At 42.0% G+C, this 1,153,433-nt stretch overlaps 2 protein-coding genes and 2 long non-coding RNA genes across 6 annotated transcripts; 2 read left to right on the top strand and 2 right to left on the bottom strand.

Moving 5' to 3' along the window:
- The first annotated feature begins 95,922 nt into the window (after nt 1-95,922).
- Nucleotides 95,923-949,182, top strand: CACNA2D3 (calcium voltage-gated channel auxiliary subunit alpha2delta 3). The gene is made up of 37 exons (XM_058561298.1): nt 95,923-96,125; nt 96,793-96,874; nt 263,586-263,702; nt 333,458-333,517; nt 412,859-413,021; nt 471,354-471,485; nt 480,943-481,003; nt 481,097-481,247; nt 499,750-499,824; nt 554,848-554,937; nt 563,208-563,321; nt 648,785-648,863; nt 659,409-659,542; nt 729,995-730,066; nt 731,344-731,424; nt 740,650-740,724; nt 765,582-765,665; nt 773,228-773,299; nt 773,557-773,618; nt 775,016-775,083; nt 779,190-779,235; nt 779,395-779,492; nt 788,325-788,418; nt 791,395-791,490; nt 796,450-796,571; nt 799,197-799,277; nt 865,252-865,313; nt 866,321-866,365; nt 875,937-875,999; nt 879,342-879,412; nt 893,039-893,114; nt 895,715-895,767; nt 897,278-897,333; nt 906,877-906,988; nt 945,878-945,990; nt 946,211-946,293; nt 948,807-949,182. The coding sequence occupies exons 1-37, from the start codon at nt 96,004-96,006 to the stop codon at nt 948,897-948,899; spliced, it is 3,258 nt and encodes a 1,085-aa protein (XP_058417281.1). The 5' UTR covers nt 95,923-96,003; the 3' UTR covers nt 948,900-949,182.
- On the bottom strand, nt 818,381-846,843 carry LRTM1 (leucine rich repeats and transmembrane domains 1). The gene is made up of 3 exons (XM_058550050.1): nt 846,770-846,843; nt 824,833-825,461; nt 818,381-818,829 (listed from the first exon to the last, which is right to left on the bottom strand). Exons 1-3 carry the CDS (start codon nt 846,841-846,843, stop codon nt 818,414-818,416), a joined length of 1,119 nt encoding a protein of 372 aa, XP_058406033.1. The 3' UTR covers nt 818,381-818,413.
- Nucleotides 849,350-852,715, bottom strand: LOC131417637 (uncharacterized). Of its 2 annotated transcripts, XR_009222731.1 has the most exons (4): nt 852,234-852,715; nt 850,945-851,140; nt 850,302-850,530; nt 849,350-849,564 (listed from the first exon to the last, which is right to left on the bottom strand). It is a non-coding gene; the product is annotated as an uncharacterized LOC131417637 (long non-coding RNA). The 2 variants fall into 2 exon arrangements; XR_009222730.1 differs by lacking the exon at nt 849,350-849,564 and having other exon boundaries at nt 849,853-850,530; nt 852,234-852,712.
- Nucleotides 949,183-1,005,259: 56,077 nt separating the features above from the next.
- LOC131417641 (uncharacterized) lies at nt 1,005,260-1,037,288 on the top strand. 2 transcript variants are annotated; one of them, XR_009222732.1, is made up of 6 exons: nt 1,005,260-1,006,177; nt 1,012,780-1,012,844; nt 1,013,189-1,013,274; nt 1,014,259-1,014,514; nt 1,031,921-1,032,109; nt 1,035,908-1,037,288. It is a non-coding gene; the product is annotated as an uncharacterized LOC131417641 (long non-coding RNA). The 2 variants fall into 2 exon arrangements; XR_009222734.1 differs by lacking the exon at nt 1,035,908-1,037,288 and adding an exon at nt 1,033,189-1,034,096.
- The last annotated feature ends 116,145 nt before the right edge of the window (nt 1,037,289-1,153,433 follow it).

Below are 1,153,433 nucleotides of genomic sequence, written 5' to 3' on the forward strand. Positions count from 1 at the left end.
ACTGGGTGAGAACTTGACATTGAAGACAGTTTCCTAAGGGCTTGGGCCTTGAAGGTGACAGACTTTTTTTAAAGCTATTAGTGACATAGAGAAGGCGAGCAAAACTCACCCTTCTGGAGAGAGCCCATAGCTCTCTAAAGTAGCCATTTCTCCTAGCTCCTCCACGACAATCCAAGGTCAAGCTCATCCGTGGTGGTGGCTCGATTTTGCTCATTTTGTACATTATTTATGTAACATGCGGGTTGTGAGGGAGTGTGGATGTAGATGATTCATAGGCACAAGCAGTTAGAAACAGATTGCAGAAGCCCAGCTCCTTTACTGGGGTGTCCCCCGCGCCCCGCCCCCCAAGCTGCTTCATATGCTACTTCCTGCGTGTCCTGTGGCGCTGCTCAGGCTAATACAGGCCTTGGCCCCTCACAGCCTTATGGAGCAGGGGGCACACTGACCCTTTAGAGGCTCTTAACCTGCAGCACATTCTGGGGACACACCCTCCCCCAAAGATGTAATTCTCATTAAAAAAACCTAAGCCATAAAATAACATAAGGAATTCTGGAAAAGTTACGATGACTACTTCAATGCCTATTTTTTAAAATATCAAGTTCTTAAAAAAAAAAAAATTTTTCATTTTGTGTAGCTGCCCCTGCTTTTCTAGGCTATGCCTGGCACCTGTGACTAGCCTGCCTACCGGGCAGCCCAGTGCCTGGTAGGCATGCTGTTCTCTCACGGCTAAACTGCAAAGGAACCTCTTCTCAGCTTTTTAAGTTTTGTCCCACCCAGGAGACCTGCCTTCAGGTGACAACCAGCACCATCTGGTGCTCTGGGGAGAGCACAGACTGTGGAATTAGACAGGCTTGGTCAGGAGATTCGTTAGCGCTGTGTATCAGTTATCTATTGCGAAAATAATGCCATGGAACTAAACCCACCCAAACTGCCGTTTATTGCTCATGCTTCAGGGTGGTCAGCTAGGCAGCTCTGTTGATCTTAACAAGCTTATTCATACATCTGATCAGCTGACTGCTGCTCAAGGACGGCCTAGGCTGGGGTAATGGGATGTGCCACATATCTCCCATCCTCCAGCAGGCTAGCCTGGGCATGCTCTCTTGGCAATGGCAGACCAGGAATGAGAATAAGCCCAGTTACACAAGTACTTTTAAGACTTTGATTGCATCACATTTGCTAACATCTCATTGGCTAAAGCAATTTACATGGCTGAACCCAAAGTTGGTGAGGACGGACACTACAAAGTTACATGGCAAAGGGCTCGGAAACAGGGAGAGGTGAAGAACTGGGGTCATCTTTGCAATCTATTACGCTGTGTGACCTTGGGAAGGTTAACTGACCTCTCTGAGCCCAACTTTCCCTTTCTCTTGAAATAGAGCTCATGATTCCTAGCCATCAAGCCCGTGTGAAGATCAAATGAGAGAACTGGGTTGAATGGGTGTGATTCATGGCTATTTACGTTTACAAAAGTGCTATGAAACTGATATTAACCATGTTTCCAGGCTAAGGACGGTAAAGGCATATCTCTGTGTCTAGTTTCTCCATTAGCAGATTAGGTACTGTATTAGTCAGGGTTCTCCAGAGAAACAGAACCAACCAAATGTGTGTATACATATATATATGTACACATACACATATATATATAGAGAGAGAGAGAGAGAGAAAGATTTATTTTAAGGAATTGGCTCACTTGATTGTGGAGGCTTGGTGGGTCCAAAAACTGATGGGGAAGACTGGCAGGCTGGAGACTCAGGGAAGAGTTGTGGTTCAAGTCTGAAGGCAGACTGCTGGCAGAATTCCGTCTTGCTCAGTGGAGTCTTGGTTCTATTAGGGCCTTCAACTGATTGGTTGAGGCCCACCCACATAATGGAAAGCTATCTGCTTTATTCAAAGTCCACTGATTTAATGTTAATCTTATCCAACAACCACCCTCACAGAAACATCCAGAATAAGTTTGATCAAATATCTGGGCACCATGACCCAGCCAAATTGACCCATAAAATTAATCATCACAGGTACTATGGGTGTGGATCTATAATTAATTCTGGGTTCAACAAATTCAACGAATGCCTACTGTGTGCCTGGAATTCTGTTTATCCATCGGAATATAGCAGTTAATAAGTGGTTAACTCTGCCTTCAAAGAACGGACAATCTAGTAAGTGGTAATTAAGCAGGTAAGACAACCACGCATGCCAAATGCTGGTGAGCTACCGCTTGTGGAGTGTGCTTACGTGCTGAGCTCAGCTTTCTGTATGCTTTGTCTCACTCAGTGCCCACACAAACCTGGTAGGCAGGCATTGTTGTCCCTCTCACACAGATGAGGAAAATGAGGTTCGGAGGGACTAAGTGAGCCGTATGGAGGTCACAAAGCTCGTAAGTGCAGAGCCCAGTGTGCAGATGAAGTGAGTTCATCTCTGCCTGATGCCCAAGCCCAGGCTGTTGGTGGCTTCACGGTCTCACTCGGGCCCTCACACCAGGGTTCTCACAGACAGGAGCGCGGAGGAGGAGCAGGACAGTGCGAGCTGAGGTCTGCCTAGGAGGCGGACCTCAGGAGAAGTCAGGGAGAGCTCTGCTGCTGAGACACGCGTGTTCGCTCGCCCAGCCGGCTGGTTTGCGTTGCCTCTTCCTGAGCCTCTGGGATGTAGGCGGCAAACAGACCACCAGCGTTATCCTGGAGTCTGCCAGTCCATCCTGGGTAACAACCCTCTCAGCATCCTCGTCTTTTAAACGGACAAATGAGCCTATGTCTGTGTGTAGGTAGAGAGAGGGAAAATTTGAGCCCTTTCCAGGAAAGCCAGCTCTCATCCATTCTGCTCAGGGACATGCTCTGGGTGAGTGTGTGTACAGACATACATACGTAATATTTTCAGACTTTATCTACTTCCAAACTACTCGCAGCAGGGGTGCAGATGGAACTATATGCTAATGGGTGTGCAGTAAGCATGCTCCCCGCATAAGGATTGCTCCTATGTATGCTTAGAGCAAGCTATCTGCTAAGGGCTTCTCTCTCTAGCAGTCAGCTCTGGGCCGTACGTGGCTATGCACACATTAGCCATCAGCCTGGTGTATGCTGGCCAGAAGCCTGACCTGGCCCACAGATGAAGATCCTGCGGAGGCGAGGGAGAAGGGGGCGCTTTATGTAAGTGGTTTTTAGACAGATGGAGGACTCATTTTAATTGCATAAGAAGCAATCTTTCTTGAGTAGAAATCTAGGTCCTCTTGCAAACCTGTGCTAGACAAATCTTTGCTGCCGCTGCTTTTCTAAATGCCCCTCTATTTCCATGATAATTGCTCATTGTGTTGAGTTGCATCTGGGCCATTTGCTGCTTATACAGAGGCTCAGCAATTCTCAGCATAGCCCCTGCTTCAGTACACATTCACCCCAGTCCTGATGATGCCACTTGAAGAGTATAGAGCCAAGTTGTAACTGACACGGTGGTTTTGAGAATGGACAAGTGGATGTTCACAACATGGGGCAGTGGGAAGATAGAACAAAACAAGTTCAGAGCAGCGGTTTTCAAGTTGTGTCCCCATGGGTGGTCCAGCTTCAGGGAACCCATCAAGCTCTGTATATTTGCCCTGTTAGAGTCCACCATTGAGAGAACCTCCAAGTTCTCTCAGAATAAGTGCCCTTGAGACTTAGAGGAACCTGGGGTCCAGCATCTCCATCTTTGGAGCTCATTTTGGGAACCAACTTTAGTGGCTCTTAGCTCAGGGACCTGAAGGGAGGAGAGGCTGGCTTCCTGGATATGCTTTGGGCTGAAGAATTCTGGGTATAACAAGAATAACATCAGCTGGAATCATCTGGTTCCTATGTAGCTATAATCAAGGTGAAATTACTTATGCTGGCTGTTTATTTTATCAGCAACAAGCGAGTAAAACCTGATCTCCAGCAGGTAGCAGTTTATGTGAGCTCACTGCTCGGTAGGATGCGATTTTCCGGAGCAAGAACAAAGAGGCTTGAGGTACCATATAGGGAGATATTTTGCCCAAGCTAGTTACCTGCTGGGTGGAAGGAAGTTCATTGCAGGCATGAGTTTTTGTAGGCACTGTGCCAATTTTGATAATCTCTGCATAGCCAGTACTCTTCTTTGAGAGACACACAATAAATGTTTGTTAGATGGAAGAATGACTATACTGAGACCAGCCAGCATGGAGGCAGCCTCAACCAAAATAATCCATACCAATCATAAACAGTACAGTGTGTGAAACCAAGATCTTGTGCAGGTTGCTGGGGACAACTATCTCAGGGAAAAGGAGGGGCACAGAGCTTCTTGGCCCTTGTCACTGGCCTCTCCACACTGCCAGTCACAGAGATTTGAAGTAGAGATGTCCTCCTTTGTTCCGCCCATCTGCATCAGTATATTTCTGCCTTGGAACTTTTGCCTTCCCCCACGAGTAGCATGTTGTTTTTAATTTCTAGGCCTTTACATTTGTTGTCACCTCTGCCTGGAATGCCTCCCCATCCGGGTGCTCCACCTGGTGGCCTATCACCTGACCTCCATCACAGGTCTGCTTCTGTACAGGCAGTCTGGGCGGAGGGAGGCCCTCTGGCTTAGGAGCCAGCCTGCCTCGATATCCATCCTGGGGCCGCCGCTTATTACTTGTGACCTGGGCAAGTTGCCCAAGTCACCTAATAAATCTGGACCTCCATTTTTCATCTGGAAAACAGGAATTATAATAATAGTACCCAAATCAGAGGATCATCATCAGACTGAATTAATGAGTACGGGTAAAGTACACAGAACAGAGACTGGAGCAGAGCACTTGGTACCCATCAGCCACCAACTCTCTTGGATTCTCTGCTTGTCTGTACCCCGGTCAGAGCTGTTTTGTCCTCTGTCTACCCTCACTACTCTGTTCTCATCTCTTTCCAACTCGGCACCTTGGCTGACCCATGGGTCTATTCAACAACTCTCAGGGGCTCCCCAATACTCACCCAATTAGATTCAAAGCTCCCTAGCAAAATTCAAGGCTTTCTATTTTCAGACCAACCAATTTTGACGACATATTTTCCCCACTATTTCCTGATCCACACCTGATGTTCCTGCCTAAATGTGCTCTATCTTTGTTTCTAAGCAAGCTCTGTGCTCCCTCACCTCCTTGCTCTGACTGGCCCTGTCATTCCCCCACCTCTGCCTGCCCAGACTTGCACATGTGGGGTGGGGGGTGATGAAGAGCAGCAGCTGGCCTGCCACTGTTGGCCTTCCTCCATCTGCAGGCTTCAAAGACTCTTGGCTTGGCTCTGGAGGTCAGATTCTGCCCTCACATTCAGAAAGGCAGTACATCCTCCGATCGGATTCCGAGGTACAGTTGTACATTGTAGTGAACTGAAACCCATCCGCTTTCAAGACTGTAAAATGTTCATGCTCCCTCCTCACCTCAAGTGCCCTGATTTGCTTGCCTCCTTGTGACATTGGTTTTATTACACTGAATTTGGTTACTGCAAGGGCCAGCATCAGTCATCTTGAGGGATTTTAATTTAGAAAATAAGGAGACTGCTTATGCTATAGCAAGGGTCGCTGCATCTTATTGTCCCTGGGTACATATGGCTTTTAAAATCACCGTTTAATGATTTATATGTGGAAGAAAATGCTTATCATATAATGTTAGCTGAGAGAAATCAGAATGCAAAATTGCATTTGCAGTATGATTATGACTATGTACATATCATGTGGGTCAGGACTGGAAGAGGCTGTGGGCAAATGACAATAGCTTGATTTGTTGGGGAAATGGCATTAGAGACAATTTTTCTTCTTTTTACCATTGTTGTGTTAATATTTCTGCTATTACACAAAATAAAAATATCAATTATAATGTTAATAGCTACCATTTGTGATATTCTATTAATAATATAATAGTAAGCACACTCTCAAGCTGAGCCATTGAGCTCTGCATTTTCTCATTTAATCCTGCCAGCACGTCTGTGAGATGGGGATGTTTATCTCTGGCGTACGGTCAAGAGTAAAGGAATCTCCCCAGGAGGCACCAAGAGGGGACAGACCAACAGCCTTCCGCCCTATGGCTCTTCTCACGTTACACCTGGTCTCCCAACCACTGCTTCTTTCTTATTAAAACAAAGCCAAACAACTTTTCATGAATCAATAATACAAGCCTATTATAGAAAAATTAGAGAATACCAAAAAGGGAAAAAATTTTAAATACAAAATAGTCTGTAATGCCAACCCCCAGGAGATGCACTGTTAACCTCTTGGATGTACCTTCCAGGGCATTTGTCTCATGGCCACCATTGGGATCCTCCTGCGACTGTCTCCCGAGAAGGTTTTAGTATATGTTCTTCATCTGAGAAGTGGAAAAGGAAGAGAAATACTTGTTCTTAAGCCTTAGCCTCGAGGCTAGAGCCTAGAAAAATCATGACACTACTGTTGGATGGCAGAATTTCCTCTCTTGAAATAAAAAATAAGAATGACTGAGGAATTGGAATTTTGGATGGAAAGAGTTGACAGAATTAGGTGGGGTAAAGGGCAAAATTGTGCCCACGTGGCTGGTCTAATCTGCATACTTCTATGGTCTGGGGAATATATATATTCCAGGAACACTTGAAAATCTTCTTTAACTAAAAACTGAGCTTTAAACAACTTATGGATATCTGGAATGAAGAATGGAGACCACTTCATCCTAAAAGCTCCATAAAATTATAAAGCAATTAGGTGGTGCTCAAAGACTCATGGTTTTCCTACATTGTTGTTGCTATTAGGAGACAATATAGACTTTCCTAATGTTTTCATTTGATTAAAATTGTTAATATCTGCCACATAGTTTAGGTTTATTTAAAAAGAATTTCTTTATTAGTTTAGCAATGATTACAATCTTCAGTGGACATTTAGTTCTATTGTGCTGACAAATTTATGAAGGGTTTGTGTGATGAGAATGTAACTGAGCTGAGAGAAATTTATCTTTTATTCATTCATTTACTTATTAATTCATCAAGTAAATATTTATTGAAAAACAACCATATGAAAATCCTTCCTTGTGCATTTGTTACAAAATTATAGTCAAGGGCGTTGCCTATTATGTTTATCAATGTTCTATGTATGAAATCCACATGAAAGTTTCTTTTAGAAGCTCACTTGAATTGTATGAAACTTTCCCCTTTCTGATAATAACTGTGTATCGTATTGGATAGGAAACTGTGTTTCCTATTTTTCCGTGGCTGCTAGGAAGTTCAGCAATACTCTTGATGCTTAATCACATGCATCATATTAACCTCGTGGTTGGTGTATTTATCCCTTTCTCTTTTTTATGGCCCTGATTTTCTGCTTTATTAATCTCAGTATGGGTCTATTCCTTTGACAGCCCACCTCAATTCTTTTTGGAAAATGTGAGGGGTGGGGCATAAATTCAAAGAACGGTGCTGACATCCTCATCAAATGCCTATCGGTTGGAACTAGATAGAGGTGATGGTTGCACAACATTGTGAATGAACTAGATGCCACTGAATTATACACATTAAAATGGTTAATTTCATGTTAAGTGAATTTTATCTCAATAAAAAAATTGAAAAAGAAAAGTATATCAGTGACCAACTGACTTTGATGATGATAATGATGATGATGATGGCTAGGCTCTAGTTGAAGACAGTATTTTCCATGATGGCCACTGGGAACCAGAGGAAAGTCATCCAGGGAGTCTGCCTCATTACATTAGAAGAGCAATTATTAACATTGGCTTGTGTACAAGGCAGTCACACAGCTGGCTTTGAGAATGAGAACTCTCTTCCCCATCTCCATCCCCTCCTCAGTCATCTTAAAAAAATAAAACAATAACAAAACAGCTTACATAAACAGAAACTTTTATTATGGAAAAATAACAAGATAATAATAATAATACCCCCATAAAAGTCATCCATATTTCTAATAGCCAGATAGAATCACTGTTAGCATTTTGTGTCTACCTTCTAGACTTCTGTATTGATCCATTGATGCATGCACTCTATCATCCATCCATCTGTCTTTTCCAAAGTGTGGTCCCAGGACATCAGTCTCATGGTTAAATAAGTTTAGAAAATGGGTCACCCTGGCACCTCCTCTTGCAGATTCATCATGCACATTATCATATTCAAAGATTTGAGAAATTTAGTAGCAAAGAAACTCATTTCACTGTGATTAATCTAGAGTTTTTTTCAATGTACTTGAGCATGAAGCCTTGTTGTCTATAACTCAAGGAACTAATGCAATGTTCCATGGAAGCCAAGGAAGCTGAAGAACACTTGATCTACGTCCTATATTGTGTTTAGTCTATGTAGGCGTACTAGACAGACTGCCTGAATTGATTCTGTGGTGTAAATGTCTCTCCATGTCAATTACATACTCCTAAAACATAGTTTTTAATTGTTGCATAGAATTCTATTGTATAAGCATCCCATGGCCTGTAGAATCAATCCCCTATCGCTAGGAGTTTGGATTTTTCCCATTTTTGGCTCTCATGATGAACATTATTTTTATTGTTGCTAATTCGGGCCTGCCTCCTGAACATCTCACATGCAGTTTGCTTTTCCTGGGGAGTAGTGTCTGCGTGGATTCTCCATGAGTGGTTTTGTGACCTCTAGTTTAAGAGACATGTTAGTCAGGAACACTATGGAAAGAGAGAAAGGACAAACAGTGAGAGTAGAGGGGAGAAAGGAGGGATGGTTTTGCTGCCGAATTGGATTTAAAATTACTTAAAAATTTTTTCAATCTTGTGTGTCTGTGGCCAGAATTCTGGCCTAGCTCCTGGCTACTCCAGGAGGAGCCTGGTGTTCTGGGACTGCTGAGTTTCGATTTTCCAGGGTTTGTAGGTCTGGAGCCTCGAGCAAGGGTTAGGAACCTCGTGGAATGTGGGAGCAATTTGTGAGTAGTGTGGAATCAACCTTTCCACGAGCACTGACCTCATTCTTAAAGTGTGGGAGAGGCACCACTGCTGTATGGAGGGATTGCAGGTGATGCACGAGATGATTTTTAGGGGGTGTTCTACGGGCATGAATCGCATAATGAGAAAGTCATGCCCTTTTCAATTCCTGTTCAGTCCTCCTGATGTTTTTTAAGGAGCCACTCTCAGTTTGGTGCTGAGATAGTCTCAACATTGTCTAACTTCCCTTTTTTGACAAGGAGAGAGCAGACCTCAAGGTCAGAGTCCTGGCAGGCTAAAATTTAGTCCCATTGTTTTGTTTTCACTGTATTCATTTTTAAAATTACCTAGGTACCTCCTGGTTACGGCGAGAGATGCTGATAAGGTTTCTTTAAAAGTAAATGTAAATAAAGAAAGTAGAAAAAGCAAGTAGATATTAAAAATTATAAGTAAATAAGAGTATAAGTGACACTCAGATATGGCAAAAAATCCTGACATGATACAAGTAACTGAAATCTGGGGAAAAGTGAGTTAACCCAGGTCTCAACGTCACTGGCTAGTGTGAGCTCTTGATAAACTGTATCTTTCTATGATTATCATTCGTGGATCCATTTTGGGTCCTCAGTTTGATTTTTTTCTTCTTTCTCATCTGCTTTCAACTGCCTGTGGGAACCAAGGAAGACTTCACACAGTGGGAACATTTAGTTGGGTCTTAAAAGGTGAGTGAGGGGCCAGCCCGGTGGCATAGTGGTTAACTCCTCACGCTCCACTTCGGCGGCCTGGTGTTTGCAGTTTCGAATCCCAGACACGGACCAATGCACCGCTCGTCAAGCCATGTGTGGTGGTATCCCATATAAAAAATAGCGGAAGATGGGCAAAGATGTTAGCTCAGGTCTAATCTTCCTCAGCAAAAAGAGGAGGATTGGCAACGGATGTTAGCTCAGAGCCAATCTTCCTCACACACATGCAAAAAAAAAAGGTGAGTGAGCATTTGCCACGTAACGGAGAGTGAGTCAGAGACCCCGCAAGGTGGCTGATCCCCAACACAGGGCACAGTCAGCCTTTCCTTCATCATAAGGGAAATTGCTTATAATTGAAATAACACTTGGAACCAATAAATACAGAAGAATTCATTGAAAAACAGTTTCGCCAATGAAACTATCTGGGAATTGGAGAAATATTTCTCCTTTCCCCTCTGGTAGCTGGGACAGCAAATAACCCTAAGAGAGACCAGCAAATAACAGCAATAAAAACTAAAGCCTGTGCACAAGACTGAGGGGAGATGTCCGCTTCAGGAAGGAAGAGAGAAAGGACTGGGAGGGGATCGGAGCAAAGACATGTAGGTTTAAGCCTATGAGGCACAGGTGGGATTTTTATATTAAACGAGCGAAAGACTACGGGGGAAAAGCAGGTGGACTTTATTTTTTTATGACAGAATCAATAGAATCTAATCAAGTTTTGAATGCAATCAGAGTAAGATGAGAAATAGCAAGTAGGTCCTTGTAGGCAGTAACTAGAACATAATTGTGTCTGGGAGGGATTACCACACTGATGTTCCACGTTCCTCTCCAAGCCCCACTGGGGAGGGAGACTGAAATTAAGGAAGGGCGATGGTTTCAGGTTCACGTTCCCAGAGTTTTGATGCCCTGTTTTATGTTGACTTTTTTCTTCTCTGTAGAGCTCTCTTGAGACCAGGCTTTCAGCTGAGAGAGGAAACCAAAGAAAGACGTCTTCTTGGAGGAAAGTAGTGAGGCGTGTCACAGGTCACTTTCTGGGACGTACAGAATCAGATAAGAGACGCTCGGCTGGAAGGTGAGCCTTCATAATCTCCATAACACCCTGCCCAAGTCACCCCATATACAAATAATCCAAGCAAAACTAGACTGCTTCCCAAGCAAATGCAGCTTCAGGCTCCCCCAAACCATCATGCCAGTGCAGTCTCCTTAAAACAAGGGCACTGCTCAGCACGTGTTGTTCTAGCCCCCAGCCAGGTGCCCTCTGAAGTATCCCCATACAGGAGTTCTGGAGCCACCACTGGAGGGTGATTAAGATTTGAATTCATTGTTTATATGAGGAACACGAGAAAAAGGGCAAAACCACTTACTGGCACTGGCTCTAACAGCTTCTTTAATTATAGGGGATCTGACAGCATAATTTGGTTGCAATTTATGCTGCGTTGGAAGCCGACCCTCACCCTTGAAGAGTTGTCTCAGAGTCTAAGTGGGTGACACAGACACACAGTAAAGAACGTAACCCAATCAAATTGGGCTGTGATGGGGGCCCCAGCCTGGTGCTGTGAAAGTCAGAGGAGGCTGATACTACCTTTGATTGGGGCATGAGTGGGGAAGGGAAGCGAAGATAAGGAGTGATCATGATTTCTACGTTGATTTTAACCCGTAATGGTGGTCTCAGGCCACACAACCCCTTGAGGGAGATGTTCTTACTGCAAGCACATGGTCATTGCTCAAGAAACATTTGTGAGCATTTGGATGAATGAATAAATGAACATCTCCATGAAGAAACTGGGGCTCAGAGAAGAAATAACTTGCCTGAGATCACCCAGCTCATAAATAGCAAAGCTAAAATTTGGACCTAAGAAGCACATTCTTTTTCTCTCACACACACAGTATTGGCTGGGTGTTGGTGTGGAAAGAGCCAGAAACCCCAGACAGCTGTGAGGAGAATGTGATAGGAACTAACCAAGACTGGGATTTTAGGAGAGAAAGAATAAGCCCTTGCTCAGAGATGTCTGTTTCCTTCTTGTATCAGCAAGTTCACAGCAGCCAGTGAGCACACTGCTAATTTGTAATAATATTTGTCTTGAAAAAAACAAAAATAAGAAACTATGGTACTCTATCTTCACTCTCTGATATCTCAACGGGTAGCTCTGGTACTACAATCTGAATTAGCCCTTCAAAAATAATCTCTTTTCAGCCCACCTAGTTTGGATATTTGATTTAGAAACAATTAATGAAGTCCATTTGCCATATGGGTAAGTGAACTCTTTTTAAGTAGGTGTTCTGCATCCCTGCGGCTCCAGGAGCTGTTGTCATAGTAACATTTCCCCCCTAGAGTTGCAGAATGCACAGTCCATGGAACCAGTGGCAATGTAGGTCAGGAGTGAAAAGAGGTTTGGTGGCTTCGCCTCAACGCCCAGTTTGGCATAGTTGGGGATTGTTAATGCTGGGGACTCCAGGGGGGCTTGCATTCCTCCGAATGTTCTCTGCTAGGACTGAGTCAGAAAAGGAGATGCAGAGGAAGGAGGGGGAACAAGAGGCACGGAAATGGTGAGGAGAGGCTGGCAGGAGCTATGCCCCTGCATGGAGATTCAGAACCCCCGAGAGCCCAGGATGACGTGGGATAGGTCACTGGCTGAGGGAGGAGGATGTAGACTGCTGGGGGCTTACTGTCCCTGTGGCCTAGTGGGCATTGGCACCCTCTGCAGTCCAGATCCATTTAGAGTTGGTTCATGTCAATTATCGATAAAAAAGTTTTCGTTGCAGGAGTCCTCAGCTTTATACACATCCTGGAAATGTGTTCAAGAAGCTTTTATTTACTCATCCATTCGTGTAGCAAACATTTACTGGGCCCCTTTTCTGCATCAGGTACTGTGCTGGCCAGTGCCAGTTTGTAGGTGGCCAGCCTGTGCACTTGCACAGGGCCTCACGCTCAGAGAGATTTTGAGCTTGGTTTAATGTTCTGCTGTTGCCATCTTGAAATTCTTAATCATTTTTGAACCAGGGCCCCACATTTTCATTTTGTACTGGGCCCTGTGCTGAGGGTACAATGTTCAGCCAAGCCAGATACAATCTCTGCCTTCCTGAAGCTTGTGGTACAGCAGGAGAGAGAGACATGAACCCAATCGTGACACAAATCAGTGTAGAATTACAACTGTGAGCCATGCCATGAGGGACAGGTCTGTAGCGCCCAGAGAGAAGATCATTTTACAGCTGTATGCCTTCGCCCGACTATATTCAGAATAGTGGAGATGGGTTCAAATTATAGTAGAAAGGATTTAAGTTAGTGTTACTGTAGTGAGTGCTGTGGGAGACCAAGGCAGGCTTCCGAGAGAAGAGGGCAAGTTTCTCTCTCAAGGTTGTAAATATTAGGAGGATGTCCACCTGTCAGGGCAGGTGCTTTGGGTGCAAACCTTTATCTTTCTCTCTCTTTTAAAGGGTTTTTTCTTTTAACTTTTTACTTTGACATAATTTAAGACTTACAGAAAAGTTGAAAGAATAGTACAAAGTATTCCCATATACCCTTCATCCAGATTCCTCCGATGTTACATTTTACCATTTTATCCTATCTATCTATTCATCTATCCATCCACACACCCATTGTCAAAAGGAAATTCAGAAAGCTTTTCCAGACATGAATATTTTATTGAGAGAGAGACAAAATGTTTGTGAACAGGGAGACTTCAAACCTGAAAGTGGTATGAAGCTCAGAGGCATGACATTACTGGATGGCTTATAAGGTGAAAATGAGGAAGTTGTTAAACATGTACAATGATTGTATGATTGGTTATTACAACGAAGTTTTTCACATGGCAGGGGATTGGTTAAATGTCATTATCTTATATCATTTTAGGAAGATGAATTAAGTTTTATTTATGATTATCAGAGGCATTTACAAGAAATAAGCTGGGGCCGGCCCCGTGGCTTAGCAGTTAAGTGTGCACGCTCCGCTGCTGGCGGCCCGTGTTCGGATCCCGGGCACGCACCGACGCACCGCTTCTCCGGCCATGCTGAGGCCACGGCCCACATACAGCAACTAGAAGGATGTGCAGCTATGACATACAACTATCTACTGGGGCTTTGGGGGAAAAAATAAATAAATAAAATTAAAAAAAAAAAAGCTAAGTTAAGTTTTGCTTACATTTATGAGATAAGCTAGAATAAGCTTTGCTTATGTGGCTTACCTGGTTTTGTCTGCTAGGGGATCTTTAAGCCTGGTCTTTATTTTATTTTGTTTTAACACTATCCATCTATCCATCCATCCCTCCATTCATTCATCCAATTTGTCTATCTATCTACTGTTTGATCTTAAGTTGTAGACATAATATAATGCCCTTCTGCTGCCCAATACTAAAAAGCCTATTTCCTAAAAATGAGATAATTCTCTTACACAGCCATAGTACAGTTATTAAAATCAGGAAATAACATTTATACAATATTATTGTCTATGTACAAATCTTATTCATGTTTTGCCCGTTATCCCAGTAATGTTCTTTAAAACAAAAGGAAATTCTGTATCATGCATTGCATTCACGTGTCTTATCTGTTCAGTCTCCTATAATCTGGCATAATTCCTGGTCTGTCTTTGTTTTCCCTGACATTGATATTTTTGAGGCGTGCAAGTCAGTTGTATTTTAAAAATCACGTATGTTGAGGTGTAATCTTCATGTGGTAGAATTCACCCTTCTTAGATGTACAGTTATCAGGCCGGTTACCTCCTAGGACAGCTGTTACTTTAGATCTGTCTGATATTTTCCATTAGATTCAGACTATGATTCTCTAGCAGAAACACCACAGAAGGAATGTTGCATTTTTCTTAGTGCGTTGTATCAGGAAGCACATGGCATTGATTCCCCCATTACCATTGATGCTATTACAGGCTGTGTAAATATCCTGTTACTCCTCAAACTTTCACCCACCAGTGTTTTCATCCCTGGATTATTCTTGCCTGAAAGTTATTAATGTGGCTATTGCCAAATGGTGATTTTCTAATTCCATCCTTCCTTTTATATTTCTTTGTTGTCTTTCGGCTGTCAGGCAGACAACTTCTCCCTCAACTAATTAGTAAATTGCGTGTAGGCTTATTTATTCTTATTTTATTCACTGGGTTATACTCTTTTATTATTTATTGTGAGGTTCAAATTGTTCCAGATTTGGCCTCTTCAAACTGGGCCAGATTTTGTCATGTCCCCCATCCTTCTTTGAGCACTTCCACACTTTCTGGCACAACAAAATATTCCAAATTTGTCGTGTACTTTCTGTGTCCCAGCCCCAGAGTCCACCATGTCTCCAGAGAAGGGCACAATTTTCTGAAGGTGCACGTGTTGCCTGAAGTCATTTTAATCTTGAGATTCTTTCCAAATTCATGTAGTAGAACCATAAAGTGGAGACTTTAGATTAAAATTTTATTCAGAATACTTATCTAGCTCTTTTTTTCCCCTTGAATGAATTTGAAGCAACTTACCAAAAAAATTCTTACAATAAAATTTATGAAATAAGAAAGTTTGGTGGGGAGAAAAATGGTGACTAAGAGGAGGAAAACAGATATGCCAGCCACAAAAGTTGCTGGGCTTGCCCAGAAAAACTTGGCATTCAACACTCTGGCAGCCAAATTAAAGCAGCAACTGCAGGGGGAGCAGATGCCTGCTGCTTGGGGAACATCTTCAGTGACTCTGACCTGCTGGCCAAGGCAGGTGCCGCAGCAAGGGGCTGGGCTCCCCTCGCACTGTGGGACTAAAGAGCCTTTCCCCATGGCATTCTGACTTGGCAGACATGGAACGAGGGGAAGCAGCAGGGCCAAGATTTTATTTTCTTGAAAGCACTTTGGATGTCCTAACTCTTGGACCAGCACTCAGTGAGACTCCACAGTTAGAAGAAAGTTGGTATTTAAGGGTCCCACAATCACTCCTTCACTGTCCCACTCAGTGATGTTCTGTTGATTATTTACTAGGAGACATGCAGCTATCAGGCCCAGGGGAGGCAGAGAGATCCAGACCCTGACCACCAGGTCCAGTAGCCAAGGAGGCATGACCATGAATGATAGTGTTCCGGATTAAACACTAACTGTGCTCTGAGAGGTGCTGTAGGAATTGAGAGGCAACAGTGAGCATCTCTTCTAGCCGCAGCAGTGTTTTGTGAAGGAGCTGTTGTGGTGTTAAAACATGGAACTTCAGATCTGGAAAAGGGCCTTGAAGGGAATCCTTGCCAGTGGCCCCATTAGATGCTTGAATCTCTTCTACTATTGGACCTTGTGGGTGAATTGTCATTTGATAGAAGTAAATGTGCAAATGAAGGGAGTTGTGCATATGTGAATAGGCATTCCCTAGTTCCTTCACTCATTAATTCATTTATTTAATGACTATTTATTGAGGCCCTATTATGCTCTTGGCACTGTGGTAGATGTGAGTGTACAGGGGTGAGATAAACGAACTCAATTTCTGCCCTTATAGTGCTTGAGATCTAATGGAAAAGACAGACATTAATCAGATTAATCAAAAAGTACATGTATTGGGGCCTGCCCGGTGGCACAAGCGGTTAAGTGCTCGCGCTCCGCTGCGGTGGCCCGGGGTTCGCCGGTTCGGATCCCGGGCGCGCACTGATGCACCACTTGTCAGGCCATGCTGTGGCGGCATCCCATATAAAGTGGAGGAAGATGGGCATGGATGTTAGCCCAGGGCCAGTCTTCCTCAGCAAAAAGAGGAGGATTGGCAGATGTTAGCTCAGGGCTGAACTTCCTCAAAAAAAAAAAAAAGTACATGTATTCTTAAAAATTGCTCTAAGTGCTATCATGAAAGTTACCCAGCACTTCCAGAGCAGGAGGTCAGGGATGGCTGCTTTGAGGAAGTGGCAGTTAAGCTGGGTCACTAGATGGGACAGGACAGGAGCATTCCAGGCAGAGGGAACAGTGCGTAAAGCCTTGGAGGGGTCAGAGAACATCTGAAGGGAGCTATGCACCCTTATGGCTAGAGGGCAGAGATCGGGGGTAATGTGGGTGACACACAATGAGGGGGCAGCGGGTGCAGGTCCATGGTAAGGGGTCTTCCAGAGGAAGGGAGGAGAGAGAGGCAGGGGGTGGAGGAGAGCTGGGCTGATTGGATCACAAAGCAGTGGGTAGAGTTGTGAGCCTAGAGCAATAATTGTAAGAGATGAAGGAGGTAGGAAGCGAGCTGGGGAAAGATTATGAAATAATAGGAATGCTGGTAATAATAATAAAAATAGCATCTCCTATTTGTTGAGTGCCCCACTTGACTGAGGAGGAAACAAGGCTCTGAGACCTTAGTGATAGAAAACAGGGTACAGGGAAGGCAGGGTCAATATCTATTAACACAGAGCTGAAAATAACTTAGGACTTAATTCTATTTCTTACTACCTATCCTATAGACACACTCTCTCGTGCACATCCAAGGAGGCTCATTGCAGCAATAATTGTAGTCACAAAAGAATTGGAAACAAGATAAATGCCCATCATTATGGGAATGGGTAAATTATCTGTGGTACACCCTTACCATGCTACCCTGTGCAGCAATGGAAGAACAGAACAGATCTCTGTGTGCTACATGGAGGCTTTCCAAGACATACGGCTGGGAGAAAGCATGAGACAGGACAATATATCAGGATGATATCATTGCCGTAAATGGAAAAAACCAGTCCTCAACAAAATACTGTCCCCTACCCCTTGTGAGTGCATATATAGTACTTAAGTGCCCAGAAAAATGTATGGAAGGCTTCAGAGCAAAGTGAAAACACTGGTTACCTGGGGAGAGAGGTGCGTCCGGGGATTAGCCAGGGGCAAGGGGGATTTCTGCTTCATCTGTAATGTCTTAATTTTATTATGGAAAATTTCAGGCATGCACAAAAATAAGACACTGTAGTAACTCCCTAAGTACCTGTCACTCACCTATTCTCTCCTCCTGAGTTATTTTTAAACTCATACTACACACTGTATTCCATTCATAAACGTTTTAGTAAGTATCTCTAACAGATAAAGACCTTTTTATAAAAACATAATCATAATACTATGATTACACCTAAAAGTATTAATAATAATTCCATAGAGTTGTCAAATACCCAATCAGTGTTCACATTTCCTTGTGTTGTAATTACAATTTGTTTGTTCAAATCTGGATGCAAATAAGGTCCATACATTGCAATTGGTCGATGTGTCTCATGTCCTTTTGTGTGTTTTTGCCAGTATATCTCTGGGATAGATTGCTACAAGTTACTTTGTTGGGTCAAAGGCTAAGGGCCTGCATATTTTTGCTAGATGTTCTCAAATGCCCCTCCACAGCCTGTCGCAGTTTGTGTTCCCCTGCCAATGGTGAGAATGCCCATTTCCCCCACAGCCTCACCAGTAGACTGTATTGTCAGGCTTCAGGATTTTTGCCAATCTGATAGATGAGAAGTGGTATCTCACTGTAGTTTTCATTTCTTTAAATTAAGTTTCAAAAGAAAATGGGCTCAGGGAGAATTCTGAGTCTGTAGAGGAAAGAAGCAATTTGCATAGAAATAACAATATTGCCAACTATCATTCAGCACATATGCTATTTTATTTTACTTAATCCTCAAACAATCCTACGAGGAAGGTGGTGTCATATCGCCTTCATAGGGAGGAAACTGAGGCACAGAAGGGATGAGTACACTTGTCTAGGGCCCCATGGCCAGGACCTGGAGGCCAGATTTGAGTCACAGCAGTCCATGTTCAGAACTGCTTCTGGGCTGCTCTGCTACCCTGAAGTGCCTAACATGCAGGACAGCACAGTCCCAGAATGTGAGCATCCTCTGAGATCCATTCCTTCTTTCCTACTTGGAGCCAACTTACAGAGCTTCTGGCAATGGCAATCATCCGTCCCAGAGGCTTTCAGGTAAGGAGAGGGACATCACAGGCCATTCCTCGACGGCAGCAGCTTGTTCCATGGCAGCCTCGGCCAGGTTGCGGTCAGGAGGGCCCAGTCCAAGGAGGATGTGGCCTGGGTGTTGGAAAATAAACTTCTGAGGAGCCACACCTGCAAAGGGTTCCAGTGCACAATTTGGAACCTCTGTTATTACAACATTAGAAAATGTTTTTCTTCCTGTCCGTATTTTTGAAGAAGACATGAAAATAAGACAAGAATGGGCTTTCAAAAAGGGAAAAGAACTCAGAAACACAAATATATCAAATTCAAACTTCTAAGTGAGCGTCCTTCTGTACAACACCTGTTGATTACAGAAATACTGCTTTGTACACTTTACTATCCACACAGAATACCTGGTTTTAGCCTTACAACATTACTCCCATGAGTGAGGGTGGGAACTTTCATTCCAGCCGTTCTTCAGAGGAGGAGACTGAGTTGCAGGTCATCTCAGGGATCTCCCAGGCTGAGGAGGAAGTCTGGATAAGACACAGTACCTTCAGGCAACGTCAGCCAGGATCCTCCACAAAATGGGTTTTGGTCAGAGTTTGAATATTAGAGCAAAAGGCTCCTTCCTTGCTTCCCTCAGCCCCTTGAGGGCAGGGACTCCAATTCCTTCGTCTTCTGTCTTTACTCCTCAGCACCAGGCTGGGCTTTGGGGATACAAAGGGGATTGATGCACAGGCCAGCCCTCAGGAGCTGAGGGAGGGAAGAGGGAGGCAAATGACTGAGTGACTAAAAATGAAAGTGAGTCACAGACCAGGCTCTCTCCCGTTTGCACACATGGGTGCACACACGCACACCCGCCCCACAAGGTGCAAAAACGCTGGGCTGAGCCTCAGAAGAGGTGAGTTTGAGCCCTGGTGCTGTCACTTCATGGCTGTGTGCTTTGGGGCAAGTTACTTTCTCTCCTTAAGTCTCAGTCTCTCTCTCTGGAAAATGGCGTCAGTGATGCTTCTGCCATGGGGACGCTACGAAGATGAATAAAATGTGCATAGGAGGACCAGATGACATGGTCTGGGCAGTGCCTGGCGCACAGTAGGTGCTCAGGAAGTGCAGATAGAATCTGCTCCAGTGAGCCTCAGGTCTGCTGGAAGTGAAGGGATCTTGGAGGGCCAGTATTCATTCTCCTCCTTATCTTTGGGAAGTGTGAGTGGGGAGGAGCACTGTGTCTTGCCCTGCTCTGATTTGGGGCAAGGCTGGCCCTAGAACCCAGCCTTCTGACCCCCCACTTCAGGCCCTCACTCCCACACTGCTCAAGGCCAGACCTGGACGCTTCAAACACACGAGGGTTTTGTTCTTGTGTGTGCTCAGCTCACTCCCATTTCCTTTCCACAAGTGCCTAGCCCCCATCCCAACACACAAACCTGTTAGAAAACAGAAGAAAGAACTGCTTCTGCGCCTTTGTCTTTGAAATATGTTGTGAGTCATTTGCTTTTCTTTACCAGGTGGGTTTTGGTGTTTTGTCCTCCTCCCACTTCCTACCAATCATAAAGGCCTGCAAAACTTCATTTCAGGGTTGTAAAGAGAGAGGTCAGTGAGGAGAGAATCCTCAACACCTGCATGTGCCTCCTCCCCCACGGAAACTCCACAACCGCCACGACAATGACCCTCCCTCCCCAAATCTGAAAACCTGGCCTCTTCCCTCTCGCAGGGCTCTGGCAGAAAGAGCTGGAGAATTACTCTGGGCTCTGGCAGGACTTCAGATTCTCTCTCTCTTTTTTTTTTTTCCCCCTGTAGAAGCTCAATAATTCTTGAGATCCAAATTTAGAAGCTTGTATGAGGAGCCCTGAGAAATGAGTAGTAAGACAGCCAGGCTTTCTAACTTTTTTTTTCCCCAAGCAATCTAATAAAGCGATTGCACAGTCATTTCCCAAGGTCAATTTTAACTTTTAATAGTTTTAATGAGCTGTTTAAAAGGCTCCTCAAGTTGTGCTCATCCAAGCTTGCACATGTTTGGGAGTAGGGAGGAAAGGAAGGGAAGAAAGAAGGGGGATAAGGAGTAGATGAGAGAGGTCGGTCCTGCTCACTTGGACACAGGAAGGGGCCCATTTCATGGTTTAGCGCTTCTCCAGAACATTCCAGGGATGCTAACGGGAGCACTGTTTCACCTTTGCGATCAGATCTAAATAACTCAGGAACTTGAGAGTCAGTCACCACTTCTGCCTCCAAGCAGGACCCCTGAGTGCCCTCTAAACCTTGGACATCGGCAGGGAGTTAAAGGAGAAAGCAGAGTTAGAGAGTGAAGATAAAGGCCATGGGCGAGACAAGAGAGAGGAGCTTCAGTGTTTAATGAACACCTGAATTTGTTGAAGGGGCTGAGGAGGACAAAGGAGAGAGAAGAAAAAGAAGGCAGCAGCTCATGGGGAGTGAAGATCCAGACACAACCAGGGCCTGTGTATTAGGGGGTCTGATGCTAACAATCACCATCATAATTATGGTAATGCTAGTGATAATCAAAACTACTCACCCACAGTTGCTGTGTACCAGGCTCGAGGCTAAGCATGTTATATGTCTTCACGCCTTCAATTCTCACAACTGCCTGGGAGGTAGCTTCTATTGTTGTTCTCATGACACAGTTGAGGAAAATGGAGGGTCATTGAGGAGAAGTCAATGGTCCAAGGTCACCCAGTTAGTAAGGCTGGTTTGAATCCAGACAGTCTGACTCCAGAACACAAGATTAAAACCATAACTGCTATTTGTACACCACCTCAGGGAAATATGAAAATTTCAGAAAAACTCAGAGACCTAGGTAAAGAAGAAAATAAAAATACTCCTAAGCCCACTTCACAGTCATAGTGACGTGAGCATTTTGGTGTATGCGGCAGACACCTCGGGCTGTCCACCAAAAGCCATTCTTTTTCCTTAGAAATAGAATTATAGCCAGGCCTTGGCTGCTCAACTGGACAGCCTTTCCTGGCCTCCCTGGCAGTTTGATGGGAACAGGTGATGCGATTGTCACCCATGGAATGTGAGTAGAGCTGATGTGGACCATCCGTGGGCCTGGGGTGACAGTGGGGGTGAGTCCTCTGCACTCTCTTTCCCCTTCTTGATGGCTGGAACTCACATGTGTGGCTGCCCAGCATCAACCATGCTTATGATGACAGTTTCGGGGGGTGGGGCACATAATGGAAGGAGAGGTGCCACCTCCTGCACCACTTACCTTGACACTATTATGTGAGAGAGAAGTAAAATTCTTTGTTTTTCAGGTCATCGTACTGTTGCATCCTTTTGTTAGAGCAGCTTTCCCTGACTGTTACAGTCTAGTTCCTTCTAATTTTCTTCCCTGCGAATATGTATAGTCATTTTTCACACGCTGGCCCTCTTAGGTATTTGTTCTTTTCCTCATGTTTATGATCTTCTTTTGGGATCGGTGAGTCCAGACTCACCATTGATCCAGAACAATATCAATTAAAAATAATGACCAAACTACCAACCACTCATTACATACCTCTTCTTTGATTTGAGAAGACCTTCAATCGCAGGCACTCAGTGGGCAGAATCCAGTTCCCACAGCATCATCAAATATGTCTGAAGTTCTTAAGATTGTAGGGTAATGCAGCTGTCTCTCTACTTCGTATAAGCCTGAAACCTCGTCCTCACATCATGTGCTATGACATGCAAGGCCTAGGCACCCTAGTTTCCTCATTTTGAGCCTCCTATCAGTGCTATGTCCTAATTAGGGCCCAGTACCTCTATTTTATAGATTAAGACACTGAGTCTCAGAGAGAATCTGGTTTTCGGGGCCCTATACCTGGTCAAGAATCCACTCCTGGTCAAGGATGGCCTGTGAGGACTAGAACTTGAACTCAGCTCCTTTGATTCCAAAACTAGGACCTTTAAAAAAATACTTTAAATTTTTTCTTACATTTTCAAAAGTAATTTGTGTTCTTTGATACACTATCTCAACACAGCAGTCAGAATAAGCCTTTTAAAACATGTCATAAAAAGACAACCCGATTTTAAAAATGGGCAAGGATTTGAATAAATATTTCTCCAAAGAAGGTATACAAATGGCCAATAAGCACATGAAAATATTCTTAGCATCATTAGTAATTAGAGAAATGCAAGTCAAAACCACAATGAGATACCACTGTACACCCTCTAGGATGGCTATAATCAAACCAACAGGCAGTAACAAACGTTGACAAGGATGTAGAGAAATTGGAACCTTCTTACACTGCTGGTGGGAATGTAAAATGGTGCAGCTGCCTTGGAAAATAGGTGGGCAGTTTGTCAGAATGAATTGAAAATATATGTCTACACAAAATCTTGTACACAAATGTTCATAGCAGCATTATTAATAATAACCCTGAAGTGCAAACAACCCAAATATCCATCAACTGGTGAACAGATAAACAAAATGTAGTACATCCATGCAATGGAATATTATTCAACAATAAAAAGGAAGTATTCATACTTGCTACAACATGGATGAAACTTGAAAACTCATGTTAAGTGAAAGAAGCCAGTCACAAAAGGCCACATATTGTATGATTCTAGTTATGTGAAATTCCAGAATAGGCAAATCCATAGAGACAGAAAGGAGATTAGAGGTTGCCTAGGGCTGGAGGGAGGGGGAATGGGGCGTGACTGCTAATGGGTACAAATTTCTTTTGAGTGGGCATGAAATGTTCTAAAATTAGATAGTGGCAGTGGTTGCACAACCCTGTTAATACACTAAAAATCATTGAAATACATACTTTAAATGGGTGAACTATATCATATGTGAATTACATCTCAATAAAGCCATTTACAAAAATGTAAGTTAAATCGTGTCAATCCTTTGCTCTGACCCTCCAGAGACTCCCCAGTATTCTCAGAGTAAGACCCACATCCTCAGGATCCACGTCACGCTACAAGGCCCTAGGTGACCTGGCCTCCAGTTTCTTCTCTGACTGTATCTGCACTTTACTCAGTCCCACTGGCCTCCTCACTGTACCCAAGGTGTGCCAGGCACATGCCTGCCTCAGGGCCTTTGCCTGGGCTCTTCCCTCTGCTGGAGAATCTCCTTCCCCAGCTGCCCTCCTGGCAAGCTCCCTTATGTATGTCAAGTCACCTTTCCTGGAGACTTGCCCTGGCCACTCTGTTTAGAATTACAATCCCACCCCACCTGGCACTCCTTACCACATTTCCCCTGTATTGTTTTATCTAACATACTGTGTGATTTATTATTTTATTATATTTATTGTCCAGCTGTCTTGGTGAATGTAAGCTCTGTGAGATCCAGGATCTTGTCTGTCTTAATCTCTGCTATAGCCCATCACCCAGAGCAGTGTCTGGCACATAGTGGGTACTCAATAAGTGTTTGTTGAATGAATGATAGGGAGCGTATGGGACAAACACTGTGATTATTCCCAAGTCTCTGCTTCCTTGCTCACCTGCCCTGATAGAGGCTGAAGGGCCCAGGTCCTCACTCTCTCAATTTACCTTCAGCTGCGGGTGTCCGTAGGACCAGCTCAGGAGAAGGCTGCCAGAGAATTTCTAGCAAAATGTTTTCTTCCCCGATGGAAGGAAAGAGGCCTGTTAGAGCATGAACCTCCCTCTGCTTCTTACCTTTGAATGTTGACATGTCAGGGCATCTTTCCAGAATCTTTTTCTTTTCATTTACACATCTTTTTATAAAATTAAAAATCAGATTATTCTCTCTACACACCGTTTGAAAATCTGCTTTTTTCCACTTACTGTGTCATGGATGTCTTGACGAGTCTGTCGTTCTCATCTTGCTGATGGAGGGCTGACTTCGCCCGAGCTCATTCACTCATTCGGCACTCATTTGTGAGCACCTGCTATAAAGACATTCTGGCAGGACAGATCAGAAGCGGTGGAGCGCCCTGGGTCCAGAGGGCCTGAGGAGGAACCATGAAAGTCTGGAATCTGACTGGGGAACACCGCAGGAAGGAGGGGTGGCTCAGCGGTCACGAGGCCGCAGAGGCACAGGGGCCCTTTCTGAGCAAACTCGCACTGCTCTGACTGCGGGCTCGGGCTCTTGGTTTGCCTCCACCGGGAGCTGTCTTGCTGGCAACAGTACAGACCTCCGAATCTGGGAGGAGCAAGCGTGGGGTGGTTTCAGTCTTGTGCTTTGTGCACAATGTAAGTGTAATTAATCATGTCTATGGTAGCTTATAATTTAGTATTTTTTTCATTTTTAGCAGTCTAATTGAATTCATTTAAGCTTTATAAGTAGTTATTTTAGAATTTTTCTTTGTACCCCAACTGGTGGAGTGCTGAAAACTCACAATAAACATGTCTCAAGGTGGCCACTGCTATTTTCAACGTGAATCTTGAAGGCTATTCAAATGAAAAGTATTATTGTGTTACTACGACTTAAATTAGCCATAGATAAAACTGGAGGACTGTTTCTTTATTCTTAAAAACTTTACAGAGCTTTAAGAATTAGGATGGGAATTCCTATGAGCTGAGGAGGGGCTCTTGGCAAGGTCTTTACCCAGGATGAGTGGGGACGTGGAGGCTGTGTGTGCCTCCAGGACGTGGCTCTGCCTGCGCTTTCAGCTCTCTGATTTGGAAAAGAAACCACGTACACTTTTCTCTGTCTCTCAGACAAAAGCTCATTTCCAGATCTGTTGTGCAGAGCTCATTTTAATGATGCAGTAATTAAGTTAGAAATATGTGGTGCTTATCCTTCTTATGAATGCACTACTCACCAAGTTTACAAATTCTTTCAAAGTCAGAGAAAAATTACTTAAAATAGAGCTTTAAAAAACTCTGTTAATAATTAAAGAAATGCTAAGGAAGGCAACAATAAGATGCCATTTTTCTCCCACCAAATTGTCAAAGATTTATAGCAATGATTAATACTCTGGAGTTGGCAGTGGTGCTGGCAGAAGTTTGCATAGGTACAATCTTTGTGGGAAATAATTTAACAGTTAGTAATAAGAATCTGCATTTTGGATAACATTTTGTTTTGAGGGTGATTTTTGTATAACTTTGAACCAGAAATCCACCTCCTAGCACATCTTAAGGAAGCACAGAGCTGAAACAAATATGTAGGAGAGAGAAGTCGCATCATCCAGTTATTATTATATATTTCCTAAAAGTTTTTAAAAGGAATTTTGTGTGTGTGTGTGAGGAAGATCAGTCCTGAGCTAACACCCATGCCAATCCTCCTCTTTTTGCTGAGGAAGACCGGCTCTGAGCTAAAAAACATCTATTGCCAATCTTCCTCCTTTTTTTCCCCTTTTTCTCCCCAAAGCCCTAGTAGATAGTTGTATGTTATAGTCGCACATCCTGCTAGTTGCTGTATGTGGGACGCAGCCTCAGCATGGCCGGACAAGCGGTGCGTCGGTGCGCGCCCGGGATCCGAACCTGGGCTGCCAGTAGCTGAGTGCGCACACTTAACCACTAAGCCACGGGGCTGGACCCAAAAGAAATTTTTTTATATATTCTGTTTTTTACGTTGTCTTGTATGTAACAATTCACTTTAATTCCCCAAAAGGAGCCGTATTGGAAATGCCAGACAAACCCCTTTGAGAAGAACGACTTGGGGGCCCAGAGGTTGGCCCCAGAAGTCAGACAGCTGGGGTTCCAGGCCCAGCTCCTCCACTTCCTAGCTATTGTGGGACCTTGGACAAGGTGGACTAGCCTCCTCCCTTTGTTTTCCTCACTGCTCTTATTTGTTCCTGAACGTATCTCATTTGTTCTCTTGTTCATTTTCTGGCTTCCTGCTCTAGAAATGTTGCCTCCTCAAGGGTAGGGACTAGTCAGGGCTATTGACTACTGTGTTTATAGAGCTCAGACTGTTGACTTCCTGTCCTCACTGGGCCTCAGTTGCTCAAACAGCAATAGGGTTAATAACTATACCTACCTACCCTGTGTTATATACATTTAATACATGTCAAGTACTCAGAACAGTGTCTGTAAGTGCTCAGTGAACAATGAATAAGCATTAAATTTTTCAGTCTCCCAAATTACTGAGAATAACCTGGTAGGAAGTCAGGTTAATGGAGAGACAAGAAAGAGGGATGAGAGCATCTCTAAGGAGATTATCATTTCTGCAGCCTTGGGCACTGAATCCTACTTGCTACCTGGCTCTCCCCACTGGCTTAATCCCACTTTCATGGGAACTGGGGAGGTGGGATGGCTTCCTCTCTCCAACAGTCCACCGATGTCTCAGGTCTTCCAGGGACCTGGGCCCATTAACATTAGACTTCGTGTAGAATTAGTACTTTAGGTAAAGCTCTATGAAGTTGTTGTGTGCAATGTGGGAGGCATGCAGGCTTCACCAGCCTTGCTTAGAAGGATTTTTTCCTCTATGAATCTGGTTTTGGGCCTGAATAAGGAAGGTCATCACTTGAAGCAAAATCTGGGTTTTTCACTTGGCTTCCATCATTCAAGCAGTAAAGTGCTTCCTAACTAAACCCTTTGGGTTAGACCTTGGCATGGATGCCAAGTGGAGGAAGGAGAGGAGGGGTGCTTGGCAGCTAGTTGGGCCTTTCACTGAGGCAGAGGACGTTAGTGCTGGACGGGAGCTCAGAGATCTCGTCAGCTCTCCATTACCGGAGCAGGACACCGAGGCCACAAAGCAGTGGCTTGTCTGGTGTTCAGTTGGTTTGGGGCAGGGAGGGCACTCAGCCCCCAGTCCTCAGACACCAAGCTAGTCCTTGTCCCACCAAGTCCAGCCTTCCCATTTTGCCAGCGAGAGAACGAAAGCAGGTGAAGCGGCCTGCCCGTGCTGTGAGGGCCCCAGCCAGCGGGGAACAGTTGGATTTGGGAGTGTCCACTGGGCAAGTACCTCAGCGCCTGGCCTCACACCCCTGTATCCCTAATGCTAGAAACGCGCTTAGTACTGGCAATCAGTTTACCAAAGCACCTGCCTTGTCATGCCCTGGGCTACACTCAATTTTATCATCATTTTAAAATTTAAATTTCTGGTTATATCTAAGAATAATAATTTATTTTAATTTTAGCTCAAGCCATGTCAAAAGTTAACACTAGAATTCAGTATTATACATAATGCTAAAGTTGATTCATATTAGCTATTATTCCACTCTCTTTGTGTGGAAAAGTACTGTGCCTTTATGAATTCATTCATTTATTCCTTCAACAAATAATTTTTTTTTGTGTGAGGAAGATCGGCCCTCAGCTAACATCTGCCAATCCCCCTCTTTTTGCTGAGAAAGACTGGCCCCTGGGCTAACATCCATGCCCATCTTCCTGCACTTTATATGGGACACCGCCACAGCATGGCTTGGCAAGCAGTGCCTTGGTGCACGCCCGGGATCCGAACTGGCGAACCCCGGGCCGCCGAAGCGGAGCGCGGGCACCTAACCGCTTGCGCCACTGAGTGGGCCCCAACAAATATTTTTTAAACTTAAAGATGTTCCCTTTTCCACTCCCGGCTTTTCTGCTCTCTGCTCTCAACACATCCACCTTGATGCATCTGTTTGTTCATTATTTTTTTCGTTCAATGAAATTAATTGAGCACCTCCTGTGTGCCAGGGCCTGTGTGAGGTTCTGGTGATACAGGGGTGAAGAAGATACCCATTAATAGGCTTTGCCTTCAAGGAGCCTCATTCTAAGGGGGCAAGACAGACATTAAACAAGTAAACAAAAACGACTTCAAAATATCAAGTGCCAGGAAGGAAATGGATATTTCCAACCATCTTTGATACAGGTCTTCCTAGATGACCCTCTGTAACCTCCATCAGTCAGTCAAAAATAAAACTTATTTTTTCCCCCAATCTCCCTCGCTTTTAGGTCTTTATTAACAATGTTAGCACTTGAGAGTGATTCTTCGTGTTTTTAAGGACGGGGACGACTTTGAGAACACACTGAAAGCTACGGATGCTCTTTGCTGGGACACACCCTTTTCCTCATACAGTTTCAGGGAGCTTCATGCTTCCTGGTTACGAATTCCTATCCTGGAAGAATAAGGAGACCTGGGGAAATGGGGGCCAGCTCAGCCAGAGCCTCTATTCCCGGGGGGTGAATACTTACAGGAAATAATACTTGCACTGACTTGCTTCTATAGCACTTAAGATTTATTGAACTCTTGAATAGTTAAAAAGTTTTCTATATATCCCACAGGTTTCATAATTAAAAATTTTTTAATTTACTTATTACAAAGAGAAAAAGTGACTTTATGATGGAGAAATCTGGTAGATAGCACTTTAACCATGTAATCAGACTTGCCATAGCCCAAACTGGGACAAAATGCTACATGCCTCCAGGTGTCATGCACTGAGAAGAACATAACATCAGTCATACCATGTTCCAGCCAAAAAGTTCAACCTAAATCTAATCACGAGGAATAACTCAGGCAAATACCAATTGAAAGATATTAGGTAAAACAACTAGCTTGGATTCTTCAAAAATATTGATATCATGAAAAGCAGTGAAAACAAAGATAGGGGAACTATTCTAGACTAGAGAGTCAGATAAGTAACTGTCATATGTGATTAGATCCTGGATCAAAACAAAAACAAAAACAGAATCCAACCCTGACATAAAGGACACCAAGGGAAATAATAACTCAGTTTCTTTATGGGTAGTATTTAATGATATCATGTATATAAATTTACTTTGCAAACCTTAAGCCCTAGAGAAGTAGGAGCTATTGGTATAGTTTGTATTGTATTTCTGTTGACCTTAAAAAGAACAGACACAACATAGGTCCGTATAATATTAATTAATTCTTTCTTTCATTCATGCAACATGTATTTATTGATCTGAGATACAAAGAAGTAAAGTGACATGCCCAAGGTCACCAGTTCAATTAATTACCAGGTCCAGAACTTTAACCCAGGTCTCCTTGTCCTCTTGAGAACTTGGGGCAACACTCAGGGAAGATCATAAATTTTGTTCATGAGGTTGGTGGTAAGTGAAGTGATGGTGTTGACGATGGCAGTGGCAAGAATGGTATTGGTGTTGGTGGTAACTATGGAGTGATGGGTTGCTGGTGTTGCTGGTAGTGGCAGTGATGGGGTTGTTGTTGGTGGTGGTGGTCATAATACTGGCAGTATGGAGGAATGGTGGTGGGTGTCAAAGATGAACCCAAATGTGGTTGATAAGATCAAAAGTCAGAGTTTAGGAAATGCAAAAGCAGTTATTATGGTTACTTTTCTAGAATTTATTTTTCTTTTCCTTACTTTTTCTCTCTTTATCCCTCACATTCTTGGTATCACAGATACCTGCTCTCATCTAGGAGTTCTCTTTACTTCAGATCTACTTACTATGTCTAGAATAAAAAATATGTATCATTAGGATGCAGACTGTATATCTTTGCTTTGCTTTATAAATCATGACTACCTTCTGTTGTTATGGAACAAATGCCTGCATTCTATAAAATGCAGTCTTTTCAGAGCAAAGCTCTTAAATCTCCAGGACTTCTTTTCAACTTGTGTTTTGTTGCATGTGACCTAACAAGCTGCAATTGTAGGATGCCCAGAATGGAGAGACTGATAACTGCCATGATAATGACCCATGGGATATGTAGACCTCCCTTCCCCATTCTTTCCTTGGCACTTTTAGCTCCTGTGGGATGAATCCTGCCTTCTTCTCCTGCTGGCATTAATACCAGACAAGGTTCAATCCCAATGGGTATCAAGTTGGTATATTTTTGGAGACACTGGTAGGTCTGTTATCATTGTCAGACCAACTGCTGGCATTGTGTTTGCATTTAGTCTCTGGTTGCTGTCTTATTCAGTGTTTTTTTTTTTTTTTTTTTTTGAGCTGTGTGGGTGAGTACATTGATGGCATGCTGATTACATTTCCAGGCTGCCATGGGCCTGTGAGTAGAGTTAATAGACTGGATGAAAAGAATAATGAGCCAAAACAATGTTGACAGTCTAGGAAGCAACCTGGACCATAACAGAGACAAATGTAAAGTCCAGCACTTGGGTCCAAATGACAAATTGGAGGAGGAGGGCAGGTAAGAGACTCAGCCTAAGCATCTGGGAAAGAGTCATGCAGTGTAGTAAACAGCAGCCTCATGGTATGAGATGGCTGCCACGAAAGTGAAATTGGGGGCGTTAGAATGGAGAGGAAATTGCTCCATTCTGTAGCTGTCCATGGAGGCTGTATTGAGTTTTCTTCACACTCAACAAACAGGGACTGTGTTGAGGAGACAGGTTAGGATGGTGAGGCTGAGGTTGGGACTTGAAATGTCCTGTGAATCTCAGTGAGGGAACCTAGAGACCTGAAGCTCTGGTGAGTCATTATTGGTTGAAACATCTTCCATTACAGCTTACAGAAAGGTCAACTAGCAGGGGTTAGGTGATAAAAATGTGATTATTTCACAGAACGAGACGTTTGGAGGTAGGCCACTCCAGGGTGAGCAGCAGTGGCTTAATGATATCATCCAAGGCCCAGGCTCCTTTTAGATTTGTGTTTTGCATCTTGACATGTTGGTTTCTCATCCTTAAGTTTGTCATCTCATGATACCAAGATGATTGCCATAGCCTCAAGCATTACGCTTCATACAACCACATTCAAGGCAATGAGAAATGGGAAGAGGCAGAACCAGGGAGCTCTTTTCAAACATGTTATCCTTCTATCAGGAAACAAAAACTTTTCCAGAAGTTTCTTAGGCTTCCCTTAAATCTCATTGGCCAGGTTGTGTCATGTGGCCATCTCTTTGGCCTTCCAGTTTCAAAGACTGACTAGACCTCGTCTCTGGGGCTGGGGAAGAGACATCTTTCCTTAAGCATATTTTTTCCCATCTCATAATGAAACAAAACTGGCATTCTCTTAGCTCAGAAGAAGGAGGTGTGAGGATTGGCTGTTGGCGGACAACCAAGTGTATCTGCCACTGGACATAGCTTACTTTTCAAATATGGGAAGGTAGTGCTTCTTGGTATGCAGAAGAGGGTTTATTTATGAGGTTCCAGATATAAAATTTGGGCAAATGTTGTGCCAGTTGGTAGAAGTTATGAGGAAGCCAATTTTTAGTCCTACTTGAGTTAAGATTTCCTGATAACTGTAGTTATCCAGAAATGGAAGGTGCTGCTTCAATGGTAACATGAAGCAGAATTAGCATCTACCTGGTAGCGACATGGTAAGGGAGATTCCTGTACCACTTGGGGGTTGGGGAGGGTGGGGGGAGAGGGTGAGCATTTACACTGACCTGTGAGTTTCCTTCCAACCCAGAGAGCCTACTATTCTAGAAATTAGTTTTTCCCCTTTGAATGTTCATTAGATAATTATGCTAATTGGAGATAATGTTTCTACTAAGTGAGGTATAATTTCAAGTTGAACAGTATTTTTATCTTGAGCATCGTTGTATGAGATACAGAGTTTGCCTTGGACCCAGGCCTGTACTTTGTTTGTAACTGTTACTTTTACAAGGACAAAGTAGGGAGGGACACATTCTTCTCTGAGTTAGGTTATAGACAATGTACACCCTCGCCTACTAACTGGCATCATAATTACCAATTCCCGTGACCCTGCAAATCTTGTTGGACTTGCCACACTGATGCAGAGTATCAACTGGGCAGAGCCACCTTCTCAATTGATATTTTATGCCCAACAGGATAGCAGCAATTTCATATGGATCAGGGTACCAAGGAGAAAATGATGACTCCAACCAACTAAAGGGACTTGCTTAATTTCTCTCCAAATGAGAGATTTCTAGTCTTTTCCAATGTTCATGGAAAACGCTATCTCTTGTCTAAAGTCTGAAAGTTTCTTGGACATTATTCTAAATTTCCTTGCTGTCTTCTAGTAAAGAGAAGGAATGGACTTGGAATTGACATCCTTTGGGCATCTCCTCTCTCTTCCTCTTTGCAACCTCCCTCTTGTATCTTTGAAACCTGCCTGGTGTAGTCCCAACAGTCCAATTTATGTTAGGGGACCTTGCTTCCCTCTTTCAATCATTACTGGTGGGACCATGAGTGTTCATCTGAACAATCAAATTTTCTTTTCAGGGAATCTGGAATTGGGACACAGAGTAGCTAATCAGTTTCTGTTGGATGTCTGGTCATATAAACTGCGTGGGTCACCACCCCCTGCCATGGGCTGGGAGAAGCCAAAACAAGAAGTGCAGAGAGAGACCACATGGCCAAAGAGAGAGGCTGAGACCTAGTCTGCTGCATCTGACCATGCTGTCTGATACTGGCCTAGCTCCCTCCAAGGCCCCTGGACATTTCTTAACCTCCTATTCTGTGCCACATTCCAGAGTCCATCCTGTACCTTCTTCCTCATTTTGTTTAAGCTGGTTTGCATGGATTTTGTTATTTATAGGAACTCGCGAGAGATCCCATCCTTAGAGGGGCCTAACGGAAAGCTAATGCGAATTTTAAAAAGAACTTTATTGTTTTTCCCAAATGCAAAATCATAAATGCTCATTGTAAAAATATATAGAAATGTATGTCTCTGAATGTGAAAATTCCCGCAATGCTCCTTAGAGATAATCGCTCTCAGTAGTTTGGAGGTGAGAACGAGCAGTGAGCATGAGCAGGCACAAACCAGCAAACACTAACTTTCACTGGGCTCTGACGGAACACACATTGTTCCAAGCACTATACCTGTATTAACATACAGTCCTTACCACGTGGTCAAGAGGTAGGACCTACCCTTGCTCTAAAGATGAACTTAGACATAGAGAGGTTAAGTGGGAATGCAGGATTTGAACCCAGGCAGTTGGGTTCCCATACTATACAGCCTCTTGTTTTATTACTGTTTCTACTTGTTTTTGTCATCTATTGCTTAACCGCCATACTATACAGCCTCTTGTTTTATTACTGTTTCTACTTGTTTTTGTCATCTATTGCTACATAACAAATTACCATAAACTCAGATACTTAAAACAACACACATTTAGCATCTTACAGTTTCTGTGAGTCAGGAGTCCAGGCATAGCTTGCTGGGTCCTTTGCCTCAAGATCTCCCAAGTCTATAATGAAAGTGTTGGGCAAGACTCCTCTGAGACTTGACTGAGGATGGATCCATTTCCAAGCTCTCACGGTTGTTGGCAGTTCCTTTCCAGCTCTTGGACTGAGGGCCTCATATCCTTACTGGCTGTTGGCCAGAGGCTGCCCTCAGTCCCTTGCCATGTGGGCCTCTCCATAGGACAGCTCTCAACATGGCAGCTGGCTTCATCAAAGCCAGCAAGGGAGAGAGTCTCCCAGTCTGGAAATTACTATCTGATGTAACCTAATCACAAAGGGACATCCCACCACTCTTGCCATGTCCCAGGCTAGCCTACATTCAGGTGAGGGAATTAGGTAAGAGTGTGAATACCAGGAGCCAGGGATCATTGAGGGTCATTCCTAGAGTTTGTCTGCCACATTGCTCTTATTTTTCACTTCTATGTTTTTGATGGCTTTCTGATAATGGCTGAAGTAGAGCAGCTGGCTTAGGGAAAGGCCAAAATGGCACCTTCAGTTGGAGACAGCCAGGCTCCTAGCTCAGGGCAGGGCTGACCAGATCCCTACTCCCTGATACAGGAGGAGGAACTGGACTAGAGAGAGAGAAGGATAGGTCTGCTTACCTCTTCTTGTCCCTATCTTGCTAGATTCCCACTTGGGGACAGGAAATCCAGGAAAGGGCTTAAGAAATGGCATGAGCACCTGCCATGCCTGGAAGCAAGCAGTTCAAGATCTAGGAGGCCTTGGGTTCCTTCCCCACTTCCCTGCTCTCTAGGAAACACTGTGCAGGGGATGGCCAGCTCTCCTGGGGAGGCGTGAGTCAGGGATGGAAAGAGAGAAAGGAGGTGTTTGCTGCAGGTCTCTTTCCACTCATGTGCAGAATGGAGAGGAGGAGGAGGGGTAAGGTTCTCTGTGACCTGTATCCCACAGAGAGTTTTACCCCTTGCTTTTGTCACTAGACCATACATTTGAACATCTTTCCATGTCAGAACATAGAGGTCTGATTCATCTTTTTTGTGGCTTCTTAGTACTCCACTGTGTGGGTGGCCTGATGGGACTTGATCTCTAGGTCTTTGGAGGCCCTCCCACCTCTGTTTGAAGTGCATCGTTTCTGGAGGGCCCTCAGCGTGGGCCCAGTTGTGCTGTGTGTCGTGGAATTGTGTGCTCTAACTGTAAGCCTCCTCAAAATAACCTTTCTGAGTTTGGTGTGGGTGTATCCCCCAAGGACTCTTTTAGCCAAACGGGGCCTTTGAGGCCTTCCATCAACAAGGCTCCTAGAGTGTCTCTGCGGAGGTCCTGGGGTCACTGAAGGAAATGTAGCCAAGTCTCTGCCACTCCTCAGAGGGCTGAGGAGCTCTCTGCATCAAAAAGACAGGTGTGTGAAACCCTTGTTGACATCCCTGTATTAGCTCATCTTCCGCCAGATGAAAGGCGGCGTTGTTGCCTTTCAAGCAGCTTCACCTTTGCCCCCACACTGGCTTCTGTTTCAGGCCCAGCTTGCTCCTTCCCTGTGCACACTACAATTAGTGACGTCTGGTTCATGCATGCCACTTCAATAACAGGCTGCAGATAGCCTTTCATTTTCGCTTTGGTTTATTCAAGGTTTTAATAAATAACCTTTTCCCTCACTTATCTTTTTTTCCCTACAAAATCCAAAATCAGATAATGTGACTTCTGCATACAGCTCATCCCCTTTCACAGCTGTCCTGTTTCTTTCGAAGGACTGTAGTTTTACCTTAATTATTAGTAATAATAGTCATTATTTCCTGAGGTTTTAGTCTGCACCAGGCCCTGTGCTAAAGGCTTTGTAGGAGAAAGCTCCCGGAAGCATCACCACAGACAGCTCTATGGGATATTTTCGTCATCCCTGTTTTACAGAGGAGGAAACTGAGGCTGAGAGAGGGCCTGACTCAAGGTCGCCTAGCTAGAAAGTGGCAGGATCTGAAGCTACACCTGCCTTGAAAATCGGGACGCTGAAGCCCTCTGCCATGTGGAATTATTGCACTACCTCCTCTGGTAGTTCGCAGTGGGTCCCGCCAAGAACAAGGTTATTCAGCTTCTCAGGAGGACAAGGAGAAATTGGAGAGCCTCCAGGGAAGGCTCTGGAAAGTGATTAAGAGGATGAGAGTAAGACTGGTGAGGAGGCTCAGAGAAATAAGAGTAATTTAATCTGGAGAAATAAATTCTCGGGGCTAAATTAATGGCATTCCACTGATGTCTTCATGAGAATCAATTAAAATATTTTAAAAACAGGAGCCAGTCTGCTAGTTTTATTGCACAATGTCAAAGGAATGATTTAACTATTATTTTATTTAATGAATTCAACAAATATGTAGTTAGCAGCCACCATGGCCCAGATACAGAGAGAACAACATGAGCAAGGACCCTCTCCTGGTGACTTACGTTTTGGTGGCAGGGATGGGGGAGAGAGAGAGGCAGATTGTAAAAAAGGAAACCGTACATCCTCATTCCAGTCAATACTAAACATTGTGAAGACACCAAGACAGGAGGATGAGGAAGGGAGTGTCTGCAGATGGGCTTCTCTGAGGAGGGGACATTTGAGCTGAGACCTTGAAGCCATGTGAAGCTCTAGGGACAGAGCGATCCAGGTAGAGGGGACCTTGAGGTGGGAATAAGTTTGGCAAATAGAAGGAACAGAAAGGAGAATAAGGCTGGTGGTGGAGAGTGGTGTTCGATCCTCTGGGAGATCACTGGATCTCTGCTGGAGCCTCATCACACAGGGCCGTGGGAAGCCAATGGGAAGAAGAGTCCTGTGTGTGAAGGAGCCCTTGGCTGCCCTGCCGGCAGGGAACAGACTGTAGGAGGTCAGAATGAGAGGTGTTGGTGAGAGATGCTGTGGCACCTTGGCCTAGAGTGGTGAGGAAGGTGGAAAGATGTGGTCCTTTTGGGTCTATCTTGTGTTGTTAATGCTGACAGGAAATCCTGGTGGATGAAATGTGGGGGTGGGGAGCCCAGGTGAGAGGAAGAGAAGACTCAAGCATGACCATCACGTTTTTGGAAAGAAGAATCAACTGTTTATTTGTTGCCATTTTACTAGGACAAGGAAGTTTTGAGGGTACATTGCTTGGGAGTTCTTAAGCTGATACTCCTGGGCCACAATTCTATGTAATGTTTTGGATCTCTGTATATTTTTCTAGGGAGAAGATCCACACCTCTCATCTGTTTCTTAGAATGGAAAACCTCCCCCCACACATTGCCTAGCAACAAAAGTGTTGTGTCTGATCTAGGCCAAGCTCTCCCCACCCCACCTCATTTTGCAAGCAGGGAAACTGAGGCTCAGAGAAACGATTACAGAAGGTCACACTGCATCTGGTTCTTGGCAGAATCTGAGGTCTCCTGACTGCTCAGCTAGGGTTCTCTCCACTGTATAAGCTGTTTCATGGCTCAGGGAGGCAGGGGTTTGAACAAACAATGATTCCATCCCTCCTAAACTGGACAAAACTAGGGTCCTTCCTATTTAAAGGTCAGTTCTCAGAATCGGTGGCCTCAGTTCCAGTCTTGTCAGTGTCTTCTCTGTGGCCAGCCTAATAGAAGGTTAAGAATGTCTAAGAAATATCCCCAATATTCAAGTGTCATTGCATTCAATATGAAATGCAAGTAAGATCCAGATGTGACTGGAACTGAAATTAGGCAGCAGTGAGGTATGTGTGTCGATCTACTTTGGGGTATAAATCACCAAGGTTTGGGGCCCGTGGGAGGGTGGTGTTAGGGAACACTCCGGGAAGTGTTCCCTAAATGTTTTTTCAGTAAGCCCTGAATTACAGTCTATCAGACAGAACTTGAACAGAAATCTCCCTCATAGTCATACTGCTATGTACCTTTTAAAAGCAGGAGTTAAGAGCATTAGAGTAACCCAAGGTGAAATGAATACATGTTTCTTTTCAGTTTTGGCTTTCTGCACTTAAGGCACACTTTTATGGGTCAGTCTCTGAAGGTCAGCTAAAGGGAACAGAAGAGAAAAAAAGAAATTGCTAAAAAACCTTGTATTAGGAAGACAAAATCATAACATTTCTAAAAGTGTGGATTGATAAAATGGAGACTTCCTCCTGGAAATTTTCAAACAAAATAAAAGAAAGTTTATAATGACCTTTTACACAGCCTGGCGAGCAAAGGCACAAAATGATGAAACTCTTACAATTATAATGCCTCCTACCCAGAAGCTTAATGCAACGTAGTGAGAATTTAGACAGTTATCTTCAGCCACATTCATTGTGGAATTATAAGTGCCTGAAGCCCTGAGGCTGGATTTTATGGTGGGGTATACTTTTAGCCGAAGCTAAACTGGTACAATTTCTAGGACAGAGAAATATCCTCTCAATCAAACTTACTCCACCAGAATTTTTAGATGTACTTTTTTGTGTTGAAGCGGGTTGTTTGTCTCAAAGAGGCCTCTGTTTAAAGGAACATGTGTTATTTGGGAAATGCTATCATGGGCAACCGTGAATCATATTATCAAGTTGGTTGTCTGATTGAGTGGTTGGCAAAGATCTGAGAGAATGAGCCATACAACAGATAAGTTTTCATGAGTTTAGGAAGGGAAGAGAAATCCTGAAGTTAGGGGGCTGCCTGGGGTGAGGAAGCTTCTTTAGCGAGGAGCGCTGGGGTGGCTACTGGGGGTATTGGAAACCAAGTTAGTCTCCTGGTCTGGCCCTATTGGGACTGGTCAAGGCTTTGTCTTTGCCTTAGTTTCCTTTGAAAGTACATGGAAGCTTGGAGTTAGAAGATGTGCTTAAAGCTTCAGGCATGGTGTTTACAACCAAAAGAGTGTGGGTTAGGGTCTTTTGTGTTCAAATGGTGAAGTTCAGGTCTCCCACTAGGTGGCAGCCTACCAGGCGTGGGCTTGCAGAGCACCTAGAATTCAGTCACCTCCAAAAATGGAGCCACTTCCTCCCAGGAGGAGATGGTTATCTTCATCTGAGTCCTGGAGAAGAGCTAATCTATCTCTATTTCTCCATTTTTAGCTTAGCTAGCCAAGTTGTAGACCTGTGAGGATTGAATCAGCAAAGCACATTCTGGGAGTAAAATGTTTACTGTATGAAGGTGAATCACCTCCAAAAAGCGGTAATTTCTTTCACTCTGACAGTTTGTACAGTTTTCGCTGGATGAATATTTAGTTTTAGTACCCTGGCCACAAGACGTTGGGAAAATATCTTATCCTCTTAGGACCCTCAGATGATTATCAATTACTCCTGGCAAACTCTAGGTATCACTGGTGTTGCAGTAAGAAATAATGAGAAGAGAATAGGAATCTAATCCTCATTGAGTGTTTACTCTCAGCTGGACAAATGAGTAAACTGCAGCTCAGAGAGCTGAAATCTAGAAACAAATGGAACTAGGGTTTGAACCTAGATCCATCTGGCTGTAAAACCAACCACATTTCTACCATCCCATGCTTGATAAGAGAAAACTTTTGCAAGTTGGTAGCTGTGGTGGGGGCAGGACAGGAAGATGTTTCTGGCATCTGGGAAGGAGGAATTCCTCGTCATTCCTTTTTGAGACATTTAGTAAAATCCATGGTTCGCTACATCGGTGGTGAGTGATCTGGGAAAGTCCCTTCCTTTCTCACTTTACCCGTCTGTCCAAGTAGACAGTAGAGCCAGATCACCTCTCAGGACCCTGCTGGCCCTGACTTAATGTTCGTCTGATCAGAGGAGAGCCAGTGGGTAGTTCTGGCTGTGTGTTAGATATGGATCGGGTTTGCCTTTGTATCACAGATTGACCAGGTGGCCACCAAATCTGTTTCCTCTTCCTAGGCACACAGTTGAATTGTATTTCCCAGCGCCCTTGCATCTGTGTGGGGCCATGTGACTACGTTCTCACCAGTGAATGCAAGGACAGATTGATGTGTCATTTTGCAGCCAAGGCAGCTGAGAGCAGTTATGCCTTGTCCAGCTCACTTTGCCCATTCCACAACAACCTTGGAGACTATGTGATGTAGATAGCAGCACTCCCAAGGTGGAAGAAGCCTGAATTCCTGAGTCAGTGCTTGGTGGAGAGCTGCCAAGGGAGCTGCCCAACCAGAACGTCTCTGCATCAAACTTTGCATGAGTCTGATGAGTGAAAAGTACAACTTGTTGTTAAGCCACAGATATTTGGGATTGCTTGTTATAGCAGCTAATGTTAATTACTCTGACTAACACAGCCAGCTAATGTTAATTACTCTGACTAACACAGCCATCCAATGTCCATTTCCCTTTCTGAGGGAAACTACATCATTCTCCGTCCCTTGTATATGCTCCAGAAGATATATAAGTAATACAGGTCTGGCCAATCAGAGCATTGCATTCCCCCAGCCACAGCGATTGGTTTAGAAATGGGCATCTGAGCCAAGCAGAGCCTTTGGGGAAGGCTCTTTTCTACTAGATTTGAAGCTGTGATTAGAGTGCAAGCTACTGAGGGCTACACATGAGGAGAGAGTGGTCATAGAAAAGAGCAGAGCCGAGAGACGGGGAGAGTAAGATGGGAGGATCTGCTGGCCCTGCCTCAGTCCCTGGATTCAGTCACACTGGATCTGCCCCAGGATATTTCATTTGCCTAAGCCAATAAATTCTTTGTTTCTTTTGATTAAGTCATTTTGGGTTGGATATTTTGTCACTTGTCACCATAAGAATATTGACTTATACAGACAGTAAAGATGAAGATTGAATGAAAATAATACACAAGCAGCTGCAGGTTCAATGGTCTGCTCAGTGTCATATGTTCCTTTTGCAATCATTTTTCAACTTTTTATAAGTCATCAACCTTTACCACTGAATTTCAGAATGAGTGAATGAATGAATGCCCACAGAGCCCAGAGTCATGGGGAGAGAGAACTTCGATTCAGCCAAAACACTAGAGCAGTTGGTGAAAGGTCTTAGGGTTACAACATCACCCAAGCTAGAGCCACGTGTTGTTTTCTATATAACATTCAAAACTGTGATGTATTAGAACAAATGATTATAACTTTACCTTACATAATGAGTATGTATTACAATACAGGATGTACAAATAAATGCAATACCTGTAAATTATTTGATGGGTTTCTTTGACAATCAGCAGTGGTCTAGCCTGAATTATTCCTGAATGCGGAGGCTCAGTTATCATTGTAGGAGTGATTGTACCATTACCGTTAGGCTCGTTTTGGAAGCTTTAGTAATTGTGAAAGAAGAAAAAAATGGTCTTCATAAGGCGGAAAATAATATGCACATTTCAATAAGTATTTTCAATTTTGAGTTTTCCTTGGTTCATTTTCAAATTCATATGAATTGTTATACTTCCTTACTGAGAGAAATTCAGAATGAATGAATGAATAGCAAAGTTGCATCATTTAAGACTGAAAACTCAACTCAAATAGATTGAACTATAAGAGAGTAATAGCCGTTAAAACTGAGAAGTCCAGAACACCATATGTGAGGTCAGTAAGACGAAGAGCCATTTCTCCCAGTTCCTCAGATTTTCCTCTTGGAGCAGCACCTTCATCTGCAGGCTTCCCACAGCAGTCCTGGCAGGCCAGCCTCTCTTGGGCAGCAGCAAGATGACTACAGAACACCTCACCAAAGGAAGTATATAGATGGCCAATAAGCATATGGAAAGATACTGCACATATCATCACAAAAATGCAAATTAAAATGACAGTGAGACACCACTACACACCTATTAGAATGGCCAAGATCCAGGACAGACAACATCAAAAGCTGCAGCAGGAATTCTCATTTGTTGCTGGTGGGAATGCAAAGTGGTATAGCCACTTTGGAAGACAGTTTGGCGGTTTCTTACAAAACTAAAAATACTCTTACTATCCAATCCAGCAATCACGCTCCTTGGTATTTACCCAAAAGAGCTGAAAACTTATGTCTATGCAAAAACCTGCACACAGATATTTATAGCTGCTTTATTCATAACTGCCAAAACTTGGAAGCAACTAAGATGTCCTTCAGTAGGTGAATGGATAAATAGACTGTGGTACTTCCAGACAATAGAATATTACATGGCACTAAAAAGAAGAGCTATCAAGCCATGAAAAGACATGAAGGAAACTTAAATGCATATTAATAAGTGAAAGAAGTCAATTCAAAAAGTCTACATACTATAGGATTCCAACTATATGACATTCTGGAAAAGGCAAAACTATGGAGACAATAAAAAAAATCAGTAGTTGCTAGGATTAATGGGGAAAGAGATGACAGGAGGGGTACAGAGGATTTTTAGGGCAGTGAGTAGGGTAGTTTCACTACTCTCTATGATCCTATAATGGTGGATACATATCATTATACATTTATCAAAACCCACAGAATGTACACCAAGAGTGAACTCTAATGTAAACTATGGACTTTGTGAGGTAATGACGTGTCAATTTAGGTTCGTTGATCATAACAAGTGTATCACTCTGGTGTGGGATGTTGATAGCGGGGGAGGCTGTGGGTGTGTGGGGGCAAGGGGTAAATGAGAAATCTCTGTACCTCCCTCTCAATTTTGCTGTGAACCTAAAACTGTTCTAAAAAAATAGTTTTTTTTTTTTTAAAAAGATGCAGAGTTACAGGTTTAACATCACTGCAATGTGTTCTCCAGGCTGAGAGAGAGGGTCACTTGCACGAGCTTTTGAAGAGGAAGAGAAATCTTTTCTTTGCCACACGGACTCAGTGATGCCACACGGACTCAGTGATGCCTCTTCATGCCCTTGTGTTTCACTGGCCAATCACTGTAGCCAGAGGGTCAGGGGGACTGGTTGGCCTAAGCCATTCTGGGCCCACACACTGATGGGGGTTTCAGTCTCACCTCAGTCACACGGCTGGGCATGGAGGAGGGTGATTTCCCAAAGGAAATGTGGGGACACTATTCCAGGAAGAGGCTGAATGAGTAATGGGTAGCAGATAACAGATGTCCTCTATAAATGTGAAGTTTATTTTCTACAGTGACCCTGAATATCCCCATTTCTCAAAGTTCTGTAGCATTTCTTTGAAGAGCCATTTGTTTAATTTTGGTACATTGAGCTGGTCTCTAAAGGACATAGAAAATCCACAATAAATGTTATTTAAAGAAAGAAAGACTATTGGTAAATAAGTAGCACTATTTGTAATATTTTTCTAGTTGTTAGGGCTATCAAGTGGATTCCAACTCCTAGCGACTCTGTGTACAGCACAGCCGAACCCTGCCTGGTCTTTTTGTGCCATCCTCTCACCTTCTGGCACTATATCAGACAATGCTCCGCTGCTATTCATAGAGTTTTCATGGCCAAGTTTTTTGGAAGTGAGTGGCCAGGTCCTTCTTCCTAGTCTGTCTTAGTCTGGAAGCTCTGCTAAAACCTGTCCACCATGGGTGAGCCTGCTGGTATTTGAAATACTGGTGGCATAGCTTTCAACATCACAGCAACACTCAGCTGCCACAGTATGACAACCAACAGACAGGTAGTGTGGTTCCCTGACCAGGAAACAAACCCAGGCCATGGCGGTGAGAGCTCCGAATCTTAAGCACTAGACCACCAGGGCTGGCTAGTTGTAATATTGAATTCCCATAGTTCAGTGGCTTAACACAAGAGAAGTTAATTCTTGCTCTTCTAAATGTATTGAATTGCAGGTGATTTATCACACTTTGATTCAGAAACTCAGGTTTCTTCTGTCTCGTGCCTCAGCCAAAGGCCTCAGAATTCTTTACTTTCAGACAGTAGATGGGAAAAAGAGTGGAGCATGGCCTGTAGCAGGTTTTTATACACATCACTTCTGCTCACATTCTGTTGGGCAGAACTCAGTCACATGGCTATGCCTTAACTGCAAAGGACACTGGGAAATATAGTTCAACTGAGTGTCCAGAAAAAAAATCTCAAAGGAAGGAAAGGAAGGAAGACTATGAAAGAAATTCCATTCATCTAATTCATTTTTCGGAAAAGAAAATCTGTATCTAACTTAAAATGTATGGTTAAGACAATAGGTGAGACTAGTTGCAGATTACATGGCACAAGCATGTTAACACTACTTGAAAACTGTTAAAAGTTGGTCTGTATGGAACTGACATGCACAAACGACAATTTCACATAGTTCAACCTAATAACAATTTGACATGAAATCTAGGAAACTGTGAAGCCAAACACATATTGGGAGCACCTCTCATTGAATGTTCTGGGATCTTTCTTTTTGAAGCATCCTTTTTGAGGTATAATTCACATATGATAAAATACTGCCCTTTTAGGTGTATAGTTTGATGGGTTTTAACAATCTATTACATTTTTCATGAGGAAAATGTACAGGGAAGTAGGTCTATACTACCACTATGCAAAGGGGAGTGTTGAGGGAATATCTGGAAACTTCTGTAAAACAATTTCTCTTTCTCCGAGTTAATTAATAGTGGAAAAGGAATTTTGTCCAAAACAGTTAGATTGTTGCTTCAGTTTGCCTAACCAGGACAGATGTGACTTCAGACCTTGGGTAGCAAGAATAGTTCTAGGCTCCAGAATGAATATAAGTAGCAGGTTCCTGATAAACCACATAAAAACTTGGGATTTGGCGTCAGATAGATCTGAGGTTGAGTTCTGGCTCTGCCACTTTCAATCCATGTTGGCTTTGAGTATTCTGAGCCTCAATTTTCTCTTCTGTGAGATGGGACTAAAAATAGAACATACTAGATAGTGTTAGTATGAAGATTAAAAGAGATAATGCATGAAAGCACTTAGTACAATGACTGTCACATAGTAAGTGCTTGATTCACATGCATTACCTGCTATTATTAATTATTTATTGCCCATTCGAAAAATACCTATTCTTGGAGAATCTCTGGTTTGATACAATACACGCCACTGAAAGTCTCCTGAAGGAATCATGCTCAACTCGACTTCTGCATCTTTTTTTATTCACCATCCCATTATTTTTTATAAGATATTTTGAATTCCCCGTGGAAGCAAGAACCATAGTAACAAGCTTTCAGCTTCATTTTGCTTCTGAGATGATCATTAGTGGAGTTATTTTGATACTTGTTTTGTTTTGTTTTTTACAAGACAGCCTTAAGCCGTAACTACAAATGCTTTTTCAAAATTCTCTGATTTATTTTTCTGTTCAGCTGGACTCTTGTGTCTTCGTCTTCATACGTTTTTGATGAATGGATGATGTTGTCTTTAGATGTTCTCAACCATCCTGGGCACATTAAAATCCACCCAGTGGCTCTTATCAAGAGGAACACAAGAAGGGGTAATCCAAGAAAAAGACAGCACAGGCTCTGCTTCTAGAGACACGTGTGCACCTGCTAAGGGACTAGTGTTAGGGAAATTTACAAAGTCAGCCTCTGATTATAAAGATTCTTCCTTAAGGAGAAAAGGAAAAAAGCAAAAGAAAAAAACACGTTTACTTCAAAGAACTCCTGTCTGATTGAGTGGAGAAAAAGTAGCGTCATTGCTTTGATCCTTTCACTGAGAGAAGCAACATGAAAAGAAAAGAGAAAACAAGGCTCAAAATATGGGCTTTTGTTGAGAGCATCATTAGGAGTGTTTATGGGCTGCAGCAAACACACAAGGCAGCTCTGGAGCACTCGGTGAGGCCTCACCAGCTTCCGCCTGGGAGGCCAGGCGGTTGATGCTGGGCCACACTCCTTTTCCAAGAGAGGGAGCAGAGATGTAAGTCTCAAGCCCCCCTTGACCCCCCTTGGTGAGTTCAGGCTTTAGAAATAAACTTGGATTTTTTGTAAGGCTTTGGTTTGTTTATCTCTGGTAAACACACTCTGATTCTTTTTCCCTTTGAAGAGAAATGCTCTTCAAAAGGCTGATGAAAAGGCTTTTTGCACATCAGCTTCTTCAAAACAACATTATGATGAGTTAAGTGCAAACAAATCAGGATCAGATGAATTACATTTTCCCTTTAAAATACAGAGTTGAACAGATTTAAGGTGGGGGGGAAATGTTTTGCAAAAGTGCTCTTCAAATCCTGAGAATACTGAGTGGCAGTCAAAAAACTCAGGATATGGACAGAATTTGCCCCGCTGTGCTTCTAGGACAGTACTGTTTCTCAACTGGTGTGCAGTGCCTCAATCCCTGACCGGTGAACTGTCAAATTTTGATGAATGCGTGAAGTTCATTTGTTTTACGATGAGGAAACAGCGACAGAATATAAAGCTGAGTGCACAGCTACTGCCTGTTACAGGAGGTAAAAGGTACAATTTAATAGTAAACTGGCACCAAAGAAAAACTGTGTAATTTGGGGAATGGAAGAGAGTTTTGCTTCATGAGCATATAAAAGAGTGTGGTCAGGGCAGAAAGCAGTTCTACTCAAACAGCTCTGCTGTAAATTCCATGAAGGCTGAAGGCCAAAGTTTCCTCTAGAACTGGGTGCCCATTGCCTATCATGGGGCTACACAACAACAACCATTAACTGTCACATGAAAGAAAGAAAGAACGAATGGACCAATCACACAGTGGCAAAGGGTGATTATATTAGTCAGGGTCCTCCGGAGAAACAGAAGCAACAGGACATATATTTATATATAGAATATATATTATATTATATACATATTATTATAAAAAGAGATTTATTATGAGGAATTGGCTCATGCAATTAAGAGACCTGAGAAGTCCCACGATCTGCCTTCTGCAAGCTGAAGACCCAGGAAAGCTGGAGGCGTAATTCAGTCTGAGACCATAAGGCTTGAGAACCAGGGGAGCTGATGGTGTAAATCTCAATCCTGGAGTAGGAGAAGATGAAATGAGATGTCCCAGCTTAACTAGTGAGGCAAGGAAAAAACAAGGGGCGAATTCTTCTCTCCTCTGCCTTTTGCTCTATTCAGGCCCTCAATGGACTAGATGATGCCCACCCACCTGGGGAGGGCAATCTATTTTACTGAGTCCACCAATTCAAATGCTAATCTCATCCAGAAACACCCTCCCAGACACACTCAGAAATAATGTTTAATCTGGGCACTCCACGGCCAGTTGAGTTGACACAAAGTTAACCATCACTGTGACCAAGAGATCAGGCTCTGTCCAGTGGCCTGCTTTCAAATTAGGCCAGAAAACCAAAAGGCTAGGAACCTTTGTTTTGAGCAGGAGTAATCCCTGTCTTTTCTACAGTCTTCTCCTATGATGTATATATTTTATCACTTTCCCTCCTTTCCTCTCCTGGAAGCTCATTGAGGACACACTGCATGTCTAACTTGGTTTTTCTCCTCCCCTAGAGTGGCTAGTGCATGACTTGTGACACTAAATGATTCTGAACCCATGAAAGAATCCAGGCTATCATCATCTTCATCACCTTCCTCATCCTCATTTTCTTCTCCTTCATTGATTTCATTTTATGTCAGTTTAGTGTTGTGCTGATTTCTAGGTACTTTCATGGGCACGATCCTATTGGAGGTACATATCTGTGCTCTCTGTCTGATGTGGTTAGGATGTACAGAATGGTCTAAATTGGCCCCTCTTTTCTCGCACCTGCTGCTGGTTGTGTTGGTTCTCCAGGTTACATCTTGAGGCATGGACAGCTTTAGATGTAGTGAGGAAACATCTCAGGAAATAAAAACTAATGTTTATTAGTTAAATCACTTAGCAAAAATAAATAATTCAAACAATATCTTTTTTTTTTTTTTTTTTGGTGAGGAAGATTATCCCTGGGCTAACATCCTTTGCCAATCCTCCTCTTTTTGCTGAGGAAGATTGGCCCTGGGCTAACATCCATGCCCATCTTCCTCTACTTTATATGTGGAATGCCTGCCACAGCATGGCTTGATAAGTGGTGCGTAGGTCCGCACCCAGGATCCAAACCTGTGAACCCTGGGCCACCGAAGTGGAGCGAGCGAACTTAACCACTACACACTGAGCCGGCCCCAATATCTAATTTTCAAAAAGGGACTAAAAGTTACATTATGTCTGGTTGGAATATTCTGCTTTGACCCTATTGCAGCCAATGTTTTCAGTGGAGAATGCCCAAGTCTTAAATATCACATTAATCCTTTATCTTTCTTAACAAGGTGATAAAGAACTGTGTATACAAAGGTGGTGAGAGCAGTTTTCCCATCCCACTGATGTCAGTGCAAAGAAAGATTTATTTTGCTGCAACAGGTCTTACCTTTGAAAAGAGCCACGAATGCCTTTATTTCATCATTTCTGATTCTTTCTTGGTTTTCAGAGCATCCTATCTCTCTTCTTTTTCTCTCTGGTTTCTTTTGCCAAAAGCATGAAGTAGAAATTCATGGCTCCCTAGAGCTAGCTCTTTTGTTTTCAGAAAGCTCTTGTGGATAAACTTGGGGTGTATAAATTCAAATAACTCAACAACTTACTCCAAGAGAGAGAGCTGCTTTGAGTCTGGTCTGAAATGAACAATGTTTGGAGCCTTTTAAAGGAAAAATGATCCTAAAACCACACCCTTACCACCACCAAAGTGTGGACTTGCACTATTTGTACTATAATATTTGTTAAACATATATTACAGAAAAGTAGGTATAAACTTCTTATGCTTGTAGTTCTTATAAAACTATAAAATAGAAAACAAATTTAAAGGTTACATTAAAGCCAAATAATAAAGCCAACAAAATTCAAATTAACAACATTAATGTGAAAGATGATGTGGTTTTTCTGGAATTAAATCACTGCTCAAAACAAGGTGCTGACCACTTGGCTTTTTGGGAGCTGCTTTGGCACAAATGCAGTGCTTCAGTATTATGTCCAACTTGGTTCTTTACTCCCTAGCCCTTGATAAAGTAGTATCACTGGGTGACAAGACAAATGTAAACACAAATGAAAACTTGGGCTTGGGCATTGCCTTGGACAAGTTGGCCATCCAGGTGATAACAGGATATGCTCATATTAATTTTTTACCATCAACATGAAAATCCAAAATTAAAAATTCCCCTTTAGAAAGTTCATAGGTACCTATAAATTCATCCCAGTCACCCAGTAAATATGGGTTTAGAGTTAAACCATTTAGCTCAAGCTTATAATGAAAGATTCTGATTATAATACAATGACCTTTGCGATTTTTAGGCTGGTTTTGTACTTTTATAAGGAGCTTATTGAGCTTCTTATAGTTTCCCAAATGGGGAATGAGTGTTTCAACAGGAGCATAAAAGGCCTTTGAAGGAATTCAAGGTCTCTTTTCCTTTTTTTTTTCTTCTATGCAATCAGCATAGGCTTGGTTATGCTGCAGTAACAAACAACCCCCAAATCACAGTGGCTTAACTTAGCAAAGTGCATTTCTCCAGTGCTGGTTGGGAGTGGCCTCTGCTCATTGTGGTCACTTAAGGACTCAGGTTGAAGGAGGTTTGACCTTGCCATGTGCTTCCACCATCCCCCTGGCTAGAGAAGGGATGTGATGACTTATGCTTGACTCTCTAAACTTCAACCTTGAAGTGACACACGTCACTTCTCTACACAAACCACTGGCTTTGGAAAGCTATGTGGCCATCCTAATTTTAAAGGGGATGTGCAATCCTATCAGGTGCCCACTGAAGAGAGAACTGGAATGTTGGTGACCAGCCCTAGTGCCCACTACTTCTTTTATTCATTACAGAGGCAGGACCTGCAGGGGGAGATGCTGCCTCTCATGTATCTGTTAGGTTGTCTGGCTTTATTCTCTCTCTAAAAATGCCCCTGCCAGCTTAGAGAACAAATAGGTAATGCAAAATAAGAAGATCCATTTATTACTTTTAGGAAAAAATGGAAGTAGTGCATAGTTGAGCAAAGATTGAACAAAAAAATGCAAATTTTATGTTTAAAGGTAATTAATAAAAATGATACCACCTTCCTTCCTGGAATAAAGATTATCTCAAATAACTCTACTAGCTTTGGAATTTGAATCCTGTGGTAGATACTAGTCAGCAAACAGGGCTTCCAAACCCTTTAGGGGTACGTGAACCATTTTGGGGTATTGGGTAATTATTACTTTTTTGGTGGCTGTCATTACGGAGAAGAAAAAACTCCCTGAGTATTTAGTATTTTCATTTTTGTATTTTATTTTTAAATGGCAGTAGGGATCAAGGATAATTGTGCATGTAGTTTGTATTTAAATAAGGCATGTAAGTGGAAAAATCACTTAATTTTCCTCTCAGAAATCAGTTTTCAATAGCGATGTTGGAATGTGCCATTAAAAGTACCTCATGCTATGATAATTAAATATTATGTTCTCCAAAGATGCTAAATGATATCTCCTAAGGGTCTCAAAATTTGCAAGTGTCTCTATTTTATATAATGGGACTTTAAAATGAGCAAGAGTAACTATTTTATAAATTGAGGATTCAAAATGAAAATTAGACATCCTCATGCTCTCAAGATATTTTAGTCTATATGACCAATGATAAATCCTTAACTGTCTGGATACAGTATATAAAGACTAGAAATGTTTCTCTTTTCCAATAGACAATGTTAGATATGCTACTTTTTCGTTTTCTTTTGGCCATTATATTTAAAAAAATAAAATAAAAGTAGCCTCTTTTGTGATAGGTAGTGTAAATTTAGATGGGAAACACAGTTATTGCCTTTGATTTCTAATTATAGAAGTAAAGTATATTCATTGTAGAAAAATCTGGAAGTACTGAAGAACATAAAGAATCAAACCAAACCAAACCAAACAGAATAAATAACCCTATTAATAATCTCCCTATGTAGGAACAATCATTTAACATAGTATTTTTCTTACCAGTCATTCTTTTAAGTGTGTGTGTGTTTGTGTGTACGTGTGTACTTAACACAGTTGGGATCATGTATAAGGAATTTTATTTTCTACATTTTTTGTTTAACGTTAGACTATTTTGGGTTGTGGTGGTGGTGATGAGGAATGTACCAGGTCCGCCCCCACCGCAGTCCCATAATCTTTTTCTTAGAATTATACACTCTACACCGGAATTCCAGATGTTGGTTCGCAAACTAGCCCCTTACACGGAGGGCAAGAAGAGACCGAAGAAAGAGGCAGACCACTCCAGATTGGTAGGTGACAGTTTAATAAATAGGTGAACTTACAGACAAGGCTTGTCTTAGGTGGCTGCAAGATGAGTAGATCTCCGCAACCACCCACCAGAATCTTCAAAGTGTATATAGAGGCCTTGACTGGGTTCAGAGGCCTTGACATATTCAGCCCCGATGGTCTCAACAACGCTTTACTCTCTCAAGGCTAAGTCCTTGACACAGCTCCTAATGTGGAAATGGTGGGTAAAACAAACATTCCAAGGACAGGGGAGAGGGTGAGGAGCCTCCGACTGCCTGAATCAGCTTGAGGGTCACCCGGCGATCATGACATCTTGATGACTTCCTCCAACACCAGAACACTGTTGTGCCTGGGATAAAGGCAACAATCCTTACATACAAGGATGTATCTAGTGGGATGCTTGTGGGAGCAAGTATCAGAAAACCCGGCTTAAATTGGCTTGCCCAACAAGGAAATTTATTACCTCATCTTATAAGAAGTCCAGAGGTAATTCAGGCTTCAGGGTTGCTTGATTTAGTGACATAACAATATTGTCAAGGACCAAGATTCTACCCATCTCTGCTCTTTGCTGTCCACCCAGTTGGGTTCATCCCATGGTGGACAGCAGCAATTAGGTCAACAGGCTTCCTTATTTATGCCTGGAGGGAAAGAGAAAGGCCTCTCCCCCGTCATGGAATGAAATTCCTCCCATCATTTGGGGGTCCAAATGGTCCAGTTTAGATTTCATTCCTACCCTGGCACCATTAGCAGTTGTCTCATACAGTACTTAAACCTGGGATCTGGAAGGATCGACTTAACATCTGTTGGAGTGCATCCCTGGAGCTGAGGGTAGTATCATCTTCTCCTGCATCATGTAGGCTGTGTAAAGGAGGTTGAATACCTAAACAAAACTGGGATTCTATTGGGAAAGGTGGGATGGATGCTGGATAGGCATCCAACATTGTCCAGCAAAAGGGTCCCTCACAGTGTCACTCCTTCCTACCCTAGTCATGTTTCCAAGCTCACTTTGTATCGTGTTCCCCCACATCTTTCTTGACTCCAATGTCTATTGAGGTATTCGTATTCTCCACCTTAGGGCCTTTGCATGTGCTGCCTCCTCTTCCTGGGTTGCTCTTCCCTCCTCTCCTCTTTTTTCTTACTTAACTCCTACTCATCCTTCAAATGTCAGCTCAGCTCCCACTTCCCCTGACTAGGTAAAATCCCTTATTCCTCTCTTTTCTAAAACTTGTTAGTGTTCAGTCTTTATTTAATAGTGTCTCTTTTTTTAAAATTCTCATTCATTTTTTTTCCACTAACTGTAGGCTCAGGGCAGAGATTACCTCACCATTTTATTTCCTGGGCTTAACACAGTGCCTGAAATGTGTAAGGTGCTCAAGAAATAATTTCTAAATAAACAAATGAGCGACTGAAGGTAATTTTAAATAGAAGTTAGATGCCAGTATATAAGGGTGAAATTTAATGTTCAAAATCTAAAGTCAGTGTTTATCCATGTTTATTTCAGTATTTTCCTATAGAGTAATAGAGATGGTATTTTACAGCTGAGACCACGAGAGGAGGTACTCAGAATGTAAAGGCAGGGGGAGGAGAGGATGTGGTAATGTTTGTGATACCATGTTGTTACATGATAACTTACCACACTATTGTGGCAAATCTCATGGGATCATTTACGTGGACAGAAGATAACCCCCTGCCCTCTTTCCCTTTCTTACTTTGTAACCTGATAAAAGTAAATTTCCTTTCTTCTATGAGAAAAGAGCTAACCATGGGTACAGATTATGATGAAAAATGAGAATATAGTCAAAGTTTGGAGTTTCTCATGAGTAGTATTTTTGTTTCATTTCACGAAAAAAATATAGGTGTTGGGTTAAGAAATTAAAGAGTTTGTATGTTTTGAACCTTTAATATATGTGAAGAATATCACTTATTAAAATGCTAATAAATCATTAGGTTTCAAAGAATTAATATCAAACTTCTATCAATAAAAATCCTAAAACAAATGGTCACAGGGGAATATAGAGAGAAAATCCATTTTGTACAGAAAAACCATTGGTTAATATTTTCCTCTATGCTTCAACACTCTTTGTTCATATTGTTTTAATGTCTGCCTCTATCTCATTGTCTGGGCATAGCATAGCTAACCTTAAATTGTTAGGATGTTCCATTTATTCCCAACTCTTGCTATGATAAGTGACGCTCAGATGACCATCTCATATATACATCTCGATATAAATCCACATTCCAGACAGATTTCCAGAAATAGAATTACTGGGATCTCCACTTTTCATGTCCAGCTTTGAAAGCCTTCTGTGAATTCAATATTCTAAAAGCGTGTTGGCTTACCGTGGTTCTGAAATTGGAGAAGACGAAGCAGAGGAGATGAGGTGTCTAGCTCAAGGCACTGATTCACCGGTGATTCTCAACAAGAGGGATTCTGCAAATGTGCCTGGGGTGGGGGCATTAGGATCTGCCCAGATATGTGGATTCTCAGAGAGATGGCTGCATTTGTAAAGACGTGGGGAAATTTCTTGCCCAGACCCCAGTGTGGGAGAACCCTGAGGGAAACCCAGGTGAAGTCCATGTCAGCAGCTCACCTTTAAATATTGAACTTGGAATGTTATCAATCAGCAAGCCACAAGGGAGGAAGCATAAATAAAACATGTCCCTCGCAAAGAGGGCAAAGCTGCAATTTGCCAAGTGCACTGTAATTGCTTCTGGTTAATTATCTCAGTGGTGAGCTGGGAGCACCAAAGGCACACATTTACATCCACATTGTGGATAAAAATAATGCCGCTCCTTGGATGATTGTGATTTTGTTGTTGAGATGTGGCCAATGCACTCCCAGTTCCCTTGGATGATAAGAGATGAATGGTGACTTCATTCAACCCACTTTTTGGGTTGTCAATTTTTATCACTATTGTAATTATAATAATTATACTAGTATAATCATTAATAATAAATACGAATAATTACAATAATATTTACTAAATGCAGTTGCTGGTCTAAGCACTTCATATGCATTAGCTCACTGAATGCTTCCAACAACCCTAAGAGGGAGGGTTATTTTCCTAATTTTCAGATTTGGCAACTGAAGCTTGGAGAGGTCACACAGCTGACATTGAATCCCAGTTGTTATGCTGGAATCCAGAAGATTTTTTCTTAAGTGCTGTAGCAGACGCTGTTGGTGCCCCACCTCGATCTCTGGGGCCCCTTTTAGCACTCAGTGCACCCAGTCCCCAACTGCTAGAGGAGCTGCTGTGACTAGCTCACACCTGAAACCTTTGGAGAGTATTTCCCTTTGAGACTAGAGCCACTCTCCCTGGAAGTAACTGAGCGTAACGACCTCCACCCTGGAACAGCCGGTAACTGATAACTAGCCCGTGAAGAAGTATGAAAGCTCAGCTCCCTTGTTTTAAGGTGGTTCAAGTTCTGCGATGCGGTCTATGCTCTAGAACTCTCCGCAAGATCAGGCTATGGCTAGATGTCGCCTAAACTACATTCTTGCATAATTTCTTCTTCCTGATCCTACTTCCCTCCCTCCCATACAGTTTCTCCTGAGATCATCATTCCCTTCAAAAATGCCTTTTACACAAATCCCCTCTCAGGTCTGCTTCTAGGGAGCCTGACCAAAGACAGCCACTATGTTAAGTTGGCTCCCGGGAAGAATACTGATGTGCTGCAAGCATCCTTTCCACGGAGGCAGTATCACCTTGCCTTGTCTGTATGACCTTGGGTAAGTCTCTTATGTCTCAGGGCCTCGCATCCTTCTCCGCAAGATGACAAAACTAAATTGGACAGTCCCCAGCCTCTTCTAGTCCTGAAAGCCACGGACATTTCCACTTTCTAAAAATCCATTTGTTTTTGGATAGCTTTATGGTTGTGCCCAAAGAGGGACATTTGCTTGGCAGTTTGCCCCTGGTAGGAAGACTCCCAGGGAGTATGAACTTACTGAAGAGACCAGAGCCCACTAGGGGCTTGTGTGTGCCACTCTATGGGCTGGAGTATTCCATTCAACCTGAAGTGTCTTTACAAGGAAATGGTATTCCTTGTAAAGGTTAGGCAATGAGGGCAGTCCCCCAGGGCAGGCAAGTGACTGTTTTGGGTGGGGGCAGGGGTCGGGCATTCCATGCCTGGAATGGATAAGATGAGCACAGCCAATGGATCACCGGATTTATCAAGATAGAGGTCACTGGTGACTTTGATAAGAGTGGATTCAATGCAGTTCACCCTGACTGGAGTGAGTCAAATAGAGAATAATAGGAGATGAGGAAGTAGAATAGGTCAGATAGGAGGGAGGACAGGTCATCCGTGGAAGGAGGAAGGCAGTGTACATGGTGCAGCTAACAAGGCTGGTGGACTTTGTGCTGTTATGTGGGGATGACAGGTTCTCGCTCTTCTAAACAAAGCCATAAGCCAAGAAAGAGAAAGCGTAGAAAATGAGATGTTTTTAAGGGAAAGAAGAAGTTCTGTAAATAGTATCAAGGACTGGAAAGAAGATTTCCTAGGGAAATTGCTACGCAGTTCTAAGATACAGAGTTATGCAGTTAAAGTGGGACCTGTTAACACGGTGTATATCCCTACAGCCAAACTCAGCTGCTCAGGTGCAGCATCGGGATGGGTTGGGTAGAACTAGAATTGGGGTTTTGCTAAAGTGATTTGATAAAAGGGATAGAGAAGTAGGAAGTTGGGAATAGAGTAAAGGAATTAGTAGTGATGGACTGTGGTGTCTAAGCAGGGAAATGAAGACAGAAAGGGCATGACGAATAATAAAAAAGGAAAAAGATTATGGACTTCAGCTTCTGGTAGGTTCGAAGAATGTGGGGATCATGGAGTAAGTGAGCCGGAAACACAGGAAGTGATGTTTGGCAAGTGGGATGGATGCAGCTGAGATGTTGAGGTGATGCAGATGTTGGAAGTGACAAGATCTAGGGTGTGCGGAGGGGTGGTGGCTGAGGTGGAAGAAAAGATCAGTGGAAGTAAAGATCAAGGAACTTAGTGCTAGGGTGCTAGATGATCCTCTGTGTAGGTGTTGAAGTCACCAAGAATGATGAAAAGAGTAGAGATGGAGAGGAAGACAGTGAACAAGCTGCTAAAATCTCTAATGAAGAGTCATAATAGTCTAAAAAGGGCAAAAATTCTAAAGAAAGTGTCTAACAATGGAGGAAGACGATGGTCTGGGCTTCATAGGAGTTGGGATTTTTGAGCGAAAGGAGGAGAAGTGGTCTGGATGTGGCAATGAGGAGCAAAGAGGATACCCACCCCACCTTCGGGAGATAAAGCAGTTCCCACCTGAGAGACTTGAGGAAAGGTGTGCTCAGGGATGGCCAGCTTTCAGAAGCAGGCAGGGCTCATAGATTTCTTAGCTCCCAGATCAGGCAGTGCTGTCACCAGGGAAAGAGCAATTGACCAGGGAGCCATACTAGAGGATTTCTACCAGAAGGTCATTTGCCAGGCTCTTGTGAAAATGAAAGATTAGTGCTCAGCATCAATTCTGTCCTCCTTCCAGTGTGCCTTCCTGTATTGCAAAGGCTGGAAATGTAAAGATGGAACTTCCCAGACTCCTTTGCATCTAGGTTTCCAGATGTGCTCCAACTTCAGCCAAGGACATAAGTTCAGGTGGGATTCAGGAGGTAGAAACGAGGTGGAGGCCGTTTACACAGCTTCTGCTGACAGCAACAGTGATGGAGCTGTGGGGGGCAAGGGGTACAGTTACCACTGGCTTTGTGTATATTAAGAGACAGTGTATAGGGTGCCCATTTTGGTGCTGCAGACTGTAGCAGGCAGTGAGGTTGTGGAGTTGGCAACAGTAGTGGAGACTTCCTGACTATGGTGGCTCTCTGGTCATGGTAGTGGTGTATGGGTATGGGGCCAACAGTTGTAATGGAAGTTTCTGGATCAGGCAGTGCTTCCTTGTCATAGAAGAAGCATCAGGCTTTTGGATGGTCCAATTCTGCCATTCTAGAAAACTTAAGCTAGGGTTGTTTTCAAGTCTCTAATGATTCTGTAAGCTATCTAATACCCTGAAATAAATCCCTTCTACTTACAATTGCTAGAGTATATTGTATACTGTACAACTAAAACCTGATGGGTGTATGGGCCTAAGTTAGATAATGGAAGTGAAGATGGCCTATGAACATAAAGTATGCTCAAATAAAGTGTGCTCAAATAAACCACTGGTTCACTAGGGAATAAGAATTTACCAAGAGCAGCTCTTCTTAAGAACCCACTGCATGCCAGGCATCATCTCGAGTCCTCACATAGCCCTGCAGAGCAGACATGATCATCCCATTGTATAGATGAGGGAATTACAGCACAAAGAAGCTGTTTCTTTTCTAAGGTCACACAGCTGGGAAGTGGAAAACCAGGTTTGCTAAATTGTCAGTCCACCATGCCGCCTCATTAAGTTCCTAAGTACAGAAAAGTGATTTTTTTGTGCTAAGAAATATCCCTGGGGGCATTTTTCCCTCTTAAAAACTTTAGTAAAATTGGAGTAACTTTATGATATGAAAGGCTAGACATGCTTCTGTTTTGGCCATTGTACTAACTCACAAAGGTTCCTCAATGGTAAGGAGTTGAAGAGGAAGTGAGAAGGGCTCTTGGAATCCTGAGTTCCCAATGGGAGGGATGCAAAGAGAGGGTGGTTTTAGCAAAAGAAAGAAGGGTCTGGGAGCCGCCATTAGAGATGCTCAGCTGAGCTATAAGGAGGGGTGATGTGTGGATGCTCAGATCAGGATTTAAGTCTCAGGGAGAAAAAGAACAAAGGAGTCGTGTGCTGAGCAAAGTGAGAGACGGAAGAGAAAAGAGCCAGCACCCCTAGGAAGGTGCTCTGTGCAAGAGGCCACCATCCCAGCTGAGAAATGAGGAGAGTCCTGCAGATAGCAGGATCTGCTGCAGCATTCGGGGAAGGGCAGGAGAGAAGCCAACAGGGGAAAGCAAAATAATGAAGCAGAGGAGAAAGACACAGAGGAGAAAGGTACTCGAGATGCGGCGGGGCTTTAATTGGCTCCTCTCAGATTTTTCCTGTCAGAGAAAAATGTGATTCTGACCCTCCTGGTGCAGCCATCCCTGGACCTGATTATCATTAAGCTAATCCCAGCACAGCCTCCAGGGGCCCCGTGCCTTCCTTGAAGGCGGCACTTCCATGTCATGTCGTCATCCTGCTGCTTTTCCGTTTCTTTGGCCACTAATAGCACAAAGACTGGGACCCAGGATCCATGTCTGACTCTTCCTTGAAATCTGAATGACTCAAATGCAATTGCCTTTCCTGACCCATTAGTGGTGTGCTGGGCTGGCTCATACTGGCTTACCGGGGCTCATGGTTACATTTGCAGGAATTCTATGAGGCAGTTATTAAGCACAGCCGTTATTAAACATTAAATTATATATACTTGCAATTAAATGAATTATATTAAAAACAAAGGTAATAAATACTCAAGACTCATCACTTCCTAGTTATTTGATACATTCTACTCTTCTCTGCGCTGTTGAGGTTATTTACAACTATTTTATCTGTATAATGGAGTGCTACAGCACATCTCTTCCCAACTCTGCTTTCAGCGACTTCACATTGGTGATTGAAATCAGGCATGGCGGCAGTATTTACACCTCGGAAATCAGCAAGGGTTACAAATCAAGGCTTGCCCCCCCAGATAGTTGGTTGTTAAACATTCACCAGGACACCGCTGCCTGTAGGCACCAGGGGAAGCCGGGCTTCCTGAAGGTGCGTCATCAGAGAGCACATAAGCCGTGCTCCGTTCCAGCAAGTCAGCACCGCCCGCAGGCTGGAAGCTGGTCTGAATTTGTCACCCGTTTATTAATACAATTTCCTCGCAGCAAAGATTTCCCAGTCTGTTCCTAAGAGGCAGATACACTTGATTCATCCACAGGACTATCATCGTGACTGCATTCCTGTTTGACTCTTTACAATTTAATTAATATGGAGCAGCCAGGATACTCCTCTTCTCTCTCTCTCTCCTCGCTCGCCCGAGGCACTGTCTAAGCAGAACCTAGAGAAGTCCTCAGTGCTTGGGCCACTTGCTGCTAAGTGCAGATGGCATGCAGACCAAAGTGGGCTTCGTGGGGAAGCAGTTCCACACTTCCTCTCACCCCTACCGAGAAGGCAGCACTGAGACCCCTTCTCTGCCCCACTAGCCGTGAACTGGAGAGATGCCAGGCGTTCCGCCTGCTGGCTCCCTCTACCCAGAGGGATAGGATGGAATTACTTTCAATGTCATGGAAAATATTAATTAACTGGCCTACTCCAATCTCCCAGATCCAGACCTGGCTTCTGGAGTGGATGGAGATAGCAGCCTTAAAATCAGACATTGGGTATCATTGCAGACCGATATCTTCCCTGAGCCATGAACACGGAAGCCTCAGAATGCTGCTGAGTGTCCAGTCACACCTGAGCTGGGCCAAGGAAGGGCACAGACATGGCTTGGAGTAAAAAGCTGGGGATGGCAGGAGATACGCAGGTATCTTTCAGGTGCAGTGAGAAGCTATTTGCTTTTATTTCTGAAATAAACCCACAGAAGCCAAGTGACCTTGAGGCTTGGGAGTACCTTTTACAAACAGAATCTGCAGTGGAAAAGTCCTGGCCCGAGTGAGAGGGACCTCAGTGTGCAGACGAGGTCAAAGGGCTTTGGAGGCCAGCAGTTAGGGTGGGTGTCTGGGCTCTGTCCTTACCATCTTACTCAGCCTCAATTTCATCATCTTAAATGGGATAAGAAGAATAATACTTGCCACATAGGGTTGTTTTGAGGATTAAATGGAGAATGTAAAAAGCTTAGCAGAGGGCCTAGCACCTTGCAAGCACTCAATAAGTATTGGGGCTGGGGGCAGGGATGAAAGAGGGACATTTCACACTGAATTCTTTTGTACTGATTGAATTTTTTAGATTATGTGTTTATACTACCTATTTTTTTAAGGTGAATAAAATAATGCTACACAAACAGAGTTTTAATGGATTGGAAAAAGGATGAGAAAGGTCCGCAAATCTCCATCCTCTCTAAGCATCATTTCACCTCAGCTGTAAAATGGGGTAATAATAACACCAATGGGGTGTTTGTGGGGATGAGGGCTGAGTCTGGTGCCTGGCATGTGGTCGTTGCTCCGTAAATGTGCCTGACCTGAGATCCGCATACAGCCTGCTCTTCTGGCAGTAGGGCTGCTCTCCTCATCTCCAGTAGTTACAGGGATCTATAGGAAGGGGCCCGTCTCCAGCAGGGGAAGCCCTGCAAATGGTCCTGGCAGGAACCTCAGGGCTCAATGCTGAGCCTGAGCCTCTTCAGCAGGATGCTGAAGTCTCCAGTGTTACCAGTTCCCTGAAAGTGGGCAGCAGGCAGGTTCAGAGGTACTGCTTGCTTGTCCTGGCTCTGGTTACCTGCAGGCTGTTTTCCTGCAGCTCAAGCCTCATATCGCATGAACTTAGTGATGACGGTGGAAAACGATGGCAGGAGAATCCTGGGAAGAAGTTGACCTGTCCTGCTTGGACCAAGTGCCCACAGTGGAGCATTCTGATTAACCCCATATTGAATGGGTTCTCCCATGCAAAGAGGTTCTTTTACCCGATGAAGGGGGAAGAGTTGCAGGCCAAGGCAAACCATCACACGTCCCACTGTAGTACTTTGCTATGTTATTCCAGCTAACCACGCGGACCCTGGAACCATGTGGCCTCGGTGCAAACCTTGGTGCCACCACTTACAGCTGGGCAAAGTTACTTGGGCTTTGTCTTCCTCATGTATCCCCTCTGTCAAACAGAAATGGGAGCAGTACCCCCCTTGGAGGGTACTGGGAACATCAGCTCTGTGGGTCCATGTAGAGCACTTAGCACCTGGCACACAGAAACCTTCCTCATGCCTGTGTTTTCTCCTCCAGTTTCTCTAGTGTGTCTTGATGGTGGGGCTCTGTGTCCAGGTTCTCTAAGAAACAGATGCGAAGATGGGATTAAACTTGCAGGGCTTTTATTAGGGGAAACATTTGTGGGAGAAAATGGGAAGGGATATGTGGGAAGCTGGGGGAGCCCTCAGACCGTGAACCAGTCGGACCTGGTGAAAAGGAGAGAAGGAGAGGGCAGGAAGGTGGGGTGGATGCCTTCTAGACCCCCACGTTGTAGGAGAGTCCTCAAGCTAAAGCAGGCCATCAGAGGGGTCTGAGGGTTTCCCTGGTATGGGCCTGCGTTAGTATCCCTGCCACAGTAAGTAAGGCTGGGAGCAGTCTGCGGGGGGCACGGGTTCAGTGTAAACACCAGGATGGATTTCAGAACCATCAACTGGGACCCTCCATCCTTTACACTCCCTGTAGGTGAGGGTCTGTGAGGCCTATGCTCGTGGCCCCATAGACACCTCTAGACCTTAAGCTTCTTGAGGGCCCTGCCTCATCCCCCACTGTAATCTGGGGGCCCAGGCAACCATCATCATTGTTTGTGGGACGAGCAAGCAGGTGCAGTCTGTAACCCTGATGTGGCAGCCAACAGTGTTTTTAAGCTGGTTTCCTTGCAGGAGGGAGTGCTCCAAAGTATTCTTCTCAATCTCCTTTCTTTCTAGAAATTAACGAAATGGCTCCATGTGAGCTCAGTTGGTGGGTCTGCACCTCCTCTTTGGGCAGAGACCCCTTTCATGTGTAAACTGAAGGCTGCAAATGCCTTCTCAGCTTTGTCCCCCGCCACTGTCTGAGAACTGCTCCCCTACAACCGCTCCCTTGCCAATAACGCCGCCAAAGCTACAACCGAAAATCAAAGAACATTTTTAATGAAAAAGGTCCTTTACATCCCTTTTTCTACAAATCTACTGCAATAATTTTGAGACTGTTAGTGACATTTAAACCCTTCTAGATATTTCTATGCTAGAGGGAGGCTGTTCTTGCAAAACAGTCTCAAATAGTAAAATCTCTTTACATTTCACCTGTGACCTTTCCTTTCATATAATGTCAATAATATATAAAACAAATGTTTGAAGTTTCCGAGACAGGTTTTGGTGCTTGGGTAACCAACATTCTCGCCATTGTTCACATTCATTATTCAGAAAGTGTCTTTGGAGTACCTTTTTTACAAGGTTAATTTGCATATGCATGTCTCTTTTGTACTTCATGCTATCTGAGCATGGCACACACTCACTTCTTTTTTTAAATATCCTTTCACATTATGATAATATTTAGAGAGATTTCTTAAATTAAGCATCCTGACAAACTACTCTTCCTTGGTAAAGCATGGAATGAGTGGTTGGCTTTTGAAAAACAAGTTAGTCAGGAACAAAGCATGGTTTGCTTCTGCACGGATGAGTAATAGATGCCCCTTGGCAATCTTGTTTGGAACCTACATTTAAGAATTTTTAAGCAAAGAACCTCCTAGTGCCAGAATTTTGTCTGCTGCATCTCATTTAATCTTCACAGCATCTCTGCAAACTAGGTGTTATCATTCCCATTTTACAGATGAGGAAAGTGAGGCTCAGAGAGATGGGTTAACTTGTTCACTGTCCTTGGGTTAGCAGGTGACAGGGCAGGGTCCTGCTCTCAGCACTGTCTGAATGCAAAACCAAGGCTGTCTCCCCTCTGTTGCTCTACAATTCCCAGGAGGAGGTGATCGGGTGACATAAATAGTCCCGCCCAGAACACATGAATCAGAATGACAGAGGTGCACCCAGGCATCTGCTTTTACAAGCCCTCCTTGTTCCAGATGATCCCCATGTGCAGCTGGGGTTGGTGGAGAATGACTGCCCTCGGAGACGCAAACTCAAATCCATGGGCAGCACTTGGCTGGAGCAAGGAGGTTTAGTTTGAATCAGTTATATCTTCCCTACGTGGACTTGGATGTAGTTCTGCTGCTCAGGCTGGGAAAGAAAACAAAGACCTTTATGCTAAAAGGGAATGGGTTGAGTTTGGGCCCAAGAAACAGGCAAGATGTGCTTTCTGTCAGGAAGCAAAGTTTAATAGACATTACTGGTTTTATTCCCCAAATCCTCCCTCCCTTCTTCTGGCAACAGCACGCTGACTGTGCTTGGGGAGGCAGCTGCCCCTCAATCACTACAGTGCACGAGCTGCTGCAGACATAGGCACGTGACCTAGGCCTGGCCAGTTGGACATGGTATATACCCCGCTCAGTGATTGGTTCAGGATGGGCACATGACCCAAGCCAACTAGTTAGGTCCAATCAGCAAATCTAGAGATTTTTGCTGGATTTCAAAAGAGATGGATAAGACATGGCTGAGAGATAGAGGGAGACCAAGTCTTGCATTGTTTGAGCCTTGGACCCATCTGAAGCTCTACTTATAAACTTCATGAGACAATAAATCCCCCTTTTTGCTTAAGACGGTTTGGGTTGCGTTTTTTGTCACTTACATCTGAAAAGAGTTCTAGCTGACCCAGGATATCAGACATCAGACTCACATAAATCTAAATAAAGGAAATATGCTTTTCTGGTAGTAATTATGTCTAGTTCTTCATTCCATAAATATTTATTGAGCTTCTGCTATGTGCCATTCACTCTCCTACGTGCTGCAGGAGATTCAGAAGCAGCCCTCAAGAGACAGATGGCCTGATTGAAAGAGGATTTGAAGCAGAAGACAAGGGTAAAACAAGGTGGGAAAGGAAGATGCCCCAAGAGATGTAGATCATATGCTAGAGGGATCCAGGAGGGAACGCTTCTCTTCTAATCACAGGACCATATCTTTCTGTCTTCCAAATCCCAAATGCTCAGCTCAGAGCCTGGTACAGGATGAGTGCTCAGTAAATCCTTAAAGGATGAATGGCTTTGTGGAGGGTGTAACACTGGGATATAGGACAGCTGAACTCCTGATCTGGGCCTCAAGGCAGAAACGCGGGAGATCACAGACCCCTGCCCATAATTCACGCTGACTGCATGGTCTGGTGGAAGCAAGGATGCTTTGCTGTTTAAGAGTAGAGGGCTGAAATCAGTTTCAATAGAATGTTCCGCAGCCAACTGATCTCCATCTTTTTTTTATTAACTGAGGTATGGTTGACATATTACATTATATTACTTTCAGCTGTACAACATAATGATTTGATGTTTGTAAATATTGTGAAATGATCACCAAAATAAGTCTATGATTTCTATCCTATGTGAACCTCCTGGGATTGGTCTTTGTCCTTGGGTTTCTTGAAAGTCTTTTTTTTTTTTTTATGCTTCAGAGTACCTTTTATTTTACTTTATATTTTGGGGGAGGGTGTTATCAAATCAATAATGGAGAATCCAAAAATTGAATCTCAGGAGGAGGAGTCAGATATAGATTCCTGGAAGAACACCTCTAGACTGTTTTTTTTTTTTTAAATTGATGTTTTAATAGTTTTTAACATTTTGAAATTTTGAGTTGTACATTTTTGTTTGTTCATCACCATATATATGTCTCCCTTCACCCCTTGTGCCCACCCCCACCCCCATTGCCCCTGGTAACCACAATACAGTTTTCTCTGTCCATGTGTTGGTGACAAATAGTCTTTTTTAAAGAAATAGAAATATCCTGATTGATTCTTTTGCTGATTATATCTTTTCCACATTTACCAAATTTTTGTGGAATACATAAAAGTATAAAGAAGAAACAAACTCTCATTATCTTACCACTAAGAAATAGCCACTGCTAACACACACACACACAAATGGAACATACTGATTTAATCCTCTTTAACATTATGTCATATCTTTCCTTGTCAAAAAACAGAGCTGTACATTATTGTTTTAACGGCTGCTGAGTATTTCATTGTCGGGATGCACCAAAATTGATTGAACCAATTTTCTGATGTTGGACATTCAAGTTGATTCCAGTTTTACGCTATTATAAAAATGCTGCAGTGAATGAACATCCTTGTAGCTAACATATTGCACATTCTAAATCAGTCCCTTTGGATAATTCCTAGGAGTGTATTTGCTGGGTCAAATGAAATGCATGCTTTTAAATCTCTGTGACACACGTTGCCAGTCTGACTTCTGGTATTTACTCCTAGAAGGGCCCAGTTCTCTACACTCTCTCTAGTATTGGGGGTTAGGATGTGTCTACCTCTTTAACCCATCTGAAGGGCAGGAAGGTGTAGCTTTGCCAACAGTGTTGGGCAAGGAGTCATGTTGGGCTCTCCTGTCCCTTCCACAGACCTCCCTGATAAGGAAACCTTTCTCCTGGACATGGGTCTGACCAGAACAGCAGGAGCGCCCTCTAGGAATCCAGCCAGTTTTAGGGGTCTGGAGAGTCCAGGAACCTCACTTTTCCAGTCTCAGGTTCCAGGAGAATGACCTCCTCCTCCCATTAGTACAGGCCAGTTTCCCTCTGAGTGTTAGGATGCCAGGTTCCTGACACAGCATGGAAACAAAGGGAGAGTAAAAGTGCTCGTCCCATTAGCTGACTGGAGAGAACTGGGAGCTCCCAAGTCTCTCAGTGGCAGCAGGTCTTTCATCCTGCCACTGTCTAACCCATTTTAAAGAGATCCAAGGGAGTCAGGGATGATTACGGCATGACTTTTGTCAGAAAAAAAGCCTAGTTTATTCTTGCCATAATTACTATTTTTCTCTCGTTCTCTAGTGAAAATTTAATGTTGCGCTCTCAGCAAGGAGGCTTCTTCTTAACTGAGGAGCACTCCCTCAACTGAATCATCTCAGGGGATGCCAAACCATAACCAAGAGAAGACCCAGTATGAGGAACAAGCCCCCTTAACCAGGAGTGGGGCTCCTGGGAGTCTCGAATCTAGAACCAGTGTCCATCGTTCATTTGACAACCAAATACTGAAGGCGCTCTGAGACATTCCCGTGGCTAGCTCAGAGCCAGTTCAGGAAGATCATTGCTCATGGTCTTCTAAGCGAATTTTCCTCAAATTCCCAGAGTTCAGTCATACTGAAGCCCTATAGTGGAGTGACAAATCACAAGCCTTGGAGTCATGGGGACCTGGGCTCCACTCTTGTTTAAATGTTGCTAATACACATCATTTCACCTCTATAAGCCTCAGTTTCCTCATCTGTGAAATGGAAATGATAATGGTCCCAACTGCATAGAGTTGTGAGGATTCAGCAAGGTGATTCACACAAATTGCTTCCCATAGAGCTTGACGTATAGTAGGCACTCAACAAATCTTAGCTCTATTATGATTATCATCTGTAAAATGGAGAGAATGATGCCAACCATTGTTGTTAGTGCCATGGAGTTGATTCTGACTCCTAGCAACCCTCTGTACAGCAGAGCGGAACCTTGCCTGGTCTTTTTGTGCCATCCTCTCACCTTCTGGCACTATAGCAGACGATGCTCCACTGCTATTCATAGGATTTTCATGGCTAATTTTTTCGGAATTGGGTGGCCAGGTCCTTCTTCCTAGTTTGTTTAGTCTGGAAGCTCTGCTGAAACCTGCCCACCATGGGTGACCCTGCTGGAACTTGAACTACTGGTGGCACAGCTTTCAGCATCACAGCTACATGCAGCCGCCACAGTATGACAGCCAACAGATGGGTGGAGTGTTTCCCTGACCAGGAAATAAATGCCAAATCTTAACCATAGACCACCAGGGCTGGTTGATGCCAATCACATAGAGACATTATAAAGATGAAATGAAATTGGGCTTGTTCAGCACCTGGTACCTGGAAAGTTTTATAAAATGGCAAGTTTAGGGCCATTTCTCTATGTTAGAAATATCATTCTCAAGGGGTGAGAGATGTGAAGTGGCAGGAGGACTCAGGTCTAAGGGAGCTGTGGAATTTTTGAAATAGAAGTTGTAGGTTTTGACTTTTAAAGTCAGGCTCCTTTTCTTGAAGGGTCTCCAGTAAATGTGCAACAGGGAGGAAATAATTCCTATTTGAGCACATGAAATGTCCACAGTTGCTTTTTGAATGATAAGGTAATAGAGGAATTCATCTGGAGAAAACAGAGGGAGAAAAACTCTTGAGAGATGAGATAAAAAGGGCCAGTGACCCAAGGACCCAAAGAGATGACAACGAGTGTGGTCTTGGTCAGGGGATGGTGCATGGATTTTCAGTAACCACCCACGCCAGCATTCAGTTTGACGTCCCCCTCCCACCCTCGCCCGTGCTATAATTACCTTCTGTTGACTCCGGATTTTGTACAGGTCTATTATACACAGAGCCTTGATTGAGGGCACTTGGGAAATGAAAAGGACATGGCTTTGCTCATGCTTGAGAAGAAGGGGCTGGAGACGTGAGCTCTGAGCAGGAACTCAGAGCAAGAGGGGACAGGAGCCTGTGTCTTTGAGCTCTTGGAGAAGACTTTGGACTTGTCACCAACAGTGGGATGACAATGTCAGTCGTCTTAGTTGAGTATTACAGCAAACGGTGACTGTCTCAGAAGGCTGAGGAACTCAAATACATAAATTCAAACAAACCTTCAGGACGAGTTGCTCATTAAGTAGGTTCCTAGGAAGCTCCCCTAGAATCCAAAGTATGTGAAAACAAAACACAACAAAATGCAGCATATGCATGAGTGTCTGGAGAGGACGTGGTGCCAATTTTTTTGAGAAGCCGGGGCTACTGGCGATTTCTACCACAATAGAGAGATGAGCTTTGACGACTCAAAATTGCGTGTACATCAGCCTTGAACATGGTCTCCAAAATGCTTTTCCAGTCCCAGAGGGACCAATTTGGCACTCGGGGCACACAACATTTTCTGTGTGCCACCCCAAGCTTTGGCATTGTAATCAATGAAGAGATACTTAATGATGGATTAAAACACTCCCTTTGGGCATAATTTACCTGTCACTTAAAGCACAAACTGGAAAGTACTCCTCATTTTGCCAGTTGGTTGTGCGAATGTCCACCAGCCCTGCCCAGATCTGAGCCACCCTGGAGTGAATGGATATTTGTTTATGAGGCAAGAGTGTCCTGGATTTTTTTCCCCTGGGTAATCTAGCTGGATGATTTCTCCCTTCTCTTTAGCACTACAAGAAATTGTTAAATACAGTATATGGCAAAGTGGGAAGAAAGAAGAGAGAAGAATATGGAAGGTAGAGAGAAAGCTTATGAGTCGCTGACTTTCAAATCAGGAAGAGAAACAGAAGAGAAACGGGAGCAACATTTAGTTTGAAGTGGGGAAAAAAAGAGAGAGAAAGGGGGATCATTATGCATGAGGATTTGTGACAATAACGTAAAAATAGCTGCTGTTTCGTGAGCTCTTACTATGTGATAGCACTGGGCTAGCAAGTACAGCAGGTATGGCAAGCAAAAGTGGCCTTGGTCCCCGTTCTCATGGAGCTTACCCTCTGTGGTCCACACCCTTGGGGTAGGTTCCTTTGGCAAAGGTCATGTCTACCCATAGGCTAGGACCTCTCCAACTTCACCTAGCACCGTTCTCTTCCCCATCTTTCCCCTTCAGTCATTCTGGAATCTTCTCAGTTCTGCATCCCACCAGGCTCTCCTCCTGTCTTCTGGTTTCCACACATACTCTTCATGGCCTGGAGTGCTCTTTGGCCAGTCATCCCCTTTTTAACTCAGCTGAGACTCTCTCTTCCTTGGGGAAACTTCGCTGACCCCAGATTGGGTTTGATCCTCCTGCCGTACGTTCCCATATTTCTCTGTATGGTTTAATTAATAATGAATAACTCTTGGCCTCAGGTTTGTCTTCCCCACAACTCTGTGAGTCCACAAAGGCTGGGACGGAGCGTGCTTGTTCTCCAAGGCCTAGCCCTGGGCCTGGCTCACGATAGATACTCGTTACCCATTGGGAGGTTAAAGGTTTATTCCTTACAGCCTACAAGTTATGGGTCCTAATTTAATTTAATTTTTTACCTTAGATTATCAGTCCTTTTTTTCCTGCTTCTATGACATCTAGGTATTTCTTTATTAGTACATTTAGTTTTTACTCACATCATTAAGGTAAAACAAAGGAGAAATGCAGCTAAAGAAATAGGCAAATTTTCTTCTGACATAATAAGCAGGTCTTAAGAGAATGGAAAATTTTCTTCAAGAGGAAAACTGGAGAAATGGTTTTATTAAACTGAGTGGTGGTTAAAATCGCTGATAACCCAATGAGAATCTTTCGGGGCATGAGAAGAGGTTCAAGAGCATTGAAGACCCACAAACCAGGATTCCAGATCTAACTCTTTAGCTTACAAAGAAGGGGGCCTTGGGCAAGTCACTCATCCCCAAGCCTCACTTTACCTCTCTGTAAAGTGGGCTTAATAAGAGTTCCTAGGCACAGGATTGCTCTGCAGAACACCCACCAAACCTGGCACTAGCAAATGCTCAGCAGGAGGAAGCTGATATCACCCTTTGTGCTCTCAGCTCTGAGCTGTGGAGGGCCACACTTCCCAGGCCTGGAGGCACAGCTGTGAGTCAGACAGTCTAAGCCAGGCCCTCTAGTTCAGTCTCAATTTTAAAGAGGGTTGGCAGAGTCAGAAAACTTTCTTCCACTTTCCAGGTTTGGTATAGTAGAAGCAGGGCCCTGAGGGCATTCCTATGGCCATTAGGAAGTTCAAATACTGTCGAGTGTAAGATGCAAAGAGACTTCTGCAGGTCAATTTTTCCTCCAACTAAATGCACTTAGGAGAGCGTTGGGGCAGGAGTAAAGGAGACTACAATGAGAAAAACATTGAAAAGAAAGGGGGGAAAGCTTTGCTCCAGCTCACGGCTCTTACTTTTAGAAAAAAAAAACGCCGGATCCCCAGCCGCTTTGCCCGCCTAAGCCAGGCAACTCAGACGAGAAGCGCGTCTCTGCAGCCCAGAGTCGGAGCGTCCACACCTGCGGCTCTGAGTCCACTGGGCACGCGGGGGGTCTCGGGATCGCCGGGTGCGCGCTGAGGAGCGGCCTTACACAGCCTGCAGATGCCCCCTCGGGCGGCTCCTCGAGGCTGCGCGCGCGTCCCAAGCCTGCCGCTAATTGACCTCTTTTCTTTATTTCCTTGTTAATAGCTTTCCTTCCCCGCGCCATCTGGGACCCTGGGAGGAGCGTCCCATCTCCTCGCTGCAGGGCATCGCACGACTCTCTCCACCTCTTCTGCATTCGGTCGAGGCGCGGCTTCTGACACCCAACGACCGGTGCAGCGAAACGCCAAAGCGTTCAAACACGTGGAGAGGCGGCCCCTCTGTAGGCAGGACCCTGCAGGTCCCGGGAAACCGGAGGCACAGAGCGCCCCTTGATGGCAGCAGTGAGCCTTCCTGGGAGCGCCCCGGGCCCCCCCCCCCCCCCCCGCCTCCCTCCTCTCTCTCCCCCGGGCCCTGTGTGTGTGTTTGTGTGTGTGAGTGTGTGTGTGTGTGTGTGAGTTAAGTCCCCCGGCAGGTCTAGGAAATTTGGAAGCGCCGTCCCTGCTTCTATTAAACGCAGGAGGCAGAGCTGTCAACGTCCCATAAAATGCAGAGACAGGACTTCAGCCAGCCTTGGACTTTTCGCGTGTTCTGAGTGATTGAACACATTCTCCCCTGAGCACCTACTGTGCGCCAGGCTCTGACTAGCTCCGAATTGCTGAGTTCTCACTTTGTCCCCAACGGGATGGAGTGTGATCTGCATATGTCTCATGCAGTCTTTCCCAAACCCCTCCAGGGTGGGTGCATCACCCTCTGGGTTCAGAGGGAAATGGCCAGGCTCAGGGAGTTCAGAAATAGCTCCTGGCTTGTCCAGCGACCATTCCTCAGATTTTTCTCTTGGGGAATTCGTTTCCCATACTCCCAGCAGGTTTGCATGGAGGCAACTTCACTGGATTGACCTAATCCATCAATACATCACACCCCTGGCTGTGGGGATTGGGTCAGGGAAGGAGTGTGACCAGCATGGGCCAATCAGGGCCATGTCGGGGGCAATGGCCCCTCTGTTGGAGGAGAGAATGTTTCTTTGATTCAACTGGGAGGTGTGATGAGGAAGGAGATATTGAGACTGGAGGCTGAAGAAGGTGGGGAGACAGCCAGCCCTGGGTGACAGACCTGGGGGTTAATAATTTCATTTAAAGCTACCCACTTTTTTAAATGAAAGGAAATTTTCTATCCTTATCATAAGTGACAAAACCTTATTGCTTGCCATAAATGAGTATATTGAAAATAAAGCCATATTATTAAATTCTAATTTGATCCTGCTGCTAGCTACAGTTGAGCCTAAGGCTCGTTCTCTCTTTCTTAAAAACAGATTCTAGCAAGTTATTAGAGAGATGTCAAAGACTATGTCCAAATGAAGTTTTCTCCTCAAGTAATATGAATTGAAAGAGTATCGGTTTAATAACATGTCCACCTTCCACTAAAATCATCTCACAGGCCATCCTTGGTATGTGTCCCACATGTGAAACAATATTATCTGTACTTAGTAGAGATGATAGAAACACATTAAACATGGGAGATTCTAGAAAGATCGCTTTATGAAGGATCTTTCCTTCATAAAGGAAGGCGGAGATACAGACAAGAATCTCTGCCCTTGTGAGACTTATATTCTAGTGGGGACACAGACAATAAATCACTGGCATAATAAATAAGTAAATTACTATGATACTATATCGCTTTTGCCCTCACAGCATCTTTATGAAATAGGCAGGGCAGTATTATTAATTGATGTTACCAATAGAAAAGTAAGGCTCAGAGAGGTTAAGTGACTTGCCCAAAGCCACAGAGCTAGTGCAGAAGCAGGAGCAAAATCACGATCCCTAACTCTTCGCAGAGTGCTTTTTTCATTAAACTCTCTCCCCCTGGAAAAATGAGGGACTTAAGGGAATAAGAGAAGACTTGAGTGCCCAGCATTGTGTCTGAAATTTAGGGGCATTCAATAAATATTTGAGTATATTTATTGAGTTTCTTATGTGCCTGGCACTGCTCTAAGTCCTAGTGTACAAAACATACAGGCCCTTCCCTGATGGAACTTAGAGTTTAGTGAGAGAGAGTGGGATTAATCAAATATTGTGTAAGTACTAAAATTGATAAAAATGTACGTATTGACCTTTTAGCACATAATCTACTTAGATCTTAGTATATCTCAGTGTATCTTAGTATAATCTAAACTTAAATTTTTTTTTATTCATTAAGTGTTTATTGAATGCCTGCTAGATGCTAGGCAGATCTATAACCCCACTGTTAACTTTTTTTTTCTAGGAAAGTAATTTAGCCCCTTTGTCATAGATTCCTCTTCTGTAGATTATTAGCGATGGACTAGCAACCTATACTAAACATTGGACTTTATGGGGAAACTTTGTATAAACCTGTATCTTGTATATGATTTATAGATTTTTGGTGTTCAAAAGTGAAATAAATAGTTCTATAAAATGGGAGTGTATATTTGCATAAAGACCAATTATACTTGCGTTTTGGATGAATGAACCCATAATCCCACCATGCCCATTTGTCGGATTGGAAAGAGAGACAAAAGGGGGATTGGCTAGGATCTCTCAGCCAGTTGGCTATAGAAGGGGCTTGGGCAGTATCACTGACAAGAGCTCTGCTCTGTCCGCCTGGCTGGGGCAGAGGCAGGTGGAGGGAGTAGAGAGTGGTAGATAGGGAGATGTGCAGCCTGGGGCAGGTCATCTCTCTCTTAGAGTTTAGGTTCTTTCATTCAAGGACAAGACACTGAAGGACAGTTTGTTCTTCTGAAATACAGTTGGCCAGAGGGATCTGTGTCCAGGCTAAGCACACATTCTTGAATGTGCCGACCTCCCTTCTACGCCTCTTGCCGGGGCAAAGAATTAACCCCTCAGGATCTCTGCTTCCTCCTCTTACAGCACTTGTCCCCAGCCCACAGAGTTGTCTCCAGGACTTGGTGAGGTTGTTCAGGGGAAGAAGGTAGCATGGTGCCTGGCACTGGGTAAGTACTCAGTGGATATTAGCTATTACTATTATTATTTTTAAAAATTCATTTTTTCGTGAGTAAAAGTAAATTTGGACATGATACTTTTGAGGCTGGAAACATGGGTTCTTCAGAACATCCAGCTGATAGGTACAGAAGGACACAGTAGGCTATAATCCTCTGTACTGTACTCTGCATAATGAAGCAACTGGTTGCTGTTTAATAAAATCCTCTTTCAGGCTTTCCTTTTAGTTTTGGTCTCTAGTTGTGGTGACGATTGCTTGGTGATTTTGTGGGATGAACTGAGCTCGTCTAACCTGCTTTACTCTAGCTAAAGACCTCTGGAGGTTTTGCACAATTCTCTACAAGAGCTGGCAGGAGGAAGCCCTCGGTTGGTTGGCCTTTCAGCATAAGAACTGTTGCTGGCTGCCCAGCCAGACCTGGCTCCCTGGGGAGCTTGACTGGGTTGTTCCCCATCCTTTGTTGGGCCAGCTTAGGCCCAGCTCAAGAGTCCAGCCTGGCTTCCACCCTGCCGTGCCGGGGGAATATTCGTGTTCCCATTCAGGCTCACAGGATAAAGGGCTGGCCCTGAAACACAAAGCAGACTCCTTTGGCCTCCTCGGAAGAGGGCTGTGTGGGTGAGGAGTGAGGGAGCTCTCGGTGAGAACATGCGCCTTGCTACGGGTACAGCTTGGTTAAAACCTTTAAATATATAAACATTTAGTATACGGGCTTCCACTTGTACTCTTGGTCTATACCCATAAATTTAGAGCCAGGCTTGCCCCCCATCCCCAAATAAAATCTAGTGGGCCTATTGGACTGTCAGGGGGTGGGGTACAATCTTAAGGTAGAAGAGACAACGAAATGGCATTTCCATTGTGTATCTATTATGATCTCCGCCATGGCCTCCCTCCCACCAGCTTCTAGACTCATCACCATGGGACTGACTGCCTAGAGAGTTGACTGGATTAGCATATATTTTAGCATGGAGACCATATCATCTGAAATGATTCTGAATTAGCTGCTAGATAGAGCCCAGACATTTCAATATGAATGTGTCCATAGGAGAGATGCTCAGCCATGCATGAATTTATTGGTTAATGTATTAGCTACCTATTGCTGTGTAACAAATTACCCCAAAATTAGTGGCTTAAAAAAACAACATTATCATCTCAGTGTTTCTGTAGGTCAGAAATCTGGGCACAGCTTAGGTCTCTCACAGGCTGCAATCAAGCTGTTGGCTGGGGCTATGGTCATCTCAAGGCTTGACTTCTGAAGGGTCACTTCTCAAGTTCACTCACATGGTGGTTGGGAAGATTCAGTTTCTTGTGGGCTACTAGGTGGAGTCTCAGTTCCTCACTGACTATTGGCTGGAGAACACCCTTAGTTCCTTGCCACGTGGGGCTCTCCGTAGGGCAGCTCAACACGGCTTGCTTTATCAGAGCAAGAGAAGACAAGAGAAGGAGTACGAGCAAAATGGGAGTTATAGTCTTTTGTAACCTAGTCTTGGAAGTGACATCCCATCACTTTTGCCACATTCTATGCCTTAGAAGCAAGTCACTAGGTCCAGCCCACATCCAAAGGGAGGGGATTACACAAGGGTATGAATACAGGAGGCAGAGATCACTGGGAGCAATATGGGAATGCTGCCTATTGCAGTGAGTTAGTTCATTTGTTCATCCATTCGTTCAGCCTAGAGCTTTCCAGGCGCTGGGCTAGACATTGGCGTTCTGCAATTCATAAGGCTAAACTAGTTTATCTCAGTTACTCAGAACAAAATTTCATGTTACATGGGGAATTTTTAAGGATTAGAAATTCAGATTACTATTGTTGCTACTTTCCTAACTGATAAATTCTCACTCTCTTTGAAGGAAATCACATTAATTTCCATTTTCATGTATATAGAAAATCCTCTTCCTGATTGAAATTAAAAATGTTTCTCTGATTCATTTTGTGAAGCCAAGACATTTATTGAAGGAATAAAAAACACAACTACCTACATGACAACTGAATAAGGAGAGAAATCTGTTTAAATAAATAAGATGATGCAGGCTGATTCACCTAACCAAATTATGGTTATTTCATTAACTCTTCAATCGAATTCCAAATCCTCATTCTATTTGCTGAGGTAAATTTGTTTAACATGAAGCCTTGACATCCTTTAAAATAATTATGCTTCTAAATGAAAGTTTAATTTTTAATCATTTGCTTTGCTAAAATAGAAGCAAATGAGAAGATAATACGACAATTTAAAGGATTTGCAATAGATTCCCTAGAGCTAGAAGAGACATGAATTTTTCCTGAGTGCTGCTGACTATTCGAGAAATTTTTAAATATGGGAATAGAACTACTTCCTCACAATGTTTGCTCTTTGGTGGAAATAAAACCAGAGGGAATTAGAAGCCAACAGAAGTGAGGCAGGTCGCTGCTCCCTGATCCATCTCTGACCTTAATGGGGACTGCCATCTTCTCTCCACCACAGCAAGTCCTCTCCTCTAGTGGACTTCCAGTCTCGAGATTCAGAGCACCGCAGTGCAAGTCCATTATGAAAAAGAGCCAGTTCCCAGCAAAACAGAATGAAAACCAATTTCATCTTAGAACGGAAGAGGTAGATGCTACTGTGTATTTGCAAGTAACGCAATATATACAATAGGAGGGACAGGTTAGTTTGTTTCGACTTTTGGCTAAATGGCATGACTTTTGTTTTGTTGACTTTTTAAATCACTTTCCAGTGGTTGAATATAACATCTGCCCAGTTCAGGGTAGGAATGTGAATTCATTTAAGAGATGTCTTTAACCAGAATTACCAAATGATGAGTGAAAAACAAAACTTCTCTTAATTAATAACTCTCTAGAAAGTAGGTCTGATTAAGGAGGCTTTACTCCCTCTTCATTGTAACACAGTCTTGCAAATAAGCAAGTTTTTCCTCCCTCTCTAAGAATTGTGAATTGTATTGATTCTTTTTACCTCTTCACATTCCTCATTGCTTCGCATGGCAGAGGACACAATTCTCAATACCACACAGGCTCTTTCCTTGAAACAAAATGAGAGAGGCATAGAAGAGGAATGCACTCGTGATTCTGTTTTGTCAGGCTGCTTTGAGGCATTGAGCTCAGAGGTGAGAGCTCATTTGGCAATGTTTGCCAGGCTCTGGAAGAATCTACCTATTGGATGTTCCCTTGACATTCCCCTCTTGTTCTGCATCTGGACTACCTGTGAGCAAACCCTCCGTGTGTGTAGGGGAGCATTTGTGAAACATTTTCGATTTTGCATCTCCCACAAGCAGACCGGGCTGTGTCCTGATTTTGTTAGTGTGATTGCTGACAATGGAGTGGTCTATTAAAAAGTAATGGTCGCCGCCGCCTGACGGATTTGCCTCTTGCAACATTAGTGTCATGGTGATAGATTAGCAGAATCTCCAAAGTGGAAAGGCACGTTTCCACAAATATTTTGTATAAACATAAATTCAATTGCAAACATTACTCATTTTCCTTTTACTTTTTATTTATTATCTTTTAATATGTGCCGTGCATCTTTTAGCATGCATGTGGCCCTCACTGAAAGGCTCTGATAAGTGACTCTGGGAGAGCCAGAGGAAGCTTGGGGTTGTCTTATGCCCATGTTTACAGAATTTTCCCTCTGCTTCTGAGCTGCTTGCAAGAGGGGAAGAGAAAGAAAAAAATCACAAGGCAGGACCAAGCAACCTCATTGGGCTAGGAAAGCTCTGAGAGGGATCTCTTTTTCCTAGAAAGGTAAGTCTATCTAGTGATTTGAAAACTCCCCACCATGGGAGCTTCAGGGGAGGGGAGGTGAGACAGAAGAATAGGCAGGCACAGAGAATTTATAGGACAGTGAAAAATACTATGTATGATATTATAATGATGGATATATGTTACTGCACTTTTTCCAAACCCATAGAATGTACAACACCTAGAGTGAACTCTAAGGTAAACTATGGACTTTGAGTGATTAAGATGTGTCAATAGGTTCATTCTTGGTTAAAAAAAAAAAAATGTACCATTCTGGTGAGTGATGTTGATAATGGAGGAAACTATTCATGTGTGGGTGCAAAGGGTATAGGGGAAATCTCTGTACCTTCTTCTCAATTTTGTTGTAAAACAAAAACTGCTCTTAAAAAATGGTCTTAAACAAAAACCAAAAACCTCCCTGCCTTTGTTTCATCTTTCACTGAAAAATTAAATGATTGTGTCTTCCTTTGCCTCCCAACATCTAGAATAAACAAATCAAGAAATGAATGATTTCTCCCACTAAGGCTGGACTCAACAGCCTAGATAGCTGAACTATGGTGTGTTTCCAGAGATTGGGACCCAAATACTCTTTCCATTAACGACTTTATAAAATGCATTTAGCTGGAGATAAGGTTTATCTGCCTGGGAGAGGAGATACAATAGGAATCTTGCCCAATAGGCCAACAAACCTGATGGACCTAGAGTCCTAAGAGAATGAGATGCCACTGGGAGAAGGGTCAAGGCTTGTTAGTTAAAAAGTATTAGGAACCTGGGCACTCGAATGGAAAGAGTGGACACACACCAATGATGACCCCTTCTCTATGTTCATGGAGCCCTGTTTTCATTTAGTCCTGGGTCTATGGATGTGTTGGTTTTGCCTGCCCAGGATCTATTCCCCCTTCTGCTGGTAGCTGCTCGCTGATTTTCCTTGGGGAAGTCTCTGTTCACCACTCTTAGATTTAGGTTTGGATGAAGTTGACTTCACCTCTAACCTCAGGGGTGGGCAAGTGACCCAGAGGTGGCAAGGAAAGCCGCACCCTCTTCCAGACCAGAATAGAGATGGGTGCATGACCCTGTCAGCAGATGTTCAATTATTGTATATTGGATGATTTAAGAATTCTTCCTTCTATATGTGGAGAACTTTCTTGGTTGCATCATATAAAAATCTCCCTAGCAACAACATTCATTTCAGTATGCTTAATATTTGTCTCTGTTGTTGTTGTTGTTGTTTTTCAATATTAGAGAATTTGTAATGCAGTTAAATTAACACACACAGTACTGAAGCAGCCTGGGGGTTAAAGATAGTTAACCAGCTGGGAGAAGAATTCATTGTCTAGCTTAATATTCAGAGAAATGTGAAGGCAGGATACTTTCGGTGGTTGAGCATTCTAAGATAAATGAACCTTATAAGAAATGAGACTTGCAGACTGGAGTCCAATGGATTGCTTCAACCAGATCTGGTTAGCTGTAAACATCATGAGCTTAAAGCGTTTTCTCTTACCCCTGTTGCCTGTGACAAGATGGGCCTCCTAAAAGGGAAAGTACTGTTCTTTCACATTTTAACTCCTTCTAGGGGTGTTAAAAGCTAGCTGAAATCAGGCTTCCTGCAAGCTACATAAGCTTGTGTTCCTCCAGGCCAGAAGGGAAATTGTGATGTCTTCCCAGTTTAGAGGTTCCAAAGGCAAGGGAGCTTTCTTCCTAAAATCAGGGCTTTAATAACAAAAAATAAGGTGTTCTAGATCAGTCTACTTGTATGCTAGTTTTAAGTCATTTTTTCTTTTCTTTTTTGAGGAAGATTGGCCCTGAGCTAACATCTGTTGCCAAGCGTCCTCCTTTTTTCCTTTTTTCTCCCCAAAGCCCCAGTAGTTAGTTGTATGTCGCAGTTGTACATCCTTCTAGTTGCTAAGTCATTTTTCTAATATCCTCCCCTTGCTTCCTTCCTTCCCCACACAAAACATTCTTGATGTCTAAGACCAAGATTTGCAAAATTTTGATGTTAAAATATGAGTCTGATGTTGTGTTTAGAAATGACTATTTTTGCAATGAGTTCTTTGGTGGTTTTCTCAAATCATTCTTTAAATTGCCAGAAAACACTTTATGGAACAGCTGACCAAGTTTCTTTAAGTCAATAACATCATAAAAAAAGTTAACAAGAAAAAAGTAGTGGTGATGATGGAAACTGTTTTAGATTTTAAAAAGATAAGATTTTAGAAATTAAAGGATCAGCTGTGCCTTATGTGGATCCTAGTTGGAACAAATAACTGCAAAAATGCATTTTGGGGATAAATAAGGGAAATTTGAATATGGTCTAAGTATTAGATGATATTAAGAAATTATAGTTAATTTTGTTAGGTATGAAGATTGGTTCGTGGTTATGTATGATGTCCTTATTTTTTAGAAACGCATGCTAAAGTATTTAGGGATGAAATGTCATAATGTCTAATTTATTTTTAAAAAGATGAAGTAAACATGACAAAATATTTGTTAAATCTAGGTTATGGTTATACAAGTTTCACTAAATAATTCTCTATTTTTATGTGTGTTTGAAATATAATGCAAAGGCTTTTTTGAAAGGACAAATAAATTGTCAGTGGATTCCTTTTCTACATCTATTTTAAGAAACCAATATGGGCACCATCTCTGATGGAAACTATAGAAGAAAACTCCAAATATAAGTTAGGTAGATTTAAATGCGTTTTAAAGAATATCCTCTCTGCTGGAATATAAAATTATGCAGCATTTATAAGTAAAAGTTCATGAAGCTCTCTTAATTCATCCATGTTCTGTGGGTGGGTGGGGATAAATGAATAATAAAAGCATTGCCTCTTGAAAGAATAAAATTTCAACTCATAAATTGAACTCCATGAAAATTATTTCAAGTACTTGTAAGTATAATAGGTTTGCCAGAAATAGTTCTCATTTGCATGATATCATTTGCTATAAATGAGCAGAAAGTAATATATGGTCATTGTAGAAAACACAGATAATCCATAACAAGAAAAAAATCTCCCATAATTTCACTCCCTGTTATTATTAATATGTTGATATATTTCTATCCAATACTTTTTCTGAGCATAGGTATGTATCTTTTTTCTCCTTCCCTCCCTCCCTGCCTCCTTCCCTCTCTTGCTCATCTCTTCTGCCCCTCCCCCACACCCCCCGGCCCTTTTCCAGACCGCCATTGGATGAGGAAATGAAGCCAGAAACAGGAAAAGTGGCTACACCCAGGAGTGGAATCCACTTGTGACAAAAGCACTCCACTCCTAGAGTAAAGCTACCTTTACTTCGGTAATTTATAGTACTTTTTAAATGTTTTAAAGAATTCTTATATGTAAAGGTAATTAGCCCTTTGTCTGAGAGATGAGTTGCAAATATTTCCCCCAGTCTGCCAGTTGTCATTTTTAAGTGTTTCACAACTTTATTGTTGCATTTGATCACATTTATGAAGATTTCCTGAAGTTACAAACAGTTGTAATACGAAAAGGCAGTTCTCACAATGCAAGGTAGTCCTCAGCGTCTCTTGAAAACAACAGTATTATTGCTGGGCAACAATATTGTACAGAGAAATCCAATAATCATAAGGTTTTTTAAATTGAGACATAATTTGCACACAATGAAATGCACAGATCTTAAGTGCTGAGTTTTATGAGTTTTGGCAATAGAATTCACCTGTGGAAACACACCCAAAGTAGAATGTGGAACTTTTTGCATCACCCCAGAAAGTATCTTTGTGCCCTTTCTAGACAATTACCCAATGCCTCCCAACTGGGCAAGCATTTTCTGATCTGTCCCCATAGATTAGTTTTGGGACTTCACATATTTTGGAATCATTACAGTATACATGCTTTTGTATCCAGCTTCTTTCACTCCAACATGGTTCTTTCATGTACGTTGTTGCATGTGTTAGTAATTTATTTTTAGTGCTCAGTAATATTCCATTATATGAATATATTACTATTGTTTATCCAATGACCTGTTAATGGATATTTGGGTTGCTGTCAGTTTGGGGTTAGGAGCATTCGTGTATAATTTGTAGGCCTGTGTTTTCATTTTTCTTCAGTAAATACCTAGGAATTTCTGGGTCATAAGGAAAATCTCTTTGTATAAGAAACTGCCCAAGTGTTTTCCCAAATGAGTGTACTCTTTTACACTCCCATCAGTGATATCTGAGAGTTCCACTTGTTCTATATCCTCACCAACACTTCATATTGTCTGGCTTTTAAATTTTAACTATTATAGGGGGCATGTAGTGGTATCTCATTGTGGTTTTAAATTTGTATTTCGCTTTTGACAATGATGATGAGCGTCATTTCATGTGTTTTTTTGCCATCCATAAATCTTCATTTGTGAAGTGCCTGTTCACATCTTTTGTCCATTTGTAAATTGTATATCTTTTAATATTGAGTTGAAAAATTCTTTATATATTCTAGATACAAGTCTTTTGTTAGATATTGTCTTTTCATTTTCTTAAGAAGTCTTTCAAAGAGCAGATGTTTTTAATTTTGATAAAGTCCAAATTATCATTTTCTTCTCTTTTGGTTAGTGTTTATTGCGTAGGTAAAGAGATCTTTGCCTACCTCAAAGCAATGAAGATTTTTCTCTTATATTTTCTTCTAGAAGTTTTATAGTTTTAGCTTTTAGGCTTATATCTATATTCCTTTGAGTTAACTTTTGTGTGCAGTGTGATGCAAGGGCTGAGGTTCATTTTTTTCCCATAGAATTCCAATTGTGCAAAGGACTATTCTTCCCTCGATTGAATTACGTTGGAGTCTTTATTGAAAATCAATTGACCTTATAAGTACGGATCTAATTTTGGGCTCTCTATTCAATTTATCTTTATGTCTATACCTACACCAATACAACATTGTCTTGATACTGAAGCTTTATAATAAGTTTTAAAGTTGGATTATGTCAATCCTCCAACTTTGGTCTTCTTTTTCAAGATCATTATGTCTATACTAGGTTGTATAATCAGCTTTCTAACTTCTATAAAAATGTCATCTGAGATTTTGATTGGGCCACTGTTGAATTAAAAGATCAGTTTTGGGAAAATGAACATCTTAATACTGTTAATGGTTTAACTCTATTTTTTAAGTTTCCTTTAATTTGTCGGAAGAATGCTTTGTTGTTTTCTGTATAAAGTTCTTACACATCTATTCTTAGATTTATTCCTAACTGTTTGCTTTGTGCTATTTTTAAATTTCATTTTTAATTGTTTGTCACTAATATATAGAAATGCAGTTGATTTTTATATATTGACTTTGTTTCTGTGACCTTGCTTTTAGTTAGTTTCAGCAGCTTTTATTTTTTATCTATTTTTGTACCTTCTATAGGGTTTTCTACGTGTACAACCATGTTATATGCAAATCATGAAAATTTTACTTCTTCCTCTCCAATCTTTTTTTTTTTTTTGCCTTATTGCACTGGTTAAGAATTCCACTATAAAGTTAAATAGAAGTGGTGTGAGTGGACATCCTTGCCTTATTCCCAATTGTAGGGGGAAAATGTTTGATGCTTCCCCATTGATACGTTGTCTGTAGCTGTTTTTGGTAGATGATTTTTATCAGACTGAGGAAGTTCCCTTCTAGTCCTAGTTTTGAACTTTTAAAAAAAAATCTTAAATTTATGTTGAATTTTGTCAATTTTATCTATTAAAAGGATCACATATTTTTCTCTCCATTATTATGTTAATGTGGTGAGTTACATTGTTTGTTCAAAAAATAACTGTATTCCTGTTACTTTTCAAAAAATAAAATTTCTCTTGGTCATGATGTATTACCCTTTTTATACATTACTGGATTCAACTTGCTAATATTTTGTTAAGGATTTTTGCGTCTATGTTCGTAGGAGATGCTGATCTGTAATTTCCTTTCTTATAATGACCTTATCAGATTTTTGTATCAGGGTTATGCTGGTCTCATCAAATGAGGTGGAAATTGTCCTTCCCTGTCTATTTTCTTACACTGTTTGTGACTAGAATTATTTCTTTTGTAAATGTTTGATAGAATTTACTGTGAAGCTATCTGAACTCAATTTATTTGATAGATCCAGAGCTTTTAGATTTTCTATTTTTGTGTGTGTCAGTTTTGAGTGAAGTTGTGGTTTTCAAGGAATTTGTACATTTAACATAGGTTGTTGAATTTGGTAGCATAAAATTGTTCATAATATCCCTTTATCATTCTTTTAATGTGTATAGGCTCCATATGTATTTCTTTCAGCTCTCTCAACTATCTAAGGCCTCCTACCCTACCCCTAGACTTTGAAGAGTAGCTGAAGTTCTTGTGGTGAATGCCTGAGTCCTGTAAAGGTATTTCTCAGAACTATTTGCTCTGTTCTCAATCACTGGCAGGCTTTTACCTTGTGCTTGGGGAAGGTCCCAGCCTTGCACTAGAGGAAGACGCTGTTGACCTTGAGGGGACATTTCTCAGCAACCTTGTCTTGTCCCCAGCCTTCAGCACAATACCTCCATGCACTCAATGAAAACTGTGGGATGGGAAAGAGTCAACAGGTGAATGAAGACTTACTCTGTGACGGGGTTCCTTAGAATTCTAATCCCTCATGCAACCTAATCCTATGCAGACGTTAAAAGTTCACCTGGTTTCTCTTTATCCCCATCTGTGATGGATTTCTTCTGTACTTGCCTCTCTGTCAAGGGTTTTGTAGGTTATCCAACTCATGCCTCATTTTTATGGTTACAATGATGGTCTTTTGCAACTTTCTATCCTTTAACAAGAAGTGGAAATCTGTCATTTGACTTTGCTTAAATATCTTTTATTAACCGTATTCTGTAATTTAAACTTCTTTAGGTAGTTTAACTTTTTTACGACTTTCAGTTTTTAAGTCATAGTTACACAGGTCTCTTCTATTCCAAGTTTATAAAGGAATTCTTTCATAATTTTTTATAGCACATATGGGGTATGTGTATTGGGGAATGGAAAATGTTTCTTATTTATGTTTAAATCTTAGATCTAAATGAAATTTATCCTGATGCATGCTATGAACCCAAATTCAGTTCTTCCAGATAGATATCTAACTGTCTCAACACCAACAATAGTTCTTTTCCCCTTTCAATGAGATCCTCTTTTATTATATATTAAAGATCTGTATGGTATTTGTTGGATTTATTTCAGGATTTTTCTATACTGTGTTTTTTTTTTTTTCCTGGTCTAATGATCTGTTCATTTGCCAGTATCACAATGTTTAATTATTGAGGCTTATAATATATTTTAATATTTGGTAGGTCTAGTCTTCCCTCATGACACTTCTTTTTCAGAATTTTTCTGATAATGTTTGTTTTCCATGTGAGCTTTAGAGTCAAACATGTTCTGAAACAATCTTACTGATAATTTTTATTAAATCGCATTAAACGTATAAATTAATTTGGAGAGAAATGATATAATTTATATATTTTCTAAGATAATATGTCTTTCCTTTCATTCAAGGCTTCTTTTCTGTCTTTAATGGTGTTTTAAAGCTTTCTTAGAAATTTCTTTTAAGTTTGTCCCTAGGTATTTTCTTTCTTTTAGTACTATAGTATATAGGACATTTTCTTCCATTAGATCGTCTAACTAGCTGTGGTATATATACATATACATAAAAGCTGTTAATTTCTATGTACAAATTTGGTACCCCAATATCTTTTGAATTATCACACTAGTTTTTCAGTTGATTCTCTTTAATTTTCCAAATGTACAATTAGATCATTTTCAGATAAAGATAGTTTTACCTCTTCTTTCTAATTTTGATGACTTTAGTTTTATTTATTTTTTTCCCATTATCAAATGACATTGGCTAGTACTTTAGGGACGTATAATGTTAAATGATGAGGAGCCAGTTGACATCCTTTCTTGTGATTCTTTTAATGTGTTTCTGGATTCTGTTTGTTAATATGTAATTTGGGGATTTGCATCACCATTCATATGTGAGTTGGTCTGTAGTTTTTTTGTTTTGTGTGTATTCTTCCTTTGTATTTTTGTACAATGTTTCTAATAATTAATTTTTCCTTTTCACTCTGTCTAGTCTCATGTATATAGCGTTCTCTGAGATTTACTTGTTCACCACTGTTTGTTTGTATGTAGCCTTTACACTAGAAAGTCAATTTGGTTGGACATAAAACAGTGACCCATACCTTTTCCTCGAGAATCTTGTAGGGATTGCTCTATTATATTTTGGCCTTGATTTTGTTCTGGAGATATCTTATGCCAGCCTGATTTCCTCCCTTATAAGCAACTGAATATTTTTGCTTGGCTCTCCAAGGGATAGCCAAGGGATAAAGATTTCTTTATCTTTAAAACCCAATTTCTTTTCCAGGATGTGTCTCAGGGCTAACGTCTCAGGTAAGCATCCCCTAATATACTGTATGCCCTATATCTATATGTAGATTCAAATTTTCTTGTATTTCCAGATGTTTTCCTGAATTATATCTTTAAATATTTGTTCTTTTTTCATTGTCTTGGTTTCCTTTTTTGAAGACTACAGTCCTGCATATGTTAGATCACCTTGGCCTGTCTTCAATATCTCGTTTTCTAGCTAGTATTTAACTCTTTATTTCCATTTTGTTTGCTTTCATAATTTCTGTTCTCTATGTCTCTTACTTTGTTTTCTGCAGTATTTATTCTTCTTGTGTCCCTTGCAATTTTATCTTTATATCTTTGGTGGTTTTATCTTTTTCATCAAATTCTTTCCTGAATTCTGCAAGCTTATGTTTCATCCTCTCCTGTCATCTTCATTGTCTCTTCCCCAACTTCTTATATTTCTTGTCATGATCTTCCATCATTGAGGGGGATTGCTTCTTATGCTTTTAAAGTTCATGGTGAAACATTTGATTACAATTTTCATCTGCTCTGTGGGAACATTTTTCTGGTGAGTATTCTTTTTTCTTTGATAAATTTTGCTATTCTTTTTGCATTTTAAAGAACAGACTCTTTGTACTGATGTTGGGCCAGTTGTTGTTCTTCTCCTCCCCCTCCTCCCCTTTCCCCACCTCTCTCTCCTCCTTTTCTCTCCCTTGCCCCTCCCCCCCCATCCCTCTTCTTCTTCCCCTTCTTTCTTCTTTTCACTCATCTTTGAATTGGTTGATTTTCTAGAGCAAAACTACTTGCAGGAGCTTCAAGTATGTGTACATGGGTAGGAGGGCAAGGAATAAGCTGAATTAGCCTTCCTTCACAACCCAAAGACTTGTTCCTTTTCTGCTACGGTAATGAAAGACTGTTCAATTTAATATGGCTGTGTGATTCCTTGTGTAGTACCATTTCCTTTGCTTCCAGGGACCACTTTGGGTGCTGGAGGGCTTCTGCCTCCAATCTTGCTCAACTTCAGTCCTGTATCCATTGTTGCCATAGGGATAGAGCATCTGCATTTAGGAGGAGGCTTTACTTCTCAGGCAGTTGTGATTCCTGGAGTCTGCTAATGCTGGGACCCCTCTCCACTCTAGCCCTTCTATTCTCCCATCCTCAGTGCAGCTTCTGCATCCGCTGCTGCTTTGGTCAGCCATGACTTGCATTTTGTAGCCTGCAGACTAAATCTGCCTTTAAGTTTTGATGAAAGTGGAGTTTCTGGATTTCAAAAAAAAAATCTTTATTGGTTTTTTATGATTTATCAGAGAAAGGAAAAAGGCCGAATTGATAGAGCCACATTCATACCAGAAGTCTGTGTTTTCTCTGTGGGTCCTGACACCCTGCATGGTTTCACAGAGACTGTGAAATAAGTACATAACAATCTGTTATTGTAAATGTGACTTTTGGTTCTCAATTTTTATAATTAATCTGTAGACAAATCCTGGAAGAATGACATAAAATAAATGTAAACATTATTAATCTTGACAATATAAAAATTGTTATATATTTGCCAAATATTCATATTTGAAGTGGAGAGAGGGAGGGTTAGTGCATGAATTTGAAAGTCGTCTGTCATTGGGGTGTGTCCAAGGATACTGGGTGCAGCAGCATTGGAGAGTGGAGTTAATAAAGTCACTGGACAGGAAATTCCACGTGGGCACAGACTGCTTCACACATCCTCACATCAGCATTTAGAACCGCGCCTGCACATGGTAAGGGCACTGTAAAAATGGCTAGGCTGATGACTAAGTAAATCAAAGAATAGAAATATAAATACTTTTTATACTTTAATACTATTTAAAGTTATAATGATAATCACAAAAAGAACTAAATACAGAAATTAACAGTAATTTTCTTTGGAGAGAAGGGAGACTTCACATCTCATTTTTTACTTTTCTCTACTGGTTGAACTCTTTTAAAAAAATTTTTCACATATTGCTTCTAAAATTTAAAAGAATGGTTGATTTAAAAAAAGAAAAAACTCAAAGCAATTTCACTGATAATAAATAGGTTTGCGAGATTTTTGTTGTTTATATATTTTCATTGGTAATAACTATCATAAAGTATTAGACTGTTATACAAATATATATTATATAAGTTGTTTTTTTGATCATTGTGATTTTTTTGTAGTTAAGGTATCATCAGCATCGTTTTTAATAGCAGCATAATATTACATGAATCAACCATGATTTATTTAATCCATACCCTATTTTTAGGCATTTAAGTGGTTTCTTATTTATTCTACTAGATAATATTATGATAAATATTCTTATAGCTAAATATTTTTGTGTCATGATTATTTCTCTAAGAAAATTCTTAAGATTAAAATTTGCAAGGGTTTACAAAATTTTGATTAAATGATATTGTCACTTTAATTCATGTTCCAAAGGACAATTTTGTCAAATTAATTTTAATTATTCAAGTTAGTTTAAGATTAGGCCCCATGCTCCTTAACTTCAAACATTTCTCTTTCAATATATGATTACTAAAGATCTACTACAGAAAAATGAATATGTTTATTTGACCACTTAGAATATTTGAATAATTAGGCTATTATCACATGATGAGAGATCAACCTTTCACCAACCTATGTAACAGGAAATGTGTAATCCAAAAATCATGATTGAATGAAATGGTCACCCAGTGATGGGACCTTTATATTCTCTAAATGAGCTGAGGATTTAAAGTTCCTCTTTTCCCAACAGGAAGTTAAGCTCAGTTCTTATGCCAACTCCAGTCCATGCTGAGAGAGAGAGACAGAGAGAGACAGAACTACTGACAAGGAGCACTTAAAACAGTGGCTAATCTCATCCACACTTATATTTGCCTTTGGAATGTGTGTGTGTGTGTATGTGTGTTTAAATAGATCATTTACCAACCTAAATGATTTTCGTTTATCTTATTTAAAAATTGGCTTATTTTCCAAAGTGTAGCCTTATTGAATAGTGTGAGGCGTTGCTGACTGGCATTGGGGAAGCAGACCTGGAATGAGAAGTTGAGGGTGGATTCTCCAAAAATTGGCCTCAAACAGAGGGTTTACCGTATATATTTGAAACCTGATTATTTCATGTAAAATTTTAAATATTATATTTAGCTTTATTATAAAGGTAATATAGCAGGAAACAATCTACTTTTTTGATTACTGATATTCCTGGAATTTAAATATCTTATGTCCCCAAAACACAGTGATTAAAACAAATGTTTTAACATATAATAGATATTTGCACAATTGTAATTCAACATTTCAAAAACAGTTGTTATCAGTGACAACAAGTCAGTGAAGGGAGAGCCACAAATGCACTGTAAGGAGGTCGGGGGGCACTGCCCGGGCCACACTGCCGTCTGCACCTGCTGTGGTCACGTTTCTCAACTTAGAAGACACCTATCATTGCCCCCCGACAGGACTCAGCTCTGAGGGGCGACCTCTTCTCCCCCTGCTCATTCGTTAGCCCTGATGGGTCTTCCTTTCCTACCATATCATGATTTTAAAAATGGGTGATCAAACACAGTCATCTTTTTGGAACATCTGTGTTGTTCAGATGCTCCTTGGGTTAATACCTCCAGACGTACCATCTTCTACTCTCCATGCTCTCTGTAAAGATTCAAATGATACCAAAATGTTGAAAGTAAAAGTGAAATGTTTCACTTCAATTTTCCAACCCAATCTAGAGGTAACCAGCATTAACAGTTTAGCATGTGACTTTCCGGTTTGTTCTATGCTTACACACTCAGAAGATATAAAGTGATATACCTATCCCTATACTTACATCTATACCTATACCTATGTTTTTTTTTTTTTTTTTTTTTTTTTTTTTTTTTGTGAGGAGATCAGCCCTGAGCTAACATCCGCCAATCCTCCTCTTTTTTTTTTTTTTTTTTTTTTTTTGCTGAGGAAGACGGCCCTGGGCTAACATCGGTGCCTATCTTCCTCCACTTTATATGGGACGCCGCCACAGCATGGCTTACCAAGCAGTGCGTCGGTGCGCGCCCGGGATCCGAACCAGCGAACCCCGGGCCGCCGCAGCGGAGCGCGCGCACTTAACCGCTTGCGCCACCGGGCCGGCCCCTATACCTATGTTTTTTTAAAAGCAGAAATGGGTTTATACTATACATACTGTTCTACAGCTCATTTTTTTCTATGTAATGCTTTCACTTATCACAGACAGCTTGCCATGTGGGCATGTCAGCTTATAGAAGTCACTTTATCCTTTTTAATGGCTTTATGAAATTCCATTATATAATAAATTGCTATTAATTTAATCAGTTCCCATTTGATGGATACTTAGAAACCTTGTAATTTCTTAAGATAGTCCCAAAGAAATGGATGCAATCCTGGAAAGACACTTTCTTACATCTCTAACCTCCAGAAGGTGGTCGCCCTCTGTGAAAACAGGCAACTTTAGATTCAGATAATTAGAAGATATGTTGTGCGTGGACACTTCCTTCTTTTTCTCCATTTGGCTTGATGTTTTGAACGTAAAACAAAACCAGAATAGTAGCCTCTGCACATGTTGCAGCTGTTCGTTTAAGGGCTCCTCATTTCACACAAGCATTCTTCTCTTGCCCAAAGAATGGCTGCTGAGAAGCTGTGTCACTGTGCCTGCGAATGTGGCTGTGTGAGTGTGAGGCCATTGTTCTCCAGGGACAAAGGTAGAAGTTGATTTAAAGGAATGCCCTCAATTGAATGCTAGACCTGCCTTACCCTAGGACAGATTGCCTTTGTAGACAAGAAAACTGCAATGTTTTGGCTATTGCACTCACAGTCACACACGTGCACAAACATCACATTTATATACTCACATATATACTCACAATCACATCCACATACAGGCTCTCACGCACACTCACATACACAGACTCACACACATACTCATATTATACACTCATACTGAGACATATTCTCCACATGCAGTGTGTATATAGAGACATATATACACACACATATATGTATGTATGTGCATAATATGTCTCAGTATGAGTGTATAATGTGAGTACCCATATATATAATGTATACACATACAAACACACAGAGAATCACTTTATTCAATAAAACGTTGTGAGGGTTCACAGCGTGCTAGGGTGTGGGGTTGGGGATGAGCAGGGGAGGGCTGGAGGAGCACACAGCCTTCTAAGCTCAGTCTCCGCCCCTGAGTAGGAGGAGTGGGGGAGCAGACTCTGACATCTGTGGGCCAAAGCATCGCTAGGCTCTGGTGAGCTGCTCCATGGCCAGCTGATCCTTCCAGGTCCTTCCTCTAGGATGGGCCTGTGCCACTGCCCAGGACAAACTTCTTAGAGTTGGGAACAGCTCTTTGATAGAGGGAACACATCTGATGCAAAGTACCTGCATGCCCACCCGCTGCCTTTTTCTGTGTTGGGGACTCGAGCCCTCTTTTTCAGTTCAGTGGAAGAGTTAGAAATGTTTGAAAGGATTGTCTAATTTGGTTGAATTCAGCTGAAGCTGCCTGAATGCCTGCTCCACCACGGAGGTTTGGCATAGTGAACCTGACACTATCTTCAGGGCTGTCTTTTCCAAGGGCTGCATTTCAGACATCTCCAAACTGCTCCAAAGTGCAGACCACTCTTCTGTGGTCACAGTGGTCTACTTGGCACATATCTGAACCCTGAGCACCATTGCGGGGCTAGAAACAATGTCACTATTGTATGATAAATAGAATGTTGAAGATGACAAGTTTTTTCCCTCTGATGGCTTAAAAACAGCTCTCAGTATGGCATTTTAAGTGTTTTTAAACTTTTGAGAAATCTTCCTTCTCTCTCCTTCTCTTCTTCCTCCAACCAGCATCTTCCCACAGAGATGTGACTGAGGATTTCTGCTCAGAGAAACAGTTTCCCTGATTGTCTCCTTTGTGGCAGATCGAGTGCTTTTTTAAAGGCTCTGTGTCTTGAGTGAGGTGGATGCTAGAGCCTGAGGAAGAAGGAAACAAGCAGGACCTTAGGAGAAAGGAATTTCAAGCTGACATCCATTCTAGCCATTCAGTCGATATTTAGTGAACCCCCATAATATTTAAGGCCTTGCTGAAGCCATCATAGTTATAATGTTGAAGGAGATGGAACATCCTATCCAATGGAGGAGACACAATATAAACAAATACATCGCTCTACCAGTAGTGATAACTGCTGGGAAGAAAAATGAAGCAAGGTAAGAGCACAGAGGTGTATTTGTGTGTGAGTGTGAGTGTATGTGTTTCTCCTTTACCTGAAGTGGTCAGGAAGGTTCTCCCCACAGAGGGGACATTTGAGCAGAGACCTGAATATGGTGAGAAACAGCCATGGGGCCATCTGGAGGAAGAGAGATCCAGGTAGAGGGCACAGCACATGCAAAGGCCCAAGGTGGGAACAAGCTCAGCATTTTCTGGGACTCCAAGGGGACTGGCTAGAGCATAGTGGGCAATGGGGAGAGGGATGGAAAGTGAGGCTGAGGGGTGGGAGTCAAGGGCCTTGGGTGCTTCGGTAAGAAGTCTGCATTTTAATTTAAAACAGAAACCAGTGGAGGATTTTGAGCAGGGGAATGCCTGTGGTCTGGTTTTTGTTTTTAAAAAGATGGCTCTGGCTACTGTAGAAAGAAGGAATGTATTTGAGGGGGCAAGAGGAGACAGGTTGTCTTATTAGGAGTCACTCACAGGAGTTTAGGGAGGAGATGATAGAGGTCTGGGCTAGGCAGTGTGGTGGGATGGAGAGATGGGTTCCATGTGCGTGTGTGTGTGTGTGCGTGTGTGTGTGTGGTGACAATGAAGCAGGAAGCTGGGCTTCAGCCAAGGGCTGCATGGCTGTGGTACTCCAAGCATGGCACAGTAGCCAGAGCAATAGCCTAGGTATGGAAATGCTTGCGTGTTTGCAGAATGAAAGTAGTAACTAATATTTGTTGAATACTTAGCGCACTACCCTATCCCTATTTCATCTTCCTTTTGTCTGTGTGAAGTCGGCTCTATTGTTGTCCATCTTTTGTGGTTGAGAGAAAGGTGGCTCAGAGAGGTTGTATAACTTGCCCAATTCTCACAGCGAGTGTGAGGGTGAGCCACAACCTGAACCTAGGTTTGTTTGACCCCAAAGTTCACAAGGCCACCAGGCTCTATACTACACTTCGTGTAAGAGAAGCCTTGTGCTTGCAAAAAGTGGTCCATGGCCACCAGCATCAGAATCATTTGAGGAGCTTGTTAGAAACACAGACCCCCACTTTGACCTCCTGCCCCAACTTCAACTTACGGAATCAGAACCTCTGAGGGTTTGAGAAACACCTCTGTAAGGGATCAAGGATCAAGTGTCTTCCACATTTCATCCCAATGACCACTCCCTGCACTCCAGCCCAGGCCCCAGTATCTGAACTGTTACAAGATCTATGAACATTTGTATTCTTATTGTTTTGAATAAGTTATACATTCACAAGGCTCAAAAATCAAAATGATTTAAAGTGATAAACAGTGTGAAATGTCACTCTCAATCCTGTCCCCATCTACTCCGTTCCTCCTAATTCCCTCACAGGTAATAACTATTAGTAGTTTCTTGTGTATCTTCCATTGTTTTAAGAAAATAAAAATGTGTATTCTTATTTTCCCCCTTTCTTACACAAAGGTAGCATGCCATAGATACTGTTATGTACCTTGCTTTGTTAAAAAAAATTTAATATACTTTAGAGATCTTCCCACATCCATATGTAGAAAGAATCTTCCTTTTTTAAATAGCTGCATGACATTCCATTGTGTGGATGCACCAGTGTCTTTAACCCATCACGAACTGATCGTCAGTTGGGTTGTTTCCAGTCTTCTGCTCTTAGAGATAATGCGGTAATGAATAACTGTATATGAATGTCATTTAGTAACTGTAAGATAAAATCCCAGAAGAGGAATTGCTGGGTCAAAGGTTAAAGCATTTGTCATTTTGCTCTTTTTGGGTGAACCATTTTATATCCCTACCAGCAACATCACAGCTTTTTAGCTGGTGTCTCTTTCTAATCTGGAGTAGTAGATCTTCACCCATTTAGACTCAACACTCCCTTTACCACCCTGACACGAAATTCTGAGACAATATAACCTAATTAAAAAAAATTAATATGATGCTTTATCTGGTAACATCAAAGAGAAATAAAATAAAAGTAATTCATAATAAAATAAGAGGTCTTTCACTATGTGAAATGCTCCTGCAAGATGTAACGAGGTCGTCAGACGCTTGTGCCTATATGCAGACTAACTTTGAATGCCACACCCTCAATGCAGACTCATCCTGATGTGCTCTCTTGGTGACTCGGGATCCATGAGCACAGCTCCAATTGGAGAAGTGATTTTCCAAAATGGTAAAACAAACAAACAAACAAACAAAACCCTCTTGGTAAGGTTTTAAACAAAACGGAAGACAACCTTCCCTTTATTTAGGTAGTAATTGCATTCCTGGAAAATTCAATGTTTACTAAAACCATGCAAAAACTCCTTTGTATTTATATATAAAATGGGTTTAAGTTCTCGATTCAGATGATTATAAGTAGATGTTTCTCCTACCTGAACGTCCAGTGGGTCATTTGAAAGTCCTATGGGATACAGGACAAGCCTTCCTTGTGTGAGACTGTCCTGCTCCCATCCACTAAATGCCAGTAGGATTCCGAGTCATTGTGACAAAAAGAAAAGTCCCAGCTGTTCAATATGCCCCCAGGGGCAATGCTTTCTCCTGCCCTGAGAACAGCTGCTTTGGGGTCTCCTCTGGAGTCCGTTCCATAGGCCAGGACCAGGTAAACACTTCTAAAACATGCACCTCTGTTTCATCATATTTCACTTCTGTTTAGACCCCTCCAGCAGCTCCTCATTGTTGCAGGACAAGTGCAACATCCCCAGCTGACGGGACAGAGCATGCAGGTCTGGCAATGAAAGGGTCATTTGCTGAATTCAATGCTTCAGTTGAGGGTCGGATGTTGAAATACAGGCTTTCAGGTGAAAATGGCAAGTAGGACCCCGTGCCTGGTGCTGCACCTGGCAAACTGGAAGGTTCTCCTGGTCCCTTGTCCTGATGTGGCTGCACGAACCCCCTGGTCTGAAGTTAGGAGACCCTCCTTTAAGTGGTTGGGTGTCTTTGCACACCGAACTAGCTAAACCCTTCTGGACCTCTTCTGTTAAATAAGATTATGGGACTAGATAGCTGACAGATCCCTTTCAGCACTGATTTTTGTGATTCTGGAAAGACTGTAGAGTGTGCAACTGTTAGGACCCCAAATCTTTGTGACACTTTGAATTCTGAATTTATTAACATCAGATAGTTTAAATATTTTTACTTTTGAGAGAGTAGGAAATGTTTAGTGGGATATAAATGTATTATGCATAATAACCTATAAAGATGGTCCGTGTGTGAGTCATAAATGCTCAAGATGCCACCCTCCTGGGACAGTTATTCCCAGTGCCGGGCTCCTCTCTTGATTACTCTCTAGTTGCCCGGAAATGCCTGCGAAGCTCAACTATGTCAGGCTGGCAGAACATAATGACTTATCATAAAATGTCGTTGTGACCGTGGTGCCCAAGTGGCCCTCAATGTAGTCCAGCAGTCAAGTGGTTGTTTATACATGACTAGGCTATAGTATTTTGCTGTGCCTCAATTTTCCCATCAGTTAACAGGGATAACAATAGCATGAACGCTGCAGGTACTTTTTCTTCATACACACTATAGTTGACCTCTTGTCAAAGTTTATAATTATGCATTTATCATTATGGCTTTTGTAGTAAAGCCTGTCTCCCTCGATAGTGTATACATTCTAGGAGGACAGGTGTCTGATTTGTTCACCACTGTGTCTCCAGCACATTCCACTGTCCTATCACACAGATACTTAATTACTCACTGGATGAATGAGGGAATGCATTTTAACATATAGGTACCAGATACCATATAGGTAACAGATTGGAGCCTTACTAATAAGGGCTATATGCTTTCATTCCCTCACTCACTCATTCATTCTCTCATTTATTCATTTAGAAAGAAGGCTCCTGGGGTCTGACAGGAAAATTAATTTTCTCCCAGCCCCCAATTTGAGAGGCAAAGTCATCCCGACCACTTGCCCCGGGGTCAGGCGGCGCTTGGCTCGGTTTGGAACTGCTAGCACGCTTCCGTAGACGGGAGCTGTGCACAGAAGCGGAGAATTCATTATAACCAGTTAGTCATCCGTGGAGACTGTAGACGCTGCCCGTGGGCGGGACGCACCTGGCGCTTCTCGGGTGGGGCCTGCTCCCCGCGCTGCGCCCTGAGGTGGGAGCGCGACCGGCCACGGGAGCCCGGGGTCTCCCGCACTCAGAAAAAGCACCAATGGCTCCTAGGCGGTCCTCTCCCCGGCAGCCAACTCTGAGATCTAGCCCAACACCTGCTCGGGTAACTTTTTCCGGGGACTGCGGAGCAGGGGAGCTAGGCTGGGTCTTCACCCGACATCGCCAGGCAGAAGCTGAAGCCCACCTTATTCACTTCCCTGACACCTGAGGGTGCTGAGGCTGAAGGCGGGCGACAAGACAGCACGCAAACCCTTGCTGGGGAGGCGTGCAGATAAGGCGAAGCCGGCGGCGGCCGCCCTGGGAGACCCCGCGGCGTCAGGAGCGCAGGGCTCGCCGGGGTCACTGGAGTTGCGCTCTGCCGGTCGAGGATGACTCAGCCTCACTCGGGTCGGTCCTTACTGCCGTTCGGCGCGAGGGTTCCACAAAGTTCCCAGTCACACCTCAGCCCTCTCACGGGGGCCAGGGGCTCTGAAAGCCGGGTCCCGGGGGGGGGGGAGCGGTGGCGAGAGAGTCCCGGGGGAAGCCTGGGTCTGTGGGCGCCCAGGGCTTTCACCGACTTCGTCTCCCCTCGCCCCTTCCTCTGTGGGCAGCTCCAGGGCGCCTCCGCCGGCGCTCGGCGGCCTCTTGCCCGGGGGTGGGGGTCCGAGCGGGCAGCGGGTGACCTCTAGGGCCTCAGAGGAGTCTCATTCCCGAGACCAAGGAAGTCCACCAGCCAGGACGGTCTTGGCGCCGCATTGGCTCCCCTCCCAGCCCCGACATCTCGGCCACCGCCACTCGCCGCAGCCGCGCGGACCCCGGGCCTCTGTCCGCTCGAGCGCGAGCTGCTTCCGAAGCTCGGGCCCGGAGTCGGGAGCGCCAGGGACGGCCCCGCCGCGGGCCAAGCCGGGAGCCCCGCGCTCGTGCGCCCGCGCCGCGGCGGCAGCGCCACCCTCCGCGCCTTCCCCTGTCAGGCGCTGCGGCCGGAGGAGCAGCTGCGGGCGGCCACGCAGCAGTGCCCTCGCCCGAACCCGCGGAGCCCCCGATCCCGTCCCCACCCCGTTCCGTCCGCGTGCGACCCCGGCCGCGCCGCGAGCCGCGGCTCCTTCTGGAGACTTTTGCCTCCTCACGCGCTCCTTCCCTCCGGAATATTGCGCGGCGGGGTGGGGGGTCGCGCCACTTCTAGGCTCGGCGGCACCCGACCCCGCCGCCCCTGACTCGGCCGGGCCCACGGGCGGACTGGGAGCGCGGCGCCGGCTCGGAGCTGCCACGGGCAAAGTGCGGGGCGCCGCGCCGGGCCCTCGGCCTCCCTCCTGCGCCCCCACCCCCTCCCCTGGCTCGGGTCGCCAGGCCGGGGCACGGCCCCGGGCCAGCGCAAGAGTCGTGCCCGCGGCGGCGGACTGCGGAGTTGTAAAGAACTCGGCGGCTGCAGTGGGCCGGGCGAGGCAGGGCGCGCTCCGCCTCGGCCAAGGACACTGGAGTTTGCGAGTCCCCGCCCGCGCGGCGCCTCTGGCCCTCCCGCCGCGGCCCGCCGGACTCCCCGGGGCCGCCGAGGCGGGGCCGGGCGGCCGCCGCTGCGAGAGGCGCATCTCCCTCCCCCCTCCCCCGCCTGCCTCCCTCTCCACCCCTCTTCGCTCCCTCCTCCTCTCCGCCCTCTTCTCCCCCGCCCCCCCGCTCCTTTTTCTGCTCCCCAAGTGAGCCCGGCGCGCGAGAGGCAGGCGGGGCGGCGCGGAGCAGGCAACCCAACGCGCTCGCCCACCGCCCTCTCCGCGCAGCTCCCCGCGGCCGCTCTTGTCGCCGGCGCCGACGCGTCGCAGGGAGCCCAGCATGGCCGGGCCGGGCTCGCAGCGCCGCGCGTCCCGGGGGGCCTCGGCGCTCCTCGCCGCCGCGCTTCTCTACGCCGCGCTGGGGGACGTGGTGCGCTCGGAGCAGCAGATCCCGCTCTCCGTGTAAGTGCCGGGTCCTGCGCCGCCCGGGGAGGGGACCTGGCAGCCCGCGACCCACTGTGCCCAAGTTTGGGCGTCTGCAGGCGCGGCCGGGCAGGACCTGCCGCGGGCATCGGCTTCGCCTCTCGCACCTGCCTTCCAGGAGCGGATAGGGCGGCGAGGCTGGGGTGGGATGCTCTTGCCCCCTCCTTCGGGTTGGCGAGTGAGACCTGGAGAGGCTCACCTCAAGTGACAGCACCAACTTTGAAGCCTGTTTACCGAATCCAACTTCCACGGGCCGTTTGTTTACCCCCTCTTTGCTATCTTGCCATCTCACTTCTTTTTTGGGAGGGGGGATGGGTGGATTTCTTCCGACTAGTATTTGCCAGGTGATGCCTGGTTTGGGTGGGCAAGTTCTCAAGCAATTGTGCAAATAAAACCCAGTGATCTTTTTCGAGAGCCCGGGAGACTTTGCGCATTCTGAACTATGTGACCCCCCTTGGGCCCCCTCCCGCGCAGCGCTCTGCAGTTTGGAGCTGGCAGTTTCTGCCAAGGCGCTTTTCCTATCTTCTTCTTTTTTCTTTAATGTTATATTGTCCGGCTTCTTCCCCACAGCCCCATGTCTGCGTGTGCGTGCGTGTTGACTGTAACACGGGTGTTACATTTGTTCCTGTGCCCTTTCTCCCTGCAGGGTGAAGCTCTGGGCCTCGGCGTTTGGTGGGGAGATAAAATCCATTGCTGCTAAGTACTCCGGCTCCCAGCTTCTGCAAAAGGTAAGGTTTCTGTGGTAGCAGGAAGCGATGATTTTTCCAGCACAGAAAATGGAGGCAGATTTAGTTTTCCAAACAAACGTGAACCCCTAGCAGCATCAGTTATCAGAGGTGTCTCTGATCCCCGGGTTTCTTGGCAATGTACCGTGCAGTGCCTTCTCCCTACCAACCGGTTATTTTTAGATGACACTTGATTCTAAACACAAAGGAAAGCAGGATACTCACTCGCACTGTCCTGGCTGGGGCTCGGAAACTGAGTGTTTTTGCATGGCTCTCCTCTCAGTGTCGGTATTGCTGTTTCAGTGTGAGAGCAGATGCTCCTCTGGCCAAAAAATGCTAACTTCATCCAAGGGGCAGAATCAGTGCCTATTTTATGGTGTCTTTCACCTCGCCTGCGTTGGAGGCTGGGTTCAGTGTATCACAGAGAGATGCTGCACGATTGTTTCTCATCCCTGCAGTTGTACAATCCCATTATTCCCCAATCATCTAGACCCAGGGCTGGGATGCATTACATCATTACAGATAAGGAGAATGAATGTGGTTATCTTTCCACTCAGCTGCACTGCCGGGTAATAACCTAGGAGAGTAGTCCACAAACTTAAGATATTGGTCTGCATCCATATAATTCTGGAGAGTAATGAGAATGGAGAATTGATTATTAGGTTTTATCAGAAGCTGCATCAATTTTAATTCAAACAGGCAGCATTATGCTTAAAATTACATTGTGAGATATATGGTTTTCCGCCTTCCCCTCTGAGAAATAAAGAAAAAAAGAAAAATGGGCTGGGGAGGAGAGATTAGAGGAGTTAAAAGAATTTCAAGTTAGCAAATCAACACGATTAATCCAAGTATTCTCTGAAAGATAGAAAATAAAATTGGCTTTTAGGGGATAATTCTCTGCAAATGGGTACAAACAGCTTAAATTAAGTTAACTTTTAAGCATTTTTAAATGTGCTTTTTGGGCCAATGTAACATATGTGTTATGCATGCTGCCTGGTAACCAACTACGTGTTTTATTTATGGCATTCTGCTTCAGAGAGTAGCATTTTTGGGGACATTATATGAAACAGTTTGTCACATGAAATCCGAATATCGTAATAAAGCATCAGCTCACAATGGAATGACAGAAGTGATTCTGGCTTAAAAATTGCCAATAGCCATATTCTTTGAAACTGTGGAAAGGTTGTTCAACTCTGTTATTTGGGGAAGGAGTTCATTGAATTATAGGCAGTTGATAAAAACTTGAGGCTATGATGTGCCTTTATGGAAGATGATAATTTACATACCTGTGACCCACCTCCCAGTTTATAGGAATTGCCTCTTTTGCTAGTATTCTTTTAATCTTGACTAATCTGTACCCTGCTTTGGCATTTTGCCCACATGTCAGATGTTTTATGTGAAGAGTTCTGGACTATCCCATTGCCTGTGCATTTTCCTTATGCTTTTAAAGAAGAGAACATTTTGTATAACTTGAAAGAGATATTTCTCATCTGCATGTTGTAGTTTAGTTGTAGCAATTCTGAAAGAATCCCTTCAGAGCCTGTGAATGTTTTTTGGTTGTGCTTACATATCTTCTATCTTATATTTTGTAGGACCACATGAAATATGTTTTTTCCTTTTCTCTGAAGTTAACACGCACACACACACACGCACATTGCTCAAAACCCCATCAACCATGTTATTGGCTACTCTATAATAGCAAATTGTAAACAGCTAAAATGCTTCTCTTACCTTCTCATCAGCATCCTTTCTGATATTGAATTCACAAGCCTAGCTTTGCTTTTGTCATGTTTGCAGCTTGACAATTGTGTAATTATTTCCAGCTGTTTATGGCTTTGTTGTCATTTCTTGCAGTTGCCTGGCATTTTGTAATCAGATGCAAGGGGAAGGTGAGGTGTTGCTTGGCATTAGGTTCCAGGGTGGGTATCTGCTCTCGCACTTGGATTGCAGTCATCTGGAGTCCTCAGATACCCATGGCTTTGGCTTGCTAGGCAAGGACTTCCGTGGATGATGGGCAGGGCATCTCAGACAACTTGGGGAGCATTTTTGCAGGTATCTTTTGGCTGTCTTGGTCCATGGGCCCCAAATATGACTGTATTTTAAAAATGAGCAAAGAACATTTATTTAGAGAGGTTCTGAGGTGCTCAGAGTGTGGGAGGCATAACATCATTTGGAAAAGCAAGGAGACAATTGGCTTTCTCTTGCTTATTTTCAAGTTTCTGGCCATTTGCATGAGGAATTACTCCTTTAAGTCAAAAGTCTCTGCATCCTTCCATCACATCACTGCATCCTTAACAATTAAGATTCTCTCAAAATGAGTTAGAAAACTTGGTTGGAAAATGCATTAACACTGTATTAAGGAGACTCAAAGGTGACAATACTGTGTTGCATAGTAGACTGTAATTACACTTTTAAGGCATGGACACTTAAACTTGATTTTCAGTTAACTAAGGTATACTGTATACCACCATATAATTTTATGTATTCTGTGTAGTTTCTCTAATTGAAGTTTGATGTTGTGATCAATGTCGTATGCTCATTTTTAGAATGGGAGTTCAGTAATTTTTGCACTAAGGCAAAAACTTTACAAAGTAGTTATTGTGAATATAAGTTAAATAATAATTCGCCATCTGTTTTAAGATGTTTGGAGACTGGGAAAACTGCCATTTTGGTAACAGCTTTTCATTAGGTAATATAATTTGAGGTAGCAGTATTATCAGTGACTTCATCAATGTAAATACAAATATTTAACAATGTATCTTATTGCCATGGCTTCAGAAAGGGGAATATTTCATTTGTTGTTTCTATATTTAATACCATGGCTTTCACTACTTCAGCTTATGATAATATATTAGGTATTCACTGCCCGACTTTCCCTATTTGTTCTTCTTTTTGTCTTTGTTGAGCACAGGAATAGCAACCTATTAGTTCCTTATAAAGAGGAAGTTTTTGATTTCATAAAATGCAGTAAGCCATGTTTTAGCAAAGTTGAGTGTTTCAGTACAGAGTGGGAGAACGCGGGGCTTGTATGTTGGAGTTGGAGTTAATCTTGAGAGATTTTACGGTTGTTACAGAACAGCGGGCCCCGAGAGGAAGGGCTGGTGTGCTGATGTGTGCCTGCATGCTGCCCTCCTTAGCTGGCAGATAGTGCAGGGGTTTCAATTCGCTTCAACTTTTAATTAACTTTCCTATTTGACATATTCATGCCAGTATTCAGCTGCTTCTATCTTGCTTCATTTTCCCCAAAGAATGTGCTTTGTTTGGGTTCTTTTAGGGAGGCATGGTTTCATTACTTCTTTATTTGGGATTCAGCGAGAAGCATTGGAGTAGGTCTGGTAACGTAGGCTGTTAAACTCATGGGCTCCACACCCCTAACATTCACAATAAAAGGCATTAAACTGGTGTGACTCTCATTTTATCCTCCTTAGGGAGAATTTGGTGGGAGCTGGGTTTTTCATTCTAGTTAGTCCTGCATTCAGGGAATGCATGTGCCTGGGAATGAAGGGTTCCAATTACATTTTCCAGAATTGTGTTGATAAATACACAGCGGAAATACAGGTAATGTGTGTCTCTGCCATTAATGCTAGAAAAGGATTGACATTTACCTTGGACTTCTCATGCAGCACTTACTGAACGTGCGTGCACTTCTTGAAGTGCACAATCAGGTTTTTGCGTATCAACTATTTATTGAGAGGGCGGCTTTAATACATAAACTTGATGTCTCTTTCCACAGGACAGAGTCAGCAAAGTAAAAGGTTGGTTCTTTAAGCCATTTTGATAATTATGACTTTTCATCAACGTGGAAATCGATGGACTTTTAAATAATTAAAGAGGAGTCTTCACTTATCAGGAATTGGGTAGCATGCAGCCTCTAGGAAGCCTGACACTCTACAGATTGCTTTTAGAAGAATGCGCTCCTTCGCTGAACATTTTTGTTGAATAAATACGGTTACTTGTCATCCTGCAAGATTAACGCGTTCAACCTATGCTGTCGATGCTTTAACTCACGGCATCACTTCAATTACTGGACTTCTCCCCAGCAGATTATTTTTAAAAGTCTTGAAATCTGGGAGATGACAGTTTTCAATATTTCAGGGCAGTTTATTGGTCTCATTAGCCCAATCACCAGGACATCAGCAGAGCAGGGTAAACCAGTTAGAATTCAGTTCGTGCATCTTACCCATGCATGCATCTGATTGCATTTGTAAACTCATGCATGGTCGCTGGCTGACCAGGTAAAGTTCTTTTTGTATGGCTTTGCTAAGTTTTTGTCTGAGCCTCTTTTGCTCATTTCTTTTTCTTTCCTTCATTTCCTTTTCTTTCCTTTTATATTTTATTTATTCTTATATCAGTGTGCTTTTAGGCAAACACACGGTTACCAAACCGTGTAATAATTAGGAAATCTGTCAGGCATGGGCAAGCAGAATTAATGTTTCCTGGTTGTGATGAAGATGTAGGTGTGTGTCAGGATGAACAGAAGTAAAAGAAATGTGAAATCATGACCCCAAGCACCCGTGGCCCTGCCAGATGTTGTCCTGCAGTTTGAAGCACATATTCACGGAAGTGCAAGTTTGGGATTTTAGCCCTTCTCAGCCTTTGATTGATCCTCACTTGGTGTTGAGTGCTCCCACTTATGTTGATCAATAAATGACTTGGTGTGTTGGGTGTGCTTAAAGAAGCATACATTCTGACAAGGATCCTTTGTTTCAAGTCTGTCATTAATCCAGATTTATCGTCACAGATGCCACAAATGGCCTTTTTCTTTATTTGAGTACACGTCCTCTGGCAGAAGTGAGTGGTGTTTATTTCAGGGGCCCCGCATCTTTTGCAGTCACAGTGCTTGTTTAAACAGCCTCCCGATTTGAGACCCCAGCATCTTCTAGACAAAGACTTTTAGCAGATTGTGTGTTCCCCGGGACACTATGATTTCACTTGGAGGTTTGCTATGGCTAAGACTGAGAAAAAAATTAAATAGATGTTGTAAATGCCGGTCTATGAATTAGCATATGAGATTTTTCCCCTCTTTTCGTGTAATTTTTATACAAGAGACATAATGGCCTGTGTCGTATCTGGAGTGACTGCAGTGATGCTTTTGTGTATCATTCAATGAGAGGAACATTTGCTCGTGTCAGTTTCTGGCAACACTGGTAGAATCTTCATCAACCATCTTTGGTCCATTAAACCAAAGTTAGCTGCTCCTTCAAGGAAAGAAAATGATGTAGAGGAAGAGGAGGGTGCTTGACTTCTCGTGATTTCCCTGAGTGTTTAGTGACCAGCAGACTGAGGTGGTTCTTCTGGAACGTAAAGCCAGACTCAGAGACCCCTCTACCACACAGTCCTCCACTGGGCCGCGTGCACCCTTGGCAGATTATGCATCTGCATAGCTGATGTGTTTTAGGGGGGTTCTACGTGTGTAGCTAGCATGTCTGCTTTTCAGAAGGAAATTATTTTACAAACACTACTTTGAAAAGGGTCCAGTATGTTTTCAATAAATGGTAAACATTTCAATTTCCATTTGCTTTGAGCAACACTCATTGGGTGCTCATTCCAAGGCTGTCTAAATAAGGCATTAAATTTATAAGATGTATTAAATATATATGTTGCATAGCTTCCTGGTTACCCCAAATCAAGATTATGAAAATAACTCAGAAGTCAGGCTACTAATGGGCGGCATTTCAAGGCCATATTGGAAAGGAGAGCATTATCTCTTGACAAGGAATAGACGGCTATTTCTCCACTTTGTACACTTCAGAGTGTTTGTCTTGCCACCCAGTATTGAGAAACAGTACCCTCCCAAGGTTAAAAGAGCTGTTATCCATGTAAATGATCTGGACAGGCAAGCTGGGCGGGGCCGTAAATGGCCGGGGGTTCGCAGAACAGACCTCTGGTTATCCATTTTAGGTGAGCAACTGCCGGTCGATAGTCGGGGCTTCCACGTCATTACCGTTATACTTATTAAGTTTGTGTGTGTGCGCGTATGCCAATAAACGTGGATGCCGCTTGTCACAGAATGTGCCAGATGCTGCCTGCTGATGGGGAAGACTGTTCTTGTCCTCTGGGCTGCTAGAGACAGTGGCTTGAAGGAGCTGGGAAAGAACTGAGTGACCCAGTCCACCAGGCAGAGGTTGGTCCAGCATCCGCGATTTTGTGGGCACCTGGAAACTGAGGATCTCCTGAGACCAGGATCAGCTACATAATTTGCAGGGCCCAGCGTGAAAGGAAAACGTGGGACTCTTGTTAAAAAATTATGAAGAATTTCAGGATGACGACAGCAAAGCATTAAAGCAAGCACAGGGTCCATTGGGCCCGGGCACAGCCGCCCAAAGGACAGGCCGTCCTCGTTTTGGCTTTCTCTTTTCCCTGCTGGATAGCTCATCCTCACAGCCTAATTTAACATTCCAGGCTGCAGTCAGGCTAGGGGGCTTCCTTTGCCCATCTTTGTTCGTGGTAATAGGTGGAGAGCTTGGAGCATTTTCAGAGACGCACATCTTTGGAGATGCAGTGTTGTTAAAGGAAAGGTCACTGCCCTAGGAGCATTGGCATCTGTCTTCTCATCTTTTCTGTATGCATTTCCTGAGTGGCCTTGGACAAATCATTTACTGTGATAGTAAGAACAGGTAGCGGTCACTCTGCAATTCCTGCATTCCAGGTACTATGATAAGTACTTTGTACAAATCGTCCCAACAACCCAATGGGGCAGGGACTACCAGTCACCCTACTTCGCAGATTTAGAAGCCGAGGTTTACAGAAGTTAAGCAGCCTCCCCAAGGTGACCAAGCAGGGCTTCCAGAGTCTGCTCAGCTGGCTGTGATGCTATGTTCCCTTTGTGTGACCTTTTTCGACCTCAGTTCCTGTTTGAAAACAATGTGAATAAGACCTGCATTTCTCTACCTGATGGTTGTTTGGGAGGATTCAATGAGATAACATCTGGGAAATTACATCAGAAACAATTAAAGCCAGGGATAACAGCTGAGAGGACACGTTTTGGAGTCAGATGGACTTGGCTTCGAGTCTCAGATCTGCCGTATCCTACCTGGGTCACCTCGTTGTTTAATATTTCTGAACCTGTACCCTCAAATGGGAAAGAAGACCAGTACCTTCTACCTTACTGGCTGTTGTGAGGATTAAATGAAATAAAACATGCAAAGCACCTAGCACCTTGCCTGGCACATAAACGCTTCCTGCCAGCAAGTTGTTGAGGTCATGATTGATGGCATGATACAATGACAAGCTCTGCAGACAGCCTTCATTGAGCATCTGTGGGGCTTCACATATGCAGATGGGGTGAGTAAACGAGTAAGTGCATGAATGGGGGAGTGTGTGCTGGGTGCTGGCATGTAGGAAGGTGATCCCCTGGGCACCTGACAGGGAGGAGCTCATGGAACCAAGTACTTCAGAGCAGGAGGAGGCAGCAGTGGACACAGCCTCTGCGGGGACGTTCACTCTTCCCCTTGAGGTCAGCTCCCGTCTCCCTGAGGGTCGGGGAGACGCCCAGAGGAACCCCTTACCTGGGGTCTTCCTGTTACCTCCTCCCTGGCTCTGCCTGCCACGTAGGTGATGGAATGACCACGTCTGCCCCACTGTCCAGTGTGAGGCCCTTACACTGCCGGAGAACCCAGCACACCCAGCAATTCGCCCCGCTGTAAGAGCGCATCCAGAAGCCAGTGGTGGACGTGCATTACTCCAAATGCCCTCTGGGACAGCATTCCGGGTATTTCCTCCTGTGAGAATTCTTCCTGCCAGGCCTTGGAGGGCTCTAGACTTCTCCCAGCGGCTTCCTAGGGTGCAGTGCTGGAGGCCAGCTGGGACATGGGCAGGGTGATCTTTCCTCCAGTCAGGGAGGAAGGTGCAGCAATGTGTCGGGACCGCGGTCTGTCACCAAGTCGCAGGAGGCACTTGAAGGGCATCCCGTGTTCCTTGGCTCTTCCCACTGGCCCTGCCTGCCTCCTCTTCAGAGCTTCCTTGGCATGTTCTGTTGTTGCGTTTTGGCCTTTGGGCATCTGCAGTCCTCTGCTGATCTCCTTCAAGATGTTGAATTAGTGCCACTTGCCACTCCTCTTTCTGTAAACATACATACCAACACTGACATCATGGGGGGAGATGCTGTTGTAGTTGCATGACTTTTAAAAATTGTTTATGGATAAAGCCATTATAATCAGCACTGAAAGTCAGAAAGAAGTCAGTAATGAAAGTAAACGTGTGAAAGCTTTGGTGGTTCCACTTGGGCCAGATAGTTCAGAAACGGGCCCAAGAACCATTTGTGCTGGGAATGTTACAAACTACAGAGTCTGACTGGAGTGGTGGCTTCTCGAAACCCACCAAGGTCATAACCAGCTCTGGTAAACAGATTGTTGATTGGGGCTGGAGAGAGAGGAAATGGACTTTTTTTGGGGGGTGTTTAGTATGAGCCAAGCATCCTTCATATTAAAGTAGATAATGTAAAGCATCTGATGTGGTCCTTAGTTCCACTCCGAGGCAGCCCGTGTTATCTACCGCTCATAGGTGAGGCTCACAGCTCAGGGAGGTGGAGCACTTGCCATGTGATGGGGCTGGGACTCAGACTTGGGTTTGCTTTGACCCCACAAACCTTTGACTTTTCTCTACAGCACATGCCACCTGTGTGGGCTGATCCCTCCTGAGTATGGGCTTCAGTCGGGTCTGCAGGACCACAGCAGGATGAGAAGGGCCGGGTGGGTTGGAATGCAGGTGCCCTCTCTGCTTTCTTTCCCCCAGACCTGCTGTCCTCAGGTGGGATTTCAAGACGTGTGTGTGCTCTTTGGCATCGAAGACAACTTTGTGGGCGTTGGGCCCCCATGAGGCTAGGCAGGACTCTGTGGGCTTGTGCCCATGGTGAGGCAAGAATGGTTCCTGAGGGAGAGTGGCAGTGTTGACTGGTGGGGTCCTGGCTGGCAGGGTGGAGGTGATGGTGTCGGGCACCTTAGGACTCTTCTCAGCCCCGGAGGTGGAGCTGCCGGGGAAGAGAACAACCTTGTGGAGCAGGATCCAGTCCCAGCTAAGACAGATTCGGGGAGAAACCAGGGAGCATTTCCCCTTGTGTTTTCCCCCAAAAGTCAAAGCTGCTGTTCATCTGTTTGCTCAGGTACCTAAGTTGTATACTGGATGATTTGACGCATTTCCCTGAGACTTTGGTATTTTGCATTAAAGTGGAATGAAAGGTGTAATTGGCCTGTGGAATTCCCCTGAGGCTAGACCCTCCCACACTGTAAACTTGACCCTGCATTTCCTTCTCGATTTCTTGATGGCTGCTAACTCTTGGCTCCCAGGAGGGAACCAAGTGTCTTGTTTTAGAAGGATCTAGATTTCTATTACAGCCAGCCATGCATAGCTGAAAAGGGATTTTAAGCAGAGCATGGGCTTTAGAGTTGACTTCTGCCCTGCCAGTCACTAGGTTTCCCTCCCTGGGCCTTGGTTTGCTCATCGACAAAATAGAAGTAATAATATAAGCACCTGTGTCATAGGGCTTTGGGGAGGATTATATGATATAACACATATGAAGTAGTTTAGAACAATATGTGGCACATGGGAAGCCTTAGTTCTCTGGCTATGCTCTCATTTATAGAGTCCCACTTCATTATTAATGAAGAGCAAAAGAGACTCCTGGAATTTGTCACTTTGATCCCATGATGAGCTCATAAAATTAAGGCAGTGTATGTCACACATAGTTAATGTGACAGGGGCATAATGGCAAACAAAAGCATTTATGATGTCCCCAGGGAGGTGGATTTTTTTGGCTTTCTTTCCCAAATTCTTCTTGTCCCTTGTTCAGTAAAGGTAGGTGGTTGTGGGATTCAAGTTGTTCTTGCTATAACATGGTACTGCAATTTGCAAAACAAGGTGAGAATCAGAAACACCGGGCAGGCGTTTGGTTCTTTGTACCTGTGCCGTCCATAATGCCTTTTCCATTGTGCTTTGTTGAGGCAGAGGCAGAAAAATATTATAAAAAGAACAATAGGTGTGGGAGGCAATAAATCCATTGGAGGTGGGTAGTCTTTGGCCACGAGTCATAACGTACAGCTTTACTCTTAGCTTCCTACCAGTTTCCATTATCAGTGAAATTGCTATTAACACAATATGATTGCGTAATGTACAAACAGCTCAATGGGCATTGGCTTTGCCCCACTGACATAAATGATAGTTGTTTGGCTTCTGGGATGGTGATGCTGAAGTTTGAATATCCTTTCTTCTTGGTTTTGGCCTGGGCCCCTGTCAGAATGTTATGCTTTTGCACGCTGGTGCAGAGGGCACACTTTGAGGGAATCACTATCAGACATAAAGGGTGTGTGTGTGCGTCTGTGTGTTAATATTCATGGACTGTTTCCCTTTGCTCATAAAAACCGGTAACTACTATAAAATCCCAGAGTCTGTGGCCAAGTTCGAGTATTGCAGAACACCAAGAGTCATCTGGTCACCCTGAAAGAAGATGAAATCCTCTCACAAAAGGGCTCACTGATCTTTTGAAAAAAGCCAATGATACATATTTCCCAGAAAGGAATTTCAGAATTACAGACCCATAGCTGGGTTTCCTACTTTCAGCAAGGTTTTCAGTTTTTTGATGAAACAAATGCCCTATGAATGATAGGAAAAATATAGAGACTTAGAAAGAAATCAGAGGATTATTGACTTTTAAAAATGTACTTTTAAGAGAGGCAGTTGGTCTTGGGAAGGCAGAACTGTGTAGAGGTGAGGATCTAGATCTGAGTTAGGCTAATCTGAGTTTGAATCTAATGCTGTTGCTGACTAGTCATATGACCATGACAGTCAGTCTCTGAACCTCAGTATTCTCATCTGTCAAATGGGCACAATGCCACTAACTTCTAGGTGGAGTTGAGAGGTCCAAATGAGAAGATGCACACAGGATGCTTAGCAATAAGTGGCTCACAGGAAGTGATTAGAAAAGGTGGGTTTAGCAGTTGGTCCACTTGGGGGAGAGTTAATATCAGGTCATCTGGAGGCCATGTTTGTAGACCTCCACTAAAGCTGCCCACCACTGAGCCCCATAAAAGCTTTCTAGGAAGTAATCATAATAATGAGGCAGGTACTTTATTTGTATTTTGTGCCATGTGCTTTATTTGAATTATGTCATTTAATTCCTCACGACCACTCCTGAGGCTGGTTTTAGCATCATCTCTGTTTTAGAGATGTGAGACCGAGGCGGAGAATGTAACTTTGCCCAAGGCTACACAGCTCCAAGTGGCAAAGGCAGGCCTAGAGCCTGGGTCTTGTGAGTCCTGTTCAGGTGCCTGGGCACCCATGGGGTCCGAGGAAGGGCATCTGGGTCTTTCCCAAGACCAGCATTTTTCCCATGCTTTGGTCTCAGCCTGGTGTTGGTTCATCAGGGCGGTTGTGGTTGTTGGAAACTTCTTCCTCGCCCTTAATCCTTTCCTCAAGGGAGTTCTTAGACTTGTTAGGGTGCATTGTCATTTGCTGTCATAATACAGAATTAAAAAGGGCGAGAGCTGGACTGAGGGGAGCCCAGGAAGCCCTCTAGCTTTTTATAGTTCTCCCTTTTATTATAATAAAATCATGCTGCTTGTCTTTTGATTTCCTTTGAGGGTCAGTCAGCCCTCCCGTCATTAGATCTGACTCTTAAGAAGCCTCTCCGAGAATCTCATTGAGTTTGGTTAAATTTCCCTTTGTGTGTTTCCCCTTATGGTAATGGATGATCGCGTGGAAGAGACAGTTTGGGCTCTGGGACCTTAAGACAAGGCGGGTCTGGCTTTGAGATCCACCTTGGCCCTTCTTAGCTTCACTTCCAGGCCTCGGGTCCCTTATCTGTAAAATGGGGTCACGGTGAGGACTAGCTATGTTGGCATGTAACAGTCTTAGCGCAGAACTGGACATCTGGGAAATGCCCAGTAAATTGTAGCTGCTTGGTTTTTGCGATCTCCATTTTTTCTCTCTCTGTCCTGGATGTTTGTTGGTGCTTATTTTTTTTTCTCCGGGAAGCCACAGTTCTGTTTTTCTGCATGATCGACAGCTAGCTTGAAGGCCACAGTCCTTGGACCCACTGGGGTCAGTTTTATTTTGCATGGAATGAGTCTGGCAGATCTCTCTGTGCCCCTGGCAGGTCTGGGGATGTGTGATATCCTGAAGACCCCTTATCTCTTTCGGTGGTGGGGGGGTGTCAAGAAGGAGGCAGGTAAAGCTAGACCTTAAATTCCACGAGGGCAGGCTTGCTCTTTCTGATGGGCGAGGGTCCCCCTTTGGCACTTAGCACAGAGCTGTCTTTGGGGTGAGCTTCAGGGGCTGTTTGTGGAATGCATGAGTGTACAGATAAACAAAGGCAAGAAGAGCCGTGCTGAGCTTTTCCTGGTGCTCACACGCTGGTGATGGGAATAAGAATGCTGTTGAGCACAAGCCGAGAACTAGGTCCTTCACATCCCTTTCCCCATTTACTCTCCAATGCTGGGTTTTATGAGCCCACAAAAAGTCGGGGGCTGCCTCCCAGCCACAGCAATCCAGCTCTGAAGCCCTGTAGGCGGGTCCCTCGCCCACAACCCTCTTGGTGCCAGCAGGGGCTGCCAGACATCCAAGCCAGCTGGTCTTCACTTCTCCCAGCCTGTGACCCCCTCCTCACCCCTGGGGAGCATCCCAGCCCATCTCACTCAGCACCCTGAAACCACGGCTGAGTCTCCCCAGAAGCCTCTGAGCTGGGCTGAGGGGTCCCGGTGCCTCCGCAGCGCTGAGCGGAGCAGCTGCCGCGGGAGCACTGCAGTGCCGGGCGGGAGCACTGCAATGCCGGGCGGGTGCACGAGGAGCACCAAGCGAGACTGATGGGGCCGCGGCAGCCGCCACCATCAACCTGGGGGAGGCAACTCGGCAAAGGCAATTAGGAAGCTGCTGCAGCTAATTCCGTGAAGTACTCGAATGCCACATTCCCAGTGACATTAGGGAGAAATGTGAATTTTAATTTCTATCCCTTTCACCTTCATGTGGGGTCATTACCTGGCCTTGTCTGAGGCCCTGCCAGCGTCAAGATGATGCACGGTGTTTGCGGAGCATGATTTCACCTTTTCAGTGTGGCATCCTTTTATTTTATATTTGTTTGTTTATTTGTTTGTACATCACTGGGACTGGGTTTCTGAGTCTGTGCATTGCAGGCAATCGGGAGCTGCTTCTTCGTCTGCTGCATGTACCTGCAGCATCCATGGGGCAGCGCTACCCACTCCTGGGCGACATCCTGACTGCACCCTACATCAGCTGTTTCCGGCACCTCCACATAGGAGGAAACCTTGTGAGAGGCCATAAAGCGAGTTTGGGTTATTTGCATTTGCATTTTGGTCCTGCAGGTGCAATTGTCCGCTCTCTTCCCCAGGCCTGGCCCGTGGATTTGCTGAAATCCTGCACCAAGCGCATTCCCTTTGAGATGAGGGGGAGCAGCTGGCTGGGAAGTGGGCATTAAATTATATGGATTTAATGGGGGACAGTTTTGCCAAAAGATGTTTAGCTCCAGCCCCCATGTTTCCCAGTATCAGGCCCCACAGAGTATTACATTTTGAGGCTTTCGGAGGAGCCTTGTATCCAGGTCCTCCCTGGGACATTAGTCTCTGGAGGCTGTGAGGCTTCTTGGATGATTTTTGCTCTGTGGAGTACCTGGTGTCATAGCACACCTGGAATTTGCCGTGTAGCCCCGCAGTGACCAGAATCTGATGCCCACCTTCTACCTTCCTGCTGAGCCTGCCTACTCACTCAGAAGGGAATGAGAGTGCCTCTAAGCTGGAGCAGGTCTTAGGAACCAGCCCCTTCAGCTGTGGGCACCTGGCGGCCCCGGTGGCATGCCCCAGGAGTCACAGTGAATCAGGAATGGGCCAGGCCTGGAGCACTGGCATTTTCACTCCTAGCCTCCGGCTCATGCCTTGATCAGGGCATTGAGGCCACAGAGGGAAGACAGACCTTGCATCCCACAGCAGGCTTCTCGGAGGACAGAAAGAGGCAGGCTTTAGCCCCATGTCCCTCTGCTCCCTGCCTCATGCCTTTCAGAGCTGCAGTCCTGGACTCCACAGGAGACCTGCTCTACTTGTCACGCAAAAGGGCGTGTTTAAAACCTTTCCTTGGATTAAATCGCATTTAAGCCTGAATTTCACCTAGAGAAAATGTTCCTTCAATGTATCTTTTTTTAACAGCCAAAATATTTTGTCCCAGTGTGTCATTGGGGAACATTCCCATTATTAACACGATCTGCATAAGTGAAGCAAGTAGGAGACAGAATGATTAGTCAAGCGTTTATTCACTATTGATGAGCCCATCTGGAAACCTGAGGCTTCAACCTTCTCCTTTTCTACAACAGAGATTCAGATGACCAAATGTTTCATTTTGGGTAGAGTATCATGGTTTGGGAAAATCTTTAGCTGTCTTAACAGACTTACAAGAACACGTTTGCTTTTGACCGAATGTTGAAAATGTTTTCTTCCTTCCTTCTTTCCCTTACTCCCTTCCTTCCTGCTTCAACAGACACCCATTGAATGCTCAGTGAGGTATGTAGAGCTGTGTTGGGTGCCAAAATCCCCTTGCTGCTGTGGCCACCTTTCTCATCCTCACCCTGAATGCTTCAGTGACAGCACACTGCTCACGTTCCCCAAACACATCAGGCTGTGTCACGCCTCTGTGCCTGGGTCCATGCCATTCCCACCGTCTACACTGCTGACCCTGTTGCCCTTGTCTGGCTGCTGAGCCCTGACTTTAGAGGATGTCAGACTTGAGCATGCAGAAATATCACCTGAGGAGCTTGTTAAAATGCATTATTCCAGGGTCCCAGCCCAAGAGATTCAGACTCAGTAAGCTTGGCCCAGGACCCAGGAATCTGCATGCTAACAAACGTATTAGGTAATTCTGATGTTGGTGGTGGCTGTGCTTTGAGAAATGCTGTTTATATCCCACCTCTGGGAAGGCTTCTGGCTTCCCCTAAAAAGACCCAATCATTCCTGTTCTTTCCTACTGGGAGGAAACGTGCACATCTTCCCACCGTGGTTTGCTTAAGTATCTGTGTGCGTGACGTCTGTGCTGTTCTAAGCCAGAGGCTGCGGCTGCTCGCCCCTGAACCCAGCCTGAAGCTGGCATTGGGTGCAGCCTTTCTCAGTGTGCATGGCGTGAATGGAGATTTTCTCTGCAATAGAAATGGGGGCTTTGGAACAAGTCAGGCATTTTATCTCTTAAGTCAGAAGGTACCCAGGAGCACGTCTGATTGTTGAAGCAGTTTATTTAGAAATCAGTGAGCAGAGTTGAGGTGGCCATTCTCCAATTTGTATGATGGAGAGAAATTTGTTGACCTGTCACCGATGGCTTTTCTTCTTACCAAATAGGTTACCGGGACCTGTGGTTATCAGCCGTTTAACAGAAAATTGTTTGGTGAACATCAACAGGAAAGACGCCATCTGCTTCCCATAAAAGGCCACTCCTAATCTCCCTGGTACAAGAATTGCTCCCTTGGGGGCCCGTTGGGCACACAACTGCATTTTTTCTAAGTCAGCGGCTTTCAAACTTTTTTGACCATGGCCCACAGTAAGAAATACATGGTTCAATGCAACCCATTGCACACAGCTTCACATGTGAAACACAAGTGTCACGAAACATTACTTAGCCTTATTCTCTGCAGTGCAAGCTGGTCTATTCTAGTCGACTGGACTCTGTTCTGCTCTGTTCTTTTCTATCCTGTTTCACTCAACTCGACTCAACTCTCTTCTATTCATTTTAGAAGGCTGGCTGTGACCAATAAATTGATTTCACAACCCCAATAAATATGTGAAAAAAAAAACAGTGCTCCAAATGTTACCAGGGTAAGTTATGGGCTAGTTCACTTTTATTCTGGAAGGTACAGCATTGCTCTTTGAGACTAAAGCTGTATTTTCCCCAATAATAATGATAGGTGGTGAAAGTTAGCATTTATCAGCCAGTTGCAATGTTAAGCTCTCTGTATAAATTTCATTTCACCCTCTCAACAGTCCCATGAAATAGTACTCTGTTAGTCTCATTTTCTAGACAAGGACACTTAGGTTCAGAGAGGTGAAGTGACTTAGTCAAAGTCAAATAGCTAATAAGTGGTAGTCATGGTTCTTGAACCCAGGGCTGTTTGACCATGATGCCTGCACTCTTCCTGTGTTTGCATTGCCTCTTCCTGTGGCCAGCAGCTACCTTAGTTGTTCCCAAATGTTACCACTGGGCTGCTATGTGGGAAGCCCAGTGAGAGGCAACGTGGTGGTGGCATGATGGGGGGCAGTGGGAGGAAATGTGAGAGAGAAGGAGGAGAATGGAAGAGGGAAGTTTGGGGAGCACAGGTGAGCAGTGATCTTCAAAATACCTGATATTTTACTGAGCACTTACAGAATTTACAAAGAGTTTTTGCATCTATGTTATATTGGCCTCCTCCTCTTAGAGCATCCATGGCATCTGGTATTTGTTATTGTACCTGCTGGGCAGTTGTCTTCTTATCTCCTTCTCTGACCAGGGGTCATCCTTCTGAGGCCACAAATGATGCCTTGTCCTTCTTAGCGTGCCCAGGACCTGGCCCAAGGAGAAGCCTCATGAATGTTTGGTGAACGAGCGAGTGCATGAAGAGATCCTTTAGCTTAATCCTCACAACGAGCCCCTGAGTGATGTTCCACCCTCGTGTTGCATTCGAGGAAACTGGGCCCAGGACCACAAAGCTAGTGATGAAAGAGCCGAGTGGAGGACCACCACCCCCAGATGCAAATGTGACTATTACGTTTGTATTTGTTTGTTTTTTGAAGATTAATTTGCTTATCCCACCTTCTCCCAAGAATTTATCTTCCTACCATCTGGATCTGAGTTTTCTGAGCTTGCTTTCCTGTTTCTTTTTTTTGGTTGTTTGGGTGTGATGTGGCTGGACCAGAGGGTCACAGGGCTAGAGAGGGCAGGGCCCTGCCTGGGAGACTGAGGTCCAAGTTCTAGCTCTGGCTCTGACACTGCTGAGCTCACGGACCCGAGGCAGCTCGCTGCTTCTCTCTGGGCCTGCACTCCATGGATCTCCAAGGTCCCTTAGTGCTGAGACACAGCACAGTTTCCTCATTTCCTAGTGTGCTCCACCATGAGATGGGGGGCACTCTTTCCATTTTATGCCAGTGTCATTCCATCCTGCATACCAACATCTGTTGCCCTACCTCTGTCTGCACCAGGATCCTGCTGGAGTAGAGGGAGGTATGGAGATGCTACTGGCCCTGCCTCAGGGTGCATGGAATCTGGCAGGGGCGGTGACTCACACCAGTGCAAACTCTGTAGAAGACAAGGCCGACTTAGCCGAATGGCCAAGAAAAGACAGAGTAGCATCAACATTGGAGGAGGCAGAAATGACATCCCATCTAGGTAAATTCTCCTCTGCATTTTTGCTAATCTTATTTCCCAGGAGTCTTTGTGCCACAGACTTGTTCTTAGAGTTGTGTAGGGGAATGGAGTCATCTTTGAATGTAAAAGGAAAAAATAAAAGGGACTAAAATATTTGACATATGATGAAGTTCTGTGATATTTTAGACAGTGAGTAAATTGGTATTTATATAACCTGGTATACTCATTTCCCCTGATCCACCCTCCCTTGAATGTTGACTTAATAACACTCCTGACTAAATGATGTTAATTGCTTTAAACTGCCAAATTAAAAAAAAAAAAAAAGCCAGCATTCATTCAACAAGTGTGCTGTGTTCTTTTCTGGCTGGAGCCAGGAAAGGAGAGCTGAAGTCTCTTGGAGGAGGGAAGGCTGAGGTGTAACCTGAGCAGCTCGGGAAAGGGGACTTGCAGATCCCAGGAACACCAGCTGCTTGGGCTGCAGTGGAGCTGAGGGCTGAGTTCATGGCACCAGAAAATCGCTGTGGGTTTGAATCCTGGATCCACCTGTGGATGGTATATGGCCTTGAGCAGCTACTTAGCTTCTTATTACACATTTTCCTCTTCTTTAAGCGATCCTTATCTCCCTGGACTGTTGTGAAGATTAATTAGATCATGAATATAAAATTTAGCTCAGTGTCTGGCAGTCATAGGAATTCAATGAATGGCAGCAACCGTTATTTTAATTCTCACCATCTTTTAGTCATACACTCACCCTTCGAGGTCAGTGGTATTGCCTCCTCCAGAAGATGTCAGCTCCCCAGAGCAAGACCTTTGGCTTGTTCATTGCTCAATTTTTGGCTCCCATAAGAGTCTATATCAGTAAATATTTGTGGAATAAATGAATGAGTGCGAGGAATGAATGAACTTCAGAGGCTGAGAAAACTAAGGCTCGGAGAGGTCGGCCAGCTTACAAAAGACAGAACAGAGGTCCACACCAGATCTGCTGTGTCCTCAGCCGTGACCATCAGCTAGTGGGGGCTCACTGACTCCTCTCTTTAGTGTTACCTAAATTCCTGGGAGAAACACCATCTGTCCCCTGCTGTCTGAAGGAGAAATGCGTGTAGGGGTGTGTGCACTTTCCAGGATGGCATCCCAAGAAGATGGGTCATAGTAGACGTAGCCTCATGGTTGTTTAGGAACTAATTATTTGGTCAGTTTTCATTCTGAGGTGAAATAATAGACTGGTAACCCTTCTCTCTTTTGGAAAAAAGCTTCCTAAAAGCTCTATGTTCTAAATTAACTGCCGAGTCCCACTAGGATGTTGAAATAGCCCATACCCATCAGGGCCCCATTTGCCGAGCTTTTTCTGGGACTTGGTAAGGGACAGCTTTTCCCACCGAGCTCCATATGCCTGTGTCAGCTTTCTCTTGTGTATTGCAATGGTGATTTAAACCTCCCAGCTCACCCCCAAGCCCCTCAGACTCCCATTGCAATGGGCTCTGAGGCTTCACTGTTTGTCGTCTTTCTCAAATCTGTTTTTTGAGCAAGACTGCAGGTTAAGGGAGGAAGAGAAGGAGCAGCAGAGGGGCTGAAGTGTGAAGAGAGGCACTTTGTGTTCCTTTTGAAAAAGTCCTTGAATTCAGCCCTTGAATAGTGCAGTATAAATTTGAGAGATGAAGGCTATTAATACTTTGCTTCTTGTGTAGGAGCTTTTAGTTCAGGATGTCAAAATACATCAATAACACATTCTTTCTCCATTTCTCCATTTCATGTGTAGGGAGGAGGTGGAGAGCATCTCCAGGGAGAACGTTGCTGCCTCAGACCATGGCTGGTCCCTGGCAGGAGCACGACAAAACAGTCTGAATTTGATGCTTTCTTTCATTTATTCATCATTGATTCATCCTTCAACAAGATTTTTGAATCTTGGTACTCTGTCCCAGGTGTTGTGCTGGCTTTGGAGGTATAAGGACAAGCAAAATAAGACACGGCCCACCCCCTCATGGAGATTACAATCTAGTGCGGGAATCAGGCATTTCTCAAAGAATTAGACTAATGCGTGCAGATCTCCCGGCGGTACCGTGAAGGAATACTGAGAGCACATAACCCAAGGGCCTGCTCTGGTCTGGAGTCAGAGGAGGCTTTGCTGAGGGGATGAGCTTCAGCTGAGACCTGAGCGATGGCAGGAATTAATATGACAGAGAGGTAGAAGAAGGGGCCCTGGATCCTTTGTGATGCTTCCTTACCCGTCCTGGCCCAGCCTCACCCTCACCACACAGCCCAGCCTATGCTTCAGCTCCTTGCGTGGGTTCTGGGTCCCCAAAACTTATCCCACACTTTCTTCTCGGCCTTGGCTTCTCTTGCTCCCACTGCCCTAAACTCCGGCCCTTGCCCTTATAGCTGCCTGTTGAATTCTCAATCTTCATGGCCTAGTTCTTTAATTCAGCAAACAACTTTTGAGTTCCTCCTATGCCAGGGGCTCAGTGCTGGGCTCTCGGTTGCTACTGCCTTTGGGAAGCCGTTTCCGATCTCCGTCCTCTTTTGCCTTTTGCACCTCACTTGTGGTCATCATAGTTGACCGTGGTTTCTCATGACTGCTTTACCATCATTAGACTCTTCCCCTCAGCTCCACAAGCTTTTGGAGGCCCTTCTGTCTTTCTCTTCTTTGTGGCTTTCTAGGGCAATCCTTGTGATGTTGATGATGATGATGATGATCACACACTGATACTCACTGAACGTTTACCATGAGCCAGACAGCATTTGAAACCTCTAATACATATTAACTCATTTAATCTTCACAGCAACCCTCCAAGCAAGCTACTCTGTCCTTATCCATATTTAACTGATGAAGAAACCAAGGCACAGAGAGTCTTAATTAACTTTCCCAAAAGTTGCTTGGCTAGGAAGTGATAGAGCCAGGATTCCAGCTCAGGCAGTTTGACTCCGGTGTCTGTGTCTGTAACCACTGCACCATACTTCCTTCCTTGCATGGCCTCCATTTGTCGAGCTGTGCATGTGAGATGGTTGTGCTAATTAATGATAGGTACAATGCGTCCCTCTCCCAGAGTGTGCACAAGTACAGCAACTGTGAGTGATAAAGGAGTAACTAGCTAATGTTGGTCCTCCAGGTCCCACGAGCGTCATGACTCGATTTCTGTACCTCAGAATTTGTTCCCATCACAAGAAGTAGGGAGCAAGGTTGACATGTGCATTGGTCATGTTGGCAGCACTGCTGGGCTCTGGCCAGATTCTTTTTCCTTAGTTGCTTTTCTTCCCAGGATTGAACAAGTCCCTAGACTAGTCCAAGTTGTTGTGTAGGTGACTTCTCCTCAACTGAAATGCTGAGTTCATTATTACAGGTGCAGATCCTTTGTGCAACCACATGGGCTTCAGAAGGTGCCAGAGACAAGCCTTTCTTTTCACTGCCATGTTCAAGCGTAGATGCTCTACGGCCACTTGGGAAGAAATAATAACTATGATAAACTATAGTTTTTTAAATTACAAAGTGTTGTACATTTATTCTGGACATTTTTGGAAATACAGATAAATAAAAGGCAAATAAAAACAACTGCTCTTCTGGCCTGATCATTGTTAATATTTTGGTGTATTTCTTCCAGTCTTTTTTCCTTTGAATATGGGTATGTATATATGCATATATATATATTTACTTTACATAATTGGGATCATATTGTACCAACTATTTCATAAATGGCAAGACATTTTAGAGTGGATTCAGGCAGGGTAGGGGCCACTTACTTCTTTTCCCTAAGAAAAATAAAATTCTTCCTCGTCTTTGAAAAATTGGAAAGTACCAAATGATATAATAAGAAAAAAATTCTCCCTAATCTTATGATACAAGAATAACCATTAACATATTGCAGCATCTCTTTTGGGCTGCTTAAAATTGGAATTAGACTGTAGATATGAAGTTTGTTTTTTTCCCCTAACTTTATGGCATGAACATGTCCCCTTATCATTTGGTATCCTTCAAAATGGTTTCTTTTCTGGCTGCAAAACATTTCACCATGTGGATGTGGAGTAACTTATGTCATCTTCCCCCCATGTCGCACACAAAGGTTGATGCCCAGGTTTTCCCCAGTGTCAACCATGCTCTGATGAATATCCTGTCTGTCTCTGTTGGCTCCATCCCTAATCTTATGCCCCTCTGAGCCGTCCTTACAAGGAGAGTCACTGTGACAAAGGGTGTGAGCTGTGTTAGTGCTCTCTATTCGTGCTGCTGCCGTGTGTGTGTGTGTGTGTGTGTGTGTGTGTGTATTTGCGTGTGTGAGGGTACTCATTTGCTCTCTTTGTTTCTCCTTTAGCATCCAGCTCTGTTCCACGGCTGAGGCTTGCCTGGGAGACCAGACGGCACTGGCTGGACTAAATGAGCTTTACTTTTCCTTACATATGCGAGACAATTGACATGGGGCTCAAAACAAGGCTCTGGGGTCAGGCATACCTGGGTTCGGATCCTGGCTCTCCTGCTTACTAGATGTGTGGACTTGAGCGTTATTCAACTTCCCTGAGTTTTAGTTTACTAAGAGAAAAATAATATCCACTTACTGGAGTTATGAGGATTAAATGAAATAATATATGTCAAGTGCTTAGCTCAGAATTGAACACAGTAAGGGCTCAATGATGGTAAATATTACTTTTATCGTTTTTACTATTTATTCCAACCCTCAGCCTTCAGGACTATAGGAATTTGATTCATTTTAAAAGCTACTACTGTTCATATGAATAGAACTTTAAAATATTCTAGAGATCAGTTGTGTGTTTCAGCTATTCTCTGTGTGGTTTAGGGTGAGGTCTTAGGGTACCAGGTGTCACTTTAAATATCATTTTATAGGATCCCCAAAGAGTTTGGGATTTTGGATTGGCTCTTCCCTTAAAAGACTGGCTTTAAAAAGATAGACCATGATCTAAGTGTTGGCTGGGGGAGTGCAAGCTGCCTCCTTAACCCAGATGCAGTTGTTTAGCAGTCAGATAAATTAAGGGTAACAGTAATAATAGGGATTAACAACAACTAATTATAAAATGAGTTTCGTTGCCAGTTATATAGCAGTATCTAAACCCCAGAGTAAATGGAGATATTTGCAGATGCGACTTGTGCTGGGCACAATGTCAGGAGGCCGGGGGGTTGCATTTTGATCGTGAAAGCTCTTGGGATGTTTATATGTGGATTTCTGCAGCCTGGATGCCAAACGAGAAGCTGTTTACTGCTAGCTTGAAAAACACAGGCTCTACACACTGTAAAGAATTGCATTTTTTCTTTCAGGGAAGTGTCTCCTTACCTATTTTATGTCACTAAAATGTATAAGAAAGAGGAACAATTCCAGGTGCTTTCTAAATGCTGAGTGGTTGTAAAAGCAGAGCCTGGTTCTGCCACTGAAGATCCCAGTGTCCCAGAGAGCTCTCCAGGGAAGAGACTGACATAATAGAACAACATGGGTGGCAAGAGAGACTAGACTTCTCTGTGGGGCAGAGAGAGTGACGCTGGAGAAGGCAGTGGTTGATGCATGTTCCTGTTCTGTGGGCTCCCACGTGGCTGTGAGGAGAGGGAGAGTGGCCTGGTGTGGCCAGGTGACAATAGTGTCCTTTCAGATGGTTTCTTTTCATGAGTGAGCTCCATGCACACAGCACCCTCCACATATCCAGCAGGGCCCCAGCGAACAACCATGGAAAGTGATGTCTGTCTTCAGACAAGTCACCGAACCTCTGAGCCTTGTTTCCCTTATCTCAAGAAATAAAATGCTGGTTGCACCTGCCTGGAAGGGGGTTGCTCTAAGGATGAAGTGACTCTTTGTAAGCTGCCCTGGAGGGCTGAGATCTCTGTGGTGGTCATCCAGATCTGCAGCCCTTCTGTCCCTTAGAGACTTGTGTAGCTACTTTGCCCCGTGGAGAGGTTTGGAGGTGGCCCCAGACTCCTCAGAACATGCTCAGAGCCCTCACCTTTTTGGCAAGCTAGACCCGGAAGGCGCACTGTTCAGAGTGCTTGGCTCATTTTCACGCCACAGCTGTGGATCAAGCAGCAGAAATCTGGAGAGCAGGAGCTCGATTCTGCAGAGCCAGACTGGGCCCTTTCTTTGATTCTGCCCCCTGGTCCTCTCCAGGTGACTGACGCCCTTTGTTGCTTGGATCAGCTTTTGACCAGTCTCTCTTCCCACTGATGTTCTGCCAATCTGTTATGTAAATCTCTTCTCTCTTCTCAAGGAAATCTGGCTGAGACAGTTTGTAGCTTGGCCAGGAGCCTGTTCTCCTTTCTGCCCCTGAGGACAAGTAGAGGACCCCGTCCTTAGCTCAGGGGGAACCCCTTTGGAGCAGACATGAAGCTGGAGCCCCACTTTCTCCCCAGAGGAATTCTGATGAGACGGGTTTGAGGAGGCCTGGCCCGAGGCTCTCCTCCCACCCATGGCAGGGGGCTGCTGCTTGCGTCCTCCACGCTGTCCCCCTCCCCCCAGCACCCTGCATTTTAGAGGGGGAAGCATTCTCCATCAGAGGTAACATTTGTTGATAGAGTTTTCTCTGGGCAGGGCAGTGTGCTCTGACCTAGACTACATTGTTTAATTTAATCCTTCCCACCTCCCTCTGAAAGTTGTGCTCCTATTCTGCCTGTCTTACAGATGGGGCAACTGAGGCACGAGCAGCCTAGTAACTGGCTCAAGGTCCCACAGTCAGCAGTGACGCTGGAGAGGTGGAGGCAAGAGGGTAACTTAATGAGCTTGAACCTGGAGCGTGAGGAATTTGAGGGAGACATAGTAATTATGATAACAGCAAATGATGTCTGGAGCCTGTAATTGCTCACCACTGTGTGGAAGGACTCACACTCTTCTCGCTTAATGCTCCTGAGGACCCAGGGAGCAGGTGTGATAATCCCCGTCGTCGTACAGACCAGGAAGCTGTGCTTAGGGAGGGCAGCTGGCCAGCCTGGGACGAGGGGAATGATGCGTGGGGTGAGTTTGTGCTCAGATCTGTCCAACTCCAAAGGCTTAACTTCAGCCCCTACATCTGCAATCAAGATGTTTCCCTGACCTTGGGGTCTCTGGGCTCCCCTCTCTGGTAAATACAGAGTAAATAAAGTCTGATTCATCTCTCTGTGAAAAATAAACCCACATCGCAGAGTACTTTTAGGAGAAAGTGTGGCAGGAAAACTCAGCTTCCAAAAAGGTACGGGCCCAGCAGGAGGTGCATCCTCCATGCCCACCGCTAGGGTGGGGGGGGGGCTAGGGTGAGGGGGGACCTCCTCACTCCCCCAGGACAGGTGGCGGCAGGGTCAGCGGGACTCTGAGGTCTTGGTGATGGCATCTGGCTCTGCACCCAAGAACCTGCCCTGGAGCCCTGGGACATCACCCCTTGGAGGGCTCTTGAGCCCAGGTGCCCCAGCAGAGGAGGCAAGGGCTTCCTTGGGGCCTGTCACCCTCTTGTCTTCCTCGGTCCCCACACCCAGCTGGCCATGTGACTTTCCCACCCGTGGCTGGGATCTGCTTCCCTGGGGGCTGGGGACACATCCCAGGTCTTTCTGAGCTGCCCGGCCTCTGAGTCTCTCAGAGGGTGACCCGAGGGATTTTCTGGGGGAATCAGTGTTGGGGGCCCTCGACCCCACTGGTCGGCCCGAGTTCCTCGCCTGTGATTGCTGCAGTTCGTCACACGGTGGCAGCATGAGTCAGACACCGAGGCTGCAGCTGGGCTCTGTCACAGCCATGGACAGAGCCGACTGGCCACTCGGCGCCTCCTCGTGTGCTGAGGCTGGACCGTCCCAGCCACAGCCACGGCCGAAGCTCAGCGTCACTCATGGCCGTTTCTTGCCTACATCGCAGGTTCAGGGAAGAATGAAAAGTTCCCCTTTTTAGTGAATAATGCTAATAATATACTTTGATTTCTAATTAGTCCTTTCTGCATCCAAAACCCATACTTTTCTAAGAGAACCAGTGCACCAGAAAAGATGAAAAATAAACGTCAGGGTAAGAGCCGGGATGAGGGTACAGCTGTGAATCCCCACTGCGTTGCTTACTGGCTCTGTCACTTGGGCATGTGGCCTCGCTCTTTAGGGCCTTAGTGTCTCCATCTGTAAAATGGGGCCATTGATAGCCTCAGTGTGATGGGCCTTTGTGAGGAGTAAGGAGCTCGTGCGTTAAAACGATCACATACTGCTTGGCAGAGCAGAACCATGAGCTCCTCTGATGGTTTAAAACCCAATATTTGGTGTCCATAGAAATAGCAGGTGAAATGTATCAGAGGAGCCCTTGCTTGGAGAATTTCCCACTAAGCTCTGGTAAAAGAGGGACCAAAACAGACCCTTCCTTCTTTATCCTTCTCTGCTACTGTCAGTTGTGTTGCGTAGTAGAAAGACAACAGACTTTGGGACCAAACTGCCTGGGTCAGATTCTGACTCTTCCATACTCTGTGTGATCTTGAGCAAGGTACATAACCTCTCTGTGCCTCTGTTTCCTCATCCATAAAATGGGGATAATTGTTAGATTCTTGTGAGGATCACATTGTTGATGGAGGTACCTCCTGGCACATGGGGAGCACTATACTAGTGTTTGCTTTTACTGTCCTGCTTGGCTGTCTGCTTGAGAGCCAAGGTGAGCTTTTCCAAAGGTTTCAGGAATAGTTACAACTGGAAGGTTCTTATACGGCTGTCTCCTATGATGCTCCATATATGCTCCTTGAGGTGCCCAGGGGCTCTCAGCCTCAGATGTCTCCTCCATTCTCGCTGCCCTGCCGTGTGCCACACGGGGTGGGATGCAGAGATGAAGCTAGAGGCTCACAGTGCCGCAGGACAGGTAGACACAGAGTGAGACTTCAGAACACTCAGAAATGCCTCCTGGTACAGACTGCAGCCCCTGAGAGAGGAGCCGCCTGGGTAAATCTTCCTGGGAGGCCTCGGGGTGCAGGAGACCTGAAAAAGGAGGTGACTGTTGAGTGAACCAGGACTTGGCGGCTGGCATGGACTTGCCAACTGGAGGTTGTATCCCAGGCTGGGGGAAGCCTGGGCACTGCCATGTTTGCAGTGTGTGTCTTGGGGAACACAAGGAGTGTGCTATGGTCTGAGCTCCGCATATGGGTGCAGAGGAAAAGGAGATGGAGCTGGTGAGGTGGGCAGGAGCCAGAGGACAGGTGGACTTGTTTCTGTGCTAAGTAGGAGGCTTTGACCATGGGTTGGGTGGAGGACGAGGGCAGGATCTGATCAATTATGTGCTTTAGGATGACTTAAGCACCCCCCTATACAGGTCATAGGACGAGGTGAGGGAGTCTGAGAGGACCCAGGACGTCTAGTGATGAAGGTTTTATACCAGGGCAATGAGCACTGGGAGAATGGGTGCCTGGGAGATGTTTTGGTGGTAGAATCCAGGCCTATCCCTAACTTTCGTGGGCTGAGAGAAGGAGCAGAAATTGAGACTCCCACGCTGTGTCCTGACTCATTTCTCTCCCCACCCACCCTCGGCTCTAATTGGGACTGTGAGGGGTCTTGCACACACATGTGTGGACACCCCAGCCTACACCTCTGTTCTACCTCCACACCTCCTTTCCTCAACCAGCTACCTCTTGGCTGCCCTGGGCCTCGGGCTGCACATTCTGGCAGTGTTGTCTGCCCTCAGGAGGACCGCCTGGGGAAGGGGCCACATAGGTCCTGGAGGCAGGCTTGGGGCAGGCATTTGGGCGAGAGTTTCAGGATCCCGGGTACCTGGAGAGAAGTGTAGAAGGGGAAGAGTATTCGTTCTGGGTGGGCATGTCCCCTTGGGCCTGTAGATTCTTTTCCCCTTTGGGAGGGATGTGACTGGAGGAAGGCTGGAGGAGCCCTTCTGATGGTTGGGGCCTAGGGCAGGGCCTTCAGTGATTGGGTGGTCTCATGAGCTAACCAAGGGGCACAGGAAGAGGAGCAGTTTGTAGAGTGAGGAGGACAAGCTTGGTTCCAGACATGTTCAATTTCGGGTGCCCACCAGACTTGCTAGTGTACCTGCTGGTGCTCTGGGTTTTAGTGGAAGTCTGGTTAAGGGGAAGATTGATTAGCTGTCTGGCTCCTGAATGGGTGATGCATTTCATATTATTTTAGTAACAGAGGGGATCTCCTGAAGAAATATCTCTCTCTTATATGGAGACACATACAAACATATAAAGAATAGAAGCAGGGCCAGCCCCATGGCTTAGCAGTTAAGAGCGTGCGCTCCGCTACTGGTGGCCCCGGTTCGTATCCCGGGCGCGCACTGATGCACCGCTTGTCCGGCCATGCTGAGGCCGTGTCCCACATACAGCAACTACAAGGATGTGCAACTATGACATACAACTATCTACTGGGGCTCTGGGGAAAAAAAAGGAGGAGGACTGGCAATAGATGTTAGCTCAGAGCCGGTCTTCCTCAGCAAAAAGAGGAGGATTAGCGTGGATGTTAGCTCAGGGCTGATCTTCCTCACAAAAAAATAAAAAAGAATAGAAGCAGATTTGACTTTGTCTGGGAAAGTTTAGTTTTGAGGGTCTGCTTTTATGTAGAAAAAAGAAAAAGACTTTTGGTGGGCAAAAGACAAAAAGCTCCTAAAACTCCAGTGAGTTAAGATGCAGCTTGCCTTCTGGGAACTGAATTTGTCATTTTATAGTTTTTCCCTTTTAGTTTTTAAGGGAAATGTTAAGGGTCTAAGCTTCTGGGCAATTTTCTGAGGATTTTAAAGGAAAAACATAATGAAAATGAAGGCGGATGGGGTAGTCTTATTCCAGGGGCAGGAGGAGAATGGAAATGAATGAAACCCAGATGTCTCTCCCCAGTCCCCTTTCCTCTCCTGAGAATGTGGGTAGGGCTGGACGGGCCTGGGCACCCCATTCTGGCCTTGCTTCTTCAACACAGTGTGCCTGTGGGGTCTAAGCTGGGGATGGTTATGGTGTCTCTGGGAGCTGTTATAAGGGTTCACCAAATAATCTGGGACATAGTAAATTCTCAATAAATGGTAATATCATTATTATTTCTATGATTCTAACTACTATAACTTAATTTCTTTATATGGTAGAGCTATGGTCACATATCCCAGGGAGAGGCAATGAGTCATGTATTAAAACAAAAACATTACAGAGGAAGAAACAAAGTGATAATTATAATTCAGTCAGGATTAGAGAGTATTCTAAGAGGAGATAGCTCTTGAAGTAGCTGCAGAATTGGTGCTTAATACATGGTTGATGGATAGAAAACTGGATGGAGAGAGGGAGGGATAGAGAGATGGGTGAATGGATGGATGAAGGAATGGAATGGATGACTGGATGGATGGGTGGCTAGAGGGATGGGTGAATGCAGTGAGGGAGAGAGGAAGAGAGTGAGGGATGGATAGAGGGATGGATAGAGGAATGGATGGATAGTTGGGTGAAGGACTGGATAGATGGATGGGTAGATGGATGATTGGGTAGGCAGATACATGGATGGAGGGATGAGTGAATGGTTGAGTGGTTTGGTGGATGAATGGATGGGTGGATTGATGGATGGATGAATGGATGGGTGGATGGATGGATGGATGGATGGATGGATGGATGAGTGAATGGATAAAATGAGTGACTGGATGGATGCATGAGTGAATGGATGGGTGGATGGGAGGAAGAGAGAGAGATGGATAGAGGATTGGCTGAAGGGATGGATGATTGAGTGAATGAATGAATGGATGGGTTGATGGATTAGTAAGTAGGTGGATGGATGGAAGGAAGGAGGGAGGGAGGATGGGTGAATGCATTTCTGAACACAAATAGCTCCTTCAAACAACTTTGTGTTCTCCTGTTCTTAGGGTCCTTGGAGTTCTTGGCTTTTCTCCTGGGCAATTGTTCTGTCCCTTTACCTGAGTTGATATATCCACTTACTTTGCCTGTTCTGAGAAAAGTCACCAGGGGCAGTGTGACCCCTATTAAGAGAGATGTTTTGTTGAGGCAATGGCTAGCTATCAATATTCCTGGCATCTTTGCAGGCCCTGCTTGAATGCCACCTCTTCTATGAAACCTTTGCTAAGCTCCTGGAAGGGGTTAGAATGAGAAATGTGTTTATATTACTGTGCTTCTGCAGGACTTGTCCACACCATTCTCACAGGTTCTTTAGAGCACCGATTCAAGTTTGCCTTGTGTTTGGTTATTTACGCTCTTGGTGTCTCTCTCAGGACACTGAGCTCCTGGAGGGAAGGGACCTTCTGCTTCACCTCTGTCCCCCATGTGGCCTGGCACCAACATGTAGTGGTTAATATTCCATACTTGCAGCAAATGACATTAAATGAAACATTCTCATCAGGAGAGGGGATGTTGTTCTGTTGCTGAGTTTATGCTAAATGCCACACCTGGATGTTTTGGCTATTGAGTTTGTGCCTGTTTCTTTAAAAGCTGCGTTTCCATTGACAGATCCTTTTATTTGGTAGGACTTTAAAATGGTGTTCACTTAAAAAAAATCCATTAGAGAGTCTGGCTTCTTTTTAAAACCTTCTCTGATTAAATGCATGTGAACTCCACTCCTACATAGTCTAGCACATAGTAGGTGCCTCAAATATTTGTTAAGGAATAAATAAATGTTTCTCAGAAGTTGGTCATTTGTCCACACTGTGGCCCAGGGAACCGTGGGGTGGGAGATGGACAAACTGGGAAAGAAGTGAATCACTCAAGGCCCCAGAGAAGGGAGAGGGAGAGGCAAAATGAAACTTCAGGATGTAATTGTCCTGTTTTCCCATCTTAATTTTTAATAGTGTTTATAGAACAAAAACACATGGGAAAAATATTTTAAAGAGACATTTATAGATATTTTAAGTGCAACAGATGATTGATCTTTTTAATACTAGAAGAATTTTTATCTAAATGTGAGGAAAAAAATGTGTAGTTGTGTGACTTGGTGCTTATTTATTGTGAGCAGATTGTGGAGGTAGCCCCTGCTATTTTGCATACTGCTGGAGAAGCAAAGAGGTCCCTTGGGAAGGAGCTATATCTAAGTTGGGCCCATGTAGGTGACACAAGTGATGTAGCCAGGAATGCAGGATCTTAGGAGAGCTTTATCACACTCAATTTCTTCATGAGCTTGTTGTATTGTGTAAATGGGCTACAGGTTCACTGAGACCCCAGTCTCCTTTTGGAGGAGAATGCAGGCAAGTTCCTCCGTATTGAGTATTCATAGACCATGGAGGGCACAGGATACCCGGTTATAGAGACACATGGTAGCTCTGTGACCTTGAGCAGGTTAAGTCACTACTCGGAGCCTCAGTGTCCACATCTGTAAACAGAGGAGAGTGTTCTCCTGGAGAAAGTTAGGATCATGTATGTATGCACTGACCTCTGCACTTGATAGAACAGCAAATGAATGTCAATGGCCTACCTGAACCCCTTAGTTGAAGACAGTGAAAGGAAACAGGTGAGGAAAATGCACACATCTTTATTGTGCATTCAGAATAAATATGCTAACTGAGAAATGGGTGGACTCTAGGTTTGTGGGGCTTGTGGAATAATTTAAAAATCATTTATTCAATCAACATTATTGAGTATCTGCCATAGTCAGGCACTGTGCTCGTGCTATTGTTTATGAACGATGAACAAGTTGTAACCTCAAGGAATTTAGTTGAGAGGTGCTGGCTGGATAGATGCTAAATAAAGGAATACGTACCTAATGCCTAAAGAGAAAACTTAAAGGGGTTATAGTCCATCTTTTGATGGTTTTAACATGACCCACAATAAGAAATATAGCTACATGGCAAACTGGTGTGTGTGTGTGTGTATAGCAATTTTTTTCCTATGCATTGCATTGATATTTTTATTCTATTTATTAAAAAAAAAGGTCGTTCCAACCCACTAAATTAATTTTACTACCTATTATTGGGTTGCCACTTGCAGCCTGAAAAACTTCTGTAGAACAATATGTAACCTTTTCTGCTAGGATTTGGCTGGTGCACTCCTCACGGTAAAGTGAAATGCAATCTAAAACCCTTCCAGAGCCTCTGTCTTGGGTAGCATGGACGTTCAGCCAATGGAGAAGTAGAGGCTGAGTAATGTGGTAGATTACAATCAAATACTGAATTCTACACCTAGTCCCAGCTTTTTAGCTGCAAATATGTGGAATTGTATCAGTATATGATTGCTAGGGTATATATATTTTTAAATCTCTAGAATAGATGAACAAAATGGCTCTTTTAATCCATCTAGCTAATTTGAATGCTATTTCCCTCCAAATCATTGTTTTCTTCCATTCCAATTCAAATTTTACTAAAGTTCTACTATGTACCAGGTTTAAAATAAAAGAAAAAAAATCTATAGCTCATCCTTCTGTAGCATTTGTTATGTGCAAGGCACTAAGCTAAGCACTTGCATGTAATAACCCATTTAATACTCCCGATAACCTGATTAGGGAGACACTCTTGTTATCCCCATTTTACAAGGGAGAACCAAGCTCAGGGAGGTAAAGAAACGTGCCCAAGATCAAGTGATGGGTCACATTCGAATCCAGAGCTCTTGGGCTTAGAAACCTGTATTTTAACATTGTGCTATTGGCTGGCACATTTGTAAAAGCAGTATATTCTATGCCTCAAATCCCCCTTACTCTTTCTTCCTCCCAAATTATTATTGTTTCAATATGCCTGTTAAGTTTTTTCTCTTCCAGGGTGCCTGTCCCAAGGACAGCCATCAACCTCCAAGCATCTCTGCTTTAACCCTCTCTGGGCTTATTTACCCCATCTGCCCTGTAATGCCCGGCCAAATGAGGTGTGGTCCAACCCAACTTTGAGATAGTATGGCATTATGTTGTATAGTCACATTAAAAAAATCCATGATCTTTTTTGCAGACGTACAGTTCAGTCCTGTCAACAAAACAACATGCCACTGGGATTTCATCTCTCTGTGAGGTCGACGTGATGTTCCCCACATTTCAGTCATTTGGTTCCACCTTCATGGCTTTGCCTGATATTTACTGTTTTTCCATAAATTGACTTACTTTTTTGTTAACTTCAGTAAAATTACTTAAATGGAATCCTTGTACCAGTACTATAAATAATAACAAGCCATTATCACCTGAGACAGTGGAAGTATCTGCTATGAAAACAAAACAATCGTATTCAATTCTAGCTGGATATTTTTGCCTGCTGAAGGCTCGTTGCTTGAGGCCTGTTCTCTCTTTTAGAAAGTGACTTTGGAGAGGTGGTTTTATTGGCCGGGCTATGCTAGGCTATGTTGCAATAATAAGTACACCTTGGAGTCTCATGGCTTACCCCACAAAGCTTTACCTGTGGTGCACACAGAGCCTGCTGAGGGCAGTGACACTCCAGGGCAGTGTCCATGCTGAACTTCCACTCAGGGCTGTAGGCCACTTCCGTCCTGGCTCTGGCATCACATCACGTGGCCTGTCTGGTTGCTGTGGAATGAGAAGAGAGGGTGAGGATGCACCGTGGCTCCACCTGCCTTGTCTTGGAAGGGACACACATAACTTCTGCTCAACTCCATTGGCCAGAACCAGTTGTGTGGCTTCAGTCTAGCAGCAAGGGATGTTGAGAAATAAAGAGGAACACATGGATATTTTGTTCAAGATAACCTTGAATACAACATCGAGGTTTCTTTTTTTTCTCTTAACAAGCAAAAGAATTAAAAGCAAGTTGTAAAGAGGAAAACTCCCCCATGGTGTGGATGAGTATTATTTAATGTTGGGTCATCTTTCACGCCCAATCTTCAGGAAAACCTGTGTTAGCAGGTCCCAGCACCAGAGCTGGGACTATGGGGCAATTGAGGGAGGTTGGTCAGGAGCAGGGCTGCTTCCTGGAGCAAATATTCAACCTGAACAAATTTTGTTTGTTTTGGAGATAGAACCTTCCAGAACTTTTATTTACTATAGTTTAAAAATACATAGACTGTTACTTTTATTGTTACTCCTCTAATCCTCCGTTTTTCATGTTATCTTGCCAACTGAGGATTTGCCAAACACAGTATTCTCTTTAGGAACATAATTGCTAATGTTATTTTATAGCTTGTTTTTTGAGGCTATGCAGCCTCATTTATGTGCATATGTTATGTCTCCCCAGCTAAAAGAAAGCTCCATGAGTACAGGAAACTTTTCAGTCCCCTCATTGCCTTGGATTGGGTCCCAGCAGCAGGCCCTGAGTTAGTGATCTGAGTGCAATAATTTACTTATAAGATGAACCCAGATAACACTGGTAGGGGAGTGGGGAAGTAAGAAACGGGTGAGAAGGCAGACAATAAAGGGTGCTCTATCAAGCCGGTCACCATTGTGGGAAACTAGAGTGTAATTCGCTGGGGAACTCTGGAAGCCAGTGTAGTACACCCACTATGGAATTATTCCCCTTAGAGAGTGAGGGAGCTGGGGCATTTATACACCAGTGCCTATCAGCCATTGGGTAAGGGCTGCCCTAGGAGGTAGTCAATCCTTAGAACTCCCTGCCCAGTTGGAAGTTGGGGGATGTGAGTGGGGCATTAATTGCATCTCCTACACCCATAGTGCCTAATAGTCAGTGTCTTTGACTCCCTGGGAGCCAGACTCCAAGATGGCCCCTGTGGCATCCTGGTCTTAATGCTCATATATGGTCCTCTCCCTCACTGAGTCAGGGCTGGCCCTTCTTGGCAGAAGTGACAACGTGTGACCTCTGAGGCTTGGTCTCTACCTTGGTCTCTTGGATCTCTTGCTCTGGGGGAGCCAGCTGCTATGCCACAAGAGGCCCACGTGGAGAGGAGCTGAGGCCTCTGGCCAGCAGCCAACACTGACTTGCTAGCCAGGTGAGTGAGCCACTTCGAAAGTGGATTCCCTAACCTTGCGTAGTCTTCAAGTGATGGCACCTCCAGCTGAGATCTGATGGCACCCACTTGAGAGACTCCACATGAAAACTGCTCAGCTGAGCCTTTTGCCGAGTTCTGACTCACAGAAACATGAGAGATAAAATATGATCATTACTGTTTTAATCCACTAGGTTTTGGGGTGACTTGTTATACAGCAATAGATAACTAACACACACACCAAAGTCTTTGAGTGCTTTGCAACTTGGCAGAGGTCCCCAGCCCATATGCTGGAGTGATTTCTTCTTCAAGAGAGGGATGATGGACGTGTTGAACAAAGATGGTGACTTGAGTGAGAACAGAAAGAAGAAAGAGAAGAAATTCTCTGTGCAAAGGCTCTTTTCAGTTAGCAACTTCCTTGTAATCATTACATTCAGAAGTGCTTTGGGGAGGGGGGGATGCAACATATAATTTTGAAAGGAGCACCACTATTTTGGAAGGAAATTGCCACCCAGGGTGGGAGGCATAGCATCTCCAGGGCGCTGGAAGCACTGAAGATTGTCCCCTCTGCTGTGTTGTCTGTAATCTCAGGTTCCTGCAGCCCGGCTACTTAGAGCTTTGTGATTCTTTGGCAGGAGGAGGGATGGTATTAGGAGCCCCCTGGCTGGCTATTGCTGGCCTTTTATTTGACCTCTCTAGGGGGTGTATTTTCCAGCAGCAGCTATGAGGTCACGCTGGGTGCAGCCATGAAGATCCCCACGCCTGTTAATTTAGCTCCTTTTGTGAGCTATTTTATTTCAGATGCCTTCTGTGGAAACTTTGTTCTAGGCTGACTTGAAAATGTTTTCAGTATTGATTCTATCTTTGAACAATATCCTGGAGTTCACTGCTTGCCAGGAAAGAAGGAACTCATCTCAAGCTTTCAGAACCGTGCAGTGGGCTTCCTGCATCCAGCCCTTCCTGGGCAGGATCATGTAAGGTATCTTCTCACCAGGATAAACCGACTTTTCCATTTTACGTGAAATCTAATCTCTTGACTAACAAGAATGTAGGTGCTGAACTGGCTTCTTGGAATCAGACGGCCATGCTCAGTTTTCCAGGTTGCTGGTGTTTTTGCCGTCATTCCTTTCGAGGGTTTGATTGAGGTCCCACATGGTATCACCTGCTGTGCTCGCTTCCGTGTTGTTTGAGGTAGTGGAGAGAGCACTCCTCCTTTTGAGGAAATGATTTTCATGTGTTCACCCAGCAAGACTGTCTGTATCTTGTGCTGCTTGGAGCTTCAGGTCAGACTCACTGATTTGCATAAATGCAAAAGAAATAGGCTGTCAGGGTCCTTCCCCTGTGATGGTCTTTAGTGATGTCCACAAATCTTCCATTTGTCCTCCCTCTGGGCACATGTTAAATTGCACTTCCCATCCTGTTGAAGTTAAGTGTGGCCATATAACTTGCTTTTGACCAATGGAATAGAGTGGAGGTGATGTGTGTCACTTCCAGGAAGAAGCCTCTAAGAATCATGTGTCTGATCACCCTGCATAGCAACTGCAGTGTTTCACGTGGTAGAAGCTCTGTCAACCCCTCTCTTTTAAATCATCCCTCTGAACCAAATCTTCTTCAAGATATCCTAGTTTGCCTGTGTCATTCATTTCCTGTTAGGCTCCTAGCTGATTTAGTCATCATTAAACTAGTACGTGATCATTCATGAAAATTTGAAAAATGGGGAAATATAGACAGAAGAGAAAAAATAATCCGTAAGTTTATACCCTGACATCACTACTATTAACATGTCATTTTTTAATTCTAGGCTTTTTTCTTGCTCGGTGTAGTTTTTTTTAACTTGGTTGCAATCATTTGGTATGTACAATCTTGTGTCCTTTCTCATGAACATTATGTCATTCTCAGTGTTATTGCACACTCTTCATAAGAGTTCCTTTTAATGACTGTGTAATAAGGGATGCAGTTTAAATAAAAAACTTTTAAACTTCAAAATCATAAAAATTATATTCTGCATAGTTGTAATATATTCGGTAGTAGAGAAGGGGGTGAGTAAAAAAAAAAACAAATTTAACAAATTTCTTACTAGTGCCTCCCATAAACCAGACTTGTGCTGGATATGGAAGCAAATATGACAGAATGATCAAATTCTTATGGGTTTAATGCTGATAAATATTGATTCTATATCTGATGCTCTTAGGACTAGTTTGGATTTGTTACCCGCTGAATTCTTTATCTTACTTGGCTAATGGAATCTACCTATTTTGAAAAACAACACCCACAAAAATTGCTCTTTTCCCAGGGGAGAACTCAAGCTTATTCAATTTGGGGAGTACACTTTATGCAAAAGAACACAAAATCAAGAACAGAAAAGAAATCACAACATAGTCTTTAATTTAGAAATTAAAAGTATCATTTATGTAACAGACATACCACAAACATTACAAAATCCAGAAAATAACATAAAATTATTATTATTTTAATTATTTTAATTAACTGCCTGACATGGTCTATAATCTATTTTTTTTTTTTTTACAGTTTTTGGCTGAATGCTTATTGATCTGCTCCTCATATGATGAGGATCTTGTAATGTTGCTTTCTATGGAGAGAATAGAAAGATGATTCATTCTTTTTTGGCAGTGGTTCTCTACACGAGATGCCCGATAGAATAATTTGGAAACTATTAAGAATCCTGAAGCCCAGGGTGTTCCCAAGACCATTTAAATCAGAATCACTAGGACTCAAGCATTAGTCTTTTGTAAAAGCACTGGGTGAGAACATAGTTCCAGAATGGATGATGGAAATTTGGCTTTTATTACTGATGGTTTAGAAAACTTTCTTTCAGCTTCAAAACTTGTTACTAGTATTGTCATGTATATTTTTAGGCTTGTTGTCAAATTTGGGAAAACCCCTATCAAATTTCTTTCATACATGAGTTGTGAGACTTTAGGGCGTTACGTACGTATTTTCTGTGCAGTGACTAATCTTAAATGCTCTTTGAATTGAAGACACTTATTAACCAGTTTGTTGCTGGAGTCCTCATTTTCCAGGCATTTTATGAGGTTTATACTATTTTTCATTGGGATCAGTATTTTGTGTCAAAGGAGTAAGAGAGTAAATGACCTGAAGAAATGTGATTGGATGAGACCATTTCAGCCAAAGGAAGAATCTGAGCAAAGGCGAGGCCCATCAGGTGAGTCCAATGTGGATAGAGGGCAGTGGGCAGATGGGGCAGCTGTGGGTGATGCGACTAAGAAAGGGAGCCTAGATGCAAGTGGCAAGTGCCGCATGCTGGCAAGCGCTGGAGGATGGACGCTCCACTGTTAAGTTAAGGGATTAGTAAGCATATGAAGAACATTATCACACAATGTTAAGATTATTCTCTTCAGAGGCACACAAAGCTTTGTGTGAATTCCACAATATTACTAATTACTAACCAGCAATGACTGTACGTGGAAATAAGACATACAGAGAGCCTTCTATACCCAAACAGAATGGCTCCACTCAGCTTCCCTTTCACTACATCCCTACAAGGCCCTGGCCACACCAGCGCCCCCTGCTGGGAAGAGAAGTGTGACAGAGGCCAAGGTGGAGCAAAGGAGACAGTGGTCTTAACCTACTGAGGTTAAAATATCTCACTTTTGTTAATTTAACAAAAACACATGCATGTGAACACAATGCTAGGTCCCCTGGGAGGGGCTCATGCAAGTGAGGGTCCCTGAAGCTTGTATCTCTTTAGCTTCACAGTTCACCCACCTCTGCTTTAGCATGGGTTAGTAACTGAATGTCACGTGTGCTGGTGAATTGAAGCTTAAGAGGGAATGAAAGAACTACTCATGACAAAGTTTTAGCCCTAGGACCTTAAAAACAGTTCAAACTTTTGTGCTTTTTCTTCCATTTTCATTATATGAGAAATGATTGTTGCTTTTTGAGGCAGCAGACTCACAGCCTGTAGAATATCATGATATGAAAATCATCATTCTTAGGTTGCCATCTTGTTTCCATTGTGTACCTTGACAAGAGGCTCCTTTAGGAAATATAACAAAGGCTGAACCAAAGCAGCCTGTTTAGGGTTTCTGAGTCTCCTTATTCCCTGACATTAAGACAGTGATGATTGCTCCTTGGAGAGTAGCCACTATGTGGTTTTATACCGTCCCAGCCACGGGTGCAGAGGTTCATTGGCTCATAATCTGGGTTCACATTCACGGTCATGGCCATTGCTGAAGTGTGTGGAGTCCCAGGAATCTTGGAGGTGCTCCAGTCACGGGCGATGCTCTTCCCCAGGACTTGTTGAAGACAAGGTGAAAGATGGAATTTCGCCGCAATCTGAAGGCAAGGACATGGGGCCAAGATGAGTCTTTCACTCAGGGATATTTATTGAGTGAATTTGGGTCATGTGCTGGGGATAGAGATGTTCCAGTTACTATTGCTGAGTAACACACCCAAAAGCTTTGTGGTGAAAAACAACCATTTTGTCAAACTTAAGGATTCTGGGGTTGGGAATTTGAACACAGCAGGGTGGTTTGTTGTTCTGCTGGGACCTCATCTGGGAAGACTTGAAGACTGGAGATGATTTGACAGCTAGGGGTTGGAATCATCTGGAGGCAGCTTCACTCACATGTGTATACAGGGACCACAGCTGGGCTATTGGCAAGAGCCCTACATGTGGCCTCTCCATATAGTATCTCTGTGTAGGATGGCTTGGACTTCCTCATAATATGACAGTTGAGTTCCAAGAGAACAAGGAAGAAGTGAATGGCACTTCAGGACCTACTCTGAAAAGTCACTTGGTATCACTTCTTCCACATGGGTTGAATCAGTAAAGGTTCACCCAAATTCAAGATGAGGCAGTGGTAAGATTTTAAAAAGAACATGTAGGATGGGAAATATTCTTGCAGCCATCTTTGGAAAATACAATCTGTCTCAGAGGGTCCCAGGTTCTTCCTTCCTGGAGCTTATAACCTAGTGGGTAAGGCCGTCAGGCATTGAATTATTCAAAAAATATCTGTTGAGCACCTGCAGTGTGCCAGGTTCTATCCTAAGCTATGGGGATTCAGAGATAAATAAGATGGATGTAGTCTCTGACCATGGAGCTTACCTGCTAGTGATAGAAACTGACAAATAGTTAATATATAACATAATGTCATATAGTGATAAGTAGTATAAAGAAAAATAAATCGGGGAAAGGGAACAATGGGAGATGCTGTTTTAGATAAGGCTATTAGAGAAGACCTCATTGATTGGGTCCATTCTGGGCAGGGGGGAGAGCAAGGGCAAGATCTTGAGGCAGAAGTATTCTTGGCATGGTTGAGAAATGGTTAGAAGGCCAATGTGGCTGGAGCAGAGCAAGTGAGGAGAAGAGTGGTTGAAAATGAGATTGGAGAAGTGGTAAAGTGTCAGATGATGCAGGGCCATGCAGGCTGTGGTGATGACTTTGGATTTGATGCCAAGTGCAATGGGAGCTTGTAATAGTCAGCTTTTACTGGGTTATGCTGCAGTAATCACCAAATCTCAGTGACCTACAACAACTGCTAATTGTGATAAGTACTGTGAAGGAAAATCTCAAAGGAAACTAAGGAATGGCTGAAGTCTACCTTTCAGTCATTTAGCCAAGACCCACATGGTTACTTGACCTTCGTGGGTCAACTATGGTTCTGCTCCACATCTTCTTCATCCCAGGATCCAAGGTGAGAGAGTCACCTTTCTCTGGGAGATTGATGTCCTGGTGGCAGAAGGAAAGAGCAATGTTGGAATCCATCATGGCTTATAAAGCTACTGCTTTGAAGTGGACATGTCACTTCCGCTCACATTTCATTGGCCAATGTATGTCGTATGGCCAAGCCTGATGTCAGTCGGGTGGGAGCGACAATCCTTCCAGAGGGAAGGATAGAAAACAGGTGTGAACAAGCAACACACTCTACCTAAGAGCCATTGGAGGTTTTTGAGTGGGTAATGATGTAATCTAATTTGCTTTTCCAGAAGATCCCCTGGAGAAACAAATGTAACACTACCACTGAAACAAGAGCCAGGTAGGAGAGAGCCATGGTGCCATGGTCCCCAGAGTGTCAGTGACCAGACACCTGTAGGATGAGGAGATGTCAATGCATCTGTACATCCAACATGTTGGACACAATGTCAGGTATTACAGGAGATGCTCAAGTCCCTCCCTACACAGACCTCATGGTCTAGTTGGGGAAAAGACTAGTGAACAGTCGATTTCAGTATAGTGTGGTTGGTTCCTGGATAGGGGTCAGCACAGAGGGCTATGGCAGCTCCCAGTGGGATGCCTAACCCAATCAGGGAGGTCAGGGAAGGAGATGACTCCTCAGTTGAGACTCAACATCAAATAGGAGTTAGCCAGGTGAGGAGGAGGTGCTGGGGAGAAAGGAATAGGATACTCCTGGCAGAGGGACCAGCATCAGTAAAGGCTCTCAGGTGAGAAAGACAGCTTCACGTCACCTTTTCTGTGTGTTAGGGGAATCAGCTGAGGCCCAGGTGTCCCCTGCCTTTCCTGTGGGTCCTTACACCCTGCCCACCCTCTTCCTTTTGCCTTTCCGGGAGCTCCATGTGTCTATCTGGTAGGCATCATGATTCCACATGCATTAAATCTACAAGTCCCAACCTTGGAAATACTCCCTACATTACTAAAGTATGGAACACCAGTTCCCTGTTGTGGCAAGGGATTAACACACTGAGCAAGCAGTCAGAGCTCACCCCCAGACTGGGCTTTCTACCCACATTCTCCTCCTCCTGGGGACTCAATTGGAATTACCTTTGTCATTTTGCTTTCACTACTCTGCATTTCCTTTTAGATCCATGTGTCTGGCCTTCGTCCAGACAGCTCCTAAACCTTGGAAAGTACTTTTTCCCCTGGGGTCAATTTTCAGGTTATTTGAAAGTTCAGCAAGGGAAAGTATGGTAACCTCCTGAAGACCTTAGGAGGTAAGTACTTTGTGGCAAGGGAAGGAATGGCTTGATGTATCCTCAGCCAGGACCCGTCATTCCTCTGTGTGGGGTACATGGTAGCACCCAGCTCCTGAGCAGGATGGGCCTCTCAGTGAGAGCCTCAGGCCTGCTGCTTCCAGGCTGTGTGGCCTTGGACAAGTTAGTTACCCTCTCTATGACTTAGATTCCTCTCAGGATCCTTGTGCAAATTCAATGAAATAAAGTGTGCAAAGCACTAAACCTGGCCATGGTAAAGGCTCAGTAAACCATATCCATCACCTCTGTTACTGCTGCTTCCACCTTTCCTTGTGGTGGAATAGAGAGAATAAGCCAGAAAACCTGGGTTTTAGTCCAAGCTCTGCCTCTTAACTAGCTGGGTAAACCAGGACAAGAGGCTCCGCTTCTCTGAATCTCATTTTTCTTTTCTGTCAAACAAGATGGATGAATGAGATCAGTCTTTTTAAACCTAAACTTTAATGGCATTTGGGGAGGGACAATTCCTTGTTGTGTGTCCAACTAAATACCAGTGGCCTCCCCCACATTGTTACAACCCCAAACAGCCCCCCCCAATATTTCTAACTGTCCCAGGTGTTGGTGATGGTACTGCCTCTGGTTAAGAACCACTGACCTAGCTCATCCTGGACTTCGATTCTGTCTGGCATCCTGTGTGGGTGGCAGAGTGAGGATCCAGCAGGGCAGTTAGACAAGGAACAGTACATTGGGGCCCTCTGTTCTTGTGATTTGGAGACAGCTTCATTTCCCCTGAGTCAGAAGCTTCTTGGCCCTCATATATGGAGGGAGGAAGGAAGGGGTTTCCAACAAATGAAAACACAAACCTGATTTTGTTCAAAGGATCCCTCCTTGTCCCCTAGTCACATTCTTGGCAATTGATATATGATGCCCTCCTGGGACGGCAGAGAGGTAGCCATGTGATCACTGAAAATACATTTGACCTCCAGGGTTGTAACTTGAAGTACGTGACCCAGAAAAAGGATCCACAAAGAGAGGTGCCTTGCGCACCTGCTAAGAGAGGAGACCAGGCATGCAGTGACTGCAGCTGAGCTCCTGAAATCCTTGCCGCCTCGTTTGCCAAGAACCATCGAGATGGGCAGGGGCTTTGTTCAAATGCGTGAAATTCGCAGCGTGTGGAGCTGGCTGTGTTTCCTTTCAGAGTGTCTCAGCATTTCAAAAGGAAGTCCAAGGTTGGAAATTTGACCTTGGTGGACTTTTCTTTTCCAGCTGATGCTTTGTGGTCCCGAGGACCATTGGCAGCCTGAGTCCATCACGGCCCTTCGCCCATTTATTCTTCCGAGGTTGACAGCCCTAAATTATAATGCTTCTTGCTGAATACCATTAATCTTAAGCAAGCAACTTACTGCAAGTTATTAGCTGCTCACCTTGAAATCCTATGAATAGAGAAGAAAATTACCCTACTGTCCAGAGCCTCTTATTAACTGAGTATGTGGCAGAAGAATACGGAGTGTCATTAATTTCAAGATATGGGAGTTTGTTGTCCCCTTTTATTTTTATTTTATCCCTGGATGTTAGATCTAATTAAATTATTTGAATTTGGTAATTTGGGGGAAGATTTTCCTTTCTTCCCTGGTACCTTTAATCACAAGCATCCTAGTTAAAAAGCTGTTAGCGATGCCTCTGCCTCTGTGGTGCTTAATTTATAGAAGATGAATTTTGAAGACTTTGTTGCATTTATCAGATAATTTTATGAACCTTTTGGAACATTTTTAATGAGTTTTTATGAGACTTTCTGTGACAATATTCTGTACATCTTTTTAGTGCGAGGAGATGAAGATTGCTGACTTAATGGTTTCAAAAATCCTAACATCTTTATTTATGTTTGACTGATGATAGATTTTAGGTCATTTCTCCTATCAAAGATATCCTGATGAAAGTTAACATTTGGAGGAAGATTTTATGAGTTATAATATTACCTGGATTATAGTTTTCTTAAATTAAAAAAAAAGTCTAGTAAGATTGTTTTTGGGAAAAGGATGTGATTCAATCTTTGGGTCTGGGGGAAGTTTCTGTCACTTTCTATATAGAATGAGAATTTCTGCTTACATAGCATGTGCTGGTTCCTGTCTTGCGTTTAATTCCCTCTGTCTCAATTTCTTGTTGAGTTATTCCATCATCCCTTTGAGTTATTGAGACAGCTATGTTCCCCAGTAGGTCATAAGCTCTCTGGTGGTGTTTAGATGTTCCCAAACCAGGCACATAGTTGGCCCACAGTAGAATGTTTGCTGTAAAAGTTTGTCAAATGGAAAAATATATGATTTCCTTAGCCCTGCAAAGGCATTGGTGTGCACCAGCAGTCAGATTGGACCTGATACCCTCCAACTTTGATGATTTATTCCCAGCTTTCTGCCTTTCTCTCATTAAGACATGGCATCTTCCAATGGGTTCCTTACACCCCTGTACCATTTGTCATTGTCACACATAGCAGACTCTGTGGACATGTGCAATGGCAGCTCAAGTTTGAGAGAGAGGGCATTCAAGATGGCAGGCTCCAGTAGAGTTTTGGTGAGGTTAAGGAGGACCATGTTCAGATCTGTGGGTTTTTGATGAAGTGCAGAGCCAACTTTTAGAATCAGGGAGCGTGGGAGGCAGGGGATAGGGCCTTGAGCTCTTTTGTTCACCACCTTCATTTGGTGGGGGAATGGTTGCCCAGTGTAGTCAAGAAGGACAGAGCTGCCTGGTGGGAGAGTGAGGTTCTTTCACTGGAGAGGCTCAGGCAGAAGCTGGAATGGAAGCCCATTTAGTTGTGACTGTTGCTGGAGGCTTCAAGTCTTGGGACGAGGCAGTCTATGGGGGGTTGGAGCAGGGGACCTTAAACAGCTCCCTTTATATTCTGAGGGGTTTGCTAATTAGGGGATGAGTGCTGGGTTTATAGATTCTTCTTTGCTTTCCCTTTTGTCCTCCATAAATGGCAGTTTCTTTTCTTCCTTTATTCCTAGGACCCTCTTCTTCACTCCACTCTCTTCTCGTTTTTGCCCTAAGCCCTTTCCTTCACTCTGTTCTTCTCTATTTTTAATCTATGTTTCTCTTCCTTTCTCTCTTTCCTATATTTTCCTTGTTAGTGAGCCCTTCAACAGAGCAAGCACAGGACTGTTATATTTGACTTCTTATGGTTGAAGGAATAGATCTCGAGAAGGGGAAGAGTCAAAGCGAGTGGCGAAAATGCCAGTGGGAGCCTCCTGCACAGAATCTGGGACACCATAGGTTCTCCATAAATGCTTGTGGAATGAATGAGTTTGTAACTTTCATTCACTTGTGCTGGCATTATTGCATATTTGCATAATGGCGCGTAGGTTGTGTTTTGTTAATTCATGCAAAAATATCCTTTGCATTTTCTCCCTGATTGAGGTGCTTATCTTTTAAAACGTGAAGATGAGTGAACAATCTAGACGTGATGTTGAATAAGTTAGGGTGATTTTGGGGTGGGAGTTGTTTGCCGTTTTAAATGGAGGGCCCAGATTGGGAATGCAAGGATGCTCACCTCCCACGATGCTGTGGGTGCTGAGGAGCCGCTTTATGAATCCTGGCTTAATTCTGTCTACAATCCAAATGAGATTCCAGGCGTATTTGCCAAGATCTGCAGCCTTCTCAGCACTCCTGCCAGTGTTACTGTGGCTGGCCCAGGAGCACCTGGCCAAGGCCATACTTATAGACTAGGACTGTTGGCTCTCTGGAGTTTGCTTATGCACATGAATCCATGAATTGATGCAAATGAGAGACAAAAGGAAGGTCCCTTCCTGTGGCCTTGGCCAGCACTCTGTGGAGTCCAAAGGCTCAGCAGAGCAGCCTTTGGGGGCCTTACCTACTTTAATATTCAGTGTCATGACATCTCGTGTTGTAAGCCCTGCATTCCAAGGGTTTGATTGTGAACTCTCACTGTCCTGCCAGGAAGTTCTTCTGTGCATTGGCCTGAAGTTCCCTCCTGGTTTTGGTATGTACTGCATCCTGCCCAAGACTGTGAGATTGAAATGGACATTTCAGGATGAGCAGGAATATGATCAAGAATATACTTCAAAACCAGCAGAGGGGATGTTGCTTATTCTAGGAGACTGGTTGTGATCTGTTTGTGTATTGTGGAAAGAAGTCCCCTGAAGGGGGTCTTAAAAACATAAAACTAAAAAACAAAACAAACAAAAACATAGTTCTTCCAATTTCAGCGGAAGTATCAAGGCTGAAAAATAGTCAGTGTCTGAGCCTGAATCTGTAAAGAAAATAGCAACCTGTGTGAGGAGAGGACAGTGCTCTCTGGGTGGCAAGGCCAGAGACATGCCCAGCTTGAGTAAAGGGCATTTATTTTTAGGATATAGAGCTTTTTCCTAGACTCCAGGAGTGAAAATAACGCCTCATGGTCCGTGAAAAGGGATGAGGAACCAAGTAACATTTTGCTCCATGGGCCGTGGTCTCTTGCCTCTCATTCTCTTTCATGCCTTTATTTTACAGTTAATTCTTGCACTTTTACTATGTACTGGACACCTGCCCTCATGAAGCCTATAGTCTACTGAGAGAAACAGAAAATAAATAAGTAATCAAACAAATAAAATGTTAAAATTAAATTGTGACAAACGCAGTAAAGAAAACAGGGAACAGCGATAGAGAATGGTATGTGTGTGTATATATGTGTGTGTGTATGGTGGTGGGGGGAACGTTTCTTATATAAGAGGATGAAGGAAGACCCCTGTCTGAGGAGGTGACATTTCAGCCAAGATCTGAATGATGAGAATGAGCTCTACAGGTAAAGAGTGGGGGAGAAGGTGGCCTGGGAACAGGCTTTGCCAAGGCACCCAGTGAGACAGGGACCAGGACAATTTGCACTTCAGGCAGAGGTTTCCACATCCAACCCATTAGGAGCAGAAGTTTGCAGATTCCTAGTCCAAAATAGATTATGAGTAAAATTCAAAGCACAATTAAAAATTAAACAATGCATGTGATAAAAACATTCCTATTCAGATAAGTCTTAATGGCCAGATTTTGAGGTACTCTGAGACACAGTTTGGAATTTCAAAATATGCTGCTGTGGACGTCTTCTGTATTGACAGTTTTGCCCTAGGAGGGTCAAGAAATGTCCCTCCTTCCCTTCCTTTCTCTCTCCCTCCCTTCTCTCAGTTCAGCAATATCACCCAAAGGCAGATCATTGAGTAAATCTTTCTTCTATTGGAATCAATTTTGTTCAGTAAAAGCTTCTATTGGAATCAATTTTGTTCAGTAAAAGCTTTTTATATGAAGTCCAGTAAGTATACATTTTAAAGCTTCTGTTCTATTTAAGAAACCAAATTTTTGTCACGCCTGAATTCAGCTGAAAGGATGAGTAGATTTTATTATTTTTGCCCTGTCAGTAGATTTCAGTCTTTCTCTAGGCTTTGTCGGATATTTTAAACTAAAAAAAAAGTATAGATGGAATAATTTTTATAAAAATCTTAGACTGAGTAATCAGAGACCTTATGTATTGATGGAAACACTCTGGACAGGTGGTCTGACAGTGTGGTTGGTTGGAGGGAGGGAGAGGGCATGTGGACTAAAAGTTCGTAAAGAACCTTATGGTCTGGACCTTTGAGGATTCTCTATTTTAGGTGCGTTTGTGAAATTGTTTCATGAGCCTTTTGTTTACTTTTTAAAGATTATAACCATTTCTTAGGAATAGCTAAATGATGAGCGAAGTTATTTGATGAGGGCTTTTCTGTAACTGTCTTGTAACATACACTTTGATGTTTGTCATGAGATATCAGTTAGTTTGCTGTGCCCAAGTGATCTTGACGAGTTACTGTGAGAGGAGCCCGAGGAAGAGCTTTGGTGGTTCTTAAATGGAATGCTCTGAGGCTCTAGGGTACATCCTGGCAGGCCCTGCAGTCTTTGTGGTTGCAATTTCTTGGGGGCAGGGCTGACCCCTGGTGGTGGGACGGTTCATGCCGGGGTGTAGTCCCAGTTGTCAGAGGTTATTCTGACGTGTATGTATGCACATTACTATTAGAGAAGAAGGGCAGGTTGTTTACAAACCCCTACATTATAGATATGAAATGTTTTATATCCAAAACTACTAAAGAAATGATCATCTCAAATGAAGGGTAACTAAAGAAACTTGGACATCTCTTGACACTTAGAAGCACACGTGGTTAGGTAAGGTGGGACTCAGACAGCTTGAGGCTTAAAACATGCGAGCCGCCAGCCAGAGTTTGAAGCTCTTTTTCTCCAGTTCAGAATGTTTGACCCGCCCAGTGCTCAAGGACTGTTGGTTGTTGAAGAAATGCCATATTACTTCCATGGAGTGTCTTTCCATTGAACTTTGAATTATTCTAGGCTGAAATCCTTGGTTGTGTCTCTCCCCATGCGTCTGTCTATCTCCTCCTCTCTCCCTCTTTCCGTCCGTCTCCCTGTCTCTTCTGTTTTTGTCTGTTTGCCTCTCTCACATTCATTTCTGTCTGTCTTTGAATGTCCTCCCTCCCTCCACCAGAGTCCAAAGAAGATCATGCTCTGCCCCTCCTCTTCTCCCGTATCTTCTAAATGGTCAGTGAGAAAGCTCTCTCTTGCTTCCATGAATGACCTCTCTTTTGAGAAAGCACCACTGGTCCATCAAACATTCCCATTGTCTGTGTGTCTTTGCACAGCTAAGCGACCTTGCGGTTCTGCCCTCCCAGGGCCTCTCTTCAGGCGTCTGCCATCTCCACTCTCCTCTTCCCAACCTGACGATGCAGTTTGCTCTCCGGTGTAAACCCACGATGAAAGGTGCTCATTGGATTTGGCAGAAGACGTTATTCATGTAGGCCTTTGTGCTTGTTTTCCATTGAGTCTTTGACGTGTATTCTTTGTGAGCCCTGGTGCTGCACACAGCACTGCTACGTGCTGCTTGGTTGTGGCAGAATAGTGGGATTTCCCCACTTGGACTCTAAATGTAGAGCTCTTCTCTGTGCTTTGTGCATTGAAGATGGTCTCACTGTCTGAATGGCCCTTTAAATGTTGGTTGGAGTGATGTAAACCCAGTTGGGCAAGGCTTTTGGCACGTCCATTGGGCTCAGTACCTAATGCAGACTACGTGGACAAGGTGGCTGCCAATTATATGTATTTTGCACATGAAAACCTCACTTCTAGAATAAAGGTATGCTAATAGGTCGAAACATAATTTTTGATATTTGACCCTTTTTGACCTACAAAAATGGCAGTTCCATATAGTTCAACCTAGTAGTACTGAATGAATAGGAGGAGTGGACCTAGTTTAAAAGGACTCTCTACTTTCTGTTTCATTGAATTGTTTACTCAAGACACACCTATGGAGCATGTTTCCCGTGTTAAGCATTTTGGTAGGTGTTGGGATTGCAAAGAGAAATCGAGCCTGTTCCCTGTGCTCTAGCCAGGAAGACAACACTCAGCCAACTCAGTACATGTGTCAGGTGTTTGAGGAAAGTCTCTCAGTGTGCTGAGGGCTGGTGGGATGACCAATTGTCTTGGTTTGCCTGGGACTGTCCCAGTTTTAACACTGAGAGTCCTGGGCAAACTGGCACCAGATTACTGTAGTGCACAGGGTGGAGGTGGGGTGGCAGTTATGGCTCTGTGCAAAAAAAAAAAAAGACAGTTCTGTGGCTAAAGAAGTTTAGGACTGGAAATGATGCCCACCCCTCCATTCTGGGAGAGGCTAGAAGCACATTAACAAAATAAAGTCTGTGAAGTCTCAGTGGAGAGAGCTATTTAATTTGTTTAACCAGAATGTCTCTAACTTATTTGACCTTGGAACCCTTTACGTACCTAACATCCTGTGACTGTCTTTGGGTTCTCCCCTTTGTCCTTTGGAAAAAATTGCATCATTCTCTATCCTAAAGTGCACATTATTACTTTATATTATTAGTCTGATCCATGATTTGAGCAACAATTAGTATTAAAATAGCCCATCACAAGAAAATTGAATAATAATGCAATCTTGGGACTAAAAGGTTTTCCGGAAGGTTGCTAATGTGCTGTGGAGGGTCGTGAGTTACTGCAAGTCTGTTTTTTCTGGCTGACACACGCAGAACCAGGCTGCCTGCTCACCTCTTCCTGCAAGTGCGTTTTTTACACCGAACACTGAACCAAGTTGTTATGGAAACGGAAATGGTCTCCCCCGTTGGAGGACAGCGCCTTGCTAATAATTAGAGAGCATGGCTGAGCAAACTTTAGTGGAAATGATTAATCTTTGCAAAGCACAGGTCAGCCTAAAAGATTGAACAGGTGTTTTTTGGCCTTTGCACTTTCCAGCCCTAGGAAATTTTCATTTGGTAAGAGCTGAGCAAACTTAGGCTTTGAGTCTTTCCATCCTTTAAAAAGGAAAGGCATTCTTTAATATTATGGTAATTGGCTTTTTAACTTTAAATTTTTAAAGACATCTCTCAAGCCAATTTCTCAGAGTGGGTTTGAAACCCTCTTTGAAGCTTGTTAAGATGCAATTTCTGGACTCTTTCCAGACCAACTGAATCAGAATATGTCAGGGAGGGTCTTGGAATTTGATTCTGTAACAAGCTCTTTAGCTGAGTTTGAGGCTTGCTTACTGGAGTTAGCATTGCTGTAGGATAGGGCAAACTTTTCCTGTAAAGGCCAGATAGTAAATAGTTTAGGCCTTGCAGCTTCAGTGGTAGTAGTGTGAAAGCAGCCATAAACCATACCTAAAAGAATGGGCATGGCTATGTTCCAGTACAACTCTGTTTACAAAGACAGGCAGTGGCCAGATTTGGCCCTTGCGAGGATCTGCCAAGTGCTGCCCACTTAATGGGACTTCTCTTTTTAAAGATATTTGTGCTAAAAGTCAACCACCTATCCAGATAACCCCCTTCAGTCTGGCCTGAAGACAGTCAAAGGAGAATATGCCTTTGCTGGAGGCGGGGCAGGAAGGAGGGAGTTTTGAATGATTTGATGGCAAATGGTTCTCCTGAAGCACACAGTTGCTGAGAATAGTTTTAACGTGGGATGAGATCTCCTTACCACCCGTCTTAATTGTGGATAAGGTGAGTTCCTGGTTTGGGGCTAGAACAGAAGTGAATTGATGAACTCGAATCTGTTTTGAAGAAAAGCCTCAGGTTTTTCTTGAAGGAGGAGACGAAAGTTTGGTGGTGGTGAGGGGTTGGTTTGAGACAGACTATTTGCCTTCTTTTTCTCTGCTCCACTTGCTGTGTAGATTCCCTTTTGCTGAGTTTCTGCTCTGTCTCTTGGGCCTGGCCTTTGGAGTCAGGCAAACCCACCCCTGTCCTCAAAGTTGGATTTACGACTATGCTCTGACTTCGTAGAACACTGAGCTCTTCTTTAGGAGTACCAATAAGTTCAGCGACTTGAGCTTTTCTTGCTGTTTTCAAATGCCACCATGGCACATTCTGTGTTACGTTCATGGTAGCTAAGTTTTCATTGCTTTTAAAAGGTTTTGAAGTGAAGAGAAAGTGAGACACTTTCTCTAAGTGTTAGTACTAAGCCTTAGAGAATGTACTCTTACGTGCTTTGTTGTGTTACATTGGGTGTGGGGTTCGTTTGTCCTAACTGTATACATCCAACCAGATTATGAGCTTTTCTGCTTCCCTTGTTCCAATATTCTGTTTTTCCATGGTTTGCTTAGTTTCAAATTTTCTTTTTATGTGTTTAAGAAAGAAATAGTTCCCCTGGACCACAGCCATGAATGCACCAACTAATGCTGCTTTCAGAATGTATTTCTGTTCACATCCTTGAAGCTTTTCTTCTTTGTTTCACAGCAATTCCTTGCTATTATCTTATTTTCTGATTTCTTTTGAAGGGATAATGATGGTGGCCAATTTGTGCATTTTATAATGTTTTAATTCAGTTATGTTCATACTGCAGCTTATGCTGGAAGCATAGTGGCACATACACCTGAATTGTTCTCTTTGATTCAGCCTTAAAATCTGTTTCCCACGTGGTTCAAGTCTGTACATTGTGGTGTTGTTAGTTTGTGTAGCTTTGTGATGTCATCGTCATCTTGCTGTTATCAAATACAAGAACATTTTCTTTTGACATATTTATATCCACTTCCAAAACTACTTTGCATTCATTTATCACAAGGTGATTTAAAGCCTTCTCTTGTTCATTATTGTTTATTTTTTAAAAACCTTAGCTTTTATGTATTTTTTAAATATGAAAATTTATGCTTTGCCTCTCTTGTGTGTCATTTTCCCTCTTGATTTTTTTTTTTTTTTTTGCTGAAGAAGATTGGCCGTAGGCTAACATCTGTGCCCATATTCCTCTACTTTATATGTGGGATGCCTGCCACAGCATGGCTTGATAAGCGGTGCGTAGGTCCACACCCAGGATCCGAACCTGAGAACCCCGGGCCGCTGAAGTGGAGCACACAAACTTAACTACTACGCCACCAGGCTATCCCCCCTCTTGATTTTTTTATTCCTTCTTTCCAATGTATTTTTACTTTTCATCCAGAAAACATTTACCCAATGCTTTCTATGGGCAGCAAATGTCTCTCCACTCATTTACATGGACTTTTTCATCTCCTGCTCCCTAGAGGTTATGCTTTCTCCTTTGGTTGGAGGTGTTGGTGGTGACTATTTTGGGCAGCTCAGTGAAGGCTTGGGAGGCTTGGAGTAAGGAGTCAGAAGGGCCTGGGTTTCCAGTGCAGCTCTGACTCCCTGGCTGGGTGACCCGGAGCCTCAGGCCCCTTCTCTGCAACGAGAGAATGCGAGTATCTCCCTGGGAGGGGGTTGTATCAAATGCATGTAAAATGTCTAGCATATGCCTGCCAGAGAGCGAGTGCCCCATAAACGAGAGCTGTTACCATGATAACGAGGAGAAGGTGGATGAATCCGTTCTATCTGCTCCACAGCTTGAATCCCTTCCCATCTACTTAAGAAGAAATACCATCTATCTGAATATGCCAGTTCCCATGAGCCCTGTCTATTTTCAACCTGAAATGCTGCGATTCATTACATTTTCAGCCTGCAAATTCAGGTTCTTTATCTGTGGTTTGCTATTTTGGGGACTGGACCCACAGTTATTTCACAAGATGGATTTGGCAAGGCGTCTTCACTCCTCGGTTTCACTCCTCGTAACAGACATGGCAGGTGGAACAGTCACATTTCATGGCCAGGTTGCTGTCCACCCAGGGGGATTTTTCAATCCTGTTCAACAATGTAGGCTCCTTGGGCTTTTTTATGGAATAGTTAGCTTTGGAGAATTCTTGGCTTTAGAGAATAATCCTGTCCTCACACTTGATCCTTCGCATTGCAAAGCATTGGGCATGCCAGTTTAGTTTTAAGGAAACATCTTTACTTCATTTCATGAAAAACATTGTAACATGATGGCCGTGCTATTACAGAAGTCAATGAAGGGGCTGAGACAAAACTGTGTGATGGGTACGGAATATTCTATTTCAGGCTCTTGTGATTGCTGCCGCGACGGTGTTTTCTTAATTTCATTGGTTTCCAGTATGGTTGGATTCTTGCTTCTTTGTCCCCAACATTTATCTTTAACCCCAAGAGAATGTTGCTGCTTTTGTAGCTCATGAGCAATGTACACTCTCAAATTTCAGCTCTGTGAAATCGGTGGAAAATTAGGTAAGGAGAATTTTTTTAAAAAAGATTACCTTATTTAAAAATATTATCTTATTTCCACTGATCTGTCATCTGTTTCCATGGAAATAGAATTAGGAGATAGTTTCTGACGATCATTTTCAGGACTGGCTCCTGATTCCCACTCCAGTTTCCATAGAGATGGAAGCAAACTGGTGAAGACAAGGTAAAAAGGATTCCATAAAGTAGTGAGCTGAAGAGCTGCCCTGTGGACTGTGGTCCAGACCCTTCTCTGGAGGTAACTGTGTAGTCAGTTTGGTCATGAACCCTCTGTGATGCTAGTACTTGCTAGAAAGATGATCAGGGGTTAGTACTCAGAAAATGTCCTTTGCCCTAAGATGAGAGGCTCTGCTGTTTTCCACATTTCTCTTTGTTTTCTAGAATCGGCTTGTGATACACCTTCAGCCGTCCTGGATACTTACCCCTGCCTCCTTTTTAGAATTGTCTCTAAAGCAGTTGGGACAATCAGGTACTGGTTGCCTGGCAATTTCGGTATCTCTGGTCTCCCAAGGTGGGCAGGAAGAGACAAGCTGGCTTTTGTCTGCCAGGAGTTCAGCCTCCCTGAGTCCACACACTGGCAGAAGCTTTCACTTTTTCTGTCTACTTTAGTAAGCAGACACAGGAACAAAGAGGCAAGGTTGAGTGGCGTTGTCACAAACCATGCTTTGCTATTCTGAGGGCTGTCTTGGTTGTTTGCCTGGAAATTATGAAATTGGCATTATGCTTTTACTTAAATCCAATCAGTGTGCGCTTCTAACAGAACAGTTGGTCAGGAGCCGACTAATTGATACCATTAACAGGAATAATCTGTCAAAATAAGAAATGATGTCCTTTGAAGAAAGCAGTTTTAAAGTAAATAAGGATGAAACGGGATGTTTGAGTGGGTTTCTCCTCTTTTGGATCCAGGGCTTTTGGTTCTGGGCTACAGAATGGCAGAGTCTGGGACTATAGGTTGATGCCGTCCAGTGAGGGGATGGTTTCCAGAATCTCTAGACTCCTCTGTTTGGAAGGCACTTTAGGTGAACTTCTTGAAGCTTCATTTGCATAGCAAGCATGTTTCTTAAACTTTAGCATGGATACAGATTTGAGCTGTCTCTGCCTGCACTGTCATTTCTTTTGGGGAGAGAAGGAGAGAGTCGTGGCTGGAAGCTCTCCCCTGACAGGCTGAACATAGCTCATCCCGAGAAGGTCATTTAACCCTCGTCAGAGGTCCAGCACCTTTTTGATTTTGAAAGAAGAATAAAGGGAATGACAAACAGCCATGAATTCACTGAGGGTTAGACTCTTTGACCCAAAGTGGGATTGCGACCACTTGCATCTTCTGTCAGCAGCTCAGGAGTTGTGTGTGGATTACTGATGTGCAGAAAGATCTGGAAAGCTGGCTCTTCAGGCAGCCTTGCTGTCTTCTTGCTCCCTGCAGAAACTCCTTCTGTGGGAATCCTGCTGCTGCTCTTGGCGCCTGTCTCCATTCTTCACCTCTGACTTAGGTTGGTCTTAACTTTCCAGGGTGCTTGGCCAAGCCGTCTGCACCTCCACCCCTCCTGCCTGATGGTGGAGGAACCTCACCTTGGAGGAATTTTGCTGAGATCCTCCAGAATTCTTCAGCTGGGTCTGCAGGTCGGACCTCTTTATGGCTAGGGCTATCCCTATCCGTGCCTTGGATTTTGTTAACTTTAGTTTCTGAGAGGTTTTTCTCTTCTTTTTTTTTTTTTTTCCGTTTTATGTTTTAACTGATGTTCTTTTTTTTTTTCTTTGTCTTTTTTGTTAAACCTTAAGTAGGAAAGGAAAAGGAAAATCTTCCAGAAATGTGGATGTAACATGAAGAACACCCTTAGCTTAATACAGTGACTCTACATTTCTGAGACCCTCACCCACCAGTGCTGGGAGGTGGGTGGAGTGTTTCAGGCTTGGTTTACCAGGTTGGACCACACACATGCCTGTTTGCTGCATGCTTGCTTTGTGCCTCATGGGACATCAAGTGTGTGACCCACCTTAGTGCTCACGACCCTTAGAGGACACACAACAAAGATCTGTCCTGAGACTGAGTGAGTGTTACCATCTGCATTTTACAGACAGGGAAACTGAGGCTCATGACTGGAGTCAGCTCGGCTCTGTGAACCTCAAAGCCCACACCCACAGCCTGTGAGATACATGAACTCACTGCTGGAGCTGAAGTCCCACCCATGCTTCCCTCAGTTCCAGCAGGCCTGGCCACAGAAGGACCGAGGCATCTGACTGCCACCTGCTGCTCCCATCTCAGTCATTGTGACTAGCTCTCTGTATAGTTACTGTCTTGTTTTCCTTTGAGGCCCAGGTCATATGTCGCTTCCTCTTTAGAGTCTTCCAAGAACCGTGTCTGCCTCTTGCCTCAGCAGGCTGGCTGCTCCCCTGCTCATGTCCTGGGATGTGCTTGGTCAGTGACCCTAGAGCTGGGCATACTGCGTGGACTCAGCCTGTACTTGTCTGCCCGACCTCCCAGCCTGGGAGGCCCTTGAGGGGAAGGGCTGCATCTTCCATCCTGACGTCCAGTAGGTGCTCAGTAAACGCTTGTGGAAGGAGGGTGCCTCATAGATGCTAACTCTGAGCAGATTCTGTGAGCTAGCAGACCATCTGGTTGACCTTGTAGTGACAAATAACAAAGGCTCCCTAGAGTCCCTGCCCCCACCACGTATGGCTGGAGTTGTCCCTCTGCTTTGAGGCCAGTGGATGGTTCTAGCCTGAGTGGAAAGAGCAGAACAGGTGACACTTACAATATTCCCTCTTCACTTACTGTGTAAAAGGGTTTGATTGTAGGGTCATTAATCAAGCTGTCAGGTAGAACATGAAGGTCTTATTTACTATATCAGGAGGTACTTTATAAAGAAATTGAGCCGTGGTGATGAATAGATATTGGACACCAATTACGTTGCTGCTATTAATCAAGATATTCTTATTTAGCAGTAACAGCTACCGTGAGGGATTGTAAAAGTAAATAAACTTTCCCAAGGATGAATTATACCATTTGATGATTAACGTCTCATTAAGAACGCTGGCTGTTTACAATTAGACTTTTTAAAAAGAGTTAGCAATAACCCTGCATTTAAACAATAGTTATGGCTAGGCATACCAACAGAAGGAGACATGGCTAATTACTTTGAATTAATCCTAAATAAATTATTGGGTTTAAAAATGTATGCTCCTATTAAAATCTTTCCTAATCTAGACCTCCATTAAATAAAGATTACTTCATTTCTTGAGCTCAGTCACGTGACTTATTCCAGTGTCACAGCTGATGGGGCAGGATTAGGATTTGAATCCATTACCTATACTTCAAAATGTTTTTCAAGTGCTTTGTCATAAACCGTCTCATTTACCTTTCAGACAATCCTTGTGAGCTGGCCCAAGTCCTGCGTGCGTTTTATTGATGCTGGCTTTAGCGTTGATTCCCTGCTCTGTCCCAGTGTTCTTGTGATAGGGGCCCCTCATAGCATGATTGTGAGGGGAAATGAAACCATGGATGTCCTAGCATACAGTCTGGGACGTACTAAGCTGTCAGAACACGTGAGCTATTTTTAAAATGATATTTTTTGTGGTTTGAAGCAAATACCTGAATTTGGAAGCTGGTTTTTATACCTTGAATAATCTGGTGGGCTTGAAATGTTGATAAAAACACCCTTCTGGAAATGTACTTACAGGCAACAATATTTATCAAAGTTGGGCTTTATTTTGCCCCAAAGCTGAAGTTATAAAGTAATTTTAATGCAAATATTTGTGTTTTCTATGCCAGGACTGATGAAAAATGAGTGTGTTTTGGGTAAGCCACTTAGCAGTACAACCTTTTTCCAGCACTCACTGGGGAGAACTCATCAGCATTCAATGACCCTGTCAGAGTGGAAAAGTCTATTTCCTTTAAATGAGATTTTGCTTGATTGCTATTTTTATTTTGAAAATCCAATTTTAACTTTTTCTCTCACATAATAATGAGTTTTTTGATAAATATTGTCACCCTTTATTATAAGTGTAAAAGAGAGGTAACAAACAGCTTTATGCAATGAGATAGTGTAATAAATAAAATCAGATGCTAGGAGTCTGCTTGTCATTGGCATAAATAAATACATTCCTTCTTACTGGACAGAGGGGAAGAGGATGTTGATGGTAACTTGGGAGAAATTTGATGCTGCCTTTGCAAATCCAGAGACTGAAGTCTGAAATGAATGTTACTACCTTATTTGATTTAGAGCGGCTACAATTAGATAACTTTAATAGTTAATTCTGGTTGGGTTTCATTTTGCTATAGCTGAGTGCTCTATGCATGTTGCGAATAGTTATTCGGAAAGTGGGCCCTTGGCGATCACTTTCTCATTGTGGGTTTCCTTTGGGATGGCAGAAACTACTTCTTGTGGCACAGGACAGAAAAGAAATCCTAGAAGCTCCATAGAGCTCAAGTGACAATTTGAAAATAATAATCAGAGCAGTGACTAGAAGCTGAGGCACAAATTCAGTTAACAAACAGAGGAACTAATCTGTCAGGCATTGGATAGAAAGCCTATTTCTGAGTTTATTTCACAGCACATTATGACAACATTTCTTTAAATCACAATTCATCTCCATTTAAAAGATATAATCTACATGTTCTTATGGGGAACAGAGACAAAGCTTTGCTATTTTTTTCCCCTGAAGTTGACCTTGTCTCCCCAAAAAACATTTTTCACACTGTGAAATGTAATTTACTTGACCCCAACAAAATTGGAATAAAACCCACCACAGTTACCAATGAGCAAGAAAGTGAAATTGGGTTTGGGGGAATCAGGGATAAAAAATGATTTTTTATTGCTATTCAAAAAATAGATATACTGAAGGAGGTCCAGGGAGACCTCATATTTCCATGGTAGTTTGCACCCATTTCTGGTTCATAGCGCAGAGTATCTGTTGAGAGTGGTGGGTAGTTGTTGTGTAGTTTATGGTGGCCTGCCCTCTGGTTTGGCAGAAAGGAGCCTGGAGCCCAGGAAGGAGAGGTAACCTGTTGAGTCACATGGCTGGTCTGGGGCAGGGCTGGATCTGCGTCCTGGTCCATATATTCGGGGAAATATTTGCCGAGGTGCCCTCTGCTTCTCTAAAACTTTTCTTTCGGGAAGCCCATAGTTTTTTTTTAATACCTCAGTGTAAGGTATTCTCTCAGTTTCTAGGTTTACATTTGCCTGAGTTTAAGAGGAACCATGAAATAACTCTTCAACAGAGACTTCTGCAGTCACTGATGGGAGCAGTTCTGTTGTCTTGCATTCCCTTCCTTTCAATTTAGGGAACGTGGAATTGCCTCGACTGTAGACTCACCTGCTTTTTTCAGGGCATCTGTCCCTGTGCATTTGTGATTGTCTTTCTAGATGAGACTCAGCTGTCAGAGGTCAAGTTCAAAGGCGGCGTAGTTGTCGTGAGCACAAGAACATGTAGTTGTCAGTCTCTTTGAGTGCAGGAAACAAGTGCTCTTACAGAGCTGGGGAAATAGAGTGATCAGAGATTCAGGCAGGCTGAGGAAAGCCAGAGCCCCAAAAGCTTCTGTCTGAACACTTGCCGCACGCTTGACAAACCCTGGAGGGCAGGCGCTGCCTTGGTCTTGGGAAGCATTCATTACCTATTTGAGTGAATACCGTCCACTTCTGTGGTTGTTCACTGTGTGCCAGGCTCTGTGCTAAGGCCTTATGACCACCCCCCCCTCCAATTTTAGAGGCATAGAAATGAGGTTTAAGAGCCTGTGTCACTTGCCCAAGATCACCAGCCCAGAGTCCCTAAGTCTAGATTCAAACCCAGGCTGTGCCCGGCACTGGCACTAGAACAGGACATTTGTGCCTCTAGTGCAGCCCCTCTCCGCCTCACCTTTCCCTTGCCCTCATGGCTGATTCCTGTGTGAAATGAGCCATCACATGTGGAAGCACTTTATGGTTTACACGGGTTATTATTATACCTGATGAAATTGAATCCATTTTGGGAGATGAGCTTCTCTCCTAACCATGCTGTGTTAGGAGCATCCCTTCCTGGCTCACAATTCTATTTTTCCTTTGATTCAAAGTAGTGAATGCGGGCAAAAACTGAGAGAGGTTTTCTCTGGAACTGGGATTCCAGAGTTTTCCAGAGTTGATAGCAGAATGCTGCAGTGTGTGTCTCTGTCAGACACATTCTGAGGTGAGAATCCCAGCCATTACCAGTTACAGGGAGGAGAATGAATTCTAAGTTACTGATGATTTAGGCAAAGAAGCCCTAAATGGAGAGAATTCATCTGGTATTGTGTTATTACCCCAAGGGCTTAAGTCAGAGGCCCCCATGCCTTGGAAGCAGGAGGGGTTTACGCATGTTTCCCATAGGTTCTATTCATAAATGTTGGAATTCTTCTGTTGACAGGGCGGTAATGAACCCATTCATCTGAAGGTGAAGTAATGGAAAAACCTATTTCAGTACCATGAAGTTGTGATTTTTGTACTTTTCAGATTATAGTTCTTCTGAATGGCTCACAGAGTCCAGAGGTTTCCAAGCTCTGCTTTGTCCTGACATGTAGACTCTTTAGGATACAAAAAGAAATACTTATGTTAGAATTAAATGACTTTCTTGCAGAAGAGAAGTTCTTCACAAAAACAAATTTAACAAATAAATAAATTTAACAAAAATAAATTTAAACAAATAACTTTGGGAAATTCTACTTTCTTAATTTTTTCCTTGGCAATTGTGCATTTGCATATTAAAGGCTCTGAGATGTCCTGAGATATAAACCTGTTTAATTATACCCTGGCATTTCCCAACTTTATTTAGCACCCCAAATCTTAATTTGCCTGAAGAGCACTTTTAGAAATGGGATTTTAGATACTTAGAGGTTGGTCACACAACATCTAAAGGTTAATTATATTTATCCACAAGCTATTAGTCTACGGATTCAAGGCCAAGTCCTTTAGGCCACGATCAACAAACTTTTTCTTTAAAGGGCCAGACAGTAAATATTTTGGGCTTTGTAGGCCATAAAGTCTCTGTTGCAACTACTGGACTCTGCCACTGTAGGGTGAAAGCAGACAGAGACAATACATAAACGAATAGACATGGTTGTGTTCCAAGAAAACTTTATTTACAAAAACAGATAGCAGGCAGATTTGGCCTCTGGGTCATAGTTTGCCCATCCTGTGTTAGATCCCTGGTCTCCAGATTACTCTGCTGCACATTCCATGGCTGAAATGCACATCCTGATTTAACAACTCCTACTCAGCCCCCCTAGAGGCCTTCCTGGATTCCCAGGACAGCTGCAGATCATGCTCGCCTGTCCTCCAGTAGCTCTCCACGGCCTCCTCTATCATAGCCCTAAGCAGTTTGCTGTCATCACTCATTTCCTTCCCTGCCCCTGCCCCAACTGTGAGCTCTTGGGGCAGAGACCTTATTACTAGTGTGTATCTCCTGCTCCGACAACAAGGATGGCGTCCCAGGCACGCTACAGGCACTCACTGTGAGCTTGTTGGAAGAATATGATGTTGGGATAATTTGATACAGTGTTTTCTTTTGTTTTGGTGAACTCTTAGAGTTAATAGTAAGTACAGCAGGAGAAAATGCTCTTTCCAAATAAAAATTTCAGGATTCCCGTGGACATGGGTCATTTGGATGAATTTGGGGATGAATTTCACATCCTCCTAGGATATATGCTTCTCGGTTGAAGGAAGGAAGAAATGAGGCTACTGTGCACTGTGGTAAATTATGCATGGGGAACAGAAAAGCTGAGGAAAAATGATAATTTAGGGGGCAATGGGGAGGTATTTGAAAGATCTGAAGGCGTATTTTTCTCCTTCTTTCTTCATGTATTAGAGCTTAAATGATATAGACCTTTTTCTCTTTTCACTCAGGCCTTTAAAATATTTTTTTGGTAATTTCTCTTCATATTACATGACTGCTCTAATTACATCTCTAGTTTTAAGATAATAGAACTGCATTTTTAATGTGCTCTCTGCTGTATCTGGATTTATGATATCTCTTCTTCCTTAAGCTTTTTGAAAAAAATTTAACTGAGTTAATATTAAAATAAAGTAGGTGAATTAAAAGGGAATGAGCCTTTAAAATTTCAGATCCAACCCAAATGCTCATTCAGTGGCTGGCCTCTCCATCTCTGAAGCCAAGATAGCCCTACTCTCACCTGCCTCCCTGATGAGAAACCCCACTGACCTCCAGGTGTAACCATCATCCTGAGCTGGCCCAGTGAGGAGGGAAAGGAAGGCTGGCCTGACGTCCTGTAGGGTCTGAACTGCATTCATCTAGAAGAGACATTGTGACTGTCCCAGAGTCCACTTCTGGGAATCTGATAATCTCTCAGCAGTTTGGTCCCCTTCTACTGCTGTCTCTGGGAGCTGGGAGCATTGCAGGGTATAGTGACTTTTAGTGTCCTGGCAGGCAGAGCAGGTCCTATCTCGATGCCATTGCTGATGAATGGGGTGACCTTGGGAAAGTCACTTGACATCTTGGCCTTCAGTTTCCTGATGACTCCATCTGTGTCTTGAGTGATTGATCATCCTCCTGGGCTGTCTTTGTTGATAGCAAATAAAACTCCATGTACTCGGTTGAATATTAAATACTACCATGCCTGTCTCTCACTTTGATCTTTTAGGAACTGGGTAGAAGGAAACTATAGAGATTTTAACACCTTGACAGTAGAAATAATTGGATATCGTATTTGTGTTCTTCATTTCATGAAAACACAGGCCTTTTGAATAAAGGAGTGGAAACACAAATCCAGAACTGCAAGGCTAGGGGATAATGACATGTATAAAGCACTCTGGGGTGTGGAGAAAGGCGCCGCTGGTGTCTGTCTTGCATGGGGACCAGGCAGTCAGGAAGGGCTTCCCAGGGAAGTCATGATTGACTTGGGTGTTTAAGGAGGACCTAGTGTTCACCATCTAGGGAAGCAGGATGCCAGGAATTCCTCATAAAGAGAGTAGAACTCCCAGATAACTGTCAGGGCCACAGATACAGCATCAGGGGAATAATAGTGGATTGTGTTTCCCCATCACCACCTCAGAAGAACATTTATAGCTGTGGAACATGTGTGCATGGAACTCATCATATAGACTGCTAAACATAGGTCAAGGTTCTGCTTTTTCCATCTTTTCCATTGTTACACTCACTTTTATCAAATATAAAAGATGAACTAAGAAAAACTGTGAGTAACAGAGTAGCAGGAGAGGCAGTGCAGGAATTACCCTAAAGGGACAACACTGCTGAGAGCAGTGATGATTCAGTACCGAGGACAGCGACACACTTCTCACCTAACTCCTGGACCTGGTAAATCCTCTGCTGGTGATTCATGGGTGTTGAATGTGTTAAGGAGTGGAATTCTTTGCAAAGAGTCTCTGTTCATCAGGCCCTCAGGACTGCACCCAGTCATGCTTGACTGGCTATCAGAGGTTACACTATGATACCCTTCTGCTGGAGGCCACGTGCCTCAGAGTCCACATTCCTCTGGTATAGACCACTTGGAGTTGGGATCAGACCACCAGGGTACTGTTCCCAAAGCAAATGGAAGGCCATGCTTGCTGTGTTTTCTGCCAGACAGTTGGCCCACGGTTATAGTTTTACTCTTAATTCCTTTATATACGAGGAATTTCTGTGTCTTTTCCAGGTCATAGGTAATGAACACAGAGCCCCTTCTCTAATAGACCCACAAATCCCAATTTCCAAAATGATTAGTTTTTCTGTTTATCAGTAGAGTGATATTAGCTGCCAAATTCTGTAGACTATAGAGCGTCACTCATTTAGTACTTGGGAGGCCACTCCGATGTCATTTGTGGTGTTTGTGCCCCAGCAACTCAGGATAATGGATTTGGCCTTTGACTGACTTTGACAAGTTGGTAGAATTTTCTCCACCCCTCCCTCAGTATGTCCAACCTCAGCCAGATGTGAAGCTGAGGTGTCTGATCCTCCGGCAGGACTCTGCATGTTTTATTGGAAGCATTAGCTAAAGTAACTCCTTTACATTTACTTTGGAAATGAGGCCTCAAATCTGTTAAAGAAATTCTTGGATTTTGTGATCATAAATCCTGATTTTTCCATTCCCACTTGGCCAAGTTGTTGACTGGGAAGTCTTTGTGTGTGAACTTGATCCCCCAAAGAGACCCAGCGAGGAGTCATATCTGTTTGTATAGTCCTAGTAGAAGGATTAAGAAGAGACTGTCCATGAAACCAGCCCACTGATCCTGTGTGTGGTGTCTCTGGTTCTGAAAGGGCTTGTGTCTTCTCAAAAAATTTCATATGAATATTTCAAAACAAGCTTACTAGAGCTAATTGTACTCATGGATCTTTGTGGCTCACTGCTGGTTTGGCATAATCAGGGCAAGCTTCATGAGTGTGTGACCCATGCAGTCACACACGGTCCCATGCTTAGAAGGGCCCACATTTGATTTAATGCTCTGCTGTCACCCTCTTGAAATTCTTAATAATTTTTGAACAAAGGACCCTACATTTTCATTTTGCACTCAGTTCTGTAAATTATGTAGCCAGTCCTGGGCATAATCTAGTGTGTAAAGAGAATAACAACTAGGGTACAAGGACCTTGTAGAGACTGGAGGTGTTCTGAGTCCGTAGAGGGTACAATGGATTTTAATAGATGTTCTAACCATTAATAAAAAGGTTGCATAACTTTCCTCTTTGGTAGATAGTTTTAGCATAAGGCCAGTGAGAGACAGAACAAAAGTCAAACACAAAGGCAGTGTAGTGGTCTTGTGGCTCTCTAAGTAGTTTTATTCCTCACTCCCCCATATCCCCAACCCATCCTTTGAAATTTAGAGCCCAGGAGGCAACGAGGGGCGGGAGGCGGTCATAGCCCTGTTGGGTGGCGCTAGATGAATGTCCTGCATAAGATGGAGCAGGCTGGGCATCTCTGGGCATAGGATGGACAGCTTACTGGGCGTAGGATAAGGGATGCTTCTTGCCCAGCTTCAAGAGGAAGTTGTCTGGAGCTGTGAGAGTTTGGAGAGACCTGCTGGAAGCCCTTTCCCACCCCACTGGGCATGAAGGAAAGGCAGAGTTATCCAGCGGCCTGGTCCCAGCCACTGGACCCACAGGCAGGCCTGTCTTCCCTGTCAGCTGAATTCAGGCCCTCTGCATCTTAACCTTAGATGGTTTACAAAGGGAATTTTTTATTCTGATGTCATTAAGGTTAATGAACACATGTAATTTTCTACTTTTTAATCTTCACGTGTAACAATCCATCCTTATAAGTGCTTTCCCCAGTATTCCTCACTGGAGGTGGAATTATTACAAAGTGTTAGCAGCAGGTAAGGTGAGGTACCCAGAAAGGGCAAATGTTTCTTAAAACCTCTTCCCTGTACAGACGGCAGAGAGGTGACGGGAGAATACAAGGGTTAGGATGTGCTGCTGGCAGTTATAAGGTTATGTTCTAGGAGAGTGGTGCCTCTCCCTGCCCTCCCACCAGCATATGCAACACTTTTCTCTTTCCTGAAATCTACAGATTTAAAACCTCACATCATGGTAACCTTTGATTTTTAGCTCCAGCTTAAATCTCTAAGCATGTCACTATCAGAGTTTCTGTCTATAGAGACCTTTGAATGTGAACCTCAAAGTGATCCTCTTGGTGTGCTGTCTCATCTCTCTTTCACAATGATGCCATTGGCAATAAGCTGCTTTCCTTCCAAGAAAGCAAGTCTCTTCTGACTCTTCCTGTAAGATTATATAGGAATACAAGTGAAATATCCTAGAAACGTTTTACGGTCATCTGTTGCAACTGCAGAGGTTTTAAGGTCCGGGGGATAGAACACAGCGTTGGGGTCTGTAGAGCTGGATTAGAATCTTGACCCTTCCACGTGGTTGTTGTGTGATCTTGGACAAAACACTTAAACTCCTTGGGCCTCAGTTTTCTCATCTGTAAACTGGGGATCTCTGTCTTAAAAAAAAAAGAAAGAAAACACTCCAAGGACTGTCTTTGGGACCAAGGGGCACAATATCAGAGTCTTTCGTGGTTTCTGGTGTGGATTGCCGCTTGATCAATGTTGGTGGGAGCTGAAGAAAATCTTCCCTTTATTAAGTTGGATTTGTCTTAGTTACGGTGAACCCACTCAAAGACAGTTGTGAAGAACTCATATGGAGCCAAAACACATCCCGCTCTGGGGAAATGGAGAATTACCCTGAAGCTTAGACTCAGCAGCCATTTCCATCCACTAAAAGAGAAGCACAACTCGAGCAGCCTCAACGAGCAGGGACAGTGTTAGGGGACAAACATGTAATCTTTAGTGGCTTTTTGTAATGGGAGATCACATCAGATTAATGATTTTTAAATGAGTGTTTTTCTGCCTTCTGGCCATATTTAATGTTCTAACGCCTTTTCTTTTTTTTTTTTAAATATCATCAACAGCGTCATTATCATAATATTACTCAGTTTAGTATATTTGGTTATATAACCATGCTGAGCTGTCCACACCGTTACATGGCCTGTGTAATCTGGTATCCAAGCAGCTCCTTGGAAGGACTTGTGCTGTTTTTTGTCTGTGTTTTCACATTGAATTGACCGAGTACATGGAAGTTGGTGACTCGCTCTCTGCTCATGCATGTACCCAGTGTGGTGTGTGTGTTGGGGGTGGTGGTGGCATATTCATCTCCTCTGTGGACAGTTTGGCTTTGAAGAGCTCAGCTTTGGTGTCAGGCAGAGCTGGGTTTGGATGTTAGGGCCATGCAATTGGGGCAAGTTATGTAACTTCTCTGGGCCTCTATTTTCTGATATTTGGGGATGGTGGTGGATAATGATACCTACCTCCACAGAGCTGTTGTGAAGATTAAGAGAGAAAGCACGTAGAGTGCAGAGCTGGCAGGTAATGAAGGGCTCCATAAACGTTAGCTGCTGCTGTTGCTGATATTATTATGCAATAATACCTAATCTGCTCTTTCTACCCTGAACTTGGAAGTGGAGGGTCCTAGGATGCGTGGACATTGAGGTGGTTTGTTTAAAGGAAGTTTGGAGTTTTAGGGACCTGCCAGCTGCCTTCTAGTGCATTCATGCTCTCTCTGCAAGTTTCCTTTAGAATGCTGATGCCATGGATGACAAAACCTGGGGTGCACTGTTTTTTTATTTCCTGTCAGTCAGCAGTGCCAAGTGATTTGAGAGTAGGTGGCCCTTCATCCTCCCACTTCCAGAAAGTTCTTTCAAAGACTGCTTGGGGGTGGAGGGGAAGACTTTTCTTTTTAACACAAATGATGTGTTTTGACAAAGATACCACTGTGGTGAATTTATGCTAAAGGGGAAATGCTTGCTGTTACAAACAGTGCTTATTTTTCCTTCTGCAAACGGGGCATTGAGATTTGAGTTTCCCCATGCACCATGTGGGTGACAGCTTCTGACTGAGGCAGGGCTAGTGTGATGTGAACATTAATCTTTGGTAAAAACATGGAAACCACAGCAAAGCCTGAACAGACTCCTGGGGTATTTAAAAACCAGAGACCTACAGGAGGATGCAGGAATCCGCAGTGAGCACATGCTTTTGAATGTGGGAGCCTTGGGTCCCAGCACTGCCACCACTCAGGGGTCTTGGGCAAATAACTCTTCTCTGAGTGTGTTTCTTCCCTAGTAAAGTGGGAAATGAGCACAAGAGATGTGAGGCCACCTCAGCTCCCCACACCCAAGGGCTATGTGTGTGTGTGCACATGTGTGCACACATACCATGCTGGCTATGGATTGTTCTCTGGGGACAATCTGTGCTGCCCTCTAGGTAACTCAGGTGGGAGTAGAGGTGTGACAGATGCACAGTGATGGCTCTGTAGCTGGTGTGAGGGGAAGTGACTTTTAATTGAGCAAGTATTATGGAGCCAGCAGAGCTGCTTACCTCTCAGAGAGAGTATGCTTGATGTAGGAGACCCATGATGGGGAGGAGGAATCTAAGAATTACGGCCAGTAAAATATATTAGATATAGCCCCATTGGAGTGTGTGGACTGTCCTTCAAATGTCCTCCCTCCCGTGACTGTGATGAGGAGACTCTTCGTGATTGTAGTTAGCGTTTGTTCAGCATGTAACCTTGGCAGGCACTGTGCTGAATGATTCATTTAATCCCCATGACAACCCTCTCAGGAAGGAGCTGTCATTATTGAACCCATTCAGGTGAGGGCATGAGACGTGGAGGCACGGTGAAGTGACACTCCCTGGTCGCATGTTAAGTCGGGGAGGTTGGTTTCAGCCCAGGTGGTGGGACTTTGTGTCCCTCGTCTTCGGCCTCCATGGCTGTGACTGTGGCTATGGGACGAAGAAGCTGCTCTGGGTGAGAATTATGCTATGCCCAGTTACACAGTGGGAGAAAGCAGCAGAGGTTTTGCACACCTTCTTGCAAATTGCGTGTTGTAGCTAGCGACTTTTCCAGGGTCCAGTTTTTTCGGAATTGACTAGGGCTTCTCCTGTGTCCCTGACAGTGGCATCAGATAACACGATGATGATAAACATTTGAACCCTAATTGCCAGACACTGTTGTAAGAATTTTTCAAACATTATTTCACTTGATCTTTGTAACAGCCCTATTAGATAGGTACTATGAGTATTCTCATTTTCCAGATGGGGAAACTGAGTCACTTGCCTTTGTCTTGGGACCAGTGGGTGACCATCTAACCGGGGCAGCCTATCTCTAGAGCTCCCACCCGTGACCACTAGGCTGTGCGCTCTCGGGAGGGACCCCCAACTGGGAAGAGCTTGTTGTAGGAAGAATGTTTTCCTTCAGGGCTGATTTAGGGCGTCAGCTCCATGGCCTGAGAGATCTGGGTTCAAATTCGAATTTCCCCACTTATAGACCATATAGACCTTGTGGCCATGGGCAAGTCATTGCTTTTCTGTGCCTTGGTTTTCTCTTATGTAAGATGGGAGAAGAGAATCAACCTCACTGGGATGTTGAGAGCTCAGGGTCTGGTCCGTAGTCAGCTCACAATATATAGGAGCTATTATTAAATTCACAATTCAGAAGCAGGGACATGATGGTGGGACCATCTCCCAACTACCAAAGCCAGAAACCCACACCAGTTCTCTCTCCTGCCTCTCTTCCACTTCCCCATCTTTCCAACATTTTGTCTGGATTATTCCTCCTGGCTGTCTCCTCCTCTCCACTTGATTACCACATGGATGAGGCCCTCACTGCTTAAGTCTCCTATGAAAGGGCTGCCTCCTGCCTGGCCTCCGTCTCTCCGGTTGTGCCTTCTCTGATCCATTTCCCACACAGCCACCAGGTTGTTCTGCCAGCAAAGCATATCTGACTCGGTTACTTCCGGGCTAAAAAGTCTGAGTAGTACCCAGTCACTTACAGCCAACAGTTCTTGAACCTCACAGGGCATCACAATCATTTGGGAGAAATCACATAATTTGCACATTCTGGGGTCCCACACCCCAGAGGTCTAGCTCAGGAGGTCTGAGTTAGGCCCAGGAATCTGCTGTGTGGCTGTTGTCCCAGGTGATTCTGATATATATCTGGGCTGAAACACTGACCTGTGAGGATCAAGTCCAAGTTACTTAACATGCCTCTTCAGCCTGGCTTATGTGTCTGTGTCTTTGCTAGGCCACCTTCTCTATCCCCTTTCACCTGGCTTCTGTGTTTTAAGATTTAGCTCTAAGAGAGACTGACATGAAGATGCAATGACAGAGATAATCATCATAATATCTAGTATTCATTGAAGGCTTATCATATGCTGGTGGAAGCTTTTATAAGTATTAAGCGATTTACCCCTGTGAGGTCAAAGCAGTTATTGTCCCCACTTTTATCAATGTGGAAAGGGAGGTGTAGGGAGTTGAGTAACTTACCCCAGAACTGTGGCCAGTGAGCACGGGAAGAGCCCAGGTAGTCCAGGTCTTAGCAGAGAGGATACATAGGGGGCACCTTCTCTTGGACTTTTGTAGCACTGGCTTAGGTTGTCACAATGTCACAATGATTGGAGGATACTGTTGGCATTCAGTGTGCAGGGTTCAGGGATGCTGGACATCCTTCAATGTGTAGGTCAGGATTGTCTCACATCCTTCATGAGCAGCAGGTATTCTGCTGGACATTCGTGCAGGTGAAAAACCTGATTGTAGTGATTTGAGCCTAGAATCTAATCGAAACACACGATTTACAATTTCAGGTTTTAATAAACAGTGAATTTTCCTGTGACATTACCACCGTAAATCATCAAGAGTTACTCAGTATTTTGGAGCAGTCACATCACTGAAGGCAACATTAATAACCATTAAGGCACACCTGTGTCCGCTTGCATTTGTAGCTGTTGAATTTTTGGCAATTCTACGTAGTGGTACAAGCATCTGTTTCTCTGTTTTTTAGTGTGGTTGTGCCTAAGTATTTACCTACTGAAATACACATTATAATAAACCACTTGCCTTTGATTCTCTTTTATATTATGGGTCAGGCATACTATTGATTTTTTTTTTTAATGTTATTTGTTGACATCTGAGTTTCGTTTCAAGGTAGTAAAGGAGACATTACAAAATGATTGTTTAAAAGGGAGGTCTTTGGTCTCATCAGATTAAGAACCACTGCTTTACAAAATCAGGCCTCTTAGTGGGTGGGAGGGCAGAGAGTTCTCAGGAGGGGATCCTCATAAGAAAGTTGTTAAATAAAACTTGAGTCTGGAATGCCTTTGCTAGACCTCAGCTTGCCGCCTGCCCACACATCACGGCCCTCCCAGTTCTCTTTGAGATGTTAATCTGTTGCTATGAAAATTATCTTGTCACTGACAAATGGAATCTGGAAGAATCAGCTCTTCTTATAAAGTGGTTCCTATGGTATCTGCAGGGCTTTGTCAGTTTGTAAGTTATGAATATTTATATTTCAGAAAAAATTCCTCATTTAAATTGCATTTTCGGTAATTTCCCACTTAATTTCACATAGAAAATAATGACATTTCCAGCCTTTGCCTAGTGAATGTCTTCAGAGATGGCAATTTTTGCGTATGGGCTCAAGGGCATAGGAATTTTCCAAATTCCAAATACAGATGCAGTCCTGCTGCCCTGCAATTGCTTCGATATACAATAACGCATATGCCTGATACATTATCGACTAAAGATAAATGCCAGGCGTGATTATGGTAAATTAGACCTTTTGTATTATTTATGAGATCCAAGGTAAAATGTGTTTCACTTTTCCCCACTAATGTTTATGTAAAAGCCGTTGTAGGACTTGTTAGTAAACACTTTTAAAATTTATTATACAAAGGGCCAAGTTTTAAAAGACCTTCTAGCCCACGTTTCCTCATCTCCATCCATGAGCTCTTCAGGCAAAAAAGGAGATCTGTTATAAACATTATTGGACATGTGTTGAGTGGGCCAGAGTAAGGCCCTGGAGAAAGAGAACTCAGAATGGCAGGAAATGCCTTCATTTTGGCCCCAAGTCTGTTGGTCGTAGCCATGGTTGTTTGAGCATCTAGAGGAAGGTATTGCCACCTGCAGCATGTCCTCATCCCTTCTCAGTTCCCAGGAAAATATGTCATGCCTCCCTCCGATGTGGATCCACCTTCAGCATTTTGTTTTTCTGGCACCATTCTCTTCCCCCTCTGGTCTTATACTGATCTCTTGAGGGAAGCAAGGAGGGTGAGCTCACAGATAAAATTCCTTCCTTGAGCTGTGTGTGTCGATTTTCTGAGCCAAGTCATCAGGATTTCAGCTTACACTTGTTTAGGATCTTACGGTTTCAGAACTGCTTCTGTGTGTGAGCGTATTTGATCCGCAGGCTGCTGGGAGGAGCTGTCCTACCAGCGGGTACAGGCCACAGAGGGAACGGGGCTGAACAGTAGCAGGTCACTGAGTGCATCTTTGCCATAGCCATTCCTCCATTTGTTGGCTTTCTGCACATTCTTGATGGGTCCTGTCTGAAATTCCTCTTTCCCCATTTCCTCTCTGTCTCCAAACTGAAGTTAAAAGTTTCCAGCCTTTGGGTGTTAGAGACTCACTTGGGAGCCGCTTTCTCTATGAGGTGAGAAATCTTGGCCTTGGGCTTTGATTAGTGAAGTGATGTTGTATGTATCTTTGGACACGGGCATGATGAAAGTCAGAACAGCATCTGTGAAGTTCCAAGGAAAGAGAGACGTCAGAAGCTAAATTGATGCCTCTTTGTTATCAGACTTTTCTTTTTTTAACCTAAAAGATCTGAAAGACTGGTTCTGTTCTTTACCTGTGCATAACAAGGTAGGGAGTGAACCACTGGCTTTGTGTTTCTTTATGTGTCTTTGTCTTTGTCGTACCTAAAAGAGCCCCCATCCTAATAGGCTTCTTGTGGCTCTGCCGGTCTGACCACAAGGGGTCTGACGCAGTGAACCTCCTGTTGCCGGAAAGGCCTGACTCCTGTGTGCTGCCTTAGCCTTTCCAAGAGCATTTTACTGTGTCTTGAACCCTCTTCACGTGAACCAACAAGGGCCAGTGGCCTGGTGTGAGGCCAGAGCCTCTGGCTTCCCGTGGCCCAGGGTATTTCTGTAAACCAGCTGGAGGCTGCTGGCCAGGCTTCCTCCATAGAGTTTTGATGGGCCAGCCGCTCTGTGGGGCTCTATTTGCTAATTTATACCATTTGCTCACTTTTTATGCTTCAGTTCCCGTATGTTTGGACAATGAAATTAAACTGGCCCATTTCATGCACATTAGATGGCTTTGTTCTTCTGCTCTGGCACTGAGCCTCGCGTGGAATTGTTTAAAAGGAAGACTCTCAGCTTGGGAGCACAGTGGAATTCAGGGTTTTCTATCTGTCAGTTCAAGGCTGTGCTTTTGCCCGTCAGGCTTCGGATGGTGACTGGCTCTCTGGGTTTGCCTGGTGGCATCATCCGCAGCCCCGGGCTTAGCTAGCCTCCCTGCGGCTGGACCCTGAGTGCATAGGTCTGGTTGGCACCCGTCGTCTACCGAAGCCTTTGTTCTTCCGCTCACTCTGCTGTACTGAGTGAAGGCTCATGCATGAGCTCCTAAGTGCCCAGCTCCTCACATTTGCGGTGGAACAGGAGGCTATTGGCTTTATGAAATTTATCCCATTCTTCTTATTCCTGCCTCCCTACCTTTTGTTTTCCTGTCTCTTTTTCCTTTTTAAACTGTTATTTCTGGTCTTCTCTTCTTATTTTCCTTCTTCACCTTCTCTTTGACCCCTCTCCTCCTCAGGCTAAGGATTATATTTCCTATTTTGATATACTCTTTTTTAAAAAAAAACGCAAACTTTTTTTTTTTTATGGACGTCTTTAAACACATACAAAACACAGAATAATAAAATCACCCAAATTCAACAGTTATTAACTCCTGGCCAAATCTGGTTTCATCTGTACTTCCACTGTTCCCCTTCCCTGCCCCTTGGAGTATTTTGGAGCAATTCTCACAGATCATATCATCTTATCTCACAGTGTCTCAGTGTGTATCTGTAAAAGAGAAGGACTCTTTCTGGCTCTCTCCCTTTTTTAGATGAAAGAATTTTAAAGGAGAACATTGTAGCAGCTTGGTTCTTCAGAGGCTATTAATGGTCATTAAAAGCAGCATTTCTCAAAGTGCAGAATACAGGGTAATTGAGGTGGCATGCAAGAGTTAAAAAATTATTACGTATTTGTTTTCCTGAATATACTCTATTTTATGGCAAGTGATACTGCTATTCCATTTATGATACTAACAATAAAGTGAATCAACTTAAAAATATTAGGTAAATAACTGTATAGGACAGGGGTCAGGAAACTATGACCTGAGGGCAAAATTTGGCCCACTGCCTGTTTTTTGTAAATCAAGTTTTATTATAACACAGTCTCTCTCATTTTGTTACATATTGTTTATGGCTGCTTTCATGCCGCAATGGCAGAGTTGAGTAGTTGTGACAGAGATTGGCTTCCAAAGTTGAAAACAGTTACCTACTATCAGAACCTTCACAGGAAAATGTTTGTTGACTCACAGAATAGGAAGTTTGTGGTTGGAGCATATATCATGACCTTGGCACGTGAATGGCTAAAATTTGGGAAATGCCAGTCAGACCCAACCTCTTGCTTTGTGGCTGATGTAGCTGAGACCCAGGGAGGGGAGGTTTGCCCTGGGTCACACAGCTAGGGGGTGGGAAGTCCATTCTCAGCTCAATTCTCCCAGCTCCCAGCCCTGGGCTTTCCCCTCCAGAACACACTGCCCCAGGCCTTGTGCTAACATCTCTAAGCATTTCAGACTGGGTCTAGGCTTCACGGGCAGTTGTTTATTTCTGAGCAGAAATAATTTTCAGTTTTCAGTAATTTAGCACAAAATGCTTTGTATTAAGTTTCTGTGGCTACATCCCCTCAAATTACACTGACTAGGAGAAAAGTAATTTCAAAGACAAAAGAAGGGTATTTGTGAAGTTGAATAATTTACCACCAAATAAAATACACTGAAGGTCTCCTAACAAAGAATGCTGAGCTGATTTTACTCTGTGATATCAATTTTATCTCTAGCTTTAGTGGCAGATATCCAGGTGGGAGGAAAGCATCAAGGTAAAATAAAATGTAAAAGATCTCTAGCATATAGTCGTGATTTCCTCATTTCAGTATCCATTCCTGCCATAATTGTCAGAGCAGGAACAGTGCTGCAGGAGACCTGTTCTAGGGTATTATGTTTCATGTCATTCAGTTACTTAGGGTTGAGTAGCCATGAGATTATAAGGATCCATAGACTTTTCTGATGTTTCCCCATTTTTCCACATTCTAGGCAAGTATGTAAGAAAATAGGAAGATTTTCTTCAGTTGAGATTTTAAGATTTTGAGGTTAAAATATTGTTCTTTACTCTAATTCAAAATTATTATTATATTTTGTGGTACAGGCAACTTGCTAAAATGATTCTGTGGTTTACTAGAATTGCACTGTCCAATTTGATAGCCATTGGGCCACAAATGGCTATTGAGTACTTGAAATATGCCTGGTATCAATTGAGATGTTGTGTTAATATGAAATAAACATTGGATTTTGAAAATATAGCACAAGAAAAAGAATATAAACTATCTCATAATTTAAAAAATATTGATTACATGTTGAAATGATAATGTTTTGGATATATTGGATTAAACAAAACATTATTGAAATTAATTTCACCTGTTTCTTTATACTTTTTAATATGGCTACCAGAACATTTAAAATTACACATGTAATTATCATGTATTTATTTTGGAAAGTGCTGAATATTAAGATGAGAATAATCAAAGAAATTTTGAACAGTTAGAGCCATAATGGGGAAGATGACTTATTTGATACTGAAGAATATTGCTGTATGTTTGACGCTACAGTAACAAAAGCAGTGACCATTGGCTCCAGAATCGTAGAGTGGTGGAACAAAACATCCAGCTTAGGAACCAGCTCTACCGTTTGTGTTCAGTAAATGGAAAAGTGGCCTCAAATCACTAGGAAAATGTAAGATTATTCAATAAACAGTCTACAGCTGGTTAACTATTTGGTAAAAGAATTGCGTTTGAGCCTCATGTTGTAATAGACCCCAAATAAATTCCAGATAGATTAAGAAAATAAATGTAAGAAATGAAACCATTGCAAGGAACTAGAACATCATCTAGTCGAATGTATATTCGATCTCAGAATAAAAGCAGAAGAAATGGTAAAGGAAAAAATTGAATTGACAACAGAGAAATCAGCTTCCATTCCTTAAAAGCAATCTGATAAAATTAAAAGTTGAACCAGTCAGATATACAAACAGAGAACTCGGCTCAGCTCCTCTTGACTCCCCAAAGATACAACATTCAGAGGACCACATTTAATGGACATCAGAACTTGTTGAATTTGACTGGCCTTATCCCTGCCAGTCTTCTGTTCATTAATAGGGTTGTCAGATTTAACAAATAAAAATATGGGACACCCAATTAAATTTGAATTTCACATAAACAACAAATAATTTTTAGCATAAGCATGTCCCAAGCAGTATTTCGGACATACTTTTACTTAAAAAAAATTGTTGTTTTTCTGAAATTCAAATTTAATTGGGCATCCTGTGTTTTATTTGGCATTCCTGGGTGTGGGAATCCCTCCTCCTTCCTATGCAGAAGGAGAAGGAAAGGATGGGAGTTTGGTAGTCACATGGCTGGACGTTGTGGAGAAGGACCGGGGGTCCAACTGCCCTGCAAAAAGGCTTTTCACCAGTTGCCCCCTTTGAGCCCTGCACCTCATCTCTGGCTCCTGGAATATGGGGTACCTCTGTGTCCTAAGCTTGTTCAGGATTCTGCAGGATCAGCTGGTCTCCTCATGCTGCAGGGAGTCAGCAGAGTGAAGGAATCCAGCTCTAAGTCCCAGTTACTATGCTTTCTTCTAAAATGCGTGCGTCTTATTTACTGTAGTCCTCTCCCCCTCCTTTATCTTGTGAGTTTATATACCTACTTTATTCCTTTACTGTCTTTTAATGTGGTTTCAAGAAGAGGAGAAAAGTGCATGTGGTCTATTTACTGTGATTAATAGAAAGGCAGCCTTAATCAGAACATGTATCTTCATTATCCAGTTAATACAGGGATTCATTTTTGTTGAAAGAAAAACAATATGTACAAAGTGAGAGTTCTGTTGATTTCCCAGTTCCTGGCAGGCAACCCGGAAACTGGGGACAATAGATATAAGTGAGAAGACTATATGTCCCAGGATAGTCCCAGTAGTTATTAATAGTTATTAATTGTAGTTATTAGTAGTGTCCCTCCTCTCCCCACAAACTTTACTCTCCAAGAGTTCTCCATTTGGATAGGAAATTATATGGTCAAGCTAGGCCTAGGGGAGGGCAGATGTTAAGTGCAGGGAGTGAGCTCACCAGGTAGGAAGTGGGAGGATTGTTCTCTGGAGAAAATAACTGGCTCTGAGAAAACCCGCTGGCAGCTGACGTGCATGTAGAGCTTCTAGTCAGCTTTGGGGGCCCAGTCCTATATGAACAGACATCCAAGGATAACTAGACTTGAAGAAAGTCGCTAACATGAAAGAGAGAGGCTAAGCAACCAGAAAAAAGGAATTCCAGAGAAATGCAGAAATGAAAGACAACAAAATGTTAAAAAACCCTACAGTATCCTCAGAGATCTATTGAGGATATGTTGAAATATATTGAGGATTAAAAAAAAAAAAAAGAGTAGGAAGCTATAAAAGAACATGGAGAAAAAAGAAAAAGCCCTTGGAAATGAAAAGTGAGAGACAAAATAAAAAATTCAATAGATGGTTTGGAAGATACAATTAAGGACATTTCCCATAAGTAGTATAAAATAGCAAAGATATAGAATCAGGTAAGAAAAGAATAGAAGGCCAAGAAGTTGACCTGGATGGTATAACATCTGACTAACCACAGCCTCACAATGAAAAGAATAGAAGGGAGGAAATTATCACAGATATAAAAGACAGTTTTCCAGAACTGAAGATAGGAACCTCAAGATAGAAAAGTCTCACCTAGCATAATGGGGGACCACAGTAGGTGGGGAGCACATACCTAGGCATGTTGGATTGAGATTTGGAACACCGGGGATAGAAAGACAATGCTAAACCTTGTAGAGAAAGAATCTGGAATCCAGTTGGCATCAAAGTTCTCACCAGTAACCGTGGCAGCTAGCAGACAGTGTAGACAGGAATATGACTTCCAATCTAGACTTTTGTGCCCTGAGAAACTCTCGGTCAAGAGCGAGGGTAGGGTAATGATACTCAGAACTGCCTAGAGCATGGGCTCCTCTTTTTTATTCTTCATCAAGTGTAGGATATCTGATCTAGGACACAGATAATCCAGTGTAGGTCCCAGGAAGCCCCAGCATGACAGCTGGGCAGGAGACTCCACTTTGGCTGGAGCAGGAGGAAGGAGGGAACCAGAGCAAGGTCTCCAGGAAAAAAGGAAACAGGGCTGGTAGGTCATCTGATGTGATAGGAGCATAAACAATCAGCAAGTGAAAATATAAGGCAACTGTTAACACTGGGAAAAACAAAGTTCCACAAGAGAGGAAATGTGATAATGGCATTGGCCTTGAAAACAAAACAGTGAAACTCTGCCATTACCCAGCATCGAGAAAGCGAAGCTAATGCCAAGCTATATAGCAATCATGTTGAACCAAGCTATACTAGTTATGTGTGGTGGTTTGGTTGTTTCTGATAAGTGAAGATCCATATAATAGCTGAATTAGGATAATTAAACCTGGCTGCCGAAACAAGTAACCCCCAAATTTCAGGGGTCTAACATAATACAAATTTATTTCTTGTTCATGACAGTCTGGTACAGTTCTCATCCAAGGAGTGACTTGGGGACCTGGGCTCCTCTCATGTAGTAGCTCTGCTGCTCCCTAAGGACAGCTAGAGGCCTTGTCAGGATTCACTCTGGCCATGTACAAACAGTGACTAGACACAGGGTAGAAGAGCATGTTTTAGGGGCCAGGCCAGAATGTGATGTACATCACTTCTGCTCCTATTCACTGGCCAGAATCCAATCACATGGCTCCAACTTCACTACAAGGGAGGGTGGGAAATATGGTCTTCTTGGGTGCCCAGGAAGAAGAACTGGCTTAGGTGAGCTTCTAGGCAGTGTCTGCCATGAGATCCCTTGTGTGCTAAGCTCTTACTGTAAGTGTGTCAACATGTTAATCCATTTGCGTACGCTATCTCACTAATCCTGGGAGATGTGTTCTAAGGTCCCTATCTTCCTCACCAGGAAAGTGAAGCTCAGAGACACTGCCATTTGCCGAGGTCACACAGGTAGCAAGTGGGAGTGTTGGGCTTGCTCATGATCTGACGCCACAGAATTCTGAGTGGTCCTCTACTTGTATTTTAATCATTTATGTAAAAAGGAAGAGTATCATGAGCAAATTTAAGACCATGTTTAAAATCTCTCTTGGATGCATTTTTATGCTCTTTTCCATCTTGTGTCTGAGGCTTGGAGCAATGCATTTCTCTCCCTCGCACAAACATGCCGCTAACCTTCCTGGATGAATGGACATTGGTGTAAGATTCCTGGTGGCAATCTTCCAGGCCAGCAGAGAAGAGAAACTTGCATTTGTCTGAGTTTCCTCAGGAATGTCAGGGTCCAGGCTCTATGCATGTTGTACCATATGGGTAGTGGGCCATGGAACGTGGTCACTAGAGAGTGAGGAGAGTGCTGATGGGCATGAGGGGAAGGTGACAAATCTCTTCTCTCTGTAACTTCATCATGGGAGCTGTGAGATGGAGCTGCTTGACAGAAAGCATTTCCACAAGATTACTTTGGATTAGCTTCCCCGGGTGCATCTGTTCTCACGACACTTATCCATTATTCAGAAAAGTGATCTATAGCCCAGCCGGCTGAGTGACTGCCTAGGTGTGAATGCTGCTTCTCACGTCCCCTGTCAGTCGATTCCAGTGATTCACAGCCCCTTCTGAAGTTGGGGTCACTCAGTGTCATTGACTCGATTTGGTGATGCATTTCCTCTACTTTTTGTAAGATGTCTGAGTAGTAAGTTGTTCTGGAACTTCTTAGTTGGTTGATCTTGTTTACCAACTGCCCTTTAAGATGTTGGTCTGCCTCAGGGACCTCCTGGGGAGAGCTGGGTCCCCAGCAAGCCCACCTGCTGGCTTGAGAAGGCTCCTGTTGTGTGGGAGGCTTTGGTCTCTGAGTGGCCTCTGCCTTGGCTCTGGAGAGCCTGCAGTCCTGATAGGGACTTGGGTGGCACCTCCACCTCCCCTCACCCTCACTCTCACCATGTAGGAGTATCTGGTCCTAGTCCCAGTGTGGCCTTGCTGCTTCCAGGCCCCTGTCACTCACCAGTGTCTCTGCTCTTGTCAGTGTGTGGCAATTTGGGGCCCTCCAGTGGGCTCCTCTCTGCTTCTTTCATTTTGGACAGGCATGTCCTGTTCTGGTCTATCCAGGTTTCCGTTCCTTGTTTTAGAACATCACTGTGTGGATGGTAATTAAAAAATTTTTTTCCAATTATCCCAACGTGTTCGTTGTCTGTTCAGTTCACCATCTTGAACCAAGGGCTCACACCTAGTTTTAGAGAATTTCAAGATATGCCTTGAAATAATTGGAGACCCCTGAGGATGTAACAAAATAAGATTGGGAGATAATTTTGGCCCTTAGAAAAACCCTTTAATAAGGTCAGTTGTCCATCACGCCTCACCCGCCTGTCCCTTTGTTTGCACTGGTGATCCTGCTGCAAACTAAAGCTCTGACTGGGGTTGCGTCTGAAGGGATATGAGAGAACTTTCTACAGAACTTTTAACTAATAAAAATAGAGGTCAGAAGTAATTATTCCTGTATCCATTCTGTACCTAGTGAGGCTGAAAGGAGTTCACCCATTAAATTACATTTTCAGTGTTCTGTTCCAATGTGTGCTCCTTTACAACTTTATTTAAAGAAAGCATAATGTGAAAGGCTTTTAACTCTGACGGAAGAAGGACAGGAGCCTTAGTGATGGTAGAATCTCTCATCTCATCGTCTGCTCCAAGAACAAAGATTTTTTGAAACCTGGGCTCAAGCAGTCTCTTAGCTTATATTAATGGAACATAACCTTAATAGACCCCTCCAGAAGATAATCTGAAGTATATGTTAGCTTTCTCTAAATATCTTTGACCTTAAACTTTTTATTATTTTGCTCTGTGTTCTGTGCTCTTGCCTCCATCACTTCAGCGAATATCTAAGCAGTTTCTTTAAAAAATCAAAATCCCTAGGGGCCGGCCCGGTCGCATAGTGGTTAAGTTCGTGCACTCCCCTTCAGCGGCCTGGGGTTCGCAGGTTTGGATCCCACGCATGGACCTACGCACTGCTTATCTAGCCATGCTGTGGTAGGCATCCCACATATAGAGTAGAGGAAGATGGGCACAGATGTTAGCCCAGGGCCAATCTTCCTCAGCAAAAAGAGGAGGATTGGTGACAGATGTTAGCTCAGGGCTGATCTTCCTCACCAAAAAAAAAAGAAAAAAGAAATCAAAATCCCTATAGAGATGAATGTGGCATGTACAGTAGTTCCCCCTTATCCATGGGGGATCCATTCCAAGACCCCCAGTGGATGCCTGAAACTGCAGATGGTACCAAACCCTATATATAGACTATGTTTTTTCCTATATGTATGTATTTGAGGTGTGACAGCAAAACTAGCACAAATTTCTTTTTCCTTCTTCATAATTTCATGGATAGAAGATTTATTCTTACAGTAGATCTTAGCAACCTCAGCATACGGTTTTTTTCTTTCCTTAGTTAAGTTGAGAACTTTCACCTTCTCACTTAAAGGAAGCCCTTTACGGCTTCTCCTTGGAATATCCAAATTGCCAGCATCACTACTCTTGCACTTTGGGGCCGTTATTAAGTAAAACAAGAGTTGCTTGAACACAAGCACTATGATACCACGACAGTCACCCTGATAACTGAGAGGGCTACTAAGTAACTAACGGGTGGGTATCGTATAGAGTGTGGATACGCTGGATGAAGGGATAGTTCAGGTCTCAGGAGGGACAGAGCCAGGTTGCATGAGATTTCATAGTGCTACTTGGAACAACTCTCAATTTAACACTTATACGTTGTTTATTTCTGGAATTTTCCATTTAATATTTTTGGATCACGATTGACCACGAGTAACTGAAACCATGGATGAGGAGGGACTACTGTATATCTCTTTTACTCTGTGGAGATTTTTAATTATTGAATTTGAGATGTATTTAGCAAGTATTTATTTTGCATTTACTGTGCATCATGCACTGCTCTAGGCCCTTAGGATCCATCAGTGAACAGAAGAGAAGAGGATCCATGCCCTGATGGGGCTTATGTTCTAGGGAGGGGAAGACAGATAGTAACAATAAGCATAAGAAGTAAGAAAAACACAATGTTTGTTAGCAGGTGATAAGTGGTATAGAAAAAAAAAAAGTATGGAGGTAAGGAAGATTAGGAGCGCCTGGGGATGGAGGGGAGGTGGAGATAGGAATGTATTAGCCCAGAGGTGGCACCCATGGCCCAGCTTGTCAGCTCTTGACTTTCCTCCATGTAAAATTAGGATGTTGAGAAATGACTTCCAAGTTTTTTGAACAATGAGGTAGGCTTTTTTTTTTAAGTTGTCCTGTAAGCTTAACTAAACAGTTGTTGTTTCTTAGGTAATAAGACTGTCTAGTGTATTTCTTTGTAGGAAAATTAACAAATATAGTTTCTAAATCTACACACTATGCAAAAATATATATCTTATGGTGTAAGGTAGCTCATATTGGCCTAAGAAAAAAGATCTGTGGTTTTTTTTTTTTTTTTTTTTTTTGTGAGGATGATCAGCCCTGAGCTAACATCTGATACCAATCCTCCTCTTTTTTCTGAGGAAGCTTGGCCCTGAGCTAACATCCGTACCCATCCTCCTCCACTTTACATGGGACGCCGCCACAGCATGGCTTGACAAGCAGTGCGTCAGTGCGTGCCCAGGATCCCAACCGGCGAACCCCGGTCTGCTGCAGCGGAGCACGCGCACTTAAGCGCTGGAGGCACTGGGCCGGCCCCAGATCTGTGTTTTTTATGTGGAGTTATGTGTCAACTTGGTAAGGACACTGGACTTCGGTAGACCCAGTTTCCTGATCTGTCAGCTATGGATTGGATGTTGGAAGAGTAAAGGAGGTAATGGAAGTGATAAGACTTAGTGAAATGCAGCTCATCATGTCCTGGAGTGAGGCCACGTGGGATTCACAGTAATTCAAGCAAGCCTCTTGGGGAGGATTTAGTAAACCCATCCAGCTTCTGTCTCCAGGGCCTTCTGCTATCCATTGTTCTTGTTATGTGCCCTCCTCCCAGGCCTGCCTGCCTTCCAAAGCATCTCCCATCCAGGTTTACTATCATGCCTTCCAACCTGTGCTGAGGCTATGAGTCAGGCAGTAGAGAGAGGTAGTGAATTCCAGTAGTTCTTGATAGTGTGTAAATGACTGATAGGCTGCATCCTGAGAAGGGGGACTGGGTACTGATGATTTAATGGAGGGGTGTGTTAATAGAACTGGTATGTAATGATAGGGGGGAGATCACTGAATATTATTTAATGCTTAAAATAGGCAGTAGACTTGACTTAAGCATCAAAAAAATATAAAAAGGAACATAGAAAAAGTTTCTCTGTCACCTCTATTTTCCATTTGCCCAGTTCCCACTCCCCACACAAACAGGTAATAACTGATATTAATTTAAACTTCTAGATATTTGTTTACACATATACAAGTCACTACAAATATATATTCTTGTTTCCCTCTTTTTTTTCATAAGTAATAGCACATTGTATATGTTGCTATAAGCCCTGCTTTTTCCATTTAAGAATACATTTTGGAAGTCTTCCTATATTAGAGCACGAATGTTTCCTTGGTTCTCTTTACAGCAGCACAGTAGGCATTTTATGAATGTGTCATTATAATTTTAACCATGTCCCTTTGAGAGACCTGTCTTTTGCTGTTATCCACACATGCCACCATGAATATCTTGCACAGACATCATCTCACATGTGGGCACCTTTATTTCAGGATAAATCCCTAGAAGTGGAAATATAGAGATAAAAGCTATATGTATTGGTAATGTTGAAAGATTTTGCTAAATTAACCCTTTGAGGGTTGCACCAATTTACGTCACCACTAGCCGTGAATGATTTCCCCACAGTCATATTTCCCCACAGTCTTGCCAGGACAGTGTGCCAGTGAACTTTTGGACTTTTGACCACCTGATGGATAAAAAGGGATGCAGTTTTGAGGAGGAGGGATTTCCTGAATCCCCTTGTGCCCTCTGGACTGCCTACTCTTCTGTTCTGCATCCTCCCAGAAGAGCAGGTTACCACCAGCACCTGGGAACCTCACCCCTGGATGACACCATAATCTGCTCTGTGCTGCATGAATTCCTTACCTTTGTATGTAAAACTCAGACCCATTTTTTTTTTACAAACTGAATACTTTCCTCCTACTCTCTAGGTATTCTTAATTGCTGTCTTACTTGACAGTGACTCAATTCTTAGTTTTAATTTTCTCTGTCATTAGCTTCTTTACCATGGTAGATAGTCATCTATGAATTAATGTCAAATTAATGAAAGGGAACCTGTTATTTAAAGATGCTTACAAATTGTTTCATAAAAAATGTATTTATAAGATGTAAATTTTTCATTCTACTTTTTTTTACATTTTAGGTTTTTAGGTATTAGACTTGTTAAAAATGGAGGCTGAGGTGCCCAGTGAAGCAAAGGCACCATCAAAACCAGGTGAATTTAGCTAGGAGGACTACAGCAAACGCTACAGAAATCTTGACTTCACTCACCTCTGTCTTCCGAAGGCATCCCCCAGACACCTTGAGGAACCTTACTTTTTAAGGCTCAGGGAATGGAAAACCCCCTCACCAGTAGTCATGAGATAGGCTAGCTTAGAGCTAGATGTGTCTGTTGTGTACTCTGTCAGGTGTGGAGGGAAGGGAGCGCTCAGCATTGGCACCAGCAGTCAGCTTCCTCATCTGTGGAATGGGGATGCTGATAGCCTCCTCACGGGCATTCTTCTTGGATTGATGAGATGATGTGGGATGCAGTTAGTACGGTGCCTGGGATCAGGAGGCCCCCCAGGACCCTTTACTGCCCCTCTTTCTATGTTGACTCCCGTATTTTCATGGTTCCTTACACACAGCCTTTAATCTGTGCGTATACTGTGGGCTCCTGCGTTGATGATCCAAGGTCAGAATGTCCACTGTCAATTGTTCCTTGTGAAGCCTCCAGATGACCTGCTTCAGTGGCTGGGAAGAGGGCCCAGAGCTAACAAATGCTTCCACAAATGGCTCTTGGTCACTGAAACTGGGTCACATTTCCTTCCTTTAAGAAAATGCTCAGGTCATTTGCTTCCTGAAAACCTTATTTTTCACCTTTTTGAAAGGTTGTTAATGGGATAGTTTAAATAGAAATAATAAAACCTCTTTTCCTCAGGCCCTCTCTGGCTGTATTAATTATTATATTTCTATAGGGTTAATGCAGCTATTTACCAGCATGGGTTTGGGCCATTAAAGGCCCCCCTCCTGCCCCAACCCCCAGGGAAAAATGATAACACAGGAACAACTGCTCCCTCGGTCTTTTTCCTGGGTTGCAGTTCATTGTTCTTTAATACATGCCTCCATCAGAGTCTGCTTGTGGAAGATAACAGCATTCCCTCTTCCATGGCTCTCACCCGGAGGATGGTTCGTTTTGTGGCACTGCTCAGAGGGTGTAGGCTAAGTTAAGGAACTCCTTGTGACCTGGTGGCCTGCTGCCTTCAGACTGCTGAGTGATAGAGTCAAATAGCGTACAATGGTCAGGTTTTCCTCTAATAATGGGGAAAGGTAGGTATGGGGACATATGATAATGGCAGAAGACATTAGAATAGAAATAAAAATGGAATCACTGGGAAGATTTATTTATCTTGGTGTCTACTTGGACTGGAGGGGCCGAGTAGAGGGGAAGAGGAAGCTTAAGGCTCAGATGCCTCTGACCTTGAGTCCCTCTTCAGCACCCGCCGTTGATAGAGCCCATTCAGGAGCAAAAGGCCAGGAGAAGAGGGGCCCCAAGAGTCAGATGAGTGGCTGGCCCATCACTGGGTCAACCGTGTCATGCTGGGGATGCTCTGAGCCTTGGCATTTCAAATGGAAATACTGGGATGAAGGCATTTGCTGAGATCTCCTGGACCCCGGAGTTCAAGCCTTGTTGGAATGGGGCTTTGGAGCATCTCGTGACAACTGATAGACTCAAGACTCCTCTGGCAGGAACGAAACTGGCATTTCATAATTCCCATGGGGAAATTCTCATATTCCAGAAGACTCTGGCTGAGTTAATCAGTTCATTAGACCTGTTATTTACTGTGCCTCGAGCATCCAGCATTAACATTTTCTCTATTGCAAGTATTTCCAAGTGCCGCTATGTTAATATTTTCCAGACCTTTCTTTTGACTAGTGAACACACAGAGGAGCTCTAAAATTCACCTTTATGTCACAGTCACTGAGAGAGACAAATGGGAGGTCCATCCTCCCTCATCTCTCAGGGACACAATCAGGAGCCGAAGGGCAGGACCTTATTAGTACCCAGTGGGCTGTCACGAAAGGTGAGTTGGAGAAGTGGATGGATGTTATCTGCTGTAGCTCTTGTCATTGATGAGCCAGTACTGTCTACTGCAGGTCATACGTGGAACTACATAAGACACCTGCGTTAGAACTGTAAGGTGTGGTTGATGCTCCTGTTCTTAACAGCACAGTTGTGTGGCCATGCAACATCCCAGGGCATGAAAAGGCTACCCCAGTGTAGTCTGGAAGAAGCAGCTCTGATGGGTTTGTGTCCCATGCCAGTGTCTAGAGTTGACAATACCAGATTAAAATGGTAACTGGTGTTTTTGTGTCTCATAATGCCTAAATACCCGTGTTAATGACTGAGTGAGAAGCGATTGCCATGGTTCTCATCATTTGGTGCTCAGATGCTGATGTCAACAAGGGCTAGGGTGCAGGACCCAGACCCTCTGTCCTTTGGCTGGAGTCTTTCCAACAAACCTCATGGGAGCAAATAGTCCTATATAAAACACAGTGCCCTGGAGGAGGGATCCTCGGATGTGATCTCTGCCAAGTATCTGTCAGCTGAGATGTGGCTACGACCTCATCTCATCCCTTCAGGTCCCCTCCATGCACGCTGCATCCTGTCTGTCTTCTCTCTTAGCTGATGTCAGCTCCTCAGGGCAGCCATGGACCCCAGAGGCACTGGGTTGAGGAGGGAGCGAAAGTTCTGCCCCACCCCATCTCACTTCAAATATTCTTATGTACATGTAGACTTGACCTTTTGATTTTAGAAGCTAAGATTTATCTTGTCTTTGTTTGCTGGGTTTGCCATGCCTTGCCTGGGGGACTTCCTTCTTTTCCAAGTGAATAAAGCTGGTGAGGGTGGGAAGTGGGGCAACATATTCTTTACTTTTTCATCTGTCACTTGGACTTTCACATGTAATTTCCAAACTCAGGTCCACAGCCCACTGCCTGTGGGTGTGAAATTTATTTCCTCTGGTCTCAGATGACCAAAGAGAAATAAGAATCATGCAGGGAGGCGTTCATACATGTAAACATATCCCATTCAAGGGCTAAGCTTTTTTTATTCTGAGCTTGTTCTTCTTTTTTGATTAAAATATCCTTTATGAAATGACCATGATGGTAGGTGTGTGTGTGTGTGTGTGTGTGTGTGTGTGTGTATGTGAGTGTGTGTATTCTCTCTTTAATTTCCTTTGTTAAATAAAAACGCAACTGTCCTGTGCTGGTCCCCAAGATTAGGTGGGTCTCACTTTTTTGGGTTATAGACTCCTTTAAGAGCTGTGCACTCTGTTCCCATGTGTCTACTCATATTCACTTTCCTACTTTTAGTTTCAGGGATGTGGGGGAGTGGCACACTTTAAGAAGCCTGACACCCACCCTTTGCAGAAGATATTTTACAACTGAGGAAGCAGAGGCTTTGAAAGATGAGATCTTTGTATTCTGAACTAACAGTCTTTTTAATATCAATCTTCTTACAATAATATATTTATTCACATTTCAATTTTTGAAAATTCATGTTTAGATGATGTTTAAATATTCCAAATACATATGTACTTTATATAATAATAAGCAAAGGCCAATATTTGTATCATTGTTGAAATATCCTGCTTTCCTTTAAAGCTTGCACAAATACGTTGTTATCCAGTTGTTCCTCCAAGTGTGTGAGGGTGGGTGGGCTGTGAGCACCAGAGTGCCAGGCCTACAATCGAACTTCTGGATTAATATCAACATTTTAAACTAATTAGGTAAAGAAAAAACATTTCAAATAAAATGTAATGGCTTCTTGCACTCCAGCTGGAAGGCAGCACAACATAATTGTCTGGTTAGAAAAGCTTTTTAACATCAGTGATTTAACTGAGCACATTTGAAGGAAACCCAGGAAAAATGCATTAACTATTTTGTGTTTGTCAAAAATAAGGCCGGGTGGAAGACAGCAGTACCCAGCCACGACTTAAAATCCTCTTAGTGGTGGGAAATGGGGAAATCATTCATTTAGCCATGATTTTTTCCAGCGCTTGCCCTTGTGGGCTTTGAGTATGCTGTGGGAACAAGCTCAGCGAAGTTCTCTGGTTTCTTGGAGCTTCTGTTTGTTGGAGGGAGATGAACAAGAATAAGTAGAAGATGAATGATTCCAGGTAGTGACAAGTGCAAGGAAGAAGGGAAGATAAGACAGTGATGATGTTGGGTAGGATGGTGGGGAAGGCCTTTCAGAGGAGGTCCCATCTGGGCTGAGAGGAGGAGGAGCCTGCCCTGCTGGGGAGTGAAAGGAGGCTGACTTGCTGGAGGCAGTGAGGCAAGGGGAGAGGTGGCCATGGGGTCTGAGAGGGAGGCAGGGTTTCATTTCTGGTGTGATGGAGAAGCAACCAGAGGATTGTACAGCAGGCGGACTAAGGGGGCAGGCAGAGTCTCAGGGCACAGAGAGCCTGGCTTCTGAGTCTCCCCTGTCCCCTGGTCCTGGCAGCTGTGGCCACTGGTTGCTCTGTCTTGGCTGCCCCATACCTTGCCCTGGGCTAGGGAGGTTTTGGACACTGAAGTAGATTCAATAATGGCCGCCTGAAGATACCAAGTCCTAACCCCTGGCATTGGTAAATGTCGCCTTATATAGAAAAAGAGTCTTTGCAGGTGTAGTTAAGGATTTTGAGTTGAGGAGGTTGCCCTGGATTATTTGGGTGGGCCCTAAATGCCATCACAAATGTCCTTATAAAAGAGAAGCAGGGGCTGGCCCCATGGTATAGTGGTTAAGTCTGGTGCACTCCATTTCGGTGGCCCAGGTTCGCAGGTTTGGATCCTGGGCTTGGACCTACACACCACTCGTCAGCCATGCTGTGGCAGTGACCCACAGACAAAATAGAGGAAGATTGGCACAGATGTTAGCTCAGGGCTGATCTTCCTCAAGCGAAAAAAAAAAAAAAGAATGATTGGCAACAGATGTTAGCTCAGAGCAAATCTTCATCACCAAAACAAAAGAGAAGCCAAGGGAGGTAGAGACACCTCAAGGAGAAGAGGAGGTGAAGACAGAGCCAAGGAATGCCAACAGTCACCAGAAGCTGGAGAGGCAAGGAACGAGTTCTCCTCAAGAACCTTTGGAGGGAATGTGGCCCTACTGACATCTTCATTTCAGACTTCTGCCCTCCAGAACTGTGAGAGAAGAAATTTCTGTTGCTTTTAGCCACGAGTTATGGTCGTTTGTTACAGCAGCCACAGGAAACTAATATAGGCCCTACAGAGAAAGGGAGGGATAGAGGGCTGTATCATCTCCTTTCTTCTTTGCACCTCCCCAACACCCAGCATGGTGGGTGGTGATGGAGGGGAAGAAAGGTTGGGAGCGATGAGAGACCACCTTCCCACTTTGGGGAACTGTCCCCTCACATCTCTTTTTATGCTCCAGCCAAGCACAGTTTAGAGCAGGGGTGTCCCACTCTCATATGTCCAGCGGCTAGACTGGCCGTACCTTGTGAAGGAGGGTGATCGGTAGGGGAAGCTTGGCAGCCTGGACTGGCAGGCACATGCACTGGGCAGCTGCACCTCCCCTCAGCTGGTTTTACCCTGTGGGATGTGGGGCTCGTGGAGTCAGATACCCTAGTTTTCCCAGACAAGCCTGAAAAAATCTAATTTTTTTTTTAACATGAAATTTTCTGGTGTTGAAAGCTGGCTCAAGTTTTCAGTCTGCAGGTCTGATTTGACCCTAGGATCAAAGGGTCAGAAGGATGAGATGAGAGGATGAGAAGAAGGATTCTATTTTGTATCTTCTGTCTTACAGTTTTTATTTGTCCAAGAGGTTAGCATATTAATCTCCACCCCCATTTTTATGAATCTGATTGGGGTTTAGTCAGTGTGTTAGTTTCTTATTGCTGCTGTAACAAATTACCACAAACCTAGTTACTTAAAACAATTCAAATTTGTTATTTTACAGTTCTAGAGGTCAGAAGTCCAACATCGATTTTATACGGCTAAAATCTGTTTGCAGAGCTGTGTTCCTGCTGGGGTCTCCAGGGAGAGCTTCTAGAAGCTGTCCTTGGCTCATGGCTCCCTTCCTTCAGTGACATACTCCGATCTCTGCTTATTATTGTCATATCTCCTTCTCTGACTGTCATCTCCCTTTCTCCCTTATAAGGGCCCTTTTGACTACATTGGGCCTGCCAAGGTAATCCAGGATAATCTCCCATTTCAAGATCCTTAACTTAATCACATCTGCAAAGTCTCTTTTTCCCTTTAAGGTAACGTAATCACAGGTTCTGGGGATTAGGATGTGGACAACTTTGAGGGGCCATTACAATGCCTTCCATAGCCAGTCAGTCATATCTCTTTCCAATTTTATATTCAGTGTCTTCATGTTGGTAGCTTGAAAATGGCCATGGAAATCAGCAAATGCTGCAATCAGGGCTTCCCACCCCTCCTCCCCCCATTCTTTGTCCTGGAGAGCTGGATGTTAAACATTTACCTGCACACCATTGACTTCCACCTATTCCATTTGGGCTGACATTCCAAATGGAGATTCTGTGACACCTTCTCCATTTTTCTTGGGTTGTCATCTCACATTGGGGGAGATGGATATGGATGTCTAGGAAGCATTATGGAGAGCTTGGTATGGAGACCAGTCTTGACACCTGTCTGAACTCTGTAGGTTTGGATAATAAACCATGTGCCCTTTGGGTTTTTCTTCCTTCAAAGGACTCTGGGGGATTTTTACTCATTCCTAGTTGGCATTACAATCCTTCTTTTCTTGCACAAGAGAGACGTTAAATATTTGCTGGCTTTAAACAAATGACCTCCTCCCTCCATAAGCATTTTGGGTGTATTTCCTGTGAGTTCCAATGTTAGGGAACCATCAGTACCCCTCCCAGTGTTTCGACTTTGATAGACATGTGCAGTCCTGCTGAAAACTTGGTGATTATGCTCCTTAGAAATCCTTAGAGCCTAGTAGAATAGGGCATATCTTGAAGTATGCTGACAAGGTGGTGGCAATTAATTAAGGATTCTTCTTAATAAAACAATTTCTCCTTTCTAACTGAAAGATTCTCATAGAATAAATATTCTAACAAAACCTCAAGCATGTTTCTGCACTTGGCATTTTATCATGCTAACTGTGCCTTTTGAGTCTCTGAAATTGTGTTTACTATTCTCTTTTCTAATGGAATTTCAAACAACTTTTTGATCAAGAACTTCCATAGAATGGACTATCTAAAATATTTAAAAATTACAGTTTTCCCCTTTTATGTGAATATTTGGTTAATTGCCTCTTGATGACTGCTGTGAATATTTCTTTAACTTTGATTTCAGTCAGTCTGCTCTGATAGGTCCAGTGTTTTCACCACACAGATTGCAGGCATGTTTGGGACGTAATTGCTCTTATCAGTTAGGTTTTCAGTAATGCCTCATTAATTAGGTATGTGATTATTACCTAATATTCACTCTATAGATGAAGTTTTTAAAAAATGAGGATTGACCAAAATATTGCTAAATTTGTAAAAGCTTGGATACTCATGTAGCCGAAAAGAATGGCAGATGATTAGCTTAGAAAATCAAGCCACCCTGAGATGTGACAGCTGGGTCCAAAAGGGCTCTTTTGTTGGAGGAGAAGGCCCAGGTCCCAGGCATTCGGACTTCCACTTCAGTGTTCTTCACTCTGTACCTGTGGCCTCTTCCAGGCTGAGAGCCTTGGAGGCTCAGCAACTCCACACATGCCAGCTGGACTTGCGTTCAAGGGTCTTGGGTGGGAGTGGAGAGGGTGAGAGGCTGGAGGTGAGGAAGGGTTTGCTATTCAGCCAGCCAGCATTGACCCCGTCTGCTCCATGCCAGACACCAGGCGAGGCACTTCAAGTGCGTTTCCTTCTCACAACCACCCTGGGAAGTATTCTTTAACTCATCCTGTAAATGTTAGTAGTTACCATGTGGCAGGCATTTTGCTGGGTGCTGGGGATATAGAGATCAAAATCAGTGAACCCCTGCCTTCATGCAGCACACAGTCTAGAATATGAAATTGTTAGAGAGGCGAGGGTAGGATCTTGAGAATGGTATAGTGTGACTAAAAATTCCATTATTTGGTTTCCATTTTGGATTACCAAAATTCTTTATGACCGTAGTTTATTCTCCTGTATGTATTTAAAGTTGATTAATTCAACCTCTTTCACAATTATTTTCACGAGGTACAGTTGTAATTTTGAGCTTCCAGCTTGGTAGTTTCATTTTAATGAGAGTTGTTTGGGGTTGTTTGAAACGTGAAAATTTACATCTATTTGAGGGTTAATCTAAATTGAAATCCACTGAAATACGTTAATTATTAAATTAACATATTGTACACTAGTTTCTTGTATTTGTGACTTTTTCCCAGCAAGACTTTTGTAAAGCTATGCTATTGACATATTCAACAATTTATAATTCTAAAGGAAATTTTATTAATCGATTTATTTATTCACTTGTTCGTGCATTTTGTAATTCTGAGAGCAACCACATAACCTTTCACGGTCTACTTAGAGTGAATATTGTACCATTTCATGTAAAATGTAGAAACCTTGCAATCTCAGTGCCCTTACCTCCTGATCTTTATGTTATAGTTGTTGTACATGTCATATTTACACAGGTTGAGAACCCCAACGGACAATGGGGTCATTGTTGCTTTAAACGGTCACACATATTTTAGAGTGCTTAGGAGTAGAAGAGACAGGCTATTACATCTCACCAGCTGTTGACCATTTCTCTTGCTCTTCCGTCACGCCTGAAGGTCCAGGTTTCCCTCTGTTAACATTTACCTGTGGCTTGAAGAGCTTTCTTTAGCATTTCTTGTAGAGCTGGTCTGCTGGTGACAGATTCTCTTAGTTTTCCTTCATCTGTGAATATCTTAATTTTGCCTTTATCCTTGAAGGATATTTCAGTGGACATAGTATTTGAAAGATGTTGTTCCAGTGTCTTTTGGTCTCCACAATTTCTGATGAGAAATTTGTTGTATCTGGTGAGAAATTTGTGGTAATTCAAATAATTGTTTCCTTGTGTGTAATGTCTCATTGTTCTCTAGCTGCTTTTGAGATTTTCCTCTTTATATTTTGTTTTCAGCCATTTGATTATGCTGTGTCTAGGTGTGGTTTTATTTGAGTTTATCCTATTTTTTAATTGCTGAATTTCTTGAATCCATAAATTTATGTTGTTGAACAAATTTGGCAATTATTAATTTTTTAATATATTTTCCTGCCCAAATCTCTTTCTCCTAGCTTGTTGGGACTTTAGTGACTTCTTGATATTGTCCCAAAGGTTCCTAAAGCTCTTCACTTTTCCCCAATCTCTTCTCTCTCTGTATTTCAGAGTAGATAATTTCTACTGACCTCCCTTCAAGTTCACTCATTCTTTCCTCTTTCATCTCCATTCTGTTATTGAGCCCACCTAGTGAGTTTTTTATTTTAAGATATTGTGTTTTTAAGTTTTAGAATTTTCCTTTGGTTCTTTATTTAATTTGTATTTCTCTGCTAAGTGTTCTTATTTTTTCATTTATTTCAACTGTGTTTTCCTTTACATCATGAACTATAGTTTCAATAGTTTTTTTAAAGTCTCTGTTTGATAGTTCCCACATCTGGAGCATCTCAGAGTTGGTATCAGTTGATTGTATTTTTTCATTAAGTAATTTTGGATTGTATCCTGAACATTCTGAATGTTATGTTATGTAAACTCTGGGTCTAGTTAGAGTCCTCTGGAAAATATTGATTTTTTTGTTTTATCAGGCAATCTGTCTAATTAGATTCAGACTGTAAATTCTGTCTCAGTTTCAGTGGATGGTGGTTCAAATCTCAATCCAGTCTTCTAAGCTGTGGTATGCTGATTTGGATCTGTCCTTTGCATGGCATAGCTTACTGATCAGTCTGAAGCTTGTATGGGTTGTTCCAATCTCAGTTAAGTTCTCTAAGCCTTTACTACGTGGGTTTGAGTCTATCCTGCACTTGCGTTATTCAGGCTGGAGTTTTGCAAGAGGACGAAGCAAAGCCAAACAATTCAGCTATTGCCCAGGACTCTTTTTGTCGTCTTCCCTACTTCCTTTGACCAATCTTGAGAGAAGTTGTTGTTCTGAACCAGCGAAGCGTGGATGAAGTGGAATTGAGTTGCATGCTCTTAGTTTAACTTTGTTTCAGGAGCTCTTTGTGGCTCCTCTTTTATTTCAGTTTAAAATTTTTGTGATTAGACAGTGTCATATGACGTCTGCCAAGACTGAATTTCTACCTTGTAGCTCAGACACCAGGGACAGTAACATTTCTACTCTTTAGCTCAGAACTTTCAGATTTGGTTCATTGTCCTGATTTTATAGATTAGAAAACGGAGACCTGTTCAAAGGTCTACATCTTGAGCCTTAATACATCACCACTTTAGTTTCCTTAGCAGGATGGAGTAGCAGAAACCTGGGTTCAAAACCTAGCTCTGCCACTTAACTGGGTGTGATCTTATGGAGAGATCTGGCTTCTTTGAGTTTTGATTTCATACCTGTACAATGGGAATAATACGCATTCCAGGACACCACTAAATGGTGTTAGAAAGATTGAACGAATATTTATCGACTCTGGCCAGATTCCTTGGTGGGAATGTGAGCCCTGTCTTTGAGGAGGTGGCCACAGTCTAGCAGTGATCTCTTTAGCAAACTCGTAGGGATTCTAGTCTTTTATTTCAGGTCCTTTTATTTCATACATGGAATTCAGACCTTGAAGTCAGAACCCTGAGAACAGGACCTGTGACCTATTTTACCTGCAACTTTATTCTGTCCCCCATTATTCCTCTTAGCAGGTCCCTACCAATCTTTACCAAGGTGTTCACTGTGGTGACCAGATAATAGCCTCACGATCTAAATCGAGAGATGACAGAATCACTGTTTCACAGAGGAGGAATGGAGGTGCAGCATTATTGCCTATATTGTCACAAGTAGAGTTGGGTTTTCACGTATGGGTTTCAGACATGCCAGAGGTGTGTTAATATAGTAACGTGGTGCCCTGCTGCTGTTCTCTCCACCAGGAACTCACATTTGTTTCATGGAAGACCCTGAGATCTTTCCAGGGGCCAGTTGCACCTGCAGATTTGTGTATCTTGGACACCTCCTGGGCCCTGTGCGGCTCCCACTGTGTCAGAGCTTCCTTTGTGCTATGTTGAAGCATCAGGAATGAATCAGACATTTGTTAAACTAGCAATGCCGCTGGAGTCCAGTCTGGGGAGACTTGATTCTCTTTATTATTTGGGCCTTTTGTTCCATGACAGATGATTCTATTAATACCTGATCTTTGTAAGGCCTGAAGGGCTAGTGATTTCTACACAGCATTTGAAAGTTATTGATAAGTTAAGGAAATCTGAAGCCTTTATGGAGTTTGCTAGATTCATTTCTGCTTTTTTTCTTCTTGTGCTCTGTTTTGCTCACATGGCAGTTACCTGCTTGTAAAAATGCCAGTTTTCCCCCTGAGTATCAGTTGCCTTGGCAAGCTTTTCATATAATGCACCAAATTTACCGTTCTGGGATCCATTTTATCATATCTTGTTCAGAGCACTCATTTCAGTGGAGAGGGAAATTTTAATCATTTGGATGGCTGCAGATTACAGAGACCTCCCTTCCCTTCTCATCTTGATATGACTTATCTGTTCTTTGCCACTTCAGTACACAATACTTCTAAATAACCCAGGGTATAAGAAGCCAATCATGGCAAAATATTATGCAAGCTGGAAACTTTGCCAAAGGTAAGTTTAATTTTAAGAAAAAAAAAAAAATAAATCAAAAATAAAAAATCAGACCTAGTTATAGTGCTGACTATAAGAATATTGAATTGTCACTCTTGCCCCGTAGTTTAAAGTATTTTCAACTTACTAGTGTTCCTAGTTTCTGGTCCTAAAAACAGACATGAATTTAAAAAGTAGTATGATTTTATAGTAACGAAATTATGTCAGATTCCTTTTTTTCCCCCATTCTCACCAGTGGAGTATTTTCTGGTCTCTTCTTTGGGCTCTCCAAAAGATGAAGATCCAAGAGTCTGTGAAATTCTCCTTCCTAATTGCTATGGACTGAATTTTGTGTCCCCCGCAAAATTCATTTTCATAAGCCCTAATGCCCAATGTGATAGTATTTGGAGGTGGGGCCTTTGGGAAGTAATTAGGTTTAGATGAGGTCATGAGGGTGGAGTCCTCATGAAGGGATTAGTGCCCTTATAAAAAGAGACCAGAGAGCTAGCTCTCTCTCTCTGTCTCTGCTGTGTGAGGATACAGCAAGAAGATGGCTGTCTGCAAAGTAGGAAGAGGGCTTTCACCAGACACTGAATGTGCTAACACTTTGATCTTGGATTCCCCAGCCTCCAGAACTGTGAGAAATAAATATCTGTTGTTTAAGCCACTCAGTTTATGATGGATTTTTTTATAGCAGCCCAAACTGACTGAGACACTGACTTACCTTACTCTTGAAAATATTTCCCTAATCTTATAAGAATTGCCTAAGCCAACACATGTTTAAATTGGTAAATTGTGAGGGTCATTAGTTTCTGAACAGGCATAATAATTTTGTAGATAACTTTGAAGAGTATATACTATGATCTATGAATGAAAAGCTCATGTTAGCATGTAAATAGTTTCTGAACCACCGTTAAAACACAGGAGATTCTAAAGGCAAACTCTGCCGGACTCTGTGGGAGACAGGTTGCAGATGTTGAGCTTCATTAAGCATATTGTATTTACAGCTTAAGAAATGCAGTAAATTTGTGTGAGAGATTATTCAGGCCACATGTCACCTCCATAGTCTTATAAAATTCCTTCTGTCTTGCCAAAGAATCTAGATTTGACATTTTTATTTCAACAATATTTTATATAGATAGATGTAGATAAATGTCTTTGCAAAAAGAATTATAAATGCTAATTAATTCAATTGAACTGTAAACATTTTCTCTGCTGCTAATAGGACAAAATACATAAGGATTAATTAAACGATCTAAAATTTCCAAGCTTCTTTTTAATTGCATAAATTGAATCTGTTGCCAAAAGATATCCAGCTCTGGTAAACATGATAGATGGTGATGGGGACACATGGTGACTTGGATAGACTCCATTTCTGGGTTCTGCCTAAGTGTGTTCCCACAGCCTGTGGTTTACAAGAAATATCCACTCTGCCAACATATATGCCACAGTGGTCTGTGGTTTCACGTCGTGCTGTCTTTAGGGTGTCACCACATTGAGATGACAAGGGGGAATGCTCACTGGCTGGGGGCTTGGGTCTCTAGGAAATGGGTGGCTCAGATGTCATAGCTGCCAAATATCTGAGTGTTTATAAGGATTTCTGTTTGTTGAAATCCAATGTACCTTGAATGGGTAGAAGAAGTTCTTAAGCAGGAATCAAAAAGCCTACCTTTTGGTCCTTACTCTGACAGGTAACTGTATGGAACCATAGATCCATCATCTGTAACATAAGGCCAATGTTACTTGTTGCTACTTTACAAGGTAAAGGTAAGGAGCCCTTAGAAGTGATGATTGTCAGAGTTCCTTGAAAAATCTAAGGCAGTATATTAGTTAATATGTTGGTTAATTCATCAAATACTGTGATAATCTGCTAGAGAAGCAGGCCTTGTCCTGGGCCAGCCTTGTGAATAAGAGACTCACACATACATGTAACTAATGTGTAGTTGTGTTGTAAGAATGCTTTTAGATGCTGCTAGAATGCTGTCTTGAAGCTGAACGGAATTTTGTTCAGTTTGTTCACCCATATATTTCCAATGTGTAATAAAGTACCTGGCATGTACTAGTGCTTACATAAAATTTGTTGAATGAATGAATGATTTGCACAGGCATTATAGTTTTGTCAAAGCCAAGGTTATAGGTTTCATGGTTGTGGAGACATATTTGTTATATTCCATTCCATGGAGACAGGCAGCTGCCTAATGTCAAGCAACTGCATGATGAATGGAAGCGCTGGTCCTGGGGGGGGGTGGGAAGGGAGTTCACAAGAACTCAGATAGCAGTGCCAAGGCTGTTGCACTGAATATGACCCCTTGCCCTTGGCACAACTGGGGTTGCTTGTTCCCATGTGGCATGGCTCGGCTCAGTCCCATCTCTTGGGTCCACTGCCTCGTTATCCAAGTATAGATATGTTTCATGGGAATGACCTCCTCTGTGCCGTAGTGTGGGGGTGGCCTCAGCTGTGTAAACAAATGTATGTGTGTGTATATACTAGATATATATGATGCACAGGTGTGCTGTGTCTGTCTGTCTGACATGAGAAGCTCAGCCACAGAGTCAAATAGTTTGAGGGTTCCAATCTTGGATTAGATATTTGGTGGCTTCATGCTCTCAGAAAAGTTACTGAATCTCTTAGAGCTTGAGATTTTCAGCTCCAAGAAGGTGATGACAGCACCTGGTTCTTAGGGTTACAGTGAGCATTAAATGAGTTAGTGCCCATGAGGGTTTAGTGAATTGAGTGTAAGTGTGTGACAGTGTGAGTGTTAGTTGTTGCTGTTTTCACATCAATACCACTTACTGTAGCATTACTAGGAGCTGGTTCTTGGGCTAAGAATCTTGTGCACATAATCTTTCTTAATTTTCATAACAACACTATAAGGTGAGTTTTTAAGTCCAAAAGGAAACATGTCACAAGTGGTGAATTGCATGAGGGTTTTGTTCTTTGTTTTGTCCAAAAGAGCTTCCTTTTGAGAAATATCATATTCAGACAATCTCAGGCCCCACCCCGTACTGAACATATTCCGCCACCCCATCATGCTTTCAAGGTCTGTTCTTTTCATACCAGTTGTTTAGATTTTTCCCTGTGTGGCTCTTCATAAGTCTTTTCCTAATATTGCGTAGCTTATTTCTTGAAATGCAGATGTACAACACATGGTCAATTTGATTTATGATAACACAAGACACAGACTTGAAATTATGTAATTAGGGTACAAAGCCGTGTTGCAATCCATGCCTGTATTGTTTTCAGAATCTCATGCCTATCAATTGCCTTGGAATTTGACTGATCTTCCCTGGGTGCTGGCTCTCTGAAAAATGCTCTTCTGACAAGGTAAACCTAATTCATCCCTGCTCCTAAGGAGTTGTCAGTCTACTGGGGAGACAGACAGACAGACAGACAAATGGTTATACTGAACATGGTGAATGCTCTGATAATGCTAGAAAGACAAATATACTGGGCTAAGGAGAGGGAGAGTGGTAGGGCATGTTCAGGAAGGCCCTCTGATAAGGAGGCATTTGAAAAGAGACTGGGTGTCCCCTTCCTCCTTCACGCCACTTTTCTTCTTAGCACTTGCCACCACCCAACATTTTTCTGCCTCCCTGAATCCCCCTGGGATATCAACTCTGTGAGACAGGGCCTAGACTGTTAGCATTCACTCTTGTATCCCAGGTCCCAGTGCCTGGACTAGCCTGGCAGGGTGTGGAATGAATGAATGGTAGATGCAGCCACAGAGCAATCATCCAGAGGTGGTGGACAGCACATAAGAGGTTACCAGTTAGACAAGGGTGAGCCCCACACAGAGGGTAGGGAAAGGCAGTGCAGGCCTCGGGAACAGCTTATCTAAAGGCCCAGAGCCTGGAGACACCATAGATGGATGTGTGCTGAGTGCATATTTTTAAAGAGATTGCCTTGCCTTTTTGGCCTTTGTGGCCTTCTGCGCCTTCGGAAACACATCCAATGAGACAGCGCTGGTGAGCAGGACAGTGGCTTTTCATGCTCCGTTTTCTGAAGGAGTGTAGAAATGTTCATTCTTTGGGAGAAAATTCTCATAGCATTGGGAAAATGATCAATCTGGACATAGTGGACTGCTTGGCAATCTAATCCAAGGAGGAGCTGTCTGCAAACAAGAGATCTGGATCCCTTCTCAGCTCAGAGGGTGGTTGGGAATTGTTAGGCATGGAGGATTTGAATTCTCTGATCATCATACAGTTTGTTTTCAGTTGTCTTGTATGGCTGCATTAGATAGGAATTGATTCTATTTAAAAAGTAAGGATGGTTTGACTGCTGGTTAAAATAAAACCAAGCAGGTTTTCATGAACAGTTAAAAAAAAAATCTACTCTTTGAGATAGTGGTTTCTAATACCATTTTCCAATAAAACGAACCAGGACTCCTTGGAGAAATGGCAGATTCTAGGACTAGGGCAAGGAATTTATAAGATGAGCCCAGAGCATTTGTAGTATCAGAAAGTAATAAGCAAGTGTCAAAAAACAAACAATAAAAACACAGTGTTGAGTGTATGCCAAAGAGACACAGGAATCAACTGAAAGAGCTCCCAATGGCCAAATTGGAATAATTTGAATACCAAAATAAACTAGTATTATAGGATTGTAACCCAAAGTGTAAAATAAATATCCATGATATGTGTAAATGGGGGAGAGTAGACAAATCTCTCATGCAGAAGAATTCAAAATGGTGTATGTACCTACTCTGCCCTCAAGGAGGTGGAGCATAACTCCTACTCCTCAACTGTTGGCTGTACATAGTGACTTCCTTCCAAAGAAGACAGGATAGAAAGGGAGAAAACAAAAAAACTTTACAGTGGAGGAACTTGACACCTCAGCCAGGTGATCAAAGTTAACGTCAACTGTGATGTCATGGGATGTGATGAGAATGGCACTTCCCCCTCAGAACCCATAAACCCGAGTCTAATCATGAGAAAACCATCAGAAAAATTCCATTTGAAGAACAATCTACAAAATACCTGACCAGGACTCCTCAGAACTGCCAAGATAATCAAAACGTGGAAAACCTAAGAGAAACTGTCATAGCCAAGAGGAACTGAAGGAGACCTGATGAGTAAATGACGTGCTATCCTATTTGAGATCCTGGAACAGAAAAAGGATGTTAGGTAAAAACTAAGGAAATCAGAATAAAATATGAATTTTAGTTAATAATTATGCATCAATACTGGTTCCTTAGTTGTGACAAATATCCCATGCTAATGTAAGAGGATAGCAATAGGGGAAACTGGGCAGAGGATGTACAGGAACTCTGTGCTATCTTAGCAGTTGTTCTGTAAATCTAAAACTATGCTAAGATAAAAGGTTTATTAAAAAAATACCCACTGAGCTAAACTCTGGGTTATTGTCACTTTTGATTGAATGGCAGGATGCCAGGTCAACATGCCAATATGTGTCCCGCGGATGAAAGTTGAGGGGTGCCTTAAAAACCGTAGCTCCACAAATACAGACTCTGTGCATGGAAGTTGTCAGGGATGTGGAAGCTTCTTGCCAGGGCCAATTGGGTGACTCTTAAAATAATACAAAGTGCATTTGAAATACCATTGTTCCAAGTGGGCCAAACCAAGCAGGCTCTATAACGTAGCGGCTAAGCCACACTATCCTGGGTTCAGATCCAGTCCTGTGGCACACTAGCCAACAGATTTTTGCACAGGTGGTGTTACACTCTGATCCTCGGTTTCCTCCTCAATAAAATGAATATTATAGTAATACCGTATTGTTGACAGTTTCAAGGACACAGTGAGGGTGATAATGTATGTACAGTACTTAGCATAGTACTTGGTCCTCATTAGCTGTTCTGTAAATGGCAGCTGCTGTTGTTGCTGATGATAATCTTTTTTTTTTAACATGTGAATAATATTCCATTAACGCAGGTCTAATGATTCTGCTTAATGGCGGTAGATGATGCCAGTGGCTACTTTGATCTGATTTCAAGGGTAGGAGGAAGTTCTTCCCCTACATAATATGTGCTATCAACACCTCTATTTCCCCCTGGAAGAATTAATTGTGTTAAATAATTTGTGTTAAACATTACCATACCTCTTTCAGGCTGCTCATGTTCCTGGGAGGAATCACATATCTGGTGTGAAAAGGCTTACAAAGTTTGCTGTGCAGGGGAAACAGAGCACACTGGAGCCTTGGAACATTGGGGCAGAGGCTTGGAGAGGAGAAAAGGGTACAGAGAGGACGGTGAAGGCACCCCGTTTACTTCCCAAATCTACCTGCAGCTACCAAGGGATGGCCCTGTTGCTGTTTATCTAAGAAGTTAGTGTGTATTTTATATTCCCTGATAATCTGAGTATCCATGCAGTTTGTATTTATCTAAATTCAACAAATGAAATGTAGGTCAAAAGCATTTTTACAGACTTTCATGGTAAAGATTAATCTTTACCCAAGCAGCTGGATCTCTGGAACTTGACTTTTATGAAGAGGAACGCTAGCTGACCCACCAAGACTTCATTTAACGGACTCAGCTTTTTAATTGCCTTTTTTCTGCCTCTCAGGAATTACTTACTACATTAACATCTTTTACCCAGACTGAAAACCTAGTGTTTCTGCTGTCAGTGTGTGCTGCAGCAAAGCATGCCGGCTTTGGCTCAATTCCCCTTGGCTACATTTCCCATGTTTTCCCCTTTCTTTTGCAGGATTTCCCCAAAGCTACATGAGTTCGGCGTGTTTTATAATAGATGTTAGTTAGGAAAAAAATGGCGTCATGCATAAATATGTTTAGGAAATAACAGAGTTAAGCCAAGTTAAGCAGGTTGTTTAATGCAGGACTTCTCAGAGCCTTCATTTTCTTGATGCGCATTGAGTCTCTGAGAGCGTGTGTGGTATGGCTCATCTCCAAACTCCCAGAAAACCTGCCTTCTTCCAGCATCTCTTGAGCCTAATGCTGAGGGATCAGTGTTTGAAAATGCATACTTGAAAAACACTGTTCCATATTATTTTTTAATTTATTTGCACGCGTCAGGCTTGGTTTTCTTATGTTCACAGGTATCTGTAGCATAATTTACATCTTATTAAATTTTTCCTCCAAATCGTTCCCACCAATATATGTTTGTAATTTTTTAAATAGCATAGTTGAACCTCTGTAGAACTTCGGGTTTTATTTTAGTCACATAATCGCCTGTATTGGCATTTGAGAGTTGTCAGTCACCTTGCATATTAAGGAGACAGAAGCAAATTGTTGCTGAACCCAGAGGTAGAGCAAATCACCTCAAATGATTGTGCAAAAAATCTAATTTGGGTCTTGTAATTGCTTTCTTATGGCGGTCCCACTATGTGGACTTTTTTTTTTTTTTTAAAGATTTTATTTATTTATTTATTTTCCCCCCAAAGCCCCAGTAGATTGTTGTATGTCATAGCTGCACATCCTTCTAGTTGCTGTATGTGGGACGCGGCCTCAGCACGGCCGGAGAAGCGGTGCGCGCCGGATCCGAACCCGGGCCACCAGCAGCAGAGCACGCGCACTTAACCGCTAAGCCACGGGGCTGGCCCATGCGGACTTATTTTAATAGAAAAAAACTGGAAAGATGAATGCACTTGCTAAGATATTTTCTTTCGATTGTCGTAGAATTTCTTACTGTTGGGGAGAAAACAGTAAATCTCAAGTCATGTAGTTTTTATGGTGTCAGTTTTTATATGTGACAGTACTTGGTAGAGAAGTAGATACAATTAAGCAAATAAATCCTACTTTTCAGAGAAGGAAAAGCACTAGAGGTCATTCTTGATTTGAGTTTAAATGAAAAAGGAGATTTTGCAAGAGCTGCTGAGAAGATCCTGAAACATGAGGCAGTTACCTCCCTGATGCAGTGCTGAACTGCCCATGATGGGCCTGACCGGGACCTGGGACAGGGATTCACGTCAACTCTCTTTCTTCCTGTGGTTCAAGGAAATTAATTTTCTTATGCCTCCAAAGTATTGTTTACCAAAAATGTAAGCCACAGCACTAATAAACTCATGTGAGGTCTTTAGACTGTTTTGAGTCTTTTATTTATTAGCAAGATATCAAACAACAGATGTGTTTATTGTTGTAAAATGTAAACATATTGGGGATGTGATGCTCATAAATTCGTTATCAGTCATTTTTCCTAATGCTTGTCAAAATATTATTATTTGATATGTAAAAAGGAGTGGGTGTCTGGCCTTGTGGCTAAAATATAGAACACAAGGCAGTATTGGACAATAATTACTGAGTCAGCTAAGTCCTAGCTCTGGGATGGGGCTGGGCTTGGAGTGTGATCAAGACCTTTCAGAGGCTCTTGAAGAACAGGAAAGAGTAGGGACTGAATGAGATGCTTTGCTTTCAACCCTATAAGCAAGAGTGCAGTTATTGTATTAGTTAAATTTGGAAATAAATCAGTTGGTAGCTATTTATAGGGTAGCTACTGCGCTAAAGGAAGGGTGTAGAGCAATAAACGTAACTCTTCTAGCCTTTAGAGATTTTGTAATTCAGATAGAGAGACCAGACATAAACTCATTGACAAAGTTCGTTGCCTATGCAAGAATCAAAGAATGCTGAAGCAGCCCAGGGTTTTCAGTAACTGTGCTTGAAAAGCATTATAATGTCTATTGTATTTCCAGTTTCCAAATGAAGAGTCCAAGCCGAAAGGGCTGGGTCAGAAGAAGGAAGGTTACTGTGTGTTGAAGAGGTTTGGGAAGGATAAATGTGGTTCTACTGGCTGCTACAGTTCGTAATTGTAACTTTACTTCCTGAAAAGCAGAAAATCTGAGCCTTGCTCGAAATAACTGCATAGGAGGTAATAGAGTAATAGAGTATAGTGAGTAACTGAGTACAGTACATCAGGGCTTCAAGTCAAACTTATGTGAAATTTGGGGCAGGTTATCTAGTCCTCACTTTATTCATCTTTAAAATAGGGATAGTGAAACTATAATACAACTATAATAACTACCAGCCTAGTTTCTGTGAGAATAAAATCAGATAACGTTTTTAAAATAAAACTGCTTTACACTCTGCTAGGCACTTGGTAAAGTAAAGTCTTACTAAACTTTAGCTGCTGTAAGAATCACTGTAAACTACCTGTGGAATCTTATTTGGGGCCAGGAATAAAGTTTACAGAATAGAGAATAGAATCATATAGTTAAAGAACTTAATTTCTAATTTTTTAAATATAAGCTATCCTTTTGGCATTTATGCCAAACTATGCAGGGCTATCTGGAATGATTCAACATATTAAAGAGGGATTTGGAATATTCAGCCCATCAAAATATGAGAAAAGAATTGACTGGTAATGGTCAAATTAGGTGAGTTTTTTTTCTTTTAAGTGAAAATCAACCCAGACGGGCCCACAAAGGCGGCTGGCAGATCCTGTTGGTTGTTTGTTGCAGGTCAAAAGCCCAGCAGCTTAGGTTGAAAGATCAGCAACGATAAGCAACTCTGTTTTGTTCCAACCTATCCAAGAGAACAGTAATTACCAGATATAATAATGCTTGTCAAAAGCGGTTACTGAAAGCCCTCTGCTGCTTCAGCATAATCAGAATGACAGAAGTTGCAGGATGGTTTTCCTTGTGAGAGACATCCACTTGGAATGCTAATTAGGTGAAGTAAAAGGAATAGGGATCAGCAGCTGAGAGAGGTGTTTCCCTCTGGTGAGTGAAGATGTGAAAGGAAAGAGGAGGAGGAAGAATTTGACTTCCTTGTGTTATGGTTCATGATGCAATTATCTACATTGACTTCAGACTCTTAATTCTTCTCATCTGATTTTGTAAAGAGATGCTTGAGGAGCCACAGCAGGGAGAAGGCTGGCTTTTCCCCTGGAAACTTTGGAGGTGCTGTCATACTTGGAAATATCTTGGTACAAAGAAAAAAATACCTTAGGACCCAGTGCCAGTTGTTATCATCCAACTCCCTGGAAAAAAAGCTATCTAAAAGGAGTCTTGATTCTTTTGTTCACTTCTGCTTTCTTTTGGGTGACCTCAAAAGAGAACTTGTGGCAAAGGGGCCCAATAGCTAAGAGCCAGCATCCTTGGGGTCACTCTGTATCTTTGCTTTTATTTGCTGCCAAACATTCAGTTTCTAAGAGAAATCTAAAAATTTATCCAGAAAATCTCAGTGCTGACTTGCACGTGGCTGTTGTCTAGGTGACCATGACTGAGGGCTTCCTTCCTGCAGGGCACTATTGTAAGCACTTCAGAGCAGAACTTCATATAATCTCATAGCATACTGAGAGGTGGGTCCTGAAGTATTGTGAGTACCTGTGTTGGAGATGAGAAAAAGTAGCACAGTGAGGCTAAGTGTGTTGCCCAAGGCCACACAGCTCCTAAGTGGTGGAGCCAGGATTCAAACCCTGGCTCCAGAGTCCACAGTCTAAGAAAGTATATTAATCACAAAGGGGCTTTTGGGCAAGTTTGAGATGAAGACGTGGCCTACAGAACAGAGTCTGAGCAAACTGGTCCTTATGGAGACCAAGTTGGGCATGCCCAACTCAAATTGCATGCAAGACAGTGTAGGCTGGTATACGACCGTATGCTGCTTACGTGGCTGTCTTGTTGGTGGGAGGTGGATGCAGTGGGTGGCAGACTGGCAATATCTAGGAAGCTGCTGTGGCAGAGGGTGCCAGTGTGGGCAAGTGGTTAAGAGCTTGGCCTCTGGGGACACATGCACTCAGCTTTAAATTCTGAGCGTGTTGGTAGTGGTAGGTGGTTAGTAGTTACACTTGCTTCCTGTGTGACCTTGGGCAATTTATATCAATTTCCTAAGCCTCAGTTTCTCCATCTAAAATATGGTGATAATAAGAGTGCCTATGAAATAGCATTGCTGTGAGGATTAAGTGAGAGAAAATATGTAAGGCTTTAACACGGGGCCTGAAACATGGTAGGTACGCAGTCAGTGGTGGAGGTGGTTGTTTTTGATTGGTTGGTGTTACTGGGGCAAGGAAGGAGTTTTGAAGATAACTGACAGTAAAGCACCTTCTACCAGTTGTCAAAATACAGGAAGTGCCCTGTAGAAAGTACTCTTCCTAAAGTACACTGGCAGAGATTGGGATCCAGGTGAGTTGCAGTCAGCTTCAACAGTTAGCCTGAAGCCCAATTTCGGATCATAAACCAGGTGCCCTCTTTTTCCATATCCTCCCCCAGATTGTGCCCTCTGCCTCCACTTCCTCTGCTCTGTAGGTCAGCAGTGCTTTTCCCTCCATCCCTGTCCTTGTGGAGTCCTGGAAACCAAGGCTGCTGAGAGCTTGGGTTCACTGCCCAGGAAGACGGGGTTGATGTGGGAAGACTCGACCAGGGGGGCCGTCAAATGCCTGACAAACACCAGGTGATGCCCAACGAATGTGGCCAACAATTGACTGGGTGCTCTTGATTATATTCAGTGTTTAGGCTGTTTAGTCTTATTGTTTTATTTTCAGCTCTCGTTTTTTTTTGTCCTTAGCTCTTTACTGCTGTGCTCTTTGTAAAGCTGAGTTGTTGACTCACCTCCACAGCCTGGAAACCATGTGTGGGTCAGGACAAAAACTCGTTCACACTGCGTGAGGAACTGCATGTCTTTTACAGTGCAGCGCAAAGGATGGTGTTTTCTTCCTTACATTTGTTCTTAAGGTCACTGAATCATTTGATGGTTCTGACTAGAACAGATGAGTGAATTAGAAGCAAAAGGGAAAATAAACAAACAAAAACAAAACATCCCCACCTGCACATGTAAAGCACCCCTCGAGGAGGTGGGGCTGATTACCCAGCTCCAGATTCCACACTTAAAACAGCTGAGTGGAAGGTACTTGAGCTCTGACTCAGCTTTGCCTCTTCTTAGCAGCGTGACTTTGGACAGGTCACTGATCCCCCTGAGCCTCATTTTCCTTCGTTCTAAATATGGGTAATGATACCTGCCTTGCTTCCTCACTGGATTCATAAAGAGACTGAAATTAGAATGCATCTGGAGGCCCTTTCCAAACTGTACAATATTAGCTTTGATGCATTCTGTTTTTTTCCTAAGGTCACAAAGCTTAGCACATTCATGATTTATACCTGTGTGGCATATACACGTATAGTCGGCCAGCAATAGTACATGGAAAAGGCGCTTCTAATGCATGACGTGTATGTCTTAGATGCACCACGTGGGTAAACCTCTGAGGCTTCTGCTTCCCCCCTGTAGAGGGTGCAGATTCAGGTGACAATACTCCCCCATGCTCTGCTGGAGAATGACCTGACTAACTGATTACAGCACCTTCTCCCCAGAGCCTAGTAGTGGCCCTCAATCCTTCTCAACTTAGGACACAGTTGGGAGGAACTGGAGAATCATGGACTCCAGGCACAACTGCAGGGTATGCCTTCAGGGAAGCACTCAGCTGCTGAGAAAAGTGGCCCCAGTGGCTACAGATGAGCAAAACTGATCTGGGCAGGGGCTGAGAAAACGCCCTGAATCTGTGACCTGGGGAAGGCAGCTGATGAACCAGAGCAGCTGGCATTGGAGGTGATCTTGAAAAAGAACATTCCTCTTTGATTTAAAGTAAACTAATAGCTATTAGTTGAATGAGATTGAGTATATTCAAACTGTCAACTATGAAACACAGTTATGTATTCATTGTTATTAAATCAAACTATCAAATGCCTCATTAGCTTTAAAAATAACATCGTTTGTGCCAAAGACTCACTGGCTGGTGAGTTCCCTGAGCAGGACCAGAGTCACCACTGTGGCCCTAGGGTCTGGGATAATGCCCAGCTAATAGTGAAGGCTCCGCAAAGATTTGTTGACTGATTGGCTGAAGGAAAAAACGATGCATGTATTTAATATGCCAATAATTTTCAAAAGTAGGCTGATGGAACCTAGGGAACTACATCCGACATCCAGTCTCGTGAGTGTGCCAAAACTGGTATCGCCTGTAGAGGCGTTGACCAGTCATTTTTAATTTAGATCAATGAACGTTTTAAAAGACTTTAGCTTCATTGTAAGCAATAGTATATTTGAAATCATGTGGTTAAGTTGCTAGGTATACATTATTCAATCCACATTTAAATATTTGACTAATAGAATAAATAGTACATATTTGTCTATGTAACTCCTAAAAGCATCTTGTTCCTACCCTTGGAGAATCCATTGAAAGGCTGCTAATTACATACTTTAACCTTTTGTGTGGAGGCTGAAACAAGAATTCTGAAAGGATTTAGTGACAGTTGAGCAGTTTAAAGTGTGTCGGGTGGGTCACACCTAGGGTAAGCTTTTGTCCTGATTTGCCCAGGACAGTGCCAGTTTATACCAGTTGTCTGGCATAATTATTAATGTCACTCCCTTAATGTCACTCTCAACATTGTCTTCATTTGGACAATAAATTATATGGTCATAGCCTACAAGTAGCTAGATTGTCAAAGAACACAGGTTTTGTTTGTTGTTTTTTTTTCAACGGTTGTGAATGAGTGAGTGTGTGTGTGTTTGTGTGTGTGTGTGAATGATCATTCCTTTGGGGACTCCCCAGTTGGAACCATCAAAAAATAGCTTGTGCTGAACAAAGGAAGTAGAGTCCTGGCTCTGAGGTTGGCTCATATGTGAGGGCTAGGGCCTTTGACCTTAGGCCAGGCTGTTCCATCCTTCATCCAGGGCCTGGTGCTTTTGGATTGCCTGTACCGCATTGATGTGGCAATGGCACTGAAAGCACCTTGGCCTGGAGCATGGGTCATCAGCCAGCTTTTGATCCTCTTTGTAATGCAGTTGTTACTCGGTGTAATGCAGAGTTTGAGAAACAGCATCTATTCAGAAAGGCTGCCTTTGGGGAGTTCACACTCACCTCTCCCAGGCCCTCACCAGTGTCATCGTGAGTGAATGCTGGTTATGGAAAATGGGCTCATCTAAGCATTAAAAGCTGTCAGCAATACCCCTACCACCTTGTCTATTCTCCAAATGGAAATGCAACACAAGAATGGATGCTTTTTAAAGAGGTCATGATTAGTTTGGGGTTTGCTTCTCTATTGTCATTGTCACCTGATAATTCCTGACAGGAAATTTTTATAAATAAACTTGATTGCTTTGGGAGTTTATGTATTTTTTAATTTATTTTTATTTGTCTGCTTCTTCCCCCATTAGACCATAAGCTCAATAAATGTGGAGATATTCTCTCTCATTTTAATTGCCTTCTTGCGTTTCTTTGCAGCTTGACCACTCAAGTGTGCATCCCAGACACTATAGTTTCATCTTACCCATTTCCTTTTTATTTGATATGTCTGATAACTTTTTTAATCTGCAGGTTCCTCCTCCATCCTTCTTTTTTTTCCCTTACAGTTTATCTGTAAAGAATCATGCCATTTAAGTTGTAGAGATTCCCACAGTCTGCACTTTCCTGATTGCTCAGTCATGGTGGAGTTCAGCCTGTCCTTCTGTTCTCAGAATTTTCCTGTAAATTAATTGGCAGCTGCAATCTGCAGGCTTGACCAGACTCAGGTCTGATTCCTTGGTAGGACTCTGGGCAGTGGCAGAGTGTTCTTTTGCTGGGAGGCACATCGCACCTGCTGCCCTCTCTCTGTCATTGACAGCTGTTGGTGTTCAGTGCCTAGATTCATTCATTCACTGGGATTGCAAAGCAGTGATATTCTGATTGTATCACTTATTTTTCATTTGTTAGCTGGAATATTTCTATAAAGAAGTGCTTCCCTCATCTCCTTTGGTTTCTCATTCAGTATAGTTCATAAAAGAGGCAGGATAAATCCTTGACTGTTTGCCATTATTCAGCAGGTACAAGGAAGTGAATCTTTTCTCCATCATCCTTTGAAGACAACAGAGAGGGTTTTTTTTTTTTTTCTGTATCACTATGAACAAATGGATTTAAACATATTTTATGGCTTTCAATCAATTGCAATTATCATCTTTATTGAAGTTCATATCTTTGCCCTGGGAGAGCCTCTTCGTGTTGGCTCCTAGGAGTGGCCCTAGGAGTCTTTCATAGCTTCCCTCCCACATGGAATGACAAGATTTTCCAGGCTTAACTTGTGTATTTCCTGCCCCAGACCTAGAATCAGCCATTTCTCCAAGATATTCTGATTTCTTTTAGTGAGAAATAGTATATCAAGGCCACAATCTGGGTGCTAGAAATGTTCAATAGTACTTGGTTAGCCATTGTTTCTAGGTCTTTTTAGGAGACAAAGCTGGAAGCTGTATGAAGTAATTATATTACATATAAATGTATCTGTGTGTGTGTGTGTGTGTGTGTGTGTGTGTATAAAAACTACTTCATGATTTCATCCTAATACTTCCTGTTCAAATACAGAACCACAGAGTTTTTGACCTTTTATATATTACATCTGTATCTCCTATCTGTCACATCAAGAAACTTGGTTCTGAGGACACAGAGATGGTAGAATATCTCATAACTCATAATAACTCATTTGCTTGATCTCATATTATATATTAAACATGTCAGAATAATATTATCACCATGAATATGATTACTCAAAATACTTAAAATGTTTTTTTGCATTTTTCCTATTCTCCCTATTTAAAAATATAGTGCCACCATATTTACATTTTGAAAGCATGCAGCCCTTCTCTACTATACCCTCCCTTTTAACCCTCATTTAGCCTTAATTTTCCAAGCATCTCTATATTTAATCTTCACCGCCAGTCCCAATCTCTGCTCTTTAGCCGTTTTGGTTGTCTGAAGCTTCTTCTCTAGTATATTCCTCAGAAATGACTCAAGGGAACCACGTTCCTTGAGTTCTTACATGTTGCCTGTGTCCTTGAGAATTATTTTGCTGAATATAAAATCTTTGGCTGATATTTTATTTCCTTGAGCATTTTAAATGTTGGTTTTCTTTTTGCAAAAATTGTTACTTTCAAAGTCTGATCATAACATTTTTTCCCTTATAAGTCACTTGTTCTTTTTGCCCAGATGTTCAGGGAATTTTTTCTTTCTCTTTAAGGTTTGGTAATAAAAGTGGACATGGAGGTAGAAATAGAGCCAGGATATCTCAGAAGGCAACCAACATATTTTTTTCAACACTACATGAAAACAACAGAAGAGGGAGCTCTGAAGTTAGAAAAGCTACTGTGAACCATGCTTCCTCCCAAAAGTTTAGGAAAATTAATTTCACATAAATACAAGCCACAGATAAGGGTGGAGGTAAAATCTCACGCAAAGACAAAATAAGACAAAATGAACAAGGAGCAAAGTAACATCTCTACATATAACACAAAACAGATTAAAACTATAACCTACTATTGTCAAAATCAGTTAAAATTCATTAAGAAAGTGATGAAACATATGCAAGAACAACACAAATCAAAATAGAAAAATCTAAGAAATGAGGTGACAGAAGTGAGGAAAGCATTGGAAATAAAAGAAAAAATCTCTTAGAAGTAAAGATTAAACTAGAAGAGACACAAGAGCAAATAAACACAAGAGATAATACCTCAAAGGAAATAGAAGGTGAAAATTAGGAACATTTTAAGTGGAAAAAAATTAAAAAAAAGAATTCAAGAGAAAGGAACAAATATTGAAGATAAGCAAAGGAGATCTAACGTATAACTAATAGGAGCTCCTGAAAAAGAAAACTAAAGCAAGGAACAGAACTAACACTAAATCTGTAATTCAAGAAAAATTACCTGAATTGAAAAGTATTTGAAATTCCACATTGGGACCTCATATGTGAGAACAGCAGCCCACCATGACTGATACCCAAGACAGACTCTGGTGTCTCATTTGATCACCACTTATATCTGCCATACCTAGGACAGTACCTAATAGGTTCTCCAACTATTGACCAAATGTATTAATATTTGGTGAATAAATAAAAGATTCTCTAAAATACCTAGAAAATGTAATAGTTTTATTTTCCTTAACTGTTACTTGCTATATATTATCCTGGATGAGACTGAGAATATTATTACAAGCTGTTATGCACTGAATTGTGTGCCCCCCAAATTCGTAGATTAAAGCCCTAATTTTCTATATCAACTTGAAGGGTGTTTTTGGATGAGAGCAACATTTAAATTTGTGAACTTTGAGTAAGCAGATTCCCCTCTATCATGTGGTGGGCCTCATCCAGTCAGCTGAAGGCCTGAATAGAACGAAAAGACTGGCCCGCTTGAGCAAGAGGAAATTCTTGAGCAGACTGCGTTTGGGCTTCATCTGCACCGTCTGCTTTCTGGGGTCTCCACCTGCTGGCTTTAGAATTGGAACTGCATCTCTTGCTTTTCTGGATCTACAGGCTGCTAGTCCACACTGTAGATGTGGACTTGCCAGTATCCATAATCTCATGAGCCAATTCCTTATAGTAAATCTCTTTCTATATATCTATACATACCTCCTATTGGTTCTGTTTCTCTGGAGAACCCTGACTAACACACAAGCATTCAACATTCTATACCAAAACTGTAGATTTTTGGGGGGATAAGTGTAAAATCCTTCCTTTTGTCTCTTAATATATAAAAATGGTCCACAGTGACCCGAAGTAGCTAAAGATGACTCTTTAATTGCCTTTTGTTGTTTGGGAAAAAAATCGTATTATGAAGCTTTTGATACCATGGAGTCAGTGCCCTGAGCTCTCAGTTGGTGGTGGAATAGTCAAGACTTCTCTGAAAATGCAGTGGGCAAATGCATCTGATAGGGTTCCTCAGAGAACCTGCTTTTCTCTGAATCATTATGTGCTCTTGGGATACGATATTTGTAAAGTCTAAAGTTTGATAGAAAGCAGCCATGATCAGCCAGAGTCTTCCTAGCCCATGTAGTGTCACTACCACCTTTCTTACTGGATTTTCACGACTGGTTTATTTTGCTCTAATGTACATACTGGCATCAGGCAGTCTCCTATTTTGTGGTCAGTGGTGAACATGTGGTTGACAAATGACAAACATAGAACTATAAATCCATTTTATTTACAGAGGTAATAAAGGCACTACTCCTAGAGGCTTACAGTCTCACAGGGGGAGGGCAAGAAACAAATGAGCAAGAAAGTATCAGACACTGGTAAGGTCTAGGCAGGGAAATAGACGATAGGCTAGATGGCAGCTAGGTAGTAGCTCGGTCTGCATTTTCAGGGAAGGTGCCATTTAATCTGCAATGAAGGTAACATTCAGTCTGAGACCTAGACAACAGGGAGTGAAGATCTGAGCAAAGAGCATTCTAGGTAGAAGAAACAGCTGGTGCAAAGGCCCCAAGACAGCACCACCTTGCAGATTGTGAGGCACAGACCATCTCAGCCATGGAATCTGGGGGAGTGGTAAGGGGGTGGCTAGGGGATTTAGGCAGGGCCAGATCAAGTCGAGAGGCTGGGAAATGTGGGCCCAGGAGGACATCCAGCCAGGTTTGGGACCTGAATGGCACTGATATTGCTACAGTATTTTAAAAAGGGTGATGGGGAACCAGCCCTGATGGCCTAGTGGTTAAAGTTTAGTGCTTTCATGGCTTTGGTGGCCTAGGTTCATTTCCTGGTAGTGGAACTACACCACCCATCTGTCAGTTGCCATGCTGTGGCAGCGGCTCACATGGAGCTAGAAGGACTTACAACTAGGATATACAACCATGCACTGGGGCTTTGGGGAGGGGAAAAAGAGGAGGGAGGGATGGGATCAATTTGCAGGGCAGGAGGGGAGCAGGGAGAGCAGTGAAGAGGCTTCTGCAAGAGATGAAAGGGAATTAGACTCAAGTCACGCTGCAAGAGGTGGGGAGAAGTAGAGTCAGCCTGTGAAACATAATTGCAGGGCATCTCCAACTCCTCTATGAAAGTCAGTATGTTTCTATGTTGAAGGTAAGAGATAACAAGTACATCTGCATAACCAACCTAATTTGAAACCATAGATTATTTAGGATGGAATAAGGTGACAAATCCAGGGTTCTTTGTGGAAGCATTATTACTGCCATCTGCCACTGTTTATTTAGAATCTGCAGACTGTGACATTGTAGTGAGTGAGAATGAGTGGAAATCTCAAATGTCAATGTATTTTGGTCAAAAAGGGCTCTTGGAGCCTTTCCCTCTACACTTATCCTGTCTCGTCCAGCTCTTACGGCAATTTCAGAAATGGTGTAGCTTTATTGCCTCCCTAAACAAGGTTTACCTTGTGTCTGCTCTGGCTCTTGATATCTATATCTTCTCTTCTGAATCTAAATGAGTATTGTTCCTTTGGAACATGTGTATGGAACTGATATAAAGCAGAATTAGTATTAAGTGACCTGTCTCCAAGAGGCTAGTTAGATAAATATCAAAATGATATTGTCATAAAATGATTTCACTTACAAGGCAGAACAATAGTGTGAAATTTGAGGACCTGCTGGGTTATATCGAAGCCCTGGTGTTTTACTGTTCCAGCTCTCTTGTTGAACTCTGCTTGGTTCCAGTATTTATGTAACATATATTAGCAGCTTTTGAAATTTTTATTCATTCAGTAATCTCTCCAGAAACCCACCTTAGTTGGGATCTCAAGATACATCTGTGCAAAGTGCCTGGATCCCAGTGGTTCCGATTCTGTTTGTGCCAAGCTGCCTTTTTGGTACAATAATCTCATTTTTAAAAAATTTCCTTTGTGTGGTTTTGCTAATGGAGAAGCAGATCTTGGAGGAGAAACCTCTGCTTTCTTGCAGGATGGTCTGGTGATGAGATTGTCAGAAAACTAGCCCTAGATTGAAGCTGAGCTTCTTATACTGGATTTCACACCAAAATTTATTTGAGAATAACTTAATCATACTGTGGATATGCACAGACCACAGACTTAGTAGTAGATGATGTCCGCCCTGCCTATTACAGAAATGATATAGGAGCATAGGATCCATTGTGAGCAGGAGGTTGTCTCATCTGTGGTCAAGGACAGTGGACCCATGTCTTGGCCATCTGTCTGTGGCCTCCCAGCTCATTTGTGCAGGGATCTGAGTGACACTTCCTGTGCTCCTACTAGCCTAGAGCCAGCTGTTGACCGAGCGCTCCCTGAGAGGAGTGTTGAGGTGGGGAGGTCTGGGGTAGTACGGAGAGCAGAACCAGCAGGAACACTAGACCCCAAAACACTGTGGATCTTAGCTTCCAGACATCATGATTTTTTACCTTAAATCATTTCCTGGCTTCAGCAACCTGTCCACACCTTCTGAGACTTTGCTGGCTGTCCTACAGTCACACAATTTTTGCGTTTTCTGTGACCCTGTGGTTTTGGCTGGTCTTTTAAGATCAGGATTTAATTTACTATTCTCACTGAATCATTCTGTGCCCATCTTGTTTACATGCGGCTCTGATATTGGACCTTTAATATTAAAGTCAAAACTGCCCTGAGTTTGACCACCTCTTTCAGGCACTGTTGCTCAGAGTGTCTTCGTGTCGCTATGACATTTTGAGATACTATAACAGCACTGTGTTTTTAAGGTGTCTTTGCTCAGCTCAATGAGCCTTGTGGTGTTAATTATTTTGAGAGTAAGAGGTTATGGGTGGGTCTGTTTATTCCTGTTACTCGTGTTTTGATTTGGATGAAGTATTTGTGCGTTTGTGTATGTGTGGGTACCTTTTGGAGGATTCTGTCAGTAGCAAGATGGGGATAACTTCAGTCTCTAATCCAGGGATTCTCCATAAAATCACGCAGGGATCTTGTTTAAAATGCAATTCCTCATGTTTCCTCACGAGTCACTGGGTTAGGTCTTGGCTAGGCTCAGAAATACGGGTTTCCCTCTTTTCCTAGACGATGTTGGTGCTCGTGGAGACCACCTGAGACACACTTCTCTGAGGAGGGATGTTCTCCCGTCAAATGACAGGTTGGGTTTGCTAGGGTTGTGTCTGATCTCTCAAGGGTCATTTTCTCTTTCCAGACAGGAAACTGGGGTTAAGTGGTGGTTCTTTATCTCACAATCCACTGCTTTCTCCCTATCCTTCTATTTCCCCTTCCAGGGGCTGGCCTGAGGACCAGTGAGAACTATCAATTAGCTTCTCATCAACTATTGTTGCTTTTTGGAACAATATAATGTATTGACTCTATAGGAGTGCAATGATGTACCCACCAAATGCAATCTTCTGGTAGCTTCTCCGTGATTACCTGTGTGTGCCTGTGTGTATTAATGGGAAAAGATAAGGATTTGGGCAAATTGCTTAACCTCTCTGAGCTTCAGTTCCCCTGTATGAAAATGAAGACAATGTAGTACCCAATGCACAGGGTTGTTGTAAACATTAAATGCGAAATGCTAAGAACAGAGCCTGCATGTAGTAAGTGCTACATAAGAGTTATTTGCTATTAGTATTATTGTTGTTGTTGCTAGCTTACTTGAATTAAAGTAAAAATCTTTCTTGTTAGAAATTCATAGGAATCACCAAGAAAGATATGGGAGAACCTTATACACAGCGGCTTGCATGCTCTAAGGGAGTCAATTTCTGGGATGAACATCGTCCTTATCTGCAACGTGGAGGCCTTATCAATGAATCTACTGTGCAGAGCATTAATAGGACATTTTCCTGTCCTCCAGCCCCAGCTCAAAGGTGCTGCCAATTGCAGATAAAAGCACTAGAGTAAACTCAGTTGACTATTGTCTGCCTCCTTAATCTCGCCATCAGTGAAATTAATATTTGGTTGCTGAGGGAAGACAAACATCTGTAACTTTTCCCTTGTGGAATGGCTGTTTGGTTTTCTATTGCACACATTTTTCTCTCAGGTTGAAGACTGTCTAAACCTGATTTCCTCCTTTTAAAAATGGAATGGCGCTTGATTTAATGGTAATGTTTATAGCGCTAAGGAGAGTAAAGAGGTGTTCTGGCGTTAAAACCTTCTAAGCCTTTAAATAAATATATTGTTGTTATCTTGAAACTTTCCAAACTGAACTCGGAATTCACTCAGGCGTCTTATGGAGCTTTGATATATAAGAGGAGGACAGCTAATGATGCTGTAAATTCCTGATAACGTTGTGGCCACTCTTGCAGCTTGCAAATAACAAAACGAAATGCAGCATAAGGATGTGCATTGGCAAATGTCCACGCAAGTATTAATCAACTTGCTATTTGAAATAACGTCCCAATTACAGAAGATTTATTTTGAAAGAATGTGGTGTTTTATCATCATCTCTCCTCTGAATGGTGGCAGCAACTTCCTAACTGGCCTCCATGCTCCTTTTCCCTTTTTACTTCAGTCCATCTTGCATGATGATTCCTGGGTTACCTTTTCTAAAACAGCGTTTCCATCAGCTTGCTCCCTTGCTTAGGAGCCCAGTGTAGCTCCCCACTGCCTCTAACAGAAGTATAATCCTTGGAGCTTCATATTCTAGGCCCTTCTTTGTCTGCTTCCCACCCTACTTAGGCAGTCTCTACCCCAACACTCCTGTGCTGTAGACAACCCTGGTTGACCCTGGGTTCTCCTCTCTAGGCCTTTGCTGACGTTGTTGATGCTGCCTGAGGACCCCTTGCCCACCTCCACTGCCAGGTACTCTGGTACTTTGGGAATCCCTCAAGTCATCTCCAGTGTCTTTCAGTAAAGCCTTTTCTAAACACTCTACCCTCAGAATTAATCATTTTATCCTCCTTTACAGAGGTGGAAATGGAAGAATGGAGGCACAGAGAGGTTAAGTAACTTAACCAAGGTTACACATCTGTTAAGTGTCAGAGCTGGGGTGAACAGTGAAATATTAATGAAAATGCAAAAGCACAGTTGAAAATAGGGTGTCATTGTCAAATTTAGGGACAAAAAGTAGGCTTGGTGAGGACTCACCACTGGAATACATCCTGAAAGAAGGTTGTCTACACTGAGTCCTGGAAAGGGAAGGCCCCCAAGCCTGAGGTTGGCAACACCTTTTCTGGTGCACTTGTAATCTTGTCTGTAGGGAGGTGTGCATTCTCTGCTGTGTATGGTGGCAAGTGCTATGCTGAGTCTTGCCATAACTGGAAGAGGAAGTCCTCAAGATTGAACAGCTCATTTTTCTCTGACTGTGCTGATCAAGCTACCATCTGATGAAGACTTTGGCAGCTTCTGGGGTCTTGTTCCATATAAGGGCTGCCTTCAATATGGCAAAGCCTGATTATAAAGCAATAGGCATCTGAGTGAGGGAAAAAGAGAGTAGGTATATTAGGCTTGTGTGCTATTGTGGGTCTCCCCAAGTTTGTGCTGCTTCCCAGAAAGTCCAAATTTTCCTACATGAGCTAGAATATGGCGAATGACACATACATGAGAATTTCAAATTAATGAGATTGTGCTCTCTGTTACTGATGCCATCAACATTGAAATGCAGAATTTTCTTGTCAGGGACCACTGTAAGAGCAGCATCTATAAAATAAACTATTTTCTTCCAAGTGCACTTTCTCACTCAGAAACTCTGTAGAAAAAAATAATGAGCTTCTCTGATTAACAGGACATGATAAAATTGTCGAAGGTAATTTTCTACTTTTTTTGGCCAATGCTGGCACTTTATAAATCTGTATTTGTCCCTTCCTTCATCCACTTGGACTGACTTTCAGGCTACAGCAAGCAGGGTCTAGTTATGACCACCGAAGCAGAAATGCAGAGTCAATGAGTAATTATTAAGAACTTTCCAGAATATTAGCTGTTTCGGTTGCTGTAGTGACTAGTGATGGAATAGTCCATTAGACATTTCTGTTCCCAGCAACTCCTGAGAATTGATTCCAATCTGAAGCAGCCAACCACTTTGATCAATACCATAATTACTCTTATTGATGGATTGTTTTACAATGGTAGCCATCAAGGCAGTCTGTCAGCTCAGGAGGCACCAGAACTGTCCCCTGCAAGCTGTAAGGTACCGCAAATATCTGATTCAAATCAACTTACTATTGAGGCCAGGATGACAAGCGTGAAATTAATTGTTCCACTTCATGTAAGACCTGCATTCTTCTTTTGAAAGAGTAATTGGTTGCCGCATGTAGCGTGAGAGCTGGGGGAGGCTTGCCTCTCTGCAATGTTTATGGACTTAGTTTTTTCCCCCCCAGCTATTTTTTTTTCCCTACTTAGGTGTTAGCAGTGTGGTACAGCTGCTGTTCCTGCCATTGTTGTTTTATAGTGGGTCTTATCATTGTCAGAGACAATGGTTTCCTTCTAGAAAGGTTGATTGCAGCTAGAGTAAACTTCTTATCTGAAAAGCTTGTTTATAAAAAGAGGGGGTTTGTTGGCCAACACAAAAGCAGGGAGACCTCGAATGTGTTTCTGTGAATGTATAAAAATAATGAGGCAAATGGCAGTGGGTCCAGTGTTCTTCCATGGTTACAGCAGAGTAATTCCAGAAGTGTGATCATTTTGCTGAGAATTTTCTGAATACAGTTGCCTTCAGAGGCCCGTAGATGGAGAAATGACTAGAGCACTCCAGATAGGAAGTCAAGGACAGTGAAGAAAATTGGAAAAGCAGACAATCCTAACAGTGGCTGGTCATTCAGTCCTTGTCAACCAACTGGTCATTAGGTTGGATAAAGTCAAGATCTCAGTAGAATTTGAGAGAAGTATTGTAAAATATTTTTATAAGAAAATCAAATGCACAAGTTCATAGCTGGTGCAGGAAGGAGAAAGGGCTTTAAAAGGAGAGGGGCATCAAGCACAGTAACCTCCATGGTTCAAGGGCTTTCTGCAGCCCTGGTCAGACAGATATCCTGCTGGGTGGGAATCTCTTAGATTTTGGGGTTAAGTCAGAAGCTAGTATTTCTAGGCATGGTAATGCTGTTTAGTGTAATAGTTGTTTATTATAGCATTTCCAGGTTGGATCCTATGGGAATTGATTGCAGAAGAAGGGATTCTGTGGACATCGAATCCTATAGCCAGCCAATATTTATTGAGTGCCTGCTATGTGTAAGCACTATTCAGGCCCTGGGGCTACCCAAGTAAATGACACCTGGACCTGAAGCTTGCATTCTCATGGAAAGCTTAGGACGACAGACAATAACTGCACTCAAATATGTCGGGTGATGTCAGATAGTGGTAGGGATGGCGGATGACAGAAGGCGGCGACTCTGTCTGATCTTGGAGAACAAAGGCCAAAAAAGAGTAAGTAAGGTAGGTTTGACTCCAACCCAGCTCGTGGGTTTAAATCCATCTCCGCCATTAAACGTGGTTTGTCTTTGAGACATTCTAGTAGCAGAGCTTTCCTTTTGCAGTTTGGAAGGGGGAGATTTTATGCTGTCAGCATTCAGTGTGGGGAAAAGAGCCAGTATAAAATACACAGTGGAGAATGTTGGGAATGGCTTTAGAGGTAAGTGATTCTATTTCTGCTCAGTCATGTAAGTGTTTGAAAGTATTGATTGAACACTTTCATAACACCTGAAGGGATCAGGAGTGATTAATAATAAATAATCTACAAAAGCAGAACTCGGAGAATTGTAAATCTCCAGACGACGCTGGTGAGGGAGGAGGATTCTACATTACTGCATTGCATATGATTAGATGCAGCATAATCACATCTAATCACATCTCAGTAACTCACATCTCCGCCACAGTGGACTGAGGTGGCTAAAGTATTAACCTGATCATTGTGCTTTCCTGTCTCCCAGTTTTGGATTTCTTTGGGGATCATCTCCTCCTTCCTTTTGATACTGGAGCCCTATAAGGTCCAGCCACAAGGTGGGAAGAATGTCCAGGCTCAGCCCACGAAGGTCCCAGATCCCCCTGGACACAGGAGTTGCCTCAAAAAGGGGCTTGTGACTCAGACTAGGCCAATTGGAGCCTTCCCTGGACTTTTCTCTAGAAGCCGGTGAGAAAGATGTTCTTTCTACAAGTGTGACTAAGCTGATAGGATGAGAGTCTGGTGTGGTGACATGCACCTAACAGGCCACTGGAATGGTCTGCTTATGGAGGAAGAGCTGAGAGCTGTAATGGAGAGAGAAACAAACACAGCAGATGTAGATAACGATCCACAATTGTGAGTTCTTGATTCTTGAGGGTGCCTTGTTTAAACCAGTATACATATTTAATAGGAAAAAAATGTCCTGCGAAGAAAAAAAAATTGGAATATGCTTCCACTGAATGAAGCCACATTGGTGAGATTTCATTTCTGTTGTATGGAGAACCAGGTAGAAGTGGTTTTATTGTAGTGGGATTGAAAGACCTCCAGGAGGGAACAGCTGAGCTGAAACCCAACTCTTCTCAGGATTTGTGAGGCCCAGGCTGTCGCCTCTGGAAGCACTTATCGTGACTGCAGGAGTCCTCTTAAGTAACTTTTATGATGACAGCATTGTAAATACATATCATAAAGGCTTTCTGTGTAGGAAACATACAAAATTAAAAGTCCATTTAGTTAAAACAGAAGCCTGCCAATACATTCATGTAGCTGCAAAATAGGAACTTCTGAGAAGAGACAAAATTTGCAGCTGCTTATGTAAAGTGCTGCATTCCAGCCACTCAGCTTTTGCAATGCTCAGGAATTTTCAGTTGTCTTTCTGGACCAACTGCTTTGCTAAGATTCAGCAATATATGGGCAGAGGAGTCTTGAATAAATATGCTTCCTTCTTCTTCTCCTAGGGAATCCAGGATCTTTACCCCTAACTTCTTCTAAGAATTGGGCCCAAAATGTTTGATGTCTGTAAATGATAAGTCATCTATTTACTTAGTTATTTGAGCCATTCCTTACAGGGAACTGGCACGTGACAAATTTGTCTGCTTTCTAATGGAAACCATATTTATTGTATCCTTGCTGAGATGTCACTCTTTGGAACCTCTCATATTGACCTCTTTTATCTCTGGGGACCAGACCCCTAGAATTGAGTGCCTCAAATTCCTGCTTTGGCTTAAAAAGTCCCCAGGATGTGTCTCCTTCCCCGCCATGTCTCCTACTTATTCTCCCCAATGTTCACAAGGCTTCAGCCACGCTGGGCTTCTTTGTCCTCCTCAAACACACCAACCTCTTTCTGCTCACGGCCTTGACTCGCATGTTCCCTCTGTCTCTTTCCCCACTTTTCTTCCCCCACTTTTCTTGGCTCAGCTGGCTCATCACTCAGGTCTCAGCTCAGATGTCATCTCCGTAGAGGAGCTTGCACTGACTGGGCGATCTCACATCCTCTGCCCAGTAACTAACTCCAGATCATGTGACCCTGCTCCTTTTCTCCATATAGCTTTGTCTGAGAGCTGAACTCATTTCCTGCTTGTTCTCTTTCTCCCACTGGAACATGAGCATCATGAAAGTGAAGGCATAGTCTGTCTTATTCCCTGTTGTATTTTTGGCATCTATGTCCTGGCACATATTAGATGCTCAGTTATATTTCTAGAAAGAATAAATGGCTGAGTAGATGACTCATTCCTCTGAGCAGTGAGCTCATTTAAGTACATTAAACCATTTATTTTAGCATCTCGCTCCAGCTTCTCTGATATAGAGGTGGAGGTGGAATGGGATATTCAAGTTTGAGACCCCACATTAAGCTGGGTGCTTTAATGATCTCAGTTAATCCTCACAAACACTTGAGGAGCCAACTATACTCAAACCCGTCTTCTCACCACGTCCTGAGTCCAGTTTGGTTTTTTGGCACCTAAATTCCTTCCTGGTACTTGCTACCACAGAGATAACTGAATTTGGATTACATGTGTACTATCTTCTTCCTCTGCTGACCCTTCAGTGTGGTCCTAGGACTGCTGTGTTCACTGCTAAGCCCTCTGAGCCTTGTGGAGGGCTTGGCACATAGTGGGCGCTCAAGGCTTTGGGCTAATGATGAGGACAGAGAGAGGTTCCTGGCTGGACTCCTTAGTCTGCCTGGTCTGGACACAGGATTTTGTGACCACAGAACTTCTGAACAAATTTGTGTTTCCTCATGGCTGGAAGAACATTAAAAAATTCCTGTTCACCTGTTCTTCTACAGGGGTTGAAAGAAATGTAAAGTCTTTCTCACCAACACAGGCAGCCTAAGTTCAGAAAGATCCATGGTCTTGTGTGTTTTGTGATACTAGGTCTTAGATTCTACCCCACAGTACCCCAGGTTTATAGAGGGGGAAAGTCAGGGACATGATCCAAAATATACTAATGTGCTTTAATGTGAAATGTTTGGCATGTCCTATACTTCCTTCTTCATGGTGCTTGAATATGACCCACCCCAATAAGCTCTTTGCAGCCCCACAGGGGTCTCTGGGGGCTGTGATCTCAGTCGAGGAGGAGAGGGGGTTGGAGTGAGGCAGCAGGAGTTTTGATTTTTTGCTGCTCTCTAAGGAATTCTTCTATATTTCACTGTAGCGTGTTCCCAGAACCCATGACAGCCTGTATAATTGCTGGACTGACATAAATCTATAGCAGCGATGGGTAGATTTTGCTGACGTGTTTGCTTCAGCCTGCAAGGCTCGGTAGACCATGTCTGCATATCATATCACAATCTCAGGCCGTGGTGGGACCAGGAAGGAAAGCTATTTATTGTGACTCCAAGGTCATGGCATGAGATGGGGAGGATCATAATAAAAGGAGCATCGTTTGACAGAGAGAGTTCCCCAAATATCTGTGATTTAAACATGCTAGTTAAAATCCTCACTGATCAGAAGTCTAGCCTCATAGTTTGAAAGTTAAATAACTAAATGTGCTTAGGCTTTCAAAAAAGACACTGAAAAATGAAAAAGCTTATCAAATTGCTTCAAGGATTTTGGAATTTTTTTTAAATTCATCCATTCAGTCTATAGATACATGCTGAGCACCCACTGTGTGTCCTATGCTGTGATCAGTGCTGGGGACACAAGAATAGTGACAAGGCAGGTGGGTTCCTTGCCAGGCAGAACCTGTGATCCAGCCAAGAAGAAGCTGTTATCCAAGTAATTAGAGTTCCCTACTCCAGCAGCTGCATGGAGAGCTCACTCCTGGTGCTGCCAGTGGAGACGATTTTTCTTTTTTGTTTCATTTTTGTTTTTATTTTTTATCTGCATTTTTCAAGTTTGTTTTAAATTTTTAATGATAATTTAAGAAAATAATTAAGGAATCTACTTGCTTTATAGTTAGAACATTGCAGATACTTAAGTTCCTTTAGACTTCCCCCACCCCAGGGAACCACTACGATGGATTTGGTTTCCTGGAGAATTTTTGTTATATTTCTGCAAGTGTGTGTGCACCCGCATTGAAAGCTACCGCTGTCATTCTGATACAGATGCAACACATGCTATGCACGTGTTTGTGCAACTTGCTTCTTTTATTCTGTAGCACATTTTTATATCATCTCATGTTAATACCTGGAAATGTGGTTGGTTAATTTTAATTACTGAGAGTTGTGCTTATTCACAGTCCTCATCGGCAGCTTGTATACTGCTGATTGTCTACTGACCCAGAGTAGTAAAAGTAATAGAAATAGTTTGCATGTATCAAGGGCTTAATGTTTGCCAGACTATTCTAAATCTCTCACATGGATTATCTCATTTAATCATGAGAGCACCACCATGGGCTAAGTGCTCTTCTTATCATCATTTTACAGGAGAGGGAAGTTGAGGCAACGAGAGACAAGATAATTTGCCCAAGGTCACACAGCTAGGAAGTGATGCCAAGATTTGAAGCCAGGTAGTGCAACATCAGAGCCCAAGACTTCGTGGTTCTCTTGAGCATCTGTGGTTTCTGGGACTTTAGATGCTACATGCAACCAACGAAGCAGTATGTGACAGGATGGCACACGACTCACTGAGGACTCACTGAGGGGCTGAGTGGCTGGTTTGAGCCTTTGTCAATTCATTGATTCAGCAAACGCCCGTTGAACACTTTCGGCATGCCAGGTTCTGTGCGAGTCCCAGCAACACAGCACAGGGATGACATGCAGCCCTGCCTCACGAGGCTCACAGAGATCTAGAATAATGCTGAGTGACCGCCTGTGTAAGGCATGCGTGATGTCTGTACCTGCTGGAGCGAGAATCTTGTCCCCTCTGGGGTTATAGGTGTTTTATTTCATTGTCTTGCATGTTAGATGGCGTCTGGTAAACCACATTAATGTGAATCCATTGGCGTATTTCGAGAAGACTAGCCTTTCTGTACTGACATCCTTGCCTTCTCTGTTACGTCTGTACGGGCAGAAGGAAACGACCCAGCAGCATGTCCTGGATGCCAGTGTTTTATCCCCACTTGCTGCCCAACCACAATATGACAGATTTGCTATTCAGCCAGCTCAATCATAATTAGCATAATCGGCTCTGGTGCCCACCCAGATGTGGTGGGTGGTGTCCTCGGCTGATTACAAAGATTGCAGCCCAGGCATTTCGGGAAACTGCTCTTAGTTCCTGTCCTCAGATCACTTCTGAGGGTTGATTTTTCTGCTCTTGTGTTGAAAAATGAAGTGAGGGAAAGGTTCTCTTATGTTTAATGTGTCTTGTGTAATGATGAAAGATAATCACAGAGCCTCTGAAATTTTTCTTTGAAAATCAAGAGAACAGTTAAGAACAGAAGGAAATATAAGCCAGTTGGCTTTGAACTCTAAGATGCGTTAATTGTTCTGAACGCTCAGATGATGGGGGCGTGCTCATCTTTTTCTCTTCCTTTGGACCTAGAATAATCTTTCAGTTTAGGAGTGGAAAATGTTTAATGTCTCATTCTTTTCTTTTTCTTGGAACTTTTTTTTTTTTCTCTCAAAAGTGAAGTGGAAGGGGAGCCCATAGGTGATGTTGACTAGAATTTTTATCCAGTATTTTCATTTGTAATGGGCTCAGTGTGCTGGTGGATTTATATGAGCTGCTGTGAGGGGTACATCACTCTTATTTATTTATTTATTTGGGAACACATGGGTAAATTAAATTACGGCCTTCAACGTTTAGTCTGTTGAACAAAACTATCAAGCTTTCTTTCATTGCTTAGAACCACATTTTTTAGAGATGCATCACCCTTCTCAATAACGTCCTTCTCATTTTGGTATGCATATGAAGGGAAAAATGAAAAAAAAAATATTTAAGAGAAGAAAGCATAGTTTTTCTCTTGGGTGGGAACCCATGTGCACTTTGAAGAGGTTTAAATTTCAGACTGACCTAAAGCCTTTTGAGGTTCAAGTTTAGTTTGCTCTTAGCAAAAAAGGCAGTTTCCTAGTTCAAAGAGGGGGGAAAATTTAAAGACCTATAATATACCCAAAAGCCTTCTTGGATATCAAGTAGCTCTCAGAGAAATCATTTGATGAATGAAGGACACAGGAATTAGAAAAATATGGGCCAGTTTTTCTTCATGTATAATCATATTTAAAAGCAGTGGAAAAAGTTCTTAGGTTTAAATCAGTGCCTCTTGGAAAATTTTGGTTGTTGCCAAACCCAAAAAACGGTCCGGTTTGGCCCGAGCCTCATAGAAGTGAAAAGTCCTTAGCCATCTCTATGATGTATGAAATTAACACGAGAGATTTTGGAACATGTGATCTCGGTAATACTTTTTATAATTGGAATTGGATAGCCTGCTAGCTGCTGTCAATGATAAATTTACTGATATTTCTTTGGCTGTTATTCCAGATACCTGAAATGGAAAATAAGGTTGAGAGAGATGAGATGGGACATCAAGGAGTCCTCTAAACTTTCCTAAGAGCATCAATTTCCTGAATTCACATGTTTTGGATTTGGGAGTTTAATGTTGCTTGAAGTTACTCTGCCTTCTGGTGAAAGGTGTTGGATTATAGTTGTGGAGAACAGAGGGCTCTGTTGTTGCGTTGCTGGCTCAAAGTGGGCCATCTCTTCAGGAACACAAACGTGGAGGCCCCAAAAAAATGTCTCACTCAGGCACATCACGGGACATTACAGCTAGTTCGTTTGCCAACAAGGTCTCCATTCTCACACAGAGACCTTTCATGTAATAATAATATTTGTTGAGTGAGTGAGTGGGTGACTGCCTGAAAGAATGATTGCAGTAGCTGCCTAGTCCATACTTAAGGAACAGAATTCAAGGCTGGATGGAGTGATGCTGGCAGAATCAGCGCATGCCTATTCTTACCTTAGACTCCAGTTTGGGAAGGGCCACCACTGGCGAAAGTGCAGGTGATGATACGGGATGACTTCCAGACTGACCAGGCCTCCTGCTAGCTCTCAGTTACCATGGGTCTGTGCCTAGCTCACCGCACTGTCATTTCACTGGCCCTTGACACCCAGTGACCCAATCAGCAGAATCTTGGGCACATTTAAATGGTTACGAGAGCAGGTAGAGCAGGCCCTTGTAAGAAGAGCATGAAGAGTCCAGAGGCTTCTTTTTTAGCAACACTGCTCCATCCTTCAAACACTTCATCTTAGCTTTGCCCTGAGCGTGGACCACAGATGGTTTACATTTCGGTAGTTGGTATTTATCTTAATGTGAAATGGGGGGAAACTATAACTGGCATAACCATGATGTCATTGTCATTTGGGCTTAAGGATGAGGCTAAAGTAGACAGCAAGAAGAAAATGAGTGTATTGAAAAACAAATACTGCGAGTGGTGCTCAGACATTCCGAGTGTGATGGTGCAACTCAGATAATAGGCGTTTGGGAACACTGCCTATCATACTTACTCGTACTCCATTGTCTATTTTTACTTTTACGGCTTGGGTCTTACAAAGTGATATTTTCGGTGTGGAAGGTGTACTGAGCCTCCTTAAATAACCCTGCATAAATGCTCTTTAATCACAATGACTCGTTGGAGTTGCAAAGGAGGTTATGACAAACCAGAACCTCCTGTTCTGGGTGACTTAGTCCAATTTACATAGACAGTTTTAGGGAGTTCATAACTCTCCATTGGAGGTGTGGGGTGGACCCTCACTGAGTTTAGAGCTCATCAAGTTCAGAAACATGCTTAGCATGTACTATATACTCAATACTTTATTTTTTTTGCAAGGAAGATTAGCCCTGAGCTAACATCCATGCCAATCCTCCTCTTTTTGCTGAGGAAGACCGGCCCTGAGCTAACATCTATTGCCAATCCTCCTCCTTTTTATCCCCCTTTTTCTCCCCAAAGCCCCAGTAGATAGTTGTATGTCATAGTTGCACATCCTTCTAGTTGCTGTATGTGGGATGCGGCCTCAGCATGGCTGGAGAAGTGGTGCATCTCTGCGGATCCGAACCCGGGCCGCCAGTAGCGGAGCGCCCGCACCTAACCGCTAAGCCATGGGGATGGCCCCCAATACTTTATTTTTTTAAACGGAATTAAAGGTATCCTTTCTGAACCAGACAGAATTTAGTCACTGTTTTTCAGAAGTCTAAAGTTGGATGTGAGTCTGAAATCATTTCATGCTTTTTGTACCAAAGGTTGATGTTCAGGGAATAGAACAACCAATGTCTGACTGTTTTAAGCTCTTCTTAAACCTTAGAAAGTATATGCTAAATGAAACATAGAAGATGAGGTACCTGTAATGTTTTGGTGGCAATGGGGCAGGGTATTCTAAGTGATTATTCCAGTGCCCACTGCTCTGAGTTATTTTTTCCATCCTAAACATGGGTTTCAGGGGTTGGCAGTTCATTCATATAACAATTTTGGGGCTTAAGCTAATGGCACAAAAAGGTTTCAGCCTGGGAGCAAGGGATGTTTGAGGGGTGTTTTTATAACGTTTAAAATATAAATCTCTTTGGTTGCTCCAAGTTAGAAATGATAAAATAAAAAGAAGGAAAAGGAAAGAAGTTAATGGTCTGAAACCTAGGGTTGGTGTGTGAATATATTCAGAATGAGAACAGTGTGCCGGCTTTGGCAATTGGGAAATATTAATATTCTGAGCCATGGCATGGGGATTTGGGAAAGAGGTTTAAAGAGAAAGCTCACGTGGCAAATTTTTAATAGGAAGGAAGCTGCTGCCCATGTGTAAGAAGTATTGCTTGTTTGTTCTGGGTGGGACAGCCTTCAAATAGCGGCCACCCAGGGGGTCATTCCACCTCTGCGGCTGTCATGGCCAATGGCTGCCATTATGGAGCTGTGGCCACCTGCTGGCCACTAAACTGAGATGTGTGCCTGTTCTCACTTTGCCCTCACAATGGCCCTGTGAATTAAGGACAATTATTATCACCATTTTAGAGATGAGAAAACGGAGGTTTGGAGAGGAGAAAGAGAGCTTGTCTAAGGTCACTCAGCTGGTTAGTGGCAGAGCTGGGACTTGAGCCCAGGCCTCTCTTTGTATTCTAGGCATTGGGATGAAGGAGGCAAAATACTTGGGAGCTGTAACCTTAGAGGCAGTGGTTCTGAAACCATTTGTTTTTTGTTCCATGAATTTGATGAAAGATGCTTAAAACTATGTCAGATACTTAGGAAAGTGCCTGGCACGTGAGGGAAGACCTCAATACATGGTATCTGTTGTGTTGTCATTGTTCAGTAATAATAATATTAGTGTTGATCGGATTTTGGCCTTGGGGAACAGACAAAGAAAAGTTTTCTTTGGCTTGTTATACCACAGCTGGAAGCAGCTGGTCTGAGTTGGAGGGTGGGCAGAGTGATATGTGGACACCATTTAACTTATACCTTGTTGTCCTGAGCTTGAAAGTGTTTTGAAATTGCCTTATTCTCCCAGCATTTAGCATTCTCCTCATGTGTACTGCAGATTTCGTTGTTAAAGCAGCCGGTAGCAAACTCACCCATGTGCTGAATTTGCAAACGTGAATGAGAAAAAGAGTTTCTTCTCTGTTTTGTTTAGCCTCCACTTGGGGATTATTTAGTTCTTATTGTTGTTACTATACAAACCTTGCTTTATTTAAATATAAAATATAGAAATACTGTATGGTGAGTGTTGCAGGAATTAATTGACCTGGTCCAGCCATTACCTTGACACTTTTCTTTAGTTTACCATGTAAGTTGGTTTTCGTCATTGCCACCACTCAACAAGATGTTGACAGTCCTCATTCCTCAAATGTGGCTTTGCCAGCCGTCCACACACATGAGGCACATTTCAGCTGACGACTGTATTGGCTTTCTTATCCTGCCTAACAATTTACCAGAAACCTAGCGGTTTAAAACAACTTGCATTTATTGTCTCACTGTTCTACAGGTCAGCAGTCCAGGTGGGCACTGTCAGTTCTACGCTCAATGTTTCACAGGCTGAAATCCAGGTGCCATCTAAGTGAGGCTACCAAACTCCAGAGGCTCTGGGGAAGAATACTCTTCCATGCTCATTCAGGTTATTGTCTGGACTCAGTTCCTCACAGTCGCAGGACTGAGGTCTCTATTTCTTGGCTGGCTCTCAGTCGAGGATGTTTCTCAGCTCCTTAAGGCCACTCATCTTCAAAGAGAGCAATAGTGCATTGAGGCCCTTTCAAGCTTCAGATCTCTCTGGCTTTCTCTTTTGTCACCAGTCGGAAAAAATTCTCTGCCTTTAAGAGATTATTTAGTTTTATGTGTTTTTTTTTGTGAGGAAGATCGGCCCTGAGCTAACATCTGTTGTCAATCTTCTCCTTTTTGCAGAGGAAGGTTCGCCCTGAGCTAACATCTGTGCCCATCTTCCTCTGTTTTGTATATGGGATGCCGCCACAGCATGGCTTGATGAGCAGTTCGTAAGTCAGCACCTGGGATCCGAACCTGCGAACCCTGGGCCGCCAAAGCAGAGTACGCGAACTTAACCGCTATGTCACCAGGCCAGCCCCCTATGTATTGTTTTTATGTAAAATCAGGAACAGTGAGCTATCAAGAGACATTGGAGAAAGTCAGGAGGGCTTCATCTCATTTGCATTTTTAGAAGCAATTAAGTAGTTTCCTTTTATCCTCAGTTTCACTTTCTGTAGTTTCAGTTACCTGCAGTCAACCACAGTCCGAAAATATTAAAGGGAAAATTCCAGAAATAAACAATTCATAAGTTTTAAATTGCACACTGTTCTGAGTAGCATGACGAAATCTCATGCTGTCCCACCTGGGATATGAATCATCCCTTTGTCCATCGTGTTCACTACCCACCCATCAATCACTTAGTAGCCATCTTGGTTATCAGATCTACTGTTGTGGTATCACAGTGCTTATGTTGAAGTAACCCTTATTTTGCTTATTAATGGCCCCAAAGCACAAGAGTAGTGATGCTGGCAATTCGGATATGCCAAAGAGAAGCTGTGAAGTGCTTCCTTTAAGTGAAAAGGTGAAAGTTCTCAATAAGAAAAGAAAAAAAGTCATATGCTAAGGTTGCTAAGATCTATGGTAACTTTTATTCAGTATATTGTCATAATTCCTCTATTTTACTATTAGTTATTGTTGTTAATCTCTTACTCTGACTAATTTTTAAATTAAACTTTATCATAGGTATGTAATGTATAGGGGAAAACATAGTATATGTAGGATTCGGTAATATCTATGGTTTCAGGCGTCCACTGGGGGTCTTGGAATGTATCCCCCGTGGAGGGGAGTTCAAGTCTTGGTTCTGAGACCATGTGTCCAGAGAGCTTTGGGCGCCTTGATTTCACCAACTGTAAAATGAGATAGCTGGGCTCTTAGGGTCAGCGTGTTTTTCTTCTTTTTCCTTTCTTCCCCCTCTCATTCTGCCTTCCCCTGGCAGACCTCGCTAATCAACTATCAAGAGTAATCCTACTCTTCCCCACTGAGCCTGGACACTGTCCTAGATTCCTTTTGACATGGCCCTCCAGGAAGTCACCATCAATCTACTGGAGTTGGCACTGGAGATGAAACCTGTGTGTCATCTCAGCACTTGAAGGTCCCATTTCATCCTGAAATGCTACAATTCTCTGAAATGAGAAATTATCAACTCCCTTGGCCAAATTGTAGACAGCCAGAGAAGAGCCAACTGGCCTTTGCTTTGCTTGTCATATAGATATCTGGGGAGCGGGTTCAGTTTTCAAGCCACAAATTGAGGTGTGTAGAAAAAGTCACTTTCTTTCCCTCTAATTGAACTTCATTTCTAGTTTGAGCCCCTGTTCTGCCAAGTTGTTGAAACAAAATCCCAGTCAGTTCATGGTACTCCTTCTGGCTCTCCTTGGCATTGTATCCAAGTTCCAGGGACCCACATAGAGCCCAGGCATGGAGGTGAAGGGGCTGCTGGTACTTTGCTGTCACCTGTCTGTGATGGCATCTGTGGAGATTTCCTTGTTCTCATTTGTCTTTGATTTTGTTCAGGAGAGGCTAGGTTAACAAATTAACCCCAAAAGCTCAATAACACATAAGTTATTTTCTTGCTCAGGCAAAATTTGCCACGGCTTGGGCAATTATCCAGGGCATCTTTCATTCATACAGTAATCAAGGAACTAGCTGTTACCATCCTGTTTCTGCATGAAGCTTCTAGTTACCCAGGCAAGGAAGAGAGAGCTGGAAGGTCATTGGGTGGCTCTTAAATGCAGTGGTCAGGATGTGACCTGTGCCTTCCTATATCTGTTGGGTAGGGCTGGACATATAGCCCCATCTATCCACAAGGAGGCTGGAAAATGTGTGTGTGTGGTGACACATGGATGTTGGGTGAGCATTACTAGTAGCTACCACAGTTGTTGCTTCATTTTGAGTCGTTTCCATATTTTCTCATCTTGCCTGCAAGTCTTGAGCAGGTTGCCAGCTCTCTGTGCTATGCTCAAGCTGATCTCAGCCAGTGAGGGAAGCTTTCTGTTCTTCCTGTGCCTCTCTGGGCTTGGGCCTGTCTCTGCTCTTCAACCCACTTGTACAACACACTTATGTCTTTTGCCCACTTTCCTGACAACAAGATGCTCAGTACTTTATGTCAAGCAGATTTTGAGGCCCATGACATTCTCAGGAAGTCTAGATATGCTGGGAAAATCAGCCAGATGCCAGTGATTTTGACACCATTAAATTTTGATCAAGGCCTACTTTAGAAGCAGCCTCCATGCTAGAGATCTGTGGTCATTCGAACCTTTGCTACTAGTGATTTCATAGCTGGTATACCTGCAACACCTGGCAATGAGATTCCCTATAGGGTTGGTGTTAAATATGGTCACTGAGGATAAGAAGATTCCTGGTATTTCAAGAATTATGTATGACTTAATGTGAAAGCCCCCAGGAACTACTGAGTGGGAGTAATCAACTTCTCGTTCCATTAAAAAAGAAAGTGCTCATTGTAGGAGCACCATGGGACCCTGCTGGCTTCCTACGCTGCTATGGGAACAGAAGGTGCACGTGTCCCTGTTTTCAGGGTCCCTAAACCTATCTGGGGCTTCTCTTGTTCTTGTCCTCCATCCCTGACTTGAACAAGGTGGAGTGGAGAGGACTCAGGGCTCTTTCCCCCAGACCTTTCTTAGGGATGCTCCCTGGCTTCCCCTGAGGACTCGCCAGCATTTCCAGTCGGGGTAGACTGGCTCTTGCCATGGACACTGGTGAGCAAGGTGAGCAGGGTGAGGGGGAAGAAGTAGCTCTGACTGCCTCTGACCCCATTCTTCACAGGCTTCATTTATCCTGAGCTCTATGCTTGAGATGTTAAAAGCCAAGCTTTGGACTCCTTTGATCTGGGTCCTGCTGTGAGCTGCGAGGACAGCCAGCCTCTCCTCCTGGTTAATATATTAACATATTACTCAGCTTCATCATATTTTCAGTTCTTATTCTGTTTTGTTCATTGTAAACATGTCACTTGAGAAGGGAAAGCAGATTTTTGTGGTTCCACATGCTCAACACAACGATATCTTCTGGTGAAGAAACTTGTGGAATTTGTGAAGGTCTCAGGTTTGTCCTTTCCTTTCATCCAGCTGTGCTTATTGGCCGGAAAGAAGGGTTTGGATTCGTCTCATTACTCTTGGCTGCTGGGCCCTTCTTCCTTTCTCGACTCTTCAGAAGTTGAAAAAGAGACTTCTTTCTTTCTCTGTCTTTCTCTCTCTCTCTCTTACACACACACATACACACACGCCCCTCTACCCTCTAATCCCATTCTAGCTTCCCTGATTTATTTCCCACTGCTTTCTTTAACCTACTGATCATCCAGATAAATTAAATAGCTTTCTGTGCCTTCTATGTTCATCTTTCTTTGTGTTACTTAGTCTACTGGAAACAACCTTGTCTTATGGTATCTGTCTAAATCTTCCCTGTTCTTTAAAAAACATCTTGTATAAAGCGGTATGTATAAACTGTAGAAAGCCTGGAAAATATACAAATATATATTTTTATATTTATAGAATTATTTCTATCTATATAGAAACATCTAGGAAATATATGAAAGTATAGGGTAGAAAGCAAAGACCCATAACTTTATCACCATTTTTGTTCATTTTCTTTTGACTTCTTTTTTTTCGGAAACTCTTTGATGAGCTGTCTGTGTGATGTCCTTGTTTCTGAGGCCCACTTCAAGCACAAGTCTCCTCAGACACATTCCTGTACAGTCACTTCCAGCTAAAAGAGATGACATTTTCCTCAGCATCCCTAGAATGCTGATGTTCCTGCTCATCACTATATGCTCTGGGTCATTGTATAACAGATTACCCCAAAACATAGTGGCTTAAAACAACAAATGTTTGTTATCTCACAGTCTCTGTGGGTCAGGAATCTGAACACAGCTTAACTGAATCCTGTGCCTCAGGATCTCTTATAGGCTGTAATCAATGTATCAGCCAGGCTGCAGTCTCATCTGAAGGTTTGACTGGGGGAGAGTCTGCTTCCAAGCTCATTGATATGGTTGTTGGACTGAGGGCCTCAGTTCCTTGCTGGCTGTTGGCTGGAGGCTTCCCTCAGGTGTTCGCCATGTGAGCCTCTCTGTAGAGCAGCTCACAATGTGGCAGCTGGCTTCCATCAGAGTGAGCACATGAGACAGCAAGAGAGGCAAACAAGGGGCATCACATTACTTTTGTCATATTCTTTTCATTAGAAAGAAGTCACTAGGTCCAGCCACACTCCCTGGAAGGAGGTTACATAAAGGCACCAATGTCAGGAAGCAGGATGAGACCCTTGGGGGCTATCCTGGAAGCTGCCTACCACAGATAGGCTTATTTATGAGCCTGCTGTCTCCCCCACACTGGACTGTGTTGCATCTTGGGCAGAGTCCTGCCTCATCGTCTTCATATCTCTGACCTCCACAGTTTAGTCAGATAATGCATCTATGCATCTTGCACCAGAGGCAGGCACTTGGAAACCTGCCTTGCTATCCCCTGTGGGCTTTCATTACATGTGCCTCCTTCTTAGTGGCCTCCACCCCATCCCACCTCTATGCCTGGATAATTCTCAGTTCCTCAGGTTTCAGCTCATGTACCCTTCTCCCTCTTTTATGCCATTGACCACTTTGACAGTCTAACACTTACTCTTCCTTAGAAAAAAATGTTTGCAAGTTCATAAAATAAAATTCATAGAATTATAAGGAAGCCCAATTATAATGAAATAGAGTTATTAAAATATAACCCCCTAAATGTATGACGTAGTAATATATGTGCTTATTTATTAATACCTTAAATAGCAACAGCCAGCAGCAGGTTTAATTTCAGAATAGTGATGAAAGTAAATGCTATTTTGAGATACTGGTAACAAGTAAAATGTGGTAGGAAAATATCTGATTTCTATTGATGATAAAGTCTCAGGTTCTTCTAGTACAACTTTTATTTGTTTATATTCAAAATTCAAAGGAATGCTAAATTTCAGTGAAATGTTAGTGAAAATCAGGATATGATTCTTTTTTGGACATCTTGAACCCCTGATTAAGAACCTTGCCCACAGGAATGGGTTAGCACCCCATATGCCTCTCAGCCTCTTTTCTTCCCCTGTGCTCTCCCTCCTACCACCCTCAGGCTAAGTAGTCCATGCCTGACCTCTTGCTGCAGAGTGGAATGGCCGGCAGGGCTCTCAGTTGGAAAGATGAGGATGACTTGAGAGAAAAGGAAGAGCAGTTTGATAAGAAAATGAAAGGGATCAGAATGGATAAAGCAGTCCACGTTGATTGTGTAACAGGGGTTTCGTGTCTACGACAGGAAAAGGAGAGATTGGGGTGGGGGTGAGAGGTGGAAACAAAATTGCAGGGCTTGTGTATGAGGGAGGGTGAGAGATGAGGAAAGAGGATATGAAAGACATTTTCCTATGTATTTCTGTGGGATCAAGGTAAAGATTCAAATTGTGTGTTTTCTGGCTGCCCAACTGTTGTCTTTAAACCTGTCTCTAGGCTAGAGCTAGACCATGGGGTGGCTTTCCTGGATTGGGTTGCTCACTCATGACCGTGTATGGTGATTCTTTATGTAGACCAGAGTTGACGTACCATGGCCTGTAGGTCAAGTCTGGCCTGCTGCCTGTGTCTGTACAGCTCCAGTTTTCAAATTTGGGGCACAATTCTTTTCCAGATGCTGTATGACTTGCGCTCTGCTCCATGGCTTGGATGTGGCGCTTGAAAACAAAGACCTACGGGGTCTCCCTGGGAAACTTCCTGAACCTCTTGTCTTTCAGATCATGCCCCTGTGCGAAGCCACCCTTCAGGACTGCGCCACTGCCGTTTTAGAAAATGTCCGCACTTTCTTTACCTCTTTAAAACATGCTAGTATTGGCAGCCCAGCTACAGAGCTGACAGAATCAAATTAGCATTCTTTAATGTACAGGGATCCTGCATAGATATCTAATTCACTGCTATAAATGAACTTGTTTCCTCGTTCCCCAAAGCTTCGCCCCTCCCCTGTGAGGCTCCAGTGATGAGGAGATTGGCTGTGTCACTTTGATGACTCATTTAATTTCCAGTTACAAGAGTGGAATGCATAAGTCCAAGGCAAGGGTGAGGTGCGGATTCTGGCTAAGGAATTGAAACATCACAAGCGATTTCAACAGCACCTCTCAGCCACGGCTGTGGGTGGGTAGGTATGTCCTTCGCTGTGTGTGCACGAGGGTGGACCAAACAGGATGGCCCAACTGTTATGCATACCCAAGTAGAGCTGAATAATTTCCCCAGGGACGGTGGATTTATTAAATATTGGAATCCTGACAAGCTCTGTCTCTCTTTTTCTGGTAACGTGCCCTGCCCAGAGATGACCTTGACTATGCCAAGACTGCACTTAGCTTGCACCTTGCAAGTGGGGCTTTCACAGAGAGGGCTTGCCTGCATGTGGCAAGAGGAGGTTTGATTTTCTAGAACTTTCCTTCTCCATCCTCCTGTCTTTGCTGCTGGAGAGCACTATGTAGTGCAAGCAACACTACTGCTACAGGCATGAGTATCTGAGCAGATCTCTGGGTTAGTCCTAATGGTTGAAACTCTTTTGTGTCTTAGCATCTTGTGCATGGAGCTTACTCCACCCTCAAACTGAGGCCTGAGGACTCTGGCATGAGGCTCGTGCTTTGAGTAGCGGCATCAACTACCCAAAGAGATCAGGAGACTGTGATCAGGGTATGAACTGAGTCATTTGTTTAGTTTTTGGTTTTGGTGTATCCTGAAGCAGAGTTTCCCCAAATCACATTTTATACCCTGAGTTTTCAGGAGGAGAAGCAAGCCAAGCTTAGTTTCGCCTGTAGAGAATTTCAACAGTGATTTCTTTAATACAACAACGAGGCATAAATGAAACCAACAAAGATGACTTGTTTGTTCATTTAACTCCTATGTGTTGAGCACCTGTGCCTCTCAGGACAAGGCTTGGTGCTGGTGTGCAGTGGGGAGAAACCCACAAAACATTTTTGTGTTTGCGAAAGTTCTAATCTGGTGGAGAGGGACACAAGAAAATAGGTAAATACAAAGTGTGAGGCGCTGTGAAGTCCATGAACACTGTACTGAGAGAGAAGAAGCAGGGAGTTAGTCAGGGCAGGCCTCAGAGAGGAGGTGACAGGGAAGCTGAGGCCTGATTCTAAGTCACCGTCTGGGCCTTCCCTGCCTGGCAGCCTGGTGCAGATGGTTTCCCCCTTGAGCTCAGCAATAAGAACCCTCCTACACTACTTTCTCTCTTGCGCCCTTCAGTCTCTTGCCTGTTAGCCTTTGCACTGCTGTTCTCTCTGCCTCATTCTCTCATTCCCTCTCACCTTCATCTTTCTTAACCAACCGCTACTCACCTTTGGGTCTCAGCTTAGGCACCCTTCCTCCGGACAGCTCTTTGTGACCGTCTAGTCTGGAACGGGTGCCACTCCCAGAAACTGTCTGCACATCCCGTACTTCCCTTATCATGGTGTTGAGCCCACTGCTTTCTTGTTTGCCTTCTTTACAAGGCTGTGAACTCCAAGAGGACAGGGGCTGTGGATATCTCGTTCGTTCCTCTTTCTCCAGAATTGACCCTGGTGGCTGGCACACTCAGATATGTGCAAATGAGTGCTGGATGAGACTGTGGCTCCTAAAGAACTTGGAGTTGAGAGGAGAAAGGTAGCACCCCGGGGGACTGCAGGGAGCCTGACAGTGCATGCAGATAATTCCCCAGTCTCACTTAGGTATCAGGAAAGCAGTCTAGAATAAAACAGCGTCAAGAACAGGGCCCCCTCCCCCTGGCTTTGAGCTAGCAGGAATGTTTCAGGAATTCTGAAACAGGAAGGCATTACTGTTTCTGTGTAGATTCTCACACTTTTTGTGACTCCTAGTCTTTTCCTTTGTGCATCCAGGTAGCCAAAAAGCACACGGCTACCTGTGTCAGACCAGGTGGGTGATGTGTAAACCTACGCCTCCCCCTCCCTCCTGGTGTCATGATGGATCACGAGGGAGGGGATGGCCAGGCTCTGAGGAGGGAAGGCAGACCCCAGACCCAGAGCTCATTCAAACGTGGCAGCTCTGTAATGAGGTGATTCTTCATTCCTTAAACTGCTGAGCGAGAACTGCACACACAGATGTGTGCCCATGGTGGTCACGTGGGAACCTTGCACACCTCAGAGAACCCACAGAACGTCCAATTGTGTGGTTATGTTTTATTGATGTCTTCCCTCCTCTGCAGATTCTTACTGGGAAAAAATGAATTATATTTTGTTGTATAGAATTAAAGCTCCAAATGAGGAGCTTAAGCTCTGAGTTAGTGCAGCATATTAGGAGGTGAGGCGGATCTGAATCAATAGAGTCTCCCAGCAGTTAGGAATGGACGTTTGCCTCTGGAGGACGTGTGGTCCCAGTGGGTCTTGTGTGACCCTTTGGCGGGGGTTTCTACCATGTTGTCCTGACCTGAGTTCACACTGCTCACCAAATAGCACAGGATGGAGGCTTGCTTCCATGTGTTAAAGGAACTAGTCATTGCTTTCTCTCTCTCTCTCTCTCTCAACATTTATAATACTAAACAGAAAGGGTTTATTTCTTAGGTGGTCTCAGCAAATCAAAGTACGACTAACAAAAGCAATGGTGACAACAAAAGTACTTATTGACATAGAAAGCTTTTCATCACATAATACATAGAAAATACTTCATAAAATGACATATAGAGTACAATTCCAATTTGTTAAAATATATGTTCAACATAGAGAAAAAATAAAGGACACACACCAAAATATTAAGTTTTTTTTTTGGTGGGGGATGGAGAGTTGGTGGAATTATCACTGGATTTTCTATTTTTATTAGCTGTAATTTTTTTCAATGAACGTTTATTAATTTTGCAATAAACTAACAAAGGTATAGAGGAGTAGACTTTGGAATTGGGTAAATATAAGCTCTTTACGCCACCTTATAAGACTAGATTGACGTGCTAATAGCCCCTCTGGATAGTAGCCATTACTTAAGTAACAAACAATTAGGTGTGAAGAACAGATGTGTCAATGGGGAGACGCAGGGGTTCTTCGTGGATGGTGCTGAGGCTCTTAGACCCTCACAGTCAATGGTTGTACATGCTTGTGGAGCTGAGGAATGGAAGCTTAGGCGTCTTCATATTAATATCATTTCTAGACTCTAAAGTGATCTAGGAAAAGAAGAGACTGTGCCAAGGGATGTACTGTGCTCCTGATTCTGAAGTCACCAATCTATGTGCTGGGCTCTGAGGATGCAGTGGTCATTTACATCTTCATGAGCTTACAGTGTAATAAGGTAAAATACACTAAACAAATAAATATGTAAACATATTACAAGTTGTGATAAGTGTTACGAAACAGAAAACAGATTGCAAGGTGAGAGAATAAGAGACATCACTTTCTCTAGGAATTGGCCTTCTAAAATGATCACAGACTTTAAGTTTTGGCTTTTTTGCAATTGAATGCAATCATTATTAGCTAGATCACAAATTGTATCATGGTAATTACCATTGTTTGTGTTTATAGATGAAAGTCTGTTATCAAACAGGGAGCAATGTACATGAGAAACAGGTCTCTATTTCTGAGGGCAAATTTACCTTGTGATGATGAAGCAGTTTTGTGCTAAAGGATGTGGCTTTATGTGACACTAAAGTAATTTTTACCTTAAAAAGAAGTTGATTTAGGCTTTGAGCTAGCAGGTCTTAGAAATGTGATTATAATTATAGGATACAGATTGCAGAATTTCAGTGAGAAGAAATCTTGTCTAAAGAGAATTAACAGGGAAGGCAGAGTCATGTAGTGGAGAAGTTGCCAGTCCAGCTGTCCCAAGTTCTGGGTTCTAATCCTGGCAGGTATACCAGCTGTTGACTGCTCTGGAGTAAATCCATCCCCTCTTTGGGGTCAGGATCCTTCCTCTGAATAGGAAGAAATAGACTTCAAGGATTTTCCCTCCACTGGTAGCCCAGGATGCTAGGCAATGTTTTTGGTCACAGAATATAACGTGAAGGTTGGGTTTCCGGGTTATTTTATCTGAATATTGAACATGAGAACAAAATTCTTAATGGATAAATGTCTTGAGATTAGATACTAACAGTAAGAGCAGATAAAGTTTTTTAGGAAGTATTCATAGCAAGGGAAGGAATTGCTTTAGTGGCTCACTCTATGTATCTGGCTTTCATTGTGCAGAGTGATGTTCTGGGGATATGATTTAATCAGTGTTATCAGAAAGCGAGTGTTGTGTGTGTGAGTATTTCTATGAGTTGGGATACAACACTGCGAAAGCTGATAACGACAGAGTTGTTCTTGACCTTCTGACTACAGAAGAAATCTACATGTAGATTTATCCCAGAGGAAGAGACTGCTGATTTTTTTGCTACTACTCTGAGGTATGTATTTACATAGATATCTGCTATATGAAAACTTTTCTTCTTTTTTCCTTAAATCATTAAAAGTTTTATTAAGTTTTGTACTAATGTTAATTTTTTAGTTTTGACAAATGTGCCACAGTTAGGTATAAGGTTACATTAGGGGCAGTTGGGTGAAGGGTATGTGGGAACTGTACTTTCTTTGCAACTTTTCTATGAATCTAGAATTATTTCAAAATAAATTTACTGAAGGAACAAATTTTATTAAAATATTTTAATCTTACAATTAAAAGATGACATCTAATATACTCGGAGCAGTAAACATCTCTGTCTTGATGAACAACTTCAGTGTGAGAATACAGTGTTAAAAATCGATTTGGTCAGAAGAAAGCTCCTTCAATACTGCACCTTCTTAATGAAAACAGTCATTAGATTGCCTCCCTCAGTAATTTTTATAAAATCAGAATCAGAAGAGGATGTGCACTGCAGCACTGTTTATGAGTATAAAAGAGGTTCCCAAATAAGGGGTTGGTTAAATAAGTAATGGCCCTTCAACATCCTGGAATGCTATGCAGCAATAACAATGATGGTGCCAAATATATTTGATATTAATAGTGTTCTTGATACGTGAAAAAAGTAGGTCATAAAGGAGTATGTGAATGGAATATGTACCTGCATACAAAGGAGGATAGAAAACATTCTGGCAGGCTGCGTACCAAATATGTAAATTGTTGTTTATAATTGAGTAGCTTGTGGGCTATGAGTGATCCTTATTTATATTTTGCTTATGTGGATTTCCTGCTTTACTTGCCACGAACGTGTATTACTTGTTTAATAAAGAAAAAAACGTCATTGCCCCCACCATCAGCACACAAATTTAAAAAGCAGTTACAGAAGTGGTTAATATCCTTTATCTCAGATAGGTGGTAAAAATGACCTGTCTATATGTAAATGTTGTCCAAATTTTGTCACTTGAAAATAATCCCTAAGGTTCCTTTTTCTTGAAACATATCATCTTTTTTCCTTTGGCTTCCATTCTTATTGCTGAAAGCTCAAACCACACTTCATCAGAACCCCCTGTCATTTTACCCATTGATGTTTTATGTCACTAAATAATCTGGATCTGTAATCTTTTAAAAGAAAGTATAAACATTAATTACCCTGGATGAGAAAAAAGTGTGCCTCTCCCCATTTACACAGAACAGAATCTGGCTGGAGTGGTTGGTTTTCTGTAGCTTTTATTCACAGTGTACAGTTTTTACCTGATACGGCTTACTGGTAGGTTTCTGACATTTCCTGAAACCCAAATTATGATCTGTCCCTGGAGCAGGGGATGTTTGGTGGAGATAGTTACTCCAGGGAGTGAGTATGCTGGACAGATTCATAATAATGTCTAAGGAAGGAGTGTTTACCTTTATTCATTCATTCATTCATTCTTATAGTCATTCATTTACTCAACTATTGAGTTCGTGTTATGTGCAGGACACTTGGCTAGAAATTGTGGAACGTAACACAATCCAAGAAGGGAGATAAGCATGCAGATAATTAATAAAGGAGAGTGATTATTGACCAAAAAAAATAAAGTCTTAGAAAAGCGTTAGTTTAATAGAGAGGCCAGAAAAAAGCCCTCACATATATAGTCAGTTGATTTTCAACAAGGGTGCCAAGACCATTCAACGGGGGAAAGAACAGTCTTTTCAACAGTGCTGGGACAACTGCATAGCCACATGTAGAAGACCGAAGTTGGACCCTTACCTCATGCCAAATACAAAAATTTACTCAAAGTGGATCAAACACCTAAATGTAAGAGCTAAAACTATAAAACTCGTAGAAGAAAACATATGACTAAATCTTCATAACTTCAGATTTGGTATGGATTCTTAGATATGACACCAAAAGTGTGAGCAACAAAATAAAAAATAGATAAATTGGACTTCATCAAAATTAAAGCCTTTTGTGCTTCAAAAGACATCATCAAGAAACTGAAAAGACAACCCATAGAATGGGAGAAAATATTTGCAAATCATATATCTTATAAGTGACTTGTATCTAGAATGTATAAAGAACCCTTATAACTCAATAATATAAAGACAAATGACTCAATTAATAATGGACAACGGATGGGGCTGGCCCAGTGGCGTAGTGGTTGAGTTCGCTTTCCACAGTTTCAGTTACCCTGTCAACTGAGGTCCAAAAATATTAAATGGAAAGTTCCAGAAATATTTCATAAGTTTTAAATTGCTCGCTGTTCTGAGTAGCGTGATGAAATCTCACACCACCCTGCTCTGTCCTGCCTGGGACCTGAACCATCCCTTTGTCCAGTGTATCCATGCTGTGTAAGCTACCTGCCCGTTAGTCACTGAGTAGCTATCTTGGTTATCAGATCACAGTGCTTGTGTTCAAGTAACCCTTATTTTACTTAATAATGGCCCCAAAGCACAAGAGTAGTAATGCTGGCAATTTAGATATGCCAAAGAGAAGCTGTAAGGTGCTTTAAGTGAAAAGGTGAAAGTTCTAGACTTAATAAAGAAAGAAAAAAATCATGTGCTGAGGTTGCTAAGATCTACGGTAACTTTTATTATAGTATATTGCTATAATTGTTCTACTTTATTATTAATTGTTGTTGTTAATCTCTTACTATGCCTGATTTATAAATTAAACTTTATCATAGGTATGTGTGTGTAGGCAAAAACATAGTATATATAGGGTTTGGTACTATCCACGGTTTCAGGCATCCACTAAGGGTCTTGGAATGTATCCCCCGAGGATAAAGGAGGATTACTCTACATGCCTGTGAGAGTGTCTAATATTCTCCCACTCCTCCAAAAAAACCAAAACAACAAAACCTGACAATACCAAATGTTGATGAGCATGCAGAGCAAATGGGACTATCATGTATTGCTGGTGGGACTGTGAAATGGTGTAACTGCTTTGGAAGACAGTTTGACAGTTTCTTATAAGTTATGCATACACCTACCATATGACCTAACCATTCCACTCCTAGGCATTTACTCAGGAGAAATGAAAAAAACTTACGTTCACACAAATACCTGTAGCCGAATGGTCATAGCAGCTTTATTCGCAATAGCCAAAAACGCTGGAAGGGTGGTGAGGGCTGTGACAGGAAGAGTTGGGATTCCCAAGGTGCATGGTCATGGTGGAGGCTTCATCTGGTTGAGGGTGCAAGGAGGCCTTTGTGAAGGAAGTGGTGCCCCAGGGTAGACCAGACTTGTAGGAGACAGGTAGGTGATGGGGGAGTGTGGAGCGTGGAGAGCATTCCAGATGTAGTGAACTCTGTGGGACCTCCCTCCCCAGGTTCAGGGAATTACTGGGCTTTGACAGAAGAGGAAGGAGTTCAGTGTGGTTGGAGCACAAGATGGGTGTGATGATGGATGACGGGGAGGTTGGCGGGGTTCAGGTGGAGGAGCTCCTGTGGGTGGCATCTGCCTTTGTCTAGCCTTGGAAGGTGCCTGAGGCGTTGAGGTAGAGATGGGTGTGAATTGGTCTTGGCGGTTGGAATGGTTAGAAGTGAAGAGATTTCAGCAAAATCCAAGGGGAAGATCCAGCCAGACCTTTTCCAGAGGATTGCTTCTGCTTTCTTCCTTTTCCTCCCCTTTTTTCTCCCCCTTCCCAGCCGCCCCAGCGCAGCAGTTTCACAGGAAGGTACAAACTTCTCTTTTCTCGCCCTCAGCCCCCATCGCACAGACCCAGGTCTGTAGGAGAGGGAATCTTACTAACATAAGATGGATGGATTTGGCCACAGGGAGCTCTGCATTTCCCAGGATAACATTTGTCTTTATTTTAAATCATCAAAACAGCATTTAAGCGAGAACAGGGATCCGTGCATGCTTTTATTCACCGTGTTTTCCAATTGCTGGCATTATCCTCTAATAACAGGATGTGTACGCGATATGATAGAGAGGCCACTGGGCTGCAGAGCAGTCATTAGCTTTCCCTCAAAAATAAAAAGAGAGGCTGCCGTTTGAATAATGATCCCTGGCTGTTTTCTTTGTACACGGGCCATTTCCTTAATTAGGTTTCAAGCTTCATCTCTCTTGTTTTTAACTAAAAAGCCAAGGGAGAGAGAGAGACAAATTGTATTGTGGGGGAAAAAGGAGAGGAATGTGTTCCATGCAAAATAAGAGGCAAACGAGTAAAATAGGGGATCAATGGACGCCCCAATGATCAAGCCAACTTCAGCAGAGTTGGGCTTGTGTCTGGGCTGAATTCAGCATCTTTCAAGGTCAGGGGGACCTTTCTGCACACCCCAAGGAATACCAACCCTGCTTCCGATCTAGAGTTTGTGATCCAAGACTCAGAATTTGTCTCCAGGTCACCTTTTCCTTCACTCTACCTTGAAATTACCTTGGCAGCATTATCCCTCAAACATACACACTTAGGATTCAGACAGCCTGGGTTCGAATCCTGCCCTGCTGTGAACCAGCTCTGTGACCTTGGGCAGACCACGGCATTCCTTGTAGCCTCACGTTGTTCTTTGGTAAAATGGAGGTGATAATAATAGCTACTTCACAGGGTCATTGTGGGCTTAAACTACTTACTTTTTATGTGACCCACTTAGAACAGTACATGGGACAGGGTGAGTGCTCAGTTAAGCTTGGGGCTGCTGCCCCTGCTGTGGTTGTTATTGTTATTATTATTAGCCTCTGAGGGTTTAGGAGTGATGTAGTATTGTTATTCATAACCCAGTCCATAGTGAGGGAAAGAGAGTAGGCATGTTGGAGCCATAAATTACAGAGAACATTGACAACCTCATTTATTTTCCCCCAGAATGTCGTGTTTTCTCACCTGTTGTTTTTAACTTATGAACTCCCTGAAATGCTGAAGATGGTGTCATATTTTGAGTCTACTGAATATGGTAGGAAATAACTTTGAAGTTAGACTGAGGCCTTGGTGCATTAGTACCATCTTCTCAAATCAGGGTACTTTGTGAATTAATGTTGAATGTTTAAAAAAAAAATGGCAGCACCACTAAACAGCTTTCCTGACCTACCTAGGCAAGAATTATTCTTTATTCCCTCAGCGAGCCTTCCCCTTCACCACCCTCCCTCCCTCTCCCTACCCCATGCATAGAGAATATGGAGATGAAACCCACAGTCTCTTTCTTTTAGAGCTCAGATTGTGGTCCGTGGACCAATAGCATCAGTATTGCCTGGGGACTTGTTAGAAATGCAGAATCTCCAGCCCCACCCCAGATCTGAATCAGAACCCACATTTTAACAAAACCCCTCAGGAGATTTGTATGCGTATTAAAATATGTCAAGTGCTGTGATATCTTGCTCTCATTGGGAGGATGGACTAATAAGCCAAAGAGTAAATACCAGTGAGGTGGACCAAAGTCTTGTCCTGGGGGATGAGGGGACTTCCTATAGGCAGTGACCCTTGATCAGGGTATCGATGGAGGAGTAGGAGTTTGCTGGGGATAGGGAGGGATAAGGGCAAACAGAGGGACGGAGGGACTTCTAAAAGAAAAAAACCTGGATGTACAAAGACAATGATGGCAAGATCATTTGACCTGCCTTCACTTTTCTTGACTTGGTAATTATCATTTCCTGGATCCTTGCTAGCACTCACTCCAGGCATGTGCTTAGGTCATGTGAAATAATTGTTGAACAATGCAGAAGTACTTTGCTTCTAAAACTCTGATAAATGAAACGTGGTCTCATAAAACAGACAGATGGAGAGGTATTACCACTTTGCAATGAGTTGACTCAACTTGTAGATTGATTCCTTGGGAGTAAGAAGGCAAGAATATGGGTTGGCTTTGAAATCCTCCATCTGGGTCTGGATCCAGACTCTGCCACTGTGGCAACAAACTTGGGCCAGTTAGTAGCCTCTCTGTGTCTCTGAGTCTTCATTTGTGACATGTGGCTTTGGATACTTCACTGGCTTACTGGGAAAACTTAGTTGGTTTGTAATTAGAGTCATGAAATTCATGCTTTCTTGACCTTCAGATATGTGCTTCCCTATTTTTGAAGTCAGTGCTTTATAGACTAACTGGAATGTCATAAGGATGGGGAGGAGGGTACAGGGCCGCATACCACAGTCTGGGTCTGGGGCTGTGGGTCAGCTATCCTCAATCTGTTTGCAAAGAGGATTTGCCCAAGTGCTGTACATTGGAGAGCTTCTTCAACTAATGTGCACATCATTCTTGTAAAGTTAATTTTCACTTCCCTTTTTTGGTTGATGTTCCAATTTTTCCATTTTGCTTTTCTTTTTCTGGTTAACCTCATGTAGCCCACCACTGGGTTTAATGAAAGATGAATGGATTAAAGGAAGCGTGGTGATGACAAAGAAATGGAACAGCTAAAAAAGCATTCAATTAATGAGAGATACTGGAACACAGAATGAATGCAAGAAAAGGCAGATAAATTCAGGGCGCATTTATTAAGTACAATTCACCTTGAATTCAGAAAAGGAAACTTTTTCAGTAACGGATAAGTGACAAGATTTGAAAAAAGTCCCCCAGGGAAAGAGGATTAACAAAAGGAGACATTATAGAATGAAATAGAAGTGAATTAGCAAATTGATTTTCTGTAAGGGTTAGAAGACATAAGATTTATTTGGAAGATAAATATTTGGTAATTGAAACCTATAAGTGTTTTGTTGCTGGTTTTTACCCAGTGAAGCCATGCCTGCAGTGAAAATCTTATCGCTGATGAACATGGAATGGTGTGGATCCTATAAAAAAGCTGCCACACCTTTCTCTCTTGGCATTTGTATGTTGCAGAAGCATTTTTTTTACTTTAGTAATTCAAAGGATTTCTCCTCTAATCAAAGGAGTTAGTTTAAAACTTCATGAGAATAATTTAGAACCAGAAGCTAAAATCATTTTTTTTTAATAGGGGAAATTCTTTTAATAAGAGCGTTGTATTAGATTTTTGTTCATTTAACCTTTTACCTCCCTGCACTTCACCTGAATTCCATGAAAGCATTTCTCTGGGTTTCAGAGGAGTGTCCTAGGACTCATCTTGCCTGTTGACAGCAGAACGCTGCAGTTTACCTGATGGAGGTTTTATAGGATGTGATGCCCTGTCGCCAGGTGATGAACTTCATGCAGGAAATGCCACAGGCAATCTCTGTCTCACGGCCTATTCTCTGAACTGGCCCCTGCCTGGATTCCTGCATCTGACCCTTCCTGAGAATGGTGGGTTGGATTGTTTGACTCATTAATTCACAAAGGATTATTGATTTTCTGATGATCTATAGCTTCTTTGCTTTCAGGATATAGGCTGTGCAGCTGAACAGCGAGGGGGTGGAAGTTGTTAGAAGACAAAAGTGACCTAGTGTGTTGGCCCCTGATTTAATTCCAATCCCCCACTGTTATTTCCTATTCATGCCTCTTCCCTCTGTTTCTTTCTGATTATATATGGATGTCTGATCATATATCTGGCTTTTGATTGTGCTACTTTCTGGGTACAATTGTTACCAATAATGTCATTGTCATCAATTCTTATTTTTGACGGTCCATTGGGTGAATGGGTCTCTTTATAGTAAGTTGTAATTATTTATGTTCAAAGATAGGAAAAAGGGAAAAGAAAACATATTTAACAAATATACAGATTATAATTGCAGCTATAATTATTAAACAGATATTATACAGATATGATAATTTTAATTAGGAAATTATTTAATATTATTCAAATTGCAAAGGTCCTGCATTTATTAGTTAGGATTTTCCAAACAAAACTTGGTCATTCTACCCATTGAAATAGTCCTTAATTTTCTGTACTTGTTCTAGTTTTCTCTGTTCCCAAAATTCATCCCTCTGTACCCCATGAAACTCAGCATGCACACTTGCACACATGGATATACAGACACACATGTTCCAGATTTGGGGGAGGAGGTTGGAGAAGGATGATTCCCTTGGAACTGTATTGCTTTTGGATCAACCTCTAGTTGGAAAAGATGAGTCATATGATTCAAGCAGACGTATGTCTCCCACCTGACCATTGTTTAAGATAGCTTGTGTAGATTTGACGTACACTGCAGAATATGTAATTTAAGGGAAGAAAAGAAAATACTTTCCTAAAATTGAGCTGCAAAAGCCCGTGAAGGAAATATACAGGCAACTTGAACCGTTCTTGTCTCCCTTTGTCACTGTTTTGATTCCTGATCTGTCGTGTACAAGTTGGCGTTGGTGTCCAGCTGCACCAAACTCAGATTTACTGGAAAGCCTCAGTATTGTATTCAATTTTATACCAAAGCTGTGTACTTGAACAGCACATTCTCCTCTCCCTGGTGAAATCTTTCAGTCACGGCTTCTAGCCTTACAATTTCTCTGCCGAGAACAATTCCAGCGTTTCTCAGGTGCAGTAACATTGATGTGCAGCCTCCAGGGAGTTGAATCTCTATGTGAGCGCTAAGGAATGGAGATTTGAGAGTGATTGATATAGCTCAGGAGTCTGTTTTAAAAACACCTTTTGTTTGTGGAGAGGATTATCTACCATGTCTTTCAGGTGTTTAGAAGGTGGTGTTTTTAGCAGAATGTGTTTCTCGGAACGTTACTGAGCTTCCGTGGAAGCATTCTGAAGGGCCCCAAGTACAGAATGGAAACAGCACTTGGTGGATCTTCTAATTCTCGATCTTGAGTTTGGTTTGTCCAGGCTTTTCACCAAAACCATCACTGCAGCTGAGCACGCACTCTTGATCCACATACCACATCCTCATCCCCCACCTACCAGGACCTTCTAATAATTTCAAAAACTCAAAATGAGACTGCCTTTCAGCAAGTCTAATTCCATATCAGGAGAATATGCCCAGTGAGCTACAAGATGGATTGACCTTTTGTGGCTGTCTCCATGACCTTACCCTCTCCTGTCTGTCCACTCCTGCCTCATTCATTTCCCTCCTCCTCCTCTGTCCAATTGTACCTAGAGGTGTTTGCTTGGGCTTGGTCCTGGGACTCGTTTTCTCTCCTCTCCTGCTCTCATCTCCTTTTGCCTCCACCCTCCGTTATGGTGAGTGATCTCCTTCAGTTCCAGTGCCATCTTTATTCCACAGTCCTCCTAGCTTAGGGCCTGGGCACATGCTGTTCTCTTTGCCTACTAATCTCTTCCCTTCAGTCTCCCCCTCTTCTCTCAACTTGTCCTTTAAGTTTCTGTTGTACCAGCAGTTCCTCAGGGAGGCCTTTTCTCTCAATCTAATTTGAGTCTCCCTTGTTGGAATCATGGCACTTGGTGCTACTTGTCACGATATATAATGACAGGTGTGTTCTGTGCTTTTATTGGTTGATATCTCCCCAGTAGACTCAGCTCTGTGAGGGGGGAGAGTATATTGTTTTCACTCTCTGGAGCAGTCCCATCACTTAACGCCATATCGGGCACATGGTATTTGGTAAATATTTATTGAGTAGGACAATCAGTAGTTGACTTGATTCAATAATCTTTCCTGACAGTATCATGACCTTGTTGAAATGATGGTTTTCTTCTAATTTTACTTGATTTCCTAATGGATACTGTTTTATCGGTTTGTTTCGTGAGAAGAAATTAATTCAGAAGATTCCTCATTGTACTGAAGAATTTCATCCTTGAAATCTCTCCTTGGGGCTATCTTCAAAAGCCTAATTTTCATGAGAGAGTGTGTTCACATATATGCACTGTGTGATGGAATGTGTTGCTGGAGTCTGCGCAGTTTGGTGGCCTTTCTGAAGTTTCAAATTATGATGCCCATAGTCAGGGTCTTAGCTCCTGGAGCCTCCGTTTTCTTACCGGTCAAGGGTAGCATCTATCTCTGGAGTTATGAGAAGGCAATGCTGCGTGAAAGCGCTCAGCAGGAGGCCTAGCTCACAGGAAGTGCTCAGCTATTGTTAGGTGCTATCATGATTGATTAGGTGATTGGTTTGGGGTGAAAAGTCAGCTCATCTGCTGTCAGCCTCATTATTGACTTTATGTTCTCTGCTCCAGGGATCCAGGAACTCTTCTTTTTTCCACCATTCATTGGTCCTCACCGTAAGAACCCATCTGAAGGGCAGTTTCCTCCAAGATGCTTTGACCTAACAACTTACCTGTCCCTGGAAGTTCCATGAATCTTTGTCCCCATGCAGCTCACTGTTTTCTGGTGAGCCTGCTCTGTGCCCACATGGGGCCATAAAATGTGCTGGGGCTAGCGGCTGCCCCAGAGCTAATGCTGCCTCGGGTACAGTGATGGGCGCTGATGGGAGTGTAGAGAAGACAGCTGCATTGGGCCCTGCAGAGGTCAGACCAAACCTGGGGGTGTGGTCAGAAGATGCAGGCTCCAGGTTTGAAGAGGAACAGGGACAAATGGAATGCTTAGAGAGGGCAAACAGGGTGGCAAGAGGAGTCTAGGGTATGTGTCGCCTGAGGGCCTTTGGGGATATATTTAGCCTGAAAAAAAAACGTAACACAGGTGGCAGATGGTGCCAACCATTGCTTTAAGCACTTATATACAGAAACTCATATTATCTTCACAGCAACCCCATGAGCTCATTGTTATTATTACCCCCACTTTTCAGATGAGGGAACTGAGGCAGAGGATGTCTGTGACACCTTCTCCAAGTACACATGGAGAGTAAGGGTAGAGTTGGGATTTCCATCCAGACAGTCCATGCTCTTAGCCCCTATGCCAGATGGCCTCCTCCATCTCTTAAAATATTTCAAGGCAGGATGAGACTTGGTCTGTATAAATAGTCAGCACAACTGGGTTTTAAGGGCAGATCTTATAGGGAAGCAGAATGAGATCAAGTTGAGAACGTTTTCTGTTGCTCAGTGCTGCCCAGCAGTGGGGCTGCAAGAGGTTCTCCCTGGAAGAGTCCAGGGGCTGCTTGAACAAGATAGCTTGGATGGAACTTCAGCTTTTGGAGGGAGATTGGGCTTGACAGTCATTAGGATTTGTGTTGTATGCATTCAATTTTGAAGATAATTCTCTAACCTGGGCTTTTGCAACATCTGCACTTTGACATATTTGGCTGGATAAGTCTTTGTTATGGGGACTGCCCTGTGCTTTTAGGATGTTTAGCAGCATCTCTGGCCTCTACTCATAAGATGCCAGTAGCAACTGCGTTCTCGTCCCCTCTTCTAGTTGTGGAAACCAAAACTGTCTCCAGACACTGCCAAATATCCCGGGGGACAAAACAGTCCATGGTTGAGAACCACTGCTCTAAATGTACCTTTCCTCTTTCATGAGAAGCCCATGTTTTATTATCGTGACCATACCTACCCAAATGGTCCCAGTACATTTGTGTAAGGGCCCCGGGATTGTTGGACCCTTGAATGCTCCCCTTCTTCATTTTGGTGATCTGAAGGATGACTATTTTGTACTTAAGCTTCCTGGGGAAATAATTTGAAAATATCTCCTATTGGCATGTATAGAATGATCTCACTTTGATTATAAAGATACAATTACACTTATAATCTTACATTAAAAAAAAATCCGTAAGGATGTAAACCAAAGGGTTAACCCTGGTATTTTGGGGAAGTGGGATTCAGGGTTTTTTTTTTTTGTTTTCATCTATTTGCTTATATCTGCCTTCTGGTTATTCTTCCTACAGTGAGAATATTTTGCCTTTGTAATAAGAAAAGAGGGCCGGCCCCGTGGCTTAGCGGTTAAGTGCGCGTGCTCCGCTGCTGGCGGCCCAGGGGTTTGGATCCCGGGCGCGCACCGACGCACCACTTCTCCGGCCATGCTGAGGCCGTGTCCCACATGCAGCAACTAGAAGGATGTGCAGCTATGACATACAACTATCTACTGGGGCTTTGGGGGGAAAATAAATAAATAAATAAATCTTTATAATAAGAAAAGAGTCTTACTTTACCTTTAAATACTTTAGGCGAGTTATTAGGGGAAGTCAGCCTGCCTGGGTTTGAATCTCATCCTTAGCTTTCTATTGTTCTCCATCTTAGACTTTACTTTTTCCGTTTGCAAAGCAACATCACATTATAAATTAAGAAAACTGGAAAAATTCTGCCACCATAATCCAGCCATGGTTAGAATTTTGTTGTAGTCCTTCCCAGTGTCTTTTGCTTTGTGGTTTTAAATGGCTTTAATTGTAAATGTAATGCACTTCACTTAGTGTTATTTCACAAGCAGATTTCTATGATTGTACACAGTTGCATGTACATTGGGTGAAATATTTTTTGACACGGTCATCTATCTAGTGGCTGTGGACAGAGGTCAGGCTTGTTCGATGGGCTGTTTAATTCATGTCTCGAGTGTAAACTTCCTGAGTCAGTCACACTCCTCTTTGCACATTATGGGGTATTTATTATATTTTTATATCTGATTACTAAATTTCTTTGAATTTGACACTTTATATATTTTTAATCACACAAATAATACATGAATGTATGCTCTTTGTGAAGAATTCTAATAACCCAGTAGTAAGTAGGGAAAACATTATAGTTCCCATTAATTCTGCTCTAAGACCCTGGCCTGAGATAAATATTGTTTCCAGTTTAGTGTTTACCCTTCCCTGATCCATTTGAGAAATCATCATTTATTGACAGAGCACCCAGAGGAACTCATAAGCTGTAATCTACACTTACATAGACAGCAAAGCCATCTGCCAAAATGAATTGTTGCAGGAAATGTCTGCAATTTGGTGTTATGTTTAATATACGGAAATCTTAGATCTGATTATAAATACATGCTAATGACCAGATAGTGCATGTGACATAGACCAGCAGTTGTCAAGAGGCCTTGTACATCCTGACGCTGCCTGTGAGCCAGGGGCAGATGCCCTGTCACTACTCATGTCAGGTGACATTTTCTGGGACCTCATGCTGTTCTTGGGTAGTGCACAGGGGTGCTCACTCTGAGTCCACAGCCTTGGAGAGGATTCAGGGGGCTATGAACTTACATAAGAAAAAAGTGACATATTTTATTTTCACTAATCTCTAACCGAAATTTATTGCCTTATCTTACAAATGTAGGTAACAAGCTATAGCAGTGGTTGTGACTTTGTCACCAATAGAAATCACAGATATTTTCATGTCGCATCATAGTTGCTGTAGATATCTACTCATCCTTGATGAGTGCTCATCCTCGACACTGGTGATTATGGTAGCTATAGACTCCCCACTAGATCCTAACACACTGATGAAGAAACACGTACGTTACTATATCACAGATTTATGTTTTAAACATTTTGAAAACTGAATTTCAATATAATTGGTTTCCTTCCTACGTGTTTTCTTTTTTACATTTGAAAATAGCATTCTGAGAGGGCTGGCCTGGTGGCCTAGTGGTTAAGTTCACACGCTCTGCTTCTGGCGGCCCAGGGTTCACAGGTTCAGATCCCGGGTGTGGACTAACGCACTGCTTGTCAAGCCATGCTGTGGTGGCGTCCCATATAAAGTAGAGGAAGATAGGCACAGATGTTAGCCCAGGGACAATCTTCCTCAACAAAAAGAGGAGGATTGGCAACAGATGTTCTTCGCACAGGGCTAATCTTCCTCACCAAAAAAATAAATAAATAAAATAAAAATCATTCCTTGAAGGGGTCGATGGGCTTCACCAGATGCCAACCCCTCCAAAATCCCCAAACCCCCCCATCCCTGTCTTAAAAGCATATCATAGCATGATAATAAGAATAAGGTGGATGTATTGATTAATTTCCTTATATTTTCCTAAATGCATTTTAGGAGAAACAATGTTGGTAGCACAGTGATTTTATGTGTGTGTGTGTGTGTGAGAGAGAGAGAGGGACAGAAACATTAGTTAACATTTCCTCAGACTCTAGGATTCTTTACACTACCATAGAAAAACCCCCATTTCAAGCATAATGTGTGGGTTTCTCTCAACCTGCCTAGATTCCTCAACTTCAGGGTCTCATTCTCATGCTTAGCATCCCCGAATGTGTGAGGAATCACGTGCTTTTGGTCGTACATGGGGGTCTCTAGGGGAAGGCAGCCTCAGGTTCTGAGCCCCTGCATAGCCAGGGACCCTGATTGGTGAGGAGGACCCTGGCTCTGTCCCTCCTGGCTGGGACCCTAGGAACCAGGTGGGCATCTGTCCCTTACTGGCCTGGGCTGGCTGCTGCCCCCTGGGTGCCTCGGACTCCTGTTACAGTGGATATCACAGCAGTGTCTGGTTCAGGGGTTGGTGATAGATGCCTGGAAGCGATCCTCACACTGTCTAGCACCTTGCTGCCTTGTGGGAGACGTGAGCCCATGTTATTCTGTCTCAATCTCCTCATGTGAAGATGAATGAGGAGAAAGATGTTTAGAGACATTTTGAATCTGGGCCCCAGAGTGTTCAAAGAAATGGACTTGGTGGGAGATTTCACATAAAAACATAGATTTCTGACTTCTCTTAACAAATGGAAGATTAGGAAACTGCAGTGTGCCCTGCACCCTGCAAAGATCAGCAGAAGCCAAAAAATGGCCACCATCTTAGGATGGGACAGACACTCTGCTCTTTGCCGCAGGCCCCAGACTGGGCCGGTTCCCTCACCTGATACGACTGGTCTGGCCTCTGAAGGTGTTTGAGGTAGTGGCTTCTGAGATGGATTATTTCTAAGTTCTTTTGGATTCTAGCACTGTGATTTTAAAGATATTGGGGGGAAGTTCTATGCTGGGCTTGGTGAAGAATGTCAGAAAATCATTTGATTCTGAAGTTAGTGACATCTAAATTCTTAGCCGGCTCTGATTATGGTTTTGCAGTTCAGCATAGGGGAGACTCTGATGCAATGCCTTCACTCTTTGGTATTGTTTATGGTGGGTAAAGTGGGAGGTGGTCAGCTGCTGCAGACTCCCAGAGCACGTGTGGGCAAACGTGAGGCAAGGGGATGTTTCCATGAAGGATGCTGATGCTATGGATCATTTTTCTTAGCCTCCAATATCAGCAGTAGGGAATTCTATATCACAATCTTTCTAACCTTTTTACAAAGGACGCTTTCCAACATGAGAAGGGAGACTCAGTCTCTATCTCTTCCTTTCAACAGGAGGGAGGGTGAGTAGATAACTATTAAGCCTGATCTCACCATGGTTCTCTACATTCCCCAACAAAAAGCCAGAGTCCAGCTGTGCCGTGAATCAGTGTCTCTGTATTCAGTTTGGAGTTGATGGAGTTAAAGATCATTCAGATGCAGGGTCCTAACACTCATTCCGGCTTTTGGCTCTGTAAGTACAGAAACCACTTGAGCAGCTGCAAATAGTATTAGCTCTAAGCTTGTTACGGATCTTGCAGACTCATTCATTGATTGCCTTCGATTTCCAGGACATCTTGGATATAGAATTAAAAAGACTTTAGTTAAGCCAATTAACTTTTGTGGCGCCTGGGCAACTAATATCGTATGCTAGAGAAGGTCATTGATGTTATTCAAATAGCGGTTTTATTTGAGCTGGGCTTAAGGAAATCAGACAAAAGGTCTAAGAATTGTTTATAATGTGTTCCTTTCTGTGTTGCAATATCTTGGCCTTTAACCTCTGAGTCTGACCATAATTACACATACAAGTGGTTGGGTCATATTATCCTTTCTGTAGATTGTGACTTGATTGTACCCACTTTAAAGCATCTATCTTGCAGATCATTCCCAACCAAGTTTTAATCTGAGATTTCATCTAGCTACAATTTATCAAGTTTTTAAACTAAAGTCTGGCAGTTAAGAGCATGGACTCTGGGGTGATGCTGCCTGGGTTCAGATCTTGGCTCCGTGGCAGCAGCAGACAGCTAACAGACCCCTGATGATTTAAGCTTCCATTTCCATGGTGTTGACTTAGAGCCTGGATATGGCTCCCCAGTCGCTGGTACCATTTCCTGGGCCCTCTTCCTTGGGTTGGGCCATGTGGCTAGTTACTGCCAGTGGAATATGCAGAGTAGACTCATGTCACTTCCAGGCTAAGGAGTTCAAGAAGCAGGTGTGCCTTCTCCAGTCCCCTTCCCCCCATCTTCTGGCTGAATACGGAAGACTCCAAGGCCTGCGGGGAGAGCAGAGACACACAATGGGAGGATCCAGGTCCCTGAATCACTATGTGGAAGGCTGTCTGATGACAAGGAACCCCTTCATAGGTAGGTTACAGGAACAAGAAATAAACTTCTATTGTGTTAAGCCACTGAGGTTTGGGGAGATTTTTATTACAGTAGCTAGTGTCCCCCTAACTAATACAACCATGTACTAGTAGTGTAACCTTGGGTAAGTTACCTAATCTCTGTGCCTCAGTTCACTAGCCTGTAAAATGGGGGAAATAATATCTGTTAGACCCACATAAATGCTGGTTGCTCAATAAATGCTGGTTGATATTATTAATAATAAATTATTATTGTTGTTGTTGTTCCCTCTGATTCTTGGGGAGTAGGAAGGATAAATTATTTTAAATTGGAACATCAAAAAAATGTGTTTGAAAAAAGTCGGCTGCAGAAATTAAACTACATCAAGTAGTCCAGACTTTGTAAAGTAATGTTTTATTATTTGCAGTTTGGCTGTAGTTAAATTTGTTGGTGTACGTAAAACACACTCATAAATGCATACAATGAGATTTCTCATCTCTAACACACATGGACTTTTAATCATTATTTTGGCTTTTAGTGTTGTGAGGATGTTTGCACAGCATAAATATTCGCTTTTCAGTGCCTCGGATCCCCATGTAGTAATCTAGAAAATATCCAGGAATTGGAGTTTTTATAAGCATTGAGACCATTTGATTTTGTTCAGTAGATAGATGACTTTCCCAGTTTTAAAGCAGTATGTTACGCCGCTGTGCTAGGGCACGGATGGTTGTATCAACAGCTGGTTTAGTAGCTTGTGTCTGGCTTAATTTCCCTTACATAAAACAAGAATCTAAGGCAGCATTCACACTCACTTTTATCATCACAGACCTAAAATTTATCAGTGGCGTTTGTCCAGTTGACTGTGTTGAATGGTAAAAGCTTATGAGACTTATCAAGATTTAAGAAAAGGAAGATAGACAGTGAAACAGAGACAGGAGAGATATTCATCTTCTCATTCAGGTTTTGACGATCTGAAAGTAGTAGAAATCTGCCAGAGACCACCCACTGCAGAGCCAGCTGCTCTGAATAGCAGTCCCCTGGAACTCTGATTTAGGAGGGCTCCACATGGCTAGCTGGGAACAAGGGCTCCAGGCACTGGAGCTGGGGATCCCGATAGTTCTTGTGACAGTGCTCTCCAGAGGTGAGTATCAGAAGGCACCTTGAGAAGTAATTTAGGCCACACTACTCCTTCTCCCGCTAGCTGGAAGTTCTAAGAAACATGCTGGTGAAACTACTGCCTCCAATGGCAGTCCGTTTCCATGCTTCTCTCCCCATAGTGCAAGAACTGCTTACAAGTGATTCTCCAGATTCCTCGAGAGTCTCCATGGCCCACAGCCCTGCAGAAGTTGGAGCCCAGCTGCTCCCTGCCTCCTCCTCGCTTGTTCTTTGCATTGTAATTTAGTGCCCTGTCCTCCTCTCTCTTCTGTCATTCCTAAACAGGATTTCATGTTCTTATGCAAATTGTCTCTTGTTCTGATGGCTTTGACAGAGAAAAACTGCATTCTTCAAGGATTTTCCTTAAATTTAACTAGATCTGGAAGAGCACTGCATTAATAGTGGATGTTTTTTGGACCTTGGAGACACTTGATAGGAATACCTGTGTGAAACAGAATTACTTGTACAAAATGGCACTTTTCATTTTCAAATAGAAAAATATTCTTCTGTGACCTAGAGTTCCATGAATTCAATGAGGTTTGTTGTTGTTATGAATAGGAAGAAGCGTTCCTAACATCAGCTTAAAGGATTTGGAAATATATTTACTTGGAAACATAATTGCTTTGGAGTGTTGTATTTTGAAGAGACACTTCTATATGCAATAATTGAGTCAAGAGGAATACTCAGTACTTTTATGTCATAATAAGAAAATGATACTGCCTATAAGGAGAAAATCCAAAAATTGTAGATGATTAGTTTTTATTACAACATCTTTAGTAACATATCTAAAAACTGTCATCCCCCCTTACACAAATATAGACTTCTAGCATCCAATTTCTGCCAGAAGGGAGCCATCTTGGGAGAGTTACTGGTGAAGACCCTCAGTGCCTTGTGAATGTATTTGAAAACCACCACTGCCCAGAGCAGAATTCAGAGCTAGTTCATCTGTTAGGTTGTGTACATTGGTTCAGAGTTTCTTCTTGCTGTTGAGGCAAGAGATGAATCTTTTTCAGAAGTTATAGGACAAATATCAGGATTTATCACCACCTCCGCCATCACCATTGCCATTTTTTGAGTACTTTACACTGTGTCCAGCATTCTGCTGGGTACTTTACATGACCTCATGTGATCATCCCAAGAACAATGTAAGAGATCTGGTATCATCCACTTTACTGATGAAGGAAAGGAGGCTGATGGAGGCTGAGGAACTTGTCACATAGGCAGTAAGTGGTGACGCTAGGACTTGAACTTAATACATTTGGCTGGAGAGTCCATGGTCTTAGCACTGTACCAAACTGCCTAGCAAGTGGGGTGCACATTGCTGATCGTCCTCTGACTTGAACCCCAGCTAGTGATCCTAAGCCCAACAGGATGCTGCTACCAGGTTCCAGATCAATGACATTCCAGCCAAATCCTTTCGGATTCCTTTCTCATCCAACCCATGGTGGTCAGCCCTCTTTGCTAGGAATAAGACAAAGGAGACAGAGCAGGAGCTGCATCACTTTCTCCCTGCCGGAGGGACATAGGATGAGCTTACACGCAGTCTAAAGAGACTGTCCCCTCCCTCTCTATGCCCTCCCCACCTCCCTTTGTTCTCCCTGTCCATCAAGCCTTGGTCACAGATGTCCTGCCTCTGTTTTCAGACCTTGTGATGGCTCATGACCGTTTCATTATATTAATAGGGTACTTCATAGCCCTCATCTCCCATGAGGCGGAGAATTATATGTGCTGCACAGTCATCTCCTTTTCTAGGAGACTGGGATAATTCATTGTTTTACATCACCTCCCCAGGACGCTCTTCCTACCTGGTGACTGTGATGTCCTTCCTGTTCCTGGTCAAGTTTTCAGTGTTTACAGAACTGTTGGGTTGCCCATGATTACTGGTACTCATCCCTCCCAACCCAGGGAGAAATATATGTCTGTGCTTTATAGACTGTTATGCACTCAGTAGAAGACACACAACACCCTCCCACATCTGGCAGAAGTGATATATCTGCACTGCAGACAGGTGTGATCTCGGAGGAGACACACACACAATGCCTGTGTGGGATATCAGGGCTCAAGTTTAGATTAAAATGATCCATGCAACTCTGCTCCAACTTATTTATTACCTATTTTTAATAAAGTGAACAAAAAAACTAGCTCTTTATACCCCAAGGGAACATGTGTATTTGCCAACGGTCCCCCAATCCCTCCACCCGCCTGGTACATGGTCGGCGATTTGTAAATATTTGTTGAACGAATGAAAATAGCAGGGATTTCAGTTTAGGTTCCTTTTTTGTGTTGGTGTGATCCTTACTTAAATGATTGGTTTAATGAATTTATCTCCTGTATGTGGCTACATCAGAGCTTGGTGAAATGATAATAAGATGAAAAATTGAACCTTAAGGTAGGAACGTGAGGCGTCTTCTGCTCTTATGTAACGAGCCATCTTTAAGGGTGCTGGGCTTGTCCTGTCTCCAGGTTGCTTTCCCCGTAACAGGGTTTATCAGGGATCTGGTCAGGGGATTTCAAAGGATGTGGTGGAGGCTTAGGGGAGGGATGGAGGAGCAGGTCAGTTTCTCTTGAGTCATGGGCTTTGAGGCAAGATCCTGGATTCTCACTTGGGGATGGGCAGGTCCTTGCTTTGCCATCTCCTCCCCTGGACCTTCTGTTGATCCTCATCTAATGATTTAATTGTGTCAACTCCAGAGATGTAATTTCAGTTTTTGATGAGAAGCTTGGCCAAGAGACCATGTTCTGATGCACTTTGGCTAATGGTAATCCTGCATCTGTCCTGTGCAGAGGGCATTTTTTGCTGGTGCTGAGCATACTCAGAGCCCCTCTTCCATGTTTGGCTTTTATCCCAATTAATTGTGATTGGGCAGAAGACTCCTGACAGGAGACCTCTCTCTGGCGGCTGTTCCAGGTGACTCACCTCTAGATATGCAGTTATCACATAGGAAAAAAAATGACCTAAATGTATGAACAACATTAAGTGTTCTGACAGTGAAGTAGTGCTTTCCTTTTCCTGGTGTTTGTGTGAAATGATCTGGCAAATAGATGCTGCAGAAATAATGCATTTCTGTGTCTCCCTTCTCAAATGATAAATGTTCTTGGCTCGTCACAAGATTTCTTGCCAAATGCTGATTCTGCTAACAGAAGGAATGGAAGCTTCAGATGTTCTCTTGTGACAGAAGAAAGAAAAAGTTTCCCAGGCTTGCCTTCATTCTGTGTCACGAATGCTGAGAGGTGCTCATGAGAAGGGCTGTCTTTTGCCTCTACCCTGGTCTTGGCTAAAGCCACAGGCTGTGTTGCTTAGGTATCTCTGGCTACTGCCCCATGCCAGGGGAGGCCCAGAGGATGGGGGCAGCAGACTGAAGAGCATCAACATTATCAATCACCCTGTTGGAATTTGTCTCTTACATTAAGAGCTTCAGTTCAGGAAGGCATTAGTATGAGAATACAGCACTGACTAGAATCCTCTGTAGCAGAAATGCCCAGAGGGTAAAACAGGGGAGCATGAAGATTTGGAGTGGCCGATTATGTGCAGGCGTGTGCTGGAGACTTTCACAGACATCCTCCTCTCTTCCCAGGAACCCTCTAGAGCAGCCCTGGAAGACAGGCATCATTGTGCCTGGCATTCTGAATGAGGACACTGAGGCCCAGGAAGTTAAATGTTTTCCTTAAAGTGACATGGCCAGCCAGCCCAAACTGCTGCTGCGTCTGAACATCAGATTTCTTGATGCCTCCCAGGGAGCCCACCTCTCATTCCTCGGACTCTTCTGGCTTTTTTCCATTGTTGTCGCCCCAGTCCCGGGCACTCCAGCCTCCCAACTCCTTGTCTCCAGCCAGCTTTACCTCCCTCCTACCCATGCTGCACACTGAGGTTTTCCAGAAGCACACATCTGATCACTGAGTCCTCCTTCCCTTAAACCTTTCAATGGCTCTGGCTGCTGCCTGTCTGCACATCCCCACCCTCCTACCCAAATCAAGATAAGGTACAAGCTCTTAATCCTAGCACACTACCTTTGATGGCTTGGCTCTGCTCACTTCTGTGGCCTCGTGCCTCACCAGAGTCCCCTACCTTGGCCATCCGTGCTCCATCGAAGTGGATCAGGGGGTAGTTCCTTGAGCCCCACGCAGCCTCCGTGGCTCCGTTTGCCTGGCATGCTCATCCCCTATTGCGTCTCCCACCTTCCCAGCCTAATCATCCTTTAAGGGTGCAGCAAGATGGGAGTCCTGCCCTGACCACCCCCATCAGGTGGTACAGCTTACCATGTTGTTGTATCTTCTTTGCCTGTTTACTCACCAGAACACTCGTGACCATTAGATTGCGAGCTTTCTTCGTGCTTGGTGCCTGGTACCCTGTCTGGCATACCAGAGACACAAAATAGATGTTTGCGGAACAAATAAATGGAGTGCTGGAGACAGGATTCAAATCCAGCCTGGCCTGAATCTTTAATCAGGTGGCACAGTATCTCTTCCACATTTGTCCTCCCCCCACCCCTCATCGCCTCCCTTTTGAGTGTTTACAGGACCTGCTGATACTTTCCTAACTCCTTTTCCCAGTTGAAGGATGACTGCTTTTACGTGAAACAGAGTAACTGCTGGCGCAGTCCTTGAAGCTATAGAAAATAAAGCCCACTGCCTGCGCAGCCCTGTGGGGAGGCAAACCCTGGAGGAGGAGAATTTTGGGGGGTTTTGCCTCCAGGGCTTCCTTGATACTTGGTGAACAGAAGATGATTTGTAGCCCAAACACAGCCCTGGAGTAATTTTTACTAAGGCTCCAGGGCTGCTTTCAGAGTGGGCTTGCTCCTCTCCCTCCAGGTATTTGTATTGTGAAGAGCTATGCCTGCTCCTTTGGGGCCAGGCTCCAAGCTCCCCGCTGCAGACGCCCTGTGGAGGGGTAGAGTCGACTCCTGTGACATCCCGTGTGCCCTGGCCCTGTGACTTTTGCTCACCTGGAGCAGCCGTGTGAGCAGCTGCAGCCCTCGTTAACTGACGATGTCTCCAGTTTCTGGTATTTGACTCTCTTGGTGAGTCCAAGCCACCGTTGGCTATAAAATCAATGAAACAGGGGTTGTTATGGCAGTGAAATGGGCCCTCTGAAGCAGGTTTTCAAATATTTAGATTGTCAGTCCTTCACCCACTACCCCTCAGGTTCAAAAGACCAAGTAATTAGAAGTCAGACTTTGCTAGGTTTAAAGCCCACTCTCTAACCATTTGACTTTCAACAACTGACAAAACCTCTCTGTGCCTCAGTTCCCCATCTGCAACATGGGGATAATACCTTCCTCTCAGGGTAGCTGTGAGGGTTAGGCAAATTAATATGTGAAAAGCTTCCAGCACCGCGCTGGGCCTGTGATGCACAGAGGACTCATCTTACTGACTTCCTGAGGCTCTGCTAATGAAGACATGCCGCTTAATTGCACAGATTCTAATTGGGACCGCATTCCCCTAAAGAAATCTGTTTCTTAGGTGCCCATATGCTATTCTACATATAACTACAACTTTTATATTTTCTAATTTCCAAAATAGTATGTTCATTGTAAAAATTAGAAAATACAATTCAGGTAAAATACAGGTAAGCAAAAAAAGAAAAAAAATCATTTGTAATTGCACAGCCAACTGTGAACACTTGGCATATGTCCCCCGAGCAGCGTGTTTGCATGTGTGTTTGTGAGTGCGCATGTATATGCAGATTGGTAATTTAAAACAAAAAGTCACTGGTTACTGTCTGTAACATATTGTAACAGACTGTATGCATGTTTCCTACATTCTTTTACACAATTTGGGATGGCTATGTGGAATTCTGTTGTACTGTTGTACCTTACTTTATCCAGTTGCTGGAGGTCAAAGTGCTTGGTTTTGTACGGTACGTATGTTGTTAATGGTTTTGATACGTATCACCATTCTAAGCTGCTAAGGGCTTGTGACTGATTAATGCCCATCATTGGGTTACTCTCTCTGTTCTTCAAAATCCTTTGGTTCCAGCAAAGTGTAACGTTTCCTGGTAAAAGTAAGGCATTACATTATTCTGACCTGATTCCAGAAGGCATTAACACATTTTGAAAAGCAGCGTGTTTTTTGCTTATGGGGTAACTTCCCCAGTGTGGTGAGAAGATGGTACAGACTTGGCTCATTTGCAAAGAGGACCCAATGTCACATGTCCTGAAGGGAGAGGACTTAGGCTGGCAGAGGAATGGAACCATTGAACTGGTAAGTTTGTCCCAGATCTAGAATCCTTGGCTTGGCAAAGAGCTTCGTGTTGAGATTAGTTAGCTAGTTCACCAGGGACAATTAGTCCTGGGAGACTGACAGCCCTCCATAAAGTCCGTGGCTCCTTTTCACAGAGCAGACCCAGAAGAAGAGAGCATGCAGGACGGTGTCATTGAAAACTTGGTGGGTAGTCAGAGTTAAATAAATTGATTCCCTTCTGGAAGTCTACTGGGAGAGAAACATGTGCATGTAACAGATATGGCGAGAATAATGGGGCCCAACATAAAAACCAAAAGATTCAGCTAATTGTGAAATTCACTGTATTTTTCTTTATCTTAAGCCTCTACATCATTTTTAGTTACAGAATTACTTAAGACAGAGATTTATTTCACTGACTCTGTAAATATTAGGCCGACATTAGTTTTGTTTTGTTTTACTCACTTCTTGAACTTTGTATTTGGGGTAGTGAATCAGCCTTGGGTATAAGCTGGCCTTGGCTGTTGGCTTTTGGAGCACATCTGGCAGGTGGCAGAGAACTCGCAGAATTTTTGGCTCCAAAGACATTGGTTTGCATTTGAACTTAGGGAAAGTTTCCAGTGATTGTCACTGAAGTTTTATTCACACACCAGAGGATGCTGTTAGCTTGAGCCAGGATTGGGCTGGGGGAGTCCCACATCCCAGGCCAGTCCAGTCAATCTCCCAAGGGGTGGGGAGGTCACCCTTGTAGGACCACATGACAAGGCAGCTGCATCCTTACTTGCCTCTTCCTTGTACTGTAACATTGCAATTGTTCTGCAACAAGCTTCACCCAGAGAAGTGCTGTGGGCTGGTGGGTGACCATGAGGACCCGTCCTTTCTTCCTGGGCCACTCAAGCTACAATGCCAGGAGAGATTAGCACGGAGTACTGTGGGGGCTCGGAGAGAGGGTGCAGCCTCCTTGTCTTGGGGAACCAGGACAGCATTGTTGAGAAGGAGGGGAAGGCTAGAAGATGGAATACTGGTTTTCCAGGTGAGATGTAATAGAGAGACTTTCAAGAAAACACCTAAGATTTTTATGGATGTTTTCAGGGAGCAGGGAGAAGTATGTCACTTACAACTCATGGCCCATTATGGACCATGTGGAACAGGTCAGAGCATCTTATAAATATTGTAGCAGATGTCTGTCTTGGTCCAGAGTAGCACTTTGTTCCTTTCTTCAGGTTCACCTTAATTCTGAGAAACTCTAGGCCTTGGGCCTGATGTTTAAGTCAGAGGCCCCAATACCTGGTCTGAGGATCCCTTTCTGCCCTCCTGACCTCCCGCTCTGCCAGTGTCCAGTGGTGGGCACTGGGAACTCTCTGTGGCCAGATGCCCCCACTCACCAGGATTTCATTTTAGTCTTAGGGATCAGAGGAATTCTGTCTTATGTTTGTTTCCATGGAGCACCCCCTCTGTCCTCACACTGTAACCTTTTCCTTTCAGGACACCCAGTTTATAGCATCAAAGGACTTGGAAATCTAAGCTAGGAAGGGAGCATTTTGTGTGACACATCTGCAGGCACATGCATTGGTGCGCGCGTGCATGTGCGTGCGCGAGCAAACACACACACACACACACACACACACACACTCCCTTTCTTGGGGCAAGGAAAGACTGAGCCTCCTCTCAGTTTACATTTTTGAAGGGAAAAAAAGGGGAAATGGAAAGAAAATATAAATTTATATCTAAAAAATAATTCTGCCATTAAAAAGTCATTATATTTTCCACTTCATAAATGACTCTCAAGGTCTCTAGAGCCAAGAGAAGATGGGGATCCCTTTGTTTTTCCTAAGTAGGAGCTTGGGGTGAGGGGTTAATAACTGATTCAGGTTTTCCCCACAAATAAGGGTAAATATACAGCCCCAAATATTTTTAGTTCCCCAGTGTTTTGATAGCTACATAAATGTAAGGGATTCCTGTTGACATTAAAAGTATTTCAGGAGCTGGCCCCATGGCATAGTGGTTAAAATTTGGCATGTTCCCCTTCAGCAGCCTGAGTTTGTGGGTTTGGATTCCCGGCGTGGACGTACACCACTTGTCAGCCAAGCTGTAGTGGCAACTCACATATAAAGTAGAGGAAGGTTGGCACAGATGTTAGCTCAGGGCTAATCTTCCTCAGTTAAAAAAAAAAAAGTATTTCAAACTCCATTTGGAAGGTGTTTGTTAATCAACAATATTTCTTTCCAGTTGAAACAAAATTAAATCTTTAGTTAGGCCCAAATTTTTGGTCTCGACACCCCTTTATACTCTTACAAAATATTGAGGACCCCTAAGGGCTTCTGCTTATGTGGGTTGTATCTATTGATATTTGCCATATTAGAAATTAAAACAAAGAAATGTAAAAATTAATGAATTGAAAGCATAAAAACTCATGACATGTTAACATAAATAACATATTTTATGAAAAATAACTATCTTTTCCAAAACAAAAAAAATTAGGGGAGTGGTATTATTTTGGTTTTGTTTTTGCAAATCTCTTTAATGTTTGGTTTAAGAGAAGACAGGTGGATTCTTATATCTGCGTCTGTGTTCGGTCTGTTGTGATTTGTTGAAATCTATGAAGCAAGTCTGGCATCACATAGATATGCTGTTGGAAAAAAGGGGGACCCCATGGACAGCTGAAATGGTCTCAGGAACCCCGCAAGGGTTCTTGGACTGCTTTGAGAACTGTTGGTTTAAACAGATAAATTACCAGGGTGTGTGAGGGATTTTAAATGAAAAATTGTCTTTGAGAATTTGAGTAAACTGTGGGTTTACCAATCAGTCCCTTATGAACAAACTAACCAGTGTTGTTTTTATGGTTTTTGTACTTGCTGTATGTGCTCCTTTCTGTGCTTTCCTTGAGGGCACATAGGAAGTGATCAATAATTGAATTGAATTGAAATACTAAAATCCATAGCAAGGACTCTAACATTATAAAATGTTTATAAGATTCTCTGCCATGTTACTTTCTTTAATTCCTAAGTTGGCAAACTTTTTCTGTAAAGGACCAGAGAGTAAATATTTTAGTCTTTGTGGGTCAACCAGTCTCTGTTATGACTACTTAACTTGATCGAATATGTAAACAAATGAGTGTGGTTTTGTGCCAATAAAACTTTATTTGTAAAAATAGATGAGGGATTGGATTTCGCCTAAGGATCATAGATTGCTGATGATTGCTGCAGATATACATTAGAGTCATAACTTTGAAACTATTTTTCCCTAAGTCCCTGGTCTTTGGCCATGAAAAAATTAACTTAGTGATGTTCAAGGAAAAAAAAAAGACACAAAAGTTGAATTTCTTCATTTTCATTTTATGACATATCTGGAATAGTCAGTTTCTAGTGGTGTTGTCTGCTGGATAGCTAATGAATAGGGGCAGTCCTCCAGAAGCATGGCTGATGTGGTCAAGTTGGAAGTGTAGTGTTGATATCAAGAACTGAAGAGGATGGATGATAAAGAGTTTGATTGGTTTAGGGTTTATTCCTTTCCTGGGTGGTAGTTAAGTTTCCAAGAGAGCTAGAGTCAGTTTTCAGGTTTCTTCCTGGTTGGTTTAATGATTTTGAAATACAGTCCGCTCTCCCCAAATCCAGCAGACGGTCATTATAACTTTATTTTTACTTATTCCTTGTAGGTAGATGTGCTCTGACATCATGGGTGTGGTGTTTTGTGGTATCACGTGCCTTTAATGTTGCCCTCCTTCCTTACAGAAATACAAAGAGTATGAAAAAGACGTTGCTATAGAAGAAATAGATGGCCTCCAACTGGTGAAAAAGCTGGCAAAGAACATGGAAGAGATGTTTCACAAAAAGTCTGAAGCAGTGCGGGTAAGTGCCTCTGGTTTCCGCTCTGTATTGCCCGAAGACACAAAGGCAGCTTCAGGCGTTAATGAACCCAATCCTCAAAGATCAAGGTTGATTCAGCTATTATGTAAACACTTTCTTTTCTTAAGTCTAGTTAACCAGGAAAAGCAGTTAGTAGGAGCACAATTGCCCTTCCCTATAGGGTTCAGGTGCCAGTTTTCATCTTATAATTTTATGCCTTCAGTGGAGATGTTACTAATTGTACAGCCACAGAGGTTGGCTTGTAACTGTGTGATGCATTCACAGTCATAATTGCCAAAAATCATTCAAAGGTACACTGAGGTTCAACTAAGCAACTAGAAAAAATTTAAGCCATACTTGCCAAAATGTGGAACTGAAAATCTCGATGGGCTAAAAGAGTCGAGATGAAGTCAGAAGTTCTCTTTACTTGTATTGGAATATTACTGTAATTATAATGTTTGTCTTAACTGGTAAGGGCTGCCTGAAATTTCATATTATCAGCAGGACGAATGGAACTGCAGTACACATGTGTATCATTTTGGATTTCCAAGATGGTTTCCAACTTTATTGCTTGTTGCCAACTAAACAGGGCATCTTCCGTCCTTGTTTTAAAACATGTGAATGTTGAGTATCCTACATTAATGCCATATTGGCACAGGATTATGGGAAAGAATTGCAATCTGAAGAGTTCTTTATTTCTAGTTTACAGCGTGCTTACCTTTTGGTTTTAATAATTATCTCCAGAATCAGTTTGTTGTAAAAGACCACTTCCTACTTTAGCTTTTCTCACACTTAATTGGCCAAACAAAATTTCCACAAGATATTTTTGCTTCAGACCTGATGATCCCACACATTTGCTTGTCCCTAAAACATTTTTGTACCATTTTGATTCAGGGATAGAGGGAGTATGGTTTAGTAGGTAAAAGCAGGAGGTTGACCTAAGCTCGGTACCTGCCTTTGTCACTTACTAAGCTTCCATCTTTGGCAAAACAGCCTTCATGAGCCTCCGTTTCCTCATCTATTATATGGGAAAATCTCACACAGGGAGTGTGAAGATCAAAGTTATGGCTTTGAACCGCTTACCACAGACCCTGGCACATGAACAGTGCTCAGGGAATGGTAGCTTCTGCTGCTACCGTGATTATTCATTTAAATGAGATGAGACTTCTTGGTGGAAAGTCTGAAGTGCCTTAGAAGAAAAAAAAGTACTTCTATCAGCCACAGAAATATTGTGCTGACAGCCAGCCCAGGAAGCTGCATGGGGCCCTTGGTGTGTCTTTATGGCACTGTCTTGAAGCAAGTCGTATTCTTTATAGGCATGGTAGCATGGCAGCCATTCAAATCTAACAGTGAGAACCCTGAAATAAAGATTAAAAAAAAAAGCCCACAGTAATTACTATTTTCTCTTTATAAAATGAACACCCCTTTCGTGGAACTTTAAGAATATATTGAAAAGTATCAAACAGAGAAAAAAATCGTCTAAACATCTCACCACCCAGCAGGAAACCACGGCTTATGGTCTTGTGTGTTTCCTTCCTTCCAGTCTTTTTTCTTTGTATTTCTATGCATGTAGTTGTGTGTGTTTTTCTTTTTTCAAATGTGCAATTGTATTGCCTGTTCGCTTTGGTATCCAGCTTCTTTTCACTTCTGTATACTATTATAGTGTGAGCATTTTCTGTGTCACTGTATTTCATGATTTTCTTCTATGGATGCATAATATTCCAGTCTAGGATTGTGTCATAATTGACTGACTGTTCCTCTCTATCTGGATATTTTAGTTATTTGTAAGTTTTGATATAAATAACACTGCAGTGAATCTTCTTATATATTAATAATAGATCAACCGACTCAGCACCTGCTACATCTTGGGTGTTCCTCTAAGGATTTTACACGTACTCATAACAGTCTCGTGTCGGAGGTTACTATTATTATCACTGTTTTACAAAGAGAAGACAGAGAGGCAGAAGTTAGGTCACTTCTCTGAGTTCACGTGGGGAATAAGAGATGGGCTCCAGGCACACAGAGCCCAGAGGCCACATTCTTCGTCACCTCCATGCCCTCAGCATCCTGCAGTATACTTTGATTTCCTTAAGGTGAATTCCTGAACATGGAAGACAGTTCAGAGGCTCTGAACCAATCTTCAAGGCTCTTTATGCATGTGAAAACTTTTCTGTCCAGGTAAGATTGTGCCAATTTACAGTTGCTCCAGCAGGAGTGGTATGTGAGTGCTCATTTTCCTGAATCTTTGCAAAAAATAAAAATGTCTTATTTTGTTTTAAATACTAGTAACAACTTTGTCGATTTGAGAGAGGGAAATGCTATTATCGTTTCAACTTGATTCCCTTGTGAATCACAGAATTTTAGAATAGAAAGGGATAGAACTATCTTTAGCTTCTGCCTCTGCAGTTGACAGATAAGGAAACCCCAGTGTCTGGAACTCGAGGGGCTTGTGCAGCATGCCACTGTAACATGGAGGCCCAGCCAACACCAGAACCTGAGCCTGGTCACTCAGAGGCAGGGGACCCACATGGTACATGAGACGTGGGCTCTGGAGTAGGGAGGATTGTTCCGAATCTCAGTTATGCCCCAAGGTGGGAGGCCCATGAGAAAAGCTGAGTTACCGGGGGACCTCTTTTTCCTCACTTACCTCCCTGGAGGTTAGGAGGAGTCGAGGACTTACTCATCTGTGCTTATGTTTACTGAGTCCACTCTGCACCAGGCCCAGTGCTAAGCACTTTATATATATCACTTCATTGCATTCTTGCATCAACCCTGGAAGTGACATACTGTTACTCTATCATTGGTTTGGAGATGAGCACGCAGGCTTGGCAGGGCAAAGACATTTGCCCAGGTCACATGGGCAGGCTCAGTGTGGTTTCTTTTGCCCTGCCTCTGTGTGTATCCTTGTGAAGTGTTGAGCACAGTGCCTGACAAACAGAGAATATTCAGTAAATGTTTGCTATTACTACTGATCAAGGGGCCTTCCAGCATGTAAGCATTTAATAGAGAGAGAGTCTGAAAACTTTAGGAAGCCCCTGAATGATGACAGGAGGGAACCTAATTTTGAAACCTTTTTGCTTTAAATTAGTGAGGTTAAGAAAAAAAGACTGATATGGTTGGGGTGATTTGTTTGAGAAGGAAAAAAAGCAGTTGCTCTATTTGATTTGAAATGTTCCCAGACTAAAGGCATCCAGGGTTCTCTGAGCTGTGTATTTTGTGTATTTTAAAATAGATGTATAAGGCCCTTTGTAAGCACACTTGATGCCATAAAATCTTGGTTAACTGGTACAGTGATATGTGGCTCTCCCCTGCTCCCAGTCTTTAAACAGCGAAGAGGGCTTGTGTGTCAAGTTGGGGCTTGGTCTGGAGACAGTTTCGTTGTTGGGATCGGCCTGGTCCCGGTGTGAGCTGTGCAGCTCTGTTGGCAGCAGTCATGAACCATGTGGCATTTGGAATGAGACAAGGTGGCCGCTGAGAGGTCTCCTGGATGTCGGTGTATGCTGAGGCCAGGGGAGCAGTGGTGGTGACTGTTTTTCATATTATAGTGACACCTCACTTCTCAAATAGGAAAAGTTGCTGTTTGCCTGTGGGATTTGTGAGCATTTGGAGAGTAAAGACCTCAAATCCAAATTTGCCTATGGGTTCGCAGGAGAGCCATTATTTGCTGCATTGTCCTAGAATGTACCTCTGTGCAACAGGGCCCTTTTATTCCCATGCCACCCACCGAGTAGCAACCTCTGTCTCAAATGGCCCAGGGAAAGAATGGGTTTAGAATTTGCTCCATCTCTGTGATTCGCCATGCCTAGCAAGCTTCCCTTTCCAAGCCCCCAGCCCCACCCCTGGCAATCTGAGTCAGGTCAGAGGCCCCACTGCCTCCCCGAGTGTCTTCCTGCCAATAACTGATTCAGTTAAGTGCTCCTCAATGGCGGTTGGCTGGGAGGACTCAAGAACATATAGAAGAAAAAACTGGCTCACAAACAACACTGATTATTAAAGTTTCCATTGATGTATATAAAATATTTATAAGACTGGCAATAGCAATTTAGAAAACTGCATTAACACTTTTGGTCTGTGAAGGTAGGTTCAGTTAGTGTTAGGAAAAAAAGTGGAGTACGACAGTCACCCAGTCCTTTAACATGCTTGTCATCTCTTGGCTGTTAAACAGTGCTGATCTTTTTCTGTCTCTTCTGGCTTGATTTCATCATTTTACCCCATTGCTTTTCCCAGTGATTAGTTGAATCAGAGTGATTTTTTCATACTCGTCCCCTATTTGAATTACTCTCCACTATGCAATTATCCTATCACAGAAAGTCCTATTTTGCCCCCGTCAGATGTCTAAAGAAAATGCGAAACCTAAAGTGGCCTGCCCATTACATAACCTCTGTCATCTGGTTGGTAATGGACTATATGTAACTTTTTTTTTTCCAGGCTCACAAATTACAAATAACCTTAGCTGCAATAATTGCCATTAACATAATGGTGCCATCATTACGGTAGCATTTCTTAACTAATATTTTCTAGCACTTTTTAATGCCATTGGTGGTTTAAATAATTTTTTCAAATCCTCCACTCGGAGGCTTGATGTAGGTTGTTTTAACTTAAAGCCAAATCCGGCTGGGTGCAGCAATGCTGCTACTTGCTTTTGTGTGTAATGATTGTGCCCAAAGCGTTATTTCCCAACTTCTTTGTTCAAACATAGTCATGCTACCAAGCCCTTGATGAACATTGCTGAGCAATTTATCAAGTTTTAAGTCCCTATGAATGGATAAGAAATGGAATCAATTTGCTTTTAGTTCATTAACGTTGCAAGGCAGATATTTCACGTGCTGCATATGGAGGGAGTGATATGCATCAGTCCTGTGCCGATGGTGGGCTCCCGTTGGGCCATTCCTAAGTGGCACCTGGAAATGTTGAACTGTGTCACAAGTCAGAGATCAGCTGGAATATTGACAGGAGGCACATTTGACACAGCTCCCCTTTCTCCTGAGTTGCTGATGGTGACAAACTCTTTTCCCTGATTTGAGGGAGGGTGAAAGCAAAGGATGTGCATTTCATGGTGTTGGTTATGTGGACAGGCTTCCCCAGCCTTTCCTTTGTCTTTGAAATCCAAGCCTCTGCTGGGAGTAGCACAAATCATCACACAGCTGGAAGGATTTTCTGAGGCTCCAGGGAACTCCGAGCAGGCACAGCTAAGCGTGCAGTTGGAGGAGAATCTGTAGGAAGTAACTGAATAACCATGGGCATCTCTGATTATAGGGGTATACTTTTAGGACAGATTCCAACACAGCCAGCGGGAGGTAATGAACGTGTGACTTTGGGACGGTACATATAATCAAGACGAGCAACACAAGCTGAAAAAAGGTAGATAAACCAGGAAATGACAAAAAGAAGGACTTGGGAGAATTTATAAATTTATACTAGTATTCTCCAGAATAGTTTTCTAAGGATGAATTCTCCAGAGTGATATTGCCTTGGATCGCTTGGAGCAGCTCTGGGGCGGGCACTGCCTTCATCAGACTGATTTGGGCCAGAATTGCAACTTCTGTCTCCCCAGGTGATCCTGGTTGCAGGGCCAGGCACGGATCCACACAGCTTTCACCGTGGGGCGGTACAGAGGTCAGGCCTCCACAAACTTAAACACGTTTCACAGAGAGAGGGAGGATTATAGGATGGTATCTATTTTGGTAGCATATCAGTCAAAACATTAAGTATTTTATTTGTTGTTCAAATTCATTTTCTCCCTCAAACAGTTAATTAGAAGTGTCTAAAAGAACAAACTTCACTGGGGACTGGGGGACTGGGAAGAGACAGAAAAAGCAAGTTGTAGCTCAACTCACTAAGTGAAGAGTCTGTTGTTTTCAAACCTTGGGTAAGATATTTAATAAATTTTGAAAGCACTCTGAAGCTCATACCTGTAAATAAACTTAATCCTGTTTCACTTTTCCTATTTACATGGATAAAGTGATAAATCAGGCACTTAAAAAAGAGTGTTTTGCTTAAAAATAAACATCCTTGCTTCTTGGGAAAAGCTAAAAGAGACCAGATTATATGTTAAGTTTTTCCCCCTTCCTATACTACCTGCTGTTCATTGCGGAACTGATTCCCATTATAGCTGTACTGTGGAAAGTAATTGCTGTTGTACAGTAATTCAATTTCAGTGCGTTCACGCATCAGTTCACCGATAAGGATTTATCTGGAGAAACCTAGGACTTGAAAGCTTTTTATTGAGAAATTCCACATGCAGCAAGACATTTTTCCTAGGTAACGAATATCAGTATTTGCATTTAATAAACATTTACCTTCTCAGAAAAATGGATTTTTCCCCCTGCAGAAGAGATTTACGCCAATCTTCCAAAAAGCTAGAGGGTATCATTAAAGTGACTTTCCCTAGCTGTTTTTGACTGGTGCGTGTCTACATATGTATGACTGTAAAACACATCTATGTTTTTATGTAAATATATGCACTGAGGCATGAAAAGCAGGATGCACCCAAGGAAAGCATGCTCTGTACCAAAAATATATGCTGTATAAGAGATTACATCTACAAGGACTATATGAATACTTCTGGTTTAAAAACTCATCTATATCTGTAGGCGTTGTGAAAATTGTTGGCAAGGCATACTTTCAAAAGGATACCCATTAAGTTGGAAATCAAATCAACCATTTTGTTTATAAATTTCTAAATTAAGGAAAGGTTCTTAAGACAGAATTGATTCTCCCTGTATAAAATGACTCTTCGATCAGAAGGACTCTTTAGATATTAAGTCCAAAATGAGCTGTAGGGGTCATAGGAACTGAATGTCCTAACACTGGTAGGATGGCCTTTAGTTCTTGGCCAATAGAGGTGGCTGTACATATCTAAAAGATTTTTCTACCTTGTGTTCATTTCCGATGTCATCTCAAAGTTTCAAAACTTGTTCATTGAAAGAGGATTTCAGGAATTTGTTTCAGGAAATAGTGATATTTTGAGTCACAGATGAAGAAGGAAGAGACTATTATTTTTTATGTTGCTGTATCTTGTAGCCTATTTGCTTTTTTTTCCCTCTTTCTTTCATGGCAGACTGGGTTGCAAAATCCCATATGTATGTGTAAGAAAGTTTAGAGCAGAAACCTCAAACCAGAAGAAACTTAAAAAAATAGCAGCAATCTGGATTCACCAGTTTTGATGAGGCCAGTGAACCACCCTTAATGGTTGAGGGCAAAACCACATGGAACTGTGTGGTCTTTGTGGGTTTCACTCCAAACTGGGTTGGGGTTTCCTCTAACGTACTTTGGATTGTACCAGCCTGAGTCTCACGGGGAGCCCCGAAAGGCTGCTCTCCCACCCACCACAGTAAGAGTGGGCAACTCACCTGCCTCCTGAGGGAGACAAGCTTCCTGCTGAGGGAAGAAAGGAGCACCGCTGGACAGCTTGTGTGTGTCACTCCACCTCCTTTCTCCTCAGCTCTTCCTTTTCCGTCAGCTACATGCATTGGAAGTTGGATTGGCTTGGTGAACTGTATCCTAGCTTTGCTGCTTATTCTGGGGATGTTGGCCTGTAAAAGGGTCTTCTTTGTGGATAGAACCACTGAGCCACTCCCTTCAACTTCATGATTGTTTGTCCCATTCCCATATATTTGACCAAACGCTCTCCTTTTTCAGAGCTTTATGGAAAACTTAATTTTGGGTTTTGTATGTAACTCATCTCAGTCATGTTTGTTTTCTTATGCTTTTTGTTTTGTTTTTATTGATTATACATGTTTACTGTAAAAGAAAAAAGATGAAGAAAATGATAAAGGAGAAAGTAGCGATCACAGCACCAAAAGGTATTAAAAGGCACAACATCTTTCAATACTTTTTGCTTTTAAACATCTTAATTTCTAGTCTTCCAAATTTTTTTAAATTTGTGCACGTGTGTATGCACATGTGTGTGTATATGTAAACTTCTAAAACATTGGGCTATTCTTTCTTGCCACCACTTTTTAAAAATTTTGCTTGTTGTGGACATCTTTCCATGTCATCTTTCCAAAGAATATATATTCCTATTCTTTTTCATGACTGTATAACAGTCTTCTTTTTGGATGTTCCAGTCAAGCAATTCTCTCTTGGTGAATGTTGATGTCATTTACAGTGTTTCACTATTATTAGCAATAATATGATAAATTCTCTTGCAGGGGAACTTTTGTCCATTTATTTGATACATTTATTAGGATGTATTCCTAGAAGTAAAATGAAGGCTTTTAGTGTTACTTGGCAGCTTGTCCTCCAGACAGCATCACCTGCGTGTACTCCCACCTGTGTGGTTGGAGAAGCACTATTTCTCCACTTTCCTCTCTAACGTTTTACTATTGTTAGTCTTTTGGTCCTTGTCAATCTTACAGGCAAAACGTAGCATCTCATTTTAGTATATATTCTTTAATCACTCGCTATTTTTCATGGTGTGTCTTTTCTGGCTCCCCACCTTCCCTGCGCCAGGATTTGAGGCAAATTGCACAATGTCACAGAGCATGGACGTCAGTGTCGCAACATAGAGAAGGCCCAGGTGCGGGTCCCCGTCATCTCGCAGAGAGGTGTGTGGGCCCAGGCACCTGCCTGGACACTCTGGGAGGACCGTACCCTCTTCCTTCCTGGAGTGTGTCATAAGAACAGCCTGGCGGGTGGGTGAGGGGGTGTGGGACACACTGACTAGCACAAGTTGCCTGGATTTTGGGTGCCAGTTGTTTGCAGGAGTTGTCTGGAAACACCAGCAGCTCAGCACCTGAGAATTAGGGTACTGGGGTGTTTCAGACCCCCTCCTATGGGAGAAAGTCACTAGTCTCAAGAGAATTTGAGCTTGGTGCAGCCCCTCTCACTGGAAAAGGACCCCATTCCCAGCTAGCTCGTTGTCAGGGCCCCCAGACCAAGGGCCAGGGTCACTTTGGTTCACTTCTCGTTATGGCACCAGGTAGGAAAGTTGACCATATTTTTATGTGTTCATTGGTTATTTCTTCTTTTTTTTTTTTTTTTTTTTAATAAACTGCCTGTTGATACCCTTTCCCACTATTTATGCTGGACTATTTCTTTTCCTTGTCCCACCTTGTCCCCACTCTAGACCAGTACCTGTCACAGTGTCTGAGCCTACAGTTAAGTCTCATTAAACATTTGTTGACTGACTCACAGACCTTCATCTTGGAGTAAAGAGAACTTGAAATCAGAGCAATCATGGGTTACACAACTCTTCCTTTTTGACCAGAGAACTCCTGCATGATGAGGGGAAAGGAAAGGATTTGAGCTTAACTGCAGAGAAGCTGCAGGGCTCGTAGGCTTTCCAGAGCACTTCGCTGTCTGTTCCAAGTGATGAGATGTCTGTGTGCCACCCCAAGTCGCCGACTTCGACTCTAGTCGTGGGCTTCAGCCCGTCTGTCTCCAGTGGGCCTGCTCCTAGAACTAGGTGAATGGAGGAGTTCAGATGGGCAGACGTCGGGCCAGCTGCTCCAACTGGAAATAAAAGGTTAACAATTTCTGTAGAGGGAATCAAATCAAGAATTGTCTCTCTTTCTCCCGCTCCATCCCTTCCCTCCCTCTCCTTCCCTCTCCCTCTCTCTTTCTTCTTTCCTTCATTCCTTCTTCCCTCCCTCCCTCCCTCCCTTCCTTCCTTCTCTCCTTTGGTTGGAACTGATGAAGGAAGACTTGATTCCTGGACAGGGGAGGGAGGAAGAAGTCAGTGTTGTGAGGCCATGATTTAGCAGAATAACCACGAATTTCCCTGGTGTTCTCTGTGCCTGGCTGAGGGATCTTTGGGTCATAATGCACAGCCTGGATGCTAGAGCTAGGGTGTGTGCCTCCAGGCTTGGCGGATGTTTCTCTTCACGTGGCAGGTGGTAAACACAGGCAGCTGACTACCCCCAAGGAATGGAACAAACTGACATTATGAGCAGGTTCAAGAGACTGTTCATAAATCTAACAGTGATGTCATGAAGGAGAATTTTGGAGCAATGTTGAGAGTAGTTGCCAAACTCTTTCCTACCTTCTGGACTTGATGTTGTCCCAGCTGTAGCATGTCTGGGTTGGGGCACCCATCTAGATCCCTGCCCCACCCCTGCCAGCCTGTCTATCACAGCATCCTGCTTACTCCCTTTATAAATGCTTGAAAGTTGTCCTTACTCTGTTTATCTCAGTGCTGACCTGCATATTGCCAGATTCTGCCCTAGAACCCCAGTGTCACTAGGGCAGGGACCATGATGGTCATGCTTCCCCTAATATCCCTAGGACCTAGGCAGGGTGCTTGGTAAGTGTCTGTGAATGAATGAACTTGCCACACTGGTAATAATGCTGTCATGGGGAAGGTGCCCCATGCTTGAGAAGACCACCTGGTCACCAGGACACGGGCTGGGTAAGGTCTCAAGCATTCCCTGTGTATTAGTGCCTGCCCTGCCCCCGGCTCCCCACCAAGTCATCCGTTTCTCCTCTGTCTCACAAGTGAAGTTTGGATTTGGTTTATCTTGTGCAATGATAAAAAGAAAAAGAAAAAAACATTCCTTTCCCATCCAAAGTGAAATGTCATTTAAAATATTTCCCATTTTCATTTCCTATTTTTATTCTCCATTTACAAAATCCAGTTCTGAAAGATTTCCTGTCGCTTTGGTCAAGACTGAGTGGACCAAACAGCCTGTAGAAGAGAGGCTCGTGGCCATGGAGACTCTGTGTGAAATTACGGTGCTTGTGCCTGCCTTTAGTCCAAGTAGCAATTACACCCCATCAGGGGGCCCAGGCGGAGATGCCGAGCTCGCCCCATGGTGCTCTCTGGCTGCCTCGCCCACTAGAACCAGAAGAGTGAGGTGTCCGTGTGCAGGTGGAAGATATACAGGACACTGTCTGAACCAAAGTGGACGGGGGCCAGTGGGGGAGCCAACACAGCAGTATTGCATCAAGGGCTGATTCCTCTTCTGATTTCTCGTAGTATTACCTTGTTGTTTCAACACACCAGACCAGGTAGAAAATGATGCCACTTAATTTATACTCGAATGAGGCGAAAGAAATCTTTAAAAGTTTGTGGGTTGGAGGAAATTATGATGAAATCACTGAAGTGTCACCATCAATAGATCCAAATGACAGAATGAAGCCATAATAATAATAATAATAACAATAATAAAAGACCACTGGCTATAATTGTATAAATTACTGGCAACAAATTAAAGGTTTTCAGAAATATTTTGAATGCATATTTAGTGTGTTTAACTGAGGGTGTGTTGGTGGCATCACTTGCCTGCTTTTGGTCTTTGCTCAGTTTCCCATACGGAGGTAAGGAGCAGATGGTCCCACAAACACAGTGAGATTATTTATGTTTTCTAAATTAGGTTATGAGGGGAAAATAAAAAGGTAGTTAGGAATTCATTGGCATTTCATTTACGCTGCATTCAGCGGAAGGATGACAGCCCTTTCCAGTAATCAGAGTCTTTGTTAAAAATCAGCTGGGATATCATTGATTGCACATTCCAAGCTGTACTGGCTGCTTCAACAGACACCACAGAATGCCTTGTACCATCAGGGGCAAATGGGGATTTTTTTTTCTTGTGTGCTTTTTAATTGCTTTTTTGTGTGTCAGTTGGGGAGGAAAGTTGTCTCCTTGGGAATACACTCAGAGAGCCTCCTTCACTGTGCCCCCAGTGTCTCTGGAGCATCTTGTCAGGCCATTTGATGGGCTTCCTAGAGAAGAACTTCTACAGGGGCCCCCAGGAGCCCTGGTGGCCATCAGAAAGCAGACCCTCATCTCAGTCACAGTAGGGAGTTGCTTATAAACATCTCAGCACCAGCCGGTGAGGAGGAGTCTCCTTCCCTCAAGCAGGTGTCTCTGTAAGAACTTTGGGCCTGGCAGAGGTCCTGGCCCTCAGCGATTCTACCAAGAGGTGAGCAGAAGGTGCTAATTGCAGAGGGATGATGGAAGCAGCCCCATGCAGGAGCATGGCTGAACTTGCAGGGGGCGAGGACTGCAGGCAGCTGTTTGGCCAGCTACACAGTGGCCTCTGTTAGGAGACTTTTTGAGCCAGGCAGCCTGTCTCCATGAGGACTTCCCCCAAAGGGCTCAGTGGACCCCCTCCCTTGCTTTGCTGGGAGAGTGTCATTGCAGTCTCTGTGGTCATGGTCTGGGGACAGTGTAGACCACATCAGGAAATCAGAGGTGGCCTCTGAGGCCAGACGTGCTCGAGATGGTTTTACTCCAGGGAAGTGTGTTCAGCCCTCTTCATTTGGCAAAAGTGAACACAGTACAGGGAGTGCCGTCCACACTCACAGGAAATGCTTCAGTGGAGATAGAAGCAACTGCGTTACAGTTATAAACCTGTGGCCCCAGGCCAGTCCTGGCCATAGACAAGTTTTACTGGATCTGTGTGGGCTTTGAGGAAAAAAATGAAACCACATATAAAAATACGTAGTGATATAAAAATAGCCAGATTGAAAAGCTTTCAACCTTTCCAAAAGCTTGGAAAACTCAGAGGTATAGCCACCCTAGGCCCCTATTCCCACATAGCAACAATCAGCGTGAACTGCTCAGTTTATTGATTTCCATGCTGCTCCCCAGTCATTTATTTTGCCACTCTGGCCCCAAAAAGCATTGAGTTCACAACCCCTGGATTAGTCAGGGCAGGGTTACAACCCCTTTTAGGGAACAGAGCAGAGTGTTTGAGTGTATGGAGTCTGAAAGCTCATAGGCAGGATACTCACAGCTTTTTTTTTTTTTTTTTGTGAGGAAGATCAGCCCTGAGCTAACATCCATGCTAATCCTCCTCTTTTTGCTGTGGAATACCGGCTCTGAGCTAACATCTATTGCCAATCCTCCTCCTTTTTTTTTTTTCCCCAAAGCCCCAGTAGATAGTTGTATGTCATAGTTGCACATCCTTCTAGTTGCTACTCACAGCTTTTATAATTCGCTCTACAGAAAGTAAGCTGGAATTTTTTCCATTGTTGTAGTCGTCGTCGTCATCATCATCATCATCATCATCACCACCACCGCCACATTATGCAGTGCTTCTCATTTGCCAAGCCACTATGCTGTGCTTTACATATATTATCTCATTTAAATGTTACAACCTGTGAAGTTGGACCAAAAACATTCTTGGCTAGGGACGGAGGAAAGATCTTTCACAGAACGCAGTGTAAGAAAGCATTGTAAGGGAACATGGAGTTTCTCTCTCTCTCTCTTTTTTTTTAAAGTTTGTGAACCACCACATGGGACTGTTTCTGAGATTTTCTTCACCTTCCACGTTTTAGGATTTTAGCTCTAAGAAGTCCTTTTTGTTTTGTTGTGTATTTTCTCTCATCTCCAAGAAGACCTGATCTATGTAAATAATTCCCAATCTGGTCTCATTCACAGAATCAGGAAACAAAAATCAGAGTGATACTCTCTCCCTCAACCCCCGCCTTCAGCACACACTTTCCTACTAGAATGAGGACTGAGACAATATATCTCACGTGGAGAAGAGGAAGAAAAATGCTCCAAGTGGTTACATTTGAATATGTGGCACTTATCTCTCTGTGCAGGCACCTTATAGAAAAAATAATTCATCAAACTTCACTCAAGGAGAAAAGAGCATTATGCCTTCATCAACAACATCAAGAGCTCACCATGGCAGCAACGGGACAATAAAGGAGTTATTTTAGCAGAATTAACAGGAAGAAATTAGCCCCATGTATCCTTCCTTTTTATCACGGTGTGGTGTATTTGCATATTTTGAAATTTCACATTTGCATAGTCAATGATTTTAAATTAGATTCTCACATCTCCTCTCTGATGTTTGTCATGTGTGTAACTTGTCTTAATAACTGTGTTGTTAGCATTTAAAAACCAGTTATCTAATTATTGGCCCAACTCCTGAAAACACAGCATCCAGTTACCTTTGCAGTTTTTTAACTTTACTGAGATATAGTTCACATATGATACAAGTCACTTATTTAAAGTGTACAATTCAGTGTTTTTGAGTATGTCCACAGACTTGTACAACCATCACCCCAATCAACTGTAGAAGATTTTCATCAAACCAAAGAGAAAACCATGTACCTGTTAGCAGTCACTCCCCATTCCCCCCAAAACCTCCTTTCTCCAAGGAGAATGGGCAAACAGTGTTCTACTTTCTGTTTCTATAGATTTGCTTATTCTGGACATTTCATATAAATGGAATCATACAGTGTACGGTCTTTTGTGACTGATTTCTTTCACTGAGCATAAAGATTTATCACTAGTAACATATATCAATACTTCATTCTTTGTTATGATCAAATAATATTCCTTTGTATGGATACACCACATTTTGTTTATTCATTCTTCAGTTGATAGTCATTTGGATAGTTTTGGCTATAATGACTAATGCTGCTATGAACATCTGTGTACTAGTTTTTGTGTGGACATATGTTTTCATTTCTGTTGGGTATATGTAAGAATGGAATTACTGGGTCATATGATGACTCTATGTTTAACATTTTGAGGAAGTGCCAGGCTGTTTTCTAAAGTGGCTGTACTATTTTACATTCCCACCAGCAGCATATGAGAATTCCGACTCTCCATATCCTTGCTAACATTTGTTATTGTCTGTCTTTTTGATTATAGCCATCCTAGTGAGTGTGAAGTGGTATCTCATTGTGATTTTGACTTGCATTTCCCTATTGACTAGTAATGTTGAGCATCTTTTCATGTGCTTATTGGCTATTTGTATATCTTCCTTGGAAAAATGCCTGTTCAGATCCTTTGCCTGTTTTTAAATTTGTTATTTGTCTTTTTATTATTGAGTTGTAAAGGTTCTTTATATTTTCTAGATACTAGTCCCTTGTAAAATATATGATTCGCAAATATTTTTTCCCATTCTGTTGATTGTGTTTTCACTGTCTTGATGATGTCCTTTGTAGCACAAAAGTTTTTAATTTTACAAAGTCCACTTTACCTATCTTTCTTTTTTTTGTTGCTTGTACTTTTGGTGTCATATCTGAGAAATCATTGCCTAATCCAAAGTCACAGAGATTTGTGTCTATGTTCTTTTCTAAGAGTTTTATAGTTGTAGCTCTGATATTTAGGTCTTTGATCCATTTTGAGTTAATTTTTGTATATGGTGTGAGGTAAGGTTGCACCTTCATTCTTTGCATGTGGATATCAGTCGTCCTAGCACCATTTGTTGAAAAGGACCCTTGCAACTTAGGGAGAGTTCCTTTCAGCTCTGACGTTTAATCAGCCCAGTGCTGTATCCCAAGAGCTGGATCACTATAGCTGTGATCACAACAGCACTGTCGTGCTGACGCTAACAAGCCCATGTTAAGCTTTAAGTGTTAAACTTTCCATACATAATCTGCTTTAATGAGCACAGCTCCCTTCTGAGTTGGGCAGAATTATCACCAGTTGTTAACCCATGTTACAGGGGAAGGAGCTGAGACCCAGTTTCTTATTAGTGGTCGCAGGTACTGAGATTCCAACCCAGGCTGTCTTCTCTCAACCCATGCACTGTGCTGTCTCTCCTCAGGTTTTTAATAAGATCCGATAAACAGTGGCTGCCAGGGGCCAGGAACCTGGCCAAGCACTTAAGGTGAATCATCTTAGCACTTTTCAGAGTATAAACTTCATCGGAATAGCCCAGGAATTTGTCAGAATGAAGATTCCATTTCAGTAGTCTGCGAGTCTGCATTTCCAACGAGCTCCCAGGTGAAGCTGACACAGCTGGTCAGGCGATCACACTCCAGGCAGAAAGGGGTTAGCTCACTGGTTCTCAAGCTTGACTGTACATTGGAATCACCTGGAGGCTAAAAAAAGCTATGGCTGCCCAGCCCCTCCCCCAAGGATTCTAATTGACTTGGTCTGGAGTGTGGCCTGGGCATGGGGATTGTGAAAAACTCCCCAGGAGGTTCTAACGTGCAACCAAGTCTGAGCAGCGCCAAGCTGTTTCATCCCATCCTTCAGTAAGCCCCATGGGGAGGCAGTTGAGTCTACTTTTAGAGGTGAAGTTTCCAGCTTCCAGAGGCTAACTGACTTTCCCTAAGGTCACACAGCTGCTAAGTGGCAGAGCTGGAATTCCGGTCCAGGCCTGATTTCAGCCCACACATCATGCCCTATGATAGCTTCTCTATTGGAGTCAGTTTTAAAAGGAGCGAAGTGGGTGACCTCTCCTGGCCTGAGTGAAGTGGGTGACCTCTCCTGGCCTGAGCCAGCCCTTGGAGAGGGTTGTCCGACAGCTGTGCTCCAGGGCTGCTGGACCCCTTCCACACCTGCCCCGGGCAGGGGCCTTGGCTCTCATTATAGGGTGCCTGTGGGACATGTGCGCATTATTCACTGCCTGCTGCTTTGAAACCTTCTGGATGCGGGGGTCACAGTCCCTATAAATCAAGTTCAGGTTCTCTCATTTATCTGGTTACTTCTTTAGGGGCTTGGACAGACTGAGCAATGCTTTGAACTAGTGCCTGTCGGAAATGGGACGAAGTGCTCATTTGTTTGAGAATTCCTGCCATTTCAAGGAGGAGAAAAGGAAAGCTTGAGATAGGGGTCTTCTCTTTGTCTTCTCTTCCTGCCCTGAGCTGCCTTCATCCCTACAAGGCCTGTGTGTGGGTGTGAGCTCACCTCACCTGCCCCGTGTGTCCTTGGGCACAGGTGCTTTTCCCTTCCTATCCACTTTGTGGGCTGTGAGCTGTGTCCCGTGAGACAGACAGCCTGGGGCCTCGGGGTTGGCCACTGTTGGGGCTAGATGTACAGCCATAAGGAGAAACACCGGAGTTTACAGTAGGCTCTTGGAGGAGACAGGTACTGAGTCAGAAGTTAGAGGAGTAGGGAAGGGTTGGAGGCTGGAAGTCCTGGCTACTCAGGTGGTGCCCACTGAGGGAACTGAGGAGTGATGAGGAACATGCCCCAGGACCCAGAAGATGGAAAAGAAGGGGCTCCGGGCAGAAGGAACAGCATGTTTGCAGCTGGAGAAGGAGCAGAGAGTGGGGGGTGAGGTTGGAGTGGAGAGAGTAAGACAAGGAGGCCACCCTGAGGTCTGCGATGTGAGGGGAGCACCTGAGAGCCTGGTGCAGTAGGATAAAGGTGGTCGATTTGTGTGGTTATTTGAATGCCTCCCTTGCCACCCACCAGGGCAGTGGTCAGGTCCATTTTGCTCCCTGCGTGTCCCCCAGCACCTCGCACACCTGGCTTGGCGGGCAGTAGGTGTTCACTGAAGAGTTTGGGCGTCATGCTGAGGATGCCGGAAGCTGCGGGAGGGTTTGCATTTCTGTCTCTGCACAGCTCACTGGCTGGCTCCCTTTCTCTTTGAGTCGAGGGCAATGCTGGCATGTTCGCCACTTCTCTTTGCGTATTTGATTTATATTGACCCATTCCTCCCTCAAAAAAGTATTTTGCTTTCTCAGTAATGGCAAGCAGTGCTCTGAGGCGGCTCCTCCAAGTCTCAGTGGGAGGCTTGACTACTTTGTCGCCCGTCCCTCTCCTCCAGCCAAGTGCACTTTGGTGGTTGCAGAGAACAGATCCTTTGTGCAGACGTGGGATCGCTGTGGCCTCTGTGTGGTGGGAGACACTACAAGTGGCCTGTTCTCAGTGGAAGCAAAGGGCCATGCTTTTTTATTTTCAGCTACATTTAGCAGATGGATCAGTTCTGGATTGTCCTATTTTGGGGAGTCTGACCCACCACTCAGGCAATAAGTGGGTGGGGGCACCTTCTAGGGGCCATCCCAAGAGGGACAGTCACCCATTAATTCTCCAAGCTTACCTCCCATTGGATCTCACTTCTCTGAAGGCAGTTTTAAGGAGATAGCATATAATCTGTTTACTTTTGGTAGTGGCTTCTGGAAGCATGCTCCCTTTGTCTCCGTGGCCCCAGCAGTTGAAGAAGGCCAGCCTTGGGAATTACCTTCTCTTGTAGAAGTGGGAGTGCAGGGCCTTTGCCCACACCATTTGTTTTGCCTGAAGAGTTCTGATGCACTTGGTATTCAGTCAGCTCTCAGGAAACGGATTCATTTCCTCTTTGGGAGGTAGTGTATCTGCCTGGGCTTTGGAGCCTCGGACACTGGGGTTAGCCATCATTTACTGAGTGTGTATAAGGCTCAGTTTCCCCATCTGTCAAGTGGACATAATGCATGACAGGCACTGTGCCTGTCAGGACATGGGTAGGGCTGGGTTTGAGGCTGGCACCACCAGACACTGGGCCCTGAGCCTAGGTCTCTCCCTCCTGGAAATGGAGACAGTCGTGCAGCTGACCTCAGAACTGATGCAAGGGTCAGATGAGAAACAAGGTGCAGCATTAGCCCAGTGTCTGGGATATAGCAAACACTTCATAGATGGTAATTTATTTTCATTTGCTTCTGTAGATATATGTCTTATATAACCAGCATAGTGGAAACAGACTCTGGTTCTGGTATCAAACTCCCTCAGTTCAAATCCTGTCCCAGTTATTTAATAGCTGAATATTCTTGCCCAATTTACTTAAGCTTCCTAATCCTTAGTTTCCTTATTTGTAAAATGGGAATTACAGTACCTACCTAATGCAGTTATTTGAAGGATCAAATGAGAAAATTAATGTAAAGCATTTTAGCCCAGTGTCTGGCACATAGTTCTTCTATTTCATGATTGGTTGCTAATATTATAGCTTTAATTATTAGTTTAATCAGACAGAAAGTATGGATGTGACCGAACATTTAATGGCCACATTTGAGGAAGTTTTAAAAATTCAGTTCTTTGGCCAGCACTGCCCTCTCAGGGAGGCAACTTGGAAGAAACTTTCCATCCTCTGAATCCTAGGAGACGTTAGTTTGCAGGGCGGTCACCAGTGGATTGTGGAGGGTTCCCGTTTGTGCTGTCTCCTGTTAGCAGTGAAGCCTCCTGCTCTGTACAGGCCAGCTTCCTCAGGAGTGGTCAGCCAGGCGAGGTCCCTGAGACAGACTACAGCCCATCACAGCTCCCTGGGGGAGAAAACCTGGTGTGGAATGGGCCTGGCATTGCAGTGTTTTCCCAGAGGCCAGGGGGTGATGCTCCAAGGCTTCACTTGGTCCTCTTGCGGCCCTTGCTTGTCTAACGGGAGGCAAAGCTGCAGAGTAAAGAGAACATTTGGGGAAGAAAACTAGATTGATAACCTGAGCTCATTGGCCCCAGCCTTTCAGCCAGCGTCCAGTGTGGACGGATGGTGTCCAGTGTGGACAGCATTAGGCCAGCCTTTAATGGAGTGACGCACCCCAGTGGAGAAGCCCGGGAGTCATACAGACATAGCTGCCTGACAATTTTAATAGTTATCCTGTGTACTATTTTAATCTGTATTAGAACAAATATAACTACCCTTTAAAGCAAATTTATAAAAGTTATGCAAGTTGATTTAAAGAATGTAGTAAGTGAAGGTGGGATGAGGCAGCCAGTTGCAGCATGGTTTTGGAGGGTAGTTGGAGACTCTCTAGGACCCCGTCATTAGGGAGATTCTAGGTGCTTTTGCCATAAGCATCTTTGCTGCAAGCATTTTTGCTGCATAACTAATTGGCTGTAAGGCAATTTTGCTGTAAAAGATAAAATAAGAAAAATAAGAGGGACATTAAAAAGGATGTAACAAAACATGTAGTACATTTCTGGACTACAGTTAAATGTTCCATCCCATGCACAGTCCTTATATTTCACCAAATCACGTAAGCCAGGTTCTGTGCCAAATATTCAAATTCTGTCCACATCATGCTCTCCGCTATCAAATCACAAAAAGTGTTCACCATTTTCAAGAAACTTATCAGAAATCTTGTTGGGGCCGGCCCCGTGGCTTAGCGGTTAAGTGTGCGCTCTCCGCTACTGGCGGCCCGGGTTCGGATCCTGGGCGCGCACTGACGCACCGCTTCTCCAGCCGTGCTGGGGCCGCGTCCCACATACAGCAACTAGAAGGATGTGCAACTACGACATACAACTATCTACTGGGGCTTTGGGGGGAAAAAAGGAGGAGGATTGGCAATACATGTTAGCTCAGAGCCCGTCTTCCTTAGCAAAAAGAGGAGGATTAGCATGGATGTTAGCTCAGGGCTGATCTTCTTCACACACACAAAAAAAAGAAGCTGGGAAAACCTGAAAAAAAAAAAAAAAGAAATCTTGTAACCATTTTTTTTCTTTTGGAGTGGAGGGCTAAGAGGAGCTTGATTCTTCTTTTGCCTCCAGCTTCTAATATTGCATGATAAATTTGGTAAAGGCATTAGAGAACAAGCTGGTGTATCTAAATTAGTTAAAGAATTCATAATTAATTCTCCTAAAGACTGTTGTGAGTGACTAGCTGCCTTTCTGTGTCTGCCATAGCTTGGTAAACTTTTGGTTTTGACGAGTGGGAGGAATGATTGTGCTCACAGAAGGATTTGCAAGCTGATATGTTATCATTTTCTAGTGTAGGATGCAATCTGGCATTACACTCTCTCATTTCACACTTCCAGTAAGTTTTATCACCGTATTTTCTATCAAGTTGATAAGATTTATGTAATATAAAAATGAGAGTACTGTGTCAGTGGAGGAATGAAACCAAACTGTCAACCAGTTGAAACCAAACTGTCAACCAGTTATTTTATCTTAACCAAACTGTCAACCAATTATTTTATCTTTTACAACAAAATTGCCTTATGGCAGATTAGTTATGCGGTGAAAATGTTTGCAGCAAAAATGCTTGTGGCAAAGATGTCTGCGGCAAAGATGCTTACGGTGAAAATATCAGACATGCATTAGAGAAGGGGACAGGTCAGATGTGCTGGAGGTGGCCATGGAAAGTGATGAACTAGATGTACACAAACAACCCATGCTGATCTTGAGCGAAACAATGCATAAAACGTAGAATCAGATTTATAGCGTAATAGCGTCTCTATAAATTAAAAGCATATAAAACAATGTGCATTTTACATAAACACATGCACAGTTAAGGATGTCTATCAAATTCGTTAGAGTGGGTACTGTTGGGGGTAGGGAATAAGAGTGTAGGTCAGGGCTGAAGAGGAAAATATAAATCAAGAGGGGGCCTTGCATGGACCAGTGGTGATAATATGCTGAGTATTAATCCCTCAACCTTCTGTATGAGTGATAGGTACACACACGCACACGCACACACATACACACACACACGGAGTGAGATACAGATAGATACACATAGATGCAGATCCGCACACAGGATGGTAGGCTGAAATGGCAGACGGTAATTGTGGTTTACAAATGTATGAAGTTTGAGTAGTAGTGCACAGGGAGAATGATAAGAGTTATAGTGAACTTTTCTTAGTTTCTTTGTACCTGGCCCCCCACCTTGTGCTTTACACACATTATTACGTTAAATTTTCTCAACAACCTTATGAGGTAGGAATTATCACCCCTTTTTCACAGATGAGTAAACTGAGGCAGGTCCAGGGTCGTAGAGGGAAAGCATAGCACAGCAGATACAGACCCAGTCTATCTGACTCCACAGCTCATGTCCATCATTTACTATAGCTTAAGGATTCCTTTAAAATGGGTGCACCTTTAACACCCTGGCTAATACCTGCATAATACCTGCTGCTTCTCCATTAGCTGAAAACAGAGTCATCCCACAGTAGATGAAGGCCCTGTGGGAATATTAGGTTGGACCTTTCTGGGTGGAGGAAGATTTGTGGCTGCAGCCCTTTTGCCACTTCTGATTCTTGATTTTGTGCCTCTAAAGTCCCTTGTCTTTTCTCTTCCTTTCTTTTGTTTGTCATTCACAGTATTGCAGTATTACCTCAATGCTCTTTCCTCCTTGCCCCTCACCCGTGCCCCCCATGAGCCAGCCAGGCAAATGGCCTCATTCCAAACAGCATCTTCATGCTCACTGCTTATAGTGGGTGATTACATAACACTGGGCTTCTGTGTGTATGTCTTCAAAATGATTTACCAGGAAGACACATGACTCTACAGTGGACAGCTGAATCACCTGGAATGCTTTACAGTTTATTTCACTGTCCACACACGTAGATCGAGCCATGGAGCCCTTCCTAGTCATTAAGATGTAGTCTGGCTCTTGCATCCAGAGCATTGGGTGTCTTAAGTGAGCGCCTTGTCTGGCCCGATGACTATTGGCAGGGCTGTGCGAGTGCTCCCCAGGGCAGACAACACCAGTAAATCGTAATCACAATGGAGCACGATGGAAGAGGTAAACAGTTCTGAAACTGTGCTATAAATTGTCATCCAGTGATGATTCTGTTTTATTATGGAGGTTAAATTACAGCAATCACCGGCGCACAAAGGCACTGCAGTAAGAAAACATTTGGGAGCAGTGTTTTTCTCATATGTCTTGGGTGATGGGTGCGCAGAAATAAAACACCGTAACTTGTTTACCGTGGGCCAGAAAGAAAAATATGAACTGTAACCCACTGCAAGGTGGGCACTCTCTTCTTTTATGAACCAAGCAGGTTGTGAGTGTGTTGCTGTTGCCACAGAAGATGATAAACTTGACTGGGAGACAACTTCCAGCTATGTTTTTCTTCTTATGTATGTGTGTGTTCATATCTACTCGGGCTAGGATGGGCTAGGATAAAATGAATGAGAGAACAGTGTCTGTCCTAGCAATTACCAGCTTACAGATGCTGTCTTTCTAAAGTTCCCCAGAATGCATCCCAAGGGCTTGTGGGTCATGTGATTCAGAGGTGAAGGAGATGGGCTTTGGAGCTCCCTGAATCCAGGGTCAAATCCTGACTCCACCCCTTTATGGCTGTGTGACACAGGGAAGGTCATTTCTCTCTCTCAGCCTCAGGATCGTCAACTGTAGAATGAAAGCAGTGACTTACCTCACTCGTGGGGGCCTGTAAAACCTGTGTCCCAATTCTGGGCACACAGTAAGTGCCTAATAATTGTTCCTTCTCATTATTTTCATCTAGCAGCAGCAGCGTTTAGCAGCAAAACCACAGATATTCAGGCATCCCTGTAGCCATGTTATTTTCATTAACCTTGGGATTATTTTGCAGTCTTCGGAATTTATACATGAAAGCAGCTGTGTTAACTTTGGAAGTTCGTTTTGTTATTGCAGAGAGCTTATCGTCCTCCAATATTTCTCATTTCATTTACAATGAAATCGAAACCCATTGGCAAGGCCACTGCGTGACCCTGGCCCTGCCTGCCAAGGAACGCGCCAAGTCTCTTCTTTCTGCAGTGCCCTGGGTGTGCTGTTCTCTCTGAGTAGAATCTTCCTTGCCTTTGTTCTTCAGGGTTCAGCTCAGATTCTCCTTAAGGCAGCCTTCTTTGGCAACCTTGCCCAAGAAAGAACCCTCTCCCACCCTACCCAAAATACCACCCTCACTCACCATCTGCCTCCTCTCTGCCCCGTCATTTTCTCTCTCATTGCCTTATTTTTGCCTTTTCGCATGGAATGCGTCAGTATCTAAGATGACCTTTTCATGTATCTGGCTATTTCCTCTCCATTAGAATTTAAGCACTTGAGAAGGACTGTGTGTGACCAGTTCACCGAGGACGATGTCTTCTATAGCAGAGATACCCCAAAAGTCTTCGTTGAATGAGGAATGCATGTTTTTCTGATGTGCAGATCAGATCAGAATATTTTGCCTATGAAAATATTGGAAACTCAGGCAATTTAAATAAATCCTCATTGATTAATAGCCTTTTAAAGTATTAGGCAACAACACTATCCTTTGCGAGTGAGTTGTAAGCTGCACCCTAGTGGGTAGAATTAAAACTACTAATGACACCACCAGCTCATGGAAAGTAATATGAGATTTAATTTCAAACTGTAATTTTCTCCTGGCTTTAAAGAGTATAATTTGTGATGACCTGTAAATATTTATTGAATAATTAATTATGAATTTTATATGCATTTATTTTTTCGAGGAAAGATTTCCCAAAAGATGATGTGACAGTAGTTATCTCACCTCTGAGTGTGACAGAGGACAAAGAAAAGTGACAATATTGACAGAAATGCTTTTAGAAAACTTAGATTATAGGCGAGTTAGTCCTACTGATTTTTAAAAAACACTTAGAAAATCTTACTTCCACCAATGTTATTCTTTAGGTTTGGGCTGATAGTGGTCCCTACCCCCAACACTTTATTATGAAAATATTCAAATATACAGCAAAACTGAAATAGTTTTACCATGAACATCCATATACCCATCACCCATTTTCTACCATTGACATTAAGTATACTGGCTTTATCACATATCTGTCCATTTATCCATTCCTGTGTCCATCCACTAAAACATCTTATTTTTGGTGCATTTCAAAGCAAATTGCAGACTTCTTGATAGTATTTTTAACAATCCATTTGTCATTGAAAAAGAAACAGGTTTTGGAGAGGTTGAGCTGATATATGTCTAATGTATTTAATGCAAAAATTTGAAGTGGAATTAGTAAAATATTCAGCCTAATTAGACAGGACCCAAATTCTTCCTGGGCTCTAACCTTAGGTTTGACATGATCTGATATTATCATATGCACAATCTTAGACAGATATACTGTTGATGAATTTTAAGTTTTCAAAGTATGAGGAGAGACACAGAAATCCTTCCAGGTATTTCAAACAGTAAGAGCTTTAACACAGAGAATTCAAGGCTTACAAAACAGTTGGAAGGGCTGAGGGAACAAACATCAGAGAAAGCCAACTCTAGTTTTTAAGGAACCAGGAAGTGCGGGGATTCCAGAAGATAAGCCACCCATGATTTCAGCTGTCTGTAGCACTGAAGTGGGCGATTTGGTGGAGTAGGCTGGAAGCTGCTGGCAAAGCTGCCCTCAGCTGAAGCCCAAGTACCTGTGGCTCACTGCCCTAGGGGCAGTACTACTGCTTGGCTTCCCATGCTCTTGCATATCTCCCAGGAGGGCCTCTCACTAGCTGAATCTAACTTGGACCCTACCTGGAGGATTCTGGGAAATGTAGTTCCTGGGCTGCCAGCCCCTGTGATACGGGGGCAAGCATGTTACCAACAATTGGCACAAGCATGTTTACCAAATCTTATATAAGAAACCAAAAGGTAATTTTATACCTAGGGTTGTATACCTAGAATTCTGAGAAAAGTAGTCATCCACATCAATAGTTTTTCATGGAATGTGTACAGTATTTGTGTCGTTTGAAGATACAGATGATAGTATTTTGCTATTACAGATGTTCAGAATTAAAATTCGTGACTTGTATTCTGTCATATTGAACTTTAATAAATTCACACTGACAAAAACAAATGTGTTTGGATGGATGGATGAATGACTGTTGAAAAAAGAGCTTAAATAATGATGCCTCCCAAAAGTATACGTGTTTTCAAATGGTCTCCTAAGGGGCCAGGGGTGGGGATCTTTCCAAAATGCGAAGGAATGAAGCGGAAACGACGGACTGACAACATGGGGTTGCATTTACTGGGCAGGAACGTCTGGCCTGGAGCCCTGTGAAATCATTTACGTCCCTACTGCCACCCCCCAGGGCTTCCAGGACTCCACGTTAGAGCTGCATAATCAGGTTAATGCGTGTTTTGGACAGATTTGTGCTCAAAGGACACCTGACCCTTCTGGCATGGATGTCTGCTGTGTTCTGCCTTCCAAGTATCCATCTCCCTTGTTCAGGCAGCTGCACCCTGACTTTCTTTCCTCATTCTAGACCATGGGTAGGGGTGAGCGTGATGGGTGACACATGACCCAGGCCTGGACAGGCTGTATACTTTTTCTCTGACTTAGTCATTTGTCTCAGGGTGGGCACTTGGTCTGGGTCAGCCCAAAGAAACCCCAACTTGGAACTTGTTTTCAGAAGATGAGGACAACAACTTTCTCTTTTCATCAGGGTGGCTGAGCTGCTACCATATAATGCGGAGGTGCCACAGCTCTGTTCCCTCAGCCCCGTAAGGGGAGCACCTGCCTGAGAACAAAGCCCACCACTGATGTAGGCCATGTGTGCAGGCTCACACGTGCAGATGTGGAGGTACACGGTGACAGGGCTTGATGCTCTGAATCCAGCTATATCTGCAGCTAGCATGAGCCTGGACATTTTACTTTTATGATGCAATTACTTCCTTTTTTTTTTTAAATTCTTTTTAATTGAGTCAGTTTGCTATATCTGTCACTTGCAGCTAAATATGTCTTATATGCCACTCATTTGAAAGAACAAAAACCTGAAACCATCCTATGATTTTAGCATGGGGCACCTCTTCTGGACTTGGATAGATGTTTCTGCATTGAGACACTGCCACCTCTCTCTTTGGTGTCCACCTGGGCTGTAACTCCCTGAGAGCAGGCTTGGTACCCTTCTCTTCAATACCTTACAGAACTGTAAGCTCTACATAGCAGGAATTGAGTCTACTTTGAATGAATGAATAGCTGCTACCTCTGCTTCCAGGATTTACTGCTGGGCTGTGACTGGAAGCTTCGTACAAGTTAAGGGTCCCACTGACCCTCACCTGCATGAGGGTCCCCTATACAGGCCCCCTGGGTCTCAGAACTTATTTAAGGTTTTTTCACCTCCGGCTACGTCATGAACTCCAGGCTAACAGGACTCTTGACCAACCTTCTCCTGCTATGCCTCTGGCTCAGATCACACACACACACACAAAATCAATTTTTTGTTTCCAGTCGCTAGTGTAAAACTCAGCCATGATCAGATCATGTACTAAACAGTGCCCAAATTGAAACAGACATAAATATGTGTTGCTTCCAGTCCTTTATAAGGGGATTGCAAAGTAATTATAAACATGCAAGAACAAAGCAGTGAAAGATTCACTGTGTGGTTTTATTAATGTCTGTTTTACAAATTTGTTTTTGTCAGACTGTATATGTGTGTGTGTGTGTGTGTGTGTGTGTGTTTTATTTTGAGCATTGGAGTTGGTTCATTCAGATTTGCATTCCATTGAGGGAGATCTGTGTTAGTGCTGTGATTCTAAGACCCTCAAATCATCACCAGGCTCTGCAATTATTATAAAATGTAATGTGATTGGGAAAGTGGGCCTTGTTCCAAGTGAAGTTGGCTTTTGGATTTCTGTGTTTTTCTGGTAATGGATGCTGTGCTTTTTCTCTAGTCTTTTTTTCTATTCAATATCCATTACTCGACTTCCTGATTTTCCGTGGGAATCTGCCCCTTTCTAATCCCCAGTCCACAAGGTTTGGATGGAGCAGATCCCAGGTGTGAGCATGAGGCTAAGGTTTATCTATTCATTAGCTCACCACAGTCGTTACTGCAGTGTTCAAGGTCTGAGCTGCTCTGGCTCGTCACCTCCCTGACCTCACTTCTCACCATTTTCTCCTTCACTCACTGTTCTTCACTTTCTACCTCTGAGCCTTTGTGCCTGCTCCCCCCTTCACCTGGTCTGCTCTTCCCCCAGAGAGCCACATGGCTTGCCCTGCACTTCATTCTGGTCTCCATTCAAATGTCAAATCTCAAAGAGATGTTTCCTGGTCACCCTCCCTAAGATAGCATCTCTGGTCCTTTTAGTCATGTGAGCTAATATCCCTATCTTGTGTCAGCACCTCTGAGTTAGATGACCGTTGCTTATTACTCAAGAGGACCAGATGAGAAAGCTTCATTTGTTCCAGCTGCCTTCAGTGTGTGTTCTTGCTCTCTTCCAAGGTTCCCAGCACTAACACTCCACCAGTTGCTGATCCACCATCCCCACAGTGGAGCCCCAGGGTGGATCCCTGACCTAGTGCCTGAGTCAGAGCTATAGGGCCCATCTGCTCCCAGCTAGGTGACTTGGTGGAGAACTAGCAGGAGGCTATGTGGAGAGATGATGAGTCCTGGAGGTGTAATGTTGAGTCAGATTCAGGTTGATGGCCCCCAACCTTCCCTCTGACGTGTAGGGACCGGGAAGATGGGTTCACTCTGACTTCTGGTACACGCAGATGGTATAACATGACATGGGGGAAGCCTGGGAATGGGAACCTGGCATTATTACCACTAGGATCCCCTTCTCTAGGAGCTCAAACCCCTGAGAGGCTGGAACTGTTAGCAGCATCTCCAGAAGTTGGTACTGAGAACTCTCTCCATTCATCCATCTGCTGATCTTTACGGTGGATTCAAAATCTTTACATGGTCTTAACTCCTGGTAGGGCACTTGCATGGTGTATGTAATTAACTACATCTCCTGTCTTCCAAGCTAGTGTGACGCCTTTTTTGTTTTGTTTTGTTTTTTGCTTTTCTGTTTTTTGTAGTTTAGCATAGTGCCTGAGTCAATAATAATAGTCAATAATTGTGAAATTAATAGAACAATAAATAACATTTATTGAGTATTTGCAGTGGCCAGGCATGGTTCTAATCCCATTACATATATAAACTTCTTTAATCTTCACAACAATATTGAGGGGTAGGTAGTATTATTTCCCTGTCTTGTAGAGGAGGAAACTGACTCACAAAGCTGCTAAGTTACTTGCCAAAGATCACATAGTGGATGAGCTTGGTCTTGAGCCCATCAATATCTATATAATATTTATTTTAATAACTTGCAGAAATAATATAGTAGTCGGATAATGTTACTGTGCCACCTAAACACATATTAAGGATGTTTGTAGCAGAGTGTCTTAGGCTGCTTGTCCACGGAACATTTATTGAACCATGCTTATGTGTAAATGATAGGCATTAGAGGGATTTAGAGATGACAGGCACTTATCCGGTCAGAGAAGCTTACAGTCTTGAGTTAGTGATAGAAGTTGACGCACAAAGCTGTCCTATGAGGTGATGGGACGGAATTTTATAATAAAGACATGAAATTCTGTTGAAATGTTCAGGAGATGGTGATTGATGCCAGTCTGTGCACCAAGAGAGGGCTCTGAGAGGAGGTGCCGTGCAGGCTGGCTGGGAGTACTCTGGGAGGTGGAAACGGCAGGGTGTGTGGGAGGGGGGTCAGCGTGATCCGTGACATAGGTGCAGGACATCTTCTTGTCTGAAGCCGCTGGTTTAGAACTTGGAGCCTTGTTCCCTCCAAGCCACTAGATTAGATGACAAATCATTGATAAGAATAGTGTTGAACAAATCACTGACCAGTTTAAACTTTGAAAACACCTCCTGGCTCCCAGGAGGTAACACTGACATCAATGAAGAGAGTGTCTGAGGTGTCTGACGAGGACTGGTTTGAAGTTCACATGGTGGGTAATTGGCTACTGGCAAATGTGGAAAGATGCCCACTGAAGCCTGGTCTGGGCTGGAGCTGCCTAGACAGGGAACCACCAGGCCATGGCTTTCTGGTTATTGGGGGCTGGCAGGCAGCCTTCCCAGAGCTGGAGGACCGTGGAGTCTGGAGAGGCCCTCCCTGTGTAGCTGCATGTGGACAGAGACCACCGCACATCGAAACAATTTACTCTTCCTGCTGTTCAGGGTGAACGTTCTTGGATAGTGAGCACTCAAAACAGATTTATTGCATTAAAGAAGTTCTTCAACTTTTTTTTTTCCTTTTGGGAAAATGTATTTAATCTAGAGAAGCGCTTCTAAACTTTCAGTGAATTTAAGGCTTACCTGAGAAAACTTGTTAAATGCAGATTCATGGGCCCCACTCAGAGGGTTGATTCAGTCAGCTTGGAGGACTACTGGGATGCTGGAGTCTTAAAATCATCCTCACTTGCACTCTCTACCTCCACCTGCCAGGCAGATTCCAGCCCACGAGGTCTTGGGATCTCATTGTGAGAAGCCATGAGCCAGAGCAGTAATTTCTTTTTTTTTTTTTTTTTGTGAGGAAGATCAGCCCTGAGCTAACATCCGTGCTAATCCTCCTCTTTTTGCTGAGGAAGACCGGCTCTGAGCTAACATCCATTGCCTAATCCTCCTCCTCTTTTTTCCCCCAAAGCCCCCCAGTAGATAGTTGTGCGTTATAGTTGCACATCTTTCTAGTTGCTGTATGTGGAACGGGGCCTCAGCATGGCCGGACAAGCGGTGCGTCGGTGCGCATCCGGGATCTGAACTCAGGCCGCCAGTAGCGGAGCGCGCGCACTTAACCGCCAAGCCACGGGGCCGGCCCCAGAGCAGTAATTTCTAAAGGAGGATGTATAAGATGCTGCTCTGCTGTGCAGGAAGAAAATATTAGAATGTCTCTTTCAAAATACCTATTTTTGTGTATCTTTTATAGTGTGCATAGTAGAGCAGTAGTACATTTAGATAATGTACACAATAGTGATATTTATATAATGTCTATATAAATGTACCTATTTGCAGGCAGATGCTCACTTTTTTTGCTGATAACAATATGCATTTTTTAAACAATTCAGACATTTAGTTTAAAGGAAGTATTTAGGATTTATCTTGCTGACATAGGCAGGGCATACAGTGTCATAGATAATTAGAGGAAGTAGTAATAATAGAATATTACATTTCACTTATAATTAGTGAATAACAAGCGTTTTTATTAAGGTGCACTGCTGAGTTGCGCTTGCACGGCCTCTCTCTCTTTCCTCTCTGTTTCCAGGAGCACCGTGGGCGCATCTCCCTGTACTTACAGCAGAGAGTGCCTCATTACGTGGTATCTGGACCTCTGATTCAATTACGAGGTCCTCCAAGGCAATGCTGGTGTGTCTTTACTCAGCTTTGTGTCTCTGCTCCCACCGTGGTGCCTGGCTCCCCACATGTTTGGCGACTGAATGGAGGAGGGAGGGAGGAACAAGGGAGGGAAGGACTCTATCCATTGCTTTCTGTCATTGTCCTGGCATGCTGGGAACCATAAACAAGAGCAAATTGTGTTTTGGCAGCGATAAATCATTTATCTCTATACAGTTCTTTCTACCTAGTATGCTGTCTGCCCAGAAAGTTTCTGTTGCTCAAGGAGCTTCTCCTTGTTGGGGATATAGACTCACAGGACCTGGTTTGGGTTCCCGCTTGGCTGCTTATTATCTCCATGACCCTTATGTAAATTGCTCCTTCTCTGGGGGTCTCAGTTTCCCCAACAGTAAAATAAGGGAGTTGGAATGACCCAAACCTCAGCTCATCCTGTTTTGCCCCCATAATTTTTGCCTAATCTGAGTAGCATCTATAGAGATGTTTAACAGGATGTTTTTCTTTACCTTGACTTCCTTTTTCCTTAAATTTATTTTAAAAGCAGACTTTAAATCACTACTGTTGAAGGAGACCCAGCTGGCCATAAAAGAAGGTACTTAAGAGAGTAGAGTGAACCCCAAACAGCATTGCTCAGTTCTAGCTCATTGCCGTGGCCTGCAGGGCTTTGAGCCAGAGGCCTGTGCTGAGAAGGGAGGTGAGTCTAGATTGGAAAGGCGTTCGAGGCCCAAAACGCCTGCCTAAGACTTTCCCTCTCCTTGTCCCAATCACGAGGCTTGAAGGAGAACTGGCAAAGAAATACCTTGCTCTCTGTGAAGTTCAGTGTTATTTAATAGGGTGGCTAGTGACTGCCTACTGTCACTGCCCAAAGCGTCTTAAGCCTTATGTCATCCCCATTGGCCTCTACCTCTGGGCATGGAGGATTCCAGGCCTTTCCTACCTAAAATAGGACATGGTTAGTTACTGGGACTCTCTTGCTGCCATTTTTAATTTATTTTTATTTTTTTTTGCAAAATTGCATATGCGGTGTTTGAATCACAGCTTCCCAGGAAACCAGGTGTCTCTTACAGCTGTTTTCACTTTAAATAAATCTAGGGGGCTGGAAAGATCCCACTTGTATCATGACATCTGTCCTCTCATGACAAGATTTATGGGACGCTACCCCCTATCTGTGGACTGAGTGCACCTCCTGCTTTAGACCCTTGCTGGGGGCTTGGGATAAAAAGGAGGGTTAAACAAAAGGTTCCCATCCTGGAGAAGGGGGAAACCACATCCTGGCTCAAGAGGTTTGATGACCCTGCCTCAAGGTTGGGGTGTTGTTGGTTCAGGCCTGATTTATAGCAATCCATTTGTAAGTGTCAATTCTTGGGATGACCATAAAATGCATGACAGTTGGAGAGATGACAGGTCACAGAAGACTTCTCCTGAGTTACATGCGTGACATGCCTCATACAGTGCCTGGTCCAGCTCAGCGCCACGGAGAACAGCTGTCTGAAGAGATGCTTTTGGACTGTCAGAATAGCTGCACCCAGGCAGCATGACATGGGACTGATTCCTCCTCTAGAATACCAAAGTACCCCTGGCCGTAGTTTTCTGTTTCCTGTTCATAATATTTAGATGTTAATTGTACTTGGGATCTCTGCATTTGTAGACAGAGCATAATTGTTACCTGTTATTCTTCTCATACATCTTTTGAAATTAATAAACTTTATTTTTTAGAGTGGTTTTAGGTTTACAGAAAAATTGAGCAGCAAGTCCCTCCCCCAACCCTACAGTTTCCCCTATTATTAACATATTGCATGAGTGTGATACATTTGTTACAATTGATGAATGAATATTGACACAATATTATTAACTGAAGTCCATAGTTTACGTTAGGGTTCACTCTGTGTTGTACAGTGTCTTAGTTTGAGATGCTATAACAAAGTACCACAGACTAAGAGGCTTATGAGAAACAGAAGTTTATTTTTCACAGTTCTGGAGGCTGGAAGTCCAAGATCAGGGTGCCAGAATGATCAGGTTCTGGTGAGAGCCGTCTTCTGGATTCCAGACTGCCGACTTCTCGTTGTATCCTCACATGGTGGAAAGAGAGCAAGCCAGCTCTCTGGCCTCTTCTTATGAGGGCGCTGACCCCATTCCTGAGGGCTCCACCCTCATGACCGAAACACTCCTGCCTCCTAATACCATCACATTGGGGATTAGATTTCAACATATAAATTTTGCAGAGACACAAATATTCAGTCTGTAACATACAGTTCTATGGGTTTTAACAAATGAGGAATGTCATATATCCACCATTTCAGTATCATACAGACTGGGTTCACTGCCCTACAAATCTGCTGTGCTCCTAGCAAACAGTAATCTTTTTACTGTCTCTTTAGTATTACATTTTCCTATAATTTTTAAAAAATTGTGGTGAAATGTACTTGATTTTGTACCTCTGCAGTCCTATGTCTCATCGTCTTATGTTGAATGTTGATGGAGCCTTGACCATACATGGAGCGCTGTGCCACACATTTTACATACAGGGCCACGTTGACTCCTCATGCCCACACTGACAAGCACATGTGGTTATGACACCTCCTCACCCCTTATACAGGAGAGGCAGGGAGGCCAGTAGCTGAGCCCACTAATGGCAGAGCTGGGACTAAACCCTCATCTGCGCCATTCCAAATCTCCCTCTCTTCTCCAGTGTGCTTTCCTGCTGGTGTGGGAACTTGAGGAAGAAGCGTTTTAAACACTCTTCTGAGGGTTGTAATACTTACTCCCTTTCATTTTGGAGACCAGCTGAAATGGAGATCTTTATTCTGCCTTATTAATAAGTCCTTTAGATGATAACTTAAGATGATGCTTCAGTTTTTCTGCTGCTCATGTGTCTATCAGATTTGATAGACGCCTTGTAATAAGCACTCTTAACACAAACCTGCTTATTTCTGTATTAAATATCAGAAGTTTGGGGGGCACAGAGTAAAGAATGAGATTATGCTGTGACAGGATCCGAAATAACTAGTTTTGGCTGAGGTTTTTTTTTTTTTTTTTTTTAATCAGTGGCTCCTTCTTCATAGAAGACTCTTTTGGGGTCTGTTTACCAGGTGACCCCATGGATCTGGTCAGGGGTCTCAAGGCTCCCCTCTGCCCCATCCCAGGTAGAACGGTGCCTCCTTGCCTGGGGCCCACTGTACACGCACAGACAGCCTCAGGGCCCTTCTGTGCGCTGAGTGGTGTGTGGGCCCACCTTCCTCTCCCAGACTGTGGCCTCTAGAACACAGGAACCTCTCACGGGGCCTGGTACACTAAAGGCACTGTAGGCGACTCCCATATATGAATGCAAAGGAGTTAGTGTTTTTTGAAAAAAAATTCCTACACTCTTCTGCCCTTGGGTTCATTGGAGTGATGAGTTGATTGCAGCACAAAGCTTGATCAAGAGCACCCAATGTGCCAGCGAGGAATTAAACTTCCCCGACTAGACTGCAATCCAGGTCTCTAACCACCCCCTTTGCTGCCCTGTGAATGGGTTCAACATAGCTAATTATTGTTCTTTCTGGGATTTGGCCTTCCTTGTTCTCAGCCTGAGTAAGTATTGATACATTTTGGTGGAGTTTTTTTTAATTTCATTGGCTGGTATTGTGGCTGAAAGGACTGTGACCCGTGATTCATTGAAACATTTTAACTGCAAGATAAAATATTTTTTAATTGACAGAATCTCCATATTCAAGTCAAAAATGGGTAATTTTCTGGTAATTTTATTGCCAATGCTCTGATATCTACAATATTAGAATATTAGAATGTTAGAATATTAAATAATATTCAGTTAGAAAATGCTTGATACTATGACTCACAGACACATCTAGTATTTCCTTTTAAATGGAAATTCAAGGCACATTATCAGGAGTCTCTTGTTCTCAGAAGAAATGCTGCTGTTTCTTTACCCATAACTCAAGTTTTTCTCATTCCGTGGATTATTGCAAATGGCACTAAAATTATTTGCTTGTCTTTCTTTTCTGTCAAGAAGAGAGATTCTTATGTTAGAAACACACCTAATGGCGATTGTGGCTTTTTTGATTAGCATCCTGCAGTGGGGAGTAAGAGGCTTGTGGATCTGTCCCAGGGAAGGAGAGAGAAAATGGGTCTGGGGTGGTGATGAGGATGGTGGTGCAGGGCGTGGGGGGTGGCAAAAAAGAAAGGCATGTCAGGGAGCGGAGTGCTGAGTTTCTGAGCTGTGTTCGCAGTTGTAGCTCTCAACTCCACAGTCACACTGCAGGACTCAAGAAGAGGGACTTAGGAGGATGGCATGAAGCAAAGCAGGAAGCATCCACACACCCTGAGCCCACTGAGCCTGTGGATTGAATCTGTCCTGGCCTGGCCTCCTGCAACCATTTGTTCTGAACGTTGCGCTTTCTCATTAGGAATCTCTCATTAGGAGACATTCCTGAGAGGCGGCTCCTTTTAGGAATTCCGAAGCAAAGACTTCATGGAGCCCATCAGCAGTACCAGCCCCATCTGTCACTCCTCCTCTCCACAGCACTTAATGGCTCCCCTGACTCTGCGCCAAGCTGTTTGCTCCTTATCTTTTCAGGGCATTGCTGTGTTTAGCTTTATTTCACTATGCTCCTTTAATTTTTGTCTGTCTAACTTTTCATTATTTTCTTCCTTATCTTTAAAATCACCAATGAGTTTCTTTTTTCTTTTTAATTAGATTTAAGCCTCTTTTGTCCACAAAGCTTCCTGAAAAATCACACCAGCAGGGCATCCATTATGGCAGCCCATAGCTTGGCTTTGTTAGGGGCCAGTCCGCTCTGTCCCAGTGCCTCTTCTTTGTTAGGATGGGTGGCCTGCTCTGTCCAGTCATGACTTCTTTAAGTTCTTACCTCAATTTCCAACCTCAGTACTCCTTCCTGTATCTGAGCATCAGGAATATCTGTTCTTTATCCTGTTGTTCAGAGCAGTTGCTTGCCTTCTATGATGTGTCCGTAAATGCTGGTTGCCATGATGTAAGTTCTCTTTAACACATTCCTTGGACAGAGAGCCCTTTGGTTCAGATGTCGCCCATGCAGTTGTCCTGTGTTTTGGCTATTGGTGCATCTTTTGACATTTTATGACCAAAGTAGCTGAATTCAGTTGTACCTTTAGCTCTGACTGCTCATCGGGGTAGACTTAACCAATTTGCCCAGTGGGCAGTGTTCTCCTCCCCCTTCCCATTCAATCTCTGTCCCTATTGTGAGAGGATAAAAAGAAAGACCTTCAAACAGGAAGTGGACTGTCTTCCTCCCCCCCGTTTTTTAAATTAAAGGTGTGTAGGGGCCGGCCCGATGGCATAGTGGTTAAGTTTGCACGCTCCACTTCGGTGGCCCAGGGTTCGCAGGTTCCGATCCCAGGCACCGACCTATGCACCGCTTATCAAGCCATGATGTGCCAGGCGTCCCACATAAAATAGAGGAAGATGGGCAGAGATGTTAGCCCAGGGCCAATCTTCCTCAGCAAAAAGAGGAGGATTCGCAACAGATGTTAGCTCAGGGCTAATCTTCCTCACACACACACACGCACAAAAGTTGAAGGTGTTTAAATAACTGCTCTCTTGCTAGAAACTCCAAATGGGTTTCTGGTTACAGTTTAACTTTAGTTCTTATTTGTTTAAATGGGTATTTCAGATAAGTATAATATTTTCCTAATTGAGGCTAATCATTTAAAAATTTATTTTGTATTAATCCAACTTTTCTTAAGCATCTATTACACTTTAGGTAATGTGCCAGGTGCAGAGATAGAGAAGTGAACAAGATAGACATGATCATTCTGTCGTTGATCATAAGGTCTCAGTGTGTGGGGAGTCAATGGAATTGACTACATGAAGATTAGTGTACAGAGGCTCTACTGCAAAGGTGTAGAGTATTTTAGGTTCTTCTAAGCTAACTGAAAAATAATTCACACTTTCACATTTTGTGCATGCTTTACTAGAGCACAGTCAGAAACATCTAGAAGCTTCAGCATGATTGGCTCAACACTTCTATTATCAAGCTAGCCTTTGCTTACATCCCAGGTAAATGTTCTGCAAGAAAGAGCTTTCCAGATACTTGAAGCATCAAGCCATGTAAAATGTTGTGAATTTTGTGGGACCTGTGTCTTGAATGCATTCTCTACCTGTCTGCCTACCTGAATGGTATTGTAATTTAATACTTCCTTTGTGGTCTCATCAATGACTTTTAACATCCATTAGTTATGACACAATCATTTAGTAAGGCATACAGAAGTTGTTTGATTCTGGGTCAGATGTTTCCAGAGTGCTATGGATGTTGAGTTCTTGAGTTTGATTTTTAAACATTTTCAATCTCCTTTTTTCTTGTCAGATAGCCATTGGTGGCTTCTTGCTGCTGCCATTTTCTATTTTGTTAGAATGATGTTCAAACTAAGAGTGAAAAGACCTTTACAGTTTATGTTTCCTGCTTTCTACAGCTCTTTGGTTGTCCATGTTTGAATGTTCTAGGTAATCAAGGGTAGCTGGGATGCAATAACTTTAAAGAGTGATTAATCTCAACAGTTTGTGTCGTTCTGCCTTGTGTTACAAGGTGAGAAACTCTTTCAACAAGCCAGTTGGTAGCTTCCTTTTTAGACTCCCTGTCACCACCAAGCACATTACTTTTTGTGGAGACAGTTCTTGGAAACCGAGCACTGGCCCCCTGCCTAACACCCCGTGTTCCAGGCTGTGCCCTGCTGCTGGGTCACTTTTCTAAAGCGTATGCCGTTATATCGTCCCTCGCTCAGCTCCCTCTTGGCTTCCCACAGAGAGGTCCCAAGCTACTCATTTGATCTACCTTAACTTGAGTTGGATCCCTCCTCTTCAGAGTCTGATTCCCCCTTTGCTGCATTTGTCTCAGAGCCTGCAGCTAAGTCTCCTCCCTCCCAGTCCTCATGGCTCTTGGTGCTCTGCCTTTTTTTTTTTTTTTTTTTGCTGAGGGAGATTAACACTGAGCTAACATCTGTGCCAATCTTCCTCTATTTTATATGTGGGTTGCCGCTGCAGCATGGCTGACAAGTGGTGTAGGTCAGCGCCAGGGATCCAAATCTGCAAACCCTGGCCACCAAAGTGGAGTGCTCCCAACTTAACTACTAGGCCTTGGGGCTGGCCCCTTGGTGCTCTGCTTTTGATGACCTGTACTGCACCCATACATGGATACATATGCTGTCTTATTTCCCTGGTCAATGACAGGTCTTTTAGAGCCAGGGCATTCTCCTTTGTTCTTGTAATCCCCTTGCACTTGGCATAATGGAGGGTCATACAGCATAGGGGTCAGAGCATATTGTAGCAGATGTGCCTGATTGCTAGTTCTGGCTTTGCCCCTTTGCCCCTCCCTGTGCAAGCTATTTCATTTCCATAAGCCGCTATTGAGCCATTTACAAAAGAGAGGTGATAGTAGCATCTACCTCATAGGATTGTGGTGAGGATAGAGTCCCAGGGCCCAGTACAATTAAAGACAGTAGTCTGGTGGTGGTTGTGTTATTACTACTCCTAGTAGTAGCAGTAGTATTACTCCTACAAGATAGTCAGTAAATACTTGATAAAGTGATTTGAACCTGAACAAATTGCCAATCATAGACATAAACCTAGGGAAAGTCAACTGTAACTCATGGGGTCACTAACATATAAGCCAATGTGGGGCAAGGTCGCAAGCAAAACAGCAGCGACTGCTGAGGTTTTGAAACGGTCCTCTCGACCAGATCAGGCATCAGCTCGTCTCTGGGGCAACAATGGAGCCCACCCTGGATGGCACACAGCTCCAGCAATTTGGGGTTATTCCAGAAATTACCATACATCCCCCAATTATGTCACTTTCAAATGTGAGTGGGTAGGAAGGCAGTGGTACTTCGTTCTAAGGAAATACCCACAAATGTCAGAAACAGTCCCTTCCAGAAGTTTGGGGATACAGCTGTGGTAGTAAATCCTGATAAGTTCCGGCCAATAAATCTGGTGGTTTTCCAGTCACCTTGTTTAAGTCATGCAGTTAACTTACTGATACAGCTGTTTCCTCAAAGTCAGAAATAGCAGGACAATTAGGGCAGCAGAATTTCTGCGTAGCTCTGAAAGAAACACAGAGATTGAAATTTGAAATTGTGGGGAAAGGTAGCCGTTTCCTCATGGCCCATGACCAGCAGCTGAGCACAGTCTCAGAGCCAGACTGATGTAGGTTTGAATCCCACCTCTGCCTCCTACCAGTGGCGTGGCCCTGGTTCAACAGGTGTGGGTGTGGGGAGGTCTGGGAATGGTCTTTTGATAAGGCTGCCACCCTGCCCCTACTTCCCAGGTGTTGTTGATGATCAGCCGAGTTTGGGAACCACAACTCTAACCAAAGGTGGCATGAGTGGCAAGGCATTTCGGTGTGTAATCTAGCACCATCTCTCCCCTAGCAATGCAGTAGCCCAGAGTAATGTATGAAAATGCCAGCCTCACCTTGGGAACCTGAAGTGACCCCTTGGAAACATTCCCCACCTCTTCTGGCAGGCTTCAGGGAGGGCAATGGAGTGGGGTGGTGAGATGCCGGAGCAATTGGCCAAGCCACCTCCCTGCAGACTTGGGCTCCTTGCCATCCTGTCTGGGTTTGGCAGTCAGGCCAAGTAGCCTTGCTGCAGGCAGTAGGGGAGTCTCAGGAGAGGTCCCTCCGGATAGCGCTCAGTCCTGGACTAAGGAGAACTATTCTTCCACCTAGAAGGTCTTCCTGCCAGAATGCTTTTTATCATGTTTGCCCAGGATTCCCATTACCCCTAATTGCCTCCTTTGTGTAGCTCTGGTCATTATTTTCTTTCCCCTTTGGTGTTTACTCTGTCAAATATTTAAGGGCAGTTATCATGTCTCTTTAGCCAAGCTATACATATTCAGGGTCTTTTCATCCTTGAACATAAATCTCAGCCTTCCAGCCCCTCAACACCTTCCCAGACGTGCTGTGCAGTGTTTGCTTTGGACTGGATCTTGGAAGTGGAGGATTTTTTCTCCTTAGAATTATTGGCATTGGTGTGCACTTTATAAGTCTGCCACAAACACACTCACCCAGGGAATTAAGGAGACATGATCCAGTTTACTATTGTTTTAAGTACAGCACAGAGTGTTTTAGCCCTCCTGATGATATCTCTTTAAATTGAATTTGTGGCATGGGCAAAAGTCAACAATGACTAGTGTTTCCATTACTTTAAAGCTTATAAAGTATAAAGGTTTTTTTTGTTTTGTTTTGTTTTAAGGCCTAAATCCAAAAAAGAAAAAAATGCAAGTATAATAAAAAATGACAAACAGTGCTGTGGTGAGCTGCAAGTTTAATGGGGTTCCAGCGGTTTCCATCCACAGGCCCCTCCAGAGTGTCTTTGAGTCTCTTTATTGTGCATTCAGGGTTTTCTGTCAGTGCTTTTACTTCTCAGCAAAGCCAATTTAACTCATGCAAAATTAGCCAGAAGGAAAAAAAAAAGGACAAAACTATTTAAATATTAAATTTAATTCCACTTGTCATTCTACTCAGTGGCTAGAATGTGAGATCTAAGACCTGTCTGCTGGACCCCTCAGGCTACTTGGTTCTCACATGCCTCTCCTTGAGTTTGAGTGGGATTCCAGTATTTAATGATACATATATTTTGCACAACATGGTCCATAAATGTAAGCCATTACTGCATCTTTTACTTAACAGCAATAACAAAAACAAAAATCATTTGCAACACCAGAGAGGAAAAAGACTATGTGGGACTTACTGAGTGATGGCCGATCAGTTTCTATTCCTTCAACAAAATATTTATTGAGGACCGTCTCTGTCTTGGGTATACTTCTGGGCAGTGGAGATACCATTGTAAACAAACTTTATAGCTATGTGTGTGTGTTTGTGTGTATGAAAATGGTGAAGTACACTTCAGAGAATGAAAATAGTAGGATATATGAGAGTGATTGCGTGGTGGTCTCTTTAGAGTGGGGATTAGGGACAGACTCTCTGCAGATGTGACAGTGGGACGCTGAGGTCTGTATGAAGGATAAAGTTGAGGAGATGGACAGGGGTTGGGTAATGTACAGCGTTGCAGGCTGGGGCTGGGAGTATGGATTTTACTTGAAGTATAGGAGGCCATTGAAGGGCTTCTAGCAGTAAGAGATGTGATCTGATTCACATTCAGGTTACTCCAGCCGCTGTGTGGAGACTAGCCTGAAGGGAGCGGGAGTGGGAATGTAGCCCAGCTAGAAGGCTCTTACGTGCCTCAGTGGAGAGATCTGGGGGTAGGATTGTATCAGTAGAGATGGAGAGAGGTTTGACCAGTGTACATTTGAAGTTAGAGTCATCAGGAATTGCTCCTAGATTGGCCATGGAGGAGTGTGTGTGTAGGAGTGTTGAGAGAAAGAGAGAAACAAAGGATAACTCCTAGACTTTACAGCCTTCAGTTCCACTCTGGTCATGTTAAGTTTGAGACATCTATTAGACATGTAAGTGGAAATGTAAAAGATGCCGTTGGCTCTATGAGGCTTAAGCCCAGGGCAGGAATCTGGGCTGGAGATGGAAGCTTGGGAGGATTGGATACAGATGGTATAGTAGTCATGTTACTGAGAAGAGTCTACAGATAGAGCAGAGAGGAAAAGAGCCCAATTGGACTCTTTTTATACCCTTTTTACCTTATATACTGCAGTTAGACTGGAAACTCCATTGTACAAGTATACAGATAGCCACAGTATTCACTGCTCTGATCTCATTGACTGCTCTGAAGGCTGGGGCCAGTGACTGTGGAATTGCTCAATTCTTGGTCGATAGGATATTGGAGGTCCACAAGGACTGGCTGGATCAGCCACATCCTGGTCTGATTCCCTTACAAATTGCAGAGACCCCTCCTGAAGCGCTGTGTGATGATTATCACCCCATGTTCAGATCTGGAGGGCAGCTCTGGAATAAAATCTAGACAGCTCTTTATAAGCCAGGGTCAATACAATGTAGGTTAGTTGTCATTCCCCAGAGAGAGAGCTCGTGGAAAGAACCTGAGCTGAGCTAAAGGGGTGGTGTTTCTTAAAATCATTTTAATTTTCCTTTTTGGTCATCCATATTTGTGTGGCCTGCTGTTCTCAATCTTTGTAATGTTGTATATGAATTAAAAACTGTCTTTTAGTTTCACTTTTTCTCTTTGCTGAGAACTTCCAGAGCTCTGTGCCAACCTGAGCACTTAGGTCACTGCAAAGACACTGCTGATTCAGTTTTTTGAACCTAATGAATCTTTATTGGCGTCGAGGTTTAACCTTGACACAGCATGGTGAGTTACGCCTTGGCAGCCTCTCTCAGGTACTGCATTCCTATCCCTGTGAAACCCTTTGTAAATAATGTGGGCTGGCTCAGAGATGCTACCAGCACAGCAGAGTCTATGAGTAGTCTTAGAGAATAGGGAGTAGATATGATGCGATGGTAGCTTTAAAATATAAGGAGTATTCAGTATTAAATGTTAATGAATATTCTCCCCAAAATATTGAACAATTTTTGTTAGTACACTTTCTTGAAAATGGGCCATGTGAATTTATCAAGTCCATAACAGCGGTATTAATTTAAAAAAATAGCATTCCTGCAGCATTAGTGTCTGTCAAAACACTTTTAGGTGTGATATACACTCTTGATTCAGAAACCTCTTCCAGCACTTCCTTATTTTAACTTCTGTGTCACTTTTCTCCCTGGGCTTTCTGGCAGAGCAAATTCTGCCTGGCAACTTTGCAAAAACACAGTTTCATCAAGTTTAGGCCCTTTGTTTTGTCGTCCTAGAGATGTATGTAGGACCCCCTCCTTGTGGGCTGACATGGTTGAGGACTCACTGTGAAAGATAGCCACACTCAGCTCCTCCTCACCTTTGGTTTCTTTTGATGTGATGTGATCATGAGTGTTGACTCCCTGGTTTATTCCATGCCGTGAACTCTGTGGATGCAGGAACCATTGTCTTGTAATCACTCTGTCCTCAGTGCCACTATGTCGCTCAGTGCCTAGGAGGAGCTTCATGAATATTTATTAAGGGAATGAGGTGTGGTCAATGGATACAATTAGCCTTATAGAAACCTGGAATAAACAAATCATTATTATATGGATTGGGATATATTTAATATCAAATCTTGACCCTTGGAACACAACAGATACATTCCATAAAAGCTGTTGTAAGGTGAGGTGATCACATTCACATCTTTTATAAAAATGTAACATGTTCAACACCAATTGCTGTTGAGGATGTGGAGCAACAGGAACTCTCATTCACTGCTGGTGGGAATCCAGAATGGTGCAGCCACTGTGAAAGACAGTCTGGTGGTTTCTTACAAAACTAAACATACTCTTACCATACAATCCAGCAATTATGCTCCTAGGTATTTACTCAAATGAGTTGAAAACTTGTGTCTGCCCCAAAACCTGCACATGAACATTCATAGTAGCTTTATTCATAATTGCCAAAACTCGGAAGCAACCAATATATTCTTCAATAGATAAATGGATAAACTGCTACAACCTGCTACAGCCGTACAATGGAATTTTAATTAGTGATAGAAAAAAATGAGCTTTCAAACTATGAAAGGGCATAGAGGAACTTTAAATGCATATTCCTAAGTGAAAGAAGCCAATATGAAAAGGCTCTGTACTATATGATTCCAACTACATAACGTTCTGGAAAAAGCAAAACTATAGAGACAGTAAAATGATCAGAGGTTGCTAGGGGTTTACAGAGAGGGAGGGATGAATAGGTGGACTACAGGGAATTTTTGGTGCTGTGAACACACAAAGAATGAACCCTAAAGTAAACTATGATCTTTAGTTGATAAGAATATATTGGCTTATCAATTGTAACATACGTACCACACTAATGCAAGATATTAATAAGAGGGGAAATTATGTGTGTGTGTGCGGGGTGGTGAGGTAGTATATGGGAGTTCTCTGTACTTTCCCTTCAATTTTTCTGTGGACCTAAAATTGCTCCAAAAAAATAAACACTATTTAAGAAAAAGTAAAATTCTGTAGAAACATAAGGGGTTACAAGGAGAGGGTTGATCATATCTTTTTGCCATGGGATTTAGCAAAAGAAGTATTTTTTATATCTGAATCAGAATTCATTAAATTGTTTCTTTGTGAAGAAGAATATGGGGTTTCGTTTAAGTAAAGGAAACATTCTCCCTCGGAGGCCACAACTGCAAGAAGGGCCGACTGTGACATTTTGGCATTCATATTCAGTGTTCAAGTGAGTTGCTTGGGCAGGCCACTGGATTTCTCCTTGCCCTGCTTTCATCATCTGTAAAATTAGGACGGTAACGTGAGGATACTTAAAATCAGGGGCCTGTGGAGGCACGAGAGGGGCACCTCATGGCCCTTGAACCATCCCCTGAAATGCGAGGCATCCACGGGAGAGCTGCAGGGCCAGCCCTTCCCTGCTGGCCCCTGGTCTCCTTATCTGAAAAGTGATCGTGTTGTTCCCCCCAGCTCTGGCCTTCAGTAAGTCCTATTCTGGTGCTTAACGTGTGAAATTGCCTGTGAATCAACAGCACGGCAAATTGGATATCACCAGAAGCAAGCTAGAAGACCAATTTTCAGTTATTAAAAGTCAAAAAATAGTGAGAAAAATCTAGGAAGCAAATAAGATAATTAATTTTAATAGTTTATGCTTGGTACTTCTTGGATGTGTTTGAGGATAACTTCTTTCTCTCCTGTCCTCCTTTGATTCCTCCCCTAAACATTCCCCATATCCTTCCACTCAGTCATCCCTTTATGTTGTCTGAAGAGTTCCCAGTAAATAATACAGGGTGGAGAGAGAGAGGAGGGAGTATATTTAGTATATTCATAACATATGAATATGGGAGAAATCACCTCTTATTAAACTGAATGTATTGCACCAGATTAGAGAAACTAATAAGAAAGGATTCAGGGTCTGTCCTCCAATTAGTCATCCAAGGTCATGAGTTCAATTGGGAGGTATGGCTTCCTTCAGGATTATGTTGCTCACCATCGAGTTAGGAATAAGTCAAACTGTATGGGATAATTGAGTTATTATTTCAAATATTCCTTGGGCACAAAGGCCTGAGAGGTAATCTTTATGGGAGAGGCTGCTTAAACATTGAGCTGGTCCCAGCAGTATAGAATTTGTCAGGCATGGGTTGTGTTTCTACGTGTGCTTTGGCGTAGAGATATAAAAACCCCTGGTGTGTTGGTGACGTGATGCACCGCTCAAGTGAGTGGGGTAGAGGATATGCTGGGAGGGTCCTGGCAGATGCAAAATGGGAAGTCTGTATAGCTTAGGGCTAGATCCTAAAAGGTAACTTATGTCATGCTAAGGAATGTATCATGTGGGAGTATTTCCCAAGGTATATCCCCTGGAACATGGGTTCCCAGTGAGACTCTGTGGAGATGAAGGGTTCCATGGTCACACGTGTTTGAGAAGTGGTTCTTGCTCCTTTATAGCTGCATGATGCCATTAGTGTAGAGTCCTCAGATGTCCTGCGGTAAAGGAATATTTCACTGTCAAAGCTGAAGCTGACATTTCTCAAACACATGGTATTGAAGATAGTACCTTTTTGTGTATAACTCCCCCATGATTATCTGGGCAAATATCAGAGTATCCCTGGTGTAGATTTGGGGTGCTGCTCCAGGCCATGGGAGGCACGTAAGATTTGACAGGAGAGGGTCGTGCTCAGACCTCTGCTATAGAGATCTGGTGGCAGGTGGAGGATGGAACGAAAGGAAGGACATGGAACACCATTGTGAGAATTAAAGGCTGTTCCAATGCAAAAATTATGAGGGTCCTGGGCATGTTTTTAGAGACCTAGGTCAGGAGTAGGCAAATTATGGCTCACAGGTCAAATCTGGTTGATCTACTACCTATTTTTGTAAATAAAATTTTATTGGAACACAGCCACCCTCATTCCTTCACGTGTTGTCTTTGCACTGTAACAACAGAGTCGAGTAGCTGCAGCAGAGGCCATGTGGCCTGCAAAGCCAAAAACATCTACCATCTTGGCTCTTTATAGAAACATTTGTTGACTTCTGATCTGGGTGGTTGGTTGGATTGGTTTCAGTTATGCCAGCATCAGAGAATTATCTGGGTTTTTCAGTTCCAGTTTCTTCAAACAGATGATTGAGAAAAATATATGCAAACAAAATCTCAAATACCAAATTCTAGGAGTCAGCCCTAACTTGAACGTTTAATAAAAGTGTCAGAGACTGGGATTGTCGTCTGCCTTTTCAGCTCTGAAAGCCCCAGAGATCTGAAGACCTGCCTTCATCTCTGGTGGGCTCTGTTACCCTCCCAAGGTGGGACCCAGGTAGAGGGGTATGGGGAGGCCACATGTGTCCTGGAATTTTGAGCCCTGTAAGCTATCAATCATTACCTTTGGCACAACCTCGGGCTATGTCAGCCCTGTAGGAATCCAGCTGCAATTTCTGGTTCCTCTGAGCCCAGTTTCCTCTACACGCTGTTGATACTGGCAGATGTTGTCTGCTCTCTCCCTTGGAGAGCAACTTTCTACACATATTTCTTGGGGCACATATATTTATACACCATTTATAATATAAAGTCTTGTGATGATAAAGTATGTAGTTGCCCCAAAAGGTAGCGTGGAGCCATTCGATTCCATTACTCCTACAAGACAGGTTTATGTGGTCCATTTAAGGCCTGGGCTGCCCAACACCCAGTGTGTGTTTTATTTTATTTTATTTTGCCTCATCCATATAGCTATCCAAAAATTTTAAAATGTATTGTTTCCGTGGTGTTGATGTGTTTGAGAGTCTACAAAAGTTAGCAAAAAAAAAAAAAATATATATATATATATATATATAAGAGTTGCTAATATTTGTCACTTTATTTGTGGTAGCAAGTATTTAAAAGAGTCCCATATTTACAGATAGCTGCTCACACAACATCAAAATGGAGTGTTTCTTAGCTGTGAAACATGCAGTTGAAAATGTTCACGTCCAATCATGATTTGAATATTTGTTTTTATTGAAAGTTAAGTACCAGCAAAGAATTCCACAGCTTATAAAATAGGTGGTCGTAAATGAAGTGTGCAAGTTGATGTGGAACCTGTGAAGTGAGTTGAAGGCATTGCATACCTGGCTAGAAGCTCTGAATATCATGCGCAGGTGAAACAGAGCTCGTTTGGTCAGAGCTGTGTGTCTTTGCAATCCCGACACTCTTGGTCTGGTTTTTAATTCTCATTGCAAAAGGCAGCATCTAAGAATGATGAATTTTAGGCACAATTTAATGTCTAAGATTTTGCTTATGCAATATATACTTTATTTTCTTCATTTGAGAAGCAGAAAATACAGCTTACCCTGTGATTTCAGGCCGGACAGAGACCTACATTATAATCAAAGACATCTATGATGTTTGCAAAATTTATTTTTTGAAACTATATGAGGCAGCTTATTATATTAAAATAATCTTTAAGTAAAGAAATATTTACATTTAAAAATGAGGCTGCTGTAGGTGATTTTAAAAAGACTAGCCTTGTGGTCTGGTTTTGCCATGAGGCAACTGGCTATGTGACCTTGGGTGGAGTCTGAGCCTCAGATTTTTCTCTGGTGTCATGGAAATGGTAGTGTTTGCCTTACTGACTTCCTAGGCTTATGACAATGTCAAAAGAGAGAGACACAAGAGGGAGCCAGGAGATGTAAGCTAGTTTTTGAAAATGATAGGCAGATTGTCCTCTGTAGGAAGGCTCATGAAGTCTGTTAGAATTTTATGTATGTGAACGTGTGTGTTTGTACATACATATGCTTTATTCACCTATAAATAGGCCTGCATGGGTTATGAAAACTAATCATCAACATGGGCATAAACAGCTTCTGCAAGCTGAATGATCATGACATGCTTGGCACTTCCTATAAATGATTTCTAATCCCTGCACCAACCCAACGATTAGTAGGTATGGCACTCTGTATTACTTTTCATTGCTGCCTAAGAAAGCAGCACCCATTTACTATTATTATCTATAGGTCACAGATCCGGGCCCAGCGTACCTGGGTTCTCTGCTTAGAGTCTGACCAGGCTGCAAGCAAAGTGTTGGCAGAGGCTGCAAATCTCATCTGAGGCTTGGAATTCTCTTCCAGGCTCATTCACGTTGTCGACAGAACTGAGTTTCTTGAGGTGCTAGGACTGAGGTCCCTATTTTTTTGCAGGCTGTTGGCCAGGGGTTGCTCTCAGCTTCTCCAGGCCACTCTCATGTCCTAGCCATGGGGCCTCCTCACAGTAAGGTAGCTTACCTCTTCAAAGATAGCAGTGAATCAATCTTTCCCATTTCTGCTTATATAACATCTTGTGTAATGTATATACTTGAGGGAGTAGCTGTCTCATCATATTCACAAAGCTGGCACATTCTCAAGGGATGGGGGTTATGCCTGGTATATTGACCAGGAGATGGGGATCTTGGGGGACCATCTTAGAATTCTGTCTGCCATACACTCCCATTTTTCAGGTGGGGGAAAATTCTCAGAGAGGTTACATTCCTAGCTCAGAATCCCAAAGCCAGTAATGACAAAGCAGGGATTTGATTACTACCAGCCTTCCAGGCATGATGCAGCTCCATTTTATACCAGATGGGCTGTCAGAATGTCTTCAAGAAAGCACTAGGTGGGGACAGTTGAACAGTCATGTGTATCAAGCCTTGAGATAAGTTCAGTATAGACCAGAGCTCCTCAAATTGTGGACCATGGGCTGGTATTGGTTCAGAACTGTTTATTATTGCAATGAGATAAGGACAGAAATTGAGAGCAAGTGTTTAGAAATATTTATAACAATATGACATTGCCATGATGTCAAGCATGCCTTTGTGTTTTACAAAAGTTTTTGCCTCCAATGGATTAGAAAACACATATGCAGCAGAATAAGAACAAAACCAAAAAACCAAAAGTGTGAGGAGTCCTGGTGTAGACCACAGTGTCAGTCCTGTTGTCATCGAATGGGCCCCATTCCTCTCACTCTAGACCTGAATGTAGAGTCCACCTGGGGCATATTACCACATTGGCCTCCTGGGTTATAATAGTGGCTGAGATCTTTGACGACTTTTTCTGGCCAGTAGCTCTTGCACATTGTTGCTTGCTAGGCCTAGTCTAAAATACTCTGACTGAATTTCCAAGGATTTTTGGGTGCCTTCCGAGTCAGAATATTCAGAAGCCCCTAGTGGGCATTACTGCATCATTGTTTTTAAAGTTTGTAGAAAAGGTGTCTTGCTGGCCTGCCAAGCAGTCAAGGTTGGTTGACAAGGCTTGCTCAAGGTTCTTTTGGTGGCAAGTAACCAAAACCGACAGGAAACAGCATTAGGGTGAAAATGAGGATTTGATGGTGAAGCAAGAGAAGTGTGCGATGGAGCCTGACGGAGATTTTCAGCCAGCTCTCGGAGGGAGAGCATGGGCTGGGCAGACACTGCGGAAGGCCTGTTCAACTGACCTGTGTGTAGACCTCAAGAGGACACATTAACATCCTCAGCTTGTAGGGTATGTTGATTAGCTTCCTAAAAAAAATAATTAGTGAAGACCTTTTGACATTTCGTAGCTCAATCATTGTCTGAAACATGGCCCTGTTTTCATTAACACAAAATATCAAAACAACAAGGACACACAATTTTATCTTCCTGAAAAATCTCTCCCTTCAGAATAGAAAGACCTTGGGCAACATCTAATTATTCCTGTGCCTCTTAATTTGATAGCTTGAAAAATGTTTGTAGTCTTTAAGAATGTCTATGGAAATTTCCTGTCCCTGCCACAGATCAAATTGTTTAAATGATGTGCTGCAATTTTATATTGAACTGTGATAATAGTATCTCATTTGCTGTGACTTAAGTGATTTATTTTCCTCTTAACACATGTAGGTCAAGTTACTCCTTCAGTCTAAAAAAATCGTGAATAAAAAAGGATGGCAAATGAAAGAAAGCAATTATACAACAATTTTAGACTTTTGAAGTAAGACCATTGAATTTCCCAATATTGATTATTTTTCACTTAATTACAGTGACTCTTCAGCTGTTTATTACAATATAGATCATAATTCATAGACTGCATTTGTTCTAAACTAAAAATAAGCACGAGGAAGTGAAATGAGAAAGGAGGTGAATGAAAAGTAGCGTTTGTGACATCAATGAATAACCATTGAGTAAATAATCATATTTAGCTTTTCTAAGCGTTGTATTTGGCTAATAAGGTATTGAACCCCTCTTGTCAAAGAAACTTGGATTTCTTAATATGTACCATCTCATGCATTTTCCCTTTACTTTCTATAGTAAGTTGAAGACAAGTTTTATGTTATTTCTGTCTGATAGGAGAGAGATGGAGAAATGAAGTGGCTGGCAGCAATCGCTGAGATTTGTGGGCTGGAATTAGATAGTAAAACTTGTTTCTGAAACCTAAACTCAACTCACCAACTTATGTTGTTGAACCTTTGACATGGCCCACGAATTGGACATTCCCCCCCCCCCTTTTTTTTTTTTGCTGAGGAAGATTCACCCTGAACCAAGATCTGTGCCAATCTTTCTCTATTTTGTATGTGGGTCACCACCACAGCATGGCTGCTGACAAATGGTGTAAGTCTGCACTCAGGAACCGAACCCAGGCCGCCGAAGCAGAGCATGCCAAAGTTAACCACCAGGCCATGGGGCCAGCCCCTGGACATTCCTTTTAGAGTAAAGTGGGGCCACCTCAAATATCCTGCAGTCCCATGAAATCTTTGCTGAATATTTAGTCAACAGACATTTGAGTGACTTCTGAGCTCAGTGTGCTCCACTGTGTGCACTGAGCAATCCAGTAAGTTCTGGACCTCAGGGGGCTTCTAGTCCAGGAGATAAGATGTGTCTATAAACCTTTAAAATACTAGGTAGAAAATGTGGAGTGACAGGAGGGATAAGCAAATAAAGAAGTTCTGAGGAGAGAGCCATTAATTCAACAAATGTGTTGAATGCATGATGGAGACTGGGCGCTGTTTGCTTTTATAATTTTTCATTCATTCACTCCTTCGCTCATACAGTCAGACCATACTTACTGAGTAATTACTGTATGCCAAAGGTTAGAAAAACCCAGGTAGAAAAGACAGTCTACCATCCCAGAATTCAACCTAATAGGAGAAGGGTGGGCTGGGGAAAGATGGCAAGGCTCACTCACTGTTGAACATACGCTGATGGAGCACAGCCACACAGGGGTACTCGCCTAAGCTCTGGGCATACAGCTGTGGACAAGTCCAAGGTATCCGGGAAGAGGAGGAGGGAAGGGTCAGCTCTATGGCTAATGTTTACAATATAATACAGATGAAATGTACCTCTCAGCTCAGTACAGATTTGTCAAATATTCTAGTGAAATGGGTCTGGGACCCCAGAGTAAGGAGCTGTTCTGCTTTGGAGTGTTCAACAAAGGGTTCACAGAACAGAGGATATTTGATGAGGGTGTTGAAGTAGGAATAGGAGCTTGCTGGGCAGCGATGAGATGAGTCTAACCAGAGGCACTAAATGTGGAAAAGACATACCTGCTTGCTGTTGGTTTGTATAACAAATAATGTGCAATGATTATGGCATGGGACTTACTTTTTCCATTACTCTGCACTGTATCTAGAAAACCTCTTGATACGAAAGAAGAGTTAGGCTTTCCTTTTGAGAATTAATAACCCTAGGGCTAGAAGATAGTTTGCTCTGAAACTTGGAAAACAAATGTAAAATACATTTTTCCCCTCATCAGAAAATGTTTAAGTCCATTAGGGTGCAAAGATTAGGGGCTTAAATTGGATTCACAGGAGATATGCCAGCTCCACATATGTGCTAGATTATTATTTTTTGAAATGATGTAGACACTTTGCCCATAAAGTAGAGTAAGGCTTCTTGAGACATCTGAAAAACTAGGAGAGAAATTTTGAGAGGGGCCTATGCATTTCACGTTGGAAACCACTAGCTTAAATATTCAGGAGACATGGTTCCTGGATTTTGGACTCAGCTTTTCTTAACTTGCCATCTTTTTCCAGATGCCTCTTGATGAGAAAAAGGCAGCTGTGTGTTTAACTCCATACATATTTGCATTATCCCAGATAATCTTACAATTATGGTTAAGATTCTTAGAAGAGGCTACAATGCTTATAAAGAGAAAAGCAACCTCAAAATGGAAGGGTGCTACAAATTCAAAGCAGAGAGCAAAGAAAACAAGGGAGACAAAACAAATATATTTTGCAAGTAAATGTGGTGGGAATCCAGACACCCACCAGGTGGAAGTTGTTAGATGTGATAAAATGGTTATTAACTTAGAATTCATCCATCCTCTCCTGTTCACGTTTGATAAACTGCCAAGACTAATTCTCTTAGTACCAACTTACCTTTTCTAATAATTTTCTATTCCAACAGCTGTCCAGTCATATTGCTTAGCGGTTTTTTGTTTTTTTTTAAACTGTGCGACTAAACAATGTTTCTGTGCACTGAATTTTGTCCAATGGACTCACTTACTTGTTCCTTCACCAAGGAAGACATTTCTTTAAAATCAATTAAATTATCAAAGGGCACCACTCCTGTGACTGTCAGCTCTGCTCCCAGCCTGCTGTGGGTACTGGGATTCTCCAGCCATCAAGACTCAAATGCCCCTATCTTGTTTGAGGTGCTCCCACCTTATTGTCTCCAGGGGTGTCATTTCCAGCTCTGAGTGGCCTCCCTGAGAGCCAGCATTTAGAGAAAGGGAAGCAGAAGAGTCTAGTTCTGACCACCCATAACCTAATCACAAGAAGCAGCTGTCAAATGTCCCTAGTTCAAATTGAATGCAGGAGTCCTGGGGAATGCGGCCCATTAGAGAATGGTGAGAACACCATCCCAGGGGATTAAGGCAAGAGAGAACTACAGGTTTAGAGGGTCTGGAAAGAGCCCTGACCCCAAACTCTGCCCCCTAATTCAGTGCCTAGAAGAGCTCATCCCAGCTTTTTAGGCATGCCTTTTTAAACCATGCCAGCTTGCCTTCCCACATAAACTTACCTTGATTGGGCCGGGATCTGCCTCACGGTCATGTTTTCCCAGAGTGTCCTGGGTTATATTCTTACTGGCCCCTTTGGACTTCGTAACACTCATTTGCTCTTTCCTTATACCTGACCTTGTAAAACGTCACCTACCATCTGCGTGGTTTAGATGCCTGCCCACCTTGACCTCTGGTATTGGTGTGTCCTGTGATTCAGCATCCGTTGTCTGGCTGTTGGTTATAATATTAGTTATCAGCAGAGTGAGATGTGCTATTAATGGTTTTCATTGAGTACCCGCATGTTAAAAACTATGATTTATTAAACATCATAAATTAAGTAGTTTGTCTTAATGAAGTTGGTATATGAGGTAAATTATATAAGGAGCAAGATTTTATTAGATGAAATACATAGGCACACATTGGTATTCTTGTTTTGACTTATTTTATTAACAGTTATTATTTTACTGCTTATTTAAAGTTACCACATCTGAGTTACCTATAACATTCATCATATAAAATAGTAGTTATTTGATTACATATTTGTCTCCTTTACTATTTTGTGCAATCTTCAATAGGTCTTAGTTAGTTTTTGCTTAATTAAAAATGATTGAACTTAACTTCTGAGAGACAGAGAGACAGAGAGAGAGAGACAGAGAGAGGGAGAGACAGAGAGGAAGAGAAAACCCAAATAAGTCACTTATCTTTTCTGGTTCATATAAACTTTAATTTTTAGTGTATAACTTGCATATGTCATATAATCAGTTTAATAGTCAACATATGTGTCCTGAAGCAAGCTAATATTTGGGTTTCCTTATAACCTATCCTTCTTGCTATGTTAATTACCCTGCTTACAATTCTCACCCGAAAAATGAAAGCTTAATTAACAGAATGGAAATAATCACAGATATGTATACCTATAACATATCAATATTCAGGGCTATGATAGGTCACTGAAAGGGTGGTCTTTTTTTTTTTTCAGGCCTAAGACTTTACAAAAGAACATTATTCTTTTAAAAAACATTTAAAATAATTTAATGGCACAAAACTTAAAAAAAGTGGTATAGAATAGGACTAAGTTCGTTCTATTGGTGGGTGTGAATAGACTTGACAGTGACAGGGAGCCTTGGCCGTACTAGGGGACCTTCTGCACGGTGTTCGGTGCTATACATACTGCTCTAGGTGGCTGGCGCTGGACAAGCCAAGGCCTTGTGCTTTCTCCTAATCTCTTTCCCTTTGTCCAGCCACAATCCCCCAGTAGACTCCAGCCTCTCACTGCCCTGGGTCACTTTTCCTCTAGCACCTCTTTGACCTCGTTAGGATGAAGTTCAGCCCTTATGCTGATAGTCCAGGCTCTTGCCCCATGTTGGCCAGAGCTCTGTTCTCTGGTCTTACCTGGCTCTCTGCCCAGACTGGTGTGCCCTCTGTTCCCAAAGTGCACCCTGGCCTTTCCCACCTAGGATATCCTCCTTCTTTCCTCGGAACCTGCGTAAGTCCCAGGCACCTTTTACTGTTACTTCAAGATCCATCTCCTCTGTCTTCCTGGCCTCAGTAGTGGGAAGTCATCCCTCCTTCGTTCAACTCTTATGCCTCTTACTAACCGGACCCCTTATTTGAAATCTGGCAAATAGCATCAGGGATAGTTATTTGTTATTGCTAGACGTGACTACAAATTCCTGGAGGGCAGAGACTGTCATAAGTATTTTGTAGCTCCCTTCATTGCCTGGCCAAGTGCTTTTTACATAGTAGATGCTTAATAAATATTTGTTCAGTAATTGGTTTCATGTCTCTTAAGATCAGATGTTCTTAATTAATTTAATAATAGAGGTGTTTTTTCTTGATGTAGCATACACGCAATGGGAAAATCTTTCTGGAATTAGGTTGGATATAAATAAGCAGTAATAAATTATTATAAGCCTCCCAAAATGTTGTTGCAAATCTATGATCTTTTCCTCCATTTGGTGTTTACTTTCCCAAGAAGCAAGAAAATTTTTAATTAGCACAATTTGCATATTAGCTCTGGAATTCTACTAAACGCCATCAGAGTTATAATTCTTCGACTCCAGTGGGTGAATGTTCGCAATATAACATACGTCTAAGGATCATTTTAATATATTTGACTTACTTTTATCCTAATAATATTTATTTAGTGCTTCTTGTCACAGTTATTGCAAATGACAGTAATTCAGCTAGTTAATCTGAAATGGGTTGTTGTGCTTAAGGTGCATAAAAGATCCTAATTAAGAACCAAGTCAATAAGTAAGTCTTTAAAGGAGATTTAAATCTCTACACAGACCTGCTCAGTCTCATTGTTGGTGGATGAGAACTTCCCTCAGTTGATGGTGATCGGCAGTCGCCAGGTCACATTCTGTGAAGACAGGTTGTACTCGCTAGGTTCGCAGATGCCAGGGAGTCATTGTATGCTTTGGGGAACATCAGACAATAATACATATTTCATTTTATCCTAATATACCAAAGACAGTTTTTTTTTGGTGACAGTTTTATTGAAATATAATTCACAGAGCATACAATTTACTCCTGTAAAGTGTATAGTTCAGTGTTTTTTAGTTTATTTACACTTGTACAACCATCACCACAATCAATTTTAGAACATTTTCATCATCCCAAAAAGAAACCCAGTACCTTTAGCCATCATCCCTCAATCTCACCATTCTCCCCAGCCCTCAGCATCCACTAATCTGCTTTCTGTTTCTATGGATTTGCCTTTTTTTGATATTTCATATATAGGAAATCATACAATACATGGTCTTTTGTAACTGACTCTTTTCACTTAGCATAATGTTTTCAAGTTTCATTCATGTTGCAGCATGTATCAGTACTTCATTCCTTTTTATTGCCAAATAATATTCCATTGTATGGATATACTACATTTTGTTTATCAGTTGATGGACATTAGGGTTGTTTCCACTTTTTGGCTATTATGAATAGCACAGCTATGAACATCTGTGTTTAAGTTTTTGTATGGACATAGTTTTTCATTTTTCTTGAATGTATACCTAGCAGTGAAATTACGGGGTCATATGGTAAATCTGGTTTAACCTTTTGAGGAACTGCTAGCCCGTTTTCCAAAGTGGCTGTATCATTTTACATTATTAGGAACACTTACTATGAGAAAATAGGATCACATTATACATAAGAGGTTTTTTTTTTTTTTTGTGAGGAGATCAGCCCTGTGCTAACATCCGCCAATCCTCCTCTTTTTTTTTTTTTTTTGCTGAGGAAGACGGCCCTGGGCTAACATCTGTGCCCATCTTCCTCCACTTTATATGGGACGCCGCCACAGCATGGCTTGCCAAGCAGTGCGTCGGTGCGCGCCCGGGATCCGAACCAGCGAACCCCGGGCCGCCGCAGCGGAGCGCGCGCACTTAACCGCTTGCGCCACCGGGCCGGCCCCTACATAAGAGGGTTTTTACATTTGCAAACTAGCACATTAATTCACATTTCTGAGTTTCTCTTATTGATATTTTTTCTAACAACTTTATTGGGGTATATTTTAAATCCAATACAATTCACCCATTTTAAGTGTACAATTCACTGATCTCAGTCGATTTACCAAGTTGTGCTTGTATCATGATAATGTGGAAATTGATGCACATCATATTGTGTGTGCATTTTCATCACTCCAATAAGATCCCTCCTACCATTCCCATTTATTTGATCTATCCCTACTCATTTAATTTTGTGATTTTCTGGCCCAAGTAGTAGCTGAGCCAAAGGGCTGAGAAAACTTTGGGGCTTAACAAACATAAAACTGAGAAACTTCTGTCAGCTTAATTCTTTTAGAGTCTGAATAGGTTCACAATCCCATACTGCAATTTTGAAATCCAGAAAGCTCTGAAAATTGAAAAATTTTTTCATAACTTATTTGATGGGAAAACTTGACCTGAACTGACATGTGACTATGTATAATATTTATTTGTCCTACTTAATGTGAATAATCATATGTCTTACTACAGAAATATTAATATTTGATTATGGCATGCTGCCCCCGCCCTAATTGGGGATGATTTACAATAAATATGTGATACAGGTATCATTTTACCTTTCTAAAATCCAAATAATCCTGAACTAGCATAGCATACTTGGCCCCAAGGGTTTCAGATATGGTCTTGTGGACTTGTGTTTGGTTTTAGCAGCCAAACTAAAGGCCTCAGGGCCTTTGCATTTGTTGTTCTTCCCGGAAAGCTCTTCCTCCAGATATCCTCTAGGCCCCCTCTTGTTATTCAGGTATGAACTTTGCAGGGATCCCTTTCCTGACCACTCCAAACATTTGTGTCCCTGTCACTCTCTACTGTGTCACTTTGTTTTATTATCTTCTTGGTAGTCATCCTTACCTGCTGTGATCTAATGCATTTGTTCCCTTGCTTGCTGTCCATGTCTCTTCCAATGTAAGCCCCAAGAAGGCCGGGATCATGGCTGTTGGTTCAGCAAGCAGCTGCTTACGAGACACTGAGCAGTACAGTGTGAGGACCATGCCTCCTGGCTGCTCCGGTCTGTCGCTGCTCATGTGTCCTGCTGCCACTGGGCTGATTCTGCTTGGCTCTCCACAGGGATCAAGTGGGCCTTGACCTGAAGGACACTGCTGAGGAGCTGCTATCAGACCACATAAGGCTGCCACTTCTCCCAGCACATCAGAAAATGAAATGTTTGGTCTTGACTCTTGTGCCAGCCTCCTGTCACCATGGAGGTGGAGACAGCAAGTTCTCTAAATGGTCTCTAGGCCCAAAAGGGAGGGTTGCTTGGCAGTGAGTGATATTAGACAATCATCAGCCTTCAGATTGTTTTCTCTTTTCTTCGAAGATAGATTTCCATCCATGTTTTGGGGACAAGAAGAAAGTTGTGAATGGAACATCAATCTGCTTTTCTCTCAGATAAATAGATGGCAGGCATGCTTTCTGATACAATGCAAAAGATATGAGACTGTATAATTTCCTCCAATCTAGCTCTTTTGTCCCTCTATTTACACCTGGTTTTAAAGCATAATATTCATGACAGTCAGGCTCCAATCAAGACGTCATGGCCTCAGTTCATTTGCTTGTTAGATTTAAGTGTCTTTGCTTAAGGACCAGTTGAGGCAGCCGCTAGTGGCCATGGTTCCAAGGGTCTATGTCACTCCAAAGAGTGTCCATGTTGGCATCGATGGTCTGAGTCTTCATAACAATTTAACCACGTGAGAGTATCATAAGTTCCATTCTTAACCCCATAACTCACTTGCTGGGTCACTTTGGGGCGGTCCCTTCACCTCTCTGAGACTGTTTCTCGTCTGTGCAATGAGGATGTGATAGCTCCCCATGGGCTTATTGTGAAGCTTAAGTGGACAAACATTTATAGGGTGCCTGGCACAGACAAGGGTCTGGATCATGTTCATGCCCATCTTGCACCTCTTCCTAGGATTCTTAACTTGCTCAAAATCATTGAGCTCCTTCAGAATGGTAAGGGGAATTTAAAAACTACTCAAGTCCAAATATATTTAATAAATTTGCTCAAACTGTGCAGAATTGCTGATATTCAACTGCTTTTAATTCACAAAGTGGAAATCTTGTATGGTTGAACTTACTACTTCTCTGTGTGTCTATTTCACAGTAAAAGACGTGGGGTTGGTGTTTGTAGAAAGGTGAACTTGGAGTGCCAGCGCATTGTGCTGAAATGAAGCCTCCATTTTGTTGGGTCCTGTGAGAGCATTGGAAAGTTACAGGGTCCCAACTGCAGCGCATGGGCAATGAGGAGGGTTATGTGTGAGCAAAGCATGATGAATGAAGAGCAGGCATGATGCACAAAGGAGGCGTTGCCTAGACATCTGAGGGAATTTAAGATTTTGGTCTTAGTTTACTTTATGTAAAATGGATTTAGTTCTTCATTAGCTCTGTCTTTTTTTCATTAAAAAAAAATCCTGACATCTCTTACCTCTAGTATGTGTTCATATATCTGCTTATTTCATTGTCATTTTGAAATAAAGTTATAATTAAAGGTTGACAGAGGAGAAAGAGAGTTAAAGCTGAGAGTAAAGTATATGAATAACTTTCCATAAAAATTCAAACCTTATGTATATAATTTCAGTTCATTACCTGGGCATTAAAAAAGGGAAAGGCTGCTTATCCTTTAAGCTAGCTTCTCATCCTTGGAAATTTAAAAATGTTAAGTCTGGTTCCAGAGGATAAAAATGTCGTTTCTTGAATGCAAGAGGAATATGAGAATTAGAAGAGAAAAATAAAAAAAAATGGGTTTAAGGCACACACCCTCCATTCAGAACCAGCCCCTTGGTATACCCAGCTCCCCGTGGACGCAGAAGCTCATGGGCACGGTACCATGCCACCAGGGCTGGTTCCCTTGCTGCCCTGCATTTTGAGTTGAAGCAGTCATCTTCTGCAGAGTGTTGGGCAAGATTTGGAGTTTTGGCCTCAGGATTTTATTTCTGTATTGTGGGAGGAGGCCTTTTCTGAGGACACTGAAGCAAAAGATTTGTGTAAAATGTTCGGGGACCAAGATCATGGAGGCAGTCTTATTTTTCATTATTCATTCTTGATTTCATTTGAAATAAGCTTCACACGTAAGTACACGTGGTTGACTTTACCTTGGAGGAGTAAAAGCCAGCTTGGTCCTGTTTCCCAGTGTCCTTCAAAAGTCAAGAGTGACCCAGGTCATTTGGATTTTTTATTTTTCAAGGTTCCCAATATGTTAGGAAATGAAGAAATGACAAAACCCCATTGAAAATTGTGGTATATTTTAAATATTTACATTTAACAAATTACTGCTTTTTTACAGAGTGCCTATGCAATATAATTGAGCTCATCTCAAGAAAATAAAGGATACAGTAAAGAAAAATTATAATGCACCATAGGCTTTATGGTCCAGAAAGGACCAGAAAGGGATGTAACTTTAAACAACTTCTCCTTCCAGTGCTATGGTTTCTCTGTGACTATACTTGTAATCTCTTTAGGAGGTGATGAGGAAAGTCTAAGTTTAAGGCCTTTTGAATTGGAATCCTGGGCCCAATGGCTTTCTGCCCCTGGGAAGGATCCTAGAGCTACCCTGAGTTGGGTCTGCGGGGAGCTTCCCATGACGGTTCTTATTACTGCCTTTGTTACTATGAGCATGTTTTCATCTTAAAGCCTTCCTTCACTCTGCGTTCCCTTCTTCTATGGCCTAAATCTCTCCTTTCCTCCCTCCCTCCCTCCTTCCTTTCCTTCCTCCCTCTTTCTTTCTCTTTCTCTCTGTCCTCCTTTCTCACACCAGCCCATCATGCAATCCCACCTCTACATACCCCCCTATGCTGAACTACTTGTAATTGCCTGAATGTGTCATGTTGTCTTTTGCCTTAGGGCCACTGCACATGGAGTTTCCTCATCCTGGAATGTCTTTCATCTGTTTTCTGGACTAGCTCTTGTCCTTCAGGTCTCAACATTGATGAGAAGGCTCTTTGTAGCCCGTACGCCTGGTCTAATCTATCCCTCAGTGGGCATCCATATATCCCTTGCTTCTTCCTCTTGGAGCCTTTATCACATTGAGTTTTGGTTGCCTGTTTGTCTCTTTCCCTCCCTAGACTGTAACGTCCTCAAGGGAAGAAGCTGTGTCTTCTAAACTTTGTATTCCCAGCCAAACACAGTGCTGGCACACAGTAGGGTGAGTAATAGATATTAGTTAACTTGTCTAACAGCTGTATTTTGAGCATTGGCCATGTGTTCGGCTCTGTTTTACACATAAAGCGAGTCACCATTTTGTTGGAGGTGGCGTGGGGATGGTATCTCTAAGGAGGAGTCACTGGAGCTTCAGTGACTGCAGAATGAAGGATGAGGAGGAGGGGGCAAACATCTGAGGATCTGGGAGAAGAACATCCTCTGCCAAGAGAACAGCAAGGGTGACAGAGACAAGTTTGTGGTGGTCTGGGACCAGAAAGATGGCTGGGAGTCTGGGCCAGTGGGGGAGGGGAGGGGGTGAGGGTGCAGGGCCAGATCATGAAGGGCCTATGGGTCATGGTCATGATTAATGGGAAGTCATTGGAAGGTTTCAACAGGGGAGCCATGCCATCAGAATTATTCTTACAAGGCTCCTTCTGGCAACTGTGTAGAGAATGGGCTATAGGGGATGGAGTTGAAGCTGGAGACCTGTTAGAGGCTGGAGTGTCCAGGGGAGAGATGGCTGTGGCTTTGACTAGACTTATAACAGGGAAATGATGACAAAAGGAGTGAAACCTGGGGCATAGTTTGGAAGGAGAGCCCACAGGACTTACAGATGGATTGAGATATTTGTGGAATAAGTGGCATTTTTAAAGCAAATGGTTTCCCTGCTTCAGTCTTTCTTTGTTTCAGGTTTATCCCCTTCTAATTTATTTTTTCAACAGTGCTACCAGATTAATTTGAAGATGGCTTAAAGTTCAGAACTTATCATGTCACTCTTATGCTCAATCAGACCTCTTCAGCTCCCCATCGACGGTGCACAGGACACAGTATTCCTTAGCCTGGCTCAACGTCCTTGCTCACCTGACCCCACTTGCCTGCCTTTTTGCACCCTCTCTCTGTTCCCTCCCCATTCCAAGCCTCCTGCAGCTCTGCAGACACAAGAAGCTCCTACCTGGGAGCCTTTGCTGCTCTTCTCCCTATCATTTCTCTTGTCCACTTGGCTAACTTCCGCTCATCCTTTAACTCAGACTCGCTGTCACATCGTCTATGAAACTTTCCCCACACTGGTGCCCCATGCTCTAGCAGAGTTCTCTGCTCCCTGCTTTGAGTTTTCGTAACACTTCAACCTCTCTGCTCTTTGGTTTCCCCGTGCGCAAATTTGGTATGATATCTGTGCTTTCCTTTAGAGGATGGTTGTGAGGATTAACTGGATTAATTGACTAAAGCACTTAGAACAGTTTGGCACTAGGATAGGCAGTAGGGGAGCTCATAATTGCTTGTTGTTATCACCTTGAGTGGCCCTCCTATTGTAGCCTACACCACATTGTCTAATTACTTGCTTCTTCTTCCAACTGGACTATGAATGAGCCAGTCATCTTCATGGCCCAAGCCCCTAGCATAGTTCTTCTCACATACTTCATCATCATCATCATTGTCATTGTCATCATCATCAATAATAAGAGCTAACATTAATGGGCATTTACCGTGTACCAAGAACTTTTGCCCAGAGTGCTCTCATGAAGTGGCTGGAGCCGGGATTCGAAGTCAGGTTGTCTGAGCCCAGAGCCTGCTCTCTGGGCCAACATGATATGTTCCCCCTGACCCCCAACTAAAGTTGCCTGGTAAACATTTGAATGGATGGATAGAGGGAAAGAGTAAAAAGGGAATTGGAATAGCTTTTCCCCTCCATCAAATTTATATAAGACTCTATCTTGAGTAGGTAAAATCTGAATGGATATAGAAATTATTCTGCATTTTCGCATTTTCAAGGAGAAAGGGAATTTTCCTTCCCTGACCACTATTGGGGCTTGGGGGCTGGGAGTTGCCTGCCACACTCACTGTCCTGTTCCATGTCTCACAGGTGCCATCCGTCAAAGGAGCTTGCTTTGGCAAACAGCTTAATTTCTATGTTTGTGCCATTCTGAGGACATCAGTCAAACCTTTCGATAAAAGCCCTTGCCTCATTCCATTTTCAGCCTCACTGATCATGGATTTTGCTGCTGAAGCTGAAAAAGAAAGTGGTGGATTCTGAAAACCAGTCCTTAAGGAGCAGGTGCACAGGCTTGTGTTTGAGAACACAAGGTTTGGAGTCCTTTCCTTGGCAGCAGAATTAACTTTCACATAACCTCCATGTAACTGTGAACTTGAGGGCTTGTTCCAAGTTCTCCCCATATGAGAGCCAGCCGTGGGAAGCACAGACTTTGTGAAGTTTTCTTGTTCCAATCAAGCTGTGTTATGCTTGAAAATCTTGTCTCTTCCCCTGCCCCATCATAATATCTTACACTTGTGTGGAATCCTTTAGGAAATGTTTTGTGTGTACATTCTCATCAAATTCACACACTGAGTTATAGACTAAAGATGATATTATTTCAGTTCCTCAGATAAGAAAACCAAAACTCAGAGAAGTTAAGATTTTTCCAGAGTCAAGCAGGTAGTGAGTAGGATGACCTGGATTCAAACCCTTGTCCTTGGGTTCTGAGACCTGTTCTGATTCTTCTGGACCATAATGCTTAAAAGACCAAAAGCTTCTTGAGGTCTAAGACTAAGTCATCTATTTCTTGTGTCTTACTCAGTTCTTGGTGCTGTTCCGGTTACTTAATAGGTTCTCAACAAATACCTGTTAAAGTAAACTGAACAGAAATTATGGAAATTTGTCGATTCCATCAGGAAAGGGAACTGTTTGTAGGACAGACTTTCTCCCCAGGACCAAGACCTTGTTAACTTAGCTGCACATTATCTTTCCTTATGTTAATCTTATTTTAGGCAGATATTCCCATCTTCCTTAGCTAGTTGGATGATACCTTCAATCTTCAATGCTCTGCCGTTGTGGGTTCCAGTCAATACCTCTAAGTAAGCCTGGAAAGGATATAAGTAAGGATTGGAACAGAATTTTATTCACCACTGTCAGACTCCTCAGTGATAGGTGATTTCTACTGTGGAAAACAAGTGTTCATCCTCAAACTGACAAAATGTTATAGTCCCATTCACCCTAGACTACCCCCTTGGGAAGTTATTGACAGTTCCATTGTCCACAAAGGAAATGGTTTAGTTATCTCAGAACTGAGGGGTTCTGATGGGACTTTCAAGGTTTATGGTCAAATAGTCTTGATTTTGATAATCAACTCTAGACCATTCCTAGGAGGGCTACATAAGCAGACCATTCTTTAAAATTCTGGATCCTTTGGAAAAATTACTTAGGCTGAAATATAAGGTTGTCTTCTCTTCCTCTTTCCTCTCCAGCTGCCTTGGGCCTTGGGCAGCCCTTTGAGCAAAGTTTGGCTATTACCATCTTCAGTAGCTTTGCAAATGTTGCACTTTGGAAAATGCAGCCTCAGATGTAGAATGAGATGACTTTGGTTTGGAAATTGGCCATTCATGTTGATAACAGGTATTAATTTAATCAGGCTCAAATTGATAACAGGTATCTCCTGTGGAAACAAAGATAATCTGTTATTGATTGTGTCTTCTGCTGTAAACTCTAGGCTTATTTTGTCTTGTAAAAGGCTGGTGTGGCCTTATGCAATCTGAAGGAGACAAGAAGCCGGGGGAGAGTAGAAAGAAGGGAAGAGAGCTCCCCGTGTACACACAAGATGTGTTTGTTCTATTGTTCTGTTACCTGCTTTCTCTGGAAACTTTATAGATTATCTTTTATAATCCACTTTGAGATGTTTGCCGTTTTTAAAGCAGAAGTAATCTTTGCAGCTTTCAGGCAGAAGGTCATTTTATACAAAATGTTATTCGTGTGCAACAAAGCTTATTTCTTACACAGGAACAAAGAAATAATGAAGGCTCCTTAAAAGTTGTTTTTCTCTAAAGAAATGATCATCTTGATAGTTGGTGATTTCTATGTGCCATTTCTATTGGAACTGATAAGTGAAAATGTTTGTATCAGTAAGGATTACTGAATGTTACTAAGCCCTCAGATATGACTCTAAGGGCAGTTTTAGTGTTTCAGGGTCGGAGGGAAAAATGTCTTGGATTCCTTCTTGGCTAATTGTGTCCATCTCTCCAGGTTATTCCTTTTGCCCTGGTTTATTGCCTGGTGGTCATTGATGTGGCCTCTGTGTAGGTCTCTGAGATCCAGTTGTTTCCAGGACATTTTCTTGCCTCTAAAACTTTGTTTGCAATGTTTCCGTGGGCTGGAACACTCTTTCAGCACCATTCCTTCTGGAAGAACCTCCTGTTCTTCTTTAGGTCTCATCTTAAATGTCACTTCTTCTAGGTAGCTTCCTGGCCTATTGTTAGCATTCTTTGTCACTTATCTCTTTATGTTGAAACAGCTGTTTTCATTGTGCGTGTCCCTCACCCTTCTGTAAACCACCTCCTGTTGCTTCATGGCTCACTGGTGCTACAAGTCCCACACTTGAAGAAATAGTCATCCGAGGACTCCAGCTACAGAAGCAGCAAAGACTAATCTGCACTGTTACAGAGTGATACAAAGTCTACCTGAGAACAGAAGGGAAGGGATTTCAGCGCCAGAAGCAATGAAAAAAGTAAATTGGAACATCTTACTTTTTTTTTTAACTTAATGGTTCTTAAAAGTTGGTTTCCAACCTTTCATACAGGAGAGAAATGTTTGAAATTAGTCCCGGGAACAAATCAATCTCATTTTGTCCAGGTTCGTGGAGACGTCTTTTGATGTGCTGACAGCATTTTAATGAGAATAAAGATTTTTCATTTTATTTCTGTGATTGATTGAGTTTGAATCTGTGACTGCTGAGAGGACCTGGGTGTCCTCTGTCCTCACCTCTGTAGATGGGCAGCGTGTCAAGTTCAAGCCCTGCCATGTAACACGGTGCTCGGAGAGCTTTAACCCCAGGTCCAGACAGATTGGCAAGAGGTGTAACTCTTACTCATCAAACTCAAGCCATTAAAACAAAACCCACTAAATCTACTGTAAGGAAAAGATGAACCATGCCATGCTGGGTAAGGTTGTGATAGTTAACTGTTGCTTCTCCTTGATCACTCCATTTGGTTGTTTTTCTACACGTTTAGCTCTTGCGGATTTGAAGGAAGACTCATGTGATCTCTAACTCTGATAATAATGACAATTCAATAACTAGCTCCAAGGTAATCATGAGTGCAGCCCAAATCCATGTTAATGATTATAGATTTTCCTTAGTCTCCTTAGTTGAGCTTAAACATTATTTGAGAAAGAATTATGTATTCATTTCAGGAAAACATGGCAATAAAAAGCCTGGTATGAGTTTTAATGTGTTGTTGCAAAATGTTAAATGAAAACCACTAAACCTATGAAGTGCTTTGAAATCTTTGTTAAATTCCAATATCTCACTATAACAGTATTTATAAGCCAAAGCATTTTAGCTTTAACATGAGAAATAAAAATAATTTCTTTTTTTGCTGCTCCATATGGTTTTTATATTTCTGTTTTGCTTTAAGGATTTTTGTCCATAATTGTCTCCCTGCCCCAAATTTGGGGGATTTTTATTTAAAAATCTTTTTCATTTGTACACAATTTGTTTATTCTGATAGAATCAGTAGGAGTCCAGTGGTAAGTTACTTTGGTTCTGTAATCACATTTTCTATTATTACCTTTCCCACCTCTCACTGCATTTCTTTTCATCTTTTCTCCTGTTAAGCCAAAATGACCAGGAACAACACCAACAAAATGAAATACGAGTAGAACAAAAAAATCATTTTCTTCTTCTGATCCCATTTTTATTTTGACTTGGTGTCCTATTTTCCCCCTTCTGAACTATGACAGAAAGTTTGACCTCTACAATGTCTTTAACCCTAGTCTTGATTTAAGTGTTTTGGGGGAGGAGAGATGGGAGACTGTGCATTCTGTAGTGTTGTATGGATACACATGGGGTCATTGTAACAAGAAATAAGATGTGATTTTAAATGAAATGCTTTAATATCTCCACCATTCCCCTTGGCAGTTTTGCCTTCACCACAGCTATAAATACTATCCATGGCTTCTAGTATTTCTTATTTATAAAGAGACCTTTTTGTTGTATTTATTCACTAAAGAGGAAGAGTTATATAGAAACATAAAAAGTCAATGATATGTACATCAACTCATGAATTACAACTTTTTTGCTTGTAGGTGCTTTGTTCCCAGGCCAGGATGTATATTCCAGTATATTCTTATCATTTTTATTGAATAAGGAAATGTTTTGGCATTAAAGGGGGAGAGGAGGATCTTTGGACAAAATTGCTGTTTTCTCTTACCTCAAAGCTCAGTTTTGAATACTAGTCTTCAAAGCCACTTTTATTTCCAACGTTCAGTTTTAATTAAAAACCATATTCACAATTCTGTAATCCCATCTGCAGATCCAAAAGGAGAATTCATACAAGAGAAAATTAACTTATTATTATTAAAAGCACACTGCCTTTCAAACAGATATAATAAAGTAACAGTTTTCCTCTGGCTCAGTGGCAGTTCCTTATAGAATAACTAAAATATTAGCACATTTAAATTGATTTTTCTTACCTGCAAGTGATAATCAAACTTATTTTTAAAACATACTTAATTTGACTTAGGTTATAAGGATATTTGCTAGGGAAAGAGACGTCATAGGCTGCTATTTTCTACTGGCAAACATCAGAGTTAGAAGTTGAGTGGTCTTGACTTTGTTAAATAATGATTCGATTTGTTTTTATTTTATTAACAGTAGGAACTTCTGTCCCTAGGACTCTGTTTTAGGTAAATTTATGGCACATGATTTCCTTCTTAAGTAATATTTCTTTTAACTTGTTTATCTTTATAAGAGTGTTTCAGAAGAAAGATCAACTATTCTTTGTTCTTTCCAAAAGGTACGTAGTTCTTGATGTGCTGTTTGTCATTATCATTTAACAGGCTGAGCCTGTTCTTGGGGGGTTTTCCTCTGAATTCTGCCATAAAATGTAGGCCTGTCTCCCTTTGGCACCAGAGAGCAGGTTGGGATAACCCCTTGGTTGACTGCGTGAAGGGTATATCATTTCAAAGAGCCGTGTTCCAAAGTTCTTATTTGCCTCACATGAGACAACTATTATGTGTAGCTGCCAGTTGACTATCTTTTTCTGAATCATATTTCCTAAAGCTTTGTAGTGAGCATGATGGGAAAATATCTTCATGGGAATAAGAAATGTATGAAGTAAATTAAGTTAAAAAAAAAAAAGATGAATTTAGCTTGAAAATGAACATAAAAACCGGCCAGCGGGTTTCAGATTTTCATGTACTCACTGCTCCGTACGGAGAACAGTATTCTGGCTGATCTTAGAAGTTATTACAATATTACTGAATTATTTCCAGTGTGTTACCTTCTTGTGCCCCATGTCTCCTATTGCAGTGTTGTGGTTGAAATACATTTCATGTTATGTTATATATGAATATGTTATATGGTATGTATGATATATACATATATACACACAAATGTAAATAAAATGTTATATATGAAATGCATTTCATGCTATGCTCTTTCATGATAATTTCAACTTGGCTATTATTTACATCTTGTTCTCTTGTTTGTTGGTTCTACACTGCTTTATTGGTTTGTTATTTCCAGTTCTTCACTTTTTTTCCAACATTATCTGCCTTGGTATCATGAAATTTTATTTTGTTCTTATCTTTTGATCAATTGTACATTTCATCAACATTTCTTCTTTGGGTTCTCAGAATGCTCAGACACCATGAAAAAACAACTATGTGTTTAAGTAAATACATAATCAAAATGAATGGCTTTTTTGTGATAATATCAGAGTTCAGACATGCATAATATTTATACATACTTTATAAAGCTCAATATGTAACTGATTTCGTGACACATGCGTAGAAATTCTAAATCTATTACAAAGATTACGATAATAAGCTCTCACAAACATAGATTTCTTCTATCATTGCCTGTCACTCATCTGACAGAGTCCTCATCGATATATTTGCAAATTGTGTTGTGTGATCCTGGGAGGCTGACAACCTTCATTGACTAGGATGATTCCAAGAAGACTGGGGCCCATTGAAAGCTGACCTCATGAAAGCTTGGGGCCAGTGTATCCAATCTGTATAGATAGTGTATCTCCTGATTTTTCATAAGAAAATGGAGATTTCTATAAGTATTTTATGTCTTATAGTAAAAATACATATGTACATGGATTTTAAAAAGATAAATGGGAGTTGAGAAACCTTAGAGTGTTGGTGGAGCTCATTAAACAAGGCATCAGGGATGAGGTAAAGTCTGGGATAACTGCTGTTTATAGCCAGTAATTCTCAAACTTTGGCAGCATCAGAATCCCCTGGGAGGCTTGTTAAAACAGATTACTGGGCCCGCCCCCAGAGCTTTTGATTCTGTAGAACTGGGATGGGGCCTGAGAAGGTGCATTTCTAACAAGTTCTCAGGTGACACTGACGCTGCTGATGAGGGATTGCGCTTTGAGAACCACTGCTTTAGGGTCACCTTTTCATGTGTTTTGGTTGAGGAAACTGAGGCCCAGAGAGGGGAAGGGTCTTACCCGAGATCTCACAATTGTAGTGGGTTGCATCTAGGCTAGAATTTGAACTGGGTCTTCTGGCTCTGGCCCTGCAATGTTCTCCTGGAGTCTGTTCTTTGATTGACCAGAGAAGGAGAAGCCCCTTCCTGACCATCTGAAGGAAGTATGGGAAGCCAGATTTGCCACTCCTCCCGGATTCCTGTCTGTGGGCAGCACTGTCTCTGGCTGGCCTATCTTTTTCTTTGTCTGTCCTGTAGAAAGAGAAGGCTTAGCCGTCTGTACTGGTGCCTAAAGTTACCCAAATATATTTCAGCCTCTTCATTTCCATGTCCAATTTAATAATTATTCATGGAACATTTGTCTGTTGATTTGTGATCATTTAGAGATTAATACCAATGTCATCATTTTTCAAACATGCCCTATTAAACTCAGGTCTGTATTATGTCAAGAAAAAGCAAGTTAAAGACACCATAGGCTACAAGAGTAACCATAGGAAAGATAGAAATGGCTGAATTTTTACTTGGATCTAAAGGTTTTGCTTTTAGTTTGATGAAATTTCAATGAAATATTATTTCACTAAATGAGGTTTCTGCAATCCTGTAGCCTACATTTTCGTGGTGGGAAATACTTATTGTTGGCAAATTCAAATTAAAGTAAAAGTGATTTTGATAGTTGACTAATTGTCTTTAAATGGTATTTCATGAAATTATTTTCACAAGACTGTGAATTGGTTGAATCTAATTGGCTAAGAAGAATAGCAAGAGTTGTATATTTACGGATACTGCTTATTGATCTGATTTCAGTGATTTTCTTATTGGGATGCAGATTGTCAAAATGGCATTGATGTACCACAAATTCAAGTAAGTGTCACCTGATAATTACATACTAGAACTAGGTGCAGAAAGAATTGACCTTGAATGATGGAGGGAATTAAAATAAGTAGTCTTTTCCAAACCATTGGGGAAGAAAGTTAGCCCGCTTAGAGTTGGACTCAATTCAATTCAATAAATCTTGACTAAGGGCCTTCTATACCCAAGGAATCCACTTTTCTAGGTAGGTTTTGGCATCCCTATCGGGCCTCAAGGGCCAGTGTCTTTGAGTTGTTACAACGATGGATGCAGAACATGTGTGCATCCATTTTAAACAGATAAAAATTTATACATTTTAATTAAATTATGCATTTATAAACATGTAAAAATAAATATTTGAAGCATTATGATTAAATGGTGTAGGCAGAACCCAAATTTGACACTGATGTTATTATTTTCAGTTTCATGGGAGCAAAGGCACCAGGTCACAGTGCACATGCCGTGATATAATCTGTCATTTTTGAGCAAAGGAGAACGATCAGTCTTTTCATGTTGTTGAAATGGGGTCCAGGCCACACTTCTGATCCTTCATGTTGCTTTCTGTCTTTTCAGCGTCTTGTGGAGGCTGCAGAAGAAGCACACCTGAAACATGAATTTGACGCAGACTTGCAGGTAACTGATGATACTTTGAGTTAAATTGTTTTGTGTGTTTGCTGCCAAAGGAGAAACACTAGGTGTACCAGGAATACAAGGTTTCAGTGGTTGGGAGAGAAAGACTTTTGAGAGGATGGTACAGAGTTGAAATAAATGTGCCTATTTCTTGACAAGGCAGGATAGTGATCCTCAACCATTTTCCTCCATGACAGTTATGATGAGCGATAACACATACTCACATGCAGGTAACCAGATTTTGATGAACTCTGCCCCAATTCTGGTGGAGTTAGTCAACTGACAATAATCACCAGAGCTCCTAATTGTGAATTGATAAGATAGATAGCAGAATATATCCAAACCCCACTTCTCTGGCTGCATTTCGAGTGACTGAAAGCAATGTTGTGATGGATCTAACCTTGAATTGACTGTTAATTATGTTTAAAAATTAAATCATTCACAGACATGGGATTTGAACATCTACTTAATAAATTTCTTGCAGTGAATCTTGTATCTAATCATGGTACACCTGTGTCTGGTTATAAAGGATTTTAATGTTGCTGTGTGTATAGAAAACATAGTAAGGCAACAAGTGAATTGAATAGTACTTGGAGGTTCCTTTGGGTCCTTCCTGAAGGAAATTCTATCTGTGTAGTCATTTTGAGTTCTGTGGCATTTCCTCACTACTAGGAAAACAGAAGGAGTGAATCATAATCCTTAAATCTGTGCTTTGCTAGAACGTATCTCTTTTAGTGGCATGTGGTCACAATTAGGAAATAGTGTTGATTTTGCTATGTTTTCATTTATATGGAAAAGATAAAGGCAGACATAAATCTTTAAGCACAAGAAAAGATGGTGATACCAAAGATAGCCTTTGGCTGTGTCTCTGTCCTGTGGGTGTACCTCTTGTCATCACTCTCATCTATATCTTTTGCCTTGTGGGTAAAAGAATGCACACTCAAATGGGGTAATTGAGGACAGTTTAATAAAGGGAATACTTACAAATATGTAGTGAGAGAAATCAACAGGCGTTGGTGTTGAACTCTAGGGCAAGCCACACTCCTGAAGGAGCAAGAGGAGGGAGTGGTTTCCAGAACCCGGGGAGAGTAACTATATGGAAAGGGTATTTGATAGATGCGTGCAGCCAATCGTGGTGAGCTGGCAAGGATGGAATTTGGGGAGATGATACCTCAATAACAGTCTCTAGCCTTCTGTTCTCTTGCTATTACCACTAACTGTTGGTATGGTTGATGTAGTTCATTCTCCTGAGGCATTGAGTTGGGTGGAGAAGGGTGAAGAATGGGTCTGGAGAAGAAACAGAAAATATGAAACCCACCATCTGGGGGTCATTTTCAGGCATAATACCCAATATATGAAGCAGATAGAGCCAGGACTGTAGCCAAGCATAAGAGATTCCAGGGGGAGGTGGAGAAATGCGGGAGGCTATTGGTAACATGGGGAGAGGAGTAGGGAAGCTGGCCCAGCTCTTTGAGCAAAGCTGCAAGAGAATGGGCAGAGGAGTCAGCTGTTTATAGCAAGAATCACCTTGACTTCCTACAGCTGCACCTGCAAGGCAGCTCCAGGAAGATCTAGGGGCCGTTTTCTGACCACATTTGTCTTCAGTGGGCCTCCTCTTTAGAGGATTTGGACTTCCTAGAGTGGGTCAGAAGGGGTTTAGTGGTAGCGTCAGAAAGAACCTTGGTAAGCGTGAAGATTGTAAGGATGTCTTGAATGTGTTGCCAAGGGAAACTGTCTCCCTCTCCTCTGGAGTTCCCAAAGCCTTTTCAGAAATATTCTGGTTTGTAAATGATGGAAACTCAACTCACATCAACTTAAATTAGATTATAACATTGAATAAAATAAGAATCCGTGAGTCCGCGCTGATAATAAATAAACAAACAGATAGATAAATGCATAAATGAGAAGGGAAAGCTCTTGTAGTAGAACACCAACTAATAAATGTAGAAGAAATGATGGATTTAGAAAATTATGGTAATAATTGATTCAGGCAAGAATGTTCAATGGATGCTAAAACTAGCAGGTAAAGGTTTGATGAAGAACAGGCCATTGTGGGCCGGCCCCGTGGCTTAGTGGTTAAGTGCGCGCACTCCGCTACAGGCGGCCCGGGTTCGGATCCCGGGCACGCACCGATGCACCGCTTTTCCGGCCATGCTGAGGCTGCGTCCCACATACAGCAACTAGAAGGATGTGCAACTATGACATACAACTATCTACTGGGGCTTTGGGGAGAAAAAAAAAAAAAAAAAAGAACAGGCCATTGACAGTTTCAAAGTATCTGCCCACAAATTATTATTAATTACAAAGGGAAAAATAGCAACTTTACTATGGAGAAATCTGGCAGCCACCACCTTACACAGGTAATCAAAGTTAATATCACCAACAATGAGACAGAGTGACATCAAGTACCTCCAGATGTGTGTTGAGTTTTAGGACAATGCCCCTGTGTCGAATTCTTGCCCAAAATGTGTGAGCTGAATCTAATCATGATAAAACATCAGATAAATCTGAATTGAGGAACATTCTGCGAAGTAACTGGCTGTATTTCTCTTCAAAGATGTCAAGGTCAAGAAAGACAAAGAAAGGACTTGATCCAGACTACAGGGAATTAAAGACACATGACAGCTAAATGTGACATGTGATCCTAAATTGGATCCGGAACCTGAAACAAAGATTTGAATATGAACTGCACAGTAGATAATAATATTGTATCAATGCTGAATTTCCTGATTTTGACCCTTGTATTGTGCTTGTATAAGAGAATGATCTTGTTCTTGGGTTTTTCTGAAGCACATATTTGGATCCATTGGTCCAATAGGAAGGAGTTTGCAGGAGAGTGAAAAAGATTATTGGAAGTCAGGACTGTTTTGGAAAATCTGGTGTTTATTGCTCATACGTATAGTCAATTTTATTCTGAAATCAATCGTCTACAAAAGGTAAGTGGGCAAGGGGGAGGGAATGATTTAATTAATTTTAGGGGATTATATATCCTTCAGCAGAGGAAAAATGTTCTGTGGTTTAGTTTACCTAACCTAGAGCCACTCTTTTCTGTCCATCTGAAGCTGTTGTTATCTTCTGGAGTGTTCTGACTTCCTTTCCTATTATTGAAGTTTTACAGTAAAATTCTAGTGTAGCACAACTGATTCCCTTGTCAAATGTGGTGCTATAAACACACATGCAGCATTGGTATCTCTCTCGAGAAAAATAGAGACCGAGAAGAAGAATCTCTGGAGTGTTATAGTTTTTGTTCTCTTGGGAACAAAGAAGAGTTTTTCCTCCCCAGTCATCTGTTCTGTATAAGTACAGAGAAATACCAGAGGCTACAATTGAGTTCTGAACGCAGAGTAGATGTTGAAATAATCTCTCAGTATTACAGCATGTCATTCACTATCCAGACCTCAGACCTTGGTGAAATCTTCTCTGGGTCAGAGTAAACCACATGTGCTTTTGTGGAAACCTGTAAAAGAGGGGCCTTTGAGAAAGTGGGTGTGCATCGAAGCATGCGTGTCTGCTTAGATGAAGATTTTGAAACGGTGAAGCTTCAATGCTATTAAGCACAAGTCCGTTAACAGCTTGGGTGTCAGCCCCGTTGCTATTAGTGGGGTAGCAGGTCTGTGTACGGCCTTTGAGTTTATTGCTACGACGGGCCATTAGAGCTGATCAATTGTTAATCTGGGTTCTGCTGACCTCTCGGCAACCCTGAGAGTGGATTGTTTTTACCAAAAAAATTTCAGACTACCATCTGCTCACCGTGAAATAATGCTGAGGAGGTCCCCACGCTATTAGCTCAGAAAGAGCCGAGAGAGCTGGGAGTCTGTTTTCCTACAGAAAAAGAAAGTGTTTTTGTGACATTTCCTAAACTGTGTAGCTTCAAGTTATATAGTCTTAGCGCCCCTGTTCCCAAAATAGAAAAGAGATGATGGATCTGCCCCTGGTTTCACTTTAGATTGGAGTCTTTGCATCATTGCACCATTCATGTGCTTTAAAAGTGAAGAATTTGTTTTTCATTGGTAGAATCATCAAAAGTTACCCAAAGAAAGTGATGCCTCCTTTATTGTCTGCATTTTATTTCCATTTAAATTCCTCTCACAGTCTTTCCAGAGGTTTAACTTTTTCCCCGTGGGCTTGTGGCCTTGACATCAGCAGTCCCTCTGTAAGGTGCTTAAATATGGCATTAGATTGTTAGTTCTTAACAAAACTATATTGGGGCAAGAGGCAAAAGACAGCCTCCGAAGGGTCACATGTGTGAACAACCCACAATGCAGCATCCTCCATAGAAACCAGGGCTGCCTGGTCTTCGTTGTCTGGAAAACTTTCTTGTCAATACTGGTGTCAGTTTAGCCCTCTGGCTTGTCCTCCTTTATTTATGGTGGCCTATGAGTTCTAGATTGGTCTTCTCTTGTCCTTTATTCCTTGTTATCTCCATTAGGGCAATTTTCAGTTATAATTGATATAAATGAAGGCTTTGTTAAAATGGCATTTTCTCTTTTTTATTTTATACTTTGAATTAACATAGGTTTTTCATGTAAAGCACATATGAGATTGGTAATTATAAGAAAAACAGTTTAAAATACTCTCTTAATTATCACGTGAATATTTTGGCGTTTCACCTTCATTATATTGAAGACAAAACTTAACTTGGGGTGGGGGTGGGGTGGTGGGGGTAGACTCTAGCCCTGCTTGTGCTAGCCATTCATGAATTTCCAGAAAAGGAGGTCTACACATGTGATATAACTCAGAGGGAATGCCGTCCCCCTCTTACTTACTCTTTCTTTTAGAGTTTTTCCACTGGCAGCAAAGAAGAAGAAAAAAGTCCTTTTGACAGTTTACTAAAAACCTGCTTATCTTTGAACCGCAAACATATTTTCTTTGAGAGCTGTCTCAAGTAAGTGCCAATTGCACAGAGTTGGTGCACAGCGGGGAAAAAAAAAAGAATTGTGGTTTTGAATTGTGTATCCTGAAGAAGCCTTTTCCATTACAAAGTTTTCTATAATAATTTTTCTTTGTTGTTTTGTAAGTAATAGAAAAAAATACCCTGGTGACATTCAGAGGGATAACAAAAGTATAGAGTAGAAAGGATCTGAAGGTATGCAGAGTGTCCTGAATGTCCCCTCCCGGTCATCACCAAGCTGCAGTCGCCTGTCTTGCAAACGCAAACACAGTGCCCTGATTTCAAAGTTTGGGTGAGGATGCAAATTTGGAGTGAAGGGATGCAAAGACCGCTGATGGAAATCTCTAAGATGGGACTGAGACGGGAGAGCGTATGATATTTGTTGGAGCAGCTTTCTCCACCTCCTCGCCGCTGCCTGTTGCAATGGGAGGTTTGTGTTGAAGGAGACCCAGGGGAGGAGAGAAGGGGCAGCTTAGGAGCCCCAGCATCCGCTTTAGAACATCTAACGCCATCCACTGGGAGAAGGAAGCCTTTCTTGGAAAGGATTAGAAAGAGCAATGGAACAGCAAACAGCAGAGCAGAGCTATCCTTTCCCTGACAGCGTTTCCCTGCTGGCAAGTGAGGCTTTGCCCTGGGGGAAAACTGTATGTTGTGAAGGAGAGTAAAGGACAGGTTTAGTAGAAGTACTTCCTGAGTGGAGGAAATGACTATCCTCACGGGGTTTTTCATGTATTCCTGTCGAGCCTCAATCCTTTCTTGTCCTTTTTGACTGAGTGAGGTGTTGAGCTCCTTTCTGAGGGGAGTGGGATGGAGCATAGAAGACTCAGGTCCCAGAATTAGAAATGGTGTTTTCCGTAGAGATAGCTAATTGACTTTGTGCAAGAAAGATAGGGGTCACATCTGTAGGAGAAATAAATGAAAAGACAAGCAAATTTTCACACTCTTTGTATTAAAACAAGTCCCTTTTATTTCTTATCTAACTTATGAGAGCATGCATATTGTTTTGTTTTGTTTTTCTCCTTTTTATCAGCTTGGCAGGGGGTCACAGTTAGTTCTCCGCATTTTAAGATCTTATGTTAGATGTTTCTCAGTTAGGACATGTCATTTATTCACAAGACTGATGTGTAAATAGTTTCTGAGAAGTCTTTAAGTGTGAGCATTTTGAAATCAGTCATTTCTTAGTTGTTACACAGACACACACACACTCTATGCACACACACTACCGTTTTGTTCATTTGGCTGCAACATTGTAACTTTTCATAAGGTCAAGTCATGACTTTGAGCTTTGTGTTAGTCAGTTGTTTGGTGCTCACATGCCGTGCTCACAACCCTGACTGCTGGTCATAGGAAAGTGGAAGAAGGGGCAGCAGGTGGAGCCTCAGCTTGATCCGCAGAGAGAGCTTTGGCCTAGAGGTCTGGAATACTAGTTATTCCTAGTCCCAACTGGACCGTTTACCTGCTCAAAGATCTGCTGCTGTGGCCTCTTTACTCATCCATGAAATGACGCACTTGTACTATCTAGATGATTTCTAGGATCTCATCCAAGTCCATGTGCTGTGATTCATTCAACAAATTGTTATCAGTGACCTCCTGTGTGTCAGGCGCTGAGCTGTGGATATGGCCATGACCTAGGCAGATGCTGTCTTTGTTCTCACGGAGCTCCCCTTCTATGGGAGGAATAGATGTTACAGACATGATGACGTAAATATTAAATTTCGATCATGATAAATGACATGAAAGAGAAGTGTAAGGTATTGTCACCATGCATGACAAGGGGACCTCACCTAGTCTGGGAGTTCAAGGGACCTTGGAACAAATCCCTGAAGAGTGCATCTTGATTGAGTAGAGATTCTAGGTTCACCTCCACCACAGCTAGAAGAAATCTCCCGCAACACAGAGGACCCATAATATCTTTAGTTTCCGTAAGTGCAAAATTAAAAATTAGTTTATCTGCTTTTTTATAATAATCTTTCACACCTCTGAACTCTAACGATACTTGATTTTTGCCTGTTTTATGATGCGTATCACTTCCTATTCTGTTAATTTTATTCACATAAGTGTCCATTTGTTGCTTAATGTAGTCTTTATTCAGAACTCAGGCCCTGTTTTAGGTTGTGGGACTTCTACAAACTGAGAGATGACCTTTATCCTCCAGGAAAGTTCTAATCTATCTTTTTAACGTATGTTTTTTTAAGTTGTTGCTTTAAGGATTATTATAAGCATCCTTAAGTGTATAGTATATCTAGACTTAATTTTGTGTGTGAAGTACCACTTCACCTGAAACAAGAACTTTACAACAGTGTATTTCTGCCTACCACCATTGTTTTTTTTTTGTGTGTGTGTGTGGAAGATCGGCCCTGAGCTAATATCTGCCAATCCTCCTCTTTTTGCTGAGGAAGACTGGCCATGGGCTAATATCCATGCCCATCTTCCTTCACTTTATATGGGACACCGCCACAGCATGGCCTGCCAAATGGTGCATCTGTGCGTGCCCGGGATCTGAACCAGAGAATCCCGGGCTGCTGCAGCGGAGCGTGTGCACTTAACCGCTTGCACCACTGGGCCGGCCCCATACCTACCACCATTCTTTTTGGTATTGTCATACGTTTTACTTCTGTATGTCTTATAAACACCATAATAAAGTGTTATTTTTATTTTGTTTTATTTTTGCTCTAAACAGCTGTCTTCTAAATAATTAAATAAGAAATAAGATAGTAATACATTTACCCACACATATACCATTTCTGTCTCTTTTCATTCCTTCCTATAGATTGGAATTTCCATCTGTTTCGTTTCTCTTCAGCCTGAAAAACCTCTTTTAGCATTTTTTTGCATTGCAGGTCTGGTAGCAACAACTTCTCTCAGCTTTTGTTTATCTAAAAATATCTTTATTTCACCCTCATTTGTGAAGGATAATTTTACTGGATGTAGAATTTCTACTTGACAGTTTATTTTTTTCTTTTAGCACTTTGAAGATATAATCCCATTCTCTTCTGATCTTTAATGTTTCCGATGAAATATCAGCCATCATTTTTATCTTTGTTCCAATGTATACAGTGAGTCATTTTTCTCTGCTACTTTCAAGATTTTTCCCCTTATCTTTGATTTTCAGTATGCTATATGGTGTGATAAGTTAAGAATGTTCCCAGATGTGATTTTTTTAATATTTATTCTGCTTGGAGTTTGCTGAGATTCTTGAATTTTTCTCGCCATGTTTGAAAATTTTTTAACAATTATTTCTTCAAAATTTTACCTGCCTTATTCTCTTACATACATCTCTTACATACATTTCCTTCTGAAACTTAAATCATATCTATGTTAGATTGCTTAATATTGCCCCACAGGTCACTGTGGGTCTTTTTTTGTTTGTTTCCAATCTATGTTCTATTAATTGGTTTCCAAGTTCACTAACTCTTTCTTGTATAGTCTCCAATCTGCTGTTAAATGCATCTAATGAATATTTTATTTCATATATTGTAATTTTAGTTCTAGAATTTTCATTAAATCTTTTTTTATAGTTTCCATTTCCTGCTGAAATTTGCCATCTATATACCAATTCTATTCATGTTTTCTTTTAAGTCCTTGAACATACCTACAGTAGCTGTTTTAAATTCCTTCTCTGCTAATTCCAGCATCTACGTCACTTCTCTTTCTGTTGACTGCACATCTGTTGAAGTCACATTTTTATTTTTATAAATTTCTTCATTGTAACTTAGTATAGTTCCATCCATGTAGTAGGTATTCCAAAAATACCAAGTTTATTGAATTCAATTAAATTGGTGTTAGGAAACAGTTATTAAAGAGATGAAGAGAAGAAAATGATAAACCATGTATAGCAAGGCAGCCTCCAGTGATCTGATCCTCTGCATTCTAACATCACATAAGCTGTGAGTACACTGTTGACTTCTTTGTTCCCAAAGAACCACACAAGGCCATCTTCCAGCTGAAAGAAAGACAAAAATGCATTTTGTTATAGAATTTTGAAATGTAAACATTGTATCTCATAAGTTTATAATTTCTACAGCTTAATTATATTAGTACCATCCCCTGTTCTAAATCCAGATAAAGGTATTAATAATAACAAATTTAAATACAAAAAGTCCAAGTTTGTAGCAATGATAATTGATTTGGTTTTGTTTGAAGACTCGTCTTATTTTATAGTCCAGAGGGAAAAAATAGCATTATTTGCTCCTTCAATGTTATTTTTTATTTGCTTGTACAACATTTCCACATTAGTGACCCTCATTTTTCTTTGCTCCTTATATGTTTAGAAACTCTGGGTCTTTTATCTCTAATTTCATCAATAATGAACAATCCAGTAAAACTTGTGTGTGTTTTCCTTATTGTCCTAGTCTTTCTTGCGTTCTTTTTTCTATCATGACCATGTATACCTCAATTTGAAAGTAATAGTGGTTATAGAAGATTGAATTATTGCTTTAGAAAGCACTTTCTTTCCTACCAAAAAGTCATTGGTTCTTTTGTGATTCTTTTAACTCTTGGATTTCTCAATTGGGCTTTCTCAAAGCTGGAAATATTTATTTTAAGTAAATGTTTGTTTTAAACACATTTGTTTTAAATAATATATTTTAAACACAATAAAACACCACCAATTCAAACTTTATTAAACATTCCAATTAACAAATACTTTTAAAGTTCAGTTTAATTGTTTCCACATACACAGTGTGATTGTGGTGTTTCAGATATCAGCCAGTTTGGAAAGGGGACATTTTGGGACACCAGGGCCCTCTTGGCATATCTATAATTGTGTTAGATAAACACTTAGTGGTTCTGTTAATCATAATATTCAGAGTCCCACAGTACAATTCCAGAAACCGTAGTGTCTTTCATTAAGATGGCTGACGGCAGAGGTCATTGGCAGATCCTAGAAATTACCTTGGGATTTTTCTCCAGCAAACTTTTTGGCAGCACTGGGAATGTCCTTAGGTTGCTGATTTTTCACCAAGGATCTTCTATCTAGGGAATCTGCTAACTGCTGTTGAATTTTTAAAGTAAAACTTGAATCTGGTGGCAATCCAGAAAGTAGGTCACTCAACAGAAATTTTCTAATCTCATTTAAGCCTGTTAATAAAGCATCTGATATGTATACAAATGAATTATTTCTCACTTTTCTACTTTCAGATTAGTTTGTGATATAGGCTTTCATAATACGTAACACATAGATCCAAGCACACGCCTTTGGTATGGTAATCCTAATTCTTCAAATTAAAAATTCTTTCATGACTAACAATTTTAGGACTTTCTCTTTGTTGATTAATTAGTACTGATAGAGTATAGTAACATGATAAGAGTATTGGCGTCATTATCAAAAATGTACTAAGTGCAGGTGGTGGCTTAAGTGCTTCACAGGCATTTCATTTATTCTTCTCTGACAATCTTGTGAGATAGATACTGTCATTATCTTTGTTTAACACACAGAGAAACTGAAGATTGAGAGGCCACGTGATGGGGCCAAGGTTACAAGTGGGTGGACAAGCCAGAATTCACACCCAAGTCTATCTGGCTCCAAAGACCAATAAGTTACATTGTGTCACAAAATCACAAGTTGTAACATTGGCCTTAATTTGCACCGGACAAAATCTTATAAGGAAATAAATTTAAGATGGAAGTTATCATGAGTTATTTAAAAGGTCTATCAGATACTTCAAAAATAAATTTTCTAGAATGGTAAATTCTGACCCAGAAACGTATGAAATAAAAAAATCTCTTAATAAGGTATAATGATTTAGTAAAAATGATTAAACATCACTTTGCTGATATTGTTAGAAACACATACATAAGGGAGATATGGCAATTGGATCTATCTTCTACACAGTAAGCAGTGTGACGTTTTAAAACACTAGTAGGGTCAAGTTATTTATTTGCTTACACTTACACTTTGCTCACAATTAGACTGAAATCTGAACTCCTCATGTACCTTACATTGTACTACACAACCTGTTCAAGATTATGCGTGGAGAAGCAGCCGCTTCCAACTCTTTCCTTCCTGTCTGCTGTGGTCCTGACTCACTCCCTTCTGTTCTTTGAGATCCCCAATAGGATTTATTTATTTATTTTCTGTTTCCTCCAGCAAAATATAAGCTCCATGAGAACAGGCACCTGACATCTAGTCAGATGTCCGCAAATATTTGTTAGAATTAATTGAAATTCGTAATGCTGATATAATTACTACAATCCACAGCTGACTGGTGATCAGCAGAGTTGTGCATTGTTAGTAATTCATGAAGTTGTCATCTGCTTATTTCAATTAGAAAAAACTGGTTCTTTCTTAAAATAAATACTTATGGCTTGACCATAAGTGATTCAATTATTGCTGTAATAGTCAAAGACATTTTCATATACTAATGGCAGCCTTTTAGTGAAACACTTGGCTTCTGTTATTACTTGTAATAAATTCATGAATTTGCTAATTTTCTTCATCCAAATGATATTTTTCTGCCATCTGATATGTAGTTACAAACATATGAATATACTGATTAATTATGAACAAGATAATTGATTAATTCTGTTTAATGAATATTATATTAAATGAATATTTATCAAGTTATTTTATTTAAAAGATATGTGCTTATAGAGAAAGCATCTGTAAAATTGGAAAGGAGAAAAATTAGAAGGGAAGCATGCTCTTACAGCTTAGTGTTCCTCTCTTGGGCAGATTCCCACTCACCTTCCCAGCTCCCATCATCAGAGCTACAGATACAGGATGTCTGTGGCGGGTAGCCTCTTAACAATGCAAGTAGGAATTCAGAGGAAGGCGTAGTCAGCTTCTAAGAATGAGTATTTGACAGCAAAAATGGGTGTGATTTGAGGTCATATCTGAGTCTTTGTGTCTACCATAAAGTGAACTTCTAACAGTATCATCTCCCTAAAATACCTTTAAAAGCCATCAGTCAGCCCCTCATAGAAACTCCTAGCTCTTACATTTCACTTGCCCATAGCAAAATAAAACAACAACAAAATAAATAAACAACGTTGACAAAAACCAAAACAAAACAGCCTTTCTCATGCTAGTAAGTCATTAATGGAGGAAAAAATAATAATTTTCTTCCTTGGAGTATTGCATTAGTAGCCGGGGGTCTTGAAGTTTTGCTCATCAGCTGTGTGACCTTGAGAAAGTCATGTTTCCTTTCAGACTTCATGTTTCCTGAGGTAAGTGGGGTGGGGGGATTGGCTTGATTTTCCTTCCAGATCTAGAACTACCTAAGTCTATGAAGCTGTGATTTTTCACATGGAAAGGACAGCAACTATGTTTCCATAGAGTGTGTGCTCATTCTTTTAGGAAATCCAGCAAGTTCTACAGACATAGCATTGTCCTAAGGGAAATGTGTCTGAGAATAAAGTCCTCTCTCTAGTCTTTTCCCCCTCCAAATAGCTACAGACTTTCAGCTTTACAGCTGAAGAAGGGAAATTTCAAAAAAAGATTACTTGATTAGATCATTCCCAGACTCCCCCTGTAAATAATTTTATCATTTTAGATTTAAGGGGGTTCTTATGAATAATATAGAAGGACATTTTGTGTGTGTGCGTGATTTTAAGAACTTAACTCTGGAACTGAAATGACTTGTTTTACTCCAAACCTTAGTTTGCTGGATAGTTAAAGAAATTCAGAACCAAATTAAACCTTTGCTTTGGCTTATTTGGAAGTGATTATGTCGTGCACATGAATCTATTCATAATTTATCCTTCTTCCTAAAAGGTTTCAGGTGGCTGAGAACATACAACTACCATGAAAAAAAATTTTTCTTCTACGTTTTAAAGCCTTTTGTTTTCTCATTCTATATAAGATTGGCTGACATGTAGAGCTTGTTCTGATTAAAAGGAGCAAGACTGGAGAGGAGGAAGAGGAATTACAGCTTCATAGTAATATTTTCTGAAACCCGGATGGAGAGAATGATGGGCCACAAACAGCTTTTGTCTGGTCAAAATGCCTCTTTGATTACAAGGAAATAAAAGAGGATTCATTATGTCTGCTTATCTGTGCTGATTAACATTCTGGATGAGGTAGATATTAACTGTTGAGAGAATGTCTTCTGAAGACAAAAAGACACATTTGAGTTCTGGCTTTTTTTCTTACTAGCGGTGAGAACCAGGGCAAATTTCTTAGCCTGTTGGAGTCTCAGTTTCTTCTTTTGTATACTTAGGATGAAGAGACTCTCCCTCTAAGGGTGTCAGGATTATTGATGGACGTGAAGTATTTAGCACACTGTCTGGTGCAGAAGATGATCCCAGTTCAGGGTAACCATTGTCATTATTATGATCATTATTTTGACCAATATTCTTGAAATACAAAGAAATTGATTACATTTGTAATTGCATATTTAGTCTCTGCCTCTTTTGAGGACTGTGAGAGCTCTCTGAGGCAGGGGACCACATCTGTTTTTCAGTGTTGTGATCGGGGCTTAGGCACACAGCTGACGCTCAATAAATATTTGAAGAAGGACTGAGTGACTGAAGGAAAAAAAATGAAGGATCATCTCAAGAGTTAGATACCCGATCGGAAGGAGGTTAAAAGTATCATTTACCAAAGAAAAAAAGTGTGATGCTTCTAGCAGAATTGGTCGTCACTTTACAGCAAGAGGGCTGCCGAAGCTCAGAACCTGAGTTATTTCAAGCCTGTTTGGGACCCTGGTAGACCACATGATTGGGTGTTTCGTGTCCATGGAGGGACTGAACTCAAACCATCTTTGGCCACACCTGTACCCTCCTGCGTGGTAGACAGTGAGAGGCTGCTAAGTAGACAGAGAGAGCAAAAGACCTGGAACAATTTCCCTTCATAATCATCAGCCAGTTTTGGAGCACTAGGCTAGCTAATTGTTCAGTTTGGTTTTGTTGTTGTTTTAAAAATGTTCTTTTATGTGTCAGAAGAGAAACACAAATAAGAGACTGCTGCTAGGACATATTTTATGTTCCTCTTCCAATTTCATTAATGGCTTTAAAGGAAATCTCGCCCGTAATTGCCTTAAGCATTCTGCCTTCATTATTAAATACCAGCCATTTATTATATTCTACACTTCTTTTTGACTCTGTGTGCCAAATTTTTTTGAGACCTTCTGAATTAAAAATGACATTGAATTGTAGGGCAGGTGGTTCTGGGAGCATGCCCTCCCATTTAAATTTCCAGGAGCACCACCATGCTCTTAGAAATGTCTTAGCAGAGATAGATGTCTGGAGTCTGGGGCTTTATTCATTCCACTTTCAAAGGCAGCATTAACTATTTGGTTAGAATCAGCAAAATTCTCTTTGGTTTGGAGTTACCTAAATTGGACTTTATGGATCTTTTATGTCCCAACCCCAACTGCAGGTTTTGCTCTTGAATCTCGGTGGCATCCCAGCCAGGTCCACATCTAGTCTCTGACCTAGGGTCAGAAATTAGTTGGTTTTTATTCCCTGAACAGTGCTTAAAAGTTATGCTTTCCAGAAAGCAGCCTTTGTTTATGAATATTTATTTACCAGGTATTTCTATGATCTGGTGTTGATGGGTGATTGGAAGTTATGAATTTGGAAAGCAGGCTATCAAAGGTGCAGGTTGAATTCGGCTGAGTCAGGTAGGTGTTGCTTTTATTTTCTTGGTCCATTGGGCTACAGCATTGCCTCCTGCAGTATTTGATGCTATTGTTTCTCTATTTTCTGAAGTCGCCCTTTACAATCCACATGGTGCTCTTCCCCGGGGGTGGGAGGCTCTGCTCTCAGATGAAACAAAAAGCACCTTTGGCGAGATGGGCAGTGAGCTTGTTGGTCGTGTGTGGGGACATCTGTAATCTGCAGCATTTCTATACCAAGTGCCCTGAGTCTTTATTCATTCATTCATTCGTTCATTGTTTTCTTGGATCTACCTGCAAAAGAAAAGATTCTAGAATATTACCTTGAAGACTTGCGACAGCAGGCAGGGAGCCAGCAACAATTGGAAGTGCCTGATACAGTGAATCAGATGTGCCATGCTCTCTTTTTTTCCTTCCTCTGCCTTTTTTTCTGTTGTCTTTAAGCGTAATAGACTAAAGGTGGGAAAAAGGCAAAGCAGGAAACATTGCTCTCAAACAAGGAGGGCCTTAGAGGTCCCTTGAGAGTGTCTGCTGATGGGATTCAAGTTATTGATGTATAGTCTTCCAATGTGGCAGAAACCAGCTCCGGATTTGAAAAGTTCCCCTGGACACCATGGAGGGAGAGCTGTTGGCAAATTTGCTTTTCTGGGAGAGGTAACCATTTCCTGCTGCACGGTTATCATGTTGGTGGTTGGGAACCAGGGCACCTTGGCGATAAGGATTTAATGAATACATATGAGAGGAGGAGATTCAAGCCACTGAGCAGCGTATTGCCCTAGGCCACTTCCCATTTCAGGATGGCAAGATATTTCGGGGAGTAAATTTCAGACGATCATGGAAGAAAAGAAGTTTGAGGGGCATTGGGGTGAGAGATATGTCCTCACGTGTGTTTCCAACGGCAGGTGGGAGGTCCACCTCACTGAGAGCCTGATGAATCACCTGTCAGTTTTGTTCATTGTCTTTGTTTTTGTAATTCACTTACGGCTTTAAAAAATATGATTAGGCCTGCTCTTGAGCTCATTATTCCATGTGGCAGAGGGGATGTGCTTTTAATTTATTCTTTACTTCTAATTGTAGTGTCTGCATGTCAGGGTTCACTGGCTACAGAGAGAATGAGCCCTGCTTTGGTAAAGCAGTTAATTGAACCTGGTAATGATTACTGTCAGAAATCCCCCAGGGTTGTGCTGGACCCTGTGCATTGTTCTTCGTGGTGGTTTCCAGTGTTGAGTGTGCTAGGACACTGAAAATTTTCCAAAAGGAAACAACAAATTGGAGTTTGTGTACTGCACACCCCAACTGCATTAATATTAATAACTTTTTCTGGGTTTGTACCAATTTCTGGTGCTAGAAACTTCTGAAAAGAATGATTCCAAGTTTGAAATGTTTAAGAAATGTTAAGAAATGCAAAGATGCAGTAGAAAAATGAGCAGGTAGAAAAACGGTCAGTCTACAGGTAGAATTACATGGACAAAGAAAGGAAGCTCAATCTCACTAGTAAACAGGGAAAAGCAAATGAAAACAGTGAAATACCATTTTTGCCATCAGATGATGATAATAATAATATAAAATGTTGATAAGGCCTGAGGAAATGGGCCTCTGGTATATAGCCACACTGCAGGTCAGTTTTGCAGAAGCTTGTAAAACTAAAAATGCACAGACCCTATGAACCATCAACTCCACATTTCACATCTGCTTTCAGAAACTCTAGCTCTTGTTCACCAGAATGCAGCATTGTTTGATGTAGCAAAAGCCCACACACTGGGAATGTCTACCTGTTTGGGAAAGGCTAATGAGACTGTGGCACATCCATGGAATGGATTCTAGGAGTAGCTAAAAGGGAGGAAGCAGATCTACAGGTAATGGCAAGGAGAATGGCCAGAACTTTAAAAAGCGAAGACAGGATTTAGAATTATTTGTACAATGTGATATAATTTAGGTTAAAAAGGAAAAGGATCCTACATATATTGAGTATCTATATATGTCTGCTATTACAGAGGAAAAAGTCTGTTGGCAGCGTCTGGAGAGGGGCCTGGTATTAGCAGTGGTGTCAAAGGGGCTGTGATTCTTATCTGGGATACTTATTAGATTTTTACAAGGAAATTATTTAGGCTAATCAAAATTGAATTTTTAAAGGTTTTTTTTTTTTTTAAGAGAAAAAGAAGAAATTAATTAGTGGGTGAATATCCATTAGTGTCTGCTGCTTGCCTCCCAGTAGCCTCAGAGGGAAGCCAGAGATCAGAGCCACCACCAGCAGAGTGCTTGCAACCGTTCCTTTTTGTTCTCTTGCTAGGCCTTAGGATCCTGCCTCTCTGTGGGGTTTTGGTGAAGATCTAGTGAGACTGTGTGTGTCTTGCTCTCCCCTGCTTCCTTTGCCCAAGCACAGTGCTTGATGTGGAGCTGGCATTGACTAAATATGCGTTGAATTGGTACTGAACTTGGAGATCTTGTGTGTGGAGCGTTTTGTTGACTGTGGCTGCAGGCATGTAACTGGCGATAGGTTATGGACATCTGCCTTATAGGCAGGCTTCAGATTCTGGAGAGTGGCCCCTGTACACAGGCCCTGGGTTTACATAAGCCCCCACTTGGTCTTCCTGAGCAGAAAGTCCCTTAGCCTGTGTCAGAGAGGGGCTTCTAGCAATCTCAGCCTGAGGCTTTTCTCTGAACTGACTGGAGTATTAGAGCCAGGGCCAGCTTCATGGGCCTCCACCCTATGTGGGCACATGAGGCCCTGTGCTCAGACGGGCCCTCAGCTTGGTTTAATGCTCTGCTGTCACTATCTTGAAATTCTTAATAATTTTTGAACAATTTTTGAGCATTTTCCTTTTGCACTGGGCCCTACAGATTTTGTAGCCAGTCACAGTTAGAGCGATTTATGGGGCCTACCCTTGGCCAGGTGGTGAGGAGAGCTAATGAAAGCCCTGCACCCCAGTTGGGGGAGCTGCTGGCTTGTGGATCCATGGAAAGCAGACACCTCTGATGTTGAAGCAACAAAAGGAGCTCTTGATGACAGCGTAGACTTGCATGTTTCTCAAAGGAGGCCATGAAATCTGTTTGTGTTATTGCCCTGAGGGCAACAACCACGTCCTTCCTTTGTGCCTGAATGCATGTTAGAGGACCAGAGTTCCTGATGGGCCTGCATCTTTCTGAAAGAAGGCTTTACTACACGGCTGCTGAAGAAGACGAGGCTTTCATTCTCCCAGTGGACAACTGTGGTTTGCATTTCAGTCAGATCCTGACTGGCAGATGGAGCCAGGACCTTGGGCGGGCTCTGCACTGTGGGTGATGGAGAAGTAGCCAGGAGGCAGCCTCTGCCCACATCCCCAGCAGCTTCTGGTCTGCTGTGGTCCATAGCACATAGATTTCTCCACATTGCCTCTGCCTATCGCATCCTCTCCCCACATCACTGCATCCTCTGAATCTCACACATCCTTGCATCGCCGCATCCCTGCATCCCCACATCCCTGCATCCCCACATCCCCAGATCTCTGCATCCTGTCTGTCTTGTTCAAAGAGTTGGCTCTGGGGATGCAGGAGGAGGAGATGAGAAGTGCCCACAGCTGTTTCTTTTTCTCCTTGAAGTAGCCTCAGCTAACGAAGAGACATGGATTTAGGAATCAGAAAAATCTAATTTCAAAGTCCATTATGGTCATTTAATAGCTGGGCAAGTTCTTGGGCAAGTTACTTAACTCCTCTGAGCCACAGGTTAAGGATTATATGAGAAAGGGATCTAAGCCACTAGGCTCAGAGTTGTTTAAGCACCTTCCCACTCTGCTACTCTTCTCCTTTTCTGGAATTTTCCACTAGTATCGCTGTCATCCCCTCTCTCACCCCAGCTCTACCCCATCTGAACAACTCTGGGGATACCAGAAATGGCCAAGACAAAGTGGGTTTGGGTTTTCCTTTGAAATGTAGATAATTCAGCGTTCTTACACATCCTCCATTATCATTCATGGGGGAGCCCCATATTCCCTATGGTTTCAGGAAATGAGCATTGAGATGCAAGCAACTCTGAGGCACCAGGCCACAGGTCCAGCACTGAGGATGTGGGAAGAGGCCAGTCCCCAGCCCTTGAGTGTCTCACAGCTCTGCTTTGTTAACCAGCAGAGAGCGAAGCCTTTGGGAGACCTGGTTCACTGAGTGGTCTCACTGCCATTCCACGGACCTAGAATGGAGCTGGACACACGGGCTTGTTGGTAGTCCAGGTTTCATCAGAGCAGTTCAAATCAGCATATTCCTAGCCTTGGAGACATCAGCCACCCCAGGGCGCATGAGAGGTTGACTGGTTTAAATGAGAATTGAGTTGTTCCCCCTGGTCAGACAGTCCAGTTTAATGGCTATAGCTCAGGTGTGTATCTTGGATAACTTTTCACACAGATGTCAATCTCTGGCTTATAGTGGGTAAGAGAAGAGGCCAGTGGCACTTCTATATCATAGATTTACTAGTTGGAGAGAGCTGGTAGACACATTTTTATTTGTATTCTAAAGATATAGGATGTTTGCAAAGTTTACTTCAGTCACTAGACTCTTTTTTAAAATATATTTATTTTTCAAGAATGCTATAAAACAGTAATAAGTTTATAGTTCCAAATTATTTTGATCTTTTTCAGCCTTCCATCTTTGTTATAAACTGCACTTTACGTGTTTGTCGTAATATTTGCCTTTCCACTCCTTTTAATGGGTTGGGATATTTTGGAATCAACTATGCAATGCTTTTGTTTCTCACACTAAATGTACCACCACTTCTTCCCTTAAATATTTTGAATATTGAAAATAATTTCTTAGGTGACATTAATTATGATGCACATCCCTGCTGAGCTATTCTTCGCTAGTGATATTAATGATAGTGTTTCCGCATTCCTGACGGGCTCTGTCATTAACCCATCATAAGTACCAGCCCCAATTAGTGTGAAGAAGTGAAATCAGTTGAGGAGTGAAATGTATGTGCAGCAAATAGAGGGGAGATGCTGTGTCTTTCCCTGAGGAACAACTGAATTTGTCAACTGTCAAATCTGAATTCCTAATAGTTCTCTTTATGTAAAAATGCATTCTTTGATTTTTTTCTCATTTTACAAAGTGATTTGTAACCACAGTTGGCCGTGATGCTTGCACAGCCTTGTCCTTTGGTTTCTTTTCGTTCCATTAAATCAGAAAATCTTTTGTTGATTCAAAGATATTATTCTGTATAGCTCCCTATTAACATGTCTGCTTGTGCTGTCTCTACTTTCATGTCTTCCTTTACTCTTGATTTTTTTCCTTTTCTTTTCTCTTTCTCCCTCCATTCCCTCTCCCTCCTTCCCTCTCACCTCCCTCTCTCCCTTCCTTTCTTTATGCTCTCCTGTCCCTTTCTTTCTTTCTTTCTTTTTTTTTTTTTGCTGCAGAAGATTAGCCCTGAGCTAACATCTGTGCCAGTCTTCCTCCACTTTATATGTGAGTTGCCGCCACAGCATGGCTGACGAGTGGTGTAGGTCCATGCCCGGATCCAAACCTGGGAACCTGGGCCACCAAAGCAGAGTGCCGAACTTAACCACTACGCCTTGGGGCCAGCCCCATCTCTTGTCCCCTTTCTTTGTTTTGGAATGTGTTATGAGAATTCAGAACTAAGATTAGTTACTTAAGTGTATGCTGTACTCAGCCCAGGATAATGCTTTCTGCCTGGTCATTTTAGAGTGCCAGAAAGTCCTGTACTTGTGGATCATCAATACATATCTGTTGACTAATAAAATTTTTCATAAAACAGATTTTTCCAAGTGTGTAACAGAAAATTTTTACATTAACAAACATCTTGGACACGTGCTTTCCTTGGGTCTCTCATCCAGAAAATAGCCATTCATCTGGTTATTTAAGATGTGCATTGGAAGTCCTCTCACATGCATGGCATTGTGCTTGGCATGGGCTTGGAATTAGGGATCCAAAAGCAGTTATCTTCAAATCAAGATACTTTTAAAAGTGAAAGAGGAGCTATTGATAATTACTCTTGTACACTTGTAAACCAGGGCTACCTTAGGCAAATGGTAGAATTGCCAGATAAAATATAGGACACCCAGTTAAATTTGAGATTTAAATATCACTGGGCATCCTGCGTTTTTATTTGTTCTCCTAGCAACCCTATTTGCAGTCATAAACACAGGAGACATGCTCCTGGCCAGCACGGAGCATATAGTCCAGTAATCATAACTCTAGGTTATTGATCTCAGGCACTACACTGATTATTGAACATGCCACGACAATCCTAGAAGGTGGGTGATGCTTTCCCACTTCATAGTGGAGCATTAACAGGTTAATAACATCCCCGAGGTCAGACCGTTTAGGACATGGAAGGGTGGGGTAAAGAATGGCAAGTCAGGACCAGGACCTCAGATCTGGCTACCTGCAAAGTCTTTGCCCTTCCCCACCATATCCTCTTGTCTTCCAACCAGCATGTGACAGCAATGAGCATCTTTTGCAGGTTTTTTAAGAGATCCTGCAGGAAAGTGAAGTGCCATCAACATTACTTCTCCACTGCTGGATTTTCCAGGCAGCAGGAGGCAACCAGCTGTTTTCACTGTATCAAACCCAAAACATGTCACGCAGAAAAAATGTCAAGTCATTTTGAAAAATGTCTGAAGCATAATGTGCTTGACAGGGGTGAAATAGCATTGGCCATAGTCACGTAATTACTACCTTGGTGTTTGTTTACCGTGCAGCCCTTTCTTCTTCCACTTGAATTAAATCAATCTGAGCAACAACGCAGCTTTATAAAACCCAGGGCTCAGTGCGTACAACAGTTAGATTTTCTCAGGTTCTTCGTTAAGTATGATCCTTGCCAGGTTGACTAAGCACCGTAACAGTTTCTTCTATATTCATATCTTCAGACTAAACTCAGACAGACTTATTGAATTAAAGGAAATGAAGGTCACCTATTTTTTTTTCTGCAAACAAAAAATGTTACCATAGGGTGAGGCAGAAGGTCCAAGATCTGATTTGAATTTAAGCTGCGGCCGGACACCGTAACATTGCCACCCACTAGATGTCGCTGATGATTCACACCAGTGCAACAGTGAGCCCATTTATGGATGTTAAAAAAAGTCCTTAAAAATGTCAAGCCAGGGTTGAAAATCTGAAACTTTAAAGTATTTCTTTTTTTACCTTTTGCTTTTTAATATCTTCTTTGTGTTCATCCAAATGAGATTTCTCTTCCTCTCAATAATCTCTTCCTACCTTTCTAAATTTAGCAAAAAACAAGTTGAGGAGAATAAGAAAGCCTGTCATATTGAAACCATCGCGCTCTTTGTGTATGTTGTTTTTTTTGAATCTTTGTGAAACTCCTCAGACTTCTTTTCCTTGATGAATTTGGTTAGTGCGTATTAACGTAACTTATCTAGTTACTGTAGATTTCCTACATCCAGTGAAGTTGATTTTCCTTTTATAGATCTATGCTTGATTTACTTTGAGAAAGGAAAAAATATGTCTTTACCACTGGGATTTGCCCCTGACAACAGGAGGGATCAGATGCCTGTTTTAGTCTGGGAAGGGTGAATACTTGGTCTGCCATTATGGTTTAAAGACTCAAGCTAGAGGGATGCTCCTGGAGGAAGATGGGACAGTTGGATGTGGAGGTTAAGAAGCCGGTCCCTCTGCTCGAGTTAAGTTCTAGGCTGAGCAACAACAAAAGCCAAAAGACGGGCAGCTGCTATAGATTTGCACTCCTAATGAGCTACATTTTTTCCCCCAAAGCATGGCTAATATGGGAGGGGATCCTCAAATTTAAAAAAGGAATGTTAAAAGGGAGTAAGGTTAGCTTTAATCAACCAAAAAAGAAAAAAATCATAAAACTAATTTTCAGAAAAGCTTGAGACCCATGGAAAGTTCTCTTGTAAGTATTATAATGGGAGACAGTTTTACCTTTTGTTTTTTTTTTTTTGGTTAAAGAGAAGTCTCCTAGTTTTTAAACAGCAAACCACCTGGTTGAAGGGCAGGTGTTGGAGCTCTGTATCAGATTGGGAATTTGATCTAGATCTTGTCCTCACAGGAGATCCCTGGTGGTGTCTACCTTCTGTAAGAGTGGTCTTATGCTCTCAGCTATAGCTGAGATTTCAGGAAGAGGTGAAAGGGACTAGGAGATTTCTTGGGGGTCATACCATGGTAGTGCTTTATGGACAAGTTGGTAGTGAGTGGCACTTTGCCAAACTCTACTGCTCAACGCTCATGCTTACCTTGTTACCCAGCAATATGAAGCCCCCTAAAATGTGAAGTTGCTGTTTTTTGCCATGGACTTTTCTTGGTGGTGGAATGAAACATTCGCTTGAGTTAATTTTTAAAATCTTCTACGGATTTCATTATATTGCAGAAAATTTAACATCCATGAAATAAGAATAATATAACCATAAGAGGGTTAGATTTTCCAGTCACTGGAAGAAAAAGGCCCACATTCCCTGATTTTAATCTGATATTCGGTTTAGAATTTCAGGGAATGAATGCCCTATAAGTGTCCACTTGACTATACTGTGGATGGAGATTGGGGAAAAAGAAGCCGCAGTACAGTATCAAAACACAAAACACTTCCTGAGTTTCCCCACAGAATGAATTAATCATATTTAATACTAATTACGTCCTTGCTACATGACAACTTCCTGTGTAAATTGTGGGAAAATGTGAAAACATTTCCAAGCCCCAAGCCAGTTTTACAATGAGCTTGTATATGTGAATTTGTTATTTGCTAGGTGTCCCTTTTGATACAAATTATTGTCTGCAGATTTACCAAGATGCAGTGTTGCTATTTTTCACTTTCAGAAAAATTACTATTTTCCCTCCTCTTCAATCAAAGTGTTAAAAGTATTGGGGTTGAGTCAATAGTACAGCTTTGATTGAGTTGTTGGGTTCATTTAGAATTATATGTGCATATATTTTTAAGATCTCCAGTGAATTGTTTGACTTTTGTAATTTATAATTCTTTGTGCCTAAAGCCAACATTTGGAATTTAAACTACTAAGTAACCATTTTTTATATCTTTAATTGAAGCTCCTCTTCCAATTCAACATTCTCAGAAGCTGGCCTAGTCCTAGATGCGGTTTGGTTTCTTGATAGGTCTTGGATATTCTGGGTTCATCAGATCTGTCCAGGGTCTACTCTGCAGGCCCAAACTTACTGGACCCTTGAGTTTCCTCCAGACCTGTAATGACTTTGGCGAGACCAGCACATCAGACTAGAGTGAATGCCTTAAATCTATGAAGGCATCTATGAAACCCTCCACAGTGGAGGGTTTCTCTACATTTATTTGATTATTGCAGACATTTGCTTGAGAACTAATTCTTTCATACAATGACTTATATATACATATATGTGTTTAAATTTATGTCCTTAAAATAAACCTAACTTTGTAGCTTTATCAAAATATGTACTTATAAAATGTATTGATACAGTTGGTTGTTCAGACCTAATATCTGTTCATAAGGGACTCAGATAAATTATAGCCATAAAAACTATGATGAGGGTCTGTGTTCACTAATGTGGTAAGATGGCCATGCTACATTCTCAGGCAAAACAAGATAAAATAGAAAGCACAGTAGAAATGCTCTGTGTGTTGTTGTCCCATTTTTATAAATATGTGTGTTCATAGATATATATGTAAAAGACCATGTATCACTAGAATAGTAGCATTATACCTATTTAAAATTTTTTGATCCTTCTGTGCCTTCTAATTTGTATGATGAAATTTTATTATTTTTATTATCAGAAAGTAAATAAGGAAGCTTTTTCCTGTTGAGGATTAACAAAGTTCGTGTTTGTTTTAGATCTCTCAAATCACTGTGTGTTTTTAGATCCTGATATTAAAATATAAGTCGGCAAAAAATGCAGATGCATTGCTGTAACAAAGTGAATTGTAGAATGCAATGTCATTCTCCAAAATATTGTAATTCATTTTAAAGAAGGAAGAAGAAAAAACGTGCCCTTTTCCTAACTACCTGTGAGTTTTCTCCTGAAAACAAAAAGCATTTAAATCACTTTCTCTAAGCGTTTGATGCCAGTAGACCCATTTCATGCGTCTCTTCCCACCCAGACTTGATTACAATTCTGTTAAGGTTTTATCGAAACATTACAAATATATTAGGAATGTGAGGCTTTTGGCATAACCATATTGCTGCTGCTGTTTATTATATTTTTTTTTCTAAATCACTTCAGGCATTAACTTTAAGAAAGCCTGCCTGAATTCAATTTATTTTAATTAAAATATAAAATGAGAATGGACTAAAGGTTGACACTTTGGGAAGTTCCCCTAACATGCTGTCTGCATTGTATCTTCTGAGTTCCACTTGCACGTGAAGACCAAGGATTATTGGGTCTTGCTTGATGTCATAGCCTTTTCCACCATACCTTTTGCTTGGGTCAAAATAATTAAGTGGTAGAATTCTTTTTTTAAAAAATCAAAAGGTTTTAATTTGGGTAGGTTGCATATTTTAATCAGAATATTATGGAGCTGATGTTTTGATTCAAAGCAAAAAATGAACACAAATCCACTTGCTGAGTGGTTAATAAAATGACCCTGTACTGAGCTGAATTTGACATTGGAAGTTGGAAAGGGGAGGAATGGATGAGCTCAATGAGACAATGACTATTGCTTACTGTGGTTGTGAGTAGCTGGGTATTTACATACTTGTGCAATATCTATCTCTCTTTCTAATTGTAAGCTCTATGAGAATGAAGATAGCATCTGTTGTCTTCTTTGTGGTTGTAACTCCAGGTACTAGCCAGTGCCTGCAACTTAGTAGATGCTCCATAAATAAATATTGAATGAATGAATATATCCTGGAAATGGTGGAGTTGTCATCTTCAGATATTTCTGCCAGGAGTTAGTTTTCCTTTGACCAAATATTCTTTAGGCTTTTGTAAAATTAAAATTTGAATTGCACAAAGTAATATCTTAATCCATCTTCCTTAAGAAACATTAGAACATTACTGATCCATCCAGTTCCAGCAAAGATAGAGTAGCCCCTTTACATCCAGGTCTTCCCTCTTACAACTAAAAAATTCTAGAAATCACATAAAAAATGAGTATAGGAAGACTTTGAAAGGTAGAAAGAAGAAGATGGACGGCCCGAGGACCTTCAGACATGAGGAACACATGGCTGTGGGTCCCCTGGGTTTCCTTATTACTTCTCATACATCATGAATAGAGCACTCCAGAAGCCTCCCACCTGGACCTCCAATAAGCACAGACTGCAAGAAAATCTTGTTCCCTCTAGACAGCGGACCAAGAAAAGGATGGCCTATCAGCAGAAAACCTTTTTTGGTAGTATTCATCCTACACCAGCCAAATACCAATGGAAAAAATAATCCTCCACTCTCCTATGGTTTTAGCAAGTCCAAACAGAGAGCTGATCTTCCACCCCATGCTCCTAACCAGCAGAATCAGGCAGCAGTGCTTCAGTTCCCCCACCTGGTGGTGTCAGCAGAACTGAGCAAGGAGCTAATCTCCCATTCCATGCCTGACCGAAGCAGGCAGTGTCAGCTTCTCCTAAGCTTCTCCTAAGGTGTTTGCGTGGCTGACTGGGGGACCTGATCTTCTATCTCCTGTTTGGTGGAAGCAGGCAGTGCTCCTATTCTCCTGCCAGGGCACTGTCAGTGGGGTCCAGTAGTGGAGCCTCCACCCTGTTCAGCATTTACAAGACTAAACGAGTCAGTGCAAGTTGGGCGTCATCAGCATTCTCCTTTCTTTCACCCCAGTGGGAAGCTGAACCTCTACACTCCACACCTACCCAGTGGCAATGAGACTGAATGAGATGGTGTTAAACACAGCTAGCTGGCACTCCAGTTTTGGCCTACCTGTATCCCTCACCAGTGTTGGTGGGGTCCCATATGGCATCAATGAGACTGATCAAGGTGGTGTGAGGTGGGGTTATCAGTACTCTAGTCTGCCCAGCCCCATGTGAGTGGGGCCCAGCAGGGAACTGAGCTTCCATGTCCATTCTGTAGCAACAAAGTAGTGTGCCATCTCTTCTGTTCTCTGCTCCTCCAGTGGCAGTGGAGTCCAGCAGGAGCTGAGCTTACATGCCTACTCAGAGTCAATAAGGTGATGTGAGTTGGAGCCTCACTTTCACTGGGAAGATGTCAGCAGTGCCAAGGGGAGAGCTGAATTGCCACTCCATCTGAATGCAATAAGGTAATGTGACTCAGTGCGCTACTTTTGCTGAGAAAGTGTTGCCAGGCCCAGTGGGAAGCTAACATACACTCTCACCCAGCCCTCCTGCTACAGCTCAATGGGAGGGATGACTGCTAAATGAGAAGATTAAATAAGATCCAGAGCCTCATAATATAATATCCACAATGTCTAGGAAACAATTGAAAAATCACTCATCATACCAAGAACCAAGAAAAATCACAATGTGAATGAGAAAAGGCAATCCACATGAATCAAGAATGAATCAGACATTGGAATTATCTAACAGGGATTTTAAAGAAGCCATCATAAAAATACTTCAACAAGCAATTCCAAATTCTCTTGAAACAAATGAAAATTAGAAAATCACAACCAAGAAATAGAAGTTATAAAAAGCACCAAATGGAAGTTATAGAACTGAGAAATATAATCACCAAAATAAGAACTTGCTGGTTGGGCTCAATAGTAGAGTGGAAATGACAGAGCATAGAATCAGTGAACTTGGATGGATCAATAGCAATTGTCCTAGAATTTACCCAGTTTTAAAAACAGAAATAGATTGGGGGGAAAAAAAAGAAAAAGAATGGAGCCTGGGGGATCTGTGGGACAATGATAGAAAATTAACATTCATATCATGACAGACTGAGGAGAGGAGAATGAAACTGAAAAACTATTCAAAGAAATAATGGCTGAAAACTTCCTAAATTTGTGAAGAACATAAACCTACATATCCAAGAAGCTGAAGCCCAGTAAACCCCAAATAGAATAAACTCAAAGAAATTCACATGAAGACACATCAAAATTAACCTTCTGAAACCTAAAGGCAAAGAAAAAATTGACTCACACTTATAGAGGAACACCTATTTGAATTACTGCAGATTTCTCTTCTGAAACCGTGGAGGCCAGTGGAAGTAGTATAATATTTTTTAAGTACTGAAAGAAAAGAGCTATCAATGCAGCATGAATATCCTTCAGAAACTAAGGAAATTCTCAGACTAAGGAATACTAAGAGAATTTGTTGCTATCAGATCGCCCTTTAAAGAAAGGCTAAAAGAAGTTCTCTAAACAGAAAGGAAATGGTAGCAGAAGAAGGCTTGGAACTTCAGAAAGGAAGGAAGAACATCAGGATGCATAAAAAAAGAGGTGAATGTAGTAAACTCTCCTTCTTGTGAATTTCTTAAATCATTTTTAATGGTTGAACCAAAAATTATAAAACCTAATGTGGTGCTCAATGTATATAGCGGAAACATTGAGACAATTAAATTTAAAAAGTGGGGCGGGTAAAAGGGCCTAAATGCAAGTAAGTTTTCTACTCTTTTCTAGAAACACCTCTACCAGTAGACTGTGATAAATGATGCATCCATATTGTAATACCTAGAACAACTACTATTTCAGTTTGGTAATTCTCCTTCCTGACATTTTCCAAAAAAGGTTACAAACCTGTATATGTACCTTACAAATGTGGAGTGTTGGCTTATAAAGATTTTATATAATGGTTCCATCTTCTACATGACATTCTATAATTTGCTTTTTAATTCATTATCTTTTTTATAATGATTCCTCGTAACTACTGTGTTAGATATGAACACACTACTTTATTTTTCTGTTCTTTTATTGACAAGTGTTTTTCAAGACATTTTTCCAGATTTTAGCCGCTACAAGCAATGTATAATGGACATGCTTCTTGGAAACTCTTTGGTTATATGTGTGTGTGTGTTTTTGAATGTTTCTAATTGAAATAAAATCCCTTGGGTATTTTCTCCTGTATTGTTTCCTTGGCTCATTCTAGCCCATCTGCTAAATCAGATTTTTGTAGATCTCATTTAGCAGGGGATAGCTTTCCTGGAAATGCAAACTCTAAGAGAATCAGAGGATGTGCTCCTGCACCACGGTAGGCCATCAGCGAAGCAGTTCAGACATTGCTGGTCACTCCTCCCAGAGCACAAGGATGTTCAAGAAATCTTTTCATTATATCCAAGCATCCCTGATTGCCTGCAGATCCATTTCCTTGAGGATACCTGGGGCTGCTAGAAAACTTGCTCCTTTCTTTGCTTGCTTGGTTCCTTACACTATGGATGGACATGAACCCTTGCATCTCTCTTGTCAGCCAAGATGGTTAAACATAGCTAGTCAGAAAGCCAAGTGAATGGCAGCCAGAGGTGCCAATGCTGCACTGAGGTAGCAAGGGAGACAGACGCTCTTTGGCTGAGAGTGTTTGTTAGGTTGGTACACCATCACTCATTGGCCAGGAGTCGACAGACAGTATGGATGCTCAACAGCTCATTGGTGGGGTGGGGGGAGGATATATAGATACAGATGTATACACACAGTGTCTATATGAGTTCTGTATGGGTTGATCTAAGGAAAATATTAGAGAAAAATAGAATGATAATAAATTAGTGATGATTGAATGGCTAACTAAAATTTCTCTGAGGACAAGAAGGGTTTTGTTGACGCCATTGGAAGCATTATAGAAGGGAGCAGAGTCACTCCTTTATGACTATAATGCTCTTTGCATGAGGAAAATCTGTTGGTTTCTAAGTGAATATATTTTTTAAAAGTTGTAGGTTATTTCCTAAATATAATAGTAAAATAATTTGAAAGCTGGCATGTAGGGGGGTTTAGTTACTAATCTCTGTTTCGTGACATGCCTTAGGATGGGTGACTTACCTTTATCAGCCTCCAAATAAGGGACATGAAAACTTTTACAGACAATTTTCAGTTCTGAAAACCTTCCTGCAAAAACGCTGCTTTGGGAAATCAGGTTGACCTCTTGTTGCAGATTTTCAGAGCTACTCCCTTGGAGATGGAAAAGCTCTTTGAGAAATCAAAGTATAATTAATGCATATTTCTTTGTTTAAAGGAAAGACTGGATTGAATTATTATTGAAAGCATTTAAGGTGACCTGTCTTTTGTAGCAAGGGCATTTAGATGTCTAAATTATGATAAAGGGAGTATTGTGTTTGTCAGCTATTATCATTCTAAATTTGCATAAAAGTAATCATAATAGTGAGAGACATTAAATGCAGTAATTATCCACTAAAGGGGTAATTTAACAATCATTAAGTGAGGCACTGAGAGATTGGTGATCATCTTTACAAATGATGTGCATGATCTACGCTTTATATAACACCAAAAAGATTAATCTGCCATTTTTCCTTTGGTAAAATATACATTTTGTTTTAGTTTTCTGGTAGCTTCTGTTAAGAATTGAATATTGGAATGAATGCGCAAGCTTACATTTTGTGCCTGTTCTATAGCTTTGCACAAGATACAGGGGGATACCAGTACTCAATTGTTGACTCAGTGGGTCGGTCACATTGGCTGGCTGGATCCATATTTCCACCTGCCATGAGTGAGAAACCTTACCATTGTCTCAAGATCAACAACCATAAAAGCAACTTCATCACTCTCCCTGGTGCCCCCCATCACATTGACGCTGTGGTAGTTGAAGGTGCCCACCTGCCATCTTCTGAACATCACAGCTAGCAGCCTGGAGTCATCTTTGTCCAGCCCATCTCGCATCTTATTTTGAAATGTCTTTGTCTTCACTGGGGTTATTGTGCTTGCAAATGAAAGAAACCCATTCAAGCTAGCCTGCATAGAGGAGATTAAATTTTCATTTTTTTTTAAATCAGGATAGAGTTAGCTTGCAGAACTCAAGGACGGCAGAATAGCCAGGCCTCCTAAGGGCCTAGGGCAGAGAAGAGAGGAGTTCTTAGCAACCGAAGCAGTCTCTCTTTCTCTCTCTTTCCCCCACCCACTAGCATCTGCTGCTTTTCTTTCAGCCTCTTTGCAGACCTGGTTTCTTTGCTTTGCCAGGAACAGGGGCCCCAGCTCTGAATTTACCTGCCTGTCTGAGGCCAGTGCTGGCAGTTGATGGACTAGAGAGTTTGAGTCTCAATGCCAAATTCTAGGAGGGAGATGCTGTGGCTGTGTTTTGATCATGAGCCCTCCCCTGGTTCAGTAAGCTGTGGCCAGGTGACAAGTTTATGTCATATAACACGCCTCTGGGGAGGCAGTTGCAGAGAAGGCTGGTGGCTGGCAAACTCTCTGAGTAAGTCTGCCCTTGATCTCTGGGATATACACTCCCCTCACCATGGGAGACCAAATCCTCCTCCTCTGACATCAAGAAGGATAGAACCAGCTCTCACTGTTTTCCTCCCCTCCTGTTTGCCCCTCCCCTCTTTCCTGATACACAACTGTCTGATGTGCTTCTCCAATGTAACATTTATATCATGTCACTGTCGCACTTAATGACCAGGGTCCTTCTGATACTCTGATACCCACATGTCCAGATCTCCTCTTGCATTCAGATGACTCTCTGACTTTGGCCAGCCTCATCTTTACTCACCTGTGGACCATTCCAGCACCCAGAAGAACTGGCCTGTGACCCACCCTTTTCTTACCCACACCCTGGATGTGCTCCTGCTTTGCTTCTTGTTTGGGGCACCCTTGAACTTTCTCCTTTCCACTTACAGAGATCCCACTCAGCCCAGGTGGACCTGGGTTTAAGCATCTGGAGTGGAAGGGTCATACCTTGCTTGAGGGATTGGTATGAAAAGCAGCCAGCTCTGAGCCTTCCTCCTGGAGCTGACAGCAATGTTAGGAGTGATGTCAACAGCAGTAGTGTTTTCCTTTAAGGCCCAGATGAAACCCCACCCTCCCCAGGAAGCCCACCCTAATCACGCTCCTCCTTCCTATCTTCAAGCTGCCTCTGTCTCATTGCCATAGTTTAGCAAGTAACTGTTCTGTAATATACCCTGGTGTTCCTGAGCCCCCTTGCTGGATTGCAAACTCCTTAAGGGTAGGAATGGTGTCTTCTATTTCTTCTGAATCCCTTTACTCAGCAGTCAGAAAATGCTTTTCTTCTTAATTATTAGACAAACATGATCTATTTTAACTCAATAAACATTTCTAACTGCCTTTTACGTGCCAGATATCATTCACTGAAAAAACTGTTCTTGACCCAGCAAGGGCCCATGGAGTGAATAAATTATGAAGGATAATATATTGATTGGCATGATAATGACACAAAACTTTTACTTTCAGATCTCTAATTATGCGTGCTTTTATATTGTCTCTTGAACAAAGTAAACCACAAAGAACTGTTCCCTTTGCTTTAAATCTGCTTAAATTATTGATATGGACTTAAGTAAACAACCCATCGTGGTAGACTCTATAGGATGGTTCACAGAGCCTGTTTCAACCCCCTTCTCCCCAGCCTTCTTCTCCTTTATCTCAGCCTCCCTTGCATCTATGAACGCCCATGTGACCTAGTTCTGGCCAATGGGCTATTGGCAGACACTACTAGAGAAGGTTTCTCCCATCACTTGAAAACATAGAGATTTGTGAAGAGAAGGCTTTTCCTCTTCTGCTTTCTTCCTGTCTGGAACACAGATGCTCTGCCTGTAGATGCAGCAGCCATCCTGCTACCTTGAAGATGAAAGCTGTAGGCTAATGATGGTGGACTAGGAAGTTGCGAGAAGCTGGTACCTCAGTGATGTTCTTGAATAGCTGTACCTGCCCTTAACTGCCCATTTCTTTGACATGATTATTCATGAGAAAAACAAAGCTCTTACTTGTTTAAGCCATTTTTGGGTATCTTTTCCTTTCCTTGCTGTTGAATGCACTGTCGATGGACTGAGATTCACACAGCAGCCTCAAATGTTCAGCTGAACAGTGATAAGAATCATGCTGCTTGGTTAATATAGCTTAATTCAATTGCTCCTAAGTCAGCCTTTATTCATCCATTAATCCATCCTCCATTAATCCAGTCAACCATCTATATGTCCATTCAATATATATGAACAGGGCAAGGGCCCACTGTATGTTCAGCACTGGGCCAGGTCCTCTGAGAAACGGTGTTTCCGTCTTACTTAAGGCCAGCCACTACATGAGCTGCAGCTGAGATGAAGGTCAGAGACCCATTGAAGAAAGAGCTTGGACTTTTGGTGGGTTGTGAAACCATCCCGCTGTTTGCTAGCTGGTTGGGAGCTTGAATGTGATCCATATCTCCCTGAGCCTGCCTTGTCTGTAGTAATGTCAGCTAAGACCTACCTATAGGGAGGGGCTGTAGGGAACATTTAAAGATGTAATACATGTCCTGGCACACAGAGGTGCTGGATGAAAGTCAATGAGGAAGCAAAGAGAAATTGTTGATGAAGAAAGGCACCTTGGATAGACTTCTCGTATTTTATTGGTGAAAGAGACTACATGCAGTCGAGAGATAAGGGGCAGCTTTATATGTCAGGACCAGTCTCTGGGGAATTCAGGCCACACCAGGAAATCTTCCATACCACCACCCGTCTGCCTTTTCCAGGGTTGTTTAGTTTTGTCGTCAAGTGTGTGCATGTCTGTGTGTGGTGAGGAGGCGGATGGGGTGGGCATGATAATGAGGCACAGTTCACTTTAGGCAGTATCTTAGGTTGTGGTAAATTTGCAAAACTCCACTGGCAGGTTCCAGTTTCTGTATATTGGATCTCCATATAAGGTATCCCTGTCTATAGCTGTTAATTCTTTAAGGCTTCTTCGCTAGGAAGAATTAGGAAGGACCTCCTGCACTGGGATGCTTTCTTCCCCTCACCTGACGTGTGCGCCCTGTGTTTACCAGGAGGAGCAGAGACAGATCTTCCACAGACCACCTGGCATCTGCAGCCAGCTGGCGGGGATTTGGCATCCTTTCCTCACAGGGTCGGTCACATTGTGTTCAGCCTTCATGTTTGTGTCTTGCCGTGTCTTGTCTTTAATACAGGCAGATAGAAGAGATTGGGAAGGAAAACGACTTTCACGGTTTCTTCCTTTGATCTGAGTCATGGGTCACAGATCAAAGTGGCCACAAAGTCATGTTTGCTTTATAGAGTTCTATTGCAAAACATGCTGCTGTTTTGTTTTGTTGGGAGCGCTGAAGATTTGGTTTTTATGTACTCCAATTCTCTTTGCTTCTGGACTACCTCATCATGCTGTTCAACATTGGCAGTGGACTGGAAACTACCAGGTGATACCCAATTTATCCCAGCAAGGCAAGGAAAGGGTGGAGATGTGGCCACATTTAGTGTAACAAAGACAATGAGTATGACACACTTTCCTGTTATCATCTGGTCCCATCTTCCTTTGGATGCTTCCCCAATGGATGTCATTGGTTGAAAATGTTAACCAATGTGCCTAACTTTCCTCTAGCCAGAGGGAAGCCCCAGACCCAAACCTGGCCTGTAAGGCTCTCCCAGGACTTCACTTTAAGCAGAATGTTCCAGATACTCTCAGTCGTTTTCCTGACCATGATATTGAATAATTCTTGCCATTTGGAAATCCATGGTGGCCCTAGTTCCTTCTTTCTCAAGTCTTGTTCTCCAGTCTTCTTGTTGATTCTCTGAGGTTCCTCGTATGCTTTCAAAACATTCCCTCTTGGTTTAAATTACCACAAAGAGTATCTTTTGCTTGCAACCAAAGAACCCTGGCTGATGCAGTGAGCCTTTTCATAAACTAGCTTATTCTTTTTCTTGCACTTTTCCGTCTCACTTTGTCCATGGGCAACTACATCCTGAGATGGCAAACAAATCAAGAAGACCAAGTAACATGAGTTAGGGCCCTATAAAGCTGGCCCTTTCCTCTCCAGGAGGCACTCAGAGGTGCCAGCAGCCTGTAGCTCTTACTTTTGTTGGTTTTAAGTTAATAGTTGGGCTGAAGTTTGAGGCCCTCAGAGCTATATATTTCTGAATAACATGGCCATGGGGGCTAACGAGTCCTTACTCAGAACTTGCCTCATTGGTCAGTACTGCTTTTAGGATTTTCTTATTAGAAATAACTGAATTCCTTTTACTACTGCTTTAGAGATAGATATTCTCTTTCTTGGGGAAGAGTCTACTTCTCCAAGTACAGTTCAAATTCTGCATCCTCCATGAAATCATCTTCTCCTCATCCCTCTCTTCCCCCCTGAACAAGTGAGCCTCTGCCTACCATGAATGAGTCAGAACTAAACGTGCCAGAGGATGTAAACTCTGGAACTCACCAAAGCCAGGCAGGTAGCAGATAGGAATTGAGTCGGCCAGGTATCAGGTGATATGATAAGCAGTAGTGACTCTGAGCCTCAGGTCAGGGATATGATGGCAGGGGAAGGGACTGGGACAAACACAACACATACCCACTCCAAGGTGGGCCACCACTGCTTGGCTCCAGCTGTGGCTGCCGTGTGCAGAGGTAGGTCCATTGTGGTCGTAGCTGGAAATCTATATTTTGAAGTGAACCATCCCATTAAAAAAAAAATTTTGGCAATGAATCGACATTTAAAACATTGTGCAGACCTCACTACTTGGGCCAAACAAAACATGTCTACATATTGATCTTAGCCTGGGGTCTTAAGAATTCTTGACCTCTATACTCTTAGGGAACCGGGCCTGGGCTATATTAATTCATAGAAAAAAGCAACTTGTGGAAGAGCATGCATTGAATATATCTATATCCATATCTATATATAGATAAGCATGCACAGGCTATATGCATATATAGATACAGATATAGATATCTATATTTGTATATATGTGTGTGTGTGTATATATGTATATACCCACATATATAAATATACGTGTGCTCACTCATACGCGCGCACACACACACACACATTCATATATGAATGGGGAGAAAGTGGAGAATCCACATCATTGTTACCAGGGATGATCTCTTGGAGGGGAAGAGGTGAAGTGTGTTGGGGCACTTAATAATTTTCATGTCTCATTTCTGTAATGTGTAAGTTTTTAGTTACAAACATGTCTTACTTTGGTAGTCAGAGAAAACAAAAAGGATACAACCAAAATGGGAGGAGAGGAAGTGGGGCCTGATAATGCTGTATTTGTGTGGTTACCCCAGCCACACCCTTGTTTTATAGGCGTATGTGTTTACAAGACCTTTTGCCTGCTTGTTGCAGAGCTTCCTCAAGGCAGGAACTGTCTTATTTTTGTTGCATCTCCAGTGCCTGTCGTAGAAGCTGCCCCAGCGTGTAGGTGACCGTTGGTGTGCTGAGTGGACTGAATGAATGGATGAAGTAGGTTGATAGAAACAGCTCTGGTAGTGAAGAAGCTCGAGAGCAGGTTTAGACCATTTGCATTAATTCTGTAATTGCCTTAATGCTGCATTTTATGCACCTATGTTCATAGAAGAGGAGACATTTGCATGTCTTGATGGAACATGTCTTTGCCAATCTGGAGTTTTACGGAATGCTTCAAGTTTGACACCCTCCATGTCTCCTGATTGACCCACGTCTGTCTTCCTTTGACATCCACACACAGTCAGAATCAATGCCCTTGCTGTTCGTGTTCTCAGTTCCCAAACTTTGGCCAATTTGGTCAAGAATTTACATGGGGTAAAAAATCCAGAGAGCATAGGGAGAAGAAAGACCTCTCTCTTCACAGATGGGAAACTGAGGCCTCGAAATGGACCTGATGTAGGTGAGGCCCCACAGGTGGGGAGGGGGAGAGAAAAGGCAGTAGGCCAGGTGTCTTGGCCCACCAGTCAGGCCTCTTCCATACTGCACTGTTGCCTTTTCTTTAAAAACTTTCAGGAAAGGACAATGAGTAATAGAACAAACACCAAGATTGTCACCCAGAATTAATGGATGTTCACCTTTGGTCATTTTCACTTTTTTGGACATCCTTTTGTTTCCTTTCCTTAAGGAGCACTGCTTCTTTTTGATCAAATCATATTTGTGGTATAATCCTAATGATGGGATTTCTAAAGGATGATATTTAAGGAAGCATCATGACAATGATGTCTAAGCCACCTCAGAATCCAGGCTGAGGATGGCTCTTCCATCCTTCCTGCAGTGCTGGGGCGCCTGCAGTGTGTGAGATCTTTCATGTCTTCCCTAGCGTTCCCTCCCTAGCCTCCTACGAGGGTTCTCTGCACCTTCAACTCCCCTGGAAAGGAGTGTCTTGGAATGGAATGTCTCTGAACTGTCTGAACCACAGATGAGGCTTCTTCCACATTCCAAATTCTTCAAGGTGGGATCTGGGAGGAGGGCACCCCAGGAGGAACATTTTTTGAGCAGAGCACTGACATCTCAGTTAATTACACAATATGCACTTTTTTCAGCCAACAAGACTATCCTTGTTTTCAAATGTTGTGAACCAGACATTCCGAGCTCGTTTTCCTTTGATCAGTGTTGCACAACTTTTTTGAGTGCTAATCTGTTCCAATTCAAAATAGATTAAAACCGCCTCATGAATGGCAGCTGCAGGTTTTTGTTTTTCCTAAAAATTATCTATCTGAGCGGAAAAAATATGAGAAATTGTCTTTTTCTGGGTGAAAGTATTAACAATGAATTCTTTGCCAAGACAATTAAAATTGGGAAAGCATGAAAAGAAAATAAAAGAGAAATCCTGGAAAAGCAAGTTGTCTGAGGAGAACATCAGTAGTTTCAAAGGCTATTTCAGGAGGAGTACTGACTGGTTCAAGTCTAAGAACCTCAAATGGCTGTGAGAGGAAGTTTCCAGAAAATGAACTATTTCCAGTGTTTTGTTTTCGTGTCAGTCAAATGTAGTATACACAGGGCTTATAAGCCAGACCGCAGAAGTGAAGACTACATCTCATGTGGTGTGATGGGGCCTCTGTGGCCTGGGAGCTGTATAGAGCTTTAGTTTGTTTAGATTATTCTTGGCCTTGAATGATGACAGGAGGGCTCATGTGTTGCTCCTGCTGACAGTTAGGCAAGACACGACTTGGTTCTTATTAAGTCACAGTTATACATCAGGGCAAATGTGGGCCAGAGAGCCCAACTTCCCTATTCTTTTGAAAATGATGCTTTGGCAGTGGTGGAAGAAAGCTATGAGGATTAGTCTTTCTTATAATGACACATATTACTGTGAATCAACCTTTGAGCTATTTTAGATGACATTTCTGGTCATTCCAGGATAGATGATTCTAATCTTGGCCTTGGAGTTTTTGGTAATGGCTTCAAGTCCTTCAGTAATACCTCTGGGAGAGAATTCCAGAAAGAACCAGCTCATGCTGAATTTAACAATAGAAAAGGCCTTGTTTATTGACTGTATCTGTTTTGGTTATGACAGAAAATAAGCCCAAAGTAGCAAAGCAACAAGGAAATTTACGAAAATGTTCAACGGGAGATGTGGCTTCAATCCAGGATGGATACAGGGGCTCAGGTGATGTCACAAGAATGCCTGAATCCTGCTTCCCTGTCTTCATGGTTCAGTCCCATATTCCTGGGCGAGTCTGTTCTCAAGCAGGCTGAGGAACACAGTGCCAGCCGCACTTCCCAGGTCCAAAGCCAAGTGGAAAAGAGGACTCTGCTTCCCTCTAAACTCAACACAGGGTCTCAGAACTGAGGCTCGTTGCCTCTGATTGACCTGGCAAATTTAGCCTAAGTCACATCTCCAGCTCTGAGCTGACCACTAAGTACTGGTTGTTGAGGCCTAGATCAGGAGCCTCCCCCCTGGAGCAGGAGAAGCCATCTCCTCTAGACCCATAGACCCTGTTCCATCCAGGGATTCCAACAAGTCTTCAGCACCTGTGCACTTTTACTGTCTCTCCATTTCTTTTTCCTGTGTGTTGTCTTCACTCTCAGATAAGTCATGTTCCCATCAGGTCCCTAACTGACCTCCAGAAAACTGGAGATTGAAACAAGAGGCAGGACAAGGCTGCTGAAAGGCCCATACCCACAAACATCCCTTACAGAAAAGTGCCAGTGAACTAACAAGTGGAAAAACGAGTGAGCAGTCTGCATGTTCCCACCAGTGTGATCTCTCTTCACCTCTGGTCACCACTAAATGTGTACCAAACCACCCCAGATCTCTAGTGTGTTTGTGAACCAGATGGACTCAGCTGCTTCTATGTCCAGAGCCCAGGTCTTGGTGACAAGTGCTTCATTCTGCATTATTTCATCATTACAGTGGCTCAGTTTTCCAACTGCAAGGCAATCTATGTTCTTCTGTTTGTCAGGGAGCCATACATCATCTCTGCAGAGATTGGTTCATCTTCAGTTATTTTGTGTCTGTTCACATCTCAGTTTGACTCAAGATGAATTTAATAATGAGTACTTTGGTACCATATGAGATTTTATCTTGTATTTATTTATTTTAGAGTGGTCAATATCACTCAATCAATGCTCTGTAAAAAACAAGAAAAAGCAAACTACTTTTTAATGTCATAGTTGAACTGTGGTTTTGAATCCTTCAGTTCTGCGTGCTGTGTTGGAATAACATGGAGCAGAGAAGCTGGATCCAAGAATCAGTACATGTTCTGTTATTAATCACACTCAGTTAATACTTCTTATAGAGTGGATTGTACACAACAGAGGAGAGAGAGCTCTGGCTTCTTTTGTTATAAACAGTATAAAAGAAAAAGAATTGCTCTTGTTGGCTACTATTGAAGAATTGGCTAAATATAGAAATTTATCTCTATGTATAGCTGAATATATAGGGCAAGTTAAATTCACTCCATTTAAAGAACATAATGTGTTCATGTTTTTAATGAAAAATATTTGCTAATTTGGCATTTTAAGTTTTGTTTCACATTTACTTTTTTTTTATGTTAAGGAAAGCAACAACTTCGGTGCCAATTTTATGTCACTCTGTATCTACATAAATATACACCCACAAGCTCTGCTATTTGTCCTCTGTCTTGGGAATTTTATCTATAAATGCAATAATTAGAACAACCAGTTGTTTGTGGGAGAAATAGTTATTAAAATATTTACTTATGTAATTTCTGTGTTTTTTTTTTTTTCTTTTTAAGCTAAATAATCTATAAATCAGGTCCACAGTTCAGAGTTCTGTCATTGATTGGCTGTGGGGAGCTGGATGAGGCTTTACCTGTATTAGTTTCCTAGGACTGTCATAACTAAGCACTGCAAAGTGTCTTAAACAACAGGTATTTGTCTTATGATTCTGGAGGATGGAAGTCACATTCACAGGGTCCTGGGTTAAGACTTCAACATATCTTTTGAGGGGACACAATTCAACCCACAACAGTCTGCCTTCTCGTCCCCAAAAATTCATGTCCTTCCTATGCATAAAATACATTCGAGTCCATATCAACATCCCTCAAATCTTAATCCATCCCAGCATCAACTCTAAGTCAAAAAAGTCTCATCTAAATCAACTCAAAAGGTCCCAAATCTCATCTTCTAAATCATCTAAATCAGGTATAGGTAAGACTCTAGGTATAATCCATCCTGGGGCAAAATTCCTTTCTCTCTGTGGACCTGTGAAACAAGTTATCTGCTTCCAAAAATATGATGGGACAGGTGTAGCATAGATAGTCCCATTTCAAATAGGAGAAATTGGAAGGAATAAAGGGGTTATGAGTCCCAAGCAAATGTGCAACCCAGTAGGGCAAGTTCCATTAGGTTTCAAGGCCTGAGAAAAATACTATGTGTCTTGAGACTCCACTGTCTGGGCTTTAGGTGGCAAACTCACACTTTCAGCCCCACCTTCTTTGGCCTCTGAATATGTGGCTCTGCCCTTGAAGTCATTCTTCCTTCATTTCATCCTGTCTTTGTCTCTTTCAATTGAGGCTGACAGTGTTTCTGCTAAAATAACAGTCTTAAAAACCTTGTCAGTCTTCCACGAATGTCAAGGGGATTCATGCCAGTAGACAGGAGGGTTCTCCACAGATTCTTCCTGGATAATCCCAGTTCTATTCCTCGCTTCTGCTTAGATGGCCGATTGGATCCATGAGTCACACGCCTAATCTCTCCTAAAGTTTGTTCAGCCACACTCTTGGTGTTCTCCCCAGAGCTTGCTTTCTCATTGTTTGTTATCTGGATAGGCTAACTCACTTATCCAAATCACCAAATGGTGGTTCCTTTTTGTTTAACAATCCATCCTCAATTTATCTCTTTCCTCTCACATTTTACTATAAGCAGCCAGGAGAAACCAGACCACACCTTCTACACTTTGCTTTGAAGTCTCAGCCAAGTGTTCAAGTTCATCATATACAGATTCTACTTTCCACCCAGCAGTAGAACATAACAGCCAAATTTTCTGCCACTTTATAACAACAATTGCCTTTCCTCCAGCGTCCATAACATGTTCATAACTTCCTTTTAAGTCCTCACCAGAAGTGCCTTTAACATTCCTATTTCTAGCAACATTCTGTTCATGAAGATATGTGTATTTTCTAAGATGATAGGAGCTTTTCATACAGTTCTCTTCTTTCTTAACCCCCACCAGAATTGCTTTTAATGTCTGTATTTCTACCAACAATCTCCTCAAGGCAATCTAAGCTTTTTCTGTCATGCGCCTCAAAATTCTTCCAGCCTCAACCCATTACCCAATTCCAAAGCCACTTCCACATTTTTGGGTATTTGTTATAGCAGTACTGTACTTCTTGGTACCAAAATGTATATTAGTTTCCCAGGGCTACCATAACAAAGTACCATTAACTGGAGGCTTAAAACAATAGGATCTTATTTCCTGGGAACTAGAAGTCTGAAATCAAGATGTTGGCAGGGCTAAGCTCCCTCTGAAGACTCTAGGGAAGAATCCTTCCCTGCCTCTTCTAGCTGCTGGTGGTTGCTGGCAATCCTTGGCATTCCTTGGCTTACAGCTGCATCATTCCACTTTCTGCCTATCTCCCCATGGCCATCTTCCTTCTGTGTTGGTCCATGTCTCTGTCTTATCCTCTTCTTATAAGGACATGAGTCATATTGGATTTAGGGTCCACCCTAATCCAGTATGACCTCATCTCAGCTTAACTTATTACATCTGCAAAGACCGTATTTCCAAATAAGGCCACATTCACAGGTACCTGGGGTTAGAACTTCAATGTGTCTTTTGGGGGGACATAATTCAACTCACAACACTATCCTTCTGAGAGTTTTTAGTTTCCACATTTATACAGTCTTCTTGGTTGCAAATGACAGGAAACACAAATAAAAAAGTCTTAGGCAAAATGAGCCTGTTTGGCTGTCATACCTGATATTTTCATGGGTAGTTCAGATTGCAGATGGCTGACCCAGGGATTCAAACATGTCATCAGGACCTGGGCACTCTTGCTTTCTCTCAATTCTTTATTCCTCTGTGTTATCTTCATTCTCAGGTAAATTATGTTCACATGGTTGTCTCCACCAGTTCCCCAACTGCTTATATTCTAGAGAAAAGGTTGTCTCTTATCATAATACTTACACAAAAGTCCTAGACCTTACTGTCATTAGCTCCAACTGTGTAAAGTACCTGTCCCTGCATTTTGGGGAGATGGACTTTGCTGTGTGGTTTATGCATGAGTCCTCTCCTGGATCCAGAGGTGCAGTCAGTGCTCCCCGAGCCACATAGGCTGAGATCATAGAAATCAGGCTACCATTACCAGAAGGACGGGGAGAGCCTGCCAGGCAGGCTGGCACAAATAGATGTCCATCTCAATCTGTAAGTGAAGGGGGTGAACCAGCAAGTTCTAAGGGCCCTTCAGTTCTGACTTGGCTATAAATCTCTCTACACACCCTCCATTGATTCTTGGCCAAATAGTTAGATATGGTAGTTTTATTTTCTTTGTCAGTAAAGCACTACTTTATAAGGTGTTTTTTTCCTTCAATTGAGTTTTTTGGAGGGTCAGTTTTGGTGAAGTATAATTTACGTACAATAAAATCCATAAATTTTAAGTGTTTGATTTGTTGAGTTTTGACAAAAGCCTTCAGTTGTGCAACCACCACCATAATCATTATATCGAACATTTTTTTCACCCCCAAAATTTCTCTTGTACCTCTTTATAGTCATCTCCTGACCCCAGTCCCTCAGCCCTGGCAACCACTGATCTGCTATTATTATAGCTTTATATAGGTTTTTTTTAATTTTAAGATAATCCATTAGAGTTTGTTGTTAGTGCCATTGAGTCGATTCTGACTCCTAGCAACCCTGTGCACAGCAGAGCAGAACCCTGCCCGGTCTTTTTGTACCATCCTCTCATCTTCTGGCACTATATCAGACAATGCTCCACTGCTGTTCGTAGAGATTTCATGGCCAATTTTTTCAGAAGTGAGTGGCCAGGACCTTCTTCCTAGTTTATCTTAGTCTGGAAGCTCCACTGAAACCTGTCATGGGTGACTCTGCTGGTATTTGAAATACTGATGGCATAGCTTTCAGCAACACGCAGCCACCACACAGTATGACAACCAATAGACAAGTGATGTGGTTCTGTGACTGGGAAACAAACACAGGCCATGGCAGTGAGAGCACTGAGTCTTAACCACTAGACCACCAGGGCTGGCTAATCCATTAAAATACGTGGTATTAACAAGAGGATATAACACTTGTAAATATCTACGCACCCAATGTAGGTGCACCTAAATATATAAAGCAATTATTAACAGACATAAAAACAGAAATAGACAGTAACACAATAATAGTAGGGGACTTTAACACTCCACTTACACCAACGGATAGATCATCCAAACAGAAGATCAATAAGGAAACATTGGCCTTAAACGACACACTACAACAGATGGACCTAGTAGATATATACAGAGCATTCCATCCAAAAACCGAAGAATACATGTTCTTTTCAAATGCACATGGAACATTCTCCAGGACTGATCACATATTAGGCCACAAAACAAGTCTCCATAAATTTAAGAAGATTGAAATAATATCAAGCATCTTTTCTGACCACAACGGTATGGAACTAGAAATCAACTATAGGAAGAAAATCAGAAAAGCCACAAATACATGGAGATTAAACAAAATGCTACTGAACAACGACTGGGTTAACGAAGAAATCAAAGAAGAAATCAAAAAATACCTGGAGACAAATGAAAATGAAAATATGACATGCCAGAATTTATGGGATACAGCAAAAGTGGTTCTAAGAGGAAAGTTTATAGCGATACAGGCCTATCTCAACAAACAAGAAAAATCTCAAATAAACAATCTAACAATGCACCTAAAGGAACTGGAAAAAGAAGAACAAACAAAGCCCAAAATCAGTAGAAGAAGGGAAATAATAAAAATCAGAGCAGAAATAAATGAAATAGAGACCAAAAAAACAATAGAAAAAATTAATAAAACCAAGAGCTGGTTCTTTGAAAAGATCAACAAAATTGACAAACCTTTAGCTAGACTCACCAAGAAAAAAAGAGAGAAGGCACAAATAAGTAAAATCAGAAATGAAAGAGGAGAGGTTACGACACCTCAGAAATACAAAAGATTATAAGAGAATACTATGAAAAGCTATATGCCAACCAATTCGACAATCTGGAAGAAATGGATAAATTCTTAGAATCATACAACCTTCCAAAACTGGATCAAGAAGAAGTAGAGAATTTGAATAGACCAATCACCAGTAAGGAGATCGAAACAGTAATCACAAACCTCCCCAAAAATAAAAGTCCAGGAGCAGACGGCTTCCCTGGTGAATTCTACCAAACATTCAAAGAAGACTTAATACCTATCCTTCTCAAACTCTTCCAAAAAATTGAGGAGGGGGGGAAGCTCCCTAACTCATTCTCTGAAGCTGACATTACCCTGATACCAAAACCAGACAAGGACAACACAAAAAAAAGAAAATTACAGGCCAATATCACTGATGAACATCGATGCGAAAATCCTCAACAAAATACTAGCAAATCGCATACAACAATATGTTAAAAAGATTATACACCATGATCAAGTGGGATTTATTCCAGGTATGCAGGGATGGTTTAACATTCGCAAATCAATCAACATAATACACCACATTAATAAAATGAAGAACAAAAATCACATGATCATCTCAATAAATGCAGAGAAAGCATTTGACAAGATACAGCATCCATTTATGATAAAAACTCTGAATAAAATGGGTATAGAAGGGAAGTACCTCAACATAATAAAGACCATATATGAGAAACCCACAGCTAATATCATCCTCAATGGTGAAAAACTGAAAGCCATCCCTCTAAGAACAGGAACCAGACAAGGATGCCCACTGTCACCACTCCTATTTAACATAGTATTGGAAGCCCTAGCCAGAGCAATCAGGCAAGAGAAAGAAAGAAAAGGGATCCAAATTGGAAAGGAAGAAGTGAAACTGTCACTATTTGCAGATGACATGATTTTATATATAGAAAACCCTAAAGAATCCACCAGAAAACTTTTAGAAGTAATAAACGAATATGGTCAAGTTGCAGGATACAAAATCAACATACAAAAATCAGTTGCATTTCTGTACACTAACAACGAAGTAGCAGAAAGAGAAATTAAGAATACCATCCCATTTACAATTGCAACAAAAAGAATAAAATACCTAGGAATAAACTTAACCAAAGAGGTGAAAGATCTGTACACCGAAAAGTATAAAACATTGCTGAAAGAAATTGAAGAAGACACAAAGAAATGGAAAGATATTCCGTGCTCTTGGATTGGAAGAATTAACATAGTTAAGATGTCCATACTTCCTAAAGCCATCTATAGATTCAATGCAATCCCTATCAAAGTTCCAACAACATTTTTCACAGAAATAGAACAAAGAATCCTAAAATTTATATGGAACAACAAAAGACCCCGAATAGCTAAAGGAATCCTGAGAAAAAAGAACAAAGCTGGAGGTATCACACTCCCTGATTTCAAAATATACTACAAAGCTATAGTAACCAAAACAGCATGCTACTGGCACAAAAACAGACACACAGATCAATGGAATAGAATCGAAAGCCCAGAAATAAACCCACACATCTATGGACAGCTAATCTTTGACAAAGGAGCCAAGAACATACAATGGGGAAAAGAAAGTCTCTTCAACAAATGGTGTTGGGAAAACTGGATAGCCACATGCAAAACAATGAAAGTAGACCCTTACCTTACACCATACACAAAAATTACCTCCAAATGGATTAAAGACTTGAATCTAAGACCTGAAACTATGAAACTTCTAGAAGAAAACATAGGCAGTACGCTCTTTGACATCGGTCTTAGCAACATGTTTTCAAACACCATGTCTGACCGGGCAAGAGAAACAATAGAAAAAATAAACAAATGGGACTACATCAAACTAAAAAGCTTCTGCACAGCAAAGGAAACCATCAACAAAACAAAAAGACAACCTAACAATTGGGAGAAGATATTTGCAAACCATACATCTGATAAGGGCTTAATCTCCAAAATATATAAAGAACTCATGCATCTCAACAACAAAAAAACTACCAACCCAATTAAAAAATGGGCAAAAGACCTGAACAGACATTTCTCCAAAGAAGATATACAGATGGCCAACAGACACATGAAAAGATTTTCAAAATCACTAACTATCAGGGAAATGCAAATCAAAACTACAATGAGATATCACCTCGTGCCCGTCAGAATGGCTATAATGAACAAGACAGGAAACAACATGTGTTGGAGAGGATGTGGAGAGAAGGGAACTCTCATACACTGCTGGTGGGAGTGCAAACTGGTGCAGCCACTATGGAAAACAGTATGGAGATTCCTCAAAAAATCAAGGATAGAACTACCATATGATCCAGCTATTCCACTGTTGGGTATTTATCCAAAGAACTTGAAAACACCAATTTGCAAAGGTACATGCACCCCTGTGTTCATTGCAGCGTTATTCACAATAGCCAAGACTTGGAAGCAACCTAAGTGCCCATCAAGGGACGAATGGATAAAGAAGATGTGGTATGTATACACAATGGAATACTACTCAGCCATGAGAAACGATGAAATCCAGCCATTTGTGACAACATGGATGGACATTGAGGGTATAATGCAAAGTGAAATAAGTCAGAGGGAGAAGGTCAAATACCGTATGATTTCCTTCATTAAGTAGTAGATAATAACAACAATAAACAAACACATAGGGACAGAGATTGGATTGGTGGTTACCAGAGGGGAAGGGGGGAGGGAGGAGGGTGAAAGGGATAATTTGGTACATGTGTGTGGTGATGGGTTGTAATTAGTATTTTGGTGGTGAACATGATGTAATCTATGCAGAAATAGAAGTACAATGATGTACACCTGAAATTTTTACAATGTTATAAACCAATGTTACTGCAATAAACAAAAAATTAAAAAAAAATATTTGGTATTAAAGTTTTAAGGCTAGAGTTAAAGGCCTGGTATAAGCTCTAAATAAATATTAGCTTTTATTGATATGGATGGGCTTGGTGAAGTTAGTTAGAATCCACTCATCATTTTAGGATGAACTATATGAAATTGCTGATATTCAATAGTTTTTAACCTATGAAAAAGTGGAATTTTGTAGGGTTTAATCTGTTAAGAATAAGATAAAAAAAATCCCTCAAACTATTCCTAATGGTTGGTACATAGGGAATTTGGCATGGGCCCTCTTTTTCCCTAGTCTTTTACTCGCTTGATACATATGGCTTCATGCTTGGTGATAGAATTTTGGGATGCCATCCAGGCTGGCAATGATATGATTAAGAGTGGGTTATCACTATCAGAATGAAGCTCTCTTATTGAGGGTATAAGCATCAGGCCATATGGTGGACATTTGTGGGTTGCCCACCCAGTATCCATTCCTTTCTCTTTTAATAATAATCTCCTGATTTTCCTCGGGGACCTATTGCTCCTCAACTCAGCCCACAGGGTTTACATGCTTTGACCTATGTCTGGACAGTCAAAGCATGATATTTTCCTGGCCACAGAGATTGGTTCAAGGATGGATACATGACCGTGTTAGAGCCAAACAGAGCCCAACCCTGGGACTTTGCTGGAGCTACCGGGGAAGACATGCTGTCTTCTACTGCAAAGTTTTAAACCTAGGATGTGAAAGCCATCCTGCCATTCTGTGGAGAAAGCCTGTCTGAGAACAAAGCCTACAGAGAAGAAAGTAGAGCTGGAGACAAAGGATGAGACAGAATCCAGATGACATTGTTTGAGGCTTGTCATATTCAGCTCTGCCTCGAGGGCAGACATACTTTTGGACCCTTCAGTTACATAAACCAGTGCTTTCTTCTTCTTTACTTCAATGAGTTGGCCTTGTTTTTTTCTGTCACTTGCAACTGCAGCATTCCTGCCTGTTACAATCTGCCATCCCAAGGAGATATGTGTATGATCCTGTCTCTGGAAATTATTATTTAAAACATGTACTCAGACATCAAAACCAAGAATGTTTTAAGAATGCATCCTTTTAAATGCAAACCAAAAAGGAGATCTTCTAGCTTGCTTGAACCTGTCAATTAAGAGAAAATCTAGCACTTTCTTTATCTAAGATAAGACACAAACGTTTTAAAGAAAACGTCTTTTTGCTTCAATCCATAGTTTAAGCTGTAATAACGCATTGAAGAAGCAGTAGAACATTGGTGATGGAAGAAAAACATCTGGCGCTATGGACCTTTTCATTTTCTATTTTATAAGGGAAAAGTAGGATTGGGGAAGCAGTCTGAGGAAGCCCTAGGGTTCCACTTGGGAGTGATCTGTGCCCAAAAGATTGTATTTTCCCCTTTCAGTCTGTTCCAGTGCTCTCTTCTCCTGATGAGGCTGGGTGTGTGACATGGGTTCTCACCAGTGTTCTGTCCCCACTTAGTAGTCCTAATTCTCATTCAGATTTGTGTCACAGTCACCCAGCCTGGTTGAAAGAGGCTAGAAAAATTTATACTAGACTCTCGGAGCCATAGTTTCCCAACAGAGCAAATCCTTTTTCTGAACCAATTAATGTCAATTGGACCCAGATCTGAATCCTGGTTCTGCTACATATTAGGAGTGTTTCCTTGAATGGGTAACTCCATCTCTTTGAACCTTGGTTCATTTATCTTTAATATTTTTAATAATAATAATAACAACTCTCTTTTAGAATCATTGTGAGGATTAAGTGAGATAAGGCATAAATAATGAATGTTATAGCCAAAATTTGAGTGTGTACTTTGTATTAGCTAAGAGCTTCTACATGAGATATTCTTGGCCACCTACCCAACATCCTTGCCCCTCTTTTCCATCGTAATGAAACCTTGATTTGGTGAAGGAATCTGAGTTTCTTCCCTTTGGAGGAAGCTTATCCTTCTTCTTTTTCTTTTGCACATGACTTGTTCAGGCTTGAGTGTGAAACCAAAATCTGGCCAATAACCTTGAGGGGAAATCTTCTAGGAGCCTTCTGGGAAAATGTTTTCTTGATCCTAATCTTCATCTGGATAGCATTGTTTCTGAATACAAAGACCAAAGCAGCGGTAGCCATCTTACTACAAACTAGAGAACAAAATCATCGCAGATTGGCAGAGCAGAGAGTTGGAAAGAATCTGGGTCTTCAAAGTCATTGTTGACTGAACTAGCCTTGGCCTGCCCTAACTTGGGACTTCCTGTTATGTAACATAATACATTTCCTATTGTTTAAGTCAGTTAGACTCAGGAGTTCTGACTCTAATTGCTGATACAGCTTTATTTATTGGTTTTCATTTAATCCTCAAAATATCACTGTAAGGTTAATTTCTTAGCCCAGTGCCTGACTAATCCTGGTTGTTCAATGACCTCTGTCATCCTCCAATCTGTTGAGTCCTAGAGGGCTTTCAATTTGCTATTTGTCATCTGAATGAACTCCTTCCTGTTGTCCATTTGCTTCTGGCCTTTCTCATAACACTTCACTAAAGAACTTTATGCCACATAGCTCTTGGGATTTGTGGAAGGAAGGGATGCTCTTAGTTTATGTTCTGGGAGGAAAACCGCTCAGTTACTGATCACATCAAAGTGGGTACACTTTGTCTTGGAACCCTCTAGCACAGAGTCATGCACATCGTAGGTGTATTACTTTTCTGTTGCTGCATAACAAGTTGCCACAAATCTAGCAGCTTAAAACAATGCCATGTTATTATCTCACAGTTCTGTAGGTCAGAAGTTTGGGTAGGCTTGGCTGGTTTTCTGAGTCTCACAAGTCTGAAATCAAGATGTTGGCTGGGCTGGGTTCTCATCTAGAGGCTCTGGGAAGAATCCATGTCCCATCTCATTCAAGTTGTTGGCAGACTTCAATTCCCTGTGGTTGTAGGACTGTGGTCCCCACTGTCTAGCTGGCTGTTGGCTGAGGGCTGCTCTCAGCTCCAGAAGCTGTGCTCTGGCCCTTACATGTGGCCTCTCCATCTTCAAAGCCATTAATGGCATGCTGAATCCTTCTTGTGCTTTGAATCTGTCTGACATCCCCTTCTTCCAGCAGCTGGAAACAACTCTGCTTTTAAAGGGATAGCCTGACTGGGTCAGGCCCAAATCTCATCTTTTATGTTCTCAAGTCTCTGACTTGAGACTTCAATTCCATCTGCAAAATATTCCCAGATTAATATTTGAACAATCAGGGGACAGGAATTTGGATGAGGCTATCTTTAGAATTCTGAGTACCGTAGTAGGTGTTGTGTAAACTTCTTTTTTTTCGGGGGGGGTGGGCGGTGTACTGTACTGAATGAAGGATAGAATAGAAAAAAATTTTAAATAAACTATCAAATTAATTGAGTTTTACCTCTGCTAATTTCAGGACTCCTTCAATAAGATATCAATGTTAATCTGGTTACTGCCCATTGTTGTAACTAAGAAAACCACAACCTAACAGAGAAAAAACAAAACAAACAAACCAGTAATTATGCTGATGTTGTTTCCTTTTTATTTTTGGAAGGAATAGAAATTTACAGATCTGGCCAACTTTTTCCCTTCAATGGCTGGCACTGCTCAGTAACTTTACAAGTGTTATTCATATATAGTGTTTATTTCTTTTGGGGTCCTGGGCAACAAAGTTACTTATTTTTTAAAAATAAAAATGGCTTTAAACATGTGGAAAAGTTTAAAAGAAGAAGGTTAGTATAATCAATATAAAATAGTTGTAAAAAGTGACCCACCTCATTACAATGTTGTGATTTCTGAACCACGTTGAGTTTCTTTAGTTACCCAACACTATAATTTAAGTATAGCTAGAAAAGTGGGTGCCCTTCAAAAGTTTGGGACAATTGGTTGGGATTCTGTAGGCAATCCAGTGTTGAAAGATTTGCTTCATCATTTTGTGGTGTTATCTTTGGGTTGAGAAACAAGGATCATCTAAAAAGAAAAGTTCAGAATCTTGGTAGATTTTGCTATAACGTGGCTGTAGCCTATTTGCTGGAAGCACCATAAATTTCTCAGTTCCCCAAATCAACTTTAATTAGCTTTTAAATTGAAAAGTGAATATTTTTCGTGTGTTGCCTTAGAGTGAGAGGTTCATGGCCGGATTTTCTCCATATCAAATAAACAATAGGAGTCCTAGCTGGCAAAAGGATATAGACTACTGCCTCAGCTGATCTGTCTCCAGGAAAATAAGTTCAAAGCAAAGCACCAAAAGACGTCTGAATGGGGGTCTAACCAATTGGAACTGGCAAGAGGCACCAACTTTGTGGGCTGCCTTTGACAACCCATGTGGGCTCCCTTCTGTGCTGTGAACTGTAAACCTGGGAAGAGTCTTGGAAATACATCAGTGCTGCCTGAACCCACTGTGGTTTGTGGAGGGGGAGAAGGAGGACGTGAAGGAGAGAGAGAAGCTCAGTGGTTGAGGGGTGATATTTACAGAATCAGCCATAGGCTTCAAGTCTTAGCTTGAAAGAGACTTGGGCAAGTTGTTGTGAGACTTCGGGCAATTTGCCTTCTCTCTCAAATTCTGGTGTCCTCATCTGCAAAATAGAGGTAATAATAATAGTAATAATGATAATACCTGATATGGACTGAGTATTTGTGTCCCCCCCCCAATTCATATGTGGAAACCTAATCCCCAGTGTGATAGTATTTGGAGGTGGGTCCTTTGGGGGTGATTAGGTCATGATGGTGATGCCCTCTTGAATGGGATTAGTGCTCTTATAAAGGATACCCCAGAGAGTTTCCTCACCCCTTCCACCATGTGAGTTTACAGCAAAAAGATAGGAAGTGGGTTCTTACCAGACGTTGAATCTGCTGGTGCCTTGATCTTGGACTTCCCAGCCTCCAGAACCATGAGAAATAAATTTCTGTTGTTTAGAAGCCACCCAGTCTTATAAGAGGTATTTTGTTACAGCAGCCTGAATAACTAAGACAATACCTCTTATCTTTGGGTGATTATATAAAGTGATGCATAAAAGCATTTAGCAGAGCACCTGGCATGCAAGTACTTAGCAAATGTTGGCTATAATTGAAGGAGATTCATGAAAGAAAGAAGCAAGAAAGATGGAGAGAGAGAGAGAGAAATAAGAGAAGGAAGAAAGAGAAGAGAGGAAAATGAGACTATTGGGGGCAGATAGAAGAAGGGTGGTTTAGGTCACCAGGATTCGATGCACTTAGAAAAATGATTTTAGTTCGAATTAAATTATTTCATTGCTCAAGTGAGGTTGAGTTCCAGGATGAACACTGTCTACTGCATACATCTCTTTGAGATGCTGAGTTTCTCTATCCTTTGAAGCTTTAAGGGACTGGCCAACATAGTCCACAAGATGCCTTTGTAATCCACTGGTGATATTAGTGGAGCCAGGAGATATTTTATAACCACCAGTCTTTTTATTTGCAAACTTACTCTACACTGAAGATGTCATCAAACTTTTCACCCAGACTCAGTGCAGACTCTTGGGAGAACTGAAATCTAAGTAAAATATTGCCTTGCATAGCCAGGCAAATTGGGAATGAATGAAGAAACTCAGGGGATAGAGATTGTCTCAGTGGAGCCTGGGACCGAAAGATTGGCGTGTGCTCCTCTCCCAGCGCTGAGCTTTGCTCCTGGATTCACTACCGCCGCAGCTGTTCCCTTTGTGAGTTGAGCAGCAGAGTCCTCAGTCCTGGTATACTGGGGCAGAATATCTCCAAGGTTTGCCTGTGATTTTGCTTTTTGGAGAATAAAATAATTGAATTACCTCCCTCGGCAAAATTGCAAATGGCATGGACACTGTCAGGTTTCACCAAGGGGAAAAACAAGAATAAATAGGTTTTTTGCTTTGAGATTTTGGTACAAAAAGTTCATTCATTTAGAACAAATGAAGAAATCTCCTTTTAAGGAGGTTAGCCACCATGCTTGGTCTCATCAGTTTCCTTGGGCCCTTCTTGGGGTCATGGGACAGCTGCTGAGGCCCTAGTCCCATCAGATCACAACTATTATTCTCCACCTCTAACTCTGTTTCCAGTTCAACCCTGCTTTGAGAATCAAACCAATGAAAAACAGAGCTTTTTAGTTTATAACTAAACCCATTGCCTAGATTTGAAGGCAATTTCCTAAATTTATAAAGCTTCAATAGCTCCTTTGCTTTTTACTCTTAAAGATGTGAGTGGTAGATAGAAATAGGAATGCCTCTCTCAAGTCTGCCGTAAAGAAGCAGTAGATAGGATGGCAGTTTAGTGGCTGGATTCCCTGGTCAGAGAGCACAGAGGGGAGGCTGGGGCCTGTTGGGGAAGGTCAGCAGAGACCAGCCAGACCACGTTGGTCACTCTGGATATGTTTGTTGACCAGCAAATGTTATCAGGGTAAATTGGGCTTCTAGGAATGATGCCGATAGCTAATACTCATAGGGTATTGGCTCATATATAAAGTGATTAGATAGGTACCTGGCATAGGGTACCTATACCCTGTGAGGAAAGAACTATCCTCAGTTTTTTGAGATGGGGAAACTGAGGCACATAATGAATTAATAGCTTGACCAAAGTTATCACAATAATATCTCATAAGTAGCAGAGCAGGGATTTGAAACCATGCAGCCCGACTCTAGGGCCTCCATGGTCATCTACTGTGCCAGACTGTCTCCCATCACAGCGTATTTAAAACTGAACAGCCATCCTTTCCCCTACCCAGCCTGCTTCCCTTCTTGTGTTTCTTCTCTCTGAGAACAGCTCCACCATCCATTCGTTTGCATAAACCGGAAATCTAAGGATCGTCCTTGACTTGCCACCTTTCATGCTCCCTCATTAATCAGTCATCAAATTTTGTCAAACTTTACATCCCCACTATCTCTCTCACTGTCCATTTCTCTCCATCCCCATGGCCACTATTTTGGTTTAAGTCATTATTGTCTCTTGCCTAGGTTTCTACCTCAGGCTCCTAGCTTGTCTTCTAATTGTCTCTCCTCCAATCTGATTTCCACATAGTCCCTATAGATTTCTGGACTTCAAACTTTCCTGAGGTTAAAATTCCTCAATGGATCCTCCAACCCATAACATAGAGCTGTCTTCCCCATAATGTGCCCTTTTGTGCATGATGACTTAATGGGTGTTACTCAAGAGATGTTTGGGTGGGAGCTTCACAGCAAGGGACGTTGGACCAACAGTGATGGAGTTATTCCTTTTCATTTAATCCTATGACAATCTTAGGAAGAAAGTCTCAATTTAGTATCAATATATCTTCAACATCTTTCTAATTCTTGGTTATCTCCATTTTTTTTTTTACAGTTTTTATTGATGTCTTATTAGTTTACAACATTGTGAAATTTTGGTTGTACATTTTTGTTTGTCAATCACCATTTACATGTCTCCCTTCACCCCTTGTGACCAACCCCAACCCCACTGCCCCTGGTAACCACAATACAGTTTTCTCTGTCCATGTGTTGGACACTTACATATGAGTGAGATCATACGGTGTTTGTCTTTCTCTTTCTGGCTTATTTCACTTAACATAATACCCTCCAGGTCCATCCGTGTTGTTGCAAATGGGACGATTTTGTCTTTTTTTATGGCTGACATTTTTAACCAAGAGAGCACAAGCAGCTGTAGTTAGCTAGAATTTAATACCACTGCTTGTTTTTATTGTACTTTTATGGTTTCTTTCTACTTTATGGCCCATGATCCAAGTTTTTCTAGTTATAATATTGATACAAAGCTACCTTTTAAAGGTAGTATATTTAAATTTTAAAATAATAGCATAATAAAAATTATTAATTAGTGATCAGAACAGGTGACATAGTACAGCAAAAATTGATCATGATACAATAAAGACTGGAGTTTGGGAAACTTTAATTATAGAACTTTCTGGAACCTGTTCCATGCCTGTGTTATCAGCATCAGCTCTCCCATAGTCCCCCGTTTTAGATTGTTTCTTGAAAATGATGGAGTCCTGAGCTATTCGGTAGCTCCCACTTTTCTCTCCCTCCCTTCTCAGAAACATCAGAGCTCAATAGAAGAGAAGGCTTCATGTTAGTACATGTGTCCTGCAGCCACAGGACCATCATTGACAGATATTATTTTACTAAACAGTTTCATTAAAAGAAGAAATTATTTGAGCCGTGATTTTAAACATGTGGTCAAATACTTGAAAGCAAATGATTGAATGATGTATTTTAAGATCTCATAGTAATCAATGTTCAGTGGACAGCTGTTAGTCAAGTTTTTTTGTTTTTTTGTGAGGAAGATTAGCCCTGAGCTAACATCTGATGCCAGTCCTCCTCTTTTTGCTGAGGAAGATTGGCCCTGGGCTAACATCCGTGCCCATCTTCCTCCTCTTTACGTGCGACGCAACCACAGCATGGCTTGACAAGCAGTGTCTCCGTTCACGCCCGAGGTCCGAACATGCTAACCCCGGGCCGCTGAAGTGGAGTGCGAGAACTTAACTGCCACGCCACCAGGCCAGCCCCAAGTTTTTAAAGTTATTTATTCAATTGAACATCATATCATCCTCAGAAGCTGGGAAATCCAATTCTGCTTAGCAGGCTGTCTTATCTTTTTTAGGGTTAAGTCTATAAAAATCCAGGAAAATTTCTTTTCCCTTCAATCATTTGTCAGAAAATGAGAATCACAGGAAACTGCTCATCCCCAAACTTCATGTACCTGCACGGGCTCATACAAGTTGAGTCTATAATAGGGCTTAAAACTTCCTCCTAACCCCTAAAGTTATAGGACAGGTGCTCTTCCTGAAACAGGTGCATGAGATTACTGACCCTGAGAATGCATTTCTTTGATTTCTCATCATGCCTATTCTCAGGGTTTTGAAAATAAAGTGCTTTTGCTGAGATGGTTGCTGGGTACACAGCCACGTGGATTTGCAGCCACTGAGCCTGCATCACACAATCAAAAAAGTTTGTCTACTTCTTGGATCCCCTCATTATGCTTTCCCATCCTCTTTTACTGCCTTGGCCCACCACCAGCATTGTTTTCAGTTCCTGGGTATTAGTAAATACATGTTACAGTTGCAAAATGGGGATCTTATAATAAGAAAAATCATAAAACAAACAAAATGTCACAAACAAATAAATTATAGAATAAAATGTGCATGAAAATTTTAAGCTTAAACATGGAACTTTTAGGAATGTAAAGATTGTGGCTGGTCACCTTGGGCTGCCTCTTCATTTCTAAGGATACTTTAATTTCTTCTCCATTTGCGGCACTCTTGGTGGAAAACGTGGACTTGTGTTTCCATATGCCAGTGTGATGGATGGTTTTAATGCCTGAAAAGCCTGGGAACAAACTCCAGAATCTGAAGTGTATGGAGGCTGGGAGAGAACCTCTCAGGTCATCTGGTGGAAATGGCTTGTTGACAGATGGGGAGACAGAGGCTTAGAAAGTTGAAGACTCGTCCAGGTGAGAAAACAATCCTGAGCAGAAAAATCCAAGTCTTCTGACTCATAGGCTGAGATCATTCCTGTTCGTGATGACCACAGGAGTCCCTGGGTCTTGGGACACTTCCTGATCCTGTGTGTGGTTTTGCCTCTGTCGGGGAGAACCAGCAAGGTCTGGAGATGCTCGTTTCCTGATGGCCTCCTGGAATCCAAGTTCCCTGGAGGTGGACAGCACTTCTGCTGTTGCTTCTAGGAAGGGGAATGTAGAGGTCAAAGATGAAAGAGTAGCCTCTGGCTAGGCCGCTCTTGGGTAATGAAACAGGAAGGACATTTGATGAGAAGCCACACATGTATTTTGTCTTCCAAAGCTTTGAGACAATCACCAGCTTCCCCCAAACCTTCACTCCCCTCTGGTGTTTTATTTGCACAGCCAAAGTGGAGTTGTGTTTTCAGTGTGTTCCTAGGATGCCTGCAGGATTTCTCGGAAACCTCAAGCAGATGGATAAGTTGTGTGATCTCTATTACCACCCTCTGGAAAACCTGTAGCTAATATTCCACAACGGCCCTGGAAGCTGGGGTGGCTTCTCGGTGACCTGGCTTCCGTGGCTTCTCTGGGAGAGATCAAAGACTTCAAAACAGCCTGAGCATGTGAAATGATTGGTAGCTGTACTCAATTCTTCCACAGCTATTTGTTCTCAAAAGCCTAGCCTTTACATCTTTTTCTAAAAATTATACACAGCATTTTCTCCAGAGTGGTTGAAAAGCTAATAGACATTCTCATTTTATTCCACCGCCAACTACAGTCAACTCTATCGCTAGATGAGTTTATCTGAATTCCATTTGCCTAGACCTTATGAAGTGAATAAATTTGAATTAATATGTAGCTTTCTGAGGAGAGAGAAGTTATGCTTTGAGGGGTTAAGCAATGTCTGTGATAGTTTATATAAATGGATCTTTATGGCTGCAAACGCACTCACAACACGTTACCGTATCAGCTCTATTAGTTTATACAAAATTTTCATTAAGTGGTGCTAAAATAGACACATGGGGATTTCTAAAATGAGCTTTTCCTTTTGAACAGCAGATATTTATGTTTCTTTAGGTTGTGTTGGCAGATAAATATATTTTCCCTTTTAAAGGTAACACTTGGGAGAAATATGTATCAATAAGTACGTAAGATACAATTCCAATTCCCAACAAATTGCATTTGCTGTATTGGTAACTCTCTAATAGTGTTTCTTCCCATAATAATTAGAGCAGAATTGAGATGTCATAAAAGACACTGATACTCCAGGCTTAGTTATCATTTGGGGGCCGTGGGAAGGGGAAGTGGGAAGCATTTGGCTTCTTTGTCAGAAGAAATTTTTATTATTGTATTTGTATTTCTAAATGACTATGAATGGAACTGTGGTGAGTAAACTCATGAATGCTAATATGCCTATAGCTTCCGCTTACATAACACTTAGTTATTCAGTCCTTTATTACACTCTTATAGACATTGATGGTTCAACAATTGGAGCTTTTAAACTAATAGAAGGCTTTCAACCAAATAGAATGCCCTCATTACTAGTGAGCAGGGAGATCTGAATGTCAATTGAGGTGCTTTAAACTAATCTAAGAAAACATTTTTATAAAAGACACCCATAATTTATATGTTTATTTTCAGTTTTCTTTGATTTGAATAAATTAGGGCAGAGATTAATATTATTTCTCTTCTTTTCACATGCCTAGCCCAGGGCCCAACTGCATTAGTCAGTATAGCAAATAAACCTGAAACCTCAGGAGATTAACACATAGAAGTTTATTTCTTGCTTATGTAAATGCCACCGGGAGTCCAGGAGCTTTCCCAGCATTTCTCTTCCAGTGGGCAACTCAGGGACCCAGGGACCTTCCATTTCTATCATCTGGAATATGTAGCTTCTGGAATCGCTACAAGAGGGAAAGAGAGTGTGGGGTGCTCACAACTCCCTCTCAAATACTTTATTTAGATAGACTGTGACACATATCATATCTGCTCACAGCACATTGGCCAAACTAGTTACATTCCCCACACCAACTACAAGAGATGCTAGGAAACGTAGGAGATTACATGGGATATTCAGTGAGCACTACTGTTTCAACCACCCCGACACATCACAGGTGCCTCACAAATATTAATTGAGAGAATGAATTAATGAATGATGAATCCTGTTAAAAAGCCTGCCATTCAGAGAATGCTCTTGTTCTTTTAAATCGACAGAGGAGGGATTGAACATTGCTGAAGGAATATTAACCTTAAGGGAGATTTTATGTATATTTGCATCATTGATAGCTCTAAGATTTAAGTCTAGATATTTCTGCTATGCCACACAATGATTTTTTTTCAAGATCCTGACACATGGAGTCTGAAAAATTCTGTTTTCTGATCCGAAAGGCCTCTAAAGCAAACAGCATCTTGCAGTTGATTAGGTGGAAGTGTTTCAGAGCCTTCACAGTATGCATGGTGGGAATGGACCTTGTTAAGGTTACACAGAAGGTTAACCTCCATTGACAACACGAAATTGAAGTCGTTTTCTTTTGCCACAGAGCAGTTCCCAGTCTGTATTGTCAGCACAGAAGTTTATCCATTTTCTCCAGAGCATTATCTCAAATGAGGTGTCAGGACACTAAATGGATTTACCATCGTGTATTATTTTTTATTTTGATGTTTAATTTTTTTATCTCACTTATTTACTGTCATATGCAAGTAGAACAATAACACAAAAATAGGAAGGCTGAGTGAGAAAAAGATCATAGCTCACAATCTTCCATCTTATTCCTGAGTAGTTGTTGCAGAATCCTTAAGGAATGTCATTGTATTTAATTTCTAGTTTTTGTTTTCTTGACTCTCGAGATCTCATTTCCGTAACTTATTATAATTCAGATGATAGGTCAATTTACTCAAACATATTCAGGACACTCACTAAATATAAGAACATATATGATATAAGTATGTTGTCATAGATGAGTGCTTTTCCATGATATATTGTTAAGTTGCAATTCTGGAAAGCAACCCAGAGCAACCCAAAATGGAGTAGGTGTTGGAGTTGGTCACATCAGGTTTCCAGTGTAGATTCTGCCACCACCTAGCTGTGGGACCTTCAGACAATGACTTAATCATGCTGAGCTGCAGGTTCCTCATGGGGTAAGATGGCTCGGAGAGCTCAACTAAGACCTTAAGAGGTCCTAAGCAAGGAAACAGTATTGTACCTGGGCACATCACCCTCTGTCTGGCTTCAAATAACACTGGCATTTTATGAAATGACACAGAACTTACTGTGTGTTGAAAATGAAATAACATTTTTCTAGACTTTGCATAATTCTAGATATTCTAGATATGTATAGAAAAGCTTACATTTCTCTCCATTCCATTCTTCACCTTGTCTCCCCCATGATATCCCCACCCCAAGTGTATATTGTAAATCAGCCTTTGGGAAACCCAGCACTGCACATTAGGTGCACTAGTGGTAACCACACTTGTTGAGTTATCACATTTTTTTTTCTTTATCAGAGAATCAATTCTGTGTTTAAGATGCAGGGTAGTCATGGAAAAGACATTAGTATAATTTGTTACCTTGGTAACTGTAGATGGATGTCCCCTTCTTTTGTGGTGTATATGCTGTGGCCTTGGATGTCTGTTCCACTAATTAACATCCTGTGAGAAGTGCAGAAGTAAATCACCAGAGCAACTGGACCACTGCGATATTAAGTGCTAGAACATTCTAAATTGTGGTAATAATCATAACAATGAGGCCACATATTCTGTGTCTATCTTTTAATTGCTTCTTAACTCTTCTAAGTGGGGAAGGCAAAGTTATTATGATATGGAAACTAGGAAGTGATTTATTTCTTACTTAAATTAGGCTTTGTGAAGAAACTTCTTTTAGTCTATTGGGAATTATGAGAGTACTTTGGAAGAAGAACGGCTTAGGTAGATAATTTTAAATATAGTTTAATACTACTAAGAGGCAGCACCAAAAATATGGATTTGCCTTCAAGTCAGGGGGTATCATCAGGCATAAAGCATTACACTCTAAAACCCAGGTACCCTAGTTGAGACTTATTCTTTCTATTTTGCTACTCAGTTATGGATTCCAATCCACAGGAGAATTTTTTGACTTGAACCAAGGAAGTCTAGTTATTGGACACTAAAGGAGCTCATTATGGGATGGTTGGTCTTGTAGGCTGGTTTCCTGGTTTGGACATGGCGGCTACACGTTCAGCTTCAACTTGTAGTTCTTTAGTGTGAGCCGTGTAATAATGAACTTATTCTTACTGATGATTTCGTATACAGTATGTAAGCTCAGTAATTCCTTATAAAAACCCTCTATAGTGTGGTACAGTAGATACCTTTTGAGGTCTCTGCCAGGCTAACATGACTCCCCCAACAGCCCTTTCATTCATGAGGGCGGGTCCCAAGAACCATGTTTGTACAACTTGGCTCTGTCACCCTCCCACCCACCCCCATCCCAGTTGATTGGAACATGGGTGGTCTTCTGACACAGAGTGGACCAATTAGATTCCCTCTCCTAGGATTTGGGAATTAGATCAAAAATTTCACTTTATCCTAGGCTTATCTCTGAATAGAAAGGTATAAGTATGGAGCAGCTATAGGTATTTCTCTGCTCTGTGAACCAATGGGCCAAGAAAGGTGATCTGTAGAGAGGAGACTGCTGCAAACACCTCGAGGAGCAGAAAGGAGAAGTGAGAGAACTTGGCCCAGGAGCCTGACGGCTTTCTTGATTCTGGTTCCAGGCTTTTCCTGAGGCCTGTCTGCATTTGGTCTTTTGAATTCAGTGAAGCACTTTCATATCTTAGAATAAATTTTATCACTTCTTAAAAAATTACTAACACAAGTAGATGTTTTTGTCTCTCTTTCACGTGTGAAGAAAACTGAGGTTCAGGGAAGCCGATCTTATTGCAAGTATTGATGGCAGTGTTTCCGAACTCTTGGTCAGGACTCCAGCAACCCAAGTCAAATTAGAATCAAAAACGAAAAGGGGATTTTTTGACTCACTTATCTGGGCATTCCAAGGTATGACAAATCAAGAATTTGAGCAGAATCATTTGATCAAACTTCACTCTTCCTTGCCAGCTCTTGGCTCTGTTTGTTTCTGTGTGGCTTTGTTCTGAGAAGAGTGATCTCTGTCTCTGGGGTAAGATGGCCATTGGCAGCCCATAGCAGCAACATTGTAACTTGTGACCCTTGATAAAGGGCACAGGAACCTCAGTCTCCCAGCATTCATAGCATTGCCTAAGAAAAGACTCTGATTGGTCAGCCTAGATCACATGCTGGAGTGTGGCTGACAGGACCCCCTTGATTGACATCTCTCCCTGTATCGGAGAATTGGGGTTGTGTTACTGAAACAAGGGAGAAGAGATGCTGAGCAGACCAAAGCAATCTTATTCAGCAGATTTGACATTTGCTGTTTTTTTCTACCTGAGTAGAAGTGACAGATGATGCTCATATGTGTGACAGACTCCCATATGCAGTTTTTCTCCTCCAGCTGTTAGTTATCTCCTCTCCCTCCCACTCGAGAAAATCATTTTGGATACAGATGATTGGGCATGAGCTTATTATTCAGATAACCTTAAATCTACTCTAGCTAATTAGAAAAGACAGTCCTTTACAAATGTAAGTACTTCCACTATTAGTAGTAACAAGTATGACACATCTTACAATTGCTTGGGTCACAAATCCTGGGGTGGAAACCCTTGCTCTTGGATGGATATTATGAGGATAATTGTATCAATGCCTTTTTGGACATAGGCCCATCTATTCAAAGCACATTTGAGTGCCTCCCAGCAGCCAGGCACTGTTGTAGGCAGTGGGGTTCCAGTTATGAACAAGACAGAAAAAGTCCCTGTCTTCATATGGAGCTCAAGTTTCTAATGAGGGGGGAGATGGACACAAACTTATGAAAAAATAAAAAGAATTTCAGCTATTGAGTGCAATAAAGAAAATAAAACAGGGTATTGGGCCTGTTGTTGTCCAGTATGGTAGCCACTAGCTATGTGTGGCTATTTAAAGTTAAATGAAAATTTATTAAAATGAAATCAAATTAAAAAGGCAGTTCTTCAATCATACCAGTGACATTTCATCTGCTCAATAACGCAAATGGCTGATGGCTATTGTATTAGACAGTGCAGATATAGAACATGTCCATCATTGCACAATTGACTGGAAAGATATAGCCGAGAGTGTTTATAGAGAGCGCCTTGCTGTGAAGCTAGCATTTATGCTCTGACCTAAAGCCACCCATGCAGAGGTCTTAGGGAATAGCATTCTAGGCAGGATGAATAATAAATGCAAAGACCCTGAAATGGGAGTGAGCTTGGCCTATTTGAAGATCCAAAGATGGCCAGTGTGCCTGATTGAGTTGGAAGGCAAGGAAAGAGCTAGATCAAGTATGACCTGAGTTCTATCATGCACCAGCGGGAAGCCATTGCTTATGCAAAGTAAAGACAGCTTTATTTAATTTCTAAAGAATCATTCTGGCTGCTGGTGGGGACGAGAGTGGCAAGGTTAGAAGCAGCACATAGAAGACCTTAAGACATCATTTGATGAATGAAAAAACTGATGGAAGGCCCAGCCAGGCTGAGGTGTCCATTAGTCTGACATATCTTTGCTAGGGCTTGTTGGGCCTTGATGAAGCCCACAGAGGGGTTCGTAGCTGCCTTGAGAAGTCCTCTATTGTGGTGTTAGACTGAGCTATCAGCCAGATAAGCCCCAGAGGAGCCTGGGCCCTCAGACCCTGCACAGTTCCCCCAACAGTCCCCACTGTCTCTCTAGGCCAGAGCTTGGCTCACTGTTGTCTGCCCTCAACCCCTCCAAGTTCCTGCCATGTCTTGGGGACCACTGCAGGGCACTGCTGCAGTGGGATACTCATCCCTTCATAGTCCTTCATTAATCTTAACTAGTACCTATTGTGTGCCAGGTATTGTTTTAGGTGCTGGGATTACAGCGGCGCAAGAAGAAACAGCTATGGTCCCTGCAAACATAAATCTCACACTGTCAAGTGGAAGCTGCATCAACCAAATAATCACTCAGATAAGTGTGTGATGCCCCTGAGATAAGTGCTTTACACATGATGGGCCCACGAGACTTCAAGAGCACCCAACAGGGATGTCCCCAGTCAGGGAGGTCAGAGGTGGCTGCCCTGAGGATGTGATAATTGAGCTGGATTTACGGAGGAATGAGGATTATGTAAGTGGCAGCTGGAGAAAGTGTTCCGAAGAGAGGGAACAGCATGGGCAGAGGATCATGGAGCAATGAAGGGACTAACAGAGACCAGTGAGGCTGAGTGGAGGGAACAGAGGCGAGGTGGTGCTAGGATGGGGGCTGGGCAAAGTGGGTACTGAGGCACCAACTGGGAAGCCCCCCACTGGTGAGTGGAAGATGATAGTGTTCTTGCCTTGTCTTTTCAAACATTTCCCTCTGCCCTCTGTCTACCAGTCAGCTCCACTACAGTCATGACTACTATTATTTGTCGAAACCCTGTTAGGTAAAACCGTATGAAATTACCAATATACAACTATTTTGACCTACAAAAAAGGCAGCTTTATACAGCTCAACTTAATACTGTGAGTCAGGTGCTGAACTGAGTGGGTTTCTTTTTTACTCTTTATCTATTTATCCCTCACAACTCCACTATATTATAAGTGGTTGTGATCTCATTTTATGGATGAAGTCACTGAGAGATTTTGGCTAAGCAGCAGAGCTGGGATTTGAACCCAGCGTGGAGTTAAACGCTCCACTCCAAGGCTCTTAAAATTAAATGCCAGGTAGCCAGCTAGACCTGCGGAAAACTGCAGTCGAAGGCCTGCATAAGTAACTTGTTAAGTAGGCCATTAATACTCGTATTTGTGTGTTCTCAGAGGCCAGAGATTCCAGGCTGGGAGAGGGTATTTGTTATCTGTTTTTTTAAAGGAACTGTGACACTTGGGGAATTATAAATGAGTTACTGTAACATTAATACCTAGAAATATTCTGGAACAGATCATTAAAAAATCAATTTTTACATATGAGGAGAAAATGAGATTATTGAGTAGTAACCAGACAGCACTGGACCTTTGGAGAGGGGCACGGATGAGTAGCAATCTGTGTCACTTCCCCATAGGATACACATGCACTGGGAGTTTGGTATTTGCTTGGCTCATTTGGAACTAATATTCCTACTAATTTTTATTTTTTAATCTAAGTTGTAAAAAGCTGGCCATCATCCCAGAGCAGGGAAGTGGAAAAAAAGAAGGAAAGGAGGAGAGAACTAAAACATTGAGAGCTTGCTCTGGGCACTGTGCCCATTGCTTTTGTACATTTTATCCCATTCAATCCTCAGAAACACCTGAAGAGGTAGGCGTCACCATTCTCTTTTCACAGAGAGAGAAACTGAGTCACAGAGATGCTAGAGTGTCCTTGGGAAGAAAGCATGGTTTCAGCCCTGGGTGTTGGGCTCCAAAGGCCGTCCTCTCGTTGCCATAGCCAGCTGGTTTCTTGCTTCATGAATGGAACGCAGGGTGAAATCCAGGCAGAGGGAGGCACCAGAATGGGAATTAGGAGGCCCACTAGGATTCCCCCCCTGGCTTGGAACTAACTTCTGAGGAGGGAGTGGGAAGGCTCTTCCAGCTGGTGATGAAACATGAAAATGTTTCCCTAAGTGGTACAGACAAGGAGTGTTGTATCCATTCACTCATCCCACTACCTGACAGAGGACCTCCAGGCTCTGTGCTTGGTGCCAGGGAAGTGGAGGTGATACAGGCGTGGTGTCACTGGGAAGGATGGATGCTCCTGAAATCCAGGGATGCATGGGTGCCTGTCTGCCCTTAGGGGGCTCACCACCCAAAACAAACCTTCTAAGGGTTTCCCAGCAGTGATTACCGTGAAGGAAAGGGCCACAGAACCCATTGATTTCCCAAGTGGGGAGAGGAGGTCAGAGGAGGCAGGGTAACTGGGAAGGAGAAAGGCTTCGGGGGGACTGGGAGGGCCCTGGGTCTTGCAGGTGCGATTGAGCCCTTAACCACGCTGCCCTTTACTGAGTTCTTACCTGTGCTGGATGCTGAGAGGAACCTGATGTGCAGCTGTGAAGAAAGTTGCTTCACTTTACATGTGAGGAAATGGAGGCACATAAAGATTGGGTAGAGAAAGATGGGTGATGACTGGGCTGACAGGACTGGGGCTGGGTAGAGATTGAAGCCAGTAATAGGGCAGGTGAGGGATGTACACGAGGACAAGGACCCACCTAGGCTGGAGGCACGTGTCCAGGTGGAGCCTGGGGTGCTGAGGGCAGGTCTTCCTGATAGCTTCCTAGAGGTCCTTCATCATCAGGATGTGATAAGTGTGCTAGTCAGGACTCCGTGCTTGCAAGTAATGGAACCCCACTCAAGTTAGCTTAGGCCCACAGCAGAGTTGGTTATAAAGACTGAGGGACGTGCCTGCCTGGAAGGGTTGGAGACTGGGGCAAAGGCCCTTAGTGGAAACAAGCTTGTTGTTCAAACAGTAGCAAGAAGGCAGTGAGGCTGGAATGGTGTGAGAGACTGGTCAGTGGAGGAGACCAGGTGGGCAAGGTGGGCAGCAGCCAGACCACAGAGCCTTTCAAAGACCTGGGGTGGGGTGGGGGGAGTGTGTTTATTCTTAGGGTGGCAGGAAACCACTGGAGAGTGACACAGTTCAATTCCGATTTCTGAACAATCCCTCTGGCTGCTGCCTGGATGAATGGCAGAGGACGAGGAGACACCTGGGAGCCAGTGACAGGCTGCAGCCACAGTCTGCTGAGAGGGGACCGTCACTGTGATGGTTATTTTAGGTGTCAGCTTGGCTAGGCTGTGGTGCCCAGTTGTTTATTTGGTCAAACACCAGTTTTGATGTTGCTGTAAAGGTATTTTTTAGATGTGATTAACATTTACAATCAGTAGACTTGGAGTAAAGCAGATCACCCTCCATAATGAGGGGGCGCCTTATCCAATCAGCTGAAGGCTTTAAGAGTAAAGACAGATTCCCTGAGGAAGAAGCAATTCTGCCTCAAGGTTGCAACATGAAAAACCAGCCTGAGTTTCCAGCCTGCCTGGCCTGCCCTGCGAAATGGGGACTCAAGACTGCAATTTCAACTCTTACCTGAATTTCCAGCCTGCCAGCTTATCCTACAGGTTTTGGACTTGCCAGTCCCCACAATCAAATAAGTCAATTCCTTTAATCAATCAAGCAATTAATCAATCTCTCTCTTTCTTTACTGGTTCTGTTTCTCTGGAGAAGTCTGATGAATCTGGTCGCTTACTGAGTGGGTGCAGGCTTTGCTGACCATGTGTTCTGGGTCCAACCCTTGGGCTGGATATTTCGGGTTGGAGTTGTCCTCAGGTTTAGTGGCAAGTAGGTGAGGAGAGAAGCGCAGGCCCACCTCCTAGGGAGTTCACAGTTGGTTGGTTGACAGCACACACACACAGGAAACAATTAGAGAACTTTACAGGCAGGATTTACTTAAAGCCAAAATGTGTGGAGCAGATCCTTCCCGCAGGCGCTCTGTAGGGGAGGCCTTGTAGTTATCTTATGCAACTTACCCGGCAGGAAGGAAGCGGAAGTCACCCTTGGAAACAGTGTGTCTCAGCCTGGGCTGCACATTGGAATCACTTGGGAGGGGCTGGAAAAATACGCATTGGGATTCAGATTTAATTGTTTGAGGTTTGGCATGGGCATCTGGATGTTGAAAAGCTTCCCAGCCGGAGTTGAGAAGCACTGCCTTAGGACATCTTGATTTATGAGATGAGGTGCCTTTCACCTGGAAAGAGTGAAGAGGGAACTAGGGCAGAGTTCAGGAAACTACAGCTTGCAGGCCACATCCTGTCCGCTGCCTGTTTTTGTAAATAAAGTTTTATTGGAATACAGCCACACCCATTTGTTAATGTACTGCAGTTGGCTACTTTTGCTAAAACAGCAGAATTGAATATTGTGACAGAGACTGTCTGGCCTGCAAAATCTAAAACATTTACTAACTGGCTCTTTACAGAAACAGTTTGCCAGCCACTAAACTGGGGAGTGATGAGTTTTCAAGGATGTGGGTGGTGTGGGAGAGGCTGGGCCACCATTAAGAGGAAAGCATATGGACCTCCAGTTGAGGTACTGCCTCAGAAGCCTTCTCAGCACATGTCGACAGTCTCCACCAACCAGTCAGAGAGGGGGGAGCCACACAAACTGAAGCCTTTTTGCCGTCTAGTGATGTTTCCTCTTGAGTCCGAAACTTGACTTTACATGGTGACAGGAGTCTAGCTGAGTCAATGAGAAGGCCTGACCTGTTGGATTCTACAGTTGGTGAAAGGGTGGAGCAATGAATTATTTCCCCTGGTGGTACCCCTGTCAGAACTGAAATTTGTCATGTTCTGTGACAGAGGCATTAAAGGAGGGGGACTCTGCCAGCAGGGGGATGCCCAGGCAGCCCTTGGGGAAGCTGCAGGGTCGTGGAAGTTTCACAGAGCTCCTTCCTTGTCCTCTTCATCTTATGGTGATTAGCACAGACCAGCAATTCCGGCCACTTCTGGAGTCACCTTTACCCCATTACTTTGGACACACTCTTCTGTTCAAATTTGTGACAGGCCGTGCAATGATATGACCTGGGCCTCCTGCAGCTTCCCTTTCTCCAGGCCATAGGAGACTCTGCTTACAGCATGATCTTCCTAACCTGCTGATAACTTTCCCTGGTTCCACATGGCCTGGCAGAGTTGACTGTGAAGACAGCTCTGTGGAATGCAGCTCCTGTGAGAGACCTGGTGACTACATGGATTCTGACACTGGTCATTTGGTCAGTTAGTCAACTAACAAGTGCTAGGGGCTGGGGATACAGCAGTGAGTAAACACGGATACAGCAGTGAGTAAACACAGACACAATTCCTGCAGTTGTGGAACATGTCATGGGCGAGTTACATTGATAAAACAATCACACAAGGACTTGTAAAGTGGCCCCCGTGGTGAATGCTGAGAAGGACACCCATGTGATCAGCCATATTTGAGGAATACTGCATACAACGCCCTGCCCCCCGTTATTCAAAGTGTACTTAGTATACTCTCAGAATGAGTTAAAGGCCCTGAGAAGTCCTGAAATGAGGAAACCTCTTTGCCTTTCCTTAAACCCCAGCTATCTTTATGTTTCCCAAACTTTGTTCACCATGGCACACATTTAAAAAATTGTTCCTTGTGTGTATTCCGTGGAATGGCTTTCTGTTGCATAGGTCATATTTTGGAAGTGCTGCTTTGGAACACTGCAGAGAAGTGCTGTACCCAGGGGTGCACGAAGGGAGCCACTGGGATGCTCAAGGAGAATATATCACTTTAATTTCTATTCACTTTTATTATAATTTTCATAGTTTGTTTTATCATGTGCACGTGTTAGTATGATAGTTGGTAGGTAGTGCACGTGAGTTATAAATAAATATGTAGGGAGATGCTATCCAAAACCTTTTTTTAAAGACTTTATTCTTTTAGAGCAGTTTTTGGTTCACAACAAAATTAAGAGGAAGGTACAGAGATTTCCCATATGCTCCTACACATGCATAGCCTCCCCCATTATCAACATCACTCACCAGAAAGGTACACTTTTTTTACCAAAGATGAACATACATTGACACATAATCACCAAAAGTCCATAGTTTACCTTAGGGTTCACTCAGTGTTTTACATTCTGTGGGTTTGGACGAATGTGTAATGATGTGTATCCATTGTTATAATATCATATAGACTATCTTCACTGTCCTGAGAAACCTCTGTGCTCTGCCTATTCATCCCTCTCCCCACCATCCCTAGCAACCAGTGATCTTTTTATTGTCTCCACAGTTTTGTCTTTTCAGAATGTCGCGTAATTGGAATCATACAGTACATAGCCTTCTGAGATTGGCTTCTTTCATTTCATAATATGCATTTAGTTTTCTCCATGTTTTTTCTTTCCTTTTCTTCTTCTTCTTTTTTTTTGAGGAAGATTGGTCCTGAGCTAACATCTGTTGCCAATCTTCCTCTTTTTTTTTTCTTTTTTCTCCCCAAAGCCCCCAGTACATAGTTGTACATCCTAGTTGTAGGTCCTTCTACCTCTTCTATGTGGGACGCTGCCTCAGCGTGGTTTGATGCGTGGTGAGTAGGTCCATGTCCAGGATCCGAAGCCGTGAACCCTGGGCCGCCGAAGCGGAACGTGGGAACTTAACTGCTGTGCCACCAGGCTGGCCCCCTCCGTGTTTTTTCGTGGCTTGATGGCTTATTTCTTTTTAGTGCTGAATAATATTCCATTGTCTGGATGTATCACAGTTTATTTGTCCATTTACCTACTGAAGGAGATCTCGATTGCTTCCAAGTTTTGGCAATTGTGAATGAAGCTACTATCAACCTCCATGTACAGGTTTCCACGTGAGTATTCAGCTCTTTTGGGTGAATGCCAAGGAGTATGATTGCTGGATCGGATGGTAAGAGTATGTTTAGTTTTATAAGAAACCACCAAACTGTCTTCCAAAGTGACTGTACTGTTTTGCATTCCCACCAGCAATGAAGGAGAGTTCCTTTTCAGCATTTTTTGTTGTCAGTGTTCTGGATTTTAGCCATTCTAATAGGTGTGTAGTGGTATCTCGTTGTTTTAATTTGCATTTCCGTGATGACATATGAAGTGGAACATCTTTTCATATGCTTACTTGCCTTCTGTATATCTTCTTTTGTGAGGTGTCTGTTAAGGTCTTTAGCCCTTAATCGAGTTGTTAGTTTTCTTATTGTTGAGTTTCAAGAGTTCTTTGTATATTTTGGATAACAGTCCTTTATCACGTTTGTCTTTTTTGCAGATGTTTCCTCCCAGGGGGTGGCTTGTCTTCTGATTCTCTTGATATTGTCTTTCACAGAGCAGAAGTTTTTCATTTTAATGAAGTCCAGTTTATCCATTATTTCTTTCATGGATCGTGTCTTTGGTGTTGTATCCTAAAAGGCATCACCATACCCAAAGTTGTCTAGGTTTTCTCCTATGTTTTCTTCTAGGAGTTTTATAATTTTGCATTTTATATTAAGGTCTATGATCCATTTTGAGTTAATTTTTGTGAAGGGTGCAAGGTCTGTGTTTAGATTCGTTTTTTTGCATGTGAATGTTAGTTGTTCCAGCACCACTTGTTGAAGAGGCTATGTTTGCTCCTTTGTCAAAGATCAGTTGACTGTATTTATGGGGGTCTATTTCCGGGCTCTGTGTTCTGTTCCACTGATGTATTTGTCTGTTCTTTTGCCAATACCACACTGTCTTGATTACTGTAGCTTTATAGGAGGTCTTGAAGTCGGGCAGCATCAGTTCTCCAACTTTGTTCTTCTCGTTCAACATTGTGCTCAAAAACTTTTTAGTGAGAGAAATGCTTGATTCCTCCAGCCAGAGGTTTTTTATTTCTGTCTCTTGAAAATCTCATAACACCCTACTGCAAGGGTTGGCAGACTACAGCCTGCAGACCAAATCTTTTTTGTAATTTTGTAAATTTTTGGTAAATAAAGTTTGAGAATAGCCAGACCCATTCTTTTGTGTATTGTCTGTGGCTACTGTCATGCTACAACAGAGCTGAGGAGTTGCAATAAGGACTCTATAGCTCACAAAGCCTAAAATATTTACTATCTGACCCTTTAAAGAAAAAGTGTGCCTACCTCTGCCCTATTGAATCACTTTTAGACACTTAACTCATTGGACCACCGCATTCTGAGCCAGTGCTGTGCCAGATTTGGGTGAACAGCACACCCACCTTTTTGCCCCTGGTGTTTTATGTACCACATTTGTCCCCTGCGTTAGTTTCCTTTGTGCCCCATCACATTTAATAGGTTATCAGATATACCTACAAAAGAATTAATTTACTCTGACTCCATAGGTGACAGGGATTCAATAATACTGAGGTGACTTGGACTAAACATATCTTTTCCTCAATCGTATGGACAAAGCCACTGAGCCTCATAATTACAGCAATGCATTCCAAGGACTGAGAAATGATTCTTCTTGTTTGCACTGTCAGCCTTTTCAAAATCAATACAGAATGGACAAATGGATTTGAGGAGGAGAAGCAGAGCACAGTTGTCCGTGGTGAAGGATGAGTGCCACTGAGCAAAATCCTGCTTATGTTTTCATCCTTCCTTCGTTTTCATTCTGAGTGTGTGGCTTATTCAATTAAACGACAGTTTCGAAGCTGCCTCCAGAGAGCCTATGCATGAACCATGACTGCGCTGGCCTTTACCAGACAGGGCGAGGCTTTGTTTGCTAATTTAACATCCAGTTACAATGAAACAATGGTGTTGAAGGCTTACATTTTTACAAGTGTTGATAATATTCTGTGAAGCTCTTGGGTCTGTGGAAGATTAAGACTTCACTTAACATGGAGCTGTGGGAGGAATCCCCACTGACATGTTTCCTAGAAAGCAGATATCTTCAGAAGAATGGGCCTCCCCTTTGGTGTTGGTAGTTCATGGGCTGGTCAAGGCGTTTCTGCCTGGTAAGGTGTCTCCTTGGTTGATGCTTCAGCAGAAAGGTATGATTTCTTTCTTTTGTTTCTGGGCATCATGTCACAGTAAATTGTGCTTTAAAAAATTGTGGGTGAAATTTGTTAAATTGTGTTTTGTTTCCGTAAAGTTTTTGAATTAATAGTTTAATAAAATTAAAAAGTTTTTTTTTACTTTAATTTTTTTATTGAAGCATAAATTTCTATATAGTAAAACACACAGTTCTTTAGCGTACAATTCAATGTATACTTACAGATGAATACATCTGAGTAACCCACACCCCATCAAGATAGAGAATGTTTCCAGCAACCCAGGATGTTCTCTTGTGTCTTTTTCCAGTAGATTTTCACCTTTCCCCCCGAGAAGCAACCCTTGATTGCTATCACTATTGAATAATAATTTTGCCTGTTCTAGAACTTCATAGAAATGGGATCACACGCATGTACTCTTTTGTTTCTGGTTTTTTTCACTCAAAATGTTTGTGAGATCCATTCATATTTTGAGTGTATCAGTAATTGGTTCCTGAGTGGTAATCAGGAATAATGGATAATTCATTCATTGTATGAATATATCACAGATTTATCATTTCATCTGTTGGTGGACCCTTGGGTTGTTCTAGTTTTGGGCTACTGTGAATGGGACTTCCATAAGCATTCACACAAACATTTGTGGCTATATGTTTTCATTTGTCTTGGGTAAATACCTAGGAGTAGAATTGCTGGGTCATAGGATAGATACATGTTTTAACTTTGCAAGAAACTTCAAAATGATTTTCCAAAGTGTTTGTAACATTTTCTATTTCCATGAGCAATGTATGAGATTTCTTGCCAACATTTAGTATATTCAGAAATTTTAATTTTAGATATTCTATGGGTTTAAAATTGCAGTTGGAGTTTTATTTTGCACTTCCCTAATGACTGTTTTCTTTTGACTTTTTTGATTGTTTGCATATTGGGATTTCTGGTTATTCCACATCCTTGCCAACATTTAATATTTTCAGAAATTTTAATTTTAGCTATTCTAGTGGGTATAAAATTGCATCTAGTTGGAGTTTTATTTTGCACTTCCCTGATGGCTATTTTATTTTGCGCTTCCTGAATGGTTTGCATATTGGCCATTCATGTACTTTCCTTTGTAAGGTGTCCAAATCTTTTGCCTATATTTTAATTGATGTTTTAAGTTGAGTTATAGTAGTTTTTTACGTATTCTGGGTACATTTGTCAGATGTATATTATGAATACGTTTTCCTCAACAATGGCTTTCCTATTTGTTTTAACGGTGAATTGGATGATCAGAAGTTTTCAATTTTCATAAAGTCCAAATTATCAATTTTTAAAACTATAAGTGCTTTCTTTGTCCTAAGAAATCATTGCCTATCTGAAGGCTACAAATGTATTCATCATTTTTTCAGTTTTTTCTTGAGAAGTATTATAGATTTAGCTTTTACATTAAGTTTATCATTCTTCTTGAATTAATATGTGTATGTTGTGAATTAGAAGTTGAGGATGTTGTTTTCATATGGTTTAGGATTTGTTCCAGCACAGTTTGGTGAAAACATTTTTCCCATTGCATTTTCTAGGCACCTTTATTGAAAATCATTTGACTGTATATGTGCGGCTTTATTTCTGGATTCTCTCTGTTCCATTGATCTGTTTGTCTATTCTAATGCCAATACCACACTGTTTTGATTAATTAGGTTTAGAGTAAGACTAAAAATCAGGAAATATGAGTCCTTGGACTATTTTCTTCTTTTTCAGAATTGTTTTGGATATGCTAGGTCCCTTTTATTTTTCTATAAAATTTAAAATTAACTTGGCAGTTCCTACATAAAGCCTTTTGAGATTTTGATTGCAATTTCATTGAATTTTTAGATCAGTTTGGAAAGAATTAACATCTGAATACTGAGTTTTAGAATCCTTAAGCAAAGTATCTCTCTCCATTTATTTAAGCCTCCTTTAATTTCTCACAGCAATATTTTTAGTTTTCAGTATGCAGGTATTGCACATAATTTTAAAAATTTATACCTATTTTATGTTTTTTAGGCTATTGTAAATGCTATTGTTCTTTCAATTTCAATTTCCAATTGTTCTTTGTTAGTATATTGAAATACAATTGATTTTTGTATGTTGGTCTTATATCCTGTGACCTTGCTAAACTCACTAAATATAGTAGATTATGTGGATTCCTTAGAGTTTTCTACATAAACAATCATTATGGCACCTATCTATCTGTCTGTCTGTTTGTCTGTCTATCTATCTATCTATCTGTTTGTCTTACTGCATTTGCCAGGTCCATCAGTACGATGTTGAAAAGAGATGGTAAAACATCCTTGACTTGTTCCTGATCTTAGAGGAAAAAACATTTAGTGTTTCATCATGAATATAATGTTAGCTGTAGATTTTTCGTAGATGCTCCTTATCAAGTTGAGGGCATTTTATCCTATTTCCGATTTCTTGAGAGTTTTTATGATGAACAAAAATTAAATTCTTTCAATGCTTTTTCTGCATCTATTTGGTCATATGATTTTCTTGTCTTTATTCTGTTAAGGGCAAACTGTGTTGATTGATTTTTTGAATGTTAAACCAGTCTTGAATTCCTGGCATAAATACAACTTGGTTGTGATGTATTATCCTTTTAATTATAGGTAGATTTAATTCAATATTTTGTAAAGATTTTTGCATCTAGGTTAATGAGGGATATTGGTGTGCAATTTTTTCTTTTAGATGTTCTTGTTTGGTTTTGGTATCAGGGTTACGCTGCCCTCGTTAAACAAGTTGGGATGTGTTCCCTCCTCTAATTTTCCGAAAGACTTTATAAAAGATAGTTGGTATTTTTTTCCTTATATATTTGATAGAATTCATCACTTAAGACATCTGAACCTGGAGTTGTTTGTTTCTTTATTTTAGCATGGCTGTTAATTGTAAACTCAATTTTTTTGTTTATATAGGACAAATCATATTTTATATTTCTTCTTGTGTCAGTTTTGGTAATTACTGTTTTTCATGGAATTTGACATTTAATTCAAGTTATTGAATTTATTGGCATAAAGTTGTTTGTAATATTCTTTTATCCTTTCATTATCTGTAGGATCTGTAATAATATTTCCTCTTTCGTCCCTGATACTAATATTTTGTGCTTTCTTACTTTTTTCTTCATCAGTCTTACTAGGGTTTTATGATTTCATTAATCATTTTAAAGAGCCAGATTTTGATATCATTGATTTTTTTCTCATTATTTGTTTTCTGTTTTATTGTTTTCTGCTTTTATCTCTATTATTTTATTCCTTCTTTTAACATTGAGCTTCATTTGTTCTTCTTTTTTCTATCTCCTTAAGGTAGTGTCTTATACTATTCATCTTAAAATCTTCTTCTTTTCTATTATAAGCTTTTAAATCTGTAAATTTTTCCCTAAACTCTATTTTAGGTACATCTCACAAATATTGATTTTTTTTCATTATCATTCATTTCAAAATATTTTTTAATTTTCCAAGTCTTTTCTTGCTTGACACATGTATTATTAAAGAATATGTTGTTTAATTTCCAAATATTTAGGATTTTTCTAGATATCTTTCCTTAGATACCATTGATATTTTTCATATCATTATTATATATTGATTTTTAAATTTAGCCCATTGTTATCGGAGAACATACTATGTGGATTTCAAACATTTTAAATTTACTGAGACTTGTTTGATGGCTCAATGTATGATCTGGAAAAGAATGTATGCTCTTCAGTTGTTAGGTGTGGAGTTGTATAAATTCAGCTAGGTTATGTTGGTAAATAGTGTCGCAACATGACCAACTCCTAGTAAAAATCCTTAGCACTAAGTCTCTCTGAAGCCTCCCTGGTAGGCAACATTTCAAGTGTGTTATCGCAGCTTGTTGCTGGAAGAATTAAGTGCATCTTGTGTGATTGCACTGGGAAAGAGCTCTTGGAAGCTTGCATCTGAATTCCTCTAGACTTCGCCCTATGTGTCTCTTCCCTTTACTGATTTTGCTTTATATCTTTATACTGTACTGAATCTTTTCAAAGAACGAACTTTTAATTTCATTGCTTTTCACTATTTGTTTCCTGTTTTCAATTTCATTGATTTCTGCTCTGCAAATAAAAAAAAATTATTTCTTTTCTTCTGTTTATTTTGGATTTAATTTGCTCCTCTTTTTCTAGTTTCCTAAAGTAGCTCACATGATTAATTTTAGTTTTTTTTCTTTTCTAATATGATCATTCAGTGCTATAAAATTCCCTTTAAGCACTGCTTTTGCTGCATCTCACAAATTTGGTAATTGTATTTTAATTTTCATTTAGTTTAAAATTTCTCTTGAGACTTCTTTTTTTTTCTTTTTTGTGAGGAAGACCAGCCCTGAGATAACATCCAATGCCAATCCTCCTCTTTTTTGCTGAGGAAGACTGGCCCTGGGCTAACATCCGTGCCCATCTTCCTCTACTTTATATGGGACAACGACGCAGCATGGCTTAACAAGCGGTGCGTTGGTGCGTGCCCGGGATCCGAACCGGCGAACCCTGGGCTGCTGCAGCGGAGCATGTGCACTTAACCGCTTGCACCACTGGGCTGGCCCCTCTTGAGATTTCTTTTTGACCCATGTGTTAATTAGAAGTATGTTGTTTAATCTCTAAATATTTTGGAATTTGTCCAGCTATCTTTCTGTTATTGATTTCTAGTTTAATATAAGAGCAGGCATTGTGTGATTCCTATTCTTTTAAATTTGCTAAGGTGTGTTTTATGGCCCAGAATGTGATCTATCTTGTTGATTATTCCATGTGAGCTTGAGAAGAATGTGTACTCTGCTGTTGTTAGATCAAGTATTCTATAAATGCCAATTAGATCCAATCGATAGGGCTGTTTAGTTCCACTATATCCTTAGCAATTTTCTGCCTGTTGGATTTGTCACTTACTGATAGAAGGGTGTGGAAGTATTCAACTGTAATAGTGAATTCATCTGTTTCTCCGTGTAGTTCTATCAGTTTTTACCTCGTATTTTAACACTTTGTTGTTAGGTGCATACATGTTAAGGATTATTATGTCTTCTTGGACAATTCACCCTTTTATCATTATGTAATGCCTATCTTTTTCTCTGGTAATTTTCCTTGTTCTGAAGTCTGCTTTGTCTGAGATTAATTAGCTGCACTGGCTTTCTTTTGATTAGTGTTAGCTTTCTTTTGATTAGGTATATCTTTCTCTATTTCTTTACTTTTAATCTATCTCTTCCTTTTGATTAGGTATATCTTTCTCTATTTCTTTACTTTTAATCTATCTCTTCTTTATATTTAAAGTGGGCTTCTTGTAGACAACACATAGTTGGGTCTTGTTTTTTTATTCACTCTGACAGTCTCTGTCTTTTAATTGGTATATTTAGACCATTCACATTTAAAGTGATTATTGCTATAGTTGGATTAACATGTACCATATTTGTAACTGTTTTCTCTTCATTGTTCTTGTTCTTTTTTTCTCTTTCTTTCTCTTCCACTCTTTTTCTGCCTTCTCTGATTTTAATTGATCATCTCATATGACTTGATTTTCTCTTCTTTCTTAGCATATAAATTATGTTTCCTTTTAACATAACTTTAGTGGTTGCCTTACAGTTTTCAATATATATTTACAACTAATTCAAGTCCACTTTCAAATAGCCCTTTTAACAGAGTATTCCCAATTCCTCCTCCAGTCCCTTATACCACTGCTGTCATTCATTTCACTTATCCATAAACTATAATCACCCAATAATTTGTTGCTATTATTATTTAGAACAATCTGTTATCTGTTAGGTCAGTTACGAATAAGAAAATCAAATATTTTATTTTACTTTCATTTGTTCCTGCTATAACACTCTTCTTTTCTTTATGTAGATCAGAGTTTCTGACCTATATCATTTTCCTTCTCTTAAAGAACTTTTAACATTTTTTGCAAGGCAGGTTTGCTTGCAACAAATTCTTTCAATTTTTGTTTGTCTGAAAAAATCTTTATTTCTCCTTTACTTTTGAAGGATAGTTTTGCTGGATACAGAATTCTGGGTTGGTGGGTCTTTTCTTTGAACACTTAAAGTATTTCACTCCACTCTCTTCTTGCCTGCATGGTTACTGAAGAGAAGTATGATGTAATCGTTATCCTTGTTCCTCTATAAGTAAGCTTTTTTTGGTCCTCTCTGGCTTCTTTCAAGATTTTCTCTTTGTTTTTGATTTTTTGCAGTTTGAATATGATATGCCTAGGTGTAGATTCCTTTTATATTCATGTGGTTGGTGTTCTCTGAGCATCTTGGATCTGGTTGAGTGTCATTAATTTTGGAAAATTCTCAGCCATCATTACTTCAAATATTTCTTGTGTTGCTTTCTCTTTCTTTTCCTTCTGATATTCCCATTATACTTTCTGTAATCGTCCCACAGTTCTCAAATATTCTGTTTCGTTTTTTCCATTCTTCTCTTTACTTTTCAGTTTGGAAAGTTTTTATTGACATATCTTCAGGCTCACTGATTATTTCCTTGGCTGTGTCCAGCCTGCTGGTCAGCTGTCAAAGGCATTCTTCATTTCTGTTACAGTGTCTTTGATTTCTAGCATTTCCTTTTGCTTCTTTCTTAGAATGTCTCTCTCTCTGCTTGTATTATCCATATGCCTTTACCTGTTTTCTACTTTTTCCATTAGTGCCCATATCATTTTAAATTCCCAATCTGATAATTCCAACCACACCTGCCATCTGCCATCTTGCAACACTGCACAATAGATAAGAGCACAGGCTCTGGAAATAGGCTGTATGTATTGGAGTGCTGGCTCTGCTTATCAGCTGTATAATTTTTGATAGGATACATAAATTCTTCATACCTCAGTTTCCTCATTTGTGAAGCAGGAATACTTATAAAACCAACCTCATAGAGTTTTTAGGAGAATTGAATGAGTTAACACATGAAAAGCACTTGGAATAATTTCTGGCACAAGCTGAGCATTCTATGTGTGTTAGATGATGATGATGACGAAGTAGCCATTTTTATTATTTTTTATTTATTTATGTATTTATTTTTTTGGTGAGGAAGACTGGCCCTGAGCTAACATCTGTTGCCAATCTTCCTCTTTTTGCTTGAGGGAGATGATTGTCCCTGAGCTAACACCCTGTGCCCATCTTCCTCTATTTTGTATGTGGGATGCTGCCACAGCATGGCTTGATAAGCAGTGTGTAGGTCTACACCTGGGATCTGAACCAGCGAACCCTGGGCCACCGAAGCAGAGCATGTGAACTGAGCCACTATGCCACCAGGCCAGCCCTCGAAGTAGCCATTTTTAAAATGTGCCAGCACACTTTCATCTGAGGGCCTTTGTCCATGCTGTCCCCTCTGCCTGGGATGCTCCCCCTCAGATGCCCACACAACTCACTTCCTCCCTTCATTCAGTCTCTGTGTGAGTGTTGCCGTAATAGTGAGACCTTCCCCAAGCACCATATATAAAAACGCAGTCCTCCCGCTGCTGCTGTCTCCCTTACCTGCTCTACTATTTTTCCATAGCAAATATGACTATCTGACATATTATATATTTACTTGTTATTTTCTGTGGATTTCCAATCTCCTTCAACTTAAATGTAGGCTGCATAAGGGCAGGGTCTGTCTTCAAAATTTAAAGAATTAAAATGTTTTTAGGGCAGTTTTCTCTATAGTTACATAAAGAAGGACTGTGCAGCTCCTTAAATTTATGTTTTCCAAAAATATTTAATGACATCAGGAAATATTTTTATAGTGCTATCACACCTGTGCTAAAGCAGCCATGGAGGATACAAGAGACTAAAGGGAATTACGCGACCAGAGCAGGATCCACAAGTATAGGGGACGGCCTGCAGCCTACACCCAGGTCTGTCTGAATTCACAGCCTTCTGCCCTAAGCCACATGTCGTGTTTTTTGACTTTGTCTTTCAGTATGAATACTTCAATGCTGTGCTGATAAATGAAAGGGACAAAGACGGGAATTTTTTGGAGCTGGGGAAAGAATTCATCTTAGCCCCAAATGACCATTTTAACAATTTGCCTGTGAACATCAGTCTGAGTGACGTCCAAGTGCCAACGAACATGTACAACAAAGGTAAGACTCATGCTGCTGCTCCTTTTAGATCGTGGAGAGTAGGGGTGTGAGGGGCAGGGCTGTCTGATTGGGGATGTTGTGTGATGCTGGGTGTGTCAGCGTCAGCCGGACAGGCAAAGTGTGTGCCTGTTCTGCCTGGAGACTCTGGGCTTGCTGTTTCCCCCGCTGCTGTTTGCATCAAGCTCCCTAACATGTAGTCCAGGGGTTGGCAAACTTTTTCTGTAAAAGGCCAGGTAGTAAATATCAGGCTTTGTGGGCCATGCAATCTCGGTTGAAACTACTCAACTCTGCTGTTCTGGGATTATAGTGGCCAAGGACTGGCTCGGGCATCAGACGGCCTCTGGTTAGACCCCGTGCTCCATCTCTTACTGGCTGTGACCTTGGGTGCACCACCTCCTCTCTTTAGACCTTAGTTTCCTCATCTCTAGGATGTGCATAATAATTGTGTCTATCTCACAGGGTGGTTGTGAGGACTAAACAGATGGTGCATATAAAGGTTTCAAGTTAAGGATGTTACCCTTCTCATCCTTACCATTGTTGAGTAGGATTTTGCTCTGCTTTGTCATACCTAGGAAACTCCTAAACAAAGAGCCATCCTCCCAATCAGAAAGCCATGGCACCTTTAAAGTAAAAATCTGCCCCGTTGTCTGCCGTTGAGGCTTTAAAAATACTGGGTGCCAGTATTTTTACACCAGATATCAGTATCATGTACAAGAATGTCATCGTCAAGAGAAGGGCTCTGAATTTGAATCCTGCTCTTTCCCTTGCTGGCTTTTTGATCCTAAGCAAGTAACTGCCTCCCTGAGCCTCAGTTTCCCTCTTTGTAAATACAGATAAGAGTACTGCCTCCCTCAGGGTTATTGTGAGGATATGAAATGATTTGTATGCAGCCTCACCAAAACAGACACTCACGGAAAGTGCTCAGTGCAACTTACCTGTCATTGTTATTGTCGGGAAATAACATGAATATAAATTGCCTTTCTAAATTGTTTAGGTCACTGTTTAAAGAGCTTAGTCAGTGATTACAAAGTTCCAATTCACTCTCTGAAACATTTTTCTCCTGCCTGTTCTTTGTGGCTGCATACCTAGTGTCTCCCTTTCCTGGTTTACCTGTTACCCATCCTTAATATTCAGCGGAGGCAGTCCTCCATTCATTAATTGTTCTGACAGTCATGGGGACCCTGTGGTGAACAGATGCAGCCCCTCTCTCAAGACGTTCACAGTTTACTTGGGGAACAGACAGAGAATGAGATCATTAGAGACTGGCCACCATTATGGAAAGTGGGAGGGCAATGAGAACACCAAGGAGGGGACCTGACCACTGGCTCATGTGGGCAGCCACATGTTGGTCTTTTTTCTCTCACCCTCTTAAAGAAAGTGATGTCAATCTGAACCTCTCCTTGTGGGCTCTGGACTGGACTGTATCCTGTGACCTAATGTTGACTTTGGACTCTTCCTTAGGAGGCAAATGGAGCCCATGCCTTAGAGGGCTGAGCTCAGCTCTGTCCAGTGGAGTTTAGTTCTCCAGGGGGATCTTGTCAGCTGATGAAGGAAACCCCCTCCTGTGCAGTATGGCTTGAAGAAGCCCTCCTCTCAGCATTAAATACATTCTCAACTGAAAATGAAAATTTAACAAGATTTTACAGAATAATTTCAGACATAAAACAATTCAGAATGATCTTTTAAAATATGGCAGCTGCTTCAAGGTTGCCCGAGCCATTAGCACCATTATAGAGATTTAATTGCACCTTGAGCTTTAAAGGTATAATTGTGTCTTTTGATGGCAGCGACACGTAAGGGACCAGCACCACCATTGATCACACAGGCTACAGATTCTAGACTGCGATTGTGACTGCAATTCTAGACAGAACCCTAAAAGACTGTCAGGCCACTTGATCCATGGAGATAGATAATGTTATTTAAAGTCATCCTCAACAGCCCTCGTGGGGTCTGCCTACTGCCCTTACTCAGACCCGATGGTCCCCCAGCCAGCCTGTGGGGTCACGGACCAAGTTCAGCCAGGCTCTGTATCTTGTCTCTGCGAGGCAGTGAGTAGCTGCCCAAGGGAAAGGGGAGGGGACTTCAGGAAAATTCCTGTTTCCATTCTACCTAATTCAAACCAGCCCCAAACAGTCTTTTTTCTTTTCAAGCTGCAGAAATGTATTTCATGTTTAGAGGGCCCTCCAGCTCAGATGTAGTTATTGATGACATGTACTCAAAACACATGCTCAGAGCGTGGTCACTGGCTGCGATGTTCCCGGATTAGAAATCTTGCCCCCAAGAAAGGAAACCAATACAGGGTCATGCTCTTCTGGCGGCTTGGACCCCCGTGGGTACATGGCAGAGTGATTTGGTATTTGCTTAGGAACTGCTGTGTGCTCTGCTCCTGGACGTAACTTCTAGTTGGAGACAAAACTGGCCGGTAGAATCTCGCTGATTTCTGCAATCTATTTTCTGCTTCCTTGGCTGGGCCTTGCAACCAAGCTCTTGAGCCAGGTCAGCGCTTACCTCTGTGCTTGAGGTACCTTTCTTGCAGGCCCTGAGAGAGACTGCAGGTTCAGAGTCGGTGACCTGTGGGCAAGCTGTCCTACTGCCCATGAAAATTCAAAGAGCAGTATTCCTAGAGTTTCTAGAAATGTGAGATAGGGTCCTCGTGGTGCCTGATGCAGCAGCTTCTTCATGAAACCTCTTCAACAGAGGCTTGTGGAGTGGCTGCTCTGGTGTCCGCAGCCCATGAGTCTTACTACCTGTGAGACTGCTTTGAAGGCCAGCTGACAATGCCTTTGGAGCTGTGAACAACTCCATTTCCTCTGTAAGTAAAGCACAGAGCAGGATGCTTTTGCGAGAACTGTTGATGATCTGACAGTGGATTCAGATAAAGCTGAGATCTTTTTTAAGTACTTTCTAGGCTGAAGTGGTGTAAAATTTACGCACACACACACACATATACATACATTATATGCATACCTACCTACACACATATATGTGTGTATATCCACGTATGTATATATGTGTGTGTATATCTGTGTATGTGTGTTTGTATGTTGCTGTGTGTGAAATAAAATGCTCTCTTTTCAACCCTCCCCTTCATTCCCATTTTTCACCTCTGTCCATCCAGGTGAGATCCCCTTCTGTTCATACCTTTCTCTTTCCTCTGTTATATCTTGTTTCCTCATTATATCTTGTTTCACTCCATTCCTGTTATCCCTTCCTCCCCTTTCCTGCTTATCCAAAGACTCATTCTTGAAAACCGGCTCCATACAACCTCTTTAATTCCTTCAGTCTTTTGTTATGTAAGTGACTTTGGTTTATTCCTTTGTTCTAACATTGCTTTGTTCCAGAAGTACATTACATACAATTTTTTCCTTCTCCACTTGGATTTCTCTGAGGGTAGGGGACCCTGCTGATTCAGCCTGGTGCCCCCCCTTTGCCTCGAGTGCCATGCTCTTTACATAATGGACTTCCCACAGATGTGCGATGAGGTGGGGGGTTGCCAATGTCTGTGCCTCCTGGGCTGGGAGACGTCAGCCAGGGCTGTAGTGTTCCCACAGTGCTTGCAAACAACAGAAACATACCCTGATTTAAATGGGAAAGAAACTTTTTGAAAGGACATTGGATGGCTCAAAGACTCTCCAAGAAAGCTAGAGAATGAGACTTGGAAAATGGTGGGGAGGGAGGTTCAGCCAGGGACCCGAACCACCCCCCCCCCAACCAGCCAGGTGAGGACCTCCTACCACCATTGCTTGCCCTTAGTGCATCTATGACTGTGTAAAATGTCTCTGTCTAAGAATTAAACACTTAGAAGGGTGCCTAGCTCACGATGGCCACCTGGTACACGAGCTTGAGCAAGTTTCTCTTCTCCAATCCTCAGCATCCTTAGCTGTAGGATGGGTATAATAACGGTACTGACCTCATGGGATCACTGTGAACACTGCAGGAATAATGTTTGTGTGGGTTGAGGTGCAGTGGCTAGACCACTGATGTTGGCTCTTGTCACCTGCTGGAGGGAAAGTAAGACCCATGTCATGGGGTTGCAGTCAGATAGCACAGGTAAAGCATGTGGCTTTTCAGAGAGCCTGGGACTTGACAAATGTCAACACATTCTGTTATTATTATGAAATTATTAGTGTATTTGATTCTCGCTCGCAATTATGGTTAAGACAGGAAGACCTGGAACTCAGAGGGAGTAACAACAGGTTGTGGGTTCCCCGGCTGGTAGAGGAAGGGTTAGAACTGGCATTTTCATTAATTATGTCCTCTCTGAACCACACGCCATCTCAGTGCCTGGGCTGCTGGTCTGTGAGCCATTTTTCTCACAGGAAAATGGCAGTAATTTGTCTCCCAAATATTTTTGTTTTAAAGTGCTTGAAACCCAAGAACTGGAAATAGACCAGGGTTTGGACTATAAGCCTCTGCTTATATCTTCCCATGTGACTGCTGAAGGGCAGTTCTATGATTCTGTGTTGTTCTGGGGTTTTAGGGTACTAATCTGAGGGTTTTCCACCTTTTTCCTTGTCCCGTTTTCTCCCTCACTTTTCTCCTTATCACTGTGCAGTAACCGCAAAGCTGCCGAGACAGAGGACAGATAGATGACAAAAGTGGAATAAAAAAGGTGATGGCTTGCAATGTGCCCATAGATAACATTCAACACAAATGATTCTGTAATTTGGCCAGGGAGTGATGGGGAAGGAAAAGAAGCTTGTAGCATGTGAGTGTTTTAGACCCAAGCAGAAGAAAAATAAAGATAATAGCTTCCTTTTCAGCAGTTTTAGGCTGGATAAAGGAAAATGCGAATTTTATAAGTTAATTGGTTTAGACTTTTCTATCATTTTAGCAGCTTGGCCTCATCTTAGTCCCTCTGCAGCCCCATGAGGGAGGTCAGACAGTGTTCTTGTCTCTCATTTTTCAGATGAAAAAACTAAAGGTCAGGGAGGCCAAAGACTTATTCCAGGCATACAAGAAGGAAGGTCCCTGCTAATGTGGGCCTCCGTTTTCTGACGACGAGTCCAGCTTACTCTGCTGCCTCTCTGGGTGTGAGGTCTGAGAGAAGAGGGACCTGGTCCCTGAGGATCCCTTGGTGACTGGGGCTTAGTTACTTCTGGGCCACCTTGGGGTACAGGAGTTTTGCCCAGGCTGAGAACCCCACTGTCCTAGGCCCATCGCCAGCCTTCCTCCTGAAGCTTTAACTCTCCCTGGGCTCCCCCTGGGCTCCCCCCTGGGCACTATAGTGAGACCCCAGAGCTTTCTCCAGAGTCTTGCCTCTCTTGCTGCCCTCTGGAGATCCCTCCTCTTCCCTGTACGACACCCAACCTAATAACTTCACTGAGTTGAGGTTCCAACAGGAGCTGAGGAGAGCTGCTGGCTCATGTAGCTTCTGCATATCAGCCCTGCACACATCTTTTACATAAGAAGTACAAAGGTTCTGACTATCTGCTTGGGACAAAATGGGGGAATAGCAGAGAGAAAAAATAAAATATTGCCTAAATATTCTAAAGTATTCTCATCCAGTTGTTAATTCATTCCTTAATTCATCATCAAATGTTGACTGTGCCAAGCTCTAGAGGTGTGCCCACGACTAAGACAGACATGGGCCCTGCTCCCTGAGCAGTGGGGGAAGACAGATGCTGGACTAGTTATGATCAGGGTGATAAGAATTACAAATGGCAGAGTATAGTGCTAAGGGGCGTGTAACAGGGGGCCTGACCTGGTCCTGGGGCTTCAAGAAAGGCCTCCCTGAGAGGAGAAGGATAAGAAAGGGTTAGGCAAGGAGTGGTTGGTAGTGCAGTGTGTCCAGCAGAAAGACTAAAGTATGAGCAGGTATTGAGGTGGGTGAGCATGGGGCTGGGACTCTAAGAGTGAGGAAGCTTGGTGTCTAGGGGGCTGTGGAGCAGGGTGGGGTAGGCTGGCCCTAGCAGCAGCAGCAGCAGGAGCAGCCAGACCTCTTTGGGAGTCAGAAAGGTAGCTATGGGGCCTGTGAGGGCTGGCTAGGTGGTGACGGGCTGTGAGGGCCATCAGAAGCTCATGGAAACCATGGAGATGTTGGCAGCTTTGCTGGGAAGAGGTCTGTGGTGGAACACTGGGCCCACTCACGCTGAAGAAGAGGGAAGCAGGGGAAGGAGGAGGAGTCCAGGGTCCAGTGTGGAGAAAACCCAGGGGAGAGGAATGGTGCGCGGCCCACTGGATGGCTAAGGTGAGAGCCCCCGGGCCTGGGCCCGGGAGAGCAAGCTGCAGCAGGAAGGTCAGCTCCCCCAGGGCAGGGACCTTATCTGTTTTCTTCTCTGATGATTTCACAGCCCCATATAGCAGGTGGTAATTGAATACTTGTTGCAAGGTGAGTGAATGAAAGAAGAAAGCAGTTAAAAAAACCTTTCCACTTTGTTCTTGCACAGATTAAGAAAAGAAACCGCAAATAACTCTCAGTCTTGGTTCCCCTTCCTCCACCATAATGGAGGGCCTCAGGGAGAGGTGGACTGCCAGGCAAAGGTGGGGGGAAGTGTGAATTGCAGGACCCAACCTAGCCCTTCATCCTCTAGACTTCCCCAGCAAGGTGCCCCGTCAGGCAAGCCTGGGCTTCGAGGCTGTCCTGTGCATGGGGGTCCAGCCCCTGAACATGAACACAGGCCCAGGAAAAGGGAGACCTGCAACCACCGTTGCAGAGCCTAGGGAATCAATCTGTCTGTTACAACCCAGTGGGTTCTTCTAAAAAGCCCAGGAAAAGGCAAAGGTCTGGTGAGGCGGACTTGGGTCCCCTGCTTGGAAGCCGAGTCTGCGTGCTGCTGCCGGGATGCGCAGGATTGCTGGGCTTGGAGTTGTCAGATGTCTCAACTGATTTTTCAGATGTTAGGTTTGATAAAATGCAAAATGAGTTTTGCCAAGCACTTTTCCCCTTAATTACATGTGTATATTTTAAGGGAAATTTAATCCATATGTTTCTGATTCGTTTACACAGAAATCATTAAAATGTTGTTTTCTAAGAGCCATTTGATGTGCAAGAAGGCTCACGAGCCTTTTAAGAAGCTATGTTTAAAATTTGTTTCTTTCCTTTTATTTCTTTTCCCTGGTTGTGTGTGTGTGTGTGTGTGTGTGTGTGTGTGTGTGACAGTGACAGAGAGAGAGAGAGACAGAGAGAGAGAGACTGACTCCAAGATGTCAAAAACAAATTTGGACTCTGAATGGTTTCTTTCTCCTTGGAATTCTGAACTGAAGCATTTGGAGTAGGCTTGAATCTTGCTTTCATGTCTGTCTCCCTGCGTTAACAGGAGGTGATGGTGCCATGGCCATAATGGAATCGGGAGTCAAGATGGGAGGATCAGGCCTGAACCCAGAGCTTTGGCCCTAGAGGAAGACACTCAGGAACCTCCCACCACATGGCCTTTGGCACCTACTGTCATCTCCAAGGCCTGGTGAACTTTCCCAACCCTATTCCACCAGTGTGAGCACAACAGGACCATAGTGTTTGGCAAGACACACACAAGATATGCCACTGAAGTGACTCCACAGTTGTCATCCAAAATACTCATAGTTTTTCTCTTCTAGTTTGGAAATTATATTTTTATATCGCAGAATAACTCTCTCTGTCTTAAAATTTACAGTTTGAGTGGCTGAGTTCAAGTTCTTTTGGCAATTCCTTTACACTTCTCACATGACTTCACAACACAACATAGGTCTGCATAGATGTGTATGTGTGTATGCAGAGGTTTGTGTCTCTGTTTTCTCAGGAGTAGTGTGAGTGGCAGAAGGAGGTCATGTGGCTCCTTACCCCTGTGTTTAGGCTTATCTTTAGCCCAGAAGGTGCACTTGTTGAATGAATGAATGAGTGAATGAATGAGTGAGTTGATTACTTACAGGAGCCGTGCTGTGTTGAGCACTGTAGCTGCATTATCTCATACGACTACCCCATGTGCTGTAGGCAGCAGTAAGGACCACCGTCTTCCACGACCTACTCTGAAACAATTCCAAGACAAACCTCCCACAGCCTCTGTTCTAGAGTTGGGTCTACTCCGTTAAATGGAGTAAAACTCAAATGCCTGACTTCAGATGCTAGTGGGTGGTTCCCTAAAAAGCACATGAGAAAGGAGTTTATACCTCCTCCCTAAGGGTCTCCGAAATACTTCTGTGTTCCTCTGCTCCCCTTTCACTGGACACTGACCCCTGCCATCCCCATCGTCTCCATCCTGGACTATTTCCAGCTCTTTCTTGCTCCATCGGGGGGTTGGAGTTCAGCTGGCCTGGACATGCATCACAGTTCTCTGAGTACCAGCTTGGTGGACTGGGGAAAAGCTTTCCACTCTCTAAGCCTCAGTTTCTCCATCCGTCAGGTGCTAAGTGTCATTTTGAGCATTAGAGGAAGTTAAAGCTGCGGCACTGAGCACGGCACCTGGCACATGGAGGCACTTGATTGATACACATTGGCTCGTCACGCCAGACCGGTGTCCAGGCCCCTGCTCCCTGGGTGGGTTCCCGATGTGGCTCTGCCCAGAAACTCAGGTACAGACTTGCCCTACCCTTCAGCATGTGTGCAGGAAGAACTGATGCTGGTTCACTGTCCTCTTTTATTGGCCACCTCTCTCCTCCTCCTCCCTGTCATGGTCCCGGGACTCCAACTCCCTGAATGGCCTTGGGCCTTCCCCTAGGCTCTGCCATGCATGGGAGCCTGCTCTCCTTGCCACCCTGGCCAGGCTCCTCCTTTCCTGTGAGCCCAGCCTCCCCGGAGACTTATATTTCCCTCTGGCCTCAGCCCTCCTCTCCAGAACAGTCACCTGTCCCTCATATATGTCTGCACAGTATAGTGGTTTCTTTGTCACTGGGCTGTCTCCCCCGAACTTGGAGGCAGAGGCTGTGTTTTCTTCATCCCCTTGGGAACCTAGCAGAAGGGCTGGAATAGAAAAGAGCTTCCACAGATATTTGTTGAACTGAATCCTATATTACTACATTACTCCTGCATTACTCCATTACTACCTGACTCCTGCATTGCTACATTACTACCAGAGTCTTGCATTGCTACATTACTACCTGACTCCTGCATTGCTACATTACTACCCGAGTCCTGCATTACTACATTGCTACCTGACTCCTGCATTGCTGCAGGTGATCACAAACGAATCAGTCTGTCAATTCTACTTCTATATGAATTTGATTTTTTTTGTGGGGGGGTTGCTTTTGAAAACAATAGTTTTAGATGTATGCCTAATAAGATAATACTACTTTCAGGGTCTTGTAATTTGTATTTTTTAATCTCTCTCTCTCTCTCTTTGTTTTCCAAATAATAGAAATCAAAGTCGAGGCTTCAGTTGGATAGGAGCTGAATCTAGGCTAGAGGAATTCTGAAACGACAGGCTGGGGGCATAAAGGACAATGTAAGAGCAGGAATGATTGCTAACAGTGGTTTTTTTTTTACCTGGTGTCTCGACATTTGTGAAACGTCACAGTAATAGTAAGAGACCCAGAGTTGTAGGTGATTTACTTTATTTTTTTTTTAATGACTCAGAGGGAATTCAAGGTCATTCCTATGATAATATCACTCTCAGGCACTTACTTTCCAATCTGAGTTTTGATTGGGAGGGAGAAGTGTGGAACCGTCTTCAGTCCTCTGGACATTACAGCAGTGAGTCCTGCAGCCTGGCTGATAGTCACATGTGGTCAGGGGGGAAAACAGGTTAAGAACCACTGTCCCTGGACTGACTCAACCAGCCGTGACCTGCCACAGGTCCCCAAGAATGAGGAAGGGACTGCTTTGCTGAGGAGATGCGGGCTGGGCCTCCAGGGTTTCGGGAGAATGGGGCAGACACACAGGTAGACCTGCAGTTGGCCTCAGGCCTCCTCAGCAGCCCTCCTGCGCTGCACTGGGTTGGCCCCAGGGCTTGTTCTGGGGCGTGTGGTCTGAGTGTGAGTGTGATGTGTGCTTGTTGCCTCCATCCTGACACACAAGGCTCAGGCTATGCTGCTTGCTTATGGGTAGAGTAGGCATTTTGATAACACCTACCTCATAGGGTTTATGAGAATTAAATGAAACAATGTATGTGAAACCTTTAGCACTGTGGCTTGGAGGTGGTATAAGCTTACTAAGACTCCCTTTTGTTGGTATTGTTATAAGAATGATGGTAGCGAAAAGCCCGTAATGGCTTGCCTTACACCTGGGAACATCTATGACACTGAACAAGGTAACATTCGTTTTTCTCCTGCACCTTGGAAACCCTTTTATCACTGGAGTGGTACATCAGGGAATTCAGTGAACAGAGAGCAGTGTGGAGCCAGAGTTGCTTGCGGACATTGGAGCCGATGAACACTTTCTGCAAATGACTGGGTCCCTGATACTCGCACCTGCCCTTCCCTCACTCATCATGCTCGGAGGTGGGAGCCTGTGTGTTCAAGTTCAACTGCTCGGGCCACAGGGCTGCGGAGACCCTTGGTGTCCGTGTCAACTAAATGCTGTAGGGCTCTTTGCTTTCCTTTGTCTGCGACCCAGGCTCTCAGAAGGGCCTGGGGGCCCTCTGCTGTTTGTTGGTACTTGGCAGGGGCGTGAAGGAACTCTTCCTTTTCACTTCTCACACTCTTTCTCCTCTTCCCAGCTCCAAGCTAGTGCAACCTTCTGTCCAGAACACCTACCCGTTTTTCTTGGAGACACTCACCTGTGCATTAGTGCACTGATGTCTCCGTCTACCAAGTTTCTTCCTCTAGATAACATTTAGGTGGTGTTTACTATGTGCAGGCACCAGCCTGATCTAGTACAGTACCATCCTACCCACAGCTCAGTGAAGTGGGAACAGTTGTTATTCCCATTTTACAGATGAGAAAACTGAGACTTAGAGACTTGCTCAGGAGGACTCCACTAGTAAAATGGGTGAGTCAGTGTGCAACCCTGACACTTTGACTTCAGACCCCCGGGATACAGTGCCCCTTCATACTGTGTCCTGCGTGCCAGCATATCCACCACACTGTGACTGTGTCTGAGTGTTCACTTAGCTGTGTCATGCCTGTTTACATGCACACTTCACATGTGTGGCAAATGGAAGGCCCTGTTTTTGTCAAATTGTCCTATTTTCTTCTCAGCATGTGCAAATACATCATAAATGAAAACTAGTCTTATTTTACATAAACACTCCCAGTCTCTTTCCCTGATCAAAATAAATGTTGCAGCAGAAAGTCTTTTTAAAAATGTAGAGCAAATTCTGCATCAGAATGTCAGTGGATACCAGTTGCTCACACATTGGGGATATTTCTGTCGGAGATGAGACGGTTCCACCTTTAATCCTGCAAACCTGCCATCCCAAATGCGTACAGCCAAGTGATTAGGAGGTGATTCACAATGCAAAAAGGCTCTTTGCCTCACCAGAAAGTTCACTGCAGTGTGTTTAGGAGGAGTAAATTCCTCCACTGTAGCGACTGGAGTGGCGTTTGCAGAGCTGGGTTCTGGGGACACCAGCATCGTATATTGATTTAATAGATATGCACAGAGCACCTCTTGTGTGCCAGAAATTAGGCATTCACATGAGGAGGTGTGGTGACGAATGGGCAGGCACGGCCCATGCTCTCATGGAGCTTACAGGCCAGCGGGGAGGCAGATGGAAAGTAATCACACCACTGAGCATTTGATGCAGCCAGAGGGAATGCAACAGAGGAGAGGGCTGTGGTTCAGTGAGAGTGTGTCCCAGAGCAACTCAGCCTGGGCCAGGGGTGAACTAGAGGTAGGGGATGGCCATGGTCAGAGGACATTTTCCTGAGGAAGACCAGCTCCACTGATGTCTGAAGGATGGGTAGGAAATAATTTAGCCAACGGCTGGGGCAGAGTGGGAGGTATTGAAGGAAGAGAGATTGCATTGCACCACATGTTGGTAAGTAGTGCTTGAAAAATGTTTTGGGGTGAAATAAGGGAACTAAAATCTGTCGCTCTTGGTGATGCACTGTGTACATGAAATGTTCAAGGAATAGGAGTTTCTACCATAGAGAAAGCCATTTAATTGTATGAGTCAGCTTTCCCCAAACTTATCAATTATGATGTCCTTTATCATGGAAGGGCCACTAATGTCTCAGAAGGCTTGGGTGTTCCCCGGGGCTAGAAGACTCAGAGCTGGAGTTCCATGTGCTCAGGTGAAAGGGTTCAAAAGTACACCAGTAAGTGACCAAGATGCAGAGGAGAAGATGTGGAAGAAAGTGCATGGTACAATGCATGTGTGTGTGTGCGTGTGAAGGATATGTGTAAATGCTTGAATATACAGAACCTTTCTAGAGGGGTATACAGGAAATTACTTCCTTTCCGCTTTCTACCCTTCTATTCAGTTTGAATGTTTTACCATGAACATGTGTTGCTTTTTTAGAAATTAAAAACAAAAGAACTTATTTTACAAAAGCCACTCATCTACAAGTAATTTTCAGGTACATATCAATCCGATAAAAGGAAACACACCTGTGTGTACATTGTTAACATGGCTTTCCAGTTGATAGTCCTTTGGGCTTGTGGTGGCCATGGCTGACAGAGATCTTGTTTGAGGCAGGAGGACCATCAAGTCAGTTGTTTATGCACAGATACTGACTTCGCTAGTGATTATAGTTAGTGTTACATTGAGTCCTTATGGTGGCAGTAGTTATTTTCATACAGATGATGTTGGCCTGGGAAAGGAGAAATGGTTTCCTTCTAAAGTGATTCCATGGTACTCCAATCACCCGCTGATGGGGGTCACAGACATGGGGATGCTCTGCCTCAAATATGAAGAACACCCTGCACTTGTAAGAAAGTATGTCTGTGCTTCCAAGGGTCACTCTGAAAACCGTGATTAGAAGTGAGGTTTTCTAGTCTCACACCAAGGGCAGGCGGCTGGGCGGTCTTGTCTGTACTCTCATTGGCATTGCCTCAAGTACCTTGCAAGAGGGCTTTTTGAAGCAACTGTTCCTGGGCCTCACTGGACCCTCTAGAGGTGAGGGGATGCCTGACAGAGACCCAGGGCTAAAGTGGCCAAGGATGTGCATCAGCCAGTCCCTTCTGCTTTACCCCCTGTCTCAGGCCTCCTCCTCAAGCCTGGCCTGCATTAGTGACATATGTCATGGGGGATTGGGGCCAGAGGTTGCGTCTTCACTACCCGAAGAATACCTGACAGCACAAGGAGGCCTTGAGGATAGGAGGCCCACTCTCAGGTGTATTCTCTGCTCAGTGCTACTAGTTCCTCAAAATGTCTGCTTGTCAACGTTGTGACATCCAAAAGTTCATGCCTCAGATATTTTGGGTGGATTTCTAGTAAGCAGGACTTGGTTACTTTATTTATTTTTTAAAACATCATTCTCTGCACAGTGTGGGCAGCTCCATTTTATCTCCAAAGGGCCACCATCTTGTGTTCTCCCTCCATTCTGAAGTGGGCGAGTTATTTCTACACATTTCTGATCATCTTCTCTCTTTTCCCCCCCCTCACTTCATGGTGGTAAAATAATTCCTGAGTGGTTTCTGCCTCAACACCTGCTGCTCTGTTTCATGCCCGCGTTTGTGGGTAGTTGCATATCTCCATGTGCAGATAGATTCAGCTCAGTGTGACTTTGTCTTTTGGCAGGTGGGTTAAGCCACATCTTAGAGAGACTGAAGGCATATAACTCTACATGGTGGCACTCAGACTGGAGTTAAAAGTCTTCTGGCTCCAGATCTGTGATTATCCCACTAGAGCTTTGAAGCAGAGCCTCTGCAGTTGAGTCCATGTGAACACACCTACCCTCAGGTCTACTTTATTCAAGGCCCAGTGCTGAGTGTGGGGAGTTGGACCATTCTCATCCTTCAGAGACTTTTTTGGGGTGAGTTTTCATATTCTCTACTCACTGCCATCAAAAGCATAGGAGGAAGGGAAATAGCACAACCAGTGCCTCAGGAACCCAGATGAAGAGGTAATGAGGGGCTGCCTGTTGCAGCACAGGCTCAGGACCAGTCAAGGGGCCTGCAATAGGCCAGCAGTAGGGAGACAGTGGGGTTTTCCCTCAGCAGGAGCAAGAGCCCTGAGCAAAGGACAGACCTGGTTAGGCCCTCCTAAGGCACGCACAGAACTGGGTGGTGGTGGATTGCTTTTTCATAAACTAGACTTTAAAGAATGTCTAGAGGCTGTATACTCAGTGAAGTTTTACAGTGTTCCTGGAATATTCTCTTGGATTTCAAGAATGGTTGTTCTTTAGTTTTTATCTCTTGAGTTTTCTTCTGTCCATTGGGAGCACCTGTCTCAGGATCCTTCCCCATCCTTCACTCATTAACAGTGGAATATCTCCCTTCACAGAATATCTGCATGTCTCAAATAGATCAATTTATGTGGATTTTATTCTTTTCTTATTTGCCAGTTTACTCTCCTTCTTTCAAAGAAGATTTGAGGCAGGTGTACTGGAAGTGGGCCAACTCACATTGTGTCCCCTCTTCTGCCAAATGGTCTTTTCTTCTTTTGTCCTTCTTGCTCAACCCTCTCTTTTGTGAATAGAATTTAGCAAATGGCTGAGTGATATTCCTAGTCACTCATACTCGTTCATCCCAAAGGCACCGGATTTTAAGTACAGTTCGGGGCTACCGTGTTGAATGAAAAGAAAGATACTAAAGAATAGAACTGTCAGTTTTAAGTGTAAGATACACTGAACTCACAGAGAAGCTTCATTTTGTTCACTCTTTTTAAGTGAAAAAGCCAGCAGGTATCAACAGAAGATCCAGCAAGACACCCCTGTCTCCCAAAGGATAACAGTAGATAGTGAGGACAGCAGCCGCCATGTTTGTGCGCTGACTGTGGGCAGGTGCTGCGATAAGTGCTCCATCTACACTGTCTCCCGGACGCCCACAGCACCCACATGAGCAGGAGATAATCAAGTCTGGTGGTCTGGTGGGTCAGTGGATGGGCACTGAAGCCAAACTGCCTGAGTTAGAATCTAGGCTGCACTACTCATCTGTTGTGTGATTTCAGGCAAAATACTTAACCACTCTGTGTCTCAGGGGAGAATAACTGTACCCAAGACAACACATGAAGTTTTTATGAGAACTGGATGTGTGAGAGAGAGAGAGATAGAGAGAGGCAGGCACTCTGGCAGACCAGAGGCTCAAAAAGTGTTAGCTACCATTACTGCTATTGCTCACCCCTTTTACAGATGAGAAGACTGAGGCTCAGGGAGGTCAAGTTACTTGTCCAAGTCTGAATTCAGATCCAGGTCTGCCTGAATCCAGAGTCAGTTGTCTTATCTGCCATGATTTAATGAGCAACGAGAGCCTCCCAAGAGAGGGAGCCTGGAAGAAGCCCAGCACTGAGGTTGCTCCTCACTGACGATGAGGAAAGGTTTTCTTCGGTTAGCTTGGTCAAAACCCAATCAGAGTGTCACCATGGTTGGTTCTAAATGACAGTTCCTGCAGCCAGGACTGACCACCAGCCAGGAAGCATCAGTGTGGCTGGGTTGGTGGCTCAAATATTGAAACAATGTGTGCGGTTGGTAAATAGCCATTGCTCCAAGACCCCCTCCCCAGTACCCTTTGTTCACCCCAGTCCCTCCCCACAACTAAGGGGTTGGCGTTGCAGGTGGGCCCTGCTGCAGGGCTGAGGCTCATGCCCATGGAGTTGGTCAGCACCTGCCATACAGGTTGTAGACACTGAGTGTGGATCGCCCAGGTATAGCTGCCCTGCATTCTGTTGACTACCGTTTAACATGGCTCCTTGACAGTGACCTCAGCAGTGGGCAAATGTGTGTCTTCTCTTCCTCCTGCACCCCCAGGGGCTCTAACTCTTCTCTGAGGGGAATCCCAAGGGTCTCACGGGTCCAGGCCCTCTGCCTTCTTTCTCCTGATGCTGCCTGGCCTTGGTCCTGTATTCCTGCAGCTCAGCCCCCCTGCTCGGTCCACACACCCTGAGAGCTGGCTGAGGTGGCCTCCAGGGCTTTCTCATAGGTAGAGGGCCAGGACCCCACTCAGCTGAGGAACGAGCCTAGGGTTGCCCCAGGCATCCTAGCAGAGATGACTTGGACTGCTGTCTGCACCCCAGCTTTGTAGCCCTCAGGATCCCTGGGGTTCTCATTTTGGGGGTGGATCTTCCTGGCATCCTTCTAAGGAAGCAGAGTGGGCTCCCACGATTGTCCTGGGTGGGATCTTTTCAGAGAGTGACCAGGTCTGCAGGGACTTCTTTGTTGTAAACTGGGGTGAGTGGGATGGGGGTGGACTCGTTCACTGCCAAGTGCAGAGCCAGCACTAAGGCTGCTGTGTATCAGAGTGGTTATGAGTGCAGGCTTGGGGTCCAGTCCCCGCTCCTCCACCTGCTGGCTGTCAGACTGGGCAAGTTCCTTAACCTCTGTGAGAGTCAGTCAACTTCTGGAAGGCTCAGCATCCTGGTACTGTGATGAGGAGAAGCTACCTGAGAGAATGGAGGGGAATGGTAGAGAGAGAGAGAGGGAGGGAGGAAAGGAGTGGATAGAGGGAGAGAGAGAGAGAGGGAGGGAGGGAGAAAGAAGAGGAGAGAGAGGGGGAGGCCAAGAGGGACAGAGAGAGAGATAGAGAGAGAGAGAGAGAGAGATAGGGAGAGACAGAGAGAGAGGAGGAGAAGGGGAGGTGGGGAGAAGGGGAGAGGGAGGAGGGAGAGAGGGAGGGAGGGAGAGAAAGGGAGGAAGGGGGAGGGAAAGAGGGAGGGAAAGTGTAGGGAGAGAATGGCAGGGGGCATGGGGAGAGGGGGGAGAATGAGCAGAGGGCAGAGAGAAGGAGAAAGGGAGAGAGAGAGAGAGAGAGAGGGAGGGAGGGAGGGAAGGAGGGGAGAGGGACGAGGGGAGGGAAAGGGTTCATATCAGGCTGCTCTCACCTGGCTAGTTATTTTTGTGGCTGGTATTATTGATAATCTGACTCCAGAAACGTTCTCTGCTTATCCTGACACATTTCATTCTAGAGTTTTAGATTTCTTTCCCCCGTATCTCATTCTAAGGAGTTCGCCGAAGAAGATACGACTAGAAGTTGTTTCAGCTGTCAAGATATAGAATATCTTTTGACACTTTTTCACCCTTTTTTCCCTCCCAAGTCTCACCGAAGTTAATAAAAAAGAAGACAAGACTGGGGGTTTGGTGGTTATTTTTTACTTATACAGGAAAAGCCGTCTTCATCCTTCAAATTTAGAGTCACATAAAATATTTGAAAATGACATTTATTAGCTACTGTTAGGAATTAACAAGTACATTGCCACTTGAGCAGAAAAAAGGACTCAGGGGACGAGGGTGGAAAACTAACCAACCTTCCTGGGTGCAGGGAGGGGCCCAGCGTGCTGCCTGCGCAAGGACGGTACTGTGAAGAATGGGCCTGTGTGTGTCTGCGAGGAGGGGCCTTTACCTGCTAGCTTCCATGAGGTGACAGGTGGTGAGAAATGAAATGACAACACACACCCGCAGTGTGTCTGTTACGAAGGTCAGTTGTTCCACACTCGCCGAATTTATGCTAAAGAAAGGTGGTCCTCAGAGACCTGTTTATAAATCAGAGGTCCAACTCCTGGTGTTAACGGGAGTGACTCTTGCCAAGGAGGGAGCACAAGTGAAGCAGGGTTCACAGAGCTGTGACTGGGCCTGGACCTCCTTCAGCCCAGACGCAATCGGGTGGACACTCCCCTCCATCCTCCAGGATTTCCCGGATGCTCTTGGTCACATTTGAAAGGCAGGGATGGCCCTCTTCTTGGAATCAAAATCTAGAGACTAGACTACCTGCACAGACTGAATTTGAGATGAAGTCAGGCCTTTGAACAGTACAGTAGCAAGTCTGCTGTGAGCTTTGCCCCCTTTTCAGACAATGCAGCAGCAAAGATAGTATGCTTTTCCCATTTGAAGCAGCCCCTTTTCTTAATAAATAGCTTAGTCATAGGAGAGACGTAATATACTTTCAGCTTGTTCCAGAAAGAGCTTTATCTTCCATTTCCAGGCCTGTGGCATATATTCCTGTACAATGGATGGGCAAGTGTGGAGAAATTGTTTCAGAGATGCTCTGTCTCTGGAGGGATGGTTTATATTAGCTCCACTGACAGAAATCTAAGTCAAATGTTCTGTTGTCAAAGGTTGGAGACCAAGATCTGGTTTTAAATGGGGAGTGATAATTAACTGGGTTGGTGAGAACTACAACCACATGCTGGCACCGAATGGCTTAATTCAAGCCTCTCCAGCCTCAGATGGTGGTGGGAAAACACCTGGGGCCAGGGCAGTGCCAGCCAAGAAGCAAAGCAAGGAGTTTGAGCACATCTGTTATGTTTGGTGTGTCTGAGTTTAAAAAAAACCATGAAGAAGGAGGAATGCAGTACTGTGGAAGTTGAAGTGGCTGATTGGGAGGAGGCTGGTTTCACAAACGTACAAGTGAAATTCTGAATGGTTCTGGTAACCCTCCACATAGATATTTAGGGGGATTGAAATTGATGACGTGTGTGACAGCTGGTGTTTCACTAGTGCCCTAGTGCAGTCTCTCTCACAGTCCTACACTAGGATACCAAGTAGAGGCACCTCTTCATCCTGAGAGCTGAGAGGTCAGTGTCTTGGTCCAGCAGCTGGAGGGCTGACCTTAATGTTTAATCTTAGAAGCAGATGAGGCTGAGGCTTCACACAGCTAATTTATCAGTGTATTTGGCCCAAACACAGCAGTTCACAAAACCCAGAACTGACTCAGCCCATAGCCTGAGTCACAAAGGTATAAGGGAACCAGAAGTAACTCTTTGTGCTGTAGAAAGAAAACCTGGGGGACTCCAGGCAGTAGAGCGTGGGACTGTGGGTCTCCTGTCAGTCCACTTACTGCTCAAAATCATTCAGAGCTGCTTTCTTTTTTTTAAACAGCTTTATTGAGATATAATTCACATAGCATACAATTTGCCTAAAGTGTAAAATTCAGTGGTTTTTAGTGTATTCACAGATATGTGCAAACATCATCGCAGTCAATTTTAGAACATTTCCTTCACCTCAGAAAGAAACCCTATAACCTTTAGAGATCACCCACCTATCCCCCAACTCCTACCAGCCCTAAGTAACCACTAATCATTCTGTCTCTATAGATTTGCTTCTTCTAGACATTTCTTATAAATATATATATATAATTTCATATAAATATATAGTATATATATAAATTTTCATGTAAATATATAATATGTGATCTTTTGTGACTGGCTTATTTCACTTAGCATATGTTTTCAAGATTCATCCATGATGTAGCATAAATCAGTATTCATTCCTTTTTTTTCCCTTTTTTTTTTTTTTTTGGCTGAGGAAGATTTGCCCTGAGCTAACATCTGTGCCAATCTTCCTCTATTTTTTAGTATGTGGGCCACCAGCACAGCTTGGCTGCTAACAGAGTGGTGTAGGTCCGCACCTGAGAACTGAACCTGGGCTGCCGAAGTAGAGCATGCTGAACTAAACCACTAGGCCACCAGGGCTGGCCCATATTTGTTCCTTTCTATGGCTGAAAAATATTCCGTTGCAGGCATATACTACATTTTGTTTAGCTATTCATCAGTTGATGGACATTTAGGTTGTTTTCACCTTTTGACTCTTATCAATAATACTGCTATAAATATTCATATTCAAGTTTTTGTGTGGATATATGTTTTGATTTCTCTTGCATATATACCTAGGAGTGGAATTGCTGGGTCATATGGTAACTTGATGTTTAACCATTTGAGGAACTGCCAGAATGTTTTCCAAAGTGGTTGTGCCATTTTCCATTCCCACTAGCAATGTATGAGGATTCTGATTTCTCTACATTCTTGCTAATGTTTGTTATTATCTGGTCCTTTGGTTATAGCCATCCTAGTGTGTGAGAAATGATATCTCATTGCTGTTTTGATGTCCATTTCTTGATGATTAATGATTTCAAGCATCATTTCATGTGTTTATTGGCTATTTGTATATCTTCTTTAGAGAAATGTTTGCTTGGATCCTTAGCCCATTTTTAATTGGGTTATTTGCCTTTTTATTATTGAGTTGTAAGAGTTCTTTATATATTCTAGGTATGAGATATATGATTTGCAAATATTTTCTCCCATTCTGTGAATTGCCTTTTCACTTTTTTGATGGTGTTCTTTTAAGCACAAAAGGTTTAAATTTTGAAGAAGTACAATTTGTTCATTTTTTAAAAAATTTTTTTGCTTATGCTTTTGGTGTCATTGTTAAGAATTCATTGCGAAATCTAAGGCCATGAAGATTTAGCCTTTATGTTTTCTTCTAAGAGTTTTATAGTTTTAACTCTTACATTGAGGTCTTTGATCAGTTTTCATTCAATTTTTATGTGGTGTGAGGTAAGGGTCCAACTTTATTCTTTTGTGTGGCTATCCAGTTGTCCTGGCACTATTTGTTGAAAAGACTATTCTTTCAACAAACGAGTGGTCACTGAATGGTCATGGTACCTTTGTGGCAAATCAGTTCACCGTAGATGCACAGGTTTATTTCTGGACTATCAATTCTGTTTCATTGATTTTTCTTATGCCAGTCTTGATTACTGTTGCTTTGTAGTAAGTTTTGAAATTGGCAAGTGTGAGTCCTCCAACTTTGTTCTTTTTCAGGATTGTTCTTGCTATTCTAGATTCCTTGCAATTCTATAGGAATTTCAGAATCAGCTTGTCAATTTCTACAAAGAAGTCAGCTGAGATTCTGATAGAGATTGCGTTGAATCTGTAGATTCTTTTGGAGTATATTGCCATCTTAATAATGTTAAGTCTTCCAATTCATGAACATGAGATGTTTTTCCATTTATTTGGATCTTTAATTTCTTTCAGTGTAGTTTTGTAATTTTCAGAGTATAGGTTTTGACCTTCTTTGTTAAATTTATTCCAAAGTATTTATTCTTTTTGATACTATTGTAAATGAAATTGCTTTCTTAATTCATTTTTGGATTGTTTATTGTAAGTATATAGAAATACAATTGATTTTTATGTATTGATCTTGTATTCTGCGACATTGCTGAACTTGTTTATTAGTTCTAATAGTTTTTTTAGTGGATTTCTTAGGATTTTCTGTGTATAAGCTTGTGTCATCAGCAAAGAGATAATTTTACTTTATTGTTTGCAAACTGGATTTTTCCTTCCTTCTTTCTTTCTTTCTTTCCTTCCTTCCTTCCTTCCTTCTTTTCTTCCTCCCTCCCTCCCTCCCTCCCTCCCTTCCTCCCTCCCTCCCTCTCTCTCTCTTCCCTCCCTCCCTCTATTTGCCTAATCACCCTGGCTAGAACCTTCAGTACAATGTTGAATAAAAGTGGTCAGGGAGATGTTCTTCAGTCTAAGGGACAGCATCCAGTATTTCACCATTAAGTATGCTGTTAGCTGTAGGTTTTTTATAGATGCACTTTATCAGGTTGAGGAAGTTTTCTTCTATTCCTAGTTTATGTAGTGCTTTTTATCAGGAAAGACTGTTGAGTTTTGTCAAATGCTTTTTCTGCATCTATTGAGATGATCATGTGGCTTTTGTTTTTTATTCTACTTACATGGTGCATTATATTAATTGATTTTCAGATAATAAACGAACCTTGCATTCCTGGGATAAATCTCACGGGTCATGGTACATAATCTTTTTTATGTGTTGCTGGATTTGGTTTGCTAGTATTGGATTTTTGACTCTGTATTCATAAGAGATACTGGTCTGTAGTATTCTTTTAATTTGGAGTCTTTAACGGGGTATTAGTAGTCTCATAGAATGTGCTGGGAAGTGTTCCCTCCTCTTCTATTATTTTGGAAGAGTTTGTGAAAAATTGATATTCTTCTTTAAATGTTTGGTAGAATTTACCATCGATGCCCTCTTGGCCATGGCTTTTCTTTTTGGAGTATCTTTTTAATTAATAATTCAGTCTCTTGTTATAGGTCTGTTCAGATTATCTGTTTCTTCTTGAGTAAGTTTCAGTAGTTTGTCTTTTTAGGAATTTTTCCATTTCATCTAAGTTATCGATTTCATTGGTGTATAATTGTTCATAGTATTTATTTCTAATTCTTTTTATTTCTATAAGGTTGGTAGTAATGTCTCTTCTTTCATTTCTGATTCTAGTAATTTGAGTTTTTTTCTCTCCTTTTATTGTTCAATCTAGCTCAAGACTTATCAGTTTTATTGATCTTTTCAAAGAATCAGCTTTTAGTTTCATTGATTTTCTCAATTGTTTTTCTATTCTCTATTTCATTAATTTCCATTTTAATTTTTATTAAGTCCTTCCTTCTGCTTGCTTTAGGTTAGTTTGCTTTTCCTTTTGCATTGTCTTAGGGTGGAAGTTTAGCTTATTGATTTGAGATCTTTCTTCTTTCTTAATATACGCATTTGCAACTATAAATTTCCCTCTAAGCACTGATTTAGCTGTACTCCATAGGTTTTGGTCTATTGTATATTCATTTTCCTTCATCTCAAAGTATTTTCTAATTTCCTTTTTGATTTCTTCTTTGATTCATTGGTTACTTAAGAGTGTGTTATTTAATCTCCACATACTTGTGAATTTACCAAATTTCTTTCTCTTATTGATTTCTAATTTTATTCCATTGTGGTCAGAAAATGTACTTTTTAGTATGTCTACCCTTTTAAATTTATTGACATTTGTTTTATTGCTTAGCCTATGGTTTATCCTGAATAATGTTCCATGTACATTTGAGAAGAATGTATATTCTGCTGTTGTTGGATGGAGTGTTCTATAGATGTTTGTTAGGCCTAGTTGTTTTATAGTCTTGTTCAAGTCTTTTATCTCCTTTTGACCTCCTGCCTCATTGTCCTACACTTTATTCAAAATGTATTAAAGTCCCCAGCTATTATTGTTGAATTGTCTATTTTTCCCTTCGTTTCTATCAGTTTTTGCTTCATGAAATTTGGTGCTCTGTTGTTAGGTGTGTATATGTGTATAACTGTAATATCTTCCTGATGGATTTAGTCTTTTATCATTATAAAATGTTCCTCTTTACCTCTAGTAACATTTTTTGTTTAAAAATCTATTTTGTCTGATATTAGTATAACCACTCCAGCTTTCTTGTTGTTGCTGTTTGCATGAAATAGCTTTTTCTATCATTTTACTTTTAATATGTTTGTATCTTTGAATCTAAAGTGTATCTCCTGTAGACAGCAGGTCAGTGTTTGAGATTGTTCTCCTACCAGCTGTCTCTTCCTCAGGTTCTCTCTAGCAAACTTGTCAGCCTACAGTTTATTTTGTATCTCCAATGAGTCTATCAATCTCTTCCCAACTGTCTTCCACTACAACCTCTACTATTTTTGAGAAGGCCCTTAGGCTTAAACTTCTCTACATTCAGTTGCAAACGAAGTCCATTCCTTTGGGAAGAGATTGCAAACTCTCTGTTTTATGGCCTGCTTCCCTGCATGCTCCCCTGGGCAAAATCTCTTGGGTCATAGTTTTGGGGCTGGTGTTGGGGACAATGGCACAATTCTTTCTGAGTGACACTTATGCTTTAGGAGCTAAATGCTCTCTAGAAGGGGAAGCAGTAGCTTCAAGTCTTTTCACCTTGTCTCTCCTAGCATGGAACTTGCACCTCAAGTTTGGTCAAGAGTAATCAGAGCCCTAGTCATCTCAGCGTGCCGTGCCCAAAATAGATCCTCCATCCTTGAATACAGGCTGTGTGGAAGAAGGGACCCTTCACCTCCCAGCTGCTCAGAACTCACTCAGATCTTAGCCTCAGCAACAGGTAGCTGGTGGCAGGATGAGAAATGCTGATGTCCTACCCCTCCCAGGAGGAATGCTTTTTAGGGGGAGGAGACAATCTTGTGTTCTTGGCTGTACCAGTCTGAGAGGAGTTTCTGTTTTCCTGAGCTGGGAAGGGAGAGAGAGGAAGCAGGTCTTGGTTCAAATACAATAGACTTTTGCTTTTCTTATTGAGTTTTAGTAAATTTTCTTGAATAAATGTTTTTTCATTTGCTGTGTGCCCTTAGGACCATTTCTAGAAACTTCAAATGGTTATTTTTTTAAATAATTTTCACTGAAGAGTAGGTCTGAGGAGCTCCTCATCCTATTGTGCTAAAAGTGGAAACTCTCAGGGTACTTTTCCAACACTCACATAGATACCTATTCCCCCTTTGGAAATGCAGAATGTCTGAGATGTGGATAGGGTTTAGAGAAACTTGGGAGATTTGGGTGTGCAGCCAGAGTTAGGATTATTAGTGCAATATGAGTGGCAGCACAGGCTTTGGACATGAGTCACAGCGCTGACATTTAACAGTTTGCAACCTTGGGCACAGTGTCACTTATAGATCAGTTTCTTGATCTATAAAATGGGGATGGGAATGATTCCTACTCCAGAAGGTTGTTGTGAGGATTAACAGAGTAACACAATAAAGCACATAAATAGGAAAAATAAAAATATTATAATATATAATACAACAATATATCATATAATAATAATAATAAAATTATAAAAGTAAAATTGTTATTATTATTTCTTTGAGTTGGTAAATTTTGAGCTTAAAGGGAAAAAAAGGACCATATTCTTGTAGTTGATTATCTTGCTTTATCTGTAACTCTTATTTTTGTTTTTTTAAATCCACTTTGGGACATTCACTGATGTAATTTTTTAATTGCTTTACTTTGGATATTTTAGATTTCACAAGCGGCTGTCAGGAATACAGGGGTGTATATTTGGGCGGACGGGGTAAGGAATAGTCAGGTGGACAGAGTCTGTGTCTGTGAGAATCTATGTGTTGGGGATGGAGCTGGCCGCCAAGCCCCCTCTGATGCTGGGGCCTTCGGTGAGGTCCTGGATTCTAAGCAGCCTGCAGGGAAGAGCTGACAGCGCTCAGGTCAAAGCCTTGAGATTGAGAAGATCTTAGGCTGAGGGTCCCTCCTGGAAGGCTTCACTCCTTGGAGCACCTTAGCACAGCTCAGTGCCTTGGTCACTTCCTTCAGGGAGACCCTCCTGATTGCACAGAAGGCACTAGGTATCCTTCCTGTGCTACCTCCAGTGCTCTGGTCTTGCTGGCAATGTGCTATGTGTGTCACTTCTGAGGCTGCTCCGTCACCCCCTCTGCAGGGTGAGCTCTCTGGCCCGGCACTTGGTGGGTGCTCCATAGCTGCTGTTTGAAGGATGCAGGCAGATTCGATGAACCCCTTGAAGCTGGAAAGGGCTGACATCGCACATGTAATTAAATCAGAAGGGAATAAGAAAGGAGTGTTTTTTGCTACTCTGAAAAGCACCGAGCACACTTGCGTATAGTGCAAACCAGAAGCAACCCCAGGGAACTTCTTCTTTCCCTTCTCCCCTCCTCACAGGAATAGTCCAGACCAGGCCTGGTGTGTCTTCCAAGTAAGATATGCAAGTTGGAATCAACTAATATAATATTAACATGTTTGGAGCACTTACTCTGTGCCAGGCTAAGTGTTTTAAATGTACATCTCCTTTAATCTTCACAGCAACCCTATGAAAGTTAGCTCTTTTTTTATCCCCATATTATAGATGAAGAATGGAGCTTAGAGACATTGAGTAACTTGCCCAGAGTCACACAGCTCATTGATATACTCAACCATATGCAATATTGCCTGAATGTGAAATCCTTTGTAGGAAATGGACACCTGGAGGACTGGGCTGTGTTGGCTGAGCTGAGAAAAGAATAGATGTGTCCCGTAGTGGTCCTTCCCCCAGATACACACTCCAGCACCACCCAGATGGGCCCAGGTGGGCCTAACCGGCTGGAGAATGCTTTCTTCCTGTGTGTAGTGCTAAGGAGACAGATCCCCTTTTGATTTAAACAACACAGAGTTCAGGACAGCAGAATCAAAGCCCTGTAAAAGCCTGCAGAAACATAGGCTGGCAGCTGCCACGGCTCTCAAGATGTTGTTCGCTCTGCCTTGTGCCCTGGTCGAGGATGGATTATCAGGAGCCGTGGGAACAGAGGATATGCTCTAGCAGTTTGTCTGATTCTGATTTCTGCATTCTGTACCTTCCAGAAGAGGATTTTACACTCCTGCTGGTTGTAGATTATCATCTCCGCACAGCGTTGGGGATAAACTTGGGCTGGGCATGCCAGTGCTTCAGAATTACAGGTACTCTTGGCCCAACTGCCTCTTGGACAAAATTGATAGGGTATATGATGGAAGGATATTCATAGCCCCTTTTAAGTGGCAAATTGAAAAACCCTACTTAATCAAAAAAATGGCAGTGGCTCATCACATTTCAATCTCGTGCTGACTTGCCTCTATACCCTCGGAAGATTTTTTTCCCCCTGTGCAAGCAGAACTTATGATTACTGCCTGCATTTATCAACTGGCAGTGAGTAAGCTTGTCTCGAGCGTGGCAGTGGGAGCCAGGCTCCAGGAATGTCCTTTGGAGGAGGACGGCATCACTTGCTGTGCTGCAGAGTTCAAGAGAAGCAGAGTTGTGTGTTTCTGTGAAGTCCAATTTGGGGACCTCAGATGCCATTGTTCAAAGGCAGGAGCATTGGCTGGTCACCAAGAAACTTCAATTGCTTAAGTGGGACCCTGACCAAGAGGACTTTGAGGCAGAGGAGATAATAGAAATTTGCAACATTGGCAAATGTAAGAAAGGGAACTTTGGTCAATTTGTTTGTCATATTCTCACTGTACTAGTTGCGCATATTTTCCTGTTCAAAACTTAAAATCCCTCCACAGGTGATCAGGGTGCCTGGAACTAGCAGGCCCTGAGCTGTCCCCTTTCTCAGTTTGTCCTTGGACTGGCTGTCAGTGCCTTTTCTCTCTGATGTGTCCATCCTGCCTCTCTCACCTCATTCTCTAGCCCTGCCATCAAGTTCCCGCCAGTACAGGGTGGTCTTCTGTTTGTCACTTGTGTATGCCATATCCATTTTCTCCTCAGGGTCTTTGCAGACCACCCTGCCCCCACCCAGTATATCCTCCAGTCTTTCTCCTGTCTGTGTAAATCCTGTCCACTTTCAAAGCCACCTACCCTCATTTCGAGCTCTGCCATGTTTCTGACAGCCTCCCGCATCCTGTTGACCTTCTTCTTAGAGCTCTTGCACAACTTGTTGGTGGGATCATGCAATCCAGAGCTTACTGATTTTCTTGCATTGTTCCAATTGTCTTGATTCCTAGCTGGGTCATATCATGGGCTGATGTTGTGTTTCTGTTGAGACCAGTGTCATGACCACTCAAAAGAGGTGCTGCATAAGTACAACTTGACATACCAGGCTCAAAACATTGCACTTCTAAGATATTTAGGGAAAAGAGGCCATGGTGTGTGTGTGTGCGTGTGTGTCCATGGGGAGAGTGTGCAAATGTTAAAGCAAATGGGATAAAGTGTTGAAAGTGGGAACATCTAAAAGGGTATACAGGTGTTCTTCATGTTATTTTTATTCTTGCAACTTTTCTGTAGGCTTGAAAATGTTTCCAAATAAATATTCTATTTCCACCTGCCTCTCCCTGCCAATAAAGACAAGACAAAACATTGTGTTAATCCTCGATTCCTCTCTCCCCCTCACACCCACATCCCATCCTGCAGGAAGTCTGTCCATCCTCCTGCAGGATGTCTTCCATTTCTACCCCTCCTTGCCAGATCTGCTGGTAACCACCAAAGCCTGTGATCCAAGCCGCCATTTTCTCTAATTGCCTCCTAACTGACTGGTCTTCTTGCTTCCATCTTTATCTCCACACCTCAAAGTAGCCAAGGAGTTCTTTTTAAAATATGAACCAGGTCACATCACTTCTCCACTCATCCCCTTCCAATAAAAAAATCTTATCAATCTAATCCACCCTCCTGCCAACTGGGAACTCATCTCCTCCCATGTTCTCTCTGCTCTGTTGAGCCTGGTCTTGCTATTCTGGAGCACTCGAAGCTCGTTACCACACAGGGTTCTTCCCTTTGTCTGGAATGCTTTCCTCTCTGATTTTGCTTCCTCTCTCTTCATTCACTTCATTTGTTTGAATGTTATCTCCTCAGAGATGCCTTCTCTGACCACTTTCTTTAAAAAACAATCCCTATCTCCTCCGTCATCCTCGATTTTTTTTTTACTTTATTTTTCATGGTAGAAATGATAAGTTTGCCATATTAATAATTAATAATAATTATTATTTATATTAATAATTATTGTTTAATAATAATTAAAAATTAATAATTTGCAATTAAGCAAATTATTTTATGCTTAATTGTTATCACTCCAATAGGATGTAAGCTCCAAGGGAGAAGGGCTTTGATTTGTTCTCTGCTGTATTTTCATAGCCTGGAACAGTGGTTTTCATATTGTGGTCCCAGAACCAGCAGCATCAGTATCATCTGGGAACTTGCTAGAAATGAAAGTTCTTGGGTCCTTCCCGATCTATTGAATCAGGCACTCTGGTGGGGCAGGGGGGTGGGGGCAGCAATCTGTGTTTTACAAGTCCTCCAGTTGATTCTGATGCATTTTAAAATTTGAGAATCACTGCTTTCAAATAATGCCTCACATAAAGCAAGTTCTAAGAAATATTTAAATGAATTAACAAATTTTTAGTGCCCATCTGTGTTATAATGTCCACGTCTGTTGCCTTCTTGATTCAGAACTTTAAAATTCTATTCTGTAAAAACATAAATTTTTCATCATAACAATGTTAATGTTTCAATTTTGAGCTTTGTGAATTCAAGGTTAAAACCTGACTTCTGTTTTTATCCTGTCTGTCCCTACTGCCTCCTTTGTTTTATGCCAATGCTAAGCTGTTATATCCTTCCTTGATTTACATTTCTGATAATTATTGTTACTGGTGAAATAGAATTTTGGTAGCTCCCAATTATGAATAATTTACAGGTAGCACTTTGTGCTGCTGAATGTTTGTTGAAAGAATACATGATAGCAGGCTGTGTCCTGAGCTGGTGAACTGGCCCAAGCCAGGATTCATATCATGCCCCACTGCCCAGCTAAAAGTAGAAGCTTCGGGGTAGACAGGTCACCTGTCAGGATGCTGAGTAATGACTGGTATGACCAGACCTCTCCTGGTCAATTTGTCAGTGTCAGCTCTGAACTCATTTTTGTCTGGAGAACAGGTGAAATGGCCACCAGGTAGAACAGCTAAAATAAAAGAGACTGAAAGGTTATTTGTTGGAAAATTAGAAGTTTCAACTTATAGAGCATCTCTTGGTGATTTCACTGCTAAGAGCTATTTACACATGAGTGTTTGTGGTTGTGCTGTATGTATTCCATCTAAAAATGTGCACTTTCCACTTGAATTACCCTAGAGCAGAAAAAAAGTTATTAAAAATATCCAGTTTTCAGCCTCTCCCTCTAATCCTATGTTACAGAGCTAGTCAAGAACTGCTAAGCTGCTGCTGGCGTGTGGGGTGGTGGACCAGATGGGCATTTCCCAGTGTTGGGGATGATCATCCTAGGTCATCAGATTATGGATTGCTTTAATTTTCTTCTCTGTCCCTTTCTGTGCTTTCTGGATTTTCTACAGTGAACTTTTTTTTTTAAGATCTTGTGGATGTGTTCGGAAAATTATTTGGTTGGGCTGGACCACTTTCCATTTGTGTATGAACTGAGATATGCCGAGAGCTACAGGACAATCTCAAGGACAGTTGGGCCCACCCCCCCCAGGGCTCATCCAATCTCCCCTGCTAGAAACTCCGTGAGCTGGTTGGTGCACAGGCCAGCCCTGGGCTAGCACAGAATGCCGTGTGCTGGGGGAGAGACGCTGGCTGAGACCAGGGTGAGATGAGAACCCCGGACACTTCTGAAAAGGGTCTTGCCTTAGTGTCTTTTTCTCTCATTCTCTTTTCTCTCACTCAAATAGAATAGCTGGAGGCTATTCTGTTGTTGTAATTATTATTATTACTATTATTACTTTTACAGTAGCAACTGCCGTGCATTGAGTGTTCACAGGTACCCAGCCCTCTGTTAACTCTGGAGAAGTCACTTAACCTCACTCACCTGTGAAATGGGGCTGTCACCACGACACCCCAATGAAGGGGACGTAGTGCTGGGCCGGAAAGAGACGAGCATATATTAAATGCTCAATAAATGGTATGACTCATTCATAGCAATAATCTTCCCCCACTCTATCAGCTAAGTGTTGTTATCCTCATTTTACAAATGGAGAAATTGAGGCAGAGGGAGACAGATGGAAGAAGGGAGGACAGACAGGCACAGAAACACAGAGAGACAGGGATGCTAGTGTGTGGGTCAGCACATATGAAGAGTTCCTGGATTGGCCGTGCGAGTGATGAGGGTTAACTTGTGCTGGAACACTCACCCTCATTCTCTGAGTGCAGAGGCACAGCATGTGGTGGGAAGGAAGTGGGCTCTGGTACTTATGGGTGTGGTTATGTCTTTGCTCTCTCATTCCCACATTATGTGACCTTGACCTTCAGGGAGTACTTCACCCCCCTGCCCTGTTCCTCACGTGCCCATCTGTACAACGAGGGTGTTAAGAGCACCCCCCACAGGAGTCACTTATTTAACAAACATTTATTGAATACCTACTATGCTCCATGCACTTGCAGGAGACGGTTCCACCAGCATGCCCTGGAGACTCTGCTTGTATCCAAATAGACCACTTGGGCAAAGGCTTGAACCACAGCGAAGCTGAGTCTTGGCTGGACGCCTTGGGATCCTCCTGGAACAGGAAAGAATGGGAGGCTTCTAAGGAGTTGCTGTGAGGCCCCTTATCTTCCTTGGGAGAACGTCATGAGACATTTCCCATCTCCTTCTGGACTCTGATGAGGAGTGGGGCTCTCTGCCCCGCCCCACTCGGAACAGAGCTGCAGAATATAAAACTGCTTAGTTGCAGTCTAGATTTGATTCCTCAGCAACGGGTGTCCCACAACTTGCATTGCAGCTGTTGGAAGAGAGGGAGAATCTCCCTCTGCCCTTTTCCTTAAGGTTCTTATGGCTGGCCAAATAATCAACAAGACAGGTTAGCAGGAGAAAATAATACCAAGTTTAATAACATGTATACATGGGAGAAACTCAGAAATGAGCAACTCGTCCCTCTGTCTAAGCTGGTTGCTTAAGTATTGTAGCTAAAGGCGAGGAAGGAGTTGGGGGTGGGTAGTGGTCTGGGACTTCAGAGCGCAAGAAGACAATTCTTTTCAGGGTCATCTATAGATAATGTGGTCAGGGAGAGAGAGAGTTTTTTGATAAAAGGGGCTTGGTGCCCCTCCCATTGTCACATCTATTTTACATTATCATTACAGCCATCATGATAGAAGATCTGTTCCAAGAAGGAGCCACCATGTCAAATTCTTTAGTCAGTTAGTGGGGGAAGTCACATGTCCCTCAGAGAAAACAATCAAGGTAAAGAGATGTATTTCAGGATGGCCAAATCTTGATGTCCCACAGTCCCGCCTTTGAAACTAAAAGTTTCACAGTCCTTTTGAAACTTAAAGAAGTTTCATAGTCCAGAAGCTGAGTTGGTAGATTGTTTCATCTCACCGAACACATTTCTTTTTTTTTAAATTTTATTTATTTATTTATTTTCCCCCAAAGCTCCAGTAGATAGTTGTCTGTCATAGCTGCACATCCTTCTAGTTGCTGTATGTGGGACGTGGCCTCAGCATGGCCGGAGAAGCGGTGCCTCGGTGTACGCCCGGGATCCGAACCCTGGCCGCCAGCAGCAGAGTGCGCGCACTTAACCGCTAAGCCACGGGGCCTGCCCTGAACACATTTCTTAGTCCTAATAATAGATCAGTTCAATTAAGTTCATTTTAGAAGGTGGTGATGCAGGTGGGCTCTCAAGGTTATGCCTATACTGTGGAAGCAAGCAATCAAGTATTTAATAGAAGCATTTCTATGTAAACAAAAGAAAAACAAGGTTAATGGTTAGAGCAAGTTGTAAAGCAGTTTCTGAGTTTAGAGGACAGCCAGTTAAGAAGATTTTTAGATGTCAGCGTCAAAGCATCTTTTGCAGTTTAAAATGTCTCTGATGATGTCATTGGGTAATCTCTTAAGTTTATATCAAGTCTATCAGCTTCAGTTTGTAAGGCTTCAGGATAAAGGGCAGGTTTAGTTCTCAGTGATTCCAAATGAAAATGATGGAAAAAATGAAAAACATTAGTTTGGAGATCTGTAGCCAGATATTTTAGGAGACTAGAAGAAATCAGGATCCAGTCCAGTAAACAGATATAAAACAAAAACCTCAAAAGACAACTAACAAAACTAGGATCTAATATCCGCCAATGTATACTATAGTTTTTACTGAAATATAATTTTTCTCTCTAAAATCACCCTCATTTTTATTAAGATAGCCAAATTAAAACTAACTAGTTTGCAAAATAAGTATAGTTTCAATGAATGTGGCCCAATTATTTACATAAGTACAGCAAGAATAGCAATTGATCATATAAGCTCTTTTAAATCTGCTTTGCTGGAACTTTTTATAAGGAATCTCAGATTGAACTTCAAAAGGCCTCTCGAGGCCAGGAAAGCCAAGCCAAGGATTTTATCATCAGGCTTCGCCTGCAATACCTACACATTTGGGTGAATTCCTCTCTTCCGAGGTTCCCCCAAAATATTTCAAGGTTCCTTGCACCTGACAGATAAGTGACATTCTTTACTTATCCTGGTAAGTGCTGCTTGGAACATAAGGTACCAGGCCAATATTTCCACGTGGCTTTATTCCATGAAGTCCAATCTTCATTCCTCAAAAGCTGTATGGTTATATCGCAAATATGATGTTCCAGTCACAACCTTGGTAATATAACCAGTGTTTCCAATTGTGTCCTGTTATAAGGAGAACAGATTCTTATTGAACTTATGCAAATAACTATATTGCCATGAAAACAACAATACTCACTTACTAAGAGTTTCCAAATCCTGGAGGGATCAGGTAGAGAGAAAAAGATAAATATTTCAATTTTACTTACAAAAGTATCATTTACCAAATTGCTATAAGTCATAGCTAGCTCGGGAGAAAAGAGAAAAAGTTTTCCTTAAATCTGAAAAAACAAAACATTAAAAATTCAGCAATACTTCAAATGAAAAATCATAAAAATTATAATCATCCTTATCAGTTCATTTAGTCCTGTGTAATCCGTTCTTGATCCCAATCTTTTTGTTAGCAGCTTCATGAAGTCATCAGTTTCTCCATCAGATTTCTGTAATTTCTTACCAAGTTCAGTTTTATGATCAGAAAGTTTGTCAGAAACCTGTATTCCAGTGTAAATGTCAGAGTCCTTTCTATGAATTTTTCTGAAGTTGAAACATATTTTGCAAAAGCATTAGAGCAAAGAAATGTCTGTAAACAACAAGACCTCAAAATGGCAATTGACAAAGAAATTTGGTTAATTTTGTGACATACAGCACTTTAAAATAATAATAACCAGAATTATGACATAACCAGGACAGATCAGAATTTCAGTAATGTTATACAATTTTAAAACACCTATATTAATAACATTTACCCACAAAATACCACCTAAGCAGGCTTATCATCACTTGTCTGACAATGCTTCCCATGTAGTTTAATGTATTGAATAAGCCTAATAAGTTTAGTATCTTCCTCCTTATAGGAAGAGAGCAAATTTCTTTGAGAAGTTTCAGGGTCCTTTGAAAATTCCCAAAGAAAAAAAGTAAAAAAAAGACTTTATTTAAGATATGAATTTTGGGGAACTTGTCAAAAATATAAAAAGTCAAAGCAAACAGAGCATTAACAGTCCAAAAAGCCGTAATAGTGAGACCTCAGTCCTCTTGAACACAGATTTTTTGTTTTTTAGGTAGACTTACTCAAAGGTAAAGAAAAATCTTTTATAACCTCTTTATCAAGTTCAAGAAAATTATCCTTTTAAGAGGAAGAAAACCAAATTTTAATTTTGCATCAGCTTACTTCTGATATTAAAACTCACTTAATTAAATTCATTTTAATCTTAGCCAACTTGACCATGCATAAAACTCCTTTTCCAAAATTCCTTCTACAAACCTTCTATAACTTTCTTTTTACATTCAGAATTTGTCCTATGCTTTTCTTTTCCCTCCTAGTACTTGAGGACAAGTTTATCTTTCTTAATCAACCAAACAAAATATTTCCATTCTTTGTACCTTCTTTATACATCTTACTTTCCTTGTACACACATATTTTTCTTAATTTTTAGTAGCTTAAATCACATATACTAATTAGAAATTTTAACCCTTAGAAACCTTAATTTGTAAATAAAAACTAAGTAAACAATTATAAACTTTCTTTTACATTAGTATCTTGTGGCTTGGAAAATTTATAAACACTTCATAACTTCTAGAAACATGTTACTTTATAGTACAATCTTTTAATAAAACACATGTTTACCAATAGACCCAAAACACCTTTTAGTTTTCCTGTAATGAAAAGCCAACAGTAGACAAACGTATATTTAGCAATCAATGTCTAATATCTTATCTTATTTGGAAATGATGATACTCAGTGAATTTTTATCATAAAATTTAGCAAAACTCTAAAGTTTTAAGTCACCAAAAAGAGTTTGGAAGCTGTAACCACCGTAATACATAATTATTGTTTAAAGTTCACCCAACATTAATCGTTTTCACAACTATTTAGTTACTTATTCCCAATAATTATTTAGATTGCCTACAAGACTTCATAAGACTTCAGATAAAATTAGCCATCATTTAAATTACTATTTTTGTTAACCAGTTCTGTAATAGAAATACAGATAGTTTTTTCTACAAAATTTCATGTAAATTTCATCACCTCTTATAACTTTAAACATAGTTATCATTAAGATTTTTATCAATAGGTCTTGGTCTTCTAATTTTGGACAAGGGAAGCATTCCCAGTCAGACATTTTAAAACATACTTAGGCAAAGTTGATGTAACCTCTTTATATAAAATTAGCTCAAACATTCCAACCTTTATAATCTTATCAACACTTATACTTTTACATGTTCTCAATTCAGTTGTAACCTGAGTCAGGGTCTTAAGGCTAGTCAAATTTTTCCCTTCCTTTTTCTGGCCTTTTTTTAGGTACCAATTAAACAATTGTGTGAGAGCTCTCAAAACATTTTTTTCCCCCAATTTAGAAGTTTTCCCAATTCAAAGGATCCGTCGTCTGGCCATTGACGAGTAGGATCTTCATTAGTATATTTATTCCAATAGTGACTCGAACCAATAAGCCTTTTTAAGGAAAGACCCGGAGGTAACTTTCCACGCTTAGAATAAATCTTTACCATGGATGCAAGAGGCGTCCCTGGTGAAGGCGCAGATGATGTAGCCCCCATGATCCACAGAATTTACTCCCAAAGGTATTCAGAGAAAGTAAAGACCTTCGTTGCACAGGCGGTAAGGTAAGGATGGTGTAGTGAAAACAGTGTCTCCGGTCTCCCACAATAGTGTGGGACGCCTCCAGTCATAGACCCGCTAATCTGTGACACCGGGCAGGCCATACTGGAATGGGATTTTTCCAGCACTAACAAGCAACGAAGGTTAAGACGACAAAAGCCCTTATGGACTGGGCCTTTTATGACAAACTCCCCAGAGAGCTTGGCACAGCCGGACAAAGAGACAGTTCGGAACCCCAGTCTTCTCGACTGGCCACCAAGGGGCACCCCGGTAAATGCACCTTCCGTATGGTGGAGACCAAGGAGAATATTCTCACTGGTCACAAAGCCAAGTTTTCTCAGGACACAGAACAAGACAGAGACTACTCTGGGAGGAAAAGGGATCAAGATCAAAACCAAGAGTACTCTACCAAATTTACCAGAGTCACTAAAGCACAAGAAACTAGTTTCCCAAATATTTTCTCCTGCCAATCTAAATTTAGAAAGAGAAAAAAATTCTCACCACTTTCTTCCACCGGACTCTGCAGATAGAGATTCTGGGAGGCTGATGTGGTAAGAAGTTTTACCTTTTGCCCACTTTCGTCAGGTGTTCCCGTATCTCATCATCTGCAGTAGTCCAGGGAGAAGGCAGTTATTCCAGTCAGAGAAGGCAACTTGCCAGCCAGTGTGGCCCCACGTTGGGTGCCAAAACTGTCGAGAGAGAGGGAGAATCTCCCTCTGCCCTTTTCCTTAAGGTTCTTATGGCTGGCCAAGTAATCAACAAGACAGGTTAGCAGGAGAAAATAATACCAAGTTTAATAACATGTATACATGGGAGAAACTCAGAAATGAGCAACTCATCCCTCTGTCTAAGCTGGTTGCTTAAGTATTGTAGCTAAAGGCGAGGAAGGTGTTGGGAGTGGGTAGTGATCTGGGACTTCAGAGCGCAAGAAGACAATTCTTTCAGGGTCATCTATAGATAATGTGGTCAGGGAGAGAGAGAGTTTTTTGATAAAAGGGGCTTGGTGCCCCTCCCATTGTCACATCTATTTTACATTATCATTACAGCCATCATGATAGAAGATCTGTTCCAAGAAGGAGCCACCATGTCAAATTCTTTAGTCAGTTAGTGGGGGAGGTCACATGTCCCTCAGAGAAAACAATCAAGGTAAAGAGATATATTTCAGGATGGCCAAATCTTGATCTCCCACACAGCCATCCCTTTTGTTTGTTGTCACTCCTTTTGTTGTGTGGAGAAGAACCACAGGGAGCTGATGGGTGCTGTGGCTTCCTTTCTCTGTCTAGGTAAGCAGTACTCTGCCCAAACCTAAAAGTGCCTCCTCGAATCAGTCAGGCCTTGGCTTTGCCCTGCTTTGTCTGTGTGTGTGACCTTGACAGCACCGAGCTGTAGTCTCTGCATATACTGGAAAATATAATGACTGTGGTTGTCTGATCTCATGGAGTTTCCAGCCTCATAGGGAGATGGAAGATAAACAAGTAAACACACACAAAAATGCATAAATCCAAATGAGGCAGGTGCTACAAGGTAATGTATTGAAAACACCATCCTGTGTAAGCGCTCAGCAAACAGATCCTTTGGCTCCCCTCCCCACCTTCCTCCAGCCCTTTCGCCCGCCTTGGTTCTGGAATCTCAAATCATGGTCTAGTGCCTGTGGTCACGTGAAGGGACTTTCCACGAAGCTTCTTGAGAATTTCCACTGTGCCCTGAGCCCATGGACCAGGGATGCCTGACACCACGCTGGCCTGGCTTCTGGGCTGTCTCACCTTCTTGTTGATTCTCAGAAGGCGGGCAGCACATCATGGCATCGATAGTAACAGCTCACATGTGGCCAGGATGCGCTCTGCCAGCCCAGAGGCGAAGATTAAGGCTTCCCCACAGCCTGAACAGGAGCGCCATGGGAGAAGCCTTGACTGACTTGTCACAGGGAAGATTATAGCCTGTGCCACACAGCAAAAGCTAATCCATCCACACCCAGCATCTTCACTTTTTCCCAAGTCTCCTTGCAGCCCTGTCACTGGGTCACCTCTTGTTCCTTTCCTCCCCTTGCCCTGAGAATTCAGCTATGCCCTCAGCTTGCATCTCCCACTAGGAAGATAAATGTGTGGCAGTTACGCCCACAAGGAGTGTAGACGGCTCCTTAAGCCCGCCTCAAAGTTAGAGAATAATAGCAGCTATTATGTCTTGAGTGCCTGCCACAGACCAGGCCCTATGCTGAGCACCCTTCCCTAGGTATCCCTGATACCTATGGCCACAGAAGAAGACATGGTGTGCCCTGTTTTGCAGGGATTCATGGGGGTTTATACAGGTAGGAGCCGGTTCAAGCGCACTCTGCCAGTCAAGTGGGAATTGGAACTCAGAGTCTGAGGTGAGGTCCTGGCGCCCCGTGGTTAAGCAGCTCCTAAGCAGACTGTGAGAGAGCACTTGGAAAGGATGTGGCTGCTGGTCCAGTGTGACAAACCTGAGCTTGGAGGGTGGCGCCTTGCCTTTGTTCTGGCCTGGGTCATAACTGCTGTGACATCCTGTGGGTGAGAAGCAGCGGCAGACGCCCCCTGCTCTGTTCCTCTCGTGCAGAGGTCTGCAGTGGAGGGCGCTTGTTCCTTTTCTATGACCCACGCCCGGGTCTGTGCTCCGCACTCCTCGTCACCATCATTTCACACTCAGGCGAGCCCCATCCAGCCAAGCCACATGACCACCCTGTGTCCATGTGGGGAGTAGAGCCCCGGAGGCAATCTGGGCTCTGGTCTCAGACCTGCTGAGAACGGGCTTTGGACAAGGTCACATCACTCCTTGGGCCTTTCACATTATTTAAGGACCTGCCAGCACTGCCATTGTCCACACTGTGGGCTGCCCTCTAGCACCCCAAGATGCTTGACTTTGAGCAATATTTGGCAAGTTAGATAATGTGGACACTAATCTCAACTCATCCATCAATGCATCAAATACCACCGTGCTATGTATGCATCCCCAGGACACTCAGCGGTTTTTGATTTTTTTTTTTTCCTTTTCTTTTTCTCTATCCCTCTTCCCTCCCCTTCCTGTCAGCTCCCCTTTGAGGAGTCCTCCATCATCAGTGGAGGAATCTGCATTAGGGCATCCTCTCACAGTTAAGGAAAGAAGAAGAGCACGCTGGCTGCCGTGCAGCCTCTTTCTGCCGCCTTCTTGGCTATAATCCTCCTCTAATAGTGCAAAGGGGATTTGAGGATTCAGGGGAGCAGGGAGAGAGGATGCCAAGTTTCTGGCCATTCATTGCTGCTCCCTCCAGGGAAGACTGGCTTGATCCTAAAGACTTAGCCAGTGTTCTGAGGAATTTTCTATCATCCTGAACTGCTTTGTTTTCATTTCCCTTGGCCATCATGCAAAGATGCACAGAATTCTCAAGGCCCTCCATCTGGCTCTGTTCAAGGCACACTCACATGTGTGTGAGGTCTCAGGCCTACCACTCTTAAGGCTGGTGCTTTATTTGCTTGACGGGACCTGAAGGGTCTGCGTTCTGTATCTATGAATTTGTTTTTAGTTTAAACTTTTGGAAATGTGACCCTAATACTTTACTTATTCTTTCTTTGCATTGGTTTCTGTCAATAAAATGTGGTCAAGAAGATCTACCTAGTGGCTCTGCTACTAACTGTGTGACCTTGGGCACGTTACTCAGCAGCTTATGCTCAGTTTCCCCAACTGTGAAATAGGGATTACGTTAGTAGTCACCCTAGAGTTGTTTTGAGAATCAAATGTGTTACTATACATGGATGTCGTAGAATAATTCCTGGACATCCTGAGTGCTCAATACTTGACTGTGTTCATGTTCCGCTACCTTTTAAAGGTATTGCCTTGGGCAAATTACTTAAGTTCTCTATTACCCCAGCATCCTCATTTGTAAATGTGCATAGAGGACCTATATTATAGAGGATTAGGTGAGCCAAAGCATGAAAAGTGCTCAGCCAGGCAAATGGGAAATGCTGCATACAAGGCCAGTGTCGTTATTTTTAGGGAGATGTGTTTTTGAAATGGAACCCACTTTTCTCTTTCCCTGTGTTAATTCTTATTCAAATAAAGCCTAGTGAACAGTTTATGGTACCTTCTCCAGGACCATCAATGTTGCTTATATTCTGTTGTATTTTTAGTGTGCATGTGTGTGTGTATGTGAGCACGCGGGCTGTGTGTGTGCAAGTATGAAGTAAGTGCGTGTTAAGTGGTTTCTTTTGCTTCTTGGACATCTGTGTGGTATGCATCCTGTTTCCATCTGAAGACTTGCTTCTCTTTGCCTTCCTCTGTTTTGCCTTCCTTGACCAAAGACATCTCAGTCCAAATTAACATTTCCACGTGGACACACACATATGACGGTGCTTACAGGGGTTAAGTGTGTGCGCACGCTTTAAATATTTCTCTCTCTTTTCAAAGCTGTATCTTTTTGAAATTAGTAAACTCGAGGCTGGGACAGGCAGCTCCCAGATAGTGAACACGAGGGGTCTCCTCTGCTTGATTAAGGAAATTGTGAAGAAAGAAATATGTTAACCTGTGAGACCAGTTTGATGTGTTGGTGAGCATTCTCAGAGTCAACCAGTTTGTGGCCGCATCTCAGGACAGGTATGAAAAACTGCCGAGAAGCAGGCTCTGCTACTGTGCTGAGAGGGATGAACCACTGTCCATTTTACTCAGAAGGAGAAAAAGAGTTGAGCCTGGAAATCCTATTGGTAGTAGGGAAATTACCACCAATTCCACTTGCAGTCATCTGGGAAAGGACAAGCTGCTGCCTCTCCTCTAGTGAGTTTCTGCCGAGAACAAATCCTGCCAAGCAAACCTCATCTCCTTCTCTAATCAAGTGGCAGCTGGACTATTGAACATGGTGATTGTCCCAATTGTCTTCTTCACTTGGCCCGTGAGGCAGAGCTAGTGTCTTGGCAGTTCTTGGAAATAATGAACGCTTACAAGAACATCCAATTCAGAAGCAACTTCAGACTCCTGGTGCCTTCCTGGACAAAAGTGTTTCTGTCTCTCCCGGAGTCAACAGGCTGATTACTGGTACATTTTCACCTGGAGTAAGAAACAGTAGCGAACTGTGAAGCCGCTGCTGAGTTGTATCTATAATTGAAATACCAAATGGAAAACTAAACATAATTTGCCTTATTCTCCTCAAGATACCTTGGTGTTTTGAGTTTGTTTGATGCTATTGTAAGAAATAAAATGATCGTTTTCACCTGCTCATACTGTCTCGTTAAGGTAATGTGAGAAATTGTCTAACAGGACTCATAACCTAGTCATTGTCCAAAAATATACATTTTTAAACAACCGAACTGCAGGACATTGTAGTGGGTTAAATAATATTCCCCTCAAAAATTTCGTGTCCACTGAATTTAGACTTAGACTGTGAATTTATTTGGAAATAGGGTCTTTGCAAATGTAATGAGTTAAGGATCTGGAGATGAGATCCTACTGGATTTTAGGGTGGGTCCTAAATCTAATGACACGTGTCCTTATAAGAAGAGAGGAAGGCCATGTGATGGTAGAGGTAGAGATTGGAGTTATGTGTAGACAAACCAAGGAAGGCCGAGGATTGCCACCAACCACCAGAAGGTAGAAGAGAGGCATGCAACCGTTTCTCCCTCAGAGCCTCCAGAAAGAACCAGCCCTGTTGACACCTTGATTTTAGACTTCTGGCCTCTGGAACAGTGAGAGACTAGATTTCTGTTGTTGTAAGCCTCTTGGTTGGTGGTAGTTTGTTTGGGCAGCCGTGGGAAACTAGCATACTAGCCAGGGCTCTTCTGAGTCCTGTTGGACAGTTTCTCAAGTCACTTATATATGGGACTGCATAGGAACTGGACAGCATCAAGGTCATGAAAGACAAAGAAAGATTGAGAATCTCCTGAATTAGAGGAGACTAAAGAGACAGGATAACTAATTTAATGTGTGATCCTAGATTGGACCTAGGCCCAGACAAAGGACATTGGTGGGGCTGTTGATGAAATTTAAATAAGATCTGTTGCTTAGGTGGTGGTATTATATCAGTGTTAGTGTGGTGGTTTTGATTATTGGGCTGTGGTTGAGTAGGAGGTTAACATTTGGGGAAGCTGGGTGAATGGTATATGGGATTTTTTTTTTTACAATTTTTGCAGCTGTTTTAAAATCTGAAAGTATTTCATAATCAAAATTTAAACAATGATATTGTTTATAGGAGAAAAATGGGCAAGAAAGAGGTTTGGGGGGATTATTTTGGGCATATTAAGAATGGTGAGCTGGCTCTTGTGTACATTTGTATGTGTGCATTCACTATGAGGACATAGTGAAGACACAGGCATTGTTTCTCAGTTCACCAACACTTTCTCCTCACACTTGTGAGGAAATTATATTTATTCGTTTTAAAGCAAATGCCTCTAAATACTCTGGGCACTAAAAATGTCACTCATGCAAACAGACTCCTTTACTTCTCCCCACTTGAAATGGAACGCCACACTGCTATTGCAGATGAGGGAGATGTATGTGGCTTGGGAAATTGATAAATGCAACAAAAAGGGAGAGTTTAGGTCATAAAGGAGTGTATACAACACAATTCCATTTTAGTACAAATAAAATGTCTTTCCATAGATGGAGAAGGGAGTAGATGGTTTTAAATCAAGATGTTCATAGTAGTTATCAATGGGATTAAGGGGATTTTCATTTCCTTTCTGGTTATTTGATTTTTTTCAAATATTGAGGATATTTTTGTTAATTAAATGAGAAGTTATTTTTTTAAGGAAAGAATAAAACTGTTTTTAGAGGGTGATTTCCACGGTCTCACCCCACAAAAGAGCTCTATGTTTGGTTTAGGATAAAAAGCCCCAAGCGGAAAATTCTTGCAGAATTCATTTGTTATTCCACTCTCTCACCACATAGGCCGGAGGCTTGGGCCCTGTCACTGTTCTCAAAGGTGGCCAGTGTGACAGCACAACCTGTTTTGGTGGTCTAATCAGAGTCTGAAATATCCAACCGAGGAACAGTCCTTGGCTGAAGACCTCAAGATTTTTTTTTTTTTTTTTGGAAACATTGACTGTATTTTGTTTATCAAAAGGTCTTTCTTATGTTTCTCTTTGGCACAATTAAATAGATTTTAGCGTTTGCAGTTGTGGGTCTTTAACATATTCATCCCAAGATGCCTTTGTGCATCTGTTATATATTTCCATATTGTTTTTGCTAATAGTTTTGGAGAGATTTTAAACATTTGATCCTTTTTTTTCCTTGCTTTAAAGACAATGTCTGGAGAAAGTTAAGGACCCACAGTTATTAATTTTGTTTATACCCCTCATTGCACTGTAGTCAGCTACTTTCAAGACGAAAGGGTCCATTTTTTCTTGTCCTTCTTCTCTTTCCTTTTCTTCTTAAATAGACTACATTCCTCATGAGGATTGGATTGACCCTCTGGTATGAATTTATACTGATCGCATATGCTAATTAACGATGCTTATCCCTAATTCAATTGTAAGAGATAAGATCTCCATATATATGTGGTAAATATATAATATGTCTTAGAGAACAAATATCGAACAACTAAAAAATAATTTTAAAAATATCTGTTTTAAGTAACATGCGTTCTCTTAAATATTTCTACCTTTTGTGATGGGTTATTATTTTGAAACAAGCTTTATTATCCTCCTTTCACATCTTTTGTTGTTTTTGTTGTTGTTGATTCCTCCCATCTCCTGACCTCATGGTGACCACGCTAGCCTTCTTTATTTTTACCTTATAAATTTTGACTTGATATTGTGGATGGTTCTTGCTTTGGGACATTCCATGGTAACATAGCTTTCAGTTCTTACAAACACTTCGTTATATTCTAATCATGTAAATACTATCAAAATAGCAGCACCTTGAAGTTTACATGTCCTTTAATTCACATACAAAATAGAACCAAACTATTTAAAAATAATCAAACAGACCAAAGGGTGAAATCATGGCAGATTAAATAAAAAAGGTGAATTGGATACTAGCTACATAGATGGCTTGTCCTATTTCTAGTTAGCTGCTATAATAAAATTAGTCATCAGATGTGTTAAGACTCCAAAATCTTACTGGAGTTTTTATTTACTCTGTACTTCTGGCAGTTTAAAATATGCTCCAAACTATTTAATCAGACCATCATTGTTATATAAAAGTTTTAGCATCTTTATTGCTAGAAGACCTTTCTGAATAAGTTTATGTCTACAAATATGAAAATAATAAAGTTTGGACTACTAAAATTTTTAAGAAAAGATTTTTCAAACTTTGACTTAATAGCATGCTCTTAAACAATTCTAGCTAAAATCTGTAAGTAGCTCTGTCCTTGAAGGTTTTTGGGGATGAACTTCCATTTCTGAAAGCCTGTCCTTGTCATCCATCATTTTTGTAGCGACTGGCTTCTTCCTCTCTTGGTGCGGTTCCTGTTAAATATTGTGGCCTGGTTGGTTTTATTTTAGCAGCAATAACGTTCTCTTCTTTTTCGTTGTTATTTGTAGCATGTAATCTACTGGACTTGCAGGATTATTTCCCATGAAGCACTTCTTTCTCTCTTTAATTTTTTCTTTGCATCCCAAGAGATCTGTCTTTTGCATTAAACTTTCCTTGATAAAGTTCCTTCTTTCTGCCATGCAATTTTGGAATACTCAACAAACTGCTTGTACACCAGTGTGGTATGGAAATGCTTCACTTAGGGAATGATCCTGCCAAATTTAAATTCTTTAACTGAATTAGTGCTTGGTGAAATCCTGAGTGACATGGGTTTCGTGGCCTTTGAGGTGGTGCTTTGGGTGTTTGCGACCATGTTGGAAACTTGGAGGAGATGCTTCTGGTTTGGCGCCCTTACCTCCTCTTCCTGCTGGTGGCGCCCTGCATTTCTCTCAGGAGCCCATCCTTCATGGCTGCTGGGCTTGAGTTCAGACTCAAGGCTCAGCAAGTGTAAGCCTGTCCGTCAGCACGCTCCCTCCCTCCCGTGCCGATTAGTTCAGAGAGGGCTTTACAACGGTCAAAGTCAATGAAAAGTAAGGAGGCATTTGAAGATCTCACATTCTCCCTGAGCAGAGTGGGGAAAGACTGATGGCTGTAAGTGCTGCAGCAGTTTTGGGGCCCTGTAAGGGGAAAGGCTGGAGATGCTGGGGCAAGGGCTGTAGGGTGAAAGGCCAGGATGTGTGAGATCAAGGGTCTGAGGATGGAGCCAACCCAGTAAGATGCAGAATAGAAAGAAAGATAGAAACTAGGTCCTTGGTGAAGCCATTGGTAATCTCTGCATCAATCTACTCTTTAAGCCATTCCTACCCCTCATCTTTTTAGTTCTATGGTCTAGTATTTTTTTTTTAATTGCATATCTTAGATTTTTTTTTTTTTTTTTTTTTTTTGCTGGGAAAGATTTACCCTGAGCCAACATCTGTTGCCAATCTTCCTCTTTTTTTTTTTTTTTCCTCCCCAAAGCCCCAGTACATAGTTGTATATTCCAGTTGTAAGTCTTTCTAGTTCTTCTGTGTGAGCCACCGCCACAGCATGGCTACTGACAGAAAAGTGGTATGGTTCCGTGACTGGGAACTGAACCCCGGCCACTGAAGTGGAGAGCACCAAACTTTAATCACTAGGCCATCAGGGCTGGCCCTATGGTCTAATATTTTTTAAGGTATTTTGAATAGGGTGTTTGGTTCCTTAAATTAGAAAGATTTCCAACCTGAAGAAGTAGAGGGTGCATTAACAGAATTACAGTAGAAGCACTCTTAAGTAGCCTCCAGTTAAGCAATTGAGTGGATTAATTAATGTTCTCCTGTTTCTTCTCCCATCAGTAAAACACTTCAGCCAGTGTCTAGAGCATGACGAATGCCCACAGCTAGCAAGCTTCTCTCAATACTCAAAAGGCCGTGGTTCTACATGCAATGATTGGCTGAGTGTTAAAAGAAGGTGTTGGAAGTATTATTTTAAAAATGATTCCTTGCTCTAATCCTTTTTGGTTAACCAACCAACTGCACATCATGATCATATCAGAGATCAAGACACACATGCAATCAATCAGTTCCATGCCCTGTGAAATGGGATGGGTTGTAAATGGGGTGCCTATGCATTCTGGGTTGCTGAGGATAGACCCACTTTACAGTGGTAGTCCCTATATATAAATGAAAAGACCCCTTCCCGAAAGTGATCTGGTTTGGTTGATAAATTGCATGGTCATCCTAGTTATAAATCACATAATAGAATTGAACCTATACCCTTTGATTTTCGTGAGCCATTATGTGACAAGAGGAGAGACCTTCAAGCACCAGTCCCTGCACTCAGAAGTTAGTGTGCACCAGCTACTGAAGGTCCATGAAGTCAATCATTTGGTCTCAATTAATTTGGCCCAACTGCTGTTGTTCAACAAGCCAAAGAAATAGTTGATAAAAGAATTTGTAGGGTGAATGAGGTCTGGTGGAAAGATGGCTGGAGCCTCCTTGTTAATAGTTCTTGGCGAGCATTTTTGGAAGCTGGCATTATTCCTAGTGTGTATCACGCTCTTTGGGAGCCGTTTGAACTTCCAGTGGTACAGTCCAGGGGAGTTTACGACCTGTAGATCTTCATGTGAAATTGGACATCAAAAGCCAAGTCTTATAATGTTCTAGCCGTGTGAACCCAGTCCCCTGGTGCCATATCCATCAAAACCACCTCAGCACGAAATTGGCTTCCTTCCTGCAGCTCTGTGAGGGGGCGGATCTTCCCTGCAGTTTACTTGCAGAGAACATTGTCTGCTTATTTGAGCATCTTTCTGCGCTTTCTCAGGCCTACTCTCTTGCTTACATGCTCCTAGGGGTGTAGAGCTAGAAATGCCCTTTATTATGTGACCACATCTACATTTTCATATTCTTGGGGCTGAATGGCTTCAGGAGTTTGTCAGTTTCAGAGCAGGAAGACACAGAGGATTTTATTAAAGAATAAAACCACAATTTTCCTTATACAAGGAATGTGTTAATATGTCACCTGCCATCCCACACACTGGTCTGGACACTGCTAAGGTTTTGGTGTGAGTTACCCAGGAGGGAAGCTGTGGGAGGAGAGGGTAAGCATTGCTGCTTTGAGCCGTTGGAGCTGCATTTCCCCAGTCCCAGCCATTCATGGGCCTCACTGGTGACTGCATCTGCTTCTGCCTAATACCTGTTGATTACTTAATGCTTCTCTTTAAATTGACTCACTCTTTGTTTTTATCTAAATAAATTTAGCCTTATTCTGAGCAATAATCTGAATATCCATGGGTTCGATGTGTCAGTTAAAATTTCTCTAGCATCATGAAATACATAACTACTGCAGTCTTTCTTTATGTTCTACCTGGAATCACTTACCTGGGATCAGTTGTGGGGTCTGTGTGTCTGTGTGTGGGAGAGGGTGAAGGCAGGGCATAAGCCCGTTTCCATTCATTCCTTTCCTTTAAGAAAGAAGAAATTAAGATTTCTTTATTCTATGGCCCCATTGTCTATTTGTAGCCCAGATCTCTGGCAGCAACATTCCATTTGAAAAGGGGTGCTCCTCTCATAGGAATTTAAAAGCACATTAAGGCACAAAAGACCCTAATACTAGACCTGGTCATTCTGATCTTCAACCCAGACCGTGCCTTAGACATCACTCCCCTCCTCACCACACCTCTTCCAGTCACAAAGACCAAGGCTCCCGGGCATCTCAGAGGATGAGAAGAGATCCTGGTACAGGAAGGAGATTGTGTCTACACCTTCATCACCACCACCATCCCCATCCCCACCATCTCTGTGTTGCCGTTAAATCAATGACAGCACAGGTGTGAGTAGGATTTGCAGCTGGAACATGGAACAAAGGGATTCTTTGGTCCTCCTCAAGGCTCACCTCAAATCCCCTCTCTGTTGGACCTTGCCATCCAGCTGGCTCTCTTTCCTTCTTCCTCACTCAGAACTCACCTTTCATCCCTAACCAGCCTGTCTTTCTCATCCACAAGCCAGTTTTTCAGGTTGGTGCCACTGTGACAGCTCTTAAAAACAGCACAGAATACAGATTCCTTTCCGTGTCCCTCCGTCATGTCCCCCCACCCAGCCTCTCTTGAAAAGTGACTCGAGACTGCATGTTGTCTCTCCAAGATAAATCTTATAGCAGGGGCAGGAGAGCCAGCTCTCGGCCTTTGGATGTTGATAACACAAGCAAAGTTAAACTTGGCTCCATTTCCCTTTTTGAATGTCCATAATCCACTTATCTCCCTGCGTGTGATTTCTGGGCCCACTGCAGTGGTGGCGTGTGAGTCTGCTAGCCCGCTTCCTTCCCTACAGCCCTCTGCTCCCTTTGCTTCCTCGCTTCAGCGCTGTCTTCCTCTGTCCAGCCCGCAGCTCTGTCTTCACACCAGCAATATCCCTGACAGCTCCTTAATTGCTACACGCATTTGTACTGTTCCCTGGCAATTATATTTCAGACCCTGTCAGGGTACCTGCTAGCCTCGGGGCTGTGTTTATATTAAATATCAATAAAAAGCTGATAGCATCAGCGCAGATGGCAGGCTCACAAAATCATATTTTACTGGAAGCCAGGCCTGTCTGTAAGATGGAAGGAAGGCATGTTTAAATTTCTTTCTCTCTTCCGAAAGGTTGAAATGAGAGGAGACTTTCTGAGTGAATATCAGGAATGGGTTCTTACTAAATGATGATGGCTATATATTCTCTAACTGGGTGTTGTCCTTTATTGTGTGACTTGTCATAACATCAGTTTTCTCCAGAAATGTTTCTTTTATGTGGCCCCCCATGGAGCATAGGACTAGGCTTCAAATATCCTAGATATTTTTAAGTGCTTGTTGACTGAATGGGTAAGAGTTTATTTAGCTTTACTTTGAGAGGGAGTGTGTTTGGGACAGAGGCACAGGGCTAAGTGGCTCTGATCTCCACCCCACCCTCCATCCTACATCCCTGCACCACCCTCCACCGAGGGACACCTTAGGTGAAAAGACAGACTAGTCCCTCAGTGGCTGTGTGGTCTTTCTCTTGCCGGACCTTGGTCCCTCATCCTTCAGAAATAGTACGGGCCTTCCCAGGAGCTGGAAGAATGAAGGAGAATGAGGGGTGTAGGGCTGGCACCCTGGCTGGCACTGTGTGGGCACAAAACAATACCCAGCAAGACAGCCTCGCTGAAGATTTCCAACATCTAAATGTGGGTGGTCGAGGATTTCCTTTTCCTATCATTTCCATTCTTTCATGCTGCTTATGAATAACTTCTATTAATTAGAGACACACTGTAAGAATGGCTGGGAGGGGTGTACATTCTGAGGACTGTTACAACAGAGAAAGTGGTGCTAGCAAATCTGTGACAACCCAGCTGTTTGGGGACAAACTCTTCCCTGTTGCCAACAATAGATTTTCCCATTCATGAGTGATCTGAGGAGCATGCCAGCTCCCCTTGGGCTAATTCCCGCAAGGTGCAGTGCTCTGGAGTACTGTCGCCCTGGCTTTCTGCTGTGGGGGACTCCCTGCTAGGATGCTGGGATGATGCAGAAGAGAGCTTCTACCTCTGCCATAGATGCCTGCCTTCAGAGTGCAAAACCTGGACCAGCATGTGTTTGGTGAGCATGGCCTCTCTAGACACCACTGGCTTCTCTCACTCTTTCACCCTAGTGCAGCCCTAGTCATGTCCCCCAAAATGACTGTAGGAGCCTCTAAACATTCCCTCCACCCTCACCCACCTGCTGCCTCTTGGTTGCTCTCCAAATGGCAAAGGTGTGTACCTGCCCTCACTGCAAACCCTCCAGGGGCCTCCATTGCTCTTGAGATTGAGAGCAGACTGCAGAGCAGGGTCTTCAAGGCCCTGCTAGGTCCCCCCAACCCTCTGCCACTGCAGACTCCTTTTTGTTCTCTGCATTCCAGGCATTTAAACTTGCAGTTGGCAATGCCAGGACCACTCTGTCCCCCTCTCCTTTAATGCTTATTCATTCTTCAGATTCCGGCTTGATCACCGCTGTGTTAGGAAGTCTTCTCCAAGAACATGTTTCCTAATATCACATTCTGCCCCTTCTTATATATAATCATGACTGTAATTTTACACAAAATTAGATAGTTATTGGGTTCTCTGCTTCCACCATGGACTGTATGCTCCATTTGGTTAAAGGCAATGTCTGGTTTTGCCCACTGCTTTATCCCCAAATCCTAGCACAGTTCCTGGCACACAGTAGGCATTCAGCAAATATTTTCTGAATGAATGGATAAATGCATACTACATCTAATACAGGTACTAAATGCTTTGGGGGATGTTAGAGGATATGACATGATTTATACTTTAAAAAGATTGTCCAATGGTAGTAGGAACAGCTACTATAAACGAAACAACAGAAGACAAGAAAGAAAAAGCCTCTGTGAGATTGGCCAGGGTGCGGATGTAGGTATATGTTGGGAAATGGAAGGGAAATGCCTTTGAAAGGGAATCCTGAGGCATATCAGACTGGCTTGGAGCGCCAAGCTCCAAGGGTAGGGTGTAGCCTCTGCATGATTTTTTAGCAGGAACTACCAATGCTTCTGGAGCAGTGTGGGCAATCTGGCCATGGTTTTCAGCATGGATTTGTGAGTAGGACGCTGGTTTCAGGGAGCTGCTGCGAGGGTCTTGCAAGGCTTGTTATTCTGGTACTTGCTGGTGGGCAAAGGGTGACTCTGTGCTCACCCGAACCTGTCCAAGATGAGTTTTATTCCCTTCTCAACCAGAGCAAAACTTCGGGAAGTTGGCCATCTGATTCTTCAGCTTGTTGTTAGAGACCTCCAGGGAGACTCAGTGGGGAAATATCACAGATCAAACAAGGTGTTTTAATTTAGTGAATACCAGCTTAACTACAGTTTATCAAATGCCATTTTACAATCAGAAGCCCCTTGAGATGTGCTTATCTTCACTCTAGAATGTTTTTTCCAAGATTTTATGCCTTATAAATGTCCCTCTGCATGCAGACCCCAAATCCAAATGCTGATGGTGATGAAATCGCCTCATGGGTGGCTTTGCTGCAGAGATCCTGAGGTGGACGTGTTAGGGAACTCTTGCACAGGGGCTCTGAATTGATCCCCAGTACAACCTTATCTTCATCCACTGTGTCCCCTTGAACTCACGCACGTCTTGAGCATCAAGTGTAAAGATACCATGTCAGGGCCCAAAGAAAGCATGATCCCAGCTCCCTTCCCCAGGGACCACCCACTTCATTCATTTATTGACAGTTGGGGGCAGACAACCTGCTCTGAGCCATATGGTACCTGGTGTCTAGACTTCACCTCTGTGCCACCCCTTTTCTCCAACCCCCACTTACTGTCTGGTAGATAGTAAATAGAATTCAAGGCTTCCATTCAAGTCTTCTTCCATCTAATAGTTTGGACAAGGAACTTAGCTAATCTCCACCTTGAACAAGGTGATATATGTGGGCAGTGGATGTCAATGCTCTGAGGACCTGTTTCCTCATCTGTAAAATGGGGCTAGGAAGAGTAGTTGTTAACTGCCTGGAAAGGGTCCTACATAGTGTGTGGCACATTGTTAACATTCCAGAAATGGCAGTCTCTGCTGCTATCATCATCATCATCATCATCATCATCATCATCATCATCATCATTTTGATTTCTATCCTATAATTTTCTTCTTCTTTGTATCTCTGACAAAAACTTGGGCATGGTTTATCCCAGGAGAATAAGGAGTCATGAGGAGGAAGAAATGCAAGTTTCTCCACAAAATTTAAAATATATTAAGGGAGGACGACTATTTAAAGTTGATATATTTAAGGTAATAAAAACAACCAAAAAAGTTTAGTCATTGACATGAAATCTCACTGGGGAATTAACCCTGAAGTCTAGCACACTGAGGGGACAGTTGAGAGAGTCTAGAGCACCCTCTAGGATTTGCCAATCTGATAGGTGTGTTTAGCATTCATTTTGCTTCCCTGCTCCATCTAGAGTGGTTCAGCATTGGACGATGAGTCCTCCTGGTCCCTCTAGTCCCAGGGCTGCCAGAAATTGGCTCCAGCTTTGTGAAAAGCAACATGTATTAATATCCAGCACATCACAAAGTTTAGGGGAAGGGTAAATGTTTGGCAAATAAACCTATTTTATAATTCAACACACATTAAGGGCTATTTTCCAATACGTATAAGTGCTTGATAATTAGCATCAAACCTATTCATTATTTAATCTGTGATCTGTTTAGAATGAGTGGGAGAGATGTCATTTACTTGCTGAAATGGGAGACTTGAAAACTAACCAGCCATTCTCCTCTTGATTGTGGTCCAACATGCAGTGCTGGGGAAGACTCCTGAGTGGGCTCCGTCCCTTTCCCTGTGCCTGGTGTAATTTCATAGCCAGGAGACACGCACCTTCAAAGACTTTTAGGAAAGCCCGGAATCCTTCCTCCAGCCTTGTTCAAAGCAGGAAATACCTTTACAAGGTATTTCTTTATAAGCACCACACTTCAAAAACCCAGTTGAACCTGAACTTAGTCCCTCCCTTTCAAACAATGGTTTTTGGGTAGTTTGTAATTCTATATTAGCCTATAATTGTTCATGTGCACTCAGATTCTCTAGAAATAGACTCGTATTTTGGGTAGAAAATGGCAAGTTTAAATTAATACAGTGCTGCTAATTCACTGGAGAGTAAATGATATTAAGAAAAAAGGTGGAGGGCCTATCGGATGACTTTGAGGTCTGGAGAGGAAACCCAAGTACTAAGTCATCCATGAAGATCCTGATTGCTTGAAGGGTGTGGCCCGGAAAGAGGGTTTAGGCTATGCTCACTGTAGATCTCAGAAGAAAAGAAACTTGATTTTGGAACCATGAATAAAAGCGTGATGGGCCTTGGCGCTGGTGGAGCACAGATTATGTCTCTTAGAAAACACACGCTTGGCAGGAAACTTCGCAATCTGCTAAAATCCTCACCGTGGTTGCCCACCTCTCTAGCTCCATCTCATACCTCTCCCCCTTGCCTATAGGGCCCCAGCAACACTTCCGGCCTTGCTGTTCTTCAAGACACCGGTTTTTTCCCAGCTCAGGGCTTTTGAACTTATTGTTCCTTCTGCCTAGAAAGTTCTTGTTAGCCAAGGCATTTTTGAGCTGACACCTTCTCAGCATTTGGCTCTCTTCTCAAAGAAGTCGTCTTTGACTACCCAGTTTGAGTAACTCCCTGTCCCCCTTTCCACACACAGTAACTCTCAAGCCTACCATCCTTTTATTATTTTCTTTGTCACACCCATTTCTATTTGGAGTTCTCCTTTATGTGCCCATTGTCTCCCATCTTCAGACTGGAATGGCAGCTTCATGGTTTGTCTGGTTCACTGCTGAATGCCTGATATAGTAGGTGCTCAATAAATATTCACTGAATGAACAAATGAATGGAAGAGTCATTGAGAGTGCCTTGCCCTGACAATTTGAGGAAGGAAGAGGGAGACTTAGGTAAAGCCTCACCTGAAGAGTCTTAGGACAGCTGACCTGCCCTGGGTGGTGAGTTGGGGGCCCAACACAGAGCTGTGCCTTGTGACGTACCCCCTGATGGTTATGGCGCTCTCCCACTGCTGAGCACCTTATGCACCTTGTCTCAGCAGCCATGGAGGGAGGACTGCTGTCATCTGCCTTCTACAGATGAGGACACTGGGGCTCAGGGAAGTTAAGTCACAAGCCCAGGGCCCTTAGCTAACAAGTGCTGAGTGAGGTCTCAGACTTAGGACTCCACCTCCACAGCCTGAGTTCCAGGCTGTGCACTACACTGTTAGGGTGCTGCCCAGCGACACTCGCCACAGAGAACAGGGATGAAAGGCAGGAGCTCTTCTTGGGGCCTTATTTATTTATTTACTAATGCACAGAGTAAACAATGGCCAATATTGATGGAGCGTTTTGTATGTGCCATTTGCTGTGTTAAGTGCTTCCATCCATTAATTTGCTTGAATCCCAGGGGCTGATCGTCTCAGGCAGAACTCAGGAGGGTAGAACTCGTGACTGAAATACAATGATGAGAGGGGCTACTCATTCAAAGACACAGAATGAAAATGGAAAGGTGTGTGAGTGTGTGTAGGAGGGGTGTGCAGAGAGAACGTTAGCCATCTGCAACACCAGGTGACCCCCATGTAGCAAAGTGCGCACCTGAGGGGAAAGCACAGGTGAGAGCAATTATTTGGGTGGGACTAAAAGAAGGAAACCACAAACATGATTTTGTGGTGGGTTATATGATAAGTTACAAAGACAGAGCTGGGATGTGAGACACTTTTCAGATACAAATTGCAAATTGATCACAAAGGTGGTGTGGGACACTTACTCTCTAAACATCTGCTAGTAGTCTGTTTAGGTAAAAGCTGAACATCTGATGAATTTTTGACTGGCATTGGAGGTAATTTAATTTCTCAGAAGGTAGTGGATAAACCTTATTGGCTATGATACTGCCGCTACAGGCACGTGAAAAGATGTTCGACATCACTAATTATAAGGAAAATGCAAATTGAAACCACAATGAGATATCACTTCACACCTGTTAGAATGGCTATTATCAAAAAGACAAGAAATAACAAGTATTGGAGAGGATGTGGAAAAAAGGGAACCCTTGCACACTGTTGGTGAGAATGTAAATTGGTTCAGCCACTATGGAAAACAGTATGGAGATGCTTCAAAAAATTTAAAATAGAACTACCATATGATCCAGCACTTCCACTTCTGGGTGTTTATCCAAAGGAAAGGAAATGACTATTTCGAAAAGATATCTGCAACCATGTTCATTGCAGCAGTATTTACAACAGCTGAGACATGGAAACAACCTGTGTCCATCGATGGAGGAATGAATAAAGAAAATGTGGCATGCATATATATATATATATATATATATATATATATACACACACACATACACAATGGCATATCATTCAGCCATAAAAAAGGAAATTTTGCCATTTTGTGACAAAATGAATGTAACTTGAGGACATTATGCTAAGTGAAAAAAGAGAAAGACAAATATTGTATGATATCACTTGTGTGTGGAATCTAAAAAAAACACAAACACAGATACAGAGAACAGATGGGTTGTTCCCAGAGGTGGGGGTGAGGGGTGGGCAAAATGGGTGAAGGGCGTCAATTGTATGGTGATGGATGGAAACTAGATTCTGGTGGTGAGCACACTGTAGTGTATACAGAGGTTGGATTATAATGTTATACACATGAAACTTATATAATGTTATAAACCAATGTTAGCTCAATTAATAAAAAGAAGATAGAGAAAGCAGGAAGCAGAAAGAATTGCTATTCCTGGACTTCATATTGACCAATAAGAATAATAAGTTGATGCAGAATGGACAGGAACATTGGGGAAAATGACTGTGTTATGTGGAGTTGACTTTATTGAGCAGAGAAGGCTGAGCATTGACACATACACTAGACGTTAAGGAAAATGATTTTAATCCAATTGGGTGCATTACAGATAGGACCCATTGACAGAGGTCAGGAAGAACGGTAAGCTTGTACAGTTATAATGCAGACCTGAAAATCTGAATTGTTCCCATAAAGAAAAAAAGGGAGAAGACCTTTAAACATCTTTCACAGGATAAAAAGCCTGCACTTATTAAACTCAGATTTTAAAAAGAAGCCATAGAAACCATGAAATATGGATATATTATATAGGATAATTAAGAAAGTACGTGTACATGCACTGGGTTGAGTAGTAGCTTCCAGTACATCCTGTGAATGTGACCTTATTTGGAAATAAGGTCTTTGCAAATATAATTAAGTTAAAGACTTTTGAGATGAGATCATCTTGAATTTAGAGTGAACCCTAAATCCAATGATTGATTACCTTAAAAGAAAAAGGAGAGGGAGATTTGACACAGAAACACACATAGGGGAAAGGCCATGCAAAGATGGAGGCAGAAATTGGAATGATGTGTCTACAAGGCAGGAACATCAAGGATTGTTGGTGACTACTAGAAGCTAGAGGCATGGAACAGATTCTTCCTCAGAGCTTCCAGAAGGAACCAATCCTGCCAACACTTTGATTTTGGACTTCTAGCCTCTAGAATAAATTTCTGTTGTTGTAAACCACTTGGTTTGTGGTATTTTGTTACAGCAGCCACAGGAAGATAATACAGTACAGTAAACCCCTAAGAAGATTAAGGGTAGAGGTGGAAGTCAAAGATCAGATTAATCTAAGACTCTTTTTTTTTTTTTTTTTTTGCCATTTTAAGTGTACAATTTAATGGCATTAATTTCATTCGCAATGTTTTGTAACCATCACCACTACCTATTTCCAAAATTTTTTATCACTGCAAACAGAAAGTTAGCTCAGTTGGTTAGACTGTGGCGCTAGTAAGACTCTTGAAGAACCCTGAAAGAAGCAAAGGAGGCTTTTAAACAAATTTTAATACAAAACACAAACAAGGAAAAAGGTAAGCCTGCTACTTAGAAGGACACTGTCATTTTCACAAGTGACCATGAGAAAGCAAATCTGCTCAGCAGACACAGAGGGAACATCAGGCTAGGGTGCTGATCTGCACGCCAAGGTAGTGTCCACCTCCTCCTCAGCAGGCGCTGGAAGGGTCTGGGGACCTGGGTACGTGGGTGCAATGGGAAGCTCTGACCGTTTGGGCTACTTCACTTCCACTCTCTGACAATGATGCTGGGAAAACCATTTTTAACTTGTCTTTTTTTACCTAAATATTTAGATGAAGGCTCCACTTAATAATGTCACCGATTTCCTGTCTTTTTCCATCTCTTAGATGGCTGTAACAATGGACAGCAATTCAAGATTTTCCTTTCTATTAAAATTGCTTGCTAAGCAAGATTGTGAAATCAATGCACTGTGATTATTTTGTAAGCCAGAGGAAGTGTTATGTCAAATAGTTGATCAAATGAGTGTGTGACACAACCCCCATTTTAACAGACCATATTTTTAAGTGATTCTGCTTCCCTTGTTCACCATGCCTTACAAAAATTGAAGCCCCCTTTTTTGAAGAGACATAATTTCAGAGATTTGGTGTCCAAATGAAGTGAGTGAAATGATCCTCAGACACCATAATTTTTTTGCATTTCTGAGGATGATCACAGTTTTCCAGGGGGCAATCTTAGGTTTCCAGGGCCACCTGGGGGCATGGGCAGCCTTTTCCTACCCCCAAAGAAACCACACTCAAGAAAAGAATTGTCTAACTGGGAACTGTTTGACTCCTTAACATGTTGAGACAGTGAGCTAGTGAAATGGAATTTTTGCTTCTAATTGTGGAAGGTTTTTATATGACGCCAACATAATTGAGGCCATTGATGGAGGAGGCAAGAATCATGGATTTTTCAGTGTCATTATTGTATTTACATCTTTGTGGATTAATTTAAGTGGCTTTTGTAGCAAAGAGTGACTCACAATAATTATTGTCAAGCTTGGACAGGAACAATAAAGAGCTCCATTTTCCAGGATTGTGAGGATAAAGTCTTTCTCAAAATTACTTTGCAGTAAAAGATTGAGTTGGTCATTTGCGCTCTCCTAGCATGTGATGTAGTTTATTATAGTTTATAAGAGTTAGTGCATCTGCCCTTGAGATGAGAGTCAGAATCCCAATTGCCCATTGAATCTGAGTAAGTGATCTGAAAAAATGAGGCAGGCCAGAGGTAAGACAATAAGACAAGATGCCATGTCTGCTTACTGAGTCGGAGCTATTTTGTGGCCTCTGCCTCACACCTCTCCAGATGAACGTCTTGGGGGCAGCCAGCTGGCACAGTGCAGGCAACTGTGGAAGAGAGATGGGGTGCACTGGTGCCAATAGTGAGTTTCTTTGTCAGAGTACCTATTTTACATGAACATTTCTAGCATTATTTTGCTCATTGGCTTACTATGAGACCTGAGGACTGGAGTGACCAAATCTGTCCTCCTCCCCCCATCTGTATAGTATGGAGGAGTCTTTGGAATAAGGATGCCACGGTGGGGTTGCTGTGACTCGGCATCCCGCAGGGAACTCTGGTGAGGGAGCAGGACTCCAGGCTAGTGGAACAGCTCCACTGATGGCTTTGTGAATGCCTTTTGCCATTAGTCCTTTTCTGTCAATATTTTTATCCTTCCAAACAGCATTTTAAGGTGAGTACTATTATCTTCATTTTACAAATAAGGAAATCACACATCAAAGGCTTTGCCACTTACTAGTTGGTTGCTTTTAGGAAAGAACCTAACCTCCTGGTGCTCATTTTCCCTTGTGTAGCATGAAGGATAGCAGTGGCGCCTGCCTTGGAGGGCTGTGGTAGGGGCGATAGGAGATAAGATAAGCACAGTACCTGTACCACAGGAAAGACTCACAGGTTTCTCCTCCTCCTCCTCCTCCTAATTATTAACATGCTCATCCTATTGTCATTCTTACCCTCAGCATACTGGGATTGGACAACTAACTCCCCTCTTAGAACAGAATGTTGCTTAATGTGGCATCATTTGGAAACAGGAACTTCAGAGGTTAAAAAAACAAAAAGTGAATGGTCACAGCATCCTCGGTGATCCACCTTGCTTCCACCAGTGTGTGAGAAATATTGTTTATTCTCCCTCTTTGTCTTTACTCTTAATTCTTATCTACAGACGGAAGGCAAGGGGTTATCTTTAGGCTGCCAAGGGTGAGAAAAAGAGATTTTCTCATGAGATAGCAGGGCAGGAGAGTAAATGGTCGTCTGGAGTCTGGAGAACAACCTTCGTTTTATCCATCCATGCATCCATCCATCCATCTATCCATCTCTTCATCCATCCATGAATTTTTGGAGTTTCTGCCATGTGTTGGCCAAAGGGGTTCAGCAGAAAACCAAAGTGAGTTGGTTCCTGCCCTGCTCACACTTTGCTGAACAAAAGAAGTAGAGAGGTTTAGTTATGTAATTCCAATTTATTTATTCATTGTTTTTAAAAAAGCAAACTTCTAAGTTAGAGATGGAGAGAATTGGAATGAGACTATGTTGGCTGAGGTGATTGCAGCGAAAGAAAACACATTTTTCCTGTTTTTAATGCTGAGTTCCGCCTCAGGACGGGGAAAAGTGGGAAATAATGCTAAGAAGGTCTCTCTTTGCTTTCTCAACAACTCTGAGCTATGCGAGATTGAAAGTTACAAATAAAGGGATGTGCCTTTCAAGAAAGGAGCCATCAATAGAGGGTTCTGGGTGGCTTGGAGGACTCGGGCAGGATGGGGAAGCCCTCATGTATGGAGGTCACGGGAGCTAAACATGTGGGGAGCTATAACTGTTTTTTCACAGCTTCCTGCAAGATGGGCCTCATGCTGATATCTGCCAGCTATGTGAGATGCCAGCCGGGGTTCTGTTTCACTTTGGTTTGTAACATTCCTCTTCTCTCTCTCTTTTTTTTCAGACCCAGCAATTGTCAATGGGGTTTATTGGTCCGAATCTCTAAACAAAGTCTTCGTAGATAATTTTGACCGTGACCCATCTCTCATATGGCAGTACTTTGGAAGTGCAAAGGGCTTTTTTAGACAGTATCCAGGTGAGTACCCCTGCCTTGAGAATTATGATTCAGATTAATAACCCTGTAATATTTTCTTTTAGGGTTCAGGGTTAAAATTTTTCTCCCTTCCCTTAGGAGAAAATGAAAGATTAAGTCCAAATCTATTAAATCTATTGTCAGGGTGCAGGACGGGAATGGCAGTGTGGCATTTGCACACTTGTGCACGTGCACACATGCACATAAACACACTCTCACACAAGGCATTTGGACCTGCATGTGGTTTCAGCATCTTTCTCAACAGAGTAATTCGTAGAGCTGCCACCAAAAGTGAGGAATTGGGGTGTGGAGTGTACCATATTTAATTTCTATGGACAAGCATTTGCTTTTATTACTGTTACTACTACAATTATTACTATCACTGTTATTATAATTGTTGCTATTATTACTAGGAAAAGCAGCAAGGCATAAATGGAGAGAGTTAAATTCTGACTGGAAGCTGTGAGAAATGGAAAATTTGAACTTGAGCTTCCCTACTCCAGAGCTGACTGCCCTTGGGGAAGAGGTTGAAATGGCCAAAGCACTGCTGATGTCAGTAACCCATCCTTAAGGACCACCAGCAGCACCTCAAATGGTGCATTTGTCAAGAGTTTGTCCATCATTCATTTGGAACAGGTGTTCCTTCTGGGGCCCTCCCAGGCCTCTGCTTTGCTATAGGAATTTAATTCTGGCTTGGTTTGAATTTTAATTAAAAAGGGAAGTTTTAATTTTGCTTACAAGTTGTGAAAACAGGACTCGAGGCTGCAATTGTGCCAACAACACAGCTGTAGAAATTAACAAGCTCAACCTAAAAGAAGGAAAAATGCCCTGCATAATCTTGGAGCAATTAAGTGGAGCCTTTTATGTTTTCATTAAGTAAGACTAGGCACCTGATGTCTTCCCACTTTGAGGCACAGAGGCTGCCAGCCTCCGCCTTGAGGAGCTGTTTGCCCTGCACATAGCATCTGTCCCCTGAGACTTGCCTGCTGAATGTCTGCTTTGCCATATTATTCAACATTTCCCAAGAGCCATGTTCAGCAGGGCGTGCATGGTTCCTCCTGGAGCTCACAGAAATTTAAACAATAAGCATCCTATTAAAGATAACATTATAATAAACAGTGGTCTGTTAAAGTTCCAGTGTCACCAAACTGCAATCTGCTTTGATACACTCAACAGAGAGTAAATTTAACACAGATATTGCTGAAAATAGAGCATGGCGGGGGCGCTGATCCATCTAGGAAGCCACAAGGACATCTCACCATCTTACCATGTGGCATTTGGATGAAGGTGGAACAGATAAGAAAAATCCACAGATCATCTGTTGTCTTTACCAGCAGGAAGTCCTCAAAACTATGGTCATGAGGAAATTTGAAAATGAAGGTGTATTAGTCATCTCAGGCTGCCATAACAAAATACCATAGACTGGGTGGTTTAAACAACAGACATTTATTTCTCATAGTTCTGGAGACTGGGAAGTCCAAGATCATGGTGCCAGCAGATTCAGTTCTTGATGAGAGCCCTGTTACTGGCTTGCACATGGCCACCTTCTCCCTGTGTCCTCACGTGGAAGAGAGAGGAAGCTCTGGTGTTTCTTACTCTTCCTAGAAGGACACTAATCCCATCATGGAGGCTCCACCCTCAAGACCTCATCTAAACTTATCTCCCAAAGGCCCCACCTCTTAATACCATCACATAGGGGGTTAGCGCTTCAACATATGAATTTTGGAGCTACACAAACATTCAGTCCATAACAAAAGGGAATCCTCAGACAGGGTTTATGTAATAGGGGAGATTAATCACCTACAAGGGTTTTATCAGTCAGAGCAGTTGACTTGGAAATGCTTACAGTTCTTTTATGATATTTGTGGCAGAATTTTGACTCTGTAAAATGTCTGCATCTTTTCTATGTTAATAAAGATGTGGGTCACAGTCCTCCAAAGGGGTGTCACTGCCCTGATAAATGTCACGTGGTCACTCAGTGCTTGGTTCTGAACAGAGAGCACATCTCTTGTCTCCTGGACATAAAATGATTATTGGAAGAATGATCCATGGGCATTTTTTGCTAGGATGTTTTTCTTTTCAGGATGCTTCTTTCGATGTTTAGAGTGGTATAATAGTGTGAATCAGTGCTAAGTGTGCATGTTCTTAAGCAGAAGGGATATTTCTTCATTCTTAGATATGTGTATCCTAAGTTGTTTGTTCCAAACACTGTGAGAGGTCCTGAGATAAAAATGAACTAGACAGAAAAGGTCTCTGCCCTTGTGAAGCTCCCTCTTGTGGGCAAATGGATTCATCAGGGATTTTGGTTGCAGGTGACAGAAACCCAGGTTCCAACCAGCTCCCGCAAGGAACACATTTATTGGCTCATGTAACTTGAAATCTAGGGAGTGTGCTGTTTTGAGTCACAGCTGGATTCCAGTAGTCATCAATGTCATTTGGATTTTGAATCTTTCCTTCCATCTCTCATCACCCCCTTTCTCTATTCTGACCTTGTTTCACTGGCAAGTGATCTTATGATGGGCAATATGGCTGAGGGCTTGCAGAATTATTTTTCAATTGTGGTCCCAGGGGAAGAGAGAGCATCTGTTTCAATAGCTTGGATGAAAGTCCAAGTATTAGCCTGGTCTGGGTCACATGCCTACATGCTGAAGCCAGGCGGACTGGATAGTGGGTAGGTCCAGCCATCTGAAACCATGGGAATTAGTCAGAATTACTGTGGCCTTGCCTGAAGTGGATCCCCAAAGGAAAGGGACGATGACCACCATGGGGAGAGAAACAGGTGAGCAGTTCATCATGGTATGTTGTGGGGGAAATAGAAGGAGCTGAGGGCTCATGGAAGAGGAACACCAATCCCAACTTCTGGAGGAGGGAGGAAGGACTTACTGGGAGGAGAATTTTAGTCAGTGTTAGCCTAGTAGCATACCTGTGATGATGTTGTCCTTTCCTGCGTAGATTTACATAGGCCTCCGCAAGTTCAACTTATATCCTATGGACATGTGGCAATGCTTTTGCTGTGCTGCCTAAAAGAACTTTCTGTGATGATGGACATGTTCTGTATCTACAGTGTCTAATATGCTAGCCACTGACCACATGTGGCTGTTGAGCACTTGAAATGTGCCTGGTGAGACTGAGGAACTAAAATTTGTATTTTATTTACCTTTAATTAATTTAAATTTCAAATGAAATAGCCACATGTGGCCGGTAGCTACCAGGTTGAACAGTCTAACTCTATACGAAAAGACTTGTAGTCTGATACCTAGTTTTCAAGGTACTGGTCTTACCTTTTAGTGCCTGCATTGCAAAAGGATCTCACTGAACGAGAACTTCAGTTAGGCTCTTCTGAACAACAACAACAACAACAAAATGCTAATAAAGGGCCTTTGAGCTCTGCAGGATTGGTTACTTAGGCCTCATCGAAGCTCTGTTTATTTCAGTTTCATCCTTGGGAGCCTTGGGAATGCTGTGAATATTAACATTCATACTAATGATAGTGAGAGTGACCCCTGTTTATTGAGCACTGTGCTGGGTGCTTATACAAGCATTGTCTGATTTAATCTACCATAATTCTCATTTTACAAATGAGGAAAGAGAGGCCAAGAGGTTAACTGACTAACCCAAATCACACCAGCAGGGTAGAAGGGATCTGGTGATGGTGTTAATATTTCAACCAAATCTTTCTTCTTTTGTTCTCACGGTGGTTCTTGCCCTGTAAAATATGAACTTGGACCTGCGATCCTGAGCCATCAGGCTTTCAATCCCTGTCTCCTTTACTAGGATACCTGCCCCAGGAGGACAGAGACGTTTGTTTTGTCCATCACTCTGTCACCAGCACCAAAAATAACACATTGTGGGTACTCAATATGTATTTGTTGAATGGATGAATTACTCAGTGGATCAAAGTCCACCAGATCTATTGTCCCCCATCACACTGGTAGTAACAGCCCTCCCTCCTCAGAACAATAGAGCTACTGCCTCTCTGGGAATCTGGTCACTGGCTACAGTCCAGTGGGACTAAGGGGCCAAGCAGGAACTGGCATAAATATAGTATAGAGCCATGGTCCCTTTCTTTTCTCTGTTGCTCCCTGTCCTCCAAGTCCTCCTAAGCCCCTGCCCTTTCTATCCCAATGTCCACCAAGTCTTGGACACTGGATGCTCCTTTCTGTTGGCCACCTCATTATGGTTAGTAGGGTTTTCAGGATCATCATCTCCCAGGAGGCAGAGAGTCATACCTGCAGAGTGAGCCTTTTGCTTGGGACCCTCATCCAGTTCATGATTTTATAATCCTGTGTGGGACCCAATTTCTACCTGGGTGGGGCCATTGGTGCTGATCCATCCTTCCTGTTCTGACCAATTCTTACCTTTATCCAAAATGATATGGCTGGCTGACGTTTCTCTGTAGCTAACTGTCCTTAACTATATATAGAGAAAACTGTCTATATGTCATAGAGAGATCAATATTTAATCAAACACAGGACACCAATTAAATTTATGCATGATGATAAGAAGCTCAGTCCCTTCCCCAACATCAGACTCTCACCATTCCAGACCCACATCTCAGGGAGCTTGTTCCAGTTGGAGGCTTGATGATCACAAAAAGAATTGACTTCCTTATCCTTCTGCTGTGATTTCTGTGCCGTAGGAAGGTAAAAGCTGGTTCACTGTACAGCCAGGAGGAGGGAGACAGACAGCTAAGTAAAGAGCTCTCTGCTAGTTTGGACTCATACAAGCTGTTGGCTAGTCATCCATCAAGTATAGGTTCTGTGCGAAGCATTACTTGTGTTTATTCTCTTTCCCATCTTCCTCACCAGGCTCAGGTTTAGCTATAGGTAAATTGATATTGGAGTTCTCTTCCTTGGCCAGCTCAACAGGACCACCCCAATAAAAATGATCATGGAAAACCATAGTTCATAATATTCATAGCAACTCTCTGTTACATACTCATTTATCGTGGTGAATGATTTCTCAAGAGATTGCTAAGGGAGATGGCATTTGGTTGAATGCAGGAGCTTTTTTCTGGAGGAATGTATTTCCAATGTTTCAGAAGACACTTGAAAGCCAAATTTGACTACAATTCAACTCACGTTAGAAACTAGCATTTCATTATAGACCAGCTATTTTAGACCTAAAGTTATATTGGAAGGTATTTTTTTAAACTTTAGATTATGGGCCAAGTAAAACATATTTTTTGAGAAGGGAATTGGGCAGAACTTATCCAGTTAGGGATAAACCAACGTCTGGTACTTCTTAATTTTCCTCCCTTTCTTTGTGCATCTTTCTGGACGTTTTGCTTTCAGATAGAGAAGAGACATCCCATGTCCAATGGATAGTTAGTGTCTTTTCAGGTGGTAGGTTGTGGAAATGGCTTGTTATTGGCAGTGCCAGGGAAGTTTTATGAAAAAGACTTGGCACCAAAGAGGGAAGAGAATCAATGGGTTAAGACACCTTTTGTTGAGGTGGAGGTTTTGAAAAGGGAGATTAGAGCCAAGCAGAAATAAATACAGAAGGCAAAAAGATATTTGGATTTTTATTGTGCTATTTGTTGTAGTTCTTCATAGTTCTATTAGACGGTCTTAAACCACTTTGCCACGTGGAATTATGTTGGTACCATGTGGCTTGACTTTCAGACAATGTTGTATTAGGCTCTGCTCTATTGCCCCTACTATTCATTTCCTTGTGCTAAGGGAGAACATGAAGTCATGTGTTGTCTTAGATGAAATTAATTTTTCCCAATATTAGCTTATAATGTCTTTGGGAGAGAAACTATGGGAAATAGGAATGTTGTACAATATTTTAAATTCAATCAGATTTGAGTATTTGAATTTCCAGTAGAGATTTTGACATTATTTTCAGTTTCACCTAGGGTTATGCTGACTGTTCTAGAGAGTCTGTCCTCTGAAAGCTGAAAAAGGCAGGCTCACAATCACTGGTGCTGATACTGAAGCCTGGAGTGCCTCAGAGAGAAAGCTGAATAGCAGCTAAATCTGCTGTGAGCTGCATCATTCCTCTTGTCTTGAGATCCACGCTCCAGCCAGCCTGGCGGGATCCCAAAAGGCATATTGTCACTTCCAGAAATTATATGACTCATGGGGGTGCTTCTTGGTTAAGTGACAGTTCCCTGGATCTCAAAGATTTAAGATGAACCAACTATTATTTCTCTGGGATTTGAAGTTATTTGAATATTGTCAAACTATCTGTGTGTATAAACATTATAGACTAAAAAGTTGGTTTATCGTAGGAGAGAGAATACCATCTGGGACACGGTTTTCTGAAGCTTGTCTCCTAAGATATTTTGTTGTGAGATTCTTGGGTGAGCAAGGGCTCATTGGTCAAATTAGTTTGGTAAATGTGCCTCTGCTGTCCCTGTCACAGAGATTCAAGATGCGTTTAAGCAGATTAAAGTCCCTCAGAGTTTCCTCCCATGGCACAGAAACCAGTTGTGCTTTTGTTCACTGAACTCATACTAGCATCCCGTAGAACGTCTCATGGGATGCCCTTATGGAAATGCCTGTGTGAGGAGGAGAATAGCGGCATGGAATTTGGGAAATCAAATCTAGTCCTAACTAGAAATCTTAGGAAAACTTTGTTGAACTCTGAGAACCTTGGAGTCATTGCTGTGAAATGAAGCTTTTGGCCTAAATGTCAAATTTGAGCAAGATGACCTCCCAAGGCCCATCCAGCCCTGACTTTGAATCAAGGTGCAACCTTTATTGTTATATCCAGGGCAGCTGTGCCTAGAACTGCTGGAGGTACTGTCTTCAACCCCACTCAGTGTACCTCATGACCTGACCATGAGGGGCTGCCATCTTCCTGCTGCCAACCAGTCTCCTTTCCTCTGGCATATACATTCTCTATGTACAGCCACATCATTATTCCTTCAGTTCCTTGACCTTGACATGCTCTTCTCAGCCTCAGGACCTTTGCAAACATTGTTCTCTCTGCCTGCGGTATTATTCTTCACCCTGTGGCCACCCCTCACTTTTGTTTTATTAGTCTTACCCATATGTAGTGGGTTGAATAGTGTCCCCAAAATTCATGTCTACCTGGAGTCTCAGAATGTGACCTTACTTGGAAATAATTGCAGATGTAATTAAGTAAATTGAGATGAGATCGTACTGGATTAGGGTGAGCCCTAAATCCAATATGACTGGTGTCCTTTTAAGAAGAGAGGACGCTCAGACACAGAGGGAAGACAGCCATGTGACCACCGAGGAAGAGATTGAAGTGAGGCAGCTACAAGTTAAGCAGCATCAAAGATTGCTGGGAGCCACCAGAAGCTAAGAAAAGGCAAGGAAGTATTCTTCCCTGGAACCTTTAGAGGGAGCATGGCTCTGCCAACACCTTGATTTTGGACTTCTATCCTCCAGAACTGTGAGAGGATACATTTCTGATAAGCCACTCAATTTGTAGGACTTTGTTATATCAGCCCTAGAAAACTAATATGCCTTCATTCTGCTCTCAGCTTAAAGAAGATGCCTTCTTCACGTTAGGGATTAGAATCACCTTTTACACGCTAACATGGCCTCAGGCACTTCTCCTTCAGACATCTCTGGTGCTAATGATTTCTTATCTAGTGTCAGCTTCCCTACTAGATGTGAGGCTTCCTGAGGGCAGGCAAGGGCCAGGTCCATCTTTCTCAGTCATTGTTGTATGTCCTTCAACTGGCAGAGTGCTCCAAGTTTGAAGAAAATTGTGACTGGTAGACAAAAGGCTCTGGGGTCGTCCCATTTGATCTGCCTTCCCTCTGGAATTGTATCATTTACAGGTTTTCCCAGCAGACTAAATTCACGTTACTTTTCAAAAAGCACCACGTTTCAGCAGTGCCTGGGAGGATTTATAAACCCATTTACAGGGAAATGATCTCAATCCAAAAAGAGAGCATCTAGTGTCATTAATTCCTTCCCCCCAGGCCCTGGCCTAAATGCTGAGACAGTAAAAGAGAATTGCACATTTTCACCTCCCAGTGGAGCACACAGTGATGGGGCTCTGATGGCGAGGAAGGAGGGCAAAGTCGGGGAGGGGATGGAGGATGATCAGATACGGTCCTGGTCCCAGAGCACTCACTGTAATTCGATTCAAGAAACATCTACTAAACATCTACTATGAGTGAACACATTTAAAAAAATTCTCTTTGTATTGGACTCAAACCAATTCTTTGTGGAATTACAAGTTGGAACGTTACCTAGCCTCATCATGAATCTAATTTCATTATTTGTCAAGACTGTGCCATCCTAGCTGTACTTGGCTTTATACAAAGCAGTATGTCAGAAGTTTTTTAAATAAATTGCATTCTTGTCCCTTAGTGTACAATATCATGTCACTTTTATTTTGTCTTCATTACCTAATGACCTTCAATTGGCAGCGGCTTCTCATACTTCTGTTTTCTGATTTGTTAGAGCGAACTCTTTAAATTAGGCACATTTGCAGGTGGGAAATGTAGATATAAGGAGGACAGAACAAAATGGCTCCTTGGGTTACCAATGGCCATCTCACGGTGATCTGTATAATAATTTGGGGATGCTATCTTAAGGAAATGCCTATCATTAGCTTGGTGTGGTCCTGGAAGCTGGCCACTATTAATTGGAAAGGAGAATCTCAGTGCTACAATCTGAGTCAAGATTTTCTCCTGCGAAAATAGTTTTCTGTTTTTATTTTCTTAACTCCAAAGTCTGTGTTTCAAATCCTCCATCCCTGAGCAGCACTGATGGTTGAAAACAGTAATTTCTATCTTTTTTTTGGGGCAGCACACACATTTCTTTTTAAATGAAACTTTATTCTTAAAAACTAAGTTGTAAATAAAGAATGTCAACCTTGGACGTGTCCTGACCAGTCTGCAAACCGTGAGACTAAGAATGTTGGGTCCCATTTTACACATGGGGAAAACTCCCCAGGCTTCAAAGCCTGAAATTCAAACTTTATTATGCCGCGTCATTAGGGCCATTTTACTTCATTTCAGTGTGGAAGCCCAGACCAAAATTCCTGATTTTAAAAGCAGGATTGAGGAGAGAACAGACCTGTCTGTATTCTGAGATAGAAACGTATCGAATACTTTCTATCCCCCACGCTATAGACATTCCCTTAGCTGGGTCCAGGGACAGGACCTGACTCTGCCTGGAGATCTCTGAATGATGCCACCAGGTCCAACAACTTGCTGGGCAGTGAGAAATGACCTTGGCTAACTTTATCAGTAGCCAAGTGAAGGGGCTGGAGTCATGTCCTTTCTTGACGGACAGCGCGTTACTAAAGGTGTCGCCACTCTCCAGCTGGTCTTGGAGCAACTGAGTAAGGCGGTGTTTGCTATAGCGTTGAGCCCTAAAGCCCTTCCCACATGATGAGCTCCCGGCTGGTCTTTGCATGTGATTTTTCACCCTGTCCATTCAATCAGCAAAGCAGAGCAGCCTTGAAATGCTATGAATAAATATTTGAAGTTTCTGGGTTTCTTATAACTCCATTTTTCTTCTAGGGATTAAATGGGAACCAGATGAGAATGGAGTCATTGCCTTTGACTGCAGAAACCGAAAATGGTAGGAAATGGTCAAACTTCTTAGTTATTTTTTAAAGAGGAAACTTGCAGAGAGATTCAGAATTCATTTTTACTTAATTTTCCCCTGACCTAGGTATATCCAGGCGGCGACTTCTCCAAAAGACGTGGTCATCTTAGTTGACGTCAGTGGCAGCATGAAAGGGCTCCGTCTGACTATCGCGAAGCAAACGGTCTCATCTATTTTGGATACGCTGGGGGATGATGACTTCTTCAACATAATTGCTGTGAGTGCAGCTGTTTTGTGCTTTCTTTGCCCTTTGGGTTCATTTGATCTTTTAGCAGCAACCGGTTAACATTCCTGTTGCTTTTGTATACATAGCATTAAATGCCCCAGCAGAGGACCTGTTAGTCCCCTGTGAGTTCACTGACTTGTGACGTTGGAGGGGCTCTCGGAGACGGGGAATGCACTTGAGCACATTTCCTCTCCTAACCTAGCAGGCAGGCACTGTCGTCTGGAAGAATGGCACCAGATTTGGTTTTGTTGGGGAGCCAACCTTTTCAGAACCTTGGGGAATTAGACCTAGTTAGATTTTCTATAAACTGTTAGAATTTGTCATGTAGAATTAAACTTTAAGCTGGATTAGTCTGATGATAATGATAATAATAATAATCATGATGATAAAACAACTAAAATGCAGAGAGCAGTTTAAGGCTTACAGAACACTTTGTCTCAGTTTCAGAAATGAAAGTGGCATTTATTAAGTGCCTACTATGTGCCATTTGCTTATTCTTCTTATTATATTATCTGTGTTCCTCACAGCAACTGTACGTGGTAGGGGGTGGTGTTGACATTTTCTCAAATGAAGCTGCTGAGATTGGCAGTGTCAGTAACTTGCTCGAGGTCACAGAGCTGGGAAGAGGGAGATCCAGGAACAAAGCCTGGGCAGTAACATGCTGCCTAGAAAGAGCACTGATTCAGGGTTCCATCTCCAGTTCTTTTTTCCTCTTCTCCCCAAATCTGTGTATGATTCTCATCATATCCCTTATGTCCCACCCACTCTTTTTCCAAAGATTATAGCCACAGTGAGCCTACTTCTTTCCCTTGAGTACTTAACTGGGTGCTCATGCATGGTGGTTTCCTGTGCTCTGCCATACCGCCTCTATTTGGGACCTGGAGGGGCTGCAGCAGGCAGCGGAGGCAGCATGGTAAGGGGGACAGAGCTTGGGCTTTGGAGTTGGGTCTTAGTTTTGAATCCTAGTCCTGCCACGTACAGCTGTGTGTCTTGGGGCAAACCACTTGAGTCTGAGCATCAGCCTGTCAGCCGTGAGGTGGGTGTAATCACATCCGCCACAGAGGTGCTGCCAGATCACCTGAGCCAGTGCACAGGAGGCCTTCAGGCAGTGGTAGGATGTGAAAGAAGGGGTGCTATTTGAAGAGCAGCAGGAGGTGCTGCAAAAATGCTGTTGCTGTGGTCTGCATGGCTTCCCAGGCCCCTGAGCAGAGAGTATCATCATGAGACCCTATGTCCGGGAAGGCTGCTGCATGAGTACCACACCCACCTTTATTTGTTAGGCAGAGGGCACGGATGTTTAAATGACGTTGGGCTGCAGACGGGATTGCTTGAATGAGTATCCTGCCCGCATACTTCTGATGAGACTCTGAGCAAAAGGACACAACCACAGGACACCATGATTTATAGCTTCAGATTTTAAAAAGCCCTAAAGAAGAAAGGGAAAAGAAATAGAATAATAAATTCCATGGGAGCAGGGGTTAGTTCATTCATTCAACTATCCCCAGTGCCTAGGACACTGCCTGGCAAACAGTAGTAGTTTAAATATTTGTTCAATGAGTAATACCAGCAGCTGCCTTCCTTAGAGTGCCCACTGTGTGCAAGCCCCCTGCTAAGTGTCCAACATGGATTATCTCATTGGATCTTCACCCCAGCCCTGTGCCACGTGGCATGGAGACAGAGACACCAAGAGGCAGAAACCTGTGGTAGAGGTCACACAGTCAGAAAAATTGGCACACTGAGGACTTACCTTCTCCTCCTTCCTGAGCAGAAGTGAAGAGAATGTGGTTGAGCCCCTCAATCATCTGTCTGTGAAACTATGTGGCCCTGGGCACAGTTCTTTCGAAGGAGACTTTCAGATAGTTAGAACTTGGGTTTTCAAATCAAAAAAAGTTACTCTAGTTACCAGTCTTGTGAATATGCAAATATAGCCTGATCCCCACACATCCTGAAGCATTTACAGATAAGAAGCAGCTAATTTGGGACTATCTTTCTTATTAATCTTTAATTACTCATTACAGAAGTATCAGAAATTTGCATAATAAGAGCTAACTAATTACATCATGAATCCTTTGTCAGTCAGGATTTATTGTTCTGTTAGCAAAACCAATCGATTGAAATAATCTCTGTAAGTTCATTAAGATATACAAACAGTGTCAACTCAATAATGAAGAGAGGATGATTAAGATAATTAAAAGTAGACATGCCAGTTATTATAGAACAGTTAAGGAAACAAAATATTTTCTTTTACCCAAAATTGTCCCTTTATATAAAGAAACCATTAGAGGTCGCATTAGCCCTCACTGTACATCTGTTTGTTAGTTTTCAACATAAAAGATCAGCTTCAAGACTACATAATTATTTCGACAACTAGAAAGACACTCTGAACTTTGTTATTTGAAGCCTCTATAGTAAAATTATGAACTCTGTTCCTCTAATGGGTAAGGGAATAGATCAAATATGTTAGTGAATTTATATTAAAAGCCTGAGGTCATAAAAGGAACCACTAATTAACAGTGACTTTTACACGTTGATTGTTCTTAATATAGGCAATATATGTAAAAATACTAAACAATTCAGAAATGTTCCCATTCCCTTTCCATTAGGTACATATTCTTCCAAATATTTTAATGTATATGAACACACGTAATTTTTCCACAAAAATAGAATCTTATTTTACAGAATATTCAGCAACTTGCCTCTATACTCATATTGTAATCAAATGTGTTTGAATAGCAGGGCATTCCATCACCTATAGTTGACATAAATTTTGTAACCAGCACCCATTTGCTGGACATTATGCTGTTAACTGATTTCTTTCTTTTTTTTTTTTTTGTGAGGAGATCAGCCCTGAGCTAACATCCGCCAATCCTCCTCTTTTTTTTGCTGAGGAAGACGGCCCTGGGCTAACATCTGTGCCTATCTTCCTCCACTTTATATGGGACGCCACCACAGCATGGCTTACCAAGCAGTGCGTCGGTGCGCGCCCGGGATCCGAACCAGCGAACCCCGGGCCGCCGCAGCGGAGCGCGCGCACTTAACCGCTTGCGCCACCGGGCCGGCCCCGTGTTAACTGATTTTTTTTCTACTCAAGAGTGCTACAGTGAATGGACTTGTGCATATATTTTTGCAGGGTTGGGTATACTTCTGTTGAATAAAATTGAGAAGCGAAATTGCTGCACCAAAGGGTATGCACATAGTTAGGTATTATCAGAATGTCCACTAAGTAGGATATAACGTTTACACACTTACAAACTGTTTTAGCTCCCACCTGCCATAACAATATACCATAGACCACGTGGCTTAAATAACAGAAATTTATTTTCTCACAGTTCTGGAGGCTGGAAAGTCCAAGACCAAGGTCTGGCATGGTTTGGTCTCTGGTGAGGATTCGCTTCCTGGCTTGCAGACAGCCACCTTCTCACTGTGTGCTCACATGGCCTTCTCTCCTTGTGTGCACATGGAGAGAGAGCGAGGAGGGGAGAGCAGGCTCTCTCATGTCTCCTCTCATAGGGGCACAATCTCATCATGAAGGCCCCACCCTCATGATCTCATCTAACCCTAATTACCTCCCAAAGGCCCCACCTCCAGACATCATCACCTAGGGGTTAGGGCCTCAACAAATGAATTTAGGGGAGACACAAACATTCAGTCCATAGCACCAACATTTTGAAGGTCCTAAATAGGAGATTTTGTGTGTGTGTGAGGAAGATTCACCCTGAGCTAACACCCACTGGCAATCTTCCTCTTTTTTTGTTTTTTTTTTTTGCTTGAGGAAGACTAGCCCTAAGCTAATATCCATGCCAGTCTGCCTCTACTTTGTATGTGGGATGCCTCCACGGCATGGCTGATGAGTGGAGTAGTCCACACCCGACATCCAAACCCTCGAACCCAGGGCCGCCGAAGGGGGACACGTGGAACATTAACCACTCAGCCCCGGGGCGGCTCGCTAAATAGGAGATTCTTACTGGGCAAATCTTCATTTGCATCCCCTTGAATTGTCTCTCCCACTCCTAAGTGTGTTTCAGTAAGTTTGCCTTGCCGAACTGTGGTGGTGTTTTTTCTCCATCACCTTTTCCTGTTTCCACCCTGGCAAAATTGCTCCAATAATGTGGTGTGGATTTTTCCTCAATCTGTTTAAAATGGTAACTTGCCTCTGTCTAGAGGGAGACCCCACTGCAGGCTCTTGTAAGTGCAGGGGGATGGGCTATTTGAAACACCATCCGGAATGCCCTGCAAATCTGTCTGAGTGCATTGTTCTTGTCGGCTGGATTCCATTTACGGAGAAGACATTATCATTTCACCCTTCATTACGCTGTCAGCCTTCTCTTACTTGCTGGGTAGATGTTTGAGGAGACATTTCAGTGTTTTAGAGAGAAAGTAGAGAGTACAATCTTTATTTTCAATGTTTGAAGCCCTCGTGCGTTGTAGGGTTTTGTTTGTACAAATCTAATTCCTCTTTGCCATGTGATTTTTCAGTGTCATTATAGGGAAAGGCGGAGGGAGATTTAAGTAGCGAGAAAGGCTTTCCTTGCCCATTCCAGTTTTGCATGTTTCCATGTTTGTATTAAGTTCATTGCTAAGTCCATCTTATATATTATACTGAAAATCTTCCAATCCAGGTCTTTCCAGAGAATAAACACGAAAAGATAATGTTAAAAATTGTTTTAGCTTTCATAGGCAGGGTATTGCGAAATCTATCTAAGACTTGTGAACTAAATGATTGAATAATAAAAGAGTAGTTGAAATATGAGAGTGATTTTGTGAAGTCAAAGTTAAAATTTAAGGTCAAACCATTGGTGCATGAAGAGAGATGTCTCTGACAAGAGAAGAGCCATATTTTTCTGATTCACTTTGAAGTCTAACTCCAAGCCATGCATTAAATTAACAATATTATCATAAAAATGAGGGTGCTAATTCTGTCTGATGGTGAAATTTGAAAAATCGTTTTACAGAAGCCTAAGCCGTGCATTAAATGAACACAGTATTAACTGGGCTGATATTGTTAAATCAATTTAAATGCCTCCTGCAGCCGTGTTCGTGCAGAGTCGAATAGAGAAGAGCATCATTTGTGAGTTCAACCCAGAACTTTCTGGGGTCCTGGTTTTAATTTGCAGAATTTTCTTTAGAACCCTTTCTCCAGTGCTTCGCCTGCTGTGGATTTGCTTTTTAGAGTAATCGATTCCGTATTAAAAGTATGAGGATGGTATTTTCTTTCAGTGCTCATTTGTTCTGTACTACTAATTATGTCCAGTTGTGTTTCCAATTACACAAGAAGCTTTTGTAATGCAAAGGATCTCTGGGATGCCTTGTGTTGCTGAAAATATTGTGGGTTCATCTGCTTCATTACATAATCCCTACACATTTTTATTTTAAAGGTTATTTAATCAAAAGTGCACCAATAAAACCATAAAAATATTTAATGGAGTTCCAGCAATTCCACATCAGTTTCTTGCATTGTATGAGCATGCCAGCATTTTAATTTTATGGGGTTTTTGTGGAACTTAGGATTCTCCAAAATGTCCCACTTACTTCCTTTACTTTTTGTTTATCTGTTTTTTGAAGGGGTTAGAGATTCTCATCTTTTCATTTATTCTTCTTTTGTATCTGTGTCAACTTGTTTTTTCTAGGCTTCGTTTCTAGTCTTTTCCATCAGTAATCTTTTCTATAATTTTGCCTTTTCATTTCTTTGTTCTGATTATTTATTCATTCAACAAAAACTATTAAGTGCTGTTGGATTCCCAAGGGGAAGGGGAGGGAAATCCCAACTCACCAGGTCTCGGGATGACGCGGGCCCACAGACACAGAAGACCGAACTTGATGCAAACGCAAGAGGTTTATTGAACGGAGCTCCGGGTCGACTCGTGTCCCTCGCAGGAGACAGAGGGGTCGACCCCGAGCCTTAGGGGGCAAGTTCTTTTATAGGATTTGGGAGCATAAAGCGGGAAAAGGTTGGCGCGGTTTTACATGATTGGTTAATTCAAAACATTCAGACAGTTACATTTTATGGCGCGAATTGCTACGGCGCGAAACAGCTATCAAGGTGCACACACATGTCCCCACCTGGGCCCCCTCCACCCCGACCCTCCCAAACTTATCCCTCTGTAGCACTCCCTTGTTCTCAATTTTCTCTGAACAGTTTAGGGTGAGTCTTCCGCGAACAGAGTCAGTTGGGATCGATAGACTCTATTCATAGAAGACTCGCCCCAACTGCCCCTTAAGGTGTTAACATATTAAATTTTTAACATAATTTACATCCTTCATTCCCCACTTCTTCTTTTGTCCCTAGTTCTAATCTTAGAACTTAGTTTTCGGTGTCTACTATTAGTGGCTCATGGCGTGGGAGAGCTTGGTAATGGCGTTGGAGCATCATAGCATGCACTGCATTGACTCTTTTTCTTATGAAAGTAGTGATTCTATTGAAAACACACGGTCCAAAAACCAAAAGTAGAAAAAGAATTAACAAAGGCCCTGCTAGGGAGGATAGTAAGGACGTCACCCAGGGGGACTTAGCGAACCAGGATTCAAACCAGCTTTGTTGCGCCTCCCTGCTTTGCTGCCTCATGTCTAATCTTTTCTTTAATTTTTGCATTGAGTCTCGGACTACCCCTGTGTGATCTGCATAGAAACAGCAGTCTTCTTTAAGAGCTGCACAAAGCCCTCCCTCCCTTAAAAACAACAGATTTAATCCCCTTCTATTCTGGAGCACTACTTCAGACAGGGAGGTGAGGGACTCTTCTAGCTTAGAGATAGACTGCTCTAAAGTCCTGAGGTCTTCATCTATAGCATTGCTCAGGGCAGTTAATCCTCTCTCCCCTGCAACTAAGGCTGCAGTGCCGGTTCCTACGCCCGCGGCAACTCCCAGTCCCAGGAGCACAGCTAGGGTGAGGGATACTGGTTCCCTTTTCCTTAGTATAGATTTCTGATCAAACTCATCTTCGAAACTATTGGCAGTATGATAGTAAATTCTAGGCACTAACTGCACAAGCACGCAAAAATAGGGGTATGCCTTTAGTTTACCCTTGCGATGGGGGGAGTGGCATCCTCCGGCTTGTTTTGCCCCCCCCTCGTCGACCCATGAAATCCCAGTCGGGGGTTCCTATAGCCAGTTTACAAAGGTCAGGGTGTAAGTCCGGCCACCATGTCCAAGGGGAAGCAGTTTTTTGGATTGACCAGGTTATATCTCCTACCTGGGAGACGACTTGCCACGTGAGCAGTTGAGGAGCGTGGGGATTAGGATTGGACGACCTGCTTGCCGTTCCCATGACGCAAACGCAGCTCAAGAGGGTTATCAGTCTTTTCCACCTTCCAGAGATCTGCTGCATTCTGGGGTGCCTTCTTTACGTGTGTAGCGTGAACCCAGGAAGTTATACCGTCCACCTTGACTGCTGTGGGTGTAGTGAGGAGCACCACGTAGGGCCCCTTCCAACGTGGTTCTAGCGACCCCGTCCGATGTCGTCTCACAAGGACAGAGTCCCCAACCTGGAACTGGTGCGGTATGAGCAGATCACCAGGCTGGTAAGCCTCTTTTAGCTGGTTCCAGATGTCGCGCCTGACAGCCTCGAGTGCTTTCAAGCGGGCTGACAAAGGTATAGAAGGTACAATGTCAGGGTCATGTATCCCTATTTGTGCCAAAGGGGGAGGGGTTCCATAGAGGATCTCAAAGGGTGTAAGTTTTAAAGGTCCCTGTGGGGTGTTCCGGACGCGGAACAGGGCAAAGGGCAGGAGGGCTGTCCAGTCACTATCGCCGGTCTCCATAGACAATTTAGTTAGGGTCTCTTTAATTGTTCTATTCATCCTCTCTACCTGGCCTGAACTCTGGGGTCTATAAGCACAATGTAATTTCCAATTGACCCCCAGTTGACTGGCCAGTCCCTGACTTACCTGGGCAACGAATGCAGGACCGTTGTCAGATCCAATTACCTTTGGGATCCCGAATCTCGGGAGGATTTCTTCCAATATCTTCTTGGCTACTACAGAGGCAGTCTCTTTTCGGGTGGGGAAAGCCTTTACCCATCCCGAGAAGGTATCTACAAATACTAGAAGATATTTATTTCCATACCGGGCCGGTTTGATTTCAGTAAAGTCTATCTCCCAAAAGGTTTCAGGCCTATCTCCCCGGAGTCTATGTCCAGTGCGGTATTTGGTAACTGCAGCATTTGTGAGAGCGCAAGCTCTACAATCCTTATAAATTTCCTCAGCCGCCTTTCTCAAATCTGGTACCTGGTACGGGGAGGCCTCAATAATTTTAATTAGTTTCTGAGGGCTCAAGTGGGTTAGCCGGTGTAGATGTGATAGATATTCTCGCCCTTCTGCAACGGAAAGGACTTTCTCTTCTTTAGTTAGTTCCCCACCGGAGGCAGCTTTGCTGACCTTAGCTCCCTGGAGAGTCAGGACCATAGGTCCTAGTGCCGCCCGCTTGGCTAGGCGGTTCCCTTGAGCTATGGGGTCGGTGCCTTTCTGATGACCTGGGCCACAGTCTTATTTTCAGCTAACCTTAACGCCTGTGTCAGGGCGATAAGCTCAGCCTTTTGTGCAGAAGTCCCTTCCGGCAAGCGGCTTGCCCACAGAGTCTTTTTCCCGTCTACCACAGCCGCCCCAGCCATCCTCTTACCTTCTGCCATGAAGCTGCTGCCGTCGGTGTACCAATTAGGGGCTCCAGCCCATGGCTCATCTGGCAGATCGGGTCGGGTCCCCGTTTCTGATGCTAAGATGTCGCCGCATTGGTGAACAGGTACTTCATCATCTGCTTCGGGCAGTAGTGTGGCCGGGTTTAAGATGGCCGGTGGGGCGAAGGTAATTCTCTCAGTTAGGAGCAGACTTTGGTAGTGAGTCATCCTGGGCGTTAGTCATCCATCGATCTGGAGGCTGTCTGATAATGCTCTCCAAGGCATGGGGGGCTACTATGGTTATCTGTTGGCCCAGAGTTAGCTTATCTGCATCTTTTACCAGCTGGGCAGTGGCGGCAATCGCCCTTAAGCAGGAAGGCCATCCACTGGCTACCGGATCCAGTTTTTTTGATAGATATGCGACTGGGCGCTTCCAGGGCCCAAGGGCTTGAGTTAGGACTCCCCGGGCGATTCCCTTTCTTTCATCTACATACAAGGTGAAGGGCTTGGTCAAATCTGGTAGGGCCAACGCGGGTGCCTCTAATAATGCCCGTTTTAGAGTCTCAAAAGCCTTCTGGTGCTCTAGAGTCCAGACAAAGTTCCCACTTTCCTTAGTCAATGGGTACAGTGGAGCAGCCAGGGTAGCAAACCCTGGGATCCACAACCGGCAGAAACCGGCCGTCCCCAGGAATCCCCTTACCTGGCGAGCGGAGGTTGGGGCCGGGATCTGAGTCACAGTCTTTTTCCGGGCGTCGGTTAACCACCTTTGGCCGTCTTTTAGTGTGTAGCCTAAGTAGACTACTTTCTCCTGGCACAATTGTGCCTTCTTCTTTGACGTCCGGTACCCCAACTCATCCAACTCGGCCAGGAGGCGCTTGGTTCCTTCTTCACAGTCTCCCGGGGTTTCCGCCGCCAACAGTAGATCATCTACATACTGTAAAAGAGTCACTTGAGGGTTTTTAACCCTATTGTCAGTCAAATCCCTGTGGAGGGCCTCATCGAACAGGGTGGGGGAGTTTTTAAACCCTTGAGGCAGTCTTGTCCAAGTCAGTTGTCCAGCGATCCCCATATCAGGGTCGCGCCACTCGAAAGCAAAAAGTAATTGGCTCTTTGGGTGCAGCCGCAGACAGAAGAATGCATCTTTCAGGTCCAGGACAGTATACCATTTCCGTGATGGGGGGAGGGAGCTGAGTAGGCTATATGGGTTTGGCACAGTAGGGTGTAAGTCCTGCACTCTCTTGTTCACTTCCCTCAAATCCTGGACCGGCCTATAATCAGCAGTTCCAGGCTTTTTTTACAGGCAGGAGAGGGGTGTTCCAAGGAGACCGGCAAGGAACCAGGCATTCCCTTGCCCAGTGTCCTCTCTCCTTACAATAGGCACATTGGTCCTTGTCTTAGGGCTGTCGTCTGCGCGAGCCTGGTCGTGGGGCGTTGCCCAGGTTCCCTGACTGCCTATGATCTGGCCCTGTCGCCTTTATCACTGCGGCCAGTATTTTGGTCAGTTTCTTCTCTTGTCTCCTATCTCTCTTATTTTCCCTCTCTTCAGCCTCCCTTCTTTCTCTCTCTCGCTTTTCCTCCTCACTCTCTCTTTTATGATACACCTTTTCAGCCTCCTTTACCACGTCCCGCAAGTCGTAGTCCTGCAGCCCTTCTAGCCTTTGTAATCTCCTTTTTATATCTGGGGCAGACTGTCCAATAAAGGCCATAATGACAGAGGCCTTTTGCCCTTCCGAGGATGGGTCGAAGGGCGTATACCTGCGGTAAGCCTCCATCAATCGTTCTAGGAAAACGGAGGGAGGTTCAGTGGGCCCCTGCTGGATCTCTCTTACCTTAGCCAAATTGGTGGGCCGCCTTGCGGCCCCTCGGAGACCCGCCACTAGAGCCCGGCGATAAACGGACAGCGCCTCCCTACCTTCAGCCGTGTTATAGTCCCAATTGGGCCGGTTGTGCGGAAACCCTTCTTCCGCTTCCGCTATCGTTGCCGGCTGCCCGTTGGTGCCTCGGATATTCTTTCTTGCTTCCTGTGTGATTCTTTCTCTCTCCTCCGTGGTAAAGAGTGCCTGTAAGAGCTGTTGACAATCATCCCAAGTGGGCTGATGGGAAAACATTAGGGACTCTATCAGGGCAGTTAATCCGGCGGGGTTTTCTGAAAAGGGGGGATGGTTATTTTTCCAGTTATACAGGTCTGAGGAAGAGAAAGGCCAGTACTGGAGGGGTGACAGCTGGTTGGGCCCCGCAGGAGCTCCATACTCTCTTAGCGGGAGCGCCACCGTGGTATCAGGCCCGTCCGGAGTGGCTCCGCGGCGGCTTCGGGTTCCAGCGGAGGGACCCGAGCCAGTCGCCCTCCGTCCTGATTGCGATCCTGGAGCGGGGGAGGGGTAAGGGGGAGGCGAGAAAGGGGGCCATTCGGGAGGAGGCTCAATCTCAGGGTAGACCCCGGGGGGGGGGGGGGGGGGCCGAAGGGGTCTCCGACTCCGCTGTTCGAGTTGATTTCGATTTTTGCCGTGTCTCCGCATCCTGCAGCGCCAGGACTCGGGGGCTTAGTTTTTCTGCTTTCACCCATGGCTTAACCCACGGGAGTGGGTTCTGCACCAGATCCTGCCACACTGTAATATATGGTCGTTGGTCAGGATGGGACCCCGGTCTCTCCTGGAAAACAATAGCCCTCACCGTGAGGATAATAGTTAGATTAAACGTCCCCTCAGGGGGCCAACCCACATTGAGGGAGGGCCACTCAGAGGTGCAAAAAGTCTGCCAGCGCCCTTTCTTTATTTCTACCAATAAGTCGTGCGCTCTCGCTCGCACTTCAGTCTAGTGGTCTAGGGTCAAGGAAAGGGGGGTCGTCACAGTCTGTCCCATCCCGTCAAAGGAAGTCCACGTAACGAACAAAAACAGAACAATAAACACTAAAGACACACTAAAACACAGACAACCCTGCCCGGAAGGCGTCTCTACAAGCCAGCCGAAGGCGGCTTCAGACGGGAGGGGTTTCCGAGTCCTCCCCGGGAAAAGGTATCGCTCCTTTTCCCACCTGGAAGGGGGGTTGGTCAGGCTTTCCTGACTCCCCTTATCCCTTGGGGCGTCCCCCAGGGTTGCAGCCTGCAGTCCCTAGCACGTCTGCCACTGCAGCCGTTCGGTCCTCACGGCCCGAAGCGGCGGCTGCCCGATACTGAAACCAAAACAATAAAACAATACTTTGCGGCGCCGCACACACTCACACACTCAGTCACTCAGGCCTACCTCCAAGGGGTCTTCGGAGTCTGGGGTTACCGCGTGGATCCCGGACGAGCCCCCAAATGTTGGATTCCCAAGGGGAAGGGGAGGGAAATCCCAACTCACCAGGTCTCGGGATGACGCGGGCCCACAGACACAGAAGACCGAACTTGATGCAAACGCAAGAGGTTTATTGAACGGAGCTCCGGGTCGACTCGTGTCCCTCGCAGGAGACAGAGGGGTCGACCCCGAGCCTTAGGGGGCAAGTTCTTTTATAGGATTTGGGAGCATAAAGCGGGAAAAGGTTGGCGCGGTTTTACATGATTGGTTAATTCAAAACATTCAGACAGTTACATTTTATGGCGCGAATTGCTACGGCGCGAAACAGCTATCAAGGTGCACACACATGTCCCCACCTGGGCCCCCTCCACCCCGACCCTCCCAAACTTATCCCTCTGTAGCACTCCCTTGTTCTCAATTTTCTCTGAACAGTTTAGGGTGAGTCTTCCGCGAACAGAGTCAGTTGGGATCGATAGACTCTATTCATAGAAGACTCGCCCCAACTGCCCCTTAAGGTGTTAACATATTAAATTTTTAACATAATTTACATCCTTCAGTGCTAAGAGTTAAGAGCTGGGTCTGCCTTTCTAAATAAGGAAGACAGGTTGTCTTCCTTTGAGGTTTTGTGCGTGTGAGTGTTGGGTGTGGAGGCAGCCAGGAAGCGAGTGCTCACAGTAGAGGGTGGACAGTGCAGTCTTTGAGTGGGGCAGTGAGAGAGGCTGGGAGAGCAGAGAGCCCAGGCATGCAACCAACTGGAGGCTCGTGGTGGCTTCTTGGAAGAAGTGATGACTAAGCGAACACTTTAAGATAGGAAGGTATTAGCCAGGCATATGCAATGACGTAGGGCAAGAGGAAGGGGAAGGAACAATTGAGGAGGAAAATGTAACTCCTCTGCCACCCCCACGAAGGACAGGACTGGGTGGATTGACCAAAAGGAGTTCAATGTCTGGACACATTGGAGTGGGGGTGAAAGTAAGAGGCAGAGTGGGTAGGTGAGGGTGATGGTGAAAAGAATGGGACTGGATTGAGAGGGTCAGGCCGGATCAAGCATATCTGGTCAGCCACATAGAGGAATTAGGACTTGATCTGGAGGCAATGGAGGACATAGAAGGAGTCTCAGCCACAGGGTGACGTGTTGACATGTTCCCGTAAGTGTCTTCCTTCTTAGTTAGATCTTCCCTCATTCTCTTTTTTTAGGCAACCGTTTCTCTTCTGTTAGGCCTAAAAGCTGCATTGCTTTCATCTATCAAGTCCAACTTCCCACATTCAGTAGGGTTCAGAGTCCTCAATATCATTTAGAACCCAAAGTCATCTGTCCTTCACTCTCCAGTATCTGGGCTGCAATGTACACGAGCCAACATGTGGCACTATTCTACACTAGTGCCGAAGTTTGCATGAATCTTAGTGGGCGAGTCCAGCCCATTTGTTCTTTGTTTTTAGATCCTTCTCCAAAAAGTTCCCATCATTCATTTAATGAAACTTAAAACTTGCCTTTCCTATTTTAGATCCTCATTAAAATTCCCATTGACGATTTTGCTGTATTTTTAAAACGGGAGATGTAGAGAATGCTTACAGAGATTGGGCAAAAGGAAGGAAAAGGCAGACGGGTGAAAGTTCTTTGTACATCTCTTCACCATGTGGTTGGTGGGCTGACTGGACCATCTCCACGGCTGCCTGGGCCCTCTCCTATCCTGTCCCTGCTGTCAGAGCGTAGAGTTTGGTGGTTGGCACAGAGGAAAGGGAGGGGCAATTCCCATGAGAAGAGAGTAGTGGGACGTAGTCTAACATCCTGAGAAGATGGTAGGTTTGTCTCAAACCTGTTTTTGGTTTTGGTTGGATCATTGCAGCATCACAGATAAGCACTTTTTATCATGAAAAGGAACAGCAGACATTATCTTCAGATGTAATGAGCATCGTCTTTTACTAATAAAAGTAAGAAAAAGTCGTTCATGATCACTCCGTAGTGGTGATCATGTGCAAATTTAGCCACTGTTTTATGTCCCTGGGTCATAGCAGGTGCTTAGTTAATATTCACAGAGCAAACACAGGAACAAAGAGTTTATGGCAGATGTCTTCCCGGGAGGGGATTTGGCAGTAGGCTGGCTGTACTGTCTTGGCTCCCAGTCTGCTAAAGTCAGACCTGGGTCCCTGGAAGGGTTCAGAGTGTGGCACAGAGTAGGACAGTGTATGGCCCTGCAGGATGGCGGTTTCTGTCTCGTGTATTTAGACAGTCATATGTTCCTATTGATGTAGCACCTTCTCTCCAAAGAATGCAGAATCTGTGCTCCCCAGAGGTGATCAGGGGCACATGAGCCCTGTTCCCAAGAGTGGTTATTACCATTGGCCCCAACCCCCTCCTACATAGCAAGTACCAGCTCAGGGTGGAGAGTACTCATTGGTCTTTCTTTCTGTGTAGCACACATCACACTCACATATATTTTCTATCTTTCTTGTGTTTGTGCACCCAGACACTTTCTTTCTCTTGCTACATGCTGGGTTCTATGTTGACTCTTTACCAAATTATCTCATTTCATCTTCACAGTGAGTTTGTGAGAGAGGTGCAGTTCCCATCCCCATCTCCCCAACACAAACAATGGGGCTCCCGGAGCTGAGATGCCTTGGCCACGGTCACCCAGCATGTGTGTGGCAGAGCCAGGATTTTAACCCAGCCTGTCTGCCTCAGTTGCTTTTAGCTCTTCTGCTCCTCCCTTGTGTGAATCAGAAGAGGAGAGCCAACCAGGAAGGAGAAGGGGAGAAGGAAACTGACAGTGACTGAGGCCCTGTGTGTATGTGGCAGTTTCTAAGCTCTTTAAGGGGTCAAAGTTCTTTGTACATCTCTTCACCATGTGGTTGGTGGGCTGATTGGACCATCTCCATGGCTGCCTGGGCCCTCTCCTATCCTGCTAAAAGACTCTTCCCATTTCCCAGAAATTTTCAGGAAGGGCTTACTGCTTTGGGGAAAGGGGAGTGGTTGAGTGCCTTTCTAGGGTTCAATCCTGGTAGTAGGAAGGAGCAAAAGCAAATGGCAGAAGAAAATTCCATCTGGTTGGTGATAATATGCATTGCATCCTTTTCTTCATTAGACGATTGATATTTGGTTGCTTGAGTAGGGATGAAGGAGAGCTATTTATAAAGCCATTTTATCTTAGGGCTGAGGTGACCAGATCTTCCATTGTAAATTAATATGGCCATCCCACATCTTTGTTTCACAAAGTAGAAATCTAGGGAACCTCCATAAAAATGCAAAAAACTGTATAGTTTCCAAATGGAGAGCTGCTGGGAGCCTGGAAGCCGTTCCACATGCAGGGCCCCTTGGTGTCCCCCTTGGGAGGAGCGCTGGGTAGCGTGGTGAGCTTGCACAGCCAATGGGTGTCCTTGGCACAGCTGCCTGGTGTGCACCATTCTCTCACACACACGGCCAAGCCCAGCTCCCTTTGGTGATAGAGACCAGATTGCTCAGCATAGCTTTATCCTGATGCAGTCAAGGGAAATTAGTCAACTGCAGGCTTGGATGATGCCACTAACAAGCTGGCGGGGGTTCAGCAGAGCAGATTCCTCCACCGTGGCCACGGCTCACACAGTGACGGCAAGCATGGTTTTGATTACTGCACATGTTCCTCCCTGATGAGGGCAAGAACTTCTTGGTCTTTTATACTTTTAACCCCTTTCTGCAGCCCCCCTCCACATGTATAGGCCTTTGCATTAGCAAAGCAGTTTTAGGTCTGTTGCCTCATTGGATCCTTACAGGGCGGGGCCCCTGAAGACTAAACAGAAGATGAATTAGCACCTTCTTATGCATAAAAATCTGGGATCACAGAGGTGTAGTGACTTCCCCAAGGCCACACAGTAAGTACATGGCAGAGGCAGGACTTGGGCTCAAGTCCTTGGACTCCCAGCTCAGACTGTATAAACTCAGGGATCAACTTTGAGAATGTGTATTGGGCAGAATATAGGGGAAGTTTTAAAATTTACCTGGAAAATGGAGAGTTAAGTGGAAGAAGAACCAAAATTACAACCTCATTTAGGAAAGTTTTGGGCTGCAAGTTACAGAACAACTGAATGAAAGTGCTTTAGCATATAGGCATCTAATAATCTCATGGAAGAAGCCTAGAGGAGGGCAGCTGTATTCTGGTACAGTGGTTCAGCAGTGTCATCAAGGACCCACACTGGCTCCATCTTCCTGCTTTGTCTTCCTTGAGCTTTGCTTTCCGTTCTTAATCTTTCACCTCATGGTTGCAAAATGGTAGCTGCAACTCCACAGTAGCATGTCAAGTGGGAAGGAAGGCAGTGGGTATAGAAGAGTTTTCCTTTAATGGCAAGGAAAAAGTTTTATCAAAACTGTGTGGAACACTTCCGCTTATGTTTCATTGGCTGAGAATGGGCTGTTTGACTGCCCTTTGCTGCAAGACAGGCTATGGAAACATGTATCCAGTAGAAGGGAACTGGATAGCTGTGATTGGCTAAGACTGATTATGCTTCAGGCCTAAGGAATGGGCATACTGTCAGCCTGAAACACATCAGTCAACAAAGGAGGTGGAGGAGGAGGGAATGGCTGGTTTTTCAGCAACTTCCAGTGTCAGTCCAATATGGACTATGAACTTTGGAGAAGCTCTTCTTCAGGTTGGACTGTGCTGTTGCTTCCTGGATCCTCAGATGATGTTCCATTTGTTGACTGAAAGTCACACTCCCATTTCTCAATGACTCATTTCAGAATTGCATAAATGTGTTTTTCCTCCATGCCTCATCAGAGGAGATCTAAGCTCTAAGACCATTGGGATATAATTTTTCAAATGCTTTTGTATGACTAAGAACAAAGATGAAAGAGGGAGTAAAAGACTGATGGGAAGCATAGAGGTTTGGAGGCCAGAGAGGAGAAGTTGGGGGCTTTGAGGTCCTGAGGTCAGTGGCTGTGAGGTCAGATTGCCTGGGTTTGAGTCTGGACTCCACCCCTTATGTACTCCCTGGTGACTTTGAGCAAGTTGATCATCGTTGCTCTGCCTCAGTTTCCCCATCTGTAAAGGGGGAGTGATTGGAAGTACTTTCCACATGAGGTTGAGAAGTCTAGCCTGTGCTGATGGATTAAGCGCTCAATAATGGTTAATTGCTGATATTAGTATTATCATGACTCCTACTTGCTTAGTAAGCATCTTGGCATGTGAAACCCAAGGTATCTCAGTCACTGTTGCAGCAGCTGAACGTCTGGTTGTCTTCAGTCTGTCCCTGCAGTGTGTCTAGAGCAGTTGTCCCGAGCTCATCTCTTTATTTCACTCACTCCCCTGCTCATAGCGCTCCAGGGGCCTTACTGCCTACAGACTTAAAGTCCAAACTCCTTAGCCAGACTTTGCTCAGGACCTGGGCCTGTGAGAGGTGGTTCTGGTTCCTTCCTTCTAGAGTTCTGGGCTGGGCTTTTTGTCGCCAAAATAGAAATGCTATAACACTCTCATTGAACAAATGGTTCTTAGGTACCTATTGTGGGCCCAGCCCTTGTCACAGGGAATACACTGAGGAACTAGACATGGACCCTAACAGTGCAGCCCACCTTGTGGTAAGGGATCCAGGCACCAGGTAACTAGAATTGGGGATATACAGGAGAGGGGCCTCACCTTCACCAGAAGCTGCTTCCCAGAGGAGGCAGGAATGAGCTGACCCACAGGATGAACACGAGTCAGCCGGGAGATGCCAGAGTGAGAGCCCCAGGGAGAGGACCCCATGGTGGAAGGCCTAAAGGAAAAGATGGGAGCTGTCAGGGGACAGGAAGGGAATTAGGGCTGGCTGATGCTAAGTTTATGGGGAGCGTTAATGAGTGAAGATGCTAAAACAGGGCCAAGTGTCCAGAGCCCTGCCAAGCCCTGGAAGGTTCCTCTGCAGAGCAATGGAGAGCTGTGAACGGGGTTGACAAGAGGCGACATAATCAGGTTTGTGTTTTAGAAGGACCAGCCTAGCTGCAGTGCAGAGAATCATTCTTGATGAGAGAAATGAAGACAAGAACACTCAAATTTCTGCTTCCTAGTTGTAAGCTTTGGATCATAACAGAGGGTCATATTCTGGGTATTCTGGAATCAAAAATGAAGGGAAGGCTGACGTTGGCCTGTATGGAAGATGGTGTCACTGTGTATGAGCAGTGCTCTGACCAACACCTGCATAGCCTCCCAGAGTGACCTCTCCTTCCCTCCATTTTTGTCCTCACTCACCTGTGACCTACACATGGGTCCTTGTCTCCACAAAGCTGAAGACAGGACCTGGAGCCGTATCCACCTAACTCTGGTATGCTCTTCATATCCCGCCTGGACTACGCACTGTCAGCCAGGCCCAGGGACCCCCAGTGTTTGGAGCCACTCCTGAAGGATTATCAGTTAGCTATGTACACCCTGAACACTGCCATACACCAACACTTGCTCTACAAGTTTCTCCCTCAAACAAGAAGAGAATAAAGTCTGTCTTTGGCACTAAATCACACTTTTCTATAGGGGCACCAAGTGAGAAAGTCACCTTATGTGAATTGGGCTTGTGATTGTGCTGCTTTTTGTTTGTGTATGTGTATCCTTAAATTAGTAAGTAGTATCTTTCGAATGCTTAATTAAGTGTTTCCTCTTGGCTATTTCTTCCCTTTGCAGTATAACGAGGAGCTCCACTACGTGGAACCTTGCCTGAATGGAACGTTGGTGCAAGCCGACAGGACAAACAAGGAGGTAGGGCCTGCTGCTGGGCGGGCGCACCAAGGGTCATCGCACACCCCTGTCCCCCTCACAGTGATCGCTTACAATCATTCTGTCATTATTTTTAGAAACTCATCAAATATACTGCCCTTCCATTGAGGCCCTAGGAACCCTAGCTTGTAGAACATTTATGAAGAGGCACAAATAATATCATGGCAGTAAAATAATTACATTGAGTTCAGATGCTTGCTAGTTCTGAAACAATTGTGTTGATTTTCTTTTTTTCTTACTCTGAGCACATCCTATGTTGTGCTTGACACCTATGTTGACATCATGCAAAGAATATGGCTCTTGCTGAGATTTCAAAGAAAAGTGAACCCACTTGTTATATCTCTTGTTGTACTCAATATGATTGATTAAATAATTGTTGGGGTAGCTATTGGGTTAACTTGACTCCTGAGTTAGAAGGTAAGATTTTCAAGGATGGGATGGTGTCTACTCTCTGCTGTACCCTCAATGCTCCAAGAATTGCCTGCTCCAAAAATATTGTGGAACAAAAGAAAGATATGTTAAAGGAGGAACTTAGGAAATGGGATAGAAGTTTACCTTCCAGTTGGAGCATTTTAGGAAAATTTCCGGGATAGATTCCTATAAAATAAATCCTATTTCCTTTTGGCCACTTTTAAATTTACCAGTACAACCACCACAGCTACTACCATACTACCTCTACAGGGCCAGGTGACAATTTCAGTTGAAGGTGTAGCTGTGGCTGCAACAACGTCACACCTCCTGGGACTCATAGAGGCCATTACTCGCATTGTTTTGTTGTGCTTGCCATGTGAGTATATGGCAAGCAATAAAATATGCTCCTCTCCTGGAGAGCAGACCCCCATGCAGTGGCGGAGGACAATGGCTAAGGTAGGCTTTTGTGAAGCACTGTGCATATGCTGGGGAGAGCCGCCTGTCCCAAGTGGGCTGGGAGTGGCATTGGGGCTATATTTGTTGCAGGTGGTGGAAGCACTTGGTTTGAGCATTTCTGAGGGAGTGAGCAACAGAGGATTGGGAGAAATTCATTACAACTGGAACACAGAGTGAGAAGGAAAAATTATGCCCGAGTTAATATCCAAGCTTCAATTGGAGGGGGAAGAAACACTGTAACAAGCTGTTTTTAGGAGAGAGAAACAAGTACGCTATAGTTCAATATCTAGGGAATGTTTGTTCATGGTCATTTTCTAGGCTAAGGTAGGAAAAAAATGACTTCAACCTACAGCCATATTTCCCTAGGGACTTTCCTTTTGTTTGGCTGATGCCTGGGTCTGGATTCCACTGCCTTCCCAATATTGTAGCATTGGAACATCTGCCAGAGCTTCAAATATGTGTCCAGTGATGGTACCCTCAACATTAAGTAGCAAAGATGCTTAAAATGATCCAGGCCTTCCTTCTGGTGGCTTTCCAAATGGACAAGGGTGGTGTGATATTTGAAGATACGAAGTCTTATGGATGAAAAAATTGTTAGAGAAAGTGGGCTAAGAATTTATCTTCTATGCTACCCACACCCACTTGGCCCTTGTGCTCCACCTCAACAAAGAGACTGACTGCTAAGAAAAAAGGTTAAACAGGACCCAGAGTCTTATACAATCCAAAATACCCAGAATGCAATTAAAAATCCCTTGTCATCCCAAGAACCAGGAAAATCACAACATGAATGAGAAAAGACAATCAACAGAAACCAATATTGACACAAATCAGATGTTGAAATTATCAAATTGCTTCAACAAACTATTAGGAATTCTCTTGAAACAAATGAAAAAATAGAAAAGCTCAGCAAAGAAATAGAAGTTATAAAAAAGAGCCAAATGGAAATTATAGAACTGAAAAATACAGTCACCAAAATAAAGGCTCACTAAATCAGCTCAATAGTAGAGTGGAGGTGACAGTAGGTAGAATCAGTGAACTTCAGGACAGATCAATAGAAATTACCCAACCTGAACAGAGAGAAAATAGACTGGAGCAAAATGAACAGAGTGTCAGGGACATGTGGGACAGCAAAAGAGCTAGCATTCGTGTCATGAAAGTCCCAGGAGAGTTAGACTGGATAGATATTTAAAGATATATTGGCTGGAAACTTCCCAAAATTAGTGAAAAGCATAAACATACATATTCAAAAGGCTGAGCAAATTCCAAGGAGAATTAACCCAAGTAAATCCATGGCAAGACAGATCATAGTTAAATATAATTAGACAAGAAAAAAATAAAAAACTTGATAGCAGCCAGAGAGAAAGGACATACTACTTAAATTACCAATTTGAATGACAGCAGATTTCTTGTATGAAATCATAGAGACCAAAAGGAAGTGGCATAGCATTTTTCAAGTACTGAAAGAAAAGAACTGTCAGCTCAGCATTCTATGTTCACTGAAAATATCCTTTGTGAATGAAAGGGAAATAAAGACATTCACAGATGAAGGAAAACTATGAGAATTTGTTGCCAACAAACCTACCCTCAAAGAATGGTTAGAGAAGTTCTCCACACAGAAAGGAAATTACAGAAAAAGGCTTGAAACTTTAGAAAGGAAAGAATATTGGAATGGGTAAATATAGGAGTAAGTATAATAGAGTATCTAATTCTCAGGAGATTCTTAAATCATATTTGATAGTTGAAACCAAAATTATAGCATCATCTGTTGTGGTGCCCAATGTATGTTGAGGAATACTTAAGACAGATATATTTAAAACTTATGGAGGGTAAAGGGACCTAATTAGAAGTAAGATTTCTACATTTCACTGGAAGTAGTAAATGCTGATAACAGTAGACTGTGATAAATTACATGTTTATATTATAATACCTAGAGCAACCATTAAGAAAACAATAAAAAGAAGAATACCTAAAAAGTAACTCATAGGAGTATAAGAAAAGAGAAACAGAAATGAGAAACAGAGGAAATGAACAGGAAAAAGAAGTAAGTTGGCAGACTTAAGCCCTAACGTCACTAATTATCTTAAATGTAAATGGTCTAAGCACACCAATTAACAGATAGAGACTGGCCAAGTAGATTTAAGAAAATAATCTAACCATATGCTGACTACAAGAAATTGACTTGAAATACAATGACATAGATCTGTTGAAAGTAAAAGGATGGGAAAATATATACTATGTGAACATTTAAAAAAAAATAGGAGTGGCTATATTAATATCAGGTAAAGTCATCTTTGAGCAAAGAAAATTACTAGAGACAAAGAGGGACAATACCTAATGATAAAAAGGTCAATCTACCAGGAAGACATAACAATCTTAAATGTGTTTGCCCAAACTACAGAGCTTCAAAACACATGAAGCAAAAATTAAAAGCAAAAACCAGAAATTAAAAGAGCTTAGAGTAGAAATAGAAAAACCTGCATTTATAGTTGGGGACTTGTACACTTCACAGTCATAAATTGATAGACTATTAAATCAAAAGTCAGCAAGAATGTAGAAGAACTGAGCAACACCATCAACCAACAAGATTCAAATAACCTTCACTGAATACTCTACCCAACAACAGCAGAATACACATTCTTTTCAAGCACCCATGGAACATTAACCAAGGTAAAACATATCCTGGGTCATAATACAAACCTCAACAACTTTAAAAGATTTGAAATTGGACTGATGAAATTGGATTCAAGCTAGAAATCAATAAATAAAGACAACAGAAAAATCTCTAAACACTTAGAAATTAAACAATACACTACTAAATAATTCATGGATCAAAGAGAAAGTCTTGAAGGAAATTTTAAAAATATAAAGCTGAATGAAAATGAAAAGACAGCACATCAAAATATGTGGAACAAAGCTATAACAGTGTTGAGAGGGAAATGTATAGCGCTAAATGCTTACGTTAAAAAAAGGAAAGCCTGAAATTAATAATTTAACTTCCTACCACAAGAAACTAGAAAAAGGAGAGGAAAATAAACCCAAAACAAACAGAAGGAAGGAAATAATAAAAAGCAGAAATCAATTAAATTGAAACAGCAAAACAGTAGAGAAAAATCAATGATACCAAAAGCTAGTTTTTCAAAAAATATTCGATAAAACTGATAAACCTCTAGCAAGACTGACAAAAATAAAAAGAGAAGTCACAAATCATCAATATCAGGAACAAAACAGGGAATATTACTGTAGAACTGTAGTCATTAAAAGGGTTATAAGGGAGTATTGTAAAGAACTTTACACTCATGATTTTGACAACGTAGGAGAAATGAACCAAATCCTCAAAAACTACAAGCTACCAAAATCCAACCAAGATAAAATAGATAACCTGAATAATCCTATAAATATTAAATAAATTGAAGTCATAATTTAAAAGTTTCAAAAAGAAATCTCCAGTCTCAGAGGTGGTTTCACTGGAGAGTTTTACAAAACATTTAAAAAAGAATACCAATTTTGCAGAATGTCTTCAAGAAAAATAGAACAGGAGGGAAATCTTCCTAATTCATTTTATGAGGCTATAGTTCCTTGATAAACCAGACAAAGACAGTACAGAGAAAGAAAACTACTGACCAATATCCCTCATGAACTTATAGCAAGAATCTCAACAAAATTTTAGTACATCATATCCAACAATATATATAAAGAGTAATACACCATCACCAAATAGGATTTATTCCAGATATGCAAAGCTGGTTTGACATCAGTGTCAAATCAATCAGTGTAATTCACTGTATTAACAGGCTAAAGATGAAAAATCATATAATCATGTCAACTAACTCAGAAAAAGCATTTTATAAAATCTCACACACATTCATGATTTAAAAAAAAACCTCTCAGCAAAATGGGAACAGAGGTAACTTCCTCAAATTGATAAAGACCATCTACGAAAACCTACAGCTGACATCCAACTTAGCAGTGAAAGTTTGAAAGCTTTTCCTCTTAAGATCGGGAACAGATAAGGATGTCCACACCCGCCACTCTTATTCAACATGGTGTTATAAGTTCTAGCCAGTGCAATAAAGCTAGGAAAAGAAATAAAAGGCATACAGGTCAGAAAGGAAGAAATCAAACACTCTCTGTTTTCAGATGACATGATTATATATGTAGAAAATCCCAAAGAATCTACCAAAAGAGCAAAACCCAAAAAACTCCTAGAATTAATAAGTGAGTTCAGCAAAGTCACATATACAAGATCAACACGCAAAAACCAATCCCATTGCCATGTAACAATGAACATATGGAAACCAAAATTAAAAAAAAAAAATTCCATTTACAATTGCTCCCAAGTAATAAACTTAATAAACATGTACAGGCTCTATATGCTGAAAATTACAAAATGCTGATGAAAGAAGCCCTAAATAAATGGAGGGACTTACCATGTTCATGGATGTGAAGACTCAACATAATAAAGATGTTAATTCTTTTTGAATTGATGTGTAGGTTGAATGCAATTCCTATCAATTCTAGCAAGATTTTTGTAGACATAGACAAGAGTATTCTAAAATTACGTAGAAAGGCACAAGACCTAGAATTGTAAAATAATCTTGAAAAAGAAGAATGAAGTAATAGAAATCAATTTAGCCAATGTTAAGGCCTATTATGTAGTTACAGTAATCAAAATAGTGTGGTATTGATGGAGGAGTAGACATAGATCAATGGAATAGAAGAAAGAACACAGAAATAGACCCAATCAAAAATGCTCGACTGAATTTTGACAAAAATACAAAAACAATTCAATGGAGGAAGGATCTTCTTTTCAACAAATGGTGCCAGAGCAATTGAGCGTCCATAAGCAGACAAAAGCAATCAAAAAATACTTAACCTTGGCCCAAACCTTACAACTTAAACAAAATTTAACTCAAATGAATCAAAGACTTAAATGTAAAATGTACAACTATGACACTTTCTGAAAAAAACATAGGGGAAAATTTTCAGAATCTAGGGTTAGACAGAGTCCTTAGGCTTGACACCAAAAGCACAATCCATGAAAGGAAAATTTGATAAAATGGATCTCGTTAAAATTAGAAAAAAACTTTTGCTATGTGAAAGACCCTGCTGAAAGGATGAAAATACATATCTATAGATTGGGATATGTGCAAACCTCATATCTGATAAAGAATGAGTATATAGAGAATATATAAATAACTCAAACTCAACAGTAAAAACAGTCCAATTAGAAAACGGGCAAAAGACATGAAGGGACATTTTACTGAAGAGGATATACAGATGACAACTAAGTCCATGAAAAGATATTCCACATCATTAGCTAGGGAAATGCAAATTAAAACCCCAATGAGATGTCACTACACACCTATCAGAATGGCTAGAATAAAAAAATAGAATAAAATAATAAAAAACATCAAATGCTGGTGAGGATGTAGAGAAATTTGATCATACATTGCTGATGGGACTATAAAATGATACAGCCACTCTGGAAAACATTTGGCAATTTCTTATAAAACTAAACATGCAATTACAATATGACCCAGTAATTGCACTCTTGGGCATTTATCTCAGAGAAATGAAAACTGATGTTCACACAAAAGCCTGTACCCAAATGTTCATAGCAGCTTTATTTATAGTAGCCCCAAACTGGAAACAACCCAGATATCCTTCAGTAGGTGAATGGTTAAACAAACTATGATATACTCATACCATGGAATACTATTTAGCAATTAAAAAATAAAAGAACTGTTGATACACACAGTAACTTGGTGAATCTTTGGGGAATTATCCTGAGTGAAAAAAAGGCAATCCCCAAATAGTATATACTGCATGATTCCATTCATATAACATTCTTGAAATGACAAAATTACAGAAATGGAGAACAGATTAGTGGTTGCTAGGGGTTCAGGTGGGAATGGGGAGAGGTCAGTGGTTATAAAAGTGCAGCACGAGGATCCTTGTGATGGTGGAACTGTTCTGTATCTTGACTTTATCAACATCAGTTCTCTGGCTGTAATATTGTGCTACAGTTTTACAACATGTCATTTGAGAATACTGGGTAAAAGGTATATGACATCTCTGTCTGTTATTTCTAACAACTGCATGTGGATCCATACTTACCTCAAAATAAAAAGTTTAATTAAAAAATAATCTGGGAGCTGGCCCAGAGGTGTAGTGGTTAAGTTCACGCGTTCTGCTTTGGTGGCCCGGGGTTTGTGGGTTCGGATCCCGGGCGTGGACCTATGCACCACTCATCAAACCACGCTGTAGCAGTGTCCCACATACAAAATAGAGGAGGATTGGCACAAATGTTAGTTCAGGGACAATCTTCCTCACCAAAAACAATAAAATAAAATAATCTGAGGTATATGAGGAAATCTTAAAAAGAGACTTTATCAAATCAGTGTGAACAGTGGAAAAATGTGTGTTAGGTTGTTGTAGTTATCTAAAAAAAGGTACCGATCGTGGTTCAGTTTCTAATGGCAAGAGTTTTCAGTGTTCTTACCTTATGGGCCTTTTTATTTGGAGAAAATCTCAGAAGATAAAGCATTTATTTTTCATTAGAAACTTGGGATATTTTAAAACAAAATGAGCTCTTTTGGCTAATTTGAATCAATTTCCATTTTTATCATCAAATTGGTGTTAGGCCATGTACATTCAGGACTCACCTAGGGGCATGTGACAGAGACTAGCAAATATGTAAAAAGCAAAATGGGAATTTACATCAGCTCACCTAACTGCAAAGTCCTGGGGTAGAAGAGACTGCATCCAAGGCCTTAAACATGATGTTGGGAGTCATCCCCCCTGTCCCCAGCAGCCTCCTCTATGTGTCTTCTGTGCACTCTGAGTGATTCTGCTAGGTCAGGTGCCCATTCTGGATCCATAGTTGCATCTACAGTGGGTGGAGCAGCCCAGCCAGCAGCCTGGTCCAGGTGTCTACAACTGTGGCTAGGAGGCATACCTGTGTTGGACAGACCTGCTTGGTTTTCCAAAAGGAAAGGACTCCAGGCAACCAGGCCAGTACCTATAAGGTAGATGCTCAGTAGAAGCATGTATAAATGAAGAATGAATGATTGAATGAATAGATGAGCCACCTAGGAGAGGATTCTACTTGAAAATAAAATTTTTTTTTGGTTTCAATAGAAGATCCACAAAACATTGAACACAAAAGCATGAAACATTCTTTTTAAATATAGGACAATCTGAATTAGGTTGTAGGTAAAATTATCTGATTCCAGGGTTGGCAATCCTCACTAGTCTGTCTAGTTCAGGCCAAATCCTATGAATGGCAGCTTTGAAGCCATTTTCTCATGTGCTTTGTGAAATGGAGACGGGGAATTATGACCTTCTGTATAAACCTGTGTAGAACTGGCAGTGTGCACACAGATGCTGGCCTTCCATCCTGTGAGTTCAGTAATTCTGACTAAAATGTGCCAAATTCTTCAGGACATTTTGTTCTTCACCCAAAATATCCATATGTATCCTGACAAGTTCTCATGACAGCCAAATAACTGAGATTCTTTCCTACTTATACCTTTTCATCTTACGACTGTTTGACTGTTTCCCTGGTGGCCACTTAATGTTACTTCTAGTTCATGAAAGGGGATGAAAGAGTTTCTAGAAGGTGACGTCTGGGATTACTATGTCATGCGCCTTTAGTTCGATGACAACGTTCTGATTTTACAATGTTCACATGACCTCCTGAAAAATCAGAACTAGATAATTTTAATTAAAACAGTATTTGATAGGGCCGGCCTGGTGGCGCAAGCGGTTGGGTGCGCGCGCTCCGCTGCGGCGGCCCCGGGGTTCGCTGGTTCGGATCCCGGGCGCCCCGGGCGTGCACCGACGCACTGCTTTGGCAGGCCATGCTGTGGCCGCGTCCCATATAAAGTGGAGGAGGATGGGCACGGATGTTAGCCCAGGGCCCTCTTCCTCGGCAAAAAAAGAGGAGGATTGGCGGATGTTAGCACAGGGCTGATCTCCTCACAAAAAAAAAAAACAAAAAAAAACAGTATTTGATAAAATTCATTTAAAAAATTTGAAAGGGGAGTGAGAGAATCTCAATGAGTCTTGAAAGAGAAGAAAAGATTAGGGTAAAAATGCTGGCCTTGGTCAAACTAAATTGTCCTTGTTCACAGATTTCCTATGATTTTGCTTGAAATAGCCTATGACACATCATCCTTGAATAAGTGATCTTGAAGTTCTATTAAGGTTTCTTTTTTTTTGTCTTTTAAAGATATTGTTTACTGTCTGGAGAGAATTTTGCTTTGCTGCTTTATGTATCAAATAAGTGACTTCTTTTTTTCTTTAAGGAAAAGGAACCATGACAAATTGGGTGAGCCTGGAACTCAAATATAGAATTCACATGAGTAAACGCTCATCCTAATCTACATCAGACCTTCTGAACCACTCATCAGACCTTAAAATAAACCTTCTGTGGTCTCTCTGGGGGAAGGGAGGAAGGAGAGTAATATGGTTTTTCTCTGGTTTTATAATGAAGATGTGCTGAAATCCACTGAATTTCATGGCTCTGTTTAAGATTCATTTGTGAATTATTTGTTGCACAATGAACCGATCTTAGAAACCCATGTAACTCTCATCTTCCTTGGCAGTTTTGATCTTTTCCCATGGGATGAGGAGATGCTGAACCTCCATGAATTAACAAAAGTACACGTTAGAGCTGCTGATGTTCCCCAGTACTGTTTCTTCCAGCCTTAGCTTTGTCAAAAGAGGCACCCTGGATTCTAAAACCTCCCACCTCCCATGGCTTTATGGGCCTCCAGTGTACAGTTTGCCAAAGATATGGGAGCAAGGGGCATGTTATGAACTGTAAGCAGAAAGTAGCCCTCTGCACATCGGTGAATGTTGCCTGCCCAAACACCAAAGGAGACAAAGTTTGCAGAGAGAACAAACTCTAACTTACTTTTATTTAATTCAAAACTAATAAGAGGTAGTAAGAATTGCATTGTTTTTAAAATGTCATGAATATGTTAAAAATAATTTACATAGAGAAAAATTGGGAACAACTTAAATATACATAAATTCTTCTAGATCCAGTATGACTTAATACAATGCAGCTCTAAACAAGAATAAGGTAGGTTTATATGTGTTACTGTGAAAGAGTAACATCTAGTTAGGTTCAAAAAAAGTAACTTTCAAAATAGTATGCTTCTTGGTTCCTATACTGCTTAAAGATAGAAAGAAGTGAAAGAGGGAAGAAGGAAAGGAAGTGGAAGGGATGAGAAGGGAAGAGGGAGGGAGGGAGGGAGGGAAGGAAGGAAGGAAGGAAAGAAGGTAGATGAGGGATTCACAATGTACATTTGATATATTTCTATGTATGTATGTATGTGTGTGAGGAAGATTGGTTCTGAGCTAAAATCTGTTGCCAATCCTCCTCTTTTTACTGAGGAAGATTAGCCCTGAGCTAACATCTGTGCCCATCTTCCTCTATTTTGTATATGGGACACCCCACAGATGGCTTGATGAGCAGTGCATAGGTCCCCGCCCGGGATTTGAACCTGTGAACCCCGGGCTGCTGAAGCGGAGCACGTGAACTTAACCACTACGCCACTGGGTCGGATCCTATTTATCTTTTTTAAAATTGTACAAAGAACATTTAACATGAGGTATACTCTTTTAACAAACTTTTGAGTGTTCGATACAGTATTGGTAGCTATAGGCATGATCTACAGCAGATCTCTAGAACTTACTCATCTTGCGTAACTGAAAATTTATACCTGTTCAAGAGCAAATGTCTTTACACTGAGCCCAAATTACTTTTGCAATCAGAAATAGACTATTTTTAATATTAGTTTCCTATTCTTGAAATTAATGCAATTTTTTTTTAAAAAGTATTTCTATAGGTCTGTGAATACTAACCCAATTGTTTTCCTATGATTTTGAGGACATCCTTTCTGCTAATTTACAGAGAGGTTTTTCACTTTGCAATGGACTGACTTCTGCTTATCAAGGGCAAGACATGTAGCCATATTTTAAATCCATATCACCCTATTGGCTTAAATTAATTAGAATACCACTACTTTACAGTGATTCAAATGATACATCAAGCAAAATGTTTCCTAATTCCTTGAGTAGTAGGTTTGTAGAGTTATAGTTACTAAAGTGATGATCTAAGGACTGTTTCTGTGAGAGATGTGTCCCAGAAACTATGCTCAATTATTTCTCCATTTATATTTTACTATATATTTATATTTATTTGATAAAATTCACCTGTTTGAAAATAGCCACACTACTACTAGGGAACTATCTAGATTACCTAATATATGCCAATGCATAGTTTGAGTTAAAACCATTCATATAATACACAATTTTTTTTGTTAATCTCCACTTCAGTATAGTGTGCTCAATGTGAATTCTTTGTATGAGTCTAGATTAGGGGTCAGCAAACTGTTTTTGTTGAGGGCCAGATAGTAAATATTTTAGTCTTTGTGGGCCATGTGGTCTATGCTATAACTACTCAACTTTGCCATTGTGGCATGGAAGCAGCTATAGGCAATACAGAGACAAGTGGGCATGACTATGTTCCAATAAAACTTTATTTACAATAATTGGTGCAGGCCCATATGGCCTGTGGGCTGTGATTTGCTGACCCCTGTCTCGACTGTGGACAGGACTAGGAGGAGAAGTCTGTTATTAAATAAAGAACTTACATTACACTCAGGTTAAAATCTCTGCAAGTGCCACATGGAAATCGGTGGTTGGTAGGATAGATTGGGTAATATTCCTTCACTCTTCTCATTTTAACTGTTTTGGTAAATAAGAGTTTGGGCTGGATTTCTACCTCGGGCTGACTTTCAGCCTTGGATAGACTTGCCACTTAACTGATTTCTGATTTCTCAGTTCATCTACATTTAACCGGAAGGCAAGAAGACATGGATATATACTGTAAATAGTGGAGGATATGAAAAATAGTAACATCAATAATATAGTGTTTTACAGTTTAGAAAATACTTCTCATTTGATTCTCATGATTATTACCATTATTGTTCCCAATTTATACATCTGGAGTTCTGGGCCCAGGTGTATATAGTCAGCTGAGCGGGCAGAGGAATGATAGGTGGAGATGCCGAAAGAAGTGAAATGACTCGCATAGATACACACAATCAGTAAGTGCTGAATCACATCACAGATAGCCACCTTTTGTTCCAGATACTATCCCTTTACTACCTTCACTACCTGAGCAGGTAGAGTTACCTTTCTGACATGGTTCAACACTACTTCATTCTTCTAAAGTCTTGCCATGTAGAGATAAGCCTAATGCAGATTTAGGTTTTAAAAGAGTACCATTGACTATGATGTGATGGGGGTGTCTATGTAATAAGGTAGCCTTATGGAGCTGTGTACCCTTCTATCTTAGCTGTGTGTAAGCTTTCTACTTTAGTAGAAAGGGCTGAACCACTTTTTTGTATGAAGTGTAAAGTGAGTGATAATCCAAAAGTTTGTTCATCATTTATCTCTACACAAGTGGGAATCCATTGAGTTCTTTATCTTAGACTTCTTTATGGCTGCAATGGCAGGTCTGCTACAAGCTGTGTTTTGTGTGGTGTGTGGGTATATCTGTGTGTGTGTGTGTGTGTGTGTGTGTGTGCGCTCGCGCGCGCGCGCGCGCGCGCGCGCACCCGCGCACGCGCATCCGGTCCTCTTGATTCTAACGCTCAGCCAGGGAGGAGACGATTCAAGCAAAATGCATTCCTATTGTTGCTTAGCAGTGACCTGGCGGTTGTGCCCTGTCATTTCCCCCAGTTCCTAGCCAGGAAACGTTTTGTAAACTTTGACCTCTGGTCCCTGTGCTTTCAGTGACCATAGTTTGATTTGCCCTGTGACAGCCCTTTGGGTCCCAGTAGCATCCGTGCCTTGCCCGGATGCCTCAGCATCCCATCAAACACACAGACAGTCCTTTTCCCAAGGCTTCTTCCCTGGTGCCCTGTCTTGATGTCTCAAGTTCTTTGGAGCTTTGGGGTAGCATTTATAAGACTCATCAAACCCTGAGACCCCAGGGGGTAGTTATTCCCAGATACACTCAGGTGCCTTATCATAAATGTTCACACCCAGAGGTCACAGATCCGTTCACTACTTAGGCTACAATGGGGAGCAAAGCTATTTACTCTATATGAGGCCCCTTGAACTCTCAGTTAGAGACTATTTACCTTTACTTGGCACACAATTTTAACCAATTGGGTTATTAGCCAACAGTGAAGGAAAAGCAGTTGAGTGGGGAGAGAGCAAGGCAAGAACCATCTAGAGACATCTTTCTCTGTCAGTGCTCCCTATTTCAGCGATGGTTCTGCCATTTATCCAGATGCCTAAAACATAAACCTACAAGCCATCCATACGAGAAGCCACTGATTCTTCCTGCTCAGTAGTCTGCAATTTCTCCCACATCTCTGCTCCATCTGCCCCTCCCAGTTCTGCTCCACCTTCCGCCTGCATCTCTGTGGTGGCCTCTGTGCAGAGTTCCCTGCCCTCAGTCCTGACCCACAACGTATGTGCTCCTGCGCTGGAAGCCAGGGGGTGAAGCACAGAGCTGCCACATGCCTTCCCTGCCTACATTCCCTCATTGTCTCCCATTGCTCTTAGGATAAAGGCAACCGCCCGATAATAACTGAGGGGTACTTCCCTGTTTGCCTAGTGGGGCAGTCCCCATATATGCCTGTTGTCAAAGTCTCATTAGTAAGAGTGCTACCTTTCACTCCCAAAAGTGTCCCAGCTTGGATGATTGGATTATCAGGCCCCTCCTTATCAAATCTTCCATGATAAGCCTCCTGTTTATCTCTCCCTTCTCGTCTCTTGATATTACTTTTTCCCCCACTCCTACCCTCCATCTCCCTCTCTCTCTCCCTCCTTCCTTCCCTCTTTCTTTCCTGATCCAGCGATATTGAAATCCTCTCTTCTTGAAGTTATCACGCACCGTTGTTAACACCAGGCCTTTACATATGTTTTGTTTCCCTTGTCTGGATGGAACATACAACTTCTTTCCTTCCTATGCTCCCACATCTTCTTTGCCCAGTTAATTCTCTTTCGTTCTCTGATTTCAGATAAAATAACATTCTCTTTAGAAAACCTTCCCTTTCCACCTAAGAAGGGCTCAGTGCCCTCTGTGATTTCCCCATGGGGCTCTGTAGTAACCCGGTTTCTCTCTGCCCTCCCAGCTGGCCAGGGTCTCCTGGATGATGTCATGTTCACCACTGTTTACACTGCATCCAACACAGGACGAGGCTGTCCCTGAGAGCATTGAATGAAGGAAAGAAGGAGCACATCAGATCAAGTCAGTCTCCTGATCAAACCCCTCCCAAGGTTTCCTGTTCCACCTAAGATGAAATCTAACCTCCTTTCCAGTGAGTGCAAAGCCAGTCTGTGCTCTCTTTCCACTCTGGGCACACAGGGCCTCCTGTCAGTTTCTGTGCCATCTCGCTCTACTCCATGCCCAGTCCCACCGCCTTGGGCCTCAGCACCAGCCCTTCCTCCTGGAAGAAGGTGAAGCACTCCTTCTTTTTAGTTAGATCTCAGCACAAAGGTCACCTTCCCTGACCCCTCCTCCATGTCACCCTGCTCTGACTCTTGTGTGCCCTTGCAACAGATATTTCTATTTTTTATTTACTTTTTCATTTGCCCCTCACCCACCTTCATCACAACCTGGAATTCTGCTCTGTAGACACTCTCCTCTGCATTTTACCACTGCTGCAGCTCTCGGAAGGAGAACTAGCCCATCAAAGGTGCTCAGATGTTACTGACTAAACAGGTGAGTGAAGGGATACAGGAATCTTACTTTTCTCATTCTGCTCTGAATGCAAATGTAAAAGGAAAAGGAAGAGCTAGAGGTAGGCAGACAGACAGCTGAAAAGTGGGAGCTGAGAGCATCATATTTGGGGGGAAAAGACCAAAAACCGTTTAGATAAAACATCCAGGAGTACACAGGGAACAGCTTGAGGTGTCTAGGATTTTGGTAAAAGTTATAGCAGTGTACATATATCCACTAGAGTTACTGCTCAGCATGACAATTTGAGTCATTGAGGTGAATTTAAATTCTGATCAGTGGTCTCTATTTTGGAATGAGGAGGTGAGTAATTTTAGAGGTGGAAATGCCTAACTGTTAAGAGTGAGGTTAGTGTAGCTGCGAGTCCTGGCCACAGTGACCACCTGTGGGGCAGTGTGTGTGTCACCTCACCTCTGCAAGCTGCCCTTTCCCATCCATAGAATGAGGATCAATAGTACCCTTCCTGCCTTTACCTGTCACATAGGGATGCTGGGAAGATTTAGTGGGATAACAGCTTTAGAGCATTTTGCAGTGCCCTGCAAAGCATTGTGAGTGATTAATTATTGACTTAAGTAATAATGATTATTAATGCTTTCTTACGTGTTTCCACCTCAAATGGTAACATATAGGAAGATAGAGTCTATAGAAGATAAACTGCAGTTTTCAGAACAAGCCACTTTTCAGAGCATCTCTCCCAGGGAGATCCTTCCGCATCAACTTTTCCTGTGCATACATTACCTCCAAACCATCCACCTTTTGACATTTTTAATGGAAACACCCAAACCACTAAGCTAGAATGTGCTGTCCACCATTTCACAAATATTTAGTTAATGATAATGGGAATTAACCTTAGAATGTGGCACAGAAATAGGTCAGCACTTGGATGCACACGTGTCCTCGGCCATCAGTAAATATAACTATGTCTGAGTAAAAGTGACTAAATGACCCAGAGCATCTAGCCCATCCTCTAGACCACTCCAGAGACTTGTTAGAATAATATGTTTTGTGACTATAGTCAGGAGGCTCTGGGTTTATGGGGCAGCATCTAATGTCTGAGAAACTCCTGTCTTACACTAAAATCCACGTTATTTTTATGGCAGGTGCACTGATAGGAAGATATAAAAGAAAATGCAACTGGCAAGAAGTTCCACCGTACATTTTAACACCTAGCCTATTGAGTATAATTACAGGCGCAGCTGCCTTAGCTATTCTGTTTATAACTGACTACAGCATTGCGAATGTGATCAAGATAACAGGAACACAATCATGCCTCCCTCAGGCCTGGGTTGTGACTCCTTACTTTCCAAAGGCCCATCTTCTCTCTCCATTCTTTTAGTCATCACCGACTCTGTGGGAGAGGAAATCACGCCCTGCGATCTCATTTTTATTTTGGACGAAATGAATCCAGGGCGACTTGCTCAGAATAAAAACCTATTAGGACGAACTACATTAAATTGCTATTTTTATAGATCAAAAAATGGTCAAATGTTAGCAGTTTCCTGCAAGTGCAGCCTGATAGTTCAGCATTACTCTTAGATGTGTTGTAGCCAGTCCCTGTTAATTGGGAGGCAACCTCAGGTGTAATGCATTAGCTCGTGTGCTCCCAATTTGGTTGTTGTGGACTCAATTAATATCACTACTAATTGTATTAATTAACTGTAGAGGAGTCTACAAGTAAATAAAGTAACTAATTAATAAGAAAAAAACCAAAACGACCTAGCAGCCAAAACAATGGGCTTTCATATGCAGATTACCCTGCCAGTGTGGGAAAGCAGCCTTGTGGTCTGCCCTCTAACTTCGATTATTTCTGAGGGATTAAACCTGTTGCCTTTGCCAAACCTAGTTAAAGTGAGCTATGAGAAATCACTGAAGGTTTTAATGTTGTGTGACTTCACTCTGTGCTCGTTCCTTAGGTCTGGGTGCCAGGACATGGGTGCATTAACTGGCTTGCCTGCCACGTGGGCAGAGCCTGGGGAAGGGGGGCTGCCAGTTCTCTGCCTCAGTTGCCATCACTGAGCCTGGGAAGGACCATCCAGATACCAGGCCAGACCCTCCACACTGCCTGGCAAGGGCCCTGGCGGTATAAGCCAGCTGGCAAAGGCTGTGCACACCCCAGAGTCTGCAGTCATTTAAATACCCGAAACACTCTAGGATCAGAGGTTGGTGCTGAAAGCATTTCCCAGGAAGGAGCAGTTGTCTGACCTGAACCTGCCAGTTCTGCTTCCTCAAGCAGTGTGTGATGCAGCCCATCACCTCCCTGGAGGGGTGAGATAAAATGGCATGCTTGGGTAGGAGATCTGAAAAATAGTGGAAGGAGCCTCCTGCAGCCTTGCTCCCTCCTGCCTAAGCCCTCTGAGCTCCCCTCACTCATTGTTTGGGTCCTGTTGCTAATTCAGGAGCACTTTCTTCTGCGTTAAACATGTCCACTGCACAGAGCAGAAGGAATTTCCACTTGTGTGCCTGTCTCCTTCTTATCTTTAGAGAAAAATGTTCTTCCATTGGTAATACTTAAAAGATTTGCCATAAGTCTAGCAGTTTTCCTGGGTATTTGCTGTGAGCCCTTGCTGGGTCGAGCTGGATTGACCTCATTTAACAGCTAGCAGGGTCTTCAAGGGGAGCATCCAGCACAAATCTGCGTGCCCTGGTGGGAGCTGATTTCTCATGATCATTCCACTGGGGGGTCAGAAGCTGCGTGCCTGGCTTTTCCTCCGGGACCCATTTTTGGGAACTGCAGACTGCTGAGTAACCAAGATAATGGGGTGTCCTGTCAGGCACCGAAGGATCTGCCTCATAAATGAAGCCTCCTGCTGCACTTGTTTTTGGCTTTCATTCCTCGACAGCTGCCTGAGCCTCCTGCGACATGGCCTCATCGTGTGTGCATCTCATGAGCCATGCGTGGAAGCTGCAGGCCTTAGAAGGAGCAGTTCACCAAGTGCAGCCTGGACCCACCATCTGGAGCCCTCCCTGTCGTCATTCCCCTGGGATGCCGCATTCGATCTGCCTGCCCATAGATTTCTTCACTGTGAACTCGTTTTCATTGATAATCAAATGTTTTTTTTGTTTTTGTTTATTTGTTTGGGTTTTTTTGGTGACGTCCAGATCATGTGCCTGTCGGGGGAAGAGGGCTAATCTCCCTCTGCCCTTTCCCTTAAGGTTCTTCTGGCTGGCCAAATAATCAACAAGACAGGTTAGCAGGAGAAAATAATACCAAGTTTAATAACATGTATACATGGGAGAAAGCAGGGACACTGCGTTTCTCAACACAATAGCAAAAATTCTCGTCTTAAATATCATTTTCAGCCAATGACAAAGGAGGATTTTGGGGGTGGGGGAGTCAATTACAGGAGATTACCACTAAAGCACAGTAAACAAGAGTAAGGTTTATTATACAGCCCCAAGGCCTTATCTTCCACATTGATAAGTTACTAGAAATGAGCTCACCCCCCCTCTCTTCTCCAAACAGAGAGGGAGATACCTTTACAAATGGAGATTTCCCTTATAAATGTAAATGATTGTCTGGCAACTCCTGCAGGGCCATCCAAAGAATGTGGCCAGAGAGACAGGACTCCGGATAAGATGGGCTTGTTGGTGCCTTTTCTATTGTAACCTCTATCCTAAATTATCTTTTATAGCAGTCATGATAATAACCCCTTCCTAAAACAGATTTTTTTTGGTTTTAAATTCTTTAGGCAGTTTGGGAGGGGAAACTCAAATATTTTTCCTGAGCTCTCTGAGTCCTTATTGTCTTCAGCTCGAAATAATCCGCATACCAGAGTGGTGCTTCCTGGGGCAGCTTGCCCTGAGCACCATCAGTTCCCTCCTCTGAAACTTCCCTAGAAGTTTCACATATTAAAAGCTGAGCTGGTGACTGTGGAGAGAGAAATCGTGTTAGTACCCGGGTGATAAGAAGTCTGCAAAGAGAGAAAAGAACATAGATTAGAATGAGGATGAACAAGCAGAAAAGAACAAATCGGAGCACATTTCCCCACACTCCATTAAACCAGTCCCCCAATCCTGGAAACAAGTCAGTCCAATAAAATGTGTGAGCTTCGTTTATCTGATGAAAAATGTCAATCTTCTCTTTTAATAGATTTAAGTTAGATATTACTTGACCTGTTTGATTCACATAAAAACAACATTTTTCTCCAATGATTGCGCATGCTCCTCCTTGCTGGGCAGTGAGTACGTTCAGAGCACGCCGATTTTGGAGCACCACAGACGCTAGGCTGTTAATCTCTGACTGGAGTATGTTTAAGGTTTGCATGGTGGTGTTGAACTCTTGTTCCATTACCATAGAGAGATTTAATATTGCTTTCTCTAACTCATAATCTCCAAAGCCGGGGAATAGGACTCTCAAGGCTGAAAAGAACTTGGAGTTGTGATACACAAGTGGATTTTCCACGATTTTTCAACTGGCACGTTTATGTGGCACAATCTTATGAACAAACGAACCCAAGTTTGTAATTTGGCTAGCATTTAAGGTGGAGTGTTTGGTGACAGAAGGAGCCAGGTATCCAAGTCCGCATCGTCCTGACCAATTAGGTGGGAATCCTTTATACACTTTGTTGCCGCATAAAATGAAAAGACCAGTGTAGTTTAAAGACAAGGTTAGAATTGAGTCTGTAGTTCCCAGGATCTGGACTATTTCATGATCTGTGCCACTTGTACTGTTACTACCTAAACATCTCCATTTTCCATGAACTCCAGTCAGTCTGCGAGAACAGAACAGATTGCGGAATAGCTGGTACAGGAGGCCTGCAGTCTGATTCTGACAGCTTTATAGCTGTCAGATGAGCTGGACCAGGTGAGTCCAGATTTTTGATCCACCCATATATAGTCTGTGGCATTGGGCAGCTTAACCATGCGGATAGCTGCTATACCCCAAGTTGCACACGGGTGGCTCGTAGGCCATCCAGAGCACTTGGTGATTTGGCAAATGTTTGTGCCAGAGGGAGTAGTGATAGAGTCACTTACAATTCCCTTGAGAGTTCTGAAGATGCCACCTGCGGAATCAAACCACAGAGTTTGACGGCAATATTGTCTCGGTATATCACCCAGGAAAGGTCCAGCACCATGTTTACTTTCAATGCAGAGGGAAAAACTTTCACTTATTGTTTGTCCTTGGGCAAGGGACAGTCCTTGACCTTCTAAGTAATCTTTCTGGGGCCCAAGTGACTCACCAGGAGAAGAAGCAGAGTGAAGTTTCCCTTCTTGCGGATACCATACTCTGTTACTCGTCCATTTTCCGTACTTAGTCCACCAGGTGTTCATATTAGCAGGAACAAAGACTAGTTCAGGTTCTTTTGCACTATCTAGCTGTTGACATAACCAACAGTCAGATTGATTAGTTAGCGTGGCTAGGGCTTGGTAAACTGGCATAAGGGGGTGTTTGGTCTGTGCCCGACCTGTTGAAAAGGAGAGGGTTAGTAAAAGCAAGACAAGGATGGGAAAAGAGCCCTTAGCGGAGACTTAGAGAGGGGAAGAGGGACAGATAGAGACTAGCACTCTCCAGTCAGCTTTCTATTAAATGAAAAAAAAAAAATATATATATATATATATCCACTAATAGTTTGTGTGTGTGAGTGTGTATATATATAGGGAGTTTTGAAGCAAGGGGGAGGAAATGGGTCAAAGTAGGTTTTCTTGATCCGTGATCTTGGGAAAAGCTGTCTACTTCGTGATGTCGGCTGCTTCTGGGGCCTGGCTTTTGGCCCTCGAAATCCTTAGTTTAAGGTCTCCTGTGGGGATTATCTCCCAGTTGTCTTGAGAGCGATGTTCTGGGTCTATTTTGGCGTGGCTCGCATGGATCCAGGAAGATTTTTCCTTTATTTTGATGGCAGTGCAGGTCATCAGTAAGACTTCATAAGGTCCTTCCCAGCGAGGTGACAGTGCGTGTTTTCTTCTAAAGACCTTGATGTACACCCGGTCTCCTGGTCGAAAGGGATGGCAAGGCTTGTCAGAAGGTGGTGGCCATGCCTCTTCTACCTGTTGATGATATGCTTCAAGTATACTAGTTAATTTTTGTATATAACAAGTCATAGCATCAAATTGTTCACTTAAGTTCCCATAATATTCATTTAATCCAGGAATTGAAGGTTTAGAGACGCCAGTAGGCATCGGACGTCCAAAAACTATTTCAAAAGGAGTCAGTCCATGTCTTCTATTTGGAGTATTTTGAATCTTCATAAGGGCCAAGGGCAGAGCCTCTGGACATTTAAGTCCAGTTTCTTGACAGACTTTTCTTAGAGTTCTTTTTATATCTAGATTTTTACGTTCTACTTGCCCTGATGACTGAGGGTGATATGGGGTATGAAATTTTAATGAATACCCCAGAGTTTTTGCAAGCAAGTGGTTTATCTCTACTGTAAAATGAGTTCTTTGGTCTGATTCAATCCATAAAGGAATGCCAAAGCGAGGAATAACTTCAGTTATTAATTTCTTTACCACTGTTGTGGCATCTGCATGTCTGGTCGGATAGCATTCAGTCCATCCACTAAACATGCAGACAATAACCAAACAGTGAGAGTAACCTAAAGCTGAAGGGAAGTCTATAAAATCTATTTGGAGTGCCGCAAAAGGCAACGTGGGCCTGGGAGGACTTCTTGGATCACACTGATTTCTCCCAGAGACTTGGTAAGATTTGCAAGTTGTGCACTGGGAGGTGATTTGGTCAGAAATTTTATGGATGCCAGGGCAAAACCAATTGTCTTTCAGTTCCTTAACTATCCCCCGTTTGCACATATGTCCCATTTGGTGGGAGATAAGTGCAAGCCAAAAAGTCAAAAGAAAAGGAGCTACTGGAAGTCCATTTGGTCCAATGTATAATCTATCTGATAATTGTTTGGCACCCTTTTGTATCCAATTGTCTTTTTCAGATTGTGGGGCATTTGCCTGATAGTTAATAACATCAGTCAGGGATAAAGGCAGGTTTAAGAATTGGGTGGAAAACGGATAAGGGGGTCCATAGTGAGCTGCATGTTTAGCAGCTCTGTCAGCCCTGTCATTTCCTAAAGATATGACATCAGTCTCCTTAGTATGGGCTGAACAATGAACAATGGCAATTTTTGAAGGAAGGTGAATAGCTTGTAATAAGGCTGTAATTAAGTGTCCATTAGCAATAGGAGTTCTTGCAGAAGTTAAGAAACCACGGGATTTCCAAATTGTGCCAACAGCATGGCAGACTCCAAAAGCATATTTGTGTAAACGAAAGAAAAACAAGGTTAATGGTTAGAGCAAATTGTAAACCAGTTTTTGAGTTTAGAGGACTGCCAGTGAAGAAGAATTTTAGATGTCAGCGTCAAAGTATCTTTTGCAGTTTAAAATGTCTCTGATGGTGTCGTCAGGTCATCTCTTAAGTTTATATCAAGTTCATCAGCTTCAGTTTGTAAGGCTTCAGGAAAAAAGGGCAGGTTTAGTTCTCAGTGATTTCAAATGAAAATGATGGAAAAAATCAAAAACGTTAGTTTGGACATCTGTAGCCAGATATTTCAGGAGACTAGAAGAAATCAGGATCCAGTCCAGTCAACAGATATAAAGTAAAAACCTCAAAAGACAACAAAACTAGGATCTAATATCCGCAAATTTATACTGAAATAGTTTTTACTGAAATATAATTTTTTTCTCTAAAATCACCCTCATTTTTATTAAGATAGCAAAATTAAAACTAGTTTGCAAAATAAGTCTAGTTTTAATAGAGTTGGCTCAATTATTTACATAAGTACAGCAAGAATAGCAGTTGATCACATAGGCTCTTTTAAATCTGCTTTGCTGGAACTTTTTATAAGGAATCTCACATTGAACTTTAAAGGTCTCTCGAGGCCAGGAAAGCCAAGCCAAGGATTTTGTCATCAGACTTTGTCTGCAATACCTATAAATTTGGGTGAATTCCTCTATTCCGAGGTTTCCCCAAAATATTTCAAGGTTCCTTGTACCTGCCAGATAAGTGACATTCTTTACTTATCCTGGTAAGTGCTGCTTGGAACATAAGGTACCAGGCCAATATTTCTACGTGGCTTTATTTCATAAAGTCCAATCTTCATTTTTCAAAAGCTGTATGGTTATATTGTAAATATGATGTTCCAGTCACAACCTTGGTAATAGAACCAGTGTTTCCAATTGTGTCCTGTTATAAGGAGAACAGATTTTTATTGAACTTATGTAAATAACTATATTGCCATGAAAACAACAATATTTACTTACTAAGAGTTTCTAAATTTGAGGGATCAGGTAGAGAGAAAAAGATAAATATTTCAATTTTATTTATAAAAGTATCATTTACCAAATTGCTATAAGTCATAGCTAGCTCAGGAGAAAAGAGAAAAAGTTTTTCTTAAATCTGAAAAAACATTAAAAATTCAGCAATACTTTAAATGAAAAATCATAAAAATTATAATCATCCTTATCAGTTGGTTCAGTCCTGTGTAATCTATTCTTGATCCCAATCTTTTTGTTAGCAGTTTTATGAAGTTATCAGTCTCTCCATCAGATTTCTATAATTTTTTTTTTTTACCCAGTTCAGTTTTATGATCAGAAAGTTTGTCAGAAACCTGTACAGTTCCAGTGTAAATGTCAGAGTCCTTTCTATGAATTTTTTTGAAGTTGAAACATTTTGCAAAAGCATTAGAGCAAAGAAATAAGTCTGTAAACAACAAGACCTCAAAATGGCAATTGACAAGGAAATTTGGTTAATTTTGTGACATACAACACTTTAAAATAATAATAACCAGAATTATGACTGATAACCAGGACAGATCAGAATTTCAGTAATGTTATACAATTTTAAAACACCTATGTCAATAACATTTGCCCACATAGTAGCACCTAAGCAGGCTTATCATCACTGGTCTGACAATGCTTTCCATATAATTGAACATATTGAATAAGCCTAATAAGTTTAGTATCTTTCCCCTTATAGGAAGAGAGCAAATTTCTTTGAGAAGTTCCAGGGCCCTTTGAAAATTCTCAAAGAAAAAGTAAAAAAAAGACTTTATTTAAGATATGAATTTTGGTGGAGCTTGTCAAAAATATAAACAATCAAAGCAAATAGAGCATTAACAGTCCAAAAGCCTTAATAGAGAGACCTCAGTCTTTTGAACGTAGTAAGTTATTTTAACAGTTTTTTTTTTTTTTCTGTCTTTTAGGTAGACTTACTCAAAGGTAAAGAAAAATCTTTTGTAACCTCTTTATCAAGTTTAAGAAAATTATCATTTTAAGAGACAGAAGACCAAATTTTAATTTTGCACCAGCTTATTTCTGCTATTAAAACTCATTTACTTAATTAAATTTATTTCAATCTTAGCCAACTTGACCATGCATAAAACTCTTTTTCCGGAATTCTTCTTCCACAAACTTTTTATAACTTTCTTTTTACATTCAGAATTTGTCCCATGTCTTTCTTTTCCCTCCTAGTACTTGAGGACAAATTTATCTTTCTTAACCAAACAAAATATTTCCATTCTTTGTACCTTTATACATCTTACTTTCCTTGTACACAGACATATTTTTTTTAATTTTTAGTAGCTTCAATCACATATACTAATTAGGAATTTTACCCCTTAGAAACCTTAATTTGTAAGTGAAAACTAAGTAAACAATTGTAAACTTTCTTTTACATTAGTATCTTGTGGCTTGGAAAATTTATAAATACTTCATAACTTCTAGAAACATGTTACTTTATAGTACAATCTTTTAATAAAACACATGTTTACCAATAGAGCCAAAACACCTTTTAGTTTTCCTGTAATGAAAAGCCAAAAGTAGACAAACGTACATTTAGCAATCAATGTCTAATATCTTATGTTATTTGGAAATGATGATACTCAGTGAATTTTTATCATAAAACTTAGCAAAACTCTCAAGTTTTAAGTCACCAAAAAGAGTTTGGAAGCTGTAACCACAATAACACATAATTATTGTTTAAAGTTTATCTAACATTTATCTTTTTTACAACTATTTAGTTACTTATTTCCAATAACTATTTAGATTGCCTATAAGACTTCATAAGACATTAGATAAAATTAGCCATCATTTAAATTACTATTTTTGTTAACCAGTTCTGTAATAGAAATAACATCAGTTTTTTTCTACAAAATTTTATGCAATTTTTATCACTTCTTATACCTTTAAACATAATTATCATTAAGATTTTTATCAATAGGTCTTGGTCTTCTAACTTTGGACAAGAGAAGCATTCCCAGTCAGACATTTTAAAACATACTCAGGCAAAGTTGATGTAACCTCTTTGTATAAAATTAGCTCAAACATTCCAACCTTTATAATCTTATCAACACTTACACTTTTACATGTTTTCAATTTAATTGTAACCTGAGTCAAGGTCTTAAGACTAGTCAAATTTTTTTTCCTTCCTTTTTCTGGCCTTAATTCTTAGGTACCAATTAAGCAATTATGTGAGAGCTCTCAAAAAATTTTTTTTCCCCAATTTAGAAGTTTTTCCAATTCAAAGGATCCGTCGTCTGGCCATTGACGAGTAGGATCTTCACTTGTATATTTATTCCAATAGTGACTCGAACCAATAAGCCTTTTTAAGGAAAGACCCGGAGGTAACTTTCCACGCTTAGAATAAATCTACCATGGACGCAAGAGGCGTCCCTGGTGAGGGCGCAGATGATGTAGCCCCCATGATCCACAGAATTTACTCCCAAAGATATTCAGAGAAAGTAAAGACCTTTGTTGCACAGGCGGTAAGGATAAAAGGGTGTCTCCGGTCTCCCACAATAGTGTGGGACGCCTCCAGTCACAGACCCGCTAATCTGTGACACCGGGCGGGCGATACTGGAATGGGATTTTTCCAGCACTAACAAGCAACGAAGGTTAAGACAACAAAAGCCCTTATGGACTGGGCCCTTTATGACAAACTCCCCTGAGAACTTGGCACAGCCGGACAAAGAGACAGTTCGGAACCCCAGTCTACTCGACTGGCCACCAAGGTGCACCCCGGTAAATGCACCTTCCGTATGGTGGAGACCAAGGAGAATATTCTCACTGGTCACAAAGCCAAGTTTTCTCAGGACACAGAACAAGACAGAAGGAAAAACCTCATCCGGTTTTTTTTTTTTTCTGTGCACAATGACAGCTTTAGTCACGCCTTAGGTCTCTTGGAGCCAGAATAATACCTGGGGGGGAGGTGCCGCGGGGTTGGGGACTGTGTGCTTTTACAGAGTACCTCGTCGTTGCACGGACATTTTCTTGCAGTTGGCGGGGGACCTGTGTCATCTACCCCGTTCCGTGACCCAACTTATCCTGACACGGGAGTCTTCTGAAAGTGGCGAGCGCCCTAATGGCTCTTAACTGCTCGACCCGCGCCCACTTAAATTTGCGGCCTTTTTGGCTTCCAAGATGCCCTTGGCAATGACATTCACTTCATGTGCATAATAACCCACAGCAAAGTTTGTAGACGCCGGTCTGGTGAGACCCGCAAACTCACCAGTCTGTGGGGCCGGCCCGGACAGCAGGCTTGTAGGGCCTATGCCTGCGTCCTACCCTATGGTATTTCCTTCTTATGACAAAAGACACAGACAAAAGAGAAAAACAGAGACTATCTCTGGGAGGAAAAGGGATCAAGATCAAAAACCAAGAGTACTCTACCAAATTTAAACCAAGAGTCACTAAAAGCCCAAGAAACTAGTTTCCCAAATATTTTCTCCTGCCAATCTAAATTTAGAAAGAGAAAAAATTCTCACCACTTCCTTCCGCCAGACCCCGCAGATAGAGATTCCGGGAGGCTGACGTGGTAAGAAGTCTTACCTTTTGCCGGCTTTCGTCAGGCGTTCCCGTATCTCATCATCTGCAGTAGTCCAGGGAGAAGGCAGGTCTTCCAGCCAGAGAAGACAACTTACCAGCCAGTTCTTCTCCTGGCTGGCTCGCCAAAACTGTCGGGGGAAGAGGGCTAATCTCCCTCTGCCCTTTCCCTTAAGGTTCTTCTGGCTGGCCAAATAATCAACAAGACAGGTTAGCAGGAGAAAATAATACCAAGTTTAATAACATGTATACATGGGAGAAAGCAGGGACACTGCGTTTCTCAACACAATAGCAAAAATTCTCGTCTTAAATATCATTTTCAGCCAATGACAAAGGAGGATTTTGGGGGTGGGGGAGTCAATTACAGGAGATTACCACTAAAGCACAGTAAACAAGAGTAAGGTTTATTATACAGCCCCAAGGCCTTATCTTCCACATTGATAAGTTACTAGAAATGAGCTCACCCCCCCTCTCTTCTCCAAACAGAGAGGGAGATACCTTTACAAATGGAGATTTCCCTTATAAATGTAAATGATTGTCTGGCAACTCCTGCAGGGCCATCCAAAGAATGTGGCCAGAGAGACAGGACTCCGGATAAGATGGGCTTGTTGGTGCCTTTTCTATTGTAACCTCTATCCTAAATTATCTTTTATAGCAGTCATGATAATAACCCCTTCCTAAAACAGATTTTTTTTGGTTTTAAATTCTTTAGGCAGTTTGGGAGGGGAAACTCAAATATTTTTCCTGAGCTCTCTGAGTCCTTATTGTCTTCAGCTCGAAATAATCCGCATACCAGAGTGGTGCTTCCTGGGGCAGCTTGCCCTGAGCACCATCATGCCCAAAGTCTTGCACTAGGAATTGTGTGATCTGGAGTAGCTAACCAAGACCACACACTCACCACATTTTCATCATAGACACATCATGCTGGATGAGATAGATCACATTTGACTAAAAGTATTTTGACTTAAATATTTTCTAAATTCCCCTTCCGGTCATCGAGGTGTTGGATGACCAAAACTTGGCCTTAAAATCCCATGGATAACATTAAAAAAATGTATAGCTTCCTGAGCCCACTGAAATCTACTGGATCAGAACCTCTCAGCCTGGAGCCCCAGGAAGTTTTTAACAAGTTTCCAGGGGATTCTGTTGCAGTCAGTCCACAAACCTACTACTAGACACCATTGGGATCTAGTACAACCCCAAATCTTATGCTCCAGTCACCCTACAGAAACTAGCAATTCTGCTTGGATTTGTTTGAATGTGGAAGCTTCAAGAGCATGCACCTTCTGATCTCTTATTACCACTGCCCATCCAAGTCTTGGGAGACTGATTTAAGTGACTCATTTTTGGAGTTAAAATATTAAATTTTTTCATGGTTATGAGTTGCCTTCTAAATCTCTTCATTTTTTCCTGATGTTTGACATCAGTTAATTTTAATAACTCACATCAAACTAATAGTTGTGAGGGACTCTGTGTGCAGTTCCCAGTTAAAGAAAAAATGTTGTGTTCTTATTTTAGCCTTTCAGGACACTGGGAAATAAAACCAGGCATTGATGACCATAGGTAGACATTTATGTAGAGATAAAAACGTCCATGAGTGGAGATAGTGTTCTAATACAATGCCAGGTTCCTGTCCCTGTGTCTGCCCCAAGCCATAGCTGCCATCAGGACTGGCTATGCAATTTGCAGGGCGTAGTGCAAAATGAAAATGCAGGGGCCCTTGTTCAAAAATTAAGAATTTCAAGATGGCGACAGCAGAGCATTAAAAGTGCTGGGTCCTTCCAGACATGAGTTCCTGTGTGAAGCCGATTGTGGAACTGATCTCAAATTTGTTAGCTCTGCAAATAAATATTTCCTCTTTTCTACCTGTTTATAAAATGCCTTCAAAAGAGGCTTTAAGTAATAATAAGAAGAGTCCTGAATTATTTTAGAGATTTTTGAGGTAGGTAGATGGAGTTTTAGAGTTCCATCTTTATTATCATTTTTTAACCCGCATTAAATTTGTTTCTGCTTCCCTAGGGATGACGTGAAAGTTCATCTCACCACTAGAGGAGGCAACTCTTCCTTACTCACACCCAGAAGGTACCTAGATCGGGACTCTTTAAAAAACACCAGCCCCAGAATCTGGGATTTCAAACTGGAGTTGAAGCAGTGCAGTGTCTGCTGTTGTTTAGACATTCCCATTGTCTGAAGTTGAAGGTTTTTGTGGGTGGTCGCCCTCTGTTCGGTGTCACTATCAACAAATGTGTGGAAAGAAGAAATAACCGGAGATGTGGGCAAGCTTCAATCAGCTTGGCCTTAATTGGCTAGTTGGTTGAATTTGTAACACAGGCAGAATCAATTAGGGATCCGGGCTGGGAGACAGCACTGCCCCGCCGCCCACTCGGCACAGAGAGCTCCTGTGGGTGGCTCCACCGAAGAGGAAGAGGCGCTGCCCTGGCCACCTCTTAAATAAGGCACCAGGACTGCTGGGTTCCCCCAACTGTTTTCAGTTCTTTTGTTTTCCAAGATTTCCTCCTGCCAGCCAGGCTCTCTCCACCTTGTCTATCTAATCTCCTTTCTTTCAAGGGCTGGCCTCTGAGGTGTCATTGGAGGTCTTCCTGGCTCCCTTGAAGACAGGGGCCATCTTTCTTCCATTGTCCCCACTGCTCCAGGCCCAGGGTTGGGCACCCAGTGGGCCCTTGATAGCATGTCCTTCTGTCATATAGAGCAAGCTAGGATTGCTGGCAAATTGGGAGGTGGCTTCAAGGCTAAGTTAAGGAATTGTTCCATAAATACAGAAATGCTGAGAAGAGGGGACTCCTCCATAGCAGTGAGCTCTGTCTGTGTAATGATGCTTTCACATTTTTTTACACAAAAGCACTTTTTATCTTTCTTATTATACAAAATAACCAAGAAAATGGATAAGCAAAAGGAAGAAAATTTTAAAAGTCGCATTGTAGTTCTCTTATCAAAAAGAACCAGCTATAATATTTTTGTGTTTATCCTGAAGGCTGTCATGTCATATATATGTGCTTAAAAAAAAAGCAGATTGTAAGTTCTTTAAGTGTCTTTTAAAATTAACAGTAGGTTGTGATATCCCTTCCAGACCCTGAAATATTCTTCTACAATATTTTAGATGACTACATAGCATTCCAACCTCCTTATTGTTGAAAATATAGTTTGCTTTCCTTTTTTTTTTTTTTGCTATTATAAACAATGCCATGGTGAGCATCTGTATATAAATATTTGAGTATTTGTGTGATTAATTTCTCAGAATAAATTTATAGAATTGAAAATGGGCCAAATAATATTTAACTTTTGCACACATGTAAGGCTTTTTATATGTATTAATTTGTTCATTGATTCAGCGAATATTGGATTGTCTGCCTTGAGCTAGGCACCATTAGGGCATTGGAGGCATAATGTGAGCAAGACTGATGAAGTCCCTTCTCCCGTGGAGATGCTAAGTTCCAGTGTGAGGAGACAGATAGTAACCAAAGCGATTATTAGATTGAGACTTTAGACTCCAATAATACCAACACTCACCCTTCCAGCCGCGATCTCAGCCCTGCCTACTCAGGGGCCTGTGGGATGTCAACCACAAGTCTCAGGTTCCTTGCATCCAGAACCAGACTTCTGGTCTTACCTTCCAAAACCGCTCCTCCCCAGTCTTCCTCATCTCAGCAAATGGCAGTAGTGGATTTCCAAGGTTCGGCCCCCAAAACCTGGCATCATCCTTGTTTCTTCTCCTTCCCTGGAGCCAGGGAGTCCTGTCACCTCTATCTCCAAAAGAACCAGAATCTGACCATGCCTCACGCCCTCCGCCATTCCCACTCAGGCTGGGCCACCATCCTGTTCCCTGAATTGTGGCAACAGTCTCCTAACTGGTCTCCCGGCCTCCACCTTTCCCCACCGCAGCTCCTCCTGGAGTCTAATCTGTTCTCCATGCAGGGGGCAGAGGGATGCTTTATCTTTGTAAAATGAAAGTCAGACCACACGCCTTCTGTATTCAACATCCTACAGTTGCTCAGGGTCTTAGAATAAAGCCAATGAGGGCCTGCATTACGGGTCACCCCTGGTCTCTCAGACCTCCTCTCTCCGTTACCTCCTGCTCATCCAGCCTCAGCCACGCTGGCCTCCGTGCTGTTCCTTAGACCCACAGGACTTGCTGCCACCCTAGGGTCTTGGCATGTGTGTTCCTTGTGGTTGGAGGGATATGCCCAGAGAGCTGTGGGACAAGCTCCCTCACTGCCTCGGGTCTCTGCCCCAATGCTGCCTCCTCAGAGCTGCCTTCCCTGAGCTCTTGCTTTAGAACTCTAGCCTCGTTATCCTGTTTCCCTATGTTACAGTCATCCAAGGCACTTATCAGCATGAATCATGTCTTGTATTCAGTCATTTATTGTCTCCCTCACATGTTAGAATATGAGCCCGGTGAGGGCCTGGCCCATAACAGATGCTAATAAATATCTGTTGAGTGAATCAAGCAAACATGGAAGCGAAGAGCTAAGTGTTGTAAAAGAATACAATAGAATAAGGTGGCAGAGAGTCAATTGGTGGGGTAAGTTGGTGGTCAGGGAAGGCCTCTTGAGGAGCTGCCGGTTGAAAGGAGGCCTGTGTGACAGAAGGCCACATCCTGCTGGTGTTGTCAGAGGCGGCTGAGGCCATGTTATTGCTATTCAGAGGAGTTCACATTTCATATAAAAAGGTCTGGAAGCCACTAGAATATATTATATAGAGGAGTGGCAGGATGTGATGTAGATTTTTAAGAAATCCCTTTGAGTACTTTGAGGAGAGTGGTCATATCAGGTCAGAACAGAAGCACATGACCATAGAGGAGGGTCTTTCTCTGAGTCTAGGTGCATGAGAATGGTATGTTGGACCAGGATGATACTACCGGGGGTGGCGAAACATGAATAGGTTTGGAGCATATTTTGGAAATAGACTTGGCAGGACTTGCTGGTGGTTTGAATGTGGACAATGATGGAAAGAAATTATGTACCCTTCAGGGGGACTGTGCTAATTCCAATGGTCATATATGGGGATGCCCACGCCCTGGTGAGGTTGACTATTCATGTATACTATGTGAATATATACTACAATATCCATATACTATAAGAATATATGCTATACTATACACGCAGAATACTATATGGCTACGTACAGATGAGCGTCAAAGTAGATCAGCCTGGTTAACTTGGATGGACTGAGTGGGGTCCTCCTCTTTTTTCCCCAGGAAGGTTCAAGTTCGTTATGTAAGGTTTTGAATTGTTCTGAAGTGTCAATATTAGGAAGCATGAGTAGTTCCAGGGAGAAGAGGATCAATCAGGATAGATCACGGCACCCTCAAAATTCTCCTGGGAAAAGGAAGGATGAGAGCTTGGCTTTAGCAAATGATATGATTCTTTGTGTAAATAAAAAATGAAAGAAAGAGGAAAAAACGGAAGGAAAGGCGTATGGTAACAAGTGAAGAAAGATAAGGACATGATGCTTGGAGGGACAGAAAGGGTCACAGAGGGACCTTGAAGGGGCCAGATATGTGAAAGGACATTCTCAACTGTAACTAAGTCTACGAATGCAAATAGCTGCTTTTGTGGTATTTTTTTCTGGGCATACCCAGTTATAAATAAATACACAGGGGTGATGATTTCACTAGCACATGACTTTCACATTCAAGGGTCAACATGAGAGAGAGCTGCCAACAGTGAAATATCTGTTGCCGTGATTGCCACTACATTTGGGTTTATAAAAGGGATTTCAGAAAAAGATATGACACGTTTAACATTTAAGTTTTACCCTGCTAAGTCAGAATAAGCCTCATTTTTACCTTCTAAAACGGTTAAAAAAAATCTCTCAATCTGTTTTATGTAAGAGCTGTAGTACTATTAATTAGGACACTTGTGTTCATTTGCAGTGAGCTAGCAATGACTTTCCCTAGGTTTATAGAATAGCCGTCACCAGTGTTCTGGGAAAAAGGTCACTGACTTGGAGTTTTGAAAAATGATTTTTGCCGTTTACTAAAGATCCATATGCAGGAAGAAATGAGAGGACCACCAGCCAGAGGCCAGGACCACTCCACCTCAGATCTTAACATATCAGTTTACAGGTTCTCCTTTATAATGAATATAAGCCAAGATTCCACTCCTCCCCCTCCCCCCTCCCCCCAGGAATTGCTTAGGATCTGAAGGGAAAGAAGGGCCTTACATTCACAGGTAAACAAACTTCAAGAAGTTACCATGCTTGAAAACAGATTCAAAGATCCCTTTTTGAAAACAGAGGGAGTCCCATAAAAGGAGGACTCAATATTTGTACAGAAGAACAGAAGAGATGTGATGTTGAAGGTCTATAAAGGAGTCACGATGGTTGTTCAAGAAAGAAAAATATTAAGCTTATTTACTTAGTTGAGTTTTTAACTTGAGGAATAAGCATCATTACTGAGTATAGAGCCACCAGCCACAGTACACTGTCTGTCCCATGGCCTATGGTCCCATACAGATTGTGTCCCGTCATCTGTGGGTGTTGGGCTGCCTCACATCCATCCTCCCCTCTTATAGCACCTTAAGTTTGAAATCTTGGCAGGACCATATATTGATAAATCAAGGTCCCCTGCTCTCCCTCACAAAAGAGGTTGATGAAGGCCGGCTCCATGGAGTAGCGGTTAAGTGCACGTGCTCCACTGCAAGTGGCGCACCGAGGCACCACTTGTCAGGCCATGCTGTGGCAGCGTCCCATATAAAGTGGAGGAAGATGGGCACAGATGTTAGCTCAGGGCCAGTCTTCCTCAGCAAAAAGAGGAGGACTGGCATGGATGTTAGCTCAGGGCTGATCTTCCTCACAAAATAATAAATTAATTAATTAAAAAAAAAAAAAAAGAGATTGATGAGGCTTTCTGTCCAGGACTCTGAGAAGTGAGGACAGGGAAGAGCTGTTGGAGGCACGTTCATTCCAGTTATGGTACCTGACTGCAACTGGCACCTAAGTCTTCTGTTTGATTCTAAAGGCTATCTGGTAATGAGCTAGACCAAGTTAATTTCTGTTGCTTGCAACCAAAGAATGCTGCTACATTGGCAAATGAACTTTTTAGTAAGTTAGAGTGTATGCATGGTTATCACTTAAAGAGCATCGCCCTTGTTTATATACCTTCTCTGAAGGAGAGAGAGGGATGGGTTCTGGCTCCCTGTTTATTAGCCTTAGTGAGTGCATGAGAGTGTGGCTTCTGAATAATATCTAACTTGGTCCTCTCATGGGCTAAAATCTAGAAGACTGCTGCTAAGGAATACAGAATATGACCAGATGTCTCAAGCTGTGTGATTTTCAAGGTCTCAGAGAAATTTAAGCCAGTGAGTTTGTTGGCAAAGTTCACTGACTTGAGTTTCTCTGAGACCTTGAATATCACACAGCTTGAGCCATGCTGCTGTATTAGTTTGCTAGGGCTGCCTAACAAAGTACCACAAACTAGGTGACTTAAAATAGCAGGGGTTTATTGTCTCCCAGTTCTGGAAGACAGAAATCTGAAAATCAAAGTGTTGGCAGGGCCATGCTCCTCCTGGAACCTATAGGGGAATCGTTCCTTGCCTCCTCCTGGCTTCTGGTGGTTTGCTGGCAATCTTTGGCATTCCTTGGCTTGTAGCTGCATCACTTCAATCCTGTCCTCACTTGAGGTTCTCCCTGTGTGTCCGTCTTCACATGGCCTCTTCTTATAAGGTGTCTTAGTCAGTTTGGGCTGCGATAACAAAAATACCATAGACTGGGTGTGTTAAACAACAAACATTTATTTCTCACCATTCTGGAAGCTGGGAAATTCAAGATCAGTGTGCCAGCAGATTTAGTGTCTGATGAGAGCCCACTTCCTGGTTCATAGATGGCCATCTTGTGGTGGAAGGGGTGAGGGAGCTCTCTGGGGCCATTTTTTATAGGCTCTGCCCTTGCGACCTAACCACCTCCCAATGGCCCCACCTCCAAATATCATCCCACTGGGGATTAGATTTCAACATATGAAATTTGGGGAAACACCAACATTCAGTCTATAGTATAAGGACACCAGTCATGTTGGATTAGGGGGCCACCCTACTCTAGTGTGACCTCATCTTAATTCAACTAATTATATCTGCAATGACCCTTGCAAATAAGGTCACATTCTGCAGTACAGGGGGTTAGGACTTCAACATATCTTTTTTGAGGAACACAATTTAACCCATGCCACTGGTTGAAACCCACATTCCTATGACAGTTATAAGAAGTTTGAAGCTCCTCACCTGCACTTGTCACAGTGGAGACTCACCTTCTGAGCTCATTCAGTACTAGCCTCTGTTGTTCATACTGGAGGGACATGGGCTGCCTTTCAGACACACCAGGGTCTTTTCAGCCCTAGGACTCACTCTGCCTTGTCTGGAATTCTCCCTCTCTTCTTTAGGGAGACATCCCTGATTACCCAACCCAAGGTAGCTCAGGTTCTCTAGTTCACTCTTTCTCACCAGCCCCTCCTACAGAACTCTCATCACAAGCTATTTTATTTTATCTTTAAAATTTTTTAAAAATTATTTATTTTATTGTTTCTCTCCTGTCCCCACCAAATAAGACATAAGCTCCATGAGGCCAAGGACCTTGTCTAATTCTCTCACCATCTCTATTAGTAGATGCTCAATAAATATGTATTATGATCCCAAGAACATATTGGTGGTCAGCAGAGGGGAGGGACTGAGAGACGGGCAAAATGGGTGAAGGGGGTCAAAAAGTACAAACTTCTAGTTACAAAATAAATATATCGTGGGGACGTAATGTACAGCATGGTGACTATAGTTAATAATACTGTGTTGTATATTTCAGGGTTGCTAAGAGAGTAAATCTTAAAAGTCCTCATCACTAGAAAAAAAAATTGTTTTGGAGCCTGCCCTGATGGCCTAGTGGTTAAATTCCGGCACTCACCACTTTGGTGGCCTGGGTTTGCTTCCCAGTCATGGAACCACACCACCTGTCAGTTGCCATGCTGTGGCAGCGGCTCACATAGAAGAACTAGAATGACTTACAGCTAGGATATACAACCATGTACTGGGGCTTTAGGGAAGCAAAAAAAATTTTTGTAACTATGTGTGGTGACAGATGGCAACTGGACTTATTGGGGTGATCATTTCACAGTGTACACAAATATTGAATTATTACATTTTATACCTGTAACTAATATAATGTTATATGTCAATTATACCTCAATAAATTTAAAAAAAAGAAGGTATGTGCCAGTGCTTCAGTTGAACATGCTATGAATTCTAGTGCCTGTCAGAGTCAGAGAAGTGAATTGGAATTAAATGCAGATGGGAACTGATTGATAGCCATGTATCATGTATAAACAACAAACTAGAGGAGAAATCATTTCATATGAATTTGTGAGATGTCGTTCTAGCTCACTTAAGTGACTTTGTTTTCCATGATGCCTTTAGATCAAAACAGGATCCTTTGCTAGCAGATAAAAGTGCACTTTAATTCTGAAATTAAAACCAAGTCTGGTTAATTTCTCCTGCCTAGTTTAACTATTCCTCCTTGTATTGGTTTTAAGGTGGGACAATGGCAAAAACCCAGGAGAAGAGGGCTTATCTAGTTGTCTAGAATTGGTTGCTAATCTCACTTGACCATGTAATGCAGACTTTCTTTCTCCCCGGCCACCCCTTTTATGTATTTTTTTCATTCATTGGTCACATAGTAACAACCGGTGCATTCCCCTTGTGAGTTTGTTTTACTCTTTGGGGAGAAATGCTGTGGAGCAGCATTTTTAGGGCTTCCCTTGGCCCCATTCCATCCTGCATTTGTGGTGCTGCAGCCCTGCAGACACAGCCCCGTGCAGCACAAGCCGGGGGACTGGATCCCTGGGTCCTGGACCTGAAGAAGACATGGCCTGACCCCTTCTTTTCACCCCCTCTCCAATCCCACTTTGCATCAACTCGGAGTATAAAAGGCTAAAATGAACATAATTGCATGATGTCTGCATTCTTTAAAGCGAAATGCACCTGCCTCCCAGTCCCTCACCGTGGACGTCTGCTTCATGCTTGCTTGCACGTTGCTCTGATACTATTCCGCCCTTCTTTACTCCCTCATAGGAGTTTTTGGAAAGAGGATTTTTAGTGAATGGAAGTGCCTTGGAAGTGAATGTAAAAATCTTTCCTATGTGTAGTCCTTGGAACTAGAGGAGCAAAGTGGACAAAAACCCAATTTTAAGGTTTTTCCCTAAAATAGTATTTTATTATTGCCACTGAGATGAAACAACATTGAAGAAGTTCCCAGGCAGAGTAATTGGGGCCGTGCCAAGGGAGGATACACTTTCTGTACCTTCAGTGGATGTGTCCACTTCTCCATCGATCTGTTTCTCTCTGACTCCTGTTGAGTGCCCCTAAATTCATCAGTGTGCAAAATAGCCATTCCTGATCATACCACACTGCAGGTTTTTATTGTGGACTGGCTCCTGGCACAAGGCTGTTTTTATTTAGACTCCCTGCATCACAGTAGTCCCCTCATATGTCTCCCAGCAACACCCCCTAAGTGGTTTAGAATTCCCATAATACCACTGCATACCTATCAAAATGGCCCAAATAAAAAAATACCGAGTAATACCAAATGCTGGTGAGGATGCAGAGCAACTACATCTCTCACAGGTTGTTGGCGGGAATGTAAAATGGTGCAGCCACTTTGGAAAACAGTTTGGCAATTTTTTCTAAGTTTAAACATACACCTACTGTATGACTCTGCGATCCCAGTCCTCATATGTACCCCAAAGAAATGAGAATTTATATCCATACAAAAACCTGTACATGAATGCTCATGAGAGTTTTCATTGCATTCGCCCAAACTGGGAACAAGTCAAATATCCTTCAGCAAGCGAATGAATGAACAAGTGGTGCTATATCCATACAGTGGAATAAAAAGAGAGACCTATTGATACATGTGACAACTTGGATGGATATTAAGGTCATTACGTTGGTGAAAAAAAAATCTTAATGTTACATACTGTAGATTCCATTTATATGACATTCTCAAAATAAAATTATCGTGATAGAGAATGATTAGTGGTTGCCTCCAGGGGTTAGGAGATGGAGAGGATGTGAATATAAAGGGGTAGTACTAGGGAGCTTCTCTGTGATGATAGAACAGTTCTGAATCTTGGTTATGGTGGTGGTTACACCAATCTGTTCGTGTGATAAAATCCATAAAACTATACACTCAATAAAAATAATGTATGCAAAAACTGATGAACTCCAAATAAGGTCTGTAGTTTAGTTTAATAGTATTATTCCACTGTCAATTAATTTCCTGGGTTTGATCATTGTACTTTGGTGAAGATATTATCGTTGGGGGAAACTGGGTGAAGGATGTGGGAACTCTCTGTTTCTGTTTTTGCAACTTCTATGTGAGTCTACAGTTATTAAAAATAAGGAATTTTTAAAACTTTCCTTAATACCAGCTAACAATTTCTGAATATTTACTAATTTCAGGCCCTTTGCTCAGTCCAGTACACTTGTTATCTCATTTGATCTTCCCAACAGCCCTGTCCGGTGTGTTCTCACATTTATTGGTGAGGAGACTTAAGCAACATCCTACACACAATGAAGAGTACCAGGGCTAGGTTTTGAACACCGGTGGTCGGGCTCCAGAATCTGTGCATTTAACCACTACTGACTTCCTCCTCCCTTACCAAGCTTTGAGATACAAACACCGGTGTAGACCACACTGTGTGTAGACCACATTACTGGGGATCTCAGTGGGGTTGCTGAAGGATGTGTCTTCCTCCCTTGCTGCTTGCTACCATGAACATGGCTCTTGCATATTTAAAAGTGTCTTGCTCAAATTTCTTTTCACCACAAACTGATAGAATGCATAAAAAAGAATGCGTAATCTGTCATAGACGTGTGATTAGAGACTCCCTTGCCATGGAAGGGGCTTGCTGAGAGTCAGGGGCTAAGCAGTGTGGGGAGGAGAAAGGGACCCTTGACTTTGAGGCTATTGAGTTGCGATCTGGGCTCTGATACTTGATGGTGACCTTGGACAACCTACTTAACCTCTTTGGTCTGCTTTTTTACCTGCAAGACAGGGATGTATACCTCCTGCCTGAGCAGTTAGAAGAATGTTATGGACTGAATTGTATCCCCGCAAAATCCATATATTGAAACCCTAACTCTCAGTGTGACCGTATTTGCAGATAGGGCCTTTAAAGAGGTAATTAAGGTTAAATGATGTCATAAGCATGGGAACCTAATTAGATATGAGGGCTGTCCTTATAAGAAGAGGAGGAGACACCAGCAATGTACACGGACAGAGAAAAGGCCTTGTGAGGACACAGCAAGAAGGGGGCCATCAGCAAGTCAAGGGGAGTGGCCTCAGGAGAAACCAACCCTGCTCACACTTGATCCAGGACTTCCAACCTCCACACTGTGAGAAAATAAATTTTTGTTATTGAAGCCACCCAGGCTGTGGTATTTAGTTATGGCAGCCTCCAACATTTGTTTTTCCAGCACCACCAAGCAATTCTCCAAGTCTCATCAGACACTGACTCGATGTCCCACAAATTTAACTGAATTCTGACGCTATCTACCTAGAGATAGCATCAGAATCCACAGGTTAAGGGCTCAGTACCTTAAGACTGCCTGCCCCTATCTACCCTGTTCAGATGCCAATTGCAAGTCCAGGTTGTCACTGACTGTCTATAAAGCAGAGATTCCCAGGACCCCCTCCTCAAATTGGATTAATTTGCTATAGCAGCTCATAAAATTCAGAGAAACAGTTTATTTACTAGATTACCAGTTTTTATAAAGGATATATCTCAGGAACAGCTAGATGGAAGAGATGCACAGGGCAAGATATGTGGGAAGGGGCCCAGAGCTTCCGTGCCCTCTCTCTCTCTCTCAGCACATCTTCACGTGTTTACCAGCCCAAAAGCTCTCCAAATCTCATTCTTTGATGTTTTAATGGAGGATTCATTACATGGGCATGATTGATTAGATCACTGGCCATTGATGATTGAATTCCATCACTCCCTGGAGGTCCTGGGTGGGAGGAGTTGAAAATTCCAACACTTTTGTCTTGGTTGGTTCCCCTGGCAACCAGCCCCCATCCTTTGGGGCTTTCCAAAAGTCACCTTATTAACATAAATTCAGGTGTGGTTGAAAGGTGCTTGTTGTGAATAACAAAAGACACTCCTTTCACCTTGTAGCTCTTATCACATAGGAAATTCCAAGGGTTTTAGGAGCTCTATGCCAAAAATGGGGATGGATGAAGACCAAACATATATTTCTTCTCATATTTCACAGTATCACACAGCCCTAGCAAACAAATACAAAGCATGACTCAGAAAGGGTCTGAAAGTGTTGGAAAAGTCTTAAGTGCTGCTTACATATCAGGTGACAAGGGTGGCTGTGGAAATCTAGCATCCAGTCATGCTTTTTAGAAACAGTAAGCCTGTACCAGGCTTCTTTATTTTTATTGGCCAAGCCAGTGTTTCTCAAAAATATATTTGAGGAAACGGTAATTCTATGACAAGATATTAATAGATGTGCTGATGGGGAGCAGGGAGGAGGAGGTTTTGTGATCAAATAAAGCTTGGAAATGACAGATTAAACAAATTTAAATAAATTTCTTTGCTGCAGGACTGCCCAGAGCCTTTTAAAATGCTCACATGCATTGTGACTTCATAAAAAGGCTAGATAATTCATTTTGAAGCATTTCCGAACTTTTTCTGGGAACGTGATTTCATGAAATAAGTTTTGTAGGTAGCATTTTGGGAAATGCTGTTGTGTTAGTTTCTTAGGGCTGCTGTAACAAAGTACCACAAACGGAGTGCCTTGAAACAACAGAACTTTATTGTCTCACGATTCTGGAGGATAGAAATCGAAAATCAAGGTGTCAGCAGGGTCACTCGTCTTCTGAAGCCTGTAGGGGAGATTCCTTCCCTGCCTCTTGTAGCTTCTGGCGGTGGCCAGCAATCCTTGGTGTTCCTTGGCTTGTAGCTGCATCACTCCCATCTCTGCCTCCATCTTCACAAGGCCATCTCCTCCCTGTGTGTGTCTGTGACTCTTATAAGGACACTAGTCATACTGATGACCTCATCTTAATTAATTACATCTGCAGTAGCCCTATTTCCAAATAAGGTCACGTATTAAGGTATGAGAGGTTAGGACTTCAACAAATCTTTTTGGGGAACACAATTTAACCCATAACAACTGTTAGAAGTACTTGACAACTATTGTAATAAATACCCTAAATTTTACTTTGTTGCTTTTTATTTTTGTTTTTCAGTATAAGCTGCTCATTTTAAATTAACATTTTTAAAGCAGCAGGTTTTAATCAGCAGTGCATAGCAAAATCACATATAATACTTAAAAAAAAAATCTATTTTCATTCCCTACCCACCTCCAGATTCTGATCCAGTGAGGGCTGTGTGATAGACTTTAATGCAGATTTCTTTGAAAACCACTGCATTTGAGAGACTAGATGTGACTTTCTCTGGCTTCTATATTCCAGAGTTTTCCAGAGCTCATATTTTGGATCGAATCGTTCAGCAGTGATATTTCATCTAATATGCTGACCAGGGCGACCATTTTGTTAATTTAGTGTGCCTGCTCTTGTGCTCAACTGAGAAGTGTCCGTAAGTCTAGAAACACGGAGTGGCGAGGCCTGGGGCACAGGGCCGTCCAGTCTCTTCCCTAGCTTGGTACCAGAAAGGGGATGGAGTACCCAGGAGAATCTTTGAAACTTGCACCAGAATTACCCTCTTAGGGAAGGCGTGTTTAATACGTGGTGCTACCCTGAAAACGACATTTAGATTTTGGCAGAGTACGGAGCGGGTAGAGTGGGAAAAGGAAAACTTGTTGCCTATTACAGAATTCCATATTTGAGTCGGGTGGCATTTTCTTTTTTAAATAAATGAATTCACACATAACGTTAAAGGGATGTCTGTGTTTTATCTTTTTAAAAAGATCAGGCACCCTATTAACTTACTCTTAGTGTTTTAACATATTCTCTGAAGGACTACATGAAAAGGGTGAGGTTTAAAGTGTGCTGGTGCCCTCATTGTCTGGTCCCAGTGGTTGAGAGGGCGCCAGCTCTGCTCGCTCTACCAGTTGGCTGTCCAGGCGTGGCCTCCTGCCCCTTCCTCTGCTCTCCGCAGGGCTCCTTAGGGAGTGAAGCGGGACTCACAGCCTAACAACCAGCTGAGTTGATAAAGTGGTTTCGGTAAAGCGCCACCTGTAGGAGGAGAATTTCTTCTTCTTTAATGGCCGGGCATTACCTGGTCAGAGCACCTTTGACCCAGGCATGCTGCAAGGTCCTTCTCCTCCAGATTTATTCAGGAAACCCTCTCATGGACACTCGCTGCATGGCCATCACGTCAGTCGTTGTTCTGGTGACTCCCAATAGTAACCCACCTGAAATCAGAAGCAGCCCAAAGACCCCGAGCAACAGACGAAAAGGACAAGTAGACTTCATGAAGATGAAGTCAGAGGAGGCCCAAGGAAAGCCCAAACTCCCAATAATGGACCTACTTCAGCTTCTGCCTTATTAGATTTGTGAAGAGCATTATCCAAATGTCAGATGATTAGTATATTTTGCTATTTTTCTCTACATCATAAGAATAATGATTTGCTTTCCAAAGTCTCTTTAATTTCAATTAGAAGTGAGTAGAAATGTGTTAATTAATCTCGTAAAACCTACTGCCTCCCAGGCTGAGATGCAGATAACCTCCAGGGCACTGGGAAGATGCCCTAACAACTGGGGGAAGACAGCCAGCTGTGGGGAGGGATAAGGCCAGCTAATTAGTCTGAGGATGCCTAGTGGCTTATCAGTAGATGAGAACCTGGGTTTTGAGCCAGCTGAAATGACTGGGACCACAGTGGCAGACAGTGCTGAGCAGGGGTGATCCCTGCCTGCTTTAGACCTGCGGTCTGTGTGCTGAGGAGGGGTGCCTACCTCCCCCGGGAGCTGCGAGGCAAAGGGTCTCAGTGAACCACTGTGAATGCAGACTGCCTCCATGGCTAGACAGGAAAAGGAACAGCAGCATGGGTAACGTGAGCAGGTGGATACAAATAAGAAGCGTTAGGAGACTGTCCCTAGTAAGTAGATCAGAGTAGCAGAATTTAGCACAGTTGATGTCCAGTTGATCTGTGGCTGTATAACACCTCTTATAGTATACGTATGTTTATGAATTTGCATTTTTACCTGTCAGGTACACTGCACATTTGTAAAGAAGTATTTCCTTCAGAAAAACAACTTGGATTTTTAAAAGAAATTTACCTTTAATCTTACAATGACAGCGAATTAAAAAAATATTTTTCTTTATTTACATGTCACAAAATTCTTTGTTGGAGAGACTTCTGTTTTGTTCGCCTTGCCAGTTGGTTGAATCTTAATTTTCCTGGAAAGGGAGCATGCGTGTTGTCTCTAAAGCTCTCTGCTGATTTTGTGTTCTGTGATGGAGAATCCATACATCCATTTCCCATGGATTACTGCTGTATTGTTTTATAGCACGTGGATGGCCCTAGGCCTCTGTCACCCTGTTTTGTGAGATCCATATTCCTGCCTACTCTCATGGCCCACGTGCTGCTGATCTGGGAGTCCTTGAAGGGCTTCCTGTCCCATATTATGAACTCTGCAACTTGTCATTCCATCTTAGCTCTGAGTCTTAAGGCCTCTTGATCTTTAAACTATTATTATTCTATCTAATAATTTATTGAACTCAAACCCTAAATGTGGCCTACAAGTTCCTGCCTGCTGTGGCTCCTTCCTGGCTCTCTAGGCCCACAGTACACCACGTTCCTTTTCCCTCTTTGTGCTCTGGGCTCAATGACCTTATTACAGTCATTTATGTGTGCTCTGTTTCCTCCTGCCACAGGGCCTTGACACATGCTGTTTCTCTACCTACGACTTCCTGCCCCAGTCCTCTTGCCTTTGCCTACTTAATCTCGGGCCCTCCCTCAGTGCCCCTATTATGTACTACCAAAGTACCATGAGCCTTTCCTTTATGGCACTTGTTACTCTTGCATGTATCTCTGTCTCCCCCTAACTGGTATATGAACTCTGTAGGCACAGAGCAGATCTGCTCTTGCATAATTGATCAAGTAGAGTATGTGACATTTGATGGCTTCTTAATCAATATTTGATGACTCAATGAATGAATATGAGCCAGCAGCAGAATAAGGCTGTTGGGGTAAAATGTGCACCATGGGGAAAGGGAAGAAGAGTCTGTGATAGTGAAGATGTGGGGTTAATACCGTCAGACATCATTTCACCCAGTCCAGATGGGGGTTGGATTGAATGGATGCCCTTGGAGGTCCCTTCCCGTCCTGAGGTGATGGAAGTTGAATTCTCGTTACTGTCCTCACCAAGTGCAGAGCCTACTTTAGTAAAGCAGGCACCTCCTGCCTCTTTCATCAAATTCATCTTCTAACTCCAACCTTTTCTTCCCTAACCATATTTCTTCTTCCTGAACTAAATTCCTGACCTGAGTCTAGCAAGTACTTCCCCTCCTTATTTACTTGTCATTTGCTCATCACGTTATTGGCATAAGATTCGCACCATGTTTTACAGCGTTCATGAGCTTCTCAGACTACTGTTTTCCTTTTCTGCCACTTCAGTCAATTTCCTTTCTTTCTTCTGTTCCTCCTTCCCTCTCATTTCCCAGGCGTGTACCTGGCTATGAATGGTTAAGAATGAGGGATTTATTGGACTCCCTGGAGAAATGGCCAATTCTAGGTCAGGGGCAGAAAATAGACAAGATGAGCCTGGAACATCTTGTCCATTGTGACAACCGGAAGCTATCAACAACAGTAAAAGAACTTGGTTGCAAACCTAAAGAGGCTCCTACTGGCCAAAAATGAGATATATTGAGCATCTCCCCTAAAAAGTTAGCAACAGAGTGAAACACATAATTTTTGTTACAATCCATTCTGGTAATGAAAAGATGAAATAGAAAAACCATAAATTCATAATGATACTAAAAAACAGAGGGAGGGAACCCCTCACTGGTCACCTTTGGATCAATCTTTATTTTGAAAACCAGTGAACAGATGAAGAGCAGCAAGCATTTATCCAACTTTCCACAACAAATTGTTCCTCCGATAACTAAATAGTGGAAGAAGGGAAGCTCCTCTTTCTAGAAATCTCTAATCTAATAAATGATGAGGGATGATAGAATTAAAATATCACCCCTAAGGAATAAATGAATCTAGGCATTGAGCATCAGTTGCTGCCAGCATCACAAGGAGACTACCAGACATGTGTCTGAGGGATGTAACAGTACCAGAAATGAAGTAAATGCATGCACACGTAAGGAGTCAACCCTGAATTTGATCAAGCCTCTCAATCTCACCATCAATGTACTAATATAGGAGACAGAGGAGCATGTTAAATCACATCTCAGAATTACAATCAGTAAAAGTCGGATTCTGGGACACTCTTCATGACAAACAACTTGGTTTCTTCAACAAAATATTGTAAGAAAACTAATGGAGGGAGAACTCTAGAAAGAGAGACTTAAGAGATCTCTCAACCAGTCATGATGTGTGGACTTTATTTGGATCCTAATTCAAACTGTGACTGTGATTGCATAGTGTGAAACATGTATTGTGGTTTTGTTTTTAAAAGTCTTCTTTCAGAGACACATTATATTGATATGTTCACAGATGAAATAATGTGATGTCTGGGTGCTTCAAAATAATCTGTATGAAAGTGTATTAATTATCAATTATTGTAGAACAAATGACCCCAAAATATAACAGCTTAAAACAACAAACATTTATTATTTCACACAGTTTCTGAGGGTCAGGAATCCAGGGATGGCTTGGCTGGATGGTTCTGGCTCAGGGTCTCTCATAAGGTTGCATTCAGGATGTTGGCTGAGGGCTGCAATCATCTGAAGGCTTGACTAGGATGGAAGATCTACTTCTAAACTCATGCATGTGGCTGTTGGCGAGAGAGCTCAGTTCCCTGATGGCTGTTGGTTGGAAGCGTCAGTTTCTCACTACTGAGCACCTCCATAGGGCTATTTCCAACAAAGTAGTTGGCTTCCCCTAGAGTGAATTATCCAGTGGAGATCAGGAAAGTAACCATCATGGAAGCCATAGTGTCATTTACAACCTAACCTTGCAGGTCACATGCCATCACTTCTGCTGCATTTTTTTGGGTCACAGAGCCCAACCCTGGCTCACAGAGCAGCAACCCTGGGAGGGCCCTACACAAGGGTGTGAATATCAGGAGGTGAGAATCATTGGAGGCCATCTTGGAGGGTGGCTACCACAAGGGGCATAGAAGAAGGTGGTGGTAGGGTATTGATAAAACAAGGTTCACCATTAGTTGATAATCGAAATTTTCTATAATAAAAAGGTTTAGGGGAAAAAGAGTATATATTTTAGAGACAGAATGCTAGGATTTAAGTTCCAGCTCTGCCATTCATTAGCTATGAGATCTTGTCAAGTGATGCGAACCATCTGAATCTGTGTCTTCATTTACAAAATGAGAGTGATGAGAGCACTGTGCCTCGCAGGGTTGTTTTGAGGCTTGCAGAAGGCACAACCAATAAATATTAGTTGTCGACAGTGTTATCTTCTCATCTGTCTCAGACTCTCTCTTTCTGCTAGGCCTCAAACCATCCCTTGGACCACCTATTTTCTAGAAACCCTTTTGTCTAACTTTTGAGAAGTGTATTGTGATTTTCTCTGGGAAAAGCTACCATTTGTTATCTCCTCTTAACATGTGTTCCCCCTTCAACATGCTGCAGAGTAAAGCACTTGCTCAATGTGGAATTGTGTGTGTGTGTGTGTGTGTTTGGGTATGTCTTTGCTTCCCTGGCCATGTCAGCACGTTTCTGAGAATGTGGACTAAACCAGTGAAGGGCTGCGCCTCTCTCACAACTGCTTGTACGCTGACTGTGCCGTAATTCTGATCTGTCCAGCATCCCTCTCCCTCTGCCTCTCAGTGAAATCCCTCTGTCTGTACCAAATCCATTTGGTGAAGTTTAGGTGGGACTTTCCCCAGCTCTTGCAACTGCAACCTCAAATTCAGAAAAGGGCACGTGATTGAGACCTGGGTAAGTCATGGGCCCATTCTCTGGCCACCTGATTGGCTCAGGCCTGGATGTGTAACCTAAGCTGAGCTAATCAGAGTGTTTCTGGGAACTTTTCTGATAGAAATATTACTGAAATTGGTCTTGTATAGAGTTGCCAGATTTAGCAAAACAAACAAACAATGGCACCAATTAACTTTGAATTTCAGATAAACAATGAATAAATTTTTAGCATTATTATTTGTTGTTTGTCTAAAAGTCAAAGTTAATTGAACATCTTGTTTTTTGTTTGACAACACCAGCTCTTGCCATTGGACAGACTAAGCCAGGAACATGTGAGACGGTGATGTAGGCAGCTGTGTGGTCAAGAGCCTGCTGGCAGAAGGAAACCAAGTAGTTCTAGGAGATGGACACAGAGGGATCCAGCCCTGGTCCCTGCCTACACTCGCAGTCTTCTTGTTATAGGAGCCAATGACTTTCCTTTGGAATATATAGAGTTGTGGGGGGGTTTTTTGGTTTTGTTTTTGTTTTTTTTTAGAATTTTGATTTGGATACTTTAATAGACTCAAAATACAGTGCCACTGGTGCCCTCCTAATAAGAACTAACCTTTACTGAAGGTTTACTATATGCTGGATTCTGTATTAAGCACTTTGTCTGAATTTCTCATTAAATTCTCACAGTAACTCTGCATGGTATAGACGAAGAAATTATTGACCCAATAATGTTCCTTCTATGAAGTTGTTACAATCATATTGCTACCCATATGCATTATGAGACTACGATGTATACACAGAGGTATTTCCTGTAGTGATGTTTGAAAAAATAAGACACTGAAAACCTAAATTTTCATCAGTAGGGGACTCGTCAAATAAATGTTGATATATTTCTGAAAAAATATGACAGTGCCATACAGAGTATTTGTTTATTCAAAGACTTGAATGAGAATGGAAGAAATTCAGACAATCAAATTTAATGTCCACGTGTAATTAATTTGGAAAAATACAGAGATCATTGAAACAAATACATTTTAATTGAATTCAAGTTTTATAAAACTATACAAATCTTCCAAGTGATCATACAGAAAAAGTCCTAATTTAGTTGTCTCACAGGGTCACGTGTCTTTGCCAAGCTGTCCCAGAAATGAATGTTGCTGCCCCTAAATGGGTGGGCCTGGGGTGGATCAGGGCACATCTGTCAGCACCCCTTGGATTGAGACTCTGCATGTGTGTCCTCAGCACCCACCACCTTCCGCGCTCGGCGGTAGCTCTGCGTTTGGGTGCAAAGGACTGTCAGCTGACTGTGAGGGGATGGGTTGATGAACATGAGCCCTCGGCATCCCCAGGGCCACGTCTGCATTACATGCTCCCTGGATGCAGACTATAAATACACATCCCTTCTGAGCCAAAGCTTCCACAGAGCTTGGCGCTGTGTTTGGAATTAACTGAAACTATGACTTCTGTCTGCTCTCTCATACTGCAGCTGATGAAAGCATTGTTCTTCCAAGAAGCAAATTTGAATCAAATCAAGGTTTTCATAAAGTTTATAAAGGATGAACTTGGACCTGCGGAAATGTCAAAAAGATGTGAAGGGTGAGGCCTGCTGTTTACACACACGCCGTTTTGCTGAGCAGAGACACCAAGCAGGCACTTCTGTCCAAGTAGCATTTGGGCTGTGGCTTTCCTCAGTCTCTTGGAGGTTCACAGAGCTGGCTCCCTCAGACCCCTAACAAGAGGGACAGTGAGCTAACATGATATATGACAACGAGTCCTCATGGACCCAGCCTTGCCCCACCGTGGAGGGCTTTGGTGGAGGCACCCGTTCTACTTTAGGTTATTTCCTGATTGTAGAGAATCGCCAGTCAGTTCTGAGCTCATCACCATCATCTCCCACGACATAATTAGTGCTTTTGCCACTGAAATGAGGTTGTAGCTAATCTGCCTACCTGTATGAAATAGCATTCATTGTTCACATTCAGGAGATCTATCTTGTCTCTAATTTGGCACTAGCATTAAACAGCTGCTACCTTCAGACACTTCAATTTGTTATAGACAATGTTAGGAGAGACGAGGACTGGCTCAGGCATGGTTCTCTCAGTGTCTGTACTTTCTCCCCCAGATTGCAAACATCTGGGCCTGCCACTTCAATACCAGCTCTCTTGGGCCATTGTGTTCATGTTTGAGAAACAGCATGTCACTGTACTTTCTCCACCAGTATCAAATGACAGTCTGATTCACCAGAGCCCGGGCTTTGAGGCAGCAATGTCACAAGATGCGTGCCTTTCCTGTAAACTGTATTACTGGGCACTGCCCTAGGTCCCTGACATACGTCCCCAAAAGATGAGATAAAATTCAGCCAGAGGATTTCTCAGGTTAAACTGGAGCCTGGGAGAATTATCCCAGTGTTGGGGCTGGGGCATATTGCCAGGAGGCGTTATATCAGGACAAAGAGTCCATCTTTATATTAAATCATCTTGTGGCCTAGTATCCCAGTCAGGTCAGAAGACAGTCATGGACGCCCTCTGGGTCTCTGACAAACGGGCTTCTGCAGGTGGAGTTTGGAGCTCAGTGCCCATGGGACCACTGAGGTTTGTGAAGGCTTATTTGGAAATTTCAATGAGGAGGTTGATATCAGAATGAGATGGACACGATCGTTGGCACACTGCTCATCTATTCAGGCTGACTTAACTGACGTGAGCAATATCCCTATTTTAGGAGAAGGTAAGTGGTACTGTGTCTATTACTGATAAAGCTAAAAGTTGGAGAGCCTCTACAAGGTATTCTTACCTTTAGCATCTTAATTTTAGTTTGTCAATAAGTGTGTACCTTAAGCCACCCAACAGCCACAGGGCAAAGCAAGCTAGTAAAGTCAAGCACGTTTGATGAACCCCTGCACGGCAGCAGAATTGTGTGCCCCCGGGGGCGCTGCAGGCTCTGCGTGTGAGAGAGGACCAAGGAACAGCCAACCCGTATATTTCCCGTATCTCCTTTGCTCACAGGCATGCTCCTATTTCATTGGACTTCATTTACAAATCACAAATTCAAAAGTAAAATTATTAAGAATTTCAAGACAGTGACAGCAAGGCATTAAACCAAGCATGGGGCCTTGTGCAACTGCATAGGTCACATACTCATGAAACCAGCCCTGAATGGGATCATGGCTTTGTTCATGACCGTCTGTACCCCTCTGCATGCTGTACTTTACCAGGGATGTAGAGAGCTGTGCCCTGTGTGTTGGGAGGGGCTGTGTCTCATCGAGGTTCGGATAGGGGGCCCAGCACTTTGAAACCCACCTTCCTAATGCTTGCTCTGCCCTCTTGGGCAAATATCTCAGCATTCTTAGTCTCCATTTGCCTACATGTAAAATGGGAACCCAAAAATACTTTTATTTTAGGGGTGTTTGGAGGATCTAGTGAGGTAAGGCATGAAAAGCATGCAGTGCCCAGCACACTGTTGTCTTTCAGGCAGTGTTGGCTGCCATTGGAGGACTCGCGTGAGGCAGTTTCTGACAGCCTTGCCATGGCTGAGGTGCTGCAGTGACCCTTGTCACACCTGATGGGTACAAAATTCAGGTCTGCTGAATTCAAGTGACCTTGGTGAGCATCATTGACAGGTGGCTGTTAGCCTTCCCCCTGAACACCCCTAGCCAGGACCACTGTCTCTCAAGGGCTCTGTGGATGGCGGTTTGTTTTGTCTCCTCATGTCCACTTTTCATATTAATCCCCTGCTCTTAATTGGGAGGACTCAAACATTTATTATAATTATATAGACAGGGAAAAAAGATGATTGCTTTTATCACAGACAGAGTTATCAGTATTGATTCAACTAAATCAAATGCTGGTGGAGAGAGAGGGTTATTTCACCAGGACCCTCCACTGGCCTGGATATTGTGACTGTTTCACTGAGATAAGCGTCCTCGCCGTGCCTACTAACATTTGGGCACAGGAAGCTGTGGCGTTCGTGTGGGTTCATCTCCCCAGGCATTAAGCTGCACTAATTGCTTTGGAAGCGAGGCCTTTTCCTGGGCAGCAGCATATGCTGCATGAGTGCCTGAAGCAAAGATAAAAAGCCACCCTCCTCCTCCTTTATTGAAGTTTCGTAGTAAAATGGAACTGTCACCATTTCCAACAAAGTGTTTATTTTAATTTAGAAGAATAATGAACACTGGCCACCTTCTGGCACACAGTTGTTGAGGAGTGTCTTCCTGGCTCTGGCAATCTTGAACCTTCTGTTCTCTGTAGCTGGCTCTGGAAGACACTCAGGTCTTGGTGTCAGTGAAATCAACCATGTGTCCTCTCTCCGCTTAATAAAGCTTGGCCCCTGCAGGGTGAAATAAGTCATTTTTCAAGGTGTATTACATTGTAAAGTTGCAAACCAGCAAGTTGGCATAGAAGGTGTCTGAGGTATAAAGTTTTGTAGGATTTTTTTTTTTCAAATATTTCTTGTGGTGAATATGAAATTAAAATAGTCTCGTGTTTTTCTGTCATCACGGTTCTTTCAGATGACTTCCTTTTCCTGTAATATCAGTGAGGGGTCAGCCCAATACTCCTTGCATTAAGAGGAAAATGAAGGCACAGATGAACTAGTGTTTTACTCAGCTTATAGAGAGGGTTAGTGGCAGAGCGAGAATTGGAATGCAGGCCACCCAGCTCCTCCTGCTGCTCTGAGGCACCGATGCTCTCACTCCTTCACCCGTCATGCAGGAGCTTTCCCATTCCCATCTCACAGAGGGAAAAACTGTAGCCTGAGAGCCAAAGCTACTTGCCTCAGAGCATCACAGCTGGTCAGTAGTACAACCAGGACTAGGACTCAGTCTCCTGAATCCTAATTCAGTTTTTTTTTTTTTTTCAGAGTCAATGAGGACTATGTACCAATTGCTTTCATACAATGATTGTAATATGATTGCATTAAATATAACAATTTTTGATTTGAACAGTGGCCACAACGGGGAGGAGAGGAAAAGAAATCTGTATTGATGAGGAGGCTGCAGGGCAGTCAGCCAGGCCCCTTTGTTCCCTTGCAGAAGCAACTCTTGGAGTGCACATGGTTAGGATTAGTCTTTAGCAAATTACTCCATGCCGTGGGTAGTGAGGGCAGTGGCCGTTGCATCCATGCGCACCAGGAGTGTGCTGTGTGCGCAGTGCCTTGCTCTGTCAGGCACCAGCACTCACACAGTGTGTGAAAACCACACAACACAATGATGGTGATTAAGACGGGAAGTGGGGGCGCAGATGAGATGAGGAGGATCATCATAACGCAGGGGCAGCTTTGGGGAGGTATTGTCTCAGCAGCCAGGGTCATCGTGATGGTTGTGGTCATTAAGATCCTTTCAATTAAGTGGCCCAAATCCAGCTAAATCTGGTCAGACAAAGAAGCAAATTCATTGGCTCACTTACCTGAGAAAGCTAAGCATGGCTGAATTTAGGGGCTCAAGTTGTGCTGTCATGATTCTTTCTTGCCCCCTCCATCATGGGCTCTGTCCTCCTTGGCTGTTACCTTTACTCAGGTGAGCTCTTCCCGTGCAGTAGCTAGATGGCTGCTGGCAGCACCAACCTTCCTCTCTGACCTCTCAGTAATCTCAGTGGAGAGAGAGAGTCTTCTTCCCCATGTTCCAGTAGAACATATGCCCATGTCTGACCATGGCCGATGGGATGCATTTCACAGATTGGACTGGCCTGATAAATGGACCCACCTCTTGATCCAGGAAGGAGAGAGAGAGATGTTAGCTTCACCCAAACCATATAAATTATGAGGCCGGGGGGGCGGGGGAGAAGGAAAATAAGAAAAAGGGAAATGGATGCTGAACAGGCAAAAAATTACACATATCCGCTGGGTACAAGGTCTTCGAGTTCCCTCTGCTCACTGTTAGTCCGTGGCTTGATGAGGGGGAAGGATCAGTCTAGCCCTGTGTCTCCAGGGCAGGACTGTCCAATAGAACATTATGCAATGATGGAGATGTTCTTTAATCTTCACTGTCCAATGCAGTGGCCACTAGCCACATGGGGCTATTGAGTGCTTGAAATGTGGCTAATGTGACTAAGGAACTGAGTTTTTAATTTTAGGTTAATTTTAATGAAATTTAACATAAATAGCTACATGTAGCTCATGACTACCATAGTGGACAGAGCAGCTCTTAGTTGGAAGCCACATCATGGGAGATGGTTTGCTAGAAGGCAAGACCCAGTTTAATATAGGAGGAGAGTTGGGCTAAGGGTTAAATGCAGCCTGGAAGACCAAGATTATGAAGCTGATTTGGTTCAGGTTATAGAGTAGGAGAAAAGGCGCATTTGGACGTGAGGGAGAGGAAAGAAAGAAAGAGCGAGTCTTTCTTCTGTGACATCATTTGGAAACCTTGAACTTGAGGAAATATTTTTTTTTTAATAATTTTTTTTATTTATTTATTTTTCCCCCCAAAGCCCCAGTAGATAGTTGTATGTCATAGCTGCACATCCTTCTAGTTGCTGTATGTGGGACGTGGCCTCAGCATGACCGGAGAAGCGGTGCGTCGGTACGCACCCGGGATCCGAATCTGGGCTGCCAGCAGTGGAGCGCGCGCTTAACCGCTAAGCCACGGGGCCGGCCCGTGGAAATATTTTTTGCCTTTAATATGGGGATCCAATTTGTACCCGGAAGAAACAAAATCACAACTGACATTGTAATAAAAGAGAATTGAGAGGGAATTCCATGACATGTTGATACATTTTACTCTAAGTGTCCAACAATAAAAGCAACCATTGCCTGAAGCAGCTTTCTGCACATGACATGCAGCTACACATGGATTAAAAGAAAAATTAAATGGGGTTGTTGTGTTATTAAAAAAAAAACAATACTGTGTAAACTTGTGTGACTGAACACAATTAAATACAGTTGACAGAAATGATATCGGAGGAATAGAACGAACTTGTCAAGGCAGGGTTTGGCCACGGCGATGTGAACCTGGGGCCGGCTAAAGACCAGCCTCTCTGCAAGCTGAGTCATGGGCTTGTCTTCACGCTCTGTGTCCCCTAGGGTGTGTGGGAACCACCGTGGGGTGGTGCTTATCGAGCCTGAGTCCTCTCGGTGGTCACCACTCACCCGCAAGTCAGGTTTCCAAGGGCAGTTGTCGTTCGTGAAGGCAGACTGATCTATTCTGATCCCCTCCTGCAGCCCACCCGACGGCCAGCAGCCCCTGTTGCTTCCTGACGGGGCCAGGCAGAGACAGAACAGCATCTTAGAACCATCAGCCATGTCCTGGGATTGGTCTGTATGATCTGTTCTGGTTCTGCAATCAGTTTCGGGGTCCTAAGGCACACACGTCACGTGTGGGTGTCACCATCTGAATGCCGATGGCATGCTTGGGGCATTGTTGGGTCCCAGGGCATGGTAAGAGAAAGAGAGCTGCTCCTAGTCTGGGAAATCACTGACAAACATTTTCCAAGAGCCTGCCCTTCCTGCCCCTCTTCCTCCTGATGACTACTCCAGTCAGTTTCCCCAGCGGATGAGGGTGTGGATGCCTTTGGGAAGAGAATAATTCATTTCAATAGAAAATAAATGGTTTTGGAATGGGTGAGTTAGAAAATGATCCCAGGCAGCTGTGCTGCTGTGGACATGGGCTTTGGGTCAGCGGACGTGGTACACACACGTGTGCCTGCATGTGCACTTGGACCCGCTCTTTCCTCTTTGTTGGGAAGCAGAAATGTTTGGGGTTTCACAGTTACTTCCTTTTGTCCCCTTTCCTCTCTAGTTGATGCTGGGCTTCTGTGGAACCAACAATGCCAGAAGGGCCTGGACCTGCTCTTGAAAAGACTCGTCCCCATTTTGCCTGTTCCTTGAAGCCCTTCTAGCCTGTGTATTTCTAGCTTGTGTCTCCCTTGCCGTAATCACAATTCTCATGTTGTGACCCAGTCTTTATCCTCACTCTTTGGAGATGGTTGTTGAGCACCTTCTTGTATCAGATATGTGGTAGTCGTGGGAAACAGAGTAGACAACCAGACATGCCTTGTCTTAGGAACATCACAGTCTTGAGTGGGGACAGAATCTAGCCATGCAATTACACATCTGGAGTGCTAAGTGCAAGGTGGATCTGGGCGTGGGGTGCAGCATGGGGTTGCAGGGAAGCATTCTAAGCCAGTCTCAGAGGCAGGTGGTCTGGGAAGTCTTCCCAGGGCAGAAAGGGGGTGATGTCCAAACTGAGACCCTGAAAGTAGGTGGGAGAGAGCGTGTCGAAGAGGCCGAGGAATAGATGGAGAGTGGGTTCCCAGTGGAGGGGAGCATGAACAGAGTGCTGAAAGTGATCAGGAGTGAGAAAATAGTGGGTAGAAGAAGGGAGAGTCATAGAAGATGAAACTGGAGAGGAAAGCAGGAATTTTAGACAGGTTAAATACTTTTCACCAGAATTCAACCAATTTTTTTCCAAAATGTAATCAAAGCTAAAAAATGCATATGGATGGTAAATGTTACATTGAATAAGTTCTTGTGTTTTGAATTTGGAAGGAAAAAACCAAATTATGACCATTTGGGCCTGAGGATCTTTGGTCCTGCTTTAGCATATGCCTGTTCATTCAAGATTGGCATTTCATAGAACAGGGTGGATGCTAATGGATTTTCTGCTTTGTTGTTTCAGCACTTCAGGGAGCATCTGGACAAACTTTTTGCCAAAGGAATTGGAATGCTGGATATAGCTCTGAATGAGGCCTTCAACATTCTCAGCGATGTAAGCTCCTCTTTGATTTGCCTTTCTTGTCTCCAGGAAAATAGATGAGATGTTTTTTTAGTTGTGGACCAGCATTATTGTTAGCCCTGGCTGTCGTTGAGCAGTGTCCACAGGCACAGGATGGGAGCATTAGGCTGGCCGTTTAAGTTGTCTGGGGAACCAGGTACGGCTGGTGAGGCCAAACCAGCCCCCTGCTGGGCAGAGTTGATGGTGCAGTCTGGTCAGAGGACTCGCCCGCCATGCTCACTGGCTATGGGGCCATCCGTGTCTCAACACTTGAGTACCTTCTAATGCAGATTTCTTTTCACCTGAGAAACTCTCAGTTTCTTCTAGAGCGTTCTCATTTCTGATTGTATGAGACATGAATCCCTGCCTGTGGTGATGTTCAGAGGGAGACAGGCTTCTCTGTGCAGCATGTTTAGGAAATGCTACATGCTGTACCTCTCCTTCCCCCTCTTCCAGCCCCTTGGAGATTCACATCGCACAGTAGCGTATTCAAGACTCCAATAAGCACTGCAGGAAGAAATCCTGCTTAACCTGCTGTTTCTCACACATCTTTGAATGAAAAATCCCTTTTTCAAGTAGCACCTGTTAACATCCTGTGAAATATGTTGGGGAATGCTGGGCTGGTCATTCTGCCCCTTTTAAGCTAGAACAACATGCGACTTTTGTGTTCTTGTTACTCTGGGAGGGGTAGTAGGAAAAATAATGACTATCTTTATTCATACAGGTTCTATATCATTTATTTAACTAGCATATGTTGCATGCTTTTTATTTTTTTATATTTATTTATTTATTTAAACGAGCACCTGCTGGGTTTTTTTTTTTTTTTTTGCTGGGAAAGATTCGCCCTGAGCTAACATCTGCTGCCAATCTTCCTCTTTATTTTTCTCCTGCCCAAAGCCCCAGTACATGGTTGTGTACTCTGGTTGCACGTCCTTCTAGTTCTTCTATGTGAGCCACCACCACAGCCTGTCTACTGACGGACAAGGGGTGTGGTTCCGCACCTGGAAGTGAACCGGGGCCGCCGAAGTGGAGCGTGCCAAACTTTAACCGCTTGGCCATCAGGGCTGGCTCTGTTCCATGCTTTTTAGTGTTAAACACTGGGAATACACCGGGGAACAGAAGAGACAAAGTGTCTGTTTTAATAGATCTTATGTTCTAGTGCAAATGTCAGCAAACTATGGCCCATGAGACAAATCCTGTCTGCATCTTGTTTTTGTAAATAATGTTTTGTCAGAACACAGCCATACCCACCTGATTATGTACTATGGCTATTTTTGCACTACAATGGCAGATTTGATTAGTTGCAATAGGGACCATATGGCCTTTAAAACCTAAAATATTTACATGTGTGGCCCTTTACAGAAGAAGTTTGCTGATCCCAGTTCTAGTGGGAAGAGACAGATGAAGTGAGTAGTCCTATGGAGAACAATAGTATCTATGGAGAACAATAGAACAATAGTTCCAGCGTGATAAGGACTTGCTGCTTTATACAGTGAGGCCAGGGAAGATCTCTCTGATTAGGTGATGTTGAAGTAGGGACCAGAACAAAGTGAGGGAGCAGCCATGTGGATATCTTGAGGAAGAAGCTTCCAACAAGAGGAACAGTGCAAAGGCCCTGAGGCAGGGATGTTTGGCATATTTACAGTACAGCAAGGAGACCAGTGTGACAAGAGCAAAATTGGGGAGAGAGAGAGTGCCAGGGAGTGAGATCATGGAGACAGCAGAAGCCAAATCTCATGGAGCCTTAGAGACTCTAGTGTGGACTTTGGCTCTCACTCTCTGTGGAATGGAAAGTCATTGGAGTCTGAGCAGAGAATGACACAATCCAACTTGGGTTTCATCAGCGTTTTGCTGGCTGCTGTATTAAGAAGTAAGGACAATAGCAGGGAGGCCATTAAATTATCTGGGTGACATATCCTGGTGGCTTGGACCAGGGAGGAAGCGGTTAAGATGTTAAGAAACGGAAAAATAAAAACCACTCTAGGTATTTCAAACAGCAGGAGTTTAATTCAGGGAATTGGTTGCACAGGGGATGGAAAAGCTGAGAAAGCAGAGAATGAAACAACCCACAGATTACACCAGCAGGAGGCAGCTCCTCTCTAGGGAAGGAGGGACAACAGGAGGGTGGTCCAGATGGGAATAGATCCATGGAGGGGGCCACCCCGCGAGAGCTGGGGTCATGGAGGGGAGGGCCTGTCCTGTGGAAGCCAGTGCCTTGGAGGACAAGCAGCCATTGCCAGAAAATGCCCACGCCCCCAAAGCAGAGAGAAGGGAGAAACAACTTAGAAATACCTTGGCTTTTCCCTCGAATCCTCTAGTATTCTCCTTCAGACGAGCCTTGTCAAGACTGCTGGGGAGCCTGGGAAATGTGATTTGGAGGAAAGGGCAGGGGATGGAGCTGAGAGCAGGCAGGCGCTACATGGAGCAGCTGTGTGGGGGCTGGGAGGCCAGCTGGAGGCCAGGGGCCTCACTGTTCTGAGTCTCCAGGCAGCTCTGCAGGGCCGGCTGGTGTCAGTTTGCAGGTGAGCGTTCACCCAACGTCGCACATGTTGTATGTGTAGCCAGTTATGCCTGAGTCCAAAGTTATGCTTGACTCTCAAGCCAAGGGTAGGCCCTGATTCTAGACTCTCTTTTACCAGTGATATCTATTGGCACCCAGAAAGCGGTTCAGGTCTCAGCCTTGAGCCAGTGTCATGACGGCAGAGGGAAGAAAAATAAGGAGGGAAGGTGCCACGGCAGCTTCCTCAATATAAACCCCAGGCCATTCCCTCTTAGCTCACTCCAAGGGGCTGTTGCCTACAGATAATTAACGTTTATGTAAGACTCAGTGTTTGGCGCAGCACATCCCTGTTAACAGCTTATTAATAATTTATAAACATAGCTGGCCAGAGCAAAGGAACAAGCCACACCTTTAAATTCTGATTAGAACCCTAGATGGGCACCTTCTCAGGGCCTAGAGATGCTGAGCTCTGCATCTCAGCAGGCTCTTTCTAGGGGATAATATTAAAAGAACTTGTCACAATTGGAAAACTGGCTCTTTTTTTTTTTTTTATCTTAAAAACCTAGCGTGTAGAGCTGGGCAAGTCTACTCTGAGCAGGGGAGTCTCTTGTTTGAAAATCTGCCAAGCCATGAATTTCTGTTTTCCTGCTCTTTGGCAGAGGTGGTGAAGGAGTGAGTTACGGATGCCTGTCATGTGGTTAAGTTTGTGGCCGCTGGAGTCAGGCAGGCTGGGCTGAGAAACCTGACTCGGTCAGAGCTTGCTGTGTGGCCTTGAGAAAACTACGCTCAGTTTCACCTTTATTTTCCTCATCTGTAAAATGGGGATAGGAATAGACCCAGCATTGGCCACATAATTTGTGAGGCCTAGTGAAAAATGAAAATGCGGGCCCCTTGTTCAAAAGTTATTAAGAATTTTAAGAGAGTGACAACAGAACACTAAATCAAGTGTGGGGCCTTGTACAGCTGTGCACATCACACGCCCATGAAGCTGGCTCTGATGGTCCCTTTCTCATGGGGTTGAGAATACAGCATGATGAAGCTGTGACTGGCTGCCTTTCAACAGTGCTTGGCTGGGTGGGAAGTGCCATCTCCGTGACCTTGGAGACACTTGCCGGGCTGCCTGTGGTCTCAGAAGCAGCTGCCACTCAATGCTTTGGTCCTACTTCCTGCCCAAGTCCTCAGGAACATCTGCTTCCTACATCTTCCCTTCTCTTCTTTTCCTCGCCCTGCCACCTTTTCTCTCCCTATCCCTTCCACTTATCAATTTTATTCCCATACGCTCCTCAGCCGGTGTTTCCCATTGCACACCCAGTGGAACACTGGTCTGCCAAAATACTCCAGTATAGGTCTTGTAGTCAAGGAGAGATACCATCCTCCTCTTGGAGACTCGCAATGTACTTGTGCATATTAAAGGCCTTGAGGAGTCCTGCTGTGAACAGACCTTTTAAAATATGTTTGTATCAGTACTCAAGCTTATTGACCCAGGAACTCTCTATGTCACATCATGACCTCAGGATTAGAATCTTATACAAGTCACGGCTCACCGAGCCCACCTTCGGGCGGAATATCTGTGTCTACTCCCAGAGGGTATATTTACACTGCCAACACCTCTAAGATCCAGAGAAATACCTACACATGGTAGATATTTTTCCCCCTGAATCCTGATAAGAGAAGTATTTTTGAACCAGGAAAACCTTCCACGTACCTCCCTGCTCTGCCTTCACCTGTAAAAACGCTCTCGGGTCTGGCCAGTCAGAAAGTCTGTTGGGCTGAATGTAAATCCGAGAAAGCAAAAATCGGAGGGAAGAAGAAATGTTACAGAATATCCCTGCTTGAGACTGGTTGACAGTTGGCACCATGTTCTTTTGAGTGCACAGTTATCCCAGAGAGAGAAACATTTCCATCCCATCGCTTGCCATTGGGCTTTTAAATAGCCAGACACTTTGAAAAACACAGGGGTGGTTAATCTCCCATGAAAATGAAGCTTTAGCTATTTTCCACTTCATCAATATGACCTTTAAGTGATATAATCCTCTTCCTGTGTATTATGCCTGCCTTTGCAAGCCAATATGATATAAAAAGCTATTTCTCAAACACACATTCTTTCTCTGTCTCTTTCACACACACATACACACACACACACACACACACACACACAGACATACACACACCGAATTGAAATTGTGATTGTGGCTGGAGCTTAGAATGGTTCAGAGGTTACTTGAACTAAATGGAGTTAATTCTGTTTTGCAATTACCTGCATTTCAGTTTCAGTATTTGCTCAGATGACTTAAAGGCTTGCAGTTGTTGTATAAACGGCTTTGAAAGGAGCATTCAAATAAACTTCTAAGACCCTTCTAGCTATTGATCTCTGCTGCATTCCTTAGATTCTGTAAGAACACAGAGCCAGTTTGCTACAGTAGTTAGCATCTACCTTGTCATGTGACAACTGCAATTATCTTTTTTGGCGATGAATATGATCTTTTCAGTGATTACCTTTTAAAAATTTTTCTTAGCCAATTAAATAAAATTCGGTGACATTTCAAAGACTGTTAATCACAACCAAATGCTCTAAATGTCAGGATGCATTGAAATTTTCGCTGCTAACTGATGAATCACTGAGCTAATTGTAGTTCATCATCAGGCCCTTGTCATTGTTATTATTATGGAAAACACTTTCATCACTCTCGCTATTCAATAAAAAAAAGTTCTAGACAAATATGAAGAGAAGAGATATTACTCATCAAAGCATTTGAATTTAATTGCATTCTTCAAAATTCTTTAACTGCAGATAGCTGCAGAGAATACCAGGGACTAAGCCAGAGAGGAAAGTGATGTTTTTGAATAAATAGCTCTGGGCAGCCCCATCTTCCAGTCTGCATTATTCAGATAGCTTCATTTCCCTCTCTTTCTTGCCTTTTGTTTGGGAGACTTTGTCCAGAATGTTTTCAAATGAGTTGCATGAACAATAGCCCCGAGGTGTCCTGAATTTTTTCCCTTCTGCGGCCTCTGTGACTGAAGCATAGATCACCTTTGTTCTGTGGCTTGCTGCTGGGTTTATTCAATGATGTGAAGGCTGTGTTAAATGAAGCTTCCCCAAAACTCTTCCAGAACAACCTGGTGATAAGACAAGGCTATAAGCCTGGTTTTTCCTACTGCTGTAAGGAAGAAAATGCACTATCACGATAGAATCTGAGTAGCGCCTCAGAGTGGAAAGGACAAAGTCATTTGTTGAGACTATTGAAGTCTAGTTGAAGGTGGGACTTTCAGGGTGAAGGAGAGGGAAGAGGCTTGGTTAACACCTGGTAATAATTCTAATATCGTAGTTTAGTATTGGTGGACACAGCAAAGGGAAGATTTTGAGGTCAGGGGTTCAAAGAGTCTTAGAGTATAAATTGTCCTTTGATGCTTCCTAGTGAAGAGTTGATGGATCTTTCAGGAACTTTCTGGAGTAAGCAATAAAATTATTTTTGATTTTTGTCTTCCTGAGCAAGAGTTTTCTGGAATAGTAACTTATGTCAATAAAGACAGTAGAATAGTAGTTGTGTGGAAAGCTTTGTGGTATGATGGCTTTAGTTCTCAGGTATTTCTACCTATTTATATTGTATCATGGGCCAAGTTAGTTCATTAATTCAAGGGCACCTGTCCAGTCTGAGTTGCAGGAGTGGCTGCCAGGGCCAGATCTAAAGTGAGGCAAATGCCTAGGGCACAAAATTTAAGGAGAACTCGCTCTCAGGATGGTGGCCCTGGTGACTGCCATGTGGCCCTGGAACCCTGGAAAGGATGGAGAGAAGAAGAGGAAGGAGGGGAAATGAACATTTGTGGAGCCCTCCATGTATCGCCCTCTGCTCAAGTACTTCCGTCTCATTATTGGGAGGCCGTAGAGTGTGCTGCATCTGGGAGTAGCTGGATTCTGCAGCTGGACTACCTGGGTTCAAATCCCAGCTATGATAGAGAGTAGCTGTGTGACCTTGGGCAAGTTAGCTAATCTCTCTGTGCCTCAGTTTCCCCACCTGTAAAATGGGGATAGTGATAATACCTACCTCAGAGGCCAGTAAAGATTAAGTAAGTTCATACTTGTAGCCCAATATATAGTGAATATTTAACCTGTGTTGTAACAACCATATAAGCATATTTTTCCCATCCTATAAATGAAGAAAAGGACACTCTGAAAAGAGAACTTATCCCAAGAACAGAGTTTCTGGTGCTAGGATGGGATTGAGTGCTTTCCACCACACGATGGTACCCCATGCGTACTTTGAGTTGGCTTTGCTCTGTCCCAATATGGCCACAAGGCAATTCATTCCATCCATCCCTCCACCCATCCAGTTAGTTGTAGTCTTCTCTCAAGTTACTGCAACTTCAAACTCCACATAAGAATTCTAAATGCATGGAGACTGGGCATTAAACTTCAACCAAATACTTTATTAGGTCTCTGGTTCACCAGGAGCCAGCAGCAAACCCAAGAGTAGCCTCCATCCTTCCCCAGTGTCAGGACCAACAGATTGAACATGCCCAGCACATTCCCACTCAGTGCGTTTGTGCGTACTGTTTGCCCTCTCTAGACTGCCATTGCCCCAGATACTCACCTCCTTCTAGTATTACTCAAACATCACCTTCTCAGTGAGGTCTTCCCTGACTACTTTTTGTAAGGTTTCCTCCTCCCCATTTCCTGTCTCCCTTCTTGGCTTTCTTTTTTCTTTTCCTTTGGCATCACCGTTATCAAACATATAACATAATTTACTTTGTTTTTATATGTCTCCTCAAATAGAGTATAAACTACACGAGGGAAGGGATTTTGTATGTTTACTCCCTAGCTCTGTACGGGCACTTAGTAAATAAGTTTAGAATAAATGAATAAACTTCACAGATTATAGTGGTGTGAGTTTCCACTACTGAAGGTTAAAGACTATGTTTCCCATGCCTCAGCATTGTCATGTAATTGTAGGGTTTTTAAAGGACATGGTGCTGCTTGGAATTGCAGCATTAATAGCATTCATTAAGGGAATTCGTCACCCTTGATTCAAGGGAAGGACATGAAGCTGTGGCAACCACAATCTGGTCACCCTAGCTACCGCTCACAAGGCTGGGAGCTTTTAAAATGCTATGTAAAATTAAAAGTTGAAAAAATTGGGGGTTTTGAATGCCAGTGGGCACAATCTTGGAATTTCAGCATGTTATACACACTAACATACATAAACTAATACATGATGTTTCATGCTAATAAATATATATTTAAAACAAACCCTAAAAAAGGGTGCTTAGGCTTCTAGTCTGAATTGGCGTTTCTTACTTTATTTTCTAAGTGTCCGAAACTTTCTTGATTTTATTATGTAGCACAGTCTGTACCCATCAGACTCATTCAAACCAGACTCATTTAGATTTTGGAAGAGATGTTGCCCATCACGTATTCTGTTTCCCATAAAATGTGTTCCTAAAACTTTGTTGTGCCAACTCCTTGGGCTTGTATGCTGAAGCACTCTCCATGCTTGATGGTAAGAGTGGTGATGTGTCCTAGAAATCTTGCCCCCCACCCCTCGTGTGTGTTTTTCAGAAATCCCTCTGTGGTCCACATTTATTTCCAATTGTCAGAGCAAATATGGAGATCCGTCCGTGGGGAAAGGCTTATCGTTCTGTTTGGTGATGCAGAATCAGCTCTCATTTTGAGAGACTTCCTAAGCCCAAGACCTCATGCCTCTGAAGTCTCATGGGTATACAGAGCTCTCTGATGTGTTTTTTAGTTTGAATTTATTTCTTTCCACAGTTCAACCACACAGGACAAGGAAGCATCTGCATCCAGGCTATCATGCTCATCACTGATGGGGCTGTGGACACCTATGATACTATCTTTGCGAAATACAATTGGCCAGATCGAAAGGTAAGTTGATGTTGATGCCATCCATGCAGTGCAGTCCTTGAAGAATTTTTATTGTATTGTAACCTCCAGACTGTCCATGGAGAAGTGCCCAAGGTAGACGTAATCTCATAATGACCTATGGTTTCTCAGCCTTGTGTTTTTTGGTTGACCAAAACTGAATACTATGGCTTTCCTTGTTTTCAAATGAAACTTTTTTGGAGGACAGAAGAAACCTGTAAAGACAAGTTCAAAGTGTTCGGTGAAAAGATTCATTGTGAACCTGCTTCATCCATATTGGGCAGCACTTCTCTTTATTTTTGTTTTCCATGGAACCAAAGCTGTTTGGTGGGTCCAGCATCTATAGAGTGGTGAAGTCAGCCACCATGGTGGACCTTTATGTTTCCATGTTTCTATAGTTCCTTCCTGAGCCCTTGTTACAATCCAGAAGCTTCTCTCCATCCCCCAGGCCTATTCCCCACCCTTGTCAAAGCTTGCCTGTTCTCTATTCTAATTCTTTCTTTGATTTCCACATTGACATTTATTCACCTGATGAAGCATCTGTTAAGGTATCAGTGATGGATATTAATATTTTTTGTGCCCTTTGAGTGCTTTAACCCAGAAGTTCCTCAAGCTGTTAGCCAGTTTGAATTCCCTGGGTAGATCTTTTAAATTTTGGATACTTGGACCCTACTCCACATCTACAGAATTAAAATCTCTGAGAATGTGGCCCAGTAAACCACGTTTTTCACAAGTTCCTCACGTGGGCACCAATCTGCAGATTGGCGGTTGGTGATCACTGTCTCACCTAAATGATGGAATTTTAGCAAGAAAAAGAGGCCAGTCAGAGAGGGTGCTATCTTGAGGGTATCACAAAGATGCTTCCTATCCCATGTGCCGATGGCGTTACTGTGACTATCTCTATAGGTGCGTGAGACCGACCAGACCAAGTCCATCCTGCTTTTTCTACTTCATATATTTAATTTCTGGGACATGAACTAACGATACACACTTGAAAAAAAGGAAACAGAAGACAAGTGACAACTGTGAACTCAGCTGTATCCAGAGAGCATGTACCCTTGAGGGAGCATGACATGTCCTTCTGTATTTCCTTTATTCATTCTTGGTCCCCTCATGTCTCTGATAACACTGGCATCTCACCTCACCAAGCATGAGTCTGGTACTTAAAGATACATTTTGTACAACATGGTTCCCAAATGGATGCCAGCTCCTTCCCTTTGTGCTCGACCCTAGACACAGCCATCGCTTCTGAAGCTGGAGGGAAAACTAGCTATGCTGGGCTTGCTGAGAGAATGTGGGACTCTGACATGGGAGCTGCCTCAGAGACATCTGGGAATAAATTTGACTGAATAAACTCCCACAATAAGCACTGACTTTAGAACCCAACTCTTGAATAAGATGGAAGTTCACTGTTGGACAAGGTGATTTTAGTTGCAGTATTTCAGGTGATGATTTCCAGGGACAGGTAGGGGACAGAGTTAATTTCTGATCAATGTGCCTGATGTGAAAGGAGGCACATGCTGGATACAGTGGCACCCCTGCAGCACACAGCACAGTACTGGGCACATTACTGCTAGCTAATGCACAACCCTGAGGGGTGGCTGAGTGACTGAGGGGCCTGGGAGGGAGGCCACAGCACTATTAAACATGGGTAGGACCATGGACATTTTGCAGTCAAGTAGAATGTTCACAGATGCCATGACATCTCACAGCATGTTGAAGAATATCTTGCATTATTTAGGACCATCTGAAATAAAAGAAGAAAGTAAAGGAGCTTTTAATAAGCAGCTCCATTAATAAGAAATGGGTTATCATATGAATCCCACATGCTGAATCACATGAGTCCCTCCCACTTGGTGATACTTGAGGGATAGCAGTTGCCCAGGAATGTTGGTGTTTAAACATCCTATCCTTACTTGCAGGGAGAGGCATAGGTTGAGGGCTGCAAAGTCGTAATTCTTCAGACAAAACATAAATTTCAACATATCTTTCCAAAGGAACGATATTGACTTTAGGCCAGGTGCTTTCTTGGATTAACTTCAACCAGGGTCTTGGAAATTTCAACATTACATGAAGCAGTTTCATCTACTTATAAAGAATTATCAAGCAGAAGCAGATTTTCTTTCTGTAGCAAGAGGGACTTTTTCTATGATTAGAAATTAATAGCAGGATCTCTTTTCTCCTGTTCCCTTCTGGAGAGTTCTGTGACATTCATATGCAAATACATACAGTCTCTTCTTGATGACTTCTCTGTGAAGGTGCAGGTAATAACTTTGCATAAAACCCCACTGTGATTTAGCACTGCGTTAAGGTGAGATGATGAGCCATTTCTAAGCAGTCATCTTTCTTCATTATTTTGAACATTAGATATTTGGTAGAGGGTTGTGTCATGCTGTAGTTGGCAACCTTCAAGATGATAGAAACAGGAAATGGGTTCAGGAAAGAGAACAATGATCTTAAGGCTGGAACCTGATTCCTGTAGGAAAGACAGTGGTTCTCAAACTTGAGGGAGCTGAAGAATCATCTGGAGGGCTTCTTCCAGCACAGATTGCTCACCCCACCCCAGAGTTCCTGATTCAGTTGGGCTTGATGGGGCCTGAGAATGTGCATTTCTAACAAGCTCCCGGCCATTGCGGATGCTACTGGGGGGAGAGCTGTGCTTGGGAACGTTTGCCTTAGAAATAGCCCGAGGAATGGGGTTTGGTGACTCTCTGGGCTCTGCCACTTTTGCTTCCCTCTGTTCAGCTTTACGAAGACCTGTTCCTCAATCAAATCTAGTGCCCAGGTATGTGTTTCTTGGCCCATACTTTGTTTTAAAATTTGTCAATTACTGATCATCATTTAAAAATCTGGAGATAGTATATAAAATTTTATAGTTTTAGTTTCTCTCATAAAGGGGTACACTTGGCACTTTAGAGCCAACATTCTCACATGGTAAAAGAATGGCTGGAGCTGAGAAGTGGCTGCCCCCTTAGGTGGCAAATGCATGCTCCTTTTGGCAATGACCCTCATCTCCCACTTCACTTATATGCTTTATAGGCCCATAGGTGTGGAGTTCTGGGCCACTGCACTAGATTAACAGGTACATGCTGTTTCCTAGACGTGGCCTTTGGGGATTTGTTCCTTTCTCTTAGGTCTGCCCTAAGCTTTCCCTCTTCTTCTCCAGCCAGATGCCATCTTCTCTTTGCCTGAGCCCTAAACTTCATAATCCCTCAGAATTGTCTGAAGGGAAGTGTAGCTTCATGTCCAGTTCTGTAATTACTTCTGGGCCTGTCTTTCATCTTCATTGGTTTGGTAAGTCCTCGAGGATAGGTGCTCTATCTCTGAACAGTCCCACCACCACGCACCATTTTCCAGCCCTGCTGAGAAGCATGGCATGGAGACCCTAGGGTAGCCTCATAATTCCTACCCCATGGTGTTTATGCCCTGTATAATCTTTCCACCGTGAGTATGGGTAGACCTGTTACTTGCTTTTAACCAATAGAATATGGTAAAAAGGTGAGAGGACTTTGCAGATGTAATCAGGGTCTCAAGTTAGTTGATTTAGAGCTAATTAAAAAGGATATTATCCTGAATGGGCCTTATTTTATTGAAAACCCTTAAAAGAGGGACTGGACACTCCCTGAGGACAGAGATACTCTCCTTGCTGGTTTGGGGAGGTAAGCCGCTGTTTGGACAAGCCCATGTGTCAAGGAACTGGGGGCAGCCTCTAGGACCTGAGGGTGGCCTCCAGCCAACGGCCAGCCAAAAGCTGGGCCCTCAGTCTTATAGACACAAGGATATGAATCCTGCCAACAATCTGAATGAGCTTGGAGGAGGATTCTTTCCCAGTCGAGCCTCCAGACAAAAACACAGCCCATCAACACCTTGATTGCAGCCTTGTGAGACCATGAACAGAAGACCCAGCTAAGCTGCACCCATACTCCTGACCCACAGAAACTGTGAGATAATAAATGTGTGCTGTTTTAAGCTACTAGAATTGTGTGGCTTGTTATGTAGCAATAGAAAACTGTTGGAAGAAGCAAGGAGAAGGGAGAAAGGAAAGAAAATCACTTATTGTAGCAATGCTATCAAACATCCCCACTTAGTGGCTTAAAATAACAATCTATTATTTCTTGCAATTCTGTGGGTTAACTGTGTAGTGGTTCAGCTCCACATGGTGTCAAGTGGGGTCACTGAGGAAGCTGCATTCATTTGGGAGCTTGGCTGAGCTGCCTCGGTTCTCCTTCCCATGGCCTCTGTCTCTACTTGATGTCTAATCCTCCAGGGCAACACTGTGAGTCCTCTCTCCTCTGGACAGTAGCCTGGCCTTCCTTACAGTATAGCAGCTGGGTTCCAAGAAAGGGAAAGCAGAAGGAAGTGGGGAGCAGGCCAGAGGAGCACTTGTGGGTGCCGTTTTTTAAAGCTACCTACCACCTAACTAGGGCCTTTTTCAAGGCAACTTCTTAACAAAGCATTTTACAATGAGTTGGAAGAAGGAATGCATTATTGGTGACTTAACTATGAGTCTATGAAGGCAGCATCATGATTGCCTACACAGTGTCCCTTGCCAGCACTTTATTTCTGAGAGCAGAAATGAGGAGCTATTTGTTCATTTGTTGGATGCCATTTACTTTTGCCTAATATCCATTGGCTAGTGGCTTAATGGCAGTGCTACACACTTGGAATAAAATATAAACTCCTCAACATGAAAGGGACTCATTCCAGGATCTTCTCAAGAAATAAAGCTGCCTACATTTAAATTAGAAAAATGGCCATACCTGCCATCTACATAGTTACTCTTTCAAGTGAACTAAAAAAATAAAAGGTCATGGAATTATTAATCATTACCTCCCCTGGTACACAAGACAGGGTGGATAGGTAAGAAAATGGTAAGTAAATGATTTAAAGAAGAAGTTGGCATACTGTGGCCCATGGGCCAAATCTAGCCCATTGCCTGCTTTCTGCAGCCCATGAGCTGCGAATGACTTTGACATTTTTAAATGGGGGGAAAAAAACTCAAGGAGAATATTTCATGATGTGAAAATTATATGAAATCCAAATTTCACTGTCCATAAATAAAGTATTATTGTAACATAGCCATACCCATTTGTTTACATATAGTCTATTGTTGCATAGTCGTGACAGAGACCATCTGGCCTGCAAAGCCTGAAATATTTACTCTCTGTCCCTTTAAGGATATGTTTGCCAACCCCTGATCTAAAGGAATCTTGAAAGAAATTTAGATCAACTGGTGTATTGTTGAGAGTCATTGAGACGCCCTCAGAATTATATGTGTTGGCTGAATTGAACAGATGATAGTAGTGGCGATTTCTCCCTACCTTTTCATTGCTTTTTTCTACTTGAATAAACTAGCCTAGCCTAGCCACATGATAAATGGTGGAGGGACTGGGACACTTGACGGCAAATAATTCTCTTCATGCCCCAAATGTGGAAAGACTCTTTCCTTTCTGTCTTGAGTGGTTTCTGTCCTTCTCCTTCTCCTGGCTTCTCCTTCGCTGCTGTCATCAGGGCTGGGACACAGTACACTGTGATTCAGTTGTTCAGAAGGAGAGCGAGTTGCAGGTCCCCAGCCTGGGGCTGGACCCAGTCCCTGGAATGTAGGATCTTCGTAAGTGTTAGACTTAACTGCCCCTTGACCCCTGTTTTGGTGGTGACATGGCACATGGCAGAGTGTCACAGCTTTCAGGGCACTGGAGTAACAGAGGGAACACCCTGGAGAGAAGCAGTTCCCTCTTTACCAAGACCCAGGAAACCAGAGGCTCCCTGAATCTAAATAAAATGGAATCCCTGGTACTCCTGGGTTCATAACTCTTATTTTGCTATGCATGATACTTTCGGGAGTGAGATTTGGCATGTAGCTGTCATATAACAGACTGTGTCTTAACTTGCTTCTACTGTAGGTACAACCGTGAAACCCTGCCTAGGTGTGCAGTGTGGTAATGACCCTTCTATACCTGTTAGATGTCACTGCACACTCTGTCCTTCACTTGGGTATGTGAGGAGAAATGCAGGCGGCACTGGAATGCTCAACTTACTCTCCTGAACCCAAGTCTCCCTCAATAACAGAATATTTTAAACTGGCTTCCTGTACCCAAATACATAAAACTAATGAGAGCTAATTCTTATTGAATGCTGAGTGTCAGGCACTGTTCTAAATGCTTCCTATGTATTTAATTCTCCCAAAAACCCCATAAGATAGGTACTGTTATTATCCTCTTTTCACAAATGAGGAAACTGAGGCAGCAAGAGGCTATAAGACTGATTCAGGTTTCCATAGCTAGCGTTTGGTAGAGCTGAAATGACAACTTGGCGGTTGAATGGTGAGGCTGCGCCCTTAACCAGGATGCAGAAATCTTGAGGGCAAAAGCAAAACAAAATGACCTCAGGTCTGAGAAAGAGCTGTCCACACTGCCCACATTCTTGCCCAGACAGTAAGTCCATTTCCTTGGCCTTCCCACTCTCAAATGCGGGAGAGGCTGCAGAATGTCAGAGATTTGGGGAATCTCAGAACCCATCAGGGCCGCAGGCAGAGAGCAAGAGGAGGGCAGATTGCACGCCTCAGGATGAGGCTGTGTGGGTGTAACTAAATGATTTTCCTCTTCTGCAAGGACGAGGACTGCAAAGGTGAACACCGTTTCAGTTATGTGTGCTGTGTGTTTTACTGTCTCTTATCTCTAGGACAAGAGTGAGGACGGTAGCTTTGAGGCCCTGCCAGAGACAACCAGGGCCTTGGAAGGGGTCCTTGGAAGATCCTCAGTGGCCTGGGGAGGCCTGCAAGGAGAGGTGGGGCAAAAACAGCTCTTGCTTTGGGGGTAAAGGGAAGCTCTTGATCATGGAATGGTTTGGGGGGCCTGGCTTTGGAGCACTTTGGGAAACACTGTTGGAAATCACTGTCCTATAAGCTGGCCTCACATAGATCTCCAAGAAGGGGCTCTCTTGGGAGTTTTGCCCCAGGCATCCCTCCCTTGGCATAATTTGGAAGCTAAAGCCTCAAGCCAGCCATGTCCTAGTGGCCTCAGAGGTGCTGAAAGGCTTAGCTCTGCCTCCGTGACTCTGGGGTGGTTTTGGAAAGCTCAGGAATCCCTCTCCCTGCATCTTTCCATGGGACATGTGCCACTCTGGAGAGGAGAGTTTCTGAGCTGAGTCAGAGCTTAATCTTTTAACAACCCAACCCGTAAATAATCTTAAGCAATTTGGAAGGAATTTTTTGTTCTTCCTTTTTTTCCTGAACTACATCGTTCCCTTCTCTGATTTTCAAATGATTTTACAAAGCATTTTCTTTGAGCTGGTGGAGAGAAGAAGGTATTTACCCAAGATCACAGGCAATTGGGGAAGGAGTTAAGGTCATATTGCTTGTGGAGGAGGGGTCTCAAAATACTCTTCCACTCCGTCCCCCCTCCACTCGGGCTCTGTTCCTCACCCCACAGAACCAGGTTAATGTGGGGGCTGGAGGGTGGCAGGGGCTGTTGGCAGGGGAAGTAGAGGGAAGGGAGTAGCCATGTGGGTGGGTACTTCATTCATTCAACAGATTTTTATTGAGGGTGCCCTGTGTCCCAGGCCTTTGTACTGGAGCCCAGGAGTACGGGGCTGACATGACAGCTCCAAGGAGATCCAGGAGAGCAGGTAACAGATCACAGGTAACAGTGAAAAGGCTAATTGGAGACAAACAAGGGCCTGAGAGAGAGAATGAGGTGGCCAAGGGAAGCCTCTCCCAGGAGAGTGCATGTAAGTGAAAGGAGCTGTGGTGGAGGGGGAGGGAACAGTATTTACTTTCAAAGCCCTGAGGAGGAGAAGTTGGGTGTGTGTGAGGAGCTGGATGAAGAGCAGGTGGCTGGAGCCTCTTGAGTACAAGGGCAGTGTCATAGGGGAGGCTGACAGGACAGGCAAGGTTAGCTCCTTCAGGCTTTGATTGTCACAGTAAGGAGTTGGGATTGTGATCCAAGGGTAGTGGGGAGCCATGGGAGGCCCCTGAACAGGGGAGGGATGTGAGCTGGTTGTTTTCAGAAGTTCCCTCTGGTTACCGTATGGGGATTCAGTTTACGGGGCATGGACCTGAGCTCTGTATGCCGTTTCGGTGTTGATTCTCCTCATCATAATTGATTTCAGTGGCGGCGGGGAGGGGTCCAGGTAGTAGACTTTTTTTAGTACTCCCTTATAAATGCTGCGAGCTGTTCCTGTTTCTTACTAGTGTTGTATTTCAGGGCTCAGTTGGGTGGTTACATGTCTCTGTCCCTTCCCTCTTTTCCTCTCTCTCTCCCTCCCTGACTGAAGTCACGTTTTGATCTGAAAGTTTTGGGTGAGTTTGTGTCGTTGCTGTATTTTTTCAAGGGTGATAAATCCTAAAGCTGTCTTAGGAGAATAGCAGGAACATTCATTTCTCGTGGTCAGTCAACGGTATGACAGGAAAAGGCGTTTTCAGTCACCGTGGTAAAAGCTCACGCAGGCCCTCCTTACCGCTGAAGGGAGAGTTGAAATGGTTCGCTGTCTCCCAGTTTATTTTTAATTACTTCTGCTGGTATTAGACATCTTGTGACTCCAGCAAGAAGAACATAATGAGACAAGTTAGGAAAGAGGCCTGTTGATGCATAGCGGCTGCCAGCCATTGAAATATCACTTCATGTCAGAGGCTCAAGACAGTCCTGTGGGCACCTTCCCTGCTGCCACAAATGCTGTTTCTCTTCTCGGGCTCAACGCTGGGGCCTTGGCCTCCCCTCAGTCACCACTGTCTTCAGGAAGTGGGTGGAGGACAGTGTGCCTTCCCAAGAGACCCCCACCATCCTCCAGTAAATGGTTGTCAAGTAGCCACTCCTCAGGGAAGTACTCCCCATGATAGGTGCCCAGTCAAACAATTTACTTGCCTTGGCTTTTTTAATTCTTAGCTCTGCCCTCTGGGTAGACATTCCTGTTGCCATTCTCATCTTACAGGTGAGGGAACGGAGGCTCGCTAAGTCACCCAGAGCCCACAATTATGAAGCTGGGGGTCTTCCATCCTTAACCATGTCAGACTGTCTCCGCACCTGTGCTCTCAAACTCAGGGGTTGGCAGATGGCGAGACTTGCAAAAAAATGTTTGCTGGGTTCCATTCTCTGCAGGTGCGGCCCCAGAATCAGAATTTCAATTTCAATCAAGCTCATAGAGCACACTTTGTGAGTTACGAGGGGGTTTTAGTGCCCCCTCCACTGCTTGGCAGGCGAAGACTATTTGTCCAAGCTGGAACATGCAGAGAAATGTCCCTCAGCACAGTAAATTCCCAGTGGATCAAGGGCAGAAACCCACCACTTGTTTTAACAGAGAGAATTTAATGTTGAGAATTGTTAACCAAAAAGGGCAAAAAGAGAAATCTAGGGTGTCATGTAAGGAGCAACTGCAGGCAACAGCTGCCACCCTATGGCGGTCAGGGAGGGTAGGAGAGGAGACGGGAAGAGAAGAGGTTATTATTAAAACTTAGAGGCTTGGAGGAGAGGACTTGGGCGGCTCGGACTCAGACCTCTGAGGAGGGCACACTGGCTGGAAGGTGCAGGGGTCTCTGAGCCCAGAGGAAGGTCCTCTGGGGCTAGGACCCAGACTTTTGAGGAGAGGGTACTGGGATCTCTGAGGGGGGTGCAATGAAACTGATTCTCAGAGTGCTGGGGAAACTACAGACTGGCTTCATTCACTGCTGCTGGATGAACTGTCCCTGCCGAGGTGAAGAAGTCTTGCTAGAGTGATGGCATTAGAAACAAGAAGCCAACAGGAAGCAAACAGAAGGCAGCAAGGCCCTCCTCCTTCCTCCCTTATTGACCCTTCCGGCACAGCCTCGCTAGAAACAGCTGGCAAAGCAGAAACGGGGTTTGCGGAGCCCAGCCCCAGCCTCACAAAGCCCGGTGGATTTGGTGCTGAGGCACATTAGCTTATTAACTGGAATATTCAGTAATAACTGGAAGCTTGCTGAATGAGTTCAGCATTATTTGCAGGCAAAAGACATGTCAAATTCTTGTTTCCTGGATTTTTATTTCTCTTGGACTATCGAGTAGGGCTCTTGGGGAGGGGGCAAGCGTAGGAAAGCAGTGCTGCCTAGTGGAAGGAGGGTGGTGTCTAGATGCTGACAAATCTGTTTCCCTCATCTGTAAAATGAGGTTGATTATACACACCTTGCAGTGTTGTTCAGAATTAAACACGATGATGTGCTACCAAGCTCAGTGCTGGGCACAGAGTGGGCAGTACATGATGCTATGCCATCGTCATTGTCACCATGATTGCCAACCATTCACAGTGCTAAAATCCCTCTGTTACAGTTAAAATGTAGTTGTACTGGATGAATTCAAGATGGTGTAGCAATATTTTTTCAGGTGTGGAAAATAGAAAGTACTCTTTTATCCCTGAATATGGATTAATTTTATGCAGTGTCTTGGTTGACTTATGAGAAAATTAAAGTATTCAGCTGCATTTTAAAAACATTTCTAGGCCTTTCCTTTTACCTGTTTCATGAATAAATATATATGCAGTATTCTTTTACCTAAACTTCTGGCACCTATAAAAATATACTGAGATCTATTTGACAATTCAGTATCATTAACTAATGATACATAGTAGCTGATGTTCCTCAATTCAGACAAGTGGCCTGTCTTAGTGAAACATAAAAAGGAGATTTGAAAAGTAGTGTTGCTTTTATATCATTTTTAACCCTTTTCTAGAGTGGTGGTCACGGCTCAGACTGCCTGGGCTGCTGTCCAGGCTTTATCATCTCTGAGCTGAGAGATTTTGGGCAAGTGATTGAATCTCGTTATGCTTAGTTTCTTGGGGGGAAGGAAATGGGGGACAAGAACCATGCCCCCCTTATGCAGTCATTGTGCAGGCAGATGAGTCTAGCCCAGAGTCTAGTGAGTCCTTGGGGGCAGCAAGTGCTCGGTGAATGTTAGTGATGGAGAAGAGATTGTGGTCTGCAGGATCCTGGACCGGGCTCAGCGGTGCATCATCCAAGTGAACATCCTCAGGCAGCCTGCGGTGCTGTGAAGACAGAAAAGGACAGGACTTGGCACGGCAGGTTTGGGAACACATGTGGCCGGTTGAGTGGGTTTGGAAGCGCTTAATTCTCTTAAGCAGCCTCAGATTACTTTCTCACCTCATTTGCTTCCTTCGTAAAACTCCCCCCCCCGTAGATGGTTTGGTGGGAAGCCTCACAACAAACAGCCTTCCTGTTTGTGAGGGACCACGGACTGTGGACTGGTCGGGCTTAGTAAGTGGAGGGCTCCCAACAGAGGCTCCACAGCCTGAAACTGCCCGGCCTCCTGAGAGGCTGAGCCCATCTTGTATGTTTATCATCTCACCAGGTGAGTTGCTGCCCAGTTTCCTGCATTTCCTTTGTAGGATGGGCCAGGGAGGGGGACTTAGCAGGGTGGAGAAGAGGGCAGAATATGCCCTTGCTGTTGTGAAAATGCCCCAGGATGCCAGGCATTGGGGGCCTGCAGACATGGAAGCCAGCTGTGTTTCTCCACCCCTGCCACTCTTGTATCTGCACATGCATTGCAATCAAATCACATTTCTTCCCAATTCTCAGACAGATTTGTTTCATCAGAAGTAGGCACTCCACAGCCTGTTCTCCACCCAGCAGCCAGGCACTTTGGAAACTGGAGGCAGATCATGCCAAAGAACCTCTACTGGCTCCCCACTCTCTGCCAGGTGTAAGCTGTCGTCCCAGGAGAGGCTCACAAGGCCTGGCCTGATGGAGTCCCCTTTCATCCTGACCTCCTCTCCACTGCTCTCCCCTCACCACCCTCCCCTTGCCGCCCTCTGCACAGCCCGCTGCTCTCAGGCATGCTGAGAGGTCTGCAATTCCTGTTCCCTCTGCCTGGACACTTTGCCCCCCGAGTTCCACACTGGCTCACTCCCCACTTCCTTCATGCTCTTGCCCAGACACCACCTTTTCAATGAGATCTGCTCTGCCTGGTTTCAAGTTACCCCAGGCCCTGCCCACCAGCAATCTTCGTTACTGCTGTAGTGTCAGTGATAGCATTTTTCATCATGTAACATATCAAATAAACATCAAAAGGAGGTAAATTGTATTGTATTCATTGTCTCATCCTTTAGAAGCAGAACAGTATGAGAGCAGACTGCTGTGTCTGTCCCCCAATGATGTACCCCAAGTGACCAGAGCAGTGCCGGACACACAGCATGGGCTCAGGGAACTTTCCCAGAAGGAGGGAGCCAGTGCTAGCCCAGCACTTTGCAAGCATCATCTTGCTGGATCCTTACAGCACCTTCGTGGTACAGATATTTATAGTATGTCCCTTTTCTAGGTGAGGAAACTGACTTGAGAGCAGGTTAAGTAACTCAACTCCAAAGCTCTACCTTTCACCTGCTCCCCAGCACCCCCTCCTGGTCTGAGGCCCTGGGGGATGGAGCATAGAAGCCTGCCACTTTGAGCTTCCTTGGGAAGGCAGTGAGTGCCCAGGCACCTGGTGAATCTCAGCGGCACTTAACGCAGTGCTGATTGGTGATTGGTATCGTTCTCTCTGTAATGTTTATCTTCTCCAGTGGACACAAGATCAGTTCCTGCTTGGTTCTTCCCTGAAGCTTAGTACTGAATGTAGTGCTGGATGCATAGCAGGTGCTCAGTAAACATTTGTGGAAGGGAGGGAAGAACAGGTAGATTTAGGTCAAGGCAAGGTTTTTGTATCCCTCTTGTGAATCCTCAACTGCCCTGTGTTTTAAATGCCATATGCACAGAGGAATGACTTGCCCTTCAAACTTGATCCCAACAGCCCAGCAGGAAGCCCAGCAGCCCTCCAACCCAAAACCTGACCCTGAACCCGGTACCTCCTGGTACTTGATGCTTGTTTCACGTTGCTAGCTCTTTATCACAGAGGAGCCCTTTGCTTTTTAAGCTAACTTTATCAGGAGAGAAAGAAATCACCTTTATGCCTCATAAATGAAATTCCTTCTTTCAATAGATTTTGGGAAATCCATTATTCTCCATAGGCTGACCCTTGTATTACCTCTTCAAACATCTGGGGATAAAACCTGAGGTTCCCAGTGCCAGATGATTTTGGCCATCGACCTATTATCCGCCCGACTACCCTTATGTTAATCATTTCCATAAAAAATACAGAGCGGGGAGGTTTATAAGGCTTAGTGAATATGTGCTGTTACTGCGGCCCAGCACTTTGGACCCTGGCTTCTTTGAGACCCTCTCTCAGCTCAGAGCCTCCCACAACAGCCTTTCTGCTCCCTCCCAAGATCTCCACATTCAAGTTGACTTTGGTTCGTTGCTCACTGGTCCATATTGTAATAATAGATTTTGTCCTAGCCTCTTCTCTCCTCTGGGATTCCTATGAAGAAAACAAAACAGCTGATGGTGGTGACTAATGGAGCCTCTTTGGGGAGACGTGTATGAGCTGCATGTTAACTGTCCAGCAGGAAGCCCGCTGCCTGGCGTGCCTTGTTAGAAAGCAGAGGCCCATATGGAAATCTGCATTGGAGCGCAAACCGAGAGTGAGATGTGCAGGGAGGATTAGCTGAACAGCCATGCAGCCTCCTGGGGCCACATCGGCCCTGGAACAGATTTCTAAGGTGCCCTGTGATTTGGAGAGGGTTAACCAGGCTGGGGGCAAGTGTCTGGTGCCTTTTGGGTCAGAAGCCTGAATTTTTGGCACTCTCAATCCTTGGTTCTATGAATCCGACCCTCAGAACTCATGGAAACGTGAGGGCTTTTAAGATTTAGATTATTTGAATTTTGCTTTCACATGATTGGTTTATGTGCCTCAATGGGACAGAGACAAAAATTGATGGTTTGAGAATTTAAAGGAAGACTATTGCAATTCAGACTCCAAACAGAAGGATGTCTGTGTGAGCCAAAGAAATACTTACTGAAATGTGTTTTCTCCCCACAGAATAATTATCTCAACCTTCCTAAAATTACTGATCCTTTCCCTTCCTCTGGACTTAGGAAATGGCCTGTTATGAGCTCTTCTCATTAAAAAAATTTCTAGGCCCCTTTCAAAAAAAATATCCAGCAAGGGTTGTCTTAAGCTAGTGGTGGGCAATTGGCACCCTGACATCAAGAAAAAGGGGTGGAGCTCTCTGAGCTTCTCACTTGTAAAACCACCTTGCTAATAGGAGCTTCTTCTCAGTTTTCTTGCAAGAACCATGAGAAAAGGCACGTGGCAGTACCTTGTGGTTCATGGAACCAGTGAGGGAGATGGGATGAAATTCTTGAGTAAGGAGAACAGAGTGGGTGAGACAGGATCCCTGAAAAGACCGAGATGGAACTTGAGACCTGAGAATGCAAAAGCCTTTGAGAGGAGTCCTCCAGACTTTTCCGGAAGGATCCCTCTCTGCCCTTGCTCTGGCCGGTGTTTTCATTGACTTAATTTTAAAATTTGCCACTGTGACAGACCACCGTTTGTTCTCCCATTGCCCCTGTGACCTGCCCAGCTCATTGTGGGGAGCTCTGCGGGCCTCGGTGTCTGTGAGCCAAAGAGGGGGTTGGCTTGTTTTAGGGACAGTGCTGTTGTCCTCAGCCCCATCTGGGCCCGAGGGGTGAGTGTGGGCTGAGGTGTCCACCCCTCACTTCGTGGGGCCTCTTGCAGTTATCTGTGTGGTGACTTGGCCTTCAAGATGCCAAGACTTTGATCAACCTGTGGCAGAAGGTTTGTGTGAAACCCTTCCTGGTTTTCTTTTTCTAAAACACAAATGGGATCTGGAATTGATCCCAGATAATACATCTGCCTCTTAATTTCACTTCAGAGGGGCAGGATGACAAGAAAGGCGATGAAGACAACTAAATGCATTTATGATTTATGCCCCCTGTGATAAATCAATGGATGATTTCTCCCCAAAATGTGGTCACTGCCTGGCTAACTCATACCAGCTGACACATCTGTGAGATGCATAAGGGAATGGGGGCTGAGCCCCCTCCTTGCCATGTGCACACCAGGCCTCGAACCCCACACCTCAAGGATGGGGATTTGGACATGTGAGAGAGAGGGTCGTCTCTAGGCAGTGAGGAAGATGGCTGCTTCACTGCCACCTTTTTTTCTCCTCGAGTCTGTTTTCCTTTCTTGCGGCCTGATGGTTCAATTATGTTCAGCCTGTCCTTGGTTCATCTCCAGCATTCCTTTCTGTGCTTGCCTTCATGTGTGGTGAGTTAGATTTTTCCATTCCCTAAAGGTGATTTGATCAGGCCAGTTCTCACCAGAGTTCCTCAAAGCAAGTGGGGAGAGTGGAAAATCACATTAACTCTTTCATTAACTCCAGCTGTCTGCACTGAACCCGAGATGGCAAGGCGGTTTCGTCTTGAGGGCCAGCTCAGGGCCTGTGGAGGTGGCTCTCTGGACCACTAACTTGGGAATTGTTGCCAGGGCCCATGTGGCTGGAAAAGGTACAGGGCAGCGAGCAGTGTCTGCCGTGCACAAGAAGCTAGTGGGGGCCCTTGTCCCACGGGTCTGCCATCCCTTTCCTCCATGGTGTCTTCATATCCTGAAGGCCTGACCTTGCCTTTCTGAACTTGGGAAGCCATATCTACATGTTCCCAAATATTGTGTCATTAGAAATATTCAAACTCTATTAAGCCATTTTTTGCTGCTTGGCAGCCACACAACAACTAGATTGCTTACTTCCCCACCATCTTTTTTTTTTAAAGCATCATCTGAAGCTAATTTATCCAGGAATAACTTGGGCTTTGGGGGAAAAGTCACATTCGTTTTATAAGTTACCTGCAAATGAAACTGCCTGGTTGTGCCTCTCATTTTCCTCTTTTGAAAAATGTCTTTGTTACTCTGTTTTTGCCTTTCTTGAGAAACTCTCAGGAATGCAGTTTAAAGAGTTATGCAATATTATTTTCCTTACCTTGCTTTCTGGAAAAAAAAGTACTAAAGCCATTTCTTGGGCCTAGACTGGGCGGTGAGATCCCTGTAGGTGGGAAAGGGCAGAGCAGGAGGGTCCAGAGCCTGGAACTTTCTCCCAGAGACCAGCAAGGTTGCTGACGTTCCTTGTCAGAGTGAAAGGTCAGCAAGGAGGGGTGGCTGGAGATGGAGGTGCTGGCTGTGGGCTGGGACATATGAGGCTTCAGCTGGAACCTCTGGTGCTGGGACCAAATCGCCCTGCTCCATAGAGACTATGTGTAGAAAGGAAAAAACAAGCCGGCCAGTAAAGGTTGTTCATTTGATGTCTCTGCTGATACCTCACATTACCATTGTCCCAGCCAGAAATAATATACCTGCAGCTGTGTTTCTGTAGGACAATGGGGACATCTAATAATATATCGGGCTGATCTAAGCTGCCTTTTCTCCAGTGATGCCCCAAAGGGAAGATGTATACTCTACCTTTATGTTATCCGGTGGTACTAATCAGAAACCATTGCTGTGGAAACGACTTGTCCTGTTTGGTCCCTTTCTAGAAGGAAATCGTAAATTAATACAGGGTTTGATAGATTCTGCTTAATGCCAAAATGAAATCTTCACATATTTTGTTGGGTATTACATAATTAGTTGACTTCTCAAAGGAGATCTAATTATGCCTATGCAATACGCTCAAGATAATGAAATGAATTCATCTCTCTGGCAAGCCGTCTGTCGCTTAGCGCTGAGCTCCGAGTCAGTGCTCTGGGGTTCGCCTTCTAGCTCAACGAACAAAGCTTTGTTTACAGCCACAGAACTTGGAAATGAAATACAAAGTTATTTTATGATCTACTTCTTTTTTTATTCTCTCTAAGAAAATCAGTTTTCCTTAGCTTCATATACTGTGTAAATGTCCATGTGTAATTAGCTATACTAATCCCCAAACATAAAGATTCCCCCCCAAATGCATTACTAAGCCTGTAATACCAAAAAAATTGCAAGAGCTGGGACGAGAATAATGACAAAGCCAGAAGGAATGAGTTCTTTGACTCTGAATTTCATTATCTGTGCCGTTAGTACTTAGTAAAAGAGTTGGATAGATGGGTGGGTGGGTGGATAAGCGAGTGGATGGTTGGATGGGAGGGCAGATGTGTGTTTGAACAGATGGACGAATATTTAATCAGGAGGGCATATAGATGGAAGAGAACTAACTTAGAGAAATCTACCTTTGGATATATTATTCTGTATTTGATTATTAGAGAAAATTATGAAGAAAGAGAAGGAATTTTTTCTGATAATTCCTTAGTTGTAAAAGGGAAATTCAAGTTTCTTTTAATTTCTCAATAGATAGCTTTGAAAGGTAACAGCAAAGATGTAGGGAACGTTGACTTGGAGGAAAACAGAAGAAATGTCTCTGGGACAAACCAGGTAAGAGAGAGTCTCACATTCCAATAGTATAAAATATAAGATAAAAATTTATTCTTTATAAATAAATCATTGGTGAAGAAAGCTAGAACAAAGCTTTGCTTAAATTTCTCTGAAAAGTAGGTTGTTCCGTATCACATTAGTGAATAGAACCCAAGCCAAGAAGGAGCCCTTTAAAGTGACATTTGTGGAGTGTTTCTGCCTCAATTTCTACATGTAATAATGAAGATGCCCTGTATGAAAAGATCTATCCAACCCTATTGCTGACATGACCATAGAGAAAATGTGGGATGCCTCCTGGTTTTCCTGCTCCAATTTAAGCAATTGTAAATCTCTTCTGATGGCAGAGGCATTTTTTCTGTTTGCTGTGAAGTCAACTCCTCTCCAAAATTGTCTCCTAAAATATGTATAGAAAGAAAGACCTGGAAAGATTTTAAACCGAGTTTTGCTAAGACAAAAGATAAGTCTCATTTTATAACATGTGATGCAGAGTGACTGGGGGATTACTTGATAGTGTAAGGGGAACCTAGACTTGCATTATTCCCGGCACGATTGGAAATACTTTGTGCCGTCATCAAACACCTTCCGTCTGGCCCAGCACCTGGGGCAGAGGAATCCTCACAAGAACCTGTCCATGTGGTTGGTGGCTGAATTCTAGTGGAACGTCTGTGGGCAGTTCTCTGGCTGGAGGGTTGGCTTTTCCTCCCATCAAAAGAGCCATTCATGAACTCGGTTGACCAAAGGGTTAGTTCGTTCATGTTTTTAACAGAAGCAGCACAACCTGGCTTAAATTCCCAAAGATCAGGTCCCCTTGGTTAGTCACGTATCTGTATTCTGGCTGGCACAGCATAATTGCTGCACGAACATTGTTCTAAAAACCCTTGAGTTGGATCCATTATAAGAGGCTCACATGAAAAGGACCCTTCCTTGAACTATTTTTTCAAACATAATGTTGGAATCCTAGAACCTCAGGAATCCTAGAACCTCACATAAAAGAGCAGAAGATATGAATTGGTTTTTAAGACTAAATTATGATATCTGCAGGTCAGTTTTTTTTGTGCTAATTGGGTACATAATTGGTAATCCAAGGCAGAGGCTGGGAGGGAGCAGTAACAGTAACATCAGATGCCATTTGTAGTGCACACATGCTTGCAAACGTTAGATGAACATGTTTCCATTTCATTTCTGTTCCTTCAATGACAGCATCCCTACTTTCACTCAAGCCAGGGTGTTGAACCCTGAAAATTGATGCATTGCCTGTTATCAATGGAACACTTTCTGCTGAGTTACAAGGAGAGACACAGCTGGTTTGTTGAAAAATTGTGATAAATATTTGGACCACATAGAGTCAAAACAGGCATTTTTAAATTTGAGTTTTGTATCAACTTGAGATGGCAAATAAAGCAGATTTGGCATGAAAAAAGAATTTTCTTATTCAAAAATTCAAAGGACTATCAATTTATAACTATTTATTGTGCAGTGTTCAAGGAAAACTTCTATTTTTAAGAACAAATATCAGTAGCCCTCAAGATATAAGGCCAAAAAAAGCAAATCTTCTGAGTACGGGAGAGAATGCTTTAAATATTAATAATATATTAGTTCTAATTAAAAAAGTGGATCAATCAAACATAGAGTGCCTTGAATTCCTACTCTTTTTCCATGCTGAGTCATTAGCGTGTGGCTGAGAGGCAAAAGACCCTAGCCTTCATTCTTCCTTCACACAATAATATTTAATCAAGTGTGAACTGCCTGCAGAGGGCAGGCGGCCGGATCTACCAGCAGGAGTGTGTCTAGGACTATTGGTCCAACACTCTGGGGATGGAGCACCATGAAGTCAGTGTGTGGGTGCAGCTCCTCCCTTGCTAGAGGAGGCATCCTTGGCCTTTTCCTGTGTTTAATTACAGTGACAAAATCTCAGTCATTGTTTACACAAGCTTCTTCCTCAGGTGTAGAAATGCACTCTGAGCTCACTCTTGGCATTTGCTTTGCAGCAAAGGGAGTTCTTTGTCTTTTAAATTAAAAACAAAGTCATTCTGTTCCTTCTGGTGCTACAAAAGTAAATATCTTCACCAAACTTGCATAGGTTTCTCTGGTGGCAAATTGGTTTGTCACTTAGGCTGCTTGACGCAGGCAACGAGGACGCTGAAGGAGGATCCACACAAGTGATAGGGAACCACGCTGTTGTGTGCTTGCTGTCAACGTTCCTTCAAGACCACAGTGCTCATAGGGCCTGCAAGGCCCTGCAGAGGTCTGGCCTCTAGTCTCTCTCAGGCCTCACCTTAGACCTGGGCTTTTTCTGCACCAAACCTCCGCTCGCCCTCCCCCAGAGGACATTTGCACCTGCTGCTCCAACCCTTGTGATCCTCCTGTTCCTTCCTCAACAGCACACACCCCTTTCAGATTTCAGCTCAGGCATGCCTTTCCTGTCCCCAGCCTAGGTCATATCTTTTGTCATGCTTTCACATGGGACAGTATTCTTTTCCCTCCGGGCATTAATATCTGTTTCTTACATCCTCATCAGTGGTATTGTCTTGTTGTTTGGCTGCTTTATTAAACTATATGTTCTACACCGTAGAGTCAGGGCTGTCTTCATGGCTGTGCTACTGTGCAGTTGCTCAGGGCTCACGTTCAAAAGCACTCTGTGCTGACCTTAATGTTCTGTTGTTGCCATCTTGAAATCTTTATTACTTTTTGAACAAGGGCCCCATTCTCATTTTGCACTGGGCCCCACAAATCATATAGTTGGTCCTCGGTTGGGGCTATGTCTGTTTCTATTAGATCTCCAGCACATGGTATAGGCTCAAGAAGTATTTTGTAAACGAATTTTTCAGTGACAAAAGATGGTCTTCTTTCATTAGTGCGTGAAGTATAAAATGCCTAATACTTAATATCAAGTCAGGATGTTATGTATTTTCCTGGCAGCTCACTACTTAATCTTATTCTTTTCATAAGGTTTGGCAAATACAACCAAAATTGAATTAGAGACATGCATATTATGATCTAAGGAAGTATAAAAATGGACTGGTCTGTTGTTAATTTTTTGTTCTATATTTAGAACTGAAACGGTGATGTTTAGAGAGCAAAAATGCTAATTGTCTTGCAGAAAGTGCTGTAATAAGCTGGGCAAACGCTGCATTGGAGCAAGTATCCTTCAATGGTAGAGGAAGTTGAGACAATAACTGGGACTCCTCCAATGGAAATGTAAACGCTTTCCCCTTTGTTCATCCAGGACCAAGGAAACACTGAAATAACAAATGTCCAGTTTGATCCTCCCATCAAATAGTCGCGGAAACCTTGCTCTCCCACACAGCAAGCTTGGCCAAATGTCTGCTGAGGAGTTCATGGAGAAAATGCCAGGCTTCACTGTTTTATACAACATGCACATAAGTTTTCTGTCACTTGCCTGAGTTGGACACATTTTCCCATTCTCTCTTGCCCACACCAGCGGTGACTGCCGCAGGTTGTGGAGTTGGCAGAATTTTCCAGGATGTGCCGGCACAAGCTGTTAATAAATTAGGTGCACAGAAGTGTGATGGCAAGGCGTTTCCTCCTGGAGTTCATAGGCCTTCCAGAACATTTATGTCTCATTACAGCCCGTACAGCAGTTTATGCCCTAATAAATCAGAGAAGCCTTGCAGAGATGGGCTGGACTGTAATGAATCTTTCTGTTGGCGTTTTCCCTTTACAGGCGCAAATAATGGAGCAAAACCGCCCCATCTGGCCACTCTGTGAGAGAGAACTCACAGCAGGAGCTGTTTTCTCAAGCGTGACAAAGGTCATTGCAGGTAGCAGGAGTGAGGGGTGGCAGCCAGAGCTGTGAGTGACAAGGTGGAATGAAGCCATTTACGAGCCTTTATCACTGTGATTATAAGCATTAGCTGGTCTGTCAGAGTCCTGTTCTCCCTTCCTGTGATGGGCTTCAGGTCTTCGCTGATTTTTCACGTTCAATTTCCAGACCTGTTTGCTGTCTTGCAAGCAGTGCAAGTGGACGCACACCCACAGCATGGCATGTGGGCTTACTCACTTTGATTTAGGTTTCATTATCTTAAGGTGCTCTCTTGGCTAACTGAAAATGGTTGCCAAGCAGAGTGATGGGGGATCGCCTTCTCTCTCTGCCTTCCCTCACCATTGCAAAGAGATGTGTGATGAAAGCCATGTAAATATGGAAATTATTATTAATTATGTGGTGATGGAAAGAAATGCATTATTCTGGCTAGGAAATCAGCTTGTTTCTAGTGGAGGTTTATCAGATGTAAAAAAAAAAAAGGGGGGGTATGAATCATATTGAAAACAGTGCCTAAAAATAAGTGAGGAATTTATTTTTGATGTTTATGCATTTTCACAAAGGAACCCATCCCCCGTTTTGGAAGTGAACAAATATTGATCATTTCCTTTGCACCCTAGCAACTGGGGTCTCATTTCATTGGAGAAAAATTTACATCTAGTTAAGTCAAAGAAGCTATCTTGTTTTTTCCTGCATTCCACCTAGCTGGTCTGTGTTCCTGCCCTTTGCAGGGCTGTGGAGGAGTTTTGGAGGTACCTGGGCTGCTTGTTTGTCTTTACTGAGAGGCTTCTGGGAGCCCTTGGAGAGTGGAATGTATCCGGCTGCACCTATTTCTATTCCGTAAAGGCTTGCCTGATGCCTCTTCAGTAATCACTTTGCTGCTGGGAAGGCAGAGGAGAAGCAAGTGAGGGAGTGCGCGATTTATCAAAAGTGACAAGGAGAACAGAGCTCCTCCGTCAGCCTCAGCTACCCTCATATTTACATAACACCTTCCTTCCAGTGTTTTCCCCAGCAGATGGCCAGGTGAGGTTCATGGACTCTGCACGGAAATACGGCTGCTCTGGGGCAGACAAAGGGGACATTTGGGGCTCTCTCCCAACAGAATTATGCAACAGTCCATGGAGGGAGGGAGGAAGCAAAGTCACTTCCTAGCTGAAGAAGCCCTGGAAATGTAGACTCAAAGCCAAGTGCTGCTTGCAAATTGGGAGGTTGCCAAGGCCCAGCACCCCAAGACTCAGGGAGAAAGTCCAATCCCAGAGGAGCTGGTAATTGACCACAAGTGGGTCTGCCCTGTCTGCCCTGCTGTAATGGGAAAGTTAGTGAGACCCGATGGGGTCACAGAGGGACATTAATGTATTGACTGAGATGATTGTGCTCTGCCAAGGGGAAACAAGAGTCTACGCTTCAAAGGGATTCTGCAGGTAAACAGAAAATTCTCTCACTGTTCTGCTTTATCAAGATCCCAGAACCAAATGAGGCACCTGCTCTGTCTGTGACTTCGCTCTGGGGCTGAGCATGTATCAGGAGACCTCATTTGGTACAGGATGTTGAACACACACAGCTGTTTTTTTTTAAGGTTTCTATTTGAAACTGGCTGAGTTATAGCAGGTAATTAGCACCTTTGCTGTTGGAGCAAACAGTGCTTTTATTGGTTGGAGTATCTTAATCAGGTTGACTTGCTTTGCAGTTCTTGGTAAGAAAGTCTAGAGAGAGCAAGCTGGTGATGCTGTGTGTTCCTGGGGAGGAGGCCAGGAACACAAGCTGAGAAACACAAGCTGAGAAAACAGCCAAAGGGTCTCGGTTCAGTGCCCCACCCCCAACGCCATGTTCTAACCCCATGTAGGCCTTTTTCTTCCTCTGAGATCCTGGGCAGACCCCAGAACTTGTTCATATATCACATTTCCCGTCTCTAAAATCCACTGATGGAGACTCTGGCCTCATCTTAGGGGGTCGTTTCTGGAATAAAAATTAAAAATAAAAAGGGTTTGTTGGGAATAGTCTGTGCCATCCCAGGCCTGAACATGTTGATTGTTTAACTCAGCATCACATTTATGGCTTGCTCAGGACTGAGGATATATCCTGGGGGTGACATGCTTGGCGTAGCCAAGATGCCAGCTAAGCCACTTTCAAACTGAATGACCTTGTGCAAGATGCATAAGGCCTCAGCTCTCCTGTGTGTGAAGAGGGATTGTTGTGTTAACTCTATGTTGGAGTTGTTGTGAGGATTAAAGCAGATAATGCATGTAAACCCATAGCGTGGTGGCTTACGCAAAGTAAATACTCAATAGGTGACAGTGGTGATGATGACAATGATGATGATGACGATGATGACATTGTTACTTTGGGAACCCAGAGTCCAAAGACCTGGAAGCTAGTTTACAGATGACAAATAGATTTAATTTCACATGCTGACTCCTATCGCTGGGGTGACCGTGTTGAGCAAGATTCCAAGACTGAATATGGGTTCGGTGAGAGAGCATTGAAATCATTTAGGGAATCAAGGGGGATGACACACACCATGAATTTGCTATTTCTTTGATGTTTCACTGCAGCCCTAAATAACTCTATAATCTGGGGTAAATTCACCTCTCTTAGAATATGTTTTGTTTTTTTTTTTACCCCATAAAATGGGAAAGTTGGGCCAGATCAGTTTTCTTAAAAGTGTTCAGCTGAAAAGATGTTAGATAATGTTGGAGGGGTGGGTAGAAAATGTTCTTTAGGTAGATTTTGGAAATGCTATGTATAATTTAACAAGTTAAGGCAGGTTTCTTTATTGCAGGACTTCTCAGAACCTTTAATGTGCTTGAAAATTCCAAGAGAGGACATTCTTCCCAATCTTACCTGAGCGTGAACACATTTGTTTCCATTACAATAGCAACTTGTGAGCCTAGTGTTGCACAGAATGGATTTTGAGAAATTAGATAATCCCCAAAGTCCATTCTTTCTCTCCAAAGTCTTAAAATCTGTAAGTCTCAAAAACTCAGGTAATTTAATGACTACCTCTCCCCACCATGAACTTTCCGCATATTACCAAAAATGCAACTCTTTCTTAAAAGCCATATTTAAATGATGATTCTTCATTGTTTGGAATAACTTTGAAAAATACCAGAGATAGTATTTGATAAAACACTAATCTTTAATGTTTAGAAACCCTTCATTCTGAATCTCAGCTTTAGTTGCAAGTCATTCTGATGGGTTTGGCTCACTCTGTGGCTGAAATGCTTCTTTCTCACTATTTGACCTTCCTGTCTCGGCTGGTCTGCACCTGGAACCCGTGGGGTGAGAGACGCGGCACTCTCTCCTCTGCCTTGGACTCCAGTCGCCTCGTCAGCCTGTCTAAGCTGCCTGAGAGGCAGAGGAAAGCCCCAGCCTGTCTTTACACTTGCCTGGACACCATCTGTGTCTTCCATGGCAGGCAGGGAATAGCAAGGGAAGTGGCCTGATGGCACTGGAAATCTAAAGGTTTGTGTTGATTTCTCATTTGTCATTAATAAATAATTTTCTCTTTTGTGTCTTCCCTGGAGGTTGTTGAAACTATTTTTTGGTAGCAATAATACTGTACAGTAACTTTTACTTTGGGTAATTAGTCTCTTTTAGCAAGCAAAAGCTTAGAATGTGCTTGGAACATAGATATGGTCCCCAATATTTCTTTCTCCTGCTCGATGACACAGAGTATTATTTCCCCAAAGGGGCTCACAGAACACGGGTCCCTCCCTGTGGGAAGTGTTGGAGGTTAAGAGTGCGAAGGGGAAGGAGGATGGAGAGTTGAGGGAAGAAATGGTTGCAGTTGTTGTCTCAGGAGAAGTGAGCAGAGAATTGACCAGGGGAAAAGTAGAAGGATGCCCAGCAATGGGGAGAACCCACTTGAGGCTTTTAATTATGAATTTAAAGTGGGACTGGCCAACACAGTTGTGTGTTTTCTTCAGCTATATTTAGCTACGTGGGCACAGGCACAGAGGAGGTGGAAAGTTGGATCTAATCAGGAATGGTGTGCAAGTTGGATGGAAGGAGAGTTAATGTAATTGAAAGTGAATTCAAAGGGAATGAGCCTTGGAAGCTAAGGTGGGTAAGGAAGGAAGTGAGGATAAGAGGCAGGCGATAGACAATCAAGGATCAACTATTTTGAGGTCCCGATGGAAGGAAGTGAGCTGGTGGTCTGATAATTGAGTGCAGAAAATTGAGATTTTTGAAGGTAACTCAGTATTGATAATAATCAAGTATTGACAATGACAATGACTTTCTGTCAGGCTAGACCATCATATGCCCTCTTGTTGCTGCCATCTCCTGACCTCCTGGTCACTCATGAATGTTTTAGTATTGAGCTCACTGCCTCTCTCTCCACCAGCCTGTCATCATTCTTGGTGACATTATCATTCACACAGATGGATCATCTGACATCTTGGCTTCTGAACTCCTTCACACCATCCCTCCCATCCTCTACTCACTTCAACCACCTACTCCCATGGTTATATCCTAGTCTCTAGATCATTTTTTCTTTCCTCCATGAGAACCCCTTTAAAGGAACTGTGCTCTTTACATGTAACAGAGCTGATTGAAGGAATGGTAAATGGGGGTTTGGAATGGATGCCTGGGTTTCATTGCCAGCTTGTGCCTGAGTCTTGGTAGGACCTTGATAGATGCTGACTCTGTACCTGGGCACTGTTGGGTTGCTCAGTCCCTCCTGCAACACGGTGTATGTTATGGGACAGTGAACAGGGGTGTATGTTATGGGACAGTGAACAGGGGTGTGAGTTGAGCCCTATATGCTGGGCTGTTTGCAGGACAGAAGATTCAGATAAATCAGCCAGGCGGACAGAATCCAGGAAAATGACCTTCTGCTTCATCTTGATACCTAGGTCATCAGGATTGCCCTTTCCGTGGGCTGACAGGAATTCCAATGAGCAGAGACCCAACCCTCTTTCTCCAAGGAGAACTCCTGATGTTCTGTTAGCCAAAGAAGATTGAGGGAGTGCTACCAGCTGCCTGCCAAAGAGAGGGCAGAGTGGATTAATTAAAACTAAAAATAAACCTTGACTGGGATTGCTCTTGTAGGTGGACAGAAGGTAGATTGGCCAGAGCTAAGACTTTTGAGGCCATCTCCCTTACGTTTAACTTTGACCCCTATCAAGACTGAGGTGGAGGAATTGTTTCTGGCACCAGGTGGGTAGTCCGATGTGAATACTGCGTTAGTTCTGGTTCAGCACATTTAGGGAGGTGGTAGCTAGTTACGGCATTTTTTTTTCTTTTAAAACTCAAATGATGTGTGTCATTTGAAAGTCAAAAAGAAGTTGATATATACGTGCTCTTGAGCACACACCCAGTTAAATAAATAGATGTCGTCCCAGGAACAAAACTTATCCAATTTACTTTAGAAGCTTATGTGTTTTTTGTACCCCGTAACTTTATATGCTAAACTTAAAACCACTGTAATGTTGGATGTTCTTGAATGGAAAATAGTACTTGGTACCATGAGCCTTACGGCCACTTGCTAGAAGTTAAACTCAGCTGGTTTATTTTATGTGAGGATGCCTAATTTGGTAGTTGTACACGAGGGGAAAAATAAAAAGCAAAGACAGACCTGAGCGTACGTGATATCTTCCAAGTTTTCTTTTTTCGTGGCCAGGAGTTGTAAATGGCAAATTGATATGATATTTGAACTAAGGAAAAAATGAGCTCTCATCACCTGAGCTTACAAATGGTACTATTCAGTAAAAAGAATTGGCCTTTATTTCAAGACAAATAGATTTAAATTCTCTTCAAATAAGCATTAGGGTTTAACATACCTTTGAAAGCAGTGTGCTAATTATGGATTATGTGGTGTGCTAGATGAAAATTCAATTATGGGTTGAAACAATTAGAATAGTGGTATTTGAAGAATTGTTTTTTGTAGCCAAAGTACTTTCTCTTTTATTCTTCTGTCCCAGGAATATGTTATAAATTGTGTTTTATCATTATGAAATGCTACAATTTTTATCCCAGTTGATTCATTATTTGGGTGGGAAAAAAGTCAAATCTCTGAACAAAAGACAATATTGGAATCACGTTGTAGTGGCCATAGGAGTAGAGTTTGATTGATTAAGCCATGGGAGGAGAGGGAGAAGAGAGAGGAATTTTAGTCTTAAAAATAGATGTTCATCAGAGACAGAGAACAAGCAATGGGCTACAGTATTGAGAAGGGAAAGTTGAGTTACCTTTAGAATCTTGAGTGATAAATTTGGGATGAGAGAGGGAAATGAAGCAAGAGGTGAAAAATTCACAGAACACAAATGCTGATTTAAAAAATAAAAGATGGAAGGAGTAGATGGAGGTAGCTGTAGATGGACCTTGTTATTGAAGACTTCTGTTGAATGTAATCATCTGAATCTTAGGGATCTGAAAAAAGTTCTAGGGGTTTAGATCAATGGGGAAGGAGGAGCCTGAGGGAATCCCAGGACAGTAGGTTTGCTTTGCATTTGACGGGCCTTTCTGATTTGGCCAGAAGTTTCTAAGAGTGAAAAGGTCTGGCGTGTTGAAGTTGAAGTGCCTTCTGCTCTAAGATTCGGTGAGTGTATGATTTCAGATTTCCTGTCCATGTAGAATAAGGTGGCAAGAAGGAAGACTGCAAACTGAAGAATTCAGGAGAGAGAATTTAATGGGAAAGGAGGGACATATAGGAAATCTCGGAATTGCAATCACACGTGAGAGCAAAATAAAAAGTAGATGAACAAGTTAATTAATTGCAGAAGCATTTCTGTGTTTGGGAAAATTTGCTTTTTCTTCATGTTTAAAAATATAAATGATGATATTTTCTGCAGTCTACAGAGAATTGAAGGCAAAAACACTGGCTTTATGATCAGATGGGAAAAATATGCAGAGGCAGCTCAAGTAAGGGACTGCAATGGAATCCTGAGGAAATTGATTCTTAAACATAAGTATTCAAATTTCACATATAAGTCTCTTCTTAGTAGATAGTGGCACAAGAAAGATTAAAGACCCATACATTTGGCCAGCCAAGAACACAAAGAGTCCAGAAGATGGATAAAAAGGCTCAAGACTTACCTGTCAGCCATGCTCTGTAGAGAATACTCTCATGCTCTGTAGGGACCAAATCCCGCTCTCTCGAGTCCCTTTTTGCTGGAGTCCCATCAGTCCTTTTCCTTAGCCTCTCTAAGACTCTCTGAGGCTCCACACTGGAATGGGAGGGGCCTTGGGGCCATTTGAATCCTCTGGGTATAACAACTGCAAAATAATCAGACCTTCAAGGCTGCCAAGACTGGCCTGTGCTCAACATCTTCCTGGGTATCATTATATTCAAAAAGGCTCAGCTCTTCCTAGGTCTTCTCAAAGGACACTTTTCTTATCCTGCCTTAGGTAGATGCCAGGGAGAGGTTGAAGGAATAGAAGAAGTTCAGGGACTACTGAGGCAGAGACTGAAGACCCCAAATCCAGAACAAAGAGCCTCTCTATTTGCATCAATCCCCAAGAAAGCTGGAGCAGCAAGGGGTCCAACCCACGGTCAGGTCCCTTGTGGTTTCCCAAAATGTGGTGTACCTCTATATTTGCTTACTGCTGTGCCCACTACCCAGGATGATACCTTGTCTCTCTGTCAAACTTCTACTCATCCTTCAAGTCTCCTCTCAGAAGTGCCCTTGTCACTGGCAATTGCTGACTTAAGAAATGGATTCAGGAGTCCCTGCAGACCATTCTTTGAAAATGCCTGTCACAGTAGGTACAAGGACAACAAAATGAGAGACCTAGTCAGCATCTAGAAGGTGAATTGGATTCAAAGGAGAAACCATTTCTTATTTTTAAATAAAATGGCAAATCTAATCTAAATATTTCCTATAGTGAATAAAATTACCATTTGGGCAATTGCCAAATTTGCAAATTAATTCAAATTTTTTAAACTTTTAAAATGCAGAATCAGATCTTTTATTGCCTGTCTGACCCTGAACCAGTGTGGGAGATCTCAGTGAAATTTGTTGTTGCTGTTAATTTCAATTCTAAAACCTATGCTTTATAAACACTGATAACAATAGAAAGAGATATTTTAGTTTTTCATGTAGAAACAAAAAGATAATTTTCTCATGCAACTCACTTTTGTAAGGATGGGTTGTAGGGAATCATTTGAAGGAGGCTGGGATTGTAAAATAGGGGATTGTAAAATAGCCTCCAAATTCGTTTAAAGGCTAAAAAATTGTTTACCAGGAAAAAAAAATCATCAACTATATCCTTGGATCAAATGTGTAGATATTTCCAAAGATATGCCTTCACATAATTGTGGAGAAGGAGAAGCTGATAGTCTTGCCCGGCTCAACAATGTAGCCTTTTTATTTTAAGGTTTTGTTCTGTTGACTGCACAGATGTTTTTAATTTTTCTGGATGTGTTTATATGTTTGCAAGTTTCTGAGGCTGTGCTGATGAATGGAGTTTTTATTGAATTTATATGTAGCTTTCAGATAGTAAAAATGTGCTTAAGCTTCTTCAACTTGCCCCCTACCCCAGTCTGGGTCTCGTCTGAGGAAACTTATTCTACTATCTTAGTATCCTCAGAGTTTCCCTGATCTGTGCCTCCATATGCTACTATAATTAAAGTATTTGAAAAGGAAAAAATGGTGTTTGTGAATTTACTGGCAGGACCATGAGATTCTGGATTAACTCTTGATGGTTTTCCCCTTGGATGGTAAGAATTGACCCAGCAGAGGTGGTCCTCGCTGAGCATCCCATTATGCCGTCTTCTACACAGAAGAACACTTACTTCCAAATTGCAGTCAGGACCTGTGAATGCTTGGGAGGTTTTGGGGAATTATAGCCATTTTGTTGAATTTTACAAGGGAATTATAATCAACAGGGTGAGAGGCCCTTTCTCTGGGTCAGTTACTCCCCAAGTGTAATGAGCACTCACTGCCCATGTGCCAAGCACTGTACTGGCCCCCGGGGGCATGGGACAACAGTCCAGGGGAGGTGTAGATGCCTTGGTCCATGGAATGTTGCATCTAAGTGGGAGAGCTCTGCTGTCAGGAGAGAGAACATCTTTTTGGTTTGTTTGTTGATTGTTATCTAATGGCTTCCCCCCCCTGCAAACCTTATAGCTATATGAAGTTGTTATCTGTGAAATTTTCCCTTTCTATTCTAGTATATAAGATTATCCAGGGATGAGAGGGAAAAAACAGATGAAAGCTCCAACTTCTGAACACGTCTCTTAAGTCTATGACACCATGTCATCATGTGTACAGACTGAAAGAACAATTAAATATTAAACGGAGGCAAATGTAATGACATGTAGAAGAAGGTGGAAAGTTGAATGGGTAGGAGAAAGTGAATTAACATTTAAATGTCTATATGCTCCAAGCTTTTAATTCGTGAACAACTTAGGCTCAGAGAAAATAAGGGACTTGCCCAAGGTTACAGAACTAATATCTGGGGGCTTGGAATTTGAATCTACGTTGGCATGATTACAAAATGTTTCTCCTGTCCTGCTGCCTCCTTGTTGTGTCTCGTTTATACAAAACAAAACACCACACACACACACACACACACACACACACACACACGACAAAACTCTAGTAATGTAGTGATAACAGGAAAGTATTTCAATATAGAGATGAGAAGAAAATGGAAAAGTGTATGTGTGTAGACTAAAAGTTCTTTTGTTTTATAATGTTAGCACATTGACAATGAAATCAATAAGGAATAGAATTAAAGAACAGTAAGTTCAAAAAGCAAGTGTTGTTAATGCTTTCAGAATGGTCTTTAAATATACCCTTTTTCATCAACATATCTGGAAACCTGAAAATGTAGCTGTCTTCTTCTCACAAGGTCATCAATTCCAAAGCAGCAGGTTTGGGGAGGAGCCAGAGGTAAGCAGCTGAGCTGTGTGCTGCTTGGGGAGACCAAGTTGAGATGAAATGTGTTATTACCACCCCAAGACCCACTACCTTCTGTGCAGCTGGTCAGCCCTGATGACATCTTTGAAGCTGAGCTATTAATTTTTGCTTCTGATTTGATTAAATTGTATGACAAAACAGTGCAGTGAAAATATGAAAAGCAAAAATTGAATCCTGGTCATCTTGCAAAGGCAACTAGATAAAGGTCTTATAAACAAAGCAATATACATTGTATCCTCTTCATTTGCACTCCCTCTAGTTTCTCACTGACAGGAATAAAAAGGAAAGAGAGAGAACTGGAAATTCATTTCTGAAATGGAACACTCAGCATCAGATTTCTACCTGAGTTTCATAGATGTCACCTGCTTTCTGCAGCCTAAAGTTACAAGGAGACAGCTTGTGTGAAATGGCATCTCGCCCTCTGTTCTCCTGGGTAAGGGTTCTTGGAGCCAGCTTCTCTATGTGGACCAACTTGCTAGGTCTTGAAATGAAAACACAAAAACAAACACAGACAAAAACCTTCCATATGGACGCTGACAAGTATGAAGTATAGTGGTACAAGTGTGGATTTGGAGTCCCATGACCAGCATTCTAATCCAGACCTTGCTACTCACTAGCCCTGAGACCATGGACAGGTTCTCCAGGAGGAGTTTCTTCAACTGAAACATAGAAATAACCAATACTTATCTCAAAGATGGTGAGGATTAAAATAATGCACACAAAACACCTATCACGGTGCTTGGACCATGGAAAGCTATCCCTCAATGTTCACTGCCGTTCTTCCTCTTCTCCCAATTTTATGGCCACTAACACCATCAACGGCCTAGTTTCTTAGGCTGCTGTAACAAAATACCACAAACTGTGTGGTCTAAGACAACCAAAACTTATTCTCTCTCAGTTCTGGAGGCTAGAAGTTTGAAATCAAGGTGTCGGCAGGCCCGTGCTCTCTCTGAAGACTCTAGAGAAGGATCTGTTCCATGCTTCCCTCCTAGTATCTGGTGGTTGGCAGCAATCCTTGGTGTTCTTTGGCTTGTGGCAGCATAACTCCAATCTCCACTTCTGTCTTTACATGGCCATCTTCCCTCTCTATGTCTGTACCCAAATTTCCCTCTTCTTATAGGGACACCAATCATTGGATAAGGGGCCCCCTTAATCCAGTATGACCTCATCTTAACTTGATTACATCTGCAAAGGCCCTGTTTCCAACTAAGGCCACAATCACAGGTACAAGGGGTTAGGACTTCAACACACATTTTTGGGATACAGAATTTAACCCACAACAAACAGCATCTTTATTTTAGGCCTGAGGGAGCTTTGACTTCATCCTGGATAAGGCGCATCGTCTGAAGTCACTTGCGTTGCCAGCTGCTGTATCTACTCCTCTTTGCCTGTGAGTGGACCTTGCCGACAGCGCTAACATTTGCTTAGCAGTTGCTTCATGGGACTTGTTCTATCTTGTTTTCCCCTGATGCCTTTTGTGGATTGAGTAGATATTGTAGATATCTGATAAAACAGCAGGAGAAACTCTTACCTTCCTCATTTCCTGTGAGGCCCAGGAGACAGCAGACACAATTGAAAACCATTATTAAATGTTTGTCATGTTCAAAAAAATTGCTTCTGCATTGAGATGCTCTGAGCTGATCACAGAAATGGCAGGAGCAGCCCAGTGGGCCCAGTCTGATAAGGGTGAGTACTGACTGGATGGTGTGAATCTCAGCCAGATAAGAGGAGGGCCTGCAAAGTTGCCTCATCCTTCAGTTCCTTTTGTCTGCTTGATGCATGTATCCCACCCACATAAAGTGCGGGAATCTGCAGAGACATCTGTTTACCTTCAAATTCAGCAAGACTGGAAAAGCTCTGACTTTGATTAAATGTCACCTTACGATCTATCAACTCCTACATGTGCATCTTGGCAGCTGGGCCAAATGTGGAAAATGACAACGTTCCAGAGAACAAAGGCCTGTGAATTGTTTCAGAGGACCGCTCAGCAGCTGGGAGTGCAGAGGGACAGATTCCGTGGGGCCGAGAAGTTATGGGCTGGCTCTGAAAAATGAGAAACAAAAACAACCAAAGCAAACAAACAAGCAAACAAACACACCTTGAACTGAATAAATGAGTCAAGGGTCCTCAAAGTTTTTCTGCAAAGTGCCAGCAAGTAAATGTTTTAGGCTTTACAGGCCGTTACAGTCTCTGTCGCAGCTACTCAACTCTGCTATTGTAGTGTGAAAGCAGCCGTAGACAATATGTAAACAAATGAGCATGGCTGCGTTCCAATAAAACTTTACTTAAAAAAACAGGCAGTGGGCCAGATTTGGCTCATGGGCCATAGTTTGCCAACCCCTGGAATGAATCAGTCAATCTGATTATTTTCCTTCTGATTTCTAGAAGCTATTTCCTACATTTCCCTTTATATTCTTGAAGCTGATTTCCTTCCTTTTTCTAGAAGCTATAGAGTGTAGTGATTAAGAGCTAGATTCTGGAGAAAGAACAGCTGGTTTCAAATCCTGCTGTTGCTATTGACTTGCAATGTAACTTCAACCTCTGTTTTCTCCTCTGGGAAAGTAATATGTATATATAAAGTTCTTAGCATGGTGGCTGACTCATAATAATTACATAATAACTGTTGGTGGTCGGCTATTACTACAACAATTACAGAAAGACTTCTTCTTCATAAGGACCACCCCTGGATGGATCATTTTGTATTTTGTGGGCTTTTGTCAGTTGCTGTCACCTGATTCCTTCTTCCACCTCATCAGGTAAAAATCCACACACTCTCTTCTGTGCTTTCATGCTGTAATTATAAACTCACACATGTGCATTCTTGTAGACTGTGGGGTGCTAGAGGACAGGGAGTGCCCTCAGGTCTCTGTATCCCACTCCAGCACCTGCCCCAAATAGCCATTAACAAGTGCTTGCTGAATTATCTAGCTATTACACAAGTGCTTTTTACTATGGTGTTTTGAATTGTCCTATTTCTCATAGCAGGACTGTATTAATTCAAATCAGGAAATGGAGCAGTCTCCCTATCTAGCTAGACCAGGGTTTGCCAAAATACAACCTATGGGCCAAACCCGGCCTGCTGCTAGCTCTTGTAAATAAAGTTTTATCGGAACACAGCCATACTCATTCATTTACATATTGTCTCTGGAGGCTCTCTCATGAAGCAGCTAAGTAGTTGTGACAGAGATCATACAGCCCACAAAGCCTAAAATATTTACAGAAAAAGTTTGCTGACCCCTGAGCTAACTCTTCATTAGTGCTCTGACTCACACTTGTTGTGAAACTGCGGGTGGTTCAGACCTATACTTTGGACTGTGTGCACAGAGATAAAAAGTTGTCTGCCTATCTCAAGATTCATGGTCATGTGTTAAAGTAATATTAAGATTGAATCTATAAACCAACAGGGGATAGAGGAAAGTTTCAATTACTGGGTTTAAGTTTAAATGTTTTCCCAATTTATGTGGTAAATTGGGTTTTAGATATGCTAAAATTTAAGCTTGGTACATAGCTGTGATTCCCAAATTGTGCACCAAGGCACCCCAGGGCATGGCAGCAAAATCCCAGGGGCTCTGCAGAATATTTAAATTTCCAAAGGAAGCACAGTAGTACTCAACTCAACTGTCGATGCATGAACTACCTTCAGTGGATAATGCTACTTTCCTTTCCGTGATGTCACATCTTTGTGAAGATGGGTTTTGCTGTGATCGAAAAAGCAAGTACCATGTGAAAATCAATGTGGAACAGGAAATGAGGATGTTAGTGTCCAGTCTGATTCCCAGGCTTGAGAACTTGTGCCTGGTCCATCAGGTGTAAATATGGTTGTTTAAGTAAGATATAAAATATTATTATTTTTTCAAATGCCTATGCAGTTGTTAGGACATAACTACTTAATAAACCAGACTATTAGATTTTTGGGGGGTCTGGGGTCATTGGGTATCAAGAAAGTCTTGGCACCTCTGATCTGTAGTCTTATAAGTGGCATATCTGAGTGTCAAGAAGAAGCACTCAGTACATTCTGATATTCAAGTGGGACTTTTCTTTTTCATGGGAAAACAATTTCCAAGCTCTTTTTTAAGGAAATAAAAATTCTGGTAGATAGAAAGGAAAACAGGAAATTGATCAACTTAGAACTAGCTGGTTAACATGTCTAAAAGTTTTGGAATCAAGTCTCTAAACCAAAAGGAATCACTTGGATTCAGCTTCTCCACTAAATAATAATTTAATGCTTATTATATGTTGGAGACACAACGCTGAACACAAAGGCATGTGCTTGCAGGAGCCATTGTAGGAATCATTTTGACAAAACAATCTAGCTTTCTAAACAGGTGACTCTTTCCCATACCCGGCTGAATTTGATTTTCACAGGGGATATTTAGTGCAGTGTTTTGCAAGCTGCTCCTCTAGAGAGATCACACTGGTGTTAGATACCCACAATCACTAGAAAAACTTTATTACTGAGAATGATTCTTCTGTCTACAGAACCCCCACAGGCGCCCTTTGTCTTAACACCTTGGCCAATAGATTCTTTTTTAACCCATGAGAAAAACTCAGTGAATTTTTTATCTTTGCATTGGCATTAACCAGAATGTTCTCACTCAGTGGCATGCATTGACTTCCCTCTCACAGTTTATTATCTTTCATGTTGTATAAGCAACTTCTTATATTTCATGTTTCCTTATTGTTTATGAGAATCACACTGGCCTTTAAAAACAGAAGAATAGGATTAGCGGATGAATCCTTAATTAATGGCAAACATATCTCTTTGGCCCCAAGAGGATGGAGCTCTTATTCCTTACTTTCCATTAGTTGGTCAGATATTCATTATAAATATCCTATGTCTTCCAAATTACCTGCTAATGTTAGCTCAAATAGAAGCCATTTGTATCCATAAAGAGCCCTTAATTTGTTTCCTTCTTTCCTTGCTTGTCTCCATATTCACTTTTTATTTGTAACCTTTTTCACTTTCTCCTTTTCTCCTTTCCTTCTTTCCTCTCTCCTATCAATATCAAGGAAGGACAGGAAGGAGAGAGGCAGGAGGGAAGGCAGACAGGAAGGAGAGAGACGCAGGTTGCATAGCTGTTAAGAGCCCCAACTTTGGATTAAGAGAGGTTTATGTTTGTATCTATTTTCTCCCATTTCGCTGCATACGCTTTATTTCTCCAAACCTCAATTTTCAGCCTGCGTTATGGTGATGGTAAAATGGGCTCTAAGGATAGTTGTAAAGATAGAATGAGGTAATAAGATAAAGCACTTGACATAGTTCCTGACACAGAGAAGGTGCTCAAAAGTCATAGCTTCTCTTACTACTGCTAATAATTATAGTGATAGTTCCTAAATCTTGCAGTCAATTTGCAGTCTCCCTCTTGCTTCTTTTAGCAGCAGCATTTGACACAGTTGCTCTCTTTCCTTCCTTGTGGTATTTTCTTTACTTGGCTGCCAGGATACTCAGATCTCTTGGTTTTCCTCCTCTCACCAGCCTCTCCTTCTCAGTCTCCCTTTCTGGTCCCCTCTCGTTTCTTTGACCTTAAATGCTCCAGACACAGTGCGTGGTGCTGCTTTCTACTCTGTCTACGCTCACTTCCTTGGATGGTGATCTCATCCAGGCTCATTTCTTTCAGTTCTGTGAACCTGTTGACAGCTCCCACATGTGTACCTCCACGGTATACATCTCTTCTGAGGCTCAGACCTGTGCATTGAACCTCTGTCCCCCATCTCCACCTGGGTGTCTAATGGGCATCTCAGATTTCTCCTGTCCAAAGCTAAGCTCCTCATCTACCTCTCAACCTGCTCTCCTCAGCCATCCCCCTTGTGTTTGATGGTAACACTGTCCTTCTGTTGCACAGGCCGGAAGCTTGGAATCATTTTTGATGCCTCTTTCTCTCACACCCTCATCCAGTCAATCAGTAAATCCTCTTGGCTCTACTTCAGATAGACCCAGACTCTGACATACTCACCCTGCCCCACTATCACCATCCTGGTCCAGTCACCTGGACTACTGCAGTAGCCCCCTGACTGGTCTCCCCACCTCCTTGATACTCCTTCCCCTGTAATCTGTTCTCAGCAGAGCAGCCAGAGTGATCCTTTGAAAATGTATGTTCCTTCATGTTTCTCCTCTGCTTATAATCCTTCTTAGAGGAGAAGCCAATTCCTTATGAAGAACTCCCGTCTCTACTTGCCCTGCTCCACCTGCCTACCTGGTATCCCTCTGACTTTTTCTCCTCCCATTCTCCTCTTCATTCCTGTGCCTCCAGCCCAGCTGGTCTCCTTACTAGTCTGAGACAAGCCAGATACTCTCTCCTGCCTCAGGACCTCTGCACTGGCTGTTCCCTCTGCCTGGGACAATTTTCCTCCAGAAAAGAGCCCAGCACCTAGTTAATGTTCAATACATATTTGTTGAATAAATCATTATCATCCTTGTCTTCATCATCATTATCACTGTTATCATCTCATTTGTGTCAATAGCTCACTTTGACACACATTCCAGGGAGTGTGCTATTTGGCTAGTCGTATTAGTATTGAATAGTTATTGTTTTATGGACAGTTAATTAGACCAAGTATCTCTTTTCTTTGTGCAGCCAGCGATTTGATAGCAGAATTATATCTGACTGAGGAACAAATATGAATCATTTGAAATCATATGGAAAATTAGGAAAATGTGACTTCATAGATATAATTTATTTATCAGGGCATGATGAATAGGTTTTGTGTTATTTGTTGAATTGTTTTGTTTTGCTCTTTCATTTCCACTGTGTCTAGAATAAGAGAGAAAAACCTTAAACTGGCCCCTGGAAGGATATAGACTAGTCTTCTGGAGAAAGTTATCTTTTAGGGGTAAGGCAGCAAAGCCCCACTCAATTGAGGAGCGGTCCTTCCTTCTCACTCTATGATTGATTATATTTTAAGATACTGTGTGGTCTACAGATGGCAAGAAAACATAAAGTTTGTCAATTAAGGTTTTCTCTCTTTCTCTTTTTTTTTTTGTGGTGGGTTTAAAGATGTCTTTACAAACATTGTAGCCCTGTACCCTAATGGGTTGGGCTCTGTCAGTTCTTAGGAAGAGAGACCTAGGTTCCAACCATCTAAAACCCTCGACAGCCTTGTGATGGCTGAGCTCTGAGTGAGAGAAAATGAAGCCACATCACAGAGTCGTACAAGGCTTTGAAATACTCAGGAATAAATGTCAGGCTACAGAAATAGCCTCCCTCTCCACTAGAAGTGTGGTCCCACACTGGGCTGACGCTTCTGCCCTCTCCCAGGGTATCCGTCCAGATTTCAGCAGCAGCTGGCACTCTGCTACCAGGTGACTTCCTGGTGGCTCTCAGACGCCATGCAAATAGTGCAATGTGTATAATCAGCAAAGGGACATATTGCGGGAGTTCACTTGATTAGCTTCCAGTCACACATGGCGGCAACGTTCAGTTCAGCAAGAAGGGGAAGAGAGAGGGGCGTGTGATGGAAGCCTGGCCATATTTTGCTTGCCCTGCTGGGAAGAGGGTATCAGAATGCCATAGGAAGGTGCCAAAAGTGTATTCCCAGCAGACAGCTTAGAAAGAAAAGTAATTATAGTAATCTCTAGCTTAAAGTCCTTAGTTTATTAACATGAAAATGAGCAAATGCTGAATTCCTTCAGAGCCCAGCAGCATGGGGAGGGGCCTGTGTGCGCGGGGGTGTTGCTGCCTTTGCCTGTAGGACATAGTTTTTAATTTACTTACTGTGCGCTTGATAAGATGTTCATGTTAGCAGGGTTTGTTTTTTTCTTTTAAGCCTCAAGAGCATATTTTTGGGTGAGAATGCAGGAGAGGTCTCCATCAATCTTTCTTTACCTTTTAATTTTGACCCTCTGACTAGCCCCCAAGTTACCATGATGTCGTTCGTCACAAGCAGCTGATGACTAGTTAAATTAGTAATATTAATTTCTATTGATCCTGTGGTCAGATTTGTTTTTCTCTCTCCCCCTCTAAGAATTCCTCTTAAACCAAGCCTGTCTACCGAGGAGAGCATTTCTGAAGAATGCCACCTCACACGTGCCGTTTTCCATGTCGTGCTGCACTGCCAGCACTGTGTCTATGGAGGGAGCGGGGAGAGGGAGCAGCAGTGCCAGACGCAGGCCTGGTGCCAGGCTTCGGGCTCACAAGCTCCCTGCTTGCTTGCTTTCCTGGTCAGAGTCAGATGACTCTCCAGACAGTAGGTAGAGCTGAGCTTCCATTTCAGCTCTGGATCCTACTGAAATTTCTTAGAAACTCCAGGCCTCCGCTCTCTGAGTACAACCCATCAACAAGCAAGATGGACTCCAGCCCAGTTCCCTGTTTCAACTCACCAAGAGGCAGGATGGGCTGCAGCCCAGTGACTGGTTTCCTTCATTCTGCAGGCAGATTTGTGTGTCTCCAGCAGCCTTTTGGAAAGAGTTACTCTCATTCTACAGATGTCTCTGCCTGGCCAAGTCTGTTCCACTCTAACGCAGCTATCTATCATCCTCTGCTGAGAATTTACCCAGCAAGGGACTGAAGAAAAAAGCCACGTAGGTTTTGCTCCCACAAATGAAATCACCAGCTCTTTTTAATTAGGGCTGATAGATGGGAGGGTTGGCTCCCAGATATCTGGATTTCATGGACCAGTAAAATGTCAGAAGGAAAAAAAAGTGCAGTAGCATGGGGTTGGCAGATTTTCATTTTGCGTGATCAGGATGTTAAGAAAAACAAAACAAAACAATCATTATCTATTATTTATCATCTCATAGGAGAATGGACATTTTAACACTAAAATGGAGGCAGGGCATTATCTCAGAATAAAAGACCGTCCTTTGGATGAAGTACATTTCACTTTATGGAAAACTCTGCACGCTCTTGCTGTTCTCGTTTTCCTCGGACTGGTGAGGATGTGTTCTCATAGACTGGTTGCTCCTGCTGATGGTGTTTGGTGACCGCAGGACCAGTTAACGAGAGCATTTAGTCGGCCCACTGCTCAGATCCTCTGAGAAGACAGCTGGGGATGCTTTGTGGTCAACATACTCAAAATGCCAAACTTCACAGACTCAAGGAGCTACTTTAAGAACCCAAGGTTCTGCTGGCTGTGTTTGTCCCTTCCCTTTGAGAGGATCAGGTCTGCACCCCCTCCTCTGCCTGCTCCCCTACTCATTCTACTCCCTCTTCTTTCTTGGTGTATTATTACACCTTTGTTATATTCTTTTGTTCTAAGAAATGAGGAGAAAATATAAGGAGAAAAATAAACTTTTCTTATAAATGTCTCTCTCAGAGAACACATAGCCAAAATCCTGATGTAATTCCTAGCCTTTTTTCTATGCATGTTTTTCACAAAATGAAGATCACACTATATTTTGTATTTCGATCACTCCTCCCTTTCTCTTGTATCATTGCCACTTTGTGGTGTCATGAAATACTTTATAAAAACAGAATTTTAATGACTGAGTCATGTTTGAGTTTAGGTTTTCTCTTTGCTTCCTTTTAAAAGTGTACTCTTTGTGCATACCACACGTTGTGAAGTACAATGACTGGATCCAAGTTTAAGAGCACTTGAGAGCGTATGGATACATGTGTCCAAGTGGCCCCTAGGGAGAGTCCCATCAGTGCACACCTCCACTTGCAGGGTACCAGTGTCATTCCTACTACCCGCTAGTTATTGCTAGAGATTAAGCTTTATAAAACCTTAGCTGTTGGATTTGTCTATTACCTTGATTGTGGTGAAGGTATCATGGTGTTTGCCTATGTCCAAACTCATCAGATTGTACAAATGGAAAATGTGCAGTTCTTCCTATATCAATTATACCTCAATACAGCTATTGAAAATAAAATAAAATACCTTAGCCAATCTGATTGCAGAATAAGTGGAACCTCCTCTTAATTTGCAATTCTTTCATTACTAATAAGATTTTATACAGTCACTTGTGTTTCCTTCTTTGTGAATGACTTATCAAGCTCTTTGCTTCTTTTTGTTTTAAATCGAGGAATTCATCTTTTTCCTCATTGATTTGTATCAATCCTCATTAGTTTCTTTTTATATAAGGATATTAACCTTTATTGTCATCCACAAATATTTTTCTCACCTTCTTGTTTGTCTTCTGATTTTTATGATGGCTTTTGCCATGTCAAAATTTAAAAATTTTGTGAAGTCAGGTGATTGATTATTTTCTTTATGGCTTCTGCTTTGGCTAATGTTCCTGAAAAGAACTTTGCTTCCTTATTTCCTCTTCTTTCTGCCTCTCTTTCTCTTTTCTCTCTTAACTTCTCTCCCCTTTGTGGTCCAAGGGGCTGGGAGAGTGGTGGAAGGCAAGGCCAAGGTCAAGGAGTGGGTGTGTTCCTATTTGTTATTTTTCCCTCTGATTTGACTTCTTTCCTGCTTTGAGATTTGCTTCTTCTCAAATCTCTGTGCTTCTGGCTTCTAGAAACTCCCTCATTATAATCAGATAAAAATCTTAGTAGCTTCAATTATAGCTGCTGACAGATGCAACTTTACAAATAATTACTGGGGTTTTCTGTGCCTGGGGCCAGTGCCTCCCCAAGTCAGCAGATTGGGGCGGACTCCTGTAGCCTTCACATTTCATCTCGGGATGGATGATGAGAACGTCCCCATTCTGGGATCAGTGATGTTCTGCATGGCAGGGGAGGAGGCTACTTCCTGCTATACTGACATTGAGAAACTATTTTCAAATGCCTTTGAGGCCCGATGCTATCTGCAAAGCAGAGAAATGTACTTGCCTTCCTTCATCAGCTGATTTTGTAATTCACATTGTTTGCTTTTCCTTGTCATAGGATATTTCCTCCGGGGAGGGTCTTGTTTCTCTAGCAGAATTCATCCAGCCTGTGGCTGGACATGCACCTACTATCACCACATCACTTGGTAAACCCAGTCTTCCTGTGGTTACACTTCATCAAAGACCCCGATTATCTGCCCACTAAACCCCCCAGACGACATTTTAAAGGAAGCTAAAATGGGTGCAGTCTCTTAAATTAGCTGGCAGTATTATGTTAAAAATCATTTTTTCTTACTTTCCTCTGTCTCTCGGCCTGTCTCCTATAGGTCCAAGAGTGTCCACAGAGTTCTTCTGCTTGAGGAATCCACTGGTGAGAAGCAGGGTTTCTGAACCTGTGATGTGAGGGTTCCTAGCTTTGGAGTCTCCTGGAGCTCTCCTTAAAAGAAGTCAGATTCTGGGGGCCCTATCCCCAAATTTTCTAACTCTGAGTCTGGAGTCAGTCTCAGGTATCTGTGTTTTAACAGGCACCCAAGGTGATAATTATCCACAATAAAATTTGAGACCCACTGCTTTAGAGAAGCCCCTTCATTTGCACATAGAGCCAGCCAGCCATCCCCTCACCAGGCCACCACTGTGGAGTTGGCTAAGCCAACTCCAGGGAGTGGTTTTCGTCACTCGTCATTTCACACATCAGGAGTATGCGGGTACGAACAGGCTCCCACCACTCCTCTGGGCTCACCCCACCAGCCCCTTCAGACTCAGGTCTGTCTCGCTCTGAGGCTTGTGTGTGGCACTACTGCTTTCCCCTTAACAAAGTGATCATGAGGAAGATGGATGGGTGATGAGGGTTTGGGGGAAATAAGAGCACACTATGGGAGATTTGCTGGGCAACGTGGTGTTGTTGAGGTCATGGGGCTCTTCTTTCACAGTCTTTCAGCATTCACAGGGATGTGGAACGAAGTCAGGGGACCAATTCTTGAGCATGACGTCTAAGTGGTTAAGCTTCATGGGCCAATGCAATTGCTTTCCCACATGCCCCACCTGGACTGGGCTTAGGGCGCTGGACTGGGGAGAAGAGACAGACTCACAGGAGAGAGGGGCTCCGATTTTAACAAGTGATGGAGGCACTTCCCATGGAAGCCTAATCACTTGGCATCTTCCATGAATCCCCATCTGAGACTCAAAAGGGAATAAGTCTTTGTGCTTCCAAGGAGTCTCTTAACAACTGCGGTTGGATTTCCTCAAAGCAGGGTTGAGAACAGTCTTCTATTTGAAGGTGAGCTCGGTAGCAGTAGCCTCAGCTCTTCCTAATCCCACCAGTTTCAAAGATTCCGAGTTTGTGGGGGAAAGTCCCTCCTGACCATTTGTGTGGAAACCTTGCTCACCTTACCCTTCCTCAGCCTCTTCTCCTCTTTCCTGTTCCTTCCCTCCCCCTGGCTGCAAGGTGCCCCACACTCCTATGGCCTGGAAGGGAAGGGAGCAGTGTACACACTTAACTTATTTTTCATGCATTCCAGAAAGAGGGAGTTGGAGCAAGAGTGCTGTAGGCAAGATACTTCTAGTCCTCTCTTAACTACCTTCCATGAATTCAAATCACCCATTTTAATGGATGCCAAAGCCACTGCTGAGAAGGGGGTAGGGAGGGAAGAGGGAAGGATATTTGCTAAAATCTTTAAGATGGAGCAGTTAATTTATTTTTTCTTTAGCCAGACTTACTGTTTTCTTCCAGAGTCTCATTTTGCCTGTGGGCATGGTGATCTGCATTGTTGGCCTGTCATTCATTCTTATTTTTTAAATTATACACAATGTTATCTTAGCAACTCTTTCCACAAACAGAAAATAATGTTTATTGCCCCTTTTGGAACCCTCTCCTGTCATTGGGCTGCTCTCTCCTTACCTTCATTAAAACAATCAACTGTCAGCAATCCAAATAACAATATTTGCAAGCTATTGTCAGATCATAGCGACAATTGATTACTCAGGGTGCTTCCCAGGAAACTGCCTGTGGATGTGGAATTAAATAGCAACAATAGCAGGTTTGTAACCAAGGAACAGTCTCAGGAATGTGAATAGCAAATTAGAAGGAGTAAGTTTGGACATCAGGAGCTGGGGGAAGGTTAACTTATTGACATACAGGGATAGTGGTGTTTGTTTAGAAGATGAGTCACAATTCTGTTTTCCTTTGAACTCTTTCAAAAGAACTGGCTTCCAGACAAAGGGAAATAGAATATAGCAAGAGTTGTCTGTTTTTATAAACTTTCAACTTGCTTTGTTGCTAGTCCTGTTTTTAAAAGTTGCCTTAGAAAAACATAAGACGTTTAATATTCTGCTCTGAACGATTTGATATTCATTTTGATATGTTTTTGGTCCCTATTGATTTTAAAAATGCTGAACACAAATACTTGACATTCGGGAGGGCAAGCAAAGGATTAAAACAGAATCTCTGCCTCCTGCTTGCCATCGCCTTTGAAGAGATGAAAACGTTCAAGTAAGCAGAATTCTTACAGTCAGAATAAAACATGATTAGAACATTTGGGGAAGGAGATGCGATGTGACTGGGGAAAATGTTAACAGCATAGAAATAATAAATACGTTTGCCTAACACTTTTCATCTCTTATGATGCATTTTGTAAATTGACACATAGGCAATGGACTGCTTATATGATTCTCCCACGCTGTGTGGTTTTCCCCCAAATATAACCGTTTATACAAGTACCAGGATGTATGGGAAAGAGTGGAAGCTTATACAAATCACTAACAACCACGTAAATGCAGGCCGCTCAGCAAAGGTTTTAGACTGGAATTGAAGATTATTGAAACCATAGGAGGCATTTAGGTAGGAAGGCTGTAATTACTGTTATTTAACAATTACTGAATGCTGACAGTGTGCTTCGTTAGAAATGTGGAAGAAAACCCTGAACTTGCCCAAAAGATTTAAGATAAAAATAAGACAAAGGCATCAAGGCATGACAGAACTCAAGTGTGTAAAAAAGTAACTCAAGTCATAGGTAGCTGGTGGTATCTGGTTTCCAGTTTTAAAATTTTGTTCCTTCCTTTTGACCCCCTGCCAGCCCGTCTCTCATAGAGCCAGACACTGATAGGATGCTTGGGAGAAGCAGCAGCAGGAGAGGACCAGAAGGAGGGGGAAGACGGGGCAGGATGCTTGAGGAGCGAGGGGAAAAGGGCTGAGACGTGAAGGTGTGTGAGAGCTTCCTTTCCTGGGGCAGACAGGGTCTCACCCTCGTCATTATGGACCAAAGTCTTTCCCTCCTTTGGAAAACAACCTGCTTGCTCATGTAGCCAGTTGTTCCACAGCCAAATTGCCCAGAAGACAGCACTTCCTTGTGGCCTCTTCTCCTCTCCCCTGTGACAATGTATGTGTCACTTTTTGCCTTGTCTGTGTTTCTCTTACCTTCCCTATTAGGCCAGTAGCATTTTATTATAAGAGCATACTCCATCTATTGTTGTAGTTCTCAGCAGTGGTTCTTTTTTTTTTTTTTTTTGGTGAGGAAGATCAGCCCTGAGCTAACATCCATGCCAATCCTCATCTTTTTGCTGAGGAAGACTGGCCCTGGGCTAACATCTGTGCCCACCTTCCTGCACTTTATATGGGATGCCACCACAACATGGCCCGGCAAGCAATGCATTGGTGCGCGCCCTGGGATCCGAACCTGGGCCACCAGCAGTGGAGAGCACGCGCTTAACCGCTACGCCACGGGGCCGGCCCCGGCAGTGGTTCTTTTGAATTGACTTTATCAACTAGAGTTGAGTCCCTGCTCTGCTGTGTCCCTTTGGGTGAGCTATTTAACCACTCTTGGCCTCAGTTTATAGTCTAGATAAAATCAAGGTTACAATATTGACTTCATCTCGGGCTGCCATGAGATTAAATGCAGGGCTGTATCAAAAGTACTTAGCACATGCTAAGTAATGTTAGTTTCACTTTTCCTCTATCCCTGTAGATCCCACCACACAGCAAGGGGACCATTTAGACAGTTTAGACCCTGTTGAGTGAATAACCAAAATAGGCCAACTCAAACCATCATATTAACCATAAGGTTAAATTGTGTGTTTGTGTGGGTGCTTGTGTTTGTAACCTGTTTGTGACATAGACACACACAATGTTGTCACTGATGGGTTTCCTTAGGTAGCAGAACCCCTTCCTAGCCTTTATTATCTACCTGTACCACCTAATCACAGCCAGGGGCCACCAAGGCTCAGAGAAGCTATCAGATTCACCCAGACTCACACAACTTATAAGTGGTGAATCCAATATTTGAACTCAGGATAGTCTGACTGCAAACTCACCTTCATCCCTAACCCTATGTGACCCCTCAGACGTTTGCTGAGTGAGTGTTAAGTAATTATTCTCATCCAAACTTGGCTTTTTCCATTGGTATTTATTTCTCTGTCCATTTATACGCTTTAGCTTATTTTCTCTCATTCCAAGGCCGACTGTGCTGTCCAATATGGTGGTCATGTGCCACATATGACTACTTAAATTCACATTTAAGTTAATTAAAATTAAATAAAATCCAAAATTTAGTTGCTTAATTGCACTAGCCACATTTCAAGTGTTCGATAGTTACATTTAGTTTGTGGCAACCATTTAGCACAGATATATAGTATTTTCATCACTGCAGAAAGTTCTGTTGGACAGCACTGCTTCACAGAATGCCTCTAATAAATAAGTCAAGATGTTGAGTTTTGTTTTTTTCTAATATACATGGTTATACATGGAATTTACCTTTAAGAATTTTATAGGACTAATCCTGCTCCAACAAACTAAATGAAAAGTAGTTTCCAGATTCTTGGATAGTATTAGATTTTCTTCAGAGTAACTAGTATCCCCACAATAGGCATGGTAGCCTGTTATTCGGATGTTTTGTTTTGGACAAAAATATTCTGGAAATCATGTAGCTTGATGCTGGGCATATAGCAAGGATTTAATAAATGTTTGTTATCCTCCTACCGGGTTTTGATTGGAATTGCCTAGAATCCCCACACAATTTCCCATCTCTGCAGGGGTCTCTTTTTCCTGTCAATATTTAGGAAGAAGATATTGCGTGAAAAGAGGTAGTTTACACGTTGTTCATATCTCTGCACCAAAGGTCTCATGAGTGTCATTCACGCTCCAGGTTGGAAAATGTTTGAGTCAGATTGCTCACCAGAGAAACCATAGGAAAGTGATGGTTAGGTAATGAAACATGGGCTTTGGGATATAGACAGACATCTTAACCGAGCGCCACATTTGTTTGCAGCACTTCTAAGTCATCAAGGAATCTTGAAGTGACTTAATTCCTAGTTCACACCCCTACTTCACCCCCCAGGTAATCACAAGAGTAATGAAAAATACTACATGCTCGTTCTTTTCCTAAGCTCACTTTAATCTTGATCTTTGAAAAGCAAGTGGTTTTCTTGTGCAAACAGCTTCATAGAAATGTCAAATCTGGCACCCACCATCTATGCTGAAGGGGGAGACTTGGTACAAAAGTCTCAGTGCTCAGGGCCTGGGCTTTGAAATGACTCCAGCTGTATTGCCAATGCAAATGCAGGAGGGGAAAAAATTACTGGAACAAATTGAAAGGTTATTCAGACTGGAATTTAGAATCTCAATAAAAAAGGCTTTTATAAGCCAAAGCCCTCGGAGTAACCGGATCATTTAAAAATACATCTTTTCTGCATTAAATGTAGTGTGACAGCCGCATTAGAAATGCTGCAGTCCAAGTATGTTCCTTAAACATTTTTAACTGACTTGTAAGGACAGCTAAAATCTTCTATTGGGGGGATGCTGGATCCCCAGTCCATAAATGGTTTTCATTTCTTTATTTTTCCCTAATTTTTGCTACCTGGCAAATGGGTTTTTGCCTTTCCCCACTGTTGCTTGCTGCAGGCTCACTGATTTCCATGGGCTATGTGTCTTGATTAAAAATTATTGAGCTAGTCATTTTGTTTTTTGACATGGTAGAGAACAGTCTTCCTGATCACCCAGATGGTGATCAGAAATAACACACTGTTGTACTAAAGTGGAATCCCTTTAACAAGAGGGGTTTAGGCCAAGAGACACAAACATAACTCACTTAATGTGAGAAAACTACCCAAATGTGGGACTCCCTTCCTGTTGTTTAAAATCTCTTATTCATTACCTTTAGAAAGAAATGATCCAAGTCCAATTGTTGTTGATGTGCATGACAGTCCCCCACAGCTCCCACCCCAGAAATTTCTGCTTCCTTGAACCAAGTGGGAGATTTTTTTCAAGGGGAAACATCCCTGTAGAGAGGGGAGAGCGAATTGAAGTCAAAGCAACATACATATCTTGTGGGCTTCCAGAGTTCTTTGTGCTCTGCTGGGCACAGGACTACCATGGACCCTGGAAGTGTAGCTGGCACAGCACCTACACTGTTGCCCACACAGGTCTTCCTACCTGTTTATTTCTAAAAATGGCTCAATCTCCAAAAGACTGAGTCATTGTTTTTAATTTGTGAAGTATTTCAAATGTACTGAATACTATCTGGAATTTGCAAATATTTACATTTTGCCATATTTGTTTCAACTCTTTGGCCTTATTTTAAGTCCTCACTTCCAATTTCTCTATCTCCACGGGTCATGTTATATCCTTTCCCAGGCAGAGTTAGTACTTGGTGCTGCCAAATTTTAATTGTTTGTATCAGAGTCTTAGGAATTATATTGTTGACTGGAGTCATTAGGTAACTTCTCTGTAGCCCCCTCTAGATTCCATACTCTGAGAACAAAACCGTGGCCTCTTTCAGCTTCTTGTCCCCCAGCCACAGGTGACATGGCTAGTACTGCAGTTGGTCCTTACGAGTTTGTTGTTGTTGTTATTGTTTGTTTTGAGTGAGTGAATGACTCTATAGTTGAAAAATAAGCAAAGTCAAGGGTTTCAGAGAACACATCGACAATCTGTCTTCTCATTGATGACCAATATTTTTAATGGGCTTTTTAGCACAGGATCATAGAGTTATTTAATTCAACAGTCCGAGACTCCCAAATAATGTTTCCCTAACTAAAACCTTTGAAATTAACCCTGTTTGTATTATCTGATATAATTATAAAATAATAGGGTATGTTCCCAGTTAGAAGCATGTAAGCTGCTTCAAATAATGTGCTGATCCTGACTTAATTAGTCTGCAATTTGGTATGAGGATTTGTGTGTGAAGACTATTGTCTTGCTCAAACCGGAAAATGGACATTGTCCTAAATAAGCGCTTCAGTGATACTGAAGCTCATCTGTAGTAAAGTGGTGATGAGATGATGACCACGGCCCCTTTTCTCATCATATGGTTCTCATAAATGAATAGACTGATCTGTTCTGATTTCTCTGCCTCTTTCGAGATAGTATTACTAGTTCTTTCTTGTTTTAAGCACCATCCTGTTCACACACTATAAGACCAAATCAATGAGAGCCTCATTCCCACGTTTAAGTCCAGTTCTTCCACAGATCCAGTGTTTCTTTGACTAGTAGCATGCCCATCAAGACCCAACAATGCATTATTTCATTGTATCCAAGTAAAGCTGTCTTTTAACACAAGGAGATAACTTCCTCCATTCTCTTCAGCTAAAATGGAGTTTGCATAGCCATGCACTGATTCTGTGTTGGATTGACATTACAACAGAAGGTTGGCATAGGGTGCTTCACCCCTGAAGAGGACATTTTCTCCTCAAAGTAGTGGCAGTTCTCAACAACATTTCAACCATGAAATAAGTAATGCATGATGTTGCCATATTTGACATGTGCCAATGCTTGCCTAGAGTTATACGTAAGTCACCTCTTTCTCTTCCATTCGGGAACACCCTTTAGAATGCAAGTGGATGGGATGACATTATTAGTAGTATGATTAAAATCTGCCTGTATGTATTTAAAATGTTATCTGTTCTCAGACTTTGATGCTTAGGCTTTGGTTAGTTCCTCATCACCCATGACCCACGGCATGTTACCATTGAGACCAGCTGCCCTTGAGTGACAATGCCTCTGGAGACTTTCCTTTTTCCTGTAGTGCTATGTGTTTGGTTCCCTTAAAAAGTGGTCTTGTAACTGATTGTCAGGGGCACTGTGGGAACTGATGCTCTCTAGCTTTAGACCTTCACTGTCAGGGTGAGGAGCAGTGGGAGGCTTTGATGACTTATAAACTCACAGAGGGAAACATTTTTGCGCTGACTGTGCCAGAATCCCATGCTCTGTGGGCAACATAATGGATTTCATTCAGAGCCCCGCACAGGCCAACTGTCATGATATGGTTGGGAAGCTTTCCATCAGCTACTGTGAGCTCCATCACTCTGTTTCCTACCTCCGTTTTTGGCTTCTTCATTCTTGGTCACATTTTACGAAGCAGCCAACCATCCAGATTGGGATTTCATGCTCTGATGCACTGTTGCCTGAGTTATTTCTTTTACAAAGGCCTCCTTTACAAAGTCCTTAATCTAAGTAATGCATGGAAGGTGTATTAAGGGGTAACAAGTGAAAGAAGGCAAGAGCCAGCAACTTCCTAAAAATTGTTGTTGTTAGAGCATTTCCATGAAGGCCCGACGATTCATTAGGGTGAGTCCAGACAAAAGCCCCATCCCCCAAAACATATGTAATGAATTCAGACCTAATTGCCCATGATCCAGTCCAGTTCTAAGGGGGACATTCGTGGCATTTTGGAGGTCAGAGGAAGGATTTGATTTGAAGCTTGTCGTGTGTGTTTCCGACATGTTATATTTAAGTTTGTTTACTACATTCATTGAATATGCCCATTGCCTTTTAATTTCTGGACAAAGATCAGATAAATTGGTCAACCTGGCCCATTATGCCATCAATCCAATGCCTCAGTGCAAAGGACATCTACACCCTGTCCCGATATATGAAAGAGGTTCACAGAACCAACCTAGGATTTGAATGGGAAAGAGACCCTGGATTATGGTTTAAGACTGTCATTGGTTTTCTTGGCTGGAAAATAACTCTGACTCTGTCTTTCATCTGTGGAATTTTCTTTGCAGTCCTAGTACCGGGGTGTGGCTAATATCTCCAAAGCTTACCTGGAAGCTACATTATGAAAAAGCCTTTGAGTAAGGACAGCTCTTCATAGGATTCTTGCTGACCTATTGAATTTCCATGGTCTGCTCATCCCAGAATTTCACTGTATGGGGTAGCTGGAGTGAGGAGCAAATTCTGAGGCACACTGCTGCCTGGGTTTTTATTTGCTTGTCTGAATTCAGCAGGGAAGTGAGAACAGTGAGTAGCATGATCTATTTATCTATCAGAGGAACCATTCGTCTGATGGAAAGGCTCTTCCTAATTCTGTTTTCATTCTTTTTTTCCTGTTGGAGTCAGATCCTAGCTATAGTAATCAAGGCTTGGGTGTATGACTTTAGGTCCACATGTATCCACAGAGAGGCTATAGATTATGCGTTTTTTAAAGCTTTGAAGTACTGCCCATACATTCAATGGACAATGAGTTATGGCCTGAAAAGGTAATTGTTTATTTGAAACCAAAAGTAAGAGATGTGGGAGACATAATTTAAGGAGCCCAGGGGCCTTATATTCCTTGCCTCGATTCAACTGAAGCACATATAAAACCATCAAGTGAAATTTTTCTGGGTTTGCAACTGAATAAACCATTCCAATTCACTGATCTATACCGTGTGAAAATGAGAAGTAACCGGATGGTATCACATTATATATACAAACCTGTTATCTAATTTGGTAGCAGGCCCCCACTGTTTTGCCTGCATACTCTAATAAAAAATGGAAATTTCAATTCAGTGAGATAAGTTTAAGGTTTAGATTACTAGCTGTTTAGCTCACTCTGTAGAGCTACCAAAGACAAAGTGACAGAAAAATAACCCAAATAAGCAGTTCTTCAAAAGGATGGAATTGTATAAGATCTCTTTGACTGGAGACCTTGGGATTACTGCCAAACTGGATTTGGAGTTGTTTATAATAGGTACGTGTTGATTGAGCAGAGATGCATGAAAGCTGAATACCCCCAGTCTTGGCCCAAGTATGTGGGAGGTAGAGGGCTGGGGCTATTTGAAAAAGAGACGGATAATTAAATCGTTTAGGGAAGAATTCTTTTAAATGCACATTTGTAAGTTAAGCCATAATTTAAATGCACAAATCTCAGGAGACCCTAGAATTTCCTCCAACACCTGAGTTCATGGTGGAGGAGTGAGATCCTAACGAGCTTACATAGGCTTTTAGTTACTCATTTACTTTCCACCAGCCCAGTTTGGTTTCAACTTAAATCTCGGGTCTTATGTTTCCCTCTTTTTCTGTGACTCCATCAACTGAAAAGACATGTTTTCTTTTAGTTTTCCCCTAATTCTGGCATGACATGAGACTAATTTTAAATAACTATTGTTTACATCTATTTATCCACCCTAAAATCTGACTCTACACTTGTCCTCATTTTTAAACTCCAGTTGCAGACTGCTTTTTAAATCTTATCTTAAAAAAAGTCCACTGCCTAGCACCTAGTAGAGGTGCTGTCTTCCAAAAAGAAAACATTCCTTTGGTTTTTGCAAAAAATGGGAAGAGATATGGGAGACAAATTCATAGAGTGGGTTCATTCATTTGCTAAATCTCCATTTATTCATGCATTGAACAAGAATTTGTTGAGCATCTTTTGTGTACCATGCTCTGAACTAGTGCCCAGCCAATGGATAACATAGGTAAAACAGTGGTTACTGAGGAATCAGGAAATAAACAAGCAAACTCCAAATGATATATTTCATAGCAAACTGTGGTAAGCATCATGAAGGAAAAGTAAATGTCTTGATGAAAGATTTGTATTACTACAATTAGGCTGGGCTATGTTGCAATAAAAATAAATAATAAATTTAAATAGCTTAACACACACAAACATTTATTCCTTCTCACATCCCAATATGATGCAGGTTGGCTAGTTCTCTTGGGAGGTCACTGTCCAGCCTTCTTCCATCATTGGTACCACCAACATCAAAATGTGGTCTCCATAATTGTGACAGGAGGGAGAGAAAGATTGAGGAGTATTACACAGACATGTTTTTGGCCAGGAAATGGGTATATCGTTTCTGCTCATATTCCATTGGCCAGAACCTAGTCACATGGACCTAACCTAACTGCAAGTGAGACTGGGAAACACGGTCCTCCTGAGTGCCCAGAAAGAGGAGATGGGATTGGTGAGCATCTTTATCTAAGTGGACAACTTCAGTTAGACTGGTGATTCCAGGAGGATCTCTCTACAGAAGTGATTTTTAACCAGTAATTAGAACATTCAATATAGCTACATTAGCAGAACATACATTCTTCTCAAGCACATGTGGAACATTCTCTAGGACAGACCACATGCTAGGTCACAAAACAAGTCTTAACAAATTTAAGAAGATTGAAATCATACCAAGTATTTTTTTTTTTTTACCACAATGGAATGTAACTAGAAATCAATAGCAGAAGGAAAACTGGAAAATTTACAAATATGTGGAAACTAGACAACACACTTTTTAACAACCAGCAGGTTCAAGAAAAAAATCAAAAGGGAAATTAGAAAATACCTAGAGACAAACAAAAATGAAAATACAACATGCCAAAACTTACAGAATGCAGCAACAGCAGTACTAAGAGGGAATTTTATAGTGATAAATGCCTATATTAAAAAAGAAGATCCCAAATAAATGAACTAATCTTACACCTCAAGAAACTAGGGGAAAAAAAGAACTAAGACTAAAGTTAGCAGAAGGAAAGAAATAATAGAGATTAGAGCAGAAATAAAAGAAAAAGAGAATAGAAAAAAAAATCAGTGAAACTAAGAGTTGGTTTTTGGAAAAGATAAAGAAAATTGACTTTTAGATAGACTAAGAAAAAAGAAAGAAGCCTTAAATAAATAAAATTAGAAATGAAAGAGGCGACTTTACAACTGATGCCACAAAAACAAAAATAATCATAAGAGACTACTATGAACAATTATATACCTTCCAACTGGATAAACTGGATAACCTAGAAGAAACAAATGAATTCCTAGAAGCATACAACCTACCAAGACTGAATCATGAAAAACAAGTCTAAACAGACCAATAACTGGTAAGGAGATTGAATCAGCAATCAAAAACCTGCCAGCAAAGAAATGCCCAGGATCAGATGGTTTCACTAATGAAGCCAACAAAATATTGAAAGAAGAATTAATGTTAATTGTTCTTAAACTCTTCCAAAAACTTGAAAAGGCAAGTACACTTCCAAACTTACTTAATGAGGCTAGGATTACCTTGATACCAAAACCAGACAAAGACTCTACAAGGAAAGAAAACAGGCCATCATTCCTGATGAATATAGATAAAAAACTGTCAGCAAAATACTAGCAAACCAAATTCAACAGCACATTAAAAGAATCATATGCCATCATCAAGTAAGATTTATCCCTGGGATGCAAGGATAGTTCAACATATGTGAATCAATCAATATGATACACCACATTAACATAATGAAGGATAAAAATACAATCATCTCAATAGATACAGAAAAGGCATTTGTCAAAATTCAACACTCTGTCGTGATAAAAACTGTCAACAAATTGGGTACAGAAGGAACATACCTCAACATAATAAAGGCCATATATGACAGACCCACAGCTGACATCATAAGTAATAGTGAAAAACTAAAAGCTTTTCCTCTAAGATCAGGAACAAGGCAGGGATGCACATTCTTACCACTTCTATTCAACATAGTACTAGAAGTCTTGGCCAGAGCAATTAAGCAAGAAAAAGAAATACAAGATATTCAAATCAGAAAGGACAAAGTAAAATTATTTCTGTTTGCAGATGACATGATCTTATGGGTAGAAAACCCTAAAGACTCCCTCCACAAAACTGTTAGAACTAACAGATTCAGTAAAGTTGCAGGATACAGAATCAATATGCAAAAATCAGTTGTATTTCTATACACTAATAATGAACTATCTGAAAAGGAAATCAGGAAAACAATCCCATTTGTAATAATATCAAAAAGAATAAACTACTTAGGAATAAACTAAACTAAGGAGGTGAAAGACTTGTATATTGGAAACTAGATAAAGATTGTTTCCCTCTCCTCACTTCACTTTCAAATGCTATACAATGAATATTAAACTTGTTAATCAAAGCCTCTGTTTTAATGAAAGAAATAATAGGGACAATTTTGAGAGCAGCAGGAGCTGCCTTGGGTAGAAGGCATAGACTAGTAAGATTGAGGTCCCTGGACAGCCTGGTTCAAATTCTGACTCACTTACTAGTTGGGAGACCACAGGCAAGAGTCTAAGACTCTCAGTGCTTATTTCTTCATCTGTAAAATAGAGATCATCGTCGTAATAAAACCGACCGATATCAGTTTCCTTTTTCGTTGTGACAAATTACCACAAATGTAGTGGCTTAAAACAACTCAAATTTATTAATGTATACTTCTGTAGGTCAGAAATCTGACACTGGTCTCACTGGGCTAAATTCAGAGTGTCAGCAAGGCTGTATTCCTTTCTGGAGACTCTAGGAGATCATTTATTTTCTTGCCTTTTCCAGTTCTAGAGGCTGCCTCCGTTTCTTGGCTCATGGCCCTCTTCCATCTACAAAACCAGCAATGGCAGGTTGAGGCTTGCTCATATCACAGCACTCTGACTCTGACACCCTCTTCCACTTTAAAGGACCCTTGTGATTATAATGGCCCAGCAGGATAATTCACAATAATCTATTTTAAAGTCAGCAGATTAGTAATCTTAATTCCATCTACAACTTTAATTCTCCTTTGTCATGTAACATCACGTAATCACAAATTCCAGGGATTAGAATATAGACATCACATGGGGGTGGAAGGGCAGCATTATTCTGCCTACCATGCTACCCCATAGGAATATTGTGATGATTAAATGAGATGACTTATATAATGACTTAGAACAATGCCAGTCACATAAGCAAATGCTCAGTAAATGTCAGACATGACCCCATTATGTCATACCATTTAATGAAGTTGTTTTGCAGAGGGCAGGCTGCTGGCAGTTGTCTTGAGAAAGAATCTGAGCTACCTCGCTCACTGCTAGAAGTGATGATAAAAGGATATAGATAAGAATAAGAGCCAATTCCTCCTTGAGTCATGTACTTTGCTTTCTGAAGCCAAAGCTCAAGGTTTGAAATCCCTCTGGAATTATGTGATTCTCCACAGAAAACATGTGGTTTGTGCAAAGCCGATTTTATGAGTAACAAAAATGAAACAAACTGGGCAAGATCCAAGCAAATAGTATTATCCTCACAGAAAAGTGGCCAGTAGAAAGGTGAAGAACTACCTCGCCTGGAATCACATTCCATTAGCCTGTGTAGGAGCTGGAGTCCAGAGTGTAGTTAAGATAATGGATTCTGGAGTTGGAATCCTTTCTCTTCTCTTCTCACTAGTTGGATGACCTCAAGCTTTAGTTTCCCCATTTGTCAGATGTACCTTCCTTAACATGAGAAAAGGACTAGATGAGCTAACACAGCTGAAGTGCTTGGCACAGGGAGGGCCTGAAAGTAAGTGCTAGACAGGGGTAGCTCTGGGATGTTTTGTGGGTACTAAGGACCTCATTGAAAATAATTAGCGTTAAGAGAGCTATTCTCCTGCTAGTCTGGGGCCAAACTAGAAGGATTCTGAGCGTTATCTTCTAAATCCTATTCTCATGTAGTTAAATCTTAGAGTGCATGTTTATTCCATTAAACTTCCCTCCCCAGATTGCATCATATGTAATTACAAGATGAAAATGTTGTCTGGAGAATGAATGTAGCCATTGTTCAAGTTTTACATACGTGATGATAGTTTTTGAATCTTCCTTGTGGGGAGGAGGCTGGATTTGTTGGTTGAGGTGGATTATGAAAATTGGGCCAAGGGACAGACAGCAGAAAGCTATGATTCTTGGTTGGAAAGAAATATGTTACAGGACCTGGGCTCAGCAGGAGTAATGTCTTGGGCTGTTTTCATCCCACAGTGGGAATAACTGAAGATAAAGACAAAGATGATGAAAGACAAGATAATGTGTTAAAGTCACCAGGCCTAGAAACAAGAGTGCTCTTGTTTGCAGACAGCCTTTGTTCCTCTGTGTGAGATTAGCAATGGCATTAATTTATTCAGGATTACAGTTGAGAAGGAAAGTCATCAAAGCTGAAACTCTTTCATTTATCGAGCGCGTTGTACTGACTCTGGGATGGAGGGGGAGTGGTGCTGTGCTCTGTCACCAAGGCATCTTTCTGAGCAAGCTGTCTTAACAGGATGGCTTACCCAGAGGACAGGCCTTAGAATCTACCTTTTTCTGCCTCTTAGACACACTCAGGATTCCTTCATAGGTTTGATGTACCCCAGCATTCTTTAGATTTCTAATGGTGAGATCAATGGCCATGCTTGGAAAGTGGAAATTGGTCAAGTCGCTGAGTTTCACCAAGAGCTACTGTTCCACTCTTCCAGGTTCCCTGATATGTTCACAGTTTTGGAAAAAATATTGCAACCATAGATTCTTTCCTCACTAGGCCAGCTCTTTAGCTCTGGATCATTTACACTTATGATGAGGATGATGGTAGCACTGGGTTATCACAAAGACTGTTAACTTAAAAAAATTAAAACTTTTTATTTTGAAATCATTTTAGACTCATAAGAGGTGCAAAAATAGCGTGGAATGTTCCCATGTACTCTTCCCCCAGCTTCTGCTAGTGATACAATCTTACGAGCATAGTCAGTTAACTTTTTAAAGACCTTATATATGGAAGATTTCAAAAATTCATGTGATAAGGTACAAAAAACTTAAGGGTAAGGCTCTCTGATTTTTTACCAAGTAACCACTCCCATGTGAACACCATAGATGTCAACCAGAACCTACCAGCACCTCCAGAGCCTCCCTCAGCATGCCTTGTTCCAGTCATTATGTCTCCCCTAAAGAATTAACTTTTCTGATTTCTATCACCATGGATTAGTTTTACCTATTACTGAACTTTATATAAATGGAACCATCTGGTACATACTCCTCTGTGTTTGGCTTCTTTTGCTCAATGTTATGTCTGTGAGATTCATTCAGGTTGTTGTGTGCCAGTAGTTTGTCCTTATCTTGCCGTGGTCTACTCTGTAGTGTAGATATGTCATCATTTATTTATCTCTTCTACTATAGATGAACACATAGATTATTTCTAATTTTGGCTATTTCAAATTACGCTGCTATAAAAATTATTCCACATCTTTTATTGCACACTTGTGTATGCATTTCTGTTGGGGATATACCTAAGAGTAGAAGTACTGGCTCATAACGTATGCATATGTTAGGCATTAGGAGATACTGCCAAAGAATTTTCAAAGGTGATTGCAACCAGGCAAGTTCTAGTTCCTCTCTGCCAACACTTGATACCCTCAAAGTTTTAATTTTAGCCATTCTGGGGTGTGTGTGTGTGTGTGTGTGTGTGTGTGTGTTAGTATCTAAGTGTCATTTTACTTTGCATTTCTGTGGTGACTAATATTGATCAGTTTTTCATATGTTTATTAGCTATTTGGATATCCTCTTTTGTAAGCGTCCAAGTTTTTTTGCTCATTTAAAAATTATTAGTCTTTTTTTATTGATTTGTGATAGTTCTTTATATATTCTAGATACTAGTCCCTTATTGGGTATATATACTGCAAATACCTTCTCCACTCTGTGGCTTTGTCTCTCTTATAATGCTATCTTTTGATAAACAGAAGTGTTTAATTTTGATAAAGTTCAGTGTATCAATCTTTTCCTTTGTGGACAGTACTTTTTATGTACAATTTAAGACATATTTCCCTACCCCAAGGGTGGAGGATATTCTTCATATTATCTTCTAGAGGCTTTATTATTAAGCTTCACTATTAAACTTTGTTATTAAGATCCATCTGGAATGAATTAAGGTTTATGTTTCCAGCACCATTAATGCAAGAAACCACTCTTTCCTCATTGTATTATAGTAGCGCTTTTTAAAAATTAGGATTTTTTCCTAGATACTCTGATTTTGTGCTTTTGTTCTGTTTGTCTATGGTGGTACCAATTCCACTCCATTTTAATTACTTGAGCTTTGTAAGTCTTGATGTCTAGTGGTGTAAATTCTTTAATATTATTTTGTTTCTTCAAAATTATCTTGGCTTATTGGTTGTTTGCAAATCCATACAAATTTTAGAATCAATCTATTAATTTCTAAAAAATATTCTGCTGGGACTTTAATTGAGATTGAATTGAGTGTAAAAATCAACTGAAGGAGAATTGATACATCTTTATAATATTGAGTCTTTCGATCCATGAACTGGGTCCTTCCTTCCACTTACTTTCTTTCCTTAATATTTCATAGTTTTTTGTGTTAGAAGTCTTACACATCTTTTTTTTTGATTTATTACCAGGTATTTGATAGGTTTTGCTACAATTATAGATGATATAGTTTTTAATTTTTTGTTTGCTTATATATGAAAACACAATAGATTTTCTATATTGACCTTGTGTTCAGTAACTTTACAAGTTCACTTACTACTCTAATTGTTAATACTCTATATATCCTTTTTGGTTTTCTGTGTGCTTAATCATTCTGTGTTTGAATAGTGACTTTTATTTTCTCCTTTCTAACCTATATACAGTCATGTGCCGCAAAATGACATTTCAGTCAATGACAGGCTGAATCAGACATATGATGGTAGTCTCATAAGATTAGTACCATATAGCCTAGATGTGTAGTGGTCTCTACCATCTAAGTTGTATAAGTACTGTAGGGGAGGAAGAATTTTTCCTCTACCTTTCTAGGTTCCTCTGGCTGGTCTAAGAATTAAATTGACATGAGACAGATTAATAGGAGCAAAACAAACAAAAGTTTAATAACATAAATACGTGGGAGAAACCCAGGAAAACTGAGTAACTCACCAAAATTGCTGAAGACCCCACCTTAAATACCATTCTCTGCTAAAGACAAAAGAAGATGTTGGGGTGGAGAGAGTAAGGGACATCAAAGGGAAGGAAGGCAATTCACAGGTAGGTGAAAAGTAGCAAATGTTTGGAAGACAAGCTTTGTTTGGCCACAGGAAACAGAAGAACACAGAGGGGAGCCCAACAAACAGGCTTTTCTAGGTTCCTCCCTGTCTACCATCTAGTTCAGGTTGTGCTAAGGTGATAGCTTGCTTCCTGAGACAGGTTATTTTTTTTTTAATCTGAATTCTTTTAGGCAGTTAAGGGGGAGGTAACAAGAAAAACTTTCTGAGTCTCTTGTTTCTTAAAAATAATCAGCCTAAAATAATCCTCATGTTAAAGAGACACATTTTGGGGTGGCAAGTTTCATTCCCCTACAGTACACTCTATGATGTTCCCACAAGGACAAAATTGCCTAAAGATGCATTTCTCAGAATGTATCCCCATCATTAAGAGATGCATGACTGTACCTTTTATTTCTTTTCTTTACCTTATTGCCTGGCTAAGACCATCAGTATGATGTTGCAAGGATAAGGATTAGCAGATATTCTTATCTCATCTATAATCCCAGGGGTAGACACCTTTAATGTTTTTATCATTAGGTATTATGTTGCTGTTGGTTTTTGTACATGTTCATTTGAAGGTTAAGGAAGTGCTATTCTATTCCTAGCTTGGTAAGAATTTAGTTGAATGAGTGATGAATTTTATCAAGAACTTCTTCTGCATCTATTGAAATTATCATATTATTCTTTATTTTTTTATTTTTATTTTTTTTGTGTGAGGAAGATCAGCCCTGAGCTAACATCCGTGCCAATCCTCCTCTTTTTGCTGAGGAAGACTGGCTCTAAGCTAACATCTATTGCCAATCCTCCTCCTTTTTCTCCCCAAAGCCCCAGTAGATAGTTGCATGTCATAGTTGCACATCCTTCTAGTTGCTGTATGTGGGATGCCGCCTCAGCATGGCCGGAGAAGCGGTGCGTTGGTGCACGCCCAGATCCAAACACAGGCCGCCAGTAGTGGAGCGCGTGCACCCAACCATTAAGCCACGGGGCCGGCCATCTTTATTTTTTTAATGTTGTGAATTACATTATTTGATTTTCAAATGTTAAACTAACCTTGTGTTTGTGGCATAAAACCAAATTTTGTCATAATATATTAAGCTTTTACTTTTCACTGGATTTGATTTGCTGTGATTTTAAGATCTTCAAGTCTATGATCAAGAAAGATATTGGTCTGAAAATTTTCTTTTATGTAATGCCTTTTTCAGCCTTTTGATCAGAGTGTGCTGGCCTCAAAATAAATTGGGCAGTGTTTCTTCTTTTTCTGTTCTCTGGAAAGATTTGTGTAAGATTGTTGTTTCTTCCCTAATTGTATGGAAGAATTCAATGTTAAGCTCACAAGGGAAGGTAGTTTCCTTTGAGGGAAGATTTTTCCGTATAGATTCCCTCACTTTAATAGATGAAAGGCTGTTCTGATTTTAAAATTATTTCTTGAATCCGTTTTGGTAAGTTGTGCTTTTCAAGGAATGTGTCTGTTTCTCTCAAATTCTCATATTTATTGGCCTAAAGTTGTTTATAAAGTCCCCTCATTTTCTTTTTCACATATAAAAGATCTATAGGACTTTCTCTTTCCTATTCTTCATATGGTTAACTCGTGTTTTCACTCATTTTTCCTTAGTCCATCTTTTTAAGAATTTATGAATTTTATTGGATATTCAAGAAGCAATTTTTGGCATCATACAACTGTTTTCTGTGTCATTGATTCTATTCTGATTTTTTATTTCCTTCTTTCCACTTTCTTTGGGTTAAATTTGACATTTTTATAGCTTGTTAAAAAGGAACCTTAGATCATTGATTTTTGCCTTCCTTTTTTCATCATATGCATATAGAGCTATCAGTTTCCTTCTAGTACTTTAGTGATATCCACATGCTTTTTGAGGTCATATTTTCATTATCATTGAATTCAAACTATTCTCTAATTTTCATTGTGAACTCTTCTTTGTCCCATGAGTTATTTAAAGTGTATTATTTAATTTTGAAATTTAATTTAAATTGTTATTTAATTTAATTTGGATTCCAAATTTTCTAATTTATATTTTGTGATTTTTAGCTTATTCCACTGAGGTATTGAATACCTTCTGTATGATTTCCATCCTTTCAAATACATTTAGACTTGCTTTATAGACAAGCATATGATGTGTTCCGTTAATGATCCTGATGCACTTGTAAACGAAATGCATTCTGTAGTTGGTGGATACAGTGTTCTGTATGTGTCAGTTGGGTCACACTGACTAGTTGTAATATTGAGATATTCTATGTTTCTACTGATTGCTTTGTTTGCTTATTCTATCAGTTGCAGAGAGATGTGTTAAACTACTCACTGTTATATTTTCTATTTCTCCTGTTAGTTCAGCCAGTTTTTGTTTTATATATCATTGTATCTCTTTTATTATCAGTATTCAGATTTAGGGTTGGCATTTTTTCCTGTTGAATCAGCTCTTTTATTTTTACATCTATTGAAAGACAAATAGTATTATTTATAATTATATAATTTATAGCACAATTTATAATTGTGCTTAGAAGGCTTGAAAGTAAAAAGATGGGACAAGATGTACTAAAAAATAGTCAATAGTCAGTGTAATTATTAATATATTTGAGTTTATCTACATCTTGCTATTTGCCCCATCTATTCTTTGTTTCTTTTTTCCTCTTTAATTGGCTAATCTGAAAAAAGGCAAAAATGTTTTATTATTCAATTTTTTCCTCTATCAACTTGCTAGTAATACATTATTATATTATTTATTTGAGGGGTTACCCTAGAGATTATAACATTTATCCTTAATTTATTAGAATCTACCTTAAATGGTTACTTCTACCACTTTCCACATAATGCACCTACCTTAGAACAGTTTAACTCTATTTAGACCCTCCTGCCCTTCATGCTATTTTAACCCCAAAACCATGTTTATTATCATTTTAAAAAGATAATATCTACTCAGACTTACTCATACAGTTTTTTCCCCTTTCTGTTACTAATTCCTTCCTGCATTACCATGGTTCCTACTAGGATAATTTTCCCTCCGTGTAAAGTATTTCTTTGAAATCTGCCAATAACAAATTTATCTGAAAATGTTTTAATTTTTCTGTCATTTTAAAGGATACTTTTACTGAGTATAAAATTCCAGTTTGAGACTTAGGTTCTTTCAGCCCTTTAAAGATGTGTTCTGTTGTCTCTGCCTTTTATTGTTTCTATTGAGAAGACAGTTGTCAGTCTTATTATTGCTAAGGAGCAATAATAAGGTCCTTTTTTTCAGTTGACTTTAAGATTTTTTTCTTTAGTTTTTAGAATTTTGAATATGATATATCTAAGTATGTTTTCATTTTGTATTCATTCTACTTGAAGTGTGTATATCTTCTTGAATCTATGGCTGGATGTTTATCATCAGTTTTGTAAAATTTTTGGTTCATTTTTTTCAAATATTGCCTTTGCCCCATTCTCTCTCTTAATTCCTTTGGAATTCCAATTATATATTAGACCTTTTGACCAGATTACATATTTATTTTTTACTCTCATTTTATTTTCCATTATTTTTCCTCTCTGTAGTTCAATTTGTGTATTCTCTACTGGCTTATTCTCCAGCTCATTAATCTTCTCTTGTGTAGTGTCTAATCTTCTATTACACCCATAAGTTGAATTCTTAATTTCAGTCACTGTTTCCAGTTATAGGAATTCCATTTGATTCTTTTTCATACTTCATATTTTCATCTATTTTCTTTAATAATAAAGTAGAATTTCTCCAGTTAACCCTTCTTAATTTAGTTATAAAAGTTGTTTTATTCAGGAAGTTGGACTCAATCTGTTGTTGCTATTTGATTGTATACAGAGTCACCAGGTAGTGGGGGGCATCCAGATGCAGCTTTGTTGATACAACGCTTAGCGCAGAAATGCCAGCTTCTTTCATTCAGGTGTTATTGATAGGAGTATTGCCTTTATCTCAGTATGGTCACGAAGTAGTTCTTCGTAGCATATGAAGTTCTATGAACACTAATTTTTAAAGGTGTTCTATGCTTTAAAAATTAGTGTTCATAGAGGGTGGTTTATTTTTGTACTGACTATATGTGGCAGCTTAGAAAAGCTTAGACAGCCCTAGTTTTCACTTGAAAAAATGTATACTCTGTAGTACTAGCGTATTAAAGGCATAGATCAGCATCTTCCACACTTATGTGTTCAACTTTGCTGTTCTAGATGTGGAAAGTATAGTAAGGAACAAGACAGAAAACATCTTTCAAGGACACCAGAATTTCCTGTGGAATCCGCACTAGGAGCAACCATGACCATGAACAGAAGACATGTTTGTGAAACACTGAGTTAAATTAGTCTCTATAGACAACTGCTGGGCCTTATTTCTGCTTCCAGTGGTCACCAACTCTATTTTCAAAAGGCTAGCTAGAGCATGTAGATATGAAAGAATGGCTAATGGAAATGGTCATTTTGGAGTGTTTTGCCTCCTCTAGGGAATGTATCAGATTGAAAGAGAATATTTAACTTGCCACAGTGAGTCTGACTCTTGGCTATGCATTGTCACACTTTTCAACAAGTGTTACTGCATTACTGAAACAAAATTAATTTAAATCTCTTTAAACACATCTTTTGGTTTGATTTTCTAAATTGAAACTGTCAGGAGATCAAATAACAGTGTCATTATATCGAAAGATAGGGAACTGTGCTTTAAAGACTATCAACCCATTTGATCTGCCATGCAGAACTAGGTTGGCAATTATCCTAAAAGAGTCAACTTGGTAAAAAGTAAAAGAATCTGAAGAGTTGGTTGTTGATTACATGTAAAGCTGTCTTGTGATTTTATGTAGTTGTATATCTAAATGACTGCATATGTAGACATATACATACACTTGTGTGTACTTTTTTTCGTATTGCTAGACTGACATTTCTCTTACATAACTGGGAAAGGTATACCTTCATGCAAAGTCATACTGCCTTCTGAAATGGACACTTAGAATTTATGACATTTTATACTTCCCGTGGCACCATTCCTGTTATCAGCATGGATAATTGACACTTGATTCTATGTCATTTAACACGTTTGCCTGACTCCATATTTCAGAGCTATTTTTTAAGACTCTATGTAACCTCAAAAGTTGTTGAGGACCACTTTTGTGTTTATACTGTAAGGTGTCAAAGGCAAGATGAAGTGTATATATGCTTTTCCAGGTCATGGTCATTTACATCTTCTGCTCTTTCTTCAAGGTCACACTGTGTGTGCTGATTTTACGTTTGATCCAGAACATGTCCAGGGCTCATAGTAGCCCTAGAAGAGTCAGAAGTGTCATGATGAGAGTGACAGTGAAGGATTTGGGAGAATCCTGTCTCTATGGGGGGAGTGTGACACTCATCCTGGGGAAATAACTGCAAAGCCCACATCTCCAAAATTTTTGGTTTTCAGCAGGACTAGGACTCTGTGACTATGTGTTAGAATGTCTGAATCCTCAGATTCAACATGAAGCAGGACTGTTTAAAGGCAGGTACTGTCTTCTGTGGAGACAGTTGGATATTTAGGCAAACACTTCAGTACAAGCAAAAGTATGTGTGGTAATGGCATGGATCAAAGCATTACCGTGTAATTAAAACTGACTTGGTATTGGGTTCCTTCAGTGTCAAGGCCCTTTTTTTCTTTCTGAAAGCAACATTTTCCCTCTTATCTTCATTTATGTCTGTGCTTCCTTAATCATCTTCAAATGTTTGTGGATTGATGTTCACATGTCCCCATTCTGTTTTTTAAATCTCATTTGTTGCCATTTTTCTCTTACAGAGAGAGGAAGTATTCTGTTTAGGCTATGTGTTTCAGGGTGAAAAGTGTTTATGGGATCTTCATCTGTTTCCCCTGAGCCTGATCTATTTGATGACATCACTCTATAATTTTACATGATTTGGACAATGCAAAGTGCACAGGGCAGAATGTTCAGGGCGGCGAACAGAACATGTTTTTGTAATTAGCCAGAGAACCCAGGCCAGTGATTCTTGCTTGAAAAAAATCCACTTACAAATCCAACAAAAGAAGATGGTCCCTGTTGACATGTTCTTTAGTGTCCCAAGACTGACTTTGCGGGATGTTTGGTTGCTTGAATGCTTGCGTGTGGTTGAGACATGGGTGCGGATGGGGGCTCAGCCTTTGAATGCTGGGTTAAGAATTTTGATCAGGGATTTTGGAGACATTTGAATAAAATCCCTTAGTGTCTGGAATTTTGAGATAGTAATGGAAGGTCATATTAATTTCATATTAATGAATGCTGAATGAATAAATATATACTTAGACCATTTCCTCCCTTGCTTGTTCTTGTTCTTTGTTGTTCTCTCGTGCTGTCTCATTCTCTCTGTCTGAATTGGTTATTCAGGGGCCTCCTTAAGAAGTCCCACCAGATGGCTGAGTACTTCTATTTGAGATATCGTTCGTTGACTGCTGACTGTTGGAGCATCATTTCCTAAGACCTCCATGTCTTGGTCATCTGAGCTTTATTGGACCCTTTAAACAAGAGGTCAGAGCACAGAAGAGAGAATCTTGTTGAAGATTTATGAAATGTCAAAATTTAACACATCTAAGATCTACATTTAATTTTAGTAAGAACGAAAGCTTAGATTGGCTTCAACTAAGGCAACAGTGGAAGTAAAACTGATTAGAACTTCCAAAAGAGGGGACCATCCCCACTGGTTCTCCCACCATAATGCTTAGGGATCTGTCCTGGAGGAAAAAAATCATTTGGTAAAAACTTCATGTTTCTGCCCCACTATGTGGGACACTTGCACCTTGAGGGCCCTAGACTAACAGAAGGGTTAACCCAAGTGTTGAACACTGTTTAGCTGTCTTGGAATATTTGTTCTGTGTTCATGGATTTAGTAATTTTAATGTAAACAGGCACCCCAGCAGCTGTATCCCCTTAAGCATATTTTATTTAGCAGCTGAGTTATCCACGTCATTGGCAGCCATAGATTTTCAATTTTTCCTTGTGCCAAGAGGGCAGCTGGAATAATTTGAGTACTCATAATTTGGGAGAAATATGAACTGTGTATGGCAGACAACACGAGTCTTCTGAATGTGTTGTACCAGGATAAGCAGATCAGAGTAGAAGCAATTTGCCTTATCCCAAAGGGGTCCTAGGATTTTAATAAGCTGGTTATGGAAATTCTATTTCTTTGCAATTTGAAGCATCTAATTAGAGTCTGTAATTTCTTTCGTATAACGAGAGTGGATGAAGGTTAACGTTAGGCCTCCTGGGCCCTTTCACATTCATTTACAGAGAGAAATCAGGTAACAGTTGTAGCTAATTAGAACAGGGTATTAAATATTTAGTCCATCTTGACTTTAACTTGGAGAACACATGCATTTGTTGGGGTATGGAAAATGATAAAGGGAAGTTAAATTTAATTTTTAATCAAATATAAACTTAAAGGCAGTATAATAATTTTAGCACTGACTATCCTAACCCGACAGCCAGAGCGGCACTTGCCTCCCATCGTCTGAATTGTCAAGATAAAGGAAGATGATGTCGATTTAATTTCATCACTGAACATGTTTCCCAAGTTCAAACAGCTGGGATTTATGCAGTCTGTGTAAAGTACAAAGAACTCAATGATTTTTATTATAGCAGTGGCATAAAAAAACCACCTTCTTGATGTTTGAGAATTTGGATGTCAAATTTGGATGATATGAGTGATTTTGGGGAGCTATGCTAAGGAGATATATCATTTATAGGCATTTAAGAGAAGACTCGTGTGTAACAAAACTGCTTCCTGAAATGAAATTTTCTCCCACAAGGCAGGGCCCACTTAGTAATGGGGTGGCATTGTGTTGCATAAAGTCTGACTCGGCCATAAACCGATACTCAAAATCCTACATGCTGAGGACAAAAAAGTAATTGTTCTCTTGTCATAACCCAACCCTAATTATCTTCATAAAGTGAGATTCAGTTAAATCAGAACATGAATATCAGAAAGAAATCCCTCGGATTCAATCCCATGACTGATCTTCCCTCCGGGGCCTGACACAAGGGTCAGGCATCTTCAGAGTGAAATCAGTTCGCGGGAAAGCTCCCAAGACTCCTGTAACTTACCCGGAAGCAGGCTTTTAGGAGACCAGGATATTATAAAAGGGCAAAAATGAGGGGAAAAGATGAAAAGTCTTGTAAAAATAGAAAGATTCCAAAGACTAACTCTAAGGCGTGCATCCCTCTAGCTTTTCTAGCAAGGTGATTTCTCTTGGTCCGTGAAATCCCGTCGGTACTCCAGTGGTTTCACTTGGGGGGTGCTTGAAACATCTTTGCAGATCCATACAAGATAAATGGCAATTCCCAAAGACCATCTTACTTTGCTACATTGGCTTCCAGTTGCCAGTTATTACAAAATGGTTTCTGACGGCAGTAATCCTTTGAAAATCGCCTGTTATTGGGGATAATAGCTGGTTGTCAGAGCATTAACCACCCTCGACTTCACTTTGGGCTATTACATAACAAAAGAATGAACTGGTGGTGAGTCTGCCAGGTGTATTAAATTATATCATGCATTATAGAAGTTCTGTGATGGGGATTAGCATCCAGAAAAGACTATCAGAGATTGCCAAACTCATTATCTGCTGAGGCAGGAGGCTGGCCTCAGGCCTGGGGATGCAAGGCTTGAGTTGTAACTATTAAGCCACTACCTCCAGTCCTTCTCTGCTCTAGCCTGAAAACAGACAAGTAGCACACCAACATTTCTTTAAGCTTTCGGCTTAAACATACAGGCGAATCAGGGCTTGCCTGTTCTTAGCAGCTCTGGGTGAGCCTTCACGTAGCTATTGGCCTCGTCCATTTTTGATGACCTATAGAATGGTGCTGCTTGTCATTTTCAGTGGAACGTCCTTATGAGACTTGTTTAATGGCATATCATCTTTATAATGCTTAAACCCTAAAAGTGCATTTTCCTACTTGAATGTCATCTGTATAGGGTTGAATGTTGCGTCAACATTGTACCCCTAGTGCCTCAACAGAGCCTGACACATGCTCTGTAAATATCTGTTGAATAGAATTGAATGGGAATTTCTTCCTGTCTTTTTCTGAAAAATATTTTTATTATAACAAAAGTATTACGTTTATTGTAGAAAATTTGTAAAAAAGCAGTTAACAGGAAAGAATTATCACCTGTTATCCAACCACCAGAGATTATGGCATTAGACACTTTTTGCATATATATTTTCATTACTTTTCTATGTGTATGTTTGTTTTTTAATATAGATTGGATAAGACTGCACATGGCATTTTGGAACATATTTTGTTCATGTAGCGATATCTTTCCAAGTCTTTAAGTGATCAACTTTACCATTATTTATAATGGCTTCACATACATTGAGTGAACGTACTGTAATCCCCTTTTGTGGGTGCATTTAGGTTGTGGTAATTTTTCTGTAATATGAACAATGCTGCAAAATATATTCTTTACATTAAATCTCTGTTTCACTCTGTGATGGTTTTTTTGGGCATCATGGAGAGGCAAACAAAGAAAATATCTGGCAAGACTTCTGAGAAGACAAATTACCTTGGTGGGCAGAAAGGAAGGCAAGTGGGGCTTTCACAGAATATCAGGCATCTGAACTTTCTCTGAACTATGGAAGGACAACATCGTCTTAAAGGAAATCATCAATGGTTAAATGTTTAGAACCCATAGAATGTGGACTGTTATATTAATTCTATTTGTACATTTTACCAAAATGAAAAATTTCAACTTGGTGGTAAAAAAAAAATTTCCTAGAAGTGGAATTGCTATGTCAAAGGTTATGAGCATTTTAAATATTTGAAAGATGTGGCCAAGTAATTTTCAGAAAACTTATGCCAATTTATATTCCCACCAGTAGAAAGGCTATTTCCCAATACTCTCGTCATTAATAAGTCATTTTCAATTCGATACCAGAAAACAAACAAAAAATACCTCCAAACTCTTATTTTTGTTTTAATTTGTATTTGTGCTTAAAAATGAACTTGAACATTTTATTGTGTTTTTTGTTTGTTTGTTTTTGTTGCCATGAATATTTCTTCTTCTGTGACCTGGAGGTTCATGCCCCTTGCCCTGTTATTGTGACTCCTCTCATGGTGTTGCAATGAAGAAAACAAGTGTGGGAGTCCCACATGCCTTAAAAGGGTAGCTGTCACTTGCCCACTGTGTGACCTGGGACAGGTTCCTACCATTTCTAGGCCTCAGTTTGCTCATTTGTGAAATGAGAATAATGATAGTCCTCACCCACTGCAATCCTACCATGTACCATACCTGGTAAGAGGCTGATGCTCAACAACCTTAGTTTTAAGCCTTTAGTGCTTATTTAATCCCTCTATTTCTCTTAGCATGTTCCTACTCCATATATCTTGATGGATTATCCCCACTTAGCCTGTGTTTATACCTTTTAATTGCCTGCAATAACCACATTAGTTCATTTATCTGACAGATATTTTGGGGCATCTCCTATGGGTCAGGTGCTGGATTAGTAGTTCAACAATAGTGAATAAAATCAATATTGTATCTCCATCATGAAGCTTACACTCCTTTGTGTGTGTGTGTGTGTGCATGTGTAGGGAACAGAACATAGCTAAGTGACAGACAAAAAAAACCCTGTAAATTGCACCAAATGCTATGTAGACAAGCAATAGGGGCTGAGACAGAATAAAAAGGGGACTTATTTTAGATGACATGAGGAGGGAGGGACTTTGGGAGGTAGGAAGTTTTATGATGAGACCTAAAGAATGGGAAGGAGATAGCCATGCTAAAATGTTTTAGTGTTGAGAGAGCAGCATGTGCAAAGGCCCTGTAACAGGAAAGAACCTCAGGTATTAGAGGAATTGGAAAAAGGTCAGCCTGGGAGAAATAGGAGGGGGTGGGAATTTGGCAATGATTGGGGTGGGGGGGTGCAACCTGAGGTGGTATTGCAGGACAGGGCAGGGGCCAGTGTGGAGGGGCTTCTGATTTATTCTAAATGAAAAGCAAGGCCCCTGAAGAACTTTGAGCAAAAGAGGGACACTATCTGATTCCTAGTGTAAAGAGCTCTCTCTGGGACTGGATAGCAGTGGAAAAGCTCAGATGAGAGGACTAGCTGGTATCCACGTGAGAGGCATTGGTGGCTTAGACTAAGGTATTGGCGGAGGAGATGGAAATCACAAGAACTGTATTTAGCAAAAAGCTTCCAAATAAGTTATTTATTTCCCCATTCCGTGTCATTCATTAGAATCACTTTTTAACACCGTCTGTTAAGAAAAGTTACCCAGTGCTCTGAAAGTGTGGGTTTCCAGGCTGCAGCAGATACTCCGGTCCCCCTCCAGTGCAGTCTCATGTCCTCAGTTTTCCTTCTCCAGGAAAAGCTCCAATCTCCCAAAAAGTGATGTTTAAGATGGAAAATTGTAGAACTTCCTGCAGCCATTAGAACCATTAGCTTTGACGAGTCTTGAGGCTCCCAGCTGGGAGAAACATACTTTGAAAACGCCAACTCAGTTCCAACACACAGTATTTATCTTTCTCTTCCCTTGATACCCACGAAAACATCCTGACCCCAGAAAACCAACAAACAAATAAACGAAAGCATGAGGGTGGGGAAACAAAAGACATGCTAGCTCTTAGGACTGCCAGCTTTATTCTAGTACGTGCATGTTTTTCTGTTAAAATACATTGCTCTTCTTGGTGTATATTTCACTGGTTTATCTGCTGCCTCCCACAGCACCCTTTTCCACCATCCTTGTGGGTTTATAGCTTCTCTTCTCCACTGCATGAAAACTCCTTGTCTGTCACAATGCCTTTTTCGCCAACTTATTTGCATGACCAATACTACTTAACTTCCAGTTGTTTTCTCTTATATTTAAGACTTGGGGGAAAAAAGGAAAAAGAATGTGGAGAGTGCCTGAGGATTCATTTCCAGAAACAAAGAATTGGGGGAAGGATCAGGAAGGATTCTTTTGGCCTCAAATGTTCCTCTTATCAGTGCACAAAGTTAAGAGAAGGAATGTGATGACTTGACAATTACAAGCATTTGACGAAATTCCACACCCTTTCATGATAAAAGCTCTTAACAAATTGGGTATAGAAGGAACATACTTCAAGATAATAAAAGCCATATATGACAAACCCACAGCTAACATCATACTCAGTGGTGAAAAGTAGAAAGCTTTTCCTCTAAAATCAGGAACAAGACAAGGGTGCCCACTCTCACCACTCCTCTTCAACATAGTATTAGAAGTCCTAGCCAGAGCAATTAGGCAAGAAAAGAAATAAAAGTCATCTAAATAGGAAAGGAAGAAGTAAGATTTTCTTTGTTTGCAGATAACATGATCTTATATAGAGAAAACCCTAAAGACTCCACCAAAAAACTGTTAGAATTAATAAAATGAATTCAGTAAAGTGACAGGATACACAATCAACTTACAAAAATCAGTTGCATTTCTATACACTAACAGCAAACTATCTGAAAAAGAAATAAAGAAAATGATGCCATTTATAATGGCATAAAAACAATAAAATACTTAGGAATAAATTTAACCAAGGAAGTGAAAGTTTTGTACACTGAAAGCTATAAGACATTGATGAAAGAAATTGAAGAAGACACAAATAAATGGAAAGATACCTTGTGTTCATGGATTGAAAGAATTAATATTGTTAAAATGTACATACTACCAAGAGCAATCTACCAATTTAATGATATCTCTATCAAAATTCCAATGACGTTTTTCAGAGAAATAGAAAAAAACAATCCCAAAATTCAGATGGGACCACAAAAGACCCAGAGTAACCAAAGCAATCTTAAGAAAGAAGAGCAAAGCTGGAGGCATCACACATACTGATTTTAAATTATGCTGCAAAGCTATAGTAGTCAAAACAGTATGGTACTGGCCTAAAAACAGACATATAGACCAATGCGACAGAATCAAGAGCCAGAAAGAAGCCCACGCATATACGGTCAACTAATATTTGACAAGGGAGCCAAGAATACTCAATGGGGAAAAGATTGTCTTTTCATTAAATAGAGTTTTGAAAACTGGATATCCACATGTAAAATAATGAAACTGGACCCCTCTCTTACACCACTCATAAAAATTCACTCGAATTGGATTAAAGACCTAAATGTAAGACCTCAAAAAATTAAAAATAAACTACTACATAATCCAGCAATCCCACTTCTGGGTATATATCCAAAGGAAATGAAATCACTATCACAAAGAAATATCTGTACCCCCGTGTTTATTTGCAACCACATGGATGGACCGTGAGGGCATTATGCTAAGTGAAATAAGTCAGACAGAGAAAGACAAATACTGTATATATCACTTATATATAGAATCTAAAAAAAAAACCAAACTCATAGAAACAGAGAGTAGAATGGTGTTGCCAGGGGCTGGGGAGGGAGAAGGGTGGGGAATGGGGAGATATTGGTCAAAGGGTACAAACTTCCAGTTATAAGATGAATAATTTCTGGGGATCTAATATACAGCATGGTGACTATAGTTAACAATACTGTATCGTATGCTTGAAAGTTGCAGAGATTAAATCACAAATGTTCTGACTACAAGAAAAAATAGTATGTGAGGTGGTGGATGTGTTAACTAACGTGGTAATCATTTTGTAATACATCCATCTATCAAATCATCATGTGGTAGACCTTAAACTTACACAATGTTATTTGCCAATTGTATCTCAATAAAGCTGGGGGAAAAAACAATTTAATGTTTTTTAAAAGGCTTATTTTATCAATTGAAGTAATAAATAAATGTACATTTCTTTGTATAATGCACCATAAAGTAATAAATTAGAGATAGAAGACAAAAAAGGAAAAACAACCAAGTTCCTTCTTATCAACTGTAGTGTGGGCCACAGAGCTCAAGATGCCCTATGTCCTATTCAGGGAAACCAAGCTATTTGGGGGGATAAGTGCAAGAGTGACAGAGGTCTGAAAGGAGATGATACTCTTTAGGGCTCTACCACAGGCCCCTTACTCGGAGAGAAAAAACAAGCCTGTGTCCCCATTGTAGGTCACAAAGTTAGGACAGAGATAGTATACAAAATTGAGGGGAATCTTCAACCAGCAACTTTTGAGAAGTCGAGAGTAGTGAATAACAGAACGGTAGGCCTTTCTCCTCCATATGTTTTTTTATTTCTTCTGTCTTTGCTTTCCTTATTCTATAAAAAGTACAGTCATGTGCCACATAACGACGTTTCCGTCAATGATGAACTGCATATACCACGATGGTCTCATAGGATTAGTAGTACTGTATAGCCTAGGTGTGTAGTAGGCTATACCATCTAGGTCTGTGTAAGTACACTCTATGATGTTCACACAACAATGAAATCACCTAATGACACATTTCTCAGAACGTATCCTTGTCATGCAGTGGTGCATGACTATGTTTCCAAAACTTACAACTTTTGCGAAGGCAGAAACCATATGAGTTTTTCCTCCCCATTGTGTCTCCAGCATTGAGCAGCATGTTTAGTATCTAGTGGGTACCCAGTTAATGCTTGATGGATGGAAGCGTAGGTAGGCAGGTGGATGGGAGACAGAAAACAGAAAAAGTAACACAGATTAGAGGTGGTAGGAAGGAAAAAGGGACACCAAAGGCAGAGGTTTAAAGCAGAGCCAAAAACACCTGGTCTCTGTTTGAGGTGTTTGAGCCCTCTGTCAATGCAAAGAGGGAAGCCTGGACAGCTGTGAGACTCACAGTCTGTAAGATCAAAGCATAACAGTTGCTTAGGATAAAATATAGGTCTTACTGATTGAAAACAAGAAATAAATTTTCCCCTGGAGTTTCTCAAAAAGAAGATAGTGGTCCCCCCTAACTCGCCGACCCCCCAGAGCTTTCACTTGCTTTCCTGCCCATCCACCCGAGGCCACTACTCCCTGATGACAATTTAGTGGCTCTCTAGAGTGGGGTCTCTGATGGGGGGCTTGCTCCCATAGTCACAATTCTGGGTCTTGGGAGCACTGAAGCCCGGGAGGCGGCCGGGGTTATATACAGGTAATGAGCGTGTAGAGATTGACCAAACCCCACAGGTGATTCTGATACACAACCCCCCCCCCAACTCCTCCCCTCAGGACCCATGTCCCTACCTGTCTGCCTCTTGGAGAATCACAGGTAAAAAGGAATGAACACTGTCCTCAGCAATATCCTTGCAGTTGTCTGACAAGTCCTTGACTTCTCTTACTGACAGTAAGCCCCAGAAGGCGGCAGGTGAGGTGACAGTGGAAACTGCTATTTTGGACTAATTCTTGGTGACAGGGAGGATTGGTTGGAAAAATAGAAGTGACAAGAACCTTGGGAGAAAGCAACTGTGCTAGCTTAGAATTCACAACAGCTGTTGGTTTTAGTGAGTTGAGAATGATTTGGACAGAATTGCAAACTCCTAAATCCTCGACCTGTAACCTGCTGCTGTGCTGATTCACGAGGATGGTACTTGGAGGGGGTGCTCTCTCCAAATGCGTGCTGCTTCTTCCTCTGGGGCTTTGGCCACAAACCCCAATGAGAACACACGAAGACCCCATTTGTGCCCAAGGCCAAGTGGGCCTTGGTTCTATACCCACATCTGGTCCCTTGAGATCTCACCAACCCAGAGGCAGAGGGAGGCCAAGAGAGACAGACTGTGGGGGAGGAAACTTAATGACAAAGGAGCTTTTCTGTAAGGTCCAGAGAGGCAGGCACATCTTCAAGCTTTGTACCCCTGGACCTTTCCCCCATTTGAAAGAAGCACCATTGGAGGTCTCCTCTTAGAAAGAAGCCGCGACACACCCTCTTTTGCAGGATAAACTTCTCCCTAATCCCTACCATTTTACTTTATTTGTTCCACTTAATAGCAGCCTTGCCGTATGGGTCCTACTGTGTTAACCATAGTACCTTACAAGTAAGATAAAGAGGCTTAGAAAGATCAGATAACTTACCCAAGGCCTCCACCTCATTCGGGGAAGACCCTGATTCTGAAACTAGGTGTGTCCAATTCTCAACCCTGTCTTGTATCCACTGCATTCTGCTAGCTTGTCCACTCAGTTGTCTGTTTTCCATGAAATGATATCATCTGTCCAAACTGTCACAAAGTATGAGGGAAAGGACAGACTTCCACTGAAAGTTGCTTGGAATAGCAAGCGTCGCATCAGTATTTTAAGACGTAGTCTTCTCCCTGCCAGGTAATCCCTGAAGCAGGCAGTCATTTAAAATACAATTGGCTTCAATCTTTGCATGGCTTCCATCTAGAATCAAGGGGCAACGTGTAGGAGGAAACGTATTATAAAACGGATCATCCACCCGTGGGGGGCCTCAAATAAGACACATAGTCTGGCCCCTGAAGATGAGACCGTAATAACAAAGACCAGAGCCTTTTCACCCCTCCATTTCTTCCTATTTTATCACCGAGCTTCAGTGTAAAAATAAACCAAGGGCACTGAGCATAGGGAAAGTGAAACTTCAGCTGATTGATAGCAGACCAGTCTGGAAAAATAGTAAAGTATTTAAAATGGAATGGGTAATGAAGGAAAGAGCTCTAACTCTCATAAATTCAAGTATATCCCATGCTGACTTCTTCTGACTTCCAAAATTTGTGAAAAGAAAAGGAGAGAAAGTGGGTAACTGATATTTATTGAGAATCTACCACATGCCGGGCACTGAGTTTGGTAGTTGCCTCAATCTGCCCTCACAACAGCTACATTTCTGTTTGGAGGGAGAAATAGACATAATTCAAGTAAACAAGGAAATCATTAAGATAACTGCAAAACGTGCCGAGTATCATGAAGGAGACAAATGGAGCTATATGCATGAGGGTAACTGGAGTGAGAAGGAGTCAGCCATGCAAAGTGGGGGGTGAGGAACATTCTAGGCAGTGGGAAAGGTGGATGCAAAGACCCTAAAGCCAGAAGGAGTTTTTCATGTTTCCAGATATTCCAGGACATCTAGCTGTGGTTAGGAGTTTGGAATATATTCCAAGTACAATGGGAAAACATTGGAGGTTTCTAACCTAGGGAGTCACATGATCCTATGATGTTTCATGAGCATAACTATCACCATCCCAATTTGTGGAACAATTAGTTTCTTTCTTACATAAGTAGATATTCTGATCTGTTTTGCTTGATTTAACAGCTTTACACATGTGAGTTTGTCTTTTTTGTTTATCGTGTGGAATCTGTAAGCCTTCTTGGAAGAAGGGGCATACCTGTGAACAAATCACTGTCACCACTTGATCTCTCCAGGTCTGAGAGGGCAAGAGAAGCAGAGGGGAACCTCCCAGCCATACAAATCCATAGACTGTGTGGTGGCCAGTAGCCTGAAGCTTGGAGATGAGTTTGTTTCAAGAGCCCTCATATCAGCAGAAGGGGCTTTTTATGGCATTGCCAATCAATAAATGTTTGAGTGCTGGCTCTTTGCCAAGCATTTTGCTTGATTCTATGGGTTCAAAAATGAGTGAGATGAGGGTCCTGTCTCTCTGTCCATTCTCTCCCTGCTCCTTTAAATGTGGTCATTCAAAGGCTTCGTGACGTGATGTGCGTCACAAGAACCCAAGGTTTACAGCGATGCCCATCCTGTCTCAGGGTTCCTGATAGCTCCGCCTCATTCCTCCTGTTGAGGACTCATTTCCAATGTGACTTTTCTGGATCTGATCATGGATCAGATGATCCAATATCTAGTACTCACTAAATTATCAGAGAATGAGTATGTAAATGAATGGATGAACTTCTCTCAATTTGACAAATACTTCCAGTGAGAGTGCCCATCTTGATTATCCAAAGAACACATTTATTTTTGAGGAATTAATAATGCAAAGTACAAGAAGTATATAAGACAGAGGTTCTTCACCTGAAATCTAGAGGTTCCTAGAGAATCTGGGTCTGGGCTTTGGCGGAGGAGATGCCCCAAACCTCACAAATTTACCTGAAATTGTGAATTTACAGCCTTGGGCATTTTTTTGTGGGGAGAAAGTCCATAGCCCTTGCCAAATTTTCAGTGGATCTTATGGCTTTCCAAAGCTTAATAGAAGTTGTCATTGTTATACCTCTAATGTTACTCTGATTGTGTTAGGAACTAGCAATCCTATTATGCCTGGTAATGACAAATGTCAATGATGGCTCATCAAAACCATCCCCTAGGAAAAATCCTCTTCTTCACCCACAGAAGTCAATTTCCTCTTCAACCAAACTTCTGGGCAGGGTGAGGGCAGTGCCTATGGATAGGAGATTTGGTTTTCCTCTGCTCACCTTATTTAGTTTTACTGCAGTGAATTGTCTGGAAAACAAGTAGAATGCAACCCTCACTGAGGGAAATTTATTGCTTCTGACCTGTCCTTGCATCCATTATCTCATTTGCTGTCAATCACAGTGAGGAAGGTAGGTGGATGATCCACATGTTATAGGTGGAAAAAGCAAGCTCAAAGAGTTAACTAACTTTCTCAAGATTGCCAAACCAGTAAGTGTGGAGATGGCCCCACCTAGAACCCAGGGCTCCTGATTCCCAACTGTTCTAAGGGTACTCCGTGTTTGTTTAATCAGATATGGTAAGGCACACGGACACAGAAATGACTGTCATGAAAGAAGACATTTGTTATACTCATAGTCCCCTAGAAGCAAGAGGTATGCCGTACCATGCAGAGCCACAAGGGTTAACACCAAGGCAAGATGAGTGGCCAGAGAGAGAAGGCACTAGTGGGCTGAAGCCTTTACTGAGGTTTCCATGGGAAGAAAGAGTCAAAGCAGGGTAGTCAAGTTTAGAATTGAATAATTTCAGCGGGCTCTAAGGGGTTAGGTGTTGTCCCAAGTTGTCCGGCACCTGGCCCTGGAGTGATTATGGCAGGTGGATAATGGCCCAGGGTGTGAGTACCTGATAAAGGAGGTGGCTGGGGTCACAGGCTCTGGATTGGTTGGTTTGCGTATCAAAGATGCATTTGCAGGCAAACTGTTTACTATCTCCAGAATTAGCTAATCCTGGGAGGGTCAGTTCCTCCAGGGCAGCCCCAGATATCAGAGCATCAAAAATACAGGAAATAAAAAGGCATAGTTAATACACTGGCTCTTTCCCCTTTATGGAGTTGGTGGAGCTGGGTAGTCTAATGAACTGTATCCTCCACCTTTGAGGATGTTGTAGCTTGACCTCTCACTGCTCTGTGAAGTGGTGTGCGATCTCCTCTGTTCCACTGTGCTAACCTAGGTCACAGTCTCTGGGTGACCCAGAGGCACCCATCTCCTTCACCTTGACAAACACGTGGCCATAAAACTGGACTTTCATCACTCTGGCCAGAAAATTACAAATGGCAATTTTTTCTGAATTGGGATATTTTCAATACTGTGCATGAGGTGTCAGGCACTGTGCTTCAGAGGAAGGAGATTATACAGAATCTTAGAGCATCCCCAAAATGACAGTCCATTTTTCATAATGATCTATGATATTCATTTGTTGAAATTTTATTACTTTTGTAATTTAATTCAATTTATTCCATTTTATTACTGCTCAGGGCAGTGTTACCTTATTTGCCTCTCTCCTCCTTCTGGATAAGGATGTTTCTTCTTTTGTTATGAGCATGATGGCTTCTAGATTACAGCAGCCACTCAATATAACTGTTTCCGTTGGTGCCAACCTTTTCCAAACCTACCTCTACTCTTGCGGCATTTTCATGGAGACAGATATTGGCAGTGATTTACGAAAGATTTTTGTGAATAATCAAGTTCCAGCCTTCGTTTTCTACTTAGAGATTAAAGATTTTATTCAGCAATGCTTCCCTGCATCAGAAATCATAGGAATGAGCAAATAACAGTGAAGTTGGCTAGGAATATCTTTGATGAAGATGCAGATGAAGAACATATTCAGTAACATCGAATTAAAACATAAAGACATCAGGAGACCTCTTTCTAAAGCTGAAGTTGTGCACCATCTTTGAGAAGTCCTGGAGGTGTTGTAGGGAATAATTGAGTTGGGCAGTGAGTCTGAAAGGATGTGAGCAGGCGAGAAGACGTGAAGGTGAGGCCACATGCTTGCTTGCAGGGGTTGCCCCTTAACTGAGTTAAAATGTAGAACCCCTGGCTGTGGGCACCCAGAGGTACTGGACGATTCTTTTCTCAAATGTTATTTACGCCTATAATCCATATAAATTGCATATTTTTAAAGATAGAAATACTAGATTTGTAGTTAAATTTTGTTTTAAAATAAAAGATTGCCTTCTTTTTTCTTTTCTTTTTTTTTTTTTTTTTTTTTTTTTGTGAGGGAGATCAGCCCTGAGCTAACATCCGTGCTAATCCTCCTCTTTTTTTTTGCTGAGGAAGACCGGCTCTGAGCTAACATCTATTGCCAATCCCCCTCCTTTTTTTCTCCAAAGCCCCAGTAGATAGTTGTATGTCATAGTTCACATCCTTCTAGTTGCTGTATGTGGGACGCGGCCTCAGCATGGCCGGAGAAGCGGTGCGTTGGTGTGCACCCGGGATCCAAACCCGGGCCGCCAGTAGCGGAGCGCGCGCACTTAACCACTAAGCCACCTGGCCGGCCCACCCTCTTTTTTCTATACAAGGAAAGACTCCATAGTTGGAGGCTCCTCAGTTCCCTTGCCCCAGCCCTTTCTCTGTTCTGGGAGCAAAATAGGGTTTATTGTCATTTTAGGGATCAATACTTCAGGTGTGGACACCCATCTTGATTCAGCTCCTCTATTTTTCTTTTTAACCACTCACTGGATTGTAAACTCCTTGAAGTTTAGCCTCAACCCTTAGCAATCTATGGAAACACCTTTATTGGAAATGACTCCAGTGATTTCTTAATTCCCAGTCCCACTTCCTTTGCTCCTCTTTCCCACCTCATCTTCTTGGTGGTATTTTTTTAAAGATCACCTGTGTCAGACCCACCATGGGCACTTTTAACAAATGTAGACCGTTGGGCCTACTTAACCTGAATTTCTGGAGGGTGAGTGCTGGGGACCCCACCTTTAACACGCGATTCAAGGGCCCTGGTGATTGTGATGTCCAGTGAAGTCTGAGAACTCTCACCAGCCTGGCCAGAGCCTCTGTCATCTCTCACCTGGAACATTTCAGTGGCCTCCTGCTTAGTATCTCTGCTTCTACGCTTATATCCTTATGTCTGTGGTTCTCAAACTTGGCTACACATTGGAACCTCCGTGGGGAGATTAAAAGTCAAGCCCTGCCTCCAGAGGTTCTGATTTAGTTGATCTTGGATGTGACTTGGGCATTCAGAATTGTAAGGTCATCACAGGAAAATCGAATGGGCAGCCAGGACATGCACAGCTGTCCATGACCTATTCTCCACACTGCAGACAGAATTACCCTTTTACAAAACTATGTGTCAGTTTGTGTCAGACTTCTACTCAGTCTCTCCTGTGGCTTCTATTCTTGCTGCAAAAAGAGCCCACACTCTAACAGTGGTTGCAAGGACCACATGATCTGGCACCTATTGTCTGTCCAAGTTTATAGCCTGCAACCTCTCCTAGCTGACTCCACTCCATGCGCACTGACATCTACAATATCCCTGGAGCATTCCTATCTCAGGGACTTTGTACCTTCTCTTCCCTTCACCTGGAACATTCTTCCCCAATAGCTGTATGTCTTGCTCCTCTTTCCCCACCCCTTCTTGTCCAGATCCCTCTCAAAAAGCACTTATCAGGGAGGCCTTCCCTTCCTCTCTTTCTAAAATAGCAGCCCCATCACTATCGGTTGTCTTACCCTGCTTTATTTTCTTCATAAGCATTTACTCAAAAAAAAAAATGTTACATATGAATTTGCCATTTATTATATGTTTCACGCTCATGGAAATGTAGACTCCCTGAGGACAGAGAGTTTGTGGTTTACCCATCATGTCCCCAACACCAAGAATGGTCCCTGGCACATGGTAGGTGCTCAGAAGTTACTTGTGACAGATGGATGTTGAACTGCTATGCCAGACTATCTCAAAAGCACGGGCATTGGCGATCTCCCCTTCATTGCTGGAGGGAGATGTGCAGGCAGCAGCAGCCTGTTTTCTGACTGTGAAATTGCCGCATTTTGGCTCTACTGGCAGCTGCTCTCCTTCCCCTGTTTTAATGGCTGTGGAAAGGAGAGAATTTGGCTCATTATCTTTGCAAACTCAAACTGCCTAAGTTCACCAAAGGTTGGGAGGAATGGTGCCCCTCTAAGTTTCTGGAGGGTATTGCATCTATAGGAGTAAGAAGCATAATTTGTCTTTTGGAAAAACTGGTTTGAGTTTTTTGTTTGTTTCATTTGGGAAATTTTATGCTAAGTAGATTAAAGTGAGTGACTTTGAACTTTGAAATCTCCACATCCTAACATTTTATTAAGCTTAATTGGTTTGGTAGAACATTTAAAGACCATCCAAACTTAAATGGGAGATCCAAATGAACTAATAGGTTGGTGCAGACTTTCCCCCCTCTGCCTTTGTGCTGCATTAATCAAAGTGGTGCCTTCATGCCTATGGATGATAAGCACAAAGGCTTTGCTTTCTGGGGAGCTTTGGGGTGTCCTGACGACTGCCCTGGTCTGTACTATGCCATGACTTCTTTCCATGATCATCTGTGCCGTGCACCTGGCTTTCAGAACCACCCCTGGTTCGCCTCTGCTAAGGCACCTTGCCACATCAGAAAAGTAGTTGGGTTCAAGGGATACTTGTGGAAGTTTGTTTGATGGTGCTTCTTAGGGAAGAAGTCTCCACTTGTTGGAAATAAAATCCGTCAGGTTACATAATCTGTTAGTGATGGAAATGAGGTGCAATGTCCTTACAGAATGGTTCAGGAAGAAGCAGTGTCTTTACTTTCTTCTTGTTTAAAATGATCTTTAATTATTAAAGCAATACTTGTTCATTGGTAAAAACATTCAATGATATAGACGTTTATGAAGTAAAAAGTGTATGTCCCCTTTTAGAAAATATAGGTTTCTATACTACACAATATCCTACAACTTGCTTTTTTCCCCTTACTAATTTATAATGGATGTCTTTCTATATGAGTACATAGCGGCATGGTATTCTACTACATGAATGTACTATAAGTTTTCTAGCCAATCCACTAATAAGAGACACTTAGGATTTAACAGTATTTGACCATTACAAATAATGAAGGTGAACATCTTTGTACTTTTATCATTTTTGTGTATTTCTGAAAATGTCTAAAACTGAATTATAGGGCTTTAAGAAGATATGCGCTCTACAATTCTCCATACTCCAGCAACTTCCTGTCATCTTGATTACCTGCTTGGCCCCCATAGGCATTTTATTTGTTATCCTGGCTATAAGATAAATGCCTAGAGGTAGAATTACTGGGTCCAAAAAATTTAAAAATATAAAATGCTATGGATATTGTTAAATTGCTCTCCAAAATATTTATTTTGGAGTAAAATCCATTTTCTTTTGTTGCCAGTTGAAAGGCATTATTGTGAGAAATCCAGGGCGTGAACCCAGTATCTTTTGATTATGTTTATTTTATAGGCAGAGATGCAACAAGACATTTCCATGCCATTTCTACTCAGATAAAGAGGCCAGTCCACTGAAAGCCAAGGACTGCACATAAATGGAAATATTGAACATGATTCTGATTTTCTTTCATAAGCAATAAAATAAAATACAAACCAACAAAACAAATATAATGCCTATAAATCCCTTAGCAAGTACCTGACCCAGGGGATGGTGCTGACTGTAGAAACCACAGCAAAAGTGGTAGAAGGGGCAGCAGTGGTGGTTTAAGGGGTCGTGGAACTGGTTTTCGTTACTGTGGTTATTGTTAGCACAATCATTCTTGAGCAATCATGTCTAATCTGAAATTTGGCACAATCCTACTGGTTTTCCAAATGGGTTCCATCTTTTAAAATCAGGAATTGTAGAAGTTTTGCCAATGGTTCACAGCATTGTTCTGGAGTTTTAATTAGGCCTCCAAGAGAAAACTCAGTTTACCCTACAGTTCTTCACCTGGACAGCAGAGGAGGTTTGGCACACACAGGTAACTTTACTCAAAAACAAACGGGCCACCTTGTGTCAAGTCTTTTCCTCCTTACCTATCAAGATAGACTCATAGCTTTATTTCCTAAAAGCTATCTCTTATGCTGTCTGCTTGGTTAAAAGCCATTGGGGGTGGAAGTTTTTGTCAGTGTAGTGTTTTCCCTTTAAATAGCTTAAATTTGAAATGAAAGTCAAAGATTTATGAAAAAAGCATGGGTCTAATCTCAAGAGACTGGATTCCATCCTGGCTCCTGTGGGTGCTGGCTCTGGGCCTTGGAGCTGGTTGGGGTTTTCTGGATTGACTGAACCAGCATCTCCAGGAGGTCAAGAGGAGTGTTATCCTGACCTCTCTCATTAGATCAGGACTCGATGAAACTAAGCAAATCACTTAACTGGGCCTCAGTTTCCCCCTAAATCAGACATTTTTAGCTAAATGCCAACAGTGGCCAGGCAGGAAAAGTGAACAGGAGACAGCTCTGTGTAGAGAGGTCAAGAGGGGCCACCTTTGGCCATATGAAGTTGAGTCTTCCTTTTTTTTTTCCTCCCAAGAGAAGCCAGAATCTCCCAATTTAAAAAAACATGTCTTTCCTCCTAATGAGACTCCAGTGGGAATGGTGTGGAAAAGAGCTGGGAGAATGAAGAGAAGCAAAGACCTCTGTGCCTGCTCATCCACCCAGGAAGCCCCCTTGCAGGAGCTGTGATGGAGGAAATGACTGCCTTACCAAACACAAATGAGGACAGATTAAGGCTGCATAAGGCTAATGTGTATCTAAACATCTCTTTAAGTTGGAAATAAATCATCACCTAAAAACTAGTCTTCAAGTTATAATTCCCAGTTAAGAGGATATCATAATTAAAACAAAATCTTCATTTTTATAGTCAGCTCTGAGCATTCATTTATTTTTATCCATTCGTATATTGAGTTGCAACATTCCAAGTACTACGCTCCATTGGGACACAACCAGGAGAAAGAGACGCATCCCTTTCTTTTCCTCGTCAAGTGGACAGTCTAGTGGACATCAGCCTCAGAGATGTAACCACAGAAGACACTAGTTAATGACAATTGTAATAAAGATTCAGAAGGAGCAGTAGGGGTGCCTGATCCTGTCTGGCTGAGCTGAGGGGACGTCAGCTAGTAAAGCCTTTGGTGCCACCTGTCCAGTATCGTTCTTCTAATCCCTTGTCTTCATTTGACTTGTCACAAAGAGGTGGCCAAAGGACTGTACTTGACCTGCCAGAAGAGTTTTGTTTGGACTGTGTAGAATTGCCCCACATACCATTTTAACCCTTTTAATTCCTTATCTTTCTTCCATCCAACCTCTGAGCACTACTTTGGGAGATAGGTCGTACTTATTTCAATTAATTTGGCCTCATGAGACAGAGTTGAGAAAGTCGTAGAAAATGAGAGAGCCAGGGTTTTACATGTGTCCTCTGCTCCTCAGGAGCCAAAAGCTTAGGAAGACTAGAGAGAGTCCCCATCAGCCTGCTGGCTCCAGGTTGTGCCTCTTGTCCCAGTTAATTACCTCCTAAAATCACGCCAGACGCCACAGATAGTAAGAGGGCGTCTGCCGCCTCTCCTTTGGGGGAAACATTGAGGATCTTTCAGGGGCATTTTTATTCCCCAGAAGAACACACTCTGCATCTCTTGTGCTGATGAGGAAAATGGTTGTGGCTTTGGCCCAGACTTGGATGGTCCTTGTCCACGTGTGTGCAGCAAACCCAGGCCTGCGATGCTGCCAGTCTCCCACTTCAAGTTATTCTCCTCTGTCACCAGTTGCACACTGAAAAACAACCACCACTAGGGCCATATGGTTTAAAAGATCAAAGGCCCCAGTTTTGAATACATTTCTAGCTGCCTGTACTTCAAATGTCTTAAATATGTTCCTACAGATGGGAAGCATGGAGCATTAAAGAGGTAAACCACATGTGCGTGAGCCATGCTTGTGGTCTGTGCAGGACGGTGAAAAGTGAATACTGCTGACCCGTGTGTTCCTCTTCCTCTCAGGTTCGCATCTTCACGTACCTCATTGGACGAGAGGCTGCTTTTGCAGACAATCTCAAATGGATGGCCTGTGCCAACAAAGGTAGGTCCCCCCAACGTGCTCAGCTCTGAATAACTTCCCCTTGGATGTGCAGAAATCGGGATAGTCATGAGAAAGTGGAGACTTCTTAGAGAAGGCTGTGAATTCTAAGACAAGGTTGAGTATTTCTAAATGATTATTGTTAGACTCAGAACAGCTTCTCCCAAAATAAGTTTATAAATTTTGAGGACATAATCAAGTGGAGTGGTTTAGCCTTTCTGCTCTGCTGCTTAGTAGCTGAGTGACCTTGGGAGAATTACTATGGGAGAACAATTTACTGTGCACCAAATATCCGTGTGCTTGCTCACCATAACCACCCTTTGTGGTTAGATGGGGCCTCAGGACTGGTTCTGGCCAACAGGCTGTGAGCAAAACCAACCTGGGTCATTTCTGGACTAAAGCATTTAAGAGCTGATGTGGTGGTGTCCATACTCCCTTCTGCTCCTGTGAACTCTGAAGCTACATGTTCCAGATGGAATAGTCGTGAAATGGAACAACCTTCATCAGCCTGGGTCCCTGAGTGCGACATGGAGCCAATGCCATTCCACTCACCCTGCCCCCTGCCATCTGCCAACCCACGCTGGATATATACTATACATGAAAAATAAACCTTTGTGTTAAGCCACTGAGATTTCCAGTTTTATATGTTCTCATAGCATAACTTAGCCTACATAACTAATTAAGTTAGTTAACTTTAACCTGCCTCAATGTTCTAACCTTCAAAACGGGGGTGATGATAATAGTTCTTCCTTTGATTCTTATTAAATATAAGGATTAATGAAATGTTGTATATTAGGTGCCCAGTTCAATGCTGGGCCATAATAAGTGCTCAAAAATTGTTGGCTTTTCTATATTGATAGGTTAATTGATTAACAGCCCCCTGTTGTGTTTCAGAACACACAGGAAGGGAAAGGCACAGGGAGGAAAGCAACAGGGCCCTCCAGTCTAAGGACTTATTCTCATGCGACACGCAAGCAAGAAGGCAAAGCATAGGCGGCAAATAGGTGGTAGAATCCAGATTCCTGGAGTCTAAATCCTCCACCATCCACCAAAAATGTGCAAGTTACCAAACCTATCTGGGTCTGAGTTATGTCACCTACGAAACAGGGGTAGTAATGACACCTGCCCCAGACAGACGTTGTGAGCATGAAATGAGGCCGTGCAGGTAAAGCTGGTTGTTCGGTGCCTGGCACATAAATGCCCCATATTATTTCCTGGCATTATATTGACCTGTGGGCATGTCTTGTTTCCCCTCTAAGGCTACATGCTCCGTGAGAGCTGCCTTTGACTCTGATTTCATCTTGAGCACTCTGACAGAGCTCAGATTCCTACTTTACTCAGAGTGGGTGCTCCTTTAATGTTTGAAAAATGAGTAAATTGACTATAAATACTAATAAAGGAAGATATGTCCTGTTGCACAGTAAATTGGTATTGATGGATTTAGGTGGTCTATTTTTGTGTTGTCTCCTAAGCCATCCTTTACAAAAGTTCCAGTGTTTGTATATTAGTGGAAGAAAGAGGACTCACTGAAGGGTTTGCAGGTCTCAACTGTAGTTTTGGCAACTTAGGACAAAGTTATTTTAGTTGCAAGCAACCAAAGTTCTCCCTGAAATTACAAAGCAGAGTGTTTTGGAGAGAGAGGGGAGTGACTCAGAACCCAGAGTGGGAAGGGAAGCTTGTGTCTCACGAGGGACCAGGGAGCTGTGTTTTGGTTTTCCTTTTCCTTTTTGATTTCTTTCTACACTCCATGGCATTCTTCTTCTCTATAGATAGACCTTCTCTGCTATGGCATGCACACACCAGAAATGGCTACCTCACACCATGCACACCCATCTGTCTACACAACACGTATAGTGGGCAAGGCATGATAGTAGAAAGCAGAGTTTATATCTTCTCTGTTTGAGACTGATGAGCCACTTTAAGTTCTGATTTCAAGTCTTCCTCCTCCCTCCCAAAAAAGGTTATGACACCCAGCTTGGGCCAGGTCTCCCCCTGCTGAATTGGGTGTGGGCAGAGGTAAGCCCACAGGGAAAAATATATGTGCTCTACAGGGGCTCGGCATTGTGGATGGGTGGGTGTGGGAAGTTCTCAGAGAATAGGTGCATAGCCAGGCAAATATACCTCTGCCTATCTTTCCCTTTGCTTGGCATTGTCTTTAATTACCTGCTTCTACTTGGAACTATCTTTTACGCAAGTCTCAATTTCCTCATCTAAAAAGTGGAAAGCTGCATGAAAGGTTTTAACATTTCCTTGAAGCTCTGAAATAACACATTCTACAATTATTTTAGTTTACTGGCTGGTTTGCCCCACTAAAAGGTATCAGTAATTCTGATCGTCTCAGAGTCATGAATTTGGTTTCATTTCAGGGGGAAATATAGGAGGAACGTAGGCATGAGGAGATGGAGGCTGAGTGGATCCTAGATTTCCTCTGAGTAAAGAGGTCATTCTTGAAATAAGTTTTGGAACTTTGTTGACATTTGAAAACTGTGAGTGAGCCATGCTTTTCCCATTTTTTCCTTTATTCTGTGGTCTTGAAAAAAAGAGTTACTTTCCATTTTTTAATTTTTTAAAATTTTGCTGTTATTCCTGGCACATCAGATTGCAATTCTTCCCATCAACTAGTATGCATTTAGTCATGGGTTATTGTTTTTACCACTGTCTGTGTCCAGCTGATGAAAATTACTCAAATTGAAGTCTTGTCCTAATCAACTAATATTACACCATAATTTAGTTTTAGTCATTGTTTATAAGAATCTTTGAAGCATCCTTTTGAAGACAATTTAGTGAACTCGTAGTATTTCAGGGCCTGGCTATAGAATATAGCCCTTTAGATTTATAAGTTCTGAGTACAGCAACTTGGAAAATCCAAGGATGTAATAGTAGCTGCCTAGCTGGCCAGGCCGTTGGATTCCACAGTGATTCTCCTTCTCTTCCTGTTGAAATCCATTCATTTCCTTCCCTGCCAGAGCCCTTCCTTGTCAATAGTTTCACCTTCCTTGCTCTGCTTCTTTTCTAAAGGGCCTTGGGAATAAAATGTCATAGTTTTCCACTCTTCAAAGTAGCAGTTGCCATCAAAACGTTAGGTTCCAGTCATCTGTTCCCATATAAACATCAGCTTCACGTTGCATCAGTTATGGGGTTTTAGACCACGTAACATCGGTGAGCAAGTATTCTTCTATGGTCATTAATTAAATCGTTGTTTATAGCCTCAGATTGTTATAGTATGGAGGCAGCATAACATTTTTCATCTCAAGTGACATGAGGTCCAGAGGGGCCCCCCCTTACATATTTTCATCGTGACTCAGCCAAGTTTTCAGTGAAATCAAGCATTAGCATTCGGGGACCAGATCAGACCCAGGGAACCCAAGGAGAAGCCTGTTGGCTGACTGGCCAGAGTGACCCTGGGGAGGACCAGAAGTTGTCAGGGCCAACACCTCGTCACCAGGTCAGTGGTCAAGGGCCCACTATGAGGGCAGAACTTCTTGCTTGGAAGTCTGGTAGTCATGGAGACAGCTCTCAACCAGTGGTCCTCAGATACTGTCCTCTGGAAATGGATGACTGGGGACATTCATGCTCCTTGCAGGAGTTCTCTGCCTCCTCCAACCTACTAGCAAAATCCAGGGAGGCTTGGAACTCATTGGTTTGATTCATTTTATGCATAACTAGGTCCTATCTTGAGGGAACCAGCCCTAATGAGGCAAAGCAGCAAACCATTTTAAATACATTAAAATAATCATTGCCACTGTAGAATGGCTTATGGAATATAAAGTTCTGCATTCACACTATTGGATAAACAAGCGAACTGGGAAAACTGAAAAGAGGGGCTAACTAGCCCAGATATTCCATAACGCTGTGATGACCTTCTCTAATGTTCAGTGTGCCAAGATTTTAAATAAGCACTGCCTGATTCTCCTTCAAAAATCATGGTGAATGGAGTGTTTTCCAGCTGTGCAAATAAAGAAGGGCCTCTGTGTTTGGGTTCTCAGCCAATCAGTCATCGTTAGGTTGAATGGAAAGGCCGCATGACTCTCTCCTGGTTGTGTGCTCTGCTTGTCCCTTTTTTGAAGGGTTAATGGTTATTCTCTCCTTATTTGAGAGAGAACTGGTGACCTGAGCCCTCCTTGGACATTCAGACCCACAGCCTTTTTCCATTAAAAAATTCTTAACCTCACCCTACCTTTCCAAGTGTCTTGTTTCCTAAAAGATAGCTTCAAATTTATGAGGCCAGAATGGTTGTAAGTGGAGGTAGGGGAAATGTGGCAATTAAAACTTTTTGCTATTTTGGAACAGGTGAAAGAAGACAAAAATGGCAGCTATTCAGATAACTTTGTGTAATTCTTGTGTTTTTGTACCCTTTGACACATATCTCCCCAATTCCCGTACCCTCAGCCCCTGGTAACTGCCATTCTACTCTCTGTTTCCATGAGTTCAACTTTTTTAGATTTCATATAGATTCAACATATAAGTGAGATCATACAATATTTGTCTTTCTCTGTCTGACTTTCCTCACTTAGCATGGCACCCTCAAGGTCCATCTATGTTGTCACAAATGGCAGGATCTCCTTCTTTCTCATAGCTGAATAGTACTCCATTGTGTATATAAACCACATCTTCTTTATCCATTCATCCATAGATGGACACTTAAGTTATGTACATTCTTGGTGTAAATTCCATAGAACGTGAGAATTTGAGTAGAAAAGATAATGGTGATGAAGATGAAGATTGTGCCGCTGTTAATAGGAACTAACGATGACAAACTAAGTGCCAGGTGGAGTGCAAGTACTTTGGTGTATTATCTCTTTTGACCCTCATTAAAGCTCTGCAAGGTGCTTGAGAAGGAAACTGAGACTCAGAGAGACTAGTGCCTTGCCCCAGGTCACCAGCTAGCAAGTGGCAGAGCTGGGATTCAGGCCCACTTGATTCGAAACCCAAGCCTAACTCTTCACCAGGATGTGAAGTTGCCTCTCTTTGGGGAGAAGAAAATCACATTTCATAGAGGACTCCTACATGCTTCCCATAATTTGAAAGAATCCAGGAAAAGGAAACTGGAGGTTGAGAAAGGACTTTAACATGCCAGGGCTAATAAAGACTGGGCTGGGATTTATGCCCAGCCTGTGTGTTCCACAAATGGTCCTGCCTCACCTTTGTGGGCGTGTGGTCCAGTTCCTGACATTTTACAAATGGGGAAATTAAGACTTTGAGAGGAGATGAGGCAGGGTTGGGTGGGGGCACAGCGATAGAGCTGTAGACAAGCCAGCATTCCTAGCTCCACTCTAAATTATTTTTTTCTAACATGAAATCTGAATTTTAAAATGTAATATTACTCACAAAGGAAAGGGCTTATTCCTAGATCCAAGATTTCGGCTGATTCCGACAGCTTCATCCTCAGGAGCCCCATTCTCCAGGTGGGCACATGGCCACCGAGGCCTCTGAGCTGCCTGCCTTTGTGGTCATTCTCTCCCAGTTGGTTCTTTCCAACTCACTGCATGTGTGCCCTTCGGATCTCAGGGCCCAACAGACCTCTTGCTGGTTCTTTGTGGAGTCCGAGGAGATGTGGAGGTAGAAAACTGTTTGTAAATTGTACATATTCTACAGAAATAAGTGCTTTTTCAGTAGTGTGTGATGTTGATGGGTAGGAGGACGATGAAACAGAATATTATGAGGGTCTTCTGAGAACACTGTTGTTCCATAAGGGAATGCAAATACAAGGTCACACCATCAACTTTACTGCCCATCTCATTGTACCGAGAAGACTGAAATCTGAGCACTGGCTTTGTTTTCAGCTTGTCTTAGTTAAGACGGGAAAAGAGTCTTTGAAAAGACTCAAAAGGAGCAGTGCCCATCACAATAAATGCAGAACAGAGAACTTGGCACATGAGGTAGACAGCCAGGGTCTCCCATTGTGGAGCAGACTCCCGGGCCCTGGACTCTGGTGTCATTGCAAAGTGGGGCATTGAATGATGCACTGATGGAGCAGCTCCTGCAGGGGCACCTTGTAGACAAGGGACTGCTAAGAAATATGAAGTAAGGGTGGTAAAAATCTCAGAAACACAAAGCACCAGGCTGCATGTGGTTTATTGCACCGAGTAGTTATAACCCAGGGTTCACAGAAGGCTCTGCAAGGGAATAAGGTAAATAAATTGATGTTACGCAGAAAAATGAGCAGACCATTTGTAATAGGTGGCTAATTTCAGCATTAATTACTCCTTGGTAATTATGAATGATTGCTGATTCTGTTTTTGTACATGATATATGAAGTCCAAAAAGGCACAGTAAAGAAGAGAATAAACATTCAAGAGCTAGAATTTAAAAGAAATAAAAAGGAGAGGGGTGAGGAGGAGGGAAAGCGGCCAGTTCAGAGAACGCAGAGGGAAACCAAGGGAAGCATCTATGGTTACAGCCACAGCGTCCAGCCCCCAGCGACTTCCTGTTATCCATCAAAAGTTACATTTGTTAGCTAAAACTTAGATGAAAACATTTAAAAACAAAAAAGAGTCTTTCAGAAAGGTTTTAGGTTTTAATGGGTTGGGGTTAGATGATCATATTTGTGTTAAGCTTTGCAGTATACATTATTAATGTTATTTTTATACTTTCAGCTTTTCTTACCTTTTAAATATCTGCATCCCTGGTCTATATATTGAAATATAACTTAGAATTGTGTCCTGGGTTTTGAGTAGACCTTTGGTGCTAATTATTGAGCATTTTCCAGGAACCTCAAAGGACAACCATGTTTTTCCCCCAGCCCATCCTTGACCTTTCCCAGCCACAGACTCAAGCACCCCAATAGAGGCGCCCTCCTGGAGGAGGACCTCTGAGCATCCCTGCTGTCCTTTCTCAATACAGGAAGAGACAGTGTCTTCGGCGGTTAAGAACAAAGGTTTTGGAATCAGATGAACTGGATTCAAATTGATCGGGAACAAATTACTGAACTCCGTTTGTGTTTCCTTCCTATACGACGTGCACACTAGGGGGGGCTGTCCTGTTGCTCAGGTATAGAGAGGCAAGGTCAATCACAGTGAGACCGCCCTGCATTACCACTGGCTCCCACAGACCTGTGTGCCCAGGTCTGGGAATGCCGCTCTGGACAAGATGGGTACCAGCTTTTTATAACATTTCATGGAGCTAATATTCTAGTGAAAGAGAACATAGTAAACAAGCAAGTCAGAATTCAGCACCAGATGAATCATCTGAAGAAAGAGAAGGCAGGGTAAAGTGAGAGGAAATGAGTTTAGACAGCTGAACCCTGAATGATAAACAGGAACCAGCCATGGAGAAACTGGATAAAAGGTGTTCCAGACAGAGGGTACAGCAAGTGCAAATGCCTGAGCCAGGGAAAGAGCTTGGCGTGTGAAAGGAAGAGAAAGGCCAACGAGTGGAAACAACCAGCAAAAGGGGGGAATGGGAGGGGATGAGGTCATCCAGGTAGGTGGGGTCCAGTTGAGTCTTGGGAGTAAGGGTAGGAAATCTGGATTGTATTCTAACTCTAAATAGAAGCTGTTTTAGGATTTTAAGCAGGGAGATGATGCTGTGCTTCATACTTTTAGACTATCCCTCTGACTGCTTTGAGGAGCCTAGATAACTAGGAGGGGGCTTTGTGGGGAGGCTGTTGGACTCTGGGTAAAAGACAGTGGAGTCTTGGAGTAGGCTGGCGTGGATTTTAGATATATTTTAGAGCTAGGGCCAGAAGAACATGCTGGTGGATTAGCTATGGGGTGGGGTGAGGAAATGATGGCTATCAAGGGTAATTCCTATGTTTTTGGCCTAATTGGCCGGTGGCGCCATTTGCTGAGATGGGGAAGACCCACCGGGGGAGGAACGGATTTGGCGAGGGAAATCAGGAGTTGGCTTTGGATGAGTTCAGTCTGAGAATCCTGTTAGTCATCCCTGTGGAGGTGTCAGGTGTACAGTTGGCTGTGGGTCTCTGGCTCTGGGGAGAAGCCAGCTTTTTGTAGCTTTTCAGAGCTTTGACTGTGATAAGCAAGGCCAAGTGAGGATGATCTCTCAGCTCAGTCTCCTTCCAAATGTGTGATTGTTTTTCCTTCCCACTCCCCCTCAATGCTTATGACTGTCTCCCTCATCCTCTTCCTTACATCCCTTCCCTTTCTTCTCTTGGCTCTATTTTGGAAAACCCAAATCAGAGATTTTTACTGTTGGCTTTGAGGATTAGAATGAACAAGCAGACAACCAAGAAAAATGCCTCCTAAGAGATGCTGTCTTTACTGCACAATTTGGCACAGGAACCCAAAATAGGAATTGTTCTACACTGCAAATTGCTCACCCATGGATCCTGATGGTCCAGAACCATCAACCTCTCTCCTCCTCTTATCAACATGGCAACACCTCTCTTAGCTTGTCCTCCGTGTCTTGTTTGTCTCTCTAAGACCCTTCCCTCAGAGCCCAAAGTTTACCTGTTAGAGAAGAGATGAAATGTTTTCTTTCTTATTCAAACACTGATTGCAGCACTGTGCATGGAGAGATGATAACTATGGACGCTCTACGTCATCTAGCAATTCTCTTTAAAACTTGTCTTTCCTACCGTGCTTCCAAGGAGGGCCACGTGAGAGCCTTTAGAGAGCAGTGTCCCAGATGAACCTCCCTCACTATGGTGCCTGACCTCTGAGGGGGTGCCAAGGTGCACATGGGCCCTCTCTGGAGCCTCAAGCTAGAGCAGGTGCTCACAAGCCTCACCTCTTGGGCCCTGTTTCCTCTGGGATGGGCGAGGCTCTAGCCCTGCCTGGGAGGGTGGGGTGGGCAGGAGTGACAACGCATGTTAATTAGCACTGTGCAGAGCTGTCATGAGGAAGCCAGAAATCACATGGTCCCAATCTGGTTTGGGGTTGGCACACCAAATTCAAACCAGTTGGCCTTTGTTTGGAAATGCGCTGACAGAGTTTGGGCCCTCTCTGGACAACAGAAGGACCGGCGTTTCCTCACCCCGAATCCTGTCTTAGACACGAAGAGGTTCTATAAACACTGTAGCAAGTGCTGTGACAGATCTGGCTTCAGAGGCACACATACCCTCGCTGATTTCTTTGGCAAGTAGGAGCGAGCGTGAGCTTGTAAGGGTCCTTATTAGAGGCGTGGGGAGGAAACATGAATCTGTGTCCATCTAGTGTCCCCCTGCTTGAAATCCTTCCATGACTACCTGCCTGTAGGATAAAGTCTAAACTTCCTCCCAAGTCCTATGTGACAGCCCCCTGCTCATCCCTTTGCTCTCACAGCACCCAACTTCCTTCTCTCTCCCTCAGCTCCTTCTCCCAGCCATTCTGAGCTGGTTTCAGTTCCTGGAAGGGGCCTGACTGACCTTGGCCTTTTACTTACACTCCTGGCTTTGCAGGACACGCTCTTTAACCTCTCTTCCTCCAGCGAACTGGCGTTCATCCTTCAGTGTTCAGCGATGCTGACCTTTCCTCGGGGTGGCCGGATGGGCTGTCCCTGCTGTGTGCTTTGTCATAATGTTGATTGTGCTATTTGGTAATTGTCTGTTTACTCAGACCTCCCAGGTCCCAGGAGGCAGGGGTCGTGCTCATCTTGTTAATCTCTGCTTTGCCGGTGCTAGCACCAAGAAAGCCTTCCATCATTGTTTGAAGGAAGGGCCCCCTCCCAGCGATCCAGGCCTGCGCTCAGTTCACCTGTTCCCTTCTGACATCTAACCCACAGCAAAGCCAACAGGACTTCAAGCTGAGAAGGAACATTGCAGTGCCCTGAACTCAACATCAAAATGGCATCCCCGTCCACAAGATGGTAGTAGTTTAGAACTTTTTCTGTTACTTAGGAACTATTTCTACCCAGCATATTCAAAAGGCAGGTCTGGTAACCACATGAGGGTATGAGCTGGAGTTTCAGCCTTAAACATGCAAAGGTCAAAACTCTGTAGAAGCAAAAGGCACAGATTAAGACACTCATGAGCCTGAATTTACCTTCTGTGTTTGCCACTTGATACCTGTGAAAACATGGACGAAACACATATCCTCAGTTAGCCTCAGTCATCTTGTCTTTACGCTGGACACCGTTCTCCCCACTTCATCGTGTTGGCAAGAATAAATGCGACAAGGCTTATCAAGTGGTTAGCAAATTTTGTGCCCCTTAGTAAGCAGTCAAAAATTAATCGTAACTATCATTATGGTTATAAAAATGGGATAGCCTTTAAATTTTGCAATTTATAGTTTTCCCATTGGAAATAAATTCACTCAATTGAAAAAAGAATGTTACAAAATGGCATGTAGAAAGCACTCCTGTTTCTGCCAGGGAAGGTATGTTTATGTATATGTATAGAACAAAGTCTGGAAAGACATTCTCTAAAGTGTTAACAGGGCTTCTTCTGAGAGGTGGGTTTATGGTTGATCTTAGTTTTATTCCTTTTGCTTGACTATATTTTCTAACATGAACACGTTACTTGTGAAGTGGGTGATGGCAGAGAGGATATATAATGCTTAAAAAGGAAAAGAAAAGAAAGAAATTAGCTATAGGCCAAGAAGGCATGGCATATGCATGACCCACCGTTGCAGGTCTTCCTATCTTTTGCTGAACTTGGTTCTCCCTTGGCAGGATTTTTCACCCAGATCTCCACCTTGGCTGATGTGCAGGAAAATGTCATGGAATACCTCCATGTGCTCAGCCGGCCCAAAGTCATTGACCAGGAGCATGACGTGGTATGGACGGAGGCTTACATCGACAGCACTGTGAGTCCACAGGGTCCTGGGGGAGAGCCTGAGGGTGTACCTTCATCCTGCGATGTGAGAGTTTTCCTATGTTCATTCCAGAAGATGGCAGTTGTATCACTTTTCCTTAGTTATGGGGTTCAATGACATTTTCCTTTGTTGTACACTTTGCATTGGTCTCCTTGGTAAGCAAGGTTGGGGAAAAATAGTAATATCAGAGAATGTAACTGGCACTTCTGGAAGATGTCTGGTCAGCACAAGAAAACTCACTTTTTGCTTTTGTCTTCTCTAGTTACTTTTTTTTCCTTCCCACATATGTACAAATTCTGTCAGTGAAGCAATAATTATAGGCATGTTGGATTCAGTCTTCGCCTTCTGAGAGGCCCAGGACTGGTGATGAATCTTTGGGTCTCAACTTGGGCAGGTGGCTGGATCTCAGCTCTACCAGTGAATTAGAGTCACCCGAGAAGCCACAGCTGCATTTTCTTCCCATGACACATGAGAATATGCTTCAATGATGGTTACTTAGGCACTGGGTTGGTATTGGAACTCTGGCTGTGGGCTCATTCTAAAGCTGAATTCCAAGCAAAAGATTCTGATGCTGAATTAGCTTGAAAGAAGAGGCTTGGCCAATCATCAAGTAATGGCTCCATGACTTGTTTCTTGTGTAATTTCAGGATGATTTTTCGTAGTGATAATGAGTCTGGTGAGAGTGGCATTTTTCATGTGTGGATTGTACATGTTCTCACAGGTCCTCCTTCCCATCGTTTTTGTTGGGATTAACATCACATTAATCACTGTAACTCAGACCCAGCTGTCCTCCAAAGTGATCTCAATGGCTGCTGTGGGCCGGCTTTCTCTCCCTGGCCTCTTCCATTCCTGCTACATTTCTGGCAGCTGGAGGCAAATGCAGGGCAGGAATAGCATATGACAACCCATCTTGGGGGACACCACAGCAGCCTGCTCCACCTGTGCCTTGAAGTACACAATGGGACCATGGAAATACCAACTGGTCAAGGAGGGGTACCCTTCCCCGGGAGAAATGACTCTGAATAGAGATGTGTGTTAAGCTGAAAAACCTTCTCTGGTTGCCTGGGAGACCTTGGGCTTTTATTCCTTTCAGAGTCTGAGCCCAGTTTAGTTTAGCATCATGGAAACAAAATAATTAAGCCGCTCCATTTACGTTGGCACCATACCTACAATAATAACAATAGCAACAATAGTGATAGTTTCATCTCTTCTTCTTACATGTGGTTGAATAAGGCAGAGAAGGCAGGCATGAAGAGGAGGAGTATGGCTGGCCAGGATTGATGTCATCAAGTCACCCAGTGGTATTGTTTACAGATCCTAAGCAGCCAGTTTGGTCAGTTATTTTATTTGTTTCATCAATTTAAAAAGTAAAAAGCAGAGTCTCTATGATTAAAACGTTGTGGTACCAGTACCTGGATAGACAGAGAGATCAATAGACTAGAAGATCCAAAAACAAAACCCTACTACATATGGAGATTTTGTATATGATAAAGGTAACATCTCAGACCAGTAGGGCTAGGATGGGCTTTGTAATAAATGCTTTTGAGAAAACTAGATAGCCATTTAGAAAAAGATAAAATTAGTTATATTCTTCACATCATACTCAAGAAAGAAATCCAAGTGGATCAGAGATCTAAACTGCAAAAAACAAAGTTGTACAAGCCACTAGAACAAAACCTGGGTGAACTTCTCTATGACCTTTCTAACCATGACTCCAAAATCCAGATGCGATAAAAAGAAAGACAAGTAACTTTGACTACTTAGAATAAAAACAGAACAAAACAAAAACCAACTTTTTAAAGTCAAAAACCACTAATAGCAAAGTCAAAAGACAAATGGTAAAATGAGAGAAATATTTGCAATGTATAGCGGACATAAAGAACTAATAATCCTAATACATAAAGAAATTTTAAAAATTGAGGGGAAACGCTCAAAATTCCTATAGAAAAAAATGAGCAAAAGACATGAGTAGACAGTTCATAAAAAAAATAATAAAAATGACTTTTAAACATATGAAAGATGTACAACTTCACTCAGTAAGAAAAATGCAAATTAAATTATAGGGAGATGTCATTTCTCACCTATCAGAGTGGCAAAAATTAAAAGCTTAACTGTACGCTCTGTTGGTGAGGCTGTGGGAGAAGGACAGTTCTACATTGCTTGTGGGAAGACAGGATGGGGCAATCTCTATGAAGGGGAATTTGCATTTACCCTTTGACCCAGCAATCCCACTTCTAGGAATTAACCCTGAAGATGAACCTCCAAAATACGAAAATACACAGGCACAGGTTTGTTCATTGCAGAATTGCTGGTAATTTCAAAATATTGCAAGTCACCAAATGCCCAAACATAAGATATCGATTGGATAAACTATGGTATTTACACTTAATGGAGTCTTAATGTTAAAAACAAGGATGAGGATGATTGGCTTATATGGAATGATTTCCAGGATATATTACTAAAGAAAATGAGAAAAATACAGGAGTACAAATAGTGTGATACCTTTTGTGTAAGAAAGAAGAAGAAATAAGAAGATATACATGTATCTTCTTATTTTTACAAAAAGAAACAGAAAGGATAAATCAGAAACCAATAAAATTGATTACCTACAGGAAGTAGGAAAGAGTGCAGAGCAGAAGAGATAGCAGAGGGAGCAAGACATCTCTGAGTATAGCTTTTTGCATAGTTTTGACTCTTGAAAGCAAGTTGATGTTCTATGTGTTAAAAATTAACATAACATCAAAAAGAATGCGGGAGAAACTAATAATGAACGCCAACAGAACCAAATGAATGCAACCATATTTCAAATGAAAAAAAAAAAAAATTATCCAGAAAGAGAAGGAAAAAAAGAAGTAACCTGTCGAATATAGTAGTTACACACAATATTAAATTTCGAACACAGTACTTTGATACCCTCGGTCTAGGGAGGAAAAAGAACTGCAAATTAATTTTAAACTCATTTTGGTGTCATTTGAGGTAATGTGGGTCTAGCGATTTCGAATCTATTTTGTGAGTATGGTAGGACTGAGAAAATTTGTAAATGGAGAAGACAAGACAGACACCTGGAGGATGAAACTGGATGGAAGGTATCAGAATGAAACCCGTATTCTGTCCATTGGAAGGGCCTAGAAGCAGTGGCACCCCAGTAGCAATGAGCACATCTAGATCCCAGATCCTATCTTCTAGAAACCAAGGTTCCTTAGAGAAATTGCTAATTCCAGGGCTGGGGCAGGGAAGGTACTCCACCCCCCAAAAAAGCCTGGAATATTTTGTGCCAGAAACTAAGGAAGTGCTAAAACAATGAGGTCATGTCAAAAGGACACAGGAGTCAGCGTGAAGGGGCTCTCATGGGTCAACTCTGGGACAATATGAGCCTCAAAATAAAAAAGGACAGTAATGGATTATAACCTTTTGAATAAAACTGAAATCCATGTGTCCTTACTGAGAGTAAACTGATAAACAAATCTCAAAGAGATGAACTAAATAGATAATGAAGTGGGTGGGATGGAGTGTAATGTACAATGAAATGCTGACTGGTAAGTGTGGAGGGAGTCATGGAGATGGAAAATCACCATTTTGTAACCGTTTTAGTAAAGACTTGTTAGGGCAAAGGTCATCAGTGGATGCTAAATCTAGGGGGCAATTTTAATGATAAGTAGGATATTTTGATGGTCTCAAAGAGCTTCCCTAGGTATTTTTGACTACTTGTGAGGGAGAAAAAGTAGTATCTATATGGTGGGAGAATCCGGACAAAATCTTGAATGGATCATTAAAATTTAGTGTCACCAATGAGAATCGAAGGGACATTGTGTACCTTTGGAGGAGGACATATCACACTTACGGAATATTCTGGCTAGCAGTACGTAACCTCGAAGGTCATGGAGGGGAAGAGAATAAAGCTTTATATTAATGTGATGTCTTGCTTTAGATAACATTAATCACTTAAATCAATTGTTTTAGAGTTACTAATTACACACACACATATGTGTGTAAGGGGGGCAGTTAAGAGAGGGGGAGAACCCATTGCTACTCTAGCTTTTCCACCAAAGAATTCTTGACAGCAGAGGCAAAGTAGATAGTCTGGGAGCAGCTCTGGGCATGTAGCTGCAGAGGAATTGCCTTTGAAGTCTTGTGCTTTATCCTAAATATTTGCATGAAATTTGCATTCTGTGCTGTAAACATCTTTACTTACTTTAAAATAAAATAATGCTCTAAGTGGCTCAATATTGAGTAAAATGGTACGCCAAGATGACAGAGATCATTTATTCCACCTCTTCAAGAACGCTTTGAGGTACATGAATCTAAACCACCAGGATATGCTTATCTCTGAAATGATAGATCAGCATCAACTCTGTGCTTTCCAAGCTTCTGTTGTATCTTTGCAAATAGCTCTGATAAATAAATCCCGTAGTAGAATGTTCTGAGGGTTCCTTCTCATCTTGGTGGTGTTGAGAAACCTGTTGGGCTGGAGAGGACATTAGGCATTCTGTCTTCCTCTTTCCTAGGCCTTTTGGAGCAGAAGGCAGTTGCTGCTCCAATCGGTGTCTCTTTGGCCAGGAAGCAACAATTTCTTCAAACTCCTCATCCTGGCCTGGATTCTGCTAGGGCAAGGACAGAAGCCCTCTGTCATTTATATGGGGTCCAAATAGGATTCATATGCTGAACTCATCTGCAGAGTCTAAATTCTAAGATGAGCCCACCAACTTTGGAACCACCTGGAAGATTAAGGCAGGGGGAGGGGTCAGCAACTGCAAGCTCATGACTGTCCTGACACATCCAAAACAGTCCTAACCTAGCATTGCCTTAATGTGTCCAGCTTGCAATAATGAAAGAGACCAAACTCAGGAGCTCTTGGCACTGGGACTGGTGATCCCATTTCAATAACGTGATGTCCTGGTGGGGTTGGCAACTCTGGAATAGTCTCGATATTTGAACATATGTATAATCTACCTTAGTTTATTAGCTAAGAGCATTTTAGAGTTAGAGTAGCCTAGGTTTGAATGCCACGTCTATGCCATACTAGCTGTGTGATCTTAAGCAAGTTACCTACTTAGCTTCTTTGAGTGTTTTCTCATTTACAACATGGGAATAAAACCTGCCTTCCAAAGTTGACTCTAAGGATTAAATGTCTGTTTGTAGTGAGAATGCGATAAATACTACCTATCATCATTTCCCAACCTCAGGAAATCCAGTGTGAATTTTTCTCCTTGGCTGTGGGAAATTTTAAAAAATACTCTTCTTCCTTTGAGTTGGGTCTTACGTGGTGACTACAATGTGGCTTGTACCATTTTGATAATAGAATTTGGTACTTAAGTTTCATGAGTACCTTGAAAGCACTATTCCTCTAGAGATACACTTTAATCCTTTGGAATTCATTTTGCTGTAAATATGTGTTGTGGGCTGTGTGCTAATGTCTGGCATTGGGGCCTAGGGTAAGTGTCCGCATGGAAAACTGGTGGTTGTGCTGCGTCAGCCAGGCAGAGCTCCCCACAGCCTTACTGAAGTAACCAGTGACTGGTTGCCCAAGGAAAGGGAAATATGGTAGGAACCCCCTTAATTGACTGCCACTTAACTAACTCAGTGCCCTCTCTTTGCTGTGGAACAGCTTGTGTCTGTTGCCCACAGCACACTGGACATTTGGTCTGGAAGGCCATGCTGGTGCAAGAAGCATAAACCTAGCTGTTCCCCCAGTGGAGCTGCAAGCTAACTGGACGTCAACTGTCTTCATTTCCAACCCTGTTGATGCCAGTTGTAATTTTATCATAATTGTATAAATTAATTAAATATTATTTAAGCCACTGAATTATGAGTATAAAAAGAACACATTAATTCTGTGAATATGCAAATGAATGCCTTGGAAAGACTATAAAGAAAGTTGCTAAAAAATTACCAGTGTGTTAAGTATGGGCAGAGCAACTATAAAAGACGGGAGAAAAAGTCTTCCCTGCATTCAGAGGAAATTTCTTTATTTCTTTCTACGAGATAGTTTACCTTGGTTTGTTCTTTTCCTCCGAGGTTGATGTGGTAGATCTGTGGCTGCGTTTAGTGTCTGCTTCCTGTCTTACTGCCTTATTGTAGCCTCCATAACTGTGTGCTCCATGAAGGAGAATGACCTTCCCAGACAAAGAGAGGAGGGCCACCAATTGGTGTGTGAGTAGTTATGATTCCCAGCTAGAACTACCAACACACTCTTGTGATGTGGGTCAGCATTGCCAAGACAGCTGTGTTAGTTTTTATTGCCATATAACAAATTACCACAAACTTAGCTCCTTAAAACAACACAAATGTATTATCTCATGGTACCCATGAGTCAGGAGTTTGGGCACAGGTTAGCTGGACCCTCAGCTCAGGGTCTCACAAGGCTGCAATTAAGTCCTGGCCACATTGCAGTCCTCATCAGCAGCTTAGGGCCTCTTCCAAGCTCATTCAGATTGTTGGCAGAATTCAGGCCCTTGGAATTATGGGACTGAGGTCCCTGTTTTCTTTCTTGCTGTCAGCTGGGCATCGTTCTCAGCTCCTAGAACCACATTTCCTAGCCACATGGCCACTATGGGCAGTTCACACAATGCTGCTTGCTTTTTTCCAGACCAGCAAGAGTGCATCTCTCTGAAGCTTCACCTTCTTTTAAAGATTTCTTGGCTTAGGTCAGGCCTCACAGGATAATCTCTCTTTTAATTAACTCAGAGTCAGTTGATAGTAACCTAATCATGGGAGTGGTATCCCATCATACTCACTCTCAAGGGGAGGGGACTTTAAGGGGCATGTACTTATGGAGGCAGAAATCTTGGGGGCTGTTTTAGAATCTTGCCTACTGCAACTGTCTCTGTCCACATGTTGTGGTCTGAGAGGGAGAGAGAGTACCAGAAGGAAATGCAACCACTCCCTCCTTCAGCAAACTCTCTGTCAAGAGACAGTCTCAGGGCAGCCATGTCTGCTCTTATCATAACAGTTCTGCTTACCACTGATGTCTCGAGGAACCTGGTTCTCTTTGTGACATTGTAATCTGAAAGTGGCTTTGATTCCTTTAGGAATCAGACTTGTGACTCTGCTGATTTATGTCATTTCTACCAAATACTAAGGAGGTAGGTATTTGTTGATTATCTAGTAAATTTGGACACTTGATCCCACAAGTTTGCTTAATATGGTCTTAAAAGTCTTCTTTCTCCTTAATTATCTGGTGGTTAAGGCAAAAGGAATTTCTATTTGCTTGACTCATCCGTTATTATGGCTGAAAACCCAGCAGCAACAAATATAATTATATAATTGATTTAATACTTAAATGAACAGCTTAAAATGACCCATGCATTTATTACTTTACCTTTTTATTAATTACATATTGATTCATACAGTTCTGGGTCTGGACAAGCTCAAGATAAAAGTTTGTGAACAGAGCTGAGTTTGGATTCTTGCACATGAGAGCCAAGGGATTGCATTTAACCGAACCTAATCTGGAATCAAGACTGACAAATATCTCCTTTCAGAGCCCATTCTCCCTGTTCCCACTCTGATTAAATATTCTGTTTCTTGCCTGGCTATTCTATTCAATTTGCTTTCCTGGTGAAGCCCAAATAAATTAATTAATGTTAACAACATTAATTATGTTTAATCTAATGAGATCTCATGTATTAATTGACAAAACAGCAAACACCAGAATTCTGGTGGGCTTCTCATCTGAATACAAGTCCTGCATAATCATTATCTCTTAGGTGCAGAGGGAAAAATCATTAACAATAGAATTTGTTCCATTTTGTAAGCAAATGACTTGTGTTTTCCAGTTGGGTCCTAATCATCTTGGGAATGCTCCCCAACTTGCTATGCAGGGTAGAACCAGCATCAAACTGAGGAAGCATCAGCATCCCTGATTAACCCCTCCTGGGGAATTTGCACGGGCCACAGTGACACGCAGAAGGGAAGCAAAGAAATCCTTTAGAAACAGTGGGAATGTGACCATTTAAAATAATGAGAATTCATTACCAAGCCCTCCTGCCCCTCCCCTTGCTGGTAATGCAATTCAGTACACAATTTGTAGGAACTTGCAAACCAATTTAGTTGCATTTGCAAATTGGACGTGTATCCCTCCTCCTCACCCCCCGCTAAGTCCAACTTGGAGAAAATGCTTTGCGTTTGATAAATTGCACATTTGTTTCAGTTTCTCATCTAGGAATGGCACCTAGGCCATTTAGGAGTCATTTGGGTGATTGCTTTAAGCTACAACATCTTACTGCCTAGAAGCAATTACTCTGGGGGTTGAAGCCATCATAAGGAAGTTGGGGCTTGGAAACTGAATTTACAGTATTTTCCCAAGACACCGTTGCCTATCAAAGAAGTTCAAATCATCAAAACAAAAAGACACACGTAAAGAGAAATATAAACCATCCTGCTGGGTTGTGTAACAGAGAATGCCATCTGCGTTACATGGCATGGAGGAAACTGATTACGTTGGGACCTCTATTTCTTAGCAGATGGGTTCATTAAATTTAATAGCCTCCAGAGCCTTTAGAAACCGTGTTAAAAACATGTGGAGCATGCTGTGACACTTCACTTCTGGCCCTGCAGTCATTATAACTCTGGCACAGACTATAAATATTACAGTACTTTATTTCCATTGAAACAGATTACTATTATAATTATTTTTTTGCCAGGAGATGGTGATGTTAAAAACGAGTGCATTCCTGATTTCTGGTACCATTTATATTCATCCAAATATTTTCCTCTTCCACTTGATTCCAGATTTCTCTATTAAATAGTTTTTGTTTGGTTTGGTTTTGTTTTGAGCTCAGCATTTTCTGTTTTTTTTTTTTTTTTTTTTGGGTTAGTGTTTTAACTATGAACCGAAGGTGTAAAATTATCATCTTCGCGGAAGAAGTTGTAACATCCTGTATGGATGACTAGTAGAAAAGCTTAGAGTTGAAAGTAAAAAAAATTTTAGATTTCAAGTGTTTTTTTTAGGTTTTTAGATTTATTGTTGTTTCTGCTATTATGGTATGATAATTTCTAACTGTCTATAATGAAAGGACAGCCTCTGGAAATAGATATAAGACCTTATAGAAATGGAAAAGACCATTAAGCCTGAATAATTATTTAGCACTATAAATTATTCAGCATTCTTTGTTTACAAGTGGACAGCACCCAACTCAAGGCAGCAGAGATCAAAAAGAGAATTTGTTGCCTCTTGAAACCAAGATATCTATGTAGTTCTGTCTTGAGGCATGACTAGATTTAGGGATCAATCCATGTTGTTTTGACTTGTTCCTTGACTCCTATTGACTTAATTCCCCAGCAGGCCCTCTCTACAGAGTAGTAAAGATGGCCTCTACCATCAACTGACTTTCATTATCTTCATAGTCCTTGATTTCTCCGTTTCTCTTCCAGCATCTATATCAAGCCTAAGATAGGCTTGTTTGGGTCACAACCCCATACTGAGAGGTGAGATGGAGCTACTAATTGATGGCCCAAGTCTCCCAGAGTGGGGAAGAAACCAATCCCAAAGGAAATTAATACTGGGAGGACTGAGAAGTAACAGAGTCCTGCATAGAACTTGTTTGTAGAACCCAAAACTAATCCATGCCCAAGATCATGTATCTCATCAGTATGGTATTCATTATGGTACCATGTTTTAAAGCAATGGAGCCCTTTATCTAGTCAAATGTTTCCATGGACACTTGAGGTATAAAACATAGAAGCAGAGCTACTCTGGTAGACATTGGGGAGTGGGGGCATGGAGCCCTGGTTGCTTGGCCACCTCCTGAATGCCTAGGGAAGGGCTGAAGCACCTTTTTGCTCCTCCCTGGCACTGCAGAGCCTAAGTAGTATTCTGAGTAATTGTTGAGTCAGCCTCTGAGAACGGCAAAATGAGATTCTTTACTGTGTGTTATCTGCTGTGCCCCCAAGTTTACAACAAGGTCCTGGGTTGGGTCCACTTAGGAAAGACAGTTATGGGGATTGGGAGGTTGTGTCTGTGGTTGTGTTAGAAAACGAAATTACCTGTGCTTTTTTCCTCAAATGTCTGCTATATATATATATATATATATATATATATTTTTTTTTTTTTTCCCCCAAAGCCCCAGTAGACAGTTGTGTGTCATAGTTGCACAGCCCTCTAGCTGCTGTATGTGGGACGCGGCCCCAGCATGGCCGGAGAAGCGGTGCGTCGGCGCGCGCCTGGGATCCGAACCCGGGCGGCCAGCAGCGGAGCGCGCCCACCCAACCGCCAAGCCACGGGACCGGCCCTGCTATATTTTTTATATTCTCTGGAGACCAGTTCTCTTGGCAACCCTCACTTGTGGGTGAAACATGGTCTCGTCCAAATCCTGCTTTACGTGATGTCCCAATTCAAACCCATCAGAGACAACGCTCAGTGTTGGTGTATCTGAGTTCATTTCTAAGCAAATTACTTAACTTACTCTAGGCCATGGTTCCCTTGAGGTCAGTTGTCTACCCCTTATTCAGTCAGCTATGGCTGGGGAAGAATCATGTGACAGAAACAGATCAGCCAGGGCTGTGGATAGCAGATTCTGTAAGAAGGAGGGATGGGTAGGAGGAATGACTAAAGACTGAAGGAGTTGGCATTTCTAGACCTCTGTCTTTCTATATAAGGCTTCTGTAAGTTGCATGCCCAGCTGGACGCTAATACTAACTCTCAGAAGCATGTCTTCTTTCCTCTTCTCTGAGCCCCTGGCTCATGGCTTCCTTTTAGTCCCAGTTGCCCCAAGTCTCCCCCCAATCCTCTTCCTGCCTCCCGCATCTTGGGCCTTGCCCTTCCTCCATCCACCATCCTTCTATGTGGGTGGTAGGAACCCCTCTCCCTTGTGCCTTCTGAGAGCTGAGGGAGGTATTTTGGCCACCACAACTGAATCTGTACTGCTTTTTCCCCCTTCACAGCCCAGATATTTGTGCAACTTAGGTTCTCAGAGCTGATTCTCATGCTTTGACATGGTTTAAACTAAAATGAACACATTCCTCTTATTACCAGCATGAAGAACAATTAAAATAATTCGAGAGAATCAGCCTGTGGTTTGATATCAGCTGCCAGTTTCTCTTCTATTGCTGTATACAGGATTTTCTCCATGTAAAAGATTGAATTCTTTTACTCTTATTCCATAAGGATTGCTGTGCCAAATGTAAATGTATTGTCTATGAGGCCATGGCTCAAAGATACCATAGATAAGAATATTTTATCTGACCTGGGCTCTTAAACTGCTTCTATTGAAAAATGGGAGAAGATCACTCTTTTGCATCCTCTTGCCTTTAAAATGTTATTCTTTCATGGCCTTTCACACCTGCTTATGAGTGATATGGCAGTCTTATTCTGCGGATGACATGCACTCCCGTTAGAAGTCCAGACCAAGCATGATGCTCAGTGCCAGTTCCTTGGGGGAAATTCAGTCTTGTTCTGAACCAAAAAAGGAAAAGCAAAGACAGTAGTTTATTCAGGCAAAAGGAACATGTTTGGAAATCAATTTCCATTATGTTTAATCAAAAAATCTGGAACATCAACATCTTTGCTAGTTGAGGGAAACAACTATTAAACACTCTTGTAATTGATTTCTCTTCTGAAGTGATCAAATTAAAGTGGCCCAAGATGAAGCAGGAGCGGAGTACTCATCCCACAATCTGTTTCTCTCTCATTTAGCCCACTATTCAGCAGCATTTGTTTCCATGTGAAAGATTCTTCCTTTGAGAAGAACAGGATTCAAATGCACGGATTGTTCATCAGTTGACCTCCCGTGGTATTCCAAAGGAAGGGACCTGTGAGTAGGACTGTCCTCACATTTTACTGGGGCAGGGCCGTCATGAGACCAAATTAGGTGACTTTTTCTGTCTGCCTCTGAAAAATATTTCAAAGCTCAGTTTGAAAGGGCTTCATACATGGTTGAGCTATTTTAACTGTCAACCAATAAGTTAGAGGATCTGAAGTATGGGTAGGATCACCACTGGCTCAGAACCTTCCAGGGGAACCTAAATTCTAAGCAATTGAATCATTCGATAACCTGACGTCTGTTTACCTCTCAGTCTTCTCTTTCAACATGGCCTTTCTCCATTCTGTGCTACCATCCAACCTCGCCTTACTCACAAATTCATAGTCTTATGATCCGACCCTAATGTTCTTTCATACCTAACCACTTCACATGTTCTCTCTGCAAGAAGCTGCGTCTTCCTTCTACTCCATCTGGAAGCCTCTGGACTTATCCTTTGCGCTCAGTTTCATCACTATCTCCTCTGGGAAGTCCCCACACTGACCTCATTGGATCCACTGCCAGTCCAGAGTGGGGCCCTCATGATGTTTCTAAAGCATTTAGCACCATCCTAGAACTTCTTGTACTGTATCAAAAATTCCATATTTATTTTTTATCTCACTGAACTTTAAACTCCTTGAGGAGAGAGATGGTGTCTGGTGCACTGTGGTATCATCAGTACAGGGTTGGGCACACAGTAGGTGCCCAAGAAATGCTCAACTGTATGATTCAGACATCTCAAGGCTGGAGAGCATCTGAAAGTCTCTATGTTTCGTAGACGTTTGGTAAGAATGGCATTAGCTCCAACATTTCATTCAGCGTGTTGCAGACTTGCTCAAGGCCATCTTTGTTATACACATGATCAGTGGATTCATCCTCACTATGTGACTGGGATTCTCTCTCAAGTACTCAACACCACCAACCCAAGGAAGCATTTACCACATACATCAAAGAGGTCTGAATTCATGTGTCCATGCTTGGAGGAGCTAGGATAATGGCGTTCTGACTGGGAAAGATGGTTTAATATCAGCTATGTCATCATTAAGATAAAATTGATGGTACGTTTGCTATATACCGTTCCATGCCACAGAACTTACCCACTGTTAAAATACAAGGGAATTTTTTAAAAAGGTTTTGGCATTGTCTGAATCATATCTTGTTGTTGGGTAAATAATGGGCATTCAGGAAATCCTTAAAAATAATCCCTTACATTTGTTTTGCATTTCCTGGCTTTCCATGTGCTTTTCTGTATATTGCCTCCAAGTGTTTTACCATGGTCAACAGAGCTCCAGCATCACAGACCACTCTCCCTTACCCTCAAAACATCAGCCATGCTGGTCACCTTTTTGTTGCTTAAACACCCCCAAATTTTCTCCCTCCTCCAGGCTTTTGAACATACTTCTCTTTCTGTGCTGGAAAGATTGCCCTCCCACTCTGCTCCTTTACTGAGGGAGAGATTCCTTCCCATTTTCTATGTCTCTACTAAAATGTCACTCCTCATGTGTCCATTGACCTTCCATTTGAGGTCCCTATTGGTTTCCTTCATAGAAATCATGATCATTGGGCCGGCCCCATGGCTTAGCGGTTAAGTGAGCGCGCTCCGCTGCTGGCGGCCCGGGTCCGGATCCCGGGCGCGCACTGACGCACTGCTTCTCCGGCCATGCTGAGGCCGCGTCCCACATACAGCAACTAGAAGGATGTGCAACTATGACACACAACTATCTGCTGGGGCTTTGGGGGAAAAATAAATAAATAAATAAATAAATAAAAAAGAAATCATGATCATTTATAATTGTTATAATTATTTCAATTAAGTACTTTGATTTTTTTCTCCTCTTAAAAAATTTTTTTTGATCTGTCTTCCCAAGAATAATGTAAGGACTGGGGCAAAGTCTGTCTGATATCCATACAATCTAGTAATGTTCCTGGTACATAGTACCACACATTTAATATTAACTAAGAGAAGCTAAATGGCTTGTTCTTAGTCATACCACCAATCTCTTTTTACTACTCACTAGAGTCTTCTTGCTTCTCCCACTCTATGCTATACTTCTCGTGAAAAGATACGAGACACCAAGAATTAGGGAAGAAATAATAAAGAATATTGGACACAAAGTGGATGGTGGTATCAAGATTTGTTGTTGTTAGCGCCATCAAGTGGATTCTGACGCCTAGTGACCCTGTGTACAGCAGAGTGGAACCCTGCCTGGTCCTATTGGGCCATCTCACCTTCAGGTTCTATATCAGCCAATGCTTTGCTGCTATTCATAGTGTTTCTGTGGCCATATTTTCCAGAAGTGGGTTGCTGGGTCCTTCTTCCTAGTCTGTCTTAGTCAGGAAGCTCTGCTGAAACCCGTCCATCATGGATGATCCTGCTGGTATTTGAAATACTGGTGGCATAGCTTTCAGCATCACAGCAACACATAGCTGTCACAGTATGACAACTGAGAGATGGTGGTGTGGTTGCCTGACTGGGAAACGAACCCGGGCCATAGCAGTGAGAGTGCTGAATCTTAACCCTAGACCACCAGGGGTGGCCGGTACCAAGATAGAGTTTAAAATATTGTCCCCAAAATGCAACTGTCATATGTGTCTTTCCTTTTGAAAACTTAGCTGAATGGTTAAATTCAGGTCTGAAGCAACTGGTTTTTATGAATGCCAACTTCATCTACTCAGGGGCAGTCACTGATTTTAGATGGAAGAAGAGGGAACTTTCAGAAGTGAACTAGATTTCTGCAATGTTCCCTTTCTATGTATGTTGTTAAAAGCAATATGTTGAGAAAAGGGTTGATTGCTTAAGGCACATTGTTTATACTACATTACTTAGGTCTGATGGAAAAGTTCCTAACGGTGGTTTTTCTTGCTAAAGATACGGTTTATGGATGAAGAATGGAATGTGAATTTTTTTGGTAGGGCATCATCGTAATTTAGGTGGACTTTGAAGAAACTTGATATTGGGAGAGGCCAGGAAAAATATTCAGGTCCGTGGAGCTTCTTTAGCATTAGCCCTCAATTCTCCATCAGAATATGAATGTTGTCTGCTTTTAATTACCATCCTTATTCAGGCCAAGTTAATTACTCTGTGCCAGACTGGAAAGGAAAATTCCCAGAAAGTCTGATATGATAGAATGGTAGTGTGTTTTCTGAAGAAGATGTGGAGAAATCCTTAATGAATTAGTGTTTCAATATAACTTTGCAACAGAATACTGAGGGAATGAGAGGAAAAAAAAAAATCATAGATTTTTGCCAGCTGTTCGCCATCATAGTGCTTGACAATCTGCTTCTTATTTAGTTTTCTGTTATGTAAAAGCATGGAATTCTCAAGTTAAGAAATATTGATCACTGCATGACAATACATATGTAACAAAACTGTATTGTGTTGAAAAAGTTCTTTTAAAGTGAGATTACTGACTCTATTTTGTTAAAATGTGTGGGTCTTTTTACTTAGAAATAATGTGGTTTTGTTAAACATAAGTTATTTAAACATTAAAATAATCTTAATGTTAACTATTAATATTATTAAGAACAGATTTCCAACTAAGTACAACTGAATGCAAACAAGAACAAACTTGGAAAATAAAATTGGTGGCTAGGAATGCAGAAACTCATTGAGGGCTGTGTCTTGGCCCAAGTACATAGGTTCACAGCAACCCTTTGCTATATTGGCAGAACCACACATTTTTCTAAGGTCTGTTGATTTCCCCACACTTCATAGTATCTAGATCAAGTTTGTCAATTTCCCATTCTCTTGCAATGATAACCCGACCTCAGGCTGAATTAGAAGCACTCATAGTGTGTGGACTTCATGGCCTCTTATCCAACCTGATTGCTCCTTCTCTGCTGGTAGTTGTCAGCAAATAGGAGAGTCTAATCTTTGGCCGTCATTGTTCTAGGGACACTTGTGGAACTAGATGTATGGTTACCTAATTCATTGACCAGAGAACTACTAAGCTGAGGGGTCAGTTCCTATGCTGGGCACTATGTTGTCATAGCTTTCGTTTTTAGGAAATTCAGTTTAAGTCCCCACAGTGAACAATCAAGCCAGTTAGGTAATTTATAATTAGTAGATTATTTTCGTTAGCTATTGCTAGCCTCCAACATTTAGCGATGAGGGCGTAAGTACTCTCCCTCACCATCTCATTACCAGGCTATGGTGAAAACAAGTCTCAGAAAAATTCTGCCATCCATGCAAACATTTATTAACAGCATGCACAAAAACCAACTGTTCTGAAAGTTCAAGGAAGTCCCAGCTCTCTGTCCTTTTAGGTGTTCGGATGGCACTTTGCATCAGAATAGATGCAATGTTTGCAGGAGTTAGTTGACCTTCTATTTGGAGTCAGGTGACTGAGAAGCCTGAGAGTCAGCAGCTGGAAAGACTGTTTAACAATCAAGCCTGGGGCACTATTCCTAAAGACAGGCCACTGGGCTCCTGAAGTCTGTATGTGGGTTCATGCAGAGAAAAAGCATGGCCTCTGCAATCTATGAACCAATCCACATAAACACCTCCAACTTACCAATAAAAAATTATTTCTAATGTCCATTGTGGTAATCGGCAAAACCTCTGTTGTTGATCAGAGATAAATAGCTGTAGCACATGTTGCCTTTTGCTTAAATATTCACTGAAATGTGTATTTCTGATTAGGGCAGTTGAACACCTCTGAGATATAGATTAAAAATAGCATACACATTTATATCACACCATATGTGTTGACGGATTCTACAGTGAATTACATACCAAGTAACAGCACTATATTATATACAGTCAAGGTTTCTTTTTTGTGAAATAGGAATAATAATGGTACTGATCTCATAGAGTTGTGAAGATTAAAAAAGATAATGTTGCTTAACACTGTGTCAGGCACAAAATCAAGTACTCTTTGAATACTAATTATTATTATCCAGAAATTCAGAATAACATTATTATTTATTGTTCCATTCGTAGAGTCTTGTGGAATGAATTCTGCCTTCATTTTATTTTATTTTATTTGTTTATTTATTTATTTTTGTGAGGAAGATCAGTCCTGAGCTAACATCCATGCTAATCCTCCTCTTTTTGCTGAGGAAGACTGGCTCTGAGCTAACCTCTATTGCCAGTCCTCCTCCCTTTTTTCCCCAAAGCCCCAGTAGATAGTTGTATGTCATAGTTGCACATCCTTCTAGTTGCTGTATGTGGGACGCGGCCTCAGCATGGCCTGAGAAGGGATGTGTCAGTGCGCGCCTGGGATCCGAACCCGGGCCGCCAGTAGCGGAGCGCGCGCACTTAACCGCTAAGCCACGGGGCCGGCCCTTCATTTTATTTTAGACTTGCCAAACTCTGACACTCTCCAAAAGAAAGGGGGATAGAGAGGGTCATGCATGTATGCCCTTCTCAGCAAAAAGGCATCCCCGTGTCACCTTTGCTCTTTGCAGCCGCACTCCCTACTCTGAGTGGCATGTCCATCCTGTCCTGCCTGGAAGCTCCACTCCATGCTTGAGAATAAGAAGGAAAAAAAATTAGTCTACTGATGCCATTGCCCCTCATTGTCTCAGAAGTCTTTATGGTTGTATCGTTTAGAAACAACTAGAGTAAGAAGTAATTACAGTGCGGAGTCCTCAGTGCTCCTTATCTTGTGCTCTGGCCAGCAGATGTGAACCGAGAAGCACATGGGAGGAAAGGCTGAGCTGTGAAAACTAGCGGTGATCTTCAACAGCATCCTTCCCAACAGTGCAGCCAGGCAGGCCTCATGTCAGCAACACAGTAAGAATAGCTGGGATGCTAGAGCGACAGTTTGGGGCAGTTAAAATGCACCCCAGACTCTGTGCTAAGCGCTTTTGCATCCCTGTCAGGTGGGACCTTTTATCTTGATTCTCCAGATGAGGAAGCCAAGGTTTAGGGAGATTGAGGAATTTGCCCAAGGAGTTTGGGATAGTTAGTGGAGAAAATGGGATTCAGCCCTAGATTGCCTGCCCAGGGCTGAGGCCTGTGCTCTCTGACGGAATGTGGGAAGTTGTCACATATATGCAGGTACTCTGATGAGGGGCAAGCCCAACAGGCTACATTACAGAGTGCCCAAGGCTTTAAAATGCCTGATGTGAGATTGAAATGTCTTTCCTGTTTCCACAAGCCTGAGTTACTTGCTTCTACTGAATTTTGAAAAACTCACAGTGCCTGCTTTGAGATGTGACGATACAGGAACCTGACTTTTTCTGAATTATATTCCCCAGAGCATTGTCAACCCAAGATAGGAAACTTCAAATCTGTAACATGTATCTCGCACATGGAGAGTTCTCCACGCTATACTAAATGACAGAAGGAAAATGCACCTCATGGCACTGGTAAAAGTAACTGCTGGATTTAAATTCCTGGGTTTAAATCTTGAGTCATGACAATTCTACTTGATGGGCTTTTAAATATCCTGGAATTTGCATTTTGAATGTGTTATACATCACAAAGGGATTTTGATGGTGTTATCACAGCAAACACTGTAATCACATCCTGTAATTTATATAACTCCAACTGCTGTCACCATGTCAAAAATCATGATATGCTATTCCTGATATACACAGTTCTCTCCTGAAGGAAATTGAAGGTCCTGAATCAGACTACTGGGGGCATTTTTAATGACTTTGAAGGAAAAGTCTGGCCACCTTGATGGGTAGTCAGGCGAGTCAAGCAGTAGGTAAATAAGTAGATCAAAACTTCAAATACGCAATTGAACAAGCCAAGGTGTCCCAAAGGTAGGCCGTAACAGGATGTTCAAACCTTGGAACTCGAGGAAGTTGAGTATCTGGGAGCCCCTGCGTTGCCCAGAGCAGCACGATCAGTGGCTCATGCTGGAGGCCGTCCAAGACTGTGCACTAACCTTGGGGCTGAGAGTTTGTATGTCTCAGAAACCTTGCCTCTCATCTGAACCTTTGCTCACAGACTGCTTTGGACCGGCTAGGAGGGGAAACAGCAACCTTGTCAGGCATTTCTTTATTGAACTCTGCTTGTTCTTCCTCCAAATAATTAACTTTAAGGTTTTTTTTTTTTTTAAGAATAGATGATCAGATTTAACCTCTTTCCTCCATGCTCAATCACTGCCGAATATGCACCTCCAAATCAGAATTCCTCAGGAAAGATTTGGGGCCAGTAGGATGTGAAAGAGAGGCCCCAGGGCAGTGCCTGGAATGAAAGAGAAGGCAGAAGAAAATTGCTCTGCATAGGAAAATAGGACAAATGAGAAGGCAGGCTTGCCTCCTGAGAGAAGAGAGGGGACAGCAGGCTTAGCAGGAGGGCTGGGGCGTGACTCCAGATGGGCAAAGTGACTTAGGATCTTTTCGAGGGCGGGGATAGCTCTTATTTAATTTTATGTTATTTTCTCTGCTGCTCTGTAACCCCCTGCATCTTATCAAAAGTCTGTCACATTTTCTCAGGGGCCTTAGAGGAGGGGTTTTGGAAACCATGGGAAAGTTCCAGTTTTCTACATCTGTAGACTCTTAGGAAGGGGAGTGAGGAGGTGTGCATGTAGGATGGCAAGGTAGTCCACAAACAGAATGAATCTAGCAGGAGCTCAGAACCAGGGGTGGCTGGAGGCCTGGACACACCATCCTTCCCCAGGATCCCAGCAGCCACCAGCAGAACCAGGGGTTTCCCCCAACATGGGATGGGTCAGGGTGAGTTATATCTAAATCCCACTGTTAAAATATCTTGGCTGAAAGGTATGTTTCTGCCAGAAGTTCATCAGTCTACAAAATGCAGAGAAAGGGTCAGGAGATATCACTTTTGGTTTTCTCTCTCTCCCCCCCCCCCCCGTACTATGTTATATAACATCTGCTCCCCACCTTCTCCAACTGAATAATAGGAAGATTGGTCTAGATCAGGAGATCTTGAAATCTAACATTCAGCCCTGTGTGAATTTCAAGCAGTCTGTGACCCTCCCATCAAAACATATACATGAACATGTACGATTTTCCATTGTTACCCCCCAATGTTAAGAACCACTGGAATAGATCTCTGAGGTTTAATCTAGCTATATGGGCCTGTTTTGTTGTAAATTGCTTCACTTTATCTATCTAAATGGCAAGCAAAATACATTAGTCATTTGCTGCGGGGACATCAGAAGCCAACAAGCCCAAATGTGGACCCTGCATTGCATGTCTTAATATACAAAGATGTCATTGACTTAGGAGAGAGACAGGCCCACTGAAGACAGCCCCGGTTGGTTCCAAAGAACAATGGCCTGGAATACCCCGTGAACACTGCGATGTCGCGTTCTTGGCAAACGAGGCAAACACCTATGTCACTGGGCTTAGCTACAAGTCCTGTTGATTCCACTCCCGGAAATACCTCTCAGATCTTCTCCCTTCTTGCCATTTGCAGTGTGCCATCCACCTTCTCTCCTGCATAGACCATGCCTGTAGACTCCTAATTGGTCTTCTGGCTCCACTCTTGTACCTCTAAGCTCTCTCCCTGCCTTTCTTTCAGTTCCTTGGAGGTGAGCACCAGCCACCGCCCGCCACCAGGGACCCCGCTTGTTCCCTGGCTGACTCGCACTTAATCTTTGGGTCTTAAATTACAAATCCCTTCCCTGACTCTCCAAATAGAAAGGAACCACCTACTACTCTCTCATAGAAGCAGTTCTTGTTCTCAATAACACTTAGCACAGCTTATTATTACATATTGCTTGGGCTGTTTTAAAATTTATGTCTCTCTGGCTTACCCTAAGTTACACATGGTAGTGACCTGACTTTTTTTTTTTTTTTTTTTTGCCGTTGTATTCCCAGTACCCAACACAATACCACACAAATAGTAGGATGGATAAATTAATGGTATATAGGGAAGGAAAAAAACTTTTTCCTCTACCATCTTAGGTTTAGTGACATGGGCCTTGCAAATTAAACTGACAAGAGACAGGTTAACAGGAAAAAAGGTTTATTATGTGTGCATGTGGAGGTCTTCATAGAAAAGAAGTGAAGGAGAGAAGTCAAGATGGCGTCATAAGCAGACTCTGAACTCACCTCCTCCCGCAGACACAGCCAATTTACAACTACTTGTGGAAAAATTACCCCTGAGACAGAACTGAAAACTAAATAAGAGGAACTCCTGCAACAAAGGACAATCCCAATTGAGATGGAAGAGGCAGAAATTCCCTCCTGGAGAGGAAAAACACCGCCTTCACAAGCCGCCAGCTTCACAGCCACCCGGGAGCAGCCCGTAAGTCCGCAGCCCTCCCCGGAGAAGCGGGGCCCTGAGCCGGGAGCGCCCCCGCTGTGGGCACTTTGTGGACCCAGCACAATCGAGATGAGTGGCATAATATCTGACTTTGCCTGCTACTAAAACATTGGGGAGTACCCCCAGAAAAGCTGGTTCACAAAGAAATTAAAACCAGCTCTTAAAGGGCCCACACACAAATTCATCCATTTCAGAAAGCAACCAAAAATCACCAGAAAGAAAGGTGCACAGTGCTTTGGTGAAAAGAGACTCACCTGATAGGCCCTGAGTGCATCTCGGTGAGATGTGAGACCTCTCCAGGGACTGGAACATTGGCGGTGGCCATTGTTGTGGCCTGGTGTGGGCGTGCTGACACAGACGCCATTGGAGTTCTCCCTGGGGCCTGCTAGCCCAGGTCTGCCCCACCCACTGGAGCACCGATTTAATCCAGCTTAGCCAGGGCAGGCAGCCCACCCTAGAGACTGGCCCCACCCAACAACAAGCCCTCAGGCAACTTGTGGGCCTGCATAGATTGGTGACGGGATTCTCTGCAGCCTGGCAACTGAGCCCACTTCAGTGGGGCAGGGTGTGCACAGGGAGTGGGTGGAGAGTGTGGGGCAGTGGTGGAGTGTGTGGGGCTCCTGCTGTGGAGAGACTGAGTCCACTTCAGGAGGTTGGGGCACGAACATGGGGCAGAACTGTGTTGACTGTGTGTGTGGACCTGTGGGCGGCAGGGCTTGTCAGCTACAGAAGACTTGTGCTTCTCAAAGACCCACATAGGGGGTTTGCCCCACCTTCCAAAGCCTGAAACAATTGGGTGCTCCCGTGCCTGAGGCCAGCCCCACCCAGCTGCAATCCTCAGAGAGCTGACAAGAGACCTAAAGGCTGGAGGCTTATAGCAATTGTAAGGCCCTGAGCCTAACAACCTGCCATGCTGGGGGCCTACTCACTTAAAAGAAATACTGCAACACAAATGTGGTATTAAAACTTGCAGCCAACTGTGCTGGGGCTCCCCACACCTGATAAAGAGACTGAAGGGCCCATAACAGCTACAAGCAGCTGAGCATTACAACAGCTGGCCAGGAGCATAACACAGCCTCCCTCAGTGCCTACAGGGAGAGCGAACAGGCCACAACAGAAGGACACAAGTAGCCCACATAGGAGTCACCTCTGGAACATTGAGAACTGAGGGAAGCACACTGCAGGCCTCCTAAGGCGTCACTTATATAAGGTCACCTATCCAAGAGCAGGAGATTGACCTACCTAATACGTAGGCACAAGCACAGGGAAAGAGGCAAAATGAGGAGGCAAAGGAATACATTCCAAGTAAGGGAACAGGACAAAACCCCAGAAACGGAACTAAGTGAAACAGAAATGAGCAACCTACCTGACAGAGAGTTCAAACAAAGAGTGTTAAGGATGCTCACTTATCTGGGGAGAAGACACTCACAAACTGAAAGTGAAGGGATGGAAAAAGATACTCCATGCAAATGGCAATGAAAAGAAAGCTGGGGTAGCAGTACTTATATCAGACAAAATAGACTTTAAAACAAAAACTGTAAAAAGAGACAAGGGCATTACATAATGATCAAGGGAACAATCCAACAAGAGGATATAACACTTGTAAATATCTACGCACCCAATGTAGGTGCACCTAAATATGTAAAGCAATTATTAACAGACATAAAAAGAGAAATAGACAGTAACACAATAATAGTAGGGGACTTGAACACTCCACTGACACCAACGGATAGATCATCCAAACAGAAGATCAATAAGGAAACATTGGCCTTAAATGACACACTAGAACAGATGGGCCTAGTGGATATATACAGAGCATTCCATCCAAAAACCGAAGAATACACGTTCTTTTCAAATGCACATGGAACATTCTCCAGGATTGATCACATATTAGGCCACAAAACAAGTCTCCATAAATTTAAGATTGAACTAATACCAAGCATCTTTTCTGACCACAACGGTATGAAACTAGAAATCAACTATAGGAAGAAAATCAGAAAAGCCACAAATACGTGGAGATTAAACAAAATGCTACTGAACAATGACTGGGTTAACGAAGAAATCAAAGAAGAAATCAAAAAATAGCTGGAGACAAATGAAAATGAAAATATATCATGCCAGAATTTATGGGATACAGCAAAAGCGGGTCTAAGAGGGAAGTTTATAGCAATACAGGCCTATCTCAACAAACAAGAAAAATCTCAAATAAACAATCTAACAATGCACCTAAAGGAACTGGAAAAAGAAGAACAAACAAAGCCCAAAATCAGTAGAAGAAGGGAAATAATAAAAATCAGAGCAGAAATAAATGAAATAGAGACTAAAAAAAAATAGAAGAAATTAATAAAACCAAGAGCTGGTTCGTTGAAAAGATAAACAAAATTGACAAACCTTTAGCTAGACTCACCAAAAAAAAAAGAGAGATGGCACAAATAAGTAAAATTAGAAGTGAAAGAGGAGAAATGACAACAGACACCTCAGAAATACAAAAGATTATAAGAGAATACTATGAAAAGCTATATGCCAACCAATTCAACAATCTGGAAGAAATGGATAAATTCTTAGAATCATACAACCTTCCAAAACTGGATCAAGAAGAAGTAGAGAATTTGAATAGACCAATCATCAGTAAGGACATCAAAACAGTAATCAAAAACCTCCCAAAAAATAAAAGTCGAGGACCAGACGGCTTCCCTGGTAAATTCTACCAAACATTCAAAGAAGACTTAATACCTATCCTTCTCAAACTCTTTCAAAAAATTGAGGGGCGGGGGAAGCTCCCTAACTCATCCTACAAAGCCAACATTACTCTGATACCGAAACCAGACAAGGACAACACAAAAAAAGAAAATTACAAGCCAATATCACTGATGAACATGGATGCAAAAATCCTCAACAAAATACTAGCAAGTCACATACAACAGTACGTTAAAAAGATTATACACCATGATCAAGTGGGATTTATTCCAGGTATGCAGGGATGGTTCAACATTCGCAAATCAATCAACGTAATACACCACATTAATAAAATGAAAAATAAAAATCACATGATCATCTCAATAGATGCAGAGAAAGCATTTGACAAGATACAGCATCCATTTATGATAAAAACTCTGAATAAAATGGGTATAGAAGGAAAGTACCTCAACATAATAAAAACCATATATGAGAAACCCACAGCTAATATCATCCTCAATGGTGAAAAACTGAAACCTATCCCTCTAAGAACAGGAACCAGAAAAGGATGCCCACTGTCACCACTCCTATTTAACATAATACTGCAAGTCCTCGCCAGAGCAATCAGCAAGAAAAAGAAATAAAAGGGATCCAAATTGGAAAGGAAGAAGTGAAACTGTCACTATTTGCAGATGACATGATTTTATATATAGAAAACCCTAAACAATCCACCAGAAAACTTTTGGAAGTAATAAACGAATACAGTAAAGTTGCAGGATACAAAAGCAACATACAAAAATCAGTTGCATTTCTATACACTAACAAGGAAGTAGCAGAAAGAGAAATTAAGAATACAATCCCATTTACAATTGCAACAAAAAGAATAAAATACCTAGGAATAAACTTAACCAAAGAGGTGAAAGATCTGTACACCAAAAACTATAAAACATTCCTGAAAGAAATTGAAGAAGACACAAAGAAATGGAAAGATATTCCGTGCTCTTGGATTGGAAGAATTAACATAGTTAAGATGTCCATACTTCCTAAAGCAATCTATAGATTCAATGCAATCCCTATCAAAGTTCCAACAACACTTTTCACAGAAATAGAACAAAGAATCCTAAAATTTATATGGAACAACAAAAGACCCCAAATAGGTAAAGGAATCCTGAGAAAAAAGAACAAAGCTGGAGGTATCACACTCCCTGACTTCAAAATATACTACAAAGCTATAGTAACCAAAACAGCATGGTACTGGCACAAAAACAGACACACAGATCAATGGAATAGAATCGAAAGCCCAGAAATAAACCCACACATCTATGGACAGCTAATCTTTGACAAAGGAGCCAAGAACATACAATGGAGAAAAGAAGGTCTTTTCAACAAATGGTGTTGGGAAAACTGGACAGCCACATGCAAAAAAATGAAAGTAGACCCTTACCTTACACCATACACAAAAATTAACTGCAAATGGATTAAAGACTTGAATGTAAGACCTGAAACTATGAAACTTCTAGAAGAAAACATAGGCAGTATGCTCTTCGACGTCGGTCTTAGCAGCATATTTTCAAGCACCATGTCTGACCAGGCAAGAGAAACAATAGAAAAAATAAACAAATGGGACTACATCAAACTAAAAAGCTTCTGCACAGCAAAGGAAACCATCAAGAAAACGAAAAGACAACCTAAGAATTGGGAGAAGATATTTGCAAACCATACATCTGATAAGGGCTTAATCTCCAAAATATATAAAGAACTCATGCATCTCAACAACAAAAAAAACTACCAACCCAATGAAAAAATGGGCAAAAGACCTGAACAGACATTTCTCCAAAGAAGATATACAGATGGCCAACAGACACATGAAAGGATGTTCAAAATCATTAACTATCAGGGACATGCAAATCAAAACTACAATGAGATATCACCTCGTGCCCGTCAGAATGGCTATAATGAACAAGACAGGAAACAACATGTGTTGGAAAGGATGTGGAGAGAAGGGAAGTCTCATACACTGCTGGTGGGAGTGCAAACTGGTGCAGCCACTATGGAAAACAGTATGGAGATTCCTCAAAAAATCAAGGATAGAACTACCATATGATCCAGCTATTCCACTGCTGGGTATTTATCCAAAGAACTTGAAGACACCAATGCGTAAAGATACATGCACCCCTGTGTTCATTGCAGTGTTATTCACAATAGCCAAGACTTGGAAGCAACCTAAGTGCCCATCAAGGGATGAATGGATAAACAAGAAGTGGTAGATATACACGATGGAATACTACTCAGCCATAAGAAACGATGAAATCCAGCCATTTGTGACAACATGGATGGACATTGAGGGTATTATGCAAAGTGAAATAAGTCAGAGGGAGAAGGTCAAATACCGTATGATTTCCTTCATTAAGTAGTAGATAATAACAACAATAAACAAACACATAGGGACAGAGGTTGGATTGGTGGTTACCAGAGGGGAAGGGGGGAGAGAGGAGGGTGAAAGGGATAATTTGGCATATGTGTGTGGTGATGGGTTGTAATTAGTATTTGGGTGGTGAACATGATGTAATCTATGCAGAAATAGAGGTATAATGATGTACACCTGAAATTTATACAATGTTATAAACCTATGTTACTGCAATAAACAAAACAAACAAAAAAAAATGGCCAGCAGATACATGAAACAGTGTGCAACATCACTAAACATAAAGGAAATGCAAATCAAAACCACAATGAGATATCACCTCACATCTGTTAAAATGGCTATTATCAAAAAGACAAGAAATAAGTGTTGGCAAGGATGTGGAGAAAAGGGAACCCTTGTATTCTGTTGGTGGGAATGTAAATTGATGCAGCCACTATGGAAAACAGTATGAAGGTTCTTCGAAAAGTTACAAATAGAACTACTATACGATCCAGCAGTTCCACTTCTGGATATTTATATGAAGAAAACAAAAACACTAATATGAAAAGACATATACACTCTCATGTTCATTGTAGCATTATTTACAATAGCCAAGGTATGGAAACAATGTAAGTGTCCATTGATGGATGAACAGACAAAGAAAATGTGGTATACATATACTATGGAATATTATTATTCATAAAAAAAAGTTAAAAAAAATGAAATCTTGCCATTTGCAACAACATGGATGTACTCAAGGGCATTATGCTAAGTGAAATAAGTCAGACAGACAAAGACAAATATCACATGATCTCACTTATATATGTGGAATCTAAAACTAACTAACTAACTAAAAACAACACAGAAAAACTAAACTCATAGATACAGAGAACAGATTGGTGGGTGCCATAGGCACTGGGTAAGGGGTGGGTGAAATGGGTGAAGGGGTCAAAAGGTACAAACTTCCCATTATAAAATAAATAAGTCATTGGTATGTAACGTACAGCCTGGGGACTATAGTTAATAATACTATATTGCATCTTTGAAAGTTGCTGAGAGTAAATCTTAAAAGTTCTCATCACGAGAAAACCAATGTTTTTTGTAACTACACATGGTGACAGATGTTAACTAGTCTTATTATGGTGATCATTTTGCAATATATACAAATATTGGATCATTACATTGTACATCTGAAACTAATATAATGTTATATGTCAGTTGCACCTAAATTAAAAAAATAAAAATTTTTTAAAAACTTAAAAAAAAGAAAAGAAGTGAAAACTCAAAGAGGCAATTAGAACTGGGGGTGGGGGGATGGGGATCCGGCTTATATACTGTCTTAACAAGAGCGATAAATTTGTGGAGAAGTGGTAAGACAAAGGAAAATGAGTTTGGGCTTCTAGGCGTGGTCAATTGTGGAAAGGTAAATATATGGGGGAAACTAATGGAAGATAAAGGGGTTTTTTTTGTAACGTTTGTTTTGCAGACTCAATCTCATGCAGTCTCTGGGGTGATGAGAGTTTCTCCCATGATTAAGAGTCATTTCCCTTTTCCTGATATGGGAGAGGGAAGGGGGACACCTTCAGAAAGGGAAATTTATACCCTGCCTTTAGGCAAAAAGGGGAAGGATACAGAGCTTTTCCTGCATCTGCCGTTTCTCAACTGCCTTCAGCTCAAAATAATCCAGATGCCAAAGTGGCATATTTTGGGGTGGCATGTTCTGATCCCCTTCACATAAAATAGTCTCCACTTGGGGGCACGTGATTTGATTCTTGTTATAGTTGAATCTGTTTGCCCAAAACTTATTCATTCTTCAAGTCTCTGTTTAGGTACTGCCTCCTCTGGGGACCCATCCCTGCTCTGGCTTCATGACCCAATTATACAGTATGGTTGTCTTTAGTTTATCCCTATGTCTCCCCAATTTGTAGCATCCCAGCACAGAATAATAACTAGGTCTCTTACGTCCGCTACTCTTCTCTGGCCCAGGGGCTGATGCTTAATAAATATTTAGTAGGTAAATAAAAAGCAAAGAACTGCATTATTAGTTCTGATAGGTTTAAAACTAAAAAATTTGTGAATGTGATGAATTTATCACTCAGCTATAACCCAGTGGATAAACAGTTTGCAATTTCACATCCATCTGATTCATGAATGGTTAAAAAAAAACACAACTGATTTTATATATGGAATATTGAAACTGGGGACACATAGAGTGATACCTCAGAGAGCCTGTATCTTATTTATCTTTGCATGTGGCCTGCATACCCAGACTTATACGGATGCTCATTGTGTGACTGAGTGAATGAGTTCATGAATATATGACTTAACTTGCTACGTTTTATTATGTTAGATTTTCAAATTTTCCATTATGGGGACGTGGAAGCCATTGTTAAGTGAAAGAACTCTGTGGGTTTTATTCATTAATTTTAGTTAAAAAGAAAGATTAAAACAACCAAATTTTACCATTCCCACATGTTTCAGAGCTTTTGTCTTCTTGTGGGTGTTTCCTGCACACACATATTTGAGTGAGTATGCAAAACTCACGGCACATTTAATGACAATTGCCTTGAGTTTCAGAGCAATTGAATTCTGAAGTAGCCCATTTGAGTTAGTGATGGGTAACAAACTATCTAGGTAATATGATCTTAATCTCTTGGGTTAAACCACCTTATCAGCCCAAATCCATTGCTTCATAAAATCTTTCAAACACTTATCATTAATTAACTTAGGGCACCATTAGTATTTTTTAAGAAATCTAAATCACCATGAATCTTCCATTTTCTCTTAAAAATTTGGACCGGAAGCACAATTGACTTCTATCTATGAAACTGGAAGGTAGCTATTTATTCTTCCTTTTCTTTAGCAATTCCTACTCCTTACTGTAGGCTTCTGATGACAATCTCTTTAGACCACTCTGTCCCCAACACTGTTCCTGCAGTTGCCATGAACTTCCTTATTAATGCGCATCTTGCTGTATTCTGTAACTCATGTTTTCTTTAATCTTTTTGCCGTCTGATTTCATATGTCAATCATGAAATAGCTGTGGGTTGTAAAGCCTTTGAGAATTCTTTTATTTTAGTACCAGTGTTGGACATTCATGATCTTAGGGAAGGTTGCTGCTCAACATAGTGAATCTTTGTCTACCACTTCTCAGTCTTTTGAGGTGACTGTGTTGACTGATTCCCCCTGTGGGCTTTTCCTAAATATTCCTTGCCTGATTGTTCAGGAAGGTCCCACCTCCACTCCAGTACTCAGTGTCAAGTCTGGGGGAGCATCTGTCGGGGTACCCAGACACCTCAGTGCCCTCGAGACTCCGGATGTCTCTGTAATGACTGTCCTACTCTTAGTATCCATTGGGGGAACCAGTCATAAGTGTCTCAAAACATCACCTTTGAAATTCCCCAGATGAGAAGGAATGAGAAGCCTGGGGATGCTGAGGAACTGACCTTTGTCCCTGTCAACGCTGTGCTATCAGTGACCACCCCCCAGAATTTCTGAGGCTCTTGACAACTGAATGGACGTTGGGAAAAGGATCCCTCAACTTGGAGTTTGAAGACTGAGGTTTAAGTCTTTGCTCTGGTCCTCACTGGCTCTTCCGTAACTCAATTCCCTTTTCTGGGCCTCAGTTTCCCCACCTCGTAGGTTCAGATGCTACATAAACTATAATGTGTAACACAAAGTTAGGTGGTGACACTATGGATATTAAAAATATTCCCATTATGATAGCCATTGCAGTAATGACTCAGTGGACTGAATTTGCCACCAGCAAGTATTCCCAGATATTTAGTTCTAAAAGGTTTCTCTGACAGTTCTCAGTATCTGGCATGTAGGAGACATTTAATAAGCTCTGCTGAGTGAAAGGAAACATACCATTCCCTGGGTCCATGCAGTACTGACTGAGCAACCAAAAATAATGATAATAATTGTACCCACATTTATTGAATACTCACTATTGGCCAGGCACAGTTCAAAGAGCTTGACATATAACTATATGTCAAATTATCTCTAAATAATGTAACATTAATATTATATTGAGGTATAAAATTAAATATATCATTAAGTATAAATATGTAACAATTTTATGAGATAGGTGCCATTGTTATCTCCATTTGTAGATGATGAAACAGAGGCATTGAAAGGTTGAATAACTTTCCCAAATATCCATTAAAGGTATTTGTTTTTAAAAACGACAACTGTGCTTTCTGCAGTAGAATGTAAATGTTTTAAAATAAAACCAGTGAGTTATTGGAGCATTGAGACACTTGCCTTGTGCCTGAGCACCCCTGGATTGCTCTCTACATAAACATTGAGTGGTGTGATGTGGGAATTCCTTTATGATAACCAAGTGGAGATTCCTGGCACTATAAAGTTATCATCATATGCTTGGTTCTGAATAAAGTTTGTGAGCACATCCAAGGCCCAAGTTCTCCCGGATCTGGGTGCACTGCCATATTCAGTAAGTAAGCTGGGAAAATCCACGTGGCTATGGACAAAATCAAACTGTTTAGCCAGGCATGCTTTCTCCCCTCTTAATTGAGAAACCCATGGTTATTTGGATGGAAATTTAATCTGTGCCTCTGATTCATTTACTCATTACTCATTAAATTGCTATTTAGTTCTAGCTATATGAGCTGTTAGAGCTTTCTCTAAAGCTCCTCTAAGCCAAAAGTGGATTATGGCCATAATCACTGAGGCCAATTTGAGTCACATCTAAAGTGAGCCTGCGTCGGGGCTGGAGGCTTCCGTTGGGCTGAGTGAGTGAGGGCACATAGACTGTGTCAGGCACCAGCGCCAATTCCTCTGCCTTTTGAGATCCACCCGCTTTGTTCTCCAAAAGAATTGCAATATGGAGTTTTTGGAGAAAGAGTCAAACTAACTTCTCATATCATGATGAATGTTTTCTCTTTTCTTCCTAATAAGGTATTTGTGTCACTTATGGAAGTAGCAGGGGTGTACCATGCCAGCTGAGAACACAGCCCTGGAGCCAGAGGGCCTGGGTTCAAATGCTCTCTGCCGCTTAGCAGATGTCACCTGGGACTGTTTGCTTAACGCTTCTATTTCATCCTGTATAAAAGGAGGGTCATGAGAGGCTCTGCCCCGCTAGGATGTTGGAGAGAGAACTGATGTTGTGTCCTCTCCCAGGGATCTGCTTTCTCCCCTCTCACCCGCTGGTTTTGTGGTTGCCTGCTGTTGCTGCAAGCCAGCACTTTCACATCCACATGTTGTTTACCGTCCACGTCATGGGGCACAGACATAAATATTCCCAGGGCCCAGGCTGGTGAAGTAAATGGGTGGAGAACTCTGGGTATAAGAAAATGGGGGGGGGGGGGGTTGGGGCCGGCCCTGTGGCGTAGCAGTTAAGTGCGTGCGCTCCGCTGCTGGCGGCCCAGGGTTCGGATCCCGGGCGCGCACTGATGCACTGCTTGTCAAGCCATGCTGTGGTGGCGTCCCATATAAAGTGGAGGAAGATGAGCACGGATGTTAGCCCAGGGCCAGTCTTCCTCAGCAAAAAGAGGAGGATTGGCAGATGTTAGCTCAGGGCTGATCTGTCTCACAAAAAAAAAAAAAAAAAAGAAAAGAAAATAGGGGTTGGGTTGGGGGGACTGGTGATCTATAGCATGCACACACCATCTAAAGGTATTTGTTTCAAAAACTTTAAAAACAGCCAATGGCCAAATGAAACTCTATGGGCATAATTTGTTAGGGGTTGGACATTCCTTCTACCTGACTATGCCATTCACAACTTTTGTTCTGCCCCCTTAACTTGCTGCCCCCAGAATCGAATTCTATATTCCTCAAATTATTGAAGCCTCTGGCACCTCCCTTCCTGTACACAAGAACTCCAGCAGCTGGAATAGTGCCAGAACACATCTCAGTCTCTCTGTCCTTGGAGCTCATCCTTCCTGTGCATCGGTGCTCGCACCTCTGGAGCCTGATGTGCCCTGCCACTGGGCTCCCATTGCCACGTTGAGCTGGCACTCCTCTGTGTGTCCCGCAGTCCTATCGTGGCAGCCCATCGTCTAGAAAGGGCTTCTCTTTCTTGACAGTGCTCGGGGGTGTCTCTGTTACTAGGCAGTGCCAGACAAGGTGAAAGGGATTATGGACTCTCAGGTTGTCTGACCTGAAAATCCCCACCCAAAGCTCAGAATCCTGGCATCTGTAGTGTCTCTCACTGTGCACTGTTAACTAGACACTACCTCTGGGCACTTGAAGATTTTACTGTCTAGTCTTTATCCTTATGTTTTTATTTAAGTTTCCGTTATGAATATCTGTGAAGTTCCTCAAAGAGGAGTTTATTCCTCTAAGCTCTGCTCCCCCCTCAGCAGAATGCTTGCATAGGATAGATGCTTGGAAACATGGCCTGATCAATTGATTTTCTTCCCTCCATCACCAAGAATTGGCTAACGTTCACAAGCAAATGGTGTTATTTGGGGCATGACACAAAGTGGGTCACACCCATTTTGTGGCCTCACTCAATGTCCAGTAGGAACATAAAGAATTGGCAGAGAGTGTAAGAACCACCCTAGACCGTGGTAAGGGAGGGCAAACATTGTTTGTATTCAGAGCAGGTGCAAAGACAGAAACATGGAGATGAAGTAGCAAGGAAGAGAAATGCAAACTCAATTCACATGTGATTAGATACTTTCCATTTTTAGCCTCATGGCTTAAATTTGCATAACTCTTTTTAAAAGAAAAATTAATTATTTATGACTGTAGCTTTTAACCAAACTGTGCATTTAAAGTAATCACTCTGGGTAATTTAAATAAAATCTTTTCTGTAAACAGTTTATGCTCATTAGAATGAGAAAACTGTTGGTTTATTCAATTAAAAGGACATTATTGCCATTTTGGATTCTCTCTCTTTTTTTTCCACTTCAAAATAGAGGGCAGCCACATTGAGACAGATGGGACTTAATTAACTTGTCTCAAAAGTGACCAGATTTTGCTTTTTTTTTTTTAAATTTTAAAGATGAGAGATTCCAAAAGCCTTTTCAAAAACCATCTCACTATTTTAGAATACTGAAAAGAAGTTTTACCCTTTACTCTGACAGGCAGTGGGTACAGAAATAAGTTTGTTCCCTGGCAGACGTGCGGGACTTCTACACATTGAACCTGTTTGGAACTCCTGTGGTTGACACCATCCACCATAGTCAAAGAGGCTCTTTGAATGAAGCCTACCATGTTTTCAGGATGTCATTGTCGTTTGCTTACTGGTTAGTTCCCTTTATGTCCATGGTCTGTGATACACTCTGGGAAGCATGACACCTGGGGCGTTTGCCCAAAGCATGGCAGGTATGCGGCTCTGAACTCAGGGTGTGCAGGTAACTGATGCCAGAGGTCCGTGGTGGACCCTGTTACATGTTGGAGTGAGGTGCCTGGAAGCCACAGACCTGCTTCCATCCCAGAAGCAAGACCCAAGGCTGATAGGAGCAGCACTGGCAGCCTTGGCGTTAGGAGGTTGATGGATTGGTAGTGCTAGATGGATTGGTAAAGACCAGGCATGCTCCCGTCACAAGTCTGCTTTGTGAAAGCCACTTGGGTTTTCTGGACCTCTAAAATAAGGTGGTTGAACTGAAGAGCTGTCTTTTTTTGTCTTCTTAATTAGCAAAGCTCTTTTATTCAAACGAAATCATAACAGCCATCATATGCAAAATAAAGAGCAGCTCTGATTAAATTGGGGTCAGAGGGCCCCTGTCCCTCAGTCTCTCTGGTTCACTTGTAGTTCACCAAATTTGGGGACTCCACAGAGCAGAGTTCATGAACCACTGGTATAGATAGTTGATAATATGTTGTCTTAGTGAATTAAATCTCTTTGGCTCTGACAGAAATCCAGCTCAGTCAGATTTGTGTGGTTAAAGAGAGTCTATTGAATCATAAAACTAAAGTATCAAACTGTAGATCTCTTTGGGCATGGCTGGATCTAGGTCCCCAGATGCTGTCAGGAATCTGCCTCTTGCCATCTCTTGGTTCTGTTTTCCTCTGTGTGGCTTTCTTCTCAGATGAGACTCTCCTCGCCTTGTGGTGTCAAGACTGCCAGCAACAGCTCCAGGTTCACTTCCTAGTAGTAGAGCCCTCTGCCCCCAGAAGAATGAAATCTTCTCTTTCCTCATGGTTCCAGCCAAGGCCCTGGTGCTGCCTCTCATGGCTTCAGCTACATGCTTATTGCTGCCTGAACCAATCACAGCGGTCAACAGGATGGAGTGTTCTGATTGGCCAGGTGTGAGTCACACGTCTACCCTTGGATTTGGGGGAGGATGGAGTCAGCCCCAGTCTAATTTGCAAGACCTGACGCTAGCTGACAGGTTTTGCCTCAAAGGTGAACCCAAGTGCTATTGCCAAAAGCAGCTGTTGTTTCCAGCTCCCTTCCAGATCTAATAGTATAGGAGTCTACGCAAATCTTACTACTTTTCTTCTGCACCTCTGAGAATTTGTTCAAGTCTGACGATAGAGGACTTGTACCTCTGTGGAGAATAAAATGATGTTTGTGTAAAGGGAGAAAGGACTGGGATGGGGTGGGGGACAGAGGAGAAGACAACAGAAAATAGAAAATGCCAACCCATCTCAACCCTCCTGAGTTCAGTCATCTTTCTAGGAAGGAAATGAATTGATTATTTCTGTCCTATTATCATAAATACTTGTTGGTTCACCCTTGATGTCTCCTGTGCTGCCCTGAAGTGGGAGCCAAGACCATAACAGGTTTTATTCCTCTACTTCCTGTGCTCTTTGCAGCTGTTTGGCAAGAGTTCCTTAAGCTCATGTTTCAACCAACTCTTGTATAAATGCCCAGAATTCATGGCTGATTGAGCTACTTAAGCTTTGCAATTGTAGACATTGGGGATATATCTTTGCTAAAGGTTTAATAGTGAGATGGTTTTGGCTGTGTGACCCACACCCACCAAACCCTGACCTCAAGTGTTTTCCTGAGAGAAGCAGAGTTAGGGCCAGATCATCATTTTGGTGATGATAGGGCCAAAGCCTCTTATGGCCCTGAGTTAGAACCCTGGTGAATGAGGTGGTACCGCACTCAGGATTCCTTTTGTCTAGGTCAGTGTGTGCAGTGACTTTGCAGAGAGAGGTGAGTTGATGCCCTACCTCTGCCACTTGCCACCCACGCTAACTTGTTCAAGGCACTTTCATGAGATACAATTTCCTCCTTTGTAAAACAGGGATTATGATATCTGCCTTCTCTTATTATTGCTGCTTGATGAACACCCCAAAACATAGTGGTGTGAAACAATCATTTTCAGATGTTCACAAATGCTGTGGCGGGAATCTGGATAGGGAACAGCAAGGATGGCTTACCTCTACTCCATGATGTCCAAGGTCCTAGCTGCAAAGACTCAGAGGCCAGGGTGACTCGATGGCTGGGGCCTAGATCACCTGGAGGCATCTTTATTCATATGTCAGGTGGTTCATGCTGGCTATTGACTGGGACTTCAGGTGAGCTGTCAACAGGATACCTACACTGGCCACACCTGCATCGTCTTTCCATGTGGTCACTTTGTGTGGGCAAGTTTGAGCTTCCTCATGGCATGGTGCCTGGGTTTCCAGAGCAAGGCAGAAGTGCATGATATGTTTATAAAGTATCCCTGGAAGTCACATGGTGATGTTTCGCCCATACTCTCTAGACTGAGGCAATCACAAAGGTCTTTCCAGTTTCAAGGGGTGGGGACCTAGAGCCTGATACTTTATAGGAGTGTCAACATTACATTGTAAATAGAGCATGGCATGGGAGATATTGTTATGACCCACTTTGGAAAATGCAATCTTCTATGTGTGGCAAATTAATACTAATTGATATCAATTATAAGAATATAATAATAACTTCACATTTCTGTGATAAACACTTTTTGGTCATAGTGTTTTTTTCTTTTTATATATTGCTGGATTCATTTTGCTAACATTTTATTAAAGATTTTTGCTTCTCTATTCACAAGGGGTATCAGTCAGTAGTTTGTTTTTTTCTTGTAATTTGTCAAGTTTTGATAGTGCCCATCTAATAAAATGAGTTAAGTATTTCCTTCTTTATCTTATGAAAATGTTTGTGTAAGATTGCTGTATTTTTCCTTGAATATTGTTGAATTCACTAATGAAACCAATTGGGTAGGGAGCTTTTTTTGTGGGGACGTTTTTAATTCCAAATTCATTTTCTTTTATAGATGTAGGGATTTGTAGATTTTGTATTTCTTATATCAGTTTTCCTCATTTGTGTTTTAAAGAATTTGTCCACTTCATCTAAGTTGTTGAATTCATTGGCATGAGGATGTTCATAATATTCTCTTATCATTTTTTTTGATGAAGATTAGCCCTGAGCTAACATCTGTTCCCAATGCTCCTCTTTTTGCTGAGGAAGATTGGCCCTGGGCTAACATCCATGCCCATCTTCCTCTACTTTATATGGGACCCCACCACAGCGTGGCTTGACAAGCAGTGCGTCAGTCCGTGCCCGGGATCCAAACGTGTGCACCCAGGGCCGCCGAGGCAGAGTGCACTAAGTTAACTGCTATGCCACCGGGCCAGCCCCTCTCCTATCCTTTTACTGCATTTAGGATCTATGGTGATATCCCCTCTTTCATTCCTGAGGTTGGCAATTTGTTATCAGTCTAGCTATATGTTTTTCAGCTTTTTTTTGATATTTTCAATGAATCAGACTTTGGTTTCACCAATTTTATTCATTTGTTTGTCCGTTTTCTGTTGCATTGATTTCTGCTCTTATTTTGTAATCTTTATTTTCCTCTGATTATATTGTGTTTAATTTGTTTTTTTCCCCTCGCTTCTTAAGGTGAAGCCTTGACCATTGATATTAGACCTTTTTCTTTTTCTTTTATAAGCGTTTAAAGCTATGTGTTTCTTTCTAAGAACTACTAGCCACATCTCACAAATTTTGATATGTTATGTTTTTATTTTCATTCAGTTAAAAATATTTCCTAAAGTTGCTTGTGATTTTGGGATTTTGTGACTCATAGGTTATTTAGAAGTCTGTTATTTTCCAAATATCTGCAGATTTTACTAGATATATTATTGTTACTGATTTCTAATTTGGTTCTCTTGAACTCAGAGAATATAACCTATGATTTCAATAATTTTGTTTCTTGACACTTGTTTTATGGCCCAGCATATGGACTTCCTTGGTGAATATTTCATATGTGTTTGAAAAGAATGTATATTCTGCAGTTATTGTGTATATTGTTCTAGAAATATCAATTAGTGAAATTGGCTGATAGTATTGGTCAGGTCTTTTGTATGTTTTCTGTCTAATTGATTTTCTAATTGCTTTATCAATTACTGAGAGAGGACTGTTAAAATCACCAAGGAAAATTCTAAATTTATCTGTTTCATTTTTTGATTCTGCCAATTTTTGCATCACATGTTTTGAAGCTCTCTTATTAGGAGCATACACCATGTCTTCTTGATGAATTGACCATTTTATTATTATGAAATATTTTTGTTTATCTCCAGCAATATTTCTTATGCTGAAGTCTATTTTGTTTGATATTAATATAGCCACCTCAATTTTCTTATGATTATTGTTTTATGGTACATATTTTTCATTCTTTCACCTTTAACCTACATATCTTTTTATTTAAAATGTACTTTTTATAGACGAAATATAGTTGGATTTTTTTTCCTTTTATCCAGCCTGACAATCTCTACTTTTTAATTGGTGTATATAATCTATTTACATTTAATGTAATTATCTATATTGTTTGGTTTTAAGTCTACCATAGTGTTATAAATATCTATCTATCTAGTCGGTTCTTTTATTTTTCTTCTCATTTGACTCTACCATATTGTCATAAATTTGTGTATTTTATACATATATACATATAATATATACATCTATATGCATATTTGTTTTTATTTTTCTTCTTTTTTTGGCCTCCGTTTGAATTAATTGAGTGTTTTAAATTCCATTTTATCTCCACCATTGGCCTCTTAGCTATACTTCTTAGTTGTGTCTTTTGAGTGGTTGCTATAGTGTAACAATTTGCATCTTTAACTTCTTACAGTCTGCCTTCCTTATAGTGGAAACAACTTACAGCAGTATACTGCTGCACCTCCCTTCCATTCTATGTGCTATTATTATCATACTTTTTACTCCCACATATGTTATAAACCCCACATGACACATTGTTTTTATTTTGCTTATAACAGTTAATTAAAAAGTGAGAAAAAAAATTATATTTAATCACATATTTTTCATTTCTGATGCTATTTATTCTTTAGTATAGACTTAAGCTTCCATTTGGAATAATTTTCCTTCAGCCTGAAGCACATCCTTTAATCTTTTCTAAAGTGCAATTCTGCTGTCAGTGAATTCTCTCAGAATTTTTTTTTTGCTAAAAACATTTTATTTCACCTTCTGTTGGAGGAGTATTTTCACTGGGTATAGAATTCTAAGTTTATATTTTTTTTCTTACAATACTTTAAAGCAGTTATTCTGTTGTCATCTGGCTTGCATTGTTTCTGATGAGAAGTCAGTGATAATTCTTACTTTTGATTCTCTATACTTATGTGCCTTTATTTTGTTGTTTTCTTTTAAGATTTTGCTAGTATGATTAGTTTTCGGTAATTTTATTATAATGCACCTTGGTATTGTGTTTCTATGTGTGTTTATCTTGGTTGAGGTTCATTAAACTTCTTGGATTGGTGTGTTTATAAATTTTATCAAATTTGAGATCTTTAGCCGTTATTTCTTCAATTTTTTTTTCTGTCTCTCCCCCACCCCACACAGTTCTGGAATTACAATTAAACATATATTCATCTGCTTTATATTTTCCTACTAATTACTGAAGTTATTTTTCAACCTTTTATTTCTCTCTCTCTGTTTCAATTTCAGTTACTTCTATTGCTATGTCTTCAGGTTCACTGATCTTTTCAGAAATGTCTAATTTGCTGTTAAAGCCATCTAGTGACTTTTTTTGTTTTTTAAGCACTGTTTTTTTCAACTCTAGGAGTCCTATTTGGTTTGGGTTTTTACTGGGTTTTGGCTTTGTTTTTAGTTTTTCTTTCTCCTTTCATGATGTTCAAGTTTTCCTTTACATTCTTTTTTTTTTATAATTTTATTTATTTATTTATTTATTCCCCCAAAGCCTCAGTAGATAGTTGTATGTCATAGTTGCACATCCTTCTAGTTGCTGTATGTGGGACACGGCCTCAGCATGGCAGGAGAAGCAGTATGTTGGTGTGCGCCTGGGATCCGAACCTGGGCCGCCAGCAGCGGAGCACGCACACTTAACCGCTAAGCCACCGGGCCGGCCCTTACATTCTTGATTATATTTGTAACAGCTGATTTAAAGTCCATGTTTTCTAGTTACATCATTTCTGGGTACTTTTCTACTGATAGATTGTTTTTCATCTTATGAGTCACATTTTCCTGTTTCTATATCTAGTAATTTTTTATTAGGTGTTGGGCATAATGACATCATGTTAGTGGGCATTATGTTGTTGACTGTCTCGATTTTGTTGTCTTCCTTTAAAGAGTGTTGAGTTCTGATCTGTCAGCTAGTTCATTTACTTATGAATCAGCTTGGCCCTCTACGTGCTTTTTTTTTAAGTTTTGGTTAGGCAAGTATGGTGTATCTTTCACTCTAGGGATAGTTTAGTTCTAATTCTAGGCACAGCCTTTCTGAGGTTCCTATTGAATGTCTCAGGTGTTCAACAAGGTAGTCTATTCTGGCTGGTTGGAATTTGTAAATATCAGCCATGTTTGAAGTCCAATAGATTTTTTTTTAGCTTACAGCTTCATTGAAGCTGCTTGTAATTGTGCTTTGCCCAGCCTTGTGGAGTCTCACCCTATACATGCTCATTTTAGTAGTAAATCAAAGACTCAAGAGGACCTCTCTAGATTTCTGGAGCTCTTTCTCTGTTTAGCTTTCTCTCTCCAGTGCTCTACCTCACAAATTCCAGCCACCTCAACCTCCATGAACTCTGCTTCATCATTCCTCAATTAGGCACAACTACCAGGCTCTGCTTGGGTTCATTCTCCCTGCTCTGGGGTCTTGTAAATGCCTCCAAGTAAAGTACTGGAGTCATCATGAATCTTACCTCACTTTTTTGCCTTCTTTTAGGAAACAAAGAGTGTGCTGATTTTTGACCAGTATCAAAGGACATTTGTGTTTTTGTGTTCTGTCCAGTTAGTTGTTTGTGTCTGGAGGACTTATCCAGTACTAGTTGCTCCATTGTGACTGCAGTGGAAATTTAAAAATAAAACATGATAATGATGATGATTAATTTGTTTTATCTTTAAGATTATTTAATTAAATTTTTCCATTTGTTCATTCATATTCAAGATAGGAAAAAATATATTGCGTTTAGATTAATTTTACCCAAGAATAACACTTATCCTTTTTTTTAACTTTTTAAGACAATGACGATTTATTGGATATGACATTGAGATAACTTTCATTTAAATGTACTATGCTAAGTCAATTTAATTGTGAGATAGCCCTGTTTTTTTGTGCTTCCTTTTTTGTTCCTTGACCATGCTATCTAACTTATGTATTCAGTATAAATGACAGAATTTTGTAGTTCAGTTCTTGGCATTTGTATTTCTTTAGCTCTTAAATGTGAACTTCAGAAGCATATTGGCCTCTCTGAGATTTGGGCCCAAGTGTCACTGATAAGACCTGACTTTTTCAGCTAAAAGAAAAAAAGTCCTGTAAAATGGCCAAAAAAGGCACTGGGAAATAAAGATATTTGGTAAAAGTTACTCCATTTTATGATTTAATTGTAAATTAATCAAGACCACAAGAAAAATTCCACTGGAAATACACATGAACTTCAAAATTATAGGAACATGTGTTTGGCAAAATGTACTTAAAGATTGCCAAACCCCAGATTTGGGGGGTGGGAAGCAAAATGTAGTTTGAGAGATCAGCAGGCCCAGCATTTTAATGGACCTCCTCCTTTCTAGACATGACCAAAATAAGCCTGAAGTAGTATGGCAGTCAGTCTGTCAGCAGGCTTGAGGGGAGAACAAAGTTCTCTGCTACTCTACTGGCGAGGAGATCACTTCATTTTTGTTTTTACTTTGTATTCCTTTCATTATCCATTAATAGATTATTATAAGTTTTTAGGAAAAGACCAATTAGGTTATTTGACTTGTTTATCCTGTTGGGTCAAAAACAGGGTTGGGAGTCAGTCTCAGTTTTCCCATTTTTAGAATGTAGATGATCGTATTTGGTACCTAGAGTTGTTATGAAAATTACTCATGAGGCTGCATTCAGAGCCCTTAGCTCCTGGCCTGGCTTAGAGTAAGCACTCAGTGTGTGCGAGCTCTCAATTTTAGTAAATAGGATCCAGTTTTGACTTGAGAAGAGCTTAGATGCACAAAGAGAACTAATATCGTTCAACACATGGCTTTGGCAGTTCTTTCTCTATCCAGGTGAACATAAAATATATCCGCTGATGGGCCAAGGTGAAAACAATATGTAAGAGTAGGAAATGTTCATGGATTTTTCAAAGAAAAGAAATTCTCGTAGACTAGAATCACAGACTTTTCACTGACTAGAATCACAGAACTGGGAGTTTCCTGAAGGATCTCCTGATTGAAAACATCAACAGAAGATTATCTGTCACCCACAGCTCACACCTCTACCTTGACTGTCTACTTAACGTGTTTACTTCTGTGAGATACAGGCTTGATAGATGAAAGAACTATGTAGTTTCTTACTTTTACCTAAGAGCTGCTTAAGTTGTTTATTAGAGGCAGGAAATGGATAGACCAAGTTGAACCTTTGAGTTATGGATGGAGATGGTAGTAGAGGTAGAGGTAGAGATGGAGATAATCTATCAGTGAAATATATAACCTACCGGGTTGGCTACTAAAAAATATAGCAGTGATGTTGTGGCCCATCCCTTGTGAGAATGCAGAATGTGTGTTTACCTTCATTTTTGGCCCCTTCCGTTTTTTTCTATGCCAAATACTGTCTATATACTCTCCACTGCAGACATGGAGGGTAACTGGAGGTTCGTTCACTTTACAATTAACAAAGGATGTGTGTTGAGAGGAGGGTCTTTCTGATCGTCCTTCTTGGGGGCCCAATATTTCTAGTTAAGTTGCTACACAGATTCTTTGTGGTTCAACATTTTGGCAAATCCCTGTAAATTCTCTCATGAAGACATCTGTTGAGTGGAGTAATAGCTTCATTGCAGACTCCTGAGTTTTCATTAATTTTCCTCTGAGGTTTTTTTATGTCTCCTTTTGTGGGGAGGATGGGAACCCATTCATCTATTTTAGAGGGTTTCAAGTTCTTTGGCTAACTATCTCTCCTGGTGAGGCCTTTCTTGGAGGGCCATTCTGGTCATTGCTGACCCTTCTGGTTCTCTGAGTCTATGACCTGCCAAATGGGCTCTCTGCTTTCAGACATCAAGGCCCATGTCTCTCCCAGATGGTTGCAGATCCAAGTGATGGGAGGCTGAAAGAAAGTATCAGTATCTTTCTCTGTTGTGCCCCTGTTGGTACTTCTCTTCCTACGTCCCTTTCCTCCCCCAACCTTCTTGTACAATGTCTCCTTATATGGCCCTGAGTTGGCTCCAAGTTCATTGTCTCAGAGGAATTACATGACGTGCATAAATTATGAAACATTTTTGCAAATTAAGTTTTAATTAAAACCAGCAGCTTAGAGCATTCAACTGGAAGCAGTCACAATGTTGAAAAGTGACACTGGTAGAGTGGGAGTTCAGGAGAAGGTCTGAGTGGGTTTACATCCTGTTCAGATATTTCTAAAATGAATCCTGCAGAAAAGAGCTTCTTTCCCTATCGGATCCTCCTTAATCTACACTGATCCCTGGACTGCTGCATGGACCAATGTGGTTTCCAAGCAGGAAGTACAAACACATCACGGTGGTGGTTTTATCTGGACTTTGCCAAATTTCCCTTTGATTCTGCCAGCCTGTGTTCTCACAGGGAACCGGCAGAACCTTGGGCTCCCCCACATTGCCAGAACTCCAGATCATTTTTCAGCAGGATGACCACCCAAAATAAGGCTGAAGAATGACAATTTTAATTGGAAACTTATTTTTCCGATACAATGCAGAGTTCAAGCCTGATGAGAAATGACTTCTTATTGTGAGAATTTTTGGAACATTATAACGAGCAAAATGTCTGGGGCTTTCCCCCAGCCGATAGTCCTTAGCTATATGTAATGTGAGAATTGTTCTGGTCTGCCCATTAATAATCCACATTTTCTAGTGTCCCGAAAAATGTCTGCCATCAAGTGAATAATTTACGCAGGTTTGCCTTTCATCTAGGCGGGGCTGTACTGTCACAACAAAACTTTGGATTTTTTCATCCAAAGTTAAGTTTGAAAAATCCCCGACTTTTAGTTATCAGTCCACTTCTTTTCTACTACGTAACGTGGGGGTACTAGTCTGCAGTGGGCAGTACAGTGTTCTCTGGGGGCCAGCAACAGAGATAGCCCTTCAGCCATTCAGGAATTTTGAAGTTTAATATTCTCTCTGTCTTTAACTCACGGGGACCACAGAAAAGGCTCATCCATATAGTCTTATTTAAAAGTTACTGGAAGATTTTTAAAGATGGTAATACATAGCATTGGCTTAGGGGTGGTGAAATGAGCATTGGAAAGAGAGAATCCTGGTTAGAGTGTAAATTAGGACAACTTTTCTTGAGAGTATTTGGACTGAAATATGCAATGCCCTTTGACCAATAATTCGACTTTTTGAAAAGTTGAGAATGTGTGCAACAATTTCACTACAAGGATGTTTATTACAGTGTCATTCATGTTAGTGACAAGGTGAATACAGCCTAGATAGCTAATAAGGAATTCAATAAGTAATATATATTCAAATAATTGAATACTGTGTGGTCATTTAACATGATGTTAACTGAGATCAACAATGGATGTTGGCATCGTAGGTGGCTTTAAATCTCTTCTTTGACCTATCTTTAATATCTAATTTTCTACAAAGAACATGCATTGCTTGCGTGATTTTTCTTTTTTTTTAGAGAGACATTTTTAAAAGTATGTGTGTTGCAAAGAAGGGTCTTTCTGTTCATATTTTTCTTGCTTTTAAACTGTTGGAAAAAGAAGTTGAAGTTCCATCGGTACCCCAAACTAGATATTGAGAAGTCACTGTTAAAGTATATACCGCCGGGTGAGATAATACCCAAACTTAAAAAGCAAGAAAAATTGGAATGTATAGATACCATTCTCCCCATGAGTCTTTCTAACAGGGTTTTAAGGACTTACAGGATATGAAGCAAAAATTGGAATGGGGACTTGAAAATTTTAAAGTAGAAAAGTCAGTTCTGTTTATTTTCTTTTATTCACTCTGTTTTTGCTCTTGTCCTCCACTCTGCAGGGTATCTCTCTAGCACTGCTCCTCCCCTTCCCTTCTCTTTCTCCTTCATCACCACCAGAAGGGCTTAGTTGAAACCATGAGACTGGCGTAGGTCACCTTAAAGGGATTGTAGATGAGCAGCAGGGGGCCCACCCTGAAGGAGCTAGAGAAGGACTATGGAGTAAAGGAAGTAGACTGACACTCATGTGAAGGCCAGGGGGGAGGAGACCCCAAGGAGAAGGAGAATGACGCAGAGAGACATGCTTTTGTCTTCTGACTTATTTAATATTATCATAAAAGCTAAAATGGCTTCTGGACTTTGGAGAAATATGATGCCCTGTGTGTTTGTGAGGAAATTTCACGCATAGCGTTGGAAATCTTTTGAGGAAATTACTCCTGAGTATTTTTAAAGCTGAGCAAACAGTACAGAAATGCTTTGATGAATCCCTTGATTTGTACAAGTCACATCTAGTTGTGAGCAGCCATGGTATGTCCCTAGAGATGGCCAGCTGCAAGTATCTGTGGGAATAATGAGAAAAACTCAGTTCACTCAGGATGCCCCCATGGCTCATACTAAGCTGGAAGCCACGAGAAGCTAAGTTCCGTGGATGGATGTGGGGCTCAAATGACACCTTTGGTGCTGAGTTCTAGCCATCTCACTGCCCTGCTTTCAAAGGTGCTGGCTTCATTTTCAGGCCCCGTTTGATGAACTGTCCCCAGCAGCACATCTTCTCAGACTCTAGTTGAGAGAGGACAGGGAGGAGGAGAGAGAGAGGGAGAGGGTGTAATGTTGATTACCTTTATCAAAGTCCTGATTAGACTAGGTTAGGTCACATGTCCACCCTGAGCCAATTGCTGTGGCCAGGGGAGAGTGATGAGTTGATTGGTGTAGGTCTCGGCACTGTCCCCATCATGGGGCTTGCAGTAGAGCCTTACCCAGAGCATGGGGACTACTACAAAAGAAAGGGGTTGATGGTGAGAGCAAAGAGACACATGTCCACCGTAAGAGTCACACACTGCCTAATGCACCTTATTCAGGCTTTGTCACTTCTTCACATAACCCACCATGAAGAAGTGATATCCCAGCGAGAGGGATTGTGATCCAAAGTCCGTGGCCTCGTCTGTGGGCCATGAAGTAGTTTGTTATTAGTATAACCTCTCACCCACCATCAGGTTGGGGCCAACCCTGATAAGTCTAGAGGTTACAAGGTCAAGGGGTAAAAACAGCAACCATTATGATCCAGCTTCTTTAGGGACTCAACATGTATGTATTTATCTCATTTAATCCTCACATTAATCCCATGAAATAGTGTTATTACTACAGTCTTAGAGATGAGAAATCCAGAGCTCAGAGATGTTATATTGATGCCCAAGTCCTCACAGCCAGTAAGGGTAGAGGTGGAATTTTAGACCTTCTCTACCAAACTCCAAGTTCCTCTCTCCTCCTTCGCTTCCTCCCTTTTCTATCAGTTAACAGAGCTTCCTCTGATATATAGAGGAGTAGGGATCTTAATCCACATTGCTTAATGAAGAAGAATGAAAGATTATAAATGCAAACATACACAAGAAAAAAATGAGCACAAGGAACCTTTGCGGCCAGCAGGGATTCATCACTCATTCGTAAGGCCCGAGGCAAAGGGCCAGTTTTACAAATGGAATAAACATATGTAGGCCAGGTTTTTTTTGTTTTACACAGTTGGCAGGAAAATACTTTGTTTCCCATTTGGTCTTTACATATTTCATAGTGAAATGTGTTGTTTTGATCAATAGGTCTTTAATTGGAGTTTTATTTTTGAAAAAGAATCACTCAACTCCGGAACTTTGTTGAGCGAGAGTGATGGATGTCCCCTCGGTTGCCCTCATGGCTCTGCGTGGAACTCTGAGATAGAAAAGAACTGGTGAGGAGAGTTAAAGCAAAGTCCCACCCTTCCCCTTGGTGTACGAACTGTCTCTTTTTGAAACACCTTTGTTTAGCGTCAGAGACTCAGAGTGTGCCCGGATCTCCTTCTGCCTCACCGGGGGCTCCTCGCAGCTCTTTCCCCGGCCCCGCCTCATCACGCAGGCCTCTGAGTGCCCCATGACTCAGTCCTTTGGCATGACCTCTCTTCTACGTGCCCTCACTCCCTAGATGACGCTGTCTGCATACTGACAGTGACCAAGCTGCCCGCCCCGCACCTCTGCCTGCAAGTCTAGGAGACATCTTAAAATGGTCTGTTTTAGACAAAACTCAACTCCAAATGTGTTTCCTCAGATATGCTTTTCCCATAGTCTTCCTTTTCTCAGTGAATGGCTCTTCTATTTCTGCATTTCCCCAGGCCAAAAACCTCACATGTACCCTTGATGTCTCTTCTTCTCTCATATTATCATCCAGTCTGTCAACGCTACTCTCAAATCAATCTAGAGTCAGGCCACTGCCTGCCACCTCCACCACCAGCAAGCACCCTGATCCAGTTCTCCATCATCTCTCATCGAGATTATTCAATAAGTTCTCACTGGGACTCCTTTCTCAAATCTTAATCTTTGCTGCTCTCTGACTACCTTGTAGTTCATCTGCAAAATTGGGGTAATAATAGAACTTACCTAATAAGTTTGCTGTGAGTTTTCAATAAGATAATATAAGTAAAGCATTTAGATTGTCAATAACTTGTCATAACTTTAATAATTGCCTATCATCACTGCTGTCCTCAACATCCTAGTGTGTGGTTTCCATCTACAAGATAACCTCGTAGTCCAGAATGACTGCTAGAGCTCCAGCCGTCATGTCTACCTTCCTGGCAGCAGAATAGAGGGAGTCCTTTTAGGGACATTATCTGGAAAAGCCACACCCATGGATATCTCATTAACCATGACTGAATCACTTAGCCACACCTAGCTCTAATAGGGTCATTTAGTTGAGTCTGGCTAAAAGGTGTGTTTCTGTTACTAAAAAGAAGGGCAGAATGGCAGTTACTGCAACTAACAGTAACTATGCCATGAATAGGAGATATGTGGTATTGTAAGGGCATGTGATAAGGGCATATGATATGAGAGGTTAGACAAGGCTTCTTTGAGATAGTAACAACTGACTAGAGAAGTAGGTGTAGACTAGGAAAGGCGGGAGGGGAATGAGGGAGAGTTCCAGGATGAGGGAAGAACAAGTGTAAATGTCTGTGACAGGAGAGGGCATGGTAAGTATTTATGCTACACCATCATCACACACCACGTGCTTAAAAACATGGTAGGCTGGATTCTCTTCCTCCATCCAGACTCTCCCATAAGGGGTGGTGCCAGGATTTCTCATTCCCCCTTTTTCGTATGGGAGATGCCCAGATGGAATGGCCCGAGAGGTCCCCAAATCCGTCAGGAGCTCGGGTTGGTGCTAGTACCCTTGGTCTGCATGAGAAGGAGCACCTTGAGCCTGATGGTTGAAGCAGAGGTGGAGGCTGCAGAGACACTTGACTTGGACCCTCAGGTCAAGGATTTCCTGGCTGGCTGACCTTGGCGAGGTGCTTAGCCATTCTAAATCTTATCTATTTCCTCGTCTATAAACCAAGGATGATACTCCTAACCCATTTGTCCACTGTGAGGACCAACATTGCTCAAGATGCTAAAGCACTTGGCCAAGCACCTGGTCCGTTGAGCGTGTTCACTGCAGAGCGGCTGTTTCTATTACCACTGTCGCCTTCGTCTTCCTCACTTTCCTCTCCTTCCTTCTCTCCTGAGTGAAACAGTCTCAGTCTTTCCCTGTTCAGATGTGCTGTGTCACATGAATGCATCCTGCACCCAGGCTTTCTCTAGGAATGTGCAAGCCCACAGCATACCACGACTTCATTCTTTCTTTCCCCTTCCTTTTAAAAAGCCACTAGAGGATGTGTACAGTTGGATATAGAATCATGCCATCTTGGGGTGTTTGGCCTGGAAAGAACCTGAAGCTGCCCACGCAGACCCTTATGTAGTAAGTGAGGAAACAGAACCAGAGAGGTGGAGCCTGGTTGACAACGCTTGACAAGGCGGCTTTGAAGAGGAGTTGAAGAGGCTTTGAAGAGGCTTTGAAGAGGTCTTTGCGGAAGAGAAGTTGCCTCACCTCAGGCGGCGTGATGATAGGAAGTCCCCAGGCTGGTTTTATGCACATCATGGGCCAGTGAGACAGTCTGCACATATGCAGAAGTCTGTACCAGGCATATGAGAATCCTAGAGTTTCATATCTGTCCTTCTGGCTGAGCTATTTCTTTTTCTCTGGAAAACCATCAACTTGGGTTATAACATGGTGTGTTGGGGGTGGGGGTGTGTGGATTCAATGCAGTTACCCCAATTGTCTTTCCCTGGCATCCTCCCTAGCTATACCCTAGTAATATGTGTCTTCTTTAACAAAGTGAGCACAGGCACAACTTAGAGAACTTCATAGAGACCTACATACAGGGCAGATACCCTCAAGCCCTCTTGGAGCTTGTGACCTAGAAGGAGAGAGACATAAAACAAATAAATTACATAGAAATTATAGATTTGCTCAAAACTACAAAGAAAAAGTGCAGTAAGACCTTTAGAGATCCTTGTATCCAGGTATATGTTCTGCCCTTCCTTATTTTTTAGCCCACAGCAGACATTGCTAATTGGTTATAACATTCTTTCCAACAAAACTCAGACGTAACTTCAGAATCCTTCTCAACACGGCACTCCAGACAACCATTACTAATCAGTCGGACTGGGCTCTTGAGGCAAAACCTGCTGCCCATCCAAGATCTGGCCGGTTCCCCAGCCCTCCCTCCATCATCGCTTCTTACAGACAAGCATCCTGGCCAGCGGCTGGAAGGCACATGCCTCCAGACTCTAGCCAGAGGCCAGGGTGGACCCAATGTCGGCTGGTCTCGCCCCCAGCTCAGGGCTCTGCACACCATTTGTGAATGTTGGGTGAATGATGTGTTGTCAGGAAGGCCGGCTCCCGAGCAGTAGCGTCTGCGGCTGCCGATGATCCCATCTAAATTTGTTATGTTCTATTCTGGGGCTCCTTCTCCGAGGTCCAACCTGTTTAGGGCATTGCAGGCTGTAATTTGTTATTTAAAAGCTCCGATAGGAAAGTTGCTCTTTGTTCTCACGAGTTATTTCTTGAGGAAAATATATGTTTTGCGGAGAGTTTGAGGGCAGTCTTAAACTTAGGACATCACCACAAAGGTCTAGTCTCTCATTTTCCTTCCCAGGATTTCTTCTCATGTGTTTCAATGAGTGAGTCAAAAAGAGGTGTTTCCTGCTCTACCAAGATAAAACTTCCAGAAAGAGAGAGAGAAAGGGCAACTCTCCCTTCAAAGAGGCCTGTCAAGTCTGGCAGTTTGCACAGGACTTAACTTTGGTATTTATTTTACAGTTCATCAAACGTTTGTAATTCTCACGGCCCCCCGTGCATTTAATACGACATAAGCTCTGATTCAACACAAATGCTTTCCTAAGGAAACATACATTTATCATTCCCTTAATGTTGGTGTCTCCAAGGTTTCTTTTCCATTGTGTGAAAAGATGTTTAATATTTCAGAGACTTTTCTTGAAGCGATTCCTCATTTTAGGCTCAATTTCTCGCCTCTTGATACATTTTTTTCCGAACATTTGAAAAGGCCTGGAAGAACTTGTGGGCTTCCTTTTTGAATAGTGGCAGCGATAACTAGGTGGAAAGAATCAGAAAAACATACTTGTATTGCTGTCTTCTTAAATTAGGAGACCTTTTGGGATAAAATGGCTTGGAAATTGAGTGTTGGAGGCGTTGGGGTCTACTCTTCACAGACATTCTCCAGACCATTCTGGAGAAGTCTCTGAGATCTATGACATCTTCTGGTTTGGGTTTATCCCTTGTACCCTTTGCTGGGCTCCATCTACAAAGGCAGGGCCTTAAGAGGAGTTCAAAAAAGCCCTGGTCTTAGTGCATCTGAAGAGAGAGCATTCTTCCCAGGGTGAAAAGAATGGGAAAGGCAGAAGATTCAGATGGGGACCCTGGGATGTCTGGTTTAGTTGTCTTGTATCTTCTAGCACTTCTGATGTTATAAACTCTAGAGAGACAGAGAGAAAGTCTACAGTCACAATTCCCAAGGATTTGTGGCTTTTATTAATGTGTGAGTTGGGTTGAATTTGTGCATTCTAAAGTCAGGCAACCCAGCTCTGCAATTTATTATCTATGGGACATTATATAATTACTTAACTGCTAAGTTCCATCTTATTTTTCATCTGTAAAATGGGGATAATAAGAGTACCTCGTATTGGGTTACTATGATTTAGTGGGATAATGCAAATAAATGTCTTAACACAGTGCCTGGTGACAAGTTCACACTCAATAAATGTTAGTCGCTATACAAGAAGGAAGTCTTGAAAATGATGTAATTTATAGATTTGGTATTGAATACATGGATAATGTTAATTCCATTCCAGATTAGAAAAATGCTTTTCAAAACACTGCATGCTATAATGGCAATCACAAATACTGTGGCATTAAACCACAGCCTAATAGTCTTAATGTAGGAAAAAAAATTATGTCTCATAAATGTTCATCTTTTTCCACATACCTATAATTTCGGTTCCTTGCCTATGCCATTGGGAAAGCTATTATGTCTTATTTTACGAATTGGCTGACTGCCTTTTCGTTGTTCTTAGAATATCAGCTTCACTTCAAATGCACAAATCCTTGTGCATACTTCCTTAACCACCAATAAAGGTAACAGTTAATATGCTACAAAGCAAGAAAAATTGACTTTAGAAATAGAACGTTCTTCTAATGGTCTTATCTTTATGTACAGCAGGTTTTTTCAACTTCGGCACAACTGACATATGGGCCCGATAATTCTTTGTTGTGGGTGCTGTCCTGTGCATTGTAAGATGTTTAGTGGCATCGCTGGTGTCTACCCACTAGAGGCAAATAGCTCTTGTTCCCTCCCCCGTCCCCAGTTTTGACAACCCCAAATGCTCCACACAGTTCTTCTCCAGTGGGGAAATGTTAGCATACAAGAAGAAGGAACTGGGTCTTGGAAGCATGTGTTTTGGGCCACTGGACAGAAGAATTTCAGGTCCAGCTTTGCAGGAATTTACCAAACTGCCTGGGCATGGTGATTCCCAAAACATGTGCTCACAGATTATCTGTTGATACCACAGATTCAGAGAGCAGGTCGAATAATCAGCACTATAGCTTTATTTTGGGAAATGACTTGGCTTTAGTTTTATTTCCCTCTTTTTCTCCCAGTTTTGGTCTCTCCATTTGCCAATGGCAGCCAAATGAAGTTTTGCAGTTAATCTTAACTTCTTATATAATGATTGCTTTTTTCTTTTCTTTTTTGTTTTGTTTTTTTCCCCTTATTTTTCAGCTCCCTCAGGCACAAAAGGTAAACTCTTTTCCATCACATTCCAGTCATCCTTAGAACTCACAATTTGTGCATGTCTCCATGACCTCATGCATTCAGCACTGTTTTCGTGACCAGTGAAATGGTTTTCCTCTTACAACTTCAGAAGCCTGGGGTTGGGAGGAGCAGAAAGGCTGGCAGACTCAGCTATCCACTCTCTCCCTGCCAAGTTATTCCCATCAAAGGACCCTATTGTGGCCAGTGACTTGGGGGTCACTGGGCCCAACCATTTCGCTAAGAATTTTCAAGAAATAAGTCAAGAGTAAATTTGGCAGATCCTTCAAACATAGCATTCCAGGTCTTCCCTGAGATATTTTCCTAGGGACACAGATAATGTGAATAATTTGTAAGGCCCAGTGACCAAGTTTAGATTCTGGGCTCTTAAGCCAAAGCTCTGACAACTCCCCTTGGGTTTCATTAATTGCAAAAATCAACAACTCCTTTGCTTGTCTCATAGCCCATACCAGCTGGAGACCCTTAGAGCAGAGTTCTTGCTAAGGGCCAGACCTTTTCACTGGTCCTCATTGTCTATCTGAGATGATCTGGTTCCACCATCTAGAATGTTCTCTGTCCAGAAAGATTCCATGTGGTTGCGGTGCTGGCTTTGCTGTGTCGTCCGCATGGCATGTCATTGTATCCTATGGATAGTTATGGCAGAAAACATGTCACATGGTGCCTGCTGCATTGTTCTTGTATATTTCATAAACACAAGCAAGATTTCCAGAAGACATAGAGATTTCTGGGGGCCAGATGTGGGTTGGTTTTGTTTCAAGAATTGAGGTAGGGCACCACCCTCAAATTTAAGCAATACCTCCCAAGCTCTCCAGTTTGGAGCAGAGATGATTTGATTCCTTCTCGTTGAGAGAGATAGTACAACTCCTCTACGAAAGACAGTCTGTTCAGACCATATGGACAACCAGAGGCCTAGAAATTATTACACAATTACTCAGTATATTTGAGATATTTAAACAAGGCGAGACATGCTAGAGTGTGACTTGGCTTGTGGTAATGTTTGATTACACTTCAGTGCCATCACAAAAGGACTGAACACTTCATTAAAAGTTGAAGTATTTGAGTAGAGCAACAGCTTCCAGGGTAAATATATAGTCAGAACTCCAAATTATCTGGAAGGCATCTTTGATAGGTCATGCTTTCTTAATTGCCAACATTTGGAATTTCTTTGTCAAGAGACTTAACAAAGTCAGTGCCTAAAAATGGACCGGCCTCAAACATACTGGCGTTTATTCGCCAAATTTCCACTGATCCATATACAAAAGCCTTCTGTTGTAGAAGATTCTTCATGAATTTGAGGTGCCATCAGCCATGGAATTTTAAAACAAAGTTCAAAACAAACCAACACGGAATATGATAAGAACAAATGTTACTGGGACATCAGATTCTTTATAGTACTCAGCTCCTCACACTCTTTTCTTCTGTCATCATATATTGACTTACATCACATGCCCTGCAAAGTGAAGCATGTTATTGTGAGCATAGAAAGTTCAGAATGGAGGAAGATGCCCCAATGGCTTTCCCTTTCTCCAAAAGATGTTGGACTGCTCAAGGGACTTGCTCTGCAGCCCTATATAACAAAGGAGTAGCTCTGCCTCCTGTTCCTCACCATAGCTACGAATTTTCTTCTTTCTATTAAAATAGAGAAAGGCACTTATCTTAAAAATTATTAAGAGCCCTTTTTCAGAACTCTTTGGAGTAGTTTTTGGGCAAGTCAGCTCTTTAGAGGAGTTTAAATATAAAACTCAGGTCCCGGCGCTGGAAGGTGAGGGCAGTTGAGAAGAGGCACACGGTAGACTGAAGGCATCCTCCTGAGGGAAGGATTGCTTGTCTTGGCCTCTGATGCTCTAGAGCAGATCAGGAGAACAGTCATATGCAATGTGGTGGCCTGGGACCTCTGCAGTGTTTTGTGGTTCTGACTCAAGCCTAATGAATAATCAGGAAGGAGATGACAAAAGAGCCCAGAAGGTATGTGGTGCTCGTCCTGTTTCATTAGAAACTCTGTGCCTTACCTGACTGCACCTTTTACATGGAGTGAGAGAGAAATGCAGATTGAGTTTGAAACTCCAACAAAGCAAAGGCTTCCAGGGACAGTTGTTCTGAAAGATTTCTTTCCAAAGACTTTGACATTACTGATAGATTTCACCCATCCATGGACATGATTATAATGATTTCACCCATCCATGAACATGATTATAATGAGCCCCTTCGAAACCCAAGAGTTCGTTGTTCAGGAGGTAAAAGGGAGGCATCTCCAGCTGTTACGTCTTTGGCCTGCTTTTCACATGAGGTCATGAGTGCGTACATTGGACAATATGGTGTCTGCATTTGTGCTGTGTTTTTGTTGGAATCTCTCTTTGTATCATCAGCAACTGCTTTCTCTATAAATATTTTAAATAGTTATGTCTCTGTAAACATGCTTATTTTAATCTCTTGCCTGATCTACAACTAAAAATGTTCCATTTGGGTGTCCCTCTTATGTGTAACAGTCATTAATGATTGTTTTCTATAAGTTATGGTTTTCATGATCCTAATATTTTGAGGGTCTTCCAAAACTTCTCTTCTAGCCCTTTATGACTATTTTCTAGAACAATGGTTTGCAAAGAAAATTTGTTTGGTTTTGTTTTCCTGTGATTCTTAAGCACCTCTGAGATAATTTCTAGACTCTGTAAGTTTCAATCCTTGATATAACATTGGGGTGGTACTAACTGGTGATGCACCTGACCAATGTTAAATATTTTCACCAACTGCGAATGTGGTGTCCTGAGGTCTTGGTTACAAACCATGTAGCAACACAGACCTGATGCTTTCAAGCCATCACAAATCTGTTCTTTCTGGTGGAAACTGAACCACTTTCTCCAGGGGATTGATTGTCCTTGAATTCAACAATGAGGAGAAGTCCATGTGTAAGAAAGGTTTGCCTTTTTTCCCTTACATGTTACTTCTTGACTTCTACAAAAGTATCTGGGAGATTCCATTTTATTAGCAGAATTTTCCATTTGCAAATGTATATTTAATGGTCATAAATGGCAAAAATAGTCCATTTTCAAGCTGCATCTTCATTCAAATAGGTTCTGTCTATAGGAACTAAAGAAACAGTTGTTCACTGCGTGATTAATTTAATCACTATAGAGTGGAGCCTTGAATACTTAAAGGCAAAAATACTCTATGGGGAATTCCAAATTTGGCTGTTTACGGAGATTCACTTTTCCACACACTGGTACCTCCTACCCTTCATTTTGTGCTGCCTTCATACAATTTTGGAGTTTGTCAAAGACAGTTTCTTGAAGGTTTCGAAGATGCTCCATGTCTTGCCTGGCACTATATTAGTTAATATCAGCCTGAGAATTCTGAACAGGCATAAGCATTTTTCTCAAAACCATAGTTAAAGAAAACCACATCTCTAATCCTGTTTGGAACAGCAGCTGATGCGTTTAGGGCTGCACAGTATGGCAAAAGGATCCCTGTTTAATAGCCCGACCACGTGTTTTGTTTCCTGTTAGGAATAGCTTAACTTGCCTTCCTGAACAAACACAGCAGGGTTCAAGATCTGTTGTTCTATGCCTGCTGTGATATTCTGTGCTGCTTAGCTTGTATGAAGACTCAGGAGTGCATAAATTAGCTTCTTAAATGGAGGTGGATTTTTGGTTTTTCTTTCAGGGTGGAACTGTTTTATTAGTTGCCCTCCCCCCCCCACCCCAGTGTAAATGGGATCCTGAATCCATTTGCATTTTCTTTGTTTCCTTGTTTATATTATATTTAGGAGGAATAAATGGAAGCATTCATTTATCTGAAGTTTTTCTTTCCCTTTTACTTCTTTTCCTTCTTTGTTTCTTTCATTCATCTTGCTCTTTAGGTACAAACTTGTGCAAGTAGAAATTGGCCGTCTCTTATCTCGGTGTAATCAGATTTCAGCAATTGTGGGGCATCATTTATCATTCTTTGCCTCATTTAACTTTTAAACTTTGAAATGTTGGATTAACTGTCATTGAAAATAGAAAATTGAAAGTTTGCAAAGCTGCTGTTTTCATAGAACTGTAGGTCTAGTGATTTTAGTGTTTCATTACAGTTATATAACCAGCTAAATTGTTGCAAATGAAGTGCAAAACGTAGAGGTGATAACTATTTACATTTGGTTCTGGTTTATGACTCATTTGCTTTTACCTATACTTGCTTTGTGTGTAAATTATTATATCTTGTTTTGATAACCCTGTTTTCCTCCTTATCATTTACTGTTTTATAGGAACATATACAGGCATCTTTTATATGCGTTTCCAAGCTGAGGCTAAGATTGACTATCCTGAATCTGAAAGATGATAGCAGCACAAAGGGCTACAGCTTAAATTAATAGATCTATATTGTGAATAAGGCAAGGGAAATAGAAACCAGAACCAGTCTAGTCACTTCAGCTCTCCCATGGCCAGCGTGATGGACTCTGTGGAAATCGTAGTTAGAGCATATTGCTCAACCATAATGACGATCACGGAAAGAAATATTTTGTTCTCCGCTGTAGTTCTATGTGAGGGTATCTGTGGCGGTCCAGATGAGCTGCCCTGCTGCTGAGGAAGGAGGTGAACTTTGCAAGTTTCACAGCCTTGTGAGTCTTGGCCTGCCCCTTTCCCATGGCCCTGTCCACCTCTGTGTTTGAAACCGTAAATAAATGAACGCAAGACCCTCAGATTCAAAGTGCATGGCTTCCTGATGGTGGGATGGCCAGCAGAGCAGCACACAGGAGCTCCAGCTGAAGCCCCAGGTGGGCCTGGGGGGACCACGGAGCTCTGTTTGAAAGCAGGATGCTATTTGCATTTCTGGTATAAAAGAAATAATTTGTTAGTTTTAGACAACCTCATAATGTGTGTCTACTCGTGTATATGGAAAAAATATTCAGGTTTTACCCCATTTTCATATATATTTGAACTTTTGTAGAATTTGTGTACTATTTTATAATAAGGAAAAAAACAATGTAAGAACAAGGATTCAATATCATTATGAAAAAATAAAAGGCTTTTGTTTTTGTTTTTTAGCTTTTATACTGTTAGGCATGAAAATTGGTAAAAAGCCTCCAAAAAAAACATTGCAAGTACATATCAAGAACTTTCACACTTACATGCTTTGACCTAATAATCCTCTTTTGGAGAATCCTGCCTAAAATGGTCAGTGACTTGCAATTTTATTTATAACGAGGAAAAGAAGAGCCAAAATACCCAGCAATAGGAAAGTGGTGGCAAAAGTTACCAGAGTTCCAAAGACAGAATATTAGGAAGCCATGACAGGATTATGAGCCAAAAGAAGATTTAATAATATAAGAAAATAAATTAGTTTTAAAATCAGAATATAACATTTTACGTGCATTATCTTCCTATTGTGTGTGTGTGTGTGTGTATAAACATACAAACAGATGTACAAAACCATATTGGAAAGAAATGTATAGACATGTTTAGTAGTGGATATTCCCTAGTGGTAGGAAAACAAGTATTTATTTTGTTTTATTCTTGATACACTTCTGTACTTTTCAGATCCTATACAATGAGCATATATTATTTTTATAAGTAATTAATTATATTTATGATGATGATAAACTAAATGTGTTGCTCATAAATACATTAACTGGAAGAGACTAATGAGATAGCCTAACAATTGTCTGCTGAGCCCACCTCTGCCCAGAAGCAAACAATCGAAAAAGTGGGAAGCCCAGCCTCAGCTGTGAAAGCACCCATATAGTTACATTGATTCTTGGTACAGACAGCTCTAACCAGAAGGATGACAGTGTCTAAATGATGGGTTGTCTTACATAAGAGAAATCTAAAAAGTACCTTTGTTTATCCAAAATCTACTTCCTACCAGAAAGAGAGGTCACTTTTTTTTCTGCTGAGGAAGATTTGCCCTGAGCTAACACCTGTTGCCAATCTTCCTCTTTTTGTATGTGAGCAGCCACCACAGCATGGCCACTGACAGAGGAGTAGTGTAGGTCCGTGCCCGGGAACCAAACCCAGGCCACCGAAGCAGACCGTGCCAAACTTAACCACTAGGCCATCAGGGCTGGCTCAAGAGAGGTCGCTTTTGATCATTAGTCAAAGCCCAGTCCATGTCAGATGCTTAGAGCAACGTTGATCTGAGTCTGGGAAATGTGTGGAAATGGTAAGTGCATAGTTAAACTCTGGGGGTCACCTCTCCACATGCACCTCAACTGGAGGTGTTGACTGTCCTACTCACACCTCAGTGGAGGGCTGGCTGGAAGGAAGGGCTGCTTTGGCTAACAAATTGGAAAATGGAGCTTGTGAGAATGGCATTTGCTCAACTTGCTCTTTGGAGAGTGCTGTTACTGCACAGTCTGGCCCTGCATGGTGTGCTCACAGGCAGGACAGTGTGGAGCTCACCCACTCCCCTGGCAGAGGTGGGAGAGCCCAATACTAAGACCAACCTCAGGGTGGACTGGAGGTGGAGTTGAGGTCCAGCCCTGCCAGTTCTGCCAGGTAACCACCACCCTGGGCCCTGGTTTTCTCATCCACATACTGGGGTGAAAACATCAGGACTCTCCTGTGAAGTCCGTGAGCAGCTCTTGCCAGGGCCATCCACACGGAGTGCTCAACTAGAGGTAGTATTGGCTGTGGCAGGAGCAGTAAAATGACTGATAATGCTAGGAGCATTATACCCTGTTTAATAGAGACAAATTTGATACAAATAGAGCAGAAGAGTTTTTGAAACACTGATGAAATCTGGTGTTCTTAAAAAAAAAAGACTAGATATGTGTAAAGTCAAAAACCAATAAGTGATTTTAAAATCCCCATCTCAATGCTTTTCTAGTCCCAGACTTAATTTTTATTGTCTTAGGAATTCAGTCTTCTTTCAAAAATCCTCCTTTATTTAAGATATGTGAATGTTTTCTACTATTTATTTAAATCAAGCACAACTATAAAATATGGCTCCGTTGAGGTGTTAAAACAATACAAACTCTACTCATAACACTGCGAAAATGAAGCTGCCTTTTGAAAGTCAAATAAACAATGGAATTTTAAAAATTGTTTTCATTACAATTGCTCTTACATCCCCAAAGAACTATAGACACCCTTCTTCCTTCCATATAGAAGTGAAGGCAGAGTATTGAGAAAAGTTATTTCACAAAACCCAATTGGGATATCACGGCGTTAATGTCAGCATAGCCCATGTTAAGCCTGGGAGCAGTCTTGAAGAGCACATCACAGGACTCCCGAAGTTCTGAATTCCTTGCTCCTAGATGCACTTCTGTAGGTCATTCTTCTCGACCCATAGGTGACCTTGAACTCAAAGAGTTGGATTGCCATTTGGGGGTCTCCTCTATATTTACTGATAGATTTAGAACACCTGTATCTATCATTTGACACACTAGATGTGTTTCCTGAAAAAGTAGTGTATGAATCTACACTTTACTGGTCAAGCCCCTGGAAGAGAGTATTATTTAAAGGACCACTGCATGGAATACCTTAGCGTAGTAAAGAATTAGGCAAGCCAGTATGTGTGGACTTGAGTCAGAAATGCATTTTTTTCTGATTACATTACTATGTCCAGAAGCGAGAGGAAGAGAGAGAGAACACACAGTGAAGAGCACCTTTCCAACACAGGGCTAATCAAAATCAACGCGACTCAATGACTAATGTGAAAACCAAATCTATATCAAATCTATAACAAGTCAATGTCAAATCACTGGCAATGATTTTAATATGACTTTATAGGTCCTCACAGGAGGGGATTTTCTGTGTGGCAGATGTAGGAGGTAAATGCCGTGAATTATTCAAGAGAAAACACACACGTGCACTACACACTCATAGGCATAGCCTTTCCTTTGTTTACTTTTTTGGGGCATAATTTTTTTATGCAAGCAATCCTGATTTTCGTTGACAGAATTTGTCTACTTGTATTGCTTCTGCACATTAAAATTGGAAAATTGGTCATTTTAATGAAGCAACTCCCTTTTCAGTTTTTCTTCCCAAACTGAGTTACATATTTGTTAGTCTGGTCATAATTCAGCTGCCTGATTCTTTTTCCGGTCACTGGTTATGCCGGTTATTCACTGGTCAGACCCCCAATTAATGGATATATATTCATTGCAAACCCAAATGTAGCCCAGTTCCGTGAGAACTGGAGGGATGGCTCTGTGCGGGCTTCCAGACATCTCCTGCCAAAGGATTCAACTGAAATGACCCTCAGGGCTAAACTGGAGCTGCTGTGCCATCCTGCACAGCTGCATTACTGAGTTCAAAAAACGGAAAGTTAGATGTTTATCCCTTCAAATTAACTGGAAGGATTTTGGAAAACCCAACCTAGTTTCATGAGATAGAAAAATGTCAGGCAAGGAACTAATGCCATGGTATGGATTTTCTTTTTCCAGAAATGACTCATGGAACTGAACCACTTGCTGAATCACGAGTCCTGTGTGCCTGGATTGGACCCATCCATGACTGCCCAGGCCTGGGACACATTAGATGATTTGGAGGCTGGGTGCTTCTGAAGCATCCTGTCCCTTCTTCCCTAACTTCCTTCCCCCTAACAATTTCCTTCCCAATGTGCATCCTTCCCAACCTTCTTTCATATTTACAATTATAATTGCCACCACCTCCAACTGCTTTCTAAAGCGTGTTGTTTAACTACTAAATCCATGATGTTTTACCATGGAATCAAGGAGAAATATTTTTCTATTTTGTTTATGTAATTTGAAAGTAGTGATGGATGAAGTTCAAATTTGGTAGAACAGTGACTGGATTTCAAAGAAGCTTATGAACTTCTCTCCCTAGCCTAGAACGGTCCTTCTGAGACCAATTGTGCTTTACATCTGTAATTCTACTTAATCCTCCCAAGAACTCTGAGAGTGTTCTTATTTTAGGGATGATCTGCTTGGTTGCCTCTTTCACCACACTCCGAGCTCCATAAGGCAAAACCTGACGTTTGTCTTTGTACCCTGAAAACAGGAGGCTGAGGGCAGAGGGATTAGGACGGAGGCTCTAGCATCACGTGGGCCAAGGCTCAAATGCCTGCCCTGCTACCTTCCCTGACCCGGAGCAAGGTGCTTTTCCCTTCACCTTCAATTTCTTCACCTGTAAGATGGGCATAGACACTGCGGGGTCCTGTCAGGGTTAAATTTAAGGCTGTAATAGCAAGACGTGTTTGGAAATAGATGTGGATAGGTGGGTGGATGGATGGATGGATGATGGAAGGAAGGATGGATGAGTGGAAGGATGGATAAATAAAAATGCCTCAATGAGTTTGAGTAACCTGCTTTGGGATGGTAATTCAGGTCTGTTTGCTTCGGTAGCTCATTTCTCCTCCATGCTGCTTTCTGAGGAGGTCATAGTGGTGTTCAAGGAAGCTGCTAAAAAAAAAAGTCCTTTTCCTGTGTGTCCTCTGTGACGTCAGCTGGACATCATGAACCTTTTGCCTCTATCAGCAGCAGCAGCACCTAGACATCAGCTTCTCAGAACCTCCTTACGGTCTAAGTCTGACCACACTGGTGTAGGCACAGTACACAAAGACGCTAAGTGAAGGAGCCCTGAGCACATAGAAGCCGCACAAGATGAAAGAGACAGCACTAGCCCCAGAGTCTTGTCCGAATTCTGGTACCAGTTCTCTGGGCCTCTTTTATAAAGTAAATAGAAGGACAAGATTGGAATGAATTCATTCCAGGATCATTTGCTGAGTGCTTCTTATGTACCAGGTTCTCTGCTAAATGCTGTGGATAAAAAGAGGACTCATTCCCAGCTTCTGCCCCTGGAGTTCACAGGCTCTACAGAATTCCTAGCTTTTCTTCCAGCCATAGTGTTCAGTGACTTTGCTCTATTAACAGTTTGCACAAATTTGGTCCTAGATGGTATCTTAGGTTGTAGAGTAAATATGATTATCTTTGTAGTGAAGTTTGAGAACATCTGGTTCCCATTTCCACTTCGTTAGGGAAGTTTTTATGAAGGAAGCAGCATTTCAGGGGGTCTTTAAACAAGGGGAAGGTTTTATCCCAGGGCCCTGAAGCTCCAACAGTTGGCTGTCTTTTCAGGCATCTATTTGGGAGGTGTCTAAACCACGTTTGTGAAAATGTAAATGTTTGGCCACTATGGGGGGTCAGTTATGTGTCAGAGCTCATCATGAATATTGGCCAAAATCCAATGCTCCATGATAATGCTCAGTGTCATGATTTGGGGGCATTCTTGAAATAAGCATGTTGTACCCTAATAAACAAACAAAGCAGTTTCCTAAGACAGCTTTCAGATATGTTAATCCAGCTTTCAGATATGTTAATCTGTAATATTCTCTTGCCCATGGCTTTACTTATATATGTGGCCCTGGTCAAAGACAGCATCTTCCTTCTATCTAGATGTTTACTTATAAAACACATTCCCTGCTTAATGACTTATATCTTAGAAACACTGGGTAAAAAGAAAACAACATAAAAATTTTCCTGAATAATAACAACTTTATTAGAAGAAAATTATTTTGAGATTCTCATACAGATGTTCCAACATTATCTAGCATAATCATTCACAAAGTTGTCTTCAAGTTGTTAAAAAGAGAGAGAGAGAACAAATTCAACAATTTAGTTCATGCAAGATGCAGTTAAAGTTCAAAGAGGGAAATCTGTTTACTTATGTATTTAGACAACTTAAAATACAGTGAATCTCATAAGAATTCAGGATCTCCAAATCTCAGATGCAAGTAATAATCATTCGGTAAGAAGAGGAAATATCTTGGCTAAAAGCAAAATGTCACTTATGTAGCATTCTCAAGGACTGAATGATTACATTTTACCAAGACAATTAAATGCAAGGCAAGAGGAAATGTTACTTCGAAGATTTACAAATTCTTATTTCTTATCCTTATTCTCCACTGCTACTTTGTTAATGTCTTATATTATTCAGGATTCAGGCATCTTGCAAAAATATTGAAGAATGCCAGTGCAGAATGAGGATCTAAACAATGGTTGGTGTTCTTAATTTGTCTAGATTTTAAAAGGAAAGCAGTGCATATGAGTATCATAAAAGACAGACAATTCATATTGCTTACATTGAAAGAACCAGCTCTTCAATTAAAAATAATAATGCCTGCTTTTTCTAAATCTCTTACTGTGAAGAACATTCAAAATAATGATAATCAAATATAATATGTTTAACCCAGAATATAAAAACTTTATTCTGATAGCATTTTCATGTCAAAGTGTTACCATGGTTTGTTTAAAGAATCTTATGCAAAAAGGGATTTTAAAAATAAGATTATTATTATTACTTGTTTATTTTTAGGCATAAATATTCTTGCAAGCATATGCTATTGGGTGGATTTATTTATAAAATATTTTCTGTAGATGAGAATTTATGGAGATGTCCTTAATATTAAATTTTTCAATCATACCAGAAAAGAGACAAAAAAACCCTACTTAATCAAAGACACACACACAGCCAATGGGGATTTAGGAATCTTTTGGTTCTATCACTGAAACAAGCTCTTCTTTCTTTTCCTTCTCATTTCAAAATGGCTTCTTAGGTTATTGAGTAAATGAATTTTTAAATATGCGTACGTGTGTATGCCTCTCATTTAAAACTAGCTGCTATTGAAATAGCCAGCAGATTTCATCATTATCACTAACAGCTGTGGAAATCTAAATAATAGGAGAGTAAAATTCACAGCCGGAGTCAGATAATATTAACCTTAGCCAAGCAGACAATGTTGATACTGTGCTCCCTTTGCAGGCACTAGTAGGATTTAGTTTCCACGTTTCAGTGTATTTTCCTTTGTTCTTCCTTTATCTCCACCAGGGGATGTGTCTCCAGAGAAAAGGTCCCTCTGCACATACCCAGTACAAAAAGTTAAGACATATGATCCAGTATGGTCCTTACCAGTTTCTTTCTCTGATATCTCTGTCCAGGATTGCAGATGAGGGATGTTGTGATGGTGGAAGGGGTGGTAGATTTGGGGGAGGGGAAATAGGCAGGCATTGAAAAGGGGTAGGTACAGAGGACTTCTTTGGTCCAGGAATAGGAGGGAAGGTCCAGGGATTTTTTTCTGTGGAGGGTCTCTACACAGCTACATAGTTTACTCATGTCCCATTTTCCAGATCTGTTTCCCTGCTGTTCTCTCTGGTGCTCTTACCAACTAGTTTGTACAGAGTGTTATTCTGATGACTGTTTGCTATCCAGCTCTCCCCTTGCCTTGGAGTGTGGAAACTGGAGGACATGAATGCTGTCTGTTCCCATTCTGTTCCCATTGCCCCTAGTCATGTGCTACCCAGATAATGGCTCTTGGGGATTCCCAGGTCATTGGTAAACTTAAGCTCATGGAGAGAGGAGAGAATGCCAAGGAGATGGCTTCCCTTATGTTCAAGCTGCATTTGAGAAAGTGAGTGTGAAAGAACCTCCCCTTTGCTGCACTCCCCTATCACATTCTCTGATCCCGCACAGCCTAGAGATTCAGCGGTTCTCTTTTCAGATGTTTCATCTGATCTTTAAAAACTTACACAGCTGTGTTTTTCCCCCTCTTAGTACTATTACTTTCCTGCCAAGGCAAAGATTATTGACAGAACTAATAGTTGATACAGCCTATCTTTGCTTTTGCTGCATGGGAAACTAAGTGACACTGGCTACCATTTAAATACATTTTTATTGGTAAGGGCCATACTCTGGAAATGGCTTAGCTCTCAGGACATTGTGCCTGCAATTCACCCAGACTGCCACTAGATGGTGGCAGTGTCTTTTCGTGGAGTGCAAGTTAGTGTTCATCCCAGGTGTTGGAAGGAAGACAGCAGAACTGCAGCTGTATACTCGCAAATTATATATACATCTATAACGTATTCATGTATTATGTTATCTGTTTATATGATGTACTCTATTAACATAGTCAATATGCTGATCAGCTTCAATAAAAAAAGTATACAAACATAAGAAGAGCAAAGTATAGAGGAAATATGATATTTGAGGAGAGCTAGTGAGTTGGCCTTTGTTCTTGGCTTAGAGCCAATCTCTTCCCAAGCTAAGTTCCCCATTTGTGCACAACCTTCACTTTGAGCCCAGGCCTCCAGGGCTGAACAGATCTGGCAAGAGGCTCTGCTGAAAACCACCTGGCAGCCCTCAAATGCTGCCCTTAACACTCAAATGCCTCCTCAGGGCCAGGCGTCCTGCTTGCTTCATTTCTCTGGGGCTTGGCATTCACCCCCAGGGACCTCCAGCTGCAGGAGAAACAGAGGGTCCTGCCACTGGCCCTGGTAAGCTTCTTTTGAATGGAGATGTGAATAAGGCAACACAAGAGATGCCTTCAATCGTGGAGGCAACCCAGGCAGCACTGTAGCCGCAAATGGTTCCATTCTAAAGGAGCCTGAGGGGCACTGGCAAGGCCTGCAGCCTGTCTCACTCCTCTCCTCTTCCCCTGCAGGTTCCTGCATCTCGGTGCCAGTGCAGCCCAAAGCAGACTCCAGTTCTGCAACTTCTCACTCAGGCTCTTTTTTCAAAGAAGCCGAATTTCTATTCATTATGAAAGTTTTACACAAAATCCTAATGACAATAGTTTTGTATACCATCATAAAAAGTCATCAGTTCCTCAAATTATTGTGTATTGCCATTGAGTTTTGGGGTGCTTTGGGGTTACCATTTTCCCTTTGATCTTTCTGACCTCAAAAATATCTCTTCTGTGTGGGTTATACATGGCACTTGGGACCACCTCAGTGGGTATCTAGAGCTAACTAGGTCATTTATGGCCAATATTGGCACTGGTACAAGTCAGGGCTCTCCTGTTGTAAGAATCACAAATCCAGTCCACACTCATTTAGGCAAAGAGAAAAAACTTACTGCCTCAAGTAACCCAATAATGGAAAAAGTGTGGGTGGAGTTGACCCTAGGGATGAAGGCATCCAGGGACTGGTATTCTCCCTCCATCTCCCTTCTCCTCATTCCCTCTCCTTCTCTGATGCTCCCTCTCCTTCTCCCCCATCACACACACACACACACACACACACACACACACACTCATCTCTCTTCCTTTCTCTGGGTTGACTTTATTTTCTCAGTCACTTCTCTGTGGGGAGGGGACATGGCTGTCAGACTTACATTCCTATAACCATGAACAAAGGAGAGTAGAGAGTTTTCCCATTAGCTTCAGGTAGGAAAAAATAAAAATCCCCAGGTAGCCTATCTTGAATCGTGTGCCTAATTAATAAATATGTGTGCATGCGTGTGTGTGTGTGTGTGTGTGCGCGTGCGCGTGCGCGAAGTGCTCTGATTGGCTCAGCCTGGGTTGGAGGCCCAGCCACACCTGCAGGATGGGAGAGGTTAGCTTCCAAGAGAATCTTGTGGTGGAAGGGGTGAAGAGGATTTCCCTCAAGGAAGAGGGTGCTATTTGTAAACAAAGGTGCTGGGCAATTTTTAAAATTGCGTTGTTCCATTTATAAATATTCTTAAGTATAAAGCAAATGGATGAAACTGCTATGCAGCAGGGAACTTGTTCCTGGTCTTGTTAAACTGGCTTTCAGAAAGCATTCTGATTCTGGCCTATAAACCCTGACAGATATCAATTAACGCCAGACATTTGCACTTAGGTCAGATTAGTCCTGAAGAAGATAGCTCTGCTCATGTAATGAGGCTGGTGTACCTGCCCCGGCAGTTCTTCTCCCTTTGCCTCTTTAGCTTTCCTGTCTCCCTGGTGGACTTGGGGCCCGTGGGGGTAAGATCTATGTCTCAGTCCTAGTCGTCTTCCTAGCATATGGCATGGAACTTGGCACATAGCTGATGCTCAAGGAATGTGTATCAAGGGAATCAGTGAATAATAATGACTAGACCAGCAGCAAAATTGATAGACCCCAAATCTAGTGCTGTTATCCCCTCTGGGGCCACACTCGAGAGCTGTCTGCATTGCTGACTAGTCCATTGGTGGGAACCTAATCAAGCATTAAGAGTAGAGGCCTGGCATCGCTGCATGTACCTCGCACATGGATCCAAATGCATATTCATATGAGCCCACATGCGTGATTAACTTGGGAAGCTGACAGGAAGCAGTCAATCTGTTGAGCAAGTTTGTGTTTTATAAACCAGATGTTCAGTATTATTATTCATCATTTCCTTTGATACCAGAACGGTCTCCATTATGTAACATAGGAAATGAAGGATATGGAATAATATACACTTATTATACAATAAAGCACCACAACCAAGCATTTCGGAGGCCTGTTCAAAGCCTGGGCAAGCGTAATGGAATGGCAGTTCATTTTAGGATTCCCACTTGGACTTAAGTTAATGGGATTTTGCCCAGATGGACCATGGTGACCCCCGTCTCCCATTCCTACCCTTTGGAAAATGCATGTTGACTCTACGTCTGCGTTTTTCTTGGAAGCCACGTGTATGAATCATAAGCAACGTTCTTCCTTCAGTAGCTGCTACAGGTTAGGGGGCCACGGAAAAGCAGGGACCCCCTAGTGTGGAGGGACAGAGGGTATCTGGCCACGGTTGACTGCATAACTTCTGCTTGGTGGTCTGGAAAAAACTTTTGCCACCGGCTGCTATTTCCTATGGCAGCAGTACAAAATGCCTTTCGATCATAAAGTGCTTACAGTGCAAATTAACTTTCAAATTGATACTCCTTCTCCACGAAATGTTTAAGATTCACATCTCCCAGACCTGTGGAGACTAGGAAAGATAGACGTGGTGGGTGCAGGAGAGCATCTTAATGTTGTGCAAGTGGTATTTCCAGAGTCCTGCCAGCCCTCATGGCCATAGTGATGAGCATTACATTAGGAAGGCTACAGGTAAGGGTTCTGGCCAAGTCAGTCCAAATCTGGAACAGAACTGCTGCTAGGGGAGGAATACGTGAGCTCATAGCATAGTGCTTAGACGGAACTCACCATTTTTCCTTTGTTTATCGGGGGCTGGTTACAAATGAGTGGTTTTAGTACAAATGCAATACTATGGGGATTTTTTTTTTAAGTAATGATGCAGTAATTACATTTGGAATTAGCCCCTGAGTGAAGTTGATACTCTGTTCTGGCTTAACATTTGGAAGTCAGTTTCCCATGATCTTGTGTTTGTGCCAGGACAATTACCAGTGATTTATAACTAATTTTTACTGGTTGCAGGAAAAAAGCTTCATTTCTCATTATTGTCAATGATATGTTTTCATTTCATCCATGATACTTGTTGGCATTGCTTGAAATTTTGATTTGAGTTGCAAAGTGGAAATTGCCCAGGGTTATGGATCAGCTCACGTCAGTTTTCTATATAGCATTAAGGATTAATCAAGGAGTCAGAATATGGGAAGAGTTCTGATTCTAAGATGTTTACCATGGGTTGGTTCTGCCTTTGGAAATGGCCTTGTATGCCCCCAATGGCAGCCATAGTATACTTTAAGTATTTTTAGTAAGATGCTGGAACCATGTTTCCATAAACTGTTATATGTTGGTTGACTTGGTTCCTGGCAACAATAACTGCCAACATCATCTCATACTTAATATTATTTGGTCATTAATATTATGATAAAGTAAGTTTGTTTACTTATTTTAATACACAAATTAGGCTGCCCCAAATAATAGGTTATATGATTATCATGTGTATAAGTCAGGTTCTTTAGAGAAAAGACTGGTAGGAGACAGATATAGATGTAGATATATAGATATAAATATGTAGGCTAGAGATATATATTTGAAGAGAGAGATTTATTTTAAGGAATTGCCTCACAAGATTGTGAGGGCTGATAAGTCTGAAATCTGTAGGGTAGGTTGGCAGGCTGGAAATTCTCGCAAGAGCTGATGTTGCAGTCTTGAGACCAAAGGCAGTCTGAAAACAGAATTCCTTTCTCCTTGGGGATCCTGTTTTTTCCCTTACGGCCTTCAACTGATTGGATGAGGGCCACCCCATTATGGAGGAAGGTAATCTGCTTTATCAATGTTAAAGATTAACATTTACTGTTTAAATGTTAATCACATCTAAAAAAAACCTTCACAGCGACATCTCGACTGGTGTTTGATCAAACACCTTGGCACCATGGCTGAGCCAAATTGCCACATAAAATTAGCCATCGCACCATGAATTCCCAGTCCTTGAGGGACCAGGACATTCTTGCTTCATCTTGCTTGTCATGGGGGTGTATAAGACCATCTTGATATAGATGCAAAACTAATAAAAACATGGCCACATTCATCCCTGTTAGGAGTTTTTCCCAACGTCTGTGAGCTTCTCTTTAACTATCATGATTATTGATGGGGATAAAGTGGAAAGGATTGCCCTATAACAATGCTTCTCGAATTTTAATATGCATACTAATTATTAAAATAAAAATTCAGATTCAGAGGGTCTTGAGTGTGAGGCTTGGGATTACGCATTTCCTACGCACTCAGGCGCTGCAGGTGCTGCTGTTCTGTGTACCACATTACCAGTAGTAAGGCCCTATAGCTCAAAGAATCTATTGGAAGAAAAGGTTGGTGGAAGATGGACTGACTTGAATGACTTTTTACTCAAGAGGCCAGCCAGTCTATGTGGGTTTCAAACATTTGGATTTTAGGATCTTCTCTTTATAATGCCTCTTCCCAAGAAGATGGAGGGAGCAATACTTGATTCTTCTATGGAAATAAAGCTGTGGAGGAGAAGTGCCAAAACATCAGAAAACAGTCTAGACTGAAGGTAGTGGATTCTCATTCACAGATTGCTTCTTATGGGCTATGAAATCAGAAAGTATCCCTCTCCCACCAGACTAGCCATGCCATTGTTGGTGCCTATCAGCAGTGCCACATGCCTTGACTCATTTTGGATTCCACTACGTACTAGCTGTGTGACCTGGAGGGCAGGAAAAGGAAACTGGCATCCTTTGAGCACCTTCATATGCCAGGTACCATGCTGGGAACTTTCACTTTCTATCTTCATGGCAACAGTGCAGGAGAAAAATTGGCATTGCTTCATACGAGGATATGAAGGCTTAGCTAATGCAGTTACTAAAGATTCCAAGCTGAGATTTAGAACCAGGTTTGTCTTGAACTAAAGCCCACTGTGGTCTAGGACTCTGTTTCCCTATTTGTTATTGGGGCAGAGTGGGGGTTCCTGCTGTCTCTCAACACTGTGCAAAAAGCAAATGTGATGGTGGGTCTCAATGCTTCTCTCTGCACTTCAAAGGGTTACAGAAGTGTATGTACCATGTGCCATATTTCAAGGGTCGTTCTTCCAGGAGAAATGTTTAGCTTCTTAGCAGTGATTTTAGGGATCAGATGATCAAGTTATTTTTTTATTTCATTTTTGTTTTGTTTGTTTTCCCTCTGGTGCTGGCATGCAGAGATCTGTAGAGATCCAAAAAGGCCTTGACTCGGCTACCTTGGGGAGAATAACTGCTTCCAGATTCCGTCGTTTCCAGCAGGGCAACTCATAAAACCCCTTACGCTCATGCTTTCTGATCTTCAATTTTCAGATTAAGGAGAAGCATTAATATTGCACATATTGAACATAAATGTCCACAAAGTAAAACAGTAAAATCAATCTGTGGTAATAAAATAAAATGAATCACTAAGATCCAAACAAGGCTTTATCTGAGCAAAAATGGCTGAATGCAGTGAACAGATCAGCTGGCGTGACTGATGGCAGCTGACTTGGTTTCTCCAGCCTGGGGCTGGGATTCTCATCTGCAAATCAGGATGGAGGGACATTGCCCTCCCTCCTAGGCTAAAGGCTTGAGTGGGCACTGGTCCATTCCGAAGGACCCCTGGTCAGGAAAGGATGAGACGGTCAAGGGAGGTGGCCTCCAGCACTGCGGTTTCTAGATCATTCTCAAGTAACTGGCTTTTCTCTCTTTGTCCAGCTTGCTGATGATCAGGGCCTCGTCCTGATGACCACGGTTGCCATGCCCGTGTTTAGTAAGCAGAACGAAACCGTGAGTACAGCGGCTGTGCCTCCTGCTTGATGCTAGGACGGTTGTTTTCTCAGACCCCCTCTGACTCAAGCTCTGGTGACCTTTATTGATTTATTTGTTTACTCTAAGGGTAGAGGGTATGTAATATTTCCTCACTTTTAATCCTGCTGTCAGAATCAGGAAATCAAGAATAGATGAGAGGAATTCAAGCAGGCATCATTTTACAGTATGCAGCACTTTTCCAAAATTTAAGTGTTAATTGACCAAAGGAAGGAAAACCCAGAGAGAATCCTTGATTATGGTGGAATGCCCTTTCTCCGATTTATAGCTACCAGCCTTGTATTAGTCTCCTCTGACTATGGTGACCAAGTGCCACAAATGAGGTGGCTTAAAACAATAGAAATTTATTCTCACAATTCTAGAGGCCAGAAGTCCAAAATTAAGGTGTCGGCAGGGCCATGCTTCCCCTGAAGGCTCTGGGAAGAATCCTTACTTGCCTCTGCCAGTGGCTCCAGACGTTCCTTGGTTTGTGGCGGCATAACTCCAATCTCTGCCTCAGTTTTCACATGGCCTTCTTGTCTCATGTGTCTGTCTGTCCTCTCCTCGTCTTGTAAAGACACCAGCCATTGGATATAAAGCCCATCCTAAATCCAAGATGACTTCACCTTGAGATCCTTAACATATTACATCCGCAAAGACCCTCTTTCCAAATAGGGTCACAGTCTGAGGTTCTGGGTGCACTTGAATTTAAGGGAAACAATGGACGGTAGCAAAGTGTATCTTCTTCTGGAAAGCCTTTCTGACATTGGAAAGTTTCAGCACATCATGTTGACCTTGGAAACTGGGACCCTGGAGGCCTATTCCTTCACCTTAATCCTTGATTCCAACTCACTCCTAAAAATGTTAGGGTTTTACATCTTTCTCTGGCTGTTTAGTCGTTCTCTCCTGGGCACCAGATGGCAGTGTAAGTTGAGAAAGTAGTTAACATGCCAAGTCTTTCCTCTAAAAAGCTTCCATAAGAGAAACTGATTAGTGATCACAGTCTTTAGCTTCTTCACATCAATTCTTAATTTTCAGGAGAAAAGTAACGTTTGGCTCAGAAGCTACCATTCTTGTCAGCAATATTTTGGCTGGGGCGTGGGGGTAGAAGATGGTCCCTCTTGGAGATCTGGGTTAATCAATCTCTGTCAGCTTGGAGACAGTGATCCATGGTGTGTAGCTTCTCACGAGATTCTGTTTCTTCTACCAAATTAACTTACTTACCATTGTTGTTATTGTTTAATGTTTGTTTTCAACAGAGATCAAAGGGCATTCTTTTGGGCGTGGTTGGCACAGATGTCCCAGTGAAAGAACTCTTGAAGACTATCCCCAAATACAAGGTAACACATCACCTGACTAATAGCCAAAGGCCAAATGTCCAAGATAACTTCACAAGCTGCCATAGTGACCGTGAAAACAGGCAGTAAAGGGCTCTTGTACTCTCTTTCTGGTGGGCTCTTTTTTTTTTTTTTTTTTGGTAGAACAGTAATAGTCCATGCAGATCGGAGTAGGTCTGTGCGTGCCTGCCCAGGTTTATGTGGGCCTATGGAAGTCTGCATACATCTAGGCAGGTCTACGCAGGTCCAACATCTCTGATGGTCTTCTAAGTCGGTCCTAACTCACCCCAGTTTGAGGACCTTCTAAAATCTGTTACTTCTTAGCAGGAACCCAATGAGGCACAAAGAAAAACGTTCTCTAACTCTATTAAATGGGTATTCTCTCTATCTGAGAAGGTGACAGGGTACAAATTAATATTCCTTTCCTGATGCTAAATTAAGATCCATGGCATTAGGAGAATTGTAAGTTTTTTGGTGTTTTTTATTTTTTAACTCTGGGGGTAATTGATGGGTGGAGTAGATAATTTTGGAACAAAAAAGGTAGAGCAGGCCTTGGTAGGCCACTGCTTTGGGAGTTTAGAACAACATAAGGTGCATTATAAGGCATTGCCCCATGGAAAAGGAACAAGAGATTGAAAGGACTCAGAAAGGAGGGTGGAAATGCTAGAACCCAGCTCTGCGTGTGAGGCCAGCTTTGCAACAGGGGGAGAAGGAGGCCAAGTTTTCCCCTCTCTGGCTTACAGTCTATTCCTAGCACCCTGTTCCAAGGACTACTCCTTCCATTTATTTAGTTCTCCTACATTTGGGGACAGAGAGGCTCTCATGGGCCATCCCAGTGCCACCCGCAGCCAGGCCTATCCCTGTTTCCATGAGAATAAGCATCTCAAGGTTCACACGACTTCCTTGTGGTCTGTCTGGGGCAGGCAGGCACAACACAAGCCCCCGCCCAAAGCTGGCAGACTGCACTGCCACCTGGGCAGGTTGCAGAGGGGTGGCAAGTAGCTACGAAGGTGATGTGGTGGCACTAGCCATTTTGGGGTCCATGGGGATAACATTAATTGGTATTTATGTTCTCTGTCTGCTTGAGATGTACTGCTGTGTGGTTAGATAAGCACGTTAATGAAATCAGAGCAACGGACATACCAGGAGGCGAGTTTCCACCAAAGTCAGGCTTCCTACCCCACTTCTTTCAGAGCGATGTCCAAACTTCAGCCTTCTGCTTACCACCGTCATAACGCAGTGCCTTGTCTTTATGCCACCTGCACGGTTACTGAACAGGTCTTTTTAAGTTTAAATTGACTCACTGTTTTTCTTAACCATCTCCTCTAACCTCGGCCTGAACAATCACATGTGAAATCATAAGTTGAGATGTGATCATTATATTTTTCTGATACACAGGTTAGCCAAAGGAGTGAAATGACCAGGTCCTACTTTTAAAAAAGATGGCCCAGAGAGACCTTGAACCCCATGCAGAAAATTCTCACCTGTTCCCTAGTGGGGATCCTCAGAAAGCAAATCAGAAGGTGGGAAGAAAGTCCCTTCCAGCCCCATCATATCCGTGTGGAACTGCCCAAGAGCCGTTGCAATGTGTGTGTGTAGCATGGGAGTGCAAGAGGGGCAGAGAGCAGCCCCCACTCCCCAATAAGAGGAGTTCATTGGACCAACATGTTTCCCCTGACTACACAAGGGTTGAAATTACACCCAGCCCCTCTTCCCTCGGCACTGAGCAGACTGGCTTGCCCATCTCCCTTTCGGGCCCACTCATGGTTTGACGAGGACTCCCTCTGTCCCCACCTGGAGGGAGGCAAGCGCCTATGAGCCAGGAATCTGAGATTGTTGACAGGCTGGCAGGACCCCTTTCCTTACCACCTCCTTCCCTGACATGCTGAGCCTGATTCATCACAGTTGTGAGGGGCCCGTAGGCCTTGCTGGGCCTCAGCAGGAGGAAGGCATGGTTACTGCTCTGGAGGCAGATACGCCAGGCTCCATCGCTGAAAAGCTGGGTGTGGACAAGTCCCTCAGATCCTTAGTTCCCCTTCTGTCTAATGGTGATAACAATAGAACCTGCTCGTAGACTTGCATGAAGTGTTGACCATTATCATTAATCGGAGCAATGGTAACATACTGGTCAAGAGGACGGGTGTGACCTCTGGCCTCCTGGTACCCACAGCCCTCTTCCACATGGGATGCTGCCTGCATAGAGCTGTTGACACCTTTCTTATCCCAGGTTCAGGCACCTGTGGGCTTCATGTCCACTGAACCTTGGCTAACCTAGAATGCCTGACAGAACGATGGGTTAACTGAATGACTGACCAGGCAACCACACACTGGGATCCTCTACCACCTTTAAAAATGGGGTTTTCCAAGAATTTTGAAAAACATGGGGAAAGGCTTATGATACAAGCTCATGTATGTTAGGCAGGATTCTTAAGTTTGACGACAAGGACAGGCCCACCTTTTGAAGGGGGTTGTGATAAGAGCAAGAGAATGATCAGCCACTCCCCAGGCATTGCAGCAAACTCTCATCCAAGCAGGTCGATCAACAGACAGCTGCAGCTAAAATGATCAGGTCACTACTAGAGGGTTGGATGCAAAGTGAGAGGTGCAGAAAATGGCTATTTGAAAAGCACCGTTCTGTGGTACAAGACAGAGTGCCTCGTAGTATAGTATTAGCAGATCACGTTTGCCAAGTACTCGGCACCGTGCACAGTGCGTTAGCCACATCATGTTACCAAATCCTCCTCAGATAAGTGCAGTGCTGTTGTATCCATTCTACTCATAAGGAAACTCAGGTTCACAGGGCTTGTGTTCACAGGGCTCATGGCCACATAAGGAGGAAGTGGTGAGTGCGATTTGAGCCAGGTCTGTGTAACTCCTAGACCCACGAGCTTCGAACAGATCTCAGCCGTGCCCGTACCACTTCATGACTTGGTGCCCTGTTCATACACTATCTGTACCATTAACTCCTTAATAGTTCGTTTGTAAATCAACTCAGAACTTTCTTCACTTAACTAAATTTTTACAGAAAACACCATATCACCATTTTAAAGGAAAAGCTAATGTCATTTGCCAATATAGAACATAATTGTAAAAAAAAATCATAAAAACAAAAAATAATGGTATTAAATGATTACTTGATAATCTAAGGTTCTGAACTTGAGGTCTGTTCTCTCTCTCTCTTTTTTTTTTCAGGTAGTATTAAAGGCAAGTGTTAAAGATATAATAAATGGAAACTTTCTTTTTGATATAATTGGAAGGATGGAAGGAATTTTAAAAGGGCTGACTCTCATTAATGGTTCTGGCTAGTAAGTTGAATACCAGGTCCATATGCCATCTAAAATCGTCTTGCTCTACACTCTGTTTTTCCTAAGAAAGCAAAACAGTCCATGGGAAGATGATGGAGGGCTGAGGAGTGAGGATCATGAAGGGTTGTTCAGTCAGGGGCAGTGGGTACCCCTACTTGCTGGGGCTCCTTTCAGCCCTGGACATTAGCATCATTTCGGCCATCCGTAAGCCTGTGCTGCACCTCCACCTGTGGGCCCAGGCTTCTCAGAAACCCCAGAGGGTTTGGCTCTTCCCAGCGCTTTCTGTCTGGTCCTTAGCACCTGCTCCACCCGTAGAAGAGGAAACTTCTTTAACAAGCCAGGATGTGTGTTCCCATATGCTAATGCCATTTAGGTGATCCAATTAGAAATCCATCTGCATAACAAGGGGAAATGAACTTTAAGCTAAAATCAGGTGTCCAGGCTCACAAAAGTTGGCTTCCTTAGCAGTAGAACTCTCCTGCTCCAGTTTATTGGGATGAAAGGCTCTTCTTCCTCCTGCCACCCTGGGTCCCTGACAACCAGCTTCATCCACCACCAAAGGCTTTTACAGTTGGAATTAAGTTTCCAGAGGCATGATAAGACATCTGGTTGATCCAACCCACTTTTAATTTTTTGAGAAATCTCCATACTGTTTTCCATGATATGCATTCCCAGCATCAGTGTTGGAAACTGTGTAGCTCCCCAGGGACTGAACGTCAAGGGGATGAGGAGGGATTCGAGGCCCTAAAGATAGTGGACTTTACTTTTTTTGAAATCCCCAGACCTAGAAGCCCAGAATTACTGGCTCACTCTTTAAGGAAGAGCATTCCACCTTTAGAGAATGTTTCCCAACAATTCTTAGGCCTCTTATTTCATATGAAAAGATGTAGAAACCCAGTACAGGGCCACTTTTTATATATGCCCAATAAATCAGGAAAGTATGAACACAATATGCAACTGATAACCATTACCCTATGAGTCTATTTCTCAAAGCTTCTGCTACCAGGCAATGTGCTAAGGTCTTTATAGCATTATCTCACTTAATAATAGGTAGACACTGCTGTTACTCCCATTTTATAGCTAAAGAAACTGAGGCACAGGAAGTTTAAATATCTTACCAAGTGTCACAACTACCAAGCCATGATTTTAGCTGCTATTACCCCAAAGCCATTGGGAACAATGAGTGACAATAATAATGGTAATAGTTAAAATATTAAAATAAAATGAAACAAAAAAAATTTGTTGAACTTTTTACTGTGTGTTTGGTAAAAGTTTATATGCAGTATTCCCATTGAATCCTAATTATGCTCCCAGGAAGTGGGTACCACTTGGCCCCTTTTTAGTTGAGGATACTTGAAATTACTTTCTCAACATAACTCAGCTAGTAAAAGATGAATGAAACAAAGTGTAACAAGAGAATAGAGAAAGATCAGCTACAGAAAATTAACCATCAGTGCTTGAAATACTGGCACTTCTGTTTTATGCTTTCCCAAGGGTCAGGCTGGGAACCGGAGACACAGGTATGACATACCTTAACCTAGGTCGTCCCTCCTCTGGTTCCCACATAGAGCCTTGGGAAAAGGTGTGCACATGAACCAGGGACAGCCGTGGCCAAACGGGCCTCTCTCATCCAAGAGAGGAGCACTGCGCTCTGGGGAGCCGAGTGCCGATCACACCTTTCCCTTCTGATTAACACCTTGTAAAGATGAGTCAGCTCTTGGCTCTTGGGGTTTTCCCAGGAGATAGAATTCTTTCTTTTCCCTTTGCTTCATAGATTTTCCCACAAGCAATCAGAATTCCTGTAATTTTTATTAAGAATTCCAGACACCCCAGCAATAATTTCCAGACACCACAGCCTCTGTTAACATAACAAGCCATTTTATAATTGGGTTCACTTCATTAGCCCAAAGTTTCTGCACTTGGAAGGGAAGCGCCTCCTTCCCCGGGATGTTAGACCACGGGGAAGGAGGCCTCCAGGAGAGCTTGCTTCAGGATGAGGGCCCCTTTGGCAGCCCCAAGTGCTGGGAGGCCTCGTGTCTGATCTGTTCTCTGTTACTCCACGGGACTGCACATTAGAATGGACAGGAAGACTGGCTGTATTTAGAGTGAAACAAAAATTAGAGATTTCATCAGTATATTGATTTGTGGCCAAAAATAAATGTTGGACATTGCCATAGTATAAGCTTTTAGTTTTCTGAGAGATTCATCCACAGAATGTGTTTTGAGATTTGCTGAGAGTTTCTCTTCTTACATCTACATTAGGTTGTATCCATATGCCACCAACAAGCAACAGAACATTCTGATGTTATTTTCTCCGACTGTTCTCCTGGGAAGGAGTTTAACCAGAGAGTTCCTGAATGTCAGGCAGACTTTCTCAGGTGCAGCCTTGAGAAGGACTGACTAGGCACCTGCCATAGCAAACCAGCTTCTCTTTTTCAGCCATTTTTAATATTTACTTTAGTTCAGACTTTAAAGATGAACTAGATAATATTTGGGTAAAGTGATGAATGTCTTAAATACACACAAACCTTAGCCGGAGGACCTGCCATGTGCCAGACGTGATGCTAAGGGACTGTAGAGGTCAAAGATGAGTGAGTCAGTTCCTTCCTCACAAAGAATACATTCTGATGGCAGAGGTACTGCCTGATTTAGAAGAAGGCAGAGAAAAGAAAGAGAACCAGCTGGGGTTGAGAGACAGGAAAGTAGGTGTAGCATTTTCAGGCTTTAAGGCAAAGGTGGTAAGGGAAAAGTCTTAGGGTTTTATGGAAACTTGGTATGGAAAAGAGGGAGCAATGAGGAGGGTGAGGAGAGACTTTTTACAGGAAGTGGTCCTGAGGCTAAGCTTGCAGCATGGGTGAGAATTAGCCAGGGAGACATGAGAAGGAGCCGTACCCTAGGCAGCTGGCATCGGGTGAGTAAATATCTGGGTGGGAGAGAAAACTGAAGGGGGGTTGTTGTCACTGCCAAGTGCCCTGGGAGGCAGTGAGTGGAAGTAGGTGGGGCTGAGTACTTAGGTACGGGGGCCAGCCCCCAGGGAGACCTGCTGGACAGGCCCATGGATTTTATATTACACATGAAAGAGGTCTTGAGTGGGTTTTACAGAGGGGAGCAGCAGGATCAGAGTCACCTTTGACTTCGATCAATCTGGAGGATGACTTTGTTGGGGCCAAGCTTTGAGTCAGGAAGAGCAGTTGGGACAGTTATGGAACTCTACTACATTAAATCTACACGGATGGTAGGGTGGGGAGAGAAGAGTGGAATCTGAGTAATTTCTGGAGGAAAAATTAGTGATTACTTGGGTCAAGAAGTTGGGGATGAAGGAGAGAAAGAAGTCTAAGGGTGATGCTCTAGTTTCCGACTTGGGAGTCTGGCTGGGTGGTGGTGGCACTGACGGAGAGAGAAGAGCAGGGAGAGCAGCACTAAGGAAAAGCGGTGCTGTGTGGGGCTGGGCGAGTCTGAGGCACCTGAGGGAAGTCCAGGTAGAGCTGACAGATGCACAGTTGGGCACTTGGATCTGCCACTGAGGGGAGAGGCCAAGGCTGGAGCGCAGATCTGGAGATGAATAGCGTCCAGGTGGTTGCTGACGCTTTTTGATGGAAAGGAAGTAAGGCAGACAAGGGGCACTGGGAATATAAACTCAATATGAAAATGAGTGCTTGAGGGGTGGGTGGAGGATGAGGATCCTATGAAAAGGAGGAAACTCTGGAGTCTGGGGCCTGGAAGCTGAGGGAACAGAGAGTGTCAAGGAGGAGGAGCAGTTGGCCAACACAGCCAGGAAGATTCAAGAGAGACCTCTCTATAGGGTTTGGCAATTAGGAGGCCACTGGGAGTTGCAGAGAAAGGAGTTCTGGTGGCATCTTGGTGGGCAGGGGACGTGGCCAAGGCAGATTCTGGTCGGCTGAGGCATGGATGGGCAACAAGGAAGCAGAGATGGCAGTTAAACCATGAGTGGAGGACACTGGGTGGTAAGGTCAGCTCAGCCTCTGCATTCCAGGGAAGGAAGCCAAGTTTGGGTTAGCTTTGTGGGATCTGCGCTCAATTCAGTTTCTTTTATTGTTTCCCTGATTCCTCCTTTTCCTTTTTCTTCTTTCCCTACTCCTCTTCCCTCCATCCCTTCCTCCGTATATTTTTAACCACGTAGTATAACCTTGGCCGTCATGGAACTTATATTCTGGTGAGGAGGCAGGCATTAAATGATCAAAGCCTTGAGCAATGCCTTGATTACTTATAATCAACTTCACAAATAATTGATTATTATCATTTTGATAAGTGCTATACCAGAAAAGTAGAGGGCGTTAAGAGACCATAACCAAGGAGTTCTACCTTCTCTTGAGTATTACTTCCTACAAGCAAACCAAGAAGAGAAGTAATGTGCATTAGAAGGCACTGAATATATTAGCTGACTATAAAATATCATTTGTTTGGTCTAATTTTTAGTTAGAATTTCCAGTCAAATACCACTTTTGCCTTTAATGGAAAAAGTCAAACTTTCCAAGTCCTTTTTGACCCCTCCAGTCGGTATTAAACTGGGACATAATAATGGTAATTAATGCAGTGTTGACTGTGTCTGACATTTTTCCAAGAGACAAGATGAAAGAGATGATATACATCTCAAAGGATAGGAAATCTCTGGTTTATCTTTCACAGCATAATGAAATATACTTTTATCATTAGAGTCAAGTAGAATCTTATTAAGACTTGCTGTGCAAGGTAACTCCAAGAGAAAATATCTGTTGCCCTTGACTACCACGTGCATATTTGCTTTATGTAATGCAAGGAAACTTTTAATTGCCGGTGTTAAATTCTCTGAAGTTAATTTCACATCACCTTGACGTTAAGCTAACAAGCAGACAGGTCATTCTTGGTTGTCTGGATCATTTAATAGCATCATATTCAAGAATATGAGCGGCAGAGGATTTTAAAGAAAACTGATAGTGAGAGCTCAGAACTATGAAATAACTCGTCGGAAAAAATAGAGGATTTTTTTCTTCTCCCCTTTCACTGCTCTGGCAAAAGTGGGTTACATTTTCTTTCTTCAGAGAGAGAGATCAGTATGGGTTTTATGCCAGAGGCCATTTAATACATGAATGATTTGTAGGTAAGTTTATTGTAGCCAATGGGTGCAGTCAACTGTGTAATAGAAATATTGTCAAAAAGCCGGGATTATTATTTAAATAAGTGCAGTGTTAAATTTGATTACATACTTTTTAAAGCTAATAAAACATTTCATTGCTCTCAAACTATTTCCCATAGTCCCATTTAGTCAGAAAACATAAATTAAGTGAGGCTCTGCATAGAAAATTACTCAGGCTTTGCGTCGATGGAAGCATGCATGGAAAAGCTTGGCAGCCTCACAAGTTAAAGACGAAAGGATATAAAAGGGGTTGGCAGGCTCCTATACGGGCTGGTGGGGACACTTTTATCCTTGAAGAATTATGGAAAATGACTGCCTAGGAGAGTGCGTGCTTGAGATGGCCCCCATGGGCGTGGAATTGTAGGAAGCCTAGATGCGAATCAGAGTGAGGCCTCTTCTTTCCTTATCACAGAGAGAAAGAAGACACCCAGGTGGATAAAATTCTGTTCGCTTGGACATAGGCTCTTTCCAGAAACATTCGCCACTTTCTTTTTCTAAAAAATGTAATTGTTTTTGTTTTAAATAAATCAAAGTAAGGCCTTTGGATGCCAACGTGGGGATGTGACATTTTAAATTGTGCTATTTGCTGAGCTTATCCTGTGACAGGTCTTCATTTCCACCAAATGTCAAGGATCAGTGTCTTGCGTTCATTTTAATGAAATATTGTGCTGATAAGGGTTATGAATGCCAAGTTTAAGCTGTAAATTACTAAATGTCGGACTGCTTCATGCTTTGTGAATTCACTAGGGAGCAAGCTAATGAAGGTTTCTTTCTCGCTTCTCCTTACAGTTAGGGATTCACGGCTATGCTTTTGCAATCACAAATAATGGATATATTCTGACGCATCCAGAACTCAGACCACTGGTAAGAGAAATACTTATTTCTGTGTTTCTCCTTTTATGATTTTAAAAGATTTTCTTCAGTTCCACAGTGATCACACTTTACAGCTGTTTTCGATTGAAAAGTTCAGTTCACAATATTGTCTCCTAAAGGTTGTTTTAATAGTTTATAACTGGTATTTTGACTTATGATATATAATGTAGGATAAATATATTTACATCATGCTTTTGTATATACGTCCGTATATATCTATGTGCATTTATTTCATATCTGCCAATATATGGAAAAATTTTTAACTCTAGACAGCTTGAAACTCATCATAATGGAGACCTTTATATAGCAAATAGTCTCCTTACACTCCAACCCGAGACCCACTTATTGCAAGTTACATTTGATACAACCAATTAGTCCCAGGATCCCTGGAAATTCATTACCATGGGATTTGCCCCCAAATTACATAGCCTAAGCCCAGTGCCTCCTGCGTCGAAGGTATTCAACAATACCTTTTTTGTTTAATTGGAACAGTTGAGATTTTCTCCATTTCCTGCTTAAGCCATATCCAGTAGTGTTGTTTGGTGACCTGACGTGTAAACCATTTTCTTCCAGCATCGTTTTCACTCTCTCTGAAGTGAGTGGGGTTAGGCCAAGTCCAGGACAGCCCATGGTCACTGAGGAGAGGCTGCCTGGAGCACTGTGTTGAGGAGGATTCTGAGGGTAGCCGGGCTTGTTGGATAGGAGGCCCTTGTCCATTGGCGGTATTTCCTGTGGACTCTGGAGGGGTGTTGGCAGTGAGCGCCACGTGTTTGCTATTCCAGGACTAGTCACACATGTTGAGAAAAGGACTCCCTTTGGGTTTATATGTGTTGAGCTAATTTTAAAGAAGATATAAAAAGAGTAATATAGTAAACTCTGCTTTTGAAAGTTAAGGAAGTGTAGGTCATTTCCTATAGCAATCTACACACACACACACATTTTCACATGTACCCATCCATCCCATGTGTCTTTTTCCCTTTCATGAAAATTAAAAAACAGCAGCACTGTCTGCTATACAAATATTTATTGGTGAAGCATTGTGGGGAACAGTTTGCTTTTTGCTTGAATCGTTGTTTAGAAAAAGTTCATGTTTGAGCTCCATCATCATCCGACTTGCTCTAATCACCTTGGTATTAATGGAGTCATGGCCACATCATGTGGATCCCATATGCATGCTCTAAGATGGAATTTAAGGTAATATTTGATTTCAAAAATTTTTCATCAGAAAAAGATTGAGTTAACTGATTAGCTAATTCCAAATGTAACTCAGATTTATTGAAAAGTCTGATTGAAAAAGCTACTAAATTATTAAGGATATTTAAATCTAAAAGCATATTTAAGTCTAAAAAGCTTAGCACATTACCCATTTCCTAGCTGCCCAGTTGGGGGTGGTAGGGGTTATGTTTGGTGTGGCCGAGGGTGAGTTCCCAGTGCTTATTTATTCCAAGTTGCAGTGGAACAGAGTAGATGAAACAATCAAACCTGGATCTTCTGCCAATGAATGAATCTATTTATCAGCTTTTAAAGAAGGAATAAAATGGAACCAGATGTCACAAGTCACCAAGGTTACCTTCCCTCTCTCTGCAGCAGCGGGAGCAGCTCCCATCTGCATGGTCAACTCACAAAGTCTTTCTGGTCTTTTATATCTTCTGGTCATGCAGCAAATGGCCTGTGTGCAAATAGTCCATCTGATGCACTTTCAGGAGCTGTAGCCACTGAGAGGGCAGCTGAAGGGCTCTTAGAAAGCAGGCCAAGCAGTCAGCACCAATCATCTCCTGACGGTGCAAATACTCATAAGCACAAGTCATTTCTGTTCTTCTCACATTGAAACATTGCACTGAATGATTTCACCAAAAGTGGTAGCCAGGGTCAAGTTCCCATAAATGGGATGGCCCGAGCAGATGTCCCATATCTCACTTGTGAGAACCCAAACCAGATGAGCCATTTTGCAATTGATCCATGATAAGAACATAAGAAATGGCTAGGCCAATGGGCATCTATCCTGTTTATCTGTCTCTGACCCTGAGGCCATGAGATATTTAGAAGAGGTTTGGAGTGATGCCAACCAATGAGGATTACACAAACTAACCCATCTGAATGTGATCAAAAAGTGGATGTTGACTCTGCCTTGTGTTTTGCATCTTCCTCCTGGGAAAGAGAGAGCAGTGAAGTGGAGGGACCTCAACTTCAGCAATACACAGGTTGCCCTTGACTCCTAGTCCTGCCACATCCCAGCTGCATGACTTTGGGCAAGTCACACAGCCTCTCTGAGCATCATTTTCTTTTGTAATCTTACCATAACCATAGTGTATATATCATAGCGTGGTTGTCAGAGTAAATGGGATAATGCAAGCAAAGAGCCTTGTGTGACAAAGCAGGCCCCAGGACATCATGGGGACAGTGTGGTTATACCGGCACCCTGTTTGTGTTACATCGGCTCTGGCAATCTGTGCTCAGCTGCTATAAAAGTTGGAAGGACATGGAGGTGGTAGATGCTTAGGGGGATCTAAAGAGCACTTTTTGATTATTCAGTTGGTTCAGATTTTTATGATCAACGTCAATGAGGGGACATGTGCACATACACACACATACACACATAAGTGAACAGGTACAGAGTCCTTGGCATCATGCAGTCTGCATGCAATCGTAATTTCAGTCTGCCATCAATTTAGTCTGTGCAACCTCGACCAAGCCTGTCTGTTCCTGTCTATCTGTCTCTCCCCTCTCTATATCTGTCTCTCTCTCACACAGGACAAGCGTGCACACACACGCACACCCACATTGTCAATTTTCTTGGGTAACTCTGGTCTAGAAGACAGGGAAACAACAACTGTACTATGAGGTTCTACGTGAGCCCTACCACGTGAGGAAACTGAAGTTTCTTGTTGTTATTTGTTTTTAAAGTAGCAATAAGAATAATGCTAGAAGCCTCAGTAACTGAAGAGTCAATCTACATGGATGGAATACTTCTGGCTCTGGCATGTACACGTGATTGGTTCGTCTCTGTTTTGTTCACCTGAACAACAAAAGCAGAAAGCTTTTTCCCTCCTTCTTCCTCACCACCAGTCCACTCAGCACTTAGTAGGGACTCAGGAGATGAATGAATGAAGGGATCCTCTGAAGCCACTGTTTTCATTTTCACTTACTTTGGGTCCTTCTGGAGAATGTAACTTGCAAGCTTCTCCTAGAAACCTGGGGTCTGCACCAGACACAGACCCACCCTGGTGGGAACCCTCACACACAGCCAGGAGCAGCCAGCTATCAGCAGCTTCCCTGGCTAGTCAGGCAGGGAATCCTCCTTCAGACCTGACTCACCTTCTCCCAAGCCAGCCATATAATCGGATTCTTATTGTAAGTGGATGTTCCCCTCCGCTCTGGCTGAGGCTGCCAGATGAGATGGCGTGTGTGAGCGTGGGGTTGTGGCCAGCGTGGGAGGATGGAGCAAGCTCACTTAAAATAACTCATATTCCCTCTCTCTCTGCCACTGAGGTTGTTTCTGCCCCTGCAGCCAGAGGAAAGAAGTGGGTTTCTCTGAAGCACAATACCAATATTTTTCTAATTTGTCCAATAAAATCTTTCCCCCAAACTTAATGTTTGGCTAGATTTTATCCAGTGTTTTCTGTAATCTTGTATGATTTGGGTGTGAATCATGAAGGGTCTTCGAGAATAGCTCAGATGTGGGAGCCTTACTCAGCAGGCTCGCTTTGGTTTAATTGGCAAAACTGCTAAAGTAATACTTTTCTGTTGATAACTGGGCTCTCCTTAGTCCTTCTCCAAGTGTTTCTTAACCACCCTATCCTTTCCACCAGCTTATGACTTCCAGTGGACTAACTGACATTCATTCAACAAACATTTACCTGGTGCCAGGTGTGGGGGTCCTGTGTTAGGCTGGGGGCTGATGCAGCTGTCTTTAACTGAGCTGGGGACCACTTCATGGGTGGGGGCCAGTACCTACTCTCTGGGTGGAGAATGGAACAGCAGCACAGCCAGAAGGATTCAAGTTAGACCTTGAGGAATGCTTTTTGGGTAGTTATTAAACATCTGGAAATGTTTTCTTGGTCTCTATCATTCTTTAACATTCAGGTTAAAAATATTTCAAAGTATAGTTACTGTCTAGATTGAGTTTTTCTGCACTTTATTCTTCCCATGTCTTTGAAAGCTTTATGGATTTTTAAAAAAGGTGAAGACCTGAATAAATCTGTTTTTCTTTTGCCCAACAGGGCGTTGAGGGAGATAAGACTGAAAAGGTGCCACCGTTGGCATAATCTGATTTTTGTTGAGATTTTGGTGATCCATCTGCCCCTCCTTCTTAGAAGAAAGGGACATCTAAGTTGATTTGCTTCCCCCAGGAGGCCTGGAATGTGGACCTGGTCAAACCACCAAGAGAACACAAAGAAGGCTCCCTTCCAGCAGCCACAGCATGGGCAGGGCTCCACAGAGAAGCCTGGGGCAGGCAAAATCTAGGACTTGCTTCCACGAAGCCCACGTTGATGTCTGCCAAAAGCTGTTTGCTTTGTGTCTGCAAGCCCAGAAGATGAGGAAAGATGCTGGAGGGTTTCTACTCTGGACGAAAATTTGCCAGTCACATGGGTCACTGGGTGTGGTGGTGGATGAGATGGGAGGTGGGAATGATGGAGAGAAATCTTCATTCATTCCTTCCACACTTACTGGACATCCACTATGTTCTAGGCCTGAGCAAGTTGATTGGAGTGGTTACAGAGATGGGCCCTGCCTCAAAGAACTCAAAATCTAAGCAGATGGATAAGGTTTTATACTTAGGATACATAAGTTGACTATAGACACCGCCAGGGAAGAAGCATTTTTGTTTATTATTGTTGTTGTTGGTCTTAGTATGTTTTTCTAACTTTCGTTGATTCCTTTTTATGTGGCAGGCACTGTACAAAGTGTTTTACATGTGTTAAAGCTTTTAATCATTAATTTAATAGCAAGCCTATGATGTAGGTGTGGTGGAAAGGCCCAGAGGCTCAAGGGAAGGGTGTGTGTGAGGGCAGACCTGGGTGGAAATGAGTCTGAAGGCAGCTGGAGTAGGATTGTAGACAGCTGTGAGTGCCAGCCTGAGGAGTTGGGGTTCTCTGAGGGGAAGGTGAACATTCCCACGTTACATCCGGGAAGCTGAGGCACCAAGTGATACAGTGGTGAGGTGACTAGAAAGTGCCAGAACCAGGAGGCCTAACCCAGATCAGTTTAGATGTGCTAAATTCACTCTGCTGCGGTGGTTGGTTCTTCAGGAAATGGGAGGCAGAGTGTGGGAGGGTGGGAGTGACCAAGAGGCCTGCTCTCTGCAGCCGCATGGATGAATAACAGGGTTATCACTGGACGATATAGTTAGAATCTGTCTAGACTAGCACTGTCCAGTGAGAATATAATGCAAGCCACAAGCATAGCTGCCTGTGTAATTTAAAATTTTCTAGTAGTAGCCACATCTAAAAAAGTAAAAAAGAAACAGGTGAAATTAAGTTTAAAGATATATTTTAATTAACTCGATATGTCCCAAACCACATTGTTTCCACATGCAATCAATATAAAAATTATTAATGTGATATTTTACATTATTTTCATACTAATCTTTGAAATATAGTGTGTATTTTGCACTCATAGCACATTTCAATTCTGACCAGCCACATTTCAGGTGCTCAAGAGCCACATGAGGCTCGTGGCTACTGTACGGGACAGCATAGGTCTACAGTATGACCAGACATTTTGGACCCTTCTAGATAAAATGGATGGTAGGACCTCCTCTTTCCTTCAAGTGAATTATAACAAACTCCTCCTCCTCCACCACCACCACTACCACCACCGCCACCACCGCCGCCACCACCACTACACCACCACCACCACCACCACCACCACCACCACCACCACCACCACCACCACTCCCACTACACCACCACCACCACCAGCGCCGCCACCACCACCACCATCACTACCACCCGTCACTGTTCCATCCTGGGAGTCTGTGCAAATTGTTGGTGGCTACTTAGCCTCCTCCATTGTGGCTTTGACCCCTCCCTCCCAGGCTGTGGCCTCTCTCGCCTCCGGGAATGGAAGTGGGGAGTTGTTCAGAATTCAGGGACATCAAGTTGATAGCCAGAGCAGATGGCTCCCTGGTTTGGCTGCGCAGCTCTGGCTCTTTCAGCCGTGTGGGTTCACTCCTAACCCATGTAGACTTCCTGAACCAAACTGTGTGGCGCAGGCCACATCCGGTGAGCCTGAGCTGTCAGGTTGTCTAAATCAGAATATTCGGGCACCCAAACTATTTCTTTGTTCTATCAAACTCATTAGCTCTTCAGTGAGCCCAAATTCTGCAGATAACTGTGTCATCTTCCTAACTCGTTACAGAATCCTCTCCCTCCCTCTGGAATTCATTGTTGTTGCTGTTCTAGCCACCAGCTCTCTGTGCACAGCCTGGGTTGTGTCTGATGTCACCAGCCTCTCCCTTGTGTCACTCTTTAACTGTCCCTGCCCCACTCCAACATTGATTCTGCTTCTTTGTTCTTGTGGATGCCCAGACGGTTCATTTTTCCGTGTCCTTTTGCTGTTGCACCTGGGTTGTAGACAGGCCCTTGCAGAAGGTCATTGAATACATGGATTAACATGTGAACATGCTAATAAATGTAAATATTCTTATACCATAGTCCTCTCATATGGAATTAAGTGGACATTCCTACACACACATGTAAATATATGTTAAATGCTAAGGAGACAGTGTATATCGTAAACCAATTTAAATAGGAGCTTAAAAGGTAGGGGCACTATTAGAATCCTTGTGGAAGTCCCACTGACTTAGCTCAAGCAATGGGCCATGTGAGGGGATTCTGTATAATTCCAGAAAAATTCAATGTGAAGTTTAAATGTGATCTTTATATCATTATGCAGATCCTCAGTTATGCAAGGGCTTGCTTCCATCCCACATCTAACAGTTTTCCTTTTTTGTATAATTCTTGGACCAGGAATGGCTCAATTAATTTTCCTCAATTTCTCCTTCCCATCCACACCTACTCAATGCAAATGCTAAGAGTTCTTTTTAGTTCAACAGGGGTGGGTGTGACCTCCACCTGTAGCTTTTTCTGGACCCCTCCTCATGCCATCCACCCTCATGTCCTATTGGATCTGGCTCCAAAGACACCCCAAGCTCACCCACCTCTCTCTTTCACTACCCCCTGCTCAGGGCCACTGTCCTGTTTCTCCTGGGTGACTTCAGTCCCCTTATAGCTCCTCTCTGGGCACCTGTTTTTGCGGCCCACCCCCACCCAGCACTATTCACTCAGGAGTCAGAGGGGGTTTCACAGACGTCAATCAGGTGATGTAGCTTCCCTTGGCATTTAGAGTAAAACCTGAACTCCTGGCTGTGACCCCAGCACCCCGCTAGATCTGGCTCCACCTCCCTGACCTCCCTGAGCTTGTGCGGCTGCCCACAGTGCTCACTATGCTCCAGCCATACTCCAGCCCTTTTGCCCATTCTTCAGAAACCCCAAACTCCTTCTTGTTCCCAATCTTTGTGCCTGCTCTTCCCTCTACCTGGAATCTTGTACCAGATACACCCATGGCTGGCTTGTTCTCATCTTCCACGTCTCATCTCAGATGTCACCCCCGCGGAGAGGCGTCCCTGCTCCCTGACCGAAGGAGCCACACTGCTCCTCCGTCACTCCCCATCACGTCCCATGCCTTGGTTTCCTTGGGTCACTTATCACTCTTGGGAAATGCCTATGTGTCCAACCTCTCTCCTGCTGTCCCTTATGAATTCCTGGGACTTTGCTGCTGCACAGAAGAGGGGCAGTCACTAAATATTTGTTGAATGATTTTGATGATGTTTGAAGGATGCTGGTGACTAAATGTCTGGATACCAATTTCCTACAATAAATGAGAAGTGCAGGTGCCACATGTTCACTCATCAAACATTTATTGAGTCCTTGCTACTTTAGGCGCAGAAATCGAAGCCCGTGTGCTTGCTCAAGACCTCCTTTCTTTCCGCCCCTGCCTCTGCCCTCCTGCTTGCCTGCAAGCATTCATCTGATGTTCCTTGAGTCAAGCACTGTGTTAGGTAATGGAGACACAGAAGCAGGTAGAAAGATGTCTCTGCCCACAAGAAGCTCGCTGCACGATACAAGAGTTCCCTGACAGCAAGAGGGGCCAAGAACTATGGGCTCACAGGGGAAATGTCTGCTTTCTTGGAGGAAGGGTGCCCTGAGATGCAGGAGGGCTTCCCAGAGGAGGTGGCATGCACATCAACTGCATCCACAGTCCACTCTGGGGAACATTTCTTCCCACGCAGTGGGGACCCCACACTCTCCCCAGGACCGCTGTCCTCAGGGGGAACTAGGCACAGCTTCTCTCGTCTCAGAACCATGCATTCTGCTGTCCCCAGCCTGTCAGCGTGTATAGTGTGGGGGACTAGCGTCATTTACAAACATTTCTGTGGCTCCCAAATGCTGGAATCCCTTCTCAGCCTCCTTGCTCTCCACTCAGGCTGCTGATGAACTGAAGGAGACTTCCCAGTAGGTGGCGCCCGGGCACTGCTGTGTGCCTCATCCCCGCGGCTGGCGACCCTGCCAGCACACGTTCTCAGAACAGAGCCCAGGCGACTCCGATTTAGGCCTGGTCTGAATCCATTCCATTTAGTTTAAAAGAAAGAATTAACGGATGCTTAGTAAGTGTATCTGCTCAGAGGAGTATGTTCTCTGAGAAAAAATAAACAAGACTGTGTGACCCCCACGTAGCGAGCCTGTTCTTTTTGAAATACATCATTTGGCAGAAGAGAAAACAGAGCCTTGCATGCTTTCCTCTTGATGAAATTGTTGAGGGCACTGTTTGAACTGCCCCAGTCTGGACACTTGAGTGGAAGCATCGCAGCCCTGTGTGGGGAAGGCTTACACCTCGGGAGCCTGGGGATTGAGCAAGTTAGTGGGGTGCCTGAATTTCTGTTGGGTGGGAGCTATGCTGTGTTCTGCAAACCTCAAGAACTCAACAGCCTCTTTGTCCCCAGGTTCTGTGGCTGGTGTGTGCTAGACACTTAGGGCATAGATAGGGGTTAGCAGACAGGGGACATGCAGTAACAATGCAACTGTGACTCGGGGTGTTAGGAACCAGGCTTTCTGCCAAGCACCCCTGTGTGCTTCACCTCCTGACCTCCTCAAAGCAACCTGTGTGTTAGTGCTTATCTCAGAGAGGTTAACTGATGCCTAGTCCAAGCACTGTGTTGGTCAGAAAGTAAATTCAGGTCAATCTTCAGGGAAAAAAAAGACAACTATGGATGTCATTTTTCATAAAATTAAACCATTTAATTGAAAGAACTTCCCTTAATTCTGAAGCTATATTATAAGGTTCTTGTACAAAATGAAAGTTGGACTGGAGAGCCTCCCTTAGCTGCTCTAGATGGTTTTCTCCTTCCCTCTGCTCTCTGCCCCTGCACGCTGACCTGTGTGGGACTCAGCACTGGCTCCTTTGCCCTCAGCTGTGGGTGGGGTTTGGCTAGTGCGGGACACCCACTCGCAGTGGAGAGAGGAGAGTGGGATCAGAGTGTGTGTTCAGCTCTGTGTCCTCTGAGACTGGCTGCACCCAATCTAAAGCCACAATAGCCTCCCTCTCTGTGGCTTTCTCTCTGTGGGCTTCTGTGACTGTTCCTTCCTCTGTCCCTCCATCCAGCATGGCAGAAAAGGTCCCCACTGCTTCTAGCTTCAAGGTACTGCCCCCTCTCTTGTAGTTTCCTACCTCTACCCACACCGTTACAATAGCCTCTTTATTAAACCTTCCTTAATTAGCCAGCTTCACTGTGCCATGTGCTTCCTGCTGGGGCCCAGACTGATACAAAGGTAACAGCAGATGGAAGGTTTGAGTTTCTTAAGTCCTTACTCTGCCAAGAAAGAAACAGAGAAAGAAGAAAGGAAAGAGGGAAGAATGGGAGGAAAGAGGAAGAATGAAAAGGAAAGGAAAAGGTAGGAAGAAAGGAAGGAAAGGTAGGAAGGAAAGAAAAGAAAAGGCAAGAGCAAAGGCCCTCCGTTAGTTCCTTTGTCTGTTTTTTCATTCCTATGAATTAATCTCTCACTGTAGTGGGAGCAGAGAGCTTCCAGATCCCCTTCCAGTACGTGCCCCTTTTGGTCAAGTGATGAAGAATTGATGTCTCGTGCTCACAACCTGAGCAGCCCAGCTGATACAGCCATGAGCTCGCCCAGTCTGGAAACCACTGCTGGGTGTGGCTCTGACCCCTGCTCTAAGGGAGCTCACAGTCTGCACCCCTGTCCTCTCCCCACAACACAAATCTTTCCTCTCAACCGCACCCCACCCCCCAAACCCAAAGAAGTCTCTCCACAGCCCGCCAGGCTTCTTGCACAGGCCTTTGAGTTGGAGCTCCACACCACATGATAGAAATATCTTGACACATCTGCCCCCTCACTGCACTGCAAGCAACCTGAAGACACAGATCAGATTGTATTTTGTTCACCCTTATATATCCAGGGTCTGGTAAGGTACCCAGCAGAGGAAGGGGAATAGTAAATAAATGGGGAGAGAAGACCCACATATAGGAAATTGATCACACAGTGACGCACTATATTATTAAGCACCAGGGTGGAAATATTAACGAGAAGTAGAATTTATAAAAGGACTTGGTGTCTAGCTATGGAAGGGGTGGCTGGAGAAGGCTGCAGGGAGCTGGCTTGCAGCCTGTAAGCCTGAGATCGCAGTTTGTGATCCAGTCCAGCACAGCTGGGAGCAGCAGAGGGCCCTTCAGACACCTAGATGAGTACCTTGCTCTTTCTTGTGCTGTTGGACCCCACCCTCCCCCCCACCTTCCCTCCCTCCTTCCCTCCCTCCCTCCCACTGTTCCTTCCCTCCTCTGCCAGGTATTTATGGGATGCCCCTCATGTGGCAGACACTCTATTAGATGCTGGGGATCTAGTGATAAAACAAGACAGGCATAATTCTCCCTTAATTTGGTGCTTGCAATCGCATGGAGAAGATATGTTTTTTTAAAAGTTCGTAAGTAAATTAATAAATAAAAAATATTACACATTTTGGATAAACTTTCCAAAGGAAACAAATATCCGAGGGGAAAAAAAGGAGGGAGAGGCACCTCCCTTAGTAGGAAGGTCAGGGAGGACCCTTCTTAGGGATGACATTTTAAGCTAAGCCCTGAAGCCCTGAGGGAAGAAAAAGAAATCACTGTGCCGAGAGTGGGGAGACTGGTTCAGGCTGAGGGAGCAGTGTGTGCAAAGACCCTGCGGCATGGGGATGTTCAGTATGTCGTGTCTGGAATCTGTCGGTAGATTTAGGACAGACTTCCCTAGGACAAGGGACAGTGACTTGAGGTTTTATTGATAAATCCTTGTGGGGAGCATGCTTAGTGAAGCAGTTGCTAATGATGCTCTGCCCGTGTCCCCTCAACCCTCATCAGTTCCCCACATGCCCACCTGGCTTGCAGCTGCCAGCACTGGGTGAAGACTTTCTCTGGCTTCTGGAGTCCACTCCTCTCAGGCATGCAGCTGGCTGGGTATGCCAGGGAACCAGCATCCCTCCACGAAAGACTGGTGAGCACTCCCACCTCACAGGTGGGCTACCTCAAAGTGCCTGCTCCACACTGGCTCCCAGAGTCCCCCAGCGGGATTCAGCTCCATTTGCCACCAGTGCTCACATGCTTGATGTCATCCCATCTCTGTCTCTGAGTCACTTTGCCGTGTCCCTACAGGCATTTCCCGAGAACCCATCCCGAGTGAAAATCTTGCCCTTGAATCCTGGTCTTAGGGTCTGCTTCAGGCAGAACTCAAGCTAAGACGCTAGTGAACTGATGTCTACAAAAATTGATTCGCTCCAGACTAGAGCTTCAAATACAGTCTGTGTTCACCCGCGCAGACCTTTGCATTGACATGATGGCATTAGGAACATTTCCCATTCTATTTCAGGCTCCTGTGCATGTATTCACCTCACTCCAGCCTGCTTGGAAAATCCACATTTGCACTTAGAAGTACTGGGGAGCATTGGCCTTTTGCTGTTAATAATTGAGAAGTCACTAAGGAAATTTGGTTCAGAGATAGAATTCTCTGCTGCTTTGTTGTTTGGCAAAAGGATTTGATGAGGACAAAGCTTTTCTTTTCACTGGACACACTCTGACCTTTGTTTTACTAGATTAATTTCATATCTAGAGTGCCCCATCTTGGATGATGAATTAGCAATAAAAAGCTCATCAAAATGTAATTACATGCGATGTGTTGAATAATGATCTCTTAAAAATTCCTATAGATTTGTCTGCACCTCCTTCCCCTCGTGGGGGAAATGAGCCTCAGCTGCTAGCTACTAGCCCCAGCTCAGGAATGCAAACCCGAGCCATGTTGTGCGGCTGAGATGGGAGAGCTGGCTTCCATCAGTGCCCAGTGTCATCTAATTGATCAATTGCTTTTCTCCATGTGATGCACATCTTTATATAATTTAAAGGACCATCTCAACGGGGGTAGGAATACACAGGAAGTGGAAGCTCAAGGCAGAGTGAAACCTTCACCTCCTCCATCTGCAGCAGCCTGTTTCGGGGAGAGAGTTATTAATTAAAATGTTAACTGCCCAGACAATAGCAGACAGACCAGCATGGAGAATGCCTGGGAAGTGAGCATTAAAGCTTTCATAACCGTAAATTCCAGAAAGTTTGTTCCTCCTTAAAACAGGAAAACAGAGCCATCTGCATCTAAGAGGAGACTTGACTGAGCTGCTAGAATGATGTGAGGCTTCTCCGAGGAGCCTGGCTTGTTTCTCTCCAGAGGTGGACTCGGACTGGGAGAAAAACCTAGCCTTCCCCTCGGTCTATTGAGGAGCCTTGTAAAATCTACAGCTGGGGCTGATGGCAGAATATTCAAATAATTCTAACAGTGTAAATGCCCACACTCATTTGAATAACTGAGGAATTCAATCATTTGAATGCCAATGATTATTCCTTGGGAGTTTACATTTTAGAAAGACAGTGCATCTGAATCCCCATGAGAGCATTAAATTGCTATCTAATTAGCAGTCCCAAATTATATATATTTAAAAGATAATTAAAGGTTTGAAGGTTGTTGGAATAACTGGTTATACATTTAAATGAATCACTAGAAATTTGTTAGTAATGTGTGGAGTTTTCTTTTATTTCTTACTTCCCTCTTTGAAGTTCAGTAGACCCAACCTCACGGGGTTAAGTCTGGTAGCGGTAAGATAAAGGCAGATGTTTTTAATTATTGCAGCTCAAACCTCCAAATAATTATAAGCAGCTGTCATTTTTACATAATCCTAAATGATAAGACCAAAGAATGCAAATAAAAAGGTTGAGACTGTGGGCTTTTGGGCACAATAATTTAATCCTCACCACACCCCTGAACTGACCATTGCACTTCATTGGGGAGGTGCCTGAACCATAAGCTCTTCATTCAACTTTCATAATTCTGTGACAGGCACGAATATTCGTGAATGTACCTCCCAGGTGCAATTTCCACATTCTCTGAGGCTGTCTGCAGGGCAAAGGGAAACAAAGACACATTTGGAATAGAAGCCAGAGAGCAGTTTGGCTAAGCCAGGCAGGGCTTTTGCTAGAACTTCTCAACCTCCCTTGCCCCTTTCTGCTTGGGATGGGGTCCACTTCTGTCCTTGCTCCAGTGATTCCCACCCCCGCTCTCAATAGATGGCATGATAGAATGCCACCCAAGAGCTGGCATTTCCTTGGCTTTCACAGGATTGAGCACTTTTGTGTACCAGCTGTCCAGGGCCAGAAATCCCAAATGACAGGCTGGCCTGCCAGCCTCGAACCTGGGAGCTCTGGGTTCAAGTTGAAATTCGATACCTTCTGTGCCTGTCTCTCCCTGGAAGGGAGGAGACCTCCTGAGGAGCAAGTCAAGGGGACAATTATCATTGCCACAATGGCTTCTTTTTGGACCCAATGACTACAAAACCAAAGTCCAACAGATACAGGCACACAATTCACCCCAGGCAGAGCTGAGGCCAGACTCTCTGGGAGACAGATCTGGAACATCATCTAGGAGGAAGACACACACACACACATATTCCACATTAAATCACGAGCCCAAGGGCTGCTTTGCTAAGGAATACTCAAGGCAGATTTAAACTGAGACGGGGACTCTGCTTGGAGAAATGTGCCCAAGCAGAGAGGATTGCCCAGTGAGCTAAGCTTAATTTCTTGGGGATGAGAAGGATAAACAGATGACAGAGGAGAAAAAATCAGATGGAGGGTTTATCTGGTATGTTCAGAAGCTAAAAGGCATCACAGAATATTGTTCCCTGTCCCCAGTGAAGAAATATAGGGATTTCAGAAATGTATTCTAGGTATTAGAATCAGTTAAAATACTCTAATTCTCCCACATGCCTGCTTCTCCCAAAAAAGACCCCCTGGATTTCCTACGTTTGTAGCTACACTCCAGGAAGAGTTTGGGAGTAACTGGGACAGGTAAAGGCACTTACCTGACTCCCAGCACTGCAGCAGGTTGAGAGTAGTGTGGGTTGGATGCCCCTTAAATGAAGCCTATTTAATCCAGGCTCAAATACTAATATAAATAGCACATTCATATGTATTCAATGGAAAGATTCCTTTGAGAGTTAATCATTTGAATCTCAGCTCTGCTCAATGGTGGAATTACAGGGAGCTGGTTGGTGACAGCCACAGGCACCTTACTGTCATCCCCTTCCTGGTGGGATCACAGGACACATCCCAGGGAGTCACCTGGCAGCAACCTCAGGTCCACCTGGGGGAGGCTCATCAGCACATGTTTCTCCATGGAGCAGAGCAGGCTCTGAGGCTAGATGTCTGGGGTCAACCTCAGCTGTGCCACTGTCAGCTGTGTGACCTAGGACAAGTTCCTCAACCTACCTGGCTTCAGGTTCCTCCACTGAAAAATGAGGACAAAATATTGCCTACTGCATGGGATTGGTATGAGGATTAAATGAGTTCATGTTCACAAAATGCCTAGAATAGGCCAGGCACATAGTAAGTGTTACACTCGTGCTTGTGAAGTGAATACACATCTGAATTTGTTCATCCACTCTGTTCACCCATCAGATACTCATGGAGAACCAACTCTTTGCCAGGTACTCTCCTAGGTACTGAAGGTTCTATTTGGGTAAGAAATAGCCTCCTTCCCGAAGATGCTTGGGCCCTGGTGCGGGAGCCGGGCAAGTAAGCAACTCATTTGGTGTACAGCGTGATGGATGTGGAGATGGAGCTGTCACAGAAGGCGGAGGAGAGTACGGGAAGGACTTGAGCTGACCTTGGGAATCCCAGTGTAGACTCCCCAGAGGAGCTGATGTTTCTGCCAAGTCCTGAGGGACTGCTTGACTCTGAGTTGAGGTGAAGGGTATTGGGAGCAGATGGAGTGGTGTGTGCAGAGGCCTAAAGCAAGAATGATAATGACATTTTTAGCAACCAGCTTAGTCTAGCTGGGGAGTATGGTGAGAGGCAGGAAGTGGTGAGACAGAGGCCAGAGCAGCAAGCAAAGGCAGAGTGATGCGCATTCTGGAACGCTGTTATACTACAGGGTATGAGGAGCCATGAAGATTCCAGGCCAAGCAGTGGTATGATTTGATTTGGGTTGCAGAAGAATCCTCTTGTCTGGACCTTGGAGGATGGATTGGAGGGGTAGAGTCCAGGCAGGATGCGCAGGAGACATTTTCTCATCAATGGGAGAAGCATCACAGTGGCTGACACTAAGTTGGTAGCAAGAGGGATGGAGAGAGGTGATTCACTTTGAGATACACTTGGAAGATAGAAGCAATGCATGTGGTGGTTTGATGAGTCCTGATTGCTGTCCTACTGGACTCTTTCTCTGATTATACTAGCCTATTCCAGCCTCTGCCGACATCTCCATGATCAGAGACCAATATGAGACCCAGAGGTCTCAGTCAGCCTTGCAGGGGACCTTTGGTTTTCCTGTGAGTCATGAGTGACATCAGAAGTCTCTTGGGCTTATGCAAACCGGCATGCATCCAAAAACGTTTTTTTAAAAAGATATATCAGTATAATTGAGAATCACAAGCAAAAAAAAAAATAAAAGCTAAGCATTTTGCCTTTGCTGGGTCACCAGTTCAGTGGGCTGAAGGGACCAGTGATGAATGAGAACCTGTTCAGTTTGGTGGTCAAGAGGTGGCTAGGGCAGAGAGCAGAGGGCTTGAGCAGATGGCCAGATGCATGTTTACGCTGCAAAGCCCTGTGTCCTCAGGGAGGTGCAGAAAAAGGGCCACCCTAGGTGAGAAGGGAGAGAGGCTCCAGCTGGAAGGATCAGGGAAACTTTTGTGGAAGACGTGGCCACGAAGATGGATCCTTCATGTCTTCTCCTCCTTCACAAGTATCTTTAAAATTTTTAGCAGAACAAGTGAAACAAAATAAAGCTATCATGCCAACCAGCTCCCTAAATAAATTTACACACACACACACACGCTCATACCTGCACAACTGATGAAGGTTCAGCAGTGTGACATAGGTTGATGGTATTACAGGCATAAACCAGAGTCGAGGGTGATGGCAGCTGGCTTAGAAGGAATGAGTCCTTTCCCTCTTTTCTGCATCCCCCTATTTACTTCACTTGCAAATTCATTGCCAGCTTCCTGCCCTTCCTGTTCTTTAGCACAAAAACCTTGAAGTTAGAGCTCTCTCTGTTCTGACCGCCATCCCTCCAAGCTGAGACAGTGAGACTAGAGTCCTTGTCCCAGTAACCGAGCTGGGGAGAGGCATTGGGCATGTTACCGATGGCAGGAGAAAAAGCAGCACCACGGAGAACTCACAGTGAATGGTTGAACGGTCCTTCAAAGGCTAGCATGTTTTGGTACAGTGTTGGTTGATACTAATTTCTGATTTTACTTGAGTGAATAAGGAAATTCCTTATCTTTGCAGTTACAAAACTGGAATCAATTTGTGGTACCTAATTGTACCCCAGGTGCAAAACTGACAGCTTCCACGTGATTAATTTCTCAAAGGAATGATGCCAAGTAAGTTTCTGTAAATGCAAAAAACATTGCTTGTCAGATGTCACAGATGTACCACTCTCAAATTATAGAGGTCCTCTGTTTACCCTAGACATTGTCTCCTAACGCCTCAATGGTATCTGAAATCTTTACATGAAATGAACTTTGGAAAATGGCACATGTCTGTACTCAAGAACTCATAGCAACTCTATTTGAAACTGAAATTCATTCTGAAGTCTGTTTTGCATCTAACTTTTGCCCAGGAAACTTTAGAGAGGGTTTTGTCTCAAAGTGTTCTAGCCTATCAGAATAGCTGTCTCCCAGGTGCCCCCATGCATCTGTATTTTGCATGTAGCATCCATGTACTTTCTTCTTTCTTCTCTGCTGAGAGAGAGTCTTGTCTCAGCATTCACCTCGTCACCTGAGTCAACAGGCTTGGGGATGCCATTCTCCTCCTTTCCGTTAGAATCCCCTGTTCCTGTCCCTTTACTAGCACAAAAACTTCCTTCCGCCCCAACCATTCAGCACGATTTTCATTTTTATGACTACCTTGCTATTACAAGACAGACTAGCTTTTTGAGAATGGGAGTTTAAATCTAGCCGCCAGGTAGTAAGAGGCTTTGACCTATAAAAACGGTGGCGAGGCTAGGCCACCTCCTTGCCACATGAGATGTGTGACTCACGGAGACTCAGAGGACACTGATGAAGATCAAGGTCATTTGGGTTTTCAAAGCGGCCTGTTAATTGTTGTTTTTTTAAAAAATACCAAAGCTATTTTAGTTTTACAGTGATCAAAAGGATTTTGTAATCACACCAAGAACGCACATAGAACTTTTCATCTTTGAGACACTTAAAAACATTAATTAATAAGAGCACAGTACCTTTTAGAAAAAGGAAAAGGCCTGTTGTCTCGACATGCCCTGTTGCCTCTCTCCCACCTTCTGGCTGCTTTTGGACACACCCTCGTGGCCCTGTTTCCCTCCAGGGTATCTGGGCTTCTCATCTTCCCAGGAACGTGAGGATTTCATCTGCAAATACAGACTCATTGGAATTTCTCTCTTGGCATAATGCCTACTTCATCCATTCGTGTATCTTATCTAGAAAAGTCTGGGCTGTTGTGGGGTCACACAACCAAAGGGGCCAGCACAATTTTGATGGAAATCCCAGCTATAATGGTATCATACAAGGCTTCTCTGAGGCCCTGAGTCGGTATTGGTTCCTGGGCATTGTAGAAATACAGTAGTATATATTGGGTGCACAGCATGATGCTCAGCTCACTGCACTCACTCAGTGTACTGTCATCGTTCTTAAATCTAAAACTGGGATTCTTGCTCCCTTGGCCGTCAAGGCCAGTTTCAGGGCAGCCCCAATGAGTTGGCTGTTAATGGCTGGTGGGGTTTGACTTTGGCGTGGTTCTGTGACCATTAACATGCCTGCTATGTGCGGTCCCCGCAGCAGTTGCTGTCTGAGCTGAGGACCTGAGTTAGCGAGGGGACCCCTCACGGCAGGCAGTGCAGAGGGTGGTGAAGACCGGAGGCTCAGAAACCAGGCAGAGTTGGGTTTGAATCTCGATTCCACTGCTGGTTAGCCATATCACAAGTGACCTGCATCTCTGTGCTCAGCATTTTCCCATCTGGGAAGTGATTATCCCTCCCTTAGAGTTGTGCGAGTTAAAGGAGATATGCCCAGCGCTTAGCACAGTGCTTGGCACAAGCAATATTCACTTTTCACAAGGAATGATAGGAGGGCGGGGGAGCTGGCCTGAAGAAAAAAATTTGTTGTTTTTTTTTCCTCTAGAGGCAGTCACTTGGAAAGCAAAACAGATTGGTTGCTACATTTTAGAAATTCCTTGTTGGAGAAAGAATGAATTTAGAAAACTGAAAACAGTAACTGCTTTAGAGTACTCACCCTTTGGAAAGATAGCAGAACGTCGGGTGGTGATCCATGCATTGTGGTGGGGAGGACGATGTTTTTTTCATTTCTTGTGCTTTTCATTATTTTCCAAATTTTCTACAGTGAGCAGTTGTTATATGGATAACCGGGGGGGTGGGGGGGGGAATGTTACAAAAGAGCCATCGCTTAAATCATTTAGATTGTAGTGGGAGAGCAGTGGCTGATGCAGACCACTGGGACTCCCGTTCCCTAAGGCCACCCCCTCTGATGCTGGACACTCTGTGACAATCAAAGACCTTGATTTGCAAATTCTAGGGGAAGAGACCATCACTTTGTCACAGGCCCACCTGGCCACCTGGCCTTTGGACCGTATCCTTGTTTGAGACCCTTCCCTTTGAGCTTGAGAAGAATGGGCCACCAAGCTAGATTGGATGGCCTCTTTAAAGAAATAGAAATATTAATAAACAGCCATAGTGTTAAGAACTATTTTATCCCATGAACGTACTCTCTAGGGATGAGCTCAGCCAGGCAGGGGCTGCCACATCTCATAAGTCAGCAGTGACATCAGCGCTTATTAGTGCTGACCAAGTGAGGCTCAGAGAAGTGCACACTAGCCCTGGAGGGCACAGCCTGTAGGTGGAGACCCGGTTAGAATCTGAGTCTGACTCAGGTCCCGGCTTCTCACTGCTCTCCGAACTAGCTGGATTGACTGGTGGTGAATCGTGATCTGCAACTTAAAGATGTGAGATTATCCTCCTCAGACGCTTCTCTGTGATTTTCCAAGGCTCACCTGGGCCTGGCTCAGGGTCTCATAAATATTCAGTGTCCAACAGTATTTTTGGGTATGTGGGTGAACAAACAAGCAAATAAGGGAAGGAATAGATGAAAGAGTGAAGGAATGAAGTGCTCTGTGGCCAATAGGACCTACCCTCTCGCACATGGAGGAGACTCAGGGCCTCGGAGGAGGTGGTGAAGGTGTTCACCAGCTGAGGACCGTGGCTGCCTCGAAAGAGAAACATCTGCCCAGACAATGGCTGGCTCCCAGCACTTAGCCACACTCCTTCTCCAGATGGCATTAGCTTTGGGCAAGGTTTCTTCCTCTTCAGTTGCGGGCCTCCCCCCATCTCCTTCCTTCCTGTTGGCAGCGTGGAGCAGCACGTACAGTTTGTCAATTATTAGCACACACAATATTTGTTTCACAGAGGCTGCATGGATGTATGTAGCCGATTTCCTCTGGCCCTTTCCAAATGAACACAGAAAAAGCAAAGGCATTTTTGTTTTTTTCAAACCAACATGAACACGGCCATCACTTCAGCCCATCCCATTGTGTTTCCAAAGTCAGTCTGCAGGTAACGCAGAATGGCCCTCACACCCAGATGATTAAACACACAGGGAAGGTTCTGGCACTTAAGGCGTGCCCCCGGATGGTTCTGGTTGGCTCCTCAGATGGGTGCCCTCCTTGTCCCATCTTCCTAGGCCACAGGCTGGTTTGTGTGTTCACCACATCTGGCCTTTATTTGAAACTCCACCTCAAAGTATTTCATAGCACAGAATATCTTTCCTTATTAAATTCTCCCCCACATATTTTTTTCATAAAACAGGCACCAAAAACTACAAACCTACCCGTGGCTCTCAAAGTATCTGTTTATAAACCTTTGGAAACCGTTTGCAATTCGTTAATCACATTTTCAAAGGAAGTTACAGTTTATAGATACACTAACAAATGCCATATCCGATGCCTCAGCCCCAGTAACGAGATCCTCACGCAGGCGAAGAGGGAGTGGGACTGGTGGACCTGGGATTTGTCCCAGGCCAAATCCCACGGGCGATAGGGGAGATCTGGCCTGGGAGTCGGAGATTCGAGATTTTTGTTCTTTTTCTGTCACTCTCTTCTGCTGTGGCCACAGGTATGTCCTCTCAGGGGGAAAACAGGTACAGGAGAGCAGCCTCACTCAAATACAGTAGTCTGTCTTGATTAGCAGTGAGCCTGAGGTGTTCTGCAAATCACATGTTCCTAAATAATCATTAAAGTACTAAAGTTTGTGAACACTTCACTTAAAATGTATTTTAAAAGTGGTTCATTTATAAAGAAAAATATAAAAGCACTAAATATATCCAGGTCAGAACTCGGACAACTACTCATGCTTGAAACCCAAGCCAGCTTTAAAAAAATCTTAAAATAGGGGAAAGGGGTGATGTGGAGAGAATGTGTTGGTAGATGAAACATCCAAGGCTATAAAGATTTCAGGCACAGCTTGATCCAGGCACACATGCCATATTTTTAAGACTCTCTTCATGTTTTTTCTCTGCTTTCTCTGAAGAATCTCTCCAAGTAGTGACAGAGATGGCTATGAGGAGCTCAAGTTCACATCCGACAACCTTAGTGATACTAATAGAGGGAGAGCTCCTTTTTCTGGATAAATCCAGGAAAGCATCCCACATTGAGTCTCATTTGGGTTGGCATGAGTTATGTCCCCAGCCTTGAACCAATCTCTGTGTCCTGGAGAGATGTGGGTCTCCCTCACGTGCTCCAGTCACTTACCTACCTCTGAACCAGGATGGTCTTGCCTTCACTAGAACTTTATCTACTGAGAGTGGGGTCCAAGGGGTTCCCCGTAGGAAAACCAAGGTGATTACCCTGCAAAATGTGGGGGATGGGTGGTGGCAGTCCACAGCACCGGTGTCTTCCTAGTGGGTGTCTAATCTCCAGCCTTCTAATATGCTTTCTTAATGGGATAAAAGATAATGGTGGATTTAGGGACATTGTGCTGGAGTTTACTCATGGCCCCTCTGACCTGTTCTATGTATGTGACAGGCCACCAACTTTTCCTTTTCTCATTCAAGGTAATCACTCTGCTACATCACTGTTTATATTCTAAAGGAGCTCATCCATTAATAAAGACCCAAATGGAAAGTGTTTCACACCTTTTTCACATACCTGGTTAAGCAGACATTGTGGAGCAGCGTTCCTAAAATGGATTTCCACGAGGAGTATCCCCATCCCCGTCTGTTTCTTTCAATCAGTTAAACTACAGAGACTTGTGGGAATATGGCGGCTTATGGACCAGTATGCTGGGAAATCTTTCTTCCCCTCACTTTCTAATTTCTCCAAGTTTTCTGAATACCGTTAGTGCAATGTAGGGAACTTCTTGAGTGGTTATAAAGTAAAATGAAGAAAGACATCTAGGAATGGTCAGAAATCAAGGGTTCTCTGTAGATTCCACTTTTGCCAGATGCCATCTAAAAGGACTTGGGGTTTTTAGCACAAGTATGAATTTTTCTGCCAGGAGATTCTTGAGTCCCAACTTGGTGTTTAGTACGCAAATTTTGGTGTGTAAGATACACACCAGGAGGAAGCATGTGAATGTGACCATCTGACACCATCATCTTCAACAAACATCTCCTGCCTACCTATGGTTTGCAGAACAATGACCTGCCAAAATTATTGAATGGGCCTCCTTCATCTCATGGAAATGAGATATTAGCCAATTGTATACAATGAGCCTATGTCTTTGCCAAGAAGGTTGCAGCTCTCAGGAATCATGCTAGCTACGTATTAAGGTTTTATTCCATGCCTGGGAATGTGTTTGCCGTTTTATATATATTATCTATTTAATCCTCTCAACCCACTTTTGCTAGGGAGGTACTATTGTTTTTCCCATTTTGCAAATGAGAAAAAGGAAGTTTGGAGCAGCTGGGTGCCTCACTCAGAGTCACATGCCCAGTAAGTGGCAGGACCAGTGTGCTCTCCTCTTCTAACGCAGACAAGTGGACACTTTTTTGGAGGATGAAGGAACATTCGGAGCTCTGGACCTTGGGAGTCTTTTAAAATTTCATTAGCAGTGGTTGAAATAACACGAGGCTTACACATGAAAGTTTGGTTACGGGCTGGTGGTAGTGGGGTGACCTCTCCCATATTGGCTCTATGGTTTCATTTAACTTGTTAGAACCCATATTCCCATATGCATGATGGGCAATAAATTGACCTCAGGAAGGCAGAATTAAGCGTGATAAACTGCAAGCAAGTCTTTGGGAAAGAATGAGGCACTGTTTAATTGGCTTTATTTATATTCTTAGTGCCTTGTCCTTACTAGGTGTCCAATAAATGTATGTTGAATAAATGAATAAAGGCGCATTCTGAAGTGACCAAAAGAAGAACTTTCCCCAAAAAGACAGTTTAAACCTAGCATTAGGCTACCCAAGAAATTGTGAAAGTTCTGCCTTTAATGGTCAGAAACAGGGCTGCATGAACTTCTGGGTGCCTAGTAGCTCTCAGGAATGGTTCTTACTAAAAATGGGACTTGGAGGCCATTAGCACAGGGAACAGAAGTCCAAGAATGTCTGACTCTAGCTCCTCAGGGGGACAATCTTGAGTCTTAGCATCGTGTGCCCTCTCCTCCGTCGTGCCCTCCTCACTGTGCGACTTGAGGGTGACAACCCTGCTGACCTTGTTCCTGTTCCTCCGGCTCAGCACCTCCAGCCTGGCTCTTGGGAGGGCCAGAGCTTCCCTGCACACACAGAACTTTCTATAACAGTATCCAACTGCCAATCTGCTATCATTTATAGCGGCTTCTGAGGGAACCACTTCCCTTCTTCTTCATCTGGAGTGGACCTGATGGCATGAACATCTGTTAATTGGAAAGCTGAGAGGAAGGAGTGGAAGCACGGTTGACCAGGGTGGTCAGAGCCCACTGTCCCTTAGAGGCGGGGTGGCCGTCCAGGGTAGTGGGGGCTGGCACTCTCCAGAGATGTCTCAGGATTCCTGAAATGCAGCTGATGGGAAGGAAAAGAGGACAGAAAAACCATCTGGCCCTGTTCAGCCCCACAGGACCCACTGTATGGCCTCTCTCCCCTAGATTCCATTGGGGCTCAGTTTAGACCTGCTTGGCTCAACATATCGGCACTGATGTTCTCCTTCATGCCTGGTGTGCCTTCAGCACCTGTCTCCAGAGTAGCCAAGCAGTGTCCAAAATGGTAACCTGTGGTTTTGGGGTCTTAAAACACTGAGAGTGACACTGCATCTTACTTAGAGTCTACCAATTAAATCCAAAGATGACCAATTTAGCAACCAAAGCAAAAAATAAAAAAACTATACATCCATAGATATTTTTTCCAATGTGCCATTAGCCATATCTTCTGAACTTGTGAAAGGGTTGCTTATCCTTAGCCTGCAGTAGAGGGCAGACTTTCCTACGTTATAAACACCCCAACAACCAAGAGTAAAGGCCCTGAGACACATGAACGTCTGGTTGATAAAATGGTAGGCTTGCAGAGTGACTAACACCAGTGATTTAGAGAGAAGAAACAAAAACCACTTCCCCACTTATTAACGCACTCATCAGTTTTTCCAGAGAAATGCCCTAATGGCCATTAAATCTAGCAGTGATTCCCAAGACCCACATCTACTCCGGGTAAAGTGGCCGTGTGTAGCTCAGTACTGCTGTGGCCAGTGTGACAAGTAGAAGGTTCTGTGTGTCTGCAAAACATTACCAGGATATCGAACCCAACTGTGGAGATCAGTGCTTTTGTTTCCTAGCCAAGGAGTATGGGGCATGTTAGACACAAGAGGTGGAGATGAGAGAACTATAAAACACAGAGGGATACGGCAAGACTTTTGGTAAACATATGTAAGATGTCCTTTCCTGTGTCATGAAGGGGGTTTTTAAAGCTTTGGAGTAGAGAAGGGTCTCGCCGCTCTCACACACATACCATCCAAGGAGGACAAGAATTTTTCTTTGCATCTGGCATGTTGAGAGCCAAGGAGGCCACTAGGTAAATTCATATCAAGCAAAGAGTTGACTTGTGTATTCCCCCAGCTCAGAGCAAATGTTTATAGGCATCTGGCCTCTGCTTTCCTGCCATTAAAACTCCTAGGACTGCCACCCTGCTGGGTTTCTCACCAATACTCCTCCACTCAAGCCCCCATCCTTGAAACAGGACTTGGAAGGATAAAGGTTGCCCTGGCTGATGAGCTCATGGAAATAGTTTCTTTCTCTTTCTCTTCCCCCTGCTAGTACGAAGAAGGAAAAAAGCGAAGGAAACCCAACTATAGCAGCGTTGACCTCTCTGAGGTGGAGTGGGAAGACCAAGATGACGTGGTAAGTGATTTGTTTTCAGGCCTGGTGACTCGGGAGCTCCATTGCACCCACTTCTGTACTGGGAGGCTGCCCCAGGAGCCGGCCGAGAGAGGCCCACCTGGCCACCAGAGGGACGTGGAGACAATGGGCCCTTTTACCAAGTTTGGAGTTTTATAACTCTCCCGCTGGTCGCACCACTTGCAGACAGGCCAGCCACCCTGCCTGCTTTGCGCAGTCTGCTAAAACCATCCCCTGCCGGGGTCTGGTCCGTTCTGCAGCACATTAATCCAGATTCCTCCTCAGTGCAACTGATGCGAGCAGCCACTCTCAGGGGAGCCTGGCCGGGCAGCTCTGCCCGCTGCAAAATCAGGGCCAGAATTCACCTGCCTGGACGTCACGGGCACAGCTCTTGTTTTCGGAGAGCAGCCCAGAGCTTTGCAGGCCCACTTTCCTCCTGGGCAGTCCGAGGAGGGAACTGTGGTTGGCAGTCCCAGCCTGTCCGCCTTCCTGGGCCCACACTGCAATAGTGCACAGGCCTCTTTCCCACACAGATTCAGCCTTCGGGACTGGATCAAAAGCTTTCCTTATGCCCATGACTTAACCCCGTCAGTCTTCTTGTTACTTCCTCAATAAATCAGATTTGTTAGACATGGTTGCCTTTGTGAATCCAGGTAGACTGTCCTTAATTAAATCGTAACTTCCCAGGTGTTCCTGTCTGGATCCTTGCTCCTCACTTTCTCTGTGGTGTCTCCGTGCCAAAGCCACGTTTCTCTGCCCTCCCTGATTTGTCCAGGGCTCTTTCTTAAGTTTCATTGTTGAGTCAGCATTGTTTCCCTCACTCTGTCCAGCTTTCCAAAGGGATTTTGAGGGGAACCATTTGAAATCCCCAGGCTGGGTTCTCGTACCTTCCAGAAAAAGGCCAGCCTCACAGCTCCTTTTCTTCTCTTCACATCCTCTGCACCCTGGACGTCTCAGCTAGCATCAATCTCTGATTTTCTTCCTTACCTATAAAATGCAAAAGTCAGATCTGTTTTAGAAATTTAACCTATTTTCTTCTTCATCTGTACTAAGTCCTTCCAAACCCAACTTCAGACAAAATAGCTTTGCTGTTGGATAAAAAGCTACTTCCTCATCCACACTCTTTTCCCAGGTGCCAGTGGCTCGACGTTGTGTCAGCTCAGTGCCCTGGTGGAGTTTTGTTTGTGCTTTGAACATTGTCATCAGGATTCATGTCAGGTTCTTGTGATTGTACTGCTCCTCATGTACCTGTGCTGCCTTTTCAACCTGCTCATGCCGAGAAGCAGCCTAGCTCAGCTGTGAGAAGCTTGGCCTCAAATCCCACCCCTCTGTTTGCTGGCTGTTGATCTCAGGCAAGCAATTATCCTCTCTGCACCTCAACTTTGTTTTTTGTTTTTTTTTCCAGTATGAATATGATGGTAATAGTACCTACCCCATAGAGCTGTTGTAAATATCATATATGTTAATATATTGAAAGATATAAAAGTGCCTGCATCGTTGTGTGGACATGGTGAGCACTCTATGAATAGTAGCTATTATTAGTATTATTCTCATCATCATCAATCCTCATGTGACATGCTTCTCATTAATGAATGTCCCGTGGACTTACAGCCGTTAAATTGTCTCATGAATCTTTGAAGGGTGCATTCCATTGTTTTCCCTTCTCTTCACTTTATCAGTTGCCTTATTTTGACTCCACTGGACCTTTTTGTTTTCTTTCCTAGAAGGCTTGAACCTTGTCGTCCACATGCTTCTCCATCCCTTCATCTTTTCCACTTTCATTAATATGGAAGGCAAACTTGATTATGCTCATTCTTACTTCAGAGTCCCCACATCCAGGAAGCACGCCTTCTGCTAGTTAAGGCTAAGCTAGTTTTACTAGCTTACACTAGCTACACTCACTTCTCCTTTGTGTGTTACTTGAAGAGATTTATTAATCAGCTCACTCTAGTCATCACCTGTGCCCTAGATACTTTTCAGTGAGCTAATATCTCCTTTTACTAGTAATCGTTTGGAAAATGCTTTTTGTTTCCTTGCCCTGTCTTCCTTTCTCATCAGAGCTGCGGAGCATCAGATTCCCAGCCTCGTACTCATGTTCTTCACCATCTGACTCATAGGACTGGGTTCTGAGTGTCCACCTTCAGAGTTCCCATGTCTCCAGCAAGTTCATTGCTCTTATTCTGCACAAATTGGTCTGTGGTTGTCTGTTTGGTTGTGCTCCTTGAGAGCACGGTACCTTTGAAACGTGAATTCCTTCACTAACAACATGTTTGACTGGGAAAACCCAAGTCACCATTTCTCTCCTAGAAATTTGCACTCCATTGATTGGAGAATTCTGGAATCTATACAAAACATCTTTGTGAAGTCTACATAAGATCCCACATGCCCACAGATCTGCCATTGGGGTTTGCATGTAAGTAGCAGAGGGCAGGCTTTAGGTCAAGACCTGGGAAAAACCATGCAAGCAGAGCCCACTGAGGAAGAAGCAGCATGAGTCTGCCCAGGTGCAGAGAACTTCTTGGAAGGAGCATCCTACTTCTGTTGACAGCCAGGCTCTTGTTGAATTTAATAACCATGCTTATCACGTAGACCCTGTGTACTTCCAAAAAGGGTGTGAGGTCACATATACTGTTAAAAAACATGCAAAATAGACTGGCTAAAATTAAAATTTTAAAAAGAAAGAAAAATTAAAGACCATTTAGAGGAGGATGAGTGGGACTTCTGGCCCAGGCTCCAGGATGACTTAGGCATCACTTCAATAATACAATGAGTAGGACAGATCTTTGCAGGACCCATGAGCCCAGGGGAGGGGCCTCTGAGGCATGCATAGCCCAGTCTGAATCACTGGTGTTGATCACCTCTGGGAAGGAAAAAATATCTTTAAAAATGGTGTTTATCCTTTGGTAATAAATTCCGAGAGATGGCTGAAGGACTTAAAGCTGATTTTTTTTCTTATTCTTATTATCTTTTAGTCATTCCCAGACTTTTGACAGTGAACATGATCATTTCTATAAACAGAAAAAAACTCATATAAATAATAATAACTACTGTATATTGAACTCTTCCTGTGTGCCAGCACTGTTCTAAGTGCAATATATGGACCAACTTGTTTATTCCTCACAACAATCCTATGAAGTAGGTGTTATTGCTATCCTCATTTTTCTGGTAAGGAAACTGAGGCAGAGAATTGCTGTAATGATCCACGGGCACATGATGTGGATTCCAACCCAGGCAGTCTGGCCCCTTTGGTATGCCTTAGTCTTCAAGGACTCTTTATCACTTCCTCATCATGTGTGTGTGATCCTCCCCTGAGGGGTACAGAAAGGATGGAGAGTGCCTTGCACATAGCTGCTGAGCAAATGCTTGCCTTGGGGTGTTGTTGCGAATATTGACCCATCCGATTCTATCTTGAGTCCAGCTGAAATCCCTTCTGCTGCAGTGTGAGCCCCTTTTCTTCTGCCCTCCAGTCAACTCACATTCCTTCTTCCACCAGAGAAGACTCTGGTGGAAAACTCTGTCTGAGTCTTTTCTTTACAAAGCCCTATTAACCTCTTCTCCTGGGGCATATTTCTAAGTCCTTTGGCCATTTAGTTTGTTCTTCTTTACACCTACTGCAGTGTCTCTACAGCTCATGCTTGAGCCCTGGGTCCCCAAACTAAGCACAGCCCACTTGGAAGCCGAGGCCAAAGCGGGGGGGGGGGGGGGGGGGGGGGGGGAGAGAGAGAAAGCATTTTGTTGTCTAGGTGCTCTGTGTCTGAGTCTGTTTTCATATTCTGGTTGAATGCTTGCTTGGGGACCACAGAACCTGTTTATCCACTGCTTCCCCCTCCCCCTTTAATTCTTGCCTTGGCCAAGACTGCATGTCATTAGGGGACTGGAAGTGCGTGCCACCTGTGCACCGGGAAAGGCGAGGCTCATGTCCTGATGCAGATAAAGAACCACCATTAGGAGAACGAGCTCTCGTTATATAATTATACACGAAACCTAAGGTGATCAATGAATTTCTGGGGAAAGCTCCCCTAGTGACCTCTAACACAAGAGGCAGAGCTGCAGGCACACAGTGGAACCAGAAGCATGACCCCCAGCTGTCACATGTCAATAAAGTGGATGCTTTGCATGGTCAGCAAAGCTGCTTCTTCTTCAGGGTGCAGACAAGAGAGACAGCCTCAGTGCGGGCTCTGGGAGAGCACCTTGGTGCTCCTTGGGCCCAGGGCAAGGAGGATGGCTCCCACAGAGCGGGGAGCCAGATCACCGTCACCAGATGACTACTTTCCGCTTGAAGATGTTTGACCTTTATTATGCCAACCACGCTGTGGTGCAAGCTGCTTTAATGTCCACTGCATTATCCCATTTGCAGATTTTTGACATCTGATAAGGAAAAATAAAGGTACATCACTGATGTTTTAATTTGCCTTTCTTTCATTGTGGTAAGCTGAATATCTGCACATGTGATTTTTTTAATGACTACCTAGTATTCTAACATACGGACACGCTCAAACTTGTCTGGATGTTTTCCTTTGCCAGGCCATTTTCATTTCTCCAGTTGCTCACTGCTGTATTCCAGGCAGTGGCAAGTTCAAGGCATATTCAGCTCTGAGTAGCACAGTCGATCATGCCCTTCCAGCCCCCGTGGGACTGAGAGCGTTGTTACTCCCCACCACTCTCGTCTCTGCTCTAGGCACCTCCACCATCTTGGAACTTAGCCCCTGGGGAGGTTGTGCCACTGACTTACCACAGGATTTGGGGCACGTTGCTCCCCTTCTCAAACCTCAGTCTCCTAAAATGGAAAAGTGGCATTTCTAAATTGCCCCAGCCTCACAAGGCTTTATTCTCACCCAGTGGTCTATTGAAAAAGCCCCAAACCCCCTTCCCTCCTCTGGCAGTGAGGACAGAAAACCATCCTCCCGTTAGCCCCAGGCACAGTCCTAGAGATTGTGGAGAGCCCCCTGGGGAGCTAAAACCTCAAACTGTTGCATGGTCAAGTTTAAAACTTTTTCTTTGATTAAAAAAAAAAAATCCCAAAATAACAATACATTATTTTTGTATGAATGCTATGCAGTTTTTATATTAATGCTTTAAATTTGTCCAAATGCTCTCTCTCCTGATTTGAGAAGCAGATATAGCAGCATGAGCTCAATGGGCAGAGACCCTGTGTGACCTTAAGTGAGTGGTTGTAACTTTGTGCCTCAGTTTCCCCACCTGTAAAACAGGGATAATAACGGTATGAGATGACTTTGAGGGTTTTAAAATCTGTGTCTAGTACATAGTAAGATCTCAGTAAACAGTATCTACCAGTATTATCTGAGTTTCCTAAGAATCTGATTGACACCGTTTATACAGCACCTGACAGTATCCCTGGGGTCTGGGAGTCCTTATTCAGGAACACTTTTGATGGAACGAATGAAAGATGAAGAAGTTGAGCCACAGAGAGGTTACAGGACAGTGGTATGTGTCATTGGTAAAACTTGAACCATGATACACTGGGTCACTTCTCTTTACCATGGGCTGCCTCTTTTCAGTCTATGCCAACCCACAGGTGGTTAAGAGCAGCAGTTTTCAACCCAGGGAGTTGAAGGGAGATCACAAAATCCATTTAGTTGGTCACAAGCAGCAATTAAGAGCACCGAAATCCATTAAAATAGGAGCTATCAGAGTAAGATGTATTTTTTATGTGGCTCACAGTCAAAAAAGTTTGAAAACATTGGTTTAGAGCTTGAGTATCTGTGTCGAGCAAACTCAAGTTTGAATCCTGATTCCTTAAGCTATTGAAAGTGATCTGACATCAAAGAAAAGTGAGGAGGATGGTAATGAAGATGATGATGATGCTGGTGATGATGAAGGAGGGCAGCTACATGTATTGAATGCTTAGAGCGTACCAGGCACTCTTCTAAATATTAGCTCATCTGATTCTCACTATAGTTCTATGAGATGAGTACCATCATTAGTTCCCTTGTGTAGAAAAGGAAATTGAGGCACAGAGAGGGTAAGTGATTTGTCCACAGTCATAAAGCTGCCTTCAGAGTCCACTTCTTAACTACAGTGCTATCCTGCCTCACAAGTCCGTGTTCAATAAGTGTAAGCTATTTTCATTATTATTGAAGGAAAGGGAAAGACTAGACTAATCATCTAAGCATTTGCCTCCAGAAAGCATCAGTGACCCTGGCCTTGGACCCTCCCAGGCCCCAATGCTGATCGGTCTGTGCTACTGGGAGTTGGGGGTGGGGTGGCACGGAGGCATGGAAGGGCTTACCTAATCTCTGACTTGCCTGGGGAATGTGAGAGGGGAAGGTCCCAAATGGCTTTAAGCAGGCACCAGAAAGAGGAAAAATGAAAACCACGTTAAAGATAAATTGAGCTGTTCTTAAAAGTTAGAAAGTAGACTTAATTAGGACCAGCTCTCCCCATCCAAAACCACAAAAGTTAAAATGGGAAAATATTTCCAGAAATGCCCATTATGTGTTGTTAAAAAATATCTAGAGTAAAATATATGTTTTATTTTATACATGCCTCCAGCTAAAAATTATGCTTTTACTCTCTCACAGAAGATGGGAATATGAACCCAAATCTAGAAAGCCCTGAATCAAATTTAGGTTACTTGCAAGCGTTGCAGTTTTCTATCGGCCAGATCTTATTCAAGCTCCTCAAAGGAGAAAAGATTAAAAAAAAAAAAAAAAAAAAAAAAGGCATGGGGCTGGGAAAGAGCCTTTCCCCACAGACAGGCTGTGGCATGTCAGCATTTGTTCCAATTCTATTAAATGGCCTTCCCGTCATCTCCCATTCGTGCCCACGATGGCACATCTTTCATCACTGTGTCTGTTGTCCTTCTCTGAACTCACGGAAGGGCCACATGTAATTAGAAGAGGTCAGCCAGGGGTGGGGGAAGGGAGCGAGGCTGACTGTTCCTAGATGGGACCTCCAAAAATCAGATACAAGGTCGCCCTGTTCACTGCCCGTCAGCATCAGCGAGACGGTTAGATGGCCCCGATTTCTCGGAGAGCATTTGAAGATGATTCATGCTATGAAAAGCTAATCCTTGTCTTCCAAATGGTTGGCCTTTTGTTTTAAACTACTGTGTAGGAAAACATCTTTAACTTGATTGTGTTTTGAAAAATGATTTCTCCATGACAAACTAATACTGTTTTTGAAAACGTAACTTGTCCCGGGAGACATTCTTCCTTCTTGAGTGTTTTAGCGGGTTGCTGGGAGTTCAGACACTGACTCTCACGATTCATCAACATTGCACAGGCTTTTTTGTCATTGTCGCCCTGAGGCTTACGTGAGCACCCCAAATTGAAGTTGAAAGTCATTTATTTATTGTTGTTTGCCTCTCTCCTCTTGTACAACAGCATTGGATGTTTATTCTTCAGAAATCTGTGCTGGAGGTCTCAGAGCAATATGCAGACACCACAAAAGTGCCTAAGATTCAGTGGGAAAACGGCTCAGCCCTGTCATACCTCTGCTTTGCACTAGCCATCAAATGTGCTCCCAAGCTGGAGGATGCAAGGTGTCCAGATGACATGGTAACCCAGGGAAGAACTAACACCAGTTTCCTTTTATCATTTTAGCTAAGAAATGCCATGGTGAATCGGAAGACTGGGAAATTTTCCATGGAGGTGAAGAAGACGGTGGACAAAGGGGTACATTTTTCTCAAACATTCTTGCCGCTTAATTTAAAACAAAGCACCGTGAAAAATTAGCTTTGAAAGCTCTATCTGGAATAAATATCTTTCGCTGAGATCATTTTTCTCTTGTCTTTACTTATCTCAAATAAGATTCATGTAGTACTGTTAACCTGATCATAGTGTGTCCATTTATTTTTATTGATTTCTGAAAACTTCGCCTAGCAGACTAACCATGTTTTCTTTTCTCTATGACTTTTTTTTTTTCAATCTAGAAACGGGTTTTGGTGATGACAAATGACTACTATTATACAGACATCAAGGGTACTCCTTTCAGGTAGAGCTGACCATAATACATGGACATTCCATCAGACCCATCAGTTGTGTTTGTACAAAACCTGCTGACGCTCTCAGAGCTCATCATCTGAAGATACCCAAACACCCTGCCGAAAGGCCGGAAAGAGTGAGGAAGGGGCTTTTCCCAGGCTGCTTTTGTTTTTGTTTTCCAGAAGGGGGAAGATGGTTCAGGCTCACCTAGGAGAACTCATTCAATTTGTCATTGCTTTGCATCTCATTATCAAGCAAATAAGCTTTGGGGGTTCCAACTAAGGGTGGAGAGACGAGTTCAGAGGGTTACCACGGTCCTTAACCATCTAACTTGCTGCCTAGTGGGTTCCATTTCACCTTTTGTTTACATAACAAAAAAAAAAGAAAAAATCCTTCAAGCTTGGAGGTGGCATATCCATCCCCCCATGTTGTGCTTCCATTTAAATTTCTCTGAACTGTCTTTCTGTGCTTGTCTACCTTGGAATCCTGTTATTTCTCTTTGTAACAATCCTGAAAAATGGCTTTGCCTCATTGCCTGCTTTCAGATGCATATGTGGCATTCTAAAGTCTCCCGCTACTGTTAACTAAGTGTTATGACACCTTTTATAAAATGTTATTTCCGTGGGGCTGCTTCCTGTTTCTGAACTGGTGCCTCGCAGAGCGAAGGAGAGAAAGAATTTACTGGCTATAGATTAGTCTGAAAAATAAATTATGGCATTATTGTCATATACTGCCAGGGAGCATGGGTGGATTCCATTTGGAACCAGGGCCATTGAGAGAACACATGACCACTAAGTGGGTTTGCCAAATAAAGAGACTGTGTTTTCAAAACATATTCTCTTACTTTAGGCAAAAACAGAAAAGAGCTTAAATCAAGCCAGTGAGAGTGTGAAAAATCTATTAGACTAGGGAGAGGGATGGGTAAAGAAGCACGCAACACAATAGTGTGGCTACGCTTAAATGGTAGGGGAAGTTTTCCTGTTTGCCCTTGAGAAGGGGTTAATTTTCCCTAGTCCCAAACTCTAGCGTCTGGAAAGACCCATCTGTAGCTGAATGTAAGGCAGGGGTGCATAAGGTGGTAGTGAAGAGCAGGGCACGGGGCCTTGGGAGGGCGTCCAAGAGAAGAACTTGCTAGAAGGGTGAGCAGTTTGCCACACCTCTTTAAAAACACACGAGAGCAGCCAACTGCTGCTGGCACTTCCAATCAGAAATTACTTTGAAGCAGCTGATTGAACCTAAGAAAAACCAACACCAACTATAATCAGTGGGGTTTTGAAAGTAAACTGTTGGAAAAATTGTTTACAGAACATGAAATGGAAATGTGAAAATGGAAAATAAAAAGTTAGCCCACAAGTCTACTCCAGTCGATGCTGTGGATTTCAAGGTCTGCTTTGTTTCTCTGCACAGTTTAGGTGTGGCGCTCTCCAGAGGACATGGGAAATATTTCTTCCGAGGGAATGTAACCGTTGAAGAAGGTAAGATGCTGCCTTGATCCATCTTATCCTTTAGTGTAGGAAGAAATCCCAGAGCCAACTAATGGATTAACTGAAGCACTTGCTCCTCTGTCTAACCCTCTGCCAAGTCCCTGGGCATTTGACTCAACTACTTATCCACTTGATATTACCTTCTTTGCCCAGTTTCGGAATGGTGGGAACCCCAACTCATGGTGGCCTTCCTTATGATTTCATTTATTTAGATTCTGCTTTAAACCACAGAGTTGTTGAGGCAACTCACAGGAATCATCCACCAACTACATTCTTCTGGTACATAAAAATCACTACCAGGAAAAATACAAATTGGTATAAAAACTCAAGCCCAGGGGAAAAAAAAGAAAACAAAAGTATGCAAGCCTTAGTCTGCTACACAGTTGAGCCACAAGTTTCCCTCATGTTTCATGGCAGCCTGGTCCAAAGGGAAATGTGCTCATTTAAATGATTTACATAGGTCAGAAGGAGTAAGTAGCACCTTGAGATTCCCAGATCCTCTTGTCTTCATAGAGTTTTGGCGCAGTGTTAAACTCCCAGTAAATAGTAGCAGTTGTTATAGCTCTTTAAACTTTAAAACTGCTGTCACACCTCTACTGTCCTTTTCATCTCCCAACAACCCAGCAGCTCAGAAAAGTTACCTTTCCCAGGATCACCAGCTCACAGGGCAGGGTGGGGCTGGCCTCCAGCTCACAAGGAAGAGTGGGGCTGGCCTCTGAAGGGCTCCACTCACCAAGTGGCCTTGAGTAAGTCACTTGCCCAATCTGGGTGTTAGACTTTGCATCTCCACAGAGTAGGAGTTGGACCAGACCAGTGCTCTTTCTGGATGTGCCCAGGGAGTATGGCCAAGAGCAGGAAGGTCAGTTACAAGTCAGGTTTTAATTGGTTAGAGCTGGTTACAAATGAATGTGATGAACTTCCAGAAGCTGGACCACCTTGTGGCTCACTCCAATGATGTAGTGGAGAATGAAGAATGAGATTGGTTGTCCCTGAGATGTGAAGTTCCGTAGATGGCCTTCTGGTTTACTGCTGACTGTCTGCACGTTGTTTTGCAGGTGTTGGTTTTGTTTCCCAAATGATTGTGAGATTGTAAGGAATAGGAAGGAGATTGAAGGGAGGCCATCGTGACCTGGTCAGAACCCCTAATGTGCCCACTGCAGAGCTAATCAACCACATGATCTCTCTTCCCAGAGACACGCAAGAGAAAACAGGCAACTTTGTGACTTGAGCAAGATACTCAACAAGATGTGTTCTCAGAGATGACTTTTTTTACTTCTAGAATTTTCTGGTTCTATGAACCATGTGTGGATCTGTGGCTATCACTGCCCATGAAGCCAGAAAATTCATGTCTAAGCCATCTGAGGTCAACCTGAGGAAATAGCTCATGGCCAGAACAATAGAAAGAGATTATTAATGGATTATTTGCCTCTCATGTGTCCATTCCCTTAGTCAGTCCTCAATACATGGGCCTGCCCCTCCCTCTTTTCTCTCTCTCTCTATACACACACACACACACACACACACACACACAGAGTTGTTCTGCATTGTCTTTTGGATTATTTCTTTAGTCACTGTCTTCTCCTTGCATGTTCCACAGCAGGCTGAGAGGTCACATAGAGAGAATTCAGAGCTAACTGTAACCACTATGCAAGAAATTAGTTTGAATCCTCAGCAAGGGGGAGAGTGCCTGGTTATCCACACAAATGAGGTCAGTCTTCCTCTCTCTGTTGGTCCTCTGTAAATAAGAGGGCTTACAATCCTGCCAACTTCACTGAGTAACAGAGCCTGAGAATGCTGCTTCCCCTTGGGCTAACTAGAAGAGGGTCTTGTCGTGATTATTGTTCTGCAGTATTCTTGAGAAGGAAGGAATTTCTTGGGGATGACAACCACACTTCTGTAGAATCTTCCATAAGGAATGCTACCCCACAGAATGCAGGAATTTTCAACATGCTTTGCCAGTGCTTGGTATTACAAAGATGGTGAACAGGTAGACTTTGCTCAAAGTATAAGGAGTTGCTACTGAGGTTGAAGACGTGGGCTGTAGTTCTGCCTGCTGAAATTGTTTCTCTTGTGAATCTCCCTGACACTTGATTTGTATCATTTATATATATTGTACATAGTAATTGTTCAATAAATTAGAGCTTATGTCATTATTGTCAGCATTATTAATCATCAGTAGATGTCATTGTGTCATTGTGTCAAGAGGACCAAAATCAGAGTTGAGAGAATTAGAGAACAATAAAATTTCCCTGGTGCTCTAGGAACTCAGAGAGGAAGCAATCAAAAAGATCTTCCCTTCAGGGTCTTGTCTATAGGTCCTATGAAATATAGCCAGAGAGGGCTTTGTGGATGAAGGTTGATGAGAACTGAAACTAGAAAAATAGAACTGACATCCTTAACCCGATATTCCAGAAAGGTAAGATCCCACCTCAGGGCCTTTCCACTTGTTATTCCTTCTGCCATGAGTACTCTCTCCCACATATCTACATGGTTCTCTACCTCACCTCCTTCAGGTCTTTTCTTAGAAGTCACTTTCTCAGTGAGCCCTTCCCTGACTACCACAGTTAAAATTGAAACTCTTTCCCTCATCTCTTCCCTTCTCTTGGTGCTCCCTATCCTTGTTCCATTCTCTCTTTTCCTTCATAGCCCTCACCATTAACTGAGATGCTATGTATTTTAATTTTATTTACATATTTCTTTTCTGCCACTAGAAAGTAAATACCATGAGGGTGGTGATTTTTGTTTTGTTCACTGCTGTATTCTCAGGGCCTAGAATAGTACCTGGCACCTGGTTGATGCTCAGTAAATATATGGAAGGAACGGAGGGAGGGAGGGGGGGAGATAGGAAAGAGAGGAGGGATATGAAGAAGGAAGGAAGGTTGGGAAGGAGAGAGAGAGAAAGATTGGGAGGGAGGGAAAGAGAAAGAGAAGAAAGGATGAATACATGGATGCATGGATGGGTGGATGCATGAATTGTCCTAGGGGCTACTCACTAGTCCATTTAACCCTCTCATGGAGTCTGTGAGTTACGCATTATTTTCTGCATCTTCTGACTGATATAACTCAAATAGTTGAAGTAACAGTCCCAGGATCGTTCAACCAGTAGGAATTGGAGCCAGGATATGGCCACTTGGGTCATATATGATGATATTCTATCTAATTTATTCCCTACTTCCTATAAAATCAAGCAGGAGTGTGTGATGATAGGTCTAGAATTTTGCTATTTATTTTATACATATGTATTTGAGGAGGAAACTGGAATCCTGAGTGCAGTAAGATGCTATTGGTCATTTGGGAAAACTCTGACATCCTAAAACAGGCTATGAGCATCATCAGAGTTCCTGAGGTCTTCACTGAGAAGTGTATGTCTGCTGATGACCCATCAAAATGAAATCACATGAAGATGCAAGGAAAGACAGTGATTTCATGGAGTGAGGGTGGTCTAGGGCATTCTATAAAAACTCCCAAATTCCCTGCAAGCCCCAGTTCTCCTAGCTACCTTTCCAAACTGATGACTCTTTTTTACTTACGATCCTGTAACAACTAGCAATTTTTGCTGGTCAAAAACAGTTGAGTATTGGCAATTTCATATCATTCAACCTATAATTTCACCCTCACAACCACCCATCAGTTAGGGACAGTTATTATTGCTGTTTTGCACATGAAGAGACTGACATTTAGAGAAGTAAAGTAGCATGCTGATGTTACACGGGAATTAAGTGGCCTAGCCCAGTTCCCAGCTCAGGCTCTATGGGGCTCCAAAGTCAGTGTTTCTACTATCATGCTACACTCCTCTCCTGGGGCTCACTGGTGTATCATTTATCTTCAAGGAGTTAAGGCTTTCCTGGGACACGGCCAGGGGAGTTGGCAGGGGTGGCCCAGTGAGGTGGAAGTGGGGAGAGGGTTCTGCCTGGTAAGAGAACCTGTTTCCTTTATTCAGAGTTCCTTTTCCCAGGTGGATATCTTTGGGGTTGATGTCTACCCTTGACCCACTCCGTGGCCTTGCCCTATAACATTTGAAGCACATGAGAGGATGCAGCGGTCAGTGCCCCACACAGGTGGTACTTACTTATTAACCCCTTTTCCTTGACCTCCAGGCCTGCATGACTTGGAGCACCCTGATGTGTCTTTGGCAGACGAATGGTAAGAACTAAACAATCCTCCATCAGCCTTGGTATTTGTTGTGTTCTTTGATTTCAAGTTATCTATCTTCCCTTGCCCAGTTCTCCTGGTTCAAAGGCAAAGGAAGGTGATGCTACAGATATTTACATGTTCTTGTTTGGGGCCATGTCATGTTCTTAGGTCCTACTGCAACACTGACCTACACCCAGAGCACCGTCATCTGTCTCAATTAGAAGCTATTAAGCTCTACCTCAAAGGCAAAGAACCTCTGCTCCAATGTGAGTGTGCTTTCAAATGCGCATTGGGTGTGCATGTGGTGGTGGTGGTGGGGAGTGAATTCAGAACCCTACTTCCCCTCAGTTTTCAAGGGAAGCTTTTCTTAGGCAGAGATTAACAGTCACATTAGATCTAGCCAGATATCAGCTTCCTGTAGGAACAGGAGAAAGAATGTGGGTTACCGGAAGTCACACGGAAGCAGCAATCCCAGTTTAACATTTTGCGTTGGATTTGTCCCCTATGAACTATTTAGTCAAGCACTTGAGTAGAATGAAAATGTTACAATTAGGAAGGGACTGTAAATATCTGCACCCTTACTTTACAAATGAAAAACATGGGCTGGAAATAGGACTCGTCTCACCCAAGGCCGTAATCTGGGTCTCTTGGTCTCTCCAGAGTGGGATCACCCTGCGACGTGCTGCATCTTGTGGTGTGTGTTCAGCTGCCTCTCCTCCTACAAGTAGTGCCCTCTGAGGGAGCTCAAGGAGTCAGAAATGGCCAGGGGCTGGTGCAGAGGGGGCAGGGAGAGAGCAGCAGCAGGCCTGATGCTCACAAGTGCAAGAGCAGTTCCTGGACTAGCATAAATCAGTCCCAGTAGCTCAAGTGTGGGAAGGGTGAGATTCACCAAAAATGAGCATGGCACCTGCCCCTACACCTGACAGATGTCACTTATTCAGTGACGTGAAAAGTTCTTTACATGTGTTATTTTATTACACAGAATAACCACAGCAGCCCTATGAGAGATGTGTAAGGAGGTTATCCAGCTCCTAAATTGCGTCTTCATGGAATGGATTTACTTTTCGGGATATGCTCTGGTAGAGAAAGGATCAGATGGACATCATATGAGCCCGATTGTTAATTTTCTTTGACTTTTTTTTTTTTAATTTTTTGTTTATTGCAGTAACATTGGTTTATGACATTGTAAAAATTTCAGGTGTACATCATTGTACTTCTATTTCTGCATAGATTACATCATGTTCACCACCAAAATACTAATTACAACCCATCACCACACACATGTGCTGAATTATCCCTTTCACCCTCCTCCCTCCCCCCTTCCCCTCTGGTAATCACCAATCCAATCTCTGTCCCTATGTGTTTGTTTATTGTTGTTATTATCTACGACTTAATGAAGGAAATCATACGGTATTTGACCTCCTCCCTCTGACTTATTTCACTTTGCATTATACCCTCAATGTCCATCCATGTTGTCACAAATGGCTGAATTTCATTGTTTCTTATGGCTGAGTAGTATTCCATTGTGTATATATACCACAGCTTCTTTATCCATTCGTCCCTTGATGGGCACTTAGGTTGCTTCCAAGTCTTGGCTATTGTGAATAATGCTACAATGAACAGAGGGGTGCATGTACCTTTACAAATTGGTGTTTTCAAGTTCTTTGGATAAATACCCAACAGTGGAATAGCTGGATCATATGGTAGTTCTATCCTTGATTTTTTGAGGAATCTCCATACTGTTTTCCATAGTGGCTGCACCAGTTTGCACTCCCACCAGCAGTGTATGAGACTTCCCTTCTCTCCACATCCTCTCCAACACATGTTGTTTCCTGTCTTGTTAATTACAGCCATTCTGACGGGCGTGAGGTGATATCTCATTGTAGTTTTGATTTGCATTTCCCTGATAGTTAGTGATTTTGAACATCTTTTCATGTGTCTGTTGGCCATCTGTATATCTTCTTTGGAGAAATGTCTGTTCAGGTCTTTTGCCCATTTTTTAATTGGGTTGGTAGTTTTTTTGTTGTTGAGATGCATGAGTTCTTTATATATTTTGGAGATTGAGCCCTTATCAGAAGTACGGTTTGCAAATATCTTCTCCCAATTGTTAGGTTGTCTTTTCGTTCTGTTGATGGTTTCCTTTGCTGTGCAGAAGCTTTTTAGTTTGATGTAGTCCCATTTGTTTATTTTTTTCTATTGTTTCTCTTGCCCCGTCAGACGTGGTGTTTGAAAAGATGTTGCTAAGACCGATGTCGAAGAGCGTACTGTCTATGTTTTCTTCTAGAAGTTTCATAGTTTCAGGTCTTACATTCAAGTCTTTAATCCATTTGGAGTTAATTTTTGTGTATGGTGTAAGGTAAGGGTCTACTTTCATTTTTTAGCATATGGCTATCCAGTTTTCCCAACACCATTTGTTGAAGAGACTTTCTTTTCCCCATTGTATGTTCTTGGCTCCTTTGTCGAAGATTAGCTGTCCATAGATGTGTGGGTTTATTTCTGGGCTTTCGATTCTATTCCATTGATCTCTGTGTCTGTTTTTGTGCCAGTACCATGTTGTTTTGGTTACTATAGCTTTGTAGTATATTTTGAAATCAGGGAGTGTGATACCTCCAGCTTTGTTCTTTTTTCTCAGGATTCCTTTAGCTATTTGGGGTATTTTGTTGTTTCATATAAATTTTAGGATTATTTGTTCTATTTCTGTGAAAAATATTGTTGGAACTTTGATAGGGATTGCATTGAATCTATAGATGGCTTTAGGAAGTATGGACATCTTAACTATGTTAATTCTTCCAATCCAAGAGCACGGAAAATCTTTCCATTTCTTTGTGTCTTCTTCAATTTCTTTCAGCAATGTTTTATAGTTTTCGGTGTACAGATCTTTCACCTCTTTGATTAAGTTTATTCCTAGGTATTTTATTCTTTTTGTTGCAATCGTAAATGGGATGGTATTCTTAATTTCTCTTTCTGCTACTTCGTTGTTAGTGTACAGAAATGCAACTGATTTTTGTATGTTGATTTTGTATCCTGCAACTTGACCATATTCGTTTATTACTTCTAAAAGTTTTCTGGTGGATTCTTTAGGGTTTTCTATATATAAAATCATGTCATCTGCAAATAGTGACAGTTTCACTTCTTCCTTTCCAATTTGGATCTCTTTTCTTTCTTTTTCTTGCCTGATTGCTCTGGCTAGGACTTCCAGTACTATGTTAAATAGGAGTGGTGACAGTGGGCATCCTTGTCTGGTTCCTGTTCTTAGAGGGATGGCTTTCAGTTTTTCACCATTGAGGATGATATTAGCTGTGGGTTTCTCATATATGGTCTTTATTATGTTGAGATACTTTCCTTCTATACCCATTTTATTCAGAGTTTTTATCATAAATGGATGCTGTATCTTGTCAAATGCTTTCTCTGCATCTATTGAGATGATCATGTGATTTTTATTCTTCATTTTATTAATGTGGTGTATTACGTTGATTGATTTGCGAATGTTGAACCATCCCTGCATCCCTGGAATAAATCCCACTTGATCATGGTGTATAATCTTTTTAACATATTGTTGTATGCGATTTGCTAGTATTTTGTTGAGGATTTTTGCATCCGTGTTCATCAGTGATATTGGCCTGTAATTTTCTTTTTTTGTGTTGTCCTTGTCTGGTTTTGGTATCAGGGTAATGTCAGCATCGTAGAATGAGTTAGGGAGCTTCCCCCCCTTCTCAATTTTTTGGAAGAGTTTGAGAAGGATAGGTATTAAGTCTTCCTTGAATGTTTGGTAGAATTCACCAGGGAAGCCGTCTGGTCCTGGACTTTTATTTTTGGGGAGGTTTGTGATTACTGTTTCGATCTCCTTACTGGTGATTGGTCTATTCAAATTCTCTACTTCCTCTTGATCCAGATTTGGAAGGTTGTATGATTCTAAGAATTTATCCGTTTCTTCCAGATTGTCGAATTGGTTGGCATATAGCTTTTCATAGTATTCTCTTATAATCTTTTGTATTTCTGAGGTGTCTGTTGTAACCTCTCCTCTTTCATTTCTGATTTTACTTATTTGTGCCTTCTCTCTTTTTTTCTTGGTGAGTCTAGCTAAAGATTTGTCAATTTTGTTGACCTTTTCAAAGAACCAGCTCTTGGTTTTACTAATTTTTTCTATTTTTTTTTTGTCTCTATTTCATTTATTTCTGCTCTGATTTTTATTATTTCCCTTCTTCTACTGACTTTGGGCTTTGTTTGTTCTTCTTTTTCCAGTTCCTTTAGGTGCATTGTTAGATTGTTTATTTGAGATTTTTCTTGTTTGTTGAGATAGGCCTGTATCGCTATAAACTTCTCTCTTAGAACCGCTTTTGCTGTATCCCATAAATTCTGGCATGTCATATTTTCATTTTTCTCCAGGTATTTTTTGATTTCTTCTTTGATTTCTTCATTAACCCAGTCATTGTTCAGTAGCATTTTGTTTAATCTCCACGTATTTGTGGCTTTTCTGATTTTCTTCCTATAGTTGATTTCTAGTTTCATACCGTTGTGGTCAGAAAAGATGCTTGGTATTAGTTCAATCTTCTTAAATTTATGGAGACTTGTTTTGTGGCCTAATATGTGATCAATCCTGGAGAATGTTCCATGTGCATTTGAAAAGAACGTGTATTCTTCGGTTTTTGGATGGAATGCTCTGTATATATCCACTAGGCCCATCTGTTCTAGTGTGTCATTTAAGGCCAATGTTTCCTTATTGATCTTCTGCTTGGATGATCTATCCGTTGGTGTAAGTGGAGTGTTCAAGTCCCCTACTATTATTGTGTTACTGTCTATTTCTCTTTTTATGTCTGTTAATAATTGCTTTACATATTTAGGTGCACCTACATTGGGTGCGTAGATATTTACAAGTGTTATATCCTCTTGTTGGATTGTTCCCTTGATCATTATGTAATGCCCTTCTTTGTCTCTTTTTACAGTTTTTGTTTTAAAGTCTATTTTGTCTGATATGAGTACTGCTACCCCAGCTTTCTTTTCATTGCCATTTGCGTGGAGTATCTTTTTCCATCCCTTCACTTTCAGTTTGTGAGTGTCTTTAGGTCTGAAGTGTGTCTCTTGTATGCAGCATATATATGGGTCTTGTTTTTTTATCCAGTCAGCCACCCTATTCCTTTTAATTGGAGCATTTATTCCATTGACGTTTAAAGTAGCTATTGATAAGTATGTACTTACTGCCATTTTTTAACTTTTTTTTTTTTTCTCAGTGTTTTAGTAGTCCTTCTCTGTTCCTCTCTTCTTCTATACAGAATTGATGGTCACTTTAGTTTGACCTCTGTCTGAAAGCTGTACTCTTAACTCCCCTCCTCCCTCCTTTTATGTTTTTGATATCATATCTAACCTCTTTTTTGTGTATTTGTATCCATTATGTTCTAATCATGGAAATAGATAATTTTTCCTATTTGTGGTCTTCTCTTTTCCCCTTAAATCAGTCCCTTTAACATTTCTTGTAGCACTGGTTTCTTGGTGACAAACTCCTTTAATTTTTGCTTATCTGGGAAAATTTTGATCTCTCCTTCCATTTTGAATGATAACCTTCCTGGGTAGAGTATTCTTGGCTGTAAATTTTTTCCTTTTAGCACTTTAAATATATCATGCCATTCTCTTCTAGCCTATAAGGTTTCTGCTGAGAAGTCAGCTGATAGCCTTATGGGGTTTCCTTTGTGTGTAACTTGACATTCTCTTGCGGCTTTTAGGATTCTCTCTTTATCTTTAATTCTGGACATTTTGATTATGATGTGTCTTGGTGTGGGCCTCTTTGGGTTTATCTTGTTTGGGGCTCTCTGTGCTTCCTGTACCTGGATGTCTGTTTCCTTCCTTAGGTTAGGGAAGTTTTCATCTATTATTTCTTGAAATAGATTCTCTGACCCCTTGTCTCGCTCTTCTCCTTCCGGGACACCTATAACACGGATGTTAGTGCGCTTGATGTTGTCCCAGAGGTCCCTTAGACTGTCCTCACTCTTTTTAATTCTTTTCTCTTTTACCTGTTCACCTTGGGTAATTTCTTCTAGTCTTTCGTCCAGCTCACAGATCCGTTCTTCTGTATCCTCTACTCTGCTTTTGAGTCCCTCTAATGAATTTTTCATTTCCAGTATTGTATTCTTCATTTCTAATTGGTTCTTTTTTATATCTTCCATTTCTTTGTTGACATTCTCACTGAGTTCATCTATTCTTCTCCCCAGATCAGTGAGCATCCTTAACACTATTAGTTTGAACTCTCTGTCGGGTAGGTTGCTCATTTCTGTTTCACTTAGTTCCTTTTCTGGGGTTTTGTCCTGTTCCCTTACTTGGAATGTACTCTTTTGCCTCCTCATTTTGCCTCTTTCCCTGTGCTTGTGTCTACGTATTAGGTAGGTCAGCTACGTCTCCTGCTCTTGGATAGGTGACCTTATGTAAGTGATGCCTTAGGAGGCTTCCAGTGTGCTTCCCTCAGTTCTCAATGTTCCAGGGGTGACCCCTATGTGGGCTACGTGTTTCCTTCTGTTGTGGCCTGTTTGCTCTCCCTGTAGGCGCCCAGGGAGGCTGAGTTATGCTCCTGGGCAGCTGTTGTAATGCTCAGCTGCTTGTAGTTGTTGTGGGCCCTTCAGTCTCTTTATCAGATGTGGGGAGCCCCAGCACAGTTGGCTGCAAGTTCTAATACCACATTTGTGTTGCAGTATTTCTTTTAAGTGAGTAGGCCCCCACTGTGGCAGGTTGTTAGGCTCAGGGCCTTACAATTGCTGTAAGCCTCTAGCCCATTAGGTCTCTTGTCAGCTCTCTGAGGATTGCAGCTGGGTGGGGCTGGCCTCAGGCACAGGAGCACCCAATCATTTCAGGCTTTGGAAGGTGGGGCAAACCTCCTATGTGGGTCTTTGAGAAGCACAAGTCTTCTGCAGCTGACAAACCCTGCCACCCACAGGTACACACACACAGTCAACACAGTCCTGCCCCGTTTGAGTGCCCCGACCTCCCCAAGCGGACCCAGTCTCTCCACGGGGGGAGCCCCACACACTCCACCACCGCCCCACACTCTCCACCGGCTCCTTGTGCACACCCTGCCCCGCTCAAGTCTGCTCAGTTACCAGGCTGCAGAGAACCCAGTCACCAATCTATGCAGGCCCACAAGTTGCCTGAGGGCTTGTTGTTGGGTGGGGCCAGTCTCTAGGGTGGGCTGCCTGCCCTGGCTGAGCTGGATTAAATCGGTGCTCTAGCGGGTGGGGCAGACCCTGGGCTAGCAGGCCCCAGGGAGAACTCCAATGGCGTCTGTGTCAGCACGCCCACACCGGGCCACAACAATGGCTGCCGCCAATGTCCCAGTCCCTGGAGAGGTCTCACCCCTCACCGAGATGCACTCAGGACCTATTAGGTGAGTCTCTTTTCACCACAGCACTGTGCACCTTTTTTTCTGGTGATTTTAGGATGCTTTCTGAAACGGGTGAGTTTGCGCGCGGGCCCTTTAAGAGCCAGTTTTCGTTTCTTTGTGAACCGGGTTTTCTGGGGGTATTCCCCAATGCTTTAGTAGCAGGCAAAGTCAGATATTATGCTGCTGGTCTCGATTGTGCTGGGTCCACAAAATGCCCACAGCAGGGGCGCTCCCCGGCTCAGGGCCCCGCGTCTCCAGGGAGGCTGCGTACCTGTGAGCTGCTCCCGGCGGCCGTGAGGCTGGCGGCTTGTGAAGGCGGCGTTTTTCCTCTCCAGAAGGGTGTCTCTGCCTCTTCCACCTCAGTTAGGATTGTCCGTTGTTGCAGGAGTTCCTCTCATCCAGTTTTCAGTTCTGTCTCAGGGGTAATTTTTCCACGAGTAGTTGTAAATTGGCTGTGTCCACCGGAGGAGGTGAGTTCCGAGTCTGCTTACGCCGCCATCTTGACTCCCTCTCACCTCTTTGACTTTTTAAATAACATATTTAAAACACAAAAATATAGAGATAATATTAAAAAAATTTACATTTACCATTCAGCTTTATCAAATCTTAATATTTTGTTATATTTGCTTCAGGTACTTTTTAAGGAATGAAACATTACTGCTAATGTTGAAGCCCCTGGGTACCCCTGCATGGTCCCATTTGCCTCCCAGAAAGAATTACCATCCTGTATTTCTCCATCACTGCCGTGCATTTTATACTATCACTAAATATATAGGTATCCATAAACAGTATGTACCATTATTTTCATAATTTTTTATATTGAAATTTATATGCTATAATATATATATTATATATAGTCTAATAGTATATGTGTTATTCTACAACTTGTGTTTCACTCATTATGTCTTTGAGATTTATTTGTGTTGATCCTTTGGCTCTAAAGCATCTGTTTGAATTACTATTTGGTATTCCACTACGTGACTGTATGCATTATCTTTTTGATGATGAGTTATATCCAGTTTCTGCTTTTACAACAAAGCTCCACTGTCTTCTTGGCCTCCAGCCAAGGTGAAGACTGGTCTGATGTAGGTGATAATTAGCTGCCCCCCTCTGTGAAGTGATTGGAGAGCTCGAGGATGCCTCTGCTAGACTCATGATATCCTCCTGATTCCTTAGCCTCTTCCATGGAGCTCTGTCAAGAATCCCTTTGGATAGGGGCAGATAGCTCCCTTTAAAATCAAAAAAACTTTTAAATGGAAGGAATCACAAAATCAGAGTTCAAGGAGTTATTACGTTATCATATCCCTTTTCCTTCTTACAACCAACTGAGATCAGGGCCCTGAAGAATTGCGGATTTTCAGAGGACAGAAACAGGGATGCAAAGAGCAGACTTTCTGGAGAGTGCTCCCTTCTGGTCTCTCAATCCCTGAGTTGATGTGCTGGTCTATAGTGTGAACTACTAGCTGGGTGAGAAGGCAGAAAACCGAAGTGTGAGACACCCAAGACTCTCAATTTACTATCGTCTAATCCCAACGCCTTGGGTACCCTGTATTGCTGGCATATCAGGTGTCAGAACTGTTTCATATTTTCAGCCGATGGGAGGTTAACGCACAAAGAAACACACTGTGTGAGAAAGTAGCCTGCAGATACTGCAAAGTGAGCCCCGTGAGCGCCTCTCATGCCCCGATTTGGGGCACAGCCAAAACCATCTTCTCAAGTCTGTCCCTCCCAACAGGTGATAAAGAATTGATACAAGAAGTCCTTTTTGATGCCGTGGTGAGCGCCCCCATTGAAGCGTACTGGACCAGCCTTGCCCTCAACAAATCTGAGTAAGTAGTGGCATGTGTCCGCCTTTCATGGCCATTTCCCCACAAGCCGTCCGAAATATGGTTATGGTTTAAAGAACTAAACTGTTTTAGGAGCCTGGTGTTAAAGTTCTTTAATTTTCCCCAAAGCTCCAAACCACAAGAGCTAGAGCAGATTAGCGGCTCCGGCTGGGATGGCAAGCTCCTGGGTTTGACATATAATTTGTTTGAGTTTTAACATTACATGAAATTTGGTATGCTGAGGTAGGGTGACACTTCCGAGAGAGGGAGGCAGAAGGAGGCTTTTGCTTCCCGCCCCGCTGTGGCTCCCTCTCCTTCAGTCTGGAGAGGTCTTGGGATCTGGGCCAGGTTAGGTTGTGAGTGGGACGGGGAAGTGAGAGCTCTGTTTCATTAGGGTGTCAGATGTAACCTTGTGGTTTTCTTTCTGAAGTGGAGGATGTGGGCGGAGGGGGCAAGCAATGGTGGCTGTCATCAAAGACTAGGGCGAGAACTGCTTCAGCAGCTTATTAATATTATTTTATTATTATTATTTTACTGTTTTAAGTAGGCTATTAAAGATTGAAAATAAGAAGAAAAATCATTCCTTTTTTCTTATACCCTCGCGTCATACATTATTCAGTTCTCTCTCCTTTTCTAATCTTTACTAGCTCCTTTCCTTCTTTTATCTTCCCTTTTGTATATTCTCTTCTATCCTGTTTATCATTCATTCTGATCTCATTTTCATTCGTTCATTCATCAAATATTGATTCATCACGTATCTGTCATGTGTCAGGCACTGGGCTAGTGTTGGTGAAATGGAGGTAACTCAATCAAATAGTCCTTGACATCATGGCGCCTGTGGTATATAGTATGTTATATTATTAAGAATTGTGACAACAACTTTGAAGAAAAAGTGAAGACATGTAGACTTCCACCTAGAGTGGAAGATGAGGAATGCTTTTCTGAGCAGGAACTAGTTGAAGAGTTGAGGAGCATTCCAGGGCATGTGCAAAGGCCCTGAGGTGAGAAAGTATTTGGCAGATTTGAGGAATTTAAAGAAGGCCAACAGAGCTGAAATATACAGGGTAGGCTGGAAGATATCTGGAGATGAGGCTGCAGAGAAGCCAGGTGGTTCAGGGGCTTGGAAGTCAGGTTAAAGATTTTGGAGTTTATACTCAGAGTATTAGAAAATCACCGAAGGATGCTAACAAGGACATTTTAAGATTTTAAGAAGGGCATGATTAGATTTGCATTTTTAAAGAAGATCCCTGTACTGCTATGTGGAGAATAGAGTGTAATGGGGTAAGAAGAGTTGTAAAGCCTCCTACAGCATTCCAAGGGATTTGCCACTTGGACCAACACAGTGGCAGTGGGCACAGAGAGAAGAGATGCACTGGTGGCATGGTTTAGAAGGAAGACTCCCAAATGATGGGGTCACTGTGTGAGGGGAGGGAGGCCGAGCTGTTAGGGATCATTCTTGAGTTTCCAATGTGAATACCTAGGTAGATAGTGGTGCCATTTCCTAGGACAGGAGACAATGAGGGAAGAGCAGGTTTGGGACTGGACATGGCCAGAGTTCTTTTCTAGACATTTGAAGCTTAAAATGACTGTAAATCTCCCAAGTGGAGATGTAAGGTAGGCAGTTTAATACAGAAGTCTGGACCCTTTAATACATAAGTCTCCCCAAAGAGAGACTACCATTCTCCTTATATTTGGGAGTGTCCTTGGACTGCTTACCTACATGGATCTTATTCCCTTGGAGGTTGAGAAAGAGTCAAAGCCTTTCCTGATTGCATTCCCTAGTGAATATGGAAATGTTTCTTTTAGGCTCTCATGAAACTCAAAATCCTCTGTAAAGATTGCTGATTCACTCTTAACACATGCTAAAGATTTCCAAAATGGTAGCTTGCTTTGTAGTCCACATCTGTAACTGATTGGGCAGCCTGGCTTTCCAATTTGGTGTAGGCTACAAACAGAAACAAATGCATAGTGTTGGTTTTTATTCACTCCTTAAATACTTAAAGGTAGTATTGAGCACTTTGGCTACCATCAAAGATCAAGTAACTAAATGATCTTGTATTGAAGATAACATGGATAATGCTTTGAATCAAGTCACAACTAGCATCTATGGCAGGGAGGCAAACTCAAGAATCAGTATTCTCTTCATACTTTTATTGTAGAATAAAATTATGTATTTTTGGAGAAAGACCATTTGCTTTTATTGAACAAGTCTGCATTGTGAACATCCTGAAGAACATGCTCAAACATAAAATTTGCCTTGAAAGTTGAAAAAAATCTTTAGTGAATTTTCAAATGAGTTTTCTTTGCTAAGACCATGGTTAGGGTTCCTGTTCATGGCACCCTACAGGGCTACTTGAAGAAGCCATTTCTTTATTCATCTCTTTGGGGTTGGTGGTGAGGATAAGGCGTATGCTTGGTACAAGTTATAAGTTGGTGCCCCCAAAACAGTGAAGAATTCAAGTCCTAGACGTTTCCAGGCTGCGGGCTGCTGCAGACTTGATTCGGTGGCTCAGTTGCTTGTTTTCACTAATGGCAGATTCCACTAATGGTCTCAGGACCAAACATAGCATCAATGCAAAAAGCCAGGTCTGAGGCTTTTCTTCATCTCCTTGAAGTCATTCTTATTCTCAGCCTGCTCTCTCTGAACTTGCACCCAGTACCTTGAGATAAAGGTGTGTTTATTTAGCATTAGGGGTACATTTTCTCATACTGCCTTTGTTGCTGTAGGGTTCATAGTTTTTCTTGTGAGAATTACCACAAAATCTTTTGTAAGGGATAAGAATTTGTATCCTGTGCTTGGAGAGAGAGAGAGAGAGTGTGTGTGTGTGTGTGTGTGTGTGTGTGTGTTCATAATTTCTTTTAAAATTTCAGGTTTCAAAACTGCTATTTTGTAAAATATTCCGTGGGTCTTAAAATGCAGAAGCCATTATCTGCTCACTGTCTGGAAGAATCTTTCCGATGTCTGCTGCTCTGTTTCAGGAATTCTGACAAGGGCGTGGAGGTTGCCTTCCTCGGCACTCGCACGGGCCTCTCGAGAATCAACCTGTTTGTTGGGGCTGAGCAGCTCACCAATCAGTAAGTAGGAGGGCTTCTCTGCAGGGGCCCAGTGAGCTCCTGAAATGGGAAATTCAAAGGGAAGCTTATGTCATTTCTTGATTCCACCACCAGCAGAAACAAAATTCAGGCCCCTCCAGGCCTGTTGACATTTTTCCTCTCCGCTCTGCCCCGGGGGCCCCAGTGTGTGTGTTCACCTGCCTGTTGGCCCTTCCACAACCCTTTGTTCTTCGTGCTTGTTGGCTTCTGTCCAGCATCCTGGGGTCCTCTCCCACCCTGGTGAGTCATTTCAGAACTCTGCTGATGGTGCAGCCGCTGGGGGAGCAGCCAGAGGGAGGACGGCTCATCTCCTGACAACTGGCTTCAGGGCTTTCAGCTGTTCTGCAGCTCTGCTGAGGAATTCCTGCCTGTCCGAGAATCAGTGTTGCAAGGCTGTTGTTTATTTGTTTGTGTGTGTTTTAATAAACCTCTGTGCTTTTGTGCTGAGCCGGAGGGCCTGCAGAGCCCTACACCCGGGAGTGAGCCGTCTGGTGGCACTCGGGTTTGACAGTGTTTCCTTGTGCTTCCGAAGAGACCCAGATGGACAATGGGCAGAGCATCACCAAGTCCAGTACCCAGATGCCCTTGAAACCACTACTCAGTCCCTGTATCTTCAGAGAGCCACAGGGCCGTAACTCTTCAAATTGGTGTTTGACCAGAGCTGGTGTGAGCCTGGCAAATCTTTTCTGAGCCGATTAATTAGTTTTCTCAGTGTCTTCTCTGAAGCAAGAGACATGATTAGGACAGAAACAAATGGAATCTGAGGTTCAGAAAGTTTGCAAAATGTGTGTGAGAGTGCAGAGGTTACCAGAGAACCTCACACACCCTGACCTTCGGGCTCCCTGGGGGTGAATAACTAAGCCACAGGGACAGGGTTGGCCCAGCAGGGGCCCAACCAGGAGATGCTCCCTTCCATCAGGCTCAGTCCAGCAGTCACCTCTGTTAGATGAGGCCCTGACACCAACCATGTGATCTCATAAAACCAAGTTTGACAAATGGCAGGTCCATAGATTTTTAGATGTTTTGTGGACTGGCTTTTAATTTCCGGTCGAGGACTCTTTCTCAGCATCTCAAATTTGTCATTTATGAAGTTGGCCATAGCTGTGACTTGATTTCTTTTCAAGCCCTCTTTAGCCCTTTACCCCCAAACAATTATTTTTCCAGAGGGCAAATTCCTAGGAAGGACTAGAAGTGTCATATATACATTGCCTTCTCCCTTTAGCGTCCAGAGAGGCAAAGGGAGACACAGGAATAGATTTTATAATGCTCAAAGAGGAAGGCTGTTGTTTATTTTGAGACTAAAACAAACAAACAAGAAAAACAATAACAACCACAAAATGTGGCACCTTGCTAGTCTGATATCTGGGTGATCATGACGGATTTGAAAGATGACAGAATCACACTCGAGACTGCTGGGATGTGCACTTGCCTTGTCTTACTCATTGTCTTCATTCTGTGCATCTGAAAAATGGGGATAATGATCTCCTGGGTTATTGTGAGGATCAAAAAATTATGGATATAAGACTGCTTTGGGGGAACCTAAAAATACCTACAACTATGAGTTCTAGTCCCTGTGATATTACTATGACCCAGAGTGAGTACTCTTTGGATATCTGGAGGGATGAATAATTCATCTGTGTTCAAGAAACTCGTATCATTGATTCTTATAGAGGCACCTTGAGATCCATTGTCTTAGGGTCTTTTACCTGCCTACCCCCTCCAGTCAAATGGTATTCATTGAGACCCAACTAATTGGATACACTCTATTAGCCAGGGCTAGAAAACTTTTAGAATTTCTTTTTTTTTTCAAAGAAGGCACACAAGGAAGAGTTCAAAGTGTTGGGGAGCGTACTAGATAATAGAAAGTTCCCACCTCAGAGGTAATTTGTCCTCATTAGCCTCCTACACTGGGATTCCATCTCCTATCCCCACCACCTGCTTCTCAAAGTAGGTCAGTTATAGTTCACGGCCTTGGGAACCTGCCATCATCCCCGATATATTGTGTGCCTTCTGTGTGGCCTCTTGGATCACATGTAGCACACAGCATCCAGTGATGTCAGCCTCTGCGGTATGGTCCCTACTCTCCCCTACAGTCCTCAGTCTAAGAGACGACCACTTCACAGCTTCCATGTGAACCACAAGAGAATGAGAGAAACTCTTGGGCTTTAGGAATCCCATATATTTATTCTAACCATGTTCAGTTTACATAGCCCTTTCACGTATGGTGTTGGGTGATTCTGATAATATCCTGCTAAGTGTAACATTATTATTCCCATTTTGTACATAAGTAAATGGGGCTCAGAGACTCAGTAACTGACCCAAGTAACTCACCCAAGGTCATTCACCTCTGCCTAAAACCTAGACCTATTTCACACAACACAACAGCTCCTAGTATCCAGAAGTGGGCCGAATTTCATCTTACCCAGAGAGATCTTTCTTCCTGAAGAACATTTTCAGAGATTCTGTAGAATCAGGTCTCTCCTTCCTGCTTCCTTCTGAATCTTTACTTGGTAGTTGGCAGGGACCCCCAAGGTTTTTTGGCAACCAGACCCTCTCACATTAACACCAGAGCTCACAGAGATCAAGTGCTGCAGGCTCCTGCTTGCTGCCCCGGGTGCCGGTGTGGTCCTGGGCAGCAGACATTGGACGCCCAGATGTGCAGTGTTCCATCCCCGAAGCCTGAATGTCGCCATCAGTCTAAGTAAGGACCACCTCACACCTTCTAACCCAGCTATTGTCCCACCTACCATGCCTGGAAAAGGGCTCCTGTAGCACCGTTCACTGCTGCGTGAAAAGGGCACCCTCCTCCCTGCGGTTATGTGCATCTCACCCCTGAACAGAGCTGACCCGAGTAGAAACGCCGTGGCTGTGCCCATGGCCCAGGAGGGAAGGCAGCCGTTCATCCCACCCAGGGCTGGGCAGCAAAGTCTCCATCACACACCTGTCCAAGTCAGGTTCATAAAGAATCTCATACCTAAATGAAAAAGGTCACACTTTGCTATTGGTGAAACTTGATGATTTTAGGATCAGGAAGTATTACCACTGAATATAGCAATGCCAGGAGGAGCTTGTCTGTCACACTGAGCCTGGAACTCTCTATGTCCAGCATTCTGAATAGCACAGGGATTTCTGCACTCTCTCAATGCCACTCATGACTCCAGAGTTGGCCTTCTGAATGAGGGCAGAGTGCTTTTGCCAACTTAAAAAAAAGTTTTTAATTTCTGGAGTGTCATCCTGTCGGTGAGAGTCAGTCAGTGAACAAATGTAGACAACAATGTCAGACCATTTTTGGTCTCCTATGACAAGTTCCAATAGCACAAAATTTTATGGGAATGTTAACAGAGTGGAGCATTTACATAGGAAGGTGGCCATACTGATGAGGGATTTTTCAGGAATTGAGAAGTGTTGTTTAGAAAAGATATAAAAAATTATTTTTAATATTGAGGACCTCTTATCTGGATATGAGATTTGATTTACCCTGTGATCATTGTGTGTACACTGAGTGCCTGATTAGTGCCAGATCCTGGGGATATCAAGAAAAATAAGGTCTCTGCACTTCGAAAGGAATTAGGACATGCTAGTGTAAGTTACAGAGAGTTAAGTTCAGTGCTAAGAACTTTGAGGGTAGCCCCCAATGGCATAGGCTTCCTCTTGAAGGAGTGAGCTCTGCATCTCTGGAAGAGATCAAGGAATCACTGGTTGGCCATACTCTAAAACTACAGAATACTTTCCTGGAGCCAAGTTCCAGTAGTTTCTAACAACCAACTAGTTGTAATTTACCATATGTATTCGGCCATGCTAAAACAATGTAGAATACTTGAGTATTTCCCTCCATGGTCTCTGTGTTCCAATTCCTTGCTGCAAACTGCTGAATTGAAAGCAGTGCCATTTCTGGTTCAACTGGTGACCCTTTCCCTACATGCACATTGTCCCCTGATTGGTCTCCCTTGGAAAGATCTCTGTAGCATGTGGACTAGCCAGGCAGTCATTTTCTCCCCCAGAGCTTTACCATATCAGCCAAGACAGGCATTCAGGTGCTGGAGGGTAAATGTGAAGTTAGAGATAAGTCAAACCAACAAACATGAATTGGGACTTCAGTATGCTTAAGGCTCTGTGGAAGGATGTAAAAATGTGAACAAAAGCTCCTTTCCCCAAAGATCTTGGGAGGCTTGGGCTGGGGACATGACAATTGTGCAGATAGACCAAAGAAAAAGAAGGCTGTGTGAGAGTGACCGAGGCTGTGGGGTCCCAGCGTGGGTCAAGAACTTGCATGTGTCTCTGTGGATTCGTGTGGTAGGTGGTATTTGAGGCACACCTTAAAATGAGTATGATTTTGACAGGAAGAGATGAGAAGGAGAGTGCATGCGGCCTTCTGGACAGAGGTGGGCACCGCTGGCAGTAGGCAGGGAGGCAGGGAAGGGTGAGGGATTTACAGAGAGGACCGGGAGCAGTCATGTTTGACTGGAGAGTTGGGAGGTAAGGGAAGAAGGGAGCAAAGATCCCCACATGGGCCCACTTTTCCTCTTTTACACTTTCTCTGAGAAGAGTAAGATCTACTTAAGAAGTTGATCCTCCCAAGGCTATGTGTCCATGGGTGTGGATTTTGAGGAAAAACAAAGCTTTCTGACTACACTTTGGTCTTCTGATATTTCTGGAGGCTTTGTTTGTTTGCTTGCTTTAGACACTAAGATAATTAGTGCCTTAGATATACTAGGATAAATCGTTTCACCCCCTGGGAGTCTGACTGCCAGGGCTCTACAGATATTTCTGAGTAATCTGGGGTGCACAATGTTACACAGGTCCCCTCTGTACTTGGAAAGGTGGGTTGGGGGTCTAAAAGCCACCGCTGTTTTTACCCGACAAAGGCTATTGGGAGGCACCCATGTCTAGCTTTTCCTTGCTGAATGGTGCCATGCTCTTCTTATTCTTTTCCATTCCAAGGGACTTCCTGAAAGCTGGAGACAAGGAGAACATTTTTAATGCAGACCATTTCCCACTCTGGTACCGAAGAGCCGCTGAGCAGATTCCAGGGAGCTTCGTCTACTCCATTCCATTCAGCACAGGTAGGTGTCCTTGTTGGAGGCGGGGCTCTGTCGGTCTGGTCCTGCTGGCCTGGCATTGTGTGTAGAGTATGGGGGAGCAGCCTGAATGCTGAGGAGAGCCACGGTCAGCCTTGAGCACCAATGCTGAATGTTGGCCTAGTGCTGAACCAGTGACCTGTTCCATAAGCATAATGGCCCCAAATAAAATGAAGCTTTTGTGTAACCAAAGAGCACAAAGAACATTTCAGGAAGCAGGGCGGGTATTTTGTAGTCTGAGGAATTTGAATACAAACTTCTCAGTAGATTTTTTTAAATGTACTCATGTCCCTATTTAGAGAAAGTTCAGGCAGGTGTAACATCCTTTGCCAGAACCTTCAGCAAGTCACATCACTTCGGAAGCCCACAATTCCCCATCAGAACTGAATTGATTTACATCAACATGCAGGAGTAAGGACTAAGACTTTGTATCGCCTGTGCTCCCCTGACAGAGGGCTGCAGTGACCAAGGAGACACATGTAGCCAATGATTTTTCCAGTCCTAAGATTTTATGACATTATAAAAAAAATTAAGGTCACCTATCTCCATAAAAGAACTGAACACTGTCTTATTTTAACCAGTTTTAGAAGCAAGGCAAACTGGAAATGCTTTTCCATTGTCCTTGGCTTTTTCTTGTCTGATGCAGCGCATGTTTTTGGTGCTCATTCTGTGTAAGGCTCTGTACTGTGCATTGTAGAAACCTCAGAGATGAATAAGACCTAGTTCTATAAACTTGGATTGCTCTGGACAGTTCAATCTATATTGATCTTTTATATTAGGGCCTTTTGTGTTAATCTCTTACAAGCATTCCTAGGTCAACCCTGCTAGAGGCTCTCTAGTGCTTAGTGTCAGAGCCCCCTCCCTGAGTCTTGGCGCTTGCTCATTTCCCTGAATGAAGACGTCTTCAGAAAGAGTGCTTTCGAAATTTGCAGAAGACATGTTGACAAGAATTATCTAATAATTAGTTGAATGGACTCATTAGGAAGTGGATCCCTCATTAATGAAGATATTCAAGGAAAAGACAAATGTTATTGTAGAAATTCTCTTGCTAGGTGGGATTTTAGACAAGATTGTCAATTAGGTTCCTTTCAGGACTGAGATTCTTGGAGTCTGTGCTCCTTTGCTGACAGGCCCATGTGTACCCACGTCCATACACATTTGTGTTCTCAAATATAAATTTCTAGGGGACTAACTCTCTTTATGTTTATCTGTATCACGCTTTATTGCTGAAAACATCAACTAAGAGACAGTGGACTTTCTCATTCTGCTGCACACCTATCAATAATAATGTCTTCTTTTACCATGCAATCTCATGACACTTTCTTTTTCATAGTCCTCTAAAGAAAAATATGAACTTAGCTTGCTAGTTCTGGACTGGAATCATCAAGTTATCCTTTTGGACAGTTTTGGGCAAGGAGAAGGAGCTGTGGGACATGAGAGTGGCCCCCACAAGTGCTCTGTGTGTGTGTGTGCACACTGGAGTGTGATGGCCCCTCTGCCCGTTTCCTTTGTTCACCGTTTTTCCTACAAAGAATTATGTCTGGAGAAAACAAATTCTGATTAATTAAGTTAAGGCAGTTGTCTAATTGGCTTTTGGCAAGTAGGGTTTTCGTTGAACTTTCAGTGAAATCATATAATGAAGGGGAATTCACCTTTTTCTTGGTAAGGTTATGGATGACGTAACATCTTAGGAGATTTCATGGCCCCTTTAGATTCAGGGAAAATGTTAAAAATCACCAAGTACAATTGTTATGGTGGAGCTCTCTCTTGTTTTTTCTATTGTGTGTTGAATACCTGTACACACTGGAAAAGAAGCTGGTTTCTATTACTGCTTAGGCTTGGGCCAAGAGAAAATTCTTAATTGCTTTGGTCATAAATGTATTCGAATTCAAGTCTGTCTTCCCCTTGCTTCTCAAGTCAATTGGATTCCATTCAACTCACATTCACTGAACACCTTTTATAAGACAGGCACTAGACTAACAATTATGAACTATAAGCATTAGAAATTTGTGCTCAGCGTCTTTTAATTCATGGGTATTGGAACCATTGTTAGTAATTGAAAATCTTTTAACACTAATGCCATATTGTTACGACATTAATAAGAGTTTGGAGTAAGTATTGCATTTCAGCTCTATCCCTGTTTAGAATGGTTTTGCTAAGAAAACTGGGCTTCAAATTAAACTTTCATAAATCAGTAAAGTTTTAACCAACAAATCAGAGCTGAAGTTCTCAACTCATTGTAAAATAAGTTCAAAACTTTATCTCATGAAACGCTCCATGGCTATATTTAGAAAGGCAATATAAATATGATTACTGACACGAGTAAACACTGTAATTAGTAACCACAAATTAGAAAAAATGTGGTCCCGCTGTGGTGGTCAATGATTTTGATGTGAAGAAGCTGGATGTTCCCCAGTGTGGGTGGTCATAACTTGTTGCATTGATTCCTTCAACTGAGAGGACTGGCTCCCCGGCACCTATGGCCCTATAGAGTAGACCAACTCTGGGCTCTGGGAAGCCAGCCCCAGCACAGTCTGCAGAATTGATGACTCTCTTAACATGAGCACTACAGCTATCTCCGTTTTTGTCATCGTATTCTTCTTCTTACAGGAACAGTCAACAAAAGCAATGTGGTGACAGCAAGTACCTCCATCCAGCTCCTGGATGAACGGAAATCTCCTGTGGTGGCAGGTAAACAATGGATTTCAATTGATGAATATAAAATAAGCATGGCATCCATTCATCTGGCCAGTCAGCTACTTGTATGTACCAGAAAGTTGGTTTTGAAAGGAAAAAAAATTAAAAATTACTTCCTCCTCAGCTTGGTGTCATCTCCTCCGATCCAAGGTTCTGACAGCTGCTTGTGTTTGATGTAAAAACAGAAATCTTTCCCAGGACTTTTGTTCTTAAACTCTGAGCCAGTAAGAAATTGTTGGTATGTGCAGAGGAGAATTTCTTGACAGTAAGTAGCATGCTCATTTAAAGTAAGCTCCAGATCTCCCACTTCTGATTCATTAGGATAACAGTGGGTGTACGAGGAAATTGTGGGTTTGTTTTAGGCAAATATAAGCTGAAATGTGGCCTTCTCCAGAGAGCCTGAGATTTTTCATCACCCTAATCCCCCTGAGGAATTAGAGTTAGATGTATCTGCAGGGGCCTGGTTTGGGACCAGGAGAAAGCCAAGACGTTTTACGATTGAAAGTCTTGACCTGTCAAAGAAACCCTGTCTCCTGCTTTTCCCATCTCTTTCACTCTCAGGAGTGTCAGGAGATGTCTGTGGCTGGCTGGGGGCTTTCCTTGGTGGTATTTGGCCTAAAGGACCAGAAACTGCCATTAGCCCTTCTTTGGGGACAGCTGCTGAGAAAAATGGAGGCTTTCGTGTCTGGCACATCATCTATTTCTGATAAATAATTATTGAATGCATTGGATGATGGATGGATGAGACCCTCCAAGCACCATCCTGATACTGGTTAGATTTACCAAAGGGAGTTACTGTGTCTTGGGACACCTCCCTCGATAAGTTGTACTGGAAGGTGACTTTGAATATCAACTTCTGTGTCTTCACACACTACGGATATTTGAAGGAATGCAAATAGAGCAGACATGTTTGAAGTGGTTTTTCTTTGGCTAAGAAATACTGTCCCCCCCACCACTTTATTTCTGACTTAGCCTATGCATCATAATTGTATTAGCAGGGATTAAAAGGTTTGGAGCAGTTGCCTGGTTACTTGGTATGGCAAGGAAGACAGTCTGATGTATCTGACCTGTAGCTCATCTTGAACTAGGCAGACCTGTAACTAATCAGCCAGGAGATAAGGACTCTGAGGATTCACAGCTGCTGTCTTCAAATTTTGTCACTTCGCATCTCATGTTCCTTGAGGAAAGTAGGAGACAGGATCATTTAACTCAGCAAGATTTATTTTTGCTTAAAGGAGGTCAGACTTGCTTACCTCCAGGCTGACCCAGCCAGCTAATTCTGGAGGCATTTTATCTCCCTGGAGCTGGGGCCACATGCAGCAGCTGCCAAAGACATGGTTTGGCCAAAGCTCTCTGTCAGCCTGTTTGAAATCTCTTTTTAAAAACTTTTCCTTGAGTTTCTTATTCAGTCATCATAAAGGATGCTCTGTCTTGGCCCTAAATCACTGTGCCCATCCAAGCCACTTCTGTCCAAGTTTACAAACTATGCTTAAGTGTTTCCAAATGACTTATATTTCATAAATGTCTATTTGGCTGAGGATGGGTGAAACGTGGACCCAGCCTGGGCACTCTGTATCCATTCTGAGGAATAATGTGAATTTCCCAAATGGTTTGCTGGTCTGCTATTGAATTATACAGCTGGCCGGAGACCACAGGCAAGTTTGGCCTACCTTGAGTGGGTGGAAGAGACATCCTCATGTTTACAGCTACTCAGTATGTGTCAATTGGTCCCCATTTTCAGAAGATAATTGCAGAGCAAGACAAAGAAGCAAGGTTATCTGAGGAACTGTGTTTAGTTCTTACCTTTTAAAACTGGTGATCATTGGGGCTGGTCCGGTGGCACAAGTGATTAAGTGCGCGCGCTCGCTACAGTGACCCGGAGTTTACCGGTTTGGATCCCGGGCACGCACCGACACACTGCTTGTCAAGCCATGCTGTGGTGGCATCCCATATAAAGTGGAGGAAGATGGGCATGGATGTTAGCCCAGGGCCAGTCTTCCTCAGCAAAAAGAGGAGGATTGGCAGATGTTAGCTCAGGGCCGATCTTCCTCACAAAAAAAAAATAAATAAATAAAACTGGTGATTATCAATCTTCTTTTTTAAAAGTGTGTTTGGTAGACATAAGATAAAACAGAGTTGCTCAGTTTTGGTCTTGAAGACTGCCATGGATGCAGCACCATAAAGGCAATGACCTCAAGAGGATCTTTCTGTCTCCAAAGGCAGAGAAGCCTCTTTGGCCGTTCCTCCGGGTTTCCTTGATTGACTTACCTATCATGTCACTGTGTGATTAGGTTCGGTAACTTTCTTATGCGGATTTTCCTCAAATTAAGTAGACATTGTTTACCACTCTAAAATAAAAAAGGCCATTTAATTGGAGAAGAAGCCTTGTTTTGGCAGGTGAAGATGAATATGTGAGCAGGCTTGTCCCCCAGCAGTGTGTCTCCAACAACACATGGGATACAGCCAACTGGCAGTAACTTGGGGTTTCAATGAAATCCTTGTGTTAAATTGAAATTTATCTGACAGGAAAGGTGTACAACTTTGCAAATAATTATCAAGGACTGCTTTGAAAGGCTTGCACTGCTCCCAGGCCTGATCCGGTCTTCTCATGTTCATTGGCTACATGTGTCTGTTTTGGAATAGAAAGAGTTTCTTGTTTTGTTTTATTGTTTGTTTGTTTTATTCTCTTCTTTCTTGCTTTTTTCTTGTTTTCTTTTTTAAACAAAAACATTTAGATACTCATCTGTCAATGACATCTTTGAAGAAAGGGCAGTCAAACTGGGCAGAATTCCATTTATACGTCAGCCTCAGTGCATAAATGGGCCCTATCCATCTTCTTGGCCTATGACATTGCTTACAGTCCTTCTCTTGAGGAACCTGCCAACTCTCCAGCTGCCACTAGCGTGCTGAATTTTCTTAATTGCTTTCCCACTGCAAAGGAAGAAGTGGTAGGACTTTCTCTTTGGCCTACCAAGTCTCTGTAGAGCCCTGGAACCTTCTGTGTGTCTCAGGCCCTTAATCCATTTTTCTGTTGTTATTGGAAATTCAAACATTGGATTGTAAGGTCCACTTAGGTTTGTCACTCACTCCATAACTTACTAAATGTGTGGTCTTGGGTCTCCGAAGGTATAGCTAAAATAGGATTGGGATTAATTCCTCACCTTACTCTGAGTTGATTTGGGGATAAAATGTGAAAACAAACGAGAAAATACCTAAATATGAAGAAGTATAAAAATGCTAGGATTGAGGATGACTCGTTTTTATCTTCAAGTTGGCAGCATATTCGTTCATTCACTCATTTATTCAACAAATATTTCCTGACCTCCTGCTTTTACCAGGAGCTCTAGGTGTAGATGAACCAGGCCCTGAAATTGACATTCCCTCTCTTCCTCCAGAGACCTATAAAATAGAAGTTCTTTTTCAAGCCATGTCTACACTTTTCAAGTGAATTGAAAAGCTGAACAATTATCTAGAAGGTTCTAGAGGTAAAGACTTTGTTCTTTTTCTCTTCTGTGCCTTACAGCATAACGCAATGGAGTACCTGAAGCATAGTGGATTGATTCTCAATAAGAATCCTCAGTAAATTGAATTGAACTTCTAGAAGCCTGTTTTGCCCTCACTTAGTTGTTATTGACTTGAGTTCCATAAATTACCTAGATCATGGCATTAATTCTCCCCTCTACTCTCAATGGAAAGATAGGGTGCTATTGACGAGCAGTCACAGGCACTGCTTCCACCATGCTAGGATGGAAATGACCCGGAGAAGAAAAGAAATACAGAGTGGGGAGTAATTGAGCCAAGTTGGAAGGTGTAACTATGCAGGGAACTTCTTCCCCTCCTTGGAGTGTTTGTCCAACCTCCCTATTCTCCTTCTGGACTCTCCCTCCGACAAATACAAAATACCTAATCTCAGTTTTTGTTCAGATTTCTGGATTTTTTAAATAATAGATAATAAATTCTGAATTATTTACATTTGCTTTACAATGTGAATTTTGACATATCAAAAATATCAAAATCTAAAATTTCTCCTAAAAATGTGTCAGTTTGGTTTCTTTCCTTTCCTTCTTTTTTTTTTTTTTTTTTGCTAAGGAAGATTCTCCCTGAGCCAACATCTGTGACCATCTTCCTGTATTTTGTATGTGGGTCACCGCCACAGCATGGCCACCAACAAGTGGTATAGGTCCACGCCCTAGAACCGAACCCAGGCCATTGAAGCAGAGCACACCAAACTTAACCACTAGGCCATTGGACCAGCTCCCCAGTTTGATTTCTTAAATAAATTATAAGCTCTCCAAAGGCAGGGACTGTCCCAATTATCTTTTTATTCACAGTGTCAAGTACAAGGGCTGACGTGACAAATTGGTCAAAAATATTGACTGAATAAATGACACAAGGAAAATGGGATTCATTTTCACCTGCTATATGTAGGTACATAGGCGTGCAAAATTTACTCTCCAGACAATGGGAACACAGTACTTGACTAAAACTCTAGGAGAGGCACTCAGCAGCTAAAAGTCCAATCGTCACCATTGTAATATGATACAGACCAATATGATATTTTAAAGAATAGAAAAATGGTTTAGTGTCCCATCCTAATGGCAACTGTGTTGGCCTGGTAGTTACCTCTGCCTCAGCAGATGTCTTTTCTGAGATCCAGGCATCTAACATGATGCTTAGAATAGCTAAATCTGCTCAGCGGCAGAAAGAAATAGATTATAGACATTAGAGGCATTGGTTTCTTACAGAAACAGTTTTTTTAAAACAAATTTATTGAAGTATGATTTACTTACCAAAAATTCACCTGTCATAAGGGTAAAATTCAATAATTTTTAGTAAATTTTGAGGGGCTCTGATCTGCTGCTCTGTTCCTTTGCAAGGAATACAGATCACATTAGATCCATTCATTGGCAGATATTTGAAAATGGTGGGTTAAGTGGTCTCATTTGCATAATTCTAGGCAGTGTGATGAAGGGGAATGCTTGATGATAGGACAGAAAGTCCCATTTTACCAGCTAATCAGGAAAGAGATTAATTAATATCGTTGACCATTAGCTGTTGTCAGGTATGTGCTGTTTAAACTGAGTGCACTCTTTAGTATGGACCCTTCATTAGAATTGGATGAATAATGTTGGCAAAAAGTTATAGGCAAACATTCAGCTTGACAACATTCCCTTGACGGGATTTCACGTATTTTGTGTATACAAGTTAACTAGTATGTCAGGATTTATGTGTCCAGTCTGCATGAATAAACCTGTAGTTTGTTAGATCTGAGCAAAGGGAGTGTTTTATCTTGGCAGAAATTAATACTTATTTATTAAACCAGTAGTTCTCAACCAGGGGCAATTTTGCTCCCCAGGAGACATTCGACAGCATCTAGAAACATTTTTGTTTGTCACGACTGGTTAGGAGGGGTGCTACTGGCATTTAGTGGGTAGAGGTCAAGAATGCTGCTAAATACCCTACAAGGCACAGGACAGCCTCTCACAACAGCAAAGAATTGTCTGGTCTAAAATGTCAGTAGGGGCGAGGTTGAGAAATACTGGGTTAAACCGACAGGCAAACTTCAACTCTTGGTGCTTTCAAATTCAGTGTTTTCCCTTATAGGCTCATTTACGAAAATATCTTGTTTTATTTCTACGTTTTTAATTAAGTCATTCAATAAATATATATCTAGCACCTACTGTGTGCCTAGTGCTGGGGATATAGCTGTGAACAAGCATTCCAGAGGGCGTTGTGGAATGTGACTGGGATTGTTGGTTGATACGATGAGAGGGCACTGTTGGCATCCCCTGGCCAGAGGCTGGGGTGACAGCCGCACGGTGAAGAATCATTCCAGCCAAATGCTGCGACGCTTCCTGAGAACACTGAGCAAGACCAAGTTGCTGCCAATGGAGAACTTCCGTTAGTGTGGGAGATACAGACAAAAGACAAATATCGCATGAATGGAAGGAAAGAAGGAAGAAAGGAATAAGCGAGGGAGAGGAGGGAATTTCCAGTAGTGGTATATGCTCTATAGAAAACAGATTAGGATGAAGAGATGAAGTGTGGCTGGCAGTGGCAAAGGCAGGGATGCATGCTTATATTCATACATACTTGTGTATAGACGTGTGACAGGGGTGATGCCTCTCCAGATTGGGGGTGGAGGGGCTGAGGGAAGGCCTCCCTAAGGAGGTGACAGGAGCAGAGACCTGAATGATGAGATGCAGCCATCATGCAAAGATCTGTGGGAAGAGCATTCCAGGCAAGAGGTAACAAACTTCTCCAAGAATCTTGAACGAGATCCCTCATATATGTGTGTACATGTTCCAGGTGGGTACTCTGTGACACGAATGAATCTTTCAGGTTTGGGGGGTATTCACTAGGATCTAAAAGCAGGGCAGGTGGGCAGATGACCCAGGGAGGTAGGGAACCCAAGGCAAATCTTTGCTCTGAATGTTAGCTGTGAGATCAGGCTTTTCATGTGTTAGGCATTTGTTTTTTCAAACTGACAAATAGGTGCAATACAGGGGCAAAAGGAGGTCTAAGCCAGTAGAACTGACAACAGCAAACTTTGTCGAAATGGATTAGTGATGTAGCTACCAGTTATGCTGTATTTTAAGTCTGCAACAGAATCTGAGTTAGAGTTGGCCGTGTAGAACAGCTGCTCTGCATATCACGGTAGCCAGATGGGGGCACAGTGAGGATTATTGCTCCAGGAATAAAAATAACCCAGAGTTTTGAGAAACTGGATCCTCCATGCTAACTCTCCAGGACACTCACTCTCAAGAGTCACCATCCTTTTATAAACCTTATAAAAAGCCCTAACACGTCCTCCACCCAAAAATCAGCAGCAGAATTTTGGAGTAACAGGTCCTCGTACCTGGCTTGTGTGTTCTGAATTGGCAAGTTAAGACCCCTCCTTTTGAGGTCATGGTGAGATTTGGATATTAAAGCCAATGTGAACCAAGGATTTAGGAGTGAGTGCAGGACCAGTTCCCCCTCTTGCTCTGGGCCTGAGTTTTCACATTTGTAAAACGAGTTTGATTGGTGCTTTGGTTGGATTTCTAACAGCCTAGTTTTTAAAGATGGAGATTTGTTTCATCATCACAGAAAAGGAAAGGAATTAGCCAATAATGGAGTATTTTTCACATCCAGATTCAATCTGACTTTGGGGGCCCCTTCTGGTTCCTGCTGAGAGAAATAAATGAGTCTATATATATTTAAAGCTTGGTAAATGCTCTAGTTGAGTGCTCAATAATGCTTAGCTGCTAAATTATTATTGCTGTTGTTATGTTATTAAGAATGACTATATGTTACACCCGCCATCACTCACTAGCCAGTGCTTATTGCCTTGTGCTGTTCTCTGCGGAAACTTGCATAGAGAATGTCATTATAGTGTCTGGACATGTTTCATAGTAAAACTTTGAAACTCGTACTTTCATGTGCCTATGCCTTAGAATAGAAGTTGGCAAACTACAGCTCACCCGACCAAATCTAGGCTGCTACCTGTTTTGTCTCATTTTGTTCCTTACAGTTTTATTGAGATATATTTCAAATACTATAAAATTTACCTATTTAAAGTGTACAGTCCATTGGGCTTTAGTATATTGACAAAGTTGTGCAACCATCACCACAATCTTATTTTAGAAAAGTTTCAACATCCCTAAAAGAACCCCCCATACACAAACACCCTCATTCTTGATATCCCACTCCCCACCTCAGCCCTAGGAAACCACTAATCTACTTTCCATCTCTATGGATTTGCCTATTCCAGACATTGCAGATAAATAGAATCACACAATATGTGGCCTTTTGTGTCTGGCTTCTTTCCCTTAGCTTAATATTTTCAAGGTTCATCCATGTTGTAGCATGTGTCAATAGTTTGGTTTTTCATTGCCAAATGATATTCCATTTATGTTTATATAGCATTTTGTTTATCTACTTACCAGTCAATGGACATTCAGGTTGTTCCCACTTTTTAGCTATTATTAGTAATGTTGATATGAACATTCATGTACAAGTTTCTGTACAGATATATGTTTTCATTTCTCTTGAGTAGAGACCTAGGAATGAAATTGTTGGGTCTTATGGTAACTCTATATTTGATATTTTGAAAAACTGCCAAGCTGTTTTCCAAAGCAGCGTCACCATTTTACATTCCCACTAGCAACGCATGTGGGCTCCAATTTTTCCACATCCTCACTAACACTTACTATTGTCTGTCTTTTTTATTTTAGCCATTTTAGTGGATGTGAAGTGATTTGCATTTCCCTAATGACTAATTATGCTGAGTGTCTTTTCATATGCTTATGGCCACTTACATGTCTTTATTGGAGAAATGTCTATTCAGATCCTTTGCTTATATTTAAATTGGTTATTTGTCTTTTTATTGTTGAGATATAAGAGCTCTTTATGTATCCTGGATATGAATACCTTGTCAGATATCTACTAGCTGTTTTTGTAAAGAACATTTTATTGAAATACAGCCTTGCCCATATTGTCTACAGACACCTTCCTACTAAAATGGCAGAGCTGAGGAGTTGGATAGAGACCGTATGGACTACAAAGCCAACAATATTTACTACCTGGCCCTTTACAGAAAAGGTTGCCAATCCCTGCTTTAGATGAAACTATGTCACAGTCTATTAAAAAAAAAAACGTAAAATGTTGATTTGTTCCCTCACTTATTTCACCATCTGTGTATCTTATAAAAATGAAGTGGATATTTAAAATGAAGTGTATATTTAAATCAGAGGCTATATAAGTAGATATTGAAGACAGAGCTTCACGGATCAGAAGGTGTGCATCAGTTGTGCCTAATGGTTTCGTATATGTGGTTACACAGAAATCCCAATCAAAGATCCTAAGCTTTCTAAAAATACATGCTCTCATTGTCAGGCAAGACAGTGATTTTCTTAATCTTTGCTCTAGTTTATAAACCTCTGAACGTGTAATCAGCATAATGCTTGGTAGAACATTGGAAATGCCCTCACATGCTTTGGTGGAAAACAGTTTCTGGGATTTTCTTTTTTTTCCAACATGGCTTATGAGAGATTTTGGGATTTATTTAGCTGCCTTTATCCAGGCAAATCTCCTAGTGACCTTGTTGGGATTTTGATCTCAGTTAAGACTAGAATATATATGAATCATGCCAAGTGAAGGGCCCGCGGAGGATAAATGAGCTGATGTACATTTCCCTTCCCTAGGAACAGAGGGACATGCATAAGCAGAGGGTCTGCAACAGGAGCATAAATGCTGTGACAGTCAGTCTGTGGACTTTCTTCTCATGGAAAATGCTTTGGCCAGTCTGTGGTTGGAAAGGGACAGTGCTGATCAAAGGCTTTTTATTCCCACGGCCTCCCAAAGTTTGCACTCACCGTGAGCTCCTGGGTTCTATTCTGGGTGAATATATCTGCATGAGGTCAGGATCAGTGTCTGAATGTCATTCCTACTTCAAGGCTAAATTTTATGTGACCAGGCTCAAGCAGATGGGAGTGTTCAGTTATCTCTAAAAATAAAAAGAAATTTCAAAACACAAATGTAGTGCATGGTGATTTTATATGCTTTTACTTTACTAGCCTTCTTCCACCAACTTCCAGATTTTTGCTGATATAGTCAGGTTTTTAACCCAAAATTATTATTATTATTATTATTATTATTATTGGTGAGGACAGTTGACTCTGAGCTAACATCTGTTGCCAATCCTCCTCTTTTTGCTTGAGGAAGATTGTCCCTGAGCTAACAGCTGTGCCAGTCTTCCTCTATTTTGTATGTGGGACGCCACCATATCATGGCTTGATGACTGGTGTGTAGGTCTGCACCTGGGATCCGAACCCGCCAAAGCGGAGCAGGCAAACTCAACCACTACTCCACCAGGCCGGCCCCCAGAATTATTTTTGTTATTAAATTACTTTATTTGTGTTATGTGTTCCTCACTCTATTATGCCATATGTTCTTTCCACTTCCTGTCTCCCATTCTTTCTGGAACTCACTCCAATCAGATTTCATCCACAATGAAACATTTCTCATTAAAGTTACCAATAACTTTCACTTTACCAAATCCAAAATTGAACTTCAAATGTTCATTTTTCTTGGTCTATCAGCAGCACTTGTCCATGTTGATCACGTTCTTCTTGAAATATCTCTTTACTTGGTTGTTCACCTATCTTGCTGCTAACCCCTCCTAGGTCTCCTTGCTGATTCCACTCATCTCCCTGACAGTAAATGATGGAGGGCCCCAGGGGTCTCTGTCTGTGCCTCCTGTCCACTCTCAAGGCTTTAAATGCCGTCCATGGGCTGGTAATTCCCAAGCCAAGCCTCTCTCACTTGACTCTCTCTCACCTACTCAACGTCTCTACTCCTTCTCAAATAGGCCTATCAAATGCAATAGACGCCAAGTTGAAGTCCCGATTCCATCCACATCGTGCCTCTCCACTCTTCCTCTGTAGCCTTGCTGATCTAGGTAATTCTAGTTATCTATTCATTCCACAAACTTTGGAGTCATTCTTTTTTTTTTTTAACGTTTGTTATGGATAATATTGAATATACTCAAAAGTTGATAGAAACATAAAAAGAAACTCCATGTATCCTTCACCTAATGCCAGTAGCTGTCAACCCACGACCACTGTGCCCTTCAACCCCACAATCCACTTCTCATATTATTTTAAAACAAATCTTAGTCATTAAATCATTTTATCCATTAATATTTCAGTATATATCTTTAAAGGATAAGGACTTCTTTGTATTTTAATATAACAATACCATTACCACACCTAAAAATAATAATTCCTGATTACCTATTACCTAGTCAATGTTTAAATTCCTAGTTGTCTCAAAAATGTCTTTTTAAAAGATTTTTTTATTTTAGTGAGGAAGATTCACCCTGAGCTAACATCCGTTGCCAATCTTCCTCTTTTTTTTTTTTTTTTTTTGCTTGAGGAATATTAGCCCTGAGCTAACATCTGTGCCAATCTTCCTTTACTTTGTATGTGGGATGCCTTTACAGCATGGCTGATGAGTAGAATACGTACATGCCTGGGATCCGAACCCTCAAACCCAGGCTGCCATAGCAGAGTGCGTGGATCTTTAACCACTCGGCTGTGGGGCTGGCCCCCAAAAATGTCATTTTTATTTCTTACTCTCCGTTTGAACCAGGATCTTGAAGTAATTCTTGACTCTTTCCTTCTGCTCCTACCCACCACCAATCTGTCTATAAATCCTGTTGGTTCTTTCTTCAAATTATGTACAGAATCAGACCACTTCTCAGTACCTCCAGTGCTACCCCACTGGGCTAGTTTACCCTCATTTCTCCCTTGGATTGTTGCAGTGGCCTTCTAAATGGTTCACCTGCCTTCTTCCACCTCTGACTGCCCCCTGCCCCCACCAATCTAATCTTCATAGGAGCCAGAGCAATCTTATTAAAAGATAGATAGTATCATGTCACTCCTCTATTCAAAAACTCCCTTTTGACTTCCCAATTTACTCAGAGTTAAAAGCCAAAATGCTCATAATGGCCCATGTGTTAGTTATCTGTTGCTGCGTAACAAATTATGCCAAAACTTAGCAGCTTAAAACTACAAACACTTACTATCTTACAGTTTCTGTGAGTCATGAATCTGGGTGAAGCTTAGCAGGGTGAATCTTAATAGACTTACCAACACTAGAAGTCTTATTATTTTAATTTTGATAACAAAATATTTGTCCATGAAATGGGCCACTAAAATATAATAAATTTACTAGTAGAGGCATTTCTCCTTCAAGTGCACTAGATGGTGTCTTAGTCAGGATAGATGAAGTTAACGTGCAGCAACAAAGATCCCTAAAATCTCAGCAACTCAACACAACAAAAGCTTATCTCTTGCTTTCAAAAGTACACTTATGGATACAGGCGACTCTCAAGGGCAGCTGTCCTACACCTAGACATGTTAACTCAACATTCTAGGCTCCTATTCTAGCAATTAAATGCTTCTACCCAGAAATGACACACATCACTTCACTCACATTTCTTTGGCAAAAAAAAGAGAAAGGTGATTAAACAAGGGCATGAGTATTAAGAGGTAGGAATCATTGAGCATCACGTAAAAGCTGCCTGCCACAACCCATACGGTCCTACATGATTGGACCCCTAGACACCCTCTGACCTCAGCTCCTTTTACTTCCACCATTGTCCACTCAACCACAGCCACACTGCCTCTTTGTTGTTCTTCAGACATATCAAGCTTGCTCCTATCTCATGGCCTCTGCACCTACTATGCCTTCTCCCTAGGACATTTTTCCTCCAGATGTCTTCATCAGTAGCTGCATCATTTCCTTCAGGCCTCTCCTCAAATATTTTCTCAGAGAGGGCTTTTTTTTTTTGGTGAGGAAGAATAGCCCTCAGCTAACATGCATCGCCACTCCTCCTCTTTCTGCTGAGGAAGACCGGGCCTGGGCTAACTTCCGTGCCCATCTTCCTCTACTTTATATGTGGGATGCCTGCCACAGCATGGCTTGATAAGTGGTGCATAGATCCGTGCCTGGGATCCAAACCTGCGAACTCCAGGCCACCAAACCGGAGTGTGCAAACTTAACCACTACACCACCGGGCTGGCCCCAGAGAGGGCTTTCTTGATCACCGTATATTAAATAGAAACTGTTCCTCTCCCATATCCCCATATCTCTGCCCATCACACCTGCTTTTTTACCACCTGATATATTTTTTCTGAGAATTGCAATCTCACTTTGGTTCCTTGTTAAGTTTTGCTTTTATTTGTTGATTTCTAGATTTTAGAATTTTTAATTTGTTCTCAAAATTTGAAAATTTTACCAGAATCTGTTTGTTTCATTTATTTGTTTTTCTCTAATTTATACTGATTGAGACTTACATGTGCCAGGTACTAACCTAGACTAACTTTTGATTTTTTTTTTCATTCATCTGTCTTATAGTAAGTCTTTCTTGATCTGTATAACTAGGGTTTTTCTTTGGCTTGGGAGAGATACTTTCTTAGATTTTTTTTTTCCTTCTGTTTGATATGTTCTAATCTTTATCGGGAAGACCAATTATTCACATATTGGTTCTTTACTACTGCCTTTTCATTTCTATCATCTTCTATTGTTTTCATCTATGTTTTTTTCTTTTTTTCTTCTGTATTCTGGGAGTATATTATGTGTTCTATATCACTGATTCAATATATTGCAATGTTTCTTTTGTACCTCTGATGATGACTGCAGTAGATTTTATTCATTTGTTACTTATTTATATCTTTTTATTCACTTATTATTTACTATTATTAGTCATTATTATTTTATTATTCATTGTTATGTTATGATTGCTTGCAATTATTTACTCCTTGCCCATTGCAATGTCACTCAGTGCGGCCTACTGGAGCTGTATGCTCTGTGCCTCATTAACTCTGAACTCGGCCATATGATATGATTTTGCCAAGGGAATGTAAGTGGGTATAATGTATGCCAAATCCAACCAGAGACTTTAAAAATTGTATTAGGATATGTTTTAAAATAGATCTTTCTTGCTTCTTCTGCATCTTGAGGGCAATGTTGCCTTTCTTCCTTTTTTTTTTTCTTTTAAGTATCTTTTAGGGGGCTCCAAGTTAGATTTCTTTCTTAATTTTAACATTGTTAAAATATGTCATGTTTGCTAATGAATGGGGTAAATGGCTTCCCCCTGAGTGCCCCTTCTTGTTGACTTTAGACTACTCCTTAGAGACTAAGATGGAAGGCTAGTTGATATACACGGCCCCTAGACGAATGTCAGTGTCTAGACATCTTCCATTTAGTGTGGCCTTGCAGAATTGGTAGAGGATGCCACCTCCTGCTGCCTGGTAGTCTGACTACTTAACCTAGATAAACCAAAGTAGTCTGTACTTTTCATTTCTTGTAAGAAAGAGTAGATAACAACTATAGCCCCTAGATTGTACTTATCTTATTGTCCCCTCTTCCTTTTATCATCCTGTTATATGCTACATTGTTGAGATTCTTCCTCTCTAGTGGGTGAAGACAGCAAGGTGTTAATGGCTGGTGTTGTAGAAGTTAAATATCCTCAGATACCCTACATATAGGAGGGAATGGTTTCCCTCTGGTTTTTGAAGCCCCTTGTCTCAGAGGAAGGAATACCAGCATAAGGATGGGAAGTGCAGACTATTACTCTCTTCCTTTACATCCCACTCATCTGTCTTTGCTTTGGATAGCTGGGCATTCCTCCTGGAGACTTGCGTATCATTGACTGGTATTCTTAATTTTTAGATTCCTCATAACTTTTTTCTTCTTCTGTATATTCATGCGTATTTCAATGAGAAACACTACTTATTAGCCAGCATCTAATTATATCATTTTCTCAAATAGCTGCAAGAAAGTGTGGCTGAGTTTCTTCCCCTCTCATTCTAAGAAAATCATTTCCAGCCCAGCAGAGTCATGGGTGATTGAAGGACCCTCATTTTCCCATTTTGCCTTGGCTTCAGCTGGCTTCCTGGGTGTTATTGAAACCAGAGCTCTGGCAGCGAATACTGTTGGTGGTTGAGTTTCTTTTATCTGCCATGTTTTAAGGTAGGTACTGGCAGTGCCAGGAAAGGATCCCAATTCTGACTTCTTCAAACCTATCACATCCAGAAAAGTGCCCAGCCTTTGGCCTTGGGAAGATCTGAATCCAAATTCTTACTCCACTGCTTATCAGTGGTGTGACCTTGAACAAATGCCCCAAACCCAATGATAGTGTTTCTTCATCTGTAATGTGGCAGTAAAACACCCACACATTTTAGTCAATATGAGGCTTAGAGAAAATGAAAGTATTACACTTGGAAAACAACTGGCACAAAATTGGGTGCTCAATAGATGTCGATGATGGTACTATAATTGTCTTTATCCAAATAATTAATATAGTAATGCTATAGTCTTGATATTGTGGTTCACACAGAATGAAGGAAGAATGGCGGGGATCGGGTTGTATTATCCATGCTAACCCCTCATGCTCCTGCGACTGCACTTATCAGGCCTGCAATTAATTATCTGTGTGACTTTGGGAAAGTTCCCTTCCTTTTCCATGCTCCTATTTCCCATTTATAAAATAAGGACATGGAACTATATCAGGAGAGCAAATAGATTTAATCTCACATGTCAACTCCAGTTGATCGGTAGTGGGTACCTAGAAAACAGATTTAAAAGTATTGGGAGGCCTTGGCTGGGCTCAGTAGATAAGTTTGCCCTGATCTATCAGCAGTGTCTGAAGTGGGTAGGGAAGCTGGTCACAGCTATCCCCAAATTTGCCAGGCCCGGCCTAAATGCTCTCCAAGGACCTTCCCAACTCCCAATCCTCTCGTTCTTTTTCTGGGTCTTCTTGATGGGCTTTTGTCACAAGGTGACATCCTATCCATCCAAATGAATATTCAGTGTCATCAGAGTGAAAAGTAGACTGAAGAAGGCCTCCGTTGGAGTATCATTTGCTGGTAGGTTTCTGTCTAAAAGTATTTAGCAATGGATACACTAGTAGGTTCCACCAAACTGGAAACAGTTGTTTTCTGATCTGCAATAGGAAGTTATAGGTTTCCAACGGTTGCATAATTATATTAATGTGTGCCTCAGATAGATTATTTTATAAATTGATTTAGCCACTTCCTTTGATATTTAGGATCTAAGACGAGAGTGTCTTGTTTCCGGGGTAACTTGATTAACGTGAGTAATGAGATTTGATTTTCGTGAACCTTCCTGAAGAAATTATGTGGATCACTTTTCAGTCTTCCATTTTTGTAAGGAAATATAAAACACCCAGTTGTCCATTGGCATTTTATCATCTTAAGCACAAGATTCTTCCTGCAGGGTCAGGGATATTTGCCTTAATTCGAAAAACTTTTCAGATATAGATTGACGCTCTTCTTTCTCCACAGTCTCTATGGCAGGTACATTCTTCGTCCTCCCTCTTTATATGCCTCACTTCAGACAGCTACAGCATCTATTGGATCCTGCTATTATGAATCTGTGATCTCTGGCAAAGCAAAAATCACAGTCTATGGTCATACATTCCGCTAAATATGATGAGAAAACTATATTTCAGATAGTTTCCTCAGAAACAATCAACAGTAAATGTGGTTTTTGTTCGCAACATACCCTCAGAAAGGCTCTATGATGGAAGGGCATTTTTATAGGGGAATCTATGAATATGACAGCAGCAATAAACAGCTGAAAATAATCTATGAGGCGTTTGAAAATTACCCCTCACGAGCTGTACTGGTTGTGAAAGATAATTTGTGGTTCTCGCAGAATACTCTGCAAATTGGGTCTTTCATCTGTGATCTTTTTTACAGTTAAAACATTTCATTTCTCGTATTAACAAATGATAACTCTGCATTTGTTAATCTAAACAATTTGATTTATATTTTTCTGTGCTGAGAGACTGTTGACATTTCAGGGTAAGTAATTATTTTCATTGCCAACTGCTGTTGGTGGTGACTGTAGGCAAAAGATAGAAATATGAATATATGTGTGAATCGTTTTAATCCTTTTTCTTAAAGACTACTCGTAGAGCAGGAATCTGTTTGCCTGAGTTATCATCTGGACTTAGAAATCTAATAGGACGTGGGTGTTGACGAGTGAGGGTTCTAGCCGTGTTCAGGGTTTTCTGTGGTGTATTGGAAGCTCTCTCATGTAATCACTGTGGGCAGGGGGACAAGGTTGACCTGCAGTGTCACCAGACCTCTGGCAGACACTGTACACTTGCAGTCTTAAATCACAGCCGTGAGAGGAAGCCCGCATTTTTGGCCTCAGTGGTTCCCAGCTTATGTAACATCTGTTCAAGTATCTCACAGGGTGGTTGCCAGGATTACATGACAAAGGCTCACAAGAACACCTCTCACCATGCCTGGTACGTAGCATGAGCTCTTGAAACATTTGGTGAAGTGGGGATGACATATAAAAAGATCTTCTAAATTTCCTTTCTCATACTGCTTTCTTGGCCAGGGACTCACAGTCCAGGGCAAGGGAAAGACTTTTTCACCTGGAAAGTAATCACTACATCCTTAGACCGGATGCTCAGCTCTGACCACTGAAGCAGTGCGATGGGGCAGAGCAGAAAGGAGGCACCAGGGCATGTGATGGAGCCGAGGCATCAGCTGGCGTTCTCAGGGGTCTCTTTTTGAGCTTAAAATTCATGCTAATTTTTCAATATATTCTTTAACATATCCAGGTTTATTTTAGTACAGAAAAAAATTAACATAAAAGTTTATACTTTTTCCCTCAGAAAAATCATTTAGCAAAATTGCTACTCCCAAAAGATGGTCCATTTTTAGCTTGTGGGGGAGGGGCACACTAGTCGTGAAGCACTATAGGCAGATGGCATCTGTGTCCATTAGGGGCACCTGGGTGTGTGTCCTGTAGGATAGGCTGTGGTCAGTTCATCCGTCTGTTTCCCTCAGCCTCTTGACACTGTTGGCCAAGGCTCTGGCCACATCAGACAGGGAGACAGTACTCCTCCGTGTGTGGACTTCCCATTCACATTCCAGGTTAGGGAAGGGACTACTGATTTAGGATTCAAACCACCTTTTACATACCCTAAAGGAGTGAATGTAGAGCCAGGACCCTGAATGGCAAATATGCTTTATCCTTTGAACCAACTCCAGTTGATTAGTTCTGGTTGCCTACAGTGTTGTCTTAAGAAGGCATCTGTGGTGCATCCGGGCTCAGCTGGGAGGAGTGCCGGGATTGATTAGCCATGTCTGTCAAGGCCTCTGGAGGGATAGCTTGCCCTATATTTGCCATTCTCTGCTTTTGACATGTCCTTAACTCTTCTATGTAAAATTGTTTTAAGACTAACAGGTATGAGATGGGGCATGACGAGAGAGAGCAGATAGATTCCCCTTTAAGAAAACCTCGCATGAGAAAATGCAAATTTACAAAATGCATAAATCTGGAGCCAATTATTGCCATTACAGAAAGATTCCATGAAAGGTTCCTTTAAATAGCGAGCTCCCCTACTGCATTAAAATGATGATTCAATTTACAAAAATTCACTTTGCATGCAACTCTTCAGGACCGTGTCTGTGAAGTAAAGCAAGCCATACCTGATTTTTTTAAACCATGGCCTAAATAATGTTCAGGATGGCTGCTGCCACATATCTCAAGTCTCTTGATAATTCCCACTCTCTTCAGACTTCCTTCTTACTTCCTATCCCAGAGTGTTGAGTAGATGGTCTGGGGGGGTGGTCGACAGCTGCTGGCTTCCGCCCTGCCACGGCTGCATTTCATTATCGGGTAAACTGATTGCTCCGAGTATGTTTATGTGTGGGTGTGGTTGTACGAGTCTGTGCACTCTCTGCACTACGTATGTAGATACAGATACACACAAGCCATTATCTCACTCTCAGCCCACCCTAAATTCATTCCTGCTGTGAGAGTTATAAATGGAAGGTTCCCATCGCCGGGTGGATATGGTTTTTTGGTAATATGTACCCCGAATTCCGGCTCCCCATCCTCTTTGTGTTTGTTTATATGTTATTTACCCTCGCATCAGAAAACTTCCCCAGACCCTGGGCCTGAGTCCCATTATCCAGACATGGAACCCTCCTCTTCCTCTGTGGCCTAGAAAGCCCCAAATGGTTTTCTGATTTAGAAAATTAGATATAATCTGACTCTTGTGGCAAGCTATGAAATTCCCAACCAACAGACGCTCCCATTAAATATATAACATATACAAGTATCACCGAGCCAGCACGAACTTGAATTATAGAGGCATTCAGTGCCCCTCGGGTAAGAGCACCAGCTTCTTCCCAGGCGCTCAAAATTGGGCATTTTTCCAGTGGACCCTAAAGCTCCCAGGAATGCTGACTGGCACCTGTGTTTGAATTTCTGTTGTTCTGTAAAAGCAACTTAATGCAGGGAAGAGCACCTGAAGGAGATGGTATCTTCCCTTTCTCTGTGTATGGCTTTCCCTCCCATAGAATAACTGTAATAACTTCTCAGGCACAGAGCACAAGTATCATCTCTATTTCTTCTATGGTATTTTAAAAATCTCAACATAAATTTCTTCCAGGTATATTTTTTTTTTACAGACACATCTTTTTTTTTTCTTTTGGAAAAAGCAAAATGAGGCAGTAACAGTGAACACATCAGCCCTGCTCAGACACTTTCTTCTGTCCTAAAATGATTGTTGCTATTTGAGATGAAAGCTCTCAGGCTGGTGAGCTGTCAAACAGCTCTTTCCCTTCTATCTTCACAGGCTTATCAGTTTGAGCCAAGGGTCCCCCAGGGTATTTGGCTGTAATAGCTGCATAGGTGCAGCCGTAGATGGCAGCCGCCAACATCATGAGACACACGACCCCGCACACAATCCCAGTGATGATGACAGTGGCCATGGCGTGACGCAGATTGGCTGGCCTCGGCTTGGGTTTGAGCTCACACTCTGCGCTATGGCTCTCAGGAGGCCTCGGGACGGCCCGGTGGGCAGAACCTGGCTGCTGCACCATCGAGGACTCCCGATCTGGAGAAGGAAAAGGGCAAGGCTGGTACAGCTCGTGAGGGATTTTCAGGAGGTCCTTTCCTTTCCAGGTGTCTGGTGACGCACAGATGACACCATCCGTTATTCCCCCTTTAAAAAACAAAAGCAAAGAATGATAACAGAGTCTGATACAACTGAATTCCCATAAGCCTGCAAAAACCTAGGCAGATGGAATTTATAAAGCACCTTTTTTTTTTCCTGGAGTCAAAGAACTTAACAACCATATTTTATGATTTCAGAACTTCTAAATTGGCTAAATGTTAAAAATGCCACATACTAAACTGGCAATTATGTATGACCAAGAATTCATTAGAAGCCAAGTCACCTTTACCTTATAAATGCTGAAAGAGAAACAAGGCAAAGCTGACAGCAAGGGGCGGTGGAGGCCGACCTGAGGGCACTGTTGCCGACAGCATTCCTGCCACTCACACCCCTGGCGATCCCCCCACACAAGAAATCTATTGTACCAAATTCCCATTGGAAATCTACAAAATAAAGAAAACAAATGTCTTTTGTTGTGATGTTATGTGTTAATTACAAAGACCTTATGTGTTTACCAACACTCTTCATCCCAAATGGGGAGGTCAGTGGTCTTTTGACTGTTTTGTGCATCTGAAGATGTGACAGTAATATTAGTCGGGTCATTAGACCCAGTTTCCATTCTCTGTGAGGTGATTGATTTCCTCAGGTATGTAGACTACTGCTGCTCAGGAGGGATTTTGGTGCCTAGTACTTCTTTCCTAGAAAGAGCACTGGGCTAACAGATTCCATTCCGGCCAGATTTGACCACTGATTTACTATTTGACCTCAGGCAAATAAACTTCTCTGACTAAATTTTTTGCCATAAAGACATCATATTTGTGTCTGACTTGACGGTTTACAAAGCACTGTTAGATAAATCCTTATAACTCTGCTATAATGGGTAATTCTTGCCCAAGGTCACCCAGGTAAGTGGACAGATCAACACCCCAAACAGCCTTCCCCCTTGGTCCCAGTTTTTCCCATTACACTCGCTGCTTCTCTACTTCCTCCTCTCTGGAGCATCCTGAGGTCAGCAGAGTTAACACAATGACCCTCAGTAAAGCCTTTTGACTGGGCAGAACCCCACCCCCATGACCTGTGGCTCAGTTCCCTCTGGCTGCCATGAATTCCTCCCCCAGGATGGCTGTGAAGCCTAGCACCACTCTTAGCCAAGTTAGATTGGAGATTCTTTTAATACACTGTAGGTGAATTGTGAAATTATACCAGAAAGTCACATATGAGAGGTCGTCACTTCAGTGTTACTAGAAACTTCCCTTGTATACCACTTCAGAGTTTTGAGAAGAGCTTCACATCCATTCCATCGGTGCCTTCTAAGCCAAGTCCTATGTGGCCCTGTTAGTAGATGGTGCCATTTTGCAGTGCAAGGGTTATCATGGCCCACGTCACGTCGGGGTTGGTGGCTATGGCAAAATTCAACTCACACCTTTTTTGCTGCCACTGCTTGCATCTGAATCACCTACTGCCAGAGTCTCATGGGCCCCTCCTGGCTTCTTCAGTGATCCCGAGGCAAGAGCCCCAACTCTAAAGCAAAAAGGCAACAGAAGAATTTTCTCCTTTCCTGAACTGATGTGCAAGAGGCCAGAGGTGTGGGGTGGCTGCTCTGGATGAGCCGAAGGCACCGTCGGGCTGTGCCGTGATTAAGGATCTCTGCCTCATGGACCATTTCAGGCCTTTGCCTGGAAGTTGGATGTAAGGCAGAAGGCCAGAGAGACAGAAATGAAACGTGGGGCTTTGAGAAGTAACAATATTAACCCAGCCAAAGAGCACTGAGACTGCCACAGGGGAAGAAATGCTGCCTGTCCTGGGACCAGCAATTCCATCAGCTGACTTTTACCTAGACTGGGTGGTTCACCCAATCACTCCAGGCTTAAGCACTGTCTTTCTCCAGTAAGCTTTCTGCTGTTCAATATTAGGGTAAGAGGCGTGTCCTCAGGACCCAGAACTGAGGAAATAACAAGCTGGAGCCTGGGGCATGGCTGGAAGGCAGGGGTTGTGGCCATCAAGAGCTCCATGACCGCCTTTGCAGCTACGTCCTCAGCCAGGATCCACCTCCCAGCCTTCCACCACCATCTCTTTGGCCACAACTCCGGGAGGCAAATCTGCTGATGAGAGCTTGAGGGTCCCATTCCCTTCTAGATTCATGGAAGCTGACAATGCAAGAAGGTCCAGCTCGCCAAGCACTCATTATCCCCCATCCGGCCACTAGTAGCTTTTAACCACTGTCTGGGAAGAAATTGGATTCAAATTTTGAGTCTGACCATTACTTAGCTGTGCAACCCAAAGCAAGTTACTTGACGGTTCTTTGCCTCTGCTTGCTCACCTGGAATGTGGGAAAGGAGGGTAATAATGAAATTCACCTCACAAGATTGCTCTGAGGACTGTTGGATAAAGTATGTCAAGTATTTAGCACAATACCTAGCCCAGAATAAATGTTTAATACAGTTATCTATTGGTTTAAAGATAATTTGTTACTTATGAAAGGAGAGAAAGGAATAGTAATTGCAAAGTCTATGTGCGTGTTTTATTGGAGGAGACATTATTAGGTATTCATCAAAGCATGTTTCTTGGCTCTTGGAGCCACAGGAAGATGAAATTTCCCCACCCTTTGTGGTCAGGTTGGGGCCTTGTGACTGAGTTCTGGCCAATGGAACCAATGGATGGCACTTCCAGGCCACAAAACCTCCTGCTTAATCCTCCATGCACTTTGTTCCCACTTGGTGGTGACCTTAGAGACCATGTGGTAAAGTTGGCAACATCAAAAGCTGGAAGTCCCTGAATGACTGCATGGAACCTATCCCTAGCCCCAATTCCCTTGGACTCTAACATGAGTGAGCAGCAGATATTTATTGTGTGTACCGCTGAGATGGTTGTTTCATCAATGAGCCTGTCCTGAGGAATACCATTACTGTTTGTATTCATTTATGTATCTTGTTTAAAAATAGGGTCTTGACCAATATCTGTTCCCTTATTTTGCCTTTATTCAATACATCACTAGTCAGATCATCTCCTACATTTGCATCTATTTGGGATTTTTTTCTAGTTATTTTGGGACACCCAGAGCTTGTTATCCCAAATCTATTTTACCTTCCTCCTGAGAAAGGTGTTGTCCTTGCTGTGCTGGACAGGTCTGCCATGAGGGAGCATGTAACTGCGTTGTGGAATCTGAGGCCCAGAATAGGTCTCAGGAACTCCTTGGCTTAACACAGTCAGTTTCCACCTGGCGACACTGAGAGCTAGTGAGGGGCATTAATTTCCCCAAAGATCACCAGTGAGGTTATGGCAGAGCAGAGGGAGCTGTATCCTATTCCATGTTGCTTCTAGTGTCCTGGACCTGGGAACTATTTTTTTTTGTCAAGAAATGTTCTTCTTTGATAAAAACTGTCTTTCTGTGATGGTTTGACTTATGCTTACCATTTAGTCCAGGACATAATAGCTAAAGCTACTTTACCTCTAGATATAAACAGTTTGATTTGCAACCTCCTACAAGAAAGATTTTGCCACATTGTATGGCCCGTATTGTAAGTCAACTTGAAGATTAGCTAGTTAGTGATAAGCTATTTGCTATTATATTGTTAAGGGATTCTTAATTCAATATTGAATATTTGAACTCATTTTGTGCTCTAGCCTGCTTCCTTCTGTGTAACTGCTGCAACCATCGGACTCTATTGCTTCCCTACTTCATGTCTGTAGCTGTGATATCTTCCTGAGTTATAGGCACAAACATATATCCAGCAACTCATTGGTGGATAGGTAATGAGCATCTCAAACTTGACATGCGCCAAACTGAACTCTCAATTTACCACCCTCAAACACACTCACCTACTCCCTCTATTCCCCAGTCTGCCCTTTATCAGCTACTGGCATTACCGTTTATCTGATTTCTCCTGCAGAACAAAGAAAAATTGCATTTCCCATAATTACTCTCTTCTCTTCATCTCTCACTCCAACCTATTAGCAGTGTCTATCAATTTAATATTCCAAATATCTCCCAAAGTTGATCACTTCTCACCACCCTGCTTTGGGCCACCATCATCCCTTCCCTGGAAGACTAAAATCACATTCTCCCTCATCCTCCCACTTCTTCTTTTGCAGCCTTTGGTCTGCTCCCCTTAGAGTCACCAGAGTGACCTTTAAAAATGTAATCAGATCATATTGCTCCCCTGACTAAGATTCTTTAAGAGATTTCCATCTCACCTAAAATAAAATCCAAACATCTCAGCCTGCTCTGCACGGTCCTACATGACCCGGCCCCTGAGGCCGTGTGTTGCATTATCTTGTCTCTCTCACTCCCTTCTGTTCTAGCCACTCTTTTGTCCCTCAGTCAAGCCAAGGTACTCCCCTTTCAGGCCCTTTGCACTTGCTGTCATTTCCCCCAGTGGTCTCACGGCTCATTCCTCCTCATTGTTCAGGTTCTGCTCACCCATGTCACCTCCTTGGGGAGGCCTTCCCTGTCCTTCCCATCTAAACTGGAATCCCATCTCATCACTCTCTCTCCCCTCACCCTGCCTCATTGTTTCCCTAGCACTAACTGCTCTCTGAATATGGATATTTGTTAGCCATTTGACATCTCTTTCTGCTGTCAGAATGTAACCTCCATGATGGTAGGGATTTTCTTGTTCACTGACCTTTTCTCAGTGCCTAGAAAAGTGCCTGGCACATAAGAAGCACTTAAGTATAGGAATGAATGAATGAATGAATGAATGATGCTTGAAAGTTAGGAGGAAAGAAGCGCTGTGATGTAGAGGAAAGAATATAGGGTCAAGACCCAGAAGCTATTCATTCTCTCCTCATCTGTGCTTCTCCTTTGTGATTTTGGGCAAGTCACTGAACCTCTCTGGGCCTTCCTACTGATAACAGGCTAGTATTGAGTTTGAAGGTATTGGCAAACTTTTCTATACAGAGTCAGATAGTAAATATTTTAAGCTTTGCCATGCAGTCTCTGTCACAACTATTCAACTTCACCCTTATAGTGCAAAGCAGCCACAGACAATACATAATAAATGGTCATGAATGTGTTCCAATAAAACTTTATTTGGCAAAACAGGAGGTGGGCTGGATTTGACCCTCCAGCTTTAGTTTGCTGAGCCCTGGGTGATTTCCAGAGCCCCTTGTCTTTAATATTGTAGGATATCTTGTTTTACTTTTAACATCTGGTTAAAGAAATAGTAACTTTAGGGTAGGGACCTTGAGGGCATTATGCTAAGCGAAGTAAGTCAGATAGAGAAAGCCAAAGACTATATGATTTCGCTCATATGTGGAAGATAAACAATAACCATAAACAAACACATAGATATGGAGAACAGATTGGTGGTTACCACAGGGGAAGGGGCGTTGAGGGGAAAGCGAAAGGGGTAAAGGTGCACATGTGTATGGTGACAGATGGCAACTAGACTTTTGGTGGTGAACATGCTGCAGCCTGTACAGAAGTTGAAATATAATGATGTACACTTGAAATTTATATAATGCTGTAAACCACTGGGACCTCAATAAAAAGAAAGAAAGAAGGGAAGGGAAGGGAGGGAAAGAAAGTAAGTAATTTTAGAGAGAGGGCCCTATTGCGTACAATTTCAATAACAGTGGTATTTGCTGAAGCAGGAGAGATAAACTTAGGGAAGATTTATAGCTGTCAAATGGGTACAAGCAGATAAAGAGGGGAAAAGTCCCAATGAGAGATATATGCCGCCAGTTGATCACACTTGAAAATTAGAATTTGGTGCAACTTTATAGAGTTGAGCGATTATTCAGGCGGCCATTGAATTTCGCTCTCTTAAGGACCTACGGTTCCCAGATAAAGAATTTAATGTTGTTGTTAATCAAAAAGTGGAAAGTTATCTCCATGAATCCTATCTGTAGATGAGTTTACCTGAATTTAAACACCCTCTAATGACTCACTTGTCCCATTTACCATACCGTGAAATGTCATCAATGTGAAAAAACTTACACCAGCCCCTTGCACACTCTCCTCAACATTCCTTCTAATGCAGAGAACAGGTGAGGTTTGTTCTAGGCTGGTAACACACAGCCAGGGGTTTCCAAATAGACATTACTGACCTTTATAGATAAATTTCTCCAGCCAGAGTTTAAGGCCCAGCAAGTGGCAATTGCATTGCCAGAGGTTGTCCTTGAGAAGTAAAAGCCTCACACTGGGCATGGATTCCAGGAGCACTCGATCAAGCTGCTGAAGCTGGTTTTGTTGAACTGCAAATACGCTTAGGTTCTCCCAAGGCTCGCCCAGGGATGTGGGAAGGTGGCTTATGTTGTTTGATGACAAATCGAGCTCCCTCAGCTGTGGGAGGGAATGGAAAAGCCTGCTTTCCAGGGAATGCAGGGAGTTCTGGGTTAGATTTAAGACCTGCAAGTGCTGAAGTCCATTGAATGCTCCGGGGGCCAGATCTGAAAGGGAATTGTTGCACAAGTTCAAGGTCGTGAGCTGTGGCACTGACCTAAATGCAAAAGCAGGAAGCTGGTGTATCTGGTTATCTTGTAAGTGCAGCGTTTGAGTCTGAGGAGGCAAATCAGAAGGGATTTCAGCCAGCCCCTGCTGGCTGCAGTCTACAGAATTTGAAGATGAGTGACAGCGGCACTTCTCTGGGCAGCCGCATACCACCTGGAGCAGGATAATCACACTTGAAAGCAGGAGCAGTTCACCTACAACAAGCAGAAAGAAATTGGGATAGGAACTAGTTTGTCAGTGGTGCCAGCATTTGTTCCCCTTTGAATTCACAGGTATTGTGATTCTGAGCTAACCCCTTCCACAGCCTGAAAGAGAGGTTCTATGATTTACCATCTGTAGTAGCGTCAAGCTGGACTGGGTACATCCCTAGTGTCAATAACTGTTGCAAACCCTGTGCTAAGAAGCCTTGAGAAAGATACTCTCAGTAGCTCAGTACTCAGAAGACGGAAGACTTAAGGATATCGAATAGAAGGGTGAAAAAATCTTTTTGGGGGCACATGCTCTATGTAGGTCGCAATGGAATTATTTAGGGCCAGAAGCATAGTGTGATAAGGAGTTCAGATATTCACATTTCTGAAAAGTACGCTCCAGATCAGCACTGTCCAAAAGAGCTTTCTCTGGTGATGGAAATGTTCTATTTCTGCTGTCCAATATGGTAGCCATTAGCTACATGTGGCTACTGAGCTCTGAAATGTGACTATTGCAGCCAAGGAACTGAATTTTTATTTGCATTTAATTTTAATTAATTTAAATGTAAATAGCCACGTGCTGCTAGTGGGTACCATATTGGATAGGGTGAGTCTAAATCATTCCTCTATGTTGATGTCCATCTTTGCAGGTGTAATAATTCCATGAATGACGATTGTTCCCCCTTTTGTTCAGGAGCTTTTAAAAATACAGAAAAGCATTAAGAATAATATAATAAACATCCATGTTCCTGTCACACAGTTCTGTCAGTCATTCACGGGTTGTCATATTTCTTTCATCTCTTTTCTCTTTTAACTCAAAGAAAGTGCATTACTGACACAATTGAACTTCCTTTAATTAGCACCCATGTGACGATTTTCAATATGAACCCCCTTCTCCTCCACCATTACTGATGTATCCTGCTAGGCCTTTTAAAAACAATACTTAATAACAAGAACAATAGCAAATAACCATGCAGCATGTGTTTTGAGCCAGGCACCAATCTAACTACTTTATCTATATTAATTAATTTAATCTGCACAACCTTGTAAAACTAGTTCTGTTATTATCTCCATTTTGAAGGTGAGGAAACTGAGGTGCAGAGGAGCTAAATCACTTGCCCAAGGTGACACAGATAGTAAGTTGGAGAGTCATGATTTGAACCCAGGCAGTCTGCTTCCAGAGTCTGACAGGGTTCTTACCTGCTGTGCTTTACTGCCTGTCACATACTTTTACACACACACACACACACACACACACACACAAAATACTGTTTTGTAGAGTGGTTTTTTAAAACCTACATAAATATAATCATCAGCCTGTTTAATTCTGCAATTTAGTCTATTCACTCAAAACTGATCTATCCATATTGATATAGAGAGAGCTAATTCATTCCTTTTAACTGCTGCAGAGTATTCCACAGTGAGACCACACCAAATTTAATATTTAGCCACTCCCTTACTCATGAGCATTTGAGTTGTAGTTTCTCTTCATTACAAATGATGCTCCAAAGAGCATCCTTGCACAGAGCTCCTTGGCCATGAGGAAAAGTGGAAGAGGGTCTCTAGAATCAACAGGAGCCTCCTTGAAGGTTGAAGGAGGATGCTGGGTGTACAGTTTCTTAGCTACTACTAGATCATTCTCCAGAGTAGCTCTATCACTCCCTTCTTTTTTCCTGAGACTTGAATTTCTAAATATGGCAAACATCTGTCCAGGACATTTTGTTAAATTGGTAGAGGAATTCACAAGGCCACACAATGATATTTAAAACTCAAGATAGTTATCTATCTACTCATAAGAAAAGCTCCTGAAAGAGGCTCTGTTTGTTTTTGGCCTTAACTAGGGAAATATTCAGTGTGGTTGTTAAATGCACTGGAGCCTGTTCCTCTTTGTCCCTTGAATTCTCTCCTGATGTGAACAGGGCTTCAGGGCGATGGGGAAGATGTTCGAAGAGCCTTCTGAAGATTCTGCTCAGCTTAGTTTAGCTCAGGGGATGCAGAGCATCACAGTCCCCTTCCCTCTCCCAAAATATACAAGAGCAAAATGCTTATTTTCCTTTTTCTAATTTTGCAAAAAAAATAAATGACTCTTTTCAAAGCCAAAATGTCTTCCCATCAGAGATGAGTCGACACTGTGCACTTTAGCTGTGGGTCTCAAGCATTAATTAGTCGCAGGAGATCAAATCTTAACCCAGAGAAAATTTTCCACAGAATCCACTAATCTATTAATGAAAGGCTTGTCTCTCTGAGATTGTAGCCAGTCTGTCTTGCTTTCATCCCACTCCACCCCCCTCCAAAGGGGATGATATATGAAATCCTACTTGAAGCACAGGGTATTCTATGAAATGGCCCATGAAATGCCAACTTTTTCTCAGGAAAAAAGATCATGGCTGGGACATCTGTCCCTGCCCCTTTCCTCTGACTCAACATGGCACAAAGATAAATCCTCCCATCAGAGACATTTTTTGCATCTGTTTGGTCTTTTGAGAAGGACAACTTGAAAATAGGTTTCCCACCGATACCTTTTTGAGGGGATCCCATTCCTCTCTTAGAGAACTTTTCTAAGGTGCAAGGGGATTAATCATGGCTCACCTTTCATGACTGAGTCTCCACAGGCTTCCTCGTTAAACTCGTAGCCCACCTTTATTGATTTGCAGATCAATAAACTGCGGGCATGGCCAACTCGGAGTCCAGCTTTTCATTCGCTTTTTCTGAATCCTGCTTGTGCTTTTCTTCAATGCAGAAAACAGTTGTGGCTTTTAGGAGACCACTTATTTAAACAGTCCTTCCCCGAGCTCTGTCTGTCTGGGATTGTTTTCCATAAGAGGATCTTTTGATTTTGCCCCCTCTTCTTTCTTAAAGTGTCGGCTTCCCCGAGATCATCCCTGCCTTTCCCATTCAGACGACCAGCCACAGAAAGAATGTTTGTCAAACCCCAGTGAACAGCTGTAGCATTCAAACATGACCCCGATAGCTCAGGCTTTTTGATTATTTAATCTGCTTGAAGTCCAGGGCACCAAAATAAAACTGCCTTCTTAATCCGGTGGTGGTTTCTGAATTCTGTTGACTTATTAACCATACTATGTCAACCCTTGTTGGGTTGGGGGCTGCTCACCGTGGATCCTCGGTCTGGGGGTCTAGCAACAGAGCCAGCGGAGTGTGTAATATGAGGACAAATTGGCCTGCTGGAGGCTGACACGGTTTCCACAGTGCACTTGTTTGGTCATCGAGGGCTTATTCAGCCAACATCCGTGGGGATTAGCTGTGTTGACAGGGTCTCGATGCCCTGAAATTCATAGCCATGGTTTCCTTTAGTGGACAACACGATCTCTTCTCCCTGGTGCCACAAATGCTTCTCAGCTGCTGCTTGGCTTGCTCCCCACTTCTCCCTCCCAGCCCCCCCCCCCCCTCGTAGAATTGACCTTTCGGTTCGTGTGACTTTGGAAATACTTCGCAATCTTTCATCATTTCCCTGATGCTGAGGTTCTGGCCCTGTCCTCATTTTTCACATATAAAACAATAAAGCCACCCCTGTGAGCATCAGACATCACTGAACTGTGACTGTTCTCTAATTGAAGCTGCTGGGAACTTTCCCACCAGGGACTGGAACGTTTCTTTGAACGTGCAAATCCCCTGCCGTTTGCTGAGGTAGAGTTTCAATGCCTAAAGCCCCTTGAACACACCAAAGTGTTCCGCATGCCCACGGTGACTATGCATAAAGGTAAAAACCACGCTTTTCATGAGGCAGCGTGAAGTGGAATCCCTGTTCCCGTGCAGTATACTAGAGCAGTTGAGTGTGGGATTTGGAATAAGGTGGGTCTGGATCTGAATTCAGCTTCCCTATTCACCAGCTTGACGTCTCTGGGCAAGCAACTTGCCGAATGGGGCCTCGTGTCCTCATCTCCAACATGGGGATAACGGTGGTCCTTGCTTCACAAGATTGTTCCCAGGATTAAATAAAGCAGTGCATGTCAAGGCCCAGAGTGCCTTAAGAAATGTTCACAATTACCATGAGAATGCCTTCCAGGACTTCTATGCTGCTAGCCTTCAAAAGACAACCTGGACTCGACAGGCAGGAGGGAGGTCCTAACAAAGACCAGGAGGCCTGGCCCCTCATGCCATGTGATGTACCAAAGGAAGAGGCCCCTTGTGAATGAAGTTGAAAAATCAGGTTGTGATTATCCTTAATGGCCTGCTCTTTGGGATCCCTTTCCTCCTTGGGCCAAGCCCCTTCCAGTCTCACAGAACCCAGTATACTCATCCTGCCCCCTTCCTGAAAAATCTGCTTTACTCAGCCTGCCATCTTTTGTCCTTCTCTCCAACATTCTTTGAGCATCGGAGATAACAATGGGGAAAAGTCAGGTGTAGGTGATGAAGAGACATTTAAATCTTAATAAGAGCCAAATGGTTTCTTCCTTCCTACCTCTCTCCCTTCCCACCTTCCTACTGCCTATTTTCAGGTGCACAGAGTTTAATAAGAATCATTCCTTGATGCGACATGACCATCAATTGCCCATATGTAGCATTCAGTCATTAATGCATCATAATATAACAAACACCTGTGAACCTAACAGTCACTCTAAGAACTAGAAAGTTACCAATAACTTCTATCAACCTGTGTGCCTCTGTCTTTCCCAGGGGTCAGCAAACATTTTTTTGTAAAGGGCCAGATAGTAAACATTTTAGATGTTGAGGGCCGTACAGTTTCTGTCACAACTACTCAACTTTGATGATGCAGTGCGGAGCCAGCCGTAGACAATCCGTACACAAATGGGCGTGCTTGTGCTCCAGTAAAACTTTATTTACAGAAATAGGTGGAGGACTGGAGCAATCCACAGGCCAGTTTCCAAACCCTGTTCTATCCCATTCTCTAGCCACTGCTGTCAACTCCCACCACCCAGCCGGACATATCCAGCACCCTGTCTCCTCATCTATAAAATGAGAGGGCTGGGGAAGGGAATCTTTAGGGCCCTCTCATGTCTAAAACCTTGTCGTTCTGGTCAGAACATTTGAGTGGGCTTGAAAGCCTCTGTACTCACAGACTTTAGGAGGGCTTGGACAGAAAAGGAATTTGAGTGTCTCTTACAGCAGAGCTGTTCAGCTGTATCCTGCAGGGCCCAAGTCTCATGGACTCAGAGGCCTGAAAGAGATGAATCCATTGACAGCACAGCTGGGTGTAGGAGGCCAGGACATCTGCAGGGAAACTGCAGGCAGTCAGAGACAGCTGCAGTGAAAACCAGGCTGTGGGCTAAGTGAGGAGGCACACTTTCCTGCTGCTTACACCCTAAGGATGCGTGGTCTTGGGAAATCCTCAGAATCTCTCTGAGCCTCAGCTTCCTCATCTGTAGAATGCAGATAATACCTACCTCATAGGATATGGGAAGGATCAAGTGATATGTTAAGTGCACAGCTTAACATTGGAGAGCCAATGATCAAAAGTGGCATCTCCTATTAGCAGTGTGTATTCTTGGACCTCAGAGTCTGGACTGGCTGCTCCCACCTAAACTGTGCACACCTGGGAACATGCAGAGAACACCCCACAGCTGGTGGGTTCCTGGGAGCAGGGGCTTACTGGCCAAAGGGGTTCCTTGGTTCTATTTTACTCCTGCTGACTCTAACGCTTGATTAAAAGATGGGCAGTGCACACTTGGAGTGGAAGGCTGCGGGACGTTGAAGGACTTTGGATGCGGAGGCTGATTGATTTATTCCATCTGACCTCAGCCCAGAGAACAAAGGGAGGGTCTGTGATCTGCAATGCTAATGCCTGCAGCGCCTTCTCTACCTCTCTCCCTTGGTGAGCCAGATCCAGAAGTGGCAAGACAACAGTGCATGCAAGAGTAACAGAGGCGAGATGGCAAATGTCAGGTCAGGCCAGGCCACTCCCTAGAGGGGAGCACTCCACGGTGAGGTGCTCCTGGTTCCAAGACCTAGTCCAGAGCCCAGTTACCTACACGGAACTTGCTTCAGATGCTCCCTTGGGGTAATATTGTGGTTGCCGGCACACTCAGATTTCAAGAATTTCTTAGCTTCTATATATTTCATACATGTATATATCTTCCTATATGCTTTTGCCCATTTTAAGTCAGGATGTTTCCTATGATAAATTGGTCTATTTAACATTTCACCTTCCTCCAAAAAAAAGAAATCAATAATTATTAACTCTTAAAATTGATGATATCTTGAAATCTGGTGAATATGTAATAGCTGTTTCTCCCAGGTAATATTATACAGCTATTTTAAAAGAATAAATTAGAGCTAAATATACCCACTTGGGAGGATATTCATAATAGTTAGATTAAACAAAGCAATTTGAATAGGAATGCATATTGTGTAATCCTATTTATGTTGCCAAAAACAAAAAAAGGGCCCAGCCCCATGGCCTAGTGGTTAAGTTCGGCTCGCAACCCTGTGGCAGCCCAGGTTCAGTTCCCGGGCACAGACCTACTCCACTCATTGGTGGCCATGCTGTGGCAGTGACCCACATACAAAATAGAGGAAGATTGGCATGGATGTTAGCTCGGGGCAAATCTTCCTCAAGCAAAAAGAGGAAGATTGGCAACAGCTGTTAGCTCCAGGCGACTCTTCCTCAGCAAAATAAAAAATGTCAAAGGTGGAGGGATTAACCATAAGGATGTGCATTTGTTTGTCTGAAGACAGATTAAGTGAAGAAGGACAGAGACCAAACTGTTAATACTGATTACCTAGGGGGTGGGGATAATTTAAGAAAAAGAGAGGAAAATTAACTTTTTCTGTTTATACCTCTCCATATTCAACTTGCTACAACAAACGCGTCACATCTGTAATTTTAAAAATACAAAAGAGGAGCTGACTTTTGTTAAGTAGCAAGTAGAGGTGCATTTCCTTTACTAGAATATTTGAGATGGCTTGCCCTCTGTGACTAGCTGAGTTATATGTGTAAAAATAGCATCCCTAGAGTTCACTTCCTCTCACTCCATGAGGATTAGCCCCAAAAGTGACATCTGTCTTTCTCTGCCAAGTGATCTCCACATGTGACCAAACCTTATCATGCATAGGAGCATTTCTCCCCGTTTTAATGTATGCTTTGGTAAAATCATGGCAAAGTGCTCCCCCATCCCCATCAGTGGGCCCCCATCCAGAGCAGGTGCTGTGGTGATCTGACGCAGGGGAGGCAGCCAGGCCAAGTGACAGCTGCAGCCCAGGATAGCATGGAGGAGGCCCTTGGCACCACAGATCCACCCAGAAATTTCATTTGGTTATGGAGGAAATTTAGCATTTGGAAAATAATTTCCCTAGGGTTGTGGATAACCAAATGGCACCCAGGTATAGAATTTTTGCAGAGCTACTTAAAATACCTCATTATTATTTCCTTCCTTCCTTCCTTCCTTCCTTCCTTCCTTCCTTCCTTCCTTCCTTCCTTCCTTCTTGTTTCTTTCTTTTTTCCTTTGATCTTATAAAACATATAGCAAAAGAACTAGGAATATATTTTAAAAGGGCTATCATATCATTTATTTAGTGCTTACAATGGGCCAGATTTTGCTAAGGATTTGTATTAGTTAAATACAGATCTTTAATGTAATGTAACTGCTGTAACAAATAAACCTACAGATCTCAGTGGCGTAACACAACAACGACTTATTTATTGCTCTTATCACAGTCTAGTTTGGGTTGACAGGAGGCTGGGCTCCATGCAGTCATGCAGGGACCCAGGCTCCTTCCATCTTGTTACTATACCCTCCTCTTAGTTCTCAGAGCCCTCTGCATCAGCTGGCTGATGGTGGAAGAAGATGAGAATCGGGCATGGGCCAGGCCTAGAAATGCTACGTATCACTGTGCTTACTCTCCATTGGACAGAATGAAATCACATGACCATATCTAACAGCAAGGGAAGCTGGGAAGTGTAGTCTTGCTGTGTGCCTTGGAAGAAGAGGAGTCATAGATGTTGGAGAGTATTAGCAGTCTCGCCTCCACACTTTATTTGCATTATTTCACTTAAAGGTGACAACAACTCACTAGTCTATAAGCTTAAGATGGTTTCTTTTATTTCCTCCCATAGTTTCTACAATACCATGTAGTAGGTTCATTAAACAAATGGTAATGTTGAATGAATGACAAAACTGAGGCACAGAAAAATTAAGTACCGTGCCCAAGGTCTCCAGCATATTTATTACAGACACATGGATTGTGAGTACCCATGATAGGTAAAATATTCAGGGAACCTATAGTTTTATATATTTTATGTCTTAAGGTCTTTTTTAATGCAGTCCATTCTTTTTGACATTAAGCTACAAATTTAATTATCTGAAAGCTCTAATTCAGAAGAACACAGTTTCCTTTTGAGCCGTTCAGTGGAGAATCAAGGCTGCCATATGGTTTCTCTAGTGAGAAGGTGGGAAAGATATCTGCACCTCTTCCTCCTTTCTTGCCTTTTTGATAAGGTAAAAATTCAGGTTCAAGGGATACCTAGGGTCGTTCAATTTACTTCATATGACTATCTGTAAAGTTTATCTGGCCTCGAAATATCTGATAAAATTAGTGGAATAGTGGATTTGAAATAAAATTAGTGGAGTAGTGGATATGATATATGTGCCTCCAACCTCCCTAAAGCTAAGGAAGATAGTGGCCAAAAAGTATGAGACTGCTTTTCAGCATCCACTTGTCCGTGGAGCCCAGGTCTGAATTAGGCTCTCTGGAAACTAGAAAAGACATAGCATGCTGGCTCTTGGCCTTCAAAGAACTTACCTGTTTGTAAGGTGTTATTTAGCAATCCTTATTTATTGTGTCAGAGTCAGTGCTGATCATCTCATCACCTTGAACCTGCTACCCATGAGAACACTGCACATGACTTCATTGGACATTGACACTGACCAGCTCTCTGGGAACAAAGTCTCAGATGTCCTTTGGCTGGTAGCAGAGGCAAACCTGGATGCATTTTTTTTCTTTTTTTTTGGTCCATTCATTCTGCACTGTCAAGGTTAGAGGAAGTACAGAGTTCCCATTGCAATGTCTTCCCAACCTCAGCCTTCCAGCACTTGGTTTGCCTTCATACAGGATGTATGCGAAGATAAAGATGCATTTCAGATAAGTATGATTAAAGGTAATTAGTGAGCTCATGTGGCTGTTGGAATAAACATAGACAGATGCTGGTTGATATAAAGCTAATGAAAGAAACAAAAGAATCAAGAAACATGGCAGCTGAAAGAGCCTGGCCAAGGCCTCAAACTGACACGTTGTTTTACTTAGATCTTTTGATTGGCTACTTTGGTCCCTGCCGCAAGAATATAAATTGGAATCAAATTCATGTTCATGTTTGATTGTTTACTCATGTTACACATAAAATGAGTGTTTTGTGCAGTTCTTCTTGGTGACTTTTTCTTTGCTTTGTACTTTAGTTATAACATGATAGTCCAGTTTCTGGAATAGATGACAGTGTGTTTTGCATATTTTCAGGTTATAGCTTAGCGTATGTATATTGTGATGCAATAATGAATCTGTGTTTTACCTTTCTCTCTTTAAGGTTTGGTCTATGTTAGCTCTTTGATACGTGTAGCTTGAAAATATTCTGGAAAACACAATTGTCTCAGGCAGGACTTACATTGTAACCAGTAATTACAGATCCCCACTTTTTGTTATTTAAGCCTTCATCTGGCCCACCATTTCATTTTAGTCCTCATGAAAAGCATGAAATTCAGAGTAAAACCGTCTAGGTTCAAATGCAGCCTCCAACATTTACAGGCTGTGTGACCTTGAATAAGTTATTTGACCTCTCTGATCTTCAATTTCATCCTCTGTACAAAGGAACCTAACTGGCAGATTTGCAGGGAAGGTTAAATAATATTTTTATGTAAGAATCTTAGCAACAAATGCCTTTGCACATAGCAATATACATTAGCTAGTATCTTCACTATTATTGTGTCTGTATGACATGTATCAGCTAGGCACTTAGGCTGTATTTACTTGCACTAATATGCTTAGAACAAAAACAAATGTGTTAGATTCAAAGGAGCATTTTGCATGTGTGACAGAGTTCACCATCTTTTTGGATTATAAACCATGCGTGTGTATGTGTATTTGCCTGAAATCAGTTGCAATCTAAGTGAATTTGTGCTCTACATATCTCTTCTTGTCCTCAAAATCCACACACAAAAGCAAGTTGGCTGTTGGTGTCATGTGACTGTAACATTCACATGGGACTTTTGTCAGCAAAATAAAGGTCTACGTTGACTTTACTGCAGCTTCTATCCAGGTTCATAATGGGCAACTTCCCATTCTGGTGCAGTAGTTATGTTCTCATCCCTTCATTTAATCCAAGAAGCCCATATAGAGCCACCTACTATGTGCCTGTGCTGTGCTTTTTAAAGGTTTACCTATCGATAAGCTTTCCTCTAGTCGGTTCGTTGTTGAGAGGAGGCCCTGTTCGCCATCCTTGTGTAATTAGAGAAAGCATGTAGTCATCTCCCCAGGGCTGTTTAGCTTTCATCATGAAGCATGACTATCAGAGTTTCAAGGTTGATAGGAGTGGAAACATTTGTCTTCAACAAGCAGGCTCCTTCATGTGTTGTCAACATTTCATTTGTAATTCTAATGAGGGCCAGCAAGGAGAAAATAAACTCAGTGTATGGCTCTCCTCTGCTACAGCTGATGTTTATAAGTTTCTATCCATGGCCCCGAGTTGCTCTTACCACGAAGGCATTTGGAAATGCAGCTGTGCGCTGCTGCTCTGTGTGATAAAGAGCTAAGATGGTTAAATCTACTGAGACGTTCCTGAGAATGGGCAATGGAGGGGTTTACTTCTCAGAGACTGGCTTCGCTCTACTTACTGGTGCTTTAAATTTCTCCTGAAGGTGAAAACACTCTTATATAAAAATAGGATATATTAGAGGGACTCTCATTCTTGACCCCTACCTCATCTCATCTCCTCTGAAAGTCTGCTATAGAGTTCGTTGTGTATTCTTTCTTAATTAAGGAGGCATCTTTTGAGTGCTCCTTATCTGTTAAGCTCTGTGTTGGAGGATATTATGGGCATGAAAATAAGAAAGACACAGCAAAATAAATGGACCCACAATCCAAATGGCCCCTACAGTCTAGCAAGGAGACAGCTACACAAATATTGGAAAAAATATAGCCATGAGAAGTGCTAGGAAGAGGAGGTACATGGTGCTATAAGAGAATAGTCAGGAAATCTGACTTGGGAGGATGGCACGGCCATCCGTATGGATGTTATAACTAGGCTACAATCTGAAGGATGGGCTAGAATTTACTGCAGAGAAGGGAAGGGATGAGGGCCTTCCAGGTAGATATGACGTGGAAGGCTGAGAGGCCAGAGAGATGGCACAGTGCCCTAGGAGCTACTGGGAGGCTAGTGTGGCCACAGCACAGAGGATGAAGGGAGACCTCCAGTGAGCACATGCTGGAGAAGAGGTGAAGAGGCTGGTTGTTGAGCATCCCACCTCTGTCTTCCACTATAACTGTATTATTAGTATTGAAAAGCTCTGTCTCACACACACCACCCTCTGCAAAAATGCTGCTGCCTGGTGTTGGGGACAGGCTTAGAGCCCTGCAGTGTGCCCCTTGTAAGGTACTTTGGGAGGTGTCGTTGCTTCACAGGCAGTGTCCTTTGGCAGCTCCACCATCTCACCATAGCTAGAGAGATGCATCTTGCTGTGCTCCATACGCTTCTTGGAGGGGGAAGAGAGGATTGCAATTTTGCAAGCATTATGAAATCTCAGTACACGTTTATCAAATCCTGAGCTTTTACTTATGGTTTGTGGTTGTAGGCAAATCCATTCCACACATGCCTGAGAGGCAGCAGAATGGAGTTGCCATCCTCCCTACACAGGTACATGAGTGCAGTGTAGTTGAAGAGCCAGGCCTACTCTAGGAGGCTGCATTGGTGGAACAGAATTTTCCCTCCTGAGTGTTCATATATATGTTAGTGCGGATGCAATACCTAGCAGACCAGGGGTGGCAAATAAGTGCTTTCATGCTACAGTTACCTATTCTGTGGGGCCAGGTGGCCCCAGCCAGCAGCCTTGTGGAGCCCAACATAGCCTCAGAATCCTTTCCAGCCCAGTTCTCAAGGCAGACCACAGCAGACAACGGGTGGCATCATGCTTACATAATCCTAGTTGCTGTTCCTGAAGTAGATCCTTGCCATTTGCAAATTTGATTAAGTCCGGAATACAAAGCCAAGGGCCATTTTGCTGAGGGGAGCATTTGAATCATGCCCTAGGAAGCTACTGATCAAACCCACCTGCTCCCTAACTTCTACATCTTGATGTAAACTTGGTATTTTCTCCTTGTCCTCCTGAACACGGTAATTTTTCTACAGTGGTAAAAATAAGTTAATTCTTTATTTTTAAAAATGGCCTTCAGAAATCAGAAACAAAATTTTAGGACATGCTAAAGAGGGAGTTAAGTTGTGGTCTGTGCATTTGCACAGGAAACCCACAGTTTGCATTAGAAATATGATTCCAGTAAAGTCGGGGATGGCACAGGCATTTTGCGTTTCTCAGTTTGGGCAGGTGGGTGATCCCCAGGTAGGGCTCCCTGTGATGCCAAGGGTTTGCTGGGAGTGGCAGGTCAGCCTCAAGCCTCCACTGGGTTATCTCACTGAGGATTTCCCAGCAGAGCATGCCCACTGGCTTAAGGAACGGAAATGCCCGGTCCAGAAGTCAGTCTGAAAGGGTAACGAATGTTGGGCGGCAAACTGGGACCAAGAGAAAACTGTGAATCTAGTTCTCCATTTTTTTCTCCACACTTCCATCACATGTGGGGTTACAGGGGGCTGTTAATTAACAGTTTATTCTTTGTTTATTTCCTCCTCTGTCTAGAAATCCAATTGCTCTTCTGACACAGTAAGTCCCTAAATTCTCAGGGCTGAATCCAAACATCTAAAACTCATAGAACACTCAGCAAGAGAGAGGTGCTTTACCTGGAGAAAATCATGTGACTCCTCCACTATTCTAGGAATGGAACTATTATTTTCTACATCTTACTGAAGAAAAAACTGATTCTCAGTGAGGTTAAGTCACTTGCCCGTGATCACAGAGTATAAGTAGTAGAGCTGGGACTTGAACCCACATCTGCCTGACTTCAAAGCCATTTAGCGATTATGTTCTTTTATTCCATGTTATTCTTCCCAGCCTCTTCCCCTTCATCAGGGGAAAAGCAGAGGAAGGGCCCTCAAAGAAACTTAGCTGAGACAAAACAGACTTGGTGGAAATAATCCACCCACCCTTACTCAGGAAGACGTCTGCCCTTGTAGGTCTCCATTGCCCAGTGCTTCTCGGACCCAAGGGCCACCAAGAGAAGAGAACGTGCTGTCTGTCTGCTACTGAGTGGGGAAAGTGTTGAGGGGCCAGAGATGAGGAAAGCAGGCACTCTGTGCATAGAGTTAGCACTAATCTGGTCCATCTCCAGAACGGCACTATCAGTCAGATCTCAGACATATTTGTAATGGCTGCTCCCCTGTTCAGAAGCTGCCCCCGAACGCCCACCCTCTCTTCCTAGTTGGGCAGGAAGAAGAGAACACTCTTTGATCTGTAGACTGGTGGCTGGAGAAGGGTGGCATTTCGTGGACCTGCTCATGCTCCTCTGGCCGGGCAAGTGTTTGGACAGCCCCACTAATGAAACCCCTTGGCCACGCTTGCTTTAGAACATTCAGACTCAAGACAGCATACCCCGGAAGAAAGTAGAAGTGGAATGGCCACTCCCTTCACACTGAGAAATTCTAGGTCATGATGCAGAGGAGAGGATGCCAGGACTCAGATCTGAGCAGGTAAGCAGCTCAAAAAGAGGGCAGAAGATGGAGAAGATGGAGCTGAACTGCCAGCCCTCCCACTGGGCAGCTGGACTTCTGTGGTCTGGAAAGAAGCACACACTCACCACGTTGGTTTTCAGGCTCCCTCACAGCTCCACTGCACCCCCCACCTCATCCCTGCCCCCAATAAAAGGTGTTGGCCTGGAAACAGATCAGCTAACTTTTGAGATATGTCCAAAGTTTAAAAAATAAGACAGGTGGCTCTTGGGAGACTGCAACTGTTTTCCGCTTATCTTCCTTCAGAAGGGAAGGTTTTTGAGTGAAGTAATTCTGAATGGGGAATGTATGTCTTTTAAAAATATATTCGGCTTCCCTGTAGTATAGTATACTTTGATGTATTAAAATATAGCTCGCCCCACTCAAATTACTGCCTCAGTGCCTAATGCTATAAAATTAAACTATTCCTTGCTGATATTTTATTAAGCTCCACCAGCATTTCAGACATAGACATCTCACAGAGCTTCGGGGCCATATGTTTTATATGCTGTCAGAGTGAACTCTGACTTCAGTCCGTAAAGTCCCCTTCCCCCCTGTCTTTATATAGTGCTGCATTTTCAAAAACTTTGCTATGGGCTACTCCCAAATTGTGGACTGTTGGAAGTAAATGTCTCTGGTCGTGTGGGTGTGAATGCCTAAAAAGACCAAAAAAAAAGTTGTTTTATGAAAAGTCTTATTTCCTGGACATCACTTTTGCATTTATTCTGTGCTTGATACTAATTTTTTTTTCACCATTTTGGTCAGGGGGCTTTTGGTGGAGTGGAATTTTTCTGAAACTATGCAAAAAAGGATATGTGTTTATGCACAATGAGTTCACCTTTCTAGCAGGGAGCCAAAGGTTTCTGTATGTTTGCATTTTGAGAAATAAATGGATATAGCCATAAATGCCGATCCTCTTAACAAGACTAACTTTGTCATTTAATAAGGGAGATTATTTCATAGATTTAAAACCAGTTAACACATTTAAAACTTGATAAGACAAGACAATCCTGGTATGTTTCCTGTTCTCCCGTGATTAAAGCAAATGGAACTCTGGACTAGGGGAGGTTTTCCATGGTACGAGTAATGCTGTGAATGTTTCTCCTGGTAATGCAATTAGGAAATATTGGCCCCAGTTAATGTAACTTAAACAAAACATGTTGTCCTCGTCAAACTTGTTCAAGTTGTTAAACAGGCAAAGCCTTGTCCAAAAAGTTAAAAAACAGGGGCATATAGTGTTTCCATGGAAACTCTGTTAAAATACTGATTTGTGGATATGATCATAATCAGCCCCATAATCTAATATGACTGAATTAAATGAAAAAGAATCTCAGTTATGAAGTAAGCCCCCTGTGTAAGAGTATTCTTACACATGCAGAAAACATATGGTTTCTGACGGACACTATTTTCAAACTACTTATTGGCCAAGGATGGAGCTTTAAGACTTGGGTTGTGTCTGTTGGCTTTTTCCTCCTCCATTCATTGTTCATCATCTTTATAATGCTGGGATTACGTGGGTGAGCAGTAAATAAAGTCTTGGTGACATTTGGATTTTTCAATATGTATCATTGCTCCCCACACAACACCCCATATTGTTTTCATTGTCTTTTGTGACGAGAGAAGATAACCCATAATATTTAACGGTTTGTGGGACGTTACAAAATTAAGTTTTCTTAAGGTAATAATTTCTTCCTGCTAATGGGATCTTGGTAGAATTCTAACTATGCGGTTTCACATAGATGCCTTTGACCTCTGGAGGAAAGGGTACTAAGCCAAGAGCTGGGGTGAGTGTCCCTAGAACCCTGTGCAGAGGCTTCAAGAACATGTACTGGCCTTCCCGCTGCACAGTTCTGCAGCTCAGTTTGCACCTGTCTGGGCTGTAGTAAAAATGGAAATTGCTCACCATGGGATAAACTTTAGCCTGGTGGAATGGCAAAGACAGCTGTCTTTCAGCAAACCTACTTGATTTATTTGGAAATCGTTCCACCCAGAAAAGATCACGGTGGTATTCGTGGGATCAGTTTCCTCCTCTCAAAAATATATGTCCTTAGTCCTGTACGAATTTCAAATAGGGTTTACCATGTGATTGTTAGCAAGAGCCTGGCAATCATTTGTACCCTAGCCATGGCATCTCAGAGCATCTGTAGAAAGAATTCTGTGACGCGAGAATGCACCCCTGCACAGGTGTGTCTGCACATCTCAGACCACCACAGTCCCTGAACGTGTGGGGCATGGGTCCTGAAGGTCACAGAGTGTCTGAGGCTCACCTTCTAGACAGAGATGTGCTAAGTAGAGTCAGACAAAACTCAAAGACCCTGACCCAAGGAGTAGGGACTGACTGCTCCCTAAGTTCTCCCATCCACCTTCCCGAGTGGCTGTGCCTTCCCAATGTGCACACCTTCTTATGTGGGCACAAAGAGGAAAAAACAATGAGAGAAATAGGGTCAGGCTTGAGTTGGGTGCCAGGAGCTTAAGTCTGCTGATTACTTGCTCCCTTTAACACTTTACTTTTTATTTCTAATTAACTTGGTTTTATAGCAAAGTAATATATGAACATACTTTTAAAACATTAAATACTACTAAGAAAAGCTTACAAAGAAAAAAGCCAGGCCACTGACCCACCACTCCCCCTCCACTCCCAAACCCTAGTCCCACTTCCTAGAGGCAACAGCTTCCACCTCTCTTAGCATCTCTATTTCTCATTAGCAAGTTGAGATTACTGGGTTTTATTCAATTTCAGACATTACTTATTTACTCCTTTAGTAGATGGGCTTTTTACACCAGCCCTTCTTGCCCTCACCCTATTCTACCAACACAGCTGTATTCCTATTTCATAGTTTTTGATTAATTAGATAGTGATTATATTATTAGAAGGATCTATCTATGTTCCCTACTGTGTTAAATAGTGTGCTATTGTGTGTTTCTTTTTATGGCATTTTTCCCTTGGACTAAGAAATCCGCATGTCCTTTTATTTGCTTAGTTTTCCTTCTGCCCATCACTATTTTTTCCCCTCATGTTTCATCAGATATCTCAAATGCTTATTATTACTATTTACTAGATATTCAGTGTTTCTGCCTATGTCATCACTCTTTGGAGAGACTTCACTCCCTGCATCCTGTCATCCTGTTCCAGGCTGGACAGTTGCTCTCCAGGCCTGCAGGGCAGCTGGGATCCTAAGACTCCTCTCACCATTTTCCTCTGTCACATCCCTCTTTCTCTTAGACCCATATCTTCATTTTCCTGACTTAATACCTCATTTTGCACACAAACCTTCTCCAGTGGTTTTCTAAGAAAGGGAGGTAAAGTTTCTTCAGTCCTTGTAGCTCTTAAAAATGCCTTACTTCTACTCCTACATATGATAATCATTTGGCTGGGTATAGAATTCTCGACTGGAGAGCATTTTCCCTCTGATTTGTGAAGGCATTGCTCCATTTTCTTTTGAATCCCAGTGTTATTGTTAAAAAGTCTGATGACATTCTAATTCCAGGTTCTTTGATGTGACCAGATTTGCCCAAGCTCCATCGCAGAAGCTTTCAGAATGTACTCTCTATCTCTAGTGTTCTGAAATTCCTTGATGCTGTGGGTCCTCCTCATTTATCGTGCTGGGCATTTTGCAAGCTCTTTTGATTTAGAAATGCGTATCCTTCAGTTCTAGGAAATTTTCTTATATTATTTGTCCAAGTCTTTTTGTTTAATTTTTCAGGAGATTTTCTTCTTCCAACTTGTTTCTACCCTTAAATTTATTTGTTTATTTTGACTCTACTCTTTTGAATTTCCAAAAGTTCTTTTTTACAGCAACTTGTTTTTGTTCCAAGGACACAATACCTTCTTTGATCTCTCTGAATATAGTGACTATGTTTTTTTCTTGCTGTCTGTGCTGTTAACTATAACTCATTAATTTATTGTTAGTTTTTGTCCTTCTTTTTAATGTTGAAGGCTCTCCACAAATATGTGTGGCCTTAGTTCTTATTAAGAGTGAGGCACTAAAATGCTGATTGAAAATTTCCCCACAAATAGGCTTTGCTGTTAAGTGAATCAACGGTGACCCAGCCAGTTTGGGGGGAGGGAGTGGGTAAAATGTTAATAACTCTAAGGCTTGCTTGGGTGAATATAAGCCTGGTTGTCAGCATCTGGGAGCTGACCAGGGGAAGGGAGACTGGGGAATCTCATCAGAGAGCGTGTAAGTTTTCATTTTCCCAGTTCAGCCCCTCACCCCTACCTCATCTGGACATTAGCATTTTTCAGGGATATATAAGATGATATTTGTGTCATGTAGAGCAGAATATATCTGTTGGTAACTGCTAGTCTGTGCCCTCCAGCCTATCCGTGGCAGTGATTAGAATTACCAGGGGATCTAGCTCTCTAAGCATTATTCCTTAGCTCCTTGGCCTTGAAAGTGGCCAGGTGGGGCCAGTTGTTCCGTCTCCAGATGCTTTCTCTTTCTTGACCATGCTCTCCTATACCCAGTCCAGGCATGTATCTCTTTCTCCCAGGAGCTTATGAACGTCAGCAGAGCATGGACAATGTCTTACAGGTGTACAGTGATAGAGAACAGAGTCTCTGAAAAGGTCTAGAGTCTACTCTATCCTCTCCCACTTATTAGCACTGTGACCTGGTGCAAGTTACTTAATATCACCAATCTTTAGTGTCACTAACTCTTAGCCTAGCCCAGTGGAGTCTCCAGTTTGTCCAGTTCAGTCGCTCCCTCCTCCACAAGTGTGGGTGTGAAATGCTTCGCTATCACTACTCTATTAGATGTCTAGAGCCACTCTCCCCTTTTCTAAAGATTATAGGTGTCCTGGTGCATTATGTGGATGTGGGGAGCCACACAGGGACCAGGAGGCATTTGAAGCATATAGAGAACTTACTCCCTCTGGGCAGTCACTGGACAATGCAGCAAAGCTGGAGGAGTGCCAGGATGCTGTTAAAGTGGTAGGTGGTCCTCCTCGTTAGAATGAAGGAGGGACCTGACTCACTGTTCCAGCTCCTCCTCACAGAGGTCCTTCACCACTCCCATTCACCCAGCTGTTTCCAAACAGCAGGAAAATTTGTACCCCGTCTCATTGTTGCATTCCTTTGATTCAAAGTGCCATGAATAGAAGTAGGAGCTTCTAAACAAATAAAAAACAGTATGCACTGATGAACATGTACTGAAAGCCTCTGAGTTCTTTAGACTTCACCTCAGGGTCTGAGCCTCAACTGGCATTTCTCCCATGATGCCCTGAACTTGGTTGGGCACCCTCTTTTACACTCCCATATCATCCTGTACATGTCTTTTAAAGTAGCCACAGTGGTCACTGGTGGTGTAACATCTGTGTACCTTAAGAGATTTTAAGCCTTGAGAACACATGGGCTGTACCGGTCGTATCCTTCACTGTGTCCGCAAGCACAGAAGATGCTCAATCAGTACCTATTGAATGAAGAGAGGTATAGAACGGGGAAGAACGTGAAAGGTAGAGGCAATGTGAGGAACCATTAAGAGCAAGAAAGAAGATGAAGCCTGTTACAAATACCCTTCTAGTGGATAAGAAAAATTAAAAGTTTGATTTAACAAAGAAGAAAATCAGGTTTGCTTGCACCAATGCCTTGTTCCAGAATACTAATGATGACAGCAGCTAATCAGTTCATGGAAACTGGCTCCAATACTAGGAAGAGCAGGTGTTCTGCTCAACCCTGGAAAAGTACGTTGCTTGGCTCTCTTCTCCACTGAATGAAAAGAATCCAGTCTGTGGTTAAACACTTGAAACAAAGGAAGAGATAAAAGATAAGAAATGCAACTTTGGAAGCAGACACAGTTTATAAAAAAATCGCTGGGACCGTTTAGTCCCCAACTGAGATTACTCTTAAGGCTCAGAGCTCTAGTGTGAATGATCTTTAACTGTAATTATAATACTCTGTTGATAAAAATAGTTAAGCATTGTGAAAAATTGATCTTCCTGTGGCTGTAGTGCATTTAAGATAATTAGAGTTACCCGGAGAGTTTGGGCAGGGAATCGGCAAACTCTTGGCTATTACCTGCTCTAAGCAGCAACAGTTCAAGGAGGAGTTCAGTGTTTTGTTATAGGAGCAGTTGGTGAGAGAGAGAGAGGTGCGATAGTGAGATAGCTCCAAGGGGACTCTGTGGATCTGAGAACATGTTGCTGGGTAGTGGACAGTAAACTGCTGACTTTGGCTGGCAGAAGGGTCATCATTAATCCTTTCTGGAACCCTGTAAGAAGAATGATTTTCTATTCTAGGGAAATATTATAATACCAAAGCTAACAATTATTGGGCTCTCACTATGTACCGAACACTGTGCTAGATCTAACTTTATCATCATGGCTGAGCAGAGAGAAGCTGAGCACTGTGTTCTAATCCTGAGCCCCCCATTACTCTATGCTGCCTCTCGACTTTTTCAGTAGACTAAGAACAGAAAAAGGGTGGAGTAATTTTCCAAGCAGTGCTAAGGCAAACCTAAGAGACAAAGAAAACAAGGAGCACAAAGCCTGTAGCTAGGACTTGCAGAACAAGGAGAAAGGAAAGGAGTGCCAGAGTCAGGCTGGGCTACCGGTGCAGGGTAGGACTTTGCAGAAGTCACTGGGGCATTTTCCCAAAGATCTGCAGAAGAACATTGTGTCTATGGGATAGCAGCATGGATCCACAGCATCCTAAGTGGTAGGTGGCCCCCAATGGCCTGGTGCCCTGGGGAAGGACCTTACTTACAGTGCAGAGATGGCAGAGACTTAGCAGTGTGCAAAGGGAATCTTTGCTCTGGCTGTACCCTGTGAGAATAGGAGATCTTGACTCTATCAGTCAGGACTTGGTCCTGGCAACAGAAACTACTCTTAGTATTCCAAGTATTAAGGGCTTGAATACAGGGACCCAGAAGCTTTTACAATCACTGAAGGGTGAGGAGAAGTGGATTGGGAAGTATCGATACAAGTGGTTCTCAAGAACTCGCTTGGGAGCTGCTTCAAACTTCACATCTGCCAACATATCTGCCTGAAACTGCCTCCGGAGCAACATGGCCTCTGTCTCTGCTGCCTTCTGAATCTGGCGTGAGCTCTCTCATTGGCAAACTCAAATCTAGAACCACACATGGGGGAGATCCTCAGAAATGCAGTCCTAGCTTCTCTTCTTTAATGTAGGCAAGCTTCCTAAGGAGGAGGGGGTGATGTCCAGTTGAGTATCACCCATCAATAGCCTGAAACTTCTTATGACCTCAAGTTGTAATGGCATTCAAGTTACAATGGCCCCACCCCTACCCCACCTTCCCCTGGTTGTCTTGTTGAGGGAGTGCGAGGGGAAACTTATTACCTGGGAAAGGTTAGGTATGGTGTGAGCCTAAGGTCTATTCCAGGTGACCTCCTGAGAGCCCATCAAGCTGAGTGGTTCTCTCACTGTATCAGCTCACACCTTGCCTCAGTAAAAACTGCAAGATTCTTGATAATTGTCAACGGGAAGAAATGAAAATGCTCCTGAAAGGTTAGCAACCAGGCCCTTCATGGGAATGTGCGTGTTTGCCTTTTTCATTATCCATACTGTGGTTACTAAGAGCAATTAAAGGGCCTATGTGTATAGGGAAAAGGTACCATGTTTCCTGCAAAGGTTCTACCATGAGCACCAGTGTGGTCATGCAGGCCTGGTACCACTGAATGATGGCCATGGTTGCCTGGGGCACCGCACTGGGTGGATGGTGAGGCTGCCTAGGAGAGGGAACCAGGATTCATTAGTGATTCTTGATATGAAGTCAAGAAGGGCAGCATGCATGCCACTGATTTGCCCTCCACGCCAATGCTGTCATCAGCTATTATATTTGACTGTCTGCTTGGAGGTGCTTATGTGATGGATCTCTGTACATGGAGATAGTTGCCCATCTCTTTTGAAAGGAGCCACCAACCTAGACTATAGTTATATTTGTCAGGATGCCATCCATTGCAAGCAACAAAAACCAAACTTAAAGTGGCTTAAGCAAAATCAGTAAAGTTAAGGAAGTTAATTATTTGTTTAGGATGGGTGGAAATTCATTGTCTCATAACTAAAATGTCCAAAGCTATATCAGGCTTCAGGTACAGTTGGCTCCAGGGCTCAGTTGAAATCCCCAGGGTTCTTGATCTCGTTTTACTTGTCTTTGTGTTGGCCCTGTTCTCAAGCAGAGTCTCTTTATGCAGTGTCCCCAGCACACATCTGACCAGCTTGGCAAACTCACTGGGAAGAAGGCTTTTCTTTCCTGGAAGTTTCCATTCAAGTTCTGGGGCTGGCTTTCATTGGCAAAGCTTGGATTGGTGCCCATAATTATGGCAGAGAAGAGGGTGCATTCCTGTGCCTGCCGGTTGGAGGGCAATCCCTACACAAATGGTATGGGTGTGGGTAAGCGAGGTGGGGCTCTGCTACCCAAAAAAGGGGGACATGCATGCCCAGCTGACAAAAGCAACAGTTGTCTGTTATTCCAGCCCAGCGGAGCTAGAATCAGTCTAAACTGTCTCTGAATCATCTCAGGCAAGTAGCTAACTTCCTTGGACCTCTAGTTACTCATTTGTGTAATAAGTAGGTTGGGTTCAATGGTCCACTCCTCCATTCTAGCGCTAAACTTGTGCAAATCTTCCCATTTATGCCACCGCCAAATGGACTGCACTGGGATCAGGGTCCGCTAGCAACATTCTCAACAAGTGGATTGGTTACTTATTTCAGGCCTAAGTGTGCTGTAAAGCAACAAAAAGCAACCTGAAAAATCTCCCAACATTGTTGGTCAGGGTCTTAGAAAAATTCAGACCTGGTTTTGAAGGGACACACTCCACCAAAGTTACCATGGTCTCTGCCACAGAGAGATACATCCTGTTGGATCCTGGATAGAAGATTTCTTTTGCCTGCATTTCTCTTGGAAACAGGGCCCCCACCAAACTCATCTGTTCTGTGATCTGGGCAGAAGTAATTATTTTTATGAGGCATTATTCATGTCTAGTCTACCTAAAGGCCACCCCAAATAATGTTTCTCTAGCTATTAAAGGCTTTATCAGGCATGCAGCATCTCTAATAGTTTCCTTTAGGGGAAAAGAAAAAGATTCCTCTTGAAGTTTACCACCTCCAGCGGCAATTTGCTGCCCATTTCAGGGCCATGTTAAGTGGTTGGCACCTGAAAAAAGCGCAGTCTTTTTCTTTTAAGTGCAGCCGCAAAATGGGAGTCTGAGTGAAAGTAGGGAACCGGGAGAAGTATTTCCATGCAGCCAAGGGAGCTTTCTTGTTTTGTTGTGAGCTGGCAAACTTCAACATGCTCAAGCAATGTTTTGTCAAATTTCTTAAATGCTGAATATGGCACTGGCCCAAATGAATGTAGATGTTATTTTAGTGCTCGGAGAGATTTATTTTAATGTACAGATGCAGCCACTACAAAGGCCCCTTTTAATCTACTGGGGCCTCTGTTCCTTGCTCTTTTACTCTCTGCAACCCCCTCCTCATTCTAGGGAACTGGAGTATGCTGTGAAATTGCAGAGTATTCCCTCCGTTCCCTCAGCTCCCCAGGCAGTGACATAAGTGCTGACAATAATTATAATTAAGATGCTTTGTGCAAGAAAAAGCAGTTTGCAAGGCTCCATTCCCTTTCACAGCCTGTCTGGAATTCAAAGACGATGCTATTTGATAAAAGAAAATACACCAACAGCAGAGCTGCCTTGTGCAGCTCCAGGCTCTAGGAGAGCTGCCCCAAGAGAAGTGTTTCCTTATCTAGGACCTCAATTCTCGAAGCACGAAAGGACCTGTTCCTTTACTGCTTGCCTCTGAGATGGGAAATCCATCAGTTGAGCTGAGCCTCAGATACCCATATCTTGCACCTTAATTGAGGCCAAAAAAAACGGGAAGGGAAGCACAGAGGAAGCCATGGTGACACGTGAGGTTTGGCCCAGCCAAATCTACGCTTTCAAGGCAAGACAAGGGGAGGGGAGCCACAGGTAAAATCAGGGGATAGGGGTATGGAGAGAAGGGAGAATAATCACCCGACTCAGTGGCAGAGGAGAAACAAAAGCCAGGACAGTTTTCAGTCCTGTCCCACCCAAGGTCCCCTTTTTATAATAATTTGTAATTTTTAATTGTAATTTGGAATACCTTTTACTATCCCAAAATGAAATACATAGAAAATATAACCTGTTTCCCTACATGCTGCCAAAAAAAAAAAAAAAAAAAATCTATAGACTGTTCCAACTATAATATCAAGAAATAAAAGGAAAGCAGTTTATAATAGGATAGTATATATTTCAGTGTGTAAATGTTTGGGCACAACTATAAGATGGGACAGAATGAAGTAGCCAGAAGCTTGCAAGGAATCTGTGTAAACACAATGGCTGCTGCATGGACATCTCGACCACAAACCAGGCCTCCTTAGTGATGGGAGTCTCTGAAACAGTCAAGTTGAAGGCAAAACAGTGCATTCATCTCTCTCTTTCACTGGACTGTATTTACATTCCTAGACAATTCCATATGCAAGACATACTTTGTATTTAGATGTAAAACAGAGTTCAGTTCAAGGCCTGGGTATGCATCATGCTTTCCAAGCACATCAACACCAGGCAGAGCACTGAGGGGCATGGAACCCTTGAACCACTGAGGGGCATGGAACCATTGAACCACTGAGGGGCATGGAACCCTTGAACCACTGAGGGGCATGGAACCATTGAACCACTGAGGGGCATGGAACCCTTGAACCACTGAGGGGCATGGAACCATTGAACCACTGAGGGGCATGGAACCATTCTTTGTTGGGGGCTGTCCCAGGAGTTGTTGGCCTTCCAGTGTTTGTGACAAACTACAAACTTCCAAAACAGCCCCCTAGGGGGGGATGCAGCCCCATTGAGAGCCACAGGGGAAATGGAAGCAGGCTTCTGACTCAGGTGTGTGGGCTCAAATCCCAGCTCCACCAAGTCCTAGCAGCTGTGGCCCTGGTTGAGTCACTTAACTGCCTGCATTTTATCTTTAAAATGGATAGAGCATCCTCTCCCTTATGAGATTGCTGAAAGGCTAAGGGGAAAATGCTAGTCACGTGCCCGGCCTGTAATGCGCCCTGTGCATTCCCTGTTATCAGGACTAGTTCCTGCAGCCCTGTGTGTCCTGGGCCACTTCTCTTCTCTGTGTTACCTGCCTCCTTAGAGACAAAGGATGTTGTCTCTGTGCTCTGCAGGGCCCCCTGGGGCACGGGTTTCCTTTGGGCTGCTGCCTTGTTTCCAAGGAGACTTCCTCTTATCTGTTTTCTTCAGAGAGGCAGCCAGCATGAAGGCCTCAGAGCTTGGAAAGGTGCTGTAAGTGTCTTGGGAGCTCTTTTTGGCCTCCAGGAAACTGATCAGTTCACAGAAGTTGGAAAGAAAAACTAAAACGTAAAGCAAAAACTCGTGAGAAAATACATGGATTTACCAATCTCAAATTAAGCAGATGTTAGTCTTTTCTACAGAGATAGGTTCATTAAAAGAATATTCTTTTTAAGTAACTTCAGGTGATTCTCTGGTTCGTTTTAGATATTTGTTTTCTTCTACTTTGAAGTCAGAAAGATCTGAGTTCAAATCCTACTTCCCCCAGAGTCCCTCCAGCTTCCAAACTGGAAACTTCTATCATGAGTCCTCCAGTTTAGCCACTCAAAAACCTCCATGCCCTCAGCTGTGAAGCAGAGGTGACAATGACAATATCTACCTGTGAGGATTTTATCAGATCTTCAGATTTTACAAACTCTCAGCAGAGTTGGGAACGTTCTGGGTAGTTGCAATTACACCAGGTCCAGCTTGCTTACCTTTTAGCAACAAAGATGAAACATTCCCCAGTGGTTTGACGCCCAATGTCCCTGCCGGTAACATGGAATCAGCAAGGAGTCCAGGCCTCAAATGGAATGAATCTGGGGCCTCTGATACCGGGACCTCAGCTGCTTAGCAGACAGGTTGGTAAGTGACAGCACGCTTCAGCCTTGGAAAAACTGTGTGGAGACTGAGCTACAAGGAAATAAAGCAGGATATGTATCATGTTAAATACTGCACATATTCAATGTACATAGCTGTTACCGTGCGTGTGTACATATGTGACATTTATTGAATATTCACTATGTGCCTGGCACTGTGCGAGACTCATGACGTGCATTAGCTCATCTAAATCTCACGACAATCCTATGAGGTGTGCACGACTCCTGTCCCATTGTGCAGATGAGGAAACTGACTGGGAAGGCACACTGCTTGTATATGAGACAGGCAGGACTCAGACCCAAGTTCCTTTGACATTTTCCAATCTGGGCATAAGTATAAGGAAACAGACACAGATGGCGACTGAGAAACTACTAAAATTGTGGGGCCTAATAACATTGCTGAGACTTCTCCCCTGTAGAGACGGGACCCATGAAATTCCCCACCCCTAGTACAGACAGGCTTGGGGCAAGATCATGGGGCACCGCTGAGGCCCCCGCACATGGCAGGCAGAAGGCCCACACTATGAGTAGAGAAGAGGTACTGGTCATTACAATGGGGCCATCAGAGGACCCTGTTCTCCCAAAGCCACTTCTTGTGATACTTGAACATCTATAATGCTTTCCATTTGAAGACTTGTGTCCGTGTTAAAAGGTCCAATTTCCACCAATCAGGGGAGGGGGTAATGAGTAAGCGCTTGTGTCCGTTGCTCCCCCTTGCCTATAGAAGAAGCTGCTGGGAGCTGGAGGCAGCTTACATGCAGAGGACTCCTGTGCGGGCTGGACAATGGAACTCAGTGCCCACAGCCCTGGGCTCTGCTCTAGGATTGGCCCTGACTAGATGTGGCAAAAGGCTGAGGACGTGGCATCTGATTGGACTCCTGAGGTCGTCCACTTTTGTTAAGTGCTCCATTATTTGTGTTCTTGGGTCATAAACAAGAAAGGGCTATGAATTTCAGTCCACACATTTCAAGTGAGCGATCAATGCAGCTTTATTTGAACTAAACTTAATTTCTGCCAGAAGCCTCAATTATCCTGGTGGGAGAGAACTTTCAGAGAATCCAGTGTCTCCCTTCGCTTTCCCCTGGGGCCTACCTGAGGCTGAAGGGTCAGGAGAGACATTTACTCACCTAATAATGCAGGCATTTCCTGAGTCACCCAGTCACCTCTGGTCCTCTGTCATCAGTCCCTGAATAGGTCAGTGCCACGGCCTCCTCATTCCAGCCGAAGGTCACCTTCGAGTCAGTCAGCAGCTCCCTGGGCCTCACTCGGACAAGCCTGCAGGGAGCCTTCCGCTGGGTTGTCTGTGGCCTCTGCCTTGTGTCTCCTTCCCAGCGGTAGCAGGGCTGGAAGAGGCCAAGCTCCAGTGTCCTGGTGCTGCCCAGGCCCGCTCCAGGGAGGAGTGTGTGTTGGGGAGTACTCCTCTCTGCTCTGGGAGCTGCCTCCCCAACCCCAGTCTTGGGTTTAGACCCAGCGTAGGAGCAGGGAAGGTGGACCCTGCAGGAACATCATGGTGCAGGTCTTTCCCTCCTTGGCTTCCCTAGGATTCTCTTCTGTTTCCAGTCAGATCATCTTGCCTGTGCGGTCTGGAGACAGGGAGTTCCCAAATCATCCCTCCAGCCTTGACATTCCTTGGGGCCTCAACTTTTGAGACTCAAAACTACAGAATTTCCTCCTTTGTTCTCTGAGTTCCTCTATGCCCTCCCTTCCCTGAGGCCCTAAGCATGGAATGCTTTAGCTGAGGGAATGGAGAAGACCCAGGGGGTGCCAGGAAACTCTGGGAAGAATGTTGGTAACAACTGTGTTTCAAACTGTTATCCCTCAAAGAAAGCACGAGAAGCAACTGATTAACTGCCTACTGCCTGGAATACAGTGCATTTGCTTTTTCGTTCATTCATCAGTTTTTATTAAAAGCCTACTGGGCACCAAGGAACCTTTATGGAATGGATAAAGGTCTGAGTTGAGGGACGTTGAGGCTGGGCAGCCTGGCTCACCACTGAGGCCTCTGTCTACAGAGAGGATTCTTGGGGGTGGGCCCTGCTGAGAAGGATTTGGACTTCCCCACCAAATCAGAAAAGGAAGTGCCTACTCTGCCCCCACAGCCCACCCTCGCCTTGCGCAGGGACCTGACTAGTGCAGCCTGTTCTGAAGGCCTGTTCAGGAACCCAGATGAGACGCTCAGGTGTTGCCAAGCACGTGTTTGGGAGCAATCACTTAATGACAGAAAATGGCTTTTCCATCCTCAACATCTGCCTGCTTAAATTATGGGACAAAACTGGTATCCTTCACTCCAAGGCTGATTCCCAAATATTCTGAGCTCCTGAGATTCCAAGAGGTTGGAGGAAAAAAATGCTTGATTACTCCAAAATGCTGTCTGCCCCTCTCATTAATTCTTCCCTATTCCCTTCTCCCTCCCGGCTCATAATCACCTTGTGTGCGGCTACTCTGGGAGGATCTGCCTCAGGCCAGGCCTGCTATAGCCGGATACATCTGCCGCCCAGGTGTTTGACTTCGGAACCGGTATTTAGATGGCCAGAGGGAACCAGGCCCAAAGTTGCTGAACTTGCCTTTCCAGGCTGCCTTGCTGATGAGCCCGCTCATAAGCACATGGTCTTCCCTTGGTTGTTTCTGTTGTTGTCCTTTCCAGGTCAAATGAAATGGAGACACTGGATAGAGATTGGGAATGATGGTCTTGTTGATCCACCATCAGGAGGGCAACTCTGCTTGCGATGAGCTATCCCCAGAAAGATCACCAGTTTTTGTTTGAACCTCCTGGTCAGGTCCTGGTTGTTGTCTTGTAAAGACTAGGCAAGTTCAGCTTCTTCACTTGTGTTGGCCATGCAGGTGGTCTTAGAGTTCTCAGACTCTCCAAGTTCATTCCCAGCTTGGGATTTTGCATGTGGCCTAAAATGCTGTCTCCACCCTCCCTCTTCACCTGGTCACTACGTCCTCATAAATTCCTACTCATCCTACGGGTCCTGACTCTTTATTGAATATTTCCCTAACTCTACCTCCAGAGAAGGCAGTGTGTTCTCAGAGTCATGTTAAGCTAATGGCCCAACCACCTGAACAAATCAGTCATCAGTATCTGGAAAAGACAGAACCAACTTGAATACTCTGATAATTGGTACAAATATTCTGCATTGTTTAAATAGAGAATGATGTGTGATTGTCCTGAAACCTCCAGTCTGCATTTCATCTGTTAGAAATATCACGTGGAGAGTGCTAGAACACACAGTTGTGGAAACCTCTTTGACTTCACTCTCTAGGGTGAAGACAAGAGTGAAGATCACTTCCTAGGAGGGAGACTTTAGGCCTATAACTGACCTCTCTGATCCTGGGTCTTCTTATAAATAGAGTGTGACTGGGAGGAGTGCCCACCTTGCTCAGTGTTGTGGGAGTTGGCTATAAAGAATCTAAAGCTTCTAGCAGCTGCCTGGCACATAGTAGGGGGCTTAATAAATGGTATTAATTACTGTTATTACTACTTTTACTACTACCATTATTATGTGGTATAATTCCTATGACTCAATTTATAAAATAATTTTCATCATGGAATATGTCTTATATAATTTGGAGACATGTCTGGTGAGCAGGGAAACATGTTTCATGAAATAATTCATTTGCAAGCAAAATCAAAACATGTTGAAATTTACCACACTAAAATGATGGAGCCTGGAGGTTGAGGGATGGGCAGTACCTGGTAAGGTGTAGATGAGATTGATGTGTGAAACTCAGGGTTCCAGATTTCCCCCACTCAGGAGGGGTTAGAAACAAGACTACACCTCTCACTCCCATCCCCAGTGCCCTTGCTTGGTGGAAGCCCATTCTCTCTCACCTGGTTGAGTGAATGCTCCCGACTACTGACCGGTACCCCTCTCACAAACCATGCAGCCCACTACCTTCACCGGCAGATGTTTCCAAAGCGCATATCTGTTCACAACTCACATCCATCCCTTGATGAGAACCTTTTCATGGCTCTCCTTTTCCCTCAGGACAGAGTCCAAGCCACCTGCATGGCAAAGGTAGATCTCCTAAGAGAGAAAACTGTCTAAGAAGAGCTAATGTCGCCATCAGCACAGCATCCAGGTGTCCAGTCATTCATTCAATGTGTATTCACAGTGCCTGCCTGGGCTGGGCACTTTTCTAGGTATAGGGAACACAGGTGTAAACAAACACCTGCCCTTAAGGAGCGTACCTCTAGTCAGGTGGGAATGAAACACAATGCATAATACATAATGTAATTTAAAGCCAAATATTGATAAATGCTTTGAAGAAAAATAAAAAAGTTTGACTGTTGACAAGAAGACGGTCAGAATATCCTGTAGACCAAGCAGAGTCAGGTTTATTCCCTACTCCATGAGGGAGAACACCACCCTGACAGGATCTTAGCAGTGTCCCAGAAAGGGAAGGTCAGGCAGGATGGATCGGGCTCTGGGGTCTGGGCGGGTCTCTCAGGGTGGGGATCTGATTGGGACTGGGCCACTTTAAGAATGGTGGCCCTCTCAATCTTGATAAATCAATAGTTGTTTAATAAATGAGCAGTTTCCCTAGTTGAGCCATCTATTGTCCTCATCAGTCTGTTGTTCAGATAAATTGATTTTGAGAAGTTTCTTAAGGAAATTATGAAGTATTTTTACTTGTTTATAGCCTTATCTTTCTGAGCAAGAATTTTCTGGAACAAATAGTAAAGTCATGAAAGTCATGTTGATGGAGGCGGCTCTGGTTCCCCGTCCTCACATTTAGCTGCAGGATGCAAGTTATCTCAGCTCTCTCAGAGCTAAGCATACAACAGAGGTCACCCCGGGTCATTGCGTGGATGTGCCGTGTGACTCTCAGTGTAGGGTTGCCAGATTTAGCAAATCAGAAATATTTTATCTGGCAACCCTATTGGAGTGCTGTGAATTTTTCAGTGAGTTGTCTTTATATTAAATCTAGATTTTCAGCTTCTCCTGCAGGATCAGAATAACTTGCAGCATCCAGACCCTGTTCCCACAAGGCATTGGCTAAGCTGAGCTGAGCTGCTCCCTTTATACCAGCACAGGGTGTTCTCTCATTCACCACAGTTCCCACTCAGCCCTGGGGGATCTGAGTTTGGGAGCTCTCAAATGGACTCAGGCTCCCTCGGATGAGCTAGGTGTGCTTGGACAAGTCCCTTCCCTTCTCTGTGCCCTGGAACATGAGCTGGAGAGTGAGAGGAGCTGGACACATCCCTCCAGCTCCGCGAGCCACCCATGTGGATATTTGAGTGCTGCTTTGCATTAAATATAGTCATAAACATCCAGCTCAGAGGTGTTTCGCAAATATATGTGACCATTCGATTATGGGTTTTGAAATGTTTGGAAATCTGACCCCTGATTTTGTTATGATCTCTTTGGTAACTGTTATTACGTGGTGACCTAATAAGAAATTATTAACTGGGGAGCTATAATTTGGAAGCTCATAATTTTCTTAATGGACATTGATTTGTGTAACCCTGATTAAAATACAATGAAGCCTGAGGCTTAAATGTTTTATTCTGAGAGGTTGAAAGAATGGGAATTGACTCTAAAAATGTATTGGCTTGAAAACTTTATTGAAATAATATTATTTGAAGAGTTTTGTGAGCATAAAATTATCTGACATAAACGATTCTACACCGGCTCCAATGGCCTCAGAAAGCTGAGGGAATATAGGTTTCTTCAGATAAGTCTGGAAAAATGCTTCCAGATTACCTCATGGGTGAAAAGAAAATTATTATTCCATTCCATGGCCCTGCTAACTCTTTTCAACGTTGATTCTGTCAAGTAATTAGAACCCAAATGGAGGAAACATTCATAATTGTCATTTATTATACTTTACCTAAGGTGACTACTCCCAAGAAGCTCTGACAGGATAAAAACAAAATGATTATGAAAGAAATGTGTAGGCAAATGGACCAGGCCTTCCTACACACATTCCCAGAAGCCAGTCACAGACAGTAGGTGAGGATGGTTCCAGATTAAAATAGGCCCCCGCAGCTATGAGTCTTCAAAGAAAATCTTCTGCTATTGCATTGTCAATCGAGTGATAATGAGTCTTGTTTACCCTCCCTCTCTCTCACCACAGACATATATCATGTAGCTCTTTGTTACTTAACAGCATGTTTAAGAAAGATTACTCTCCCTGCTTACCACAGGGAATACTTCAGAAGTGAAATATGCAATCGGTTAGGGGGTTATATTTGAAATACCTCCTCCCCTTTTATCACTGTATTTCTTCACTAGGCATAGGCTAAAATATGAGGTGTGTCTGCTGCTGTGAGAATGTTTTTTCCCCCCAATTTCTGAAATAATACCATACCTTGGAGGTTAATGTTCAGGCTTTACCAAGATTATAATAAATGAATATTGCTTTGATCTAAATATTTTTCAAAAAGTTGTTGCCGATTGTTCTCCCTCCGCTATAATCTTTTAAGAAAGCCTTTGGGTTTGCCAGTCTGACACCCAGGGGGACATGAGTGCAGCTGCCTTTTCTCCCCCCTCATCTTTGTGAGGATACTCTGTTCTCAGTTTCGCCCAAATTAGTCCCAGGATTTCAGTTGTTTTTTTTTTGTCCAACATTCCATCATGCAATTCATTAAAATCTTCACATGAAATATTTAACAGATGAGTTATGTCATAATTCACATTACAGTTTTAAGTTGTTATTCATGTGGCAAGTCATTTATCCTGGACATTAGCAGACCTCTGGAATGAGCTCGTATTTGATGTAAGGAAGTTTGAAGTTCTTTTCCTCAACGCTCCAGAACAGTGGCCTTATTCCAAACCCCCTGTTAATCGTGAAATATTCCAAAAAAGTGACATTCAGATTCACTGTTAGTTCTACTTACAAGTAACTATTTTGAAAACAAACAGAAGAAAACATTTAAACAAATGTGGCTGGGCTCACAGCTATTATAGTTGACCGTTAATTAAGGCAAGTCGGAATCCAAATGTGCCAGGCCTTGTTACTATCATCGCTAGCAATCCCTGCCATTGTGCACAAAGGAACGAAAATTCAGGGACTCTCAAAGGGAGGCTGAGGACGGGGTGGGAGGTAATAACCAAGCTGGGTAAAAATAGCCACTATCTTGCTTGAGAAATATGACCAGTAAGGAGCTGATTTTCTGGGTGAGATAACATATGGCCAGCATTTATTTGTAGAATTTGGATTTTAAGAAAACTTGTTCCACTCTTAAGTTCTGAAATACATGGGAAATCCTTAGCAGGTATTTTATTTATTAACTTATTATAGTTTTATCTTCTCTAATAGATTGGACTGTATTAGAAGAAAACCCTCCTGTTTGTGGGCCAAGATCCCGAGCAGCTCTGGGATCTGTTTCTCTGCCTGTGCCCTGGAATGAAATAATTGTCCACATGCAGCCAGCAGTAGCCAGTCAGTTGAGAAGCTTTATGGCCAGGTAGCCTGGCTGATGAGCACATGGAGCTGATGCTGCCAGTATCGGGGACAATAACTCTCTTGGATTCTGTACCCTGAATCCGATAGAGTTTGAATGGTGGAGCACACCTTTCATTAATCCTGAAGGGAAAAAAATCCATTCTAAAAGCTTGCTTAGCTGAGAGAGAATCATTGACTTCCGTTTTCTCCTTCATTTTGCCAGGGCTCATGTAGTCTTTTTTCCCCTTCTTCACTATCATAATTTTGTAGAGTGTTTACTCATCAGTATTATATCCTGAAAGACATTGCTAGCAGTGGACAGTATGGATTTATCATGCATGAATTTTCTGTTCAGTCTCAATATTTTGGCATGAATGGTGTGCATTAATGGTGAAATACAAGAATAAAGAATAAAAGCTCTAGGAACAAATCATAACATGAATATTGACAGCACTCTCAAGCCTTTAGAGTGTTCTCACACACATTTTATTTTGTATCCTTTATTCCCAACCCACAGAAGTTCTGTTCAGAAGCTAGAGCCAGTGTGGCTCTCTTTGCAGACAGAGAGGTGAAGTGATGTACCCAAGGGCATGGTGAACACTATTTTACAAACTGGATTTGTGCTCCTAGGGCTATGTTGCAAGTTGAGGCCAAGCCCATAGAAAATTATTTCTAAATGACTACAATATGAAAAAGTTATTTTATTTCTAATTTTACATGTAACATTGTTCTTTGGTGAGTCTCGGATTACATTTGAATGCGTATCTATTAACCTGAGATGAGATGCATGCATGATTTCATCTTGAATGCATTTGAATATAATAGCACTGGAAATGTAATTTGTATTTTCAAATTTTATAAGCAAAATAAATAAATCTTGGAGGTGGTAGCCACATTGTACATATTGCGTTGATTTCTTTGGGTTTCTCTCAAACTAATTACCAACTTCCCCTTGCAAATCCAGGTCTTCTCACACTGGCAGTTCTATCTGATCTATATCCTCCATACCTAAGTCCTCCTCATTTCTTCCACCTCCACGGAGTGGATAGCATGGACAGGTCCGTGGAGAACTTTACCTTTGATTCTTAAGGAGCGCTAGTGTCCATTTCCTCTCCGTGATCCCCTGTTATCACTGATCACTGTCCAACAGAACTCTCTGTGATGAAGGAAATGTTCTGGATCTGCGTGGTCCAGTACAGTAGTCACTAGCCCCAGTGAGCACTGAAAATGTGACTAGTACAACTAAGGAACTCAATTATTAATTTTATTTAATTTTAATTTAAATGGCCACACTAGCCACATGTAGCTAATGGCCACCAATTTGGACCAGAATATTTGAGGTCAGCTGCTTGTCCCAATTCAAGTGCACTAATCATTGACATTCTGCAAATGAAATGGCTGTTATGTTTTGGTGCTTGGATGATGCTCTGTGCTCGTCTTCATCAGTTCTGAGCATCCTGAAGTGCGACCCTCTCTTCAATGATTTAACTGCCCTCCCCAGACCCCACCCCTGACTGTTGCATCCCTCATGTTGCGTCTTTCAATACAGCCACCACCTAGCACATACCAGGTTTCTGATAAACATGGGAGGAAGAGAAGGAGGGAAAAAGTAGGTAAGAAGGAAGTTAGAAAGTTGGGGAAAGAGAAAGTCTGGAAGGAAGATACTTCGTGGAAGGTCTGTGGTCTGTATTGCTGATCTGAAAATCTGTACTCAGGCCCTCTTAGAATATTGAGGTGAGTTACAGAAACAGTAACCTGCATAGTTCAAATCAAAAGAGATGTCAGTGCTCCAGATGCCTAAGTATTTCACGTGAAAGGCTCTAGGGCTCTTTGGGATGGCAATTCTTATAACAATGATTTTGCTGTTTTGCTGGTTTCCAAAGACCATCCCAATATCTTGATGTTGCTCTCCTAGGAGGCTCACACAATATTGGCACGTTGGGAAGGATCGCAAAGGACACTTTTTTCTGGGTCTATTCTTCTCTTGGGAGATAAGGTACCACCAGATGCTGTCATGGAAAACAGACTCTGTCTCTATCCTTGTGGTGAAAGTTCCTAGCAGGGAGCCTGGGAACATCCATAATCAAATGGAAGTAAGGAGCACCATGAACTCCAGGAGAAATATGTTGATGATTTTCTGGACTGTCTAAAAAATTTCAAACCTCAGGAATGGTGTTTTTATTTTCTGCGTTCTCTTTGGGACTTGGGTTTCGCTAAAGTATTTTATGTTCTTGTTTTTCTTATTAAATTAGCAAGACTGACTTGAATCAGAATATACTATTATGGCTTAAAATGTGATTGAAAGAACAAAATAGATGGGCATGACAAATATCTCAGGTTCCATTTGGGATATTGGAGGGGTGGGGAAGAGAGTGGGACTTGCTGAAGTAATAATGACCTTTATCTGATAAAATTTGAAAAAAGAGAAAAATATATGTGGAACAAAACAAAAGAAGTGAAAGGAAGCTAAATTTCTGTTTGGGGAAGCTCATATTTGTTTTTCTGAATCGAGTTGGCCATAGAATGCTCTTAAGCATTTTTGTTTGTGAGGGAGAATTTTTATTCTGGTTTTTTGGTATTTTTTTTTTCCCCCACTTTAAATCATTTTCATGCTTAAGAGAGAATTAGCCAAATGCACCAAGTAGCTGTGGCTGCCTAACTCATCTCATTCTCCTTGTCTCCTGCCTTCTGGGCCATTTCCCTAGCGCTTCCTCCTCAAGGCTTTCATAGTGGACTTTCTGAAAGACAGATCTGAGGTCCTCCCATTTCTCTACTTAAAAGATCTTAAATGGCTCCTCAGACCCTACAGCAAGCATTGGCAAATGTTTTCTGTAAAGGGCCAAATAGTAAGGATTTTAGAGTTTGTGGGCCATTCAGTCTCTGTTGCAACCACTCAGCGCTGCCGCCGTACCATAGACAGTGTGTAAACAAATGAGTGTGGCTATGTTTCAATAAAACTTTATTTACAAAAAGAGGCTGGATTTGGCCCTTGAGCCAAACTCTGGCCTACAGGATACTCTTCAGCATTGTCAGCTTGAAACATTCAAGACCTTTTGCGATTTGACTTCAGCCTGTACAACCAGGTCCAGCTCGCATTCTTTCAAGCCTTAGAAGCCACCATGGTCTTTTAAAAGGTTCCATCCTTTTACCTGTGCTGTTTCTGCGCTTGGATTACCATCTTTCCTCTGTTCTTATTATTCCTGTGAGTCGGATCTCCATGCCTTATGTTACACAAAGCTCTCGCCAACTCCCCCAGGCCAAGTCCACCCGATCGTCTGTGCTCAACGGTTCTCTGTTTATGCCTCTGATGTCACTCTTACCATGTGGCTACTCCCCAACTAGAGGCTGAGGGGGGCATGTGGTCTCATTCTGCTTAGTACTCAGCTTGGAGCTCGGCACAGAGAAGGCCACTGAACAAATGGTCATGAAGTTGACCCGCCAATGAGCTTGTGAATCTCTTCATCATAGAGAAGTATACTAACTTGTAGGTGAAAATACTGCAAACCCGGATGTGTTGTGGGAAGCCAGGGGCCGGAGCAGCTAGAGGGGGCATAGAGATCGGCCAGCAAAACACAGCCAGGGCAAAACCAAGTAGACCCGTTGCAGTCAAGACTGTCTGGGAGCCCTTTGACATGGACCTCATGGCCCAGATAGAGGAGTGAGTGAGGAGTGAGGGAAGCGGCGTCTAGTTTAGGGCATCGGGACCAGGAAGAGGATGCAGCCTGCTGGAGGGAGATCAGAGAGAAGCAGACCGCATGATTAATGGGATGGAGGGACTGACTCATGAGGAAAGATTAAAGCGCTCTGAGGAGCTGGGGTACAGACCAAAAGGGGCAGATGATAGCAGGCTGCAAGTATGTGAAATGGATAAACACCCAGGAGGGAGCAGCTAGCTTCATTATGGAGGTGAAAACAGAGGCTCTATCAGAGAATGGGAGGGGTGCTCAGAAAGGGCACAGGTCACTATTGGGTGGAGCCAGTACATGATGGGTGGGCCGGGGCAGCTCTGGGCTGCTGGAACTAGAAACCCCATGGAAAGGTCACCATGGAGTGACTCTTTCAGGGAATCCTCTGCTTTTATCCTACAAGGTCTCGAAGCCTGCCATGGCTGTTGACCTTGGCCCTGAGAGGTGGCCTCTGAATTACTCGCTGACTGCCAGCTTGAGGAGAGCTGCAGGAGGGGAGCTGCAGAGGGGGAAACACAGAGGAAGAGAGAGAAACTCATTTTCCACCCTTCTCTTAGAAACCAGTGATTCTCTTAGATACCAATGATTGGATATCACTACAATTTTGACGCCCTCTGCTCGGAAGTCAATTTTCTGCTACTCTCCCCGTCTCGGGTAGAACCAGAGATACTCATTCCAAGCCCCTTCTTAAGCACAGGGCAGGCTCTCACCTCTGCCTCTGGTGGATCTGAGCAAAACCCAGCCTATACCCTGGTTCACAGCATCCTTGGTTGGCTCATCCCCAGCAGGGGTACGACCCATGAGGCGTTTTGGAAGACAAGATTTATTTGAAACTGCAGTAAACAGCTGTCAGTCTCCAAAATCAGCTTCCTTCAGGTATTCTCTGAAGTTTTCTCCCAGGGCTAGGAAGAGCAGCTCCTGTTGGAGTTTGACAAAGTGAAAGATCCTTGATAGCCAATTTGCTAAGGACCATACAGCAGCCGTGCTCAACCCTGGCTGCACATTCACCTGGGGCACTTTTTAAACATACTCATGCCTACACGCCACTTTCAGAAATTCTGATTTAAATGGTCTTGGTGCAGAGGGGGACGGCACCCGGGCATCAGTACTTTCTCTTAAAGTTCTCCGGGTGGTTCTAATGTGTTGTGAACTGCCACTGAAAAACCCTTTATTTAAGTGTGATTATAATTCATATTGGTGTCGCTCCTCCATCTTTTTTTTTTTTTTTTTTGTGAGATCAGCCCTGTGCTAACATCTGCCAATCCTCCTGTTTTTTTTTTTTTTTTTTTTTTGCTGAGGAAGACTGGCCCTGGGCTAACATCCGTGCCCATCTTCCTCCACTTTATATGGGACGCCGCCACAGCATGGCTTGCCAAGCAGTGCGTTGGTGCATGCCCGGGATCCGAACCGGCGAACCCCGGGCCACCACAGCGGAGCGCGTGCACTTAACCGCTTGCTCCACCGTGCCAGCCCCTGCTCCTCCATCTTTTTCTGTAACTACTGACTATAATCATCTGAAAGGTTTTTTAAAAAGCAAGCATTTACCAATGGATCGTATGTGTGTTTGGCACCACATGTGTGCTGTGCAGGGATCCAGTGGGGAGCAAGAACAGGTCCCTGCCTTTGGGGACCTTATGGTCCAGGGGCTGGAGGATACTCAGGGCTAAGCAGGACGGACCCAGAGTGCTGAAATGGTGCATTTCAGAGACTCCCCATTCTGCACATTGCAGCTATGCTTAACTCTAGTCTTATCCTAGAGTCTGACATTCTAAGTCCAAAGATAGAGGATGAGTCTGTTTAAATGTACATACCTCCAGTCAACCTTGACTCTCAGGGCTTGCTTCAACAATTCTTTAGGAAGTGGAAATGCACTTGAAAGTTACAAGGGTAATAGCCTGAGACCTTCATGAATCTCCAAGTTCCTGAAGCCAGCAGAGCAATGATTACCCAAGCAGGGGGGCTAAAGTGGTGGCATGCAAGATTTTAAGAGTATATGAGTGACCTTTTTTTTTTTTTTTGGTAATTGTGTATTTCTTTTGATTGGCATTGTTACTTAGGTTGAACTTACTTTTGGTATTTAAGTAAAAGAAAAAAGTGTGGAAAAATAAATGACAATACTGTTGGTATGGAGATATGGCAAAAATTGGGGAAGTTGTGTGCAAGGGACTGAAGTTTACAAAACTGTGCTAGGCAGGGAGTCCAGCATTTCCTGCGCAAAGTCCCATTCTTTCTTCCCGGCTCCTCTCCCGCTTTCTCACCATCTGACAAGCTTTTTGCCCTGACTTGAGCACTTTCTGAAATGGTTTCAAGAGTTACATTGTCTTGGCTTCATCAAGAGAAATATTGTGAGCTTGTTCGTGTCATAGTTCTGAGGTTCCACCAAATTCCATTCCCCAAAGTTCTGATCACTTTCTTAACCTCTTCCATTTCTGTATGTTTCTCTCACTAGAAGTAAGATTCACTCTTGCTTTAGGGAGCTTTTCATAGACAAGCAAAGAATTGTATGATTCCACCCGAATTCCGAGGGAGAGAAGATCATCAAGATGTGGATACTGGGAGCCAGTTAAGCTAGGTCACATCACAGCAAAGTGACTCACTTCCAAATACCAGCCTCATGACAAGTGCTTTTCAAATTTTGTATCTCAAGAACACATGTGTAGTACACATTTTAGACATGCAAGTTCATACAGTAATAACTGTAGCAGGAACTCTGAAGAAATAGTGATCTTAACATCTTTTTTTTTTCGTTCCTGTTTTCATCTTATATTTCATACACTAAAATTCAAGTGTATGAATTTTAGAAACACGTCTCCAAACAGCTATCCGCACTGTGCTCAGCTTGTTCTATGTCAAGAGTTCTATGAGTACAGGTAACCTTGAGAATTCCTTACCTGAAAGATGAAATGTCTTAGTTGTATGCTTCACTGTAGATTTCGTTTTTAAGTGTTCTTATCTGATATGCTTACCTCAGCTTCTTGCCATGACGGATACATTTTCAATGATAATCTTAAATAATTGTGTAAAGGGATCTCTAATGCCTTGTTTTATTTATAATTTGTTCCAGCTGTAGGCATTCAGATGAAACTTGAATTTTTCCAAAGGAAGTTCTGGACTGCCAGCAGACAGGTAAGTTATAATCAGCATATTGAAGCATTAGCAACACTGTTATTATACAGGTGTTCACATTTGGGTACCCGGAGACTAAAAGTGCCAGATTTCCGATGAATGTTTGTAAAACGAACTGCTGGCTGCTCAGGTTACCTTTCATTTCACTGCAAAATAAAGGGCTGTCAGCATGCTAGACACCACACGCTGGGAACGCAGGGGGTTTACTCCTACAGACAGTTTTAATTGTAAGATCAAGGTAGTGACCTTCCAAAGGAGTTTTTCTTGTAAGTATTGGGGACTCTTGTGAATTTTCAAAGTGACTTTTTCTAATCTTGTGATGCCCCGTTATTTATTTGTGAATCTCTTTATGCACTTTTGAAGGCCTTTGCATAATTAGATTTGACTAAGCATGCATCTGCCTTCTTTGGCCCGAGGGCTTCTCTGCCTGGGAGAATCTGGGAACATTCTTTTCTTGCATTATACTCTCTGTACTAAGTAATCTCAGTGGTATTTATTCAGTAATTTGGCAGAAATGGCAACTGATACGTTGCCTCCATCTGCCCAATTCTAAATGTTGGAATGGTATATCGTTTCTTAAATGAAGATGCTTTAGAAAACCATAAACTAAGAACACAGAGAGGAGTGGGTATTTTTGTTTTTGTTTTTTTAAATTCATTGGAGATTAATCAACTTAAAATTAAATAATTACACAATTATATTTTTTGCTAGTCAAAGATTTGAGATCTTAAAAAGATATCAATATTGAATGACAACATAAATTAAAATGAAAAAGAGCCAGCCTCCCCCCAAGATTGTCTTTTATATTACTATTTGGAGTTGGTACTGATCCTAGAGAGAGCAGGCAAGACACACCTTGGAGCATTTCGTTTGGATGAAATTTGGTATTTGCGTAACAGGCAAGGACTTTGATGGCTTGTCCTCTAGCAGCAAAGTGGCAGCCATAGCAGACACTGGGATGTCCAAGTAACACGTTTCCCCTTGCTTTCCCCTCTCCCTCCACACAGTGTGCCTCTCTGGATGGCAAATGCTCCATCAGCTGCGATGATGAGGTAAGAGGGCCTCCTGGCCTTGTTTCTGCCCTGGCCAAGGGGAGGTGACAGAGGGTGCTCTCTCACAGAGGGGATGCTGCTAAAACAGAGCCAGGTCTGACAGATGGCTCTGGGCCAGCCTCCAAAAACTCAAGGACATTTGCTTTGTTTCTCTTTTCCCCCAAATCAGATCTTTTGTAAGAGCTGGAGAAATGTGCTTTAAATGCCCCATGGACAACACTATTGGAATTTTGGCATTTTATAAGAAATAATACAAATTACTGTCATTTGAAGCTCACATTACAATTCTCAAAGCTTTTTCCCTGTATGTTATCTCTTTCTATCCTCATAACAACCCAATGAAATAGGTAGGAATTATCGTCCTGTTTTGCAGATGAGAAAACTGAGGGTCAGAGAAATTAGATGACTTGCTTAATTCACGTAATAAATGAACTGAAAAACTAGGAGTTGAAAACTCAGAATCTTTCATTTTAGCATAGTGTTTCCCTCCTACAAATCCTTTTCCCTCCCTTCCTTCCTTTCTCTTTGTCTCTCTTTCTCTCTGGGAGGAGGAATTTGAATCCCACATATAACAACAGAAGAAAAAAATGTACCACTACCATTAGTGTGCCCATCAGACTTGTGTTTTACAGCATTCAATCCCGCATACCCTCTGCCCTGTGTTTTGGAGTGAGCAGTTGTGTAGTGGCCTGTTAACTTGGGCTTGGGTAGCCAGTCTCTCTCAGGGTTAGCTAAACATTAGTCAAAACATAAACTAGAACTTGTAAGTCGTCACATATTTATATTCCTTCTGGTTACCACAAAGTTTAAAGAAATCCCAACCAAACATTATTCCAACACAGAAAATATAGATTAGAATTAGATTTCAAAAAAGTAGGCAAATGAAAAACAAACAGAGAAATATAAAAGGGAGTCCAAGATGAAGTTAAAACACACAATGCTCACTCTCTGAAGGTCTGGCTACCAATTTAAAAATAAAATCATAATTATTATATGAGTCACTATCCAAAGAATAAAAGCCAGTCAATCAGCTTTTTAGCAGAAACTAACAACTTTTTCTGACCATCAGATCAAAACTAATTTTCCTTTAGGAAAGAGCACGCTGTGACATTTTATGATCAACACCAATTCAATAATTTTGGGGATGCTGTTCATAGGATAGTCAAATGGCCTCAAACCTCGCCTCTGTCTCTGAGACATTTATTGTCATTTTGGAGTGTTTGGCTCAATAACAACACGGCTCAAAAATAATATTGATTAATCAGTGTCACAAGGCCCTGCGTTAAGTCCTTTACTTGCACGGTAGGTATAATTATTAATCCTAATTTACAGTAAGAGAACTGAAGATAGTTCATTGGTTAGTTGGGTGACTGTATGTTTGTTGGCTGGTGGGATGGATGGTGGTTTGGAGAGGTGGTTCATTGGTTGATTGATTGGTTAGTTGGCTCATTGGGTGGGTGACTGGTTGGTTGATAAGTCGGTTACTAGTTGGTTAGTTGGATAGTAAATGGATAGTTGGTTAAACAATTTGATGAATAAAGCCAGAGGCAGTAATCTTCCTACAACCCCCACTCCGCCTCTGTGTACCCTCACATATACAAACAAGTGGAAATGACAACTAGAATAGTCATCAAATTCACAATTAAAATTAGCATATTTTTTTAAAGTGGAAATGAATCCCCACTTGGAGTTAGAAACATCCAATATATGTCTACTGTTCAATGACTGATTTTACAGGTGGTATAGCATGGTCGTTAAAAGTGCAGGCTATGGAGTTAGAATAGCTTCAAACTGTGACTCTGATAGTAATAAACTGTGCAACCTTGGGCAAGTTTTTAAACCTCTCTGTGCCTTAATTTCCTCAACTCTACAATGGGGATAGAAATATCCACCTCACAGAATAATGGTGAGGAATGAATGAGATGATATATGAAAAATACATGGCACAGCTCCTGGCAAATGGTAAGCACTCAATAACTGTTACCTATAAACTGAAAATGTCTGCAGACTTTTTCTTCCGTTAGAGTAGTGGTTCACCTGAATGTAAAGCCTCAGACAGCAATGGCTTATGCACTTGAAGTGACGGACAATTTCCCCTGGCACAGTAAGCACAAGGTACAATGCCTTCCTCGCTGCTAATGATCTCCTTTAGCAGCCACTGGGATAAACCCCCATTCAAATATCATTTACAGGTTCACAAACTTTGAAAATTAGGCATTGAATTTGCTCTGATTTCTGAACTTGATCTGATGCTCGAATGTCCTCATTTTGCGCTTTGAAACTGCCATCCATTTCCCATTTCGACTCTAAGTTTTGCTTCAGGCAACCAATTGACATAGTTTTAAATGGAAAAGCCAGCCCTGCCTTCCCACTGAGGCCCCTTTCCAACCTTTCAGCAGACTCTTTCCATGTGTCATTCTCCTTCCATAACTTTTAATTAAGCCTTTGAGACCATGTCCCTCCTCTCCCCCAACTGCCCTCAAGTGATCAGGTCCCCATTAAAAACAGCTGTGGGGGCTCATTAAGTTCACACGCTTCTGGCTTCTCCTCTGCACTGAAGACCTGGCCCAGCTTCCTCGGACTTATCAGATACACTTTGCCTTGGATCCACTCCAGCCCCTCAGTCTCCCCCATCAATGGACTCCCTGGGCTTTGGCTGGAGTGCCCTGGGCTGGTGGGTGGAGTTGGTATGGCCAGATGTCTTCTCATCTTGTAGAGCTATATCTTTGGTTGGCCCAGGCAGTGCCTGAGCCACGTGACCTGGAGGGCCTGGCTCTGAGCCTGACTAAAGACTTTTAAGGAGCTCCATTTCTCCCAGGGAGAGTGTTAACTTCAGAGTACAGAGACAGCACTTCATACATTCACTCATTCCTATAAGACATGTTTACTGAGCCCTTCCTATGTGCCTGGTCCCTCTGACCACTGGGGATTCAATGGGAAGCAGAGGCAGAAATGAGCCTTTGTCCTCCAGGAGCTAACTGGTTAGCAGGGGAGATAAGCATGTGTGATTATCAACTGTGAGGAATGCTGTGAATTAAACTAACACAAGGTGGTCAGGGAAGGCTTCTCTGAGGAGGTAACATTTAAGTCAACTGCAGATGGAGAAGGAGATGACATTGAAGACAATGCCCAGAGCATGAGAAGTGCTTTACAAGCAGAGATCACCACCTGCGTGCAATGTGCTGAGGTGGCAAAGGTGGAAACATGGAAACATGGTTGACATTCGGACAGAAGGGTAGAAGGAAGGCCAGGCCCACTCTGGTCTCAGTCTGACCCACAGGAACCATTGTCTCCTTACTCGTTTCATTCTCTTCTCCACTCACCTTTCCAATGGCCACCATCTCCTGATGAGGGCACCAGTATTTTGCAAAGACAGTGGGAGATGAGAAGGTTCTCCCCTACTGAGGCATTTGGAGGAGGTGAGGGCAGTGAGTGGATGAACGATTTCATCTTCAAATTCAGCTACTAACCTCTTTTGTTCCAAAGGAATGGAGATTAATAATCACGATTAGACTTTGTAAGGCCTTGTAGGCATTTCCCCTGGAATCTGAAAGACCTCCTTGAAGTATGACGGGCTGGGTGAAGGGCAAAATCCAACTTGCCAGGTGCTTCCATCTCCAGAACCACCCAGCCCAGCCGGTAGTGGATTTGAGGGTCGTTGGAATAGCCATTGAGGGCAAGAGCACAGGTGACTCCTACCAAGTACTTCTTTCCTAAGTTACCCCTTTGTAATAAATTTTTCAAAAGACAGTATTTTGATACGGTAGTTGATCTATGATGAAAAGATACATCAAGTGATGTGAAGTAAGGGTCAGTCTGTTCCACAGCTGAAATATTAGGGATCAGATTGTGAGACCTGGAGAGAAGGTGGTAAGGAGTGGCCCCTTTGCACGCCTGTGATGCGGAGACACAGGTCCCATTCTCAGATGTAAGAACCCAGCTCCCCTCTTCCCCCTTCCCTCTCTTTCTGTCTCTCTCTCTCATCACAAATGAAAACAACAGGCAATACAATACTGGCTTCTAAGTGAGTTGTTTCAAGTCATTGCTCAACCTGCAACAATCAAAACAGAAAAAAGCACCCCCCAAAACAAAGGCAAAACAAAAAGCAACAAAGCTCAGCCAACCTGCCTGCACAACCTCTTGCTATGAGCTATGGAACAGCCTCCCTTTCTGAGAAACTCTAAATTTGTAGCATTGGGATACTTATAACGATGACACGTAGTAGGTGACTGGTAAACGTCATTTGCTGAGTGGATGTCAGCACAGGTTCTTAGAGGACCTTCTATGCACTGTGCAGTTTACACTGTGCTCAGCACTTCCCACTCACCCTCCTACTTAATCTTCTCAACAACCCTACTTAATAGTTGTTCTATCTCCATCTTTCAGATAAGAAAACTGAGACTCAGAGTGTTAAAAGACTTTGCTCAAGGTCACGCTGGTAGCAAATGTCAGAGTCTCTGATTCTCAAGCTAGTATCTTAGCCTCAGGGCTAATACCACCTTCCAGTTAACACAGCTCGGTGACTGTTTCTCACTCCCACCGGCTTTCCTTACTATCTGTGACAGCCCAGTGCCCATGGCCTGGTTTTGGGCCCTCACCTCATGTATCTACCTGATCTGCCTCTGCAACCCAGAGTCAGATGTCTCTGAGCAATAATTAGTCATCAAATAGTTAAAGAAAGATGTGTTTTTTAAAAAAACAACTTCTTTCTGCCTCTCTCCTTCTCTGTCTTTATCTCTGCCTTTTTCAAACAACCTCATCCCTAGATGTTTTGTCAAAGGTGGCTGTGGAGTAGTCATTTACAATTGCTGTCAAAGCTTAGAGCTCCTGATTTCTCCAGGCCCTTCTGCCTGTCAGTCTACCCTTGGGACAGGGTGATGGGCAGACACCTACTGAGATGTTTGGCTTAATCTGGGGCAAAAGTATCACCGTGAGAAAAAACTGAGAAAATGTCTCCTCTATTTCCTTTTACTGGAGGGAGAGTATGGAGAAGGCAATTGAATATTATTTATTGTTAAAAAGACAGAGAAAACAATTGGTCAGACTGGAATCTGCCTAATTCTGTCCTGACTATTCCATAACCCTGTACTCTGCTCACCTAACTCCAGTGGGCTTACTCCACTCCACTGCACTTCCCAAAAACCATTTAATCCAAGTGGTGGTTGGCAGGGAGGTCTGTTTAGGAAGTCATCACGGTGACTAAATTTACCTAACGTAGCGGTATTGCCTATACTGGAAACTAAATGGCACCTTTCGGATGCAGTAGAATGTATTCAGTAGAATGTAGACCCACGTCTACATCAATGACACAGCATCCTTGCTTCTGACCTGTGATTTTCTCAGTGATTTGTAAATCACAGTGTTGGCAGTATCTGTTTCTCACTTAATAGATGGCCAAGTCTTTTTATAATCAGTGTAACCCTGAAATTCAAACAGACCCATAAAAGTACAGTATGGCATCTTCTCCGCCACCAAGTTCCTGTCACGGAACCCTAATTTAAGGGGGAAAAAGTGAATTAAAAAAGTGTTAAATGGAAGCATGGTCCAAGAAGAAATGCCAATTGGTACTCAGCATAGAAGAAACAAATGCTATTCCCCAGCCCTTACCCAAGAGATCATGCCCCTGTGCTGAAGCAAACTGTGGGGCACCTTTGGAGGAAGTGGGAGCTTAGGCACACAGTCCTCCAGGAGACTTGGCCAGCCCTCCTCCTGCTCCTCTTCCCATCACCAACTGGTAGGATATAGAATAATCTCACCAAATTGAGTGGATCATCAAGTGTATTTTTAGACTCTAGCCTATAATGGGTTTTTTTCCTTCCACAGATTGTTCCTTAGCAAGTGATGGGGATGTACAGAAAATCCTCCTAAGCTGTTTCTGGTTAAGTCTCTTGGTTTCAGATATTAGCTTAAGAATTGTGTGCTTGGGGGCCGGCCCTGTGGCGCAGCCGTTAATTGCGCATGCTCTGCTTCGGCAGCCCAGGGTTTGCAGGTTTGGATCCCAGGCGCACACCAACACACCGCTTGTCAGGCCATGCTGTGGTGGCGTCCCGTATAAAGTAGAGAAAGATAGGCACGAATGTTAGCCCAGGGCCAATCTTCCTCAGCAAAAGGAGTAGGATTGACATTGGATGTTAGCTCAGGGCTGATCTTCCTCACACACAAAAAAAGAATTGTATGCTTGAAAAGTTGAGGAACCTGCAATTGGGGTCAATACCACTTGACCAAACTGCCTCAAGACACCAGTCACTTTTGGTGGTTTTGCTTGTTTTCAGCCATAATAATAACACCTCAGGCACTTGGTGCATTGACTGGTCTGGCTGATTTTTCTGTCATTTGCTGTGTTGCCTTTGGTAACATGTGGCAGATGAGATCTATCCTTAGCTATACGTATGTCGAGGGATTGCCTTTTTCCAACAAGGAAAGCCTTCCATGAACAGGCATGACCCCGGGGCCCTAACTACGTTCCGTTGTCTTTGGGAAGGTAGAGGGGGTCGACCAGAGGAAGCTTTGGAGTCACATAGCGCTGGATTCATGTCCCGCGTGCTTCACTGTGTGACCTTGGGGAAGGTAGCATCTCTGGGCCTCAGTTTTCTCTGTCCAAGAAGATAATGCCTACTTGACAGTGTGACAACTAAGGATTGCATAAGTTGATGTCCTCCTGTAGCTGCCGTTCTTCTTCCTCCTCTTCTTCCTCTTCCTCTTCCTCTTCCTGCTCCTCCCCCCTCCTCCTCCCCCTTCCCCTTCTCCCTTCTCCTTCTTCTTCCTCATTATTATTATTATTATTATTAGAGAGGATCGCATGTTTTATGAAAAACTTCCTTGTGTGATAGTTTTTAACTAGCATTCTCCCAAGTTTGCCATCTTTCTATTTTTACATCTTGGGTTTCCAAGTTCTGAGTTGAAACAGCCTTCTGCCCTGCTCTAGAACTCTCCCTGCTGTTCTTTCCACATGGGAAGAGTGGGAGCAAGGGTGGATACCTGAGAGTGAGTCTCCTAATGGCCAGTCTCACCTCCATTCCACCCAGTGCTGGCCATTAGAAGGAACACAGAGGTCCTCATTTCCAAGAAATGAGAGCAGGAAAAGAACCAAACATTTACAGCAAATAATAAAGCATTTCATTGAAGCTTTGTCTCTAAAGTGGAAATTGTAAAAATATATTAATTTTAAAAATTTAGGTTATAATTGCAGTTGTAATCAAATTCTCCAAACAAGGAAACAAATTTAGTAGGGTTTGGGAGTAGGGAATATAATGTTTCTGATAAATTATGAAAATCACAATATAGAATCCTTCACCTTACCTTTGATTTTCTCAGAATGAAAGGGAAGTCAAATATAGTAGTTTGATCAATGTTCCTGGGAGCATCTCTTAGTTCCTTGCTTTTGAAATCATTCTCATTGGAAGCATCTTTCATGTTATCTGTGGTGATTTTTTTTCTTCGTGTGTTACCTCTGACAGATCCTAATGTGCGAATGGCTTCCTGTGTGATTAGAGCTGATCTCCAACATCACTTTCATGAACTTCATGAAATCTTGCCTCTTTCTCAAGATTTTCAGTGACTTTATAATCGGTTAGCCTTGTACCTGCCCTGTATTGTCCAATATTTACAACATTAGATGAACAGAGAGATATGAGCAAATATGTAGGTGTAATAGCAAGACTGCTAATTGGCTAGGCATGTTTCACTGGGAGTTAATTTTATAGTTAAGGATGGAGGTGCGTTATGATGATTTTTGATTCTCTATGCAACTGTGAGGATATGGATAGCAATATCCAAATATGGAGGCCACTTCTCTATCGACATGTGTTTATTGATTGGAGGTTAACCTCCCTTTGCTTCAGTGTCTATATTTGCAAAATGAGGATCACGACATTCATATAAAGAAGGATATGGATTTGTCTAATATGAGCCAATGTAGACTGGGTTATAACTCATTGGAGTACTAGTGTGAGCTAAAAAAAACATTGCTGTCCAAAAGAACTTTCTACAGTGATGGAAATGTCCAAAAGTATAATCACTGCACAGGTAGGGCAGAGCACTCGAGATGTGACTAGTGCAACCAAGGAACTGGATTTTCAATTTTATTTAATTTTAACTAACTTAAAAATTAAATTTAGGGCCAGCCCCAGTGGCCTAGTGGTTAAGTTCGGTGTGGTCTGCTTCGGCAGCCCGGGTTAGGTTCCTGGGCACAGACCTACACCACTTGTCTGTCAGTGGCCATGCTGTGGCAGCAACTCACATACAAAAAGAGGAAGATTGGCAATGGGTGTTAGCTCAGGGCAAATCTTCCTCAGCAAAAAAAATAAATAAATTTAAATCTGCATGTAGCTGGTGGCTGCCATATTAGACAGCACAACTCTATTAGATGGCTTCCATAATGCTGTCTCCTAAAAATAGAGAAAGCTTGTCAAGATTCCTACCAGGGCCAATGTAGTGTCGATGCAGCTAAGAGCTTCTTCACATAGCAAGATTGGGACCAGGTTACCCAAGTCATTCATCTGGCCCCTTTTGATAACTGAGAGAAACTATATTGCTCACCAAAGCAGCCAACTCTTTTATGAAAGGTGCTAGCAGGGCTTTTAATTTTCTAATAATTCTCCACCGCTGCCTAGTAATAAAGGGTGAATCTTTCTGACCAACTCACTGCTGTACTTTTGTGCCTGACTAAAACCAACTCCGTGGACAGGTAAATGTCCCAGAAAATGCCAGCCCTGCGGTGGCCTGGAGCTAGGGGGATTTTAGCTCAGGGTAAAGATATGTTACAAATTAAATGTTGCAGTCAGTATGTAAAGCTGCAATAAATAGAAACTGAGTTACATCAAGGATGGAATTAAATCTTAAGTTTAAACTCCACAGCACTGTAATTAAAACTTAGCCTGTAGCAAATCATTCACTTGAGATTAAAGTAGTGTGGGGGAAGCTGAGGTTTGGGCTTACCTTGCTTTCTACAATTTATAAGTCTGAGCTACCAAAAGCTAACAGCCCTGCCCCCAAATCCAGCTCCCAATTAAAAACACAGTTTGAAAACCTTTAGGAGGCCTGAGGGGCCCCTTTAACAGAAGTCTGCCCCTTCCCCCCTGCCTAAGTCTATGAACAAATTAAAAAATATTACCTGGTCCCCTGATGGTCTTCTGAGCTGACACGGTGTTTTCATTAATACATCATTAGAGTAATGACATTGTGCTGGCGTTTTGCTTTCAAAACAGCCTGCTCTTCAACTGCTATGAATACAGGCTTAGGGGCCTCTGAACACTTTGTTCCTGGGAAAAATTATTCGAGTCTATAACGAAAAAAAGAAAAACAAACTGTAATTAATAATTTTTTAATGTATCTTCTTTTTATCCTAATTTGGGTTGTTCAAGGTTTGCTTGGTATTTTATTTTTGTTTGTGAGTTTTGCAAAGTAAACACTGGGGTTAGCTTAACCATGGCCTTAACAAGTAGAGCCAGCAGGCATTTCCAATTCCCCCAAAACAACCTAAAATAGGTTTCTCTCAGGTTGGAAGTACGTCATTTCGCGTAAAAACAGTCTGAGGATCCAAAGTTGAAACTGCGGTATTTTTATTTTCTAGACTGTGAACTGTTACCTCATAGACAATAATGGATTTATTCTGGTATCTGAAGACTACACACAGGTGAGTGAGAAATTTCTACCAACTCAAAGTAAGGAGCTCAGATGGTGTTTGTGTCAGGGGGAACAAATTATGGTGTTGAAACTTGGAGACAATGATCTATATTTAAGAGGTAATAACAGGACATTATAAAACCTTATTTCCATCCCTCTAAGAACGTCACAGCCTACTTCTCAGCAGGCCCCAAAGAGTTTTTACCTCCCAGTGGGGGGGTGGGGGCAGGCAGCAAAGGCCAGGGTCTGCTCTCTCCCTCATAAAATGTTCAATTTATACAACTCTTTGCCTCAAGCATGGAGGTGCCTTAAAGAGTTTGGACAATTTTAAGGAAGTTTCCTCCTTTTGATATTTTGATATTTCATCTTTATATATAATTTACATATACACACAGCACAGATATATATCTATATAATATACAAATATTCCTGCATAATTATTCTTTATGGCTTTCTTTCTGGTTTTTGCTTTTTAAAAATCAGTTATCTGAGTTCAAGGATTAGCTTGGGCTCTCAATACTGAAGGACAAAGATCCAGAGATAGATGAAGAATGTTCTTCATTTGATTGAGCTGTGTGCAGTGTGGGAGCAGGAGGAAACGAAATGGAAAGAAACCAAACTGAGCATAGAAAGCTCCACTGTATTGGGAAATCAAAATGAGTTAAAATCAATAGCATTGTAATAGAGAAACGGAGATCTCTCTTTTTTTTTTTTTTAAAGAATGCTTACTTTTATTTATTTATTTTTTAAGATTTTATTTATTTATTTTATTTCCCCCCAAAGCCCCAGTATATAGTTGTATGTCATAGCTGCACATCCTTCTAGTTGCTGTATGTGGGACGCAGCCTCAGCATGGCCGGAGAAGTGATGCCTCGGTGCACGCCCAGGATCTGAACCCAGGCCGCCAGCAGCGGAGCGCGCACACTTAACTGCTAAGCCACGGGGCCGGCCCCGGAGATCTCTTTAAAACTTTGTGCATTAAAACTAAAAAAAATTTAAAATTAAAACTTTGCATTAAAACAAAAAATTTCTGAAATTAGAAATTATTTAGCATATTTAAAAAGGTAAAATACAGACAAGTTTAGCAGTATGGTGTAATAAACTAACACCGGAGGCAGAGGCAGATGGTTTCTGGTGTGAGCTGTCTGTCTTGAGCAGTTTTGGGATCTTGGGCACACCACTCAACCTGCCTGGGCCTCCTGGCTGGCTCTGTAAAAGGAGGATGGCTGACTACATACGGCTTCTTCTAACTCTATTATTTAAAGATACTAGCATTTTATAATGAAGTCCCATTTAAATCTTTTAAAATTCTTTAGTAGTCAACTGTACAATAGGCCTGTTAATGCCTAATAAATTAGTTAATTGTCCAAGTGTGCCTCCTTAGGGTCTGAGCTTAATGGCTTGGTAATTTATAAATGCTGCCTCCAGGTAACGTGTGGAATTGTGCTTCAGTTTCCCCTCTTATCCATGAGAATGTATTGGGATTTTAAATGCACCTTTGATGGGTAAAAAATTACACTACTGAGACTCAAACTGCCCACACCCCATCACCTCAAACACTGAACATCACTGGATATTGGACAGTTGAAGGACATTAGATAGGAAGAATGAGCCCATGAAACAAAGCCAGTCTCTTGGGAGTAGGAAAGTCCATAGGCCTATGGTAATATGCCCATTGGCTGGGAGGAGAAACACCAAGACACATTCAAGAATTGATGGAGCAAGAACCCAAATTAATCACCTGTGAGGAGGAACTCTGTCCTCCTGCCGTAATCGTGCAGGGCTGAGATAGGAACCTGACGCTGGGGCGGGAAGGGTGTGGTGGATGTCTTCCAGTGGTGAGAACTGGACTAGCCAACAAAATGAACCAGTCCGACAAAGCCGTGGCCGCTACCTGTGGGTTTTGTTCCCTGCTGTATGTCTGGGTGGAGGAGGCCTGCAGCATTACCCAGGGAACCTGCTGGTCTGCTTTGCCTGGGCTTGTTGGATGCTGTCTGGTTTCCTGTGCCCCAATTAGGATAATTCTTCTTCGTCTCACAACCAATTCCATTGACACTGGCATATTAACACACATGAAATACAAATGTCTTTCTTGCTCCTAGCGGCCTCACACACCCGCAGAGTTTTCCCAGAGTTCCAAGTGTCCCTGGAGCGAAAAGGCAATGCTTGATATTGTCGGGGAAATATTGTTTCCTTCTTCTTCCTCCTCTCTTTCTTGACTTTTTGGCAAAGTCTATTCATGCATTTCTGCCTGAAAACAGCCAGGAGCGTGCTTGAGGCCGCTTGGTTGTAATGAAATCAGGATTTAGTTAATACAAAGCCTATGGAATTTATGTAATTTGGGCTCTGAGTGTAATGCCCTCCACCCACCCACACAAAAGTTATAAATCCTCAAAGCACCCACAGTTGAGATGGAGATTCTCTACTGGTCTACACTGGCTCATTCCAGGGTATTGGCAGTGGGAGGCTGTTGCCCTGAGTTCTGTTCTGCTGTGCTACGTACACCCTACCCCATGGGACACTGATGATGGTGGCCCCAGCAGTCTGAGGGATGCAAGAGGATGTTAATCCTTCATTCCACCATTCAGAGTTTGCAAGTCTCGTCCAGAACCAAGAACTAGACTTGCAAAAGCATCGTCCTGGTGGTAGGGAAGGACTGCTAGGCCTCAAAAACCCTGAAGACAGCCCCAGAGAAGGGGTATGCCGTTAGAATTCTGATGGCTGTGCTGTCTCCTCGAGGGGCTGGGTGGCCTTATTCTTTGTCAACACGTTAACTGCCTATGGACAAAATGAGGGTGTTCCTCAGAAAGTGATTTTGAGAAAGGTAGGAAATTTATAGGGCCGATGAAGAGGACTGCTATATTTCCCTAAACAGGTCATCCAGGAATTATAAACAATTCTTTTTATTACTGCTTAGGAAGCCCTTTCACAGCCTGTTTCTGTCTGTATGAAATAGTGTTTTAATCACAAGAGATTGCATGCAGATTAATGCCTACTCCATTCAAGGGTAATGGGATGGATGTGTGTGCGTGCGTGCACGCGTGCGTGTGTGCACAAGTGTGCATGTGTGTTTTAATTCCAGCACTCAGCACATGTTATGCAATGCCACCACCCACCACCCCTGCCGTGTATTGTGGAACATTCACATCTGCTTACCAGTTTGCTCTGTAATCCTATAACTTCTCATGACTATTAAGACCTTTTCCACTTTTATGTAACAGTAGCCCTGAAAACCTGCCTTTTGCTCCTGTCAGCTCCAGGACACAGACTGTGTCCATTTTTACTTCTTCTCTGGTGTTTGGGCACATTATTTATCTACACTTCCTCATGGGTCTTCTTTGCTTCCCTGCAGACTGGAGACTTTTTTGGTGAGGTGGAGGGAGCTGTGATGAACAAATTGTTAACAATGGGCTCCTTTAAAAGGTAAGGATTTTTATGGTCCCCTGCACCCCCCGAAAAAGTTTGCCTAAATAAAATAAAACAAACCAAGGTCAAATAAAGCAAGCCCAGACTTGACCCCATGGCTGGTTCGTACTTGTGTTCATGCTCCAGATGATCTCGCTGAAATTCGATGCCTCTTGCATGAGTGTTAAGGGTCTTAGAAACTCAGCTCACAATGAGTTTCCTGTTCACCCAACATAGAGTTTATTGGAGGCCAATATTGAAGTCGGAGCCTGCACTGGGACACAATTATATCAGTCTCAAGCAAGTGGTTGCAAAGAACTAGAAACATTTTCACTGGGTCAGAAAGGAGGAGTGTATTTTGTCTCACGTTGACAAACTGGGGAAGCTTGCTAGAAATCTGGAACTCAGGGATGGAAAGTGATGTTTAGAGACTTGTTGATATAATTTTAGAAAATCAAGTGAAAGTCTCAAAACCTGCTCCCAGAGGGAGGTAAGTTTAAATCTGTTACTAGAAGAAAACCGAGATGACCCCAAATCCCTGTGGTGGCAGGTACTACTCGCCTGACTCGTGAGAGCTCTCATTGACCCTAAGTGGAGCTTGTGTAGGACAGCTTCCCCTCGGACCTCTGTCCCTCATGAGCAGACCAGCCGTGCTCTTGGGAACACCAAAGCCTATGGGAAGAGCCATCACCCCAGGAGATCAGGATGCCAGTAATGACTCCCCGGGTCATTACTGTTTCCCGTCTATTGGCCTCCCAGAAAGAATGGTGGCTTTTGAAGTGGTGCTTTAATGTGCATATTTGATGCTATTAAATATATAATAGCAGGAAATACAAGGAGGGACCTTAGCTGGCCTGTGAGAACCATTGCACATTGGCTGCCAGTGGGAAAGGCAGTCCCCCAGTTTATTACTCCCCTGAAGCTGAATGGCCAGGAAGTGTTAGCTCAGAAATCGGACTTTTATGCCAGTCAACAAGACCAACTGAGTGCTGTGCTGAAAGCAGGGAATTCAGAAATGATGACCCAATTTTTGAGATTCCATAGCTTGTTTGTCCCAGAAGGAGAGAAAAAAAAAACGATATAAAAAATTGGCCTAACTCCAGCACCCCTGCAATCTCTGACACGCTTGCTCTCAGGCTTGCCTGCAGCAGTGTTCACGTCTGCTCCATTCCCTCTTTAAAACTCAAGTACAGATTTTTTTGTTTCCTTTTTGCCTGGAATCATTGTGCCCATGCTTGAAAACTCTGCTTGGAGCTGCGCTTGGGTTGCTATGGAGTTTTCCATGACTTCTTCAAGCATCCCAGGGCAGCTTCTGGATTCTGTGCCACCCAGGGCAACACTGGTTTTCCGTATCTTTATGTGGATGTGTACATTTGTATCTTGTTAGCTTGTTTTCAACTTGGTGGGGGTGGAGACAAAAAGAAGAATCACACACGTGTTTCTCATTTGAAAGCATATTTTTCAACTTCTTTAACAAAATCACTTTTTTACCTTTTCCCTCTTGGATATTCCTTTCAAACAGTTTGGTGGGAGAAAGAGAAAGGTTGTAGTGAAATTTTAAGTTCCTAGTCTTCTCCTTAATGTGAGTGAAGTATGGTTGGCATGAATCTAGAACTTTCTTTTACTACAAGAGTAGCTAACATATTTGAGAAAAAGGAAGTACTGGGGATTTTACTTAATTTTAACAGCAACTGCTGTCATCTGGAGTCAGTTGACAAACCTCCGGGGCCTCTTTGAAAGGCCCCTTCACTGGGGCCAGGAGAGCAGTGAGAGTTTGGGTTTTGGAATCAGATGGACTGGGTTCAAATTCAGACTCTAATGTTTACTAACTGCGTGACTTTGAATAAGTCAAGTTTCCTCTCCAAGCTTTGATTCCTTATGTAGAAAATGAAGATGATAATAATAATTACTTTCAAGAGTTTCTGTCAGAGTTAATGAGATAATAATAAGCATTGAGTTCTTACACAGTGCCTGGCGTGTATTAAGGGCTCAATAATTGCTGGCTGCTGCTGTGAGTTTTGTTGTCGTGGATCTTTGCTCAGTCTTGGCTTTGCTTTCTGCTTGGCATCAGGTAATGCTTCTTCTACGTTCACAGAGCTCACAATAGGCTTCCCACAAAACCTGGCAATGAGGTTTCCAGTATTGGGGTACTGCAGCCCTCCTTGAGACCAGATGTTCACACTCTTGCCCTTTCCTCCATGCAGTGATTACTCAGAGCATAAGGCTGACAGTCTTTTCCTTCAGAGAAGATCTGGATTTCAGAAGCAGTGAAAGTAACTAACTGACAGTGCTCCCAGACAGAAGTCATGCACCATGTTAAACTGTACTCCACCCCCAAACACAGGATACGTGGAGGCTGAGTTGCTTTGGTGACATGGTTGAGCCCAGGTCAAGCTCAGGGTGCTCTCCTCTCAGCATCTTGGACAGTGTGGGCTTGCACAATGTTTCTTGATTTGATCTGCTTATACCCAGTGCTAAAGAAATGAGTTTCATACACAAGAGCCCTACAAACTATCTTCTCCAGAAAGACAGAGGTCAAAGAGAAGAACACCATCTCCCTTTATCAGCCTCCCTTTTGTCCCTCTCTCCTGGTCCATATTTGCTGCCTCTCTAAAGTAAGACAATGCTTGCCTATGTGGCAGTAGACTCTTCCCTTGATTGTTTGACCACTTACCTGGTGACCTGAAGGCCGTTCTACGTAGCAAGGCCATCAGAGGGAAAGAACATCCACTTTTGCATCTGCAGTGCCGTGTAGAAGGGAAGCCAGCGACTCGTGGGAACGAATTACCAACTTGCGAGAGCTTTGAGAGAGTTCTGCAGCAGTGTGTGCAAATGATCTAACGGGCAAAATGGTCACTCTTGGTCTCTTTGGCTGAGTCTTTGACTTGACTCTGTCCATCCATCTTACGTATAACGTAGTATCCAGGGGCCAAATAACATACCAATAGCTTCAGGAGTGTGAAAATGACCACAATGGCTACCTTCCCTGAGCACCTACCACGTGCCAGGCCTGGGTTGCACCTGACAGATCTTTCGTCTTGCAGTCCTTTCCGGCAACTCTGTGAGACAAGTATAAACAGGACCAGCTGCATGATTTACAGGGCCCAGTGCAAAATGAAAATGTGGGGCCCCTTATTCAAACAGTATTAAGATTTCAAGACAGTGACAGCAGAGCGTTAAACCAAGCATGGGCTTGGCTTCTGTGCAGGGTTCTAGACAATTACACAGGCCACATGCCCATGAAGCCAGCTGTAGATATAAATATATCCATTTTATAGATGGAAATAATGAGGCTTGGAAAGGTTATAAACTTGCTCTAAGTCTCTGTGTAACAGAACTGGGTTCAAACATCCTTCAGTCTGAGCACAAAGAGAATTTTCTAGCTTCGGCCCTTTACCTGGTTCTATGCACAATAGCACTGTGTAGTGCCTGGAGCTTCCTTCAGTTTTGTTTGAGAAGTGAAGGATAGCTGAGGAAGATGTTGGCTCAGCAGTGTCTTACCTGGGCAAGCAGAACTTTCAGGTTGGGAGGCAGCTGAGTGATAAGATCCCACAGATTTCTTTTAGCTGAAGTTGATCAATTGTTAAACCAAGCCATGTTCCCAGGCTTCATGTGTTTTCTCATAAAATACCATATGCCTAGCCCTGGTGGTCTAGTGGATAAGACTCAGCACTCTCACTGCCATGGCCCAGGTTTGTTTCCTAGTCAGGGAACCACACCACCCATCTGTCGGTTGTCATACTGTGGTGGTTGCGTGTTGCTGTGATGCTGAAAGCTATGCCACTGGTATTTCAAATACCAGCAGGGTCACCCACGGTAGACAGATTTCAGTGGAGCTTCCAGACTAAGATAGACTAGGAAGAAGGACCTGGTCACCCATTTCTGAAAAAAAATTGGCCATGAAAACCCTATGAATATAGCGGACCATTGTCTGATATAGCTCTGGAAGGTGAGAAGATGGCACAACAAGACCAAACAGGGTTCCACTCTGTTGTGCACAGGGTCATTAGGAGTCAGAATCAACTCAACGGCACTAACAACAAGATCCGTATGCCTGGTCAGCTTTTTGTGTTTCAGAGAACTTCAAATACTTCTTCACTCTTATTAAGGAAAGTGGACTCTCTTGAGTAGTGACTCATTGAGGAGTTTTCATTTTAGCTGTTTTCTTTTCACTCATGTTCATGTCTAGTAGGAGCCTCGCATTCATATTTCTCAAAATCCACACTCTAGGGTTCTCTGTGCTGTCATTGGCAGTGCCATTGCCCCCTTACAACTACTAAGAGAAAATCTGGTTTCCAAACATTTTTATTAGAATTCATTTATTTCCCCACTTCTTCCTGCCCCCTGTGACACAAATTCAATGTCAAATATCCAGGGAAAAGTGAAAAAAATATATGTACAGACATAGGCGAGTGTTCAGGGTTCCTGATAGGGCCTGTTTAGTACACTGGACCTAAACTAAGGCGACTTCAGGTGGAGCACAGAATCGCCACCATGTGGCCTTGGACAGATTCCTCAGTCTCGTCAAGCCTCACTTTCTTAGTCATCAAAATAGGGACCTCAGGGGATTTTGTGAGAATCAACTAAAATAGGATATGTGAAAATGCCTTGCAGATTGCAAAGCTGTTGCAAACGGGAGGTAAGATTAGCTTGTGAGTAAGAGCTCTGAATGTCTGAGATCTGTTTTTTCATTTTCTTCTTTTTTAAAAAGAAAAAAATCACTAATGACACTCAAAAGGTGGTTACTGTAGAGCAGTTACCTCCAGAGCACAGCACCGGGGGTGGACGTATGGGCCTGGACTCTACCACCATCCCCCTGGCGAGCTTTTCATTCACACCTATGCTGGGACTGCACCCCAAGAGGTTTATATTAAATTCTTCTGGGGATGGAGCCCAGGCATTCAGGCTTTTTAAAAGCATCTGTGTGATTCTCATGTGCAGCCGGGGTCAAGAAATACTAAGTTAATCATACTTGGGTACCAGACTATATGCTGCCCACTTCAGAGATGCTTGACCTTTAGCAACTCTAACTCACTAAATTTCAGTCTTCTCTGTAGCAAAATAGAACTGAAAGAATTATTCATATACCTGCAAGTGAGGGTTAAATGGACTAATGCATGCTTTTACCAAATATCCTTGTGGTTTCTGCCAAGGGCGCTTCCCTTGTTCTTTGTGTCTCTAATGAAGCTTGAGGAAGGAAAGACCAATTGGGCACATGTGGCCTTTGGCTTGCAGAGAAACGGACTGCTTGCTAATAATTTGTTTTTCTTTGGGAGCTGCTGATAGTTCCTCTCTCTCTCGGCTGTGTCTTTTCTGTGTTGTTGTTTTGTTTGTTTTATGTGCTTAGTGCAACATGCCTGAGCCTTGACTCCTCCAAGACCATTCATATTTTCCCTGTGGGGTCTGGGGAATGTCCTCCTCACCTCGCCCCACACACATTCATTAACATAGTTGACTTGTGTATAATTCCCTGTGGCAGCTAGGATTGAAGACTTGGACCATTTCTACCCCTGTCTCTGCATGATGGAACTGCACTGCCTGGATGGCAGGTGACTGGAGCTTTCTCTGTCCTTGGTAATCACACTCCATTTCAGCGAATGCCCTGGCCTCGGAGTCTAGCGAGTGTTAAAGGAGAGGTCTGTTATGTTTGGATGTCTACTCTCCTCTAATGCCGCTGCCCCTCAGATGTCTAATACTCAGCAACTCGGGTAATGAATGTAGTGGTTTCTTGGCTTCCTGTTGACCTGACCATGTCCACAGGAGTGTGCTTTGTCAGAGGTGGCGTTGAAGGGAACAAGAAGACAGATTGGCTTGGACAAGTGTGTTTCTGGGCCAAACTTTCTGGAATGCAGAGACATGGAGATTCCAAAGGACCACTCTTTAAAATCCTAAAGCTGCTGCTTGAGGATCCCCAGTTACAACAATAACAGTAGCTGCCCTCATCTTCGTCATGATAGCACGTGTCTCATTTATGGAATGCCAACTACAGGCAAGGCGTTATTCTAAGCAGTTTACATGTATTACCTTAATTAATCCTCACAACAACTCCATGAAGTAACTACTCTCATTATTTCCATTTGACAGAAAAGGGAGTGGAAGTGGAGGCTCCAAGCATTTTAGTAACTTGTCCAAATTCACCCACGGTAGTGAGTGGGGGAGATGGAATTTGGACTCATGTCTCTTGGATTCCAGGTTCCCGACTATGTTTTCTTAATCACCACTCCTTTTCCTAAAGTTGGAGCAGACTAAAGTGTTTTCTGCAGATATTTGTTCACATTCATGCTTGTTTTGCTTCAAGAGATAGTGAAAGTCTTTCAATCAAACTTGTGTCCAGTGTAAGAGTTAGGAGTTGGTTCCACTAGAAATAATAGGAAATTCCAAAATAACAAAGAGTTAAAGAACATAGGAGTCTTTTTCTATGTGAAGCAAGTCTGAAAATACTAATTTGGGGGCCTCATGTTGTCATCGTGGACCCATGACCATATATTCTTTTCTCTACCTTCCTCCAAGTTGGCTTTTAAACTCAAGGTTACTTCATGGTCCAGGATATCTCCTGAGCTCCAGCCATCGCATCTGTAATCCAGGCTGGCAGAAGGAGGATTCTGGGAGGTCCAAAAGGCCAAGTAAAATTTCTGTATTAAAATTTATTTATTTATTAAATACTCCCAGAAAACACTTCTACTCCTATATGGCCTATTCTACTTAATCACATGGCCCTGCCTAGCTACAAAGGAACCTGGGAAATGTGCATATCAAAAAGTCAGGGTTCTGCTCAGCAGAAGAGAAGAATGGATATTGGGATACTATGATAGTCTCTGCCACATCCAGCATGCCCCAGTTTGCTTGAGACCATACAAGTCCTCTAAATATTGAATCTGGCTTCCTGTGATATACGCTTTGAAAATCTTCCAGAGATGAGGCTGTGTTCACCACTCCTAGTTTCCCCCACACCCCATGTGCCCAGAGCAGTCCTGAAAACAAATGGTCATAGCCACCATCTAGCTCATCTCTTCATGATGCCTGAGCCCAGACAATGAAAGCAGGAGCACTCGCTAACACCTGCTGGATTTGACTAATAGTAATAATGACACCAGCAACCCCAGCACTCCTCGGTCCTGACGTCCTGAGCTCAGTTACGTGCACCGCAGGCGTTATCGTGGTGCCGTTGCCGTGAAATGTTGACGTGGCTTCATGAACTCGGCAGAGCCCAAGGAAATTCCCCCAGCATCCAAGTTTCTTGCCTCAAATGGATTTTGCATTAACTCATTCTCCAAGCAGAATTCAGCTGTTTCCCTCTATTTCTTACTCAAAAACACACAAAAAAAATTTAATATGTTCTATGTGGGGTTAATCATGATTGAATTTTTCCCTTCAGTTTAATGAGTAAAGCTAATTTTCATAGAAGGGGCAAGTGAATGGGCAGTTAAGCTGCCAGCTAGGTGCACTTACTGGGCTCCCATGCATGTTATCCTTTTGCCTCAGGATCAGAGCAGATGTGACTGGGAGAACAATATTCTGCTAGGAGTGGGGACATGGGCGAGTCTGATGCTGGAACCTTCTTGGGCTCTCCAGGATCACATTATTTCAGAGGACTCTCGCTTCTTGGCTACTGGGCACTCACTTCTTTATCAAATCACAGCTGCCCTCCAGGATGCCTAGAAATTCTGTTCATCCTTGAGGTTTGCAGATGACACCCCTCTAGCTGGTGAGTGAAGGAAGCCCCGTGTATTAGTCTGCTCAGGTTGCCATAACACAATACCCAGACTGAGTGGCTTAAACAGAAATTCATTTTCTCACAGTTCTGGAGGCTGGAAGTCTAAGATCAAGGTATTGGCAGGTTTGGTTTCTTCTGTGGTCTCTCTCCTTGACTTGCAGATGGCTGCCTTCTTGCTGTGGCCTCGTATGACCTCTCCTTCGTGCCTGTACATCCCTGGTGTCTCTTTTTGTGTCCAAATTTCCTCTTCTTATAAGGACTCCCTCCAGTCATATTGGATTATAGCCCACCCTAAGGGCCTCATTTTAATCACCTCTTTAAAGGCCCTATCTCCAAATACGGTCACATTCTGAGGTACTGGGGGTTAGAACTTCAGCATATGAATTTTGAGGGACACAATTCAGCCCATAACACACCCCTAAATATGTCCAGTCTCGTACTGGGCCTTGGGAGGATATGCTGGCTTCTGAGTCCCAGTTCCTGCCTGCCAGGCACTTACAGTCAAGCTGAGAGGGGAAGAAACAAACATACAAGAAATAACTAGCAAGTGGAGTGCATCACATTCTAAAGTTCATGGCTCTCAACCCTGGCTGCATATTAGAATTCTTTGGGAAAATTAAAAAAATAACTAATACCAGGTCGCCAACTCTGACCAATGAAATCTTGGAGGGAAGAGATGACGGCCGGGCATCAGCATATTTATAAATTTTTTTAAGTTCCCCAGGTGATTCTAAAGGGCAGGCAGGGTGGAGAATCACTGTTTTAAACAAATGCCAACCTGTATGCTTACAAATGGCCTTAGGAATTGAGAATAAATTTACATCCCATTTTCCAGATTCTTCTGGTGAGACCCATCCCCATGAGACCTTTAAGGAGCAGGATATCCCATGGGAATCCTTGCTTGGGAAGCAGTTTGAATGCACAGCTTTAAAAAACAAGAGACCTAGATTGAAATCCCAGCGTCTCCACTTAGTAGCACTATAATAAGCTTGGAGCAGTGACTTCACCTTCTGAGCGTTGGTTTCCTCTCCTATAAAATGTAACGATGCCCCTGACATCAGAGATAACGCCTACATGGCTGGCAGAAAGTAATTGATTATTTGTTATTGTTACTGCCTTTATTACCTGGATAAGATGCTGATGTGATCGGTATCTGCAACTTTGTTTCTTTTTATATTATCAGCACCTGTCAATGAAAAGCATTTGGTGCTGATAGACCCTCTGCCTAATCTATAGAATGAGTGAGACTCTTTCTCACGGCTCTCCTCCCAGGGTACTGCACTGGACCCTGAGAGGCTCCAATAGCCTGTGTGCTGGGCTCCTGGCTGGTGCAGCCACATGGCGCTTGTTCTCTGCCAATGATGGGTGCTTATTAACTAGATTTGTTTTAGTGATTTCCAGTCCAAGGGTTCAAAGGCAGCAGGGCCAGAGTCGTGTAAACTCGCCACCTGTGCTGTGTTAGATGTGCCATGCTGATCTTAAAGAACAGTGTGATCTCTGTAAGAAGTTGCTGTGGGATGAGAGGGTGACTGATGCAGAAAGGAGAGAAGGGAGAACACCTTTTAGATCTTCTACTAGCACTCCGGTCAACAGACTGAGCTTTCCACTCCCCTGGCTTTCTGAGATGTAAGGACAAGTAAGGCTTTCCATGGCAACAGTCCCTTAGTTAGGAATTTCCTGTGTTCTTGCTCCATGCCCTATCTCTTGCAAGTTGAAAGCTGCCCCAGAGAACACATTTTATAGCTCAACAAAGAATACATATTTTTATATGCTACCCTAGTGAGTCACTTTGCTTCTCATACTTTTAGATTCAAAATTGCTTAATTATGTCCCACGGCGGGTCTCTATGCCAAATGCCTGCCTGTCTGTGTTTTTAGGACTGTATTTGCAAACACTAAGCTGTTTCAAGTTTGGTTTTCAGGCAGATCAGTTAGCCAAAGTGAGCTAATCAATGAGTCACTGCAGATAAAGTACCTGGCCTCGTGGGCACATAGTAGGTGTGTTTAATAAATGCTGTCCGTAGTTACCAACAAGCCTAAATTAGCTGAACTCATGCCTTTGAAATTCGACCTTCTAATTCTTAGAATAAATATTTTTCTTGGCCCTGATTTTTGTCTAGTTGGAAAAGAGGAGAATCAGCAACAAGGCTTTAAATAAGTCCAAATGTCGTAGGCCTGTCATCCAAGGTTCTGCCAGGTGCTGGGGACACATGGGGTTGTCCAGGCTTCGAGTTTCTTCTTCAGAGACCATATCTGCCTTCTGTCAAAGTTTCAGGGAGACCTGTCTGGGGAGCACAGAGATGCTAATGATAAGGTCTCGGCTGCAGCCCACAGTTGAGTGGCCTGGTGGTGATGTCATGGGGATTAAGGCATGTTATCCGTAATAAGAATAAACGCCTGCTGCTGAGTGCAGCAGGGCACACAGCACAGTCCTGGGCTGGGCACGATGCTCGGGGCTTATTTTAGAGCCGAATGAAAGCAGGCAATTATCATGTTCCTTAACTATAATCAGCCAAACAGGATACAGGTAGCCACAAAGTGGAGTTATTTAAAACAGTAACAAAATCACTTCAAAAAGGGTAATAATCTGGAAGTCTCTCTTTCTGCAACATCTAGTTAAAGCTGTCTAAGCGTGGAGAAGACGGGGAAGGCTTGTTTTGTAACCTTCTCAGTGGCAGTCAGATCAGAAAAGCTTCCTTGTGAAAGGAAAGGCAGAAACCTTGGCCTGGAGGCTGCCCCAGAGCAATTGAATTTGGCCCCAACATGTAAACGAGAGCCTTTAAAAATGATCCCCGGAGAATCCTGAGCTTCCTGCCATCTGTCCTTCAGAGCGGTTACCATGGCAAGGGGCTCTCACCCGCCCGGCCAGCTGGTCCAGCCTGGCCCGGTGACCCCACGACAAGCCCTTCAGCTTGGGTTGAAAGTTGATTCTAGACATTGGTTATGAGACCTTGTCTTGGGCAGCATTTCCTGTGACATTCCAATAAGACTCGGGAATGGGGCACAGGGCTGAATTCTAAGAATTTCCTAGACTCTGTCAGAGCCTGCTACTGAGTAGGCAGAGTGAGGTGGATTCAGCTTGGCCCCCACCTAATTCTGGCTCTGTCACTTGATAGGTGTGTGAACTTGGGCACATTATTTAGGCTGGCTGAGACTTGGTTTGGCCCTCTGTAAAATGGGGATGATTAGAATCTATCTTGTAGGGTCATGCTTAGAAGAATACCTTGCTCATGCTTGCTAAATAAGAGTTCATAGACATCAGCTGTTGTTACCATGGTCCTCGGCTATGAAGCCCATGGACAGAAGTTTCTGCCTCATCTCTTGATAGCCCCAGCACGGCCTCTGAAGGTGTCTTGTTCTGTAGTAACAAGTGTGGATTTTATGCCGTATCATGTGTGTCAGTGAGCTAAGAAAACCAGGAGACCTGTCTGTCCTCCAGCCAGCTGGGTAAAGCCTGAGTCAATTCCCATTGCATTAAACACCACTCCCCATTAATTAATAATGGCAAGGAAAAACAGACTAATAAATTATAACAGCAGCTGCAGCCCTGCCTTCTATTGAATGCTTCCTCTGTACCAGGCACTGTGCTAAATGCAATACATATATAACCTCATTTAATCCTCAGGACCACTCTATAAGGTAGCCATTATTCTCACCATTTTAGAGATGAGGAATCAGAGGCACCAAGAGGGTAAAAAAAGAAGAATGTGATAAGTGAATGAGTTAGGATTTGAGCTCAAGTGTCACTGACTTCAAAGCTGGCGTTTAAACCATTAGGTCACACTGCCAGTCACTTGGGTCTTTGGGAATAAGGTGGCTATAAGAGCCCCAAATCCAACAAAGAACAAAATTAGGCCTTCTGCTATAAAGATCATAACAAGGCTAGCACACTATGTAGTATATTTCAGTATCCTTCCACATGCCTGATTATTTAAATCTCAGACCATCTCTGTGAGTCATTTTATAAGTGAGAAAATGAAGCCTCAGAAGAGGGTAAGCAACCTGCTCAAGACTGCACCCTGGATAAATGGCAGAACCAACCTTTAAAACCAAAGCCATACGGCATCCAAGTCTGCAAGACTCCAAGCACATGCACGTTCCACTCACCCTGGCTCCCGCCCAAGTTCCAGCTGTGGACACAGAGTTGGGCAACAGGAAAAGGATGAAGCCAATGATAATTCTTGCCAAATCCTAGAAAGCCCTTGGAGGGCTTGGAGAAATCCCCTGGATGAGGATGCACACTGTGGCATGGCGGGCCACTCGGGGACCAATGAGAGTTGTCCGTGTGGTCTGCAGTTGATTCGTGGCCGCGTTAGTGTCAGTGCTGTGTCAGTGATGAGCATTTCTGTGTGCAGTTTGTTCAGGGACTTCCTTGAGCCAGATGCTTGGCTGGTTCATGGGCTTCATTTCTGTCTCAATCAACACAGGTTCTGCTTGTATCTGCTGTAAGGAAAAAAGCCAGAGGACAATGAACAAGACTAGAAGAAATGTTCTGATGAGGGAGAGGCTTTGGGGACTTGCTAGGAGATTGTGTGACTACTGGTGCCCTCTTGGGCTTTACTGCCCAAGGACGCCTATGTGGAGGTAGTCAGGAGCTGGTTTCTATCTTGATTTGGTCAAATGTGGCCAGTTTTCTACTTGGTGCCCATAGATGGCTCTTCGTTTAATCCATGTGTGTGATGTCTGTAACTTATTGTCCAGAGGAGGAGGCTATCACATCACATCTTGCAGTTGACCTCTTCAGTCTCAGCTGTGTTGTCGTCTATTCAAGATTCATGCAATCAGGCAATCATTCATGCATTCAACCTTTTAAGACTGAATCCATTCTCCATGCTGGGTGCTGTGCTAGGTGCTAGGGGTAGGTGTGAAACAGATCCAACACCAGTCCTGCTGCATAGAACTTTTATTTAGATTTAATCTCAGCACAGCATTAAATATGCTCCACATTAAGCATTGCATTATTCTAGAAAGGAATTCCTGTGGAGAGAACTCCTTCCAGTCCTTTAGAAGTTCATGTATTACAGTGTTAACATAGCACCTGGCAGCTGTTATGTAACTCAGACTGGACTTTAAGTGTTTCCTCTTTTGGGTGCCAGGATAGTGGGAAAAGGAACTGAGGGGAAGGATGGAATGCATGTCTCCTTTGGGATAAGGTGTTCACTCCATCTAAAAGCTGTTAATTTGCTACCAGAAACTGCCATTCTCCATTATTTTGTAAAGTCAGTGATGGGAAATTAAAACATCTGGAACAATTATAAAGTAAAACATCTTTGCAACTGAGTGAAGGTCATAACTAGAACGAGAACTATACTTTTATGAGCAATGGAGAAAAAAAGTCCCTTTTCTTGTTTCATGAACTGCATGCACTGTTTTCAAAAGGAAGAATATACTCACTTTTATGGTGGTGGGAGTTAGGGGGTGGGGATTATGACTGAGAAGCCAGCTGGTTTCCAACAAATTGTCAAAGTGCTGGTCTTATCAGACAGAGGATCCTGTTGTTTCGTAACCCAAAGTGGCCCTTCCCGACTCTCCTTGACTTTGGAGATATGGCCCAAAGAGGTTTCCATCCAGGGCCCAGAATCCAGTCCAGAATGGCATGTTCCCTTTGGAGTATCCTGATCCATGCAAATCCCCCCTATTCAAACCAAAATGACTGTTTCGTCAAGGTGAGGGGCTTCTCCTCCCTCACTCCTTATCCCAATATAGTTATTCCCTTTGTTCTTCAAGTTCCTGTCCAAATGACATAACTGTGTCTCCAGTCCTGGACTTTGCTATGTTCCTTGTTTGTCATCCTTCTTAGGCTGCATTTATCTGTGCTTGTCACTGCTACACTTGATGGTAGTGTTACTGACCATTCACCTTGCTGATCCTCAGCATCATTTGGTTCTCGTGTTTTCTCATTTAGACGTTCCTTTCCATTCTTTCCTATAGAATTACCCTTTATGACTATCAAGCCATGTGCAGGGCCAACAAAGAGAGCAGCGATGGTGCCCAAGGTCTACTGGATGTGAGTACAGTGCAATCACCTGGAAAACAGCTGCACATTTCTGTCTGTCTCTGTGTGTGAGCGTATCTTTTTCTTTGGAGTAATCAAGTTTATCTATTTCAAAACCATGAATGTTTAAAAGTATTTCCTGATTTTACAGGCTAAGAAAAACCACTTGTGTTTAAACGCAAATCCAGTGATTATATGAATGACAAACTGGTCTAAAGTTTTTGTTGGATTAACCCTTTTGTTGGATAGAAAAGGGGAGGAGTTTTGTCACTTCTCTCATTCTCATATAAAAGAGAATGGTTTTGTTCAACAGAAGTCTCGCTTTTGGTTGGTAATAGAGCTGTTAGCCTGTGAACGAATTCACATTTTATCAGAGATTCTCTACCCTAAACACGCTGCTGCTGAGTTTCAACATCATTTTCCCTGGAGCTTGTTCCATCGATGATGTCATAGTTGAGGATCAGACAACATAGCTATTGTATCATTAGAAACTGGCTTTCAGACCACCAGAAATTAACTGTTATAATTTACTCCCAGTTTAAGAATATAATTTACAACGTGCAAGCAATGTAAGTTTGGCCACCAATAACTTGAAAACACAGAAAAAACAGATATTGATACTTCAGTATAGTCTGACATATGAGAATAAATATAACCCTTACATGTAATCATTTTTTAAATTCTAAAAATTAACCTAAAATTTGGTTTGAAACAAAATTTAAGAGCCATTTTGGCTTTAAAATATAAATATACACCTTCTCATTTGCAGATGTGAGATCTTGCAAGGAGATTATTTAAAAACCAAATATTTGACATGGTTCTCCTACACTGAGGGAGCAAGAAATGATTTGGAGCTGGAAAATTTCTGAGATGCAACTAGGAACTAAGAGCTAGACATTTTGAAAAACACAACTTTTTGGTGACATCAACACATCTTTCCAAAGCCAACTTCCTTCAACTTAACATGAGTATTTCCAGGCTTAAAATGTTCCCAAGATGTTTTCATCATCAGGCTTAAAAGCTCAATGGCTTTGCCCTTCTGAATGATAATGTTCATTTAAATTTGTAATCCGTATTTACATAATCCCTTTGTTTACCCAGACATTGAGCCAGTGTCTGCCGTGGAATGCTTGAGTGCCCTTCCCCCTGGCCTCAGGGTGAGCTGCCCCTGTGCTGCCTCTCCCCACTTCCAAAGCCTCCATAGTCCCTTTATTCATTCTCTTCTCCCTCAGAGCCACACTGCCAAGGACAACTGAAATGTCACTACCCATCCCAGCAGGTACAAAGACACAGAACTGTCCTATGATAGGCCACCCTGATCTTTTTGAAAGAAAGATGATTATTTTTCAAGCCATAGGAAGTGGAATGGCAAAACCACAGAACTGCAAGTTTTCATTTGGTTTTAGGAAATAGTTAATAGTTCGAATCCTTATCTGGGCCTGATCTTGTGGGCCCTGTGATTTGGTAAGTGATGTTGACACAGTCAGTCAAATCAGGGTGAGAGATCCAGTCTGAAATCTGGGTGGGCTGGGAGTCACCCCAGTAGATTTTTGTTGTTCTGTTCATTTCCTTGCTGGCCGGAAATAAGAAAGTTTCAAGAATGGTTAAGGGTATATAAATTGGTGGTGGTTTTGTTTAAAATCAGATAATCCCCCCATTCCTAGTTCAGTCCTTGTCATCAAAATGGTCAGAAGGTAGGATTAAGCAGCCATCACTTCAGAAACCGGATTTGGCATTTGAATTCTCTGATACCTAAATGCAACCACAAAAGGTTCTGAGATTTTTCTAGACCTCCCATCCGGGCCCCAAGCTTTGCCAATGTCATTGCCTGTCTCTCAGGTCCACCTACCATTCGCATATCTGGCATACCTAGGTACAAAGAACTGACTGAGCGGGAGACTTGGTATTTTCCAGAATTCAGGAAATAGTATTATCCATATAGGAAATATCACAGAGTAAACAATCCAACTGCTTTTTTAAATTAAAATATTCTGAAATAAAGATTAGGCTGTCAATGCCTTCTTTTACAGAGTGAAGGGGATTTTCTGCAAGGAAAAAATCACATGTTTATATGGTTATCATTTTTTTAGTCCAAATATGTAAGTGTGAGAAAAGGCAGCTTAAATCCTACATAATTCATGGGCAGCATTAAAATCAAGTATATGCAGTTTTTGCTTCTTTCAATGAATGACATACAGTGATGGAGAACAGGGAATCACCTTTGCAAGAGGCAGCCATGTGAATTACCATTTGAAATTAGTTATATGATTCCAGCCCCTCAGCATTAGGCTGCAAAATATTAGCCCCTAGAGGGTAAAGGTTTAAGCATCATTTGCTGAAGTTCCTTTTTCCTCCCAGAGATAACCCTGTATTAGATCATGTTTATTTTACTTGTAAATCACATCTCACTACAGGGGAGTTCAAAGTTTTTAAATGTTAGTTTTGGGATACAGTATCCAACCATTTTCTTCTTTTAGCTAGAGTTTCACTGTTTTCTAACATGATATCAATCTCTCTAGAAGAATAACATTGTCTTTATGTAAAGCCTTAAATTAAACTACAAATTTTATATGTGATACATTGTTTTTAATGAACTGAATTCTTCTCTTCAGCCTTATAATGCCTTCCTTGCTGCAGTAAAATGGATAATGACAGAACTTGTCTTGTAAGTACAATTTGCTGCATTTTTTAAAAGTATTATAGCTTTTCTTTTTGAATTATAAAGTGAACTGGGAGACTGTGATTCATGCTTTCAATAACCATTAGGTTCGTAATACTCATTGAACATCTTGAAATATTGAACATTGAGACCAAAAAGTGATCTTTTATTAAGTTATGCATGGTCACTGCTTATGCCCTTATGTCATTGTTTAGCAGACTAACAGCTTGCAATACACAAACCAAATTTATTTATTGTGGTTACTGTTAAATTTAACATAGATGTCTGGCTGTTTTTAATGTAGCCTGGGTGGGCTGTGGTCAAAAGAACAAATTACTAGGGCTGTCCACTGTGTTACTTTGGATGTCTTAGCATGTGTGTGGGGCAGGGCTGAGAGGGTGTGGGGGTGGGTGGAGGGGGCTGTGCAGGAGTGGCTCAGGGGCTGGGGGCTTTTCTCAGGTGTGATCTAATTGTTTACCCTGTCAAATTACAGTCCTGTTTGGAGGGTGCTGGATGAATCTGTGATTTAGGTCAGACTTGAAATGGCACAAAGATGAAAGGCTTGACTTGCAGACAAAATATTGGACACAAGAAACACTGTGTCACACAAAGGGAGGATTTCCATGGAGAAGCGTGGAAACCAGATCATTCAAGCTACACCAAACTCTCTCATTCTTATTTTCCCCATTAAGGCTCCAATTCTGTGGGTTTAAGGCAGATTTCTTGCCATTTGATGAACAGACATTGTCTTCTTTATTGCTTTAATATAATGTATATTAATTTAACAAAGTTATAATTTCAAGTGGGGCGTAAGTTCTGCATGTACGTAAGAGACAGAAAAGACAATAACAGATAATAGTGGGAATCTGATTGAGAGTAAGCTGCTAGAGATAGTAGCCATGAGCCTGAAAAGGAAATGACTGAATTTTGATCTATTTCCATTCATTTAGAGGGTGATTTATATTACTTTTGCATTCTTTACTAGCAATTGAGAAATTTTGATTTTTATGTGTTGCATTGTGGCATAATTTCATAAAGAAAAGTTTGTCCCATCTGCCCCTACACACACACACACGGCTGAACAAGTTTGTGTTATAGTATAAATTTTGAAAGCATCCTTTATTACTGCAGATCACAGTCTAGGTAGAGAATATTCTACTTGTATTTCTGAACCAAAGCAGAGGAAGCCCTTTAGAAGCTGACTTTTTACTGTGGACTCAGAGTATAACTAGAAAACTATTTCTGCCTATGAAGCAGGATATTTCTTAACAGAGTCCTTGATGCTAGGTAAACCTGATTTCAGGGTTTGGCTGGCCTTTGTGGTAAAACAGCCTTTCACAAGTGAGATAAAGCCCAGTGAAAATTCAGTGGTAACTGAACTAACCGTGTTGCTCTCTCCAGATTGTGATGTCATTCTTTCCAATGAGGTGAGCAGTGCTGAACAGCACAGAATGTCGCTGTTCTGTTCAGGGTGTGGATGACCAAGTAACATTGGGCTTTGCCATCACCTGTTTAGGTTCCTGGTGGAATTTAACCTCTGCAGTTGGTGGCACTCAGATATGACAGCCAAAGGTAAGCAGCAACTGGTTTCTATTTCCTAGCTCAGAGTGATAAACCCTGGGTTCACTGGCTACTTTTCATCAAGAATGTGCTCAAATAAAACTACCCAGGACAAAGTGATGATTTTTCATCTCTGTCAGCAAAAGGCACCCTTTGTGCTAAGTGCAGTGCCATTCAATCTGACAAAAATTCCACAGGCAGGCTTCATTCAGCCCGTGTTCAGTGTACACTTTGAACTGTTTCCTTAATTAAGGCTTTGAGGTCACACATTGCACAGGTGAATTCTTCAGAAAGCTCATAGGCAGTGCTAAAAATCTAAGGGAGAGAGACACATTGCCTTTCTCAGCCTGAATGAATGGATGACCACTTGGGTTTTTTGTTTTAAAGTTACCCTCATAAAATATAAATCTGATAATATTGTTTTTCCCCCTCAAAAGCCCTCAATGATTTGAGCAGTAATTAGTAGACACTCTTAGAGGCATGAGTTGTGGAGTTAGGTCAGTCCCAGCTCTAAGGTTGGCCTTCAACAGGTTAGCTGATCTTTTCCAGGATCAGTTTCCCCATAGTAAGCAAAATGGGGAAAATAATAAATAGTATTAATCTTCTATCATTTGTGTGTGTATATATTTCATGATAAGACAAATCATGTTATATGCTGAGCACAGTGACTGGAATATAGAAAGCCTTCAAAAAATTGTAGCTGTAATTAATTCACAGTAATGGTGATAACAATGTTGACCGTGGCAATGACGAATAGTCTAGGCCCCATGCCTTGCAAAACCGATACTCTTTAATGAGCACTGGTCCCAGCCGTCTGCCCCGCCTGTTCAGTCACTTGTTTCTCAGATGCACTCTGCTCTTTTTTCCCATCATGTGTTCATTTACCTTCATTTTGTTTAACCGAGATGCCAGGGACTAGCAGACTGCGACCATTATTATTATTTTTATTTATCTGTCATTTAAAAAGAGGTAGATTAGTAACATATCAGCATTCCCCCAGGGGCTGGATATAATTCAGTCTGACATCCCCTCTCCATTCCCTTAAGACCCTACTGAGTGAGGATTCACTCAGTCCTCCCCGGAAGAATTAGCAGCGTTTCTTTCCTGCTTCTGTCTCAGTCAGCTCACACATTCTCACATCTCTTGTGCACTCTTGTTGCCTCTGTGTGTTGGTTTGTTTCACACTAACCTAGAATTTCTTGATTTCAGGAGCTATGTCTTACCCTTGTTATCTTTTAAGCACCTAACTGGTGCTTAATACATTGTAGGTGCTCGATTTTTGCTTACTAAATACCCTAGCAAATCTTTCTTTTAACAGGTATGACCATTAGAGTCACTGTTGTCATAGCTTTGTAACTTAAAAATGAGCCCATTTTGCCTAAATTCAGAAACTCACTAATTTCTTGTTAGAGTATGAGTTGGAGCAACATCTGCAGAGAGTTCTATGCATGCGTGTTCCTGCAGGAGAGGCCTCTGGTAACAGTGAACCTGATCCTAGTGTGTTCAGAGTTGGCTCTATCCTGGGAAGCTGACAGCCCAGTGGGACAGGACCCCATTGCTCTGCCTTCATCCACACACACTGTCCTCTGGGCGTGGGCCCAGCCTTGGCCTCTCCTGGGTTGGTACCAGCTTTGAATGACAGTGAGCGCCCAGAATCCCACTTCTCAAAATCTAGCCTAAGGAAAAAAACTGAGATGAAAACAAAGTATTCTATGATGATTATCACCAGGGAATTTATGATTGCAAATGCTAGTAACTTTAAATGCTGAACAACAGGGACATTTAAAAATAAATTACAGCCCACCCACAGTAAGGCATAGAAAACATTTTAACAACATTCTGTTTTTGAAAACATTTTTTTTGAGGAGATATGGTGGACATATAACATGATATTAGTTTCAGGTGTAGAACGAAATGCTTCAATATTTGTATATATTGTGAAATGATCTCTGCAATAAGTCTATTTAACATTTATCACCATGCATGGTTACAAATTTTTTTTCTTGTGATGAGAACTTTTAAGAGCTACTCTCTCAGCAACTTTCAAATATACAATACAGTAGTATTAACTATAGTCACCACGCTGTACATCACATTTTATGACTTAGTTATTTTATAACTGCAAGTTTGTACTTTTTGACCCCCTTCACCTATTTCACCCACCCCTCACCCCCACCTCTGGCAACTACCAATCTGTTCTTTGTATCTATGAGTTCATGTTTTTTGTATTTTGTTTTTTTTAGATTCCACATTTAAGTGAGATCATACGATATTTGTCTTTCTCCATCTGACTTATTTCACTTAGCATAATGCCCTCAAGGTCCATCCATGTTGTCGCAAATGGAGAGGTATACATTTTTTTATCCTTCTTTGTCTATTCATCCTTCAATGGACACTTAACGATGCTTCCATGTCTTGGCTATTATAAATAATGCTGCAATGAGCATGTTGGGGTCGTGCAGATATCTTTTTGAGTTAGTGTTTTCTTTTTCTCTGGATAAACACCCAGAAGTGGAATTGCTGGATCATGGTAGTTCTCTTTTTAAATTTTTGAGGAACCTCCATACTGTTTTCCATAGTGGTCGCACCAGTTTACATTCCCACCAACACTGCACAAGGGTTCCCTTTTCTCCACATCCTCACCAGCACTTGTTATTTCTTGTTTTTTTATGATAGCCATTCTAACAGGTGTGAGTGAGGTGATATCTCGTTGTGGTTTTGATTTACATTTTTCTGATGATTAGTGATGTTGAGCATATTTTCATGTACCTGTTGGCTATCTATGTGTCTTTGGAATCTGAAAACTTTTTCACAAGATAAAAAATGCTCATGAAGTTAAGTAATATAGGAAGAAAAACAATATACCAAACTGTATATACCCCCCAAAAAGCATCCCATAGTTGGGGAGAAGGAGGATGTGGAATTAAATAGGGTTAATAATCAGTAAGGCCAATGGGAGTCAATAAGCAGAGATAAAAATATGAATTAGGAAGAGAAGACTATCATGTCCCCAAAGGAAAATTTTACCTAGAGTGTGAACCTGCTTTTGTTTAAAATTATACATGATTTGAAAGAGAGAGATGAGAAGGAACCTACTAAATGGGTGCCTGTCATCTTTTTCTATTTTCGTTTCTTCTTTGACCAGCTTTTCTACAATTTTACTATTAGAGGTAAAAAAAGAAATATGAGATTAAAAGAGAGAAAAGGAAGAAAGATCAAAAGAGGCCAAGAGAATGGATTGCAAGTCAGTGAAATGGCTGCTCTCTCTGCAGCACTGGGCCTGGGGACTAATTATGACTCCCTCCCAGTCAGGCTGTGAGCTCTGGGAGGCTGGAGTGGCTGTTTCACCTAGAGAGTTAAGTGCCCTGGCTTTGGAGCCAGGCAGCCTTCCTCTGCTGCTTGCCAGCTGTGAGGTTCTGGGCAGCTCAGTTGGTCTCTCTGGGCTTTAGTTTCCTTGTTTGTCAACAGAGATAACGATAGACATAATATGGTTGTGAGAAATGAATTAAGCAGTGCATGCAAAGCCCATATGTGAGAGGTGGCACAGAGCAGGTGCTCCATGCACGGTGGGCGGTGCTCACGTTTGGGTGGCTAAGATGTCTGGTTTGCTCTTGGGAGAGTGCCCAGTGCTAAGGGCAATAGGCTGGTCATCTTCAGGGTTTACTGTTTGGCATTCTTCTTCCCAGCTATGTGTCTGCCCACCTCTGGCTGAGGGGCTTCACTGGTGAGTGTGAGGATGCCGCCCTTCTTCATGCCAATCTCCATTCCTCTTCCCCCATTCTCACCTTCACCTGCTGCCCTTCCCCATGGCCTGGCACCACAGGCGTCCACCCACACTCTTGTTCCGGTCTTTCACATTTGACAATTAGTTGTCAGGTTTTTGTTGAGTGCCAGTCACTGTGATCTTTACTTGGACCAGTGGTTTGCAACTTGGGGGAGATTTTGCCTCCCAGGGGTCATTGCAACGTCTTGAGACATTTTTGGTTGTCACAACTGGGAATGGGAGAGTGCTCCTGGCATCCAGTGGGTAGAAGTCAGGGATGCTGCTAAGCATCCTACAACACACAGGACAGCCCCTCACCACAAAGAATTATTCAACTCAAAATATCAATAGTGCCACTATTGAGAAACCTTGTTGTAGCCCAAGGGGTGTAGGGTAGGCGAGATGAATAAGGAAGGAGGATACAGACTTTGTGCTCTTGATGGTTACAGAAACTTGTGAAGGTTCCCATTCTGAAATTTCACATCCACTCTCCCTTCTTCCCCCCTCCACCTGGACCAACAATGGGCAAAATGTTAGCTAAGAGGAATAGTGTGATGCTTCAGTTTTGTTTTCTGTCTTAGGAGGCTTTTTAAAACAACTTTTAATAGATAATTCCAGTCCTCTCACTCCGTTGCCATACTTTGAGACCTCTGAACACAGACTGTAGGAAGAACTTGTCAAATAATTATGTTGTCGACACACAGTGTGCCAATATATAGTGCTTTTCCATTTCCAGAATGTTGGCACTGGGTTATCTTCAGATCCCTCAACATACCTGAGAGATGGGGACTGCTAGAATTTGTCACCAAACCTATCTGAGACACGTAAGTCAGACAGCTAATAGATAACAGGCTCAGACTTAAACCAAGACCTGCCACCTCAGCTAGACAGTGGTGAGGGATGCAGCTGCCTGTCTTGGAGCCCCATGTTGAGCTGATTGCTGCATATGAATTGTCTACAGCCCTCTGCTGGGCGTGGCTATGACTTTTTCCATTTATAGATGAAGAAACTGAATCAAATGGGAGTGAATGAACTCGCTTGTGGGGCTGCTATCATCTGGATATCTTTGTTAAATGTAAATGTAAATGTAAATCTTAGAATGTAAGATGTAAGAGGGCTTCAGTGTAAGGAGAGAGAAGTTTCAAGCACCATAACAATATTGACTTGCAAGGTTTCTTCATTCTAAATTTACCATTCCCTCACTAGATAAAGACCCTGAGCTGAGAAATGCGTCTTTGTTTAGCTAAAAATGGAATCCATAATTACACTGTTTATCTGCTTCATTTCCTTGATGAAGGGGACTGTGGAAGCCCATTTCTGCTTGATTATCACAAAGGTATCATTTTGGAGGAGTTGCACAAAGAGAATGGAGCTTGCTGGCACCCAGTTATGAATGGGGGTGCATTCACAGAGACAAAAGAAGAGGAAAGCTTTTCAAATGGCAACTCTATTCATTCCCAATTGTCTGCACATAATTACTGTGAACCCAAGTCGGTTATTCTCATCAGGGACATTTGTTGCTAAGGGAAAATTAAAGAAATTCAATTGTATGGATGCTCCATTGGGTGCTTCATTGTGAGTGAGTGATAGGTCATGGTGGCTTCAGCTTGAGACATCCAGCATAAGTGGGATGGGAGGCAGAGCAGACTAACAGCAAAGAGTGTGGGCTCCAGGATGGAACCCCACCTCCACCCCCTGGGTGTGTATCTGGGCTCCACCACCTATAGCAAGTGTGACTTTGGGCGAGCATCTTAATTTCTCTGAGCTTTAGTTTCTTCATGTGTAAAACAGGAGAGCAGCAGGGCCTCGCTCACTGCATGGTGGTGAGGATTCCATCCGTGCAAAGGGCCTAGCACGGTGTTTGGCATGTAGGAAGGGCTTAGTGAGTATTGGCTGAGAAGGGGTGGAGGTTTTGCTATTTATGTAAATGATGATCGTGAAGAGCCACTTTCAGTGGGACTCAAGGCAGGCTATGTCTGCTTTCTGAACTTCAGTTTTCCCTTCTGGAAAAACAAAGAATCAGTCTAGCTGAGCTCCATGACCCTTGTGTACCTACACCTTTTTAAGATCATGAGTTTTAAATGCCCAAGAGTTAAAACAGTACCCATTAGATTGCTGGCAGCTTAGTTATTGGTTTGAAATTCCATAAACAGTAATGACTGGCAAATATATGTGGTGTTTTTCATAGCACTCCAGACAAAGAAAGGTTTTCGTAATGAACCATGTTATTTAGATTAAATGTGGCCATGGTTTTATATGATAATTCATGTGTTTCCCAAAAGCACATCAAGCAACTTCCAGCCAATCTATAGTCGTGCTGCAAATAGACACAACGGCTTATCACCACATCAGTATGGGTGCCCTACAATTGTCAAAGGAACAGAATTTCATCTCCAGAAAGGAACAGAGCCAAATGAGTCTCACTATTGAGAGCATTGGACTCATTCCATTGCGACTCGGCCCAGACGATTAGAATTAGAGATGGTGCAATTATCGGGCTTATTAAATCACGTGGGCTGCCTCTCTTAGCCTGCCCCCAAAGACCTTTCTTCCTTTCCCTCATTGGCCAAACTTCATAGAGCAGTTAAATATATATGTGCTGGAGCCAGGCGACCCAAGTTCAAATTTTGGCTCTGCCATATACTCACTGGATGCTTTGGGCAATTTACTCAGGCCTCTCCTCTATTCACTAACCTGCAACACAGAGGTAACAATTGTTCCTACCTTGTAGTTTCTTTTTTCATTTTGTCATGTTTTACTGTTAAATAAATTAATACATGCAAAGCAGAACAGCATCTGGCACATAGTAATTTAATAAATTTAGCTGCTACCATTGTTAGGTTATTATATGCCATCTGCTTGTGCCATATCCACTTATAATCTATGCTTTTGTTTATTTAATCTTTATTTCATTTTAATTGACTCACTTTTTGACATTTAAGTAATGTAAATATTAAAAGGAAGCTTCCCACATTGAAAGTCAGTATCACTTGCCATACAGAGTAATCAATTGTAAAAATAAGAGCCATGAAAACAGTGTCACCAAATGGTAGCCAGATACTCTGAGCTTTATAGTGGGCCCCAGAGGTTTAAGGAGAGAAGGGCAAATGAAAGAAAGATGAAAATGAAAGAAAGAAAGTCAAAATTTCCTCGTGTTAAACAAAGACACCCTCCTGACAAAATCAGGGGCATTGAAAAAGAACTGGGAAGGGAATGATGTTCCCACACAATGCCCATTGAGTTCTCTGTGTTATTACCCTTGGGCCTGGGCCACCCAAAATCAACTGGCCTTCCACCTGAAGGCAGGCAGTTTGTCATTAGGGACTGAGTTTCTCACATTTCCTTTGTCGGTTTTATTTTCCTGAAAAGCACCATTCAAGAGAATTATTGGTCTATTCAGCAAGCATGTAATGACACTTCCTATGAGCTAGCATTGCGTAGCACATGGGGACAGACAGTGTCTGGGACCTGGCCCTTTGGGAGCATGACAGCAGCCAGCACTGGACCAGGAGGAGTCAGGAGTCAGGGACACAGCCATCTGCCTGCCTTTTCTAACCAAAAAGCAATGGCTCAAAAAGGCCAGCAGTCTGAGAATTCAAGGAAATGACATACGTAGTAGAAGTCATGGTGGCAGTACGCACATACACTTAAATAGCACTTGTAATATAGCAGCCACTTTCCATGTATTAATTCATTTGATCCTCAAACAACCATGTGAAGTTGGTACTGTTATTCCCTGGTACTGTTATTCTCATTTTGCAGATGAGGACACTAAGGTGTAGAAGATTAAAAACTCACCTGATGGGCCAGCCCCGTGGCTTAGCGGTTAAGTGCGCACGCTCCGCTGCTGGCAGCCCGGGTTTGGATGCCGGGCGCGCACCGATGCACCGCTTCTCCAGCCATGCTGAGGCCGCGTCCCACATACAGCAACTAGAAGGATGTGCAGCTATGACATACAACTATCTACTGGGGCTTTGGGGGGGCGGGGAACTCACCTGATTTCACACAGCAATGGCAGAATTCACAACCTCCAGAGTTTGTGCTTTTAGTTGCTACGCAATTAGCCCAACTCTCGGCGTGTAGATATAACACTCTCCAACAACTAGCATTTCATGAAGGCTGTGTGTGTGTGCACACGTGTGTGAAGGTGTGCATAGGTGTCACTCTGTTAAGAGCTATACATGCTTTAGTCCATTTATTCCTCAGAACAACCCTGTGAGTTAGAATAGACATCTCCCCTGAATATCAGAGACCAGTTCCTGAAAGTCACATTACGCATAAAAAAAACTGATTGAGTCCACTTCCTTTTTATTTTAAATGAGAAAAATCACAATGCACTATGCTTCAACTCCAAACCCTCAATCCATTTCCTCAAAATAATTAAAGCTCAGTAAAAAGCCTATATATTCAAAGCAATCACGTTAGGATGTAAATGCTTAGAACGTGGCTTCTTGATCACCTAACAATTATCTGGTTGTTACCAAACAGTTGTTTTGCATTCAGTCACCCTGTGATGGCTCCCTTAGTGCCAGCAGCCTCCCAGGTGGACGTTCCACAAAACATCTACCCGTAGTTCAGATCTCCAACCAGTTGTATTTGGAATATAACTTGGGACTTGGTCCAAACATCATTTTCTTAAAATCCTATTGAGTTTTGGAGTTGAAAATGTAAATTATATATAAAAGTATACATTTATAAATATATATTTATATTTCTATATAAACATCAGCCAAAAGCTTTGTACAGAGTTTGGGTATTGGAAACCTAGAAGCATTCTACTGGGAAAATGTTAATGAGTAGACCTCCTCTGAAGATACTTGTACTACCAGCATCTCCATTTTACAGATGAGAATACTGAGGCTTAGCTAGAAGCAATGGAGCAGGGATTTGCACTCCAAACTTCTCTGACTTCACCCTTAACCACCGTGCTATAGTATCTATCATCATTATCATCGTCATCATTTCAGTGTCACAATGGCTTCATTAGGATGCTAGAATTGTTGTTGTTGTTGTTTTTGCTATTATTGTTATTATTGAGTGACATTTACTTAGCACTCCTTATGTTCCAGGTACTGTACTAAGTATTCAACATATATTGTTTCATTTATTTCTTACATCAACCTCTGATAGAACTATATTTTCCCCAATTTACAAATTTAAAAAATTGAGGCTTAGAAAGGTTTTGGAACCTGCCCACTGGACATAACTTGTTTAAATTATTTAATCAACCACCAAGGCTTTACCAAGTGCCTACTATGCACTCATCCACGTACCAGGGTGATTTAGTGCTATATTACTGGACAAGGAACTTCATAATAGTAGGATTAGGTTCATGGCTGTGGTTCAAAGACATTACGTATTTTACTATTCCATATTTCAATTTTGTTTCTGTCATAAAACCATGCAATTGTATCATGACCTTTGTCTCACCCTACATAATATGGTGTAACTTATATTTTTATACATTTATTCCGATATACATGTGTTGTTGCTAACTTCAAGTAAGTCTGAGGTCAGAGACCCTGTGACTGACGTTAGCCCAGAAAGGAGAATTCTTGTGATGCATAAATGATAGTTGATCAAGCCAACACAACTGCTTGAGGAATTATAGCTTATAGAGTTGCTTGGCAGATGAAATCACTTGACTAATTAGAAAATAATGCATTATGCTGTGCCTAGAAAAATCACAGAGCAGCAGGAGCGGAACTGAGTTCTGAGTTACTGTGAGCTGCCAGTCACAATAAAGCCTGTGCTTTGTATTCTTTATCTTTTTTTTCCCCTTATCCCCACAGCCCAGAAATTGAAACAGACCCTGGAGCCTTGTGATACTGAATATCCAGCTTTTGTCTCTGAGCGCACCATCAAGGAAACCTCGGGGAACATTGCTTGTGAAGACTGCTCCAAGTAAGCACCCCCTCCCCTCTCTGCTCAGTATAGAACTTTCCCAGATGGGCCAGCGACTGGCATGCACACGATACATTGAGAGATGGAAACATGGCTGCCCTCTTGTGTGAGGAAGTATTTTCATCTTGGAAGAAACACCACTTGGCTTTGTTAGAGAGATCATTCAGAGTTAGAGAGATCATTTAGAGTTTGGGAAGCGTTCAAAATGTACGAAAATACATCCCAGAATATAGGAGATTTTTAGTCCAGTTTGTGGATTGTTGGAAAAAGTCCTAATTGGTGTTTTCCCGATTGATGTTGGCAATTTCAGCTATCAGTTTGAGCAAAGTCCTTAGGTGTCTTTATTGAAGGCACTAAGCCTTCATTCAGGATTCACTGAAATCTGACGTATTGGAAACAATTTTGTGGTGGCTTAATATGAGTTTCCCTGATTCCTAATAAGGTTGAGCCTCTTTTACTGGTTTTATTGGTTATTTGTGGTTTCTGGCATCTTCATTCCTGTTGGCAGTTCTTTTTGGGTGGTGCATCTATTCTTATTCATTTGGGTGTTCTATGTCTCAGGTATGATTTCTTTGCAGTGATATGCTTTGTATATATATCTTCCTATTCCTTGGTCTGCCCCTTAACTTTTTATGCGTGTCTTTAGATGCATAGAAATTTTCCTTTGCTTTTATTTTAATATAGTCTAATTTATTCCTCTTTTCTTCTTTGATTTGTGCATTTTGTGCCTTGTATAAGAAACTAGTCTCTGCCCTAATGTCATAATTATATTCTCATGTATTTTCATTCTGAACACTTTAAAGTGTTGCCTTTAATGTAGGACTTTAATCTCCCTGAGATTTACTTGTGTGAGTGGCAGACATAGGGTCTAATTTTGTCCTTTTCCATATAGTTGGCTTGTTAACTAGCACTTTTTATTGAATAGTCTTTATTTTCCAATAGATTTATTATGACACTTGTGTCATGGGCTGAGTTCCCATCTATATGCAGATCTGCTTCCAGGTTTTATGGTTTGTCAATACCTATGTCAACACCATATCTGTTTTATTATTATAGCTTTATAATATGACTTGATGTTTAAGAGAACAGATATTCTTTCCTTACTTTTCTTCTAAGTCATCTTGGCTATTCTTGCCTCTTTACTCTTTCATATTAATTTTGGAATCAGCTTATTAATTTCCATGAATTATGCTATGGTTTTGATTAAAATTGCTATAAGTTACATATTCATTTGTAGATAATTGCTGTCTTTTATGATATTGGAACTTCCCACTTATAAACTAAGTATATCTCTTTATTTACATGCATTTCAATACAGTTTTGTAATTTTATGTTAGATTTATACTTAGGCAGCTTATAGCTTTTCTTCCTATCAGAGAGGGCATATATTTAAAACTACATTTTCTAATTGGTCATTGAGAGTATATGAGAACATCACTGATTTCTGTGTATTAAATATCTTGTGTCCAATTGCTAACTGCTCTTTTAGATCTAATAGTTTGTGTATGGATTCTCTTGGAATTTTTTCATACATAGTAATATCATTTGTGAAAATTTTCCTTTCCAATCTCTATATTTAATTATTGTTTTATTGCACTGGACTTCTGATACATTGTTGAATAGAAGCAATGAGAGTAGACAATTGTGTCTTGTTCCTCATTTAAAGGAATTGTTTCTAATAATTCCAAGATAAGTATAATGTTGCTATACAGTTTTGTAAATTGTAGTAAAATATAAATAATATAAAATATATCATTATAACTATTTTTAAGTGTACAATTCAAGGGTATTAAGTACATTCACAATGTTGTGCAACCATAACTGTTATCCATTTCCTGAATTGCTATAGGTTTTTGGTAGTTAACCATTTATTAGGTTAAAGAAAACCTTTTCAAGAATGTTTGTTGCTATTGTTGTTATTGTTTGAAACTTGAATGGATGTTGAATTTTATCAAAAAATTTTTTTATGTTCATAACTAAAATAATTTTAATTTGTTAATGTGTTTAGTTACATTGATATAATTTTTAAAAATTTTAAATCCTAAACTGTATCAATATACTGCAAATATCTTTAATAGTAGATGGGTTGTCTAATGTGAAAATATGTTTTCCCAGGATGGACTTTCATTGTCATGATTACAAAAAGCAGAAAATGAAAATCATATTGCTAGATTCATTTGCTCATATTTTATTGTGAACATTTGCATCTGTGCTTAGAAAGAAGAGTGGGCTATACTTTTCCTTTCTTGTACTGTCATTTGGCTTTTCTATTAAGGTCATTTTTTTGTCACAAAATTACTTAGAGGGTTTTCCTTCTGTCTCTAATATCTTTAACATTTTGTATCACATTAAATTATCTGTTTCTTGTAGGTTTGGTAAAGCTTATCCATAAAACTATCAGTGACTGATGGGTTTTTGTTTATTTGTTTGTATGTGTAAGTAAATTTTCAACCACTGAAGTAGTTTCTTTAGTGGTTGGATATCTCTTTGGAATTTCTATTTCTTTTTGAAGTGATTTTGGTGATTATATTTCTTAGAACATTGCCTATTTCATCTCACTATTCAAGTTTATTGTGTACATTTGTTAATAGTGTTCTCTTTAGATTAAAAATGCTATTATATTTGTGACTTTTCCCCCTTTTAAATCAATCTCTGTCTCCCTCTCCCTTCTCCTCCCCTTCCTCTCCTCTCTCTCTTCTCTCCCCTATTCTCTCTCTCTCTCTCTCTCTGTCTGTCTAGCTGACTCCCTCCCTCCTACCCTCCCGTATGTCCTCCTTCCCTCCCTCCCTCCCTCTCCATACTGGCAGAGATGTTTGTTTTGTTTTTCTTTCCAAAGAACCATTATTTAGTTTGTCTGTTTCTCTCTGCTCTTTCTTTGACATTCTATTTCATTTATTTTGCTTCTTATCTGTATTATTACCTTTCTTCTATGTTGTTTACTCTTTTTTATTTTCTAACATTCTGTGTTTGATGCTTAGCTTTTTCAATTTCATTCATATATATTATATATACAAAATTTCTTTCTGCATTCCCATTTATCTCCATACAGTTTTTTTTAATATATAGGGCTTTCATTATTATTCAGCTCTAACAATTTTCTAATTTTCACAATTTTTTTGATCTGTAAATTTTTAAATAGCATTTTAAGATTTCCTGATATATGGGTTTTTGAGGCTATTTTTAAAATAATTGATCTCTAATTAAATGACATTGTGGTCTGTATAACATACATTTTAGTATGTGTGGAGACTTGCTTTGTATTCTAGTGCTTGTCTATGTGTTTTTGAAAGCAAGTTTCGTTCTCTAATAGCTGGGTATAGGGATTACTATATTTTAATGTATTAATATGTATCTGTTGGTTCGAGTGTGTTACTTGTGTTTCAAACTTCCTTTTTGTTTTTTTTTTTTTTTTGGTCTATTTTAGATGTAAATTAATCTCTCACTAGCTTAGGGATTTTTCAACTTCTTCCTGTCATTCAATTCATCTTGCTTTCTATATTTTGAAGCTATATTACCATGGACATCTCTGTTCAAGATTGGTATAGCTTCCTAATATATTATTCCTTTTATCACTATGTATAACCCTCTTTACATGAAAGTGCTTTATGCTTTAATGTCTACTTTGTTTGCTAATAGCATAGGTGTAGTCATTCTTTTGGTAATATTTTCTAGGCTTATTTTCCACCTTCCCTCCATTTTCAACTCTTTTTTGTCATTTTGTGTTAGGATTTTATCCTGTAAATAGAATAGAGGTGGATTTGAAATTTTTATTACCTCTCTTATTGGTAGATTTAATCTTTTAAAATTTATTGTGCTGACCAATAAGTTTGGATTTATTTCTGTCATCGTTTTCTATGCTTTCTATTGGATTTATTGAGTTTTCTCTATTCTTTTTTTTCCCCTTACTAGTATGTAAAGTGTACACTCTTTTTTTTTTTTTAGTAGTTACCTTTAACCTTTTAAACATATTTCAATTGGCCAGGATCTCTTCCCTCCTCTAGAACAAACAAAACCTGAGAACCTCTAACTTGAATTACCTCTCAGGCTTTCATGTAATATTTTCTAACATTTTAGTGCTACTGTGTTTTTAACCCACCCAATATATTATCATAGTTGTTGCTGCCTACAGTAAATGAGATGTTTACCAACTGGTTTACTCACTATTGCTTTTTTTTAAAATCATTGCTTTTTTTTTTTTTTTTTTTTACAGTTCTTAGAAGTTTTTTCAGGAATGATCTAGAGTGGTAAATTCTCTCATTCTTTGTCTGAAATGCCTTATTTAATATGTGCTGCAGTGATAATTTAACTCCATAGTATCTAAATTGAAATATTTTAAAGATATATTCCATTGTCTTCTGACTTCTAGCTTTGCACCTTTGTAAATAGTCTGACTTTTCCCCCTCTCTGATGGCTTTTAAAATGTTTGCTCTCTTTTTAATGCTCTGAAGTTTCACTGAAGTGTGTCTAGATGTAAATTTATTTCTATTTGCTTAGGTACTTTATTCTGGATAATTTCCTTACACTTATATTAGAGTTCACTAATTTCCTTTGAGTGTGTCTAGTCTGCTGCTTAAGGAACCCATTGAGTTTTTAATATGGATGTCTTTCTTTTTATTTCTAGAAGTTTTATTTGCTTCTTTTAAAAATGTGTGTGTTCTTTTATACAGAGTCTTATTCTTAAGTTTTCTATATCTAATTGTAAAGGCCTTTTAAGATTGTTTTAGTAGTTTAAATTTCGGGGTACCCATCCTCTTGTTTCTTGTGTCTGCTTTCTTTCATGGTAGATTATTTGCTCATGTCCTTTGTCATTTGTGACTGTGAACTGATCTTTACTATTAATGATTATTTCTATGGGACCAGAAGAGAGCTTGAGTTTCTCTTCACAACAGATTTACATTTGGGCTTCAAGCATGTGTCCTATTGGTATTGACTGCCTGGGAATAGTCGTTGTGTAAGTTTTTATATTTAGGAGTTTCTGCATCATATAATTACAGTAAATATTTTTCCTAAGCAGCATATAGTTTAGGCTTAAAGTTCAATTTCTCATGCTAATCTTGTTTTTCCCATTCAGAGCCCCAGACAGCACCAGATTATCAGCTTTTTATGCTTAGCTGTAAATGTACAAGTTGGCTTTTAGTGTCTTTTCTTGTGAGTTCTTCAAAACACGCTTGTTTGGTTTTATTATTTCATCTAGCCAGTGTGTCTGAGTGTTTAGAGCAGAATGGCTTCCACCTTTGCCCAATCTGCCGTGTTGTAGTTTACTGTTCTGACTGAGGACTCTCCAGAGCCACCACAAGAAAGCACTGAAGTATAGTGGTTTAGTGTAGGAGCCACAGAATCAAAGTTCAGAGTGGGAGTCCTAACTCGAGTAATTGCTAACTGTGTGACCTCAAGCAAGAACCTAACCTCTCGGAAACTCAGCTTCTTCCTGGATAATTTGGGAGATAATAATAGTAAGCCTATCATAGGCTTGTTGTAAAAATTGAGTGGGAAAATTTATGTAGTGAATTTAGCCTAATGCCTGGAATAGAGTAAGTACTCAGTAAATGATCACATTTAATACAAGCATAATACCATACCAACTTAGTATAAAAAGTTTTAATCCTGATAAACCATTCTGTTGAAATGTGAATTTTGCTTTTCGTAGTCTAACGTCACTTCACTACTGTAGAATTCCCTATAGAAACAGGTACAACCTATATGTATCTCAGATGACCAAAGTTCATGTATGACATAAGGACTGTTGACAATTCATGGCTCTGTGGCTCCATGAAGTGGACTCCACTGATTTTACAATGATTGTGAAGCTTTTTGACTGTAGGGATAGTATATCCCCAGTCATCATAACTACAAACTCCATGAGGTGGCCAATATCTCTTAGTGAATGACAGGTGATCACATTTAATGAAGTTTCTTATTTCCATTCTAAGTGAGAAAACAAATAGAACCAAAATAGATGATCGCTGGGACAAGCAATATTTTTTCCTTATTGATTTGTAATTAGAAAACAAAGATGTGAATGCAGTTTGATTAAAATAAGTGTCCTAAAGATTTCAAACTAAAGAGAAGACTGCCTTTCATTCCATGAGAGGTTACTGCATTCCTGCTATGGCCCAGAAACTGTGCTGGTGCTTTGGGGAATCTAAGGATGGATAGGATACAACATTGATGTTGAAGGTATTTACACCCACCATGACTAGTCTGTTTCAGAGCATGGATTCCACGCGGGGTTGAAGACTATGGGAGATTGGGAAGCTGAGTAGGGCCGTACACAATTTGCTGGCAACAGTGAAAAGACACTGCAAGCTTTGGAGGATTTTCCTTTCAAAGTTTTATTTCAAGACCGCCACCCAGCAGCTCAGTCATACACTGCAGAAGCAAAACAATAAAGGCTCAGGGGTCTCAATGGGAACTTGTGCTTTCCTTTCATTTTTTAAATAATCTTTGTATTGACCTATAGCACATACAGAAAAGTGTGCAAACCGTAAGTTGGCAGCTTGATTAATTTTCACAAAGTAAACACATCTATATAAGCAGCACTCAGGTTAAGAAGTGAAAGAACATTGCGGGCCCCTCAGAAGCCCCCAACTGCCCCCTTCTAGGTGCTATCTCCACTTACCGTAAGACAACCACTGTCTTGATCTCTAACATCATAGATTGTTTTTGCCTGTTTCTGATGTCTAACTTGTGAGGTGGCAATTTAGATTGTAAGATATGAGGGCTGATATATGAATGACCATGAAGGAGGTTTCTAAGAAATTAACTTGGAAAACAAAATAGGGCCTTAGGAAAAAAATTAAAGATAGATCAGGACTTCAGTGAACATTTCTTGACTGTCTGTTGTGTCCTAGACACTGGGCTACACTGAGGGGAGAGAGTGATGAATGAGGCACATATGATTCCTGCCCTCATGAAGTTTACAAACAACTAACTAGGCAATGCCAACTCTCCATGCTTAGTGCCAGGATTAAAGAGTAGATGTTACACAGGAGCACTGAAGGGAGGCTTGGGGTGGTCAAAGAAGGCTTGCTGGAAGAGCTGGCGTCCAATGTTAAGACCACCAGGATACAGAGGAGTTAGCAGGTAAGAGTATCAGGCAGAGGGAAGAGCCTTCTGTAGGCCAGAGAAATTGTGGTTTGTTCAACAAATTGTTAGAAGTTCAAGGAAGCTAACACATTTCTGTGGGTGAGGAGAGTTGAGAGAGGGGACAAGGAGCTATAAAGGCTGTATCGTGTTGTTGCCCCTTTGATCCTGTCAAGGACAACCAGTCCTTTGAAGAAAAAATGCTACTCTGACACCAGTGTGGAACAACAGAAAAATTTTAAGGAAGGGAGAAAAAATTATCAGATTCCAGATGATGGGAGAAATAGTGACAATGGTGGCCTCTTGAAGCAGAAACTCATGATTCAGATAAGCTATTTGCCGCCCCTCTGTACTCCTTCTCCCCCCAGCGCACACACACGCTCTGGCCCTAAAAGAGCAAAATATCTCATATGTTTCTCCTCCTCCTCTTTTTAGGGATTAGAAATTAACAGATTGGCTGAGGTAACTAGTTGAATGAGAAATCAATTAATGACTATTTTTTTCCTAATCCAAAAATGTTTGTGAGGCTTTGTTATAAAATTGTGATATAATGCTCATATCACGTAAAACTAGGCTCATAAATAAATAGTCCTGTTGCATGCTTTTGAAGGTTTGAGCCCTGTTATTATTGTCTTTTGCATATCCCTTTCTTTCTGTCTTTTCTTGCTCCATTTGATGAAATAACATGTATTAGAAGATCTATCTGACTATTTATCGAAGTATTTATAAAGATAACATTTTGCATTTTGTATGAGCTTTATATTCTTGGGATGAGACATGTTAAGGAGGAAAATAATGTTATTTGACCTTTGGTGTATTTCCCTTCTTGACGACCAGTAGATTTTTCAATACAGTGGCCAACACATTCGGTGGCAACCGGGAAGCTGAATTTGTACTTCTGCTTTACATCTAATTTGTGTAGAAATTTGTCAGCCTTTGCCTGGGAAGAATGAGATTTCGCAGGACCGGTTCTCTAAGACAATTACTAATTTTTGACCAACTTTGTAGGTAACTTCAGGTCAGGGCAGTGAAATTCAAAAATAACACGATTCTACAGCGTTTGGCCAGGAGTGAGTTGGAAACTGAGTTTGGTGCAAATTACAGTATTTCAGAAATTACGCACTAAGATCTTTTTCAAAGAAAAACATCTCGCCTCCCGCAATGGAACATACAAAACTGTGTCCGTTACAAACCATTCTCAAGGCAGCGATTACTTTCCTCCACAAGCAACGGCAAACCATAGAGCAACAATCCCAAAGAACTGTGCGCTTCCCACGAGAACATGCTTCATGCTGCAGTTTGCTTGTGGACTGTCATTAACAATCTTCCCCATCTCCTAGAAGAAATCAGATGACTTTGGTGCCTAAACATTTTGCTAGAACTCAAGAAACCATGTCAGGTGGTTCTAGTCATATTGTAAAAGTCTTTTTGGTCTCCAACGATCTTTGAATCTCCATTTCTGTTCCCATCTCCATTTCTGTGTCCTGTTTCCAGATTCTCTTGATGGTTTATATGGAAAAAAGTCAAGAGGTGACTCAGTTGCTCTAAATAGAAACCTTCGAACTGGCAATTCTAAACGTGGGCATTTATCTGTCTATAACATAGACTGATATATTATAACAGAGGGACAGTATGCAATGTTTAAAAAAGGATTTTCAAAAATATAGGGTTTATTAAGAATGCAGGAGCCTAAAAGAAAATAAGAATTTACATAAGAATGTCATTAGGGTTGGTGGTTTGGCCGCTTTAACCAATAATTTTTGTCATTCAATATCCCACTGATTATTACATTAATCTGTTATTCAAACAGCAATCGAAAACAACTTAGCCCATATTTTCTGGGCATTTGTGACTGTCAACAAGTTTAACAAAATTGGATATCTAAAAAGAATGTTTTACTATTTTCCAGTATATTTTTTTCCTTCTTGATACCCTCTCAACCTTTGCAGAGAAAGGGATCCACAAAGGTTTTCTTGGAATGAAGATCAATTGCTAGGTTAACTACTTATAGCCAGTTAAGAAAAATAACAAATCAAAAATAAAATTAAACATGTAACATTTGCAATGCCAGAGTTTTAAAAATCTTGTCACATTTCAATGCTGGCACGATATTAATTTCTAAGGCAAATTAGATTTTTTGTTGTTTTGGTGTGTGTGTCTTTCTTTTTTTGGTAGTATCACTCAACACTTTTCATAAAAATTATGTTGCCATGGGTTTCACTTTGGGCTCTGAACACAAATGCTGCTCCTCTTCCTGGAAGCCCCAAAGCTGCAGCTACACTGCTCTTCTCTCATCGCTTCTCCCCACGAGCCTTTCATTTATCCGATACACTGAAAGAAAGTAATTGATCTGGAAGCTGTGTTGACATGTTTCGTGGGCTACAGTTCAGAGGACCATAGTTCAGGGATTCCATTTTCCTACAAACGACTCCAATTTCCTGTTGAGGTCTCACGCTGGGTGGGCGATTTACCGCAAGTCTTCAGACTGTTGTCAGCAAATGCCCTGCATGTGTTCTTACCAAGTGGACCTTCTGGAAAGACCTGTAAAATGGATCCATTGCACAATGGGGATATGGCGACTTCTTTGAGTAAACACTGAGAGGATGGGCTCCGGGACTGGACTACAGTCTGGGCTACCACACTTAATAGTGCAAAGATTTTAACCAGTTTTTAAACATTCTGGGTTTCAGTCTGCTCATCTCCCCAGTGGACATAATACCTGCCTCATAGGATCTGTATGTGGGTTAAAAAAAATATATAACCCTCATGCTTCACACAGTGCCCAGCACAGAGTAAATGCTTCATAAATGGGAGATATTTTTATAGAGCACAATCCACAAACCCATCTGTGTTGACAGGGATGTAGGAAAATCACAGAACTCCAGTCAGTCCCCTCTTCCAGATTTCTTAGCCTGGAAGGTAAAACTAATAGTTTCAATCAAGAAAAGTCATTGGCGAGGTTTTTGCTCCAACGAGACTGTCCTAGATAAAGTAGATCTTGGATTTTTGCCACTTCCTGGATCTACTTGAGGTCTTGGTTCATAAAAAATTTGGAATTCTGAATCAGAGACTACACGTATTCAATAGCGATCACATACTTCATTACACAAATTAGATACAGACTTTGCCCGTGGGAGTACATTAGCGTCATGAATAATATAATTTGTAGGCGTTAAAATGTAACAGTTTTTAACCACTTAATTTGCAAGCAGACGCTAATTTGTTGAAATACTTTTGTATCTCCTGCTCCATAGAGTCTTGCCAAACTACTGTACTCAATCTTGTTTAAAATGTGTAAATAAATGTGATTCAATTTCCCATGTGATAATCACTGGCCTTAGTTCACTTCTAAACAAGACAACTTTCCACTCTACAGTGAGATTAACACCAAGGGTCAAATTCTCCCCTTTGGAGATTGAGGGTTGTGCATCTTATTTTCCTCTAGGTTTTCCCTTGGAGTCATTTATTCACTTCTACTTTTCCATGTTGGCTGGTAATGTGCAGAGCTGTGGCTCACCCAAGTCAAGATAGTTCCTTTGAATTTTATAGCATCAAGCCCATGTGTGGGGGAAAATAGCCTCCTTCTCCCTGTATCTTCTTGCTTCCTGTTCTGCATCACATAAGGTGGTAGAAATAACTTCTGGATCCTAAAAGCTATTTCTTTCCATCACAAAAGATTTAAAACATAATTCTATCAAATCTAAAAGTTTTTCAATGATTTGTCATTGTGCCGCTCATCCGTTAATAAAGGCTACCTTCCTTTTATGTTATGGGTGTGGCGCCAGCTTTGAATAATTCAATGCTAGCTCTTACAGTGAACAACCTAGTTAGTGCTGTATGTTTGTGGTTGCTGAAAACATCTTGGCTTTAAACTTTAAAAAGGGGAAGGGGGAGGTAAATGCTTATCTTGGGAGGTTTATTTTGAATTGTCGAAATAGTGCCAGAAGATGAAAATGTGGTCCAAAGACAGTAGAATAATTGGGATTAAAACCTCTGGTTGATTTTTCTACCAATTCTTCTGAATTTCAATTCAGTGAAGCACTTTACTGGAGACAGGACTTCGCTGATTCTCTTTTTCAGATGCTGAAAGGAAAGAAGTGCCCTATTTCCAGACTCAAGGATGATTACAACTTTGAGGCTCCAGATAGAATGGCCATTGTTGTGTAGATATTGTTATCTTTACTTGCCCTTTGATAAGCAATGTTTGGAGAGGTTTTAGTACAGGAAATGTTGTAAATTACTGTTTTCCCTGGAGAGTCCATGATGCAAAATGAGAGGGGCACATGTCCATAATGACTAGGCAGGTCTCTACCTGACATGAATTAGTCTCACAAACAGTTTCCCATTTGTACATTTCTTAATGTGTGGGAAAGCGGGGTGGGAGCACATGGAAGTTTGGCTGGGCTCACAACACAGTGAGGCTTTCCTCTTCCATGCCGGAGGGTAGGAGACCAGCAGAGTCAAGGAATATTTTTAGAATGTTTATTTACATGTGGAATGGAGGAGTGCAGAGCTGTATCCACACTATTGACGTTTTCGAGCTGCATTTCTGCGGTGCATTGTCTCCATCCTGATGACTGTTAGGGCTGTGACGCCCACCACCCCACCTCAAAGAGCAGTCTGTGTTTCTCCCTTGGGCTGCCCAGTGCTGCACCTGAAGTGGCTTAGCAAGTTGCCAAAACCCTATAGATGTGTGTTTATTAACTCTCCAGCTTGCCCTCCATTTGTTTAGCTTGGAAAGAGTTTATATATTCCTACGGGTATTAAAAACCCATCTGATGTATTAAAGGAGCTCAAAGGATCAAAGTAGAAATGCTGCTTGAAATGCAACATATTGAATATAGACATAAAATTTCTAGACACAAACCACTTTTTCAAGGGACATTTTGTATATACTCAAGAAGGAAATTCATTTTTTAATGATTGGCTTTTCTTTGGGACTTGGATTTTCACTTTTTCTTCAGGTGACCTCCACTCCCACCATTTTGGGATCGCTCATGGTTTTGACAAGCAGACCCCTTGGCAACCTAAGGTGGAGGCAGGCATTAATCTCAATACAGTTTTCATGCCTAGGAAGATGTAGCCCAGGAACCTTAACAAACACATCAGCCCCTGGCTAACGACCAAAGTTCTTTGTGCATTTGGAAGAAAAATGATTGGAAAGAATACAAGATGAGGATCAGAATCACCCATGATCCACAATAATTAGAGGTGTAGATGATCAAAGTCAGAAGGATGTGGGAGAAATTCTCAGGCTAGAATCGTTATATCAGATACTTCTCGAACAAAACACTGCTCTACTGACTTTTAGAAAACAAATTACATATTTCACGAATGATTCCATTTCTATGAAAGTACATTGCCCCTGCAATCTTGGATTATTTCGGTAGATCCAAGCCTATATGAGAATTCGTATATGATTACTATTTATTGAATGACTGCTTTTTGCCAAGAACTTTATGTCCACTTCCTCATTTATTTTTCTTTCCACTTTTTCATTTCATCTGCATTTCACCAAGTAGAAACCTGAGGCTCCAAGGAGTTAAGTCTCCTGACCAGTGTTACAGAGCTACTAAGTGCTAGATCTGAATTGGGTCAAGGTCTGCCTGGTTCTGAAGCCTGACAGAGAATTCCTGTGGCATCCAGTTGAATGCCTCTCTGTCATGGTACCAGGTCATCTAGATAGCTACATGTCAGACTGAGTTCCTTTCACCATCAGGATTTACATTGGAAACTGACGATTCCGCCATTCACTTGACCCATGGAAGAAATCTACAAACATCCAATTTGACAAAAGCCATACACTTCCTAAATGCCAGTTTTGTGCAAATCTCCATCAGACCTACTTGGAGGTTGTCTCATAGCACTTACCACATTACTGTTTAAGCATCTGTTATTTGTCTTCCTCCCCCACCAAATCAGTGAAATAGGCTGGAACAGTGGCAACAGTAAGTTCAGGCATTGGTGTCACACAAACTTGGGTTTGAACTCTCAATGCCATCACTTCCTGACTGGGCGACCTTTGGCAGCAAGTAACTTACCCTTCTTAGTTGTCACCTGCTCATCTGTAAAATGGAGATGCTAAGAGTGCCTACAGGGTGTTGGGTTGATGTGAACATTATAAAGTACAATTACAAAACGGGCTTCATCCAGCGCCTGGCATTTAGTTGGCACTCAATAGCTGGGAGGTCTTATATTGAATTCATTGTAGATGGGGATGTGTCATGTTAACTGCTATATTCCTAGTGCTTAACATTGGGCCTTTCGTATAAAACAGTGCTCAGAATGTTGATTGAGACCAAGTTTCCCAAGAGAATAACCTTGTAAAGTGTGAGCAACAGGGGAGGGGGTGTGTGTAATTCTAGTAGCTGAGACACCTGTTATTTTGTGTGATATTAGAAAACAAGTATGTGTTTTGAAAACAACCAGAAGCTCAGATTCCCAAGAGCAAAAAGAGAGCTTTGTAATTTTCCTTATGAAGAGAAGGTGGTCCAGAGAAAAGAAGGGGCTTGCCTGAGGTCCCACCAGGAAGGTGCAGCTGATGCCAGACTCAAAGCCCAATTGACAGCTCACCATTTAAGAATCTTTTTCTGCATCATTGCTTCTTCTCCATAGCTGATAATGTTAAAATAACTATCAACTAACTACATACATAAATAAATAATGATACAAAGTATAATACACAAACATGGTGAATAATTCAAATAGTACATAAGGATATGCAATGAGAATTAAGTCTTCCCTTCCCTTTGACTCTCTGCAACCTCTTCTGAGGGACAGCCATTGTTTCCAGGTCCTGGTGTGTCCCTCCATGGGTGTCTTATGCAAATACAAGCACACAGGTATATTCAATATTTCACCACTCTTTTTTTTTTTTACAGGAGTGATATCATCCTGTGCATACTGTACTTCACCTAGTATTTCACTTAGTGAAATTTTTCACTTAGTATATCTGAAACTACCTTCACACCATTGTACGGGTTTGTCTTTTTTCTTTACTGTTTCCCTGAGATTCCATTTTGGGGGATGTTTTCATTTAACCCAAATTGGACTTTTGGGTTTTTCCAAAACGTTGGCTACTTGAAACAAAGCAGAAAGGAATATCCTTGTGTAATATGTAATTTATTTGTCTGTGTGATAAATTACTAGAAGAATTGATGGATCAAAGGGTATGCATTTTGTAATTTTGATGCATACTGCAAAAAGGCACTCTGGAGATGTTAAACCAATTTGCACTTCTACCAATTTTTGAAAATATATGTTAGTTATACTCTTAATAACACAGCATGTTATCCAAATGTTTTGCTCTGCCAATCTGATACATGAAAAATGGAATATCATTGTTGTCTTTTGTTTTAATGACCCAAGGTTGAATGTATTTCTTACGTCTTAAAGTCCTTTATATTTCCCTTTCTGTGTACACTCTAATTGTGTCCTTCTATTTTTCTCTTACGTTGTTAGTCCTGTGTTGTTAGTCTCTTCTTTTAGGACATTAGACTTTCATATTGAGCTTATATAGTAAGAAAATTAACCATTTATCCTATGTATTTCATTAAAAGCAGCTCATCATAATTATTTTCTCATTACAAAAGTAATATGTGGCTGTTATGGAAATGGTGGAGAATTTCATCATCCAGAAGTGAAACTGCTGATAAAATTTTGGTATATTTGCCTCCATTTATGTTTTCTATATTTTTTTTTTTTAAAAAATGGAACGATACTATAAATACTGTTTAATAACATGCCTGTTTTTTTTTACTTGAAATATATAAGCATATTTCCTTGCCCTTAAATATTTCTCCAACATAATTTTTAAAAATAACCACACGGAAGGTAGATTTACTAGTTTAACCAAGCCCATTTAGGCTGTCTGTAATATTTAGTACACATAAGCAATGCCATCATAGATAAATGTCTTTACTCCTAAAACTCTGTGTATCTATGAAGATCTAATGATCTCTTCTGGTATCCATTCCTAGAAGTAAAATAGTTGGGAACCATTCTTTGTTAAATCTTGATAAGAGTTAGTTACGTAGTATAGATACAAATGTTTGTTTTTCTTTTGATTTCTTTTTCTCTTGTTTATGTTTGGGGATATAAGATATAACTTTTACACAGAATAGATAATAGGTAGACGTTATTTTCCAAAAAGCTTCTCCAGGAAGAGATGGTGCCAACTGAGAATGGAAACTCAAGTGGGATAAGCTTTTATTTCTCATATTAAGGTGATAGGAGAAGCCTGTTTATAATTTAGCCTAAGATGTAAGAAAAACAAATTACAGTAGTGATAAGCAGGTTTATATATTTAATGCTTTTGTTAGTAATTATTTATAAACCTCCTTACATTATTTTTAAAATAAGTCTAGTTTTAACAAAAGGTATTGACTTCTAGCAGGGAGCCAAGTAAAGTTGATTATTTCAACTTAATAATAAGCAACATTGAAATGACATTACACAGGCTTGTTGAGGGAGTCACAGAAAAATGAGCTTTAGAAACACTTTTTGAATGTGTGAGCATGGCTATAAGTATAACTAATCAAGAAAATTAAAGCAACATGAAAAATTGTTGAGTTTAATGAACCCTGATTAAAACAGGATAAAGTGCTCAGGGTGTATAAAATCACACAGTTCTCTGAGCAGGCCTGTGTGTTCCAGAATGCTTATTTCAGTCTACAGTAAATCTCTCAAATGAATCACGCTAATGCTATTGATTCCAACCATTTCCTGACTGGCCTATTCATCCATTCTTATGTCATTTCTCCATTATAAAGGACTTGGGCTTCAAATGCATGCCTATCCAGCTCTGAAAATTGAATTGGTTTTTAAGAAAAGAGGCAAAACAAATAATATACAAGCTTGTTTTCTACATTTGGAAACCATGAAAGCTAGAAAAAGAAAAGCTGAATGGTCAGGGTATTTAGAATAATTCTAAAAATGCTTTCAAGCAAAGTCTCTACATGTTATGTGAAGCGGTGAATTCAGATAACCATCTAGTAATTCACGGGCCAGGGTGGCAGTTGAAATACGTTAGCCCCAGTGATGGAGCTGACTCAAGAGAAAGGTCTTGAATGCACATTAGCTTGAATTCTTCACTTAACTTTGCTGTGTCGATACAGTGTCAGTCCCATCAGGTGTTTCCTTAACAGTGGTCTGAAGTTGTTTCAAAAACTAAAACTGGACAGGGTCAAGGTGATGGCTGTTCTTCTGGGGGCACCTGTACCTGTGGGCAGTTTCATTAAACCACTTAGTTTATGCTATTAACCATATCATAAGCCAGCCAACCATATAGTGGTTATTCTCTCATCTTATATTATTAGAACATCCCTTGTGATATATTTTTAAGATAGTCACCATAAGCAAAGGAATTTTATTTTTCACATTTTTCACGTCATTTTTTTTCTCTGTCAGAATATTGAGCAGTTGTTCTCAAACACAAGGACGAGACTCGTCAGAATCATCTGGGGGTGCTTGTAGAAACGTATGTTCCTGGGCCTCACCCTAAACCTGCTGATTCCGTCTCCAGGACGGGGTCTGGGAATCTGTATTTTGGCGGGGTTGTCCAGATGGTTTTGATGCAGACCCAGGCTGGGAGACTTCTGGAGGATCTTCTAGGATATAATACAATAGGACGTGACAGTATTTTCCTGGAATTCATTGCCAGAAACTTGACTCTTTCTCTTTTTTTTTTCTTATTGGCATGACTAGGAAGAAACTAGAAATAACTAAGAAAAAAAATATTAGAAACCAAGGGTAAAGTAATGCCAAAAGTTTCATTTGCATCTCACCCTCCCCAAAGATTCGGAAGTTGTTTGTAGTGAGGTATCATCATTGCATGTTCAGGGCCACAACTCAGAGGTGTTGTTATAACACAATTGGGTTCAGAGGAAGGTGGTCTACCTCGTGTTTAAAGTGGAATTTATGGAAAATGAGTGACAGGTAAAAAGGGATGAGTAATGGTAAATGAGCTGTGAATCAGCGCTTCAGGAAAACCTGAACAGGATCCACCCAGACATCACTGGCACTTGTGGGATGAGGAATTTCAGAGCTTGTGCCCTAGGATCTTGGAGTAAGCAGGTAATACCACCCTGCAAGAGGGTGTGCCCAATGATAAACGGAAGCCAGGATGCAGGAAGTCAGTCATCACCATCAATTTAGAAAGGGAAGGATGTAAACAGGAATGGATTTCTCTAGAACCATCACAGTGATTTTTAAAGGATGAGACAGATTAACTATTTAGTGTATCATGGCTTACATCTTCCCTCTCATTTCAGTATATGTTTTATTTCTTTTTAAAAATTGTCTTCTGCAATGTCACTTTTTTCCTCTGACAGTCTTTATTTTCCTGGCATTAAACATGTTTTTTAAAGCAAAAACTGCAAGGCACATCCTTTCTGTTTTTAGATGAAAGTAAGCATATTTTACTAAATGAATTCATTCATGAAATTATCTGTTCCCTGTACACATATGTGGTGACAGTCACTGTGGTAAGCACCAGGGATTAAAAATCAGATGAATTGGGTTCTTGCCCTTGAGTCTGTAGTCTAGTTGTATGACCTTCCCGGGAGGGTCATCCCTCTAACAACTTATTTTGCCTAAAATCTAGGACTCTCCTTCCCTCTCACTAACATCTGTGATGAAATAGGTGCTTCTAAAGTTGGACTATTTTGTCCAAAACGACATGAAAACATCAAGCAATCAAATTCTGTTACGGTTGGAAAATTTGGTTGTGATACCTGGAAGAACCAGAGTCCAGTCCATACTGAGCCCCCTAAGTGTGTCCATTTTCTTTTAAACTTTTTATTGCCCTCCCCTTAAATTATTAAGGTGAACATACCAGTTGCCATTTTTCATCCTACAATTTTCATACTGGAGACATAGTTTGGGTTTCTTGAGGCCGTGTTTATCCAATGGGTTGAGAAGTGCTGTATATATCTGTATATGAAAATGTATTCACAAGTATGACATGAAAAGCCATATACACACATGTGACTGTTCATCTACAAGCATTCAATGAAATGCTCTATGTGGATATGTGAGTATGCATCTACAGGCATGAAATTGAGTGCTGTGTATGCATATAAGAATATTCAGAGATATGAAATGTGGTATTTGTATGTATTCATATGCATTCACAGGTATGACATATGTAGGTATTCATATGCATTCACAGGTATGAAATGTTGTTATTCCTTATTCCTCTTAGAAAGTTAGAATTCATGTTAGCCTGTTAAAGGCCCTGAGATTTCTGACAGTGTACAAACCTGTTGAGTTCTTTTTATCCAGGAATTCACGAAACATTCATCAGTATTTTGGCAGAAGAGTTCCATAAAACCCATCTTGAGAACCACTCTGTTATGCTAATAATTTCCATTATAGACTGGATGAGGTAGAAGTCAGTCATGACTCTTGAGGTATTTATAAGATATTAAATGCCTTGGACATCATGCTAAGATAAACGAAGTAGCCGAAATGCTGGATATGTATAGTAAATATGTAAATATTAACCTATAGGTGCTCCTTCAACTTGATTCTCGTGTCCTTTTGACAAGACATTGTTAGTCTTTGATAGTTTCCTTGGATTCTGCATACCAAGATATTCTAGGCTTATTTTGTACATTTTCTATTCCAGATCTGGAATCAGCCATTTTCCAGGGAGCCTTAGTTTTGCTTATTGGGCAATGTTATTTAGAGACTACAATCTGAGCCCAAGTATTCATTCACACGGCTTTACCAAAATTTTCTAAGTCTTTTCAGGAGTAAAAGCTAGGAAATATGTATTAGTTTAGGAAGAGAAAATAAATCCAGGGTTTATACTAATAGTTCCAATTCTGATTCCAAATTGCCTGATTTTAAATTAACTTCTTTGATTTACACTTATACCTCTTTCCTCTTACACTGAAAAGCCCTAGCCACATTAGCATATTAATCATTTACTTCAGCTACAATATACATAAAATAATTTCAAAACAGCAATAGCAATGTTATTGCTCACAATAGCATGACTGAGTGTTGTTGAAGAATTCTTTATGGTTTTTTTTTGTTTTTAGGCTAGATCCCAAGATGCAATTAGTGTGAAAATACTGTGTTTTAAAGTCAATTGAAATGCTGCTTTTCTTTATGTGGTTATGCCAACAATTTGATATACAATAAGGGATTTTGTTTTTAATTTGAGGAGGATTGATTTTTTTTAGTTATGTAAAATGTGTTCATGGTATCAAGGTCACAACAATGAAATGATGTAGTTTGGAGGAGCATCACTTCCATAACCAAATTTGCCACCCTGTTCCCTCCCTCTCCTGATTGGTAATCACTTACATTAGTTCTTGGTTTAATTTCCACTGGGAATTTTTTTTTTTTAAGACCCATTCGTTTATTCAGATTATCCCTTATGTCCTTTTTTTGTTTTTTTTTGTGAGGAAGATTGTCCTTGAGCTAACATCTGTGCCAATCTTCCTCTATTTTGTATGTGAGACACCGCCACAGCATGGCTTGATGAGCAGTGTGTGGGTCTGCACCTGAGATCCAAACCCATGAAACCTGGGCTTATGGGTAGCTTAACATATACATAATTGAACATTTTTGGCAGAATACTTGGGGATAGATTCATAAAAGTGGGATTGCTAGGTGAAAGAGTAACACATATATCATTTTCCTAGATACTGCCAAATTCTCCTTCGTGGAGGTTTTACCATTTTACATTTATTCCAACAATGTGTGAGTATACCTGTTGCCTTTTAGCCTTGTCAATGAGAGCATTGTCAAATGCTGAGGTGTTTTTTTCCCAATGGAAAAACGCTTTCATTATAGTTTTCATTTTCATTTCTCTTACTAAAAGTGAGATTGCAGATTTTTTACATGTATTAGAAAGATTAACTCTTTTTAGTAAAGTATGCTGCAAATAATTTTCCAAAGTTTGTCTTTTGCCTTTTTCAAGGAACTATTCTTTGATTTTTTAGAAATTTTCTTTAGTGTTCATTTTCTATTTCATTGATTATTGTTTTTATATTTTCTTTCTTCTATTTTCTTTGGGTTTTATTTGCTTTTTTCCCCCTAATTTCTTAAGGTAGAAGCCTAGATTGTTATTTTTAGATCATTTTTCCTCTCTAAAATAAATGTTTAAATCTATAAATTTCCTTCTAAGAATGATAATAGTATATTCCATAGATTTTGATATGTTGCCTTTTTATTGTCTTCTAGTTAAACAATATTTTCTAGGGGCCAGCCCAGTGGCATGGTGGTTAAGTTCACGTGCTCCATTTCGGTGGCCCAGGGTTCGCAGGTTCAGATCCTGGGTGCGGACCTATGCACCGCTCATCAAGCCATGCTGTGGTGGCATACCACATACAAAACAGAGGAAGATGGGCACAGATGTTAGCTCAGGGACAATCTTCCTCACCAAAAAAAAAAAAGATTTCTTATCTACTTTTTGATTTCCTTTTTTGACTTATATGTTATTTAGAAGTATGCAGCTTAATTTTCCAGAGATTCAGAGAGTTTCTAGATTTCTTAATATATTTTATTCCTACTTCAATTCTATTGTAAGAAATTGCCAAGCTGTATTACAAAGTGAATGTACCATTTTGCCTTCTTGCCAGCAGTGTGTGAGAGTTCCGGTTTCCCCTCAGTTCCTTGCCAGCTCTTGATTTTGTCATTCGTATTTATTTATTTTTATGTTAGCCCTTCTAAGAGTAGCATACAAGCATCTCACTGTGGTTTAGTATTTCTCTAATGAATAATGATTTTAGGCTTCTTTCCATGTGCTTATTTGCCATCCATGTATTTTATTCAATGAAATGTCTGTTCAAATGTTTTGCCCATTTTTAAAAATTGAGACATAATTGATTATAACATGATATGAGTTTCAGGCGTACAACATAATGATTCAATATTCGTAGATATTGTGAAATGATCACCACAATAAGTCTAATTAACATCCATCGCTATGCATAGTTACAAATTTCTTTTCTTGTGATGAGAACTTTTAAGATCTACTCTCTTAGCTACTGTCAACTTTCAAATGTACAATAGAATATTATTAACTATAGTCACCATGCTGTATATTAGATCCCCATGGCTTATTTATTTTAAAAGTGGAAGTTTGTCAACTTTTGACCCCCTTCAGCTATTTCGCCCACCCCAACCCTGTCTCTGGCAACCACCAATCTGTTCTCTGTATATGAGTTTGGATTTTTAATTTTTATTTTTTTAGATTCCATGTATAAGTGAGATCATGTGATATTTGTCTTTTTTGGTCTGTCTTATTACCCTTAGCATAATGCCCTCAAGGTCCATCCATGTTGTCACAAATGACAAGATTTCCTTCTTTTTTATGGCTGAATAATATTCCATTGTGTGTGTGTGTGTGTGTGTGTGTATATATATATATATATATATACACACACACACACCACATTTTCTTTATCCATTTATCCATCAGTGGACACTTAGGATGCTTCCATGCCTTGGCTATTATAGATAATACTGCAATGAACGTGGGGGAGCAGATATCTTTTTGAGTTAGTGTTTTTATTTCTTTTGGAGAAATACCAAGAAGTGGAATTGCTGGATCATATGGTAATTCTATTTTTAATTTTTTGAGGAACCTCCCTACTGTTTTCCATAGTCACTATACCAATTTACATTCCCACCAACAGTGCACAAGGGTTCCCTTTTCTCCATATCCTTACCAATGCTTGTTATTTCTTCTCTTTTTGATAATAGCCATTCTAACAGGTGTGAGGTGATAGCTCATTGTGGTTTTGATTTACACTTTCCTGATGGTTAGTGTTGTTGAGCACCGTTTCCTGTACCATTGGCCATGTGTATATCTTCTCTGGAAAAGTGACTATTCAGATCCTCTAACCACTTTTTAGTCAGGTTGTTTGTTTTTTTGCTATGACTTTTCCATTTTTTAAAATTGGGCTGTTTGTTTTCTTTTTACTGAGGGTTTTGGGTATTGAGAATTTTTTGTATATTCCAGATATAAGTCTTTTATAAATATATGATTTGAAAATATTTTATTCTAGCCTTTGGCTTGTCTTTTCATTCTCTTAACAGTGTCTTTTACAGAGCAGAAATCACTTAACTTTGTTGAAATCCCACTTATCAATTTTTTTAATGGATTGTGCTTTTATTTTGAATCTAAGAAATCTTTGCCTAACTCAAGGTCAAAAAAATTTTCTCCTATACGTTCTTCTAAAAAATTTTATACCTTTCAACCTTAAATTTAGGTCTGAGATCCATTTTGAATCAATGTTTATACATGGTGTGAGGTACAGAGTGAGAGTCCTTTTTTTTTTTTTTTTTACATATGAGTATCCAATTATTCCGTTATCATTTGTTGAAAAGACTATTCTTTCTTCTCTGAGTTGCCTTTCTGCCTTTGTTGAAAATCAAATGACCATATGTGTGTGTCTATGTAGGGACTCTATATTATTCATTTGATCTCTGTGTCTATCTTTTCTCCAATATTAAGCTGTCTTGATTATTATAGCATCCTATTACGTCTTGAAATCAGGTAATAAGAATCAATAACCATTTTTTTTTTTTTTACTTTTTCAAAATGCCTTTCTCTATTCTAGTACATTTGCCTTTCCATGTAAATTTTGGAATAAGTTTGTCAATGTCTATAAAATATCCTACGGGATTTTGTTTGATATTGGGTTGACTATATAGCTCAGTTTGGGGAGAACTGACATTATAACTCTACTGAGTCTTCCAATCTACAGACATGGTATATCTCTCCATTTATTTAGGTCTTCTTTGATTTCTTTCATCTTTTTATAGTTTTCAGCTTACAGATTTTTCAAATATTTTGTCAGAGTTATATCTAAGTATTTCCTGTTCCTTTGCTGCTATTTTATTTTATTCTTTCTTTAAGTCTTTTTTTTTTTCCTGGTGAAGAAGATCAGCCCTGAGCTAACATCCATGCCAATCCTCCTCTTTTTGCTGAGGAAGACCAGCCCTGAGCTAACATCTATTGCCAATCCTCCTCCTTTTTTTCCCTTTTTCTCCCCAAAGCCCCAGTAGATAGTTGTATGTCATAGTTGCACATCCTTCTAGTTGCTCCTTTGCTGCTATTTTAAATGATACTTTTTCATTTCAATTTCCAACTGTTCATTTCTAGTATATAAATATAATTGATTTTTCTATATTGATCTTGTATTCTGCTATCTTACTAAACTGACATTAATTCTACTTACTTTTTCTGTAGCTTCTTCAGGATTTTCTATGTAGACAAATTATATCATGTGTGCATAGAGACAATTATATTTATTCCTTTCCAATCTGCATGCCTATTATTTCTTTCTTGCCTTGTTTTAGTGACTAAGACCTCCAGGGTGATGTCAAAAAGGAGAATGTGAGCAAACAACCTTGTCATGTTCCCAATCATAGAGAGAAAGCATGTAGATTTTTATTATTAGGTCTAGTATTAGCTATTAGTTTTTTAGATGCCCTTTATTAGGTTATGGAAGCTCCCTCTTATTTCTAATTTGTTATTTATTTATTTATCATCTGGACTGCTTGATACTGTGTCTTTGCTTATTGAGGTTCTGTTCATTTTCTGTTTTAATCTTTTTTCTCCTTTTTCTGTTCTCTAATTTGAATGGTTGCTATTGACTTGGCTTCAAGTTTACTGATTTTTTCTTCTATTGTGTCCAATCTGCTTTTATCCATTCAATGAATTTTAGATTTCAGATATTTTATTCTTTTGGTTTTCGAATTTACATTTGGTTCATTTGTATAGTTTCCATATTTCTGCTGAAATTTCCCCATCTCTTTGCCGAATATATCCATGGTTTTAGGCTCGTTAACATATAGTATATATTATCTCATCTGCTTAGTTACTAATTCTAACATCTGGGTCACATTTTGGTCTGTTTTTAGTGACTGACTTTTCTCTTGACTATTTTGTCACATTTTACTATTTCTTCACATGTATAGTAATTTTTATACACTAGATATTGTGGATTGTATATTGTAGATGCCCTGGATTTTGTTATCTTCCTCTGGAGAATGTTAAGTTTTATTGTACCATGCTTTTTGGTGGCTTGGTATTAGGCTTTAATTGGTGAATCTGTTTCATTTTTGCCTCTAGTCCCAAGTTATAGGATTTACTCCTTAAAACTTTTTACTTGATTATGCATAGAATTTTTCTGCACTAGTTAGAACTGGTATAAAGGTGTCACCCTAGGTTAATTTAACATTCAGAATTTTTGGATTTTAACTTTTAGAATCTAAAGACCTATTTTTTTTTTAATAAGAAAAATATGATTCTCTTCAGGGTTGGCAGTGGAGAAAGCTAAAGTAAAGACAAGATGACAGTAACAACTAATCAAAGTCTGTTATCCACGCATGGAAAAATATAAGAATTTTGCACAAGGAGGAAATAATGATGTGAAATCCAAGTATTTTAGAAAGTTAGATTGGGAAGGGCCCTTAGAAATTACTTTTGAGATACGAAGACTAAGGCTGAGAGAGGGAAGGGGACACCTCTGAAGGTGGTTTGCCTGTTAATTTCAAACTGGGAGCTTGATTCAACTCCATTGACTTTTGAACCAGTCAACTTTCTAGTGCCCGCTGTTATCTCTCACCTCCTTCATTTTATTCTCCCCTCTATTCCGTATTGCTAATCTCTGTGTGGATATGGGAGAATCATTCATTCCAATTTTTGTTCTAGGAGACTTGTTTTTCTGTGTTGGAGTGTATCACCAATCGTCACAAAAGTCTGTGAGAACACTAATAGTTAAAATCAACAACATTGCCTTTGATACAGTGTTTCTGGAATACATCTGTCTCTCTTGAAATGTCTGTATGGCTGTAAGTCTCCACTTCAGTACTTAAACTCTTTAAAATGAATAACCATACTGTTTTGTGATAAGAGACTATTTAATAGGGAGTGGAAATTATTAGTAGCATTGGTTTCAGAAGTCAGATTCCAAAATATAGCAAACTACATGATTTGTCTGACTCTATTCCTGGGACATTGATTCAAAGCTACAAGATATATTATTCAGAAAGCTTCGAGTCAAAGTAGGAAGGCATAGATTCAGCCTTTATGTCAATCAGTGAAAATATATGGAGCTTCAACTGTAGACCAGGCAGTGTTAAAGCTGATGTTATAGAGGGGCTCAGAAAGGGTTCCTTGATGGGGACTCACCCCAAGGATATACAATCAAATTGGTCACATGGAAGAGGACAGCAAGATCACTACGGAGGTACTTCCTTGCTCTTTCTTAATGATTTTGGGGCAGTTTCACTCTGATTTTAGTTTTTCTGATAGTCAGCAACTGAGATTGTAGAGCAAAAGGCTAGTCACTGAGACTTAGTTTTCTAAATATGCATGTCAATAGTCTAAAAAATAGAGTTGTTCTGTGGTTCTTGGTTCTTATTAAAATGTAATTCCTACTCACTGTAGAAAACTGAACAATAGAGAAATGTATAAAGAATAAGTAAAAATCACATGCACTCTCACCACTCAGAGCTGAGGTAGAGAAGTTACATGCTTAGGCTCTAAAGGCAGGTAGCCTGGATTTGATTCCCAGGTTCATGTCTTATTAGCTCAATAATTTCAGGCAAGTTACCTAGTTTCCTCATCTGTAAACTGGGGATACGTAGAATTATTTAAATGGTGCTAGCTGGACAAAATGCTTTTGCCATGTAATGCAAGATGTCCAACCTTTAGAAAGCAATTATTAATGGTCAGTATCTGATTTTGCCAGATCACTCCCCAATGAATTCTTTATACTTTTGAGTCTATTCAGGCCTCCTGATGGTTCATTGTAATGCTCTTCTATTTTACAAAACAATCCTGACAATTCACATCAGGATTGTGGAAGACAGTGTAAAGCTAGAAAGTGGAAGATTATAACTGTGAGTCCAAGGTAATGTCAATTTGCCCCCTTCAGTCTAGGGACGGTTTCTCTGGTCTCAGTTTATCAGTGAATTTTTTCACAGCTACTGCCCAAACACTTTTCCACGTGAGATTTTGTTGATTAATGGATAAGATGGCAGGCATGAAGTCTGACAGCTTAAATCAGACCTTGGCTCTGATATCTATTACCTGTGCCATCTTAAACCAAGATGGGACCAAATTACTTAAGTACTCTAAACCTCAGGTGCCTCTTCTATAATTTGGGAAAAATATTACCTGCCTCCTAGAGGGGTTGTGAAATGAATGGGTTTTAGATAAAAGACTTTCACACGATGACTGCATATGGTTAAGTGCTCAGTAAGTGGTAGATGGTGATGACTGTGATGGTAAGGATGATGATGGTGTTGATGATGATGAGCAATCGTAAAAAACAAACAAATAGGCCTGGTTTTATAGAGTTTTGGTACTTTGATACTTAATGGGTTATAGGATTTGGAAAATTTGTGTAATTTCTCAAAGCTTGAATGTTTTCATCTGTGAAATGAAGATGATAATTGTTTGAGTTGGTGTAAAGATTAAAGGGGAACTGCTTAGAAAAGTGCTTGGCACTAGGTAAACACTCCATAAAAGTTAGCTCTTATTCTCATTATTTATAAGAAAAGACACTAATAGTTCCAGTGAAAATATTTAACAAATTCCTTACTCTTCTTAAAGGATTAGAAGAAAATAGTTCATGTCATAATTAAGAGGATTTACCGAAGACCCTGGTACAAAAAATTTTTAAAAACACCAAACTTTGAAAAGCTAAAATAATAGCCATTTTGAAAATATCTTTTGTTGTCAGCTCTTTTGAGATTCTCTTCTTCTGAAATGAGAAAAGCAAACCAGGTCCCTCTTGCTTTTTATTCTATGGGGCTCTCTCTCCCCCATATTTCAAACCTAAAATACCATTCCTTGCCACCTGCCTCGGGCTGATAATGCCAAAGAACTTCCTGCCCACGTTGTTTTCAAGCTCTGGGTGGGCATCATAAATCTCAACAAATCCTTGGTGGGGCTGAGGATGAGTGAAAGTCATTATTATGGCTCTTTTTGACTCATTCTGTCTGCAGTATAATCAAAACCACCATGGGACACTGTGCCCTGCAGACAAAGCATCCTTTAGGCTTTTTGTGTGTTCTCCCCTCAGCAGGTCACAAATGGAATGCCATAATGTGTCCATTGTATACATTTTTAAATAAATAATTATAACAAAGACAATATGCTCGTCCTATTTAATCTTAGCTCTTATAACTGTGAAAACACGACACATTTCCCACACTTGTGAAATGGAGCAGGAGAGGCGTGCACTAGTCTGGTTCCCGGCAGGCCATCCAAGGTGAACCTGGTGGGGCCATGCTGATGGCTTCTAGGGCTCAGCTCCCTAAAGTGTAAGTTTGCCAACTGCAATTTGATCAGGCAACATGATGTTCATCATAAGGAATTTAGGAGCCCATCACCTAGTATCCTTTCGTTACAAATAACAGAAGGCTCAACTCAAGCAAGCCTAAACAATAAAGTGAAAAGTTGAGATGCAGGCTTCGTAAGGCTTACTCTAGTTTCCCAAAGGTAAGGACCAAGACCTAAGTCTTCTCGTTGCATTTCCCAGCAGGCATTTCCATTCATGAGCACAGGAAGGCTGCCAGTGGCTCCTAAGGCTGAAAGCTGTCTTGTTCTCGTGTGTTTGGAGTAGTGATGAGAGTTCTGGGTTTCAGTCTGATTGGAATAATTTAGGTCCAATGCCCATCTCTGAACTAGTTGCTTTCTTTGGGGGAAGGAGTTGTACCACTTGTCTTAGGCCCAGGTAACATGCCTGGGCAGGGCTAGCTCTTCAGAAGCACCTGGGCTGCCTGGAGGAAGGGTGGATTCCTGAATACAGAGTAGGATATTGGTACCAAAAGAAGGGAGATTGGATATCAAAGAAAACTGCTATAGAGGGCAGGGCTCTCTTTTTTCTGAAATCAACCAGAAGCAAAGAGGTTTGGATCTTAAAGAGTTGTTAGAATAAACAACGCTTCTGGGCTGCTGAAACCTTGTACTATATCCTGTACAACTCATTTGCCAGGGGGCTTGTGCTACTTCGAATTATCTTTTTATCTTTCACTCTTTTTCCATCCTTATTCAGTAAGTTTTAGTACTGAGCTGATGCATAGAAAGGAAAAATAAAGGTCTGTGCCTTGGTTTCAGAAGTCTAGTAGGAGACAAAATTACCTGAATTAGAAAACAAAATAGCTCTCCATCTGGTCATCTAGAGAGATGGAGGAAGGGAGAGAAAGAGGGAGGAAAGGAGGGAGGAAAGAAGGGAGAAAGGGAGGGAGGGGAGAAGACACTAGCTGGCTTACTCACTGTATTGTACTGTTGAGTAAATCAGTCCCTATAACCACCAACCTTAGGATAAGCTGTATCAAGGGGCCCAGGGGGAGCAGCAGCTTGGTGGCCAATCAACTCTTGACATTTGAAGCATCTGCCTTCATTACTTTCGACTTGAGCTCATATTGGAAATCCATTGTTTTTTTCTTCTTTGTTTTGTTCATGGCTTCTTATGGTTTGTGACCTGTGCCTCCTCTCTGACACCCAGAGGGCCCTCTTGTTGAACTTCACTTTTAGCTGCTCTAGAGGATAACTCTTCCATGTCTTCCCCTGGGTTACCCAAAGAGTATTTTCTATATGTCCCATAGCTCACAGTTTTCAGACCATTCCAAATGTAGCCTAGAGGGTTGGTGTCTATCCTTCCATCCTTTTCAGGTGTGGTATTACAAGGGTGATGGTGGCTATGAGCATGTCATTCCACATGCATATAGAAGTGTATGTATTTTATATGGGTGATATAGGTACTACAGCCTGTCATGGGAGAATGAGGAGGACATGCTTCCCTGTGTAAGGGAGTGCTTCAAGGAGAAGATAACATTCAATAAGTCCTTTAGAACTGAAATGGGGTTCTCCAAGGGTTTGGGAAGAGGTGGCTGCAACACTGAGAGCCTTGCTGGTCCTTGAACCAGCAGCATCAGCATTACCTGGGAGCAGGTGAGAAAGGCAGAATCACAGAGGCCCTCACCTTAGACCCACTGAACAGAACCTGCATTTCAACAGGGTCCTTAGCTCATTTGTAAGCATACTAAGTTTGAGGAGCGCTCCTCTATACCAGTAGGTCTCAGCCTTGGCAGCACACTGGAATCACTCAAGTAGCTTAAAAGAATATGGAAGCCTTGGTCCTATATCCAGGGATTCTAATATAATTTGTTTTAGGTGTGGCCCAGGCATTGGTTAAAAAAAAAAAAAAATGAAATCTCCCCAGGTGATTTCAATGAGCAGCCCAGGATAGGAAGCAGGGCTACGTCTGGGTCTCAGCACTGAGGGAGAAGCATGGTGCATTCAAGGACTCGTGGTAGGTCAGCTTGCCTGGTCGTTGGGAAGGAAGGTGGCTTAGGGGTTGGGGCAGTTGAATGCACCAGTCTGGAGACAGCCAGGTGGATTATATAGGGCCTTGTTTGCTTCACTCAGGTGCAGACCACTGGGTGGATCCCAGGGGGCTGTGGATAGGTGTAAAGAGGGGGATGGAGTGATCAGCCTTGCACTTAGGAAGGACTCCAGCACTTCAAGAATAGAGAGTGGGAAACCGGTGGGAAGCTATGCGAAAAACGATGCAGATTGGCAGGGCCAGCTACATAATTTGCAGGGCCCAGTGCAAAATGAAAATGTGGGCTGCTTGTTTAAAGAACAGGAGAAAAGTGTCATTAAAGGTATTAAAAGGTAAAACATTTTCCTTCTTTCTGTGGTCTCTCGTGGTCTGTCATGACATTTCTTATTTGCTGTTTAACATTGTGCTCCCTCAGACACAGGGACACCCATTGGATAAGTGCAGACCTCACAGGCACCGCCAGGTCCTGTCCCCATTCTTCAGTGGGGTGTGCCGCCCATTGGCTGCTGGGTTCTCCCTTCCACTAGCCACTGGACTGAGGTACCATGTCCTGCTTAGAGAAGAAGACTCAATCCCTCCTTCCCACAGGCCCTCCACCCCAGCTCATGGTGGATGGCCAGTCCTCAAGAGATTTCCATCATAGCTCCAGGACATACCTGGATCAGGGTTGGGGGAGAGGTTCGCTCCTGCTAACTCACCAGCTGAACATGCTGTGGTGCTGCCAGCCACCACCATGCCTCGACCCTCCCCATGCGTGCCCCAGGCCTCTGCTTGGGCTGCAGGGTATTGAGTTTCTGGGCCGAGGTGGGAGCCAGGCAGCTAAGAATCTCCCACCTCACCCTGCTCCCTTTGCATGCTCCATTGTCCCTTGGACTTCACTTATAAAACACAAATTCAAAGATAAAATTTTAAATTTTTTTAGCAGTAAACCCCAAGTGACAAGCTCCTCTGAGTGTAGGTCCCTGTGTGACTACAGTGGTCACTTGCCCATAAAGCTGGCCCTGAGGAACGGAAGAGGGGAGGATGGACTGGAGAGGTATTAAGGAGATGGTCAAATCAGCAGGCGATGTTCAAAGAGGAACACGTTGAGAATTACTTCAAGGTCTCTGGCTTGTATAACTCTTTGGATGGTGGCACTATTAAGAGATACAGGGAAACAGGGGAAATAATGATTGAGATTCGGGGCAGGGCAAGTTTTAGGTACCTGTGAGTACTTTCTTTGTTCCGACATTTAATCATCCCTCTTTTCTCTGGTTTAATTGCATAGGCTGGCACTTTCAGAACAATGGTGAATAATAGAGGGGGGAGTGAGCTTTTGTGCCTCCCTCCGACTCTAATTAGACAGCTCTGAGTGTTTTATCCTGAAGCATGATGCTAAATTTGGTTCACAACCAACCACCTATTTCTGTCCTCTTAAAGATTGTTTTCAGGGATGGGATTTTTGTCAAATGTCTTTTAGGCACCTACTGAACAGATCCCACAGCACTGGCTCTTTTCCAACTCTGTATAGGGTGTCTTATATGAATAGATTTACTGGGAAGAGGTGAACAGGATGTCAAGTGGGCGTTTCCTTGTAGTCCCAGATTGAGGTAAGGACAAAGTGACCCTAAGCACCACAGGTTCTAAAGAGAACAGCCTTTTAGCTTGCACTAATTTAGAGTTGGAAACCCTCTCCACCAACCCCCAACCTAAGTTGATTTGAGGGTGACAACTGGCCCACCTTTAGTCTACCATGTGAACTCTGGTGAGGAGCCTAACCAGAAAGAGATCAGGGTTCATGGAAAGGGGTGTTTCCCTCCAGGGGGCACTTTTTCCTGCTGGGAGCCAGATGGGCAGTGGATTTTGGAATGCTCCAAAAGACTCTTTTCTATATTTTGGGGGTGCCTTAAAGAAGTCCAGCACTGGTCAAATGTCCGCTATGCAGCAGGTGTACTGGTATATTCTTGAGCCCATCTGAGCAGGGGAAGGAGACCGGGAGGGAGAGGGCCAGGCTTGGAGAAGCAGCACTGAAGTAGCCTATGGCTGGGCCAGCAAAGATGCATGTTTCTCAGGGGTCAGGTGGACAATATGAAAGATAGCTGTCATCTTGCTTGAAGCCAACAAGATGGCTGCTCTCCAAGTGAGGTCCACGCGAAGGTCAAGAGGTGTGGAGCAACGACTGACGGTAGGAGCTGCATGAGTGCAGTTGCATGAGTGGTCAGTTGGGGCCACGCTGAGGAGCTCTAGGTCACTGAAGAATCCATGATAACCTCACGAGAGAGCCAGTGTTTAGATGCTGGCCCACATGAAGAGCCAATCTGTGCTGTAAGAAAACAAGCTGTGGTGAGAGAATTGCACCGTGGCCTGGTATGTAGAAAATGCTTACCCCTTGGCTGCTCCATTTTCTCCACCCCAAATGACTGAAGAAGCTAGAACACAGAAGCTGGAAGGAAGGACAGTGCAGAGCTTTCAACTAGACATGAAATTAGAGTATTAAACTTGACTGGACTGAGTTTATTAACCTAGAGTAGTCAGAAAGTTATGGAGTCTATGCGAGATGCCATTTAAAGATGAGAAAGCAGGAATTCAACATGGTAGGCTTGAAAACAGAGGCTTAAAAAAAAGAGAATTGTTTCATGTTTCTATTTCTATTAAGCCGAGACAGTTCAATAGGCTTCTTCATTTGCGTTCCTAGGTTAATCCTCGTTGGGGCCTGCTCTATTACTATTTCAATGTCCTACTGAAGTCTGTTTACTGCATTTCATTTGAAGTCTTTGCACCAATATTCATAAGGAGAGATTATTCCGTAGCTTTTTTTTGTATGATCTTGGCCAGGTTTCATATGAGGGTTCTTCATAAAAGGAATTTGAAATATTTCCTTCTTTCCCTGTGCTCTGAAACAGTTTAAATACTTTAGAAATACATGTGCCTTGACATGCTAACATGATTCACCTGTGAGATTTCCTGGGCCTGACACTCGTGGGGGTGGGCCGGCGAGGCCCCACTGTTCCTTCTTTCACCTTGTTTGCGCTGAGCATGAGTAGGTGCTGGTGGTCCCCTTTCACCTCCCCGGTGCCATTTGATAGCATGGCTATAGACTAGAACACATCCTCAATATTTAATTTCTAGTTTGAATTTAAATAGTCACCAAATGTTTGCTCTCCACAACTCAGAGGCCTGGGTCAGTGTGGGGCATCCTGGGGCAGGTTGAGGGAGGACAGGCACCTCCCCACCTCCAAAGAGAAGAGGATCTTGTTGGAGATCCACAGTTACATACCCCACCCACCTGGAGAACAGTACAACATAGACCAGGATCAGTGCCAAATTCAAATAAGTTCCCTGTGACTCACTCTTTGTCTTTTATTTTATCTTTAGATAAAATCTGGAAAAGTTATAAATGTTGAAAATCTGGTGGCCGGCCTGGTGGTGCAAGCGGTTAAGTGTGCGTGCTCCGCTGTGGCAGCGGTTCTGGGTCGGTTCGGATCCCGGGCACGCACCAACACACCGCTTGTTAAGCCCATATAAAGCCCATATAAAGGAAGACGGGCACGGATGTTAACCCAGGGCCAGTCTTCCTCAGCAAAAAAGAGGAGGATTCCATCCCGCTTGATTATTTTTCAAGCCACAGTTATGTACCCAACTAATGTACCCAACCAAGTTCTCCAAATGTGCATCCTGGGGTCCTCCGGGAACGCTATCCATGGATCCCTCGCATTGCGCATGTTTGTTCAGGGCAAGCATGAAGGAAGCAGCATGATCCCTTTCGTCATCCGGTCAGCAGAGCCCCGCTTAGTAGATAGCACGTGGCATTAGTCTCTCTTGTCAGGGGAGGCTGTCTTGAAATCGCATCATCTTTCTTCCCTCCAGTTCTTTCTCAGTCTGCAGTGAATGGGTAAGGGAGGACTGGGTTATTTCAGTTCCGGCAATGGACACATCAAAATTGCTTCCCTCTTCCCTGCTCTCTTTCCCTGGAGGACCTAATTTATTTCATGCATTTTGACCTATCCCTGCTTAGAAACGACCACTGTGATTCTCTGTTGAGGCATTTCCCTCCTTTCTTTTTCGGCCCCCCCGGCAAACCCACCAGGCCGCAGTTCCTCTGCACGGTGATGTCAGTCTGGCTGCTGGGCCCAGCTGGATGGAGGTGTGTTTTATGAAGTTCAACCCTGCACCCGGGGCCATAAATACACGTTGTGCACATAAATGTACAGCTAACATTGCCCAGACCCCTCCGAAGCACCATGTTAATAAGCAGACAGTAAGTCTTTAAAATATGGAAAAGCAGTTAATCTTTCCGCTGGCAAATCCTTTGTAGGGGGTTGTTTTCCTCCACGACAGTACAGCTGCATGCAAGGCTTTTCATCTCCCACGTCTGGGGGAGAAAAAAGAGGCGAAGTTTGCTGCGGGGCTTCATTGAGATCACTTGGGGGGTGTATGTGTTAAAAAGTATCGTTATCTTGCACTTGTTGTAATTAAGCATCCGTATTGAGTAATCACTCTGGATCTGCCCTCAAGAAGCTTGAGCACTAATAATTCCACAAGACAGAAGGTCTGCTGCCCATGGGGGTAGACCCACAACGGGCCTGGGCCCTGGAGGCTTGCAGCTTTGGGTTTGAACCTCAGCTCTGCCCCTGTGATTCTAGGAAGTTACTTAGCCTCTTGTTTTCCCATCTCTACAATGGGCACAATTATGTCTTACTCATATAGCTTCTATAAGAGTTCATTTCTCGTCTCTGAGTTCCAGTTTTCTCTTCAGTAAAATGAGAAAATCAATACTTTTTGCCCCTAGCATAACATTCCATTTCGTAAGTGTTTTAAGAACATGCGAACACATTCTCCTTAAAAAGAATTTCAACGTTACACATTAAGTTCAAGTCTCCCTCGATGATGATTCCCAGTCTTCTCCCCTCCTCCTCCCTTGCTCTCTCCCCGTCTATTGTAAATAATGCTGCAGTGAACATGGGGTGCGGATATCTCTTGGAGATAGTGATTTCATCTCCTTCGGTTATTTACTGAGAAGTGGAATTGCTGGATCATATGGCAGTTCTATTTTTAATTTTTTGAGGAACCTCCATACTGTTTTCCATAGGGCTGCACCAAATATTTCTCTAAGTTTAGTGAGACTGAACCCTTTGTTATATATCAGTTGTCCATCCGTGATTCTTCTGTAAATCATCTCATGAGTTTTGATACTGGTTAGGGCAAGCACCTCCCCTCCCCTTCCCTTTTTATAAAACCCAATTTTATACAATTATTCACACTATTCATTATATTTACTCTTCTGAGTGAATCTTAGGATCATCATCTCAAATTCCATCCAAAATCCTGTTGGGATTGTGATTGAGATTGCTTTGAATTAAAAGGTTAATTGAAGGAGAAGTGACATCTTCAATATATGTGTTTTTTTCCTACAACCATTGTACTTTCCTCCAATTTTTAGTTTGTCTTTTTATGTTCAGTAAAATTTAGTCATTTTCTTCATAAAGAAATGTCTTTTACCAGATTTATTCTTGGGTATTTCAGAATGATTATTACCATTAACGGTTCTTTATTTCATAAATAGTTTTTCTTTGGTTATTGCCAGTGGTTATTGTCAGGGAGATGCTGTGGTTTTATATGTTGATTATGTAAATCAGCTGGCTGAGTTCTTTTATTAGGTCAGCTAGTTGGTCAGCGGGGTCACGTGGGTTTTCTAGGAACACTGTTCATCTGTTTCATCTGTTCTTTGGGTGATTTGGTAGTATTTACTTGGGGGTGGATTTTCAATGAACATTTTGGGTTTTTTCATGACAATTGGTCTGCTTGTGTGTTTTATAGCTTGGCCAAATGTTAATAATTATACTTTATCCCCAAAGGTGTGTTTGCTCTAAGTTTTCAAATTGTTTGCAGTAATATACAGAATAGTCACTTAAAATGTTTAAAATGCCTCTGTCTCTTTTGGGTTTTAATGTGATTTTGTGACTTCTTTCTTGATCAGGAGTGCCAAAAGTTGATTTATGTCAATGTTCTTTTAAACCAGAGTTTGGTTCTTTCAATTATCTTCACATTTTTATTTGCATTTATTCTTTTGCTTTTATATTTATAAATTCCTTCCATCATTGATTAGACAAATATTTACTGAGAATCTGCTCAGTCCCAAGCACAACTCTAGGGACGACAGATAACCACGGGCAGACAGATGCAGCCTTGCTGCCATGGAAACCAGTCTGTTGTGGGGGGCAGACAGTGAGCAAGTAAGGAGGAAGCAGAGGCCTAGGAGACTGCGAAGGAAGGTGGTGAGGTCACTGGAACCGATACAGTGGAGTGGTAAGGACTACAGACTTCAAATTGGAGTGATTTGTGAAAGAAGGAGAGATGTGAGGAAATAGAGAGGGATTGTAGATCATTCTTTTCAGGAGTTGTACTGTAACAGAGGACAGAGAAACAGGGCAATAGCTGGAGGTAAGGTCAAGGTAGAGTTTTGTTTTTCCTGAGATGGGAGATGTGACAGTATGTTTGTAAACTGAAGGGAGTGGCATGTAGACGAGGGAAACTGTTTGTGCAATGATCCCTCTCTTCTCTTCCGTCAGTCACATCGTTGCAGAAGCCTGAGAGCTGAGCTCTGGAGAGGGGCCTCAGTACTCAGCCCAGTGTACCAGAGGGAAGACTAAGGCTAGGGGCACAGGTGCAGGATTATGTTCTTATTTTTCCAGCTTCTTGATTTGAAAACTTAGTTTATTTATTTGCAAACGTTTTTTTCCCCAATAAAAGTATTTGAGGTCATACTGCACAGATTTGAGTCTGGGCTGTGCTTAAATTCTCAAGGATTAATTGAATGTGTTTTTTAACCTTTAATTTCCACTGTTTATAGTTTTTTGCTGTTAATTTCTAATTGTACCCTACCATAAAAAAGAACAGGTAATTGATGCTTTAAGCTCTTTGGAATGTGTTGTAGTTCCCTGTGTTTGGAAGTAATTTATATTCTATATTGTTTAGATATGAAGAGTTTTTGCTCCATATTTTAATAGAGCATGCATTCATCAGTCTCTTTGGTATTTCCATCAGTTTGTACACTATGATCATAAAAGTTCATGTCATATCTTGTTATACTGTTACACCATTTTTACTGTGAAAAATTATTCAGATTATACTATTTTTCAGTATGAACTATTTTCTTTATTACATTTTAATGATTTTTCACTTTGAATATTTGTGTACTAATATTACTAAATCTGTTCCTCTCTTTTGTTGTTAGCCTTTTTCTGGTGCATCTTTTCCTCCTTTCATATCATTCTATTTTAGGAGTGTCTGTTGCAAACAGCATGATGCTGGTATTTTTGTAAACCCAATTTAAGACCCTCTGCCTTTTAATATGTGAATCTAACCACCTCACATTTATTGTGATTGGTAATAATTTTAGGCTTATACTGGCAGTCTTTGTGTGTGTGTGTGTGTGTGTGTGTGTGTGTTTTATTTACCATGCTATCTTGGATTGATCAGGTTTTCACTTTTCAGAAATTTTTTCAGTAATTATTCTTAAATTTTAAAACATAATTTTCTATCAATATCTGTAGTTACTTATTTATTTTCCTCTGGACCCTGATATACTTTTTACTTCCTTTTCTCCATGCCTTCAAAACTTTAAATATGTTGCTCTGTTTTCTTCATCTTTAGTACTCCTATTGAGAAATTGGTGTCATTCTCATTCCACTTTAAGTAATTTGTTTCTAGAGAAGCTTTTAGGATTGGTGTATATCTTTGATGATCTGAAGTTTCATTTATGCTTGAATGGACCCTTTTAATGAAAAAAATAGAATTTTTCTTCAATTGGAAAATATTTTCTCCCTTTGGAGCTTCTATATCATATTCCAATCTCTTTCTCCTTTATTGTTCATCTGGTAGATTCATTTGGCTTAATCTTCTAGTCAGCCATTTATTCTTTAAAAAGTTATGTGATATTGGTTTTGCATTTTTCTTTGAGACTTTGTTAACCTGCCTGCAACATGAAATTCATTGGTTCTCTGATGAGAACCATATCAGGTAGATTATTTTTATTCTGATAGGCATAATCCATTACAGAGGCCACTGCTAAAGCAATGTCCTTGCATAGGTGAGAAGGCACCCAGTGCTAAAAGGTGGAGGTAAAGCAGAGATTTTTAAAGATTTAGTGAGATAGTAAGGGTGAGTTTTTCTCTCAAGCCAGGTGTAGTTGTGGAGAAGGGTGGGAAGAGCAGAGATTAAGTGTCCCAGAGTGTGGATAGTGGTTTAGGCATTGAGGAACATCTTTGAGCAGTGGCATGCCCTGTTCCCTGCTATGGATGAAAAAAATGAGCATAATTGTAGGATATTAGATGAATAGGCATTGGGCATTTGTAGAAAGGAAGCCAGCTGTGTTGTGATCTCAGAGGCATTCTTAGATAATTCAGCATACGAGGTGGTAATAGGTAGAGATAAAAAGGGAGCCCTTTCTCTTCTCTATAATTTCCCACTAAGCAGAAGAATTCTTCTTCATCGATTTTAGTAAGCTATGGTGATATACTCTAGAGACTAGAACACATTTGTTGAGAGAAAGGTGAATGAAGATAAAATTTATGGAGAAATTGAACACTTTGTTAGGTTATAGTCTATTTCATCTGACTAAACTGAATTTAATGAAATATCATGAAAAGTTAGGTGACAATGGTTCTAGGCCTGGGACTAAATATTTAGCTAATCTGTTGGCTCTGGAAGAATATGGGATTTTGGTCTCTAACTTGTTCCTCCAAAGAGTCAGTAGTATTTCTTGTTAAAAGAGTATATTGATGGTGGTGTTGTCATTTCATTGTGTTGGGTAATGTGAGAAGAAGGTGTCATTAAGCTTACTTCAGTTGGGCCGATGGACCCAGAGTGTCAGAGCTGCTATACAGCCTTACTGCCAGCACAGCTTGGACTCTGAGAAGGGTGGAACTTCTTAAATGACTAGCATTAATTCCATCCAAACATTGTACCTCAATTAGGGGCAGACATTGCACCACCAAAGTGGTGCAGGAAAGGGTTTAGGAAGTTCACTTCATCTTTTGTCATCAATATAACATAGCTTCATTCTATCTTTGAGAGAAGGAGGAGAGAAAAATCCACCCAGAAGAACTTCAAATGTAACTTTTGATAATGTTTAGGTCCAGGGAGAAGGAAATGAGGCTTGGAAAAGCCTAGCCTCTTAGACCTTGGAAATTGAGGTGATTTAGCCAATTCTGACTCTCCTGTTTTGTACATATAAAATTCCAGTCCTCCCAAGGTGAGTTTTATGAGCTGTATATGGCAATAGCTATAGGTTATAAGCTATTGTCTTCTGAGTGAAGCTTGGTATTTCACAGGGAAGATCCTCATGGAAGGAGGCAACTTTAGTAGTAAAGCAGTCTCTGACATTTGTTTTCTAAAATATTATAGTAGTTACTCCCAGGGGGAAAAGTTTTCCCCATGGCTGTTTACTTGAAGAACGGTAAATGACCACTCACTGTCTCTGTGCCTCTTGTTCCAACAGGTCCTTTGTCATCCAGCAAATCCCAAGCAGCAATCTGTTCATGGTGGTGGTGGACAGCAGCTGCCTCTGTGAGTCCGTGGCCCCCATCACCATGGCACCCATTGAAATCAGGTATATCCTTTTGTGCGTTGGTCCAGCCACTACTGCTGAAGCTGGTGAGGGGAATCAATAGTAAGGAAACCCAGGAGAGAAATATTAGAGAGGGGAAAATGCTGTCCTTTCGACTGTTGGAGAGAGAGAGGTTATTAAGGGAGATTAGTGCCCAGCTTTGACCTCTGAAATGCAGAGTGAGGGAAAGTAACATCTTGGAAATATGCCTTAACTACAGTCAACATAATGAATCCCTTAAGTGTGAACGCTTAAAGGCCCAGAAGATCAGAAGGCGTCCGGAATCTTGTCATGGCTTCCATCCTGAGGTGAGTCTGAGAACCCTTCCTGTTCCATTTTCCCATCAGATTCACTACGAGAATCTCACAATGGCCAAAGAACTATAGCTAAAAAGTTTGCTTGTGAGAAAACAATCCCTTTCAGGCAAATCAAAGAATATACAGGAAGGCTAAGGGCACTCTCAGCCCCTCAATGCCTTCTTACTTAGTCTGTGCTCAATAGTCTTCTTATATCTATGTAGCTATTTTAAAAGCCTCTTTACTATCTTCCCCATTATGGATGGGCTGTAATTTTATCACTTTCCACTATTACATGCGAAGTGGCTCTGACCATCTTGGTTTACTTATTTCAAATTGTAGTTAAAATTATTTTCCCCTGCTTATTTTCAGATAGGCTTTATTTACAAGAAAGTCATGTAAAGCAAAATTGTCAATATTAATGTCAAATCAAGAGTCACAGTTTATGAAGGTGGGATGATAAGCCTCTGAACCGCTTAACCACATGAAGTCACAACCATAAAGGCATTCCATTTACACCAAAAGTGATGATCAGAGAAAAATTAAGCTTAGTACTGAGAAAGGTGAACTTACCATAGATGTAGGTGAATTATAAGAGAATACCCCTGCAATGCTGTAGGCAAAAAAATTTAATCTAGCAAAAATAATACAAATTTAAAAATTAACTCCTCCCCATCCTGAAAAATGAAAAGCTTGCTTAGACCAAATATCATAGGGAGACTGGGAAGATATCTATTTTTAAAAATGCCACCAGAGCAAGCTGACTGTTAATCTCACCTTTAAACAACAAATAATTTTAATGTTATTTAAATTATCCAAGTCTCGGAAAAGATGTTAAAGTCAGTGTAGTACCAGAAAGAACTTGGAATTTATTGAGAATGTTTTCTTCTATATTCAAAGGAGAGTTCAATGGCAACATATTATACAAATATATGCTGAAAAGATCTTTGACAAAATTCAATGATCACCCCTAAAAAAGATCCATGTAAAATGCAAACAAATAATAGTCCAAAAACACTAAAATCACTTCAGTTAAAATCAGAACTGCATACTTAGCTAAAGTCACTAGAGTAAAAATCTTCTGGAGTTAATAAGATAATTTGCTTTGGTAACTAGATACGATAAGCGTTTTTTAATAATCGGTGTTTTTTTCTTTAAGTTTCTAGACCTATTAAGATGAGGTCAGTGGAACAAAGTAGAAATTCTTACATATGAGAAAGGTTCAATTCAAAGAGGAGAATATAGATTGGCCTTAAATGGTAAAATAATAATCTCACAAGAAATCCTAGGGATTGGAGAGAATTTCTTATTCAAGGCCAGAAAGCTATGGAAGAGAAACAGATTTTTTTAACTATATAAAAATTACAACTTTTCTAAGGAAAAAGATAACATAGTGATCAATTTACAGAACTTGAAAAAATATTTATATATCAAATCATGAAGAGCTCTTTTAAATTGATAAGTCAAACAACTACGTATAAAAATAAACCAAGAACATGAAAGATAAAAGTCACTGGGTGGTCAGAATATACAGGTAACAATGAAATAACTTGTGATAGCCATCAAAAGCAAAAATACCCTGGGCCGGCCGGGTGGCGCAAGCGGTTAAGTGCGCACGCTCCGCTGCGGCGGCCCGGGGTTCACCGGTTTGGATCCCGGGCGCGCACCAACGTGCCGCTTGTCAGGCCATGCTGTGGTGGCATCCCATATAAAGTGGAGGAAGATGGGCGTGGATGTTAGCCCAGGGCCAGTCTTCCTCAACAACAACAAAAAAAGAGGAGGATTGGCAGATGTTAGCTCAGGGCCGATCTTCCTCACACACACACAAAAAAAGCAAAAATGCCCTTTAGCTCTACACTCTTCCCCCTGGGCATCTTTACCACAGGCAGAGGCAGGGGCAAATACCATTGGCTGGTAGGACTTACATTCAGCACTCTTTGTAGCAGTGAAGAACAGATGAGAACATGAATGTCCAGCAATAAGAAAATAGCTGAATAAAGTAGAGCTGGAATAATGGAGTTGGAGAAATTTCAGTCAGTGGACAAAAAGAATGCTGCAGAAAGGAATAAATGATTTCATGTTTGCAAAACAGAGACCCCTTTCCCCCAAATAAAAAGAAAGAAGATGTATACCAAACCTTCCATAGCCAAATCTCTGAAATGATCAGGCCCCTTAAGATGTGATCTTTTACTTACATTTTGACAGGAAGAAATTAGAAGGCCAATATTTTGCTTTTATAACATGATCAAACAGAAATCGCCACCAACGGCCCTTTACCTCTTGAATGTTCTACGTAATAGTATGCAAAGAATAATTTTGAATATTTTATGCATTGACAACAGAGATTCTCATCACGAGCTTTTACGGAATTTAGACAAGTCTATTTCCCTACGTTATCTAGCACCGGAAAGATTTTGTTCATACACTGGAGAGGCGGGAGAGGTCTGGGGACTCAACATAGCTTGGAAAGTTGAACTCATCTTGGAATCTTTCTCTGCTCTAACCAACCCTGCCTTTCCCTGTAGGAGAATGCAAGGGAGTGCGGGGGTGCACGGAGTGTCCAGGCCAAGATGGTCCTTATCCTGTTCCCTCTGCTTTTGATGTTCTTCTCAAGGTGACACTGACTGAGATGTTCTCTTGGCATGCTAAATTATGGATAAACTGTGAACCAAAATATGGTGCGACATAGGAGACATGAAATATAGTCCAACCATCAGCATCTCATGATTTTAAACTGTGCATAATATAAACTCTTAAAGATATGTTGACGAAAAAGTTATCTTTTTACTTTGCCAGTGATGCAAATGTGAGTTTGCTACATGATAATCACCCTTCATCAGAATCGGGACTGCAAATGGGCAGTGTCCCTTCTGCTTGAAACCCATTGAAACCAATTTAAAACTGTGTACTTTTTAAATAAAGTATATTAAAATCATAATCTCCTTGTTTGGGTTTTATCATCACTTTATTGCTGAGAATACAGACTGAAAAGTGCATGAACAAGTCACCCATTCCAGACACCAGGAAAGGAGGTTTGTTGGCAGAGACTTTGCTCTAAAGCAGATTCTAGACAAATATTTAACAATTGTTTAGATGCTCCACTCTCAGTTATAAAAATATTTACAGAAGTAAATCAAAATATCATCTCCATGGGAGGAGTTTATTACATAGAACCCTGAATTTTGTTGAACTCAACTTCAGTAGAAGTCATAATTTGGATGAGAATGCAAGCTCTTATAATATTCAAATGTTAAACTATTTGGGAATAGAAATAAAGAAGTCGTAAATCCTAGGAATTTATCCTGAGAAGACTTGAAGGAGGAAAAGAACAATGACTACAAATGACTCTCAAGCTTATTGTCTGAGCATTTGGCTCCTGACTTTCCCCATAAACAAGAGATGAAATTAGATCTCAAATATTACAACATGTGAAACTACCCAGACGTAAGCATTCCGAAAACACTGGATCCTGAACCAAAGAAAACAGATTCCATTGGATCATGGTTACCAAATAAAGTGGAGTAATTTCCATGCCTAGGTAGAATCGAGAATTTGCTTTATAGGACAGACATCTTTTTGGTCATGTGGAGAATGCCACTTAAACTCTTAAAAAAAAGCCACGTTATGCTGTTGATATTTTAGAAAGACTGATGTTCTCATACTAGTACTTTATACTAAAATGATTCCAGTATTGATAGGAATAACAATACTACATTTTTATGCTTCTTTAAATTACTATGCCTCCAGTGTTGTTAACAATATAACAATACTATAACATGCCGAGCTGTCGCAATTTTAACCACAATGGGGCTCTACTATTGTGACCATTGTCCTCATTGATATTGTTCACTCTGGGCACTAAGTAAATGAATGAGTTCATTTGTTCCTCACACAAATATCAAAATGCATTATATTTACACTAAGCAATCATATCATAATGTAGTTTTTTACAAAAATAACATCACATTCTCTGTTAAAATTCTCAAGAACTGGCAACAATTGTTCAAGTATATTGTGTTCTAATGCTCATAATTTAATACTAATGATGCAAAATATGGGCAATATAAATATTTATAATTTCACTCCATATCCCATTCTAAACAGTGGAGTGGCATCATTTTTAGTAGATTGTGACATAAAGATAGCATAGTTGAGTCACACTATTGACTTACGGCATCATCAGGCATCATTTTCCTATGAATGACCCACCCACTCAGCACCTCGAGTCTCTGTTCCCTCAGTGACTCCAACCAACTGGCCGCTCCGTTTATTTACTCGGGTATCTAATACTTTTCTCCAACTTAATGTGTCTAAAGCGGAAATCTTGATCCTTCCACCAAACTCATTCCTTCCAACTGACTCAGTTCCTCAAACCAAAAAGCTTGGAGCCACCCTTGTTCTCGCTTTCCCCCCCAGCCCATCGTGCAGCGAGCCTCATGAGCTCTGCCCTCCATTTCTCGTCGTCCCCTTGCTGCTGCTCACCTCTTTCAAGCCACCATCCTGTCCCTCACACTGCATCCTCATTGGTCTCCTCTCTTCCACTCTCAGCAACCCCTCCACTCCAGGGTCTGTTCTCCATGCAGCAGCCATAGACAACTTTTCTAAAACAAATTTCAGATCATACCTTTGCCCACTGCAATTAGAAAATATACAGACCCCTCATCATAGTCTCTGGTAGTAATTCTCCAACTCTCTGGTGCATTAGAGTCACCTGGGGAGCTTTCGAAAATCTTGACTCTCCAGGGCAGGACCCAGGCATTCGTATTTTTAGACAACTCCCCCTGATGCTAATTTGAAGCCAAGTTTGAGAACCTCTGACCTATGGGCGCTGCAGGGTCTCAGCTCTGGGCTCTGCCTCCCTTCCTAACCCCGTCATGTGCTACTCTGTCCACACTCGCTGCGATCCACCCACTGCCTTCTGTCTTTGAAAACCCAGGGCTTTGTTCTTCCTGCGCCCTCTACCTGGAAAGCTCCAGATCCTGGGCTTGAAAGGTGAGAAGAATTACCTTTCAAGCTGAGCCCAAATATCCTTCCTCAAAGACACCCTGGTAAAGCTGCCCTTCTCCCACTGCCCACTACCCTGCTTTTCTTGTTGCTTTACCTCGGTATCTGGAATAATGTTATTTTTAGTTTCTCCTACTGTACTGTCTCTCTATGAAGGCAAGGACTTCTCTGATATTGTTTGTGGCTTTGTCTGCAGCTCCTAGAGCAGTGTCTGGTATATAATAAAAATAAAATCACCACCAACAATCACAAACCTGGCAGCGAATGTTTGCCAAGATCTGAGTCTCCACCTGGCGCTATTTGACATAGCTTACTTGTTTGATTAACCATTTGATCCTCACAACAAACCTAGGGAGCAGGTGTGATTACTGTCTCCATTTTACAGATGAAGAAACAAGGGCACAAGGAGGGAAAGGAACTTTCCTAAGGTCACACGGCTGGGAAGTGGCAGAGCTGGAATTTGAACCCAGGCGATTTGTCTCCAAAGTCTGAGCACTCAGCCAATCAAATACTCGTTGAATGAATGAGTGAACAATAATGTTGTCCTGCTGCATCTCAGCACGTCCCACCCACCCACTCCCTGCTCTCCAATACAAGCCTGCCAGCTCGCCTCCCTAACTACTGCTACTATTCCTGCCCTCTCACCTCCAGGCCATTTTCTGCCCTCCGTTAGCCTTGCCCTGTCTTCATCCCCCACCCCGCCCATTGCGTAGAATCCATAGTCCACAACTGCACTCTTACGGTTACCTGGGTTACTGAGCACACCTGGGCAGACCCATGGGCAACCCATAAAAATCTCCATCATTGGTCTCAACTGGGCCATCTGTCCAATCGAGAAACATATTCTTTCCTGAATCAGCTTCTATCCCACTCTTCCCAACAAATATTTCACTTTCTTCACTCTCCTTAAAACTTGGGCCATCCTCGCCGCCCTCCTGATACAAATTTCAGTGACAAAAGAGAAGTCATCTGAATGTGGGAGGTCATGGTATCAATCTTCAGGAAGCATTATATATAGTGAGTGGTACAACTGGATGGAAATATTGTTACTAACATAGATTGTGTTGATTGATAGAAGAATATAGGGCAGTACATACAATTACTAAAATAACAGTTTATGGTAGAGTGTAAAATATCAGTAATCTAACTAGTATTATTGTGGTTAGTATTGAAATTGATGTCATATATATGTAGTGAAGAACCATCAGAATTATTATTGGCAAAATGTAGATAATCCTGGAGGATATAGGAAAATGAAAATAGTAAGGTACGCTACAGCATAAAATAATCTAACAGTAACAATATTGCTATTAAAATTTGAGAGAATCGTGCATGGTTTTTCAACTAGCTGCCATCGTAACCTTGCTGCTGCTGTTGTAAATAACATACTGGAGGGTTCTAGAAAAGAAGTATTTGAATAAAATGCTAGGCAACCAAGCAAAAAATGACAGTGTTGTTATTTTTAAATGCTTTTGGGAAAGGTGGGCTATAACTGAATTTACTTACCGTGGACTGCAGGGCCCTACACAATCCACTCTCTTTCCCCGTCGCTTCCCTTACCTCATCGTATGCTCCCTCACCCTCTACTCAAGCCTCACGTTCTCCCTGCTCCTCAGATATGCTAGGTGGGCACCTGCCTCAGGGCCTTTGCACTTGCCATTCCCTCTGCCTGGGTACTCTTTCCCCCAGATACCTGCGTGCCTTACTCCTTCTTCAGCAGTCCTCCCTGACCTCCCTGTTTACAATTGTAAGTTCCATACGCCCCCACCCTCCCCTCTTCCCTGCTTGATATTCCTCCATAGCAGTTATTACCGTTGGATTTGTTTATTGTTTGTCTCTCCCAGGAGAGTATAAACGCCAAGAAGGTAGGGATTTTTGTCTGGTTTTCTTTTTTTTCACCAGTATATTCCTGTCTCCAAGGAGAGTGTCTGGCTCAGAGCAGATCTTCAATAAACATTTAAGCAAGTAAGCAAGTGACAGAGCAGTGCTCCCAGCACTGGGGGGATCGTGTGCACCCCAATGGTATAGTGCCATGCGAGTGTCCTCATTACCACAGACCGCAAGGAATAATAAGACAGTCTATGTTTTCCTGCCATGGCTAAAAGTTGAAGGAGATTTCTAGTTGCAATATTAATGATTGATGTCAATCATATCCAAAGGTATCCTATCAGAGAACTTTATATTAAAATGCATGGTTTGCCACTTATAATTAAGAAAATGGACTATAATGTGATACAGTTTAATATAGCATTATGTAGCACAAGTAGTTACTAGAATTATAGGCTGTGACATTCAATATAATTGGAAACAGATCCAGAGGGTACCTATAGCTAATCATAGTGTAACAGTGTAGCAATATTCTTCTTAAAATGTAGAAAGCTTTCACAGTTGTATATACACATATAATTGTAAATATATATTTTATATGTATATCCTAGATAAAATGAATAAAATTATAGTAGAACAATTGCAATATTTCTTGAGTGTAGAATAGTAAATGCAGCATAGACGAGAATAATGATGTGACACCTGTATCTGTCCTAAAATTAACAACAGGGCATCTCCATACACTGTGCTTTCATACACAGCATTGATGGGAATGCAGTTAGGACAACATAGTACACTGAAATATGAGAGTAATGGTGGTGGGAAAAACTACTATTTAATGTGTGAAGTAGTTTAGGATAAGGAAATGTAGCATTATTGTTTCAATTATGAACAGTACAGCACTACAGAGGATAATAATAATATTTCTCTTGTTAGAATGTATGGTTTAGTAAAATATTAAAATCATAGGCAGAAGAGCACAGTTTTATTACTACCAATATTGAAGGTCATAATAAGTTAACAGACCCCGGAGGGCCGTTTGCAGTGTCTGGACTTTAGGAGCTTTGTGAAGATGCCCCTAACTGGCACGTGTATGCTGGGGACTCTGCCGGGGGCGTTTCCACTAATGTGACTTGGTCACATATGTCCAGCTTGCAGCAAGCACGATTTCTCCTGGGGGGCTTTGCCGGCATCATTTCCCCTAATGCAGTGATTACAAACCCTGGGCAATTTTGCCCCCCAGGAGACATTTGGCACTGCCTGCAAAGCTATTTTGGTTGTCACAATTTAGGGCAAGGCAGGGTGCTCCTAGTGGGTAGAGGCCAGGGATGCTGCTAAGCATCCTACAAAGCCCAGGACAGCCCCTACAACAAAGAATAGTTCAGCCGAATATTTCAACAGTGCTCAAGTTGAGAAACCCTGCTCTAATCCTTTAACAATCATCGAAGTTTTTATCTTTACAAATTAATAGACGCCATGGACCTTCTGGATCCCTGTGTGGCATCTAAATTGTGAATGTTCTCTCTGCCAATGCTAGGAATCCCTTACAAAGTGTAAAATACTAAACTGCAGATTCAATTCAGTAGCAATCCAGCTATGTTACATGTTAAATATTCAGACAGCGGGCTCCCTCTTGTCATCCAAGCCTCAGCGGTCCTCCACTGAACACCAGGCATACTCTCTCACCGCGCGCTCTTTCATTCACAGCATAGTACTCATGAGGATCTGCCGTTTTCTTGTTCACTCTCAGTCTCCCCTCCCCCCACCCTGTGAGGGCGGGGACTCGTCTGTCTTGTTCACTGCCGTATTCTCGATGCTTGGAATTGCTCCTCAACTTCAGTGACACTCAGGAAGTGTTTGCTGAATGAATAAATAAACCATCCCCACAACACCATTTATCAAAGCCTTCTACTCACAAGGTACTATGTGGAGCACTTTACATCTCATGCACCTGCTAAGATTCCCATTTTCTGATGAGGAGACTGAGGCTCGAGAAGAAGGTTACCCAAGGGTGCTAGAGCCGATAAGAGGCAGGGCCTTACTCCACACCTTTTACCCTTAACCATTACAATACTACGTACCATGTACATACATACCAATACTATGAACCATAGATCCACACTGCAGCAGACCCCAGTCCCGTTGGATAGGTAGCAAGTCAAGATGGCAATACTTCCAGTTTAGGATACTATAATTCAGCAGTATTTGGACCCTAAAGGCAATATACAATAGTTAGATTATAGTGATATTTTTGTTAACTATGATTAGAAACAGCATATTATAATATGACAAGATGGCTACATTTTTACTACATTCAAAATACAGTACTTTTTACTCATCTACACATTATAGTAATGCAGGATGGTTTAAACCAGAGGTCAGCAAACTTTTTCTGAAAAGGGCCAGAGTAAATATTTTAGGCTTTGTGGGCCATACCGTCTCTGTGGCAACTATTTAGCTCTGCCACTGTAGCACAAAGCACCTGTGTTCCAATACAAATGTGAATTTCATACATTTTTAGGTCACAAAATATTCTTCTTTAGTGTTTCTTTCAAGTATTTAAAAATGTAAACACCACTCTTAGCCTGAAGACTGTACAAAACAGACAGTGGATACAGTTTGTCAATCCCTTGGTTTAGAATATTGCTGCTGCCAATTTTTGAAGCTCTCGTGGTATGATGAATTAAGAATATCCTTGCAACTTATAGACATGTGCGCTAGGAGAGTGTCAGTGCTATCGATATTGGAGCTACTACAGCACAAACATGACTGCACGATTTTTACTTTAGCATCATACCAGCACTATTTCAAACACCATAAAAACCCATATAATCTAATGTCTTTATATTGATGTAACTACAGATATAAAGAGCATAACTCACCATAGTGTGCTGGCATCACTGCTACTCGAATTGTAAGATGGAGAGTATAGGCTGACATAATGCAGTTCAGCACAGTATATTATCACTTCTGTTCTGACAATTATATGTAATAAAGTGAGGCATAAAATCACATTGCTGCTGCCAACAGTGGCTGTCTTAAAGCATTTACTTCCCTCAACCTATGTGGTGCTGCGTGGCCCTAAACTATAATATTGTGTGTTATATTACTGCTGTATCCCACTATGTTAGGCTGCCAAGAATCTTGTTAACAAAAATCCTACCACAAAATCCTATACCAAACAGCACCATATTGTAATTATCCCAGCTCCAAATGGTTAACAATAAACTAGTGAGGAGAGAGAAATATTTGGGTAGCATCTTTTTAATAAGATATTGTCACCATGGCCTGATATGCCACTGCTAACTGTAGCATCAAGAAGAGTACTAAATCATAGTCATATTGTGCTTATATTTATAAATAATTCTATATTGTCCTCGAAGGTGCTTTTGAGTTACGCTACCACATTATCTTCAACCTATGGCAATAAGCTTGGCGCAGAGGTGGGGGCATTTATATAATGCTGACTGTGAAAAGCACTTCACAATAATTATTTCACATAATTCCTTACTGTAAGAGTGGGTGCAAGCCATGAGAAGGCGCGTGTTGCTGACGACAGGTCTAAGGTTCAGAAAGATTACACTACTTGACCAAGTCACACAGGCAGTGATGGACAAAGCCAGAATTTGAAGCTAGCGTAATGGACCCTAGGGCCTGTGTTCTGTTACTTTGCCACCTTGTCAACTTGCACTGTGTCGCTTTCTTTTCATGCCACGTGCTATCACCAAGACTCAGTAAAGAACAATTCCACTCAGCCATCGTGCATTATATTGTCTGTAATGCTGGCACCAGCATTACTACTGTATTACTCCATATACTATTTTAACAGAAAAATTGACAATATTCCTATTCCACAATATGGTGCACCAATGACACTCTCATCAATTTCAGTAGCAATAGCACAATTACACTCTATGTCCTTTTTCTAACAATAACACTACCCTCCCTTGTACATAGTCCTACTTTACTTCTAGTTATGAGAACAATACAGCTACTATGATAATGCAGCCAGCAGGTTTAGTAGCAACAACACAAGTGCCAATATGGAGCCCACCAGTCTACACTATGGTATATCCTGCATCTGGAAAAGCACCATTGTAACTGCAGATTTTCAGTGAAATAGTTAAAGAGCGTCACTGCTCCTCAAAAGCAGGACTATGGACTGTGACTTCCTCATTTTTACATCACCTTGCAATTCTCCCAACATACTTAGGAATCACTTAGGTTCTGTGCCACTTCTGATATTGAAAGTAATAGCTTTGCTGCACCTCTCTACGTGATGGTCCTAAAATTTTAGCGTTTGTGACGATATTACTGCTAAGCCATGTCATACTTGCTTCCTGGAAGCAATTCTGCTACTATAATAACTATTGTGTGATATCTATATTTTTAGCAAAAATACTAACACCACCATTCTAGCACTTAAACAGCAAGTATTCACTGAAGAGATACACTAGTCAGATATTTACAGATTGATATACCATAATGCATTTTGGTTTAGTACAGTAATAAAACAATATTCTGATTGACCACACATATTATGAGTCCTAATATTTGTAATTTATAGTTTTATATAAGTATCCTATGTTATGCTGCCTATAATAATATCAATCATGTTATTATTATTTACTATAATAGATACAGTGCATATAAGAGATAAAGTGTAACAAGATATAGTGCATATAAATATAGTTCAATAGTGCATGAATAGTGTGCGGTGCTAGGAGAACTACATTGTTTTACATTATTATCAGAGATATTATAATGTTCTATAAAGTATTTCATCTAATACCAGAGTAAATGGTGATCTGTACTATGTTTTCTTTTATTCCTATAAATTCAGAAACAACAATGATACATTAATAAATTACTACCTCCAAAATGGATAGCAACAGTATTTTAGTTTTCATTAGTATTATTTCTAGTTTTAGCGTTGCTATAACTACAGTATGTCACATTTAACATACTACTCTGACACCACCAAAGAGAATATAGTGAATATTATATAATGCAAAATCGCTGAAGTCAGACATAGTCAAAAGTGGGTTTGAATCACAGTTTCAAGACTTACTCCTTGTGTGGTTTTGCTCAAAGTACCTGATAGTCTTAAGCCTCAGTTTTCTCATCTATATGATGGAGCTTATCACAGAACCCATCTCACAGTGTTGTTCTGAGGTTTCAGTGAGACAATATACCTAAATGAGAAATAGTTCTAATTGCACAGGATGTGAGGACTTCAATAATTATTAGCTGCTACTATTTTAATTATTTTTACTATTATGTGAATACCTCATACTCATTCTGGTAATAATAATGCTACTTGAAATAAAATTACTATATAATGTGCTACCAAGTATTTGAACCAATTTTGTAAAAGCAGAGCTACTATATCATCCTATGCTGCATTGATCTCCTCTACTTTCTTGTGCTTTAATATTATTAATGGCCCTTTTAACTCTTTCCTTTTATCCACAACTCTAAACCATTCCATCCTAAATTATACCTTACCTCCAGTGATGGCAGTATTCAGACATTGCTGCTTATGCCAGGCTATCTGTGATTTAGTCAGTTTGTGCTGGCTGTCAAGCTAGCAAAAAAGTATTTATATAACATAACCTACAGATTGTTCTATTTTAATTTTAAGTTTAGTACTGGGTAATAACCCTAATATTTCTCTACTATGCCATATTCTATACTAACCTACACTGAATCTTGTATGGACATGATGATAGTAATAATAATATCATCATCATTGTGCATATTGATAGGCTACAGTATCCATCACTTCTAAGAGTAATAGATATAATAATTTTATCTTGTACTGCTATTCATACTAGTGTCTATGTCATTAGTCAATCATGTCATACTATGTACACATTTAGTCATAACTGCACCATTCTCTGCTTCAATCTATTTCAGTGTATTATACCATCAGTAACAATAATTGTTCCTTGCTATGCTACTTGTAATTGCACACAATATCACCATGGTTTACTGCCATAATCTCACTTGTGGTATTAAAATGGCTGTACTATGAACCACTGCATTTCCCAATTGATGACATAACCTCTAATACTGTTGGCAATAATGCCATGACATTCTACACTCTTCCATTTGAAGTTTAAGTAGTTTAGGAGTGGTGAGTCATTGCCAGTCAATATTGGGCAACAATACTATTACTATGCTATCATGCTATGAGCAATCATACAAATTGGGGATAGTAACTATTCCACTTATAATTTAGTAATAATATTACTTTTTATTGCTAATTTTGTAACTTTTGTATGCTATTCTTTACCATGCCACATAATGATGAGATGGTCTACTATATAGGAAAATATTTTAGTTCTGTGAGGTCCCAACATAACCCAATTTATTTAATTTATATCAAACAATGGTCATAAGAATTTATTTGTCTTAAACATTTAAACATCTGATAACCTGATGAATCTCCTAAACTCTCCATGTAATTGTAGGAGATCTCCTGGGTTCCTGGATTCTGGGTTAAAAGATTGAAGTTTAGTTATATGCTTTGAGCTGGATCGTGTTAATGTGATACCCATCTTTCCCAAACTGACTTGTTGTTGGGAATTGTACGCTCAGAACACATCTCAATTCTGATGCCACATTTGTATCACCAAAGCCTGTGCTCAGATCTGACTCGAGTTTTATGAATGGAAATAGAATCTGACAGAGCCTGGAGGGGCTGTAAGTGTGTGGAGCACAAATAAAGCTCCGATTTTCACCAAATAAGTCAATGGCCAACGTTTTAGGCCAGTTTCTGGAAGTGACTTCATTGGATTTCAAGTTTATAAAGGTCATTCTGGCCACAGAGAGGAGAAAGGATTGGAGGGGCTAAGAATAGAAGGAAAATAAACAGTTATTAGGTATTGTAATAAACTAGCAGTGGGTATGGACAAAAATGAACACATTTCTAATGTAGTTAGCAGAAGACTTGATCAGTTGTGGAAGTGAGAAAAGAAAGGAGTCAAGAATGACATCTGGGTTGTTGGATTGGCAAATGGGTTCATGGTGGTTCCATTCACTGAAGTAAGGAATATAGAAGTAAGGAACATAGATTTGGGAAGTAGGGGTTGAGGTGAGTGGAAAGAGATTAGTTCCATCAGGGACATGTCTGGTTTAAGATCCCTGCCAAATATATAAGTGGACATGTCCAGCAAGCAAGTGGATATATGAGTCCACAAGTAAGGAGTTGGACCTGAAGATACGATTTCAAGGGCATCAGTTTACATATAGTGGAAGCAACGGAAGCTTAGCAAAGCCTACAGAATGAGAAGAGGAGGTTTTAGGATCATGAGGGCTCTGGCATTGAAGAGCTAAGGAAGAGTGGGCAAAGGGACCAGGAAGCAGTGGCCAGAACAACTGAAAGAAAATAGGAGTGTGTCCTGCTACACAAGCCATGAGATGTGTATGCTTTGAAAAGGACGAGAATATTTAGAATTGTCAATTGTGTCATGAGGTAAAAAATACAAGGAATGAAACCTGTCCTTGGGTTTAGTAATAGTCTCAGTAGAGTAAGAATTTAGGGGGTAGAAGGGAGGGGAGATAACAGAGAGCTGATAAGGCAATAGGAGATGAGGAAAAGATGAACTTGACTTACAAAATTCTCAGTTAATTCATGACAAAATAGAAGCTAGACATATCACCTTTCTCCTTTTCCTTTAATAAACTGTTGAATTCTTAAAATATAGTTGTTTTCTTTTATCATAAGTACCTTAAGTTTGGCAATTTCAATTATTCCACATTTTCTTGATTTCTTTAATGATGGATGAATAGGTCAAACTAATGTGTATGTGCCAATAAGTGACGTAAAACAGTATTTCTAAAAATGAAAGGGATGCTGTGCTTCCCTGGTGGATGGGTATTTTTCTCAAGATCACACAATACCAATCGCTACCACTGACTACCAAACTCATGCTCTACATCTGTGATCCATGAGTTCACGCAATGAACCTGTGACACTGGCATTGCTCCATTTCACAGATTCAAAACAAAACAACCTGAGGCTCAAAGAATTTAGTAACTTGAGAAAATTGCGCAGCTGATGAGCAAAGAGCCAAAATGCCCCCTTGAGTCACCTATGTTCTGTATGGCATAAAGGACATGCTTGAAATTATATCCTGATGATACTCAACTTCAAGTAGCTATGACAGCATGTATTCCAGTAATCCAAAAACATGGACGAATTGTTTTTTTTAAAGATTTTTAAAAAAGAAAGAAATGAAGAAGGCTGATGCATAATGTTAAAAATACACAAGGTTGAATTCAAGGCAAAAAGCATTGAGACAAAAATGGGCACAGCTCGTTAGCAAATGAAATCATCAAAATGTCTAAAGCAGAACTATCGGGAGTACAATCAGTAATAGTTATAGCAATTACAGCAGAAGGAGACCTTAATTTACCTCTCCTGCAGAACGTGACAGTCAAGTGGAGAAAACCTAAGTAAGAGTAGATAGCTACTAATTAACTCCATTAGTAATATAGATCTAATTAGCATATATCATAAGCTATACTCTGAAAATACTCTCTTCCTGTGCCGATTACATCATGTACACCACATAGCCACATGCCTCAGTTTCCTCATTGAGTTACCCATCTCATGAAGGGTGAGGAGTACCTGGAGCAGACACTGAGGAAACCCTCTGTATTTGTCAGCTCGGGCTATAATAACAAAATATCGTAGCCTAGGGGGCTTAAACAACAGAAATTTATTTTCTCATGGTTCTGGAGGCTGGAAGTCCCAGATCAAGGTCTAGCAGGGTTGATTTCCAGTGAGAGCTCTCTTCCCGGCTTGCAGATAGCTGCCTTCCCGCTATGTCCTCACATGGTGGAGAAAGAGTGATCTCTGGTGTCTCTTCCTCTTTTATAAGGACCCCAGTCCTATTAGATCAGGGCTCCAGTTGTATGATCTCATTTAACCTTAATCACTTCCTTAAAGGCCCTATATCCAAAGTAGTCACATGAGGGGCGTGTGTTAGGGCTTCAACATAGGAGTTTTGGGAGGACACAAACATTCAGTCAATACCTTCTATGAGCAAGAGCCGTTTCACCTGCTCCTACACTGACTTTACAGGAAGAACTCTGACCCACCCTTCCAGCTTTTGTCATCTCTCTCAGCCGTTTGGGTCCACCATACAGCAAGCCCAGCCCTGATCTTGTCTGACTGTATGGCTCCCATCCCAGGACTAGAGAGGAAGTCCCTTGAGGGGAGGGGAGACCCTTGGCTCTATATTCTTATTGCTCACACAGTGGCTGGAACAAAGAGAAGTATCTCAAGGCCCCTTTAGACAACACCTAGTCCCATTCATCCTTCTCCTGCCCGTCTCCCACATCTGGCATCCCCCCTACCTCCATCTGCTTCAAGCCTGTATCACCTCTCACTGAAAGGACAGCCTCCCAGCCCTGCTGCCTCAGCACAATCCTTTGGGATAGGAAGGATATGTAGAGCAAATCTTTGAATTAGATAGACAAGAATTTGAATTCTGGCTTTGCAGTTTACTGAGTCAACTGAGTAGCTTTGGGTCAGTTCCTGAACCTAACTGCAATGTGATCTTCTCACCTGTAAACAGGGATAATAAAAGGCCTCCTTACAGGACAATTATAAGGAGTAAACACTTTCACGTAGGTCAAGTGTAGAGATGGTTCCTGGCACACAGGAAGCTCTCCCTGATATCCGTTATTTGAAGTCATGGTATATATAGATCTTATACAACTGAAATAAATGTTATTAACAACCACCTTGGATTATTCCACTTTTCTGTTTAAAAACCTGAAGGGGCTTCCTTGTGTCCACCAGTAAAGCTCAAAGACCTTCGACTATAGTCGTGCTCTGACTGACCTTACCCTCCCAGGATTCATACCAGAACCAGCTCTTGTGCTTCCCATCCACGCTGCCCGCAGACACTAGTATAAGCAGAGAGGTCCTTGTCTGAACCTCACATTGCTCCCTTTCCTAATCTCGAGTAAAAATTCCCAACGACATGCTAGGCATCTTAAGTGAATGCAGACCGTTGCCCCATGGAAGAGTATGAAATCCATTTTAGTGAAAGCATGTGGCACGAGGTCTGACAAGCCCACGGAACCTCTCCTAATGAATTGCAGTTTGGAACTAGGACTGCTTTTTGGTTTTAGAAAGAATGAAATTATTCTAAGATCTGATGATAGAAAATCAGCTGGTGTGGGAAGGTGAAAGGTGCTGCTATTCTTAAAAGGATAAGTCCTTTAGAAGAAAACTTCTAAACTCGCCAGAATTAAAGTGCAACCTTTGTTTGTAAACTCCTAAGATTATGGGTTTAGAATTAATTTGAGTTGAGTCCTTTCCAGTTACCAGTAACCTAACACTTGAATCCATTATGCAATCATGACTCAGTAAGTCCTTCAGAACACCACTTTCAAACATGATGGGAATTAAAGGACAGACTTTGTAAATATTTGAAATTGCCAGTTTAAAATTAATGTGACTCATTTGCTTGCTAGTTTCCAGCAACTTATGCAAGTTGGCGCTTTTTTTGTAATCATATATATCATTCATGAGTTTTTTAAAGAATACATTTGGAAAAAATATAGGGTGCATCTCAGTGTATCCAATACTAAATACGTTGGTAGTAAATGATAATAAAGGAAAAAAAATATGAAATAAAATTTTCCCTTGATGCGTCAATTAAACCTCTGCATCTAAACACCGTAATTCAGTTATAGATGTAGACTGCTGTATTTTGTTCTATTGTTGGACCTGTTTGATTTTTGTAAATAGCTTTATTGAGATATAATTCACATACCATACAATTCACCCATTTAAAATGTACAGTTCAATAGTTTTTTGTGTAGTCGGAGTTGTGCAACGATCACAACAATCTAATTTTAAAATATTTTCATCACCCCAAAAAGAAACCCCACACCCATTAGGAGTCACTCCCATTTCCCCTTCTTTGTGCCCCCATCCCTAGGCACCCACTAATTTACTTTCTGTCTCTATGGATTTGTCTATTCTGAACATTTCGTATAAATGGAATCATATACTATGTAGTCTTTTGTGTCTGTCTTCTTTCACTTAGCATAATTTTCCCAGGGTTCATCCATGTTGTAGCATGTGTCAGTACTTCTTTCCTTTTTATGGATGATTAATGATATACCATTGTATGACTTGGCCACATTTATCTATTCATCAGTTCATGGATATTTGGGGTGTTTCTGCATTTTGGCTATTATGGACAATGCTGCTATGAACATTCATGTACAAGTTTTTGTGTGGACATATGTTTTCATTTCTCTTGGGTAGATACCTAGGAGTGGAATTGCTGGATTATATGATAACACCCTATTTAATATTTTGAGAAACTGACAAACCGTTTTCCAAACTGAGTGCACCATTTTACATTTCCACCAGCATTGTATGAGTATTTCAATTTCTCCATATTCTTGCCAATACTTATTATTATCTGTCCTTTTTATTATAGCTATCCTAGTGGGTGTAAAGCAGTATCTCATTGTGGTTTTGATTTTCATTTCCCTAATGGCTAATGATGTTGAGCATATTTTCAAGTGCTTTTTGGCCATTTGTATATTTTCTTTGGAAAAACGTCTGTTCAGATCCTTTGCTCATGTATTTTTTAATTGGGCTATTTGTCTTTTTATTGTTGAGTTGTAGCAGTACTTTATGTATCCTGAATACATGTCCCTTCTCAGATACATAATTTGCAAATATTTTCTCACTTTCTGTGGGCTGTCTTGATTGTTTTTTTTTTTAATGGTATAGTACGTTGCTTCCTCCCTAGAATTCCTGGCATCTGGCTTACAAAATACTTTCCCATTTCTCTGTGGATGTTTCCAAGAACTTCAGACCTCTTGTGTCCATAACTGAACTTTGTATCCTCTTTTCCCTATCGTAGATCTGCTTCTTTGTAAATCTTTTCTGATCAACTGGTCAACCAAGACATTAACTAACTCTTCTTAAATCTTCTGTCTTCTCATCACCTACCTTAGGTTCTGTCAAGCACCAGGTAACGTTTCATTTCTGCCTGCATCTAGGTCTTTGAAATCCTGATACATCACTAGCAAAGGCTAGGTCATGTTTTCATCATGTCTCTTCTGAACTCTTTCAACAGCGTAATCCATATCCTTGCCTCCATTCCAGCCCTCCTAAATGCAAACACAATGATGACACTCCCATGGGACACTACAGACTAATATTTACAAGCAATGGCTCTGAAGCCATACTTCCTTAGTTCAAATCCTGGCTCTTCCATTTAATCTCTGTTCCTCAATTTCTCATCTGTAAAATGCAGAATGATAATAGTCCATACCTCATGGGGTTGTGTGAGGATTAAATGAATTATTATATGAAAAGTGTTATAAACAGTGCCTAGTATATAATAAGCATTCAGTAAATGTTATCTAATGTTATTACAATAATTAGTTTTGTTTCCATCATTAATTAAAACTTTTCCAAGACTTTTCTAACCTATGGAATAAAGTTGAAATGTGTTGCTTTGTTATACAAGGCACTCCAGGATCTGCAACATGAGCTGAGAAGCTACTGTGACCATAAAATCCTTGCAGTGGTTTTATAGCTTCACTTTTCAAAATGCGATACTGAATTTAGAACCGTCAGGTGTAACTTGTTTCCAGGTATTGTTGCTGTACTCACTAGAGAATTTGCATTATGGGCTTGTTCCTCACCAGGCAGAATGCTAAACACTGTCTATGCACTGTCTACCTTAATTCTCACAACCACCTTGTAAGGGGGTTAGTGTTGCTATGCCCAACTTTATAGCTAATATAAATGAGAGGGTAAATCTATTGTCCAAAATCACACAATTAGGAAGTAGAGAAACCTGGATATGGTCCCAAGTGTCTTGGACACCACATCCTAAGCTCTTGGCTCTGTCTCAGGAAGTTTCTGAAGAGGTGTCCACAGATAGACATTCTCAACAGCAGTGCGGGAAGGAATTTCAAGTACTTATTTCATATTTGTAATTCCTGAATAGAGTTCATCTTCCATCTGGGAAGTCTTTCCACTGTTAGACAGACATCCGAAAATTCCTGGGATGAGGAAATTGTAAATGTTGTTTCTGAAAGCTCTTGCTAAGCAGAAATATTTCTTCTTGAGGGTAAGTGTCTTTCTTTGCTCGCTGGACTATGGCTGATTAACTCACTCGGTTGAAGCCAATGGGTCTTAGACCCAGCTGTCTTCCTTTCCCAGACAAGCCCCTCACACATGGTGAAGGACCAGGAAAGAGTATGAGCACTCAAGAGAGTCATCTTCCTCTTCAAGAAGCAACTCAAGGTACTTGGGCATTGGTGAGTGACTCAGGGCTTCCATCTTAATATGCAGAGACAGCACATTCCTCATTGTGTGCACAGGAGGTCTTCATTATCCAAAGATAATTGGTGCTGGAAAAATGCTGCTTAGCATGAATCCATCAAAAATAGGGAGTAAATTTTCAAAATAAACTATAAAAAAGTTACTTGGAGGTTTAACTTAAAAAACAAAGCTAACAATTATAAAAAACAAGCTTATTTTATTTAATATTTAACAAAATAAATCAAAATAAAAGGCTAGATTAAAACTCTGCTCTTTTAGAAAGTATACAATATGAATCAAGTGGTTTTTTTTCCAGTTGTTCTGACAAAATTGTATAATAGCAAAATTCAACTTGCCTTGAACTTTTTTAAAAAGTGTCTCACTCTCTTTATTTTTCAAAATTATTCAAGAATTTCACAGATTTTCCTGAGGATCTCTCTTAATCTTTGATATTCAAATCATTCTCTTTTAAAGCTCCAATTACATACTCACTGTGGTTGATTTTCTCTTTTGGTTTATTTCTGTCCAATCCTCCTTGATCCATGGATTTGGATATGGCTAACTTGGTTCTTCAACTTTCATGGACTTCAAGAAATTTTACATCCTTTGCAAAGTTTGCAATTTCATTTTGCAATCAATTTGCATTGTATTTGCTTTGTGTTATCTAATATTTACTTTGCACAATCAACATGAGACAGACCAATAAAGATGTTGAATGGATGAGTTGGGACAGGAGCTGATGTTAAACAGAGAGCTCTGTGTGAGAGGGGCCAATTTTAAATGGTATTTTTACGCTATGCCTTTGCTTCATATGCAAACTCATAATTTTGGCACTTCTCATGATACAAATTTCCTTTTTTTGGCAAATGGCTTTCCAAATCCAGGCACAAAGATCCATTCTGGACTCAAGTTACCTTGAAGGCTTTAATATTACCTAGAGTTTGCTGAAATCCAAACTCATTTCCATGGCCAAGAAGGCCCAGCAGGGTCTCTCCAGCAGCCAGACCATTTGCATCTTCATCCTCATCTCCCCTGCTCTCTCTGTTCTAGCCATACTGGCATTCTTTGTTCCTTGCCAAGTTCTTTGTGGCCTCTGGACTTCTGCCTGTTGTTCCTTCTATGTTGAGTGCCCCTCCCACTGCTAACTCGTCCTTCAGATGTCAGTACAATATCAGCTTTTTGAAGAGACCTCCGCTGACCACTCCACCTCAAGAGGCAACATTCCCTTTAATCACCCTTTTGCACATCCTCCTGTTTATCTCCTTAATAGCACTTAATAAAGTAAATAGAGATCATATTTGTTTACTCTCTTATTTCTGTCTCTGAGGCCAGGACATAAGTTTCAGGAGAACAAGGACTTTGGTGAATTCTCCTTTACACACACAAAGCCTGTCTTAGTCTTTGTTAGGTGGAAAGTTATGGTTTACAATTTGGAAAGCGGTATATGGAGAGATATTGGGGGCAGAGCACTCAATTTCCCTGATTTGAAGCATTTAATCAAACCTCTTCCTTGGGGTTCGTTGAAACAATTCTCGTCTGTCTAAGACACAGAAGCCAACTGAGGCATTTTAGACTTCATAGAGAGGGCTTCATAGAGAGTTTTCCAGGATTAAGGATAGATACCAAGGAAGTTATTAACTTATATACATTCCTCTTACCTAAGGATTTTTGCCTCATTATCAAATTAATCATCTCATTTTCCCACTGAAAGGAAAGAGGGACTTGGAAAGCCAGATAAATGGTCCACTTTGTCTTGATTTTTATCAACTTCGGCCCTAAGGGCTCTAAGGTTTACTTAAAGGGCAATTTTCCCTACTTTTTAAAGGCTAAATAAAGTTGGGAATATCATGAGAAAAATGCTTAATTGTAACTCATGGGCGGGCCATAAATGGATGATCCAGATCAGATTCTGGTTGGTGCCGAAGGGAGATAGTCCCCAAGACCTTGGAACAAAGGAATGGTAAAACTAAACAAGATACAGAAAGATCAGGAATCCATGTTTTCCATTGCTAAGACCTCAGAAACCTATAAAAGCAGTTGTTTTATGGGAACACTTAGCAAAATACTGCCCAAGTCCATTTTAAAGGCTCGAAATCCTTTGACATATGGCAATCATTATGTGTTCAGCTGTCTATCTTGCACAACGCTTTCTTCTTCCTTCCCTCAAGGAAAGCAATTTTGAGGGCCTACATTTACCATATTTTACAAGAAGCACTTAGTGGCAAGCAAGGCTCAGAAGCAGTCTCAGGAAGAATAGTCCTGGCTAAGAGCTCCAGGAGCACCAAAGCATTTTGTCTCAAGATGGAAGCCTTGAGGTGAAGCTGTTTCAGATTAGAAGGGGGCATACATCCCTAGTTGGGGTTTTACTTTAGGAAATGATTTAATGACTCAGATGTCTTAGGCAGCAAAATGGAACACATAGTCTTGCTTGGCCTTTTCCAAAAACAAGAGGATAGGTGGGTCTCATTGGCCTGTTGGGATGTGTTGTGGCTTCCTAAAGATCAGGTAATGGAAATGACAGAAACACAAGTCAAGGTGAACTCTTTCAGTATGTCTCTATGGTTCCCTTTGTTTCAGAGGATGTGCTGTGTTCCTTAGCACCAGCGCACTCAGGATAAGGTGCTCTTGAGCTCTCGGAAGAGCAGGTAGACACTTTCCTGACAGCCCTCTTCCTCCATCCTTACTGTGGGAACAGTTGGTAGAACATATCCATATCGTATTCTTGGAAAACCCTCCCCAATGCTGCTTAGATGTAGTTCTTCTCAGGGAAACCATCCAAAATGTCCCTAAGAAATAAGAATAGTTGAATCCAAGTGTATAAGGTAGGGCAGTCCAGGCTCAGCTCGACTATGGAAGACACAATACCTTCTCGACGTTCCTTCTTAATCTTGGCCCAAACCAGGATGGGCGAGACCTACAAGAAACATATGATGCCCCACTTTAGAATTTGCCATCTGTCAATAAAATCCATCCCTCACACCAAAATGCCTGGAAAGAAATTCATGTGGACATTTGCTTTCCCCAAATGTTAAGGGCTTCTATCAAAAGAGCACACAACAGCCAGCAGCCACCCTCATCGAAGGGGGGATGCCTTCGATTTCTCATCTCCTGTCAAATTCAGGCATCCAAAAGAAAAATAAGGCCAACTTCAAAAACACTGAGTTATAACACATTGCTTTTTTAAAGCCTCTGGGAGAGATGGCAAAGGGGGAGCCGCACTTGCAATACACAGCAAAACTACAAGCCCTCTTTGGGCATTCATCTTCCAAAGTCTCATGCATCACCTTAGGTGCTCACACCCAGATCTCCCTCTCCAAAAACCAACATCTCCATTCTTCAGCCAGCTCCTCCCAACTTTCCCTTGTTTTTGCTCTTGGGAAGCCACTTGTCGTTTTTTAAATAGTTAATTTTTACAAAAGTTAAATTTAAAAACAATTAATTTAGCTCATTTCTCTTCTTCCAATTCTTTTCTCTATCCATTATCCTCATCAGCACAATAAATCAAGCAGCAAAAACCTTAGATTGTAAGGGGGGGGGCTGTGAATACTCACAAAAAACCTCTATCACTGGCAATTTCTCAAAGACACACAAAGACTTAGTAGATATACGTTCTTTGCAGCATAATTTATACCAGTGAAAAATTAGAAACAAACTAAATGTCTCTTAATCAAGGATTATTTGAATAAATCACACTAAATCTTTATGATAGAATATTATACAGTTGTTGAAAATTGTATTTTTAAGTGATTTTCATGACTTGGGATATGTATATGGTATAACAGTAAGTGGAAAAATAAAAGCAAGGTAAAATCTGAGTAAACATTATATTGCCAGGTATGAATAACTATATGCATCTTTCCATAGGAAGAATAAAAGGAATTATCTCAACATTTTAAGAGTGATTATCTTTACACTATGGGATTATGAACACATTTTTTTATATTAAATTTTTTTGTGCTTTCCTAGTTTTCTAATTTTTTTCATCCTTTTTATTGAAGGCCTTCCACTCGCCAGTACCACTCCGGGTGCTAGAGACCCAGCCGTGAACAAGCTGGACACAGTCCGTGTGCTTTTGCACAAAAGCATTTTTTTTAATGCAATAAACTCCTTGAGGGTAGTGTCTCTATCTAACCTAATGTAACATACACCTATGTGTATCTTTTTTTCCAGAGTTCATTCACCTTCCTTCTAAGAAAACAATATCCTAACTTCTTGTTGGGACGCCATTTCTTTCTCATTGTCAATTGGATAGTTTATGGGGAATTTACTCAACTCCAAGCTCCAGGAGTATGGCTTGATTGGCTTAAACCTCAATCTCTCCCACTCACATAGCACCAATGATTGACTTAAGGATAAGCTTGTGATTTCCTCTAAGAGAATGACTTCCAGGATGTGTGAGACTTACACAAAGTTTCCATTCCTCTGGATTTGGTGGTATAAGATCAGGAGTCTCTGCAGCCACAAGTGAACTCTCTGGAATGGCTAGGAGGGCCACCATGTGATTAATGACAATATAAAGCAAGTGAGATGCTAGATTAAGCCTTGCCTGAAGCTGCCCTTTGGATTTTTCCATTATCTGAGCCAATACATTTCCTTTATTGTTTAATCCAATTTAGGTTAGTTTTCTGTTGATTATAGCCTAAGGAAATTTAACTGCTAGACCTATCTAAAGCCAACTGCTGGGTGGCATGACAAGCAAGCTAGTTTAGGACTTAGGGAACCTGAATGCAAGATCCTGGTGTTCCCTTAAATGGCAGCCTCACTTTAGGCACATCCCAGCCCCAGTCTGAACTCAGATCTGCAGAAGGAAGTAGCTGGAGTAGAGAAGTGGAGACCCTCACTGGGCAGTCAAGGCTGGTCAATGAAAACGTGTCTCATTTTGAAAAAAAATAAGGAAGCTGTTGTAAGTTTTCACAAAGTTAAATGTATTTCATTGAAAGGACTACACTTCGTTGTGAGATTATAAAAGTATGGGGATAGTAAGTTATTTTATTTGTATTTTATTCCCTTAGTTGGCAAAATTAAAAATCATCAACTTTCTGCAGTTCCCTCTAATTTAAACTGTTGAATTGTCTCTCGCCCATGAAATCCCAAAATCTGGAGATCACTGCACCAAATAATCTTTTAAGGAAACATTCCACTATACACATTCAATAACTATGCTGTTTTATAGAAATATTCATTCAACAAAGGTAAATAATTTAACATGATTTGATACAATTTTAAAAGTATTTATAAAGTGCTTAAAGTTGACAATAGTTATTAGGATGTTGAGGATGAAAATGTCAGAGAAATATGCACTTCCGAACGATTTTTTTTTTTAGTTAAGTTGGGAAGTGGTTAATTGTGTTTATTTTTTTTTTCAATTAGGTGTAACCAACTCATAAATATTGTCAAAACTTATCTCTTTGTAAGTCTTCAAAATCCACAATTATTATCAAAAGACTGAGAATTTCATTCTTCCCATTTTTATACAGTTGTCCCAAGACAGTAATTAACTATTCTCCTTCATAGAGGAAATCCTCTCCATGTCCACAAAGTCAGAATCTATGTTTCCAGTGGCTTCATTTTACAGTCCTGGAGTGAGTTGTGATTGGTTTAGAAAGTTGTAAATCTCTTTTTGTTTTCATGAGACAATTGTCTGGATGTTAAGATTTAATAATGTTAAGATTTAATAATATGTTTCTTAGCCTATATCCATGGCATGTAATCATCATCTGACTTCATGAGGAATTTCTTTTTAAGTTTTAGCTTACTTTGGAGGTAAAGTGAATTCCATTCTGTGAGATAAAGCAACAATCAAAGAAAGAAAGAAAGTAGTTACTCTTGAAGTGACAATTCTTCCATCAAGAAACAAATCACACCAGCCTACAAATAAGGGAAAAGACCATTGAAATTCTACATTCTGAGTTTAAGACTCAGCTTGATTCTGGATCCAAGGAAATGAGAACTACATTTTTAAAATATTTATGTTTTTCCTTACTTAAAAAAAAATTTGAAACAAGCTGAAGAAGAGTTGCAAGTAGGGTACAAAGAACTCTTTCCCTGAACCGTTTCAGAGTAAGTTGCCGACTTAACGTCCCATCAGTCTGTAGTCTTCCCTATGATTAAGAATGTTCTCTACATAGCTACAATAAAACCATCAAAATCAGGAAAATATCAAGGACATGTCACCATCTAACTCTCAGATCCCATTCAAATTTCACCAATAGTCTCAATAATATCATTTATGGCAAACAGATCCATTTCAGAATCACACATTCAATTTGGTTGTTTCTTTAGGTGGAGAGTTACTCATTCTTTCCTTGACTTTCATGACCCTGATACTTTTGCAGATCACAGGCCAGACGAACTATAGAATGCCCTCAGTTGGGTTTGTCTGATGTTGCCTCAGGATTAGATTCAGGTCACGCGTCTTTGGCAGGAGTATCAGAGAAGTGATGCTGCATTCTCATTACATCCTATCAGGTGGCACACAATTTCAGTTTGTCCCATTATTGATAATGTTCACTTTGATTACTCAATTAAGGTAGTATCTTATCCACTGTAAAATGATTTTCTCATTTGTGATTAATAAATATTTCGTAAAGAGGTACATTGGAAATACGTAAGCAGTTTATTTCTCATCAAACTTTCAATGTATTCATTTATTTTTATCAATATGGATTAATAATCTCTTACTTAATACAATGCTATAATGAGTTACAATAAGTTATTTTTTATTTTAATATTCAAATTGCCCTCAAATTGGCCAGTTCAAGCTATAGCCAGTGTCCATCTGGCCTTTCCCCTCATTATTTGAGCACTTTCTTACTTTTTGGCATAATAAGATGTTCCAGGTTCATCTTGCACTTTCTTGGCCCCATCCCAGGAATCATTCATTTCTTTCAGGAGCCTTATTTGTTTTAGAGGAGAATGATATACAGAAGCCAAGATCCAAAGGCTAGGTGTGCTCATTGGGGTGTTCTTATCAAGTCCTCTCAGTGGACAAAGCTAGGGAATAAATGTATGCATATCAATGTACATGGATGTATTTATGTATTGACACATATTAGCACAAGTATAATATATCCACACATGCATGAACACACACACGTGTAATATTTACACACGAATGAACACATATATACATACATGTGTATAATATATACACGTATGCATAACACATGTACGCTTACAAACATATACACGCATCTATATTTACTCCCATCTCTCTCTCTATATATTGAAATCTATGAGTTCACACGTCCAGTATCTCCAATTCCAACCCACCATTTCAGGGTTCATGGTTCTGGAAAACTAAGCTTTTCTCCCCTTCTATATTTGTAACTCCTTTTGGCAGAGATCATCCTTAATATATTTACTTATTTGATCTATTCTCTGTATGTAACCACCACTGCCTTGCACCTCACACAGATGCCGTGCAGATCTTCACCCTATCTGGGCTCTGACACCCTGTATGAGGCTGACCCATAAGAATGCCCCCTCACTCTGCTTGGGCTTGAACACCTGAATCAGATGCCCTTCCAGGTGGATGCCCTGCTCACCCAGCCCAGGCTCTGACATCTCACCCATGCCACCTCTCCACGTGGATGCCCTCCTAATTGTATTGGCAAGCTGGTATTTCTCCGTGGGCAGCCCCAACATGAGGATGCCATCCTCACTCTGCTCAGCTCCAACGCTGACTCTCCATGTCCAGGGAGAATGTTTGCAGTGAGGCACTACATTTTCCAATACACTTGTGTGTTTAATGAAGTAGTTGATACTGATTTCAAACACTAAGTCAGAATAGAGACTACATGTCTATATGTTTGGAGGAAAATCATTTCACAGATGTGAAATTAATTAAACTAGATATAAAATCTTTGGTCACTGGTGTTTGCCAAATCTCCTACTGGCCTTCTTATTTCCCTCTTGTCTGTCTAGAGCCATTATCCCTACAGAGATTAGGGTGATCTCTTTAGAACATGGGATGGGTCTCCTGACAAAACCCCTGAGATGGTGTCCCATCCCACTCAGAATAAAATGCAAGCGCCTGATCGTAGACCACAGGACCATGGTCAGGCCCCTGCTCGCCTTTCCGCATACATCTCTTCCCACACAGCCCTGCTCTCTATGGCCTGGCCCACAGACCCGCTTTCTGTTCCTGTCCCATCCTCAGAGCCTCTGAGCGCGCTGGGCTTTTTCTCCAGAAGTTGGCAAGGCTGACTTCTCACCTTTCAGTCTCGGCTCTTTGTTCCCTCTCTGAGGAGGTTTTGATCGCCCTGGCTGAAGGAGCTCCTCCATCCCTCCATTCTTTTCTATCAAATCAGCTTGTGGTAGGGGTTTTGCAGTCCTTACGAACATCTGGAACTGTCTCTGTGTGTCGTTCACTTGTTCATTTCTGCAGGAACCTGGTCTCTTTTGCTCAGCACTGTACCCACAGGATGTGGAAGTGTGCCTGCTATATAGTGCTCAGTGGGTGTGAACTAAGTGAATAAATGAACAATCTACCAACATTTGAGAGCAGTGCAAAGAGTGTGGGTTGCGAGGCACTGCCCATCTGGCTTTGACTGCCTGGCTGTGTGTCCTTAGGCAAGCTACTTCACTTCTCTGGGCTTCAGGTTCCTTGCCTCAAAAGTGGGGCTCACGTGCCCACTGGGTAGGGTTATTGTGAAGACTACAGGCACACAGCAGCATAGCTTGGCACACAGCAGGCAGACGATAAATCTCCCCTCCAGCGTGGGACCTAGAAGAGTGAGATCAGCACGGGGCTTCTCAGGTTCGCGGCATCATGAGCTTTATGGTCTTAGTTCGGGCACATTTGGGTTTCTGAATACGATGCCACCAGAGGCTCCATGGCTGACCACCCCTTTTGATCAAATCCTGTGTTTTCATTTGAGGGTCACGAGTAGCCCCATCAAAGAAAGACAAGCTTTCTGTGAGCCATGCCACATGAAAAACAAAGCTTGAAAATGAATTATAAAGGAAAATGTGTTCCCTGGCCTGCATGGAGAAGAACATTTCAGGGCCAAGAGAAGTGCCTCTGTTTGAGGCTTAAGGGTCTTATCGACCCAGCCTAAGCAGAGACCGTAGCGCAAGAGAACAGGACAGAGAAAAGGGAAAGAATCCCAAAATTGGCTTGTCACTCCCGGATGAAAGGCTGTTTTCTCTGCAACATGTAGCCTGTGGTGAGAGGCCTGGTTAGCTGGTTGTCAAAGCTGCAGACAGGGAGGATGAGCTCACTGGAAAAGAGAATGGCGACCCTCCCCTGGATTCGGGGCTATGTGCTCTAGACAAATGATCTCGATTCAGCTAAGCTAACTTATGGATGATATAAGCCCAATCAATTCCCCATTTTTCATGCTAATAGATGCAGACTCAGCCTGGGGAGGGGAGGCAGATGAGGGTGGCCGCTAGCCAAGTCCCCTTCAGAAGATCCCATTAGCCAACACAATCTCTCTGTAAAGATTTCCCTGTCCTGGAGGAGCGGCCAGCTTTTGTGAACTTGAGCAACAGTCATTGCAACAAAACTCTAGATTGTTAACAAGGCACATAGTCCTAGGAGATGGCTTTGGAAAGTGACGGAGGACTCCAAACAGCAGGTGGGACTTAGATTTACAGTATACTCACAGACACTTCTTGAGCATCTCGGTGACTCATTCACGACTGCTCCTGCAGCCGCTGATACTTGATACTTGACTGCATAAGAAGCTGGTGAATTAAAAAACTTGGCATGATAGTCATGATATATAGCTTTTTACAGTTCACAGAGTATTTCCACATTCATGATCTCATTTGTTCCCACTCTGTGAGGTAGGCCGGGCAAGTACTACCATCCTCCTCCCCTCAGAGATTAGGAATCAAGGCTCAGAGAGGCTAAGCAACTTGTCCCAGAACACACAGCTAGGCAATGGAAGTGCTGGGATTTGAACCCATGCCTAGCACCAGAGCCCATGCCCTCTCTACTACGCCACAGGTGATGGATGTGCTTGATAGTGAGGTTTATGCCATCAAATTTTTCTTTTAAAGAATTGAATCACGACTATCATCTGAGATCTCAGATATGGCTGAAAAACAAGATTACGAAAGTCATCCTGGTTTGAGAGTCAAATGTCAGGTCTCTGGAACAAGCCAGTTGGGAATTTGGGGGCCACCAGACGCCATTTACTCTTGGCTCACCAAAAGCAGCCTCAGTATGACCACTGGCTAGAAACTTAAAAGGAGGAAGATGAGCTCTCCCAGGAAAATGGAACCAGTGGGAGGCACCAGCTGGGTGTGCTTTTCCTCCCATACATCCATGTTGCTGGAATTACCCACCCTTCCATATATGGGCAAGACCCCCCAGGCTGTACATTCAACACATTTATTATCATATGAGAAAGATGCATGTTTGTTTAAAAAGTCAAGTTCTTTAACTCCTATGACTCTTCAACTTCCTAAAGAGCCCCAGGCTCTTTGTTGAGCTGAAGAACCAAATTAGGCTTAATATGATCTAATGTAAAGGTCTGAATTATGCCTTGAGTATACTTTCTGGGAGATGAAAGGACCAATATGCTTATAAAGTTCTATTACTCTTTAAAAAAAGACTTTTAAAATGTTGGAAGTACCTCCTGGCTAGGGAAAGGATTAGATGCCCTGCTTTCAGTTCATTACTTCTAATATAAACACTCGGTATCCCCAGTGTTCAGCATCAGTTGACTGTCTTTATACAAACTGAACAGATGGAAGGCCTTGGGCCTTTGTCTCTGAAGTCAGTTTAATGACTAGGGCAAAGTGAGATGTTTTGTCTGATTAAAGGCTCCACTCTTCAAAGCCGTACCTTCTTCCATTTGGAAAATGACAATGTTTATGGTGCCTGTGCCCAGTTGGTGGATGGATGGAGTAGGTAGCAAGCAAATCTCTCCTTGTGCCCCAAATTATCAGTCCTGGTAAAAAGAGGAGGCTCAAGTGGTCCATATGCTGGCATATGATGCAAGTCCAATGGCGTATAAATCCTGATTGGATGCTATCTATCAGGCACAGGCATCAGATGCATTGGTGGAAATAAATATAAAAGCATACTGCTTACCTTTAAGAAATATTTCTAATTTTTAAAAGTAACATGTTTATTACAGAAATTTAGAAATACAGAAAAGCAAAAACAAATAAAATCACCTATGATCTTGCAATCCAGGGATCAACATTATTATCACCTTGTTGTATGTTTCCATTATTCTCCAAGTATTTAATACAAACACTTAAAAAAAATGTTGAGATTCTGTCGATTTTGTGACCTTCTTTTTTCACTTGTCAATATATTGTGAACATCTTTCTAAATCTATGAAGTAGATTTATTTCATCACCTTTGATTATGTCTATCATGCGGATGTACCATTTTTCGTAACTTAATTATCCAATGTGCAATTGGTGGACTTTTAAGCTATTTTCAATTTTTCGTTATTATAAAGAGCTGAGATAAAAAATAAAATCCTTGTGCAGAAATCTTTTGTGATTATTTTCTCAGGATAAATTCCCAGGATCAAAGGCAATGCTCATTTCTGATCTTGACATTTGTTGTTAAATCACCCTCAACAGTTTGTGCCAGGAATATATTTGGGCGCGAATTCTTTTACATTCTGATCCACACAATATATCATTTTAACACATTTTTCTCAATTTTAGAGGCCAAAAATTACTACATATTGTTTTTGTAATTGGCTCATCTGAGTCCACATGTAGATAAATGCATTTTGACTACATGTATCCATAGCCCCCTCTATTGTAAATTTCCTTTTCAAGTCCTTTGTTCATTTTCTATTGGTTAAATAATTTGTTGCTTGGAAATTTATAATCTTCACCTATCACATATGTTTGTCATTGTCATTTACTTCTGCTTATAACAGTTTTTTTATGTATCAAGTGTATATATCTACATCTTTATAAATCTACATTTCTTTAGGGTTTCTATATTTTTCCCTATGCTGAAGAAAGCCTTCTCCATCTCAAAGTTGGTGGGGTCATCTCTATTTCTTCCAATTATTTTCTTATAGTTCAATTTACCTAGATCTTATTTTTGCCATTAATATTTTTTAAGTGCAAGAATGGCAAGATATTTTGAAATTCCATAGATTTACTGGTCAAAAAAGGCAAGACAGAGCCCAACTATCTCTCTCTGGCAACAGAAAGAGAAAACAGCATGATGATAATGGGAAAGAAACCAGACTGCATATGCCGTCCCTACTGTACTGAGATCTTGTGCTCTTACGAAAAAGCTCTTTGTAACTTTTAATCAACTCTTCTTGCTAAAAATAACTTTAAAATTGGTGACTGATACATTTTGATTCATCAGCAAGAAAAGGTGCCCAATGTGAACATGAGAAGCCGAGGATTACAGTGTTCAGATCCCTTTCCTACATCTGAGAAACTCGGGTAATCTCCTTGAGACTCATGACTTCAAAAGAGGAAGAGGTCAGAGAGAAAGCTGTGCATTTCTGGAATCAGCCGATCTCCACGAGACACGTGGTGAGCAAAGTCAGTGAGGACATCCTGAGGGAACAGGACTTGAGCTGAACTTGGAAGCTTGGGTGGAGTTAATTAAGTGGAACAAAGGGAAAAGGAAAGCAAGACAGAAGGATCAGACTGGGAAAAGGTGCAGAGAAGTGAAGAGGGCCTGGCAATGACAAACTCCATTATCATGCAGGCAGTTTGCATTTAACCAAGTGCTTAGATACATGCTACTACTTCTCATCTCTGAACCTCGGTTTCCTCATCTGTAAAATGGGGGAATGAGATGAAGAGTTTCCTTGAAAAAAGTTCAACTAGCACCACTTAATTGAAAAGGACATTTATTGGCTTAAATAATAGAAAAATCCAAGTACAGTGCCCAGATGTGGCTTAATCCAGGAATTTATATGATGTCAACAGGACCTGATGCTATCCATCTTCAGGTTCTCTGTCATCTCTGCTGATTTCATGTCCAGGCTCCATATGTGTCAAGATGGCAGACAGCAGCTCCCCACTTATATCCTTTTGGATTCAAGTCCAGGATTAACTCTGATTATATTTGGTTACATGCCTGTCTATGAAGCAATCACTTTGGAGTATGGTCAGGGTGATGGAATTTCCTGATTGGACAGGCTTGAATCATATGTTCCATCCCTGGAGCCATGGGTGGAGGCCAACCTTAAACCCATAGCCTGAGTTTTAGGGAATAGTATTTCTCCAAAGGAAATGTGGGGCACTGTTCCCTGGAGAAGAGGGAATTGATGTTGGTCAGGATAAAACAACAGTCCTTTAGACTAAGAACCTTAATGTTTCATGATTCTATAAATTAACCCTTAGAGGCTGATGGATTTGGTATCATTCATCCCCATATTACAGATGACAAAATGGAGGTTCAGAGAGATTAAGTAACTTTCCCCAAGGTCCCCAGCTGGCCAAACGCATGTCTACAACTCACACTTGGTCCTTTGACTCCAACGCCAAACCTCAGTGAAAGAATAATTCAGTTAAGGCTGCTTTCCATAATAGGCCTCTTTAGGATCAAGCCTGGCCAGGCAGCTGCTCTGTCGACTTTTGACTGGCCAACTGGGCCACACTGTGGCCGTCTTCACCTTGCCTCCCACTGACTTTATCCTAAGAACAGACTGAATGAGCAGCCAGCTCTGTGCCTGCCATGGGTCAGCAGGGATTAATGACCCCGAGAAACTGACCTGACATGTGTGAAAGGGAAATTTCTGAATGTAAACTGCCTTCTGCCACATGCAATCATTCGTGAGTCAAAAAGAAGAAAGAGATGACAAATTGGCCATTTTCTGCTCCCTGTGTCACAAAGATAATAAATCTGGGTTATCTCTCTGCTGGTATTGCCTACTTAAAACAAAATGAAGCATTTAAATGGCCTGTGTAACGGTTGTTAGGCCAGCAGCAGTTCAAATCTCTTATCTCTCATAAAGATTCAATCCACAAATGAGCCTAATATGAAAATGCCTGCTCTGGACAGTGGGGCCTTCTTGCTACTAAATACAGAACTCATGAGGTGCTGCCATGGTAGCAGGGTGCAGTAGCCAAGAGCATTGATTTTGCAGTCAGACAGATTGCAGAGCTATCATTGACCAGCTCTGTAATCTCCCTGGGCCTCAGTTTTATTATCTGAAAAAGAGGAATACATAGTGGTACCTTTCTCACATGGTTGGCTGTACATCCATTTTTATTTTTCACTCCATTGATATTGATTATGCATCTAGTATATATCATGCACTGATCTAGGAGAAGAGGATACAGAGTAGGCAACACAGTCTAGTTGTTGCCTTCTTACACCTTGTGGCTTACTACAAAAGCTATTAATGCATAAAGGAGGGCTGAAGATGCATATTAATGAATGAAACCCCCATATAAATCTAAAATCTACAATAATGATAAGTGCTACAAAGGAGGGATTAGTGGTAATATGAGAGTGGAAAATAGGGACCCAATCCTAAAGTAAGTGGGAATTAACCAGGCAAGATTGATTCCTACTCATTTTAGGAATTAGGAATTCCTAAATTCCTACCATCAAGTGGTAGATGGATTACACCTTTCCTGTATCCTTGTCCTACATAATGTGACTGCAGCTCCTCCCATCAAGCAGTGAAATCTATTTTTCTACATCATGAATCTGGGCTGGTCTTGACTTGCTCTGATTCTCTTTCCCAGGCAAGAAGACAGGACATGGAATAAAAAACAAGAGAAAAAACAGACAATAGAAATAAATCCAGCGAGCATTAGGTAATGGGATTCTCAAATATGGGCTTTTGTTCAAAAAAATATTACTGAAAATTACAGCAACAACAAAAAATTATGAAATAAAATCAAATGGAGACAAAAATTGAACCATGGAGTAACTGAAATGAACAGTTTAATAGCTTGTAGACACAACTGAAAAGTGAAGTGGAAGATCGACCCAATGAGACAACCAGAATGACTCCTGGGGAGACAGAAAAATGTAACACAAACTCTTCCAGAGAATAGAAAGAGGCAATGCTTCCTAACTCATTTTATGAGTCCAGAATAACCTTAATATCAACACCAAACAAGAACATTCCAGAAAGGAAAATTACAGACCAGTCTCTCTCATGAACATAGATGCGAAAATTCTAAGCAAAATACTAGCAAAGCAGATCTACTGATTTATAGAAAACATAACACATCACAGCCAACTGGGGATTGTTCCAAGAATTCAAGGTTGATTTAACATTTGAAAATCAATCAATGTAAAAGTCATTGTATTAATAGAATAAATGTGGAAAAAATGAGCATCTCAATATATGTAGAAAAAGTGTTTATAATAAAATTCAACACTCATTTATGATTAAAAACCCTTAGCAAGCTAAGAATAGGATGGAATTTATGTCATCTAGTAAAAGTATCTACAAAACACATATAAGATATTTTGTCATCAATGGCAAAATGTTAAAAGCTTTTCTTCTGTGATGGGGAAAGAGACAGTGTGTTCTACGTCGTCCTGCACATCCTGGTCAGTGCAAGGAGGCAAGATAAATAACTAAAACATATAACGAATGAAAGAAAAAAACTATTATTATTTCCAAATAAAATAAATATACATGTATAGAATCCAAAAGAATCTACAAACTGTTAGAATGAATTTATCAAGATTGCTAGATATAAGGATAATATGAAAGAAACTCATTGTTTTTCTATCTAAAATTATTGAAATACTTAAAAAATAATTTAAACTTAAAAGAATAGTTTAAAATTCACAAAAAATAATTTTAAAAATTCCAAAAAATAATTTAAAAAATTTACAAAAATAATTAAAAACTTTACCACTTGTAATAACGTTAAGAAACATCCAATAGCTGGGAGAAAAAAATCGAACAATGTGCAAGACATCCACATGGAAAATTGTAAACTATTATTGAAGTTAAAAGAGACCTAAATAACATGAGGAATACACATATACACATATAGATCACATACACATATAGATCAGAAGGCTCAATATTTATGGAGGTTAATTCTAATGATCCATATAGTCAATGCAACCCTGATCAAAATCCTAGCCATTTTTATGGAAACTGACAAGCTGATTCTAAAATTCATATGGAAATGCAAAGGGCAAAATTAAGCTAAGACAATCCTAATGAAGAAGAACCAAGTGGGAAGACTTTCTCCACAAACATTGACTGTGTGGTTCATAAGACAGGGTGGTAATGGCACAAGAGCCAAATAGAACAATGGAGCAGAAAAGAGAGCCCAGAAACAGACCTCTGCACATATGGACACTTGATTTATGACAAATGGCACCACAATTCGTGGAGAAAGGACAGTCTGGATAAGTTGTGCTGGATCAATTTGCTTTCCATATTAAAAAAAAAGACATTTACTCCTAGATCACACCACACACAAAAATCAATTTTCAGTGGATTGTAGATGTAAAAGTGGTAAGTAAAACAATAAAACTTCTAGAGCACAATATAGGAGAATATCTCCACGACCTTGGAGTGGGGAAAGGTTATTTAAACAGGACACAAAAAACACTAACCCTAAAAGCAAAGAGTGATAAACGGCACTCCATCAACAGACACCCCTACAAGAGTGAAAATGGAGAGAATGGGAGAAGATATTGACAACACATAATTGCAAAGTTTGTTTTGAGAATATATAAAGAAATCTTAAAATTATTAAGATCACCCAATAGAAAAATACTCAAGGGCCTCTACTTCATCAAAGAGGATACCCAAATGGTCAATAAACATACAAAAAGGGGCTCAACTTTTTTCATAAACAGAAAAATATACATTAAAACCACAGTAAGATACCATGACACATCCATCAGAATGGCTACAATTAAGAGGTTGTATAATGGCAAGTGTTGGAATGAATGAGAACTAATGGGAACTCTCAGGCACTGCTAGTGGGCGTTATGAATTGATACAACAATTTTGAAAAACTTTCTGGCATTGATAACTGAACCTGAACATACACTTACCATATGACCCAATAATTCCAGCCCTAGGCATATACTCAACACAAATGTGAGCAAGTGTGCACCTGAGACATACACAGGAATGCCCATATAAGTGTTACTCATGTAAGCCTAGAGATGGGATCAACCCAAATAGTCTATCAGCATTAAGATGGATAAATAAATGGTGTATATTTATAAAATGGAATACCTGGATTAGAACAATGACAATGAATTAACTACAGCAATAAAGATGAATCAACAATGGATGCATATCCCAAATTGTTGAATGAAAGAAGCTGAACACAAAAGAATATATACTGTATAAGTCCGCTTATATAAAGCACAGGGGAAAACACAGGCAAGATGATAATGTTTAGGAATGCATGCTAACTGATAAAACCATACAGGAAGTCAAGGAAGCGATTTCCATAAAGGTCAAGATCAGGGTCTCCCCTGGGACGAGGAGAAGGGATCAGGCATGAGGTGGGCTTCTGGAGGCTTGGAATGTTCTGTTTCTTGATGTGGTGATGGTTACCTGGGGTTTTACTTAGTGGTAAATCATTGATCTGTGCATTTCCAATTTATACACTGTTCTGTACATATTACATTTCACCATACGAAGGTTACAAATGTGCCACCAATATATGATGGTTGAGAACCACTAACCCAAACGGAGACAAAGAAGGTGAAAATTATTATAGACCAGGAGATTTCTAAATGTCGTTACCCCTCCCTAAAAGAACTTTGAAAAGCTGTGTGATCTTTCACCTTTTTAATCTGACAAGTAACATTTCTCAACGTGTTTAAATAGTTGCGGCATATTAGAACTTTTACAATTTTAAAATAAAAATATTTTATCATTCTAAAATATATCCAATGGAATACAAATACACCAGTGATTTGAAACTCACCATTTAACACATAAATGAATAGGTCTTTGACTCAGAAATTTTGTATTTTTCCTCGAAATTGTATTCCATTCATTTTCCTGTGGAATTTTATACTAATGCAATGTGTTTCTCTGTTTGAAATTCTCTTATTGATCACCTATGACAATTCTCTGTGACACAAACATGCATATAAACTAGAATTTAGAATTTCCTGTGACCTTAAATTTATAAATAAAAAATTATTTTGGGTTGAATTATCATTATGTTTTGCCAATATATAATTGATTAAAATATAAATATATTATACATTTTGATATATTATTGTAAGACATAACATAAAATTTTAATGGTAATAAAAATCTCATAATGAAACAGATAGGGGTAGGTTTATGATGCATTCATGAAATAATGCTTCGTGGACACAAATTTTGAGCACTTTAAGCTGTCCCTTTGTTGGCACCCCGGGAGATTGTACACCTTGGATAGCGCACCGTGGTGAGAACAGGATGGGTGACAGGCCCTCATTTTGTAATGGGGCAGAAGAGTGATTGTAACAGGGCAGGTGGGAAAGGCAGTGGGATGTCTTTCTGAGAACTACTGTTGCCCCACTCATTTCCATTCTCTCCGTGTCTTCAGCTGACTGCTTTCTCTGGCCTCTGCATCCTGCTCAGTCCACACAGCCCACATCTCCATCTCCCTCTCAGTGCATGTTCTACACTGGCTCCCAGACTTCTCCCAGCAGGATTAAGGCTCAATAACACACCCTTCAGAGGCTGCACTTCCCTCCCCATCTCAGGTTCCCACTCCCCTGCAGGTATTTCCCGGGATCACCTTCCGAATGAACTGCTTGTACTAGAATCTTTGTTTCTGCATCTGCTGCTGGGGAAACTCAAACTGCAGGTGCAATCTCTAGTAGATCAATTTTAGCAAAGAAGACAGTAGAGGCCAGGGAAACACATTCTTCTAAACCTCTCTGTGCCTACATACCCTTTGAGATGCACTAGTGTACCTCAAGGGTGCACAGAGCCCAGTTTGAAGCCACAGAGATCCATACCTCTGGATAAAGGGGTAATTCTATTCTCCTGTGCTTTGGAGGCACTGATCATAGGCCTTTATAAGATAACAGCATCTGGATTAATGGATACTTAGGATGTGAACATACCTCATAAATTGTAAAGTAGATTCTTATTATTTGGACACTGGGATAGGAATCAGGCTTCTACATTGCAGTTCTAGCCCTGTTGTTGACTTACTGTATCGTCCTCCTCTTCCCTTTTTTTTTGCCCCCAGTTTCCCAGTGTGGACAAGGGGGGAGTTAGACAACAGTCTGTTTATTTTCAGATAGCTTTGCCTCTATTTTCTATCATACACCTTAACGAACATGTGTTCAAATGCTTTAGTGCAGATAGGTGTGAGACCATCATTCTAGCTCAGAAGATAGAGAATTCTCTGCCTCCATAACCCTGACATTGGTTCACTGTAGGTTGTTTCCTTATCCTGTTTGAAGAAACCACTTCTATGTCCCAGATATGAATCAGAATATACACCTTGAACTTTGGGATGATGTCTTTATGGCAATGGGCAATTGCTAGCTCCATCCTATGGGGCAGAAACAGATATAGACCATACAATATAACATAACAATACTGTACAACATAATAACACCATACTACAAAATCATCCTTTTTCTCTGCATTTGAATAAATCCTCAAATTCTTAGTGTCCACGAGTCGTTGAGCTACTCAAGTGGCTTCCAAATCTTTGTCCCACCAACTTCTGCACAAGGATTGTCACATGGCATATGCTCAATAAATATTTCTTGAATTAAAGATCCCCAGAGTTTGTTCCCCAATTTTGGTTGCAGCTGTCTCTTGATATACTGCAGAATTTTCTTCAATCCTAACCAGTATTCTATCTTTCTTGGGTCGAGGATCCCATTGAGAATCTGATGAAAGGTATGGACTGTTTCCCCAGAGAATGAACACATTTGTACAAGTGCACACTCTTATCATATTCTCTAAACATCGACCCGGGAAATTCTTGGGCCCCAGGTAAAGAACTTCTGTTGTAGTTCTAGGATAGCATAACTTCTCCTGATTGATACCTGGAGGGAGGTTTGGAGGGGGAGCCTAAGGCTGATGCATTTTCAGAAGGAAGGAGAGCCATGTGCCCTGGAGGTGGCCATGGCAGCTCAATGCCAGGTGTTTTCCCTCTTCTTCTAGATTTACAGGTCCCTTTCCCAAACATATTTTCATCCCCCCATCGCTACACCTTTCATCCAGGTGCTGACTTTACCCAGAACATCATGGGCTCTCAGGGGAGGCAGTAGGGATCTCAGACTAGGAAATAGAATGCAGGCTCTGGAGTTCAGCAGAACAAATCCATCGTCAACCTCTGGCTATCTATGCCACCTTTTACAGGTTACTTAATCTCTCATTGCCTGCTTCCTCATCTGTAGAAAGGGGGTTATAAAATCATATAAAGACACTCATCTCATAAAAGGAGTATTTCAAAAATTAAATGCAACTCATTTAGCATAGTGAATGGCATCCCACCCATACTTAATAAACATTTGCTATTTTCTGACTGTCTGAATAGCTTTGTCCCAAGACAGAGCTTCTGAGGAGGGCTTTATGTTTCCCTATGAATAAGAATCAATGTGTTCCTTTTCCGTGTCCTCCAATGTGATGACATTGCCTCTATTGTTATTACTTTTCTCAAAATAATTTGTGTATAATGGTGTCACTTCAGTACAGGGCTAACCTCATTGGGGAAGATGAAAATTGCATGTAATTGAAAGTATTCTTGAAAATCTTATCTATCCCTAGGAAAGTACAGCACACATGGCTTTGGGTACCACATAGGAACTGTAATTACTTTGTAACTCATATATCTTTATATCTAGGCATTCAACCCTCTGCCTCTAAGAGAACGTCGCTTCCTTAGTGGTAAGCAGGGGATGGTGGAGCATTCTGAAGTGTTCTCATGTGCTGGTAACATTAACTCCATTCTGTTTGAATATTGAGCCTAAATAATTTTTAATGCAATTGTAGAGTTCTATCTGTCACTCTGCCAAGCACGTATAAGTGATGGACAAATATTTATTAAATTGAACTGAGCTATGTAGCCAGGTCATTGAGTCCAGCATTATTAATTTCTCAAAATGGTCAATTTTTGGAACTCATCCTTGAGAGGTAATCAATCCAGAGAAGAATAAAAGGAACAAACATAATTTATCTAGTTCAAGAATAAAGTTTGTTCATGGTTATGCCAAAGGGATCATATCTTTAATATGCCAAGGGCCCAGATAGAATAAATTAAACCACTTAATACAAAGATAAAATATATGATTAATTAATTCACAGAAGATGAAATACTGATATGAAAAAGGATTCCTTTCATATTAAGTAATGAAATGTGAATTAAATCAATAATATGCCATGTTTATCTATCAGATTGGTACAGGGAAAGAATTGTTACACGAGGTAGACATGCTCATGGCATGTGCTTACAGGCATTTTTGTGTACTATTGGTGTAATTGTAAAGTCGAGCCAGTTTTCAAAAATGTCATTACTAGTGCCTTAAAACAGTCATAGTTTTTGATTCAACAAATGTCCTTTTAACCTGTGGAACTAATTATACAAGTATACAAATACCAGCACACAAAGATGCTGATTACCAGTTCCACCCTGACACGGGCCCCGCACTTTACAGGCTTCCTCCAGCCTGCTTGGCCCTTCCTTTTAGGGCGAAGGAGCCTTGAACCAATGGGGTGTGCCTACCCTCTGCCTCTCCCATTAGGCTATATCCCAAGTGCACAGGACCCGGAAAGGGCCCTGACCTCCAGGTCCATCATCTGAGGGCAGACTGGGCACCAGTGTGCCCACTCTGAGGCCTAAGGGGTGCCTTTGCAGGTAGTATAGACAGAATTTGAACATGGGGGCATGAGAAATCCCTTATTGCACAGGATGAGCTGGGTTGGGAAGAGGGAGCAGGGGCCGGGAGCCAGCTCACCCCACATCACCGTGTTCCAGCATGGAACTCTAGGGGTCCAAGAGGTCTAAATTTGAACCTGGACCTCCAGGTTCTTATAAAGTCATGTTTATTAAGATTGGAGGATAAAACAATTTTCATTTAAATATTTAGACACATGCTATGTCAGCCTTCATTTGTTCTATTGGACCAGGCTGCAGAGCCACAGATGTTAAGGGTAGGCCTGCTCATCCCAATTTCATTTTAACAGAAATTAGAAGCAAATCATACTAATTGACATGGAAAGATATCTTAAGCTATATTAAGAGGAAAAGGGTCTAAAACAGTTGATCCCATTTGTGCGTGGAGAGGGGTGTGAGAGTGGATTTGTATTTCCTCCCCCATTTAAAAGCAAAAAGACTGGAAAGGCATTCAGCAAAGTGCTGATGGAGATTATCTTGCAGGGAGGTGTGGGACTTCAGGTGGTGTTCTCGTACTTAATTTTTGTTCATTTGAGTTTTCTAATGTTTCAACAATGAACACGTACTATTTGTGAAATAGAGTAAACAGTAAATGAAAAAAAAACAGCCTCAGCAGTAGGGTCTGGCTAGTTGTTCTAAGAGAGCTACAGGATGTCTGAGACCCTCGCCAAGGGAGGACGACTTTGTCTTTCCACCAGAGTAACATCCCCAACTTTCAGAAGATGTCATGGCAAAGGATATCTCTCTCCTCCTCATATATCCCCTGGGCAACCTGCTGGAAGCAGCATCTGAGCCACAGGCTCCCAACTTTGCACATCCCTTCTCATGCTCCTCTTTCCTTCACTCCTAGGTTTGAGTTCCTGGACCAGAGGCAGGAGAGGCTATGGGTGCCCCTTGGGATTCACAAGGGGTAAGAGGCATGCCCAGGCTGAGTTCCTCATTCTGACCTGGAGCTGCGGCTTACCATTTAATTTATGCCAGCTCATGCCTTGACCCATCATTGGGGCAGAACTTCTTTCAACAGAGTCAGGGTGGAGGTAGCAAATGTGAGAGTAACACAAGAGACTTTAATTAAGTTCTCCTGGAATGCGGGTGTCTGAGAGCTGGTGAAGGGGAATGGACCTCGCCAGGCTATTTTCTTTCCTAGGTGCTTCCAGCCTTTGCAATATCATTTAAAGTTAAAACAAAATACAGAAGCTTAGTTAATTTATGTCCGCTTCCTACACTCTGTTTAATACATTAACTGTTTGCTTAACTTATTGGGTGATTTTGAAGACTGGCCAAAGAGTTTATTGTCCAGATGACATTTCAGCTTTTTATTACTGGTTTTACTTTGAAAAAAGGAAGAAAAAAATTGACAATATTAAACAGATCACAGATGAAAACTTTTATTAGTGGAAAAGGGTTTAAGAAACCCACACAAGCATCTTCGTGACTTTTCAGCACTCTTGGGCTGGTATCCATTTCAAACGTTAATTGTATGTGAATGTTGGATCAAAGTTGCTCTAAAAGGGCCTTGAAGCTCATTACAGTCTATGAAATTCAGCATCCTGAGAAACAGTTGTACATAAGTTCTCTGCCCAAAGCAATACACAAAATTTTGTGAGCAGATGGCTTTGGAGTCAGCTGGCTTAATATCTTTAGCTGAGAAGGGTGATAGCCATCAAGACAAATGGGAGAGTAAAGAGCCATTTCTATGAGTTTCAGAAAGGGAGGAGGGCGAGGAGGTCAGGAATGTATAAGAACAATATGACTGCCTTAGCCATGGAAGGTCCAGGTTCAGTTGTAAATGCCTTATGAATTGCCGTTATTTTAATAACACCTAAATACAGCACTACTAATCTGTAATCTTGAGCAAATCACTTCACCTCTTCATCACTTTCACTCCCTCATCTGCAAAATGGGCACAATAGTAGTACACATACCTTGTAGGACTGTTGTGAACCACAAACAAAAACGTGAAAATAACATGCATATGTATAGAAAGGGCAAGTCACAAGCCCTGCCTTCATAGGAGCTCTTTTTATTCTGATTATTGGAAATACCAGAATTGGTCTAACAGTTAGGAAGACTTAAAATCTAAGCATAGACGACACACACTCTAATTCAGAACTAGACTAGATCGGCATGTTCCAGACACTACTGAAGGTGTCTCATTGATTCCTAAAGCATGCTCTTTCCATATCAGGTAGCAAGTAAAAGTTCATATGAAAGAAATTCTTCAGATTAGAGTCAGGCCTAGAGCAGATGGCAACATGTGAGTCATGTCGTTGGGGAAGAGCGAGTGTACTGTCACTAAGCAGTAATGATTGATCTGTCCCATGGAAATAGGTAGGTTGAGCCCAATGATGCTACACAATGCAGAAGCCCAGTTGATTAATGATCTACCAAAGACCATGAAGGGACCAATGATTAATCTTTATTGTTTTCATTGACAATAAGAACATTACCAATTCAGTTGGAAAAGACTACTGCAAAGAAGTGTGAAACCTTGAAACAGAGACAAATGCTACATGCCCAGATGCCAGCTTCCTTCAGCAAAAGGAAGATATTCATCATAGGATTACGGTCACCCAAAGAGAAATCCTCTAAAATAAAGGTTAAGAGAAAAGTAGCTTTCTCACAAGTTTAATAAAGCCATGCCCAAAGGGACAATAGAGGCAACACTGTTCTATGAAAAGAGAGGACCAAGAATTAATGAGAGACTCAGCTAGGGCCAATGGGTCAAAAATGAACAGGGGACTGTGGCAGTCTATCGCCATTAACAATGCATGAAGAAGCAGCCCTGAAATTATCAGGACACAAACCAAGAGGAAATCTGAAATAGAGAGTACTACACAGGTCCAGGTCTGGGAACATCACAAAAACTGGGGGGATGTGGGAAAAGAACCTTATTTACTGGGCTGATGGCAAGAGTCAGAGACAAGCTAGATTCAAAACTGGAAAATAAATATTGCATGAGAACTAATGGTTCACCCAGCTGCCTAGAAGAAAAGACTGGATTTAGGGATGCTCATTTCTTCCCAGTCGGGGGAGACCAAAGCCTACTCGCCACTTGTTCAAGACGTGACTAGAAAACAGTGAACATCTAGTGTAAGGTCAATGTTGTACTAGGGTCTGGGTACCAGCTCTGAGGAAGAGAAATACATTTATATTCACCTATGGAATAAATATTTACTAAGCCATATCTTGCATTTGTATAAAGAATATGGCAATTGTAGAAACAAAGGACCAGAAATCTGAGGTTTGTAGCACACTCAAATGTTCACTCCCATTGTATTTTCTTGTTGTTAGTGCCGTGGAGTCAATTCCCACTCCCAGCGACCCTGTGGACAGCAGAGCAGAACCCTGCTTGGTCTTTTCGCTCCATCCTCTCACCTTCCAGCGCTATATCAGATAATGCTCTGCTGGTATTCGTACGGTTTTTATGGCCAATTTTTTTGGAAGTGGGTGGCCAGGTCCTTCTTCCTAGTCTGTCTTAGTCTGGAAGCTCTGCTGAAACCTGCCCACCATGGCTGACCCTGCTGATATTTGAAATACCGGTGGCACAGCTTTCAGCATCACAGCAACATGCAGCCAGCACAGTATGATAACCAACAGATGGGTGGTGTGTTTCCCTGATTGGGGAAATGAACCCGGGCTGCAGCAGTGAGAGCGTCAAATCTTAACCACTAGACCACCCTGTATTTTCTAGTGCACGTAAATAACACATCACTCGGTGAGCAATAATGTTTGGATTATAAAACATTCATTCACTATCTCTTTGCAACTTACACTTGGAGAATCCCCAAGTCTAATCCAGATGTCTGCTCATCTGATTTTAAACGGACCCTTAGGATCATCTCAATTATTTTAGAATCATTTAGATTTTCTTAAAAACCTTTGCTGAAGAAGGGTCCAGGCAGAATCTTAAACTCTTGAAACAGTTACAGTCAGATGTTTTAGGTGCCCCAGAAGAAGGCTGGGATACTTGAACACAATTATCGGTGCTATCCCATCATCATTAGTTGACAAAGATAACTGCTAGTTACTCAAGGACTTTAGACGACATTCCACCAGAACCAACAAATCAACCAAAACATCTGAAATCCACAAAATACAAGTATCTGGATTACCTTTCCAACTGAGCTATGGATTCTTCGGAAAGATCATTTCTACTCTTACTGGAATATTCAGGTAGACTTAGGACTGCACACATACATAGGGGTGGGGAGCAAAAATTTCTTCAAAGCCATAGGGATATAAATTAACCATTTACTTTCATGGAAGACCTAGGCAAGTTAGATCCTCATTAACAAACAATAATTTGAGCCAAAAAATATCTACATAATGGAAAGAATTTATATATGTGTATCCCTCGCCTCTCCCTGATTTTTTATTTGGCTTTGGGACTAGAAAAATTGCCACACATGTTGAAGATCTTGAAATCACATCTGTTGCCAAATTTAACACGTGTACATAGGCAAATGGATGCATGTATACATCTTTATGTTTGCGATTCATTTGAAAAATCTGGGTACTTAAAATTATACCCAATATTTCCTTACAAATTCATATTGTAGATGTGTATTACAATGAATTGTAAAGAACAAACATCAAGGCAATGAACAGTCCTGATTGCTAAACATTGCTGGATTACATTTAAAATATATTTAATGCACTGAACGTAAAGAACTCAAAGTCCAAATCACCAGGGTGGCTTCCCTGGTGGGGTGGTCAGTCCACCGAAGGGGCTGGAATGGCTGGTTCTTCCACAGTCTCATCCACATCACCACCAGCTAACTCCTTTCCCAGCTAGTGTCCATCAGAGTTGTCTGGTGAGTGTTCTTGACATTTTCTTTATTAACTTCAGAGACATTTTCTTGGAAACATAGGGAAAGAAATTGCAGCGAGTGTGATTCTCTTAAAGAAATGTTTTGTTTTTACCCCCGAGAAAAAGTTTCTGAATGTCCTCTGTATATGCCAAAAGGTTTTGAGTTACTATTGATGAAATGAGGTACTTTTATTTTCTTTGCTTTTTCCTTGCTATATTACAAATGTTCTTTATTTCCAAACATCCTGATACTGGTTATAATTTCACCAGAGCTTTAAAACAACCCGGTAAAGGACCCAGCTCAAGTATTGTGATGTGTCCTTGATGGAGGAGGAAACCAGAACACATCAAGGGTCAGAGGCTTGCCAAGGTCTCAAGCCAGAGGGATCAACAATTAGTAAAAGAATTAGGTCTCCTGGCTAATAGTTTATGAAACTGACCCAGTAATAACCTATCAAGATTCCAAGACTCTAGTCAGTATACAGCAAGAGGCTTAACTTTCTCAGCGTCCTTTGGCTATTCTCAGGAACACATAGAGAAGCACACATAGAGGAGCCCGGAAGTCATTTGTTTTCTGGCTGTGTTTTCCAAGCGTCACCGTGGATGCTCTGCAATGCCATGGAAGAGGCCTCAAACAAGTGGGGATCTGATAGATACAGCCCCAAACAATCTCTAAAAATAAAGTTTAAAGCTCTTTAATTAACTGTGTTTAATTAACAGCCTGCATCTTTTAGATTTTGATTCATATAAGAATTTTTACAAAGCTTTTGATGTGGTTGTTGCTTCACTCATTTAATCAACAGTGTTCTTGTTTTGGGGGTGGAGGGGCATCAAACATATACCAGGCCCTGTGCTTAGACCTGCTGTACAACAAATGTGCAAGAACTGATGTGCAAGAACTGGTGTGAACAAGACAGACTTAGTCCCTGAACCCAAAGAGCACGCCTTCTAGACCAGCACTGTTCAGTGGGCCACAAATGCTAACCACATATGCAATTTTAAATATTCTAATAGCCAAGGGGGAGGGCCCAGTGGTGTAGTGGTTAAGTTCACATGCTGTGCTTTGGTGGCCCGGAGTTCGCGCGTACGGATCCTGGGCGTGGACCTATATACACTGCTCCTCAAGCCATGCTATGGCGGCATCCCACATACAGAAAATAGAGGAAAATGGGTGTAGATATTAGCTAAGGGACTATCTTCCTCTAGCAAGAAGAGGAAGATTGGCAATGGACGTTAGCTCAGGGTCGATCTTCCCCATCAAAAAAAAAAAATTTTTTTTCTAATAGCCACATTAAAAAAGTAAAAAGAACCAGACGAGATTAATTTTAATAGTATCTTTTATTTACCAAATATATATCCAAAATATTATCATTTCAATGTGTAACTAATATAAGAAAATTTTAATTAGGTATATTTTGCTACTAACTCTTTGAAATCCAGTGTGTGTGTTATACTAACAGCACATCCCAATTTGGACCAGCCACATTTCAACTGCTCAATAGCCACATGTGGTTGGTGGCTACCATATTGGACAAGGCAGGTCTAGAGGGGATATCGATGAACAAACAAGACAACGAATCCAATAAGTACACATAGCGATTTGTGTCACTGAGGAGAAATAAGATTCTGAAAGGGAGAACCATTGGTGAGGATGGAGAGGAGTATTTTAGAGAAGCTGGCCTTCCTGAAGGGGTGACTGCTGAGATCTCAGTTTCCCCAAACATAATTAGAAGAGTAATTATATCTGTAGCTTTTCACACTTCTTTGCAGGGTCAAGTACCTGTAATAGTAAGGGATAAAGTTTGAAATCATTGGAAGAGCTGATATCAATTATTTTATTTTTCCAAAATTTTAGAAAGTTCATCATTTGGTCTAGCCATAATGTGTGAGTAAAGCATGACAGTCAAATGGACTTCCTGTGATGTGGAGATGTTCGGTTTAGACTTCAACAAAATAATTCCAGAATTTCCTTTGAACTCATTGGGGACAGAGATGAAAGGCAGGATTCGCTCCTGCATTTTGCCACCAAGTGATGACATAAGAGGACTTTTCCTTGATGACTTGACCCCAGTTGGTCTCAGCAGATGAGGGACTTGAATCCATCCCAACCAAGGACAAAACTTAACACTTTGAGGGGTCTAGGTTCCAGGTCTGGTTCTAAGCAACTGCTCCCCTCTGCTCACTCTATTCCTGATCTATTCTTGGTGTTTAAGAGAAACAGAAGAGCTGAGATTTTGTCTTTCTTCATGACAGACCAATTATCTCAAAGAATAACACAAAACATATGATGCAGGAGTGGATTTGAGTCACCATGTCCAACCTCCTGTGGGACAAACAGCACCGGTCCAAGGTCACACAGCTGTTTGCCAGCAGATCCGAGACTAGACTGCAGGCTTCTCTCCTGATGCATGGCTCTTCCTGAAAATTCAGGCTGCCTTCTCCAGAATTCAGATGAAGGGTACAGCTATCACATCTTAGTGTAAGAAGTGCAAGCATTCATTATTTTTTAAAAAGCCTATTCCCAGTGAAGTGTCAAAGCCTCAGAGTTAGAGATATTTTATTTTTGTATTAAATGAAACCTTCATTCTTCTTGTTGGTGCTTAATCATTATATTCCCATTGGGGGATGGAGGACTGTTAAGGGTTAAATTAAAATACTCAGAAATATCACTGAGATGCACAACTAATTACTCAAATAGATGTTTTAAATTAACATTACATTATGGCTTGGGAGGTTTCTGAAACATAAATAGAGTAAAAACATATTCTCACAAAACTTTTGTTTTTCTATTTCTTATATTTGAAGTGCTGAGATGCTAACAAGTATATTAAAATTCCTCCAAACTTAAAGATGTTAAAATTCAATTAATTTTCTAAGCTGCTCGAGTTTTGCTTCCATTCAGCTTTCTGAGAGCAAATTTTATTCTAGAAAAGCAGGATGTTTATAAATGAGTCACCATTTAAGCCATATTATCACTCTTCACGGTAAATTTGTACTTTTTCCCATAACGTGGGTTCAATTTCTCGGAATCCTATGTGATTTTATGAGGTTTCTTAGTCTTTCATCTAGGCATTCACTCACTCCATCAGTGCGTCAGTGCTTAGTGAGTATCTCCCGTTTGTCACATGAAGTACAGATTAGTGAGTGCACAGCAGGGAGCCAGGCAGGCCTGATCCATCCCCAGCCCCGTAGAGTCTACTTTCTTGGAAGAGAGAGATGACGCCACACAAAGAGTTGCACAACAGACGCCTGAGCACAAGCGGTGCCGAAGGCCCAAGAGGAAAGTCACAGGCTTCAACAAGAATCACAGGGATGTCCTTTAAATCGGGAGGAAACGTTGTCTTTGCCAGGCGATATTTGGGCTGGAACCTGAACAGTGAACGAGAACAAGTCTGGCAAAAGGAGGGTGGTGGAGCACGTGAAGCAGAGGGATTAGCAGACATGAAGGATGAGGGGGGATGAACAGAGGCCTGTGGCAGACAAGAATTTTGTGAACCGAAGTAGCAGCATAAATGGTGCAGCCAGGGTAGTGGGGGAAGGATGTGGCAGAAGACGAGGTCTGGGGCTGGGTCGTTCAGGGTCTCTAGGGCACAACACACATGCCCTGCGAATACAGTGGGAAGCCACCAAGGCTTAACCCAAGTAATGTTTTAGAAAGATGGCTCAGGGGTCAAGATACATCAGAGGCTCTTCACCTTGGGAAAATTTTTAAAAATACTGATGCCTGGGCCCTGCCCTAGATCAGTTAAATCAGGATCTCTGTGATCTGGCACGCGGCTTTTTGAGTGCTCTGAAGGTGATTCTCATGTGTAGCCAGAGCTGGGATCCATTGAGAAAAGTGGACCTCTCACAGCACGGGGCCTGGTTAGGCTTTTTTCCTTCCTGGTTGCGCTGCATTTACTGCAAAGGAAAACAATTAAACCTCTCACACTGATGCAGGTGTTCAGTTTACGCTCAGTAACTCAAGCACAGAAACATGCTAATCAATAGCCTAAAATGCTATCACTTGAGTTTGTTAAAAGTCAAAGAAAAAAAGGCAAAGTAATAGAAGCAGCGTATGATATTAATTATGTATCAGCCCAAAATAACACCGTTCAGCATACAAGACCTCCACCTTCCACTTGGTTGGAAATATGTCATTTGCTCTGTACACATAAAAATATTCCCGCTAAGGCCCTGTTAGGGAATATTTGGGGCCATGTGGAATCAGTTAAGTCCCACAGTGCTGTGAACTACTGTGAGCCGAGCTGCACGAGCTGTTCTCCGACTAATGAACCGTATCATTAATTACAGACACCTCAAATAAAAACGCCTAAAAGGCAAGCATGATATATACAATAAATAAAAAGGTCGTGATTTGCAAAGGGGCCAGCTCATTCTGAAGCAATTGTCTCTCGTTTTTCTGGGCTGTAATTGGAGACATTAATTTGATTTATCACACTGGCTGGGAAAGATCTTGCAGTTCACAGAGATTAGAGAGTTGTGAAATCTGTGACCCCCCAAAGTGCTTTCACCAAGTGCAGACAACACGTTTCAGATCGGGTTTATTGTTGAAGTGACTATTTCCAGAGAAAAAGATAAATTGCAGAGAATAACACTCTCAAAAACCTTTTCCATCCATTTTTCAAAATGACACTTCTGGTTTTAAAGGTAAGGGTTAATTAAGCAGCCTCAGTTACTACTAACAAAATCAAATAAAAATCCTTGAGTTATTTTATTTGACAATAGTAGTTGCGAAATTCTTTAAGTAATTATAATTTCTCTAAGAGAAACCAGCCTCCGTTGTTAATGTTCCTCATGACAAAGATGTGTGCCTGTCTTTCCTTCTTTTCTATTGTTTTGCGTGTGTGTGTGTGTGTGTGTGTGTGTGTTTGTAGTTGACTTTTGGACATATGTATGATATATATCAATCAACTAAAAGAAATTCCTTAATGCCTAATTTATCTGTCTAAATATTCATAGGCTGGAATTTGGCCTGTTAAATGTATCATTGTAGCAACAGCAAAAACAATTCTTTGTAATTCTCTGATGATTCTCATTTTACAATTGGGACATGAGCAATTACATATCAATTATTTACTGGTCATAAAAATATAAAAGAAACAATATTAATCTGTTTATTCAAAGTAAAGATCCAGTCTGTGCTAAATTCAGAAACGAATAATATTAATAATGACCATTTATTGAATACCTACAATGTGCTGGGGGCTTAGCATCTGGTGGCCCCTCACAAACACCTCTTTACACACCACACAAGTACAAGCCGTGAGTTCTGGGAGGGCAGGGACCCGCAGCCACTTTGCTCATGATGTATTCCCAGTGTCTGGCACATCATAGGTGCTTAATAATATTTGTTGAATGATTGAGTGAATAAATATCTTGGGTCTAGGCTTTCCAGAGGTTGAGAGTGACATGGGATGTTTTCATTTTTTCAGATTCTTTGTAGCACAGAAACATGCTAATCAATAGCCTAAAATTTCTCCACCATTGAAAATGGTGGAAAAATGTGTCATGGTACCTGAGAACTTTTCCTATAGTCTCCTGCATCCCCCTTCCTGCCCTCAAGCTTGTGTTTGAGGATGGTGGCAAAGGTCTAGATGTGCTACCCTTTGTGAATAGGAGGTCTGACATGAGTCCTTATTTCTCTCTGTTCTCCCCTTGCCCCTTACCTGCCCTGTGACAGGCCTGACTTGTACCCGCCCAAGGGATCTCTGAGCAGGACAACTTTATAGAACAGTCTTCACATAGTGCTGTCTGTGCCCCAGGGCAGGATTTTATGATCTGACAATCTGGAGCATTATCACAATTTCTAGAACAGTTGTAGCCAAAAAGACATGATCTGGGTTTAGATGAAAGTCCCATTAAGCAGATGTGCTGGGAAAAGGCTGATGTTGGTGACTTGCAGAGGGGAGTGGGAACCTTACACCAACAGAGTGGAGACCAGGCTTATAAATAGGGGGAACATCTAAAGGAGGACTCTTGAGAGTGAAAGGAGGCATTACTCATTACAGTGGGACAGGACAGCAGGCTCAGCCAGGGTGGAGGAGGTCACGTGATAGGGTTTATTTTGTTTTTTAGTGCCTTTCCATTCAGTGTCTTTTGCAGTCTTCTTGAGCGCTGAAAGTCACATTAACGTGTTAGATCATGAACCTCTTTAAGGATCTGGTGAAAGTCATGACCCTTCTTCCCAGGAAAATGCACAAGTGCAAAGACCCACAAAATGGTGCTTATGATGTCTAGGGGTTGGTGAGCCATCTGACTCCCATTCATGGTTCTGAAATCAAAGACCTCCTGAACCTTGATGTATCTTTAATGATTTTCAAAATAAATCTTTTACACCATAGTGTGGCATTCCACTTCCCCTGTATTTTTTTTCCCTTCTCTTTGCTAAACCACAATGTTACCTTAGCAGACAGAATATTAGACCATCATGCTGAGCCAATGGATGCCAAGACAGTGGTTTTCCAGAGAAAAGAGCCACATGAAAGCCCCCTGGGCTGCATCCCTGTATTTGTAACTGTTTAGTGGTTGGGGGACTGGAGAAAATAACAGCCAATAGGTATACAATCTAAATTTACAGAGGGAATAAAAGCGGCCAAAACAATAAAATGTCTCCACTTTTGGAAGTGAACAAATACTTGAATCCACTGAGGAACCCAATTATTTTCATTTTGGTTTTATTAGAGGATTGTATAATTTCCAAATGTATAAGGCAGATTGAAAAAATAATAAAAACAAAAAAAGATTGCGGGAAAGGTTGCTGTCTCAGGGAGGTCTCTTAAGAATGTGGGGAACGTTTCCTCCGGGGTGAATTGGAATCAATAATTGCCTAGAAAACGTCTGACGGAAGCACAGTGGTATTTAATTAACAGAGTCTCCATTCACAAGAAAAGTGCTGGGCAGCTCTGCCAAGAGCCTGTGTCCTAGAGGAGAAGGCAGGGACATTGACTGGGCGAGGAGTCCATTAAAAAGAGGAACCATCTGTCAGTTCAGCTTTCTTTGCCTTTCACTGGAAATATTTCCATTTGTCATGAGAAATCTCTGGAGTCCCAAATTAGGACCTCCTTCCTGGCTGTAACCTTGGGGCTGAATGAATCTCCTACCCACCATTGCTCCTGGGCTAAGTGATCCCCATAAAACAAACAGGAGATGGCTAATTGACTACCCTCGTGACAGGGCCATGCATGCAAGAGGAGGTCTCATAGAGGCCCTGTGCTTCCTGCCGCCTGGGACACCTTCTGCTCTTGGAAGTTGGCTGTCTGGCTGCAATTCTGTCAATGATTGAAAGACAACCTCACTTGTTTGCTAAGTATGTGTGTGTGTGTGCATTGGCTGCAGGGAGAGACATGAGGCTTGACAACCTTGAACATGCCCCTTCCAGATAACACCCAGACAGGCAGAACTTTAAGAAAGGAAAAAGGGGGACACTAGAGGTTTTCCACCTTAGTTGATCCTCCAAACAAAAGCATTTGATCACTCTCATGGTTTAGCCCACCTCTGGATCAAAAAGTATATGACTATTTTGTAACACCTACAAAAGAACCCTATTCAAATAAAAATTAAGAATAAATACAAAAATCTATAGGCAAACCATTGGTGAACTAGATACACACGTGATGCCAATGCATCATCCTATAGATTTTTATAGCTCATAAGTGGAAAATCTATCAGTCATTGTCTTAAGTAGAGACTGATCTTGACCTATGTTCTGGTGGGGGTCCAGACATGACACACCCCAATGGAAGGCAGTGGAAAGTACCTAGCGTCACTTACGAAGTATTCATGCCAAAAATGCTAAAGGATTCTAAAGCCAGGTTATAAGAAATGGCAGAGAGGGGATAGAGGGACAAGTTTATGAACACCATGAGGAACCAATTAAACAAATCCAGAAGGTGGGACATTCTACAGGACAAGAGACCTGCGGTCTTTAACAAGTTTAACTGTCTTGGGAAAATAAAGTAAAAGTGGTGGTGAGGGCCTGTTCTGATTAAAACGGACTCAAGAGAAATAATCTAATAAAATACATGACTGATTGAATCTTAGACTGAACAAAACAGTTGTAAAAGACATTTGAGGACAATGAGGGAAATGGGAACATAGATGACATTAGGTACGTAATTGTTAATCTTGTTAGCATGATACTGATTTGTGGTTATGTAGAATAACGTCCATCTTTGGGATTCATACTGAACTATTTTAGGATAAAATAACTTAATGTCTGTAATTTACTGTAACATCAGAAAAAAATGTAGATGACTCAAAATGGCAAAATGTTAACATTACTAAATATAGGTAATGGGTTTGTGGATGTTCATTATATCATGCTCTACTTTTCTATTTGTCTGAAAAGTTTAAAAAAAAAAATGGGAAAAATAATATAAGAGCATTTCCCAGAAGAGGGTCAGGGTGTAAAGAGGGAAGGGGCAGCTAATGGGAACATCCATGTTATAACCAGGGAGTAATGCCAGTGAGGACACAATTAAGTGTGAGTTTCCCGTTACGCAGCCCTCTCCTTCCCTCACTGCTTAAAACTTTTCAAGGCTTCCCACTGCCCCTAGCGTGAAATCCAAACTCCTAGCACAGCCCCGAAGAGCCTGCTTCCCCAGCATCACTTGTGCCACGCTTGTCACATCACTGCCTTAAACACTGTGGTCTTCTCTCAGGTCCTCTGTGCCCACGATTTCTATCTTTACTATGGGCCTTTCCACATGTCATTCCTTTCTTGTGGAACACACCATCAATGCACCTCCACCCAGCTCATCTGCCTCCTTTCACATGCCTCATTCCCATTCACTTCAGCTTAGGTAGGAGGCGCGTCATCCCCCTGGATGCCAAGAGATCAGCAACAAGGCTCAGATCACTTTCTTTGAGATCTGCAATGTATCAAAAAATGAGGAAGTGCTCCAAAAGGGTAAGAAAATTGTATTATTTGTTTACATTTAACAAATTGGTTAACTTAATACACACAGATGTACTCATAATATAATGACCATATGTACATGTATCATCATTTGGCAACACAGTCAAATTTTTATTTGAGGCTCTTTTTGAATGTGAAGCCAGGGCCAAATCATTCGCACCCCATAAGATATACCCTGCTGTACTGTCACTGCCAGTTTACTTTCTTGTTCCTCTTTTGGACTGTAAGCTACTTGAGGGTGGTGCATTAGTTTTCTATTGCTGTTGTAACAAATTACTACAAATTCAATGGCTTAAACCAACACAAATCTTATTATTGTACAGATCTGTGAGTCAGAAGTCTGGTATGGGTGTCACTGGTCTAACATCAAGCATAGGCAGGGCTGCCTTACATTCTGGAGGCTCTGGGGAAGAATCTGTTCCCTCCTTATTTGGGCTGTTGGCAGAATTCAGTTCCTTGAGGTTGTATGACCAGTTGCTAGCTATAAATTGAGGGCTATTCTCAGCTTCTAGGGACTTCCAAATTCCTCGGCTAGTGGCCTCCTTCCTCCATTTCAATGCCAGCAACAGCAGGTTGAGTCCTTCTCATGTGTCATCTCTCTGTCTGAAGCTGGGAAAGGTTCTCCACTTTTAAGGACTCATGTGATTAGATTGAGCAGATATGGGGAATCCAGGATAATTTCTGTCTCAAGGTCCATAACCTTAATCACATCTGCAAAGTCGTTTTTGCCACATAAGTTAACATATTCACAGGTTCCAGGGATTAGGATGTGGACATCTTTGGGGGACCATTACTCTGCCTACCACAGCCAGGGACAAAGATTTTCTTGTTCATGATATTGAATACTTTTGATATTATTGTTATTATTATTCTGCATTACTCTTATTATGATCCAGCAAATTGCAAATCAAGCTCAGGGTTTTGTTTTGTTGTTGTTGTTGTTTTGTCAGGTCTCATTCTATTATCGTCAGATCTCATTCCACCTCATACTATGACATAAGATGGACATTCAGACGATATCCAGGAGAAAGTTATTAGAGCTCATCAAAGAGAGGGATAAGTAGCTCTATGGTACAAGGTTGGAATTCAAAAGACAACCTGTTGAGTTCCCAGAAATTCAGGAGAAAATATCGAAAGACGAAACATCAAGGAATAGTTATGTTATTATATATTTAGAATTATAGAGAAAAAATTCTAAAAGGATTAAAAGTATTTGATCTGAGGATTGGAACTGGGGAGGTATGGAGAAGTAGGGAAACAATTTTCTTTATGTAATTTTGTGCACTTTAGCCATGTGCATGCAGTACTTTGAAAATGATTCAAAATACATAATAAATATTTAATGAGATTTAGTATAGCCACATAATGGAATGCCATACAACTTCTGAAAAGAACAATGAAAAAATATATATGCTCTTTTAAAAAGATCTCTAAGATATGTTATGAAATGAATAAAGAAAAGTAAAAAATGTTGTGTTGAGTACAATCTTATTTAAAAAATTTATAAAACATATCTATCTGCAGTTAAGCAGATACATGTAGAGTATTTTTATTTTTATATTTCTGAATTGAATCATAAGAAATTGAAAAACATATGGTTATATTTGGGGAGAAACATTTGGGTGGGTATGGGAAAGAGGCTTTCACTTTTCAGTTTGTATCTTTCTGTACTGCTTGGAAAAGATATACCTGTATCACTTTATCTTAAAATTTGACAAGGGCCATCTCAGTATAGAACTTTGTGTATGTTCTTTTACTGAATTGTCCAATTTTTATTTCTCTGTGCTGAAAAAAACTAGTAAATATTCTGTTTTACAAGCTATATGATCAATCAATGAAATAGAAAATATAAGTATAGTAAGAGAAATAAACAAACCCTAAAATAATTCATTAAGGAGATTAATAAAGTTGATAAACTTGTACTAAGAATAATAAAAAAAAGAAAGAAACAAAGAACTAAAGAAAAGAGAAACTAATAAGAAAGAGGGGATATCAGTACAAATCCTACAGACATTAAAAAGCAAAGAGTATGACAGAATGAACAGCTTTAGGCAAATAGATTTGGAAATTTGGGTGAAATGGACAAATGCCATTAAATATATAAATTACAGAAGCTGACAAAAGAAAGAGTAGAGATCTGAATGGTTTGATATTTATTAACGAAATGGAATTTTTTATTTAATACCTTCCCACTAACAAAAATCCAGGCACAGATGACTTCATTGGTGAATTTTCCAAAAATTTTAGCAAAAGGTAAACTAATCTTGTACAGATGCTTCTAGAAAATAGAAAAAAAAGGAATACTATCTGATCTATTTATTAGGCCAGCATAAACTGATTCCAAAACCTAATGATTTACAAGAAATAAAAATTACAGAACAAACTTTCTCATGAACATAAAGGTAAAAATGTTATAAAATATTAGCAAATAAAATCCAGTAGTATATGAAAAGGATAAAGTATAATATAGCATGACCAAGTGGAGTTTATTCCACATATGCAAGAGTGTTTTCATATTTGAAAAATAAATCAATGTAATTCAGCACATAAACAGAAAATAAAGAACTAATTTCATTATCTCCACAGAAGCATGAAAAATCATTTGATAGAGTTCAACCTATTCATTCTACAAGCTCTCTGCAAACTAAGAATTAGAAGGAAACTTCCTTAATTGGATTTTAAAAAATTGACAAAAACCTAGGGGAAGCGTCATACTAAATAGGAAGAAATTGGAAAAATTTCTCCTGATACTGGGAAAGGGGGAGTTAGATTGCTGATTAAAAATGGAGATAAAATGTATATGTGCTAACATGGAAAAGGCTCCAAGACTCAATTTTTTTTTTAAAAAAGCTAAAGCTAACCTGATATAGATAAGCTAAAATTACACAAACCAGAAAAATAAAACTATAAATACTTAGTTTAGCTGAAAATGTTCTGGAAGGATATGTCCAAAACTGTTAGCAGCAATTATTTCATGAGAAGGGAGAGGACTCCATATTTGTATATATGGGGAACGGTAGAATTTGAAGGGAATTTTTCTATTATATTTTTATATGCTTAAATAATTTGAAACACTTATATATTCATGCAATGCCATTATAAAAAAGTAATACAATATTATGTATGTCCCACTGAAAAGAATGTTATACCAACTTAGGGATTTCTAGGCAATTGTTACTCCTGCGATCTATAACAATGTTTCCGTGTGGGTACTGACCTTGGCCGGGGGCGGGGGGAGGGGGCCGAAAAATGAGCTGCTCCTTTATGTAAACTGGACAAACGAAACCATGACAATGATGTTTCTGAATGAGGACACCTCCCATTCCACGTGCTGGGGGGCATCTGAAGTATGCAGATAGTTATCTGTGATGGTTCTGGAATTAATTCTATTATAACCAATGAGTATCTTTACTCCTGATGGTAGCAAAGAGACGATGAAAACCAGAGCAGGGGTTCTATAGAGTTAGGTGTTTGGGACGATTAAGGAAAACAACCCTACCCTTTGGGCTCATTCATCATAGCCCAGGAACATAGTCCAGGAACAAATTCCTTTCTTCTTGCAGGTGCAGCTAAAGTCTGTCTGATCGGTCCAGATGAAAGCGGATTTTTAGTCTTGAATTCATAGGGTCATAGCTGCTTATCACATCAGATTTGGTTTCAGAAATCAGAACACTGACAGGAGCTTCTGTAATCAGTGTCCAGGCACAGAAATTGCAGGGTTCTCAGCTCTAGGGCACTGGGAGCCAGAGGTAGAAGGGATGTTGGCTATTCATGTTCTGCACTAAGAGGCCATATTCATGTCTCCTCTTCCCAGACCAGAGTGGCAGGAACCAGCTTCCACAGAGTCCTGCTGGACAGCCAAACAAATCCCCCGCCATTCTCCTTCAACAACTTCTAAATACAAGTCCAATTTTTATTGGACCTGTATCCATAATCAAATGATTAACACAGAATAAGGGAGACAAAGAGAAGGAAATACTTTTCATCTACAAAGTGTATTTGAACATTTCATGTTACTTACCTGTGCATTCAGGGTTTCTTCTGGATGGTGTGACCGATGACAGGTGTGACTTCTTAGGATCTTAGATTCAGAGGGAGACTTGGAGATCAATCTTCTGTCTCCTCAACCGGATTCTGCCAAAAGGACAATGTTAGATTAAAATACTTCTCAAAATCTTTAAATTATAAGTTTTGCCCATGGACATCAAACTAAAACGTGGAAGCAATTATCCAGGTAATTTGACATGAAAGTCTTTTTACTCTTCACTTCTTGGTAGACGTGGGCATTACATTACCCCTTACCTTCTAATCTAACGACGTCAGCCTATAAATCACAAGAGTTTTCCACTTTATCTGAAGCTGCTCTGGGGAAATTCAAGAGAGTGAGAATCAAAAAGCCGTACCTCATGGATCAAAATCCACCCTTTCATAACCCTAATAGATCTCTTCCTAGATTTAGCATCTCAGCATATTTCTGTTGCTTTTGCAAGATGTGTACAAATCTGACCCACCATGGTATTAGATCTTGGAAGAAGCATCGTTGGTCAAATGACTTATCCAAGAGCCTTCTAAGGCTAAATGTTTAATCAATGAGGAACAGTAGAGGAAATTGGGGTTGGTCTTCCTGGGCGTGATCACCAATTTGCAATGATCTAATTGGTGATTCTAGCGATCTGAGGTGGTCTGACCAAATTGATGTAGACAGCCTTTTCCCACTGGCAACAGCACAAAAACTAGATGACATAATTCACAGTATAGGAAATTAGGAGCAGATAGGAAACACACACAAGACTACTGTATTTCTTCCAAGGGGAATGCACATATTGAATAGATTACTAAGGAGGATCCTCGAAGTTGGCAAAATCAATTCATTCAAGAGATAGCAGCAGAATACTGGAGAGGATGAAGGCCAGAGCACAAAGGCAAGGAGCTCAAAGAGTAGAATATGACAGGGGCTCATTTGGTCTTTTCATTCCTAGAATGTCTGTCACTCCTGTAAGTTCAAAAAACACTGCAATTCGACATTGACACGTAAGCTAATGGGTCTTTGCCGTCTGAACATCCAACACTGGGCTAATGTCTTAATTATTTTCCATTGCCTGTGACAGACATTTTTTCCATAAATTTGTAGGAAAGAAATTAAGTTGAAGCAAATTACTTGTAATCATCCGGAAATTTGGGCTTATGGAAACATTTTAGAGCAAAGTGGCAAAAGTAGGTTTCCTCTTTGTCAAGTCCAGCACATCTCTAGGAGAGTGGTAGAGCTGTTTTCTTCTCCCTTGAACTAGGAAAAAACCATATTTTTGGAGCTTTATGACTATGCTAAACTGGCTAAAATTTACTCAGCAGTGTCCAAAGGCAGCCGAGTCTCGCAACAGGTCCTTTTCCCTTCTTTGAGAAAACGTTGAAAAACTATAGATAGCCTTGTAATAGGGACATTTTTTTTCCTTCCCTTTTTTTCCCTTGAAAGTGTAGCACTTTCTCAGCTATCCCACGCCAGTGGAAGACAAAGTGAGAATGACATCCGTTGCACAGCTGGAATTGTAAGCCCTTGAATTTCCCACAGAGATCCAAGCCTTGCTTGCCTTTGTGAGGGCTGTGACACCAGGCAACCGTGATCAAAATCCCCCAATTGTCCCCTTTGAGATTAGCTCCAGTGAGGATGCATAGAAGCTTAGCCTGATGTGTCTAGGTGAAAAGTGGTACCAGGGGCCACTTTCCCTAATAGAGTCCTACCTAATCCCGCGTGTTGTTCCTAAGCAGCAGGTAACCGTAGAAGAGAGAGAGCAGATACACTGTAATTTCCAGGTCCTTTAACTGTTCAACAAACCATGCTGGGTTGATTGCAATTGCTCTGTGACTCTGCTCTTACTTCCTGAAAGGCTTCCAGAGCATGGCATGGAGGAGTGGGTTACGGCTCAGATCTGGACTGGTGAAATAACAAGATAATGGACTCGACCCGTAGAGTAATCCTGCTTCTATTGGAGAGAGTTTTTTTTTTTTTATTAAGATATAATTGACACTGTATCAGTTTTAGGCGTACAGCATAATGATTTCATGTTTGTATATATTGCAAAATGGTTACCAAAATAAGTTTAGTTAACATCCATCACCACACATAGTTACAATTTTTTTCTTGTGATGAGAACTTTTAAGATCTACTCTCTTAGCATCATTCAAATATACAATGCAGTATTATTAACTATAGTCACCACGCTGTACATTACTTTCCCAGGACTTATTTATCTCATAACTGGAAGTTTCTACCTTTTGACCCCCTTCACCCATTTTGCCCACACCTCACCCCCACCTGCGGGAACCACAAATCTGTTCTCTTTCTCTAAGTTTGTTTTTGTTTTTTTTTTCAGATTCCACATATAAATGATATCATACAGTATTTGTCTTTCTCTGTCTTATTTCACTTAGCATAATGCCCTCAAGTTCCATTCATGTTGTCACAAATGGCAGAATTTCCTTCTGTTTCATGGCCGAATGATACGCCATTGTATATATATACATGCCAAATTTTCTTTATCCATTCATCCATCAATAGATGTTTAGGTTGTTTCCATGTCTGGGTGTTGTAAATAATGCTGCAGTGAACATGGGGGTATAGACATCTTTTCAAAATAGTGATTTCTTTTCCTTTAGATAAATACCCAGAAGTGGAATTGTTGGAACATATAGTAGTTCTATTTCTAATTTTTTCAGGAGCTTCCATAGTGGCTGCTCCAATTTACACTCCCGTCAACAGTGTACGAGGGTTCCCTTTTCTTCACATCCTCACCAACACTTGTTGTTTCTTGTCTTTTTGAGAACAGCCATTCTAACAGGTGTGAGGTGATATGTCTTTATGCTTTTGGTTTGCATTTCCCTGATGCTTAGTGATGTGGAGCACCTTGTTATGTACTTGTTGGCCATCTGTATGTCCTCTTTGGAAAAATGTTTATTCAGCTCCTCTGCCATTTTTTAATCAGGTTGTTGGTCTTCTATTGAGTTGTGTAAGTTCTTTAAATAATTTGGATATTTAGCCTTTATCAGATATATGACTTGCAAATATTTTCTCCCATTTAGTACGTTGCCTTTTCATTTTATTGATGGTTTCCTTTGCTTGTAGAAGCTTTTTAGTTTGATGTAGTCCCACTTGTTTATTTTTGCTTTTGCTGGCTTTGCTTTGGGTGTCAAATCCAAAAAATCATCGCCAAGACTGGTGTCAAGGAGCTTACCCCCTATGTTGTCTTCTAGGAGTTTTATGGTTTCAGGCCTTATGTTCAAGTCTTTAATCCATTTTGAGTTGATTTTTGTGTATGGTGTAAGATGGGAATCCAGTTTTACTCTTTTGCATGTGGTTGTCCAGTTTTCCCAACACCGTTTATTAAAGAGACTATCATTTCCCCTTTGTGTATTCTTGGCTCCTTTGTCGTAAATTAATTAACGATATACGTATGGTTTTATTTCTGAGCTTTGTATTTTGTTCCTTTGATCTGTGTGTCTGTTTTTACGCCAGTACCATACTGTTTCAATTTCTATAACTTTGTAATATAGTTTGAAATCAGGACGTGAGATGCTTTGTTCTTCTTTCTTAAGATTGCTTTGGCTATTCAGGGTCTTTTGTGGTTCCACACAAAGTTTAGGATTGTTTGCTCTATTTCTGTGAAAAATGCTATTGGAGAGTGATCTTTGGTGACTCATTAGAGCTAGAGGGCCCACTGGAGAGAGGGGCATGATAGAGGAGGCACTCTGTCATCCTACTCTCTTTGGAGCTGATGCCTAACTTGAGAGGTTTAGTAGTTAAAACATGCTAGAGTCAAGCCAACTAGGATTCCTGTGTTCTTCAGAGAACTAGAACCCTGGACAAATACTTAATCACTCTAAGATTAAGTTTCCTTATTTATAAAATGAGGAAATTAACTACCTTGTAGGATTGATCTGAACATTAAAAGAAATAATTTTTAAATGCCCAATCCACTACCTGGCAAAGAGTAATCTCTCAAAAAATCTTTTGCTCATCACCAAACCAAAACACTGAAGAAGCAATTGGGCTTTTGAATGAACAACTCTTTTCATTGCTCACACCTAGGAAATCAGATATTTTGAACCCAAGAAGGATGCCCATGTTCTAAGAAAATACTGGGAAGGTTTTCTGAAATCAGGATAAACTGTCCATGATGTGTTCCGCAAATAGTACCCAACAATGGAGGCATGGTGTGCACAAGTTGCCGGTGGTATTTTTCCAAGGCAGCAGCAGTGCAGTCTGGGGCATGATTTGCAGCCTGTCAGTTGTAAGAAGCTACAGGGCCTCCCGAGTGGAGTCTCTGATAAGAGAGAGTAGTTACAGGCTCATGAACATGATTAAGCACCTTCCACTTACTCTCAATAGAGACTTAATTAAATACGATATATATTTCCTTGACTGCCTTTGCCAAATCTGCAGAGATTCTGAATGGTTATTGTGGCAATTATTAACAAGAATAAATGATTCTAGGAATGATATTAGGAATTATGATAATAGCACTTGCAGAGGCTAAGAGAAAGCAATTATAATGCAGACAATATTAGTCTTTCTCCCTTCTTCCTGAACTGGTCGTGGAGACCAGCTCTAAATAGCTATATTCTCAACTGTTCAAAAAATTTCTTTTCTATTCTATTGACTCTGTAACTAGAAGGGATCATCCTACAATGTTAGAGCAATATCATGAAGATGAACAGCACTGTGTTAACAGTGAAGTGACAGAGTGAGGGTGATTGCTATTGCCTTCTTTGTTTCTCTCTTCAAATTTTCTACAATGAACAGATCTAGAGCATATTTGTTGGGAGTAGAAGCTCTGGATCACAAAGATGTGGATTTAAACCCTGGCTGTGCTATTTTTTGTTACTTAAACTTTGGGTCTCAGTTTTTGTATCTGTACGATGGAGGAAATGACATCCCCACCTTGTGAAGGTTACATGAGACCATAAAGATACAGGCTTGGCACAATGCCTGGTGCATGGGAAAGTGGTCAGCCAATGGTAATCATTATTGTTTATTGGTTTATTACTATTATCATTATTTTTACTTGAAGAAACACACAAATGAAGACAAATGTGAAAATGAATACACTTTAGAATGTCAAATAAGAATATATTAGGAGGTAAAAAGGGAAAACATTTTATTTCCTAAAAGGTAAATGGGACACAGCTTATTCAATAAGGAGAGTTTTAGTCCTGCCTGATGACTGGCAGCTAACCCTGCCTTTCTCCATGAGAAGCTAATTTGATCCCTGTAGAGGAGTAGGTCTGAGTGGGCAACGCCTTTTCACTTTGCAGAAGAAACAGCTCAGAGAGGTGAAGTTTAGTCCAAAAACTAGAATGAGAACTACAACCCAATGCCTTTTCCCCAGATATTTTATGCAGAATGCTACTGGGCAGGTAGGGTCAGTTGTGAAATATATCACTACTACAAGGGGGCTGGGGTCAGGGGGCTGAAGTTCAGCACCTGGGCGAGACTGTGTTCCCGAGGAGGCCGAGGAAGCTTTTCTTAGCATAAAGGCTCCTCAGAAGCCAAGTCTTATGTTCAAAGTGCTATATCTACCCAGAGGGGGCGCCTTTTGCTAATTCAAACAAAGGAACCCTACTGGCTAGATGGGCACTCAGCCAGGCTGTACCCTGTGCATTTCTATGGTTCCTCTTGGGGAGGGGGGAATTCACTTTTTTTTTTTTATTATTATAGCAATGTTACTTTCTTTCCCATTTGCTTTTTTTCTTCTTTTTTTCCCTCAGGATACAATATGGTGGTGCAGGCTTTGTGATTTTGTGTGTGTGTGTATATATAATTTTTACATCCTGTCTTTAAATTTTTATTGGGTTTTATCTAATATGAAATGCTTTTCCTATCAATTAGACAAGGTATTTAAAAGATTTATTTTTCATCCACATGGTTCTTCATTATTTACAATTCTTTGTGACTCGAGTTTATTTGAAACTTAGATATCTCACTTCTCAAACCAACATCCAAGTTGTTTCTATAAATAAAAAGCCTGGAGTCACTTAACCTAATTTCAAAGCCTCCCCTACATGAAGTTAAATGGAATAGTCTGGAGTTTTCTGGTATTAATCTATGATTTTATTTTAAATAGTAGTATTACGTTGCCATCTTATTTTGTTATAATTTGTTTTAAAGTTCTGGGATTGCTCTTGAAATGAGCAAGGTTATAATAATAAATGATAACTCTTAAGAACGCTAAGGCTTCTCTAATTTCTGCGTATTTTTATGAACACTCAGGACAATATTGTTTGGTTTTCTAACTTATCATTTTGGACCAGCTGAAGCCGCAGTGGGCTATTTGCAATCCTGGGCGATGAGGCCATCCATCCCGGAGCCTGGTGGGTCTTGACTTGGCCAGGAATGGGGTCATTCTGCACGGGGCTTTGCTTTTGATGAAAGATGTTGATCTGAGTCTGACGTCTCTTAGAAAAGGCATGAAGTCGTGTCTCCTACTCTGAAAATGTACTTCCTCCTTCAAGGAGCTGAGAGTTTGGCAGGGGTGCTCAAGGGCATTAGAGTTCATTTCTGTTACTTGTGTGATTGCGAACACCTAGAGAGTGGGGGCTGGGCTGGGTCTTACCCACTGTTGTATTCCCCATCCTACCCAGCACTGAGCTTTGTGATAGGAAGAACTCAACTAACGTTTTCTGAACTGAACGGAAATAGCTACTAACCTCCAGTAGAATATAAAGACAAGAACAAATGCTATGGAAAGAAAGAAAGGATAGAGCATTACTTTTGGGGGAAGATACCATTTGTCCATCTATTTATTCATTCATTCGTTCATTCCCTTCTTGTCTTGTATCTGAAAGATTTTAAGGCAATGCTGTAGGAAGACTTGAAGAATGCAGCACATGAGCTAGGACCTGCAGAATAGGTAAGATTTGGGGTACAGAGGTAAGGAAGAAAGGCAGGAGGAATAGCATTCACAAAGGTACAGAGGTTGGACTTTGAACGTTGGTCTTGGAGAGGTGGGAGAGGTATCTCTGGCTGGAGCTTAGGGGTCATGGAAGAAAGTTGAACAGAGTCTGGAAAAGGAGGCTGAGCCCAGTCATGGGGCCCTTGTTCATAGTCGTGACTCAAGGGAACTGATGATGAATAAGGGGTACAGCATAGTCCACCAGAGAGAACTAGACTCTGCAGTCAGGCAGTCCTGGGCACAAATGGCACCTCTGGATACATGCCTTCACTTTTCTAACTCATCATGCATCTGTAGAATAGGGTGCTGATAATGGTACAAGATCACTGTGCAAGTTAAAAGTGGCTGGCATGGACAGTGACCAGCATATAATGGATACTCACTAAAGGTAAGTTTCCCTTTGTCCCCATTCCTAAGCACCTCTGATCAATATAATTGTCATCTGACAAAATACAAGTTAAAGACCATATCTTAGATACATTTCCAAATAGCAAGATATCTTATTTTTAACCGCAACATTCAGTTGTTCATTTCTGGAGCAATTTGGTTATTTGTTGATTAATGGTATCATGTTTCTTTTTCTTAGCAAATTCCTGGTATTTGTCCCACACTTATGTCCTCTGAAACCTATCAGTCTGATGCACCGATGCCCATCCTTCCCGATGCCCTCCACATGGCCTCCCTTAACATGTAGAAACTTTCACACACACCTGAATTATATTTTATTTAATTAATTAATTTGTTTTTTGCTGAGGAAGATTTGCCTGAGCTAACATCTGTGCCCATCTTCCTCTATTTTGTATGTGGGTCGCCACCACAGCATGGCCGCCAACGAGTGGTGCAGGTCTGCACCTGGGAACCAAACCCAGGCAGACGAAGAGGAGAGTGCTGAACCTAACCACTAGGCCATGGGGCCAGTCCCCTGAATTACATTTTAAATCGACCACTTGTGCCTTCAGATTGAAAACCTAAAGGTCATTTGCAAGCACTACTTTCATGAAAATTTAGTGTGCAGTTATTTTCCACATACATTTGGAAGTAACAGCAAAAGCCAAGGGAAATTGTCTTTGTTACTTGGGTGCATTTTAAATTATATTTTAGCATTTTTATTACCCTTTTCAGAAAGCTTTCACTTTTTCTGAAAAGTAAAACTCAGGCCCAACATAAAGTTTTATCCATAGTGACCAGTAATATTCATATTTGCAATTCCCTATATTTGATTTATCATTAAGTGGAAGACCCTTATTTCATTGGTTGCACGATATGAGGTAAATGCAAAATGCTTTATGAATACTTTGACCATTTATATAATCTTAAACAACAGCTGTGATCATTAGTGCTGTCACCAATATTTTGATTTTTCTCTTTACAGACATATGGTAAGACTGAATTTTCCTACTTCCTGGAAGTTAGGAGAGCCCAAGGACGTGCTTCGGCCAACGAAACATGAGTGGAAATGATGTGTGTTGCTTCCAGGTGGAAGTCTTTAAGAACCAGGGAATAACTCACTATGTTCCCTTCCCTTGATGATGTGACTGGTGATGTTCCAGATGGTGGAGGCTCTAAGAGACTGTGCCACCCACATGGACGAGAACCCCCAGCCACACCAAGTAGGACATGTGGCACAAGTGAGAAATAATCCTTTGTTATTGTTGCTTAACCTTTTACTGTGAGATAACTATATATTCACATGCAGTTGTAAGAAATAATACAAAGAGATCCTATATCCTTTCCATCCAGCTTCCCCCAATGGTAACGTCTAACAGGATTATAATACAATACCACAATCAGGAAATAGATATTGATAAAGTCCATTCATTTGATTCAGATTTCACCAGTTTTACATGCACTTATTTGTGTGTGCTTGTATCTATAAAATTTTATCACATGTATGATTTGTATGGCCACCACCACAATCAAGAACAGAACAGTTCCATCACAAGGATTCCTAGTGCTACCGTTTTATAGCCACAGCCACTTACCTCCCTTTTTCTCTCCCCCTAACTCCTGGCAACCACTAATCTGTTCTCCATATCTACAAACTTGCTATGTCAAGAATATGTAAATGGAATCATACAACGTGTAATCCTAAATTTTTTTTATTGTGCTAAAATATATATAACATAAAATTTGCTACTTTAACCTTTTTTGTGTGTGTGTGAGGAAAATTAGCCCTGAGCTAACATCTGTTGCCAATCCTCCTCCTTTTGCTGAAGAAGGTTGGCCCTGGGCTAACGTCTGTGCCCATCTTCCTCTATTTTATATGTGGGATGCCTGCCACAGCACGGCTTGATAAATGGTGCGTAGGTCTGTGCCCAGGATCCGAACCTGCAAACCCTGGGCTGCCGAAGAGGGGCACCTGAACTTAACCACTACGCCACTGGGCCAGCCCCAACTTGAACCATTTTTAAGTGTACAGTTCAGCGCCATTAATTTCATTCACAATGTTGTGCAACCACATATGTAACCTTTTGAGGTTGGCTTTTTTTCAATTAGTGTAATTCCCCTGAGATCTAGCCAAGCTGTTCTATGTTATCAACAGTTCATTCCTTTTTATTGCTGAGTAGTATTCCACAGTATAGATGTACCATAGTTTGTTTAACCATTCACCCAGTGAAAGACATTTTATTTAACCATTCACCCTTTTAAAGACAGTAAAGTTGTTTCTGGTTTAGGCTATTATGAACAAAGCTGCTATGAACATTGTGTACAGATTTTTGTGTGAATAGATTTTCATTTCTCTGGGATAAACACTCAAGAGTGCAATTGCTGGGTCATAGGGTAAGCACATGTTAAGTTTTGTAATAAACTGCCTTGCTATACCATTTTACATTCCCAATAGAACCTTTATTGTTTGAGCCATGAAATTTTGGAGTTTGTTACTGCAGCATAACCTACCTTGATTAACATGCGAGTAGATTATTTTCTCATTTGCAAGGTCGTCACCTAATGACATTTAACATCAATAATGAAATAAGAGGTAACTTAACAAGATATTTCTTTTATTCACTCATTCATTTACTAATTCATTTATTCAATAGCTATTTGTTAAGCTGATACTATTCTGGTACATGCTAGGTGCTGAGGATACAATAGTGGGAAAAGCTCTTTTGTTGGAGCTCGGTGTCTACTGGGAAGAGTAGATGATAAAGCATGGACAGGGAGAGCAGTGCTGTCAAGGAGCAGCACATGATGGCACGCAGGTGCCAAAGCAGGGCCCTTATGTGGCCAGATTTGAGAAGACAGGGTTTCAGTGGGTAAAGGAGTTCTCTGAGAAAGTGAAGCCTCGGCTGAAATGTTAAGACGAGTTAACTAGGAAAGGTGGCAAGTGTGGAGGGTGGAGGTAAAGAGGAGCATCCTCGGGGGATAGCCTGGTAAAGCCCTGTTGGGGGGCACAGAGCATGGCTTGTTCATGGCTTGAAAGATGAAAGTGGTTAGAGTAGTGAGAATGTGTGTCAGAGAAGCGTAAGATGGGGCCAGGACTCCCAGAAGCCGGAACGCCCAGGACCACAGGAGCCGCTTCAGAGATGTTGATCCTGAGGATCAGAGCAGTGGGAATCTTCGAAGGGTTAATAGAGGTATATCTGAGCTTTTAAACTATCACTCCGGTTATTGTTTGGAGAAGAGATGTAAGGGAGGCCGGAGTGGATGTGTGAGGACGGCAAGTATCTGAAATTAAAGGGTGCCCTCAAGACAGAGAGAAATCAGTAGATAGACAGCATGGAATTCCCTCAAACCTCCCCACTCCCAAACACTTCCAACCCTCCAAAAATAACAAAAATAAGATGATAATAAAAAGGAGAAGGTCAAGGAAGAGACAAAGTTCTTTATAGAATAGACCTGAATCTATGGCCAGTAGTTTATGCATGCAAAAAATGGGCGGGGGAGGGGCATGTAAAATAATAACATGATTGCAATGAGCAACTGAGCTTAGGCAGAAATGATTTAATGGAATCAATGCTTACCCTATAGCCTGTTGAGTGGGCCTGCTGGGCAAAGCACGTTATAAGTTGACGTGAAGAACTAGAAAATATGGACATGTGGGTGTGTTTGTATGGGAAAGGAGGCTCAGCATAGGGCCTCATCACTCCATAAACTCACTTTTAGTTACTTCCTTTTTGGTGTTTCAGATGTCAAGGATCAGGTCTACGCTCCTTGAGATTCTGTTATTTCTCCCTAAGAATGCTTCACAAGCCTAAGCAAGTCTCTTTCACCAAAGCTCAGGAAAGATATTGGGATGATAACACCCAAGGCTTAGGAATATTAAAAAAAAAAAAAAAGAAGAAGATGCCATGGAAGTTTTCCAGCTGAGGCTTTGCACTTCCTCATCTTGAAATTTGACTGCTGAGTTTGCTGATGCTAGTGGGAAGCTCACCAGAAGATTCTCATTCTGCATGACTTTAAAGTCTTTGAGTTGAGTTGGTAGTACTTAATCTAGATCCCTGTAAAAGCCAATAGCCAATGAATGGAACTGTAGTTACTAAACAGGAGATTGTCCCTCTCTCCAAAAATGAAAAACACTCCTTTTCACTCCCAAAAGGAAACATTCTTTTACCATCGCCATCCTTGTAAATGGGAAAGCCCACTCCCAGCTCCCAGCCTTCTCCTCAGTGAACATGAAGAGCAGGAGAGAATCACCATTTGACAGGAACTGTGACAGGCTGTCATTCTCTCTTCAAAGAACAGTTTGCCAGAAGCGCTGCCCAGGCTGGTCACATTTTATTAGCTTCCACTCACCAAGCAGCTATTTGTGACAAAGAAGGCTCCCCATCCTTGATTCGATTTGGTTTCAAGTAAATGAAATGGTGCCTTGCCACTCTCTGGCAGACAGAGTGGTTTCTCAAGGCAGAGATTCAGGCTGTAGGAAGGGATTTAGAAAACTGTATAGGGCTTTTGAGTCTGAGACGGAGCATGAAGGGTAAGAATGGGCTGTACTCAGGGCATTAAGGCTACTTGCAGCTCTGAGGCTAGGAGCCTGAGTCTCTTGATTCCAAGAGCATCTATTATTTCTCACCCACTCATTCAACACTGAGTGCCTACTTTGTGAGCCAGGCATGTCCAAACCAAAGAGGCAAAAATTGTACCCTCACATAGCTTGCACTATACAAGGGAGAGACAGATAACCAAATAATATATAAGCAACTCTATACAGTGTGTTAGAAGGTGAGAAGCATGGAGGAAAAAGAAACAGTAGAGCTGGGTGAGGCGAATGGGGAGTGTTGGGGGTGAGCAAGTGGTGGCATGAAGAAGGCAGTCTGGGCCAACCTCAGTGAGATGTGAAAGGGGTGAAGAATGAGCCAAGAGTGCCTGCAGGCAGAGGGAATTGTCGGGGTGAAGACCCCGAGGCGAGAGCCTCCCCGGCACGTCAATAGAAGAGCAAGGAAGACAATATGGCAGGAGTCAGGAGCTCAGTGGAGGAAGTATTAGGACGTGAGGTCAGAGAACAATTAGACCCTGGGAAGACTCTGGCTTTTCCTCTGAGTGAAACCAAGAGGCACTGAAATCTGACAAAGTGTCTACTTTGGTTGCTTTGTTGAGACCATGCCTTGGGGCACAAGGGTAGAAGATCAGAGCCCTATTAGGAGGCTAGAGCTCCAACCTAAGAAAGAGGTGGTCCTGAATTGGAATGAAATAGAGACGAAGTGATGAGAAATGGCTGAATTCTGGATATATCTTGAAGATAGAATCAGCAGGATTTCCTTTCCTATGCATTGGATGTGAGACCCAAGAGAAGGAGTAGAATTTAGATGACTCTAAGGATTTTGGCCTGAACAACTGGAAGTTTGCAGTTGTCAACTGAGTTGGGGAAGGCCGAACGGTAGAGCAGCTTTTGCAGGGGGATCAGGAGTGAGTATTGGACGTGTTAAATTTGTCACATCCAATGGAGGCAGTGGATACATGAATTTGGAGCTTGGGAGAGGAGTCTGGTCTGGAGGAGGTGGGAGTTAGTGGCATATAGCTGACACGTGGGATCACCAAGGGGAATGTAGATGGAGAAGAGGTGAAGTCCAAGGGCTGAGCCCAGGACAGGCTAGCATTAAGAGCCAAATGAGATAACAAACAACAGACCACATGCTGTACATGTGCAACACATAGTAAATGGTCAATGAATGTTACCTGTGATGACTGTAACTATGAGTATATTTATTGTACCCATAGTGCCTACTGGTCTTTTGTTTTGATCTGAGTCAGGAAGCCCTTATCTCGAATATATTTTTTTTCTGGCCCATCAAGAGTGACAATTCAGTTCCCAAAAAGTCTTTGCAGTGGCATAAACAAATACTTGTTAAAATTAGGAGGAAAGTTAAGACTACTTGTAGTCATAACTAACCACTTATCAAATACTTAAAGTGCAGCAGGCTCTGTGCTAGGCCTGAGGAAGGGCACAGAGATGACACAGGAGGACACGATTGCTGTCCGCAGGGAGTGTATAGTTGGGAGGGAGGGAAATACAGAACTACATATTGTGTTATGGGAGATATAACTTTTTATTCTTTCAGAATAAAAAGAAAGAAAGTTTAATTATGAGTTCAGGGCTTAAGATAAGATGGTTGGTAAGTGTGGGTGAACACGGGTGTTTATTCACATGTAGAGATCAGTAACTATGTATGTTCATTGGCTTTTGCAACATGTAAACACCTAAGAAATCTAAGCATCAGATGATTGAACTAATGGGCAGTTGTAGAGACTAGGGTGGGAGCAGAGAGGCAAGTTCAATGATGTGTCAGACTGAAAAAGTCTGGGAAACAATGGAAAAGAGTTTTCAAAGAAAGGACTCAGGTCCCACCCAGTCCTTCTTTGATGTTCTGCCAGCTTCCTCCAGAATCCCACACTCATTCACCTTGACCCGGACCTCTGGCTTTCACCAGTATGAGGAAAGTACTTTGATCTGCTTAAAAAAAGGGTCTTGGAAAGGTGATGAGGTTCCAAGGGGGTTCTTGGCAGACAGTCCTTGTAGGCTGCCAACCTCAAAGGCAATTTGGGGTCCTGCTGCTATTGGCTCCAGCAGTGGAGGACCTCGGTGGGGTCTGGAGAAGCCTGTGCATTGTTCTTAAATCCTGAATCAAGAGGGGAATTGGATCTCAGGGTGGAAAGTCAGGTTCCCATTGGAAACTCTGATGTCACAGTCAAATTCGCTACTGTTCACAGTTGGGTTCCTCATTTGACAGCTGAGGCTTGAAACAGAATCTTTTTTGAAATCAGAAAAAAGGAACGCATTGGGCTAAATTTCAGGAAATGCCCTAATGATGAAATCTGGGAAATGGCAAACGTGCTTAACAAGGGAAGTGGTAGAAGTCTCAAAGCTTGAGTCATTCAAAACCATGTTGAAGACATCACTGGAAAAATGCTGGGGGAGAAGGGGCCTTCCATGAAGTCACCCCAGTGTTATAGTGGCACATTTCTCAGAGTATTTGACAGGGACTGACTTCTAGATATGCCTTGCTTTCCTCTGCATTGCACACTATCTACATATGGCACAAATAAAGCATAGCACAATCTTTCCATTTTGCTCATGGCCCAGACATTATTCTCTCTTCAAGTCATGGACGAAGTTCCATAAAGAGCTTCAGGAACAAAATGTGATAACCATGATAAATAAAAATAACAAACTCCAGTTATTTACAAGTCGATTTTGCAGAGCTAGCTGCAGGTATTATCTCATTTGAACCCCACTCCGTCCTCTTGGTGGGCATTCTCCTTTTGTAGGTTACATTATTGGGATTTAATAAGGTTGTGACTAGCCTGGACTTCTGACTTCAAATCAACTCTTGTGGTTATTCTTGCTCCTCTACTCTGCCTCTCAAGAGAATTAAGGGAACAAAATCCTACTCCAATTTTTTTTTCTTTTTTAACTTATGAAAGTTTATTAAATTATTAAGGGAAAATCTACAATGCACTAGAACATAAAGGTATACAAAACTGAACTCCATCAACTACCCCCAAAAATATTTTCTTTGCCTTAAAACACAACCTTTCTTCCTTGCTCTGGAATACGCATAAGATGTGGTCCTGGTTTGCTCCAAAACTAACATTCCCCCTGAGTCCGTAGTTCACACACTTTCCTGACTCTCCTTAGATCACTGATAACCTCTTTCCTCTTGTGCATCTTCAACTTTTCTCCAATGGATGTTTCCTCTACTCTACAAACCTGTTCAAATAATTTCCATCTAAAACTCTCTCCTGCCTTGTGCTAGGTTGGCTTTCCCCTCCTTTTCACTCTCTCACATCTCTTTAACTTCTGAGCTTCTATACCAATGAAGTGCACACCATGCCCTCTCCTTTTATTTTCTCCTTAGTGCCTTACAGAATAGCTCTTTTACTGTACTCTCCTGAGATGTTCATGGGAGGAAGCTATCATTACACTAATGACTTCATCTCCTTCTGCAGACCTTACCGCCACAGCCTTCTTGAAAGCCCCATCGTTTGGTTTCTGGAATACAAGTAATTGCTGCATTCTTCTCCTATTTCCCTTTATCTTTCCTGTCTTATAAATACACAGTTCGTATCATCCATTTCCCAGCAACTTTATTGCTTTTAAAGACTGTTACAGGACCATCTTACCATTCCAAAGGCCTGCCTTCTATTTCTGCATGCATGATCCCCCAATCTAAGTCTTTTATCCTAAAGATTCTACTGAAATTTAGACCTTTGCATTTTAAATTTCTATGGAAAAGACCACCCTAAAGGAATTACCAACCACTTTTGATTCACTACACCCAAAACCGAGATCATTTTCCATGACTCCATCTTGGTAACACCATCTCAAACTCCTCATCTCCTGGGCTTGAATCCTTGAGGTATCACTGACGCCTTTCTCACTTCTCACCCCCAGTAGGCCATTAACTTGCCTATTTTGCTTCTGAAAGTTGCATACATCCCTTCCTTTTGTTTTCCACTCTCCAGATGCTCATCATTTCTCCCTAAGCTACTGTAACAGCTTCTTGATTGCTGACAATGATAGCAACAGCTAATTTTTCATAAGAACCCACTGCGTTGAGGCGCTGTGCTGAGCAGCCTGTGTGCCTCCACAACTCTATGAGTTAGCACTGCTGTGATCCCCACTTTACAGGGGGCAAACTGAAGTCCAGAGGCAAAGTATTTTTCTAAGGTGACACTGTGCACACAAGGAAGAGCCACGACGCAAATTCACTTCCATGTCAATGCCTGACCTTATATTCCCAATGCATATTGCTTCCCAACAGAAATAACAGAATCCAAGTCTTTCAGCCTGATAGTCAGAATTCTACAAAATGTGGTCTTTTCCCACCTCTTCAACTTCATTTTCCAGTTTATCCCTTCCTTCTACTCTAGGCTACTGCTTTTGCAAAAGATGACCCCTTTATCTATGCTGTTTTCATTCCTCTCACATCAGCCTTTGAGACTCATCTCAAAACACACACCTTCCCAAGAAGACTTCACAGATATCCCTACTCGGAATCAGTCTCTGCCCGATGCACCCTGTGTGTAGTTTGTCTCAGCACTAGAGCAGTGATTTGCCTGCCTAGTATTAGTTGAGTGTACGTGTCCATCTCTCCCCCACTAGTGTCTCAAAAACAGGGCCCATGTTTTCCTCCTCTCTGTTACACTCGCCACCCCCATACCAGTGCCTAGTATGTGACAATGAAGGCATGTGACAAGCCTTCAACAGGTTTTGGCAGAATTGAATAGCAAGCTTGTGTGTGATTGGAGTTTGGATTATTGATGATGGTGCCAGGTGTGGAGTAGGATGGTTACTCTGGTCACTCTACTCCTGAGGTACATACAGATCCCAAGTGTCTTTAGGCTTAATCATCCACAGAATGCACCCTGTACTGGGGGCAAGGCTCTCTTTCAACTTATAACTGGAGTCCCGTGTTCATCTTCCATAAAGCATGCTACTCAATAACAGGTATTAATTCCCTCTGAAATAATTCTTTCTGTTCTTCAGCTCCACATCAACCAAACTTGATTATCAATGGTAGTAATAATAAGAATGATAAAAGCTAACATTTACTAAACTTTACATTTATAATCTTCATTTGATCTTCAGAACCATCTGATGGACTAGATAGTACTAATATTCCTTTTTTCTGGATGAGACTATTGAGGTTCAGAGGGCTAAGCCACTTCCCAGGATCACTCAGCTAGTAAGTGGCCAAGCCAGATGCAATCAGACGCCCACACTCTTAACCACCGAACCGCACCATCTCTCTAGAGGCCTGACATTAATAAATGTTAGTTTCTTTTCCTCCTCCCCACACAACCAGCAGAGTTAAGACACAGCAGCCTTGGCTTGGAATAGCTGATAGTTACTGACCCCCCACTTTGTCTTTGCATGCCTGTGCAGGGCCAGTTTTACAGCCGGGCTGCTCGTGTGAAGACATCCACTCACATCCTGGTCGTCGTTAATCCCCTCATTAAGCTCCTCAGGAGGAGGAAGCAGTGGGAACAGCCATGGCTCTGTGCAGGTTGGGCTCCATTGGAGATGGGATGTGAAATCTTGGCACACCATTGGCCATGAGTCACTGGAGGCCCAAGCTGTGTACCAGAGAGGACGGCAGGAAACCACAGGCCCTGGTTTCGCTCTTGTGGCGACAATCTTTCGAGAGGCTGCATGACTGTGGTGGTTCAGCTGTTCCCCAATGGCTGCTTCCCCGTCAGCGCTGGACTGTGTTTGTCTTGGCCAGTAGGCACGTGGAACCCTTCCTGGCTCACTCTGTGCTACTGAGGGAGACGCATTCACTTCCTGAGTCTCCGTTCCCTGCTCTGGCTACTACAGCCATTTTGTACAGCTCCTTCCTGCTGTTTGAAGACATGTTTATGGGCAGTTGGGACATAGGGACTCTTCACCTTGGCAACAGCTTCTCACCAAGCCAACAAATGGTCTTTGAAGTGGTCTTGGTTCCCGAGTGAACAGAACATTTATCCTCCAGCAACAAATACCCTTTGTTTGGTTCCCAGGTTCACGTATCTTGACATAAGATGGTGCCTTCAGCCACAGCCTCACCCAGGAGTCTTACACTCTCATGTTGACATAACTCCTCTCTTAATTCATTCCTGTTGGACTCAGTGCACAGGTCACATTCATCTTCTGAAAAATTCAACATCTGTCTTTTTCATTATAAAATAAAAAGGTTGGGGCTGGCCCGGTGGCATAGTGGTTAAGTTCACACACTCTGCTTTGGTGGCCCAGGGTTCGCAGTTTCAGATCCCCGGTGCGGACCAATGCACCGCTCGTTAAGCCATGCTGTGGCGGCGACCCGTATACAAAATAGAGGAGGATGGGCATGGATGTTAGCTCAGGGACAATCTTCCTCAGCAACAAAGAGGAAGATTGGCAACAGATGTTAGCTTAGGGCCACTCTTGCCCACAAAAAATATAAAAAGGTTTCATCAATTCATTTAGCTGTTCTATGTACACTGTGCTGTATGACATCCACAAGAAGGTGAAACAGTTTTGGTCGTCAAGAGCCTGAGGGAGACTTGAATAAATATGTGACAAGTTGGGTAGTATTGCATTCTGGTAAGAGCCAGTGTGAAGTGTGGTGTTACAGCAAGCCTGCGTGTGAGTCCTGTCTCTGCTGTGGAAGACTAGACAAGTCTCATTATCCTCATCCATAAAATGGTTGAACATGCACCTCTCTCTGAGTGGCTTGTGAGGATTAAATAAGACAGTGTCATAGCAAGCATTTGGTAGAGTGTCTTGCACTTAATTAACACCCTGTAACTGGAAGCAATTATTATTTCTCATACTTAGGATGTGGAAACACGTATGTGGCATTTGCCTAATTTATAAACGCTTCTTCTTCCACAATGAAACTGGACAAAATCAAGGTAGAAAACACGTTCAGGTGTCCAGCCAAAGCACGAGTAGATGAATTAAGCCAAAGTCTTTGCTGAGATATAGGGGTTATGAAGCTTAAATCATCGAGGTCTGTGTAGAACTTGGTCTGAACTTACCCCTTTGGGGTCAAAGACAAATGGCAGAAAGCTTCTACTTATCCAGCTCCCAAACCTCCCATCTGCCTCCAATCAGGGGAACGTTCAGCCTCTCCACATTGAGAGCACATCAAGGCAGGGCCCCGGGGTGCTCTCCCATCACAAACTGACCTGCAATTACCTCGTAGCTGGACATGACCACCCCAGAGGTTCCACACGTGATGCTGCTTCAAAGCATTTAAGGCCTTGCAGACCATGAGATTGTATTTTATTTAACATGTCACTCAGAATTCTGATTCTACCCTCTATCCCCCCCTGGAAACTCAAATGTTTGTCTCTCATGTTCCATCTGACATGCTTTGAAAACACCAAATGATAACCACGCTGGCTCATATGCTCCGAGAGGAGGCTTGCACTCTGGCCAGGCCAATTTGAACACTATGCTACAGGTATCCACTTCTGAACTCCCTTAATGTGCCTGTTTGGTGCCTTATACATTTTTGCCCGAGGCTAAGATCTGTTCTCATTTTCTCTAGATCTTTTTATGCATCCCAAATAAAAGCAAGTTGATGTAGTCTAAACACTCGAATTTGTAGCAGCTGCAAGCTTACCTATTTGAAGTCTGTAGATGAGACTTCTTCCTCGGAGGACAAATCAGAAGGCAAGGCACTCAAGTCATAAGAAGTACATAAAGGATTTTTTTTTTAAGTAAAAAGACTGACCTCAAAGAGTATACATCTTCATTCTTCAATGACCTGGTCCAGATGTTTTGTGCTTTGTCCAACATTTTTAGCCTCCTCTTCTGTGGCCATAGGTGTACACAGTATAGACTTGACTTTCCTTTGAATTTCCTACCATTAATAAGGCCCAGGGTCAATATAAAATATGCATTGAATATCTAAGTACATTTTCCAGGCAGCATTAACATTCTTCTTTATAGAATATGATGTTTGGTGTACTTGGAAGAGATTAGCTTGTTTAGAATATGCACCCTTGAGGAAGCCAAATATTTCTCCCTTGCTTCCTTCCTTCCCTCCATCCATTCACCCATCCATCTATCCTTTTCTCCATTCAACATTTATACACATTTTTGTTAAGTATCTATCGTGGGCAAAGCAGTGAGCTAAGTATTAGAGATATGAAACAGAATAACATACAACCTGACTTTTAATCCAGTAGAGGAGAAAAAGATGTAAAGTTAAACTGGAAAAATGATGTAACCAGAGCATGAGTAAAGTTCACTGGGAGAGTCAGTACGGACAGATGGGGAAGAACTTGCTTCAAGGGTCAGACAGATCTGCACTTGAAACTGGCTCTATCGTTAACTATCTCTCTGATCTTGGGAAAGTTATCTAACTCTAGTAAGACTTGGTTTCCTCATCTTAAAATGGGAATCATAATAGTATTTACTTTAAATTCTAGTAGTGAGGATTCATGAATGAAATGAGATAATTATAAAAAGCATTCAGCACTCAGTAAGTACTCAACCTTTCTATTATTAGAATCAGTGCTCGTGTCTGGTACGATCTTATGAAGAATGAGTAGGGATTTGCTACGTGAAAAAAGGAGGAAGAACATTGCAAACAGTGGGAATAGCATGAATAAGGCTGGAGTCATGAACATGTGTGACATGTTAGTCAACAGGAGATGGTCAGTGTGGTCAGACAGAGAGTACATGTGGGGTGAGAGTTGAGACCGGATGAATATAGTAGGACAGTTGGAAAATGACCTAGTATTCCATGGTGAACTTCATGCTTTATGTTAAACAATGGAATGCAGCATGGTTGTACTTATTCCAGAAACAAGGGGACTGAATCCTAGAAGGAGGCAGATGGATAAGAAGCAGTTCCTTAGCTGTCAGTCAACATCCCAAGCTCCTAAACTTTTAGCTTTGTTTTCCACCCTCAAAATATCAGTGATTCTCAGATATTTTCCAATTTAAGACAATGTATTTGGCAAAAAATTCAGTAGACCTTCTGCCTTTCCTCTTCCTCTGCCACTGTAGACATCTTCATGGTCTTCTCTGGTGGAAATAGTGAAGGGCCGAGAATTGGGAATTCTGGAGTCTCCTTATTGAACTATCTCTGGTAAGGCTAATGGGTCTCCAAGGTCACTTTCAGCTCTAAGTCATGATTCCAAGTTACAAGGATTCAGCAACCACCTAAATTAAGTAATGGGCCCAAGGTCACACCGATGGTGAATAGCAGAGCAAGCATTTGAATCTAAGCCATCTAGTTCAGGACTCTGCTCTTAGTTTTGTTGTTTTTTTTTTTTGCCTTATATTGTCTCTATGCTGTTATGCTCAACTATTTTGCCCAGGACAATAATGACATTCCCCGCTTGTCATTTGTACTTTAAGAACTGCAGTTGTTCTCAAATTCAGACTTAGAATTCAATTTGGGAGCAAGTGGGTTCTGTGGCCTGTTTAATTAAAATTCTAGAACACAGAGTCCTCAGCTGCTTTTCCTTCAGTCTGAGGGCTTGCTGTGGAAGGCATCATGGGGATGAACCCCATTCAAAAGAGGGGAGTATTTACCGCAAATTTCTCTCATACTGTGGCCTGGCCTTTAGGCAGGAGGCCCCTGGAAAGGAAATTCATTAGCCTCATTGCTGCTCTTGCCACACTCAGAGTGGCAAGATTCCATTATTTTGCAGTACAGGTGAGGATAAAGGAGTGTGTGTGTGTGTGTGTGTGTGTGTGTGCGCGTGTGTGTGCGCTGGAGGCCGGGGTTGTCTGCCTGTAGTGAAGTGCATCAACTTCAAGCAAGGCTACTTTTTCTCTTGGAAGTTCAAAGAGCAGAGGTAACATATCCTGTTTTAAACTGTGGATAGTCTTTTTCAAATACTTGGAAGCAGCACTTATTAACATAAAGCAAAAGGGATGTGCTTAAAGGTAACAGTACCTTATTGGCTTAGAGGCACCTCACTAGCCTTAAAATACTTTCTTGGCGTGGAGTGTAAATGTTATTGGCTTTGAACTCACCCCTGAATTATGAAAAGCTTTTGTCCCTCTCTTGACTGCCGAATGTTTCTGAGCCCCCCTTAGGCAGCGTCTTGCAGAGGTCTCCATGCTGCCGGAGACCATAGGCGGCTGTCAAATCTGACAGCCTGAGTAAGGGAATTCAAATCTGTTTCTTACTGAGTAGCCAAGATGGTCGGGTAACTCCACAGCCAGCTGTAGATCACTTTCATGGACAGCAAGGGATGTGTAATCTCGGTAGCATCTTCACAGAGGATCTTCCCGGACGATTCCAGGCTGAAGAAGGTCCAGGTGTGGCTGTGCAGTTTTGTAACACCCCTCGCACGGGAGCAAAGCGTGCCGCTGAACACATCCTGGGCTTTTCACGACCTCTTCTGTTGTGAACTTGCTAGCTCAATCTTTGGAAATCAAGTATTGACTTGAAAGGTAACTGTTTGGTACAATCACGTTGCTTTCTCTCTAATGCTGAATTCACTTCATTATCCAAGCTCTTTAGTCTCTGACTTACAGTAAATAATTGTCCACAGCTGTTGCGAGTTGGTTTATCCTCCAATAAAGGTCAGGATGGCTGACTAGACATCAGAGGGGAAACTTCTAAAATTTGGTGTTTAGACTAACTTACATGTATGTTTATCTCTTTTGTGTTTGTTGTAACTAAATAGGCAAGTGTGGGTTGTGGTTAAAGCATGACCAGGCAACCTGGATGTCAGGATTTTCTTTCTAGTTCTTTGATTCTGACACGTGTGGAATTCTCTCCTTCCTCCTACTGCCTTAGTTTCCCCAGGTGTCACACATGGATCGGTATTCAATGATTTCTCTCACAGACTCCCTTGGGGGTTAATAGGCATCTTCTTGTCCATAATCCATGAAGCCAAATACTAGAAACCAGCTCTCTTTACCAGACTGAGGGAGGGCCAATCCATCTCCATTGCTTGACAGGCCTTACCTAAAGCTGAAACATTCACAAACGCAAGCCTGCTGGAGCTTACAGTGAAGGCAGAACCACTCCACGTGAAAGTTTACCTTCAATGCCAGGAGGCCAAAGAAGCAAAAAGACCCCACGTCCCAGCAGGAAGTGGGATCCGTTGGTGCCTTTCCATTCGCTGAGGGAACTGGGAGAAGAGGAAAGGCTTCTTCCACATACATTTCCAGATGGGATTTCTGGGCTTGGCTCATGGTGGGGCCCACACAAGCTCTCCAGCTGTGTCCTGGGATCTCTAGGGGGAGGCCTAACAGCAGGATGAGGAGGGAGATGTCCTCCCAGGGATCAAAATTTATTAGGTTAAAACCTAATGCAAACACAATTCTCTCTGGAAACACCAACATAAGGAGCAAAAGGATAAGCAAAGATGATTCCAAAGAAAATGTAGCCTATTGCGATTAACGGTTAGGGAGGAAGAGAGGGAGACTACAGCAAACTATAGGCTGGGAACAAACAAGGAACATCTGAAGCTTCTACAAAGGAAGCTCATGACCCCCTAGTTGAAGCCATTATCATCTCATGCCTAGAATACTTCTAGGACTGCTGCACAGGCCTCTCTGACCTCAGTCTCTGCTTTGTTGAATAATCCACTCCCATCATCAGGCTAATTTGGCTGCAGAGTAGGAGCATGATATAAATTAGAGCCTTTTGGAGTCAGACAGACCTGGAGCTATGAGAGTTGTTTAACCTCACTGGTCCTCAATTTCCTCACCCATAGAATGGGGGTAATTATAATATGTGCCTTGTAGGGCTCTTATGAAGATTAAATGGGATCATGCTCAAGAGGCTTAGCACACCACCTGGCACGTGAGAATCTCTCAGTAGATGACAATTGTCACTTCTCCTAGCACCATCGCTTCCACACTTACAACCCTTTCACGACTCCTCGTGGCCCACGGCATAAAGGCTGAGCTCCTTTCTACAAACTATGGCTCCATCTTGCTTCTAGATCAGAGCTGTGCAATAGAACTTTCTGCAGTCCTGGAAATGTTCTCTATCTGCACCCTCCAATATGGTGGCCACTGGCTACAGGTAGCCAACGAGCACTTGAAAAGTGGGTAGTGTGATTAAGGAACATAATTTTAAATTTTATTTAATTTTAACTCATTTAAATTTAAATAGTCACATGTGGCTAGCAGCTACTAGATTAGACAGTGCAAGTCTTAGACTTTTGCTTTTCCCTTGGAAGGCATCCTCTCTAGCCAAATGGATTTTTCACCTCTTGCTTTTGTGCCTCTAAACCTTCACGCTTGCAGGGTGCTGCATACAGCCGTGTGGTTTGTACACTGCAAAAATGTGCCCTTCTAAGGGTGAAGGTAGGACCTGGAATTGAGGCAGTGCTTGGCTCAGCAACCTGCTTGTCCTGGCATGGGGCTGGATCTGCAGAGAGGATGGGCTGTTTTTTCTAGTTCACCTCCCCAGAAGGGAAGCCATACTCAAAGGTACCTTTATGTTAGCAATGTCCCTGTGTACCTACCCTCCTACTTATTACCTCTCTGGCCAAAGTCATCTTGTCTTATGAGCTAGCCCAAACTCCTCTTTACTCACTAAGCTTTTCCCTCCTCTGAACTTCCAGAACTTTCTTTCATCTGTGAAACATGATGGAGGACAGTGGTTAAGAGTTCAGTTTCTGAACTCATGTGCCTAGTTGGAATCTCTACTCTGTCACCTATGTGTGACCTTGGGCATGTTATTTTCTCTCTCTAAGCCTCAGTAACACTCAACTATACAATGGGACAACAATAACACTTCTCTCCTAGGGTGGTTTTAAGGAGGAAATGACAATGTGATTAGGTTCATAGCATGATGCCTGGCTCAGAGTGAGTGTGGATTGCATGTTTATATACTCATTCTTCCTTTCAATAAATATTTATTGAGCATCTACCGCATGCCAGGCGCTGTGTCAAGCTCTGGCAATCCAATGATGAGTAAACACAGATAAAATCCCAGCCCACATCGAGGCGTGTGGGGAGCACAGGTGATGTTTCACATGATGACACAAACAGCTGTAGAACTTCAATGGGGACAAATCCAAAGGAAAGATTCCTGGTGCTATGAGAGCTTGTGGTAGGTTTTGTCCTACTCAAAGAGGTCAGAAAAGACTTCTTTGAGGACAGGATGCTTGAGCTGAGACTGGAAGGAGGATGAGTAGGTGTTGACTAGTTGAGGAGAGGGAATGGTGTTCCAGGCATGAGGAACAGCATACGCAAAGGCCTTTGCTGGGTGCGACTGAAAAGCCCCCAGAGGGAAAGAAACAAAGAACAGGATGGGGCATGGTATGAGACCAGGCTGCAGAGGTCAGAGGGGTGGCCTGGGCAGGGTCTTGTGGGCAGTGAAGGAAGAGCAGGGGAAGGACATGGTCTGTTTTGCTTCTCCACAAGATCTCTCCAGCTTCAGTGTGAAGAATTGATCAGACAGTACACAGAGTAGAAACAAATAGATCTGGAAACCACTGCAGCCCTCTAGGCAAAAGATGATGGTGGAGAAAGAGACAAAAAAATGTTTGGATTCGAGAAGTATTATTACTTTCCCATCATCCAAAAATTAATGACATACAATTTTTTGATGGTTAACAGAGTTTCGCATTTCTCTTTATTCAAATCTCCTACCACTGTCTGAAATGCTATGGCCTGTCATCCCAATTGGAGGATAGGGTCTTTGTAGGCAAGAGTTATTTTATATTTATTTGTATAACTTGCATGGCACCCTGCTTATAGTAACTTCGAAAGGAATATTTGCTAAAGTGTTTTCTGAATTTCATGTACTAGTGAAAGGGACAGTAGTATGAATGGCTGAAAACCTGAGAGGGTTGTGGAGTATGTGATGATAGAAATCTCTGTTTCTCTGTGTTGCCAGAGGAACCATGCAAAACTAGTGAGGGAAAGAAAAATACTCAATTATCCCAATTAGACAGAAGGAGGACTTTTCCAGATGGGCAAGTCTTACCTGAAGGATGTGAGTAAAACCAGCATAACAATACTTACCCCCCAGGGTCCTTGCAATGAAAGACAGGATCTAAAAGTGATCTTTGTGTGTGCTCTACATGCAGAGGTTGGCGTTATTCCTTATAGAAAGAGCACAAAATAACCAAGCCCATTCTTCTTTCTTATGATCTTCTCAACTTCAAGCTTTTCTTTTCTTTTTTGTTTTTAGGGGAAAGCAGCAGAAATCCCAACTCAAGGTGACTTAAACCACAAGGAAATTACTTTCTCAAATAACAGGTGGGCCAGAAGCTGGGTGTTCTGCAGGAAGGTCCTGCAGCTCCTCAAGGACAAGATCCTTTCCCTCTGCTTTGTATAGCGCCAGCCTCAAACCAAAGCTGGGTCCCTTCAAAGTCATGAGGTAAGTAGGACAGCCCGGGCAGGATTTTGTTGGCATGGAAGAGAAAGCTCTAGAGCAGCAAATGCAGTAACATGCTTCCTTGCCTATCCTCATCAGAGGAAAAGGAAAACTTCTCCCCATTCCCTTCAGTCTGATTGGACAAAAAAAGGTCCCGTGCCTGTTCCCAGACCGATCACAAGCTCCATGAAAAATGCCATGCTCTGATTGTGTTGCAGTAAGTGAGATTTACCCCTGGAGCTGAGAATAGAAAGCCTTCCTGAACAAAATTGGGTGTGCAATCACAAGTAGAAAAGGGAGGCAGATGTTGGAAAGGCAACCAAGTATGCCTTCCTAGTATGAGTTGCTTTCTAGAAAAAGATTACTTCATAACTCACTCAAGTTCCACTTCATTCATCCGTCCATTCGTCCACTCACTCAATGAATATTTATTGGGTGCTTACTCTGCGTTGGGCTCTAGGCAAGCTTATTGATGCACCTCAAGAATTTTTCAAATACCTCTGCACATATTTTTCATTCACTTGCCACATATGGAGGCAAGTAGCCATACAAAGAGACAGATGTATTCATGTGGCACGTTTTAAAAAACCAGTGCTCCTAACACTCAGTTCTCACATTCAGATCTTCATAAATCTGGATTCCAAGGGGACCAGGTCACGATATCATTTTGGGCCAGTGTCAAGGAGGATTTACGATGGTTGTTTGCATGACCCAACCATATGCTGTGGCTGGGAAATACTCCGGTTAGCCTGCTTTGACGTATGTATTGATGACAAAGAAAGTTACACCACACCACAGGAGAAAAGCAACATGAAAACATTCCCCAATTTATCAGTGAACTGCCTGTAGAAATAACAGCCTTCCTGGTAAAATCAAGAGATGATTAAAAATAATTAATGGATGCTTCTTGAAAAAGACATAACAATCGGAAGGTCTGGAAGCCAGCTGTCGTAACATTTCTTGAGAAGAAGGTGCATTTTATCGGCTCCGTGAAATGTGTGCCTAAAGCCCCTCAGTAAAAGGCAGGAAAGGCAGACCTGACCCAGAGATAATGCTGGTTTTCTGTTCTTGTACCCTTTCAGCACAGAGCCCAAGTCTTGGGAAACAAGGTGTGATTTTCTGAACTGACTTGATCTTTTCCTGTGCGTGACCTGAGAAATCGGAGTGACTTACGTGGGGATCTGAGAGAAGGGGATCCCTTATCTTTACACACACCAACCACTCAATTTCAGGAGTAGAGCCACAGAAAGAAGGAAGAAAAATCCACTGAGTCTTGGTTTCCTCAGCTATTAAATAGAGACAACACTATGTATATCATGAAGATGGGTTTGAAGATTAAACAAAATACTATACATATAAAATACCAGCAAGAGCAAGGAGTGGGGGCGGAGTTGACTATAAGGAGGCAGCATTCTCTAAAAGAGAAGTGAAACTGTTCTGTATCTTGATAGTGGTGGTGGTTACATAGTTGTAGGCATTTGTCGAAAGTCATAGCCCTATACACCGAAAAGAGTGAATTTTAATTTATGTAAATAAAATGCCCAGATACACAATTTTTAATTGATAAATCCTTAAGTGCCAAGCTAGATGTTCATAATAATAATAAAATACAGTCTGCAGTTTCAAGGAGGTAGTCATTTTTGGGGACAGACATGTAAAGTGTTACCTTCCTCACCACTTCCATGAAAGGTCTCTTCACGTACACTCGGCTCTTGGATTCTCAGGTTTGTCCTGCTCCTGTCCCATCTGCACACACTGTTCCCACTGCCTGGCACAATCTTCTCTCCTCTCTCCTTCTTTTGGTTAGTTCCTCTTCACCTCTTGGACCCTGGCATCTCTGCTTAGTCACTTCCTCCAGGAAGCCTTCCTGGAAGTCTTCTTCCCTGGGCTCAGGCGCATGCTCCCTTTTGGTGCTCCTCAGCACTTCCTGCCTGTAGCTCTGCTTACATGCCCGGTGCTTCCATGGCTTTGAGTTGGTGAAGGTGGGAACTCAGAGTCTTGTTTGCTCTTGTACTCTAGCACCCAGGACAGTGCCTGGGCCATGAGACGGAGGAGAGAAATATTTTTTAGTAGATGGCGGGTGGATGGATGGTGGAGAGGTTATAAGTGAAGAATAAATAAAGCCCACTTTGACATCTCTACTTAGTCACGGTTCTTTACTTTGACAAGTAACAGGAGCCAACTTGAACAAGCTTAAGCAAAATAGAGAATTTACTGACAGGATATCAGAAGAGCTCTGATACTCAAAAATCATTGAGTTACATGAGAAACTAGAACCAGCAACCGGATAGCTGGTAGAAAACCAGGCAAAATTTTTTCTCCATCTCTAATCTCCACTTTTTTCTGTGGATCAACTTCAGTCTTCTCTCTATTACAACTTTCTTCTCTCTGTTCCCACATGCCTGTGTTGGAAAAAGGTCACCCAACAACTAGTTGTCCCTTTTACTTGAAAGGAAATAGCCCAGCCTGACTGGCTGTTTGTAAATCCCAATGCTAAAATCCTAGAAGGAAGAATCTGATTGTTTCACTTTGGGCCAGATCTCTACCTGCACATCAAATAACTCTGGCCAGAGTCGGGGGGCCCACAGCACAAACATGACTGCCAAGGTTGACTTAGTTCTTAGAGGAGAAGTGTTGTTTTTGGGTTGAGCAGACACTCCAATTGGTGATCATTAGTATGGCAGACTCATTAGGTGACCCCCATGATCCTCATCTCCTGGTGTTCACAACCTTGAGTGTCGGCAGGGCCTGTGACGTGCTTTTAACCAATAGACTATGATGAAGGTGATGGGATATATGTGACTACGTGTATATGATTACGTAACATAAGACCATAGTATCCCTCTTGCTGCCATCTTTCCCTCCCTGAATTGCTTTGAGGTGGCAGGTGGTCATGTTAGGAGACCCTACATGCTAAGGAGCTGAGGGTGGCCTCTGGTCAACAGCCATTAAGAAACTTAAGTCCTCAGTGCCATGACCACAAGCAACTAAATTCTATCAACAACCTGAATGAACTAGGAAAAAGACGCTTCCCCAGCCGAGCCTCAGATGAGATCATAGCCCCAGTCAACCCCTTCATCGCAGCCTTGTGAGATCTTAAGCAGAGGACCCATTGTTAGCAATGCCTGGAATTCTGACCCACAGAAATTGTGAGATAATAAATGTGGGTTGTTTTGAGCTGCTAAGTTTGTGGTGATACCGTTACACAGCAATAGAAAACTAATAAAATCGTATAATATTTTTCAATTAAAAACACAAAAGAAGGTTAATATGTTCTGAGTACAAACTTGTAAGGTAACATTCAAATCAAGGCCACACTGTTCTAGATGGTCAAAGAATGGCATGGTAGCCACACCTGACAGTCAGTTGAAGGGATGTCCTGAGCCTTAGGAGGTCACGTAGTGGAGGAGGTTTCACTTTGATCCTCAGGCTCTGCCAGGATGCTGATATGTTCTGTTGGGAAATTTGCTTCCAGGAGATCGAGTGGTGAGCTCAGCTGGGAGCTTTGAGATATCATATTTAAGATGCCAACCTCAGGAGTTCAAACTGGTAGGGAGCCCAGAGGCAGCAGGTAGGAGCCCAGGGAGGAATGTGAGAAGAGGCAGCGAGGAAGGGTGAGGCAGGCTGGAAGCTTCTGTCTGGAGCTGTGTCTGCAGTGTACCTTTAGTGTGCCTGAACTAATTGTGGTCTTAAAGATACGGGTGTTGGGTGTTGCTACGTTGGAAGTGGGGATTTAGGTGTTGCACACACCTACTTCAGGGAAGGGGCCTCATCTCTCACCCCCAACTTTTCTTACCACAGGTAGCTGGTGCACCAGTCGGGAAAGACAGCTGGTTCCTTCTCCTACATGAAGTAGAGAGCGACTGTAATGCTGGAAATATCCACATGATTGTCCAGACGTCGCTGATAAAAATTGCCTGTGATGCTTGTTAAAAATCCAGATTTCCAGACCTTTGCCCTGGAATTCCCACTCCAGTAGGGCTGCTTGCACCCAGGAATCAGCGCTTTCAACAAGCCCTCCTGTGACTTGTGTCATCAGGGCAGTTTGGGAAACCTCTGTACACGAGTGTTGGTGGAGTTTGCCCAGCATGATGTCAATAGTTCTTACCATATATTACAGAGGTTGCCGCATTCTGATATCGAAAATGATGCCCATCTGAGACCCCCCCACCCCCCGCTCCTGAGTACCAGCTGGAACGCTCAAAGAATCTCCACAGCAAATGATCTGTTGATGTACTTCCCAAACGGACTGGGTCAGGAGCCTGTTCTAACTATCCCCACCGCCCACCCACACACCCAAGGAACACTCGAGGAGCTGGTCTTCCACTAAGACTCTTTGGGAAATAAAGAACATGCACCAAAATCGATGCTCGCAGACAGAATGCATCTGAGCTGTCTTGGTGTGGGGAGGTCAGCCAAAGCCCCTCACTCTTCCTCCCCTGTAGGTCCTTGTTTCCTCTGGATCCAGTAGCCCAGTCAGGCAGGCCCCTGTCTTTGCTTTACCTTCTTGTTCATCCTTGTCAACGCTCTACCCCTCCCCACTAAAATGCAGTCCTTAACAAGCCCGTCTGCTCACGTGAAACCAGGCTGCTTCAATTCCAAGTGACACCTCCACTGGAAAGGGCTGGCAGAGGCAGCCTCACCTCTCCTTGGTGTATGTGTAGAAGAACCATGAGCTGGGGAGTGAGCCCACTGTGATCTTGCAGGGCAGTGGAGGAGGAGGAAGATTGACTTTCAAGGAAAGCTCTTTTGGCTTCTGAGCTCTCGTTTACCTGGCTTTGTCCCTCTTTCCCTGGCCAGTCCTGCTGGATGCTGACTGTGGCCCCCCCTAAGATCAGGCCAGCCCTGAGATATCATTCGCTAAAGGGACATGGCCCAGGCAGGAATCGATGGCTGCTATTGAACAAATGGGCCTAGCACAGCTCCTGGCTAATAGTAGGTGCTCCAGCCCCATAAAACCACATGGTTGTTTGGTCTCCAAGGAGCATGGCCTGCACAAACACAATTAATGAGTCAAAAGTAATAAAAAGGAATGGAGTTGCTTTCTTCCTGTATTTTGAAAACAAGAAAGAAGATACTGGTCCTTTCAAGCCTTATTGCAATCCCATTTCTTGTCTTCTACCTTCCCCAGACCCTGCAACTATACTGGAACCACCCTAGCCCACGATATACGCACACACACTGACACACACACACAGAAACACACACTCACACAACACGCACATGCATGTGGACACAACAAACACATCCAACATGCACACACACTCCTGCTGTGTTCCAAGGATGTCACCTTTCTTTCCTCCTCCTCCATCTCCTCTCAGTGTTTTATTATGGAAAGTGACTCAGCCTCGACCATCCTCTAAGGAAGATTCTGTCCTCTTACAGACAGTGCCTGAGGAGGAGAAACAGAGAGTCCACCATAAGATTCTCTCCACTGGGGTGAGGCAGAAGATGGGTCTATGAATGCCCCACAGTCCATTTATCCCACTAGCTGTTATTACAGGCAGGTGAGAAATCATGTAGAGTCAGCTGCTTAAAGCCAGAACTTTCTAATATCTGGAGGTGAGAAAACTAGAACTGTTCCTCTTTGCCCCCACTAGGCTGTGAGCTCCGTGGCAGCTGGGCTCATGCCCTGTGGTCTGCGTCTCTCTAGCACCTAAATCATGTGTCACACTTGGCACAAAATCTCCCAGAAGGAATCATTTATTGGGTAGTTATTATGTACAGACAGGTAATTTACACATATTAATTAATCTTTGCTCCAATCCATATCATTGGAGAGTATGAGTTTTAATATAACAATAATAGCACTAAAGCGCCTATCTAGCCCTTACCAAGCACTCTTCTGAGTTTTTAACACACATTAACTCATTTAATCTTCACAACGATGCCACGAGGCAGATCATTATTATCCCCGGTTTACACATGGGAAATGTAAGGCACAGAGAGACTCCACTCCTTGGCTCAGAAGCAGAGCCTGTAAGAGATGGAGGCCTGATGGGGACCCAGTCCTGTCCTTAGCTGAAGCTCACCTGCCTCTCATGGTATTGTGGGTCAGAGCACATTCTCTGGACCTGGGCAGCTTGATTTGCAGGTTGACCCTGAACTTTCTGGAAGTATGAGCTAGAGTCACTTACTTCATTCAAACCTCAATTTCCTCAACTGGATAAAGGTGATTTTAAACTCAAAACTTTCTGTGAGGACTGAGTTAATATACGTTTCTAGAACAATGCCTGGTGTGTATTAAACCCTTCATGAATATCACTATTATTATTAACATTAGCACCATTTTGCAGAAGAGAAAACAGACGACCAGAGAGGTTAGGTCACTTGCCTAAGGTCACACAGCTCATTAGTGGTAGATATAAGGTGGGAACCTAGGTTGGCCTGACTTTGATCTTTTTATCTAGCAAACTTTGCCACTACAATTTCATTGAGACCTCGAGTCAGAAAGTACAGCAAATTGTTTGGACAGTTCATTTCTTCTAATTGAGGACCACTCCTGTGTAGAGCCAGCTCCCAGTGACACTAGACACTCTAGGGTGCACGTTCCCAGGTCTTCAGGTAATCAACAGAATTAAATCTAAACATCAGATTACATCCTGTCTGATATTCTGCCTTCCTTAAACACTCATAAAACTAATATCTTTGCAGACAGCTTTGCTATTTTGCAAAGCCTTTTCCACCCTCTTTATTCTCTCTGGCCTCCCTGCATTAGCCCCACTCCCTCAAGGGCACCTTGGCATGGGCTATGGTTCACTACATGTGGTTTTCAGCCCACCTGTGCCAGACAGGGTCGCTCAGGCACTCTCTGCGACAAGCGAATCTCCAAAGGGTTGAAACTCAAGTTTGGAGAGCTAAGGCTCTGAAGGGCATGTGCAGTTCATGAAACGGGTGGCTGGTGTGAGCCCCCAAACTCTGGATCGCCATTTGAGGGAAGTAAGCTGAGCCCAAATTAAAGGAAGCCCTGTTTTGCATTTTGGGGAGTAAATTCATCTAATTCTTACCTCACTACCCCTAAAAGTGATACAGATTAAACTCTCAATTGCTTCAAATTAAACTCCAAATTGCTTCAAGAATATATTTTATAAACAACAAATTCATAGTGAGTTACATAGAAAGCAAGAGGTGCTAAAACTCAAACTGGCATCTTTGCATGTCTTTGACTTTTGGGGTTGATGTCAAAAGAATAACTGTATTTTCCAACAAATTTATCAGACATTATTTTGGTAAAAGTTATCTGGTTCAGACAATTGTCTTCTCACTGAGTGAAATTTCAGTGATGTTCTATTTGCATATAACTAACTGATAAATGCCATCTGCTCAGGGATTAAAATGAAAAATACTATTGTTATTAAATCAGAGTAACTGATTTTGATTAGACATATTATATACGAGAATAGTCTGGGGTCTGGGAATAGATCTATAAACTTCTGCACTCAGAAATCAGGGTCCTAATAAGCAAGACAGTGCCAGCAAGCTGCAAAGCATGGTTTTTATTACTATTTCCTGTGTCTCTGGTGTCGGAGGAAAATATAACTATGCATAAAAATCGTATTGCATTGACTTAAAATATTACTTGCTTAAAGAAAACTCCAAATTAAAACAAAACAAAACAAAAATGAATTAACAGATCATTTTCTCAGCCAGAGATGAATTCTCCCTTATTTTTATTAGTTGACATGTGTTTTAACAAAGTATCTTAAATTACCAGCACTATTAAGATGTCTTGTTACATTCCTGTGACATAACATCTTCAAGGATCCCACTACATGAACATGAGGCTCTAATATTTTATGATTCAAGGATCCTAAATACAAATTTTTTTCCTAAAAACAACCCAAAAAAGTGCAGACTTTTAAAAAGTTAAATAAAAATATAAGGTCATCAGTGGGATAGCGTAATTTAAAGCAACCCATGGGAGATCTTTCTGTGATGTCAATAATTAGTTCCTGATGTATCTTGTTGTTTTTTTTTTTAAGCTCATCTTCTTGTATCTAAAATGAGCTTAGTATAAAAAATAGAAGTCCTCCTTAAGCTTGTGTACTTCACAAGCTTTTGGATCCATTGCACGAATAAATACTATTTTTTTTTACATCTTTGATAGTTTAATCTATTAAAAAATTGCCTTCATTGTCTCAGGCAGAAAACTTTCTTCTTAATTCCAACAATTATTCTGTTTAAAGCTCAATGTTTGTTGGAGACACGACAAGGATTTTTGACAGCTCTGCCTGACTTGATCCTGTGGTCCAGGCACCTGTCTGCTTGTTCGCTGGGATCTGGGGATGTCAGAGCCTTAACTGAAGGCGGTGGGGCTGCCTATTTCTTGCAGGCTGACTCCAGCTGCCTTGAGGGAATTTGGTTCTATTCTTAATTTTCTGCCTCACCTGGAGCCCAACATGCACCTTATTTTCTATTCCTACCAAACTAATTTAGAACATCGAACACACCCACAAGGTTTGATCATTTTTGACAGTCCTTAGAAACCCAAGCCCAGTGTTCAGAGAAATGTGAGCATTTGAAGGAAGGGAAGACTCAGATGAATGGATGAAGGAGCGCTCTCCCTCAAGATCCCTAAAACTGCAGCAGTGTTAGCTGCGCCACTGGTGAGGCAGGTCTCAGAAGCGTGCAAACATTCCCCCTGCCTTCACTCTCAGCCAAGACGCTTCTACCTCTCAGCCGGTATTTCCACAAACTCGCTGTCCGCCTTCCTGTTATGGGTGGGTAAACTGACCAAGCCTTTTATTTGAAAACTTAACACCCTTCCTTACTTAAACTATGGAGAAAACTCAAGATACCAAACACATGCAGAGGAAAGAAATGGTAGCAACTGAATAATAGATCTTGGGGCAACACATGGGTGTGTTCATAGTTTCACCTGTGTTCATTTTCCTTGAGACTTAATTTTCCATCCTAAGTTAAGTGTCTAAAGGTAGAGGATAGACTCTCCTGAGGTTCCTGTCAGCTTCTGGATCTTTGAGGCTGGAGTTCAAATTATTTTGTTCTTAAATGGAATTGCTTCTTTCTCTACTACTAAACAGATGATTTGGCAGAAAAGTTAATGATCCTGGGGTTTATTACCTCTTCCCCCCTTTTAAGAAATATCTTGTATTTCCCTCCAGGGCAGAGATTATACGTCATTCCTTTCAAGATCTGCACAAAGCAAGGGGCCAACATATTCTGAACTGATTTGAAATTGCATGTTTTGATGACTTGATAATTAAATTTCTTATGAACCTGAGATTATCCAAAGAGAGTTAAGGATTAGTCTTTAAAATAGAAGAATATTTTAAAATGATATAGATCTATGTGTCCTGACACAGATCTCTAAGACACAATCTTGAGGAAAAGAAAGTATGGAACAATGGTTACAGTATGATACTGCTCATGTTGTTTAGAAGACAAAGTAATCTTCAAAACTATTTGTTTCTTTAGGCATATATCTCTGAATGCAAATGCACAGAAAAACAACAGAAAAGCTATACATCGTGCTGACAGCAGTGGAGACCTCTGGGAAGAGAGTAAAATGGAGAGAAGGGATTTGACATTACCTGACATGCTTGTATTTTAACAACCAAACTTTACTAATTCAGTACTTGTGTTCCTAAAAATAAGCAATAAAGTAAAAAGTCTAACAAATTTCAAGGCACCAGCAGAATTCAAACAGAGAAAATAAATAGAGAGTTGCACAGCTTATGAAAGCAAGGTGGAAACGCACAAAATGCCTCTTAAAACAAGCTGCGAGTGACGTGGAAAGGATAATGTTGGAGGCACTTTTCCAATGCAGCATGCCGTTCAAATGGACTCTGGAAGGTGATATAAATTAGCAGAAATCATCCTAATGTGCACCAAATGCAGAAGCAGAGCCATTTGGAAGAGCTACCCATTTTAAAAACAAATCTTAAAAGAACCTCTTTTAACATGGACATCAATAAACAGATATATATTTACATTGAAAATAACTTACGTTATTCTCATAAGTTTCCCATTTGGGATGAATAGACAGGTGAAAGAGGTTTTTAGCTTATAAAAGGACAATTCAATTTAAAGCTTTTAAATATTTTGATTCTAATGGCTTTTGCGGGGATTTGGAAATTATCTAAAGATTTTGATGAAAGTCTCCTCACTTCAATGTTTAACAAAACATTTACGAGGAAAAATTTCATCTTGGTTGAAAATAGAATTTTTCCACCCAGCCTATCAATATCTCTTTTTCTCTATTATTTTGTTGAATTACTATAATATGGTTTCATTGTGAAACATTTCAGGGTCACTGCAGAAAACTGGAAGTCACAGCAAGTAAAAAGGAAAAAACAAACAAACATAATTTAACTAGCAATATCAATCTTGGATTATATCTTTGCATCTTATGCATACATGTATCCATATCACAAAAAATGATACTGTTTTGCAAAAACATTTTTAACTTAACATATTGAAACATTTTTCATGCTAATAAAATTAATAATTAGATATTTTAAAACCTGGGGACAAGAATGCTTCCTGTCCATCAAAGTACTCTAGTGAAGAATTCACTCCATAAAAGCCGTTGGTTGGGGCCAGCCCCATGGCTTAGTGGTTAAGTGCGTGCACTCTGCTGGCGGCCCGGGGTTTGAATCCCGGGCGCGCACCGACGCACCGCTTCTCTGGCCATGCTGAGGCGAAGTCCCACATACAGCAACTAGAAGGATGTGCAACTATAACATACAACTATCTACTGGGGCTTTGGGGGGAAAAAATAAATAAATAAAGTAAAAAAAAATGTTAAAAAAAAAAGTTGGTAGTTTTGAGCAATCACATAATAACTTTTGAATGTTCTTCACTTAGTATTCTCAAATAAGTCACTTCATTTGATCCTCCCCAAATCTGGGGAGGTAGGAGGAGTCAGCGCTGTTAACATCCACGCTTTCCGGGAGAGACAGCGAAGACTCAGCGTGTCCACAGCCTCCCCAAGCTCAAGCTCAGCTTTGAGGCAGGGGCGCAGGACCTGAGCCCAAGTCTCCTGATCCTAAATCCCCTGGCCCACTGCCTCCTCCTTGTACACAAGGAGCCTCCTCAAAATTGTCCAGCACCGGGCACCCCGGCCCCCTCTCACCTCGTAGTACCTTATTTTACTGTTTCTCAAAGCACTTTTTTCTGCCTCTTAGTAGTTCCTACTTTTAAAGGCTTACGTGTTTCTCGTTGTCTCTGCGAGGACAGCCACACCACGTTGGTGTCTAGCTGGAGCCCAGCACCCAAGCACAGCACCCCCTCATAACAAGTGCTCAACAAAGGCTTGCCGAATGAACGTACACCATGGCCTCCCCGGCTTGAGCAAGCACAGAGTGGAGGGTTGTGCAAACAGACGAACAGGGGCTCGGATGAGCGTGCATATCTGGTTAGGTCAATCAGGTTCTTCCTCCAAACTGAATCAATGCGCTGATGGGATTATATGAAATTCCTAACTTCCAGCTCTGGGGCAAATCCACAAAACAAAAGAAGATGGCATAAAAAGCAGATAAAACAACCATTATTGTTTTGAGCTGTAAACAGCTCGTTATTTGAGCTAAAAAAACCCAAAACAATACAAAACAAAAAATAACAGCAATTGGTTAAAAAAAATTCTGTTCAGTGAAGGGGAAATATCAATCAATAGTTTCATATTATTTGAATAACCAGATGATGAGATTTTTGTCACTTCCTAACCAGCTATTTCTATGTGTATTATAGAAAATATTGGGGTACATCTTTGCAGTTCGTTTTATTGTTAATTGCTGTCGCTATTTTAAAGAAAGACCAATAGGAAGGCCCCCTAGTGGCACGTTACCGATTACTTCTCTCCTTGATCTGCAAGTTCAAAATCCTTCACTAAAAACAGTCCTGCGCACGCTGCTCTTTCTATTTAAGCGCTATTAGTCAGAAGCACTTTAAAAAACCAGCTTTTCTCACAAACGGCTAAAAGTTCTACATTCCAAATATTTATTCTCTTTTAAGAATTCGTTGTCTTTTCTATGTTTACAAACATAAGAACTCCTATATAAAGCTAAGGGAGAACAAAACCGTATTTCTATCTCCTGACTACTAGTCTATTTGAGGGTTTTGTTTTTTCCTAATCATTTTTATCCCCAGAAACATTGACCTGAAGAACCTCTCATTATATATTATTACACATTTCACTGTGGAATGTCTTTATTATCAATTTTTCTCCAACTTATTTACCTTAGTAGAATAGTAGTGTTTTAAGTAAATATATTTGGAAATGACTTATTTTTGAAGTTTTTTATTTTAAAGAATAACTCACTTCATTTTCAAAAATATTAAACCAGTGTTTGAGTAGTGTTGGGGTGCACGTGATACCTCCAGGAATTTTAACACTGAAAGAAGTTATAGCTCAAATTTTAAACACACAGCAACAATAACTCAATTTACATTTTTTTGAAAAGAGGACATTTTATCTCGAAAAATGATATCAAATTATACACATTTTAAATATCTTTCATTAATATTTATTCTTCTAAAACTCATTCTCTTAAAAATAAGATGTAATATCTGAAGCCTTTCCTGTGGAGATAGAATATTGCATTTTCTGCATTAAATGGAGATGTTTTAGTCATCCTTTCAAAGGTAGCAGTAAAAGCAAAACACACAACCTTCAGTCAACTCTACCTTTGGATAAAGTCACTCTTCTTTCAAGATGCGCATTTCATCTACACACTATTCCAAGTCCGTGGCATTTCAGTAAATGTAAACGCAAACAAAGACATTGATGAAAAATAAGTGACTGCTGAATTTTATTTTCTGATTTTAGTACTCCATCAGTTAATACAGTTTCTTTTCACTAATCTTTCTTATCTCGTTTTATTGTACTCCTTTCAATAGATGAACGACTGATCATTTTTTCAAAAATGAAAACACACATAAGCCATGTGTACTTATATTTTTATGAATACTTTTGTACAGAACTATGCAAAATAAGACGTCTTTCTCTTTCTAAAACATAGTTTGCATTTCATTGCTAAATTTTTGTATGTGTGTGAGGAAGATCAGCCCTGAGCTAACATCCTATGCCAATCCGCCTCTTTTGCTGAGGAAGATTGGTACTGGGCTAACATCTGTGCCCATCTTCCTCTACTTTATATGGGACACTGCCACAGCATGACTTGACAAGCAGTGCATTGGTGCACGCCCGGGATCCGAACCTGTGAACACCCGGCTGCCTAAGCGGAGTGTGTGCACTTAACCGCTGAGCCACCGGGCTGGACCCCGTTGCTAAATTTTTATGTATCATAATTTCTAGAAGATTCTTCTTATATTATCATTAGTGGAATAGTGGAATAGGAAGGTAATTCTGGCCATGAAAATTATCGTTAGCAAGATTATTCCTGTACACAAAAAGTAGAGTAGGTGCTTATAGAAGTGGAATCAATTATATTTCCTTTCATGGTGCTGCAGTTATGTTCCAAGTTATGGCTGATATTATGGGGACACTTTACATGGGGACAATTTAGAGATCATTTATGGCTCATTTAAGGCAAGAACCAAAAATATCTCTTTAAATGTTCCTTGAGCTCAGTTAGGTAGTGTCCCCCACCTCCCTTTGCTCTTTTGTAGGAGATAACATACTACTATGAAATATTACCCCTTTATTTTGACAATTTTATTTTGGACTTTAACTGTGGAGGAAGTGGAAAATTTTAAGCATGTTAACCAAATGGGTTAAAGAGATGGCCTCTGTGCCTCCTTTGTGTGGGATGAAGGGTCAGCTCTTACACACTGCCAGTCTCCTACCTTCCCCCAACCAGCCAGCAGCCACCACGCCATGCTGCAAGTACAGACAACAGGCCTTGACGTCTTTGCTGTTAGAATATATAACCACCCAGAGTTAGAAGTGGAAAATGGGAGCCTCTGATCATAAGCTCATAAAAGGCAATTTCAGTGTCAGAGTGGTGGGCTGAATAAATATAGAAAAGATTTATTATGAAGTTCTGCAGTGATGTTGGCACCAGCAGCACACTGCTGGGCAACATTCTATCGCCAAAATCCAGGAACTAGCACAAACATTGAACCACTGTGTTCTCAGTGACAATAACGAGAGCAGCTTGATGGTTGGCTGGCATGGCCACAAAAGACACACGCTGGCATGTTTCGGAACATAAATGATAGATCTGCTGCTGGGAGTTTATAATTATTTAATCAAACCCAGACTGCAGGACCCGGAGGGACATCGTGTGTCCTCCCAAGAGCGGAAAAAGGACAGAACTCAAACATTGACAGACTCCAGGGGGACCATGAGAGGCAAAGGGCCATGTGGGTGTGTGCTTTCCCTGGCCAGCCAGGGCCCATCCTAGGCTTGGTGAGGGGTCACTTCCCCTGGGCCGCGTCATCCCCCCAGTCTGGGCCGGGAGGAAGTGAGCTACTGGCCATCCTCTTGATGTGCTTATAGAAGTGGAATCAATTATATTTCCTTTCATGGAATGAAACTTATGTCCTGCTCTGAACAGGAAACCACTCATTTGATCCAACTCTTTCTCCATAACACACACACGCACAGTTATAAAGGACTTGTGCCAGCTGCTTGCTTTATGGATATGTGATTTTAAATCCTAGAAGAATAAACTCCACCCCATTCAACCCTCGCATCCCATGTCTGGAAAATAAGATGATGGGCATGCCATGGTCACGAAACATCCCATGACACCAAATGTTTGGAGACCAAAGTCTAGGATGCAACTGGACTTTGCTCTTCAAATCAGATTTTAATTCCATCACAGCCTGATGAAAAAAGAAAGGGTAGGGGGATGAGGCTTTCACAAGCAATGATTGTGTGTTTTGGTGGAAAGAGAACAAATTTTTAAATTAAATTAGCATTACATTTTATTCCAACTCCCTAAGAGATTCAGGAATTTAAATAAGGTGCTCTCTTGAATCTAGATGTTACATGTAAATTTTAGGTTTCTATTTTAAAGCAGCAAGAAATGGGCTGATGATGTCATGAAGGCACAGTTCTTTTTTAAAAAGGTTATTGAGTTAAAGCAAACCAGCATTAGGGAAAATGAATTCAATGTGCTCTTGATATAACTTATCAAAGTGGTAATTCCTAAAGGATTCCCTGGCAGAAACTTTCCATTCTGGATATCAAATTCTTCATTTTGCCTCCCTTTCTCAATTCTTTTATTCAATCTTTCTGTACAGAAATGCTTTGGAGGGTGGATGCTACCGGCAGAGGAGACAGTAATTTGTCCCTACCCTTTCTGTATTGGAATCCTACGTGTGATATTCAAACCAGGGATACCATATAACTTTTTAAATTATCCAAATAGATATTTTTCCCTAATTATAATGTTTTCTTCTGTAAAGATTACACAAGTGGCACATGAGGACATTTTCATTGTAAATAAAACGGAAAAAGAAGTGAGAGCCCCCCTTCACTACCCCTGATCCCGGATCCCGCTCCTTAAGCCCAGAGGTAACCATCAGTAATAGATTGGGTGTGTAAATTTCTTTCCCCGACTTGCTCTTTGTAAGAAACAAATTTCAAAAACAAAGTATGGAAAATATTTAACCTTCTGCCACAATTATTAGGTTTTGATGTTTAAGAGGGAAAAATGCCCAAACACATAAAAGTGGAAAATCCCCAAACAATTTGGTGAGATATGCACTGCAGATTTCTTCGTCCTGAAAAGTCCTCCAAAAGTTTGACAGACATACTTTCAAACATATGTAAAGACATCTCTACTTTTAGCAAATAAACTAAAATGAGGTCAACTTCTTGAAAAAATACAAAATCTTTTATCAGTTTCCAAAGGAGGGAAAAAGGAGTTAGAAGGGAAAAAATTAAACCATATTTCAACCACTTACGTCTTACATTCAACCGATTTTGTCTTTTTCTTTCTACGGTGCACTGGCATCATTCTTAAAAAGTGTTATGAGTTTGGGTGTTTTTAACTCAGTGTCTTTCCATGATATAAATGTACATTTAAAAAATTGTTGTTTGTTTTTAATCGGCATTTTAATAGGACAATAATCTTCTTTTTATTGCTTCTTTACATACCTTCAGTAATGCTAAAATAGTTTATATAGAATCTATAATTAAACAAAGATGTGGACTTATTTTAAAGCTTGCAGTCAACACTCCGATTTTGTTTTATAAATGAATTAAGAGAAATTCAAGCTAGCAGAACAGGTTGGGATGATGGTGATGAACAGTCTGCGTATGTATAAAATGATCAAGCAAAGATGATAATGAAATTATCTAGAGAATCTTGCGTCTTCCCTTTCCTGCCTTCTGAAGATGTATGGGAATTTCCACACTCATGTTGCAAGCATGTTTCCTGACTAATAACTTATTGTTTACAGTTGCTAGCCTGTGCTGAATTTCTTTAAGGGCATTTATTATCAAGGGTGCCATTTTCTATTGCCTGTCTGAGTTAGCTCAGGAACAGGACGACATTTTAAGCACACCTTTAGGCTATGCTCTGTCTTCACATGATACTAAATTCAGAGAACAAAAGACAAAACCAAAATGAAAAATCACCAAGACATTAGCCTGGCACCAAGTAGTCAATGGATCCAGCCAAAGGACAGAATGCTCACATTTTATTTGCTTTTTAACTGAGATCTTTGTGTAGAAGGAGAGAGAGAGGCAAGAACTCTGTGGCAAGACACGTGGTAATTCTACTTCAGAAGGTGCTGTGGGTGAAAGGAAATATCTAGTCCCTGACTTTGGGGAACCTGGTACAGAAGACTAGACAAACTGCATAAGATTAAAGGATAATTCTGACCAAGGGCGATAAAATAAGATTCAGATCATAAAGTCCCAAAGGAACTTCATGTGAAGAAGTATTTCTGCATTGTTGTTTTTCTGTGTTGTGCTCTCTGTCTTTCGTTTGCAGGGAGATGGAATTAAGCCCTAGTTCAGTGATCTGCAGCTCAGCCAATATTTTTCCCCCAAAGTTAAAGTTTTCTCTAAATAGCTTCATTCAAATCATTCACCCAACAAGTATTCATCAAGCAACTACAATGTTCCAGCAAGGTATTGGTGATGGAGTGCTCTCTTAAGGAGAACAGAGTATGGCAAGGAAGTTTGAAAGTAAGAGGGAAGTATAGAGATGGAGAGAGCTCATTTACCAGGTTTGGGAGGCAGGAGGTAACAGAGGAGGTGACTTGGGGATGGTAAGAAGTGCAGTAACTCTTAGAGATGAGCAGGAGTTAGCAAGGGGAAGGGGAAAGGGAGGGGAGCAGCCAAGCAGGGGAGTGTAGAGAAAGTCCGATATTCACCTCAGTGAGAAGTAATGTTGCAGCAGTATTATAAGCCACACTTCTTTGTCTTTTTCTGGAAATCCTTTGAGCTGAGTTTTCTTTGAGTTAAAGGAAAGCCAGGTGGATCATCCCAATAGAAGAATGCATTCACGGAGTGGATGCAGGTTCTCCGTGGACAGGGATTTCTCTGGGGCAAATCGTTGCCATAACTCCACATACAACCTCATCTGGCTCTGAGTGGATCAATAAATGTGAATGTCAGCATTTATCCATAGAGTGCAGTCAGAATATGATCCATTGTTGTTAAGTTTGCCAAAGCAAAGGAAAATTACTTTATAGAATCTTCTATTCCTGGTATCACAGGAAGCGATTAAAAATCTCTATTTAGAGAGTAGCTCTTTTTGGCCTTGATCATGTCATGTTACCTGAAAGACCTTGGCTTCATGGAGACTTTCAGAGGCCACAGGCCGGTGGGTGTGCCCAGCCCCCCAGCAGCCCTGGCTTGCGAGGGTGAGCATGCCTCGGAGGTATCAGAGGCTGCTTCGTAGCATTGGGGTTTTCCACACGTGAGATAGAATTTTCAAAAAAGATAAATAACTTTTTTGTAAAATTTTTCTAAATCTGGCTCCCTTCTTTATTAGAAACCTGGTAGTTCCATACCTAGGGAGAAGACTTCTCTGTTGCCTACTCTCCAGAGTTTTAAGAGTTAAGGTGGCATTTGTGGGCTCAAGTCAATCTCATAAAGTTGAAAATGAGCTCAAATCATCTCCTTTTAACCTCATTAATGCAGAAAATTGGCTGAACTAAACTTTGAGCTGAGTTTTCTTTGAGTTAAAGGAGAGGCAGGTGGATCATCCTAATAGCTGAATGTCAGTCTTATGTTCACATTCCAACCTGTCTAGTTACTGAAGCTTCTAAAAGAATGGCAAACACCTCAACTATGACAGCATGGACCTTCCCCAAGGGCTTTCAGTAGAAGTTCTACCCAATGCCAGCCATAAAGAAGAGAGAGAAGGAGACTAGAAAATGAGGGCTGAGGACTAGATAGGGGATGGCAAATGGATGTCAGCTCTGATTGATTAATGGCTGCCACTATGAGCACTGGGTTGGAAGGATCAGAAAGGGCACCATGATTGATTATCAGTGTCTGCCTTGGGTACAGAGAGGGATGTATGTCCAGATGCAATCACTTGCCCTCACTGAGAGTTGCTAACATTCCTCTAGCTCAAATTTTCTATGAGTCTGTGTAGGCAAAGACTTTATTTGGAAACAAGTTATAATTTTTCAAAGATGTAAACGTATGAAAGTCTACAGACTATAGATAATTAAGTGGTATGAGAGACTATAAAAAAATTAAGTGGCATGATATTTAGCAAATGGCCAGTATGGAGACAACTGCGATCATTTATTTGACCACTTTAGAGTTGAGTATTATAACTATCCATGCTATGATAGTCACACCTGTATGGAGCAGTTGTCTAGAGTGAGGAGAAAATATTAATAATAATAATGGCCATAACAATAACAGCAACAACAGCTAGCATTTATTGAGCATCAGTTAGGTACCAAGTCCTCTTCTGTGTTTCATATATACATTATATCATTTATTCCTCAGAAAAGCCCTTGAAGGAGGTGCTATTACGGTCACATTTTAAAAATAAGGAAACAGGCTCATGGAGGTAAAATAAATTGGCCAAGTTCACACGGCTAGAAAGTGTTGGCAGAGTTGTGATTCAAACTGAAGCAATCTTATTGGGCATTAACCAGGCTCTCAGTGTTCCCCACAACATTACCACGCCCTCACATCTCGTGTAGAGTCAAAGGTCAACATTTTGACAATAAATAATAATACAGAGTGGCCACAAAGCCTTTCTCATGCTACACAGAAGTTATCCATAGGTACCCTCTACACAATAGAGAAATTTTCCTTTCATAATCTCAGAAATTCTGCCTCACAATGGTTGAACACCTAGAAACAGCCGTCAGGGACTGCATTAGTGATTTCAATATTCAACATGGATGACACCCAGCAAAACATGGGAAGTAATTGAAATCTGGGCAGGCAAAGAATGGACAGGTATATATGGATAATTTCTATGGAGCAAGTACAGGGCATTGTGCCCCCATAGATTTACTGTGAACGTTTTATGTGCCAGATTCACTGAGAAATGACCCAGACAGGGCCCTTTTCTTAAGACTCCAGAATCTATTGGGGAGGTCAGACAAGCACATAAATAAACAGAATAGAAGACCAAATGTAAGTGCCCCGAAGTGACCAATTCTAAATGGGTGGCATGGGGAAAATGTCCGGGAGAGGAGGGAATCTGAACGTGGCTTTGAAGTTTGAATAGTGGTTCCAAAGTCACAAGGGACAGCCTACCCAGCACCAGAGATGCCAGAGATGGGGAAGGTCATCGTACATTTGGAGATCTCTGGATTTGCTGAAGCAGAAGAAGAAAATATGTGAGTTTTAGAGGGAGGGAGGAGGTAGAAGAGGGAGCTAGAAACGTAGCCAGGGCCTTAAAAACCATAAAGATTTGGATTTTGTTCTGTAGGCAATAGGGAGCCACGGAAAGTTTTGGAGCAGAGGAGTGTCTTATTTAGAACTGCATTATTAAACTATTATGGTGCAGCAAAGCAGAAGCTGGACTGAAAGGAAAAAGATTGGAGGTAAAGGCATCCAATTAAAAGGCTAGTTCAAAAGCCCGGGCAAGAGTTAACGAGGGCTTGATGAAGGTCAAGGTCAGGGGCCTGGCAGGAGGAGATGTGCAGGAGTTCCTGTGGGAGGTGAAGCTGACAGCGGGCAGGTGTTGCAGTGGCAGCCGTCTCTCTTGTTCCACGCCAGCATGGCCTCTCTCTGAGTCTCAGACTCACACTGTGTTTAGGTAGGGGTGGGAGAGCAGGACACTTGCTCTGGGGCAATGGGTCCACAAGCTTCTGCTCTGGGAAAACTGTGCAGACCTCCAGCATTTTTCTACAGCCTTGACAGTGACGTGACCCCGACAGCCATTTTCCTTTTCAGTCCTGCTTGTACTTTTCTGCTTTAATGAGACGCGAGCCCAGTTCCTCGGGGATTTCAAGGAACCGGGAAGGGTGAAGTCATCTCCAGTCTTGGGATACAAAAGGCACGTCACAGCTCTGTTTTTAATCCTAGAATCTGGGAGTTGAGAAGGACCTTAAGCATCCCGTCTGACTCCCCTTGGGCAAGAGAGAAAGGTATGCAAACAGACCATCAGCAATACCAGGGAGCCTGTGATGGTGCTGCAGACACAAATGTTTGATCTGTAGGGGACCAAGATTTATCCTCCTTCTGTCCAAGGGCTGCCCTGAAACCAAGCTAGAACAAAGAAGCCCACATTTATTAGGGTGTATTTTGGGAAGAAAGCAAATTGCCACTGCATTCTCTCAGACCCATAAAATATTAAATTGCTATAGAAATAATACCTCGTCATGAAACGGATCCACTGAGTTAATGCTTCTGTATTAAATTAAGCAAATACTATATTAGGCTAATGCAATACTGTGCTAATCCAGAGAGTGAATGAACTTAGATATGCATATTAGTACTTAGTTGGATTAAAACCATCCATAGCCAACCATGAACTTGATGTTCATAACTTCATTGTAATTTACTACAAATGTCTCCTCCTAATCACTGTCTTCCTCGTCAATTTGTATTGTCATTGTCCCTTGGTGGCAGGTCTTCATGTTGTTGACTTAAATTATGCACATTTTGTCTATATTCAAATTCAAAAAAATCCCTCATTTTGCAGCATGCTCCGATTACTCCGATGCTCCAGAAGGGAATATCTTCATTCCTGCTGGACAGCTGGAGCAGGCCACCAGTACATGTGGTCGATCCCTTTCTTGCCCCGTCCAGATGTTCTGCCTTAAAGAATGTTCCTGTGTCTGCAGCACACCGGCCCAATTCAGGAGCTCAGTATGTGGAAGGAGTCAAAAGGGCTCCTTTCACAGATCCGCCGTTCTCCGCCCCTTTCACAATAAGCAGGGGGAGGATTGTGAGGGATAGAGTGACTGAGGCTTTCTCCCTTTCTCGCTGATGTGAATATCCATCCAGGCTTTCCTTTCTAAGCCCTCCACAATCCGTCCTGGGGTGGGGGTATTTGTAGTACAAGGACATTATTCTGAAATCTGTCAGTCTTCATGTTAAGTGGATTCTTGCATGTTCGCGCCTGTGCTCGTTTTTAAGTAAATTTATGTGTGGTCGTAAGAGCATTCTGAGACAGGGAGATTACTCAAGGAGCCATTGCACTCATTCAGGATGAATGGAAAGAGGGAGCTTGGACTTGGCTATTTGTGGGATAAGAGAGTTCCTTGCGGGCATTAGCCAGCTGTCCAGGTAGATAAAAGGTCTCAGGCTGGTTAGAAGGGTCCTCATAGCTGTGATCATACGCAGGATTCACCTAGGAGAGTCCTATCCAAAGTACCATCTGTGGACCAGCAGCATCAACATCCACTAGGACTCGATTAGAAATGGACTTTCTCCAGCCTCATCCCAGACCCACTGAATTAGTATTCGGGCATTGGGCCCAGGAGTCTGTGTTTTAACAAGTTCTCCAGGTGGTTTTTATGTGTGCTGAAGTGTGAGAAGCATCAATCTAGGATGTGGGGTGTGCCGTACCCCCAGTATAGTTAAAACCAAGCCTGCCCATTGACCTGGTACTGTCATTCCCATGATAACCTCTTTCACCTTCAACCCTTGTGTTCTGGAAATTAACCATAAATGGAGCCCCAGTTCACATTCTTTCTCAGCTCTTGATAGTCTTTTTGCTGAGATATTTTGAAATCATTAGTTTTAAATATATGGCTGGAAATGTAATATAGAGTTAAACACAGATATGCTCCATGTTCAAAGTCTAATGACACCTACAAATGTGCTGGAAAAGACTAATATTCAACCAATAATCTTTTACATTTTGATAAGCTGTTTGAAAAATGTTTCCAAAGCCCATTATAAGAGATCACCTCATTTTCTCTGCTCAGATACTTAGTGTAGTAAAGGACAGAGCTGACATTATTATTCCCATTTGATAAATAAGGAAACTGGGGCCCAGTAGAATATGTTCTGAGAATAACATCTTTAATCTGGAAGTCTAGCTATGCTTTATCATGTTTCAAAACATTTCTGAGGAATGTGTTGCAAAGGTCCACAGTCGGAAGGAAGGTCTATCTGTTGAATCAGATTATTCTGTCCTCTGGCATTCCATCTATGGGAATTTTCAACCTCAAATGAAGGGGGAGGCCAAAATCCCATCTGGGCAACAGCAACAGAAGGAGTGCGTTCCTCATTTGCTAGAGCTCTGCTGCCCCAGGCACCAGGACAATCATTCAGTGGGCAGATCACCCAATACCCAGCGGAGGGCCAACAGCGTTTGGATTTTAATGACTCCTAAGTTGAAGATGTCCTAGTTTAAACCCAGGGTGGGCAATGTCTTAGCAGTTGGTTAATACTTAGACTATTTAGTCATTCGAAACAATGTAATTAAGGATGAATCACGGCTTAGTAACCTAAACAAAATCAAATTAACAAATGGAAGGCACTCCCTTTGGTCTAGAGGCTAATTCATAACCTCCCACCTCAAAGTTCCCTGAACCTTTTTGTGCAGATTTCAGGGCATTCAGACTTTGAATTCCGTCCCATTTCAGCATAGACCCAGATGTGGTCCAGGGGTATACAGCTGACTACTAAAAGGAAAGGGCATTTTGAAGGGGCTTGCCACATAGGATCTCTGGGCACTGACATAACAGGGTAGTTGGTATGAGTGCAGACTTGAGGATCAAACAGACTACAACCTGAGTCCCAGCTCTACCCCTAACTAGCTAAGTGACTATGGGCAAGTTACTTAATCAGTTTTCCTATCTAAAATATGGAAATAAGATTAATACCATATATATATGTATATGTAACATATATGTGTGTGTATGTACTTATACACAGATACTTATACCTTATCCGATAAGAATAATTATTAATTTATTTAGCTTTGGAATCAAGTCTATAATATTATTAAAGTAGCATAACTCATTACCAGTCAGTTTTCTATGTTATATCTTAAACTCTGATTTTCCTCTTGATATAGACCTATGATGGTTAATATCTTTGAAACTCTAAACATTTTAATGGGATCTTAGATACTTGGAGTGTGAAAGAATTCTACCCAGTTTTTTAGAAGTGGATCCATGGAAGTGTGACAACTTGCTCAAGGCTGTACCATTTGAGACACAGGTGTGAATGGAATCTGTCCCCATCCAGTGGTCAACTTCCCTTCAAGACAGAGAGAAGCCAGCTTCCCTTACCTGAAAAATGAGATATGTTCTCTACAACAGCACTGCTCAATAGAAATATAATGTGAGTCACCTAAGTAATTTTTAATTTCTAGTAGCCACATTTTAAAAAGTCAAAAGAAACAGGTGAATTAATTTTAATAATATATTCCATTTAACTCCATATATCCAAAATATTATCATCTCAACATGGAATCAGCATAAAAATTTATTAATGACATATTTATATATTATTTCTTTTGTGCTATGTCTTCGAAACCCATGGTGTGTCTTGTTCTTACAGCACATCTCAGTTCAGATGCTAAATTTTCATCAGTCATATTTGATCTGTATTTAGATTTCATAATATTTATGGGTGGAAAAGTAGATTCCCATACCCAAGTTACTCCAAACATACTTAAAAGTTTTCCAATATCTGAATTGAGTATCAATTTTCAAACTAAAATTAAATAAAATTAACAATTCAATTCATCAGTTGCACTAGCCATGCAGCATGTTCAAGTGCTCAATAGTCACATGAGGCCAGTTAGCCACCCTACTGGACAGTGCAGCTCTAGGCTCTTCTAGCGCTAAAATTCTGTCTTGAGAAACCTTGCTACCATCTCCTACATAAAGATGATATAACAACGATGACAGAGGGGATAGGTGGCTTGCCCAGAGAAATGACAGATTTGCGGCTGGGAGAACTGGCATAGATTCGAATGCTCTTGCTTGGGTGAACTTGGGCAATGGTTTAACCTGCCTGAACTCCAGTTTGCTCACGCATAAAATGGGGATTATAACACTTACTTCATCAAGTTGTCAGAATGGTGCAATGAGATGGTGAATGTAAAGTTCCGACTCCAGGACAGGAATAGCAGGTCAGAATAGAATGTAGTCTAAAATCTTCTGAGCAGGTTGCCCCAATTTTCTGGTTATCTCCATCTGACAAACATAAGCCTTTCACAAAGAGCTCATCTATGATAGCGGTGACACTGTAATTGCCTAATAACCTCCAGTCATGCCTTTGGGACCCCTGGAAAAATTCCACTGGAACCCTGTAGTTAGAGTGGCTGTCACTTGGTGACATAACAAGGCAGTAGGTGCTTTTTCGCTGCCATGCTTTGTACACACTGTTCCCTGTTCCTAGAATGCCCTTTCTGGTTGTCTCTTTTCTGTCCAGCAAACTCTTACTCATTTTTCAGAACCTAGTTCAAGTGTCCACTTCGGATTCTTGTAAACAGAATTATTCAATGCTTCCAAGCATTCTCTATTGTTTGATATTGAAAGCAATGACAGCTAAAAAGTTAGGTGGTGCCAGTACTGTCTCTTTCTTAGGTCAGTTCACAGGTGGGCTGTTACAGAATCAGACAATTTACTTCAAAGGAAAATGCAGATTTCCAAAGACAGGGGGATAGTAGCAGTAATAATAAATAATAATAATGCTTGACACTTTACATGGATTATTTTATGTAACCCTAAGAACAACCCTATGAGAGAGCTACTGTGATGCTCTTTCAGAAATGAGGGAACCTGCCCGAGTCCACCTGATTTTAGAGCCCTCGTGCAGCACACACTTGCCATTTTGGAGAATGTGGCAGCCATTGCTCTTGCCTCTCCCAAATCCACTCTCCTTTTCTGTTCACTAAGAAAACCCTAGATTTGTTTGAGGTATCAGTGTACCCAGCTAAAAACACTTGCTTCTCCAGACTCCCTTGCAGCTAAGGGTAGCCACATGCATAAGTCTCCTGGGACAGACGACTCTGACAGGGCCTTTGCTCTTTGCCTCTTCTTCCCTTTTCTAGCCTGAAATTTGTACTTGATACCTGGGGGCACAGCAGCCATCTTGTGACTATGAAGTCCTCAACTGGAAAAGAAACTATCACCAAAGGATGGTGTCAACTTAGTGGGAGGCCTCTGAGGGTCTGAATCACAGAACCTAGCCCTCACTCCTCAACCTAGCTCTGTGCAAGTTATCAGTGACTCTGATAGGCATGAGACATGACTTCACATTTGAAATAAAGAGAAGGGGATGACAGATGTTGAGACAGAGGATCTGTGCTGAGGCCTGAGGATTTGCAGCATATGTTTAGCCTAGGCAAGTCATACCATATGAGAACGCAGATGGAAAGAGCTGGGTGTGTTTGAAGATTTAACGTGAGTTTAATGTGAGCCCAAGATTGGAGGCAGCCACTGGAAAAGCTAATTTGGTCTTTGGTTATATTAACTGAAGTATGATATCCAGAGCGTGGGAGGTGATATTTCCGTTTAACTTACCCCAGGCAGAGTGCACCAGCATCTGAGAAAACGGAGGTGGGGGATATGAGGGGTCTGGGGACCAACAACTGTACATCCATCCAGAAGTTTTGAGAGCCTACCATATTCCAGGCACAGAGGTCTTTATTAGATATGCAAATATTTTTACTTTTAAGCAGGGTATACAGATATTAAATCAATGATCACACAAACATAGAATGAGGAATGGGCTGTGCTGTGAGGGGAAAGGACAAAGTGATAAAGTAGAGTATAATAGGACCCTTAGGTCAGACTGGCTCTCTGGGAGAGCCTCTGAGAAAGTGAGACCTAAGAGGTCAGTGGGACACGGCCTCTCAACAAGTGATGGAATAGCGTTCCAGGCAGAGGGAACAGCAAGGGCAAAGCCCTGGAGGTGGGAAAGAACCATTTGAGGAACTGAGAGGCGAGTGGAGCTGCAGCTTCAGCAAGGAAAGGGACAGTTAATCTTTCAGGAAGGGGCAAGGACCATGCCTTGGGCATTTAGGCCATTTTAGGGAGTGGGATTTCAATCCAAGCTCAGTGAAGAGCCATTGAAGGATTTCAAGCAGGGACAAGATAGGATCCTTTTGTATTTTCTGCTTTGGCTGCTGTGAGGATTAAAGGAAGCGCAAGATCAGAAGAGGAAAGGCCAACTGTGGGCTACTGCAATAGTCCAGCCTAAACGGGGATGGTAATAAAGCCATTGAGGAATGGCTGGAAAATCTAGGAATTGAACCTTGGAGAAACAAGTCTTAGGAGGGAATATAGTACTTGTCTTCCTATCTCCAAATAGCTTGGATGTGAAAGCGAGACCACAGTCCATCAGTCTTGCCAAAGAAGGAATAAGTAGCAATGTCAGAGTGCTATTGAGGAGGAGGATTCCATTCAACAACACAGAGAACTTCTAAGCAGGCAGTAGCCTGGATGCTGCTTTCCAAAGCATATTGTAGAACAAGGCTTCCAAAATCTTGTTCTGTGGCCTTTAGATCCAAGAAATGCTCTGTGAGAAAATAGTTCTGTCTGTAGTTAATTAAAGAAGACACGCTGTCTACACTGTACCCTTGGAGAATTACCTTGTACCTGATTGTATTCATCAACAGCACTGAGAAGTCCTGCTGCTGAGGAACTCATTTAGCTCAATTTAAACCACCGTTTCCCAAACTTATCTGGCCTTGGAACTATTTCTGTGTGAGTGCCTATTACGATTCCGTGAAACTGGTGGTCCATGGAACATACTTTGGGGAATACTGCTGTAGAGAATTTATCCATAAGTTCAAGGGTGAATTCTAAAGTTTCTTCCAAATCTATAATCTGATGTTCTGTGTTAGACCTTACTTTATTCTTCCAGTTCCTTTTACAAGGCAGATATTCCTGATGGGACAGGAGTTCCAGTGTTGAGGATCATGATGCATGCAAAGAATGTTATGACATAGATGTGGATTTAAACCTTGACCCTCCCACATATGACTAGCTGAGTGATCTTGAGTCATCTCTTCAACCTCTGTGAATGTCAGTTTCCTCCTTTGTAAATGGGAAAAATATTAATACCAACCACAAGTGTTGCAGGAAGGATTAAATGAAATACCACACATAAAGGGTAGTAAGCACTCAATAAATGGAAGCATAAAATCAGGCAGGAAGGCCCTGGGGGTTACCATTACCCAATGAACCAGGCCAGTGGTTCTCAAACTTCAGCGTGCATCAGCATCTTCATTGCCTAAAGGGCTTGTTGCAACACAGATTGTGGGGCTCTACCCAAGTGTATCTGATTCAGTAAGTCTGAAGTGGGCACTGAGAATTTGTATTTCTAACAAATTCCTAGATGATGTCAATGCTGCTTGTCCAGGGACCACACTTTGAGAACCACTGAACTAGGTTGGTGTTCAAAGTAGCCCCCAATTTTTCTCCACTCTGGCAGACAGGATCAAGCTTAATTTGTAGGTTGTTAATGAGACAAGCCCAGAATGACCTTATTCTTATGCAGTTTCGTTCTTGGGGCCAAAACTTGGCTTTAAAGGGATCCCCCTTTCTCACTCCACAGTTGTATTACAGTGGGGGTGGGGGACAGGAGACAGAAAGTGGAAGCACATTCCAGGAGGGGAGAGAATCACACAAGCCCACACATCTCCAGGGTCCTTTGGTCTAGATGCTCTGATTCAAAGACTGTCTCTCATTTATCCTCCAGGCTGGCTTGGCTCCTGGAGAAGCAATTAAACTTTGGTTTCATTTTCCACCATTTTTCACCCAGTTGGGAGCCCCTCTAGACAATTTTTCTCCTCACTGGAAGCTACTAAAAAGACAAGTCCATGTCTTTGGCTTGTCTCCATTGTTCTCAGAAGTTCATATGTTGATTTAAAAAAAAAAAACACCACACTTTATTCTCATATTCAATGTGTTTTTGCAAGTTCTGACACTTTTCCTGGTATCATGTTGAAGAGATAGGCCGAGTAGGAGATGATCTGAGGAGAAACAATATTTATGAACTATGATATTTTGTAAACACCTGGCATTTATATGAACAAGAGAACTGGGATTTTTAATAAGGCTAACCTCTCCAGGTTTGGCATTCAAATAGAAAACATGCTTTTTGTGTTTTTCCTGCATGTAGGGAATCTCGTTGACAGTACCTGGCACCCAGACAGTATTTTTGTGAACAGTGATTTTAGTCTACGGTGAATTCTAAATTAGACACAACGTATGTGATATTGCAATATTTAATAATTCCCCCTGGTTTATTTTCATTTAAGGAGGGACATGAGGGAAAGTCGTCTTTACGATATTAAGTCACCTTGCAGGAGTTTGCTGTGACAGTTGTAACATGAAGCCCAGAAGGGCGGAGGGACAACGTGCAGCTCCCAGAGCAGACTGCTGATAGCAAGCTCCTAGCACGCCCTTCGCTGGCTCCCCGCTCCCATCTCCAGCCCCCACCTGCTGCCCCAATGGTTTTCCTGTAATCCCCCAGGAGCCTTGGAGCTTCCAACACAATGCTAATATTTTCCTTTTAAACAATGACATGGGTTTTCTGGGAGGCCTGATATAAATGGCATCTACTCCTAAGTCTGTAAGTGGAGGAGTTGGAAGAATATCTTGTTTGAGTCCAAAAGGATCACAAAAGAGAATCTCCCCCAGAAAATGTGATTTTTTACTGTACTCTTTGCTTCTCCACTCCCCAGAATCATAGACAATTCAGCTAAACACACCGGTATATGATAGCTGTGTCACAAGATTTTGGTTTCTTATATCATGCAAACAATCTTTATTCAAAATCAGAATGACTTTGCTCCATTGACTGAGTGATTATTATATGTCAGGAACTGGGCTCCTTATTTAACATATTTAATCTTTACATCAACCCTACAGGCATTGTATTATTATCTGCGTTTTACTTACCAGGAAAATTTAGGATCAGAGAAGTTAAATGACCTGCCCAGGAACACACAGCGAATAAGTGGGGGATCTGGAACTCAGACCTGGTGCTGTCTCACCCCAAAGCTTGTCTTCTTGACCACCATGAGGTATCGTTGCATAATGCCTATGAGGCTGCTTTCATCAGCACCTCCTTTCATGTATGAGCTTCATGAGGGTCAACTGTCTTACCCAAGGTCACAGAGCTCCTACGTAGCACAAACAGGAATTGAACCAAGGTCTGCGATCACTTACAGCATTTTCTTCTGACCATTATGACATACCTCCACCCAAATTACATTAAAAATATTTTGTAGAATTATTAGTTCCTATTTTTCTTGTTTTTATTTCTTATAGCCTTAAAAAAACTCCAATAATTAAAAAAGTTTTTCTTTAATATGTACAGCACTAGATGGCAGAAAGGCACATGTATTAAGCTGCAGACTTTGATCTCAAATCCAGCCATCACCACCTGCCAAATGTATATAACTTAGGCAAGTTGTTTAAATGCTCCATCTTCGCGTCCTCATCTGTGTCATGGGTATGGTTGTGGTAGGGGTTGTTCAGAGAGAACACCTTTCTGCAGGACCTCGTGAGCCAATGAGATGAGATGCTGTTTGTGGTGTGCCCAGCACGCAGCGAAAACTCAGAAAATGTTAACTTCTTTCCTCTGCAATTCCATTTGCTTTCTCATTATTTCCTCACCATCTTCTCATTTGCTCCTAAATCATGGCTGGAATTTTCATAAATGGTTTTGCCCCCATTCTTTAGGAACGGCTTCTTTTCCAAGCTTGGAAATTCCCAGGAGACACACAATCCTATAGCCAAGCACACTCATTAAGACTCATCCGTGTGAGTCACGGATTTTCTCTCTAGGACCCGTGCCTGGTGAGTTCATTTCAACATCTTCTTAATCCCACGTCACTAACAACAGTAGAATCAATAAAACCCACGTGTGGTGGGAGACCACAAATCTATTTACCTGTTTGAATCAGGCAAGCACCTACCCCGTTGGCTCTGTCATTAAACTTCTGGGAAAACACTTTCCACACCTGGAAATATGAACTGGAAATCTCATCATGAAAGATTTTCCTAGTAAATCCCAGGCTTCACTACATTGTGATTCTCAGGAAATTTTGACCTCGCTTTGTTTCAGCCTGGACTAGAGTCAAAAGCATCTCTTAAATGAAAAATCATTTTCAGAAGGGCTAAAAATGTGGGGCCATTCATTTTGATTGCCACTGGATCCTTTTCATTCTGCTCAGCCTCTTTATCCTTAGCATTAAAAAAAAAATCAGCGTTTAATTGACTTGAGGCCAAGTTGGTTCACTACGAGAAAAAAAAGTATATGAAATAAGAGGTTATAGTCATTGAGAGCTTAAAGAGTGTAGGAGCTGAAAAAGAAAAAAATAGCCTGAAATTATACTTGTCTTTTTTTTTTTTTTAAAGAAAGACAGGACTTGAATACATTTTCCAGGCTCTTGAGTTTAATTAATGTCAAAGGAACATCTCAAAGGCAAGTGAAAAAAACAGAGCAGGCTGGACATTGAGATGGCTAGGATAAGAAACTATGTAGGATGTCATGGAAAGACAAAACCAAAAGCAAGGAAAGAAGACGGAGGGGAGAGGAGGAGGAGGGCAGAAAGGGCAGGGGAGAGGGGAGGGTTGAGGGAGGGAAGGACAGAGAAAGGAGGGAAATCTAGATTTGCTAAAGCCAACCAGATGTAGTGGACTTGTTCTCCATCAGCAACATTTACAGCTCTCCTCTAGACACTGGTATGCTCCTTAATTTCCAGCTGGGTCACAGAAGCTACATGTTGCCTGTCTCATCTAAGGACACACACTGGCAAATGGCAGAGCCAAGACCAAATCATCTCTGATTCCAAAGCCCATGTTCTTTCTAATCTATCACACTGCCTTGGTTTACCATTTATGCATTTCAAGTTTTAGTGGTAGAGATGGGTTAAAAAAGCTTTATTGCTATTTCTCCCTATTAGGACAAGGTATGCTCACTACAGCAAAATCAAATAATACATATGTTGGTGCAATGACAATAACAATAACTCTCACATGGGTCACATGGCTTGTGCTCTTATTTTGTGCCAGGTCTGGGTCACACGCCTTGGAGGAGTTATCTCATTGTGTCTTTACAGCTCCTTGGAGTAGGTGCAATCATTTGGGACCTCCTCTTATACACGAGGACACTGAGGCTTACCCAGGCTAAGGAACGTGCTCAAGCCCACACAGTTTGAGAGAGGGGAGCTGGGATAGGAAGCCAGCCATGTGACTCCTAAGCCTGCCTCAATCATTGCCCTATCTCAGGCAGTCCGACCCAGAAGTCATTAGAAGAACACTTACAGGAGGCTGGCCCTGTGCCCTGGTGGTTAAGCTTGGTGTGCTCCACTTTGGCAGCCTGGGTTCCAATCCCAGGCACGGGTGTGGACCTACACCACTAATCAGCCATGGTGTGGCAGCAACCCACAAACAAAATAGAGGAAGGTTGGCACAGATGTTAGCTCAGGGCGAATCTTCCTCAGCCAAAAACAAAAGAAGAAGAAGAAGAATACTTAAAGAGTTTTTGGCAGCTATTTTGTTAATAGATATTGGTTGGTTAATTATTTTAATCCACCCTTTGCTTTCTCTTTTTACTTACTCTTATCCTCCACAATATCTACGAAACCATGGTTTTAATGTGCTGGTTTCAGATTTTCTAATATACATGGAACTAAACACACATTAAAATAAATGAAAAACAATAAAATAAAAAATACTAGTCTGTGGACCACCTACAATCAACTTTTATGCTCGGCCAGTGGTTAGAACATTTTCTTCCATCACTGCTCAGAAATATCCCATTAATGAGGTAGAAAAAGGTCAGATCATACCGAACACTTCTGAGTGGGGAAGAGAGAGGCAGTGCTGGGACCCAGAGCTCAAGGCTCCCACTCCAGACCTTTCCCTCTGCACCACCAGCCTCTCTCCTGTGCCTCATCTATCTTCCCTAGAATTCCAAGGATGCAGCTGAGGGCTTCAGAAAGCTGCACTGTACAGCTGATCCTGTCTTTATTTAAAATGTTGATATTTTGTTCGTCATGGATGTTTTCGCGTTAATCTTGATTCTTTAAAAAATATTGCATTAAAATATGTATTTTACTATTGAGTTTATGAAAATGTTTTCATATATAATATTAAGATATTTGTCTTTATACCAATATAGCCAAAAATACAACTTTTATTGTTGTTTAATGGAGAAAGGGGCCCACAAATATCATAATGTAGCCCTTGTAAGCTGGTTACTTTCTACCTCGATCCAACTCCCCTCTGCTTCTCCCTCAGGACCCTGGGGCCCCAGAGGAGACCAAAACTGTACCCAACCGCGTACCCAACAGCAGTTCAGAGCCACTTGGCCCCTCAACTGAGAAACATGAATGCACTTTAAAAGCTTTACCTTGGTGCATAATGTTTCTGAGAAATTCCATAACATACTTAGAAAACATTTCCGTTTACTCACTGATGTTTCTAAGCCCTCTTGCAAAACTCCTCAGCTTCTCTCTCTGGGACCCTTTAGCCTCCAATCTTTTATCCCTGATAAATTAACTATTATAATCAAACTATCTAACCCAAGCATATTTGCTGGCTGTTTTATTTTTTAAAAGGGGAGGGAGGGCCATCCAACAAGCCAGATGTGGCCGTCTCCAGTTTCAGTTTTTAATGTACAATAAGTTGCAGGTTTCTTATAGCTCCTCGGGGTAAATCACAAACAAGAATTAGCACATCACCCGCCCCACTTCCTCTTCCCAGCATGTCTGTTTCAAGTTAAAGTGAACAACAGACTCAAATATCAAAGGCGCATTGCCCCTAAATTAGCCAATCAGCTCCAAATACAGCTAGAAACAAGAGCAGGGGATAATGTTTTTCAATCAGTGGACAACCCTTTGAAAGTTTAATTATAAATGGTAACCGTTTATTTCAAGCTAAATGAATTTTGCCACTTCCATGTAGGCCATAGAGTCTGCATGTCACCCCAGCCTCATCTCTATCTCTTACTGCCTGCAGTGGGGGAGTCAACATTATGTAGATCCTCATTCTTTAACTTTGTTCCTGTTATTGTATCGTTCTTTGAAGGGAATGGCAAATGCTTGCTGAAGAAATCAATTTTCCGAGCAGCTCTTTTACAAAGAAACTGGTCTGGGTTGACCTGACAAGGCACACTAGCATCAGTGTCCTTGGAATTGGGAATCTCGTTATCCATCAATGAGGACTGTAGTCCAGGTCAGGAGAAGGAAGGGGGGTCAGTTTGAGGTTGGTCTTAGGTGTCAGGTCTGGAGAGAAACAGGTTTGTTATCTGTTCTTGTCAAGGAGATGATGACCTCGATCCCAGAGGTTCACACTCTGGAGATAATTGCAATGAATCATTTGCAAAGCAAGCCCCAGAAACTTCTGCTGGGGCACAATGCAAACTTCCTCATTCATATGACCACCTCCCCTACCCCAACTTACACGTCACTTCTCCTCAGGTGGAAGACGTAAGGGACAGGTGTGGATTTGTCTGCCCAGAATATTGGCACTCTTAGGAAACTCCTCCTCCCCCTCTCCGTAGGTGTGCTCCTCCTCTTATCCCTGCAGGGTACAGTATGATGACTGACTAGCCTGACTCAAGAGACATCCCAAGAGACACTAGAGGTGTGGCTGCCCATCAGTCCGCAAGATTCCATGTTCTTTGGAATCAAGCCCAGAGTTGGAAATCTGGTGCAGAACTAGTGAGGAAATGCAGCCCAGCCTTTGAAGATAGACAGACCTACCATTTAACCAGTTGAGCAGCCTAATGCAAACTACTTAAAACACTCTGAGCTTCGATTGTCCTCTATGTAAAATGGGGACAATATCTGTCCTGCCAGGCTTTTGTGAAGATCATAGTTATTGCTAGCAAAGTTCTGAAAGTATTGTAGCTACTAAAACATAGATGTAGTTAAAATGGGGTCATATTTGTGTTTAATTCCCGAATAACCGTGATCCTGACTCCAAGTGATGTGACCTCTGGGTGCTGGTTCTGCCCCTCCAAAATACCCTGAAGTTTTTTCCACGTTTCCCCAATTGCTGTCTTCCCTGTGTTCACAAAATGGCCTGGGACTGCCTCCAGGAGGGATCCTCTGTCAGGTGGTGTCTACCATGTTTTCCTCTCCTTCAGTGTCACTGCTGGCTGTGCCCCTTATTACTAGGTCACCAGGGTCTAGGCCAAAGATGTTATTCCTGATGTTCTCTCTGCCATCGCTCCCCGGGGTGACCCAGTGGTTCTGGGTTCTGGAAGCAGTGAAGAGAAAGGACTCTCTCCAGCTGCTTGGGCCTCTCATTCGCTCTTTCTTTCCTAAAACAATTCAGCAAACTCCAAAGAACCAGCAGCATTCAGGAATAATCCCATTTCCATTAATCCACACCATCCAGAAAAAAACAATCTGACAATGTGAATTAACAGCTCCAACGACAGAGATAGAAAACTTCTTGGAACTGATGGCCAATTCTCTCCACACCTACCAATGTCCCCACTGCATCTTAATAGTTTCAGAGACCCGACGGCTCAGTCTCACCCAGGCCATGCATGGAACCTGAGCCAATTCTTCATTAATCAAAACAAACCCCCAGTATAGACCCTGCCCACAGCCAGTGACCACATGCTTGGAGGACAGGGGACAGATAACATAAGAGTTTGCAGATGTCAAGGGGTCTCCAAGAAAGGGTGTGAATATAATTTGTTGGAGAGCATATAAATCAGCCTCTTGTCCCCATCCCTTTCTTACATATACCATGTGATATATAGGGTTTTCTAATAATGAAGATGAATTATAATGATAATAAGGTCAAGGTATAGCATTTTTATAGGTTATATCTCAGTTCAGCTTTATAAGAACATATAGACATTGGGTCAATAATAATTTGTATATTTTGAATCATGATCAATAGATGTTACATATTAGTATGATATATATACTAATATGTATAAACAAATTAGATATATTATTAGTATGTAATGTTAATATTACATATATTAGTATGTAATATATATATATAAATTCCTTTTTGTAATTAAATACCAAACTTTAGACAAATTTAAATAATTAAGCCTCTATTAATACAGTAAGGTCAAAAGGTAGGTGCTTTGGGGAACCTATTTAGTTTTTATAAACAAAATGCTGATTATCAAAACTCTTGTACAGGCATATCTCAGAGATATTGTGGCTTCAGTTCCAGACCACTGCATTGAGGCAAACATCGCAATAAAGCGAGTCACACGAATTTTTTGGTTTCCCAGTGCATATAAAAGTTATGTTTACACTATACTGTAGTCTACTAAATGTGCAATAGCATTATGTTTTTAAAAATGTACATAATTTAAAAATACTTTATTGATAAAAAATGCTAACCATCATCTGAGCCTTCAGCGAGTTGTAATCTTTTTGCTGGTGGAGGGTCTTGCCTCGATGTTGACGGCTGCTGACTGATCAGGGTCAGGGTTTCTGAAGGTTGGGGTGGTTGTGGCAATTTCTTAAAATAAGACAACAAAATGTCTGCAGCATCAATTGACTCTTCCTTTCACGAACAATTAATCTGTAGCGTGTGATGCTGTTTGATAGCATTTTACCCACAGTAGAACTTCTTTCAACATTGGAGTCAATCCTCTCAACCCCTGCTACTGTTTTTTCAACTAAGTTTATGTCATATTCTAAATCCTTTGTTGTCATTTCAACAATATTCACAGCATCTTCACCAGGAGTGGATTCCATCTCAAGAAACTACTTTCTTTTCTCATCTATAAGGAGCAACTCTCATCCATTCAAGTTTTATCATGAGATTGCAGCAATTCAGTCACATCTTTAGGCTCTACTTCTAATTCTACTTCTCTTGCTATTTCCACCACATCTGCAGTTGTTACTTCCTTCACTGAGGTCTTGAACCCCTCAAAGTCACCCATGAGGGTTGGAATCAACTTCTTCCAAACTCCTGTTAATGTTAATATTTTGATCTCTGCCCATGAATCATGAATGTTCTTAATGGCATCTAGAAGGTGAATCCTTTCCAGAAGGTTTTCAATTTATTTTGCCCAGATCCACCAAAGGAATCACTATCTATGGCAGCTATAGCCTTACAAAATATATATCTTCAATAATAAGAATTGAAAGTCTAAATGACTCCTTGATCCATGGGCTGCAGAATGAATGTTGTGTTAGCAGGCATGAAAACATTAATCTCATTGTCCATCTGCATCAGAGCTCTTGGGTGACCAGGTGCATTGTCAATGAGCAGTAATATTTTGAAAGGAATCTTTTTTTCTGAGTAACAGGTCTCAATGGTGAGCTTAAATTATTCAGTAAACCATGCTGTAAACAGACATGCTGTCATCCAGGCTTTGTTATTCCATTTACAGAGCATAGACAGAGTAGATTTAACATAATTCTTAAAGGCCCAAGGATTTTCAGAATAGTAAATGAGCATTGGCTTCAACTGGTGACTCAAGTCACCAGCTGCATTAGCCCCTATCAAGTGTGTCAGCCTGTCCTTTGAAGCTTTAAACCCAGGCATTGACTTCTCTTCTCTAGCTATGAAAGTCCTAGATGGCATCTTATTCCAATATAAGACTGTTTCATCTACTTTGAAAATCTGTTGTTCAGTTTAGCCACCTTCATTAATTATCTTAGCTAGTGCTTCTGGATAACTTGCTGCAGCTTCTACGTCAACACTTGCTGCTTTGCCTTGCACTTTTATGTTATGGAGATACCACTTTCCTTAAACGTCATGAACCAACATCTGCTAGCTTCAAACTTTTCTCTGCAGCTTCCTCACCTCTCTCAGCCTTCATAGAATTGAAGAGAATTAGGGCCTTGCTCTGGATTAGTCTTTGGCTTAAGGGAGTGCTGTGGCTGGTTTGATCTTCTATCCAGACCATTAACGTTTTCTCCATATCAGCAGTAAGGCTATTTCACTTTCTTACCATTGTGTTCATAAAGTAGCACTTTTAGTTTCCTTCAAGAACTTTTCTTTTGCCTTCACAACTTGGCTAATTGTTTGGCGCAAGAGGTTAATTTTCAGCTTATCTCAGCTTTTGACCTGCCTTCCTCCCTAAGCTTAATCATTTCTAGCTTTTGATTTAAAGGGAGAGACATGCAACTCTTCCTTTCACTTGAACACTTAGAGGCCATTGTAAGGTTATTAATTGGCCCAATTTCAATATTGTTGTGCCTCAGGAAGTAGGGAGGCCTGAGAAAAGGGAGAGAGATGGGGCACGGCTGGTTGGTGGAGCAGTCAGAACACACATTTGTCGAGTAAGTTTCCCGTCTTATATGGACACAGTTCATGGCACCCCAAAACAATTACAACAGTAACATCAAAGATCACTAATCACAGATCACCATAACAAATAAAATAATAACAAAAAAGTTTGCAATGTTGTGAGAATTACCAAAACATGACACAGAGACATGAAGTGAGCAAATGCTGTTAGAAAAATGATGCCAATAGACTTGCTCCATGCAGAGTTGTCTTCAATTTGTAAAAAATGAAATATCCGTGAAGTGCAATAAAATGAGGTTGATCTGCATTGATCTTCCTAGACCTTCAAAGGGAACTTTTACTTGCATGTACCTAAAATGTCATGTTGTGGTTGAGAAAATCTGCCCACCAGCTCTCATAGCCAATTGTTTTCATGCCAGAGGTGCTATGAGGTCATATATGTAAAGGCAAGAAACTCAGGGATGCCAGTGACCCATAAATGGCCAGTTTCCTAAGAACAAGATTTCAATAAAAACCTTGCATGAAATGAGTCACACTTATAACAAAGTGAGTTTGAAGCAATCAAGAAGTGGTATGAGGTCCCTGGCTCTATGACAAGGCTAACTTCAGGAGGCAGGCAGGCTAGGAACCCAAGGAAGATACAATATGTTTCCTGCAGCCCACTTTCTGCAGTCGCAAATGACTGTTCTGTATAAACGTTCCTGAAGGTTCTCCACTTTAATAGTGAGTCTCAAACAACGTTTCACCAAACCACAGTTTTTAATGGATCGTTACTGTTTTTGCATTTTCTCTTGATTTTACTGGTTTTTCATTTCCTTGGTTGGTTAAACTAGTATTTCTTCTCTATTTCTTGTATTTCATCTCTATTGCGGATGGTATGACTACTCCACCATTTCAAATTGATGAAATTGGATTGTGTCTGTTTCCTTAATTCCCTTAATTTAATTGGGTAAGACTGAGTCATTCTGGAGAGGTGGTGTCGTCCAGAATGCCCTCCAGTGCTAAACAACTAAGGGAATAAGGTTCTGAGAACTGAGTCAGGAAGTCTGACCAAGACTGCTGGGCAGGCAAGGGTGAAGGTGCCTGGGTAACTCCTTCCTGAAAGCACTGGGAGAAATACAGCAAGTCTGGGTGAAACCAGATGTCTTAGCCAATTCAGTTCAGGTAAATTATTTAGTAAAACTAATTCAGTAAAACAAATCCAAACAAAATTTAGTTAAATTCTATTTGATGAGAAATGGCTGTTTTTGCATTTCTTGTTTTTTTTTTTTATTTTTATTTTTTGTGTGAGGAAGATCAGTCCTGAGCTAACATCCATGCCAATCCTCCTCTTTTTGCCGAGAAAGACTGGCCCTGAGTTAACATCGGTGCCCATCTTCCTCCACTTTATGTGGGACGCTGCCACAGCATGGCCTGACAAGTGGTGTGTTGGTGTGCGCCCAGGATCCGAATCCCAGGCCGCCAACAGCGGAGTGGGTGCACTTTCCTCTACGCCACGGGGCCGGCCCCCATTTCTTGTTATTTTTAACTTTTTACTTTGAAATAATTGTAGATTCACATGTAGATGACAGAAATAATACAAAGAGATCCCCGTACCCTTTGCACGGTTTCCCTCAATGGTAACATCTTGCAAAACTATAGCACAATATCACAACCAAGGTATTGACATTGATACAGTCAAGATATAGAACATTTACATTACTACAAGAGTCACACATGTTGCCCTTTTCTAGCCACACCCACTTTTTTTTGCTCTCTCCTACCCCTTCCTTAACCTCTGGCCACCACTAATCTGTTCTCCATTTCTATAATTTTGTCGTTTTAAGAATATTATACAAATAGAATCACATGGTATGTAACCTTTTGAGTTTGGCTTTTTTCACTCAGTGTAATTCTCTGGAGATTTATTCAAGCTGTAGTGTGTGTCAATAGTTCATTCCTTTTGTTGTTGAGTAGGACTCCTCAGTATGGATATACCACAATATGTTTAATCTGTTGGGACATCTGGGTCATTTCCAGTTTTGGGCTATTAGGAATAAAGCTGCTATGAACATTTGTGCTCAGGTTTTTGTCAACATAAGTTTTGAGTTTTCCGGGATAAACACCCAGGAGTGCAAATGCTGAGTTGACGGCAGTTGCGTGTTTGGTTTTTTAAGAAACTGCTCAACTGTTTTCCAGAGTGGCTCACCGTTTTATACTACTACTAGCAATGTAGGGATGATCCAATTTCCCTACATCTTAAGCAACATTTGGTGTTTTTACTATTTTTTATTTTACTAATTCTGATAGGTGTGCAGTAACATTTCATTGGTCGTTGATGATGCAGAACATCTTTTCATGTGCTTATGTGCCGTGAGTATATCCTGTTTAATGAAATGTCTTTGCTCATTTTCTAATTGGGTTGTTTGTTTTTCGAGTGTTTTTAATATATTCTAGACACTAGTCCTGTGTTGGATATGTGAATTGAAAATATTTTATCCAACTATGTAGTTGGTCTTTTCATCCTCCTTACAGGGTCTTTTACAGAAAGAAAGTTTTAATTTTGATGAAGCCCAACTTATCAATCAAGGCTTTTTGCTTTTCTTAGCCTATGGATGTCCAACTGCTCCATCACTACTTGTTGAAAAAGCTATCCCTCCACTATTGAAATCTTTTGCACCTTTCTCAAAATCAGTCAGCTGTGCTTACATGGGTCTATTTCTGGGTTCTCTTTTCTGTTCCATTGATCTATATGTCTATCCCTCCACCAATACCACACAGTCTTGATTATTATATCTATATAATAAGTCTTGAAATTGGGTAGACTGATTCCTCCCATCTTATTCTTGTTCAAAATTGTTTGGCTATTCTAACTCCTTTGCCTGTCCATGTAAATGTTAGAGTAATCTTGTCTATATCTATAAAAAAAATCCTATTGGGATTTTAATAGAAATTGCATGAAACCTGTATATAATTTGGAGAGTATTGACATTTTTACCATTTAGAGTCTTCCAATCCATGAACATAGTATCTCTCTCCATTCATTTAAATCTTTGATTTTTCCATCAGTATTTTTTAGTTCTTTGATTTCTGCTCTTATCTATATTATTTCTTTCTTACTGCTTGCTTTGGGTTTATTTTGCTCTTCTTTTTCTAGGTACTTGAGGTGAAAGGTTAAATTATTAATTTGAGATTTTTCCAAAGTAAACATTTTGTTCTATAAATTTTCCTCTCAGCACTGCTTTAGCTGTGTTACATAATTAAAAAAAAAAATTTCCCTTGAGACTTCCTTTTGACCAATGGGTTATTTAGAAGTACAGGCATAACTCCCTTTATTGCATTTCATAGATATTGCAATATTTTTACAAGACCCTCCACCAGCAAAAAGATTATTCCTCACCAAAGGCTCAGATGATGGTTAGCATTTTTTAGTAATAAATTATTCCTTAATTAATGTATGTACATTGTTGTTTTAGACATAATGCTATTGCACACTTAATAGACTACAGTACAGTGTAAACATAACTTTTATATGCATCAGGAAACCAAAAAAATTGTGTGACTCACTTTATTGAGATATTCACTTTATTGTGGTGGTCTAGAACCAAGCTTGCAATATCTTTGAAGTATGCTTGTATATTGTTTGGTTTCCAAGTGTTTGGAGATTTTCCTGTTACTAATTTTTAGTTTTATTCCATTGTGGCCAGAGAATACATGATGTGTGATTTCTATTCTTTTAAATTTGTTGAGGCTTAAGTTCCAATATATGGTGTATTTTGGTATATGTTCCATGGGGTCTTGAAAAGAATGTGTATTCTGCTGTTGATGAGTGGAGTATTCTATAAATGTTGATTAGCTCTTATTAGTTTATGGTGTTGCTGAATTCTTTTATATCCTTGCTGATGTTTGGTCTAGTGCACTATTAATTGCTGAGAGATGGATTTGAAGTCTCCAACTCTAATTATGGATATGTCTATTTATTCTTTTAGTTCTATCATCTTTTGCTCACATATTGAAGCTCTGTTGTTTGGTGCCTGCATATTGAGGATTCCTATGTCTTCTTGGTGGATTGATCCTTTTATCATTATATAATGTTCCTTTATCCAATATTAAAATATTATTAATATATTAATAATATAATATATTAATATCCAGTATTAATATTCTTCTTTTGACGTTTTCATGATATACCTTTTCCATCTTTTCGATTTCAACCTACCTATATCATTACGTTTGAAATTAGTTTCCTATAGCCAGCATATAGTTGGGTCATGATTGTTAATCCATTCTGCCAATCTCTGTCTTTTTTTTTTTTTTTTTTTTTGGTGAGGTAGATCAGCTAACATCCATGCCAATCCTCCTCTTTTTGCTGAGGAAGACCGGCCCTGAGCTAACGTCTATTGCCAATCCTTCTCCTTTTTTTTTGCCCTTTTTCTCCCCAAAGCCCCGGTAGATAGTTGTATGTCATAGTGGCACATCCTTCTAGTTGCTGTATGTGGGATGCCGCCTCAGCATGGCCGGACAAGCAGTGCGTCGGTGCGCATCTGGGATCCGAGCCCAGGCTGCCAGTAGCGGAGCGCGTGCACTCAACCGCTAAGCCACGGGGCCAGCCCCAGCCAATCTCTGTCTTTTAATTGTTGTTTATGGACCACTTACATTTAATGTAATTATTGATATTTTAGAGCTTAAGCCCGCCATTTTATTTTTTGTTTTCTGTTTGCTCTCTCTGCTTTTCATTTCTCTGTTTTCTTTTTTATCTCTTCCTGTGGGTTGATTGAACTTTTTTTTTAGAACCCTATTTTGGTTTATATATGGTATTTTGAGGGTATTTTTTTTGTATAGCTTTTTAGTGGTTTCTTGAGGTTTTACATAGATGTTTATATCTTATCACAATCTGCTGATGTTGACCTTTTACCAGTTCTACTGAAATGTAGAAACTTTACTCCCCTTAACCTTCCCTGTTTGTAATATGATTGTCTTAATATAACATAATTGTTTTAAATATTTCTTATATATACATTTAGAACCACATTAGATAGTATTAGAATTTTTGCTTCTATTGCCAAACGTAATTCATAAATCCAAGAGGAGAAAAAAAATGAATTGTATTCATCCATATTTTTACTCTTTCTGCTTTTCTTTCTTCTTTCTTGCTATTCTAAGTTTCCTTCTTTTATCATTTCCTTTCTATTTAGAGAATTTGCTTTAATCATTCTTTTAGAGTAGACCACCTAGTGACAAATTCTCTTATTTTTTCTTCATATGAAAATGTCATGGTTTCCCTTTCATTTCTTGAAGAGTATTTTTGCTGGATACAGAACTCTAGGTTGACAATTCCTTTCTTTCAGCAGTTGAAAGATGTTGTGCCACTTCCTCCATTGTTTGTGACAGGAAATTTACTGTCATTTGAATCATTTTCCCCCTACAGGTAAGGTGCTGTTTTTTCTTGCTGCTTTCACAATTTTTTCTTTACCTTAGTTTTCAGAAGTTTGATGTGTCTTGCTGTGGATATCTTTGGGTTTGTTCTGTTTGGGATTATCTCAGTTTCTTGAATCTGGAGGCTTATGTCTTCTGCTAAATTTGGGAAGTTATCAGTCATTATTTCTTTGAGTACTTTTTCAGTTCTCCCTCTTCTTCTCTCCTTCTGGGACTCTGATGTCACAAAGGTTAGATCTTTTGTTATAGTCCCACAGGTTCCTGAGGTGTGTTTATTTCTTTTAAGTCTATTTTCTCTCTATTGCCCAAATTGGATAATTTCTATTGTTCTGCCCTCAAGTTTGCTTATTCTTTCCTCTGTGCCCTCCATTCTACTATCAAGGCCATCCATTTAGTTTTTTAAAATTTTTTAAATTTAAATTATCGTATTTTTCAGTTCTTCTTTATATCTTTTATTTTTTTCTGAAACCTTCTATTTTTTTGCTGTGAATTTTCATTTTATTTTTTAAAATTTGTTTCAAGAATGTTTATATCTGCTGTTTGAAGCATTTTTAACATGGCTTTTTTGAAGTCTTTGTCAGATAATGTTAACATCTCTGTCATCTCCATATTGGCATCTATTGATGCCAAATAAAAAGGAGCAGTTTTCAGTGCTGAGAAATAAATTACATCCTGGGATCTAAGTTGTTCAGCCACATCCTGATTTTGGTGCGCTTTTTTCATTCAGATAGTCTTTCCTTCAACCAATATGTATTGAGTATCTACTTTGTGCCAGCTCTATGCTAGGTTATTAAAATTCAACTTTGAGATGGCCAGACAATGACTATTCTCCTGGACCTAAAGGTCTAGCAATATGTACTTCTAAGCTCTTCCAACAACTCACTGACATCTTAGACAAATAACTTTCTCTTTTCTTGTTCTCATTTTAGGATCTTTAAAAATGAGGGTGAGTGGCTTAAACGAAAATCTTTATTTGGGTTATGAAACCCATAGAGAACATTATGAAAGCCATGCTCCTTAGGAAAATGTGCATGCGTGCCCAAAAGCATAACACATATTCATACATATATTTTTACATACAATTTTGTAGGATCAGAGAAGATCATCAGGTTAAGAATACACTATTTGTTGTCTAAGGGTCCTTTGAATTTTGTCATTCTATGCTTTTAAATGTCATACAAATTGCTTGATACTAATAAGCAATTGTGAGAACACTTACTGGAATCTAGAAGCTGTTATAAACAATTTATTAAAATTTTCTTACTTTATTCTCATAACACATTTTATTAACCAGATGTAATATGTGATTAAACTATAAAGGAAAACTAAAGAGAAGATATTTTCTCTTATGGACTTAGATGAGTCTAAAGGGAAACATTGTGCCCTATAAATTCAAAATTAATAAAATTCTCCAGTTGCAGTTCCCTAAAGGGGTGATATAAAAATGGGAATTGGGAAAGACTGAAGTAGGTGACAAGGGACTAGCCACTTGTAAAAGAAAAATATATAAATATTTATAAGATTTGAGCATTGTTTAAAAATATGAATAAGGGGCCAGCCTGGTGGTGTAGTGGTTAAGTTTGCACTGTCTGCTTCATGGCCCGGGGTTCATGGGTTCAGATCCCACGCATGGACCTATGCACCACTCATCATGCCACACTGTGGCGGCATCCCACATACAAAATAGAGGAAGATTGGCACAGATGTTAGCTCAGGGCCAATCTTCCCCACCAAAACAATGAAAATAAAAATAAACAAATAAAAGTATGAGTCCTAGAAAGTTTGGAGCTAACCAATAGAAAAATAAAAATAGAATTAGTAACTTAAAGAAAAACTGTCTCATGAAAGGTAGGAAAAGATCTTAAAAGTAAAAATAAAGAATGTTAAATAAAGAATTATAATGTTAAATGGCAAAAATGCCTTAACGTATTCAACATTACAATAAATATAAATAGAATAAATTAAACACACTGATCAGAACACAGAGACTTTCAAACTGAAATAAAACAAAAACAAACTAACAAAAATTAAGTCCCAGTTATACAATGTTTGAAAAAGATACACTTCAGATAAGAAGGCAGAGAATCAAGGAAAATAAAGGACAGAAAAGAAAATGCCATGCAAATAAGAATCAAAAAGAAATTTAATATATGTCCGATTTTTAAAAATCATAGAGAATAAAGAGAGATGTTGCATTCAGATTTAAAAATATATATAAAAATCCAGGGCCAGCCCGGTAGCGTAGCAGTTAAGTGCACATGCTCCGCTTCTGCAGCCCGAGGTTCACCAGTTCGGATCCCAGGCACTCTCCGATGCACCACTTGTCAAGCTATGCTGTGGTGGCATCCCATATAAGACAGAGGAAGATGGACACAGATGTTAGCCCAGGGCCAGTCTTCCTCAACAAAAAAAGAGGAGGTTTGGCAATGGATATTAGCTCAGGGCTGATCTTCCTCACAAAAAAAAAAAAATCCAGAAGCAATCATAATCATAAGAGTAAAATATATAAAGCAACAGATGACAGAAATAAGTAAAAAGACATTGGAGGTTTAAAATCACTGCTCTCAGAAACTGATATACTCAATCCACTAAAAATAAACTAGAATATAGAGAACGTTAATAAAATAATTAAGTTATACATGCAAATTTATATAAAAATATGCACCCAGACACAGACTACACATTTTTTTCCTAGAATACATAGATCAGTCATAAGAAGAAATTGTATACTGGAGACAAAAAAAAGGATCAATATATTTCTAAGGCTCAATGTCAATGTTCTCTAACTTCAATGTAGTAAAATTTAAAATTAATAAAATACATTTAGCTAAAAATAACAATCTATGTGTCTATAAACTAAGAAAAAAATAAAACAAAAAAATCCACTATCAGGTAGACCTTGGGTAAAATAGAAAACAAAAGGAGAAATTTGACAGCTTAATGACAATGAAAGCAGTACATGTCAGCATTTGCTGGATGTAGCTAACACGTTTCCTGGAGTGCAGTTTATAGCTATGAATACTTTTTGAAAATAAAGAAGATTGAAAAGTAATTAAGCTAAGTGGTCATTTAAAGAAACAGAGCAAATCCAAAGAAACCAGAATTTGGCAATATGAAGATAAATGACAGACACAAAAGGTTTTACAGATGAGGTAAGGAATACACAATTCCTATCTTATACATATTGTCCTAGAAAGTTGAAAATAAGGGAAATCTGGGCAGCTCATTTCATGAGGCTAGTATAATTTTAATAACTAAACCAGGTGAAAAGAGTTGAAGACAAAAAAAGTAGTACTACCAGTCAACCTAACTTCTGAACTAAGTTTTAAAAATCTTAATTAAAATATCTTTTTACTTGCAAAAGTATATTAAAATGATTCAAGGATGGTTCAACATAAGAAAAACTAGCAATATTATTCACTTTTTTTCTTAATAAACCAAAAGACTGCAGGGTCACAATAGAAATAGAGAAAGCAGATGGTGATTTTCAACATCCATTTCTGAATACAAAAAACTCTTAGACAACTAGGAATATAGAAATTTCTGAAAGAAAACCTCTTGGAAAACTAGGAATAATCTGAGAAAGTTTATTTACCAAAATCCATTGAAAACATCATTTTCATGCAGAAATTTTATGTGAATTTCCTTTTAGATCAGTAAGAAGACAAAACTTACCACGCTAACAACTGCTATTCCAAATGTTTGAAAAAGCAATAAGATAATAAAAATAAATAACAAAATAAATAAATAAACAAAAATAAAAACTATAACGATTGGATTGGAAAGGACAAGATAAAATATTCATTTCGTAGAAATCCATGAGAATAAGGATAAAACCATTAGAATTTATAAGGGAGTTCAGCAAGTTTTCCAGAAACAGGATTAATTTATAAAAACCAATAGTGTATAGCTACTAAAGCAAATTCCTATTACAAAGTATGATAAGAAAATTTATATCAGCTAAAACTATGAGTTATCTATTAGCTAATTTAACAAAGACTGCACAAGATCCTTACATAAAAATTTTAAGTCTTATTCTAGGACATGAAAGAAGATTTGCATAAATATTCTGCCCAAGGTTGGGGTAATTTAATATTGAAATGATATCAATCAATACACCTTGAATTAAGTTGAAAATTAATATAATTCTAATAAAAAATTCAAGCATAATTTGTTTTGTAAATGTATTCTAAAATATACGCGATGAATAAAGGCTCATGGATGGCAAAGAGTATTTTGAAAAAGAATGGTAGGGAGATTCTTCTTGCCAAGTATTAGGACATATTAAAAAGCAACAGTAATTAAGACAGTATGGTGACAGAATAGGAGTAGGCAAGCAGACCAAGGAGGCAGATTAGAGCACCCCCGTTGACTCTTTGTGCCTCTGGGAACTTGGCATGTTACAGAGATGGCACCACAAATCAGTGGGAGAAAGGACTGATTATTTGGTAAATAGTATGGGGAAAATCACTCTACGGAAAATTTAAATGAAATTGCTACCTCAAGCCAAATAAAAATAAGCCCTATATGGAATAAGAACTAAATGTGACAGTTGAAAGTACAGTATTCATGAAGAAAATGAGGACAGTATCTTTATGACCTTAGGACAGGAGAAGATTTCTTAATCAAGGCTCCAAAACATAAACTCTAAAGAGATAAATTGATGACTCAGGGATCAAAATAAAAGCTTTTCCCTCAAAAACATACCATAGACAAAGTTATCAGGTAGAGATCAAACTTACCCTTGACCCTATAATGTTATTAAACAATGAGAGTGATAATTGAGCAGTTACTATGTATCAAAGTACCTTATACATATTGAATCACTCACTCTTCTTGACTAGTATTGTTCCCCTCTCACTTTACAGATAAGGACACTGAGGTCAATAAACTTGTCTAGAGTCACGCAGCTGGTAAAGGGTAGAGCTGGGATTTGAACCCTAACAGCCTTGCCAAATCCAGAGTCTGTCCCCTTAATTATGGTTATACAGCCTTTTAGGATTTTCCTTGCTGATGCCAAGGGAAGAAAGGGTCAAAGATGTCCAATACTGCAAGGCTAGTGAGGCGAGGCCAATGAATTTGACACTCCCGTGACTTCCAAAAGCACTGTTGCAGGGAAGGGGTGAAGGTGAGGGCCACGCTGGGCTTGTGAAGAAGTGACCAGGCAGTATGACAGCTCAACCTTTTAAATTACAGCTGGCTCTAGAAAGTTCGAGAAGGACTCATCGAGTCCTTCTTAATACCAGCCACTTTAGTGTTTTGTGGTTTGCATTTTAAGAACATATTTTTAAAAATTCCTTGGATAATGCTGCCGATCATGAAAAACATGACAACTATAAAATTCACGATCCTTACTCTCCAGAACAGACTCTCCACAAATTCAGGGTGTCTGGCAAGTTACAGCCGAAGTCTTCTAAACAAATTGGTTTTCAAAACAGCATCTCCAACTAATATTTTCCGCAACACGCAACCCCATTCTTGTTTGCAGTAAAGCATTGGAATGAAACCATACTCTGTTTGTTCTCCAGCTCACATTATGACCTGCTATAAAATGAATTAATATTCATAAATCATTTTTACTGCACTAATCTCAATGTTTTAAAGTGGTGATTACTACTTGACATGGGGCAGGCCAAGGACTAAAGGAATCTTCAGACGGCGTAAGACCCTATTCTCACACGAGTGTTCAAAGAGGAAAGCAAAGGAAAAGGTTCACATGTTGAACTGGGGCATAAACATGAACATTTTGAGAAGGTTTTCCACAAGGACTCCAGATCCTTTGGGGTAAAAATGTCCTGAACATTTTTTTTTGCAGAGTGTCTGGGAACATGAGCAGGGGTGTTGGACACGGGTTATGTAACGTGGAATACACCACGTGGCCGACCTTTTTGAAATGTTCCAGATGGGACCTACAGTTTGAAGAGCTTAGAGACGTCTTCCGTGATGTCCGTGTTTTCTGTAATTAAAGTTTCCTCAGGCTCTGACAGCTGAGCAGTGGATTGGCTTGACTATCCACAACCAAAGCTACTGAGAAAGCCCACAGGCTTCACAAGGCTGCCTGAGGAGAGGTGGACTGTAAAGCTGCCCAACAGGAAACTCGGAACCAACTGGAAACCAAGACTGCTGTAGCACACACAGCAGAACACAGGAACCGGGGAGAGAGGTAGTAGATGCTTTCGGTATGATTTTAATTAGAAGAATGAGGAGGTAGGATAATTCATATTCTTGAGAATTCTTATTCTCAGTTTGGGACCCAAGTTATCAAAAACAGGGAAGGAATCAGGAGGGGACTCATTCATTCAATAAATATTTATTGAATTTTTACTATATCAGAAAGCACCATGCGAGACCCCGTGGATATGATGGTAAGCAAAAGCAGAGCTCAAAATTTAGTGGGCAAGATGGCCAAATAATGAGATGAGGGAAAGTATACAATTATAATCTGAGATCAATGATTTTAAGAAAAGTCATAGAGCTCTAGGTGAGTAACAAAAGAAGTAATCCAGGTCTTGAGAGTCAGGGAGGTCCTAAAACATGTGAAGGAGTTCACTACATGAAGGCGATGGAGGGAAGCAGTGCCTGAGCTCTCTACTAGAGAGACTCAAGGGAGAGCAGTAGCTCCCCCTGCCCTGAGCACATTCCCCCAAAGGGATGCCTTGTCAACAATATGTTTTAAATACTCCATTGCCACAAGTATTAAGGCTGTAGAAGAACATTGGAGGGATCCATGTGAGAACAAATCCATGCTCTCCACTATAGAGATGCAAATCAATGGTTCTTGGAGATGTGCTCATCCCTGGAGTCCCACAGCAGGCCAGGCCACACCACAGGCTTGCTCTTCCGCTGATGGCAGCTCAGCCTCTTTTCCATAGAACTCCAATCTGTAGAGTCACCCAGTTGCCTTCCCTGAGCTGCAGACCCACAGAGCCATCGGTCTAATGATAGATTTATTGGCCTGTCCCTCATACATTTCAAATAAAAAGGACCCCAAACTGGTCTTATCTTTCACCACTGACCCTGCTTCTCCACTGGTCTCCCATCCTAGTGAATGTCACCATCACCTACCCACTTGTCCAAGTGGAAAACATGGCAAGGGCATCCTCAATACCTCCTGTCTGCGTCACCTCCTCATATTTAACAAATTGACAAATAACTTTCAAATCCACCCGCTTGATTCTCCTCCTCCCACCTCTGCCTGTGTTGAGACCACCATAACCTCTCACCAGGAAGACTCCAACCACCTCCAACTCCAACCTGGTCTGCACCATTTGTACCACCCCCACCTCCAGTCCAGTCTCCACCAGTGACCTGGAAGGAATCCTAAGTGTGTGAAGCTTCAGAGGGATAGAGAAAGCGTGACTGCTTCCATCCTCAGGGCATCTCAAGGCAGCCCTCCTGATGGCCCTGGGGGACTGGGAAATCCTTGAGCCACTTTTGACAAATGACAAGAGGCCTATGGCAGGAGGCAGGTACTTCAGAGGAGAGGCTAACACTGTGCCAACTTGAGTGAAGATGAGGTCCAGCAAGGAAAGGCCTGAGGGAGTTGGGAAAACTGGTGCTTTGCATGCTCTAAAGCCTGGCTTTTCTATTACTGCAGAAGGCTTTTTCAGACAACAAAAGTGTAACAACCACAATGACCCCACCACAAGTAGACTGTGGCTGACGTGGTCAGTGCCCACCGTATTTTCTTGGATCCCATTATCATTTCCTTCCTTTATCACTTTCTTGCACACAGCTCCTCGTGTGCATTCACTCTCCTTGTTGGTACTTCCCTCAGCCTACTGGAACCTACATGCCTGACTGCACCGAGATGCTTCCTCTCTCGCAGGTGTGTCCACATGGCCTCAGCAACCCTGGGGGCATTCAGCCAAAATTACTCTTGGTGTAACTGCTTGATAGTGTGCCTTAGCTTCCCCTCCCTTTCCCACTTCCCTCTGGTTTGTTCTGGGAGCGCCTCCCAATAACTCACTTTCCCATGAATCCTGGTCTCGGGTTCTGCTTCTGGAGAACCCAGTTCTCTGCACTAGGCACAGGCTAAGCACCTCCAATGCATTATTTCCTCCAATCTTCAAAACAACCACATGAGGCCAATGCCATACATATCCCCATTTTACTGATGGTGAGACACAGGCTCAGAGACACTCGGTTTCTGTCACCCAGCCAGTGCCAGGGAAAACCAGGGTTCTGCCCAAGTCTGACCCAACTATTGGCCATTATGCTACACCACATCTTTGCACCTCACTCCCCTCCGCCTTCTCCCTACGAAGCAGAGCCTGAGACAAGCTGGTTCATTCTGGAGGGTGGTCCCAGGAAACAGGTGGGAGGAGTGGGAAGTGTGCAATAGGGACGGAGGGAAAGCAAATATGTGGGTGTGTTCAAGCCGGCCTCTGTGGTGGGGCTTGCTCCCAGCCAGCCAGACCTTTGGAGGAGCCGTGTAGAATGCGCCTCAGAATTGTCCACCTGAAGGAGAGCAGGGGGGCATATTTCTCTACGAGCTCCATCCCCTGCTGGCCCAGGGTCCCCGTAGGTGTTAACTCTTTCTCACTCCCGGGACCACAAAAGGAGCTTGCAGGAGGTCCCACTGTCCCCATCTTGTCAGAGGAGCCTCAGGGCAGAATGTGAGAGAAGCGCTCTCAGGTACACTTGGGTTGAGTGGCTGCCACAGCAATGACTGGAGGAAAAGGTGGTAATGAAGATGCAAGGCAGGGCAGAAAGGGCTTCCAGAACACACCTCTTTTTACTCTCTAGTGCAACCACTGCCTTCTAATAAGATCCCACGCTTGTTGAGCATACGATGTGCCCGGCACTGGGCTAACACCTTCTGCGCACCAACTTGTTGATACTCTGCCACACCCTGGCTGGGCACGTGCTGGTATTATTCCCACTTTACTCACGTGGAAACGGAGGTCCAGAGCGGTGACAGGACTTGCTCGTGGCGTGCAGCATTGCTGGGACAAGGACTCGGCCCGCGGGTTCCCAGCTCCTGCTCTTACCCACCGCCACTGCTGCTCCGCCGGGCTGCTGGTCTCGTGAGCCATGGCAGCCTTCCACGGGCTGGGCAGGCCCCAGCTCCGGGCCAGGTTCTTATGCGGGGAACCCGGCCAGAAATCCAGCCAGGGACCGGATGGCGTCTTATAATTTCTCTGTATCCCCCAAGCTGCCTAGCACTAAATAAATACTTGCTGATTGATTGACTCATTCCGGCCTTGCTTCCAAGTTTCCCTGGGCCCCTTCTCCAGGCAGCCCGGACCCCTCCCTGGCCTTTCAGATTCCCCCATTTCCACCAGCTCCTAAAGCCTGAATTTGGAAGTAGAGGGAGTATTGTGTTTTCAGAGATATGAGCCGGTGACAGAAGGGGCTTGGCAGTGGGGCGGGTGGGCTATGGAGCCATAAGAGGAAAGTGGTGGGATGAGATGGGAGGGGTCTTGACACTCCTTGTCCCAGCCACCTTAAATCAAGAAAAATGTGCATTGACCACTCTGAGGAGATATTCCTGGGAGACCACATAATTGACGGCTGAGGACATGGGCTCCGGACCAGGCCTCCTGGGTTCAAATCCAGGCTTCGATCATCACCTTCCCTCTCTGTGCCTCAGGCCCTTCATCTATAAATCATGACAATAATAAAAATCACTCTGTGTTGCTGCTTGGGTTACAGTGAATTAATATAGTACCTGGCCAGTGGTAAGTGCTGTATAAGTATTACCTGTCATGGTTGCTGTTATTATGTAGCCGGGTTTGTAACCCTGCAAGGTCACTCTGTCACTGTCTTTCTATTGATGAGCAAACATAGCTCAGAGAAGGCAAATGTCATGCACAGGTACTGGACTTCAAATTCAAATGCACTCTGAAATCCATGGACTTCTGCTGCATCAGCATTTACACATTTCAATCATTTATCTATTGGTTATTATTCCAGTATTTATGAGAACTATTTATCATTATTGCCCAACATACTTTGAAAATACCCACCAGGAGAAAGTTTCTGGAGGGGAAAAAGAATTAAGCAGCGGACAAGAGAGAAGAAGCCCAGCTCTCATAATTGCGTGTCTCTGATCGAATGGAAGGACGCTTAAGTCTGGTGGCTCAAAGTGGTCTCAGGTGAAATCAGCTCAAGTATCAGGTTGTTTATGACCTATTCAGATGTTCCAGTGTAGCCATTTCATAAACCTGCAGGACTTGGTACTGGTTTTAAAAATCTCATTCAGGACAGTAAAATTGTTTAGGTTTGAAGTTCTAGCAACACGTAATATTTGAGTTCTTATTTGAGATTTAGCTAAGAGATGTGTCATGTCTAGGTTAAAAGTAGCCTGGTTAAACCAGCTGTCCCATTTTCTAGAAGGCAGTTGACCCAAGAAACGGCATCTTGGCAACAATAGGAGGGTATTATGAGGGTGCCTCAAGACTTATAGTTGTGAGAAGTCTGCTTGAACTTCTACCTGTAGTACTGTTACTACCCCATACCTGCTCCTATTCGTACTGGGTCACATTCACTATTTTCTAAGTGTATTAATCACTTTATCTTCAAAATAATCCTATGAAGTAGAGAATTATCCCCATTTTACAAATCAGAAAACCAAGGCTCAGAGAAGAATAGTAACTTTCCTATGATCATCCAGTCAATGAGTGGTGCAGTCACCCCAAGAAATCCGACTCCATTTTCTGTGCTCTCAACAACTACCCTCCACTCTATTACTCACACAGAGCATGAAAATGGGCCTCCGTGTGGTCCCCACCAGCAAAATGGGGATCATGCACAGGCAGAGTGTCCTAGGTGGAGTTTATAAAACTTAAGCAAGGAAGGATGAGATACTTAAGGGAATGATATCAGATTCAACTCTGTTCGTATCCCATGCTTGGGTCTTTCACTCATGCAGACCTATGTGACCTTTATAAAAATCTAGCAAAATGGGAATTGTCCATGTTGATGGAAGTAGAAACTAAACCTTAGCAAGATCAAATGGCTTGGCCAAAACCACTCAGGTATGCATATGGTGTAGCCAGGGCTAGGTTTCTTGACCTCCCGTCTCAGGACTACTTCTGTTCTACCAGAACTGCTTTGAGGCTTTATAGGAAGGTATATTTATTTATTCTACTTGTTTGAAAATGTTGGCTTTATTATTATTCAGGTATGATGAGGCCAACAGACCAGGAGACAACCGCCTTTGAAAAGATAGTTTGTTACTCACAGTTTCCAAGAGGAGGGCCCATGCAGGGCCACGCAGGGAACCACCAGGGTCAGTCAGGAGGCAGAGAGAGTGGGGAAAATGTGGGCAAGAGCCTTTATTAGTGTTTTCATGGGAAGGGAGGGATGAAGCAGGGTAAGCAGGTTAAACAGGTTTCTGATAGGCTAGTTTGAATAATTTTCATGGGCTCTGGAACATTGCGGCTGTCCCTAGCTGTCTGGTACCCAGCCCTGAGGTGATTAGAGCAGGAGGATAATGGCTGCAGAGTGAGAGGTGGTTGAGGTATGGGCTTCAGACTGGTTGGTTTGCACATGAAAGGCAGGATCCCTGGTGAGTTGTTTGCTATATCTAGGAATTAGCTAACCCTGGGAGGGGCAGTCCTTGCAGTGTCGATAAGATGTCAACGCACAATGCACAATGCAGAAACTGAAATATAATAATGTACATCTGAAATGTACACAATTTTATAAGCCAATATGACCTCAATGAAATAACTTAAAAAAACAGATATCAAAGCATCAAAATAGAAAGACATGCTTAATATACCAAGCTAGAAAAGAATAGACTATGTGGTATCCTTACAAGAAGAAACTGAGCAGACATGACACAATTAGAATGAATGGATGGATGGATGGATGGATAGATGGTCAGATGGACCAACAGATATATAAGGTTTATTCTCCCTGATGTCCGTAGTACTAGTCTAACATGTATATGGTTGTTTCAGTGGAAATTTCCTTATTTCAAGATTGGGGATATATCTCACTCACAAAGCGGCATTCATGGGACCCCTGGATAGACATTTCTTCCACTGCTTCAAAATGAAGACCTTGCTAAATGATGTGGAGGGAGAGTTGCAGGCACGCAGCTGGCCATCTGGGATTTCAAGTTAGTCATTATTCCCCATAACTCTGCTGCTGAGACATCAGAGCATGGCTGGTTACAAACACGAAGTCAGCTCCCTTCCAAAATCAATAAGAAGCTCTTGACTGAGCTATCCGCATCGACTCAGAGAGAAGAATAAGGATGCAAAGCTAGAAAACCAAAGCTAGAGAATAAAAATCTCTGAATGGGTGCTTTCATTGGCTTGTTGGCAAGAAACACATTCAAGGAAACCAGGTTGGTTCTCAATTCCCTTTTTAATAAATTAAAAATAGCTTCTTCTGATACTTAGACACGTGGGTCCCAAATGGCCCGGATAATTCATTAGCTCAGATGGAGAAAGCATATTTCTCCATCAGTGAGTTGGACTCATCTCACTATGACCTCCAAGCTCATGACTTTACTGGGAAGAGTGCTGTGTTGAAGACTACTGCTAAATTCAGTATTTGACTCTCGCTGGACCTCTGCGACTGGTGCTTTTCCGTGGGGGGGCATTTCTGTAGAAACTCATCCCCAAGACTAGCTATTAATTGGAGATGATTTATTTATCCTATAGGTTTGATAATCAATCATCAGATTTCAGCACTTGTTCTGTGGGATTCCATTTCATCACTTGCTACAGTATATATTATTATTCATTATATAAGTTTGTTAACGGTGTATTTATTTGAGTGACTCTCCCTCTAAATAAAGGGGCCTTATAAAGTTTTTTTTTTAATAAAAGGTTTATTTTTACATCAGCTATTTGCTTTCCTATGCTAAACCTCCGTTGAAGGCTCTGAGCAGCATGCAAACCGAATTCCTGCATTTCAGGCTGGGATGGGGCTGTTGGAAGGATCATCAAGGCAGCTGCTGGGGACTTTCAGCAGATTTGGTTTTTTCAGCCCTGTCAGTCACTTTCCCTTTGAGAAGGGAACAAGACGGCTGGTAGAGATTAGGAATGGTAATGTAAAAGTTTCTACCTACTGCATAAAATTCTTTCAAATTAATGCAAGCGTTAAATTGTCAATGATTTTTCACATAAAGCAGATATTAAACTGTGCATGCCCGCTGGTGTTGGTATAAAGTTTTGTCAACATTTTTGGCACACAGGGTCTGAGCCTGGGGGTCAAAAAATGTTTTTAACCAAATTTTGTTGTTTCAGTTGCTTTTTTTTACACTCGTGTGTTGTAACTCAAACGTAGATTCTTTTCCCAAAAATGAAATTTGGCAGGCCCTTAGTCCGTAATGTGGTCTAATGCCTGTGGGTATTTTTTAAACATGTAAATGGCCAAGATATTTAGGTTTTTGAGGTTGAAAAGCTATGCACGCACTCTTAACAACTACTTTTTCAGCCGTATTTATTATGCATATTTATTGCACATGTGTATTATATGGCATGCTGATTTGACTGGAGATTAGTTGGGAAAATATACAAATGCCTCTTCGCAGGGGGGCATGTCTGACAGAGCATGAGTTGATATGTCACCTCGTTTTTACTGGGGAGTAAGCGGTAGAACTGAGGTGAACTGGTGCTGAGAGCTCACTCCGGGGTGAGGCGACTCCAGGCCGTTTCCACTCCTCCCTGGGGCTAGAGGACACTGAACGTCACAGCCATCCCCAAGCCTGCTGGCCAGCTCCAGAACAGAGTAATACCCAAAGGGAGAGGACGAGCAGCGGGACCTCATGTTTCTTGATCCTGTCTCCTGCCTCATTGCTCCAACCTGCACCGATGCCCTGTGGACATGATCCTGGGCTCTTCCCAACACTGACGGATCCACAGACAGAATCCAAAGCAAACACTCTGAGCATAAAGAAAACACATTATAGCCTAATCCACTGTCCAGATAATTGAAAACTAACAGTTATTACCTCATTTGAAAGTAATTTTTAACAATTAGCTTAGGAAAGTATTTTATAATTTTTTGCTAGCCTTACACAAACTCAAAATTTTTCATGTAATCAATTAAATCTGGCAGCATAGCATCAGGCACTCATTAGGCTGGGCTGCTTGAAATTCATGTACAATTTCTTCCTTATGCTGATCTGCAGGAGCTTTTAAACTTGCGCTGGGACGCTGGCAACATCCTCCAAACATCTCAGACACATTGTCTCTCTGAACCTGAACTTTTTTAATAGTGGTTAAACATGTTGTCTGCTTTAGTTTCCTGTCTATCTTCATCATGAGCCAGCACCTGTTTCCAATAAATTATACACAGAACTGTATCAGCAACACCTTGGCAACAGCTGCCACCCTTAAAAGCCGAGTGCCCTTGAGGACAATACACCTGTGAACACACAGAGTGTTTATTTAGCTGAAAGCCAAAACTCTAAGTTACATAAAGCAATTATCTAAAGCCTAATGTATGCCCATTATTAACACAAAATAACCCTGTTCTTAAAAACCAATAAAAATCTATTTAAAGGATTTTTCCAAATCCCACTGAAATTTGTACTCAACTAGAGACCTAGTCTTAGCCTGGGACTTAAAATTCTAAGGTGGGCAAGGGAGAGGTTTGTATGTGTGTTATAATATTCTTAGCTCATGCCTGGAATTTGGGGCATGAGCATGCATGGGTGGTACAGCCAAAGCATTAGGCTTTTGAGCAAGGACATGCTTATTTAAAATAATCTTTGTTACAAGTCACTTTTTAAAAAAAACTTTTGACTATGGTCTAGAAGTTAAAAAAAGGAATGGATTGTTTCAGTTTCTATTTAAACGTAGGAATAGTTCATCCCAGATATCTTTCTTTGTTTGTACAACCCGCCTTTACCTTATGGTTCATTACCTAATAGCATTACCCTTAGGTAATGGGGTTAGCAATACATATATGAAAATGGAACCAGCATCAGGTACAGAGCTTCAAACTTCCATTTTGCCAAGTGAAACATATTAATAATGAAAATGCCAGCCAAATATAGTATCTACTACGCACAGTTCAGTTTCTAGAGTGTTTGACCTGTGGCCCTTTCAAGAAACGGGATCACATATTACATACTGTTAGCAATAAATAAGAATACAGCATAGCTATTGTCTCTCCCATCTTGAAGTCTCATGAAATCTGAGTGATTTTTTGCTTAGAGTTTATAATACGTTAATCCCTGTCTGATACTTCCTGTTGACATTTAACTGATGGACCTATAGTCACTTAGGTGTAAATGTGTTTTAGCACTTCCATTTGGCTGAATGCAAATGCTGTGGAAGTAACTGCTAATGAGTATTACAGCTTCCAGCTTGGTCCGTGTCACTGTTGGTTCACATACAGTACACATGAGTGAGCAGATGCCTGAAGCCTGAAAATTGGACTCAGTGGAAGAAAGTTTAGAAATAGCAGGCCTGTGTTTCATGACAAAGTCCACACACACCAGGCCGGTCATGCTTTCCTTAAATCCACCATGTGAGTAATGATGGGTTAGACTGCCGTTGACGGAGGAGAGACCTAAGAATGGGGCACACCATGGCCATAACTGCTTTAGTCTCCTCTTTGCAATTTGCTGGTGCTTTCGTTTATTTAGCAACTGTTTTCAGAGCACCCATTCCAGACTAAAAGCTGAGGATACTAGAATGAATAAGACAGATGGTTGTTCCTTCTTGCCGGAGTGCAAAGACCTCCTCGGTATGTTTGAAACATCTGCGATGAGAGACCAAGATTCTAACTGTCACTCTGTCATCACTGGTAGAGTTGGTCTGGAGCAAGCCATTTGCCCTCTTCGTTTCCAGCCAGCTTCCTCCCCTCTAAAACACGGAAAACAATCCTTGTGGCATCAACGTCAGAGAGTTGACACGAAACTCAAATAAACAACCAGTGCAAATATATCCTGCAAATTTCAAGCTCTGAGTCCTTTCGGGAGCCCTTTGGTTATGAGCTTTACTAGCACTGAAGCTGTTTCTTTAGGTGACTTAGCTTGTTGTAAGTTTGAAGACTCAACATGAAACTCACAAAATGCAGCCACAGCAGTGGTTTCATTATCAAAACTCCAGCAAGCGTTCCAGCCAGACTAATTCCCCACCGGATTCACTTAATGTGTAAGGAGATCTTTCAGCCCGACTTCACTGGGAAAAAATATATACATAATGAAAGAAGAAGAAAATTAGGAAAAATGTGTTTTGCTTTTCTAACCAGTGTAGCATTATGCTAATTTAAGCTCTCTCTATACAGATATTAGACTTCCTTCTTTGATTTATTTTCTTGATTAGGGGCTCTCACATGTAATTGCATGTAAATATGAGAGGCACCCAGTTTGCATTCCAGGCCAGAAGAAACCCAGGAATGGATTTATAAAGGAGAGCTCATTCCTATCCCCCTGGAGAATTTATCTTTATCAAAGGTAAGCAAATATAGGGCATGCTTTGCTAATTTACCACCTGTATAGGAAATAAGTCACGAGTACAAGTTTGCACAGAAGATAAGACTTGCTATGTTTTAGATAAACTCGTTTTTGAATATTGAAAGAGTAATTCAAAAGACATTTAAAAATCCTATTGGCTTCTCTGCCTGCTTGTCAGAGTTCCCATTGGTGATGAAACCCTGCCAAGTGTAGATGTAGTGCTGGTCATGAAACCAGATCAGGGCTTGTGGTTACCTGATAATAACTGTGATAATAAATTCATCCATTAATTTCTTTCCTGTTTCCCTACATGAGTAACATTAAACCAAGATGTTATGCTATTGGATGGAGAGAATCATTTTCATTCATACAGACACACACACACACACACACACACACACCCTCTCTCTGGAAGCTCTATTAGGCTACTAATTCCCAAAGACTACAGCTGTTCTTCCTGTGCCACTGGAGGATGATGCAAAGATTGGAAATGAGATGCCCTGTGACCTGGGAATATCAAAGACTATTAGACAGAAGGACAGGCTCTGGGGAGATGGACATGTGCATTCAAACTAGATTCATAGTGAAGATAATAAATACAGTAGCCTGTAGATGAATAACCAAAATAAATGGAGCTGGGACTATCAAGTGAACTATTGTTAGGTTTTTTTCTTTGTTTTGTTTTGTGTGTGTGTGTGTGTGTATGTTTTAGGCTAGACCTACATACAAAGGGGGTACATAAGAGCTTTATAATGTACTTTCTATTACTCTTGGCCTGAGAGAATTTATGCACCTTCTGGGGGGTGTATCTTGATAGACCACATTTTTCCTCATGAATAGATGAGCTCACAAGTGCCATTTTACCAGATTTAAGGTTAGACTTCAGATTTAATTCTGTCCCACACATGGCAATGAGATGGACCTGGCCTTTCTGCCCACATCCTTTGAAACAGATCAATGAATCAGTAATGATTTATTTCCTCTCCTTTTCTCCTCCCCTTTACCTTGAAAGCAATAATGCTTCCAATCATTAATAATGATAATAATCCTTTTGTGTGAGGGTGATTTATAGAAACACCCCAGGTTTGAGGTTCTGGATGCCTTTTTGCTCTATGCAAAGTGGAGAAGACAAACAACAGAATGATCTCGGTGTGTAAAACTATGTTTGCTTGTGTGGGATTTGATTTAAGCCCATTTTGAACTGCCAGTTCATTGTTTAAAAATGCACACCTGCACAGAACCAGTTGTGGTCAAGAAGTTTATTAGCAAAGGAATGTTCGTCAGTTCCTGGAAATCCTATATAAAGAATCATCATGTTTTTTGTTAAGAATAAGATTCCGCATGAGTTACCAAAGCTCAGTCGAACATCCTGCCTTAACAAAGAGAAGGTTTGGAGAAGAAATAACTCAGAGATGAGAAAAAGATCCAGGAAAAAACCTAAGAAAATAATCAGGTCCAGGCCTTACTCTGAACTTCGTACTGATATGGTGTAGGGACATGAGAAGATTTGGAATATTCTCCACAATGTGACAACTCATCTCTCAGGTACAAGGAGATAACAAGTGGGAAATGGTTTTTACAACTGAGAAACACTTCATGAATGTAAAACTGGGCATCCTGAATGAGACTGAGCCCTGATAGTTTTTCAAAGCTTTATGGCTAGAAATGGAGAAAATGGCCTTTTTAAAGTTTCCAGCTGGATCCTTGTGCATCTAGAGATAGTAGGCTTAAACTCATCTTTGTTTGTGGGGCAGCTGCCGAGGGGGGGGCATGAACAATTATTGAAAGAGCATTGGGTTCTGCAAAGAGAAACTGAGACCTTTTTCTGATGTGGGATGTTTGCAGATCACAGGGCTCTGCAAAATAGTACAACACCTTCTTTCGGGGTGGAGACATAGATGCAGATTATGCTTCCTGTTAGGAGAAGATTTTGTGGTTGGTTTGTTTGATATAGGTTTTAGCAGCATGGAGGTCTGGGGCAAATGTGCCTGCTAAGGGTCTCCCAGTGGCTGAGATGAGCTGTGCCTTTCAACATGGTGGCCGGTAGGAGGTCAACAAGAGAGGTACCAAGGAAAGTCTGTGGAGGGGTTCTGCTGGGTGCATTTTAATTCCCTTCTGTTTCCAAATGCTTTAGTAATCTCTTGTTGAATTGATGTTCTGGTCTTAGCTGTGCTTCAGGGAAATGAGAGATGGGATTTGGTCCACATTTGGGGGCAGGCAGTAGGTGGGACTGGAGAGGCAACCTGGGTAAAGCTGGTTGCACATGATTCTGAGATTCTGAGAGAAGTGTGCCTCTCAAGCAGAACCTGGAAAAAGATGAGAATCCCTAAGATTAAATAAGACTCTTCTAATTTCAGTTTTGAAGAAAACAGGGATCCTTGATGCTAGGTGTTTATGAGGCAGGAGGTCAGGTGGTTGTTACAGGTGTAAACTGAAGGCAGATTTCCTGGATCCCACCCTGGCATCACCACTCACCTGTGTGTCAGTGGACAAGCTACTTAACCTCTCTACACTTTAGTTTCTGCACCTGTTAAAATAGAGATAGTGAAAACACCTATGTCAAGGGCTTTAAATGAGGATTAAATGAGACAATGTATGTTAAATAGGCAAAGCACTTGGCATAGTGTCTGAAATATCATAAATGCTCAATAAATAATAAATTTTATCACAAGCATACCTTGTTGGATTGTGCTTTGCTTTATTGCACTTCACAGATTTTTTTACAAGACCCTCTACCAGCAAAAACATTCCAACTTGCTGAAGGCTGGGATGATAGTTAGCATTTTTTAGCAACAAAGTTTTTTTTTTCCCCACTAGAGACAACTTTTATTAAAATAAAAAAAATTAATGTTCCTAGGATTTGTTATATTGCTTTGAAAAAACCTGTATTAGGATGAAATTTTATATAATATTAAATATATTCTGAGAATATGATTTGTAAAAACCTTTATCATATGGATGTACTCTAACTTATTTAACTGTTTTTCTGTTAGACATTAAGTTCTTTCAATTGTTTGCTTTTATAACAATAATATAACGAACATCATTTTATATAAATATCACATTTCTGATTTTTCCCCCAGTATAGATACCTAGAAATGGAATTTCTAAAAGAGATGAAAGAGAAGAAACTTTTTTTTAGGTTCTTTATACACATTACCAACTTATTTTTCAAAAGATTTTATCAATTTAGCAACAAAGTATTTTTTAACTAAGGTATGTACATTGTGTTTTTTAGACATAATGCTATTATACACTCTATAGTAGGGTGTAAATATGACTTTTATATGCACTTGGAAACCAAAAAATTCATGTCACTCACATTATTGCTATATTTGCTTTATTGCAGTGCTCTAGAATCAAACCCGCAATATCTTCAATTTATGCCTGTATTTTATAAACGAGAATTTAATTCTTTATCACTGCAGTGGAAATACACATGACTGTGGATTTGAGAGAGTCAGGGAGAAGTGCGTACCATGGACCAGGGTCTCCCACCCTATACACAGTGCCCAACAAATAATAGATATTCAATACATTTTTCCCAAGCAATGAGTCATGTAGACCAGGTCTTTGAGTACATTGAGCTGAGACTCAGCTTCATTTACCAAGTTGTTTTTCAATTGCTTTCTGAAATACCCAGTAGGTTAGTAGTAAGTCTATCACACTGGGCTTGTTAGGCCAAGAAACACAGATAAACAGACAGACGTTCTGGAATACAGAATATGATCAAGTCAATTTTAGATTGTCACTATGCACCCATCCTCACTACGTATCCTCACCTGTGACCTTGCCTAGGACTCCTACAGGAATTGCTCTGGTTTGGCGTGTTTACATCAAGGAAGACCCCCTCAGCGTGAAAATAATTAATAGTCATAAATAGCTGCAAAAACAAGGCTGGGGGAGCTGGTTTCTTTGCCAGACTCCATGTGACTATTCTGGAGTGGCAAGGTCAAGGGAAAGATATAGAGACGTGATCAGTAAACAGGAAAGATGCCACCATATTCTCTCTTCTTCATCCCCTGCTGGTGGTGTGGGACAGAGAACTAGAGGCAAAGCAAGGGCTGCAGGCTGTACAATATAATAAAGAGGAGAAGGAAGGAAGAAAGGAAGGGGAAGAGAAAGGAAGGAGACCTTACCTTTCAAAGCCAGGCTCAAAATGCCATGTGCTCAAGAAATAATTGTTATCTGAGTTGTGATATAATCAGATAAGCAATAATCATTTAGCTCCTTGTCACTTTATGTCGTGAAGCTTTCTAAAAATGGACTGGATAATGAGACAGGAAGAGGAATTATGGAATAGAAGCTGTTCTCCCTTACCATGGGCCCCTGTTCTGGATCTAAAATACATAGAGCTCTATCAGGGTAGAAGGGGAACAATCTGAAACCCCTCTAGGAAGCAGGAGGGTGCTAGGACGTGCAAAGTGGGAAGTCCACTCTAAAGGGACTTGTCCAGGCTCTATTTCTTGGGATGGGGTTTGGAGTAGGTCCTAGATGACCTTCAAGGAATATCTGGATTTCAACACGTAGACTCGGGTCTGGTCAGGATCATTGTAGATCCCAGTTACAGTTATGGTGTGGATTTAAGTTGCATCTCTGACCACACATGCTAATTCCATTATCTCCAAATGCATAGAATTGATAATTAAGGGGAGAGAGTTAATATTTTTTGGTATCTTTTGTGTGCTAGGCACTGTGCTGGATGCATCACATTTAATCCTTCAACAGCATTGGGAAGTAGATATTATTCCCATTTCACACATGAGGAAACTGAAGTTCAGACAGGGTCTTGCTGACAGTCTTGCATCTAGGGAGCAGAGGAGCCCGGATTATGAACTGGCTCTGCCTGCTCTTTCCTCCACAGAAGACAGTCAGAAGCTGGCTGGGGGAGAGAGTCAAAAATGAAGTTGTGAGCATTATAAAAAGCAAATGTGATACTGGGATGTGGATGTATTGTGATTAAGCACTAAACAAAATTATCCACGTATGTGGAGACTTTTTTTTCCATATTGGAAGCATTCAGTTTCTGCACTAACTTTGAAAATATGCATATCCTATGATGTAGAAATTCTACTTTGCATCTCAGTATTTGCTGCACAGAAAAATTTACAAATGAGCACAAGGAACTATACCCAATGATGTTCACTGTAGCATTTCTATAAGAGTAAAAGCAAAGCTAAATCAAACCAAGCAACCAAACAAAAAATCCTAAAAGCCTGTTGATGGAGAACTGAGAGGAGAAATTTTTAAAAACAATAATAAGAAACACTTCTTAGATCTGTATGATGAGTTTTCAGATTGAAAGGGACATCTAGTGTCCAGCAAAATGATTCATAACTAGGTATGTTATCATGAAGTTTCAGAACACCACAATAAAGAAAACATCTAAAGCCTTTGGAGAGAAAAACGAGGCTTGTATAAAGGATCACGAGTCAGAATGGCACTGGTTTTCTAAAAGCAGCACTGGAGGATTAGATATCAATTTAGCATTATGGATGTGCAAGACCATGTTGAGAGAAGGTAAATAGTTCTCTTGGAGAGTTTGAAGTTGAATTGTTGCTAGGTAGATAGAAAGCAAAAGATAGAAAAAAGTGAGGCAATTATCAATTCCAAGAAAAACAAAGAGTTCTATAGAAAAAATCACATGATTATAGCAAGTCAATCGATAATATCTAAAACTGAAAAAAAAATGAAGAAATAGCATTATATTTATATTATTTAGAATACCAGAAGAAATGATTTTTTGCAGAAAGGGGATTCAGGGATGAGATGAGGAGCTGCAGAGGACTACTGTTTTATCTTAAAGCCTTGTGGTGCTATTTGTCTTTTTAAAATATATGCATTTATTACTTTGATAAAAACATTAAACTAAAATGCAAAGCTACTGCATGCTTATTGGAAAATAAAAAAGTGTAAAAATTAAAACAAAGGTTACTCATTATCTACCAGCCAGATATACCCACTGTTATTACTCAAACATACAATTTTCTAGTTTTATTTTCTTTCTGCAGAAACACAGTTTGATAGGATCATATAGCATTTAATTTTATAGGCTCCTTTCAAAATTTGACATTATATTGTGGACACATCCCCATACAGTAAAACAAATTTTGTAGATACCGGTTTTGGTAGCTTTACCATATTCCAGTTGTGTTGTTATGTGATTTTTTTTTTAACTTTATTGAGGAATAATTGACAAAAAATATTGTATATATTTAAAGTGTACAATGTGATGATTTGATATACATACACATTCTAGAATGATTACCAAGATCAAGATAATTAACACATCTACCACCTCACATAGTTAACATAGGTAACTTTTTTTTTTTTTGGTGCAATGCTTAAGATCTACTCTCAGGAGCTTTCAAATATACTATACTGTGTTATTAACTATAGTCACCATACTGTGGATTAGATCCTCAGAACTTCTTATAACTGAAAACTTGTGCCCTTTGACCTATATCACCCCATAAACCCCTCTCCCCAACCCTACCACCATTCTATCACCACCATTCTATTCTCTGTTTCTATGAAACTGGCTTTTTTTTTTTTTTTTTGAAATTCCACATATAAGTGATACCATGCAGTATTTGTCTTTCTCCTTCTGGCTTATTTCACTTAGCATATTACCCTCCAGATTCATCCATATTGTCACAAATGGCAGGATTTCTTCTTTTTAAGGCTAAATAGTATTTCATTGTGTGTATGTGTATCACATTTTCTTTATCCATTCATCCATAGAAGGACATTTAGGCTGTTTTCGTATCTTGGCTATTGTGAATAATGTTGCAATTAACATGGGTATGCAGATATTTTATGTGATTATTTAGAGACTAATTTCTTAAACATTTGCATTGCTCCAATTTTCCATCATTATAAACAATGCTGTGGTAGATATTTATATATATAAATTGTTGCTGCTTTCATGATTATTTTCTTAGAATAGAGCCTCAGAAATTCACAGGGATTCTTAAATTAGTAATTTTTTTTACTTTCTAAATATCCTTTTATTTTTTATTGTTGTAGAGTTGACATATAACATTACATTAGTTTCAGATGTTCAACATAATTATTCAATATTTGTATATATTGTGAAACAATTACCACAATAAGTCTAGTTAACATCCATCACCACACATAGTTACAAAAAATTTTTTCTTATAATGAAGACTTTTAAGATCTACTCTCTTAGCAACTTTCAAGTATATAATACAGTATTATTAACAATAGTCACCATGCTGTACATTACATCCTCATGACTTATTTATTTCATAACTGGAAGTTTATACCTTTTGACCCCCTGTACTCATTTCCTTAGGATAGACCCCCAGAATCAGGGATTCTTAAATTAGTACTTTATTGTGGACAAAATATGCTATATCAGCATAAGGAAACCTAAGATTAATCTAAAGTTCAATTAATTAAATTAATTAATTTAGACTTCACTAATAGAAAGCATGGGAAAACATATCCAGGGATTAATCTAGTTTAATTTTTCATGCTAGCTTTAGAAATATTCCTTGAGTACATTTATAGTAATCTATAAATAAATGTACAAAATTTTAAAAAGTAAATAAAAAGACACAACTCACTGGCCACAAAGTTCACCTCTGCAGAAGGGCTGGGGTTGGAGATGGTCATCAAAAGAACTGTAAATTTGTCTAGAATATTTGACTCTTTTACAAAGAGAATGAGTTGAATTGCTATATTCTTATGAAATTCAAAATATTCCTTCCTTTACATAGAAATCTTAAAAAAAATAGGATAAATTTTGTTCCCTTTGTTCCCTCTAAGCATGGAAGTAACTTATATCCTTAAGGTGATTTATGTAGTTTACAAAGTACTTTCAGCTATCTTATTGATTTAGGTATCACAAAAGCCCTGTAAGCCGGGCATTATTGTCTTTTAATCTGTAAAGCAGATATACACATTGGACAGTATGAGTTAAATCTTCAAAATTCCTCCTGACTCGGAGTCTGATATTGGAGAAAATGGCCCTGCCTTTGTTCCCTAAGATGCCTCCCCTGTTCTGTTACCATACAGCTCATTCCTCTCTCTCTCTCTGTCTCTCTCTCTCTCCCTTGCTAGCTTTGAGGAGTTAAGAGGCCGTGTTTGGGAACCCATGTGGCAAGGAACTGGGGGTAGCCTCTAGGAGCTGATGACATCCTTGGCTGACAGCCAGCAGAAGCCCTCAGTCCTACAATAGAAAGGAACTGAATTCTGCCAACAACCTAAGTGAGCTTAGAAGTGAGTCAGCCAGTCAAGTCCCAGATGAGACCACAGTCGCAGCCAAAACTTTGAATCTTGTGAGACTCTAAGCAGAGGATCTGGCAAAGCCACGCCTGAGCTCCTGACACACGGAAACTGTGAGATAAAAAACGTGTGTTGTTTTAAGCCATTAAGTTTGTGGTAATATCATTACATAACAATAGAAAACTAACACTTATTCCATTGGGAGAATTCAAAATTTGAGGCACATCTTTGGGAGCAGACCATGTATAAGAAATTATAAAATTAGAATACCCACTATCATATTGCTTATGCTGAAAATGAAGGTCAAGGTAAGTCATGCACCAGCCCAGCAGAACAGCTCTGACCTTTCTGAACCAGGATCCTTTTGTTTTCACTCTATGGAAGTGCTGACATGTCAGCTGTTTTTGCATGTGTGAGAGGATCTTACACAGAGGGCTCAAGTCTTGGAACATGCACGTGGTGTTTGTACAGCAAAAATAATGTTGGTTCACAGGACCTATATATGTAGGATTTTACTAGAGCAGAGAGGCCTTGGAAAAACCTCCCAACCCAGCAAGTTTGTGTTTTCTTTTCAAAGAAATACCAACCAAGCTTAATTTAAATCAATAGAGAAGGTAAAGGTAAAAACGGGGAAAAAATTACATAAGCACAAGATAACGAAAAAGAAAGTGGTAGACAACATATCCGAACCTGAGGGAATGAAAATTCAACTAAAATGTAGGTGGAATTGTTTCTGTCCCAGAAATGTGGGATTTCTGACTTACCTCCCGATTCGGAGGCCCCAGCTGAGCGCCTTTTAATTGAAAGGAAATCATGTACCTTGTAGACGTCACAGCCTCTTGCTTGCTAAAGCTTGCTGTTCTCTTTCCAGCACCTGTAGCATGAATTGGGATGTGCTGAATTGGAAGAAAAAAAGCAAAAATATTAGCGAAATAGTTTAAAGAAAGAAGCGATAAGAAAAGATGGAAACAACTTACAATGATCCAAGGGAGACATTAAGGGAAAGAGGAAATGTTAATGTAGGCTAAAAACACTTCTGTCTGGGAAGAAAATGAAAAATTCCTCTAATGGGTGATTCACAGGCACTAATAAGCATAGCGCAAGTTGAATAAATGCCTCCTGAATTAAACAACAGAACATTAAAAATGATTAGTTAGCATATTGAGTCCTCATTGTGCTAAACTTTTATTCATTCAGCAAATGTTCACATGCACTAACTCTTATATTTCACCACAACCCCACGAGGTAATGTTGTTAATCTCCATTGTACAGACAAGGAGGCTGAAAGTGGTCATATAACTCGCCGAAGTCACATGGCTAGAAAATAGAAGAGCTGGATTTTGAATTCAGGACTCCCTGATCCTAGTTTTCTCATGTTTAATATAAAAAATCTCAAGTGCTATGGTGATAATAGAAAGAAAATGCAGGGCATAGTCTACGTTAAGAAAAGCCCACATGTAGATGCAAGGAAAGACGACGAGTTATTCCTGGAGGTTGAGGAGCAGGATGGTTGCAGAAAAATGCCTCAGAGGGATGAGCAGAACACAGGCACTAAAGACACCAGTGTGAGAAATGCTCTCAGAATAAAACAGTAAGAACAGTGGAAAGTGAATCCCTTGTTCTTTGATTTCAAAACCACTCTCCTGGGCCTGGCCAGTGGCATAGCAGTTAAGTTCTCGCGCTCTGCTTCTGCAGCCCGGGGTTCGCAGGTTTGGATCCTGGGCACAGACCCACTCATCAGGCCTTGCTGAGGCGGCATCCCACATAGAAGAACTAGAAGGACCTACAACTAGGATATACAACTATGTCCTGGGGCTCTGGGGAGAAAAGAGAAAAAAAAAAAGAAGAAGATTGGTAACAGATGTTAGCTTAGCATCAATCTTGGTGGGGGGGCAGGTACCATTCTCCTAACCACCATGCCAATATTAGAGAGGATTAAAGAGATTGCCTGCATCAGACTCACCTGGGAATCCTGTTAAAGTATAGATCCCTGGGCCCCATCTCGGACCATTGTTAACAAGCCACCATTGACTGGGATGCACAATAATGCTAGAGAAAGATTCTGCACCAGTGTGTAAGTAGAGGAATGCTACTCACTCGTAGTAATGGCCATAGTCACTGAATGTGTTTGAGTAACACTGACAGGAGGGTTAGCTCACTGGGGAAGCCAAATCACATATTTACCTGGCCCAAATCCATGGGATGGGTAAAATTTTTTAAAAGATCAGGAATAAGGTGATATCGCTCATTCTTTCACTCCTACCTAAACAAGCAAATGAATGAATAAGACATGATATAACCTGACAGCATGTGTCCCTGGGCTGAACTCCCTGGATGACGCCATCATGAGTGGAGGTGAGCACGGCGCTGATGTTGCTGAGCTTCCACAGCTGGACCACAAAAATAGATGGTGGTGCATGTCCTATCACCAGTGGCCAAGCCAAAGGGAAGTCTGGACGGAGTGTCACCTTGAGAAACACCTGAAAGATGCCTGAAATTTGAGAATTTTTATAATAGAAAAGGTTCTATGCTTTTTTGTCTCTACATGTTTGGTATGCTTTTTATTCATATGATTCTGCATACAGCATGACTTTGGTGTAGCGTATCAGAGAAGAAGCGGCTGCTCAGGAGATTGTAGCCTGCCGTCTCTGCCCCTCCTAGCTAGACAAAGGCTGTGGACCATTGGCTTGCACCTTCTTTACTTTTCAAATTTTTTTTTCAGCTCTATTGAGATGTATTGACATATAACATTGTGTACATTTAAGACGTACACTGTATTGATTTGATACACTTATATAGTGCAAAATGATTACCGCTGTAGTGTTAGTTAACACCCCATCATGTCACATAATTACCATTTCTTTTTTTGTGGTGAGAACATTTCAGATCTACTCTCTTAACAACTTTCAAGTATATAATACATTATTGCTAACTATAGTGACAATGCTGTGAGTTAGATTCCCAGAACTTAATTATCTTCTAGCTGGAAGTTTATATCCACACCTTCTTTAATTTTATACTTCGTGGTAAGGGGTGGAAAGCAAACTGTAGATGAACCAAAAAGATGGCTCATTAAAGAATCCAGTGGACCTTTTCCTCTCTACCATTTCTGTAGAAAGGTTTCACTCCAGCATCTGTATTTTATCCCAGCATTTCACAAATCTCTCTATACAGACCATTGCCTGAAGCCCCGTAGCCCTTGTACTTCTAAAGCATCCCTGCTGTGTGTTTACTGTTATTACTCTCGCCAACAGACATGAAACCGAGACGATATTTCTAAAAATAAAGTGGCGCCTCCTTTCGCTACCTGCCTCAGAATCACAGTGGGTCCTGAAACAAGCTGGAAACACCATTCATAGCAACTACCTAGCTGCCAGGAGATTTGTTTTCAAAGCGCCTGACAAGCCGCATCTGATTCATTCTCAAAACCGACTTGTCAGGGGAATAAACACCAAGTGTCAGAGCTTCTCCAGAAATCCAGTGATGAAAGGCCTTTAATAATGAACAAATGAAATTCAGTTTTAATGCCAGCAACAGAAAGAAAGTGAAGTGAAGAGCCGCAGAAGAGCGAGCCCAGGTACGATTTTAGATAAGGCTGGAGATGAGTTAGACTGTTAATGAGAAACAGATACGCAAGGGCTCTTCCAGACAGCAGATGCCTGGGAGAAGGAGGATGATCGGGAATGTCTTGCAGCAAGGGGAGGTACTTCAGTGCTGACAATTAGTTAATCTTTTATGAAAATATCCCATCCGTGGACATCCATTGGAGAATCATCTTGGCACCTGCTTTTGCCACGAATATCCTTGCGTCCTCTCCCCAGGCCTTCTATCCCAGGGCTGACACGTGCACATCGTGATTTCCTTGTCTTGTTTCCACCTCTGCATTCCTCTCTAGTGCTGTCAGATCAAACGAGCATGCTCTAGGTGACCGTTCAATACTTCAGGCTTGAGGCTTCTCAAAGCCAACATGTTAGATGAGCTCTAGCAGTGTAATGGTGTGATGGTTTCCATTAAGTACTGAATCTTGCCCTGTAGCGCTGGAGCTAGAAAATGCATAAATTATTTAATGTAGGGGCTTTGCTTATGACTGATAAAATCAAATTAGGGCTTTGGGCTAAAGATGAATTTGAAACAGAATTTCCTCCTTTGAAGAGACAGTGACAAATCTTTTTGACAGGCCTACATGTCAAGTTTTTTTTTGGTAGAACATTTAACAGAATCCTTTGTTAGGCAAAGTGAATGAGACTGGCTTAGGTTCTGAACTAGTTTTTCTCCAAAATGTTTGTTTTTGTCACATTATTAAAGCCATACCCACCCATACAAATTTTATTTTAAAAAGCAGAAAAAATACTCATCCATAATTCTAACAGTCCAATCAAACCTGACATTTGGAGCATTTCCTTCCGGCCTTTAGTCTATGTGGGTGTATGAGTATGAGTACATTTTTACAAAATTGAAGTCATTTTTTATACAGGGATGTTTACAAGTCATTTAAACCTGATTTTAATGGGTATATAATATTCCATATTCTGCCTCCATTTTTGATTATTGCTTTAGGGTAATTATTTCACCAAAGGGTACAAATAGTTTTAAGGCTTTTGATATACATTGCCATATTATTTTCCAGAAGCTCTGATTCAATTTACAATCCCACCTGTAATGTATGTTTTTTTTTAAATTTTGGGGGAGGTTGGGTATTAAACACTTAGAATTCACTTCGTACATGTTGATACTCTCCAAAATATTTGCTAATTTGCTAGGTGAACATACTATTTCATTGCTCTCTGAATTGACCAATGAAATTTATTACTTTTTAGGCTTTTGGGTTACTTTTTTTTAAATTAAAGTAATGCATGAAGAGTTTTGCTCCATTCTACTCCTTCCTGGCTAAATGATTTCCTAATTCACTAAGAGAGTAATTATGATTGGTATAACCAGCAGTATGTGTTTTGAAGTAAAAATACATCAGTTTTTGTAACCTGAATAGTTCCCTGGTCACATGTGATCCAGTCTTAGTGTGTTTTCTTGTCCAAACAAACATGCCACAGTAGTCAAAATCTATAACAATTTTTAAAACATATATCTAACTTTACTTGTCTCTCTTGAAGAATATTTTTTAAAGATCCAATTTATAATCCATGCTATTACCTTAAAAATTACTCTACTTCCCCTATTCTTTTTTACCCCATAGCTGCTTGAAAGCTTCTCTCTCTCTCTCTCCATCCACATTCTCCATCAAAAACTGCATCCAACTTCCCATAGCATTTAGTCCTTGACTTTTATATCACCTCCTTTCCTCCTGACCCTCCTGTCTTAATTTCCTCTACCCATACTCCAAATTTGGTATCAAAAAGTCTAGAATCATGTTGCCAAAGAATGAACTCTGGTTGATGGAATGATAAGACAGACGCACACGTGCTCATTGACATATCTGTTCTTCACACTGGCTTTCTGAACCCTACTAGCTGTTAATATGTAAGTGAGACTTTGCAGCACATCATCCGTGTTTGCATGATAGAGTCCCATCTCAAACTGAGTTAGCACTTGTTGATGTCCAATAAAAATTTTAAAATTCATTATTAGGTGTTCACTATATCCACGGTATTGTGCTGTATGTTCAAGAAACAGGGAAATTTGCAAAGTTGAAGAATATCTGTTTCCTGCTTTCTGCGTGCCTTCAGTTAAAAAGATGAAAACCATAAACATGGGGAGAAAAACGCTACCTATCAAAATAGAATGTAATAATGATGCAATTCAAGAGAAATACTTTAGAAAGCTCATAGCCACCAGACTAGTGCAATAAGACTGTAATATCTATTCCCTCAGCCCCTTTCTTCAAACAAAACACATTCACCCCAGACTGAAAGATACAGCAACAGGGTCTCCAGCTTTCAACTTTTCAATGTAGTCTGGTCCGGAGAAGGTGGCCTCAAATTTTGGATTTTCCAAATGTGGGTTTGGCTTGGTTAATAAAGGTTCTCCAAAAGCCTAAAATGGAAGATGTTCTCGTTGCATCCTTTGTCTATTGAATGTCTACTATGTGCCAGGTACTGTGCCATTCACCAGGGATATGTTTATGCACCCAACAGAGATGGCTCTTGCTTTCCTGCAGTTTCCAGGGGGTATATTTTGTGAACTCGCCTCAATTCTGGCTCTGGTTGACCTTGTTTTCCATTTCCCCAATCTTTCTTACTTATGGTTTGTTGTATTTTTCCCCCAGTATTGTATGTTTCTTTGTAAGATGCCGTAAATTCCTAACACAAAAGATATAAACAACAAAAGAATGTTTCTAGTTAGTTATATGCCAGCATTTCTTGCTTTGTACTTGATTAGCTACTTGAGGACAGGGCTTCTGTCTCCCTCATTAGAATGTGGTATTTATCTTTGTATTTGTCTTAATACTCAGCATAGTATGCAATATGTTACTCAATAAATGTTTGTAGATATAATTTATCCCACTAAAATAGTTTACATGAGCACTGCCCTTGAATAAAACAACAGTTCTGCATCAGTTCTGCAATCACTCAGGCAAGAGGTGCTGAAATATCCAAAATAAAGTATTTGCACAGGAAATAGCGGGTTTAAAAAAATCTGCTGGATCATGAATAGATAAGAGTCACCCAAATCAGCCAGCTTGACTTTCAAGGAACAGACAGATGGTCAGTAGTTCATTATAATCACTGAGAACCAAGATGAAAATGGTCTCACTCAAAGGAGAAATTTTACAGACTCTAGCTGAAGTTCAGGATCAGGATAAAAAATAAGGCTGTTGAAGAAGTAAACTGGATGATTATATCTTGCCCAGTTTCCCTTTGACACCCAAAGGGAGGGAAATTAGAAATAAAAAGGCTTGGCTTTTCTTGAAATGATCCTTCCCTAGTTTGACTTTGCAGGGAGTGCTAACGAAGCAGTGCCAAGTGAAAACCACAGACGCTGACCCAAGACTTGATCAACACGGCAGCCATTCGGTTTGATTCAGTGAACATTTTTCCTGTCTATCCTGTGAAAGACATTGCCCCAGGCAAGATGGGAATGCGAGGGAGATAGAAGAATGTGGGGGAGGCAAAAATGAACAAACACACAAAAGAGATAAATTCTGGCCCCAGGAATTGGGGAGGAGCTCATGGAGAAGGCTTTGGAGGAGGGGTGAGTCAGAGAGCCAGGCAGAAATGGAAGGATGGGCATTATTCCAGGGGGAGGAAACCTTGAGTACAAAAACATGGTGATGGAAAATGTGCTCTGTATTTGGTAAGGTGGGTTGTATGGCTAGACCACTGGGATGATGTCAAATTACCAAATATCAAAATATTTGGACATATATGGATGACTGAATTACATGCTCTGGTTCCACATAGATGTTTGGAGTTCTGTATAGCAAGATCCAGGCCAGAGAACTTTATTTCATGCACTTCATGTGGGTACTAGGGGGACAACATAGAAGTCTATCTTTCTCCACTCCCTCCACTCACCCCCAGCTAAGCCAGGACTGTTTCTACAGACTTCCTGGGAAGGGGAGAACTAATTCTGTTATCTCATTCATATGGTTGAGTGGTTCTTAAGATACATTCAGTGAAATCCTAAGGTTCCTTTGGAAACATCTCAGGGTTCCCCTGGAATGAAGAGGAAAATATATTATGGACTATAATATAGCTTTTAAGCAATGATATGGATGAGCTATACCAAGATTTTATATGCAAAATATGTGACTTATGGGGTTGTAATTATATCTTGATTATTATCAAAATTTCTCTTTCATTATGACAATCACACTCAAAGCTTCAAATAACTGTATTAAAATTTTTATCTTAAAAAAAATTTCCATTACCCATCAAAGGGGGAGGGAGTAGGAGCAGGCACTCATCCCATTTCAAAGAGAGCAGATCTGCATTGGTCTATTTTCTATATTAGCCCTCTGCATAAGACCTTATTTTAAAAAGGGATTCCATACCACCAAAACAAGCAAACAGCAACAGTAAAATACTTTTATATCTGAATATTCAGAAAACCACAACAAACCGGTGGGAGTGGGAGGAGTCATGATAGGTGAGTGCAAGAGGGAGAGATGTAGAAAGTCAGGCATTGATATTAATTATCAGAATAATTGCTTTTGTAAAATATTAGAAATAAATTCGAATTTTCTTGGGGGGCAGTTTCAAATATATAGCTAAGTACAACTTGGAATTTTATGACTTTCGTCTTTCTGAAAGAAATGAAAGAATCCACTGCATGGAGAGAAAAGATGTATTTCTCTTGGCTTGGGCAAGCCATAAATAGGCAAACTGCAGTAATAATATCCGTATTTATTGAGAGTTTACTCTAAGCCAGGCACTGTGCTAAGCATTTTTATGTCCATTCATATCTAGTCTATACGATGAATCCACAAGGTAGTTATTGTTTTGATCTATATTTCTTTTAAATAAAGAAACAGGGCTCAGAAAATTAAGTAACAGCCCCCAAATTGCACAGTTAATAATAATTAATAACAAGGACAATTAATATTAATAGGAACAGCTGATAGGGACTATGTAAGAAGTTTTCAACTCCTCCAAGTCCAATTTCAAGGGCAAACCTCTATGGGACTCAGGATCACTTGGCTATAGTGGAAAATTCCACAGGAAAAAATTCATAAAACCACCATGGCTATCTCCATGCAATCTTTGGATCTTTTGTTTTATGACTCTTTTATCTCTTGTCTCCTTTCCCCTCATGGACTATAATATAGTTTTTTAAGCAATGAGATGGATGAGATATACTAAGCTTTTACATGCAAAATGTGTGATTTATGGAATTATAATTATATCTTAATTATTATCAAAATTTTTTCTTTATGACAATCACACTCAATGCTTCAAATAAATATATTAAAATTTTTATCTTAAAAAAAAGATTTCTGGGGCCAGCCAGGTGGCATAGCAGTTAAGTTTGCACATTCTGCTTCAGCGGCCTGGGGTTCGCTGGTTCAGATCCTGGGCACGGACATACTCACCGCTCATCAAGCCATGCTGAGGTGGCGTCCCACATAGAAGAGCTACAACTCTACAACTATGTTATACAACTATGTACTGGGGCTTTGGAGAGAAAAAAAGAGGAAGATTGGCAACAGATGTTAGTGCAGGGCCAATCTTCAAAAAAAAAAAAAAGATTTCTATTACGAATCAATTATTCCATTCCAGATATTTCAAAGCCGGTATCTCTTTAGTTCTTTGCTACCCCTAATCTCTTAGCCTCAGTAACTCATTGTTAAAATGGAAATAATCAGGCCCATCTTGAAGAGTGGTGTGACAATTAAAGATAGTGTCTATAAAATATCTCCTTTAGGGCCTGGTCCATGATAGGCACTTCATGTTGTAATGTTGAAAATAATATTAATGTATGTGTTTTTCTCCTCTACTCTATTATAAAGTCCCCAGTGGAGCAGCCATCTTGTTTAGTTAATAATTATTTCACTGGATTGAGTTTCTTATTTTACAAGTACTGTAAGTTTGATGATCTAGAATTTAAGTCGACAACACTTTCATTACTGGGAATTAGAAAGAAGGGGACACAGTGACTGCTCAGGGAAGACATCTCTCACAATTCCAAGAAGTGGTAGCCAAAAAGAAGAAAGGAGATGAAAGGTGAAGTAAAAGGGAGGGAGGAAGGGAAGGAGGAAAGGGACAAATACATAAGAAGCTAAAGGGAAGAACAGCACATGAGGGCTCTCACTCTTCGCTGTCAATGGCAAAAGGCCTTCTCATCCGAATGGTTCCTGTGCTTTACCATTGGAGGCTTTCCCTCCTCTCCTCCTTGAGTCTTCACTCAGGCTTTATGCAGGCAACTCTTCTCCCACCTCCTCTGGCTGCCCCAGGCTGAGCTGAGTTCCCCTCCTGTGCAGTCTGCACTCTGCCATGCTTTGTTCTGCCTGCTAGGCTGGATGTGTGAGTTCCTGCCACGTGGTGGAAGCTCCCTTCAGTGTTTGCTGAAATGGACAGCTAAAAGGTTCTGCACCTCTCACAGATTCAGGGGGTAAACTGAAGGTTATATACCTCCTGGGGATGACATTGCACCATCCAAGTTCTATGCAAATGACACACAAGCAAACTTGTTGAAATGTGTCTTGGCGACATCTTTGTTATTGCTCAAAATAGCTACAAGAGAATGTTAAAAGCCTTCTTTTGCTAGCTGTGTTGTGAAGTGCTTTAGTCAGAGCAGAATTGAAGCACACACCACAGAGATGGTTGTGGCGAGCACCATGTCACCTTATAAAAGTCACCTTCTAGCTCCAAGGGCCCTTGTCCTCTGGTCTACTAGGCCAGGAACTCTCTGCAAGTTGGTGAGAGTGAAACCTCAGTGGCCTGGAACTGTAATGCAATGAAATCCCTGTGTTAATTGCATGTCAAAAGGCAGCAAGGTGGGTGCGGAGAGGAGCTGAGCACAGTTTGTTGGTGAAGCTGACCTGCTCCTCATACAATGAACCTACAGCCCTCTCACCGTCTGCCTTACCTCCACACTCCCCAGAGCAGGGACCAATCAGATGGCGGCCTTCATTTCTGCACCAATCTCAAGTGATTACTATTGTGACAATGTCCGAGGCCTGGCAACATCTAAACAGTAAGCAGCATTAGGGCAGGGGACGTAAAGAACTTAGCCTGAGCCTGCTTTGTATGTGGAGGAGGAGCTTATGATCTGGGGCCTGTAAATGTGCAAGCACAGCAACACACATGTATTTTGAAGGTCCAGGGGTCATCTGACCACATGAGGAATTGAGTTGAAAGGGTCTTGAGCTGACAATTGTCAAGTTCTCTTTTAGAGGGAAGCCTGGAGGAATAACTTCCCTAGAGGTGCCCTTTAAATTAGGAAATCTGTCTAGAACAGTTTATCTCAAACTGCCAGTAATGCTCTGTCACGGGGCTGTCTTGTGCGTTGCAGGATGATTGGCAAGATCCCTGGCTTTTACCCACTAGACGCCGGTAGCATCAGCCTCCTCCTTCCAGTGGTGACAACCAAAAACGTCTCCAGATATTGCCAAATGTTCCCTGGGGGGCAAAATTGTCCCCAGTTGAGAACCACTTGTCTAGAGAGTGGTAACTCTCACGTCCAGCTGTGAAATGAAACCTAGTGCTGAAACCTCACCAAAATACAGCCCGAGCTACCTTGATGATCCCCAATGTAGTCATGCTTTCAAAAGCCTCAGATTGATTACACTTTTCCCTAAGCCTGGTGCCAGCTCACCAATCATTCTAAACTATCCAAACTCATTGACTGCAACAGACCAATGTCTCCTTGGGGGCAATGTTGACAGACATGAGAATGGCTTATTCAGGTTCACTCATTAAATCAACAAATATTTATCAAACAATATGCCAGGTTATAGAGTTTTGGAAAGATCCACCTGCAGCTTCTCATGAGGTAAAGTCCCTTTCTTGTCTAAAAGGAAAGAAAAACCATACCACTATTTTTAAACTGCTGACAACTCAGCTCTTCTGTACTGTTTCTGGACAATTTGGTCCCTTTTTATCCTTGGGCTCAATCATCCCTCTGCCTGTTTAGGACTTCATTTTCTCATCTCTGTATTAACAGGAGCTCAGCATGATGCTTTGCAGGTATCGTAATTGACAGCCTTTCCCCAAAGAGCGGGGTCCAGGAAGCCATGAACAAGGACAAACCATTGATTGGATGCCAACTGTTTGCCAGATACTCTTCCATGTATCTCACATCTGCTAGCAACAACTCTGATCAAATGTTAGCATTAGACAGCTTCACAGACAAGGGAACTATAAATGTAATCATGAGAAATATAAGAAAAAAACATGCTAAATGAGATTGCCAGCTGAATGGCAAAGGAAGGACGTTAAATAGTCAAGGGAGATCAACTGATAAAATATTGAGATCACACACCTACAATTTAAGGCGGTAACATATGTCAATAATCTGGGAATCGACCCTTTGTCCTTAACAATTACTCTTTGCTTCTTCTGTATCACCCTAGCACGTTAGGTATAAGTCAGCTATGGCCTTTACACACACTGCCTTACCTTATTAGGAGCTTTTTTGTGTTTTTCTTCCCCACCAGTCAAGAGCAGGCCCTTGTTCATCCATCCCTGCATGTCCCCAGAGGCAGTTCAGTTCCCTGCACACCACTGACACTCGGCACTAGAGCTGGGCTCCAATTGAGGCTCTTCTTTTCGTCCTATTCATTGTGATTTCCCCACTGGTGATGTTTGACTCTCAGCTCCACTACCATCCTAACTAGGACTAGTTCCTTAGCCACTCTCTCCAAATTGGCAAACTCATGCCCTGGAGAGGAATACACCAGAATACACAGGCTTGATGGTTATTTCTTAGTTCAGGGACAGTATTACTCCCAACGAGCATTTCATCGTAACCTGCTCCTCTAGCAGACAGTCTGTTTGTGTGGCTGGGAATCAGAGGGTCCTCAAAAAGTCCTCAAGAGAAGGATGATAAATAAAGTGACGGATAGAAGACAGAACGCTCACACCTGGCCCAGGCCCTGGTCCGGTTAATATCCTGCCTCGTCTTTCACACCATGCTTTGTACTCCCCACAGAGACATGAAACAGCATATGAGGAAAAATACCTTGGGTCAAATAAAATATCATGGATAAAAAGGCCTCCTGTGTGCAGACCCATTCTTCTCTGGGCCTTGGCTGTAAATCCACATAATAGCACCTGCAGCTTTCCAAAGCAAAGGAAGTTGTGAAGATCATGAATAAACTTAAGAGTTTTGACCTCAAGAGGCTCTTGCTACTTGGAGTATTATTGTCTTACTCATATAGTCAACAGTTAGTTTTCAGTAGATGCTATTTGGGGGCATAGTGCTAGGTGGGCACTAAGGAAGACATGCAGCTTAAAAAGACCTTAACTGTGCCCTTGCAGGGCTTACAGTGAAGCTACTCGGAGGGGGTCCATGGACTGTGCCTGGCCTGTGGATTGTTTGTGACCCTCCACAATGAATAAGAAAAGGATTTGAGAGTAAGCATTTAGAAACGTGTATAGCAAGTAATGTTATGTCTGTTGAATAATAAAAAAAATTCAAATTTGCATTTTATATCTTATTTTTAATTCATTTTCTACAAATTCAGTGCTCATTATATTTTATAAAGGCAAGGGTGTACAGTGGATGGAAACTAAAAACCAACTTGTCCTTAACCATTGACAATTTGGCCACCAAGGGTCAAATACACACATGACTAAAATACTAGGCAGGTAAGGATAAATATCTTAAAAAGCTGAAAAAGTTCAATGTTATAGAGGGGGAGGAAGATTCTGAAAAAGATGGGTGCAAAGGCACAGGAAGCCTAGGAAGTTACAAAACTTCCCCTTTCCAAGCTGAACAAAAATTAATCAAAAGAAGTAAAAGTAACAAAGAAATTATTATTGACACTAATAGTAGAATGGTCCCAATGTGATAGTTCAAATATCCAGAAATATTATTTAGGTCTGAAACTATTGGGACCAAATGTAAAGATTCTGTAAATCAAAACAGAGTTTCCTTCCAGAAAGAAAGAATAGAGTGGTTGAAAACAAGCAAGGAAATTCTCGAAAGTACCCACCGATGTCTCAGACTAGAGAAGAATGGGTGCTGGGGACATAGGAAGACCCCAGAGAAAGTTTCTCAATGTGCCTTCTAGAGCCACCTTTCCTCATCCCATAAACATTGTTCTGAGGCCACCGGGGAGGAGTTGGAGGAGGAGATAAACTTAGTAATAGTTTTCTCTAGTCTAGCGGATGGCGGAAGCTGAGTAAGTAATAATAGCCTAGCAACAAGTGTCTCAACCAAGGCCTGGCAACAGAAGAGGTAGATTAAAAGGAGGAGAATGCCTGCAACCACAGCAAATCAGATGCTTGCTGGCCATGGTTTCTCTGAAACACTCACTCTATAAAGGAGTCTGCTCACACCACAGATGGAAAAAGGGAAATCTGAAGGATACCCACCCTTTGGGATGGAACCCACTCCCTCTTCAGTGAGGTGTTTTCTGGTGTAGGAGTTTCAACAAAACGAGAGATCAATCAAACAGAGGCAAAGTTACCAACAGCAGTTGCTGCCATTCTTGTAAAGCTAAGAGATTATCAACATTTAACCCCAAATCTCATGTTATAAGAGAAGAGTTCATAATTTGAGGTTAACATTATTTTTCTGGCAAACAGGAAGATAGACTACCCACCTTTTTAAAAATGAACAAGAAAAAAATAAAAGAAAAAGAAAGAAAAAAGAAAAATTGGCATGTGCCCTCTATGAAAATTCTGTCCCCCAATCCCTCTTCCCCCAACAAAAGGAAAGCAATCTAGCTTAAAGAATGAGAGAGGAGGGAGAGGAGGAGGGAAGAGTTTCATTTTAGGAGAATTTCAATTGAAAAGAAAAAAAAACGATGACTCTACTGAATTATCAAATAAATTTTAAAGCACATGGATGAAATAAATGGCCAAAATATGGTAAGGAAATATAATGATATGATGAATAGGGATTGAGCAGAGCTTAGGAAAGAAACTGAGGAGAAAAGCAATGATTTTATAGGACATAAAACCATATCCAGCAAAGCAAGGGGCAGAACCATTACCACAGGAAACAGGATTTGGAAAATACATGAAATGTAGCCTATAATGACAAATAAATTAAAAATGTTAAAAAGAAGAATGGTAGATATGGAGGAAAAGACAATATATATACATACATTCTATATGTAAAGTATATGTTATAATAATTTAATTTATTATATGTATTTATATATCTAACAAATGGATAATTGGTGATCATAAAGAAAAGTATTATTTTTGTTAGAATAAAACAACTATTCAGATGAGGAAGACCTGAGTCTACACACTGAAAGGGCACCTAGATCCTGGAAAAATCAATAAACATCAACCAATGCTGAGAAAAAATTTAGAGAAACTATTGCACTCAAATGATCAAGAGAGAATTCTACAAGCATCTGTGTAGAACAGGCAAGTCATTTAAGAAAAGAAAAGAGATCAGGTAGATATCTCACAGAATTAGGTGCCAGAAAATAATAATAGCAGCATGTTAAGGCCATGGGCTTTGGGGACAGACACACCTGGCTGGTCTGTTCATTGCTGTGTGACCTTGCACTAGTACCAGTTACTCGAACTTTCTGATTCTCAGTTTCCTCATTTGTATGGAAGGATGACCCTATCATAAAATTAGCACTGCATACTTTCTAACTCCAGAGAGGTCATGAAGAGGAATAAGACAGATCATCGATCTAAAAACAGAAGCCAAAGAAATCACTGCCAAAGCAGAAAATATATAAAGTATGAACTGCTGGAGATACAAGCAGAAACTTCAAGAAATGTAATAGGGAGGGTGACTTTATACACCTCTCTAGACCTCATCAGTTCAAGCAGAAAACAAATCAATAAGGCAGAAATCGCATAATAGTTAGATATATATATAGTTTATGTCCCACAACCAAAAATACATATTTGTGAACTCAGGAAGCATTTACAAAAATGTTCCAAATTACTTCAAAAAAATCCCAAAAAGTAAAAAATGGTACAAGCTTCACTCTTAATCACATGCAACAAAACACAAAACACATAAAAGAACAGACACTACCAAGAACAAACCCCCTGCCCAACAAATGAATATTTTTAAATAAACTCTGCAACATCTCCAATGTTAAAGAGAACATCAAAACCACAACGGCAAAACAAATAGAAACAAAATGAGACTATTTCACCCCAAATTCTATAGGATATAGCAAAAACTAATAAGGTGAAAATTCATCCTTACACACATTTGTTATTAAAATGAAAGCGTAGGAATAGTAAGATGAGCATTTCCTTAAAACTATAGAGAAAATACCACAAAACTAAGGAAGCAGAAGGGAAGAATTTATAAAGATAAAATAGAGATTAATACAGTAGAAAACAGAAAAATGAGGAATGTGCTAAATCCAAGAACCGATTCTTCGCAAACCCACTAAAACAAGTTAAAGCAGTAGTTAGTCTAATCAATGACTAAAAGAGAGACAGCTCACTACTCAAGATTAGGAATCAGAAATAGGAACTGAACACAAATTTAGACTATTAAGAACCAACAAGTATACAAAAAGATGTTCGCGCTCACAAATAATTACATCAATACAAATCAAACTAACACTGAGATAACATTCTTAGCCATGAGATTGGCAACAATATGTCACTCTCCAGATTAGGGGAGGATGGGGTTTGGGCTTGGTGAGAGTGAAAATCCGCACATACTTTCTGGAGGGCAGTGTCTTCATATTGCCAGACTTTTGAGTGTGTGCAGCATTTGACCAAATAACTTCACTCACAGGATTATGTTCTAGGAAGATAATCAGACACACACACGCACATGTGCAGCACAAATGACAAAACTTAATAGCTAATAGCCAATAAAATGCGTGCCATTTAAAAATTGTCATAGATTTATATTTATTGACTTGAAAAGATGTCTATAATATGTTAAGCAAAAAAAGAAGCACATAAATATGAAATTATAATTCAAAAACAAATATTTTCAATACCTACGATGTGCCAGACACCCATCTAGGCATTGTGGGAAGCAGTGGTTAACAAGACAGAGAAAGTTCCTGCCCTCATAGAAATCAGAACAGAAGCATAAGCCATCACTATGAGGTAGCACGTCTGACGAAAACGGTCACCATGTATGAACAGCAGTTACCTGCATTTAATAAGATTTGGGGTAATTTCTACTTTCTTCATTTCTCTGTACTGTTAGAAAGTTTTAAAATGCATGTATCTGATTATTTCCATCAGGGGAAAAAATATTTTCTGAGAGGTGTAGAAATCATTTGTGGTTGAGGGCGTGGTGGGCTTGGCATTTGAAAGTAAGGGAAGACTTTGCATTTATTCAGATTACAGTATTCCCCATTATGATCAATGTATTATCATTGTTTATCAAATTTAAGATAAGAACAATGTGCCTGTCCATAGAAACACCAATGACTCTCACACAAAATTTCATGTCCACTTTTAGCAAATCTAGACGAAGTCTTCTGAGTCCCCATCATCCAAAGACCAATATAAAAATCAACTAACTACAGCTCTTGCGAGGCATTAAATAGCCAAAGTTTTTCCAGTTGAGATGAAAGAGCCAACAGCAAACTCCTGTGAAGCCCCAGGTGGTGGTAACTCCACCACAATACTGGCAATTTCTTAGATTTTCCTAACCTATTTCCATTTGGAAAAGCAGTAAAATATTTGAGAAAGAAAAGAATGCATGCTTCAGTTCAACTTATTTTTCATGTTTGACTTTAATTTTGGGACTACACACTTAGTATTTTGATATTGACATCTGTTTTGTGTTTTGATTATTCTTAAAGGTGCACTTCAGTTCATGTGAACTCCTCAACTTTTGGGTGACGTCTGTCATTTGAACCGCAAAACCGTCTGCGGCTTCCCCAGGAGCCCATCACGAGAATAATGGGGTTCATTGCCTTCCTCAGTGCCACGCTCATTTGTTTTCTTTATAAGGTTGACATTAGCATTGGAATGCCCTGCCTGCTACTGTATTCTGGAAGCCGTTCGAATCTTCTTGGCCTAGGTCAGAGTTTGGCTCAGGGCACAAGATTCTCAACAGCACCCATGTTACATGCGTCCCATCAGAGCACCTCTGTTCTACCATTTGAAAGCAAAGTGTTCACATTCAACCTACCTGTCTGTTAGGCTAGAATTTGCCCCATTTAACCTTAGAAATAAAAAAGAGTGTGTGTGGGGGGGTGGGGGGAGTGCATCTCATGTGTGCTTTGGAGTAAAATTTGAGAGAGGCATGAGGGTGCAAGCTTTGAAAATAATGAATTAGGTTCTGATACAGTAGTTAAGCTTGCACATATGGACCTTAAACAAGATAGAAGTTTTATTTTCAAACAGATAAGAAATTGGAAGCGAGAGAGTCTAGGCAGCTTGACAAAGTCCTCAGGTACCCTGTTCCACATCCCCGGGGTGGGCCCTTGTGTTCAGGGTACGAGATGGCTGCAGGAGTTCTAGCCACCTTGTTAGCATTCCAGACAGAAGAGTAAAGGAAGGAACAGAAGGAGAACTTCTCTCCCTTTTTTGGAAACTTCCCACAAATCCCACACAATTCATCTGTCTAAATCCCAGTTTAGTTACTTGGCTGCCTATAGGTACCAGGTAAGCTAGAGGAAGCAGTTTTTTTAACCAAGTGGTAACGAGCCAGCTAAAAATCAGGGTCCTTATTAATGACGAAGAATGGATAGAGTATTGGAAGGCAACATGTAGCGGCACAGCAGTACACGTATACACAATTTTGATAATCGTTACCAAAATTATTCTTAGGGAAAGTGCTGTCAGGCACCACAAGGCACCACTTGAGTATGAGAGACAGGCCCTAAGTCAGGATCTGGAGAAAGAGGGCAGATCTGAAGTAGGGCTAAATTTCAAATGGAAAGATTCTGGCTTTTGTTGTTGTGCCCCAGAAAGAAGTGGGGAGAAGATAAGTTACTAAGAATATGTGATGAGGCCAGAGAACTCTGAGAGGTGGTGCAGTGAGTTTAAAAAAGACAAAGAAGGAAGAAGAGGAAGGGAGGGGCAGGGAGGAAAGAAAAAATACCTAAGTGTAAAGTAGCTAAATGGATTCGTAGAACAGGGCTGGCCAATATGTAAACCACCTCCATCTGCCCGAACTTATTACATTTACAAAGCCCCTGTAGAGGGTGTGTGTTGTGGGGGAAGGTTGTAAATTTAGAAAAACTGCTAAGAAAGACCCTTAGCCAGGTCAGTGTCTCCCACAGGGGATAGTGTACATGACATTAAGCAGAAGCAGCAGTTTTGAGACAAATGTGACCAAGAGAACAAGAGGCCTCCAGGAAGTCACAAACATCTTGTGGGCTCTGAGAAACAGACATACCACAAGTCATGAAATGGGATTTTGAGCCAATTCTCTCTAGAGACTAAAGGGCACTTCCATGTGAGTTAAGTTGCTATAAAACTTTGACTTTTCCCTCATGTGAATCTCCCAATGTACATGTGAGGAGGATGGAGAAACGTTTTCTTGAGCTTTAATAAAATATAAGCTTTATAAGATAGAAAAACAAATTTAAACATCATACAGCTGGTTAGTGGCACAACCAGCACCAGAGCCTGTGCTACTCATGGCCTCCTTCACTTGGGAGGGAAATGTGTGTCATTATCTAGTCAGCTGAGAAGGATAGCCTGCAGTGATGTGCTCAAGTGCGTGACTGAGTCTAGGATTGGCAGACAGAGCACCCTGATGGATTAGTAATGTCTGCTCTGTGCTTTAGATGTGGAGCATCAGCTGACGCACAGTAGATCTCCTGTCCTCCTTAGACCGTGATGATGCTCTATTGGCTGAGACTTACAGCAATGCCATTAGGTGTCACAGATGTAATAGACCATGAGGGTTCAGACTTGCCAGGAAGAGGAATTTTTAAATTGCATAATTTTTAGTAAAATCCTGTCTAAAGTGGGGCAGAAAATCAAAGAGACATAGACTCTATGAATTGAAGAGATCCTAGTTTATCTAGTTCAACGTACGATGTGATACTTCAACTACTTCTATAACATTCTATGAAAAATTCAGCCATCCTTAGGATTCCTCATGGAGCTGGAATAATAATAAATCTGGCAACAGTAAATATTACGGGCAAAGCTCCTACTACGAGCTGCGTGTTATGCTAAACCCTTCACAGAGCACTATCTTATCTAATTTTCTCAACCTTTGAGGTTCACGCTATCATTATCTTCATTTTCTAGATAAGAAAAACAACATCATAGGTTAAGAATCCTGCCCAAGGTCCTATAGCTGGTGTGTGTTGAGGCTGTGATTCCAACCAGGAGGCCTCCTGCCATGGATTGTACTGGTAACCCACATCTTGCTGCCTCTAGGAATGAGCACAGGGAGGCCAAGCAGAGCCTCACCAATTTACGGGAACAAGCAAAGATTTTCATTCTATGGCTGAGTCATTCCCAGGAACCCAATCAGTGCCAGGGCTGATTAATATCCTTAGAAGCTGCTGGGAGGGGAGTGAAACGTTCATTCTCGGGCATCTTACTGATTTGGTTCCTATTAAGAAGGGAATCTCATAAGTGAAATCTGGAAGAGCAAATGTTTTCTGAAAATATTTCCTTCCCTACAGCACTCCAAAAAAGAGACCTAGTTTCCTCAGACTAGATTTGGATTGTAGTAACTAAGACCTCTAAACAGACAATCACTGTACTTTCTCCCTGAGGGACAAAGTAAGAATTTATTGGAGCTTCCCCCATCAGTGTTTCAGTCAATGGAACACCATTTTGTCACTAACTTTCTTGTGGGAGCTTTCTAGAGTGATTAATGAAGACAAGTCCACGGGCCTTAATCAGTGGGAGGTGACTGCTCTCAGGGAAGAGGGGAGCACAAAGTCTTAGGATCCATTTCTCTTCTCCTCTAGACACAGCAGTATGGGGAGATAAGAATGCTTGTCATCTATTCCCTACCACTGTGCACTAGTTCACTCGTTCATTCCTTCTCCCTCTCCTTTAATATTGCAGAGCCCACGTGGTGTGCCAAGCCCTGTTTTAGGCACTGAGGAGACAGCAAGGAATAAGCCATAAAAGGCTCCTGCCCCCCAAAGTCTACAGGTTCATTGAAGGAGACAGACAGACAATACACACTGACCAACATCACTGAAAATAACTTCAGATGATGAAACGTCCACGAAGGGGTAAGAAGTGACTCTCAGGTTACCTCTACAGCAATCTATACCGCCAGCTGGAACATTCCTTACAATAAACTCCAATAAGGCCATGAGAAGCCTGTGAATTGTGAAGAGACATGACCATCTTCCTCTTAAAAGTGGGTCATCTGCTGTAGGATTCATCGCCCACTGTTTCACACAGTCTGTTTTCCACCCCTGACCCAAAAGGAAGAAAGCTTCCATCTGGCCTGGCATTTTTAAAAAATGATGCAGTCGCGAAGAATGAGAAGACAAAAAATAATAAACTCCAGAGCTTGCCTTGAGAATAATGTTTTACCAACAGGATGTGTCATAAATATGAAATGGCAAAGAAAGATCTTCCAAAATTTGTCCTTTGTCCTTTGTTAGCCAGACAGATAATGAGTTACCATCAGGGAATTTTTTTTTTCTCATTTGAACATGAGCTACATATAACCTCCATACTTCTGTGAAAAGGGAACCCATAAATCACAAGTTATTGTTTCCTAGAAACTGAGATTATACAAGGGAGAGCCAAACAAAACCCTTTGTTTCATGAGCTTGCAACGTTTTAATTAAATACCACTTCAAACTCACACATGCATAAGCCAAATGTTCCCAATCCGTGTTGCTCTCGAGCCTGGTGTCCAAGCTCCCTCTTCCATCACTGTTGCTGTGGTGGGGGTAGAATTCTTGCATTTATTTGCCTTCAATTTTTTTGTCTATCAAGTTAGGTGGAACTAGAAACACAGATTTCAGGACAGGGACTAGTTCTTAACATTTCTTTTGCAGTCATCATGACCAAGGCCCAGGCTATACATATCAGACTATAAACAGATACAGGAAGGAGAGAGGGAGGAAGGGAGGCAGGAAGTAAAGAAGGAAGGGAGGGAGGGAGGGAGGGAGGAAGGAAGGGAGGGAGGGAGGAAGGAAAGAAGGAAGGAAGGAAGGGAGGAAGAGGGGAAGAAAGGAAGGAGGGAAGGAAGGAGACTACTTAGCCAAGGGGCATGTAAAACTAAAACACTTTATCTGATCCCCACAGATCATTGAGGCAGAATCTGGTCGATTCTTCATCAATATCCCTGTTTCCTTCATCTTTGGCATGCTTCTAAATTGCAGTTCCCAATTTTGCATGAGATATGTCACTAATTCCCTACAGAATGTGAGCAGAAGGGATATGCGTCACTTCCAGGAATGGCCCCTACAACCTCCTGCTCTGCTCCCCGTGTTTGTTCCTTTCTCTCCTGCCGGCTACAGGCACAGGAGCTAGTGGAGGTCTCTGAGGCCCTGGAAGATGGTAGAGACACATGATGAAGGTGCCTGGGTCCCTGAATGACTGCGTGGAGCAGAGTGCTCCCCCCATATTGAACGGTGACATGAACAAGAAAGGTAAGACACCAAGATATGAGGATTGTTTCTACACAGTTAACCAGCCCAGAACAATACACCCCTGCCTTAGTTTATTTGGTCTGTTGTAACAAAATACTGCAGGCTTGGTGGCTTAAACAAAAAATATTTATTTCTTATAGTTTTGGAGGCTGGGATGTCCAAGATCGAGGTGCTAGCAGATTCAGTGTCTGGTGAGAACCCACTTACTGGTTTATCGATAGCCATCTTCTTGCTGTGTCCTCATGTGGCAGAGGGGATGAGGGAGCTCTCTGGGGTCTCTTTTATAAGAGCCCTGATCCCATGCAGGAAGGCTCCACTCTTATGACCTAATAACCTCCCAAAGGCCCCACCTCCAAAACCATCACACTAGGGATTAGGATTTCAACATGTGAATTTGAGGGGGGCCACAAACATTCAGTCTTTAACTACCCCTTTGCTCCATTGTTCCATCCATGGCAGGTGACACTGATAGATACCTCGTGGATAAATTCTCTCTTGTACTATGCTCAAACATTTATGCCGCGTCCCAGACATACCTAACTTCACATTCAGAGGACATTCCAGAGATCTTATCTAAGTACTTTAACTACTAAATTTATGTTTTAGCCGGTTTGCAATCTACTCTTCACTACACTTCCTATTTAAAAGGTCTTCAAGAATGAGTGCATGATTCAAGTCAAGATGAGAAAAGTTTTCTAAATCAGGGGTCAGCAAATTTTTTTCTGTCAAGGGCCAGATAGTAAATATTTTAGGCTGTTCGGGTCTGTGTCGCAAGTGCTCAATCCTGTCACTGCAGCGCAAAAGCAGCCATAGACGATATGCAAATGAATGGGCGTGGCCGGGTTCCAATAAGCTGCGATTTACAAGATCAGGTAGCAGGCCAGATCTGGCCCATGGACTATAGTTTGCTGACTCCTGCTCTAAATCATTCTCACATTTTCACTAAATATGATATAGGCCATATGTAAATTTCAATATCAATTTTAATCCCTGTGACATTGGTTCGTATTTATTTATCTGTTTGTTTGTTTTAAACATCATGCCTGAAATAGTATTAGCTATGACAAATGAAGTTGTAAACGGTATTTAATTCTTCTCTCTGTCCCAGCACTGCACTGTGCCTGGCACAAGGTAAAATGCAATAAAATTTAGTTCCTTTCTGCTTTCTTATTTCTTAGTCTATGGCTTTGGTCAAGTCACTTTCTCTTTGTAAGCCTTGGTCTCCAAATCTGTAAAATAAGGATAATAATATATAACTCACAGGACTTTTTGGAGGGGGAACCAAATAGAATAATTGTATATATTTTGGGAAATGTAAAGCCCAGTACAGAAGTAAGAGACTATTATTATAAGCTGCCTCTCCCTTCCTGGATTCTGGATTTACTTTCTTCCCACTTGAAACGTGATTTTTTTTTTCCCTGACAAATCCCAAGGAGGTCCACTAAATCCCCATTTAGCCCAGGCTGGGAGGCTGTTGGGGGGCTACAGGCCGGCTCCACCTGTGTTCTGACTGACTGCCAGAAAACTGAGCCTCCTTAACAGCCACTAACTGCATCCAGAGAAGGCAGCCCCTGCTGCCAAAAAAGGTTGCTGCTTTAAAGAGATAAAGTGCAATCAAGACCTTTTTGTAATGGGCATTCTCAGTATGGTTTGACCGGCTAATGACACAAGGCACTTGGCCTTGGACCCAATGTTACTTGAAATAAGCTCTGGAATTGAGGTCCTATTCCCATCAAAAGAGTATTACCCTTAGCAGTCCACAGTTAAGACCTTCAAAAATGCAAAAATCAAGACTCCTTTTGATCAAGTATTAAAGTGAAAAAGATTTGTGGATAGAATATTTATCTCATTGTCCCAAATTTTCATGGCTGCCCCATTCAACTGGAAGTTGCCACATGTATAAAACTCCAGACTGTAGTGTAAGCCTCAGTCTTCCCACTCATGGACACCTGTTCACCATCTAAGAATAGTGCACATTTACCACTCTAAAAGAAACAAAATTGTTTTTGGTTTCATAGATTATGTTTGCATTGAAACTCGAAGGAAAACACTGTAATTGGTTCTTGTCAACTAGTCACTTAACATGCCCTGATGGTCTCCAGAACAGTGCCTGGCAAGAGAGGTGCTTCAACACAGATTTGCCAACAGACCAAGCCCTATGAGCTGGACATTGTCCTATATCTGATAAGGCAGGGTGGCCAATATCCAACAAATGTGCCATAACTCCTCCACCTGTGCTCTTGGCGGGCATCAATAATTGCTCAGGATGGCTGTGTCCTAATGAATCAAAACAGAGCAACAGCAACATTTTAGCCAGAGCAGCTTGTCCGCTGCATAGTCCTGCCTCCAGGATGATGGTCCCTCTGTTAGCACTTTGCCTGTCCCCCAAACCAGGTCCTCGCACAATCTTAGCTTATCTTAGTAAACTGATCCACACATCCATTCAAGACCTCAAACTAAAAGACCTGGTAGCCTCCTTGAAACATCCACCAATATCTAATCAATCAACAAATCCTATAAACTCTAATGCCCAAAACACATTTTGAATTGCTTCTCTTCATTTCCATCATTACGGACCTGGGCTGTCTTTGGTCTCAACAGATTTTTAGTGCTCCCTTGCTTCCACGCCAACACCCTAAGCCGTGTTGCTCCTCCAGCTGCCAGAAGGCTGCTATTAAAACTTAAAACAGATCATATCAGTGGCTCACTGGTGGGTCACATGAGCTGCACGATACAGCAGAGATTTCCTTCCTTTCTAACATCAGCTCAGCTCACTCTCCTCTCCATTACTGCAATGCGATTGCAGCTTCATTGACCTTCTTTCAGTTCTTGGAAAACATTCAGCTGTTGGCCCCATTTAAGGCCTTCACACATGTTTTGTTGTCTACTTGCAAGTCTGTTGCCCGTGACCCTCATGACTAAGACCTGATTCTTCAGATCACAACCAAAGTCCTACCTCATCAGAGAGGCTTCCTGGATCACTCACTCAATCACCTACTTCTCTGTCAACCTGATGCCCCTATTCTCTGACCTCACTCTTTCTCTGCAGACTTGGACTTGTTGAGAGCTTGACATACATTGAAGTTGCAGCTTTCAGTAAAAAATGAAATGTCCATGAGAACAGTACCATGGTCATTTGCTAGCAATTATCACATTTCACAATGTTATATTATTTTTGTTTTTATGCCACTTTCCTTACCCAATGTAGTGTAAGCTCTATATGAGCTTATATAAGCTATAAGCTCTAATGTTTGTCTTGTCAGTGCTACAGAAAAAAAAAGACACACACAAACAACCAAATATCCCTTCATTCTGCATGGTGAGGAATTCTAAACCATATTCATAGACAGCTTCTGTGGCATCTCTCTTGTCCCAATAAATCCCTTTTCCAGGAAATCCATGTACATGCAGAATAAACCCCCATACACAAGGGTAGGCCAGATACCCATGTTTGAACCATGGGCACCGTCCGTTCTCACTGTCTGAGCTTGATATTTGCCATCCACTGTCTTATCTAAGACACCTTGAGGGCAGGAATCCCATCGGACTTGCTCATTTTCAAATCTAGCAACTGAGACTAGTGGTTGCTCCAAAATTATCTTTCAAATTTGTGAAAGGACAGAGCCAGGTAGTGACCCAGGCATCCAAGTTTTGTTTACTGGGTGGCCTGGGTTTGATTTAGGCTCCAGGAATCTAGTAAGAGAACACCCAGAAAGATGAAACTAGATCCCTAAATGCCTATTCACTCAATAATCCTAAAATAATTTCTAATAAAGTTAGAAACAAAGGGCAATTGTGAAGGGTTTTTGTCTGTCTGACCCCTCCTCAGAGGGCCTCCAGGGGTAGTTTTCAGAGCTTTGGAAGAGGTTTGGCCCCTGTAAGTCCCATTGTTTGTGGTTCCATTGGAAGAGTAAGTCTCTCTTCCCTCAGCCTCCATGTAACTCTTTTAAAATGGCACTCAATGAAGGGCATTCCTTGCAAAAGAACTTTGCCCTTAGGGGAAAGTTCCAGATGACAGGTCGTAAATTTAGAAGGCCCTGCTCTCAGAAGGCACTCTGAATGATTACAATAAAGTTCAGAAGGTGAGGGCTGCTTTAAAACCCTTTTGCCTTCAGAAAGAAGAGGTCTGTGCAGCAATGTGGGCCAATTTACTTCCTAAAAGACCCACGTATTTTCTGGTCACCCAAGTGACACACCTTTTTGCATCAATAGAGAAGATATTTACCTACCCACTGGACAGGTAGGCAAACGGAGTCTAGGGGTTGCTGAGTACAATGCTAGAAGAGTCCCTTGCAGGGAAGATGCCCATAGGCCAGTCTCCACATACCCCAATATCCCTTCTTTCTCTTCATGCTTAGAATCTGACCCTGACTGACATCAAAAATCTCAGCCCGACAAATGGAGACCTCTCGTCTTAGATAAAGTAGATGTATTCAAAGTCAGAGCAGATCATGTTGAGGCCACCTTAGTAGAGGGAAATAACGAGCCAGGGACTTTGGGTAATTTGCACGAATCCTACTCTCGTTGACATTTGCGTCAATCAGTTCAATATTTAAGGCAGAGAGTTGATTTGACTTCCTTTTGGGTCTGGCGTAGAGACACAGGGATGGCTCCAATCATCTTACTTGTTAAACTTTCTTCCTCTTTGTGGTCAGGGACCTATTTTGTACCCCCACTCTGTTCTCAGCATTCAAGATAGTGCCAAGCACATAGTAAACACTCATTAAATATTTGTTAAATTGCTATTAATGAATATGATCAATTTACTGCTTCACTTTGGCCTCCCAGACGTTCTCTGACTTTCTAGGATTTATATCGCTGTTCTAAAATAGGTTAATTTTTCTTAAGTAATAAGTTGACCATTGTTTCTACCATTGAAGGAAAATGTCATGTGAGAGCACCCTTGGTCACAACCTCAAGATGTCCCTTGGTCTCTCTGAGGAGCATTATGCAGAGATTGGACATCACAAGCTTCCCCACACCAGGTCTAAAGGATGAAGGTATAAACAGCTGAGTATACAACCCATGGACCAGAGCCCAGTGAAGTCACTACTTTGGGGGCCCAGGACTGTCATCACTGTCCTCACAAGTCCACGCTTCTGGACTCTTGTGTGGACTCTGTGCACCTGCAGCATCTGGCTTATGGCTGAGAGCTTTGACTACAACAGACTGGATTCAAATCCAGCTTGACCTCAGGACTATAGGCAGTGTATTGAACTTCTCTGAAGCTCAATTTCTTTGACTGTGAAATGGGAGATGATATAACTACCTGAGAATACAGCAGATAGCAAATTTTGATGTGCACACAAATTGCCTGGGGATCTTGTTACGATGTGGGTTCAGATTCAGTAATTCTGAGTTGAGGCCTGAGATCCTGCATTTCTAACAAGCTGCCAGGTGATACCGATGCTGCTCTCTGGGGCCACACTTAGAGTAGCAATGTTGTAGGGCATTACATGAGATAACAATAGACATAAAAGAAGATTATTATTAACATTGATAAGTATTATAAAAAAAGTAATAATTATTATCAGCAGGAGCAGTTTTGTTAAAACACATGAAATTATCACCAGGTTTGAATTAGACTGCTTCTAGCCCTGAGTCCTTTTGGGCAAGTTTCGTGATTACATCTGAAACCTCCCTCAGACCCTCCTCATAAGCCCTGATGTAACTACAGAAGTCAAGGGTACAGTGAGAAGATATTTTATTACCCATGTATTTATGTACGGGTTTTGGGGGTTTTAAAACTGGCAATTAAAACCTTGTAAATTTGTATTATCAACAAAATAAATGTAGACGGGTTAGTTACTCATTGCTAATAAATTTGATCATTCATTTATAAAACGAATGTTCGCCCAAGAATCACAGATCACTCTATAAATATAGCTTCACTAAGCCACAAACCACCTTGACAAGGAAGGTACACAGCACCCCCGAGGGGTTAAACAAACCCTCCCGGGCCTGGGGGATGGGAAGGAGCCTGAACGGCAGCCCTCTTGTCCCTTCCCACACTCAGGTTCAGCTTCTGCCCCACAGGGCTGGCTCTTTGAAGCATGATATCCGTTTGGAAGCATTTCAAATCAGCCTGCCTGGAGGCTCCATCCCCAGATATCCCGAGGAACCTGTGTGAGTCAGAGAAAACTGTATTTTTCTCGTGTGAGAGGTTGAGGAGGACTTGCCTCCCAACTTCCTCTTTTCCTATCATGCACACAGGGCAGTTCAGCTGCCGTTGAAGAAGCAACTCTCTCAAACCGACTGGCCCAGCTATGGAACTCAAGCATGGAATTAATGAAACAAAGTTGCTTTATCACTGGTTTCCTAATCCCATATCCCCCCTTCAAGCCTTCCTCCCAGGCTGAGAGTCTTCTTCACTTCTCCCCCATCAAAGAACTCAGGAAGCCCTTTTGTCTTTCTGTCCTGGTGCCCTGGAGGAAGCAGGGCTTTGCTGTCTGGAACACTGGGTGTGAGTTTCAGCCCCACGGCTGGGGAGGACCATGGATCTCATATTCCTTAGCTGTGAATTGAGATTTTACAGCTGACATCACCTGGCGGCTGTGAGGACGTTCAGAAATGTTGTGTGGAAAGCACTTGGCTACGGTAGGCCCCCCCAAAGTGGAATTTATCACTGTTGGTGGTGGTGGTAGCAGTCATGACGTTGGTCACCAATGCAGCACCAGTGGCAGAATCTCAGGTCAGATGGTGATTTTTAGGAAGCCTAAGCAATAAAAAGAGTATGATGCTCTGTTGACCCCTATACACACACACACACACACACACACACACACACACACACAGGTGCCCACATACACCTGTGCACCCACACCCATCCACCCCCACATGTGCACACACACACATGCCCACACACTCACACACATACCGGCCCACAAGCATAACTCACCCACACTCTCTTCCCACCCATCATCACGGACACCCACATGTCTGTGCACACACACATACATCATACACAACAAATTCATATAGGTCCCAAAACCTATATTATGCTGAAATTTAAATACTGTTTTCTGATGTCAAAATTCTGGATAAGTATATAAAATCTGACCTCTATGTCTGTCTGTCTGTTTCTCTCTTTCTTGGAAGAAGGGGGACAGGAGGGGCAGTCTCTCCTTTACTGGTGCCCAAAGCAGAGCTTAGGCTGCCTGGTGGGTTATCTAGCCCGACAAGATATCACATCTTACTCCCTTTTCCCAAATTCACCACCAGACCGTCTTCCTGAAACACCATCCTGGCACCAGACCTCAGACCAGCTGACATCACTTCTCTCCCTGCTGGTAAGAAGATCCCAAACCTCTGCTCCCACAAAGGTTGATCGTGAGAGGCCATATCTTTTGTTCTCAGCCTCAGTCTACTTATTCCACTGCCCTGGCTCCATCTTTGCCTGGGCGCCTGGAGCATCCATCTGCCCTTCTATCTGCACAAGGTCTCATGGATTGCAAGTTAGAAGTTTGTCATTATTCATTATGTCTTCGGTAACCTATTTTTTTTTTTTTAACCAGTTGCTGTATCTGTTTTCTCTCTCCGGATTCAGTCTCTAAAAGAGCAGGACTTATCCTACCTAATGAACTTTATTCCAGTCTTATATAGAGGTGGGAATTTAATGAGAAGTTGAGATATTTTACTCCTCATTGCTGCCTTTAGTGGATCAACACAGAGAATCATAGAATTTTGAGCAGAGAACCAAAAACAGAAAACCTATAGGATATCAAGCTTGCTAAGACTTGTCTATAGAGGGGTGAGGAGCTAGAAAGCTGTTTAATATACTTTCTATAAAAGGACTTCTGGTTTGCCCTGGGCTGGGAGTGAATCATCTCCATTGAAGGCTCTGACAGTCATCACTCTGGCTGCCTGCCCTGTGAATGTTCTTCTTTGAGAGGGCAAATGTCTGCTCTAAGAAATGCCACATGCCATTTTATCAGTCTGAGCTTGGCTTGCTTGTGACAACCCTGAATCAGCCATCCAACCAACAAGAGAGACCAGATGATTACTGAAAATGGATGTGCTGGGATTAAACTGTTTTCCAGTTAATATTTCAAAAAATATTGCTAGGGGCTGGCCCCTGGCCTAGTGGTTAAGTTCGGCACGTTCCACTTTGGTGGCCTGGGTTCAGTTCCCGGGTACGGACCTACACCACTCACCACCGCAGCCATGCTGTGGCAGTGACCCACATACAAAACAGAGGAAATTGGCAACAGATGTTAGCTCAGGGCACATCTTCAGCAAAAAAAAAAAAAAAAAAAAGCATTGCTAGCAACTCCAGATCCATATATAATTTCTTAATGGAAGCCCCTATTGATATATTTTGCTTAGAAGAATAAAGTTTGCCTACCAATATTTCTTATAAAGTAAACTTTGGTTAAGTTTTTTATATTTTTTCCTTTGACTCCTAACATAAATGTTACCGAAAAGCTATCAATATCTGTATTTGTAAGTATGGTTAAAAAATGCAGTACATCATCCTTTTTTAATTCAAACAACGTTGGTCAATGTTTTCTGGTCCTGCCTTTCCACCTCTGGAGCGTGGCTCACACTGTTCCTTTCATCTAGAATGTCCTTCCTACATATGCCCAAATCTATTTCATTCTTTAAGGCACATTTGAAGGCTCTCAACCTTTAAGTCTCAAATGTCTCATTCTCTTGTCTTTACTGATTTCTCCACTGGAAGTTATCTCCCCCAGTTCTGTACACTTGCACCTGAGAAACAGCAAATTTCAGGTGTTGGTTCATTCAGTTTTTAAAAGCAGGATATTTTGGCAAGTCAGGCTTGCATTCTTTTTTTTAAACAGCTTTATTGACATGTAATTCACATACCATAAAATTCGCCCTTTGAAAGTGAACTATTCAATAGTTTTCAGTGCATTCACAGTTGTCCAATCATCATCATAATACAATTTTAGAAGATTTCCATTACCCCACAAAGAAATTCCATACACAGTACACATTAGGAGTCACGCCCATGCCACCCATCCCCAAACCCTAGGCAACCACTAATCTACCTTCAATCCCTATGTTTTTGCCTATTCTGGACATTTCATATCAATGTAATTGTATAATATGTAGCCTTTTGTGACTGGCTTCTTTGATGTAGCATAATATTTTCAAGTTCGTCCATTTTGTAGCACGTATCAGTACTTCATTCCTTTTTATCCATTGGATGGATATACTTCCTTTTGTTTATCCATTTATCAATTGATGGACATTTGGGTTGTTTTCACCTTTTGGCAATTATGAATGATGCTGCTATGAACACTGGTGTACAAGTTCTTGGTTGAATCTGTGTTTTCATTTCTCTTGGGTAGATACCTAGGAGTGAATTTCTGGGTCATATGCTAACTCTATGTTTAACATTTTTCGGAACTGCCAGAATGTTTTCCGAAGTGGCCGCACCATTTTCCATTCCTACCAGCAGTGTAAAAGGGTTTCACTTTCTGCATATCCTCACCAACACTTGTCATTGTCTATCTTTTTCATTGTCAGGCTTGAAGATTTAGTCTGAAGCTTTATTTCAGAAAACAAGTTTGAGGAAAAGAAGGGTATCTGGAATATTTACCTCAAGAAACTTTTTTCCTTAAAACTCTCATTGAACCCCTGAGACCTCAGCAGGCATAGCGTGTTGCAAGAGAGAAACTGCTGTGCCTGAAGACACAGAAGCCCCTGTGGTTTCCTTCTCAGCACCATAGTATGCAAATAGTGCACTTTTCATGGATTATTGTCCAACCCCTGGTGGCCTCACAGGTAAAATGAAGATGGTATTTCCCTTATTCATTAAAATGAAATGAGACATGCGTATGTGTGAACTTATCTGGAAGCTCACATGGACTACAATAGGCACTCTAGAAAGTTCCTTTTGAATAGTTCCTCCTGAAGTCTTGTAGTTTTGTGACAGCACCTCTAGGTCCACCATGAGATGAAAGGGAAATGTTGGTCAACTTTTGTAAATACTCCCTGTGTGTGACAAGAATGGGTGTTCTCTGTTGAGTCCAAAGATTTTATATACACACACATCAAGTCTGTTCAATGTATAAGTCAAATCCAACATCTTTATTGACTTTTTGGTCCCCTGGATTGGTTGGTTTCCGAGGAAGTTGTGGACAGTCTCCCACCCTGCCAGTTCATTCATCCATTTCTCCTTGTGTTTCTGCCACGTCTTTATGCAGAAATTCCCAGCTAGTTCTCTCCTAAGTGCTCTGGCCCATTCCCAAATCCTCTAGTGCTTAATGGGGCTTTCCTCACAGCCTGATGGCAAAATAACGTGGTATTAAGACCTAGGAAGCAACGGAGTAAAGTTGTTAAGGTAGAAGCTTTGAAGCACAAACCTGAGTTCAAATCTTGGCGCCATCACTCCTCAGTTTATGAACTTGGGGAGCTAACTTAACCTCTTTGAGCCTCAGAGTTCCTGTCTGTAAAATGGAGAGATTAAGAGTAGCTTCCACTCTGGAATGTTGGGCAGATTCAATGAGATATTGCATGTAAAGTACTTATCTCAGAGCCAGGATCAAGAAACCTGTAAGGATTTAGTAAACGCCAACTTTTGCTGATAACAGTAAACAACATCAACAACAGCAACAGATGCTAACCTTCCTGGAATGTTTAATATATTCTGGGCACTAAGCCAAGTGCCTAAGATATATCAGCTCATTTCATCTGCACATAAACCTATGAGAGCAATATGATCACCATCACCATTTTACAGATGAGGCCACCGGAGTACAGAAGGATGAGGCAGCTGGCCCAAGGTTGCCAGTGAGTGGTGGCTCTTGAACTGCCTCCACCATGGGAGACTGGGCTCATCTTTTGATGATACAGTGGGTCCTGGGACTGACAAAAAGACACACCACAAAAGGGACTATTTGTCCCATATCCCTTCCTATGGCCTCCCAGATGTGCCCTGCGGCTCCAGGCTCCGCTCTGGGTGGCTACTATGGTTCCTCCTTTGTGTCTGAGAAAGAAGAGTGTTCGATAAGATCCAGCTGCCAGCTCGCTGCAGCTCTACTCATGTCTTTCCAGAGCAGCTCCTGGGTCAGGGACAACAGAGCCGTTATTAGCCCCCTTGTTCCAAGCGCAGTTGCAAACATCTGAGAAAAACCCGGGATGGAAAGCAAACCTTTAGAATGTACACAATGAAAAGGCACTGTTGGGACACGTTTATGCATACCAGACTCCACTTTCAAAAGTTCACACTCTTGGACACAAGCCCCAGTTTCTCAGTTCAAATTCTTTTTTAGAAACATATATATAATACACAAATATATCCCCACTGTAAAAGAAAAACACCCAAACAATAAATAGGTATGATGAATAAAATGAGAAAGTTGCTCATTACTCCCCACCTCCACCCTGAACCCACATCTCTTTCCAGGGGTAACCACCATCAGTGGATTGGACATGTCTCCCTCCAAGCTTTTCCCTTTGTATTTGAATGCATACATATGTACACATAATCATGTTTCGTTTTGGAAAAATATTTTGTTTCTACACAAATGGTGTCACATTTGTTTGCAAAATAGCTTTGTTTGCTTTAGTCCCTTAACCGTACGTTTGGGACATCTCTCCAAGTCTGTGGACACACAGATCCACATCATTCTTTTTTAACTGCTGAAGTGTTTTTCTCACGGTGTGGTGCTATCATAAACTGTTTAACTTTGTCCTTCCTGATGGCCAGTTGGGTCATCGCGGTGGGCAGACTCTAAGATGGCCTGCAGGCATCCCCACCTCCTGGTATTTATGCCCGTGTGTAATCACCTCCCCTTGAGTGTTGGCTGGCCTAATGACTTGCTTCTAATCAATAGAATAAAGTGAAGGTGATGAGATGTCACTTCTGTGATTAGGTTACAAGAGATTGTAACTTGCCTCTTGCTGGTAGACTCTTTCTCTTGCTGGCTTATAGAAAGGCCCAAGTGTCAAGGAATGAAGGGCAGCCTCTGGCCAACAGCCCACAAATAACGGAATCTGGCCAACAACCATGTGAGTTTGGAGGCAGATCCTTCCCCAATGGAGTCTCAGATGAGTCTCCAGTCCTGGCCAACACCTTAATTGCAGTCTGTAAAAGACCGTGAAGCAGAGGCCCAGCTGAGCTTCCGGATTCCAGATCCACAGAAATTGAGATACTGAATTTGTGTCTTTTCAAGCCACTAAATTTGCAGTAATTTGATATGCAGCAATAGATAACTGGTACAAGTGCTAATTGCTTTCTATCAAAAACAACACTGGAACAAATGCTCTTCTGCATGTAATTAGTGGAGTATTCTAGGATCAAGTCCTAGACCTGAGATTGTTCAGTCTAAGGGTAAGGATATTTAACATAGATAAAGAACACTAAATTGACCTCTAAAAATATTTAGCAAGTTACACTTGGCAAACAGTATGAAAGTTCCTACTTCTCGCCCTGCCCTTGACAAATGGAGTATCACTGATCATTTAAATAATGGTCTGAGAAAATCAATACTGCATTGCTTTGATTGCATTTTCCTGATTATTAGTCAGAGTAAGCATCTTTTTTTATAAATCCACTGGCCACTTTTTTCTCTTCTTCTGAGACTTACCTCTTGACATTCTTTGGTTTAATCCTACTTCAGTTCAACAACTGGAACTCTGGATATGACTGTTACATCTGGAGGCACACAATGGCCATCTGCCCCACTGGTGATCCCAATGTTAATCACCTGAAGTGCTATCCAATTTCTCCACCATAGTGTTACTGCTTTGTCCCTTGCAACTAATAAGCAATTTATGGGAAGATTCTTTGAGATCATTCAAATATCCTGCACCTTCTTAAAATGTCCCTGTGGATTTAGTGCCCTTTCATGATTCTTGCATGAGCAAAACTTTATTGTGGTGGATGCAAAATGATGATTTTCCAACTCCAGCACTCCCTCCGTATTTACCAGTCCGCATTCAGCCTTCTTCTCTAGATAAGATCTCCCCTCCTCACCCTTTATGTATGGACTCAAGGTTTCCAGTTTTTTCTCAATGGTTTATAATTCATTACTATCTTTAATTATTTTGGTGCCCAAATTTTCCCAGATTTGGCCAGTGGGAGCACCTTCAAGTTGGCTATTATGTCCATGTGATATGCCTGTCTTTTTTTTTTTTTTTTTTTTTAATCACTTCTTTACTTTCTGGTACAATAAAATATTCCAGGCTCATCTTGAACAAACCTGGTCCGGCCCCATAAGCAGCCATTTCTTTGAGGATCCCAGGTTCCTTTTAGTGGGCAAAGGTATTAGAGACCAAGATCTGGGCATCAGGTATGCTCGTTAAAATGAACGCATTTTATAAGTGCAGTTTGGTGAGTTTTGATGAATGTATGAACTCTTGTAACTACCACCACAATCAAGATACTGAGTTGCCTTCACCCTCAAAGTCCCCTTGCTTGCTTCTATATAATTTCTTCTGTCCAAAATGCCACCATTTCCTGTCTCCTACCCATTCTGCAAAACCCAGATCAAATATTCTTTATTTCTTAGAAGTTTGTTCAGCTTCCTCAGCCAAAGTCCCTGGTTCTCTCTTCTTTGTCCACCTGGAAAAGAGGGTAAAAGTGCTGGCTCAGCAGCCAAAGGGCTTTAGTGAAGTTGGATTCTCTTACCAGCTGTGTGTCCTTAGGAGAGTTAATCAACCTCTCTGTCCATTGTTTTCCCATCTGTAAAGTGGGTCACTCTCGAACCATTCCCATCTCCACCACATGCAAGTCTGTCAGTTTAACTCCCAAAGGTATCTCTCAGATCTTTGCCCTTCTGTACATCTCCACAGCCACCACTCTAGTATCTCTCCTGGAGATCCAATCTCCCAGCTTCCACCTTTGGGCCCATTATCTGGCCAAAGTGGTCTTAGGAGATGCCAAACAGCACCGTGGCCCACCAGGTGCTACACACTCCAGTAGCTTCTCAGTGCCGTGGTGAGGACGGCTTCCCTCCCCACATGGCTTGCAAGGACCTTCTGAGTCTGACCTCTCCTTGCTCATATCTCACTGCATTCTCCTGACCTACTTCCAGGGAATTCATCCAATTCTCCATACACCGCCCTGCTCCCTTTCACTGGAATACTTTCCCCATCTCACCTGCTTAATTCCTCTCCATCCTTCCTATGGTTACGTCCTCAGAGAAGCCTCCTTGACTTCCCTGATGAGGTCAAATCCCCCCACTGTGCACTCCTCTAGCTCTGTGTCACTTTTTTGGTAGCAAAATTCCATACCATAGTCCCATTACCATAGCTGTACCATCGCATTTATATTTTGTGATATTTTTGATGAATGTCAGTCTCCCTGACTAGAATCTAATCTCATAACAGTGGGCACTGTGCCTCTCCTAGGATTGACACTCAGTGGGTATTAGTTGAAAGAATGAATACCCCATAGGGTTGGTGCAAGGGAAATGAGATAATGCATGGAATGGCCATGGCTCAGACATCACATACAAATACTTGAAGCTAGAGATTCATCAAGGTTTTGCTGTATGAGGGAGGGCTTTTTATGCACAGTTTTACACTTAGTTACCATTTTCTATTGTGAGTTCTTATTTAAATGTCTGTCTTCTCTACCATTCCAAAAATGCTTTGAAGTGGGGACTGTCATAGTCCTCTTGTGCCTTCAGCACCTGGTACAGTGTTTGTGCTTAGTAAGGGCTCCATAAGTGTGTGGTGAGTCCATGAGAGGATAAATGGATAAATGAACTTATTTAACCTCCAGATGCTTCTATTTCCCCAGGCAGAAAGGAGAAGTATGAGCACCTAACTCATGGGCTGCTCATGAAGGTTTAGCTGGATTGATATTTGCAAAGTGCTTAGGACAGTATCGAGTAAATCCTTAAGTTCTCTGTTTCTGAAATGAATATATACAAATATGCAATGTGCTAGACAAATGTAATAAATTTGAGTTATCTGGTCCGTTATAGAAAAGTTGCGTGTAGGATGGAGTTTGTGGAAGGGTCATTTCTCTCTACACATACAAGACATCATCTGTCTCTGTGTTAGAAGACCCCAAAGTGCTCATCATCAACCTCTTTTCTTAAGGTCACATCACATTTTCCTAACCACTCTTTACACATTTTTTTAAAGCCAATTATAACTGTGGGATGGAATGGATTTTTCCTTAAATTGCTCTCCACTGTTCTTTAAAGCCATTGCTGTGCACTCTTGTTCATTTAATCAAACCTAAATTGGATTGTGTAATATTCAAAGCAAACCATATCTGAAAATGCTCAATTTGGACTTTTTTTCCCAATTATTTATGATTGCTAGTTCTGACCACATATGTGGATTTTTTTAACCTCCTCCCAGAAGAACTTCACAGCTCTAATACAGCCCCTTCTCAAAACCTCAATTTATGTGAAAACAAAACCCTGTCAATTCTCTGATTTCTAATAAAAATCTGACAAGTTCCACGTCTTCCCAACAAACTCAGTGATTGAACAATTTAGTCACAGTGGTCATTTTGCACAAATGAGTGCCTGAGTCACTTGTGGCCAAGAGGCTTGCCTGTGAAGGCACAGTGCTCTTGAATGAGTCAGGTATGAGGCAATAAGGCCCGACCAGTGACTCTCTGCTTGGGGTGATCCTTCTAGTTTTGAATGAGAAACTTGAAGATGGCAGCTGTCTCTTTAGTATTCATTTCATAGTTATGAAATCATTGACATTTTCCATTTAAACTTTATTGATGTGAATCTCCTTTAGGAAACTGAATCATGCTTTCCATTCCTTACATCCCAGAACATAATCCTTTTTCTTCAGAAGTAAATAGGGCAGTGTTTTGGGCTTTTTCTGAACATCTTGTCAAAGCACAAACCCTTTATTTTAGGGCCAGCATTCATCAGTTGTGCCTGTCTTTTACTCTGACTGAAAAAGCGAATGGTCCAGTCTTCCAACTGGCTATTCTCTGGCTGCCTTAATTCATGGGAAGCCAAGAAGGGAAAAATTGGTAGGTTCAACAGTGTTGGACAAGGATAAACAGAATCATATCACATTAACTGTAATTTACAGCATTTCAACACATCCCTGCTTCTGCCAAAGCCAGCAAGATCAGCCCCCATTGGAAAAAAGACTAGGGTGGGGCTGGGAGGTAGAATAGAGGATCCGAATTTCTATTTTCTAAGCTGGAGTTTGAGAATTAGACACCCATCAGCACTTTCTTGAATGTTTTGCTTATTCATGCCATAAAAATAAATATCACAAAATATTTTCTGGACTCAGCCTAGTCTGTTGCTTAAACCAAAGCCAGTGTGCTTCCAAGCAGACTCACTGAGGCTTGTTTCACAAGGATGGACGTTGTCAGGCTGGCAGGCAGCCACCGGAGTAGTTATTGAAATTCAATTCAAAATGACGTGCTCTGCATGAAAATGCCCATTTATGAGCATTCAAAAGGATGAAGAATTTCACAGGAGGATGACAGCAATGACAACTCCTATGACCGACCAGTGTTGCCTGGAGATGATTACTCCGAAACACAAGCGCACTCCCAGAGCTTTGCTGGAGAGTCTTCTAAAGGCTGGAACTATTTGTGTTCAGATGGAATCTCTGTATATGAAACTATTTACTGCAGGCTGAGTAAATAACTATATGCAGCAGGGTGTTGGTGCAATTTGTAGCTAAAATACCCATAGCGGGGTCGACATCATGGATCCCAACCACCAGGCTCAGACTGGAGCTCAGCGCAAAGGGGACACCATTTCTAACATGAGTACTCCCCAACACACTCAGGGAAAGAACATCTGGAAGTTATGTTCTCTCTGGAGAACCCCAGGAAACACTGATACCATTTTTTCCAGCACGTGACCTAGGAACAATTTTTCTAGCTAGAACTAAGGCTATGTTATGGATATGCAATTTAACAATTCAACTCTAAATATTGTACTTTTTTTTAAACTATCTTTCTCTGTAGCAAGATTGAAACAATCTCTCTAAGGGCAGGGACTTGATCTGATTCACAGCCACCTTCCTGGGGCCTGAACAAGCATCCTCAGAAGCAACATGTGGTCAGAATGCATGTGCCTGGTCATTTCAGAGTTCTTCCAGGAAATTCCTTTGCTACTATAGAATCTGTTAGTGAGACAGGCAGTACCATAGCTTTTAAAAGGAAATTATGGGAAAAGAGGTGCCCAGCAGTTAAGAAGATTCTATTCGGTAATATCATTTCATCTTCTGCCTTGGGAGAAGACCACCATTACAGCATTTTAGACGTGGTCACCTCTTAGGTCCACTTCTGTTGAACACCAGCAATTGGTAGAAGCAAAGTTTGAGGATCATCAGACTAACCTATCCTGACATTGCTGAGAATGTGTATTTAGAATGCAAGTCAGAGTAGGAGACCTGATCCTCAAGCTTGACTTACTAATGTCAATTAATAGCCACAGACTAAAGGTATTACATGAAGTGATTCCATATAGTTGTGCAATGCCCCAAAGCCAGGGATGTCCAATCCCCACTTTCACACAGGTCTCAGTGTAGCCTTGTGTTTGAGGGGTGGGAGCATCAATCATTCATCTCATAAATAGTTGCTCAAGGCCTTCTTATGTGCCAGGTACTGTCCCGCTCCTTGGGAAGACAATGGTAAATAAGATCAAGTCCCTGCCCTCATGGAAGTCATTTCATTCTTGTGGAAGAGAAAGACAGCTAATAAAAAAGTATAATAGAAGGTCAGTTAGTGATAGGAGCTATGAAGAAAAATAAAGAAATGAATGTCTGTGCACCTAGCCTCTTGAAACTGGAAATTCAAAGAAAACCAACTCAAACTAATTGGTGACAACTTCAACCTGAATTAGTGACATTAGAATTCACAGATTATCTTAAGAATTTTAACCTTTTATAATGTGTAAACCAACCTTCTAATTAGAATGAGAACAACCTAATACTACCTAGAGGAGGATGAACTTAATTGGTACATATAAATGGATGTAAAACAATCATTTTTTCAGTTAAACATTCATCCTTCATGCATCCATCTATTCAGCCATCCAACCAAGAGAAATTTACTGAGCGTTTGCTCTGTGCCAGGCACTGGTTTACATGGTTGGGATGCAGCAATAAACCAGACCAAGTTGATGCTGCCTTTATGGAACATATCTTCTAGAGCAGAAGACAGATAAACACAATTAATAAATGAATTTATGAGTAATTTGAGGTATTGGCAAGTGCTATGAAGAAATTTTATTCAGGAGAAGTGGAGAACAAGTGCTAGCACAGCGGAGGTAGGATGGGGCATTTAAGAGGGGGTCACACATCCAGATAGAGATGTAGAGCATCAGAGGGAAATGAGACAAATATCCATGGTTTGTTGCTGAGGGATTAAATGTCAAAATTCCACGAGCAAGCACTCAGTAAACGTGGTTCTCTTGCCTCTTAAACTTTGGAAAATACTTCATTTTATTTCTCTGAAGAAGTAATTTCCGGGCTGGCCCCGTGGCTTAGTGGTTAAGTGCACACACTCTGCTACTGGTGGCCTGGGTTCGGATCCTGGGCGTGCACCAACACACTGCTTCTCCGGCCATGCTGAGGCCGCGTCCCACATACAGCAACTAGAAGGATGTGCAACTATGACATACAACTATCTACTGGGGCTTTGGGGAAAAAAAGGAGGAGGATTGGCAATAGATGTTAGCTCAGAGCCAGTCTTCCTCAGCAAAAAGAGGAGGATTAGCATGGATGTTAGCTCAGGGCTGATTTTCCTCACAAAAAAAAAAAAAAAGCCAAGCCTGTGGTGGGTTCTTAATAAATGGTAGTTAAAAAAAAAAAAAAGAAGTAATTTCTTACCAACTTGACTAATTGAATACATCTAGGATTTTACACGCCATAATTACTGAATACAGATTCTTTTTTAAGTCTTTGTGGAACATTTACCAAAATAGATCATATGATGGAGCAAAAAGCAAATCTCAACAAATTTCAAAGGAGTGTGTTTTTCGCCTCAGTGGAATTAAACTAGAAATCAGTAGAAAGATAACTAGAAAATCTCCAGATGTTTGGAAATTAAGCACCCACTTCTACATAACCATTGAGTTGAAGAAGTAACTAAAATGGAAATTAGAAAATATTTTGAACTGAACAATAATGAAATATGACATATCAAAATGTGTGACATGAGGGGCCGGCCCGGTGGCGCAAGCGGTTAAGTGCGCGCGCTCCGCTGCGGCGGCCCGGGGTTCGCTGGTTCGGATCCCGGGCGCGCACCGACGCACTGCTTGGTAAGCCATGCTGTGGCGGCGTCCCATATAAAGTGGAGGAAGATAGGCACCGATGTTAGCCCAGGGCCGTCTTCCTCAGCAAAAAAAGAGGAGGATTGGCGGATGTTAGCTCAGGGCTGATCTCCTCACAAAAAAAAAAAAAAAAAATGTGTGACATGAAGCTCAAGCAGTGATTAGAGGCAAATTTGTAGCTTTAAATACATATATTAGAAAAGAAGAGTGAAAATAAATTATCTAAGCTTCTACTCAATAAACTATAAATAGATTAGCAAATTAAACTCAAAGAAAGTAAAAGAAAGGAAATTACACAGATTAGAGCAGAAAGCAAAGAAATAGGCCACAGATATACAATGGGAAAAACTAACAAAGCCAAAAGTTGATTCTTTCTTTGTGTGTGATGAAGATCAGCCCTGAGCTAACCTCCTTGCCAACCCTCCTCTTTTTGCTGAGGAAGACTGGCCCCGAGATAACATCCATGCAGATCTTCCTCCACTTTATGTGAGACACTGCCACAGCATGGCCTGACAAGCGGTGCATCGGTGTGCGCCCGGGGTCCAAACCCCGGTCCGCCAGCAGTGGAGCAGGCGCACTTAACCACTACTTTTGGGGGCCAGCCCCCAAAAGTTGATTCTTTGAAAAGATGAATAAATTGATAAATCCTTAGCAAAACTAATCAAGAATAAGGGAAGAGAGAGAACACAAATTACCAACATCGGGATTTTAAAAGGCCACATCACTGCAGATTATATAGACATTAAAAGGATCATAATGGGTTATGTTGAGTAACTTTATGCCAATAAATTAAATTTAGATGAAATGGATAAATCCCTTGTAAAACACAACTTATTAAAACTAACACAAGAAGAAATAAGAAATATGTTTAAAAATTTGAATCTTTCATTAAAATCCTTCCTACAAAGAAAACTCCAGGCTCCGATGATTTCATGGGTGAAGTCTTCCAAACATTTAAGAAGAAATAATAACAATTTTATGTAAACTCTTTCGGAGTTTAAAGAAAGGGAATATTTTAAAACTCATTTTATGAGGTCAGCATAACCCTGATACCAAAACATGACAAAGCCATTACAAGAAAAGAAAACTACAGGCTAATCTCTATCATTAACAAAAGTAATAATTATTATGTCTTGAAAAAGCAAGTTTTTCTTAAGATATTCCTCTGCTTCATATCTATTTAGTTCAGTTAGATAACTTGTAAGTACATTTAAGACATCTGTGACGGCTCTAAGAAACATTTCAGGAGAGGAAATTTTTCAAACTGGAATCTTAAATTAAAAAGTAGGTGCCTATAGTTTGCCTGATACCCCCAAAGAATATATTTGTGACCTTAGAACAAAATTAATCATAATTCCTCTTTCTGGATCAAACCCATTTTTCAGTCCATCTAAAGAAAATAATGAAAATTAAGAGAGTAAAATGATATCAGCCCAGCTCAGCTCGCCAAAACTCATTTGCATGGCAAATATCTACTAACATAAATGAAGATAACATTGAGATCATCCCTCATTATTCTAGTGATGAGTTGCAGATAAAAGCTAGCACACACTCACATGTTAGGACAGACTCGTACATAAAAGACTTTTGTAACCACTTGGCAACAAATCATAATGATGAAGAGCTGTGACTTTGTTAGACAACAAATAGTAATACACCATCTCAAGTTATTTTTATATAATAAACTGTTAAATAAAAAGATGGTTGTTTAATATTTTCTTTCTTATACAAATTTTCAAATATCCTCATATGCCATTTTATTAATCTCAGTGCCCTGAAATATGTTCCCCTTGCTTTGGCTATTTTGGAACACAGACCAGTTGGGTTAAACTATCAGCAATGTACCTAAATAATCATGTTGGCTGATTTATCTGATTGAATTGACTGGATGTTTTATATGTGCTTACAAACTAGCCAGCTGCAGTTGCCGTAGGGGGATGGTTCTCAAAGTGGGGTGCCCAGACGGAGCAACATGAGCCTCACCTGGGAACTAGTTAGAAATGGAAGTTCTCTATCTCAGCTCAGATCCATTAAATCAGAAACCAAATCAGAAACACAGCGATCTTGGCTTTAACAAGCTCTCCAGGTGGCTCTGATGCCTCCTCAAATCTGAGGACCACTGAGAGAACCACTGATGATCCAAGGTTTATCAATTTATTTCATTTATTCATTCATTTATTTTTGCTCTTCTTGTAACACATATGCCATGTGGTGCTTACATATACAACACCCTCCCCTAAGACACAGTTTTCAAGGAACAAAAGGAAAAAATTATGAGAAAATAAAAGGCTACAATAATTTGAAATGTCTCTAACTATTGATATGAAACCAGTAATTGTCACTTCATTTTGACTGTGGCATAGAAAAAATTGTTTATAGACTTAGACATAATCTCCGGACACATTGGGTTTAACTCCACTCCTTTCTCACTCAAGAACACTTATCAGAATTGCAAATTGGTGGGAGTGATGGTTCTGTCCACCATCATGATTTGCATACAGGTAGAATAGTGGGTCATTAAAAGACTGGGCTCTGGGGCCTAGGTTTGTAGTTCATCTCCTCCTCTTATTAACTGTGAGATCTTGGACAAGTCTCTCAACCTTTCTGTGACTCAATTTCCTTATCTGTAAAACAAAGATAATAGTTGCTCCTATCTCATGGGGATGTGAGGATTAAATGAAAGAATATATATATATATAGAATGTTCTTAGGATGGGCTGGGCACATAGAAAGTCCTCAATGAATGTTATCAATTGTTGTTATTATCATTGATACTATTAGGTCAAACAAAAGTAATCCTTTTGTAAACTTCATTTTATGATTGATGACTGAGCCCTTTTGATTAGTAAGTGACAGAAACTCCGAGCTAGATTGGGCAAAAAGAGAGAATTTACTGGTCTGTGTAACCAAATTGTGGAAAAGGTGGCATGAGTTGATTTCAAGGATGACTGCAAACACGGACTCAAATACACCTAGGACTTTCTCTCCGCTTCTTTCCTCACTGCTTCTCTCTGCATCACCTTCTCTTAGACAACAAGACTGGCTTCTTTCACAGGGCAGGGAACAAGGTCACCAAGCGTTTCTAATTTTACAGCCTCACCACTTTGTGACCAGAGAAGATGATTCAATTAAAACACTCCAGGGATGGTCATGGCCCAGCCTGGGTCATTCCTTTCTTGGGACCAATTTCTCTGGTCAGGGAAGGACTTCTTCTCATTCCACCCATCACACTCGGCAACAGCACCAAGCCACCATGAGTTTTGCTGAGGATTTATATCCCTTTAAGGTAAGCCTTGAGCAGCCTTCTTAAGCCATCTGGCTTGAGAGAAGTAACCAACCATTTTATTCCTTCTTCCTGTTGTTACTGTCATTCTGACCATTTCACAATCTGGTTCTTGATGAGTGTCCCATCTTTCACGGCTTTCGTTGAGTTTGACCCCAGGTTGAAAACGGGACGTGTGTTTATTTTACCTGACAAAGTACCCATGGCTGAGAATCTTGGAGCACTTGAGTACTGTACTTTCTCCCCCTCCAGATGGGGCTGTAATTATAATTTAACTGTCTGGGTCCAACTTAAGGTGAGGAAAAGATATATTAAGTTTGCACACATGTTATTCCCCTACCCCCACCCACATCCCTTCAGCTCTCCACATTTCATATGCAACCACCTTTTGGGGGAAGTGCGTGTGTATGTATGTGTGTGTACACACAGTCGCGTTACAATTCTCATTTTGCAAAGTTTATGCAAAAACCAAACACCTGGGTTCAGAGTTTCCTAAAGGAGTCATCTGAAGTAGGTGCTTTATGCCAAAATGTCACAAAGATTTATGTGCTTTCATTTGTGCATTAAATTGAGGACAGGTGGGAGAATGCTCAAGCCTGAGAAAAACTGATAGCTCATTTCTCCCTTAGAAGAGAGATGGCTGTTATGACTACCACTGGTTTAGATAAAATAGATACAGACTTTGTAAAAAAAAAAAACAAAGGAAGGCTCGTGTTTGAAAAGCAATATTTCAGCAGTCGAATAATTACCTCTGCGATCATGTTTCTCACCAACAGGAACCCTCGACTGGGATCCCAAGGTGAGTCCCGCCCCCAATTCAAACAGAACGGGCAATGCCATACCCAAACAGCCAAGAACACGGCCCAGCCTCCATTCAAGTTCGCAAAGAAAGGGTCTCTGGAATTGAGGCAAATGGCGGCCTCAATACATTCCTTTTTAATGGCTTGCAACAGAGTCGGTTACACATATGTAACCACTCATTTTTTTAATTTGATTCTTGTTTCAAACACCTTTTCAGGACCCAATACATCTAAAAAATGTCATCACTTGATAGGTCGCTACTCTATGCCTGGCCTTAAAACAAGTGATTCGATGTGCTGAGTATTCACCTGGATTTGAAATAAGAGTGTGAATTTGCATTTCAGAAGGGGAATACTATGTGGAAAACACAGGCAAGCCAGATTTTTCACAAAGAGAAGTGAGAGCTGCTCTTGGAAACCCTGGTGGCCAGCCTCCTCTGGGAGGGGCACTGCTTGTCCTTGGGATGACCTGGAGGCAAATTGGATAAATCAGAATTATTCTGTACACTCGATCCCTTTGAGGTTCAAGCTGAGCTTCTGAATCAAATATTTATCAAACAATTGGCTGATTTCTGAAACAAGAATTTTCTACTTGGAAACCAGAGCTATGTTCACACTGAGGGACAAAGGACATACGATTAGTCCCTATTTTGTATGACTTCACTCAATTACATGGGTACAAATGAAATTTGAAACCTCCTAATGATTTCTGATCTTTTCTTGTGTAGGCAATGACTACAATTCTAGTGATCTATCTGTCATTTAAAACGACCACTAAATATAATAGCAAGAAATACTCAACAGGCAATGGGGAAACTTTCAGATAAAATATCCTGTAACTCCCAGACATTTTTGTGTAAGTTTTTAGCAGTTCAGCTTGTGATTTGTATGTGTTTGTGAGGGTGATAACTATGACTGTTGAAGGGAGGTAGATAAAGGAAGACATTTTATAAATCGGAGATAAATGGTGTTAATAGTTCAATAAGATAAATGCTTGTCTTTTAAAGCTGAATTCCAGAAGAAATTGCAACATAGGAACTGACACAACATTTTCTTTCTATTCCAGAAAAATACACTATCTTGCACCCAGATTGGAGAGTGGTGTGTGATAGCCCGAACAATATTGGGATGATGCTCTATTAATTTCTAGAATATGTACATTTTTTTTCGTGTATTACTTTTTAGCTAAAGTTTTGATTAAAATTCCATTGCTTGGTGAGAATAGTCTGACCTTATTTTGTAATTTAAAAACAGACAAACAAACAAATTCTATTTTCTATGGCTTAAAAAATATGCCTCGAAAGACAGCCCAACCTTAAATTTGCACAGTTCTTCATAACAATGGATCATAACCGTTTTTGAGAAACACAACCCAAACGTACAAATAATTGCTTACAGTGTCAGTGAATCCATGGACCATTTAAAGCCCATCTCCAGATCTGTACGAGGTTGGAGAGTCAGGTTATGACCCCCAGCTCTGTCCTCTATGATAACTGCTTACACAACAGTGGATCCATGGACCATCTAGTAATATCCAATGCTAGACACTGCAGGATTCCGGAGTCAGGTTACCACCTCTAGCCCTATGCTTTGCACTTTCATCTACAGTCTCTCACTTGATCCAAATAACAGTCTTCTCAGGGTCTAATCCCTGAGGACCAGGTCATGCTCACCTCAAGCCACAGTCTCTAGGTGAGCCAAGAACCCAGATTTGACCACTGCCAACTAGTCCAGAAGGTCTTACTTTCTCTATTCCCTCCACCCTGGTTCTAGGTCTCTGGCATCACCTTCCCAGGTAGGATCATAGTTAAGGTTACACTATGTCTTGCTTGGGAAGCTCCTTGGGCAGAGTGTGAAATATATTTTCCCAGGAGGAAATGGCTGGAGTTGTTTATGTTCCCAGTCTGTAGCTCCACAATGCCCAGTGGGTTGAGAGTGCTAGCACTTTAACTGTGTGCATCACAAGGTCTCCATGAGAAAATTCACTGGCTCCTTTGGGGAGCTACAATTAGCACTGGATTTATACCAGGCACTTCACACATGTTGACTATTTAATTCTCACAATAATCCTATTAGGTAGGTGCTGTTATTCCACACTTTTCACCATTGAGGAACCTGGGACACAGAGAGGTTTTTTTAGCTTGCTTACGGTAACAACCAGTAAAGGTTGGAACCAGAACTCAAATTCCAGCTTTGAGTTCAAGCTCTGACCACTTGACTCCACTTAGCAAGGAGAAAAGAAAATGCACACACTTATAACTAAATGAACATACATGTACTAGGAGTCTTGACCAACATTTTTAGTTCTTTTACTGACATGAATATGTAATCAAGAAGATTGAGAATACCCCACTCAGTTGGTGGAATATAGAATTTGAGAGAGAAGCTGTAAGGTGTAGAGGTGAAGAAAATCAGAGGCTGCTGTGGAGTCAGCCATGAAGGAAAGCCATGGAAGATCAACTTCTCCTCTTTGTCCACCACCAACATAGCGAGGTTTTGTGGGGTCACATAAGGAGGAGGGTCTGGCTAGAGGTGAAGGAGTGGTTCCAGAGGGTAAAGAGTGAGGAGACAAAAGAGAAATCCCATGTCATTCTGCTCAGCTGTAGCCAGAAAGTTCAGAATGGCTCACGACCAATGGCTACTATCCTTTGGGGGAAGTAAGTTGGACACTGCTCCTGTGTACATACTCATGACCTATTGTTATTCTACCTGCATTCCTGTATCAGACTGTGTACAATAAAGCTTACATTAAAGGGGCTTGATTCTAAAGTCAGCAAGGCGAAACTTGCTAAGAGTTCACCTTTCCCTATATATCCCTGAAACTGTCTATGAAGTAGAATACACAGATGTACCTCTGTCAGTGAGGGCAATGCAGCCAGTCTGTCCACCAGTAAGGAAAGGGATTTCTGTTCCTTCGATGCAGCATCTCAGGATGTAGTTGGTTGAATTTAAGGGCCATGTTGTTCAAACAATATAGATTTTTAAATAGCAGAATCACCCTCAACACTGGCAGATTCTTACACGAGGAGATACACTAAGGAACTAGAACAGAAAAAGGAAACATCAGATTCCTATTTCCCAACTCGTGCTCACCCAAGGCATAAGCCAGTTGAAGGGAATGATAACCAGGATTGATCTGGGTGGGCATGGTTCCATTTGACTAAGTTAAGCATGTACAAGAGGGATTCCACTGATATCCTTATAGGCAAGGCTGGTACTTAGTCATTACACATTGGTGTGCTGGACTAGCCATTGAAAGTTCTAATTGGTCAGTACCCAAAGTGTCTTGCCGTACCAGGTTAAAGTTTTGACTATCATTCTCTCTGAATGCACATGTGGACCCACACATGTTGACCTGCACATGTACACACCCCTACACATACTTACCTCTCCATCACTGAGGCATAGGCATTATATCTGGGTCTCCTTAGCTTTAAGAGTGCATTTATTTATCCTCCAAAGCCTGGCTCAAATGCTCTCTCCTCTGGGCAGCCTTCTTTGCTTCTTTCCAACTGGGCATGATCCCTCCTTCCTTTTATTTCTGTTTTCACCATTCTTCCATTCTGCCTTTTATTATAGGTGAGTGGACATCTGATATCCTGTCTAGGAGGTGAGCACCTGGATCCTTAGTGACCTTCTTTTCTAGAATATTAGAGGGCTGCCTTTTAAAAAGTCAATGTTCAATAAATCTTTCATGGAAAATAAAATGACAAGTGAATGAATGAGTGAGTGATTTCATTTATCGGTATGGACCAGAGAGAGCCATGAGAAAAAGTAATGAATTAAGTGTGAAAACACTAGTTATATTAGCATGAAATGCATTACTTTATGAAGGTTTAATGTGACCAAACCATTCTTGTCTGTGTCTCCCAGTATCTCCATCCAGTCCCCTAATCCCAACTGCCACTATAGGAAAGGTAGAACAGAAAACCACTGAATGACAAAGGAATTATGAAATTTGGAATTTGGAATCGATCCTGGTAGAGATGGGAGGTGTTGAGTCAAGTTATGAGCTTTCCTTTTGACAGAAAAAACTATACAAAAAGCCTCTCTCTCTATATATCTCTCTCTCTTTGCCTATTTGCTCACCATCTATCGTCTCCCTAATTTACTAATTTCCTAATTACAGTAATATCCTACCAGGAAGTAACTTCCTCCCATGGCCCCATTGTGGTGCCTTGGAGGGAGTGTAATTCTGATACCACCTTCCTCCATGGAAGCCAAAGGTCCAGAGCCAGACTCACCTTTCGTAGATCCAGCATAGACAGGATAGGGCTCTCTCCTGGAACCTTGAACCTTGATCTCAGAGCTCAAAGGCAAGAGGTCAGGCCCCAGAGCAGCAACCTTGTTTGTTCAGGCTGACCTGGTTGTGGGTTTCCTTCCCTTCCTGCTCCCATCCTCCTGGCCCTCCAACCAGCCCTTGGCGCCTGTCCACCTTTCCAGCTTCTCATTCCTCTCTCTGTGAGCTCCCCAATTGCCTCCTAATAAATTCCTCAAGGCTTCAATTAGCCAAAATCTTTTATGTTGCTAGCTACGAATACTTCTAACCAAGAGGTGCTGCAGGAAGAAATGCCCTTTACATGCCCTAATTCCACACGCTCTGATATGGTTTCAACCACTGAAGGCAAAAGCATTGAGCTGATAACTAGTCTTGTCAGTAGCAAAAAACTAACTTCTGCAGGTGAAGGGTTGTGCCTTCTGGGGAAACATGCCCTCCTGCCAGACGGAATCTAGCTGCCCCTCAACATCACCTGCTTGTTTTGTGGGGTGTCTCCTTGCAAACAGTTTATAAGCTGACTCACGTGAAAATATCTTACACACACACACACACACACACACACACACACACACACACAGCAGCTACTTCTGCTGTTTATCAAAGATAAGAAGGCTTTGGCATCATGTTGTCATGGACCAATCCATTCACTGAAGATAATTAGTTTGTTTCCTTAATGAACCTGACTCTCACTCAATCCCCTTCGGAAAGCCCCCTTACTATTACTTAACTACCTTTAGGGTGATATTGAAAACGACTCTATTCAATTGGATCTAACTGGTTAAAGTAGCCAAATCAAAGCTTCAGAGTTTCAACCCAAATTTTTCCTTTTTTGGGTCTTATACACATAATTACATATGATTTACAATGATGCACAAAATTTCCAGACATAAAAGCAGGAATCTTTGGTCAAAATTTTATCCAATCCAGAAAAAATATACCCAGGCAACAGAAGACAGATGTCACGAACGTGGGACATGTGAGGTCAGAAAATATTTGCCAAATACATCTTCACTAGCCCCTGAAATCCCATAAAGGGCAGGAAAGCAAGATCTCAGTGGTGCCCAGGGGAAAATGAAGTTCGCAGAGGCTCCAAAACCTTTCGTGTTGTTCTGCCAACTACCTTCCCAGTGATCCAGTGATTAGAAATATTGCCCCACAGTACAAAGCTGCCTGCAGAAGAACAAGCTCAGAGGGAGGGTGTATGAAGTGTATGAAGGTGGCAGGTGGAAGACCAAACCACGTGGGGTCTTAGAGAAACTCTCAAGGTAAGCAACGCAGTGGAAAACATAGTGCAGGTACACAGTGGAACTACAGTGGCCATATAAATGCCTAGAGGCTGGGGGATTTGTACCTCAGGACTTGGTTTCTAAGGAAGATGGGAAGATTGAAGTATTATATTGGCTCATGAGGGAAGGTTAAGCAATCAAATATTAAAATACTTATCTGAACTTGTGAACTGCTCGAGTTTCCCCATCCTGGGTAATAATAGCTGTGCACAATTATCAGCTCTAAATAACAGCCATTGTTGAAAGGAAACTGGGCCAAAATAGTTATTGGAGTTTTGCAAGGATTTATGGTGAAATCAGCTTCATGCAGTTGACCCCGGGCATATTCTTCCCCATCATCACCATCTCAAAAAAAAAGAGGAGATGCACCCTCCAACCACAGATGGACAGATTGGCTTTCTTCAGGTGGAGTGGGGCCCCTGCTCTAGAAGGAGGTGCTAATATCCCATCTCCCGATCTAAGTAGGCAGAGAAGAAGCCTCTGTAGCGCCTAAAGTCTCCCTGTGCTTGGGTCCTTGCATATCTCTTCAGCCCACTTTGTACATCTTTTCCTCTCACATCTCTGGTATACCTGTCACTCAGACTTCAGCCACATCGTAGCCCTTATTCCCTTTACCTCCTCAGCGTCTTTGTGTTTGTTGTTCCTCTGTCTGGAATGCTCTCTCCCTTAACCAACTCCTCTTCTCTTAGCTCTACACTTAAAAGTCAACCTCCACAGGAAACACTTCCCTGGAGACTCTCTTCAGTAGTCATGTTCCAGTTATTCATGTCAAGGGAGGCTTGCCCTGGCTCTGGAAATCCTGAATGCAAGTGGCCAGGCACCCAGTCTGTTCGGACAAAAAACGCCTCTTCTTGTGTAGCTGTGACCAATCAACTTTCCAGGGGGGTTTCATTTTTACCAAATCAATCAATTATTTTCTTTAAAGGTGAGAAGAGGTAGTAGGCATGGTAGGGAGAGAAATTACAAATATTATTAATCTCAGGCCCAGGTTTGAATTTACTACTTATCGGTTATATGAACTGGGAAGAAATTCAGTTTCTTCCCAGTGCCCAGTTTCTTCCCTCATTGTGCCCGCCTATTAAAGAGGAACACAAATATCAGCTTTCCTGGATTGTTTTGAGACCACATGAGGTAATGTGTGTCAGAATTTGTAGAGTGTGATACACTGTAGATCCATAAGGAGCTGTTCATATCATCATCAGTATCATCAATAACAATAACTTCAGAACGAAGATAGTGTTCAAAGAACTAGTATGATATAGAACTAGTACAGAATAGTAGTCAAGAGCGTGAGCTCTGGAGCTAAACTACCTAAACACAAATCCCAGTTCTGCCATTTAACAGCTATCTGATCTTAGATAAGTTGTTATTGTTATTATTATTATTATTATTAATAGTTTTACTCCTCAAAATCCCTTGAGCTTTCTCTGCAATTTCCAGGCATAACCTCATAGCTGAAATGAGGATACTACTGGAATAAAATATGGGTCATACTCCTAGTAAATATCTCAGGACCTTCTCTCTAAGCTATCCTCAACCTAGAGGCAACTGTCTATCACCTTCTGCAAAATGGCACCTTTCAGTGATTGTTAGGACTATGACCAAAATATATGAAAAGAAGTGAAGTGCTAAATGAGCTTGAAGCATCAGCAATTGGTCTGTGAGAGGAATAGAGAAGGTAGTCAAAGAGTAGAAGCTTTTATTAAAGTTCCAATGTCCCCACCAATCAATGGCACAGACCTCACTCCATCCCCCAAGATTACACTGAAAGTTAGAACATGGCTGAGACTTGCTTGGGAGGGGAGCATGAGGGGGCATGCTAACACGGATCTTCTTTGAATGGCTTCTTCTTTTCCATCTGTAAAGTCAAGGCCAATGACTAGACTCTCTTAAGGAACAAAATCCAGCCTTGAGACTCTCTTATCCAAGTTTTGGCTGAGCCAGAGATATACATCCCATGTTGGGTATTCATCTGTCTTCTATCAACCTCATCACTATAACCTTGGGCTAACTGGGTTGACCTTATAAATTTTCTCCATTCTTTTGGTATCCACTTAAATCCCTTTGGCTTGAGTGACACTCTGGGGAAGTTTTCATGAATGGGACAGAGGAAAAATGTGCCCGAATCACATACTGAATCATAGTATACATTTTTTTCATTTATGCTGCCATAAGCCTTTTTTATTAATATATTTAGTCAGCATGGGGATTATTATTAGATAGTCATGTTTCTAAAACTTCTTCGTAAGTGTAAGGCAAGTAGGAATTTGCTTCCAAAGCAACTTACTGTTGCTACCTTCTAATAATTGGAGGTTTTAGTACAGTGATTTATCCTTAACCCTCTTGATAATCCCAGCAAACTCTAGGTGTCAGAAACGGAAGGCAACCTTCCTGCAATTTGCCATGTATCCAAGACATAGCATTAATAGAGTCTAGCTAAACTAAAGATCATTTCAAAACAGGAGAATAAGACATGGGCAAACCAAAGATCCCACATAAATCCTTCTGTGGAACCAGGAAATGAGCATCTAGTTGAAAAATGCGCCTGTTTTTCTCTCTTCCACACCCCTTCCTACCATCTCAATGTTACATTAAGATTTAGCCCTAGGTAACTGAAGCATAGGATAGAGCCACAAAGTATAGGCAGCGAAAAATCTTTACTGGAGTGCATCATAAGGCTAATCCTTTTAATTGCTGATGATTGCACCATTTTTGTCACCAACCCCTCACAGCCTGACAGAGATGGGAAAGGGGTGGGAATTCCATGAGTAAATAAAGTCTCCTCTCGGGCGTAAAAAATCAGCAGCACCAGGCACTTCTGAAGCCCCAACCCCAGGCAAGCTGGAGAGACAGTGCACATTTTTCAGATGGGGTACTGCTCTCACAGGC

Source organism: Diceros bicornis, chromosome 2 (genome assembly GCF_020826845.1).
Source record: "Diceros bicornis minor isolate mBicDic1 chromosome 2, mDicBic1.mat.cur, whole genome shotgun sequence".
Classification (NCBI taxonomy): Eukaryota; Metazoa; Chordata; class Mammalia; order Perissodactyla; family Rhinocerotidae; genus Diceros; species Diceros bicornis.

What these genes read in the sequence shown, in the direction of transcription:
- CACNA2D3 (XM_058561298.1), top strand. Translation starts at nt 96,004, where the DNA reads ATGGCCGGGCCGGGCTCGCAGCGCCGCGCGTCCCGGGGGGCCTCGGCG. An exon ending in CCGACAGGACAAACAAGGAG is followed by an intron (nt 499,825 to 554,847) that starts GTAGGGCCTGCT and finishes TTGTTGTTTCAG; the next exon opens with CACTTCAGGGAGCATCTGGA. An exon ending in TATCTGAAGACTACACACAG is followed by an intron (nt 876,000 to 879,341) that starts GTGAGTGAGAAA and finishes GCTTCCCTGCAG; the next exon opens with ACTGGAGACTTTTTTGGTGA.
- LRTM1 (XM_058550050.1), bottom strand. Translation starts at nt 846,843, where the DNA reads ATGGCCATCATTCAGTGGTACCAGGCCTGCATGACCACACTGGTGCTC. An exon ending in GAACCTTTGCAGGAAACATG is followed by an intron (nt 825,462 to 846,769) that starts GTACCTTTTCCC and finishes CTGACAAACTAG; the next exon opens with TTCCTATCCCAATTTCTTTC. An exon ending in GGAGAAATTTATCTATAAAG is followed by an intron (nt 818,830 to 824,832) that starts GTCAGTAATGTC and finishes TGTTTTTTAAAG; the next exon opens with GGGGAATAACGGATGGTGTC.